The sequence below is a fragment of the Caretta caretta genome, chromosome 3, assembly GCF_965140235.1.
Source record: "Caretta caretta isolate rCarCar2 chromosome 3, rCarCar1.hap1, whole genome shotgun sequence".
NCBI lineage: Eukaryota > Metazoa > Chordata > Testudines > Cheloniidae > Caretta > Caretta caretta.
Genome location: NC_134208.1, coordinates 8,732,356 through 9,786,936, shown reverse-complemented (window position 1 = coordinate 9,786,936; position 1,054,581 = coordinate 8,732,356). Strand labels below are relative to the sequence as shown.

General features: G+C 43.9%; 5 protein-coding genes and 3 long non-coding RNA genes across 13 annotated transcripts; 4 read left to right on the top strand and 4 right to left on the bottom strand.

The window, feature by feature from the left end:
* The first annotated feature begins 4,711 nt into the window (after nucleotides 1-4,711).
* SOX7 (SRY-box transcription factor 7) lies at nucleotides 4,712-9,132 on the top strand. The gene is made up of 2 exons (XM_048845796.2): nucleotides 4,712-4,950; nucleotides 6,184-9,132. Exons 1-2 carry the CDS (start codon nucleotides 4,728-4,730, stop codon nucleotides 7,080-7,082), a joined length of 1,122 nt encoding a protein of 373 aa, XP_048701753.1. The 5' UTR covers nucleotides 4,712-4,727; the 3' UTR covers nucleotides 7,083-9,132.
* Nucleotides 9,133-23,760: 14,628 nt separating this feature from the next.
* Nucleotides 23,761-57,348, bottom strand: C3H8orf74 (chromosome 3 C8orf74 homolog). The gene is made up of 4 exons (XM_048846255.2): nucleotides 57,301-57,348; nucleotides 55,374-55,566; nucleotides 35,566-35,966; nucleotides 23,761-23,982 (listed from the first exon to the last, which is right to left on the bottom strand). The coding sequence occupies exons 1-4, from the start codon at nucleotides 57,346-57,348 to the stop codon at nucleotides 23,761-23,763; spliced, it is 864 nt and encodes a 287-aa protein (XP_048702212.2).
* Nucleotides 57,349-190,217: 132,869 nt separating this feature from the next.
* Nucleotides 190,218-216,142, bottom strand: PRSS55 (serine protease 55). Its single transcript, XM_048846256.2, has 5 exons — nucleotides 216,124-216,142; nucleotides 214,465-214,654; nucleotides 212,155-212,405; nucleotides 205,200-205,342; nucleotides 190,218-195,403 (listed from the first exon to the last, which is right to left on the bottom strand). Exons 1-5 carry the CDS (start codon nucleotides 216,140-216,142, stop codon nucleotides 195,086-195,088), a joined length of 921 nt encoding a protein of 306 aa, XP_048702213.1. The 3' UTR covers nucleotides 190,218-195,085.
* A 4,869-nt stretch (nucleotides 216,143-221,011) lies between these two features.
* On the bottom strand, nucleotides 221,012-671,343 carry MSRA (methionine sulfoxide reductase A). Of its 2 annotated transcripts, XM_048845798.2 has the most exons (6): nucleotides 671,105-671,323; nucleotides 482,087-482,155; nucleotides 444,114-444,233; nucleotides 401,685-401,789; nucleotides 366,430-366,536; nucleotides 221,012-221,529 (listed from the first exon to the last, which is right to left on the bottom strand). In XM_048845798.2, exons 1-6 carry the CDS (start codon nucleotides 671,232-671,234, stop codon nucleotides 221,365-221,367), a joined length of 696 nt encoding a protein of 231 aa, XP_048701755.1. In that variant the 5' UTR covers nucleotides 671,235-671,323; the 3' UTR covers nucleotides 221,012-221,364. The 2 variants fall into 2 exon arrangements, with proteins under 2 accessions (XP_048701755.1, XP_048701757.1); XM_048845800.2 differs by lacking the exon at nucleotides 444,114-444,233 and having other exon boundaries at nucleotides 671,105-671,343.
* Nucleotides 660,283-669,081, top strand: LOC125634716 (uncharacterized). Of its 3 annotated transcripts, none has more exons than XR_012667530.1 (4): nucleotides 660,283-660,362; nucleotides 660,686-660,753; nucleotides 661,495-661,617; nucleotides 668,126-669,081. It is a non-coding gene; the product is annotated as an uncharacterized LOC125634716 (long non-coding RNA). The 3 variants fall into 3 exon arrangements; XR_007356029.2 differs by having other exon boundaries at nucleotides 660,354-660,419; XR_007356027.2 differs by lacking the exon at nucleotides 660,283-660,362 and having other exon boundaries at nucleotides 660,545-660,753.
* A 20,194-nt stretch (nucleotides 671,344-691,537) lies between the features above and the next one.
* LOC142071376 (uncharacterized) lies at nucleotides 691,538-702,315 on the bottom strand. The gene is made up of 3 exons (XR_012667408.1): nucleotides 702,208-702,315; nucleotides 693,300-693,396; nucleotides 691,538-692,210 (listed from the first exon to the last, which is right to left on the bottom strand). It is a non-coding gene; the product is annotated as an uncharacterized LOC142071376 (long non-coding RNA).
* An 89,940-nt stretch (nucleotides 702,316-792,255) lies between these two features.
* Nucleotides 792,256-796,250, top strand: LOC125634718 (uncharacterized). Its single transcript, XR_012667529.1, has 2 exons — nucleotides 792,256-792,828; nucleotides 794,461-796,250. It is a non-coding gene; the product is annotated as an uncharacterized LOC125634718 (long non-coding RNA).
* A 43,516-nt stretch (nucleotides 796,251-839,766) lies between these two features.
* On the top strand, nucleotides 839,767-1,053,741 carry KIF13B (kinesin family member 13B). 3 transcript variants are annotated; one of them, XM_048845803.2, is made up of 40 exons: nucleotides 839,767-839,898; nucleotides 848,063-848,156; nucleotides 910,658-910,670; nucleotides 911,370-911,430; nucleotides 919,118-919,210; nucleotides 919,908-920,088; nucleotides 920,580-920,667; nucleotides 922,203-922,337; nucleotides 927,446-927,558; nucleotides 938,585-938,696; nucleotides 950,333-950,545; nucleotides 953,788-953,898; nucleotides 961,496-961,630; nucleotides 964,176-964,306; nucleotides 965,621-965,707; nucleotides 967,721-967,911; nucleotides 968,682-968,892; nucleotides 971,483-971,645; nucleotides 975,258-975,404; nucleotides 978,859-979,008; nucleotides 979,607-979,735; nucleotides 984,270-984,440; nucleotides 988,853-989,010; nucleotides 990,928-991,060; nucleotides 992,449-992,595; nucleotides 995,326-995,355; nucleotides 996,889-996,988; nucleotides 997,373-997,499; nucleotides 999,126-999,181; nucleotides 1,001,300-1,001,424; nucleotides 1,008,054-1,008,230; nucleotides 1,010,443-1,010,535; nucleotides 1,012,612-1,012,764; nucleotides 1,013,839-1,013,916; nucleotides 1,014,629-1,014,682; nucleotides 1,024,404-1,024,518; nucleotides 1,025,641-1,025,774; nucleotides 1,043,121-1,043,183; nucleotides 1,046,444-1,047,494; nucleotides 1,051,251-1,053,741. In XM_048845803.2, exons 1-40 carry the CDS (start codon nucleotides 839,844-839,846, stop codon nucleotides 1,051,538-1,051,540), a joined length of 5,868 nt encoding a protein of 1,955 aa, XP_048701760.1. In that variant the 5' UTR covers nucleotides 839,767-839,843; the 3' UTR covers nucleotides 1,051,541-1,053,741. The 3 variants fall into 3 exon arrangements, with proteins under 3 accessions (XP_048701760.1, XP_048701759.1, XP_074982435.1); XM_048845802.2 differs by lacking the exons at nucleotides 839,767-839,898; nucleotides 848,063-848,156; nucleotides 910,658-910,670; ... (4 more) ...; nucleotides 922,203-922,337; nucleotides 938,585-938,696 and having other exon boundaries at nucleotides 927,504-927,558; XM_075126334.1 differs by lacking the exons at nucleotides 839,767-839,898; nucleotides 848,063-848,156; nucleotides 910,658-910,670; ... (5 more) ...; nucleotides 927,446-927,558; nucleotides 938,585-938,696 and adding an exon at nucleotides 947,661-947,785.
* The last annotated feature ends 840 nt before the right edge of the window (nucleotides 1,053,742-1,054,581 follow it).

The following is a 1,054,581-nucleotide window of genomic DNA, read 5'->3' as shown; positions in this document are numbered from 1 at the left end:
GCTTGGGGCACCCATTTTTCTGGGGGCCCCCAAATTGGCTGGGGTTCCTGGGCACAATTAATCTGCCACTGGCCATGACTAGTGGCTAGGAGCCCCTGGGTGGGGCGTTCCTAGCAGCAAGGAGGAGATTGGATCCGCCTCTGGGAGCTGCCTCTTGAAACTGCCTCTTGGAGCTGCCTCCGCAGCTGCTGCCTTTTGAACCCAGCTCTGAAGGCAGCACAGAAATAAGGGTGGCAATCCTGCAACCCTCCCTCTCCCCCCCCCCCCCCCCGCCCACACACACACCAGCTTTGGGACCACCCACAACCCTTTTTGGGTCAGGACCCCTACAGTTACAACACCCTGAAATTTCAGGTGTAAACATCTGAAAGTATGAAATTGTCCAATTTTCAAATCCCATGGATGTGAAATTGACCAGAATGGCCCGTGAATTTGGTAATAAAGTACGTTTACAGTAGTTTCTCTGGCTTAAGTCTTTAGACTTAGCGAAAATGCTCTTGCCTTTTTTACAATGTTTGGGGCAGAGGGCAGGCAGGTGTCCAAGGTCCTGCACTTGGTTTCATCCAGAAAAGGATCCGTCAATCATACCACTCCTAAGAGGTGAGTCCCTGCAGATAAGAGCAGAGGCATTTTGGCTGCACCCTTCTAGGTCCCTGTGCATGGAGAAGTGTGAGGGCATCTCAAGTGAACTGTGCCCAACTGCACCCCACATCTATAACACCCTGCTTAAGGTTGCAGGCTCTGAGGCTTATCTGTTTGAAAGGCAGGCACTGAATTTTCTCTGAAATGGACTTGGAACCCTTTTGGCTACAATTCACTATCCTCTTCTGGGTGTCAAAACTGCTGGCTTAAAGTTAGAACATAAGCATGGAATACTGTCTCAAATCAATAGTCCATCTAGCCCAGTCTCCTGTCTTCTGGGAGTGGCCAGTGCATGATGTTATAGAGGGAATGAACAGTACAGGGAAATGTATCCAGTGAGCCCATCGCCTGTCACCGAGTCCCAGCTTCTAGCAGTTGGAAGTTTAGGGACACCAGAGCATGGGTTGTATCCCTGCCCATCCTGGCTAATAGCCATTGATGGGCTTATCCTCCAGGAACTTCTCTAGTTGTGATTTGAACCCAGTTATAATTTTGGCCTTCACAACATCCCCTGGCAATGAGTTCCACAGGTTGACTGCATTGTGTGATGAAAGATTTCCTTATGTTTGCTTTAAACCTGCTACCTATTAATTTCACTGGGTGAGCTCTGGTTCTTGTGTTATGTGAAGGGACAAATAATACAATTTCGCCACACCATTTTTGATTTATACATCTTTGTCATACCACTCCCAGTCATCACTTTTTAAAACTGAATATTCATCCTAGTCTTTTTAATCTCCCCTCATATGGAAATCGTTCCATCCCCTAATCATTTTTGTTGCCTATCATGTACGTTTTCTAATTCTAATATCTCTTTTTTAAGATGGAGTGACCAGAACTGCATGATGTATTCAAGGTCTGGGAGTACAGTGGATTTATATAGTAGCATTACGATATTTTTGTCTCATTATCTCTTTCCTAATGGTTACTGATGGCCACATATAAAACCTGAAGCATCTCAGATCAAGACATCTGGAGCAACTGCAGTGTGCAAACTGCATCAGTGAGATCTGTGCATGTTCCCTGTCAGATTACTATTGAGGGACTAACTGCACACTCGCAATGTATGCTGTAGCCCAGGGGTCGGCAACCTTTCAGAAGTGGTGGGCCGAGAGTCTTCATTTATTCACTCTAATTGAAGGTTTTGCGTGCCAGTCATACATTTGAACGTTTTTAGAAGGTCTCTTTCTATGAGTCTTTAATATATAACTAAACTATTGTTGTATGCAAAGTAAATAAGGTTTTTAAAATGTTTAAGAAGCTTCCTTTAAAATTAAATTAAAATGCAGAGGCCCCCAGACCGGTGGCCTGGACCCGGGCAGTTGTGAGTGCCACTGAAAATCAGCTCACACGTGCCAGAGGTTGCCTACCCCTGCTGTAGGCTGACAGTCGGGCAAATGAGTCCAAGACATATTTGAATTGAGAGCGCAATGGCTACCTGGAGTTACAGGCTGCACATGTAGGATTCCTCCGCTGAAGTTTGCTGCTGCTGTCTTTCTAGACCAGGCCTCCAACACGCAGCTTAGGGGAATAACTACCTCCTTGATTATTTTTGAAAGGAATTTAAAAATCTGTCTTGACATCCAGGAAATCTCCTGTGCCTTTTAGATTGGAGAGAAGTTGCCTTCCTGTTGTGTTCTCAGATAACAGAGGCTGAGATCAAACCCACTTGTAAATAACTAGATTTAATCAGTTTCCCTTGGAAAATGTTGATGTTTCTGTGCAGTTTTTAAAGTATTTTGGTTACCGAGAGAGCCTCATCAGGGCAGTTGCTTTTGTAGGGTGTTGGAACAACTTCCCACAACGTTTCTCTAGCAACTCTGCCCCCAGAGTCGTCCTAATAAAATTCTTCTTTTAAGAGCTCGAAATAATGTCAGATTATGTACAGAGGAGTGTACTAGGGATCAGGAAACTGAGCCGGATCTTGGTCCCGCACAACACGTTTACATACCAGGCTTTAGATCACCGTTAATCTGGCGCGTGTCAACAGAACCGGAGACACGTGTTGGAAGTCGCTGTCAGCGGCCCACCTGTCCAAACACCCGGGTCTCGCTGGGACTCTCCGCGCAGAGCAGCCAAAGGCTCCAAGTGCCTGATTCCCTGATACTTTTACACGCCTCTATCACCCAGCTGAAGGAAATGCCTCCCCAGCTCGGGTCCTGTCCAGCTCGCTGTCTGGCAGCACAAATAGGAAATCCACCATCATTCAAACGGGAGCGGCTGAAGTGCTGTAAGTCGTGTCAGGGGGTCAGAATCATAAAGGAACCCAGGGCCTAACTAGAACCGTTTCAGTGAGGCCAGAGGTGCTGGCTTTTATTTCTTCTGACCCTGGCTAGCCCGAGAGGAGGCGAGGCTTTCAGATTCCTTTGCGGGCCGGGGGTGGCTGCACCTCGGTCTCTAGTGCCTTTGGGGGTGGGGGGGATATTTAGACCCCCACCGTTTCTGGCTGAAACTTTCCGAACAATTCTTAAAACTCATCCCTAGTTCTCTTCTGGACAAGCAGCACCTGCTGTTGGCTCTTGGGTTATTTATTTTTTTAAGCAACACCTTTGGAGTGATGCTATTTTGACTTGACACATCCTGGATTTCCAAGCAGGCGATGCGCCGGGGTGCACATTACCAGGGGGTTTGTCAAGGAGACAAAACCTTACACCTTTTAGCTTCTCTTTGGGGGGCAGCGCGGCTGGATTGTAGAGGGCAAATCCATGCTTCTGGAGAGAGAAGGGGGAATCTGTAGTGGGGTGTGGGGGGGACCAGGGTGTGTCTTGGTTTCTTTTAGGCTTGTTGGCTTTTCCTGCCTCCCTCAGAGGCCCTTCTTTTGACGTGCTCCAAGTGTCTCGGGAAAGCAGGAGGCTGGGCTTTGCTTGGGCCATCGTGTGCCTTGGTGAGCAACAAAACCCAGGTCGCCTTCAGGGCCCCTTTGGGGGGCGTTGGCCCCTCATTCATTGTTTGCATGGTGAATCTGAGGCTCATGCAAAGTGCATAAACATCTCGGGGTAGGTCGCCCAGCAGCTTGCAAGGGCTGTCGGGCTCCGTCTAGTTAAAGGTCCCTGTAAGGCTGTCAGGTGCCTTCAGCTGGTTTCTGTTGGGCTGCAGCCCGTAGGCGTCCACACTGCAGCTCTGCGGAGATTTCCTCGGGTCTGGGGCCCACCTGACCAGTCAGAAATCAGCACTGTCAGACAAACCGCCCGCGCGGTCTAGTGGCGGGGGCTAGGGCGTGAGTGGTTTTGCATCTGATTTGCAACTGGACCTTGGTCAAGTCACGTCGCTTATTTGTGCCTCAGTCTCCCTACATTGCCAGTAAAGGGTAATGTGATTTTTCCGCTTTGCAGAGGGCCCTGAGATGCTGGAATCAGACAGAACGTGTGTGTGTTAGTTAAAACCAGGCCTCCTTCGTTTTATTCTGAATTTGCAATCAGACTAAGGCCGGAGAATTTTCGAAAGCTCAGAGTCTTCTTGTCTTCCCTCTTTCGACCAAAGCTGGCCAGCGGGGCCCAAATCGCAGCTTTCATACCCTTGCTCTCCCCTCCGTTACTTTCTTGCTGGCTGCAACAGCCAGCTGGCTGTTGAACCTGGACGCTTGTCCCCCGTCCCCAGCACCAGACTTGCTCTGTGGCTGACCTGGGGAGCTGGATCCTTGCCCGCTTGGTTGCCGTTGTTCCCTTGGGGCAGGAGAAGGGAGCCCCGGGGCGGGCGCCCCAGCAATCCGAGGTGGGAGAAGATCCACCTGGCGGAGGGATGGGGGAGAACTGGAAAGCCGGGGGCGGGCTCCCCCTTGGGGCTGAGCCAGCCCCTCTGCTGCGGGCAGGTTGCAGGGAGAAGTTTCTCACAGGCCTCCTGGCTGGGGCGCCGGAGTTTGAAAACGAGGAGGAGCCGCAGGCACCTTCGGTGTCATTGGAGGAAGCTCCTCGGAGGAGCTCATAAATACAGAGCCCGGGCTGCAGGGTGCAGCTCGGCCGGGGGCCCCCTGGATTACGGTGCCAGAGGGGGAGGGGGGCGGCAGGCGGGGAGCCCCAGGCGCTGCAGGGGGGACTCGAGGCCGGGCGGCGGGGAGCGCTAGGGGGCCAGGGGCGAAGCGGGGGGTCATGGCTTCCCTGCTGGGCTCCTACCCGTGGTCCGAGAGCCTGGATGGGGAGCTCCCGGAGGGGCTCTCCCCGCCGGCCGCGCACCGCTCCGCGGGGGACAAGGGCTCGGAGACCCGCATCAGGAGACCCATGAACGCCTTCATGGTGTGGGCGAAGGACGAGAGGAAGCGGCTGGCGGTGCAGAACCCGGACCTGCACAACGCGGAGCTCAGCAAGATGCTCGGTGAGCCGGGGCCCCCAGGCTGCCCGCGGGGCTGGCGGCCGGGATCCGTCCCCCGCTGCCCCCCGGAGAGACCAGGGTCGGAGCTGCGGGGTGGTGTGTGTGGGGCGGGGGGAGCCTCCCGCTCCTGCCCCCGGGCTCGACCCTAACCCCAGCCGCCGCTGTGACCTCCCCTGCCGGGCTGGACTCGGGGATCCAAAACAAAAGCAGGTGTTCGCCCGGCACGACACCGCGGGCAGCCCCGCTTCTGGGCTGTGTCTCTCCGGTGTCCCTGGCTGGGGTTGGGGAACCCGGCGGGGACTCCGCTCCGCCTCTGGGGCCGGAGCAAAGCGGGTTAGAAGTCCCTGACCCGGGTTATTTTCCGGGTCGAAGTTGTCACGTTGCATTAGTTTTGCTCGCTCGTCAATCCGCCCCGTTCGCCAGACCCAGGAGAAACCGATCTTCAGGGCGATGATTGATTGTTCCTCAAAACAAAACCAGTGATTTCTTTGGTCTTTTTCTTTTTCTTTTCTCCACTTTTGTGATTAGAGGGGAGGCGGGGGGGGGGAATTACCCTGCCCAAATCTGGCCAAACTGACGACAGCCATTTATCGTCCCGGGTTGTTTCCAAAAGTGTAATGAACTTTTGTGAATTTGTTTTAAAAACGTCGCATCTCTACATGTGTCCAGCCCCCCCCCCCCCCCCCCAGTCTCTGTGGGGAACGGGCCGATTATTTCCATCTCTCCCCTTGGAAACTGCCACCCGGCACTTGTTTCCTTTTATTTCGCGTTCAGACTCTGGCACGAAATGAGTTGCCCCCCCCCCCCCCCCAGGTGCAGGAACTCGGCTTGGTCTAATTACAAAACCAAGGGGCTTTCTCCGCAGCTTGGGCAGGGCTGCAATTTAGTTGAAGCAGGCGAGTCAGTGAGCATCTGATTAAAGAGGAAAGGGAATGCAAGCCACACGTGGGGGTATCCCTCCCACTCCAACCTCTTAATATTTTGCTCTCCTGGGGAGGTCCCACTCACTAGATCTGTAGGATTCATACACTCCCCTCGACCCAGTATTTTGTGTAGGGTCGTATCCCTGTATTGAGGATTCAGTGGGTGTCTGACCACTGGTTTCTACAGGACGAGGCTCTGTTCCTGGGTCCCAGCCAGCGCTCTCTGGGTGCTTAGGGGAACAGCCCCTCCTTGCCCAGCACAGGTGCCTCAGCTGTGGATTCTAAGGGGATTTTTGTTCCTTCCTGGTTGCAGGCAAGTCCTGGAAATCTCTGAGCCCTTCCCAGAAGAGACCTTACGTGGAGGAGGCGGAAAGACTGAGGGTTCAGCACATGCAAGATTACCCCAACTACAAATACCGGCCCAGGAGGAAGAAACAGGTCAAGCGGATCTGCAAGCGGGTGGATCCAGGCTTTCTGCTGGGGAACCTCTCCAGGGATCAGAACTCGGGGCTGGAGAAGCGGGCCTGCGGCAGGACAATGGGGGAAAAGGAGGGGCAGGGTGAGTACTCGCCTGGCCCAGTATTGCAGAGCATCAGGGGCTACAGGGAAGCCCAGGCCAGCGGCGGCAGCACCAACATGGACACCTACCCCTACGGGTTGCCCACCCCGCCTGAGATGTCCCCTTTGGATGTGATAGACCCTGAGCAGAGCTTCTTCTCCTCCCCCTGCCCGGAGGAGCATCACCACCCCCATATGACTGGGGCCCCTTATTCTCCAGAGTACTCCACCAGCCCTCTCCAGTGTAACCACCATCCTCTTGGCCCCATGTCCATCCCTCAGCCCAGCACCTCCATGATCCCCCCAATCCCCAGCTGCCCCCCTCCTCCTCCCACCTACTACACGCCAGCTTTCCACCCCATCCACCCCCACAGCCTCCATGCCCATCTTGGTCAGCTCTCCCCACCCCCTGAACACCATGGCTTTGACAGCCTGGACCAGCTGAGCCAAGCAGAACTTCTGGGGGAGATGGACCGCAATGAGTTTGACCAGTATCTCAGCGCTCCCGGCCACTCAGACCGCAGCGGGGTGATAACCAATGGAGACGCCCAGGTGTCTCAGGTTGCAGGTGGCTCACCCTCCACAGAGACTAGCCTCATCTCCGTCCTAGCAGATGCCACTGCTACCTACTACAACAACTACCGTGTCTCCTAGGCCAGAAGGAGCAGGGCCTGAGGACTGGCCACGGACAGACCCTACAGTATTATTGGCCGTGGCTCCAGGGCCGCAACAGCTGGTGGGCACCTTGCTCCTCACCTCAGGGTTGCCAAGTCAGAACTGAAACAGCTTTGGAGCCTCCTCTCTGTCCTAGGTAATGGATTTTGCTTCTCAGACATCCACTGGCATCAATATTAAGTATCCTGCTTTAAAAGGTATTTGATATCCTGCTTCAGAAAAGGTCTGTGGTCAAGTCCCTTTTCCAAGCCAGCTGGTCACTGGCTACAGTCCTCCTACCGATTTATTTGATAAGCGTGGCGAGTCTTTGGACGATGGGTCTGATTTTTCAGTGGCACTGAGGCCCAGCTCCATAAAGGTATTTAGACTCCTAACTTCCTGGATCTGGGCCAGAGCTCCCTCAACGCCGGCTGGATCCCCTGGGGGCTGCAGAGTCTCGGCTCCTCTGAAAAGTCAACCCCTGTGTCTTGTTCTATGTAGCTCTTTGCCGTTGTGGTAGGGATGGGGGGAAAAGCAAAGATGTGGCAAATGAGTTAATGTAACCCTCTGGTCAGCGTGTGCCGCCTTCTGGGCCTGCTGGTGTGACTCCGTGACTGCCCCCTACCTACAGAACCTGGCTTGTCAAGCTGTAGTCACTCCAGTGTTCAGTAATGCAGGTTTCCAATTCCAGTCGCAGCATTGGCTAAGATGGTGGCTGTCACAACCAGCTGTTGCTGTACAGAGAGAATATGATCAGGGGATCATAAATGTCCTGTTCTCCCGTAATTACGCTATGTGAAGAGCTTTAACCAGAGAGAGCTCTGTGGCTTTCATGCATAGCTGTGTGTGTTTTCTGTTGGCCTGGTCTTGCATTCCCTGTGTACTCAACAGTTTCACGGAAGTGGCTGGGAGTTTCTGAGAGTGCACTAGCATAAGGAATGCAACTCCAGTGAAGTCACTGGACTTGCAATCCCTAGTGCCAGCTGTGTATTTGGTCCTGTGTCTGCAAAGGCATCTAATCTAATCTGTTGCACCCACATAGCCCCGCTCTGTGTCCCTTTGGCTCCTGGAACGTTTTGTGGATTTCAGTGGGAACCCTGGGAGTGTAAGGAAGGAAAGATCTGGCCCAGGGTGGAATCCTGATGTCATTTCCATACACACACACCCGCGCCCCACCGCCCCAACCCTGAACAACTTGAGTGGGAGGTTCACAATAACTGGAACTGCAGTGCCGTGACACAGTGTGGTCTTGTGATAATGGACTGACTGCTAGCTGCTCCAGTGTGAAGGTTGCGGCTGAGCTTCTGTTTGAAGCTGAAATTTGCGCACTCCATAAAATTCAGCTTGACTTCTCTTTAAACAGAGTTTCACTGGGCTCTGATCCTGCTTTCACTGAGTTAAATGGAACCAAGATTGGTCCCTGCCTGAGTCACTACAAGTAATTTCCCATGTACGTAGCCAGGCTAGTGGCCTTCGTAACAGCTACTCTGAAGGCCACGAACCTGAGTAATATCCCATCATGTCCCCTCGACCTGCAGCCACAGCTGGAAAGAATTTATTGTGATGAGCACTTTGGAAAAGAGGTGATACATAGCAGACACACATTTGTATCAAGCATCATTTGAAGGCAAATACTTAATGTTTAGAAATGAAATGCCCGTTCCTCTTTCCATCAGTATATTATTGCTTGTAATAAAGCTGTACATTGATTTGTATGTTCCATTATTTCCCCGTCATATTTTGTATTGCTCTTTTTTCATAAAGATGACATTTTATTTTAAATCAGTTATGTATCATGATTAATCTTAGCATTACAGTATGACATTTGGTTATGATTAGTTAGTAGCGTGGTTATGATTTTTTGGTTTCAATCCTGAGTGCGTAATTAATTGCAAATGATAATATAATTGCAAATAATTCTTTAAAAAAACCACAACTTTTAAGCTAACACTTTCCATCTCTTTTTGTGTGTGACTCTTATGCATTTTGAATGCGTGTAGATATGAGTTCGCATAAAATATTTAATTTAAATAAATATGTTTTTATACAATGACTATTTTATCATTTAGATTGCTGTAGTTCTGGACAAAACTGTTCAAAGGGGAAGCATTTATTGTGCTCGATGGTGTGTTGGGGTTTTTTTAATTTTCAGCCAAACTTTTCTACATCAGTTTCTTTTTTGAAATAAAAAAGGCCTGCGGCTATCTTTAAAAATTGTGTAATACTTTATCCGGGACTAATTTATGTCACAATTTGAAGTATTTTTTCCCATCCCAATGTATCAGTGGAAATCTCTTTAAGGGACCTGATTGCGCATTCCCGCTTATCCAAAGCGCCCTTTGATATCAGAGTTTTCATAGAATCATAGAATATCAAGGTTGGAAGGGACCTCTGGAGGTCATCTAGTCCAACCTCCTGCTCAAAGCAGGACCAATCCCCAATTTTTGTCCCAGATCCCTAAATGGCCCCCTCAAGGATTGAACTCGCAACCCTGGGTTTAGCAGCCCAATACTCAAAGCACTGAGCTATCCCTCCCCCCTTTGTGTAGGCAAGGATTGCAGGACCTAAGTCAGGCACAATTTGGGGGGCCCACTGAAGTTAATGGGGAGTTTACTATTGATGTGGCATAGGAGTGGACCTCAAAATATGTGGACTGTTTTGCTGAGTATAATATGAGTCTGTAGGGCATGGTTCTTATTTGCACTAAGGATACTAAACATTTACACCCCTTATGAGCCCTTCTTTACATTGCCAGAGTGATGTAAAGGGGCCTTGGTGTAACTGAGAATCAGGATGAATAGTCTCCAAAGGTGAAGTTGTGGGTGAAATGTAACAAGTGTGGAAGAGGGAAGGTAAGAAACGCAGTGGGGTATGATAGATAGGTTTTAAATTGTAACTCTGAAACATAGTGGGTGAAGAGCTCTCCAGACAAAGCCAGATTCCTCTCTACTCAACTGGTGTAACTGATGAGAGTTTAGCCCTTATCATGGACCTGATCCTGCAGGCCAAACCTATAGCCCATTCATGCAAAACTTTACTTGAAGCTTTGCCTTGTACGGACTTTGAAATAGGGTCCATGGACTCATATACCTCTGTAAGGCCTCTTTCTTGCCCTCAGATCCATGGGGCAGGAGCCAGTTTTCCGAGACATCTTGTAACGGGTGACTATGAATTCTGAGAGGATTGAGTCTTAGGGGAGTCCAAACTAATCAATTTCACCAGCTTTATATGCTCCCGACCAAGCATTCTCATGATGCCCGAATATCTATACAACGAGGCCAGAAGGGTGACCGACACGAAGGAAAGCTACATAGAAAGCCATCGCTCACTGACACAGCCTTTTCTTTTGTTTCTGCTCCTCAGCATACACACTTCTGTGGCCATGATGCATCTGTATTGTTCAAGTGAGTTTTGATGGGTATTAGGGACACAATATACTACGCTCAAATTCTGTGCACATGGTATAGAGGGAACTATGCCAGAAGGAGCACTTTGCACATTCAAGATGTTTTGCGACCATGAGTGAATTAACCCTCACAACACTCCAGCATAGCTGATATTCCTAACCCCATTTTATGAGTTGGGAAACTGAGGCATAGAGGAATTAAGTAATTGGCCCAAGGTCAGGAGCAGAGTCAGTACTAGGTCCTACATCTCCAGACTCCTATTTCCACGCTCCAACTACAATACCAGGCTGCCTCCCAGATGACAGGGATGACTTCAACACACGAGAGCAGAAGAGCCATAAGAGGAAGTCTCCATTTATCAAATGTAGGATAGATTCCGAATTCATAGGGTAGCTTGGAAGTGAACTCAAGCTGCAAAATCCCGTTTGGATTTAGTTTTCAAATACCCCAACATTTGGGGCTTCTTTGATTCAGGAGTTCTATTCAGCTCCTGGGAAAGAGAAGGGGGTGCATGCAAAATTCAAAATGTAGAGCGAGATTTTCAAAAACAAAAGTTCCATTGACTTGCAAGGTGGCTTTTATTCCTAGGTCAGATTGGTGCTTCTGCAAATCCCACCCCACTAGCCCCATTGAAAGTCAGTGGGGTTTGTACTTCTAAGTCACCTAAATGCTTTTGAAACTCCCCCATGTAGTCTTTCAGCTGAAGTAGTGAGGGCTCATGCAATTAGATCTGGAGATTGCAGGTTTAAACACTGCGAACGGATCAAGCAGGGTTGGTTATAGTAGTACCCATACTCCAGTCAGTATTGGGCCTCATTGAGCTAGGAACAGACACAAAGCACAGAGACAGACGTGTTTCTGTCCCAAACACCTTGCAATCTGATTTGATAGTAAAGAAGCAGCCTGTTTTCTCCTCCCATCTCATAGACAGAGTCTTGTTTCCTGAACAGAGATTGTGTAATGACCACCGAGGAGCACATCACCATAGGCCTAGTTAGGAGTAGACTTGTCTAAGGAGGTAAGGCTAGCAGCGCCCCCTAAAGGCAGTCTGGATCCCTAGTAGATGCAAGGATGCAAACTGCTCTTTTATCAAAACGAATCGGTCTCACAGCCCAGCGACGGTACAAACAACAAACGTACCAAAGCCTTGCAAGGAAATTAGAGCTTGGGGCTTGTAACAAGCCAACGAAGCTCCTATTATTCTGGCTAATCATGAGTCTCTGGGTAAGTTACAACCATTTATTACATTATTTGTATTTAATGCAGATATTGGGTCTAATTCTCTGGGCCACCCAGTTCCCATTGACGTCACCTGGAGCTGTGGGTGCTCAGCATCTCAGAAAAATCACGTCCGGTGCATATTACCTATTGTTCTGAAGATGTAATGTGTTTTTTAAGCCCTCTAATCCATTTTGCAGGGCAGAAGTTCAATTAATCCTTGATTTAACTCGGCTGACTTCTGTGGTGTTATAGAAGGGATGACTTTGTCCCCACTTGTTTAAAGCAGAATCACATGAGGAAAAGCAGCGTGAGTCACCCACACACCTTACCTGTAGCAGAGCTGGGCTGAATCAAAAACCTTGCTGCTGGGGGAACTTGGATCTGAATTCGAACAATGGGTCTGGCTCTAGAATAGACAAAACTAGCCCATTAGGCACACCCATACTTTGGGAAAATCTGCTTCTGGATCAGAACCTGGTCACTTGGGTGGTTTCAGTAGTGGAGAAATTCGTGATCAGTGCCATCAGCCTATCTCCTGACAACGTCTTAATAGCCACAGCAAAACTGAGTTCTCTGTTTTCATCCTATGTAGCTAACTCTGCAAAATCAGCTCTCTTGGGAATTTATTTTTAGATCCAGGGCTTTCATGGTGCCAGAATGGCACCCCTGAGGGCACAGTCCCCTATTTACTTGCCAAACAGGGCATGAGCAAGTGGTAGCCTCCCATTCAGTCCTCCAACAACGTTTCTCAAATCAGACCTGCAGGGACCATTTCCCCTCTTTGGGGCAGGGACTCTCGATCGCTCACTATGTGTACGTTCAGCACGTGGCAGAGTAGGGCTCCAATCTCAGATGGGGGTGACTGGAAAATAAATAAATAGCCATCGCAAGTGGTAAGGAACATACTGCCATCACTAGGTCCACTCAGTCATTGGCCTGTCTGCTGCAAATACCAACAAGACCCCAGTACGAGCCTATTGTGGTGGTGGCTTTTGTGACATGGCCATCTCAGAAAGCAGCTTGTTCCACGTCGATACCCTAAGCAGGTCTGTCCTTCCCCTGCAGCAGTTGGCCACTCTCCCCAGAACGACCCAGAGTGAGGCCTCGTCTTTGCACCAGGCTGGCGACGATTCTCCATCTCCTTCTCCTAAGATGCGTCGGTCGTCTCCTCCAGGTAAGACAGGGCGGGGAGTGAAAATGAAAATGTGCCCGGGGTAATTCAAACCCAATCTCTACTGGTGTTTTTGACATAGATCCAAGGCAGGGATGGGAGGGCGGAGGCGGAGAATTGAAAAAGTCACCTATCGCCTTAGGCCGAATCCACGGGTCTCAAAGCCCACGCACAGTTTGAACCAGCAGGGCAGCAGTTTTCCATATGACGTTCAAGCTGCAGTCAATATTTTTGTTGTGCAAGTTGCAATGTGAGTAATTGTGAGCAATCATGACCTCACCCTTCCCGGATAGCCCTGGAATTCAGTCCGTCTGGGAGTTAGCGTGTGTCATGTGCCTGGCCTCCCAGGAGAACCGATTTCCTTTAAATCCACAGAACAGGTGGTGATTCTTCTCAGTCACTGAGGCCAGAATTGCTGAAGCTGAATCTGTCCTAACTCAGCTACTATGGGCAAGGAGGGGCCGCCAACCCTTTTCAGTGCCTCTTTGATTGACATCTGTCCAGATCTCATTCTGCCCGAGATGTCAGAGGAGAAAAGGTTGAGTGAGAGTCAACCTAGCTATGTTACTGTCGTTTATTGACTGCTGCCAGTGGGCCCAGCAGGTATGGAATGACCTCACTCTCTTGCATCCTGTGTGTTTACTGCTGGACATGGCACAGTCCCCTCCAAGGAGACGAGATCCTAAAGGGGGCCCCACAGTTCGGAAGCACCATATGTGGGGTTGCCCGTTGTTCGCCTGTTGCTCGTCACAGGAGGAGAAGGATTTGTAAGAGGCAACAGCAGCGTGGATAGCAAAATCAGTCAAGCCTAGGCAATGTCCCCAAGGGTGGGAGAGGCTCTCATCGGAGCAGTTCTAGGATTTGGAAAGGAAGGGTGGTCTCGTGGTCAAGGAGACCTGGGTACATATCCCAGTGCTGCCACGGACTCTCTGGGTGACCCCGGGCAAGTTACTTCACCTCTCTGTGCCTCAGTTTCCCCCGTCTATAAAATGGGGATAAGAATGATCCCTTTGTCTGTGTTATCTATTGAAGCCTGGTCTACACTGAACAAGTTTGTTGGTCAGGGGTACGAAAAAAACCCAACCCCCTGACTGGCACAGCTATGCTGACACCCCCCTCCCGCCACGTAGATGCAACTAGGTTGATAGGAGACTGCTTCTGTCAACAGGGCTAACTTCATTTGGGGTAGCGGTGCTCCCCGTCTGTTGGTGCAGGCTGCGTCTACACTGCGGGGCTGCAGCGACATAGCTGTTCCAGTACAATCTCCGTAGTGTAGACATACCCTTACACTAAGCTCTTTGGGTCAGGGATTGTCTTTTACTATGGGCACGTCTACACGGGAGTTGGAGGTGCAATTCCCAGCTGAAGTAGACTTACCTGTGCTAAAAATAGCAGTTTAGCTGCAGCTGCATGGTTGGCAGACTGGTTTAGCTGCCCCGCGTACAATCCCGCCCAGGGTCCTTAGATCTCCGAGTGCTTTGCAAGGGAGTGGCGGATATCATTGTTCCTATATTACAGGTGTGGAAACAGAGGCATAGAGAGATGAAGGGATTTGCCTAAGGCTGCACCGTGAGTCAGTGGCGGAGACCCCTGATCTTCTGATTCCCAGCCAAGGGCCCTGTTTTATTGGACTGGGTGAATGCTGTGAATACAATGAAGTAGGATTGTTTTCTCCTTTCACTCGGAGCGGAATTTTGTAGGGGGAATAAGGCGTGTAACATGAAGATCTTCTCTTGCTCCTGTTTGTGGGGCCACATCTCCCTGTCCCATACCAGCCCAGCAAGCCCTTGCTCCAGGAGCTCTCCCATTCTGGTCAATAAGAGTTTTCCCCCTGAGTTAGGACAGCAGGCTCAGGCCCTCCCTTGATTAAGAGGAGGGAATGAGACAAGCTGCTGAGTCTTTTCCTGCTAAGCGCTGCCAATGAGAGCTGCAGGGAGTGCGGGGAGGATGTGTCCAGAGCTGAGTGTTTCCTGCCTGATAACGCCGGCCCCTCCTGCCGGATGTTATGAGTCCGGGTCCTACTTCACGATTCAAGTAAAGGGCCGAGGGAAAGCCTGGCTGTTTATGTCAAGAAAAAAATAACTTCTCCCTCCATACAATTCTGCAGCTCCCAAGTTTTCCCTCGCTAGCTCCCTTTCACCTCCCCCGGTCAAAACGCTGGGAAAATGAAAACAGGCCCAAAGACACAAAGCAGGAGCTGGCTGCCAATGGGGGAAAGGCCTTAGAGCAAAGGACAGAGGCGCTCCTTGAAACGTGCAAACGGTGGGCCCCCTCCCTCATGTCTGTTATGAAGCAGAGGTCGGGCAGAACAGGAGTCTGAATCTGAATGCAATGGGTTGGACTCTGCACTCAGTTACTCTGGTATAAAACTGGAGTAACTTCACTGAAATCAGTTGAGTTACTCTGGATTGACCCCATGTTAACGGAGAGTGTGAAACAAACACCCCAATCTGATCACTCCTGAACTCACGGGTGTGAAACCCAGATGCCAATGGGAACTTTCCCAGCTACTGCAGCGTTTGCATTTGGAGTTCAGATTCTGTCGCAGAGAGAGGCTTAGGCTGTGAACGCTGATCCCAACCCACATCCAGGGCTGGAAATTGTCTTCAGGCCCATCTCTGAGATAAAGGATCTCCCTAACTAATAAGTGAGATGAGAGTGAGTGACAGAAGCATTGTGGAGGGATTGTGAGTGGGGAACATCTTTCTGGGAGGTATTAAGCAGGGGAAGCCAGCTGGTGGGTGGAGAGGGAATGGCACCCAACGCAGTAGGCAAATGCCACAATTTCTCTAGAAATCTGTAAACACGAGCCCACGCTGGGACCTCTTTTTTATTTGTAATTGAGCCTTTTGTGCCGCCTCTCTCTCTTTGACGCTTGAGGGCTGGGCTCCAGAACAAGACAGTGCTGTGAAAATCAGAATGACACTTCTGCCATTCCCAGAGGGACGGTAAATGACTTGCTTCCCAGTAGGTAGCGTATACGCGGTGAAGGGCCACAGTGTCGTCGATAAAGCAGCACGTGTGGCAAAGTCCTTTATGGTGACAGTCCTTCAGGCTTCCAATCCGGATCTTGGCGTGCTTGGCAGAGGTGAGCAGTCTCCTTAACCCTACCTCACAGGCGGCGCAGCCAAGGTCACATAACCAAGTCATTGCGGAGCTGGGGGTGGAACCCAGGCTCCCGCGTTGGCCCATGCCGCGAGCGCCGATAGGGTGAAATCCTGGCCCCGCTGGAGCCAGTGGGAGCATTGCCGTGGACTTGGGCGGAGCCTGGATTTCACCCTAAGCATTTTCAGTTGCCTAGCGCTGCACCTGGAAGCTGTAAGATCAGAACAATGATCCGGGAAGCCTGTCTTTGGGGGACAGGTGGAACATTTCAACACACCTAAAGATAGTTAAGTCCCAGGCAGACTGCGAAGAGCTACAAAAGGATCTCGCAAAACTCGGTGACTGGGCAACAAAATGGCAGATGAAATTTAATGTTGATAAATGCAAAGTAATGCACATTGGAAAGAATAATCCCAACTATACATATAAAATGACGGGGTCTAAATTAGCTGTGACCACTCAAGAAAGAGATCTTGAAGTCATTGTGGCTAGTTCTCTGAAATCATCCACTCAATGTGCAGCGGCAGTCAAAAAAGCGAACAGAATGCCGAGAATAATTAAGAAAGAGATAGATAATAGGATAGAAAATATCAAGTTGCCTCTATATAAATCCATGGTGTGCCCATATCTTGAATACTGTATGAAGAGATGTGGTCGCCTCATTTCAAAAAAGATATATTGGAATTGGAAAAGGTTCAGAAAAGGGCAACAAAAATGATTAGCGGTATGGAACGACTTCCGTATGAGGAGAGATTAATAAGACTGGGACTTTTCAGCTTGGAAAAGAAACAGCTAAGGGGGGATATGATTGAGGTCTATAAAATCATAACTGGTGTAGAGAAAGTAGATAAGGAAGTGTTGTTTACTACTTCTCATAACACAAGAACTAGGGGTCAGCAAATGAAATTAATAGGCAGCAGGTTTAAAACAAATAAAAGGATGTATTTCTTCACACAACACACAGTCAATCTGTGGAACTCCTTGCCAGAGGATGTTGTGAAGGCCAAGATCATAACGAGGTTCAAAAAAGAACTAGATAAATTCATGGAGGATAGGGTCCATCAATGGCATGGGCAGGGATGGTGTCCCTAGCCTCTGTTTGCCAGAAGCTGGGAATGAGTGACAGAAGATGGATCACTGGATGATGACCTGTTCTGTTCACTCCCTCTGGGGTATCTGATGCTGGCCACTGTCGGAAGACAGGACACTGGGCTAGATGGACCTTTGGTCTGACCCAATATGGCCGTTCTTATGTTCTTATCCTTATCTGGGGGGCCAGAGGTCCCCCGCCCTTGTGGGGCACAGAGAGGAGCTGGAAGAAAGGAGATGAAATGGCCTTGAAATAAGGGAGAGGGAAAGGGGCAGCTCCACAGCATTCTCCATCCTCCTTCACAGCTTGGGGGGGATCTCCATGGACACCATCCCGGGCGTGGGGGAGTTTTGTGGATTTGGGAGGCCTGTGTGGCAGGCGACATGCAGCCGAACCACAGTCAAGCTGCTGGACACAGTGTTGCGGTGAAGAATCGGGGTTCTAAAAGCATCCGGATGGAGCTTTGAACTGCCTGCAGCCCATTCACCCACGCATGCCGCACGCTCTTCCGCCAGCACGGCCCAGCCACCACCTCGGAGAGACGCTCCCGGGCCCAGCGCAGCCCTGACCCGTTGTTGTTTGCTCTCGTTCGCAGGCGCCCGTGCGCCTGCCATGTCACTCAGCCCCAAGAGCTTCAGAGCTAACAAAACATCAGAAGCATTCTGTGCGCTCAGGAAGGAAACCTGCTCACGTGACAGGGTTAGTCAGATTTCTGTCCGCTCCTTCCCTAGGATCCCAGGCAGCGGGGGAGGCTGCTGACCAGAAACGTGTCTGAGACCAAACAGCAACGGGGATGGCAGATTCTGGCTTGTCTGGCTGCCTAGCTGGCTGTTGAGAGAACCCATCCAGGGCTGGCAAGGCCCCCTGGAGAGCAGGTTGGCAACGCCTCCCTTCTTAACGGGCCTGGCCCTAAAATCTGTTTTTCGCTCCCATCTTCCTGCTCTGAGATCTTAAAAAATGTGGTTACTGTTTTCCTGTGAATTTCCTGCAAATGAAAAGCGCTAGATTTACAGTCCTGCGGAGGGAAGTCCTCGTGCTAGCCACAGCTCAGGTACAATTTGGGCAGTAGCAAGACAAGCTTCCCCTTACATCCTGATCCAAAACCCATTGAGACCAATGCAGAGAGTCTCACTGACTGCAGCAGGCTTTGGATCGGGCCCCTAATGTCCCGAAGCCCTGATCTGGAGGGACCAGCTCTTGGGAAGAAGAGACATTTGATCTCCATAGCCTGCTAGATCCTTCTTTTCTTGGGTGTCGTACAGTGCCAGCTGAACAGTGGCTGTTACAATGCAGATGGCTTGTCTGCCGAGAAGCGCCATGAAATCATAGAAATCATAGAATATCAGGGTTGGAAGGGACCTCAGGAGGTCATCTAGTCCAACCCCTGCTCAAAGCAGGACCGATCCCCAATTAAATCATCCCAGCCAGGGCTTTGTCAAGCCTGACCTTAAAAACCTCCAAGGATGGAGATTCCACCACCTCCCTAGGTAACCCATTCCAGGGCTTCACCACCCTCCTAGTGAAAAAGTTTTTCCTAATATCCAACCTAAATCTCCCCCACTGCAACTTGAGACCATTACTCCTCGTTCCGTCATCTGCTATCATTGAGAACAGTCTAGAGCCATCCTTTTTGGAACCCCCTTTCAGGTAGTTGAAAGCAGCTATCAAATCCCCCCTCATTCTTCTCTTCCGTAGACTAAACATCCCCAGTTCCCTCAGCCTCTCCTCATAACTCATGTGTTCCAGTCCCCTAATCATTTTTGTTGCCTCCGCTGGACTCTTTCCAATTTTTCCACATCCTTCTTGTAGTGTGGGGCCCAAAACTGGACACAGTACTCCAGATGAGGCCTCTCCAGTGTCGAATAGAGGGGAACGATCACGTCCCTCGATCTGCTGGCAATGCCCCTACTTATACATCCCAAAATGCCATTGGCCTTCTTGGCAACAAGGGCACACTGTTGATTCATATCCACCTTCTCATACACTGTAACCCCTAGGTCCTTTTCTGCAGAACTGCTGCCGAGCCATTCGGTCCCTAGTCTGTAGCGGTGCATTGGATTCTTCCGTCCTAAGTGCAGGACTCTGCACTTGTCCTTGTTGAACCTTATCAGATTTCTTTTGGCCCAATCCTCCAATTTGTCTAGGTCCTTCTGTATCCTATCCCTACCCTCCAGCGTATCTACCTCTCCTCCCAGTTTAGTGTCATCTGCAAACTTGCTGAGGGTGCAATCCACCCCATCCTCCAGATCATTTATGAAGATATTGAACAAAACCGGCCCCAGGACTGACCCTTGGGGCACTCCACTTGATACCGGCTGCCAACTAGACATGGAACCATTGATCACTACCCGTTGAGCCCGACAATCTAGCCAACTTTCTATCCTCCATTCATCCAGCCCATACTTCTTTAACTTGCTGGCAAGAATACTGTGGGAGACCATGTCAAAAACTTTGCTAAAGTCAAGGAACAACACGTCCACTGCTTTCCCTTCATCCACAGAACCAGTTATCTCGTCATAGAAGGCAATTAGATTAGTCAGGCATGACTTGGCCTTGGTGAATCCATGCTGACTATTCCTGATCACTTTCCTCTCCTCTAAGTGCTTTAGAATTGATTCCTTGAGGAAACTGCTCCATGATTTTTCCAGGGACTGAGGTGAGGCTGACTGGCGTGTTGTTCCCAGGATCCTCCTTCTTCCCTTTTTTAAAGATGGGCACTACTTTAGCCTTTTTGCAGTCATCCAGGACTTCCCCTGATCACCATGAGTTTTCAAAGATAATGGCCAATCCCTTCCACTGTGTGGAGTTCAGATTTGTTTCTGGTACTGATTGACAGTAGAACATTTTATCCAAATGAACAATGAAAGACGTTTGGCCTACAGGTTACAGCAAGAGTCAGGAATCCCAGCTCCGCCACTTACTGCCTGGGTGACATAGGGCGTGTCTCCATGCCTCGGTTCACCCCACGTATGCGGCGTAGCATGATGTCTGCCTCACTGAGATCCTGGGAGGTTTGATTCGTTCATTCGTTTAAGTAATATTCTTAAAGCACTTAGAGATTCTTGGATGAAAGGTGCTGTCAAAGGGGGAAGTATTATTGTTATTCAGTGACAACAAAGCATTAAGCTAATACTTAGGGGCTATAAATACGTATCAATAACTAAGCTGGGTGGTGTGGGGTGCAGAGGGATTAAAAACATCAGAAAGCCAGGAAACAAGTCCAGGCAAAACTTAAAGAACTAAACATAAAATGTGGGAAAATACGAAATTATAACATTATACTTAGAGATATAATTATAGGTGGCACTGGTAGCGCCACCCACAGGCGCCGACTTTCTCATTTCCCTGGGGGTGCTCGATCCCCACACGGCCCCAGGCCCTGCCCCCACTCTGCCCCTTCCCCCAAGGCCCCGCCACCTCTTCCCGCCCGCGCTCCGCCTCCACCCCACCTCTTTCCGCCCCGCCCCACTCTTCCCGCCCCGTTCCACCCCTCCCCTGAGCATGCCCCACCTTCGCTCCGCCTCTTCCTGCCCTTGCTCCTCCCCCTCCTCCCCCAGCGCCTCCTGCCTGCCTGGACAGACAGCTGATCAGTGGTGGGCGGGAGGCGAGGGGGAGGAGCTGATTCGCAGGGCCTGCCAGCGGGTGCCGAGTTCCCACTATTTTTTTCCCGTGGGTCCTCCAGCCCCGGAGCACGCATGGAGTCAGCGCCTATGACACCACCTATTATGAAGGTTACCTGACATTTTCCATTATAAGACCCTATTTTCAATTGCTGATAATTTTGCAAAACTTTAACCATTTGGCCTGAACTTTCCCATACTGGGTGTCTGCCACAGTCTGAATTTTTTGGGATGTTTCAGCCAAAGCTTGAATGGCACTCGCGCGAGTCTGTCCAGTGAGGCTGAGAGGCTCACTCCCAGCTGCAGTGTAGACATACCCTCTGTGACTCACCTCCCCGTCTATAAAATGGAGCCCGGGCTCTGAGACCCTCCCCAAGGGGTCTCAGAGCCTGGCCCTCAGCCTGAGCCTGAAATCTGCACTGCAGTTTTATAGCCCTGCAGATCAAACCCCATAAGACTGAGTCAGCTAACCCAGGCCAGTCACTGTGGGTCTTTTATTGCAGTGTAGAGACATACCCACAGGCACCGTGAAAGACAGCGATAAGGCTGCTTCCTGGGTACTGCCTTGCAAGGGCAGGAGTAGGGGACAGGCCGGGATGTGACCTGGGGGTGTGCTGGGGCTGCAGCATGCATCACTACGCAGGTTCTGGGCAGTGCTTCAGTCCAGGACGGCTGCTGTAATGTAGACAGGCCCCCAGAGGTTTCTAAGTCACACCAGAGGCCTCTCCAGCGGCCCAGACTCAGGGAGGCACAAAGGTGTCTCACAGCTACCAGAGTCCACATGTCCCCGTGGCTGAGTTCTGTGCTCCACCTCATGCTGTTCCTCTATTCTTTGTATGTCTGTAGCACCTCCGGGTCCCAGTCATAAGTATTGCCAACCGCGTGAGAGCAAAAATCCCGACTCAGCCCCTCCAACATCATGAGATTGACCCTCAAATCACGAGATTTTTCTTAAAAAGTCAAACCATGGTTTTTAATCTGTCTGTTGACTCCCCTCTGTTCCTCTGCCAAAGTCTCTGTGATCGTTGCAAAGGCAGGCCTGGTCTGCACTAGAAAATTCGGTCAGTTTAAGTATGTTGGTCAGGGGTGTGAAAACTTCACACGCACCCCGAGTGGCCTAGTTAAACCAACCCAGGTCCCCATGCAGACAGCGCTAGGTCGCCAGAAGAATTCTTCCGTCAACCTGGCTGCCACTGCTTGTGGAGGTGGGTTACCTACAGCAACAGGAGCACCCCGCCCCTGGGTGTCGGCACCGACTCACTGCAGTGGCAGCATTTTAAGTGAAAACTGAGGGGATTTTTAATGGCACTCAAAAATCCTCACCTCTCCCTGGCTGCTCAGATGGAGTCTCCACTTACCCTCGCCTCACCCCTGAGAATGGGAACTGCCATGCGTTTCTTATTCCTGTCTTGAGCCTGCAACAACACGTCTCTCCTTCCTGCTGCCCCAGGACGTCTCTGCTTGGGACCCAGTAGCCCCAACTTCCCCCTCGTCCCCTGCCTCCCGCAGCCCCAGGACCCTCCCTCTGCTCTAGGGACATACATGAAGGCAGGGCTCAGCGGCAGGGCAGGTCTGTGTCCTCAGCCCTGAGGCTGTCGCAGTCGCACAGAGCTCTGGCCACGTGCCCAGCCCCTCTGGTGTCATCACGACAGCTCCTCCTGTAGGCGCCAAAATCCTGTGACCTGCGATCAGTTCAGGAGAGTTGTCAATGCTGCCTTCCCCTGGCTGCTTGGAGGGGACTCTCCTTCCCCACCACAACCCCCAGGCTGGGGGAGCGGCCATTCCATCCCCTCTTCTCCCAGCCCATCACTGTCCTCTGCAAGCCCTCAGCCTCCCACATTCCCCTGCACCCCTCAGCCTCCCTCCTGCCCCCCATCCCTCTATAGGTGCCTCCACCTCCCTCCTTCCTTCCCACATTCTCCTGCCCCCCCTCAGCCTCCCTCCTGCCCCCCCATCCTCCTGTAGATGCCTCCACCTCCCTCCTTCCCTCCCACATCTTCCTGCACCCCTCAGACTCCCTGCTGTCCCCACATCCTCCTGCAGCCTCTAAATCTGCCTCCTGCTCCCCCTCACTGTCCCATCCCCCTTTCACAGCATCTCTACTGTTTCTCACACTCCCTATGTCCTGTCCAGGCCCCTGAACCAGAGTGTGGCAGCCATCTTCTCCGGGCCTGGCTTCAATCTCACTGAAAACAGTGGGAGATGGCAGCCAGCTCTATTAAGGGCTGCCTGCGTGTGCAGATAGGCTGTAGGTAAACAGTGCCCTTTTGCTGGCTTTAGTCCCGTTGACCGTAATTGGGGACAGTGGCCGTTTTGAATATGGGAGTATTCATACACCGGGGCCTTTCATCAGGTTTCATGAAATGGACAAAAATACCCAGAATCGCTGGAGCTGGTGATACTGAGTCATGGACAAGGACCCGTCATGCACCCCTAGAGGGCAGAGTTTAACAGCCCTGAGGCTTCTAGAGATTAAACAATTGATGGGAGTGAGGAATACTAATACTTTGCTCACCTTTCGTGTGAGGGTCTCAGAGTTCCTGCACTAGGTCTCACGTCGCCCCTAGCTTGTGGGTATTATTATGATCCTTATCAACCCTCTTTTACAAATGGGTAAGGTGAGGCATAGCAATAGTGAGTGACTCATGCAAGGGCATGCAGCCAGGCCCAACCAGAGGCACTAGATGACCCCCGGATTGCCCGATTCCCATGCCTCAGGGAAGTCAGCGGAATAATGTCAAGGAGAGTCAGGCCATACAGTTGTTAGACGGGTCTCTTGGTCTTTATTGCCAAATTCAGAGGGCCAACGTTGCACCAGGAAGCTGTTAAGGGGACAATAAAGTTGTAGCTCCCAAAGCTATGCTCATTCCATATTACTAGCTCATCAGTCCCACTGACCCATTCCAGCCAGGGAAAGGTGAACAAACAGACCAGCATCAAGCTATGGATCGAGCGTTTAAAACCCAGGGCAGGTGATATGGTCTTCAGGACTGAAAAGCACAATCCACGGTTATTACAGGTCAGTCAGGGATTTCTGCCAAGTGCTACACCAACCCGCATCTCCTCACTTCTTCTTTGTTTTCTGCTGCTGAGCTTTGGGTGACTTCTTTGCTCGTTCTTCAAGAGAGGGAGGTGGGGGATAGGGGCTAGGAGGGCTCAGGATCAGGGCCCTCTTCTGGAGTCTCAGCTCCAGGATCTCGAAGGTGGTCTGGATCTCAGTCTGCAGGATCTCATGGAGAGCTTGGATCTGGATCCCGATCACTTCTTTCACTAGGGTCTCCAAAATCTGAAGAGCAAGCGGAAGAGGAGGAGGGCAGTGGTTCATTTCATCTCTCTTTTTACTACCTGTATTACATTACAAAGGGGCCATTCCCTTTGAACTGATCCTGGGCCAAGCTGGCAATGAATGAAGGAGGGGGCAGGGGGAGCAGAAAAGGTGGTGAGGTGCCCCTGTGTAGCAGCATTACCCTTCCCCCAGCCTGGTGGAAAGCTCTTCTAGGCAGCTCGGTGAGGCTTTGGATCTGCTGCTGGAGAAGGTGCGGGCCTGGGCATGCCTGGGAGGTGGCCATTCTCCAGAGCAGCACCCTCCACTTACCACTGCAGAAATTCTCTGCATGTGTCACAGATGACTCTGAAGGCAGGTTTCCCTCTACACTCTGAAACCCCAGGTTGGGGAGGGGAGGGCAAACACATGGGCATACTGCTTCATCGAAGCCACGCTGCCAAGAAGGTTGGGGAGGGGCTCGGAGACAGCACAGAAGGACAGGGTGTTGCATTTATTGTCAGTATGACAGAGGCCTCCATGCAGATGACCCAGGCCACCACCAGATCTCCTGAGATCTAATCAAATCTGTGGACCAACTCCCCCTCACCCCGGCTGATTCCTCAGAGAGGAGGAGCAAGACCCCCACCCCACTGAGAGCCATGAAGAAAATGTGGAGGGAGTTTCCAGTCCTATATTTGGACTGACCCACGTAAGGGACTTGCGGTGCTTAAAGAAGCAGTTAGACCTGCCTTGTTGCTTTTTTCTGTTGTTTGCGTGAGTTCAAAAGCTGATTTGGGAAGCTCATCTCTGCTTTACTTGAACTTGCCAACGGAGCAGTTAGCCACCTGCACATTATTGTACATTAATTCCACGAGACAGATGGCCCAATAATAAAAGTGCCTCGTTAGAATTTAATTAAATTTCCAAAACGATTTGCTCCTGGGCTGAGAACCTGAAGTGCAAGCTGAGGTGGGTTAATGTACTTTCCCCCCTAAGTGTTACAAACTCTTCACAGCTGGTTATGGAATGAGACGAGAAGTGGCAGCCCAATACATACCCTAGCCATAAAGAACCTAATTCTGCATTTTTTTGCACACCCAAGACTCCCATTGACATCAGCAGGAGTTCAGTGCTTGGGTGGGAACTGAATGCTCTTGCACCAAAAGACGTGAATGTGATGAATACAGGGTGGGATCAAGAATTAAAGTTGTGGACAAAGCCTCAGGACCATCGCCTCTATTAAAGGGTCACTCTCAAGTAGTTTAGTACCCACCAGTTAAGCTTGGTTAAAAAGTGGGGTTGGGACATTCTAACACAGGGGCATTGTGTGAGGGCAGGAGAACAGGGGAGTTGACTCTGATCTCTCCAGATTCACTGTCCAAGCTCAGTAAAACGCGAACAAGCAGCATCAGTGGTGGAATGTACTTTTCTTTTAGCTTTTTCCAAATGGATTTAGTTTAGTGAGGGGTTATCGTTAATGCAGGAGAAGAGGATCTGCTTGTTTAAATACAATGAGCCCAATTCTGCAGCCTTTACTCAAGCAAAACTCCCACTGGGTACGGATCACAGACTTTGGTCCAAGGCTTTTCTCCCTTCCGTGAATACACAGGTCACTGAGGTAGGGAGCTGAGGGCAGCCTGAATAGACCCGGGAGATGCACCACTCCATGCTGAGATGACAAAGTCACTGGAAGATAAACAAACCCAAGTTCCATCACCTCAAGTGCAGACCTCATTCACTCAGCAGTGCCTGGAAAACAATCTGCATGAATATGAGTCAGTGCCACCAGAGCAAGTGGTATCTCAATCTTTTGCATCAGAGCGGATCAGGGTAATATACGTTTTGTTACCTTTGCGTTTCTTTGCTGTGTGCTTTATTTAAAAAAAGAAAACCCTACCATTGCCCCAACGTGTAGAATGCCCTCCCGAGCTCACTGGACCAGTCCCACTTGTTACTTCTTCAGAGCACTGCACTGGAAGTCAGGTGCCCTGGTTTCTATTCCCTGCTCTGCCACTGTCCTGCTGGGTGACCTCACTTTCCCCATCTGTAAACTGGGGATAATGACCCTGCCCTCCTTTGTAAAGTGCTCTGACTGCCACTGAGGCAAAGTGCTATACAAGAGCGAGGTGAGATTATTCCCATCCTTATTAAAGCCTCTTTTCTCCTGCCAAGACATACATGGTGTTGTCAGCTGAGTAACTGTGTCATCACATCCGTAACTCACGTCCTTCTTTGCCACGTCCCGTTATCGCGCATGTTATACCCCCACTGGGCTGTCACGTCTGTCCTTTGGGGCTGCGTTCTCAAACCCTCACTCACATTATTATCTTACTCTGTGAGCACTCCCACTGACAGTTGCAAAGGAGCTCATGCAGTAACATATTAGTCAGCAGTGGGAAAGGTGGCTTGTAGAGTTTAAGATCTCCGGGACAGGGACCTGCTCTTTGTGTGTTTTGTATGAAATGACTAACATGCTGTGGATGCCACAAAATAATAACGAGTGGGTCAATAGCGTGGCTGCCCCTTTTGGACCCAAGCTGCTGGACAAAGTTTGGAGTGCAGGGGGTGTTCCAGTTGGGAGTAGAAATTGATGATCATCAGGTGTTTCTCTGAGATAGTCTTGTTGATCTACAAAGAATGCAAAGAGTCCTGTGGCTCTGAATGCAGAATGAATCAAATAAAAGGAAACAGCTTCTTTTGTTCACAGCACCAAGCTTTTCAGTCTGCACCCCGACCCGCAAACCCAAAAGGTTTCTTCCAAAGTCATCCAGACACTTACAGCTGCTCCTTCAGGCTCTCTCTCTCTCTCTCTGTTCTTGCCTGCCTCAGTGTCTTGTGTGATCTCTCTCTCCACACACACACTAGGGTGACCAGATGTCCTGATTTTATAGGCACTGTCCCGATATTTGGGGCTTTGTTTTATACAGGTGCCTATTACCCCCACCCCGTGTCCCAATTTTTCATACTTGCTGTCTGGTCACTCTAACACAGTACCCAAAACAATACTCAGCCAAAAGCTCCTGCATGAGTTGGCATACACCTTTTGCCATAGGTGGGGCTTATATTTATAGTTATGTTAATTGAAAGGTGAGCTCACATCTACAAATCTCCATACAAAACTCAGCCCATAACAAGGTTTCACCCAGCTCATAACAGTACTAACAATAAAAAAGGCTGGGAGAAAGTCCCCTGTACCATGCTCTGGTCTTCCATGAGTCCTGGCTTCTCGATGTCTCTGTTTTTGGAGCAGGGAATCTAAGAACATAAGAATGGCCATACTGGGTCAGACCAAAGGTCCATCTAGCTCAGTATCCTGTCTTCTGATGGTGGCCAATGCCGGGTGCCCCAAAGGGAATGAACAGAACAGGTAAGCCTGGGGACTGATGGGAGCCAGCAGCAGGTGCCGAGTGAAGCCAGCAAATTGATTCTGTTGCTGAAACTGGTCTCAGAGGAGGCTTTTCCGCAGGAGCAGCGGTTGCACATCCTGGGGCTGTACTCAGAGGGGCTTTCTAATGTCCCTCCCCCCGAGGAACAGCCCACCGGGGAACCGGCAGTAGACACAGAAGCTGCCCCAGAGCCAAGTAAGCTTCTGGCTCCATTTTTAAGTTTATTAATATAGGAATGGGAGGGATTTCCGTTCTATGAACCAATGCAAAAGTTATTAGATGCTCCGGCTAGCAGCGTGTATCCTCTAATGTCGGATTGTATGCCGGCACCTTGGAATCCCCCTCACGTCTCACCCCACATGGAGTTCAAAATGGTGACAGAAAATGCAAACAATAAAAACGCCTTGAGAGTGAATTTTTACTGGAAAGGCACAGACTTTTGCTCAGGCATTCTTGTTTCTTAAAAATAATAACCTTATGTTTCTAAGCCTGTAAGTACACTCCTCTATAACCACTCTATGGTGTAACAAATTGCCTGGAAACAGTGAACTGTGGGTTGTGGAAATGGGTCTCATTTACAAGTCCAGTTAATTTCAGTTAAAGGTAGTCCATGCAGTCCATAGGTGACAGAATCATTTGTCCCAAATATGACTGGGTGGGGTGGGGTTGGTGGGGGTGGAGCTCTGCGTGTTTGCATGCAGTCATAACAAGATAAGCCAGGTGGAAGCTAACACAGTGTCCTGTTGAGTCCCCCATGAATTCTGACCCAATCACCGGTGCTGAAAGCTGCATACTTTTCCTATAGCAGGAACTCCGGATAGGTAGCCAATTTCAGGGAAGGGTGTATTTTCCAAGGCCACCTCAGTAGCTTACCAGCCCACTCCACTCATAGATGTGCTGTTCAGTCACTACAGATTTGAATACTTCAGTTGCATACGCTGCTGGTTTCCCACCGCAACTTGGAATAACATCTCCCTTTGTCAATCAGGCACCACAAGAACTGTTATGGCCTCCAAAATGTGGAAGGCCTGAAATGATAGAAAAGCCATTGGCAGCATAGCCTCTGACAGCACCCCCCAAAACCCAAGTTGATCTGCAATTTTTTTTTAAAAGCAGATTGTATTTTTTAATTCACTGTTGTCTCTGCACTTCTTCACTTTGATGTCCAGGGCTCTTCTGTGGTCTGCCGCATCTTTCTCAAAATATACTGAAGTTCAGTTTGGAACAGCAACATTTTATGCCGTTGAAATTCCACAAGGGTTTTTTTCTGTGCTCCTGTGCTGAACTATTTGAGAAAATAACCGGCTATGCCTTGTCCTATTCTAGGTCCCTCGACCTCTACAGGCTGTTGGGTCTCCACAGCTCACCCTCGCTTCATCAAAAGCCTGTGTCAATGTACCTTCATGGACCATTCCAAGGAGAAGCGTTTCTGTGTTGAACTGATGGTCACAGTTCTGGACAGGGCCTTATGGCAAGAGGAAATGCTGAGGTTGGCTGCACAAGCTTGAGGACAGGGTTTCAATATTTGGTGATATTGAACTTTTGAGAGGAGGTCCAGTACAAATAACCTTAAGAGACAATGCGGAACCATATAGGGTATATATACCTCTGAGGATTCCTATCCCATTACTTCATACAGTGGAAAGGGAGTCTAAGAGAATGGAAAGGATTAGCATAATCAAGAAAATCTCTGAACCAACAGCATGGTGTGCCCCAATGGTAAGAGTTAAAAAGAAAACATCAACCTGTGTGGATCTTAATGAAGCACAACTGTGAGAGAAAAATCTAGACTCCCAACACTGGATGATTCCCTCCCCAAAGTGAAAAGAGCTACAGTATTCTCCAACCTGGATACCTGGAGTGGATTCTGGCCAATTCCTTTAGCCAAAGAAAGTGCTAAACCGACTTCACTTATCACATCCTTTGGGAGATTCTGCTTTTGAAGATTACCTTTTGGGATTACCAGTGCTCCTGACATTTTCCAAAGAAAGATTCCAGAACTGTTAACAAACACAAATGGAGCTGTAGTTTTCATGGACGATATTCTGATATATGGCTCTTCAGTGGAAGAACACACCAAAACCCTCAGTGAAGTCCTAAGCCTAATCAGTCAGTCTGGTCTGCAGCTCAACAAGGGAAAATGTGTTTTCTGCCTACCCAAAATCAAGTTTTTGTGACAGACAATAAACAAAGAGGGAATCACTCCTAGCCATGAGAAAGTAAAAGCAATTTGAGAATTGAAAGCACCAACTACTGTACAAGAATTGAAACGTATACTGCGGATGGTAAATTACCTTGGTCAATACCGACAAGACCTTTCGACAGTGACGAAACCATGGAATAAACTGGTAAAGTCCAACACATCTTGGCTATGGGAGTCAAATCAACAAATTGCTTTCAAAAAAGGTAAAATAAATTATCTCAACAGCTCCAGTTCTCAAGCACTATGATGTGAACAAGCCCACCACCGGTCAGTGCAGATACAAGCAGCAATGACCTAGGTGGTGTATTGTTCCAGCAGCATGACTCTGAGTGGAAGCCAGATGCATTTTGCTCTCGAACAGTCACAGAAGCAGAAAAACGATATGCACAGATTGAAAAGGAGTGCCTGGCAAGTGTAGGGGCAGGTGGAAAGTTTAACAGATATCTGTGTGGACTGGATTTGTTTACACTGATAACAGACCATAAACTGCTTGCAACCCTCATTATCAGAAAAGACTTGGATCAAGCACTGCTGAGATGCCAGTGTCTGTTGCTATAAGGTTAAGGCAACTTAAACCAAATTGCTAAATACATTTCTGGGAAAAATCTGGTAGTAGCAGACTCTCTGTCATGGAGCCCAGCGTCACAGTCAATTACCCATGAGCTTGAAGGTGATGTAAAGGTGTATGTGGATGCTGTGGACACATACAGACCAGTGTCAGAAAAGAGATGACTCCAGCCACAAAAAGCAACCTCAATGGACATGCAGCTTCAGGAAGTTCTAAGTTACATCGGGGCTGGCTGGCCCTAAAGGACACTAAGAAAGTGACAATAGACTACTTTGCAGTGCATGGACAATTAAGTGAGTCAAATGATTCATGATTAAAGGCAATTTCATTGTAATTCCAAATGATATGAGAGGAGAAATCCTAAACCTCATCCATGAAGGACATCAAGGGTTATCTAAATGCCATGAACAGGCCAACTAGTCAGTGTGGTGGCTGGGTATCAGTCCAATGAATGCATCCGAAGAAGTGAGCTGTAGCTCACGAAAGCTTATGCTCAAATAAATTTTTTAGTCTCTAAGATGCCACAAGTACTCCTTTTCTTTTTGCAAATACAGACTAACACGGCTGTTACTCATAAAGAATAAGGTACCTGCATGTGAACATTGCAGAACTAATAGATCAACTACAACACAAAGTACCTTTAATAACAACACGTCTACCAGACAGACCTTTGAAGATACAAGCTGCAGATCTATACAAATTCAGAGGGCAACATTACCTGGTTGTTGTGAACTATTTTTGCTCACTTTGGTATTCCAGAACAACAAGTGAAGGACAATGGATCATAATTCACTGCAGCAGAATTTGTCATTCCAAATAAATGATTTTGATCATATTACTAGCATCCCACATTATCCACAAGCAAATGGAGAAGCTAGAGGTTGTACAAACAGTCAAGAAATCCTACAGCAGGAAGATCCATTCCTTGTTCTTCTAAGTTACAAATCAACACAAATAGTGGCTACTGGATATAGTCCAGCACAATTCCTGATGGGATGACAACTCAGAACTACTGCTCCAACTTTGGAAAAGAACCTATCTCCAAAGTGGCCAGACACGAGAAGAATAGCCAAAGCAGATAAAATGGCTAAAATACCTTATGAACATTTTTACAACAGATGTCACTCAGAGAACTGCCAGTCTAGAACCATGTTCATGTCAAATTGGATGGAGAAAAAAGATGGACAACTCCAGCTGTCATAAAGAAAAAGAATTTAGCTCCCAGATCATATGTGATAGAGACTGACAGTGGAAAGTTCAGCATAAACAATTGAAATCTACAGTTTGTTCCTCAGGAAGAATAATCAACAGAGCAAACTCTAGAGATGGCAGATGAAGAACAAGAAGACTCAAGGATTCCAAAGCAACAACATCCAGTTGTTGCACCTAATGGACAGCCCGATGACCAAGTTATGTGTTTGGGTCATGTACTTAGAAAACCAGTACAATTCAGAGACACTTAACAATCTGATATGTACTGAATTTCAGTGATAGTGTAAATATCATAAATGGTAGGAAAGTAGAACTTAAAGGGGGAGATGTAATCAAATGCCTACTGTATTAGGCTGTTCTACCATTAGGTGGCTTTGTGTGTAACATTACCTTATTTAAAGCTAACTTTAGCCATACCTGGCAGAGCATTAAAAGATCTTATGATGAATACATCTGCTGTGTATAAACAAGCTCTGCAGTACAGAAGTAAATGACACACACCATGGTCTAAGTGTCCACCACGGAGCCCTGTGCTGTCGTCCAGACACAGCTTGGATAACTCCATGGCTGCGTGGCTCATGCAATCGGGCCCTATGAGTGGCTGGGCAGAGCAACTTTGCCCCCTGCAGTTCTCCATATCGACTCCCCTCTTATGTGGATGCTTCCACCCCATTTTCCTGGCGCCAGGGGTGCAGCAAATGTGGAAGGAAGGCAAAGGACAAGGGCGGGAGGGGGAGAGGAGAGACATGAAGCAGTAAGTGGTTTCTATCTTATATATGGTTTCACTGTTTGCACTTGTTCATGCACTTTTTAAAAAAAGGTTTGTTGTAACACTGTGTTGGCAATGGATTAATGTACTCTTCTAATATGTGTGTCATAAATATAAAGGGAAGGGTAAACCCCTTTAAAATCCCTCCTGGCCAGAGGAAAAATCCTCTCATCTGTAAAGGGTTAAGAAGCTAAAAGTAACCTTGCTGGCACCTGACCAAAATGACCAATGAGGAGACAAGATACTTTCAAAAGCTGGGAGGAAGGAGAGAAACAAAGGGTCTGTGTGTCTGTTGGTATGCTGCTTTGCCGGGGATAGAACAGGAATGGAGTCTTAGAACTTTTAGTAAGTAATCTAGCTAGGTATGCGTTAGATTATGATTTCTTTTGATTTCTTTAAATGGCTGAGAAAAGAATTGTGCTGAATAGAATGACTATTTCTGTCTGTGTGTCTTTTTTGTAACTTAAGGTTTTGCCTAGAGGGATTCTCTATGTTTTGAATCTAATTACTCTGTAAGGTATCTACCATCCTGATTTTACAGGGGTGATTCCTTTACTCCTATTTACTTCTATTTCTATTAAAAGTCTTCTTGTAAGAAAACTGAATGCTTTTTTCATTGTTCTCAGATCCAAGGGTTTGGGTCTGTGGTCACCTATGCAAATTGGTGAGGATTTTTACCAAACCTTTCCCAGGAAGTGGGGTGCAAGGGTTGGGAGGATTTTGGGGGGAAAGACGTGTCCAAACTAAGTTTCCCAGTAAACCCAGTTGGAGTTTGGTGGTGGCAGTGGTTATTCCAAGGACAAAAGATAAAATTAATTTGTACCTTGGGGAAGTTTTAACCTAAGCTGGTAAAAGTAAGCTTAGGAGGTTTTCATGCAGGTCCCCACATCTGTACCCTAGAATTCAGAGTGGGGGAGGAACCTTGACAATGTGTTTATAAATAAAGCCTTTTCTTTTATCAAGAAGTTGTACGGCTATCACTGCGTCACATCAGACAATGTATATTTCAAATAATAAAGGTAAACACATGGCTCATCTCTGCCTTCACAAAGATTGCGAAGAGCACAGCAAGCCACAGTAATGCACACAGCATTGATGACACTGGCATTCAAATGGGTCTGGAGACCTCTCCAATGAGATTTCAGTCTGCCAAATGCACAGACAACAACCATTCTACACCAGCTGAGCATATAATTAAATCTTCTTTTGCCAGAGCCTCTGATACCAGGATAAGTTTCATAAGCCAATGCAAAACGGAGTATGCAAGATCCCCCAGAACAAGGATGGGAATGTTGTTTTTGACAATGCCATTTGGTGGGAATAGCATCCCAGCTTGTCCGTGAATGTTGACTCCCTATTGGCAAGAAATCCTGGTATCATGAACTTTTCTAGTGCAGTCCACGTTAACATTCATAAATCAAGTGCTGTCATCTATGAGGACCTGCTTACTAATGGAGTAGTACCCTTTGAGGTTTATGTATTCCTGTGCTCCTTGAGGAGGGCAAACGATGGGCACGTGTCCCATCAGTGGTCCTGGTTTGGACACCCTATTCTCTCAAAGCCAGCAGTTGCTGCAGGAATATCTTTTATGCCGGCCACCTTGGGGTAAACCACACCCCTGGTTGCCTCAGAAACTTCCACCACTGCTTTACCTACAGTTGACTTTCCAATACCAAACTGGTTGGCCACAGACCGGTAGCAGTCAGGGGCAGCCAGCTTCCAGATGGTTATAGCGACCCACTTCTGAACTGGCAAGGCTGCCCTCATGCGGGTATCTTTATGCTGGGGGTTGGGGCAAACCACTCATAAAGCTCCAAAAAGATAGCTTTCTTCATGCAAAAGTTCTGGACCCACCACTGGTCATCCCAGGTCTGCCAGAGAATACAGTCCCACCAGTCTCTGCTTGTGGCCCTGCTCCAGAAGTGCCAGTCTATGTAGGGAGCATGAGCGTCTCTACCGAGTGTGGTGAGCAACATCACCAGTGCAAGTCAGCCATGTCTGTGTTCTCCTTCTCCTCCTGCTCCATCAGAAGGTCCGTTAGGTGCCTTCGGTAGGTCAGAAAACTCTGCCAAAATGTCCACCAGCATCTCATGGAAGCCCTGCCTGTTTCCTGAGCCAGGAGTAAAGCGCAAGCGAGATGACTTCTTCACATTGCCGGCTCTGGTGGGTGGGAGCACACAGACCAAAATGCCTGCTTGGCAGTATGTGTTGGCAGGCTGTTCAAGCTCCCTGTAAAGTGCAGGGTGGACTGCCAATTTTTATCACGTGGCACCATGGTCAAAGAGCTAGAGCGGCTAAATTTTGGGAGGATGCTAGGGAGTCTGGGATATGGATGGTTTGACTCAGGGCTGCATGCTGCAGTGTAGACACCAGAGCCCCAGGTTCAGTGTGAGTTAGAAAATTCTTAACCTAGGGTTGACAATCAGTGGAGACACTCAAGCATTGATTTCTCTAACCCAGGATCCACTGACTCAAGTCCCGCTAACCCTGGGCTTGCATTGCAGTTTAGACATACTCTAAGTGAAGCCTGACCTTGTACTGGGATAGGCAGGGTTACTTTGCAGGAGCAAGTCACGTGCCGAGCACCTCTTGCGCAGGAGTCAACTACTTAGAGGAGCAGAGGTAACTCCACTTCCCATAGTGCATTACTCAACTCTTGCTCAATCCCAACAGCTCCTGCTACGCGTCAGGTTGCAGGGGAAAGGCATGCAATGTGGGTAGACAGTAGGTGTATCAAGGCCCAACAGGAATATTCTACATGACATAGTCCCAAACCATCCGCTCTGTAACCGTTTGGGATTCCAGCTCTTACCTCACCTTCAGGCCAGAGGGAACTGTTACTATTCTTTGTTAAGATCCAGTAACATACTTGTGATAGGACCAGGGAGAGGTTGACAGGAACACGAGAAGAGACTGCTAAGAATAAGGGGCATCGTGCACTAAAGCATGAAGAGGATAACATCTATGCAGGGTTTTATAAGGTTGCCCATCAGTGTGGTATCTGGATGCCTTCCACTAATCATCCTTTATAACGGATACATTGAATCCACATGCCAAATCCGAACTCCCCCAAATTAGAGGTCTGGATTATAAAACCCCCATGCTCAGGAGGGTTTGGAGATGGGGTTTTGGTTTGCGCCCATCTCTGTCACTTGCAAAGTGCTAGAAATAAAACTTCCCAACTCATGTCAAAATACCTAAGAATTATCATAAATAGGAAGAACCTCCATGCATGTGCAACGGATTCCTGGCCACCCCAGACATGTCTCTGGGAACATTGTCCCCGGGGCAGGTGACAATTGAGGCCACAGAAGGGGAAGTGACATGCCCAAGGTCACAAAGTGAATCAGTGGCAGAGCCAGAAGCCGAACCCAGGCCTCCTGACTTGTAGTATCCTCGCGTGTGGAGCACACTGCATCCCTTTCAGTATGAAGTGCCCATTTCTCTACAGCTACTACAGAGTTACCTGTCTGTCTAGGATCCCTGCTCGCGATTTCAGATCATCATACGCTCTTTGCAACATGTGCTCCCTCTCCAGGTGTAGCATCTCTCGGAGGAGCAGCACGTTGGTACGGTTTTGGACCTCAGCGGCTGAGAGGGCAGCCAGCTGCTGCTGATAGTGCCAGACTTCAGCATCAACGCCTGCCACCAGCGGCGGAGGCTGCGGTGGCACACAGATTTCTAGGTGGGCAGACGTCTGTTCAACATCTCTCCCCCGACACAGCACAAACTGGTACAGCTGGTAGTGCCTGATGAGCGTGTTATAGAAGTATTCAAACAAGACATACGGTTTGAAAGGGCTCAGCTTTGGCTCACACGCCACGAGTTTATCCTTTAGGAGACAGATGGCCTGAGAAACGGGTAAACCTGGAAAGAAACAAAATGAAAATATTTCCTAAGTAACCCCTACCAGGTTCTTGTAGCAATCAGAATGCCATTTTGGTACCATGCTGTTTAAAGGATGAGGTGATTAGCACCAACCCTTGTTTGTTTGGGGGGAAAATAAACTGATATTATCCCACACTGTTCATCTTTAATCTTGTCATGGGGGAAAGATGGGAAGCCACTGTTTCTTGAGGGCTGTTGTTTAGAAAGATGTGTTAGATCCACGTGGCTGCATTTTACAGGACATAACAGCTAGGGTTGAAGGATTATACTGAGTTTTACAAGAAGGGCTGCCACTCAGCCCGGAAGCTTACAACAAATGAAACTGTTTGACAAATGTTTTTAGCAGACAACGATCCTATTGGGATAACCCCACTCCGGTATTTTACACTGTGATGGTGTTGATATGCACTTGAATCAGCTACATGAGGGAAGGGGAATTTTTGTGACAGACGCATATAACGGCTCAAGGGCTGGTTCTGCACCTACTGATTCTGCAGTGCACACTCACACCTCTTGTTGAATTGCCTTTGTGGTCACACTGAGTGCTGCTGCTGTTGTTATTTATTACATGTGTTACCATAGTGCTTAGGAGCCCAGCCAGGGACCAGGGCCCCATTGTGCCAGGCGCTGTACAAACGCAGAACAAAAAGATGATCCCTGTGTGACGTTATTGACCTGAACTGTAACCGTATAGATCATTGTTGCAACCGAGGTCCTCTAGTTGCACAAAATCTTTTACAAAGTAGGTCAAGTAAGGTGTCTACGAGAAGGTTATGATTTGCTGTTTATGATTATGCTATCTGTATGCAGGTATAATTTTGTATTTAAAGTTATAAGTATTGGCTCTATACTGTCTGTAGTTCAAACTTGTGCTATGCTTCTGGCTGACACCCCAGACAGTTTGGCAGCAGCACTGCCTAGCCTGCTTGATGGCCCATTAAGGACCATCAGCTATACAATTGACCCATTGAGAGAAGGCAGATACACCTTGTGACTCAGCAAGGCATGAAGGGACATGCCTACTGAGAGGACTCTAAGGCTTTCAGGCAATGTGCTGGGCAGCTTATTTTTGGAACAAAGGAAGCACAGGCCGCATGTCAAGAGACTATAAAAGGCAGCTGCATCTCCTCCATCTTGTCTTCAGTCCTGCTTCTTACCTTTGGAGGAACTTTGCTACACTGAAGCTCTGAACAAAGGACTGAATGACCCATCCCAGCTGTGGATGTGCTCCAGAGACTTGATTTGAACCTGCAGCTTATTCTATCACCGCTACAAGCCTGAACCAAGAACTTTCCATTACTGTATGTAATTGATTCCATTTAACCAGTTTTAGCTCTCATCTATATTTCTTTCTTTTTATGAATAAACCTTTAGATTTTGGATTGTAAAGGATTGGCAACAGCGGGATTTGTGGGTAAGATCTGACTTGTATATTGACCTGGCTCTGGGGCTAGGTCCTTTGGGATCAGGAGAACCTTTTGTCTTTTACTGGGGTATTGGTTTTCATAACCATTCGTCCCCATAAGGAGCAGTGCCGGTGGTGATACTGGGAAACTGGAAAAAAGAAAAGGAGTACTTGTGGCACCTTGGAGACTAACCAATTTATTTGAGCATAAGCTTTCGTGAGCTACAGTAGCTCACGAAAGCTTATGCTCAAATAAATTGGTTAGTCTCTAAGGTGCCACAAGTACTCCTTTTCTTTTTTGCGAATACAGACTAACACAGCTGTTACTCTGAAACCTGGGAAACTGGGGTATCTGAGGGAATTGCTTGTATGATTTCTGGTTAGCCAGTGGGGTAAAACTGAAGTCCACTCTGTTTGTCTGGTTTGGCATGCCTTAATAGTAAAGGAACTCCAGCTTTGGGCTTTCACTGCCCTGCTCTAAGCAATTTGTCCTGAATTGATACTCTCAGTTGTGTCCTGCCAGAGGCCGCTTCGTTACACCCTGCCCTAGAGAGTTTACAATCTAAGTATAAGACAAGAGACAACAGAAGGAGACAGAGATATCGAGGAGGGAGAAAAAGGAAATTATGACACAATATTGGTCAGCAACATACACAGTGGTCTCTGCACACCAGTGGCCTAACTGTATAGGCCTAATGTTCATGCCAGACTGCTAATATTATATAAGATGACTACAGACTTATCTGGAGGGATCTATTTCTGTGTTTACTTGTCACAATGCTTTGGAAGTGACAATCTCTTTGAAGACTTTTTAGTTCCTCTTAGACCATTTAGACCCTGAGCCTGCTCACACCAAAATCAAAGACAAAACTTCCATCATCCTCCACTGGAGTAGGACTGGGCCCATAATACTCTTGTGACTGGATACAGAGGCTCTACCTATTTCCTGCAAGCGGTAGGGTTGCCACCCATCTGGTTTTTGGCTACTGGGTCTGGGTGCCATTTAGGGTTGACAGGTGCCCAGTTTTTGACTGGAAAGTCCAGTCGAAAAGTGGAGCTGGCAACCCTAAATGGCACCTGCACCTAAAGTCTCGTTACCATGGGGCGGGGGGAGGAGCCGAGTCATTAACCCATGCCAGCCTCTGCTCAGCCGGGGCTGTCTCCTACCTTCAGGCAGGCACCTTGAGATGATCCAGCAAATGATGGGGGATGGGGGAGAGAGGAGTGAGTGATGGGGCGGGGCCTTTGGAGGAAGAGGCGGAGAAGGGGCGGGGCCTCAGGGATCCAGTTACCAGCAATTAGAAAGGTGGCAACCCTAGCAAGCAGGTAGTTAACTGCCTGATCATACCCCCTATTGGGCAGAGTAGTCAAGGCTGGAGACTAAAGGCCCAATCATCGTCTCAGAAGGAATTCAGGAAACTCTGGTAAAACCTTAAAAAAGGCAACAGTGAAACCTATAATAAGTGACCCTCTCCAGGGGCCCACTCAAATGAGATGGTTGACTGAGATGAGGCAGAATTTTTCTCGCCCTGTTGAGCAATATTTTGGGGGCAGTCTCACTGGCTTAAAAGGGTGGTCTCTTCTACAGTTTCAGTTATTTGTGTTCAGAATGGGGAAAAGTCTCTGAGAAGGCTGTACCCACAGCTCAGAACATAACAATGGCCATACGGGGTCAGACCAAAGGTCCACCCAGCCCAGTATCCTGTCTACCGACAGTGGCCAATGCCAGGTACCCCAGAGGGAGTGAACCTAACAGGTAATGAATGATCAGGTCATCTCTCTCCTGCCATCCATCTCCACCCTCTGACAAACAGAGGCTAGGGACACCATTCCTTTCCCATCCTGGCTAATAGCCATTAATGGACATAACCTCCATGAATTTATCCAGTTCTCTTTTAAATCCTGTTATAGTCTTCGCCTTCACAACCTGCTCAGGCAAGGAGTTCCACAGGTTGCATGTGCACTGTGTGAAGAAGAACTTCCTTTTATTTGTTTTAAACCTGCTGCCCATTAATTTCATTTGGTGGCCCCTAGTTCTTATATTATGGGAACAAGTAAATAACTTTTCCTTATTCACTTTCTCCACACCACTCATGATTTTATAGACCTCTATCATATCCCCCCTTAGTCTCCTCTTTTCCAAGCTGAAAAGTCCTAGCCTTTTTAATCTCTCCTCATATGGGACCCGTTCCAAACCCCTCATCATTTTAGTTGCTTTTTTGAAGCTTTTCTAATGCCAGCTGTTGGTGAAGGGCTGAGCTGTAACCCAGGCTGTTTGTTTCTCTTATTGTAGCCTTTGAACTCTATAAACCTTAAGAAGGGAACTTGCTGAGCAAAAAAAAAATTATTCATTGTTTGCAGAGCCAGATGACTCTGATCCGGTACAGCTGGGACAATGATGGTAGGTGGTTATTGAGAGGCACTGTAAAGTTAAACCCCAGCAAAATTATTAAAAAGGGAGAGATTCCACTAAACTCCTTCACTCTTCAATTAATATTATTAATGTCTTTTTTGTGGGGGTAGAGGGAATGGGCAGCAAACAAAGACAAATATTGAAATACACAATCATACAGAAGTAAATATTAAATAAAAATGCAATCCCCCAAATTACTAGAGAATTTGGGAAAAGCCATGCATTGGATGTGGTTATAAACAGAAGAGCAGAGCTGGTCAAAAAATGTCCATTGAGTCTTTTCCCCAAAGAAAATGTCTTTTTGACTAAAGCTAAAATTATCCTTTTAGTAAAAACATGTTAGGGGTTTTCATGAAACTTTTCTAGACAAATATTTTTGTTTAATTGCATCAGGAAAATCCCCACTTTCTGGCACTTTTTAACTTTTCTCCCCTTTTTCCGAGGAATAAACACAAAAAAGAGAGAGCGAGAAGGGGGAGTGTAATTTGCACACTAAAATGAAAGTTTGGGGAATTCTTAAAAAAAATTTTCAAAGTTCAAAAATTTCATATTTCACTGAAAACCCTCACACTTTCACAAACAAATAGAAAATACAATTTCTTTTGATTTTTGTGTGTGTAAAATATGCTTCCCTTTTTTCAATCAGCTCTAGCGAAGGGTTTCTTGACCAAATGTTAATGCTAATAATGTGGTTCCCTCATTTTTGGGGACAGTTTATTTATAGTGTGTAAAGGAGAAATTCCACAAAAAATATAGTGTCCAATTATCAAGCTTTCTTGTCTGACAAACACCCGCCAGCCCTCAGCAGTAACATAAAAACAAATGGACTTTAGCGTTAAAGGCCTGTGCTAATTCTTTATGGATCCGTTCGTACATGTGATGAAGAATATTTTTGTTATTATTACATTACCATTATGCAGAATCCCACAACACTGGCCACAGACTCAGGGGAGACTGAGTTCAATTCCTAGCTGTGCCATAGACTTGGTGTGTGACCTTGGGAAGTCACAAAATTTCTCTGTGTCTCAATTTTCAGTGTGTAAAATGGGGATGCTTCCCCGCATGAGAGATAATGAGCATACATTGAAATAATGTTGGTGAGGTGCTCGGATACTATTGTGATTAAGACCTAGCTAGCTAGTTCGTTTCTGCCAAGCTGCACTATGCATGAATCCTGGGAAGCAGTGACTGTGAAAGAAATTGGGGGGGTCATGGTGAATAATCAGCTGAACATGAGTTTACAGTGCAAAACTGTGGCCAAAATGGCTAACGCAATCCTTGGATGCATAAGCAAGGGAATCTCAATTAGGAGTAGAGAGGTTATTTTATCTCTTGTATTTAGCAACGTTCTGATTGCTACTGTAATATTGTATCCAATTCTGGTGTCCACAACTCTAGAAGGATATTGAAAAGGGTTCAGGGTAGGATTCAGAGAAGAGCCACAAGAATGATTAAAGGATTGGAAAACATGCCTTATAGTGATAGACTCAAAGAGCTCAATCTATTTAGCTTAACAAAGAGAAAGTTAAGGGGTGACTTGATCACAGTTTATAAGCACCTATATGGAGAACAAATATTTGATAATGGACTCTTCAATCTAGCAGACAAAGTTATAAAAAGATCCAATGGCTGGAAGGTGAAGCTAGATAAATTCAGACGGGAAATAAAGTGAGGGCAATTAACTAATGGAACAATTTGCAAAAGGTTGGGATTGGTTCTCCAAGACAGGCAATTTTTAAATCAAGATTGGAATTTTATTATTTTTAAAGAGATTCAAACAGGAATTATTGTGGGGAAGTTCTCTGGCCTGTGTTGCACAGGAGCTCAGACTGGCTGCTCACAGTGGTCCCTTCCAGCCTTAGAATCTAAGAGTAACACAAAGAGCCTGAATTTTAAGTGCTGTAACCTGGCCTTCAATTTTGTCAGTAGCATTTTGCACTCCCAAGTAACTCTTCCCACAATTTTGCACCACAAAAATATTTGTGGGTTCAAATGATTCCACCGTCAAGTCACTAAACTACCTGACTAGAGCTCCTAAATCAGTTTAATGAAAAATGTTGAAAATTCAACCTTGTCTTCCTTTTGAAGATTTTCAAACAGAATCTTTTTGTTTGTTTGTTTTACCATGTTTTTTTTTAAAAAAGGAGGACTTGTGCCACTTTAGAGAGTAACAAATTTATTTGAGCGTAAGCTTTCGTGAGCTACAGCTCGCTTCATCGGGTTTTTTTGTGATTCCGCCCCCCATTTTAAAAAAAAGTATTGAAAACATTATCAAAATGGTTACAGAATTTTTAGTTATGATTTATGTTTACCAAAAAAAAGGTTTTCAGGAAAATAAAAAATTTAGTTAAGCTTTCCAAGCATGTTTTTGATCAGGGGAAAAAAGATATCAGAAAAGGTACAATATTTCACAAAAATGAAAACATTCAAGGGTTGACAATTTTTATAAACATTTTTTTTAAACGGCTTTCTTTTTAAGAAAAATTCTTTAGTTAAAAGTATTGCCAACCCTTCACCCTATACCTGACTGAGCATGCAAATCAGGTAGTTAATGGTGTAATACTGTCATTTGCACCTGTATTTAATTGTGGGAATAAATTATGCCTCAAAATTGGAGTCTGTTTCTGAAAATCAGGTCCAAAAGAAACATTTCTGGAGAAAAAGCCCTCTAATAAATTTACAGTCTGTGCAAAGTTAACTGAAGACAATAACTACCATCAGACTAGAAGTTTGAGCCATCCTAGGCAGAAGTCATTATGGTCTGAGCAGGGGACTGGGAGTCAAGACTTCCGGGATCTATTCCTAGCTCTGCCACTAACGGTATGCCTACACTTAAAATACTACAGCAGTAACACTATAGTCCTTCAGTGCAGGCAATACCCACGCTGACGGAAGGGCTTTTCCCATCGGTGTAGGTCATCCACCTCCATGAGAGGCAGTAGCTAGGTTGACAGAAGAATTCTTCCATTGACCTAGCATAGCCTACATTGGTATGCTGCACCACTGCATTATTTTAAGGGAAGACCTGCCCTCAGTTAGCCTATCTGCAATACAAGGATGGTAATTCCTACTTTAGGGTGCTGTGAGGCTTACTTAATTAGTGCTTGTTACACTCTCTGAGATCTGGAGGGGGATGAATGCATGGCCTTATTATTTATTGGTACTTCTGTAACACCGAAAGACCCCGGTTGTCGGCGGGCGGGATAAAACCGGGGACCTTTGGAGCTTAGTGCATGAGCCTCTACCGCATGAGCTAAAAGCCAACTGCCTGTTAGCTAAGGCTGTAGAGCCGACTCATTTAACTCTCTCTCTTGAAGGGGTCTTGGTGCCACTAGATGGGACAGACCACCACACCCAGGATGTGTGTGGGTTACACTTCCTCAAAGTCAACAATGACAAGTCTGAGAGTGAATGACACCATCTGGGGTAAAAGTAGGTGGAGCCCAGGGAAGTAAAGTCCTTGGGGTGAAGAGATCTGGCTCATGAGATTCACAGCCTCGCCAGCTGACTCAGGCACTGCATAGCAAGACTGTAGCCAAGCGCTTCAGGAACCTGAGGTGAGTCTGTGCTGAACTGGCGGATAGGGAGATTAAATACACCATTGGCCCAGCACTTAGAATGAGGAGTGACTGTGCGTTATTCCTTGACAAAGATTTGAATTGCAGTGGTGATAATACCAGCAAGGGCTTTGACTGCCCAGATGCCTCATGCACCCATGAATGGGGCCATGTGCAAAATTGGCTCTCTTGATAAAATGGCCCTAATGGGAGTGTATCGACCTAGATCATTTGATATAGTGTTTATATCTGTCAAGGGAGAAGCTAAATAATGAAGAACACATCAAACACAGAAGCCCTTGGCATAGATTTCATTCCACCGCAAGCAGGGAGTGGGCAAAATGTGTATTAATATGACAGTAGCAACTAGAGAGTCCAGCGGTAACGTTAGGGGCCGCATGCATGTTGAGGCCAGTGCTATGCCTAAAACGTAGGTTGACCTAGGTATGTCGCTCAGGGGGGGTAAAAAAAATCACATGCCTAAGGCTATGGCTACACAAGAGAGTTTACAGCAGCACCCACGGTGCCGTTATAAGCTCTCTAACGTAGCCGCTCTAAGCTGACGGCAGGGAGCTGTCCCATCAACTTAACTATATAGCCCCTGCGAGCAGCACTCGCTATGCAGCCGGAGAAGCTCTCCCGCCGGCACGGCACTGTTCACACCGGCGCTTATGTTGGTGTAGTTTATGTCACTCAGAGGGGTGATTTATTCACTCACCTGAGCGACATAAATTATGCCAACATAAACTGCAGGGTAGACATAGCCTAAGGCCTAGTTAGGCCAACCTAAACCCAGAATAGCAGTCTTCCAGTGACCTAGCTACTGCCCCTAAGGAGGTGGATTTACTACAGCTACTATGGCATGGCGGCATTCTAGCTGTGTCACTGTAGTGCTTGTAGACAGGTCCCTAATCAGTGCCATAAAGCACTCAGAATTTAAATAGACAAGACAGACAACAGGTGAGAGAAAGGAAGCGTTGTTATGCCCATGTTATACAGGCATAGAGGGCCTAGTTCTCATTTACACTCAGACCCCTTTACCCAGGTCTGGCAGGCAGCTGGTAACGTGACTTAAAAACCACTTTCCACTACCAAAGTGGTGTTAAATGCTCCCAGTCTAAATGAGAACCAGGCTCTGTTGGAGAGATGTGGTCACTTGCCCAGCATCACACAGGGAGCCTGAGACAGGGTCTGGAACTTGAACCCAGATCGTTGATGCCCCGATTTACCACAGGATGATCCTTCCTCTCAGAGTGACCATTATTATGACAATTATTATTATTTGTATTGCAGCAGAGTCTAGCACCACAGTCATGGGCCAGGACCCCACTGTGCAAGGTGCTGTACAAACACAGAACAAAGAGACGATCCCTGCTCCAGAGAGCTTACAATCTATGTATTCATGAAGTTGAAATAACATGTAAATCAGGCCTGTGATCTTCTTTTGGTTTCATACCAGTATAACTCCATTAACTTCAGTGGAGTTACTCCTCACTTACTTACACTGGTGTAAATGAGTTCCGAATTAGGTCCATCAACTTCAGTTAAAGAGTGGATTTAGGGTTATTTCACAAGCACATAGGGGGCTCAGTTACACCGCTGTAAATCTGGAGTAGCTAGTGGAGTTACTCTGGATTTACATGAGTGTAACTGAGAATAGACTCTGATCACATCGTTTCTGGATCAAGACCTTCAAGAAAACAGCAGGAGTGGAGAGGCCAAAGTTTTACTGTAAGGGAAGTCTATATTTAGGGCCAGTGATTAATAGCACCAAGATGCTACCGGAAAAGGAAAGCTGGATTGCAAAGAGAACGGGAGTCAGCACTGACCCTCCCAATCATCCCCCCTGCCACATCTGCCTGGGCAGTCCTGCTGCTACCAAAGTTCTCTCATTTGGACTCTCAGAATCTGGGGGAACTAGCAAGTTGTGGAGTATCAGCACCTCTCCATAGAGGATCTGGGCTATTCCAGCTGGGATATGCAAGAGTGGCAGCTCCCTACGGACACAGAGGAGAGAGCACAGCATGTCTGTCTATGAGGGGCCAAATTCGGCTGTATGTTAGGTCTGCGTTGTTCTTCTCATTAGGGCATAGACAGCTCGTGTTTAACCATGCTCTGATTTCTATTTAAATGTTCCATCACTCCAGCACAATAGCAATTACAGCCAGGCGCTGACTGCAGCCTGCTGCTACCTTAAGTCTGGTGCCCCCCCATGCACGATGGAGTCTGCCCACTGGTCTCTGCAGCCCCATCCAGCACCCGTACACCACATTAGCAACCTCTCCACACAGCACCCAGGCACATTAGTGGGTATCGGGCACCCGGGACCGGATTCTGATGTCACTTACATGGGTGTAAATCTAGAGCCACTCCAGTGAAGCCAATGGAGTTACACTGGAGTAAAACTGGAGCGAGAGAAAACCACCACCACCTCTGCCACCATCTCTTCCTCCTCCTGCAAGTAACTACTTAGGAACCTGAGTCCAGAAGATGGGCTCCTCTTCATGGATTGCAAACAGAGATAGGCACTTCCTTGCAGCCTGGACTTAGGTGCCTATCTCGGTGAGAGGGGAGCAGCTTAGGACACACCTCTGGTGTTGGCATCTCTCATCGGCTAGCAAGGTGGCTCTCTGCCTAGCATGCTGGCTTTTGTGGATCGCATTCTCAGGCTCCTCTCTCTGGCCATTCATTATACAGGGAGCCTAGGTCGGTGCCTAACTCAGGCTTTGTGGATTGCATTGTTGTTCCTGTGATTAGCAAGGTGCCGTGGTGGTCAGTGCTGCAATGCCAAAGTCCCCTTGTATGTCTGGGCCCTAGTTCTAGCCATTCCACCTGGAGAAATACATCCTTGTACAGGGAGCAACCACTGCCTGCGCAGGAGGTGTGATCTGGAGGAGAGAGGGAGCCATGCAATGCACGGCAGGCCTGGGGGCAGAGGGAGAGCTGCAGGGTAAGTGGAGAGCTACGGGAAGTGTGGGGCTCTCCTGGAGAGCTGCAGGGGAGCAAGCTGCAGCCACGGTAGAAACTGGGAAGGGTAGAGGATCCTTAGAAGTTCTGAGCTCAGAACATACCACCTGATCCAAAGCCCATTGAAGTTGATGGGATTCTTTCCATGGACTTCAGTGGGCTCTGGCTCAGGCCCATACTGGGGTGGGGGATTGTAGGGGAGAGATGGTCACTGTGAAGTGGCAGCAAAGTGACACTTACAAGGTGCCAGGTGGCCAGGAGTCTGCCCTGAGGAAGCCTAGCCTGCCTTTGCAAACTGTGCCTTGGTGTAGGATGGTGTCTCTGCCCTTCTCTCTCCTGCAAACCTTCTCTCCTCGGGTTTGTGTGCACAGCCCTAACCTTTGTATATACAAGAAAACAAATAAGCCTTTGTGTTTTTCATTTCAGAGGTTAATGGGGATTTGGCTGGGATCGCAAAAGAAGGCAGCCGACATTCCCTTTCCCCTAGCTACCGCAATTGCCTCCTCTCTTGCCACCCCAGCTCTCCCCTTTTCAAAGATTCATCGATTCCCAGGCCAGAAAGGGACCATTGTGATCATCCAGTCTGACTCCCGTCTAACACAGGCCAGAGAACAGCACCAGAGTGATTCCCAAAGTATATAGTTAATAAAACATCCAATCTTGATTTATAAATGGCCAGTGATGGAGAATCCACCACGACCCTTGGTAAGTTGTTCCAATGGTTAATTACTCTGACTGTTAAAAATGTATGCCTTATTTCCAGGCTGAATTTGGAATTTCCAGTCTAGCTCCAGCTTCCAGCCATTGGATTGTGTTACACCTTTCTCTGCTAGACCGAAGAACATATTATCAAATATTTGTTCCCCAGGTACATACTGATAGACTGTAATCAAGCCAACCCTTTGCCTTCTCTTTGTTACGCTAAATAGATTGACTTATTTGAATCTATCACTATACAGCAGGTTTTCTAACCTGTAGCGGGATGGTCACCCCGCTCCAGCCCCGAGGGGGTTAAAAACAGCTCTGGGGAAGGGCTGCCCTGGGGAGCCAAGGCTTGAGGCAGCCAATCAGGGCCCGGCTGGGCCAGTATAAGAAGGGCTCCTGGGGAGAAGGCAGAGAGTCTCACTCTAGCCTTGGAGTGGGAAGGACCTAGCTGCCTGGGAGACAGGATACCTTAGACAGAGCAGTGCTGGGGAAGGGCAAGAGGAGCTGGGGAGCTCCAGCCTGGCAACTCCCCGAGCTGAGGCCTTGTTAAAGGCCCAAGGAGGTACTGGGGCCACAGAGGTGCAGCCCAGGGATAGGCAGAGGCAGCTGGTCCAACCCCTTTGCCAATGATGAGTGGCCATTATAGACTGCAGTTTGCCCCAGAGAAAGGGGGCTAGATGACGACTGGCAGTAGCCACTGAGGCAAGATGAAAAGAAAAGGGTGACTTGTGTCACCTTAGAGGGCATAGGGGGTGGGGATTCCCATGGGAGGGGAGACCCAGAGTATGGGGACTACTGTGGGGCAGAATCCCAAGATAAGACGGCACTGGGGCCTGCGGCAGACAAGACACCAGCCAACAAGGGGTGCTCCGAGGCTGGAAAAGAACTAATTCCTGGATGAACAGCAGGAGGTGCTATGCCGGTGAGTGCTCGATCTGCTACATAACCCTTTAATAATTTTTATGGCTCTTCTCTGAACCCTCTCAAATTTATCAACATCCTTTTGGGGGATTCTCCCAATCCATCTTGTATGCTGTCTCCACAGTCTTTCCTCTTGCCAAGCACATCACATCCCATCCCTCTTCAGATCTCTCTGTTACCTTCCCAACCTTCCACTCCAAAGGTATGATCCAAAGTCCAGTGAAGGAAAGACTCCCATTGACTTCTGTGGGCTTTGGACTGGGTCTCTAGTCCTTGCCTTATGGCCATGCACAACGTAACACCTCCCTACCTCTCTGCTCTTCTCTCTTTTCACTACCCCTTAACCACTCCACTCTGCCTAAGGCTGCGTGAGGAACCAACCCTTCACTTTCTTCTCCCACTCCCATCTGCGTGCCTGAGTCCAAGAGGCCTGCTCTGCCTCTGACCCTGTTCACTGTACCTCTATCTTTTCCTTCATCCGACCCCATCCACCACACCTCCACCTTCAAATCCCCCCCAACCCTTCTTCCAGGTAGCCCATAATCCTGAATCCCCCTTGAAAGAAAAGTTAAAAAGACAAGTTCTGGAGATTAACTCCTGGTGCACTCTGGCTCTTTCGAAAGATTTCAATCTATCATTAGCTCCCCATCCATTATGCAGCAGGGCTGATTATAAACTACACAGCATAGCTCCTTCCCCTGTGAATTGGCAGGGCAAACTGAGAATGGGTTGCTACTTTATTGTAATATTCCCCACCCTGCAAAGGAAAATTTAATTTCTTTGTGATGTTTTAATTAAACTTTAAACTAATTGCTAAGAAGCAATGGATGTCTCAAATAGATTCTGTCTCATAAGGCTCGCTTGAGAATCAATATGATCCTGGGTGTTGTGTGGCAATAACTAGGACACCATTGAAAGGCAGCGAATTCTGAATGAATTACTCAAACTGGAAACTCCTTGGGGCAGGGACCATCTTTGTATAGCCTCTAGCACAATGAGGTCCTGGTCCATAACGGGGACTCGCAGGTGCTGCAGTAATACAAATAATAAAATTCACTCATGCACAGAGGAATCAGAAATGGTCTATGTAGTTCTTAAGTCCTCAGCATATGTGGGTTGCAAGCCATGCATAGGCCTGGAGCTGGTCCCTGCTCGAGGTGAATTTCACCTTCTGTGTGAAATGGTTTTGCTAGGCTGTCATTCACACTATGCTACCCCAAAAGTCCAAACCCGGGTGGCTTGCAGAACTTTCTTCAAGCCCAGAGCAAATGTGCAGAATAAACCTGTAGTGCAAACAAGTTGGCTACTATGACAATAACGGTGAGGCCTTCAAAACCAGCACTATACAAACATGACCGACCTCAAATGATGTGAACCAGTTTGATTAGCTCATAAGTAAACAGCTAGCAAACTCTGGTTGTCCCCATACTCCCTGTCACATGGGGATGTGCAGCACACCCAGAGCTCCCACCTGCTCATTGGCGAAGGAGGCTGCTCAGCTACTTACTATGCTCCTTGGAGGCGGTACTCAGCACCCCGTGGGCCCTAAATGCCATACACCCAGAGGCATCGGCTTTACGGTCAGTCGTACAAACAGGCAATTATTTAGTGAGTTCATTAAAAACATAAACATTCTAACGCCCAACATTGCAAAGCAGGGAACGCAACGGCCATGCTTTGTAGCTGGTAAGGGGAGGAAGGGTTGTATCCTATCCAGGCATCCCGAAGGGAGCTCTGTTCTCTCTTTCATCCCAAGGCATCTGGGTGGGCTCTGATCACCTTGAACGGAGGGGAGAGGGACTATAACTGACTGGAAGGTGAGGTGAAACACCCAGGTGCCCCCTGCCCAGACCCTTACCGCTGCACTTCCCAGAATGGAAGGTAGGAAAATTGTCCCTTTGACTGACTGTCATGTAATGACATCCTCTCGAACTATGTCACTGTGGCTTTACCACCCAGGAACACTGGAAGCTCCCTAAAAGTGCGGGGGGCAGGGTAATGGTGCCCAGACTGTGGCCCCACCCCTATGTTGCCCTTCCCGCCAAAGCCTCGCCACTGCACCACCCCTTCCCCTGAGGGCCTGCCTCCATGCTGCCTCTTCCCTTCCCCCCTGCAAGACCCTGCCCTGCACTCGCTCCTCTCTGCCCCCCCATCACCCTTACAGCTGGTAAAAAGTGGGGGGGCATGGCCCCCAGCCCCCCATTCTGGCACCCCTGTTACCATCCTTTCCTTCCTTCATCTGCTGCTCTTCATTACAGGAGCATGAAGGAGGAAGGGATCTGACACCTGCCCCTCTCAGCTTATCTTAGATCTGATTCCCCTTCTTACATATGCTGATGTGAATCAGAAGCAACTCGACTGAAGTCAGGAGAGTAAGACTGGTATAAAATCAACATGTGAGGAGAATCTGGCCCTTTACAGCCTCTAGAGTGGGAAGTGGGGGATCACTCATCGTTTACGTGGATGAGTGTAGGACAAGCCCCAGAACTAAAAGGGATGGAATTCAACCCTGAAACCCCAGAGATAGAGAGGATTTGAGAAAGTTCAAATGAGATCCGGATCCAAACTTTGTGGCCCGAGTCCATCTCTGTTTAAATCTTGTGCTAAATAAATACGACGACATGCCTAAATTGTGTGAGCTGAATGTATTATCTTATAAGCAAACAAGGACAGTATTAGCTCTAATTTGTTTCTTGGCAGCAAAGTGGGGGCAAAAAAAAAAAAAGATGTCACCAAAATAATGCGTGTAGCAAGAGGCACCGTGCATCTTTCAGGGCAAGGTAGCTTGGCTGAAAAGCTCTGCCTGAAAGACATTCATTTGCATGTTAAAAGCAAGGTGGGCAATGGATGGGATTGACAGATGACAACGGGGCTTGATCCTGCGAAGAGCTGAATGCCCTCGGAGCACACGGACGTCCATGGCGGTTGAGGGTGCCTTTTAGGCTCAGGTTCTAGAGGTCCAAGCCGAAGCCCGTTGTAACACCCCATTGTCTTGGGTGGAAGATGCATCAAGCCCTAACATGGTATTTTACATGCACTGGGGTAAATTCTCCTCTCAGCTACACCAGTGCAATGCTGGTGATCCTAGAGGGGACCCCCAATGGGGTTACACCCATGTAAATGATGGGACCAAATGGACCATTAGCTGATTGATCTTCACTCTTCTTGTTCGGTCAATATCCCTGTTTTCCAGATGAGGACTCAGACAGGGTGACTTGCCAAAGGCCACCAGAGGGGGCCAGCACCAAATCTAGACACTTGTGTGGGAAGAAAAATAGTCAGGCGATGTTTACACTAGGGGTTTGTGCCTGTGAGGCAGGAGTAAAGACCCCCAGCGAGCTCGCTAATCAGAGGCAGTCTAACGAGTTCAGCAGGGCCCCACCTGAGCTGCTTGATTGGCTAAACCCCCGCTTGGCTGAAGGGGATCGGCAGACCTGCTCTTCAGCTCAGCAGGGCACTGGCTGCACAAAGCATTCGCCCACGGCTGCAGTAAGCCTTGCGTCTGCTTGTTCCTGGCCTAATTCTAGCCTTGGACCCTGCCTCACTCCGGTTCTGGCCCTCAGCTCTGATTCCTGGCCTCTGACTTGAGTTCTGCCTGGGGGCTCTGATTCCTGATGTCTACCTCCTGCTCTAAGTACTAGGCATGACCGTCCACGTCCCAGTCCCTGACGCAGTGCAGCGTTGGTGTAGCTAGGCATGAACAGCCCCTTTTCCAAAGTGCAGGCAAGCCCCTAAACACAGGGGTTCCTGGCTCCAACCACTCAGCAACACCTTATTTCTGAGGGGTAGGGGGCAGATTACGGTTTCAGTATCGCTGGTGTAAAACAACGGCGACTCCAAGAGCTTTTATGGGAGTTAGACTGGTGTAAATTCGCAGTAACAGAATCTGGACCGAGATCACTTGACTAGTTTTATCTCCGCATGTGGGCCCCCTTAACCAACTCCTTCCCTGTGCCTTTTATTCTCAGAAACTAATCTCAGTGGGAGGAAAATTACAATACCTGGGAGAAGGGGCTACTGGCGATCAATGTGGCTTTGAGGAGTAGCACCATTTCTTAGAAGGAGCCCAATTCCTGTTCCAAATCCTGATGGGCCACAAAAACCTGGAGTATCTATGGGTAACTAGATGCCTTAACCAACTTCAACTTTGTGATAACTTATCACCCAGGGACAAGAAACAGGAAGCTGGATGCCCTATCCCGCAAAGGTGAATATCTCAAACCTGATAGAAATGCACATGCTCAAGGTGCCCAACTTTATCCATGAGACGATCAGCAGTGGTCTGGCATCCCCCATCCACTCCCTGATGATCCGTACACAATCCAGATCTGCCAGACTCTGAATGATGTGGGTAGCCAACCTGACTCTGAGTTCCAATTACAGAATGGCCTTCTCTATCACAAGGGTTGTATTTATGTTCTGGAGGGACAACCTGGGCTTCAGGTATTGAAAATATGCTGCAATTTGCTGTTTGTGGGCCCTTTTGGCCAATTCAAGATCTGGAACGTGGTCTTGAGGAGCTTTGGGTGGCTAGGCCTATAAGAGTATATACATCAAGGAGTATATATGATTCTGGAACCTCACCAATCATACCAAGAACCCACGATCAAACCCTTAGGTCTCCTCCAGCCTCTGCCCACATCCCCGCAGCCTTGGTCTACTATATCAGTGGATTTCATCGTAGAACTGCCCCGCTTGTAGGGACACTCAGTAATCCTGGTTGCCATTGATGTCCTAACAAAGGTGGCACACTTCATCCCACGCTGTACTTTTCCTAACACATGTGTGATGGCTCGGCTCTTCTTGGAAAATATCTATCACTGCCATAGGTTACCGCCAGACATTGTATCGGACTGGGGACACCTATTCACCTCTCAATCATAGCAGGACATTCTCAGACTCCTTGGCATCAAGTCTAGCCTAGCACCCACAGACAAATGAGAAAACAGAGAGAGACAATCAAATCTTGGAGCAGTATCTTCACTGCTTTCTAAATTTACCACTAGCACAGCTGGCTCCCCCTGCTGTGCTACGCTGAGTTCACATATAACAATGCAATCCATGCCTCAACCCAACAGAGCCCATTCTTTGCAAACTATGGATTTCACCCTCACTTCCACCCAGACCTAACTGTAAGGTCTCCAGTACTAGTTACCACGGATTTAGTGTCCCACCTACACTGGGAGCTCAAGGAACACTTGCAGTCTGCCAGAGAAGCCTATAAACACCACGTGGACCAAGACCATGAGACTGCCCCCAATCTGTCTGTAGGGGACCAGGTATGGCTTTCTGCTCAGAACCTTAAATGGAGTCAGCCATCTGCCAAACTAGACCACCAATTCCTGGGCCCCTTCAAGATTAAAGAATGGGTAAATCCAATTGCCTTCAGGTTATGGCTACCCTTGAAGATCCACCCTGTCTTTCACATCTCACTTTTAAAGCCCTACAAAGAAAACCCATACCCAGACCATTCCAACTTGCCACTGCCACCCAGTCTACGGACAGGAGGAGTGCTTTGTCCACCTAATCCTCAACTCTTGGAGAATTAGGGGAAAGCTCTAATACCTGGTGGACTGGGAAGGCTGTAATCTGGTTGAGCAGTCTTGGGAACCGGTAGAGAAAGTCCAGGCCCTGGCCATATTGCAAAACTTCCATCAGAAGTACGCAGAGAAACTGGGCCTTGAGGTCCCCAGGAGATGCCCTCAGGGTGTGGGGGTTAGTGTCAGGAATTGGAGCCTGCAGCGGAGCCAGTCTCCAGGCAACCTAACAAGTGCAGCTGGGCTGTAGTAGGCTGCCTGATTTGGTGGGAAGAGTCAGCAGACCGGCTCTTAAGCCCAGCAGTAGCAGTTCAGCATCTGCTCAAAACATTCACCCATGGCCGCAATAGATCCTGCACCTGCCTTATTCTAGCCCTGCTCCTGCCTCAAACCCAGCTTTGTCCCTGGCCTTGCCTCACTCCAGGTAACCTGACTCTGATCCTCAGCTCCTGTTCCTGACTTCGGACTCTGGCATCTGGCCTTTGATTCCAGCTTGACCCTGAGCTGCTATTTCTGGCTACTGGCACTTGCTCTAGCCACTAGACCTGACTCCTTGTTCGAACCATGAGGCAAGATCACCCATGTCCTGATCTCCAACAGTCACACAGGAGACCTGAGGTAGAGTCCTTGACTGCTAGTGGGGAATGCTCAGAAAAGTATGTATATAAAGCTGGTATGAATTCACAGCTGGGTTTGAACTTGAGCCCATAGCAGAGATCTATCCCACTTGAGCTAAAGGAGTAACTCCATTATCTTGTAGAAGCAGTAGGTTATTATCCTCCAGGCTGACCACCCACTAGAGGGAGCTGTGACAAACTGTGGGCTGCATGTGTTGAACCTTAAATGGGTGTTGCAAGAACAAAGTGTTACACTTGCACACCTAGGTGTTGGAAAGTTTAAAGTGGGTGTGCTGGTGTTTTCACCAACAAATCATAGGCACACCTACATCACATGGGAAGTTTATAGGGACAGTCCTGATATTTGGGGCTTTTTCTTATATAGATGCCTATTACCCCCTCACCCCCACCCCATCCCCATTTTTAATACCTGATGTCTGGTCACCCTACATGGGAGCCTAGTTTTACCTGTAAGGCCCAGTAATGTTTGTTTGGGGGCTGTTGTGAGGGGAAGCTCATAAGTGTTTATCCAGTGCTCTCAGATCCTTGCATGGAAGGTGCTCTATACATGTGGCTGCTGTTATGACACCAAGATTCAAGTGTTCGCTTCTCACAGTCTCTAATAGAGGTAGGGCAAGGGCCTGATTTCAGCTCTTGCAAACGTGATACGTATGCAGACCTCAGAGTAACAGCCATGTTAGTCTGTATTCGCAAAAAGAAAAGGAGTACTTGTGGCACCTTAGAGACTAACCAATTTATTTGAGCATAAGCTTTCGTGAGCTACTGAGCTGTAGCTCACAAAAGTTTATGCTCAAATAAATTGGTTAGTCTCTAAGGTGCCACAAGTACTCCTTTTCTGTTTGCAGACCTGTGTCACTTGGTCTGCGGGGCTGCACTCAGACAGGTCAGCCCACAGTTAAGTGGAGCGCATCTCCTGTGTGCGTCCCCACTCACTACAAGAGCAGGGCTCTTTGCATGCCTGGACAGATCTTGAAATAATGGGCCTGATTCTGCTCTCCCTTACACTGGTGTAACTCATGCACCCTCTCCTGGAACGCTGTGTTCATGCCTCGTCATGAGGGGGCTGCATGGGGACAACTGATCCACTGACTATTAACATCCCTTCCCCCGAACAGTTAGGACTTGATTCTCTTTGCACCAGTTTTACCGCAGTGTAACACCATTGCCTTCCATGCTTCTGATTTACACTGGGGGGAGAGAGAGAGAGGAGAAGCTGGAGGCAGTTCCCATTGCTAGGACGCACCTTTGGTTTCGTTCAGCAGCTCTTCTGCAAGCTTTCCCGCTTCCACGACTGCAGGCCAGGAGAGCCCTTTCTCCACGGCGAACACAATGCTGCTGTAAAGACTGTCGAGCTCTATGCTGCGCCTGAGATCCCTCACGTCATCAAATTCCTCCCATTGCAGGAGCGCTCTCAGGCAATGGCGCCCTTCTTCCCTCTGGCAGAGACATAAACACGAGTGACATGGGAATGGCGGGGGATGCAGGCACTTCGCTTGCAGATGCAGCATCTTCTCCTGAACAAGAATGGGCCAGATCCTCACCTGGCTGAAGTCTGAGTAATTCCCTGGAAGCCAATGGAGTAATTCTGATTTATGCCAGCTGAGAATCTGGGCCAGCAAGTGTCTCAAAATATAGGAACCTTGGGCCAGATTCTGATCTCATGGTTGTTTTACTCCATATGGTTCGTAGCGCCTGGTTTTCCCAGGCGCGAGAGAGAGCGGAATCAGGCCCTTAGGCATTTCCACTGGGTCCATCTCATGCAGTGTCCTGCTTGGTCTGTCATGTCTGATATCCCGCATCAGAGGGGAGCAAGCAGCTCTCAAAAAGTGACTGTGGGCTTTACTGGGCCAAGTGGGGGAGTCACAGCCACCCACCCCCATGTCTCCTCCAGACCCTTGCTTGGCCTAGCTGGGTTTTAGGTCTCAGTCTGGTGCAGCTCACAGCCTCTGCTCTGTGGAGGGGTTGGAAGTGAGTAGAGCCTTGGCTCCAACCCGCATCCCTCCTGTAATAGGTCGTCTTAGCCAGCCTGGTACAAGCACTCTTTCAAATCTCTGTGAGGTACTTTCTCCCTGGAGTGGGGTAGTAATTGTGCCTCAGGGCGATCCCTGGGTTGGTGCAGCTTCCACCCCACTCCTTGCTCAGGAATATGTCTAAAGGTGCAATCATGGAGGCGGCAAAGTTCCTTCCTGACCTTTATAGGGTTGGCCCTGCAGCATAAGAGATTTGCCTCATCACTGCAACCACCCAGCAACAGGCTGCATCCCAGTGACTTTGTGGAGTCAAATCCATGGGACCTAATTCTGCAGGGTGCTAAGTGCCCAGTGGGAGTGAAGGGCAGGATCAGTGTATTTCCTCTTGTCATCTCAGTTCTACCTGCCATAAACTGCCCTGTGGTTTGGGGCCAGGTGTACAATGGCCAGTCATAAACTGCCAACAGCTGATATAGGCCATTTCAGCAACCCTTCTAATTCCCAAATGCTTAGGAGGAGGTGTGGGCATTGTAAAGGTGTGGCAGGCAGGGATCTAACCTATTGTTCCCCTGACCCATGCCATGTGGCTGGGGTCAGTACGTGCTTACTCACTATTGCAGTGGGAACGGGGTATAAACCCTCATCTGATTCTGAAGGTGAAAAGAAGAGAAAGAGAGCAGGCCTGGGGGCCAGAAAGAGGCAGAGGGAAGGGACTGTCAGCAGGCATCTCTGTGATGCTGGGTCCTATGCTGAGGTTCAGAGCTAACTCCGCCGAGCCCCAGCTATGCTGTGGCGTTAAAGACCCAGCTCCTGAGCTCAGAGAGGTAAATCTGGAGTTGCTCATCTAGTGTCAATGAGGTTATCTGGAATTTCCACCAGTCTCGGGTCAGGTGATGCACTATTCACCAAGATCTTAAAAATCTGTCTCTTTGGAGTCCTATGTTTTAGTGGGGGGGAGGGATCGCTCAGTGATTTGAGCATTGGCCTGCTAAACCCAGGGTTGTGAGTTCAATCCTTGAGAAGGGCCATTTGGGGACTGGGGCAAAAATTGGGGATTGGTCCTGCTTTGAGCAGGGGGTTGGACTAGATGACCTCCTGAGGTCCCTTCCAACCCTGAGATTCTATGATTGCCTAGAGTAGGATTTGACCTAATGGCTCTGACCTCTCCGTATTTCATGAATGAATGATAGTTATCTTTACCTGAAGCTGACAGACTCTCCTTACCCCCTCTGCTGATAAGGCCGCCATCCTTATCAGAACCCGTTACTAGGGGGCACAGCTTGTCTTATACAATCACAAAGGTGGCAAAGTTCCATTGCCTGGTAATGTTCTAGGAGCCAATCCAAGCCCTCCCAGCCCAGGCGGGACTCTCCCCGACAGCAGATTCCCTAGAGTTGTATCATTTGCTGTTAAATGTCCCAACTGATGGGGCTGCTGTCCCAGCCCCATTGCACAGTCTAATAGATCTCACTGCCAGGAAGCTTTTCCAGTTATTGGATGCAGCCACTGAGGCTGCTAGAAAAGCAGCTTGACTGTAGTGTGGGCAGAAGCGGGCCCCTTTCTGCATAAATGGTCCTTCCCTTTGTTTCGTTCCAGGCCTCTTCCTTACAATACCCATTTGTATTTCACGGTTGTGACCGATACCTCTGCTGCCTAGCAGCTGTGCACTCCCAACCCATGGGCTCTGTTTAGCCAGAATGTACAGAGTCAGGGCCAGATTGTGATCAGTCCTCATGCGGAGGCTGAGGTGCAAGAAACCTGCCCTCCCTGCCTGGACCACTAACGGGGCTGATTGCAATAGCAGCCCTTAGGAGCAGGGGCTGCTCAGTCCCTCCTCCCACCACCAAGAAAATTGCTCGAAGGGTCAGGGAAATGGGGACATGAGGCCATAGCCCTGCCAGCCCTCGGCACTGGCTCCTGGGGCAGGGCCAGTGCACTAAGGGGAGCATCCACACACGGGAGCTCCAGGAGGGCACAATGTGCCAGGGCTTTCCCGTGAGCAGAGAGGCTCTGCACCATCCTGCACACAGGGATGGGGACAAACTGCACAGTCTAGCACTTAGCCATGTCTGTCGATTTTTCTCTTAACTGCCTCCCATTTTTTTCCCTACATCTTTCTCCTAGTGAGAACTGGGCCTGGTGTTCCAGGTAAAGCATCACTGAAGGGCTAACCGCCTTCCTGACCTCTGACAGCATGACATGGCTTCCTCAACCAGCAGGGCATGTACACAAACTCCTCCTGGTGGGTGAGTCACGTTCTGCCATTGCAGCTGCACCTACTCCTCTCCCAAAATAGTAAATGCAAATGTTTGTGAGAGCAACTCGGGGATTGGTAACCACCAATCAACCGAAGAGTCAGTGGCTGGTTTATGGCCTGAAGCATGAGGGAATAATCCTGTCCCTCTCGCCCACTCATACACACGCTCCACTGTGTAGAGCTGCATCGGGGGTTGAAAACACATGGTCCTGGGTCATATACCGTATACTCCTGATTTTCGGAAACCCTATTATCTGACCAGCCGCATTATCCAAATCGCTTCCTTGTCCCGCAGCATGCTGTTAATTTTGTTGATGCAGAAGCCAGACTATGATAAAACATAGTTCACTCCCCCATAGCATTATCGGCTCTGCAGAGCCAACAGGACAAGTTAGTAACTTTGTCCTTACTCAGATCCTGGACTGTAAACCACCCAGGAAGACTGTTATCTTCAGAAGCATGTGACGGTCACTTTACAGAGCAGAAGCCCATTAAGGATTTTTGTAGACCCCCTTCATTTGTCCAACATTTCCTCAATGGAAATGTAATGCTGACGTAGGCCATCAATGTTGTTCCCAGGGGCAGAATCTCAACAGCCCCAGGAGGGCTGGAACAATTTTTATAGTGGGGGTGCTGAAGATGGAAACCATGTGTTTGGTGTGTGTGATTACTACCTCAAGCCAGCGGGGGCGGAAGCACCCCTCCTTCCAGCACCACTGAACAGCCCCACATCATTTAGGGTACACACATTTTTACAATCTAAATGTATTTCAAAGATTCGGCTGAGGCAAAAAGACCAGGAGTCGCTAGACTCTATGTGTAGAAAACTAGTGCAGGGAAGGGTCTGAGGCTTCTACACAAGGGAGATAAGCTGGCACACTGAGGGTTTCTGTCTGTGATAAGGGTAGATAAGAAAATCAGAACAATGCAACTCAGCAGCTGCAGTGGTGAAAAATGTCTAGAGGCAGAGACATGTGTTTTCATCTGGGGAAGAACAACATTCGTACCATTCTGGGACTGCAGCCTACCTCAGCCCCGCAGAAGGACTGAGGTTAGAGTGAGAGGGTGAGAATCTGCAGTCAAGAGGCCACACAGCAGAGTCAGAGCCAAGTGGAGCTGCTGCTTGCTTTTCGCTCCCATCTGATAAGCAAGGCAGATTGCACACCCAGACAGGTCTGAGGGAACTTGGGCAGCTGTATGAGACAAGGAATGCATTGGGATAATGCAGAGGTTCGGATAATAGAGCAGAGACCCCCTGGCTGTGGGGGAGGCCACCCCGCTGTGCCCTTCCCTGCTCCTTGCCCCTGCAGGAGTAGGGTTTCACCTGCCGTGGGCAGCACAGGGAGCCCTCTGCATCCCCGCTGTCACGGGAGGGAGGGAGCGGGGCTGTGACAGCCGAGCTGCAGAGGGCTCCTGGCTGGGGTCTCTGCTCTGCCCCACCTGCACCATACCCTTCCCCTGCACCTTGCCCCTGCAATAATGGGGAGGACTCCCTGCACTGCCATTCCTGCCCTGGCAATTCTCTAAACTCCCTATTATTTGAATAAAACCAGAGTCCTCATCGCTAGCTGGATACTCGGGGGTACGCTGTGTGTGTTAAATTCTCCGCATGCTGGTCATTTGCTGCCACGAGTGTCCGTGTGCATGTAAAACGGTGCCTGGTGCTTTAGGTGTTCAGGCCCTAGGTCTTCCGGCTAATCGGGATTTCCGCAGAGGTGAGCTGGGTCGCTTGGTAAACTGAGCACAGCACACCCACTGCATTGGATACGGCTAAACGTAAATGGGTACACCTGGGAGCAAAGAACATGGGCGGTACTTACACGAGGGGGGACTCTATCGTGGGAAGCAGCTGACCTTGAGGTCCCAGTGCGACGCTGTGGCCAAAAGAGCTAACGTAATCCTGGGATACGTAAACCGGAGGATCTTGAGTAGAAAGAGAGAGGTTATTTTCCCTCTGTATTTGGCTCTGGTGGAATCCCGGGTTCAGTCCGGGTGCCCACAATTGAAGAAGGATGTTGATAAATTGGAGAGAGTTCAGCGAAGAACCACAAAATTTACAAAAGGATTAGAAAACCTGCCTTGCAGGGATAGGCTCAAGACGCTCAATCTAGTTAGCTTAACAAAGAGAAGGTTAAGGGGTTCTTCATCACAGCTCCCTAAGTATCTACATGGCAAAAAATAACGTTTAATAATGGGCTCTTCAGTCTTGCAGAAAAAAGTGTAGCACGATGCACTCGCCGGAAGTTAGATTCAGTCTGAAAAGAAGGGGCGAATGTCTGAAAGTGAGAGTACTTAACCACTGGAACAATTTTCCATGGGTTGTGGCGGATTCTTCATCACACGCAGTTTTAAAATCACGATTGGGTGTTTGTCTAAAAGGTCGCGAAAAGAAAAGGAGTACTTGTGGCACCTTACAGACTAACCAATTTATTTGAGCATAAGCTTTCGTGAGCTTAAAAGATCTACTCTAGACCTTATTGCGGGGAAGTTCTCTGACCTGTGTTAGACCGGAGTTCAGACTACGTGATCAGAATGATTCATTCCGGCCTTGGAATCTATGATGCGTGATTGTGAGGGAGAAATTCCAAGCCTGGCAGCAGGGGCATACGTTAATGCATTCAAAGCACCTGACAGGGCTTTCACACAGCCTGGGGCTAGCAGTGACTCTGACATCAGATTCAGCAATAGCCCCAGCCACAGGGACGATGCTCTCTGCAAGCACTTTGCCATAGGAGAAGGCTGCTTTGCTGCTTGAAGAGTGACTTTTGTGTTGCGTGTCTCACCATGTGCTGCTCTGGCTGGGGCCAGGTCCTGAGCTCCTAACTCAGGGACAAGTGGATTGTTCCTCGGATTGCAGGGGCCTTCTGCGCTCAATTCCTCCCCCGCACTCCACTCCCATTCTGTGCATGCTCTGTGTGTGACTGTGTGCAGGAGAATGGATCAAAGCAGGGGGTAGCCTCCCAGCAACCCCTGCATTCTCTCACCGTTAGGACTGCATTCACTTTTCCACAAAGCCTCCCTGCTCTGCAGAATCCACATGACAATGGCTGAGCTGGTGCACATTGCCACCAAAGCAGTGTTATTGCGTGGCCACAAGAACTGGCAACGTCTGTTTCCAGAGCCCCCTGGTTCCAGGCCAGAGCATCCCTGCTAGGAGCATGGATAATCAAGGTGGGAGGGAGGACATAGCCCCGGCTCAGCAATGAGAACTGTGTACACACACCCCGCTGCACACGTGTCCCTGGCCCTCCTGTGTCACCCTGCCCCAAACCTCTGTGACTCGTGTCTCACGGGGTCTGTAGAGCAGCCTTTCAGCCAGGTGCCAGGGGAAGCTATTACCAGGGGAGGACATTACTGCCCCATGCTCCCCCTCGGCCCACAGGGTTTCTGGCTTGAACTCGGAGCTGCAGAGGCAAATGTGCAGGTGGTGGTCTGCCTCACTCCGCCTGGCCCCGGCTCGTGTGCTCTGTTCTGAGAGGGGAGATGGAACGCAAGTATAAGTAAGGAGACCTGGTGCCTGATTTTGAAACCTGTCAGCCTCACGCCGCTGAAGTCAAACCTGCTGCGGAGGTTGGAGGCAGGAGAATGAGGCCTTCAGGGTTGCTGTGCATTAGCTGCCTTCCAATAAAGGGCCAGATTCTAATCTCAGAAGCTGATCCTAGCTCCACGGTGCAGACAGCAGGGTAGCGGATTTTTTTCAAGCTGTGCAGCGATACCCCGCTGTGCATCTGCAGTCACGCTCTGGCTCTGGGTGTTGAACTGCTGAGATGAACCTGTCAAGATATGCAAGAGGGCAGCTTCCAGCAGAGATCAGATAAGCTCAGCACAGCTCCCGAGGCTGCAGTTCGCCTTTGGGCTCACCTGGGGAGCTGCTGTTCATGGAAGGGTTCCGGTCAGATTCTCAGCTGTGGTAAACGGGCTACCCTCTGCTCATCATCAGAGAGGCAAAACTTTGGCTGGGGAAGGTGTTTCAAAATCTGGCTCACGATTTCACAGCCGGCTCTTATCTCTATAACAGCCCAACCAAGACACACCTCCCCCCATCCCTGCCACTAGTCAAACCCGGCTGAGCTCTGGGTGGTTTGAAATTCAGACCTCGATCTGAGTCTTGTGGTTAGAGCGCCCCTCCATTAATGCTGGGGAAAGGTTGGCAGAACTGGGCCTGTGTAATCAAGAGAAAAGAAGGCTGAGGGGGAACACGAAAGCAGATTTCAAATATGTAAAAGATTGTTATAAAGAGGACAGCAATCAATTGTTCCATGTCCACTGAGAGCAAGAATCATCTTACTCTGCAGCAAGGAAGATTGAGGTTAGATATCAGGAAAATATTTCTAACTGAAGGCTAGTTAAGCACTAGCCTGGGTTACCTAGGAATGCTGTGGAATCTCCATTATTGAAGGTTTAAGAACAGGTTAGACTAACACCTGTCAGGGGTGGTCTGGGTTTACTTGGTCAGTGTGGAGGAATAGATTAGACGACCTCTTGACGTCCCTTCCAGCCCTACATTTCTATGGTTTCCATGTTTTATTTTCCCATTTATGGCACAGTTTTCAAGCGTTCCTTTTTTATTATAATCAATTATTTATTTTACAATTTACAGACTCGTAGGTCACCTTCACGCAAGACCTTCCCCCAGGAAACGAAGTCAAGATATATTCATCTACCTCTATCTGTAATAGAGGGCCCCATCGCTGTAATATCTCAGACCTTCCCAACTATTCCCAGATTTATCCTGTGTGGCAGGGCAGTGCTGTTATCCCCATTTCACGGAAGGGGAACTGAGGTACAGAGAAGCGAAGCTCCTGCTTCAGCAAAGCGTGACCTGAATGGGATTGAAGCATGTGTCAAAAGTTAAGCATGTGCTTATGGGCTTTGCTGAATGGAGGCTTAAGGGACTTGCCCAAGCTCACATAAGCCTTGCACTCTGATCTCCTTGTCGTTGTTAGATCTATCAAGCTGGGCAGTTTCGGTTTTAAAATAAAAATGGGTTAGAAAAAGTTGACAATCAATAATCCTTAGGGAGAGATAATGGGAGCTAGATCTCTAATTGCCCTTTGTGCCTCAGAAAATCTGGCCCTTAGCTCTTACAGAGCACTTATAGCCAATAGAATGATTACTTTAGACTAAGGGACAGTGTGTTGTCTAGGAGTTAGAGACAGGGACTGTGAGTCTGGATTTGTGGGTTCTGTACCTGGCTTTGCAAATGGTGGAATGCTGAGCCCCTCTTTCCACATATATAAAATGGGAATAATGATGCCTCCTTATGGCACCAGGGGGTCGTGTGTCAACTTCCGTTAATATCTTGAAGTGCTTTGAGATCTCCAGATAGATGGGCTCCAGAGAACAGCAAAGTGCCATTAATAATAGTAATGCCTAAACTATTAAAAGGTCTCTGAAGAAGGCTAGAGAAAAGGACTGGAAATCTCCACTCCAAGCAACTTGGCGTGTCATCTCCTTTTGGAAAAAAACACCAACCAAAAACAGATACCTCTGCAGCGTAAGGTAAAGCTGATTTTGTACAGCTTTAACTGACACAGCCCTCGCTTCGTACAGGCTAAAACTTGAGGGATTCCCTTCTTTTCCTCACGCGGATCAGCAAGCAATCCCTCAAGAGACTTAAAGAAACACCTGCTTACAATCACACATGCCATTATCCTGAATATCATTGTACACCTGCTTCAGATTCCATGGAGTGCAGAGGGGAGAGGGATGCTGGGGAGAGAGAGAGATTCCATATAATATAGGGCAATTCAGTTTGGCCAGGAGAAAAGCAAGAGGAAATAAGACAGAGGTAGATAAAATCACAAGGGATGGAAAAGGCCATTGAGATGTTCCTGGGTATCCCAGACCATCAAACAAGAACAATGAAAAGGCAACACATAAAAGGAAAACCTCTTTTCACACAATTATCCTCATGGTCCAGGGTATCAAAGAAATGGCGGGTTGGAAGGAACCTCGAGAGGTCGTCAAGTCCAACCCCCTGCACTCAGGCAGGACCAAGTAAACCTAGACCATCCCTGGCAGGTGTTTGTCCAACCTCTTTTTATAAACCTCCAATGACGGGGATTCCACAACCTCCCTTGGAAGCTTATTCCAGAGCTTAACTGCCCTTAGAGTTAGAAAGTTTTTTCCTAATATCTACCCTAAATCTCTAAGTTAGACAAATCACTTTGGATTGATATAGTTATGCACACTGAGTAGTACCTTACTCCATGAGTAGTCCCATTGAAACCAATGGGACTACTCGCGTAGGCTACAATTTCCCCTGGAGCAAAGGATTGCTCAATGTGAGTGAGGGTGAGAGAACTGGGCTTTTAGCGAACACTTTTTAATAGGACACATCTGAAAATAGTAGCATCTGCAGACACCCTAGCTAGGAAAATAACTAAGGAACCGATACTGCTCCCTGTTACAGCACTGTAAATCTAGGGTAACTCCGCTGAAGTCAGTGCAGTCACTCAAAGTCACTACTGTAACTTAGAATGGACTCGGTCTTTAAGAATTATCAACTCATGCTTCAGGGCATAAACTGATCAGCTGTAGGGCAAGAAGGCATTTGCCCTTAGTATGGTATTATACATTGCACTTGGATTGTAAGCTCCTTGCAGCTAGGACTGTCTTTTTGTTCTGTGTCTGTACAGCCCCTAGCACAATGGGGTCCCGGTCCATAACTGTGGACCTAGACTCTAGTGCATTACAAATAAAAATGATTGTACGTGCCTAGCAGCTTTCCCTCGAGCATATCAACATGCTTTAAAAATTTGTTACATATTATGACTCCCATTTTATGGATGGGGAATTGGAGGTACAGTGACTTGTGTGATGTCACATGCTGAGTCAATAGCAGAGCTAGAAATAGAAACCTAATCTCCAAACTCCATCCCCCCTGCTGTAACCACTAGACAATGCTCCTAGCCTGTAAATGTCTGACTGCATAATTAGATGCAGTGTGTGCATTTAATACCTTCCTCTGAAGCACTGGGCAGGATTCAGGACTAGATGGACTGATACTCTAGTATGAGAATTCTTAATCCACATGTAATACAGCACTAGTGTTTTCTGTACGCAGGGGATATTTCTGCGTCCCTCTGAAATAAGATAAATGCACCTTGAATATCTACGCATATCCATTATATAGTTAAAGGAAGATAGTCTTTAACTAAAAGTTAAGGCTGTCAAGCGACTAAAAAAATTAATCGCTATTAATTGCACGATTAAAAAATTAATTGTGATTAATCACACTCTTAATAATAAAATACCATTTATTTAAATATTTTTGGATGTTTTCTACATTTTTAAATACATTGAGTTCAATTACAACACAGAATACAAAGTGTACAGTGCTCACTTTATATTTATTTTTGATTACAAGTATTTGCACTGTAAAAAAAAGAAATAGTATTTTTCAATTCACCTCATACAAGTACTGTAGTGCAATCTTTGTCATGAAAACCGAACTTACAAAGGTAGACTTATGTACAAAAGAAACTGCATTCAACAATAAACCAATGTAAAAACTTTAGAACCCGCCAGTCCATTCAGTTCTTCTTCTTGTTCAGCCAATTGCTCAGACAAACAAGTTTGTTTATATTTACAGGAGATAATGCTGCTCTTTCTTATTTACAGTGTCACCAGAAAGTGAGAATAGGCATTTGCATGGCACTTTTGTAGCCGGCATTGCAAGGTATTTACGTGCCAGATATACTAAACATTTATATGCACTTTCATGCTTCAATCACCATTCCAGAGGATGGGCTTCCATGCTGATGATGCTCATTAAAAAAAATGTGTTAATTTAATTTGTGCCCCGGGCCCTTTAAATCGCTGTGAGAGGCCCGCTGATGAAGCCCCAGGGTAGCGGCAGTGGCCAAGAACCCCAGGGCTCGAGCGGTGATTTAAAGGGCCCAGGGCTCCCTGCAGTGGCTGGAGTCCTGGGCCCTTTAAATTGCCTCCCGAGCCCTGGGGCTCCTGGCTGCCGCTGCAGATACCACTACCAAGGGGCTCGGGCGGTGATTTAAAGGGCCCAAGGCTCTCAGCCACTGCTACTGCAGCCAGAGCTCCGGGCCCTTCAAATCGAGATTTAATGGGCCTGGGGATTTAAAGCCCTGCCCCTTCCAGTTGAGGCCCCACCCCCTGCTCAGGACTCCGGCCTACCAGTAAGTCCTTTAAGTTACTTTCATCCCTGCACTGGGGTCTTTCAGAGAGCAAGCACTGTCTAGTGGTAAAAGCAGAAAGCTAGGACTCAGCAGATGTGGGTTGTGTTTCTGGCCCTGCTGTTGATTTGCCAGTGAGCAAGTCATTTAGCCTTTCTGTGCCCCTGCTTTTTTCATCAGTAAATTAGGAATAATGAGACCCACCTGTCTCCCAGGGAGTTCTGAGGGTTAATTCATCAAGGGTTATAAAGTGTTTTGAGATCCTCAAGTGGGATGGGCTAGACAAGGTTAAAGGATTGTTCTTGAATCATAGTTTATATATATTCAGAGATTTTTCAGGCCAAAAGGGGACATTATGATCACCTAGTCCAGGGGTTCTCAACCTGTGGGTCGGGACCCCAAAGTGGGTCGCGTCCTCATTTTAATGGGGTCATCAGGGCTGGCTTAAGATTTGCTGGGGCCTAGGGCCAAAGCCGAAGCCTGAGCCCCACCGCCCGGGCCCGAAGCTGAAGCCTGAGGGCTTCAGCCCCAGCTGGTAGGGCTCAGGTTACAGGCCCCCTGTCGGGGCAGTGGGGCTCAGGCTTTTGCTCTGGCCCCCTCACCCGGGGCGGCAGGGCTAGGGCACCTCAGGCTTCATCCCCCCTTCCTAGGGTCATGTGGTAATTTTTGTTGTCAGAAGGGAGCTATAGTGCAATGACATAGTCTGACCTCCAGCCTAACACAGGCCATAGCAGAAAACATATGGCTTATTTTCATCTAGCCTACGGAAGTTTTTTCCACTGCTCATTTAATAGGAAGGAGCCAACTCTTCCTCTGGATTCAGGCTTCTGGCTCCGGCTGAGGTGAATGAGATCTGTGCATCCACGACCCAGGGAGAATGCGACTCTCAGTCTGCATCTCTTTTTGCAGGGTGCCATGGCGGGGGAGACCAGGTAAATGCATTCTTTCCAGGCCTTCAGTGCAACATTGCCCCAGTAAAATGCATCCATGTGAACAGCAAGACAAACAGTCTTCACAACCTCATTATCTGTGCTGCAGATGGTGCCCAGTCCTAAGCCTCTTTGTGCTCATCCTAATCCAATTCACAGTGGCCACACAGGTGACCATAGCCCATTTATTCTGTGTCTGCAGAGAAGCGGTTCCCAGGGTGAGATGAGAAGGCTGCCCAAGGGAAGAGATGTAAAGATTTAGGAACCAATGCCAGGGCCTTTTTCCGGCTCTCTGGACATCCACCAGTTGATGGGAAAGTGCTTCATTAGCACACAAAAGAAGAGGGAAGGATCTTTATCTTGACCTTGGATTTTCTATGCCAGGGCTCAGGAGGGACGGGCACTTCTCTGGATTATTGGCCTGAGCAAAGCGATGTTCCTGGATTGCTTTCGGCGGGGTAAGTCGAGGAAGATATATATATATATATATCTTTTTTTACTCTTAAGGCATATGCCTTTCCAACTGTGGAGGCCCAAATGTAAGGCTGAGTGTGGGACATGGAGCCAAAAGGGGAGACACATTCGAAAGGCAATAATGCAGGAAGCTGGAATGGATGCAAGATCAATGTCAGTCTCGGTCCTGTTTTTCAGTAGCTTGATTGTCCTCCCTTTGGACGCCCGTCATCTACAGTAATAAAAGCGAGGCGATGATTGGTCGCATGGGGCAAGCACGAACTTGCTTTTCAAATGAGGGCCGTGCCTCTGAGGGGAAGACGCTTGAGACGAATGATAGATTGGGCCAGAAGTATTACTGATGAATGTCTTTTGAGCTGTTTAGGGTCTTCTAGTGGGAAGATTTCCAAAGATTTGATCCAAAGCCCATTGAAATCAGTGGGCATCTTTGCCATTGAAATTCATGTGCTTTGGGCCACAATGCCCTAGTGAGGCATTTCAGATGCAAAGAGTTTTCCTGTTCACCTGCCACTGGGTTGAACTTTCCTGATCTAACCTGTCACGGCTGGTTGAAATCACACGTGACATTCGGGGACAGAAGCAGATTAAGAGCAGATCAACCAGATAAGCTGATATGGGCTCCCATGCACTGAGGGAGGTGCCCAGTGCTCCCAACTGGTCCTATCTGTTTTTAATAGCATTCCCCTCCTTGATTAGATTGGCTGATCTTGGGATCCCTGCTGTCAAGTCAGTGTCTGATGGCCCACGGAGCATGTGCCTTTTTCACCAGCACCCCTTACATTACCTACAGAGGCTGAACCGGGCCTTCTGCTTGAAAGGGGTCTCTGTGTGATCTGACCGGACCTCAGAACCTTTTTCAGTCGCGACCCTCAACTCCCATCCCTGCCTCTAACTGGAAGCAAGTCTGTAGATTTTTGGCCTGTCCAAGCCACAGGTCATTAATTCGTCCCTGCACCTGGGTGACTTATCATGGAAAATGGATTAATTATTTGGACTGAACATAGACTCAGAGAATAACCAAATGTAAAGCCAGAAGGGGCCATGATGCACATTTCAGAGTTATGAACAACCTCCATTCCCAAGGTGTTCGTAACTCTGAGGTTCCACCGTACTTATTTATTATTAGCATTTATCATCATCATCATCATCATCATCATTCTTTATATAGTGCCCAAAATGCATTAGGTGCTTTTCAGGGCAAAGAAAAGGTCATGATATGGTCCTTCCTCCACCTCCTGGTTTTTCTTGTTGTATTGGGCTGCCCTTTGATCCATTGTATCCGTGGGAATTCTTTATTGTTTTTTAATTATGTTTTATTCTGTTGTGAAGAGCCCTGAGATGCTTGGCCAAGTGGATGCACTTTATAAATACCATAATTAGTAGTATTTGTGCCTACAAAATGTGTTCACACCCCCTTTGCCCACACGCATGTTGAAAATGGGAAAACTGCACGTGTGAATTAGCAATTCTGTGCGGGTCTGTTCTGAGGGCACAGATGTTCATACACGCAGGTGCAATTTAGGCATTTATATTTGAAAAGGTGGTCCAATCCATTCCCCTGTTAATGCAAAAGTGTTCCCTCTGCTCTTGCATCCAGTCTATTCTCCACTCTTGCATCCAGTTTAATTGTATATGACCCACTTCATTTGGTGGATTATCCCAGTCTAAATGGCCTCAATTTCCCTTCACTCACCAATACATCATTGTTCCCTATTGTGCATTTAGCAGTTTTCTATCCAATCTAATTTTAAATGTGCCAAGTGATGCGTCTTCCATCTTTTTCCATCGAGCCACCACTGGCACTTTTTAATACTTGCAGACTATTTTAGTTTCTCTTACACACTGGTAGGCCACCTAATGTATATTTAGTTCTTTTACTCTTTCTCATACGTACAACACCTTCATCTCCAATATGTCTCTCAAAGTCTTTCTGGCTTGCAGATAGAATCATAGAATCATAGACTTTAAGATCAGAACGGACCATTATGATCATCTAGTCTGACCTCCTGCACAACGCAGGCCACAGAATCTCACCCACCCACTCCTGTAACAAACCCCTGACCTATGTCTGAGCTATGGAAGTCCTCAAATCATGGTTTAAAGACTTCAAGGTGCAGAGAATCCTCCAGCAAGTGGCCCGTGCACCACGCTGCAGAGGAAGGCAAAAAACCCCCCAGGGCCTCTTCCAATCTGCCCTGGAGGAAAATTCCTTCCCGACCCCAAATATGGTCATGTGGGCAAGACTCACCAGCCAGACACCCAGGAAAGAATTCTCTGTAGTAACTCAGATCCCACCCCATCTAACATCCCATCAGAGGCCATTGGGCATATCTACCGCTAATAGTTGAAGATCAATTAATTGCCAAAATTAGGCTATCCCATCATATCATCCCTTCCATAAACTTATCAAACTTAGTCTTGAAGCCAGATATGTCTTTTGCCCCCACTGCTTCCCTTGGAAGGCTGTTCCAGAACTTCACTCCCCTGATGGTTAGAAATGCCTCCACTGTATGCAATATTCTAAGGCCTTGACCTTGCAAAGCACCTAAGTACACGCATCAGTTTACTCACATGAACGTTTCCATTGCTGCCCGTGAGCAAAGCTACGTGCATACTTCAGTGGCCTAAGTGTACAGATGGAGCATAGCAAATAACTCTGTGCGAAATAGTCGGGGGAGGAGGGTTCAGAAAAAAAACCATTTGAAACCATGCGTGCATGTAGAAAATTGGCGATTTTGTGCGAGGCCATATTGCCAAGTGAAGAAGACCTGGGAGACAGGAGCTCTGTCACCAGTTCTGCCACTGCCTTGCGGGGTGGCCTTGGACAAATCACTTCACCCTCCTACTTTTATCAGTCCTGTCTATTTAGACTGCAAACTCTTTGGGGTCGGGACTGTCACTCACTATGGCAAATGCAGCACCTAGCACAATGGGCCCCCAATCTCAGCGGGAACCCCTAAGCAGCACTGTCATACAAACAAGTAAATAATAACGCTATATAAAAGGGCATCTTGCTCAACAGCGGTACTACATGGCTTTGTATTTTTGCCTTATGTCTCAGCAAACAAATTGTCAGCTAACTTCCCACAGCAGAATCTCCACTGGGGTGATCATGTAAGTGGCAGAGAGATCGTGGCTTGTGTTTCAGATCCCAGGCTGAGTGATAGAAAAAGAATCTCCTGGTGTATAAACTGAGAAAAAATTGATCTAGAAGTCTTTGGAAAAAATTAATACCTAATTTTACAGTCACCTTTTGGACTACAGTTGCACTTCAAAATGGCAAAATATCATGACTATAACAGATAGCAGCTGGTAGAGCTGAATCAATATTTTGTAACAAATAATTTAGTTGGTTAATTTGCCTTTCACCCCCCCACCCCCCATGGAACCTTCACGAACACATCACAATTGTCTGGAATTTGTTATTTGAAATGACGTGATTGAAAACATTTGCAAATTTCATTTATTCCGTGGCCAGACCTGAAATCTAAAAATCATGCTGGGCTGGTTAGCTGCGATCGGTCACAGGCGTCCTGTGATAGCGTTCCTGCTCCCTGACAGCACGAACGTAACTCATACCACCAGGATTTTGGTGTGAAATCCTGTGGAAAATGAATTCCGAATTGCTTTTTACGAGTACCTGTGCAATCTTGACATTCACATTCTGCAACGATTCATGCTAGTAAAAATGAGCGTTCATGCAAAGTGAATACAAACGGTTTGCAAATGCAGCTTGAAGCCAATTCATTAAAAAATTTGAACAAATGTTCCTCCATATTTTTGCTGTATTCTTCCAGCTGCATTAGTCACTGCAAGCTTGTGTGTTTACTTCCTAGACTCATAGACAGTATATTATTTTAAGCCTTTCCAATTGCACCCAAAGCCTCTTAATAACTAATCTCAATTTTTTTTTTGCCCATCTGCCTTTGAAGTGGATATAGGGAAAAGGGGGCAGTGGTCAAACCTGAATTCAGGTCAGGATCAAGTATCGGCTGGGGATTGGGGCCGAGGAAGATCCCTGAGATGAGCTCAGTGTTATACAAGCTTCATGCTGGCTTCTATGTATGTTTTTTGGAAGAAGTGGGTTTTGAGGACAGGTTTACGGCAGAGAGAGGCTGCATGGTGCACTGGGTTATGGAGGACTATCTATCCACTTAAGTTTTTACAAGGTTACCCACAAACATGATATCTGAGCACCTTCCATTAACAATTCAGGCACATGAGAGGAGGTGTGGAATCAGCTGGTGTACATTAAAGAGTGCTGGCCAAGTACAGAACACATACAGGGAAGCAAGGGGCAACTAGAGATGAGGTGGAAGCCTGGACAGAGCTGTACATGGTGCTGGATGTGAATATGACATGGAAAGAGATCAGACTCAAGGAAGAGGGGTGCCTCTGATCTGGTGGCAGGCAGGGGATATAATTTTAGTGGCAGAATTTTCAATAGGAGTGAGGGGAGTACTATGGAAACTGGGGGGAACACAGAAAAAGTTTGCAGTAGTTGAGTCAAGATCCTCAAACACTGATCAGGATTTTATCAATAACAGATGGAGAGAGGAAGGAATAGATCTTGGAAAGATTATAGCGGAGGAACCAGTAGGAGCAATGACCCACATGTGTGGGTTCGGGGAGAAGGACAGAGAGGAGATGAATATGACACCAGGATAATGAACTTGGGTTGAATACAAGGAGGGTGGGCTGATTATTCACAATGGAAGAGGGAAGAGTTTGTGGCGGGGAGATGTCCAAGCAATCTTCTCTGAGATCCTTCTGTCCTGTGAATGAAGGAAGACAGAAGGCAGAAGATTCTGGAAGTGAACCACTGGCTAGGTAAGTGGTGTAGAGTAGAGGGTTTGGGTGTTGCGGAACACAGGTCCATTCTCTATTGAGAGAGGGGGCTGTATAGTTTAAATGGCCTCTGTAGAAGGGGAACCAATCTCCTCGGGGACAGGCTGGTTAGAGTAGTCAGGGGGGCAATAACTAATAACAAAAAGGGAAGGTAAAAAGAGGAAGGATATGCGTATTCAGCACAGAATCAAGATGTTAAGAACAAAATTAATCAAGGAACCAAAGGATATGAAGAGAAGAAATTCTTGAATTGCCTATACACCAATGCTAGGAGTCTGGGTAACAAACAAGAGGAACTGGAATTGCTCGTTCATGAGCATACATGTAATACAGTACTGAAATATGGTGGAATGGTTCACACAATTGGAATGTTAACATCAACGGTTATAACCTGTTTAAGAAGGATCAACTGGCCAAAGGGGAGGGGGATTAGCACTCTGTCAAAAATGGCATTACCTGCTTCAGAGTCACCAATAACTAGAAGAAAATGATCTGGAATGTGTATGGATCAATGTCCTAATAGATAAAGCATAAGATAAGGTATTAGTTGGTGTCTGCAACAGAGCACAAAATCACACTAGGGAACAGGATGACCACTGCCATACACACATATCTATAGTGTGTAGGAAAAAAAGCTGTGTGAGTGACATATGCTGGATGTCTCATGCTGCTAGAATTACATCATCCTTGGAATTTCTAAATATTATAGATGACAATTCCCTAACTAATGAAGTGTTGAAACCAACACGGGGGAATTCTATGTTAGATCTTGACAGCTAAAGAGGAACAGATCAATGGTAGATTAGGTACAAGTGCTCATGACTTGATCACATTTATAATGTGCAAAGAGAACAATATTCAAACCGGTAATACATATGCAAGGAATTGTAGAAAACTGATTAGGGAAGCAAAGGGATATGAGGAGAAATCTATGGCCAGCAGAGTTAAGGCTAATAGCAGTTTTTAAAGTTTGCCATACATACAGGCCAGGTCAAACAAAATAACCCATGCTGTTGGCACAGGAAAAGTAGGCATAGATTTGTTTACAGTGACTGAGGAAAAAAATGTATTCAGTCTAGACTATTATTCTCACTTCCCCGAGATAGCTTTACTGGCAGATACTACCACTAAACGGGTGATTGTATATGACAAGTCTATTTTTGCTATACATGGTATATCTGACATAGCAATGTTTGACAATAAGCCGCAATTTGGTAGACAAGCAGTTTGCAATGAAGCTTTGGTTTAGACATGTAACCACTAGTCCCCATTATCCCCAGTCCTGCAGGCGGGTGGGAAATGATGTTAAAATAATAAAGCACCTGCTTAAAAAGGTTACAGAGTCCAACTCTGATCCATATTTACTGTTGCTAAATTACAGGTTGGCACCAATGCAATATGGTTTGTCACCTGCAGACAATCTGTTTAACAGAAAACTGAGAACTAATGTACCTGTAATGGTGGGAGCTGATGTCAGAGGAACTGGGGATGTGCAAATGCATAAAGAGAGAAATATAGCTAAACAAAAAAGCAATATGATTTGGGAGTCCCAGGAGATGCCACCACTTCATGACCATGATGCAGCATGCACCTATGACGGAAATCAGTGGTGGCAAAGAGCGTGATGTCATGTGAGTTTGCCCACAGTTTACTAGGTGGCCATCCTAGACAGATACAAGCTGAGGAAGAATAGGGGACCCCTTCTCCAACTTCCAGAAGGGAGGGAGATAAGGGGCACCGAGTCTGCCATTTTGCTTGAGAAGGTCTCAGTTAGGCGACAACTGCAACAGGTCAAGACAACCAAGCCCCAGGACACAACACTGCCAGAACAAATGGACTTGCAGTCTCCTAACAGTAGTATTCATATTTCAAGGGAAATCTGCAAGTCCAAGTGACAGCAGAGGGCACCTCAGGGATTAATTGAACACTGCTAATGAGCTTAGTTAGCAGATTGGCTATAAATTGGCCATAAGTTTTTGAAAGGTGTGTTATATCAGAGTTATATCATTGTTCTTTAAGCGTTATTAAGTTATGGCTGGGAAAGGAAGATGTGGGAAGTGATCGAGCAGATCGAGGGAAGTGATTATTCCCCTCTATTCGGCACTGGCGAGACCACACCTGGAGTACTGCGTCCAGTTTTGGTCCCTCCACTACAGAAGGGATGTGGACAAATTGGAGACAGTCAAGTGGAGGGCAATGAAAATGATTAGGGGGCTGGGGCACATGACTTACAAGGAGAGGCTGAGGGAACTGAGGTTATTTAGTCTGCAGAAGAGAAGAGTGAGGGGGGATTTGATAGCAGCCTTCAACTACCTGAAGGGGGATTCCAAAGAGGATGGAGCTCGGCTGTTCTCAGTGGTGGCAGATGACAGAACAAGAAGCAATGGTCTCAAGTTGCAGTGGGGGAGGTCTAGGTTGGATATTAGGAAAAACCTTTTCACTAGGAGGGCGGTGAAGCACTGGAATGGGTTCCCTAGGCAGGTAGCAGAATCTCCATCCTTAGAGGTTTTTAAGGCCCAGCTTGACAAAGCCTGGCTGGGTTGATTTAGTTGGTGTTGATCCTACTTTGAGCAGGGGATTGGACTAGACGACCTCCTGAGGTCCCTTCCAACCCTGCTATTCTATGATTCGATGTGGCATTGGGAACTGGACCTTTAAGTCTGGGGGAGGATCACTGCAAAAGCCTATGTGCTGTTACACAGAGGCAGTTGGAATTTCATCACTGGGTACAGAGAATCTCTGTCAAGCACCCAGGTCCCAGAGTGGTCAGTGGACACCACACCAATTCTCAAAACACAAAAGGAGTCTACATACTATACTTTGTAAAGTAATGGAACAAATATTAAGAGAAAAAGTTCACTGAACAGCTGTAGGGTAATGGAATTATGAGCATTAAGCAGTACTGCTTTAATAAGCAATAAATCTTTCCAGACACACTTGCTCGCGTCTTTTGTTTTTGAATTAAAAGATCAGCAAACAAGGGGAGCTCAAAAGATGTAATTTTTGTGGATTTTAAAGCATTTTGACTGTATTTTATGAAATCTGGATTGAAAAATTAATTCAAAAGTCTTGGATGGGAATGCTGTCATGTGGATTCAAAACAGCCCAAAAGGCCACGAACAAAGGACATTGAGATAGTCGAGAGAGCCCTGAGCTGCAAAGCTTAGATTCAGATTTGGGTCCAAACATCTTCAGAGTTCAGGTTGTTTATTTCCAGTGGCTTGGTCCAGGCTCATCTTCCAACAGCTGGTCCATGAATATTCCCTTTAAAACACTGCACCAAGCCCAGAGGTCAAATATATACCTTTCACACAGATGTCTCCTGATAGAGACCATTGTAAAATTGCCTAAATTTCCTCATGTGCATAGGCGCTGACTCTGTGGGTGCTCCAGGGCTTAAGCACCCAAGGAAAAGAATTAGCAGGTGCTTAGCACCCACCAGCAGCCAGCTTCCCCCTACCTCCAGCGCCTCCCACCCGCCATGGATCAGCTGTTCCATGGCTACAGGAGGCACTAGGAGGGAGGGGAAGGAGCAAGCCTGGGGCTGAGGGCAGAAAGAGGCGGGGTGGGAAGAGGCGGGGCGGGGGTGCAGCCTTAGGGAAAAGGGATGAAGTAGGGGCAGGGGCCGAGTGAAGGTGGGAAGAGGTGGGGTAGGGTGGGGGTTTTGGGGAAGGGGTGGAGTGTGGGCTGGGCCTGGGGCAGAGGCAGGGAGTCGAGCACCCACGGGTAGAGAGGAAGTCGGTGCATATGATCATGTGGCTTAATCCCCACCACCTGCAAGACTAGGGTATGCACCCAATTAGATGTAAGAACATAAAAACGGCCATACTGGGTCAGACCAATGGTCCATCTAGCCCAGTATCCTGTATTCCATCAGCGGCCAGTGCCAGATGCTTCAGAGTGAATGAACAGAACAAGGCAATTATCAGGTGATCTATTTCCTGTTGTCCAGTCCCAACTCCTCTCAGTTAGCAGGTTAGAGACACCCAGAGGATATGGTTATGTCCCTGACCATCTAGGCTGATAGCCATTGATGGACCTATCCTCCATGAACTTATCTAATTCCTTTTTGAATCCCATTATAGTTTTGGTCTTCACAACATCCTCTGGCAAGGAGTTCCACAGGTTGACTGTTCATTGTGTGAAGATGTACTGCCTTCTGGTTTTTTTTAAACCTGCTGCCTATTAATTTCATTGGGTGACCCCTGATTCTTTGTCATGCTTTGCACTTGAGGAGGTGAGTAGCTAATTGGCTCCTGGCCACAGGAGGTAGAGCTAAGCCGTAATAAATAGATTGAAGGAGCTTAGTTGAGGGGGAGATGACAGAGGAGACAGGTCTCTCTGGCTGAGAAAAGTCCAGGATTAGGATACACAGCTAGTGACAATGGAGGCAGTGCAGACTCCTGCAAGCGAAGCCTTGAGATAAGGTTTGCAAGTGGAGAAGAAAAGACTTCAGTTAGCCCAAGAGGGCAGAAGAACTATGCAGTTTTATCTGGACTTTTGTTTGGACTTGTTTATGATACCCCAGAAGGGGTCTGAACTCAGGTGACTTGGCCAGATTGCTGAGCCCCAGAACACCTGGGGCCAGAGGCTGGCAGCCGGCAGGTGGTGCTGGAGCTGAAGATAGCAGCAACACCCCACACTGACACACCGGGAGTGTTCCGAGGGAGCGTGAGCCTGGCCACACTACTGTTAATGTTCTGTTTTCCCAGTGTGTACCTGTCTATACTTCATCTCAGTTAAACACGTGAACAGCTCAGCCAGGTCAGACGAAAGCATGTAATATTCCAGCTCCTGTCCCTTATCTAAGCATTGCGAAGAAGCGTTTGTGACTGTGTGACAAGTAACCTCCCAGGGCTATGGCTACCCCAGATATGCTCCTTTACAGCAATAGGGAATGATTTCTGTGTGCAGAGTTTCAGGAGTTTCTTTTCCTGCTCTGGCCCTAGGGCACCAGAGAGGAAGTGCAGCAAACTGTGCGGTTTCAGGGGTGATTTGAGGAGGGGATGGGAAGTCGGCCTTGCCTGAGTACTGGGGCTGCCCATCAAATTCTGCGGTGTGCGTTGCCTTCTGGAGTAACAGTGAACCAAAGAGAAGGGAGATGGGAGGCTACTGAGGGAGGGAGGGAACACAGAAAGAGAGTAGGTGGGCAGAGACGGGGTGGTCAGCGGTGAGGGAATCGGAGTCAAGCGAAGAACGTGTGGAGGAAGTTTGGGGTTCAGGCAGAGAGGGGGTGGATCGTGATGAGGGAATAGGGATCAGTTGGAGAGGGAATGGTTAGAGGTGAGGGACTTGGGGTCAGGCAGAGAGGGGGCAGTGAGTGATGAAGGTATCGGGGTAGGGCAGACGGTGAATGAGGAAAGTGCCAGGGGAAGCCAGAGGGGAAAGACATCAAGAATCAGTGCAGGTTGAAGGAGGATCAATATGGGTGTCGAGAGCCAACAAGGAAGGAGGAGCCAGAACTGTTGGTGTTCCTCTGCCACTAGGTGCTCCGGTGGGAGCATGCCCAATCTGAGTTAGACAAACCCAGAACATGATGGTAAGAGGTGAAGGAATCCAGAGGTTGGGGAAGAGGGATGGGGGTTAAAACACATGCAAGTAACATGAGTTGTATTACACAATGAGTGAACCTGATAAGTTCTCCAGCAGGGGACAGGGTGAGGGCAGCTGTGGAAAGCCAGAGGGAAGAATTTGGGGAGAGATATGAAGGAGGACGAATGGGACACACAGAGGGGAATGGGACTCATGTGGGAGGAGAATGATGGAGCTGATGAGTGAGAGGAGATTAGAGGTGAGAGGTTGGCACAGCTTAGGGCCCTTTGTAGTGAGGCCGAGCACTTTTAACTGGGTCTGGAGAGAAATAGGGAGCCAGAGACTCCATGTGGCCAGAGGGCTGGGAGAGGAGGGTTGTTGTAGTTGCCATGTGTTGCCTAGATAGAAGAAGTGAGAGGCAGGGAGGTCAGAGAGGAGGAGGATGTGGTTACCCAGGGCAGACTGAACCGTGAGGCTCCTATTAATGCTAATGGGATAGGAGCCGTTGGCTGATTTCTGTGTGCAAATTCCTTTGGCCCGATGAGGGTTGTTTGCACACTGTCCACTTTGATTGGTCTAGGTTCTGCACTCACTTGCCCAGCTGTGGGATTGGTCAGCTAAGATGCGCACTATTGTTCAACCCCCTCATTGGGTTACCTGGCCTTTACAGACAGGAGTTCGGACCAGCAGAGCTGTTCAGAGAAAGGTGATTCCATGTCCCAGAGGATTTCAATATTCAGGTTCAATATTCTCTGCGAAAGGCAATGGGGCCTCAAGGCTCTGGAGCACTAGATTCTGGAAGCCCTGGGACTCCGATCCTGGTGCAGTCCACTGGACTTGCTGCCCAGGATCAATCGACCTTTGAAGTCTGGGCCCCGCAGCAGTCTGCCAGGTTGGCTACTGGGGTTCCCGATGGGTGAGTTGGCAGGAAACCGGGCAGGGTTCTGAAGGAAACCTGCCTGGCTGGCAGGGTTCTGGTTGTATTTTTGTGAAATTGCCCCATCTCTGTGAAACATTCCGATTTTGCTGAGTAGGCAAATTCAGATGAAACAATGTTTGCTCTGAATTTTTCAGCTGAACGTCTTAGTGAAGCTTTGATTCTCTCCAGGAGAGGCTGATAGCACATCTTCAGAGGAGAGCAAGATCCAGGAGATAGCAAGCCTAGGGAATCTAGCTAGGATATTTAAAATCTTTTCATCTGAGCCAGGGTTTCTGTATTGTCCTAGTGATGCGGATACATTCACGTACCCTTGTTTGTCCCATGTGATTAGTACCAGGTCTCTGGCCTGGGGTTTTGGGAATAACACAGTCCCTGCCATGCTGTATAGTGTCCCTGCCAATATATAGCAATATTTTATATATCTCCCATACCCGCCTTACACAAATATGCATGAGCCCGTAGAAGAAAAGAGCAGTGCAAAATCGCTTGCACAAATATTCACAGAAAAGTGAATAAGAAGAGGTGGGAATGTGGCTGTATAGAACTGTGAACTCGCAAAGCGTTGATGGATAATTGCAGCACTTGGCAAAGGTCCAGCCCTCACAATGCTGTCATTAAAAGAAGCAGCAGCAGTTGTGGTCCAAAGTCAATAGTGCTTTTCATTCAAGGCTTCCAAAGCACTTCATAAAATGTACACGCCAATTTATTTACAAACAACTAGAGATGGGTCTGAACCAACACTGAATCTAAACACTCCTGAATTTTGGGAGTTCAAAAGCCAGATGTATATGTTGCTGTTTCAGCCCATTACAAACAAGTGTATAATAAGGGACGCTTCATATATTGCGGAAATGCAGTCACCTCTTGGGTGGTACACAGTATCTGGTTAGCAGTACACAACAGCCTTTACCCTACACTATAATTTAAGCCCATGATTTATTATCAAGGGTCAACACTGTGGTTGTCGATCTAAATTGGAGCCCATGGTCTGCATTAGGGGTACATGAACCCCTGTTCCTCACAACACACACATGCCTCACTGGCATGGTGGATGCTCTATTTACAGTATATAACATATTTTTATTATATTTCTCTCCCCCCACCGCTTTTCCTCTCCTCACAGTCTCTGCTAAGCAGAAAGTAAACCCCACAACTATGGATTCTGAATCAAAGTCTAGAACCCAGGATATCTTCGTGGGTTCAGATTTAGGCAAAATGAGCTGACCCGCTCTGAGGCTCCGGTCCTGTAACCAGACCTGTGTGGGTGAATGGTTGCACCCTGGAAAACCAGTGACGTCAATAGGACTCAACATGGGCACAGGGCTTCACCCACATAGATCCGATTTCAGCATCAAGGCTTGAGTTTGCAAAAATCATGATTCCTGGGCGGCGTGCTGTGTTTATTTTAAAACAAGGTTCCAGTTTATGGTTTAAGTTGATAAACAGGTCATACAACTAACCCAGTGCCACTTTCGACAGACCTAGTGTTTTAAAAACTGTAAGCATTGAAAAATAACCAATTTCAGCTCTTTTGTCATTTCAGGCGGGCGGGTTTCTGTTCTGCGGGATTATGCCCTCAGATTTATTGCTGAGGAGTTACATAATACATCTAGAGCTGGAGGGAGGAGATTTGCAGTCTACAGCGAGGTCTTCAGCAACTGTAAAGCCATGAGACTCTGCTGATTTACATGAGCAGAGGATCTGGCTCTCTAGCTTTTGTGTGTTTAAGTGCAAGAGAATTCTTTGAGAACTTGCAGCTGGGAGGAAAATCTGGACTAACATGATTGAAGATGAATTTGTTTTAAATGAATGGATAAAATCCAAAATATCTGAGAAGCAAATATAAAGAAAACTTAGTATGAAAGAATTCTGAAAGAATACGGTCTTATCATCTAGCACCTATCTGACTTTTATAAATGAATCCGTAACTTTTGGGGGAATTAATTCAGTGATCAATAACGTGAGGACCTAACAGGATGATAGTGGTTAGCAATGGAAACGTCCAATTTGATCACAGAATCTGTTCCCCACTCCCCATAAGGGGAGGATTTAGTTTCCCAATAAGGGACATATCATATTAAACTGATACCACACTAGCTCTTAGCCACAAGACTGATCTGAACCAGGCATAGTACAGGCAGGCATTGCGTAAGCTTCCCTCACACAACACTGCTAAGACATCTCACTACCCCTTAAACCGTTAAATTCTGCCAAGTAGAGATTGTCTGTTGTACTGTGGTTTTACAGTGAGAAAACACACCTACACAATGGTGGTGGGTACCAATATAAGAATCTGGGTGGATGGGTAGATAGGAATGTCCACAGAGGATGATGTATGAGCAAACTCCATGCCTACTTGTGCGTGTGACCTAGTCTCGGATGTAACCCAGAGCTGGCCTCAGCTGTAAGGACAGGATGGGGGATGGGGCATAACCAAGGCATGCATTGCCTCCCCACTCCGCCCCAGTGCTGTAGGGGTGGGGAAGGTCTAATGATGAGATAATTCCTTCCTCTTAGGTCCCACTACCAGAGAGGGACATAGTTGATCTTTGAATTTAATAGGCTGTGGCGTATTGTAATGTATGTGTGTGTAGCCTGTTACTTTCTATGGGTGGTACATGGACATTATATAAACCCTGCTTCGAGTGCCATCTAATTTATAGATTCATAGATTCCAAGGCCAGAAGGGACCACTGTGATAATCTAGTCTGACCTCCTGTATAACCAAGGCCAAAGAAGTTCCCCAAATAATTCCTAGAGCAGAGCTGTTAGAAAAACATCCAGTCTTGATTTTAAAATTGTCAGCGATGGAGAATCCACCACAACCCTTGGCACATTGTTCCAAAGGTATTAACAATTACTTTCATTGTTAAAAATTTATACCTAATGCAGATTCTTGTTTAGCTCAAGTGGTAGAATGTTTTCAACGCGGAAGGTCTTGAGGTATATCCCCAGTGCATGTGTGTGGTCAGCTGATGACCAAGATGACCAGCTGTGTCCATTATAATATTCCTATTTGATTCCAAGTCTCCGAGAATTTTAACTTCACATGCCTGGCACTCGTGTCAGCTGTGCTTCCATATTCACCCAGTCAGAGAACACAATCTATACCATGTGACTTATCTGACAAATCACTACAAACCCATCTTAGACAACAAACGTTGAATATTTCGAGAGAGCATTCAAACAAAGTTTGTCAAACAATATTAAATAATGAATAGACTGGAAAATTTGTGATCTTCCTGTTTATATGCTGGGGTAGAAAAGGATGACACATTTGTCATTGTTATTAATGAAAAATTATAATCCAACACTTGTAAATTGTAGTAAATCAAATGTTGTACTTACAAAGTAGAGCTGGTCAAAATTTTTCAAGTTAAATTTTTTTTTTCACCCAAAAATCCAGTTTTGTCACTATCTAAATGTTTCACATAAACAGTTCAAGTTTGGCAATTTTTCAATGAAAAAATTGTGAAATAAAATGAAATAGACATTTTACTTTGGTATCATTTCAAATTCTACATTTTGTTTTGCTTTGGTTTTCAAAAACCAAAGCAAAACAACAATTTGAAATCAAAGTAAAATGACAAAAAAGTTAATTTCCAACTTTTTTGTCCAAAAAAAGCCCAAAATCTTCTGTGAAAATTTTCAAATGAAATCCATTTTTTTTTGCAAAAATAAAATTGGATTAGTCAATCAGCTTTGTTTGAAACGTTGACAGAAATCATAAAACTGTGATTCTATGTGAAAAAAAATGACTATGTAACAATGGCACCTCCTAGTACCTAGGTGGAAAAGAGATATTGGATAGTAGATGATTCTTTAATCTAACAGAAAAAAGTGTAAGAAGATTTAAAGTTTGGAAGCTGAAGCTAGACAAATTCAAACTGGAAATAAGGCATAACGTTTACCCGTGAAGGTAATTAATCCTTGGAACACCTTATCTAGGGAGGTGATGGTTTCTCGCTTGCTTAAAGTGTTGAAATCATGAGCGGATGCCTTTCGATAGGATATACTGTAGCTCAAACAGAAGTACAGGCTTTATGCAGAAATTGCTGAGTGAGGTTCTATGACCTGTGTTATGCAGGAGGTCAGACTAGCTGCTCATAACAGTCCCTTCTGAATTTAAAATCTGTTAATAAATTCAACAGATCTGCTCCCTGTGTGTCTTCAGAGACATACTTACTCTAGTCACAATAAAAGGGGTTTTTACTCCTGTAGCCTGATAGAGCCAATGCAGCTACTGGACATTGAGCTGGATTCTATTCTTCCTTGTGCAACACCAACAGAGGAGACGCTAAAGAAGCAGGGAAACTTTAGAGTCAGTCAGAGATGGGGTGAAGGAGCAGAGGGTGGAACTCACATGGTGGAGGCAAGGACAGAAAAGAGAGAGTGTCTGCCCAGAGAGTGTCAACTTTAATTTTGAAAAAAAATTGGTGAGATCCTTGGATAAGAAGAACAGGAGGACGCGTGGCACCTTAGGGACTAACAAATTTATTTGAGCATGAGCTTTCATGAGCTACAGCTCACTTCTCCTTTTCTTTTTGCGGATACAGACTAACACGGCTGCTACTCTGAAACTTGGATAAGAAGGAGGCTGCAGGGGAGGAGGAGGGGCTAGGGACAGCTGGAGGTAGAGCAAGACTTGACAGGGCTTAGAAGCACAAGACTTCCCCTGGAGAGAGTTCTGCCTTCACAACTGGAACATGAACAGGGGCAGGCTAGTCCCACAAGAGTGAAATGCAGCATTAAGGACAGGAAGGGCTTACAGAAAGGCAGGGTAGTCTAGTGGTTAGGACACTAACCTGGCACTTGGGAGATCCAAATTCAAGGCCTTGCATTGCCACAGATTTCTTATAGAACGTTGGTCTCTCTGTGGCTTAGTACCCCATCTCTAAGACAGGGATTCTAGCTCAGTCCTAACTCACAGCAGCGTTGTCAGGGTAAATACCTGAAAGACTTGGGGGTGTTCAGATGCTGTGGTGACTGGGGGCCACATAAGTACCCAAGATAGTTAGACTGCTCTCCATGCTGGGTGAGACATACAACAAGTCAGTGCCCTGGAGAGTTTACAGTCTAAAGGCAAGAACAGGTATACTAGAGAACACACAGTGATGTATGGTCAGTGTGTGATGTATGGTTCTTACTATTATTTTCTTTGTATTGTAGTAGCACCCATAGGCACCAGTCCGAGATTGGGACCTTGTTGTGCTAGATGCTGTACACACACATGCTACAAAAAAGTCCCTGACCCAGTCTAATGCCCTGGACTTACAACTGACTGACTGCATGTAGGAGTAGCATCCACCTCCATGCAGCCGACTGCAGGATCAGAGCCGATGTGCATGATGAGAGACAACAGCTAGATCCCACAAACAGACGGGAGAGCACAAGTACCAGTGAGACGGCCATGGTTACTGTAACACATGGTAGTCACGGCAGCTCAGCTCCTCCCTATTGCAGATGGAATGATTCACAGCACTGGTAGGGTGTATAAGAAGAGAGGGAAGAGAGAATACACCCTACAATCCTTGGGAGGCTCTGCCTGCCCCAGGGGGTTGTATGGGAAAAGGCACAGAGTGGGGTATGGCGGAATGGGAAGAGGGAAGCTGGGACACAGTGTAGGGATGGGGGGATGCAACTTGCAGGGGTGGAGGTTCTGGGGGGATTGTTAGTTGTTCTAGGGTTTTGCAAAACTCACTTGAATTCAGACATTCAAACTCCAGTTTTATTACCAAGGTGATTCCACCGAAAAACGTAACTGTCGAACAACAGAGCAGGCACCAGAGGGAGAGGAAAGAGGAAGACAGTGAAGAGAAGAACCAGAGAGAGATGTTTGCAGGAGCTTTTATGTTTATTAACAGGGACCCAATTTCGAACCTGCTTGCACATTGTGGGGCTGAAAGTCTAATTCTAACATCACTGGGTCCATATAAGACTGAGGATAATCTGTGGGGGAAAAGGAGGATGAGGAGGAATATAGAGCAGAGAGTGAACCAAAGGAGTGCGGGGGAGAAATGCTGAGAGATTATTTGTGGGGTGGGGGGAAGGATCAAAGAAAAGTCTAATGGACAAATACATCTAGTTTTTATACAGTACCATATAAAAGACACTCGTGCCAGTCTAGCATTTGGGGGCTGGTTCACCTGTCCATAACGTATAGCACAGGTGTTACAACAGGGACAAACTTGGCTCTAAATCATTAAGTATGCCTACTGTTATATGATTCAGGAAAGTTAGATTGAGCGCCACGTGTCTTTATGCAATAGGAAAGCATTGCTTCTTCGGGCCTGATTCTGCTCTCTTTTACTCTGGTGCAAATCAAGAGTAACTCCATTGAAATCAATAGGATGTCCTGCAGTGTAACCGGGTGTAAGTGAAAGAAGAATCAGAAAATGTGTGTCTAAAGCCCTGTTGGATTTGAGAACCTTCTCTAAGAGATTAGGTAGCTTTGCTTTCTATCCTTAGCAACACAGTCCTGATTAACCCTCAGAGCTGTGGTCAGTCATTTTGAGGACACTTTGATTGACAGCCTATACCTGCTATTGCTTTTCACTGCGTTGAGCAGTGGTTCAGGTGTCAGATTTTTTAAAATCTCTTGGATGTTTTGTAAAGGAAAAGTCGTCTCGATCAAGAACCATGTGGCAGTTTGGTGTAAGTACAGACACATGCATTGACCGTGCTTTGTGTTATTTTTCTGCAACATTTTGTAACTGGGCTAGGATGCCATTATGTTGTCTAGCTCACACGTTTGATACAACGCAAGTCTAACCCTGGACCTTGAAACAAATGTTTCCACCATTCTCCCTTTGGGACCTAGTTAAAATTTAAACCAAACTGAGACTTTCCTGGGTTTTGTGGAAGGGTTTTTCATAGTGTGGGCCATTTCTCTATAGACAGACTTTCTTATGTACCACCTGCAGGTGTGTGGACCACCTATGGTCCCATTCGCCACTGTATGGACCATTTCTTGTTCCATTTGCAATCACTTAACATCCCTGTACAATTGCTTACATGGAAAAGTAATATAAGGAAAATATTTCATGTAACTTTAGCTCTTATTTAATATGATTTAGCAGCTAGAAACAAGGCAAGCCAGCCATATCTAACCAAACAAATTTCCATGAACCACCTACAAATTCTTTGTGGTCTCCTGGTGGCCCATAGATCTCAGTCTGGGAAGCTCTGGGTTACAAGATTATCTGCAAAGTATGCCAGCCAGTATCTGAAAGCTATGAGAAGGGATTTATGAGCAGAAGGAGAGGGACATACTTTTGAATGCCACTGAAACACATAGGAATGGGACAGCTTTATGAAGGGATAGAGTGGTGGATAGATCTTCATTGAACAAGAAAAGAAATGAACTGAAAAGAAAAGAAAAATCACCTGTCCTTCTCTAGCAAGGAGAGGCGATACATAAGTGAAAAAGCTGGAACTCTTGCAATCCGAGTCAATGTGAAGAGCATCAAAGAGCGGATTAAAAAATGTATCAAAATAATAATCTTTCAAATGGTGCCAAAGTTCATTTTTCACTCATTTTAGGCCAAACCATCATTTACAGAAATGGTAGATCTAATGTACTATCAGTGTGCAGATATTTAATTACAGCAGTAAAAAGAAAAAAATACTTGGGATCCAAAAAGATGTAAAATGGAGCAAATCACATTATTTATTGAGGCCCAAATGTTACACCCATTGAAGGCGATGACAAAATCCCCACTGGCTTTACTGGTAGCAGAATTGGGTGACCACTAAATTTTGAGTTGAATAATTATTTTCTTGAAATTAGAAGTAGCTGTGAAATACTACAAATAATTGTATAATCATGTGTATGAACTGAAGTAGACATGTACTTAGAGAGATGGTTATTACCTTCCTAGGGAATTTATGGCAAGTAAAAGCAGTTCTTTTTTTTTAAGAGTAATTCAGACAGAGTTCCCGTCTTCTGAGAATGTAATGTGGAAGATCAAATGGGTGCTAGTCCTGGACACCATGCCTTACCTGGAAGCAATCAGAGTCTCTTTCTTTGCTGATCACTTTCACATTGTGATCTCTGGTAATTTACAGTGCCTCCACCCATGCAATCATACTTAAAGCCTTCATAGACTTTGCATGCAGTTTTAGTGCTTTGTTGAGCATGTATGAACAGTACTATGGAGATTATTAGGCTGGCAAAGTATCATTTTTGGAGTCTTGATTCCTGTTTAATTGAAGGGGCTTTTGTAGTTTAAGCTCTTACTCAAATGACAATGTGGGATTTCCTGTCTGTCTATCTGTCTGTTTGTCTAGGCATTCATCTCACATTCATCACCACAGTATTTGAGCAGGTATAAATGACATTGAGATAAATCTTTTCAGTTCACAAGTCAAAAAGGATAGTTTTTCTAATGGCCGAGGTAATTCCATGTGGGACTTGAATATTTTCGGTAAACAGAAAGTAGCTGACAATTTAATGTAAGAAGCACAAGAAAGAATAAGAACCCAGCTTGCAGTCTTCTAGGTCTGTGCCTCCACAAATTGACAGCAGTAAAAATGGAGGCCTAGATTCTCAAGGTTGGGTACCTAAAGTTAGGCTCCTTACTCCATATCTAGGCATCTAAATAGGGAGCTGAGCACCCAGAAGCTCCTATACAAGTCGGACATACTTTTCTGATGACAACTATATTTTTAGAGCCACATTCTAATTTCACCACTGTACAGAGTTGCCAGCTATCACACTTCTATTGCAAGTCTCACTATATTTTTTAAAGCCCCAGCTCATGGAGTCATGGGATCACATGAGAATCTCAGCTTCCTTTTAAAAAAAATGTAAATTTTTAGCTTGCTCAGTTTTGGAGAAAAGCTTGAAAACATGAATGGTAAAGGGTCAAAAACCAAAAGGCAAATAAAATGTAAGCCAGTCTCATGATTCTGGGGGGGGCTCACGCATAATTTTTGAATGGTTGGGTTTGGCACCACTGACTCCACTCCCAGTGTCTTCAGTGCAGTTGCTCTAGTGTAATTATGACCGGAATTTGTTCACCAGTTATTAAAGGCTTGTAGTTACATTTGCAGCTACCTAATCTCATGTTTATTTGAGCCAGTTAGTTTGCAATGGTATGATACCAGGGTCCAAATTCTGCTCTCTTTTACACCCATATGGAAAGTATGGTTGCCCATGTGCAACAGAGAGCAAAATGTGGGCCTATGACTTGTCCGCTGTCGATTCTGTGTGACACAGTCCAAACTGTGCTGTGTTTGTGCTTCTGTTGCAGGTACCTTTAAGTGTGGGGAATGACTCAGGCACCTGCGGATTACCTGACCACCTCCAGTCCCTACAACTATGACCAGCCCCTTCCTGCCGTGGGTCGGACAAATTCCATCACGCAGGTTCCTCCGACCAAGAAAATAACCTTCTTCAAAAGCGGAGACCCTCAGTTCGGGGGAGTCAAGATGGCCATTAACCCGCGCAGCTTCAAGAGCTTCAATGCCCTCATGGATGACCTCTCCCACAGGGTCCCTCTGCCGTTCGGGGTGAGGACCATCACCACTCCACGGGGGATACACTGCATCAGTGCCCTGGACCAGCTAGAGGACGGAGGGTGCTACCTCTGCTCTGACAAGAAATATGTCAAGCCCTTTAGCATCGGCACAGGCCAGAGGGTAGGCCCTCAGTGGAATGGCCGCCCGGTGAGTGCCCTGAAGAGAGGAGGGCAGGAGGGTAGGCGTGAAGACCATTCCAGGCCTTTCTCCCAGCAAGGCCCCAAAATACTCAAGAAAATCACTCTGGTTAAGAACGGGGACACTGGTGTCCGGCGCTCGATTATCCTGAATCACAGGAACGCCCGGAGCTTCAAAACTCTCCTGGATGAGATTTCCGAGCTCTTGCAGTTCACGGTGAAGAAGCTCTACACTGTTGATGGGAAGAAGGTGAGTCTGTGTGATACATGGTGCTTGCCATTTGTTCCTAATGAGTATTAACTCCTCGCTCCCCTTTATGCCCTACAAGGCAAATCCTCTGGCCCGAGAGAAGACTCAGAATGCAGCAAAGCCAGTTCTGCTGCCTGGGAGATGGTCAGGACCCCCTGTGGGCGGTGGAGCTCAGTCAGCCTCCACGTAGAAGGGGTTTTGTGGGGATGAGGTTGAGGTGGGCCTGGAGGGAAGTGGCCTATACATACTTCCCATGAAGCACTTGGTGTGGGGGAAGGATTCCAGACAGTCAGACCCGGAGCAGCTCACCTGCGTAAACTCCATTGTTTTGGGCGTTGCACAGGGGAGAGGATTTGGTCCAGGGACAGCAGTACTAGTCCAATCTCTGACTACAGAAACAAGGGGTTCTTCAGCAGGCGCCCTGGGCCAAACTAATCCTCCACTGGAATCGGGGGCCTGCCTTCAGCTGTTAGAGAGCTTCAAGTTCCCTTTCTCAGGAATGGCCATGCAAGGGTTCCTATTTGAGTCAATAGTTCTGCACGTCCAGACAGGCTGGTGCAAAAGAGAAACGCTGGTAAGAGATTGGCGCTGGCTGGCTTTTAGAGTTTCCTGCCATAGAAGATTATTGACTTGGACCACTTCTGACACGGTGTAAAATTATAGGCAGTAAGGGCTCAGTTGTACCAGATAGGCACAGTCCTGGAGAAGGGGTGGTGTGGAGCTGCAGCACCCCTGTGGGAACACCAGGAGGCATTGTGATTCAGGGAGGTCTAGTGGTTCCCCAAGCTCCCCAAAGTGCAATGGGAGCAGTTTCCCGACACCACCTACTATGAGAGCGCAGCATGCTTCCCGTTGTGCATAGGGACAGCTCTGCTGGCCAGTGCAGCATCAAGGCAGGGCCATGGCGTGGGGGTGTGCAGGGACTATGACTGTGCCTAGTTACTGTATTAGGGGCACAGGAGGGGAAGCTTCTTATGTCTTCCCATCCTTGTGCGCCCACACTGTACCCTGGCCTTAAGCTTGTGCCATGGGCGTGACTGGGACTTCAGCAGAACAAGATGGGCTTTAGATAACACGGTGGTGGGAGTAACAGAAAACTTTAAGGTAGAGAGAGAGAAATCTGTGCTGGGGATGTGATGAAAGGCCTGTCGTGTGTGATCTCCAGAACTCTTTACATGTACAACTCCTTCCTTTTTTCTTCCCCAGAATGATTCCTCAGCTGCCCTGAGGATCCTCTTATTTTCTCTCTTCTCCCCGATTTTGACTTGAACTCCCCTTCCCCTTTGCAAGCCCCCACATGTCAGTCACCCCTCTCCCCCGCCCAGGACTAAATTGAACTTCCCCTTGAGTTCATGGGTGCAGATCCCTAATATCAGCTGGACACGCTGCATCTGTGGCACATGAAGAATTTATCCCCTCAGGAGGCAAACTTCCTTCTGCTACAGACCTCCCAGCCCTGCTGATCTAGGGAGTAAGAGAACAGCGGGCTGAAAACCTAGCCTCGGTCTCGCACCGTCTAGAGGACTGACACTCAGCCACCAGGCAAATCCAAGTAACATTTCAGACTCCCATCAGTGTCTGCATGAACAGCTGGGTAGCAATATCTTTAAGAACCTGACAGTCCCACAGAAACGAGATCATTCAGTCACTATGGATGGAGTCATCTTCCATTGGGCAGCTCATGAGCCAGTGTGGGATCCCAGATACACAGAGCACGAGCTGTGGGCAGGACTATGCAGACTGTGCACAGTGTAATCAGAAACCATGCAAAACTCAACCCCTTTCATGTTTCATTACAAACTCTGAGCTGCCGCACCAATGGAAGATTCTCCAAGGTTCATGGATCAGCCTGGGCCAGTCTGTGTTTTAGGGTCACAGCTCGATCAGCCGACTTGTGCTTGGAGGATTTTTGTGCTGAACCTCACAATGGAGCTGAATGGGGCGGGGTGGGAACTGAAAGTGAAGATAGTTGCACAGCTCCCTGCAGCAACAGTGGCTGAATTTCAGGTAGTTCCGGCTGCAGCACTCGCTTACAAAGAGACTGATTTTGCATCAAAGCCCATGGCAAACATCCAATAGATTTCAGTGGTACTGGTTCAGGCTCACAGTGGGATAAGCTAAAGACAGAGTACGCGTACCCCCTCTCTACAGGTCTTTCCCACTCACTTGATAATTTGATCTATGCAGTTACAACAGAATTTGACCCAGAAGTTTTCACTGAATCTTCTCAGTCTCTGATTCAGTTTTGTTTGCTTTATTGGCATGACAAAGACCAGAAAGGTTGGAAAGTTAACAGCGCACACAGAAATCTGGACTGTGTTCCCTCTTCAGCTGGCTGCAGGTTACTCTCATGGGTTGCAATGAGAGTAGTGCATGCCTGTCTGAAAGCAGAATCTGGCTCCTTTCTAGGACAGGTTTCCAAGTGGGAAGGAGGTTTTATATTGTCATTTCCAACATGATGACACCATCTGGTGAGGCTGTTTCTGACATTGCTTTCCTTTCTCCCACAGATAGCCTTTTTCTTCCTTGCTATTTCATCACCAGTCCTGCACATGCTGATGGCAAAGTGCAACAGTCGACACCATGAGCAAGCCAGCAGTGGCTTTCCTATGCTCACTGGGGTTCTCTTTCTGAGGCAGCCAAGAGGCAAAGTGCCCCAATGCAATCTCAGAGCTTGAATAGTCATAGAGATGGGGGCAGAGGTAGGAGTGGCAGTGTTATCCGTTTGGAGACAGAGCTAAATTACTAAAGTTACAGCCAGCTTCTGATCCCAGTTACACCAGTGTGATTCATTGCAGTTACTTGGGATTGACACTGGTGTAACTGGGATCAGAAGCTGGTCCTATGTATTAATTATTATTATTATAGTGATTGCTGGAAATGACTACTATTATTAAAGTTGCACACATTTGCATTAACACCTCCTGTTTGAATTTATTCATAACTAGCCTGAGGAATTCACCTTTTGGACTGAAATTCTGCTTGGTTGGATTTTGCCCAGCAGTGACTTTTCTTTTCTCAAAAAACTCTTGCTCTAGGCTGGTTTGTTTTAATAACCCTTGTTTTCTCTTCACTTGCATTGACTCGGCTTTGCCCTGAGTTTTCACCCCAAAGAGGGAGAAGTGCCAGAGATTCCATGAAGTCCACTAAGGACATAGACATTGCTATGTCTTTTACATAGAAGGCACTCAGACACTGTGGCGAGGAACAGCAGTATAAGACTCTAAGACAGGTAGAATTGGCTGTAGGGCCTGATCCATTTGTGATAACAACTGTGTCTATTGAAACCACGGTGGCTGCTAATTTTTACAGCTGCACTTGCTTTTATTGTTCTCTTGTCTTCCATTCCTACACCCCCCACCCCTTTGTCTGTGTACTCCCTGTTGCATATCGTCAAATATCCTTCTTCCTGAGCTATCTGGCCCATGGACTGTCTTTGTGTTGTTTGTACAGTGTCTAGTACAATGAGGCCCTGATCTCTTTTGGGAGTCCTTAGGTCCTACCGTACTACAAATAATTGAGCATAATGATGCAAAGCTCATTGCAGTCGATGGAAATTTTAGCTGGGAGGTCCTGATTCTGATCTCACTCATACCACTGTTACTCAGGAGCAACCCCAATGGAATCAGTACACCTGATTTTAAACCAAGGTAATGAGAATGATTCCAGTAGAGTTACTCCTGATTTTACACCAGTGTGAGAGCAAAGGTGATCATAAGACCCTGTACCCTTCTGGCCATTGGAGTCAGGAGCAGACCTGTAATCTGTGCAGCAATCAGATTGGACAGTGGGTGGGGAAAAAACACAGGTGAAAGCTTAGCCCCACTGAAGCCTGGATTTCACCTCCTGACACGAACAGTGATTTGGTTTTATTTTGTCAGTTTCTAAATCACAAGTCAGTTCCATGAACTGATTTAACCAGAGATGGCTTTTGAGGTTGATTTGTTTGTTTTTAGCTTTAAAACAGCAGCCAGGTTCTCAGTGGGTATCTAGCTCTTTCCACAGCAACATCACTACCCTGTTTGGCACCAGCCGGTGATCTGGACCAACACCTTTTCCCTGCATCCAGTGGGAGAGCTACTCACTGGATAAATGGATTGCCAAAGAAACTTCTATTTGTGCCCGTGTGTGCAATGAATTGACACCAGGCATGGCTGGTTGGTTGGTTTGTTTGTTTGTTTAAAGTGTCACAGGCGTTTACAGGTTTGCCACCCTTGAACATATCATGCCGACTCGAGGTCTGGGGATGCCTGAGGTTAGGACATTGGGATGCTTTGTTATAATCCGGATCTCTCCTAGCTCTCATTGGGGACTTCAGGTCTGGATTTAAAAAGAGCTCTGTATGCTGCAGCAGAAGGGAGTCACGGAAACTAGAGGTGGGAAAAGAACTAATAGGTCATCGTCTCCCTCCCTGTCCAGTGGATCTAAATGACTGAAGCTAAGAGGCTTTCATCTCTGTGGGAGGCTATTCTACATTATAAGAGATCTCACTGGCCCACATCTTTTCTCTCTCTCTCCTGCTTTGAATCTACACACAGAAGACTCTCTACATGCTTAGATCTCCATTGCATATACATGCAGGATACGGATAGTGCACTGACAGGCACTGTTCCAGCAGCTAGAGCCCACTGAAATACAGAAGACCCCCCTCCCCCGCCACGCCACACCCCCTTCTTCTCAGCCACACCCCATGCATGGCAGACCTGGAGGGAGGGTGGCATTGGAGCAAGCCGCCACAGCTGAACAGCAAGGGAGGATTACTCTAACGAGGAGCAATCCTCCAGGGTCCAGCTCAGCTGGCTTTAGGGCTGTTTTGCGCCACAGCAGAAGTGGAAAGCCGCGGCCACATGGCTGTGGCTCTGACCTCAAAGCTCCTGATTCTAAAGCTTGTGTTGTAATCCCAGGGCCGGGATTTCCCAAAATCTCTTCCTTGGAATCGAATACCCTTGTATAATTGTATTCTATGAGCTCGTTACCTGCTCTGGTGAAGAATTCAAGTAGCTTATGGGCACTGGTACCAAGCTCCCCTATTACTTATCAGCTTCTCAAGCAAAAGTAATAACCGATACCAAGAACCAGTAACCTTGGAACAATTTACCCAGGGACACGGAAAAGTCTCCTGCATTTGGAGTCTGTAAATCAAGACTGGGTGTCTTTCTACAAGAAACACTCAAGTTCAACCACAACTTATTGCGCTGGGTGATGTCCCATATGGCCTGTGCTATGCTAGAGATTCGGCTAGATGATAGCCCCTTTTGGCCTTAAAATCCATTGGAATTGGAACTGAATACAGATTTTAAAACTCATGAGGCCAAATTCAGAATATTTCTATTTAACTTTCAGCTTTGCTTTTGGCGAATGTTCTCCTGCAAGGGTTATGTCAAGTTCTTCTCTCATCCCTCTCTGTTCCTCCCGTCTCTTCTGCAAGGAAAGCCAGAGAAAAAGAGAAATAATTGGTCCATCACTTGCACTGCTAGTTGAATCTTTAAGACAAGCTTTTAGCTTACTTGCTGGGTAAATTTCACAGTCTTCCCATTCAAAAAGGCTCTAAGAGTCACAATCCGTTCTTAGCTGCTAGATTGAGATAAACCCACAAAGCAGATGCCCTGGTTTTGTTGCCTCTTGCTGTTCAGCTAGAACATCTTTTTATGGGTCCTCTGCGCCTCAGTTTATCTATTTGTAAAATGGGCATAATATTTCCTACATGTCTTGCAGAGATGCTGTGAGGATTAATTCTTTAATGTTTGTAAAACTAGCAGAGCTCATTGGATGAACGGCTCAACAGAAGAAGATCTTAGATACCAAAGTGAAAGGCACCTTATAAAGTCCTAAGGACCAGATTTTGTTATGGTTACTTACATTGAGTAGTGCCTTACTAAATGAGTAATCCTACTCATTTCACTGGGGCTATCATACAACCACATACAACTCAGCATGTGGCCCTTACATCAGGAGTGTAAAGAATTACCTAGATTATACACTCTTTGGGCCAGAGGCTGTTATTTTGTTGTCTGTTCTTACAGTCCTGGTACAATGGGGCACTGGTCCATGACTGGAGCTCCTAGAGGCTACCCAAATACAATTATTAATAAATAATAATGAAAATATCAGAGCTATGCCAAATGTGTAGGATTTCAGTCCTTGTGCCAGTATTCTCTTTGGTTTCATTCGGAATGGGTTTGCAGTCTCCCCACCCCACTTTGTTTCACATTGACCAGGTATGAATGATTCCCAATTGGGCCAGATCCTCAGCTGGTGTAAACTGGCACTGCGCTATTGACATGCAGTGAGCTCTGCCATTTTACACTCATTGTGCATCTGGGTCATAATCTCAACACAAATCATCACACTGACGTGGAATTTTATCTGATTTCATGACAAATTTCTGATGAATCCAAACGGTCACACAAAAGGTTTGTAAACACCAGTGAAACTTTCCATGAACCTGATCTATACAGAAACCCAAATCCAGGTGTGTTTCATGCCATCTGGGGATTCCCTGTGAGCATTTTGCCCAGGGTCTCTTCAAGCTGTAGTTTAAGTGACACAAACTGGACTTCTAGGCCCAGATCTACAAACTTCCATTGATTGCAGTGGCTGTCAGGAGCCTAAATACCTTTGTGGATCTGGCCCTTCCTGCTTTCTGATTTAACATGCAGTTTCTTAGCTGCTCTTAATTGTCATAAATTGAAATCAATGCAGCTATGACAATTTATACCAGCTGAGAATCTGCCCAACAGTGAGCAGGGCTCATTCTCAGGCCAGCGAATTCTCACAACTCAGTAGTTCGCAAGTAATCCTATTGGACCAAGGGAAACCACTAGGTTTTGCTGTGTGAACATAGAATCATAGAATATAAGGGTTGGAAGGGACCCCAGAAGGTCATCTAATCCAACCCCCTGCTCGAAGCATTCATGTGCCAAAACAATATTTTTCCTGAATATTTATTAATTTAATCCATATCTTAAAAATAACTTTAGACTGGCAAACATGGTGCTTTTCATTCATTTTTTTTATGATGCAAAGAATGGCAAAATTCTACCCCCTGATGGAAAAGCTGTGAATTTACAGGAAAAAGAAATTCTACATTTCTGCAGGGATACTGTACTGGATTTGTCTGAGGGTTTTTTGGCAGACAAGGCTGCTTTTTTATGGAGACATAAGAGCTTTCCAAGTGTTGAAAACTGCCTTTCATTTTTATGAAAAAAAATTGGAAACGAAAAGAGAGAACGTTTGGCTTTTTCATCAAGTCACATATTCACTCACTAGTGAAATATATATACACACCCACTGATCTGATACCATGGGATTTTGCTGCAGTTTAGTTAGAGGTAGGGTCTGATTCTCCTCTGACTTACATCTTTTTACACCAGTATAACTCAGCTGACTTCAGCTCCTGTACTGCTGCCAACTCTTAGGATTTTATTGCAAATCTTGCAGTGGTTGGGGTCAAATCCTGTCCTCACCGAAGTGAAAGGCAAAACTCCCATTTACTTCAGTGGAGACAGGATGTCACCCTTGGGGTTTTTCTTAGAGTCCCAGTTCTTAGAATCAGATGATTGTGTGAGAATCTCAGCTTCCTTTATTTTAATGGCGTTTGTAGGCATCGTGGTTGCAGAGAAATGCCTGAAAACATGAACCAAGTGCCACCTAAAGGCTCAGAAACCAGAAGGCAAATAAAAAGAACTAAAAATGTATTTGAAAAATGCATGTGATTTTTTTTTTAAGCTAATCTCATGATATTTTTTTATGGGTGAGAGGAGCTGATTCATGATTTTTGAATGCTCAGTGTTGGAAATACTCCTGATTTACCCCAATGTGAGAGATGCTGAGCCGACTTGGGCCCTGAATTCTCACTGCAGAATCTTTACTCTTGGCAGTTAACAGCTGGTTAGAAAGTGGAGAACATTTTTCACAAAAGAAGTCTCCTTTTGCTGTCAAAATCTCCACATTTTTAAATAAAACTTCCGACCGTTTCTCTTGTGGATTCATGATTCCAGGGGCAGCTGGTAGGGCTGGCAGGCAAAAAGAAAGATCTTTTTACTTTTAAATGTAGCAGACTTGATCTGGAGCCACTAAGGGCCCAATCCAACTTCCATTGTTTTCAGTGGAAAATGAATGGTCCCCTTGAGAGACAAGGAACATGGAGCCCTATGATGCCATTCCAATAGTCTCCTCAGAGTAGAACCACACTTTCACCCTTTGCTTCCCTCCTCCTCCCTCACTTTATCCTGTTCACCTGTTTCTCAAGAACTGACCTGTTTTTCCTGTATTCCTCTCACCAGCTCTTTCCTTTAGGTCCTTCTGTCCTGCTCAGAAGCTCAGCTTCTCCTGTTCTTCTTGCGGATACAGACTAACACGGCTGCTACTCTGAATCCTGTGTCCCAGGTGTTGTTTCTCAACAGTCACAGAACCCCAGGGCCGCAAGGTTCCTTCTGGAGTCTTTGAAAGGGGCATCGCCCTAAACAATCTTTGGGGCCCAATTCACAGGGGTGAGTAGGTGTAATTTACACAGGGGACAAGAGGGTGAGGTTATAGCGGGAAAAGCAGCCAACAGCCTAGATAGGTGGGAAGTTAAGATCTCTGCTCCTGATTGGCTAGGAAATGCAAATATCCAATTGTTTTCCATTGCCCCCTCTCATCCATTCACTTGTCTGTCACATGCCTTGTCTTTTAGCTTGTAAGTTAGTTGGGGCAGGGACTGTCATTTTCTATATGTCTGCACAGAGCTGAGCATGACTGGGCTCAACCTGGTTGGCTAGCACAATATAAATATTAAATGATAGTAATAGCCGTGTAGGATAAAGCAGCCCCCTGTTTTGTTCTACGTAGGCTTACAATGCCTGCATCACATTAAGCAAGATGACTAACATCTTGCCTGTGTGGTTTATTCTGCCTCTTAACCTCCCTGCAGGGGGGAAATCGTGTAGGCAGTGGAGTTGGGTATTTTTAGTAGGGCTTTTGTCTCTTAAAATGTACACACTGCTACGTGTTTATGTTAGAGAAGGCAAGGTCCAGAAATGTACCTTATCATCTTGTTATTTCACCTTCTGATCCACCCCTGTTGGCTGCATTCCCTGCTACAATCCCATCCTTTTATCCCTCTATATGTGAGCCCAGGACCCATTTTTGCATCGCTTCTAAATGTAGCCCTCTCTCTTCCAACACTCTTTAGCTGTCTTTTGCCAAGCAGGCGAAAAGCAACTAATGTTACTTATATTGTACCCCTCGGCTGAAATAGACATCATTTTGTTTTCTGGTGGCTTCTGAATACACTTTCTGCATCATCCCTCTGAACCCAGCCACGTCTCTGTGCCCATTGGACTCCACTTTTCAAATTGGTTAGGTTTTGTCCTTCTGCTCACTAATCGATGGCAAGTATATTATTAATTCTATTATAGTAACATGTAGAGGCCCTAGCTGAGATCAGGGCCCCATTGTGCTAGGCGCTGTACAGACACATAGTAAGAGACAGTCCATGCCCCAATCTAAGTCAACAAGGCAGGTATAGAGTGGGGGAAAGGAAGTGTTGTTATCCTCGTTTTGCTGATGGGGAGCCAAGTGAATTGCCTCAGGTCACAAAGAGAGTCTGACACAGTCAATAACTGAAACTAGATCTCTGAGTCTCAGTCCAGAGCCTTACCCACAAGGCCATCCTTCTCTATAAACCTGATCCAAAGCCTTTTGAAGTCAATGGGAATCTTTTCACTGATTTCAGGGGGATTCGGATCACGTCCTCGATTGAGATTTCCACACCTTGCTTCATTGTTCAGTGTTGTTTGATGTGTTTTTTTTTTATGTGAACATATTTCAGCCCATAGGTTACTCTGCAAACTGCTCCCTGTAAGTATTGCTTCCTGCATTTACTCTTTGAAATTCAAGCTGTTCGTGTTGGAAACATGCCTGCCAGTGAACGCATTAGGGTCTCCGAATTATCGCTTCCGCCAAGAAAAATGTGAAGGTTTTCACCATCACTTTCCTCCCAAGTTGTTCATTTCCCTCCCATTCCTTTCATTTTACTCCCAATTGCCCATGTACATGGGATTAGCGCAGTTTAGTGCTTACCAGCTAGGACTGGGATTGGAGAGTCAGCCAGTCTGGATTCCACTCCTGATTGGGCCACTGACTCATGCTGTGACTCTCCGCAAGTTGCTTAACCAATCAGACGGGAATAATAAGGGGACTGTGAGGTCTAACTCATTCAGATTTGTAAAGCCTCTCTGAGATCCTGGAATGGAAGGCTCTATGGAAGTGCAATCTGGGCTCTCTTCCAAGACACTTTTGCAGCTGTGAGGAACGTGGTCTAGTGTGACAGGTAATTGTTTCCACGGGAGGTGAGATGGTCACCTAAATGGTACTCCTGAGTCCTGTTGAGCAGTTTCCTTTCATGCTCAGAGCCAGAAATGATCACAGCATCTCACAGATGGTTAAAGAAGAAAACCGCAGGGTGGGGAACGTTGTGCTGACCAATAAATACCAATCATTTTATTTCATATATAGCATCTTCTGAAAAAGTGAGGCTTTCATGTAGGGTGGGTGGGATAGAGGGCAAGGTAGTGGCTGTGAAATCCCTTTCCTCTCTTTGCTGATGAAGCATAAAGCGCCCTTCACAATAGCTGATGTCTCCAGGAAAATAACAGCCCCTCTTACAACAAAGTGACAATCCAATGAAATAATATCAACCTCTGCTGTAGGCCATAAAAGTCCCAGGGCTTCACTGGCTGCATAAAAGCTTTGAAGTGGCATGAAGAGAAGATTTCTATTTTGCTGTAATGATGCCCACTCAGTGAAACTACTCACGTGAGTAAGAGTTCCAGGATCAGCCTGGTATGTTATGTTTCTGGCTTATGTCATACCAATGTTCTGTTATATCTGATATTATACAGCTGCGGGTGATAATTAATACTGTATAATCATAAAATGTCAGAAATGGAAAAAATTTGCAGTTTAAATTCATCTAGTCAGTGTGGCCTAATGGACAAAGTGCTGCCCTGAGATTCAGAAGCTCTAAGTTCTATTCCAAGCTCTGCCACTGGCCTGCTGGGTGACCTTGGATAAGTCACTTTGCCTCCCTGTGCCTCAGTTTTCCTTTCTGTAAAATGGAGATAAAGATACTAACCCTTTGTAAAGCACTTTGAGATCAGCTGATGAAAATACTACTTAGTCCATGTCATGGAAGTTGAGTAGGATTGTGGTCTATAGACAATTTTTCAGTTCTTTGTGAAACCTAGGTTTAAATGTTTCAAGGATCAGAGCTTTCTCCATGGCGTATGGGAGACTGTTCCCCAACCTCACTGTTTGCTTCCTGATATTCAGCCTAATGCTACCTTTCCTTAATTTGATTCCACCAGTCCTAGTTGTATCACCCTGAACCATTCCTTTCTTTCTTTGGTGTTTTCATCCTTTAGAAATGTTTATACAGTAGTTACTGTGCCTCCTTTTAGCCAATTTAGTTTTGTTTTATATAAAAGTCTTTCCTTATAAACCAGTTCCTCAAGCACTTTAATCAATTCCAATGTTTACCCCCCTAAAATTTGCCTATGAAAACTATATGGTAGATGTCATCTCACAAGAGCCATGTACGGAGGGTCTATCACCTGACTGATGTCTCATATCAAGTCAATGGGACTGCTCATGTAAATAAAGATTACAGAACCAGGCCCATAATTTTAATGTGGAAGTTTTAGTTACAGACAGTGGGGTTGATGTCAGTGGGGCCAGGATATCACCCGTAGAGTTCAGTGCAGTCAGTGGACATTTGCATGAGTGAGGGTTGCCAGAGTGGGCCTGCCATTTTAATTTTTCATCTCTGTGAAACAAAAAGGAAAGCATAAGAAGCAATGTATGGGTTTCATTCTGCAACATGCTGAGTGTGTTCAGAAGGTGCTGAGTGCAGGATCAGGTCCTCTATTTTGAAGCTAATTTAGTACTGGTGAAAGAGGCCATATTGATGGCCCTGGGGAATGGCGTCCTGTTTTCCTGAGTAGCAATACTGTATGCCACATCATTAATAGGATGGGTTATTTGCAAAGAAGTGGGGGAAATATTTTGCTGCGGCTGATGGAGCTGAGTTGTTGGTTTAGTCCTGGAGATCTGTGTTCAGCAGATGGAATGGGAGAGTTTGGGACAATATAAATGTGATCAAATGACTTTTGAAAACCCTTTCGTGCAGCAGCTGTCTCTGCAAATACGTGCAACACTTAAAGGAACATCAGGTGAATTTACTAGTGATCAATGAAAAGAGATGGTGATTATATAGAAATACAGAGCTAAAAAGCTGCTGATGCTTTATATGCTATGTTATAGACATTTTATTTTAAATAACAAAGTGGCCATAAGCATATTCTTTAAGAAAGAATTCTGATCATGCAGCATGAGCCAGGTCCTCAGCTAATATAAATTGGTTTAGCTCCATTGATTACTAAAGCTATGCATATTTACGCCAATAGAGAAGATAGCTCCATATATTTTCTGCATTCAGTATGCCACAGTGATGCATGTGGTATAAATGCTTAGATAAATATATAATTACAGCTGAGAGAAAAATCCTGAATAAAACTAAAGGAGTACTTGTGGCACCTTAGAGACTAACCAATTTATTTGAGCATAAGCTTTCGTGAGCTACAGCTGACTTCACCGGATGCATACTGTGGAAAGTGTAGAAGATCTTTTTATATACACACAAAGCATGAAAAAATACCTCCTCCCACCCCACTCTCCTGCTGCTAATAGCTTATCTAAAGTGATCACTCTCCTTACAATGTGTATGATAATCAAGATGGGCCATTTCCAGCAAAAATCCAGGTTTTCTCACTCCTCCCCCCCACACACACAAACCCACTCTCCCGCTGGTAATAGCTTATCTAAAGTGACCACTCTCCTTACAATGTGTATGATAATCAAGATGGGCCATTTCCAGCACAAATCCAGGGTTTAACAAGAACGTCTGGGGGGGGGGTAGGAAAAAACAAGGGGAAATAGGTTACCTTGCATAATGACCCACTCCCAGTCTCTATTCAAGCCTAAGTTAATTGTATCCAATTTGCAAATGAATTCCAATTCAACAGTTTCTTGCTGGAGTCTGGATTTGAAGTTTTTTTGTTGTAATATTGCAACTTTTATGTCTGTAATTGCGTGACCAGAGAGATTGAAGTGTTCTCCAACTGGTTTATGGATGTTATTATTCTTGACATCTGATTTGTGTCCATTTATTCTTTTACGTAGAGACTGTCCAGTTTGACCAATGTACATGGCAGAGGGGCATTGCTGGCACATGATGGCATATATCACATTGGTGGATGTGCAGGTGAACAAGCTCTGATAGTGTGGCTGATGTTATTAGGCCCTGTGATTGTGTCCCCTGAATAGATATGTGGGCACAGTTGGCAATGGGCTTTGTTGCAAGGATAGGTTCCTGGGTTAGTGGTTCTGTTGTGTGGTATGTGGTTGCTGGTGAGTATTTGCTTTTGTGACTTTGTCCTTAACCATAACTATTTTACATTTGGGGACAATGTATACCTTCAGATCAGCGGCACTGCTATGGGTACCCACATGGCCCCACAGTATGCCAACATTTTTATGGCTGACTTAGAACAACGCTTCCTCAGCTCTCGTCCCCTAATGCCCCTACTCTACTTGCGCTACATTGATGACATCTTCATCATCTGGACCCATGGAAAAGAAGCCCTTGAGGAATTCCACCATGATTTCAACAATTTCCATCCCACCATCAACCTCAGCCTGGTCCAGTATACACAAGAGATCCACTTCCTGGACACTACAGCGCTAATAAACGATGGTCACATAAACACCACCCTATACCGAAAACCTACTGACCGCTATTCCTACCTACATGCCTCCAGCTTTCACCCTGACCACACCACACGATCCATCGTCTACAGCCAAGCTCTGCGATACAACCGCATTTGCTCCAACCCCTCAGACAGAGACAAACACCTACAAGATCTCTATCAAGCATTCTTACAACTACAATACCCACCTGCGGAAGTGAAGAAACAGATTGATAGAGCCAGAAGAGTTCCCAGAAGTCACCTACTACAGGACAGGCCTAACAAAGAAAATAACAGAACACCACTAGCCGTCACCTTCAGCCCCCAACTAAAACCTCTCCAATGCATTATTAAGGATCTACAACCTATCCTGAAGGACGACCCATCGCTCTCACAAATCTTGGGAGACAGGCCAGTCCTTGCCTACAGACAGCCCCCCAACCTGAAGCAAATACTCACCAGCAACCACATACCACACAACAGAACCACTAACCCAGGAACCTATCCTTGCAACAAAGCCCGTTGCCAACTGTGCCCACATATCTATTCAGGGGACACCATCACAGGGCCTAATAACATCAGCCACACTATCAGAGGCTCGTTCACCTGCACATCCACCAATGTGATATATGCCATCATGTGCCAGCAATGCCCCTCTGCCATGTACATTGGTCAAACTGGACAGTCTCTACGTAACAGAATAAATGGACACAAATCAGATGTCAAGAATTATAACATTCATAAACCAGTTGGAGAACACTTCAATCTCTCTGGTCACGCGATTACAGACATAAAAGTTGCAATATTACAACAAAAAAACTTCAAATCCAGACTCCAGCAAGAAACTGTTGAATTGGAATTCATTTGCAAATTGGATACAATTAACTTAGGCTTGAATAGAGACTGGGAGTGGCTAAGTCATTATGCAAGGTAACCTATTTCCCCTTGTTTTTTCCTACCCCCCCCCAGACGTTCTTGTTAAATCCTGGATTTGTGCTGGAAATGGCCCATCTTGATTATCATACACATTGTAAGGAGAGTGATCACTTTAGATAAGCTATTAGCAGCAGGAGAGTGTGGTGGGAGGAGGTATTTTTTCATGCTTTGTGTGTATATAAAAAGATCTTCCACACTTTCCACAGTATGCATCCAATGAAGTGAGCTGTAGCTCACAAAAGCTTATGCTCAAATAAATTGGTTAGTCTCTAAGGTGCCACAAGTACTCCTGTTCTTTTTGCGAATACAGACTAACACGGCTGTTACTCTGAAACCTGAATAAAACTATTTTTCATCCCCCCAAAATGGCCTTTTTTTAAAAAAATGAAAATTACCACAAAAAATAATTTTCCAAATTTTCTGGTTTTGTTGTTGCTAATGAAATCTGAAAAAAAATGTCTGTGAGGGGGTTTGGTTTTGGTTTATATTTTATTTATTTTCCCCTCTCTTTCCTCACTTTCTTTCCTTTCCAGTGGCAAAATGTGGGGAGGGGGAAGAGAAAGAAAGAGCAGTAGGCTATGAAAAAGAGATCATTTTTTAAACTGAAATTTTTTGATAAAAATGTTGCTCCCTCCTAAAAATTGCTCCTTTTTGAAAATTGTGGATTGAAAATGGCTAGGACTTTTTGAAATTATGCACAAAAGTACCTTTTATCGTTATTGATAGCCTAGAAAGACAGAAAAATGCAAACCAGATAGGGCGATATATAGATAGATTGATCTTTCTGGGTTGGTTCCTTCTTGTATTTTCTATTAAAAAAAATTGCACAGAAGCAAGATCTTTCTTGTTTTGTACTTAGCCAAAGTGCTGCTTAGATTGTAAACGTTATAGGCCAGATTCTCTCTCTCTCTCTCTCTCTCTGTTATATGTTTGTAGAACACCTGGTACAGTGGGGCTGGGGCCTCTAGGTGCTACAGCACTACATATGATAATTAATAATAATAATTAGTAGATCATCAACTTCTATTGCTTATTCTCCGCTAAGGGCTCGATTCTACTGCTTTACTAAGGCAGAACTCAGCAAGACTGCAGGATTTGGCCTCTGTCTGTCTGTATCTATTCATCCATCCATCCGCCCCGCTATATGTCTGTCTAATCTGTCTATCTAGTACTTATACGGTGCCAGCACCCCAGGGCTTGAGCTCCTCACAATCTTTAATGTATTTAGCCACACAACCCTCCAGGATACTGCCTAATGAGGACAGTGATGTCAAGGGGGCAGGATGTACCAGTCTTCACTTAGGCAAAATTCGCACTGAGCCAAATCCTAAAATCTTGCTCTATGCTGCCAGGCCCTGAGTGTTGCCAATTCTTGTCACAAGCCTTGAGATATCTGGTGGTTTTCTTCAAGCTTCAGCTCCTGGCCAGAGGACCAGCAGCTGCCTGGTGAACATGTGAAATCCCAGCTGGGCTGCACAGGTTCCTGACAGCACTACTGACATAGCAGGGTCATAAGAGATGTTGGCCACTTGGCACTAGCAGCCCTTAACCCAGGCAGCGTCCCCCTGGAAATTACTGAGCATTTTACCTCAGGGCCTGGTTCTACAGCCCTTGCTCTTTGAGTAGCATTTACTCATGCAAGCAGTCCCATGAGTATGGGGCTGCAGAATCAGGATCTGAACAAGGATTCAGGATTTGTCAGGGAGCAGCAGCAGACTGAATTCTTACAAAGGCCCCTGTTCCATCAAGCCCTGCACACAGTAGGGGCCAGATTCTTTCACCCTTTACCCCACTGATTTCACTGGGGCCATTTGCAGAGTAGGGTGCACCCAACAGTGAGCAAGGGTGGCAGAACCTGGCCTAGGAAAATTGTCAGTCACTGTTGGTGCAGCTCAGTCGATGGGAAATATAATGCAGCCTGGACTTGGGATTTCTTTTAGTGCTATGTCATCTCCATCATTTGAAATCCTTAAATCAAGATTGAATGTCTTTCTGAAAGATATGCTCTAGCTTAACCAGAAGATATTTGCTTGATGCATGTTATATTCATGGCATACAGACAGAAAAGCGAGACGTACAAAATACTCTTTCTGGACAGTTGCAATGTAAGAGAGCTTTATTTCTCAAAATCTAGAACCTTAACTCACAAGAACCAAAAACACACATTCAGAGAAAGCAGGCTGTTTACCAACTCACCCAACTTTGCTCTAGGCTGACTTTTTGCAGACAGGCTGCTGAAAGACCCACCAGATCACACAACTTCCCTACAGGAAGCAGGACCAGGAAAATTTAAAGGGGTAGTGTATAATTTTTACGCAGTTTTCAATACACCACAATGCAGGATTCACTGGGTGAAATTCTCTGGCCTGTAATATGCAGAAGGTCAGACTAGATCATGGACTAGATCAAGCCAAAAAAGGGGATGGCGGGAAAACAGGTTAATAAATATTTAGTTTAGTTAAATGCATCCAAGTCAGCAGGGCCTGATGAAATTCATCCCAGGGTACTTGAGGAACCAGCTGAAGCAATCCTGGAGCTATTGGTGATTATCTTTGAGAGCCCATAGAGGAAGTCTTAGGTCCCAGAGGGCTGGAGAAGGGCTAACACAGTATCTGTCTTTAAAAGGAGGAACAAAGAGGACCCAGGGAATTATAGACCAGTCAGACTAACTGTGATACCTGGAAAGATACTGGAACAAATTATTAAACAATAGATTTGTAAGGACCTACAGGATAATAGGGGTATCTGGTATCACCAGCATGCATTTATCAAGAAGAAATCATGCCATATCAACCTAATTTCCTTCTTTGACATGGGTTACTGGCCTAGTGGATAGCAGGGAATCAGTAGATGTGATGTAGCTTGATTTTAGTAAGTCTTTTGACACAGTCCCATGAGACATTCTCATACGCAAACTAGGGAAATGTGGTTGAGGGGGTGCACAAGTGGTTGAAAGGCCATATTCAAAGAGTAGTTTTCAGTGGTTCTCTGTCAAACTGGGAGAGCGTATCTAGTGGGGGGGGGGGTCCCACAGGTGTTAGTCCATGGTCTGGTACTATTTAGTATTTTCATTAATGACTTGGAGTGGAGCGTAAGCTCATAAATGGGATGAAGTGGAGAGTATGCTTATGGAGTAAACAGGCTTATAAAATTTGAAGATGACCCCAAGCTTGGAGGGGTTGCAAGCACTCTGGGGGACAGGATTAGAATTCAAAATGACCTTGACAAATTGGAGAATTGGAGAATCCCTCCTGGCCTTAAAATCTACAAATGCTACTCTGAGCCCCCAGCTACCTTAGTGCTCCTGCCACTGGCTGAAATACAGCAGAAATGGGTTACAGGTCTTAATTTTCCTCACGGGGGTGAGGCCTCACAGAACAACCTTTATCTCAAATGAGGGTGGCACGTGTGAAAGACTTGTAGGACAGGGCCCGAAGTTCCTGTTTGCCTTTGGCTCTCCCTTATAATACAAAAATAAACTAGAGAAAGCATATACCAGGGGTGGCCAACCTGAGCCTGAGAAGGAGCCAGAATTTACCAATGTACATTGCCAAAGAGCCACAGTAATACGTCAGCAGCCCCCCTATCAGTCCCCCCCGCCCCAGCTCCCAGCGCCTCCTGCCCCCTGGCAGTCCCACTGATCAGCGCCTCCCCATCCTTCCCCACACCTCCCGATCAGCTGTTTCGTGGCGTGCAGGAGGCTCGGAGGGGGAGGAGCGAGGACACGGCAGGCTCAGGGGAGGGGGCTGGAAGGGGTGGAGCGGGGGCAGAGCCAGGGGTTGAGCCGTGAACACCCCCCCAGCACATTGGAAAGTTGGTGTCTGTAGCTCCAGCCCCGGAGTTGGTGCCTATCCAAGGAGCCGCATGTTAACTTCTGAAGAGCCGCATGGGACTGTGGAACCACAGGTTGGCCACCCCCGGCATATACCCAGAATTGCTTGTAAATGGACTATTTTATAGTTTGAGGTCTCAATGACCTTATCAGCTACGTCATTTCCCTCACACCCTGGCTTGCTTGTTTGTCTCATTCACCTGTTATGTCTTGTCTTTTAGATGATAAGCTCTTCAGTGCAGGGATTGAGTTATATGTTTGTACAGTACTTGGCACAAAGGGGCCCAGCCAGGCTGAGGCCTTTACATGTTAGATAATAATCTAAATCAATAATGAATAAGCACTGCATCAGAATGAGATGCAGATCCATTCCCCGGTAGACGTATTAGTATTAATGTTTCTAACAATACTCAAAATGTCTCCTGTCTGTTTTGCAACACTGTTTCTTTGCGATGGGACCCAGAGCAAGTCAGCTATCTATCCTTAAAGGAAACTGGGACACCCTTATGGGGAAGTATTTTTTCCACAGCAGGGTTTCACTATAGCAGGAAAGGGCCTCCCTGGCAAGAGAACTTGACACCCCAGGTTTAATGTCATGGCCTAACTTCACCCCGTGTGATTGCAGCGAGGTGTGGGGGCAGCAGTGGCTTTGTATGTGCAACTAGCCGGGGACAAACAAGCACAGTGTTAGCATGGGTTACACGTGGGAGGATGGGGATCCCCTTTCTGGGAAGACACAACATCACTCCCAGCAAAGAGCAGGTCTCGTGAGGTCCACTCCTCCTTGTTCCCATCTGAGAGCAGCTGCAGTTAGACTGCGGGACAGGGCGTGTGGTGTATTGAAACTGTTAAAATGATAATTGTTAAATTCCTCAGGGGGGTTTCCTGGTCCTGCTTGCAGACTAGTGGGCTCTGTAGGGAAGCGTGTGATCTGATCTTTCAGCAGTCAGTCTGCTAAGAGCCAGCCTTGAGCAAGGTGGGGTGAGTTTGCCTTAGGGAGCAGCTTGCTTTGTCTCTCTCTGGTTTTGGTGCTTGTGGGTTAAGGTTCTGGATTTTAAGAAATAAAGTAGAGTTCCAGTACCACTATTTTATGTTTTTTGTCTAATTTCTTTGTTTGTAAGAGGGAGGTAGCAGCTTTTCTTCTCTCTTTCATTCATCTAGCGCAGAGGAGGAAGAGGAGAGGATCATGGCCCCGGAATGCAGCATTTAGCAGAGCTCCAGCAGGTGATAGCAGCCACACTGCAAAGGAATTAGCAGTGTGCAATCCGATTAAAGCTGCACTCCACTGATAAGTTTGTACTCTAAGGGTATGTCTACACTGCAATCACAGGGATGACTGCAGCTCATGTGGGCATACCCCACACTAGCTTTCCTCGAGCTAGCATGGCTAAAAGTAGCAGAGGAAACCATGGCAGCATGGGCTTCAGTGCAGGTTGTCCACCTGGGTATGTGCTCGGGTTGCTAGTCTGCACTGAATCCCATGCCACAGCATCTTCATGGCTATTTTTAGCTGTGTTAACCAGATCAAAGCTAGCGGGGCTGGGGGGTGCTTGCTTGAGCTTCAATCACACCTCCCATTGCAGTGTAGACATACCCTAAATGGAGAAGAAAGTCTGTTGGAGTGCCCTGAAATGACTGGAGGCTCTTACTCACCCCTGCTAGAAGTCCTATCATTACAAGTGATGATAAGTGGGTTCCATTATATCCTACCTGGTTCTGGGTCTGAAAGATGGAACAAAGCTGACAGAATCATAGAAATGTCGGGCTGGATGGGTTCTCAAAAGGTCAGGATCAAGTAAACCTAGACCATCCCTGACTGTTTGCTGTTAGCTGTTTGTCTAAGCTGGTCTTAAAAGCCTCCAGTGACAGGGATTCCACAGCCTCCCTGGGTAACCTGTGCCACCGCTTAACTAGCTTTATAGTCAGAAATTTTTTCCTAATATCTAACCTGAATCTCCCTTGCGGTAAACTGAGCTGATTCCTTCCTGTCCTCTCCTCGGTGGACATGGAGAACAATTGATCGCCATCCTCTTTATAACCGGTTACCTATTTGACGACTCTTCTGGCCCACAAGCATGTTGTGACTCAGCAGACGTTTTCTTCCCTCCAGATCGACAGCATGCCGGCTCTGCTCCACTGCCCCAGCGTACTGGTGTGTGTAGGCCGGGAACCGTTTAAACCATTAGTGATGGAGAATTCGAGGAAGCACTCTGCCGAGAAGCTCCCTGGCCTGGCTTCCCAATCCAGTGACAACAACATCAGTGGAAACAACGGGAGTAAGAAAGATGGTGAGCTGCGTTGTCCCAGACAGCTCGCTGCAGGGCTGTCAGTCAGTCCATACCTGTCCCTCTGGACATCTAGAATTCTGGAGATTATACGCACATGTTGTAATGGTCTAACGTGCATGGTCAATGCATGCGCATCACTTTATTTGCATAATTTAACCACTCTCAAATATTTCCACTTTCCCCTTGTTCTCTCTGGCTTCTTCCTTTTGAATTTTCCCCTGCCCCCCTTCCTCTGTTTCCTTTCCACATGCCCTCTCTCTGCCTAACTTCCCCGCCCCCGCATCTCTGCCCCCTCTCTTCCCTTCTTGAACTTCCTCCTTTCCTGCTTCTGTCTCCCCAAAACCCCTGTTTCCCCACATATCCCCTGCCCCCAACTCCTTCTATTACTTGTCAGTATTTTCCATTTGACTTCACTGGGAGCTGTGGCTGAAAATCCGGCCACTTCATTAGGTGTCTAATTTGAGGCACTCGCTTATGCTAGCTTTGGGTTCAACCTCTCTGACTCCCATTTCCTTATCTGTGAAATGGGGGAACGATACTTGACAGGCTTTGTATCACCTTTTTGAGGCTTCGGGTTTGTCTACACTGCTGTGCAGTTCGGACTCTGGGGGTGAGAATAGCAGTGCGCAGCTAAGTGCTCCCCCGTGTGGATGCTGCAGGTGCAAACGGAAAAGTTTCCTAGTTCACGTTAACATAGTTCTCTTCAAACAGGATTATATTAATGTGAACTAGGAACCTTTTAATTCATATCTGCAGTGTCCACACAGGGAGTTACACTGCAGCACTTTGGTGCACATTGCTGTTTACAACCCCATAGTCCTCCCTGCAGGGCAGTGTAGACATAGTCTTAGTTAGCTAATATCAGCAGAGCACTTTGGAAAAGAGGCCAAAACAAGGGACTGAAAGAAGGGGTCAATTAAAGTGCGTATGTAAGGTTGGATGGGAACTACTTTGTGTCACCAAATCATAGAATTCAAGGCCAGAAGTGACCGGGAGATCTTCTAGTCTGACTTCCTGTGTATCACAGGCCATGAAGCTCTACCTAGCCACCGCCACACCGAGCCCAACAACCAGAATTAGACCAAAGTATTACAGTTCTCAGGAGACTAAACAATTGTGTATCACAGACAGAGAATGGGTGTGACCAAAGTGCACCAATGCTGAGGGCCCTGAATGAATTGAGTGAGATATACCCTCCTTCTTGGGCATAGGCGCTGACACCGTGGGTCTCCAGGCCTGGAGCACCCATGGAAAAAAATTAGTGGGTACTTAACACCCACCGGCAGCCAGGTCCCCCACCCCCAGCGCCTCCTGCCTGCCAGGGGCCCCACCGATCAACTCCTCCTCCTCCCTCCCAGTGCCTCCTGCCGACCGCAATCAGCTGTTCCGCGACATGCAGGAGGCTCTGAGGGGAGGGGGAGGAGCGGGGATGAGGTGCGCTCGGGGGAGTGGGGGAACGTGGCAGGAAGAGGCGGGGCAGGGCCAGAGTGGGGGGCGGAAAGAGGCGGGGTGGAGCCTTGGGGGAAGGGGTGGAGTGGGGGTGGGGCCTAGGGCTGAGGGGTGGTTGAACACCCACGGGGAAAGGAGGAAGCCGGTGCCTGTGTTCTTAGGTGTGTTTCCTGATTCATCCTTCTTTTCTGGGCCTTTCGTACATATTCGGCACTCGATCAGACCTCTTACATCCGCTTGTACCTTCATGCCGATATGCAATTAACACCAACATACACATCTTCATTTTGACCCCATTAATCCTGATAAGCATTATTATTATTCAAAGTAATGTACCCATAGGGTGCACCCTCCAATGTGTGCTCTGCCCTACGTACATTTGTCAGCATTCAGGTGGATCAGCAAATAATACAGAATAATTGTCCGGTACCCAGACATTTGTCTAAAGGCTTGGGCAGTTCCTCAATGCAGGTACCCTTAGGCTGAATAAGGAAGCAAACATATTTAGGGAAATGCATATTAGAAATTAAACAAAATGGGGGACAATCATTGTGGGACATGCTCTTTTCTGCTTCATGGGATAGAACAGAAGGCATTACCAAAACATTTGTAATTTAAATTAGACTTAAAAAGAAAAGCTAAAGAAGAGAAAAAAGAAAAGGAGTACTTGTGGCACCTTAGAGACTAACCAATTTATTTGAGCATGAGCTTTCGTGAGCTACAGCTCACTTCATCTTTTTCTCAATTCCAGTGAACTTTGGACTGAAAGCCAAAAAAAGCGTCATCCACCCAAGATCGGCTTCAAGCAACAGGTCAATGAGATTTTCCTTATCGTCAGAAAAGTCCTACGCAAATGGTCTCAACACATCCCTGGAGAATGGTGCTCCTTTCCCAAACAACTGTCCACATGAAAAAGCTGGGGACCTGGCCCACTCCTTAGTCAACGATGACATTGAAAAACGAGTGCACATGAACAAGGATGGCAGCTTGTCCGTCGAGATGAAAGTTCGCTTTCGTTTGCTGAACGATGAGACTCTTCAGTGGTCCACGCAGATCAAGAAGTCCAATTTGATGAGTAAGCCGCCCTGTAAAGAGTCAGGGGTGGAGGAAGACAATGGAGTGGACCCCATGCAGAAAATGAACCTAGAAGTCAGCTCAGAGGCGGAAGATTCATTATATCCCTGTGATGCTGATTCCTACATCTCAAAATTCGATGAGTCAGAATCTGAGGAAACTCATTGCCACAGCTGTGGCAAGCAGCACCAGGACTATGACATTTGGAAGAATCCCATGCATGCTTCCCAGAAAGAGGAGCCTGATATAAGAAAAACTTGGCACACACGGTCTTCATGCTCCAGCACATCTTCCTGTAGGCGGGTAGTCCGCAAAAAGATGACCTCCGTGGAAAGCATCCACACCACGTCCAGTGAAGAATATTCTGAGCACATCGTGCAGGAGTCGTCATGCTATTCAGAGACTATAGAAAACAGGGTGGAGTACTGTAATATTAAAAAGTGTAACTATCGAAGCGCTTTGTCTACAGCTGCCTCCAATGGAGAAGAGTCACAGAAATACACCCGAATGAACGCTAGCAGTAGCCAAAAAGCATCTTCATTCGGACCAGTCTCCCATTCAAGCTGTGAAAACAACCTGGATACTGAAGAAGCTCTTGATGAAGCCGAGGTCAGTAAGACCGATTCACAGAACGAGGATGAAAACTGCATGGAAGTTTCTTCAGTGAAGTGTTCAAAGGAGGAAATGGATGAAATTGAAGGCAGCAGGGTTGGAAGTAGCTTGTCCAGGTCATCTCTGCACTCCAGACAAAGTAAGACGAGTATGTGTGAGGAAACGAGTAGTATGGCAAGGACCATATCATCCTGCAGTTTGAAAAAGGCAGAAGAAGAAGATATAACTGCATGCTCAAGTTCTGCCCATAGTGTCTACAGCAGATCTAGCAAGTACAGCATGCCAAGAGCAAAGAGTGACCAGGACAAACATTCTGACAATGATCCAGTGATCTCTTCCTTTTCCAGTGAGTCCTGCCCTAAGAAAGATGCTGAAGAGAAGGAAGCAAAACAAGAAGACCACGAAGATAATGAAGTTGGTTCAGTATCAGCACAAATGGTGCCCAGGGAATCACTCAAAGATGACTTCAGCGAATGTGAAAGATGTTCAACAGAAGGCTCTTCACATTCCAAAGCTTGTGATGGGAATAGCAGGAGGAGTGACAGCGATGAAATACTTGTGTGCAATGCCTCCTGTTCTTCCAGGACATCAAAGAGAAGCAAGCACAGTAAGATTCATCTGGATGCAGGTTCTGAAATGTCCATGTCATCACTTGGATCAGCTTCTAAGAAAAAGAAGAAAAATTCTCTCCACACAGAAGTTTCAAGACCAAACAGCAAGGCATCTAACTACTCCAAAAGTTCCTGTGAAATCAACAAAAAATCTCTTGGGAACCACACATCTCATTCAGACTCTCTTCCTTCAAGCACATCATCTATGAATGAAGCAGCTGCACCTCCCATTAATAATGAGGACCAAAGCACAAGCAGCACCTATAAGTGCTACAGTAAGTCTTCAAAAGGCACCAAACAGGGAAACCAATCAGAAGAGAGCAGTAAGATGTCATCCCCTTCCTCAAGTTTGTCAGATTCTAATGGAAATGATGGAGAGGGAAAAGTCAAAGTTAGTTCTGAGACCCCAAGCTCAAGACATGGAAGCATGTCAGAGTCTTTATGCTCAAAATGTGATCAGACCACTGAGGCTGGGAATGGATATCCCCCAAGTTCAAGTTCAAGAGTCTCTTCTTACTCAGACATGCAGGGCAAATGTGCAGAGACAGAGTTGTCCAGAATAAGCAATGATGGCTGTTCACAATCCAGTGTGTCACGATCATCCAAAGCCAGGAGGAAAAAAATTAAGAATCTTCATGCTGAGGTGGAAAATTCTAGCAGAGCATCGGCATCAGAGGTTGCCTCAATGTACAGTTTGCACTGCCCAGCCCCACCAAAAGGTAAGCCAAGCAGCAAAAAAATACGACTGGCGGTGTTTAAGAATTCCTCCAGCACCAGTGCATGCACTGAGTCAATGCTGACTGAGGACAAAGAGCAGAAAGAAGTAGTCGACTCTTCCAGACCAACTTCGTCAGGGTCTAAATCAGCAGAAACTAATACAATGAAAGCAGCAGAAAATAACTCAGATGACAAGCAAAAAAAGGATGGTGCTTCTTGCGAAGAGAAATTACAAGAGGCCAGTGCACCAGAGGAAGATGATCGTGATTTAGCACCTTCTGCCCTGCCAAATACATCTCCAGATGAAGTTGTCCAGGAGTGGCTAAGCAAAATTCCTCAAGAGACATTGCTTATGAAATATGAAATGGAGGGTGATGGGGAAGAGGAATGTGCAGAGACAACCACTGAAATATCAAACTGTGAAAATAATCAAGAAATCTCAGAACAGGAAACCGCTGAGAAAGAGGATGCAGGGGAAGGTGAAAACAGTGTAGAGGAGGAAATGGAAAAAGAGGCAGCTGAAGCCAATGCTGCTAATGAGGAGGCAGAAGAATGCCCCAAAGAGGAGAAGACTTCTGAGGTGACATCAGAAGGAGCTGAAGCCAGTCATGCAGAATGCAGCCAGTCTGTTGAGACCTCAAGCCAAAATAATAACAAAAAGGACTTGCCAAGCACTATCCAGACTTCGGTGCAGATAATGAAGGCATTGCTCAGTTCAAAACAAGAAGCAAAATTTGATCGGTCAAACAGTTTGCCTGAAGTGTCCCCCACCATGGGGAGGAAGCTCAGTAACTCTGCCAATATTCTGATCACTTGTCTTGCCAGTCTACAGCTCCTTGATGAAGAGCCATTAGGTCCATCAGATAAGCCAAAATGCTTGAATAAGCCTAGATATACAGAACTGCTCAACATTTTTCAGGCCCTGTGGTTTGGATGCACAGTGGAAAAAGGCGGTCCGAGTTCAGGTCAACCAGGCAGTGACCAGACAAAGATGAGCTCAGGCTTTAAAGCCCAGAACTCAACATACAAAGACTTCACTCCAATGTCATCTTCTGGGGTTGACGTCAGTAGTGGTTCTGGTGACTCAGGAGAGGGAAGTGTGGCCAGTGCCAGAGATTGTACCTTATTGCCCCAGAAGACAGTTAAGTCCAAATCAGCTGAACAGGGGACAAGTTTAGCGAATGAACCTGAACTGAGTGAGACCGAGGGACAGGGTAAAGAAGGAGAACAGTGTTCTCAGCCTTTAACATTCTGCTCAAAGTCCAAAGAGGAAGAAGAAGCAGATTCTACCAGAGCGGACTCTCCAGAGCGGGGAGCTGAAGCAGACCACAATAAAGATGATCAGGGTAGTAACTGTGAAAATGGCGAAGGGGGTGAAAATGAAGTGGAAGAAAATAGCAAATTAGATGAAAATGAGGGACAAGCTGAAGCTGAAAATGAAATACCTCCAGAAGCAAATACTGATGAGGCAACTGAGCAACCAAGCAACATTGCTGAAATTGATGCAAATGCTGATGATACCAATGGTGAGAAAGAAGCTGAATCCAATTTGGAAGAGGAGATAGGGGAGGGTTCTCCCAGTGATCAGGAAGCCGAAGTCAAGGCCATCCCAGAAACCAGTGTGAACACATACTCCATCGCCCAGCAAAAATCAGTCGATCCCAACCCAGTCTGGGTGCTGAGGCTGCTAAAGAAAATCGAGAAGGAGTTCATGACTCACTATGTCAGTGCCATGAATGAGTTCAAGATCAGGTGGAACTTAGAGAACAATGAACTGCTGGACAAAATGATATCAGAGCTGAAGGACGAAGTGAGTAAAAGAATACAAAAGAGCATAGAAAAGGAGCTAAGGAAGATCAAAAGCAGAGCAGGGCAGAGGACTCCAAGGCCTCCAGATGAAACACTCAGGCGTGAGTCAACAATCCAGACAGAGCAGAGAAGACAACGGTTGCAGATCATGCGCAATAGGTCTCTCTTTAATGACAGAAATATGACCCAGAGTAAGCAACCGGGGACAACAGACTTATCATTTGAAATGGGCGAGGAAAATTTTGGTCTCAGTACAGCTCTTGGTGATGATGTTAGTGAACAACCAAGTGAAGAAGAATACTGCCCCTGTGATACCTGCATAATGAAGAAAATGGCTTCTAAGCCTATAAGAAACCTGGTGGTGGCAGCCGATGCCCCGATTGTGAGGGCATTTGACTTAAAGCAAATCCTGAGGGCAAATGAAACTGAAAACAAGATGGTGGACTGTGCCTCAGAAGCAGTTCAGGACAGCGAGGTGATTCCCAATGAGCACATGCAAGAGGCAGAAGAGGAGACCAACCCAAACGAGGAGGACGGTGAATATGAACCTGACCACCCTGAGCAGGAACTGAATGCCGATGAAGAGAAAGAGCCAGAACAACATGAAACTGATGAGCAAGGAGAACAGGAAGTGAATGAAGATAAAACAGCAGCCCCTGCTGAGGGAGATGAAATTTCAGATAATCAAAACTGTGAGGTGGTCATGGAGGACGAGGAGAAAGAAGCAGAGGAGGAGGAGGAAAAAGTAGTGGAGGAGGAAACAAAGAAGGAAGAGGGGGAAGAGGAAGAGGAAGTGAAACAGGAAGAGGGGGAAGAGGAAGAGAAAAAGGGGGATGAGAAAGAGGAAGTGAAACAGGAAGAGGGGGAAGAGGAAGTGAAAGAGGGGGATGAGGAAGAGGAAGTGAAACAGGAAGAGGAGGAAGAGGAAGTGAAACAGGAAGATGGGGAAGAGGAAGTGAAAGAGGGGGCTGAGGAAGAGGAAGTGAAACAGGAAGAAGGGGCTGAGGAAGAGGAAGTGAAACAGGAAGAGGGGGCTGAGGAAGTGAAAGAGGGGAATGAGGAAGAGGAAGTAAAACAGGAAGAGGGGGAAGAGGAAGAGAAAAAGGGGGATGAGGAAGAGGAAGTGAAACAGGAAGAGGGGGAAGAGGAAGTGAAAGAGGGGGATGAGGACGAGGAAGTGAAACAGGAAGAGGGGGATGAGGAAGTGAAACAGGAAGAGGAGGAAGAGGAAGTGAAACAGGAAGAGGGGGAAGAGGAAGTGAAAGAGGGGGATGAGGACGAGGAAGTGAAACAGGAAGAGGAGGAAGAGGAAGTGAAACAGGAAGAGGGGGATGAGGAAGTGAAACAGGAAGAGGAGGAAGAGGAAGTGAAACAGGAAGAGGGGGAAGAGGAAGTAAAAGAGGGGGCTGAGGAAGAGGAAGTGAAACAGGAAGAGGGGGCTGAGGAAGTGAAAGAGGGGAATGAGGAAGAGGAAGTGAAACAGGAAGAGGGGAATGAGGAAGAGGAAGTGAAACAGGAAGAGGGGGATGGCAAAGTGGAAGAGGAGGAGAAAGAAGAAGAAGAAGATGAAACACAAAATGAAGATCAGGAAAGTGAGAAAGAGCCCAAAGCTGAAGAGGAGACTGAGGGCAGAGTGGAGGAGGCCATGGGCAAGGCTGACAGTGACGATAACAAAGAGAATGGATCTGAATGTGAAGAGAATGCTAAAGTCTCTGATGCTGTTGAAGACTCAGAAGAAGCAGCCATGGGCAGAAAAGAAGAAGCTGAACAAGAGTCCCAGGACGATGCTGGGGATGAGGCTGTGGAAGAAGCGAGCCCAGAGGTGGAATGCGAGGCATGTTCAGAAGCACCAGCAGCCGAGGAGGAAAATGAAAGTGAAGGAGATACTGAGTGTGCACAGAATGGTGATGAGGCAGCAGAAGCAGCCAATGATGAACCTAAGCAAGATAACGATGAAGATAGAGATGCAAGGAACAGCGAGGTTCCTGAGATGGCCTCTGATGCGAGAGGAGACCAAGACTGCAGCAAAGGGCCAGAGACTCTGACCAAAGCAGCCGCCTTCTCCTGTAACTCTTCCATGGGAAACTGTTCGCAGCAATCCCAGAAAGGGTCAGAGGATGGAAGTGAAGGAGAGTGCAGAGATGATGGGAATCCGAATGAGGATCCTGACAGGGAGGCTAACAGTGATGGAGGCAGCAAGCCTGCAAAGATGTATCCTGACAGCGAGGAGGAAGATGAAGAGGAGGACAGACCATCCTCATGCACCAGTCCTGTAGATGGAGAGAAGAATGGTGCTGATGGCGCTGACCCCCAAAACAATGAAGACACCAATAATGGCCAGAAGACTAAAAAGAAGACTGAAAATGCCGATGAGATTGACCAAGACGACTTGGACTTTTAGAGCTGCTAATCAAAGACTGGGCTTTTTTTAATATTACTTTCGTTACGTATTCCAGTATTACCAATGAGTCAGTCCACCCTAACGGGCATGTCTATTAACTGAGTTAAACATGTAACCTTCTGTTGGAATCCTGTAAGTGAAATGCGTAAAATCATGGTTGCTCACTCTCATTTTTAGAGGGCTGATCAATGCGTTCAGTAGACTGAGGAGGTTTAAGAGAAACGTGGGTTTGGGGAGCTGCTGTCATGTGTGCATTTCCCTCTTATTCCAACTCTTTAGCTTGCCCTGGTATTTTCTTCTTGGGTAGTCTGTGTCTCAGCTGGGCTTCGTCGTGATTGACTTCAGGATGCCTTGATGTATTGCACGTAATCCTTTTGCAAATGCTGATAAACTGTGGGACCCTGACACCATCTGGATCATTTGCCAAAGTCTGCTCAGAGCCCGCATAAATGTCCATTCCTTATTCCTACTAAGATGTTCTCCAGTATAGGGCATGATGCTGCGAGATGTGGAGCGATCTTAGTTCCCATTGACCTTTCAATGAAGCACGTAATGCCTTGCAGGATCAGTTTAGTAGAGCCAAGTTCTACCCAGCCATCCATTTCTACTGCACTCATCGTCCTCGTATCTAAGCACTTTACCCTGATCTAAGGTCCCTCATACAATATTCTAAGAGGCACCGTGCTTCTGAAATCAAAAGCAGTTGCAATTACTTAGTACCACTCAGTATTTGTTCTATAATTTATTTCCCCAGTATAACTGATCAAATTCATCTTTAAAGTGTAAAAGATTTGCCCAGTGCCACTAAAACTCCTTACCAACTAAGGAGTGTGAAATAGTCACAACAGAAGCTGGAACTTTTCAAAACAAGCTTGAGCCGAGGTCCTGTTTTGGGGAAATTGTTACGAATTATTCCAGTTAGGATATGTACAGTTCGTTTCTAGGCTGAGGCAACCAAATAAAGACAAACTGCAGAGTGTCTCAAAGTTTGTAGGTTTATTACGCTCGAGCGTGGTACCACTCTGTTAAGCAGAACGGGACCCCGATTACAGGTTACACAAAGATTATATACTGTTGGCAAAACATCCTGCCTGTGTGCCTTGGGGGGCCTAAACCAATAAACAGGCCTTCTCCTTATCTATCACCAATCCCCTGCAGCCACCTTCCCCCTGCAAAAATGCTGAATTAGCAGCTATTTCAGACACATCGGCTGGTTCCTATCTCCTTTGTTTCCCTTATCTTGAAACTGTCCAGCTGTCCACCCTGAAGGATCCTCCCTTGGTACGTGATGTGCTCGCTTCTAATTAATGGCCGAGAGGAAACCCAAAATGGAGTCACATTTGCGAACTAGGTTGATTTTTCCTAACAGTCCCTCCTTTTCATATGTACATCAGTAAACTATATCGGGGCCGAATAACCTCGATGCAAGATTAAAATTTGCCGGCAGCACATACTACAGCATTGTAGGTATACAAAAAGTAATACAAAAACAGAAACAGCCATTAGAATGAGGTACAAAATACGACTTCCCCAAGCCCTCAAGTCTGGCAGCCAGGAGGTGAGCCAGCTCCAGGCCCCATGGAATCCGGTACTGGTGTCGTCAAGGGTGACACGGTGAAGCGAGGTGGCCTGCTGCATAAGGGTGTGGATATCGGTTTCCACCCTGCGGTGTTGATTCACAAACACAAAACAGCTTGAGTTACAAGAGCACAAACCCCCCACCCTGGTTTGCAAGGAGATAGTCTAAGGCTAAGCGGTTCTGCAGTGTGGTCTGAGATAACTGAGTCACCTCAATTTGAAGGGTAGGCAAGGTATCTGCGGTGGCATTTGCCATTAATTCTAAGGCTGCAGAAATATTAACAATAGCCTTTTCCAATTCACTCACCCCCACCCAGGGCAAAAACCAATGAACAAAGGAGTGAAAGCCTGTAGGCCGTTCAGAGAGAGGATTTAATGGGACATTTCATCGGTTCCTCCATACCACGCTCCGAATTTCCCCCTGGGCCAGGGTCTGGTGTACTGCAACAGCGGGTACTATGGTTCCTAAGGTGCATTTACCACAGCAACCTGCCGGGAGGACCTTATAAGCCATGTGGTTGCACAACCAGAACCAGCCTGATCCCTCAGGGACCGGTCACGGCACCCTGGAATACTTAGGGGGACTTGCCGCACCAGAGCTAATGCGGGTGGTATCATTGCACCCTACAAAGTTACCCACAAAAACTGTATTTTCGAAATTCTTATGTCGTGACATACATAAAGCATAACTACCCTGGGCCACCATATCAATAGACCAAGTTTGGATTTTAACATTCCAGTTAAATGGAGCGTCTGTCCATAATCCGGCCAGGAGGGTTTGGTTGAGAGGGATAGGCACCCCTACCAACGGGATTCCCTGACCTATGTACGTGGGGGTATGAATACAGACCCAACACCGCATTTGGTTAACCCTCTGTGCTATAGCAGGGGTTAAATCCAGGAAGCTGTTGCCTTCCCATCTGTGTACCGAACTCGAGAATAGAGAGGGGATTCCACAGGCCACCCATACCAGTATTTGCATCCTCCTGTGTAACACACACAAAACAGGACAACAAATATAAGTCCAAGTAACAAGAAAACAAGAAATCCTGATGGAGTCTCGAGATCCCAATAGTTGGGGAGTTCAGCTCAGGGACTGCCAGTGGTGTTCATTCGTGGGGCGGCTCGTCAGACAGCTCGTCGGGCCCAGGCGGGGGTCCCTGCGCCAACTTAGCGTAGCTGTGATGGATCCAGGAACTTCTACCTGCAACTTTTAAAGCAGAATAAGTACATAACAGAACCTGATATGGCCCCTCCCATCGGAATTCCAAGGGGTCTGTATGGGGGAATTTTTTTATCACCACCCAATCCCCTGGTTTGAAGGGATGAACCTGTAACCCCAATGGCGTGGTTTGAAACAATTGACCCGCAGACTGGTTGTTATTGAGCTCTATTTGTAATCTGGCTTCATACCTAGCCAAGATCTCATCTCCATCCAAAAGGCTAGTGTGAGCGGGAACACAGGTTCCCGGAACCAAAGCCGGCCTCCCAAACAATACCTCGAATGGGGACAAGCCCAGAGGCATGCGTGGGGCCTGCCTCATGTGCCACAGGACTATGGGCAAAACCTCTGGCCACTTCAGTCCAGTCTCTTTGCAAAACTTTGCTACCATCATCGTCAGGGTTCGATTCATGCACTCCACCTGCCCTGCTGACTGGGGGTGATAAGGGGTGTGGAGTTGTCGCACAATACCCAGGCACTGGTACAGCTCCTCTAAAATCTTTGCAGTGAAGTGTGATCCTCGGTCTGAGTCGATGACTTCAGGGACTCCAAATCTGGGCACAATGTCTTTCAGTAGAAATTTTACCACAGATCTGGCATCTGCTTTTCTGGTTGGTACTGCTTCAGGCCATCCGGAAATTTGATCCACTATTACAAGGAGGTGGTGAAACCCCGAGCTTTTAGGCATTTCTGCATAGTCCATCTGTAATCGCTGAAATGGGAAGTTAGCCCAAGGTCTCCCCCCGTAGTGTTGGCATTGAGCCGAGACCGAGCAGAGAAAGCCAGGTAAGTAGAGCAGGAGCCAAGAACTCGTTTTACTGCCGGATAGACATGAGGCGCTTCCCAACATTTAAGAATAGCAGCTGCAGTGGCCTGAATGCCGGCATGTCCCAAAGAATGAAAATAGTGGGCGGCTGAGAGCAGATAATGACGGGGGAGAATAGGTTTGTTCCCGATTCGCCAAACCTTATTGATGCCTTCAGAGCCTTCCCAATGTTTCCAGTCCTGGAGCTTGTCAGGCGGCACATCAGCATACAAGTGCGTCCAGTCCATCGGCGGGAAGGACGCATCCAAAAGAAGAGTTGCTGACACCGGGAGGGGCTGAAGGGCAGCAGTCTTTGCGGCTGCATCAGCCAAAGCATTACCTTGAGAGACAGGATTCTCAGACTGCTGGTGAGCATAACAGTGGACAACAGCCAGTTCGAGAGGACCTTGAATGGCGCCCAAAAGTGCAGAGATTAAAGGGCCGTTTGCAATCTTTGTGCCTGAGGAGGTTAGAAACCCTCACTGTTTCCAGAGCTGGCCCGTAGCATGGCAAACCCCGAAGGCATATCTAGAGTCTGTATAAATGGTAACAGATTTCCCAACAGACAACAAGCAAGCCCTAGTAAGAACATGCAATTCCGCACCCTGAGCACTAAAGGAAGGTGGAAGGGGGGCTGCTTCTACATCGGTTGTCTGAGTAGTGACGGAATAGCCGGATACCCGCTGGCCCTCCAAATAGAGGGAGGATCCATCGGTAAAAAGGGACAGGTCCGGGTTTTTCAGAGGAAGGTCGCGTAAATCCGGGTGAGGCTTACCGCTCTCAACGATGACGTCCATACATACATGGTGAGGCGTGCCATCCTCCGGAAGGGGTGTCAGTGTAGCAGGGTTGAGGATGTTGCAGCGCAAAGGGTGATGTTGTCAGCGGCCAGCAGAATCAGCTTGTATTTGTGGGCCCGCTGCGGAGACAGCACCTGCATTGTATGCTGTTTTAAGAGAACCTCAACCTCGTGGGGGACCCAGACAGTCAAAGGGTGCCCCAGAACAATAGGGCGTGACCGTTCCACCATAAGGGCCGCAGCGGCAATGGACCGCACGCAGGAGACTGATTCCCGAATGACAGGGTCTAATTGTATGGAATAGTAAGCTATGCGGTGTGGGCGATCCCCTAGGTACTGCAATAGGACACCGCTGGCCACTCCCCGCTGCGCGTGACTGAAGAGAAAAAATGGTTTACCGTAATCCGGGAGTCCCAAGGCGGGTGCAGAGATCAGGGCTTTCTTTGTGGATGTGAAAGCGGCTTCCATCTCCAGGGTCCAGAGAACAGGATCGGGGTTAGAAGTTGTGGTGGCCTGGACTAACGGTTTCACCAATTCCCCGAAGGCCACTATCCAGGGTCGGCAGAACCCCGCAGCACCCAGGAAAGCCCACAACTGCTTTTTTGTAGTCGGGCGCGGGTAATCCTGGATTGCCTGCACCCTATCAGGGGAGAGTAAACGCTCTCCAGGCCGAATCACAAAACCTAAATAGATCACCTGGGTTCGGCACACCTTCAGCTCGGATGGAGATGCACGGTGGCCCTTATTAGCTAATGCAGTAAGCAGAGTAACAGAATCAGCTAAACATGCATTATAATCAGAGCTAGCAATCAACAAATCATCCACATATTGGACTAGAACAGAGATGCTAGGCAAAACAATGTCTTTCAAATCATCGACTAGAATTCGGGAAAAAATAGTGGGGGAGCCTGAGAACCCTTGGGGGAGGCGCATCCAAGTTAGCTGCTGACCCCCCCCTCAAGTGAACGCAAACAGATACTGGGAGTCGGGGTGCAAAGGAATACTGAAAAATGCAGCACACAAGTCTACAACTGTGAAACAAGTAGCCGACTGGGGAATCAGTGTCAGGATAGTACTCGGATCAGGGACCACTGGGTGGGGGGTTATAACATAACTATTTATTGCACGCAGATCTTGAACGAACCGATAAACTGGGCGCCCATCTGGGCCCAGTTTTGGCTTTTTACAGGAAGGACAGGAGTATTACAAGGAGAACTGCACGGAACCAAGACCTCCTGAGTTAAGTAGCTAGAGATAAGAAGGGAAATACCTTCCTCCGCCTCCTTCGGCAAGGGATATTGTTTTACGGAGGGAGGCGGCCCATCCCTCACCTGCAGACTGACTGGAGCGGCTGATTTAAGGAGGCCCACATCGGTGGAACTTACGCTACACAAATTGGGTGGAATGCTGGGCAATTCTGTGGGGAGATCGGGAATCGGGGTAACCGAGACCATAAGAGAAGCAACTGCTGAGTCTGGGACGGACATGCGAAGCCTCTCGGGGGCACAATATATGTGGGCTCCCAGCTTGCTAAGCACGTCCTGCCCAAGAAGGTTAGCGGGGCCTTCTGGCATGACAACAAATCTATGTGACAACTTTAAAGAACCCAGCTCCACAGGGATGGGGCAGGATAGGGGAGCCGGGCACGGGTTGCCCTCAATACCCTGCACCCAGACCTTGGTAAAAGAAAGAGAGCCCGGAACAAAAGTTAAAGTGGAAAGGGTGGCTCCGGTATCCACCAAAAAGGGCACAAACCATTCCCCAATTTTCAAGTAAATTTGCGACTGCAATCCAAGATCCCATTCCAACTCTCCCACGGCTCCCAAAATCTCCGCCTCTAGTCACTGGGGATTAGCGAAGTCCTGGGGAGCGTTAGGGGGAAAGGAAAAACCAGTCTCCGGCTGATCCTGCCAAGGAGCCCCTCGTGGAAGCAGGGGGCATTCCCTCTTCCAGTGCCCCGTTTGCTTACAATAATTACAGTTCCCATTCCTTGTCCCACCCCAGCCTCCTCCCCGTCCTGTTCCGCGTCTGCGTCCCCTCCCTCTTGTATTCCTGTGTCCCTGCCATTGCTGAGTCCCCAAGGAAACCTGCAGTGCGGCTGCCAACATACTTATTTCCTCCTTCTTTTGCTAACGTTTTTCCTTAGCTTTCTCCTCGTCCCTACCATTAAACACAAAAGTGGCCAGGCGAACTACTTCGCTTAGGAGTTTCCCTGGCCAATCAGGAACATGTTCAGTTAAATACTTCTTTATGTCCGGCGCCGCTCGATCGACAAAGTGAGAGACCATCATCGTGCAGCTAACCTCGGCTTCTGGCTCCACCCCTCCCCCATACATTCTAACCTGCTTAAACAAGCGGGCCAAAAATGCAGACGGATGCTCATTTAGGTCTTGCTAGCACTCTAATTTTTGACCAATTTGCCGTCTTACTACCCGCCCTATGGATGCTCTCCAGGAGCCATTCCTGGGCAGCTGAGAGGCGGGCCCGGCCATCGAGGTCATTAGGATTCCAACCTGGATCAGCTTCGGGCCAAGGGGTGCGATTCTCAGCGTCCCCCGCCCAACGCCGATTAGCGTCTAGAATAGAATACCTCTCGTCAGGGGTAAATAGGGTTTGCAAAATAGCCTGGACGTCTGCCCAGTTGGGGTTAAATGCCGTAAGGACTGAACGGATAGTCTGTGGGACTCTTTCCGGATCGTCACGCAACCTCGGCATCTGTGACTGCCAGGTGACCAGGTCCCCAGGGCCAAAAGGGCGGTGGACGTGACCATAGTGACACGGTCAGTGCCCGTCGCAACGGGCTGTTGTATCGGGGCGCTTGAAGCGCAACAGGGGGTAGGGTTAGAGACGGGTATAGAGGGGCAACAGGAGCAGGAGTAGGGGGAAGAGACGGAGGAGGGAAAGCAGCATAGGGCGGAGCGGAACCCGCAAGCGGCATGCAAACCTTAGATCTGGTACCAGAGCCCGAAGTCGAGGGGTGCCCCTTATCTCGGGTATATGCCCAATTATCCTATACATACCAATAATCCATTTGAGCTGGATGCTTGTCCTCCAGCTGTTGTCTCAGGCAGGTTAATTCATCCTGCCCAAAAGTTCCGTCGGGTGGCCATCCAAAGGGCGTCTGAATAGTCAGCGCTGGCCATTCGACTTTACACAAAATTACAGCTCTCCTTTTACCTAACCCATGGGTGCCAGAAATATTTTTCCAATTCTCGAGAATCTCAGCCAAAGGAGTTCCCCTGCTCACGCTCTGCCCAGAGCCCATTCTAGGGCTACCAAAAGAATGCCTAATGTGCCACCTTATTGCCTAAGCGACAGCCCACACTCCCGTTCCTCCGAGTTCTCAAAGGTGAACTCACCCGGTGCCGGCTGGAGTTGTCCGAGGGAAGGAGTGTGGCTTCACTTACAAGGGCGAGCCTAGAGTCCCATCTGGGTCGCCAAAACTGTTACGAATTATTCCAGTTAGGACACGTACAGTTTGTTTCTAAGCTGAGGCAACCAAATAAAGACAGATTGCAGAGTATCTCAAAGTTTGTAGGTTTATTGATGTAAGCAGAGTCAGGATGAGCTCTACCCTGACATCTGGTGGCGAGTCATGGTGGGTTGTGGAAAAGAACTTTAGGGGCTGATCTCATTTGCATAGGCACACCCACCCTGCGTAGATGGTCACTTTGGCTGCTGTAGGAGCCCCAGTTTCTCTGTTATCGGGGCAGGAATAAACTGTTATTATCCTGATTATGTGAATCAAGGACAGTGAAACTGTACTTGGCCTTTTGTTATGATGGAGGGACTCACTATCAACTAATCAGCACTCGCTAAGCAAAGGTCATGGGTTCCAAAACCCAGTGAATGGAGAGCAGGTGAGGACAGGTATTAATATTTGGTGGTATGGGCTTGCTGGTGGGGGTATTACAGACTAATTGCACTTCCTCCTCTCTCCATTGTAGAATATCAGACCTAATTTTGATTCTATTAGGAGTCTAGTTACAGACTGCTGAGCTGAATTCACTTTGGGCTAATGGTGCACCAGCACTGAGGCTCCCCTACTACAAACTGAAATCACAAAAGAGCTAAACTTACTAAGAGCTGAAATCACTGAGTCTTGTGTTAAGTAGTGGGGGAGCCTGAAGATATATGGCGGAGCAGTTTGTGGGACGGCAAGCAGAGCGGCTGGTGGAGCAGAGCAGTTTGTTGGATGCCTGGAGCAGCTCATGGGGAGGTGGGGCAATCAGCTTTGGACCACATCAGGTGCCCCTTAACACCCCCACCCCCAATCTCCACCCAGGTTCGGAGGTAAAACTCTGCAGATAAACTTTTGAACCTGGGGCTGCCCTGACCAGGGACAGAGACTTTTGGGTCGTTGGACTTTTGGGACTTTGGGTGATTTGGGGTTGCTGGACTCAAGAACCAAAGGGAAAGGACATGCCCCAATTTGCTTGGGGTGGGTTTTTTGCTCATGAGTTGTATTATGAATCCTGTTGGTGGTGTTTCCCCAACATAATGCCACATTGTTTCTCTCTGTTATTAAAAGGCTTTTTTGCTACACTCAGACTCTGTGCTTGTGAGAGGGGAAGTAGTGCCTCTTGGAGGTGCCCAGCGGGGGTGGTATATAGTTGTCCCAGGTCACTGGGTGGGGGCTCGAGCCAGTTGTGCATTGTGTTATTGGAATGGAACCCCTAGATACTGAACTCGGCCCTTGTTGCTGCCAACTCTGATGGGCAGAAGGGTTACATTATGCTCGAGCGTGGTGCCGCTCTGTTAAGCAGAACGGGACCCCGATTACAGGTTACACAAAGATTATATACTGTTGGCAAAACATCCTGCCTGTGTGCCTCGGGGGGCCTAAACCAATAAACAGGCCTTCTCCTTATCTAGTACCAATCCCCTGCAGCCACCTTCCCCCTGCAAAAACGCTGAATTAGCAGCTATTTCAGGTTTCAGAGTAGCAGCCGTGTGAGTCTGTATTCGCAAAAAGAAAAGGAGGACTTGTGGCACCTTAGAGACTAACCAATTTATTTTCCACTTTTATGCATCCAATGAAGTGAGCTGTAGCTCATGAAAGCTTATGCTCAAATAAATTGGTTAGTCTCTAAGGTGCCACAAGTCCTCCTTTTCTTTTTGCAACTATTTCAGGCATGTCGGCTGGTTCCTGTCTCCTTTGTTTCCCTTACCTTGAAACTGTCCAGCTGTCCACCCTGAAGGATCCTCCCTTGGTACGTGATGTGCTCGCTTCTAGTTAATGGCCGAGAGGAAACCCAAAATGGAGTCACATATGCAAACTAGGTTGATTTCCCCTAACAAAATATAGCTAAATTTCACACTTCTTTTCTTGTCGGTGGGGCGATTTTGAAATAGAAACAGAACCATTTCCAAGAGGAGGTGACATTGCCTCAGCATGATTTGAAAATATAAATTTTTACACATCTTTGGGATACACAAAGCCATTTTACCAAAATTCACAGAAAAAAGAAAAATTGGTAAAGTGTGAAAATGCCTTACACAAAATGGATAAAATGTGTGTAGGCAATTTTCTGCAGCTATCTACAAACCACAATAAAATAAGGCCTCAAAGCATCACGTTCAAGATTATTTTCTAAATCAGATACAATTAATTGACTTCAGCACATGCTTAAAGCTGACCCTGTGCATAAGTGCTTTACTGAATCTGGGCTTAAAAATGTAGAAAAATCAGATAACCCAACCCTCCCCTGTCCCAAAAACAGACTTGCATTTTATAAGAACCCAGTATTACAACAGATGGTCTAAGTTCTTACATCTCAAGTGAATATGGGCCTTGGTCTATGGGGTAAATTACACTCCTGTGCAAGGGTCTATGCATGACAAGTTTATTTAGAGGGCCTAAGTATGAATGAAGTGGTGCATATATGTCATGCTGGGACTCTGCACAGATGTGACTTGCACCCTACATGAATATTGATTAACTGCCGCATGGTACGAAGTCAAGTTTGAGGTTACATGTCACCAGCAGAAAACACTGGCATGTTGGAACTATGTTGTGACTGCAAAGGTCATGAAATCCAATGCATGGATCTTCCAGGGTCCAAGACTGCACTGTCCCCATTTCTGCTGAGAACTGACGAACACCGCAGTAACTTTATTCACCGAGGTCATCTCTTTGTAGTAAGTGGGACTATCACATCAGTCATTCACAAGCACGTCTTCTGGCTCGGGCCCAGAGTTTCAAGTCTCAGACTGAGCAAGAGAACTTAAGATAAATAGAGAAGGCTTAGCCTGTACGCTCTCACTTCTACAAGCAGGTTAAAGAAGCACAAAAAGACAGGCATGAGCAATGTCTAGCTATTCCTTCCAGAACTCCTACTTCCCCTTTCCAGATCCTTCAGCCTGCTGCCAATGATCCTGATCCAGCAAGGCACTTAAGCATGTGCTTAACTTTAAGCACATGACTAGTCCCATTAACTACTCACATGGTTAAAGTTAGGCATGCGTTTAAGTGCCTTGCACAGCTGGAGCCAGCAAGCTTGCTTTCTGGGTCAGAGACAAACAGCACATCTCATCGGTCATTTTTCTTACTACTGTGGTGTCCTATGACACACCAACTTTATGATTGTGAATTAACCCCTTGTAACTAGGTAGACAAAAGCAGACATCACATAGCCAGCCAGGAGAACATCCTACATTGCAGACAGCTGGGAGAACTTCCTATTAGAGGTGTATTTTTTAAAATGTAACCGTAAAACCACAAAAATTGGCAGGGGGACATGGGATGACAAAATTATTTTTAACTTGTTTTTACATTGATGTCAACTTTGTCCCTATGAAAGAGAAAACCTGCACAGATATTTGAATTCTGCACTGTTTGTATATCATCGTAATGCCTAAAGCGTGCACATCCACCCACGTAAGAGCCCAATCCTGTTATGGCCAACTCACACAAACAACCCTGTCAACTTCAGTGGGGCTATTTCCATGAGGAAGTGTTCCAGGATTGGACCCAGAGACTTATGTTGTTGAACCAGATCTTTTTCACTGATTCCCACTCCGGTCTTCTCTCCCTCAAGAGCCCTGAGTTTTTGTGAACGGAAAAAGGATACATTGTGATTATGTTTCTCACCCTTGCTATGCTACAAAAGTTTACATTTCCCTTTGGCTGATATGAATCACTTGCATGTTAAATCTTGCCACTGCCCTCTCCTTTTGCCACAGGGACGCATGCTAATGGCAGATAAAAAGCCCTCACATTCTTGCTGGCTGGGAAGATAACGCATGTCAGCACCCCAGGGGGGATTATAGCTGCTCGCTTTCAGTGCGGAGTTGAGACTGAGGAATTATGAACAATATGGCATTTCCACAGTTGTGTCAAATGTGTCTGGCTGTACATAGTTGGGTGGTTTTCTTTGCAAGCAGGACAAATTGTCTTTGAACGTTGTTTGGGTTTTTTTTAAAAAAGACTATGTAGTAAAGGGTTAAGTGAAATGATGAAGCATGTGATGGAAAATGAGACTGCAAACCACTGAAATAAAACAAAACTGCTTTCTAACTCTTGGGGTCCTCTCCAGGTGTGTGCCCATCACAAACCAGTCTCACACGGGGAGCACAGTGATCACACTTGCCTGGTGGTTCCTTTCTCACACAGTGCTCTGTGCAGCTCTGGTCCTTTACATTCCCAGCTGCCTTGCAGGAAGGGAGGGTCCTGTTGTTATTACAGGACCTTATAGTTAGCCAATGGGATTCTGCAGAAGCTGGGAATGGGTGATGGGTTGGATCACTGGATGATTACCTGTCTGGTCATTCCCTCTGAAGCACCTGGAATTGGCCACTGTTGGGAGACAAGATACTGGGCTAGATGGACCATTGGTCTGACCCAGTGTGGCCATTCTTATGGTCAGAGCTGGTTCTGCACGTTGCATGACTTCTTTAACTTTTCTTGAGTTAAATAGTCACTCGATCAGTGACATTCAGACTGAGGCTTGGGAGCTGCAAGTGGCTCTTTAGTGCGTCTCCTGTGGCTCTTTGCTGCACACGACATTGAAACCCTGTGATTGAATTATTAACCACTCTTTTAGGGAATGTTGGTTGCTAATTTGGCTCCTGGACCACTGAGGTCTGAGTATCACTGTGCTGGCTGTACACAAAATGGCTTGATGGCAGATGTTGTAAAGCCCTCTAGCTACCCTGAGGTTAGGGCGGTGGAGGTAATGGGATAACACAGCTGCCTTGTTACCCAGGGGTGTCCCCACACTACCCAGCTCTCCAGGGCACACTGTATACCAGGCACCTGGAGATGATATTTCCTTCAGTGTCAGTCCCAGAAAGTACAGGACTGCAGCTTTCCCCAGCAGTGACACCAATGGAAGTGGGCTTACTGCATCTGCCACTCAGCGCCTCTGACAAGGCGTATACTCCTGCAAAGTGGCACCCCGGCTAGCTGAGAGGAAGGATGGTCCCGTGGCTGGGGTCGTCATTTGGGACCTGCCCCCCCCCCCCCCCCCCCCAGGTACGAGTCCCTGCCCTGTCATAGAATTCCTGTATGACCTTGGGCTTGGGCTTGCTGTGTCTCACTTCCACATCTGTATAATGATAAATGATGAAGGATTCTGACGATAAATCCGTGCAAGGCTGTGAGGTACTTAGCTACTCCAGGGAGGCGAGCTTATAAGTAGAGCCTGGTGACAGTCTTTATCTTGTATACATTTTTGTTTTATTTTTTCAGGAATTGTGTGTGATTTTTATCCATTTTACCCAGAACGCCTGGGGTGAGGGTGGGGAGGGAAGCAAGGTTGCATCCTGCCCCGGGGATTGGGGGGGGGGGGCAGCGGCAGGCCTGGCTGGGAGAGAGATCAGGTCTTGTCCCCAAGGGGGAGAAGGGAGGCCCTGGGGGAGTTGGGTCTTGCCCTGAGGGTGTGGGGGTTGGAAGGCCCTGGGCGGGTTGCAGCCATGGCTTCTGTTCCACGGGACTGGGTCCAACTCCCTGCTCTGGATATTGCAACCTGGCACATGGGGCCACAGCAGAGCTCAGGTTTGGCCTGGCTGCCCCCCCTCATGAATTTGAGTGCGTGGACGCTGTTCAGTCAAATTTGGCCCTGCGGTGCCCTGGGTCAGGATGGAAGGGGTGGGGGCGGCCAAACCCGAGCAGTGCTGTGACCCTGTGTACAGGTTGCAATGCCCAGGGCAGGGAGCTGGGCCCAGCCCTGAAGGACAGGAGCCACAGGATCCATGGCGGCGAGTGGGTTTTTCATTTTATTTCACATTTGCAAACAAACACAGGGCTCTACTTACAAGTGCTACAGCCAGGAGCGATAACTCTCAGAGGGAGGCGGAGAGGCGATGGGGCCGCACTGCTGTCACACACAAGGATCATGTTTTCACAGTACGTAGCACAGTTCATAGTTGAGCCCTGGATAGATGTAATTGCCAGGATCCCTTCTCTTTCCTTTGTCACATATTGCTAATACACTTATTTTTTCCTCCCATCATTGGAATCACCCTAGTTTTCCATGAGTCCTCAGAAATAATTATGAGTGGTCCACTAAGTTTGTTTGCTAATTCCCTTAATAGTCAAGGGCACATTGTACGGAGAGGCTGATTTGCATATGTTCCTATTCATACAGGAATGATTTCTGGGAAGTTCTCTGGCCTGTGTTGTAGAGATCAGATAGATGATCGCAGTGGCCAATTGATTTTGGTTGTGGGTTTTTTTTTTAAATCCCTGTTTAAAACGCAAAGGACCAATTCCTGCCCGCTGGCTGCAGGGTCTGGCCCAGCTGAAGTGGTGCAATACGGCTGCAGAAAAGGGAGGGATGGGTAGGAGCTGGGGTTTCTGCTCCAAGTACCCAGGGGAGCTCTGCTGTACAGGGTCTCTCCAACACCCTGCACACAAGGGCAGGGAGCAGGCCAGCTGTAGGTGGATCACTGACTAGGGTATTTAGGTGCCTAATCACTGACTAGGTATTTAGGGTATCCAGGGTATTTAGGTGCCTAATTCCCATAGATTTCAATGGGTGTTAGGCACCTGGATACCTCTGGGGACCTGGGCCTTAGAGAATATGCAATGGGAGAATAAACTAGGATGTGGGGATCAGGTTTAGAGCACACACAGGGGCGTGGGCCTAAATTAGCCAAGACACTGTGAGATCTTGCTTAACGCTTTATCAATAAGACTACCCTTGTATTAGAACAGCCTTGAAACTCACCAATACCGTCCATCTTCAGCCGAACCATTTGACAAACATTTCCCCCGATGTTCACCCGCCGTAAATGGAGGCCAAGCGTCTTTGCTTCTCTTGCAAGAGCCGCCGACTTGGCAGCTCCCTGCTTCATTTTACGTACTGGGGGCCAAACCCTGCTCTCAATTGCACTGCACACAACTGGAGTCACTCCAGCAGAGTCACGCTGGATTTTCACCAGGGAAATGGACAGCCGACCTCAGGGATCTGAGAGGGGAGCATAAGTCTTAGTGGAAGCAAGTAGAAGTCAAGCTCCTAAATCACTTATATGCTTCTGGAGCTGAAAATTCCTAGTGATTTTAGTGCAGGGAGAGGGGGGCTTGCCGCGGTCAGAAGGGCAGAGCTGGGTCTGTTACGCTTGCAGGAGAAATATGTACGTGAACGAAGAGCTTGTCAGGTTAAAAAATCCCTTTTGTTTAATTTTGAAAAGGCAGGGATTAGTAATGTGACAGCTCCCTCTGTGCTCTGGGAAGGGGGTAAACTGGAGGGGATGGCTTGGTTTGCTAATCCTCATGTTTCAAACCCTGGGAGTCCGTAGAACCCCAAATCCAGTGAAGTGCTGGAAGCGGCTCCCGGGAGACCCTGGTTCAAATCCCACCACCAGACTAAAGTGAGAGGGACTGAGGTTTCCCTGCTAAAGACAGCAGTCCCACTGCCCCCCGGTGCCCCCAGTTACTGCTGAATCTGCCCCTGCCAGAGACTATTGTTTATGCATCGAGCTCAGCCACACATGGCTGAGGACCAACTTACATTGCTTTATGAACAGATCAGATTGTACTGAATGGCAGGGACATCCCAAAATACCACCTGGAGGAGGACACCCCTTGTTCCATAACATCTTCCTCATGCCCCATTGTTTCTGCAGGATTCACATCACTAGTGCTGTCTAAAACAAATATCTGACGCACGCATGAAGAGAATGGGCTGGCACTGGGCGGGATCCCTGCACAAACAAGTCTGTGCTTTTGTGGAAAAGATGTGCCCAGGCAGGCATAGGATCTTTATTATCTTCCATAGCAGTTGCCTACACTGACCCACACTGACTTAATTACACCGGATATCTCTTGTGACTGCCAACTAACCGTGGAAAGGTTCCCGCTCTAATCTCATCAGCTTCACCTTCCCGTGACATCTCTTGAGCAGAGACAGAGGACTGGGGATCTCTGGCAACATCTTTGAGCCACAGCTGGCAGCATCTGGGGACAAGCCATCAGGCGTACTGTTCGGAGGAGGGGAGGGCAGAGCAGATACTAGAAATGAACCAATAAACCACAAGGCTGCATCTTCTCCATCCCTGGTCTCCCTCTTCTTTCTCCTGCCTCTCTTCTCATCTGTTGATCCTGGTGAAGATTTCCTATCCCGGCCAACCCAGCAAGCGCTGCATGTTCTTTTTGCTCACCCTTCCTACAAGCCCTACATCCTGCTGCTCCCTACCAGCTAACCACAGGCCATCCACCAGCATGTGCAAGGAGCAGTGCATGGAGCCTGGAGCTGGGGTCGGGGCGGGGAGTGGACGTGACGGATTCGTCTCTTCTGGGACTGACCACGCCAGCCAATCCAAGCCTGGGGCCGGGGCGGGGGGGCAGAAGTGACGGATTCGTCTCTTCTGGGACTGACCACGCCAGCCAATCCAAGCCTGGGGCCTGGGCGGGGGGGCAGAAGTGACGGATTTGTCTCTTCCGGCACCGACCGCACCGGCCAATCACACCAGCCCACGGGGGCCCCCAAAGTTCAGGGCTCGGAGTGGTTGCCCCGATTCGCCCTACCCAAGGGACAGCTCTGCATACAGCCGTCCCTGGAAGAGTATGTTTACTTCTGGATGCCGTCTCTCCAGACAGCTATGTGAAAACGATGAAGGGCCTGGACAGGGATGTAGTCGAAAGAGAGAACCTGAGACATGAGGCCTGGTATAAGGGGCTTGCTGTAAGGCCTAAGGCCTGAACTAAAGTCAGGCGCTGCGGCTATAAAGCAAAGTTAGCAAGAGTCAAGCTCTGAGCAAAAGTTCTATATTATATATGTTACAAAGCAGATGCCTGCTTGCAGGTTCACGGCTCAATACATGAACTTGGCAAGACCAGGGCTGATGTTGCAAAAACACAAACACTCCTAGGCACCAAATATTCACATAAACACATTCCAGAAGGGTAGCACCACAACACCCCGATACAAGGTTATGGTGTAAACACACTCCCCGAAGATGATACAGGGTCACACTGATCTTTCCTAAGGATAAGAGCAGGATGATTGGATAGAGATGGTTTGATTGGACCAACAGCTACAAGGTAAAGGGCGACACGTAACTTCTTGTATCAGTGTATAAAAGAGGGGGGTCACAGAGCGGGTGTCTTTGTCTGGCTAGGGTGGGGGAGCAGAGGGTCCGGCTGCTCACTGAGCCGAGTCCGTTGTCACAGGCCTACACGTTTCACTGTACCTGTGTCACGTACACGCAGCCAACAACTGACAACAGCGGGTAACTTATGAGGAAAGATTCGAAGAGCAAAGTAGAACTGAGAGTGGCTAAGAGACAACCAACCTGCTGGCCCTATTCTGCTCTTCTGTTTGCCCATTTAGTGCCATTGACAGCAGGAGCATTACTCCTGATTTAGAGCCGCGTGAGCTCAGTAGCCAGCCCATTAAACCTATAAAGCTTCACAGGGAGTAAAGACCCAGGATGGGAATACTTTGAGTGGGTTTGTTGTGGGGATAGGAATGTGAGGAAACTGACTGGGATTCTAGGGGAAAATTTGTGCCAAGGAAACGGATGATGTTGTAGAATAGTTTCCCAGGGGAGCCCCCATCACTTGGGCTATTGAACGCTAATCTTGGAAATGTACAAGAGGGAACCAGCCGGCATTGACTGGGAGACAGACCAGATGACTCCCTAGGTCTCTATGCATAGAGCGGTAACAGCTTTCTGGACCTGGAAGCTAATTCCATGAGCATGGCTAGGCAACAAGCAATACTGTCAACAAGGCCAGATGAAAACGATCCTCCTGCCTTGAAAACACTGAAAAACTAAAAATCCTATTGGTAGAAGGGTGGAGGTGGGGTAGGCAGACAAGGATTTTAAAGAAACTAGTTTTAGCTGAGGATGTTTTGGAGGGATGTAGAGGGGAGATACCGTCTGTCCCCATCCATACTAGAGTTGGAGCCAGGCTGGTGGCAACAGAACCGTGGCCACTGATGGCAGAGCTCTAGAATGGTTTTATTGAATCAGTGCAGACAGGGATTGTTTGCTTCTGAAAAAAACACCTTATAAAACCAGGCTGTTCACTACAGCTGTACATGCGTGAACAGCGCCTCGCCCAACGTAATCCCTGTGAATCTCCAACTGAGGCCTCTCGGTGCTTCTGCAGTACAAACAGGGTCAAGGAGGTGTGGTCTCCTAAATCCTTTCTACTGCCTCTATGTGGAAGACGCTCAGATTCTGTGGCGATGGGCAGTGGCCAAAAACCCTGAGATGGTAGAACAGGGCCAGTGTTAGGCAAAGGTCATAGAGTCATAGAGTCATAGAATATCAGGATTAGAAGGGACCTCAGGAGGTCATCTAGTCCAACCCCCTGCTCAAAGCAGGACCAATCCCCAATTTTTGCCCCAGATCCCTAAATGGCCCCCTCAAGGATTGAACTCACAACCCTGGGTTTAGCAGGCCAATGCTCAAACCACTGAGCTATTCCTCCCCCCAGGTCACCTGGAATGCTGAGTTCTTGTCCCGGGGCACCACAGCCTGCTGCCCCACCCCATGCCCCAGCATGACTCTGGCCTGACGACCCCTTTAAGGGTATGTCTGCACTGCAAGTGGGAGCGGTAACGTCCAGGTTGGGCCGACCTACACTCACTAGCTCTTCTCAAGTGAGCAAACTAAAAATAGCAGTATCTCTGAAGTGGTGTATATAAACCACTCCTCCAGGCAGACAGTGCTCGAGCCAGAGAACCCTGCTCTAGAAAAGACAGAGTCCATCGGAAGTTGCACTGCCTTTCACAGATCACCACTGAAATTGGTGGTGTAAGAGCTCCAATGCCCTTTGGCAGTTAAGGGGTGAACCCTTCCTGTGGCAATGAAGCAGTGAATTCAAAGGAGCCCTTAGGAGCTGGGCATTATGCACATGGCAAAAGCAAGAAAGTCATCATCATCATCATAAAGAGAGGCTGCACTAATTGCCTCCCAGGAGGGGGAATCCACATGCAGAGCTTGCCATTGGTGGATTTCACCGTTCCCTGGAGACCCAGACTGTCATCCCCTGGAATAACCCATGCGCATGAAGATACATAATAAGGGTAAAGCAAAAAAATCTTCTCTCATCAAGTGGAAAGAAGAAACGTCATGTCTGACCCACAGCCGGGCAAACCCCAGCAGGTTCTGTCCCTGGGGAAGCCACGGACACATCATTTTGCTTTCTGTCCATGCGGGTCTGCAATCCCTGACGTTTTGCATTGAGTTTAGGAGTTAGAATCCAAAAAGCTGCTGAGACACCTGGCCGAAACTGGTGCGTTTTCAGTTTTCTTGGTGACTACAATGTTGTGGTCCTTTAAAACCTTTGTTATCTCCCATTGGACCTGATCCAAAGTCTACTGAAATCAAAGGAAAGATTCCCAGTGGCTTTGGATCAAGCCCTGTCTGCGGTATTTCCTGGTATGTTCATCTCCATTTTTACTACACAGGGCACTGAGAATAAACCAGATTCTGAGTTTAACTAACTGCAAATACCTGTGCAAAGGCAGATGATTGGGATACCCTTATTCATACTCTGAGCAGCATTACAGTAACAGCTAAAGGCTCTAATGAGCTCAGGCCCCATTCTCTTAAGCACAGAACAAACACATCATAAGAATCGGCCCCCAGCTCCAAAGAGCTTCCAGTCTGCACAGACAAGGGCATGGACAGGTGAAATGACTTGCCCAAGGTCACACATGAGGTCAGTGGTATTCCCTAGAAGGGGGAGCAATAGCTCAGTGGTTTGAGCATTGGCCTGCTAAACCCACGGCTGTGAGCTCAATCCTTGAGGGGGCCATTTAGGGATCTGGGGCAAAAATTGGGGATCGGTCCTGCTTTGAGCAGGGGGTTGGACTAGCTGACCTTCTGAGGTCCCGTCCAACCCTGATATTCTATGAATGCAGATCTCCTGCTTCCTAGTCACTGGACCACACTGCCTTGCCAGGAGTAATACCTTACTCATGTGACCCTAGACAATTCAGATGGGAAATAAGGTGGAAATTTTTAATGGTGAGAGTAATGAGCCACTGGGACAATTTACCAAGGGGCGTGATGGATTTTCCATCACTGCAATTTTTAAATCAGGATAGGATGTTTGTCTAAAAGCACTGCTCTAGGAATTATTTTGGGGCAGTTCTCTGATCTGTGTTATTCAGGAGGTCAGATTAGGGGAGCCCATTGGCCCCTTGTGGTCTTAGCTGCTATGAAGCTGCTCCATAACTAGGTCCATTAACGTCAGTAAGACCACTCGTGATGTGAGGTAGGAGTTGGCTGCCTATCTATCTGTGAAGAGCTGGGCCCAAACATCTCACCAGCTAGCCCTTCATGATCTAATAAGGCAATTGTCAATATTTCAACATCACTTTCCTCATACTGTGGTGATAGCATATTAGGCCTGCTAGACGTAGCTCGGGAGACAGACAAACAGGCACGTTGCAAAAGGGCCCATCTGAGAGGGTTTAGACTGGGAACCGTCAGCTGATCCCATCGCTCATGAAACCATTGTGCACTTTTGCAGACATTTTAAAGAACCCACAGTGAGTTTGGAATAAAACTGCCACCGAGCCAGGGGCTGTAGATTCAGATTTCATTGCAAACACCCCACTTACTAATTACATTATTATCAATAAACATTTATCATGAAGCATGGTGGGAGCACACAGAGGTGAACCAGGCTGGGGCCCCACTGTGCTGAGTGTTGCAAAGACATTTAGGAAATGCCAGCCCCTGTCCCAATGAGCTTACAATAAAAAAAACAAGACATCATAATAGCTAGCTGTTACATAGCGCTGTTCATCAGCAGATCTGAATGCACTTTATAGTGGAGGTCAGTATTGTTATTCCCATTTTACAGGTAGGAAAACTGAGTCACAGGATGGTGCAGTGACTACACAGTTGCTGGCTCCAACAGACAGCACTGTAAATGAACCATGTCAATTAGATATGGACGAGACCACTGTAGGATCTTCCAGTCCATCTGAAATGCATCTGAGAGTCTATTCTTCTCTGGTCTACTTTTACATCTCCCAAGCGAGATCGGTCCCATTGTCTCACTTATTTGTAATTCAAGAGTGCTGTCTAAGTTTTGCGTGGCTGTCCATGCTTGTGTTCAAAGTACAGCAGGTTGGGAAAGAAAGCCCAGATTTATAAAGCTGAAAAATATTATATAAAGAAAAAGAAAGAAAGAGCAATGCAGAGAAATGCAAATAGGCAGCCAGAAGTAGCTGGGGATCAGCTGTAATGGGAAGGTTTCAGTTTGATATATAGTGTCACAGCTATTATTAATGGTTTGCTGGTTTTTACCTTTAAAACTTTGGCTGGATTATTTATTATGTCACCCCAGTGTACAGATGATCTATGGAAGGGGCAATAATATTTGTTCTTGGCCTCTTGGATTTACTGGGTTTTTACAGACTTTAATTAGGTTTAATTCTGCCCTCCCAACACATAGAAAGAGTGTGTGAATGCACATACATACACACACACACACGCATATACCCCACGATTAAATGACAAAACATAAAGTAGAAAAACAGTTTTAAAAAAATCGTCACATTTTAAAACCCTTTTCACCATAACGAGCAGCTCTGCTGATGGACTTTGCATATTATGGATGGGTCAGAAGGTTTGTTTTCATTTGCAAATGATCAAGAACTCAGGAAATCCAATAGGAGAAGAAACTCCACCAGAACCATGGAGTTGGGATCTTCCCGTTAAATTTGTTGTATTTTATAAAATATACAGATTTCATCTGAAAAAGTGTCAAGCCTCTGTGGTTGCCAAGGTAAGAGCCACCTCCTTGAGGTAAATGGATGGAGGAGCTGCTTCTGGGTTCAGGACATAGACTATTCAGTCCTTGCCTCACCGTGTGTTCCTTCCATGTCCCTACACTCCAATCCTTTGGCTCTTTCTACTCTCTTTGCAAGCTTGCCGCTGAATTCCCAGATCCGTTGCAGCCCACTACATTCCCGGACTCCATCCTCAATCCCTTAATGCTGCCCTTCCATCTTTCTAAACTGATGCCTCAATGCCCCCTGCCCACGCTTTGCCAGCTCGCGCTGCTTTCCCCAGTCAGGGATGATGGAGAAAAGAAAAGCAAGCTCAATTAACAGACCAAAATCTTCCTCTCTCAGTTACACCTGTGACTGAGACCTAGGTGACCTGGGTTCAAGTCTCCAGCTCTGCTGCTGCTTTGCTGGGTTACCTTGGGCAAGTCATTTCCCGCTCTGTGCCTCAGTATCCCCTTCTGTAAAATGGGGGATAATGATAAAAGACCTCCTTTGTAAAATGCTTGGAAATCCACGAGTAAGAGCTAGGTGTTACTACTGTTTTCCCATACGTTCTGCATTATGATTCTGCATTGGCCACGCAAGTGATTTGTAACCACGGAAAGTGGGGTAACACTGGCATGGGCAGGGCAACAGCTTGCTTGGGCCTACAGAAAGGGATGACAGTGATGAAGGAGGGCAGGAATGAGAGAGGATGATGCTGACCTCTCACTGCCAAGGCTGAGACCGCGTCTAGATTGATCTTCAGTGGAACTATGCTATGGCAGAGACACTTGGCTCCCCTGGGCCCACTGCCCAGTGTGGGACATAACAGCCGTGGGGGAGCTGCGTGCGTGTCTGCATGCTGGGTCCAGTGTTGGACGGACTCCGCGGCAGGACACTGGGGAGCCCTCCAAGCAGTGATGGTCAAGACACTGGGTTCCCCTCACCCACATACAGACTGAGACCCTCCTCTACTTCAGCCCCTTCCCCACCTCAACTCTCACACCTGCTTACCTCTTGGCTCCCCCCCACTCCCCGATCAACTCCCACCCCTCTGCAAACCATGCAGCAGCTCCGTGGGGCGCTGGTGAATGGCTGTGTAGATGGGGATCAGGGTGAGTAGGGATATGTAGGAGTTGGGTGGGGGTTTTGGATTGGAAGGGGAGCTTTGCTCGGATGAGTCATTTGGGACTCCTCTCACCACTTCTAGTCCCCACTTTACCCTCCATCATCCTTATGCACAACCCAAATTCCCTTGTGATCCCACCCTCCACAGCCTCACTCGGGCTCCCTGCCTCCCTTGCAGGCCCACACACCTCCCGTGGCTCCTTACCCCCGCCACCTCCCTAGAATTTCCACAGGATCGACTGGCACAGCCCTGCCCCATCCGAGCCCCAACGGAAATCCTCATCACTTGCATCCCCCACACTGCCCTATAGCCTCACACTCCTCAGCACACAAGGGTGGACGTGGCAGAGCGTCCAGCAAATTTCTCCTCCTGCCTCCCCAAGCGGGCTGGGGAATTCCACCAACCAGAAGATCCCGCACGAGCTGCATGGGGCACTTGTGGACGCCAGAGCCACCCACCTGCAAGCCCTGTGGCTCTGCACTGGGTCTTGGCTCATCCCCTTCAGCTCCTTGACAGCACGGCCCTGCAGGAAGTGTCCCACCAACCACCGCCTCAGGAACCCGGGGACTCCATGACCAGCCTTATTTTACCTACTAAATCCCCCAGGGTTTTGGGGGGTAGCAATGCCTTGGAGAGTGGCTACCCCTTTGACTCCATCCCCTATGGCCTGGCTTGCCCCTTTGCAGAGCACAAAGCTGGACACCTGCAGGACCCACAGGCAGAGGGCGTTCTGAAGGCTCCAGGGAGGGATACAGTTTTGTGGGGGAAGCTCTCTATTGAAGTATGTAGCTAGTCCACATCACAATAACACCCCCTGAGGGGATGATATAGACCTACAGTAGCTCAAGCTTTTTTCTGTGCATGTGTGTGCTCGTACCCAGAGGCGGAGAGATGGCTTGTCTACAGTAGGATCCCGGGGGTGCGACTGCAACTCATGTAGCCATCCCCAAGCCAGCATTATTCGAGCTAGTTGGGGCCCAGATCAGCAAAGCCGTGGCAATGCAGGCTCCAGCATGGGCTAGCTGCCCAAGTCATTACCCAGCAGCCTGGGGGGCAAGGGGGGGGGCTGTACAGCCTGCACTGCCGGTCGTGTGGCTATGGCTTAAAACAGCTAGATTAAAACTAGTTGGGCTACTGTCAAGGTTCCTTCCCCACTCTGAACTCTAGGGTACAGATGTGGGGACCTGCATGAAAACCTCCTAAGCTTATTTTTTACCAGCTTAGCTTAAAACTTCCCCAAGGTACAAACTATTTTACCCTTTGCCATTGGACTTCCACTGCCACCACCAAACTTTATCTGGATTCCTGAGAAAACGTTGTTTGGAAACGTCTTTCCCCCCAAAATCCTCCCAACCCTTGCACCCCACTTCCTGGGGAAGGTGTGGTAAAAATCCTCACCAATTTGCATTGGTGACCATAGACCCAAACCCTTGGATCTTAGAACAATGAAAAAGCATTCAGTTTTCTTACAAGAAGACTTTTAATAGAAGTAAAAAAGAATCACCTCTGTAAAATCAGGATGGTAAATACCTTACGGGTAATTAGATTCAAAACATAGAGAATCCCTCTAGGCAAAACCTTAAGTTACAAAAAAGACACACAGACAGGAATATTCGTTCTATTCAGCATAGCTATTTTCTCAGCCATTTAAAGAAATCATAATCTAACACATACCTAGCTAGATTACTTACTAAGTTCTAAGACTCCATTCCTGTTCTGTCCCCGACAAAAGCATCACACAGGCAGACACAGACCCTTTTTTTTTTTTTCCCTCCTCCCAGCTTTTGAAAGTATCTTGTCTCCTCATTGGTCGTTTTGGTCAGGTGCCAGGGAGGTTACCTTTAGCTTCTTAACCCTTTACAGGTGAAAGGATTTTTCCTCTGGCCAGGAGGGATTTTAAAGGTGATTACCCTTCCCTTTATATTTATGACAGCCACAATTGCAAGGCGATACATTCAGAGGGGAATAAAGACACAATGGCTACTACTGCAAAAAAGAAATAAATAATAATAAATAATAATAATAATAATAATAAAGGAACATTTGTACTTTTTCAAACAGGCAAAGGAATACCTGTGAATAACAGCGATACCCCCCAAACCCCCAACATTCCCACTGAGAAACCCACAAGGGTTGCTGATAGAAAGGTTCGCAGCACGGTGAGAATACAACAGCCCTCTGCTCAAAGCAGCCACTTGCAACATGCCATGTCAGCATTAAAAGGTTAAACAAACGCCTCGACTGACTTTAAAGAAAAAAAAACCGCGGCCCTGTTTTATTTGTTGTAAAACAATCTTTTTCTCTTCATCATGAATCATTATTAATAAAATACCAATAGCTGGGGGCCTGCAGCGAAATGTGTTACGGGAATTCTGTTCTATTGCTTTTACTGGCCAAAAGGCCAAAGCCAAAAGCACCCTGGCATCATTTTTCAGTTTCATCTGTTGATGCACCAATTGGGATGACAGAACACCCTCCATAACCTGTCTGTCCTGGGAGAATCTGTGTTTACTCAGTACCCTGTCAAGGTGAGAAGTCCAAAATCCCATGGCAGGTCTTGATGGAGCATCTATGCTAGATTTCATACATCTCCTGCTTCAGGAGGGGACCTGACACAAATAATTGGTGTCACCACTGCTGGTGCGATGCCAAATGATGCCCGACGCTGGTCCGATGCTGACAAAACAGTTCAGAATAAGCAGCTCAGCTGGTTTGCCCCGATCAGGTGGGGAAAGCTGCTGGAGAAGGCACAGGATATCATCATGATAAGGCTATGGGGATAAATTCTGCCCTGGGGGGCTTAAACTCAGCTGCCACTTTGGACAATGGATGATTTCAGCATCGTGTGAGGACTGAGTAGGATGACACAGAACACAGCAGAGCCTGGGTGCGGGCACGACGAAGAGGTAGGTCAGGGCCGAGCTGTGGAGGGCTTTGAAGGGGAGGAGGAGAAGCTGGAGCTTTATGCAGAGGAAGAGGATTGGGACCAAAGCACCCGGTGGCCCTCTCGGGGTTGCTATTTCTGAATGCAGGGTGCTGTAAATCCCTGCATGGAAGTCATTCACCCCACTGAGGTAACCTTGTCCCTGGCACCCCTCCGCCTTGTCCTAATAATGTTCTCCTCCCCCTCCTCCTTTAGGGCATGTCTACATTGCACCCCAAACCCGGGCTCTGACACAGGGCGAAGCCCAAGCCCGTTCAATCCACACACAAATGAGTCTGACTTGGGTCAGCAAACCCTCAGGACCCAGATCCTAGGCTCCTACTACTCAGCTGAGATTCGGGTCCAAGCCTTGTCATTCTGCAGTGCAGATGCAGCTCAAGCCACAGAGGTGGTCTGCGTAATGCAGTACAGATGTGCTAGCATGGGTGTGAGGCCCAGATCCAGCAATTGTAAACCCAGGTTTACAATGCAGTGTGGACACTCAAGCACAGGCTTGGAAACACTGATAAGCACGGGTCCCAGACTTGGATTTACAATGCCGTGTAGACATACCCTCAGACTCACTTCAGCTAAGATACCTGCAGGACACTGACTTTTAATAATGGCTAAGCAGGTAGCATGCTACACTGGGTACACAGCTAGTCCATGCAAAAATATGCTTCTCTCATGGTTAATTACTTCATTACAGTAGTCCTGGGCAGCGGGTAAACTCCCCCTTCAGGGAGGCTAGCCTTCCAGCCCCGCCCCATTTGCCCGAGCCGCCCTTCTCCATCCCCCATGGAGAGAGGAGCCCAGGGCCACGCGCCCTAGCCACCCCAGGCCACCAGCCCCAGCGTTGGGCCGCCAGTCCCAGCTGCTGACCCCAGTGCCAGGCCGGCCCAGCCCCTGGTGGGCCCGAGCTCCTGGCCACTGGCTAGAGCTAAGCCCCCACTAGCTTCAGGGAAGGGAGGGAGGGAGGCGGGATCTGGGGGCAGAACATGGGCGGGGCCACAGCCTGGGTCAGCAGAGGCTTAGCCTGCCCCAGCCTTTGATACCCAGTACCCATGACAGGGCCAACTTTCTGACTGAACAAAACCAAACACCCTTGCCCCACCCCTTCTCTGAGATCCTGCCCCATCCACAGCATCCCCCCTCCCTCCTTCACTCGCTCTCCCCCACCCTCACACACTCGCTCATTTTCACCGGGCTGGGAAGGGCCCCTTTTCGACTGGGTGTTCTGTTGAAAACTGGACACCTGGCAACCCTAACCAACAGGCCCCAAAAGAGATCAGGGCCCTATTGGGCCAGCTGCCCTACAGACACATAACTAGACACATTCTCTGCCTTCCAGGGCTTACATCTAAATAGGCAAGTCAAAAGGGAGGAGAGAGAAAGCATTAGCAAAAATAAGTGACTTTCCCAAGATGAGTCTCTGGCTGAGTCAAGAATTGAACCCAGAGCTCCTAAATCCTATTCCAACAGCTTAACCCCAGCACCCTCAATCCCCATGCTGCCACTGGCATATTTTATTCATCACTTTTATCTGGTCATTAACCAGCATTGAGCATTTCAGGGCAGAGACTGTCTTTACTCCAGGTCTGTCCAACACCCAACACAACAGGGCCCCATCCCTGCCTGGGCCCTCTGTGCTATTGGACCACAAGAATAAGGAGGGCTGGAGCACCCAGGAGGGAAGCTGGTCTGACATATGGGTTTGGACAGTACAGCTAAGCCTAGGAGTTTGCAGGGTTTTGAACCTGCTAAAACAGATTATGATGTGAGAAAGTTAGTGATGAATTTGGTTTACACACTAATTCGTCAGCTGTCCACATTCTCCACCTCAGCCAGTAGCACTGTCATTGTCATACAGCCAGCGACTGTCCTGCCAACAGGAACTTTAAGTTACTGTAAAAAAACAAACAAAACAAAAACAGACCCTCCCAAAACCCCCAAAGGGCTCAATTCTCCTCTCACTTGTACTGGTGTGAATCAGGAATACCTCCACGGAAAGCCAGGGAGTTATGCTGGTGTCATGTGATTCAGAATCTGACCCAAAGGTCTCGGGCCCAGAGAGTCAGCTGATAACTACACCCATGTTTCTGTACTTGGAAACCTGGACATGGTGACACATGAATAGTGGGAGGGTATTTTACATGTCCCCAGAGCTTTCAAAGGCTGTTTAATTGTCCTTCATCTATACCACTTTTCCTTTGCTGTATTGTTAACGTTATCGACAATTCCCATGCACTATCCCCCTGCGCAGGAAAATAATTCAGCGCCTGGCACTGGATTCGTATCCTGTCTGAAACGGCTTCAATTGAACAATTAGCTCTGCCCCACACATGGCTGTTCTGGGAAGGAAGCTGGGGGCAATTGGACAATTGATAGGGGAAGCATCAGCCACGCTTGGTGAAATTGTTAGCTGTTGGCAGATTTGTTGTGCACTTCGTTCTTCAAGGAACAAGTGTGCATTGGACTCCCTCTGCTGGTTCTATGACAAATGCCAATGTACAGACTCTGTATGGGACACTGCAAAGCAAAAGACAGGCCCTGTCATCGTGACAGTGAAAATAACCCAGTGGGAGCCAAATACAGTAGATCTAGGTTCTGACTCCACCTGCATGGGATGGACAAGGGAAGGAGAGGGGCAGCTGAAGAACCCCCTACCCATGGTGCTGCTGCAAAAGGGCAGCCCCACTCCCACCATTTGTGCTGTCAGTTCAGCAGCTGAGTTGTTAACCCATCACGTCACCTGACAGGGTGTGAGGTGAGGGGATAGCTCTGGCCCTGCTTCTGTACCAAACAGAAGGCAAACCAGGAGGGGGAACAAATGTGACATCTGTGAAGGGCTGTCACAGCTGCTGTTCCTTCATATGCTCCTGCAACAGCCTGTGAGGTAGGGAAGTAGTTTTACACATGGAGAAACTGAGGCACAACATGTCCTCAGAGAATGGAGCCCTGATGCCAGCATATGAGAAACTCCTATTGATAGTGGTGAATAGAGCTCCAGGAGCGCTGACTCCCAGCATCTCTCTTCCCCATTTGGCCAGCGTTACGGTGGCGGGGGGAAGGGTGTCTACAGCTACACAGTCTGAGCACAGGGCCCAGAGATGGGGCCCTATTTTGGAGGGGTTCTGCTCTGTGCAGGGGTCCAATCATCACTTTCCATGTACCTTATTCTGGGTAAATTACATGAAAGGAATCCATGCTTGTAAAACTAAACTGGCTCTTTCCTAAGAGAGCTATTTATGGAGGTGCTAGCTTTCCAGCCATGTGCATTCAAACTGAGTTCATGGCCCCCCTCCAGACTCTTCCCTCCTACAATCTGTGCTCCTCCCTGCACATTCCACGCTGGTTGCTACAGCTTTCCTTTTAACAAATTTTTATGGTCTTTCGTGCCAGCAGTTGCTGACTTGCTGGGGCCAGAGGTTACTAGTACCTAGCCCACCCTCGCAACATGACCTTTACCACCAGCCAGTTGTGGCCTCAGACCTTACAGACCAGCACACTTGAAGGACTTTGCACCAGTCTTCTTTTTGTTTGTGTTATGACTCTTGCTTCCACCCTACTTCTGCCCCCACAAGCCTGAATTCGCTGGCACATGCCAGTTCCTGGTGTTTCGTTTCTGTGCAGACATAGCCGGTGTTGCTCATATACCTTGTTTCCTTCTGACCCTCTTACATCAGGCCAGCTGATAGCAGAGGCTCTTTCTAAGTCCTCCTGGTCCTGACCTTGGCCCTGCCTTTTCAGGTATGCCAGCCATCTGCCACTACTCCACATGTCTCTTCAGTTCCTCTCCACTGCTGTCCTGAGTCAGCGGTGTCCCATGCAGCTTGGATCATTGCCATTTGACGTGGCTTTGTGCAGCTTCTGGATGGATGGCCCCCGACCTGCCCATCTGTGTGTAGTGGCCTCAGGTCCTTGGCGCTTCCGTTGTAGCGGGCTGCCTGCTTTTAGCTTGGCATTCGCCTGACAACTCTCCATTATTCCTCCGTTGTGCTGCAGCAGACTACCCTCATGGGAAGCAGAGTCTTGGTTCTCCAACTCACTAGCCTGTGCTAGGCTACTCTCTATTCCCTACAGGATTGTATCGTGATGGTGTAACATTGCCAGGTAGGGATCCCTTCGTGGCGGTTTTGACTTTGGCATCAGTTTCTTGGCTGTCTTTACTGCCCACTCTGCCTTCCCATTGCTTTGTGGGTACCCAGGGGAAAGACATCTTCTACTCCAATTCTCATTTGGCACTGAATTGTTTGAATTCTGCTGCAGTGTTCGATGTGTCAGGTACGTCCTCACTTGCAAAACGCGCCTCCGGTTCTTGCCTTAGCTGCCTCCAGAGAATCCACCTCCCAGAAACAGGAGCAGCACTCTACTGTGACCACATAGCTCTTGGCATTAAAAGCTAACAGGTCTGTTTGCAGCCTTTTCCCAGGGTGGGGCTGACTGTAGTCTCCTTCCGTTGTCAATTTCACATTGTCCCATGGGTGCTCAACTGGGCCTTCATGCCTGGCCAGGAGATATACCCTCCCTGGCTCGTCTCAGCAAGACCTCTCTCCCCAGCTGTGAACTGTGTATCCATCTCAAAATATCAGCTCCCAATTGGCTGGAATTACTGCCTTGAAACAAGATCCCATCTTGCACACAGCTCCTTTCTCACCTGGGAGTAGGGGGAAAACATCCTGTTCCACTTGTCTCTTAGGATCTAGCCAACCCTGGCGTAGGAATCGTTTTACTTCCTGTAGCACCCCATCCTTTTGTGGAATTGCCTGGCGCCTCCCATCACAGTCTGTCTACATGCTACAGTGCCTATCTGTGTGGAAGGTGTCTGGGAGGTACGCCCGGTACAGGTGTAGCTGCCACCAGTAGTGACTTTCCTAGCTGCACCTGACCCTCACATCAAAGTGCTGCAGTCTCAGTTTCATGCATTTTAGTCACCTGGGTGCACACAGCAGCTTCTTCATGATGCTTTCTAATGGCTTGTGCTCAGACCGCACATCCACCTTGTGCCCAGAGCAGCTGGAATGTTCCACCCCAGAGATCACGGCCCATAGCTCCCTTTCTAGCTGAGCACATCCCCTTTCAGGGTCTACTGGCACATTCTTTGGGCTGCTGGCTTCACACCAGTGCGGCACCTAGGCCTCCTGAGGCATCCCACTATCGCTCTATCTACTCCGCTGGGGCGTTGCACTTCAGGACCAGTGCCTCGCTTATGATTTTCTGTACTCTTTCAAACACCAATTCTTGGATCTCTCCCCATTCCCAGGCTGCATCATTGTGTGGTAACTGTCTCAAGGGTAAACAAGTTTCGGATAGGTGGGTGCAAAAATCTGGAAAGGTAGTTGGCCATCCTTCCAAATCATTGGACCTCGTCAAGCCCTTTGGTCTTGACATTTCCTTAATGGCTCTCAGTTTCTGTCTGGAATCCTTTAGAAGTCAACAGATGTCCAATATAGGGAACTTCAGTTCTTCTCAGCTTGTCTGCATTCAGCCTAATATTCTACACACAGCCCCTGTTTAGGAGTTGTCTCAGCGGGGTATCATCATCATGGGTTGTCATCTCCTTCTACAATAAGAAGGTCATCAACTACAATCTTGGTTTCTGGGAGTCCCTCTAGTTCCCGGGTCAGCTAATACTGGAAAACCTTGGGGCCAGGCCAATGCCCATAGGCATTAATGCCCTACTATACCTGCCAAAAGATGTGGCAATGGCTGTCAAGGTGGCTTGATGGCTCATCTAGCTTGCTATGCTAGAAGCCATTCTTGACAATGAACGAACAATGAATATTTTTGCCCTGGACAGATCAGGTAGTAGGTCCTCAATTGTTGGTAACAAGTAGTGACTTCTTTACCATGCTGCGTCAAGTGGTTTTGGATCAATGCAGATCTTCCGTTTACTAGTTTCTCTCACCACTACTAAACTGCTGATTCACTCTGTGCTAGTTTCAAACAGGTGTGATGATGCCTCTTCGTTTCAGGCTGGACAGTTCCTTCTCCAACGGCTTCACCAGAGCTAACGGAACTCTGCATTTTGGTAACCTCTTGGACTGCACGCTGGGGTCCGTTACTGTTAGAATGCTCCTGGATAGGGCCCACAATGGCTATTCTCCCTCCTATTTCACAATGAGGATAATGGTGGTGCTATACCGCGATCAAATCCATGGCTTGCACTGCCCTGCTGCCCGGCAGTGGGTGCTATTCCTGTCTGTCGTCCACTATAGACTCCAGGCAATGACATCTTGTTTCAGGTCTCAGAATGATTTTACTGTTCATCACCAGCACTTGGCCTCATTTCTCTAGTCTAATACTGCTGCTTCCTAATGTTGCTGGGATTACATGCAGCTGTCTCCACAATCCAGTGGGAATCAAACAGGCTGTGGACCAGATGAATGGCTGGCAGACTTCTGCAGTGTGGATACATTGAGAATCGTGGGATCCGCCCCTTCAATGAAAGTCTCTGCATCCTCATCACTGCATGTATTTGTGCTTTTTTCCTCCTAAGGTGGCTGCAGCATTGAGACATAAATTAGTTTTGTTTCTCCCATCCCTTGCACCCCTGCCCATAGACTAACCATTTTTATTTGGGGTTTTTTTGCTGTTTTCCAGAGTGTATTCACTGGATCATGATGCCTGCATTCTCAGTCAGTCTCTGGTCTGCTTCCTGGGTTCCTTTAGCTTGACACTGTGTAATTGTTCTGCACTAGTGACTGTCATTGTTTTGATCCTGTCTCTGGACAGTTCAGCTACCCTTGCTATTTGGGAGCATTTCTCTGGCCTTAGCTATGTTTCTATCCATCATCTGTCCTGTAAGCTGAAAGCACAGGTCCCACAAATGATTCTGCCTCTACTTTGTCTAGAGAGTTACATATGGATGCCAAAGTTCTCAGCTCTGTAATGTAATTATCCATTCCCTCTTCTCTTTATTCATTTTGGGGTGACGAGGGGGGGGGGGGAGAAAGGGACTTGTTCTCTCTCCAGAGTCTCATGCTGTCTAGGGTCACAATATTCAAACACCTGTATCAGCTGCTCTAGTTTTCAGGCATTATTTTTGGCTACAGTGTCTCACTCACTTCTTGTCCTCACCCACCGACCCCAATCAGATGGAAAAAATAAAGGTAAAGTTTTTCTTACTAGCTTGCCCCTGATGGCCAGCTCTGTATACAGAATCAATTCTTGCTTCCACGCTGGTGTGGAGTATTTTGTCTGGAAATCCAGCATTCCTGGTGGGCTGAGTCCCTCCATGCTGCCTGTTTGCTGTTTCTAGGTGTTCTTTTGTTTGCTTGTTAATCATACTCTGTTCCTTGGTGCGTGTCTCACCAGACTGCCCACTATGACCATGTTTCATGTGCTGAGTAATAACATGAAAGGACACATACTTGTATGACAGAGTGCTGGGCAACAGCACTGTATTGCCAATTAAATCATCCCAGAGTCAATTGGACTGGCAAAACTGCCTATTTAGCAGATTAGAATGGGCTGGGGAGAGTTAAAGCACAAATTAGCCTGTTAGCTCCAGGAGTAGAAGATGACACAGGAAGGCAGTGAAGAGGGAAGAGAGCCAGAGTGAGGCAGGCTTTGAGAGCGATATCTTTTCCCTCTCCTATACTTGGCCTGAGTGGCTGAGGAATAATAGGTTAGAGTAGATATGGTGTGCCACAAATCCATAAGGGTGACTGGGGAAACACTGTAAATAAGCCACACATGATGTTTATTGCAGAGAGTCTCCAAGGGTCTGTGGGTGCAGAGGAAGACAGGAGCAGAGGGGTCCCTTGTCACAGCTTGTAAAACTAGACTGGTCTTTCTTAAGAAAACTATTTACAGAGGTGCTTCAACTGCAGCTAGAATTCCAGCCATATGCATAGAGACTGAGCTCCTGGTGCCTCCTCTAAAAACTCTTCCCTCCTGAAACCTCTGCTCCTCTCTCCAAGTTCCATGCAGGTTGCTATTATCACCGCCTGTAATAACAGCTTGCAGGAGGGAGCAGAAAGGAGGGTCTCTATCTGGCCTGCAATGCCAACAGATCTCAGCCTCACAAGAAGGGGTGAGATCAGATATAAGGAGAGGGGGTCTCAGGAGTTTTGAGGTTTTCAGAGATATGTAATTCTCAAGGGCTTTTAAGACTAAAGTCTCTTAGGTTAAGAAATTCCTATGCTAAGCCTGTGTTCCTTACTCTCCTGCTATGTTATTCTTGATGGAGTTAAATTATTAGCCCAGACAGCCTGCAGTCATGGTGGAACTATGGGGGGCAGGAGCAAATGACCAGGGGGTCTGAGACACTGATTTGGGGGACTAGAGCAGTGGTATCCCCTGTCCCAAGGAAGGGCACCAACAAGAGGTCTGAGCCTGGCAGTTTGCCCTAGACACCCAGAGTCAGAAACAATGACTAGACTCTGCCCTGACCCAAATGGCTTGAAAGTACATGGAACCCAGTGACTGGGTCCCCTTGCAACAAAGTGGTGTCTGTACAGTGGGGTATTAGGCCAGGTTGTAACAATGAGCAACTTCAACTGAGGTCAGTGGGAGCTCAATGCCTCTGAAAAATAAGTGTCTGGTTAGGCAACCAAAAGGGAAGGCACCCCAGATCAGTGGATGCTTATGAAAAAGTGTTAATATTTAGTTTTGATGTTGGGAAGTATCTAAACTTGACAGGAGGACAGCTGTATTTCCTGTATCTTAGGCCAAGAGACAACATGCACACGTGTAGCAAGTTTGTGTATCTATACAGAATTTTGCCTTACAAGGAACAAAAGCAACTTGAGTCAAGGGAAGTCACCCAACCAATGCAGTGTGTTTAGATTTTTGCTTTGGAAAATATTGTGCACATGGGAGTTCCTTAATATGGCAAGACAGCCAGCAGCTTCCTGTTATGAACACAGTCAATCTATGCTCTACACACGATAAACAATACAGATAAAGATCTGCTGTAATCGACACAATAGCAAATAGCCCTATCAATGGGGAGCGTTAGACATGAAATAACCCCTGACAAACTGAATACCATGAACTGTCTCACAAGGTTTATTTAATATTTAAGATCAATAATCTCTCCCCTTCACACACACACTTTCCAAAGGTAAAACTAATCAATGTCAGATAATACTGAAACTGTATGGAGTAGGATCCAAGCTTGAAGCTCTCTTCTTAGTTATAAGTAGGCCTGGAAGGATTACATTTATTGGTAAATGTCAATACACTTCAATTTCACTGTACAGCCACAAAGCAACAAAAAATATTTCTATTGATAATTAAAGTTTACAGATTAGCAGCATTTTTCTTATGTTGCCTGAGATCTTAGAGTTTGACTTAAGGAAATTTACTTTGCATATTTTGACATATGATAGGACAATTTGTGTTTTACTGGTTAAGATTTAACTTTCTGAATCTCAAAATCTATGGTCATTACATAATTCTGACCCCACCCACCCCTCTTAATTTCCCACAATTATGAAAATTTAAAAGAATAAGAATAGAAACTCATAATTATGCATAACTGAAAATAGATAAAAATAAAAAATGCTTAAACAAACATCCATATAATCTGTTGAAATGATATAAAATTGAATTCTGCCAAGCCTAGTTATAACTTAGTGAGACAAAATTAAATCATGAAATAGGGAAATTGTAAATAAACCTCTCCCTTGCCATTTATGGTCCACCCGCCCTTTCAAGACAACAGCTGTTGAACTCATCCAGTCTGTCCCCAAATTAACCTTTTCTATCTGAATTAGACTTTAGAAGCAAAAACAGAAGAGACTGGAATTTTTTCCCCTTCCCTGACCTTGCTAATGCAAGTTCTTTGCAGCTGTGGATGCCTTTTATTACATGTGCACACAGTGCCTAGCACAAGAGGGCTCTGATCCCTGAAGGGGACCTCCTGGTGCGAATGTAACACAACAAATAATATCAAGAAGAATTCACCACAGGAGGAGACCTGTTGAAAGATGTAGCTCTGCTCTGAAAAGCAACTAGAAGAGGGTCAACACAGGGCTCCCTGTTTATTGACTCCCAGCTACTCCACAGCAAACGTGCTCTGTTTATAAGTTTAAAAGATTGTTTTTCCCCCTAACTGCCAGCCCTTAAGCCTCTACCATGAGGTCTGGGAGTTGAGCTGGGTCCTTTCCTTCTCACACTTCACAACATCCCCCCTGCAGGTCAGGTTCTGCCCTCAGCGATGACTGAGCCACCTGCCATCATATTCTGCCCTCTGTGAGGCTTCCACCATCCCACGGCCTTCAAGCCCTCCCAACTCCTTTTGCTCTCCTGAATTTTGCTCTGAGTTTGGGGGGTTTTGCACTGTCAAATGGGAACTTGGGAGAAAGCACACATTCTTAACTGGAATGGCTCAAGCGCCATTGCATCATCTCTCTTCACCATCTCCCCACGTTCCAACAAGTCCCAGACCTCCTCGCTACCTTGAACTAGATTCTAGAGCAGCGAGGACAGATGCATGGGCCTGCTTCCAGTGCCTGTGGGATACAATCAGTGAGCAAGATACTCTGATCTCTAGTTTTTGCCTTCAACCAGAGGGCAAGCTTCCCCACATCCTCTGGGGAAGAAGGTCTTCAAAGGGAGCGTGGATGCCATTCTACAGCACAGGAGAGTCTAAAGGCTCCTCTGAGCACAGCCTGCTCCACACTATTCTAAGGAAAACTGGTCTGGTTTCAGATTGACCCCAACTCTCCCTGAGACTTACCGAAAGGTTCACTGCACCTTGACTAAAGCTTCACACACCTGGCTGCAGAGCGCTCCTGTGTTCCCCACAGTAGGGTTCACACTGCATTACACATTTCAGTATCTACGAGATGCTCTAAAACAAAGCCAGTGTCCATTCTTGAAATAATGGAAAGGGCAAAGACAGGCCCAGATGGGCTCAAACCAAAACCCTGGACCCAAAGTCTCAAATATTTGAAATCTCTATCCTGATCCAAAGTTTTCAGCTCAAGCCCATGTCCAGATAGAAAACTGCAGGCTAGTTCCAGTCTACGAAAACTGATTGAAGAGCTGTTCAGCAAGATCCAGCAGAGAAACTTCACACACTAAGCACATCTCTGGGAGCAAGGAGGATAGTGGATGCAGTTACCCTGCAATAAAAAGCCCTACAACAGCAAGTTTTGGGGCCTGGGCCAACTGACTTGGGCTTGAACAGCTCATGCTACAGGGCTAAAAATCGTGTAGGCATTCCCGCTCGGGCTCGGAGACCCACCCCCCTCACCAGGTGCACTGCTGTTTTTACCCCCATAGGGCAAGTCTCATGAGCTCAAGTCTGTAGACCCAGGCTCAGAGACTTGCTGCCACAGGGTTTTCATTTTGCAGCATAGACATACCCACTATGGAAAAGGAGGTGTGCAGCCAGGCAGCAGCTGGGTGGAGGAAGCATCAAGGCACAGCGAGGAGTCAGTCATCTCTGTTGGAGTCACACTGCAACGTGACCTCTTGCAGATAGAGCGAGGAACACCCTTGCAATGTATTATCACTTCTCACTTAGACCCATGTAAACGCCAGCACTCTGCACATTCATGAATTGTAAGTGCAGGCTAAATGAATGATAATCATACATGAAACGCTGCTTATGAAACACTCGGTAATGGCTAAACCACTGGCCTGCTGCCCATTACACTAAGCCATACCATCCATCAGAGGTACTTAAATACCCCTCATTAGTGTAGTATCTGAGCACCTCATAACCTTTAAATGCATTAATCTTCACAATACCCCTCTGAGGTAGGGGAGTGCTGTTATCTGCATTTTACAGATGGGAAACTGAGGCAGAGTGACTACGACCTAGACTGTCAGAGGACCATAGTTTGTTCTGGGCTCAGAGTTCATAGAACATGAGGGTTGGAAGAGACCTCAGGAGGTCATCTGGTTCAACTCCCTGCTCAAAGCAGGATCAACACCAACTAAGTCATCCCAGCCAGGGCTTTGTCAAGCCTGGCCTTAAAAACCTCTAAGGATGAAGATTCCACCACCTCCCTAGGTAACCCATTCCAGGGCTTCACCACCCTCCTAGTGAAAGAGTTTTCCCTAATATCCAACCTAAAACCTCCCTCACTGCAACTTGAGACCATTACTCCTTGTCCTGTCATCTGCTATCACTGAGAATAGTCTAGGATCCATCCTCTTTGGATCCACCTTTCAGGTAGTTAAAAGCAGCTATCAAATCCCCCCTCATTCTTCTCTTCCATAGACTAAGCAATCCCAGTTCCCTCAGCCTCTCCTCATAACTCATGTGTTCCAGTCCCCTAATCATTTGTGTTGCCCTTCACTGGACTCTCCAATTTCTCCACATCCTTCTTGTAGTGGGGGGCCCAAAACTGGACACAGTACTCCAGATGAGGCCTCACCAATGTCAAATAGAGGGGAACAATCACATCCCTCAATCTGCTACCAATGCCCTTACTTATACACCCCAAAATGCCATTAGCCTTCTTGGCAACAAGGGCACACTGTTGCCTCATATTCAGCTTCTCGTCCACTGTCACCCCTAGGTCCTTCTCTGCAGAACTGCTGCCTAGCCTTTCGGTCCCCAGTCTGTAGCGGTGCATTGGATTCTTCCGTCCTAAGTGCAGGACTCTGCACTTGTCCTTGTTGAACCTCAGATTTCTTTCGGCCCAATCCTCCAATTTGTCTAGGTCCCTCTGTATCCTATCCCTACCTTCCAGCGTATCTACCATTTCTCCCAGTTTAGTGTCATCTGCAAACTTGCTGAGGGTGCAATCCACCCCATCCTCCAGATCATTAATGAAGATATTGAACAAAACCGGCCCCAGGACCAACCCTTGGGGCATTCCGCTAGATACTGGCTGCCAACTAGACATGGAGCCATTGATCATTACCTGTTGAGCCCGACAATCTAGCCAACTTTCTACCCACCTTGTAGTGCATCCATCCAGCCCATACTTCTTTAACTTGCTGACAAGAATACTGTGGGAGACTATCAAAAGCTTTGCTAAAGTCGAGAAATACGTCCACTGCTTTTCCTTCATCCACAGAACCAGTTCTCTCACCATAGAAGGCAATTAGATTAGTCAGGCATGACTTCCCCTTGGTGAATCCATGCTGGCTGTTCCTGATCACTTTCTTCTCGTCAAGTGCTTCAGAACTGATTCCTTGAGGACATGCTCCATGATTTTTCCAGGGCCTGAGGTGAGGCTGACCGGCCTGTAGTTCCCAGGATCATCCTTCTTCCCTTTTTTAAAGATGGGCACAACATTAGCCTTTTTCCAATCTTCCAGGACTTCCCCCAATCGCCATGAGTTTTCAGAGATAATGGCCAATGGCTCTGCAATCACATCCGCCAATTCCTTTAGCGCTCTTGGATGCAACGCATCTGGCCCCATGGACTTGTGCACGTCCAGTTTTTCTAACTAGAAATAGTTTTTCTAAATAGGGTAGAGCAGCAGGGTGTATATTCAACTATGCTCTGTTAGTTTAGATTAGTACAAGATGTTAGGGAGCACCTATCCAGGGCTCTAGGTGCCTCTGCTATCTATTAACAGCGGTACTAAATATGGCAGCCACTTCAAAAACCCAGCAGGGAAAAGAAAAACCCACTCCAGTCTTGTTGCACAAACCCCAGCTGTCAGCACACACTTCCATCCCCAAAACGTTGAGGAAAGAAGTGAGTTGGGGGGTTTTGATTGTGTGCACGCACATGTGCGTACAGGGCAATTTGCCAGGACACTGTCGTCTTCAGGGGGAGGCAGCCATCTTGTGCTTCACTTCAGCGTGGGCTGTCAGACACACGCTTGCATGCTGGGACGCTGCTTTTCTTTCTTGTTTTGGTCTCTTCATCTAAAATAAAGGCCATTCAGACTTTGTGTAGGGAGCAACATCACAGTAAGGAGATGAGGAAGAACCCCAAGTCCAGTGGAAACTGGAAGGGAAAGTTAGGAACCAGAGTGTAGTCACCTAAATAGGAATTATTTAACCAGGATTAACAGACTTGTTCTTGCAAAAAGTGGAATGGGATCTCTAGAAGCCCCATGTGATTATTCACCATTATTATTTGTATTGTGATAGCACCTAGGAGCCCAATCCTGGATCAGGACCCCATTGCACTAGGTGCTGGACAAAACCAGAACAGATGATCCCTCTCCTGAGGAGCTTGCAGTCTAAGTATAAGACAAGATATAACAACCAGGCAGGGGAGCAGCAAGTAACGACGAGCCAATGCGTATTGGCATGAGACGCTGTGGTCATAGCACCCACAGCTGCCAAGATTTTTGTAGGCATAATGTCAGGCGAGACTTAAGGAAGCCTTTGAAGGAGGACCATGAAGTAGCTTTGTGGCTGTTTATGTGGCGCTCCTACCATGTCTAAGGGGGAGGATGGGAGAAAGCACAAAGCATGTTTATGTCCCTGGTTCTCCACTGCACTGCACCTGTGTAGACAGTTACACCTTGTAGCAGGGTGGTGGCTCACCCCTGCGGCGCCTCCTGCTGGTCATCCAGGGAATTAGTGTTTCCAGCCTCCGGAGTGCCCTCTGCAGGCTAGTGTTCTGCTTGCTGCTGGGCCCCAAGTCCCTCCTGGACCCCGGTGCCTCTTTCACGCCAGGGTACTGCCCCCTGGCCAGTACCTCCACAGATCTGGGTCTCCCCACCCTGGGGAACCCCTCACCTTCTATCCCCACCTCAGTCTTTGGCTACTGCCAGTCACCATCTAGCCCCTGCTCCCTGGGCGGACTGCAGTATAATTGGTAATCTACTGCTTCTGCCTACCCTTGGGCTGCCCTTTGCAACCCCAGTACCCTTTTCCTAGACCTTCATCAAGGCCTGCAGCCTGGGGGTTTCTCAGGCTGGAGCTCCTCTGGCCTTTCCCCAGCCCTGCTCCACTTTATGTAAACCTGCTCAGCTCCCAGCAGTCAGGCCCCTCCCTCTCAACATCTAGAGAGGGACTGTGTCCTCCTGGCCCACTGCCCTCTTATAAAGGCCAGCTGGGCCCCGATTGTGGCATGGCTGCAGCTGTTTCCCCAGTCAGCTGAGGCTTGCTGCTTTCCCTAGCAGCAGCCGCCGCCCTCTCCCAGGGCTGATTTCAAGCTGGGAGCTGAAGGGCAGGAGCAGGTGACCACCCCATTACACACCTGTTCACAATCGGGTCAAATTCTACCATTCTAACTGGGGAGTGTTTGACACCTAGTTTGCACCAGTGTAAATGACCAGGCAGAACAAATATTTTGGCCCAAATGTGGCCCATGATGCAAATATTTAAGATATTATATAAGTCAAAATATAAGCTCTCCATGGTTTTTTTTTTTTAAATAGAGAGAGCGCGCACATATATATTAGATAAGCAAACTCAGAGCCCTCCCAGTGTATTCAGGGTCATTCTCCAGATGAGCCCTTCACAATCCTGCAGTTGAGCAGAGGAACACTGGGTTTCTCTCTTCGCCCACCTGGGCAGCTCTAGTTACTTTGAAAATGGAAAGACTGCCATGGACTTCAGTGGGGATCAGAGCAGGTGGATGCAAAGCCTATATGAGGATACACAATAGGAGTTTTTTCTATTTCCTTCAGGGCACTTTGAATTAGCATAGATCACGCTGATTATTTGTCAAAAGTAACCTACAGCTGAGGTGGTTTAGGAGCTCTGCTTACCTTCTTTTCTGGTCATTTATTGAAAGGGAGCTTTTGTTAAAGCATGGACAGGATTCACCCTCATGTTCCCCAGCACAATCCGAGAGAGAGCGAGACACAGGGAGAAAACAAAAAACCACCAAAAATCCTCCAAACAATTGCAACACTTTGCAAATAATTCACCGGGGAATAAAGTTTAAAAATAAAGTTCTGTTGTCCAGGGCTTTTATAAGCTCCGGTTATATTCTCTGGCATATAACTCAAAAGCACAATAGGTTCTCTCATTGTGAAGGAGTGTGAAGTACCACAAAAGGAAAGAGGAAACCCCTAATGTAGTCCTGAATAGACCTGTGAAAAAGGATAATAAAAGTTGTCCTGGATTTCCTTCAGCAGCAGGTGCTTCCTTTGGTGTTTCTATTCATTCATACTTTGGACAGATAGAGGCTGCCAATTTTTTTTTTTTGAAGGCCTAGAGTTCAGCTGATGTGAGAAAAGGTGACTGTTAAAATGGCGGCTCCCCACCACTGCTGTCAGTGACTGCATGAGCACAGGCTCTGCAGGCTTTTGATCTGGATGGGAGCTTCCCAGTACTCGGGGGTGTCTGGGACCCAAAGTTCTCATTTCAGGCGTACTTCCCCTTTCTAATGAACCTCTACTCTAGCCTCAGGAGCAAGACTGCTGCCCGTCTCCCATTCATGTCTCATTCTACATTCCAGTGTAGCTTGGACCATGGTTGGAAGGCTGAGGTTTGGAGTCACCCAGCCTCAGAGAGTACAGAGTTGAGTAGGAGACATTTGGCACTGACCAGTGCAGTCCAGGTCTTAGTCTGCAAAACCCAGATAATTTAGGTAACTTGCCACACAGGTTCCTATCTGACAAGAAGGGGGAATATGCTGCTCTGTAATTAAACTTCCATGGCCACAAGGAGGACCAGTGGGACTCTTACCGGAATGTTTTGCCATCAACTCAGACTTCACACAGCCAAACTTAAAGTCCTCGTCTTCCCTCCCAATCCCTTCCCACAGCCTTATTCTTTATCACCATTCCTTCCATCACTGGTTTTTTTGAATCCCAAATTCCTGTTCTGTCACCCTCACATCATCTCTAAATCCTGTTCTTCTCTCTCTCCAGTCTTCTTTGAAAGCTCTTGTCCAGGACTCCCCTCTTGCCTACTGTAACTGCCTCCTCATCGCTCTACTCCCATCCATACAAAGGCTGCCACAATGCTCATCTTCCTTGCTGTGACCAGGTTGTCTTTTCTTTGACTACCTCCATTGGCTCCCTGTCTTCCAATGCATCAGGCTCAAGCTTATCAACTTCAATACCTTTCATAACTGTGTCTCCTGCCTTATTCTTCCCTGTTTCTTTTCATCCCCCACCCCTCACTCCACAAATGAGGTCAGCCTTAATGGCCCTTCTGTCAGCTTTTCCACACAAATATCCTTATGTTTTGTTCCTTGTCACCCCCTATGCATGCAGCTCATTCACAAGTTCACCAAACTCTCTGCATTTGAGTCCCTCCTGAAGGCCAAATTAGGCCATGATACTAATGGGAATCTAGTTGACCAATGACAACGACAAGTCTGAGGAGTCATTGGCAATAGTTTATATACTCCATTTAAATAATAATTACTCTTGACTTCCCATAGTAAGGCCACTCACCACCTTGACCACTTGGCCCTCCCCCTTCCCCTATGTTGGTCTGTCTTTAGAGGAGAGTACTTTGGGGGTAGGGATCACCCTCTCTTTTCTGGTTGGAAAGAGCTTAACATGTTGTGGATGCTGTCGAAAATAAATCTACTAATAGATTCTAAAGCAAGAAAGGACTATTATGATCCTCTAGTCTGACTTCCTGACTAGCACAGACCAGAGAATTTCACCCAGTAATCCCTAAACCAAGCTACAGTGTATATTTTAAATGGCCATCCAATCTTGACTTAAAGACTTTGGGTTCCACTGTAGAGTGAATCCAGCACCTACCTTGGCAAGCTGATCCAATGGTTAATGACTCAATTCTCTCGAAGGGAGTCTGTAGTAGCTAAGGTGGAGCTCCTCTTGGGAAGATTTTTGGAAGCCAGGAAACGGAGGGAAACACAGCTTGAAAAGAAATGAGAAGATGAAATCAGCCAAAACCCTGATAACATTCAGCATATAAAGTCATTTGCTGCAAAAAGTGTCAGTTCACCTATGGCAGGTGGGTCTGTCTGTTCAAGGGGAGTAGGCAATATTTGCAGAGTATGGCCTGGGGACAAAGTGGGTACATATTCCCCTTGCCATAAGCACCTCTTCATCAGGTCTGTCCCTAAACCACCTCACCAGCTTGTTCTTGTGTCAATGGCACAGAAATGGTAGGAGCACATTCTGAGTCCAAAGCCACTGACAAACTCTCAGAAACAACTATCCGCCTTTGTAGCCTCCAACACACAATTTTCAGACCATAGTAATGATCCCACTGGGAGTCTTCCCCCGCCCCCGAGTAAGAACACCAATATTTGGCCCACTATTCAAGGAATGGTGTGCACACATCACGGAAAGAACATATTCCCATTGCCAAGTGCAGTTGACTTACAGGAGTGCAGTGCCATTGACATCAACGTTGGGGTACACCAGTACTGAATTTAGCCCTTTCTTCATGGTTTTAAATACCATTAGTGGATGAGGTCCTGAGGTTTTCCTGAGTCAGGACTGAATTTAAACTGGGTGAAGACCTCAGGCCGGTGTCAGGAGAAGTTACCTGCTGAAAAGAATCAGGTCAAATCTTCCTAAAAAGCTAGCAACTTAGGCAGCTGGTATGCTGTTCCTTTTACTGAGGAAGATAATTAGGATTGGTTCACGGTTTATTTTCTCCTTCCCCCAGTTTGTTTCTTCCATCGGCTGTTGTCTCATCTTAAATATAGATTTGATTTGGAGCATGGACTGTCTTGTTATTATATGTGCATACAGTGCCTAACACACTGGGCCCTGGATCCCTGGTTGGAATCTGTAGGGATTATCAGGATAGAAATAGTAGTGTGTAAAATAAGGTGCATCCTATAATTTTATCTGGAAAAGTCCTCTTTGGTCACCTAGTTCATTCCCAGGGTCCACTGAAGGATGGTTTGCTACAATACAATCAGTCTCCAGCACTTTGCCCAATCTAGTTTTAGAGGATGCACATGAGGATGTTTCTATCACTTCCTCCTGGAGATTCTTCCTAACGGTGAGGTCTTTGAGGCTGTGGCAGAGTCCCCAGATATTGAGCCTAAATTGTCCTTTGCTCCTTGTTGCACCTTTTGAGGATCATGCCTTCTCTCCAGTTGTTGGTGCTGCGCCCTTGAAAAACTTGGCCCTGAGCAATTTTGAAAAATCTGGCCCTAAATCTTGGCCATATCTACTCCAGATATAACTCCACTGCTGTCAAATGGGTTACAGGGATGAATTGGGCCTATTTAGTTCTTTTAATCATTTCTCAGTTTATGAGCATCTTTCTGATACTGAGACACCCAGAACTGCACCAAGTATTTCAGGAACAATCTCACACAGTCAGGGTCTACTGCCTTCCTACCCCCGACTCATCTGAATTGTGGTTCACACAGATATTGTGAGGTAACCTGGGTTATTCTGAAGTTTAGGTAGATGAGGCTGTATTGTATTTTCCAACCCTAAGACAGTAGTAGTAACCAAGGATCAAATATACTGTACTAGGAATTTTAATTCAGAACCAACATAACCTACAACTAAATTTCCTCATTCACTTTCAGTGATAGACCAATAAAGGTTTTTAATATATTCAAATAATGAGCTTTCAGATCAACCCTTCTCTCCCCATTTTTATTTATTTATTTAGGCCAGTTTTCCTCTGACAGTTTCAGTGCAGAGAAAGTTCGCCAGGGACTATAGTTCTTTCCCATTTTTATCAGAACCACCAAGGAAACCCAGATGCAATCCATTTATAGCAAGGAGAGGGAAAGCTAGTGCAAGCTATTCCTGGGTTTGGTGCCTGTAACTGGATTAATTTACATAGGTTGTTGGTGCAAGAGCATGCTGGACCTGCTAACACTTTGGCAACTGAATTAAGGATTTGTACAGTGTGTTGGGGGAGGGTGTTCTCCACCTTGAAAGGGTGTTTGTTTTATGCCTATGATAACTTGTCATCAAGCTGTAGATTTCAGTTTTATCCGTTACATTTATTTGCAAAGCATGTTCTGACACTTTCATCTGAGTTTTCCTCCCTCTTACAGTTCAGTTGGGAGAATTCTCTTTTGCTTAATGCAGGAAAAGGTGTGAAACCACATTAATTAGCTCCTCCATCTCTAAATATACTATTTAACTCCCCAGTACTAAATTCAGGGAAAGGAGTCAAGGGAAAAGTCAATTTAAAAAAATAGCTAAAAATCCATTCTTTTTAAAAAACAATTGAATTGTAAAAAATGGTTATATTGGCTAACCAATAACAGGAAACTCTGTACATAATCTCTCTGCACTGGTAAGAGGAAAATAAATTGGTTAAGCCCCAACTGAGCTCAAGGCCCCATTGTGCCAGGTGCTGTATTATTTGTATTTCTGTAGCACTTCGGGACTGTAGTCACAGATCATGTCTCCATAGTGCTAGGCACTGTGCAAACAGAGTAAAAGACTCCTGATCTAAGAAGCTCACTGTCTAAATAAAGACAAAGGGTGGGGGTGGGGAAGAGAAGTAGTATTTATCTCAACTGAGGCACAGAAAGATTAAAATGACTGCCCCCAGCTCACACACAGGAAATCTGTGGCAGAGCCAGAAATTGAGCCCAGTTCCCCTGAGCCCCATGCCTTAACCATTCGACATCTTCAGCCACAAAGCACACCTTTCACACAGTGGACCTTATTCAGTCAGCTGCATCATTGTCTGACATTATATGGTCTGTTTTAGATTGAAAAAATATAAATACACAGTGGGAAATTTACTTAAACTTCAAATATAGCAGGACTTTAAACATCTTCCACTTGTTTCAGCCTTTTTAAAAAAAAAAAAATACATAAAGACCTTTCTGCAAGAAAGGAAAAATAAAGCCACCCTTCCAATCCATGTGCTAGTCAAACTGCACAATGTGACAATGTTCTAGCAGACCAGAATGAGTACAAAATGCTGAGCAGATTATCCCTCTCAAAAGGTGTTGCTGAAAGATATTCATCCTGTCTGCTGCAGAGCTAATCATTCTCAATTAGAAGCCAGCTGCAATAAGCGTAGCATGCTGGGAAACCCTCTGCTTCTCTGCACAGCTCCTGACTTATCCGTCTCTGTATCAACCCAGAGGAGGGAGAAAGGAAGCTGGTGAGAACCTAATGTCCTTGACTGTACTGCTTCCGCCCATGGCAAACGCAGTGAGAGGATGATGTGTCAGGGGAAAGGTCTCATGCTGTTTTCTAGGAAGAGAGATAATAACCTACCACACTCAGACTGACTTAGACACACAACGCCACATACACACAGGGCTTGACTGTCCTCTCACTTTCACCAGCTTAAATCAGGAGTAAACCCTCTTTAAGTCAGTGGAGCTACCAAAGGTAAAAATCAGGGCCCTGTTTACTTCAGGGGCATTGCTCCGGATTTCCACCCACATAGATCAAAGCAGAAAACTCAGGCCACTCACACACCACCTCCTTCTTATACACTTATGCAGAGGGCCCAATTCACTGGTGCTGTGTGGCTATGCTGGCCAAGGGGGCACAGGGCAGGCAGAAGGACCTTGCAGCGAATATCCCTGGTGCAGGAAACCACAGTGCCAAGGGCAGAGCTAGCTCTACGAGGATTCTTCCAGGGAGGGCATGGAAGAGAGTAGAAGCATGTCTAGGGCAGGTAGGGGGCATGATTACACATGCAGGGCCAACCCATGTGGATTCTGCACCCATGTAGTTGCCTATAGGGGCCATTTTAACAAGGGCATAAATTGGGCTAGGCTTAAGCTTGCCAACTTTCTAATGGCACAAAACAGAACACCCTAGCCCCGCCCCTTCCCCAAGGCCCCACCCCCTGCTCACTACATTCCCTCTCCTTTGATGGCTCGCTCTCCCCTCACTCACTTTCACTGGGCTGGGGTAGAGGCTTGGGGTGCAGGGCGGGGGTGTTGGCTGCAGCTGGGCATGCCGGCTCTGAGGTGGGACCAGGGATGAGGTGTTTGGGGTGCAGGGGGGTGTGGGCTCTGGATGAGGGGTTTGAGGTGCAGGAGGGGGCTCCAGGTCTGGAGGGACCCAGGGCTGGGGTGCAGGAGGGGGTGTGGGCTCTGGGGTAGGTCTCAGGGCTGGGAGCAGGGTTGGGGTGCAGGCTTAGCTCAGGTGGCTCCTGGGTCAGTGGTGCAGCAGGGCTAAGGCAGGCTGCCGGTCCTGACACCATGTTGCGTGTGCCCCAAAAGCAGCCAGAAGGTCCAACGCTAGTAGGCGGGGCAGGAGGTGGGGGCAGCGCGTGGAGCCCTGTGACCCCTCCCCACCCCCACCCAGGAGCTGGGCCTACTGGCCGCTTCTGGGGCGCAGGGCGGTGCCACGACAGGTAGGGACTAGCCTGCCTTAGCAGTGCGGATGGGACCTTTAACAGTCTGGTTGGCGGTGCTGACCAGAGCCGCTAGAGTCCCGTTCAAAAACGGGACACCTGGTCACCCTAGCCAGGCCTCAGGGATGACCTTGCCTGCTCCAGGGGATGATCTGGCCCCTGGCAGGCAAGCCCTGAATAGGGGAAGGGCAAGTCACCTGAGTAAGCCTCCCCAAGCCCAGTACCCATACCTGGTCTGACACACACACACACCCCCACCCCTACTTCCAGGGCCCAATACCCAGACACCGCACACAACTGCCCAGTTCCTTTCCACCCCCAGCGCGCACACATGCTGCCAGCAGCAGCGCAGGTAGAAAGAGGTACAATCAAGGGACCAGAATGCCCCTGGGGGGGAAGAAGTCCCAGCAGCCTGGGAAGAAAGGAAGCTGATCCCAAGCTCTGGCTGCTGGGAGTTCTTTCCCAAGGTGGGGGATTCGGGTCCCTTGATTGTTTATCCCTGGATTGCAAAGCCCCAGCGAGGCAGGTTGTTGTTGGTTGCCAAGAGGTGATATTTGTTCTGACACATATGAGAAAGCCGGGCCATCCGTGCAGATGTTGCCCAGGGAAGCTGAGGTTCCCACACCGAATAGGAAACAGGGCCTCACAAAGCCTGGACTGGGAGCAAGGAAGTGGCAGTGGGGCTGGATTTGCAGTGGCAGGCTATCCAGGGATGAAGGGAGAAGAGAAGCCGGGCCCTGGTGGGGGGGGGAAAGAGGGGGGAAATCTATTCTTAGAGAAAAAGGGGGGGCAGAGGGGGATTTTATTGTGAGACCTTGTTTACACTGAGAACTGAATGAATCAAATGACCTTGTTTATTGTCAGCCATCTGAATGGACGGCAGAGGGAGAGGGAGGGGTAGTATGGGGGAGGCGAGGGGGGGGTCCTCTTTATATTATTGTTAATTTGGCCATTCACAGACTTTTTCCCAGCACACACACGGTGTGTATTGTTGCCAAGATGAAAGAATAAAAGGTGAAACTCTATTCCTTCCTCTCTCTGCCTCCGCAGTATTCTCCAGATCCCCAGACAGACATCTATTATGATTTCTTAAGTGCCAATCCACACAGCCCCATGCAAGACACAGAGCCTGATTCTGCTCTCATTTAATCCACTTGTTTGGATTTTTAAACCCCAGAGACTTCAGTGGAGTGGCTCCCAGTTGCCAGCAGAGATAGTCACTAATAGATTGGGGCCACACAGTTTCCTCATCTGGTCTGAAAGTTAGCACAGTGACCCCTAACTCTGTGGTAGGATGTGGGTTCATTGCTATCAGGGAAGACAGACACCCTTGGCCAAGATTTTCATGTGATGACAAATTTGGGGTGTGTAACTTGAAGCATCTTAAGACGGCTTGATGCTCAGAACAAGCTGAGCACCTTCCCTTTGAGAATGAGGCACTTTTAAGGTGATTCAGGTTTGGGGCCCCGCCCATCATTATAGAACATCTTGGCCCTCGGTCCTAACCATCACTAAGGGTTCTGCATGGTAGTTTCTCATCCAAGGACTGAAAAGGTTAATGCGGTTTAGCTTTACAAAACCAAACAACTTCATTGTCTGAGTTAGCAGACAGGTTACCATTACCATGCAGGGATTGTTCTGATTTAGGTCTCACAGAGCCTGGGATGTGCATGAGGAAGGGGCAGTGAATTAAGTTAGCATCAAGTTAACATAAGCTTCCCCACCCTTTAAGAAAATCCTTACCTGCTTTGGACAGGTTGAGCCAGGAGTGAGGTTTCCCAGCTCTCTTCCCTGCATGGCCCTCAAGTACTGATCACAAGGGCACAGCTCAGTTTCTAATGGGAGTCAGCCCCAGGTGTGACTCACGCAGGAACTCATGACCTCCTGTCTCTCCCTGGAGCCAGTCTCTTGCTGTCTCTGGTTGAATGGCTCAAAGGCATTTCAATTTCAGTAGCATTATGTTCCCAATTCTCAGTGGGAATTAGACCATCTCAGTGAGTGTCACACCTGACTGGATGCAAGACAACCTAGTCTACTTGTGGTCTTACTTAGGGTGACCACATTTCCCTATGTGGAAGGCACCTAGTAAAATTACTCATATTCAAGTGAGTTCAGCTGCAATCAATCCATCAGAACTATGCAGTACAAATGTTCAAATTAACATTAAGTTGACTGAGCCCCTGTTAAAAAGAAATACAGTGTAGCGGGATTCTTTTTATTTACCTTATCTGTAAGGCTTTAGGGTTCACATGGGGAGGGGTGACAAACACATGCCTACTCCCTCCCCCCCTCCCCACACACACCCCCACGGGGAGAGGTCACACACTCCTGTACACCTCTCACATGGGGGAAGGGGCGTGACTGACTGCTCTGACCCTCCCTTCCCAGTGCCCTCCACCCTCCATGCTTGGCTGGGCCCCCAGGATGGACCCGCCTCTCCTGGTACCATGTCTTCCAGAGGCAACACGTGTGGAGGGGGGGAAATGCAGGGTCACATGACTCCCCCTTGCCAGATTTCTTCCAGGGTTCACACCACAACATGGCCAGCAGCATCCTTTCAGCACTGTGCAGGAGTGAAGGGACAGGAGCTGCTTCCAGCCGCAGGGGAGGAGGAGGTGAGGAAGGGATGACCTGGCCCATGTCTTTGCAGAGCTCATCTCTCCTCCCCCCCATCCCTTCCTGAACACACAGTGTCGAAAGACAGGTAACACCTCCAGGCTGCTGCTGGCCACGACATAACCCACCCGCCTCTGGCTACAGCATGGGCAGGAAGGGGTTAAGCTTTAAGGATGCACTGTACACCAGGGCCCAGGGAACCTGCCTGCAGGGGCTTCCGTGAACCTGGCCAGAGAGGTGGCTCAGCAGGGGAGGGTACCCTGGGATGGAGCAGCCTCCTGCTCCCTGGGGACAGGACCTGGGGAGGGGGAAAGGTAGGTGAAGAGCGTGCTAAGCCCCTGCCCCAGGGGCTGCTGTGGAGCCTGCAGGTTCAGGGTGTGAACAGGCTGGAAAAAAAAATAGCTTCCCCTTCCTACTCCAGAACTTAGCTGAGGGGTGGAGAGGCTTCCCCATGCCAGTGCTATGCAGGGCTTTGGCACATGCCGGGCTCAGCTCCCTCTGGCCAGCACCCTGGGCTGGTGGGTCTTGGGCTTTCCCAGGGCACCAGCCCAGCCAGAGGCAGTGGGGGAAGGAAGGAGCCTGCCAGCCAGGCTGCTGGTGAGCCGAGTGCTCTGACCAGGGGCTGGTTCTCCACACAGTGCTGGGAGCAGGATGTGTCCTGCCGGGGGGATAGGGAGAAGGCAACGGGGCAAAGCAGGGAGAGGACAGCGAGAGGGGGGAGCATGTAAAGGGCCAATGGGTGGGCAGCAGAGGTGACAAGTAACCAGCCACTGCTGGCCCACACCTCACCAGCCATTGCAGCGCGCAGCCCATGTCAGCCAAAAAACAGGGTGGAGTCCTGCTGGCCAAGAGCCAGCATGCAGTGGGGGCTGTGCTGCTGGATCAGCAGCCATCCCTGTGCGCTGTATCTTCGCCCAACCACCAGCCTTACGCACCCACCCCCATTGCTGGCCACTGGACCTCCCCGCTCACCCCTGTTGGGCAAATAGTCCCATATTCTCTGTCTTACCCCCGCCCCCATCTTACCCCCCCATCCGTACCAGCAGGTCCTGCTGCTGGCTGGATCCCTGTTGGCCAGGTGGCTGGCCAACAGGGATCCAGCCAGCAGCAGGACCTGCTGGTACGGATGGGGGGGTAGGAGGGGGGCGGGGGTAAGACAGAGAATATGGGACTATTTGCCTGTTTTGAAGAAAAGCTGGGACACCTGCAGGAGGCCTTAAATAAGGGACAGTCTGTTTAAAACTGGGACGTCTGGTCACCCTATGCTGACTCCAGCGGCCTTCCTCACATTCCCATGCATCTTTCACTCCATGAGGGAGTTTTTCCTCACCAGCAACATTGGTGCCATTGGAATGGCTTTAGTTGAAGCAGGAACTGTGGGATTTTGATTCAGAAGCCAGACATCACCCATGGACTCCGTTTGGCTTTGCCTGACTCCTTTCCCAGTTCAGAGGGGCTGGCTTGAAAAGGCCACTCTTGGCTCTTTTCTAGCATTATGCTTGCAATGAAACACAACATCTACTTGTATTGCTTCCATCACCTTACTCGGAGTTGCTCCCAGGTATTCATGGCTTTCTCCTCTCATCACAACTGTAAAGTAGGGAAGTACTTCTCCCCATTTTACAAATGGGGAAACTGAGGCAGTAGGCTTTTAAGTGACTTGCCCACAGCATAGAATCACTGGAAATTAAACCCAAATTTTCAGAGTCCCAGTCTAGTGCCTCAGCCACAAGAGCATACTTTCTATGTAATTGTTAATTTAACCAAGCTAATATAGAATTATGCTGTTTAGTCCTGTAATGTTGCTAACTGAGGGTTAATACTTAAGTAACTGTTGGTGGTTATCAGTCAGATTCAGAGCTGTTGTGTTCCAAGTATCTTTTCGTTTACTCTTGGTTTCATATTGATTGAACTGTTCTCTGTATAATGAGGAATAGTTTGACTAAAAAAGGTTTTGTAGAACTTTAGTGCCAATTAAACATGCCATCCTGACACCTGTGGAGACTGAGGGTCTCTAGGCAGAGACAGCAAGAAAGCAAGCTTCCCTACTAACCTGAAACCAGGATACTGAGCTGCAAACAATGGGAGCCGGACCACATGAGAATGCACAAAACATCAGGCATGTTGAGGGGAGCAGGATGGTACAGAGCTGGGAGAGAGGGAAATGTCACAGTTTCCACGGTATACATCTGATGAAGTGAGCTGTAGCTCACGAAAGCTCATGCTCAAATAAATTGGTTAGTCTCTAAGGTGCTACAAGTACTCCTTTTCTTTTTGCGAATACAGACTAACACGGCTGTTACTCTGAAACCTGTCTTCTGTCCTTGTTTCTCTCAGAGGCTGTAGCTGGACAGATACCATCGCTCACCACAACTGATCTCCAACCACTTAGTATTTATCCTCCCATTCCTGAGGAAGGCAGCTGAGAATCGCTCCCAGGTCATGTCCAGCTCCACCAAGGTGGAATCAGAATCCTGAACCCCTTTCAGTCAGGCTTCAGGCCAGGGTGGGAACAGCGATAATGCTCTTGGCCCTGATGGGGAACTCCTTGTGGCCATGGACAAGGGCTGTATGTCCATGCTCATGACTGGACCTCTCCCCTGGATCTGACACATCTGACCATGGACTCCTGCCATCCCTCCTCAGAGATGGAGCAAGCACTAGATGAGATGGGTTCAGCTGTTGCTGTCAGACCCAACCCAGGGAGACAATCACCTGCTTCTCCTCTTCCAGAGCTCCTGCCTGTAGAGTCCCATAGAGATTCATCCTCCTGCCAAGACTGCTACAGTCTCCATGTGGAGCCACCAGGGGAGACTGTGAGAAGACATGGAGGGGACACTCAGCTCCACAGCACCTGCCCATCAGATGCAAGTGACATCATCTCACAGCTGAGGTCAGCAACTGGATCAAGAGCAGCAGGTTGAAGCCTAAGGAGACGTGTGGTGGGGGTGCCCCTTGGTGGTAGTTCATGCCAAACTCCCACCCCTGGCCTTGGGATGGAGACCCCTCCTTGTTGCCCTTGGGTAGGCAGGGATTCACCCAGAAATCACCCCACCACTGTAATCAGCAACAGTCATGTCCATCAGCACCAAGCAGACCCTCAGTCACAGAGGTGGGGCCTCCTTCTGTCTGATCCTCACAGTCACTGTGGTGCAGGCTCATCAGGGCCCCAGGCTCAGGCTGCTCCCTCAGCCCAGGCCACAGCCCAGAGCTTGGACACCTGGCCTGCTAGCACCCTTCAGCAGCAGCTGTCACTGCACAGGTGCACTCTCAGCAGCCCATACAAGTGCAGTTCCTTGCAGGAGAGCTCACAGCAGGAAGTATGAGCAGGATTTCCTGCCTGCTCTCTAGCCCACTGGAGCTCTGTGAGGTTGGATTCTCCTGTTTGAGCAAATCCCACCAGTCAGGGCTCCCTGGGAGTGGGGGGCTCTGTAATAATACAGAAGTGTTACATAGACACTTTCATCACTAGATCTCAAAGCACTTCACAATCTTTAATGTATTTATCCTCACCATGCTGCTGGGAGGCAGGGTAGTGCTGTTTATAGATGGGGAACTGAGGCACGGGATGGCTAAGTGACTTGCCCAAGGTCACAGGAAGGTTGTGGCAGAGAAAGGACTTGAACATGGGCCTCTCACATGCTAGTGTCCTAACCACTGGCCCATCCTTCCACCTGCAGTTCACAAGACAACTGTGCCCTGTCTTGGTGGATTTGGACTTGGCTGTGGTGATCATTTGTGACCTCTGGCTCTTATTACTGCACATTATTGGGCTTGACTGTGTTTGCTTCAGGAAAAAAGGAAGTATAATTCCCTCCCTGCAGGGCTTGCTGGGTGGAATCCCCTCACCTGTGCTGTGCAGGTGCTCAGACTAGGCAACCATCATGAGCCCTTCAGGCCTTAGCATCTAGGACTCTATTCCTGCAAATGTAGGAATGCAACTGCCAACCTTAATAAAATAGAAAGCTACATCTGGTTCAGATCACTGCAGCAGCACATCTGCTCTGCCCCAGAGCTCACATCACCCCCGTGCTCTGCTCTCTGCACTGGCTCGGCATAGAATACTGGGTCACATTCAAGGTTTTGGTTCTCATCTTCCTTGTCATACATGGGATTGGACCAGCAGGTTCCCCAAAGAACCACCATAGCTCTATTCCACTGTCAGCCTCCAGAGTCAAATTCCCCTGTGCAGGAGGCAGAGCTTCCTCAGCAGCCAGCTGACAAACCTGGGACTTGCTCCTGGGAGGCCTTGGGATGACACAAACCTCAGCACCTCCACAGCAAAATGGAAACCCACCTCTATGACACGGTCTTGGGAACCCCATGTCAGAGGTTAAACAAATCCAGAAAGGGGAAGAAAAAAAAATGCATAAAACCAGGTCAAAAATGAAATCCTCTGCTGCCCAGAGAAAAAGAACCCTATGCCTCTGGGGGGATGCTCAGATACCTTGGAGGCCATGGAAAAGCCCGAGGAGATGTATCAAGAATATCAGGTTGCATGGAGTAAGGCTCAAATTGCCCTCCCAAAAGTACAATACCTAGGGTTTCACTTACAGCAAGAAAAGCACCAGCTTTCAAACAAAAAAAAAAAAGCTATGTGTCAGGTCCCTACCCCAAGCACTCGTAAACGGCTCAGGGCCTTTCTGGGTATGGCGGGCTTTTGCAGAATATAAATCCCAAAGTTTAAACTATGGCTAAACTGTTATATAACAGTGTCAAACAAATCACAACCCCTTTCACTGGTCCCCAAAAGCCAACAAGGCATTTAAAAATCTTTAAAAAAGCTAATAAAAGCTCCAGCACTGGGTCTGCCAAATCTCTAAGCCATTTCAATTGTATATACATGAACAAAAAGGGGTGGCCCTGAAAGTGCTAACCCAGTTGTTGGGGACCTGGAAAACGTCCTGTGGCTTATTTTTCTAAGCAACCTAACCAGGCTGCAAAGGGTTGGCCGGCATGTTTACGGGCGGCTGCGGCTACTGCCCTAGTACTTAAAAAAGCCAAAAAGCTAACATTGGGAGGAGTCATGCAAGTGTATACTCCCCATATGGTCCAAGCACTGCTGGACACCAAGGGTGGCCTCTGGCCCACCCAGGCTCAGATAGCTCGGTACCAGGCTAAGCTGTTCGAGAACCCCGAGGTCACCCTGCAGTCTTGCCCCACCCTTAACCCAGCCACCCTCTTGTCAGAAAGAGGTACAAAAAAACAACTGTTTAAAGATCATAAATGCCCAATACTCCAGCCGCCAAGACTTAAAGAATCAGCTGCTCCCAAATGCAAATTATGAGTGGTTCACTAATGGTAGCAGCATTGTCATAAATGGGCAAAGAAGGGCGGGTTATGCTGTCGTGACCCTCCATGATACTGTAAAGGCCGAGGGGTTGCCCACTGGGACCTCTGCCCAGCTGGTTGAGCTAGTAGCCCTGACCAGTGTGCTCAAACTGTCAAAAAAAAAAAAGCGGGTCAACATTTTTACCAATTCAAAATATGCTTTTAGAGTGAGTGCTACATGCCCATGCTGGCCCGTAAAAGCCAAGAAAACTGCTAACGGCCCAAGATATCACCAGTCTCCGCTGACAAGGCCACCAGTGGTGCTAGTTGTGATTTAGACACTTGCCCACTGGGTAATGGAGCCAAACCCCTGAACTCATTTCACAAAGGCACCCCTCAACCTGCCCCATTGCACTAAGCCCTATACAGACAGAGACAGGGACAGTCTCTGCCCGTAAGAATTTACGGTCTAAATGGGGTAAGCAATTTCTGCTATAACCTTGGTTTCAAGATTCTGCACTTGTCCATAATGAAAGTGAGGGGGTCACCAACTGTGGGTGGAATGCAGGGTACTTTGACCCTCATGTAAAGGACACTTGAGATGTGTGCACTAAACCATCACTTGCTAGATTGAACTGGTGAATTAAAGAAAAGACCTCCAACCCCAATAGCAAGTTGCTGAGCCACCTATTCTCAGACTACATAGATCTCAAAAAAGGTATCTTATATCAAACTCTGTTGCAATAAGCTTAGTTATGTTGAATGGAAGTGAGCAGCTAGAGACAATAAAGCACAAAAGAAGGAAACTCTGCCATCTAGAGGTCATATTCCTCAATTACAAACATTAATTAAAAGGGACACTGTCAGGTGGTTTGCCCTACATTTATGTATTAAAAATAAGCGTTTACAAGACGTAAGGCCAACAACAATTAAAAAAATCAAATAGACATTTTTTCAAAAGACAAAATAAACAATCCTGGCAACGAGTCTAACTGGAATGTTGTACTGTGGAACCAACAAATAAGAACCTGTGAGAGAAACAGACAAGTCTGTTTTCATTTTCCAGGCAGAGAAGTGAGATATTTTAAGATGCTTTCAGTTTGAAGAGAAATGCGCACTAGAATTGTATTATCTCCGGCCACATTTAAGGCTTCAGAACCTTCAACTGGGGGCCAGAGTTTGAAAAGAATTCAGCTCCCATTTAAACACCTAAATGAGGGCCAGACTTAGCAAAGTGTTGGTGCACCCCACATCTCCTATTGTGGCATATGATGGCCAGTGTCTCAAAACAGCTCAGCAGCCAATGGCCTGCACTAGGCACAAGAGGTCTCTAAGGTGCCACAAGTACTCTTGTTCTTTGTGGATACAGACTAACATGGCTACTACTCTGAAATGAAAAAAGATCAAACTGCATGATAATGGTCCCTTCTGCCCTTAAAAAAACCACTATGAAAGTAGGAGCCTAGCACTGTTGAATGTCTGGATTCAGTTGTGATTGCTGAGCCCTTCTGAAAAATCAACCTTATTGAGTTAGGGACTTGTGCTCTTAATGAAGATGGAACCGTCATCCTGCAGATCGAGATACAACACAAAGGATTCCTTTTGTATGTCATACTAAAGGCCACTAACAAAACAAAGTTTCAACAAGCACTTATGTGGACACATGCCACATTGCTCATAAAAATCTCTGGCTGGAATGTGTCTAGCCATGTAACCAGTGCATCAAAAGCTACTGCATGTCATCCTCCTCCCATATCCTATAGGGACTAGAGCAGGAATGGTAGATAGGACATTTAGGCCACATACCAGCCAGCACACTATGGTCTTTAATGCTTTACCCAGCATAATTTTAAAAATCTCAGGTGATGGAGTTTCTAGTGTTGCCAGTCTAATGCTCTCCTCCTTAGAAAGCTTCTTCCCGATATACAATTTGAAGTTACTCGTTCTCAAGGGATGAAATGGCTTTTCATTTTTTTAAAAAAAAAACTGCAATTTGAAGTTAGATCATCCATCTGCTCGGAGAGCAGATTTTCAAGAGCACTTTGGCAGCAGATTTTCGAGTGTTCAGCACCCATAATACATGGCTAAAAATCAATAGCTCCCAAAACTGGTAAAAAAATTATCAGGGCTGTCATGATGTTCACACATGGCTATCGCAGTTGTCTTGAAAGAAAAAGAAGTCACTCCAGGCAGTAGCATTTGTGCTTCACTTGCTGTTAAAAAAGGGTTACAAATGCTTTCTAGCAAGGCCCTTAGCAAAGCTTCTCTGGTCCAAGAGCTGCTAGAATGAGCTCTGGGTCAGAGCTAACAGAAAATACATGAGGGACCAAATGACAGATTTAATGGCTGATAACCCTGATCCACCAGAGCAAAAAAGTGAATAGCTGATGCCACCTGAGAGCAGAGTATCTGAACTTTCAAGTGGTATAAAGGATTCCACAAGAGGCACTTGATACATCCCTGTATAGTAAGCAATGCTGGTTGCTGCAGCAGCAACCAAGTTATTGGCACCTGTAACCATTCTGCCAGATACAGAGGCCAGCAACAGAAGCCAGGTTCAGTCAATCTAGGGGACCTCTTCTAAATGGAATGAAACATGGCTTGAGCCTCCTCTCAGAGCTGCACTCCCAGGTCTGGCACTAGGAAACCACAAAGCAACCTTGCAACCTCCCCCAGTTACCTTTCCAGTTCAGGAATCCCCTGGAATGTGAAGTCATTCAAGCCCTTTCTTCGGTAGAACACAGCAAGTGGATATTTACAGAATAAAAATCAGCAAAATCCAACTAAGGTACATGGGTAGGGCCTTGAGTGCCAGGTTTATATAATTTTTGGTGGTGCTGAGAATGGGTCCAAGCAGAGCTGTCCTGTCTGTAGGGCTGACTGGAGCAACAGCCCCAGGCACCGTGCTTTGGAAGCCCCATGCTTCAGGGGGGATGCAGGGTCCAGGGTGGCCTGGAGGGTTAGCAGGGGCCTGCAACTGGCAGCAGCAAGCAACCTGGCCCCAGCCTGCCCTGCTCTGCCCCACCGGCATCGCTCGAGGGAGGGGGTAAAAGCCAGAAAGGAGCGGGGCAGAGGCTTGTGGGGGGGCAGGGGCTGGGTTGCTTGCTGCTGCTGGTACTGGACCCATCTGCTAGCCCCCTAAAGTGCAGGGCCCAGGGTGGTTGCCCTGGTCCTTCCTAGGAACAGGACGACTGATTAAATATAAGCCCAAACATTGGAGCCAGGCCCATATTCCTGCATACTGGTGGAGAAAGGACCCCACTGGGCCCTATCATTTGCCGCCTATGGGTAAGGCCCACTATACAAACTCCATCCCACCTACAACTCACTCATAACCCTGATTAGATCAAGTGGTGGTCAAGTGGATGGTGGGAGGCAGCTCGCCCAACCTGGGTGCTTTAGTCTAGAGTCCAGCAGCAGTAGATCCCGCTCCACTTCACTAGGGCAGTCTTGCAGAGTCACTACTAGTGTGGCAAAAGAACATCTCACAGGGTTCTAAAGTTCTGGGTAGGAAACCCAGTTCTTAGCATAGCCCAACACAAAACCTGAATCTCTGAACAGAACCCCCTTGTCTCCCAGATAGAGACTATGGAAGGATTCTGTCTCCTTGAGTTTTGGGCCACTCACTACCTTTTAGAACAGGGTGACCCACTTTTCGCCAGGCTTTAACTTTCATAGCTCTTCCCCCTTTATGTACATAGGGGTGTAGGACTGGAGGGGACCTCGAGAGGTCTTCTAGTCCAGTCCCCTGCACTCTTACATAACATTTCAGATAATTTCCAAAACAGACACAACCAATCTCCAAACAATACACCATGAAGCACTGAGCAGAAGTGTACAGGGATGAAATTACAATATGTAAATTAAGCCTGCCAGAGCTAGCTTTTCCCCTTTCTTCCACAGGGGGAAGTAAAGAGGTCTATCCCTCCAAGCCTTCTTGCTCTGGGGCCTTACACAGTATTAGCCTTTTTTTCAGTTTCACTGTCTCTCCTGTATTGACAAGGCTTTTCTATGCCACAACACTCTAGCATGTGAGTGCCAGACAAACACTGATGGGGTTTATCTTCACAGCAGGACTCTAAGATCAGGTCTACACTATAAACTTACATCGGTAAAACTATGTTGCTCAGAGGTGTGAAAAATCCACATGCCTGAGTGACAGAGTTATACCAACCTAAGCCCTGGTTTAGACAGTACTCTGATGGGAGGGTTTCTCCCCTCGACCTAGCAACCACCTCTCATAGAAGTGGATTAACTACGCCAACGGGAGAAGCTCTCACATTGCCATAGGTAACATCTTCACTGAAGGGCTACAGAGGCACAGCTGCATTGGTGTAGCATTTTGAGTGTAGACCTGCCCACAAACAAAGCAGACTTGTTTTCCCCATTTTACAGACTGGGAAGTGAAGCACAGAGAGATCAAGGCCCATCCAGGAAAGTACTTAAGGATATGGATAACTTTGAGCATATGAGGGGTCTCTTTAGCAAGTCAGTGGGACTATTGTGTTTAAAGCTATACATGTTTAAGTGCTTTGCTGGACCAAGGCCTTAGGCTTGGTCTATAGTCCCAACTTAAGTCAGTATAACAGTCACTCAGAGGGGTGGAAAATCCACCTTCCCGAGAGACCTAGTTATATGGACCTAACCCCCAGTGTAGACAGCTCTAGGTCAACAGGAGGGCTTCTCCCATTAACATAACCTCTTGGAGGGATGCAGTACCTACACGGATGTAAGCAGCTCTCCTGTTGGCTTGGTAGCCTCTTCACTACGTGCTACAGCAGCACCGGTGCAGCACTGAAAGTGTAGATAAGCCCTTAGTTACTTGCCCAAGGGCCTCTGTGCCAGAGGCAGTAAGAGAACCTAGATCTCCAGAGTCCCATTCCAGAGTTACAAATAAAGCAAAGCTCCTACATATTTAATATTTATAGAAAGGCCCAAAGTGGAGTATCTGCCATACCAGGAATCAGGAGAACAAACCTGATTCTGTTCTCATTGGCAAGGGTTTTATAGTGCTGTGACCACACTGACTTCAGTGGAGGTACTCCGGGTTCACACCAGTATAAGAGAAAAGAGAATCAGACCTAGTGTTCCATCAGGTGGTCACTTAGGGAATTGCTGCAGCAGCAGGAGGTAGCAAATTGCCCCTTGCAGAAGCTTCTTGCCAGCTGACCATTCTAATCACCACCTTGTGGCTAATCCAACTCCCCAGAGTTGCTTGAGCAGCTACGATGAGTGTTTAGAGGTTTCCACACACACAGAACATCAAAATGTATGGAGCCGACTTTCACTTGACTGAGGGAAGCTGCCTGCGCAGTCTTCAGCTGTGATAGAATAGCTGCAGCCCTCTCTGCTACATCCCCTGACCTACAGCTGCAGGTCTGAAAGGTTTCCCAGGGCTGCCACTCACTTACTGGTCCTTTAATATCCTGGGGCTGAGCTTCTCCAGAGTGTACTAGTTTCTCTAGTTACCCAACTGGACTGTCAGGCTGCTATGTTTCTAACGAAACGAGGAACACACGTGACTCTACTGCCATTAATGTTGGACTGAGAAAATACTGATGAAGTATAAACATTTGACAATTGAATCATAAAAGATTGTTCTTGCCACTAAAGTAGTTTTTATTGTCTGTAACCCTCAACGTGACCAGGAGTGTTTGGTTCATCCCAGCATGAGACAGGCAAACTAGATAAGTTCATGGAGGAGAGGTCCATCAATGGCTATTAGCCAGTAAGGGCAGGGATGGTGTCCCTAGCCTCTGTTTGCCAGAAGCTGGCAATGGGCGATAGGGGATGGATCGCTTGATGATTACCTGTTCGGTTCATTCCCCCTGGGGCACCTGGCATTGGCCACTGTCAGAGGACAGGATACTGGGCTAGATGGACCTCTGGTCCGACCCAGTATGGCCGTTCTTATGTTCTAGGTGAGAGCAGTGCTGTGCCGGTAACGGGAGCAAAAGCTGTTGAAGCACAAACAATGGGCTCACAGGCAAATTCTTGCCTTTGGACGTGTACCGCCTCGTGCAAGAAGCCAGCTGCAGAGGAGAAAGGGAGAACTAACTGAGTTGCAGTGGATTGTGTGTGAGGTCTGCAAAACGTCTGTACTGTGCTCACCGCAAGGGTGAGGGGAACAAAGTTGCTGGAGTAGACTGGGAGTTCATCCCCACCCCATTCATCCATATTCATCTCATTGACTGGGCATTGCAGGGGGTCTTGCAGTTGGGTCCGACTGCGTCATCTATTATTTGTGATGTACTACTCAGGCATGGCAGGGGCAGCAGCATCAAGGAGCCCTGCGCCAATGGGACCAGTAAGAATGCCCGCTTTGAAAACTTGTATTCCTTCCAACTCCATGCAGCAAAAGGGTGGGCTCCGGTTGATCAGTGGAGCCCTTTGGCTTCCTTCTGCCAAGTGCATGAGCCATCATTTGCCTTTGCCAAAAGTACTCTATATAGCACCAGAGCCAGCCTGCGCTCCTCTAATGTGTGACTAAAGTCCATGTTCCTGCTAAGGAGATGTCCTCATGGTGATACACGAGCGCTATTCTTAGCTGCTCGGTCAAGTTGGCTGCATCTAAAGTTCTGTTTCTTCCTCTCAACTACTATTCTTTGGGGAGACTTGGACACGGGAGGGGGCACAAAAGGATGACCTCTTTCTGGCAGAGAGAATTTGCTGTAGAGACTAAGTTAGTCAACAGCTTGGGGCAGGGGGAGAAGGACTGTTCATCAGCTACAGAGGCCCAGAGACCCTTAAAACTAGCATGAGAAGAGCAGCCTGGTTTCTCCTCTCTGTTAATGCATGGGGTTTCTTATGCCTTCCTCCGAAGCAGCAGGTGCTGGCTGCTGTCAGAGACAGTATGGAACAAGAGTCAGATCCAGTCTAGCAGTGCCTGTGTTCCTTTCACTATCACACAATAGGAAAGCATAACCTTAATTGGGAGGAACAATGCATCAACAGTAGTGATGATGCACGGTCAGGAAAGGCACCAGCCTATATTTCCATTGGAACATATGGGTATGGGACTTAGGGTTGCCAACCCTCCTGGTTTTGCTGGGAATCTCCTACAGGCTACTGAAGCCAAAACCAGGAGATTTTAGGCTTCTAAAATTCCAGCAGCACAGCCGGGCTAAGGAAGGCTCCCTACCTGCCCTAGCCCTGCACTACTCCTGGAAGCGGTCGGACCATCTCTGCTGCCCCTGGGGGAAGGAGAGGGTCTCCATGTGCTGCCCCCACCCCAAGTGCCGACTCTGCAGCTCCTATCGGCCGGGATCTGTGGCCAATGGGAACTGCAGGGGCAGCGCTTGCAGCAGGGGCAGCGTGCGAAGATCACTGCCATCCCCTGCAGGGGTCACAGAGACGTCCCGGCTGCTTCCGGGAGTGGTGCGGGGCCAGGGCAGGCAGGGAGCCTGAGGCAAGCACCTCCTGGCCAGAGCCTGCACCCCAACCTGCTACCCCATCACGGAGCCCCCTCCTGTACCCAAACTCCCTCCTAGAGCCCACACCCCTCAACCTCTCCTGCACACCAACCCCGTGCCTCTGCCCTGAGCCTCCTCCAGCACCTAAACTCCCTCCCACAGCTTGCACCTCAGGCTCAGCCCAGAGCCTCCTTCCATACTCTTGGCCCCAGCCTAGAGCCCGCACCCTGACTCCCTGCCCCAGCCCAGTGAAAGTGAGTGAGGAGAGCAAGCGATGAAGGGAGGGGAGTGAATGACAGGGGACAGATCACTAGATGATTGCCTGTTCTGTTCATTCCCTCTGAAGACAGGATACTGGGCAGATGGACCATTGGTCTGATCCAGTATAGCTGTTCTTATGTTCCCACTGGCCACTCCTTTCCTTGAAGCCACAACTTCCTCAGCCTTTCTACCATCCCCTTTAGCCACTCCAGCTGCTGCACTGGTTTTTGCATGTCCTGCAGTCAGTGCGGATGCTGCTGCTCCAGACAGTGCTAGTTCTGAATTAGTTTTCAACTTGATAGCTTGTGACCCAAGGCAATTAGTGAACCAAGGAAACCAGAGAACACACAGGCCAAGACCCCAGGGTGCCCACCACGGCACTGTTAGCCCAGGCTTCCATCAGAAGCCTTGCATACAAAAAACTTCCTTTCTGTCAGGGTCCCAGTCTATCAGGCCTACCTCTCCAGCAGCTTTCTTTAGCCTGCTTTAATGTTTAGAGCCTTCCTAATTTCCCAGAAGGCCTGCAGCTAGCCAGAGTGTAAAAAGCAGCCTCCCTCTCTAAAGTTACTCTCCAGCCAGCCTCTTTCTGGTTTCCTCTTTCCCCTTCCCAGCTGATCAGTGTGGTTCTAGTCCAACAGCAACGAGTTGCCAGTCCTCTGCTCTAACCTCCACACTGTGCAGCTGGCTCCTAGCCCCTATGGGAGCAGGCATTAAGGATGGAATGGGGGTGCCTTTCAGACCCCTAAGGGTAGCCCCTGGATGTCCATGTCAAGATCAAGGGCCTATTGTATTAGGTGCTGTACAAACACAAACAAGACAGACAAAACACAGGAGAAAGGGAATTATCCTCACCATTTAACAGATGGAGAACTGAAGCACAGAGAGGCTAAGTGCCAGATTGTGACAAACACCGCCGCGATACCCACCCTCCTGATAAGGATTTTCTTATGTAAGCTGTCCCAGAGACTTCAGTGGGAGTGCTCATGTGAGGAACTGCTCACCAGTGGGAGTAAGAGACTGAGAATCTAGCTGTAAGAGATTTGCCTAAGATCATGCTGGTAGTCCACGGCAGAGATAGAAATTGAACTCAGACCTCCTGAGCTGGGGTGTCGTTCCCTGACCACAAAACCATCTGTTCCTCTGCCCACTTTGTGCCCCACCCAAGAGACATCTGCGCTGGCTTGCTTTTGCTTAAGTTGTGCATAATGTCCACAGAGAAGTTTCAGAAACAGCACCAATATTTAAATTCTTGAGATTTTTACGATCCAGTTGCATCCTGAAGTTCAGAATCTACTAGAGATGCCAAATGTAATACGTTCCACTGCAACCACCACCTGCTAAATCACTCAGTCAAAGTCCAAGCAGGCTGAAGAGCTCTCGAAACAAATGCGTCACGCAGCAGAGAGAGAGCACAATTGCTAGAGCAGAAGATGCCAGTAAACACAGCCCTCTACCAAGGAACAGTGCTTCACTTAGTCACATTAATGGCTGGTACCGTTAAAACAAAGAAAACAAGATATTCAGCCTGAGGAATTCCCCCATGCAGGATGCTGTCAAGCAAAATGCTAAGGGCTGAATAATTGTGCAAACCGTAACATTGGTAGTAATGTACACCAATGTTATGTAAGCAGTGTCAGGATGAGCTCCACCCTGACATCTGGTGGTGAGGTGTGGCAAGTTGTGGAAAAGAACTTCAGGGGCCGATCTCATTTGCATAGGCACACCCACCCCACCTAGAATGAGACCATAGCTGCCCAAATGGTCACTTTGGCTGCTGTGGGATCCCCAGTGTCTCTGTTATTGGGGCAGGAAGAATAAATTGTTATTACCCTGATTATGGGAACTGTGCTTGGAACTGTACGTGGCCTTTTGTTATGATGGAGGGATTCACCATCAACTAAGTAGCACTCGCTAGGCAAGGGTCATGGGTTCCAAAACTGTGTGAATGGAGAGAGGCTGGGGACAAGTATTAATACTTGGTGGCATGGGCCCCTTGGTGAGGGCCTTACATGCTAATTGCACTTCCTCCTCTCTCCACTGTGGAATATCAGAGCTAATTTTGATTTCATTAGAAGTCTAGTTATAGGCTGCTGAGCTCACTTTGGGCTGACAGTGCACCAGCAGTGGGGCTCCCCTACTACAAGCTGAATTCACCTAAGAGCTGAAATCACTGAGTGTTGTGTTAAGTAGTGGGGGAGCCTGAAGATATATTGTGGAGCAGTTTGCGGGACGGCTGGTGAAGCAGTTCGACGCGGAGCAGTGTGTGGCTGGCAGGAGCGGCTTGTGGGCCGTGGAGCTGAGCGAAGGAGTTCGTGGGGCGGCTGGCGGAGCAGAGCGCAGCTGAGTGAAGGAGTTCGTGGGGCGGCTGGCGGAGCGGAGCGGAGCGAAGGAGTTCGTGGGGCGGCTGGCGGAGCGGAGCGAAGGAGTTTGTGGGGCAGCTGGCGGAGCGGAGTGCCGCTATGGAGCTATGGGGCGGTCAGCTTCAGATCATGTAAGGTGCCTCTTACCCCCGTCCCATTTCCACCCAGGTTGGGAGGTAAAGCTCCGCAGATAAACTTTCGAACTCTGGGGCTGCCCTGACCAGGGACAGAGACTTTTGGGGCACTGGACTTTTGGGACTTTGGGTGATTTGGGGTTGCTGGACTCAAGAACCAAAGGGAAAGGGCATGCCCCAATTTGCCTGGGGTGGGTTCTTTTTTTTGCTCATGGGTTGTGTTATGAATCCTGTTGGTGGTGTTTCCCCAACATAATGCCACATTGTTTCTCTCTGTTATTAAAAGGCTTTTGCTACACTCAGACTATGTGCTTGCGAGAGGGGAAGTATTGCCTCTTGGAGGCGCCCAGCGGGGGTGGTATATATTTGTCCCAGGTCACTGGGTGGGGGCTCGAGCCGGTTTGCATTGTGTTATTGGAATGGAACCCCTAGATATTGAACCCGGCCCTTGTTGCTGCCAACTCTGACGGGCAGAAGGGTTACAGTTAGAGTAATGGAGAAGCATGGGCTAGTGGATACTGGCCAGAATGTTGATTAAGGACTGTAGCTGGGTGACTATCCCACTCCTGCCCTGAAGGGATTAAAGCATGGGAGAGGGCTGTGAATGGGAAAAGCAGGCTGACTGGGAAAGCAGCCACAGCTGTGGCCAGCTTAATCAGGGTCCAGCTGGCCCTTGTAAGAGGGCTGTGGGCCAGAAGCGAGGAGACACTTGCTCTAGCTTCCTAGAGAGAAGGACCTGGCTGCCTGGGAAGCTAAGAAGGGTACCTAGGGTGGAGCAGTGCTAGGGAAGGGCAGAGGGAGCTGGGAAGCTCCAGCCTAGCAACGCCCCAAGCTGCAGGCCTAGTGAAAGGCCGATGAAAGGGTACTGGGGCTGCAGAGGGGCAGCCCAGAGATAGGCAGAGGCAGTTGGTCCAACCCCCCTTGCCAATGATGAGTGGTTCATAGTCTGCAGTCTGCCCCAGGGAGTGGGGACTAGATGGTGACTGGCAGTGGCCACTGAGGCAAGGTGGGAGGGGTAGAGGGTTGGGGGATCCCCTGGGTGGGGAGACTTGGATTGTGGGTTACTGCAGGAGCAGAACCCTGATGGAGGAGGGCACCAGGGTCTGGGAGAGACACAGGGGCCAGCGGCAGGCGAGACACCGGCCTGCAGAGGGCGCTCCTGGCCGGAAGAGCTAATTCCCAGGACGACCGACAGGAGGCACCTCACTGGCAAGTCATTGCCCTGCGACAAGGCCTTTCAGATTCTCCCCCGACTCTGCTACAGATTTACTGAACAGTCTTAGGCAAGTCACTTAAGCTCTGCCTGCTTCAACTGAAAAATGCTAATGCTTTTTTCACAGTGGTGTTTTGAGACTTACTTTGTAACGAATACACAAATTCGGACAAAGCATCTTTGTGCTTTCTACTGCACTGCCCTTCATAACGAACACATTATCCTGCTGCAAATTGCTGTTTAAGACTCTACTTTGACATGATGCCACCATAAAATTTGACAACACTTCAGCTGCTGGTGTGCAGAGACCATTGCCGATCATGCTGACCAATACTAGCTCACTGTTTACTTGTATTCCCCTCTGTCTGTGTGTATCAATCTACTGGCTCATGGTTCAATTGTAGATTGAAAGCTCCTTGGGACAGGGACTGTCTTTTGTTCTGTTTGTAAGAGCCTAGCACAATGGGATTCTGGTCTATGACCAGGGGTCTTAAGTGCCATATTATTGTAAATGAATAATTTATAATTGTTACAAACTGGTTTGCAACTGTCATCCATAAGGCTCTGTGCAAATTATCAGTCTTAGGGCTAGCCAAAAAATTTCAAATGAAACATTTTCCTCATTGTACAAGGGGGTTTGGTCAAAAATGTTTTGCTTTTGAAAGCTCCATTTGGTGAAATTGTCCATCAAGAAAATCTTAAACATTTAGACAGTTCTGAAGCCAACTTTCAGGCATTTTTAAATTTAATAAAAATGTGGCTATTTAATCATTTTTCCCCAATTCAGCCAAAAAACTAATGTTGCAAGAGTGGAATTTCTCCTGGGAGGCCCATTTTGTTTTCCAATGAGTTCTAATTAATATAGATTAGATTTCATGCTTTTGGTTGCAAGGGGGCACTTGTAGGAGCTGTTTATCCCGAGATGTATCATTGCACAACTAATTATAAAAGACATATTGAGCATTTTTGGAGCCTCAGGAATCTATCCATTCTAGGTTATTAGAGTAGAACGGCCAGTTGTCTGATCTATGGCAAACCTTTCATTCTCATTTGGGCCTCCCCCTTTCTGCCAAGCTAGCACTAAGCATGAGGCAGATACCAGAAACTAGACTGAAAACTATCAATCTTGCAACAGGCATCAGTCTGGATCCTCATTCAGATTAGCATTCTGGAAGCCTCCCTGTCCAGATAGCAGTCTTCTGAGCTACTTCCAATGGTGCTAGCCTCCCTATAGCATGGCAGTGATGCAACTAGACAACCATGACTTATATTATCCTCTCCCAGGAAAGAATGAAGGTGTGCTCAAAGCAACAGCGCAGAACACTGGAATCAGAGCGGCATGACTTGAGGATGGCCATGACCATCGTTACAATAAGGACAGCCACCAAGAGAAGTGTTAACGGAAGCCAAGCCACTTCTGTGCCAGAAGGCAAAGCCAACGCACTTGTGCAGTGAAGAATGCCAGGGAAATGCACAGACGCTCCTTACTATTGTGTCTCAGGAAAGATTTATGAATGTGCTTAGCTAGGAATGCCTATCTTCCAAATTATGCTCGGTCCCATGTCTGGATCGCCTCCAGATTTCATCCCATCCTCCTAAGACAATCTTGCCGAGAGACGGGCTGTGATAGTGAGCACTCACCTCTCCTGAGCTCCTCCTGGCAGGTGTGTGTGAACCTTCACTCTCTGCTCATGGTGCCCCCGCCATCGGCGATTCCCTCATCAGGCGAGTCTTCAGTGGCTCAGCTCTCCAGCCAAGTCACACACAGTCAACATGAGCCAGCAAACAAGGTCCAACAGAGCTTGACCCCTGTGTCGTTGGTAACGTCTGCAGCCCTGTCTCTGAGCTCAGTTCTCAGCCCCTCCTGGGCTAGCTTTAAGTCTGTCCCTGCCGTGGTTTAGAGCCATGCCCCCAGAGCTTCCTCCCTGGAGACTCTCTGTCCTCAGCGGATCTCACTGACCCTGTTTAAACGCAAGCCCAGTGGTTCTCAAACTTTTTTGTTCACACAGCAGGCCTCTGAGTGCAACCCTACCCCCTAGGCCTGGCAGGGCTGACAGTGCCCGCTCTGACTCCTGACAGCTCACAATCCCCACATAACCACCTTGTGACCCCTTGAGGGGTCATGACCCCCAATTTGAGAACCCCTGTTCTAGCCCTTTTCCTGGGCTTTTAGTACTGAGTCTTATCCCCTTTTTCAGGCTTTGACAGCTTCCCCAGCAACTGGTGGGGGGACCCAGGTGGGGGGACCCAGGCTCACTCACTACTCTGGATCCCAACCCAGGGACCCTACAAACAGGAAGCCACATGCTGCTTCCTTTAATAGTTACTGCTGCTATTCCCTGGACCACTTCCCACATAGTCCCTGTCACTCCACCCTTACCTCAGGGCAGAAGTTCTCTGTTGACCAGGTCTCCCACAGGCCACTTCACCTGGAGACTCTCACAGTCTGCCTCATCCTTCTGGTCCCAGCCAGCAACTGACCTGGGTACGCCCTGCACCTTCTTTTAACTGAGCCTGCTGCATTCTGATTGGCTGCTTCCCCGCAGCCTTTCTAGGCATGCCTGGAGGACCCAACTTCACTGCTCCTTCTCTGGGGCGGGGTGTGGTAGGACAGCAAAGCCTCCAGCGGGGAGCCTCAAAGGACCCAATACACCCCGTCACACTGGCATTCTTCATATTGCCGTGCATTGTTAAATATCTACTGCCCTTTGTCCCGGAAATGGCTTGGCTTCAGTCAGCATTTCTATTTGGTCAATACATCTGGATGATCATCTCAAGAGAAGTGAATGTCTGGCGATGATTCGCATGCTTACAGGTGGGTAAACTGAGGCGCTGAGCTGCTAAATGACTTGCCCGTAAGGTCACTCGGCAAGTCAGCGGGAGACACAGGAATAGAATTTCTCTAGATCTAACCACTAGACAACACTCCCTCTCATTTTGACCTTGGAATATAAATAAAATACATAAAAATAAAGGGCTGCCCTATTAGTTTTAATATATGACCATGTGTCACTTATGAGTCAATGACAATATTCTCGCAAACTGATGGGTTTAAAGAGGGTTGGGGCGGGGGAGGCATTTTCCTGCTGGAAAAGAATAAGTGCTCTGATATTTGCGCCTGCTGAAATAAAATGTCTACGCTGTGTTAAATCAGCATAGTTCTTTTGTTTTATTTGAAAGTACAATGGGAAGATGCTGTTTGAAGAAACAGACCGAGCGTGCCGTGGGCTGGCTTTGTGTCTGTGAGGCAGATTAGCACTCAGAGGAACAGAGAGCTATCTGGGAGGGAGGGGGAATTGGAAAAAGACATTTGTACGCAGTCAGGGAAAGAACAGGAGTGTTTCAGTATTTGTTTAAGTGGCTAAGGACCCAAGCCTGCCAGCGCTGAACGCTCGAAGTGACTATTGCAGGAGGCACTCAGTGTTTCATCCTGCTCAGATCCTGAGGCAGGGTCGGATTGTGTCCTGTCCCTGTGTGGATGTGCAGGGCAGGGAAGATGACAACAAGAGGTCTCCCCTCCCCACTCCATTCCCTGCACAAGGACAGGGTACAATCACAGCCGCATGCTCTCTCCTAGAACCCCCAGAGCGCAGGCTACCCAGAATGGGGTAGGGAGGAGATGGGGCCAAACTCCTCTCCCAGTCTGCACTGGCCCACAAAGCTGACCAGATGTGGATAGCCACAGGCGAATTGCCATAGCGGGTCAGGCCATTGGTCCATCCATCCAGTATTGCCATCTCTGGCAGTGTCCATGACCAGCTGCTTCAGAGGTAGGTGGAAGAAACACCACAATGGACAATTCACTTACCTGTAAGGGAGGCTTCTTCTTAACACCTGGAAATTTATGGGCTGGTTAATCCTTGAAGCACGAGAATTTACATCACTAACAGAAACCTATTACTCCAGCTAACATAATTGTGGCTATTCTCATTACCCACAGAGATGTCCAATCCTTTTTGGAATCATATTAAGTTCTTGGTCTCAATGATATCTTGTGGCGATGAGTTCCATAGGTTAATTATATGATCCGCAAAACAGTATTTTCTTGTCTTTGTTTTTATTTTGTTGCCTTTCAGTTTCATTGCATGTCCTCTTGTTTTTATATTATGAGAAGGAATATAGAGCAGGGCCTGGTTTACCTTCTCTATACTATTAATTATCTTGTATGCCTCTATCAAGTCACTTATTTGTCTCTTCTCTAAACTAAACAGTACCATTCCTTTCTAATGGATGTCTCCCCAATCCTCTAAACCATTCTCGGCACATGTCTCTAAATCCTCTGTTTCTGCCATCCACTTTCAGGGATGGGGTGATCAGGATTGAACTTGGTTCCTGGATGGCATGATAATAGAATCATCAAACCATAGGGTTAGAAGGGACCACCAGGGTCATCTAGTCTAACCCCCTCCCACGATGCAGGATTTGTTGTGTCTAAACCAGGGGTAGGCAATCTATGGCATGCATGCCAAAGGCACACACGAGCTGATTTTCAGTGACACTCACACTACCCGGGTCCTGGCCACCGGTCCGGGGGGCTCTGCATTTTAATTTTAAATGAAGCTTCTTAAACTCTTTAAAAACCTTATTTACTTTACATACAACAATAGTTTAGTTATATATTATAGACTTACAGAAAGAGACCTTCTAAAAATGTTAATGTGTTACTGGCACGCAAAACCTTAAATTAGAGTGAATAGATGAAGACTCAGCCCACCACTTCTGAAAGGTTGCCGACCCCTGGTCTGAACCATCCCAGACAGTTGGCTCCAGACTCCTTTTGAAAATCTCCAGTGAAGGAGCTTCCACAACCCCTCCAGGCAGTCTGTTCCATTGCCCTACTGGTCTTACCGTTAGGAAGTTTTTCCTGAGATTTAATCTAAGTCTGCTATGCTGTAGTTTGACCCCATTGCCTCTTGTCCTGCCCCCTGCGGCAAGAGAGAACAACATCCCTCCATCTTTTTTGTGGCAGCCTTTCAAATATCTGAAGACCACTATCATATCTCCCTTAATCTCCTCTTTTCCAAACTAAACATACCCAGTTCCTTCAGCCTTTGCTCACACGGCTTGCATTCCATCCCTTTGATCCTCTTTGTCGCTCACCTCTGGGTCCTTTCCAGTTTCTCTAGATCCTGTCTATACATTGGTGACCAAAACTGGACACAGTACTCCAGCTGAGGCCTCACCAGCACTGAGCAGAGCAGCTCTATCACTTCCCATGGCTTGCACGCTGTGCCGCTGTTATGCAACCCAAAATTGCATTTGCTTTTTTCGCAACAGCATCACATTGTTGACTCATGTTGAGTTGTGATGCACCACATCTCCTGGAACTTCTCAGCAGAGCTGCTGCTAAGTCAATTTTCCCCCAGTCAGGATTCGTGCAGTTGGTTTTTCTTCCCTAAGCAAAGCACCCGACATTTGTCTTTGTTGAATTTCATTTCTACAATTTATCAAGAACCCTCTGAATTTTAGCTCCATCCTCCAAAGTATTGGCAACCACCCACCCCAACCTTTTGCCATCTGCAAACTGGATCAGTGCGCTCTCTATACCTACCTCCAGGTCAGTAATAAAGATGTTAAAAAACACTGGACCCAGAACAGATTCCTGGGGAACCCCACTTGAGATCTCCCTCCAATCCAACAGCATTCCATTAATAGTTACTCTTTGTTTGCAGTTGTTTAATCAATTATGTATCCACTTAATGGTATTCTCTCAAGCCTGCATTTCTCCAGCTTATTTATCAGAATGAAATAGAGGACTGTGTCGAAAGCCTTGCTAAAGTACAGGTATATTATGTCCCCCTCTATCTCCCTATCCATGAAATCAGTTACCCTGTCAAAGAAGGGTAATAACGGCAGGATTGTTCTCCATCCCATTCCTTAGGTACCCTAACTTTCAGGATCGACCGCACCAGCCAATTGCACTGGCCTGCAGGGCCCCCCCAAAGCACGGGGCCCCAAGCAATCACCCCGATTCACTGTCCCCTAGGGACAGCTCTGCCTGTGTGGGCAACACATGATCTGGCTCTTGGCATGCAACCCTGGTAAACATGGGTCCAAACCAAAACGCTGGGTCTGACTCTCCCTCCCCTGCAGACTTTGAATCTACTTAGAACTCAAGTGTGCTGGTAGCACTGTGGAGTGATTTAATTGGCCATCTTAATATTTCACCTGCAGTGACCAAGAAAGAAAAATCAGCATTTGCTAACATTTTAGAGCTGGTCAGGAAAAACCAATTTCAAAGGGAACATCCCTTCGACCCAAACCGTGATGAGACCTCAAAATCTTGAACAATTGTGTGGAGTGGAAATTCTGAAACATTACGTCAGAAACATCAAACTGACCTTATCAAAACGTTTCAGTTTGATAATGCCAACATACAATAATATGTATGCAGAAGATTATAATCTATAGATAGCAATATTACAGGTATTAATCTGATACTAAAATTAATTAGAAGGCAAAATGTTTTAAAAGAATGAAACAGAGTCAAAATGAAATACTCCATTTCTATTTCAAATCAGTAAAAAAAAAAAAATCCATGGAACATTTTTTGACAACATTGCGTTTTCCCATGGAACTTTTCTGTCGCAATTTTTTCAATCAGTTCTACTTACCACCCAGAGCTATCTGAGATACCCCTGGTATTCCCTGCTCTAACCGTAAGGGAAATCTGTGGTAACTCAGCCATATCTGTTGGTAATGGTGAGCCCTGTGATATCATAGACTGAGAAAAGACACCACGACTTACTACTTAAAAAGCCATTTTCATCTGTGGAGTTTAACATGCATTGCCAAGAGGATGAGTATTATCATCTCCACTTTACAAATAGGGAAACCAAGGCACGGGGAGTTGATGTGACTTTCCCAAGGTCTCTCAATGACTTGGCATCAAAGCCGGGATTAGAACCTTGATTTGCTGTTTCCAAAGGTCCTGCTCTAAACACTGGCTCATACTGCTTTACATCCTTCATTGTTCTTATAGTCTCATAGAATTGTAGATGTTAGAGATGGAAAGATCTACAAGGTTAGCCAATGTCTCCCTGTAAACTCAGGATTCTTCCATGCAGCGTGCTATAGATTAGCACTTTATGGAACCTCTCCATAGCAATGACACAAGTGATAAACCTTCCATCATTTCCCTTGGGGAAACAATTCCACAGCTGATTAGACTGCAGCATTAGGAAACATTGCTTGACAGCCAACCATTGCTACAGCTTCTATAATTGGCTGATATATTATTAATGGGAGGCAAAATAAATACAGGTATTAATGCTAGTGGACATCATCGCGTACAAATAGCTGTTAGAGTAATGTGTTCCCCTTGTTTTTAGTGTCTATTAGTCTTTTTATAGAGTGTTACAAGGCCCTTGTGAATCCATTAGCCAGCCAGCCATGTGAAATTAATGTAGAGCAATTTTCATAAGCGTTACTCAGTACTAATAATAATTAGGCATTATTTTCCCTGCAGATGACACACAAAATAAAGTCTGACTCTTATGCCAAGATGGGTTTGCATTAGCTTAAGGTGGATGAATTAATTCTCATTTACAAGGCTGCTCTGCTAGCTAGCCAGAAAGCACCCAGGTAATTAAAACCAATTTGCTTCCCACAATCCTACTGCAGAGTTTTATCATTGCTGTAAGTCCTTGGGCTTTTATAGTGTTGCACAGGGTGGGATATTGAACAGCCATTACTGCATGACTAAGCATTCTCTTTCAAGACAGCTCAAGAGAATCTAAGAAAGGTCTCAAAATTGAAAGGACCAGAAATCATTTGGCAACATGCCTAGTTGAGAGGTAAGGGACAGATTGTGTGAGGGTTCTGAATGCCTCCGGTCATGTGCTGATTTAACCCACACACCTCTAGGGTGTGGTGTTCTGTCCCATCTAGTGGCACCGAGACACAAGAGAGAGCAAGAGAGAGGTCATGCAGTAGAGACTCATGCACTAAGCTCCAGAGATCTTAAATTCAATCCTGCCTGATGATGACCGTGGTCTGTCAGTTTACACTGAGCACCTTTAACTCTCATTTGTTTCGCTGAGCGAATGTAAATGCGCTCAGGAGAGATCCCTTAATATAAATAAAATGCTATTCACTTTTGCCTTCCTTTGTGCTATGATCTGTTTACTTGAAGTAGTTTATTCAGCCACTAGATGTCTCTCTGTGCTGCACAGAATTCCCAACACGGTGTAATCCCTGGTAAACAAAGGAGACAAAGCTAGAATTCAAGCTTTGTTGTTTGAGCTCTTTCTTTGAACCTGCAGTTAGTAACCATCTTTCTTTTAAAAAAAATACCTCCTGTTTAGAAGGACTGTGTATCGATATTAGCACTTTGTCAAATTACCATAACGGATGCCTTCTTTATACGGTGACTAATGGGCAAATCGCAGAAGGTTCTCTGCTACCTTAATTTTTTCTTGTTTCAGAGTAACAGCCGTGTTAGTCTGTATTCGCAAAAAGAAAAGGAGTACTTGTGGCACCTTAGAGACTAACCAATTTATTTGAGCATGAGCTTTCGTGAGCTACATCAGGTATGCATACATCGGGTATGCATCCGATGAAGTGAGCTGTAGCTCACGAAAGCTCAAGCTCAAATAAATTGGTTAGTCGCTAAGGTGCCACAAGTACTCCTTTTAATTTTTTCTGTAGCACCTTGTCCCAACTAAGCCCAACATTCAAAAGCAATGATGGTGGTTAGTCATAGGCCAAATTTGAAATTTCAAAGAATCTTCAGTGGCTGCAATTGAAAGACTATTTACCAGCAACTTTTCCTGCAATGATATCTCAGATACCCCTGTATTTCCTGGAACTGTACTTAGACTAGGAAATAACTGCTTGTTTCTGATGCAACTGTTTGGGAAGTGCTGACTTTTGAAAGGGTCAGGACTTCTGTTTTCCAGATTTTCTATGTTTATTGATTTAGTTTCTGACGGTCTCTCTGCTGTATCTCTAATTCATCATCCATCACATTGGCATTAGCTCATATCATTAACATGGAGCTTCACTGGATGATCCCACACAAAAGCATATTGGTAACTAGTAATTCCCAGCTCCTCCGTACTCCCTGTCTGACCTTAAGCAAGTAACTAAGCCTCCTGATGCCTCAGTTCCCCACCAGGGCTGTAGTGAGGATAAATCCATTAAAGACTATAAAGGCACAGGGAGGGGGAGGGATAGCTTAGTGGTTTGAGCTTTGGCCTGCTAAACCCAGGGTTGTGAGCTCAATCCTTGAGGGGGCCATTTAGGGATCTGGGGCAAAAATTCAGGATTGGTCCTGCTCTGAGCAGGGGGGTTGGACTAGGTGACCTCCTGAGGTCTCTTCCAACCCTGATATTCTAAGTGCTTTGAGATCTACTGATGAAGTGTCTCTGTAAGCGATAGGTGTTGTTATGAAGATTTCTATAAAGGAGAGGAGAATCAGGATGGTGAAATTGATTTTTAGTATGGTTTGAAAATCATCACTAGCAAAATAGTAAAATAGAAAAACAAAAGGAGCGAAGAAGCAGGAGATGCAGGCTGCTTCCTAGCGCCGGAGCGAAGCCGCTTTGAAATTGTGATGTTATCCAGCCCTTCGGGGATAAAAGGCTTCCCTTCCCTGGCTGTCTCTGCCTGGATCCACTCCAAGTAGTTGAAAATGAAGGTGTACATTCCGGGATGCTGTTTTTCCCCGCAGCCTTCTCCCCCGCTGACTATGCCAAGTGCGAACCACTTCATGACGTCTCCATAGGTGCAAACCAAAGGTCCCCCGTGGTCTCCCTAGGGGTTACAAAGAGAGCACAAGGGGATGATGAACAGCATCTTTTACAGCAGCTGGATCCCAGAGTTAAGCCAGGGCTGGGCCTGAATGGGGAAAATCAAACACAGAGCCCTTCCGAGGGTGAACATTTCACAGAGCAGGCCCACCTCTGTGAGATCCCCCTGGAGCAATTCAGCAGGGAAGGTGCTTTCTCAGTGTAAGATCAGGATGCTGGTCAAGGATCATGGGCAGTAGCAATGCAAGTTACCGCCACACCACCCCATCAATGTGCTTTAACCTTAAAAGACAACCTCTAGGAGAGAGGGGGAGAGAGAGAGAAAGGGTAGCTCAGTGTATGGGAGAGACCATTCAATGCTCGGCCCTTCCACAGAGACTACTAATGCAGCCAGAGGCAGATTAAGGTTTTGTGGGGCCCTGGGCCAGAGCAAGTGGGGGGCCCCTCCCCACCCCTTCTGACTGGGTGTGGTTCTGCCCCTTCCACCTGTGGACCCACCCAAGGCCCCACCCCATTCTTACCCTTCTCCCTGTGGCTCCCACCCCTGTTCTACCCACGGTCCTGCCCCATTCCACCCCCACTGGTGCCAGGCAACCCATTTGCTCCTTTCTGCCCCCCTCCTCACTGTGGCCCCAAGACTGAAGAAGCTCTGTCTCCCACCACCACCACGGTCCCAGGGCCGCAGCGGGGAGTGAGAGCTCCCCTAGCCCCGAGGCCATGGCAGGGAGCAAGAGCTCCTCCAGTCCCGGGGCCACAGCGGGGGTCTGGGCCCTGGGGCTTCCCGCACCCCACCCACCCAGCGCTCCTTCCCCCGCCCTGCTTGCCCAGCGTTTCTGCTGGGGGGCAAGTTGGGGTGCCCATTTTTATGCCCCTCCCAATTGTCCGGGGCCCCTGGGTAGGGGCCCAGTCGGCCCATTGGCTAATCCACCACTGAAGGAGGGGGCCAGCTAGGTGCCAGTCATGGCTGGTGGGGGTGGGGGTTGAGATGACATTTCAGCAGCTCATTAGCAAACTACGAACAATCAATCCCAGCAAACCTTTCTGTAACCCACCGAAGGGCACGGAGACCAAGCTCCCATTTACAGAGGAGACCAGCTGATGCACACAAACCTCCACCCTGCATTACTGCCACACTGAAAAGGCAGGTGCCTGCATTTGCTGATGTGGCTTGAAAGAGAATGATTTGTTGAGTTTCCTGTGTGATCTATAAGTACAAATGTAGCCAGGCCCCCCTGTGTAAGAGAGAGGGAACCAACATGCTGTACTGATCAAAAAGCACTCGGGAAGCTACAGCCTCTCTCTTGTAAATTTCAGACGACTTCATTTCAGTCTAAGTGCTTTCAAGGCGGTGCTGTAAATATTCCAGACGTATCTCTCTCACCAGACCCCACCATTTTACTTTCTTGTCTCCAATAATTGATGTGGCATGTAAGGCATGCCATCTAAACACGTTTCCAGAGCAAAGCGAAGGCTTTCCTGGGCAGTGCTGTCGCTCACTTTCATCCCCGTTTGAAAAGTGTCTCTGATGTCGGCACATGCGGCCTCCTCCATCCATGCAGCTCCCCAGAACCGCTGCCTTGGATTCACTAATGAGCAAGGAAATGGGCTTGCAGCTCCCACCGAAATCTATAGCAGAGATCCTTTTGGCTTCAACCGATGCAGCGTTCAGGCCCACAGGGTGTTCATATATTTTTTTTTCCTGGTGCCTTTTAACTGCCGGGAAAAATACTGCTAAATGCGGAGTCAATGTTGCATAAACTCATCATGAGTATTATTTATTAACATTCATTTGCAGTAGCACTTTGGAGCCTCAGTCACGGACCAGGCTCCCATCTGAGCTGGGCTCTACACAAACACAGAAGCCAAAGATGGACCTTGTCCCCATTTGAACCCTATAGGTCAGTGGGTCATACTGATGCTCTCCTTGCAAAGACCTCTGACTCACGCACTCTAACTAGCCCTAGGCACAACGTCCCATTTGAACATACCTCTTCTAAGGCCCACACTCTTTGAAATCAATGGGTACTTCGCTGGCGACTTCAGCAGACGCAGGATCAGGCCCCACATGCCTTATTCTGTAGCAATGAGGCTGCATGTCGTGCATCCTACTGCAGTATGAAAAACAAAGCTCCTAGTGTGGGTGTAATTTACAAGCTGCTGTATATTCTCAGAGGCTGCCTGCTAACAATGGCTTACGCTTATGAAGGGTTTTTTACAAGAGAGCATCAGAATGGCTTGACACAGCTTAGGGGGGTAGGTCCCTCTTTTATAGCTGGGGAAACAGAAGCAGAGAAGTGATCTGGTTTATACAAACTAGTGGGTCAATGGCAGCATGGGGAATAAAACCCAGGAATCCAATATTCAAAGCTCTAGATCACACAGTCAAGGCTGCAGCTCGTCAAGTTTTCATTTTACACAGTCGCTATTTCCCCCCACAACCCCAGTTAACGATGGTGCACGTTTGTCTCTTCCTTTGCACTGTCCGGTGTGCAGCGTGCATTCAGTCAGGGCTTAGGTAAGGAGAGAGAGAGCTGGCTACAGTGCCTGATACATCAGCAGCAGAGACAGGCACCTGAAAAGCTGCAGTTGGAGAAAGCTAGGCAATGCCCTGCAAACTCACTGGATGGATGCAGATCCATTTTGCCTTACCTCCTTCCTGCAAATCCTACCTCTAATCCCTTTCCCAGTGGAAGAGCCTCAAGGTACCAGATTTTGAAGGCATCTAGGCACCTAAGATGCAGATAGGGACCCAGCAGGATTTTCAAAAGGCCTAAATGCCTACGGTTCCAAGACCCTCCACCTCGGGGCTTTTGAAAATCCCACTAGGCACCTATCTGCCTCTTTAGGTGCCTAAATCCCTTTAAACATCTGTCCCAAGGAGCACCATTCTTATGGGTGTGAGAAGCACAGAGTCCTGCTGAGCAGAACACTGTCCCCAAACCAGGCTCACTGCAACGGGACTAATTCCACCAGCATTTTTCGTGACATCTCTGACCATACCAAACCCAGCTCCATGGGAACTTTCAGCTTCCAGCCTGCTGTGGAGTAACGTCGGTCAGCAATACACACCAGGCATTTGCTGCTGCTAATTAGTTAAAGCATCCAGTCCCAGGGCACTGAGTTAGCTAAAAATAGCCTCTTTGCTTCAAGTGCTCTGCATTCCAGCTTAGGGACGAGTAAAAACAACCACATCAAATCAGATCTCATGCTTAATTCATGCACTCCGTGTGAATCCTCCCATTTGAAAAGGAGATGGGGATGGCATAGTTGCTGGTAAATAATTTTGAGTTTTGGCAGAAACGGCCCTTAAAAAAGGCACCTTACTTCTTGGAGGCATCCAACTATTATCTCCTTTGTCCAATGAGGTCAATGGGCTTCCATGAGGCCCCAAGTCACATTCCCCCTTATTTTTATTTATGCCGGCAACATTGTAATTTATCCAAAGAAACACATTCAGACGTCTTTTTAGGTGGGAGAACAACCCACTTGCTGCTTATTGGGTGAATACACAGCCTTTGCAAGTCATAGCTGGTTTCGTTTCTGGGTTGGTCTACACATCGACTAAGACCGGCATGTGAACCGATAACATTTGCCATTGGCGGGGAGGGAGGTAAAGGCTTTTGTGAATGGATGACTGTCACAAATAATTTTGTTTCTGAATGCATCATCTCTAGGGAAAGTTGTGGGGAGGGGAAATCGAACCCGCCACACAAATGATATTTTGTAACATGTGGGCAGGAAGGATTGATCTAGTGGTTAGGGCACTAGCCTGGGGCTCATGCGATTGGGGTTCCCGGCTCAGCCACAAGCTCCCTTTGACAGCCTGGACAAGCTGCTTCATCTACCATGTGCCTGAATTCCCCATCTATACAATGGGGATAATAGCACTGCTCTGCTCACAGGGATGTTGTAAGGACAAAATCCATTAGTGACCACAAGGTGCTCAGAGGCAGTGCTTAATTTGTGCCAGGGCTTGCCAGGGCTGAGCCCCGGCACCTCTAGGCTTGGCACTTCTGGGTGTGCTGCATCAATTATGAATGTAAAAACATTGCTTGAGTCCCGGCACCTAATTGCTTGAATCCCAATACCTCTTTCATTATAAAGTAAGCACTGCTCAGATGCTACAGTGATGAAGATCGTGTAAGCTCCTAGACTAGATTTCACAGAGAACATTTGGAGAAAGAGCTCATCTTTGAGTGCTTTAGTATCTAACAGTGAAAAGGGCTATGTAAGTGCTTGAGAGTAGCTAGATTCCAAGGCCAGAGGGATCGTTTCAATCATCTAGTCTGACCTGCATAACATGCCTCTTATCTGACTTCCCCGAATTAATTCCTGTTTGAACAAGAGCAGATCTTTCAGAACAAACCTCCAGCCTTGATTTGAAAATTTCCAATGATGGAGAATCCACCCCAACCCTTAGTAAGTTGTTCCACTGGTTAATTACCCTCACGGTTAAAAATTTGTGCCTTATTCCCAGTCTGAATTTGTCTAGCTTCAACTTCCAGCCATTGATTCTTGTTATATCTTTGTCTGCAAGACTGAAGAGCCCTCTATTATCAGATTTCTGTTCCCCATGTTGATAGTTGTAGACTGTGATCAAGTTGCCCCTTAATCTTCTCTTAGATAAATTAAATAGATTGTTCTTCTTGAGTCTTCCATGATGAGACATGTTTTCCAATCCCTTTATCTTTCTTGTAGCTTTTCTCTGAACCTCTTCAGTTTTTCAATAGGTATCATTATCATCGGTCATTTGCAGATTTGTTATTTAATGAATATTCCCTCTTTCACAAGGCTTTCTGTTCCATTTATGTGCCAGCTCAGTTTGACGCAAAGTGTTGTGGGTCTTTGCCACTTGTGTGAGGGATTAGCACGCATGACCACCAAGACACAAAGCAGGAATGTTAGCGTTAGACCACCAAGCCACTGAACCGTGTGCTTGGGTTGAGAGGGCAGATTAGACTCCACGGACTGCTCAGATCTGGGCCTCCCTGCTGAGATTGCCAACAGCTGGCCATCTGTGATGATGTTGTTTGGTGAGCTTGCATTCATCACTAGGGTATCTGACTGCCTGGTCCCGGGGAACTGGAGTGAGACCCACCACTTCACATAGACTAGCCACGAGATGAGAACAATGTTTGTTATTATTATTTGTATTTCAGTAGTGTGTAACGGCCCCAATGTGCTAGGCACTGTAGAGTCAGTCCCTGCCCCCCGAGACCTTACACCATAAATCACCAATATAGGAATATTACCCCCATTTACAGATGGCGAACTAAGGTACAGAGTGGTTTGCCCAGAGTCACACTTGGAGTCAAACAGTGTTGTCCTGTGTCCCAATCCAATGCCTTATCCATAAGATCATCGTTCCTTCAGTTATGATCTGAATAAGATTTTAACTGACGTCAAAGTAAACAGCTCTCTGTTCCATTTGCCAAAGCACTGGTCTATCCAGCTCCTCTCGTTTCCAGAAACCTTCCAAAATAAAACTGGGATATTTCCCAAATCTTCAATGAGGGATAAATCCATCAACAATTATTAGCCAGGATGGTCAGGGACACGACCCTATGCTCTGGGTGTCCCTAAGCCTCTGAGTGCCAGAAGCTGGGACTGGATGACAGGGGATGGATCACTCGACAATTGCTTTGTTCTGGTCATTCCCTCTGAAGCACCTGGCACTGTCCACTGTTGGAAGACAGGATACTGGGCTAGATGGACCACTGGTCTGACCCAGTATGGCCATTCTTATGTTCTTATGCTCACTAAATAAGCAAGGAGTTTAGCAAGCATTTTCCTGTGAGTTAAAGCCCTTAAAGACTTTAATTACTGCTAATGCCTTTCATAGAATCATAGAAGATTAGAGTTGGAAGAGACCTCAGGAGGTCATCTAGTCCAACCCCATGCTCCAAGCAGGACCAACACCAACTAAATCATCCCGGCCAGGGCTTTGTCAAGCTGGGCCTTAAAAACCTCTAAGGATGCAGATTCCACCACCTCCGTAGGTAACCCATTCCAGTGCTTCACCACCCTCCTAGTGAAATAGTTTTTCCTAATATCCAACCTAGACCTCCCCCACTGTAACTTGAGACCATTGCTCCTTGTTCTGTCATCTGCCACCACTGAGAACAGCCAAGCTCCATCCTCTTTGGAACCCCCTTTCAGGTAGTTGAAGGCTGCTATCAAATCCCCCCTCACTCTTCTCTTCTGCAGACTAAATAACCTCAGTTCCCTCAGCCTCTCCTCGTAACTCATGTGCCCCAGCCCCCTAATCATTTTCTTTGCTTCAGAGTCTAACAAAGGGTGCTTAAGAAAACAAGGAACTAAACCCAATATGTGATTCAGGGGTCATGGGAGAAAAGGAGCACATATGAACTACACAGGAAATCTGTACAGCCTGTTCTGAAGTGTATGTGTACCTTGATCAGCCTAGTATTTACGGCTAAATAGAGCCAGTCAACTACCAATTCTATTAGCATTCATTCAAAGCCATTCTGTAGACGTCTAAAGAACCTTTAAGTAGCTGGCGTTCAATAGATTTGTTTAATTGAATTGATTTTTTTAAAGGTAAAAAGAGCTGGGACATTCACTACTGAATATTCCTTGGAATATTATAGAGACACCATCAATAACCCACAAAATAGTTATGCTTCTGTCACGGTATAACAGATGAGATTCTCTATAGTTTGCTCCAACAAAACCTGTTACAGTCACATACACTTTCTAGCAGTCTAGCATTCGCGGAGGCCCCCTCCTTAAAACGTCCACATTCATGACAGTGATGACTAGTAACAAATCGGCCTGTGATGCATAAGTACTATTATGTTGTAACACAAGATGGAGAGCCAGGGTGGTACACACTTGGGATTATCCATCCAGGAGGGAGCAGTGGCATACAACATCTGGGGAGGCAGACAGAGAAGTGTACCATTTCCTGTGCTGCACCTATGTGGCTATGTTATGTCAGCAGTAGGTATATCCAGACCTGAACATCCCCAATGTGTGGAGGTGTTTGGATCCAGGATTTTGGTTCCAGACCATCTCTAAATGAGACAGATTAGAGTGCTTCCCTACGGTGCACCTGGACAGCACTCAGAACCCTTTCATGACACTGAGAATGCGTCCATGAAATAACATCCTTTCCCCTCCTCCTTGCTCTAAGTTTACTAGGTCCCATCCGTACTGGGGCTCAAAGAATAAAAACAGGTTTAAACACAAATTCCAGACTAATGAATTCCTACCCCTGTTTGAATAGGGGCCAATCCATGTTACTGCGGTGCTGCTGTCCGCGTCCTGGTTTAGGTTCTTTCTAGAGCGGAGTAGAGAAAGGCAATTCCATTTGGCAGAAGATTTCGATATTTCAAAATTTTCCACAAAAGAGAATGGAGCCTTGCCTTTGGGGCACTCTGCCTCATGGGCTGCCCTGGAGCCAGGGACCTTAGAAGCCCTGGGAACCCAAGGTGCAGAGAAGCCATGAGTCTAGGGTCCGGGGTTCCCAGAGATTCCAGGCTCTCATCTCCCCACTAGCTTACCAGCCAGACAGGCCAGTTGGCAGGAAAACTTCATCGAAACTGAACCACCTCTGCAAAACATTTCATTTTGGACAAATTGGCAAATTACAATTTAAAAGCATTTCATCGGATTTTTTGCCACCAGCTCTAGTTCCTCGCCTAGGATTTTCCCACAATTTCAAGCTACAACACATTTCTCCCTGGCCAAGCCATATTAATAACTTGCCAAGCTTGTGCTGAAGATGGACAGTAGCTGGAACATTGGGCTCATGTTAATCTCAAGACTCCTGGCATTTCACACACATGAGGGTGGTGAAGCACTGCAATGGGTTACCTAGGGAGGTGGTGGAATCTCCTTCCTTTGATATTTTTAAGATCAGGCTTGACAAAGCCTTGGCTGGGATGATTTAGTTGGGGATTGGTCCTGCTTTGAGCAGGGGGTTGGACTAGATGACCTCCTGAGGTCCCTTCCAATCCTGCTATTCTATGATTCTATGATTCAGGGCATGGGGAACGTTTTCTTGTACGCAGGCCCTTTCTGTTCAGTTCCACATTACTTCCTCATTTCTCACTGTACTCTAGCGTGTTATAGATCAAAATAAAGACCCAGTCAACTTTTTGGCTACATGAGATTCATTACGCTGGTACGGATAGTCTAGCTGTTGCAATAGCATAAATCAAACGTGCAATTTATGGCAAGAATAGACAAGGGCATTATTTAATTATATTAATGCTACTCCATGGCAGTTTTCTTTTTAAAAATTTGAAAGGAATTTCATGTAGGTGAAAGCTGACAGATTAATAGCTCTGGAGACTGCAGTTCTCCGTCTCTCCAAAGACTGATTCCTCAAAGCAAAGCTGAGCCATGCGACTCTTTCAATGTGACTCAGTCCTGAGCTGGAAGCATTGCTTCTACGGATGGCAGAGTCGTCCAGTCTCCAAGGCTCCTTCAGCCTTGATACCTCAAACTGGGATAGCCATCAAGAGGGCGGGGGAGGCTGTCTACTTGCTGCCAGTTCTGCTGGTGTTTCTGTGGTGTCAAAGCCTTGTGCGCTCGGAGCTGGACCGACCTCCCAGTTAGGAAGGGTTGCTGATATTCAGCCTGAACTCTCCTTTATTGAATTTCTTCCCGTTTCTTCTGCTCTTACCCTCCTTCCCCCCTCCCTCCCCTCCGTGGACAAACCTGACCAATCCCCAGCACTTGGTGTTTACACCCTTCTGGGATTTATACACACGTACGTCTTCTGCAGCATTGACCATAGGAGAGGGAGTGGCATTCTCCATTTGTTACCACTGGTGCAGAAGCCAATTCTCCACTCACGCCTCATACGCTGGTTTTCTGTATCACAATAAGAGACCGTCATGTCCTGTCTATGGGAACTGGACTGCGGCTGGGTCTCCACTGCCAAGTTTAGACTTGCTCAGAAACCAACAACAAGAAAAAAACACCTCTCCTTGGCCGACTTAGCTACGCCACCAAAGCTCCCGACGTAGATGCAGCTATGCCGACCCGAGAGTACTTTTGTCAGCAAAGCTAACCTTGTTCAGGCAGGTTGTGTAGATATGCCAGGAGGAGAACTCCTTCTGCCAGCATATGCTGCCTCTACACTAGGGGCTCTGCTGGCATATAGATACACTGGCATACTAACAGGGCCTGAAACCACCACACTCCTTGTCACATCAGTCGCCAACCAGCCAGCAGATAGTAACAACTCTTGGTCTGTACCTACTTTTGGTTTGAGCCAGCTGCTTTGCTACAACAGGCTCCATCTCACCTTCCCAGTCCCCTGAGCCGTCCAAGCTACTCCTCCCCAGAATATATAGTTCTGGGAAGGGGTAGTCTGAGATCATCTCATTTTTTCCTCCTTTTGGTTCTCCATGCCCCTTCCAACACCCTGCATCAAGTCCACCTGTCTTTTTAGCTGAGGAGGATGAAAACAGCTCCATGAGTTCTGCTCCTGGAGTGACAGATGGGGGGTTGCTTACGAGCAATGCAAGGTGCAGTGTCCTCCGTGGAACTGAGCAGGCTGTTTCCACAGCACTGCGAGCACCTGCTCACCCAGGGAGCCCCACACCCTGCTGTCCTCTTCAATATCCCTTTTTAACGAGGCAACAAGATATTCTGCCAGTTCCTTGGCTGCACTCTTTGGAGTTTCATGCCCTGAACACATGCGGTGAAACATTAGCAACCCCAGGGAGCTGCGGAAGGGATCAATGTTCATTCCCATAGCAAATCAGCTTCCATTGTGATTTCTTTCTGCTGACGTCAGCAGCACAGTGGCCTGCTTACTTTACCTGGCAGGCATCCTTCCCTCCTTCCGCGGAGCCAGCACACAGTGTGTTCTCCGTTAGCTCCGGGACCCACTCGGAGCACTGCTTCTTGCTGATCAGCTTCATCTCCATTTTCTTTAGCCTCTTGGTTAATGTCGTCTTGTCCCCTAGCCGGAGAAAGGGAGGAGAGAGAGAGAGTGTGTAGGGGTTATGGGTGGTTAAGGAACAATCTAAAACCATATAATTCACATATCTGGAATCGGATCAGAGCCATGGCATATCGACCCTCAGGCTAAACTGTGGGTCTCCAACCCCAGCCCTGCAGTGGGGGTGCAGAGGCAATCACTGCAGCAGAAGTCCCTGGAGGTGATAAGCACCCAGATGAGCAGCCCCTTCTATGCCCTTTAACAAGCAGCAGTGTACAGGAGGGTTATCTAGATAGCACTGCTCTGAAGAGGAAGCAAGGGCTATAAGTACCAATTAGAAAATAAAAGCAACGCAGGGAGCAGAACAGGCAATCGGGGGGCAAATGAATGCCTAGCAAATCTCCATTGACTTAGAAGAATAGTGAGTTCAGCCCAGTAGGTTACTCAGCTGCAAAATTACTGAATTTAGAGCTCCCGACAACTGCAAGCCTCTTTGACCTCCAGCTGAGAGGGACAGGCGAGGTCCCTACCCAAGAAACTGTAACTGCAAAGCATGACAGTCCTGGAGAGTGAAGTCCCCTCTTTGTGTGTTTCACGTGTGGGAATGCAATCCAGACCAGTGAGGGGTTGTGTCACCACCTGCCCTGTAACCCTCAAAAAGCTTTACTGCTGTAACTCACTGCCTGGGATGCTCCCAGCCAGCCTCCCAGCATGCAGGTCACACCCTGAGTTTCTGTGTGTAGACAGCCCTGGTTCAGCAGCTCTGACTCCAGCAGCCTGTCTACAGCCCCACTTTGACTTCCACCAGCCTGGGTTACAACCAGCAAGGTGACCCCAACACACTGCAAGTCCTGAATTTACCCCAAACCTTGTGCTCTGCAATGTCCAGCCTGCTCCTGGACAGGTCAGGGAAATAGTATGGTTCATTTGTTCATTTAAAGACACAAAAACACATCACAGCTTATTAACTTAACTGGGGTGAATACACCCTTTTCCTTAAACACCACACTAAGCTGGTTTGTAGTAAAATAAAACACAATACATTAAGTGATGCTAAATAAAAGGAATCAAGTTAGAAAGGGTTACAAGCAAATACAAGTGAAAACAAGCATCTAAAAGGCTACGTCTTGATCTAGGAAGATGCAGGTAGTTTCTTTCACCAATCTTCCTTCTTCCCAGCCAGGGCTGACTTTCCCTCAGTCAGGACCTTCCACAAGAATACATGACGCTGGCTTCCCTTGTCTTCCTAGGTGAAAGATCTTTGCCTAAGCAGGTTTCTCACCTATATTCAGTTCCAGAGTTTTCAACCCTTCCCCCCTTGGTGTAAGGATCCATCTTTCTCGACTTGCAAGAGCTCTCTGTTCCCTTGATGGATGCCAAAGGTGGTTTCTGTCCTCCTTTATATCTCCCAAAGTTCAATGCCTTGCTGCAGGAGGCAGGAAGCTCTCCTGTGTGCTCAGCTTGCTGTGTCCACTGGGAAGCTGGCCTCATGCTGTTCTTCTCATGCTGTGGGCTTCCCCTGCATGTAAACGGGGCTTCCATTGTTTTGATTCTGCCATGCTTAATTCACACAGGAGACAGGTAAATAGCTGCCCCCCTCCTGTCTGGGTGAGAATTGCTCCTTCCTTGGTTTGACCACACACTATCAAAAATAGTATCAGTGAGTATTCATAATTCCTCACATAGTGTTAATATGTACATTTCACAGTGATATTAATCACCAGTGTGTCATTAGCTTGCTGAAAAGAACTCACTCTATATATACACCCTTATAAGACAGTAATATTTTGTACAATCAGTTGCTTATCACTTGAGGTTCAGCCCGTTCTGTCTTTGTAGCTCAGAGAAAGAGTCTCTTCCCTGCTGGGGTGTAGTCATGCTGTCTCTTCTCCACACTCCTTAGCTTGATGGGTCTGTTTCCGCTCTTTCTATGTAAATTGAGGTAAATACACATTTCTTGGTAGGACAGACCCATGTAACAACACTCCCGACACACCTTGTTTGCACACACTTTTTAGTTCTAGTTCCAGGAGCTATTCATAACTCTCAGTACCCCCTGCATGCAGACATCACACAAGAATAGTAATGATCAGTGAGCTATTCATTTTCAAATATAACTCACAAAGCCTAGTGTGTACAAAGATTGTTACAATAGTGTGTAGGGTGTGAATACAGGGATGCGTAGAGTGAAATTCACTCATGTGTAGAGGGTGCAGCACAAGCCTTAAGGCCCACAGGTGTGAATTTCACCCTTTCATTATAAAACAGGGAGGACAGCTTCCCCAAGCCACCCTTCCAATGTTTCCCAGCCCTGAGGATCTCTGGGGAGCTGACATTTCACTCTCTGTTGTCAATTCAGTCTAGGGATTCTTGGGTGAAACCACAAACCAATGGCACTTATGCTTTGCCTTATTAGTAGATAATTTAAAATTCTGCTTGTCTTTTTTTGTAGGAACTCCAATTTTTCCTGTTTTTGCTGGAGAACGTCTTGGAGGACCAGTGACCTGGAACAGGAGATTTCTCACCACTCTGTGGAAAGGATAGAAATGCTGAACTTTTTACAAAGATCCTTTCTTGTTCTTTGTCTTCTTCTTTAGTTATTTAGTTATCTTTAGTTGTAGTGCCTTGGAGCCCCAATTGTGGGCCAGGACCGCACTGTGCTAGGCGCTGTACAAACACAGAACAAATTGACTGTCCCTGCCTCGAGGAATTTACAAGCCAAGTATAAGAGACAACAGATTGTATTGCACTTGAGTTAAACAGGGATGAAGGAGAAACAAACCAAAATCCATCCTCTTCTACAAAGACGTTTGAGGCCAAGCTTTTATAAGTGCTCATTATTGTTAGCGACTGTAAGGCTAATTTGAGAAGAGCAGGAGTAAGCACATGATCCTGTGGCAGGGTCTATTGAGGCTGTCTAGATGTTGGCAGGGAGGGTGTTGAACTTCTGCCTCTGATCTGAAGGAAAACCACAACTGCCTTTTCTGAGACTAGGGATCTCCAGAGTAACAGGCCTGGGCCAGCTGCGGTAATGACATAACCCTAGAAAAAACGGGTGATGGTTGGGTAGAATCCTGTGGCTGGCTGCGAACTGGCCATGAGGAAATTCTGGTGTGGTACGGCTGAAACAAGCCACAGTTCAACTCTGGACTTAAGCTGAGAAAAGCCTCTTTTGGCCCTTAGAGGGCCAGTACCCTCTTTTCTTCTTTGTGATGTTCTGCAATGAATTGCACTTGACTGGTTGCTAAGCCCCAGCTCAGCATCTAGAATCTATTGTTGGACTCACCATGGGGCTAAGTGGCAGGTCACAGAATCACAAAATAGCAAAGTAAATTGAATGGTCAATATGTTCTCTGAACAAGAGACGATCAAGGTCTAGACATCAGCCCTGCTTGTCCTTTGGTGCCTTTGCGGCATCTCCAAGACCTTGAAGGACTCATCACCTTTTTCTCTTACTAAGTGGCAAATAGACTTGAAATCCATGTTAGCAAACTGGTCGTTTCCCTTTTCAAAAAGAAACCAGAAAGTGTTTGCATGCACCAAATTCCTATGGAGCCATGAAAAGGCCTGAAATATTCATGGCTACAAGAAAAGTACATTCCTTTAAACCACATTCCCCTTCAGAACCCATCAGGAGCAAAGGAAGAGAAAGGCCCTTTGAAGGTGTCACAGTGGGAGGCATGTCAGCTGTAAGGGACTCACGCAGGGCAGGAGACACGTGCCCCTCCTAATTAGCCCTTCCCACGTGCATGCTGGGAGATCTCATAAGTACCTGGTTAAAGTTAAAGCTAGGCCCAAAATTGGCCCTCAGGCTGTGAATCCCTCCTCCCCTCCCCACACAACACATGGACTCAGTGTTGCCGAGGGGCAGTGTGTAGCCCTGAATTTGACCTGGGAGATGTTTCTGCCTCTGCGGTGGATTGTGTATGATGGAAGGGTCTGATTCAGCTCTCACTGATGGTGTGGTAAATCAGAGCTGAAGTCAATGGAGTGACACCAGTGTTAAATGAGACTGAGGAGAGAATTTTGCTGGGGGTCACCACTATGCTGTGGCCATTAGATGCAAAGTGGCTACAAGGCTCCCCAGTGAATGCTTCTTGGCACTGAACACCCCCACCTCAACCTTGTGCCACTTCCCAGTGCAGGGGGCTGTTTGTGTGGTAGGCTGGTGGTGGAGTGGAGGTGGGGTGAGGATGGAGAGGCTGCTGGGGCAGTTGGACCTGCCCCATGCTGATCCCCTGCTGCTGAAAGCCTCAGAGAGGCTATGGCAGAGGGAAGCACAATGAGGGCACCCCTTAAAGCTGCCGTAGTTTGCACTGGGGGTGATCCAGACCCCACGGTCCCTGAACAGAGGAGATCACCCCCCTTGAGTCCCTGTGCAGTGAGGAACCTGGGTCTGTTTAGGTACTAACATGGCCCTGATCACAGCTCAGCATCTACAGTGCTTCTTCCAAGACAAACCTTGCCTCCCTGTGGGAGGGGTGGGCAAAGTGGTTTGACACCAGCCTTGTGTCCTTCTGATTCCGGGCCGATCTTGGGGCCAAAATAGCTCCTGGCATAATTTCCGCTTCCAAGGGACTCTCCAAAGTTACACCAGCCTCCCCAGGCTGACCTATAGGTGGCAGTACACTGGCAGCACCCAAAGTGCTAGGCACTAGGAGTTGTCCCCAGGAGTTGTCCCTAGGCCATTGTAACTTCAGCTTCTTCACGGACCCCAGGGTGAGCTCAGCGTCCGTATGGGAGCTCAGCTAACCCGGCATTTTGCCAGCCAGGCTGTACAGAGGCTGACTAGCACCCGACTAGGAGAAATGAGGCTGAAAACACTGCCCCCCCTCTGGCCATTTTGCGAGGCAGCTTATTAAAGACTCGCTGCTGAGGAAACACGTGGACACAAGAACAAAACATTGAGGAAGCCCCTATCCCCAGAAACAACAACTGAATAACCCCCAGGGAAATCACCCCTTCTATTTACTACTTTCTGGGAACCAACTCCCAGAAACCCCCCCCATGTGCCCAACATTCGTCTGCTCCCATGCTCGGCCTTTCTGCTTGTACGCTGCTGTTACCACAAGTAAAATAGGATCATATGGTTTATGGGGGCAAAAGGGATAGCAAGGAAAATACAGCCCCTCTACTACACAAAGAGGGAGTTCAGAGAGAAGACGTGGCTGAGACAATAGGCTCAAGTAGAGTGTGGGGCTGTTATACACCCTGGGTTGTTGGTACCATCCTACCCAAATGGTCTCCTTTCTTGAGTAAGTCTCAAATATTTACTCATGATCTCTCTTCAGCACTGTTTAGCTGAGCTAGGAATATTGGGCCAAATTCAGTCCTGGTGTGGATTCTCTTACTTCAGTGGGATTTCACCAGAGAGTAAACTGGGCCATTTCACAGTTTTATCCTGTCCGCCTGTGACATAGTGGGGATTTTCCCTTGTTACGTTGTATGTGAGACTATGTGAGTCTTACTGTTTTGCATGAATGCGGTGCATGCCTCAGTTTCCCTGTGTATTGCACCAATGTCTAGGTGGTGGGAATAAGGGTGTGTGACTTTTGCAGGGGCTGCTCCAGCTGCCTGCATGGATGCTATGGCCACCCCTTCATAACCTGAGACCCAGGAGGGAGATGCAACCAGGTGACTCTTGGCCTGGGAAGCAAGGCAGAGGCCGGAGGAGTAGTAAGAGCAGGGCAGGGGCCAGGCAGCTGGAAGCAAGTCAGTCTCGGCTGGCTTGGGGCGCAGGGGGAGGACTAGAGCCTTGGCTCTGGGCTCCCCTCCCCCTCAAGATGGACTTGGCTGAAAGTCACTGACTTCTGCGCTAACAAGTTCCGCCCTACGCTATGTTCTTGTTGACTAAAAAACCTTCTGTTTTACCGGCTGGCTGAGAGTCACATCTGACTGCGGAGTTGGGGCGCAGGACTCCCTGGCTTCTCCAGGAGCCCAGCCTGGGCAGACTTGCTGCGGGAAGCACACGATGTGGAAGGGGATGCTGAATGCTCCGAGGTCAGATCCAGGAAGGTCGAAGCTGTGTAAGCTTCTTGCCCTGGAGACGGTATGTTTAGAGAGAAGAGGCTCCCGCCGAGTGCTGGCTGGCTTCGTATGGAGTAGTTCCAGAGCACTGCCCCAGTGACTCCGTGACACCGCCTAAATCGGGCCCTCCAGCTGAAGAGGAGCGAACAGGCTGGAATCCACGGGAACAATCAGCCGGTGAACATATTTTCACCCAGGATGGTCCTAGCTCTCAACTCCCGTTCATTATGAACCACAGCTCACAATTTAGGCCCAGATTTACCTGCATCTCAGCCAAATCTGTTGTGTGTCTAGCTTTTGGGACTGAAAATTGGGGCCTTCGTGGTCTCCAGTTGGAACTATCTTTTCAAGGTGTGAGGTGTCTCATGTTGGAGGCGGGGAGGGGGCTGCCTCAGACTGAGGGGAGCTGCTGTATGTGAAGGAACCTGGGTGTCATAAATTGGGGAGGGGGCTGCTCTTTGTAAGGGTCAGGCTGGGTGCCTAGCACCTTTCACCTTCATCTCCTCCCTCCCCCACTCCTCCTGACACACCTACCTTGCTATCTCCAGCAGAAGGGAGAGCAGGCTGCCATCACAGCCTCCCTCCCAAACTTACAGGGCCTGTGGGTGCCCACTAGGTCATGTATATTTGGTTTGGGCCTTGCCCCACTGAGAGGAATGGCAGCTGCAGGCTTGCTGAAACCCTAGCTTCTTGCCTGGGCTATATATACCCCTCCCCTGTTTTGCTGTAGGGGGGTTATTTTAAAGTAAGTGAATGCAGACTTCATTGGCAAATAGCCCCCTACCGCCCGCCCCACAGTACAGTACCTGCAACCGGGGCTCCCCAACCAGCAACCCAGCAGCCCTTCCATGTCTGAAGGTCACGAATGAAGGGCAAGCAGATGGGCAGTTTCTGTTCACTGAACTCTATCGGTGAGTCGAGCAGGATCAAGGCTACGTCGTTGTCCATGTTCGCGCTATCGAAGTGCTCATGCAGAATCAGCCTGTCCAGCTTTTTCTTCTCTACTTGGTGGCTTTCCAAGTCGGCTGCCCCAAAGGCTATGTAAAGATCTGGTGGACTTAGTAACGAAATGGAGTCAAAGCGTGACCAAGGGGAGCAAAGTCCTTCTGCAAAGGTGGGGGGGACCCTCCTTCGGAGAGGGAGCTCAGAACACGCTGCACATCGCAGGGTTGGGATAGCCATAGAGGCCGTGGGTGGACACCCAACCTCATCACTAGCGCTGGCAGCATTGCAAAACCATTTTCACAAAAGGCTGGATTCTGCCTCCCTCCCTCACAGGGAGTAGCACCTTATTCCAGGCGGAGCCAGACTGATTTCTTTGGAAGTACTTGTGGAGAAAGGGGGTAATTCACCCTTGTTCGAAAATGGGCTTAGTTTTGCTCAAAATGTTTCCGGTTCTGTCACTAGATGTGTATCGTCTGGCCCCCATCACCTCCCAATCTGTAATAGATTTATCCTCACAACACCCCGGTGAGGACAGGACGTGCTGGCATCCCCAGAACACAGATGGGTAAACAAGGCACAGAGCGACTAAGGGGCAGGCCTTGTGCTCATTGACTGTAGTACAGCAGGGCCAAGTATTCAGTGACTTACTCAAGGTCCCAGAGGAAGTTGTGGCAGAAAAGGGAAATAAACCTCAGTCTCCCAAGTCCCAGGTTAGCACCTAACCATTGGACCATCCATTTTCCTGACCTACTGTATGAACTTAGGCCAGGAGCACCCCCTTTTTTATGCCTCTATTTCCCTCCTACCCTTTGTTTTGTCCATCTGGTTGGACGTACTTTGGGGCAAGGACTATCTCTCACTATCTTTATGCGGCGCCTAGCACACTCCTAATCTGTGTGCAGTTATTTGCATCTTTTTTGAACCATTTTTGAGTAAACACCATTGTTCTGGGTTTTGTTGGTGCAAGAGCAGAGCCATGTTTGATTTCTCACCAAAGGGCAAAGACACTTCCATTGGGAAGGCCTCCTAACTTTCGTGCAAAGTTTTTGCCCAGGACCGCACATCATGCACCTCGTGTGGGAGCCAGGCAGGCTGCAGAAAGACAGCAGAGCTAATAGTGAAAACAGGGGGTTGGGAGCAAGGAGGTCTACAGGTAGCTCTACCACCGATTTCCTTTATGACCTGGGGCCAGTTCCTGAATGTCCCTTTCCCTACCTGTAAACTGAGAGTGATAGTTGGCTCATAAAGTGCCTTGAGATCCTTGGATGGAAGGGGCTTTACAAGCACAAAGGGCTATTGAGGAGCACTGTTACTCTAACAGGGGTGATGGGATTTGCGGTGGGTGGAGCTAAAGCACACTAGCTCGTCCTACTGGCAAGAGTTGATAATGAAAAAAGTAGGGATGCGCACAGGGCCACCACTCAGCCGCTTCACTGGTATTTGAGGCCAGGGTACTTGGGTTTCTCCGAATCCCACCCTGGTGTCTTTTTTCTCCTCCCTGTTTGGATAAGGTGAGACGCACCAAGAGACCTGCTTCTTCCTCCTCCCAGAAGACGAGAGGCGGCTGGTTGAGGCAGACTCTTCATCCCCGGCCTCCAAAGTGGGGCTGGGAAATGTGTCCTGACCAGACCAGATCAGGGGACAAGGGAGAGGATGGATTCTTCTCTCCCCTCCACTTCCTTTTTATATGAAACGTCCCTGACCCCTGAAATGCCACCCGCTGGCTAATGCACTCACTGCAATCTCCCTTGCTTTTGATGGAGGGAGGGGGTGTAATTTACACCATCCTATTATTATTACCTAGCGTGATACGTTGCAGGAAAGGGGTGAATCTAGCCTAATAATAGTTGCCCTCTTAGAGCAGCCAGAAGGTAAGGATGCTCACCCAGAGTAGCAAAGGCTTCATGGTTGATTAACATGAGGTCAGCGTGGTCAGAGATGTGGTCTGATTGTGAAGTGAGGCTCTTCTCCATTCCTACATCATGGAGCTGGAGGGGGGTGAAGGCCGGAGGTGTGGAAAGTTTCTATGTGGCATAAACTTATTTCCTTGTCTGTCCCTAGCTAATGTGGCTGACTCACCTTATTTGAGGACTGCTCCCTGCCTGGTGTTGCCTCTACACAACAGCTGCAATGAGAAGGATTCCCTGTCCCCCCAGTCCCCCAGTACTCACAGTTCATTTGTGAAACAATGTGCCGCGGATAAAATCCACCAGCTGCTTATAATTGACCCGCTGCAAAAATGCTTCTCTTTGGTCTGGATGCTCACTTGCCAGGGGAACTCACTGGACGTGGCACCCATGCCTCCTACGGTCTTTGACTTTTTCAGCGTGGATGGTTTGTAAGAGGGTCTGAGGCCACATTCTAAAAACAAAAGGCAGTGCACTCTGTGTGTGTGTGTGTCTGGATACAGGTCACTTAAAATCACCCTGCAAAACAGATACAACCCACCCGCGGGGCCCCATTCTATGTTCACACCCGTTCTACACTGTTGTCTCTCTCTTGGCCTCAGTGGCGTTTTTCCTGACTTACATCATGTAAGAGGGCATAAAGCCCAGGGTTTATCTTCTGCAGTGACGCACCTAACTTGGAGGGGACAGAATCACTTTGGGTCTTTAGAGGTGGGCACAAGAAACAACCTTTGGATCGGGATTTCAAGCACCCCAAAGTTAAAAGCAGTAAGGAAGAGGATTTGGATCCTGGGGTTTGATTCAGCCTTTCTAAAGAGACAGGATATTTGCAATGGTGTGAATAATGCCAATACTATGCATTCTATATTGGGCTCGCTCTCCTTTACCAGACTGCAGTGCATGGATTGATGTTCGCCTGGCTAATAAAAGGAATAAAAGAGAACGGTGTTGTCCTGGTTGTGCCCCGAGGGGTCCCCCTTCTGCTGATAACCTGTCTACTACAATCATTCTTGGGGCTGAACGCTCACACGTTCACCTAGATGTAAACCCTCACCTTGAGGTGGGTAATTGGTTAAAGTAACTCACAGCTATACATACGATTACACATAGTTTAAAAAACACCCTGAACTCTTTCCCCCCCCCCCCCCAAAAAAAAGTCAGTTGTCTTCAAATGCTATTACAGGGGTGGCCAACCTGAGCCTGAGAAGGAGCCAGAATATACCAGTGTGCATTGCCAAAGAGCCACAGTAATACCTCAGCAGCTCCCCACTTGCCCCCAGTGTCTCCCACCCGCCAGCAACGCTGCCGATCAGCACCTAACCCTCCATCCCTGCGCCTCCCATCCGCCATGATCAGCTGTTTTGTGGTGTGCAGGAGGCTGGGGGGTGGGGCGGAGGAGCAAGGGCGCAGCAGACTCAGGGGAAGGGGCTGGGGCCTTGAGGGAAATAGTGGAGTGGGGCTGGGGCCTAGGGCAGAGCCGGGGGTTGAGCCGTGAGCAGCCCCAGGCACATGGGAAAGTTGGTGCCTGTAGCTCCAGTCCCGGAGTCGATGCCTAGACAACGAGCCGCACATTAACCTCCGAAGAACCGGATGCGGCTCCAGAGCCACAGGTTGGCCACCCCTGGGCTATAAAGTCAGACTTCGGACCCAGTGGCCTTTACTTCGCTGTCTCATTGTGCCTATGGAAATTGCTCAGTTATTGCACCTATTAGGGCTGTGAACACAGATGTCCTAGACTGCACACAAGCAGCTGAAATGCTGTTTCTGGTTGAGGCTGGAGAATGACACTAACGCACTGACAGCCTACGAGGCAGTGCCTAATTCTCCGCTCACTCACGCTGGGGCAAAGCAGACGGAGTTATAACACGAGGGCAGAACCAGGCTCCCACTGAGGACAGTGCTCAGGGTTTATAATCCACCTACCTGTATGTGTGCTCCTCATTAGGGCAGTTAGAAGCCAGAGGGTAAGGAACAGCATTTTAATCCCATTCTAACTTGATGCTCCTTGTTCATGATCAAAGAGGCGAGGCTGCGGCAGATACTGAGGGGCAACCTCCCCACACCATATTCTAGCTAAAGGCAACAATTCCCTCTGCCTAGAGGTGACCACAATATTCCTCATCATCTGCATGTGACCTCACACAATCTATTCACTTGAGGTGACATCACAATGGGATGCCTGTCTGGGGGGAATCGAAGGAGTTTTCAGCAGGACCAAGGACAGCTAGACCTGAGCTATAGGGTTGGCAACCAGGTGGGAAATTTCCCAAGTCTCATAGTTGGTTCAGCCCATGATAGGGATGGAACAGCTTGGAAATTCGCTTCTGGGTCCTGATCTCAGTTCCGGCTAGGTCTTGGTGTGTTTGACTCCTTTGCTCCAGTTCAGGTCCAGCTCTAGTAATGGGTGCTGTAGTTTTTCCTCATTCCTGTACCATTTTGTCTCTCTGTGTAATTTCCCAGCTCTGCCTTCCCTGCAACAGTTTTTTTTTTTTTGCCCATGAGAGGAGCTGATTCATTCTTTCAAACCTCGGAAGGACTTTCTCTTCCCTCTCTACACTTTCCATGTCGTCTCTGCGGGAAGTGGAAACTCGTTGCGAAGGTAAGTGCTGTCAAAGAGAAATGTGGCTGTGGCGATGTCCAAACAGCCGACCGTCTTCCCCTTGGTGAACTTCAGGCTAAACACACCTTATACGGCCAAAGCCATCCCTAATGTCACTCCATTGAGCTGAGTTCAGTGAAGTTCCACCAGTAAAGAATTTAGCCCAATTTCCATCTTGCACCTTCAACAAGAGCTGGAAAGTTGCAGGGCCAAAATTCACCTCAGGGGTAACTCCACATTGAATTCAGTGGAGCTCAATATTTTTGGGTCAGATCCTAGCTTGTGTAACGTCAATGGAAATATGCTGATTTACATCATCTGGAGAATGTGACCCCTTATTTCTATCACAGCAGCCCCCAAGGGTCCCAACTCAGATCAGAGCTGAGCCCTGCCATGCTCCGAGTTGGACAATCACATATGGAGACATTGTCCCAGCCCCAAAGAGATTACAGTCTAATTTGAAACAGGGTGAAAAGAGTAGGAGGAAAGCGAGGAGGGAGGACGGGGTACCAGTGTTAAGAGTGTCTGACGACATGGGCTAACAATGAGCAAGGCTCCAAATCATGTAAATGGTTTTTGTGTTTTACTCTTGAGAATCAAAAATGAAATCATTGCCCCCAGTAAAGAAATTTGCATCTCAACATGACATGGATCAGAGAATCAGAACCTGGTTCTCCTCTTGCACACAGGTGCAGACCAGGAGTCATTCCACTGACTTTATGCAGGTGCAGACCAGGAGTCATTCCACTGACTTTATGGAGTTACACTGGGGTAAAAGACAAAGAATCAGAAAGGAGAATCAGAACTTTCATTGTCCTCTCCCCTTTGCTTCCATTTCACCCCATGCCCAGAAAATCAGAGAAAAGTGCCAGTTTCCTTGACAGTGAACAACAAAACAATTCAATGGTGTGATATTTAACAAAATGCAGTCTGTTACTATAGCAACTGGAAATTCCAAGCGGGATGCTGGAGCATATGGGAGCATCTCCAGAAAGAGCTGCACATTACAATCATACCAGGAACAGTCTCTTTTACGCCCCCGCCCCAGCATAAATGCGATGACAAACAAAAGAAATTTCCTCTTGCTTTTGAAACTGGACTGGGATAAGCACAGAACCAGGAGGAAGGAGTTTCTGGGTGCTGATTCCAGTTGTGGCACAGACTCTCCCTGTGGGACCTTGGGCAAATCACTTCTCTCTGTGCCCTAAATCCCCATCCCCTTCTTTCTCTCACCCTAGATCTCTCCTGTCTATTTAGATTGCAAACTCATCAGGGCTGGGACTGTCTCTTACTATGTATTTGTACAGCACAAGAGGGTTCCAGGCACCTAGGTGCTATTGTGGTATCAAAAAGGTCAGTAATAATTATTTTACAATTCATTAGCTTTTAAAGCCAACCTGAAATCTACTCCACTGTACAAGCATACACAAGAACACAGATGGAACACCAGGTTTTTTTCATTAGCCTTTTATTATGTTTGCGACATTTTTCAGATCTAACCTGTCATATATTTCAGTTCACAAAACACCCGTGATGTGCTCTATCATAGTGCAGGAAGCCAAGCGGAATCTTTTTGTATTTACACACTTTTTGGCCCAGTAGGAAAAAAAAAAAACCCCTTACATTATACTTTTTTTTTTTTTAACTAAAATTGTTTCAGGAAATGGGCACTCCAGGTAATAATGTATATTGCTGTGAACGTGGAACTGTGAGAGATTAAATTCCCCACCCCACCAAAGACATCAAAGCGCAGCTACTATTGTTAAAATAACCCCTAGAATACTTTCTAGAAATCAAAGCTCTGCATTTTCATGCTGAAGCCTATCGAGTTCATCAGATTAAGACAACAAACATTAACATGAGTTACAAAAAGCAGCTGGTAGTCCAGGCACACCCCCTATTTACTCTGGCCCTGGCTGGGATGATTTAGTTGGGATAGGTCCTGCTCTGGGCAGGGGGTTGGACTAGATGGCCTCCAGAGGTCCCTTCCAACTCTGTTATTCTGTGATTCTATACTCCTATTACAATACACTGGGCCAAACTTCCGAAAATCTTTCTCCTGAAATTAACAACCGCAAGATTGCATGTATACTTATTTAAGTGCACAAATTGGGCAACTGCATTTCCAGCCATGGCATGAGGCGCAATTTCAGAAACAACTTTGACCTTTCGCAAATGTGAAATCAAGGAACGCCACGCACTCAATGTACAAAATGCTGTTCCTTCATTGCTGCACAAATTTTGGTGTAATAGTGCTGCATTAGTGTAGTATACTCGGTGATGCTCTGTACTTTGGGGGAACACCCTGCACCCCCATGTTCATCTTTATAAAATGACTGTGTGGTATCCAATGCCAAGTTTGTCCTGTTGGGTGTCTTCGGAAGGCTCGTGATGCACTGAATATTGTTGTTATAGTGATGTTATGGTAATTGTTACAGTCATGTTATAGTGAGGTTTATAATTTCATGTATATAGTTATGAGGCTGAAAATGTATCCTCATGGCTTAAAGCAAGCCCATGCAAAAACTCTCCAAGAACAGAGGGGCAGTTCACACCTCATCAGGGCATGGATGGGACAAACCCAGCCCAGCCTCACAGGAACAATGGACGCTGGCTTAGGCAGCAACAAAAGAATCTGTTAGACCCTTGAGGGAGTCACCCCTTTCCTTTGGTCAGTTTGGGACTGCGATGAGGTAATGCTCACCTGACTCTGAAAGGGTGGGAGGGTGGGGGCAAAACCAAGCGGAAAGGAAGGACATGATAAAAGGGAGAGACATTTTGCCATGCTCTCTCTCTCTTCCACCTACATCTACAGACACCACCACCATCAAGTGACTGAAGAGCTGATCAAAGGGGAGAGCCTGGCTGAAGAGTAGCCAGCCTGTCGTGAGAAGCATCTAAGTCTGTAAGGACATTGAAAGTGTTAAGATCAGCTTAGAATGCATTTTGTTTTTATTTCATTTGACCAAATCTGACCTGTTATGCTTTGATTTATAATCACTTAAATCTACCTTTATAGTTAATAAACCTGTTTGTTTATTCTATCTGAAGCAGTGCATTTGGTTTACAGTGTGTCAGAGACTCCCCTGGGGAGAACAAGCCTGGTACATATCAATTTCTTTGCTAAATTGATGAACTTATATAAGCTTGCAGCGTCCAGCGGGTATAACTGGACACTGCAAGACAGAGGTTCCCAGGGTGGTGTCTGGGACCGGAGGTATTGGCTAGTGTCATTCGCTTGTAAGTAGCTGGGGGTTCTCACAGCAGAGCAGGGTAGGGCTGGCTTCCAGAGTCAAGGATTGGAGAGGCCTAGCAGATCACTGGTCCAGATAACACCAGAGGGGAACATCACATACTCCTGTTGGAATTCTGTGCCACTGAGCAATGCAGAATTTGGGCAGAATTAATGTTCTCCGCACAATTTTATTTTTGTCACACAGAATTTGTGATTTCCACCAAAATGCTTCCTTTTTCCAGTTTTGCATGTTTAAAATGTATTAGTTATGTACACACGTAACGTCTTCTATGTGTATTGTAAGGCTTTTGGGTCATACTACTGTAGCGGGAGGGGGTTAGTGAACTAGCGGAGTTTAGTTGTAGTACAGTGGGTGGTTAGCCTGGGGAAGGGAGACTGAGGGTAGAGTGTGTTTGTCTTCACACGCACATGAGCACTCTTCACTTAAACTCCACTCCACATGCATCTGACACTAGTGGTGCTGCCCCCCCCCCCCTTATACTCCCTGCCAGCCTGAACCTGCCCTCCTTCGCTCCCACATCCCCCCAGCGCTCCCGCCTGTACCTGGAGGGGGGGCGTGCATACTACCTCTGGAGATGAAGGGGTGTTGTCTGGCAAACTATGTACGTGACCCAACCCACACAAACACAAACCCCCACGCCCCGTACGTAAAAACACACTCGCCCTGACACCCACATTCTACCCTAGGTCTCCCTTCCCCATGCTAACCACCCACTACTCTGCAACTAAACTCTGCTAGCTCACTAACCCCCTTCTGCTACAGTGGTGTGACCCAAAAATCTTACAATACCCATAGAAGCTTGAACTTGGACAAGACATGACAGACAGACCGACACAAAACTGTCCCTAAGGATGCTAATGCCCGCTTTGGCCAGGTGGTTACAATAATTTGTGTAACATACATTTGTATAATGACTCTTTTTAAATTAAATATATAATTTCACTGAACCAGAATATAACTGTCAACAAAGATACATCAAGTTCTTTATTAATATGCCTAGTAAGGAATCGATTTGTCAAAAAACATTTCCTGAATCTTTTTGTTGTCTGTATTGTTACAGACATACTTGCTGGCAGGTATTTTGAAATAAATTACCAAAATAATTGGAACAGGCGTGATTATATTGTGTTCTTTTGACAACTAAAATATGCAGAATTTTGCAGAACTGTAAAATATTGTGCAAAGAATTTTTAGTTTTTTGGCAAAGAATTTCCCAGGGAGTAATCATCAGATAACACGTCAAGTTGCTTTACTTTATGTTTCTAGCAGAAACATAATACAATGTTGGTGCAGTAGTGCGTGCACAGATTATTTTTTAATACTAACAGGACAGGATACCCCAGTGCCCCCAAGTCCACAATAGCCACGGGGGTTCTTGCTTAGATACTGTTGATGGTAATCTTCAGCATAATAAAACTCCGGAGCCTCACGGATTTCTGTTGTGATTGTGTCAAAACCACTCTCTGTCAATACCTGTCAAGACACGGTACAGAATTCCATTAGAGGTTTGTTTGCGTCTGTGTGAGAAATAAACCTGATGATAAACCAACATTAGGAAATCTTATTCAAGAGATGCCCTAGACTTTTACAGTTGCTTGTACAACAGTTACAGAACAGCCTTGATTTTACCACGTAGATTAGAAAGACATCCTGCTTCATCTGTGCTTTTATATTATTTGGGCAGCAGACACTCGAGGCATCAGAGTGTGTCTGTGCACGGAGCAGTGTGCGTGTTTTAGCTTACTTCTAACTGGTTACATTTTGAATGGGATGTTCTTGTTTATTAAGTTTTGAGGAGGGGAGGGAGGAGCACCTATGAATCTTAGGGTATGCCTATGCTGCAAATAAACACCCACAACTGGCCCATGTCAGCTGACGCATGGGGCTTGGGCTATGGGGCTGCTTAATTGAGGTGTAGATGTTCGGTCTTGGGCTGGAGCCTGGGCTCTGGGACCCTCCCCTACACCGATTTATATGCAACAAATTAGTGTGCTTTAGAAATCCCCCTAGTGCACACTGTTGCACCACGTAGAGATGCCTGTGAGCTCTGATTAGTTCTATCGACAATAAGAAAAGGAGGACTTGTGGCACCTTAGAGACTAACCAATTTATTTGAGCATGAGCTTTCGACGAGAGCTCATGCTCAAATAAATTGGTTAGTCTCTAAGGTGCCACAAGTCCTCCTTTTCTTTTTGCGAATACAGACTAACACGGCTGTTACTCTGAAATCTATCGACAATGAATTCCTTAAGGTGGAGCTACAGTCCTGGGGTGAAATCCTGGCTAGAAGTCTGCTCGGGCCTAATTTCAAAGTCCAACCTGAACCCAGCTAGAACACAGCCAATCTGAAGCCGACCCGAGCCCTGGCATGTCGGCTTGTCCTCAGACATGACCCAAACCGGACACTTGTAGTCAAATCTCTTTGGGTTGGGTTGGGTTGCCAAGGTCTAGCCACCATCCCGGACACCATTTTCTTTACTTTGTTTCCGCCACATTGCTGCTGAGGCTAATTACTGCCCAAGCTTGGGCCGGCTGGCTGGCCGTTCCCTGGTCCAGCCCAGCACCCGTGCACCAGTTTCCCGGGACCGCTCCTCCTGAATCTGTGTCAGCGCCACCGAGAGAGCCTCGATCCTTGGCCTCTGCGTAGTGGGGCTCCGTGCGCCCCATGTCGACGATCCGCCGCCTGCCCGTGGAGTTGTTGCAGCGATGGGTGGCTGCCTTGCTCCTGCTGCCGCCCGCCACGCTGCATGTGCTGTGGAGTGAGCGGCACCGCGACGCATCGGCACGCTCACTCTGCAGTGCACAGCGCCCTCTGGTGGTGGCATCTGGCTGGTCACAGTCACCGCTGTGCCCAGCTGATCAGAGACTATCTGATCCTGAGAGCAAGTGCCAGGTTTTTTTCACACCCGACCCAACCCTGTAGTTGGGTCCCGTTGTGTCGCAAGGCTCTCACCCTAGCCTCACTGAAGTCCAGAGGAATTCTGCTACTGACTTCAATGAGACCTGGATTTCACCTCTGGTGTCTTAACGTACCATCTGTCCTGCTGAAAAGCAGCCTCTCTATAAGAATGTTCAGTCGTTCAAATAAATTCACCCCACAGGGGTTGAAAGTTCTTGCAGGAAAGGAGGAATGTTAGGGTTGCAGTACTGTAGGATAGCACTGATTTTCAACAAACTGACAAAAATGTGTCTATTTCAAAGCATTTTACAAAAGGTAATCAAGCATCATTACCCCTGTTTTAGAGCAGGGGAAGCTGAGGCACTGAAACAGTCTGGCACCGTTTTGTAAAAAAGTGGTCACTGATTTAGAGTGTCTTAATTCGCAGGTGCCAAACTTGACTAGAGTCCACTCGCAGTCAATAGGAGCAATGGACACCCAGCACCTCAGCGAATGAACTGCGCCTTTCAGGATTGAGCCTCGAAGCCTGAGCCAAAGAAGTCACTGTTCTCTATTGATATAAAAATCTGAAGGTGGCTGAAAATACATTTGGAAACCTCTTAAAGGTGGAAATACCTGCAGGTATGGCACTATTCTGGATAACACCGTTAACTCTGAGGTATTGTTCGCTGGCAAATAAAATGGCCATCAAGACAATTACTTTGACTAATGTGGAAAATACAGAGATGGCCCCCAGAGATTTGAAGACCACGCTCTAAAAAAAGTTAAGAGCCACATTTGGGTTCCATTCACAGAGCCTCTGGAGTTTCTTCTCCCAAGGCACATAATTCCATTAGGATCAGAAAGATATTTCAAGGCAAATTGTGTACATCTGGACAAGAAGATTTGCCAAAGCCCAGGCCAATGGCAATGGTGCACAGTTCGCAGATCAGGGAGGTGGGTGTAGGGGTGGATATTTTAAATTAGACTTGGAATTCTTCAGGAGCCCCAAAATGAACGTGAAATCCCTCAAAGTCTCCTAAAAGCTGAAAGTTTTTCTTTTTAATATTAAGCTGCCATGCAGTTTTAACTATCACATTTTTCTTTTCTAAGCAAATCGACAAGTGCTGACACTTTGGACCCAATTCTCCTCTGATTCAGGGCTTTATTGTACGCTCATTGAAGTCAATAGCAAAGCTCCAATTGACTTTAATGGTGCAGGATAAGGACCTTAAACTGGTGTAGCACAGGAGTAACTTTGTGGAGGCAAATGGAGTTACACCAGTATAAGACAAGTGTGACAGCAGAATCAAGCCCGAGAACAATGTATGGCCAAGCACTTATCTTATCAGACAAACATGTACTAAGCCTCACAACACTGACAACAAAACTGATAAAAGGAAATTCTTTTTCAAAGACAGCACTAAGGCCAAGGTCTCAGCAGGATTCAATAAGAGGACAGGCCCGTTAGAAAGATAAGAATATAAGAACGGCCATACTGGGTCAGATCAATGGTCCATCTAGCCCAGTATCCTGTCATCCGACAGAGGCCTGAGCCAGATGCTTCAGAGGGAATGAACAGAACAGGTAATCATCAAGTGATTTATCCCGTCGCCCATTCCCAGCTTCTGGCAAACAGACGATAGGGACATTTCGGAGCATGGTTTTGCATTCATTGGTGGACCTATCCTCTATGAACTTCAGCTCTTTTTTGAACCCTTTTATAGTCCTGGCCTTCACAACATCCTCTGGCAAAGAGTTCCATAGGTTGACTGTGTGTTGTATGAAGAAATACTTCCTTTTGCTTTTTTTAAACCTGCTGCCTATTAATTTCATTTGGTGACCCCTAGTTCTTGTGTTATAAGAAAGAGTAAATAACACTTCCTTATCTACTTTCTCCACACCAGTCAGTCATGATTTTATAGATCTCTATCATGTCCCCCCTTAGTCATCTCTTTTCCAGGTTGAAAAGTCCTGGTCTTATTAAGCTCTCCTCATATGGAAGCTTTTCTATACTCCTAACCATTTCCCCCCCCTTTTCTGTATCTTTTCCAAGTCCAATATATCTTTTTTGAGATGGGGCGACCACATCTTCATGCAGTATTCAAGATATGGGTGTACCATGGGTTTATATAAATGCAATATGATATTTTCTGTCTTATTATCTATCCCTTTCCTAATGATTCCCAACATTCTGTTCACTTTTTTCACTGCTGCTGCACACTGAGTGGATGTTTTCAGAGAACTAGCCACAATGACTCCAAGATCTTTTTCCTGAGTGGTAACAGTTAATTTAGACCCCATCATTTTATACTTATAGTTGGGATTATGTTTTCCAATGTGCATTACTTTGCATTCATCAACACTGAATTTCATCTGCCATTTTGTTGCCCAGTCACCAAGTTTTGTGAGATCACTTTGTAACTCTGTGCAGTCTGCTTTGGACTTAACTACCATTTTGTACCCTCTGCAAATTTTGCCACCTCACTGTTTACCCCTAGAGTTATAATAGTAAAGCTTCAAAATAGAACAGAGAGTTTTGGAAGGAATACAAACCCCTCCTGCTCCAGGCATGAGCCAACATCTATCTAGTGGGGTTGGGAGGAAATTTTCCCTGGGGAAAAGTTATGCCGTAATTACCCACTGCAGGGTTTCTAGCTCTTACCTCTGAAGCAACTTGTCCTGGCTACTGTCAGAGACAAGATATTAGGCTGAATGACACACTAGCAGTTTTGTATGTGCATGGGTATATTACTACTAAACTCCTTTTACAGATGGTCAAATGCGGCACGGAGTCAGGTCAGACAGAGTAACATGCCTGAGATCCCAGAAGAAGTCGGTGGCAGACGTGGCACTAGAACTAAGGACTCCCAATTCCCAATTCTCAAATCTAAATACAGGGGAATTAGGAGGAGCCTGGAGGATAATCCTAGCTAACCTGCTAACTCAATGTGAGGTCCTGGGCAAGTCCCATCATTGCCTTTTGCTTCAGCCAATGTATGTTGGAATACTGGAGGGCTAAAAGGCAAGTTCTCACTGGGAACTGGATGCTGCATCTTAACTGTGCTTTCCTAGGCAAGAACATTTCAAACACGGAAAATGGGTACTCTCTGGGGAAGCAGAAAAACAAATCTGTCAGAATTGTGAGTGAACAGTAGAGAAAGCTGAATGTATATTTCCCCACAGAGCCTGCAATGAGTAACTCGCAGAGTCTGCGTCACACAGCTGAGGAATCAAGCATAATGCACTTTAGAAAGCATTGTTTTGTTTAGTTTCTTGCACTGAGGTGTTCCGAAGAAAGAATTTTTAAAACTGTCTCCACTCCAGAAAGCCTGGCACAAACATTGATCATCATCATGATTATTAATTCATCTAGCACTGTAAATGTACGTGGTACTGCATTACTTCCTGTCTCAGTCAATGGATATACCAGGACTGTATGTAACTATTCTTGTAGCAGATTTCTATCTGGGACGTTTCCATCAATCGCCTAATTTTGTCCATTAGAAAAATCCATCCTGTTCAATATCCTACCACAAGAGGGCATGAGCATCATTTTCCCTTTTTAAAATTACTAACAGGCTATTAAAAGTGGAATAATGCGGAAACTGAGGATCATTCATTACCTGGCAACTTCGGTCATTAGTGAAAGATACCAGCACTGTTGTCAGAAATATGAGACATTTTATATTTCTGCACCCTGCCAAACTTTACCTTAAATGGTTTGCTTTCAAACTGTGCAAACATTTCCCTAAGACATACAGTGTTGGTACAGAAACAGCAACATCACCAGGAAAGATGTGTGGGCTCCTGGAGCCAGATCTTTAGCTGGTGTAAATCAGTGGAGTTCCACCAACTTCACTGCACCCAGTACAGCTACAGTCCGATCAAGATTCTGCTCTAACAGGCTCCCAGAGGGACACTGTGGCCAAAAGGGGTGAATGTGGTAACAGGGAAATATCAAGTAGGAGTAGAGACGTTAAAGTACCTCTGTATTTGGCACTGATATGACTGCTATTGGAATACCGTGTCCAGTTCTGGTGGCCACAATTAAAGAAGGATGTTGGAAAACTGCAGAGGGTTCAGAGAAGAACCATAAGAATGATTAGAGGATTGGAAAACATGCCTTAGAGTGAAAGACGCAAGGACCTCAATCTATTTAGCCTGTCAAAGAGAAAGTTAATGGGTGACTTGCACACAGTCTATAAGTACTTACACGGGGAATAGAAATTTGATAATACAAGGCTCTTCTATCTAGCTGACAAAGGTGTAAAAAGACCCAGTGGCTGGAAGTGAAACTGGACAGGTTTAGACTAGAAATGAGGGTACACATTTTTACCAGCGGGGGTAATTATTAACAACTGGAACAACTTACAAAGGACTGTGGTGGACTCTCCATCACTGAACATTATAAAATCAAGATTTGATGTTCGTCTAAGAGATATGCTCTAGTTCAGGGATCGGCAACCTTTGGCACACGGCCCGTCAGGGAAATCTGCTGGCGGGCCAGGGCGGTTTGTTTACCTGCAGCGTCCGCAGGTTTGGCTGATCACAGCTCCCACTGGCCGCAGTTCGCCGTTCCAGGCCAATAGGACGAACCATGGCCAGTGGGAGCTGCGATCGGCCAAACCTGCGGATGCTGCAGGTAAATAAACCGTCCTGGCCCGCCAGCGGATTTGCTTGACGGGCTGCGTGCCAAAGGTTGCCGATCCCTGCTCTAGTTCAAACAGAAACTAATTCAAGCAACTCCTAGTGCCTGTGTGTTATGCAGAAGGTCTGACAAGGTAATCACATTGTTTTTTTCAAGACTTATAATCAATTAATCCACCCATATACCCCAGGGTCACTAGCAGATTCTACTGGAGAAAGGTCCAAACTAAACCCTGGATCCAAATACCCCTATGCTGGCCAGTGCCACCTCAAAAGTGGGTGATGGTGGCCAGGGAGGGGGCATGGTGGAGTAGCCAAGGGTTGCACTGATTCAGTGCATCTCCTCAGCAGCCTCTGCCAGCCAGGCTCTTATGGAGACCTCTTCAGCTTGATTCGGAGGCAGCCGATGGCGGAAACACGGCCTGCCTTTCTCCGAAAGCTCTTGTATTGCTGCACGCCGGGAGGCCATTCCTCCCTGTTGTGACAGACTATACATGTGGCCATCACACTTTACCCTTCTCGTGTGAAGACTGCAAGAGCAGTGGCAATACTGGTATTTGTTATAATGAACTAGAGAAAGGGTTCCATCTGAAGGCCGTGACAAAACCCCAGGTGCCTGTGGTTTCGGTGAACGCTTTCCCTTTGTTTTATATTTGCAGATCCTTTTGATTTTTCTCCTCCTTTTTGTTTACCTTTCCAGGGGCCTACTGCTACTGCTTGTGGAGGAGTTCCTACAATCCCATTTGTACCAAGAACTAAATTCCAGCAGCACTATGCAATCCTCTGGTAGTGTTGCCACCTCTGACTTTTCCAGCTTGCAGGACATTAAGGGGCATCCAAATAATGTACAGAGTCTACACAAGGACATCATTGGGTTATGAACTTGCCTTACAGCTTGTTGACTTGGCCTTACAATATGGGTGGACAACATAATGGCATGCAAATGACACACCACACCAGTCTGTCCCTCTGGACAAAGATTCAGAAGCAGTGTCCCTGTTCAGAGTCCAGTTATTCTGGGTGGTATGATCAACAGTCCTTATCAGTTTGAATGTACAGCGCAGTGACATTGAATGAGCTAAGCCAATCAAAACAGAGGGTAGTTCTACAAAAAGAAAAGGAGTACTTGTGGCACCTTAGAGACTAAACAATTTATAGGTGCCACAAGTACTCCTTTTCTTTTTGCGAATACAGACTAACACGGCTGTTACTCTGAAACCGGTAGTTCTACCGTTACTCCCAAACTGTAGTTTTCAGTAATAACTATATTGTATGCAACGTTGCTACACTTTGATTTGCTACTGCCCTCTCAAGTGACAATATGCCCACAATTAACATGGTGGCTTCACCTTCTCTCAAGTACAGAAAAGGTTGTTCCAAGGAGGAGAGAGAAAAAATGTTCTTCTTAACCTCTGAGGATCGGACAAGAAGCAATGGGCTTAAATTGCAACAAGGGTGGTTTAGGTTGGACTTTAGGAAAAACTTCCTGACTGTCAGGGTAGTTAAGTACTGGAATAAATTGCCTAGGGAGATTGCGGAATCTCCATCACTGAAGATTTTTAAGAACAGGTCAGACAAACACCTGCCAGGGATGGTCTAGAGCAGTGCTACTCAAAGTGGTGGTCCGCGAGCCATTGGCTACCAGTCTGCACGCACATTGGGAGAAAAAATTGCCGGTCCCCCACATCAGATAGCTTGAGAAGCAGTGGTCTAGATAATTAGTCCTGCCATGAGTGCAGGGGACTGGACTAAATGACTTCTCGGGGTCCCTTCTAGTCCTATGATTCTATGATTCTTGTAGCCAGATGATTTTATTTAGCCAAGCGGTGTCAAAATATTTAATCATTTGACATTTCAGCATCAGCACAACAAATTAAAGGTGCTTGTTTACATTTGGATGGGAGTGCTTAATTTTTGGAAAGTGCTTTGAGAAGTTTAGATGAAATATTACGCTAAAGTGAAAAGTATTATCGCCTCGTACCCTCAAAATAATTTTAAAGCATATGAAAGGAATGAGGCAGGATCCTGCCAACCTCTGTAATAAGCCTGGTGACTATATCTTGGCTAAATAAATGGAAGTTTAGAGGTTGAGGCCACTTTAAAAATGTGTCAACAAAAAGCTTTAAAAATGATTCTATTAAAGCCTTTTCATTTTCCGAGCAGAGGCATTAATAAAGTCAGCAGAGTATTAATTGGTTTCAAGCATTTTGCGGCTTTTAATAAAAATGGCATCAGTGTGCATATGATTCAGTGCACACATTAAAAGCAGACGTACTGCATGTGCTCAGGGCACTGTACGAATCTAACTTGTGTGTTTTGATGAGTTAATCTAAACCATTTCTGATAGAGCAGGCTCCAGGCCTTTGTCTTACTGCTGCTGAAAATACTGAGAAATATCTTTACTCAGAAAATACCTTGTACTTCCACAGCACTGTTTATCCTTGATGTAGAACACGAAGGGCTTGTCTACACTTACAGCGCTGCAGCTGCTGCAGTGCTTAGTAAAGACGCTACCGATGCTGATGGGAGAATGTAGGTACTCCACTTCCCCAAGAGGCAGTAGCTAGAAGCCCTTCTGTCAACACAGCGCTGTCTACACCAGGTGTTCGGTTGTATAACTGCATTGCTCAGGGGTGTGGATTTTCCACACCCCCGGGTGACAGAGTTATACCAACATGAGTTCGTAGTGTAGACCAGGGCTAAGGAATGAAACCTCACAATGCTCCTCTGAGTGTTCTAGCAAACCAGTGGCTGTTTAGGAACTTCAAGGTTATCACCTTTTTGTATGCCGGGGTTACTTAAAACTCCGTATCAACAGCAGAACTCAGGTCTTTCCATTCCAAAGCACAAGCCCCTACACAGAGAGCTAAAGGAGAATCGCCATTGGTAGCATAGAATCATAGAATCTTAGAAGATCAGGGCTGGAAGAGACCTCAGGAGGTCATCTAGTCCAACCCCCTGCTCAAAGCAGGACCAATCCCCAACTAAATCATCCCAGCCAGGGCTTTGTGTGCTTCGTGCACTGGGCCTATGACAAAGAGTTGGGCAGTTCTGATTCTCATCAGTGAGAGAGCACACATACAGGCTGGCCACCTGATTACAGTGTTATCGCTCCCATTTGATACAATTGGCATACATTAGTCATTGGTGGAGCTGGGAACAGAACTCAGAAAACCAGACAACCCTTCTCATGCTGTAACTGACAGGCAATGCTCTCCCCCACTTAAAAGCTGAGGAAATTTACGTGATTAACATGAGTCATAAAACATGTACAGTTAAGAAGCAATGGCTTTATTTCCTCCTTTCAGCAGCTAAGGCATCATTTAGATGTAATACTGCAGTAAGTCAAGGCAATCTGTATTACAATACATTCGGGACAGTTGCCTACAACTGGATAGTCTGCTTCAGTGATGTGAGGTGTTATACTATTATTCTCGTTACATATCAAGATTCTGACTGCTGGTTTAGGGCCTTGCCTTTTCCATCTTGCTTGTTGATGGTAAAATACATCGTTGGCTTTTCCCATTGGGTTACTGTCAGGGATGGAGAGGTTACTCACCTTGTGCTGTAACTGAAGTTTCTTCGAGAAGTCTGTCCTTGTGGGTTCTCCACTTCAGGTGAACCTGTGCCCTGTCCTTTGATTGGAGATTTTTGGTAGCAGTTCCCATTTGGCCTGCAGATTCACCCTACACATCCTCATGTACCACATCCAGATTATATGGGGCTGTGTGGGAAGACTGCCCTCAGTTCCTTCTCCACTGCAAAGCCCTGCAACGGAGACTCTGAAGCAGAAAGGAAGGAAGGCAGGTAACCATGCACCCAGAGGGACACACATCTTGAAGAACTCCAGTTACTGCTCAAGGTGATAGGTTTCAGAGTGGTAGCCGTGTTAGTCTGTATCAGCAAAAAAACCGAGGAGTACTTGTGGCACCTTAGAGACTAACAAATTTATTTGGGCATAAGCTTTCGTGGGCTAAAACCCACTTCATCGGATGCATGCAGTGGAAAATACAGTAGGAAGATCTGTATACACAGAGAACATGAAACAACGGGTGTTGCCATACCAACTGTAACGAGACCAATTAATTAAGGTGGGCTATTATCAGCTGGAGAAAAAAAACCTTTCGTAGTGATAATCAGGGTGGCCCATTTCAAACAGTTAACAAGAAGGTGTAAGTAACAGTGTGTGGGGGGAATTAGCATGGGGAAATAGTTTTTACTTTATGTAATGACCCATCCACTCCCAGTCTTCATTCAAGCCTAATTTAATGGTGTCCAGTTTGCAAATTAATTCCAATTCTGCAGTTTCTCATCGGAGTCTGTTTTTGAAGTTTTTTTGTTGGAGAATTGCAACTTTTAGTCTGAAATTGAGTGACCAGGGAGGGTGAAGTGTTCTCCGACTGGTTTTTGAATGTTATAATTCTTGATGTCTGATTTTTGTCCATTTATTCTTTTGAGTAACCACTGCTTCTTCTTCAAACAGTGTCCCGATGGGTGTTTCATTTCAGGTGACTCCCGAGTAGTACCCCCTAAGGCACAGGTGGGCAAACTATGGCCTGCGGGCCACATCCGGCCTGCGGGACCCTCCTGCCCGGCCCCTGAGCTCCTGGCCTGAGGGGCTAGCCCCCGGCCCCTCCCCCACTGTTCTCCCTCCGCCTCAGCCGCAGCTCACTGCGCTGCCGGCGCAATGCTCTGGGCAGCGAGCTCCTGGGGGCAGCACAGCGGCAGAGCCTGGCCTGACCCGGTGCTCTGGGCTGCGCGGTGCGTGGCTGGCTCCAGCCTGGCAGCACGGCTATAGCACCTCCAGCCTCCGGTGCTCCAGGCAACGCGGTAAGGTGGCAGGGAGTGGTGGGAAGGGGGGGTTGGATAGAGGGCAGGGGAGTTCGGGGTGGTGGTCAAGGGGTGGGAGTGTGGATGGGGTGGGGCGGTCAGAGGGCAGGGAACAGGGGGGTTGAATGGGGGCAGGGGTCCCAGGGGGGGCAGTCAGGGGCAGGGGTTCAGGGGCGGTCAGGGAGAAGGGGCGGTTGGATGGGGCAGAGGTCCCAGGGGGGCAGTCAGGAATGAGAGGAGGGGTTGGATGGGGCAGCAGGGGGCAGTCAGGGGCGGGGGTTCCGGAGGCAGTCAGGGGACAGGAAGGAGAGGAGGGGTTGGATGGGGTGGCGGGGGGCAGTCAGGGGTGGGGGATCGGGGTGGGTCAGGGGACAGGGAAGTGGGTGGGTGGATGGGGCAGGGGTCCCAGGGGGGCCGGCAGGGAACAGGGGGGTTTGGATGGGGCAGGAGTCTGGGGGCCAGAAGCGGGGGGTGGTGGATAGGAGCTGGGTTCCGGGCCACACCCTGCTCTCCTAACCGGCCCTCCATACAATTTCCAAAACCCGATGCGGCCCTCAGGCCAAAAAGTTTGCCCGCCCCTGCCCTAAGGAGATGGCAGTTTTGGCGCAGAGTCCAATACGGAAGAGACAACTGCATTGCCCAAAGCCACATCTGATCTTTCAACTGGCACCAAGACATAACGATTACAAAAGGTATGCCCTGAGGCCAATGTTGCCACTCTACAGAGGTCTGCAATTGACACACCTGTAAGCCAGGCTGTAGAAGAAAAAAATGCTCTAGTGGAACATGCTATCACTCTTAAAGGGGGTTGAAGCTGAGTTCAGTCACAGCAGATCTTAATACATCCAGAGATGTACTTTGATAACCTCTGTTTCAAAATAACCGAACCCTTGTTTCTGTCCGTAATGGATTCAGATAGTCTTGGAGATCTTTTAAAAGGTTTGGCCCTGTCTAGGTAAAAAGCTAATGCTCTCCTGACATCCAAAGTATGGAACATGGCTTTTTGACTGGTGCAATGTGGTTTTGGATGAATGGTTTGATGGATATGAAATTCCAAGGATATCTTAGGTAAAAATCTTGGATGGGCCTGCAGAGAGACTCTCTCTCTGGTAAATACAGTAAACGAGGAGTCCGCCATCAAAGCCCCCAGTTCTCCAACCCTTTGGGCAGAAGTTATAGCTACTAAGAAGGCTGTCTTCATTTGTAGATCTAACAGAGAACATGTAGCTAGTGGCTCAAAGGGATGCTTCATAAGGCAATTAAGAACTAGGTTCAGGTCCCAGCTAGAAGCAGGGTCTTTGATTTGTGGTAGAGATTTTGAAAAACCTCTTAGGAATCTTTCCATCACTAAGTGAGAGTGAAAACCCCCGTGTGTGTGCATGTGAAAGGCTGTTATTATTGCTAACTGAACCCCAATGGAGTTCATAGAAAAACATGAAGTAGAGAACAGGCACAGTTGTAGACTCCGGGTCAGGTCGAAGGTGGTTGAGAGAAGGAACTGAGGGCAGTTTGGCTGTGTGGTCCCCTATAGTCTTAGAGTGGGGAAAAAGGATGTGTGGGGTGAATGGGCAATCCAAATGGGCACTGCTACCAAAAATCTCTGATCAAAGACACAGGTGCACCTGAAGTGGAGCACCCACAGGGACACTACTCGAAGAACTCTCTGTGATGCTGCAGAAGGGGCTGAAAACCTATTTACTCAGTGAAACCTGCACTCAAAATGATATGGGTGACTTCATCTTGGAAAGTTCTCTGACCTGTGTTATACAGGAGGTCAGACTAGATATTCCCAATAGTCCCTTAGAATCATAGAATATCAGGGTTGGAAGGGAGCTCAGGAGGTCATCTAGTCCAACCCCCTGCTCAAAGCAGGACCAATCCCCAATTAAATCATCCCAGCCAGGGCTTTGTCAAGCCTGACCTTAAAAACCTCAAAGGAAAGCGATTCCACCACCTCGCTAGGTAATCCATTCCAGCGCTTCACCACCCTCCTAGTGAAAAAGTTTTTCCTAATATCCAACCTAAACCTCCCCCACTGCAACTTGAGACCATTGCTCCTTGTTCTGTCATCTGCTACCACTGAGAACAGTCTAGATCCATCCTCTTTGGAACCCCCTTTCAGGTAGTTGAAAGCAGCTATCAAATCCCACCTCATTCTTCTCTTCTGCAGAGTAAATAATCCCAGTTCCCTCAGCCTCTCCTCATAAGTGATGTGCTCCAGCCCCCTAATCATTTTTGTTGCCCTCCGCTGGACTCTTTCCAATTTTTCCACATCCTTCTTGTAGTGTGGGGCCCAAAACTGGACACAATACTCCAGATGAGGCCTCACCAATGCCGAATAGAGGGGAATGATCACGTCCCTCAATCTGCTGGCAATGCTCCTACTTATACAGCCCAAAATGCCGTTAGCCTTCGTGGCAACAAGGTCACACTGTTGACTCATATCCAGCTTCTCATCCACTGTAACCCCTAAGTCCTTTTCTGCAGAACTGCTGCCTAGCCATTCGGTCCCTAGTCTGTAGTCGTGCATGGGATTCTTCCGTCCGAAGTGCAGGACGTTGTACTTGTCCTTGTTGAACCTCATCCGATTTATTTTGGCCCAATCCTTCAATTTGCCTAGGTCCCTCTGTATCCTATCCCTACCCTCCAGCGCATCTACCACTTTTCCCAAACTTGCTGAGGGTGCAATCCACACCATCCTCCAGATCATTAATGAAGATATTGAACAAAACTGACCCCAGGACCGACCCCTGGGGCACTCCACTTGATACCGGCTGCCAACCAGACATGGAGCTATTGATCACTACCCACTGAGTCCGATGATCTAGCCAGCTTTCTATCCACCTTATAGTCCATTCATCCAGCCCATACTTCTTTAACCTTCTGGCCTTGGAATCTATGGATCGATGAAAGGCAGGTCATGCAGTTGTCCCTGACATACTTAGAGGGCAGCATGAACCTGCAAATTGAAACACGGAAGTGAAGGCCAGAAACTGCAGAATTCTAACCCCAGCTCTCATGCTGAATCACCAGCTGGCTTTAGACAAGTCATTTCAATTCTTTGTCTGTTTACCCTTCTATACAATGGGAATAATAATACTGACCTACCTCACATGGGTGTTGTGAAGATTAGTTAGCTAATCAGGACTTTGGAGTGCTATATAACTGTTCATCCTTCCAGACAAGCCGTACAGTCTCCTAGCCTACTTTACAGTATGCTTCCTGCCAGCGTGGGCAGGACAGAAGGAGCCTGGTAATAGTTAATTATACTGGGCCAAATCCAGCAGAGTTCGCACACGTGCACATGTATCTCTGAGGGCAAAATTTGGCCAGCTGATTTTATGACTGACTTTGATCCTTGCTGTGACAGACATGGAGCTGATATGTAATAATTTTATGAACACTGTCTATGACATGATCAGCAAGGGAAAGTTATAGTATAATGAGCTTTTGGAACTCCCTGTAGGACTGTACTGCTCCAACTTCACTGGGGCTGTGGGAAGAGCAATCAGGAAAGCAACGCAATAGATCTAGATAAGGACACCCCAGCAGACACTCTAAAGAAAATGGGGCAAGCGATGCTAGCTTCAGGAATCCTGTCTCTAGTCTCTAACAAGCTGCAAGCCATATTTTGCAAAGTGGGGGGCCTGGAGATCAAAAGACTACTCAAGTGTTAAAAAAGGCTTTCTCACAGATTACCTCTGGAATTGACCCAGAGGGATAAGAATTGCACAGTCTGGACATAAGGCAGACCAGCTGAGGTAAATAAGGGGATTGCAACCTAAGGCCTGGTCTGAGAGTGGGAGAATCGTGAGATTCCACCCTGAGGTGGCGGCTAGATGTCTGAGAGCTAGAGGGGGTGCTCTCGGAGAGATCAGAGGTGCAGTTAGTCTAGTAACTGGGACACTTGCTAGTACTGTATCTCCAAACATGCTTCTCCAGGTCTGCCAGCAACAATCTACCCTGCAAGATCAAACTGAACTGACAGAATGTATATACCAGACAGATTGCACAGCATAGCACTGGGAGAAAAGCAACAGTAATTTGTTCTACCTTGTGCTGCCTTACCACGCATGTCCGGCACTGGCTGTGAAGGACAGTCTGCCTGTTGTCAGTGGCACACTGATCCTATAAAAATGCCCAGAGCAGGAAGCCATATTCTGGTCTCAGTCACACCAATATAATTCTGGAGTAACTCTACTGCCTTTTGTACTGTTACTGCTGATGTAGACTGGGGTAGCAAAACAGAATCTGACCCAGTCTTTATCGGTTTGACCCCCAGAAGAATTTTCTAAACACTCCATCCTGCCTTCTTCTTGAGGGAAAGTGGATGAACAAGAGGGATGACACTAGGGGGCAGTTAGGAGATATGCAATGATAACATTAACAAAGATAAAAGATATTTTGCTTGACCAGTGTCTGGGAACTAATTAGGTATTGAAGGAGCCATTGAGAGAGATGGAAATTCTGTTTGTCTAGCCAACTTTAACCCAGCCAAACAGCATTTTACAGTACATCCTGCATGGATAATTTATGATGGCTAAGAAAAGATATGGCCAGTTCTGACTTTTAGCAATCTAAAACTAAAATCTATTCAGTGGTTTTAAGCAGCAGACTGCTCTTTGCAGATCACTCTTCCCTTACACTAATGTTCCTGAAATGAAAGTCAGTGAGGTCTAGAGACGAAGAAGCCGGTGGTTGCTAGTTGCTCACATCTGAGACCTGGCCATTCATTTACTATGTGACCGTAGGTAATTCACATAACCTCTCTGTGTATCAGTTTCTTCATCAGTAAGACAGGGATGATAATATTGATCTCTCTCGCAGGGGTGTTGAGAGGATAGATTTATTAATGTTTATAACACACTTACAGGACCTGATTGTGATCTGACGCTAGTTCTACACTCGTGTAGTTTCACTGGGGGCATTGCAAGGCTGACTCACGTGGTCACAGTTACCAGTTGGCTTTGGCGTGCCCTCTCCTCAGTAGATGGAGATAGAATGGCGGAAATGCCAAAGCCGAATGGCGCTGAGATCTAGCACGCAGGGTTACAATGCTTGGAGTGAAGAGCCGGGCCCAGCCCCGTGGGGCAGGAGCCTCTGCTGCAGGGTGAGCTCGCTCTCCAGCCCCCCTGCCACCCCACCCCCCATCCCTGGGCCTCCCTTTCTCACTGGGGTAGGCTTGGTTTCCAGGTCCCCTTCCTACTGGGGCCTCCCTTCCTCATTCAGGTGAGCTCACTCTCCAGTCTTCCTTCGACCCTCTAGGATTCCAGTCAGGGCTCCTCCTCCTCACGGCCTTGGTACCAACAAGGATGCAACCCCCATGCTCAGGGTGACCTTAAAGCTCTGACTACCAGAAGCTGGGGGTGGAAGACCAGGGTGGATCACTACCTAATTGCCCTGTTCTGTACACTTCCCGTGAAGCTGTGGAGACAGGATACTGGGCAAGATGGTGTATGATCTGACCCAGCATGGCAGCTCTTATATTCTTATGAGAGCATCAAGAGAGAGTCTCCTGGCTCCCAGTTCCTGTGCCTCTGCCTGCTGGGAGCAGCAATTTCAGGGGAAGTCCTGCTAAGCCCCTTCAGCCCTGGGCTGGAGCATGTTCAATGCAGACAGAATCTAAGGAGAACTGCCTGCCAAATCCAGCTCGCTGGAAAATTGGTCTCCCCACCATTCATGGAATATGTTGACTTTTCTGCAGAATGTTCTGGATTCTAAATGGTGCCTCATGGGCATTGCTGTTTGGTGCCTTAAGCTCACATTCTCCTTTCTGAGCCAGGCAGTCTAGTCCCGCTACCCCTCTCATGATGCATCACTCTCTCTCCTCTTGGTGAGGTGAAGGGAGTTCCTGGCCATGGAGTGTCACAGCAGTTGTAGTTTCACCAGCAAATTTTTGACCTGTCCTAAAGCCAAACACTAAGAGGTGCATACTGAGATTTTCAGAGGCTCATAAAGGGATGGCAAAAGGCGCGTGCCAGGGTGACTCCCCTGCCAAACTTAAAGTCGCTGCTCCAAAGTATGGAGGTACTAGAGCTTCTCTGTACGGTTTTTTTTAACGTGGTCAAGACAACGTATTTTCCCCTAACCTCACTCTGGGAAATGGCTTAAACCATTTTTTTTTCTGCAATTGTCCAAGATGGAGAGAGTTTTTCTGATTAAACCCCTATTTGTTAGGTGCTGGACATCGTGTTCCAAAGAGGGTTGGTTTTTTATCTGTCCCTCTTCCACTCTGGTGGAAAAGTGGGGGAGGGGCAGAGGGGTAAGAAAAAAATCCCATTTCCCATATTTTCTGCATGTATATACAAAGCCAATGAAAACTTGAGTATATGCACCCCTACTATCCATGTAAGAGCAAGACTGAAACTTGTCCCACCTGCCCACATAGCAAGGGAATATTGCCCCAAAGTGCATCGCCAGTCTGAGAGTATGGTGGAAAAGGAAAGGACAGATGATCTGGGAGCACTACTCCCCCTCTCTCATGCAGATGGGCATGGAGTGGGGAATGGGTGAAGCCTTTACTCCACCCCCAGAATGCACTAGCCAGCATAGATGAGTCAGCATGGAGGAGGCAGTAATCTGCTATTAGCACGGACTAGTAATAGATTACTTCCTGCCCTGCCCTCCAGCAAGGAGCAAAACAGGGAAGGAATTGTGACTCTCCGTTATGCGCTGTCCCTACTCAGGGATAGATGCAGACCACAATATAGGTCATTGTATTTCAGAGGAGATGTAATACCAAGGTCCTCAGCACTTGTTGCCACTAGACGATCCCGCAACATCTGTCACAAATGTGAAGCTCTAGTGTCCTTGTTCAGTTGCAACTCTGCTAATTATGTCCTGCTTAATGACATTCCCTAGGTAGCTCGAAATTGATACACAATTTTTCTTCACTTCCTAACCCATTGTGGAGCATTGTTGTGTGCTGCCAAACAGCTGGTGCATTTCACACTAGAGGAGACTGTGTTTCAGTAGTGGGTTAAGTGATTTCTGTCCATGTATCGTGCCAAATTCTGCCTCCATCTACACCAGTTTAAATGCCCTGTAACTCCATTGATGTCTGTGGAATGACACTGGAATTTTACCAGTGTAACTGAGATCAGAATCAGGTTCATAGCTTTAAAGCACTTTGGGATCCTTCATGACAATCGATCATATATTTATATAGTATAGCAAACAGTTATAATTGTTGGAATTATATTTAAAGTAGTAGCTAGGAATTATCACTTTGCACTCTACCAAGTGTTGAAAAGTCAACAGATAATGGCTAGACCATTTTTTAAAATCAGAGAACTGAGAGATCCCAGCTACTAAAAGTAGAAGTGGCTAGAATAATGTATCCAGTAAGCAGAAAATGTGTTAGAAGAGTAAAATTCTACAGTGTTTTGGCTTCTGGCTTCATAAGGTAGTGAGTATAAGATAGTGTGAAATAAAAAGAAGCCTTTGTTGTTTACATCTGAAATTTAAAAGCGACACTGTGTGAATAAACAAAGGATGTTCCATGAAACGCTGTGTCAGTGATATACTCTCTCAGTGTGAGTTCCAGAAACTGCATGGTAAATAGATGCTTTGCTTTCTAGTTTTAGGAAAGAAGAGGCTAAACTTTTAAGCCTGCCTCCCAGAAGCTCTCTCATTTACCCAGATCTTCAGGTTTTCGGTGCACTTTCAAGTGGTGGAAAAAAAAGAGCTCGATGAGACTGGAGAGGTCTGAATTGTTCAAGAGTTTACTTTCAGGTTGGTTAAGCTCCTTAGTAATGATAAGCAGCCATACTGTGATCTTGGATACCTGCATTATGACACTGCTATTCCTGACCTTAAACTGTTCAGCTGTCCCCTCAGTAACTGGATGACAGAAACCCATCTCTCTCTCTCATAAAGAGACAGCTGAAACTGAGATTTTTGCAGGAGAATGCAGCATGACAGTGTGTAAAGTGAAAGAACCCAAGACAATGATATCTTAGGCCCATTAAGCAAGATGCTTAAAACACATGCCTAACTTTAAGCTTTAATTTTAACACATGAGTAGTCAAGTTGATTTCAGTGGGACTACCCATGTGATTAAAGATAGGCATTTGTTAAGGCATCTTCACTCCTAACATAGAACCTTTCATCTCAAAGGGTCTCAAAACATTTTACAGAGCAGGTCCCGAATCCTGATTTCAGTTGCATCAGGATAGACACTGTGTAATTGCCAGTTAAGGGATTTGTTCTGAATTTACACTGGTGTATCTGAGATCCAACTCTGTCTCTATGGGACAAATTCCCCACTGGCATAAGTGCATCCAACTTCACTGACTTCAGTGGAGTTGTGCCCACTTATGTCTTTGGATGAATTTGGACCTGTGGAAACAGAGGAGACTTCCCAGGGCCCCATTGTGCTAGGTGCTGTATAAAAATAAGCTAAGAGACTATCCCTGCCCTGAAGTGCTAACACTACAAACAGACAAGACAGACAAAGGGTTAAGGGGGAAGGGATATAACTGGACTCAGAGAGAAGACTGCCACCTACTGAATCCAACACTGCTTATTGTAGCATCCAGGGTTTTCCTTGGGCAGACTCTTATCCAAATACAACTTTGGTTGAAAACTGCTTCACATACGAGAGCTGAGATCAGGTTATTGGTGTGAAATTAACCCACCTAACATTTGGCAATGGAATGGGAAATTGGTAGCAGAGTTCCTTCCAAACCCTTTCATTACCTGTGCCACAGTCTGTTACGGACCGTCAGAAGAGCACAGCTGTACAACATTTTGGGTACATCTACATGGGGATGAAAGCCCCAGGACACAACCGCAGCTGGCCCGGGGCAGCTGACTTGGGCTTACGGGGCTCGGGCCCTGGGGCTAAAAATTGCTTGCGTAGATATTTTGGCTCAGGCTGGAGCCTGAGCTTTGGGATCCTCTCACCTCACAAGGTCCCAGAGCTCGGGCTCCAGCTGAGCCCAGACGTTTTCTACACAGCAACTTTTCAGCCCCGGGAGCCCAAGTCCCGCAAGCCCGTCTTAGCTGACCTGGGCCTGCTGCAAATTTTTTAGCCTCGTATAGAGATATCCGTATAGCCAGCTCTCACAATCCAGTTTTGCCTGAGTGTGCACTGTGGAATACGGGCCTTAGTTTTAATAACTCGGCATTTACAATGTGTGTCAATGCCCTAGACCAGCAGTTCTCAACCAGGGGTCTGGGGCCCTTTATGGTGGCTGTGAGCAGGTTTCAGGGGGTCCACCAAAGTAAAGCAGAGAGCAGGGGCCGGAGTTAGACTCACTGGGGCCCAGGGCAGAAAGCCAAAGCCCGAGCAATTTAGCTTTGCAGGGCTCCCTGTGGTGTGGCCCTGGGCAATTGCTCTGCTTGGTACCCCCTAAGGCCAGCCCTAGCTTTTAATCAACTGAAAAACAGTTGTTGTGGCACGGGGGGGGGGGCTCAGAAGGAAAAAGGTCGAGAACCTCTGCCCTAGACAATCTAAAATGTTTGGCTTGTTTTTTTTCAAAATCGAATGTCCACTTGCTTTGAGTGATCTAGTAAAGCTGGTGGCTTCCGGAGCCCAGAGCCCAAAACATCAATGATACTTCTGGAATTCAAGATGACTGAATTGCACTATGAATGGTGTCCTCAAAAGCACAATTATTAACTGTTCACTTTGCAAATTCAGTTCATTTCAACAACCCAAGCTTCAGCTGCTTCTCCCTACACCCAGTTTTTTTCCTTCCGAAACAATTTTGAAAACTGGTTCCTTGTAGAAATCCTTTACGGGGGGGGGGGGGGGGGATCCATACAGCAATACTGCCAGCTTCAGAAACATAGTTATTTGTTCATACCATCTTCCAGCTGCCAGAAATGCAGGGAAGAGCCTACAGTACCACACAGGGAGGAATGCAAATAAAAATATAGAGTAGGGAAACAGTGGAAGTCCTATGGACTCAGCTCCTAGGTGTTCAATCAGAACTAGATACCCTTACTTTAGCAATGCTCAAATGGTTTCTGAACAGTGCCTTCATCAGGACTGCAAAGAGCTACACAACTCCTTATGCTCCATCTATACACCCATATACTATTCATATATGTCTTTCACAAGCTAGCCCCATGTTTATTTAGGATGTTCATAAGACACCAGCCACCACAGAACCTAGATGCAAAATGCTCTCACCACAAGCACTTTCCATATACTTAGTTTCAATGCTTTGAGTGAAGGTAGACAATAGTGGTCAGCTGTCGACAAGTTAATTTTGTAATAATCTTTGAGAATACAAGGCCATTTTAGACTTTAGGAGTCAAATTCCACTCTCACAGTATAAATCCACAGGCATCAGTCGAGTTACGCTGGGTTTATGCTGGTATACATGAGAGGCAAATTTGGCCCTCAGCAAAACAAAAAGGCAAATTGAATGTGGTTGGCCTAGATGCGAGACAGAGAAAGAAAAGAAAGTGTAGGGAATGCAGTTTATATTTTAGAAAGAACCTGGCATTTGCAACATATCTTCTTCCTGCCAGCTACGGAACAGCAGTGACTTGGCAACATTTACAGAGCCAGATGTCATCCTCATCTGGTTGTCTTGGCTCTGGTTGTTTATTTGAAATGAACAGCAAAACAGAGTGAGTGTGGGGTCTTCCTGGTGCTACTCACGTGAGAAGAAATAGCGCTAGCAAAGATCTTTTGGTCAATGCCTTAATCTTCTGAACCTTGCATCAGTTTGCATTGTCTTGTCAAAGTTTATGAAACTCACCAGGCAAAATCCACAGGATGAAATCAAGGTTAACAGGAGAAGAATTTAAAAAAGGAAATAAGGATTTGTTTGACAGCTGTCTCTCTTCAGGTGAGGAGTACGGAATAAGATGATCCCTAGCACATTCCACTGCAGGCACTTTGAACGCCGTTAGCTATCTGGAATGCTGAATAAATGTATTGGCTGCAGTTGTAGTTGTAATTTATTTGCTCAATCATGTTGCTACTTCTTGCTTCAACTGTTTCATTAACTAGTTAATTCGTGTCATGCAATATGAAACTGATGGCAAGGAGAAAAGCACCGAGTCAAACATTACACCGGTAGATCTCAACATTGCCATGCAGAATGGTGCTGTGTTTCTAGTGTAAAGCTACTAACAGTTATTAAGGATGCGCAGGTAAATATGGAGTTATGCAGTCAAGCATAATGCATTCCTACAACCTGATGTTCCTTAAGATGCAGTTAAGGAGTTGAATTCATGGGCAAGTGTTTGCCAGGTTTTTGATATGGCAGCTAAGTCATAAATGCCTTTAGACCCAGGGAACAACAAACAACAAAAGAATCGTTCTGTTTAGGACCCCGTGTGACTGACCTTATATCAGAAGTAGAATTACTTTGCAACCAAAAGCCTGATAGCGTGTATGTATGTTTGTATACACATCAATATGTGTGATAAGAAGGCTGCTTTGTGGAGGAACCTGCCAACAAACCCATTTTTGTCACCATCTGCTATGAAGAGAGCAAGCACCTGTTAGGAGCAGCTGCTGAATGCAGAATGTAGGTAAGAGAAAAATCAGTTTCGTTCGCGAGTTGGCCTGCTGCAGGTAGCACATGGCTCACACCAACAGGAATGCCAACTGTTCCTTTTTAAGCTTGTCCTAATTAGGAAATGGATAGGGTTATGAAATCTCAAAACTGTTCATTTAGGTTATTATAGGAAGTTTAGAGAGAAACAAGGGTGCCCCCCTCCTCCTCTTCACACACCTCCCCAGTGTCAGATTCAGTTGTCACTTTTGGAAAGCAGAGATGTGGGGAAAGCTAACAGAGCATTCAAACCCTTTCACACGTCGAACTGCACCTCTCCCCAGCCCAGCAGAATTCATCGGTGCTGTCCCTCCGAGGAAGAGCTGTGTAAACAACCCCCGCTCTCGCCTTTCACTTACAAAACAACAGTTTCTATTTTGCTGCTTCTATAGGTTCTGTTCACTATGGCTTATCTGTGGATCCTACTGGGAAAAACAAACACACAACTAGTTCTGAAGAGAGTATGTGTGTTCGTTATCATCACTGCCATGTGCACCAGGGCAAAAATGCCAACTTCATGCTGTGCAATCATTTCCGCAAGAGAAGAGGTTGATGGGGGCGCATTTAAAAACTGGGCTGGACAAAAGCAGTAAAGAATATATTGTCCTGCTATTACGGCATCACAGACACAGAATGAGAGGGGAAACAGAGAAGTGTAGAGATTTGCTCAAGATCACACAGTAAATCAGAGGCTGTGAGGAAGAGAACCCAGATTTCCTAAATCCCAGTCCAGTACCCAATCCAATAGACCATGCTGCCTTTCTAAGCGTGCCCTCTGTTACAGAACAGAAGAAAGGTCAAAGCATGAGTGTTCAGGTTCTTATATCAGGCCCACCACACTGGTTTCTCAATCTCGAATGGGTCAGTGGACGAGCCTCTCTTCTAGTTTTTTCCCACCTCTGTCTCCTTGAATCTTGTGTCCACGGAGAGTTCTCACATGGTTTTCTTCAGCTGCATGATGTAGTCGTTGTGCTCCTGCAGCCACCTCTATTGTCTCACATGTCACACCTGGCATAACTGAGATAAAGTTACCTTCTTCCAAGTATTTAGGCAACTGTTTGTCCTCTGAGTTGGAGCCTGTTTATGTGATGGGAATCTGGGATTTGAAAATTGACAAACGCACAACTGTTTTTCATAATCACCTTTATAACACAATACCTAATAACAGGAGACTCTAGCCCAGGAATCATGATTCTGACAAAGATTGGGCGGGGGGGGGGTCATGGTGAATAATCAGCTGAACATGAACTCCCAGTGTGACATTGGGGCCAAAAGGGACCCTTACATGCATAAACAGGGGGATCCCGAGTTGGAGCAGAGAGGTCATTTACCTCTGTACTTGGCCCTGGTGCAACTGCAGTTGGAATACCATGTCCCATTCTGGTGTCCACAATTCAAGAAGGATGTTGAGAAATTGAAGATGGCTCAGAGAAGAGCCACTTGAATTATTAAGGGATTAGAAAACCTGCCATATAGTGATAGCCTTCTCTTTGATAAGCTAAATAGATTAAGCTCCCAGAGCCTAAGGGGTGATTAATCACAGTTTGTAAGTACCGACATGGGGAACACATATTAGATAATGGGCTCTTCAATCTACAGAGAAAGGTGTAACATGATTCAATGGCTGGATGTTGAAGCTAGGCACATTTTTAACAGTGAGAGTAATTAACCATTGGAACAATTTACCGAGGGCCGCGTTAGATTCTACATCACTGGCAATTTTTAAATCAAGATTGGATGTTTTTCAACAAGATCTGCTCTAAGAATTGTTTTGGGGAAGTTCTCTGGCCTGTGTTATACAGGGGTCAGACTAGATGACTACAGCAGTCCCCCCTGGCCTTCTAATATATGAATTAATTGTTTGGGGAAGGCAGAGCAACATTACAAGGAGCTTCCTTCTCAGTTTTGTAAAAAGCTGGCATCTGCTGCTATGTAAGAGCAGTGGATGAACTGAAATTATTTTCCTTTGTGCTGGAATGATTTGTTACAGAAACGGCAAGGTGATGCTCAAGACTATTCATTAAATGCGTGTGTGTGTGTGGGGGGGTACTTTTGGCCCAGGCTTTTCCCATTGCTCCAGTTTCTCTTTCTCCTCCCTTCCCTGCTTCCTCTTGTTCTCCTGTGGTCTCCACTTTTGGTTCCTTCCCAACCCCCTCTCCTCCTTTTGCTCATCTATGCCTCCTCCCACTCCTATTGCTCTCCTGTCTAACAAAGGCAAGGACAGGATGATTTGGCTCACACCAAGTACTTTTAAAATAGCACACAGTTCAGATACAGACTGGTGTTTTTCTTAAAGTTTAGGATAAAATTGCTCTGAGTGCAATAGCATGCTCCAGGTGAACATGCATCAGGAAATACGCACACATTCCTGTTATGTTAGACTCGAGGCATACACCCAAAGCCAACTGATGTGTTTTAGAGGCTTAAACCTCAATTGCACCTTAACTACACCTATAATACACCTCAGCTGGATCAGGATTACTGGTAGTAAGGCAGGAACATGAAAGAACACAGTTTGAATCATAGATCTCAGGCAGAGTATTCAGGAATGGCAGAAAAATAACATCTCGTTTGCTTGTAAGGTGAGTAAATTTGATTGGGAGTCAGTTAGACAAATATGGAACCCCACAAAGTCATTCTTAACTGAGTGACTTCTCAGAGCAGAACCACACCGGAACCCGTCTAGTTTATAACAAATACCTTTGGTCAAGAAACATTTTTTAAAATGCAGAGTTGTCTCTAGATTTAGGCCTCCTGGGGCATACTTAATGAGCTTTGAATTCACTCCGGCTTTGTAGAGGCTTGGCAGTAATACATGGGAACTGAATGGGGTCCATCAATGCTGAATGCTTTTTCATTTGGAATTTAAATGCGTAAACTGGGCGGATCGGTTATATTCCCATGAGAAACGAGGCAAGGCAAGACGAGGCAAGAGCTATGGCCTGCAGATTCAGTGATGCAAAAACATTCAAGGACAGCACAAGCTAATTAATGTTACCCTTTGCCCTCTAAATTAGCTATATATTTCTCTAAGTGCTTCCTCTCCACTCCTAGGTGGAGGGCAAGGCAGAGCTGTTTGACAGGCATCAAGGCAGGAGCACATACAGCTGAAACAGTGGTCCCTGACTTCCTTTTTGGGCAACAAAGTCAGTTTGCCCAGCTAAGGCGGGCGGTGCCCTCTGCCTCTCATTTAGTTTTGTAGAACTCTACCCCACATTGGAGCCTGGCCTGGCAGTCAGGAGACTGAGGTTTGGAATAGTCCCATATTTACCAAACAGCGGGTCCGGAGTCACCAGTGGGTTGCGGGAAGGATCGAGGGGGTCACCTGTCACTGCCCCCTCAGCACTGCCTGGGGCAGGCACCTGCCCCGTTAGCTCCGCCCACTGCCTCTCATTTCCCCTGGGCAGGGGCAGCAGGCAGCAGCTTGGGACGTGCAGTCCGGGCAGAAGCAGCAGTACAGAGGATATTGGCTGGAGCCAGTAGTGGACAGTCAGCAGCCCGGCAACAACCAAAGGGGTCAGCTGGGGCTGCAGGAGTAGAAAGGCTGGGAGAGTGAGAGCAAGGGGCCTGGGGGGAGCCAAGCAGGTGGGTTGGGAAGGGGAGGAGAGGAGAGGAGCTAGCAGGGGTGCTTGCCTCATCTTGATGCAGTGGAAGACAGGCCCCCTTGATGGGAGGGGGATCTGTGTTGTTTTGGAGGTCTGTTTCAGTTAGATCCCCCTAAAGCACAAAAGGGTCTTTGAGAGGCCAATTCTCTCCCAGGACAGCCAGATCTGGAGGGTTGTTCTGTGTGTCCTTTGGTTGTGTTGTGGCCTGTCTGCCACTCTCACTTGAAGGAGTGATGAGCTCAAACTACAGGGGTGGAGCAGAAGCCCTGTTAGAGCTCTCTATCCACAGGAGGGGCAAGGCTGTGATAGTGAGAGCAAGGGGGTTGGGGGGAGCCAAGCAGGGGGCTTGGGGCTGGGCCACACTGAGGAGGGGAGGAGAGGGGGAATAGGGATCTGGAGGACCCCCACTTTAATTGGTACTTCACAGGCCTGTATGACAGCCCCCTAGAAAGCAACATATCTTCTTTACAGGTTCTCTCCTACTGTAATGTGTATGTACATGTGCAACGTGTGCGTGTGCGTGTACATGCATATGTATATATGTAATGATGGGTCCCCCAAAAAGACAAAATGAAGTTGGGTGGGTTGCCTAAGTAAACAGTTTGGGCACTCCTGGAATAGTCCATCCTCCATCCTGGGTTACACAGAGCCTGTGAAGGAGAGGCTGCAGGTATCAGAGGTGTACCGATGTCCAGCATGCCAGTTCATCAGGGTAGGAATCTAATGTACCAGTCTCAGAGCCTTGGAAACCTGGTACTGGGAATACACTCCCAGGAGCAGAAACCACAACCCTGTGAGCATTGGAAATATGGGCCAAATTCATCCTTGATGGAAGCCCAGAAAGTCAATGGAGTTACATCAGGGATGAATTCTGCCCGATGGATGCTAAAATATTAAAATATGTTTTAATATTTTTTTAGCCTCCCCCCCTCCATGCACAGAGCAGAAAGCATTTTTACTACTGGGAACAGATCACTTTTTGATACAATACGGTGGAAAATCCTAACTAATGCTTTTTCTTTTTTTTTTTAATTCCAGCTGAATTGAAAAATCCTCACACATGCTGTTACAGTTTAGGAACTGCTGGCATCTCTGCCTCTGAGAGGAAGAAGAGCAGTGAGCTGAATGTTCTGCAGCTGAGAGCGGCTTGTTGGAAGCGGCATGCCTGAGCAGATGGCAGAATGATTACTGACACTAAATGTTATAGTCTTCTTTTTTAAAAAAAAACCCTTCAATTCTAACAACGGGAGAAAAAATAATTACAAAGAGTACAGGAAAGTAGCTTGATTTTAAAAACAGGGTGTGCATCTTGTTCATTTCTGATACCTAATGGTGGGGGGGAAATTAACACTCGCTGAGTCTGTTAGAGAAAAATTTAACAGCAGGCACATTGTATTAGAGAGTTTAACAATGTTATTGTTCTTCCAGAGCTAATTATTCACGGTGAGTTGGTGTATACTACATGCTTTCACTCAACATTAAAAATGAAATGCAGAAGAGAAAAAGGATCCCAGCTCTACATATTGTACCCAGCAGTGTCCGCCTATTAATAGACAATGGGCCAGACTGTGAAACCCTCACTCATACTGGGTATTGTTTTACTTCATGTGGAGTCCCATCATTTCAATGGGACTATTCCCAGAGTAACGTACTTGGCGTGACCAAAGGTATCAAAATCTGGCCCTATGTGATCTGCACAAAAAGTCCTGCCCATGGTCTTGCCTGGCCTACACAAGAGCAGACTGCTTGTGCCTTTCTTCTGCTGGGGAACAAGTCACCTGGAAAAGGGGGTGGGAGGAGAAGGAGGAGGGACCATCATCCAAACCAGTGTCTACACCAATACATAGGGCAGGCTCGGCACACTGAGGTGACCAATCTGTGCAGTCCTTATGGCTGCTGGAGAGTACCAATCCCTGTGTGTGCTGAGCAGCCCCAAATAGGAAGTGTCCAGAGGCATAATACCGCTGGGTGGTCCCCTGTGGGTGGGTATCATTCTACAACCCACCTCCTACATAGGGGTTGACTTTGCAACGTTAATAATGTTCTTTTAATGTATTTGTGTGTGTAATTTCCTAGCTTTTTAAAAAGCAAACTGAACAAACAGATATTCCATCTTGAGGCATCATATTGACACGCACATGCCTCATGAGCGGGGTTGGAACCTTTAGATCCGCCACACTGACCTCTGCCCCTGGCACTAACAGGACAACCACTAGGAACAGTAGGTTGTCATCCTTTATGTGTTACCTGCACTAGAGGCGGATGAGACACAAACTTTGCCAGTAGGTTTCACAGATAGTTGCTGACATCAGAGGAATGGTGAGACTCGGGAATCTTAGGTTCCATACCAGACTCTGGAGGGCAGGATGCTCCAGTGCTCACAGATCATCTGCCTGCTCCCCGCAAGCTTGACCCCTTCTGTCTCATTCCTTCCAACTTCTCCTTGGCCCCGTCTTCCCTCTTCTCTATCCCTAGTTCATCATTCCAGCCTAAGTTCTCCCTGCCTACTGTTGTGATAATTGGGCCTACATATTTACCCTAATTGTGAGTTCAAATGTAAAAAGCGAGTGAGAGTTCATAAGATGTCACAATATCCTTTGATAACAAATATAGGTTGGGAAAGGTACAAAAGGGAGACAGAAGGACTGAAAGAGTCCAAACAAAAAGGCCTCATAGAACTCAAAGATCAGGCCTGGTAAATAAGAACAGTCTCAGACTGAAAAATCAATTAACCTAAATTGGTGTGTGCATATTAGACCGAATTGGTGGACAAAATAATGAAGGGATGGGCTATTCCATCCATCACTCCCTTTGGGGGCCCTCAAAGAAAGAAACAATGGGGGAGAAATTTGGCAACTGGAGTGAGCTTCTCTATCACAGCTGACACCCCCACTCTCTCCTCAGATCCCAGACCTTCTTTGTCCCAGTCCTGAAAGATTTCCTGACCAGACTGGGCTAGAGAAAGGGACCCAGACAACATCGCCACCTCTAACTCCCCTCCACTGGCTCCTTGTCTCAGCCCTGCCAATACCTGTTCTCTACTGACACATCAGTTCCTCATCAGGTCTGTCTCCCCGATTCCCAGGCTGTTCCAAGTCCCCTTGTCCACCCAGTCTCAGTCACCTCATCCCACCTGACCTCAGTGTTCCCCTCCCACATTGCCAACTACCTCCCAGTCCTGCGTCCCCTGTTCCTCACTGCCTACCAGTCCTCATCTCTTCCCCAGGAACCAGTCCCCAGGAACCTATCCTTGCAAAAGGATACCAGTCTCTTCTTCCCCCATTCAGATCCAAATCCCCATCTCCCTGTGCAACCAACCCCAGGCTCCACTTCCTCCTCTTAGCTCCCAGTTCCAGTGGCCGCAAACAACTCCCAGTCACAGTTTCTCTCTTCCTGCCCCCCCCCCGCTCCACCCCCGCAGTCCCAGTCTCACAAGGCTCCTTGTACTGATCTGCTCCTTTCCTTCCTCCTGGTCTGGCTTTTGTGCTCTCTGCATTCAGGTCAGGCAGCTCCCTCTTCCATGTTGCCTGGGTGCCAACAGGGTGGTTCATTGAGAGCACAGGAGACAGGCAGGCGGGACCCAGCCCCTCTCCAGCCCAGAGATAGGTGCTGTACCGAGGGGTGCTGGTTTGAAGTGGTTTCCATCAGGGTTTACAGTTTTGTTCAATGGCTTTCAGCACCCCCACTATAAAAATTGTTCCAGCACCTATGGCTCAGAGCAGGCACGAGCTGAAACTGCAGGGTAGCCGGGGAATGAAGCGTGATCAGTTGCTCTGTGGAGGCGGCACATGTGCAGTCTGGTCACATGTACGAGCCGTGAGGGGACAGAGCATGCCTACTTGCTCTGTAGAGAGAGTGCATGCACAGTCTGGTGAGCACTAGAGGGAGTGGTTATGTGTTGGACCATGCCCGGGGTGGACGGAATCTTTGGAGATTTTAGCTGCAAAATTCTTAGAAGTCTCTTCTGAGCATGTGCAAACCTAGAGTTTTTGAAGGTTTATATAAAGTGGCCAGACTTGGAGGGATTTTCACAAGAACAGCACAAGACTCATCCCTGACACAAAGGCCACCCCCGCTGCCAAATTTCAAGTTCCTGCTCCAAAGCCTGGGGGTACTTGATCTTCTCAAAGAAAAGGCTGTCAGTATTTTTTTAACATTGCAAAACGACGTATTTTTCTCTAGCTTTGTTCTCAGAAGCAGCTGAACTGTTTTGGTTGAAGCTTTTAAACAGCGAAATTTACCCGGAGGCAGACACCCAGCATGGAAAATTTCAGCCCAAATGGTTAAAGTTTGGTAAAGTTATAAGCAACAGAAAAATAACCTTATACTGGGAAGTGCCAGGCACCCTTAATAATAGGCAGTGCTACCAGCCTTGCCTACAACATGTGAGTTGGAAGTAGCCTCAGGGAAGCTTACACTGCAATTAAAACAGCCACCGCTGGCCCATGTCAGTTGATTCAGTCTCAGAGGGCTCAGGCTCCAGGTCTGCAAAATGGTGGTGTAAACATTCGGGCTTGGGCTAGAAGCCGAGGCTGGGACCCCATGAGTGGGGAGGGTCCAGAGCCCAGGCTCCAGTCCAAGCCCAAATGTCTGCACCATCATTTTACAACCCTGCAGCCTGAGCCCCACAAGCCTGAGACAGCTGACATAGGCCAGCCCCAGGTGTTTAATTGCAGTGTAGACATAGACTCAGGGGCAGGTATAGTACCTGAGAGTATCTGCCAGGTTTTATAGTTTCACAATCACACTGATTTTTTTAAACGCTTTTCACTCCCACATTGCTACGTGAAACACCCCCACAAAACACAGGAAACTGACTGAGGGTATGTCTACACTGCATTTTCAAATCTGTGGCAGCGAGTCTGACTTGGACTCGTATTATGGCGCTAAAAAACAACAGCATGGACATGCAGACTCAGGTTTTGAGGCCTGGGGAGGAGGGCGGGATTCTGAGCCCAAGCTCTAGCACAAGGCACAACGTCTACACTGCTGTTTTTAACACAGTAGTGTGAGCCTGAGTCTATAGACCTGAGCTCCGAGACTCACTGCAGTGTAAACACACCCTGAGCCTACAGGGGAAACTGGTTATACACAAAGTGCTGCCCAATGCACAAAATAAAGAAACTGGGAAAACCAGATAAAAAAATTCTCCAGTTTCAGACGAACACAGCTGCTACTCTGAAACTCTTCAATTCTAACGATCTTCGGTGCCATTTGTATCAATAGCATGTGAAATTTCAGACAGAAGGGTGAATTTTATGTCCATGGTTCCATAGATTCATAGATATTAAGGTCTGAAGGGACCATTATGATCATCTAGTCTGACCTCCTGCACAACGCAGGCCACAGAATCTCACCCACCCACTCCTGCGAAAAACCTCTCACCTATGTCTGAGCTACTGAAGTCCTCAAATCGTGGTTTAAAGACTTCAAGGAGCAGAGAATCCTCCAGCAAGTGACCCGTGCCCCATGCTACAGAGGAAGGCGAAAAACCTCCAGGGCCTCTTCCAATCTGCCCTGGAGGAAAATTCCTTCCCGACCCCAAATATGGCCATCAGCTAAACCCTGAGCATGTGGGCAAGACTCACCAGCCAGATACCCAGGAAAGAATTCTCTGTAGTAACTCAGATCCCACCCCATCTAACATCCCATTACAGACCATTGGGCCTATTTACCTTGAATATTTAAAGATTAATTAATTGCCAAAATCAAAAAATTTTATCCCATCATACCATCTCCTTCATAAACTTATCGAGTTTAATCTTAAAGCCGGATAGGTCTTTTGCCCCCACTGCTTCCCTTGGAAGGCTATTCCAAAACTTCATTCCTCGGATGGTTAGAAACCTTCGTCTAATTTCAAGTCTAAACTTCCCAATGACCAGTTTATATCCATTTGTTCTTGTGTCCACATTGGTACTGAATTTAAATAATTCCTCTCCGGTATTTATCCCTCTGGTATATTTATAGAGAGCAATCATATCTCCCTTCAACCTTCTTTTAGTTAGGCTAAACAAGCCAAGCTCCTTGAGTCTCCTTTCATAAGACAGGTTTTCCATTCCTCGGATCATCCTAGTAGCCCTTCTCTGTACCTGTTCCAGTTTGAATTCATCCTTCTTAAACATGGGAGACCAGAACTGCACACAGCATTCCAGGTGAGGTCTCACCAGTGCCTTGTATAACGGTACTAAAACCTCCTTATCTCTACAGGAAATACCTCGCCTGATGCATCCCAAGACAGCATTAGCTTTTTTCACAGCCATATCACATTGTCAGCTCATAGTATTCCTATGATCAACCAATAGTCAAAGGTCCTGCTCCTCCTCCATTACTTCTAATTGATGCATCCCCAGTTTATAACTAAAATTCTTGTTATTAATCCCTAACTGCATAACCTTACACTTCTCACTATTAAATTTCATCCGATTACTATTACTCTAGTTTACAAGGTCATCCAAATCTTCCTGTATGATATCCTGGTCTCTCTCTAAATTAGCAATACCTCCCAGCTTTGTATCATCTGCAAACTTATTAGCACTCTCCCACTTTTTGTGCCGAGGTTCCATATAATCTACGTAAGCTAGGAAAAGTTATTGTTTTTTGTAGTTAAAGGATTCAGATGATTTCCACAATTTTCTGCTACCTGACCTCAAGAAAGTTTGTTCTTTGAGGGTCAGAGGTTCTAAACCCGCAGTCCCTGAACAGAAGCAAGGAGGAAAGAAGGAAAGAATAGGAGAGCTTCTATTAAGTGAAAAGAAAAGGAGTACTTGGGGCACCTTAGAGACTAACAAATTTTCTTTTTGTATGATGTCCGTCTGTTTGCATTTGGAAAGGAAGATGATGTCTGTCTGTATCTGTATGAGTTTTTTCATGAAGTTGATAGATTTCCACTCCATACGGCTAAATTCAGTGCCTTGCATAATGACAGGTTTCAGAGTAGCAGCTGTGTTAGTCTGTATCCGCAAAAAGAAAAGGAGGACTTGTGGCACCTTAGAGACTACTCCTTTTCTTTTTGCAAATACAGACTAACTCGGCTGCTACTCTGAAATCTATTAAATGAGTATCTTTTTAGTAAATGTTGGTGATGTAGAGAAAAGATAACTCAGCATAGCCAGTGGTAAGAACAGAGGAGGATCCACATCAGCAAAATGTTTTCTCTATAAGCCTTGTGCCCTTAAAGTTTAACGAATGGTCAAGATCTGCAATCCTCTCAAAGATTTTTGACAGCCATGAAACTCTTTGGCCGAAGTCATATAGGAATTCTGAAGTCAAATCCTTAACAGTAATAAAAGAATCAGATTTTAATTTCATCTGTAATAATTGAGCCTTTGAGGTGGTATTTTTGTCTATAATCAAAGCTCTTATCACTCGATAGCATCCACAGAAGAAAAAAGAGAGGAGTAATTGAAATGTTACATCTTCATTCAGAGACTCCACCACTTAACAAGCAAAAATAAAATTAAGGGTGCAAAGAATATCAACATTGGACTATTAGATGAATAGTTCTCTCCTTGAGACACAGGCACTTGTATCAAGGACATATATCATCAATAATGACAACAGGCAGCCTTTGTCTCTGCAATTTCACTGGATTCAGAGCCTGTTACTTAAATTGTAATAACATAAATGAAGGCTGATAGATACTAGTCCTTGTAGTTAGGAGATACTAGCCTCTGAGATCAAAGGCGGAGGATCATACTGTATGTAAGCAGAGTCAGGATGAGCTCCACCCTGACATCTGGTGGTGAGGTGTGGCAAGTTGTGGAAAAGAACTTCAGGGGCCCGATTTCATTTGCATAGGCACACCCACCCTGCCTAGAATGAGGCCATAGCTGCCCAAATGGTCACTTTGGCTGCTGTGGGATCCCCAGTGTCTCTGTTATTGGGGCAAGAAGAATAAATTGTTATTACCCTGATTATGGGAATTGTGCTTGGAACTGTACTTGGCCTTTTGCTATGATGGAGGGACTCACCATCAACTAAGTAGCACTCGCTAGGCAAGGGACATGAGTTCCAAAACTCTGTGAATGGAGAGAGACAGGAATTAGTACTTGGTGGCATGGGCCTCTTGATGAGGGCCTTACATGCTAATTGCACTTCCTCCGCTGTAGAATATCAGAGCTAATTCTGATTCCATGAGGAGTCTAGTTACAGGCTGCTGAATTCACTTTGGGCTAATAGTGCACCAGCACTGAGGCTCCCGTGCTACAAGCTGAATTCACCTAAGCGCTGAAATCACTGAGCGTTGTGTTAAATAGTGGGGGAGCCTGAAGATATATTGTGGAGCAGTTTGTGGGATGGCTGGAGTGCCTTGTGGACAGGCTGGTAGAGCAGTTCATAGGACGGCGGGAGCTGCTTGTGGGACGCAGAGCAGTTCGTGGGACGGTGGGAGCTGTGGGGCAGTCAGCTTCAGAGCATGTAAGGTGCCCCTTACCTCTTCCCCCCGCCCCCCCGATCTTCACCCAGGTTGGGAGGTAAAGCTCTGCAGATAAACTTTTGAACTCTGGGGCTGCCCTGACCAGGGACAAAGACTTTTGGGTCATTGGACTTTTGGGACTTTGGGTGATTTCAGGTTGCTGGACTCAAGAACCAAAGAGAAAGGACACGACCCAATTTGCTTGGGGTGGGTTTTTGCTCATGGGTTGTGTTATGAATCCTGTTGGTGGTGTATCCCCAACATAATGCCACATTGTTTCTCTCTATTATTAAAAGGCTTTTTGCCACACTCAGACTCTGTGCTTGCGAGAGGGGAAGTATTGCCTCTTGGAGGCACCCAGCGGAGGTGGTATATATTTGTCCCAGGTCACTGGATGGGGGCTCGAGCCGGTTTTGCATTGTGTTATTGGAATGGATCCCCTAGATATTGAACCCGGCCCTTGTTGCTGCCAGCTCTGACGGGCAGAAGGGTTACATGTATAATAAACAATAGCATTACATATGTATTGTATTGAAAAGTAAATATCCCTCTACAAACCATGGTCACACATACACACAGAGCTTGAACCCGGCTTTCGCACTCCCATGTACTACATCAATTTGACTTGAACAAAAACACTTGCGAGATGTCACTTTTAACTTAAGTTACTCGGGAAAAGGATCATTTTGGTTTGTTTTTTTCCTTGTTGTTTCAGATAATCGATGACACTCATCTTTAAAATAAACAGTGTAGAGACAGATGTCATGGGAAGAGTTTAATTTTACCTCTAAAAGAAAAGGAGTACTTGTGGCACCTTAGAGACTAACCAATTTATTTGAGCATAAGCTTTCGTGAGCTAAGCTCACTTCATCGGATGCATAAAACCTCTGTTATCAAGTACTTTAACATTTCTCAGTGAACATGGAAAGTAAAAACAGTAAAAGTTCAGTGGAATGTGGAGTTGGTTTTATTTGATTTGGAGAATGTGTGTTTTTAGGGTAATTTCCACATTCATTGTCCTTCCCAAGGTCACCAGAATATTCACTGTGCATGAATGGACCTGGTCTCATGTAGATCCTATGGGATCCTGAAGTTGGGGCACTAACCCTGTGACCTGTTACCACAGTGGGATCCTGCCTCTTCCTTGGCATCTGGCCCACAGATATTAACTATCCAGCATACAAGAGCTTTGTCCTAATTACAGGCTATACTGAACCATGGCTTTCATTGAAATCAGTGGGAAGTTCTGCTTAGAAATCCACGGCATGACGTGGAGCTACATTTTTGATAATTTAAAAAAAAAAAAAAAGAGAAAGGATTTACCTTCACTGTTTTTCTTCTCCATACAATGTACTACGAGTATTTCATCTGTCTCTTTGCAAAGAACTCTGAGATACCTTGGGTCTGACAGAGGCTATGTAAATCCAAGTTTTATTCTAACCTGAACTCTAACTAAGAAATACAATTATCAGGGAGTAGCCATGTTAGTCTGTATCCACAAAAAAAATGAGGAGTCCGGTGGTTAGTCTTTAAGAAGCCACTGGACTCCTCATTTTTTTAAGAAATACAATATTTGTTGAGTTTGACACACCTGCTTAACTGGACATTTGGGTAGGTTTTGTTGGTGGAGCTGGGTCAGGAACTGTCTGGTGCTAACCGAGGGGAAACGTCATCTATAGATCTAACATCCAAACAACTCTCCTAGTCACAAAATATCATCGATTACCAAGTTTGAGTCATTTTCAACCCACAGTGAGTGCACATAGTTCTAACAGATAATTTAGATAATGCAAACAAAAAATAAATAAATAATCAGTTGCATAGCACAAAATCGGTGTCTAATAATGATTAGTCAAAATCCAGATTAAAAAAAAAAATCAATAAAACTGCCTCTGCTATTGGGTTGCTGTGCAAAATTGTGCACTTACAGCTGACCCAAATCCTACTGAAGTCAATCAGAATTTGTCAATTGACTGCAATGGGAGTTTGGCTGAGGCTCATAGTTCTGTGCCTCAGTTTATCCATTTGTAAAATGGGGATATTGCTACTTACTGTACCTACCTGATAGAGACACTGTAAGGTGTAAGAGAGGTAACATATGGACATTGTTCAACACAGTGAATGTCATGGTGTACCACCACTTGGGAATGTCTCCTTAGATTGCTGAACAATCGGAAATGCAGACAACCCAGTTTCTCTGCCAGACTGAGTGACCTTGTCCATGCTAAATTCCTATTTACTCCATTTATGGTACTCATTATGGCACTCTTTTGGTAGAGTCTGCAATTCAGAGTGTTTGGGATTTTAAGAAGGGGGTAATCCTGTTTAATCCACAGCAATAATTTTTAAGCAGCAGCCATAGAATCTCCTCTTTTTTGCTGGCTCTTTTGAGACCTTAAAGAAGCTGTTCATTTATAGCAAAAGTTTTGCAGTTCACCTTTAACTAGTTCGTGCTTGTGAAACGCACCAAGAGCCTGGAATGAAAGGTACTATATAAAGCCTTATTTAATTTCACATTGGCCTACTCTATCTGATGGAATTCCGCTACCATCAACAGATTACAGCTGCCCCACCTCCCGGCTCCGCCCCTCAGAAAAGATCAATTGAGGAAAAATGGCCATGACGAGTAAGAAGGAGAGACTGATTAAATATTTAAAGTGTTACTGTAAATGAATAAGATGCACAAGCCAGTTCAGTAATGAGCTTCCCTCTAAGCCACTGGAAATTTACAGTAATGCTGCACTTGACTCCTTCAGGTCTCTCCCACATGCCAGCAAAACTCCCTCTGGTTGCCAACCAGCCACAATGCATAATGCATGTGTATGTGCTAGGCATTTAGCTACCGCATGTTCCATGCAATAAAATATCCATGGGCCCAAAATAACAAAATGCTCCTTTCCTAATGGTCAGAAAAGTCCCGGGAGAAGTTTGGTTCTTGGCATGACTTATAGCAACAAGATCACCACATTAAGTTAAAGGATTCCATTAAATATAGTTCAGTAAAAATAAATATGGTAAAACATTTTTTGTGTGGGTAACTCGCCTCCCACCTTCTCCCAAGGAGGAAGGAAAAGAGAGGAAGACAGATATAGGAACCCAGCACTATCCAGTTTTTACTATATTTTTCCAGTGAACTGTAATAGAGGGCCTATCACTTGTGGGTCTCTGTTATAGATCTCATATACTGTACATAAAGTTTTTCTCTCTGACTCATAGTGTGGCTATCTTTACAGTTTTTCTCTATAGTCTATATTCCGCACTTGCAAGACCTTCAGAGTTTCCACAGAGATGTCTGTGGAAGTCCCACCCATGGTACACATACAGAATTAATAAAACCCAGCTCATGTATGGTACTTTTTCATCAGTAGATGCCAAAGCTCTTTACAAAGGAGGTCAGTATTATCCCTGTCTTAGAATCATAGAATATCAGGGTTGGAAGGGACCTCAGGAGGTCATCTAGTCCAACCCCCTGCTCAAAGCAGAACCGATCCCCAATTAAATCATATATTAAGTCTTATATTTTGGGAAACTGAAGCACAAAGAGCTGAAATGCCTTGCCCCCAGTCGTGCAGCAGGCTGAATTGGGAATAGAACCCAAGTCTCTCGAGTCCCAGCCCACTGCTCTATCCACTACACCATAAGAGAATTAACTACTACAGCCTGGAGAGCAGATTGGATTCTGTATACAAAAGTAGAATTTCAGTGAATTAACCAAAATTTCAGGAATTTCCTATTATTATTGTGCTGAACCCTGAAGTCCCAACTCGGAAGAATGTCCTTAGGCTTCAGTAGGAGATTGCCTTTATAAAGACTGAGTGAAAACTGAAAAACCACCTCACAATTTGCCACATTAGTATTTACATTGAAAGTTCCTTATTTAAGGACGGATCTCACATGTTGGTGAGCATCTCCTTTAACAAGCGGAGTTCCTGCAACTCCCTGGAGTCTATACTCTCTTTCTACTCCATCTATAACAGTTGTGCTGAGTAAAAACAGAGCAAGGGCTTCTAGATTTGGCCCACTGGTTTCAGTCGGAGTTAAAGGCACTCAGCAGCTGGCAGGAAGGTGCTCAGCATCTTGCTTCGTAGGTTCCTTGGAACAGGGCAGGACCGGCTCTAGGCACCAGCAAAGCAAGCATGTGCTTGGGGTGGCACAATTCCAGGGGCGGCGTTCCAGCCACCCCTTTATTTTTCCCCTTTGCTTGGGCAATTGCACTCTCAGTTGCGCTCTTGGGGCGGCAAATATTTTGCTTGGGGCAGCAAAAAACCTAGAGCCGGCCCTGGAACGGGGTCTATATCTCTGGTACATCTACATCAGTTGCTATCACCAGTGAAGTTGAAAAAATGTTAGCAACAAATGGGCATATTTCCCTAAGGCAGCCAAGCCTGTTGTGCCCTCTTTTCCTATTACCGTGTGGGCATGAAAAATAAAGCACTCATTGGTAGAAGTAAAACATATTTTGCTCTAACTCTGACATGCATAAGGAACTTTTTTTTCCCATTTGCAGCAGTTCAGAGAGCTCTTCAATGTGATAAATTCTGCTAATCTACATCATCTATGGTATGTGTCTGCCATCCACCAGATGAAAAGACTGCTAGTCAAAAGGAAAACTGCACTATGTCCTGCATGAAATGTCAGCTGGGGATGGGAGAAGGTAATGTAGTGGCAAATATTCGATCTAACTCTGCATCAAAAAAAATTCATATTTATAAACAGAGGAATGGAGACTATTTTAATGGAACTGCACTTGTGAGAGCGACATTGGCCTACTCACCTGTAATTACCTTCAGAATGTTGGTGTATCTTTTGGCATTGTCCGTGTCAACAAGACATTCTATACATCTTTTTTTTAGCAAGGGGTATAAGTTAGCTTGCATCACTATTTAGATTTTTAATGAACAACAAGTCCATGTGTCAAACTGATAATATAATAGGATACTAGTTATTCAACATACTATATTTAGAATTTATACTTAGTGAAGCATCAAAATATCAGTATTCAACTTTGAGAATGCTAGGAGCATTTCTGAATTTTTTTGTAAAATACAAAGAAAAAGTTGTTGGCGGCAGCAATAAGGTCCAGGGACAAAAGGTAAAATAGTTTGTACCTTGGGGAAGTTTTAACCTAAGCTGGTAAAAATAAGTGTAGGGGTTTTTTTCATGCAGGTCCCCACATCTGTACCCTAGAGTTCAGAGTGGGGAAGGAACCTTGACATGGTGGCAGAGCGGTGGGATTAACTTGAAATCATTTTGAGATCAATTTGAGATTTTTTGAACCAGAAGCACAGATTTTAAAAAAGGAATTTTTTTTTCCTTTGGGCTGCTGGGAAGCAGGTTTTAAGCTGAAAGCAGTTAGAGTTTTTTTTGTCTCTGCTTGGATGCCAGCTGGTCAGGAACGTGGACTTTTGCAGTCTATGATGATTATCCCATCCCCACGCTGTTGGGGGACGACTTAGCCAATCATGTGAAGCTAGCCAAGAGGGTGGGAATGGTCACCTGCAGCCAGGCTAAGCAAGCCTAGCTCTGTTCTGGAAACTTCTACCAGGACCCGGTCAGAGGTGATGGACCCGGACCCCATGCCAACATCTGCAACAGCAGTAGTGGATCCAGTCCCAGAGACCCAGACAGAGCCAGTCCCAGAACCAGAACCGGCAGAACAACCAGCACCAGACCCATTGCCAACACTGAATGCAGTACTTGCAACCCCAAAACCAGAGGGCCCCACCGAACCTGAACCAGCAGCAGCCGATAACCCTACACAAGAGACTCAGCAGGAGCCTGAAACCCAACATAGTGCACGAACAGAGAGCAGTTCAGTCAACGGAAACAGCCCCATGACCTACATCGCTTCCAGAGGGATCAAGGCCTAGGTCCACAATCCAATGAGGAACTGACACAGGAAGACTGGCATCCTGGGAGACAGTTGGTAGTTCCAACTAAGTACCAGGTCAAGCTCTTGAGCTTAGCCCACGATCATCCTAGTGGCCATGCTGGGGTGAACAGGACCAAAAACCGTTTGGGGAGGTCATTCCACTGGGAGGGAATGGGCAAGGATGTTTCTACCTAAGTCCGGTCTTGTGAGGTATGCCAAAGAGTGGGAAAACCCCAAGACCAGGTCAAAGCCCCTCTCCAGCCACTCCCCATCATTGAAGTTCCATTTCAGCGAGTAGCTGTGGATATTCTGGGTCCTTTTCCGAAAAAGACACCCAGAAGAAAGCAGTAGATACTGACTTTCATGGATTTTGCCACCCGATGGCCAGAAGCAGTAGCTCTAAGCAACACCAGGGCTAAAAGTGTGTGCCAGGCACTAGCAGACATTTTTGCCAGGGTAGGTTGGCCCTCCGACATCCTCACAGATGCAGGAACTAATTTCCTGGCAGGACCTATGGAAAGCCTTTGGGAAGCTCATAGGGTGAATCACTTGGTTGCCACCCCTTACTATCATCAAACAAATGGCCTGGTGGAGAAATTTAATGGGACTTTGGGGGCTATGATACGTAAATTCGTAAATGAGCACTCCAATGGTTGGGACCTAGCATTGCAGCAGTTGCTCTTTGCCTACAGAGCTGTACCACGTCCCAGTTTAGGGTTTTCACCATTTGAACTTGTATATGGCTGTGAGGTTAAGGGGCCATTACGGTTGGTGAAGCAGCAATGGGAGGGGTTTACACCTTCTCCAGGAACAAACATTCTGGACTTTGTAACCAACCTACAAAACACCCTCTGAACCTCTTTAGCCCTTGCTAAAGAAAACTTACAGGATGCTCAAAAAGAGCAAAAAGCCTGGTATGATAAACATGCCTGAGAGCGTTCCTTCAGAGTAGGGGACCAGGTCATGGTCTTAAAGGCGCTCCAGGCCCATAAAATGGAAGCGTCGTGGGAAGGGCCATTCACGGTCCAGGAGCGCCTGGTAGCTGTTAATCATCTCATAGCATTCCCCACCTCCAACCGAAAGCCTAAGGTGTACCATATTAATTCTCTAAAGCCCTTTTATTCCAGAGAATTAAAGGTTTGTCAGTTTACAGCCCAGGGAGGAGATGACACTGAGTGGCCTGAAGGTGTCTACTATGAAGGGAAAAGTGCTGGTGGTGTGGAAGAGGTGAACCTCTCCATGACCCTTGGGTGTATGCAGCGACAGCAGATCAAGGAACTGTGCACTAGCTACGCGCCGAAGTTCTCAGCCACCCCAGGTCTGACTGAATGGGCATACCACTCCATTGACACAGGTAATGCTCACCCAATTAAGGTCCAACCTTACCGGTGTCTCCTCAAGCTAAAACTGCTATAGAACGGGAGATCCAGGATATGCTACAGATGGGGGTAATCTGCCCCTCTGGCCGTGCATGGACATCTCCAGTGGTTCTAGTTCCCAAACCAGATGGGGAGATACGTTTTTGCATGGACTACCATAAGCTAAATGCTGTAACTCACCCAGAGAACTATCCAGTGCCACGCACAGATGAACTATTAAAGAAACTGGGAGGGGCCCAGTTCATCTCTACCTTGGACTTAACCAAGGGGTACTGGCAGATACCGCTAGATGAATCTGCCAAGGAAAGGTCAGCCTTCACCACACATCTCGGGCTGTATGAATTTAATGTACTCCCCTTTGGGCTGCGGAATGCACCCGCCACCTTCCAAAGACTTGTAGATGGTGTCCTAGCAGGATTGGGAGTATATGCAGTCGCCTACCTTGATGATGTGGCCATATTTTCGGATTCCTAGGCAGAACACCTGGAACATCTACAAAAAGTCTTCGAGCGCATAAGGGAGGCAGGACTAACTGTTAAGGCTAAGAAGTGTCAAATAGGCCTAAACAGAGTGACTTACCTTGGACACCAGGTGGGTCAAGGAACTATCAACCCCTTATAGGCCAAAGTGGATGCTATCCAAAAGTGGCCTGTTCCAAAGTCAAAGAAACTGGTCCAATCCTTCTTAGGCTTGGCCAGATATTACAGGCAATTTGTACCACAATACGGCCAAATGGCCGCCCCACTGACAGACCTAACCAAAAAGAAACAGCCAAATGCCGTTCAGTGGACCGAAGAGTGTCAGAAGGCCTTTAACCAGCTTAAAGCGACACTCACGTCTGACCCTGTGCTAAGGGCCCCAGACTTTGACAAACCGTTCCCAGAATCAACTGGTTAAAATCGTCCTTGAGATGTGGAAAATATTGTTAGTATTTATATACTTGGTAGTATATTTATAGGTGCATGTGTCTTATTAACTCTGTTTTCTCCTAGAGCTCCAGGAAGAAATCCCAGCCAGCGTTTCACCCTATCTGTGATATGGGGGGCATGTCATAAATATAAAGGGAAGAGTAAACACCTTTAAATCCCTTCTGGCCAGAGGAAAAACCCTTTCACCTGTAAAGGGTTAAGAAGCTAAGACAACCTTGCTGGCACCTGACCGAAAGGACCAATAAGGAGACAAGATACTTTCAAAGCTGGAGGGGGTGAACACAAAGTGTTCTCTCTTTCTGTGTGTTGTTTTTGCCGGGACCAGAGCAGGAATGCAGGTCAGAACTCCTGTAAAAAGTCAGTAAGCAATCTAGTTAGATATGCGTTAGATTCTGTTTTGTTTAAATGGTTGATAAAATAAGTTGTGCTGAATGGAATGTATATTCCTGTTTTTGTGTCTTTTTGTAACTTAAGGTTTAGCCTAGAGGGATTCTCTATGTTTTGAATCTGATTACCCTGTAAGGTATTTACCATCCTGATTTTACAGAGGTGATTATTTTACTTTTTCTTTAATTAAAATTCTTCTTTTAAGAACCTGATTGCTTTTTCATTGTTCTTAAGATCCAAGGGTTTGGGTCTGTGTTCACTTATGCAAGTTGGTGAGGATTTTTATCAAGCCTTCCCCAGGAAAGGGGGTGTAGGGCTTGGGGAGATTTTGGGGGGGAAAGATGTTTCCAAGTGGGCTCTTTCCCTGTTATATATTTGTTAGACGCTTGTTGGTGGCAGCAATAAGGTCCAGGGACAAAAGGTAAAATAGTTTGTACCTTGGGGAAGTTTTAACCTAAGCTGGTAACAATAAGTGTAGAGGTTTTTTCATGCAGGTCCCCACATCTGTACCCTAGAGTTCAGAGTGGGGAAGGAACCTTGACAGCCTCCCTCAAAGAGCTATCTTTAACTTATCAGGATCAAATTTAACTCTAGTAGTATCCATCTTTTTCTTGGAGTTTAACTTTAATATGAGAATATTAAATATTAATTCAGACTCATTACCCCTCAAGGAAATGAATCATCCCCATTTTACAGATGGATAAATGGAGTCACAGAGGCCCATATCCTGTTATTTAAGCAGAACTCTCCATTGAAATTAATGGGGAGTTCAATGTAAAAAGAGTGTCTGGCACGCTACCATGCAGAGAAACTAAGGGTCCGTTTCACCTCATTCTCACACCACTGTAAATCAGCAGTAAGTCCTGTGAAGTGAAGTGAGTTACTCTGGTGTAAAATAGGTGTGAGGGGAAAACCCATGCCCATGTATCTTGTACAAGGAGCAATTCAGTGGCAGAGCTCGTTATAGAACCTAGAAGCCCTGTCTCCCAGTCTTCACACTTACAGCACACTTCTTCCCCAAAAGGTTACTTCACATGGTGGCTTTTCTGCCTTACTACATGCGTAAGTTGCAAATAGCCCTTCAGGCTGTTGAATTCTCTCTCCCCCTCCCTCCTTCTTTTGTCAAGAAACTAACCATGGCAGATGACAATTTGCTGGCATATGGAGAGTGACCAGAAAATAACAACCTGCCTTTTAAAGAGGGTATTACTTTGTTTTTTAAAATGCAAGGAGGTCATCATCATTGCCATGAAGCTGTTGCCTTATCCTGTAATGATGCAATTGCTGCCTCAGTTTCTCTACCTCTCAGCTGGGTGGTTTACTTCGCTTTCCACGTAGCGCTCTTCTCCAGCTGAAGATAGTGTAGCCTTCCCGCCAAACTTGAAAATCGCCCCAAGAACAAAAAGTGAAAGCCAAACAAAAACCAGTCCTTTGCCCTCCAGTCTGGGAACATGTGTAATTCTGTGGGCAAGTTAATCATAGAAAGGTAAGGGAGCTGTCACTTGGTTTGTAAAAATATACAGGATCATCATTTCAATGGTGTCACCCTATGTGGTGCGGGAGGGGGCACTCGCTGCCCCCTGGCTCCCAGCTCCAACTCCTCCGGTTGGTGGAAATTTTGGTAATACAAATGTTGTCTGGAAAGGGGTCAAGTTGGGTATCATGCAAAAGCCCTTTCTCCCATGAACACAATGGTACCATACCTGCTAACCTGGAACAATTATGTAGATGTAGTCAAGAAAATGCTTAAAGATCTATTTTTATTACACTTTAACACAGGCATGTCAAACATGCAGCCCTCACAAAGTTAAATTGTGGCCTTTGATTGACAGTACTATGTTATCAGTTAATATTCAGAACACGATACCTGACTAATTTTTTTAACGTTACAGACTACTATAAATAGAAAGAGTGCTTCAAGTGTTCCTGAAATCTGGGGGATTTTGCACCGTGACAGTACAGGGCAAAAGTTGTGATGCATTATAGAAGCACACACCCAAACACTCATTGCCATTCAAAATGCTACCTACAAATACTTGTGTGTTGAAATCATTTCCCAAAAGCTATAGGACTTGCAAGTCCAGTTCCACAGATTCCGTGTACATTCCGCTCTCTTGCCTATGATGGACAGCGGCAATGTCACAGAATGGATCAAGCAATTTCATGAGGTTGAATTGATGACAAAGCCAACTTTCAGGATAGTGCAGTGATAGATTAAGCTGTTTGAGTCTTTGCTGCTCTTTATCTGGTCCATCATGACTGCTAATTGGAATCTGCACCTTGCAGCACTGGACGACTCTGAAATTCTTTTTTGCTTTAGATTTACCTCACTCAAATAAGAGGTGTAGAAAAGTCTGACCTTGCCATATGGGAGGAATTCTGAAAAAGAAATATGGATTGTTAAAAGGTCGTCACAGGTTCCTTCTGTGCACTTGATTCAGATGAAGCCCCAGAAACCCCAAAACAGAACAATGAAAGTTGTTGGGGTTTGCTGGGCATAACACAGCATCCAAATGCTCTTTCCTAGTTTTTCCTGACTGTCCGAGAACTCCATCGAAGTTCAAAAAAACATGAAGGAGGTTGGGATGAATTCCCCAGAAGTAACCAAGCACCATCTAAACTTGTCATAAATATAAAGGGAAGGGTAAACACCTTTAAATCCCTCCTGGCCAGAGGAAAACCCCTTTCACCTGTAAAGGGTTAAGAAGCTAGGATAACCTCGCTGGCACCTGACCGAAAGGACCAATGAGGAGACAAGATACTTTCAAAGCTGGAGGGGGGGGGGGGAGAAACAAAGGTTCTCTCTGTCTGTGTGTTGCTTTGCCAGGACCAGAGCAGGAATGCAGGTCAAAACTCCTGTAAAGAGCTAATAAGCAATCTAGTTAGATTCTGTTTTGTTTAAATGACTGACAAAATAGGTTGTGCTGAATGGAATGTATATTCCTGTTTTTGTGTCTTTTTGTATCTTAAGGTTTTGCCTAGAGGGATTCTCTATGTTTTGAATCTGATTACCCTGTAAGGTATTTACCATCCTGATTTTACAGAGGTGATTATTTTACTTTTTCTTTAATTAAAATTCTTCTTTTAAGAACCTGATTGCTTTTTCATTGTTCTTAAGATCCAAGGGTTTGGGTCTGTGTTCACTTATGCAAATTGGTGAGGATTTTTATCAAGCCTTCCCCAGGAAAGGGGGTGTAGGGTTTGGGGGGATTTTGGGGTGGGGGGATTTTTGGGGGGAGGGGGAAGATGTTTCCAAGCAGGCTCTTTCCCTGTTATATATTTGTTAGAAGCTTGGTGGTGGCAGCAATAAAGTCCAAGGGGAAAAGGTAAAATAGTTTGTATCTTGGGGAAGTTTTAACCTAAGCTGGTAAAAATAAGCTTAGGGGGTTTTTCATGCAGGTCCCCACATCTGTACCCTAGAGTTCAGAGTGGGGAAGGAACCTTTGACAGAACTAATTAGATGTTGTTAAATGCCAACAAGGGGCAATTTTAAAGCTACAGGATGAGCTTACTGTCACTGGCAACTCATTCACATATGATGGCCCAGAGCACATTAGTATCATGATGAAAGCAGTCTTCAGTGATCACACAGCTAAAGGTTCTATTGAATGGATACTTGGGTCATAACTTGTATGATGCCTTGAGGACCCAAAGAATTATCCAAAGCTCTGTCAATCTATGGGTTCCAGTCATGAAGAACAGTGTCAACCTGTGCTCGAATACAAAGAAGAGTAAGAATCTGAGTGATGGTGACAAGGACAATTACAGAGCGAACTGCAGACAGTTCATTGTTTGCTCATCTCCTGGTCTTATTCAGATCTCAGCAGGATTCTGGTCTATGTGAGACTTTGGGAAAGTTTGAGTTCTCCGTGGTACCACGATCGATATTCAAATGCACCAGAACAATGCATATGTGCCAGATGAAAGGCAAACGAATATACATCTTGTATGGTATTTCCAAGCCAGCACCTATGACAACATGACCGATACCTTATGCTAGTAGAGGCCTTTCAGTACAGCTATCATAGGTGCTATGGTTAAGGTACAAGCTCTCAATAAACAAGAAACTTCATACCTGCCAAGATTTGGCGGATCAATTCATTATGAGGCTAGAGAAAAAATACTGAACTATGACAAAGTCTACCACGTGTTTGCCACATATGCATAGGAATCAATTAAAAATATTACCAGAAAGAAGAGACTCCATGGTATTGCACCTGTCCAATACAAAATCACTGATTCCATGAACATCTCCAATGTCACAACAAAGACACTACTGTCTCATACTCACACAAAGGACAAGTGAACTGCATACCTTGCAGGAAAAATGCTCCAGCATGTGAAGAATTGCTCAAAGAATTTTGTTGTCTTATGGCATAATGAAGTTTCTGCCTTGCGCTGTTCAGTGAAGTTTCTTCGTAGTTCCCAGGAGGAGGCTGACACTAAAATTATTTTACATGCCATCAGTGCTGCAGAGCAAGGGTTCTCAAACTTCATTGCACCGTGACCCGCTTCTGGCAACAAAAAATTACTACATGACCCTGGGATGGGGGGCTGAAGCCTGAGCTTGCCTTAGCCCCGCACGGGAGGGCCAAAGCCCTCTGTCTTCAGGAACAAGGTCAGCTCCCAGACTACTACACTGGACAACACAGCATGGGGAGGAGGTGACCAGCCCTCTGTGGAGAAAGAAGTTGTTTGGGACTATTTAGAAAAGCTGGACGAGCCCAAGTCCATGGGGCCGGATGCGCTGCATCCAAGAGTGCTAAAGAAGTTGGCGGATGTGATTGCAAAGCCATTGGCCATTATCTTTGAAAACTCATGGCGACCGGGAGAGGTCCTGGATGACTGGAAAAAGGCTAATGTAGTGCCCATCTTTAAAAAAGGGAAGAAGGAGGACCCAGGGAATTACAGGCCAGTCAGCCTCACCTCATTCCCTGGAAAAATCATGGAGCAGGCCCTCAAGGAATCAATTCTGAAGCAGTTAGAGGAGAGAAAAGTAATCAGGAACAGTCAGCATGGATTCACCAAGGGCAAGTCATGCAAGACTAATCTAATTGCCTTGTATGGTGAGACAACCGGCTCTGTGGATGAGGGGAAAGCAGTGGACGTGGTATTCCTTGACTTTAGCAAAGACTTTTGACACAGTCTCCCATAGTATTCTTGCCAGCAAGTTAAGGAAATATGGGCTGGATGAATGGACTATAACGTGGACAGAAAGCTGGCTAGATTGTCAGGCTCAACGGGTAGCGATCAATGGCTCCATGTCTAGTTGACAGCCGGTATCAAGCAGAGTGCCCCAAGGGTCGGTCCTGGGGCTGGTTTTGTTCAATATCTTCATTAATGATCTGGAGGATGGCATGGATTGCACCTTCAGCAAGTTTGCAGATGACATTAAACTGGGAGGAGAGGTAGATACACTGGAGGGTAGGGATAGGATACAGAGGGACCTAGACAAATTGGAGGATTGGGCCAAAAGAAATCTGATGAGATTCAACAAGGACAAGTGCAGAGTCCTGCACTTAGGACAGAAGAATCCCATGCACGGCTACAGACTAGGGACCGAATGGCTAGGCAACAGTTCTGCAGAAAAGGACCTAGGGGTTACAGTGGACGAGAAGCTGGATATGAGTCAACAGTGTGCCCTTGTTGCCAATAAGGCTAACGGCATTTTGGGCTGCATAAGTAGGGGCATTGCCAGCAGATTGAGGGACGTGATCATTCCCCTCTATTCGACATTGGTGAGGCCTCATCTGGAGTACTGTGTCCAGTTTTGGGCCCCACACTTCAAGAAGGATGTGGATAAATTGGAGAGAGTCCAGCGAAGGGCAACAAAAATGATTAGGGGTCTGGAACACATGACTTATGAGGAGAGGCTGAGGGAGCTGGGATTGTTTAGCCTGCAGAAGAGAAGAATGAGGGGGGATTTGATAGCTGCTTTCAACTACCTGAAAGGGGGTTCCAAAGAGGATGGCTCTAGACTGTTCTCAATGGTAGCAGATGACAGAACGAGGAGTAATGGTCTCAAGTTGCAGTGGGAGAGGTTTAGGTTGGATATTAGGAAAAACTTTTTCACTAGGAGGGTGGTGAAGCACTGGAATGGGTTACCTAGGGAGGTGGTGAAATCTTCTTCCTTTGAGGTTTTTAAGGTCAGGCTTGACAAAGCCCTGGTTGGGATGATTTAGTTGGGGATTGGTCCTGCTTTGAGCAGGGGGTTGGACTAGATGACCTCCTGCAGTCCCTTCCAACCCTGATATTCTATGATTCGATGAAAGCCCAATCCCAAGCTTCACTGCCCTGGGTGGGGGAGACAAAGCCTGAACCTCACTGCCCCCCGGGGGGGATGGGCTGGGGGACACACCAGAGTTGAAGCTCCAGGGCTTCAGGCCCAGGTGGGGGGCCTGTAACCTGAGCCCTGCCACCAGGGCCAAAGCCCTCGGACGCTTTGGGTTCAGCCCTGGGCCACAGAAAATCTAATGCCAGCCCTGGTGACCCCATTAAAACTGGGTTGCGACCCACTTTGGGGTCCCGACCCACAGTTTGAGAACAGCGGCCGCAGAGCATTGGTGCTACTTGACTCTGGATTTTCACACAAGACACAGATGTTCTCGTGCTCACTATGAGATACTTCCCAAGACTTCCACAAGATTCTGTTTTTGTGCCTGCTGCTGCAGAGCAGAGTCATTTTATATCCCTCAGAGATACGTTCCTATCACTCAGACCATTAAAATCCACCACACTGCCAGCTCTCCACGCTCTTTCAGGAAGCGACATTACGGGAAGGTTGACAGGAAAGACCAAATTATCTTACTGAATGCGATTTAGTTTAATTCACTTTAAAATAAACCAAATTAAGGCCACTTTAATTCTGAATGAGTGTGTCCACACAGGGGTTTAATGCAGTTTAACTAGTCAACTAAAGGTGTGAATTTAAAGTGAATTCAGACTAATTTTCCAGAGCACCCTTTGTAGACAAGCCCTAAGAGTTCCAGGTGTTCTGGGTCCCTCAGATAATTGTGGTTGCACTGCACACATCCCAAGAAACACACATGCATGCTATGTGAGACCTGGTTTACACTAGGAAATTAGGTCTGTATACATTGGTCAGAGGTGTGAAGAATCCAGATCTGAGTGATGCAGTTAGACCAACCCAATCCCTCGTGTAGACAGTGCTGTCTACAGAGGGTATGGCCTCTTGCACAGGTGGAGTACCTACAGTGACAGGAGAACCCTTCCCAAGGGTGTTGGTAATGTCTTCACTGAAATGCTACAGCAGCTGTGTTGCTGTGGCCTTTTAAGACAAGCCCTCAGTCTTTAAGTGCGTTACAAGTAACCTTCTACAGCACTTCCAAACATTCATAGCATTGCTGCTGGAGATTAAATAAACCCCTGGGAGCATCAAGGTCATTTGTCCAGGAAGCTCCTTCCACACTATGATGCAAAGCAAGGACTGCAAACTAGGACTACTTACTTGCAGCCTGGGAGGTTTCAGAGTATGACTATTTTTGAGTTATCCCTCCAAAAAATAAAAGTAATTATTAATTATCTTAGCGTTACACTCTCTGTGTTGACATGAGTGTAAGATTTAAACTGTTTTTCAGCTTCAGTCTATAGCAGTAGCTACCAGCACACCAACTATAGTAATCTGAAGGTTCCATAGTGTTCTCTTGGATCTAAGTGTCTGTGTACTCATACTTTCTTCTCTGAGGCCCAACAGTGTTCTCTGTGTGACTCCCTTTCTACTGGTGTGTTATATGGCTCCCAGGGCGAGGCCTCTGAGTTGCCTTCATAGCTCAGTTAGATTTGTCTTTTCCCTTGAGACAAATCCATTAGACCCTCTGCAGACATGCTTCCAAGGGCATATAAAGACCTACCCATTCAATGCTCATCATCTGTTTCTTTTCAGTCTAATAAGGTCCAGACCTATTAGTATTAACAAATCCTAGCTCTAAAGAACATGGAGGATGGTGAATCTGAATCCACAGACAATACAACTGTCAGAGAACTGAAATTATAAGTAAGCACTTTCCCTTTCAATAATAGCACATATGCATAATGTGCCTCACTCTAGGAGATTAATAAGCCAGAGGGATGTGTCTATCAGACTCAATATTAAGTAACAGTATAAAGCACTTAGCTGGCAATAAAATACAGGTACTACATGAAAAAACAGTTCCCTTTGGAAATACTGTATATAAGGGCTGTCAAGCGATTACAAAAAATTAATCACGATTAATCACACAATTAATTTTGCTGTTAAACAATAATAGAATATAATTTATTCAAATATTTTGGATGTTTTCTACATTTTCAAATATATTGACTTCAATTACAACACAGAATACAAAGTATACAGTGCTCACTTTATATTTATTTATTACAAATCTTTGCACTGTAAAAAACAAAAGAAATAGTCTTTATCGTTAAAGTTGAACTTACAAATGTAGATTTATGTACAAAAAAACCTGCATTAAAAATAAAACAATGTAAAATTTTAGAACCTACAAGTCCACGCAGTCTTACTTCAGCCAGTTGCTCAGACAAACAAGTTTGGTTACAATTTGCAGGAGATAATGCTGCCCGCTTCTTGTTTATAATGTCACCTGAAAGTGAGAACAGGTGTTCGGATGGCACTTTTGTAGCCGGTGTCACAAGTTATTTATGTGCTAGATGCGCTAAAGATTCACATATCCCTTCATGCTCCAGCCACCATTCCAGAGAACACGTGTCCATGCCAATGACGGGTTCTGCTCAATAACTATCCAAAGTAGAGCGGACCGACATATGTTCATTTTCATCATCTGAGTCAGATGCCACCAGCAGAAGGTTGATTTTCTTTTTTGGTGGTTCAGGTTCTGTAGTTTCCACATTTGAGTGTTGCTCTTTTAAGACTTCTGAAAGCATGCTCCATACCTCGTCCCTCAGATTTTGGAAGACACTTCAGATTCTTAAACCTTGGGTCGAGTGCTGTAGCTATGTTTAGAAATCTCACATTGGTGCCTTCTTTGCATTTTGTCATATCTGCTGTGAAAGTGTTCTTAAAACAAACATGTGCTGGGTCATCATCTGAGACTGTTATAACATGAAATATATGGTAGAATGCAGGTAAAACAGAACAGGAGACATACAATTCTCCCCCAAGGAGTTCAGTCACAAATTTAATTAACGCATTATTTTTTTAACGAGCATCATCAGCATAGAAGCATGTCTTCTGGAATGGTGGCCAGAGCATGAAGGGGCATATGGATGTTTAGCATACCTGGCACATAAATACCTTGCAACACCGGCTACAAAAGTGCCATACGAACGCCTGCTCTCACTTTCAGGTGACATTGTAAATAAGAAGCAGGCAGCAGTATCTCCCATAAATATAAACAAACTTGTTTGTCTTAGCAATTGCCTGAACAAGAAGTAGTACCAAGTGGACTTGTAGGCTCTAAAGTTTTATATTGTTTTGTTTTTGAGTGCAGTTATGTAATAAAAATAAATCTACATTTGTAAGTTACACTTTCACGATAAAGAGATTGCACTACAGTACGTGCATGAGGTGAATAGAAAAATACTATTTCTTTTGTTTATCATTTTTACAGTGCAAATATTTGTAATAAAAATAATATAAAGTGAGCAATGTACACTTTGTATATGGTGGTGTAATAGAAATCAATAGATTTGAAAATGTAGAAAAACATCCAAAAATATTTAATACATTTCAATTGGTATCTCTCTCTCTCTCTAGGTTTAGGGACACCAGAGCACAGGGTTGCATCTCCGATTCTCTTGGCGAATAGCTATTGATGGACCTATCCTCCATGAACTCATCTTATTCTTTTTGAACCCAGTTCTATTTTTGGCCTTCTTAACATCCCATGACAGGTTGACTGTGCGTCATGAAGAGGAAGATAGAGAGGAAAGTATGGATCATAATGTATGCACCTCTCCACATATGTGGCAAAGAGAACACCTGAATGGCCCAAATCCCATGGAAGGGTTAGGGAGCTCCACAGAGGGGGAAGGCAGTTGAATGGTCTACATCCCACTATGTAGACACTTCTTTCCCCTCAGTGCACAATACAACATAGACCTGAAAAACAGAAGCACTCAGATACCATGGGAATGGGCAGCAGAATAAAACCCAAAGATGAAATAAAGCCTCACTTCAGTGTCTCCAGTAAAGTAGGAGACAGCAGTCCAGGTGCTGCAGATCTGTCCTCCCATTCAATGCATCTGAAGGGGAGAAATCAGCTCTAAAGCAGAGATGTGAAGAAAGAGCAGGCTGTTCACATGTTAAAAAATAAACCTTTAAAATACAGTTATTTTATTTCTGACCCACCCTCAATAACGTCAAATAAAAATTCCAGGACAGATGGGAACGTAACATTTTCCCTACAGGCTCAGACCACAGACCCACCAAGTACAGCATCCTGCTCCTTGCAATGGCTAATAGCCTTTGCTTTGGAAGACAATTAAATAAAAGACAAACCAACTCTGAATACACCTAGTCAGTGACGTCTACTGCACATGGGGAAAAATTACCAAACACTGCTAATTTGTAAACGGCTTGTTTTTTTGCATAAGAGGCCTGATCCTGTAAATCTTTATGCACAAGCTCCCCCCATAGGAGCTAATCAGGTAAGGAAGGTTTTGCATGATCTCAAAGACCTTGTGTTCATATTGTACAGAAGTGTGATCCTGCAGCCCTTGCCTTGTGAGTATTTCTACTGGCAACACAAAAAGAAGTTCTGCTAATTTGGGATAAATCCACAGTTATTAACAGAGGACCAAAACCGGCTTCCTTATTCCTCCAGTTTGTCAAGCCTGCTCTCTGGGATAATGCAGAGGAAGGCACAGCCTGCATGTCTTCCCCCTCTCCTACCCACCACACGCCTACATGCAGGGCTAAGAGTATAACTGGCTTGCATGCAGGGGAAAGAGTAGAGTAAGTTCACTGAACTCCCCCCATGCACCAGTTCCCAGGCTAGTCATAAACTGGACCTTAATATTAATAAAGCACATTGACAGCACTGGAAGGAAGGTGACAGAGATAGAGCTGAGTGAAAAACTGGGTGGCAGGTGGTGGTGGTACCCAGCTTAGAACTTTTAGTCTAATGGTTAAGGCACTCACCTGGGATGGGGGGACCCAGTTTCAAGTACTCAAATCACTACTCTGGAGAAGAGATTTTAATGCCGGACTCCCCGCTCCCAGGTGAGCCCTAAATGGGCTAAAAGTTGCGGGGGGGGGGGGGGACTCTCCATGTGGGGTGGGTCTCCTTCCATCTCTCCTGTTGAAGCTGTTTCACTTTGTACAAAATGCATGAATCGTCATTGGGCCAGTGGGAGAGAAAATGACTCTATAGCCAGGGGTTAGGGTGCTCACGGGGTGGGGAAAAACCCAAGTTCAAGGCCCTTCTCTAATGAATATTTAATTATTTATACAAAATGAAACAGTTTCAACAGGAGAGACCTCAACCCCAGAATTGCCGATAGTCTGGTGATTAGTGTACTCACCTTACTGCTCTGGAGTAGGGATTCAAACGTGGGTCTCCCGGGTCCCAGGTGAATAGACCAGTCTAAATGTTAAAGGGTGACACTACCATCACCTCCTTTCCTAACTCCCCCTTTTTGTGGCACTAACATGATTTTTTTTCCATGGGCTGAAGTTTTCCACAAATACACAAATCATTCCGGGTCAACTGAAGCTGCATTTTTCAGTGAATAAAGTAACGATCCAAAAATTTCACCCAACTCTAGACAGAGAAGTGCTAAGTATCTTGTATTTGTTATTATATAAAGTACTAAATGATGAGGCTCACTAGCTGCAGGTGAGAACTCCTTGGTAGATGATTATGGCACAGAAGCTATGTAGGCTTGAGATGGATGAAGTACTTCTCAATCTTTAATGAAAGAGACAGAAAGCCAATCCATCCGCAAATTGGAAGAGGAAAGAACGATATGGTCTTGGCAATCCCAGTGGGAATGCAGCAAATCGAAATGCCAGAGTGTTATAGGTAATCAGCTTTAGCGTTCCTCAGAAAGGTTCCTTAAAGTCCTAGACACTTGAACACATTTTACAGCTTTTTGGAAGGAGGGCTCATCCATAGCATATGCACAAAAATGTCTACCTACCTCGTGTGCCTCAGTTACAACATTTTGAGATGCTAATTTGTGCTGCATTCACAGTTGTTTTAGACCAGTGTTTCCCAAACTTGGGACACCGCTTGTACAGGGAAAGCCCCTGGCGGGCCGGGCCGGTTTGTTTACCAGCTGCGTCCGCAGGTTCGGCCACGGTTCGGTTCGGCCACGGTTCGGTTCGGCCACTGGCCACGGTTCACCGCTCCAGGCCAATGGGGGCTGTGGCGGTGAACCGCGATCCGCCGAACCTGCAGACTTGGCAGGTAAACAAACCAGCCCGGCCCGCCAGGGGCTTTCCCTGAACAAGCGGTGTCCCAAGTTTGGAAAACCCTGTTTTAGACGTGTTAATGCAATTATATACCGACAAAAACCCTTCCATTAATAGATCATTAAAACAAATCAATTAAAGAATGGCAGCCTTAACTCAACCCATTGTATCTGAGAATTTCAGCACACATGGTATATCAGACAACTCATTTTGCTGATAAAGAACTAGACTACGGTACAGTTGCTATTAGGCACAAAGGTGAAGTCATCATTTTGTTTTATGATTAAGCATATTGCATTTTGTAATATTCAGTACCACACATGAATATCATTAGCTACAAATCTTTATCTACAAATTGAGTTTTTCGTACAGATATGGAATTAGCTGTCCACTTTTCATGTAACAATAGGTGCAGAAAAAGATTTCTAAGGACATTACTCACTTTGCTTCACAGCGGGCCTGATTCCTCTTCCACTGAAGTCAGAGGGAGTCTAGGACTGTGATAAATGAAGGGTGGCGGGGTAGCTCCCTTTTATGGACATCCAGCCAGCCAGTTAGCTATAAAATCTCTGTTAGTAGCTGTTCTCTACTTGCTTTACCTGTAAAGGGTTAAAAAGTCCATAGGTAAAAGGAAGGGAGTGATCACCTGACCAAAAGAGTCAATGGGAAGGATAGAACTTTTTAAAATTGAAACAAGACTCCCCTTTTGTCTGTCTGTGTTGTTCTCCCAGAGAGCTGGGACAGGGCCGGAACTATGCTGTAAGAGCTTGTGCCAGGTATGAAAAATCATCAGATCATACCTAGAAACTACTCATTTGAAACCCCAGATATGTAAGTAGATCAGGGAATGTCTAGGAAGACGCGAGTAGGTTTATCTCTTATTTCTTTAAGGCTTGTGGACTCCTCTGTGCTAATCCCAGGTGCTTTTGTTTTGCTTGTAACCTTTAAGCTGGACCTCAAAAGAGCTATTCTTGGTGCTTAATCCTTGTAATTGTTTTTTTTTAATCTAGAAAAAAGCCTAAATTTCAGAAGTATTTTCTTTATTTTGTTTTTAATAAAATTTACCTTTTTAAAGAACTGGATTGGATTTTTGTGTCCGAAGAGGTTTGTGCATATGTTGTTTAATTAGCTGGTGGCTGATTTTCTTTGTTTTCTTTCTCAGCTCTTTCCCGGAGGGGGTGAGTGAAAGGGCTTGAGGGTACTCCACAGGTAGGAATTCCCAAGTGTGCCTTCCTGGGTTCTCAAAGGGGTTTTTTGCACTTGGGTGGTGGCAGCATCTACCCATCCAAGGTCAGAGAGACGCTGTAATCTTGGGAGTTAAAACAAGCCTTGAGTGGCCAGTATTAATTTTTAGAATCCTTGCGGGCCCCCACCTTCTGCACTCGAAGTACCAGAGTGGGGAATCAGCCTTGACAGGGACTGACCTCAATGGGAACAAAACTATTCCCTACAATAATTCCAGTTGGAGAATCTGTAACTAAAGTAGACAGAGCAAATAGGACTCTGAGTTCTTTCACCTCTAGTTCTCTTTCAATTAGGTAACTGAAGAATAAACTGGGTCAAGAAAACACCTGCCTCACCAACTTGTGCTGAACTTGAAGGTGTCATCAGGCATTACTTCCATTCCAGCTACTTATCACTTCCTTCTCTTAAGCACCAGACCTTGTCAAAAGTACGGGTTATTTTTTGTAAATTATAAATGAACAAGACTGTTCCACTGGTGCTAGGAATGTCTGACAACATCTGGAGGGCCAGGGTGAGGTCAAAAGCAGTTTGAAATTCAGAATATTATTCCCCAAAAGAAAAGGCTACTGCACATTCTTTACAATTTTTAGAACCCTTAGGCATGAGATGGATTTTGCTTCAGTTAAGGTGACTTGTCATATGCCTGATTTTAAACAAGTGCAGATATGTGCAGAACATTAACTCCATTTTGGTGTGCTTTCAATGAGTTTCAAACCACGCTGACAACACAACATGTTATATACAGGATTATTATTTGTATAGCGTCATGGGTGTGCAAGTCCATCACAGAGCAATAATGAAGGACAGGTCCCTGCCCCAAGAAGCCTACTGTCTAAACTAGGCACAATGCAGCAAGAGATGGGAATCACAAAGGGTGGTGAAAGAAGTATGAGAGAATGTGGGAAATAGCAATCGAGGCATCAAGCATTCTCAATGATTATTTTAAAAACTCAGCCAAACAAAGACACCATGTACAGTAGCAATGTTTGATCTTATGGGGCATGATGGGGAAAAAGTTACTGACCCCATCAAAACAATATTCCTCAAGCAATATCCCTCTCCCCAAAACCCAACATAAAAAGATGAGCCTCACAGCACGTCCTGAAAGGCAGTAAAGGGGAATGCTCCGTCCGCAAAAACCTTCCTTTTAAGTTAAGGGAGCTCCACTCAAAATCCTCCACTGACCTCCACTGTGACAGCAAGGCACAGACAGAAAGGTGTCCTTTTGCGTGGGCAAGTCCCAGGCCATTTAGCTAATCAATATCTAATAGCAGCAGAGATCCTTGAATGAACCAAATCTGAAGTAACAACAGTCTATTGTTCACTGTCCAACACAGGAGTATTTTCACATCTGGCATTATCCAGAGCATAGACTCGAGCATCCACACAAAGGTTTGATTTCTGTTTCCATTTCATACGAAACATTTCTTTTCCCATTTATTCAGAGTACAAAGCACAGCAATTACCCACTCCAACCGCAACCAAAATAAAATTCATGCTAATTCACATCATCAAGGCAATTCTTCTAATAATAAGTTTACAGCAAGGAACTATTACAAGACATCCTCACACCTTGGGGCAATCACAGCCTTTGTATTCACTAATACCCACATTTCATGCAAACATGTAGGGGTCCAATACTAGCTTCTGTTGGGTTTTTCTGATATGTTAATGCATGGAACATCCAGGATGTTACAGATAATGTTATCTCCATCCTTCTGGGTCCTGCTTATTCCAAGGTTTTCCTATAATATCTTCAGACAAATGAAATGTTATGACCAGAAAGGAGGAAGGGGAGATTAAAGCAGTTTAGAGCCTTGGCTATTGCTGTGCATATAGCTATGAAATTGTTGGGGCTCTCATTTCTGCATGTTTCACCTTTCAATTTCTATGGAGTCTATCTGCTCGTCTGCTGTGAGGCTCTCCATTTTGGAGACCACTTTCAGTTCAAGATGGCTGCTTTCACGGTGCGCACACATGTACTGTGCTCTTCCATGGAGACTTAATACTTGTCCTTTCTTGTTGAGTTCTTTTTCTTTAATCTAAAATAAAAGTCCTTCATACTGAAATTTGCTCTTTGTATCTGGACAGACATAACAGCTATGTAAGGCGCTCAACCAGAAGTTACAGGCTTGATTCAGGAATGACATAGTGAATTTCTAGGGGTTGTGTCGTGTATTAGGACAGACTAGCTGATTATAAAGATCCCTTCTGACCTTCAAATCTAGGGACTTATAAAGAACTTGTTGGTTTCCTTGCTGGTCTTTTTCATTAATGAGAACAACAAAACACAGTTTTCCACAGAAGCCGGTGATGGCATTTATGAAATCAAAATTGAGTAAAACTTTATATGCCCTTCTTTACCTTTTGTAACCATTTTAAAACCCCGCACTGTAGTGAGCATCACAACGTTTACAGTCAGATCTGCACAGCTCTTAAAGCTTCCAGCCTGTGCTGCACTAAACCCTAATATATTTTACTGCACTGCAGGTGCAATTTGAAAAAAAACACAGGGTGATTCAAAACACATATCCCGTGATGCAGCTTAACAGTCTTAAGAGGGAGACTCAGAGTATGAAGTTTCAAAATAGCTTCTTGATTCATTAGGAACAACAGCAAGGTTGACGCATTCCCACATCTCCTTCCACCCATAGATTCATTATAGACAGAAGAGAGATGCACGCTCAGTAGAACTGAATTCCTCCCCCCGCCACCCACCCCCACTACTCTCCATCAGGCCCCTGAGTGGATTTTATCTGTAACTTTAGCAACAATCTGAATTATTGTATAGTTTGACAGGGTGATTTATTGTAGCTTGTTGAATTTCTCTCAGAGCATCCCTAGCAGATGATCTTATGATAAAGAGGAAAAGAATAAAGATGTAACCATTGTACACGACAAAAGCTCATTATTAGAGATCACAAAAAGAAAATGCTGATTTGGGACAGATAATGACATCTCATGCTAAAGACATACAGGAAACAGAAAAATAGGTGACTGAAGAGATTGTCCATGCAGTCATAATAATTCATTGTGCTAAGTAATCATTTGCAGGCACATCAGTGGAACTATGAAAAGTCACACGCTGTGCCATAACTGCTGATTAAACTAGATTTAAGCAGGAAGAAATAGCTTGCCATATTGTAAAGAAATTTAAAAAAAAAAACCATCCTTGATGATGTAGAAAATGCTGACTGCATGTATTCTTACATGTGTCTGTATTGTCATTCTAGCCTCTTCTCAGGTTGTACTGAGCAGGCTTGTGAAGGGACAGCATATGTGAATGTCTTCTTACATTGGGCAGCTGCGACAATTCAAGCTAATATTAATGAACAACAGGATTTTCAATACAAGATAAAAATGTATTGTGCTTTTCATGGAAATGCATCCAGAGGGGCTTTACCAAAAAACCAAAAAAAAACAAAAAAACCACCCACGCAAAACATAACACAAGAGTACCAAAAATGTATTTAGCAAGAAAGAATAAGTTTGGAGGAAAAGGTAAGACCTGAGCTTAGATCCAAATGGGTCAATTTATTCAGTATTTCAGACATTGGTATGAGAGAAAGTTCCATCTTTAGCTCTAAGACCCGGTACAGAGTACGATGCCCTTGATATTATGACCCTGCCAGATATCTGAAACAAGCCTAAATCTATCATTTATGAAAACCCACAACATTACATAGCCTCCTAAGAAGAACCACTTTAAAAACTGTAAAGCAGGAGAGTGGTAAGGTGACCTGAAATGCCTTCTTTTGTCAACTTTTTCGTTTTCTTTTCTATTTTCCGAGCCAACAGCAAGTTCAAGTGAAAAAGAAAAACCCCACACTTCAACTGAACCACAAAGATGTGCATATGCCTGAAGAGAAAAGTTCACCATTGTGTAGCAGGCTACCACAAGGTGATGCAACACTGAAGTCCCACGTAAAGCCCCCAACATAAAAGGTTATTCCAAGGAGGAGGGAGAAAAAATTTTTTCTTCTTACCTCCGAGGATTGGACAAGAAGCAAGGAGCTTAAATTGCAGCATGGGAGGTTTAGGTTGGACATTAGGAAAAACTTGCTAACTGTCAGGGTGGTTAAGCACTAGAACAAATGACGTAGGGAGGTTGTGGAATCTCCATTGTTAGAGATTTGTAAGAGCAGGTTAGACAAACATCTGTCAGGGATGGTCCAGATAATACTTAGTCCTGCCATGAGTGCAGGGGACAGGAGTAGATGACCTCTTGAGGTCCCTTCCAGTCCTATGATTCTATGAACAAGGTCTACATACTTCAGATCACTATGGGATGAAGTGGGACTTCAGTGTGCACAAAGCTTGTTGTGGGCTTGACCCTAAGACCCCCTTTATGCCAAATGGCAAAGAGCGCATCCAACACACTGTTAGAATATTCAGCCAAGCAGTGTCTTTTAAGGCATCATACAAAAACTGGTAACACATTGGTCATGAATATTATTGTGTGATGTATGAACAGTTAGAGTGTAAATAATTATGTTTGTGTGGGGACCAAGCAATCGGAACAGAGAGGATAAACACATTTGTCATTGATGAAGGAATGTTGTTTCACTTGTTTGTGTGTGTCTCCAATGTAAATCGAGCAAGGTGAGACCAGAGACATTGGAAGTACATTTACATACAAGGAAAACAAAGCGATTAAGCCAATCAAAAAGAAAATTGACCAGAGAATGAGGAAGACAGTATACCGTCTATATCCCTGTAGGGGAGAGTTACTGTGTCTGAGTTTACTTCTCAAAGAGTACATTTCATGGACCATAAAAAGAAGGGGAGAGAATCACTTTGGGGGCAGAGGGGACAGCATCATCTAATTTGATGAACATTGGATCCTCTTGCGAGAAGGGCTGGAGATGTTAATGGCTTGACATAAGTAAGAATGCTGAATAGACAAAGACTGTAGCTTGCTAAAGTTAAGTCTTAGACTTAGGTTTTTGTATGTAACCATTTTCTGCTTTTGTTATCTCTGCTTACTAACATATTTCTGTTCTTTGTTCATAAATTTATTTTTAGTTTTACTGTAAACCATCTCAGTGCTGTTATATTGAATTAAATAAAAGAGTCCTCTGTTAAACCAACTGACTGGTGTGCACACTCTCCTTGGAGGAAGCAAACTTAATATTTTCTGTGAGCATCCAGGGGGAAGGACTGGACACTGCAGGACATGTGTCTGGGGAACTCAGGAACTGGGGTTCATTGATTGTTACCTGCCAGACAAGGTAAAGACTGGCAAAGTCATTGTATGTATTTCATGAGTTTAACCTGCTCATGAAGCAGACAGACTGGTGTGGCAGGAAGCTGACACAGCCTAATTCCCAGCAAAGCTCACTCTTGCTAAGGCAGAGGGGTAATACAGTGACTTACAGTTCTGGGCTGCCCTGAGGACAGCATCACAGGGCTTAAGTGACACATAACTCTTGTGTTGGCCTCCTACACCGGGATTAATTCAATCCAAGGCGAGCAACTGCATGATCGTGTTGTTGTAATCCCCATTCTTCCTCTGCCCATGCCCTCATTGTGTCATGTCTAAAATGCAGGTTATAAAATCTTTGGGGTAGGGACCACGTCCTTCTATGTCTTCTTTGAAGCACCCGGCATGTTTTTGGCCACTGCTTGTAATAAAATGATGGTTTTTTTATGATGATGATGGTTATCACGATGTGAAGATGCCTCAACATCTTATATGATGCAAAAGTTGTTTGTCAGATGGAATGATATAGAAACTAGAAGTGATCCAGTGAGGGATCTGGATCCTAATCAGGGTTAAAATGGTGGTTGGGTTTGGATTTTAGACTAAGTCAAAGTTATTTTTTGCATTAATGCACATGTATGTCAGAAACAGAAAGACAGACGATGAGCTTGATTCTCCACTACACAAATTTGTTGGTCGTGTAGCTTCATTATAGTCAGTGCGATTGCACTGGTGTAAAATGTAATGTGATGGAGTCAGAATGTAGGACCAGAATGTTAATAGTGCATGACTGGGTCATCTCACCCATATACATAAGTGCAGATTACAATTATAGGGAAGGCCAAATCCTGCAAACTTTTCTTAGGCATAGTAACCATTGCAATCAATCAATAGGAATTTTTCAGAGCAAGTGCTGCAGGGGTGCGATCAGGTGCACAGATCAAAAAGAAACCTGTTTTGTTGTCCACGTACAGTGCGCTAGCTCCAATGCACAAAACCTACCTCACCTGGTACACGTTATTCTTCAGAGGAGAACCCACTGTTGTCAGCCATCGAGAGAGAAAGAGAGCACGCAGGCCATTACACTTCTAGGAGAGTGCAGGAAAACGAACCCTGATACCCTAAACAAGGACTTCCATCTAATGCTATAGGTGACACTGCAGATACTTGAGTGAAAAGCACACTGCAGTTTTCTAAGGTTAATTTCTTTTTCTCAAATCACAGAACTTACAAAGCAGAAACTTACAAAACTATTTCTTTTACTGCATGAGCAACCTCAAAAGGAAAGAAACTAATCAAGGGTTTGGAGTCAGAGGCATTTTTTACTCACTGCCCAGAGAGGTATTGTAAGATACTGTAACAGGGATGTAGGAGAATTTTTTTGCTCTGGATGAAGCAAATAATTGTTAAAAGTTTTTTTAAATGCTGAATTTAATACAGGATAGTCCACCTCATTTTCTTCTCCTACCTTTTACCTTCATTTCCCTAGGACATTTTACACCAGAATGGGTCTTTCAGCTAGACCTGGAGTTTGTGTACTACTGTACTACTACTGTGTGAATCTAAGATAACACAACACCAAAAGTACCTGGTGTTCCTGGAATTTATGTAGTCCACCCATCCCATGAAGTAGAACAGCCATCTACCCACTGGCTTCTGCCCTGTCTGCCAAGCAGAGTGGGCATACCCTAAACCAGACTTAGCTGCTTTGCAGAATTCCCCCATCCTGTGGCTGGGCTCTTGGCTGTGACTCACATGCACACTGCTGCAGTCAAAGCTCCAGCTGGGATCCTGATGGTTTGCAATCCTCCGTTCTACCAAGGAAGACTCTCTTTGGCTGAACCAGATGGATACCAGAATACCACTTTGGTATTCGTGACCATTTTTGTGAAAATGGTTTACCAGCATGTGGTGACTATGTTAAACTTAATTAAAGCCTCTGAGTGCAAAGCAGCATTCTTTCTAACCTCGCTGTAATGCAGAAGCATCCTGAAAATATCTGGTGGTATACGTGACTTATGATGACTTTGTTTTCTCCATACTGAACCTTTACATTTCTACAGTACTTGCCTGTTAGTTGTGCACGCTTACATTTTTCAGGCAAAGTTGATGCAGCATGCTACAGGTAAAACACCCAAACACAGCATGCTGACTCTCCTGGGGACTTTACTTTTGTTCTTCTTTGTTCCTTGTTTCCCTTACCCTAAAACAGAAGTCATTCCAACTAAAAAGTCTATGGCTGCTCTTGTACCTGTAAAAAACATGTTTGACTCAGAAATACAAGAACACACAGTACACAGCACCTGCATCTCGCCAAGATGCTAATATTCTTAGGTCTTCCCCCTTCTTAGCTTTGTGTAATTTGGTGCCTAATCATTTTTTAGTAGAAACTCAACCAAAAGATCTTAATAACAAAATGTGTGCCTGAATAAAAATACCAATACCCTCTTCCCTGCAAAAAATGATAAATGAAAAAGCCAGAAGGAACTGTTGTCCTCTAATGAGTTAGTTCATTAATAAGGTAATACATTCTCACAAAGTTCTCTCAGGGCTTATGAGAGATCGGGAGATGTCGCTAGAGGGACCGAAAGGATCTTGTGCTCAGTGAGTCAAACAGTGTTTCTTGCTTTAGGCACCTGCTGGACTGTAGAAGAAATATATTTCAAAGTGGGTTTTAAATCATCTTCAGGTTTGGGATAAAGAAAGTTGCCCATTCTTTATGTAATAAACATGCAGAATAATCACACTGGGCCAAACACTAGCTTTGCACCAGTAAACATCACTTGTTTCAGTGGAGTTACTCCTGATTCACACTGATTGATGTCAGATCAGAATTAGGCCCACTGTTCTTCCCTTATGGTCACACAGAAATGGAACATGAAGAATTATTCAGAAAAACTTTCTTACTGTACTTGCATCTGCTTATCAAAGGGTTCTCTATAGTGACCATTACCATAGTATACAAGCATTAAACCTGGTTGAAATACTTGTTTAAAACTATTTTTAAATTACAAAAAGGGTACCTTTTCCAAAAATGGAAACTTTTGTGAAAAGCCTTCAGTTCTAAGGATATTTTTTCAGTTTTTCCAAAGAAATTTTGTAATTTCATTTCTGGGGGAGGGATTCGTTGATCTCTTCCCTCCCCTCCCCCTTTTCCCACTGTATACAATAGAATGAACAATGTCCAGAGTTGTTTTGTTGTTTTTCCTTCCTTTTTCCATTTTCTCTCTTTAAAACAAAACAAACAAACAAACAAAAACCCAGTTGTTTTTGCTATTCTAATTTTTCAAAATGTCCACACATTTTGGTGGCAAAATGAATTATGATGCTGACCTTGGCTCCTTATAATTTTTCAAAAATTGAGGATATTTCAAAAAGTTAGAAAGTAGAAAAGAAAAAAAATGAAAAAAAAATGTGGGCAAAACCTTAGACACCGTCATTCTATTACATTCAGTGGCAAAAAGGAAAAAAAGGGTGTGGGGGAAAAGGGGAAAATGAAAGCCCCCATATTTGAATTTTTTGGGAAAAGCGTTTAATGGAAATGGTTCCACTACAGAAAGAAAATAACTTATAAATGTCAATATTTCAGCAAAATTGTTTTTTTCCTTTTTTCAAGCAGCTTTGCTAAACACTGATGTGACTATAAACCTCTTTGCCACATTTTCTATACTGAATTGACCCAGATATCTTAATCGCCCCAGTTTCTGGTTGTTTGTTTCACTTTAAACGATGTAGTCATCATGAGAGGTGAACGCACCAGTAATGGTTGCCCGACTTTTTCGCAGAAAAGCTATAGCAGAGACAGTGGGGAAGCTACCCCACATTCTCTTCCCAATGTGCCTCAACCCTGATCTGGAGGGGCCATCTCAAGAAAGCCACAGTTGCACTGGTGATTGCTGAGACACATCTCACACCTTACCACTAAGGACTGACCATTGGGTTATAGGCTGTGGATGTGCGCTGGGAAATATCTGCCAAGATTTACAGAACAGAAGCCAAGTTAATGCTTATCAATGTGTGATTTTTGTGTATAATTTATTCTCATTTTTCAAGAAAATGCTGTAGAGAGCAACATGTTCCCTGACTTCTCCCTCTCATGCACAGCTAGACACACACTCCGCATGCTTCCTCATCCTACATACAAGTGTCAATATAGGTGTGGTCCCTCACACAATTTGTTTGCAATTCCTAATCTGTGGTTCCATTTGCAGAGCAGGGGAAAACAGGGGGCCATGGTACTTACTGTGCAATTACCTCACCCTTTTGGGATACTTACCATGTGATTAAGTGGTGACCAGTTGAAGTCTGGATTCATGCTATATTTATCAACTGAAGTAGTGTTAAAAGCATTTTAATATTTCCCCTATATTTCAACTGAAATAAAAATTACGTCATTTGTCGCTACCAGTAAGAGAAATGTGCAGCTCCTCATACATGCCAACAGTCACTATTCACAAGGCAAGGATTGAACAAATGGAAGAAAGGTGAAATTTATAGTAGTGAATATAAATCAGAAGCTAGAAATTGTAGAAAATTGATAAGAGAAGCAAGGGCATATGAGGAGAAATCTATGGCCAGCAGAGTTAAGGACAATAAAAAGGAATTTTTAAAAGTAAATTAGGAACAAAAACGTCTGAACAATGGTATTGGACCATACAAAATGGAAATGGTAGAAATATCAATAATAATTCAGAAAAGGTAGAGGTGTCCAATAAATATTTCTGTTCTGTATCTCGTGGAAAACCAGATGAGGTAGTTATATCATATGATACCACTCTTATCATTTCACTTGTATCTCAGGAGGATGTTAAACAGCAGTTATTAAAGTTAGACTTTTTAAATCAGCAGGACCAGAGAAAATGCAGCCAAGAGTTTTAAAAGAGCTGGCTGAGGAGTTCACTGGACTATTAATGTTTATTTTTTATAAGTTTTGGAACACTGGGAAAGTTCCTAAAGACTGGACAAAAGCTAATGTTGTGCCAGTATTTTAAGGGGGTAAATGGGATGACTGAGGTAAATATAGGCCTATCAGTCTGAATTCAATCCTAGGCAAGATAATGGAGCAGCTGATATGACACTCAATTAATAAAGAATTAAAGGAGGGCAATGTAATTAATGCAAATCAACATGGGTTTACGGCAAATAGATCACGTGAAACACAATCTTTGATGAGATTACGTTTGGTTGATAAAGCTAATAGTGTTGATGTAACATACTTTGACTTGGTACTGCACAACTTTTTGATTAAAAACTAGAATGATATAAAATTAACATTACACATTAAATAGATTAAAAACTGGCTACCTGACAGATCTAAAAATACAATTGTAAATGGGGAATCATCAAATGGATGTGTTTCTAGTGGTATTCTGAAGGAATCAGTTCTTGGCCCTATGCTATTTAACATTTTTATCAATGACTTGGAAGAAAACATAAAATCATCACTAATAAACTTTCCAGATGACACAAAAATTGGAAGAGTTGTAAATAATGAAGAGGACAGGTCTGGATCACTTGGTAAACTGGGGTTAAGCAAAAAATATACATTTTAATATGGCTAAATGTAAATGTATACATTTAGGAACAAAGAATATAGGCCATACATACAGGAAGGGGTAGTCTATCCTGGGAAGCAATGACTCTGAAAGAGATTTGGAGGTCGTGTGGATAATCAGCTGAACATGAGCTCTCAGTCTGATGCTTTGGCTCAAAGAGCTAATGTGATCCTGGATGCATAAACAGGAGAATCTTGAGTAGGAGTAGAGAGATTATTTTACCTATGTATTTGGCACTGGTGCAATTACTGCTGAAATAATGTTTCTTGTTCTGGTGCCCACAATTCAAGAGGGATGTTGACAAATTGGAGCAGGTTCAGAGAAGAGCCACAAGAATGATTAAAGGATTAGAAAATATGCCTTATAGTGACAGACTCGAGGAGCTCCATCTATTTATTTTAACAAAGAGACGAGTAAGGGGTGACTTGATTAGAATCTATATACATATTACATGGAGAACAAATATTTAGTAATGAGCTCTTCAGCCTAGCAGAGAAAGGTATAACCGGATCTAATAACTGGAATTTGAAGCTATACAAATTCAGATCTGAAATAAGGCCTACATTTTTAACAGAGAGGGTAATTAACATTGGAACAATTTACCAAGAGATGGCAATTTTAAGATTAAGATTGTAGGTTTTTCTAAAGGATCTGCTCTCAGAATTATTTTGGGAAAGTTCTATGGCCTGTGTTATGTCAGCAATCAGATTAGATTATCACAATGGTCCCTTCTGGCCTTGGAATCTATCAATGTATTTGTTATGATATACACCATGTGCAACCCTACAACATCAGTGGCAATGCAAGTCAAGGTGGATTTTAGCCCACAGACTTCATTTTTGGAGCAAGAATTATGTATTTTCTGAACCCAGTCCCCTGTACAGATTGCATCGTGTTCAATGCCTCTCAAGAGAGAGCTAAAGATGTATCCCTTCTTCCTCTCTAAAACATCCCTCTCAATACATGAGCACTGTATGAGGACATGGCAGTGATATCCATTTCTGAGGCTATGTCTACACTACTGCCAGATCAATTCTCTAGCGATGGATGCACCAGGGGTTGATTTAGTGGGTCTAGTGAAGACCCACTAAATCAACAGAAGAGCATTCTCTGGTTGATCCCGGTACTCCACCAGGAATGAGAAGAGTAAGGTAAGTTGACAGGAGAGTTGTCTCCCGTTGACCCAGGGCAGTGTGTACACCGCAGTAAGTCAACCTAAGCTACGTTGACTCCAGCTACGTTATTCACATAGCTGGAATTGTGTAACTTAGGTTGACTTACTGCCGTAGTGTAGACATAGCCTGAAATGCTGTTTAGGATCAAAAAGGGAAGCAGTTTTTCACCAGCTGTGAAAATGGACTCAGAGAAAGTTGTTTCAGAGGAACAGCCGTGTTAGTCTGTATTCGCAAAAAGAAAAGGAGTACTTGTGGCACCTTAGAGACTAACCAATTTATTTGAGCATGAGCTTTCGTGAGCCACAGCTCACTTCATCAGATGTGTACCGTGGAAAACATGAGCTTTCGTGAGCCACAGCTCACTTCATCAGATGTGTACCGTGGAAACTGCAGCAGACTTTTAAGTCTTTTAAGTCTGCTGCAGTTTCCACGGTACACATCTGATGAAGTGAGCTGTGGCTCACGAAAGCTCATGCTCAAATAAATTGGTTAGTCTCTAAGGTGCCACAAGTACTCCTTTTCTTTTAGAGAAAGTTGTAGCACTGAGCTCCATGAGGTACGGTGTGTGGGCTGTTGTCACATGACAACAGTAAAGAATCATGGAGTTACTTTCTCCTAACACTGAACAAAGAAGTTTATTAGAATAAATTGAACTGTATTATTCCTAAAGCAATTGTGTCACTCACTGCTTTTCCCACACACTTCTTTCCCTGGTTTCACACTATCCTCTCAAGGGTGAGAAATGTATAGCTTCACAGATCTCCCAATTGAGACCTACTTCTCCTTTATTACACAACTATCACATTCTGGGGTGCAAACTAGACCAGTAAGGGGTTGTGTCACCATCTGCCCTGCAACCTTGGGAGCCTCACAATGCTTTGCTGCTGTAGCTCTCAACCTGGGCCCCTCACAAGCAGCCAAACAGCATGCAGGTCACACCTTGTGTGGCTGACAGGCTGCAGATCTACAGAGACACGCATCAGTCACACTCTGGCTTCCACCAGCTTTGGCTACTCCCTGCAGGGTGACCCCAATACACTCCTACTCAAGAATTTCCCTCCAAAACTGTGTGTTCTGTACTGTCCAGCCCACTCCTGGGGAGTCCAGATATATTAGGGCTGTTGCACCTCTAAGGGGATCGATATACAACAGTTTGCTGCCCTCACTGGAGTTACTCACACAGTTCACCACACTGGATTGGTTTTGATTAAAGAATAAAACTAGCTTAATTAACTACAAGGAGATAGGTTTTAAGTCAGTACAAGTATAAGCCATTAAACATGAAGATAAAACATTTCCTAGTACTAAAACATTACAAACTAGACATGGTTCAAGATGAATTACCTTACCACATGTTTCCAGTAACATTGCTGACCAAATTGTCAGGCCAGCATCTGCTCCCAAAGTCCAATGGCTATTTCTTTAGTCTTCTTAGGTGAAAGAGACAGAGAAGGATAGGAGAGATAACTTGGCCTGCTTTTGCCCCTCACTTTTGTAGTTGAGTCACCCTTTGAAATGCATTTTCCTGAGGGTTACCCCTAGATAAAGTTCATTCCTGCTGTGAGGATAGAGACAAGGAGTTTGGTGGTGAAAGAGGCTCCATGGTGTTGTTAGCTAAGATGCAGATCTGTTTGTTCCTGCCCCCGCCCCCCATTCCTTGCCAAAGAATGGCAGGCAATTGTCTTTGAGAAACAGGTTTACTCACTCCCCAGACTTGTCTGGTGAACATACTTCAGTCATGATTTCAGCTTATGTTCATAACTTTACATATGATGTTGCTACATACATTTCACCATGATATTATGAAGCATTAGTTTTCAAATGATACCTTACAAGGCATATTTTGTACAAAGATTATTACAGTGTGTGGGGGGTGTGAATACAGGGATGCACACAACAACCCAGCCTCTTGTTCGTAAAACGCCTAGCAACAGGATGTTGTCTAGCACTCCCATCTGATGGACCACTGTGCTGTTGTAATGATCTCAGTTCAATTCAGGCAGAAATGCACACTACTCCTATTAACTTCTGAGTTGAATTGTGAAAGGGCTGAATTTGGTCCTAAGTTTTCTGATGTGCATAGACACTGCGATAGTGGAAGACAGAGCAGGGAAAGAGATTCTAGCTCATCAAGTTCAATCCCTTGTACCAATTGCAGGTTTAGCCTCTAAATTTTTCCTTTGAGGGTCTTATATAAATCTTTTAGTGAATCTTTCTATTGACAGTGCCTTAGTAACCTCACTGCCCCTTTGTCTAAATGTAACCTCAGTAATCTCACCATTCTTTTGTGCAAGTATATATCTATTTTGGTCTTATAATTGAATATAAAGGGCTTGGATTAATGCAGATATTTTTTCTACCACATAAAATGAAAGAATCCATTTAATTCAGGATAGGAATGCTCTCCCTTATCATTTCACTCCTTTGCAGCACTTTTCTTAAGCATGATAGAAGGTGGACTGTACTTTTAGCCATGACTGGTTCTTTTATGAATTAACTGGGGTCTAACACTGAGCACAGTATATGTTTACTTAGTTTGTCTTTTTCCTTAAAAAGGTGGGTTTGGAGTTCAGCCCATGGGCTACTTCAGTGCTTCTTGGCTTCCCATGATTCCTATCTATTTCATTGTTACCACAGAGATATATAGGAGATGTGTGGGTTTGACAATTTACATCACAAGCATTTGTGTTTATTTGTATTTGTATTATTCTTGTTTTTTTCATAAAGTTTAAGGCCAGAAGGAACTATTAGATCATCAAGTCCAACCTCTTGTACATCACAGGCCATTACATTTTACCCAGGTACCCCTACACTGAGCCCTTTAGTTAGACTAACACATTTCAGTCCTCCGGAGATTAAACCGTACGCCTCAGGAGAGACCAAGCGATCACTTCATTTTTGGAGCAATGCCGGAGGCCCCTGCCATGGCAGGGACATGATTAGGTGAGATATGTCCAAATGACCTATTCCATCCTGAAGAGGAAGCCAAAAAACACTTCCAAGGGCCCTGAAAATCTGAACCGGGGAAATATTCCTCCCCATCGCCAAATCTGTTTATTAGCATGAATGACCCTGAGCATGTGGGCAAGACACATCAGCCAGGCTTCTTGAAAAAGGAGTCACTCGAGCACCTCACAGCACTGATCCACCCCATCCTTTGTCCTGAGTCCAGCGGTGGCAATCACTGATGCTTCAGAGGAAGTAAAAAGAAAAATCAAATCAAAAGTCCCCCAGAACACATCTAGTCAATGGTGCCACAGGGAAAAAAAACCCTTCCTGACTGCTGCCTGTGACCGGCTGAAGCCTCAATCGTGAGATTTCATTATAGTCACGGTCTTAGTGCAGAGCTGCAGTTGTTATGAACTTCTGAAGGAAAAGGCAGGCAATCCCATTCTCCCCAGGTCTCATGCATCAGAACCAGTTATGGGACTGAAAAAAACCTGACCGCTGGGCTTCTGATGGTATTTTTACCCCTGAAGGATGGAAATATCATGAAAACACTGAATCTTACATTATTTCAGCCCCATAAATGTTTCCCTAAAGCAAGAAAATGAGAATACTCTGAAAATAAAGCACACATTTGGGTTTGTCTTGTTTTACACAAATACCAAGAGATCTGGGTCCCTATGGAACCTGAATGCACAGCTTGAGAAAGAAGAAGCCACAGAAAGCCTAGATCATTTTAGCGGCCAGAAGAGAGTAATTTTGGATGTGAGATAGTCTGTACTGCTCCTCCCGCCTCTGTAGTAAGGTTACATAATGTCTGGAATACTCAGCTTTTCCCTGCTCACCTGAGAATATCACAGTGCCTTTGGCAAAGATTAATGAATTAGATAATGACAACAGATTACAAGAGTTGCACCTGTTAACGGTAACTGCAAATCACAGCACAAAGTCTAATGCTACATGATTGGATTTTCTAAAAGGAATAACGATTGCAATGGTTTCTGTAGGAATACAAGAATAGATGGGTTTCAAGATGCAAGAAAAATCTTACTGTCTTCCTCTGCATTCTGGATATGTTTTCCTGCTCAAATTGTAGAAACAAAGCTGCCAGGTGAAGGGACTTCAGAGAATCTGATCTTCCCTCTGTGAGAAGAGGAGATCTGGCACTAGTGCCAACAGGAAGCATGACTGGAGGTTTTGCAGTGAGATGAAGGGCATGTCTATATGATGATTTACTGTCTGGCAAGCTGGGGTTTAAATCTACAGTGCTCCAGCGTGCCACACACTAACTCTCCATGTGAACCCTGCTGCTGCACAGTGAGAGTTCCCTAGTGCACCTTGTGTACAGCTGTTCGGGTGGTATTAAGCCCAAAGAACTGTCAGCAGTCTGATGCTAGCTGTAGCTGAATTATCGTTATTAGTTGTTAGGATATCTATTTGATAGCAAACAACAGAATGTGTTTCTTAATTTTGGTAGGCTTATAATTTATCTCTTGACCAGTAGGTGAGTCATGCAAGTTAAATTCAAATAACTAATCTCTTCTGACACTACCATTAGCTCGTATTTTATCTACAGTTAACTGCTGCAGTCATGAAAGGTGTGTACATCTGAGATGTAGAGTTTACCATACCCAAGATATTCAAAGCATTCTATACGCATTAATCAAATCTCACCCAGACCCATATGACATACGTGGATAAAGTGAGGCTCAGAGTTTAAGTGACTCATTGCAGAGTGGCAAAGCAGTCCTGATTCCCTGTCCACTACTTTAATCTCGAGACCAAAATCCTATAGGCATTAAGTAGATTCCATTTGCAGGACTAAAATAACAATGACAGGTTTCAGAGGAACAGCCGTGTTAGTCTGTGTTCGCAAAAAGAACAGGAGGACTTGTGGCACCTTAGAGACTAACCAATTTATTTGAGCATGAGCTTTCGTGAGCTACCGTTACTGTTTTAATACAAGATCAGGTAGAGAGCAGAGAAGGGGGAAAAAAGTTACCTCTCAAACTTTTTCCTTAGTGTTTCTCTTCTAGGCACATTTGGTATTTGTTTTTAATTCTGGCCAATGTTCAGTTCTAAAAGCCCGATGCACAGAGTTACTTTATATTCTGAAGGCGTTATTTTAAGATGAAACAATGTAAATTCTGATTTGGATGGCAGATGGCTGGCAGTTCACTGTTTGGCAAACCAACTGGTATGGTGTGTTAGAAAGTCAGAGCAGCAGGTAGCACAGCTCAATTTGAAACGACCACAGATGCTAGGAAAGGAGCGGGGGAGGGGCACAAGCTGGTCAGGAAATTAAGAACAGTAGTCAGAGCTCAAAGGGAAAAAAAAAAGATTGTAATTAGCTGAAAAGTTTTTTTTCTTTCAATCAGCACTTTTTGGATGCAAGTTCTCCGAGAACTTAGAAGGCCTGTTAAAACTGACTTAACTTGAAACCATTTGTTTGCCTTCAAAATTGCCCCTTGGATGGTACAATTGTTCATGTGGCCTGCACTGGACCGATACTTCAAAGGTATAACAGTTAGATAGAGATTGAAATTTACCCTTGTGAAGAGGGCTAGCTCAAAGCCTATGCACCACTTCAGTCCCTTTTTGAGGGATGAATTTCATCCTCAGTCACTAAGCGGGGAAAGGCTTAGAGTAGAAATGGGCCCAAGCTAAAATTCTAGACACAAAACCCCTAAAAGAATATAGAAGTTGGAATTAAATCTGGATGTCGTGGCTTACTTCCATCTCTTTAATGTGGCAGATGAAATCACCAGAGTCAAAACACTTCAGACCTTGGATATGGATCCAAATTTTCCCACTCATGCCCATCTCCAGCTGGAAGTCTCTCTCCCCTGATATTTATGAAATCGTTAATAAAATACCAACTAAGCCCATTCAAACAAAATGTGTTTTAATGAAGCCAAATGCAGTTATACATCTAGGAACAATGAATACAGGCCACACCTACAGAAAGGGGGACTGTATCCTGGGAAGCAGTGCCTCTTAAGAGGAGCTATGAGTCATAGTGGACCACCCACTCCACATGATCTCCTTGTGAGAAGCTGTGGTAAAAAGGTTAATACAACCCTTAGATGTAAAACAGGGGAGCAGTTGGCAGGAGCAGTAGGGAGGTGATTTTTAGCTCTGTTTATGGCATTGGTGAGAGCAGAAGAGAAGGTTATTCACCTTGTGCAGTAACAGGTTCTTTGAAATGATGCCTCATCTAGCACACACACTCCCAGACCCTGTCAGTTCCTTCTGTACCATGGAGTGTTCAGCTCATACTGCGAAGTAGAGGGGAGGAGGGTGGGTAGTGGAGCACCCACAGAGACACACATCTCAAGAACCTCAGTTACTGTACAAGGTAACTTTCTCTTTTTCTTCAAGTGCTGTCCCTCTGGATTTTCCACTTCAGGTGAATGTAGAACAGTGCTCTCATGAGGATGGATGGGACTTTGGAGTTGAGCTCATTGTGGAGGCTAGTACAGTGAGGCCTACTCTTATGTCTGAACTTGAACCGAGAGTAATTGTGTAGTGGTTCGTGAGTGTGTGTTCAGAGGCCCAGGTGGCCGCCCTGCAGAGGTCTAGGATGGGCACATTGTGTAGGAATGCTATGGAGGTAGATAAAGCTCTTGTTGAGTGGGTTCTGATGCCCAGAGGGGCTTCAGTGTTGTGTAGCGAACAGCACATATAGATACAGCTGGATATCCGTTAGATAATCTTTGCGTAGATATGGCAGAGCCCTTCAATCATTTTGCTGTTGACACACAAAGTCGAGGTGATTTTCAGAAGGGCTTCGTTCTGTCCAGATAAAATGCTAAGGCTTGGTGCACGTCCATTGTGTGCAGGGCCACCTCTTGAGCGTTAGTGTGTGGTTTGGGATGAAATGTAGGTAAGTGAATCGGTTGGTTGAGGTGGAACGAAGATGGTATTTTGGGCATAAATTTAGGATGTGTTCTAAGTGTCACTTTATCTTTGAATAATATTGTGTATGGGGAGTGAGCCATGAGAGCTGACTCTTCGTGCCAATGTAATGGCGACCAGGAATGCCACTTTCATAGATAAGGGAAGTAATGAGCATGCGGCTAAGGGTTTGAATAGAGCTCTGGTTAGGCTTCTGAGCATGAGATTTAAGTCTCATGCTGGTGTGGGTTCTCAGATGTCTGGGTACATGTTCTGTATGCCCGTTAGAAATTGCTTAGTGATGGAAAGCTGTGCTGGCAGCGAGATGAATTCTAAGCGAGCTCATAGCATGCCCTGAGTTCTTTAGGGATAATAAATATTCCAGAATTAGTAGAAGCAGTGTCTGGCTTGCAGATATTTGTTTGTTCTGGTACCACAGGAAGAATCTTTTCCATTTTTGGAGGTAAGTACGCATGTTGTGTTTCCTGCTGTTTATTAATACTTGTTTTACTTGTTCTGAGCAGGTTAGTTTGTCGCAGAGGAGCCATGAAGGACCCATGCGTGTCAGGTAAGGGAACCAAGTCTGACTGGGCCATGTCAGTACTATGAGTACTATTTTGGCCCTGTCAGTTCGTTTTTTGAGTATTACTCTGGAGATTAGAGGTATCGGTGGGAATGTGTATAGAAGAGGAGTGTTCCATTTGATGAGAAAAACATCTCCTAGGGTTCGTGCTCCCAGTCTTGCTCATAAGCAAAACTTTGGGCATTTTTAGTTTACTAATGCCACAAACAGATCTATGTGTGGGGATCCCCACATGTGAAATATGCATTGTATTATTTCGTTGTTCATTTCCCATTCATGCTGTTGGGAAAACTGTCTGCTTAAAGTGTCCACCATTATGTTCAGTATGTATGCTGTATGTTCAGAGGTTTGCTGCTGTAATAGTGATGTTGTATTTTATGCACCAGTTCCATAGTTTTAAGGCCTCTGTGCATCAGGAGTGGGAACATGCCCCACCCTACTGGTTTATATAGAACATACATACAATGTTGCCCATCAGGACCCTTATCGTTTTGCCTCGTATAATAGGGAGGAAATGTAGGCATGCTTTGCGGACTGCGCATAATTCAAACAGGTTGATGTGTAAATGTGTTTCTGTGGGAGACCACTTGCCTTGTATTGTATGTTGGTTTAGGTGAGCTCCCCATCCGATCAGTGAGGCATCTGTTGTGATTTGTATGGATGGTGGATCCTGTTGAAACTGGATGCCTGAACAAATGTTGATTGAGTTTGTCCAGCATTGTAGTGAATGTAGAACCTCTGGGGTTGGTGTGAGTTTTGTTTAGGCTGTGCTTTTGTGGAATATGTACGAGCTCAGCCATCCTTGAAGACAGTGCATGTGAAGTCTGGCGTGTTTTACAACAAGTGGGGATATAAGGTGGCCACAAGAGTTGTAGGCAGGTGCGTGCAGACACCCATGGGCTGTCTGAGACCACCGATATGAGGGAGGTCATTGCTGTGAATCGGGGCATCGGTAGTGATGCTTTGGCCTCCACTGAGTCCAGGTGCTCTCCTATGAAGTCCAATTGTTGTACTGGAGTTAGGGTAGATTTGTTTTCGTTGATTTGTAGCCTTAGGGAGTGAAAAAGAGAGATGGTTTGTCAAGTAAAGTGTACTGTTTCTGGCAGGGTAGGGCCTTTTAGCAGGCAATCCTCTAAGTATGGGAATATCAATATTCCCTGTCTGTGCAAATGAGCAGCTACCACCGCTAGGATTTTGGAAAAGACTCGTGGAGCCATTGACAGTCTGAATGGCAGTACTCTGTATTGGAAGTGATCTTGTCCCGCTGTGAATTGTAGGAATCATCTGTGAGTGGGATGGATGGTAATGTGAAAATATGCATCTTGTAGGTTGAGGGCTGGGAACTTATCCCCCTCTTCCAGCACAGGGATGACAGAGTTCAGTGTGACCATTTTGAATCTGTGGGTACGGACAAATTTGTTGAGTTTTCTGAGATCTAGTATGGGTCTCCAACCTCTGTTTTTCTTTTGTGTCAGGAAATAATGGGAATAAAATCCCTTCCCTCTGTGTTGTGTTGGACCTTGTTCCATGGCCCCTAATTGTAGAAGGTGATGTACTTCTTGTCTCAATAGGTGCTCGTTAGAAGGGTCCCAGAAGAGAGACAGGGAAGGGGGGTGGGTAAATGGGATGGAGGTAAAGGGGATGGTATAATAACCTGTTTGAATGATCTCTAAAACCCAGTGGTCCATGGTGATAGAGGCCCACATATAGTAAGATGGTCAAAGCAGATGACCAAAGATTTGGATTGTTCATTCCATTGGTTGGGGGCAGTCGGTCAGACCCTCGGCCAATGTTTCAAAATTGCGGCTTGTTTGGTGGTGCTTGGGACGTCGCAGTGTGAGATTGGTTAGGGCGATGTCTCTGTGGTCTGTGCCTTTGTCATATGGACTCTGCTGGCATTGCGATGTGCTGTCTCTGTTACAATTGTAAGACTGGTATCTGCGTCTCCTGTTAGGGTGTGCGTAGATCCCTAGGATCCCCAGTGTGGCTCTAGAGTCCTTCATGGAATGGAGGACCTCATCCGTCTTAGTGTCCTCTACTTTGGTCTGGAGTTCCCTTGGGATACCAGATGAGTATAACCAGGATGCTCTGTGCATGATGATGGCTTTCGCGGTCATGCATGCTGCTGTGTCCACCATGTCAAGGGATGCCTGGAGTGCTAGCAATAAGTTGTCCCTCATCGACGATGGCACAGAATTGGTCTCTTTTTCCCCTCTGCAAATTCCTGGATGAAATCATTCATTTTTGTATAATTGTCATGGTCATAGTTAGCGAGTAATGCTGTGTGATTTGCCATGCAGAATTGAAGGTTCGCATAAGAGTAAACTTTTCACTACAGGAGGTCTAGTCTCTTCCAATCCTTGTCTTGTGGCATGGATTTGAATTGAGGTTGTTTGCCCAGTTAGTTGACCGCATCCACCACTAAGAAGTTAGATAGTGGGTAAGAAAAAAGGAAGTCCATGCCTTTATTTGGCACATAGTATTTCCTGTCTGCATGCTTATTGGTTGGAGGGATGGTGGCAGGTGTTTGCCACACCGTTTCTGCAGGTTTCATCAGAGCATCATTTATAGGCAAAGCTATTTTGTCGTGGACGAAGTACATAGGATCTTGAGGAGTTGGTGTTGTGTCTGTGGCACCTCCTCAAGAGGAATATTTTGGCTCCGTGCCATGCACTGGAATGATTCTTGAAAGTGTTTGAAGTCATCCATAGTAGTAGGAGTTGAGGGCATTACTGCCTCGTCAGTCCACGGAGGATGCACCTGAGGAGTCCCTTGTCACGGGTTGTCCGGAGTCTGATGTAGGAGTCAGGGATTTCTCCATTAGAATAAGTTTCAGTTGAAGATCCCTATCTCTCCTTGCTCTAGCTTTGAGATTGTTGGAGTGAGCGCACTTCTGTGGTATGTGCGACTCACCTAAGCATCAGACACATAAGGAGTGGCCATCAGAAATTGATATTGCATCCTTACATGAAGTACATCTTTTAACGTCTGGGGAGCCAGGAATATTGAAAGCGTTCCTTCTGGTGGGAAAAAAAAATGGTGGCTGGGAAAACAAAAGGGGTATTTTTGGTTTTGTTTTTTTAAATGGCTATTTAACTAAGTTTAACTAACGCTAACTATAACTATACTAATAAAAGTAACAAATTACTGATAACTAAGATATCTAACATAATCTAATTTTATTTGAAGGTTTTTAGAGACACCGCTAATGGACTCTGCTCAAGTTGAGGATGGTTGAGAAGGAACTGAAGGGGTCGGAACGTGCACGGGCTAGATGAGGCACTAGTGGCACCACGAGACTTCTACTGCGCACACGTGCTCTGACCAGACACTGCGACCGAAAATCTCCGATCAACAGCGCAGGGATGAACCAACACCTGAAGTGGAGCACCCACAGGGACAGCACTCAAAGAAGAACGGCAATATTGCATACTGAGCTGGTGCCCACATTTTTAAAAGGATGCCAAAAAAAATTGGAGAGGCTGCAGAAAAGAGGAAGAAAAATGATGCAAGGCTTGGAGAAAACCTTTCGTTACGTGACTTAAAGAGCTGTTTAGTTTATCAAAAAGAAGATTGGGAGGGGACTTGATCAGAGTGCTTAAGTATCTTCATGGGGAGAAAACACCAGGTACTAAAGAGCTTTATAATTCAGTGGAGAAAGGCATAACAAGAACCAAAGGCTGGAAGTTGACAGTTAAACTTAGAAATTAGGCACATATTGGTAACAGTGAGTGTAATTAACCATTGGAACAAATTACCAAGGGAAGTGGTGAATTCTCCATCTCTTGATGTCTTTGAATCAAGACTGGATGTCTTTGGGGAACATATGCTTTAACCAAACACAGACACAAGCTATAGGGCTCAATACAGGGGTAAGTGGGTGAAACTGAATGGGCTGTGATATACAGAAGATAAGACTAGATGATCTAATGATCCCTTCTGGCCTTAATCTCTACGTATCTATGAGACACAGCCTCTCATTAAACATCTCAGTGGATAACCATGTGGGAGTTCTGGGTCTGGAGGCCAAGTTTGGGGTTTTCATGCAGCACGTCAGAAAGGGCAGGGTGAATGAAGAAACAAAGGGGTAGTCCATTACCTGGAGATATAGATATTAGGTTGCAAACTGCTTCATAACATTATAAAATCCATAGGGCTATTGACTTTTAAATCAAGTACTGATTAAAGAAATATGCTATATTACTGTTGCAAATAACTAGTCTGATATGTGGGAGGTCTGAAACAAGCTTCGTGGATCACCAGAAAGTATCTTCCCCCTGCCCCGCTTTATGATTTTTACTGATGGTAAAATGTGACAGCCTGATAATTCTGAAAATCAATGCTGTCTATTCAGTCCCCGCACAAAACACAACATGGCAAGCAGCTGTGCAGTCTTCTCCACACTGGCAGCCAATATGCCTCACCCCTAGTTGGAGAGACCCCCCTCCTAGAAATATGAAGGTGGTTCAGTCTCTACAACCCATTCGTTCCTGGCATCTCTTGCTGGCACTGTGAAGAAGAATACCAATTAGTGCCAACAGTAGCAATGTTTTTGGTATGTGGACACTGGTCATAAGAATACAGGATTTGCTAACCTGCATCACACCATTGCTTATCAAGACCCATACCCTACATCTGTCAGCAACAATGCTTTACAGAATAAAAAAACCAAACAATCGATAACTCATCTAGGCATTTTTATAAAAAGAGATGTTTGGGGGAGGGGAGAAGAGATTCTTTCTTTACTAATATGTCATACTGAGATATTCTCAACAATCAAGTGACCTGGGATTATTCACACTAGGAATTACCCCAGAGACTTCCAACTCATTTCACATAGCCTACCAGACAGATTTTAGAGGGCAATGATTTTTTATCTCTATTGACCTGATCCCTATTGGAACAAGTGACCTAGAGGTGACTCATCTCTCTTTACCAACCCCAGGAGTAATCCAGGACCCAAAATCTCATTTTAATAGCCCATTGGACTATTAACTACTAAACCTTTGGTTTGTTCACTCCTGGACGAACTGCACAATAACATTCTGGTTCTTTGCCTCTTGAAAAATCTCATAAATACAGCCTATGCCTAGACTGTCGCCTTATCTTTTAAAAATGCAGCTAGTAATATCATGCAGCTTTAGAGAGAACTTTAATTAGTGAAATCTCATGCTTTTCACACCATCCCCTTCATTAGAAGAAAATGAAAAAAAGCTCTGTAGCTGAAAAAGAGTTGAAGGAAAACACACACAATAGTCACAGCTCAGCAATATTATCTTAACTCTTCAAAGAGCAATACTTTCCAGCCGGCCACAAAAAGAATGCTCAGGTGGATTCATGTTTATAGATTGGTATGTCTGAAATCTCCAAAAGATTACAATAGGACTTGTGTGTTTTTAAAACCGCCGTACTCGGCGCTGGTTAAACCTCAGCTGGTATCACTCTACCCAGTACTGGCTAGGCCTCAACTGGAGTACCGTGTCCAATTTTGGTCACCAATATATAGAAAGGATGTGGAGAAACTGGACAGTTCCCAGAGGCGAGCAACAAAGATGATCAAATGGATGGAATGCAAGCCATGTGAGCAAAGTCTGAAGGAACTGGGTATGTTTAGTTTGGAAAAGAGGAGATTAAGGGGGGATATGATAGCGGTTTTCACATACCTGAAAGGCTGCCATAAAAAAAGGTGGAGAAAAAGTTGTTCTCTTTTGCCACAGAGGGCAGGACAAGAGGCAATGGGGTCAAACTCCAGCATAGCGTATTTAGATTAAATCTTAGGAAAAACTTCTTAATGGTAAGGACAATGGAACAGACTGACTCAGGAGGTTGTGGAAGCTCCTTCACTGGAGGTTCTCAAAAGGAGCCTGGATAGCACCTGTCTGGATTGGTTTAGACACAACAAATCCAGCATCTTGGCAAGAGGTTAGAGGAGATGACCCTTGCGGTCCCTTCTAACCCTATGATTCTATGTAATTCAAATATGCCAAGCAGCGTATGAATAATTATTCCAGTTAAAAGGGTAAAATGAATACAATGTAGGGCTGGGGTTCTCCAACTTTATTACATGGACCTCATCTTAACAGCAAGATTGTCTCACAGGCCATCTCTCCTCCCATTAACCTTCACGTAGACCACCTTCCCTCTGTTCCTGATAATATAACATCTACAGCAATTACTTACATGGAAAAGTAATAGGAAAATATTTAGTTATTTAGTAGCTGGAAACGAGGACAACTAGTAAGAAAAAAAAAACAGCCAACTTTCCGAGGACTACCAGCCAGTGGTCCATGGACCACAGTTTGTGAACCTGTGATATAGACAATAAACCAAATTCTGCTCTAATATGCCTCAGAGTGAATCCAGAGTACCTTTGCTGACACACTCTGATTTAACTGTGGGCAGAATACAGTATGTCCCAGTGTCTTCAATGACAGCTTTGCCTGAATAATAAGGGAGTAAGAAATTCAGGATTTTGTGGAATGTATACCGTACAATATAAGCAACATATATATAAGACATAAGCATTTTTATAAAACAGGCATTATAAAAATAAATTATTTGATGTAGGTTCCCCAGTACTGCAAGTACAGTACTGCATGTAGTCACGCAGGTTGGAAATCAGGCTTATTGTTATTATTAAAGGAAATTTGTTCTCATCTGTTAATTTGTTTTATCTGCTGACAGCACAGGTGGATATGCAGTGCACACAGAGATTGGAGGCAGTCTACAAGCTGAAAACAAGACAGCCTGAAGCACAAGTCATAACACATCTGGATTGTGTGGCCATATGATCTCTTGTAAGGCTTAGTCTGGGTCCAGATTTGAACATCTGGAGTATAATGCAACAATTAACAAGGGAAAAGCAAAACTTAACTACTGACTTGTGACGATGCAATGTGCTGATGAGAGACTTTGATGGAGCTCAGGAATATTGCAAAGGGAAAACATACGTTCATGAAGAGACGTTCAATTTTTTGACTGAATTCCATAATATCCTGAAGAAACTGCAGAATATCAGAAATGTTACCATTCACGGGGCCAATATGCACATTGTGCTTGCACCTCCATTTCTCCAGTCTCAGTATAAACCCTCATAATGGAGAGCTTTCTAGGCGGCTAGGTGCCCTGTCCAAATATCCCATTCTTTTTAAGGCATTCCTGTCAAAAGACATGTACTTGGGTTCTGTGATGCTGGATTCATAGAATCCTAGAATATCAGAGTTGGAAGGGACCTCAGGAGGTCATCTAGTCCAACCCCCTGCTCAAAGCAGGACCAGTCCCCAGTGTTTGCCCCAGATCCCTAAATGGCCCCCTCAAGGATTGAACTCACAACCCTGGGTTTTGCAGGCCAATGCTCAAACCACTGAGCTATCCCTCCCCCCCAAAACACATTGTGGATTGTGGTGAAGGAAAGGACACTGGACCAAAAGACCGTGACTTGATCCCAGAGAGAGAGAGAGAGAGAGAGGGCAATACACAGCAAGCTTGGCAAAAAAATAAATACCATGCACATCTTGGCCAGTTTGGGGCTGAAAGAACCAATCAGATCTGACCTTCTGAGGGTCTCTTGATAGTTGGAATATGTTGGGGGAATGTGTAAAGAAACCCTTCAGAGTATCGACTGCCTGGGCTCTTGGGTAATATATATCATCCTTACTTCATGATTTCCTACAGAGGCAAACAGGCAGCGGCACTAGTTGTGGGGGGAGGGAACCCTTCCCCCGCTCAAGGTTTTTGCACTTGCTCAAAGTTCCATAGGCTGCAGAGCCAGGGCTGCCATGTCCTGACCACTTTTTCACAGCAGTCTTGTACTAAATCAGTATGACTCCTGCTGGAGCGGTCTGGAGCGTTGCTCCAGCTGCGTGGTCTCAGTGTCACTGAAATTTGACCGAGCTGCCCCTCTGTACAGACAGAGTGGTAGCTGGGCCAAATTTCAGTGAGCGGCATTGCAACGTAGACACACCCCTGGAACCCCGACCTGGGGTATTCTATCTGCTACCCAAGATCCATAAACTTGAAAATCCTGGACGCCCCATCATCTCAGGCATTGGCACCCTGACAGCAGGATTGTCTGGCTATGTAGACTCCCTCCTCGGGCCCTACGCTACCAGCACTCCCAGCTACCTTCAAGACACCACTGACTTCCTGAGGAAATTACAATCCATCGGTGATCTTCCTGAAAATACCATCCTGGCCACTATGGATGTAGAAGCCCTCTATATACCAACATTCCACACAAAGATGGACTACAAGCCATCAGGAACAGTATCCCTGATAATGTCATGGCAAACCTCATGGCTGAACTTTGTGACTTTGTCCTCACCCATAACTATTTCACATTTCGGGACAATGTATACCTTCATATCAGCAGCACTGCTATGGGTACCCGCATGGCCCCACAGTATGCCAACATTTTTATGGCTGATTTAGAACAACGCTTCCTCAGCTCTCGTCCCCTAATGACCCTACTCTACTTGCGCTATATTGATGATCTTCATCCTCTAGACCCATGGAAAAGAAGCCCTTGAGGAATTCCACCATGATTTCAACAATTTCCATCCCACCATCAACCTCAGCCTGGACCAGTCCACACAAGAGATCTACTTCCTGGACACTACGGTGCTAATAAGCAATGGTCACATAAACACAACCCTAAACCAGAAACCTACTGACCACTATGCCTACCTACATGCCTCCAGCTTTCATCCAGACCACACCACATGATCCATTGTCTACAGCCAAGCTCTACGATGCAACCACATTTGCTCCAACCCCTCAGACAGAGACAAACACCTACAAGATCTCTATCAAGCATTCTTACAACTACAATACCCACCTGCTGAAGTGAAGAAACAGATTGACAGAGCCAGAAGAGTACCCAGAAGTCACCTACTACAGGACAGCCCCAACAAAGAAAATAACAGAACACCACTAGCGATCACCTTCAGCCCCCAACTAAAACCTCTCCAATGCATCATCAAGGATCTACAACCTATCCTGAAGGACGACCCATCACTCTCACAGATCTTGGGAGACAGGCCAGTCCTTGCTTACAGAACCCCCCCTCCCAACCTGAAGCAAATACCAGCAACCACACACCAGAACCACTAACCCAGGAGCTATCCTTGCAACAAAGCCTGATGCCAACTCTGTCCACATATTTATTCAAGTGACACTATCATAGGGACCTAATCACATTAGCCACACCATCAGGGGCTCATTCACCTGCACATCTACCAATGTGATATATGCCATCATGTGCCAGCAATGCCCCTCTGCCATGTACATTGGCCAAACTGGATCGTCTCTATGCAAAAGAATAAATGGACACAAATCTGAAATCAGGAATCATAACATTCAAAAACCAGTAAGAGAACACTTCAATCTCTTTGGTCACTCGATTACAGACCTAAAAGTTGCAATTCTTCAACAAAAAAACTTCAAAAACAGGCTCCAACCAGAGACTGCTGAATTGGAATTAATTTGCAAACTGGATACAATTAACGTAGGCTTGAATAAAGACTGGGAGTGGACAGGTCATTACACAAAGTAAAACTATTTCCCCATGTTTATTCCACACCCCCCCCCCCGCCCACTGTTCCTCAGATGTTCTTGTCAACTGCTGGAAATGGCCCACCTTGATCATCACTACAAAAGGTCCCCCCCACCCCCGCTTTCCTGCTGGTAATAGCTCACCTTAAGTGATCACTCTCGTTACAGTATGTATGGTAACACCCATTGTTTCATGTTCTCTATGTATATAAATCTCCCCACTGTATTTTCCACTGCATGCATCCGATGAAGTGAGCTATAGCTCACGAAAGCTTATGCTCAAATAAATTTGTTAGTCTCTAAGGTGCCACAAGTACTCCTTTTCTTTTTCGTTAGTAAAGAGTTCCGATTCTATTGTGGGCTACTGGAAGAAATTGAAGTCATATGGATGAATATAATAAGAATGCTTTTAAAAGCATGGATCTGAAACAGCTGAAAGGTTATTCGTTTATAAACCGGACTCTCTTCTCAGTAGCTATGTCAGTCCTATGGCTAGTAGCTACACTCATAATGCTGTCACTAGCAACATGAAATCTCCATTCACCTGAGTGGGATTCAGCATGTCTGTGCAAGCCATGGAGATATTATGATATGAAAAAGAAATGCAACAATTTCAGTGTAAATCTGCAGAGACATTATCACATTGTACCATACACAATGAAATTGCTGGTCAGCACAGATCTAGTAAGGTGATGTTAAGATGCCCAGGGTGATGCTGAGCTGACATGAAGTGAACATAATACAAGTGTATGGAGATCACATTCTGATTGCCAGAAAAAGGCAAGATTATGTCAGCATAAATCTATAGTAAACAGGATGAACATGCAAGAGCCTAATTTAATAACAATGAACTAAAATCTGTCACACAACCTCAAGAAAAACATAAGTTTGAAAAACAGGAAATTTGTAGCTTCTAACAGTTAAAACAATATTCTCAAAATCATAAGAACTGGAAAAATTTAAACTATATCTATCCACAGTAGAACACTATCAAAGGAAATGATAAGTTAATCAGATCTCTGGGTTCGGGGGGGAAATAAATCCATATATTGTACACTTTTTTTTTTATAGACTACAGGGCAATATTGACAATGTGAGAATAGTTTGGGAAAAGGAAATTAACTAATATATCTCTCCAGAGGACTGGAAAGATATAATGCTAAATCACTATGAATAGTACAAGTTCTTCCTCACTGAGAAAATATCAATGGAAAATTATGATTAGATATTTCTGCACACTAGTCTTGCAAAACAAAGCAGACACAAAATTCATAATCAAATTCTGGAGGGAAAGTCATGTCCCAAGTTCAAAGACTTTTGGTCTGGTGTCAGGAAATCAAAGTAAGAGTTATTTCAGTAACCTCTAGCCCTTAATAACCCTATTATTATGGTGTTAAGGAAGTGTCCTGAATAACTGAAATTAAACAGAGACAGATACTTACACACCTTGTGAATGAAGACAATAAATTGTTTCACTGCTATGGTTACCAAACCAAATACCCTCTATATGAATGTGGTTCATAAGAATAAAGGAATGAAGAGAAATGGAATGACTTACTCCCTCTATTAGTGTATTGAGGAAAGATGAAGCAAATGGGACCAACAGCTTAAAAAACAATTAATTGATAGAACTTGTCTAATAATACTGTGCATACTGATTGTAACCTATAACCTGCACCTTGTACGCATAGCTGTATTCTCTTTGCTTTTAAATCTGTGGTCTTCTTTATTACTGTATATGTAAGAAACAAGCTCATACCACCAATAATTCTATTTACCTTTAATTTAAAATATTAGCAGATAAATCATAGAATCATAGAATATCAGGGTTGGAAGGGACCTCAGGAGGTCATCTAGTCCAACCCCCTGCTCAAAGCAGGACCAATCCCCAATCCCAGCCAGGGCTTTGTCAAGCCTGACCTTAAAAACTTCTGAGGAAGGAGATTCTACCACCTCCCTAGGTAATGCATTCCAGTGTTTCACCACCCTCCTAGTGAAGAAGTTTTTCCTAATATCCAACCTAAACCTCCCCCACTGCAACTTGAGACCATTACTCCTTGTCCTGTCCTCTTCTACCACTGAGAACAGTCTAGAGCCATCCTCTTTGGAACCACCTCTCAAGTAGTTGAAAGCAGCTATCAAATCCCCCCTCATTCTTCTCTTCTGCAGACTAAACAATCCCAGTTCCCTCAGCCTCTCCTCATAAGTCATGTGTTCCAGACCCCTAATCATTTTTGTTGCCCTTCGCTGGACTCTCTCCAATTTTTCCACATCCTTCTTGTAGTGTGGGGCCCAAAACTGGACACAGTACTCCAGATGAGGCCTCACCAATGTCGAATAGAGAGGAACGATCACGTCCCTCGATCTGCTGGCAATGCCCCTACTTATACATCCCAAAATGCCATTGGCCTTCTTGGCAACAAGGGCACACTGTTGACTCATATCCAGATTCTCGTCCACTGTCAGGTCCTTTTCCGCAGAACTGCTGCCGAGCCATTCGGTCCCTAGTCTGTAGCGGTGCATTGGATTCTTCCATCCTAAGTGCAGGACCCTGCACTTATCCTTGTTGAACCTCATCAGATTTCTTTTGGCCCAATCCTCCAATTTGTCTAAGTCCCTCTGTATCCTATCCCTACCTGCCACCATATCTACCACTCCTCCTAGCTTAGTATCATCCGCAAATTTGCTGAGAGTGCAATCCACACCATCCACACCATAAAATTAAACATCAACAGCAATCTACGTTTGGATGATGTTATGATTAAAATATATTCTAGCCTGGCAACTCCTCCAAACTGCAGGGCTCCCTTGGTGTAGAACTAGGGCAGTTTTGCCCTGGAAGGCAAGGGCCATATGCACAGGGACTATATAGGGGGTGCTGACCACCAGTATGGAGTGGAGCTCCACAAGAGACATGTAGAGAAAGAAGTGGGGAGGGGCAGGGCATAGACACTCCAGAGCTGGAAATAAGTAAGGGGTGGAGGGTATGTAAAGGCTCACAGGGCCTACATCAGCCACTGGACTGGAATAGATGCTGAGGAGTGGCTTTACAGCCACTCTACAAGCCTAGGTGTGGTTCTTTTCGCCTCCCACACATTGAGCCAGCACCCTATTGGGATACTTGGGCCAAGTGATTGGCAGAAGATGTGCCCAGATGATGGGCAGAGACAGCAGGTGAGGCGTACGATTAGCAAATGCCAATCTCACATGTTTGTGAATTGCCTGAGGGTCACGTAATCTTTCAGAAGTGATTTTTGATACCCTCTCGGTGGCATTGGGTAGAAGCTTCTGTTCTTAATACCTGCATTTCTTCATTTATCATAACTGCAGGCAACAGCTAAATCCCACCTGGCATTTCAGTTCTGCACTATTCCTCACCAGGTCACTGAGGTGATCGAAAAATATAATAGTCAGGAGAACATCCAACAGAAACACGTGCACCACAAGTCCCAGTGCCTGGAAATGGACTAGTAGGGATCTTGATAGACTACATTCTTCCTTTACAAAGGGTTCAAACAGGCATTGTTTAAACAGGCTATCTGACTGAAAACAAGAAAGCCAATAGCAGACTATAAATCTCTCTTTTCAGTCATTTCAGTCAATAGTATAATTCTAATCCATCATATGGAAATAGTTCTGACCAGAGATGCCAATCTTATTAAACAGCTAGCAGAAATGGGATCCAGTGTCTATGTTAGTGCTCTGTTCTCTAGTCCCATAAAAGGAAAGAAGCAGTCACAGTCTCATGGTCCCTTCTGAGACCCTTTTTCAATCCCCTAAATGCACCCTTTGAAGTGACAGCCCTGCGCCTACACATCTCTTGGGATGGGACCCTGTGATCCAGCCATGCTCCGAGTCTCCAGGTTACGACTCCCTAGTTGCCAACTGTGATACCCAACAGGCCCAACGGGCTTGGCACGTCCAAGAGATTCTCTTTGGGAGCCTCTGGACAGTAACGGTCTGCAGTGACACAGAAGCAGCTTCTCTCAAACAAACTATGATTTATTTTGCCGCTAGATACACAGCACTCAGAGAAATTAATTTAAAATAACAGAGGCCAATGTACACAGTGTCTTACCTACACTTGGCATAGGTGCGCATGATTTAGTCTTGGTGTTCCCCTGTTCTCCTGGGGTGCCAGCTCAACCATGCTTGCTGCAGACCCCTGACTCTCAGCCAGTCTCTGTGTCAGCCTGCAGCAGCTTACAAGCCTTTGCGCTTTTCCTCTCTGTCTTCTTCTTCAGCTATCCCTAGATGCTAGGGGATTCGTTGGTGGGTGTTTAAGTGGCTGAGGAGCCCAATTCATGCTCTGTGGGACAATTCCCTCTCTGTAGGACAGATCTTTTAACAGATCGGTGTCTTTTGATCTCCCTCTTCTCAGCTGGGGGCAAAACAGCCCTGTCACCAGCCTTGGAGTTAAGGACTTCCTCTTCATGGCTCTAAACATGGCTATTGTGTTTGAATGGCTCCTTGTCGAGGCCATTGTTTTACCTTTCCTGCCTGGTTTCTTTAACAACCCCTTTTGCTCTACCTGAGCATTCAAGGAGGGTAATCACACAGATACATGAAGGGGCACCTGATATTTATAAAAATATACACAGGGGTTCTTCAGCTGTTTTAAATATCTAATTCCCCAACTGTTGGTGTTAAGGAAGCAGTGGTTTTGTAACCTACTGACTCTTCTGTCTGGCTCCTCAAGCTCAAGGAACATAAATTCCACCCAAGAGCTGTAAACATCAAACTTCAGTAGACCTTATTATGTTCAAACCTGCTGCCCTTAATCTGGGGGTGCATTCATACTCTGCAAGGGTGCACTGCAATTCAACAATGCACCGAACTGGGTTCACACAAGCCTCAGAGCTATTCAAAATTCAGCTATTAAAAATGGTGGAGACAAAATCCTGGGCAAAGCTAAACTTCTGGCCAGAGACATTGGGATGACACAGTGAAGTAAGATGTACAAAAAGAAAGATTAATCCACATGACAGTCTGCTACAGCCTCCTGAATGCAAAGCCAAAGAAATTCAATGCAACGGTTTTTAAAACAGCCCCTGTCATGTTAATGCACAGCCAAATGTTTACCCCCTTTTTATACTTTGTATCTGTGTGTACTTGGAAGTAGTTAAATAGGAACCTATCTGATTAATTAGGATTAGAGAGTCCAGCGGAGGGCAACGAAAATGATTAGGGGGCTGGGACACATGACTTACGAGGAGAGGCTGAGGGAACTGGGGTTATTTAGTCTGCAGAAGAGAAGAGTGAGGGGGATTTGATAGCAGCCTTCAACTACCCGAAAGGGGGTTCCAAAGAGGATGGAGCTCGGCTGTTCTCAGTGGTGGCAGATGACAGAACATGGAGCAATGATCTCAAGTTGCAGTGGGGGAGGTCTAGGTTGGATATTAGGAAAAACTATTTCACTAGGAGGGTGGTGAAGTACTGGAATGGGTTACCTAGGGAGGTGGTGGAGTCTCCTTCCTTAGAGGTTTTTAAGGCCCGGCTTGACAAAGCCCTTGCTGGGATGATTTAGTGGGTGTTGGTCCTGCTTGGAGCAGGGGGTTGGACAAGATGACCCCCCTAAGGTCTCTTCCAACCCTAATCTTTTATGAGTCTATGATTTGCTTGCAATGCTTTTTTGGCTGAGAAAAAAAAAATTGATTCCTTACCTAATGTAACCGGAATTCTCCAAATACAGTGCCTCCAAAAATGCACCATTTGGGGATCATAGGCTAGTGCCAAGTAGACCCAGATGGGTGACAAGCATTTCAAACAGTAATGTGCCCACATGCCTTGGTGAGTACACCACAATGCTGAGGTCACATTGATAAGCATGTTGGTCAAGGGAGCCATGCTGGCTCGAACCCATCTGATATTTTGTGGTAGCACTTCCTGATTTTCAATGGGACTTTGGATCTGAAGCGACCACAGTGCTTTTGCAAATTTTATCCCCAGTTTAAAAAAAGACACAACAGAATAGGCAGATGAGACTTGGAGGTGGAGAGGGGAAAGAAGCAGTAACAATAATGATAGGGTGCTTCAGCACAGAATAAACTCCCTTGCCATTGTTCTCTTGTACAGAATAAAATTTCTGAAGGAAGGTTGGGAGAGGAGGAAGGTAGTGTGGCTCTACAGAAATAATCTGGTTTTATTCATCATAACTATAACCCCAGAGGTCTCTGGTTCTGAAGACTAGAAACCAGTAAACCTTTCTTCTGAAAGAGCAAGGCTGAAAAATAAATCTAACAAAAACAAACCAAGAGAGGAAAAAACCCACCACAGATATCAAAAGTCTGAAACCACCTTTAACAACAATATCAGATGGGAATGACGAATCATCTTTCCTGTCTATAGGAAAATAAGGAATTAGAGCCTGAAGCTCACATGCCCACCTTGCTCAAGTGATCGTGAAAACATATTCCTCTTTCTAGGAGAGTAAGTGGAAAGAATTCCAGGAGCAGCTGAAAGGAAGGAACAACACATTTACGGAGGACTTTGTTAAGATACCAGTGCCTTGCACTGAAGAGGCAACTGGAAGGTAAACTTGGTTTCACAAGGGGGATGAGTGAGTAGTTATTTTCCCTCCACAGGCAGAATCAAAGCAGAGGTGAGCTTTCAAAGATGCCCTTCATAAAACCACATTTAATAAGAGAGCAGAACAACTGGAGCCATGCAGGAAATGGAGAGAGACAGCGCAGGGACTCAGTCAATTTGATGAGAAGGCTCAAAGAGAGGAGGAAAGGGAGCAAGGGGTTTGAAGAGCCAGCATTGCTGTTTCCTTTGACTGGACCCTGTTAATACAAAGAGTCATTTTAAAGAGCTGCTAAACTACTGGGAATTTTTGAAAAAGATTCTGTTAAGCACAATTCTGTCTGCATTTCAGATTTCCTGATTCTCTTCTCATACATGTCAAAGTAACCAGCACTACAGAAAAAGCTATGCTAAATGGATTCTATAGTAATAAGGATATTGGCATGGAAACATGATCTTTGCTCCTCAGAGTTTGTCTACTCCTGCTTCTTACATAATTACAGACGTCTGTTCATGGGAGCACAACTGACTGCAGGAGAAATGATTGGGCCTGATTCTCCTCATGTTTAGTTCAGTGGAATTACTCCTGGGTTTCCATGGGCACCATTTATTATTAATTATTATTAATAATAATTGTATTATAGTAGTGGCCCAGAGGCCCCAATCAGGATAGCATCAAACTGTTCTAGTGCTGTTTAAACACACAGGCAGATTAGGGTTACCACTACCAGGCATCCAGTTTTTTTACTGGAATGTCCAGTCGCAAAGGAACCCTGGCAGCTCTGGTCAGCACCACTGACAGGGCCGTTAGAAGTCTGGTCAGTGGCACAGCGGGGCTAAGGCAGGCTTCCTGCCTGCCTTGGCTCCGTGCGGCTCCTGGAAGTGGCCAGTATGTCTGGCTCCTAGGCGCAGGGGCAGCCAGGGGGGCTCCGCGCACTGCCCCAGCCCTGAGCAGCGGCTCCACAGCTCCCATTGGCCAGGAACCATGGCCAATGGAAGCTCTGGGGGCAGCGCCTGCAGCGAGGGCAGTGCATATAGTCCCCTGGCCCCTGTGCCTAGGAGCCAGAGGGACATGCTGGCCGCTTCCTGGGAGTCGCCTGAGGTAAGCGCCGCCCGGAGTCCGCACCCAAACCCTCTGCCCCAGCCCTGAGCCACCTCCCGCACCCCAAACCCCTGCCTCAGGTCAGAACCCCCTCCTGCACCCTATCTCCCTCCCAGAGCCCACACCCCTCAACCCAACTCCCTGCCCCAGCCCTGAGCCCCCTCCTGCACTCCAAATCCCTCGGCCCCAGCCCAGAGCCCCCTTCTGCACCCCAAACCCCCCATCCCCAGCCCAGAGCCTGCACCCCCAGCCAGAGCCCTCACCTTCTCCTGCACCCTAATCCCCAGCCCCAGCCTGGAGCCCTCTCCTGCACCATGAACCCCTCATTTCTGACTCCACCCCTGATTCTGCACCCCCAGCTGGAGCCCTCACCACTCCTACACCCCGACTCCGAGCCCCAGCCCGGTAAAAGCGAGTGAAGGTGGGGGAGAGCAGCGACAGAGGGAGGGGGGATGGAGTGAGTGGGTGTGGGACCTCGGGAAGGGGCGGGGGCTTGGGGAAGGGGGCAGGGCAGGAGTGTTTGGTTTTGTGTGATTAGAAAGTTGGCAGCCCTAAGGCAGATATGGTTCCTGGACTGACAAGCTCAAAATCTAATCTGAAATGAGATGCAACCAAAGAGAGTGTGACAAATGGAAGGGAGAATTATCATAATGAAGATAAGATAACCTAACAGTTATACAGGATAGCTACTGTACAGCTTGATGGTTCTAAGTCATAGAATCATAGAATATCAGGGTTGGAAGAGACCTTAGGGGGTCATCTCGTCCAACCCCCTGCTCCAAGCAGGACCAACACCCACTAAATCATCCCAGCAAGGGCTTTGTCAAGCCAGGCCTTAAAAACCTCTAAGGAAGGAGACTCCACCACCTCCCTAGGTAACCCATTCCAGTGCTTCACCACCCTCCTAGTGAAATAGTTTTTCCTAATATCCAACCTAGACCTCCCCCACTGCAACTTGAGACCATTGCTCCTTGTTCTGTCATCTGCCACCACTGAGAACAGCCGAGCTCCATCCTCTTTGGAACCCCCTTTCAGGTAGTTGAAGGCTGCTATCAAATCCCCCCTCACTCTTCTCTTCTGCAGACTAAATAACCCCAGTTCCCTCAGCCTCTCCTCGTAAGTCATGTGTCCCAGCCCCCTAATCATTTTTGTTGCCCTCCGCTGGACTCTTTCCAATTTTTCCACATCCTTCTTGTAGTGTGGGGCCCAAAACTGGACACAGTACTCCAGATGAGGTCTCACCAGTGTCCAATAGAGGGGAAAGATCACGTCCCTCCATCTGCTGGCAATGCCCCTACTTATACATCCCAAAATGCCATTGGCCTTCTTGGCAACAAGGGCACACTGTTGACTCATATCCAGATTCTCGTCCACTGTAACCTCTAGGTCCTTTTCTGCAGAACTGCTGCTGAGCCGTTCGGTCCCTAGTCTGTAGCGGTGCATTGGATTCTTCCATCCTAAGTGCAGGACTCTGCAATTGTCCTTGTTGAACCTCATCAGATTTCTTTTGGCCCAATCCTCCAATTTGTCTAGGTCCCTCTGTATCCTATCCCTACCCTCCAGCGTATCTACCTCTCCTCCCAGTTCAATGTCATCTGCAAACTTGCTGAGGGTGCAATCCACCGCATCCTCCAGATCATTTATGAAGATATTGAACAAAACCGGCCCCAGGACCGACCCTTGGGGCACTCCACTTGATACCAGCTGCCAACTAGACATGGAGCCATTGATCACGACCCGTTGAGCCTGACAATCTAGCCAGCTTTCTATCCACATTATAGTCCATTCATCCAGCCCATATTTCTTCAACTTGCTGGCAAGAATACTGTGGGAGACAGTGTCAAAAGCTTTGCTAAAGTCAAGGAACACCACGTCCACCGCTTTCCCCTCATCCACAGAACCAGTTATCTCGTCATAGAAGGCAATTAGATTAGTCAGGCATGACTTGCCCTTGGTGAATCCATGCTGACTGTTCCTGATCATTTTCCTCTCCTCTAAGTGCTTCAGAATTAATTCCTTGAGGATCTGCTCCATGATTTTTCCCGGGACTGAGGTGAGGCTGACTGGCCTGTAGTTCCCAGGATCCTCCTTCTTCCCTTTTTTAAAGATGGGCACTACATTAGCCTTTTTCCAGTTGTCCGGGACTTCCCCTGATCGCCATGAGTTTTCAAAGATAATGGCCAATGGCTCTGCAATCACATCCGCCAACTCCTTTAGCACTCTCGGATGCATCGCATCCGGCCCCATGGACTTGTGCACGTCCAGCTTTTCTAAATAGTCCCTGAAATCATCTGAAATCTTTTAAAATACATACATATATAAAATGAGAGGTTTCAGAGTGGTAGCCGTGGTAGTCTGTATCAGCAGACTAGCAGGTAGTGAGTAACAGGAGGGGGAAAAATTAGCATTGGGAAATAGTTTTTACTTTGTGTAATGACCCATCCACTCTGTCTTTATTCAAGCCTAATTTAATGGTGTCCAGTTTGCAAATTAATTCCAATTCTGCAGTTTCTCGTTGGAGTCTGTTCTTGAAGTTTTTTGTTGGAGAATTGTGACTTTTAGGTCTGAAATTGAGTGACCAGGGTGGTTGACGTGTTCGCCGACTGGTTTTTGCATGTTATAATTCTTGATGTCTGATTTGTGTCCGTTTATTCTTTTGCGTAGGGATTGTCCAATTTGGCCAATGTACAGGCCAGAGGGGCATTGCTGGCACATGATGGCATATATCACGTTGGTAGATGTGCAGGTGAACGAGCCTCTTATGGTGTGGCTGATGTGATTAGGTCCTATGATGGTGTCCCTTGAATAGATGTGTGGACAGAGTTAGCATCAGGCTTTGTTGCAAGGATAGATTCCTGGGTTAGTGGTTCTGTTGCGTGGTGTGTGGTTGCTGGTGAGTATTTGCTTCAGGTTGGGGGGCTGTCTGTAAGAGAGAGGACTGGCCTGTCTCCCAAGATCTGTGAGAGTGAGGGATCGTCCTTCAGGGTAGGTTGTAGATCCTTGATGTTGCGCTGGAGAGGTTTTAGTTGGGGGCTGAAAGTGACGGCTAGTGGCATTTCCCCATGCTAATTTTTTCCCCTACTGTTACTCACACCTTCTTGTCAACGGTTTGCAATCGGCCATCCTGATCATCACTACAAACGGTTTTTTTTTCTCCTGCTGATAATAGCCCAACTTAATTAGTTGGTCTTGTTACAGTTGGTATGGCAACACCCATTTTTTCATGTTCTCTGTGTATATATATCTTCCTACTGTACTTTTCCCCTGCATGCATCCGATGAAGTGGGTTTTAGCCCATGAAAGCTTATGCCCAAATAAATTTGTTAGTCTCTAAGGTGCCACAAGTACTCCTCGGTTTTATATAAAATGAGCTATACTTGGCTGCCACACTAGCTATCATTGTTTTCTGTAGAAATCATAGCAGAAGTGGGCCTTGAGGAGTTGAAGGTAGAGGCCTAACAAATGAATTCAGGAAGGATATTCCCTGTAGAAGGAGCAGTGTGAAGAAACCGTGGAGATGTTTGTGTGAGAAGCAGACAAATAGTCGCTGCAGGCTGGTGAGTGAGAAAAGATTTCGGATGCATCAGCAGGAGCAGGTGGACTCACACAAAAATATTTTCATGGAGAGAATATTCATGAAGAGAGATGAAGATCTACAGGCAGGATTGTTTCTAGCCCTGATTCAGGAAACTTTTAAGTAAGTGCTTCTAAAGAGAAACTTAATTCCCTTTAATGCCAATGGAGCTTAAACACATATTTAATTTGTTTGCTGACCCTGGCCTCTAAGCAAAATGATTTTTTTTTACGTTTTCCAAAAGACGTCAATGGGTCTTTAACGTCTTTGCACCATTTTCTGATCCCATTGCACCAATGCCAATACTAACTCTGTTCAATTACATCAGTGTAAATCCAGGGGAATTGAGATCAGAACCTAGCTGGTTAGATTTATCTTTCTGAATTTGCATGTGTATGTCCGTACTGTCAACCTGCATTATTTGAAAACTGACAGAAATCAAATATTATTTAGTTATCATATTCATAAAATAGAGGTGATACCATGTAAAATTACTTCTATGGGAGATGAGTGTCTGGAACGTTACTCAGATGGTCACTGACGAGATTGCAATGTGGTTTTGCAGTAGAGCTGCACTAAATCCTCAAATATACTGCACGGCAGAGTTAATGGGGGGTAAGGGGGAGATATAGTCAACTCCTCTCTTCTCCCTCTTGCCTCCCACCAAACATTGGGTCTGGCGGTTACTCTGATCCCTGGAGTTTGATGCATGTTTGATTCACAGACTGCAACATGTCTGCACCAGATGGCCCTGAGTTAATGAACACAAACTCATCACTTTTACTCACCAGGGAAATGTGCAGCTCAATCTGATTTGTACTCGACAACTAAAAGTATTTCAGTATTTTTTGTGAGCATTTTAGTTACAAAATGGCACTTGAGGAAAGCATTAAAAGAACACAGTCTACCTGATAAATGTACTTCAACAAATTAAGAACAGTGCCTCAGAGCCTTTCCCACCTCTTCTCAGAGCTAAAGTTAACACCTTATCAAACCTTAAATTACGAAGCCAGTGTATAACCAGAACTACAAAACCTGGGCCTGCTAATGCTTCCACGGAGCAAGTGGCAGAACTTCCACTGACTTCAGTGGAAGCAGGATCGGGCTTCTAGTTAGTTATTATTACAGTGGGAAGATTCCGGAAAACTTAACTTTTAAACATGTATGGGCCAGATCCTCAGCTGTGTACAACAGTGTAAATCCACTGAAATAATTGGCCCTATGCTTATTTATGGCAGCTAAGGATCTGCCCCATATAGGTGTATGTATTTGGTTGAAGCAGTACAAAGGTTTAATTATGGGAGGATGAACAACCAAATTTTACTAAACCACAATGTATGGAATTTTATTCTCCAGGAATAAACCAGAAGTATTAGCTAAAACTAAAATCACCAAATCACAACCCAAAAGGGACTTAATTGCTCGGCAAAACAGCTCCTTGGAGGCAGAGAGGACAACAGACCTGGGAAGAGGATTCTGAAAATACAGCATGACCCATGTCCTCAGAATTTAGTGAAAGCTTGATTTCACTGTTGTCAGAATGTTGCTTGGGTGGGCTTTAAAAAAAAACAACAAACCCACACCAAAAACAAATGTAATACTGGCCTTTGCATGCAACTTCCTGATTACTCAAAAAGACTACCCATGCTTGAGTGTGATACACAGTACACCCTCATGAGACTCAGCTCTAAAGCAGCTGTACACAGTTAGCTGGAACCATACAAGACAGATCACATATTAGGGTAAATGCTCAATACGACTAGATGCTCCGTTCATGGTATGGTTCATATAAATTTTTGCTGTTGCTTCTCAATTATTGAAATGAAGTTTCTACCCAGGGTTCCAAGATCACAGTGAAGAAAACAGGTCAAAAACACCACAAAAGGAAGTAGCACAGCTAAATATGACTTTACATCAGACTTAGAGAGGTGGCACCAGCAAAGGCAGGTCATATAAGAATTAAGTCCCAGATACCACTGACATAGTAGATGAATCAGGACTGGGCATCTGGGTCTTGCTGCTGCCAAAGTCGCACCAGCAATTGGCACCTCCCAAACCAATATACTGTAGGCAGAACACATTTTACATTACTTCTATCAGCCAGACACAGTGCCAGAAGAGTATTTTTATAAAATGTCTTACCTTCCATACTAATATTCCCAAACGAAGTATGTGCAGAAAACATACTGCTTAACTTCATTTCTATAACGGTCCATTTACCTTTGGAATTATGCTGCTAGTGTTGATCCTGCCAACTATCTCTACACATTGTTAGCATATATATTAGGTATAGGTATTACGGCAAAATATATAAGGCAAATTAATAGGTATTACGGGCACAGAATTAATATGATATATATATGATGTGCTGGAAAGTAACGCTAATGGAATGGTATTATGCTTTTCCCACAAAGCTGTTCACTCATGTCAAGATATACATACACCTCAGTACCCTGCAAAGCTAAGGTCAGCTTTGGCACTGGAAAATACGAAATGTATCAAAAGACAATCTGCCCTGGTACAAGGTTGGTACCTTCACGGGCTGATCATACTTGGAACAAAACAAAAGCTAAGAAAAGGTACATGACTGGTACGAACTGGTGGGTTAGAACTCAGGGACATATAGAAAGCTCTATAACTTGTAAACAGATTTAGTACATACAGAGGTGGTTCTGAATGCATATTTTGAAGCACACCTTCTATGTAAGAAGAAAAGGAGTACTTGTGGCACCTTAGAGACTAACCAATTTATTTGAGCATGAGCTTTCGTGAGCTACAGCTCACTTCATCAGATGTATACCGTGGAAACTGCAGCAGACTTTATATACACACAGAGAATATGAAACAATACCTCCTCCCACCCCACTGTCTTGCTGGTAATAGCTTATCTAAAGTGATCAACAGGTGGGCCATTTCCAGCACAAATCCAGGTTTTCTCACCCTCCACCCCCCCCACACAAATTCACTCTCCTGCTGGTGCTAGCCCATCCAAAGTGACAACTCTTTACATAATCAAGTCGGGCTATTTCCTGCATAGATCCAGGTTTTCTCACATCCCCCCCACCCCCATACACACACAAACTCACTCTCCTGCTAGTAATAGCTCATCTAAACTGACCACTCTCCAAGTTTAAATCCAAGTTAAACCAGAACATCCGGGGGGGGGGGGGGGAAACAAGAGGAAACAGGCTACCTTGCATAATGACTTAGCCACTCCCAGTCTCTATTTAAGCCTAAATTAATAGTATCCAATTTGCAAATGAATTCCAATTCAGCAGTTTCTCGCTGGAGTCTGGATTTGAAGTTTTTTTGTTTTAAGATAGCGACCTTCATGTCTGTGATTGCGTGACCAGAGAGATTGAAGTGTTCTCCGACTGGTTTATGAATGTTATAATTCTTGACATCTGATTTCTGTCCATTTATTCTTTTACGTAGAGACTGTCCAGTTTGACCAATGTACATGGCAGAGGGGCATTGCTGGCACATGATGGCATATATCACATTGGTGGATGTGCAGGTGAACGAGCCTCTGATAGTGTGGCTGATGTTATTAGGCCCTGTGATGGTGTCCCCTGAATAGATATGTGGGCACAATTGGCAACGGGTTTTGTTGCAAGGATAAGTTCCTGGGTTAGTGGTTCTGTTGTGTGGTATGTGGTTGTTGGTGAGTATTTGCTTCAGGTTGCGGGGCTGTCTGTAGGCAAGGACTGGCCTGTCTCCCAAGACTTGTGAGAGTGTTGGGTCATCCTTTAGGATAGGTTGTAGATCCTTAATAATGCGTTGGAGGGGTTTTAGTTGGGGGCTGAAGGTGACCGCTAGTGGCGTTCTGTTATTTTCTTTGTTAGGCCTGTCCTGTAGTAGGTAACTTCTGGGAACTCTTCTGGCTCTATCAATCTGTTTCTTTACTTCTGCAGGTGGGTATTGTAGTTGTAAGAAAGCTTGACAGAGATCTTGTAGGTGTTTGTCTCTGTCTGAGGGGTTGGAGCAAATGCGGTTGTATCGCAGAGCTTGGCTGTAGACGATGGATCGTGTGGTGTGGTCAGGGTGAAAGCTGGAGGCATGCAGGTAGGAATAGTGGTCAGTAGGTTTCCGGTATAGGGTGGTGTTTATGTGGCCATTATTTATTAGCACTGTAGTGTCCAGGAAGTGGATCTCTTGTGTGGACTGGACCAGGCTGAGGTTGGTGGTGGGATGGAAATTGTTGAAATCATGGTGGAATTCCTCAAGGGCTTCTTTTCCATGGGTCCAGATGATGAAGATGTCATCAATATAGCGCAAGTAGAGTAGGGGCTTTAGGGGACGAGAGCTGAGGAAGCGTTGTTCTAAATCAGCCATAAAAATGTTGGCATACTGTGGGGCCATGCGGGTACCCATAGCAGTGCCGCTGATCTGAAGGTATACATTGTCCCCAAATGTGAAATAGTTATGGGTAAGGACAAAGTCACAAAGTTCAGCCACCAGGTTAGCCGTGACATTATCGGGGATAGTGTTCTTGACGGCTTGTAATCCATCTTTGTGTGGAATGTTGGTGTAGAGGGCTTCTACATCCATAGTAGCCAGGATGGTGTTATCAGGAAGATCACCGATGGATTGAAGTTTCCTCAGGAAGTCAGTGGTGTCTCGAAGGTAGCTGGGAGTGCTGGTAGCGTAGGGCCTGAGGAGGGAGTCTACATAGCCAGACAATCCTGCTGTCAGGGTGCCAATGCCTGAGATGATGGGGCGCCCAGGATTTCCAAGTTTATGGATCTTGGGTAGTAGATAGAATATCCCAGGTCGGGGTTCCAGGGGTGTGTCTGTGCGGATTTGATCTTGTGCTTTTTCAGGAAGTTTCTTGAGCAAATGCTGTAGTTGCTTTTGGTAACTCTCAGTGGGATCATAGGGTAATGGCTTGTAGAAACTCGTGTTGGAGAGCTGCCGAGCAGCCTCTTGTTCATATTTCGACCTATTCATGATGACAACAGCACCTCCTTTGTCAGCCTGTTTGATTATGATGTCAGAGTTGTTTGAGGCTGTGGATGGCATTGCGTTCCGCATGGCTGAGGTTATGGGGCAAGTGATGCTGCTTTTCCACAATTTCAGCCCGTGCACGTCGGCGGAAGCACTCTATGTAGAAGTCCAGTCTGCTGTTTCGACCTTCAGGAGGAGTCCATCTAGAATCCCTCTTTCTGTAGTGTTGGCAGGGAGACCTCTGTGGAGTGGAAATCTATCAACTGCATGAAAAAACTTGTACAGATACAGACAGACATCATCTTCCTTTCCAAATGCAAACAGATGGACATCGTACCAAAAGGACTGAAGGTAAAAAATCCATTACAATCTACATACCACACAGACTATGCTGACAGCTTGTGCCTCACGCTCTCAAAGAAACTGCGGAATCACCTGATCAAGATCCTCTACAGCAAACAGGGAAAGATTAAGAATGAGCTCTCAAAAATGGATACTCTCATAAAGAACCAACCTTCCACACAAACTTCCTCGTGGCTGGATTTTACTAAAACTAGACAAGCCATTTACAACGCACACTTTGCTTCTCTACAAAAGAAAAAGGACACTAAACTTTCTAAACTACTACATGCTACAAGGGGCCACAGCAATGGTTCCCTCACCCCACCTAGCAATATTGTTAACCTATCCAACTATACTCTCAGCCCAGCAGAAGCAGCTGTTCTATCTCGGGGCCTCTCCTTCTGCCCCTCCACCCCCACGAACATGATACAGTTCTGTGGTGACCTAGAATCCTATTTTCGACGTCTCCGTCTCAAGGAATATTTCCAAAATACCTCTGAACAACATACTAATCCACAGAGGTCTCCCTGCCAACACTACAGAAAGAGGGATTCTAGATGGACTCCTCCTGAAGGTCGAAACAGCAGACTGGACTTCTACATAGAGTGCTTCCGCCGACGTGCACGGGCTGAAATTGTGGAAAAGCAGCATCACTTGCCCCATAACCTCAGCCATGCGGAACGCAATGCCATCCACAGCCTCAGAAACAACTCTGACATCATAATCAAAAAGGCTGACAAAGGAGGTGCTGTTGTCATCATGAATAGGTCGAAATATGAACAAGAGGCTGCTCGGCAGCTCTCCAACACGAGTTTCTACAAGCCATTACCCTATGATCCCACTGAGAGTTACCAAAAGCAACTACAGCATTTGCTCAAGAAACTTCCTGAAAAAGCACAAGATCAAATCCGCACAGACACACCCCTGGAACCCCGACCTGGGATATTCTATCTACTACCCAAGATCCATAAACTTGGAAATCCTGGGCGCCCCATCATCTCAGGCATTGGCACCCTGACAGCAGGATTGTCTGGCTATGTAGACTCCCTCCTCAGGCCCTACGCTACCAGCACTCCCAGCTACCTTCGAGACACCACTGGCTAAGATTCGCGATGTGACGGAGAGACTGCCGAGACTCATCAAGCCCTCGGATCGCTACCCCTTCCTGCTTCTCCACGTGGGCACCAATGATACTGCCAAGAATGACCTTGAGCGGATCACTGCGGACTATGTGGCTCTAGGAAGAAGGATAAAGGAGTTGGAGGCGCAAGTGGTGTTCTCGTCCATCCTCCCCGTGGAAGGAAAAGGCCTAGGTAGGGAGCGTCGAATCGTGGAAGTCAACGAATGGCTACGCAGGTGGTGTCGGAGAGAAGGCTTTGGATTCTTCGACCATGGGATGGTGTTCCAAGAAGGAGTGCTAGGCAGAGACGGGCTCCACTTAACGAAGAGAGGGAAGAGCATCTTCGCGAGCAGGCTGGCTAACCTAGTGAGGAGGCCTTTAAACTAGGTTCACCGGGGAAAGGAGACCAAAGCCCTGAGGTAAGTGGGAAAGCGGGATACCGGGAGGAAGCACAGGCAGGAATGTCTGTGAGGGGAGGGCTCCTGCCTCATACTGGGAATGAGGGGCGATCAACAGGTTATCTCAAGTGCTTATATACAAATGCACAAAGCCTTGGAAACAAGCAGGGAGAACTGGAGGTCCTGGTGATGTCAAAGAACTATGACGTGATCGGAATAACAGAGACTTGGTGGGATAACTCACATGACTGGAGTACTGTCATGGATGGATATAAACTGTTCAGGAAGGACAGGCAGGGCAGAAAAGGTGGGGGAGTAGCACTGTATGTAAGGGAGCAGTATGACTGCTCAGAGCTCCGGTACGAAACTGCAGAAAAACCTGAGTGTCTCTGGATTAAGTTTAGAAGTGTGTGCAACAAGAGTGATGTAGTGGTGGGAGTCTGCTATAGACCACCGGACCAGGGGGATGAGGTAGATGAGGCTTTCTTCCGGCAGCTCACGGAAGCTACTGGATCGCATGCCCCGATTCTCATGGGTGACTTTAGTTTTCCTGATATCTGCTGGGAGAGCAATACAGCGGTGCATAGACAATCCAGGAAGTTTTTGGAAAGCGTAGGGGACAATTTCCTGGCGCAAGTGCTAGAGGAGCCAACTAGGGGGGGGCGCTTTTCTTGACCTGCTGCTCACAAACTGGGTAGAATTAGTGGGGGAAGCAAAAGTGGATGGGAATCTGGGAGGCAGTGACCATGAGTTGGTTGAGTTCAGGATCCTGACACAGGGAAGAAAGGTAAGCAGCACGATACGGACCCTGGACTTCAGGAAAGCAGACTTCGACTCCCTCAGGGAACGGATGGCCAGGATCCCCTGGGGGACTAACTTGAAGGGGAAAGGAGTCCAGGAGAGCTGGCTGTATTTCAAGGAATCCCTGTTGAGGTTACAGGGACAAACCATCCCGATGAGTCGAAAGAATAGTAAATATGGCAGGCGACCAGCTTGGCTTAATGGTGAAATCTTAGCGGATCTTAAACATAAAAAAGAAGCTTACAAGAAGTGGAAGGTTGGACATATGACCAGGGAAGAGTATAAAAATATTGCTCGGGCATGTAGGAATGTTATCAGGAGGGCCAAATCGCACCTGGAGCTGCAGCTAGCCAGAGATGTCAAGAGTAACAAGAAGGGTTTCTTCAGGTATGTTGGCAACAAGAAGAAAGCCAAGGAATGTGTGGGCCCCTTACTGAATGAGGTAGGCAAACTAGTGACAGAGGATGTGGAAAAAGCTAATGTACTCAATGCTTTTTTTGCCTCTGTTTTCACTAACAAGGTTAGCTCCCAGACTGCTACGCTGGGCATCACAAAATGGGGAAGAGATGGACAGCCCTCTGTGGAGATAGAGGTGGTTAGGGACTATTTAGAAAAGCTGGACGTGCAAAAGTCCATGGGGCCGGACGAGTTGCATCCGAGAGTGCTGAAGGAACTGGCGGCTGTGATTGCAGAGCCATTGGCCATTATCTTTGAAAACTCGTGGCGAACGGGGGAAGTCCCGGATGACTGGAAAAAGGCTAATGTAGTGCCAATCTTTAAAAAAGGGAAGAAGGACGATCCTGGGAACTACAGGCCAGTCAGCCTCACTTCAGTCCCTGGAAAAATCATGGAGCAGGTCCTCCAAGAATCAATCCTGAAGCACTTGCATGAGAGGAAAGTGATCAGGAACAGCCAGCATGGATTCACCAAGGGAAGGTCATGCCTGACTAATCTAATCGCCTTCTATGATGAGATTACTGGTTCTGTGGATGAAGGGAAAGCAGTGGATGTATTGTTTCTTGACTTTAGCAAAGCTTTTGACACGGTCTCCCACAGTATTCTTGTCAGCAAGTTAAGGAAGTATGGGCTGGATGAATGCACTACAAGGTGGGTAGAAAGCTGGCTAGATTGTCGGGCTCAACGGGTAGTTATCAATGGCTCCATGTCTAGTTGGCAGCCGGTATCAAGTGGAGTGCCCCAAGGGTCGGTCCTGGGGCTGGTTTTGTTCAATATCTTCATAAATGATCTGGAGGATGGTGTGGATTGCACTCTCAGCAAATTTGCGGATGATACTAAACTGGGAGGAGTGGTAGATACGCTGGAGGGGAGGGATAGGATACAGAAGGACCTAGACAAATTGGAGGATTGGGCCAAAAGAAATCTGATGAGGTTCAATAAGGATAAGTGCAGGGTCCTGCACTTAGGACGGAAGAACCCAATGCACAGCTACAGACTAGGGACCGAATGGCTAGGCAGCAGTTCTGCGGAAAAGGACCTAGGGGTGACAGTGGACGAGAAGCTGGATATGAGTCAGCAGTGTGCCCTTGTTGCCAAGAAGGCCAATGGCATTTTGGGATGTATAAGTAGGGGCATAGCGAGCAGATCGAGGGACGTGATCGTTCCCCTCTATTCGACATTGGTGAGGCCTCATCTGGAGTACTGCGTCCAGTTTTGGGCCCCACACTTCAAGAAGTATGTGGATAAATTGGAGAGAGTCCAGCGAAGGGCAACAAAAATGATTAGGGGTCTGGAACACATGAGTTATGAGGAGAGGCTGAGGGAGCTGGGATTGTTTAGCCTGCAGAAGAGAAGAATGAGGGGGGATTTGATAGCTGCTTTCAACTACCTGAAAGGGGGTTCCAAAGAGGATGACTCTAGACTGTTCTCAATGGTATCAGATGACAGAACGAGGAGTAATGGTCTCAAGCTGCAGTGGGGGAGGTTTAGATTGGATATTAGGAAAAACTTTTTCACTAAGAGGGTGGTGAAACACTGGAATGCGTTACCTAGGGAGGTGGTAGAATCTCCTTCCTTAGAGGTTTTTAAGGTCAGGCTTGACAAAGCCCTTGCTGGGATGATTTAACTGGGAATTGGTCCTGCTTTGAGCAGGGGGTTGGACTAGATGACCTTCTGGGGTCCCTTCCAACCCTTATATTCTATGATTCTATGACTTCCTGAGGAAACTTCAATCCATCGGTGATCTTCCTGATAACACCATCCTGGCTACTATGGATGTAGAAGCCCTCTACACCAACATTCCACACAAAGATGGATTACAAGCCGTCAAGAACACTATCCCCGATAATGTCACGGCTAACCTGGTGGCTGAACTTTGTGACTTTGTCCTTACCCATAACTATTTCACATTTGGGGACAATGTATACCTTCAGATCAGCGGCACTGCTATGGGTACCCGCATGGCCCCACAGTATGCCAACATTTTTATGGCTGATTTAGAACAACGCTTCCTCAGCTCTCGTCCCCTAAAGCCCCTACTCTACTTGCGCTATATTGATGACATCTTCATCATCTGGACCCATGGAAAAGAAGCCCTTGAGGAATTCCACCATGATTTCAACAATTTCCATCCCACCACCAACCTCAGCCTGGTCCAGTCCACACAAGAGATCCACTTCCTGGACACTACAGTGCTAATAAATAATGGCCACATAAACACCACCCTATACCGGAAACCTACTGACCGCTATTCCTACCTGCATGCCTCCAGCTTTCACCCTGACCACACCACACGATCCATCGTCTACAGCCAAGCTCTGCGATACAACCGCATTTGCTCCAACCCCTCAGACAGAGACAAACACCTACAAGATCTCTGTCAAGCTTTCTTACAACTACAATACCCACCTGCGGAAGTAAAGAAACAGATTGATAGAGCCAGAAGAGTTCCCAGAAGTTACCTACTACAGGACAGGCCTAACAAAGAAAATAACAGAACGCCACTAGCCGTCACCTTCAGCCCCCAACTAAAACCCCTCCAACGCATTATTAAGGATCTACAACCTATCCTAAAGGATGACCCAACACTCTCACAAGTCTTGGGAGACAGGCCAGTCCTTGCCTACAGACAGCCCCGCAACCTGAAGCAAATACTCACCAACAACCACATACCACACAACAGAACCACTAACCCAGGAACTTATCCTTGCAACAAAACCCGTTGCCAATTGTGCCCACATATCTATTCAGGGGACACCATCACAGGGCCTAATAACATCAGCCACACTATCAGAGGCTCGTTCACCTGCACATCCACCAATGTGATATATGCCATCATGTGCCAGCAATGCCCCTCTGCCATGTACATTGGTCAAACTGGACAGTCTCTACGTAAAAGAATAAATGGACACAAATCAGATGTCAAGAATTATAACATTCATAAACCAGTCGGAGAACACTTCAATCTCTCTGGTCACGCAATCACAGACATGAAGGTCGCTATCTTAAAACAAAAAAACTTCAAATCCAGACTCCAGCGAGAAACTGCTGAATTGGAATTCATTTGCAAATTGGATACTATTAATTTAGGCTTAAATAGAGACTGGGAGTGGCTAAGTCATTATGCAAGGTAGCCTGTTTCCTCTTGTTTCCCCCCCCCCCCCCCGGATGTTCTGGTTTAACTTGGATTTAAACTTGGAGAGTGGTCAGTTTAGATGAGCTATTACCAGCAGGAGAGTGAGTTTGTGTGTGTATGGGGGTGGGGGGGATGTGAGAAAACCTGGATCTATGCAGGAAATAGCCCGACTTGATTATGTAAAGAGTTGTCACTTTGGATGGGCTAGCACCAGCAGGAGAGTGAATTTGTGTGGGGGGGGTGGAGGGTGAGAAAACCTGGATTTGTGCTGGAAATGGCCCACCTGTTGATCACTTTAGATAAGCTATTACCAGCAAGACAGTGGGGTGGGAGGAGGTATTGTTTCATATTCTCTGTGTGTATATAAAGTCTGCTGCAGTTTCCACGGTATACATCTGATGAAGTGAGCTGTAGCTCACGAAAGCTCATGCTCAAATAAATTGGTTAGTCTCTAAGGTGCCACAAGTACTCCTTTTCTTTTTGCGAATACAGACTAACACGACTGTTCCTCTGAAACCTTCTATGTAAGGTGATCTGGTGCTGAGAGAGTCGCTTCCCAAGAAGATTGGTATGGTATTAACTCTTTCCTTTTGCTATTGTACTACTTTGTCTTTAGACAATAAATTGGCTAAGCTTGGTTATTTGATCTCGAACATTTTTAATATTGAACAGCACGTGTAGTCACTCAATTGGTTCTACTTTTAGTAATAACATGTTTCAGAATTACAATACAGATATTAATTTTCTGTCAAGTGAGTGTTGATATAGAAACTCTAGATACAAAAACCATTGTGTAGAGTGGCCTATTCCAATTAAGAGCTACTATAAAAGCTACAGCAGAACTGTTGAACCCTGATACACCAATGCTGTCCTCTAGATAATGGATGGGGAAAATTAACCTGAGTGAGAAGTGGATTGGAGAACTGCATCTTGCTCCTGCAGGGGACAGGTTCATCTGATCTAACTGCTATATCATCAATAATTAGTCTCTGTTTCCTATGCTTTATACAGTCTGCAATTCAATTAGCCAACTTCTTTCTTTTTCCATGGCTCTTCATTTTGCTGTACATATGCTAAATAAGTCGGAATACACAAAAATATTTTAATAGACGTTTAGTTCAGTTAATAGTCCATGTACAGAATGCAAGAGATCAAACACTGTCGGTTTATTATATTTCTACTACATTGTGAAACATATTTTACATATAGAAAAGGAGTACCTGTGGCACCTTACAGACGAACAAGTACTCCTTTTCTTTTTGTGGATACAGACTAACACAGCTGCTACTCTGAAACCTGTCATATTTTACATATATGTGCCTCGCTTTTTATTAAACAAATACCTGAAAGCCTTGAAGGTTTTATGTTAATTCTCCCAGGCTAGGCAGAGTTGGGAGAGGATCAGTTCTTACACAGGAGACTTCCAAGGAATACTTAGGTGCTGTAGGAAGGGGTGTTGTTGATCAGTAGATGGCAAGTTTCCTTAAGACTCAGTAAGACTGGTATATCCCATATACCAGTGGGATACAAGGGGGGAACTATGGTGCTGGTGGTGCAATATTAGATCCCATGGCACTGGACAAATACCTCAGGTAATTGAATTCCCCCAGTAGTTTCAACTGGATACAATATCGGTCTTCACTAAACTATTATGTAATATCACTATGTGCTATCAAACAGCTGTTGGGTTTCACCTCAAAGATGACTGCAGCTCAGTAATGGGTGAAGTGATTCTTAGATATAGTTGTCATACTGTAAAGCATTTAAAATCCTTCAGGATGAAACACACTAACATTTTGTTAATACATACATTATTATTAATCGTGACAGAGACAAGGTAGGTGAGGTAATATCTTTTATTGGGCCAATATGATATTACCTCACCTGCCTTACCTCTCGCATATCCTGTGACCAACATGGCTACAACAACACTACAAACAACTCGTGACTAATCATGTTCATTGCGGTAGTGCCTAATGAACAACCACAAATGGGGACCCATTGTGCTGGATGCTGCACAAATGCAGAGCAGAGGATGGTCCCTGCCCCCAAAGAATGTATGATCTCAATAGCCTAGACAGTCACAGGGTGGGGAACAGGACAGAACATGCAAGCAAAGTGTACAATGTGATGGCAGCAAATGTCATGTTAGTGCCACAATTTTTTTTTTTGGAGCGGGGGATTACTGAGGAGGGGATCAGCTAAATGGAAAGAAAAGGTAGGGGGAGAGGCAGGATGACAGGGCAAGTGTTGAGTGAAGCTGAGATAAAGAGACTATGAGGATGGGGGAGGGGGAGCAAACGGCTAAGCTGCACAGGGCACAGGAAATCCAGGCAAAACTGTAGAAAGTTCTTGTAATGTCTGAAGGTGCCAACTTTGGCTGCTTCCTAGCTGCTGCTCCTTCCAGCTGGAGTCTCTATCTGCCTGTCTCCTCTTTGCAGTTTTCCCCCAAACCACTTGGTGGGATTGAGCATGGGATGGGGTGTGCTCCCCACACTGGCCCTGGGAGAGCTGAATTAGGCCAGGTGGGCCCAATCAGCCAATTAAGCTGCAAACAGGGGAGATATGGTTTTAAACCTTTGAACCTCATTGTAAGATTGTATTGTGTTAGCAAGCAGCTTTGCAACACTACCTATGCCATTAACTCACATGGAAATATTTTGGACAGTCTCGATTGCATCTATCATGCAAGTACTGTATAATATACAGACACTGTAAGGAACATTTGAGAAAGGATGGTCTTTTGGTTAACGCAATAAGACTTAATAAGACTAGTTCTGCCACAGATGTACTGACTCGGACAACTCATTTAGGGCTATATTCACAAAGGGTCTTTGGCACTGACACAAAGAGTCCTGTTCTCACCTGTTACGGAGCATTACTGTAATACAAATAGGGATACCAAAAAAAAAAAAAGAGAGAGAGAGAGAGATCTTTTTAAACAACGAATGTTGGAAAAAGTTTTTAATCTTATGACGATACCATGGCTTGTCTTGCTCTCATGACACTGCTGCTTGTTCATTGCTTCACCTCGTATCTGACAGCACACTAAAAGCAAAGCATCATGCTCTAATTCCCATATTCCATCAGACTGCTAATCTAGTTGGAGAAATAGAAACACAATGGCAGTTTGCCATGAGAGACCGGTCAGATAATTTACAATTAAGGAGATGGTGAAAGTGGAACTTGGGGTGGAAATCTGCTTTGTTTAAAGCCGCTAAGGGGAGGCAGGGTCAAAACAGAATTTAAAATGGAAAACTAGCTACAACCTTCACTATGCAGTCATTCCTATTTATACACAGACCTAATATTTGAAAAGCTATAAACAACTGGAGCTCCAATCAAATCATGCCACCAACATGCACTCATTCTAGAAATGTTGGAATTCAGACCCATTTAAGCATATGGTTGGCTGCAGCAGCAGCTATCAGAAGTGTGTTTTAATCTTCAAGCACAAGCTTTCTGATTTGCAAACAATTCCAAACCTACATCGCTTGTAACCGAGTATAAACAATACATATGCTACGGATTTGATCAGGGACACAAGGCCATCTATCACACTAGACAAGACAACAGACTAGGGGAAGCCATACCTTCCTTTCACCTAATGCTCAAAATTGTTATTGTCAAAATAATTGGGGGGAAATGTGCATATTTCTTTAATGCTGGGGATTGGGAAGGAAAATGCTTAGTAACTCAAAGAAAGATGCTTTTGTTTTACTTCTGCAAAGCTAATAAATAAATCCTTTTAATTGGCTTGAACCTAAAAGGTCTGCTGTCTGTGCAGAAGATATGCCCTAGGCTTACTGCAGTTTTGATAGTGATGGTTAGGAAGGTACTATGGGTTAACTCTTGCCTCTAAGAGCTATTTAGAGCTTGGTTCAATGGAGCTGCGGAGCACCTACAGCTACCGTGGGCCACAATGGGAGCTGAGAGTGGCCAGCACCTCAGAGGAGGCATTCAAGATGCAGCTTAAAGCCCAAACATTGTCAAAACAAAGCAGTTTAGTTTTTAAAAAAGCATCATGCCATTCATCTAATGCCAATGAAAACAGATTTGAATAACTAAAAGTTAGGGGTGGGCTGTGTTCACGTTGGGCAAGACCGCTGTGAGGCATAGCCTTGCTCCCTGGGTGGGCTACCCACATCTTGGGTCACAGCATGGAAGGGCGGAAGGTCATCCATGGAGAGGCTAGTTCCCCTCCCAGGCAGGTGAGGAGGAGTGGTGGCCAGGGGTGAGAAATATGTAAAGCCAAGCTCCATCCCCCTATGCTCTTGCCAACAGAGCCAAGACAATGTGGAGAGGGCAACCAAGAAAGGAATTGGGACCCCTCGATCTAATTTCCTTGCTCTGGGGAACCCCTCTAGTTTACACTGAAATGGCATGGTAGGTGAGCCTCTCAATTTTAGGTTTTATGGTAGCAATGGTGTTTTTGGAAATGAACTCAAAGTGCACCTATCTAAGCCTGCATGGAAATAATATTCCAGCTTTGAATTTTGGTTTTCTCTAGTTTTATGAGGGTGGTTCTGTCTTTTGCAGCTGTGTAATCAGCAAACCAGCAACAACTAATGTAAAACTGACCTACCAATGTGGCAGCAAAAGCATTTGATACAGATTGATTGGTACAGCTGCCCTTTCTCTCTTTACTCACAATCATCCTAAAGTTAAGAAACCAGGAGAACAAATAATGTCGTAGTCTGTGCCTGCACTGTTAAAAGTAGACATTCAGTGTTTTCCATGCATAATTTATCCCCCCTGTACTTCCAGTCAAGATCTCTCTACTTTGCAAGTGTAAAGTGACAGTTCTTGCAGATTTGGGAAATAATCTCTTACGCCTGTTGCCAGCTAGAAGATACCATTTGGCAAGTGTTACCATAGTCCAGAGCATCAGGGTTCAACAAGAATACAATTTTTTGTTTGGTCAAAAGCTTACCAGAATTATAAGGTCATTTTTAAAAATATCATGTTGAAAGCTCTTTCTCTAGAAATATCATATTTTCCTAAACACTTGTCTCGTTTTCCTATGTTCTTTAGTATCTGCTTGTTCCTCAGACCTCTCCTTTGGATCTGTATTCTTTCTCTGGATTTTTTTTTTAACATTCTTTTTATTATTTATTTACTCTAACTTTTTTCTCCAGCCATCTTTCATTGGTAAACTCATGTCATGTTTAGAATAAACTTAATTTCCCTTTCTAACCAGGTCTTTTCCCACCTGTCTGGGGTCTCTCACTATATCTGGCCAGTTTCTCTCTCTCCCTCTCCCCTCCAACCCCCACTTTTCCAGCTACTAAATTCATTCTGCCTATCCCCACCTCAATATCCTGTCTACCTAATTTAGCTCTCTACTTTTAAGTCTTGCATCAGAAGCGCACAGACTAATGCTGTCATAACAAAGAGAGGCAGAGTATGTAGGCCCACTTACATAGTGATTTAGCAGGAAGCAGGGCACCTTGTTGCATACTAATGATGATTTAATAATGCTACCATAACACCCTTGTGATTTTGTTAACAGTATGCAGATTCTGAATAACCATGGAATGCAATTTGTGTACACATGATGAGTTAAGATAATGGGTAAATGTACAATTCCACCAAACAAGTTTGCCATAAACAATATTCCTGACACTAGAGTCTTTTCTCTTTGTTTTATTTAGTTGTTTTCTCAGCTCCCTTTCATACTACTGTCCTTTTATTTCTATGCTTCCATTAAATAACCCTTCCTTTTTGCATGCTTCGGTTATTCCAATTAAAGATATTTTACTACCAGTATATTTAATATTTACATTTTGAGATGCTACGTATGCATCTCTAGATAACTGCTCTATAATTAAAATACACTGTCAAGGTTGGTAGGTTTAAAATTTGGCCTTGTTTTCATATCTGCTTGCAAAGATGCTCAGGCATTTCTCTGTGTTTGTTTTTGTTTCCCCAGAACCAATGGTTTGGGGCCCAATCCTGCAATACTTACTGACGTGAGTAAACCCGTTATGTTCAGTAAGTACTACTTGCTTGAGTAAAGGTTACAGAATTTGCTGTTAATGGTGTTTTTATGTACAATAAACAGCCTAACCCTAATCATGAGTATCCCTGCAATAACATAACAGTAACTAATAAATCCTCCCATAGCAAATCAGTGCCTGCATATGAAAGAATGTGTGTGTGGGGGGGGGAAAATAAACTTTTGTAAGAAAAGAAATTGCTGCTTCAGGTTTCCAAGGGGGAGTATAAAAAATTAGACTTGGGGGGAGGGATAGCTCAGTGGTTTGAGCATTGGCCCAACAAACCCAGGGTTGTGAGTTCAATCCTTGAGGGGGCCATTTAGGGATCAGGGCAAAAATTGGGGATTGGTCCTGCTTTGAGCAGGGGGTTGGACTAGATGACCTCCTGAGGTCCCTTCCAACCCTGATATTCTATGACTTAATAAAGATTACCAGAACTAGGGAATAAACATTGACAGCATCTTCCTTTTACCTGGAAACTTGAAATATTGGATTAAGTGTATTGATTTTTCTATTTGCTGCTTTGATGGGGATTTAATTGAAGAGCTCTGTAACACGGCTTCACTGAAGTTTATCCATACAGGATGTTCTGTAGCGGGATTGTGAAAAATCGAAAGGGCTTCTTCTGGTTGGCTGGAAGAGATGGTGACAAGGTATTTTTCACCCATTTTACAATCTATCTGTTTATAATCATCTCTTGAAAGCTGAAATCTTTTTCAACCCATTTACTGCATGTGGACAGACACTGGTTGGTTGTGGCAAGTAGCTCATAATGAAAGCAAGGCTGCTGGCAATGGATATGATTTTGTGTGTTTCAAACACATCTCGAGAGTCTCATGAGCTCTGAAAACAGATCTAAAAAATGCATCCGATGAAGTGAGCTGTAGCTCATGAAAGCTTATGCTCAAATAAATTTGTTAGTCTCTAAGGTGCCACAAGTACTCCTTTTCTTTTTGCGAATACAGACTAACACAGCTGCTACTCTGAAACCTGTCATTATGCAAGGCACTGAATTTAGCCGTATGGAGTGGAAATCTATCAACTTCACGAAAAAACTCATACAGATACAGACAGACATCATCTTCCTTTCCAAATGCAAACAGATGGACATCATACCAAAAGGACTGAAGGTAAAGGAATGCATCCGATGAAGTGAGCTGTAGCTCACAAAAGCTTATGCTCAAATAAATTTGTTAGTCTCTAAGGTGCCACAAGTACTCCTTTTCCTTTTTAGATCTAAAAAAGGAGATAACACTATGGGCCTCCGAACCAGAATGACTGCTTCCCCTTAACTCTCTTCGTTAGCTTAATTTTAACTTCTTTGATATCTTGCAATATTTCCAGCCTTTAGGAAATCTTAAGAGCCTGAGTTCCAGCTCCCAGTATGCTTTATTGTTTCTAAATCACAGAAGGGAGAGTTAAAAAGGATGAGAAGAGATGGAGCAGAGAAATTGGGTAGTACAGCTTAGAGTCCTGGGGATATCTTTCCATCTGCCAGTGGATAAGAGTGGAACGTCCTGCACTCAGGGCTGTATTTCCAACTAGGCACAATAGGTACATGCCTAGGGGCACCTGTGTTCTAGGGGCACCTTACCTCTCTAAAACTGTGAGCAACATGAAGGTCACCTATAGGTAGTGCTGAAGATGCTGTGCCTAGGGGTCCATAAGGTATAAATCTGGCCCTGCCTACACTACCCTTTGCCCTAGTTCTGATTTTAAATACCACTAAGGAGCTTTAACAGTGTCCCTGAATTAATTTGCCAATAGCCTTGTATTAATTTGCCAGTTGCCCTGTATTAACTTTTTGCTGTCAAAGATGATACCTGTATCTGGCAGTGGTCAAGAATGTGGGGTTCCCCCCCTCTCCATCTGCACTTGTCAAGAAGCTTCCAACCTTTCTTTTCAGATGCAGACCTAATCACAATTCTGGAAGTCTTTATCACCTTGGGATTGAATTAGTGCAATGTGCTCTGTTTGGGATTATACAAGACAATTCAGAAACTTCAGCTAGGGTAGACTGTAGCTGCCCATTTAGAAAATGGTACATCAACATATTTGTGCTGTATTGTCTGCACTGGCTTCCTACTGATTTTATGCAAAATTTAGAAGTCCCATTTTGATCTATAAAACCTTAAATGGAATGGGTGATGGCTACCTGAGAAACCACATCTCTTTTGATGTAGTATGGCAGCGGATGATCATGTAAAACTCGTGGCGAACCGGGGAAGTCCCGGATGACTGGAAAAAGGCTAATGTAGTGCCAATCTTTAAAAAAGGGAAGAAGGACGATCCTGGGAACTACAGGCCAGTCAGCCTCACTTCAGTCCCCGGAAAAATCATGGAGCAGGTCCTCAAAGAATCAATCCTGAAGCACTTGCATGAGAGGAAAGTGATCAGGAACAGCCAGCATGGATTCACCAAGGGAAGGTCATGCCTGACTAATCTAATCGCCTTCTATGATGAGATTACTGGTTCTGTGGGTGAAGGGAAAGCAGTGGATGTATTGTTTCTTGACTTTAGCAAAGCTTTTGACACGGTCTCCCACAGTATTCTTGTCAGCAAGTTAAGGAAGTATGGGCTGGATGAATGCACTACAAGGTGGGTAGAAAGCTGGCTAGATTGTCGGGCTCAACGGGTAGTTATCAATGGCTCCATGTCTAGTTGGCAGCCGGTATCAAGTGGAGTGCCCCAAGGGTCGGTCCTGGGGCCGGTTTTGTTCAATATCTTCATAAATGATCTGGAGGATGGTGTGGATTGCACTCTCAGCAAATTTGCGGATGATACTAAACTGGGAGGAGTGGTAGATACGCTGGAGGGGAGAGATAGGATACAGAAGGACCTAGACAAATTGGAGGATTGGGCCAAAAGAAATCTGATGAGGTTCAATAAGGATAAGTGCAGGGTCCTGCACTTAGGACGGAAGAACCCAATGCACAGCTACAGACTAGGGACCGAATGGCTAGGCAGCAGTTCTGCGGAAAAGGACCTAGGGGTGACAGTGGACGAGAAGCTGGATATGAGTCAGCAGTGTGCCCTTGTTGCCAAGAAGGCCAATGGCATTTTGGGATGTATAAGTAGGGGCATAGCGAGCAGATCGAGGGACGTGATCGTTCCCCTCTATTCGACATTGGTGAGGCCTCATCTGGAGTACTGTGTCCAGTTTTGGGCCCCACACTTCAAGAAGGATGTGGATAAATTGGAGAGAGTCCAGCGAAGGGCAACAAAAATGATTAGGGGTCTGGAACACATGAGTTATGAGGAGAGGCTGAGGGAGCTGGGATTGTTTTGCCTGCAGAAGAGAAGAATGAGGGGGGATTTGATAGCTGCTTTCAACTACCTGAAAGTGGGTTCCAAAGAGGATGGCTCTAGACTGTTCTCAATGGTAGCAGATGACAGAACGAGGAGTAATGGTCTCAAGCTGCAGTGGGGGAGGTTTAGATTGGATATTAGGAAAAACTTTTTCACTAAGAGGGTGGTGAAACACTGGAATGCGTTACCTAGGGAGGTGGTAGAATCTCCTTCCTTAGAGGTTTTTAAGGTCAGGCTTGACAAAGCCCTGGCTGGGATGATTTAACTGGGAATTGGTCCTGCTTCGAGCAGGGGGTTGGACTAGATGACCTTCTGGGGTCCCTTCCAACCCTTATATTCTATGATTCTATGATTCTATGATTAATCAGCTGCAGAGTTGACCTAAAAGCCTCTCAGTTTAAATGAGAGGAGACTAGTGCTAATATGTTTTGAGGAAAGGATCCTTGATTCTCATCTCATCAGATCTTCTCTTGGTCTGACAACATCCAGATTTGTTGGCCGACAGGACAAGGGCCTGTTTTCACAAGGTCTCTCTTAATTTCCAATGCAGCAAACTTTTCAAGACATGTTTAACTTTAAGCACAGGGTAATCCAATTTATTTCAATTGGTGGATATTTTATCTACAAATGTTTGCATGTATTTTTCTAAAAGATATACAACTTCTAGATCTAAATAGGTACTCTAATTTTATTTCCCATTTAATAAAACTATATATGTTGTTTTATTAAATGGGAAATAAAATTAGCAGTGTGTATATAAATAAATACATACACACACACACACACACACACGAGACAATGACCTCAGTTAGAGATGCCACCTTTTGAAGTTTGTACCCCAGGTCAAAGCTGTCTGCATCACAATATCATGATGTAAGGTCTTAAAGTCCACAACGTAATATGACATCCTGAAAATGAACTGCATCAAATTGAAAAATTGTAATAGCACAAATGTCATCATACGACAGGATGTTCCGACACGACAACACTTTGCCTGCCAGATATTAATTTGGGGGACAGTAAACACTGGACACACGGTTCAGAGGAAATCCCAAAGCCCAGATAAAGTCGTGGGACGGCTGGCAATCCTAGCTTTGTGCTCAAAAAACGTAATATAATTAGGGATGTCAATCAATCACAATTAACTCATGCAATTAAGTGCGATTAAAATATTAATTGTGATTAATCACACTGTTAAACAATAGAATATCAATTGAAATGTATTAAATATTTTTGGATGTTTTTCCTACATTTTCAAATACATTGATTTCTATTGCAACACAGAATACAAAGTGTACAGTGCTCACTTTATATTATTTTTGATTACAAATATTTGCCCTGTAAAAATGATAAAAAGAAAAGAAATAGTATTTTTCAATTCACCTCATACAAGTACTGTACTGCAATCACTTTATTGTGAAAATTTAACTTACAAATGTAGATTTTTTTGTATTACATAACTGCACTCAAAACCGAAACAATGTAAAACTTTAGAGACTACAAGTCCACTCAGTCCTACTTCTTGTTCAGCCAATTGCTAAGACAAACAAGTTTGTTTACATTTACGGGAGATACTGCTGACTGCTTCATATTTACAATGTCAGCTGAAAGTGAGAACAGGTGTTCGCATGGCACTTTTGTAGCTGGTGTTAAAAGGTATTTACGTGCCAGATATGCTAAACATTCACATGCCCCTTCATGCTCCAGCCACCATTCCAGAGGACATGCTTCCATGCGGATGATGCTTGTTAAAAAAATAATGCGTTAATTAAATTTGTGACTGAACTCCTTGGGGGAGAATTGTATGTCTCCTGTTCTGTTTTACCCACATTCTGCCATATATTTCATGTTATAGCAGTCTGAGATGATGACTCAGCTCATTCATTTTAAGAACACTTTCACAGCAGATCTGACAAAACGCAAAGAAGGTACCAATGTGAGATTTCTAAGGATAGATACAACACTCGCCCCAAGGTTCAAGAATCTGAAGTGCCTTCCAAAATCTGAGAGGGACGAGGTGTGGAGCATGCTTTCCGATGTCTTAAAAGAGCAACACTCTGATGCGGAAACTACAGAACCCGAACCACCAAAAAAGAAAATCAACCTTCTGCTGGTGGCATCTGACTCAGATGATGAAAATGAACATGCATCGGTCTGCTCTGCTTTGGATAGTTATCAAGCAGAGCCTGTCATCAGCATGGACGTGTGTCTTCTGGAATGGTGGTTGAAGCATGAAGGGACATATGAATCTTTAGCGCATCTGCACGTAAATATCTTGCGACGCCGGCTACAACAGTGCCATGCAAATGCCTGTTCTCATTTTCAGGTGACATTGTAAACCAGACATGGGCAGGATTATCTCCTGAAAATTGTAACCAAACTTTTTTGTCTCAGTGACTGGCTGAAGTAGGACTGAGTGGACTTGTAGGTTCTAAAGTTTTACATTGTTTTAATTTTGAATGCAATTTTTTTGTACATAATTCTACATTTGTAAGTTCAACTTTCATGATAAAGAGATTGCACTGAAGTACTTGTATTAGGTGAAATGAAATATACTATTTCTTTTGTTTTATACAGTGCAAATATTTGTAATCAAAAATAAATATAAAGTGAGCACTGTACACTTTGTATTCTGTGTTGTAATTGAAATCAATATATTTGAAAATGTAGAAAACATGAAAAAATATTTAAATAAATGATATTCTATTATTGTTTAACAGTGTGATTAATCATGCGATTAATCACGATTAATTTTTTTTAATTGCTTGACAGCCCTAAATATAACTAATAGTATTCAAAAATCTGACCATAGTTCCAGCTAGGTCTCCATATCTGGACCAGGCTGCATGATGCAGTGGTTACCCACGCTGCTTACTGATCAGATGAAATACAGGATGGTATTTTATGGAAGACTGGTAACTTAGCAGAAAGTATGAACAAGGAGTGTTTCGTGCTTCGTTTCTAATTCTGCTGAACAGTTCCTTGGTCCTTGTTCAGACGCATCCCTGAAATTGGAAATGGGGATTTGTACAACAGACAAAAGAAGAACATTTACTGCTACAGTGTTACGCCCTGATAAGGCAGTCGATAGAGTTGATCCAATTATTCTTTGTGAACAATTTACCCAATGAAATTAGCCCTTTCTTCTGTTCATGAATTATTCATAAACAGATCTTTTTTTTTTCTACAAATGTGTTTTAGCTGCATTTATTCAACAGATAATTTGTGTGAACAAGTTTCAATCTCTGATTTGTTAGCGAACTGGATGGTTGCTATGACTATTTCATATTCCTGCCATATGACTGGTTGCCTAAATCACATGGTATTGTTTCTATTTTCTAATTGGATGACCTAAGTTTTATAAACCCCTTTCCTGATTTCAAGTTTTATTTGCAAGAATATTAGCAAATTCTTTTCATGTGCCCAACACCACCAGTCAATGACCTGTGTCTACACTGACTGAAATTTTACTTGTGTTTGATTGGATTTGTTTCTCAGCTTTTGGGGACTCGCTCTCTGTCTCTTATATCCTAAGTGATCCAGTGTTGTTAATGTACATGACGTGGATCAAAATGGGAATAGAAATGATAAAAGATGTGAAGCACTGACAGATATGTCAGTCCATATTTAGTAAAGAGAAGAAAGCCATCAAACAATGTGATTACTGTGCAAAGAGAGATGCATTAAACCTTCTCTCTGTTCTTCCTCGCTTCTCATTAATATGATTAGGCTCTTACAGTTCTGTGGTCAGTATAACAGATATTCATAGGTAACTTTAGTTAATGCTGAAGCATTTTTATGGCAACGGTGACAGCCAGTCACCTGCAATTTTCCTGGCTGTCACCTGTATGACTCTAATGATCCTAGTTCTTCACAATTCTATAAACAATCAAATCATTCTCTGGACACAGAATTACAAAATTCACTGTCAATAACGGAAAGACACAAAGTGGATGTAATGTAGGGTCCAAGACATTGTGTGTAGAGGAGCAGATTTATGGGTTTCTTTTTCCACTGAATTTATAAATGCATTGAAAAAGCATACCACAAGATGGATCATGATGACATAACGTACCTTGTGAAGGAGTGTGCTACCCCTTTAAGGGACAGCCTGGCCTGTAATCAGGGAGGCCCTGCCTGCCCTAGGGCTGGCTTATTTAAACAGGAAGCTGAGCAAGACAGAGGAGAATAGAAGCCATGCAAGCTGAAGTAGGTGGTGGTTTCTCTCTCAGGCTTCTGAAGACCAGCCTAACCAGGAAAAAAACCCTATGTTTTGTGGATTTTACATCTGGGAACTCCAAACCTGGGTCCTGAGGCAAGGATCTTCCAAACTGATCCTTATAATTGCTCCTGGCCTGAAACATTATTAAAAGGAGACGTGCTGTTTTGTTAGTGTGTGTGTGGGCTTCTTCTTGCCCAAGGCTGTTAAAGGAAATCTACTGCTGCTCCAGTTGGGGGAAAGTATGATGGGGCAAACCAGTAGCACCACACCTTTACACACCCCTTCTGAAATAATACAAATGGGGTTAGATAGGTCAAACTTCATAAGAAAAATACTTTGTACTTATCATTTGAGAATCTCAAACCATTTCAAATATTCATTCAGTAAGCTTCACAATACCCTTGCGTAGGTTTTATTAAGAATCTCAACCATTTTACAGATAGGTGAACCAAGGCACAGAGAAGTTATGTGAATTAACTAAGATTACAGTGGAAGAGAAACAGAAGTTTAGGTTCACTTCACTCCTGCCCTAACCACTAGACACAATCCCTCAAGAGTAGAGATATCATTCCAATACCTAGTAGGCTTTGCTGAGATCACAAAACCAACTCACAGTTTGGTACTATTGGGAGTCTATGTTCAAGAAAGCCTAGTTCAAAAGATTTCAAGAAAAATAAGTACGTCATCAGAGAAATCACAGGGTCCCAGAAATGTACAGCTGGAATGGATCTTAAGAGGTCATCTAGTCCATTCCCCTGTACCAAGGCAATCCATCTGCCCACGCTCAGGCAGAATTAAGTATACCTAGAACATCCCTGACATGTGTTTGTTGGACATTTAAGAACAGGTTAGACAACAGGTTTCCTGTTCTTTAACCTCCCTCCTTAACGGGGCATTGTAATAGGGTATCAGGTTCTAGGATATTGTCTAGAGATGCAGAACTCTCCTGCTATCTGACCCTGGTGTCAGTTTCAGGAGCCCCACATAGATCTGTAATTTAAATCACACCTTCAGCAAGACCAGAGAAGTCCTAGTGGTTCTATCCCAGGACGTAAAAGGGATTGAGGCAGAGGGAACTAGAGACAGAGAGGGTTCCTGCAAAAAGCAACTCTAGAGATAGCCCAACACAGGAGCAAAGTCTGCCAAGAAGGTTATGTTTATTATTATTTAACTTAATAAAGGAAACCTCAGGAAAGGGATAATTTTGGACCCACTCCAGCATGTGCATAAATGTGTTAGGAGCATGGTGGGAATGCCACCTGCTTACAGGCATGCATTTTATACTCGCAATAAAGAATGATTTTATCAATGTCTTTTCTTTTTAGGCTGGAATCCAAGTTACCAAGCTAGGAATTGGGAAGGGTGAGAAAACGCTTGGTATGATTTTTATACAATTATATTAAATAGCAGACACTAATAAACATTTCAAAGCTTTTTAAGGAGAAGACTTTCCTCACACCCCAATGTGATACCTGGTAATCTTCCTTGTATTTTGTTTCCTGCTGTCAGCATAGAACATGAAGTATTGGCAGGCATACAACAGGCTAGGTGATAAAATTGTAACACTGACATCACAACCCAACCTGCTCCACACAGTCACCGAGAAAGGAATCCAGCATTTTAGGTTTGCAATGCTAGCTATGTTTTGTCTTTGATTTGTTTTTCCTTTCTGTCCATTAACTTCCAACAGGACTTTTTGAGTCAATGGGCAGAATTTTGGAGCTCTTGAGACCCTGTACAATACCATGTCTCATTTGAAAAAGAGAGAGAAAGCTGGTGGTATTCGTGTTCAATTTTTGTGTCACTAACTAAATCTTAGCATTGGAATATTTTAAATGGGTTATTTTAATTGAGCAAATTAAATTCATGATGGCTTCTTCTGAATAACGACTTAAATGTAAAATGCCACTACTACATGCTAATCTCATGTTTATATTATTGTCTTTATACATTGGCCAATAAACATACTATAGACTGATCAATCCACATTGCCATTGGTAACAACAGAATTCTGCACAAAGGAGAGGGCAGCATGTTGGCCAGCCAACTTGCCAACCAACTGGACCATAAAACTGTGTATTGTACATGCAGCATAGAAAAAAAGTAACAATAATTACAGAGTCTATCTAGAACAGGCACATACTTATCAGGTTAACATAGATCACAATCATGAATTAAAGAAAAACATGCTTTATTATTAATTATTACTGTTAAATATTTGTACTGAGTGTGGAGTCTAGAGCCTGCAATCATGGAGCAGGGCCACGGTGTGCTAGGCATTCTACAAATATATAATGAAAAGCCAGCCCTGCCCCAAAAGTTTGGAATCTAACCTATGTAAATCTTAAATCTATATGTTTTTGTAACCACACCTCAGAACATTTTGGTCTTTAGCCTTTTCTCACGCCCACACTGACCACAGCCAGTTTATTTGCAGCCCCTATTGTCGAGGGGATTGCAAACACTTTTTTGATCAAGTGCTCAGCTATAACCTCTCTCCTGACTCATCCTCTTCTATGATCAGGGTATAGGTTCCTTTTCGCCAGAGTAGAACAACAGTGATTGCTACCATAAAGGACCTGATAGTACAAAGTATTGAGTGCTCTTAATTTCCAGTGAAGTCAACAAAAGAGGTGGGCATCAATACCTAAAAGCAACTCACAATGAAGTGGATTTGAGACCTCTCAGAATGTGACAGTCCCTCCCAGGACTGGGCTCTAACCAGCTACAAAACAATTCCAGTGAATTTGTTTAAAATAAAAATATTGCAAAATAAAAGCTGCAGAATATACCCATAGCTGGATAAAAACACGATGGAAAACGCAGCTAGCTAGCTCCGAACTCTTAGCTACAAAATACTGACTACATAAGCTGAAAAAAAGTACATTATGACATTATAAAATTTTGTGGAAATGCAATGCATTATTTCTCTTAATGGAAGAAAAAAATCAAGCTTTTGGAGAACACAACAAAACAAGTTGGTTTGTTCATCAACAAGAGAAAGACCAAATATATGGCTATCAGTATTCCAAATGCAACCATCAGAGTAACCATCAGAGAGACACTAGAAAAAGTAAGTCATTTTACTTATCTGGGAAGCGTGATCTGCTATCATGGTGACACCATGCTACCTGTCAAGTAATGAATATCAAAAGCAGCAAACAACTTTATAAGCTTGCAAAGATTTGGAATAGTAGCACGAACATCACTGATACAAACATATGAATTTTTAACACTGGCATCATGTCTGTCCTACTCTGCAGAGCAGTGTCATGGAAATCCACAACAGCAATTGATAAAAAGATCACAATTGTTTGGAAAGAAGATGATACGAATACGAAGATTTTCAGAGTCCACTGAAGAAAAAGTTTATTACTACATCCAAAATTCTAAGTAGAGCATACCAACGTCACACATCAAACATGGCAAAAAGACAATGCTGAACATATATTAAGGATGCCACCAACAGAACTTCCACATGGAGTGATAAAATGGATACCAAAAGAGAAAAACAGGGTGACCTAGACAAACGTTATGTAGAATAATAGAGATAGAAGCCAAATCCCTCAACATGACACTTGGAAGCTTGAACAGACCAGCACAAGATTGAAATAAATGGTGAAAACTGGTGGATGCCCTATGCTCCCAAGAGCATGGAAGGACAAAGACAAAGAAAAGCTTTAAAGGGACAGAAGGAAGACGAAAAACAGGGAATGAACTGGACTCATCCGCGCATGCACTGCAAAAAAACAGCCCTCATTTATCTAAACTACATCCAATACAGGGCCCACCGTCACACACCAAGAACCTAGTCTCCAAAAGGAATGCTAAACCATAACCATGTATATGATTGCTGAGACTTTGGTGAAGGAAGGGGACATATAAGCCCCTAGCTATATTAGACACAGGATATGCAAGTGATATTAATCAATGGTGACCACTCCTCTCATATTTTCCAAGCTTATATTAATTTTACCAGGGTGATCCTGTGTCCTGCAAGACTAACTTGCTGAATATGAACTTTTCCAAATAATTCCCAGGCCCTTGGAATATCACCCCATTATGACACTGCTTCAGAAGATTGTGAAATGTTATGCAACATGCAATGCATCACAGCTAGATGTGGAGATGTAAAGAGTGATATTGCAATGTAAATGTCAGTGCATATGAGTTTGTCCCAAAGGAGAAACTCAAACCATTTTATTACTCTATTAGTCAAAGAATAACAAATTAATTAACAAGAAAAAGTTCTCGTTATACTTTTTATTTGACTGACTAAAAATAAGATGAGCTAGCTGAGAATCAGGACATTTTCATTTGGAAGTGGAGAAACCAGAACGAGGAACAGCCCCAGATATTGTGGCAGGATGTTAATTCAGGCCTCATAATGAAATTCAGAGATAGAACAGATCAAAGGAGGACTGTCTTTACAGTAAAAATCCAGTACAGGTGTAGGTTCTGAAATGGAATGATCCTCTCCTGTTTTTAAAGTGACATGGTAATTCTAATGACAAATTGTGTTATAAATAGACTTGAATTATAATATCGTAAATCCGGCACATGTATTTTCTCTGTTTGAATGGCAGAAGCAAAAGAACATTTGCTACCAAATTTGCAGCGGAAACAACACAAAAGAAAATATGGAGTGAAGTTCAACAAAACACACAATCTGCCACTCTTCTAGCTTTCCACTTGATTATTGTCCTTCATCCACATCACACTTGAGGATAAAGCTAATGACATTGACCTTGAGGTCCTCCCACTGACACCCTAGCAGTGTACGCAGCTGGCAGTTAGAGTGACCTTCTGAACTCTACCCCTTTTGACATACTCCATTAATGTATCCTGGACTAAGAGCTGATTGAAAACAGTGGCAGTCAGGCACTACGCACATGACCCCTGACACTGCAGGCCTTTTCTTCCTCCTCACAGTCGGCAGCCAATAGGCACACTCCCTCGGTTGGCTACCATAGTAACCAAACTGCTGCTCTGCAGCATACGGAACAGATGTCACATGAACCAAGATGAATGCGATGGAGGGAGGGGGCGGATAGGAGAGGAGGAGGGAAGAGAGGCATCACACATTCAGAATTAAATGTTCCCACCAGAGGGAGTGAGTCATTTTTAAAGTGCAAAGCTGTATTTTTTTTTAAGTTCTAAACTCACACACATATATAAAGAAGTGTGCTTTCATCTCTTTTGCACAGGTGCTTGAGTTCCACAAGCTCTCGCCACAAAATGAAAGCTATGATTTTCCTCTAAAGTCTAACTGAATGCCTGATCTATTTCAGAAATCCAAGCCAGCATTCTGCCAGCATTTCAGAAATGCCCTCTAAAGCATTTTTTCTCTCCCCTTCCCTCCCACCGCTCTCCTTCCAGGATATTACAGCAATTCAGTACTGCATTAAGTTAAACTATATTACATAGGCATTTTATGGCAAAATTGCACCCAATTTTAAGATTATCAAGAAACCATATTTCATTTTGAGAGCTATAAAGAAAATAACTGACATGGGGTTGTGTTTGGTTGTCCCCAACCTTACCATTGAAAATTAGTCTATCCTGAGGGGTAATTTTTAAATACATTCATAATGGAGCTGGATTGTTATTAATGTGAACGCTTGAATAACACAAGAATTATTCCCCCCTTGTCCTAGCCCCAGGGAGTGTGCTATAAATAATGAATCCACCATATTTAAAATATGTTCTTGACAAATATTTCCAAAGATTACCTTTCTCTGAAATTAACAAGTAAATCTATGCTCCTTATATTTGCAAAATAAGGACTGGATCCCATTGACTGCAATGAGGCTTCACATGTAGTCTATCTCTGATCACTCCTAAGGGCCAATCCTGCAAAGTGCTGAGTGCCCTTGACTTCTACTGATGTCAGTGGGGCTGAGGATGCTCAGTACCTTGCAGGATTAAGCTCTTCGTGATCACGGTCAGAGCTTTTTTACAAAAGTCCTGATCCTGCATCTGAATCCACACAGGAAAGGGATTTGTCTTTGCCGATCCAACTACAGGATCTGGCCCACAGATTAAACTAGAACACTCAGATAAATGGAAAAAAAATTTTGCTATCCCCTCCCTTGTTTGGAATGTGTGATGAATTCACAATTGTATAGAGCAACAGCAGCGAATTTTGCTTTATAATTATTTTTAAAAATGCTGCATATGTTCGTAGTTCATATATTATTAGATTGTAGGCTATTATACCCAAGTATGCAGCATGAAATACATTTGATAAACCATGTTTACACACACACACACCCTCCCCCCTCTTCCATAGTGAAAGAAGAAAAAGAATACAGGAATGAAAATTTAACTTTAATCCTTTATCGTCTTCCTCACTCACATGCAGCAATAGAATCATTTAGCTTTATTTCATGGTTAAGCAGTGCTCCAGGTCATTCAGAGAGGCTGAGAAATAAATCAACTTTAGCAAAGTAAAATGACAGAGAAAACTGGATCCTTTGCACTATGCACAGAGATGACTACTGTATTTAACTGTATTGCAGGCACATTACAAGACCACTAGAGGGCAATAAAATAAACAAGGTTTTGCCTTGGTCACCACACTAAATTCACTACGGTGGCCCACGAAAGCTTATGCTCTAATAAATTGGTTAGTCTCTAAGGTGCCACAAGTACTCGTGTTCTTTCTGCGGATACAGCCTAACACGGCTGCTCCTCTGAAACCTGTACTTCGAGTATATAAATCTATTACGGCAGTTTTTCCCTCCTTGCTATATTAAAATGCCATGTAATAATGTGGAAATCTATTTGCTGTGACTGTTAATACATAAAGTAGCTATTTGTGTAGTTTATATATATAATGACAAGAAGTTTGGAGGAAAAAAAATCACCCAAGATACAATTAACCAATTGAAACAATAAAGAAATTATTTCACAAAGATTAACATGAGATAACCAATGTTAAGTGTGTGCATATATATTTTAGATGGGGCTAAAAGTCCCACCTATTCAAGTTGTCTGACACTTATAATTATAAGACCCTGCATTCAGTTGCTCATAACTTTGTCAAAACTTGAACCATTTGGGTTGAAATTTTCCATGCCAAATGCCAGCCTCAAGTTGATTTTTTATTTTAGCAAAAATGATTTAGCTGTTTCTGAGACTAGGGGAATATACATTGTTTTGTCCATGTTAAAAAGTTTTTGTACCCGTTCTTTGAAGAGCTCTAGCCCCCTCCTCCCCTGCCTTGGAGCAGGGATTTGAAATTAGGCAGGGGGGTGACTTTTGTGTCAAGGATGTGCCACTCTGCCCAAATTTGGCCAAGTTGTATGGCTTTCAAAAACTGAAGTTTGCACATGCTCAGCAGAGACTTCTTAGATTTTAGCAGCTAAACTCCTCAAGGATTCCAGCCACACTGAGCAAGCTTGAGACAAGGAACCTGGGATAGGGAGAATGGGACTGGAAGCTGGCAGAGGGGGATTAGGAGTCACGGTGTGGTAGAGCTGGAACTGGCTAGACAAGGAGACTGGGAGACAAGTAGGACACTGGGACAGGAAACTTGATCTGCGACCAGAGGATACTGTGACTGGATGAGCAGAGAGACTGGAAGCCAAGGAGAGAAATGATGTGAGGATGGGACTGGGAGTTGTAGGTGGGGGAGACACTAAGAGAGATAGGGACCTAGGAGAGTAGACTTGGACTAAGAATCATTGAGGCAGTTAGGAGGAGGTGAAAGCGCAGGAAAGGGAAGGGATTTAGTTAGGTAAGTTGACTGCACTGAAGAACTCAAGGATCTGAATGTGGAGGAGTTACTTAAAGTCAAAGTTGCAGAAACTATCTGGAGCCTGCATTCCAAGCAAGGGGAAAAAATTCATAGGGAAGGGTTGCAGACCAAACTGGACGAACAATCATCTCAAACAGGTTATTAAGAGAAAGCAGAAAGGCTATCAGGAATGGAAAAAGGAATGGATCAGCAGGAAAACCTACCTCTTGAGATCATAAAGTGTAGGGAAAGAGTGAGAACCACCGAAAGCCAACCCGAGCTGGACCTTGCAAAGGAAATTAAAATCAGTAATAAAAGGTTCTTTAGCCATGTAAGTAAAAAGAAAACAAGAAAAGAAGAGGTGGGACCTCCAAGTGTTGAGAACAGGGTGGACATTAAAGATAATCTAGGTATGGCCAATGTCCAAACAAATACTTTGCCTCAGTTTTGTTACATCCTAGAACAGCAATCCCCAGAACAAAACAAAAATGAAGCAAGACACGCGGGCAGATTGTCAATCAAAACGTATACTAACCATGAGCCAGTTAGGACAGCAATAGCCCAAACAGCAGGTATGTAGCAGCAGGCCCTGAGTAGCTGCACATACCCCATATTATGCATGTGTAACACTGACAGACCCCTGTCGTCAGCAGGCAGGATCAAACCTGGGATCTCTGGAGCCAAATGCATGACCTCTACTGCATGAGCTAAAAGCCATATGTTAGCAAAGGCTGTAAAGCAGACTCATGAATCTCTCTTCTCTCTAAGTGGTCTCAGTGCCACTAGATGGGACAGAGCACCACACACAGGAGGTGTGTGGGTTACACATGCACACACGCTGAGTTCAGGGAGCAGGAACCACGAAACAAACAGTAAGAGGGAGCAGGAATCAGGAAGGGATATGCACACACACTAGTCATCACAATTTCCTTCTTTTCTACCCAAAAGTTCAGGAGTGCCTTGCGGGAGCAGTAGGTTATAGCTCTGATTCAGCACAGAGAGTGGATGCAAAACTTCCTCAACTGGCCAAATGACATCGTCATAAGCAGAAAGTTTCCTCTTTCTCTCTATCCTTCTTTCAGTAGGCAGTAGATTTTGCTCATTATCAACACATTCTCCATGTTCTAAATGCACCCTCCATGCTCTGTACCTTGCAACCCACAAGATCATGCCCCAAGTATCGAAAACACTTACAGACCCTCATCTTTTGTCCAGGATAGAATGCATGGAGTCTTGCATGAATACCTTTGTTGAAACTTGCATACTTCCTAGTCTCATTAGTCATGTTTAAGGATGATGAAGTGATAGGATGAACTTTTTCCAACAGCATAAACAATTTGGTCCTCATAGGTCAGCTGAAGAGCCATCAGAACAGGGTTTCTCCAGTACTTTCATGAGGTGTATTCTGAATAGCATATAAAGCATGACTCAAGCAATAGGGAAGGTTGTATCGCAACGTTCTTCCAGTATGCGAGGTACACACTTCTTAAAAGCCCCATGCAATTTCTTCACTATCTCATTTCCTTGTGGATGGTACACAGCAGATTTATAATGTAGTGTATCAATATTCGTCAGAAAGCCTTCAAACTTTTTGATACAGACGGTGTCCCATTATTAGAAACAAGGCTCTCTGGTAGGCCAAACCCTGCAATTAAAGTCGTTCGGCAAGAAATGAGCTCCTTTGAGGTGCCTTGTGAAATTATGAATGCAAAGGGGTACCATGAGTAATGGTCTATATCAGTCAACAGTGTGTAACCACACAGTGCAGTTGAGGGGTTTCCAAGGGACTACTGGTTTCCAAGGCCAGAAGAGCACTAGTTCTATGCACTGTAGAGGCTGAGTATGCCTTTACACAATAGTCAATGTTTGGGTGCAGCCCTGGCCACCAAACATAACTACACAGAAGTTCCTTCACTGTCTTAACTCCCAAATGTCCTTCATGAGCCACATCCAAGACTGCTTGTCACACTGCTGCTGGGACTGTCACCAGGGCTCCTCTGCATACGATATGTCAAATAGCACGTCTTCACCATGAGCATGGAACAAATTTTGTAGAATGTAGACAGTGTTCTCTTAAGGACTGAGTCTATCCGATCTGCTTGTACTATCACCTTGCACAGTTCAGATCTTGAAGAGTGGTGTCAGTGGTTTGCCTCAAGTTAACTAGCATAACTTTCAGTAAAAAGTATATGGTGCATTCTGCCATTTCTGCATTTGAGGGTGCCAACCCAGCAGAATTTCTTGAAAGAGCATCGGCAAGCAAATTATGTCTTCCTTTGAGATGTACCAAATTAAAGTCCTTCTGTTACAACTGAATAATCCACTGCTGTAGGTCAATAGCCTTGCAACAGAGGCCCAGAATAGGCAAATGATCAGTTTCTAAGGTAAAAATGTCCTCCCACTAAGTATACTTTGAAGTATACAATATCAAAATCCATCACCAATGACTAGCTCAGTCCAGGAATATTTTGCTTCCATTGGGGTAAGAGTATAGTACACACATATAACCGGCCATCCCTCCTGGAGCGGAACTTCTTCCTGATCCTCTTTGCATACATCAGTGTGAATCACTACAGGCATGCTTGGATCAAAATAAACACGGGATTGGATCTATCAGAGAGCTTGACACAGGGTTTCAATAGTCTGTTTTCTTTCTTTATTCCAAACCAACTGTCCCTGGGTTAAATCCCACAGCAGCTTGGCAAAGGTACTAAAATGGGGCAGCGCATGGTCACCTGTGTATTGAGCTGGGCCAGTGACTGAATGTAAACTGCTATGATCAGTGGGTAATAGTAGCAAAGCATAAGCCTGTATCAGTTCACGTGTCAGTTTCACACCATCAGCTGACGGACAATGTCCTAGAAACTCTACAGCATCTTTTGCAAAACTGCACTTGGCCACATTCAACTTTATGCCATTCAACTTTATGTTGGAGCAGGGTTAGCACCTGGTCTAGAATAGTATTATTTTCAGGAAGAGTCTTCGCAAAGATGAGAATATCATCCAAATAGCAATATGCACCCTGGATATTATCAAGGAGCTGAAAGGCCACTCTCTGAATTACTTCAGGGGCAAAGACTAAAGCAAAAGGGAGCTATTGATAGTGGATACCTCCCCAATGGCATGCTGAAAGTCAATAACAGCTGCAAACTGTCAGCAACAAATATTTGCCAGTAACTGGATTGGTGATCCAACACAGAGAAAATCCAGGATCCACATACCCGGCATGTTACCTCATTGAAGACTGGCAATTGAAACTGCTTGTCTTTCACATGTTTATTGAGTGGCCTAAAATCTGCACACAGTCCGAATGTCACCAACTCCAATCCACAGGCCCTTCTACCTTCTGAACAATAACATTATCTCTCAGGCACTGCAGTTCTCCTCAAGATCTTGTCCATAATTGCACAAGGGGTATGATCTATGGGCGGTGCAAAAGGCTTGACGTTCAAATCCAATCACAGAGTGTATGCATATCCCATGGACAGAACACCATCACCATTAAATCAATCATGCTGTCTCTGAATGATACATTGGGTATCCCCTTCTATTCTAGGCAACATAACCGCACCGGAGGTATCCTGCATGAGTTCATGCATAATACCATGCTGTAAGCACAGATCATAGGATAATAATGGAACAGCATTTGCAGCAGTGTCTTTAACAGTGTAGAACTTTCTAGTCAAGGCTATGCCTTTGTAGAGCACAGAGCACACAACTTCACTCACACTCTGCAAAGCACACAAATTCCAAGCCTTTAAAACAACTGCAGTCAGACAAATGTCCAGACTGTGAACTTAACCAGAGGGGAGAACATTGACTTCAGCACCAGTATCCACCATGCACTTCAGCCGGGTACCATTAGCAAATATGTCAGGCGACCAGCTTGTCTTAACAGAGAAATCTTCTGTGAGCTTAAACACAAAAAGGAAGCTTATAAGAAGTGGAAACTTGGACAGATGACTAGGGAGAAGTATAAAGATATTACTCTAGCATGCAGGAGTTTAATCAGGAAGACCAAGCACAATTGGAGTTGCAACTAGCAAAGGATGTGAAGGGTAACAAGAAGGGTTTCTACAGGTATGTTAGCAACAAGAAGATGATCAGGGAAAGTGTGGGACCCTTACTGAATGGGGGAAGCAATCTAGAGACAGATGATATGGAAAAAGCTGAAGTACTCAATACTTTTTTTGCCTTGGTCTTCACAGACAAGGTCAGCTCCCAGGCTGCTGCACTGGGCAGCAAGTATGGAGAGGAGGTGAGAAGCCCTCAGTGGTGAAAGAACAGGTTAAGGACTATTTAGAAAAGCTGGACATACACAAGTCCCTGGGGCTGGATCTAATGCATCCAAGGGTGCTGAGGGTGTAGGCTGATGTGATTGCAGAGCCATTGGCCATTATCTTTGAAAACTCAGGGGGATTGGGGGAGGTCCTCGAAGATTGGAAAAAGGCAAATATAGTGCCCATCTTTAAAAAAGGGAAGGAGGAGAATCCAGGGAAATATAGACCGGTCAGCCTCACCTCAGTCCCTGGAAAAATCATGGAGCAGGTCCTCAAGGAAACCATTTTGAAGCACTTGGAGGAGAGGAAGGTGATCAGGAACAACAGCATGGATTCACCAATGGGAAGTCATGCCTGACCAATCTGATTGCCACAGAGCCAGATAACTGGCTCTGTGGATATGGGTAAAGCGGTGGACGTGATATATCTTGATTTTAGCAAAGCTTTTGATATGGTCTCCCACAGTATCCTTGCCAGCAAGTTAAAAAAGTATGGATTGGATGAATGGACTATAAGGTGGATAGAAAGCTGGCTAGATTGTCGGGCTCAACAGGTAGTGATCAAAGGCTTGAGGTCTAGTTGGCAGCCGATATCAAGTGGAGTGCCCCAAGGGTCTGTCCTTTGAAAAGGCAAACAAGTTCTCCTGCTTTTTCAGCTCTCAATTAGTTTCTTTACTTTAAATAAACTAGTCATTGAACTGAACTAGTTGAACAAACTGAAATGAAGAAAATATTCTCTCTGCACCTGCAGAAAAAGCCACCACTACCAAAGCTGGCTTAGCATTTTAGCAAACTGGCTCCAGGTGCTTAGCCTGTGACTTCCAACAGTTCAGTGGTTTGACTTGCTTTAAAACTTGGCAGCAAATATGCACTGCTTAATATTATTTTCATTATTAAATTTCAACGACTGTGGTAGGTTATAGCAAGTGTAGGCCTTAACATAGCTTGTCAATTTCAAACTTAACTTTAAATAGGTTTATTTTAAAAAATATTTATTTTAAAAAATAAACCTCTTTTTAATTTAAATATTTAAAAAATCAGATTTTTTTAAAAAGTATCATTTATTTTCTCTGGAGGTTGGAACCATTAGAGCAAAGAGAAAGTCTTGGGGGAAAATGGGACAGAAAGCAGGAGAACAAAATTAGAGGGAGATACAAAGACAGAGAAGAATTGATTTTGCTACATACTCACAATAGAAAGCTGTAATTTACGATGAGTCCTGATTCCTGCCCAATCGCATTGTTACATATGACTTCAGGTACCAGTAAACTATTGGCTGGTATGTCACTATTCAGCTTGGAGCCCAGAAATATACAACATAATTACTAGCTACAGTTCTAGAGCACCAGAGACTCCAGGCAGTAGGAGCTATTGCAGACAGCAGCCAAAGCCAGAACTTTCGGGCATTCAGAGATCTTTCTACATTTTGACCGGACTTTCTCTGCCCTGTGCTGATTGGCTGTTTGTGTCAACCCTCTCTCTCCTCCTCCTTCACAATCCCTTTACCTCAGTTTCTCTCCACATCTGCACCTCTTACCCTCTTCACCCCAGCCTGTCCCCCCTCTCCCTGTCCTTTCCATTTAGCTTAACCCCTCCCCCACAAAGATCATGGTCCCATTGTTCATTCTGCTGGTGTGTTATACCCGTTCCCCACTCCATGTCTGCCTTGTCTACTTAGAATGTAAGCTCCTTAGGGCAGGGAGTGTCTCCTACTCCAATGGTCCTCAACCTTCCCAGACTACTCTACCCCTTTCAGGAGTCTGATTTGTCTTGGTACCCCAAGTTTCACTTCACTTAAAAACTACTGGCTTACAAAATCAGACATAAAAATACTAAAAAGTGTCACAGCCCACTATGACTGAAAAATTCCTGACTTTCTCATTTTTACCATATCATTATAAAATAAATCGATTGGAATATAAATATTGTACTTACGTTTCAATGTATGGTATATAGAGCAGTATAAACAAGTCATTGTATGAAATTTTAGTTTGTACTGCCTTCGCTAGTGCTTTTAATAAAGCCTATTGTAAAACTAGGCAAATATCTAGATGAGCTGATGTACCCCCTGGAAGACCTCTGCATACCCCCAGAGGTACATATACCCCTGGTTGAGAACCACTGTCCTACTCTATGTTTGTACCATGTTTTGCACTCATTCTTGGTTGATCCTTAGGCACTACCATACTAAAGTAAACATGATTAATAAACAATACTCATGAAGTGGATGTGGACACTGCATCCCAGCCTAACTCTGAGACTCAGACACAAATGAACCTTGCTGGTTTGAAATTCGTGCTCTCTTTGGTGCTGGTTTTATACATTTTTTACTCCATCAGTGAAAAACAGGCAGCTGTCAAACTTCACATTGCTCTTCTGGGTACTCTTTTTTTCCCTCCCTCTTTCTCCTTTTTTGGTTTATATTTTTTAAATAACGATTTCCCCACATATTACACTGTATATTAAAGACTGCACATACCAGAATGATCCCATGGACATAAAAGAGAAAACTTCTACGGTGATCTACACTATCACACAAACCATGACCAGTACTGAGGTAGATGGACAAATGTTAGAGCAAAGATTGGAGATTTTGACTATGGGCCTGATCCTGCAAAGTGCTGAGCACATTTAAGAGTTGGCAATGCTGACCACCTCCCAGAAAGCATTTAGCATCTACCAGGATCAAACCATATGGGTCCAACTCTGAATTTCCAGTGTGCCCGAAACTCCCACTGAACTCACTAGAAGTTTTGGGCATGCAACGAATGCAGAACCAGATGTTTTGGTTTTATATTTTAAGGCTGGGTAAATAATGGAACAAATTCCATGGGCAGTTGCTTGATTTTTTTGTGCACGGTTTGTGCCCCATTTTTGTCACAAACACAAAAACTGAGGTTTGGACAATAAACACCTGTTTGAATAACAATGTAGCATTAGGAATAAACAAACTGGTTTGGATCGAGTAAGAGTTGTTCTGAATAGGGTGACCAGATGTCCCGATTTTATAGGGACAGTCCTGATTTTGGGGTCTTTTTCTTATATAGGCTCCTATGACGCCCCATCCCCGTCCCCATTTTTCACACTTGCTGTCTGGTCACCCTAGTTCTGCAGTTTCACCATCAAGCACATTCACATATGTTTAAACAATTGAAAAAACCCAAAACTTCGGTTTCATTTTTTAGCATTGCTGCATTTTAGGCTTCTCCCAGGCTAAAAAAGCTTTAAAAAAAAAAAAAAAAAAGAGTAGAAATGGCAGGAGGTCCACCAGAAAATGCCTCTTGGGAAGAATTCTTCCACATGTCCTCATCTCACCCCTAACAAGGCAGGCTATGATTTAAAAGCCACTGTACTTATACAATAATAAAATTTAACTTTTTTAAATGGAAAAAGAGGGCAGCTAAATCCTCAGATCCTGTCTTACTTTTTACTTTACTCCAGTAATGGGAGTTTGCTTGAATCAGGTTTTGGGTAAGGAGTCAAGGTTTTGAAGATTTAACCCAAATTGAATGAAATAAAAGCGAGTTATAAGATCCTAAGTTGTTGTAACCCTTACCTTTCTTTATCTCAGACTCCTCTATTTTCTCTCATCGCCACTTGTTATATAATGCTGAACTTAAACAAAGCTCACTGGGAGTAGGAACTGTGTCTATCTGTAAAGCACCATGCTCACTTATGGCACTCTGCAAACAATCATTAATTCAATTATTGAATTTATGTTCATGGCATTTAATATGCTTATGAAAATTGTAAACTCTGATATAACAAATGTATAACCAAGGGAAGGAAATCTAAAATAATCAACTAGAAGCGAATCAGGATGGTCCACATGACTGGCCTAGCACTACAGAACACATGGTTTGACAGATTACATATGAGGGGCATCTAGTTTCTGTCAATGTTAATGCATGTCTTAATGCTCATAATTTCACTCCCGGGGTCAATCATGGAACTTTAACTTGAAGACTAACTTAATAATCATCTGCCTAAAATGTATAAAAGCATGACGTTTGTATAATGGAGTTGGAATCTTTTCGTAAGTTGAAATGTGTAAAGAGCAAGGGAGGAATAAAGTTCCATCAGAAACACATATTCTTAAGGTAAGTTTATTTGATATTTACATTCATTTATACAAGGTCTAGTTTCTAAAAATGGTTTAATGCTCTGTTCAAGTGTTAGCTTGATGCAGTGGCTGGGGACATGTTCACAATGCAATAAAATTAAAAGGCATCTTTGCCAACCTCAGTGACCTTCAACCTAAGCGGATGATTGCAAAAAGAGAAGGTACGGTTTAATATTCTTCATAATCACTAGTCCAAATGCATAACAATAATGGGATATAAAAGTGACTGAATACTCACAAAGGGCTAAGTAAAGGGCCTGGCCCTTAGGTAGATGCACAGTGTGTGTACCTGGGGGAAGGGCCAAACAGCAATCTCCCTATGTGCAGCCTGCCTGAGAGCAAGCAACATTTGCAGTCTGCAGTCAGTGGAACAGAATCCGTGTGCAATGCATGCTGCACCCAATCCAGGGATGTAGCAACTCTACCTGTGTTCCAGTAAGCTCTGAGAAGCATTTTGATGACTTCCAATGCTCTTCCTGGACCTCCATATTGTCCTCAGTGCCTTTAAGGTACAACTGACCCTACTGTTTAAGCCTGGTTTCAGAGTAAAATCAACTTTATAGTAATAAAAAAAGTTTTTTTCCCCACATGTGAGATCCTACAGTGTAGTGATGTAGGGAAGCTTATTAAGAAGTGTAAATCAGATGGATGATGACTGTAGTGCATTTTGTGAGCAATGAAGATACATGTGATATCCTTAATGAAGCTCACATAGCTGCTGGTCATGTCATGACGAAATGCCAAAATAATTGGTGAAAAAAAAATATACATCTCACAAGGAAGTCTGGAAGTTGTCAAATTCTTGTGGATAGAATTTCAGCATAGATGAAACCAACAAAGCACAAGTGTGGTCTTATTCAGCCAGGATTAGTCATCTCACGGACATGTTTATCTTATTGCTATGAAGTCAATTCCAGGAGACTCATACAAATGCATCATGATATGCCAGGTTCATCCAATTAAAGGTTTTATCCTGCTCCCACAGTCATGTAGAAGTGCAACTAGGAGTGCTATACCAGTTGCTAGTTATCTTTTTACTGGAAGGCGACCATATATTCTGGAAGTGACAATGAAGCCAAGTTTTCTGCTGGTCAGGGTAATATGAGAAGAATTAAGGATTGTTCATTGTAAGCCTTGTCATCCACAGACTCAAATATCTGTGGAATGCACAAACATAGCTATAAAGGGGATATTTATATCAAAGATAAATGGCAAAATAAAATAAAAAAAGCAGCATTTGGGGGATCAAGTTCACTCATTTTCACAAAACTATTTTTGAACGTTGAGTAACCACCGCTGTTCACTTCAGTATTGATGCAAAGATGGGACAAATATTTTCATCTCTGATACTTGAACTTCTGAAGAGGAGTTATCAGATGCTTATGCAACTACTGAAATTCAGAAGCCTTATTAAAAACAATCTTCTACATCCTAAGAAACCTGTAAACAGCCACCTTCTGCCAAGACCAATGTGAACAACCTTCTCCCAGTCACAATACATGATTTGAATCTTTAGAAGACTGTCTGTGTGAAATGATACTCATCAATAATCTCCCTCTAGCTGTCAATGATTTATCACATATAACTGCTCTGAGTAGAAGAAGTGTAAAACCAACTGGTGTAAATTCTTCCAAAAGAAGCAGGAAGACAACCAATGTCACTCAAGCTTCAGTTGCTCCAATAGACAGGTAGTGATACCAAACAACAGGGCATCTGCTCTAATTGTTTGATGGATGCCCTCCTATGCTGAATATGACAGTATATAAGAAAACATAAAATTCATCCCTGGTGTAATTCTATTAGCTCTTATGGAATTACACCAAGGATGAATTTGGTCCAGTATATTCTTTTTGCTGTTTAATTCAATGAGAAATTTTAGACATTTCATTAAATGCTTGGTCTTCAGCTCTAGCCATCTGTCAAAATACTCAAAAACATTAGGCATTTGATGAAATGCCAAGTGAAGTGATAATTTGATCAATGAAAGTTTCAATCATTTACGTGAATGGCTGGTTTGAGAATACCTTAAAATCAAATTTCACCCTAGTCTTCTTTCCTTCATGGAATCCTAGCTATTATGATGGCGGGTGTGGGGTGGGAACACTTACAATGTCATTTAGTCCATCCTCCAGCTAGGGTAGGATGTTTTTCTTCAGTACATCTTTTCTAATGCTTTGCATGTCTACTGTAGTTTTAAGCCTCTCCAGCGATGAAGTTTCAACCACTTTCCTCCAGAGACTGATCTATAGACTAATAGCTCTGGCCATTAGGAAGGTTTTCCCTGATATTCATTCTAAATGTTCATTTGTTTAATTTAATTCCATTACTCCTGGTTATACCGTTGTTTGGTTTTATCTTCTCAGATAAACTTATTGGCTAAGTCACTGAAACCTACATCAGTTTAGGAAGCATATTACATACATAAAGTAACCCCAGCATGTCTTCCACTGTTCTTTTGCAATTAACTTCAGTGGATTCCTGGAAGCCTGCAAACCTGATGCGTGCAGCCTGATTGAACCTAGTAAGATTGCAATTTTGAGGAAAAAAAATCTCTCTCTCCCCACCCTAATTCTGCATCTGGATTATTGCCTAGATAATTCATTTGACAACCAGATCCAAACTCGCAACTGTCTTGAAAATTAAATAACCTTAGGTTCAACTGTATTAAAAAAAAAACCAAACACCTCAGCTTCAGACAAAATGGATTGAAGAGCTAACTCACAGCACATTCATCAAGCTCTGGCCCCCATTTTCTGTTTTTATAATTACACTTACACCTTTGTTACAATTCACTAACAGTGGAACTGTATTATAATACATATTACCATTCACTGACTACCACTGTATGCACTCAATTTCAAAAACAGTCAAAGATGCTTGGCCCCACTACTTATTAATTCCTGGTTGCTGTATTGCCATTTCTCAGCTGTTAAACAGCTGCATGAATCAGCAACAAATGTCACAGCTTAAAATAGATGTGTATATGAGGGACGCTCAGGTTCAACGCACAACCTCATTCTTGCCCCCAGGACTAGTCAAATGTAGACATGTTGCATACTTAGCATGCTCAAGTTCTGGGAGGAGATCTTCATACTAGTGGACACTGTTGAGCATACTATTAAGCAGAGACTTTGAAGGGCACAGAAGAGCACACTTCTGCAGCTACTGTGTCTTCTGTGCCTTGGAAGGATAATGATTCTGTGCCACCTTATAGGAAGTGTGTGTAATTTGAAATGTTGGGTTCTTCGGGACTCGGACAGGGATGCAGAAGGCCTACAGGAAAAATATAGTCTTCTCCCACTTTAAAGCCGGTGTTTTTCAGCATTAAGATAGCAAAATGATGCATAACTTTACTGTTTCACAGGGATAAGAATTGTCATTCACAGGTGTAGCAGTCCCTCTTAAACAGGAGCCTGTCTCTAATGCCTCCACCAGCTGCTTTAGAGAAGTATAAGAAACCTCATAGTGAGTTGTTGTGGGACATCCCATACTTAAAGGAAGTTTCTTCCTAACTCCCATGAGTTAATGGTTGCCTTACGTCCTGAAGCAGGAGGATTTCTATCCCCAATAAAACCAAAAAAATTTCCTTCAGTGTAACAACATATACAAGATAACATAATGTATACTTGATCCTACATCAGCACAGGCAGCTGGACTAGATAACCGCCCAAGGTCCCATCCAGCCCTACATTTCTACAATTCTGTGGCTCCCTGAAACAATCTACTGTTAATTCTTTTCAAGGTCTCAGCTGGAAAAAAAAAAGACAAAAAAAAGGACAGCTAACTGGCCTAAGAACATGTTCCATTATGCAGGGAGATAACAAACAAGACAACTTGGCTTTAATTTAATTACAGTGCCAGCAAATCATGGGTACCACTCACACATATATTGTTGGTACTATACGTTTAGCGTAGTGCAGGATGTGGGGTGCGTCAATGCAGACCTTGGAAAACCAAGCAGTATGCTACACGTAAATGCCCTTTATCTGACTTGATAACGTTTATGGAGATCCATCTGACATAGGCAAAAGTGGCTCAAGCATTGTTGCGCATCTATTGTTCGTAGAACATGAATGTATAAGGAAGTTTACTGTATATATTTACCTTAAAAATAATGCAATGCAAATCAAAGGGAAAAAAGGTTGCTACAAAATATCGGAATGGGTCACGGCTCTCTGAACGACAAGAGATTTACCATAACTACAGTGCGACTGTAGGTGATGTGGCAGGCACTCTGGTAACTGCAGTACATGTTTGTTGAGTAGCAGAGTAATTGACTGAATAGTCCCCTTTTTTAAAGTCACCTTCCCAGTTCAGAAACAAACTATGAAGGATATCAGTTTCATATCTGTGCCTAATTATATTAACACCTGTCAAGGTTCCTCCCCCACTCTGAACTCTAGGGTACAGATGTGGGGACCTGCATGAAAAACCTCCTAAGCTTATCTTTACCAGCTTAGGTCAAAACTTCCCCAAGGTACAAAATATTCCACCCTTTGTCCTTGGATTGGCCGCTACCACCACCAAACTAATACTGGTTACTGGGGAAGAGCTGTTTGGACACGTCTTCCCCCCAAAATATTTCCCAAAACCTTGCACCCCACTTCCTGAACAAGGTTGGTAAAAAGCCTCACCAATTTGCCTAGGTGACTACAGACCCAGACCCTTGGATCTTAAGAACAATGAAAAAGCATCAGTTTTCTTACAAGAAGACTTTTAATAAAAATAGAAGTAAATAGAAATAAAGAAATCCCCCCTGTAAAATCAGGATGGTAGATACCTTAGAGGGTAATTAGATTCAAAACATAGAGAACCCCTCTAGGCAAAACCTTAAGTTACAAAAAAGATACACAGACAGAAATAGTTATTCTATTCAGCACAGTTCTTTTCTCAGCCATTTAAAGAAATCATAATCTAACACATACCTAGCTAGATTACTTACTAAAAGTTCTAAGACTCCATTCCTGGTCTATCCCCAGCAAAGACAGAATATAGACAGACACACAGACCCTTTGTTTCTCTCCCTCCTCCCAGCTTTTGAAAGTATCTTGTCTCCTCATTGGTCATTTTGGTCAGGTGCCAGCGAGGTTACCTTTAGCTTCTTAACCCTTTACAGGTGAGAGGACTTTTCCTCTGGCCAGGAGGGATTTCAAAGGGGTTTACCCTTCCCTTTATATTTATGACAACACCCTAATTAGACTGATTTTTATAAACTGTGCCTTTAGGAAATTCTACTATAGAGATGTCAGTTCACATAGCATTATGTTATATTGTTTCGTATCGGGATCTTGGTTTCAGATTAGTATCCGTTTGGTGAGACTCACAGCTTTGGGAGAGCAAACAGAAAGTTGTAAGACTCATACTGTGATATGGCTCCACTGCTGTGAGCAGAAGAGAAAAGAAAGCAAGTTGGAAAAGGCCTGGGTCCAAAGTAACAATAAGTAGCATGAAGTTCTGTAAGGTATAGATGAAGAATGAAACTTCAGCAGCCACTTTGTCCACAGAGAGAGAACCTCAAGCGGCTTCAGAGCTATACTTACGTGGGTGCCACTATTACAAAAATATAGAAGCAATTGTACACAATTTGCATGCACAGTTACTAAGGTGCTAGCAGCCATTTGGAAATTGGTTATTTGCATGTTCAAAGCAGTGATTTTCATATCAGACCATGGCAATTGCATATGCAAAGTAGTCAATTGTATGCATAATTTTGGGCACAAAATTAGTATATGCAGAGTTATAAAAATCAGACCCACTACATATAGCTCAATAGCTACATCCTCCCATTCAGAGTAGCATATACTTCTGATTTGTCTTTTATTCCTTAATACTTCAGCTCCCTACTGTATTTATACTAAATATTCTTGAAGGACTTCTGTCTTTCTATTTTATCTACCAGCACCTCTAAAACACCTATCACCATAATACCTAAGTACTAGTTCTCCAATATTCTTGTTCTTTAACATAATCATCCTCTAGTGAGTGCCCTGTGTAAGTGACATGATCTTTCTTCCTGGAGGGGAGATGCGAAAGGTGCCATTCTCTTAGCACCACTTGCTAGCTAATCTGCAATTGCATTATGTCATAACTGCTTAATAGCAGATTACTCCATAATTGCCCATTACAGGAATTTAGACACCCTCCTCTGCAGCCTCTGGTTCTGGTCACTATCAAACACCAGATATTGTACTGGCTAGATGTCTAGGCTGATCTGGTAGCAATTCCTGTGTTCCTACATCACAAGAAGCTGTATGTTCTAGACAGAGATGTTGAGTGATGTTCTAAATGCTGTCACAGTGGAGAAATACTGTATGGAGGAAAACTGGAGAGAGAGAAACCTAAAACATTAATATCATTCTACAGTGATATCTTGTACCATTAATTGCAACATTTGGATTATGAACTTAGCTTTCATAGTAGGACACCATTTAGGTCAACTGTTCAAAAGGACACATACACAGTCAACATTTTTCCAAAAAAAAAAAAAATCTGGATCTTGAAAGAAAAAGATTGTCAGACCCTTCGTAGCTTTTTCTAAGATATAATAATTCTGCTGCCTTTTGTCGATCTGAGTCCTATAGGATCTCTTATGATAGGCAAAGCCAGAACCCAAATGTCATTAATTCATATGGGAACGTTCACTGGAGCTGCTGAAGTTGAAAGAGTCTATAGTCTTTCTCTCTACCTCTCACATTAAACAAATCGTGTGTTGTCTAATGTCAACACAGAGCGTCTCCCTAAGTCGTACGATAGACTGTAAGTCTCCCTCAAGTCATACCTGGTCTAAGCAGGTATGGAATAGACTGCTGAGTACACTACAGATACATTTTAAAGATTGAAAAACACACAATTAGAGATGACCCTGAGAGGCAGAGTTCTAATCTGGATCCAAACTAACCCAAATTCATGAGTGCTTGGATTTGAGATTTGCTTTGAACCATTACAGGAATAGGGGCCAACTGCAAAGTTGAGATTTGGACAGCCCTATGGTCCCTGGGTTTTGTTTTGGCACATCCACATAGTCTGTATTTTAAGACTAAAACATTCATATTTTCTACCAGAACAAGTAGCTAAACAATTCAGCACAAAGCCACCAAGATGATTCACAAAAACTTTTATAACAATTCAAACTTAAACCTTAAAATCAACACAACATCCAGTGAATAGTGAAAGGAACAATACACAGCAAACACACAGAACATGAGCTCACCTTCTGTGCTCATTCCCAATTTCCCTTCACCTTTGACCATGCACAGGCTAATTCCACACCCTATTCAATATTACCTTTTGATAATCCTCTTTAGATCTCAGAGCAGCTTCCATCTGTTCCTGAGAGAACGTGTAGATGGCTGAGCGATACTGTGTGCCAAAGTCATTACCTTGCCGCATTCCTGGGGAGAGAGGAAGCACACTGAGCCATTAGGATCATGCTTCTTATCTAATAGGATTGCAGTGTAAAGATTCAATAGACCTAATTTTAACAGATTCCATGCATCTGGACTAGCTGATTCTCTATTTCTCCACAGTCTTTTGTGGGCCTATACAATTGGTATTTTTAGCAAGTCCATTCCTTTCTTGCTTAAATAGACATGAAGTGATTCTATTTTGATATCTCCATTTAAATGGGATGTACATTAAATATAAGCATATTATGTTTTGGTAAATCACATAAGCAGTCAAATACAGATGTAAAGCCTTAAAAACATCATTGAGCTAGGGACATATTATGTGCTTAGTTCATTTTACTGCAATCAAGATACTCCTAAAAAACTTATTTTGCATCACGCAAACAACTCAAAGCTTTTTTGTTTTGACAAGTGCTCAAAAATTTCCCTCAAATGAAGGATTAAATTTTGCTGAGGAAAAAGTTTACAATGCACTGGAAGAGGCTGGCAACCCCACCCTGTAACTGGGTGATGATCCTGGTTTAAAAAATGTTGATCATCTTGTAAAAAAACGTTCAGTGTATTTTGCTGAGTCATAGCTACAGCCCGCTCATTGCCTTATCCGGAAGTAAGGGAGATGGGAATGACCCTTGAGAGAGGAAGAATCTAGTATGTGGGCTGAGCAAACCCTTGAGGTGGAATCCTGTAAGGAGTGAAGCCTGGCGAGAAGGCTTGGCTGGATTTTGTGCTGTTTCATATTGAATTCCTTTTGGGAATAAAACCAAGCACTCAGCATCTTATCGCTCAAATCGCCATTAATTGGGACCTGACTGAAAGACAGGCAGTTGGAAGAGGGCGTCAATTAACTGAGTAGAGATACATCTGAGGGGCTAATTGGGTGGAAGTAACCTCCCCTCCCCCAGCAGCTGGGACTATATAAACAGACAAGAAGGAAGTGCTTGGAAGGAGAGTAGGAAGCCTGAAGGGAGAAAGGAGTAGCAAGCCTGGCAACTGTACCCTTCTCCCAGTGCAAGTGGGGGAAGCTGGCTCCTAATTGTAAATAGGATGTAAATAATGCTCTACGCTGTGGCCTGCTGAAGGGATATAACAAAGCACAGTGGTGTTTCATGAGACCTGGAGTTGTGGTGGTTAGTTACTGATGCTGGAAAGGCCTAGTATTTAAGATTTTGTATTAGAGCAAGTAGGGAAGGCACAAACACCAAGGTATTCAAGAGGTCTCCACAGTAAGAGTACCTTTGCAACGTACATGCATTAATTTGACAAAGAATATCGGCAAAGTAAAGGACACTTAATGCTAATATAAGACCAAATCCCAGTGGTAGATAGTCAATAGCTTCAAGGATTTGGCCTTCAGAGGCTCAATCCTGTAAATGTGTACATACACGAACAATTTTATTCAGTGGAATAGTCCCTTTACTCTTTCACACAAGTAGCCCATTCCATGGGGCTAGTTGTGTGAGTAGAGTGACTCATATACATGTTTGCAGGATCAAGGTTAGCTTCTGTCTCCTAAATTTAAAAATAATGGGCTGAATCCTAATATCCTTTCATAGAATCATAGGACTGGAAGGGACCTCGAGAGGTCTTCTAGTCCAGTCTCCTGCACTCAAGGCCGGACTACGTATTATCTTCTAGACCATCCCTGGCAGGTGTTTGTCTAACCTGCTTTTAAAAATCTCCAATGACAGATTTCAGAGTAACAGCCGTGTTAGTCTGTATTCGCAAAAAGAAAAGGAGTATTTGTGGCACCTTAGAGACTAACCAATTTATTTGAGCATGAGCTTTCGTGAGCTACAGCTCACTTCATCGGATGCATACCGTGGAAACTGCAGCAGACTTTATATATACACAGAGAATATGAAACAATACCTCCTCCCACCCCACTGTCCTGCTGGTAATAGCTTATCTAAAGTGATCAACAGGTGGGCCATTTCCAGCACAAATCCAGGTTTTCTCACCCTCCACCCCCCCACACAAATTCACTCTCCTGCTGGTGCTAGCCCATCCAAAGTGACAACTCTTTACATAATCAAGTCGGGCTATTTCCTGCACAAATCCAGGTTTTCTCACATCCCCCCCACCCCCATACACACACAAACTCACTCTCCTGCTGGTAATAGCTCATCCAAACTGACCACTCTCCAAGTTTAAATCCAAGTTAAACCAGAACATCTGGGGGGGGGGGGGTAGGAAAAAACAAGAGGAAACAGGTTACCTTGCATAATGACTTAGCCACTCCCAGTCTCTATTTAAGCCTAAATTAATAGTATCCAATTTGCAAATGAATTCCAATTCAGCAGTTTCTCGCTGGAGTCTGGATTTGAAGTTTTTTTGTTTTAAGATAGCGACCTTCATGTCTGTGATTGCGTGACCAGAGAGATTGAAGTGTTCTCCGACTGGTTTATGAATGTTATAATTCTTGACATCTGATTTGTGTCCATTTATTCTTTTACGTAGAGACTGTCCAGTTTGACCAATGTACATGGCAGAGGGGCATTGCTGGCACATGATGGCATATATCACATTGGTGGATGTGCAGGTGAACGAGCCTCTGATAGTGTGGCTGATGTTATTAGGCCCTGTGATGGTGTCAATGACAGAGATTCCACAACCTCCCTAGGCAAGTTATTCCAGTGCTTAATCACCTTGACAGGAAGTTTTTCCTAATGTCCAACCTAAACACCCTTGCTGCAATTTAAGCCCACTGCTTCTTGTCCTATCCTCAGAGGTTAAAGAGAACAATTTTTCTTTCTCCTCCTTGTTACAACCATTTATGTACTTGAAAACTGTTATCATGTTCCACCATCAGTCTTCTCTTTGCCAGACTAAACAAACCCAATCTTCCCACATAGATCATGTTTCCTAGACCTTTAATAATTTTTTTTGCCCTTATCTGAACTGTCTCCAATTTGTCCACATCTTTCCTGAAATGTGGCACCCAGAATTCTAGTTGAGACCTAAATAACACAGAGCAGAGCGGAAGAATTACTTTTATTGTCTTGCTTACAACACTCCTGCTAATACATCTCAGATTGATGTTTGGTTTTTTGCAACGGTATTACACTGTTGACTCATAGTTAGTCACTTATCACCTCCAGATCCCTCCAGTCATAGTTAGTCACTGTCACCTCCAGTCACTATCACTAGTTACACTATCACCTCCAGATCCCTTTCTACAGTACTCCTTCCTTAGCAGTCCTTTCCCAGTGTGTAGGTGTAGCAACGGATTGTTCCTTCCTAAGAGGACTACTTTGCATTTCTCCTTATTAAAGTTCATCCCATTTACTTCATACCATTTCTCCAGTTTGTCCAGATTATTTTGAATTTTAATCCTATCTTCCAAAGTACTTGAAACCTCTCCCATCTTGGTATTGTCCACAAACTTTATAAATGTACTCTCTATTCCAGTGATTCTCCAACTGTGGGTCGGGACCCTGATGTGAGTCGTGGCCCAGTTTTAATGGGGTGGCCAGGGCTGGCATTAGATTTGCTGGGGCCAGGGCTGAAGCCCAAGCCCCACCACCTGGGGCCAAAGCCCGAGCTCCACTGCCAAGGGCCAAAGCTCAAGACCAAGCCCCGCTGCCTGCTGCTGAAGATTGAAGGCTTCAGCCCTCGGTGGCAGGACTCAGGTTACAGGCCCAACACCTGGGGCTGAAACCCTTGGGTTTTGGTTCTGATCCCCCTGATCCTCGGAGCAGTGAGGTTCGGGCTTTGGCTCTCCTGCCCAGGGCGGCAGGACTCGAGCTTCAGCTTTGGCCCTCCCGCCCAGGGCAGTGGGACTCAGGTGGGCTCAGTCTTCGATCCCCCCTCCTCGGGTCTTGTAGTAATTTTTGTGTCAGAAGGGGGTCACAGTGCAAGGAAGTTTGAGAACCCCTGCTCTATGTGATTGTCTAAATCATTGAAGAAGATATTGAACAGAACCAGAACTAATCCCTGTGGGACCCGACTTGATATGTCCTTCTAGCTTAACTGTGAACCACTGATGATTACTCTCTGGGAATGGTTTTCCAACAAGTTTTGCACCCACCTCATTGTAGCTCCATCTAGGTTGCATTTCCCTAGTTTGTTTATGAGACGGTCACATGGGACAGTATCAAAAGCCTTACTAAACTCAAGATATACCACACATCTACCGCTTTCCCCCATCCACAAGGCTTGTTACCCTGTCAAAGAAAGCTGTCAGGTTGGTTTGACACAATTTGTTCTTGAGAAATTCATGCTGACTGTTACTTATCACCTTATTATCTTTGAGGTGCCTGCAAATGTATTGCTTAATTATTTGCTCCATTATTTTTCCAGGTACTGTGCACTGAAGTTAAGCTGACTGGTCTGTAATTCCCCAGGTTGTCCTTATTCCCCTTTTTATAGATGGGCACAATATTTGCCCTTTTCCAGTCTCTGGAATCTCACACATCTTCCATGACTTTTTGAAGATAATCACTAATGGCTCAGCTGTCTCCTCAGTCATCTCCTTGAGTATTCTAGGATGCATTTCATCAGGCCCTGGTGACTTGAAAACATCTAACTTGTCTAAGTAATTTTTAATTTGTTCTTTCCCTATTTTAGCCTCTGATCCTACCTCATTCTCACTGGCATTCATTAAGTGAGAGGTCCAATTGCTATTAAACATTCTGGTGAAAACTGAAACAAAAGTCACTTAGCACTTCTGCCATTTCCTCATTTTCTGTTATTTCCCCCCTCCTCATTTTCTCAGTCCTTACTCAGTAAAATCTGAATAAAGACTTAAGGATTTGACCTAATACAAATTACTACTTATAATTAATTATTAATAAACTACAATAAGGCTGTTCATCATATATTAAAATATATTCCCATTTTAACTCCCTTATTCCTGCTAAGAAGCAGAACAAAATCTTTAAAAAGCAGTACAATTACAAATATCAGATACAGTCTGGCTAAAATATTTCATGAACTAACAGAGGTAGTGCCATTTTAAAGGCTGCCTCTGGATGGTGACAGCAAGTATAAAGGCAAAGGCTTGAAAAAAGTCATGTTTTCAGTTTTTGTTTTTTAAGTGGTGGGGGGAAACTGATATAATTATAGTCTTCATAGACTGCTTAATAATATATTCTGATAGATAGTGCATATGTTGCTCAGTTAATTGGCAAAGTTATGTGTGTGAGGATGTTTTAAAAATACGGTGCTGATGAAAGTGGCAACGGTTCAACTCAGGCATAGCGCAGATACATGCTGGGCAAGTTTCCTCATGCAGCCAGCTTTGCCAATACAACTAATTCCCATGTGACACTCAGATAAAGAAGTCAGCACTATACAAAAATCAGTGCAACCCATGTAAAAATGGATTCAAAACTGGCTAAGTGATAGATCACAAACAATTAATATAAATGGGGAATTGTCATCCAATGGAGTTGTTTCTATAGGCATCAACAGGGATATGTTCTTGACTCAGTGCTATTCAATAACTTTATCAATGATCTACAAGAAAATAAAATCACTGGTCAAATTTGCAGGTAACACAATAATTTGTGTAGTGGTAAATACTTATGGGACTGGTCAGTTATACCATCTAACCTGGTTTGCTTGGAAGTGGGGGCTCATTTGAACAACATACATTTTAACACAGTCTAATGCAAGGTCATATATCTAGGAGGAAAAAGAATGTAGGTCAAACTTATAAGATAGGGAACTGTGACCTAGAAAGCAAAAGGACGTAAGGGATCATTGAACATGAGCACTGAATGCATCCGATGAAGTGAGCTGTAGCTCACGAAAGCTCATGCTCAAATAAATTTGTTAGTCTCTACGGTGCCACAAGTACTCCTTTTCTTTTTGCAGTTAGGTACTGTAACTAAGAAGGCAAATGAGCTCCCTGAATGTATAAATAGGGTAATATTAATGAGGGTGGTGTTATAAACTACCTATACAACTTTAGTGAGACCATTACTAGTTATACCACGTTCTGTTCAGGCATTCACATTTCAGAAAGGATGTTCAAAAATTGGAAAGTGTTCAGAAAAGAGCTACAAAAATAATTCGAGGACTAAAAGACATGCTTTATTGTGAGAGACTGAAGAAGCTCAATCAGTTGAGTTGATCAAAGAGAAGGTTAAGAAATGTCTTGATCACAGTCTACAAGTACCTGCATGGGGAAGAGATTTCTGATAGCAAACACGTCTTTAATCTAGCAGAAAAGGGCATAGAAAGATCCAGTGGTTGAAAGCTGAAGCTAGACAAATTCAGATGACAAATAAGGCATACATTTTAACAGTGGGGCTAATTAACCTCTGGCACAACCTACCTATGGATATGGTGTGTTTTCCATTACCTGAAGTCTTTAAATCAAGACAGAGTGTCTTCCTAAAGATATACCATAGTTCAAACAGAAGTTATGGATGCAGAAATTATTGGATGAGGGGTTTTGGTTTGTATTGTGCAGAAGGTCAGAGTAGGTGACCACAATGGTCCCTCCTCACCTTGAAATCTATGAACTCAGCTTGCCTTGTACCGCCACCTGCTAGCACAGACAAGGGCCTCTCCTGAACAGGAATTGTCAGTCATACTAGTAGCTTTGTAATGTGACCAATTACCCACTAAGTTCTAGACAAGTTATTTTCTCCTGTAAGTTAAATAGATTTGTACCTAGGTCTCCAGAGATGAAAAGCTAATGCATTAGTGTAGCGGGGTGGACACCCAATTGGGCCCAGAGGGGTTTAAGATAGCCCTGGGAGAGGGCTGGGGCAGGGGAAGAGCTGGGCTGATTGGCAGAGCAGCTGTAGCTGGGGGCCACGCCGCAAACAGACCCAGCGGGCCTTATAAAAGCCAGGAGCAGAAGCGCACTCTCTTGCTAGCTCTGAGAGGGAGGGAGCTGGCTGTAGAGACCCAAATAGAGGATCTAGTTTGGAGTAGGGCTGGGGAAAGGCCAAGGGAGCTGGGGAGCTCTGGCCTAGGGAAGACCCAGACTGCAGGCCTGGGGTGGTCTATTAGGTACAGGGGTTGCAGGGGCAGCCATGGGTAGGCAGAGGCAGCAGGTCCAAACCCAACCTTGCCTGTGATGAGTGGCTCATACTGCAATCTGCCCCAGGGTGTGGGGGCTAGCTGGTGACTGGCAGGAGCCTATGACTGAGGCGAGGTAGGGATAGTGGGTGGGGGATTCCCCTGGGAGCGGAAGACCTAGAACTGTGGGGTACTGCTAGGGGGCAGCATCCAGTGAAAGGGGCACTGAGCTCCTGGGAGGGATATGGGAGCCAGTAGCAAGGTGAGACACTGGCCTGAAGAGGGTGCTCTTGAGGCTGGAATGCTAATTCCCTGAGACGACCAGCAGGAGGTGCTGCTGGTGAGTCTGTGCTGTTACAATTAGCCAACTGTGCCCTGTAGATGACCTAATTCTAAGGTATAACACAGATTCTGTGTAGAGATCCATATATCTCTCACGGGTTGCTGCTGATATTGTTATTTCTAATGTATTTTATATGTGCAACCTTTGTTGTCAAGGGAGCATCACTGATTTTTAAAGCCCTTTGGCAACTATTACTTGTTGAAATCCATTAATTCACTGTGTAACAAACAAGGCAAGAAATTCAATTTACTAAACAACTGCTGTAGGATGATTGAGCTTAATAATCCTGTCTTTGCTTAAGAGAAGATATACTAAATCAAAAAATAATGTGAAATGTGCTATTTAAGTATACCACAATGTAATCTGTGGTTAACTCTGCTCTCTTTTCTGAGCAGAGTCTTAATTGCTTTGTCCATTATGACATTACAGCTCTCACTCTTTCTGTCAACATAATAATATACTGTGTATATGTAAGACTTCAGATATGAATTCAAAAATATCAACAATTAATCTAATAGAAATGCTAACACTATTGGAAGAGACTTTGTCCTGGTAATTCCAAAGCAGGTCTTATTTTAGCTTTTTTTAACTCTCTGCCATTGATTCTAGCAAAACCAATGCTTTATACATGTGACATTTAAAATGAAGTTTTGGTTAAGGTAATCACAAACTGAACATAAGTCAACAATGCAAAAAAAAACTAATACCATTCCAGGGTGTATTAACAGGAGTGTCATATTTAAGACACGGGAGGTAATTGTTCTACTTGGCACTGGTAAGGCCTCGGTGTGAATACTATGGCCAATTTTGGGCACCGCATTTTAGGAAAGATATGGACAAATTGGGGAGAGTTCAGAGGAGAGCAACAACAATGATAAAAGGTTCAGAAAACATGACCCATGAGGAAAGGTTTTAAAAAGCTGCGTATGTTCAATCTTGAGAAAAGCAGACTGAGGGGAAAAAAGTCTTCCTCTTTATAATAGACCTTAACATATTTCAAAGTGATTGATTGTTCTCTATATCCACTGAAGATAGGACAAGAAATAATGGTCTTAATCTACAGCAAGAGATTTAGATTAGATATTAAGTAAAAGAGCATAAACCAACCAAATCATTGAAAATCATTGTACCACTTGTGCCTTTTCCTTATTTTAGTGGCTGACCATACAAATAGAACTTCTTTCACCTATCTGAAACATGTCATAGAACAAACTGTCAGAGGGGTAGCCATGTTAGTCTGTATCCACAAAAACAATGAGGAGTCTGGTGGCACTTTAAAGACTAACAGATTTATTTGGGCATAAGCTTTTGTGGGTAAAAAACCACTTCAGATGCATGGAGTGAAAATTACAGATACAAGCATAAATACACTGGCACATGAGGAGAAGTTGCCTTACAAATGGAGAACCAGTGATGACCAGGCCAATTCAATCACGGGGGATGTGGTCCACTCCCAATAACTGAGGAGGAGGTGTCCAAAACAAATCAGTGTTCTTTGACTGGATGGAATTTTACACTATATCTGAGATGAATACTCTCCAAAACTCATCTGTATGACAGGTTAATGCTTCTAAAATCATTTTAGATTCTTCCTGGCTTCAGAGAAACCATATAGCCCATAATACCTAATTGCCTTCTCTTATAACTGGCTCTGTGGACGAGGGGAAAGCAGTGGACGTGTTATTCCTTGACTTTAGCAAAGCTTTTGACACAGTCTCCCACAGTATTCTTGCCAGCAAGTTAAAGAAGTATGGGCTGGATGAACAGACTATAAGGTGGATAGAAAGCTGGCTAGATTGTCAGGCTCAACGGGTAGTGATCAATGGCTCCATGTCTAGTTGGCAGCTGGTATCAAGTGGAGTGCCCCAAGGGTCGGTTCTCGGGCTGGTTTTGTTCAATATCTTAATTAATGATCTGGAGGATGGTGTGGACTGCACCCTCAGCAAGTTTACAGATGACACTAAACTGGGAGGAGAGGTAGATACCTGGAGGGTAGGGATAGGATACAGAGGGACCTAGACAAATTAGAGGATTGGGCCAAAGAAATCTGATGAGGTTCAAGAAGGACAAGTGCAGAGTCCTGCACTTGGGATGGAAGAATCCCATGCACTGCTACAGGCTGGGGACTGAGTGGCTAGGAAGCAGTTCTTCAGAAAAGGACCTGGGGTTATGGTGGACGAGATGCTGGATATGAATCAACAGCGTGCCCTTGTTGCCAAGAAGGCCAATGGCATTTTGGGCTGTATAAGTAGGAGCATTGCCAGCAGATCGTGGGACATGATCGTTCCCTTCTATTGGCATTGATGAGACCTCATCTGGAGTACTGTGTCCAGTTTTGGGCCCCACACTACAAGAAGGATGTGGAAAAAATGGTGAGAGCCCAGCAGACGGCAACAAAAATTATTAGGGTGGCTGGAGCACATGACTTATGAGGAGAGGCTGAAGGAACTGGGATTGTTTAGTCTGCAGAAGAGAAGAATGAGGGGGGATTTGATAGCTGCTTTCAGCTACCTGAAAGGGGGTTCCAAAGACGATGGATCTAGACTGTTCTCAGTGGTATCAGGTGATAGAACAAGGAGTAATGGTCTCAAGTTGCAGTGTGGGAGGTTTAGGTTGGATATTAAGAAAAACTTTTTCACTAGGAGGGTGGTGAAGCACTGGAATGGGTTACCTAGGGAGGTGGTAGCATCTCTTTTGAGATTTTTAAGGTCAGGCTTGACAAAGCCCTGGCTAGGATGATTTAGTTGGGGATTAGGTCCCACTTTGAGCAGGGGGTTGGACTAGATAACCTCCTGAGGTCCTTTCCAACCCTGATATTCTATGATAAATGGATACTATTTTGCGGTCCCATTTTCACAGGAAAATGAACACAACTTGATATTTTGGGATCTACTGGAGGGGAAAAAAATTAATAGCTATTGGCTGTAACAGACTGCATGTTATGTTTCATTTTCCTTAGAAATCTTCTAGAAACTCATCTTTGAGAATTATGCCTCTGGCAAGGTTTTCTTCACCTGTGGCAAACTGTAAGAAAAAAATCTTCACCAAATAAAAACGCTCTGTAAATGGCATGCTGATCTGAGATTCTGCAGAAATCTGTCCCCCAGAACTGAACACTTAGATAACCCTGATTCACTGGCTGAATCTTGTATCAGAGCAAAATATGATGCATCTCTTAAAGGAGGTTGTCTTCTCCCCAACCACTCCCTGTCCCTGATATATTATCCCTACTTATAAACAGCTCTGCTTTGTGCTTTGGGTATCTGGAGTTTGCGTTTGCGCGCACACACTTGGGCATATACATTTGGCCTGTGGATCTGATTATACTCTGGATAACTAAGCCAAAGAAAATAAAGTATTCTGAAGTTGAAGGGCCAGATCCTCAGCTCATGTAAATCACATAGTTCCATCTAAATCAATGGAGCTATGCTGATTTACACCAGCTAACGATCTGGTTTGAAACTTCCAAAATGAAAAATTGTTATCCAAGAAATATTTGGCCACTATCCTGATAAAATACAAATAATGATAAAGACCAGCACCTAGATATCATAGCTCACTGCACCTGCGATCCTGCAATTGGATTTACCCAGAGGCGTGCCCAAGGGCATCCAGTTGCAGGATCTAGACCTGAAAAAACCCACAGACAGACAGATGAGTACATACTCAAAACATCTGATGAAGTGAGCTGTAGCTCACGAAAGCTCATGCTCAAATAAATTGGTTAGTCTCTAAGGTGCCACAAGTACTCCTTTTCTTTTTGCGAATACAGACTAACACGGCTGTTCCTCTGAAACCTGTCATACTCAAAACTGCGTTTCATTCTGAGATACGTTACTGGTTCCAGTCCTGTTCCCCATTTGAAAAATGGAGAATTTCTTTAAAATCAGCAAAATCTAAGTGCAACAACTCTACAAGGATAAGGCAGAGCAGGCTTTTTTTATTGGCCAAACCAAGGATTTCTTTCAAGAGTCAAGCTGTATCTTGTGATTTGGAAGGAATACTCCTACACCACTCCTTATCGTCTTCCCATAAAGGAAAATCTAACGGCACCATTCTTCACTATTTCAATTCTCAAAGGATCCCCAGTGTAATGGAGACAAATGACTAAGGTCTGTGACTCTCTTCAGTGCAGCTCAGTGAAACTTTAAAGGGTAGTTCATAGCTCTTATTTTCATTATGAAATTTTCTCTGATTTATAGTTTTCTGGAGCGGTCACTTATTGCCTTATATGCACAGAAAACTGATATATCGATTGGTCATTTTCCCTTCCCGAATCAATACCTGCTGAGTTAAGACTAATAAAATTCCTTCCTGCAGCTCATCATATAATTTTAGCAAGAATCATTTGCACCATGTCACCCATGACTTGATGTCATCACTCACTATAATTACATCTACACAGTTTAAAAGTTGCCAAGGGAAACTAAAACTCTAAAGGAGGAAAATGGTAACAGGAAGAGAGTTGGGTTACAATGTGGGACTGAGGGTTCCTGATGTATCCTCCCTGCAACCCAGAACCTAGGAGTCCATGAAACACAAAGTAGCCTCATCAGTGTGTTACAGTACATTTAATGAGCTGGCACGCATTTACACTAGATTCTCACACAGTTAGTACTATACAAGGCTTACCAAGCTTTTAATTCATGTGTCTTTCAGTGTCAAAGAAGATGTAGGACCAGAGTTTAGGAGCTGGAATATGATGGAAGAGAAACAAATAATTCAATTTCAGCCTCATGATTGCACAGGCTGAGGGGATTCCCTATCCGAGGGCATAATTCTCCACTTCCTTGCCCAGTCTGTAGTCATTTACACGTGTAAAGGGAGAGCAGTGCAGGTGTAGAATGTTACCAAATCAGAATTGTCCAATCACACCAGGAGAGTATGTGTTTTACATCCACTTTGCACTCAGATAAATGACTACACAAGGTGTAAAGCACTGGAGAATTGGGCCCTTAAATTCTTCCGCTTAGCACTGCAGTAGCGCTAGCTATTTAACTACACTCTCCTCTCATGGTGGAGAGTTCAAATTACTACATTTATTTGTTTATTTTAGAAAGTAAATGCTCAGTTGTTTTGAACAGTTTATTTAATTCAGCCACTCCGATAACCTCGAGAAGCAACGTTCTTGCATGAATGCTGTGTAGATTCTTGATCAAGGCTTAAGATTTCTTGGCTCCTGATGAAATATTAAAGCAAAATCACTGGGGCCTGAGATTGCCAACTGACTATGTAAATTAATGTTCCTGATGAGTCAGTGCGGTGCTCACTGTACAGAACACCAATAGCCACTTTTAATATAGGGAAGCTTGTTAAATTAACCCTTTGCATAAAGCCACAGACACGTCCATAAGGGAAGATGGAGGCAAGGCAGAACATATACCCTTCATGTTTGCTCTTCCCTCTTGTGTGCGGAGACTAGGAGGAAGTGATCCAGGGAGGCAGCTGCATAGCACTCCATGGTTCAGGAGTTAGGGCATTGGATTGGAACCTATTGGAGAGGGTGGGCCTGAGTTCCTCTACATACCCTGATGGAGCTGGAGAGGAAAAGTCTATCCCTGACACCAGAGACCCAGGACATGGAAGATCCCAGAGTCCTGACTCTGCAACTTTGGCTGCATGAAGTCTGAAGCCCCTTGCTCAACAGTGGAACTAGCCTTTGGTGGAATCTTTATGCACACTGGAAGGGTTGGACAGAACTTATGGCCCAACCAGAGGGTCAAGTCACAGAAGGGGACAGACCACTGAATGGCAGGGATGGTGTCAACAGAGGGCGACAAGCCAAAAGAGTACTTTCTACTCCTTTGTTTCTCCATTATGTGGCATGGACCCCTTCACAGGCAGGTAAACTATGAAGTGAATGAGCTGTACTGGGGGGGAGCTTTGAAGAGGGCTTTGCTGGGAAAAAGTTTAACTGGTTATATTTTCTCTGATTGCTATTTACTTTGTTTTGGTTTTGCCTATATTGAGTATACTAGGGAAATGGGGTCTAGATGAAATTCCTATAATGTGGGTGCACAACTGGTTGAAAGACCATACTCAGAGTAGTTATCAATTGTTTGCTGTCAAACTGGGAGGATGTATCTAATGAGGTCCCACTGGGTCAGTCCTGGGTTGGGTTCTAGTCAATATTTTCATTAATGCCTCGGATAATGGAGTGAAAAGTTCGCTTATAAAATATGCAGCTGACACCAAGCTTCAAGGCATTGCAAGTACTTTGAGAGACAGGATTAGAATTCAAACTGACCTTGATAAATTGGAGAATTGATCTGAATTCAGTAAGATGAAAGTCAACAAAGATGAGTGCAAAGTACTTCACTTATGAAGGAAAAATCAAATGTACAACTGCAAAATGGGGAATAGGCTAGGTGGTAGCACTGCTAAGAAGGATCTGAGGGTTATAGTGGATCACAAATTGAAGGAGTCAACAATATGATGCAGTTGTGAAGAAGGCTAATAATGTTTTAGGGTGTATTAACTGGAGTGTCGTAGGTAAGACATGGGAGGGAACTGTCCCACTCTAGTCAGCACTGGTGAGGTCTTACTTAGAGTACTGTATCCAACTCTGAATGCCTCTTTAGGAAAGATGTGGACAAATTGGAGAGAATCCAGAGGACAGTGGACAAATTGGAGAGAATCCAGAGGACAGTGACAATAAAAAGATTTAGAAAATCTACGTGGAAAGGTGTTTTTTAAAAATGTGGCATGTTTGATCTTGAGACAAGACAATTGAGCAGGGATGGCCACTATTAAGAGGATGGTGATCAATTGTTCTCCATTTTCACTGAAAGTGGGAAAAGAAGTAATGGGCTTAATCTACAGTAAGGGAGATTTAGGTTAGATATTAGCAAAATCTTTCTAACTATAAGGATAGTTAAGCTCTGGAATAGGCTTTCAAAGGAGGTTGTGAAATCCCCATCATTGGAGGTTTTTAAGAATAAGTTAGACACCTGTCAGGTTTACTGCCTCAGCACAGGGGGCTGGACTTGATGACTTCTGAAGGTTCCTTCTGGCCCTAGGATTCTATGATTTCATCATTGTCTTTAGTTCATTTGTTGATAAATGTTGCCATCAGCTTTGAGGGTTTAAGTTTTAATGTTGCTATGGAACAAGCAATGGCAGATATTGTGTATGATGCACTTTTTTCACCTGAACTTGCCATTGGAAACTCTGACAGGACAAATCTGTGATACAACCAGCAAAATATTGGAAAAGTAGAAGTAGTAGGAAGGAGCCTCGTGGTGTACCCATGCACTGTTTAATGAAGTGTAGGAACTCTGGAGCTCAGGAAGCAGTGGAAGCATCAGCTGCAATTCACGATGTTGCTGGAGTGGTGAGTGATGTGGTAATACTCTGTGGTTGGTTAGCTAAAAAAACTGCCCCTACAGTCTGCAAAACAAGAGGACCAGGATCATCTATATGTTTCTAACGGACATAAGGAAAAACTGGACATTACTGATTCTTCGACAGCAAGGGAATTTGTCCAAAAATGTAGTCCATTGTTTTACTTTTGGAAGTGCTTAGTTAGAATTTCAGAGCATTAGTGCAATATTATGTACAATTACTAAATGTTTTTGCACAGTTTTTACTGTTAGTGCTGTATCAATATAAACTCTTGAAATATCAGCCTGAATGACTGCACATAATTTGATATGGTAAAACAAATGCAAATTTACAAGCCTTTATGGTGTAAGGATGTTCATTGCTATTCCAAACAACTATACCTTCAAACACCTTCTCTGTGAGCTTGTTTGGCACAGGATTGGTTATCACTACAGCAAAGGCTAACTTTGATGCAATTTCCTTGTAAGCTGGCACAGTCCCATGTAGGTCTCATACACCCTTCACATGCACATCTCTAGACTCCCTCCTTGTGGGCTGATACAAGGCTAGATTGTACACAGTTGGGATTTTGTAAAGTTACTGACAGTGACTTTGTGAAACTGAAGATACAGAATGGGATTTTCAGTATTGGTCTAACTCTGTCCCCATTGAAATCAGAGGCTTACCACTGACCACACTGGAAGCAGAATTAGGCCAGCACTGAATGCTTTTGAAAATCCCATCTATTAGTTGTTTTTAAACTCCAATAATGGATCATTTAGTCTAGAATGCAGCATTTTAGGAGAACTGTTTAGTTCTTAAAATGTAGGACTCATTTTTCTTTATGGTAGGTTTTAAACCTAATCTAGAAAACTGGCCCTTCTGCCACCTCTCCCACAACTTTTAATCTGTAGTTACCAATATGATTACTAAAATGCAAGAGGTGGGGGGCAGGGAGAGGCACAGTACTACAGGTATCTCTCCTTGGCTATTACCTAAGTATTGGACCTTCACTGCACAAAGCCAGCCCTGCCTTGTATGTCAAGGACTGTGTGAGTTTTCCCAACCCCTCCACCTGCACCAAGCTCTGCACTGGATTTGGGGCAAGGAGAATCAGCAGAGACCAATGGAAAGTAATCCTTCCCCAATCCCAGAATGACAGCAATGGAGGCTGCAGCTCTGATGTTCAATGATCATTCAAAGCATAAGGTGCTTGAAAGCAATCTACTTTGTTCTGTAACCAGTTGCAGGGAGGGTGGAACTTTGCTGTGAATGAGGGAGTGAGGGTAGTTACTGAAATAGGACAAGTGCGTAGGGTAGCATGCTTCAGGCTGTGAAGGGAGGTTCTGACAGTTCCTACCTAATCCTGGGCTGAGGTAGGTACTCAGCAACTCTGGGTCCCGCTCTCACTTCTGCACCCACCACCCTACCACGCGAATAAAAGTTTTATGCAGCGGCAGAGCCCCCACAATATATCCATTGTGGGGGTGCTAGCCCCCACTGCCTACCCCTCCCCATTTCCACCACCCTGACTGGTTCCAATTCACTGTGTATAACATGAGCTTCTGCTACACCCCATGCAGGCTCTCCATCTGGGAAGCTCAGCTTTGAAAGGTATAGTCCCCAGTCAACAGCCGTTGTATATGTGGGTCGTGAATGGGAACAAGATGAGTGCCCCATGAAGCCATGTAGTGTGGATTCAACACTATCTTAACTCTTCTGGCATATCCAGGCCCCCCTTTCCATTGTCCGCAATGCAGGGATATGCTGGGAGCCTCCTAGAGGCATGGGTCCACTGCACATAAGTGATGTCCCCCTGTACGAGCTCTAGAAGCTTGTTTCCTTCATGACTGCACAGCAGAGGGAAGAACTTTGTCCCAACAAAGGAGATGGGGGTGGGGGCTTTGTTTATAGGTATGTGAGGAGTGTCTGAGTAGCTGCTGGTGGGGTTTGTATTATTATTTTAAGTAGCTCAGTTTCCTTAAGAAGAGGTGCTAATCTCCAGCTGATGCTCTCCGCTTAGGCTGCTGGAATTAATTTCCACTGAAAAAATACCTTATGTTTAAACATTCTATGGCTGCTAAGGTGGAATGCATTGAATTGCTTCTTAAGACAGTAAAAATAACTGATCATAAAACTGGGAAGACTGAATGGAGACTTTCTTTGAAGAGTTCTCCACTTCTGCTTTATTATGTATTAATTCACATAGATAGAACATTGCTTAAGTGTATTTTTGCACTCTTTGACCTTTGCGTGAAGTGTATGAATATATTTGAGCCCACAGAAATCTACTGGTTAGTCATTCACAAGATTGGCAGAGCATGCCTATTGAACATTTCTGGCAGGCAGGATTTCACAATCCCCTTTTAAATCCTAATTCATAATGCCTTTCATCCAGGAGTAGACTGAATAGAATGATGAATAAATAAAAGGGGTCATCTATACTGGTATCTAAACTTGTGGCCTCTACGCAGAGTGGAATGAACTATTTTGAAAGTAGATGTTAATGCAGCCACACCACCTTGAACTATGAGCCTATCAGAGAGTGACAGCTAAACAGGGATGGGTAGGGAGATTATTGGGATGAGACCTCTAATTATGAGTCCTCAAATGATCTGGGAAAAGGGGTAAACAGTGAGGTGGCAAAATTTGCAGATGACATGAAACTACTCAAGATAAGTCCCAGGCAGACTGCGAAGAGCTACAAAAGGATCTCACAAAACTAGGTGACTGGGCAACAAAATGGCAGATGAAATTCAATGTTAAAGGCAAAGTAATGCACATTGGAAAACACAATCCCAGCTATACATATAAAATGATGGGGGTCATCTATACTGGTATCTAAACCTGTGGCCTCTAAATTAGCTGTTACCATTCAGGAAAGAGATCTTGCAGTCATTGTGGCTAGTTCTCTGAAAACATCCCCTCAATGTGCAGCAGCAGTCAAAAAAGTGAACAGAATGTTGGGAATCATTAAGAAAGGGATAGATAATAAGACAGAAAATATCCTATTGCCTCTCTGTAAATCCATGGTATGCCCACATCTTGAATACTGAGCGCAGATGTGGTCACCCCATCTCAAAAAAGATATACTGGAATTGGAAAGGTACAGCAAAGGGCAACAAATTATTAGGGGCATGGAATGGCTGCCATATGAGGAGAGATTAATAAGACTGGGACTTTTCAGATTGGAGAAGAGATGAATAAGGGTGGGATATGATAGAGGTCTATAAAATCATGACTGGTGTGGAGAAAGTAAATAAGGAAATGTTGTTTACTCCTTCTCATAACACAAGAACTAGTGGTCACCAAATGAAATTAATAGGCAGCAGGCTTGAAACAAACAAGGCACCATTTCTCCACACAACACAGTCAACTTGTGGAACTCTTTGTCAGAGGATGTTGTGAAGGCCAAGACTATAACAGGGTTCAAAAAAGAACTAGATAAATTCATGGAGGAAAGATCAATGGTTATTAGCCAGGATGGGCAGGAATGGTGTCCCTAGCCTTTGTTTGCCAAAAGCTGGGAATGGGCGACAGGATGGATCACTTGATGATTACCTGCTCTGCTCATTCCCTCTGAGGCACCTGGCATTGGTCACTGTTGGAAGACAGGATACTGGGCTAGATGGACCTTTGGTCTGACCCAGGATGGCCGTTCTTATGACTAACTAAGAAGTAGTATTGATGTACAATTAGGTGGCACTCTGGTCCCTAAGTCAGTACTAAACCAATGTCCTAGCACAGTGCCAGGGGTACTGTGCTGCTTTCAGATGTAATCTAAAAACTGAAATCTTAATGTTTTGCATTGCAGTTTTCATAAGAGTAAGGGTTTTAGCCCAGGTTCCCTTGCCAAGCTCCAACTTGGGTAATTACATTATTTCTACCTATATTCCTGATGAAGATCAATTTAATAAGTACAGTGTTATCCATTCTTATTCTAATCCATTCTTGCTGTGCCTAGCATTTGTATTTCATCTCTTCCCCCACCACAGAAGTGTGAAGTGACCCCTATGTATAATTCATGTATTAGCTTATAAAGTGCTTGAGATGCTTCAGAATGAAAGGTGCTATATAAATGCAAAACTTAGTAATATGAACTTTCAACTATAAAATCACTGGTAATTACACTAATCTATGGTCCAGTGTAAATGGAGTTACTTTGTATTTATTTTGAACTTACTTTGAATTCATAACTCTGTAGATGGGTCCAAATGAACCCTGTAGGCATTCTAAAATCCTCAATGAATACCGCACATTCAAAATATCCTTTAGTGCGTCTTTTACCAGAAAGGACCAATGACATGTAATTTCAGATGTCTAGTCGGCTGAGATGTAATTCTGAAATCTTATCACATCAGGCCCCACATCTTTGCTCCTCCAATAATGCCAGTCTCACCCACCAGCCTGCCTCTCAACTGTCCCTCGCTTGAGGCCTGTTACTACTATCTATTATTTGTATTACAGTAGCACCTAAAGATCTCAAACGTTGGGGCCCCATTTACTAGGGATCGTAGAAACATTTAGTGAGAGACATTCCCTGCCCCAAACAGTTTACAGTCCAAAGAGACAAGACAGACAAAGGGAGAGAGGAGAAATCAAGACACTTTCCATCTCTGTGCCTTGCTTAAAGTCACAGAGCAGGTCAATGGTAGAGCCAGGAGCAGAACCTTGGTTCCCTGTCTCTCAGTATAGTGCCCTAGCAACTAGACCAGCTGCCCTCCTGTGCTCCCAAAGTTAACTACATTCACCTAAATTTGGTGTTCCTGAAATTGGGGGTTACAGAAAGAGTTAATTACAGTAAAGGAAGGAGTCCCACAGCATTTAAGTTTCCTGCACTAATAATTTTTGTGTCCCTGTGACGGGGTATCCGCCTCACACTGGCCTATAAAGGGTTAATGGAGCCCTAGGGAGTCTGTGCAGAAAGCAGCCCATGGGAGAGGGGTGGCAAGGAGCAGCCCAGCTGGGTTAGGCTGGCCTATGTAAAGGCTGCAGAGCTGCTTCATTTCCTCCCTGGAGCTTGAGGAGGGAGGACTGGCTGCTTTGCAGCCTGAAGGCAGCAAGTCACCCTGGACAGAGCAGTGCTGCAAGTAGAGACCTGGGGAGCTAAAGGCAGCTCCTGATGGGCCACAGGGATCTGCAGGCTGAGGCCCTGAAGCAAGAACAAAGAGGGTGCTGGGGCTGTGGGGAAGAGGCCCAGGGGTATCCACTGAGGATTTTGAGGGGATGCAGCAGGTTGGGGCCAGCTACCGGGTTCCTGGGCCAGGACCCAGAGTAGTGGACGGGCCCAGGTCCCCCACCCCATTGCCACTGAGGAAGCCAAATAATTTCCTGCCATTGCCACTGAAGGAAGTGGCTGGACAGCAGACTGCAGTTAGCCCAGCAAGGGGAAGAACAGAGCATGACACAGCTGGAGGGCTGTGTGATTAAGAGGATTTGTGGTCTTTGGAGCGACACGGAACCAGGAGCAGAGGTAAGTGGGTGAGACATCACCAGAAGAGGGGGCAGAGCTAATTCCCAAGACAGCCAGTAGGAGGTGACACAGTGGTGAGTCCCACCCTGTCACAGTCCCTCATTATAGGTCTTTCTCACACATTGTTAAGAGAGGCCAAACTGGGTCACACCAAAGGTCCATCTAGCCCAGTATCCTGTCTTCTGACAGTGGCCAGTGCCAAGTGCCCCAGAGGAAATGAACAAAACAGGGCAATTATTGAGTGAGCCATCCCCTGTCATCCAGTCCCAGCTTCTAGCAGTCAGAGGCTTAGCAACACCCAGAGCTTGGTGTCTTCCATTTGGGCCTTGGCAAGTTGAGAGGTGTAACTGTCATTTTCTATGCTTCTCATACTATCTTTACGCTTTCTGCCATGCCATTCCTTATGCCTGGAATGTCTTCACTGAACTAGTGTTCCACCCACCCCCTCACCTTCATATACCTTCTGCAGACCAGCTCTACTGTGATACCTACAAGAAATCAGCCAACTGATCAGGTATGGGATATAATTTAAAAATGTAGTGCTCAGAGCTAGCCTATGAGACCATGCAAACTTGTTACTGGTACCTTTCTCCTGCCTCTTCCCTCTCTTATTGTTTGTCTTGTCTAGAATTAGACAGGAACTGTGTCTAGGTGTGTGTTAACACAATGGGCCCAGCCCTGATTTGATCCATTAGGTGCTCCTGTAATAATTAATAATGAGTTGTCATTTGCCTTTAGTTGAAGATAAACTCTTGAGACACTGCTCTGAAACAAGACAAGTACTCCCTTAAAAAATGCTAGGGAAAATTGCAGGTAGGGGTAAAGGTCATTTTGTTGAAAATATTCTTGTTTATAAGAGTCAGCAGCTTTGACCTCTTGTACCTAATTATACACAGAAACAAAGATTAAAAGCTTACTAACAATTACTGTAAATTATGATTAATGGTGCCATGCCTCATTGCTTCAGATTTCTAGACCCAAGTACAGTTAATTCACAAGTGAGTTGTCTGAGGAATCAGAGTAACAGCCGTGTTAGTCTGTATTCGCAAAAAGAAAAGGAGTACTTGTGGCACCTTAGAGACTAACCAATTTGTTTGAGCATAAGCTTTCGTGAGCTACAGCTCACTTCATCAGATGCATACTGTGGAAACTACAGAAGATCTTTTTATACACACAAAGCATGAAAAAATACCTCTCCCCCACCCCACTCTCCTGCTGGTAATAGCTTATCCAATCAAGGTGGGCCACCTCCAGCACAAATCCAGGGTTTAACAAGAACGTCTGGGGGGGGGGGGGAAATAGGTTACCTTGCATAATGACTTAGCCACTTCCAGTCTCTATTCAAGCCTAAGTTAATTGTAGCCACTCTATAGAGACTGGGACTGGCTAAGTCATTATGCAAGGTAACCTATTTCCTCTTGTTTTTTCCTACCCCCCCCCCACCTCCTCAGACGTTCTTGTTAAACCCTGGATTTGTGCTGGAGGTGGCCCACCTTGATTATCATGCACATTGTAAGGAGAGTGATCACTTTGGATAAGCTAAAAGAAAAGGAGTACTTGCAGGAGAGTGGGGTGGGGGGAGGTATTTTTTTCATGCTTTGTGTGTATAAAAAGATCTTCTGCAGTTTCCACAGTATGCATCCGATGAAGTGAGCTGTAGCTCCTGAAAGCTTATGCTCAAATAAATTGGTTAGTCTCTAAGGTGCCACAAGTACTTCTTTTCTTTTTGTCTGAGGAAGAAAAGGATGTCCAGGATTTTCCTGTAACTTTGTCTAATGCTATGGATTATGAGCAGCCCATCCAAAAATGCTACAAGGAAAGACTTATTTTAGGTTCTTATCTCTAGTTCTACACATATAGGGCCAAATCCAGCTATCATTATTTACTCAACACCCATTGACTCCATGAAAGCTACTGAAGACAATTAAGCATTAAAAAGCCCAGATTTGCCTTTGGAGACTAAAACAATAAGCCTGAACAATGTAGATGTTCCCCCTCTTCTCCCTGCGCACAGCATTGCAGGAATTTAATAAACAAGCCCAAATGACCCTGGCGTCACTTGTGATAGAACAAAGGCATTTTCCGTGCACTAGTTCTCAGTGGTTATGGAAATCCTAAACAAAGAACAACTCCTCCAGGTGAGTAGCAGGTGCATGCTATCCCGCAATGTTGGAGTCACAGCATCATCTTCCATCGATGACCATGATGGATGCCCAGATTTTTCTCTTCTCCAGGGCTGCATTTTGCTCATTCTGGAGATACGAACAGATAAAGCTAACTGTCAGCAGCCCAGGAAGATTGGATAACACATCATTGTCACATATAAAATAAATAAACTACAATGGCTTAAAAAGCAAAAAGAAATCACAACCCAATTGGACTTTTGCCCTTGAGCCAGAATTGATTCAGCACAGCTTTATAATGCAAACTATCCAGCCATCTTATCAACCACTGCGCTTGCTAACACTCTACTTCATTAAAAAGATGCAGAGTCAAATATCAGCTTCTTGCTGTGATATGAAGAAAAACAGCCCCTGAACTGGAAATATAGGTCAGAAAAAGTCTAGTCTAATTTGTTTAAATAAAGAGTCTAATATGCAAATTACACCATGACAGCTGAAATTCATGAGGCAGGAAAAACAATCAAGTATTTACTTTTTGTGGTATATTCAGGGTTTGAGAGAATAGGAGTGGGAAGAAAAGCACATAATTCAGGCATGCTGGGATAAGCATCTCAGTTCGCTTTGGAAACAAAGTTGGATTCTCAAAGTCATGCAGGAACTCAGCATCAAAGAGCAGCTACTCCCTGTCCAATCCCCACTGACAAAGAATATGCTTGCTACTTTGCAACAATGTCAGGAAAATAAATACCTCCTGGATCTGTGATCTCTTCTCCAGGACGTGATGATGATGTACAGGAGACTACAAGACAGGTTGGCTGTGGGGTTTGCCAGTCACCAGCTAATGGCCGCATATCACCGCAATTTAATTGCCAGGGGAAGGAGCTAGAGGAGCATGGAGACAGCAGGAAAACTTGTGTATGTTTTAAGATTCATAAGCTTTGCATCTTGGTAGTCCCTGAGATCTCCAGGCAGTGCTGGAAGTAATGACAATGGCTCCCTCCTGCCCGCAGTCTGTCATTCCTGAAGGTAAGCTGGGAAGGACCACTAGGTTTAAAGGCAGGTTTCACAGTGGTAGTCATGTTAGTCTGTATCAGCAAAAACAATGAGGAGTCATTGGGCTCTAAGGTGCCACAAGAAATTTATTTGGGCATAAGCTTTCATGGGCTAAAACCCACCAAATAAATTTTAGTCTCTAAGGTTCCACAAGAACTCCTCGCTGTTTTCAGGTTTAAAAAGTGGCACGTCTGAGGAGGCCTAAGCTCCCCTTCTGCGGTACTTTTAAACCTGAAGGAAGCCTACACTTCTGAACAAGGATTGTAGGACTCTATCTTATGTTCTGAATATACCATAAAAAGTAAATACTTGATTGTTTTTCCTTCCTCGTGAATTTCAGCTGTCATGGCCTAACTTGCATATTAGGTTTTTTTAATTTAAATAGGGTCTTACAGTGTATAGTGATCATCTGCATTCTTGTTTGCTTTTCATAACAGCCTTTTGGCATCTCGTGTTTTCACAGACTCCAGGAACCCCGCCAGTGAATGCATTGTGGTAGGACCACTTCCATTATACCTAAACCATCCCTAATAGGTGCTCTCCTCTCAACTTCCTAGCTAGTTATCCTCTGTTTTATATCTGTACTGCTGATTATTCATCCTTACATGAACCAATACTTGTTTCTTTATTGTATCTCTTCATATTGATTTCAGCTCATTTCTCTAATTTCTCCACACTGTTGTATTTTATTCCTATCCTCGAAAAGCCTCCCAGCTTTGTGTTTACCAGAGATTTAATTAGCCTACTCGCCACTCCATCCTTCAAGTCATTAATGAAACTATTGAATAGTATTGGACCAAGAACGGACCCCTAAGGAGTCAGAATTTCTATTTTGAATAATGTTCAATATATCTGGTGACAATAGCTTTTGCTTCTTTGCTGCTTTTTTTTGTTTTTGTTTTTTGTTTTACACCTTGTAATGCTGGAAGCATCAGAGTCTCACAATAACACTTGAAATACAAGACAAAGGTGCTAGATGCTTTCACCTGGAGAGTTGCCAGACTCTGTAAGGTATGGAGGAAACAGAAGCACAGAAATGTGGAAAAAATATCAGAATTGGTTACATTTTATATAGTTTAAAGATTATTTTTCCCTGTCCTTAAAATCCTAAATGAAATTGTAGGTCTGTAGCAGAATACATAATGCTGGTTTAGGGTCATTTTTAGCATTTTATATGTGTACAGCTGTTCTTCCACTGGTATATGTAAACACATCTGCTCATTAGCAATACAATGTAATTTCTAGTGTCTAATTCTAATTATTTGCAAATGATAGATTCCATATGCAGTGTCTAAAAAAAGTACAGGCCTTCAAAACTGGTGGCAAATAAATATGTACTATACCCTGCAAATTAAATGGGTCAGCACACTGAAGACCAGATATTAATCTGCAGAATTGATGTATCAGCATTGGGGCTTGATGCCAAACAGTTTGGAGGATCACAGAGAGGAGAAATGGTTTGTAGGTCTACTAATGACTCTGACAAATACAGGAGGTTAAACCTCTGCCATGTCCTGATAATTGTGACATACACCTCTACCCCAATAGAACGCTGTCCTCGGGAGTCAAAAAATATTACCGCATTATAGGTGAAATCGCTTTATATCAAACTTGCTTAGATTCACTGGAGTGCGCAGCCTCCCACTGCCCCCCCGCCCCCCGGAGCGCTGGTTTAGCACGTTATATCCAAATTCGTGCTATATTGGGTCGTGTTATATTGGGGTAGAGGTGTACAGTGCATTTTACATGGACAGTCTTTGGACCATGATAGACTCCTCTCATGTCAACCCCATTTCCCCAAGGGTTTGGGGAACTTGAAGACTAGTTTTGGCTGCGTACAAACAGTGACAAAGTTCTCTGACTATGTAAAGTATGATATCTGGCTCCCTGAATATAAGTGAGGCTCGGGGACATAGAGACACTAGTGGTCTAAAAAGACTAAGTGCTTTAGACCGTTGTGACAGAATGGCATCTTCATAGAAAAAGTACAGAGAAGAATCTGACCTATGAGTTTTACGAGGCTAAAATGACAATCCCTTAGTGCATGCTAGAAGGGGATATACCTAAAGTAAGACAAATGAAGCATTAGGTTAATTAAATTGACTTAAAGCCACTTTAATTTTGAATGTGTGCCCACATAGGGGTTTAATGCAGTTTAACTTGTGAATTTTGAATTCACACCTTTAGTTAGTTTTCTGAGTGTCCCTATACAGACAAGCCCTCATTCTCCTTTTCTTCAGCTCTTGCAGCACAGTAACTACCCCAGGCAGCTCTGAGGTTCACAAAACAACCCTTTCATGAGCGAGATCAGATTATTCCAAGGTGAGGAAAGGTGGTCCATTTGTGTATCAGAGGTAGGAACAGAGATGACAACCAAATGTCTGTAGAAATCAAAGAATTTTTGGTTTGTTCTGTTTAGTATTCCATGTGTAGTCAATAGTCTAAGATAACAGTCAAGGGCTTTATTAGGTCCCCCCCCCCCCCCATTTAGGAGCTGCTCAGATGGGGAATCTCTTTCAAATCATAGATGAGCTTAGCAAAATTCTATTTTCATTTTCCCCCTAATTTTGGCTTATCATATCAATACTTATATTTAAGCATTTTTCAATGTATCAGTTTAACTTTTCACAGTTGCAGAAAATTAGGGGAGACAATAATAATTCAATGACAGATGCTGAGATTCAAAAAATTAAAGGTTGATAACTGTTAAAACACAAGCTGTCAACATCACATGTCAAAATATACAAAGTAAATATCCTTAAATCAAACTCGAAGTTCTCAAGCAGCATTTCTTCCTTTGTCTATCTGTATATTTCAATTATCAATGGAAAAATTTTCATTGGTTTGTGTGTGCAGTGAAATTGACTTTTACCAATAAAAATCTAATCCAGGGGTCAGCAACCTTTAGCACGCAGCCCATCAGGGTAATCCACCGGCAGGCCATGAGACATTTTGTTGACCATCCGCTGGTGCAGCCCCTGGCAGCTACCACTGGCTGGGAATGGTGAACCGCAATCACTGGGAGCTGCAGGTGGCCGTGGCTGCTGATGGTCAGTGTAAACAAACTGTCTTGCGGCCTGCCAGCAGATTACCTTGAGGGGCCACGTGACAAAGGTTGTCGACCCCAATTTAATTCTTCCATGCCTAATAATGGAGTAAATTTGACTGATCAAAGATTCCCACTTTTCAACAGGATCTTTTAGTCTTCAGCATAACACTCATAATTAAGAATCCCAGCAATCCCAAATTAGGCTTTTGACCAGAGAAATTTAGAACCCAAGTAGAGACTCCCACCTCATTTTGGAGGCAGAAGACCCAATAGCTTGGAAAGCAGGACTTTGTGAATATTAATATTGTACATGATGCTGAATGACAAAATTCCCAATCTTTCACCATCGCTATTGACAGCAACTTGGTACCAACTAGACCAACATTCAAAAGCCCTCTCACTTGACTAGAACCAGGGGCAACATGTAGAGAAGTTCCTGCCCTTGATTCAGGGAAGAACTACAATATTGATGTTAGAATTTGCTTGTCCTTGGATTAGAGTCATAGATAAGCCTATTTTTCCTGTTAGGGGGAAAAATAACTAATATTTACCTCATTTTTTTGGAAAAAAGATATCAGATGGCAGCCATGACAGAGACCTTTATTGTTGGCTAGAAACTCTGCTTAAAAAGTTTGCCAACATATCATCTTTCCCTGGAAGATGAGACACTGGATCAAAGCTCATGCTCAAATAAATTGGTTAGTCTCTAAGGTGCCACAAGTACTCCTTTTCTTTTTGGATCTATACAATTAGGATACTGAACTTTATGAATAGGAAACTTTCCTGACCCATCTGGCTACAAGAAAACCCTTCTCTGGTATTCTGTGTAATGTATTCCTGTAATATTCTCAATCAGAATTTAACCAGATAAAGAAGAGAAATTTGGGAGTGGATAGAGATCAAGGTGAAGAATCCTTTCTACCCACTAGCACTATTACTGCAGATGTCAGGAAAATGGTAAGTACCTGGAGGGCATGTTCTTCCCCTGCCTTACAAAATAAGGCATCTGTAAAGTACTAGGACATTGTGGCTCAAATCTTTCTAGTCAAAGACCTCAGACATCACCTGGTGTTAAAGCTATCATGTAAACTGCACCAGTCATAAACAATATTCCCTCTAAATTTGTTTACATCCATGTGCAGAATGAATTTTATGTGCACCAATATGGAGGGGATGTGTGGCGGGGGTGGGGCTAAGGGGTTCAGAGTATGGGAGGGGGCTCAGGGTTGGAGTGCAGGGGGGTGAGAGCTCTGGCTGGGGGTGCAGGCTCTGGGGTGGGGGCAGGGATGAGGGGTTTGGAGTGTGGGAGGGAGCTCAGGGCTAGGGGCAGAGAGTTGGGGTGTGATCTGGGCAGGGCAGGAATGAAGGGTTTGGGGTGCAGGCTGTCTCAGGGAAAGAGGATTCCCCCCAAGCCCCCTCTCACCATGGCAGCCCCGGGGCTGGGGCCAGGAGAGAGGTGCCTCTCCCCACCTGCGCAGCCCTCGATAGCCTGCTGTGCAGCCATGCAGCTTAGAGGGAACTTAGGTAAGAAACATTCCACTGCAAAAAAGTTGCAGCATCTGGAATATACCAAGCCCTCAGTGCCTCACATGTAAATTCATGTATTCATTTCTGAATATCGGTGACATCATAGCAGAATTTTCTGAAGCCTTCATAATACAGCATTAACTTCGAGCACTCAGCTGTTGACCTGCCAGTGATCTGCCACACACCATCCATCCATACCCTCTCTGGTTGTCCCGTACTGGAATGACCCTCCACCATTCCTTCCATAATAACTTTCTCCATGTTATTTCCATCTCTATGCCTAACATGAGCAAAGTACATCTGTTTTCCAACGTCCGGGTCTGCTTCTCTGCAATAATATTTCTAACATAGGCATTCATCTTTTTCCATCAAAGAGACACCCAGGAGTCTTCACCAGAACCATATTTCAAAAGCTTCAATTTTCTTATTGTCAGCAGTATTAACTTGTCACAATTCACATCCATTAAATCGCTATGGAAAAAATTAGGCTGGTCGTCAATCATGTTTTTGTACATTTCAGGATGCTACAATTTTCCTCACTTTCTTAAGGGACACAGCTGAGTGAGCCATCCCTAGTCATCTTCTGATTTCTTTGGAATAACCTCCTTGACTGGATAATTAAATTCATCTACTGCCTCGACAGCTCTTCTAGTAATAATGGTGTCCATTTCTATCTTGGTTTTTGTTAGTCATGTTAACATACATGCATTTTGTTTTCGTTGCATTCAGGAATGGTCCATATTCCTCACTAACTGGTTTTAGAGGCTCCAACCTTCATTGCATTATATCAGGGGCGGTACCAAAGCGTGTTATCTCATCAACATATCTGAAGTCAGGTAAAAGGGGGTCCACCAATGGAAATCCCAGCTCCTTCCACTTTGTCAAAATCTTCCAAGGCTTGTCTCATAATTTCTGCATGTACGTTAGGCAGGTTTCAGAACCAAATACATCCTTGTCTCACATCTTGCTCAGTGGAAAACTCCTCATTGGAGCCTACTGCTGGTCACTCTGTGGTCTATTGTTGGTTGTTGAGACTTGTAATGAGATGCTTTGGAATCCCCATGTCTGCCAGTATCCTCCAAAGGCTGCCCTGTCAGACAGTATAAAACACTCAGGAGTAGTCAATGAAGCACATGATCAATGGCTGATTGTACTCACTGCATTTTTCAGGGATGTGATAGATATTTGCGATTTGGGCATACATGCCTTGGCACTCTTTGAAACCAGCTTGTAGCAGTAGTTCTAATTCTATCCTTAGTTTCATGCATTCCTGGATTATATAGAGTAGAACTTTGTTCATGTGCAGTATCACAATAGTTACCACACTCTAAGTTTCCCTTCTTTGGTAAAGGCAGAAAAATTCCTTTCATCCAATCCTCCAGCCAATTTCTGGTCATTACAGATTTTCCACATAATATCAGTACTGCATTTGCCAATCACTTAACAATTTCTGTGGGCGTGATATCCATCCCTGGTGCTTTCACAGGCTTCATTTTTCACAATACTGTACCACATACCACTTCCACTTGCAGGATTGATAGCTCCAGCTCCGCACTCTTTTCTGTTGTCCTGTTGTGTTGTGGTGAGGCATACAGAATGGACCAATAATCTCTCCACCTATGTTTAATACCATCACCATCAATAAGACTCTACCATCATGATCTGATCTTGTTTGATTGCAGGAAAATCCTTTAGGTAAGAAGTCTGACCACTGTGAATATACCTTTTTGTATTATTACTCTTTATAGTTCTCAAACACCATACATTTTGCTCTTATATTTGCTCTGGTCTTGTCTAGTCTGCCTTGAATCTATCTGCTCAGTTCCTTATATTCTCTTACGTTTTTCCATCTCAAAGCTATTCTCCTGCACTCTGCATCACTTCTCAAACTCCTTCTCAGTTAACCATAGTGCGGAATAGCAGAATTCAACTAAATGCTTCCTTCTCATTTTGTGAACCCAGACCATTGTTTCCCATTACTCTAAGAGAGCTTAAAGCTCCCACTTTCACATTCAAGTCACCAATTATAAGGGTGACATTTTTATTTGATGTTTTAGTGAGTTAGTAAGTGGTGCTTAGGCAAGTCATTCTTACAGCTCATCAATCACATCGTCATCGGTGGTTGAAGGGCATAAACTTGTATGATTGACATATTCCCTGGCTTCACTCAAAGGCAAATTGTAATGATTCTATCACTGATTGGATTATATCCAAGCACATACTTTGTCTCCTTGAATAAGATAAGGAGAGAAAATGGGTGTGCATTTTTCTCATACCCTGAGTATTACACTGTATCCATCCAACATCATGAAATGACCCCCCTACCCTTCCAATGCAGCTCTCAGATTCCATAAATTTCTATCTTACATCTTTCCAATTCTTTGATCACAAAAGTGAGGTCCCCTTCATACACATTCCTCACATTTCATGTTCCTACTCTGATTTGTTTATGAAGGTTCAGGTCCTTCTTTTTCTTGATGCAAACATCAGGCACTGTTCTTCCTGAACGATTGGTACAGCACCAACATAACCACATTCTGCATGCTCTCCTCTCCAGTATAATGTCAACTTTTTCTGGCCTGGGGTTCTCACCGTCCAGTGCCATATGTGGAATGCTTTGCCTTTGCTCTGCCATAATACATCTTCTAAGTGAGTGTGAAAATATCCTTGTTTGTACCAACTCTTAGGGAAGAATCATCTGGGCTCTTAGAGTCAAGCCTATATATAGGCAGACACCCAAACGCTCAGGGAGAATAGTCATAATAGCCAGGCATTTAATGAAACACTTCTGCTATGGGTACAGTTTTATTTATAGAGGTCTTCCTTGACTCCTATCAGAGGTATGTGCAGAGAGACCGATATATGTAGCTATAAAGCGACTTTTTTTGAGAATATCTGTCTGATAATGTTTGCTGCTTGCAGTTTGATGCAACCATGGGAGGGAGGGGAGTACCTCTGAAACAGTTCTAGAAATTAGTTCTCTATCTGAAATCCAGAGGTGAATATGAAGTTCCACAGGTTGTTCAGATTCATAGCTAAGGCCAGAAAGAACCACCATGATCACCTAGTCTGACCTCCTGTATCATACAGGCCCTAGGACTTCCTTGAAGTAATTCTTGTTTGAACTACAGTATCTTTTAGAGAGAACATCCAATCTTAATTTTAAAATTGTCACTGAGGGGGAATCAACCACAACCCTTAACAAGTTGTTCCAATGGTTAATTACCCTCACCGTAAAAAATTTGCATCTTCTTTCCAGTGTGAATTTGTCTAGCTTCAACTTCTAGCCATGGGATCTTATCTTTATCTACTAGACTGAAAAGTCCTCTATCAAATTTTCCCTGTGTAGATACTGACAGACTGAGTTCAAGTCACCCTTAACCTTGTGTTAGCACAACTGAACAGTTAAAATATCATTTCTATTCTGCAAAGAAACAAACCTCATGCACCATTAAGTATATGTGATGGATGTCTCAACCCTTAAATGTGACTTTCTTCCAAGATGGGAGGAACCTATACTTGGTTTACAGAGACCTTCTAAAATGCTGGGCCAACTGCCCCACTGGACTTCAGTGCTCTACTGGATCCAACAAAAGCTTGATAAAGCTAATGAAAGCTCCTAGGTATTTCTATTTAACCATATGGGGGGTGTACTCTGCAATGGTTCCACCATGGAACCAGACCTGAAAATTCTCCCTCCTGGCTCGTAATCAGGAGCTAGTTACAGCTAGGTCAGTAGCCCAGGGCCCAATAATGTGTTAATAAAATTCTCTTCTGAGAGGTCAGACTTACAGAACTGTAAGTCGCAAAAAGAAAAGGAGGACTTGTGGCACCTTAGAGACTAGCCAATTTATTTGAGCATAAGCTTTCATGAGCTATAGCTCACTTCATCGGATGCATCCGATGAAGTGAGCTATAGCTCACAAAAGCTTATGCTCAAATAAATTGGCTAGTCTCTAAGGTGCCACAAGTCCTCCTTTTCTTTTTGCAACTACAGACTAACACAGCTGCTACTCTGAGAACTGTAAGTATATTTATGTTGTCAGATCCAGGGGATATCAGAGTGGGTCTCAATGGTCACTTATATACTGATCCAAATCTTTAGCTGTACACAAAATCTGCATCTTCTCTGTGGAGTGTTGGCAATGCATCTATTAATTCCTTGGAGAAGAAAAATGGTGTGGGTGTGTATCTGTCTTTGACTGTAAGCGTACAGAGAAGCACTGAAGCTTACAGGCAGTTCTTTCTGGAGCATCAAACAGATCCTCTGGCACTAGAACCTGTTTGTCCTACAACAACTACCCAGCAGCAAGATCTTTTGATCCATGAAACCCCAGAATCAATAGATAGTACCCTCATATTGTCACGAAGCTTGTGATCCAGGTGTCAGTTCTTCTCAACCTGTCAAAGCCTCAGAAGGTATCTAATCACAAACCCATCCTACATGGCTGAATTCCTGCTAGACAACTTAGCAGTTAGGGATGGTCCAGGAGGCCAAGAGATCCAGGAAACTTGCATCCTAAAGTTTTTTTAAATAACTGTATGAGGAGCTTGCTGGACCATTAATTTAATTTTCAATAAATCTTGGATCACCTGGAAAGGTCAAGAAGACTGGAAGAAAGCTAATGCTGTGCCAATATTTAAAAAGGGTAAACTGGATGACCTGGGTCCATCTGTCTGACCCACCTGTCACTCTGACCTTGACCCAGGCAAGATAATGAAGTGGCTGTTATGAGAGATGATTACTAAAGAATTAAAGGAGGGTAATATAATTAATGCTAATCAACATGGATTTACAGACAATAGATCCTATCAAACTAACTTCATCCTTTTTTGACAAGATTACAAGTTTGGCTGATAAAGGAAATAGTGTTGATGTAATATACCTAAACTTCTGTACCGCTAATATTCAGGGGTGTATTAACAGGAGTGTTTTATACATTAGACAGGGGAGGTAACTGCCCTGCTCTGCTGAGCAGTAGTGAGGCCTTAGATGAAAAACTGTTCCCACATTAAGAAAGACGTAGACAAACTGGAGGGAGTCCAAAGGAAAGCTACAAAAATGAGAAGGTTTAGAAAGCCTGTTCTGTGAAGAAAAGTTTTAAAACTGGGCATGTTTAGTATTCCCTGAGAAGACTGAAGGATGCCCTAATAAGTCTTCAAGTATGTCAAAGATTTTTATAAAGAGGATGGTGATCAATTGCTTTCCTTGTCCTCTGAAGATAGGACGAGTAATCAGCAGCAAGGAGAGTTCAGTTAGAAAATATTTCCTAATATCTAACCATAAGAATAATTAAGTACTGGAAGAAGTTACCACAGGAGGTTGTAGAATCCCTATCATTGGAGGTTTTTAAGAATAGGTTACACAAACGTGGTCTAGATAACCTCTTGAGGCCCCTTCTGGCTCTACATGTCTATGATTCTATGCACTGTGGGAAGCTGCTTCAAAATATTCAGACAGCCAGCTTGGCAGAAACCTTTTTCTCACTATCTTGAACAAAAACTGTATCTGATGTTTAAAGTTAATGCCTGTGAAAACTGCTAGACCAGAGGTTCTGAACCTTTTTCACAGCATGGGCTGCATTTACATACCACAAGCATCTTGTGAATACCACCCCTTCCACTCGCTGTTTTGTGAATCATGTTCATGCCTGTTCGTGGTCTCATTATACCCCTGTGGCAACTACAGCAATTGCTGACAAAGGAAAGTAATTTTAGGAATTCTTTAATGGGATTTGGCTGCTGGGGCGGGGGGGGGGGGAGAGGAGTCATCACCATGTGACCAGCCATCTCTCTGTGCATCACCAGAACAGTTTGGGGAACCTCTGCTCTAGAAGTTGTTCTGTATTAATACATAAAACAGCCACCACAGACAGGGGCAGTACAAACTTTCCCACATTTCTCCATCAACATGCCACAACCCTGACTTAAGTAGAATACTACTAGGAGTGAGATGTTAACTTAGCCTCCATGCTATTCAATCCATGAGCTCACTGATGAGACTGTCAACTAGATGGCCGACTGTTGCCAACTGCGGTGGTATTTTTTCTGTTGTAAGCTTATTCCTAATGCATTGAACGTTGGTGTGTTCCAGCCTCTATCCTGTAATGCAAAAAGAAACCTTACAATATAAGGACCTGACCCTGTGTACTCTAATTCACAGGTATAGCTCCTTCTCACACAAATAGTCCCATTTGAAGATAATGGTTCTGCACAGGGGACTACTCCTGTGAGTAGAGGTTTTTAGGATCAGCGTATAAATGAAATAGACACACATGGATCAGAAATAAAAGTTAACAGGTGACCAGAAGAAGGTTCAACCTGAAAAGGGTGCCAGTTTTTTAAAATTTTCTTTGTCTACTGTGAACTGGACTGAAACCCCAAGGAAGCAGATCTCCAAATATTCAATAGATGTCTCCCACATCTCCTGATAAAGGGACTTTTTCCCTCTTGCCTCCACTCCAGTTACTAAAGCCGAGGTCTCCAGAAGGTCATAAGAGAAGAAAACATACACCCCTCTTAAGATTGTCCTTTTTAATATTAACCAGATAGGTAAATGTAAGACAACAGTAGTGACAAGGTTGAGAAAGTAGAAATGAATTATTTTTATGTAGTATTTCAGGGCATCATATTGGAGTTGATGTTTGTTGAAACTATTCACACACACACCCTTGAAATGTTTTCTCAGTACAATTCTTCATTTCCATTTGAGCAGATATGCATAACAGCATCATGTTGCTACTTCCAAGGAGGATAAATTAAACCAAAATGCTTGAATAAGGCAAGAAGTGAATACGTTGCTGCTGGTGGTACCTCTGAGCATCCTGTCTTACTTCCTTTTGCTCATTTTCTCTAATCAGAAAAGAAACCCATAGTAATTTAAAAAGGATGAAAAATGTAAAACTTATGGAGGGTAAAGTTTCCATGCATGAATAAAATTGCCAACTCTGAAGCTGCCAAGAAATATGCTTTAATTTAGGAGACAAAAGATAGCATTAAGAAAAATTGTCATAATGAAAGGTGAAAGGATTTTCTATTGTCTAGTCCCTCTCTCTGTGGGAATTTTCTCAGCACAGACAGCTGTAACAGGGGAGGGGTATTGTGAGCTTCTATATCCTCATTCTCGCTCTCTGTCAATAAATGTCTGCAATCATATTCTTGAGCTCCCATGTGATTTCAAGGTTCATCTCTTCCATGCAGCTCAAACACTAATTATCCCAGCTGTAATTAGTAAGATAATTAAATACTGGCTCACTCATCATTCTACCTTGTGTCGGGTCATGATTCTCCCAGAAGACCTTGAGCAGTTTCTGAAATCTGATGTTTTCTGGCTGATACACTACTCGCACCGCTTCTGTATGGCCAGTTTTCCCTAAAAAGACAACACAAAACTCGACAGTATTAGTAACAATCAAGCAAGGCATATCCAAGACATGAAGCACAATATTTTTGCTTTCCAAAACACAAAAAGGTAATGTACTTGTGTTTTCACCTAACATAATTTTTAGCCCCAGCTTCCCTTACACATTCTTTTAATGCAGTATCCACAGTCAGACAATTGCTAGTTTGGATAAGGCCCATAATGGACTAAACTAACTGGAAGCAAAACTGAGAGGAATAAGACCAACCATATCATAGGAGTTCAGCAACTTTCTGAAAAATGTAAATGCAAATTCTGGGTAAATATTCCTTAAAATATATGAAATGAGTGAAGTAATGAAAGCAAAAAACAAATTCCACGTGCCTGTTATACAGTATTAAACACATGGCTGCAAACGATCCTGTGTTGCCCACACCACAGAATACCAATGGGCTTCAATGAAAGGCTCTAAGTGGGTGACTGAGCACTATGAGAGCAAATGAAATGTGTGCAGGGCATTGCACACTGAAAGAGATTATTTCCTATTTTTGGCTACTTTATGTGCCCTATCGTGCAGCCCTTACACACCCAAGCTCCCACTGATTGTATTGAAAGTGCTAGCTTCACAAAGCCTGCAGAATCAGGCCAGTTAACTTCTTTTCTTATAATTATTTAATATTTATATTACCATAATGCACATACTCCTCACTCCGGATCAGGCCCCCATTGTGCAAGGTATTGTACAAGCATATACAAAGAGTTTTCAAATGAAGAAATATTTTCCTTTATTAGTGTAAACTTTCCATAAGTAAAAAAATACATATTCTATTCTTTGGCGAAATCTACATTTTCAACATCAATAAAAGGCACTGGAAATATTAACAAGGAAAAAGAACAGCCAGTTCTACATTTTGTTGGGGAGGGGCGTGCACTGCTTGAACACACAGAGCTAGACTTTGATCTCAGACACCAGTGTAAATCTAGATTAATTCAATTCACTTCAGTGGAATTGATCTGGATTTACAGCAGTGAAGCAGAGAGAAGAATCTGGCCTGCTGATGGGGTTCTGAATTAGCTGCTACTGTTCAAAGTGTCATTGGGGAGGACTCTGTGAAGACATTGGCTCAATGCACAGCAGAACTGAAAAAAAGTCAAAAGGACAGAGAATACAGAAAACAGAGAAGGGAAAGGAAATGAGAAGCAACGTAAGGCAAAGGGAAGAGTACAGGTTAGACACAAGAAAAGATTTAAAATATTAGGATTAAATTTAATCTGGAAGGTAGAAAAGTAAAAAGGGATATGACAGAGATGCACTATATACAATCATAAAAATTATAGAACCCAGTTGGATTTCACTATGTGTCCTGTCTCATAACACAACAAAGAGACACTCATTAAGATTAGTAGCAAGTAAAAGGAAATTATTTTATACATAGCATATAAACCAAGCTATCCTCCTCTGCAGGACATTAATCAGACAAATACAGTGATGGCCCAATTCCACCTTCACCAGTGCAACTCCTATTGAAAGCAATGGGAGTTACTCATATGTCTGAAGGCAGAATTTGACGCTAGGTTAACAGAGAAGGATTAGACATTTACATGAATAAAAATAATTTGCAGTCTAACTTGGTTATAAAGTGACATGGGCCTCTCCCATAGAGTATAAACTGAGAGCTAAAGGGGGTCAGCAAGGAGATTTTCACCCTAAAGAATATCATTACATAATTGGCCACAAGCATTATGGGGGCTTTCACCTTCCTTGATGCACAAATATAGGGTCATGACACTGCCTAGACTAGAGGAGCAGACTAAATGGATGATGGTCTGTTCCAATATGGCAATTATGACTTCTCTGTGTATAGTGGCTAATAATGAAAGCTAAGGGAATAGTTGCTAACATCAACATATATTTCTTCTTTTCTTTAACTCAGTGTGAACTTTACAAAAGGGTTTTATCTCACCGACAGGAGTAAATAGCACGTTAAGCTGACCAGTTTTATATCAGAAGACAGTCTCTCAAAGAACTTCAAAACAACAGAGTTTCCACCCTTCCTCACAACTGGAGCAGCAATTACATCTTGTCAACATACTTTCTTTGAGTTCCTAGATTAGTCAGAACAATCAACTTTCTACTTTTCCTCTGAACAAGAAAATCACTGTGTTGCTTTGAGAACTATGGTCTGACCCTCAAGGAAAAAAAACCTTGTGATGTGTGGCTACAGGACAGTGTGGGTTGTTAGAACTTAAGCATGTCTAAAACCAATATCCCTCCTCAGACGAAAAACAGGGGGATGATGTCTGTTGGCCTTCTCAGATTCACCTTTAATTTTCCTCAAAGCCTTTGCACAATAAATTCCGCTCTGAACCCAGTGAATTTTCTTTCATAACATAGCATGAAAGTTACTGCTACTCACAGCATGATTAACTGCCATTCCACACTCAGAGCACTTATGGGCAAGGTGCTGAGCTGTTTCATTTCCCACTGACTTTGATGGATACCTCAGCAATGATTTTGCTATACATAAGCAGACAAGCAGGAGGCATCATGCAGGATTGGGTGCTTTGAGCTGCACTGGAAGGAGCACACAGAGCAGGTGGGGCAGGGGAACCAATGGAAACAGGGCTCCTGAGGGTATGTCTGCACTCCAACTAGGAGTGAGCCTCCAAGCCAAGGTAGACAGACTTGTATTAGTGGGGCTCAAACTATCATGCTAGAAATAGCAGTGGGATGTTGCAGCTTGGGCTGGAGCTGAGGCTCTCAAGCCTAGGGGGTCGGGGAGCTGGAAAACCCATGCTGGAAACCAAACTGGAAAGTCCATGCTGCTATTTTTAGCACGCTAGCTGGAGTAAGCAGTTCAGTGTTCTCAGTTCATTTATTCCTCTTGATTAACTAGTTTTTAATAATCACCATAAGGTCTAATACTCTATTCAGAACCAAGCTTCACTTTAATTTCCAAGAGGAAGTTTTAACAAATATGAATATTTTTATAAACCTTCCCAAAAAACGCAACAAAGTTAAAATCAGTTTTTAAAGTAGTTTTCTGTATCACTGAATATAATTTAATTTGGTGTTAAATGGGCAAACAGAAATCCTTTATTTATAGGAGCTATTATCTGATCCCCTACTTTCCACAGACAACTCTCCTTCAACTTCAAAACGGCTATCGGAGAACTTAGCCGTAGATTGTAAGACTTTATTATACTGTTCATGAGAGGACTGTTTGCCAATAGCTGATTGTCTGTTTAGCCTATATCCATTTGCTACTTGGAAAACATAGCCAGTGTCCAAGGATTAGCAGCAGTGTGCTCTTTCAATGGAGAGTCAAACTCTGGCAAAAAAAGCTCCATAACAGAGCAATGGAAAAAGACATCTGTATCTGTGTGACATCTCAGTGCTTCTTGTCAACTTTTCCTTTATAACAGTGTTTTGATTCTCACCTTTTTAACTATTTTTGATAACCTTTGGTTTTTTAAAAAAAGACTATGTATTAGGGTTGCCAACTTTCTATTTGCAGAAAACGGAACATCCTTGACCCACCCCCCCTGCCCTGCCCCTTCTCTGAGGTCACGCCCACACTCCTCACTCCATCCCCCACCCTCACTCACTCGCTCATTTTCACCAGGCTGGGGCAGGGGGTTGGGGTGTGAGAGGGGGTGAGGGCTCCGGCTGTGGGCTCTGGGATGGGGCCAGAGATGAGGGGTTTGGGGTGCAGGAGAGGACTGCAGGCTGGGGTAGGGGTGTGGGAGGAGGTAAGGGCTCCAGCTGGGGGTGGGGCTCTGTGGTGGGGCCAGGAATGAGAGGTTTGGGGCACAGGAGAGTGCTCCGGGCTGGGGCAGGGGGTTGGGGTGCAGGAGGGGGTACAGGCTCTGGGCTGGGGGTGCGGGCTCTGGGGATGAGGGGTTTGGCGTGCAGGAGAGGACTCTGGGCTGCGGCAGGGGTTTGGGAGGAGGTATGGGCTCTGGGCTGGGGCTGCAGGCTCTGGAGTAGGGCTAGGGATGAGGGGTTCAGGGTGCAGGAGGGGGATCTGGGCTGGGGAAGGCAGTTGGGATGCAGGGTACAGTGAGGGCTCCAGCTGGGGGTGACAGCTCTGGGGTGAGCTCGGGTTTGGGGTGCAGGAGGGGGCTCAGGGCTGGGGCAGGGTGTTGGGACATGGCAGGGGGGGTTGGGTTGCAGGCTCCAGGTGGCACTTACCTCAGGCGGCTTCCGGGAAGCAGTGACATCTCTCTCCGGCTTCTAGACAGAGGTGTGACCATATGCCCCTGCGCACTGCCCACACCTGGAGGCACCGCCCCCTCGGCTCCCATTGGCAGTGGTTCCTGGCCAATTGGAGCTGCTGAGCTGATTCTGGGGGTGTGAGCAGCGCACAGAGCCCCCATGGCTGTCCCTCTGCCTAGGATCCAGAGGGAGATGCCAGCAGCTTCCCGGGAGTCACACAGAGCTGGGTAGGGAGCCTGCCTGCACCACTGATCGGACTTTTAATGTTCCAGTCAGCAGTGCTGACCGGAGACCCCAGGATCCCTTGTCAACCGGGCATTCCAGTCGAAAACCAGATACCTGGCAACCCTACTATGTATACATAGATTAGAATTGCTCTTTGTGACAACTGCATTATGGACTCAAAACGGTTATCTCATTCTGTTTTCTTATGTGCATACCCATATGAAAAACTCCCAGATTTACAACTAGCCTAATTTTTCCCTCTGTCCTAAGTAATTTCCCTTTACCGGCGGCGCTATGTGTTTGTTTTACTGACAATTCTACCCCTATTTTATATTTTTAGTATAGGAGTGTCAGAATACTGGATCAAAAACCTAAGAGCTTGAGTGGCAACGTCAATGATAGCTGAGGGTGATCAATACATCAGACCATTAGCCCCTGTATCTCAATTTCCCCCTCTGTACAGGAGGAAATTTACCTACTGCATAGCATGTTGTGAGGCTTAACTGAGAGCAAGTCCAGTCTCCCCATGCCAAGGTCAAATATGGGGAAGTGGTGCAGGGAATTTAATAAGGGGTAGGGTATTTTTTCCAATGTGATGAATTAAGAAAATTCAGTGTTCAGTTGCTACTAAAAATTGTATTGATATTTCCACCTCTGGGGTGGTCTAACATAAAACGGTCTTGCAATATAAAACACAGAGTTATGTTCCCTGGTTTATTTGCTGAAAGCTAATGCAAGTAATTCCCAAGCAAGGGAATCATACCACTAGCTTGGAATGTAGACATAGCCTTAGTTGAGCTCCTGAATAACATAAACCATAGAATTTCCTGTATCAAGTTCGGAATTTCTGTTTGAGCTAGTATCTCTCTTAAAATTGCATCCATTCTTGATCTAAAGAATTCAAGTGATGCAAAATCCACCAGATCCCTAGGTAAGTTGTTCTGTGGTTAATAAACACTGCCGATTATGCCTTATTTCTAGTCTGAATTTGTCTAGCTTCAAGTTGCAGCCACTGAATCTTGTTATGTCTTTGTCTTCCAGACCAGTGTTTCTCAACCTTTTTGATAGCAGGGACCAGCTTGCTGCCTTCCAAAAAAGTCAGGGAGATCTCAGGGACCGGCACCAGTCTCCAGACCAGTCGTTAAGAAATACTAGATTAAAGGGCTCTCTATTATTAGAAAGAAAAGGAGTACTAGGGGCACCTTAGAGACTAACCAATTTATTTGAGCATAAGCTTTCGTGAGCTACAGCTCACTTCATCGGGTGCATCCGATGAAGTGAGCTGTAGCTCACGAAAGCTTATGCTCAAATAAATTGGTTAGTCTCTAAGGTGCCACTAGTACTCCTTTTCTTTCTGCGAATACAGACTAACACGGCCGCTACTCTGAAACCTGTCTATTATTAGAAATATTCTCCCCACATAGGTACTTATAGACCATGATCAAGTCATCTCTTAACCTTCTCTTGGATAAACCAAATAGATCGAGCTCCCTTAGTTTTCACTGTAGGCAGATTTTCCAAACCTTGAATCATTCTTGGGACTCATTTTTTAACCTTTCCAATCTGTCAACATCCTTTTTAAAGTGTGGACGCCAGAACTGTACATAATGTTCCAGTGATCTTGTAAGTTAGACTTGCTTACATTCTTTGTTCCTGCATGCATGACTTTGAATTTGGCTATTTTAAATGCACAACAAATGCATATAGCACTGTCCACAAGATACTAGAGTTTGTCAGCATTGGCCTAATCCTGCAGCTGTTATTCAAACAAAGGTCCCACTGAAATCCATTGGAGTTTTGCTTGAATAAAGGCTGCAAGATATGGTGCCTGCTCCACAAAAGTCAATGGTATCCAACAGACATTGCATCAGGCCTTTCATGCATATTACCGAGGAGAGATCTTTCTAAAATTTAATATTTGTTTTAGTAGAGGACTACTACATTGTGGTGTACAATGAACATTTAGCAAAATGATAAAAAGTCACCGTGACAGACTGACAATATCCTGTAATATTCTGAATGAACCTTATTGAATTAGGGTTAATAGCTTTGGGATACAACGTATTAGAAGTGCAAAGGTTTATGTACTATTGTGAGTTTGTATGGATCTTCTTGAGCAGGAAGACAAAGTTAATGCAATTTCTGGAAGGTATAAGGAAGTTCAAAAGTCTTTTTGGAACAATACTTGTGAAGTGGTTTCCTAGGAAGTACCTTGAGGTGAGGGGAATGCAACTTCTCCCCTCTGAAGCAAACCTTCTGAAGGTATGCCATGGGGAGAGAGGCCCATTAAATACTAAATAACTGCTTCTGGAAACTCCAAACCAAACACCCCTTATCTGTATAAAAGGGTGGACAAACCTTGTCATGAGTGTACTTGTTCTGAGCTGAAGCTGTGATGAACTTGTAACCACAAGGAAACCTCTAGGCTGGGGTGTTGAAAGACTGCTCTTGCCAGAACTCATGTTAGAGTTGGAATGAACTCTGGTAACCTTATTATCGTGCATGTTTTTAATATATTTCTCTGTAATGCTTTTTACTAGGACTGTTAAGTGATTAAAAAAATTAATCACGATTAATCGCGTGATTAAGGGCGCTTTTAATACCATTTCTTTAAATATTTTTGAATGTTTTCTACATTTTCAAATATACAGATTTCAGTTACAACACAGGATACAAGGTGTACGGGGCTCACTTTATATTTATTTTTATTACAAATATTTGCACTCTAAAAAACAGTAGAAATAGTATTTTTCAATTCACCTAATACAAGTACTGTCGTGCAATCTCTATCATGAAAATTGAACTTACAAATGTAGAATTATGTACACAAAAATAACTGCATTCAAAATAAAACAATGTAAAACTTTAGAGCCTACAAGTCCACTCAGTCCTACTTCTTGTTCAGACAGTCGCTCAGACAAACAAGTTTCGTTACAGTTTGCAGGAGATAATGCTGCCTGCTTCTTGTTTACAATGTCACCTAAGAGTGAGAACAGGCATTTGCATGGCTCTGTTGTAGCTGGAGTCTCAAGATATTTACGTGCCAGATGCACTAAAGATTCATATGTCCCTTCATGCTTCAACCACCATTCCAGAGGACATGTGTCCATGCTGATGATGGGTTCTGCTCAATGACGATCTAAAGCAGAGTGGACAGACATATGTTCATTTTCATCGTCTGAATCAGATGCCACCAACAGAAGGTTGATTTTCTTTTTTGGTGTTTCGGGTTCTGTAATTTCCACATCTTAGTGTTGCTTCTGAAAGCATGGTCCACACCTTGTCCTTCTCAGATTTTGGACGGCACTTCAGATTCTGAAACCTTGGGTCAAGTCCTATAGCTATTTTTAGAAATCTCACATTGGTACCTTCTTTGCATTTTGTCAGATCCTCTGTGAAAGTGTTCTTAAAACAAACGTACTGGGTCATCATTCAAGACAGCTATAACATGAAATATATGGCAGAATGAAGGTAAAACAAAGCAGGAGACATACAATTCTCCTGCAAGGAGTTCAGTCACAAATTTAATTAACGCATTATTTTTTTAACAAGCGTCATCAGCACAGAAGCATGTCCTCTGGAATAGTGGCCGAAGCATGAAGGGGCATATGAATGTTCAGCATATCTGGCACGTAAATACCTTGCAACACTGGATACAAAAGTGCCATATGAATGCCTGCTCTCACTTTCAGGTGACATTGTAAATAAGAATTAGCAGTATCTCCCGTAAATGTAACCAAACTTGTTTGTCTTAGCAATTCGCTGAACAAGAAGTAGTACCAAGAGGACTTGTAGGCTCTAAAGTTTTACATTGTTTCGGTTTTGAGTGCAGTTATGTAACAAAAAAAAAATCTACATTTGTAAGTTACACTTTCACGATAAAGAGATTGCAGTACACTACTTGTACGAGGTGAATTGAAAAATACTTTCTTTTGTTTATCATTTTTATAGTGCATATATTTGTAATAAAAATATAAGGTGAACACTGTATACTTTGTATTCTGTGTTGTAACAGAAATCAATATATTTGAAAATGTAGAAAAGCATCCAAAATATTGAATAGATTTCAATTGGTATTCTATTGTTTAACAGTGCGATTAATTTTTTTTAATTAAACATGTGCGTTAACTGCGATTAATCAACAGCCCTACTTTTTACCTTAAGAATAAGGTAGGCTTGCTTAGAAAGAGTTGTGTGGTAACTTTTATCTGTAGCAATCACGCTGTTGTCAGTCTTTAAGAGAAAGCAAGCAGCTCTGTTTAGGCAGATTGTCTTTGCTGAGAGCAACATGGTGAAGACAGGGAATGGTTCAGCCTGGACATACACTGATCAGAAGGGTCTCCACCCAAGAGAAGCAACAGCTGGGGAGCTGGAAGCCTGAGATTGGGTTCCCTTGCTGAACCACTGACGGAAATACATGTGCAGTTATCCTAAGCTATGACGTATATGGTGGACACGTGTCTAGTCTGTATATATGTATTTTACTGTAGCAGTTCTAGTAGGTTGAATATTATTACCTTTAGACTCCATTGTTTAAGCAAATATTTTAAAGGACCTGGTCTGGAAAATACATGGTATACATGCTATCAATAAGTTTAGATTTTTAAAAGATGTTTCACTTTTAGTAATGTAATGCTCATGCCACCCATTTCTTTACTTTTTACATTTCACACATTTTTTATAACAAAACCAGAAAATTGATTTTGCTTTTTTTATAGTTTGTTCACTTTCTTCTTCTCACAATATAAACAAGGAATGAGAACATATGATTACAATATCCATAGTCAGGCTTGATTACCTAGAATATTTGGAGCTGAAGTTTGTGCCATGCGTCACTGGAAAAGAAACCTACCATAAAAAGAAAAGGAGTACTTGTGGCACCTTAGAGACTAACCAATTTATTTGAGCATGAGCTTTCGTGAGCTACAGCTCACTTCAACGGATGCATACCGTGGAAACTGCAGCAGACATTATATACACACAGGTTTCAGAGGAACAGCCGTGTTAGTCTGTATTCGCAAAAAGAAAAGGAGTACTTGTGGCACCTTAGAGACTAACCAATTTATTTGAGCATGAGCTTTCGTGAGCCATGAAGTGATGAAGTGAGCTGTGGCTCACGAAAGCTCATGCTCAAATAAATTGGTTAGTCTCTAAGGTGCCACAAGTACTCCTTTTCTATATACACACAGAGATCATGAAACAATACCTCCTCCCACCCCACTGTCCTGCTGGTCATGCTCAAATAAATTGATACCAGCAGGACAGTGGGGTGGGAGGAGGTATTGTTTCATGATCTCTGTGTGTATATAATGTCTGCTGCAGTTTCCACGGTATGCATCCGATGAAGTGAGCTGTAGCTCACAAAAGCTCATGCTCAAATAAATTGGTTAGTCTCTAAGGTGCCACAAGTACTCCTTTTCTTTTTGCGAATACAGACTAACACGGCTGTTACTCTGTAATCTACCATACGTTTACAGTTAGGACTCAGCTTCAAGTTATTAACTTGATATCATGATAATTTGGCTATTCGTATTCTACCGTTCCTTGAACAGGTATCTCTACTAAAAAATTAATAAATGAGATGCTGAAATTTAATGCCAGTTTATTTAATTGTAAAATCTATAGGCATGAGCTTAAGACATCTGAGTTCAAATTCTGGCCCAGCCACAGACTTCCTGTGTGTCTCTGGGCAAGTCACCTAGTCTGCATCAGGATCCTACATGTACATCGGGGAGAACATGTCCATACCTCATAGAGGCCTTGTGAGGGAAAAAAATCCATTAATAATTGTGAGGTGTGTAAATAATACAGTGATGAGGGCCATGTCAGTGCCTAGATATGTTGTACAAGTGCCATGTCATAACTGGCAAAATTATGTTCGGCAAATTGGGCTAAATTAATCTGCAGAGTAACTCTACCCCATTGAAATCAGTGGATTTAAATGGTACAGGTTAAATCTGGGTTGAATATGTGCTGTTTTGTTTATATCCAATCATAAATCAGCAAATCACTGTTTCATCAAAATATTAGGTTTGTACTTTTCTTCCATATCGGTTGTTATAGTTTTGATTATACATATGTGCAGCTGTATGCATGTGCAGCAGTCCATTTCTTTCTACTTTACCCTTGACAGTGGAAATATTTTTAGACTCAGTACATAACAAGCCATTCAATCTTTTCATTTCTACTTAGAAGGAAATATAATAGAGCTTTTACTTAAAATACCCCACTACTCAGGGAAAACAGTACAATGTTTGATTTCAAGGGCCCTGTCCTGCAGTCATTCCAGGCATGGAACTCTTTTGAAGTCAATCGGAGTAATAGATGTAGAGGGACAGCAGAAGTATGAGGAATGTGTCATGAATGCAGAACAACTTTAATTCAGATTCAGAAAGGAACAACAGGGATAAATGGATGTAATGCTAGTATCTGAAGGCGTCTCTATCGAAAATTTGAAGACAGGAGATTGAAAATATTACATAGCCTGAAAGATAAAAAGAAGAGGCGAGAGCAAGGTAATCCAATTTCTATGTTTTTCAGTTAGAATGCCAGAAAGTGGAGCTTTATCCTTTCGTCATTAGTGTGATTTCAACAAGAGGCTGCTATCTTGAGGAGATAACTGAACAGAATGTTAGGTGTCAGCAGACATGCCAACTCTCACAATTTGTGAGTCTGAAAACAGTGTTTCCTTTAGAACAAAATCATGTACATTTCAGTCATTACTATTTGAGACATACTGGTTGGAACCAGATGAGAATAATGATATTGGTATTAAGACAAATTCTGTTTAATGTCTACTCTGCATTTCAAAAATTTAAACCTTCTAACAGAGATATATATAATATATACATAATTATGTTGTTTGCCCAACAGATTATGATTCCACTGAAAGAAAAATGCAAAGAGTAAAATAGGCAATATGGCTTCACAAGAGAATAAAAAACAACCAGTACTGGGACAGAGATAGGAGAGGGAAACCTAGTAAAGATATACAGCTATTTAGAAGGTTTGCAGGGAAAAGATAAAGGCAACAAAAAGGCAGAATGAATCCATGCTAAACAAAGGTATTAGAGAAATAAGATGGGATTTTTAAAAGCAGTCTGTAGCAAGTGTCATTTTAAAAATGTTTATGAGATATTAAGGAAATAATGAAAATTTTGACAATTTATCTTATGACAAAAAATCAGCTAAGGGAATGCTTGGAAAAACTGAGGACATACATATCAGCATGCTTTAGTCTCTTCCATTTTAAAAAAATTCCTCCCTTAACCCCACTTGCCTCTCCAGCTACTGCCCCATCTTCTCTCTCTCTCTTTCATCTCTAAGATAACTGAATATGCGGTTTATAGTCACTGGCGTCCCTCTCCTCAAATTCCATTTTAGAAATTCTCTAATCCAGGTTCCACCCCTTGTACTCCCCTGAAAATGCTCATGACAAATTTTGTAATGACCTCTTCCTAGCCAACTCTCAGGAACAGTGCTCCATCCTCCTGGGCCTATCCACCAACTTTGACACCTTCAACCATGCCCTTCTTGAAATCTTGGCCCTCCTTGGTTTCATAGAGGATCAGGGTTGGAAGGGACCTCAGGAGGTCATCTAGTCCAACCTCCTGCTCAAAACAGGACCAATCTCCAACTAAATCATCCCTGTCAGGGCTTTGTCAAGCCTGACCTTAGAAACCTCTAAGGAAGGAGATTCCACCACCTCCCTAGGTAACCCACTCCTTTGCTTCACCACCCTCCTAGTGAAAAGGTTTTTTCTAATATCCAACTTAAACCTCTTCCACTGTAACTTGAGACCATTACTCCTTGTTCTCTCACCTGGTACCACTGAGAAAAATCTAGATCCATCTTCTTTGGAACCCCCTTTCAGGTAGTTGAAAGCAGCTATCAAATCACCCCTCATTCTTCTCTTTTGCACACTAAATCCCAGTTCCTTTAGCCTCTCCTCATAAATCATGTGCTCCAGACCCCTAATCATTTTTGTTGCCCTCTGCTGGACACTTTCCAATTTTTCCACATCCTTCTTGTAGTGGTGGGCCCAAAACTGAACACAGTATTCCAGATGAGGTCTCACCAATGCCAAATAGAGGGGAATGATCACATCCCTCAATCTGCTGGCAATGCTCCTACTTATACAGCCCAAAATGCCGTTAGCCTTCTTGGCAACAAAGGCACACTGTTGACTCATATCCAGATTCTCGTCCACTGTAACCCCTAGGTCCTTTTCTGCAGAACTGCTGCCTAGCCATTCGGTCCCTAGTCTGTAGCAGTTCATGGGATTCCTCCATCCTAAGTGCAGGACTCTGCACTTGTCCTTGTTGAACCTCATTTGATTTCTTTTGGCCCAATCCTCTAATTTGTCTAGGTCCCTCTGTATCCTATCCACTCCTCCCAGTTTAGTGTTATCTGAAACGTGCTGAGGGTGCAATCCACGGCATCCTCCAGATCATTAATGGAGATATTGAAGAAAACTGGCCCCAGGACCGACCCTTGGGGCACTCTGCTTGATAGCGGCTGCCAACTAGACATCGAGCCATTGATCACTACCTATTGAGCCCGACAATCTAGCCAGCTTTCTAGCCACCTTATAGTCCATTCATCCAGCCCATACTTCTTTAACTTGCTGGCAAGAATACTGTGGGAGACCATATCAAAAGCTTTGCTAAAGTCAAGGAATAACATGTCCACTGCTTTCCCCTCATCCACAGAGCCTGTTATCTCATCATAGAAGGCAATTAGGTTAGTCAGGCATGACTTGCCCTTGATGAATCCATGCTGATTGTTCCTGATCACTTTCCTCTCATTTAAGTGCTTCAGAATTGATTCCTTGAGGGCCTGCTCCATGATTTTTCCAGGGACTGAGGTGAGGCTGGTTGGCCCGTAGTTCCCCGGATCCTCCTCCTTCCCTTTTTTAAAGATGGGCACTACATTAGCCTTTTTCCTTAAATTAAAATAAATGGAAGATTACATAACCCCTTCAATGCCACCTTCATGCAACTACATTCACACATTTTAAAGTTGTGGCCATGTAAATGGCTCTCTCATGGCATGGTGAATGACATCTACCCCATCCCCTGATCAAAAGTACTATTTTTGAAGACTCATGTACTAACTATGTTGCTGGAACTGTTGGAGTAGTATTTTTTAAAAATTAGACAAAAATAAAAGTTATTTTAAAAGTCAGGAAATATGAAATATTCAAATCAAAAGCACAGAAAACTTCATGTAGTTAGGCAGTTAGCTGTGAGTGGGTGGACAAAGCAGCAAGATTGCCCTTATAGCTTTAAAGCAGTGAACATGATGGATCATTAAAGAAGCCGTCAGGCAAGTCATTTAGTCGATATAAGTATTTTTTTTAAACAGTAAGGCAAGAAAGAGCCTAAGATCTAATATACAGTACAAGGTGGGAGTTAAACATGCCTGGAAGGGTGAGAAAAAGCCACTCAAATGAGGAAGGAAGGAAGGTAAGGGAGAAGGTAAGGGGTGCAGAGGGGCCACACTGCAGTTTGAATTCCTCCTGTGGGCTTCAGAAGTACATTGGAGCATGGCTCACCACATTTAGAGAAGGTGCAGCATGCAGTCCCTTTCAAGCCTCACCTGTCCAATATTATTATATATTTGTAGTACAGTAGTACCGAGATGCCCCAATCAGGATCAGGGCCCCACTGCACAAGGCACTATACAAATACAGAAGAAGAGAAAGTTTATGTCCCAAAGAAGCTACAACCTAGTACAACTTGTCCCGTGCTGAAAGCGTTAACAAGCCTAGGACCATAATGTAAAACCACCCCCTTGCATGACTCCTGCACAGAAGACTAAATAGTGGTGAGGCTCCTTGTTTCCCTCTGCCCTTATGTAATACCCACAGACCCTGGTCAATGGCAGCTGGGATCAAAGCTGAGACCTCTAGAGTTTCATACATGAGCCTGAACTAAAACGTACATCTCTCTTAATGAAGGTTGTAGCAGGTTCAGCAATCTCTAGCTGGTCTAGCTCCACTAGAGGGGGACAGAGTGCCACATCAAGCAGGCATGGGTTACATACTCTCCCTGGCTGGAGAAACATGTCCTGAGCTTCAAAGACTTCTGTCATAAATATAAAGGGAAGGGTAAACCCCTTTAAAATCCCTCCTGGCCAGAGGAAAAGTCCTCTCACCTGTAAAGGGTTAAGAAGCTAAAGGTAACCTCGCTGGCACCTGACCAAAATGACCAATGAGGAGACAAGATACTTTCAAAAGCTGGGAGGAGGGAGAAAAACAAAGGGTCTGTGTCTGTTGGTATGCTGCTTTTGCCGGGGATAGAACAGGAATGGAGTCTTAGAACTTTTAGTAAGTAATCTAGCTAGGTATGTGTTAGATTATGATTTCTTTAAATGGCTGAGAAAAGAACTGTGCTGAATAGAATGACTATTCCTGTCTGTGTACCTTTTTTGTAACTTAAGGTTTTGCCTAGAGGGATTCTCTATGTTTTGAATCTAATTACCCTGTAAGGTATCTACCATCCTGATTTTACAGAGGTGATTCCTTTACTTCTATTAAGAGTCTTCTTGTAAGAAAACTGAATGCTTTTTCATTGTTCTCAGATCCAAGGGTTTGGGTCGGTGGTCACCTATGCAAATTGGTGAGGATTTTTACCAAACCTTCCCCAGGAAGTGGGGTGGAAGGGTTGGGAGGATTTTGGGGGGAAAGACGTGTCCAAACTACGTTTCCCAGTAAACCCAGTTAAAGTTTGGTGGTGGCAATGGAGATCCAGGGTCAAAGGATAAAATTAATTTTGTACCTTGAGGAAGTTTTAACCTAAGCTGGTGAAAGTAAGCTTAGGAGGTTTTCATGCAGGTCCCCACATCTGTACCCTAGAGTTCAGAGTGGGGGAGGAACCGTGACAACTTCCCAGCTGAAATCACAGATGAGCCCCCACTTGTAATGTAAGGCTGACAGACCCCTGGTCATCGGCAGCAGGGATCAAACCTGGGACTTTTGGAGCTTAATGCATGAGCCTCCATTGCCTGAGCTAAAATACATATGTCTCTTAGCCAAGGCTGTAGCAGACTCATCAATCTCTAGCTGTATAACCGTCACTAAAGGGGGACAGAGTGTCACACCAAAGAGGCATGGGTTACATATGCACCCCCACACAGGCTGGCAGTAGTCTAACCTTGAATAAGGATTTCAGTATTTCTCTATTCTGATGAGAATAAGTGAAATTATTCATTCCTAGAGACTCAGTCTACCCATAATACACCAGTTACTGATGACTTTTAAGAATACAATGAAAAATATGCCAGACTAGTGTCATAGGTTTCACAGAGACCATTAACCAGTGGGAACTGATCAAACACCAGCCAGTGTATTTCTACAGCTGCCTGACCCAGATTCAAGCTCAAGTTTAAAAAATAAAGGACTAGTAGATCAATCTTAATTAGCCCCTTAATAAATCTTAATCTACTTAGCCCCTTAATAAATCTTACCAGATATTTAACTTTTTTTGTGGCAAACCTTTTAGACATTATTAATTCTCACCCTATTTTTAATAAATTACTATGTCCATGTTTAAGGTCAGGAAGCCACATATAATGAATTATTGCTGATTATTAATTATGTTAAGAGACCATAAGACCAACTTGGGTTTCAGTCATACAGGGAATTAATTAAAATTGGCTTCAGTAAACAGTTTGCTATTTACATTGCCACTTACAGACACTAAAAGGATCCCTTTTTCCATTTACTACAGTTTCACTTTCCATCAGACCAATGAAAGTGTCCACATCCTATTAGGACCTACTGAACATTCATTGCATTTGACTATCCATCATTCCATATTCAACTATTTGCAAATGAAGAGTCTGAATCCAGAGGTCACTTGTATCCCATAAAAAAATCCCCCTTTACATAGCAATGTGACTAGATATGATTCTAATTCAAGTGAAACCAGTATTCTCCCACATTAACTTTGTTAGTCCTTAATAAAGCACTTTGTTATGCCCAAAAGTGTTAAGACCTAAAACCTAAAAATCTTGAAGTGAGCAAGTACACAGCCAACTCAGTCCAAACATCAAGCTCAGGGGTCAGCAACCTTTCAGAAGTGGTGGGCCGAGTCTTCACTTATTCACTCTAATTTAAGGTTTCACGTGCCAGTCATACATTTTAACGTTTTTAGAAGGTCTCTTTCTATAAGTCTATAATATATAACTAAACTATTGTTGAATGTAAAGTAAATAAGGTTTTTAAAATGTTTAAGAAGCTTCATTTAAAATTAAATTAAAATGCAGAGCCCCCCGGACAGGTGGCTAGGACCCGGGCAGTGTGAGTGCCACTGAAAATCAGCTTGCGTGCTGCCTTTGGCACGCGTGCCATAGGTTGCCTACCCCGATCTAGCTCATGCCTGTTGGTTCCTTTATTTGGCATACAACAAAACTACGCTGAGTTAATCAGACTCCAGCATAGGGGGTAGGTATAGGGTGTACCACACATCCAAAGTTACACAGAAATCTCTCCCTCTGTATACATTTACACATTTCATTGCATTACACATTTTGGAATTGGCTTGCTTACTTTGTAGAAACCAATCTCTGTCCAGCATGCTCAGTCCATGCACTGTCCATGTTCGATGTACTCTTTACCACAGCTTACATTCCAGGCTTATCTAGTCCATTGTTATCTTGTTCTTTGTAGATGGTTCCCTGGGTGTCCCCCCTTATCTTAACTAGTTTAGGCATTTTGTCTCTTAGCTCACTGACCCATGTACCTACCTCATTAAGTACAAAGTTTCTGTTTTCAGCCTGCTGATCTATTTACCTCCCTAACCCTGTCTTCCAAGAAATAAGGCCTCCCTCATTTTTACTTATTCATCTCAAGCCAGGCCTATAATGCCTAAGCCTCAATGGCATCTTTAGACTAGATGTTCTCCTGCCTATCTCACCTCTGCGGCCCAATTCAGTCGGTGCTCTCAGAGGCTGCCTACTGGACCAGGCCCTGCATAGAACTCCAGAGAAGGAATTGTTGATATTGGAACCTTTAGCTCAGCAGATAGAGCACTCATCAAGGAGATGGGAGTCTAAGTTCAAGTCCATCCTCTACTTGATGTTGAGCAGAGACAAGAACTTGGGTCTCCCCCAGGGAGCCCCAACTACTGGGCTATAGAGTATTATTAGGCAGGTCTTTCTCAGTCTCTCCTAGTGACATTTTTCCAAGGTGTACAAGTAATTAAATATTCATTGGGCCAGTCAGAGAGTGAGAATAACTCTGCAACCCAGTGGTTAGGTCACTGACCTAGGAGGTGGTAAACTCTGCATCCAGTCCCACATCCTGGCTGAGTTCTCCAACTGTAGGGCTAAAGGTTATAAGGGCTATAGCGTGTTTGGTGAAGAGCGGAGCGCTCTCCCTTCAGCTTAATTACTCCACCTCAATGAAAGGCAGAAGCGATGTCATGGTGTGGACACCACTTTAAGACGATGTAACTTATATCACTCAGGGAGGGGGCTCTTTTACACCCCCTGAGCAACGTAAGTTACATTGACTTAAGCGGCAGTGTAGACATGCCCTTAGGCAGCTCCCTATTCAGTTCACTGGCTTTTATGGATCTCATTCTTAGGCACCTAACTCTCCCAATATATTGTATAGGAAACCTATGTGCCTAACACAGGCACAGGGGGCCTAAATGTTAGGCATTGCAATGCTGAGTCTAAGACCCTTTTGTGTATTGTGACAAAGTTCCTCCTCTGCCTTGGTGGGTCCTGCGCTTATTGGCGGATTTGCTTGTCTCAGAGATTCACAGTCATCCTCAGTTTAGCCACTTTTGCTAGTAGCTCAAACCTGCCATTCACTCAGCTAACCTCATCACTGGCCAGCATGAGGAAAGGGAGGAGAACAATCCCCACAGTCTCTGCTGACCCAGCTAGTGGGTCGGGGGATAGGCCAGGGACCTTCCCCTCTGGTGGGACCCACAGTCCAGGTCACCTCCTCTCATTTCAAATAGGGAGTTGAGGGGGCTGTGGGGAACCCAGGCCCACCCTCTACTCTGGGTTCCAGCCCAGGGCCCTGTGGATTGCAACTGTCTACAGTACCCCTTGTGACAGCTGCGTGACACCTACAACTCCCTGGGCTACTTCCCCATGGCCTCCTCCCAACACCTTCTTTACCCTCACCCCAGGATCTTCCTCCTGAAGCCTGATCACGCTTGTACTCCTCAGTCCTCCAACAGCACACCTTCTCACTCCCTGCTCCTTACACCCCCTTCCCTAACTGATGGGAGGTCCTTTTTAAACCAGGTGTCCTGATTAGTCTGCCTGCCATAATTGACTCTAGTATGTTCTTAATTGGCTCCAGGTGGCTTAATTAGCTCGCCTGTCTTAATTGGTTCTAGCAGGTTCTTTATGGTTCTAGTGCAGCCCCTGCTCTGGTCACGCAGGGATCAGAAAACCATTCATCCAGTGGCCAGTATATTTGCCTTCGACCAGACTCCTGTACCCCACTGGTCTGGGTCTGTCACAGTATCGAACCCCAGTGCACAACCAATTGGTCAACCAAAACTTCACAAAGCAGCACACTTCATCAGATATTCCTTTCACATTGTATTTTGTTAGTAACTTGCTATTGTCATCACCATAATACACTATGAAAAAACTGCACTGCGGATAGTTAATATACCTTGCAGAAACAACTGGAAGAGATATTCAGGTGTGAGAAGGGACTGCAGTTTTATTGTTCTTTGGGCTGTTACTCCAGCATTATAAAATATGTATACTGAGAGAAACATAATGACAACAAGATAGCACCACATAGACTAATGTGCCTAATTTACAAAGGTTCTCCATGTTTCAGCTTACAAGTTTTTCTGTTCATAAAAATGATCAAATATTGATCTTGCAGTAGCAGTGCAAAGCCTCAGTTAGGGTCAGGTCCCCATTTTGTTACATGCTGCCAAACACATATAAAGAGCATGGAAGAGCTTGCAATCTAAGGGTTTGATCCAGCACTCACTGAAGCCAATGGAACAATGCCCTTTGACTTCAGGAGGTGCTGGATCAGGCTTTAAGAACTGTAAAAGGAATCTGAAAATGGGATTCCATGTGGTAATAACTGTAATGCTGTATGAAATCTGGGGAACACTTGAGGATATTATGAATATTAATATTGTAAAATTGTAATGAGTTATGCCAGATATGCCATTTTGCAAGTATCTGCAAAAATGTCATAACTTGCCAGATACGATAATCTCATTTATGTATTTGTGTCACCTTTGTATTATGAGTTATAGATACGTATGTCTGTATTTCAAACTTGTGCTATGCTTCTGGGTGTCACCCCCGGACAGTTTGGGCATCAGATCTGCCTAGCCTGCTTGATGCCCATTAAGGACCATCAGCTATACAACTGACCCATTGAGAGAAGGCAGATACACCTTGTGCCTCAGCAAGGCATGCAGGGGCATGCCTATGGACAGAACTCTAAGGCCTCCACGCCATGTGCTGGGCAGCTTTTTGTTTGAAACAAAGGATGCACAGACTGCATGGCAAAAGGCATCCTGCATCTTCTCCATTTTACTTCAGTCCTGCTTCTTACCTCTGTAGGAACTCTGCTACAAACTGAAGCTCTGAACAAGGACTGAATGACCCATCCACGCTGTGGATATGTTCCAGAGGGACTTTCAAGCTAGCAAACTCACCAGTACTGCTAGGAACCTGATATATGGACTTTGAAGTCTTTGTATGCACGTGACGGTTTTACCATTTAACATCTTTGTTCTTGTTCTTTCTTTTTTCTTTATAATAAACGTTTAGTTTTAGACACTAAAGGATTGGCTGGTAGCGTGGTATTTTGCATAAGATCCAAAACTATACTGACCTAGTAATATGGCTGACCCTTTGGGGTCAGAAGAACATTTTGTATATGTGAGCAGAGTTTAAAATAACTTCTCATTGTACTGGACCTAGCTGCTGATTGGGAGCCAGAGAATTGGAATGCAATAAAGGGGCCTGTGTGATTTCTTCTTCTTTTTTTTTTTTTTTGGGCTTCTTGATAACCAGTGTGGGGAATCAGAAGCACAGTTTGTGACTGGTTGAGGAGAATAACTTCAGTGTTACACCCCAGTCTTGGAGTATCTGCTCTCCCTTTTGCAGCCTGCCCTGACCTCGGCATTTCCAGTGAGGGCTGACAACTTCTACTCCTGAGGGAATTCTGCACCAAAAAAATAAATATTCTGCGAACAATATTTTAAAATTCTGTAAAATTCTGCATATTTTATTTGTCAAAATAACACCATATAATCACAGCATTTTCAATTATTTGCTGACAAGTATTTTGAAATAAATTACCAAAATAATTGAAAATGGTACGATTATATTCTTATTGTGTTTCTGTGTTATTTTGACAATTAAAATATGCAGAACTTTGCAGAATTTTTAATTTTTTGGTGCAGAATTCCCTTAAGAGTACCAGGGTTCTGTGTGACATAGTTTGGATGCAGGGAGCTGGGTGGGGGTCTGGGTGCAGGGTGGGAATCTGGATGCACAGGGTTTTGGTGCAGGGGGGATGGGAGGGGAGCCCAGGTGAAGGTGATTAGGGCTCAGTGGTGAGGGCAGGGACTGGGGCTTGATGGGATGGGGGGATCAGAGTGAAGCTGCTTGGGGCTCAGTGGGGTGGGAGTCCAGGTATGAGGGGTCCAGGTATGAGGGGTATCACCAGCCTCCTGATGCAGGGGGTGAGGCTCAGTGGGGTGGGGTTAGGAGTGCTCAGTAGAGGGGTTCTGGGTGTGGGGGGTTCCTGATATGGAGGGGGCTCAGTACAGATGTTCCAGGTGTGTGGGTGGGGGGAAGGGTCCCTATACAAAGAGCTGCTCACTCTGGCCGCCCAACCCCCTTGCACCCGGACCCCCCCACACATCCCTCCCGCTGAGCCTCACCCACCTGCACCCAGACCCCCACACGCACACACAAGATGCAGAGCTTCCTGCAGCCAAGGGAAGTTTCTGGGGCTTGATCTGACCCAGCTATGGCTGCTCCGTGCAGGGAAGGGGGAGCGGGAACTCCACCCTCCCCCACACCAGCTGGGACTAACATCCCTGGATGACCAGGGATTCTTCCCCCCGCCCTCACCTGAACAGACACATGTCCCAGGGAGGGGTGAGTGAGTACTGATGCAGCTTCTCTTTGCTTCCAAACAGAAACCATTTTCTGCAAGGAAGCAAAGGGAAACTGCAGAGGGCATTTTTCTGCTGTGCTGCAGTTATGCACAATTTCCCCAGGAGTAAACCCCACAGAGGACAATGAACTGCCCATATAAGGGCCATTGCAATCTACAAAACTCCTGCTTAGCTGCCTCCTAACCCTGTAGGCGCTTAAACTCCCTCAGTGCCTACATTTTTGCAGAAAAAGGTCCCTAGGTCCATTTGGTTCTGCCTCCGATCATATCTGCCGCTACCTCACTCTAGGCACCCTGATGCCTATCACTTGTCTAAGCCCCAGAATGATCCAAAAACTGCGGTAAGATAGGTGCTCCTCCACCTGAGTTGTGTGCAGAGCACAGTCTGGTAGGTCTGATCAGAGGCCTACTCTGACCACTGGTCTATGGGATAATCTAATGCGGGGCTCCCGCAATCTCTCCTTTTGAAGTTGTTCTACTTTAGTTAAGTCATGGAATAATTAAATATTAACTGGGCCAGAGAGAGTGAGAATGACTCTGTACCCCAACAGTTAGCACTCACCTGAGAGGAAGCAGATCCCTGTTCAAATCCCTTCATCTCATGAGGCAGAGGGGGGACTTGAACCAGAGATCACTCACACCCATGGGAGTACTCTAACCCCTGAAATAAGGAATACAGGGAGGTCACCCTCTTCTTCCCTCGCTCCCCAAAGCTCTTGTGTGTGGAGTTAGGTGGTCTCTGAGCACACCTACAAGACTGGGCCTTGGACGCAAATTAGGTGGAAGAGCACCTATCTTCCCCCGGCTCATGGATTGCTCAAAGAGAGAGTCCACCTCCCTGCAGCCTGGACTTGAGCGCTTATCTCAGAGAGAGGAGAGGAGCTTAGGACACACTCTGCTCACTGGCATCTCCCATTGGCTAGTTTAGGCAGCTCCCGCCCACGACAGTGTCCTGAGTTTTGCGGATCACATTCTAAGGCACCTATCTCTCCCCATCCATTGTTTAAGGAGCCTACGCACCTAACTCAGGCTTTGTAGATCAGTGTTGTTCCAGAGATTTTCTAGGTAACTAAACGATAAGCGTTGCAATGGTGAGCATCACAACATGTAAAACCCTTTGTGGATGCAGGCCTAAAGATACAGATAGGTACCTAATGGGATTCACAAAGACTCCTAAGTGGGTCATATGCCTAAATCCCATTTACTCCAATGAGAGTTATGCACTAAACCTGTTTAGGCACTTCTGTTAATCCCACTAGGTACCTATCTGTAGGTGCCTAAATATTTTGGAAAACTGATCCTCAGTGCTGCAATGACGGATTACAGAGAAACTTCTCCTCACCTTCCCCCATCCTTGCCCCTGCTGGGCTACCATCAAAACTGACCAGACTTGTCAGAATGGGAAGAAGGAGTGGCCAAGCCAGGCATGCTCTAGGGAGGTTGTTGCACCACTTTTTAGATCATAAAATCGGTATCTGAAAGGCTATTTGGTAGAAATTGAATATTATAATTTTTAGCTTTAGAATAGGTCATCTGTTCAAATCCATCGTATGTTGCTAGTGCCCCAAACATTGTGACAGTCCATTTGGCTGTGTAGTGGTCCATGGAAAATGAGAGTTTGGGAGTTTCACTCTGTTTCTCCGGGGAAAAGCACTCACCTCATTGACACAGCATTATAAACTCATCACTTGCTAAACTCCAATGCTTATATCAAATGTTTTATTTGCTTAAAAGAGCAACTTTGTTGGGTTTTTTTAACGTGTTTTGTTTGTTCTCGGAAATGGCCACACCAAATGGTAACATGCTCACACACACACGCATGCACAGAAATATTGGGATGAGTAATGCATGATGGCCTAATTACACACCCCTGAAAAATGGAGTTTATAATATGCTGCTGATGTACCCTTGCTGGTAAGGGGCTTTATACATTTTTTATTATTATTGGGACATGAGACTCAATTATTAAAAATATGTATTACGGCTATAACACAACCAAAACAGAGCTATTTATAATACTCATAATGGTTGTAAGAGCACAATTACGTGTCTATGTAAAAAAAAAAAATGAAGCCCCTATGAGTTTTACCTTTTCGTAAGCCTGAAGGATCACTCCACTAGGCTCTGCACCAGCTGTTATAATTCATGAGAGAGAGACTATTTCCTTTATTACTAAAAGGGTGATGTAAATCAAATGCAGACCTTAGGAAAAAAAGACTTTCATTTATTAAGTTTACATAAAAAAATTAAGAGACGTTAATAAATACTGTGTCTATTAGCAGGTCTAAATCTATCTCAAATGCCCCACAGTGAAGTCTTACATCAGTTGTTATTGAGACATTAAATGCTTTTCTTACAGGCTTAGTGCAATCAATTTAAACTTACAGTCATCTTGTACCCATATGTGCGGCTCCCGTTGATGAGATGGCTATTAATAAAGGAATAGATGGCTGTGAATTAAAGCAAGCTCTACTTAATCACATTAATCCAGAGTATGTTAAAGGCTTCAATTTTCTAAATAATTTTGGGCTTAATGCCTCCAAGATGGGCAGACTGTTCTATTGATGCAGCATCTGGTCCAATTTAAACTGCATTGTGAGAGAGGAATTGTCAGGCCTTTGCAAAAATAAGAAAGACTGACAGTTTTAGGATGCACCCAAAACTGCTACAGCTGAGACAAAAGATACGGCAAGATATTGAAAAAGACCTACAACAATTAGAAGACAGCCCACTGCTCAGCAAATGCAACTCTACTGTTCAATGAATTGTATATGATTAACTTACTCTTGCTGATGGGATGAGTACTCCACACACTTAACCATTACTGTGTTTTCCAGTCATTGAACATCCAACAGCTGCTGCTGTGAAGTATATTCACTTACCCATTACTTTGGGTTACCAATTAGAGAAAATTATTTGAAAAGAAAAGAAATGGTGTAACCACTATCACCACTCTCCTATTAACCACATTTCCTGGCTTCAAACCTTTTTCCTGTCCTTCTAAAGGTCTTGGTTTTTGTTAAGTGAAAGTAAGAGTTGTACCATGAACTCCAACACCAAGGCTTCTCTTGGCTCGTGGTGTCAAAATCTTGCTGCTTCCAAGGAAAGGGACACAGAAATAATGTTTTCAATAGTGTTAGGAGACTTCAGAGAACAAAATCTTTTCTAAGGGACTTGGTTGTTTTAGTACAGTTCTGCAGCAGGAGGAATTTTATTTATTTATTTAGCGGCCAACCTTTACAGAGATTCTTTATTGCACTGAATATTTTAAAATCTCCCACAGGGCAAAATATAATGTTTCCTATTCTATTTCTCTTACATTTGAAGTGTCAGAATTGCTTAAAGTCTCGGGGAAAGCAATGAGCACAGGGCCAGATTCTGCTCTGTTACACAAGTGCAAGTTAGTAGTAACTCCAATGAAATCAATGCTGTTACACTGGTCGTAAGCCATTGTGTATAAGAAAAGAATCAGGTCCATATTTTTGAGGACACTGTTACATACCTGAAGAAAACTTTGTATGAGAGCTGCTTTTAATTTCAAGGGAAGTTTTTACAGAATGTTGAAAGCTGATTTTGAATGGAGATATACCATAGTATGGACCAAACTGCCTCCCAAAACAAGCCCTACTGCAAAGAGCTGACAATGTAAGCGAGCATGAAAAGAGGCTGAGGAAGATAACACGTAAAAGGGATGAAGACAAACAAGAAGAAATACACAGAATTAGGTTATGGGGTTGCTTGAGTGGCAGAGCGTGCATCATATTAGTCTCTAACTTTGCTTGATTGGAACTTTTTCATATAATTACATTTTTTTCAATATAATTCAAAAGAAATTAGAACATCATTTCTTGTTGGATTGGAAGAGGGATTTGAAGGAGGAAAGGAAGGCTACAAGGCACACAGAATCACACAGGCCATTCTAAGCATAGGTGGCAGCATGGGAGAAACCATGAGAGATGCTACTGAGAGAGGAGAAAAAAAAAAGGGGCCCTGAAGGAAGGGTTATCATCTCTTCTTTTGAAAGAGTTCCATCAGATCTTTGTTTTTTAACTTCCACCTGGAAAGTCATCAGAACAACGACAGTGACGCTGGTATAATGTCTCATATATAAAATGGCACCTCTAATAGGGCAGCAATCCAAGGCCCTGTTGGCTACAGTTGTGGGCCAAAGACATTGTAAAGGCCTGTGATCAATAAATTGTAAAGTAAGAGGGCTACCATCTGAGCCATACTGGCTAATCTGCATGGATGGACAAGCCATTCTTAAAAAAAATTATGATATCATTTGCATTATGGCAACACCTACAGGCCGCAGTCGGGTTCAGGCCCCCATTGTGCTAGGCGTTGTAAACATAGAGAGTAAGAAATCTGAAGAGTTTGAAGTCGAAATAGACAAGACAAAGGGTGGAAGGATTACTTCTAAAAGTTTACAAAATACTATGGAAGCAACGGTTCTACCAGGTAAATTTTCCTTTTAAATTTTCCCCCCTTCACAATCCATTCTGAATATGGAAACAATTTTCTCATCCCCTCTGGGGAGAATAACTCGAGACTTGTCTACAAAGGGAAGTTAGTGCACAACAAGGTAGGGAGCAAATTTACAACACACTACTACGCTGAAAGAATTCCCCATGTGGACACTCTGACTGCTCAATAAAAGTGTCATTGTGTGCTTTAGCTTAAAACACTCTAAAGTGTATTAAAATAAACTGCCCGAGGACACTTTTAGTGTGCAGCAAGAGTGTCCACACAGGGAATTAGTGCAAATTATTCTACTGCAGGGTAGCTAGCGTGCTAAAAGTGCATACCCTAGTGTTAGGATATAGATATTCAGGCCTGTCTGTAAAGGCCTGTACTCTAAGAATTTAGGTGTATTCTTATCACTTGGCTAGTTATAGAGGTATAAAAGAAACAATCAAAATCACTGTCTGCCAGTGTAAGGTCCTTCTCTTACTGTGACAGTCTGAGGCCCTGTTCTTAGGCTAAGGCCTTTGGCTAAGCAACAGAGGCAGCCATAAGCTGGGAAGCAACCGGTCACATCCTCCCATTCCAAACTAGTCACATTGAAAGAAGGTGCTATTGGGCTGTTAGGAATACAATCCTGTCCTGATAGTGCCTATCACCTCCAGAGAAAGGGAAGTGCCTAGAAGATATAAAAGGAAACTTAGTTTGATAGCATCCTGTCTGGCAAGAACTCACTTATCAATACTGGGATGTGAAATCCTCACTTCTGTATTGTTTTGTCATTATAGTTCCCACTTTGCTATTGTTTGTCTGTATAATCTCTGTCTGGTTCTGTGATTGTTTCTGTCTGCTGTATAATTAATTTTGCTGGGTGTAAACTAATTAAGGTGGTGGGATATAATTGGTTACATAATCATGTTACAATATGTTAGGATTGGTTAGTTAAATTTCACGAAAATGATTGGTTAAGGTATAGCTAAGCAGAACTCAAGTTTTACTATATAGTCTGCAGTCAATCAGGGAGTGGGTGTGGGTGTGGGGAGGGGAAATGGGAACAGGGAATGAGGGTGGGGAAATTGGAATCATGTTTGGCGAAATGGGAACAGGGAATAGGGGTAAGGAAACTGGAATCATGTTTGGCTAAATGGGGAAATGGGAACAGGGAATGGGGGTAAGGAAATTGGAATCATGTTTGGTTAAGGGCAGGAATGGGAACAGAGACAGAGGTGTAAGGCTCTGTGGTGTCAGAGCTGGGAAGGGGGACACTAAGGAAGGAAACTGGAATCATGCTTGCTGGAAGTTCACCCCAATAAACATCGAATTGTTTGCACCTTTGGACTTCGGGTATTGTTGCTCTCTGTTCATGCGAGAAGGACCAGGGAAGTAAGTGGGTGAAGGAATAAGGCCCCTAACATCTAGCTAGCTGTGCATTAACTTCCCCATACAGACAAGCCCTCGTATTCCTCATGCAAGCAAGTCTCACTGACATCAATGGGAGTTTAGTCCACGCCTGGAGGTCACGCCTTGATGCGTGTAACTTTTTCAGTAAGATCTCTCTCGGGAAAGCTGGAGAAATCAATAGAGCATTTATTATCCAACCTGTCAAATGCTGCAGAAATTAGGATCTTTTAAGTGACTATAGCTACAAATTGACAGCAATAGCTCATATCACTGGTATGAAATATATTTATTTCTGAGTATAATACTATGAAACTTGCCTTTTGTAAGAGACTCTGACACAGGAGCGGAACTACTCATAAGCAATTCAACTGAGTAAAGATACAAAAAGGAGGAAAGAGCCTCTAAGAGATATCAGTGCTCTTAGCTCCATCGTTCTGATGAGTTCTGCCCTTCCGTATTATATGAATACGTCATATATATTCAAATTCCACTTCATGATAACAATGAATCTGCCTAGATAAAACTATTATCACCCTGCAAATAAAAGCATTGGAGAAGAATTCAAGGCCATAAAAAGATAAATATGCAACAAGACACATGGCTTTATGATAAATCGCTCTGCAGCGCTTGCCTTCCGCATGTGTTGTGACATTATTCTTCATTTCTGCACCTTTTGTGGGAGATTCAAAATACTTTTACAGCAGGAGCATCTGCTGTAGCTAAAGTTATGAAAACATTTCAAAAAGTTATGGGACAGTGAAAAGAGGGATTTAAAATGGAAATGTTTGCGCTTGTTTAGTATAGAAGCTTCTGTTGCTTTTTTAAAACTTAAAATTGGAACTCATTTGTGTGAATATATGTTTACCTGCTTTAACTCTGTACATAACTATCATTTCCTTTTCCTATATAATAAATCTTTAGATAGTTTACTATAGGACTGGCTAGAAGCGTTTGTCTTTGATGTGGGATCTAAAGTGCAGTTGACCTGGATTAAGTGACTGGTCCTTTGGGCTTGGAAGTTACCTGAATAATGCTGTGATACTCGGTGTCAGGCACCATCACAAAGGTAGGCTTGCCTAGGTAACAGGACAGATCAGAGCATCCAAGAGGACTGTCTGTGGTCCATGGTTTGGTTGTTACAGTGCCTGAGGAGTTTACACTTGATACTTGATTGGTGAAATCTAAGTCTAGAACTCACGGCCAGTTTGGGGTTTGTGCCCTGCTTCTTAACAGTCTGCCCTGAGGTTGGCACTCACACTCTTGAGCCCCTACAAGACAGCTTGTATCTGTCACCAGCAGAAGTTGGTCCAATAAAAGATATTACCTCACCCACCCTGTCTCTCGCCTTTCAAACTGACATTTTACTTCTCAGGCACAGTTTGCCTATACAGAGTTACTTACACCTGTGGTGCAGTGTAAATGATGTGATAATAATTAAAAGACTGCATTTGACAGATTTAATTCTGCCCCCAATTACACTTGTCTAAGTACCATTGCATGGCTCTAAGAGGGGACAGATTATGACTATATGTTGCTTGCAGTATATGTTTTGGTCCCTTGAACTTTTCTGCCCTTTGGGGGAACTAATCTACTGAAACATGCATATGACTGGGTGTCAGGAGACTGGCTTTTATTCCTGATCCTTCCGCTGACTTCCTGAGTGACGTTGGTCAAGTCTCTTACCTTCCAAATTTTATAATACTTACTGTACACACTCTGCAAAGCACTTTGAGATCATCATATGAAGAATGCTAGATAAATACAAACTACCATTTTTCTCTTGGGTCCAGCTCTCTGGTGTGGAGGCATCAGAAGGTAAGCCCCTCTGCTGCTCTCCTGCCTTCAGACCTCTCTAGCCCTCCAGCCCAGGCTCCTTGGCTTGGGGAAGTCATCTGGCAAACCTCTCTTCCTGTTCTCCTTGCCTTCAGCCTTCCCGCAGGAAATATCTTCTGTCTCTGGCAGCTTTCATCCACCCTTCCTGACTGACTTTGGCAGCCCTGACTCACCAGGCCTTTCACCAGCTCTCTCTCCCCTCTAGAACATAGGTGCCCTCTTTTAAGCCCCACTGGAGTGAGCTGATGAGGGACAGTTACACTGGTCCTGCTCCCTCTTAATGGGCCACTGTGACTCTGTGTGACAGCCTCAGAAAGACCATTCTAAAGTAAAATATGAACCCATATATTAATTCACCTTGTTAATTGTATCTAGACATGCTCCAAAATAATAAGGAAAATGTCACACAACTTCAACCTTTTGTTGCTAGAATCTGTATGGATACACATTCCAGGTCATAAACATAAAATATAATAGGGTGTGCTACCAGCTTCTGGATCAGCGCAGTGATGGAGAATACTAAAGAAAATATTGCAATGTACATTCATATTATTTTTAATGTTAAAATAGAGAAGGGGAGAGGACACTGCAATATAGAACTCCACAGGTCATGGTTCTGGGGACAGATGTGCAGTTGCCTGTGATGCCCCGGGGACAGCCAGAAGAAAATCCTGAACAATCTGAGCATGCTTCCTCTTACCTCTGATATTTCTCTGAGACAACCCAACATCTCCTCATGACTGATGTGGTCACATGCTCAAGAGAAATCTAGATGAGTATGATTTTTCACCGTTTTTCATGACTGTGAGGAGATCATCTACAAGCAAGACGTATGTAGTCTGTGCCACATTCCAATCTAAAACCTGGCTGGGAATTGGGATATCTAGCATCCCGGCCTACGTGGGTATAGTTAGAGGTGGCTCTTCACTAACTTATTGCCTTGCTCAGAAATGTAAAATTAGAAACATTAATATACTCTTTATTATGCCGATACAGTACATTAGCAGAAAGTGAAACTGTATACACTTTATGGAAATGTGACATTAGAACAGAATTCCTGGAAGGCATTTCAGCCACAATTAACATTTTATATACTTTGGAAAGAAAATAAAATTAATTTATAATTTTATTGCTTCACTGAATAAACAGTGGCTGGGCCAATTGAGTAGTGGGTAGACAAAGAAAGGAAAGTTGCACCAAGTGAGTATTATGAAATTTTCCATAAAGGATTTCTTATGTTTTCCCCCCACCTTCCAAAGGCCCTTAACTATGACTTTGAGATCTTCTGTTGGAAGATGCTATAGAAATACAGAGGGTCATTATATAAACAAATTCTTATTGCTAAGGCATGGTTCACTGATTTGACAGACGCTATTCTTACTCTCACATACTACTCACTCTCACGTATACTAGTATTTAGATGCCACGAAGCACCTTTAACAAAAGCCAGCACACTAAGCAAACTACAGCAAAGTCTCCTTAAAAATGTCCTCCACAAATTCAATGGCACAAAGTGTAAATGAAACCACATTGTTCCTCTTACATTTCAACTTTTCAAACAGCTTGCATTTATTTTCACTTACTTTCTTTCTGAGCACTAAATCTGTATCTGCCTGGAAAGACTATACGGCCTGGTCTACACCTAAAACTTTCGCTGACCTAACAGTACTGTGAAATATTTTGCAACCTGAGCACCATAGTCAGGTCGACCTAACCCCCGGTGTAGAGACAGGTTGATGGAAGGATTCTTCCATCAACCTAGCCACCACCTATAAGAGAAGTGAACTACCTACATTGATGGAAAAACACCTTCTGTTGATGTAGGAAGTGTCTACACTGTGCCTCTGTAGTGGCTGTAATGTAGACCTGCCAAAAGTAAGAAGGAGATTCAAGCCCACATCCTCAAAGGTGAGGGTCTTGGCTTCAGTTTCTAAGTTCTATTAAACATCTAAAGAAAAACTAGAGCTATATATTTAGCTGATCCACTTCACTTTAAAGAGGGAAACTGAAACAGGAATGCATTGAGGCCAAAAGGGCCCCAAAGGATCTGTATCACCTTCTCACAGGACCAAACTCTGCTCAGTTATGCCCTGAGCAACCTCCTTTGAAGTCAGGGTGTTTTAAAGTGTATAACTCAGCAGAATTTGGCCTAATACTTTCAGTTTTATAAACAAAAAAATTATAGTCTTATCAAGAAAGCTAGATAAAAAATAGAATTTTAAGCTCTTAAAAACAGATTTTTCCCATCATTTATATGAGATACATGCTACCCAGGCTCCCATTTAAAATTACTGAGAATTATTATCCTGCTGTGAATGAGATTGTGTGCAACTTGTAGACTTTCAGACATAAGCACAGGAGTGTGTATCTCGTAAAGGGGTTGGTAAAAGTTGGTTATAATGATTACACGCAGTAATTACAGTATTATCTCAATATCAGGAAGAGATAAGATGCTCCTGAAAACATTAATCATCATCTCCACAGCACCTTAGTGTTGTGTCACCAAAGGAATTAAGATTTCAATTTGGGAAATAAGCACCTAGGAGTAGTAAAATAAAACAAATCCACTGCAACAAACAATTAATGTATGAACAGCCCAAACTGCTTATACCATCTGTTTTCCTTGCAGAAAGATGGTCTCCCAACAGCTGTAGTCCCTTCCTGTTTTTCACTCTTCCTTACCCACTATGTTCAGTGCTCCTTATTTTTTATTTTATTTTTATTTAATTTTTTGTTACGTGTCTAACATTTGAAAATATACTGCAAATATTTACTACCAGCTATAGTTCTTACCACCATGAGTAGCCCCATTTGAATTCAGTACAGCTACTACCTGTAGTAATCACTACTTCCAGAAGAAAGGGTTTGCAGAATTGATCCTTTAGATTGTAAATCCCTAGAGGCAAGGATTGCCTTCTGACTTGTCTGTAAAGCATTATGCACACTAATAGCCCTGTGGAAAAATAAAATAATTAATAGCAGCAATAAAGGTAATATGGAAGGTGAACTCCTAGGGACTCTCATCCCATATTCACAAATATTAACACAACCATAAAGATGCTTAAATTCCTAAAATGAGCAATCCCTTCCTCCCATACCCTGTTGTGTCAGCAGCACTGTTGGGGCCAGTAGATCCTGTCCTAGCATCCAAATCTTGAGAGACTCATGAGGGGGCAGCTATCCAGGAAAGCATTCCATTGCAGATACATCTGAATTGCCCTCAGAACACAAAGATTATGCCAATGTTTTTGAAAAGAACAATGAGGAAACCCTGCCTCCACACTGGGACTATAGAGCTGCAGCCAGGAGCAAATATACCCTTTGGACAAATTTATGCCATGTCAGGACCTGAGCTGATGGTGCTCTGGTTTACCTGGCCTGAGGGTTTATCTTCAAGTCAACCTTGCCAGCTGCCACAGCAGTCCATTTCATTAAGAAGAAAGATAGCAGTCTCTGACTCCGCATTGATTACCATGCAGTGAATCAGATAACTATCAGGAACTATTACCCGCTACCCCCGATTCCTGAGTTGCTAGATCACATGGGGGCTGCCCACATATTCACTAAGCTGGAGAGGGAGGAGGCATACAACCTTGAGCAAATCAAGGAAGGGGATGAGTGAAAGACTGCCTTCCAAACATGGTATGGCCGCTACGTATGCCCTTTGGGTTGACCAATGCCCTGGTCACCTTCCAACATTTTATAAATGATGTATTCCCAGACATATTTGACCAGTACATAGTAGTCTACCCAGATGACATATTGGTCTTTTCCGACTACCCTCAACAGCATACCACTCATATCTGAAAGGTTCTGGAATGCTTATGACAGCATGGCCTTTATGCCAAGCTCAAGAAGTATTCCTTTGATCAGGTCTCCACAGAGTTCTTGCTCTTCACCTTATCCCAGAAAGGATCCAGATGGAACCATGCAAGGTCCAAGATGTCCAAGACTGGGCAAATCCCCACACAGTACATGGCCTGCAACACTTCCTGGGGTTTGCTCTTTTGTTTTTTAAATGGAAAATTCAGGATGAATTGTCAATAAACAAACTGAGCTCCTCGCTGCTCTCCGCCAGAAAAATGCCCAGTTCCATTGTTCTCCTGAGGTTCAATATACATTCAATCAGCTGAAACTCTCCTTTACTGCTGCATCCATATTGGCTATCATAACATCATGACATCGATGTCATGTAAACCTTCATTGTAGGAGCTGACAAATATACTCAATTGGGGCTGGCCTCTCCCAATGACTTGGTCCTGAACAAGTGTTACACTAATGCATTTATTGCTTGAGGTAGCTCCCCGTGCAGAGCTAAACTACGAAATACTTGATAAGGAACTCCTGATCACAAAAAAACACCTTTGTGGCATGGTGGCACTACCTGGAAGGTATTCACTGGTCATAAAAATCTAGAATATCTTTTTAGGGCAAAAGCCTTAAACAAATGGCAGCTTTGGTGGGTCCTGTTTTTCTCATGATTTGACTTCATCATCACGTCACCCCGGATCCAAAAACAGCAAGGCTGACACCTTGTCCCACAGATATAGTACGAACCCATGAGGCCCCAGCCAGGAACCAACCCTTATTCTCAAATCTTGTCACTTTCTCAGTACAGCTTGTCACCAGGATATATTCACATAGATACACTCTGCCTCAGGATTTCTGACTAACAGACAAGCTGTTAGCAACAATTAACTGCGTGACTCCCAGGAAGGGATCATGTATATAAGGGACCATGTCTATGTTCCCCCAGAACCTGCAAGAATTGCTTTCCTGTAACTGGTTTCAGAGTAGCAGCCTATAACTGTGCCACGACTCTCCCCTAACAGGACACTTGGGGCACTTTGAGGCCCAACAATTAATATCCTGCTCCTTTTGGTGGCCAAGAATGTGCCCCATGATAAGGTCATTCATTCTTCCTGCAATGTTTGTGCCCCTGCCAAGACACCATGCCATAAGCCCTGAGGTCTCCTCTAGCTCTTGGACACCCCCTCTCAACCCAGAGTGGCCATCACTGTAGACTTCACTGTAGAATTACAAAAGTCCAACAAATTTGCAACAATTTTGACAGTAGTGGAGCACTTTACCAAAATGGCCCACTTCATACCTTGCACAGGCCTCCCCTCCACTCAGGAGACAGCCCACCTATGGATTAGCCATATAGTTCACCTCCATGGCCTTCCAGAATGCATCACAAGGTCTCAGTTCACAGCCCGGTTCTGGTGTGAGGCAATGCGCCTGTTGGAGGTCCACACATCTCTTTCCTCTGCTTACCATCCCCAGTCTAATGGCCAAAAAGAAAGGGCCAACCAAATTCTCAAAAGCATCTGCAATGATACATCACTAATCACCAGGATGACTAGTCCTCCCTTCTCCCTTACATGGAGTTTGCATACAACAATGCAGATCATGCGCCTATGGGTCAAAGCCCCCATCTTTTTATATATCAACTATGGGTTCCATCTTCAATTACTTGTGTCCTCTCCCAATCTGGCCACCTCAGACCTAGTGCAGAGGATTCATCAGGCCCAGGAAGAAGTGAAGGACCACCTGGAAAAAGCAAGAACAGACTATAAATGGTATATGAACCAACATTGACAGCAAGGTCCCACCTACTCACTAGGACAAAATGTATGGCTCTCCATAGAGCATCTCCACATCATCAGACCTATTTGCCAGCTGAATTTTCGGTTCCTTGACCCTTTAAAGATCCTGCAACACGTCTAGTCACTTTTGAATTGCAATCTCTGAAGATTCACCCGGTGTTTTGTGTGTCACTTTTGAAGCCCTACATGGAAAACCCTTTCCTTCACAGTACCCAGCCACCTTCTCCACCATTCCAGGTACAGGGCCAAGAGGAATACGTGGTTCACAAGATCCTGGATTTTAAGCACAAACATGGCAGACTCTGGTATCTTGTTGACTGGGAGGGGTACAATCCTGAGGAGCACATCTGGGAGCTGGCGGAAAATGTACATGGCCCCACACGCATACAAACATTCCCCAAGAATCATCCTGAAAAGCCTGGTCCCATGCCACCCTGAGAACATGCCTTAGAGGGACCATGGGTATCAAACACTGGTTCACGGGGCTCTTAGGAGTCAGTAAGTTCCAGCTGGCTCCTCAGCAGCTACAAACATCCATTGTGGATATTCTGGTTACCAATAAGCTTTCATGCTGTCCTTTATTTTTAAATGATAATATCCAAAATTCTTGTTTATTTCCTGGTGCACAGTGGTACACTGGTTGACCCTGCAGACTCTGGTCAGCAAAGGTAACTAAATAACTCTGAATATACACAGGAAGAAGCTCTTCTAAATAAAAGGTGCCATTCTTTCCATAACAGTTTTCTAGGTAAAATTTTAGCTGGTAACTGAAATTCAATGCATCCCTTTGATTTCTTTTTGCCAAGGTCGTAATATTTCAGCAGCATCTTCTATCATATGACAAGATGGTTTCTGAAGTGAAAATGGTTGTGATCCTGTTACTCTATTACTTTAGCAACTTCCTGAAAAGAGATTACAGTGAATTTCTCATGATTTTGTCTGCACATTTAGGACCATGGGACTATAATCTCAAGCCTATATAGAGATCATCTATTTCTAAAAGTGGTGTGGCTATAACAATAGATATAATGATATGGAATGCTAATATCTAATGTACTCTATAAAAGTATTAATACATGAAACCAACTTTGATCTCTTCAGTATTTTGTACTTTGATTGGTTGACCTTTACACCCTTTCTCACAGGTGAGTGAGGCTAAAAAAAAGGGGGAGAGGTGGAATGGGTAACCAATCATGCTGAAGAATATTGAACAGATCAAGGTTGTGCAGAGCACTGATATTCTTCACAGAATCTATACGTCATTAAAATTCTTACACCCCATTCTTATAAGAGAAGCTGTAAGGAGGCCAGACAAAGGCACAACAGGAATCTATTCTCTTGACAATGACTTTCACAATAAAAGAAAATGTTCTGAACTATTCCCATTACTGTCTGAAGACTTTAATCTTCTGGACTTCAGCTTCTGTTCTTAAAATCCTTCAGGTCCCTTTAGAAGTTATAAAAAGTGAGGTTAATGCTTGTAGTTTGATTATGCATTTAAACATTTTGGAGAGTAAGACACACACTTGGAAAGATGTTGTGATGTCCCAGTTTTATTCCCAAGGAAGTGCTGGGCTTTTAAAGTCATAGCCCACAATCTCAATATTCTGATAATTTTTGGTAGAAAATTAAACTATACTGGGTAGGCGACAGGGAACACTGGGAAGAGTAAAGAGAAATCTTTCCCCATGCTGATTGTTCCTTCCTTACCAATGAGTGCGATGGGCAACCCACAGCACTGGCCTGTGACACAGATTTCCCTTTGTTGTGCCACCCACATCTGTGATCATGCTATTTACATGCAAGCATTTAAAACAAGCACCAGGTCACTGAAGCAAGCCTTTTGCATTCCCTCTCTTAAAATGAAGACATATCAACTAACAGTGAATGTGAAAGGCAACCTTGCCTCCTGTTTGATGTATAATTAAGATGAAGCTAACTTTGAAAATCACCAATTGACCAAAGGGATAGGAGGTAACAGAGCAAGAAATTAATTTTGTGTTTCTCCACCTTCTTTTCCAGCTACGGAGAAATCTTCAGGGTGACCTTTGGATGCTTAGAAACTTTAAAGGCAAGTGGAACACTTAGACATAAAAAGCACTCCCTGACACCACCTGCTATGCAAGATGCACTGGTATCCATCAATAAAATATGTACATGCTGCATTTATAAAACAATTTCACATCTGAATATTGCATGAACACTGCGCCCCACATAGATGCTTCCTTTACATCCTGTTATTAATTTTAAGGATTACTCATTCGTACAAAAGACACAGAAAAGTTTAAGACAAAGTATTGGGGGTTGCCTAGGTTATGAACAGGGATAGTTAGTACATTTCTGAATATCTCCCCATAGCCATAATAAATATGTAATAAATAAATAATAAGAATGCATATTTCCTGTGCAATGTATGATCCCTGAAGTGTATTTTTATAGAATAAAATGACCTGCTTTGATGTTCACAGGTTCCTCTTCCCAGAAGTCTGAAAAATGTTCTGGGTTTCAGAAAATGGTCGTAAGCTTCAGCTTTTATATAGTAATTGCGCCAGGTCATGAAGGACAGCAGCATCATTTTTTTCGCTTCTGACTTTAGTGCCACTGGAGTTATCCGGATTTCAAAAAACGTATGACTACACTGACAAACACAGAATTGTTCTGAACAAAAATACGAGGAGAATTTCACAGTAAGGAAGAGCCTGGCCTGTGTAATGCTTGCCAAATATGCTGTCTTTATGCATTGGTCTAATGCAGTGGTCTCCAAAAGTGGGGTGCGCAAGGTGATCGATTGGGGGATGCAGCAGGAGGAGCAAAAAAGGGGAGAGGCTGGGGGGGGCGGCCCTGAGTCCTCCAGCCCGTGTAGGAGCAGGGGCAACTGCACAACTAGCGCCCGGAAAGAAGCGGCACTTTCCCCTTCAAAGCCGGCTGGAGAGAAGCTGCCCCTGCTCCTCCTGAGTCCGGCCCGTGCTCTCAGGGCTGCATTCCGAAAGGGGTTTAAGAGATGCAGGCCAGGGCCTTCCCTGTGTTCCGGGTGGCCCTGCCTGCTATGGGCGGAGGGGGGCAGCTCCCAGAATCTCGGCTCCCAGGATTGTGGCCATGGGGGTGGTGCTGCGCTGCTCGGAGCCACCTGCACACTCCCTGCACCAAACAGGAGCTGCCCCAGGTAAGTGCTCTGCACCTCCTGCCTGCCCCAGCCTCGAGCGCCCTCCCACACCCCAACTCCCTCCCAGACCCCGCACCCCCACCCTGAGCGCCCTCCCGCACCCCAACTCCCTCCCAGACCCCGCACCCCCACCCTGAGCGCCTGCTGTATCACAAAGTGTTAAACCAAGATTTTCAAAAATAATAAAGCATATTCAATCACACTGCTCTCACTAAAAATATTATTATTAATAATAATTTTTAGTGAGAGTAAAAGTTTTTTTGTACCGTTAATAAATAAAAAAAATTTAAAAATATTGTTTATTTCATTATCTCATCTTTTTAATTTCTATTTTTTGTGTATGTTTTATAATTTACACAATATATTAGTACAGTAGTACATGTATATAATTTATACATAAATAAATATACATATATTGGGGGTGCGTGCTCAAAAAATTTTTACTGATAGGGGTGTGCAATCAAAAAAGTTTGGAGACCACTGGTCTAATGCACTGAAAATAGCTCAGAATGCTTCTCCACTGCAGAATGGCTTTTCATATTTTCATCTGTACAGTAGTTACTATGAAATGTAAAAATAATTTTCTATCAGTGTATTCATAAGCTTCACAAGAGCTTGATTATCTCTAAACATCAATTTAACAAGGCAACACCATACCAATTGATAGGACGATCTGTAGAACAACAGTTTATGCTCTGTATAGTATGACACTGGTCTGACCTCTATTTCTTGCAAGCAGAAATCATGGCTCTTCCACCTTCCCACCAGCTAGAATCCAGTGAACTTTCAAAATGCCTTGGACAGAGCTCTACACAAGAACAGCTATATTGACAAATCCCTTCTAGTGTAAACAAAGCTTAAGGTTTTGAGTGGTGAGGTTTATTCTGAGGCAACAATAACTGTCACTAAATGACATTTCTGTGTTTGTTTTACAGAAAAATGATACATTCAGTGTTTTAACTATGGTTTAGAAATGGCCATTTTCCATTTTTTAAAAATCCCCACTGTTTTCCACCATGTGACAAGAGAAGGTGTGACACTCCTTCCCAAGACCTCCCCCACTTTGGGCACAATATGCTGCTCTTGCTTTCCACACAGGTGATCACTATGCAAATGGTACCATTGTGGCCTTTGTATGCAAAAGTAGGGCTAGGAGGCACAACTAATTTATAAAGTGCTCTGAGACCCTTGGGTAAAAGGCACACACACACACGTGCAAGTTAGAGTTATTGGTATTATAATGCTCTATTTTTGCAGTGCACCTTCAAGGCATCTGAACCTGACCTATCTTTTGTTAGACCACCTCTCACCTGAGATAGCCAATTGCAGATCGGGTTCTATGGTTCCCCCCGCCCTTTATTCCAGGAGCATACATTAATTCATTATTATGCCATATTTATGCATGAAAAGACATGGTACATGCTCCAAAAAGCTTACAGTCAAAATCAAATAGACAAATACAGTATACAAGTGTAACAGGGTTGGACATCCCCTGTGCGCCCCCTCGTGGCCAGGGGTGTCTGTGCAGTGCCCTGCTAATAATTTCTCTCTCAAAGGGCTCCTTACAGACTCCACATGCTCTTCCTGAGCTCAGAATACCCATCTTTGGGGTCTGGGGTTTAATCACAGAAAATAACTCAAAATAAAACTCCAAGTCCCAAATTAAAGTCTCACAAACAAATATTTCTCTTCCTAATCCCAAGATCCTCTGCCTGGAGAGCTTCTGCACTCTTTCCCTTGCCTGCTCAGGGTCCCTCCTGCATTAGCAGGTTACTCCCAACCTTTCCTGGCTGTAGTGTTACACCCAGATCCCAGGACTCTGCTGGAGCCTACTCACTCCTAGCAGTCTCTGTTCTTCTGGAGCAATACCCACACCTACAGCTTCTAGCTGCTCTTTATAGGAGAATCACCTGATCCCTCTCAAGTGGGGCTCATCTGGTACTCTGGGCTGGATTAGCCCCAGGCTCTTCAGCCCAAGGACCCTGTTACAACAGGATATTACCCTCTCTCTCTATGGAGCTATTCTGAAGCCCAGCAGGAGGACTGAAGCCAGTCTACAATGCAAGTATTCAAGAGAGCTTACACTCTCAGCATACAGGTTTCAGAATAGCAGCCACATTAGTCTGTATCCGCAAAAAGAAAAGGAGGACTTGTGGTACCTTAGAGACTAACAAATTTATTTGAGCATAAGCTTTTGTGAGCTACAGCTCACTTCATCGGATGCATTCAGTGGAAAATACAGTGGGGAGATTTATATACACAAAGAACATGAAACAATGGGTGTTACCATACACACTGTAAGGAGAGTGATCAGGTAAGGTGACCTTTACCATCGGGGGAGGGGGAAAACCTTTTGTAGTGATAATCAAGGTGGGCCATTTCCAGCGTTGACAAGAACGTGTGAGGAACGTGGGAGGTGGAAGGGGGAATAAACACGGGGAAATAGTTTTACTTTGTGTAATGACCCATCCACTCCCAGTCTTTATTCAAGCCTAAATTAATTGTATCCCGTTTGAAAATTAATTCCAATTCAACAGTCTCTCGTAGGAGTCTGTTTCTGAAGTTTTTTTGTTGAAGAATTGCCACTTTTAGGTCTGTAATCAGTATACTTCACTGTCTCTCCCAGCCCATCCCCTGTTCCAGCCTCTGTTCACACCTTCCCTGGCCAGCAGCCAGCACTTAGCAACTTTAGAGGGACCCTCAAAATTCTACCATAAATCTCAGCATACCAGGACTGTGTGTGTGTGTTGGGATGGAGGAAATTGTAACATACTTCACTATCCAACATAAAAGGTCTGATACTCAGGGGAATTATGGTCACATTTTGTGGGCCTTTTACCAGCTAATGGTCAGGCTGTTGAAGAGAATGGACTGAAAGTGCCAGATGGCTAGAGGACTACACACAATCGTAAACACTGCACATGGAGCACTGAAGTGGAGAACCAGGCCCAAGGTGTAATATAGTGGAAGTTAAGCTTTCAGAAAGGAGGTAATGGATGAGCTAGACAAATGAGAAAGACATGACTGATCCGCTGCGCTGTTTTCTTAACGTGTGATGACTCTCCTTGTGTCTGTGCTCTCCAGCTGCCTGCAGGTGCCCCAGCCTAAGGTATAGCCTGCAACTGCCCAGGCATCAGTTAATGCCAAAGGTACCCTCTCCCAGTATTCTAGTTTGGCGGGGCGGGGGGTTAAGTTCATTTCCACTCAGTCCTTCCTTTCAGGAACACTTTGGCTGTTAGTTGTCACTAGTGAAAGATTACCTCTGTGCCTATGTAAAAATAGCTCCCATCATTTTTGCTTTCTAGAGTAATTTCCTGTATGTGTTTCATTTCTTGCTTAATAAAGACACAACATCACTTTTCACCATCTTGCTTATTTACAGGTGGTTTCTGTTTCCTTGGGTACTCTGCAGCAATTCTCTTTGGCTGATGTGACATCTACTAATTGCTAGGACTGCCAAACTTTTTCCACTATTTTATGTCATCCCTAGGTGCCCGGTAATAAACAAAAGTGGTAGAGCAGCCTCAGCAGTTGGCATGAAAAGTGTTGACAAGAGAACAAAAGCAAAGTGAAACCTCAAAGCTATCATCTACTAAAGACTGTGTAGGAGAGCAAGCCGGAAGAACTATGTCCAGCATGGGTACACTTTCAGAGCAGCACTAATCAGTGTAAAATAGCTGTAAAGGATTATGGGATTTGAATTACCGGTAAAAACAATGGAAGGTTTTTGGTTGTAGTAAGGTGGAAGGACTGGTGAGAGCATGGACAAATCCTGGAGTTTTGTTTTGGACTGGTGGGATGGTGGCTGTTGGGTGTATATAAAAGATAAAGTATTGAAAATAATTCAGGAGAGAGATTATATTTAAACTTATCACCATAAGACACCCTAGGGACAAAAAGAAAGACTGAGCTGATTCCTGACTTCTGTCAGTACTAAAGGAATGGTTTGAATTGTACATTATCGGTTTTCCAAAGAAGAAATATACGGTAGTTATAATTTCCTGAGAGCATACAGGAAAACCTAACAGACTAAAACAATGTAAACCTGTTTCTTTTCATCCTTAGTGTATTTGTATGCACCCCAGCTAATTAGATACTGGGGGATGATGGTTGCTTGTAAATATCTTAGATTATATTAACATTTAGATTGGTTCAGTAGATATCAGTGTTCATTATGGATCCAACCCTGAGAGGTTCTGATCACCCTCCACTCCCATTAAAATAGATCATAATCTTGTAGGATCAGGTCCATGATCTGTGAAATCAAAGGAAACAGACATACCTGAACAAACCTCTTCATAGGTGGGATTTGGGGTACACCCTCCTGCATAACCCACTTGAGTGGAGTAGACTCCTTTCTGTATCCAAAACTTTCTCTCTGCTCCCCAGAAACATCCCATACCTGTATAATGTGTAAAGTATACAACAAGATGTCAAGATCTAATCAATATTAAATCAATCACTTGCACATTAATTAAGACTCTCTGTACTGGAAACGACTGATGCAACTGGCACATGACAGTCAAATGTCCACCAAGATTAGCTATGGATTTAAGATTCTGTACAAATCCATTCCCCTTCATGAAGCAAGCACAGACAAAACGTCTGATTCGTCTGAATATCAGCATATTATAGATAGCAAAATTTAGAATAACCTATATGATTTTCAAAGGCACACATTTTAATGACATGAATCCCCACCCACCTAAAAAAACCCATTGCTTAAATGGCAATTGTACATATTTCTGTAGCCGCATTTTCGTTTAGTTGATTAGCAAGCTGTCAAAACACATTAATTTGTATTAATGGCAAACATTTATTTAATGTTCTGCTTCCTGGCACATGCAATCTTTAAAGGTGGAAGAGTAATAATTAACTAAATTATAGATCATAGAGGAGAAAAAAACTCTCAGGCTTAGTTAATTTATGCATGCAAATATCTGATGTGCATGCAAAAATCAGGTATTCGTTCACCCACATGGCCAGTTATCAAAAGAGACCAGATTGTCGGCTGATTTAAAATGGGCAAAATTCCACTGAGTTCAATGGAGCCTCATCAATGTATACCACCTGAAGAGGTTATTGAGTGAGGACCTGATTTGCACATGCACATCAATTTTTGTACTCATAATTTCAAACTGATGCATGCAATTCTACATGCCTTATTTTAAAAATATGGCCCTAAACTAATGTTATTTTCCATGGAAAGCTGCTCCCATACGTTTATTAAATCCCTCCTAGGCCATTCTGAATTATGTTCATTATTTCCATGACCTATTGGGCCAGATTCTCTGCTAGTATAATCTGCGTAGTTCAATTGACTTCAATGGAGCTGCGCCAATTTGCCCCACATGCAGATCTGGCCACTTGTGCCTGTCATTGGAATGGGGTGCCTTAACTGATTGCTAATGACTGGGAACCAACATGACTAATAGTCAGGATTCTCTGAACATTTTATCTAGTTAAGAAGAATGAATTACTTATTGTTTGTGAAGCGCTCCAAAAATGAAAAGTGTCATGTAAATGCTATTATTATCTAACTAATCTATGATTACAGATGGCAATGTATTTCTTGTGTGAACTTTTGAATAGTTTTTTTTAATCTCTTCTCCTACTAAAACGCTGGAAATAAAGGGTTGTGTAACATACAATAAATTCCAATTACAGTCGGAAAACAGTGAACAGTTGTAGGTTTTGCAATGATAATACTTTTGAGATTTCAGGTTAAAAATATTACCTAAAGTTTCCATTAAAGCACAGCTAAAAGAACAAAACAGGGCCTTCCATAAAATACAAATTGTTCACAAAGGCATATCCTTCCTTTGAAACTTCAGAAATCAACTTCAAACTCAAGTAACTCATTCTGATCAACGCTTATCTTTGTTTTCAGTTGTAATGCACTAAATATACAGGCGCAATGTCACTGCCATTTTAGAATACCTGTTGTCAATTACAACCAGCCTGTTGTCCAGCGTTAATGCTACCATTATATAGTCAGCTGAGCCTGGAACTGGGAGTCTACTGGTGTGGGTTTTACACTCAGCTCTGCCTGTGATTTGCTGGCTTTTGGCAGGTGACAGGTAAATTTTCAGCACACACAAAGCATGTGTGGACACACTTGTGCCAGTACCTTGCAGGTGCAAAAATCTACACACATGTGTGCAAATTCTAACACCTGAGCACACACTTTAATAGTCCAAAACCTGCATATGCGAGTGCCAGAAGCAGCAACCACAAAATCCACAGGGACCACTCAAACACAGAGTGCATGCAAGTGCTAGACTATTTAAGAAGCGTACACAAGCGTTAGCGAAGTTCAGACGCAAATACGTGTGTATACAATTTTGTGTATGCAAAACGGAAACTGGCCTTTAAAAAAATCCAGGACTTCAGCATCCAGAATTGTCAATCTTCTAGGTGGCGTCTACTGACTTTCTTGAAGCAGTGGGCATTTACCGGGGTGTCTATGTAGTGTCCCTCTCTGGATCTCTTGATTTGACCCTGTGGCCTGCACCGCCATCCCCAGCTTTTTCATTCTTGTTCCCCATAATCAGTTGATCTCTGAGCTCAGTGGCGTCCTCCCACATTTAAGGAGGTGGGCCTTTTGTTGTTCTAGTGCAGGGATTCTCACAGCAAAATGTTTGGTGGCCACAGACTGTGGCTACCAACTCTTGCTGGTGGCCACTCTGACAAATTTTCCTAAAATACTTAATTAACATTAGGAAAAACAATTGTAATTTATTGATGTGGGTTTTTTTTCTTTTGCAGACTCAATAATAACAATAATGTACAATTGAATTTTGGTGCCCCTGGACCTCGCTGCCTACCGCAGCCCCCCACCCATCGCCTCTGGCCCCTGCTGCCCCCTCCATCCATCTCCTCTAGTCCCCGCTGCCTACCCTGGCCTGTCACTGCCCTCCTGGGCTCCCCATCACCCCCTGAGCCCCACTGCTTCCCCTACATTGCCCCAAGCTCCATTCCGCAGCCTCACACCCCAGGCTTATGCCACTCCTTGCCTCTTGACCACAGCACTCAGTAAGGCTGGCCTTCTTGAAGCCCTGCTGCCATGGGCTGAAGCCCAGAGCGGAAGCCCCACGGCTGGAGCAGGTGTGGGGAGGCTGAAGTCCGGAGCCGCACCACCTCAGGGGACTGAAGACCAGAGCCTGCTGTCAGAGCCCCAAGGCCGAAGTGGGGGGTGCTGAAGCCAGTCCCCGGAGTCCCATGGTTGAAGCCAAGGCGGGGGGCGGGGGGGTAGGCTGAAGCCTGCCGCCAGAGCGTCTGGCTGAAAATGGGGGATCACTCCCTCCCCATCTCTACCCAGGAGACTATTGAGGCTGCAGGAAAAACTCCTGGTGGCCACATGCGGCCACAGTGGCCACAGTTGAGAAATGATGTAGTGAACTCTGTGCACTATCCCATTTATCAAATAGGCCAGCACCTTCACAAGCAGTAAATCCTCACACCCGTGAAATCAAATAGCAAAGCCGTGTTAAATTATTTTATAGCCTATCAATACATTCAATAGCTGATATCTCTCTGCTAAAGTGTCGGCATGTTCAGGGGCGGGGGGGAAGAACTGTCATAAAGTGACATTCTACTAATAGAAGAGACATCAGCACATGCCTGAATTGCAACATATCAAACAATGGGGATTGTGGAAATAAACAGATCTCTGCAGGGCAGTGACTTTCTCTTACTAGGTAAACTCTGAGCAGTTACTAGCGCAATGTACTCCTGATCTTAGGGCTTGTCTACGTGGCGCGCTGAAGCACTGTAGATTTATACTCCTGTTTGCCATGCACTAAATCATTGTTTATACATGTCCTGAGTGAAGGAATGTTGATGCTATTATATTAAAATTAATTGCTATTTATAATTAATTAGTCAACTGTAGATGTTTTTAATCATTTGATATCATTTTGAGGAACAGCAATAAGGAAAATTGTGCAGGGAGAGAGGGAGGGAAGCACCTATAATGTAAGTTTGATTGTAGAACCACTAATCTGATTTCAGCCCATCCACACAGTAACTTATTGATCCCCACACTTGATCAGTTGGGCTGCAGCATTAGAGATGGGCAGACAGCGAAGATGCGTCTGGAGTAAAAATATTGGAGAAAATATTCTACTACCCTAGAAAAGCATAGTTTGAACATTGCTGGATTTGCAGCAGAGCACGTAAGCATTAAAGATATTTGTCACTTTGTAATCACCAATTTGTAAAACATAAACAATTGTTTTAGCGATACGCTTGAATTTCGAAAGACACTTTGAAACTATACGCTTTTGAACTTCACAATCAATCTGATTGAAACTTGAACCTTTTAAGGCTAGTCTACCCCTAGAAATAACATTAATCACACAGTCTGGGAATGAATGCTAATGCTTAAATTCCTTTTTCGGATTCTGTTGCCATTTTCTCAAGCTGTACGCTCAAGATTTACATCATTTGAACAACTTCTTAATTAACTCATAACCTTGTATTCAACTGAAGAGCATGTGTTTCTATGAGCAACAGGAGTCATTGGCAAGACTGTACAAAAAATTAGGGAACTCTAGTTATTTAAGAAAAACACCTTAAAGCAAGCAGTTACTCCATTAAAATGGATGAGAATCTACTAGTGTAAAAACAGAACAATGATACCTTAATTCCTCTTACCTATAATAGCTATTGAAATATTACATGTAGATTAACCAAAGATATAAACTGAACCATAGGTGTTTTATGCTGCCGCACCCCCTGGCTTGAAGTGGTTTCCATCATATATAGGGTTAACAGTTTGTTTCAATGGCTCTCAGCACCCCCACTTTACAAATTGTTCCAGCCCCCTGAACTGAAAACTACAGCTTTGCAAAGAATTGATTTCTCAGTTCTCAAGTCAAACTAAAAATTGGGGAGGAAAAAAGTTTTGTATGGACCCAAAACAAAAATTCTGTTTTCACAGAAAGCAAAGAACTGTGAAAAAATTAATTTGGGGCATTTTAACTGCTTTTTTATTAAAAGCAAAGGACATTCGGAAATGCCATTTACAAAGCCACTGGAGGAGGATCTTCCCCCACTTTATAGGCCTGTGGTTAGAGTACTCGCCTGGGATGTGGGAGATGTCGGTTCAAGTCCCCAATTTGGAGCAGAGAGTTGAAGTCGCATCTCCCTCTTTACGGGTAAGTGCCCTAACTACTGGGCTATTGGGTATTCTGGTATGGCGGCTCTCTCAGGGCTTTACCGGGATCAATTTAGTGGGTCTTCAATAGACCTGATGGCAGAGCGCTCTCTGATTGACCCCGGTACTCCAGCTTTACGATAAGAGTAAGGGAAGTCGATCGGAGAGTGTCTCCTGTCGACTCAGCACCATGAAAACACCAGGGTAAGTCGACCTAAGCTATGTGGACTCCAGCTATGTTATTTACGTACCAGGAGTAGCGTAACTTAGGTCAACTTACCCCTGTAGTGAAGACAAGCCCCTAAGGTCTCTTTTGTTGGAACTGTTCCACTTTGTATAAAGTGCTTAAATAGTCCTTAGAAAAAGGACCTGAATTTGAGTCTCCCACCATAACCCAGATGAGTGCTTTAACCATGGGGCTATAGGATATAAAAGGGAAGGTCTACTCCTGCTCCTCTGCTTTTAGGAATGGTGCCTATGTCCTATGGTGAATCTATCTGGGGAAAAAACCTGGAGGGACGAAATTATTCAGCAAATTTGTGTTGAATTCACAAATAGTTTTGGTCAACCCAAAACTCCATTTTTCAGTGAATAAACTATTTTTCCAAAACATTTTACCTAGTTCTACCGAACAAATGATAAAGTGTCTGGGAGGCATACACAGAAAGTCACTACTCGTAAAGTTCAGTCTTATTTATCCTCATAAAATGTTTCTCACTTTGTAATATTATTTTTGTTTTGTTAGAAATTCACTGTATACAAATAAAAAGCAATCAGAATTTTAGAATAATAGACTAAAAAAGATCATTAAAAAATTATGAAGTTTTCAAGATGCTCACATTACTGATGAAAGCATCTGCATGAACTTATTGTTGTTACTTTTGTTCTCCCTCCTGCTCTCCCATTCCCATTCCAATATTTGTTTCCATCCTTTGTCACAACAATACTCAGATCATATATAGCACTTTTCATTCACAGAGCTCAATGCACTTTAGAAAAGCAGGTAAGAGTCATTATCCTCAATTTGCAGAAGGAAAACTGAAGCATAAAGTGGTAAAGCAACTTGCCCAACGTCAAACAGCAGCAGAGCTCAGAGTAGAACCCAGGTCTCCTGACACCCAGTCCTGTGCTTAATCCACTGGATTGCTTTGTTATCTGAGCACATGCTAACTTTGGGCCCACATCTGTGAGGTTATGAGTTCTGAGGGAGCATCACATCTCATGGGATCTGGTCTTTGCATTGTATGTTCTTCAGGGCAGAAATGTTGATTTTACATGTCTGTAAAGTGGCATGCCTATTTATGGTACTATTTAAACCAGGGGTCGGCAACCTTCAGCATGCGGCCCATCAGGGTAATCTGCTGGTGGGCCGCGAGACATTTTGGCCAGGAACAATGAACCGCAGCCACTGGGAGCTGCGGGGGGCCATGCCTGCGGACAGTCAACGTAAACAAAATGTCTCGCGGCCCACCGGTGGATTACCCTGATGGGCCGTGTGCCGAAGGTTGCCGACCTCTGATCTAAACAAATCAAAATCCTCATCTGTTCTTTTAATGCCTATTCAATTTCAGTTGGGACTGATGTTTTCACTATAATATACATATGTGTAAGGTGTTTTCATTTGGGGCTTTTTACTTTCAATGCAGTTTTTCCTTTGTGTGATTTCCTCCCATGCCCTTTTCCTTTTGTTTTATCCTCCTCCAGTGAGAGCACGGTACAGTCATTTCCACCCATGCTGCCAGCATTACACACAAATGCACACACACACTATTCCCCATCCCTCCCGACAGTCCAGTAAACACCAAAGCAGAAGATTCCCTCTCTCATCCTCTGGGGGATGAATGCATTATTTCTGTGACATGCCAAATCTCTGCTGGCCTGCAGCATGAAATCCCTACACTATCCTCAAAGGCACTTTTCCATGGGGCAGATGAAGAAGTTTTATCAATGCTGCTAGGACATCAATGCTTCATTACGGAAGATGGAATTACGAAGGACACACATCCTGCTCATCTTGCTGTTGGCAGAGTTTAAAGGTCTAAATGTATTCAATATAGGAAGAAGGCTTTCATTTTAAAATACACATTTGGGAAGACAGGATGCACCGGTATGCTGAGGGGGGTGGCAGGCAGAGAATACTGGAATTCTCTTCCCCCTCTCCAAAACCTGCATAAGCAGCAGGGCAGGATCTATCCAAGGTTCAAGAGAGCACTAGGCAGGGGTCCAGCTTCTATAAGAACTGCCATACTCCATCAAACCAATGGTCTATCTAACCCAGAATCTTGTCTCCACCAGTCACCTATACCAGAGCTTCAGAGGACATGTACAAAACAGGGAAATTTTGAAGAAATCCACCCTTCTTCCCCTCCCAGTTTCTGTCAGTCAAAGGTTGAGGGGTGCCCCGACCATGGGGTTGCATCCCTGACCATCTTGACTAATAGCCATTGCTAGACTTATCCTCCCATTGATGGATATATCCTATGCCAGCCCGTGCAGAGAAACCCTAAGACGGAACGATTCTGCTTGCCAGCTGAAATGCTGCAGTACGCAGCCAACACTAGATGGGGGCACAGGCTGCTCCTATATAGTGTAGCTGTAAAGGGCAGCCAACAATACATCCCCAAGGTCCACCTCATGGAATCCTGCCCAGGCTAACAGGACTCCTGGAGCAGAGGATGCATCTGCCCATATCTCTGTTCCCCCTAGCAATGTTGGCCAGAGCTGAATTTGGCCCGGCATTTGAATATAATTTATTTAGTTGCTTTTACAAAATTACCCACATTTTCAAATGCCTCAGAGAACCCTAGAAATCATGCATCTGCCTTAATGTTAATTTTCTTTTTTCATTTGGAGGGGTAAAATGAACCATGCATATATTATTTTGTATATAAATGTAATAATGCCAGATGCCTACACTGCCACCAAAATACCAACTGTACAAGATTGTTCACTTTGCCTTTAAAGACATTGTTCAGTAGTGCAGCTGGTGCAGAATGGCTATCATGGTCCACCCAACTAGTGATGTTGCTCAGTGTTGAGCTGAAGAGATCCTTATATATGTAGTGTCCTTGATTACTGGGATCTTCTTGAGTGTATGTAATTCCAGAGCTCCTGGAGTCCTGAGACCTAAATTCTAGTTTCTGTAGCCATGCTTCACTGAGAACTTGGCACACGCATCTAGGAGCAGCAGTGGAATTTAGTCTCATTATTAAAGTTTCCATTTTGTTAAACACATCCACACTTCACACAATACAGCATTTACTAGGGGCCTGAGCCTTCACCAACTGAAGTCAATGGAACCAGGATCAGATCCTAAAATTCCCAAAGTCCTGTTGCAGTATGCACCAAGACCAATGTAAAAATCTGGGATCAGTCATCTAGGAGATGTCTTTTTGGTTGTTCCAAAATCGTGGTTAGGAATCTGAAAGGAATCTCCACAGGATACTGCAATCTGTAAAGCACATTGGGGAACCTTCTAAACGAAAATGCTGCATACAGAGTTAATGTTATCCACCAGGATTTCAGACAAAATTGTATTACTGATGCGCTAAGGTGGTTAACACAACGCAACCACAGAGACTACAAAATGTTCAGGACCACTGGAAAACAAACAGCTAGTAAATGGTTGGGAGAAATTTAAAAGAATAAATATGGAGCACCAGCTCAATTGCAGTAAATAAAACTCCTGATGACAGATGGCATTAAGCAGATGATCACGCTAGCTAAGTGTTAGCTATAATGCTACAATAGGGCTTGATAAATATGTTGAACAGCTTGCCTGGGGCAAGTAAAACAATGCCCTCGGCAAGAAATTTAAAATGCAGTTTGCCTAACAGAGCAACTAAAGAGGAATTTCTGGCTCATCATTTTGCCAAAATGTGTTCTGTTCACAGAGAGGTTTGTTGGCTATGTTTCTTTTTCCATAGGAGTAGCAAGAGCTTCATATTCATTTAAATTAACAAATACCCATGAAATTTAGCAGTTTACCAGTACAGCAGATGTGGAAATTTGAAGCATATATTATATGTGCAGAACTGGATTATGATGACTGGAAGATCATGAGGGGAATGTGATGATAGAGAACGTGAATATAGCTGCTGAGAAAACTGCCTTCGTTTTCACTAAGATAAATGTGCACAGTGTGCCATAAGGAGACATATGATTGTAGGAAGAGAGAACAAGAAATTACTGCAATGGAGAGTTTTCCACCAAAATAGAATAAAAAGGGATGTATTTATCTTATGATTCATAAAATGTGTTTATCCAACAAACTCTAAATTCATGTTACAAAGTTATGACCAGTATGCGACTCATTAATATTGTGACAAATCTGTGGCCCTGTAGGAACTTCACAGTTGTCACCATGGTGCACACCATAGTCATATTGAATCGCACATCGACTAGAACTCAGAACCTTCTGTTCCGAAGGCAATTCTGATCTTATCCAGTAGAGGGAAGTGACATGCACATACACACACGCCTGTGAGTTTTTTAAAATATAAATGATCTTCCTTTTCAAGAGTACTTCCTTCTCTCTACCTCAATACTGCCGCCCCACCTCTCAGGCAAAAGGCTAAATGAATAGATAAGCCTTACAGGCCAAGGTCAACAAACTCGAACTCTGATGGACCAACTGAGCGAGAAAATTCCAGAGCTGAGGATATACGACTGAAAACATGTTGTCTCTAGTTCTCAAACATTTAAAGCAAGAAACTGTTTGCAAAAGCATCTGTGCTGTTTTCAACTGTTGTAAAGGTACATGATGAAAGAGTGTACCTAGAATCCAAGCCATCAAAATGAACACCATGAATGGCACCCAGATGTGAACAGGAAGCAAATGCAACTTATAGAAAACAGGAATAATTCAGAGTAACTAAAACAGAAACCATTTTAAGATTAGAGGGTCTGAATCATTAAGTTAGCAGAAGAAGGGAGAGCTGTGGAGAACCAGGGGTCACACAAGAACCAGAGGTCACCCAATTAAATTAATAGGTAGCAGGTTTAAAACAAGAATAAAGAAGTACTTCTTCACACCATGCACAGTCAACCTGTGGAACTCATTGCCAGGGGATATTGTGAAGGCCAAAAGTATAACTGGGCTCAGAAAAGAACCAGATAAGTTCACGTAGGACAGATCCATCACATCAATGGCTATTAGCTAAGATGGTCAGGGACAAAACCCTATGCTCTGGGTTTCCTTAAACCTCTGACTGCCAGAAACGGAGACTGGATGACAGAAGATGGATCACTCGATAATTGCCCTGTTCTGTTCATTCCCTCTAAACCATATGGCATTGGCCACTGTCACAAGACAGGTTTCAGAGTAGCAGCCGTGTTAGTCTGCATCCGTAAAAAGACCAGGAGAACTTGTGGCACCTTAGAGACTAACAAATTTATTAGAGCATAAGCTTTCGTGAACTACAGCTCACTTCACCAGATGCATACAGTAGAAAATATAGTGGGGAGATTTTATATACACAGAGAAAATGAAACAATGGCTGTTGCCATACACACTGTAATGAGAGTGATGAGGTAAGGTGAGCTATTACCAGCAGGAGAGTGGAGGGGGAACCTTTTGTAGTGATAATCAAGGTGGGCCATTTCCAGCAGTTCACAAGAACAGTAGGAGGGAAAATAAACAAGGGGAAATAGTTTTACTTTGTGTAATGACACATCCACTCCCGGTCTTTATTCAAACCTAAGTTAATTGTATCCAGTTTGCAAATTAATTCCAATTCAGCAGGCTCTTGCTGGAGTCTGTTAAAGAAGTTTTTTTGTTGAAGAATTGCAACTTTTAGGTCTGTAATCGAGTGATCAGAGAGATTGAAGTGTTCTCCAACTGGTTTTTGAATGTTATAATCCTTGACATCTGATTTGTGTCCATTTATTCTTCTACGTAGAACTGTCCAATTAGACCAATCTACATGGCAGAGGGGCATTGCTGGCACACGATGGCATATATCACATTGGTAGATGTGCAGGTGAACGAGCCTCTGATAGTGTGGCTGATGTGATTAGGCCCTATGATGGTGTCCCCTCAATAGATATGTGGACACAGTTGGCAACTGGTTTTGTTGCAAGGACAGGTTCCTGGGTTAGTGTTTTTGTTGTGTGGTTGCTGGTGAGTATTTGCTTCAGGTTGGGGGGCTGTCTGTAAGCAAGGACTGGCCTGTCTCCCAAGATCTGTGAGAGTGATGGGTCATCCTTCAGGATAGGTTGTAAATCCTTGATGATGCGTTGGAGAGGTTATAGTTGGGGGCTGAAGGTGATGGCTAGTGGAGTTCTGTTATTTTCCAATGCATCATCGCCCCCGCGCTCTCCTGCTGGTAATAGCTCACCTTTCCTGATCACTCTTGTTACAGCCCGCATGGTAACACCCATTGTTTCATGTTCTCTGTGTATATAAAATCTTCCCACTATATTTTCCACTGTTTGCATCTGATGAAGTGAGCTGTAGCTCATGAAAGCTTATGCTCTAATAAATTTGTTAGTCTCTAAGGTGCCACAAATACTCCTGTTCTTGTCACAAGACAGGATACTGAGCTAGGTGGACCATTGATCTGACCCAGTAGAGCCATTCTTATGTTCTTATGAAGGTGCCTGGATTCCTCCACCATAGCACATGCAATTATAGAGCAAGGGTGTGATCCTTAGAGAGAAGAGGAGGGTTGAAAGTACAGGGACTGTCATGAATTATCAGGTCCACACAAACATACATGGATCATAAGCTCCAGCTCCTGGTTCCCAAATGGGCACTGATAAGGGAATATGCCACAGGAGGAAGGCTGCAAAGCAGCAGTTTGGAGTTGGAGAATCAAACTTCCTTCCTCCCATAAAAACATCTAGAAGAGAAGATAATAATTTGCATTTGTCTAGCACCATTCATCTAAAAATCTCAAAGTATTTTGCAAATATTAATTAAGTCTCACAACTGTGAGTATTATTATAAATTATTATAACTATTCGACAGCTGCCAGAACCAACATACCCTCAGTTATGGAGGGAATCACTGTCAGAGCTGAGAGCAGAGCCCAAGGATCTGACTCAGAAGTGCCTGCTCTAACCATCAGACTACACCATCTCCTCTTCAGACTGCAAACACCAGGTGGGTAGATACACTGGACCTTTTTGATAGAATGATACAGATTTAAAGTGCTTGCCCTCCTCTAGTTTGGCTCATTTTTATTGCGCAAGAAGTGGGTAAGTAGCAGCATCCTTCTAAAGCTAGGACCAGTAAGAAACCTGTATACAGAGTAACACTAAAAGGGAAACAAAATAAAGAGTTCGGCTTCTGGAAAGAGAGAGAAAATGTTAAAATATTAGGATTACCTTTAAAATGTCCCACCAAATAGTGCCCATTGATGATCTCGATATCTACTAGGCTGAGGATTAATCCAGCCAAGGATCGGCCTGGGTGAAGGAGAGATCAGCAATTTTTAATAGCAAACAGGAGATTGTCCTAAAAAGTGGTTTCATTTCTTATTTCGATAGCGTCTCCTCTTCTTATAAAAACTCCATTTTATTCCTTGAACTAGCATCACATAATGAGCCTGATTCTGGTCTCTCTGACATCAGTGTATAAATTACATTTAGAAAGTATTAAATTGTTAAAAATGGGATCAGAATCAGGTCTCTGGAATTCAGATAAGAAGAGATTCTCTCTCCAATTATTATTATTATTTATATTACCATAACACCTAGGAGCCCTAGTCATTGGCCAGGACTCCATTGTGGTAAGTACTGTACAAACACAGAACAAAAAGATGGTCCCTGCCCCAAAGAGCTTACCAGTGTATTTAAGGGGCAATTTACATGGGTGTCTTATAAACTACAATACGGGTTTACACAAATTGTTAGAGCTGAGTTAAACAAGTGATTATTAAGAACTATCCTGTGGACAGAATATGCGTTTTAACTCTACTCAGAAAGCAAACTCACTTTCTGGATGGAGGAACTTTCTATTTTATTTTAAAAAGGCTTAAAGTATGTTTCAGACATGAAAGATGATGAAGCTAAGAAGCCATAAAAGGCTAGACTTTTGTCATGCCTGTCACTTGAGGGAGATTTTATCATTATTCTGGACTTTTAAAAAAAAAACATGATTTTTAGTGGTTGAGGAGCCGAGTGAGGGGTTGAGATGATGGGAAACAGTTGCACAAAAATTTCACTGAAAGCCACGAGTGCTTGCAAAATTAACCACTGAGTCACATGGACAGTTAAGCAGAATCAGTTCAGCGGCAACACTGCAGCCAAAAAATGATCTGACCCATGACTCAAGAGAGGAGGAGAGGCACTGTCCAAGGGGCAATAATCAGTATTTCAATGCAGAATGCTTTGGATGAACTATCAGTCCTCAGTGTCCTGTGTTTTAAGGATAGCACTGAAAGGTACCGAAAACAGTTACCTCCAGTTTTCCTTGGCCAGAAGGATGATGACTGGGATACTGCATGGGCCATGAAGGGGAATTCTGGGGGGAAAGGGAATGGTCAGGATTAAAGGTCACAATCTGACATCTTTAATTTTTGGCTCTTTTCTATTTCTTATAAAACAGCTGGTTGGAACAATGCAGAACAAATTTATTCTTCAAACTTATTTGATAAATACAAATAGATGCTGTGAATGAATAAAAATGATAGCTGCTCCCTTGAATATCTTTGAAGTTTCCAAAAATTGACCCAAGGCACAACCAGAGTCACTGTAGCAGAATTTCCAAGGAAAGAATCTGTACGGGGCAAGTTGTGCCACCTAGCACACAAATAACTGCAACCAAGACTCTCTTCTGCCCTACAACTCTACCACCCTGTAAGTAGGGGCTAAATTCTTAATTTGAGGGCTCTCATAGGGATGCAGAGAACCCCCAACAATACATGAGAAAAAGGGGCTGAGGAAGAGAGATGAGGTTCTACAATCAAACTGATGATTTTCTTCATTGCAAAGGATCACTTTTTTTTAGTTCAGTCATTGATTTGAGGCTTTCAAATCATTTCATGATCTTCCTTTGACCCCAGAAGTCCAACACTTCGCACCAGAGATTCATTTTTAGATCACGCTCAGTCATTTGGCATGCTTTAAGGGTCCACATCTCGAGTGGAACTGGATGTACATATTGAATATGAGATGTCATCTGGGCCGTGTAATCTTTTTGATGCCATTGAAGTTGCTTGTTTCATTTAACTAATCTCTTCAATAAAAGTGATGCCTTAGCCTTGTCTCTTGAAGATCTCCATAATTTATCAGTGACCTTAGGGCTTTTGAAACACACAGATGCAAAATAAAACATGTTCTACAACTACCAAGGCAGAGCACCACAAACATTACTTATCGTGGACAAAACAAGAAGTATTTCTAGGGCTATGCTGCAGAAAATAATATGTTACCGCAAAGAATAGAAATCCTATCTTTTCTTTCTAATTCTCTCTGAGTTAAATGAAATCTAAATTAAGTGTCACAAATACATGCATAGGAAGCAGCCTCACAGTATTTATTTTATTTATATCTTTAGATATAAATCACAATAAAAATGTCCATACAAAAAGCTCTAGGCACCCTAACAATTAATTAAACTTACAATCATAAATGATAACCACCCACCAGCAAAAAATAACCATACACAAATAATGAATTGACTCAGTGAACCCATAAATCAAAGCAGCAAACAGCTACTTTAGCTTCTCCCCTTCCCAGCCTCCACAGGCACACCCCTTCAACCCTTCTCCAATAAATCCCTGTCCAATAAATGGCTTTTACAGTGTGCCCGAAGATCAAGTTCAGACTAATTTGGACCAAGGGGGTCTGTAGTTGAAATACAGAACTTCCAAGAGTGAATTACTCATCTGTTAGTAGCCAATAGCCTTTTGGCAGCTTCTCAGTAGAAAAGGGAAAACCTCTCGTGAAAAGAGAGGAATAACTCAAACAAAGAAAAGAAAAACACAGGAGAAAATTGTTATAAAAAAATTAATGCAGCAAAACAAATAGAATAGCACATATTTGAATACCATTTCTCCTATACTCACAGTGCATTCACCCACATAAAAAGTGGCATTTGACCATTTAAAAATAATAATAACCACACCAGATTTACTATAGTCTGTTAAAGAGTAAAGGCAGAATTGTTTTTCAGATTAAGAAAATCCCTAGAAACAATAGGGACTGGATGATGCAAGGAGGCTCACCTTCTATCTTGGTAATAGCCTTACCTACAGATAAACTTGACTATGTCACTGCACAAAATCTCTTTCAAACCAAATGGGATAAACTTATTTTTGTAATTGTTAATACAGCATTTTTGGTTCTTGTTACTTGTGGAACTTGTGTGGTAATGATTTATAAATTTGCTTATATTTTCTAAATAAACAGTTATTAAAATAGAGAAATATGGCAGTCCCTTGGTACCTATGTATAGTAGCCCCACACAATGGAATGCCCATTGGCACTATTTACATTCTATGGAGGTATGCTCCGTAAAAGACCCCCATCACCTGGTGCAGAGGATAGTGTTGTGTGCTGGATGTTGGAACCAGTGGATCTGTAATTATTGATCCTATTGCCCTTTCAATTGCCTACCCACAACCCTGTGCTCTGCATTCCCGCCCCCTGTTTGGCACAGTGACAGAAGACAGGGGGAATCAACATTCCCTAAGGGTAAATAGGAGTCATCTCTTTCTCGTCTCTGCACCTTTATCTTATCCCCCTGTAAGCTAAGCATCTCGATCTCTTCAATCTCTCCTGGTACAGAAATCTTTACTTGCCTCTGATCATCTTCGTTGCCCATCTGTGGACCACTCTGTTTCTGATATCTTTTTTCAGAAGGGGAGAACAGAACAGAACACAGCACTCAGTCTAAAAATTATTTCACACAAATTCTCAGAGATGTCAGGAACTTACGACATTTTTGTTTGGGGACCAAAATCTAGCTGAGGCCAGCACTGTCTAAACTGCTGGTGGCATTATTCTGATGCTAATTATTTTCAGATAACAACGAGTAGCTGTTAACCTCATGGCAGTTGGTGGGTTGTATCTGTGCCTGTGCTGCGCCAGAGTGACTGCTGAAATGGAAGGGAAATTAGCATGGCCTGGTCAGGGTGCCCCGGATGGCTGCTTTTAACTAGATGCCTCTAGTTCATTGCTTATCATGAAAGGGGCAAAGTGCAATTCTTTCACTTTAATTTTCACAAAAAAACTCTTGCAATCGGTAGTTAATGAGGGTTATGACTCGCCCTCTAGATGCTATATCCTACATTTTCAATGCCTCACCAAGTTTTTAGCCTTGTGACTTCCAATAACCTTAATTAGTTAATGCTATTAAGAGTCACATTGCTAACTAGGATCGAGGGGTAGCCGTGAAGTGGGTATTCACCCGCGGAAGCTTATGCTCCAATACGTCTGTTAGTCTATAAGGTGCCACAGGACGCATTGCTAACTAGATTATTGTAACCAGACATGGGCCTAAACCAAGAGTCCATGTACTTAGTCGCTTGATCTTATTGTTTAAATAACTAGCAGACTAAATAGAAAAGGAGAGCATGGCTCTAACTGATAAATAGGTTTCCAGCACCATTCCTGGCTTACAGTACTTATAAATGTTTGTAACTTATTAGTCACTGATAATTAAACATGCCCTTCACAAAAGTATCTGCCATATAAGAATGTTGCAGTTGCTTTTAAAATGTAATTTTAAGTATCATGTGAATAACATTATATAATATTCATATAGTGCCTTCCATCCCAAAGTGCTTCACAAACTCTGTCAATACAGCATGATACCCTGAAAAGAGAGGCTATTTAACTGTAACTATAGTCCCTTAAGAGATGCCTCTCAGCGCTGGATTAGAGTATAGGCATTGTGGCCCAGAGCCACAGAGGCCTGGGTGCCTAAACCCCAGATTTAGGCTCCTAAATCTCAGTTTTAGGCTCCACTGTGATCCACAAAACCCTCTGCACCTGCCACTTAACGCTTTAGGCCCCTAAATGCTCTCTGGACCCAAATTTCTGCTTTAAAAGTTCCTTAGGCACCTTAAGTTTCTGCCTCTGTATTTGTACACAGCTGCCAAGAGTGAGGCAGCAATCTCCTGCCTAAACCCCAGTGCAATCCACAAATACCTATCTTGCCTGCAGGTCCCAATCCGGAAGGCTGCCTCGGAGCACTCTTACTGGATCCAATCCCTTTCAAAATCTGACCAGTCACTGGAGCAGGGAAACTGGGCCCCCCACCACTCAGATGGGTGCCCTATCTGCCATGCTACAGAGTAATTCTCACTCTCTCTGTGGCCCAGTTACAGCTTCAAAAGGTAAGATTGAGAGAGGCCCACATTAGAATATCCCGTAGCCTGGGGGCTAGAGCACCCTCCTAAGAGAAGGGAGACCTTGGTTCAATTCCTTCTCCCCCTCCTCTTCCAGCCCCCCATCAGGCAGAGAGTGGAATTAAACCCGGTCTCCCACATCCCATGTGAGTGCTCTAATCACTGAGCTTATAAGGTTGGCAGCTCTTCCTCCTCCAGCCATTGTTTCAGAGAGTTAGGCAGGCACCTAAGCCATTCTTGCAATGAACAGCTTAGGCACCTTAAACTGCCTGATTCCAGGAGTGGGGCTCCCGGCTGTGGATCCCAAGTGGAGATCGACACTTCCCTGCAGCCCAAACTTCAGCACCAAACTCCCTGAGAGGGGCAGCGCTTAGGTCGTACCCCTTTCATTGGCATCTCCATTGGCTAGCTTAGGCAGCTCCCAACCTGCTGAGCTGGCTTTTGTGGATACCATTCTTAGGCACCTATCTCTCCCCATTCATTGTATCGAGAACCTAGGCACCTAATCCAGGCTTTGTGGATCCCATATCGTTCAAGTGATTTCCTAGGTGACTAAAAGTTAGGCGTTTCCACATTGAGTATGGCAACATCCAAGGCCCTTTGTGGATCTGGATCTATAAGCCTATGCCTCAGGCCCCAGATCATGGAGTCTTATGATAAGATCAGAATCTGTGCTGTCATATAAAAAAAATAATGTTCTAGTCCTATGGGGTATGTCTATACTAGACATTTTAACCTCAAGTTAATTGATTGCTAATTAACTCATTGTCAAGACTGGCCTGGACACTCCCTAAATACTTGCTCCAAACTAAAACTGGGCTCGGAAGCATTCCATTTTTCTCAATAAATGTTGGTAAATGTTCATTTCAACATACACACCCAAACCGACAAAAAATATTTCCATCAATAATAATAGAAATTTACAGATAGGCAAAAAAAAATGCTGCTTGAGAACTTACTAGATTTTGATTTAAAGATATTTACTTTGTATTTTTTGACATATAATGTTGACAATTTGTGTTTTAACAGTTATAAATCTTTAACTTAGTAAATATCAGCATTTATTCTCATTAAATAATTATTGTCTGAATCCCTTTATTGCTTCCCCCTCTCCATAATTTCCTACATTTGTGAAAATGTAAATAGATACAAATTGGAAAGAATGACAAACACTGATATTATCCATTGAAATTATAAAAAAAAATGAAAATCGAATTCTGCCAAGCCTAACTGTAATGGCTGATCCAAGAGTGGTGCACAAACATTTAGCAATATTGTTAACCTATCCAACTATACTCTCAGCCCAGCAGAAGCAGCTGTCCTATCTTGGGGCCTCTCCTTCTGCCCCTCCACCCCCACGAACATGATACAGTTCTGTGGTGACCTAGAATCCTATTTTCGACATCTCCGACTCAAGGAATATTTCCAAAATACCTCTGAACAACATACTAATCCACAGAGGCCTCCCTACCAACACTACAGAAAGAAGGATTCTAGGTGGACTCCTCCTGAAGATCGAAACAGCAGACTGGACTTCTACATAGAGTGCTTCCGCCGACATGCACGGGCTGAAATTGTGGAAAAGCAACATCACTTGCCCCATAACCTCAGCCATGCGGAACGCAATGCCATCCACAGCCTCAGAAACAACTCTGACATCATAATCAAAAAGGCTGACAAAGGAGGTGCTGTTGTCATCATGAATAGGTCGGAATATGAACAAGAGGCTGCTCGGCAGCTCTCCAACACAAGTTTCTACAAGCCATTACCCTATGATCCCACTGAGAGTTACCAAAAGCAACTACAGCATTTGCTCAAGAAACTTCCTGAAAAAACACAAGATCAAATCCGCACAGACACACCCCTGGAACCCTGACCTGGGATATTCTATCTACTACCCAAGATCCATAAAACTGGAAATCCTGGGCGCCCCATCATCTCAGGCATTGGCACCCTGACAGCAGGATTGTCTGGCTATGTAGACTCCCTCCTCAGTCCCTACGCTACCAGCACTCCCAGCTACCTTCGAGACACCACTGACTTCCTGAGGAAACTTCAATCCATCGGTGATCTTCCTGATAACACCATCCTGGCCACTATGGATGTAGAAGCCCTCTACACCAACATTCCACACAAAGATGGACTACAAGGCATCAAGAACACTATCCCCGATAATGTCACGGCTAACCTGGTGGATGAACTTTGTGACTTTGTCCTTACCCATAACTATTTTACATTTGGGGACAATGTATACCTTCAGATCAGCGGCACTGCTATGGGTACCCGCATGGCCCCACAGTATGCCAACATTTTTATGGCTGATTTAGAACAACGCTTCCTCAGCTCTCGTCCCCTAAAGCCCCTACTCTACTTGCGCTATATTGATGACATCTTCATCATCTGGACCCATGGAAAAGAAGCCCTTGAGGAATTCCACCATGATTTCAACAACTTCCATCCCACCATCAACCTCAGCCTGGTCCAGTCCACACAAGAGATCCACTTCCTGGACACTACAGTGCTAATAAACAATGGTCACATAAACACCACCCTATACCGGAAACCTACTGACCGCTATTCCTACCTACATGCCTCCAGCTTTCACCCTGACCACACCACACGATCCATCGTCTACAGCCAAGCTCTGTGATACAACCGCATTTGCTCCAACCCCTCAGACAGAGACAAACACCTACAAGATCTCTGTCAAGCTTTCTTACAACTACAATACCCACCTGCGGAAGTGAAGAAACAGATTGATAGAGCCAGAAGAGTTCCCAGAAGTTACCTACTACAGGACAGGCCTAACAAAGAAAATAACAGAATGCCACTAGCCGTCACCTTCAGCCCCCAACTAAAACCCCTCCAACGCATTATTAAGGATCTACAACCTATCCTAAAGGATGACCCAACACTCTCACAAATCTTGGGAGACAGGCCAGTCCTTGCCTACAGACAGCCCCGCAACCTGAAGCAAATACTCACCAAGAACCACATACCACACAACAGAACCACTAACCCAGGAACTTATCCTTGCAACAAAGCCCGTTGCCAACTGTGCCCACATATCTATTCAGGGGACACCATCACAGGGCCTAATAACATCAGCCACACTATCAGAGGCTCGTTCACCTGCACATCCACCAATGTGATATATGCCATCATGTGCCAGCAATGCCCCTCTGCCATGTACATTGGTCAAACTGGACAGTCTCTACGTAAAAGAATAAATGGACACAAATCAGATGTCAAGAATTATAACATTCATAAACCAGTCGGAGAACACTTCAATCTCTCTGGTCACGCAATCACAGACATGAAGGTCGCTATCTTAAAACAAAAAAACTTCAAATCCAGACTCCAGCGAGAAACTGCTGAATTGGAATTCATTTGCAAATTGGATACTATTAATTTAGGCTTAAATAGAGACTGGGAGTGGCTAAGTCATTATGCAAGGTAGCCTATTTCCCCTTGTTTTTTCCTACCCCCCCCCCCAGACGTTCTGGTTAAACTTGGATTTAAAGTTGGAGAGTGGTCAGTTTGGAGGAGCTATTGCCAGCAGGAGAGTGAGTTTGTGTGTGTGTCCCCCGGAAAAAAAGGGGGGGGGTGAGAAAGCCTGGATTTGTGCTGGACATGGCCCACTTTGATTATCATGCACATTGTAGGGAGAGTGGTCACTTTGGATGAGCTATTACCAGCAGGATAGTGAGTTTGTGTGTGTGTGTTTTGGAGGGGGGTGAGGGGGTGAGAGAACCTGGATTTGTGCAGGAAATGGCCCACCTTGATTATCATGCACATTGTGTAGAGAGTTGTCACTTTGGATGGGCTATTACCAGCAGGAGAGTGAGTTTGTGGGAGGGGGGGTGGAGGGTGAGAAAACCTGGATTTGTGCTGGAAATGGCGCAACTTGATGATCACTTTAGATAAGCTATTACCAGCAGGACAGTGGGGTGGGAGGAGGTATTGTTTCATGTTCTCTGTGTGTATATAAAGTCTGCTGCAGTTTCCACGGTATGCATCCGATGAAGTGAGCTGTAGCTCATGAAAGCTCATGCTCAAATAAATTGGTTAGTCTCTAAGGTGCCACAAGTCCTCCTTTCCTTTTGGCCAACACTGTGGGTTTAATCCAGCCTCATTGCCTCTGCACATACACTTGTCTTAGGGATTCGAGGAACCTGTGCTATGAGGCTCCAGAACCTTTTGGAAAGCCATGCTCATTAGGATTTGCACAACCACTAGGTTGGTCAGAGCCTGAGGCTATGTAAGAGTGGTGCTAGCCCCAACCATCTAAATTCCTATCTGACCACATCTACTGTGGAATCAAGGAACCTCGCTGCTGACTCTTTCAGACGGATTTTGGCCCCAAACTGTCTTTTGGTACATAGTTTAACGATTAAGATAATATTAGTGTAGTTAGAGCTGACTCTTTTTCATTTTACCACTGTCCCGATGAACCCCATTAGTGGGAATATGAAGAGGAACTGCAGACACTTATGGCCAAACAGCACACTACATTATGGAGAGGGACAATTTTGACCAGTGACACCAAGGCAAATTCTGTTCTCCTGAAGGGTGCTGACAGATCTTTAATGTCCTCACGCAGTGGAATGGGCCTTGATTTTTAAGGTCTTATTCAAAAGGCTTCCACACAGTGAAATGGTTAGATTGTACTCGCTTTGTCTGCCTCAGGATAAAGGGCTGAAATGATCCTGTGGGGATTTGAACTTTGACTCTGAAGAGTCTGGCCTTTCCCAACCTGATGCTTAGACCTCTAAGGTTATGACTGCACTGCACTACATCTCAAAGCCTGGGTCAATTGACTTGGGTTTGCGCAGTTTGAGCTGTGAGGCTAAAAATAAAGGTATAGACGTACCCGCTGAGGCTGGAGCCCCTTCCCCACTCGCTGGGTTTCAGAGCCCAGGCTGCAGCCTGAGCAAGAATGTCTACACTGCTATTTTTAGCTGCTCAGCCCAAGCCCCACAAGCCTGAGTCAATTAACTCGGGCTCTAAGAATTGACGCTGCAGGCTTTTCTTTGTAGTATAGACATATCCTGACCTAAGTTGTACCATAAGACTGTAAAATACTACCTGTCCTACAGGGTGAATTCCACTGAATATCATGGAGTTCCTGCAAAAAGACGCTCCCCTTCTTGAAGGGCAGTGGGCATTTTAGGCTCCAGGATGACATACAAATATTGTAGCTAATTATAAATACATTTCAATATTTCATCCACATTACATCTTTTTTTGCTTGCATGGCTGACTGCTACTACATAATTCACAACATAATCCTCAATAATTTTCAGTCAAGGTTCAAGCAGAAATGTGTCACACCAGGATTATATTATTTATTATTATAATGTAGGATTTAAGACAATATATTTTATCTCAAAGCCTGACATGTTGCACGCAGTTTTCTTGGCTGGCAAATAAATAACTGTGGCTGTTTCAAGATTACCTATAGGTTCAATTCAAATCAGAATTTACTGTGTTTGGTTCTTCTTATCTTATTTGAAACATTGATCATTTTCTTTCTTTTAGATTTTCATGTGTTTTTTCTTCCACACTACAGTTAAGGCACTGTCTTGCATTGAGGACAATGCAGAGCCACACTACCCAAACATCACCCCTGCCTCATTCTCCTAAAGGGTGACGTTTGCAAACCCCCCCCCTTCTAAAGCCAGGGACATGGCCCTATTGCCTCCCTACCCCTTTGCACAGGCTGCCACCAGCAGTGAACTTAATCATGTAGAATTCCTGTGCTTCTTGACTGTAAGGCTCTTAATGTGCTCTGCACCTGTGAAGGAATAGATGGCAGGGACAGTGGGGGTTCTTGACCCCGTCCCTCTCTTGAACAGTTGTGCAGGGAGCGGGCACAATTTGACCCTGAACCTCTACAGAGCTGCACATATGAGGCTCTCCTTTATGATTATTTATAGGCATTTCCACGGCACTCTTCTTAGTTTAGGGGTAAGCCACAAACACTCAGAGCCTGGTACAGACATTCAGGGACCATCCAGACTAGCCTTTACAAAGGAGTGAACTAACCCAAGTTAACTGGCGATCAATTAACTCAGGGTAAAAACTTTAATGAAAACAAGCCCTCAGCACATATTCATAGGTTATGGTGCCAGTGGCTTGCAGTGCTGCCAGCATTGTACCTCCATTTATACATGCATCGCTTTGTTTTTAAAGGAGAACTGAAGGTTTTCATTTGTAAAGGACCACATACTAGAGGAAGAGTTGCATGCACCATCCAGAAACATTGCACTCTTGCATTTCAGTTCCCCAGGTTTGTTGAATCTATTTTGGGATTCCCTTATCCCCTAATGACTTAATATAAAAATTATCAAAGCTCTCAGAAAACAGTCCCTACAGGCCGCATAACCCATTTCCACACAAAGGCTCCCAAAGTATTTTACAGACATTCCTATACAGGAATCATATCATCCATCTCTAATATGCCAGGCAGAGATTAGCAAATAGTTATCTTTAATGGTACATAAGCATTTAAGACAGAAACTAAAAAAGAAGGGAAGTTAGGTAAGCAGAATGAAATTTAACCAGCACCCCGGAGTTAATATGCTCCATATCTTGTGTAAAGTTTTATGCCACCTTCCTATGCAACAACTAGTCAGGATTCAGTTTTACATCTCGTCTGAAAAACGTGACCCTATAGGCACCTCCAGCAGCAACACTGGCCCCCAAGCACCAATCTGGGGTAGGCAAATCAGGACGATATTATCTTTCAGTTCATTCAAAAAAAATCACACCATTTATTGTATAATTTATTCAGGCAGCTACGATACCGTCTGTGCTGGAAATGGCCCTGGCATTTCAAACATTGTTTTTGTAGACCTTAATTAAAAGTATAATTATTTACCCAGAATTTTACAAAGCTTGTCAAGTTTTATACTGAAAAAATTGGCCTCTCTACCCATTTTTATAATCTCATGGAGAAACTGGATTTTAAATAGCTAAATGTTAAAAACAAAACAAAATTAACCCTACTATGGCACAAAAAGGAAGGATGATTTTCTGGCTAAATTCTGCATTTGGTAGCAGGAAAACTGGTTTCTATTCCTGGCTCTGATACAGATTTCCTATATGACCACTGGGAGTTAGGTGCTTAGATACCTTTAAATAATCTGACCCTAAGTTACTTTTGAAAATGGCACTGTAGGCTTTTAAAAATGTGACCCTTAGGGCCTGTTCCAAAGCCCAATGAAGTCAATGGAAAGATTCCCATTGACTCCAATGAGCATTGGGTTAAGATGCTGAAGCAAGATTTATTTCTTTTTTTTTTTTAAGTATTCACTGATTTTGGATGCCCAACTTAGGAGACATCTAAGGACCTGATTTTCTGAGGTACTGAGCACTGATGGTTCTAACACTTCTCTCCCCCCCCCCACACACACACACAGTGGTGTATGAGGGTAAATCCGTTAATGTGTGAGGTGCTCAGATAATACAGAGACGAATGCTATAGAAAAGTCTAAAATTATCAGTTTTTAAATCCTGACAAGCATAAAATAAACAATGTTCTTCTATGTGAGATTCCAATTTCCCCCCAAAAACTCCACATCTTTGTTCTCCTGTGATGACTCTATTGTAAGTCAATTAACATCAGTTTGGCTAGCCACTTTAGGCATAATTCTCTTCTCACTTACACCAGTGAAAATTAGGAGTAAACACTACTGAACTCAATGGAGTAACAGCAGTGTGAGTAAGAGAATTAGCCCAATCTGTGATACATTTTTACTTTTTAGACTCATGAAAATTCTGGCACCCTAAATTCTTCTTTAGGGTCAATATCTGCTAATGCAGACTGCTGAGCGGGGGCCCCAATCCACTGCCTGTTGAAATCAATAACACTTCTTCCACTGACATCAAGAGGTGTTGGATCAGGCTCCAAATGCATAATTATAAGGGGTTTTTTGAGGTGGCTAATATTGATTTGAAGTTGCAATCTGAGTAGATGAAAAAAATGGAATGTTGTATTTTATATACAATGCACGCTATTAAATGGACATTCACACAGAGCTAATTTTCTGCTAGCTCAGGAATTATAAAATAAAAAGAGGGCATAAACAGCCTCTGTGAGTTTCTGAAGGACACAGAACACACTGCTTCCAAAGCCTCATTACTTTTGTTTTCAGGAGCAAAAGGAAAGACATGTGATCCTTTGAAATACAAGAATGTTACAAAGACTTCTGCCAATCAAGGACAGCTTTTTCTTTGCATTAGAGATTTTATTATCCCCTTATTAATGCATAGTGTACCTAAGGAATTGTCCTTGGTAAAGACCCAGTGAAATGCAGCATTTTGTAAATATCTGGGGCCTGATTCCCCATTACTCTGCACCTTGTTCAGTCACTTTCACAGTTCATGGCAACTGCACCTGTATTCCCTCTCTATGGTCCACCCACTCTTAGGCCTCCAGCTCCCGAGCCGTAACCTCTCTTGGGCAGTGACCCGTCTTTCACCCTCCTGACCAGGGTATTTCCAGGCTAAACCGTTCCGTGCCTACATTGCGTTATTCCCCAGCAAGGCAGACCACTTAAACAGACCTGCATTTGCATTTTGCTTACTCTTTGAGAGCTTTAAATGCTGTAATTGCCACAGTTATACATTACCACATAGCTCTTTCTAAGCAAGCACATTTAGTCTTAAGGTCAAAGCGTTACAGAGAAAACATTAAAAACAATAAAAGAACCTTCACACATGCTATTAACCTTAGCAGAGTTCGCCCCAACTTCAACAAAAGCTCTGGCCAGTGACCAATCCATCAAACCCCCACCAACAGGTTTTTCTGCGGTCACAAGTTCATAACAGCTGTTAGCTCAGAACAAGCACATTGACTGGGCCAGGTCCTTCCAATCCTTCCCAAGAAGAATTGGGGCTCCCCTTGGAAAGAAGGTTTGTTGGATCAGAAAGAAGGCCCTGACTCAGTTTTAATGCAGGCTATTTAACCAAAATTCCTTTATTTGTCTGTTGGTCCCTGGAGAATGCAGTTTGAACCAGTATATGCAAGCCTCTCTCCAGGGGGTTGTAGTTCTGTGGAGATGTTACGTGAGACAATTTGCTTAACCGCACCCTCCTGCACTGTTTGTAGTTCCTGTATGACTGTGGTCCCCCTAGACATGGAATTACATACAATCCCTGGCTCACAATGATACATAAACTTAATCCAGTAGAGTTTAACTTTGTTCATTAATGTTTGTCCAAGATATTGCAGGAAATTGCCATGTCTGTCACAGTCATTGACACCAATGCAAAATAGGTATGAAATGCTACCATATCCGAATAGTAGCATTTTACACCCACTTTGCACTGGTGTCAATGATGACACAATGGAGGGCAACACAGAATCAGGTTCCTAGACTTTATTTTAAGGTTTTTATGACTACTCTAATATGACTAACCTGATATTCTTCTTTGAGAAAATAACTGATCTTTTAGATAAGGGAAATAAGGTAGATCTAATACACTTGGACTTCAATAAAGCATTTGACACAGTACCACATGGGAAATTATTAGTTAAATTGGGTAAACTGGGAATTAGTAAGAATTGTAAGATAGGTAAGGAACTGGCTAAAGGCAAGAAGGCAATGGTGAATTATCCAGACTGGGGGACGGTATCCAGTCGAGTTCCTTAAGGATCAGTCTTGGGACCAATCTTATTTAATATTTTTACTAATGACCTTGGCACAAGGAGGAGTGTGCTAATGAAATGTGCTGATGAGTCAAAGTGGGAGGCATCATCGATACAGAGGGAAATTGGAATATTATAAGGAAGAAATGGATGACCTTGAAGACTGGAGTGACAGAAATGGAATGAAATTTAATAGTACAAAGTACAAGGTCATGCACTTAGGATCTAATAATAAGAATTTCTGCTATAAACTGTGGGCTCATCAGTTGGAAGTGATAGAGGAGGAGAGAGACGAGTGGGTTGATCACAGGATGATGCTGAGCCACCAATGTAATGCAGCTGTAAAAATGGCAAATGCAATCCTAGGATGTCTCTGGCAAGGCATTTTAAGCAGAGACAAAGTATCAATGCCTTTGTACAAGGCAGTATTCATAATCTGGAATACTGTGTACTATTCTGGTCACCCATGTTCAAGGAAAATGAATTCAAACTAGAACATGTGCAGAGAAGAGCTACTAGGATGACTGGGGGAGAGAGGGCCTATCTCATAAGAGGAAATTAAGAATTTGCTGGTTCATCCTAGCAAAACAAAGGCTGAGAGGAGATATAATTGATCTCTACAAATACCTCAGGGGGGTAAATGCCAGGGAGGAAGAATCTAAAGGACAATGTTGGCACCAGAGCAAATGGGTAAAAACTGGCCATGAACAAATTCAGGCTGGAAATTAAAAGAAGGTTTCTCATTAACAGAAGAGCCGGGGCCTGACAAGAGATGCAGGAGCTGACCTGGAGTACTGTGGTGTGGCAAGGGATGTCGGGGCTGTATTTGATGTAATGTCTGGATACGGCTGAGGAACTTGGCGTTTGGACTCGTTTTCTTACAGTTTACGTGCCTAGGACTTTTGGAATAAATTAGCCCAATAAGAGCTATTGGCACTAAGAAAGACAGATGGGACTGGTCTAGGGGCCTCTGAAAGGGGGAACTGCAGTAGGCACTCTTGTCGTGCTCTGGCCTGCTGGCGGAGGGCACTCCAGGCAGGGCTGACCCATGACAATTATGGGGAAGAATATGGGCACCTGGTCTGGCACAGGGAAGCGTGACATGCTTTAATCCCAGGAGCGAGCCACCTCATAACAGTGTCTCACCGGCCTCAGAGGGGAACCCACGGCTTATTCCCTGAATGGCGTTTCTGCTGTTACTTTTCATAATTTTGCATTGCAACTCGTCATATCAGAAACATTCTGCTAACAAGCAGCTTACGTCATTCATCAATCTGTTCAGATTTGTCTGACAACCAGCCCATATAATTTCTCTTTAAAACCTATGGGGTGGATCTGTAGGAGGAGCTCTCCGATGCCCCCTTTTGCCCCTGTCATCCCAAAACCTTTGGATATAAATTTGATATCTGGTCCTGCAACTCCCAATTCCCATCCAGTTTCTAGGGAGTGTGTGTGGTGCCCCTTTGTCCTTCAAGGTGTTGGCTGCCCTGGCAGTGGGCTGAGGTTCCCTTCCCCACACTTGGAGCATTCCAGGAAGCAACTCGGGACAAAAGGGAGAAATAAGGCAAGGCTGGCTCCCTGTGAAACAGCTCTCAACCATGCACTGCTTTTAACCGCAGAGGGGTTGGGCAAGCAGTCCCTTTGGCCTAACCACAGCTTCTTGGGGATATGGGGGAAGAGTATTGATCCCCCGACACTGAGTCCAGGTGAGCAGTAGTTCTTCCCCCACCAGGCTCCAGGTCCTTTACATTACCACACACCATCAGACAAAGTTCCCACTTCTTCCTGGCTATAGTTACCACTGTCATCTCCCAAGCAGCTGTCGCGCACATTATCTGGGCATTTCGCACCTTTGGGTGGGTGCCATAGACTTGGCAGGGCATTGAAACTGCCTCACTGTCCCTGGTGTTGGCTGAACACACCGTCATCTCTGCTGCCTTTGGAGCCTGCGGTTTGGGACCTTGCCAGCCTGCAGGGTCCTAGAGCCTGAGGTTTGGGACCTTTCCAGACTGCAGGGTCCTAGAGCCTGCACTCCAGCCCTAACCCAGAGTCTACCCAGCAATGAAACAGCCCCGCAGCCTGAGCCCCACAAGCCTGGGTCGGCTGGCCCAGGCCAGTCGTGGGTTTTTCTTTGCTATGGAGACACACCCAGAGACTTTCCCTTCAGGTCAGTATGACTCCTTGATCCCATGGAGCAGGAAGCTGTCTCACTCCCCCACGCAGACACCCCCACCCCAGTCTCAGGTATTTGTCTGCATACACTGTGAAGGTAACTTGCTCTCAACTCTGTTTCCTCTCGGATACTGAATGGTGGGATCTACATGGTCGCTTGGGAAGCTTTTTGAAATACTTTTGCTCGGGTTTACACTTTCGCTCTTAAGTTGAAAGCCAGGAGCAGGTCTGTTAGTTTGTCTTGGTAAAGTTAGTTAGTTAGCAAGTATGCTAATGAGCAACTCAAGAAAGAGCAGCTGCTGAGCTGGTGTGGGCAGCAAGGTTTGTCTGCTGCTGGTCAGAAGAAATTGGAGCTGGTGGCCATGCTGGGCTCATGTGCCTTGAGGAAGGATGGGGCACCTGCTCCAAACCAAGGGCCAGAAGGGGTCCCTTTTCCTTCTACAGGGCATGCAGGTGACCAGTGGGATGGTCCCACAGATGGCCCAGCACATGTAGTGGCTAGGGCGAGAGGTCCAGAGCTGTGGAGGCTGGCATGGAAAAGACTGCTTGTGCAGGAGTGACAGATGGAGCTGGAGCCAGGCACCAGAGTGAGGAGACAGAGCTGAGGCAACAGAAGGTTGCTGACCAGGACAAACACAGGCAGCCTGAACAGGAGGAGAGGGCCAAGCCATGCTCCGGGAATCCAGGCAGAAGGATATAAGGGTTTGCCTGATCAGGGGCTGGCAAGCAAACAGATGGGGGTATGATGGACTTCATTGCCCTGCTTGTAGCCTGAGTAAATACGAATACCAAAAAAGGTTCTCAAAAAGAAAAAGAGGACTTGTGGCACCTTAGAGACTAACAAATTTATCTGAGCATAAGCTTTCGCGAGCTACAGCTCACTTCATCAGATGCATTCAGTGGAAAAGAAGGTTCTGAGATTCTGACTGAGAGATTGTGGGAAGTTATTTTTCCTCATGTGTTATTTTGTGTAATGATGTAACAGGGTTAAACCCTCAGATCTCAGCTGTGAACCAATCAAGGCCAGCTTCAGTAGCCATGCTCACTGTCTACCCTCACTGGGGAATCTGAGTCAGTGCTGAGTGTGTCTCTGGCCAAGAGTCCTGCTCAACTGGTGAGACTCTGACACAGCTAGAAGATGCTGCGGGCCAGAACTCTGCTGGGAGCAGGGATGACTGTGGCACAGTAATATGACAATTTGGGAGTTCTAGCAGTAACACTTCCGAATTGTGGATTATTTCATGAAACTATGTCATGAAGTTACTGTGTCATGGAAAGCTACATGTATGTAGATCAACCATGAGTTAGCATGGTTGTCTCATGTCTCTGCCGGGCCAGAGACAATAGGGTGATCATCACTCAACCATCGTGTGGTCAGAGTAAAACACTTTGGGACAAAAGGTTTGCTCCAGCTAGGAGAGGACACTTTCTCCAATTGTCTGAAGGGAGGGGGTGGGAGAAGGGGAAAGGTACCAAAAGACAGAAGAAAAGAAGCAGGTGACACCAGCTGGAGTCTATAAAGGAATTCACGGGGGAGAGACATTTTGCACCAGATCAAGATGAGGGAAGCTGCTGCAAGGACAGCATATGCAAGGGGATAGAGGAGTCTGCCTGCCTGCTGGAACACAGATGAGCCCACTACCAAGGGACTAATGAAGGACTTTGTATTTAGGATGGTCAGTTCTTTCCTGTGCTTTATCTGTTACATAAATAGCAATGTGCTAGGATTGGTGCAAAGCCTTTCTTCCAGCACATGTTAAGCATTCACAACTACACATTGCCCCTGAGCGAGTTATACTGTAACCCAGAAGCTGCACACCTTTGGGATGGAGTCCTGGGAGAGGAACGTGTTTAGGTACTGGGAAGCCTGAAGGGTTAGTGCTGTGCCTAAATATGCAGGGCGGGGATGGCAGACAGGCTCCAGAAGCTGCACACACAGCCTTGGGGATCCAGAACAAACAGGCTTGGTTTCCACTCACAGCATTGTTAGTAGAATGGCCAGGAGGGAGCACTAGCTAGGATCTGTGATAGACTGGATCTCTGGGCCCCACCTCCACTTATCTCACCCATGTTAACTTGACATGCCCAGCCGGGTTTGATGCCTGCAAGCCCTTTTCCTTCAGGAGCCTGTCACAGAATAAAGTTTGCAGTGACACAGAAGCAGCATCTTCAAAACAAAGCATTTATTTTTCCTTCATCCAAACATATGTAGCACATGGAGCAAAGGTATTTCACATTTCATCTTACCTGCCCCTTCATCTTTCCTGGCCAGCTTTTGTAAGCTCTGATTCACAGGGCATGTGACACTATTTCACAGAGTATGTCTCAGAAACTCCCCTTGGGATGCTATTGACTCCCCACTCAACACCCCCACCTTCTCTAGGCCAGCATCTTTAAGGTTTTAGCATCTCCTATGATCCTAGGTTTAGGTCTGGAAGCAGTATACTTTGCTAGACTAGAGGGTGCCAGGACAGGGGTTCTTTCCCACTTAATAGCTTCCCCAAAAATCCAGTGTATTTCCTATGATAGCACCTTATCTTTGTGATGGTTTTGTTTCCTGTTGGTTTTCCCGTTATAGGCTCCTTTGATTTAATTCTGTCCTTTCAGGATAACACCACACTGGTAAACTGAGGTGCATATAAGTATAAAAAATAATACCTGTAACCCCCTTTTTCTCCACACCTCCTTCATCATAAAATTCCAAATGACATGGTATGCGGATTAGTGACAACCATGATTTTCTTATATGGCCACAGATTTGTTACACTGCTTCCAAAATTGCAAGAATATTAACATACTCATGAAAACAATTAACTTACTACATTCTTAACTTGAATATAACTTTGCAAAATACTACACAATAGGCAAAAGCTCTATACAAAGAATTAGGAGGGTAAGATCCCCTGACATTTTTCAGTTAAAGTGTGGCCACTAATTTCCAGACTGGAACTTAGAAGGGTGTTTCTAACCATGAAAGGAGTGAGGTTCTGGAATAGCTGCCCAATCAACGTTGTGGGAGCAACAACTTAATTAATTTTGAGAGAGAGCTGGACAAATTTATTAGTGCAATTGTATGACAGAGTTGTTTGTGATAGTAGGGGACAGGGATCAGCAGCCCTTGAGATATATACCGGAAATGAGCCCATGTTTCTAAAAGCTCATGCTTCAGGGTTTTAAGCAAGTCACCTGCAGCTTTCAGGAAGGGTTTCAGAGTAACAGCCGTGTTAGTCTGTATTCGCAAAAAGAAAAGGAGTACTTGTGGCATCTTAGAGACTAACCTCAATTTATTTGAGCATAAGCTTTCATGAGTGATCACTTTAGATAAGCTATTACCAGCAGGAGAGTGGGGTAGGGGGAGAGAAAACCTTTTGTAGTGGTAAACACCCATTTTTTCATGCTTTGTATGTCTAAGAACATCTTCTGTATTTTCCACAGTATGCATCCAATGAAGTGAGCTGTAGCTCACGAAAGCTTATGCTCAAATAAATTGGTTAGTCTCTAAGGTGCCACAAGTACTCCTTTTCTTTTTTCAGGAAGGGGTTTCACCCCCCCCCCCCTCCAAGTGTATTCTGTTTGTTTGTTTTTCCTTTCCTCTCCTTCCTCTGAAGCATCAGGAATGGCCACCACTGAAGATGGGACATTGGACAGGATGGGCCAGGGTTCTAAAGTGGCATTCTCTCTTTCAGGTGCTTGGCTGCCTGGTTCTAGCTCACATGCTCATGGTCTAACTGAGCACCATCTATAAAGTCAGGAAGGAATTTTACCTGAGGTCAGATTTGCAGTGACTTTTTTTTTTTTTAACTTTTTCTGAAGCATGTGGGTCTGGGTCACCTGCCAGGATTATCAGGGTACAGCTCAATCACTTCCCTGCCATTGCAGGGGCCTCAGGCATTGGTGTACCTCGGCCCCTCCTATTCTCTGATGGTGACACATGATAGGCTAGTCTCCTGAGGGCTGTAATATTTTAGTCTAGTTTCGGTTGTTGAGTTTAGTGGGCAGCTGCTGGGTGGTGTTGGTGACCTGTGACATACAGGAAATCAGACTCCACGATCTGGTGCTCCCTTCTGGCCCTAAGCTCTATGCCTGCATGATTCTATTACACTAATCCTTAGAATAAGGAAGTAACAGGCTGAGAGTTATAGTTTGGAAGCGGAGAGCGAAAAGAAATGGAAATCATGTATCTCTTTAATAAACATGCCTTTAATAAACAAGTTTCAGAGTGGCAGCTGTGCCCACGAAAGCTTATGCTCTAATGAATTTGTTAGTCTCTAAGGTGCCGCAAGTACTCCTGTTCTTTTTAGTAAAAAAGGCTCCTTGCCTTCTACAATGTCTTTACAGATTAATTTCCTCCTTCCAGGTTTATAGAGAGATGAGTGTCCATTTTTACAGTGTCTTATGACTATATGACAAATTGACCATCTAGCTGCTTCACAGATGTGCTCAGCTAGGGCATCATTCACCTGCCCAAGATGTTGGAGAGTAATGAGCATTAATTCCTTCTGGAGGGATGTTCTCTCTGGCACGCTATGCTTCCAAAATATGCTTCTTGAAACATCTGGCAATTTTGCTTTAGATATTTCCTCTAAAATTTAGGTCACAGCACATGCACCTGGTACAACATTCTGAAGTCTTATGAACTCTTCAGCTACAGATTTAAATGTCTCCTGACATATAAAAGTATGGCTAAGATGTTTCTTTTGCTCAGGATGTGGATAGTAATATGTTAGAAAGCATATTTTCTACAGACCATAAAAAAATAAATCTTATGGGTGAACTGTAGTTCTTGGAACTTCATTTTCTTGGTGAAAAGTGCATAATTCATCATTAATAGAGCTTTCACTTGTTATATTCACCTGACAGTAGTGATGGCCATCAGGAATGCCACTGCCTTGATCAAAAAGTACAGCAAAAATTCACTGATTCTCAGGAAGAGGTTAGAAAGTTGTGTTGAGGCAGCAATTGCTAAAGCAGAAATATGTCGTCTTAAACTCAGATCTTGGTAGTAAATAAAGGAGAAAATTTGACAAATATTTCTGGCCCCAATACAGCAATGCACTTAAACATGTGTGTAACTTTGAACAAGTGAACAGGCCCACTGAAGTTACATGTGCTTTGCTGGCTCAAGGCCTTTACTTGTAATTTTTAAAACTATAACTATATCCTCTTGCTGATTTGGGGTCCTAACATACTTTTTTTCAAATTTTTGTACCCCTTTAAATATTGTCTTTGTTCAGATATTTTTGTTAAAAATAGCCCAGTTTGTAAAGATTTTCCCCCCACAGGCAAAATGTTTCAATCATTGAAAACTTTTATTGCCAGATAAACAGGGAAATTGCTTGGACAGCAACTTAATGGAGGAGTCCTGCTCTACCATGCATGACACCTAGGTTTGATTCCCAATGCTTCATTTGCTTGAGCAGCAGGAGCTGGGAACACTTCTCCATCTCACTTCAAGTGTCATAATGATTTCATTATATGAGTCCATAGTAACCCCTGTGAGATTGTGTGCAGTAACTATGCACCTACTGTGAGTTATCATTCTAGGTGTTCTTTGATTGGTTGATGCAAGATGGGTCAACAGGTCACTAGTTGGTTAGTGTTAATGCATTTGCCACTAGTGTGCCACATTTGAAATCTAGACTCCCACAGTGGTAAAAAATAAGGAAGTATTTCCTTATTGTAATGAACAGCATGTATATCATGTAATGCAGCTGGGCCATGGTAAATAGAGTAACTGTTTTTAAGTGAATTGGAATAATCTGAGGACAGCTTATTCTCTCAGCTGTGATGTTCTCTCATAATGGGAAAACCTGCAGGAATAATTACAGCGTGCACACACCCTCTAAGTACCTGGATCAAAACAGGAAGTCATATCAAAGTAAATGACATAGAATCGGCATTGGCATCAGTGAGGCTGCTTCTCAGAAACTAGAGCTATATAACGAGCTGTATTACACACGTTGGGAAAAGGGTTATCTTTTGCATCTCCATGTAGACCTGACATTAAACATAATACTATTTTACAAATAAATCTAAACATATCTGAGTACTGGGAATATTTACTGAAAGCAGGTTACACTTCTAAAATCATATGTTTACTGATACATTTCCTTTTAGATATTAATAAAGAGGTTACTTCTAGTAATTACTGTTCTTCAAGAGTTGCCTCTAAGCATTCACATTTATAGGATTTGGCACCTCTAGTGTCAAGCTGAGGAACTGTATGACAAAGCCATGTCCACTGGCGGAGTGCAAGAGTGCTGTCAGGCTAGATGACATCATTGGCTCTGTCTATATAAGGTAGCACATCCTGTCTCCGACCTACTCAGTTCCTTCTTCCTAGCCCACAGAGTCCTAAAATACAAAGAACTCCAAGGCAGAGAGAAGGCAGGTGGATACTAGGAAGACACTGATGCAACTCTCAAAGAACAAATAATTTACATGTCGGTAATCCCTCTTTCTTTTTTGAGGACTTCTGTGCGTTCCCACTTCTGGCAGATTAGCAAGGACTGTCTCCAACAGAGGATGGTGGGCAAAGATTTCTAGGCAAAAATGGACTGTAGCTTCACCTTACCAAAGTGAACATTGGATTTGGTTGTCAAGTCCAATGAATAATGCTTATCAAAAGGAAGAATTGAACTGCATGTTGCTGCTTTGAAAAACTCTACAATAGTAGAGTAGACCAGTGACGTGTTTTTAAGCCAAGTACTACTGGTTTTGGAGCTAAAATATAACAATGGTTAGAACAAGTTTTGAAAGAGAGCAGTTAACGACACAGAGGTAAACAATAATGGTAATAAAATACAACATGGTGTTACAAAAGGTAAGTCATGCCAGTCCAACCTGATCTCTTTCTTTGAGAAGATTACTGCATTTCCTTTGTCTAGAAAATCGGTTGATCTAATCCACTTGGTACTCCTGAGGGCGTTCTGCACCAAAAAATTAAAAATTCTGGGCCATTTTTTTTAAAATTCTGCACACAATATTTTAAAATTCTGCAAGTTTTATTTGTCAATAAATAAAGGCAGAAGCTCCAGCATGGTCATGGGGAACAGAGGCTACTGGCTCCACAAAGGTGTGAGGTCACCCTGAAGCTTCCCCACCCCTCCACCCCGGGGACACAACTCAGTGATGAGGCTGCACGTGACCCTGACATAGCACAAGGCCTGGGCCTGCCCCAGAAACACCCTGGGGCCCTGCCCCTCTGTGCCAGGCACACCAGGCGTGGGGCAGGCAGGTTCAACCAGGCAGGATCCAAGTGTGGAGGGGCTCAGTGTAGGGGATCCAGGTGTGGGGTGAGAGGGTTCTGTGTGGGACAGTCTTGGTGCAGGCAGCTCAGTGGAGGTCTAGGTGTGGGGGGATCTGGATACACAGAGGCTCGTTGCGGGAGTTCCAGGGGCAATGGGACTCTGCAGGGGCTTGCAGGAGACTTGCCTCACCATGACAACCTGAGTCTCTCTTGATTTTCAGTAGGACCTTGCTGATGAGTGGAATCGGAGGAAACCTGTATATCAGGCTTCCTGCCAATGGCAAGAGGAAGGCATCGGAGAAGGAGCCCGGCCCCAGACCCCATTTGGAGCAAAACCTGTGGCACCTCCTGTTCTGCCTGGTGGCGAACAAATCCACTTGGGGAGTTCCCCACCTCTGGAAGATCGCTCTGGCTACATGCGGGTGGAGCACCCACTCGTGGTGACAGGATGAGTCCCTGCTTAGGTGATCTGCTAGTGTGTACTTGGCACCTGGAAGGTGATCCGCTTCTAGATGAATTCTGTGGTCGATGCAGAAGTCCCAGAGATGGAGTTCCTCTTGGCAGAGGGCCGAGGATCATGCTCCCCCTTGTCTGTTGATGTAGAACACTGAAGCTATCTTGTCCATCAAGACTCTGACCATTCTGCCCGACAGGTGAGGTAGGAAGCCCGCAAGCCCTGCGCACCACCCTGAGATCTTTGACATTTATGTGTAGCGTCATTTCCTCTGGGGACTACATTCCCTGGGTCTGGAGAGTGCTGAGGTGCACTCTACAGCCAACGTCCAAGGCGTCCGAAACCAACTTGACTGAGTGAGGAGTGCTGACAAAAGGAACTCCTTCCAGGACTTACCCAGGGTTGGTCCACCATCACAGCGAGGTAAGTATCGTCACTGGAATGGTAACAACCTTTTCCAGGTGGTCCCTTGACAGGGAGTAGACTGTCACCAGCCATTGCTGTAGCGGTCGCATCTGGAGCCTGGTGTGTGTGGCGCACCACATATGTGCACGCTGTCATGTGACCTAGGCGACGCAGGCAAACCCTGGTCATGGTCAGGGGAAACATGAAGACTTCCGCGATTGTCCAGGTAAGGATAAATATGTCCTTTCATCTGAGATGTGCTACAACTACCGGGAGGTATTTTGTGAAGACCCTTGGGGCAGTGAGAAGACCAAATGGGAGGACATAAAATTGGAAGGGTCACCTGTCAACCAATGAGAAGTCAATGGGCTTACACAGTAATAGTGACTTATTTTGTGAGTGAGTAAAGGTATCAGAATCTGTCCTTTAGGCAGAAAGGAAGGAAGAAACGAGTCAACTGAGAAAGCTATGCAAATAAACTAGATAAAACTTTCACCACAAATATTTGAATGTAGTGGAGGTCTAGGGTCATAAATCACTTCCAGAATTTTGTATAAAGCACTGAGCTATGTCACAGGGCCTATCATACGCAAATAACTGCTACTCCGTATTTATACAAAACACTTAAAATAAAGGATTAAACATACTGTTTGTCAAACTAAGGAAAAATACTTGCAATACCCACTTTTTTGGTCATACACTTCACCAAAAACCCAACTGTTTTTTGTTGGTTATGATGATTAAAAAATGGCTATAACAGTCCAGATTGTGATACCCTAAGGAGTGTTGCTGAAATCAAGAAGTTTGGCATGCATTCTCTCCATACAGTTTAGTGTTTTTCTTTTAGACATGATATCTTACCAAATAAAACCATCTGTGTTCCCTCTGGGAAAGGTTCCACTGTTCTGTTTCCATTGACATGGTGTTTAGCTAAAAGACAAGAAGAAAAGAAAAGTGTAGTAAAATATCGATTGCTATGGAAACACAAATACTCTTTTCAAAATGGCTCTAGGAGAGCCTGAAATTTGAGTGGTCAATAACTATGGCACAGGTGTACGTTAAGTTTTGCTTACTAATCTGTATGTCAAAAATATATCAGGTTTCAGAGTGGTAGCCGTGTTAGTCTGTATCAGCAAAAAGAACGAAGAGTACTTGTGGCACCTTAGAGACTAACAAATGTATTTGAGCATAAGCTTTCATGGGCTAAAGCCCACTTCATCGGATGCACTGATGAAATGGGTTTTAGCCCACGAAAGCTTATGCTCAAATACATTTGTTAGTCTCTAAGATGCCACAAGTACTCCTCATTCTTTTAAAAAAATATATCAATTCACCTCTCAGTGTGGGCTGTTATCCCATAAGAAGACCTGTATAACCCTAGTGATGTCTGAATTTAAATAAGAAGGGCCTGTTTTTCCAGAGGTTCTAAACCCCACAGTTCCCTTGGACAAACTGGAGTTCCACTTCGGTTTTATATTTCGGACAACTTGTCTATTTCTAACATGACATAGAGTAAGCATTATATAAACATGAATAATCATCATCATCACAGTCACAAGTGAAGCATTCTTAAAAGTGGAATTCTGACCTGTACAGAGGACGCAGGAAAAATGTAATCTTGTATTGTTACTGCTGTTGCTACCTTTTGACATGACCACACATGTGAATTTTGACTTTTTTCCATGCTGCCTATCAGTAAGCTAAATTAAAAATTCATGCATCATATTCTAATGTCACATTAATTCAATAAATATCACTTCAATAATAGGCAATGGTGTATATAGTTCATTCTGTTTCTACTTTACAGATTACCCATACTTTATACTGTTATAAGACTACTACATTATTTCCATCATTGGAAGCTATACAATGGATCAGATGTGACTACTACTTCAGTTTACTAAAGCTTAACCTGGGAGGGAGAATGCCGGGGGCCAGGAGAGGGAAAACAACAAGTCTGATTTTCACTGGCTCCATTCACTGTACAATTCAAAATCGATAGCAGTTCCACCCAAGCATTAACGTGCAATTGTTTTTAATCCTCAAATGCCTGCCACCCAATTATCTTCCACCTCCAAGCATGTCTCTGAAACTGAAACACTTTTCACACACAAGTATATTTAGTCTCCACTGTAATCAAATTCCAACCCTTTTTCCACTCGGTTCCTAGAAGAATTGATGCACTAGACTGAATTCAACAAAACTGCACCACTTCTTTTACTGAAGCTGAAAAAGTTGCTCCACTTGAGTTTTAATTAAATTAAGTTGTCTTTTTGTATTTTCCCCACTATGTGACTGTCCATTTTATGTTCAATTTCCAATCCCTCTCTTGACAGGACAACAGCGATTCTGTGGATCTGATATTCTGTGGTAGCAGAGGGACATATGCCATCGACTACAATTTTAGGGCTCCACAAGTGTATTAGAAGAGAGAGAGAGAGGACATAGGGAGTCCTTCCTCTGCCCCTGTGAATCTGCACACGTGTCAGGCATAACATGAGGTTTGTGGCACTGCAGAGTGTAATGTGCACGGGGAGGAGGCAGGAGCTAACATTCTCGCAATGCTAATTCATAGAGGGGGAATTTTTATGCAAGACAAGAGTCCTCTCTCCACTATCTCTGTGTGCCAGGGCGGCTGCGCTGGGCTGAAAACAGATACAGTTCCAAAACATATTCTGTATTATATCTAGTGCCTACCTCGAATACACTGCTTCCAGCATAAGGGAAAATCTACTAATTTGGACCCATATAGTTACTGTGGGATGAAACAGACTATGCTAAAGCTGAATGAAATATCTGAGCTTTAAGCAAAATGCAACATGCAAGATTTGATCCCAGAATATTCCCCAGGCCCTTCACTGATATCGGTTGTCTGACCATATACTTCCAAGAGAGTTAGTCCTGATAGCAACAGAAAGGGATCAAAGAGCACGAACCCAAGACAACGTGGCTGCTGTAGCTCTCCGTTCTGCAATCGCTTTCCAGATTGAGGTCCCACAGGACCTCGTCATATTGATTATCACGCTTTATATATAGTGTAAAACCTTACTGTGAGCAAACCAGGTTGAACTGGGGTATTGTATTGTTTTAGGAATGCTCTAAAATGAATGTTTTCCATTAGCAGTCAGGTGTATTGCAGAAATAATCCCAGCTTGGGTCAAACATTTATAGACAGATGCTGAGGGGGGAAAGTCAGGATGATCTGCAACTGGAGTGAGGGAAATTATAATGTGAATTGTAGGAAAATTGAAAGCCCTGGACAATGAGGGCAGAGAGATGGTTAAATATTGGAAGGGGGTGGAAGGGTTAGCTCCACGTTAGGGTAATATAGTGGCTTACAATAAATAAGACAAGAACTGTTATTGCAAAGCGGAAGGGTGTGAGAAAAATTGGGTTTATCATGGGAAAATAGCTTCAACCTTAACAATGGAGCACCTGTGGATTTCTCCATAGTAACTGTGCACCAGTACAGGTTAAATCCCCAGGTGTGCCAGAAAAGCACTCAGTGCCTCTGTGGAAAAGTCACATATATCCAGTTGCAGGATTGGGACCCTAGACTGCAAGCTTTTTGGAGCAGGAAGCTGGCAAGCTTTATCTGTAAAGCTCCCTGCACACCTATATTACTGTATAAATAAGGCATACACTGTAAAAATCAATACATTGCAAGATGTTGATCATAAAGTTTTTTTAAAAAATACTTTCTTTCAAAGAAGCCTGGGTGAACTCAATTCACTTCATTTATTTTTAAGATAATTTACTGTGCTGCTATTATATACAAGCCCAGCGAAAAATTAGTGCTCCATTAAATTTAAAAAAAAATCTATTAAGTTAGATTCCTGATAAAGGCATTTACTGGACCTATTAATTTAACAGAATATGTTCTCTATTGATTCAAGATTAAAGTCTTTTTTTTTAAAGATTAAAGATTAAGAACTGTTTACTGTGGTACATCCATTCACTTGCAGCCACGAATTCTTTCGGTACTACTTCTGGCCAAATGAAAGTTACATCAAGAGCAAAATTTACAGTGCATTATGCATCACTTAAGAGTGCAAAATTAAATTTAATGGATCTCAAGACTAAGATTTTCAAAAGTGACTAATGCTGTTGGGGGCCTCTGTTTGAGGCCCCCCAACCCACTGGAAATGCCTTAGACATACCTGAGTTTCAGAAAATGCTGAGCACTCACCCTTTAAAAATTGTGCCTTGTATGGTGCCTCAGTAGTGCCAACCCCAAACAATCATGAATCATAGAATATTAGGGTTGGAAAGACCTCAGGATGTCATCTAATCCAATCCCCTGCTCAAAGCAGGACCAACCCCAACTAAATCATCCCAGGCAGGGCTTCGTCAAGCCAGGCCTTAAAAACCTCTAAGGATGGAGATTCCACCACCTCCCTAGGTAACCCATTCCAGTGCTTCACCACCCTCCTAGTGAAACAGTATTTCCTAATATCCAACCTAGATCTCCCCCCACTACAACTTGAGACCACTGCTTCTTGTTCTGTCATCTGCCACCACTGAGAACAGCCGAGCTCCATCCTCTTTGGAACCCCTCTTTGGGTAGTTGAAGGCTACTAGCAAATCCCCCCTCACTCTTCTCTTCTGCAGTCTAAATAACCCCAGTTCCCTCAGCCTCTCCTCATATATATATATATATAGAGAGAGAGAGAGAGAGAGAGCTCAGGCATTCAGGAATGAAATCAGGAAGGCCAAATCACACTTGGAGTTGCAGCTAGCAAGGGATGTTAAAAGTAACAAGAAGAGTTTCTACAGGTATGTTAGCAACAAGAAGAAGGTCAAGGAAAATATGGGCCCCTTACCTAATGGGGGAGGCAACCTAGTGACAGAGGATGTGGAAAAAGCTAATGTACTCAATGCTTTTTTGCCTCTGTCATCACGAACAAAGTCAGCTCCCAGACTACTGTACTGGGCAGCACAGTATGGGGAGGAGATGATCAGCCTTCTGTGGAGAAAGAAGTGGTTCAGGACTATTTAGAAAAGCTGGACAAGCACAAGTCCATGGGGCCAGATGCACTGCATCCGAGGGTGCTAAAGGAGTTGGCGGATGTGATTGCAGAGCCATTGGCCATTATCTTTGAAAACATGGTGATTGTGGGACGTCCCAGATGATTGGGAAAAGGCTAATGTAGTGCCCATCTTTTAAAAAGGGAAGAAGGAGGATCCAGGGAACTACAGGCCAGTCAGCCTCAACTCAGTCCCTGGAAAAATCATGGAGGAGATCCTCAAGAAATCAACTGCTGCCTAGACACTCAGTCCCTAGTCTGTAGCAGTGCATGGGATTCTTCCGTCCTAAGTGCAGGACTCTGCACTTGTCCTTGTTGAACCTCATCAGATTTCTTTTGGCCCAATTCTCCAATTTGTCTAGGTCACTCTGGACCTTATCGCTACCCCCCAGCGTATCTACCTCTCCCCACAGCTTAGTGTCATCTGCGAACTTGCTGAGGATGCAATTCATCCCATCATCCAAATCATTAATAAAGATGTTGAACAAAACTGGCCCCAGGACCAACCCTGGGGCACTCCGCTTGATACCAGCTGCCAACTAGACATTGAGCCATTGATCACTACCCATTGAGCCCAATGATCTAGCCAGCTCTCTATCCACCTTATAGTCCATTTATCCAGCCCATACTTCTTTAACTTGCTGGCAAGCATACTGTGGGAGACCGGATCAAAAGCTTTGCTAAAGTCAAGGAATAACACATCCGCTGCTTTCCCCTCATCCACAGAGCCAGTTATCTCATCATAGAAGGCAATTAAGTTAGTCAGGAATGACTTGCCCTTGGTGAATCCATGCTGACTGTTCCTGATCACTTTCCTCTCCTCCAAGTTCTTCAAAATGGATTCCTTGAGGACCTGTTCCATGATTATGCAGGGAACTGAAGTGAGGCTAAGCGGTCTGTAGTTCCCCGGGTTCTTTAACTTTGGTTTAAAATCATGAAAGCATTTTGAGTTCTTTTTATATGCCTTCTAGTGTTTGAGCCATTAGGGTACACTCAGACAATGTTTTCAAGCTTATCTCTGCAACCGTGTGGGCTAGAAACTTACTACTACTTTAAATGAAAACTAAGATTCTCACTGACCCAAATGAATCCAGTAGCTGGAGCTTTTTTTAAAAAAAACACAGCTATTAAGATTCACAAGGTGTTGACGCTACATAAAACAGAGGCAAAGAGGGATGTGTGCATAGGTTTGGTGCTGGTCCTGAGCAAATGGGTGCATTTCACCCTTTGCTAGTAAAACAGGAGCAAGGGAGACTGCCTGATTTAATAAAGCTTCCTGATCTGCAACTGGTATATTCTTTTATTTGCATTTATTTAATTCCAAATTTAATATGAGGGTCTGATTTTGTATATTTCAGGGGGGGGAAGAAAAGGAAAATGATGCAACAGGAAAGTGTCAGATTCATTCCTTCTGTGACGGCTGACAAAGTTTAGAAGAAGAGAATTATGAGCAGTCTGAAAACTGAGGTAGCAACAAAGTAACCTGTGAACTGCTTTGTGAGAAAGTGAGGCATCCACAAAAAAGTTCCTCGTGGTATGATTGGTAACCCACTGTGAGACACACAGGCTATCAGGCCTGATCATTCCCTACTGCTATTTCATATAACACTTTTTACTGCTGTGCACCATCAATATACAGTACATAATTGAAGGGCAGTGGTGTTCTTCTGAGTCTTGTAAAAAAGAAGGTCTTCAATCTTAATTTCCAATGAAAGACTACAACCTTTAGAAAAAATGCTAGTTTGTCAGTGTAATGAGTGTAATGTTATCATTTAGTGTCTAATGACTAAAGTGTCTGAAAATGTCAGCAAAGAGAAGCCCCAAGTCAGAGGAGAAAACTAAGCAGCAAAAACAGAAAAAGGACACCAGTGCCTTTGGGTAAAATTTCAGCACCGATCACACATCAAAACTCAGTGCCAAAGAAATGAAAATAGTCTCATTTGTCATTTCTTTCTATTCAGATAATTCCTTCCTAAACCATTCAATCATCTATATTTCAGCAGCAAACAAGCTACATGCTTCTTTATCTTTTCTGCTACTTGTACTCTACTAATGTAAGCACACTGAACACAGACTGCATGATGTGTTGAATTAAATGGTGGTAACAAATACATTGTTCAAGTTTCCATGTATCCATTTGTCGTATTTTCCTGAAACCAAAACTCTGTGAATACATGTTCTTCAGTTCAATTTACAGACTGAATGAGAAGAATAGCTGCAAATATTACAGGAGGCTTTAAACGCTTTAGAGTTCTGCTTCCTTGAGCTGTCTCTTAGGCTTAGAAACCATGAACAAGATTTTCAAAAATGGGTGCCTAAACTTAGACATCTGAGTAAATGACCTGATTTCCAAAGTTCTGATCAGTCCCTACTGCTATTTCATATAACAGGTTTTTTTTTTTCCAGCTTCTATTCACTTCAATGAGAGCTGCAGTTGTTCGGCACTTCTGAAAATCAGGCCACTTATTTATGTGCCTACATGTGGTCTTGGAAGCTTAACTCTAGGCACCCATTTCTAAAAATCTAGGGCCACGTATGTAAGGAAAGTCAGAGAATTTAGGGAGTCAGTCTCCAATTCAGGAAACCAGTTTTAAGCTTATGCTTAAACCCATCCCTACTCAGGAGAGCATTTAAGAATATGCTTAACTTTAGACATGTTCTTAATTACTGTACTTAAATTACTGTACTTAATTACTGTACTTCACTGGGACTTAAGTACTGGCGTAATTGCTCTCCTGAACAGGGATGCATTCCTGAATCCAGGACCAGAATGAGAAAAGCGGATAGCTGGAAGCAGTAGTGAAGCATCAGTGAGACAGCTGGAACCCAATGACTTGGGAACGCTTTTACATTTGGACTTGCATACGGAAAATCATTTGGAGACAGATAAAGTCATGAGGATGTGCATAAGGTTGTCAGTAAAGGATCTTAAGTGGAGCTGGAGTCTGACTCATGGAGTTTAACTCCATGATCTTACTTCTGTTTATTTTATTTTTTCTTCCCTGTTTTAACATGTGTCAATCCTAATCCACTTCATTCTTTACAAAACTTTAAGGGCCAATCCATTTTATCCTCCACACTCACACACCCTCTATCCCTCCAAGTCCCTGTTTGAGGTCACCAGCTTCCCAGCCAAAGAAGCGGAGAAAAAAACCTCTTTGAAGCTCATCAGCCGCACTATACCCATTGGCCATAGGGTTTACTGTTGGGTGATGAGGGGCACTTATTTCCCCCAGCATCTGCAGATGTTGCCACTGCAAGGGTGCTTACTCCCACTGTCCTGAAGGATGAGCAATCAGAACCCATCAGAAAGTCCATCTGGATTATAAAACCATCAGGTCAACCCTGCAATATTATCTTCCCTTTTTCTTTTTCACTCTGTCAGGATTTTTAAGCATTTTACCTGTGGTTGCCAATAAAGTGTCAACTTTTACTAACACATGTTGCTCCACGTTATCTCAGATACCACAGATGTTCCGTCCCATAAGTATAAGGAAATTCTGTAATATCTTAGCTACCATTTTATGGTAACTTGGTAAATGCTGACTTTTTAAATGGCAACTGCTATACATTAGTAATTAGGACACTCACATCCAGTGGCAGATTAGCTGCTGGGCAAACAGGACCTGTGCCCAGGGGCCCCAGTCATTTGGGGGAATCCAGAAAAATGGGCGACCCCGCTCCCTGATCCACTCCTCCCGCCCAGTGCGCCTGCCAGGGAGCAGTGTCAGGGCACGGGGGCTTGCCCCGCTGCACCTGTCTGACGCTCCTGTTGGGGAATAGGGGAAGCCCCTGCGCCCCGACACCGCTCCCCGGCAGGAGCGCGGGTGGGTAGGAAAGCACAGGAGGAAGGGGTGGGCAGGGGCTTCCACTTGCTCTGACCCAGGGCTTTGAGCAGGGGATTGGACTAGATGACCTCCTGAGGCCTCTTCCAACCCTGATGGGAGATAGCAATAAAATGTATGGTCAGAAAAAGTTGCCAATGCCAAAGCAAGTGTGTTTCTAGTTAGGGAAAGTAAGATTTAAAGGGTTGCTTAGATAGTTGACTTTTTTTTTTTTTGAGAAAGAGAGAGAGAGTGCACGCGCGCGAGAGAAAATATTTCACACACACAAGACCTTGGAAATAGGAAGTTATTTGTAAAGGTTAAATTTTCTGTGGAGAGCCTGGGATTGAATGTGCACTGCTGTCATAGAGTGCTGACTCTCTGGACTTTCACCCCAGAGACTCCTACCCAAGCCGCTCACTCTCAAGGTTTCTTCCCTACAGTCATCCCTCCAGTCTGGTTCTCCCCAGGCTGGATCCTTATTCACAGTGCACTTCCAGGCCATCTGCCTGCAAGCTGGTCTTTTCATGAACCTGCCACAGAAACCTCCATCTCCCCTACCATCCATCCTCTTCAGGCCACTCATAGCAGACAGCCTCCATCTCACAACTCTCTTCCCCAGCGGAGCTCTTCCAACCCTTCATGGAAGCCCACCCAATTCCTCTGCAGCTGGGTCTGACAATTGCCTGGGGATCAGGTGGCTCGATTCAATCAGGCTCAGCTGTGGGGGCAGCAGTAGCTGATCTGCCACAGGCAAGGCTGAACTTGACTGCCCTCAAAAGACAAGCCACCCTATGACACAGCCAAGGATTTTATTAGCTCATCTCTAGGACTACAGACATTTAAGAGATATTAAAACATTCTAAACTCAAAACAAGCAAAAAGTGACAAAAGGATTTAAGTAAACATACTACAAAGCTTGTCAGATGTTTTTAAATGTCTCCAAGCTGTGATTATGGTCTGTGATGGACAATGCTCATTGGCAGCATTACCTTGTGGCTAAGATGCTAGGTCTCTACTCACCCCACCTCCAATGTCTGTCACTGGCCACTAACATGCCCTGTGGCCATCTGCCTTTTGGTGGGTGTTGACTTACCACTCCACTCAGGTGACCAGGTAGCCTCGTCCCCCTTTGGGGTAAGGAAAATATTTGGCCCCACACCCTCACAACCGGGGAGACAACCTTCAGTCCATTTATTGACCCCTGCTTGTGTCCAGACCCAGTCAGGGAGTTTTCACAGGCTTTAGCCTCCCCTTGCTTCCCCAAGGGGGAGTATGGAAGTGAGGGATTTGTGCTCTTCATAACAAGGGTTGCTGGTAAGAGAACCTGGGATCTCCCAATCCATTGGGCTCCAGCCCAGTTCCCCGTAAGAGGCAATAATGTCTGGCACCCAGGAGTGTCTTAACGCTGCCACTCTGATGAGCCACTTCCGGCCATTTACCTCCCCACCAAAGTCGCACTGTTTGACACAAAGTGATAGAGAAGAGGAGAATAATTGAATCTTCAGTCCCTCTAGGTGCATCAGGCAGGCTCTTCCTCCAAGGGAAAGGCTTCTACAGCACTTCTTTTAGGAGCTTCTAGGGTAGGGCCCTGCTCTGTCAGCCCCTTTTCTGAGCTGTCTGGATCTCTTTTAGGCTCCACCTCCAATGGGAACATGTTCTGCAGGTGGGGTCATCCGAACCCAGAGCTGCTCTTTAACTTCTTCAGTTCCACTGTGGAGTTTACACACCGCATCACATGGACAGATAACGTACTGCATGCAATGGCCTGTGTAAAAATGGCTTTGTCTTACTCAGCAGATCTGCTCATTGTGAGTTCTCGGAGTCAGAGTGGACAATTTTAATGACAAAAATAAATTTTATAACAGATTACACCCTTAATCCCTGCAAAGCCAGCACAGCTGCTGGATCCTGTTCCAGCTCTGCAGCACCAGAATTATTAATTAAGGACCAGAGCATCATGTCTGCATGCAGGAGGAGAAAGACTGTCACCTCAGCTGTATTTTCCCCCTTCCCCAGACCTTGTGAGAAGCAGCTCTGTGGGTCTATGGGTGAGGAGAAGGAAAGCCAGGAGGCAGCATGGTTGAAGGGGTAGGTATTGTCTGCTTCTCCCCTGACCAAGTTAGTGCTGTAAGTTTCCAGCCTGAGTTAGTGCTGCCTAAGACAGCCATGCGTCACTGCCCTCTGTTGTTCAACCACTCCTGCCTCACCCACGCTGGGAGTTCCAAAAAGACCACCGGATGAGAGTTGCTGAAAGCATGACCTTGGCCAAGGCTATCATGGGGCCAGACAGGACCACAAGAAGCAGAGACCACATTTGGTAGTACAGAGCCTCTGTGCAGATGATTCTAGCCTTTATGGATCTGCAAGAGCTGCACAAATATAATTTATGGCAGAATTTGGCCCACAGATTCTTTATTACTGATGATAAAGCACAAGTCACAAAGAGCTTAGCTTGACTTTCACACCCAGGCTGGATTTATAGGGCTGGCAGTTAGAAAAAAAACTTAACTTGTAAAGGGAGCAAATCTGATGTAGAGTCAGAGAAATAACAAACACAGAATCCCATAATGCCATGTTTAGAATCACTTTTTCTATACAAAAATATGTTTTCTGCTTGGTGTCCCACCATAGCTGCTTTTGCCTCCAGATTCCACTGGATATTTTTGACAGAGGGATGGAAGAACTGACCTAATGGGTCTCTTTCATATCTCATTCCTGAAGTTCTATCATTCTCCTTCCTGGGGTACACCATATTTGTTGACTCACTACCAAATAAAAATTCAGTTCAGGTATCTCATGGCAGTTCGTTTCCTATAACTTTTTTCTGGTATTATGTTATTTTACTCACAGTACGAGTCTTAACTGCTTTCAAACTACTATGATAAAGTATCATGAAAAACATTTACATTAAAAATGTTGTTTAAAAATAACATTTTTCTTATTAACACTGGTCACAATAAAGGACATGATGGTAGTTGAAAATAGTTTTTGAAAATTTGTTTTAGAGTTGATGTATCACAATGTGACACACTACATTCCGTTTCATCCATTACATCAAATAACGTTACTGTATACAACCTGATTGATGCTACAAAATGTGATGCATCTCAGAATAATATGTCAGTTCATAATCCAAAAACATGTGGACATGTTTTTAAACAAAAGCACTAGATAATTACACAAGAATTTTGTTGTGTATTTGTTACTGGGAACATTATAGATAGAATAAAGAGAAAGTAAATATATCAAAATGAAAAATCTTTACATTTTTAGAAGGGGCAGAACACAAGTAGAGCCTTATAATCAATGATATCATCTGACTGTTTCTCAATATTTATTTGGTTCCTTCCCATCTCAATTCTCATTTTCTTACTCTAAATTCTTTTTTCTTTACCATTATATCATTGAGGAGTCACAGTGGCTTCTTCTTGTTCCTTGCAGTTTTCTTTTTTGGTGGGAATTATATGCAGTTTTACCTTACTTATATTGTTTTGTAAATGCTTCAGTCTTCTACCATGCTTGTAGATTTTAATACTTCCTCTTATTCCATCCTGCTCACTAGATTACTTAATTTCTGAAAAGTATGCTCTCTTGTTGAGCATCCTCAACTCATCTTTTCCTCCATGCCACTACGTAAGTAAAGACTGTCTTCCATTTCGCATAGAACCCTCTCCCTTAAATAATTTATAAGTCCACTACCCGCTCATCATTCAAATCCCTCCAAGACCCATTTCCTCTGAGAGCACTTCAAGAAATTTGACACCTAAAAGAAAGTTCCAGGGGCAGTCAGGTTAGTATTTATTTGTTTAAAATAATATTAGTACATATAATGAATATAAAAATGCACATTTTGTCTGCATTCATACAACCCACCTTTTGTGTATTGCCTGTTTTCTTAGGCCCATTCCCGTAAAAAGTTACTCGTGCTTAACTTTAAGCACATGAGCAGTTCTGCTGAAGTCAAGTTAAAAACATGAACAAGTGTCTGCAACATCAGCGCACCAGACTGAAAACTTTTCAGAGCAAGGATTGCATCTCCCTATGTATCTGTACAGACTCCTACCACATGAGGCCATTATCCTGAATGGTGACTATGCCCCTCCCATTATAAATAAATAATAATAAAAGATAAAGTAAAAATGATACCAGAGGACAAAGTTAGCCTACCTACAGCAGCTGCTAATGCCAGATTTTGTCGCTGTGCTGCAGTCACAGAGTTCCAGCTGACATGCTGCTTACATGAGGTAAGCGCTTCAGAAGGATACGGTGTTGCCAAGTCATGTGATATGATTGTGAGTCTTGGTGTTTTTCTTAAAGACCCAGCGCCAGGGGTGCTGGAACAATTTTTATAGTGGGGGTTCTGGGAGCCATTGAACCAAACTGTAAACCCTGTATATAATGGAAACCACTTCAATCCAGGAAGTGTGCAAGCACGCCCAGTTCTTACACCTATGCCCAGCTCTTGAAGTCATGCCCACATGCTCAGGGTCTAACCGATCGCCATATTTGGGGTCGGGAAGGAATTTTCCCCGGGGTCAGATTGGCTAAGACCCTGAGAGGGGTTTTGCCTTTCTCTGCAGCATGGGTGATGGGTGCCTTGCAGGTTTAATCTAGTGTAAATGGTTAATTCTCTGTAACTTTCAGAGTAACAGCCGTGTTAGTCTGTATTCGCAAAAAGAAAAGGAGTACTTGTGGCACCTTAGAGACTAGCAATTTATTTGAGCATGAGCTTTCGTGAGCTACAGCTCACTTCATCGGATGCATACTGTGGAAAGTGTAGAAGATCTTTTTATATACACACAAAGCATGAAAAAAATACCTCCTCCCACCCCACTCTCCTGCTGGTAATAGCTTATCTAAAGTGATCACTCTCCTTACAATGTGTATGATAATCAAGTTGGGCCATTTCCAGCACAAATCCAGGTTTTCTCCCCCCTCCCCCCCCCCACACACAAACCCACTCTCCTGCTGGTAATAGCTTATCTAAAGTGACCACTCTCCTTACAATGTGTATGATAATCAAGGTAGGCCATTTCCAGCACAAATCCAGGGTTCAACAAGAACGTCGGGGGGGGGGGTAGGAAAAAACAAGAGGAAATAGGTTACCTTGCATAATGACTTAGGCTTAAATAGAGACTGGGAGTGAGAAAACCTGGATTTGTGCTGGAAATGGCCCAACTTGATTATCATACACATTGTAAGGAGAGTGATCACTTTAGATAAGCTATTACCAGCAGGAGAGTGGGGTGGGAGGAGGTATTTTTTCATGCTTTGTGTGTATATAAAAAGATCTTCTACACTTTCCACAGTATGCATCCGATGAAGTGAGCTGTAGCTCACGAAAGCTTATGCTCAAATAAATTGGTTAGTCTCTAAGGTGCCACAAGTACTCCTTCTCTGTAACTTGAAGTCTTTAATCCATAGAATCATAGAATCATAGAATATCAGGGTTGGAAGGGACCCCTGAAGGTCATCTAGTCCAACCCCCTGCTCGAAGCAGGACCAATTCCCAGTTAAATCATCCCAGCCAGGGCTTTGTCAAGCCTGACCTTAAAAACCTCTAAGGAAGGAGATTCTACCACCTCCCTAGGTAACGCATTCCAGTGTTTCACCACCCTCTTAGTGAAAAAGTTTTTCCTAATATCCAATCTAAACCTCCCCCACTGCAACTTGAGACTATTACTCCTCGTTCTGTCATCTGCTACCATTGAGAACAGTCTAGAGCCATCCTCTTTGGAACCCCCTTTCAGGTAGTTGAAAGCAGCTATCAAATCCCCCCTCATTCTTCTCTTCTGCAGGCTAAACAATCCCAGCTCCCTCAGCCTCTCCTCATAAGTCGTGTGTTCTAGACCCCTAATCATTTTTGTTGCCCTTCGCTGGACTCTCTCCAATTTATCCACATCCTTCTTGTAGTGTGGGGCCCAAAACTGGACACAGTACTCCAGATGAGGCCTCACCAATGTCGAATAGAGGGGAACGATCACGTCCCTCGATCTGCTCGCTATGCCCCTACTTATACATCCCAAAATGCCATTGGCCTTCTTGGCAACAAGGGCACACTGCTGACTCATATCCAGCTTCTCGTCCACTGTCACCCCTAGGTCCTTTTCCGCAGAACTGCTGCCTAGCCATTCGGTCCCTAGTCTGTAGCGGTGCATTGGATTCTTCCATCCTAAGTGCAGGACCCTGCACTTATCCTTATTGAACCTCATCAGATTTCTTTTGGCCCAATCCTCCGATTTGTCTAGGTCCTTCTGTATCCTATCCCTCCCCTCCAGCGTATCTACCACCAAATCACACATGATTTGAGGACTTCAGTAACTCAGCCAGAGGTTAGGGATTTATTACAGGAGTGGATGGATGAGGTTCTGTGCAGGAGGTCAGACTAGAAAGATGATCACAATAGTCTCTTCCGACCTTAAAGCCTATGAGTCCAATTATGTAAGAATATCAGCTTTCATTTTAAAAAAAGTAAGTTTCTAGCCCTCATGGTTGCAAAGAAAAGCTGGGAAACGTGAATGCTAAAGACTCAAAAACCCAATAGCAAATAAAAAACACAAAATGTATTATTGTCATCTTCAACTCAGACCTCTCTCTAGGTCCTCACAACCAATCTACATTAATCTTGCCGATTCTTTCTGTATCACATTTCTGAGCTATGGCCTGTGCTATCCATTCACACAGCTAAAACTCTCATCCAAGCTCCCCTCATCTCACAACTCGATTACCAGCATCTTTTTCTCTTGCCTTCACAAATGTACTCTTGCCCTGCTCATATCCATTCAGAATGCTGCCGTCAAGATCATTCTTCTAGCCCATCACTTCGACCATGTCGCTCCTCTGTTTGCATCTCTCCACTGGCTACTGCTTCTTTATCATAGCAAACATAAGTGCCTTGTTTTCACTTGGAAGGCCCTTCATGGCCTCTCCCCACCCTACCCAACATCTCTCAGTACTGAAATGTCAACTCCCACCTCAGTCACCCAGTTGTTACATTTTCAAATGAGCAACTTTCTGCTTTCTGCTGTGCTGTCCCTCAGGTTTGGGAGGAGTGCCTCATAAACATCTCCAAAGCTACTTCGTTATCCTCCTTTAAATCTTTCTGTCCAATATGGTTTAATTCAGTGGTTCTGAGCCAGGAGTACGTGTACGTGTACCCCTGGGACTACACAAAGGTTTTCTAGGAGGTACATCAACTCATCTAGAGATTTGCCTCGTTTTACAAAAGTCTACATAAAAAGCACTAGCGAAGTCAGTACAAACTAAAATTTCATACAATGAATTGTTTATGCTGCTCTATATGCTATACACTGAAATGTAAGTACAATATTTATATTCTAATTGATTTATCGTATAATTATATGTTAAAAATGAGAAAGTCAGCAATTTTTCAGTAAGAGTGTGCTGTGACACTTTTGTATTTTTATGTCTAATTTTGTATGCAAGGAGTTTTTAAGTGAGGTGAAACTTGGGGTATGCAAGACAAATCAGACTCCTAACAGGGGTACAGTAGTCTGGAAAGGTTGAGAACCACTGGTTTAATTGTTTCCTTGTATTCCCCTGTAAATGAGTCCACTAGTTGTTAGCCACCCCCTCATGGCCAGGAGTGGTGCAGTGGCTTCTCTCCCAGTGACTTGGCCCTCCACCCATTCCAGGGTCACAACTGTCCAAACTAAAAGTTTCAACAATGTCTTAACAGAAACAAAATTCTTCCTCACCTCACTGGGGCTATTCTTTAGCCTGTAGCTCCCTTGCTGGGCTCAATAACTCTGTGTGGGTTTGTATGCCCCCTTCCTTGGGGCTGGTAGAGGAACCCACTCACCCCCTCTACTCTGAACTCTGGGCCATGGCCTGAACTAAGCAACTAGGTCTGCTCCTTTACCTGTACTTTCTGAGCTTCCTACCTGGCTCTCTCCAGCCCTTTCTGCAGCTAGGTTTTATCACTACTTAAGCCTGGTCCTCATTCCCCTTACTGCAGCCACCTTCTGCTTTTTAGGGGAATTTGCCTGATGCCCCTCAGGTGGGGCTCATTCTGTAATCAGGTTGGCTTAGCCCCATGCTCTCCAGCCCTCTGGATATTCCCCAGATTGTCTGTTTCCATCTGTTGTCTCTTTGTTTTACGCTTAGATCGTCCAGTATTTGGGCCAATCTTTGTTTTGTGTTTGTACAACATCTAGAACAGTGGGATCCTGGCCCATGACTAGGGCTCCTAGGCACCATAGTAATACCTATAATAATAATAATGTATATTAAGCCAATCTCATGATTTTGGGGGTCTGTCTCATGACTGTTGAATGGCTTGGGGTTGGCAATACTGAGTATATTTCTCTGAATTTCCTTCTCTGCAAGAATAGGGCAGCAGGCCAGTACTGGGGGTGTATAGTGGCAACCCCATCCTTTTCCTGATACATCCCCAGAGCAGAAGCAGTATGCAGCACTGGTCATCCATGTGCTACAGACTATCCATGCAATTTCTACAGTTTGGCATATCAGAGAGTGTCAGCAGCGTTCAGTCGCTGGTGTAGGAAGGGAATGCAGTTGATGTAATATAACTGAACTATAATAAAGAATTTGATCTAATGCCTTTCAAAAATCTTAGCTGAAGTCTTAATTCCAATTAACTTGACTAGGAGCACTGTCACGTGGACTGAAGAGTGGTTGGTGAACTGAGAACAAAGGTTGATGATAAAAACTGTGTAAGTGAACTGGGAGGAGATGTCCAGCAGGGCATGGCAGAGCTGATTATTAATCTTAGGTTTATTTAACATCTATCTTAATTATTTCAAATAATCATTTCAAAAACACATTAATAAAAATATGCAGTTGGGAGGAAGTGTGTACACAATGAAAAATAACAACGTTCTAGGCAGAAACTCTATAATAAAGCACAGAGACTTTTGAGACTGTAGCTCACGAAAGCTGATGCTCAAATAAATTTGTTAGTCTCTAAGGTGCCACAAGTCCTCCTGTTCTTTTTGCAGATACAGACTAACACAGCTGCTACTCTGAAACTTAGCTTTAGGAATAATAGTGTTTTCCTTATTATGGAGGGACTTCCCAACCCCGATACCTCCTGGGGAGAAAATTTCCCCAAAGTGTAGAGATTATAGCTGCAGTGGGGCTGGCAGATCCTGCAGGGAAACAATCTGTACTATCCTAATGGTTGGTGCAGAGTGTGCAACCCCACATAGGCGCCGTCTCCATGGGTATGCCGGGGCTGGAGCACCCACAGGAAAAAATAGTGGGTGCTCAGCACAGGTCCTGAGGGAGAAGTCTGTGTAGATCTAAAGTTTGTGTCTCTCTCACCATCAAAAGATGGTCCAATCAAAAATATTACGTCATCCACCTTGTCTCTTTAAAAATCTGGGCCTCAATGAACAAACATTCATCAGACCTCACAATATCCCAGTCAGGTATTATTATACATATTTTAAAATTTGGCAAATTGAGGCACAGACGTGTCAAGTACCTTGCCAACGTTCAGAAAGCCACGGTGAAGCATGTCTTGTTCTAGCTCTCTTCCAACTCCTTTCCAATGGCTTAAAACATTCTGTTTATTGAACTAATAAAGCAGAATGGTGGGAATTCAGGAGTCACTTTCTATTAATGAGTTAACTTCACTCAATCATCTACAATTTCATTTTTCTAAGGACTGAAATTTTAATTTGTGTAATACTTCTATTAATTACAATGCCTAATAACAATGTCTAACTCAGACATCTGTTAAAAGTATGTAAAGTTAATTTATTGGAAAATTTCCAGCAGAGCTCAATTAAAATCTTCCCCAGTTAAGTTAATGCATGCAATTTATAATGAATATCTAAATTAGATATTGTTAATAACAACAACTAATTAAAATATAATTTAAAACATTAAAAACTTGCATTTAATATTGAAAAATATAAAATACAGAATTCTTTGCAAGATTGTAGAGCAAAAACTTTTTCAATAGGTTATTCCCATATCCTATATTGATTTAACAAAGTCCGTATTTCAGACCATTGTAATGCATTAGTGCCTATTGAAACTATTTGTTGTACAAAGTACTGCAGGCAAATATTATCATTCATTACTTAATAGATTTTTGTTGTCCTAGTTATACTTTATCTTCATAAGAAATTTTTAGTGTCTCTGTGAACTCACTTGCAGCCTTATATTTGTCAAAGTGGGTTTTGCTGTATTTAAATAATTACAGTATTTTGCAGCATATCTGCAGTCTTGTGAATTAAACAAATAAATGAAACAAACAGTGGTGTTTTCTCATCTGGTCATTGTCATCATATTATCATTGCTGAGCCTGACTGCATGTCTCTACTATGCCGATAATCTGTTTTTAAAAATGGATCTACATGAAGCCATGGAAATGAGGTACAGCACAGTAATGCTTTAGTGAAGCATTACAGTAAACCTCAGTCCCTTAAAGCACAGCTGACATTTCTTTTTTCTTGTGAAGATGTCAGTAGCTTTAAGCAGGAAGCAGCATGCAGACTGTGATACAGTATCTCTCTAGTACACATTCCCCCTTGATGGCAGATTATCTGCCTGGAGGTTGCATTAGGCTTCAGTCAGCTGTCAGTCAGCAGATGAGCAGGAACGGTCCAGTGCCTCTTCGCCCTACTCCCATCTGACAGTGATAAATGATCAGGCCTAATGCTCAGCTAAGCTTGACGGGTCCAGGCCTCCCCTTACAATCTGTTACAGACTGACATCAACCTTTTTTCTTTAATATCCCCTGTCGGCACAGCAAAGCAGGATCATTGGGGTGTTAAGGTTAGGCCTATTGGCTTTTTTCTTCCAAAAAAGGGAATTACTACTTTATTCCTTTGAAGAAGCTCATAATCTGATGGGGGGAAATAAAGCAAGATGAGCACGTATGGTGTTATAAAACTGCATAGTGAACATGCCTTGGTTATCTAGCTCCCTAAAAAAACAGATACCTCTGATCAAAAGCTTCAGAAACATACATCAGCCTTACATACATCTTGTCTGAAGTACTCTCCTACTTAAGAAACAATGACAAGTTATTGCTCTTTGTTGTTGTTTGGGGTCAGGAGTGGGAAGGGGATTTTAAAAAAGACCAAAAGAGGGCAGGTTAATTAGGTTTAGGGTGACCAGATGTTCCGATTTTATAGGAACAGTGCCGATATTTGGAGCTTTTTCTTATATAGGTGTCTATTTCCCCCCCGCCTCTTGTCCTCATTTTTCATACTTGCTATCTGGTAACCCTAATTAGCTGTTAGCTTACTATAAGATTTTTTTCAGCTCAGCCTCTGTCATGTAGTTTCAGTTGCCCTTCTGCTTCTTAGTACATATATTTTTACATGCTCAGTTTGTTCTCCCTGGCAAATATATCTTGTGATTGGCCCAGGAAGTTAGGCCCTACCCATGGAACCCTTACTGAGTTGGTGAGCACTTACTCATGTGAGTAATCCTATTAACAACAATGGAACAGCATGCAGTAAGAGTTCCACAATCAAGTCCTTATTTCATATGTTGTGTTTTTTCTGTCTAATGACATATACACAAAGGGTAACATTTTCAAAAGCTCATAAGTGATTTAGGACGAGTGGAATTTACAAGAGCGCCTAAGCAGGTTAGGCATTTAACTGTCACTGAAAGTCATGGGAGTTAGACATCTAACCTGCTGAGGTGCTTTTGGAAAACCTTCTAGGTTCCTATCTGCATCTTTAGGCACACTTGTAAATCTGGCCCTTAGAAATCTAGGTCCCATTTTCAAAAATGACTTAGGCACTTAGGAGCCTAAGTCCCAAATCAAACTCCTAAGTGCCTATGTCTCTTTTCTAAGTCATTTATACACCTTTGAAAATTTTACCCATAAACAAATTGCAGAAACTTATTAAAATGTAACTTCAAGACTTGGCTCAGCAAATTTCAAAAGTGAAACTATGTATAGTGGTCTCAACCTGGCCATAGAGAGCATTTGTCCACTTCAATAAACCACCACACAACCTGGCACAATTATATATGATTAGTACTGAACGTTCAAGAGAGGCCCGTAGACAAGATAGAATAGAATGAGTGGTGGGGGTCAGGTCGCAGGAGCAGGAGCAGAGCTGTGAAGAAAGGATGCACGACAGGTTAGGATGGATGTGCATTCATGCAGCACTTAAACAAAAATATGACAAAGTAATTTCACACAAACACAACATTAGCAAGGGTTTTGTGGGTATACTGGGTCTGAATTACAAATAGCAGCACAATTTGGGATCTGTTCACTAGGTTAATAGAAAACACTGGATTTTTCCTCCATCTAATGAAAATAGATTCCAAAGCCAGAAGGGACCATTATGATCATCTAGTCTGTTGGCCTGTCACTCTTTAATCCTCAGAAAATCTGTGCTCGTAGGACAACTGGGAGTTCTATGGGCACTGCCGAAACTCCTGTTTATGGTAGGAGGCATCTGCTACCTCTCTCACTGCCTGGAGGATGAACAGGCTTCTCCCCGAAATGCCCACAATACATGATGGACTGGAGGGGAAAACAGAGGCACTGCCTGCAAAGGATGACATATGGAACAGCTATCCAGAACCCTCAGAAGACAATGTGAGGAGTGACAAGGGCTTGGATGATGGGGCAAGGGAGCCAGTCCAAGTAATAATAAGTAATAGTAGTTGTGCACCTACGTTACAGTAAGTTAATCCATACAACATTTTCCTAGTTTGCTTATGAGAATGTCATGTGGAACTGTTAAAGGTCTTACTAAAATCAAGATATATCATGACTCCTGCTCTTCCCCGCCCCCTGCCATCCACTGGGCTACTTACCCTATCAAAGAAAGAAATTCTTAGTTTGATAAGATTTGTTCTTAATAAATTCATGCCGACTAGTATTTATCACACTACCATACTCTAGGTGCTCACAAGCTGATTAATAATTTGCTCCAGTATCTTTCCAGATATCAAAGTTAAGTATGAAGTATATTTAGTTTCAACCACTTTAATTATAAAAGCCAAACATGCCAGGATGAGGTAACTTTTGGCTTTATACAAATTATGAGTTGGAGCAGGTGGAGGACTCTGGTAACTTTTGATCTCTACTGAGCTAGGGCAAATTCAAATGGGTTACCTAGAAGTGAAAGACTGTATACCATTACCAGCCTCCTGAACTGTCCAGTTACCCACTGTGAACAAATCTGTATTTAATGTTTCCATGTCATTCTCACATTAAGAATCTTGCAGTTTAAATAGCTATAAAAGTACTAATTATGTTTTTCCTCAACACTTTATAGCAAAATATCCCTCTAAGGAAGGTAATACTGTATCATATTGCTGTAGATCCATAACCCATTCTAGACCTAGTTTCACAATCAGTGAGGGAATAATGAAATGACAATTGCTGCCTATGTGTAAGCGGGGGAATAGTCCCGCTATTGTGGGGAACTTTCCTGGCTTCTGCACTACCCCGGTGAAGTGGGCTAGCAAAAGGATCTGAGTCCTCGCTCCCACTTCCTTTACCCAGTGGCCTCCCTGCCCTTGAGGGCTCCCCTTCCACTCTCCTGTCTGGCAGAGTCCTCATAACCAACAAGGCTGGGACCAGGATTCCTGGGGGGCTTTACCCCCAACCCTGCTGTGGTCACCTAGGACAGGGGCTAGGGTGTCCCCACTCCAGGGTACGCTCTCTGCCTTGGGCACTTCTCTGACCCACTGACCATTACATACAATTTAAAGCAAATGCAAGTTATTTAATCAACAATTAATTTTAAAAAGAATAAGGAAAAATGGGAAAGGTTAAAGGAAACACATCAACCCGCTCTGCAGCAGGGAACATCACAAACAGTGTCTCTGGAATGTCAGGGTAGCTCACAGTCCGTTCCTTGTAAATCCCAGGTCTTCTTCTCAGGGTCTGGCTGTGCTGCAGGGATGCTGTGGGTTGGACACTTGCTCTGCTGGTGGCCACTCACTCTCAGGCTCTAAGTGGTAGGACCCTTCTTTCCAGTGTCACCCCCACCCTGTCGGGGTTACGATCCAAGCCTGGCCTGCAAAACCTCTTGGCTGAGCTGTCTCCCTGTGCTGGGCCCGCTGCCTAGGGTCCGCCTCGCTCTCCCCAGCTGCTCACCGCACCCAGCTCCGCACTGCTCCAGCCCCAGCTGCACCACTCTGTCTCTGCTGCTCTGCCTCCAGCTCCCTGGGCTGCTTCTTTGGCCCCTCTGGCTCTGGTTGCTGCAGCTCTGCTCCCAGGACAGGTCTGCTCTGCAGGCTGCTTCTGTGACTCTGCTCCCAGCACTGACCTGCTTCGTGGTCTCCTTTTCTGGCCCCTCTGGCTCTGGTTGCTGCAGCTCTCCTCCCAGGACAAGTCTGCTCTCTCTGGGCTGTGCCTCTGGCTTTGGGGCTGCAGCTCTGCTCTCAGGACAGGGGCTGCTCTCTCTGGATCTGGCACAGCTCTGCATCCCAGCTCAGCTTGGGCCCCTGCTTTCTCCTTAGCTCAGCGCCACTCTGTCTGACCCAGGCAATTCCAGCTCACACGGGGGACAGGATCTCCCTGGCCTCCTGACTCCCTGATTAGCCTGTCCGCCCTGTCATTCAGGCTGACCTAGAGCATTGGCCTCTCCCCATTGTTCCTGGGGGCTATCAGTCTCAGGGTCCTGATTTCCCATAGACCCTTCCCCTTTTAGTACTGGGAGCTAGCCAACCAAAACACCTCCACTGAATGTTAGTAAGGGGGCAACAGTCCCCTTACATATGCAAAACAGGGATTACTGCTGAACTATATTTGGTGTTTGATAATGGGAAACCAAAGCTGTATTTGAATATAGAAGATAACATCTGTAAGGGTATACAAGGTAGTCTGCTGTAGGTTTACTTTATGAAATTATTTTGAAGTTGCTTCTGTCGGATTTCAAGTTTCTATTTAGCAGTTAACACGTCGGGCCACCGACAGGGGTGGGGGGCAAAAGGGGCAGTTACCCCGGGGCTGGCAATTTAAAAGAGAGCCCCAGGCCCCTTTAAATCACCGCCTGAGCCCCGGGCAGCGCAGGCCAGGTAGTGCAAATGGGCCAGGGAGCGCGAATGGGCTGGCTAGGGGAAGCCACTCCGGGCCCCCGTACAGGTAAGAATTTTATATTACTTTCACGCCTGATGGCAAGTAAGGATCTCCTGAATGAAAACCTCAGAAATCTTCTCCATAGCCATTCATAGGGAGTCATAAATCTCATCCTTCACAGTCAGCATGCAGGAGCTCCCATATGCAGAACTAATGCAAGATCTCTCACCTGTCAATCATAATAGCTTGTGTCAATTCTAAGTGAGAATTCAAGATTCCAATGGCAATCAGAGACAATAGAGTTCAAAATTTCTGATATTTACTATCACTTCTACTTCTTGCATAGAAGGTTATAAAACATGCATTTTTATTAGGAAAAAAATAAAACAAATATGTATTCAGATCTTTATGTATTAAATTAAATAAAAATAAAACAAATATGTATTCAGATCTATTAATTGAATGTGTAACATATACTTGACTCAATACGTAGTTTAGGTTCCATGCTATGCTTACTTTCATATGTATACCATAATATCCATGACTACACTTGCTCCGGGGGTCTATTGGATAAATAAATATCATAACAAACCTATAGCCTGTAGTGTTTCAGGGCACACACTGCTATACATGTTGGCCACCTGAACTTCACAGCAGCAGAGGGGATAGGACTCCTGTTCCAAAACCAAAAGCTAAAAATACTTGGAGCTAAATACAGGCCCAGCTGAAATCAATGGCAAAACTCCTATTGGCTTCATTGGGGACAGGATTTTAGTCTCCAGCTAAAGAAGAATCTTGACCTTCATCCCACATGGTACCTAATTAAGCACAAGAGACGTTCCAGTGAAGTAAACGGGACTACTCACCTACTTAAAGTTAGGCAATTGTTTAAGTCCCTTGCTGAATTGGGGCCCTTTTTAGCACTTAGTAGGACACAGCCTATTATTACACATAGCTGAGAAGTTCTGATTCTGTCCAATAGAGGGTAGTATTGTGCGTACATGCACATGCACCCACACCCCCATTAATTACAATATAGTCCCATATACATTCTTTTTAAATTAGCATATTATCTATTATAGACAGTAATGGTTCCACCTTATAAATCTGTAGGTAGGCACTTTTTCAAAAATAGGATTTCTAATTCAATCGCTTGGAGTCCCTACAATGAGAAACACTTTGTCTCAATTCTCAAGTCAGCTGTCACTGCTTTTATAAAGCACTCACAATATACTGTAGAAGACACAAGGGAAAAAGTTGCTGTGTACATTTTTTTCAGCTAGAAGAGCTGAAAGAGTTTATGTTGTGAGGCAGAGATATTGCCTAACATCCTTCTGACCCATTCTGAAGCTGATGAGACAGATCTTGACCTAAAGTTCAAACTGTTCACGCCTGCTGTGTCGAAGTTTTTGCAAATTTATAATGAAGTTGTAAACATGAGATACAGATTATTAGGTATTTACATGCCATACAGTATGCACACCACAAGCCTATGAAACTACATGTTCTTATTACTTTTACTCACCTCCTTCTTCTTATCTTCCCTCCTATTCTTTGTTGTACTCAAGAGTTATGTCTACTCTTAAACTAGGTTGTAAGCTTTTGGGGGCAAGAACAATGTCACCCTAGGTGTTTGTAGATTACAGAGCACAACAGAACCCCAATCCCCAACTGGGGACTTTGAGATCTACTACAATACAAATAAATAATCATAATGATTATAGGCCCTTTAATAAGCATCAAGGCACTATTCAGAATTATGAACTAGGGAATCACTTCACTGGCTACTGAACTGCAGTAACTCTCTGGTGCAACATAACAATGATCGATTGTGTCTACAACACTACACAGCAGTTTAAAGACTGGAGGTAAAAGAATATCCTAGCTGAACACACAATTAATAATGACTATGAGTAGTCAGGGCTTCCGTTTTATGTCTCACCCAAAAGACAGCACCATGCCTCCTGATGTTACAATATGGTTACTGACTCAAAAGGAAGGAGATTACTATAATAATCAACACCACTTCTTATAGCTTATGTATTTTTCCCTAGAATTCTTTGTCCGAGTACTGAGCATCCTGACTCTGGTAGTTAAATACAACAAGATCTCAGCCCAAGGTGGTATGGCCACAGATATGAAGCTCAGTATTGTACCTTAAGAATAGAAATCTCTCACACCTCTGAAGGAGGATGACGACTACTGGGATACTTAGTAGTCGCTGTAGAAATTATATGAGTTTGGTGTGAATGACAAGAGTGCACCTTCCTTGACAGTAACATGAACAATTTCCTTAGCATTTTGCAATATAGCAAAGGCTGCATCAGAAAAAAATTCATTTAAATGTTTTGATAGAAAAGCCCCAAATCAGGGCATTTTCTGCATGTTACTTTCCAGAACAGTTCTCTTTTGATAACATGATTCACGTCATTAATTTTAAAAGTTTATATAACAATGTTTTAACTTACTGCAGAGAGAAATCGATAAATTCAGGTACTTTTGTTTCACACATGCTTAAAATTTCTGCATTAAACACAGATTTCCATTATTACTGATCTAATAAGTCCTATTCTCATCTGAGCTATCAGCAACTCAATAAGTAATTACCATTCACCTTAGGCTGTTCCAGTCCATTAGACCAATACTGATGACTCAGGAGAGGCAATAAATGAAGAGCACAACGCTAATAAAAGAACAGAAAATGATGTGAGAAAATGCTGTGGCTGTAACTCACACCCCTTTGCTATGTTTATGGAGAAGTGTGCAAAGAATATAAAATTCATGTGATCAAATGTAAAGATTTATTTTAAGTTCAGTGGTTTAGTGGTTTAAGTTGTTCAGACTGAAACTGAAAATTGAAAAGATCTGGATGTATTACCAGTCTATACATATTATTATTTGTATTAACATTGTATTAACATGGCGTTTAGGAGCCCTAGTCATGGGTTGGAACTCCATTGTACTTTGCGCTGTACACACAAAAAAGACAGTCTTTGCCCCACAGAGCTTACAATCTAAGTATAATATGCAGCCATTGGAAAAAATAGCAAAGCCTTATCTGTGCATTAATAGAATGGACATTATGGGCTCAATTTTGTTTTAGGAGCCAGAGCATTACTGGGGGGTGGGCGCTAAGCAGTAGTATAAGTTATGGGCCTGATTCAGCTTTCACCAAGACCAGTAAAAATCAAGATTTCCTCCATAGAAGTCCAAAGGGTTATACCAGTGTAAGTGTGATCAGAATCAGGCACAAGGTTGCTGTAGGAAGGACCGCAATAGGCACCTCTTAATACACTTTTTAAAAGGCTGTAGCCAGTATCCCTCCCAGCACAGGGAGTAGAGCAGGGTTATCACCTGATCCAGACATGCAATCCACTGAGAGGCTAGCTTCCCAGACCCACAACAAAATTATGTCTACCTGCAGGTTTATCAGGAAGGGGGAAAAGTAAATCATAGAATCATAGAAGATTAGGGTTGGAAGAGACCTCAGGAGGTCATCTAGTCCAACCCCGTCCTCAAAGCAGGATCAACCCCAACTAAATCATCCCAGCCAGGGCTTTGTCACGTCAGGCCTTAAAAACCTCTAAAGATGGAGATTCCACCACTTCACTAGGTGAACTAGATTCCACCACCTCCTAAAGAACTCCCTGCACCTGTTTTTCCAGCATACCTTAGTTGGAAGGTGATAATTTTGCCCTAGGAAAAGAGCAAGCTTAGTGAGTAACAGATGAAGATTGTGTGGGTATCCAGTATAACTGCATAGGTCAGGCTAAATGACAAAATAAAATGGTTAAAATATGATAAACTTCACACAGAGCTCCAGCTACATCTCTTGGACTTCATGCCTCAGAGCACACCTGAAGCATGTGACTCAGTGATATGACCTCTGGTCTGGTCACACTTTGTTGCTTATATCAAGGTACCAAAACTACCTATCTAGTAGCCAACAATCCAGACAGAAAAGATTCAGATGATTATTGTCAGTTTGAGTAACAGCATGATAAATATTTCCAGATAAGTTTCATGTTTAAGTGAAATATCAAACTTTGTAATACATTTTCAGGGAGCTGTAACACAAAGCTTCCTTTGGAAAATGTACATTTCACTTGTGTTTGCTAAGAGGGAATACTTTTATATTTGATACCTCCAATCAAGTTAACTCGATAATTTAAGTGGAAGGAAAAGGAGTACTTGTGGCACCTTAGAGACTAACAAATTTAAGTGGAAGGAGGTGTCATTTAGCTTACTGGGCTGAGCATCTTCAAATCAAAATGACACGTCTATCAACTATGCTTACCTTAGAGTTATATTTTTTCTAGAACTGCCCAAACTATTAAAAGTGGGATATTTCTACATGGTAGTAATAATTAGAACAGGTCAGAAAATAGAAATATTTTTGGAATTTTTCAAAACGTTTTGTTTTCCATCAGAATTTCATTTTCGATAAATTTTTCTGACCAGCTCAAATAGCAAAATCCCCTGTACATTTCTGTAGCAGATTATTTCAAGTTGCTTCATAAACATTATTTAAAACTCACAAATGATGCTTGTTGAATTATTCATTGTGAATAACATTCAATGTGCACTTAGCTGTCTGTCTTCTTTGCAGATCATTCACAAGCGCATCTTATTGTAAGCCTGCAGGTTGGAAACTATCTGCACAAACTCCTCTTCATTTCAGGTGGTATGCATGTGTTACAGTTTGCAAGATTAGGCCCTGTGTTAGCAGACTGGCCTTAAAACTGGGATCCTTCAATTATATATCATTATTCTCTGCGAAAAAGCAGAACTATCCATAATGATGAAAGTATTAAAACAGTGACTTTTTTTTTAAAGTTTTGACCATTCAATATTATAGGCATAGATGTTATTGCCACATATGATTAAGGTTGCCTCACACTTTTTATTATAAGAACCTATTTTCAGTTGCTTATACATTGCCAAACTTTAATCACTTGGGTTGAAATTGTCTATGATGGGTATCTGCCGCAGGTGAAATGCTTTTAATAAGTTTCAGCTAAACCCATTTAGCCATTTTTCAGAACAAGCTTAGGGAAAAATACCAAGGTTTTGCCCATGTTAATTTGTTTTTTAAACCCATTCATTGATTCCAAGGCCATAAGGGACCACTGTGATCATCCTAGACTAACCTACTATATAACATAGGCCATAGAACTTCCCCAAATGAATTCCTGTGAACTAGACCATATCTTATAAAAATAATATATAATTTAGATTTTAAAATGGCCAATGTTGGAAAATTTACCACAACCTTTGGTAAATTGTTCCAATGGTTAATTACCCTCACTGTTAAAAATGTATCCCTTACTTCCAGTCTGAATTTGTCTAGCTTCAACTTCCAATGATTGGCTCTTTATACCTTTGTCTGAAGAGGTTATTATCACATATTTCTTCCCCATATAAGTACGTATAGACTGCGATCAAGTCATCACTTCACCTTCTCTTTGTCAAGCTAAATAGATAGACCCAAGGAGCTCAATCACAATAAGGTATGTTTTATAATCCTTTAATCATTCTCATGGCTCTTCTGTGAACCCTCTCCAGTTTATCAATATCCTTCCTGAATTGTGGCCACCAGAACTGGACACAGCGGTCCAGCAGCAGTTGCACCAGCGCCAAATATAGAGGTAAAATAACATCTCTGCTCCCGCTCAAGATTCCCATTTATGCTTCCAAGGAGCTCATTAGTCACAGTGTAGCAAGGGAGCTCACATGCAGTTGTTTATCCGCCATGACCCCGGAATCTTTTTCACAGTCAATGCATCCCAGGATAGAGTCCCTCTGGCTCCTACTGGCTGCCAAGAACTGCTGCAGTACTGGGCACAGGAATGGAGAGAAGAGAGTCTTTCTTATTCGCTCAATGGTCCCACTGCTAGTGCCTAGGTAGAGGGGGAAGGATGGAGGAGCTGGGGAGATGGATGAAAGTAAAAAGAGCGGGGACCAGAGCCAAGGGGGAAAGATAGCAGAAGAGATAGAGGGAGGGAAGACCTGGAGGGGGAAGGATAGGAGCAGAAGGGGAGGGGGCAGGAGCCATGGGAAGTGGTGGGGTTGGATAGGAGCAGAGGGGGACAGAGACAGATGGGGTCACAGGGGCAGAATAGTCTATAATACTCCCCTGCAAAACCTGGAATTGAAACCAGGAGTCCCAACTCTCTACATTCCTCTGCTGTGAGCAAACAGACATGAAACTTACTGGCCCAGTGTGTGTCTTACCCGGCTCCAGTGACTGGTCCATATACATGAAAACAGCCTATTACTGCTACCAGTTACTTCATTAGCTCAAGTGGCACAGGTCTGTACAGTAGATTTAAAGGTCCAAACCCTGAAGTATCTGTTTGTTTTTCAGTTTATCTGGGCTTTTAATTAGAAAGCTACATCTAAAAAACTCTGGTTAAAAAACGGTTAAGGTTTCAAAGTCAAGCATGGAAAAGTTAGGAAAGGCCAGAATTAATATACCCATGCAACCTTTCATTCTGCCTCTTAGTGTGAAGGGCAGCAATATATTATTTTGTATTAAGAAGTTAAATGTTTATTGAAATATTAAATGACTAATATTTATTTAATCCACATATTTTTTTCTGCAGGATCCTGCCTCATTCAGTGCACCGGATGGGTGGTGCTCAGCGAATGAACCAGATGGGTGTCGTGAATGAGCCTGTTGTCAGTAGGACCGCTGCCTCATTTGTTGCAGAAGTTGGAAGTGAGTGAGGCGGGGGACTGCAATCAGAGGGAGTAGAGCCTCACGGCTAAGGCAGCTGAGTGCCACCCTAGAGAATTGTATTCCATTATCCCTGCCTCTGACAGAGATTTTACATGATGATAGGCAAGACACTTAAACCAAAATTTTCATAGCTGGGTACTTAATTGTATCTTCCTCATTTTCTGGGTATCTTGGGACATCTGGGACCAGATTTGCAGAAGTGCTCAGCCCTCCCAATTGCATCTGAAGCCAATTGGCGCTGTGCTTTTAACATACAAATAGGTTTGGCAGAACTCAATTTTGATTGTTTTATAATTTCAACAATTATTTTTAAGCTTATTTAAATTTTTATTAATTTAAATGTTCACAGTCACAGGAAATTATTGGAGAGTCAGACAATAAATTATTTAATGACAGCAGACATTGAGATTCAAAAAGTTAAAGCGCTACAAAAATTGTCAACATCGCATATCAAAATATACAATATTCTTAAATCAAATTCTAGTAAGTTCTCAAGCACCATTTTTCTAACTTTGCCTCTCTGTAAATTTGATGATTACTGATGGAAATATTTGTAGTCAGTTTCTGTGTATAGGGTAAAATCATAGAATCATAGAACATCAGGGTTGGAAGGGACCTCAGGAGGTCAACTAGTCCAACCCCCTGCTCAAAGCAGGACCAATCCCCAATTAAATCATCCCAGCCAGGGCTTTGTCAAGCCTGACCTTAAAAACTTCTAAGGAAGGAGATTCTATCACCTCCCTAGGTAACGCATTCCAGTGTTTCACCACCCTCTTAGTGAAAAAGTTTTTCCTAATATCCAACCTCAACCTCCCCCACTGCAACTTGAGACCATTACTCCTTGTCCTGTCCTCTTCTACCACTGAGAATAGTCTAGAACCGTCCTCTCTAGAACCACCTCTCAGGTAGTTGAAAGCAGCTATCAAATCCCCCCTCATTCTTCTCTTCTGCAGACTAAACAATCCCAGTTCCCTCAGCCTCTCCTCATAAGTCATGTGTTCCAGACCCCTAATCATTTTTGTTGCCCTTCGCTGGACTCTCTCCAATTTATCCACATCCTTCTTGTAGTGTGGGACCCAAAACTGGACACAGTACTCCAGATGAGGCCTCACCAATGTCGAATAGAGGGGGACGACAACGTCCCTCGATCTGCTGGCTATGCCCCTACTTATACATCCCAAAATGCCATTGGCCTTCTTGGCAACAAGGGCACACTGCTGACTCATATCCAGCTTCTCGTCCACTGTCACCCCTAGGTCCTTTTCCGCAGAACTGCTGCCTAGCCATTCGGTCCCTAGTCTGTAGCTGTGCATTGGGTTCTTCCGTCCTAAGTGCAGCACCCTGCACTTATCCTTATTGAACCTCATCAGATTTCTTTTGGCCCAATCCTCCAATTTGTCTAGGTGCCTCTGTATCCCATCCCTGCCCTCCAACATATCTACCACTCCTCCCAGTTTAGTATCATCCGCAAATTTGCTGAGAGTGCAATCCACACCATCCTCCAGATCATTTATGAAGATATTGAACAAAACCGGCCCCAGGACCGACCCCTGGGGCACTCCACTTGACACCGGCTGCCAACTAGACATGGAGCCATTGATCACTACCCGTTCAGCCCGACAATCTAGCCAACTTTCTACCCACCTTATAGTGCATTCATCCAGCCCATACTTCTTTAACTTGCTGACAAGAATACTGTGGGAGACCGTGTTAAAAGCTTTGCTAAAGTCAAGAAACAATACATCCACTGCTTTCCCTTCATCCACAGAACCAGTAATCTCATCATAGAAGGCGATTAGATTAGTCAGGCATGATCTTCCCTTGGTGAATCCATGCTGACTGTTCCTGATCACTTTCCTCTCATGTAAGTGCTTCAGGATTGATTCTTTGAGGACCTGCTCCATGATTTTTCCGGGGACTGAGGTGAGGCTGACTGGCCTGTAGTTCCCAGGATCCTCCTTCTTCCGTTTTTTAAAGATTGGCACTACATTAGCCTTTTTCCACTCATCCGGGACTTCCCCTGTTCGCCACGAGTTTTCAAAGATAATGGCCAATGGCTCTGCAATCACAGCCGCCAATTCCTTTAGGACTCTCGGATGCAACTCATCCGGCCCCATGGACTTGTGCACGTCCAGCTTTTCTAAATAGTCCCTAACCACCTCTTTCTCCACAGAGGGCTGGCCATCTATTCCCCATGTTGTGATGCCCAGCGCAGCAGTCTGGGAGCTGACCTTGTTCGTGAAGACAGAGGCAAAAAAGCATTGAGTACATTAGCTTTTTCCACATCCTCTGTCACTAGGTTGCCTCCCTTATTCATTAAGGGGCCCACACTTTCCTTGGCTTTCTTCTTCAAATCGACAGTTACAGTACTTAACGTTTACCGATAAAAATCTAATCCTTCCAAGCCTACATATAAAATGCTACAAACATGCTAAATACACTGAAAAATCAAGGTCTAGGTGTCACAAGCTGGGCCCCCAAAATTACTGGACAATTTTGGCCTTGATATACATCTCTGTGCTTCAGTTTCCCAGCTATAAAATATGGATAATAATGCTACCTAACCTCAGAAGGCTGTTGCAAAGGCAAACTCATTATTGTTTGTGAAGCACCATAGAAACACCCATGAGGAAATTAATAATTTTGAATTCAGTGCAGGGTTTGGATGCTGTGTGTTAAATAAGGCCTAGGGTCACACATTGAATGAGAAGGGCAAAAAGAAATAATGAGTAAGTACCCATTCATTAAATAGCACAGAGGTCCTGTGGAAAAAACAGTGTGTGATAATGTAATTAAAGCCTATATCATAATGAGTACATACAGATGGCTGAATTATGGTAACATGGGCAGCCTTAATTCTGACATTTCCTCACTCTGAGTACTTGATTTTGCAACCTTATCATTCTTTCAATGTACTTTTTGGATGTAAGCGACAAATATTTCAAGAATTCACGTAGCTATCTAAAAAGGAATAAGAACTAATTGCTGCACTTTTGCTTTAACTCTTCCTGTTTTAAAAGAAAAAAATGACATTTATTTTCTATTATATCATATGTCTTCATTCTTAAGCATTCCTATCTTTCTGTGAAGCTGCATTTTTGAATCATTCATTTTCCTTACTAAAAAGGATATTCTTAGGTCTTATCCAGACTGAGAGTTAAGGTGTGATATTAGCATGTCAGTTAGTGACACATTTTTAAAAAGTCTACTGAAGACAATTCACATTACCTTAATCACATGATAAATTGGTAGGACTGAAGTCTAGAGGAAGCCTAGGCTTTAACATCACCAGTTTTAGCATGTAGCTCAGACAGTCTTTCTAAATGTGTTAGCACGTGTTAGCTAATATGATAATATTACACCTTAAATCCTAATCTAGACCAGGCTTTACACAGGTAAAATTCCTATTCAACTGAAGTCAAATGAGCTTTCAATTTAAGCCAATGGGAGTTTTGCCTGAGTAAGGACTGCATAATCAAGTGCAAAAGTAATTATTTTAAATATTTTACCAGCACAGTTTGGTCTTGACAACACGACAGTTTTCCTAAATTATTTTCCAAAAAGAAAAAAAATATTGGCTGCACAGTTTACAGCTGCAATAAAGGCTGCCCTGATGGGGGGGCACTTGTGAAAAGGTTCAACTCTTTTTATACTGTAAATCAAATTAAGCCCTGCCTGGGGACTCATCATCCCAAGCATCTAATGAAGAAAATACATCAGGGCTGCTGCAAGTTTATTGAAGAATTCCTGCAAAAAGGAAACAACAAAACAGCCAAGAAGAACCGGGACTTAATGGGGAAACAGATGATATTTAATTAAATAAATATACTCAGCAGTGCTCCAAGGAATGAAATTATTTGCATGCTGGACAGCCACATATTGAACCACACTGCTGAGAAAATTTATACTGCATTGCTCATTTTTTATTAGCACAAATACATACTGTACTTAGAAATTAGGTGTCAGAAAGTATGGCAATATCACATTTTCAGGAACTAATGCTGCATTAAGAGTTCCCTGAAAAATATTCCACTTTTATTAACTTGGTATTTGTTTAATTTTTGTTATTATTTTCTGTAATTACATCAAAAGAATTAGCTAAGTTAATTATTGCCACACTAATGCTGTCTTAATTACTACTATTGAAAGTAGTGTGTAAGTGAAATTTAAGCCTTATTTATTTGAAACTCAAGTGAAGAATTATTTGAATAATAGAAGAGGAATTTGTCTTCATTTTTTCCAGAAGATGCCTGTGAGAACAGAGGACACCACAAAGGCAGGCTATCATTCTGGTGTAGGCGCTACACTGAGAGGTGGAGGGGTTCAATGGAGAGGAGTTTGCCTCTCTATTGTATGACTATGGCTCAGATCCTGCACTTGATAGCCCATAGGTGGTCTGCTGAACATATGCAAAGCCCCACTGAAACCCAACTGCACAGTATCAGTTGCAGTTCTAAGGCCCATATTTGTTCTTATTGGTATCCATATTGTTCTCTCATAGTCCGTAACATAGGCGCTGACTCCATGGGTCCCCCAGCGCCTCCCGCTTGCCAGCAGTCCCGCCTATCAACTCCTCCCTCTCCCTCCCAGTGCCTCTCACCTGCTGTGGACCAGCTGTTCCGTGGTGTGCAGGAGGCACTAGGGAAGAGGGGGAGAAGCGAGGATGGGGCGCGCTCATGGGAGGGGGCAGAACTGGGCAGAAAGAGGGTGGAGCGGGGGCAGGATGGAGGCTTGGGTGAAAGGGTGGGGTGGGGGCAGGTCCTGGAGTGGAGCAGGGGTGGGAAGACGCAGGGCCGGGGTGGGGGCTTAGAGAAGGGGTTGGGTCGCAGTGGGGCCTGGAGCAGAGTGGGGGGTTGAGCACCCTTGGGACCTGGAGGAAGACAGCATCTGTGCTCAGTAATAAGGTGGCAGAACCTGGAACTGGGGCCTCAGAAAGGAAACAGAACATCCAGCACTGTTGGTAAGTGGGGGGGGGCAGAGATTTTGATTTTTTTTTTTGTACCTGAACCGTTCTTGCTGCAATTTAAGACTATTGCTTCTTGTCCTATCCTCAGAGGTTAAGGAGAACATTTTTTCTCCCTCCTCATTGAAACAACCTTTTATGTATTTGACAACTGTTATCATGTCCCCTCTCACTCTTCTCTTCTCCAGACTAAACAAACCCAAATATTTTCAATCTTCCATCATAGGTCATGTTTTCTAGACCTTTAATCATTTTTGTTGCTCTTCTCTGGACTTTCTCCAATTTGTCCACATCTTTCCTGAAATGTGGTATCCAGAACTGGACACAATACTCCAGCTCAGACCTAAACAGCGCAGAGTACAGAGGAAGCATTACTTCTCGTATCTTACTTACAACACTTCGCTAATACATCCCAGAATGATGTTTGCTTTTTTTTTTTTTTGCAAGAGTGTTACACTGTTGACTCATATTTAGCTTGTGATCCACTATGACCCCCAGATCTCTTTCCGCAGTACTCCTTCCTAGGGAGTCATTTCCCATTTTGTACCTGTGCGCACTGATTGTTCCTTTCTAAGTGGAGTACTTTGCATTTGTCCTCATTGAATTTCATCCTATTTACTTCAGACCATTTCTCCAGTTTGACCAGATCATTTTGAATTTTAATCCTATTCTCCTAAGCACTTGCAACCCCTCCCAGCTTGGTATTGTCTGCAAACGTTATACGTATACTTTCTTTGCCATTATCTAAATCATTGATGAAGATATTGAACAGAACCGGACCTAGAACTGATCCCTGCGGGATTCCGCTTGGTATGCCATTCCACCTTGACTGTGAACCACTGATAACTATTCTCTGGGAACAGTTTTCCAACAAGTTATGCACCTCCCCCCTCATAGTAGCTCCATCTAGGTTGTATTTCGCTGGTTTGTTTATGAGAAGGTCATGCAAGACAGTAACTAAAGTCAAGATATACCACATCTACCGCTGCCCCACATTCACAAGCCTTGTTACCCTGTCAAAGTTGGGGATTGGTCTTGCTTTGAGCAGGGGGTTGGACTAGATGACCTCCTGAGGTCCCTTCCAACCCTGATATTCTATGATTCTATCAGGTTGGTTTGACATGATTTCTTCCTGACAAATCCATGCTGTTACTTATTGCCTTATTATCTTCTAGGTGTCTGCAAACTGATTGCTTATTTATTTGCTCCATTAATCTTTCCAGGTATTGAAGTTAAACTGACTGGTCTGTAATTCCCTGGGTTGTCCTTATTCCCCTTTTTATAGATTGGCACTATATTTGCCCTTTTCCAGTCCTCTGGAATCTGCCCTGTCTTCCATGACTTTTCAAAGATAATTGCTAATGGCTCAGATATCTCTTCAGTCAGCTCCTTGAATAGTCTAGGATGCATTTCATCAGGCTCTGGGGATATGAAGACATCTAACCTGTCTAAGTAATTTTAGCTTGTTCTTTCCCTATTTTAGCCTCTGATCCTACCTCATTTTCACTGGCATTCACTATGTTAGACGTCCAATTGCTACTAACTTTTTTGGTGAAAACCGAAACCAAAAGTCATTTAGCACTTCTGTCATTTCCACATTTTCTGTTAACATCCCCCTTGTTTTTACCCCTTTTATCCTTACCCAGAAACATTCGACAAGGCTGTCTCCTATTTTCACCTCAAGCTCAGTGCAAGTGTATACATTTTTAATATCTAAGGCAACCCCTTCTTCCTTTTTCCCCTGCCTGTCATATCAGCAACCAGGCATTTTCAATGCATTTAATATTTCAGGAAATCTTCAAAGATTTGTAGAAGGTCGTTTTAATCACACTTCTTCATATGCGCCTTATATAAAAGCCACTTTTTATAGTAACTCATTCGGAATGAATTACTTTATAAACCGAATAAACCAAACAATAAGTAGCATGCATGTGAAATTTTTCAAATCACATGTTCAACATATTAAACATATGCTTCCTGCTTATCATCATTCATATAGTTCCTAATTTATATTAGCAAATCTGTGGCTTCTTAGGACTTCATTAGTTACTATGCTGCACACTATGGCCACTAGGAACTTCACAAAGACAACAGGGATAGAACTCTAATCCTCTTTCTCCTAATACATAAACCCATACCACTTGAGCTAAAAAAGAATCTCCATTAGCTGCACACTACCCTATTAATGAAAAATACAAATCTAATTATTTTAGTTTTCTCATAACATTTTTGTTGTAGGTTTTGGACTTCAGAAACTTAACCTTGATCCATCTACCTACTAGTATTTCAGCACCAAATTTATTTTTTTCATAGTTTCCAAAGCCAGAAATTTATAAACTTATGGAAAATGTCATATTTCTTAATCATGACCAGTTTTAGTCATTTACAGTTGGACAGCTGAAAGAGAAGTTGAACACACAAATATATTCTGAAGATTTCATTTGCATGCCTAAATTCATAGTAGGGCTGTCGATTAATTGCAGTTAATTCATGCAATTAACTCAAAAAAATTAACTGACATTTAAAAAATTAATTGCAATAAATCACACTGTTAAACAAAAAGAAAAGGAGTAATTGTGGCACCTTAGAGACTAACAAATTTATTTGAGCGTAAGCTTTCGTGAGCTACAGCTCACTTCATCAGATGCATTCAGTGGAAAATACAGTGGGGAGATTTATACACACAGAGAACATGAAACAATGGGTGTTGCCATACACACTGTAACCAGAGTGATCACTTAACGTGAGCTATTACCAGTAGGAGAGCGGGGGGGAGGGGGGAACCTTTTGTAGTGATAATCAAGGTGGGCCATTTCCAGCAGTTGACAAGAATGTGTGAGGAACAGTAGCAGGGGCAGGGAGAATAAACATGCGGAAATAGTTTTACTTTGTGTGATGACCCATCCACTCCCAGTCTCTATTCAAGCCTAAGTTAATTGTATCCAGTTTGCAAATTAATTCCAATTTAGCAGTCTCTCGTTGGAGTCTGTTTTTGAAGTTTTTTTGTTGAAGAATTGCAACTTTTAGGTCTGTAATCGAGTGACCAGAGAGATTGAAGTGTTCTCCAACTGGTTTTTGAATGTTATAATTCTTGACATCTGATTTCTGTCCATTTATTCTTTTACGTAGAGACTGTCCAGTTTGACCAATGTACATGGCAGAGGGGCATTGCTGGCACATGATGGCATATATCACATTGGTAGATGTGCAGGTGAACGAGCCTCTGATAGTGTGGCTGATGTGATTAGGCCCTATGATGGTGTCCCCTGAATAGATATGTGGACACAGTTGGCAACGGGCTTTGTTGCAAGGATAGGTTCCCGGGTTAGTGGTTCTATTGTGTGGTGTGTGGTTGCTGGTGAGTATTTGCTTCAGGTTGGGGGGCTGTCTGTAAGCAAGGACTGGCCTGTCTCCCAAGATCTGTGAAAGTGATGGGTCGTCCTTCAGGATAGGTTGTAGATCCTTGATGATGCGTTGGAGAGGTTTTAGTTGGGGGTTGAAGGTGAGGGCTAGTGGCGTTCTGTTATTTTCTTTGTTGGGCCTGTCCTGTAGTAGGTGACTTCTGGGTACTCTTCTGGCTCTGTCAATCTGTTTCTTCACTTCAGCAGATGGGTATTGTAGCTGTAAGAATGCTTGATAGAGATCTTGTAGGTGTTTGTCTCTGTCTGAAGGGTTGGAGAAAATGCAGTTGTATCGTAGAGCTTGGCTGTAGACAATGGATCGTGTGGTGTGGTCTGGATGAAAGCTGGAGGCATGTAGGTAGGAATAGCGGTCAGCAGGTTTCCGGTATAGGATGGTGTTTATGTGACCATTGCTTATTAGCACTGTAGTGTCCAGGAAGTGGATCTCTTGTGTGGACTGGTCCAGGCTGAGGTTGATGGTGAGATGGAAATTGTTGAAATCATGGTGGAATTCCTCAAGGGCTTCTTTTCCATGGGTCCAGAGGATGAAGATGTCATCAGAGTACTGCAAGTAGAGTAGGGGCATTAGGGGACGAGAACTGAGGAAGCGTTGTTCTACGTCAGCCAAAAAAATGTTGGCATACTGTGGGGCTATGCGGGTACCCATAGCAGTGCCGCTGATTTGAAGGTATACATGTCCCCAAATGTGAAATAGTTATGGGTGAGGACAAAGTCACAAAGTTCAGCCACCAGGTTTGCCGTGACATTATCGGGGATACTGTTCCTGATGTCTTGTAGTCCATCTTTGGGTGGAATGTTGGTGTAGAGGGCTTCTACATCCATAGTGGCTAGGATGGTGTTTTCAGGAAGATCACCAATGGACTGTAGTTTCCTCAGGAAGTCAGTGGTGTCTCGAAGATAGCTGGGAGTGCTGGTAGCATAGAGCTTGAGTAGGGAGTCTACATAGCCAGACAATCCTGCTGTCAGGGTGCCAATGCCTGAGATGATGGGGCGTCCAGGATTTCCTGGTTTATGGATCTTGGGTGGCAGATAGAATACCCCAGGTTGGGGTTCCGGGGGTGTGTCTGTGCAGATTTGTTTTTGTGCTTTTTCAGGGAGTTTCTTGAGCAAATGGTGTAGTTTCTTTTGGTAACCCTCAGTGGGATCAGAGGATAATGGCTAGTAGAAAGTGGTGTTGGAGAGCTTCCTAGCAGCCTCTTGTTCATATTCCGACCTATTCATGATGACGACAGCACCTCCTTTGTCAGCCTTTTTGATTATGATGTCAGAGTTGTTTCTGAGGCTATAGATGGCATTGTGTTCTGCACAGCTGAGGTTATGGGGCAAGTGATGCTGCTTTTCCACAATTTCAGTCTGTGCACGTCGGCAGAAGCACTCGATGTAGAAGTCCAGTCTGTTGTTCCGACCTTCAGGAGGAGTCCACCCAGAATCCTTCTTTTTGTAGTCTTGGTAGGAAGTGGGTTTGTGGGTTAGTATGTTGTTAAGAGGTGTGTTGGAAATATTCCTTGAGTCGGAGATGTCGAAAATAGGATTCTAGGTCACCACAGAACTGTATCATGTTCGTGGGGGTGGAGGGGCAGAAGGAGAGGCCCTGAGATAGGACAGATTCTTCTGCTGGGCTAAGAGTATAGTTGGATAGATTAACAAAGTAAAACTATTTCCCCATGTTTATTCCCATCCCTTCACCCCTCACTGTTCCTCAGACATTCTTGTCAATTGCTGGAAATGTCCCACCTTGATTATCACTACAAAAGGTTCCCCACCCCCCCCCCACCCCCCGCTCTCCGGCTGGTAATAGCTCACCTTAAGTGATCACTCTGGTTACAGTATGTATGGTAACACCCATTGTTTCATGTTCTCTATGTATATAAATCTCCACACTGTATTTTCCACTGAATGCATCGGATGAAGTGAGCTGTAGCTCACAAAAGCTTATGCTCAAATAAATTTGTTAGTCTCTAAGGTGCCACAAGTACTCCTTTTCTTTTTGCGAACACAGATTAACACGACTGCTACTCTGGACACTGTTAAACAATAGAATACAAATTGAAATTTATTAAATATTTTTGATGTTTTTCTACCATTTCAAACATATTGATTTCTATTAAAACACAGAATACAAAGTGTACAGTGCTCACTTTACATTATTATTTTTATTACTAATATTTGCACTGTAAAAATGATAAAAGAAATAGTATTTTTCAGTTGACCTCATACAAGTACAGTAGTGCAATCTCTTTATCGTGTAAGTGTAACTTACAAATGTAGATTTTTTTTGTTAAATAACGGCACTCAAAAACAAAACAATGTATAACTTTAGAGCCTACAAGTCCATTCAGTCCTACTTTTCGTTCAGCAAATCGCTAAGACAAACAAGTTTGTTTACATTTACGGGAGATACTGCTGACTGCTTCTTATTTACAATGTCACTTGAAAGTGAGAACAGGCATTCACATGGCACTTTTGTAGCTGGTGTTGCAAGGTATTTACATGCCAGATATGCTAAATATTCATATGCGCCTTCATGCTTCGGCCACCATTCCAGAGGACATGCTTCCATGCGGATGATTCTTGTTAAAAAAAATGTGTTAATTAAATTTGTGACTGAACTCCTTGGGGGAGAATTGTATGTCTCCTGTTCTGTTTTACCCACCTTCTGCCATATATTTCATGTTATAGCAGTCTCAGATGATGACCCAGCACGTGGTCATTTTAAGAACACTTTCACAGCAGATTTGACAAAACACAAAGAAGGTACCAATGTGAGATATCTAAGGATAGATACAGCACTCAACCGAAGGTTTAAGAATCTGAGGTGCCTTCCAAAATGTGAGAGGGATGAGGTGGGGAGCATGCTTTCAGATTTCTTAAAAGAGAAATATGCAGATGAGGAAATTACAGAACCCAAACCACCAAAAAAGAAAATCAACCTTCTGTTGGTGGCATCTGACTCAGATGATGAAAATGAACATGCATTGGTCCGCTCTGCTTTGGATTGTTATCAAGCAGAACCCGTCATCAACATGGATGCATGTCCTCTGGAATCGTGGTCTAAGCATGAAGGGACATATGAATCTTTAGTGTATCTGGCACATAAATATCTTGTGATGCTGGCTACAACAGTGCCATGTGAACTTCTGCTCTCACTTTCAGGTGACATTGTAAACAAGAAGCGGGCAGCATTATCTCCTGCAAATTGTAACCAAACGTGTTTGTGTGAGTGATTGGCTGAAGTAGGACTGAGTGGACTTGTAGGCTCTAAAGTTTTACATTGTTTTATTTTTGAATGCAGTTATTTTTTGTACATAATTCTACATTTGTAAATGAACTTTCATGATAAAGAGAATGCATTACAGTACTTGTATTAGGTGAATTGAAATATACTATATCTTTTGTTTTTTACAATGCAAATATTTGTAATCAAAAATACAAAGTGAGCACTGTACACTTCGTATTCTGTGTTGTAATTGAAATCAATATATTTGAAAATGTAGAAAAATCCAGAAATACTTAAATAAATGATATTCTATTATTGTTTAACAGTGCCATTAATCACAATTAATTTTTAATTGCGTGATTAATCGGGATTAATTTTTTTAATCGCTTGACAGCCCTAATTCATAGTTTTCTCTGTCCATTTTTCAAGGATGCCCGTTTATCCACACAATACTGTGTGGATATAACAGTACCCTTTTAACATTCACTTTATCCCAAATTCCTTACATGTCAACTGGAAAATTCACATAGGAGTACTAATCAGGGTTTTTAAGCAAGCAAATAGAGACTATAATTTGACAGTTAGTCTACATGTAATATATAGTTATATTCCACAAGCTAGATGAACATCACAAAGAAGCTACAGTGGAGAGCATACTTAATTAGTCTTAGCAGAAAGAATAGGAGAAAATATCAGATAGGAATAATACATTAATAAAAATTATTACATTTACAGGCAAACACTATTAGAGTCTATATTTTCAAAAGTGCAAACCTGCTGTTCTTTTAAGTCCTATCAAATAGCATCAATGGTCAGAAATACATTCTTTTATGTAATGGCTTAATCTTTGGCATCACTATATCTGCATGAATTTCTTCAAAGAAATTATCACTCTTTGGAACTTTAGAGGACATTTAAAATGTTTATATTTCTGGTTTATTGGTAATGTTTTTGCATGTCCCTAAATTCATGATAAACCTGACTCCTACTTTGGCCTAAATTATCACTTTATCCCTCTTTCTTCTGGGATCATATTTCTTTAGACTACAGAGTCAGAAGGAAGTGAGCTGCAGTTCACAGTGCCGCTGGGACTTTTTACTACATCAATACTGCGCTACAGAAATAAATTGTTTGTACACAGAGTGAATAAAACCACTGTTGTCTTTAATAGTGTTTTCAGGCAACTATCTAACAAATTGCAACTTCATGTTTCTAGTATTAATTACAGAAGGTTCCATCCTACAATGTGCTGAGCACTCTGGCCCTGATCCATTTAAGCACATCCAACCACCTGCCTCAACGGGTGGGGAAACTTGATGGGGCCAGCAGCAAATGGGGACAGTCCCAGCAGCAAGAGAGGGAGACGCCTGCTGAGGGCACCAGTTAGCGACTCCCAACCCTTTAGTGTCTCTGGCACCCACTGGCCAGTCGGGAGGGGTACTGAGTCACAGATTCCAAGGCCAGAAGGGACCATTGTGGTCATCTAGTCTGACCTCCTGTATAACACAGGCCACAGAATTTCCCCCAAATAATTCCTAGAGCAGCTCTTTTAGAAAAACATCCAATCTTGAGTTAAAAATTGTCAATAATGCAGAATCTACCATGACCCTTGATAAATTGTTCCATTGGCTATTACTCGCACCATTAAAAATGTACACATTGTTTCCAATCTGAATATGTCAGGCTTCAACTTCCATCCATTGAATTATGTTATACCTTTTCCTGCAAGACTGAAGAGCCCATAATTAAATATTTGTTACCCATGTAGATATTTATAGACTAATTGAGTCACCCCTTACCCTTCTCTTTGTTAAGCTAGTCTGTTAAATCTACCACTGTGATTGGCATGCATCCCCCAGCTCCAAGATTTAATCCGAATCATAGGACATATGGAGCTTTTTTCAGCTCCATTCCAGCAGCCCCCACCACCAACGCTGAACTAGGCATGGGAGTCAAACTGGCAGACTCTGCAGGTCTAACTGATCACACATTTGGAGACCAGGAAGGAGTTTTTCTCCAGTAGAGCCAATTGGCAGATGCCCAGAGCATTTTTCACCTTTTTTGCAGCCCCTTTGAGTTACACTACATTAGGTAGGAATACACTTAGTACATAACTTAGGTACTTGGTAGAGTTGTTAATTTATCGCTACTTGAAGTGAGCTGTAGCTCATGAAAGCTCATGCTCAAATAAATTGGTTAGTCTCTAAGGTGCCACAAGTACTCCTTTTCTTTTTACTTGTATCCAGTTTCCTGTGCAGTTAAACAGCTCCCAGAGGGAAAAGACCTGGGATTCTGCTGAAGGGCTTTAGGCTCATGGGATAGGGTGAGATCTTATGGCCCACACCGGCAGAGGTCAGGCATTGTGGGTCAGGATCCCCACCCTTCTGCACCCTCTGCCCCCCTCATGGGGGGTGATGGTACAACTCAGAGTGAGCTGAGTCCCAAAGGGTAGGCTGAGGAGAAAATATCTTGAGTTATAGGTTATATGGGAGGAACCCTGTAATCGCTGCTCTGGAACTGCCAGTATAGGAGAATATGGGTGATGGGCAGGTACTGCCCCTCTCTGTGTTTAATTTTCATGTAAATTGCAGCCTGCCAATTGAAATGTATCCATTTGTCTGTCCTCACTTCACCACTGTGTCCAGACCAATGGGACGTGCTTGAAGTTAAGCTTATGCTCAAGTGCTTTACTAGACAGAGACCAAGTGCTCACTCAGCACTTTGCAAAGTTGAGTTCAGAGAACTCACAGTACACCAAATGCTTTACACGCAAGTATAAAGATGGTATCCCTGCTCCCAATTCTTCTGCAAATTGAAATAAAATACAGATTTTTAAATATTTCTGTTACTCATAAGATTAGCTTGATTTAAGCACACTGACTGGTAGATAATACATGTGTGTCCAACAGAAAAGAAAGATGTAACAATTAGAATCAAAATATTATGAGGGGATAATAATAACCATCCTATAAAATTATGCTCTAAATTCATCCCTGATGTGTCTCCAGTGAAAATCAAGAGTTACACCAGAGATGAAGTTAACCTGTGTATGGTTTTGTTTTTTAAATGGATGTTGTTAGACTTCAGGTTGTAAAGCTTTTGGAAACTTCCATTTAAAAGCTTTTATGAACTGCTGTTCCAGTTTCCATAGAAACAGCAGATCATAATCTCTATGAGAATATAAAACCTTTTTCAACACGTTTGGTAGTAATTTTCAAAATGACCTCCAGATAATTAATGTGATGATTTGACCCATACTTTAACATTATTTTCTAAGAAACAAGTAGAACTGCTCCGTTAAAAATGTGAAATCATTGTTTGAACAAAGCAAAACAGCCTTGAAACCTTGTGATCTTCTCTAAAAAGGGTTTCTATATGTGGCCTGCTCATGTTTCTGCTTCTACTAGCACATTTTCTCTAACCTTGTGGAAAATTACACATATTTATGACCTTGTGTCTTTGCAAAATTAGCAGTCAGAAACCTGCCATGCTAAACCAAATAAATACTGAGTTGTCCAGTCTGTGTACATCCTATTGTAAGAATTTGAACCTCCTTCTTTCTCAAAACTTACGGACACATTTGCTTAATCCAAATGCGATACAAATACTTTTCATGCAGTTATTGGGTCTATTCTGTTCTCTCTTTGATGCTCACATGTAACTTCTATTTGTGTTAATGGGAGTTCTGTCTGCAGTGAACAGAGAGGTGAGGATTATTTTTCCTAAATGATAAGAAAATGCAGTCAGAGAAGATCTTACCTTAACCACCCTTAAGTTTATTCTAAATAAATCATTTTTGTCTCCCTCCAGCATCCACCAATCCCCACTTCTCCCTCATTCTGCTTCTAGGGACCCAGTTCAGCAATGGATTAATAATGATCCAGGCCCTGCACTCTGGAGAAAGCCTTCCCTCTGCATATGTGATTTGCCTCTCTTCACCTCTTTTACAAGCCCTTCCTCCTTCCACTTCTTTTTATGATATAATCACATCCATGAGTGGATTTACTACACTGCATTTTCTGTGGACCTTGGCCAAGATATTCAAAGATAAAGCCTAAAGTTAGGCTTCTAAATCAATATTTAATGATAATATTTCAACAATAGGAGCTTAAAGTTAAGCATCTAAATAAGTGACTTTATTTTTCAAGTGTGCTGTGCACTCTGCAGCTTCCATTAATTTCAATGGGAGCTGTTGGATGCTGAATATTTTTGAAAATCAGATCACATATTTCAGACCCTAACTTTAAGCTGGTATTGTTGAAAATCTTAGTCCTTAGTTACGTTTAACCTTAATCCATACCTTACCCAATTTCCTTTGTCAAATTTCAGGGGTTTATTGTTCTTTCTGATAATTTTTAGTACCTTAACTTATTTTCTCTTTACTTTCAGCGCTTCTTTTCCACACTCTCATTCCGTCTGTCTTTTTCTAGGGCCCCTCCTTTTAGGGCCACATCTCCTTTTCTTACTACCTGTTCCCCATTTTATGGTCTATATATCAGTCTTGGGGATCTGTTTCCTTAGTTGCCTGCTTCTGTCGTGCTTTGTTGATGTTGATCATTGTCCCCAAAAAAATGGATAAATGCAAACCACTTACAGGATACGTACTGCTACCTGTACCTTCATGAACACTCTTGGTGCTGTCCAAAGACCACAGGGGAAGAATGTTGTATTAGCAATGAACAACTTATACAGCTGGGATGAATTGCTGCATATAGCTATGCACATAGGAAACCTACAAGATATCAGGAAGCCTTCTGTTAAAGTGTACCTCTGTGATGCTATAGGGATACAACCTCCCTTTCACTGGGGGACTGTGGCCAGGCAGTGCAGCCCCAAGAGCAGGCAAGGGAAAGAGACATAGCCAAGACAGCCAGGGAATCTGCTAAGTCACCCAGCTGATGACTGTTGTATCAGGTCTTTTGTGGAATTTTCAGCAGAGATTAGAGCTGCCCTCCCATGGCAAAACCTAAGAGTAAGGGAGAAGGCTAATACAGAACGAAAAGAAAATTCTGATACCTTGAAAGTTGCTGCAAAATAAAATTGTCTTTCCCTAGTCAGACATACTTAACTGGCCTTACTTCTTTCAGCGCAGAATTCTATATAAAAATTGCTCCCAAAAATATGCAGCGGCTATTGAGCACATGCGTAAATGCAGCTAATGAAGCTGTTAAGGTTCCTTCCCCACTTTGAATTCTAGGGTACAAATGTGGGGATGTGCATGAAAGACCCCCTAAGCTTATTCTTACCAGCTTAGGTTAAATGCTGCCACCACCAAAGTGTCTAACAATAATAACAGGGGAAGTGCCCACTTGGAAACGTCTCCCCGCAAAAAAATATCCCCCCAAGCCCTACACCCCCTTTCCTGGGGAAGGCTGGATAAAAATCCTCACCAATTTGCATAGGTGAACATAGACCCAAACCCTTGGATCTTAAGAACAATGAAAAAGCTAAAAGGTTTTTAAAAGAGAATTTTAATTAAAGAAAAAGTAAAAGAATCACCACTGTTAAATCAGGATGGTAAATACCTTACAGGGTAATCAGATTCAAAACATAGAGAATCCCTCCAGGCTAAAACTTAAGTTACAAAAAGACTCAAAAACAGGAATATACATTCCATTCAGCACAACTTATTTTATCAGCCATTTAAACAAAATAGAATCTAACACATATTTAACTAGATTGCTTACTAATTCTTTACAGGAGTTCTGACCTGCATTCCTGCACTGGTCCCGGCAAAAACATCACACAGACAGAGAGAACCTTTGTTTCTCCTCCCCCCCCTCCCCAGCTTTGAAAGTATCTTGTCTCCTCATTGGTCATTTTGGTCAGATGCCAGCAAGGTTATCTTAGCTTCTTAACCCTTTACAGGTGAAAGGGTTTTTCCTCTGGCCAGGAGGGATTTAAAGGTGGTTAGCCTTCCCTTTATATTTATGACAGAAGCCTCCAAGGATCTCTTAAAAATGCCTCTATTATCATGCCTGTCTTCTTTCACAGGGAAATGACACCCATTCTTTAGGAGGAAAGATCAGAGCTGCATTTACCACAGATAAAAAAACATGGGCTGCCTTTTCCTCCTGTACCCTACATAGTCTTCTAATGTGCAACCTTCTGATCTTGTTAGGAAGCTCCCAATCATTTAGAATTTTGAAGGAAATATTTGCCACATTCTTTGATCTCTTCCTATTTCACCTGAATACTCACAAACTCATAGACTTTAAGGTCAGAAGGAACCATCACGATCAGATCTAGTTTATAGGTTCTCAAACTTCATTGCACCATGATCCCCTTCTGACAACAAAAATTACTACATGACTCCAGGAGAGGGGGGCCAAAACCTGAGCCCACCCAAGTCCCACCACCCCAGGTGGGCAGGGGACAAAGCCCAAGCCCCTCCACCCTGGGTGGGGGGAGGGGCAAAGATGAAGCGCCAGGGCTTTAGTCCAGGGCAAGGGCCCTGTAACTTGAGCGTCAACACCCATAGCTGAAGCCCTTGGGCGTCAGCTTCAGCCCCAGGTGGTGGGACTCAGGCTTCAGCTTCAGCCCCAGAAAGTTTGAGGAAGTCTGAGCCAGCCCACTTTGGGGTCCCAACCCACAGTATGAGAACCACTGATCTAGTCTGACCTCCTGCACATTGCAGGTCTCAGAACCTCACCCATCCACTCCCGTAATAGACCCCTAACCTCTGGGTGAGTTACTGAATTCCTCAAATCATGATTTAAAGACTTCAAGTTAAAGAGAGTCCACCATTTACATTAGTTCAAACCTGCAAGTGACCCCCTGACCCATGCTGCTGAGGAAGGTGAAAAACCCCCAGGGCACCTGCCAATCTGACCCAGGGGAAAATTCCTTCCCAGCCCCACATATGACAATCAGTTTAAACCCTGAGCATGTGGGCAAGACCCACCAGCCAGACATCTGAGAAAGAATTCTCTGTAGTAACTCAGAGCCCTCCCCATCTAGTGTTCCATCACAGGCCATTGTCTCAATTGCTTCTTCCTAACACACTGAATATTCTGAAACAATGTTTACTCTTTCCTGGGAATCCACATCCCAGGATGGAGTAACCATAATCTAATAATTTTCTGAATCTGATAGCTCGCTATCTTCCAAAATACTTTAAAAAAATCACTGTGTTATAACATATTATCTTATGTTTCTTGGGTATCTTATATTGAAGTTTCACTTTCTTTTTTGGTTCCTGCTTCTGTGAGTCAGAAGAACTACTAATTTCTCCTAAATTTGGTTTTCTTACCATATTTAGATGTTCTTTTTATCAAGCTTTCTACGGTATGACTATCATTCTCAGGTGGAGTAAGACAGAGTCCCGATTCTATCTTCTTTACTCCAATATTAGGGAAATCAGAATCAGGCCTGTAAGCTCCTGTATCTTCATGTCATTAATTCACAGAATGCTGCACTACTGGGCTTGAAATTCTAGCAGATGGGATAGTATTTTCAGTAATACCAACTTCCTGGCCCAAAGTAAAAGAAGATGTGTAACTAAGACATGTGTTTGATGTAGTGAATTTGTCAGGTCTGAGAGGAGAGTTGTTTGCAAAGAACAGCGGACCCTTTGCCAAGGAGCTCCTGTCACAGAGAGGTAAGGTTCAAGCCTCAGTGTCAGCAAGTGTTCAACACATTTGTCACAGGTAGGAAGGTGATACAAAGCAAGGCAGCAGAGAACCTGTACAGCTGGAAATGGATCAACCACCCATTGCCCTATTAAATGAAGAAGCTGCAGGGCTATTGAAACTGCTGGTTTTTGAGATGAGGGTGCAGGTGTGTATTCCACTCCGGTGTTCGCATGCCCAGTGCACTGAAACCAGAAAACTCTGCCTAGCAGTACCCAGAGGGGCGGCACTCACACCATGTGGCTCCAGCACCTCCACTGCCTATCCAAGGGCATCAAAACCCCAACCCCCCTCCCTTCTTTCACACCAAATGCCATAAGCCGAGGGGATGAAGGAGTGATAGTGGAATACACATCTGCATCCTCTTCTTGAAGACCAAGTTACACTACAGGTACGTAACCATCTTTTCTTCTTCGAGTGGTTACCGATGTGTATTTCACTCAGATAACTCACATGCAGTACTTGTGGGAGGTTCGGTTCGGCATCTACTTAAACAATGGCTGTAGAACTGCCTTCCCAAAGTTTGCATTTGATGTAGACACAGTGGTAATCACATAGTGCCTGAGAAACGTAAGTATAGAAGACAAGGTAGCAACTCTGCAATTGTTCAAACATCATTGAGGAATGCTATTTATATCACTTCGCTTGGGCCCTCGTTGAATGAGCCCACAATCTCTAAGGAAGTATGCTACTTCCTATGCTGATATGATGCATGAAGCTATCCATCTGGAATTCATCTGCACAGAGACTGCCTGACCCTTCATTCAATCTGCATATGAGACAAACAAATGAGGTGATACCCCAAAAGGCTTACTTCTGCTTGACAGAACGCCAAGCATAATCTCACATCAAACTTGTGAAGTCACTGTTCATCCACATTAGAGTTCAGTGTAGGAAAGAACACCGGTAAATAATTTGGTTAAGGTGAAACTGTGAAACCACTTCCAACAAAAATTATCAATGCAGGCGTAGGGCAACTCTGTTCTTAAAAAAAAACTATATGTAAGGGGGCTCGGTCTTTAAGGCCTTTAGATTGCATACTCTCCTTGCAGATGGAAGAGCCACAAGGAAAACCGTTGGCTGGCACAAAGAACAGGTTGCCAGGGGATCAAATGGAGGCCTCATAATGGCCACCAAGGCAGTATTAAGGTCCCACAAGGGAGCAGGCTCTCTCACAGGCCAGTGGAGAAGAATAACTCCTCTTACAAATCTCATCACCAGGGGTTCGAGATGGTGGATGAAATGCCAATATTACTGCTAAATGAACCCTCAATGAACTGAGTAAGAGACTAAAAGACTGAAGGTGTAATAGGTACTCCAAAACATCCTGAATACAGATCAACACTGGCTGAATTCCATGAGCATGCAACTAAACTGAAAATCAGTTTCACTTGGCAAAATAAGTCGCCCAAATACAGAGCTTCCTGCTGTTAATCAACACTGTCAAATGGTTTCTGAACATTGTTCCTCCTCATCAACAAGCCATGCAGCATCCATGCTGTGAGATGCAGAGTGTTGAATGCTGAAGGCAAAATACTCAGCCGTGGTGCTGAGTCAGTAGGTCAGGAAGAAGAGGAAGAGATATGGGAAGCCAAACAAATAGTCGGAGTAGGTCAGAGAACCAACATTGCCTCGGACAAGTGAGAGCAATAAGAATAATTTTGGCATGATCCAACTTCAGATTGAGGATTACCTGTGGAATGATTGGGATTGGAGGAAAGGCATACATCAGTGCTGATACCCAATTGAGGTAGAAGACATCAGTTAAGGAGCCTGGACTGAGATGAGCTTGAGAGCAAAATTGATGGCTATTCTTATTGTCTCTCATTGCAAACAAACAGCACACTCCTTTAATTTACACACAGGATCCTCCACACAAATATCCCCAATGGCTGGTGAAGGAATGCTCGATGAGCTGAGTTACTACAAAAAATTCTTTCCCGGGTGTCTGGCTGGTGATCTTGCCCACATGCTCAGGATCTAACGGATCGCCATATCTGGGGTCAGAAAGGAATTTCCCCCCCATCAGATTGGCAGAGACTTGTGGAAGGTGTGGGGTTGCCTTCCTCTGCAGCCTGGGCACAGGTCACTTGCTGGTTTAAATTAGTGTAAATTGTGGATTTTCTGTAACTTGAAGTCTTAGTGGGTGGGTGAGGTTCTGTGGCCTGCAATGTGCAGGAGGTCAGACTAGATGATCATGATGGTCCCTTCTGGCCTTAAAGTCTATGAGTCTAAATGAACTCAGTCTATATGACTCATTCTCAGCTCACAGGGTAAAGCTTCTTCAGCACTGATTGTCTATATCATGTTAAAATATTTTATTTTACTTTGCAGGCTGGAGAGGGTATAGATATAATATTGATATTACAGTATGCCTAGAGGGCCTAACCAAGACTGGGGCACCACTGGGCTGAGCACTGTAAAAAAAAAAAAAAAAAAGAAACACAAACACACACATAGCAAGAGATACTCTCTACACTGCAAAGCTTACAATGTAAATAAACAAGACAGAGAAGAGATAGGAGAAAGCATTGCTTCTTGACAGTATATTTTACAGTTTCTTGGATGCAAACACAATACAATAGCAATCTAAGTACATAAATTAATACAAAACCATAGGTAAATGACACCCAGTGAATCAGAATCCCATACATTACTTAATTACTACATATTGCAGAGCATTACATGATGTTTTTCTGAATCTTTGGAAATGAGTTAACATATCAACACATTAATTGAAATTTGGGTCACAATTAGCATGTATTAAGTTGCTGATTAGTTGTTTGCATTTAAAACATTTTAATTGGTTTGTTTCTATTGATATAATGTAATTTGTTTTTAAATGATGTCATTTAGAGGTGTGCATTTAATTATCATTGATTAGATAATCAATAGTATTGTAGCATGTGCACATAATTACTATGGTAATCTCTGAAACTCACATTTTTCAAAAAATAAGAGAGATCAACTCTCTCTCTAGTTTCTTGTGCAGCATTTACCTCTTCAACAAAAAAGTTATATGCAGGTGCCCACTGTCTCCTGCCTTGTTTTTTATTAAAGCAATCAAAATACCTTGGGTGTGATTCTCTCTCATTAACACAAGTTTCACACCAATGTATTTCTGCTGACTTTATTTGAATTAATCCTGATTTACTCCAGTGATAGTGAGAAAAGACAGGCCCACATATGCTGTAATTCTCTTCTGTTTTACTTCTTTAGTAGAAGACTGCGGTACCCTCACTCACAGTGGGTAAAATCCTGTCCCTACTGAATTCAATTGTAAAACTCCTGTTGAATCCATGAGGCCAGGATTTCACCTCTTGAATACAGACTTATTTTCAAGTAGTTCCACTGACTTCAGTGGAACTAATCACAGTATAACACACTATTTAACATGAATAAAGTATTAAAATCAAATCATGGAGCAGGTCCTCAAGGAATCCATTTTGAAGCACTTGGAGGAGAGGAAGGTGATCAGGAACAGTCAACATGGATTCACCAAGGACAAGTCATGCCCAACTAACCTGATTGCCTTCTATGATGAGATAACCTGCCCTGTGGATATGGGGAAGCAGTGGACGTGATATATCTTGACTTTACCAAAGCTTTTGATATGGTCTCCCATAGTATTCTTGCCAACAAGTTAAAAAAGTATGGATTGGACAAATGGACTACAAGGTGGACAGAAAGCAGGCTAGATTGTTAGGCTCAATGGGTAGTGATCAACAGGTCAATGTCTAGTTGGCAGCTGGTATCAATCAGAGTGCCCCAGGGGTCAGTCCTGGGGCTGGTTTTGTTCAACATCTTCATTAATGATCTGGATGATGGGATGGATTGCACCCTCAGCAAGTTTACGGATGACACTAAGCTGGGGGGAGAGATAGATACGCTGGAGGGTAAGGATAGGGTCCAGAGTGACCTAGACGAATTGGAGATTGGACCAAAAGAAATCTGATGAGGTTCAACAAAGAGAAGTGCAGAGTCCTGCACTTAGGATGGAAGAATTCCATGCACTGCTGCAGGTTGGGGACTGACTGGCTACAGTGGCAGTTCTGAAGAAAAGGACCTGCGGATTACAGTGGACGAGAAGCTGGATATGAGTCAACAGGGTGCCCTTTTTTCCAAGGAGGCTAATGGAATATTGGGCTGCATTAGTAGGAGCATTGCCAGCAGATCAAAGGGAGGTGGTGGAATCTCTATCCTTAGAGGTTTGTAAGCCCTGGCTAGGATGATTTAGTTGGGGTTGGTCTTGCTTTGAGCAGGGGGTTAAACTAGATGACCTCCTGAGGTCTCTTCCAACCTAATCTTCTATGATTCTATGAACACACAGAATGATGCTACGGCCAAAAGGGCTAATGGGATCCTTGGATGCATAAACAAGGGGATCTCCAGTAGGTGCAGAGAGGTTATTTTACTTCTTTATTTGGCACTGGTATAACCACCGCTGGAACACTGTATCCAGTTCTGGACACAATTCAAGAAGGATGTTGATAAAATGGAGAGGGTTCAGAGAAGAGCTAGGAGAATGATGAAAGGATTAGAAAACATCCCTGATAGTGATAGACTCAGAACAAAATCTGTTTGGCTTAACAAAGAGAAGGTTATGGGGTGACTTCATCAAAATTTAGAAATACTTATATGGGGAATAAATATGTGATAATGGGCTCTTCAATCTAGCAGAGAAAGGTATCACACGATCCAATGCCTGAAGTTGAAGCTAGATAAATTTAGACTGGAAATAAGGCATAAATTTTAGTTGGTGAGGGCAACTAACCATTAGAACAGTGGTTCCCAAACTTGTTCTGCCGCTTCTGCAGTGAAAGCCCCTGGCGGGCCGGGCTGGTTTGTTTACCTGCCGTGTCCGCAGGTTCAGCCGATCCCAGCTCCCAGTGGCCGCGGTTTGCTGCTCCAGGCCAATGGAAGCTGCTGGAAGCAATGCGGGCCGAGGGACGTACTGGCCGCCACTTCCAGCAGTTCCCATTGGCCTGGAGCAGAGAACCATGGCCACTGGGAGCCGTGATTGGCCGAAACTGCGGAAACGGCAGGTAAACAAACCGGCCCGGCCCGCCAGGGGCTTTCCCTGCACAAGCGGCGGAACAAGATTGGGAACCACTGCATTAGAACAATTTATCAAGGGTCATGGTGGATTCTTCACCACAGGGAATTTTTCAGTCAATATTGCATATTTTTCTAAAAGAGTTGCTCTAGGAATTATTTTCAGAAAGTTCTAAGGTCTCTGTTATATAGGAGGTAAGACTAGATGATCACAATGGTCCCTTCTGGGCTTGGAATATATATCTTCTATATTTTCACTTTCTCTGTATTCAATACTCTATTTGAAAGTTATTAATAAAAACTCATTTTCGATATCATTGACAAAAAGTTTCCTGAGTGTTGCGTGTTGGTATTAGAGAAAGCAGCAAAATCATTGCTTATTATTTTTATATTATAAACTTTCTAAATTGCCATAGTATCAAGGTGCAAATGACTAAGCTCAATGAAGCAGAAACATACTATACTTAGTAATTGCTAAGGTAGGTTTTGTTTAAAATTGAATTAAATAAACATACAGGATTCTTCAAAAACTTACATCAGTTTTTAGAATTTGGGGACCTTATGTAGGATTTTTAAGATTTTATATAGATTGTTTCTAGAGTCTAACAAAACTGTTAAGCATATTTTTAATTCTTTTCTTTCCTATCATAGCCTCTTAAAAATCTGAAACTGTTTTTCCTCGCTGATTTTGTCCTTCTCTGTTTGACAAACATTGATTTTTTTCATCTGATTTTAATGAAACTGAAAATTAATGTGGATGTTTTTGTTTAATAACTTTGATTTAGATAGCGCTGTATCATGCCAAGACATCTTTGTGTACCAGCATCATCAGTGATGGGAGGCTAACTACGGGAGATTCATTTCTTAGTTGACTGATGCAGAGAAAAGAAAATATTGTGATTTTGTCAGCTTCTACAAAAATAGCATTATTGGTCCAGATTCTCTGGTATCTCTCATTCACTTGGCAGGCCTCAGGCTCAATGCAGAATCAAAGTTATGAAAGGTGTATTTTTCGAAAAAAGAAAAGGAGGACTTGTGGCACCTTAGAGACTAACAAATTTATTTGAGCATAAGCTTTTGTGAGCTACAGCTCACTTCATCGGATGCATGCCATGGAAAATACAGTGGGGAGATTTATATACACAGAGAACATGAAACAGTGGGTGTTACCATACACATTGTAACAAGAGTGATCAGGTAATGTGAACTATTACCAGCCGGAGAGCAGGGGGGCAAAAACCTTTTGTAGTGATAATCAAGGTGGGCCATTTCCAGTAGTTGACAAGAAAGTGTGAGGAACAGTAGCAGGGGCAGGGAGAATAAACATGCAGAAATAGTTTTACTTTGTGTAATGACACATCCACTCCCAGTCTTTATTCAAGCCTAAGTTAATTGTATCCAGTTTGCAAATTAATTCCAATTCAGCAGTCTCTCGTTGGAGTCTGTTTTTGAAGTTTTTTTGTTGAAGAATTGCAACTTTTAGGTCTGTAATCGAGTGACCAGAGAGATTGAAGTGTTCTCCAACTGGTTTTTGAATGTTATAATCCTTGACATCTGATTTGTGTCCATTTATTCTTCTACGTAGAACTGTCCAGTTAGACTAATCTACATGGCAGAGGGGCATTGCTGACACATGATGGCATATATCGCATTGGTAGATGTGCAGGTGAACGAGCCTCTGATAATGTGGCTGATGTGATTAGGCCCTATGATGGTGTCCCCTGAATAGATATGTGGACACAGTTGGCAACGGGCTTTGTTGCAAGGATAGGTTCCTGGGTTAGTGGTTCTGTTGCGTGGTTGCTGGTGCGTATTTGCTTCACGTTGGGGGGCTGTCTGTAAGCAAGGACTGGCCTGTCTCCCAAGATCTGTGAGAGTGATGGGTCGTCCTTCAGGATAGGTTGTAGATCCTTGACGATGCGCTGGAGAGGTTTTAGTTGGGGGCTGAAGGTGATGGCTAGTGGCGTTCTTTTATTTTCTTTGTTGGGCCTGTCCTGTAGTAGGTAACTTCTGGGTACTCTTCTGGCTCTGTCAATCTGTTTCTTCACTTCAACAGGTGGATACTGTAGTTGTAAGAATGCTTGATAGAGATCCTGTAGGTGTTTCTCTCTGTCTGAGGGATTGGAGCAAATGCGGTTGTATCGTAGAGCTTGGCTGTAGACAATGGATTGTGTGGTGTGGTCTGGATGAAAGCTGGAGGCATGTAGGTAAGCATAGTGGTCAGTAGGTTTCTGGTATAGGGTGGTGTTTATGTGACCTTCACTTATTAGCACCGTAGTGTCCAGGAAGTGGATCTCTTGTGTGGACTGATCCAGGCTGAGGTTGATGGTGAAATGGAAATTGTTGAAATCATGGTGGAATTCCTCAAGGGCTTCTTTTTTATGGGTCCAGAGGATGAAGATGTCATCAAGTAGAGTAGGGGCGTTAGGGGACGAGAGCTGAGGAAGCGTTGTTCTAAGTCAGCCATAAAAATGTTGGCATACTGTGGGGCCATGCAGGTACCCACAGCAGTGCCGCTGATTTGAAGGTATACATTGTCCCCAAATGTGAAATAGTTATGGGTGAGGACAAAGTCACAAAGTTCAGCCACCAGGTTTGCCATGACATTATCGGGGATAGTGTTCTTGACGCCTTGTAGTCCATCTTTGTGTGGAATGTTGGTGTAGAGGGCTTCCACATCCATAGTGGCTAGGATGGTGTTTTCAGGAAGATCACGATGGATTGTAGTTTCCTCAGGAAGTCAGTGGAGTCTCGAAGGTAGCTGGGAGTGCTGGTAACGTAGTACCTGAGGAGGGAGTCTACATAGCCAGACAATCCTGCTGTCAGGGTGCCAATGCCTGAGATGATGGGGCGTCCAGGATTTCCTGGTTTATGGATCTTGGGTGGCAGATAGAATACCCCAGGTTGGGGTTCCGGGGGTGTGTCTGTGCAGATTTGTTTTTGTGCTTTTTCAGGGAGTTTCTTGAGCAAATGGTGAAGTTTCTTTTGGTAACCCTCAGTGGGATCGGGGGTAATGGCTTGTAGAAAGTGGTGTTGGAGAGCTGTCTAGCAGCCTCTTGTTCATATTCCGACCTATTCATGATGACGACAGCACCTCCTTTGTCAGCCTTTCTGATTATGATGTCAGAGTTGTTTCTGAGGCTATAGATGGCATTGTGTTCTGCATGGCTGAGTTTATGGGGCAAGCGATGCTGCTTTTCCACAATTTCAGCCTGTGCACATCGGCGGAAGCACTCTATGTAGAAGTCCAGTCTGTTGTTCTGACCTTCAGGAGGAGTCCACCCAGAATCCTTCTTTCTGTAGTCTTGGTAGGAAGTGGGTTTGTGGGTTAGTATGTTGTTAAGAGGTGTGTTGGAAATATTCCTTGAGTCGGAGACTTCAAAAATAGGATTCTAGGTCACCACAGAACTATATCATGTATTATGGGGGTGGAGGGACAGAAGGAGAGGCCCCGAGATAGGACAGATTCTTCTGCTGGGCGAAGGGTATAGTTGGATAGATTAACAATATTGCTGGGTGGGTTAAGGGAACCACTGTTGTGGCCCCTTGTGGCATGTAATAGTTTAGATAGTTTAGGGTCCTTTTTCTTTGGTAGAGAAGCAAAGTGTGTGTTTTAAATGGCTTGTCTAGTTTTTGTAAAGTCCAGCCACGAGGAAGTTTGTGTGGAAGGTTGTTTTTTTATGTGAGTATCCAGTTTTGAGAGCTCATTCTTAATCTTTCCCTGTTTGCTGTAGAGGATGTTGTTCAGGTGGTTCTGCAATTTCTTTGAGAGCGTGTGGCACAAGCTGTCAGAGTAGTGTGTGGTATGTAGACTGTAATGGATTATTTATCTTCAGCCCTTTTGGTATGATGTCCATTTGTTTGCATTTGCAAAGAAAGATGATGTCTGTCTGTATCTGTACGAGTTTTTTCATGAAGTTGATAGATTTCCACTCCATACGGCTAAATTCAGTGCCTTGCATAATGACAGGTTTCAGAGTAGCAACTGTCTTAGTCTGTATCCTCAAAAAGAAAAGGAGTACTTGTGGTACTTCAGTGGCTAACAAATTTATTTGAGCATAAGCTTTCGTGAGCTACAGCTCACTTCATCGGATGCATTCAGTGGAAAATACAGTGCGGAGATTTATATACACAGAGAACATGAAACAATGGGTGTTACCATACACACTGTAACAAGAGTGATCAGGTAAGGTGAGCTATTACGAGCAGGAGAGCGGGGCATGGGAAAACCTTTTGAATCAAGGTGGGCCATTTCCAGCAGTTGACAAGAACATGTGAGGAACAGGAGCAGGCAGGGGAGGGATAAACATGGGGAAATAGTTTTACTTTGCGTAATGATACATCCACTCCTAGTCTTTATTCAAGCCTAAGTTAATTGTATCCAGTAGGCAAATTAATTCCAATTCAGCAGTCTCTGCTTGGAGTCTGCTGAATTGGAAAACCAAACGGAGAACACTTCAATCTCTTTGGTCACTCGATTACAGACGTAAAAGTGGCAATTCTTCTACAAAAAACTTCAAAAACAGACTCCAACGAGAGACTGCTGAATTGGAATTTTAATTTGCAAACTGGATACAATTAACTTAGGCTTGAATAAAGACTGGGAGTAGATGTGTCATTACACAAAGTAAAACTATTTCCCCATGTATATTCCCCCACCCCCCGCCCACTACTGTTCCTAACATGTTCTTGTTAACTACTGGAAATGGCCCACCTTGATTATCACTACAAAAGGTTTTTTTCCCACCCCGCTGTCCTGCTGGTAATAGCTCACCTTACCTGATCACTCTTGTTACAATGTGTATGGTAACACCCATTGTTTCATGTTCTCTGTGTATATAAATCTCCCCACTGTATTTTCCACTGCATGCATCCGATGAAGTGAGCTGTAGCTCACAAAAGCTTATGCTCAAATAAATTGGTTAGTCTCTAAGGTGCCACAAGTCCTCCTTTTCTTTTTGCGGATACAGACTAACATGGCTGCTACTCTGAAACCTGTATTTTTAGAGAAGACTTTAAACTGAAATCTGGACTGCTTGTTATCATTAAAGATTATATGAGAATGTTCCGGTATTAACCCCAGTGTTTTGGCCTCCTTTTGTGGTACTGCAAACCAAAATGGCTTAGTAGTAATTAGAGCCCCAAAAGCACTCTTTTGTGTGGTGCTGCAGGGGTCTTGTCTGTCAACTCTATTGACTATTGGCCATTGCGGAGAAATTAAATGAATTCTTTGCATCGGTCTTCACGGCTGAGGATGTGAGGGAGATTCCCAACCGGAGCCTTTCTTTTTAGGTGACAAATCTGAGGAACTGTCCCAGATTAAGGTGCCATTAGAGGAAGTTTTGCAACAAACTGATAAACTAAACAGTAATAAGTCACCAGGACCAGATGGTATTCACCCAAGAGTTCTGAAGGAACTCAAATGTGAAATTGCAGAACTACTAACTGTAGTCTGTAACCTATCATTTAAATCAGCTTCTGTACAAAATGACTGAAGAATAGTTAATGTCATGCCAATTTTTAAAAAGGGCTCCAGAGGTGATCCCAGCAATTACAGGTGGGTTATCCTGACTTCAGTACCAGGCAAACTGGTTGAAACTATAGTAAAGAACAAAAGTGTCAGACACATAGATGAACATAATTGGCTGGGAAGGAGTTAACATGGTTTTTGTAAAGGGAAATCATGCCCTCACCAATCTATTAAAATTCTTTGTGGGGGTCAACAAGCATGTGGTCCAGAGGGATCAAGTGGATATAGTGTACTTAGATTTTCAGAATGCCTTTGACAAGGTCCCTCACCAAAGGCTCTTAAGCAAAGTAAGCCATCATGGGATAATATGGAAGGTCCTCTCATGGATTGGTAACTGGTTAAAAGATAGAAAACAAAGGGTAGAAATAAATGGTCAGTTTTAAGAATGGAGAAAGGTAAATAAGGGTGTCCCCCAGGGAAATATCATATTTCCTCTATATAAATCCATGGTGCGCCCACATCTTGAATACTGTGTGCAGATGTGGTCACCCCATCTCAAAAAAGATATATAGGAATTGGAAATGGTTCAGAAAAGGGCAACAAAAATGAGTAGGGGTATGAGATAGCTGCCATATAAGGAGAGATTAATAAGACTGGGACTTTTCAGCTTGGAAAAGAGACGACTAAGGGGGATATGATAGAGGTCTATAAAATCATGACTGGTGTACAGAAAGTAAATAAGGAAGAGTTATTTATTCCTTCTCATAAAATAAGAACTAGGGGCCACCAAATGAAATTAATAGGCAGCAGGTTTGAAACAAACAAAAGGAAGTCTTTTTTTTACACAACGCACAGTCAATCTGTGAATTCATAGATTCATAGATAGCAAGGTCAGACGGGACCATTATGATCATCTAGTCCGACCTGCACAACACAGGCCACAGAATCTCACCCACCCACTCCTGCGATAAATCTCTCATCTATGTCTGAACTATTGAAGTCCTCAAATCATGGTTTAAAGACTTCAAGGTACAGAGAATCCTCCAGCAAGTGACCTGTGCCCCATGCTACAGAGGAAGGCGAAAAACCCCCAGGGCCTCTTCCAATCTGCCCTGGAGGAAAATTCCTTCCCGACCCCAAATATGGCGATCAGCTGAACCCTGAGCATATGGGCAAGATTCACCAGCCAGATACCCAGGAAATAATTCTCTGTAGTAACTCAGATCCCACCCCATCTAACATCCCATCACAGGCTATTGGGACTATTTATCATGAATATTTAAAGATCAATTAATTGCCAAAATCATGTTATCCCATGTTACTCCTTGCCAGAGCATGTTTTGAAGGTCAAGACTATAACAGGGTTCAAAAAAGAATTAAATTAATGGAGGATAGGTCCATCAGTGGCTATTAGCCAAGATGGGCAGGGATGGTGTCCCTAGCCTCTGTTTGCCAGAATGGGAATGGGCAACAGGGGAAGTATCACTTGATGGGGGGGAGGGATAGCTCAGTGGTTTGAGCATTGGCCTGTTAAACCCAGGGCTGTGAGTTCAACCCTTGAGGGGGCCATTTAGGGATCTGGGGCAAAAATTGGGGATTGGTCCTGCTTTGAGCAGGGGGTTGGACTAGATGACCTCCTGAGGTCCCTTCCAACCCTGATATTCTATGATTCTATGATTACCTGTTCTGTTCATTCCCCCTGGGGCACCTGGCATAGGCCACTGTCGGAAGACAGGATACTGGGCTAGATGGATCTTTGGTCTGACCTTTGGATCAGCCTTTATGGCACATTGTAATAAATATCTATTTTTCTTGATTGGGTTGTTGTGGGGAGGGGATGGGGGGGAATGGAAGTGAGGGAGGGAGAGATTTTCAGGTTTGGAGGGCTAGGATATTTGCCAGGATGTCTTCTACCAACTTACCTGTTAGCAGGTGCAGGAACCCTGAATATAAATGGTAACTGATTCCTGCTGATTTGCTCTGACAAAAGCAGCTAAGTAACCCCACCTCCCCCCGGGCTATCAGAATGGCTCTCTGGGCACAGATTTCTCCACATGGGAAACACAGGGAAAGGCCACACTTGGAAATAAGCTTGGGCCAAGGTTTACAATTTAGTTCTTGATATCTGAGCTATCAATACAGCCAAACCACAGGTGAATGGTAAATTTGAGCTAAGGTGCAGAGTGGGCAATATTTAATTCTGCACCAATGGCAGGTATATGGTCTGATAACTTGTAACCCATCAAGGGTAGAAAGCAGAGCTTTATACCATTGAAAAGCGGGAATTCCCAACCTTCCAGTAACAAAAACAGTACTTGCTTTGAGACAAACATTTTTTTTACATCAGATTTTATTATTCACATTTTTATGGAATGGCTGTGATTGCAGAGCCATTGGCCATTATCTTTGAAAACTCGTGGCGAACGGGGGAAGTCCCAGATGACTGGAAAAAGGCTAATGTAGTGCCAATCTTTAAAAAAGGGAAGAAGAAGGATCCTGGGAACTACAGGCCAGTCAGCCTCACCTCAGTCCCCGGAAAAATCATGGAGCAGGTCCTCAAGGAATCAATCCTGAAGCACTTACATGAGAGGAAAGTGATCAGGAACAGTCAGCATGGATTCACTAAGGGAAGGTCATGCCTGAATAATCTAATCGCCTTCTATGATGAGATTACTGGTTCTGTGGATGAAGGGAAAGCAGTGGATGTATTGTTTCTTGACTTTAGCAAAGCTTTTGAAAAGGTCTCCCACAGTATTCTTGTCAGCAAATTAAAGAAGTATGGGCTGGATGAATGCACTATAAGGTGGGTAGAAAGTTGGCTAGATTGTCGGGCTGAACGGGTAGTGATCAATGGCTCCATGTCTAGTTGGCAGCCGGTGTCAAGTGGAGTGCCCCAGAGGTCGGTCCTGGGGCCGGTTTTGTTCAATATCTTCATAAATGATCTGGAGGATGGTGTGGATTGCACTCTCAGCAAATTTGCGGATGATACTAAACTGGGAGGAGTGGTTGATACGCTGGAGGGCAGGGATAAGATACAGAGGGACCTAGACAAATTGGAGGATTGGGCCAAAAGAAATCTGATGAGGTTCAATAAGGATAAGTGCAGAGTCCTGCACTTAGGACGGAAGAACCCAATGCACAGCTACAGACTAGGGACCAAATGGCTAGGCAGCAGTTCTGCGGAAAAGGACCTAGGGGTAACAGTGGACGAGAAGCTGGATATGAATCAGCAGTGTGCCCTTGTTGCCAAGAAGGCCAATGGCATTTTGGGATGTATAAGTAGGGGCATAGCCAGCAGATCAAGGGATGTGATCGTTCCCCTCTATTCGACATTGGTGAGGCCTCATCTGGAGTACTGTGTCCAGTTTTGGGCCCCACACTACAAGAAGGATGTGGATAAATTGGAGAGAGTCCAGCGAAGGGCAACAAAAATGATTAGGGGTCTGGAACACATGACTTATGAGGAGAGGCTGAGGGAACTGGGATTGTTTAGTCTGCAGAAGAGAAGAATGAGAGGGGATTTGATAGCTGCTTTCAACTACCTGAAAGGGGGTTCCAGAGAGGATGGTTCTAGACTATTCTCAGTGGTAGAAGAGGACAGGACAAGGAGTAATGGTCTCAAGTTGCAGTGGGGGAGGTTTAGGTTGGATATTAGGAAAAACTTCTTCACTAGGAGGGTGGTGAAACACTGGAATGCATTACCTAGGGAGGTGGTAGAATCTCCTTCCTTAGAAGTTTTTAAGGTCAGGCTTGACAAAGTCCTGGCTGGGATGATTTAATTGGGGATTGGTCCTGCTTTGAGCAGGGGGTTGGACTAGATAACCTCCTGAAGTCCCTTCCAACCCTGATATTCTATGATTCTATGATTCTATGTATAAAATAGGTACTTTTGGTTCACTTTTAGAAATTTTTAAATTTATTAGTTATAATTTTTCTGTTCTTCTGAGGCCTATGCAGTGAAACTCACGATAATAAGGTCGCCTGATTTTACAAGAAGAATACAATTTTAAGAAAAATTCTCTACAGATTTTCTCTAAAATATATGTTGCATAGAGCCAATTTATGACATAGTTTAAAAGCTTCATCAGCACTTGGTTAGGATGACATGTATATCTCACTCACAGCTTTGCCATTCACAGATAATGTGACCAACCCGAACTCTTGCCAATAAAACCTTTATGCCACATTGTACCATCATGTATTCCTTACTCTCTCTCTCTCTCCATATTTTTTCAGCTAACCCAGTAGAACAAAATGAATACTGAATCTTTCCAAACCCTAATTTGCTTATTTTAAGAATAATAGCAGTCAAAATAATAATGTCTGTGTGTATTAACTATTTGATATGTCAAAGTTTCACTTTTTTTTTAATTTCAACCACATTGGAGCAGAGGTTCTTACCATAGTACTCATGTGACTAACAAACCTGCCATCTTATGAGTTACTAAAAACATGTAAAGGTAGCACACTCCCAGAATACAAAATTAAAGATTTTCAAAGTAAACAGGCAATGTGTTCGCATCATCAGGAATTGTAAAACAACAAAAACACAACAAGGGCACTTGCCCTACAGATTAGATGATAATAAGCATGCATCATCAGAGGACACACGTGAGCGGAAAACTGGCAGTGTGATATGAATTATGCAAAAAAGCTAGTATATTTTCAGCTATGAAACACAAATGCAGTAAGTGAACTAGATGCTTCATTAAAATGAATTAAATACACACCAATTTTCTTTTGCTGTACCTTCAGTAATTTCACAAGAACAACATTTAACCCAAATGTTTTGTGCTGTAATCTACCAACTTGTCTTCACCTTCCAGCTAATCATATACTAGAGCATAATGTATTTATTTATTTCATTGTTTGTTTTAAATGGCTGTAAACTGAAACAAACTACAGAAGCAACAAAGCCCGTTGCCAACTGTGTCCACATATCTATTCAGGGGACACCATCACAGGGCCTAATCACATCAGCCACACTATCAGAGGCTCGTTCACCTGCACATCCACCAATGTGATATATGCCATACTGTGCCAGCAATGCCCCTCTGCCATGTAGATTGGTCTAACTGGACAGTTCTACGTAAACGAATAAATGGACACAAATCAGACATCAAGAATTATAACATTCAAAAACCAGTCGGAGAACACTTCAATCTCTTTGGTCACTCGATTACAGACCTAAAAGTTGCAATTCTTCAACAAAAAAACTTCAAAAACAGACTCCAACGAGAGACTGCTGAACTGGAATTAATTTGCAAACTGGATACAATTAACTTAGGCTTGAATAGAGACTGGGAGTGGATGGGTCATTACACAAAGTAAAACTATTTCCCCATGTTTATTCCCCCCACCAACCCCCCACTGTTCCTCACACGTTCTTGTCAACTGCTGAAAATGGCCCACCTTGATTATCACTCCAAAAGGTTTTTTCCGCCCCGCTCTCCTGCTGGTAATAGCTCACCTTAAGTAATCACTCTCCTTACAGTGTGTATGGTAACACCCATTGTTTCATGTTCTCTCTGTATATAAATCTCCCCACTGTATTTTCCACTGCATGCATCCGATGAAGTGAGCTGTATCTCACGAAACCTTATGCTCAAATAAATTGGTTAGTCTCTAAGGTGCCACAGGTCCTCCTTTTCTTTTTGAGACTACAGAAGAGTTGAGCACATTACATCATTCATTTCTGAGGGTCCCCTCCCCCTCCGCATAATCTGATTTTTGACTGAGCTAAAGCACTGAAAAATTAGACTTCATTTCAGTATGCTAATAGCAATCTATTCAAAACAATGTAATCAAGGCCTTATGTACTCCTATAATTTCATTCTTGACATAAGCCTGACAGCTATTTATTGTTGGAAGGTGTTGGAGGGGAGGTAGAGAGACAAAATTCTTGTAATTTCCCCTCCCCCAACAAACACAACAGCTTTACAGTTTAAAGCAGTATCTTTGTGAAATACACAAAATAGCAATAATCACAGGGTTTACATATGTCTTGTCTTAAGCAATCAAAGCAGAGAGTTAACAGAGACACATATTCAGATGTGCCAATCCCCAAACTGGCCACCTCTGATGAGCCAGCTGTGAGCTGCAATTGTCACATTATAATTTCGGCAAAAGGAGGGGTTGGGGGGGGAAGGCATCAGGATCCACACTGGATGAACATAATTATTCACAGCAGGATGCTGCAGAATTAATTTAGCCAATCAGAATTATAGTTGGGGGCTGGGTATATGCTACCGTGAACATGAAGAAAGAGAAAGAAAATCGTGAAGAAGAGATCAGAAAAATGTTGCTAACACCTTGATAATATTTTGATTATTCATCACTCAGAATATTTAGAATACAATGAAATGAAAACATAACTGTTACACAGAGGTTTTTGGCTCTAATAGGATTTGATTTGGAATTAGAGAAACTGTGAATTTTGTGGGTCAATAAGACGCTAACAGTCTGAACATCATTATCAAGGCATTGTATAATCTACAACGAGATGAATCTAAATTCTGCAGCAACATTTCGAGATTCTGCATCACTCTAGTGAAGCATATTAGAAATTCTGCAACAGCTCCATTTAAATTAAATAATGGAGTAAATATGAAAATGTATAATAAAACCAGCACAGTAGATCATGTACTTTTTTATTTTAAGTATAAATTCAATTTATTTTATGATGTCCCCACACTTTCAGTTTCCAGTCTGCCACAAATGTTTACACTGACAACACATAATTGCATTCTAGAAGTTGTAAAGGGGAAGCTGGAGTTTTTGGCAGCGAGTGAGGGACAGTTGGAGTCTTTGGCATCTGGGGCAGTGGTTTTGGGACTGTTGGATAAACATATTGATTTGATGTTTCTTCTAAAATTGTTCAACAGTGAAAAATTTAACAATATTGACATATAAATGATCCTCATTAAGTTTCAAAGTTCGCACCCCATTGAGATGAATGGGACAGTTGGCCGTTCTCAGTGATATTATTTCAAGCTCTCTGAATACTCTTAAAGGCAACACCACATCAGTTTACAGCTGGCCCATGTTTTCAAGGTTCTCATGATAAGCATGAATGCCTATGATGCTATGCTCTGGTACCAGGAGGAATTAGAAAGGAAAGCAAGAAAACCACCCCAAAAAAGTATGTTAGTTATTCAGATCCAAATGTTGTGTCCAGACTAAGTACCACAACTGGACTCTTTGGAGCACCAAGAGAGAAGAATAAGGGAGGAATCATTCCATTCCCCACCCACAACCTCTGCTATGCTACAGCCACTCTGCAGAGGATACTCCAACCTAATGACTAGAGAAGCCTCTATGGCCCTAGCATCATTCTTTTGCAGGAGGAAAGGACCACAGAATCAACACAGCATCAGAACTTCTGTCCCTATCCCTGCCCTGTTGCTGACACCATCTGTGCATACATAGCCACAGATTGCAGCTTTCCCTTTAAATCAAAAATATATGGAGTGATTGTACTGTAAAGCAGCAGCCTTTCCTTCCTTTCCTGAAATTTTGCAGGACCCTTGAGTTCCTATAGAAGTTAAACTTAAGCTTGTGTTCCCTGATTCTGGTAATGGTGAGTAAAATGACAGGACGGTTGGCAGGATTTTATTTCTGCCAATGTTTGATCTATGCCACTCTCAATGAGAACCATTACTTAATTCATAATGATATAGAGTCTTGTGATGAAAGTGGTATAACTACAAATTCTGATTAACAGTCACTGCAACAGTAAAATGGTTTCCCATAGCAACGAGACTGAAATTATACAACAAATGGCAATGCCACATCAGATAAATTATTCCATGAAACGTCCCTTTTCGGAAACCATTTGGCTTTCTACTACCTTTATATTTAAAAAGATGGGGGAGCAGGTGAAGTAATATCTTTTATTGGACCTACGTGTGTTGATGAAAGAGACAAGCTTTCAAGCTCACACAGAGCTCTTCTTCAAGTCTGGGAAAGGTACTCAGTGTCACAGCTGCATACAAGGTAGAACATATTGTTTAGCATAAGGAGTTAACATGTAGTACGGGTCCATTCAAGGTGAAGTGGGCAGCTAACACATCTGTAGTCATAGGACAAAGGAGTGTTACTGGATTATATAGATTGTTGTAATGAGCCATAAATCCAGTGTCTTTACTGAGTTCATGATTTTTGGTGTATAACAAAGTTATGATTTTAAGCTCCCAGGCTCATCTTTAGAAGGTGTTGGGAAGGTTTCCTTTGAGGAGAAGGACTGAGAAGTCAGATATGGAGTGATCATTTTGTGAAAGGTGTTTATCCACAAGCGATATGATGTTTTTGACTTTTATCATTTTTCTGTGTGAGTTCATCCAAGACCGTTGTAATTGTCTCGTTTCACTCACATGGGGCATTTAGTGCACTGGATGAGGTACCCCACATGTTGTGACAGGAATGTGTAGGCACCATAGATCTTGAAAGATGTGTTGTGGGGGATACTGATCACTGTGCCAGTGAAGATATGTCTGAAGGTTTTTCATCTGTGGTCATGGCAGGGTCTGGTCCTGGTGGAAATCTGTGAGGGAGTTTAGGGCATCTGTCCGGAGGATGAAAATATCATTGACGTATATCATGTATATCACTGGTTTCATCTTGCATTTGTCCAGAAATTATCTCTCAAGGTGGCCCATGGGAAGGTTAGCATGATTTGCACAAAATGTTTCCTGTTGAATGTAAAGTTGTTATGGGTGAGGATGAAATGGATGAGTTTGGCAATGTGTTTGAGGTGGATATCTGAGTGTTGTCCACTGTCTTGTAGATATTTGAGGCACGCATCAATGCTATCATCATGAGCGATGCTGGTGTATAGGGAGATGACATCTATGGTGACAAGGAGGAAAATGGTCCTTTCTCTGGTGGATGGTTTCTAAGCGTCCCAGTATTCCTTAAGTAGGAGTGCCATGGCCAGACATGATGGGACTGCCTCAGTTCCCTCGTTAGTGTATCTTGGGAAGCATGTAGAAGGTCCATGAGGAGAGTTGTGGGGGTGAGGTTGTACAGTTTCTCTCAGAGTTGTTTCAGGAAGGAGTTGATGATATCCTTAAATTCCTGGGTGAATTATGGTGTGGGGTCTTCTTTGAGTTCTTCACAGTAGGTGGTGTCAGAGAGTTGTCAGCTGGCCTCAGTGACATTATCGTCATTTTGGGGATCATGATGAGGCCCCCTTTGTCTGTTGGTTTGATCACTGTCTAATGATTGGATTTCCAGGACTGTACAGCAGTCCTCTTGGCAGAGGAGAGATTGTGGTGGATGTGATGTTTGTTAAGGAATTGATGTAATGATCAAGTGTGTGGTTTCATCCACTGTGTGACGTCCAGTCAGATGATTCTTTTCTTATGACTGTTCGGGGGAGGGGGGTGTAGCTGTGGGTGGTGTCATCTTTGTCGTGAAATAGTTCTTTGAGGTGGAATCAGTGAAAGAATTTTTCTCAGTTCTAAGATCCTGCAAGGTGGGAGGGTCCCAGAGCTCAGGCTCCAGCCTAAACCCAGAAGTCTATACAGCAATGAAACAGCCCTGCAGCATGACCCTCACAAGACCGAGTCGGCTGGCAGGTGTCTAGTTGCTATGTAGACATACCCTTAATCTCCTTGAGATAAAAAGACTTAAGACTTCACACTTGTCCAGTAAAGTTGTATGAGCTTACTGGAATGGGTCTGAGTGTGAGAGGGAGACTTGTGCACGAGAAATGCCTTTATTGTATCCCATTTTGAGGATCAGTATCTGGATCTGAAACTCCCTCGCTCCACTGTGCAAGCTTATTATTAAAAGGAATAAATCTCTCCAAAACCTTGGAACACATAAGTACTCACAGGTAGTCCAAAGGAAGAGTTCATTAGTTTAGTGAGGATCATCTTGAAAGCCATGACATAGGGTTTCAACAAAACATACTTCAATTCAAAGACCAGGATGTAGCAGAGTATTATCTTCTCTTCATTCTTCCTAATACAAATCAAGCGAGTAAACTCTATGATGTTAGTAATTCAGATCAACATGGATGTGGGCTGAATCAACATAGTTCATATTAGTTTATTTGCCAATCTATGAAAAATGTCCCTGTTGAAATCAGAAACATTTGCCCTGGGAGAGTATGTGAGTCTCATGAAATTTGGTCATGCTTCAGTCGCCTCCACTCTTGACTATTTTGCCCCTTTCTCCCATTACAAGATCCACCCTGCCTATCTCCAACCCTGGTTCACCTCCAACATCCACTTCCTCTGTTCTTGCTCTCATACTATGGAGCAACTTTGGTGGAAATCCCATCATCAGGCTGACTTCTTCCACTATGAGTTCATTCTCTACTCCTTCAGGTCTGCCATCTTCCTTGCTAAATAACTCTACTTCTAAACTTGACTGAAACTCATGCCCACCATCCCAGCTGCCTTTTCACTACCTTCGACTCACTCATTAAACCATCCATTCCTGCTTCCACTTCTCTCTCTGCACAGGATCTTGTCAATTTCTCCCAAGAGAAAAATGATTTTAAAAAACACCCTTCTCCCTCACCTTGGCTCATCTTCCCTTCTGCCTTTCCCTCCTACAACTCTCACTCCCTTCTCCCTTGTCACAGATACAAATGTTTCACATCTGTTCTCCTTTTCCAATCCCTCCACTTGCCCCAGTGATCCCATCCCATCCTATCTCCTGATCTCCCTTTTGACCACTTTCATATCCTCCCTTACTCTTCGCCTTAGCCCTCACTCTCCTCTGGCTCCTTCCCCTCACAATACAAGCATGCTTTGTCTCTCCCATCTTTAAAAAAACCTACTTTTGACCCTACTTGCCCTCAACTACTAGTACATCTCCCTTTCATCTCTAAGGACATGAAATATGTTCTCTACAATTGCTTTCAGGAGTTCATCTCCTGCAATTCCATCCTACTCCCTCTCCAATCTGGCTTCCACCTCTTGCACTCCACTGAAACCACTCTTGCCAAAGTCTCTAATGTCCTCTTTCCAACTAAAACTCAAAATCAGTACTCCATCCTCATCCTTCTTGACCTGCCAGCCATCGCTGATGCTATCAAACAGCATCATTTTGTCCTCCCTTGGCTTCTGTGGCTCTGTCATCTCCTGGTTCTCCTCCTACCTTTCTAATTGCTTCTTCAGAGGATCCTCCTCTCATCCACCCTCCAACTTTCTGTGGGTGTTCCACAGGGCTCTGTCCTTAGTCACTGTCAGGATCCTAACAAGGGCAGTTGGGTCCAACGAGAGTCAAACCTGGGGCTGGAAGTAAATGAAGGAGTTCATAGGTTCCAGGCCAGGGTCGATATCAAGAGCCAGACGCCGAGTTGGATTTCAGGATCTGTGTCAGGAGGTGAAGTCCAAAGCAAACTGAGTTTGAAGCCAGGAGCAGGAACAATCATAGCAGCTACAGGAGACCCACACAATTGTCTGGATGCTTCCTGGAATGCCTCTTGGGTTTATATAGGGTGGAAAGCAAATCAGGAACTGTGAGGCTGCTGCCTGTCAGATCCCTTGAGGCAGACTTCCTATAGTCTGTGTCCACTGTGTCGTGGGAGTGGAGCACAAGCTGGTTACAGGTGCTACTGGGTGGCAGCATGGAGATGTCAGATGCCTTGTAGCTCTGCAGGCTGGGATCCTAGACCTGTGGAGCCTTATAGTCCCCTTATATTCTTCCTCTACACTTGTATCTCTATGTAATCTCACCCACAAACACAAATTCAGCTACCGTCTCTATGCTGACCACGCAGAGATCTCTCTCTGTCTATTTCAGACCTGACTCCTTCTGTCCAACTAAAAATCTCAGCCTGTCTCTTACATCTCCTCATGGATGTCAAGCTGTCAGCTCCAGCTCAACATGCCTGAAAAATAATTCCAAATTTTCCTCCCAAATCTCTCCCCACTTTTTCTTCTCTCAATCACTGTGGACAACACCACTATCCTGCCTGTCACTCTGGCCTAAAACCTGGGCATCATTTTAAACTCAGACATCTAAGTCCTCACATCTAGGCTATCTCTAAATCTTGCCAATTTTTTCTGCTAACAACTCTACGATACAGCCTTTCTTATCCAATCACACAGCTAAAACTCTCATCCAAGTTCTCATTAGCTCATGTCTCAATTACTGCAACATCCTTCTCTCAGGCCTTGACTAATGCAATCTTGCCCATTCAGAAAGTTGCTTCAGAGATCACTGAATTCAATGGTACTAGGCTGATTTACACCAGCTGAGGATCTGCCTTGCCTTTCTTTTAATTTAGCCTGCCATCATACTGGTGTATCTGAGGAATGAAATACGAGTCTGAAGACCCCTGTTTACACTGAAAAGCATGCGGTATCAATGTAGATAACACCAACCTGTCTTTCATTCAGGCACACAACCTTGTGGTTATCTTCAACTCCTACCCACCCTCTCTTTTCACAGTCATTCCTTGTCCACATCTTGGTGCTCTTTCTCCAAAACATTTCTATTATCTAACCTATTTTTTATGTGACTGCTAAACCACTCAACCTGGCCCACATCATCTCCTACTTTGAATATTGTAACCCCTACTTCTCAGGCCTCTTTAATACACACATTGCTCCCTGCCAGCCCATGGAAAATACAGCTGCTGAGATAAATCTACTTGCCTATCACTATGACTATGTTATGCTCCTCTCTGAATCCGTTATTGGGTCCTCCTTTAGACATCACAACAAGCTTCCTATCCTTATCCTTAACCCCCTTCACAATTCTCACCTTCCTTACCCATTAGCTCTGATGTCCTACCACTTCACTACCAGTCTTGATACCCCCATTCTTCTGCTTTTCCTATACTCTTCTTTATGTTTTCTTCCATGCTGACCCTTACATGTAGAACTTCTCCCATTAATTGGTCCTTAAGGTTCTTTTGTGTCTTCAAATACCTTCTTAAAACCAACTTCTATCACAATGCTCACAAGCAATTAACCAACTACTAAAGGTTAGGTAAAGGGACAGCATGGGGGAAATAAAAATAAAACCCAATCAAGAAATTCAATACATGTTTTACCCCTTATCCTTCCCCACAACCCTTTGTCTGTTGCTTGTCTTATTAGAACATATGGCCTTTTGGACAGAGATTATTTCTTCTCCGATGTATGTACAACACCCAGGTAGGACATTCTGGGTATGACAGCAATACCAATAAATAATAACAATTCACTTATGAGCATTCTTTTAGAGCTGACATTTGAAGAAAGAACATAAGAACGGCCATACTGGGTCAGACCAAAGGTCCATTTAGCCCACTATCCTGTCTTCTGACAGTGCCCAATGCCAGGTGTCCCAGAGGGAATGAACAGAACAGGTAATCATCAAGTGATCCATTCCTTGTCACTTTTTTCCCAGACTCTGGCAAACAGAGGCTAGGGACACCATCCCTGCCCATCCTGGCTAATAGCCATTGATGAACCTATCCTCCATGAATTTATCTAGTTCTTTTTTGGACCCTGTTATAGTCTTGGCCTTCACAACATCCTCTGGCAAAGAGTTCCACAGGTTGACTGTGCGTTGTGTGAACAAATACTTCCTTTTGTTTGTTTCAAACCTGCTGCCTATTAATTTCATTTGGTGACCCCTAGTTCTTGTGTTATGAGAAGGAGCAAGTGACACTTCCTTATTTACTTTCTCCACACTAGTCATGATTTTATAGACCTCTATCATATCCCCCCTTAGTCACCTCTTTTCCAAGCTGAAAAGTCCCAGTCTTATTAATCTCTCCTCATATGGCAGCCATTCCATACCCCTAATCATTTTGTTGCCCTTTTCTGTACCTTTCCAATTCCAATATATCTATTTTCTGAGATGGGGCAACCATATCTGCACGCAGTATTCAAGATGTGGGCCTACCATGTATTTATATAAGGGCAATATGATATTTTCTGCCTTATTATCTATCCCTTTCTTAATGATTCCCTACATTCTGTTTGCTTTTTTGACTGCCTCTGCACATTGAATGGATGTTTTCAGAGAACTATCCACAATGACTCCAAGGTCTCTTTCTTGAGTAGTAACAGATAATTTAGATCCCATCATTTTATATGTATAGTTGGGATTATGTTTTCCAATATGCATTACTTTGCATTTATCAATATTGAATTTCATCTGCCATTTTGTTGCCAAGTCACCCAGTTTTGAGAGATCCTTTTGTAGCTCTTCACATTCTGCCTGGGACTTAACTATCTTGAGTAGTTTATATCATCTGCAAATTTTGCCACCTCACTGTTTACCCCCTTTTCCAGATCATTTATGAATATGTTGAACAGGACTGGTCCCAGTACAGACCCCTGGGGGACACCACTATTTACCTCTCACCATTCTGAAAACTGACCATTTATTCCTACCCTTTGTTTCCTAACTTTTAACTAGTTACCAGTTCATCAGAGGACCTTCCTTCTTATCCCATTACAGCTTACTTTGCTTAAGAGCCTTTGGTGAGGGACCTTGTCAAAGGCTTTCTAAGAAAGAAGGAAGGAAGGAAGGAAAACATACCAAAAATATCGATTTCTAAAAAAGATACAAAGCTGTGTCTATTTGTCCACAATTTTCAGGCTATTTGCTCTGCTCAAATTTACTACAGCATTTCAATTTTTCCCCTCTATGTTGGAATTGTACAGTTGCTGCAGACAATGGCAATCACTGAAGCAAATGAAAATATTCTTCCTTGATATCTACTGTGAAAAATCACCATCAAGTTGCAAACAGTCCTTTAAAGTATTTACTTCAACATAAATCTAAATAGGAGTTATTTAGAAGTCTGACACTTTTTAAATAAAAATACTAAAAATGAAAATAACAACTGTACACATTAGGCAATGCAGTGGCAATAATCTATATCCCAAGTCCCTTTTTCTAAATCTTCACCATCACCACCACCCTTAGGAAACACAAAACAGCTTTATATTTATTTATTTATTTATACTTAAACAAAAGAAAAAGAGCACCTATTCAGACACTCCTGGTGCTCTTAATGCAACTTAAAATAGAACACATGTCAAAAGGTCCCTTCATTATGGCTCCAAATCACTCTCTTCGCAAAATTAATAAATCTGCTATAATCATGTGTTCATGTACTTCCTGAGCAACTAATGCAACTAAATAATTGAAATCCGCAAATTACCATATTTGAAGGCCAACAAGTAAAGGCTGAATTCTGCTCCCATTGAAGTCAGCACCAAAACTTACATTGACTTTGTGAGAGTAGGATTGAGACCTAATTTTTTTTAATGTAATAAACACTGTCGTCGTCGTCGGAGGGATTTATCCTGCTCCCTTTTAAGTCACTGGGAGTGTTTAAGTCACTGATGTACCTGGATTTCTTAAAGAAAAAAAATGTTAACAAGTTTAAACCTTATGGACTAAGAAACTAATAATTCTGAGACTTTGGGGGCAAGGCCTAAACCACAGTGAAGCAGAAGATGAGGCCAAAAGTGAATATTCATAGCTGGCAGGGTTAAAAAAAAAAAAGCAGGTTACTTTACAGATATAGTTGAATATTTATGCCCAGTTGACACTTGAGAGGAGAAAGTTGACACATTTGAATGCCTATCCAACTAAAATGAGAAAATGCAATACCATACAATCACATTTTTACTCATATGTGATTATGGGATTAATAAGGAAATTGAGGATATTAGAAAAGGGGTTTTGTAACCAAATTCTCAAAATGTGCAGCATAATGTAAAACCCCCGAGGAAAATCGGAATTTCCCCTTGAAAGTGAAAAAAAATTACTTCCTAAAGATATCTTCCAGAGAAACAAAAATTAACATTCTGTGCAGAGTAGCTAAGAGCAAAGGTTAAGTATCATGTAAGGAGTCTAATTTAATTGTTTTTTCCAATGAAAGTGAAAAAATAGTGTTCAGAACATAACAGACCTGGAATACAGATGCCTACAATGAAATAATATAATTTTTCACATATATAGAACTTGTTCATTTTGCTGCCCACAATTATTTTGGTAAAATAAACAAAAAGCACAGCACAAAAAGAAAGGTGACGTAACCACATCTCATCAGGGAAGAAAACATAACTGCACTAGGTCAGTTCACAGGAGAGTGGTACAGATCAACCATGCCCTGGTTATGGAAAGCTGCAATATTGTGTTTAAATGTACTTTTTCCTACAACTACCATGGCATAAACCGCAGAAAAACCAAAAGGTTAATATTAAAAAATTTAGATCACCATGAGTAAAGAGACTGCCTGAAGATATCTAATTCATAAAAGATATTTCCCAAATAAATTCCTCTCAGGATTGTGGGAGTGAAGAATTGAGATAATCATGCACTCAACAAAACAGGGCATGCTTACTGGTAAAGGCAATGTAATTCTTACTATAAAACAAATTTGGTCTTTTATAAACATCTACATCTCCAAAAGTCATTGAAAACTGAAAGATAAAAAACCAAGAGCAGAGGGAATACTATAAAAGCAGTTGAAAGATGGAGAACATTTTCTATGCACAAGAAAGTTAAGTAGAAAATTACAGTCTCTCATTAGCAAAAGGCACAAGATAATCTTCCCAGAATTAAAACGAAATCCTATAATATGATGCACCAGAGCTACATCTTCACTTGGAGCTAGGGGCGTGATTCCCAGCCCATGTAGGCATATTCACACTAGTTCTCATCAAGCTAGCACACTAAAAATAGTAGTGTAGCCACAGTAGCAAGGGCAGTGGTGAAAGGCAGCATGGTCTAGATGCCCCAAGTACAAACCCGCCTGGACTCCATGGGTTCGGTACTCGAAGTGGCCAGGGCCTATGCTACCATGACTACACTATTTGTAGCATGCTAGCTTCCCCTCAAGTTGGGAATCACACTCTTAGCTCCAAATGTAGCCTAAATTTCATCACAGGTCACTTTTCCTCAGATTTAGTGTTACAAACCTACAAGAATTCACAACTGGTGTAAGCAAGAGCAGAATCAGACTTCTAAAAGTATGTCTACACTGAAACTAAGCCTGGATCTGTGGGACCCGGGCTCATAGACTCAGCGTTTCCCAGCCCAGGCTTGAGCATCTACACTGCATTGTGAACCTGGTACATGTAAACCTAGGTTTACAATTGCTGGACCTAGGTCTCAGAGCCTTACTAATGTGTCCATGTTGTACTACGCAGACCTTCTGACTTGGGTCTTAGGCTTGATCTGTGATCACACTGCGAAACAAGGTTTGGACCTGAGTCACAGTGGGGCTTAGGCTCTCACCCACCCCCCAAATTGTGACCTAGGAGTGCTTGCTATACTGATTCAGACTGATTTGTGTGTGTATACAGAAGTGGGCTTGGGCTCAAACATGAGTCAGAGCTTAATGTGCTGTGTAGAGCCAAATCTTGAACATCAGACTCAGTATTTACTCACGTCCTAATGCTCACTGAAGACCATAGGTTATTTATTATGTTAGAACTTGCAGATATAGGGCATTATTCTCTCTCTTAAATGTGTGTAAATCAAGACTAATTCCACTGAAGCTACACCAGTGTAAACCTGTGTGAGAGGAGAATTGAGCCCATCTTCTGAATATCCCACTTAGTTGCAAATTTTTTACTTCTGATAACCACATGCTTGTGATCTCACATCTCAATATATGCAATACCATCTACACTGGTCTTTAAAAATCCTCTCTTTGACCAGCCCAACAAGTCCAAAACTATGCAAACACATCTAGGACCAAATTGTGTTCTTAACTGCTTTTATTACAGTAACCTATGACTTTTCTTCCTATGACAACTCATTCCTCTATTGCTGTTTTAAAATACTATGTGCTTCCTCTTCTGATCCCAAGTTCTTGGAACACTTTTTTAATTCTCTTCATATTTTGACTCTGTCATTTTAAATACCAAGTCAAAAACCTTATTCTTTTTCTCTTCTTAGTGAAAATTTCTCTGATGATCAGATGCCTCTTTTCCTCTAGTAAACACAGAGCCTGATTCATTGCTGCATTACTCCAGTTTTATGACACATCATTCCATTAAAACTCCAATGCTAAGAGGAATCTTTATATTTAGTTCAATGGAAGCTCAAACAAACCGTGATAGCATATTGTAGAAATTTTAACTTTTAGAAAGGAACTCAGTCTTTGTAGTGATTTGTATCATTTAACTACTGCTATGTACAATTTCCTAGATTTGGCATTGTTGAATAGGAAATGTCTGTTTTATCGTACCCCTGCAACATGACTTCTTAACGGTGTTAGTTATAATTTTTTGTTACAGTACAGATACCAGACACACCAGTAACAATAGAAAGAAACTTTAGTTGGGCTTCTTTACACACACAAAAAAACTGATACCTTTACAGAGAATCATTGCACAACTCTTTTGTTATTGCATAAAGAAACTGACAGTGCTGATAACAGCACAAACACATATCTTGCAATGCCTTTGAAAGCTCAAAGAAAAACTGTCAGTTCCAAAAGTACCATAGAAAATCTTCCACTAGTTTTAAAAGCATGGTATCAATACACCCACAAAAAATACAATAAAATGTCTTGAAAAACCTTTGAAGGCACAGAGAACTAGCAATAACAACAAAAAGAAACAATTTTTTGACTGCTTTGCAGGTGACATACACAAAATCCAATGGTGCAGAAGTCAAAATATGACAACAACTTATAGTACCATGGAGAACCCTCAGGCTGCTTGCATTAGCACAACAAAACTTTACATATATTGTAAACTTCTACTCTGTGAAGAATATGAAGTTACAAAAGGTGCCAAAACTACTGTGAAGACAATTGTGATGATGCCTTTGATGGCACAAAGAAACAAATTCTTGGCCAACATTTTTCTATCCTATTCATGTCACAGAAAATTTGTATGAGAATAGTAAAGCTATTACGTAATTGACAGAGGAAAAATCTTTTCCAGTGATTTGGATCATGTAGATTAATAGCAATAATCTCATTTATAAAGCATTCCTGTGCCCCACTCCCTTTGGTCTGAGTGCTACACTGAAATTTCAATATGATGATGAAACCACAATAGAAACCACATTTGTAAAACTACAGACAAACGGAGGAGAGTCTTAAAGAGAAAAACAAGAAAAAAGAAAGGATTCTAAATATAGTGTGTTGTGCTGAACCCTCCCCTTCATTCTTAAATTAGCCAAAGTAAGTGAAAAATATCAGGTCATTTTAGTCTAGAAATGTCGGGGCTAATTCTCCTCTCACATACTATACATAGATGCACATTGGCTGAGATTTTCAAAGCAGACTGGGTTTAAGACACAGACCGGCCATTAAAATTAATGGAAGGTCTGTGTTTAAATTGACTAGACAGCTTTGAAAATATCAACCATTGACTTCATCTGAGTTACCCCGGATTTATACTACGTTTTACATCCAAAAGACTACATTAAAACAACATTTAGGTTACAAAGCCAAGCACTCAAAAGTTAGGCAATTCCAGAATTAAGATCGCTTAATGCAATCTTAATTTCCCCCCTTTGTGCAGAGGGTTTATGAAACCGTATTTAATTACTTGATCACCTACTATTTTTATTCACAGGATTCCTGACCCATTTAATGAGTGGGTAGTTATCTGATATTTATTTTTATTCTCATTCATTGTGTGGCCCCAGGCCACATTAAACATACACCATCCAAACCCTGCACTGCACACAAAATTATTAATTTCCTCATGGGCATCTCTATGGTGCTCAGCACTATATTATTTGAGTGTTTCACAAACAATAATTAATTTACCTTCACAACCCATAAAATATAAGATCCACACCTGCCTCCCTCCCCATTCATCCCACAGCTTCTGCACCAATCTCCCTCTGCTCCTATCCAGCCCCCCCAACATCTTGTACGTGTCAGGGATCTTAAATGCTGGTCCTCAGGGTTCTTTGGCACTAGCAGGTTCCAACCTGCCATCCAGGGACTCACCAGCTACTGTCAGAATACGAGCTGAACTCAGACAAAAAACCCCAGTCCTGGGAACTGATTGGCAGAATCCTGAGGGCCCTGACTGGTCCACAGCCCCTATTTAAACCGAACACAGGAACCGGGGATATAGCTGGGATCCACCCTGCTCTGGACTGCATGCCTTGTGCTTCCTGTTCTCCTGACCTGACCTGACTCTGGTTATTGATCTGTGGTTCTGCATGCAAGTTTATCTCCTGCCTCTGATCTCATGACCCTGTCTGCCTCCTGACACTTGACTCTCAGTTTGCCTTCTGGCCTTCCTTGGGCTCTGACCTCCCGGAATCTGTCTTGGCCTGAGTCCCAATACCTGCTTTGACCAGTAGGTCAGACTGTCTGTGTCCCGGCTGTGACAACACTTCCCCTTATCTGGTTACCCACCCCACCCCACCCCAACTGCTGCCCTTCCCCCTCTGCAACCATCCAAACCCCTCTGTTTTATGCATATATGCCCTCCAGCCTCAATATCATCTCTGCTCCTTTCCACCCTCCACCAACTCTTGTTCTCTCTCCATCTCCTCAAACTCTGCTGCCTCCCACAACCCCCTAGCTCCTGCCCTCCACCCCCATGTTCCTCCCCAACCTCTGACTCCTGTAATGCCTTCTTCCTCCTTTCCCCTAATTCTTGATCTCTCTCCTGCCTGAGTGCCAGCAGGGCAAAGAACTGAGAGACAGTCTGCCTGCTCTGTTATGGTGCCCTGTGCCACAGTAGCCCTCAGCAGCCAGGAGCAGCAAATGCAGAGAAAGGTCTGATCACTCCCTGCATCCATGGGCTGCAACATGCTCAGGGCAGACAATCTTCAGAGAAGTTAGCTGACAAACTCTATCAAGTCTCTATTGAGCATGTGCAAACTGAGAGGTTCATAAGTTGGCCACATTTGGATGTGTTTTCATAGTGATGAGAAAAGGCACGTCCCTAACACCAAGGGTAACCACCCACCCAAATTTCAAGCCCTTGCTCCAAAGCATGGACATGATAGAGCTTCTCGGCAAAATGGTTGTAAGACTTTTTTTAACATGGGCAAGGCAATATATTTTCCCTTAATTTCAGTCTTAGAAACAGTTGAGTCATTTTAGCTGAAGAGATCCACTTCCTCGACACTACAGTGCAAATAAGCGATGGTCACATAAACACCAGCCTATACTGGAAAACTACTGACAGCTATACTTACCTACATGCCTCCAGCTTTCATCCAGACCACATCACACAATTCATTGTCTACAGCCAAGCTCTAAGATACAACCGCATTTGCTCCAGTCCCTCAGACAGAGACAAACACCTACAAGATCTCTATCAAGCATTCTTACAGCTACAATACCCATCTGCTGAAGTGAAGAAACAGATTGACAGAGCCAGAAGAGTACCCAGAAGTCACCTACTACAGGACAGGCCCAACAAAGAAAATAACAGAACGCCACTAGCCCTCACCTTCAACCCCCAACTAAAACCTCTCCAACGCATCATCAAGGATCTACAACCTATCCTGAAGGACGACCCATCACTTTCACAGATCTTGGGAGACAGGCCAGTCCTCGCTTACAGACAGCCCCCCAACCTGAAGCAAATACTCACCAGCAACTACACACCACACAACAAAAACACTAATCCAGGAACCAAATCCCTGCAACAAACCCCATTGCCAACTCTGTCTGCATATCTATTCAAGGGACACCATCATAGGACCTAACCACAACAGCCACACCATCATGGGCTCATTCACCTGCACATCTACCAATGTGATATATGCCATCATGTGCCAGCAATGCCCCTCTGCCATGTACATTGGCTAAACCAGACAGTCTCTAGAATAAATGGACACAAATCAGATATCAAGAATTGTAACATTCAAAAACCAGTAGGAGAACACTTCAATCTCCCTGGACACTCAACAACACACTTAAAAGTGGCAATTCTTCAACAAAAAAACCTTCAAAAACAGACTCAAGAAGTTGCAGAACTGGAATTAATTTGCAAACTGGACACCATCAAATTAGGCCTGAATAAAGACTGGGAGTGGATGGGACACTACAAAAAGTAATTTTCCCTCTGCTGATACTCACACCTTCTTGTCAACTGTTGGAAATGGGCGACGTCCACCTTAATTGAATTGGCCTCGTTAGGACTGACACCTCCCCCCACATACACACACACACACACACACACTTGGTAAGGCAACTCCCATCTTTTCATGTGCTGTAATACATATTCTGCTTACTGTATTTTTCACTCCATGCATCTGATGAAGTGGGTTTTAGCCCACAAAAGCTTATACCCAAATATATTTGTTAGTCTCTAAGGTGCCTCAAAGACTCCTCATTGTTTTTTCCCAAAAATATTGAGCCTAGGACAGACAGTTGGTATGGAAAATTTCAGTCTGGTTAAAGAGTGGCAAAGTTATGTGATCTCAACCTCTTTGCACTGAAACTGCTGATGAGGCATTATCAGGTGAGGCTACAGTTTTAATAGGCCCTGGTTGCCACACCATTTGGACATCTCTTTTCCGAGTTGCACTTGAGGATATGGGGAGAAGCAGCAGCACCATTACCTACCATCATCAGCATCATCATGGTTGTCACAGTCACTCCATGACGGAACTGAGGAATTTACCACCACACATTTGAGCCTTTTTTACTGATCCTTGAAAGAATATCTGACCAGACAAAATGAGAAAAGGAATCAAACAATATTGCCATTTACAGGGCTGCAACACCTGAGATATGCTGTTCACCTCGAGTATGTCAATTTCCATCCCCACCTTATTCCCAGCTGTTTGCCTTATGCTTAATAAGTATCTTCCTTAGGGAAGTCTTGCAAGGTTTGATTTGTGCAAGCTGGCTGAGACCAATGAAGAACAATATCCAAGCAGTAAAAATGGTGACTCCCACGAATTGCCAAGAGGAAAATCGGGTCAGCTCAGCCAAATATTCTCCAGCACCAAAGGAGTAACACTGCAGTCCAGGAACGGTTAGTTGGGTTGTGTGGCATGTGCTGCACCTGTGATCACCGAACAATTGAACTGCAAGCAACAGGTAGAAAATACATTCCAACTTGCTAATGGCTTGAAAAATATATCCAGGATCTACCAGCCCAAGGGCGAAGCACACTAGCCAGGGTGAAAAAAATATCTGTCACCCCACCAAAGCCATGACCACTGCAATTTAAAGGAATAAACCAGTTTTGTACTGTTTATTCTAAGATGCATTTATTTGTAATTGGGAAGTTGGCCCTGCATGACTTATCCTCAGTTCATAGTTGGAAGTTTTTTTCTTTGAAACTAAAAAGCCTAGAGACTCTTGTGTTAAAATAAGAGCTTAATTTCTGCAAAAGATGATGGCTCTCACCCAGGAAAACTTTCCACTCCATGTGGAAGAGTGGGTGAGTGGATTTTTCATGATGTTAGTAAGAAGAAGCGGAGCCACTTGGCTGTGGATTGTCCAACAGCTCATTACTGGAGAGCTGCACATTAGCTCTTGCATGCCAATGTTCAGGCAGCTTCCAACCTAATCTGCAGGAAAGTAATGTTTTAAAGGCTGGAATCCACGACATCAGTCTTGAAATGAGCATTCCCAAAACAGCATTTAGGGCTATCAGGGGTGTATGCACTAGAGTGGGGGTAGGCAACCTCTGGCACGTGTGCCAAAGGCAGCACATGAGCTGATTTTCAGTGGCACTCACACTGCCCGGGTCTTGGCCACCAGTTTGGGGGGCTCTGCATTTTAATTTAATTTTAAATGAAGCTTCTTAAACATTTCAAAAACCTTATTTACTTTACATACAACAATAGTTTAGTTATATATTAAACACTTACAGAAAGAGACCTTCTAAAAAAGTTCAAATGTATGACTGGCACGCAAAACCTTAAATTAGAGTGAATAAATGAAGACTCGGCACACCACTTCTGAAAGTTGCCGACCCCTGCACTAGAGAATAATACTCAGCTGCAAGTAGCAGAGGGTATTTGCTGAACTGTTGCACGGGACGCTGTCACAGACAGCCAGCCCGGGTAAAGTTCCCTCTGCTGGCCACTCACCAGGCTGCTGTGTTGGGTCCTAAAATGCTCGACCCCTGTGTTGGATCCCAACATGGTAGATTCATGTGCTTTTAAGCTTCCCTGGATCTCAGTAGGCTGTCTCTCTCCTTGACCTCTCTGGCATACTTCACTGGTATAGACTCTGTCTGCTACCTTTTCACAGAAATGAGATAATGCAGGTCAGCTGCCTCAGGGTCAGAATCAGTGTTGACCCTCCAAGTTTTCACAATAGTTTACATTCATCTTTTCCCAGAGCTCCAATCTTGTGAGCACTTTCGGTTTACAGATTAACTCTTCAGAGGCAAATGATACATAAAGCAAACAGATACACATATAGGCTTTGTAAACATTTCTAAACATAATTACTCTTTACTTAGATAGCAGGGAAGATGTATGGATTCAGTAGTAATAAAAGCCACATTCATTTCCCTGCATGGGTTTTTCTCATTACTCTGGAGCATTCTCAACATGTATCATAGAATCATAGAATATCAGGGTTGGAAGGGACCTTAGTAGGTCATCTAGTCCAACCCCCTGCTCAAAAGCAGGACCCATCCCCAATTAAATCACCCCAGCCAGGGCTTTGTCAAGCCTGACCTTAAAAACTTCTAAGGAAGGAGATTCCACCACCTCCCTAGGCAACGCATTCCAGTGTTTCACCACCCTCCTAGTAAAAAAGTTTTTCCTAATAGCCAACCTAAACCTCCCCCACTGCAACTTGAGACCATTACTCCTTGTCCTGTCCTCTTCCACCACTGAGAATAGTCTAGAACCATCCTCTCTGGAACCACCTCTCAGGTAGTTGAAAGCAGCTATCAAATCCCCCCTCATTCTTCTCTTCCGCAGACTAAACAATCCCAGTTCCCTCAGCCTCTTCTCATAAGTCATGTGTTCCAGACCCCTAATCATTTTTGTTGCCCTTCGCTGGACTCTCTCCAATTTATCCACATCCTTCTTGAAGCGTGGGGCCCAAAACTGGACACAGTACTCCAGATGAGGCCTCACCAATGTCGAATAGAGGGGGACGATCACGTCCCTCGATCTGCTCTCTATGCCCCTACTTATACATCCCAAAATGCCATTGGCCTTCTTGGCAACAAGGGCACACTGCTGACTCATATCCAGCTTCTTGTCCACTGTCACCCCTAGGTCCTTTTCCGCAGAACTGCTGCCTAGCCATTCGGTCCCTAGTCTGTAGCTGTGCATTGGGTTCTTCCGTCCTAAGTGCAGCACCCTGCACTTATCCTTATTGAACCTCATCAGATTGCTTTTGGCCCAATCCTCCAATTTGTCTAGGTCCCTCTGTATCCTATCCCTGCCCTCCAGCGTATCTACCACTCCTCCCAGTTTAGTATCATCCGCAAATTTGCTGAGAGTGCAATCCACACCATCCTCCAGATCATTAATGAAGATATTGAACAAAACCGGCCCCAGGACCGACCCCTGGGGCACTCCACTTGACACTGGCTGCCAACTAGACATGGAGCCATTGATCACTACCCGTTCAGCCCGACAATCTAGCCAACTTTCTACCCACCTTATAGTGCAATCATCCAGCCCATACTTCTTTAACTTGCTGACAAGAATACTGTGGGAGACCGTGTCAAAAGCTTTGCTAAAGTCAAGATACAATACATCCACTGCTTTCCCTTCATCCACAGAACCAGTAATCTCATCATAGAAGGCGATTAGATTAGTCAGGCATGACCTTCCCTTGGTGAATCCATGCTGACTGTTCCTGATCACTTTCCTCTCATGTAAGTGCTTCAGGATTGATTCTTTGAGGACCTGCTCCATGATTTTTCCGGGGACTGAAGTGAGGCTCACTGGCCTGTAGTTCCCAGGATCCTCCTTCTTCCCTTTTTTAAAGATTGGTACTACATTAGCCTTTTTCCAGTCATCCGGGACTTCCCCCGTTCGCCACAAGTTTTCAAAGATAATGGCCAATGGCTCTGCAATCACAGCCGCCAGTTCCTTTAGCACTCTCGGATGCAACTCGTCCGGCCCCATGGACTTGTGCACGTCCAGCTTTTCTAAATAGTCCCTAACCACCTCTTTCTCCACAGAGGGCTGGCCATCTATTCCCCATTTTGCGATGCCCAGCGCAGCAGTCTGGGAGCTGACCTTGTTCGTGAAGACAGAGGCAAAAAAAGCATTGAGTACATTAGCTTTTTCCACATCCGCTGTCACTAGGTTGCCTCCCTCATCCATTAAGGGGCCCACACTTTCCTTGGCTTTCTTCTTGTTGCCAACATACCTGAAGAAACCCTTCTTGTTACTCTTAACATCTCTCGCTAGCTGCAGCTCCAGGTGCGATTTGGTCCTCCTAATTTCATTCCTACATGCCCGAGCAATATTTTTATACTCTTTCCTGGTCATATGTCCAACCTTCCACTTCTTGTAAGCTTCTTTTTTATGCTTAAGATCCGCTAGGATTTCACCGTTAAGCCAAGCTGGTCGCCTGCCATATTTACTATTCTTTCGACACATCGGGATGGTTTGTCCCTGTAACCTCAACAGGGATTCCTTGAAATACAGCCAGCTCTCCTGGACTCCTTTCCCCTTCATGTTAGTCTCCCAGGGGATCCTACCCATCCGTTCCCTGAGGGAGTCGAAATCTGCTTTCCTGAAGTCCAGGGTCCGTATCCTGCTGCTTACCTTTCTTCCCTGTGTCAGGATCCTGAACTCAACCAACTCATGGTCACTGCCTCCCAGATTCCCATCCACTTTTGCTTCCCCTACTAATTCTTCCCGGTTTGTGAGCAGCAGGTCAAGAAAAGCTCCCCCCCAGTTGGCTCCTCTAGCACTTGCACCAGGAAATTGTCCCCTACGCTTTCCAAAAACTTCCTGGATTGTCTATGCACCGCTGTATTGCTCTCCCAGCAGATATCAGGAAAATTAAAGTCACCCATGAGAACCAGGGCATGCGATCTAGTAGCTTCCGCGAGCTGCCGGAAGAAAGTCTCATCCACCTCATCCCCCTGGTCCGGTGGTCTATAGCAGACTCCCACCACTACATCACTCCTGTTGCTCACACTTCTAAACTTAATCCAGAGACACTCAGGTTTTTCTGCAGTTTCGTACCGGAGCTCTGAGCAGTCATACTGCTCCCTTACATACAGTGCTACTCCCCAACCTTTGTCAGTATGTCAGTCCACTGGAAAGTCAAGGATACTCCCCTTATGCACATGGCTTCTCCTCTGAATTGTGGAATCTCTGGCTTTGATGTTGGCTGGTCACACAGTTAAACAGGATCCCTCTGCTACAAAAGCAGGCTCTTCTCTATTTCTCTCTTGACCAATGCTTCCTGAGTGTCTCTATGAGTCTTCTTGACCACCCAATCTTGATCGTTTAAAGGCTAGCCTCAACACCATGGTTCTTTGTCCTCCTGTTTGGGGACTGTCTACTTTCCAAACCCTAGCCCTCTCCAGAGAAGTTGGAAATAACTGATTTCCCCTAGTATGCAGTTACTATTTTGTTCTCCCCAGGTAAAATCTATTCATGTGCTGATAGTTCGTAACAATCAGCCAATTCAGAAGTAGATATGTCAGCTGTCAAACTGTGAGGACATATGTATTTGGGTCCCACGGTGGTCTGTCCTGGGTACAGTACTAATCAACATTTTCATTAATGACTTTGATAATGGAGTAGAGAGTGTGGTTATAAAATCTGTGGATAATGCCAAGTTGGTAGGGTTGCTAGCACTTTGGAGAACAGGATTAGAATTCAAAATAACCTTGGGGAATTGGTCTGAAATCCACAAGATGAAATTCAGTAAGGACAAGTGCAAAGTACTACCCTTAGGAAGGAAAAATCAAATGCCCAACTACAAAATGGGGAATAACTGGTCAGGTGGTAGTACTACTGAAAAGAATTTTGGGGCTATAGTGGATCAAAAATTGAACATGAGCCAACAATCTGATGCAGCTGCATAAAAGGCTAATATCATTCTGGGGTGTATTAACGGGAGTATTGTATATAAGACACAGTAGAATAATTACCTCCCCTACTCAGCACTGGTGAGGCCTCAGCTGGCATATTGCATCCAGTTTGGGTGCCCCAATTTAGGAAAGATGTGGACAAATTGGAGAAAGTCCAAAGGAGAACAATAAAAAAGTATAAGATTTAGAAAACCTGACCTATGAAAAGGATTATAAAACTGGGCATGTTTAGTGTTGAGGAAAAGACTGATTGGGGGATCTTATCATAGTCTTCAAATATGTTAAGGGCTGTTATAAAGAGGATGGTGATGAAGGTAGAACAAGAGTAATTGGCTCAATCTAAAATAAGCAAGATTTAGGTTAGATATAAGGGAAACTTTCTAGCTATAAGGATAGCTAAGCTATGGAACAGGCTTCCAAATCAGATTGTGGAATCCCCATCACTGGAGGTTTTCAAGAACAGGTTAGATGAACGTCTGTCGGGGATGGTCCTGCTTCAGCACTGGGGGACTGGACTTAATGAACTCTTGAAGTCTCTTCCTGCCCTACTCTTCCGTGATTCTATGGTTTTATGTCCGTGCCAACGCTCTGTCTCCTTACCACAGACAGTTCATAAAATCATACTGGAATTCATAAGCTGTACATCGATTCAGATTCTCCAAATCATCACAGGTGATCAAGAACTTTCCAGCTATGCATAAAACTAGGGCCAAATGGTGCTATTTTGGCACTGACTTGCACTGGTGCTGGTCCAGAATTGCATCACCACGGCAGGAGCTCAGAGAGAGGTTGTAGGCCAAAATTTGTGATTCGGGCCTTGAGAAGATTCCCTCCCTGAGCAATTGTGCACAGCACTGTGTGGAACTTGCCTGTCCATTACAATGGTACAAAGTGCTTCTGCTGCTATATTGAGCGCTCAGAGTGAGCCAGGCCATGACTCTATCCCCTCCACAATCCCTTTAGGTTGATGGAGTAATGGTCTCAAGTTGCAGTGGGGGAGGTTTAGGTTGGATATTAGGAAAAACTTTTTCACTGGGAGGGTGGCGAAACACTGGAATGCGTTACCTAGGGAGGTGGTAGAATCTCCTTCCTTAGAAGTTTTTAAGGTCAGGCTTGACAAAGCCCTGGCTGGGATGATTTAATTGGGGATTGGTCCTGCTTTGAGCAGGGGGTTGGACTAGATGACCTTCTGGGGTCCCTTCCAACCCTGATATTCTATGATTCTATGATTCTATGATGTGAAGACCCAGCAGCAACTGACATGAGTAGTGTCTGTGCTCCCTCAAACGTGAGGTACAGAAATGATTATAAAAACCCTGTGCATCGGATTGTAAACAAATAATAAAAGCAAGTGTTATGGGATCAAGCCTGATCTTACATGTGGAGGTACACACATTGCCAACTATCAGATTAAAATCAGCTACTTCAGATGTTTATGCCTTGCTGTAAGGTAGGTGATTTTAAAAGCTACACAGCAATGTACCTGCCTGTAGCTCAGGGTTGATTTTTAAATTAACTTGTCATTTTTAAAGAAACTACAAATGCTAGTTTATTCCGTTATTTTAGCATGTAGTGAATGGTGTATCAAAACAAATGTTCACTTCCTGTCTAAATAACAAAAATGATATTTTCCTATCACATAAATCTACTGCCTTATTTTTACATTGCCACTTCTCAAAATTACATGTTATGAATTATTCATGGAGTCCAATTTAATTAATTTACTTTTACTGAAGTTACTCTGATCCAGAAAGGGTTTGGTGTTTGTTTTTATTAAAGAATGTAACATATCCCACAAAAAAAAAAATTTCTTCTGTACAATTGAACACAAGACTGTGATGCATGGATGTTATTCTGTCAACAAGTGATGTTAGAGTAGAATAACACTAAGTAAGAATTATTAAAAACATAAAAGAGTTCCGTCTTTTTAAAGGCAGACAATGAGCTGGATTCAGGATGACACCTCCAAGCAGGATAATTAATGTGCAGAACGCATTCTTGTTAGGCTGGAAAAACATGCAGATAGTCCTTGGAGTTGAGGATGTTTATTTGGAAATAAGATGTGAAATTGGGCTGCGTCCCCCTTCCAAAGCCTTTTTACACTGTAAAAGTAGCACAGGAGAAACAGGAACCAAACCATTTGTCCAAGGCAGCAAGTGCAGTTCAAATGGATTTCGGAAACATACAATGGACATTTCATAAGAGAATGTCATATCCTCCTGGAGTAGTACATTTAGGAAAATATCTTTGTGGCAAGGCCTTGTTGGGGGAGAGAGAAAAGAAATATAAAAGTATAACCAAGGGACCCCAAGTTGATAAGAAGCAGGCGAAAGGATGACTAGAGGCACCTGATACCAGAGAATATCTGCAACATACAGCCCTGTCAGGTCAGGACAAGCCTGGGCTGGGGAGGGAAAGATGTGTTCTGTAGAAATGGAAGACTTTGCTTTTTCCCTCTAACTAACCCAAATGGTACCTATCTAAATTAACTTTTATAGAGTTTAAGACTATTATATTATGCAGACCATTTATTTCATTGTCTGATTTTGGCTTTATATGTTAAATAAATCTCATTTCATTGCAAGCCAGGTGGTAATGGACTGTTTGTGAATTGCACTCAGATCAGCCCGAAGAGGTGAAATACCCTTCAGCCTGTGTAATAGTGTCTTTGGTGGTTTACGTGGCCTAGTGGTTAGCACACCTTGTACCCCCTCCCGGCAGGTTGATCTGACTGTCTTGGTCCTCCTCTAATCAAAGGTGCAGTGAGGCAGACAGGTAGTTCAAGTCCCTCCTGTCATGGGAGCAATGGTAGGGGAGCCTGGGCACCCACTCCATCAGGCTCTGATCCTAGGAGGCCCTAGGAGGGTCAATAGTGTCTGGCCCCCAAGACGCCTTCTGAGTTACCCTGCCTGGGTCACTTCCCAGCGCTGCTTTTCTCTGCCTGCCTTCAGTCCCAGATAAGGTGAAAAGAAAAGGTAACCAAACTGTCAGCCCTAATCGGGCTCAGCATACAGGCTGATTCCCTCAGGGAGGCTTCTCCGGCACTCTTGTCAAGAGTCTTCAGGGTAGGTCTGTCCTCCTCACCAGCTTCCTCCCTTCTCAGCTGGGTTGCTCCCTTTTCAACACCTTCACACATTTTTGAAACATGACTGTAGTTTTAAAAAGTCCATTCAAGAAATACGTCTTTGGTTTGCACTTGTAAAGATCCAGAGACCAACTATCTTATTTTAAGTCTCAGTCCCACAACTCCCATTGACTTCAATAAGCCCCTGGGCATCCAAACCTGTAGTCCTTACTCAGGCAAAATTTCCACTGAAGTTAGTGGGAGTTTTGCCTGAATAGGCCCTGTAGGATTGGGCCCATGAGAGTGAAAGGAGTTGTACAGATAAATTATTGTGTGTATGAAGCAAAAGGATCTGGATCTATACAATACAGCTTTCCTTAAAAAAATTAATTAAAAAAGATCGGTAAACACTCTTTTAGAGCAGTTTTTCAACATAAAGAAGCCACATTTCAAAGAGCAATTAAGATTAGAGAAATGCTGCTTTTTAAAGATATTCCAGGACTGGATAGTAGTAAAAAAATATCTTGTGGTTGGAACCCCCTGGCTTTCTGACATTCCAGATACCTTTTAAATTATTATTTTTTCTTTTAAACTTCCCTTTTATTTCTAAATATAAACCTGAACATCACCTAGAACTATGGGACACAGTAAAAAAGATTTGTTGATTTGTTTTGTCAGTCTAAAGTAGTGCACTGTGAGTATAATTGCACCAGAAAAACTCTGAGTCACGGTCAGTAAAGAGCACCTTGTTACAAATAGAAACAAAGATACTGTTATCAGCTTGCCTGAGCAGGGGGTGTCACACAAGTGAGCTCACCTAGTTTTCAACAGTCCAACCAATGTCTAACTCAGACTGGCCTGCGTCGGCCTTACACTCACACAAAGTAACTCAAAAGGTCTCTCAGTGACTTAAACGCAAAGTGTGGTCAACAATAGGCCATGACCTGGGTTATGGTAGAGGGAAGAGCAAGCCTACCTCTCTGCCTCTACCCACTTTACCCAGAAACTGCCATTTGAGACAGGCAGCCAGCCCTTTTTATGTGACCTTCTGTGTCTTGATTGGCTACTGCCCGCTCCCAACCCTGCTAGCCACTGGAGGACCAAGTCTCACTTGTTCCATCAGTCGCTGACCCAGGGAGGCCCATTAAGCAACCCCTGAGGGCCAAACTCACTGCTCTCTTCTTAAAGGCAGCACCGTTCTTAGGCATACGTAGCACACGCAACTGTGTAGGGCACCCGAGAATTTGGGGCACCATTGGAACAGCAGATAAGAGCTGGTCGGCCCCCGTAACCCAGAACGCACTGCAGTCTCCTTAGGCAGGAGCCGTATCCACAGAGCCAAATGTGCTGGCACATTCTGCGTGAGGGAGAGGATACGGAGGTCTCTGCGGGGAACTGTAACTCTCCGCCGCCATGCGGCAGGCCGGGTGGCTTGGTATCCTTTGTTGCCTCATCCCTCTCACCACCCTCAGGCTGTGACTGCTACTTCTTTAGTGCAAGTATAGTCCATCAGCACTACAGTCTGCTTAATTTGTTTAAACTGTTTTTAATAAAGTGCATGTGGCAAGTTTTCCAGTGCTGTAAGCTTATGTTTGTGTTGCTAAGAGCAAGTCGGGCATAGGGGCACCAGTTTAATAATACCCATAAATCCTAAGGACCACCCTGCTTAAAAGGCTGCTTCCTGGGCCAGGGTACATCAAGACAGTGGAGTCTCTGGCAACCTCATTTGGACCCTGAGCGTTTCAGCAAGACCCAACAGTCAGACATCAGGAAAGAATTGTCTTTAGTAAGTCAGAGCCTTCCACATCTGGACTCCCATCACCAGCCATTGGAGATATTTCCTACTAGCAGTCACAGATCGCCTACATATCATTGTGGGCAGTCACATCATACCATCCCCCCCATAGATTTATCAAGCTCAATCTTGAAGCCAGATTCCTCCACCTGCCCCCGCCCCCAACTCCTGACAGAAGGGCTGCTTTGCACCTCTAGAGCAAAGCAACTGGCATACACCAGAGAACCAGAATTTTAATACTGCAATTTTTTAATACTGCAATTGTGAGAGATATTTTATTTATATTTATGGCTGTTTAAGGCACAACTTCTAAAATAGTTGCTGTGTATCTAAGATGCAGTGTAGCAGGCATCTGCCTGGTGGGTCTTGCCCAAATGCTCAGGGTCTAACTGATCGCCATATTTGGGGTCAGAAAGGAATTTTCTCCCAGGCCAGATTGGCAGAGACTCGGGGGGGGGGGGGGGGGTTACCTTCCTTTGTAGCATGGGGCATGAGTCACTTGCAGATTTGAACTAGTATAAATGGTGGATTCTCTGTAACTTGAAGTCTTTAAATCATGATTTGATGACTTCAGTAACTCCACCAGAGGTTAGGGGTCTGTTACAGGAGTGGCTGGGAGAGGTTCTGTGGCCTACAATGTGCAGACGGTCAGATTAGATGATCATGATGGTCCCTTCTGGCCTTAAAGTCTGTGAGTCTGTGACATCTGGTCACAACATATGGAGAGTTCTTCAAGGGGCAGAGAGCCAATGTCATGTCAAAATGTGCCCTCCATCAAAATATATCTGTCTACCATCTTGACTTCTGGCAGAATAATGTATGATTGCATATTCTGATGGGTTTAAGAACTGCCCTCATGATTTTCAGCCCTGGCCTCAAAGAGGGCACAGACAGCTTCAGCTGCAGTGGTCCTTACAAAATACTTGGAAATCTGGAAATTTAGAAAGTAGACAGAACTTATTTTTCCTGTTTTATTACTTACTGTAGATTAATAAACAAAAATGTGCCAGTTAAGGTTGGTCTATATGTCACATACAAACAAAAAACAAAAAACCTAAAAAAACAAGGAAATGAAAAGTTAAGGCAACCCACGTTTTCCAAGATTTAGGGCTACCATTGGGTTTGTGTCCCATGCCCCTCAATATGTGCCCTTCTTAGGGCAATGGTAAAAACTAATTAATGGGAATATTTTGATGGGCTCCCACTAACCAGCAAAATGTGACCTCCTCTGGATCAGGGTAAAAATGAATTATTGCCATATTTTGATGAGTTCCTCTGACTTGTCAAAGTGTGACTTCCGGGGCCATGGGCTGGACAAATTTTGATAGATTCCCCATACACTTCAAAGTGTGCATGCCTAAGTTCTGGGAATGAAAATGGGGGGAAGGCACATTTTGATAGGCTCCCCAAGTCCCTATACTTGCCAAAATGTTCCATCCTCAGGGCCAGGCATAAAATATATATGTGGGGGATACATTTTGATGGTATTCCAGTGTCCTTCAAAATGTTCCCATTGTGGCCATTGACCAGCGGTATAAATTAGAGAAGCCTTCAGGCTAGGACTATCTCACTCTTTCTCTAAGGTACATGCAGTATGTCAGCATTTTCAATTTTAGGGCATACTTTATTAAATCTTTTCCCCCTTGTCTCTTTTGTCCGTATTTCTTGCCATGCCTCAGATTTAATTAGTTCAGTTTTAATTAGATTTTTAAATTCCTGTTTACTTACTTACTTTCTCTGTCAATGTTTTCATTTTTACTTTTTCAGCCATTTCGTTTCCTGCTGTCCCAACATGAACTGGGATCCATGCTATTCCAGTGTTTACTCCCATCTGTACGATTGTGTTGTTAGCAATATTTAATTAATTATATCATTTCTGCTATCTGAATTCCCATTTTGATAGCCAGATCCCAATAGTGAATTAGACAAGATGTCTACAGAGCTAGGTCGCACATCCAGCATAAAGCCAACATTATTCCTTCTAGTTTGTCTGTCATAACAGCTACAAATTTTATATTCTTATGGATTTTTTATTCCAAGTGTTGGGACACAGAATGCAGTCCCCATTCTCCCATTTTTTTCATCTTAAGACCCATCCATAAATATTTAGAAATGTTTGCCCCATTTAGCACATTTATATCAATTTGCTAAAATGAATACGTTTAGCTCTCCTCCCCTATTAATTTCATTATATAGTTCCACATTTATATTAGTGGACATGATTTTCCACCCATAATTCATTTTCACATATGTGATGCTATATGATTGAAACATGACTATTTACATAATGAATATTGCCACCGTTAGACAATTGTAACAAATCTTTTACAAAGTGTATCATGTAAGGTGTCAATGAAAAAGTTATGATTTGCTAAGCATGATTATCCTGTTTATATGCATGTATCATCAACATACATGAAGTTATGAATATGGGCTATATAGATGTGTATTTCAAATATGTTTGCTCCTGGGATAACACCCACAAGTAATGTACATCCAGTCTGGCCAGCAGATTGTGAATGAACAATTCAAGTTGATGGCCCATTAAAGAACACTTAACTCTCTCTATGGGCCATAGAAGAACCTTGTCCCTGCCCAGTGAACTTTCCTATGGACATCTTAGCCAGAATATGGGTAATAGCTGCTCCAGTGAGTTATCAAAGCATGCAAGGACATGTGACTGCTCATGTGACCCTGGACTCCACCTTGTGCCTGTAATTTTCCAGGAATAAGACTAAGAGCATTCCCTCCACATGGGAGAAAATATAAAAGACTCTGGAAGCATCTCCATTTTGCCCCTTTCCTGCACTGATCTGTGGACTATGGATTTAACACTAAAAGGAAAATTCCAACCAATTGACAGAGGAACTTCCAATCTTTTGGAAGTTACCAGAGACTTTACAAACCAGAAGTTTAGTCCATCACTACTAAAAACCTAATACAAGAACTTTGCAACAATTGTAGGTATATGATCTATTAACCCTTTTTAATTCTATTTCTGTATTTCTTATATATACATCTTTAGATTTTAGATATAAAAAGATTGGCAGCAGCATGATTATTGGCTAAGTTCTGAGTTATATATTGACCTAATTATGTGGCTGATCTCTTGGGATTAGCGGACCCTATATGTGATGAAATTGGATTTCAGTAACCAGTCATCATAAAGTCTAGTGTCTGGACGGTGAAATAAGTTTTGGAATGCCTAAGGAGACTGCATTCTGACTTCTTGTTAACCAGTGTGGTGAAACATAAGTTTACTTTTGTTACTGGCTTGGTATATCTAATGGAAGAATAACCACCAGTTTGGGGTAAGTCTGCCTTATTTCTCAGCAGTTTGTCCTGAATCTGGTATTCTCAGCTGTGACCCACTGAGGCAGGGTGACATCCTGGCTATATACGCTAATTTCTTTTAGGTCTTTCTTTTCTCTTAGTTCCTTAATCCACACTTTAATCCTATTGACATGAGGCATTTTTTGGTTCCCCCCGTCCTGCATTTTGTCCACTGAATTCCCAGCATTCTTCATTTATTTGTTTTGTGTTTCCGTCTTCTCCATTTCCCATAACTTTTTCCCCAAAGGTTAAGTCCAGTAAATTTCACCAGCAACTATCTGCATTACACACAAAGGTGTCATTAGCACTGAAATAAGCCAAGTTCTCTCCTTTTTATTTCCCCTACAGGCTTGGCTGCAGATATAGCAGGGCAAAGCTAGCTGGGTCCATTGGCTCTCTTTAACCCTTTCTCTGCTGGTGTGTGGCCTTGCTGCTCCATCACAGGCAAATTCAAAACTAATTAAAGGAAATATTTATTCACATAGTACATAATTGGACTGTGGAACTCATTGCCACAAGACAGCAATGAGTACAACAGTTTAGCAGGACGCAAAAAGGGATTAGACAGCTATATGCATAGCAAGAATATCCAGACTTATCCAGTAAATATTGAAACACAAGAGTTTTTGAAGGGATATAAATCTCGTGCTCCAGGGCATAAACCAACTTCTATCTATTAAGGATTACAATTCAATTTCCCTGAGGGTAGGATATCCCACAACTACAAGTTGCAGGAATAGGTCCTTTGTCAGTACTTTTTAAGGGCCAGAATCTGATCACCATTTTCGGCAGAAAGTCCAGATGGGGTCGTAGTTGAATTTTGTCCTTGTAGAACACTGTATATGGCGGCTCCAATATCAGGGCTTTAATCTCCGATACTCATCTCGCTGAAAGTGACCTTCCATGACAGGTGGGAAAGGGAGCAGAAGCCCATAGGCTCAAAAGCCGGGCCTGTGAGCCTAGAAAGAACCAAGTTAAGGTCCCACTATGGGACAGGAGCCCAGACCAGCAGGAAGAGCCTCTCAAGGCCTCTCAGGAATCTGACTGACATGTCACACAAGAACACCATCTGAAATTGGATTGGCGGGTGGAAAGAGGAGATAGCCACAAGATGCACCCTGATGGAAGAAAGGGCCAGCCCCTGGTTCTTAAAATGAAGCAGGTAATCTAAGGTAGATTGTAAGAAGGAGCATGATGGAGAGAAGCTATGCTCAGACGCCCAGTGGGAGAACCTTGTCCACTTGGCCAGGTAAGATGCTCTAGTCGAAGGCTTCCTGCTTTCCACGAGTACTTGTGGACCTCATTAGAGCATCTCTAGAACCTCCTCCAGGTTCAAGCAGGCAGCATCCACACCGTGAGGTGGAGGGAGGTGAGGTTGGGGTGTAGGAGGCACCCATGATCTTGCAAAATCAGATCTGGTCGGTCAAGAAGGGGCCAGGGAGCAGTCGCCACCAGGTCCATCAGCATGCCGAACCAATGTTGGTGTGGCCACACTGGGTTGACCATGATGACTTGGGCCTTGTCTCTCTTGATCTTTCACAGGACTCTGCTCATGAGCAGGATCGGCAGGAACGCATACATCAGACCCCGCAACCATGACAGGAGGAAGGCATCAGAGAGAGAGTCCTTGCCCACACCCTGCAGGGAACAGAACTGATGACATTTCCTGTTCTATTTGGTGGTGAACCGGTCTACTTGGGGAGTTCCCCATCTCTGGAAGAGCATTCAAGCTACCTTCAGATGGAGCAACCACTCGTGGTGAGAGGAAAAGGACCTGCTGATGTGATCTGCCAGCGTGTTCCTGACACCGGGGAGGTGACAGGCCTCCAGGAGGATCACATGCTTGATGCAGAAATCCCACAATCAGAGGGCCTCTTGACAGAGAGTCGACAAGCATGCTCCCCCTTCCCTCTTAATGTAGAACATCGATGCCATATTGTCCATCAACACTCTCACCACCTTGCCTGACGAATGCAGTAGGAAGACCCTGCAGGCCAAATGTACCACTCTGAGCTCCTTGACGTTTATGTGCAATATCATTTCCTCTGGGGACCACATCCCTTGGGTCTATAACTCGCCTAGATGCTCTCTCCAACTGATGTCCGAAGTGTCCGATATCAGTTCGACCAAGTGGCGCGGGTTGTCGAACAGAACTCTTTCCAGGACAGCCTTGGGGTCGGTCCACCATTGCAGGGAGATAAGTGTCACCCCAGTAGGATGGTAATGACTTTGTCAAGGTGATCTATGGACTGGGAATAGACTGTCACCAGCCACTGCTGAAAGGGTCACATTTTGAGCCTTGCATGGTGGACGACATACGAACATGCTGCCATGTGGCCCAGCAAACGAAAGACATACCTGGGCTGTGGTTAGAGGGAACCCAGAGACCCCTGCAATGAGGTCCACCATGATCTGGAACCTCTCCTGTGGCAGAAAAGCTCTGGCACAGGTGGAGTCGAGCACCGCTCCGATGAACTCTATCCTCTGCACAACTTCCCTTTGGACTTGGGATCTGGAGCGACCTTTGACCAGCCAGTCATCGAGATTCAGATATATTTGAATACCCCGACATCTGAGGTAAGCTGATACCACTGACATGCAATTGGTAAACACCTTTGGCTCTGTTGCTAGGCTGAAAGGGAGGACTGAAAATTGGTAGTGGTCTGATCCCACCATGAAGTGTAGGAAGTGTCTGTGTCCTTGGAAGATCGCTACATGAAAGTATGCATCCTTCAAGTCAAGGGCAGCATACTGGTCTCCTGGATCGAGGGAGGGGATGATGGAGGCCAGGGAGATCATGCAGAACTTCAACTTCTTTAGGTATTTGTTGAGGTCTCACAGGTCCAGGATGGGTCATAGACCACCCTCGGCCTTTGGGATTAGAAAGTACCGGGAGTAGAACCCCTTGTTCCTGTACTCACAAGGAACTTCTTCCACCACTCCCAGCTGCAGCAGGCCCTTCACCTCCTGCATGAGGAGACTTTCATGAGAAGGGTCCCTAAAAAGGGACAGGGAAGGGGGGTAAAAGATGGGGTGAGGGGGTAGAAAGAAACTGGAGGGTATAGCCCTGGGCCACTATGTTGCAGATTCAATGGTCTGAAGTTATCGCGGTCCATGCAGGAAAGAAAAAAGAAAGGCAGTTGGAGAAACGTAGGGAGGATGGATACAGGGTACAGTCTGGTAGGTTACCCTTGGGCGCACCCTCAAAATGCCCACTTGCCACCCTGCATGCTGCGGGTGGCCCGTGACTGGGTAGAGGGCAGAGGTTGGTGGCTCTGGCAATGTTTGTAGCCTCTGCTCTTCTTATGAGCCGTCTCCTGCCTCGTTTTGCTCCCTTGAGCCTGTGGCTGTTGCAGCTTGAAGCGCTTATGGGCCAGACCTGGGTCATAGAGCCCTAGAGTTTTCAATGTAGTACAGGAGTCCTTCAACCAGTGTAGTTTATTGTCTGTCTGCTCAGCAAACAGCACCTGGCCATCGAAAGGAAGGTCCTGTATCGACTGCTGGGCTTCCATCGATAAGTCAGAGAGAAGAAGCTAGGACGCCCTCTGCATGGAGATGGCCGAGGCCATGGTGCGGAGTCCACTGCATCCAAGGCTGCTTGAAGGGCCGCCCTGGAACTCCTTCCTGGTGTCCACGGGAAACAAATCTTCAAACTTGGCCATGGCTTGCCACATATTAAAGTCATAGCAGCCACGGAGGGCTTTGTGGTTAGCCACCCTCAACTGGAGGCTGGAGGATGAATAAATTTTGCATCATCTTTGAGTCTTTATTCTTAGGTGTAGCTCCCAGTTGGCCTTGCCTCTCCCGCTCATTAACAGCCGCTACTACCAGGGAGCTTGGGGACGGGTGGGTATAAAGGTACTCATGACCCTTAGCCAGCACAAAGTACTTTCTTTCTGCCCTCTTGGAGATGCGGGGCATGGATGAGGGGCTCTGCCACAGGGCATTTGTCATCTTTGACACCCCCTCATGCATGGGCAGTGCCACCCTGGCCAGTGCCATCGAGCAGAGGACATCAAATAGGGAGTCCAACGACTCCTCTAGCTTCTCCGCCTGGAGTCCCATGTTAGAGGCAACTCTTTTCAACAGCTCCTGATGAGCCTTGGCATCATCCTGAGGAACTGGGTGGGGGGGACCCGCAATCACCTCATCAGGTGAAAATGAGAAAGAAGCCGACACCATGGGGTCTGCCACATCCATTGGTGGTCCAACCAGCTGTTCCCCGGGGTCCGTGTGAGCCTGAAGGATACTCCCTTCAGGGATATCTGCCTCCAGAGAAGAGTGGGATACCAAGGCTGATAGTTTGTCCGAGGCCCCCATCACTGACCTAAGCTCTTGTGAAGGCTGGATACAGCCTCAGAGGTTCCACGGGTACCAGGCAGCCAGCCACTGGCCCTGGGACCATGGAGCAGTTGGCAGTACCACCAATGTTGATGGTGCCACTGGTCCTGGGGTTTGGCCCACCAGGAACGACTTCTGCCTGGTGCCGGAGCTCAAGGATGAGTGGTTGCTCTCAGGTGACCACAAGCAGGTGGACTGGTGACCCCGATTGCTGCGGTGCCGATTGCTGTGCCTTGATGGGGAGCTTTCTGCTCAGGATGAGTCCCCTCTGCAGGTCCTCGGAGACTGGCAGTGTTTGGCGGATTGGTGACAGCATTCCGTGATCTGTGCCTCACGCTGCTCGACCAGTACCAGGATCTGGAGTGGGACCGAGAGCTGGAGTGGGTTGGTCGCCAGGAAGACCTTCTTCCCAACTGAAGGGATTCGTGTTGTGGCAGCGTGTACCAGAGAACCGATGACCAGTGATTCCGCTTCTGGGATCGACTGTGTTGGGTCCACGATCGGTGCCAAACCAACGGTGAAGCGCTGGGCCAGTCTCGGTGGTGTTGATGCCAGGAGGGGCACACCTCTACGGGCCTGTTCCAGGTCACCAGTGAAACATGTCTCGAGCCATGTGGGCGGTGCCCTGAGTCTGGAAACCGACAAGGGCTTCGCCAAGCCTGCCTCCCTGCATTCAAGGCCTGGTGGCTCTGCATGGCCAAGCACTAGCGGGACGTCCTTAGCGAGGGGGAGCAGTACCACTGAGATGGGGACTTACAAAAAGGTACCAAGGTGGGTTTACCCTTGGATCAGGGTACCGCTGTAGCCAGTGTATGTGACACCAGTAGCGCTCGGATATCATGCACTGCTGGCAGGGCCTCAGGCATCAACAGGACCTCTAACTGACGAAGGCCCGTGTCACTGCCTGGCATTGCAGGCATGGGTCGGGGTGGGCTAGATCACTCATCCTGAGCTGGAGGCCAACTCCTGGTTGGAGGTACTGAGCCACCCTCCTCGGGACTTGGCTCCCCTCCTGCCCTCTCCTTCCCCTTGCAGGATGTAGGAGATCTTCCTCTCCCAGTCTTCTTTTGCCGCTTGGCAGGTGCTGGAGAGAGGGATCAGTGCCAGTGGAATGCTCCACACCAACGCTGCGGTGCTCAGGGCAGAGTCGGACCTCGACTGCTCTGGTGCCGGAATTAGAGCCGAATCCATTAGGAGTGCTTTGAAACAGATGTCTCGCTACTTCTTTGTCCGAGGTTTGAAGGACTTGCAGATATGGCACTTGTTGCTTATATGCAACTTGTCCAGACACCTTAAACAACTGTTTTGTGGATCACGAATGGGCATTGGTTTTTTGCAGCGATCGCAGGGCTTAAAGCCTGGGGACCGGGGTATGTCCCATCCCTAGGCTAAGTCCCAGTTGGGACTAAGCAAGTAAAACATACTAACACCAAGACACTAAGGGTAACTGTTAACTATGTACAACTATTTTACAAGAAAAGTTCATAACACTGAACAAAGTGAAAAAGGCTAGCCAAAGCAGCAAATGTTCCAGCACCGTCACTGGCAGCAAGAAAGAATTGAGAGCGGGGGGAGCCGGCAGTGCCCTTATACTGCGGCATGTGCGCGCCACTCCAGAGGGGACCAGAGCCAGTCCCCTACAGATACCACTGAGGGAAAAGCATCTGGCACCAATGTGTGTGGCGAGCACACACACCAAATATGGAATTGACATGAGCAAGCACTCGAATAAGAATTATGTGGTATTGTACTCATTCCTCCACCTCCGAGGTCCTCTCCCCTTCCAGCCTCCACCCACACACTGGCCAGTGTAACACAGCCAGTACAGTATTCCTTCTTATTTATGTTATTACATTTAAATTTACACACAAAAGATTTTTATATTGAAAATGCATAAACTTCGTTGTAAAAGGAAAGCTGGAACTTTTGACACCTGAACAAAGGATACTTGGGGCTTTTGGACACCCAGGAATGTAGGGGAGTCAGTTTTGGATTTTGGCAATTGGGATGCATCTAAGGTTTTTCTTACTGGGAAAGGGATGTGTCTCTACTTTCCTTCTCCCTTTTGGGCAAGGGCAGAGGAGATTAAATTTGGAGAGATGAGAGGTTTGAACTCTTCATTCACCACCTGAGAGCAACTTGCTGTTCTACTCCATCCCACTCCATCATCTGCTGTTATAGCCAAAAACAATGGAGAAACTTAAAGTTTCTGCTAAAATGATCAGTTATATAGTTAGCCATTTTAAAGTGTTCTGTTTACATTTAAAGTAGCATTTTTAGGCTTCAGAGTTAATAACTTCTGACTTCTCAAAGCTATTGTTTTCTGCTGCCTGCAGACTTAGGCAGACATCATTGTATTAGTTACATTTGATTCACATTTTAAAATCATGCTTTGACAACTATAAGGACAAGACCTTTATTTTTTTTAATAAAATCAAATCCTGGAGCACAATTATGCAGAAAATTAAAAAAGGACAATCATGCAGCAAATTACATGATTGTATAATTGCATTATATACAGGGCCATGATTACAACACCCCAGACAGAATAATATTATGAATTAGCATGCTCTGCTTTACACAGGACATGCTGTTCTCTGAGCTGATCATCTCTTCACGCTGTGCATGTCATGTAAGCTCCGTGATGCAGCAGCATGATAGATGATTGTGCCTGTTTTGTGGGTTCAATATTCTTGTGTGTTTTTAACTGTGTGAAATTTGATGTGAGGTAACTTGGCAGAAAGACCCCCTTAGGGCTGAGAATTCATTAGCATACTAAAGCAACTTGCTCCAACAAAGATGTTAACCCAGAAGCCCATGGGAATAGGGAAGGATTCTTTCAAATGTCTCACATTGCTCCTTTTGAAGTGGAGGAAAGACTTTTGAAATGGTCATATAAACAGGAGGAATTGAAAGACTGAATCTCCTATCACTTACCCTAGTTTTGTAACAGTATAGCTCAGTTGACTTCATTGGAATTACTCTTGATTTATACCAATACATACATTAATTTACAGAGGAAGAATCAGGCTGTCTGTATTTGTATAAATGCACTTACAAGAACATAAGAATGGTCACAGTTGGTCAGACCAAAGGTCCATCTAGCCCAGTATCCTGTCTTCTGACAGTGGCCAATGCCAGGTGCCCCAGAGGGAATGAACAGAACAGGTAATCATCAAAAAGAAAAGGAGTACTTGTGGCACCTTAGAGACTAACCAATTTATTTGAGCATGAGCTTTGTGAGCTACAGCTCACTTCATCGGATGCATACCGTGGAAACTGCAGCAGACTTTATATACACACAGAGACCATGAAACAATACCTCCTCCCACCCCACTGTCCTGCTGGTAATAGCTTATCTAAAGTGATCATCAAGTTGGGCCATTTCCAGCACAAATCCAGGTTTTCTCACCCTCCGCCCCCCCACACACAAATTCACTCTCCTGCTGGTAATAGCCCATCCAAAGTGACTACTCTCTTCACTATGTGTGTGATAATCAAGGTGGGCCATTTCCTGCACAAATCCAGGTTCTCTCACTCCCTCACCCCCCTCCAAAAACCACACACACAAACTCACTCTCCTGCTGGTAATAGCTTATCCAAAGTGACCACTCTCCCTACAATGTGCATGATAATCAAGGTGGGCCACTGAAGGATGACCCAACACTCTCACAAATCTTGGGAGACAGGCCAGTCCTTGCCTACAGACAGCCCCGCAACCTGAAGCAAATACTCACCAGCAACCACATACCACACAACAGAACCACTAACCCAGGAACCTATCCTTGCAACAAAGCCCGTTGCCAACTGTGCCCACATATCTATTCAGGGGACACCATCACAGGGCCTAATAACATCAGCCACACTATCAGAGGCTCGTTCACCTGCACATCCACCAATGTGATATATGCCATCATGTGCCAGCAATACCCCTCTGCCATTTACATTGGTCAAACTGGACAGTCTCTACGTAAAAGAATAAATGGACACAAATCAGATGTCAAGAATTATAACATTCATAAACCAGTCGGAGAACACTTCAATCTCTCTGGTCACGCAATTACAGACATGAAGGTCGCTATCTTACAACAAAAAAACTTCAAATCCAGACTCCAGCGAGAAACTGCTGAATTGGAATTCATTTGCAAATTGGATACTATTAATTTAGGCTTAAATAGAGACTGGGAGTGGCTAAGTCATTATGCAAGGTAGCCTATTTCCCCCTGTTTTTTCCTACCCCCCCCCCCCAACGTTCTGGTTAAACTTGGATTTAAACTTAGAGAGTGGTCAGTTTGGATGAGCTATTGCCAGCAGGAGAGTGAGTTTGTGTGTGTGTGTGTGTGTGTGTGTTTCCCGGGGGGAGGGAGGAGTGAGAAAGCCTGGATTTGTGCTGGAAATGGCCCACCTTGATTATCATGCACATTGTAGGGAGAGTGGTCACTTTGGATAAGCTATTACCAGCAGGAGAGTGAGTTTGTGTGTGTGTATATGGGGGTGGGGGGGTGAGAAAACCTATCATGCACATTGTAGGGAGAGTGGTCACTTTGGATAAGCCATTACCAGCAGGAGAGTGAGTTTGTGTGTGTGGTTTTTGGAGGGGGTTGAGGGAGTGAGAGAACCTGGATTTGTGCAGGAAATGGCCCACCTTGATTATCATACACATTGTGAAGAGAGTGGTCACTTTGGATGGGCTATTACCAGCAGGAGAGTGAGTTTGTATGTGGGGGGGCGGAGGGTGAGAAAACCTGGATTTGTGCTGGAAATGGCCCAACTTGATGATCACTTTAGATAAGCTAATACCAGCAGGACAGTGGGGTGGGAGGAGGTATTGTTTCATGGTCTCTGTGTGTATATAATGTCTTCTGCAGTTTCCACGGTATGCATCCGATGAAGTGAGCTGTAGCTCACGAAAGCTCATGCTCAAATAAATTGGTTAGTCTCTAAGGTGCCACAAGTACTCCTTTTCTTTTTGCGAAGACAGACTAACACGGCTGTTACTCTGAAAGGTAATCATCAAGTGATCCATCCCCTCTTGCCCATTCCCAGCTTTTGGCAAACAGAGGCTAGGGACACCATCCCTGTCCATCCTGGCTAATAGACATTGATGGACTTATCCTCCATGAATTTATCTAGTTCTTTTTTGAACCTGTTATAGTCTTGGCCTTCACAACATCCTCTGGCAGGGAATTCCACACATTGACTATGTGTTGTGTGAAAAAAATACTTCCTTTTGTTTGTTTTAAACTGCTGCCTTTTAATTTAATTTGATGACCCCTAGTTCTTGTGTTATGAGGAGTAAATAACACATCCTTACTTTCTCCACACCAGTCATGATTTTATAGACCTCTGTCATATCCCCCCATGTACTAATGACAATCATGTCCCAAAATGCTAATGAAAATGTTGTCCCCTCACTCTGGGGGGCCTCACTGACAAGAAGAACAGAAGTCCTTTATGCAGAAAAATCTGCACAGAAAAAAGAAGAGTGACACTAGAAGCTCATTTAAACCACCCACCTGTAGGCTGTGAACTACAGAATGACCTATTGGAGATGGGACTCAGTGCCAGGCATGCTCTGTTGTAACAGCCTGTGAGACCATGATACTGCTACTAATATACAAGGATTACAGCTATCAAACTTTAACCTTTTAATTAAGTCTCATAGTCATAGCCCATACTAGCATGAGTTTTCATAACCTACATCTAGATGACAAAATGTAAATGCTCTTCATTGTTTTCATGGGGGGGGGTTCTATCTAGTTCTAAAGCTGTATTTGGTTTAAGTGCAAGTTTAATTTAGTTTTTATTGTTAATGTTGACCAGTTGAGAAAATCTGTATCAGCAAGGAAACAAGAGAAACCTGGTAGGGCTAGTTGGTCCAGAGGTATTCAAGGTCTAAGGCGGCAAATGGGGGGCTATGGTCTCTGCCCATACATATGCCACAGATAAATGACAGGTCCATATTGGCACAAAGTGAGCCCACAGATCTTAGGAATGCTGGAACATTGTTACCCACTGATTGTTATAAAAGGTCATTCAGAATACTTCTTAAACATCTTTTCCCTTTTAAATATACTCAGGCACAAGGTTTTAACATTCTGTATTTTTCATTACTTTATTGGACTAAAGTAAAATTACATTAATTGGCCCTAAGAAATAGCAAGCTGAGCTCTAGATACATATACAAGTAGAAAAACTATCAACATTTAGTAAGGCACTTTCAATCCAGATGCTTATTCCCAATCACTCATAACTTTCTCAAAAATGCCTTGAGACTCAAATTTCTCAGGCTTAATCTCAGTCCAGAAGGAAATTCATTTGTAAAACTTTTTAAAACTCTATTAATCTATTATGAATGTTCAGCCCTGGAAAAGAGCAGGCTTTCTCATTTAGAGGGCTTCTTTTTCATTTCCACCTAGGCTACAAACGCTAGCTTCTCTTGGGGGTAGCATGTTAGGAGATAAGGCACTGAACTGGGAGTCAGGATACCTGAGTTATATTCCCAGCTGGGCTGCTGTGTGACTTTAGGCAAGTCATTTGACCTCTCTGTGGTTGTTTCTCCTCCCACCCTTTGTCTCTCTTGTCTATTTAGATTCTAAATTCGTCTTATAATGTTAACCCTATAAGCCTGCCACTTTTACTAGTCTGTCCTCCAGAAAATTTCAAATGGAGTTGCGGTTTAGATTGTATCTCTTAGCAGATTTACATCTGTAATCGTTTGTGCTGCATGCAGTGCTGCAAGGGTAATAAGTTTCATTTAATTTACCTCTCTGTTCTGTATTAATATTCAGTACAAGGAGGAAGAAAATTCTTTTGGTGGCATATAAATTAACAATTTGTTGGATGTCAATTCTTCAAAGGGCCTTCTATGTCTACCTAACGGGATTAAAACTGTGACTGTCCGATTGTTTTTCAATTATTTATGTTTGTGTTTTTCTCTATTAAAAATGTATTTGGCTTCGTGGTTTGGCAAAAAAAAAAAAAAAAGAAAAGAAACACAGCCTTGCCAGGGCAGGCATGTCAGAGTTCAAGAATCAGATTTGAACCAAATCTAGTGGGGGCTGAGAGGTCTGTGGAGACAAATACCCATATTTGCAAAAGCAGCAATTTATTTTGAATGCTTCATTTTTGCGTGTCCTACTTGAAGAAATGAAGGTCTTAATTTTCAGAGATGCTCAGCACATTCAGCTCCCATTGACTTAATTTAGAATTGTGGGCCTCCTCTATAGGCTAGGATCCCTCGTTAGACTACATCCCCATCATGCACCTGTCTCACCTTTTGCTGAGCCTGCCACCATGAGGCATCTGGAAGTCCCTGGCCATGGTGCATAAAGGGTGCTGTAGTCTGGCTGGAGAACCCAGTCCACAGAAGAGAAGGAGGCATGAATCTGTCATGGCAGCAATTCCAAATACCAATTATTCAGTTATCAACCAAAAACTTCAGTTTTGGGCTGTTTTGTTTTTTGACAAAAAGTTGACATTCTCTGCAGGAAGCAGACACTTTTCACAAAAAGCTTTATTTACTCAAAATCGTAATTTTATGTTGGAAAACTGTTTCAACAGCCACTATGATCATCAAGTTTGACCTCTTGTATAACACAAGCCAAAGAATTTCACCATTAATTTCCTCATCAACCCCATATCTTGTGGATAAGCTAGAGCATATATTTTATCTAGAAAAGCTGATAGGAAATTCTATTAATGAAGAATGGGAATATAATTAATGCCAGTCAATACATCAACATACTATTGCTGAAAATACATCAAATCAAGCAAACACGATTTCATTCATTGATGAGATTACAAATTTGGCTGATAAACATAAAGGTGGATGAAATACACTTAGCTTTTTGTAAGGTGTTTCACGTAATACTGCACAACTTTCTAATTTTAAAAACAGCAATATCAATAAAGTACACATTAAATGGATCAAGAACTGGCTAACTGCAGATCTCAAGAAGTATTTGCCAGTAAGGAATCCTCATTGAATGGGGGCATTTCCGCCATGATACGTAAATCCTTTGCAGTCACTGCTTTCCAGGATACAGTCCCCAATCCTGTAAGTGTGACCCATGTGTATGTCCTGGCATTTGGCTGTACTAAAATGCATGTTGTTCAAATGACCCCAGCTTAACAAGCAATCCACATTGCTCTGTGAAACAGACCTGTCCTTATCATTATTACCACACCATCAATTTTTGTCATATGTAAACTTGACCTAAAATAATTTTATATTTTCTTTCTGAAAAAGATATTGACCAGCACTGAGCAAAAATAGATGCCTGGAGAACCCCACTAGAAACATCACCTTTGTATCATGATTTCCCATTCACAATTAGCTGTTGAGATCTATCAGCCAGGTTTTTATCCATTTAATATATGCTACACTGATTTTGAATAATGTTAATTTTTAATAAGTGTCATGCTGTGATGATTTGGGGATTCTGTCTCTACAACTTATGAGTTGTGGTTGGTATGATGAAACTATTAGGTAGTTGTAACAGGCATGGCAATTTTCTGCAGTATCTTTGTGAGACCTTATTTAATTTAGTTTAAGTATATTTGGGGTCCATTTTATTAAGTGAATGGTTTAGGTATTATTGTGGGCCGGGATTGTAGGTAACCTTTCTCTAGTGGGGAGGTGGTATGTGAACCCTGGGAAGTGTTATGACCTTCAAAGGACTGTACCGAATAGTGTAGCAGACAAAAATGTTCTTTTGGGACAATGTCAAGTGGTTTTCCTGCGGAGTCTCTAGGGGAAGGTGAATGCAGATTCCCAAGTTCTGGTTATGCAAAAATCAAGTCTTTTGAAGCTACACCCTGAGGAGGGGACTATTGTCTGTTGATAACCTGTTCCCAGAGACAAGATCAAAGTCTCAAGTTGTATAAAGAAACGGATGAATTGTCCAGCTGGTAGTTGTGGTTCTGAGCTAAGGCTGTTATGAATTTATAACCACAGAAAAAATCCTTTGTGGGATTTGAAGGACTGACTTCATAGAATCATAGAATATCAGGGTTGGAAGGGACCTCAGGAGGTCATCTAGTCCAACCCCCTGCTCAAAGCAGGACCAATCCACAACTAAATCATCCCAGACAGGGCTTTGTCAAGCCTGACCTTAAAAACTTCTAAGGAAGGAGATTCCACCACCTCCCTAGGTAACGCATTCCAGTGTTTCACCACCCTCCTAGTGAAAAAGTTTTTCCTAATATCTAACCTAAACCTCCCCCACTGCAACTTGAGACCATTACTCCTTGTCCTGTCCTCTTCCACCACTGAGAATAGTCTAGATCCATCCACTTTGGAACCCCCTTTCAGGTAGTTGAAAGCAGCTATCAAATCCCCCCTCAATCTCCTCTTCCGCAGACTAAAAAATCCCAGTTCCCTCAGCCTCTCCTCATAAGTCAGATGTTCCAGTCCCCTAACCATTTTTGTTGCCCTCCACTGGACATTTTCCAATTTTTCCACATCCTTCTTGTAGTGTGGGGCCCAAAACTGGACACAGTACTCCAGATGAGGCCTCACTAATGTCGAATAGAGAGGAACGATCACGTGCCTCGATCTGCTGGCAATGCCCCTACTTATACATCCCAAAATGCCATTGGCCTTCTTGGCAACAACGGCACACTGTTGACTCATATCCAGCTTCTCGTCCACTGTCACCCCTAGGTCCTTTTCCGCAGAACTGCTGCCTAGCCATTCGGTCCCTAGTCTGTAGCAGTGCATGGGATTCTTCCGTCCTAAGTGCAGGACTCTGCACTTGTCCTTGTTGAACCTCATCAGATTTCTTTTGGCCCAATCCTCTAATTTGTCTAGGGCCCTCTGTATCCTATCCCTACCCTCCAACATATCTACCTGTCCTCCCAGTTTAGTGTCATCTGCAGACTTGCTGAGGGTGCAATCCACACCATCCTCCAGATCATTAATGAAGATACTGAACAAAACCAGCCCGAGAACCGACCCTTGGGGCACTCCGCTTGATACCGGCTGCCAACTGGAGATGGAGCCATTGATCACTACCCGTTGAGCCCGACAATCTAGCCAGCTTTCTAGCCACCTTATCGTCCATTCATCCAGCCCATACTTCTTTAACTTACTGGCAATAATACTGTGGGAGACCGTGTCAAAAGCTTTGCTAAAGTCAAGGAACGACACGTCCACTGCTTTCCCCTCATCCACAGAGCCAGTTATCTCATCATAGAAGGCAATTAGATTAGTCAGGCATGACTCGCCCTCGGTGAATCCATGCTGACTGTTCCTGATCACTTTCCTCTCCTCTAAGTGCTTCAGAATTGATTCCTTGAGGATCTGCTCCATGATTTTTCCAGGGGTGAGGTGAGGCTGACTGGCCTGTAGTTCCCAGGACCCTCCTTCTTCCCTTTTTTAAAGATGGGCACTACATTAGACTTCAACCAGAGCTGAGTGGTAACTCATAAATGCTGGCATTATGCTTTTCATAAGCCTTTCAAGAGAAAGCACAGCACAGACGCTGGCCTGTTTAGATGTTCTCACTTGCTGGGAATATCACAATGTAGGTAGGGAATCGTGCAGCCTTAAAAAAACCCAGTCAGGAGAAAGAGAGATGTAGGTCTCCACCTAAGAGAGGTGATGGCTGAGAAGCTGGGAGCCTAGAGATTATGTCTTTGAGGAACCACAAAGGGGGAACACCAGTACAGTTGCCCTGAACTGGGACAGTCATCATGAAATTGCTGTATCATGGAAAGCCTCTGTATGTGTATCCATCATGTGCTCACATGGACCAGTCAATAGATATGCTGAAGGAGTTTGCTGGGAGAAGACACTGCCTCCTCTGGTCTAAGGAGAGGGGAGTTTTTGGAGCACTGGAACGTTACCAAAAGAGAGAATAAAGAAAGCCAGATGTTGGAAGGAGTGGGGGAGGTGGTGCGTAATCAGGGGATCTGACAAAGAGAAAAAGGAAGTTTGGGCAGGAGGAAGGAATGGCATGGAACAGCCAAGAACAGAGAAGGTAAGCTGGACAGAAAGCCTCAGAGGGCATGTCTACACTGCAATAAAAAAACCCAAGGCTGGCCCAGAACAGCTGCTATAAGATTAGTGTAGATGTTCGGGCTCAGGCTAGAGCCCAGGCTCTGGGATCCCCCCTCCATGCAGAGTCCCTGAGCTTATGCTCCATCTTAGGCCCGAACATCTACACTGCAATTTTATATCCCTGTAGTCCAAGCCCAAGTGTGTTTTATTGCATTGTAGACATACCCCAAGAGGGAGAAGCAAACCAAGAAGTGATGCCTGATGAGGCAGGGGACACAGATGGTCCCCCAAGGACTTCCAAGCAAAGAGCGAGCTAGTGTGGGGCATGTTAGGATGTTTGTTGTGTTTTATATGACCTGTACTCTCTTGTGCTTTATCAGTTAAGTAAAAAGAGTGATGGAGTTAGAATCTGTGCAAAGTATCTGTGTGTGTTATATGCTTCACAATTATCACGTGCCTCCTGAGAGATTTAAAGAGTAACCCAGAAGGCCTTGGGTGAGTTTAATCAATGGAAGAGTCTGAAGGTCAGCCCTGAGCCCAGGGTTCTAGGCAGTTAAACAACGGGTTCCAGCTCTCAGGACGGAGTGCTAGAGACAGGGTCTGCACCCTGAGAGTATGCCTAGGGACCCCAACAACTGGGGCAGTGGCTGAGTCCCTGAACAGCAGTCTAGTAAGTGGCCAACAGGGGCACACAACTGGGATATGTGACTTATGCAGTACTAAGCTAACTCCCTTGCAGACGTCTAAGTATATTATTTTAACAGTTACCTTTATCAACCAAACTTACAATCTCATAAAAAAATGATATCTAATATGTTTGACAGGATCTATTTTCCAAAAGACATGCTGCTTGGCATTAATTGTGCTACCCTCCTTTCATTCTTTAACGAGTTCATCCCATATCAGCCTTTGCATTATTTTGCCTGGGTCTAATGCATCCCTTTAGCCTTTTTAAAATATTGCCTCTGTGACAGATGCCAGATTTCAGAGTAACAGCCATGTTAGTCTGTATTCGCAAAAAGAAAAGGAGTACTTGTGGCACCTTAGAGACTAACCAATTTATTTGAGCATGAGCTTTTGTGAGCTACAGCTCACTTCATCGGATGCATACTGTGGAAACTGCAGAAGACATTATATACACACAGAGGCTGTAGCTCACGAAAGCTTATGCTCAAATAAATTGGTTAGTCTCTAAGGTGCCACAAGTACTCCTTTTCTTTTTGTGACAGATGGGGAATTGCTATATAATAATCTGTGAATACTGAGATGTAATAATATTATGAACACTGTACATAACCTAGTTATTGAATAGACTATATAGGGTGACCAGACAGCAAATGTGAAAAATCGGGACAGGGTGGGGGGAATAGGAGACTATATAAGAAAAAGACCCAAAAATTGGGACTGTCCCTATAAAATCGGGACATCAGGTCACCCTAAGACTATATAACATACTGGGATAGTGGAATATTTATTAAATACGTATATTGCTTTAATTCAATGGGAGCTGTGGGAAGAACAAACAGGAAGGCAACACAATAGGACCCCAGATAACAACATCTCAGCACACACTTAAAAAACACTGGGGGAAGCTATTAGCTTCAAGGATCCTATCTCTAACCCGCAGTGACACAGCTGTTTGGGCAATGCTGGGAACTAACTGATCAAAGGGCTATAAACAGCAAACAAAAAAGAGACAAGTAACAGAGTCAGTCTGTATCCACAAAAACAACGAGGAGTGCGGTGGCACCTTAAAGACTAACAGATTTATTTGGCCATAAGCTTTCGTGGGTAAAAAACCCCACTTCTTCAGATGCATCTATTTTTTACCCACGAAAGCTTATGGCCAAATAAATCTGTTAAAAAAAAGACAGTGTCTGGGACGGAAGGTGATCAAAAAGACTGAACAACTTTCAGAGTGGGCTTGCTGTAAAGCAGGTGCTGGGGTGGGAGAATAGTTTGTGAGTTAAGGGAACAGACCTATGGGCCTCAGGGGTTCTATAGGAAGCTTAAACTGACCCAGGCCTGTATCTGGATGATGGGTAGATACCTGGTAAGACAGCATGTGCATATACTGATTTATTGTTTTAAGGTAAGTTTTTCTCTGAAACGCTTTTGTTCTAAACAAACAATCCTCGGCTTTAAGAAGGCTCTTTGGTTACTGAATACAGTACGTGTATTACTGTCATAGCTCCTGCATGGACAGAGCTGCAGGTTATTGAAGATAAGTTAGGAACGCTGAGGTAATCACAGGGGACTGCAGCCCAGGGCCTGGTCTGAGCACGGGAGAATAATGTGATTCTACCCCAGGAGAGCAGGGACAGCTTGAAGTCTGAGATCTGAGGGGGTCAATGGTGCAGTGAGCCCAGTAACTGTAACATATTTGGTGGCAGCATGGTGGAATGGTGACAGTGATGAATCTCCAATAAGTGCCAACAGCAGTAAAAGCAAGTATTAAAGCAGGAAAAAGTGTCTCATAATCCTTTTGGGAATGTATAAGAAAAGACAAGAAACATTAATTATGAGAAACTAAAAAAAAGTCGGCAGGTGGATCTATTCAGAGAGAGAGCTAAATTCTCAAAAGCTAATAAAGGCACAGCAGCTTAATTTGCTCTCTCTGTGGACCAGAAAAAAACCCTGCTGTTCCAGTGCCATGAGGAGATTCGAGAAGACTACCCATCTTGAAAGTTGGGATACCAGAAGTCAAGGGTGACAGAGGCCAGAAAAGCACCAGCAGGACTGGGAGATCTCAGGGACAACCTCCTTAAGAGGAACGGAAAAGAGGAAGCAGCAACTGGGCTCCATCCAGACTTGAGTTCACCATTTCAACAGCAGCTGGAGAGGCTGCAGACTGAGAGAAAACTGCAGTTTGAAAGAGAAAAGTTGCACTTGGAAGCCACACGACTTGCTGACCAGGAGCTAAAAAGAGCAGACCAAAGAAAAAGCAACAACATGAACTGGGATTGGAGAAAATATGCCAACAGCGTCCTGATCTGATAGGTGGGGGCAGATCTTGTATGCTTGGTTCCTCGGGTGGCAAATATTCTGAATTGTTAGATAATAATATAGCAGCTCCCCATCCATCAGAGGCATACATTTAACTATTCAGGTTTTTAATTTTCTATAAGAACATTTTTGAGCTACCTTGAAACTTTTCAGGTTGCACCCTAAAATCAGATAAAAATGGGAATGTGTTTCTTTTATCCTTGGCTTTCCAGTATCCAGCCTTTAGATAAAAGGAACGAGGAGTACTTGTGGCACCTTAGAGACTAACAAATTCATTTGGGCATAAGCTTTCATGGGCTAAAACCCACTTCATCAGATGCATGAAGTGGAAAATACATTAGGAAGATATATATATATACACAGAGAACATGAAAAGATGGGGGTTGCCTTACCAACTCTAAGGAGACAAATCAATTAAAGTGGGCTATTATCAGCAGGAGGAAAAATCACGTTTATAGTGGTAATCAGGGTGGCCAATTTCAAACAGTTGACAAGAAGGTGTGAGTAACAATGGGGGGGGGGGGAATTAGCATGGGGAAATAGTTTTTCGTTTGTGTAAGGACCCATCCACTCCCAGTCTTTATTCAGGCCTAATTTGATGGTGTCCAGTTTGCAAATTAATTCCAGTTCTGCTGTTTCTCATTGGAGTCTGTTTTTGAAGTTTTGATGTCATTATCAATTCTCTACCAATACAAAACTGTTTTAAATGGTTTAACTTTCTGCATTTCCTCCTAATATTTTTGGCTTATTAGGGATAATTAAGCTAAAAGTAACACTAATGAGCACCCTTCCCCCTCCATCTGCTTATGACCTGTCACCATAAAAGAAAGAAACAATATTGAAAATATAGCAAGGACAATATAGTAAGGACATTTTAAATTTACATTTCTTTAAAAAATATTATGCAAATATATATAAATGTATGAAAATTTGCACTCTAATTTTGTCTGATGTTGGAAGGTTTGTAATTATATATTCTCTGCCCTTTTGGGGACTATACACCAGGTTGTTATCAAAAGAGTTGGACAGAGAAACCATTCTTTCACTGCTTAGTCCTTTAGTTATCTAACACAAATTACATAGTGCACTTCCTCACAATACTTGAATATCTAAAATATTAGCCAAGAAATGCTGTGTATCGCAAAGCACAATTGAATCTTTTGCCTTAAATTTTCAGAGAGTTGCACAGGGACTTATACACATAACTATCATTTAAGTCAATGGCAGTTTTGTAGCTAAATCCCTTTGTACGACTTTCAAAAAGTAGGCGTTAGTGTTTACCAACTGCTACATTCATTGAACAGAAAATCTATCTCATACAGTTCACATGAGGTGGGTAAACACTGCAGTAATGCGCTCACATTGTCAAACCTCTGTTTTCCTTTTGGTTTGAATAGTACCATAAAGATGCCAGCATGCAGAGAGGAATTGTTTGACTATGAGCTAGAATAAATAATCCTCTTTCAGGATTGCTGTTTTAATAACATTTCTTTCTAAAAAGGTTTATAAATAAGTACAAAGTAGCTTCAAGTGATTTTTCCCCACCCCCCTGCACTGAATATTTTAAATCTGTAGAAGGAAAACAACACTTGAACACAATTAAAGCTGTTCCTATTAGAAAACTTAGGACAAAACTTTAAAAACCAGCCAGTTACATGACCTTTTCCTGTAAGTAAACTCAAATATAATCCCCACAGTTTAGAGAAAAGGTAGGAAAGATGAGAGGAAGGAGGACTGTGAGTGTTTTGGGAAGAGTGAGAGAGTGAGGGGATTTTGGAAGGAACGAATGATTGGGCCGAAGGTTTTATGGAAGAGGTAGGAGAGAAAAGTGATTTTGGCAGCGAGGGAGGAGTAAAGGCAGCTGCTGTCAAAGTCTTGAGAAGCATAGGCAGGGAAACAATTGAGAAAGGAGTAAACAACATCCAACAACATGTGACATTAGCCAGCATCCTGGATGCATGAGAGTCAGGGTTCAGATCAGGGTACAGCACAGCCCTAGCAGCCCTAGGGGACCTAAAAAAGGACCTCTTTATGACCAAGGACACAGTCAAGATCTTCATGTTGAAACTATTTGGACCTCTCTGCATCTTTTGAAATAGTAGACCACAGGGTTTTGCTAACTCACCTTATGAAAAGGTCAGTGGTGACCTGATACTCAACACAATTAATATTAACAACAAGAGGGAAGGAACACAAGCCAAAATAGGGAAAGATCAAGTTAAAGAATATTTAGATAAGTTAAGTGTATTCAAGTCATCAGGGCCTGATGAAATTCATTCTAGATTACTTATGGAACTAGATGAAGCAATCTTGGAACTGCTAGCAGTTATCTTTGAGAACTCACAGAGGACTGCTGAGGTTCCAGAAGACAGGTGAAGGGAAAACATAGCACCTGTCTTTTAAAAGAGAAATAAAAAGAGGACCCAGGGAATTATAGACCAGTCAGCCTAATTTCAATACCTGGAAAGATACTGGAACAAATTATTAATCTATCAATTAGTAAGCACCTAGAGTGTAACAGGGATATCAAATAATAGCCAACAGGTCAAGAAGAAAGCATACCAAACCAACCTAATTTCCTTCTTTGACAGGGTTACTGGCCTTGTGGATGGGGGAAACAGTAGATGTGACAAATCTTGCTTTTAACACAACTTCTGACATTATCCCACGTAACATTCTGATTAGCAAACTAGGGAAATATGGTTTAGATGGAATGACTATAATGTGGTTGCACAACTGGTTGAAAGATTGTACACAAAGACTAGTTATCAATATTTGCTGTCAAACTGGGAGGGCATATATAGTGAGGTCTCTCATGGGTCAGTCCTAGGTCTGGTACTTTTCAATATTTTCATTAATGACTTCGATAATGGAGTGGAAAGTATACTTACAAAATTTGCAGATGACTTCAAGATGGGAGGAGTTGCAAGCACTTTGGGGGACAGGATAAGAATTCAAAACCACATTGACAAATTAAAGAATTGGTCTGAATTCAGCAAGATGAAATGAAGTAAAGACAAGAGCAAAGTGTTTCATTTAGGAAGGAAAAATCAAATGCACAACTATAAAATGAGGAATAAGTAGCAAGGTGGTAGAACTTCTGAAAAGGATCTGTGGGTTATAGTGGATCACAAACAGCATATAAGTCAACAATGTAACACAGTTGAGAAGAAGGCTAATATTATTCTCGGATGTATTAACAGGGGTGTCATATGTAACACACAGGAAGTAGTTGTCCCACTCTACTCAGCACTGGTGAGACCTCAGCTGGAACACTGTGTTCTGTTGTGGGCACCGCACTTTGGGGAGATGTGGACAAATTGGAGAAAGTCCAGAGGAGAGCAAAAAAAATTTTTTTTAATGGTTTAGAAAACATGATCTATGAGAAAAGGGCTGAAAAACTGGGCATGTTTAGTCTTGAGAAAAGACTAAAGACTGAAGGGGGACCTGAAAACAGTCTTCAACTATGTTAAGGGTTGTTACATTTCCCTCCATAGGCACATAGCAGAAGTGGTGTGCTGTAGTTCCTCTATAGGTGGCTGGGGCAGGATGTTGTGGGAAGCCTCCAGAGGGGGCACAGATCTCCTGTGGACTGCGAAATTGGAGGCAGGGACACTTAGTCACAGAACCACTCGTAAAACTTCCCTTTTGACTGTTACAGCTACAGGGAATACTGCAGCTCAGACTCTCCTGAACATCCTCTGTAGATCTCCAACACAGAGACAGTTTACTCAAATGGTGTGCTAGGATCAGCTTTGGCTCCAAATCTACACATGTTGTAGTAATCTGGTTGGTAAAGGAAAAACTGATGTAACTATAGCACATATCTGGTTGCGATGGATTCAAGTGATAGTTGCTTCTGTGGTTTTGTTCACTGTGTCCTTCAGAGCCTCACTGAAACCTTGCAGTAGCTTGATTAAAAACAAAAAAAACCAAAACAATAAAAGCTTTAAAATACACTTCTCCTAGGTAGTAGTTCAGTGGGAGGCTCAGTGTAAAAAGCCATAAGATCATTTTCCATCCAGCAGCTATAATATGTCACTTTACACTCTTCAAAAACTACACTAAAAACCTGCTGTTGGAATTTTCTCTCATTAATTGAGCTAAATAAGTCCCTGAAAAGCCTTTGGTAAAACAGAGACTAGATTACATTAATTAATCATTTAATTTTCTTCTGATTTTTCTTCCACTGCCACAGGCAATCCTGCCTCTTCAAAGACAGCTACATTGCAAGAGCAAGAGCTACAGTTCACTAGGGCAGCATCAGAACTCAAGGAGAGTCACACGAGGTGAAAACTGGAGCCTATTTAATGGGATCATATCGCACAGCAATAATGACAGGTTTCAGAGTAGCAGCCGTGTTAGTCTGTATTCACAAAAAGAAAAGGAGTACTTGTGGCACCTTAGAAACTAACGAATTTATTTGAGCATAAGCTTTTGTGAGCTACAGCTCAGTTCATCGGATGCTGTCATAAATATAAAGGGAAGGGTAGACACCTTTAAAATCCCTCCTGGCCAGAGGAAAAACCCTTTCACCTGTAAAGGGCTAAGAAGCTAGGATAACCTCGCTGGCACCTGACCAAAATGACCAATGAGGAGACAAGATACTTTCAAAAGCTGGAGGGGGGGGAGAAACAAAGCCTCTCTCTCTGTCTGTGGGATGCTTTTGCTGGGGACAGAACAGGAATGGAGTCTTAGAACTTAGTAAGTAATCTAGCTAGATATGTGTTAGATTCTGATTTCTTTAAATGGCTGAGAAAATAAGCTGTGCTGAATGGAATGGATATTCCTGTTTTTGTGTCTTTTTGTAACTTAAGGTTTTGCCTAGAGGGATTCTCTATGTTTTGAATCTAATTACCCTGTAAGGTATTTACCATCCTGATTTTACAGAGGTGATTCTTTTTACTTTTTTTTCTATTAAAATTCTTCTTTTAAGAAACTGAATGCTTTTTCATTGTTCTTAAGATCCAAGGGTTTGGGTCTGTGGTTACCTATGCAAACTGGTGAGGATTTTTATCAAACCTTCCCCAGGAAAGGGGGTGTAAGATTTGGGAGGATTTTGGGGGGAAAGACGTTTCCAAATGGACTCGTTCCCAGTAACCTGTGTTAGACGTTTGGTGGTGGCAGTGAAAGTCCAAGGGCAAAAGGTAAAATAGTTTGTACTTTGGGGAAGTTTTAACCTAAGCTGGTAAAAGTAAGCTTACGAGGTTTTCATGCAGGTCCCCACATCTGTACCCTAGAGTTCAGAGTGGGGAAGGAACCTTGACAGATGCAATAATGCAGCTGGAAGTAGAATTAAAATGCACTTCTGCTGTGATTTCATTTGTGCAAAATCAAGTCATAACGAGGTCTTTTGTATTGATTTGGTTTTATTTTTAAGAAACAAAACATCTTTTGAGTCCAAGCAAGGGAAAATTGTTTATTAATCTGTTTCATGAACAATCTGCTGGGTAATAGAACATCAGAGTCCTCCATGTTTCTAAATCTCAGCTGACTCTTTTTTAAGAGAGGTGCTGAAAGTGCAGCTAGAATTCCAGCCATGTGCACACACTTGGCTTCCTTGCATATCCTCTAAACTCTTCTCTCCTGCAACCTGTATTCCATCCCCCAAGTTCCATGCATGTTGCTGCATAATCTGTGTTTCACACTGAAATACATTTTTCCATTTTCGTCCTAGTTCCCACACGGGGTAAAAGTAAAGATGTGTATTTCCATATAGATAGTCATTTATTAATAATCATATTAAAATAAGAATAAAGTACTTAATATAGTGTTGTTCATTGGAGGATTTTACATATCATAAAATATCCTTGTGATGTAGTTAATATGTTATCAATTATACAAATGGGTAAACAGAGTCACAGTGCGATTTTATTTATTCATCCAATTCTTCTCTGAGAATGCCAGCCATCTGTGACCAACTCATCTAAATCGGGAAACTGTGAAATTCAAGTGGTTTGGCTGATCACAACTGTTACCATTTCAAACAAAGAGAGAAACAGGCGCTCATGCAGTAAGGATCCAAATCGTTTAAGTCTTTAAAAAATGGGTTAAAATCAACACCTTAACATTTATCCAGAAATCAATTTGGTAGCCACTATACATCATCAAGCAAACGTGTAATGTGCCCTTTGAGTGAAACACCACTTAATAAGCAGGCAACTGCACTCTACCTTAGCATCAATTTCCACATGGTCTTTAAGGTATAGCCCCATATAAAGCTCACTGCAGTAATCAAAACTCAAGTTGATAAAAGCATGAATAAGGCATGGCAAAGTACACATCAGAAAGAGCAGCTCCCAACCTTTTTGCCAAGCACAAATGATAAAAAGCATGTCAGAATACACGCATTGCAGAGTGAGCAAACATGGCAACATCCATCTGAAAATAATGATTACATCATTTGTAAGAACATGTATGAATCCAAATAGCAAATATGCAATAAGAACAAATGTCATGCTACTCAGAACTCTTCTTCGGAACTCAAAGTACAAGTGATGTTAAAGTTCCATAATTTGTCAAATCTGCCCTTTCCTCCAACTTGCATCCTCAATACCAGTGCTCCCAGCCTCACTCCCCTGCCAGATTCCCTGTTTTTCAGAAAACTTCATGCCGAGCAATTGTGCCCAGTAGGTATTTTCCTCACTGTGGACAGGTGTCTAGTCTGTTGAAATTGAAGACATTTATGGGACATTTCTCCCCACCTGCAGAGAGTCCCAGGAAGAGAACCATGGCTAAGGACCAGACTAAAGCAGGGGTAGGCAAACTTTTTGGCCCGGGATGGCAGCAATGGGAGCTGCGAGGGCAGCGCTTGGGGCAAGAGCCCCATACAGAGCCCCCTGGCTGCCCCTACACATAGGAGCCGGAGGGGAGACATGCTGCTGCTTCCAGGAGCTGCCCGGACTGGGGCAAACCCCTGACTCCACTCTCCAACTGGAGCACCGGAGCGGGGCAAGCCCTGGACCCTGCTCCCCGGCGGAAGCTCAAGGGCTGGTTTAAAACATCTGGAGGGCCAGATGCAGCCCCTGGGACGTAGTTTGCCCACCCCTGTCCTAAAGAGAGCCTGCTAAGGTCAGCTGAGTGCCAAATCTCTCTCTCACACACACACACACACACCATGCACTTCTCTAATAATTTCACAAATCAAAGAATAGGAGTACTTGTGGCACCTTAGAGACTAACCAATTTATTTGAGCATGAGCTTTTGTGAGCTACAGCTCACTTCATCGGATGCATACTGTGGAAACTGCAAAAGACATGTGTGTTTACCTCATTTTACCTCATTTTTTTCAAGTAGTATACAGGGTCAGCAAGGACAGCAGGGGGAAGAGACGGAAGGAGACTGAGTAAATCTGCATTTCAGCAAACACTAGGTGCGGGAGAAAGAGCATGGAGCCACTGTTTGAATAAATTTTGCTTTGAGGAGTAATCTTCAGAAAAATCCACTTCAAAGGTTCACTGGACTATCAAAGAAAGGGGCAAAAAACCCCAAGTTCTCCTAGTTGAAAGAGAGATGACAAAGGCACCGGCAGAGATCCTGACCAAGGAAAGGGTCAGTCACCATCTTGCTGGAAGACTGTTGGTAAAAAAGGTCATCTTAAACAAACCCTTGAATCAAAACTTGCTAGATTAAGTTTTAGATTTTTAGATGAGTGTTTTCACTAGTATTTGCTTGGAACCACTTTTAACTTTATCTCTTATACTTGAAATCACATAAAATACTATCTTCTGTTGTTAATAAACTTGGGGTTTTTTAATCTAAACCAATCCAGTATGGTCAAACTGAACTGTTTGGTAACTCTAGTTGAAAGCAAACTGTTGAATTTGACTCCTTACAGGGGCAACAGATCTTAAAATCTGAACTGTCCAGGAGAGGGCTGGACAGTGCAGAACACACATTTTGGGAGAAATTCAGGACCAGGAGTGTGTTGGGGTCACCCTGCAAGGAGTAACTGAGACTGGTGGAGGCCAGTGTTGCTGACAGGCTGGTGGGGTCAGAGCTGCTGGACCAGGACTGCAGCTTTGCACAGACATTCAGGGTGTGACTTACATGCTGGTAGGCTGTTTGTGAGTGGCCCACAGGTTGGGAGCTACAACAGCAAAGCATTGTGAGACACACATGGTTGCAGGGCAAGGAGTGACACAACCTCTCACTGGTCTGGACTTCACCCTAGAATGTGACACGCACTTACAAAGAAACTCTCAAAATGGAACAATGAGCATATCACAAGCCAGTCGTGACTACCGTTTCTATTTGGAAACTACCTGAGTCCAGCACAGCGCCACAGGCATGAAATATATAGAAATGTTGTGGAATGAAGAGGGTTGGATGACTAGTGATAGGCAAAGATTTATAATTAATCAACAACAATAGCAGCACACTATTTTACAAGGCAATAATCCAACCCAGTTCCCTAAGGTAAAGACTAGGGGACTGAAGGCCAAGCAGTTTATTCAAACAAAGGAACTGGATTATTACCTCATAAAACAGCATGGCACTCTGATTATTACCTTTGTGCTACAAGCCCTTTTAAAATGATATTTCCCCATAAATGTTTAAAACTTAACAAGCAGCAGGGCAGAAAAAGGGAAAAGAGAATATGGGGGAGAAGGGAACACACTTAGTTTCTGCCACCTTCTTGAAAAATGTAAAGAGACTTTGACATTTTAAATGGAACGCTTCTTCAACCAGGTTTATTATAAGTATTAATAATAAATCCTATTAATAACTAGTGTACTCATAGTCTACACCATCTCATTCGTCTCACCTTTGTTTCCTCCTCCCACTTGCAGCTTTGTCCTTTTATTGTACTATCCCCCAAACCTAGAACAGTCTCCTTCCTCCTGCTTAGCTAGAATCTTTCATAACCCTGCGAAATCTCACTTATTACCTCTTTGTCATCACACTGGTGCTCCCTAGATTTCACTAACTCCCAAGAAAGGGGTGAAGCCATAGCTATCTCAGAGACTGCCTGTCTTTCAGCAGCCCATCATGCCAGCTATGATTAGTGAAATTACAGAAGCTGAAAACATTTCTTAGGACCCAAGAATGTGGCATTTTCAGTTGAAGGCCAGCAGCTAAAAAACTTTCCATGTCCAGAGATCAAACCCTTCTTGCCATCCTTCAATGCAAAATGTAAGAGACATTTCTTTGTTCAGGCTTCCCTAGATAACAATGCCTATTCTACCCATGAGGGAAAGGTTGTAGTCATGGGGCCAAATATTGATCTCACTTACAGCCATGCAGAGGCTGTTAAAGGCAATCTGCTGTCCTAAGCAAAACTTCGCTGACTCCCTTCTACCCAGGCCCTGGGCATGCACAGATAGATCGCATCGTGCGGCGGTGGGGATGGGGACATGTCATAGCTGCGTATGCACTGACAATTCAAGAGATTACGTTTTCCCAGCATCCCCTTACCTGGTCCTTGTGCATGCACAGAGCACAGTGTGTGGCAGCAGGGAGGGGGCACAGTCATACCTGTGCAGGCACTGACATAAGAACATAAGAATAGTCACACTAGGTCAGACCAATGGTCCAGCTAGCCCCTTATCCTGTCTTCTGACTGTGGCCAATGCCAGGTGCCCCAGAGGGAATGAACAGAACAAGCAATCATCGAGTGATCCATCCGCTGTCGTCCACTCCCAGCTTCTCGCAAACAGAGTGTAGGGTCACTCAGAGCATATCCAATGGCTAATAGCCATTGATGGACCTATCCTGCATTAACTTATCTAATTCTTTTTTGAACCCAGTTATACTTTTGACCTTCAAAACATCCCCTGGCAATGAGTTCCACAGGTTGACTGTGCATTCTCTGAAAAAGTACTTACTTTTGTTCGTTTTAAACTTGCTGCATATTAATTTCATTGGGTGACCCCTTGTTCTTGTGTTATGTGAAGGGGCATATAAACTTCCTTATTCACTTTCTCCACACCAGTCATGATTTTATAGACCTCTGTCATATCCCCCCTTAGTTGCCTCTTGCCCATCTGAACAATCCCAGTCTTTCTAATCTCTTCTCATATGGAAGCTGTTCCATATCCCTATATCATTTTGTTACCCTTCTCAGTACCTTTTCCAATTCTAATATATCTTTTTTGAGATGGGGCAACCAGAGCTGAATGCAGTATTCAAGTTGTGGGCATTCATGAATGTATATAGTGGCATTATGATATTGTCTGTTTTGTTATCTGTTCCTTTCCTAATGGTTCCTAACATTCTGTTAGCTTTTTCAACTGCCGCTGCACATTGAGTGGATGTTTTAAGACAACTATCTACAATGACCCCAAGATCTGTTTCTTGAATGGTAATAGCTAATTTAGGCCTCATCCTTTTGTATGGATAATCTCAACTATGTTTTCCAACATGCATTACTTTGCATTTGGGGGAATGGATAAGTGTTCACATCGTGCTCCCTGTCAGTACCTGGCTCAGACAGCTAAGGATCCAACCAGAGGACCAAATTCGTTGATGAATCCTGGTCACATGCCACTTGAAGCATGTTGCGCATATCCTAAGAAGAAGATTACTTTGCATTTATCAACATTGAATTTCATCTGCCATTTTATTGCTAAGTAACCCAGTTTATTGAGATCCCTTTGTAACTCCTCACAGTCTGTTTTGGACTTAACTATCTTGAGTAATTTTACCACCTCACTGTTTACCTCTTTTCCCAGGTCATTTACGAATATGCTGAACTGCACTGGTCCCAATACAGTTTCCTAAAGGACCCCACCATTTATCTCTCTCCACTGTAAAAACTGACCATTTATTCCTACCCTTTGTTTCCTGTCTTTTAACCAGTTACTGATCCATGAGAGGATGTCCCCTCTTATCCCATGACAGCTTTCTTTTCTTAAGAGAGACGAGGTGGGTAAGAGGTAATATATTTTATTGGACCAACTTCTGTTGGTGAGAGAGAGAAGCTTTTGAGCCAATATATAGCTCATCTTCAGGTCTGGGAAAGAAACTCCCATTATCACAGCAAAATGCAAGGTGGAACAGATTATTTAGCATAAGTATGCTAAGCATACTAAGTATATTGCAATACTGGGGATTTCTTTCCCAGACCTGAAGAAGAGCTCTGTGTGGCTCAAAAGATTGTTTCTCTCACTAATAGAAATTGGTCCAATAAAAGATATTATCTCACCCACCTTGTCTCTCTAATATCCTGGGACTGATTGGGCTACAACTACACGGCACACTTCGCTTAAGATTCTTTGGTAAGAGACCTTGTCAAAGGCCTTCTGAAAGTCCAAGTACACTATATATACTGGATCAGTACTGTCCACATGTTTGTTGATCCCCTCAAAGAATTCTAATAGATTGATGAGGCATGATTTCTCTTTACAAAAGCCATGCTGACCTTTCTCCAACAAATCGTGTTCATCAATGTGTCTGACCATTCTTTTTTCTGTAGTTTCAGCCAATTTGCCTGGTACTGAAGTTATGCTTACCAGCCTGTAATTGCTAGGATTGCCTCTGGAGCCTTTTTAAAAATGTGATGTTTGTGACCGGGATCCCAGGGGAGCCATGCTGAGATTGCTTAATTAGGGCAAACTGAAAGAATGGGGCAGACACTCCACAAAATTGGTGGTTATTCTAATATTTAGATCCACTAAGCTAGCAACAAAACAGCTTCTACAATATTTTACTCATTACCCAGATGCCAAAAACACAGTTCCCTTAAAGCAACCCAGCCATGGGCTTCCCCCCAGACAGCCAAGTCAACTATGATGATGATTATTGAAAATTCTGTCCATCATATAAAAAGTCCTGCCAATCCCAAAGGATCGGACACATTACACACCAAGTTAATGAATATTTCAGATCTTACTCAAATACACGCTTACAACCAATTCTTATTAACTAAATTAAAATTTATTTAAAAAGAAAAGAGTGAGAGTATTGGTTAAAAGATCATTATACATAGAGACATGAATATAGTTTTTAGGTCAGTTTCATAGTAGGAATGGTGAGCTCTAGAGTTGCAAAGAGCTCTTTCAGAACTAATCCATAGGTTCAGTCCAATGTTCAATATCAGGGCAATCCATCATGAGATCTCATTCTTGTGCCTCAAGCTGCCCGTGATGAAGCATAAGCAGATTTGAGTTGAAAGGATCAGGTCTCAAAAGCCCTTTAAACATTTTTCGGGCATCCTCTTGACCCATACAGTCCGTGGGTGAACAATAGTGTCTTTCAAGTAACCTCCTATTTCCTAAACATCACTGGTAATTAGCTACATGGATTAACATAAGGCAATTGCCTATCTCCCACCATTTGCAGATAATTTATCACAAACTTCAAACAGAAATTAAGACAATAATAGACAGGAACTATCTGGTGTGACAGACTCAGACCAGAAGGATATAAGAGAGTAGTAGAAGGTATGTATATCAGCCTCAGAATGAGCAGGTCCCTATTTCCTGGCTAGCAAAACAAAGGCTACGGCAGGACAATCAAGACACCTGACGCCAATTAACCAGTTAAGATCGTTAGGCTTATGTGGTCACCTGACCCCAATTAACTGGCAAAGGGTCAGTTAAGGCCGTTAGGCTAATGGAGACAGCTGGAACCAATCAAGGTCTCACTCATACTGCTTAAAAGCTCTCCTTTCCAGCTCCCTCAGGGGAGCCCAGGTGAAAGGAGCTGGAGGAGGGGAAGCATTGCTGTATCCTGAGGTAAGGGTGAAGCTAGGGAAAAGGGGACCATGGGGAAGTGTCTCAGGGAATCAAAGCAGCTTCAATGTGAAGGGAAATCCACCAACAGCTGCCACCATTAGAGTCCCTGGGCTGGAACCCGGAGTAGATGGGGGGCCTGGGTTCTCCCCCCACCCCGCAATGCTCTACAGAGATCCCCTTGAGAGGGAAAGCAGGCCTTGGTCCAGTCAGGAGGCTGAACTGTGCCTACTGAGCACTATGGAGCAACGACGACTGTGGGGTATTTCCCCTTCGCATCTCCCATACTGGCCTGTGATGAAAGTAACTCAGTAGCTGTGACTCTTGCCACTACACTGTGAAAGGAAGGTCACACTGGGGCCTTAGTGAGTTTCTGAGGCCACTGAATCTGCCCGGAAGTGCAGGACCCACCAATACAGGCTAGGAACTTTGTCATATTGGTTACAAATTAACCTCTAAAAATACATATGTAAACACAGAAAAACACAAACATTATCTACTAATGTCTCTAAAGGTTGAATTTGGGTCATTGAGCCTGCAAGTTGCTTAACCCTTTCTGGCCCTGTTTCACAATGTCACATTAGCTATCCTCAAGTCATCTGGTACAGAGGCTGATTTAAGTGATAGGTTACATACCACACTTAAAAAAAAAAAAGGAGTACTTGTGGCACCTTAGAGCCTAACAAATTTATTTGAGCATAAGCTTGCGTGAGCTACAGCTCACTTCATCGGATGCATTCAGCGGAAAATACAGTGGGGAGATTTATATACATAGAGAACATGAAACAATGGGTGTTACCATACACACTGTAATGAGAGTGATCACTTAAGGTTAGCTCACCTTAAGTGATCACTTCATACAGTGTGTATGGTAACACCCATTGTTTCATGTTCTCTATGTATATAAATCTCCCCACTGTATTTTCCGATGAATGCATCCGATGAAGTGAGCTGTAGCTCACGCAAGCTTATGCTCAAATAAATTTGTTAGGTTCTAAGTTGCCACAAGTACTCCTTTTCTTTTTTTTTGAATACAGACTCACATGGCTGCTACTCTGAAACATACCACACTTAGTAGTGCTTCAATTTCATGTTTGAGTTCCTTCAGAACTCTTGGGTGAATACCATAGAATTATCAAATCACAGAACTGGAAGAGAGCTTGAGAGGTCATCTAGTCCAGTCCCCTGCACTCATGGCAGGACTAATTATCTACACTATTCCTGACAGGTGTCTAACATGCTCTTAAAAATGATGGAGATTGCACAACCTTCCTAGGCAATTTACTCCAGTGCTTAACCACCCTGACAGTTAGGAAGTTTTTCCTTATATCCAACCTAAACCTCCCTTGCTGTAATTTAAACCCATTGTTTCTTGTCCTATCCTCAGAGGTTCAGAAAAAAGTCTTCCTCCTCCTTGTAACAACCTTTTACATACTTGAAAACTGTTATCATGTCCCCTCTCAGTCTTCTCTTTTCCAGACTAAACAAACCCAATTTTTTCAATCTCAGAGGTCATGTTTTCTAGACCTTTAACCATTTTTGTTGCTCTTCTCTGGACTCCAATTTATCCACATCTTTCATGAAATGTGGCACCTAGAACTGGACACAATACTCCAGTTGAGGCCTAATCAGAGCAGAGTAGAGCAGAAGAATTACTTCTCGTATCTTGCTTACAACACACCAAATACCAGAATGATGTTCACTTTTTTTGCAACAGCATTAGACTGTTGACGCATATTTAGCTTGCGGTCATTATGACCCCCAGATCCCTTTCTGCAGTACTCCTTCCTAGACAGTCATTTCCCATTTTGTATGTGTGCTACTGATTGTTCCTTCCTAAATGGAGTACTTTGCATTTGTCCTTATTGAATTTCATCTTATTTACTTGAGACCATTTCCCCAGTTTGTCCAGATTATTTTGAATTTTAATCCTATCCTGCAAAGCACTTGCAACCCCTCCCAGCTTGGTATCATCTGCAAACTTTATAAGTGTACTCTGTATGCCATTATCTAAATCATTGATAAAGATATTGAACAGAACCGGACCCAGAACTGATCCCTGCAGGACCGCACTCATTATGCCGTTCTAGCCTGACTGTGAACCACTGATAACTACTCTCTGGGAATGGTTTTCCAACCAGTTTTGCACCCAACTTATATTAGCTCCATCTAGGTTGCATTTTTTAAAAGTTTCCATGCACTTTGCAGGCATTTCACTCTTGTGATGGTTCCTTTTAATTTCTGTTTAAATAGCTTCCTCATTTTTATGTAGTTCCCCTTTTTGAAGTTAAATGCTACTGTGGTATTTTCTCACCCACAAGGATGTTAAATTTAAGTACATTATGGTCACTATTACAAAGTAGTTCAGCTATATTCACCTCTTGGACCAGATCCTGTGTGCTCCTTTGGACTAACTGTCTCTCCCCGTGTGAGTTCCAGGACTAGTTGCTCCAAGAAACAGTCATTAATGTGTCTAGACATTTTAAATCTGCATCCCCGCCTGAGGTGACATGTTCCCAGTCAGTATGGGGATAGTTGAAATCCTGCATTATTATTGAGTTTTTTTATTTTTATAGCTTCTCTAATCTCCCTGCGCATTTTATAATCACCATCATCATCCTGATCAGGTGGTTGGTAGAATATTCCTATTGCTGCACTCTTATTATTCAAGCATGGAATTTCTATCCATAGAGATCCTATGGTACAGTTTGATAATTTAAGATTTTTACGTTATTTGACTCTGCTTTCTTTCACATATAGTGCCACTCCCCCACCAACACAACCTGCTCTGTCATTCCTATATGACCTCTCAGAGACTACATTTCATAGCATTCATTATCAACTAGAATTTCACTTGTGGTTAAGCATTTTTTTTAAATCGCTTCTCCCAGAAATCAGCCACCCCTAAGCAGCTGCCATGCCGAGGAAGCTGCTGCCCTAGGCAGCTAACTAATTTCTCTATAGCTAGAGCAGCCTCCACAGCCATGTAAATCTGGAGTAATTCAATTTTTTCCAGTAGAGTTACTCCAAAATTATACTGGAGCTCAGTAGAGCTATGACAATTTAGAGCAGGTCAGAACCTGGCCCTTCATCAAGCTGCCTATGACACCCATGAGGGCTGAATGAAGCACTCCTACTGTTATCTTATACCATACTGTCAGTTGCTTTTCCTCCTACAACCGTGCCCCTCCTTTGCCTCATCATATCTTACACCGACTTACAGTCTGACATGCAGCCCACTGGTACCCTCTGCATCTCTTTATTTTTAATTATTGTGATTATTATTTATTAGGTCTATTGCCATTAGCACCTACCAAGACCTAATCATGGACCATAGTCTGAACCAGTGTGGAAAGTGGGGGAGAAGGAGAGGCCTCTGTAAGAGGGGGCAGCTGCAGAGGCAGTGAATTCTTGGCTTTGATCTTGGCTTGATCTGGATTTTGCCTCCTGACTATGGCTGCCAACCCTACAGGATTGGTCTGGAGTCTCCAGGATTTAAAGATTAATCTTTAAGTAAAGGTTATGGCATGTGATGAAACCGCCAGGAATACATCCAACCAAAACTGGCAACCCTACTCCTGATTTGGACCCTGAAACCTGACTTGGACTCTGACTCTTGGTATCGACCCTGGCCTGGAACCTGACTATAAACTCCTCTGCTACTCTCAGACTCAGCTTTGCCCCTGCTCTGACCATTGGCTCTGACTGCCATTTTTGGAATCCTGACACAGTAAAGTTTATTGTACTTTAGAGACTACTGCACTGAATGTTACCCAAGCAATTTCCACACAATACTTATGTTGTGAGGTGTTCTTTAATTCCCAACAAAACCGTTTTTGGTGTCAATAAATTTTGCGTGTGTGTGTACATTGGAGTGGTTATGGGTTAAAAGGGTTACAAGTGATTAGGAGTATCCTGGAGTATGGGCACCCTTGTCTCTGCCTGTGTTGTCTTCGGGGAGACTGGGATAAACACCTCTGGGCTCAGTCCTCCCTGCGTGAGGTGAGTCCTGTTCACACAGAGCCAGGAGGGAACTCAAGGTGGGCAGATATCGAGGTAAAGTGAAACTGAGGTGGGGACTCACATCCTTTTGTAACTTTGTTCAGCTGGGGTACTGTGACAGGGTCAGGCCAGGTGGCTACACGAGAGTGATAGAAGGTAGATATATTAGCCCCAGATTAAGCAGATCCCTCTTCCCTGAGTAAGATAATGGGCTGTTCCACAACAATCAGGAAGTTGCTGGAACCAATTAAGGCAGGCTAATTAGGACACCTGGAGCCAATTAAGAAGCTACCAGAATCAGTTAGGACAGGCAAGCTAATCAGGGCACCTAGTTTTAAAAAGGACCTCACTTCAGTTAGTGAGGTGCGTGCGAGGAGCTGGGAGCAAAAAGCACGCAAGAAGCTGAGAGTGAGTAGGCTGCTGCTGGAGGACTGAGAAGTACAAGTGTTATCAGACGTCAGGAGGAAGGTCCAGTGGTGAGGAAAAAGAAGGTGTTGGCAGTTGTAGCTGTCACACAGCTGTCACAGGACACACTATAGACAGCTGCAATTCACAGGGCCCTGGGCTGGAACCCGGAGTAGAGGGCGGGCCTGGGTTCCCCCCATACCCCCAACTCCCTGTTTGATATAAGAGGAGTTGATCTGGACTGTGGGTCCCACCAGAGGGGAAGGTCTCTGGCCTGTCCCCCGACCCATTAGGTGGGCCAGCAGAGACTGTGGGCTCCTTTTCTGCTCCTTTTCCCCATGCTGGCCAGTGATGAGGTTAGCTGAGTGAACAGCAGGTTTGTGCCCCTAACAAAAGGAGCCAAACTGAGGACTGCCCTAAACCTCTGAGGCGAGCAAATCCACCAAAAAGCACAGAACCCACTAAGGCAGAGGAGGAACTTCGTCACAGTACATAGAGAAATTCCTGTACTATGGTGGGACAAAACTTGAAAAACAAACACTCCCAAAGATAGATAAAGAGAGGAAGGCAGAGTGCAAAATGCAATCAAGGTGATCAGAATGAAGGTAGGCACACAGCTTCTCAGATATGTAACTGTTGATGATCTTTTGCTACTATTAAGGATGTGGGGTGGTTACTAGATAATTCACCATGCAGCATATTGGGTTTTTTTAAAGTGTACTTGTAAAATTAAGTAAATAAGCAAGAAGTTAAAACAATAATTCTTAAGGATAAAGAATGTAGGCCACACCTACAGAATGGGGGACTATATCCTGCAAAGCAGTGGCTCTGAAAAGGACTTAGAGGTCATAGTGGACAAGCAACTCAACATCAATTCCCAGTGTGATGCTGTGGCAAAAAGGGACAATGAGATCTTTGGATGTATAAACAGGGGAGTAGTCAGTGGGAATAAGGAGGTGATTTTTACCTCTGACACCAATACTAGAATAGTGTGCCCGTATCTGGTGTTCATATTTTCAAACAAATGATGAAAAATTGGGGATGGTGCACAAAAGAGCCACAAAAATAATTTGACAGCTGGAGAAAATGCCTTACAGTCAGAGACTTAAAGAGGGTTTAGCTTATCAGAAAGAACATTGTATAAGTTCTCTTAGGGGAGAAAACACTGAGTATTAAAGGGCTCTTTAACTGGGCAGAGAAAGGCATAACAAAAATCAGCAGCTGGAAGCTGAAGCTAGACAAACTCAAATTAGATATTAGGCACAAATTTCTAACAGTGAAGGTGATTAACTATTGAAATAAGCTACCAAGGGAAGTGGTAGATTCTTCATCTCTTGATGTCTATAAATCAAGACTGGATGCCTTTCTTTAAGATATGCTACAGTCAAAAACAAGTTATTGGGGTCAACACAGGGGTAACAGGGTGACATTTAATGGCCTGTGGTGTATAAGAGGTCAGACTAGATGATCTGATGGTCTCTTCTGCCCTTAAACTCCATGAATCTATGAAAATACTATGAAATAGATGGCTTTTGCTGCATTGGCAAATCATTTAACTTTTCTGAGTTCTAATGTCTATCTATAAAATGGAGTTAAAAATACTTCACTTTTATAATGCACTTTGTGATCTACAAAAATTTTGAGTAGTGTCACTTTCATTATTAATACCAAGGACACATATGGAGGCAGGCAGATGTGAGGTATTCCATAATGAGTCTGCATGACAAAGAGAAACCACTGTGACAGGAGAGAACTTAGCCCTTCATGGGCCCCTGCTGGAGGCCCTGCAGTCCTACTACACCCCACCCTAGGAAGGAGAAACGAAGGCAGGTCCTCCAGGCCTGCCTAGAGAAGCCCTGTGGAAGCAGTCAGTCAGAGCTAGGGTTGCCAACTCTGACTGAAACTATTCTGGGAGATTTTTTTCCCCAACATGATGTAATGTCATGTCATGATGTAATGTCATTTGAATAGGATATTTAAGAAAGAATTTTCTTAAATATCCTATTAAAATTTTCTGGATTGCTTTCAATCGTCACCGGGAGATAGATGCCAAATCCGACTCCAGGCCAATCCTGGAGGATTGGCAACCCTAATCTGAGCCCAGCAGGCTCAGCTAAAAGGAACTGTATGGCCTCAGTAGGTCAGGTCCTGGCCAGGACTGGAGGGACGAGGAAGGGTGTTCCTCTCTGGCCAAAGGAGCTTGACTGGCTGTATCTACTGCACCTGGGAGAGAGAGGACCTGAGAACTTTAAACCATAAGGTAGCAGGTGGAGGTAAAGGGACCAGGTGGGAAGAGGCCCAGGGAATGTAGCAGTAACTAATAAAAGGAAGTGGTATGTAACTGCTGTTTATAAGGTCCCTGGGTTGGAATCTGGAGTATTGGGCAGGCTTGGGCTTCCCCACTGGCGACTAGTCAAATGGCCTAAGTCCTGGGAAGGAGACAAGGCTCCTTTAGAATCCCGAGAAAAGGGCATGATTTAAAGGGCCCAGAGGTGGGGCTGACGATCCTGGTGATGGCAGACAGACAGCTTGTTGAACTCTTCACTACCCCAGGAGGGGTCCAATTTTAATTGTGTGACCTAGCCAGAATGATGACCCATTGAAGACCCACCTATTGAGGTTGACAACCTATAGGGGGTGCCAGGAGTGAGAGAGAGTGCAGTACCACACCCAACCACTAGGAGGCCCTCAAGCGGTGAGTTTCCCTGTTCGGCCCACTAAGCAACTTTAAACTTTACTAATGGTACCAACTATATTTTGGTATATATTGTATACCAAATTATAATGAAAATTTACCAGCTCAGACACAAAACTTGCTTGTTCACCTGCTAGCTATGACTGATGGAAAAAAGCTATAATATTTACTCAACCCAGCTGAATGGCAAGTAGAATTTTATATGGCTGCTATACACTCAATACGTCCTAAAAAAAAATCCTCTACATTAAGATAGAGTTAAGTCTGACAGTACATATCAGTAACTTAAGTGTCAAAAAGCATTATAGGGATGTTGTAATTACAGTAAAACCTCAGAGTTATGAACGGTTTCAGAGTAACAGCCGTGTTAGTCTGTATTCGCAAAAAGAAAAGGAGTACTTGTAGCACCTTAGAGACTAACCAATTTATTTGAGCATGAGCTTTCGTGAGCTACAGCTCACTTCATCAGATGTTATGAACATCACAGTTATGAACTGACCAGTCAACCACACACCTCCTTTGAACCAGAAGTATTCAATCAGGCAGCAGCAGAAACAAAAAACAAAAAAAAAGCAAATACAGTACAGTACTGTGTTATTTGACAAGGTAAGGAAACTGTTTCTATGCTTGCTTCATTTAAATTAAGGTGGTTAAAAGCAGCATTCTTCTGCATAGTAAAGTTTCAAAGCTATATTAAGTCAGTGTTCAGTTATAAACTTTTGAAGGAACAGCCATAACATTTTGTTCAGAGTTATGAACATTTCAGAGTTACAAACAACCTCCATTCCTAATGGCAGGTTTCAGAGTAACAGCCGTGTTAGTCTGTATTCGCAAAAAGAAAAGGAGGACTTGTGGCACCTTAGAGACTAACCAATTTATTTGAGCATAAGCTTTCGTGAGCTACAGCTCACTTCATCTTCCTGATAACACCAACCTGGTCACTATGGATGTAGAAGCCCTCTACACCAACATTCCACACAAAGATGGACTACAAACCGTCAAGAACACTATCCCCGATAATGTCACGGCTAACATGGTGGCTGAACTTTGTGACTTTGTCCTTACCCATAACTATTTCACATTTGGGGACAATGTATACCTTCAGATCAGCAGCACTGTTTACCCACATGGCCCCACAGTATGCCAACATTTTTATGGCTGACTTAGAACAACGCTTCCTCAGCTCTCGTCCCCTAATGCCCCTACTCTACTTGCGCTATATTGATGACATCTTCATCATCTGGACCCATGGAAAAGAAGCCCTTGAGGAATTTCACCATGATTTCAACAATTTCCATCCCACCATCAACCTCAGCCTGGTCCAGTCCACACAAGAGATCCACTTCCTGGACACTACAGTGCTAATAAACGATGGTCACATAAACACCACCCTATACCGGAAACCTACTGACCGCTATTCCTACCTACATGCCTCCAGCTTTCACCCTGACCACACCACACAATCCATTGTCTACAGCCAGGCTCTGCGATACAACCGCATTTGCTCCAACCCCTCAGACAAACACCTACAAGATCTCTATCAAGCATTCTTACAACTACAATACCCACCTGCAGAAGTGAAGAAACAGATTGATAGAGCCAGAAGAGTTCCCAGAAGTCACCTACTACAGGACAGGCCTAACAAAGAAAATAACAGAACGCCACTAGCCGTCACCTTCAGCCCCCAACTAAAACCCCCCCAACGCATTATTAAGGATCTACAACCTATCCTGAAGGATGACCCAACACTCTCACAAATCTTGGGAGACAGGCCAGTCCTTGCCTATAGACAGCCCTCCAACCTGAAGCAAATACTCACCAGCAACCACATACCACACAACAGAACCACTAACCCAGGAACCTATCCTTGCAACAAAGCCCGTTGCCAACTGTGCCCACATATCTATTCAGGGGACACCATCACAGGGCCTAATAACATCAGCCACACTATCAGAGGCTCGTTCACCTGCACATCCACCAATGTGATATATGCCATCATGTGCCAGCAATGCCCCTCTGCCATGTACATTGGTCAAACTGGACAGTCTCTACGTAAAAGAATAAATGGACACAAATCAGATGTCAAGAATTATAACATTCATAAACCAGTCGGAGAACACTTCAATCTCTCTGGTCACGCGATTACAGACATGAAAGTTGCGATATTACAACAAAAAAACTTCAAAACTAGACTCCAGCGAGAGACTGTTGAATTGGAATTCATTTGCAAATTGGATACAATTAACTTAGAATTGAATAGAGACTGGGAGTGGCTAAGTTATTATGCAACCTATTTCCCCTTGTTTTTTCCTCCCCCCCCCCCCCCAGATGTTCTTGTTAAACCCTGGATTTGTGCTGGAAATGGCCCCCCTTGATTATCATACACATTGTAAGGAGAGTGATCACTTTAGATAAGCTATTACCAACAGGAGAGTGGGTTTGTGTGTGGGGAGGCGGGGGAGGGGGGAGAGAAAACCTGGATTTGTGCTGGAAATGGCCCAACTTGATTATCATACACATTGTAAGGAGAGTGATCACTTTAGATAAGCTATTACCAGCAGGAGAGTGGGGTGGGGGGCAGAGAAAACCTTTTGTAGTGGTAAACACCCATTTTTTCATGCTTTGTGTGTATAAAAAGATCTTCTATACTTTCCACAGTATGCATCCGATGAAGTGAGCTGTAGCTCACGAAAGCTTATGCTCAAATAAATTGGTTAGTCTCTAAGGTGCCACAAGTTCTCCATTCCTAAGGTGTTCAAAACTCTGAGGTTCTATTGTATCCCCAAACCAGGTAGCACAAACCAAAGAAAATCAAAGTAAAATTAAACTTCAAAGAAACCCGAACATGTTAAGGAACTGCACTGATCAGGTACCTAAACAACCTTAACTCTGACCTGTAGTGAGGTTATGCAATAACCATACAAGTATGATTAATCCACTTCAGTGTGTGGTCCCACATTGGATTAATTCTTAAAGACACATTAGGATTTTTTCATATCTTCCCTTTATAGCATCACTACAGGACAGATCTTTAGATAAGGTAAAAACACTTTTTCACAGTGAACAAAAGGGCTTGACCCTGCACTATGTGAGTGTGGTGTGCAAGGGAATTTGATTCTGTATTAGTGAGCTGCTGTGCAGCCAACAAATTACTGTTCCTAGTATCAGTAGCAAGACCAATGAAGAGAGCATGTATCTAAGCACCTCACTAGTGTTGCACTTGAAAGTCACGTGTAAAACCATGTTCTCCTCAAACAGCCATTATTCAACTTTACCCTTTTTTTTTTTTACCATGTGCTTTTGAGCAAACAGGTGCACAAGGCGCTTGAGCCTTTCACTCAGTGCAAAGTACTTACACTCATAAGTAGCCTTTGATCACCACTGTGCTGAAATACAAAAACCTTGCAAACCCTGCTGCACACCACTCAAGTATTGGCATGATCAAGGTCAATAGAGCAGCTGTTGAAAGTCTCTAGAGTAAGTCGCTCCTTATAGAATTTTCACTAACAAAGACGCAGTCTTTTTAGCATAAGGAGGAGGTTGTGAAAAAGAAATGCCTCAACCCTGTCTGCTATTGATGATTCTGACAGTGCCAGCTCTGATGTCCTAAAATCTTCTACTCTCACATCTTCTAGCGTGGAAGGGATTGTGCAGGATTTTTGGTAAGGGACTCAACTGAGGTTTTTTTTTCATAACCTGAGAATATGGAAATCAATTTCCATTTTAAAAAGACAAAAGGTCACTAATCACCAGCACGTGTTCTAAGACACAGCTTCTTTAAAGGGGGATTCACAAAGCAAACATGGAATTTGGAAAAGGGCCCTCTACCATTATAGGTCAGAGTAATATTTTAATAACGTTTAATATTTTCCAATAACATTTTGCATAATCCTTCCCACTGGGATTTAGCATGTTTGGTGACAAAAATATAGAACCTTACATAGGAGGCGGAGAAACAACATTTGCAAAACTCACGGTCTGCAAAATATAACTTACAAACAAATATATATGCAATCAGAACCACTGCTGAGAATACCTGTTATAAGAAGAGTGATTGTTAGCTATGTACAAGAATTTCTAGAGTGTGAACACTAAGGAGGGTGAAGTAATCACCATGTCTGAAAGGCAGTATGACTAGGAGCACTGGGGTGAAAGCAGGTAAATGAAAATAAATTTTAGGCAGAATATTAGGAAATATTTCCTACAGTGAGATCTGTTAGAATAGGGAATAGTTTCCCAAAGAAAATCACAGAAATCCTATCATTTGATACAATTAAAGCTAGTTTGGACAAAGTTCTCAAGAATATGTAATGAACAATGCCGCATAAGCAAATGGGATGGATTACATGATCTAATAAGTCTATTCTTTTCTAACACGTTACATTATACTATAGCACTGGCCTGGAATACTGAAAGAGGGATATATGAAGAATACTAAAGAGAAATATAGAATGAGGTTTCCTTTGTAGTGGATACAACAAATAGGCATTTCCCAGCACAAAACAACTGTGGAAAATATCCTGCATACATTACATTGAAGTACACTACACTGTGAATGCCCAATATACGGACAAAATTGTTGAAGAACAGTTCACCAAAATGGCACTATTACCCCTGTAATGCCAACAAAATCTGTTTCAGAGTAACAGCCGTGTTAGTCTGTATTCGCAAAAAGAAAAGGAGTACTTGTGGCACCTTAGAGACTAACCAATTGATTTGAGCATAAGCTTTCGTGAGCTACAGCTCACTTCATCGGATGCATACTGTGGAAACTGCAGAAGACGTTATATACACACAGAGACCATATTTCATGGTCTCTGTGTATATAATGTCTTCTGCAGTTTCCACAGTATGCATCCGATGAAGTGAGCTGTAGCTCACGAAAGCTTATGCTCAAATAAATTGGTTAGTCTCTAAGGTGCCACAAGTACTCCTTTTCTTTTAACAAAATCTGTGTCATCTTGGATAATCTTCCACATACTGGTAGACTGAAACAGAATAAAATAGGGGCTAAGCCAGAATGTGGATTGTAGTTTTAGAAATGTTTCATGTTTTTGTTACAAACAAATAAGGAAAGTCTGTTTGATTTTTAGTACCACCCCAGTTTCCTGACTATCTATTTGAATCAGTCTCAAATCTCTCTGACCTTAGGTATATTTACCTTGAAGTTATATATGATTTGAACTCCAATGCCCCCCTCCCACCAAGTTGAACCCCACTGCTCGGGTGACTGCACAAATTACAGAGGGAATGCTCATTTGATCATCAGATTAAATAATGGACTTTAATTTGTGGCAACTCATTTCTAGTCCTTCCTGGAAGACAGATTCAATACTTATTACAGCTTATTGTCATCCTCAAGCTACTGGGGGCAGAGAGGGATCATAAGATTAAATAAGACTATGAAGGAAGATCTCTTGAACTACTTAAACAAGAACAATCCAGCATACTGGGAGACGGACGAGTCTGCCACAGGATGTTATAGTAAAAACTGATGTCCTTCAGCTGGTACAGAATACATCCTCACTGCTCTCTTGGATGCAAAGGGAAAGAGCCAAATATCTTGGGTTGAGAAGGCAGGCCAGTTTTTCTCTGTTCTGTGTCTGTAATATGTCAAACAGGGGCTCAGAGATCTGCAGTGCCATGGCCTCTGTTTGCAGCTGGAGAGTGTTTGGTATTTTCCCCAACAGCTTCTGAAACGCTTTCTGTAAATCAGCAAGAGAAATAAATATAGCAATAATTTGATCTTCTGGTGAGGCGCTATCTGTTGGTTCTTCCAAAGGGAACTGAAATAGTTTCTCTGAAGGAGTCTCATCCTATTCTTCTGATATAAGCTGATCCTCCTGTAGATCTGCAGTATCCTGTGCTGGTGTCAGTGTCTGTGAAGAAGGTTGCATCACTGCCAGGTGAGGAATAGTCTGTAAGAGCACCGGTGCCAAGGGACAGCACAGTCAGAAAAGGTATCACAGCTGGTGCAGAGGTCAGGGCTGAGGTCAGTGTTGGGGTAGTTCTCACAGCCTTCAGCAGGGCTTTCATGGAGTTTTGTAGGACCACATTACCAGTTCAAGAGAACAATGCATGATATCCTTCTATGATGTGGGAAAAGGCCTGGAGTCTGAAGACCAAGTCATAGGGCCGCCATGTTCACCTCCAAAGGAGTCAAAGGTGCTTTGAGGCAGTTCTGGATCAGAACCAGAGAAGTTGGTGCCTACACAATCAAGCAGTGGGAAAGCATGCAGTGGGGTGGCTAGTAGTTTTGATGGTGGACCCCCACTCAGACATGGAGAGAGAGAAGAGGTTACAGGGATTTGAACAAGTGAAGAGTCAACATTAGTCAATGCCAGGATGTCTGGTTCTACAGGAGCATGAAGGAGAGATGATAGTCATCTCTGGGAGCCTTCAAGGTCCTCATGGGTTGGAATGTATGAAAGATGAGGGAGTATGGAGCTTCTTCCTTTTTCTTTTCCCTGTGCCCCTCTTGTGGCGAGATGGGCTTCTTGTCTTTTCTTTTGCCCGAAGGAGTTTGTGCTGTTGAGACTGAGACATTTGTGCTGGATGACAGGTCCAGGATTGGTGCACAGGGTAACAGTGCCAAATGCAGAGTAGGTGCAGAGGTTTCTACCTCTTGCATTGGTGCCAAGCTATTGAGGTCTTAGTAAGCAGTGCCCAAATTGTCTTGAGTGACACTTTACGTTTAATTTGTGCCAGCGGTGCTGAGTGAGGGATTCGTTCAGAGTACAGAGATGAGGAGATTCCAATCTCAAGCCCATGGTAGAAAGCAGAGTTAAGGCTGGAGCAGCAGAATGCATCATGGGACCTCTGTCAGGGAACCTCGTCACAGAGGTTGGCCTCAGTACGCTTGACATGTCTGTTGGGTATCACACTGTAGGTATTAAGAAGCCACATGAGCCTCTCCCATCTGGTGTGGAGAGTGAAGGCAAGTAAACAGTACCTTGTTTTAATAAATAGGCTTCCTCCAAGCATAGGAGGCACCAGACATGAATGTCAGTCTCTGGTATAATTCCCAGACAAGAGGCAAATCTCTTGAAAGCCCTTGCTGACTTCAGGGACCAACATAGACACAATAAGGGATAAGGAAAGGGCTAGTTAACCTATTTTATACAACATTTAAAAAGAAACCTTAAGCTAGGTTAAGGGAGGGGCTAGATGAGGACAAAAAGGCGAGTTGGCAAGTTCTGTTCACTCTCTACCTTCGTCACTAGCAAACGAACTGAGGTGGTTTAAGGAGGGCACTCCCTTATATAGAGTAGGACAATGATGCCACCAATCAGCAGACAGAGCTTTTTAAAGCAGTTCTGCACCTTGATTCCATCCGTGCCATATCCTACAAGTGGAAATGTATGGAGGCCCTAGGAAAAGAAGCTTTCTTTTTCACTAATTTTTTCAAATGGAAACAAGTGGAGGTTCTCCTTTTCAACAAGAGAAGTTAGATTACTAAACATAGAGGGAAAGCACCTTCAAGCTGACAGGAAAAGATAACTGAAAAGGGTATTAGCTAAATTAACTGGGATGCTTACTTAGTAATCAGGGAACATATACTCTGCAATTCTAACCATGAAACAAAATGTGGAAAAACTGCTACAGCAAGTTGGAGAAAGTTATAGATATTGAGGGTAGTTTGACCATGGATGAGCAAAGGGAATATCCAACATCATTTTTATGATGATTTCCACAAGATTAATACTTTCAAAGCCCTAAACTATGAGTGAATTTACTGATTAGGACAGGTCTGGTATCACTTTGTTATATCTAAGCAAATGGGATGGCCAGCTACCTCTGATGAAAGAATTAAAGGAACATAATGCATCCTGTTCACTTTTCAATTTACCTCTTCACTAGATGCTATGCAGACTTCACACTACACCATCAATTTGTTAGATGGATTATTCACTAAATCAGGGTTTCTCAAACTTAATTGTACCGCGACCCCCTTCTGACAAGAAAAATTAGTACACGACTCCAGGAAGGGGGGACCAAAGACTGAGCCCCTTTGCCCTGGGGAGAGGGGCCAAAACCAAAGCCTGAGACCCACCCCACCCCCGGGGAGAGGGGAAGCAAAGCCAAACTTGAGGGCTTCAGCCCTGGGTGGGTGGGGGCTGTAACCTGAGCCCCGCCACCCGGGGCTGATGCCCTGAGGCTTCGGCTCCACCTGTGTGCGGTGGGGCTTGGACTTTTGGCTTCAGCCTCAGATCCCAGCAAGTCTAACGCCAGCCCTGGCAACCCCATTAGAACAGGGTCATGACCCACTTTGGGGCCCCAACCCACAGTTTGAGAATCGCTGCACTAAATGGATGCAAGGATTATTCATTCATATACATATACACTGACATTGCGGTTAAGAACTACTGTGAGCACTTTCTCATCTGTTTATCATTTTGTTTTCCTCTTCCTCCAGCTGTACAACCAAATAGAGAGAAAACCTTACTGCAGTGAAGCAAGAACATGTGTGGAAAATTATCAAAATACAGTTGTGGGGAAAATAATTTTAATTATCTTATTTACAGATAATCCCTGGCTGGCTCAGGTCTTCTCCAGGAAAAAAGACGTACTTCTCTTTGAAAACTGTTTTTCCTACAATATGAATGCTACCATAATCCTGTGATCGATCTTGTATACCCAGTATTTGGCAACTTGTTCATAGCTGCTTAGGTTTAAAAGAAATACTTGTGTAATTAAATGTATACATGACCAGATTCAGTTTTACTATGATTCCGTTAAGCCCTCTTTACACTGCCAGAAGGGTGCAAAGTGACGGTTAATGTAATTTATTCCCATTGTAATGACGCTTTATGTTATCAGTCTCGTCTCTATAGGATATAAGATTGGTTCACCCTTATCCAAATGTACTGACCTTCAGATCACTCTGCAATGTCTGTTTTCCTAAGGGAAGAGATGAATACCGAGGAGGGGTGACGGAATAGCTTTAATTTTGAATGGATGGAGAGGTTTTAGATTTAGACATTGGTACTATTTACTACTGGATTGATAACCAGCCATGGGCTAGACCTTCAGGTGATGTCATTTCACTGAAGTTAATGCAGTGTTGCCAGTTTAAGCTCTGTACAGGATCTGGCCCTGTACATGCACCCAAAGCACTGGATGAATGATTATTACTAAAATGAAAGAAAGAAATAAAGTCTGTACCTGTTTCCATGAACCATTTGGGAATAAATATTATTTCTTCATGTTTTAGAGTAACAGCCGTGTTAGTCTGTATTCGCAAAAAGAAAAGGAGTACTTGTGGCACCTTAGAGACTAACCAATTTATCTGAGCATAAGGTTTCGTGAGCTCACGAAAGCTTATGCTCAAATAAATTGGTTAATCTCTAAGGTGCCACAAGTACTCCTTTTCTTATTTCTTCATGTGTTACCTGAAAACTGTCACTGAGACTATTACCACCACCTCTGAAGCCCTGCATAGCCTGCAAAACCTAATATTTTGTTTTAGTGCTTTTCTGTGCAGTGAGTGTTGGTACTTCTAATTCACGGGCCCTAATTAATGGAACTGGCAGCAAAGTGTGACAGGGTTGGGCCAGATGGCTATAGCAGAGTAATAGAAGGCAGATATATTAGCCCCAGTAGTAAAAGTAAAGTAAAAAGTAAAAGTAGTAAAAGTAGGTCCCTTTTCCCTGGGTAAGGTAACAGGGAAGGTTCCAGAACAATCAGTAACCTTCTGGAGACAATTAAGACAGGCTGATTAGAACACCTGCAGCCAATCAAGAAGCTGCTAGAATCAATTAAGGCAGGCTAATCAGGGCACTTGGGTTTTAAAAAGGAGCTCACTTCAGTTCGTGGTGTGCGTGTGAGGAGCTGGGAGCAAGAGGCACTAGGAGCTGACAGTGAGAACGCGGACTGTTGGAGGACTGAGGTGTACAAGCATTATCAGACACCAGGAGGAAGATCCTATGGTGAGGATAAAGAAGGGGTTGGGAGGAGGCCATGGGGAAGTAGCCCAGGGAGTTGTAGCTGTCGCACAGCTGTTCCAGGAGGCACTCTACACAGCTGCATTCCACAGGGCCCTGGGCTGGAACCCGGAGTAGAGGGTGGGCCCGGGTTCCCCCCAAATCCTCCCAACTCTGGTCAAACACCGGAGGAGTCAACCTGGACTGCGAATTCAGAAAAAAGGCCAAGCTGAGGGCTGCCGTGAAGCTCCAAGGCAAGCAAATCCGCCAATAAGCACAAGACCCACCAAGGTAGAGCAGGAACTTTGTCACAAAAGGTAAAAAGCTAATTCCACTGGATTTAGAGCCAATGATGGTATGGTATAGCTTGAAAAGAAACTGGGGGAAAATCATAATGCTTGCCCCTCACCCCTTGGGAAGACTGGATGAGACTTTTACCTGAAGTGTTAGGGAAGAGATTATGGTTTTATAAACTTGGGGAAAGAATAAAGGATATTTGGCAAAACTTATATGGAATAATTAAAATGATGACAGCAATCCCAAAATATGCTATAAACAGAGGACACATCTTGCTCTGTAGCATGCTATTAAAAGGAGAAACAGTTTCTCAAGGAAAAAATTAAAAGTGTAAAGAACCTTTCACTAAGAATCTTTATTTAAAAAAAATATTGGCAGTGGAAAATGAGATGGCCTCAGCAATGGCAGAATCTGGAGCAGCAACATAAGTAGAATATGTTGAGGCACTCCTCAGCACTTCCCCTGGATCCATGTAATTTTCATTACAGTATCTACTGGCGGGCTCTTTGTGGTAAAAAATCATGCAAAATGTACATAAATTGTTTTATAACTCATATTATTTTCTTACATAATCATGTTTTAAAGGAATCTCCAGGATCATACTGGAAATTTTCAGTTTTCTGTGTATCTGTCTAAATCCCATAAATGAGTCACTACAGAGTGTGTTCCCTTTCATTCATCTAAGAGATCAGAAAAGGGCAATAAAATGATTAGGGGTATGGAACAGCTTCCGTATGAGGAGATTTTAATAAGACTGGAACTTTTCAGCTTGGGAAAGAGACAACTGAAGGAGATATGATTGAGATCTATGAAATCATGACTGGTGTGAAGAAAGTAAATAAGGAAAACACGGTTACTCATCTTCTCGTAACTGTTGTTCGAGATGTGTTGTTCATGTCAATTCCAATCAGGTGACTCCCAAGCCAAAGTTTTGGAGGCAGGGTCGGAGCTTAGGGATCCACTGACTGGAGCACTGCTCTGCCAAAGGCCGCGTCATCTCTGGCCTGCTAAGTGATAGCATAATGCAATGTAAAAGTATGTATTGAAGACCATGTCGCTGCTCTGCATATTTCCTGGGTGGGAACCTGCACCAGGAATGCTGCTGAAGAAGCCTGCGCCCTGGTGGAGTGCGCTGTGAGTGGAGGGGCAGGCACCTCCGCCAGGCTGTAGCTCTCCCAGATGCAGGACATGATCCACGATGAAATTCATTGAGAGGAGACTGGAAGACCTTTCATCCTGTCTGCCACAGTCACAAACAGTTGAATGGACTTCCAGAACAGTTTCGTTCGCTCAATGTAAAAGACTAGTGCTCTGCGGACATCAATGAGTGAAGCCTCTGTTCCCAACTGCTTTAGTGCGACTTAGGATAGAACACTGGGTGGAAGATGTCCCGGTTGATGTGAAATTGGGAGACAACCTTCAGGAGGAAAGCTGGATGTGGCCTGAGCTGATCCTTGTCCTTATAGAACACGGTTTAGGGGGGCGCTGATGTTAGGGCCTTGAGCTCAGACACCTCCTGGCTGAGGTTATCACTACCAGAAATGCTGCCTTGTATGACAGGTAGAACAGGGAACAAGTTGCTAGTGGTTCGAAGGCGGCCCCTTCAGTCTGGAAAGGACCAGATTGAGGTCCCAGGTCAGGACCGGTTGTTGAACGTGTGGATATAGCCCATCGAGACCTTTCAGGAAACGGCTGACCACAGGATTGGCGAAGATGGACCGGCCCTCTGCACCCATTGATGGAAGGTGGAAACGGCGGCCAAGTGAACCCTTATTGACAACACAGACAGTCCCTGCTGCTTAAGATGGAGAAGGTAGTCCAGTATAAGTGGTATAGAGGTGAGCATCAGGGACAAATGATGCTGCGCTGACCAGATTGCAAATCTCTTCCACTTGGCAAGGTAGGTAGTCCTGGTGGAGAGTTTCCTACTGCCAAGGAGAACTTGTCTAACCAGGTCCGAGCAGAAGAGCTCCATTGGGTTCAGCCATGGAGCTTCCAAACTGTGAGGTGCAACAACTCGAGGTTCAGGTGCTGGAGAAGGCCATGATCCTGAGTTATTAAGTCCGGGAGGAGCAGCAAGGTGACTGGGGCTTCCACGCACATTTCCAGGAGTGATGTGTACCAGTCTTGGTGGGGCCGGGCTGGAGCTATCAATATCACTGAAGCTTGTTCCCTCTGTATCTTGAGGAGCACCTTGTGAATAAGAGGGATAGGCAGAAATGTGTATAGGAAATGGCCTCCCCATGGGAGGAGGAAAGCATCGCAATGAGCCGGGCTGTGATTCAGGAAGGAGCAAATTTGGCACTTCCTGTTGCGTCGTGTAGTGAAGAGGTCTACTTGGGGAACGTCCCACCGTTGGAAGATGTAGTTTGCAACATCTGGGCATAGGGACCACTATTGACATGGAATGACCTGCTGAGACAGTCCGCCAACTAGTTCTGTAATTCAGGGAGGTACGATGCTTGTAGGTGTATTGAGTGTTCTACGCAAAAGTCCCACAGCCCGAGGGCTTCCTGGCACAGAGGAGAGGAGCGTGCACCCTCCTGTTTGTTGATATAAAACATCGCCATGGTGTTGTCTGTCATAACTGATACACATCTCCCTGTCAAGTGGGCTTGGAAAGTCTGGCATGCCAGGCGCACCACTCTCAGCTCTCTGACATTGATGTGGAGAGCGAGTTCTGCCTGAGACCAGAGGCCTTGTGTTCTGAGGTCTCCCAGATGTGCTCCCCAGCCCAAGGCTGACACGTCCGTCACTAGTGAGAGGGATGGCTGAGGACTGGTAAAGGGGACCCCTGCACACACTACCTGCAGATTGAGCCACCACGGGAGGGATTCGAGGACCGGGCAAGACAGAGTCATGACCCTGTCCAAACTGTCCCAAGCCAGCCAATACACTGAGGCTAGCCACTATTGGAGAGGCTGGAGTCTGAACCTGGCATCTTGCACCACATGGGCACAAGCGGCCATGTGTCCTAAAAGTTTCAGGCAATTCCCTGTGGTGGTGGTGGGAAACTGCCTGAGACTTCAAATGATGTCGCTGAGGGCCCGAAACATCGCTTCTGGGAGGTATTCCCTGCCCTGTGTTGAGTCCAGTACCGCCCCTATGAACTCTATCCGCTGATCACGGGACACAGTCGATTTCCCAACGTTCAGAAGAAGGCCCAGTTCATTGAACATCATTCTTATGAAGTCAACTTGTACCTCCACTTAAGCCTTGGAGCGGTCCTTGATCAGACAGTAGTCGAGGTACGGGAAAACCTGTACCTCCTGCTGCATAGGAATGTGGCCACAACTGCCATGCACTCAGTAAACACACGAGGTGCCGCTGACAGGCTGAATGGGAGGACTATGAACTGGTAATAGTTGTTGCTCACCACAAGTCTGAGGTACTTTCTGTGGAGCGGTGTACATCGCGGTATGAAAGTACGCATCCTTCAAGTCGAGGGTGGCATACCAATCCCCTGAATCCAAGGAAGGGATGATGGAGGCCGAAGAGACGATACGGAACTTGAGTTTCTTCATGAACTTGTTGAGCTCTCGCAGGTCTAGGATGGGCCTGAGCCCGCCTTTGGCTTTCAGTATTAGGAAATACGAGAAATAGAAGCCCTTGCCCTTCAGCTTCTGAGGAACTTCTTCCACTGCTCTCAGCGATAGGGGCGAGTGCACCTCCTGTATGAAGAATTGCTCGTGAGAAGGGTCCCTGAAGAGTGACGGGGAAGGGGGGTGCAAGGGCGGGAGGGCCAAGAATTGGAGGGAGTATCCCCTTTCTACCGTGCAATGTGATACGGGACCAAGCAGGGTAGAAAGGGGATAGTCAGGACGAGAAGGTAAGGCGGGTTGGATCCAGTCCATGCACTAATGCGCCGTCCTCAAGCACGCCTTCAAAAGGCCTGCTTCTGGCCCAAAGACAGCTTATATTGGCCAGAGCCCTGGCCTGAATATGGGTGCAATCTCTTCCTGCCGCTCTTGTTCCTCCTCCGGGAACCATCCCATCAGTTCTGAGTTGGTAGAACCACAGAGGAGGTTACGCCCTAAAGTGCTTCCACTGTGTAGGAGTATGGAGGCCCAGCGACTTGAGGATGGCTCTCAAGTCTTTTAGGCTATGTAGCCTTTTATCCGTCTTTTCGGAGAAGAGATCCAAACCCTCAAAGGGGAGGTCCTGAATAGTCTGCTGGACTTTGTACGGCAGCCCCTTCTCATGGTTACCCCCATAGCCATAACCTGAGTAGCCTCATCAGCTCCGTCCAGCGCGGCCTGCAGTGAAGCTCGGGAAACGAGCTTGCCCTCCTCCACCAGGGCCAAAAACTCAGCACAGGAGTCCTGAGGCAGCAACTCTACAAATTTAGCCATTGCCTCGCACATATTATAGCAGTACCTTCTGACAATGGATTGCTGATTAGACATGTGGAACCGCAAGCCACCAGTGGAATAGACCTTTCTCCCGAAAAGGTTGAATCATTTCGCCTCTCAATTCTTTGGGGAGGGACCCTGGTAGCCCTGGTGCTTGCGCTAGCTGGTAGCATCCATAACCAGGGAATCTGATGGAGGGTAGGAATATAAGTGCTCGTAGCCCCTGGACAGCACAAAATAGCATCTTTCATTGCACTTAGCTGTAGGGAGCAACAAGGCTGTGGTCTGCCACAAAGTTTTTGTGGTGTCTGCAATGGATTTTCTGAGAGGCCAGGCAATACGTGCAGGCCCGGAGGAGGTGAGGATACCCACCACTGGATCTGCGTCCTCCACTACCTCCTCCGCCTGAATGCCCAGGCCCTGGGCAACTCACCGCAGCAATTGCTGAAGAACCCTATTGTCCTCCAGGGCTGGGGCTACAGAAGTGCCCGCCAGCACCTCATCTGTAGAGAAAGAGGAAGAGACGCCCATAAGGAGTGCCTGCTCCCTTCTCTCCATGCCCAAAGAGTCCTGTGGGGCCTGCGGTTCCCGAGCTGGTGCCATGCCCTTCAGTGCTGAGAGTGTCGGTGCCAGGGATGAAGGTGCCGAGGTTGTCAATGCTTCTACCACTGGGGCTGGTGTAGCTGTGCCGGTTGGGATGGCGGCATAAGGGAGAGATGGACCTACTCCCGATCCTGCCGATGCTGACAGTACTGGAGAGGGTATGAATGTGGCTAAGGCCATCGACGTCACTCTGGAATGAGACCCTTGGCTCCGCCCTTGGCTTTGGTGAAAAGCCCAAGGTGTCCAAAAACGCCACTGTGCCAGGGGCTGCCATTGCGTGGGCCACACTGCCGGGTAAGATTGCCAGTCTCGTGTTGACCTAGACCGTCTACTCCTGCTCCTAAGAGAACGATAGGAGTCCGACTCCGAGGTCTCTGAAAAGGAGGACCACAAAGGAGCGGTACATCGAGGCACTGACAGTCCATGCCGAGGGCTCGGGGACCGATGTGGCTACTGGATCTCTTCTGGTGCCGGGGCGTGGCACACCGGGGATGGAGACCGCCGGGGCATCATGGCGGGCTTTCCCCTTGACAGTGCCGGGGGAGCAACTGGTGCTGACAACCTATCCCATCTAGGTGGGGAGAACAGTGCCAGGAAATGGAGCAAGTCCTTGGCTGCCTCGAACACCTCCAGGGTTGATGGGAGGTGCAGCTCTCAACTTGGCCTCAGAGAGAAAGGATGATCTGGACTCAACCGCCCTTCCACAAGGACGGGAGTTGACATGACCATAAGGCCAAGCTAGTGTGGCCCGACTCAGGTCTCACAACAGCTGGCTCCTTGGACCTAGCCGGGGGAGAACAACCCCTCTGCGGCCTCTTCTTCTTCTGTGGCACCAGCAATTGAGACCAGTGCCTGCCTGCGGCATGTGAGCTGCAAGTGGAGCCAAGGTGGTGCCCAGAGTCCTTGGTCAAGTCCTTACGCGGCACCAATCCCTGTGCCGATGGTGCCGCGGCACTTTGTACCGAGGAGGCGGTACTCGGTGCAGGGTCCACCGACCCAGGGTCAGACTGGGAGTGGAGTGCAGTTTCCATTAGTAGGATCTTCGGGCGCCAATCCCCATCTTTTAATGTCCTGGAACAAAACCCCCTACAGATCCTACAGCGATCCTTTTGATGGCTCTTCCCCAAACTTTTCAAACATGAAGTGTGAGGATCGCAGTCTTGCCACAGACTTCACAGGCTTTGAAGCCTGGAGATCACAGCATGCCCCAGTGTTGGGAGAGCGCTGGAGGGGGAAATCCCCCCAAAGGAAACTTAAGAACTAAACCTAAGTACCTACTAACTACTTAACTAACACTAGAACTACAAAAAGACTAATGAGTAACAATATACAGACTGTCAAATGCGCTTGTCAAGACAAGAGCAAGGGGAAGTTCCAGCTAACCATCACTGGTGGAAAGAAAGAACTGAGGGGGTGGAGGGTCAGCAAGAAGCTTCATATACTGAAGGAGCTTCATATGAAGGAGCTTCATATACTGAGCGTCATGAAGACACCACTTCAGGGGATGCCCAGACCGACCCGACAGATGCTGATCGGGGAAAAATTTTCCAGCTGCCATGCACACACACACACACCTGATTGGAATTGACATGAGCAAGCACTGGAAGAAAAAGTGTTATTTACTCCTTCTCATAACACAAGAACTAGCTCAGGGGTGGGCAAACTTTTTGGCCCAAGGGCCCCACCTGCATATGGAAATTGTATGGCGGGCCATGAATGCTCAAGAAATTGGGGGTTGGGGTTTGGGAGGGAATGAGGGCTCTGGCTGGGACTACAGGCTCTGGGATGGGGCCAGAAATGAGGAGTTCAGGGTGCAGGAGGGGGCCCCAGGCTGGGGCAAGGGGGTGGGGGAGGTGAGGGCTCCTGCTTGGGGGGACGGGCTCTGGGATGGGACTGGGTATGACAGGTTGGGAGTGCAGGAGGGTACTCCGGGCTGGGACCAAGGGGTTTGGAGGGCGATCAGGGCTGGGAGAGGGGGTTGGAGCACGAGAGGAGGTCATGGTGCAAGCTCCAGGCGGCGCTTACCTCAAGCAGCTCCTGGAAGCAGCGGCACGTCCGCCCTCTGGCTCCTACATGGAGGCACAGCCAGGTGGCTCTTCACACTGCCCCGTCCACAGGTGCCATCCCTGCAGCTCCCATTGGCCTCGGTTCCCAGCAAAGTTGGGAGTTGCGGGGGCAGTGCTTGGAGCAGGAGCAGTGTGTGGAGCCCCGTCTGCCCCTATATGTAGGAGGTGGAGGGAGGACATGCCGCTGCTTCCGGGAGCCACACGGAGCCACGGCACATGCAGAGCAGAGCAAGCCCCCAACCCTGCTCCCTAGCTGGAGCACCAGAGAGAGGCAAGCCCCAGATTCCTCTTCTCCGGCAGGAGCTCAAGGGCCGGATTTTAAAAAATGAAGAGCTGGATGTGGCCCCCGGGCCATAGTTTTCCCACCCCTAAACCAGGAGGCACCAAATGAAATCAATAGGCAGCAACTTTAAAACAATCAAAAGGAAGTATTTCTTCACACAATGCACAGTCAGTATGTGGAACTCTTTGGCAGAGGATGTTGTGAAGGCCAAGACTATAACAGGGTTCAAAAAAGAACTAGAGAAGTTCATGGAGGAGAGGTCCATCAATGGCTATTAGCCAGGATGGGCAGGGATGGTGTCCCTAGCCCCTGTTTTCCAGAAGTTGGGAATGGATGACAGGAGATGGATCACTTGATGATTACCTGTTCTGTTCATTCCCTCTGGGCACCTGGCATTGGCCACTGTCAGAAGACAGGATACTGGGCTACATGGACCTTTGGTCTGACCCAGTATGGCCGCTCTTATGTTCTTATCAGTGTGGAAATGGTACATGCATATGTAAATTTTAAAAAATCAGAATCAGGCCTTTATGGCCCAGTTCCGCTCTCATACCACTTTTACTATAGGGCAGTTCCATTGACTTCAAAGGAGTTACTCTTGGTTTAACTCGTATATATAAGTGAGATCAGATTCATGCCCTTTACAGTATAACAGGTGACCATGTTGTATGGAATATTATGAGTGTCTCTGCTTGTAATTTAATAACAGAAATCAAATCCTACTTAAACCCTAATTCCCACCTCCATCCCTTAAGAGTTTTACGTCGAGGAATTATGCAGTTCAAGATACAATATATATTGAGAGAGTCAAATTAAATACAAGCTGTTCATTTAAAATCAAGTTATTAAAAGTCATGCAACTAATAATTAAATAAGAGGTTTTAGATATCTACTACTATAGTGAAATAATACAGAAGGCTCTAAATTATAATGTAGAATTAAAATAAAATCTAAAAGTGATGAAGCATGTCAAACTCCTAACACAATTTTAATTTTCATGCAAAACCATCAGTTTTACAAGAACAGCCATTTCCTTCTTTGTACCGCTTGTAAGTTAGGCTGATCAAGTTATGGACGTGAGGGCAGGTTGTTTGTGTTTTGTTCTTACAAGAACTTATATAAAGTATTTAGAGAGAAGTGTTTTTATATGAGACAAAATTCCCCATTTATTTTTTAAATAAAACTTAGGTAGACAATAAGAAAGCTACAATGGTGCATATCTCGTTTTGAGAACACAAATGTATTTACTAAAGATCATAAAGATAAATAATGTTTTTCTAAACTACAGCAAACACTTTGAAAAGTATAACCCGCCTATTAATAAACGTTAACCTTTGCAAAAATATTTTTAATGGATTGTGACAGGACCACATAATGTAAGGCCTGAGGTATCCATTTGTGAAATTGTATAAGCATTTAGAAGTTGAACAAGGTTATTCTTCTAATACTCAGCGCTTCCTCTGAAAAAACTGATAGAAGGGTTTTTAAAAAAAAAATCTTGTACAGGATATGTACCAAAAAGTTTACATTTTAAAATACAATAAATGATGAAACAGGATAATATTTGAGACTGCATACTATTTCTAAGAAATACAAGGAGAAATGTAGGTCAGTATATGATGTATGACAGTTAAACTTAAGGTGTTTCTCCAATTGTAAACTTACATGCTGAGACATCTTTGTTTCCATAATCACATCACATGTTACTGTTTGCACAGGAATGAACAATGTACTGTCTTACTACACCACAAGCAAAACAGAACTCATGCAAACATTTCCTTTCTAATGAATGTCAGTTTGTCATCTATGGCCGGACACACATTTTAATAAATATCTGTTGAGTACAACATGTTTAATAATCTATAATGACAAGGTTGTTATTTTTATAATCCCAAGAAACCAACGGATGGAAATACTTATTTAGAAGAACATTAATATACAAAGTAAAAGGGGTCCGTAAAACTTATTTTAATTTTACCAGCATCTAATTGTTGTTTATCTTTAATATCTTTTAATAAGATCCATTTGTGTAATAAATCCTTGACACAGCTTGCTATGAAACCATTTTTAATGTACTAGTCAATAACCTAAATTCTTCTATATATATATACAAAATCTAATTTTCAGCATCTTAAATTCACAAGCCCGAGTGCACCTTTCAAACAAAAAGCACAGATCCTGTTAAAATCTTTCATAGAGATTGCAATGTCTAGTGCTCACATGAATGTGACTTTTGGATTTTTACTTCCCCCCAAAATATATACAAAGAAAAGGGAAAATTACTCTTATAGAATGTCAGAATATGTGAATCTTACAGATTGAACAATCTTTCTTTAAAGACAGCAAAATACTTACTATAAATGAAGATGATCCATAAAAATCTATGGTTTACAGTTACTCTCTGAAACAATGCTGATTGTCAGAGTAGAAGTAGTATAATCCAACCATGTCCAGGCCTAATAGGCAATATATCAGTATTTGTTGCTATCAAATTATAAAAAGGTGTCTGTCTCACTGAAAATCCAGGTACTTTTTGAGAGAACAAACAAATGATTTTCAAGTCTTTAAATTTATTGAAATCATAAGGGATCCCGGCTTCAGTCATCAATTAATTGTTTAATCCGATCATAAGAAAAGGACTAAATTTTTTTCACAAGTTATCAAACATAAATATTTTAACTACAAACCAAAGTTTGCTTATCCAGTGTAATCAGTTCAAATTCAATTCTCTATCATCCTCAAACCATTCCTCAATTGACAGAAGTGAATTCTTCTCCATCTCTTATCATTTCTTCCTTGTGTAGAGAATTCACAAATCTCGCACATCCTTTATTAATATACACTAAAATGTTGTAGAGCAACAACAAAATGACCATGCTCACATTTCTTGCTTGCCCTTCAGGAGTAGTCTGGGTGTCTTCAGCTTGCCCTGCTGGTCTTCAGTGTTGTCACTAATTGCTGGGAGATGTAGTTAGGACAGCATGAAGCAGCAGAAATGAATGCTGTTGCTTTAAGAGCACATTTTCTTTTACACTAAGATAAAACAACTTTGTCTCTACTCTTACTTCACTGCTGGGTCAGATGAAATCTTAAAGAAGGCTCCTTTAAAAGTTAATGTCTGTAGCATATATGAAAAAGGCTGAAATTTCCATTCTGAATGAATTCCGAAGGAGGTCAGATTTGGTTTTAAAGCAGATTTATGTTCATGACAACTTTTTTGCAAAAAATTAAAAATTATTCCTTTTATTTAGAAATTCCTTTTATAATCTTCCAAATTACTCCTGTCTCCCTTACAATTTAATCCTACATACAAAAATCAGATACCATATTTCCCATATGTATGGACAGACATTGTGAAGGCATCATTAAAAAAGGCTTTTATTCCCCTTAACACTGGTGACTGAACATCATTTAATGTACCACCACTTCCAAATAGCCCAACAGACTTAAAAGCCTTCTGAGTTTGAAAACCAGAAACTTCTGAGTTTTTCTGTACCCCAGGACGGTTTTCTTTCTTGAAGCTCAAGCCGAGAAAGCAGACAAAAGAAGCTGATTTGACTGAGCTGTGCCAAGTCTTGCCTTATTTTTCTTTCCTCAGCTCTCGCTCTCTCTCGCTCTCAGCATGGCAACCTTCCCAAGCAGCCTTGGCGGCGCTCCAGCTTGTGCCAGTCTGTCTGAGTTCTTGTTTCCAAAAGATGCCCTTTGCAGATCAATTAATATATTTAAAAACAGGAAACTGTGGATCAGCAACCAAATCCTGGCATCAGCAACCATTTCATCTGCCAAATCGCCTTATAGATTTCATGGTTTCTTACCTTTTCAAATGGTTATAAACATTTCTACTCAGCGATCGTGGAGTACTGGAAGCCATTCACTGTTCAGTGATAAGAAATCTGTTCTCTAAAAATGTCTGCATGCGACACATGAACAACCTGCAGTAAATCAAGATTCTTTTGAAGGAGGGTGTTTGTACATTTTCAATAAGTGCCAAATACTACTTGGGCTTTCCTTTTCTGCTACCGAGACTCATGGGAAGATTTCAAGAATGGGAGCATACAGATTTAAAATAAGACCTGTGTGCCCAAGTCACTCACTCACATTTTAACTTTCTAAAATTTCACTGTGAAAGCTAGTGGCTCTTACCAGTAGACCCATTTTTAGGAATCAGCTGAAAATTAAAATTAAATCTGTTCCCAATTGTCTACCGCAAGACAAAGAGGTTTAGCAAACTGCACACATTTCAAGATGGGAGGGAAAAGTAACTTTTTAACTTAAAACTTTAAGTTCCTGTTATAGGATTCATAAGAGAAACTACTGAGTATTCAAAAATGACAAGGAGTCCAGTGGCACCTTAAAGACTAACAGATTTATTTGGGCATAAGCCCAGTGGTTTTTTACCCACGAAAGCTTATGCCCAAATAAATCTTTTAGTCTTTAAGGTGCCATCGGACGCCTTGTTGTTTTTGTGGATACAGACTAACACAGCTACCCCCTGATACTTGAGTATTCAAAGTTCATTTGAATGGAAAATTTATCCATATATTGCAATCCTTTTTAAAATTTAACAAGTTTCATTAGGAGCTATAAACAATAGGAGTTTGTTTACTTGAGAAAATCACAGCAATAGTCTTCTCTCTCATTTATAACCTATCTGCCAAAGCAAAAAGTGAACTTTTTTTTAAATAGGTACTTACCTTAATGAACACAGTAAATTTATGCAGAAAATATGCTTTCCTAAATGTATCAACGATGAACTATGCTCACTAGCTCAACGGATGCAACTTTCTCTTTTTCTTAAGAAAGAGCACCAGTCTCAAGTCCTAAACATTTTGTGACCTAGTTACTTGAGAAACGTCACTCCCTATGCAGGTTTCAGAGGAACAGCCGTGTTATTTCCAAAGCTGTGATTAGTGGAGGCAATTCAACAGGAGACCCTTTGGTTCAAAAAGGAAGGATTTGTTGACAGGACATTAGTCCTTCAGGCCATTCACTCTAAGGGACAAAGCAGGTTCCAAGGTTATGTCTACACTGCAGCTGGGAGTGAGCCTCACAGCCCGGGTAGACAGAGTCACACTAGCCGAGCTCAAGCTGGCACATTGAAAATAACAATGTGGACGTTCCAGCTTGGGCTCTGAAGCCTAAGGAGGGTGGGTGGGCTTGAGAGACTAAGTTTTTGCCCAAGTCAGAACATCCATATTGCTATTTTAGCATGCTATCTTGAGCCCCTCTAGTGCAAGTCTGCCTACCTGAACTGGAAGTCTCATTTGCAGCTGCAGTGCACACATGCCCTTAGTTTGCTAAAACCCAGATTTCTTTAACCTTTCAGCCATGCTGCAGAGCTCACCTCTTCTCAGAGACCTTTTGGGAGAGGGTAGGTTGATGGGCTGGTGAGAAGGATGTGGAGGACTGAGGTGGAAGTTTTACAAGGTAACCTCATGTGCAACTTTTTAGAACTTTGTACCAGATTTTTTTATTTTTAAATTTGTGAAGCTCCAAAACAATACAGATCATAGAATCATAGAAATGTAGGACTGGAGGGACCTCAAGAGGTCATCAAGTCTAGCATCCTGGGCTGAGGCAGGACCAAGTAAACCTAGACCTTCTCTGACAGGTGTTTGTCCAGACTTTTCTTAAAAATCTCCAATGATGGGGATTCCACAATCTCCCTTGGAAGCTTATTCCAAAACTTAACCATCCTTATGGTTAAAAAACTTCTGCTAATATCTAACCTAAATCTCCCTTGCTGCAGATTAATCCAGTTACTTCATGTTCTACCTTTAATGAACACAGAAAACAATTGATCCTCATCCTCTTTATAATAGCCTTTAACAATTGATTTTTTTTAAAATCAGGTCCCCTCTTAGGCTTCTTTTCTCAAGACTAAACATTCCAAGTTTCTTTAACCTTTCCTCTTAGGTCTGGTTTTCTTTAAATCGCTACAATTTTTACATTTCTCCTCTGGATTCTCTCCACTTTGTCCACATCTTTCCTAAAGTGCGGCACCCAAAATTGGACACAATACTCCAGCTGAAGCCTCACCAGTGCTGCACAGAGTGGAACAGTTACCTCTTGTGTCTTATATACAACACTTCTGTTCATATATCCCAGAACGATATTAGCCTTTTTTACAACTGCATCACACTGAATCAAATTCAATTTATGACGCCACTATAACCCTCAGATCCTTTTCAGCAGTATTACACATCTAGCCAGTTATTCTCTATTTTGTAGTTGTGCATTTGATTTTTCCTTCCTATCGTTATTGAATTTAAACTTTGTTGATATCACATCAATCATCCAATTTGTCAAGGTCGTTTTGAATTCTAATCTTGTCCTCCAAATGCCAACAACCTCTCCCAGGTTGGTGTCACCTGCAAATTTAATAAGCATACTCTCCACTCCATTACCAAGTCACTGATGAAAATATTGAATAGTACCAGGCCCAGGACTGATCTCTGAGGAACCCCACTAGATAGGCCTTCCCAGTTTGACAGAGAACTATCGATAACTACTCTGAGTATGGTCTTTCAACCAGTTGTGAGCTCACTTTATAGTAATTTCATCTAGACCACATTTCCCTCGTTTACTTAAGAGAATGTCATATAGGACTGTCAAAAGCATTACTAAAATCAAAATCTATCACATCTACTATTTCCCCCCCATTCACTAGGCCAGTAACCCTGGCAAAGAACGAAATTAATTTGGATTGGCATGATTTCTTCTTGACAAATCCATGCTGGCTGCTCTTAATAATCCTATCCTTCTCCACGTGCTTACAAACTGATTGTTTAATAATTTGTTCAAGTATTTTTCCAGGCATCAAAGTTAGGCTGACTGGTCTATAATTCCCTGGGTCCTCTTTGTTCCCCTTTTTGAACAGTTGCCCTTCTGCAGTCATCTGGGACCAAGCCTGTCCTCCAAGAGTTCACAAAGGTAATTGCTAATGCATTCAAGATTGCTTCAGCTACTGCCTTAAGTATCCCAGGATGAATTTCATCAGGCCCTGCTGAACTGAATACATCTAACTTATCTAAATATTCTTTAACTTGTTCTTTCCTTATTGTGGCTTGTGTACCTTCCTCCTTGTATTTAATATTAATTGTGTTGAGTATCTTGTCACCATCAACCCTTCCAGTGAAGACTGAAGCAAAATAGGCATTAAACACCTCAGCCATCTTGATGTCTCCCCCGCCATTAAGTAGGGGGCCTATACTTTCCTCTGTCTTTCTCCTGCTCCTAAATATTTAAAGAATATTTTCATATTGCCTTTTATGTCTCTTGCTAGGGGTAGGTCAATTGGTGTGCTGACACTTCTACTTAGTTAACTAACTGGGATTGTTTCATTCTTTATGTTATGCTCCTTGCCCACCATTTATGTCTTATCCACCAGTTCTCATCTCATTGTATGTATAGGTTGTAAGATCTTTTGGAAAGGAACTATTTTTATTGTATGTGTGTACAATGCCAAGCACAAAGATCTACTGATCTGATCCTCCAGGTGCAACCATAGTAACAAACAGCAATAACTTGAGAATGAAGCTATAAAATATAAAGAAGTAATAATTAAATACTATATAGAATCTTTTTTTAGAAACCCAAAACTCTCCAGTGGGAAAAAATAAAATTATACAGCAACTAAAACAATATGGAGGGATCAGTTTCCTGAAAATGTCTCCCAGATCTCTTGCCTTTTCTTTCATAGAAGATAAGAACATAAGAATGGCCATACTGGGTCAGACTAAAGGTCTATCCAGCCCAGTATCTTGTCTACTGACAGTGGCCAACACCAGGTACCCCAGAGGGAGTGAACCTAACAGGTAATGATCCATCCATCTCCACCCTCTGACAAACAGAGGCTAGGGACACCATTCCTTACCCATCTTGGATAATAGCCATTAATGGACATAACCTCCATGAATTTATCTCATTCTCTTTTAAACCCTGTTATAGTCCTTGCCTTCACAACCTCCTCAGGCACGGAGTTCCACAGGTTGACTGTGCGCTGTGTGAAGAAGAACTTCCTTTTATTTGTTTTAAACCTGCTGCCCATTAATTTCATTTGGTGGCCCCTACTTCTTATATTATGGGAACAAGTAAATAACTTTTCCTTATTCACTTTCTCCACACCACTCATGATTTTACATACCTCCATCATATCCCCCCCCCCTTAGTCTCCTCTTTTCCAAGCTGAAAAGTCCCTGCCTCTTTAATCTCTCCTCATATGGGACCCGTTCCAAACCCCTAATCATTTTAGTTGCCCTTCTCTGAACCTTTTCTAATGCCAGTATATCTTTTTTGAGATGAGAAGATCACATCTGTACGCAGTATTCAAGATATGTGTGTACCATGGATTTATATAAGGGCAATAAGATATTCTCCATCTTATTCTCTATCCCTTTTTTAATGATTCCCAACATCCTGTTTCCTTTTTTGACTGTCGCTGCACACTGCGTGGACGTCTTCAGAGAACTATCCACTATGATTCCAAGATCTCTTTCCTGATTAGTTGTAGCTAAATTAGCCCCCATCATATTGTATGTATAGTTGGGATTATTTTTTCCAATGTGCGTTACTTTACATTTATCCACATTAAATTTCATTTGCCATTTTGTTGCCCAATCACTTAGTTTTGTGAGATCTTTTTGAAGTTCTTCAGTCTGCTTTGGTCTTAACTATCTTGAGAAGTTTAGTACCATCTTTATGTATAAGCTTTATGTTTGCAATGAAGAAATTGATAGTGCTAAAAAATTAAGTCCCTTATATATCAACAAGCCAGGCAATGTAGCTTATGAAAGCAACAGATGTTTAACTATCGGCGTTTAAAACATGTAGAGTTCAGGCCAAGATTTGAAGAGGCAATAGTAGAACTTCCCAATGCTTTTCCAAACAGCCCTCCAACAATTTTAAAATACATTTCTATCTGGAAATTTTGTACATTCTATGATTACAAATAACACCTAAGATCACTATAACTGGAACAAGTTAGAAAAATATATTTTTTCTTTCTTATTTTCACTTTCTTTACTTTGTACACTTGACAGCACTTTGAATATAGTAAGTCAGTTTTCCCCTTGCTGAAAAGGCCCTCAGAAATATCACTGGGGAGTAAAAAGATGTCATATAAAAAATTGCTAATGGAATTATTTTTTAAAAGGTCACACTGCTTAAAGGATGCTCCATTAGAAACTGATATTTTTTAAGTAGTCAATTTCAAAAAATTCAAACTGACAACATACTTTTCATGTGCATGCCATACGTTAATATTTTATGGCAGAGATTAACAATTCTATGCTTTATTATGCTTTCTGAAAGCAAGGAAAAGTCCTCTAAGTGTATAACTTAGCAGAAAAATGCTTTGCTAAAATGTTAAACTATGCTCCTTGCTCTGTCGGCTTAAAGACTATCTCTGGCTTTTATGGTAATATTTTATATCCAAAGATGTATTGCTATAAATGTAATGGACCCAGTCTGCAAAAGTCACTTCTTTTTGTGTATGCACAAATTTTCACATGCAGTTTTCAAGCAACAGGTCCTACACTGCAAGCAGGTGATAACTGATTCCAGTATCCTGTGTGTACAGGGATTAATTTTTTTAAAGTGCACATGCAAAAGGAGTCGAGTTGAGGTCCTTCAAAAAATCAGGCCCAAAAGATTATTAAGTACAATATTTTGAGCTAGACAAAAAAAAGATAGGTGTGTGCCTAATGCTCACAAGCCAAACAGATTAAACTGTGCATGTGCAGACAGAGTGCTCAAGAGAGGTACTAGCTAGCCATGTCTCTTAGGACCTACATAGCTCATGGGGATGAGTTATAGCCATTGAACCTGAGCAACACCCAGGCACTGTAAATTTGAACCCTTGACAGAAAGCTGAAAGTGAAACCTAGACATGTTGCTACAATCTGTCTCTGTCAAAGGTTATTTTTATTTTATTTTAGGGAAATGAAATCTGAGTACAGCAGAAAAATTCAGAAGGCATTCAAACTTTTTTCTAAAAATAAAATAAAATAAAAAGGGAAATCCTTCCTGGGAAGGAAGGGGAAGTTAGGGGGAAGCGAAGAGGAGAGAGGTTGGAGCGGCAGCAAGAAGAAAGAGGGGACAGGTGGTATGGGAAGGGCAGAGGACAACTCAGGTCAGAGGGAGATGATAAGGATTAGAGTGAATGGAGGGACTGGACTCCGGAGGGTTGACCTGGAGGTGGCTGGCAGGGCAAAATGGAGAGGATTGGGGGCAGGGGACATCTCACCTTCTCCTCTCTCATGAGTGTGCCAGATCTGGGGGGGAACTGCCTCACGGGGGGTGTCTGAGCCCTTCTCCCTGCCCCTCCGCATGTGATCTGGGTGGCCCTGTCTCCCTAGGGGTGTCTGAGCCCCTCTCCCTGCCCCCTCATCCTGTGCATGTGCCAGGCCTTCTCCCTCTCTGCTTCCCATGTGAACCAGGATCTAGGGAAGACCTGCTCTTCTGGGTGGGGAGCTAGGAACAGGCATGCTGGGAGCGTGCACAAAGAACACACTGCTGGGGCTGGTGAGAGGAGTTGAGAACACCCACTGAGATGAATTTCAGCAGTTCACATGTCTCACTGCTATGTTTCAGGCTGTATTCTTCTCCATGGGGTGTTCTCGTTCAGTTGAGAAAATCATCTTGAGATGAGTGGACTACTTCACACCTCTCAGAGCCTCCTGTGCTTTCAGGATTGTTCTGTGCTGAGGATCTGGTTATAGCAAACCAGGTGCTGATGATTAATTTCATACAATGTTATAGTGGCACACCAGCTCTACTACAGTTAAAATTGAAAACACTTTGCTGTCTAAAGGTTGATTTTTCAAAGTGCTCTAAAATCCATCAGATTGTCTTGAAATTTGCTGTCCCTCATGGGGTGCTAGGGCTAGTGAGCCAAACATGTGGTCACTTGAACAAGAGGTTCCCAAGATACAGCCTCTCTCCAGCTTTTCTTATTAGTTCATAGATTCTATCAACTGTTTTGCACACATGTGGCTTCTAAAGTGCTGATGGTTAGTGGGACAGAAAGGAAAGGGTGAGGTGAAAATGGTGGTGGTAGGGAGCTATATGTTGCAGGGGATGATGTGGGAGGTGTGGAAAAGGAGAGAGGCACACCAGTCTTTTCTCACATGCTTCAATTATTGTAACCAATATGTCATAAAACTGTCAAATGTTTGGGACACAGATCATGTTGGAGATTTTCTCACCGGCCCTATTAGCAACTACACACACCAAACATTTCAAAGCATGACCATTATTCCCATTCCATAATAACAAAGCATGGGGGAGGAAGGGCGGGAGGGGCAGTGTGCTTACAAACTGCATAGCCACCATGTGGCCTAGTAGAGAGAATAGCAGACTGAGACTCAGAAAACCTGAACTCTATTCCCTGCTCACCTACTGGCCTGCTGGGTGACCTTGACCAAGTCTCTTCACCTCTCTCTGTCACAGTTTCCCTCCTTAATAAAGTTCTTTGAGACCCACTGATGAGGAGCACTATGTAAGAGACAGGTATTCTCATCATTTGGCCACAATAACATCTCAACTGCCCACATACATTGTAACTACAACTGCCTAAATGACCACTAAATCATATCAGAAACATTATTTTGTTTCTGATCACTAACAAAAAACTTCATTAAGGCAAAGTTAAGGTTGCCCGGTGGCATCTCACGCTCTTCCAGGATGTCCAGTTGAGCAAAACAAGGTTTTGAAAACCAGGCAATGAAGAGTTAAGATACACACCCATGCAAAGTGAACTCTGCCCTCTTTGAGCAATGCCCCAGTATGTAGGATGACCGCCTTTTTTGGAGGGAAATAAGGAGAAACCACATGAAAAATGTGGGACAGTGCTTTATTTTAAGGGATATTTTAGGGAAGTATTTCGATTAGCACATCATGTATTTTTCTCTCAAGTGTATGTTGCTACTGCCCTCAAATATAAAACACCATTATCATAAGCTTCAATTTAATGTTTAAAATGGTCAAGGGGCATCCCTTAAGATAAGGGATGGGTAATCAGTGTAAGAGACAAATCAGTGAAATAAGGAATGGTCCCTTAAAATAAGGGACAGATGGTCACCCAACCAATATGTCCAAAACACACACTTGCACTCAGCCTTCGCACTGTACAGAACAGGAGCTACCTACACCTGCTCTACACTCAAACACTTAGCTTATTTCACAGAAAGAACACCACAACTGCTAAATGTTACAATCCTTTCAATCTCTTTATGCTTAGGCACACAATGCCATCTAACCCTATACTTTAAATTACCCTTCATTAAACCCACAGATGACACTCAGCTCACAAGCCCGATTGCAAGAAGATCCCTGTGCACTGCTACTGACAGTCTCCACAAAGCAGAGCTGAAATGAGGCATACTGGCTCTCTCATTCTCACTGGATTCTCTCTCTAGATTGGATTCTCTCTCTAGATTCTCGCTGGAACGTATCAAGGGACACTATGCCAGGCTGGGGAAGACGCTTAAGGACATTGAGGCTCAGCTGATCTTCAGTGGGATTCTGCCTGTTCCTAAAGAAGGGCAACAAAGGTGTGACTAGATTATGTTGCTCAACAGATGGCTCAGGCACTGATGCTATAAGGAGGGCTTTGGGATGTATGGCCACTGGGAAGCATTCATGGACAGAGGACGGTTCTTTCGGGACAGATTTCATCTGAGTAAGGAAGGAAATAGACTTCTAGGATGGAGGATGGCACAACTGAACAAGAGAGCTTTAAACTAGGAATCTGGGGGAGATGGTTGGGAGATGTCCGAGTAATCTCCATGCTGGATTTTAACATTGAGAAGGAAGAAAACGAAGTAAGAGAGGATACAGCCGTGGGTAGGAAAATGGACATAAGGAGGAAGGGTAGTGTACATACCAGTCTAATAGGTGATACTGGCGGTAGAATGTCTGTGCCTAATAGGGTAAAGAATGTGAGCGAGGCCAAACAGCAAAAATTAAGATGTTTGTACACCAATGCGAGGAGCCTAAGTAACAAAATGGAGGAACTAGAGCTACTGATGCAGGAAGTGAAACCAGATATTATAGGGATAACAGAAACATGGTGGAATAGTAGTCATGACTGGACTACAGGTATTGAAGGGTATGTGCTGTTTAGGAAAGACAGAAATAAAGGCAAAGGTAGTGGAGTAACATTGTATATCAATGATGAGGTAGACTGTAAAGTAATAAGAAGCGATGGAATGGATAAGACAGAGTCTGTCTGGGCAAAAATCACATTGGGGAAGAAAGCTACTAGAGCCTCCCCAGGATAATGCTTGGGGTGTGCTATGGACCGCCAGGATCCGATTTGGATATGGATAGAGACCTCTTTAATGTTTTTAATTAAGTAAATACTTATGGGAATTGTGTGATCATGGGAGACTTTAACTTCCCAGATATAGACTGGAGGACTAGTGCTTGTAATAATAATAGGGCTCAGATTTTCCTGGATGTGATAGCTGATGGATTCCTTCACCAAGTAGTTGCTGAACCAACAAGAGGGGATGCCATTTTAGATTTGGTTTCGGTGAGTAGTGAGGACCTCATAGAAGAAATGGTTGTGGGGCTCAACCTTGGTTCGAGTGATCATGAGCTAATTCAGTTCAAACTAAACGGAAGGATAAACAAAAACAGATCTGTGACTAGGGTTTTTAATTTCAAAAGGGCTAACTTAAAAAAATTACGAAAATTAGTTAGGGAAGTGGATTGGACTGAAGGACTTGTGGATCTAAAGGCGGAGGAGGCCTGGAATTACTTCAAGTCAAAGTTGCAGAAACTATCCGAAGCCTGCATCCCAAAAAAGGGGAAAAAATTCATAGGCAGGAAATGTAGACCAAGCTGGATGAGCAAGCATCTCAGAGAGGTGATTAAGAAAAAGCAGAAAGCCTACAAGGAGTGGAAGATGGGAGGGATTAGCAAGGAAAGCTACCTTATTGAGGTTAGAACATGTAGGGATAAAGTGAGAAAGGCCAAAAGCCATGTAGAGTTGGACCTTGCAAAGGGAATTAAAACTAATAGTAAAAGGTTCTATAGCCATATAAATAAGAAGAAAACAAAGAAAGAAGAAGTGGGACCGCTAAACACTGAGGATGGAGTGGAGGTTAAGGATAATCTAGGCACGGCCCACTATCTAAAGAAATACTTTGCCTCAGTCTTTAATGAGGCTAATGAGGATCTTAGGGATAATGGTAGGATGACAAATGGGAAGGAGGATATGGAGGGAGATATTACCACATCCGAGATAGAAGCCAAACTTGAACAGCTTAATGGGACTAAATCGGGGGGCCCAGATAATCTTCATCCAAGAATATTAAAGGAACTGGCACATGAAATTGCAAGCCCATTAGCAAAAATTTTTAATGAATCTGTAAACTCAGGGGTTGTACCATATGACTGGAGAATTGCTAACATAGTTCCTATTTTTAAGAAAGGAAAAAAACGTGATCCGGGTAACTACATGCCTGTTAGCTTGACATCTGAAGTATGCAAAGTCTTGGAAAATATTTTGAAGGAGAAAGTAGTTAAGGACATTGAGGTCAATGGTAATTGGGACAAAATACAACATGGTTTTACAGAAGGTAGATCATGTCAAACCAACCTGATTTCCTTCTTTGAGAAGGTAACAGATTTTTTTGACAAAGGAAATGCAGTGGTTCTAATTTACCTCGATTTCAGTAAGGCATTTGATACAATTCCACATGAGGAATTATTAGCTAAATTGGAAAAGATGGGGATCAATATGAAAATTGAAAGGTGGATAAGGAACTGGTTAAAGGGGAGACTACAACAGGTCACACTGAAAGGTGAACTGTGAGGCTGGAAGGAGGTTACTAGTGAAGTTCCTCAGGGATCGGTTTTGGGACCAATCTTATTTAATCTTTTTATTACTGATCTTGGCACAAGAAGCGGGAATGTGCTAATAAAGTTTGCAGATGACACGAAGTTGGGAGGTACTGTCAATACAAAGAAGGACCAGAATATTATACAGGAAGATCTGGATGACCTTGTAAACTGGAGTAATAGTAATAGGATGAAATTTAATAGTGAAAAGTGCAAGGTCATGAATTTAGGGATTAATAACAAGAATTTTTGTAATAAACTGAGGATGCATCATTCGGAAGTAACAGAGGAGGAGAAGGACCTCGGAGTGTCAGTTGATCACAGGATGACTATGAGCGGCCAATGTGATATGGCTGTGAAAAAAGCTAATATGGTCTGGGGGTGCATCAGGCGAGGTATTTCCAGTAGAGATAACGAGGTGTTAGTCCTGTTATATAAGGCACTGGTGAGACCTCATCTGGAATATTGTGTGTAGTTCTAGTCTCCCATGTCTAAGAAAGATGAATTCAAACTGAAACAGGTACGGAGAAGGGCTACTAGGATGATTCGAAGAATGGGAAACCTATCTTATGAAAGGAGTCTCAAAGAGCTTGGCTTGTGTAGCCTAACCAAAAGAAGGCTGAGAGGAGATATGATTGCTCTCTATAAATATATCAGAGGGATAAATACCATGGAGGGAGAAGAATTATTTAAGCTCAGTACCAATGTGGACACAAGAACAAATGGATATGAACTGGCCATTAGGAAGTTTAGACTTGAAATTAGATGAAAATTTCTAACCACCAGAGGAGTGAAGTTCTGGAACAGCCTTCCAAGGGAAACAGTGGGGGCAAAAGACATATCTGGCTTCAAGACTAAGCTTGATAAGTTTATGGAAGGAATGATATGATGGGATAGCCTAATTTTGGCAATTAATTGATTTTCGACTATTAGTGGTAGATAAGCCCAGTGGCCTGTGATGGGATGTTAGCTGGGATTGGATCTGAGTTACTACAAAGAATTCTTTCCTGGGTGTCTTTGACTGGTGAATCTTGCCCACATGCTCAGGGTTTAGCTGACAGCCATATTTGGAGTCGGGAAGGAATTTTCCTCCAGGGCAGATTGGCAGAGGCCCTGGGGGGGTTTCACCTTCTTCTGCAGCATGGGGGAGGGGTCACTTGCTGGAGGATTCTCTGCACCTTGAAGTCTTTAAACCATGATTTGAGGACTTTAGTACTCAGACATAGGTCAGGGGTTTGTTACAGAAGTGGGTGGGTGAGATTCTGTGGCCTGTATTGTGCAGGAGGTCAGACTAGACGATCATAATGGTCCCTTCTGACCTTAAAGTCTATGATTCTCATGGTACACGTCCCCTTTTCCTTTGATTACACACATGGGAATCAGAGAGAGAGGATCACACACAACTCCAGAGGGGCACAGCCCCCCTAGATCACCTCATATCACAATCACAGGTCTGCCAAGTTTCTCCAGCTAATTCCTCCACCATTCAATACAGCTAGACCTCAGATAGTGAGTGCAGCTGGAGTGCATGCAAATAATTTCCAGTGGCCACTGCCAGCTCCGAGAGGGGGTGGGGGGGCAAGATTAAGTTTACTTTGATGTTCACCTGAACTCTTCATTTCATGGTTTTCAGATAGAGTTTTGCTAAACTCAACATTCTGGAAAGGCACGAGATACCACTGGGCAACTTGAACTCTTACTTACAAAAAACATTGTTAATAGTATATTCAAACTATTACACCAAGATCTATGGGATCCCCCTCAATCCATCTTCTTCTAGCTCTTGGCTTCTCTCTCTTTGTCCCTCTTCTGCTCCCTCTCGCCTATATTCACACACTTTTTCATATAACTCCTTTCCCCTCAGCCTTCAAACATTCTCTGATATGCCACCTGCCTTGATTACACTTGCATCTCCAATTTCTGCCCTTCTCCCTCTTCCTCTCGCCCTGCAAACTCCTTAACCATTTAGTCAATTTAATTTTTCTTGATTTCCACTCCTCTCTGAAATCCTCTGCAATTTTATTTTTGCCCCCTTCACTTCACTGAAACTGTTCTTATCAACGTCACCAGTGATCTCCTACAAGTCCAAAGACATCTTCTCTATCTTCATGCTCTTTGATCTATTCATATCTTTCAACACAACTGATCTCTCCACTGTCCTGTATCGGAACATAGGAGTTGCCATACCAGATCACACCAGTGTTTCATAAGGCCCAGTATCTTGTCTCCTCCAGTACTGAGTGTGGTGTACTGAAAAATTTGTTTAAAATTGGAAGCTCTCTTTATATATCACAAATTGGACATCAGGAATGGTAACATACAAAAGCCAGTAGGAAAACACTTCAATCTTCCTGGACATTCTATAAGAGATTTAAAAGTAGCCATACTTGAACAAAAAAACTTCAGAAACAGCCTTCAAAGAGAAACTGCAGAACTAAAATTCATTTGCAAATTTAACACCATTAATTTGGCCTTGAATAGGGACTGGGAGTAGCTGGCTCACTACAAAAGCAGCTTTGCCTCTCCTGGAATTGACACCTCCTCCTCAATTATTGGAAGTGGACTACATCCACCCTGCTTGAATTGGCCCTGTCAACACTGGTTCTCCACTTGTGAGGTAACTCCCTTCTCTTCATGTGTAAGTATAATAATGCCTGCATCTGTAATTTGCACTCCATGCATCTGAAGAAGTGGGTTTTTTACCCATGAAAGCTTATGCCCAAATAAATCGGTTAGTCTTTAAGATGCCACTGGACTCCTTGCTGTTTTTGTGGATATAGACTAACAGGGCTACCCCCTGATACTTAAGCAATAGTTACTGAAGTATTCATATTCAGAAGGATAAAGGGAGACTCATGGATCCCATATTTGTCTTATTTTAATTTATTCTTAAGCACCCAAATATCATGATGATGCTGTAAAAATGCTTAAATAAGAGAATAAGGCTAAAATATATGAGTAATTATGGGCATCTCAGTTTTAATTTATAAAAATAAGTACTTTATTTTCAGTCACGGCTTTTCCAGTAATATTTGTCTATACAACTTCCTTGTTTTAAGATTTCATTTGTGCACCTAGATGTCATCTAGTCATTTTTTGAGAAGGCTGAACTAGTCATGTAATACTGTTGGAAAGGATTAGCACGAGAAGTAGGAAGTTCCAATGAAAGTCCAGTTCAGATAAAAGCTGCTAAGTCTGCTGAATGCAAATCTGAACTGTCACAGCTCAAGGCTTTTAAAGTCAGCATGTCCAGACGTCAGTCAAGTGGAGTTCTCTATCCCTTAACTGCAGACAAATAGCAAGAGAGGGGCTGCTACAGAGGGAAGCAGTTGGTCCTTTCCTATGCCTTCCATCATGGGGATATATTTCAAAAACTTGTGCTCTTCTGATTTGACACCACAATGTGATGTTACAATGTAAACAACTTGACAACATGATGCCACATATGCTACATTTGACTCTCATGATCGTCAGATTTTGCTTGGCTGACTCAAACAGGGCTTGCTTGAACATGCTCAGAGGTTTTCCCTATCTGCTTGCCCAGTCCTTATTAGAACCTTTTCTGAAAATTCATTACACATCAAAGTCCTTGCACTAAAGTTTAAACACAGTTGTGCTCTTAGATATCTTTCACTTTCCTACCAGTTCTTGTGGGCAAAACATAGCTACCTGAAAATAATAGTATATCAGTACCTAAAATTCACAGACTTTTGTGGCTGTTATTCAGAGAAACTTTATTATACCGTACACTTTGGGAAACATGTGTGTACCACTTGAGGTAGAATTGGCTAGGCACTGGGGAACCTATTTATAGTTAGCTTGGATTACAGCCAAACTCCACTAATAGTGAAGTGGATTGAAAGTCTCAAATTTCGTAAGTGACGATGAGAAAGGATAGCATAGAAAAAACAAAAAGAATCTAAGATACGGACTTTGCCCAAACTGGGATCATACTATGTCATTTCACGTGTGTGGAAGAAGAACATGTTCTTCGTTATATGCTGAACAAGAGCTTTGTTTTAAAATTCAAATGACAAATGCTTCAACTTGCACCCCACATCAGACCATGAATTGCTAATCAAACAATTAGGTTTATACACATTGAATATTTTAATTGGTTCTGCACAGGTTAATATCTCAATCCCTCATTTGCATTTCAGCTAGCAGTCTATAAAGAATAAATTTTTACTCATGGTTTCTCATTTGTCCATTTTAGATTTGCACTCTACTGAATAAAATGTACTACAGTTGCCTTAGTTTATTATATTAGCACCCACTGCCACTTACATATATATAACAGTCCATATTGTTAACTCTCACAGGTTGCTATCCTTAATGCACCTCATTGTCCATAGATATTAAAGGGGCTGGCAAATGGTGACGAGAGAGCACCACTAGCATCCTTCAGAACCACAGAAAGCAAAGACTTGGTTCTTCCATCTCCCACTGTTGTAAGGTGGGCTCTACGCTGACTGAAATTCTACTAGCTGGATGAAATTTATCTCTGTGTGGATGGGCCCATACAAAGCCCACCATGTATATTTCACTTAAGCACCATGTTAAGCATTTAAGTAGGACTTAAGAATTGTATAGGCCAGGGGACTCAACACAAGAGTAAATTACACTTGGTGAGTGGAATGGGGAGTTCTACTATAATAGAAGAAAACTGCCTTCAGCACCTTGTGATAAAGCAATCCATGAAAAATACTGGCAGTAGAGGCCAAATAAACCACACAGAAAGGACTATAGAAGACATAAGATATGCATTAATCCACAGAGTGGTTTAAAACAGCCACAGAGAACTGATTTTTTTAAAAGCATCATCCATAAAAATCAGACTTTTATTCTCCTTACACTGTTTTGGTGCACATCAGCTACGATACTACAGAAGGGCTACAGGCAGCACTACACAGGTCAGTCAGCTGTTACATGACAGCTCCATCTTTTAAAGGGTTACAACTTGGTCAAATTTCAGAGTAACGGCCGTGTTAGTCTGTATTCGCAAAAAGAAAAGGAGGACTTGTGGCACCTTAGAGACTAACCAATTTATGAGTATAAGCTTTCGTGAGCTACAGCTCACTTCAAACCATACACTGGCATTCTAAGTTAAAACTTGGCAATACAAAATCTAAATCCATGAGTGAACTGCTTTTAATATTGCCAAATTTGTTTCAAATCAGTTTTGACAGATATAAGTTAGAAAAGGGCAAAAATAATAGAAACCGTGGGATTTCAAATGATTTTAAATGCTCTTATTACTCAAAACCAAATCTCTAATCTAAAAGCAGCCAGATACAGTATCATGCATGGGATCTAAATTCAGGTCCCAAGCAGAGTCTCCTTCATCCTATAGCAGCAGAGGATGAATTCTTTTCAGAAGCAGCATAGTTAGCCTGTGAGGAAAGGAATTGTCTGCATGGGTATTCAGTGATCCTTCTGGTCACCTGAAGAAGTGGCATCAATGGGCTCCAGAGCAACTAAATCCAACTTCCTTTCCTTACAAAAGGATTTAAGGGGAAAATGACAGGGAAAATGGAGGAGAGCCATAAAGTCCTTGGGAGAATGAAGTAAAGAACTATGTCAGGTGAATTCTGAAAATAAGGTCTACAAGAAAAATCAGATGTAAAGTCACTGACTTTTCCCTTAAGACTTCTTAATATGTTTTACATAAGAAACCACATTTGGATGTTGGATTGCTTGCCAATTTCTTCTCTGTCTTGAGCCTTCCCTTTTTGTGGACAGTAATTTAGAAAGTGATAGCCTTTCATCTTCAGCAGTTCCTTAACACCTATGATATCCTGGAAGTTTCCCCTGAGAATTCTAGCCTACTTTTGGGGATCAAACCATGTTAGAAGGGCTCAAGAGCAATCTCCAGCTGGTTTAATTAGCCATTTTGGTCATGCTAGACCTCTCTAATCTCTAGTAAATTTTCAAGACTATTGACTATGGCTTGCTGCATTGGAGACTACTGATGTGTCTGAAAAATCCCTCCATTTACTTCTAGAATATGTAAATGAAGCTTTCAAATTGGATGAGGATGAGAATTGAGCAGCAACATTGAGAAATTTGAAATGCAACTTCTCCCAAGCTTCTCTCCTATATCCCATTTTGCTCAATGTATATAAAACCACTTATCAAGATCATTTCTGAACAACAGTAAAGTATCATTAGCATGTTGATGAAACACAACTATACACCTCTTCCTCTCTGGATCTCAATAACTCAGTCTCCACTCTGGAGGCCTGTTCGGATGACATTGATGACTGCATGAGCCAAACATGCACAATTTTCAATTCTGGAAAGATAGAAATCTTGCTAATGGATAAAAGTCATTGTTTCAAAGAGGATTTCTTTCCCTTCGAGTGCCCACTTATTCAGGAGCCAACAGAGAAGCCAGCTTAGTTATAGGCAGCTAGCCATTTGACAGGAAAGAGCTTGTGGCACCCATAGTGCCACCAACTGCCTCACGCAGATATCTGAGATCCTGCCCCCTCCAAAACTGAGAGACACAAAGCCATTGGTTTCATGGGGCCAAAAACTAGCCTTCAGTTAACTACAGGAGGTAGGTATTATGAATAATATATGACTAATAAGAAGAAAGTACTATACTGTACTTTCAATCCTAGTGACTGTTTTACATCTTCCTGTTTGTTTTTTTAGACATATTTCTCAATGCTAAATCAGAGTTATTATTGCTACTTATTTGCATTTAAAATTAAAATTGGAGGATAGCCTTGACATTTATAAAGTCATAAAGGCTAAAGGTGCCCATCAAAGAAAGCACTGAGGGCCCAAACACCAGTTCTGGCAACCAGTAAAAAAAAAATATAAAAAAACTGCTGACTCACTTTACTGACTCACTTTACCTACCATAGGGTGGGTATAATATAACCATATTATACCCACCCTATGTTCCTTACATTTGCTGACTGTAAAGTGACAGACTGTGTAGAAAGCCAATTGTTAACACTATTTAGATTTTAAATGTTATTCTTTTGTTTTTGATTGAATTGCATTGCATATTAACTGCTTGTTCATCACTCTGACCACTATTACAGGGAGCATGTATACAATTAAAAGTATTTATTTATCAGCAGCTTAACTTACTTTAAAAATTGTTTGAGTGGAGTCTGTTTCAGAACAGGCTGCAGTTCCATTCACAGCCCCACACATCAGGACAGCACTGATAACTGTAATAGAAGTGAGTTTCTACAGCTGTGTACTAGATAGGAGGGGGCACCCACAAGAGAATATAAATGAAAGAAGCAAACCCAATAACCCCTGCAGACAACATATATATTATAATGTTATCTCTGGTGCAGTTATTTTGCTCCTGATAACCTTAAAAAAGCTCTTAGTGTAGTTTGTTAAGCCATATCAGAAAATCATCCATTGATTACAGAACATGAAACACACTTTTTATTTATTTATTTTTAAATGGAAGTCCAACCTTTGGGAAACTGCAGATAACCGCAGATCCTTTCAAGATATTTTCCTCTGTGACACACAGCCATTTCATTCACAGATTAATGTTGTTTACTACATGTTTGTAAAATGCAATTCCTAATGCAAATATTAAACACATGTAGGACTCAGTCTTGCCCTGTAATTACTTGGTGTACATGAGCTGGGAAATCAGTCACTTGGGCACACACATTCTCTAGCTGATCTTCGAAGACACCCGGGGCATATTTGTATATCTATTTGTTGGGGCACAAATGTGCTTGTATTACAGAATATAAAATTTTCTTTTTCAATATTCAGTGAAAGATTATAAAGGTACATTATTTCATACTACTTTGCCTGCACTGCTCAACTGGAAAATAAGACCTCAAATTTAAAACTATGGGCCAATGCTTATGCAAGGGGTGAATTGCAACTAATAAATCTGAAACTGTATAATTGGAATAAACCTTATTATACAGTCCCCTGTTTTATACCTCATTTTAAACAACAAATTATTCGTGCTTAGGATTTCATTCAAAGTGGAAATTTAAACGCCAGTTCCTATATACTAATAAAGGTTTGAAAAAAAATAAAAAAGGGGTTAAGAGGTGCAAACTTATCATAGCACTGTAATTCTATACATAAATAAAATAACAGATCAAGACAATAACACTTTCTTATATGCTGCAGAAAAACTTTAATATTCGCAGTTTACCATTGTTCAACATATATCTTGTGACGGGGGCTTGGAGGTTCGGGTAGCCTAGTGGTTAGTGCACCTGACTGCCAATCCCTTATCGCTTTGTCAGGGAGGAAGTGGTAGTAGTGCCTAGTTCCTGACTCCAGGATGGGAGTGTTTGGGCCTCCCCACTGTGTCTGGGCCTTTGCCTTTAAGTAGCACATGGTAAGGCGACCCAGGCCCTCTCTCTCCACCGGGTCCCAGGGCCCTGTGGGAAATAACACTAGCAGGGTCCTCCCTGCAGAGAGTCTAAGTACACTGCCCTGGGCTACTTCCTACCTAAGTGCCCCTTCAAGACCTGCTAGTTCTTGAAGTGGGTGGTGGTTAGAGAAGACACTCCCTGGGGGCCCTAGCCACTCTGTGATCCCCTCTCAGGCTGCACCTTTTGCCTGGCTTCCTGCCAAAGGATTCTTTTTTCCAGTAGCCTGTCCACCACTCCTTGCCTGGGCTTCTGAGTTCCATTTAACACACTCCTCCAATTGAAAAGTGCTCAACAGGCCTACCTGGGCCCAATATTGTCTTTTAACCCTTTTGGGCCAAGTGTGGGGTTTGTGTACCCCATCACATACCTCATCAAGCCAAACAGGTTTTTCCAAGATACTACACAGTCCTAGACAAAACTACATGAAACCGGCATTAAGGCTGAGTACATATCTGTAACTTAATGTTAAAATTATGACAAGAAATGTTGTAATTAACCCCAAAACAAGTATTACAAACCCAGGAAATTCAGAGTTCAGGTTAAATGGCACAGGAATCCGAACAGGGTAAGATATGGAAATGCACAGTTAACCCACTCAAAGGACCTTAACTCTGCTCTGCAGTAACACCATGCAGTGACCATACAACCAGTATTAGTGCATACATGTTTGTAGTCCCAGAGTGATTAAACTGATTTTTAAAGACACATCACTTTTATTTTATTTTATTTTTGCTCCTGTTGTCACTACAGTGCAGAGCTAATGTTTGGATCCCTTAACTGTGCATTGCCATAACTTAGCCTGTTTGAATTTCTTGAAGTTTAACCTAACTCTGAATCTCCTGGGTTTGTAATGTTTGTTATAGGGTAATTACAACATAACTGCAATGTTTTTACCCTTAAGCTGCTTCTATGTACATAACCTTAAATCCAGTTTAATACAGCTTTTACCTGTGAATTTTTTATTACACTTTTCATACATGAACATTAAACCCAAAGATAATAAAGTGGTTGAATTCCTGCTTTAAGCACAAAAAACTCAGCTCAATCTTAACCTGGGAACTGTAACCAGAATTTCCATCATATTTCTAAAAATGGTTTTGCACAATTTACTATGCAGAAACCCCGATATTGCTTCTTAGAAAGAGAAAGCACGAGATATTAATGGGATAAGTTAGGAAACAAAATACATAGAAATATTTCTGGGGAAGAAGTGAGGGGGAAAAGGAGAGAGAAAAAATATAGGAGAGGCAGTACCAAACACAATGTAGGGAGAAGGAAAGAAAGAGAAGATATGTGGGACAGAGAAAGAAAAGAGGGAACACACCTCTGAAGACAACTTAGGAAAAGTTACATTATGTGTATTACAGGAAAGAAAGAAAAGGTCAGTACAAAGCAGTAAGGAAAAGAGGATATGACAAAAGTAAGAGAGTTGTAGGTTGGTCAAATAGTATTTGAGGAATGTATGATTTGATGAATTTCCCCAGTATTCATTTAATAATCTATTCAACACATTTATGGTAGTATTCAATTAGCTGGTCAGATAATATTGCTGAATATGTTATTCAGCTAACACCAGAGAAAAATCAATGAAAAAATATACTCAATTTATATTTTTCCTGCTATTTAACCTTTCTTAGTAGTAAGTTAATTTTTTTTAATACATTAAAAACACTGATGCTCTTCAGAACAAAAACTGTGTGTCTGCCTCTGTGCTTGGATAGTGCCAAGTACATTCTGAGCAATTCCATAAATAAAATAACAACAGTTGACTGGCAACACAACAGTTAAACACAAATAGTACACAACTGCTTCATTTATTTTGGCTCCGATTCAGCATTGATTTTTTAAAGGAACTACTCATAGGCTAAAAGTTAGGCACATGCTTAAATACCTTGCTGGATCAGGGCCTTAAATTGCAGGGAACTTAGTCTTGTTAGGGGAAGGGGGTGGAGAAACAGCTAATTTTGACCTTGACAGGTTGGTCCTTGGGCTAGAAGATGTCACACAAACTTTTCAAGCCCTGACACTGAATGCAAAGCATAGTACTAAATTGTGAGATAATGATCTGCCCTAAATAAGAGGCAGTGTGCTGTTGCTCTGTCCCAGGAGTAGCCAAAGAAGAGTGAGGGCTGGTCTATACTGAAAACATACACTGGCATAGCTACATCTCTCATGGGTGTGAAAAATCTACCCCCCTAATAGCTGTATATATGCCAACATAACCCCCGGTGCAGATATTACTGGATCGATGGGAGAATTCTTCCATCAACCTAGCTATGAACTCCTGGGGAGGTGGATTAACTACAGTGACAGGAGAACGCCTCCTGTCACTGTAGTGAGTGTTTACACTGAGGTGCTACAGCAGCACTGCTGAAGATGTGCCGCTGTAGTGGCTTAAGTGTAGACATGGCCTGAATTCAGTCACAATTGTGACTAGACTGAGTCACAATCTCCCTCTCAGTACCCTGTTGTTTTGAGAAAGGAACAAACTGTTTTAGGTCTATACCTACCACCACGTATGTTGCCCAGTACCTTTTGGAGGGGTGAGACCAAAGCTATGCCCACTCCCCATCCCAACCTACCTAGAAGAAATGTACTACAACGTGGAGCCTACTTTCTCTCCTATACTGTTATCTGTGATATGGATCGCCAACACAGAGGCATAAGGACCCCTGTGCTGCCATGTTAACCAGGACACAATTTAACCTATAATGTAGTTTTCCTTTACTGTATCAGCACTTACTAGTACTTGTGTATTTGTAATAGCCCATCATCTTAACTTGTATGTTATATGTTAGGCCTGATCCTCAACTACATTACAACAGTTGTATGCACATATGATTCTAGTGAAGTCAGTGGAGTAGCTCTGGTGCTATAAACCGATGCAGTGGAGAATCAGACCCTATTATATTTAAGGCATTCCAATGAAGGAGTTGCCAAATAGTGGGTGATTTATATACTATGGTCCAGATTCTCACCTAATCTACCCTTGTACAATGTCACTAACGTCAATTAAGTTACATGGGTATAACTGAAAGTATAATTGAACTCCATATGTCCTGCACTAGTTAGGCACAACAGGGCTTACGTGACAGCAAGTGGAGGCACTCAGCTTCTCCACTATAGTTTTTTGCTTTCTGAGAGTTTGTTACACTCACAGACTTACCTAAATAAATGTAGGGTCAAATTCATCACTATAACTTCTTTGAAGGCAAAATGGAGTTAAAACCATCAGCAAAATGGACCACATTCATCCCAGGTCTATTATACAGTAATATGAAATATTATCCTTTGAAATAAAAAAATCCTGTGTAAATGTAATTCCTGGGTTTACTTCTCATCCTGACAGGTTATGTTTATCAATGCAAGTGTTTGGCCCTTACGTGTTAGATACACGTCTTTCCAAAACCACTGTCACAAGCAGCTATTTAATCTTGCTTATCAAGCCACTACCTTTCACTAGAAATAATTATCCCCCTTTATTCCACAATTTGGAATAAATCTTCAGAGCAACATATATAAATAATCCTCTGAATAAAGGTCCTTTTGAAACCTTTTTTATTTTATAAAGTTAGGGTTTCTGCTTTCTGAGTCTCCTTCAAGCCTTATTTGCATTCAAGAGGCTGCCAGTTGGGTAAAGTTTCTACTCCTTAAGTAATGCTGTTTCCCAGCAACCTGCATTCTGTTGCCAGGGAGAAACCCTGTGGAGAGCTACCTCAGTTATCAGGCCCGCCACAGTCCTGAGGGGGTATGGCTTTGTGCAGGGTTGCTTCATGCCAGTGCACACATTTAAGTGTGAGAAGAATGCTAAGTAGTCTACATGAAACTCCAGAGACTGGAATGAGGGGATTGGTGGGCTTTTTGTTTGGTTGGGTTTTTACATTTATTTTGGTTTGGTTTGGTCTTGCCAAGGACTTATTAATGAATGACTTAGCTCTTTGTGGTATGCTGTATTTAGAGGTGACAAGGAAGTGAAAGTTTTTCAGCAATGCAGTGTTACCTTGAGAGCTGCATTTGGCAGCTGGTTATACAGTTCTGCAAACAGATACTTTGTAAGTTATTGATCTATCAATGACTGTTTGTTCCTGGTTTTGATTTTTTTTTTGTCTCTTTTGCAGACGTCAAATGCAAAATTCACACAAAATTAGATTTTCATATCTTCTGCAACGTCTTCTAAAACGGAAAGGTCAGAGTTAGCTAAAGAGTCATTCCTTTTTGCCAAAGTCAGTCCAATTTTTAATAATTCTTCAGTTACATGTTTAGCCTGATAAGAATTATTTAATGTTTAGGTACACTTGCCAAAAGCAAAAAAAAACAAACATAAAAATGTAAAAGGGAGAGGATGCATGACATACACATTTCTATTGCCACCACTATTTTCAAAAGAAAATATTTCATGCATAATCTTAAGAGACATTGCAACCATTCAAAAATTTCAGAAGTCACGTCTTTCAATACTAAACAATTTCTAAAAACAAGGTGCCATAGCAAAATGTAATGTCACTTTACATCCTTTCTCATCTGGATCTCAGCATGCTTGATTAAACTATAATGAAAATGTAATAAACGTATAGAAATCAATGGATCAAAAATGCAATAAATGAGGGTCATTCTTTAAAATGAAGAGATAAGCAATTCCCTCTTCTGATGAACTGGAAAGGAAAATTGAAACTTGAGAAATACAATACACAGAGTCTATTAACTTGATATTCATCATACCTCTGAATTGTCCCTCCTGTGGGGATATCCCTTCTTTTTTACCTATATTTAGTACAACCCCTTATAAAAATGGGATGTCAGTTAACAATTTATTTACATGAAAATATTGAATCAAGAAACTGAAGCTACAGAAAATGTTAAAGAAATTAATTTTACTAAATCTTAAACTTCCTTCATTATTGTTTCTCTTCCATGCCTGATTCTGAAGCATAATTTCACACTGGAACCTACATTTGGGTCATGACAGGTTGCAAAGTTACAGGAGGGCCAAATCTCACCTGGAGCTGCAGCTAGCGAGAGATGTCAAGAGTAACAAGAAGAGTTTCTTCAGGTATGTTGGCAACAAGAAGAAAGCCAAGGAAAGTGTGGGCCCCTTACTGAATGAGGGAGGCAACCTAGTGACAGAGGATGTGGAAAAAGCTAATGTACTCAATGCTTTTTTTGCCTCTGTCTTCACTAACAAGGTCAGCTCCCAGACTGCTGCGCTGGGCATCACAAAATGGGGAAGAGATGGCCAGCCCTCTGTGGAGATAGAGGTGGTTAGGGACTATTTAGAAAAGCTGGATGTGCACAAGTCCATGGGGCCGGACGAGTTGCATCCAAGAGTGCTGAAGGAATTGGCGGCTGTGATTGCAGAGCCATTGGCCATTATCTTTGAAAACTTGTGGCGAACCGGGGAAGTCCCGGATGACTGGAAAAAGGCTAATGTAGTGCCAATCTTTAAAAAAGGGAAGAAGGAGGATCCTGGGAACTACAGGCCAGTCAGCCTCACCTCAGTCCCTGGAAAAATCATGGAGCAGGTCCTCAAAGAATCAATCCTGAAGCACTTGCATGAGAGGAAGGTGATCAGGAACAGCCAGCATGGCTTGGGTCCCCTGACCCAAGGGAAGGTCATGCCTGACTAATCTAATCGCCTTTTATGATGAGATTATTGGTTCTGTGGATGAAGGGAAAGCAGTGGATGTATTGTTTCTTGACTTTAGCAAAGCTTTTGACACGGTCTCCCACAGTATTCTTGTCAGCAAGTTAAGGAAGTATGGGCTGGATGAATGCACTATAAGGTGGGTAGAAAGCTGGCTAGATTGTCGGGCTCAACGGGTAGTGATCAATGGCTCCATGTCTAGTTGGCAGCCGGTATCAAGTGGAGTGCCCCAAGGGTCGGTCCTGGGGCCGGTTTTGTTCAATATCTTCATAAATGATCTGGAGGATGGTGTGGATTGCACTCTCAGCAAATTTGCGGATGATACTAAACTGGGAGGAGTGGTAGATACACTGGAGGGGAGGGATAGGATACAGAAGGACCTAGACAAATTGGAGGATTGGGCCAAAAGAAATCTGATGAGGTTCAATAAGGATAAGTGCAGCGTCCTGCACTTAGGACGGAAGAACCCAATGCACAGCTACAGACTAGGGACCGAATGGCTAGGCAGCAGTTCTGCGGAAAAGGACCTAGGGGTGACAGTGGACGAGAAGCTGCATATGAGTCAGCAGTGTGCCCTTGTTGCCAAGAAGGCCAATGGCATTTTGGGATGTATAAGTAGGGGCATAGCAAGCAGATCGAGGGACATGATCGTTCCCCTCTATTCGACATTGGTGAGGCCTCATCTGGAGTACTGTGTCCAGTTTTGGGCCCCACACTACAAGAAGGATGTGGATAAATTGGAGAGAGTCCAGCGAAGGGCAACAAAAATGATTAGGGGTCTAGAACACATGACTTATGAGGAGAGGCTGAGGGAGCTGGGATTGTTTAGCCTGCAGAAGAGAAGAATGAGGGGGGATTTGATAGCTGCTTTCAACTACCTGAAAGGGGGTTCCAAAGAGGATGGCTCTAGACTGTTCTCAATGGTAGCAGATGACAGAACGAGGAGTAATGGTCTCAAGTTGCAGTGGGGGAGGTTTAGATTGGATATTAGGAAAAACTTTTTCACTAAGAGGGTGGTGAAACACTGGAATGCGTTACCTAGGGAGGTGGTAGAATCTCCTTCCTTAGAGGTTTTTAAGGTCAGGCTTGACAAAGCCCTGGCTGGGATGATTTAACTGGGAATTGGTCCTGCTTCGAGCAGGGGGTTGGACTAGATGACCTTCAGGGGTCCCTTCCAACCCTGATATTCTATGATTCTATGAGTATGGTAATACTGAATCAGGGTGTTCATTTTTCCATAGTCAACAGGATTTTTTTAATCATCTTATGAAAAAAATATCAAACATTTTTCTTTTTCCTTTTATTGCTCACATTACGAAAGACCATCAGATATATTCACAGACTTCATTCAACAGTTCCGTTATAAAATCTTACTTTTTATATAATTTAGAAAATTCTCAGAATTGTTATGTTGACACATTTTATTGATGTTATGAAAAACCATTAGATTTATTCATATTTAATTCAGCAGTTCCATTACAACATCTCACTTTTTTATATAACAAATTGTCAGAATTGCTATGTTGACACATTCCCCAAACTAGCAAAATGATATAAATCTTTACGCACTAGATAAGAATTAGGGGCCAGATCTGCTCTACACTATGGCCTCTTTGAAGGCCCAAAACAGTAAAGCTGCCTTAAATGGGCAGCTGGAGATTCCCCTGACATGTTGGAAATTCCAAATGTCATAAAGCCAGCATATCCATCTCAACACCATACTCTCACTCTTTATAGGAAAGTATTGGAGATTTAAGGGACATGGTCAGAGTTCACTGAGCTCCAGCGTTTCCTGCCAGTGTAATGGCCCCTATGCCATTACAAGCCAGTGTAAATTAAAGCAGCCCTGAGGACTCAGGTATACTCATCTTTACATTCCTCTCTTCTCAGACGCAGTGAGCAGAGTTCTGGCCTTTATACTTCAAAACAGATAGGCAATCTTTTGGGGCAAACTGATTGCCTATTAACGCAGAAGGAAGAGACATGAAATGACCTAAGTCTAAGGAAATGAGTTGTTAAAGAAAATGATATTAAGAAAATTATGTCCTCTTAGGAATATCATTCCTCTGATATCTGATTCATTTCTAGTGATATATGTTGGTAAAACTCATTTGAACCTTCATAGCTTCTAAACATGGCATAAGGTAAATCAATGGCTCAAAAGTAGAATTAACCTTTTCAAATGTAGTGGAATTTGTTTTGTTTTTTACCCACTTGTTATAACAGATTTCCCTCTCCCATTTACTTTGCTTTTGCAGTCTCAAAATATATACTATATTAGCTTGCTGATTGGTTGAGTTTGAACTAATCTTTTTGTTGGCAACTGTAAAGGCGTTAAGTAGGGGATTTGGATATCCTGTCAGACACCCACATTTGATAACTGGGCTTTCTGCATTTGCAGCTGCAGGCTTACTTGTAGCATCTCTCTCTTGCTTTCTGATTATACTATCTACAAAGTACAAAAAGTCTCTTTCACATGAAGGGGTTGAAGAGATAATGCAAAAATTGCCAATCTTTAAATATTAGCATTAAACCAAATAAAATACTACTGACCACTTTTTACAGCTGCCAGCAAAAAAAGAAGTTATTCAAACTCAAGCAATCAACAAGCTAATGTGGTACATATTTTGAGATGGTAAAAGAAAGATTAACGGGAGAGGAAAATCTGTTATAACAAATAGGTAAAAGAGCAAAACAAATGCCACTACATTTTAACAGATTAGTTCTATTTTTGTGCCATTAATTTACCTTACAGCGTGTTCACAAGCTATGAAGGTTAAAATGACTTTCATCAATATGTATCATAGAAATTAGCCAGCTATTGGAGGAATGATATTCCTAAGAGAACATACCATTTTCTTTAAAAATTCTATATGAAATGAACCAAATCTAAGGAAATTAGTATCTTTTCCTTTCTGCATTAAAATGGAATAAATTTGTCCCAAAAGTTTAGCTACCTGTACTAATGACATCAATGGAATTTACATTGAAACACATGTGCAAAGTTCTAGCAGAAGAGGCAAAAGAGAGTAACCATGTCCAGCTTCAGTCCCAAGCCAAATTCCCACTACTTCTCCAGGGCTAGATGCTAAGGGACCTGCAAGCCAGGAATTCAATCCACAAATCTGTGGGATCTTTGTTTATAATCTGATATTGCTTAGAGCGTTCTTGGAAAGCCTCCAAATCTTGGGGCCTCCTTAGAAATTTCCCTGTAGCCCTGTCCAAACTTATACCCACAGGATTGGAAGCCTTTCTCAAAAAAAACAAAAAAAAAAATCAACAAAACAATTTAATGTCATTGTCTCTTGAGTTTAGCAAATCAGATTGAGAAATTAATTCTAAGCATAATTAGAATTCAGTGAGAATTCATTTGATGCACTAAATTCATGTAACACTTCTGAAACAGCAATAAAGGGACAGTCAACTTTAAATCTAGTTAATTTAAAAAGAGTGAAAAGTAAATTCAGGTACTATGCCTATCCATGAGTCTCCCTCCCAATTTCTGTGGTCTGGAAATAACATTTTCCTTTTTTTTAAAAAATGCTTTTCTCTCCACTGTTGCTTCATGAAAGACTCATAGAAACAATAGAAAACTAAATAATTAATGACAATACAGAGCAGCAAAACTGCCCATACTAAGTGATGTCAAATCCACAAAGTAAACAAAAGTGGGGAGGGGGGGATGAAAAACATTGTCTCTAATTTATACCAGATGTTCTCAGCCTTTCCAGACTATTGTACCGCTTTCAGAAGTCTTATTTCTCTTGCGTACCCCAAGCTTCATCTCACTTAAAAACTACTTGCTTACAAAATCACACATAAAAATATAGAAGTGTCCCAGCACACTCCTACTGAAAAATTGCTGACTTTCTCATTTTTACCATATAAATTATAAAATAAATTGACTGGAATATAAATATTGTTCTTACATTTCAGTGTATAGTATATAGAGAGCAGTATAAACAAGTCACTGTCTGCATGAAATTTTCATTTGTACTGACTTTGCTAGTGACTTTACGTAGCCTGTTGTAAAACTAGGCAAATATCTCGATGAGTTCATGTTCCCCCCGGAAGACCTCTGCGTACCTCCAAGGGTACGTGGACCCCTGGTTGAGAACTACTGATTTTTACTAACCTTATATGTTACTTGTAACAATAGGTAAATATTTCTGGACAAATTTGTAATTTTTAAGTTGGTTGTGTCCCTTTAAACATTTTATTTCAAATATTTGAAAACAGGGTCAAAATGTATTGCTGATCAGAACCGTAACTGTAAAATTGTATCTTGTTACTACATACTTCTGCTCACAATGAGGTCTATTATCCTTTCAGTGAACACAGTTCATCCCCGGCATAGTTCCATAAGGCTAGAGTCTGTGTTAAAATATGCCATCATAAATCAAAAGTACGTTCACTGGCTTCAGTGGAATTACCCCAGATTTACATCACTGTCACTAAGAGAATCTGAAACTATGAAGTTACACTAGGGATGAATTTGGCCTACTGTGTGCATATCTGGGTATTTTTATTGTTGTTATTAACTTGTATTATAGTATTGGCTAGAGACTGCCTAGAAATCGGAGAATAGATCACCATTCTTCTCTAAGATTAAAACTGGGAAATCCAGCTGCTGAAAGATAAATGTTGACAGTGAGGAAAAAGTTTTCAAATATTTTTAAATTACAACTGAATAGTTTAATAGCAAATAGAATCAGAACTGCACCACCATCCATCCTTTTTGTTAGGAAAATACTAAGGTGGTTGCCTTTACCAAAAGATGGATTTGCTGCACATGAAAGATACTAGCCTGAAAACAATAGAGACTAGAATCCTGTATATCCCTGGAACAGATTCAGACAAGCATCACTGCAAGATTCCCCAGACCATCAAGCTAATATATCTTAATCCTAAACTTTTAATCCGGTAAAATGTAGAGAATGTCCTTGCTTCAGAGATTGTTCAATTTAGTCTCCATGTCCATTTAATTCTTGGCCTCTCTAGTGAGATAGCCAAATATGTCTTGGTTGAGAGGAGATATGATTGCTCTCTATAAATATATCAGAGGGATAAATACCGAAGAGGGAGAGGAATTATTTAAGATCAGTACCAATGTGGACACAAGAACAAATGGATATAAACTGGTCATTGGGAAGTTTAGACTTGAAATTAGACAAAGGTTTCTAACCATCCGAGGAGTGAAGTTTTGGAATAGCCTTCCAAGGGAAGCAGTGGGGGCAAAAGACCTATCCGGCTTTAAGATTAGACTCGATAAGTTTATGGAGGAGATGGTATGATGGGATAACATGATTTTGGCAATTAATTGATCTTTAAATATTCATGGTAAATAGGCCTAATAGCCTGTGATGGGATGTTAGATGAGATGGGATCTGAGTTACTACAGAAAATTCTTTCCTAGGTATCTGGCTGGTGAATCTTGCCCATATGCTCAGGGTTTAGCTGATTGCCATATTTGGGGTCGGGAAGGAAATGGAAGAGGCCCTGGAGGTTTTTCCACCTTCCTCTGTGGCATGGGGCACAGGTCACTTGCTGGAGGATTCTCTGCTCCTTGAAGTCTTTAAACCACGATTTGAGGACTTCAGTAGCTCAGACATAGGGTGAGAGGTTTTTCGCAGGAGTGGGTAGGTGAGATTCTGTGGCCTGCGTTGTGCAGGAGGTCAGACTAGATGATCATCATGGTCCCTTCTGATCTTAATATCTATGAAATCTATGTCCTTAAACTAGTTAGATGGCTCAACAAAAGTAAAACCACAGAAATCAGTAGGATTTTTCAGCATGAACAAATCAGAATAAGTTACCGTAGGCAAAACAAAAAATATGCATAACAGAAGTTTCCCCAAATTGGGGTTCATCATGTTTGGCACTGCAATGGGAAGTTCCCTCTTTTCTTTCTCTCCAGCAGCTCCTCTCAGGACTCTTCCATTGAGCACATGCGCAAAGGAAGAAGTAAATGAAGTTGATATTAATGTCTTGATATACTACTGGCAATGAAGAAGTAGTGCCCCTGCATCCTATATCATATAAAGCCAAGTGAGATGGCTGTTTCTGTGATGCGAATCTCTCTACTAGGAACAGGACTGAGACCACAAACAAATGACTAACTAAAAATTATTTCCAGCATTACCTACCTGAACTGATCAGACTAACGGAGCAAGAGTCCTACATCCTACCATTTCACAAAATCGAACACTAAACGTATTTATAATTGGGGTGTATGTAAGTGTGTGTATATAGTGTCAATTAAAGTATAAACCTCTAATCTACTTATATCAACATTTGATACAATATAGCAACTGAAGATGATTTAATAACTAAACTTTGGTTAGTGAGGATAGCAGAAAGCGATATTTAATTTTACTACAGGGCATGACATTACACTCTAACACATTCTAAAAATCATGCTTAAAGCACTAATTTTCAAATATGAATTTCAGTTTCTCTACTGTAGTGAAGGAAAACAGCAAAACGTCTGCAAGTACCAAGACTGAGAAAAATTGCTTTAGACCAAATAAATGCAAGTAGATTACCAGAAAACAGTACTTCATAGAAATTAACAAAGATTCCCATGAAAGAAGAAGGAGAAACTTCAGAAATATATAAGATATCAATTACAGTATGATGATTTCATAAGCCTGTCACAGTCTATGCAGTTTTTAAAAGAGAAAGAAATCTGAAGCAGAACTCCTTTCCTTTTGATTTCTGCATACATTATGACAAAACAGAACCAAGCTGAACATAATTAAAACATCATAGTTATCTCCAGGTCCTCGTAACTTCTGCAAACCAAACCATTTGTACATTCCTCTTGTAATATATTTTGTCACAAGAACCTTATAATAAAAATACATCCTTATATACCTGGCTGTCAGTAACTTTAGAGAAATTAATATAATATACTGTACTGATTAAAGTCTTGATCCTGCATGTTGCTTAAGCTTCAACACCTTACAATATCAGGGCCTAAATTAGTAATATCCTTAAGATAAAAAGAAAAACAATGTCACAGACAGGGTCAGTTCTCATCCAGTCCTCATAATGAAGGGCCACGGAGTTAAAGAGGAAGAAAATACGGGGTGGATTCTCACCTATTAATGAGGAAGGAGACCACTGGTGGATGAATGGGGAGAGAGAAAGAGACACTGACTGTCAAAATGTACAGAATTTACTCATCAAAAAACCAACACAACTTAGCTTACAGTAGAACCTGGTAAAATGCAACTTTCAATGAAAAATCAACTAGTTAATAGATTGCCTTAAAATATGGAAAACAAGGCATTTTAAACTGCCAGTCATATTTTACACTCAGCTACTTCCATGCATAGAAATCTGGCCCAAGTAAACTTTATACTAAATTTTAAAATTTAATTTGCACCTAATTTCTAATCGCATTTACCTTGTTGTAACTTTTACAGTTCCTTGTAGGTCAATGCTGTTATTAAGCACACAGGTACCCAGAATAGATTGATTTAAATCACCAAATGGAAAGCCTTGATTTAAACCATTGATTTTAATCAACTTTTCCATTGGTACTTCAGTTATTTTCAAAAGAAAGGTGCATTTTCCTTGGTTGATATTACCATTAAAGCATGTTGATTTACAACCAAATAGAGCCTTTACACTAAATATGGTAAATATTTTTGATACCTAGGATACGCTATAACTATATACATTTATTTAAGCAATTACATAGCGTATTTTCAGCTTCTTGTTAAGTGTACATTTTTGTATATTAGAAAATGTTGAATGATATATTCCTTATTAACTTTTTGTACATATTTGTGTCAAGCTGCATTAACTGTACAGTAACTGGAATTTAATTAACACACAAAATACCACATAACATTTATTTTTATTAAAAAATCCTTTCATGTTTTGAATACATAAATTTCTCTTATCAAAACATGTTTCACATGCACAACTAAATGATTTATTAAACCAAGGGATTAACCGCAGACAGTGAATTAAGCTGATTATTTCAGGTCAGTCTTTCAAATATGCCTACGTGAAAGCGACTGCCGCTTATGTTCCTCTTTGCCTAAGTCTCTTGAAAATGAGAAGGAGTCTCCTAAATTACTCAGGCTGTCCTTCAAACTTTTAAAACTAGTCGAGCTCATCCCCGGCCTCATTTTCATTCATAAACTGGAAGAGAAGGACAAGCTTTCCTGCATTTTCAACGTCCTATCGATTTCTCAACTTTGAATGAATTACTCCAAAGGAAGAAAACGTGCTTTCTGTGCCCGCAGAAGAGGCTACTGCTCTCCAAGGCTGGTTTAGCACGCCAACAAACTCTGGTTCCCGCTGCTTAGCTAGTGACTCCCGCCAGTCCGGTGGTGTGAGTCTCTTTAAACTCTCACCAGCGAGCACATATTGCTTGAACGGTTCGCCACGTGCCCCGTCCAAGGGAGACCCCTCGAGCCGCCCCTATCCCGAGCGAGGAGGCCTTGGGCGCCTGCCCCCGCACCCCCTTTCCGCCCCACTTCTCTGAGGCGAGCCAGGGACGGGGCGTCCAACTGCGCATGCGCTACGGAGCGCTGCCGCCCCCCTCTCACCGCACTTCAAAGGGAGGGAGGGAGGGAAAGCGCTTCAAGCGCATGCGCTCCAGCGAAAGATGGCAAGGAAGAGAGCGCCCGCAGTAAGGCAGGATCAGTGCGCGTGGGCGCTTGTATAACTCAGGGAAGAGGGAGCACGGTGCGCCTGCGCTGACGCCGAGGACGGGTGGGTCAGTGCGCGCTGCGCATGTGCGAGGGTCCACGTTCCTCCTCGAGTCGCCTCTCCCCCGCCCCCCACAGAGATCGTCATCTCGGCGGGCCTGGGTGGGCTCAGTCAGGCGCCTCACCCACCAGCGCGGGGACGAGCCCGGGGACGGGAGCCGCCCTACCTGAGACCCGGATGCTCTGGCTCCGGCCGGGCAGGGCCTCCGCTCTGCTGGGCAGCCGGGAGGCCGAGTCTCCCATCGCGGAAGGCGAGCCGAGGAGAGTACGGAGGAGGCGGCGTGGCGCCACGGTCATCGCCCCCGCGAGCGTCGGGAGCCCGCCAACAGCCGGCCGGCGCGCGCGAGCCGTTGGTGGGTGGCGGGGGGGGCGCGAGAGACCCGCCTCCTGCCGGCGGCTGCGTGGCTTGCACGAGAGGCGTCGCGGTGCCCAGCTTACATAGAAGCGTTGGGTGAGCGCTGAGAGCGTGCGGCTCCCGGGCTCTGCCCGCGGCGGGGGTGTCAGCATGTTCACACACACCCCCCCCAGCTCTGCCCGCGGCTGTGGTGTGAGCACCCCCCCCACACACACATACCTTCCCAGCTCTGCCCGCAGCTGGAGTGTCAGCACACACACACATCTCCCCACGGCTCAGGTGTGAACCCACACATCCACCCCTCTCCCTGGCTCTGCCTGAGGCTGGGGTGTCAGCACCCTGCCCCACACACACACACACCCCTCCCCAGCTCTGCCTGCAGCTCGGGTGTCAGCACACGCACACACCCCGCTCCCCAGCTCTGCCTGCGGCTCGGGTGTGAGCACCCCACACACACACACCCTTCTCTGGGCTCTGCCTATGCTGGGTAAGGTCGCCAACCCTCCACAGAATCATAGATTTTAAGGTCCGAAGGGACCATGATGATCATAGAATATCAGGGTTGGAAGGGACCTCAGGAGGTCATCTAGTCCAACCCCCTGCTCAAAGCAGGACCAATGCCCAACTAAATCATCCCAGCCAGGGCTTTGTCAAGCCTGACCTTAAAAACTTCTAAGGAAGGAGATTGTACCACCTCCCTAGGTAACGCATTCCAGTGTTTCACCACCCTCCTAGTGAAAAAGTTTTTCCTAATAGCCAACCTAAACCTCCCCCACTGCAACGTGAGACCATTACTCCTTGTCCTGTCCTCTTCTACCACTGAGAATAGTCTAGAACCATCCTCTCTGGAACCACCTCTCAGGTAGTTGAAAGCAGCTATCAAATCCCCCCTCATTCTTCTCTTCTGCAGACTAAACAATCCCAGTTCCCTCAGCCTCTCCTCATAAGTCATGTGTTCCAGACCCCTAATCATTTTTGTTGCCCTTCGCTGGACTCTCCAATTTATCCACATCCTTCTTGTAGTGTGGGGCCCAAAACTGGACACAGCACTCCAGATGAGGCCTCACCAATGTCGAATAGAGGGGAAAGATCACGTCCCTCAATCTGCTTGCTATGCCCCTACTTATACATCCCAAAATGCCATTGGCCTTCTTGGCAACAAGGGCACACTGCTGATTCATATCCAGCTTCTCGTCCACTGTCACCCCTAGGTCCTTTTCCGCAGAACTGCTGCCTAGCCATTCGGTCCCTAGTCTGTAGCTGTGCATTGGGTTCTTCCGTCCTAAGTGCAGGACGCTGCACTTATCCTTATTGAACCTCATCAGATTTCTTTTGGCCCAATCCTCCAATTTGTCTAGGTCCCTCTGTATCCTATCCCTGCCCTCCAACGTATCTACCACTCCTCCCAGTTTAGTATCATCCGCAAATTTGCTGAGTGCAATGCACACCATCCTCCAGATCATTTATGATTATCTAGTCTGACCTCCTGCACAACGCAGGCCACAGAATCTCACCCACCCACTCCTGTAACAAACCCCTGACTTATGTCTGAGCTATTGAAGTCCTCAAATCATGGTTTAAAGACTTCAAGGTGTAGAGAATCCTCCAGCAATTGACCTGTGCCCCATGCTGCAGAGGAAGGTGAAAAACCCCCATTGCCTCTGCTAGTCTGCCCTGGAGGAAAATTCCTTCCCGACCCCAAATATGGCCATCAGCTAAACCCTGAACATGTGGGCAAGACTCACCAGCCAGACACCCAGGAAAGAATTCTCCATAGTAACTCAGATCCCACCTCATCTAACATCCCATCAGAGGCCATTGGGCATATCTACCGCTAATAGTCGAAGATCTGTTAATTGCCAAAATTAGGCTATCGCATCATATCATCTCCTCCCCACAGGTTTGGCCTGGAGTCTCCAGGAATTAAAGATGAATCTTTAATTAAATATTGTCATGTGATAAAACCTCCAGGAATATGTCTGACTAGAATTGGCAATCCTAGTCCTCCAACAGGTATACCCAGCCAATAAACACACACACACCCATCCCTGGGCTCTGCCTGTCCTAGGGTTGGTATACACCCCCACACACACACGCACACCCTTTCCCAGGCTCTGCCTGTACTGCAACGGGTATACCCGACACACACTCCCCTCCCCAAGCTCTGCATGTCCTGGGGTGGGTATTCACACACACACACACCCCTCCCTGGTCTCTGCCTGCCCCGGGGCAGGTATACCCACCATACAATGCACACAAACTCCCTTCCCTGGTCTCTGCCTGTCCTGGGGTGAGTATACCCAACACTGCCCCCCCACGCTTCCCTCCCGGGCTCTGCCTGCCTTGGGGCAGGTGTACCCACCTAAGTTCCCTGTAAGCTGCCCAGCAACCTATTTAGCACCTCGCAGGCACCCAGGGAACCTGCCAGGGGAGGGGTGCCCCTCCCTCAGCCCCCACCTAGCCTAGCCTTCAACCTGCCACTGCCGGGGTGCCCAGAGGGGGCCGGCCCCAGGTGCAGCAGGAGCAGCCTGGCCTCAAGCGTGGCCAGGGCAGTACAGCCCAGGCCGACCCTAGCCAGCGTGGCCCAGACCCAGATGCGGCCAGAGCGGCTCGGCCCCAGGGGCGGCCCTCCCCCGGCCTGGACCTGTTGGGGCTGAGCGAGGGATGCCTATTCTGCAGCCGCAGAGCTACCACCCCACCCCCAGTCCAGGTGCTGCTGTGGGGAGAGAGAGCTGGGGGGAGTTCTCTCTCCCTGCCGTAGCCCTGGAGCACCCTCCTGCACCCCAAAGCCCTCACCCCGTGCACCCAACCCTCTGCCCTATCCCTGAGCCCCTCATCCCCAGCCCCACCCCAAAGCTCACACCCCAACTGGAGCCCTCATCCCCTGCACCCAACCCTCTGCCCCATCCCTGAGCCCCCTCCCATACTTCGAACCCTTTGGTCCCACCCCCACCACATGAATTTTGTTATGTGCACCAATATGAAGGTGATGTGTCACACATCACTGCCATATTGGTGTACACAACAAAATTAATTCTGCACATGGGTGGAAAAATTAGAGGGAACACTGATACCCACCACCCCATGCACACCCATTCCCCTCCCTGGTCTCTGCCTGTCCTGGGGCAAGTATACCCAACACCACACACACACACACTCCCCTCCCCAGGCTCTGCCTGTCCTGGAATGGGTATACCGAACCACACACAGACCTCTCCCTGGACTCTGCCCATACTGGGGTGTGAGTACCCAACCCTCCGCCATACACCGCCCTCCTCGAGGCTCTGTCTGTTCTGGGGCAGGTATACCCAACCAACTCCCCCCACAAACATACTGGCTTTGCTTGTCCAACTCCACACAGACTCCCCTCCCAGGCTCTGCCTCCACACACCCATACTTCCCTGGGCTCTGCCTACCCTGCAGTGTGATGCCTAACTGTGCCCCCAACTCTCTGCCCCTGGCTGTGCCAGCCCTGGGGTAAGAGCACCCCTCTTCCCACCGGACAGACAGCTACCTCCCCAGGCTCTGTGCGTCCCTACCCCACACACCCCACCCTGAGTTCTGCCCTGGGGTCTGCATAAACCTGGGCTCTGCCTGCCCTGGAGTTTGCACACACTTACCTTATTTACATTGGGCTGATGTGCATACCCCACTTGGCTGTGTGTGCACTGGGTTATGCACACACAACTGTGGAAGCAAACCTGCTACAGCATGGAGAGTTTGTATGTGCGCTATGGTGTAACTCCTTCTTTACTGCGCTGAGATATGGACATGCACCCAGTTAGTGCTTACATCCAAACTAATTCAGTGCTTGTGCCATAACATTACATCTGCTCACAAAGTAGATGTACCAGTAGGTATTAGGGCAGCGGTCTCCAAAGTGGGGTGCGCATGTAGAACTGATCAATGAAATTGTTTTTAATTGTTCACTTTATTAATATAACTTCATAAGTCAAGTTTTATGAATGAAACTATGTTCATTCATAAAACCAGGTACCCCAATAATTGGCTAATTGAGTTTCACTTGCAATCCAATTGTTGCTTAAATCACTGAAATTTACACTGTTTCGACATTCTGCTCACGAAAGCTTATGCTCAAATAAATGTGTTAGTCTCTAAGGTGCCACAAGTACTCCTTTTCTTTTTGTGAATACAGACTAACACGGTTGCTACTCTGAAAATTGTAACTTCTGTTCACTGTTTGCCGTTCCTTACGCTTGTCCATATTGTAACTCAAACTCCATTTTAACTTGTCCCAAACTCCATTTTAAAATGCTCACTCTGTTTTGTAAAAGCTTGCTGCAACCTTCATTTTTACAAAAATTTTAATAGTTTAGTTTAGATGTGTGAATGAGGTTTGTATGGATGATGGAATCAACCTGCAGCCCCAGCCTGTCCTGATGAAATAAAGTGTAAAAACCCAACGGCTGAAGATGCAGATAACAGCCCTGACAAAGTAAGAGGAGTCCACCCTCAAAAGAACAAAAGTACAATTGAAGAAACATCAAAGCCAGGTCCTAGGCTGAAAGTCATGTTTGCAACTGACAGGTGATCAATCACACTGAACCCAGAGGCAGCGTGATACAGGAAGACCGATAGACTCTGGATTCAAACTAAAGCCTACAAAAAGGATGGGGGAGATGGAAGACTTTGAAGGATAACATTCTGCTGCCAACATGGAAGGGCATCAGTGCATGCCCAACAGAGACCCAGCTTTTCCTTGTGCCCGGCTTTCCTGGCCAGTTAGCTGCCACAAGCTACGAACCCAGGCCACAAACTCAAGCTACATTCAGGACTGGTAACTATACAGCAGCTGCAGAACCTGTGTGTGTGTATGAATGAATGTGTGAATGTATGAAATGTTACAGCTATAACTGACTGCCTACTATGATTCTTTTTGTAGTCACAATAAATGTGACATTTTGTCTTATCCCCTTTAATAAGATCCTGCTGGTTATTTTATTGGTATAACGTGCACCCCAGGGGGTGCGCAAGATGATCAATCGGGGGGCGCAGCAGGAGGAGCGCCGCCAGAGCAAAAGGGCGGTGTGGCAGGAGGAACACCACCGGAGGGGGGAAAAAAGGAAAGAGCAGGGTGGGCCTGACTCCTCCGGCCCGTGGTGGAGCAGTGGCAGCCAGCGGCCGGAAAGAAGCAGCACTTTCCCCTTCAAAGCCGGCTGGAGAGAAGTGGCGCTTTGAAGGGGAAAGCGCCGCTTCTCTCCAGCCGCTGGCTGCGTGGCTGCCCCTGCTCCTCCTGAGTCTCTCCAGCCCGTGCTCGCAGGGCCGTGTTCCGAAAGGGGCTTTAGAGCTGAAGGCCAGCGCCCCCTTAGCCCAGGGCCCTGAAGCTCCTAAAGCCCCTGTGTTCCGGGTGGCCCTGCCTAACGTGGGTGGGGGTGCAGCTCCCAGAATCGTGGCTCCCAGAATCGTGACCATGGGGTTGGCGCTGCGCAGAGCCACCTGCACACCCCCTGCACCAAACAGGAGCTGCCCCAGGTAAGTGCTCTGCACCTCCTGCCTGCCCCAGCCCTGAGCACCCTCCCACACCCCAACTCCCTCCCAGACCCCGCACCCCACCCTGAGCGCCTGCTGTATCACAAAGTGTTAAACCAAGATTTTCAAAAATAATAAAGCATATTCAATCACACTGCTCTCACTAAAAATATTAATATTTTTAATGAGAGCAAAAACGTTTTTAGTACCGATAATAAAATAAAATAAAAATTTTAAAAAATAGTGTTTATTTCATCTTTTATCACATTGTTTTCAATTTCTATTTTTTGTGTATGTTTTATTTACATAATATATTAGTATAGTAGTACATGCATATAATTTATACATAAATATACATATATTAGGAGTGTGTGCTCAAAAAATTTTACTGATAGGGGTGCGCGGTCAAAAAAGTTTGGAGACCAACATACTAGGGGATCAGAGCACTCATCAGTATGTATTGAGTGTGTAGAGAAAACATGCATACACAGTATGCTCTGATTACATGCAGGCTAATGTTATGCAGGACTCACACGCTTTTCACACTAAAGATGAGACAACAGAGACATACAGTCTGTGAACAGGACCCATTGCATTGTGTCATTATATGTGATCAACAAATGTCCTGTTCATGAGGGGGAATAAAAAATAATTTCATAAGCCTCTATTTGGAAAGATGGTCCACAAACTATTCATAGGTCCACACAGAAGAATTCAAGGTTACATAAAGAATATTGAAAGAGTTAAAAGGACTTCTTAGAAAGATAATAAGAATGATTCAGGGCAACATTTACATGGAGGGAGATTGAAAAGGTTGGGATTGTTTACCTTAATAAAGAGCTGAATACGAGGGGACTTGATAAAAGTACATAAAATAATGACTGGTTTAGAGAAAATAGATCAGGAGCTTCTATCTCAAGAACAAGGGGACAGGCAATAAAATAGAAAGCAAATTAAAAACTAATACAAAGAAATACTTTTCCACTCACCATATAAATTGACTGGCCCTTGCCACATGATGTTGTTGAGGCCAATAATTTAGTAAGATTCAGAGAGGGATTGAATATTTATAGGGATATCAAGAATATCCAGAGTGAGAGTAGTTGGTGCAAAAATAATCTGGAAAAGATAAGAACCTCGTGCTTCACAATTTAAGGCAGTTGCTAACTCTTAGAAGTTCAGATGAGACCTAATGTGTGGGGGCCAGATTATTCCACATCTGTGTAATGTTGGGTTCTTGCACCTTCCTCTGAAACATCTGGTGCAGACCATTGTTGGAGATATGATACTGTACAAGATGGAATTTGGGTTTGATTTAATCTGGCAATTCCGGTGTTCCCAAGGAGAACAATGTGCACTTTGACTCATTCACTATCAATTGTAGGCAATTCTGCCATTTCAAATTTTGTATAATTTTATTAATAATAATCATTTAGGCTGGCATATATAGCATTTCATTGAAATGAACACAGTACAAGAACCTATAGAATTCCATAACTCATAGTAATGAACTAATGTTCTCATTCAGTCTGGTACAGTAAATAAATTACTAAATTACAGTAAATAAATTACTAGGAATCAGAAGTGCTGAATAGCAAAGCAAGAATTTCATTTAAAACATACACCCACCTAATTAAATGTTTAAATGTTTTCTCATTATTTGCCGTCTTTTCTGAGCTGACATTTCCTATCTCTTATTTGCCTTTTATTCAGTGAAGAAGCCCCTGAAGATTGGTCAGAATTTTCAAACACATTTGCCATCATGCTGATCAGCATTGTCTCTTTGTTTCCTTGTGCTCAGCCATTGGACTGTATCCATCTGTTGTCTCTGGACTTATACTTAGATTGTAAGCTCTTTGCAGCAGGAACTGTCTTTTTGTAGACATTGTAGCTATAGAATAGGTTCTTTCATCCATTCCACGGACTGAAATTTGATGGAGGGGTCTAAAAATTGTAGTTCTAAATTTAAGTATAATTTCTGGGCATAGATATGTAATTTAACTGATAGCCATAATCACGTTATCTTTTATTAATTAATAACCTTTTTCTCCCTTTTTTCTTATGATGCGCCAAACAACTTCTATGTGCTAACTTATAAAACAAATACAAATGTCCTGTACATCAGAAAAGGCCAACATACTTATACAATGCTTGGATTCCTGCATTTTTGTCATGGTATTCCGAGCGCACAGATTTTTATGGTACGTATCAACAACAAGGAAATCAGTCAAGAGGAAAACAGGCTAAGGGGTAGGGATCCATCTCCTGCCTTTCATCCAGGCCACCTGTAAGGAACTTTAGTCAACCAGTTCTAAGAAACTCCCAAATTTACTTAAAATGTTCTACTGTTTGCCATCTATTGCATGTGATTCCTTCCTTCCCAGCCAGGTCTGCCAGGCCTTTTTGTCAGGGTGTTGGATTTACTTTTCCAAGGTCGTAAAATGTGATGTCTTACAACCAGTAGAGCTCAATGTCGCCATCCCCTTTGGTATAATGATAGCCTCCATGTATTTTTATATGACCCAGTATGCAGGTATCAGCTTTAAGGTTGAGTAAGTCTTTAGGATCATGCAGTGTAGTTGTAGCTGTGTCGGTCCCAGGATATTAGAATGACAAGGTGGCTGAGGTAATATCAGGTCTGAAGAAGAACTCTGTGTGGCACAAAATCTTGTCGTTCTCACCAACAGAAGGTGGTTCAATAAAATATATTACCTCACCCAACTTATCTCTCCCTAGAGTCACGTTAATTCTGGTTTAATACCATCCCAGAAGCTTGAAACAATAGGGCATGGTCGAAATATACATGCACACCTCCAACACTGATCACTGGGGCAGCTTTAATTTTGTAAGTTCCTTGTGGGGACCAATGCACCCTCAAGACATTCTTTTGTTGAATGAGCTGTAATTGGTCAAGGGCTCTTTAATCTCATATTGCTCTAGTTCACTGTCGGGGTGAGATATTTATTGCCAATTCTTTGTTCCATTTTTGCCTCATTTCATCTATATTTACTCATTAGTGGGTCATTAGGAACTCATAGTGTAGCAGGCAGTCTGGGGAAATAGTACACAATTGGAAGAGTTCTATGCACGTTTTTCCATACCAAATTCTGAGATGAGCAAGTGACAGAGTTGAATGTTGAATAGTGCAGTAATTGGTAGTTTGTATTGTAGTTGGAGAGACATAAATGATGTGATCTGGCCTTCAGTTATTTTTATATATATAAGTTTGTCTCCTTCCATTCAGTTTTTCCTTATTAATCTGGATAGCGTGTTCATTTTTATAAGTTTTATTTTTCCCCAGAGTCAAAGGGGGATAGCTTTCCATTTACCCAGTTCATTTGTGATTTCTGTAGTAATTGGGTCTAAATTGATTATAACTATTTGCTTTAAATCTTTGGGGATCAGTGTTCTTAGGTATTTTAATACCATAGACTGCATTAAAAATCCCACTGACTAAGCAAAGCCCGGTATCTGTATTAAATTAGTCCTAATGTTTGGACTTGCTTCACGTAGTCTTATATCAGGACAAAAGGCCTGAAACATGCAATGAGTTCTAATTGGGTATCAAACTATGTTAGGGTACGAATGTAGAACCAGTGCATCAGCCACATATAACATAATTTTTTGTCCTATCTAACCATCTTAATATCCGTTATATCTTTCTAGTGCTATAAAACTGTAGTTGTATTGCTGAATTGCTGGAGATTGACTGACCCACTAGGTAAATCCAACCTAATTTACATGTACAATTTGAAAAATAATTTTCCAGCCTATAAACAAGGGCTTTGGCAAGAATCTTTGCATCACAGTTTATCAGTGAAATGGGCCTGTAACTTGAGTGGTTAGTGAGATCTTTCCATGGCTTGGGTATAACAAATATAATTGCCTCTCGCACTAGGGGATTTAGGGAGCCACTTTTTTTGTCCTTGTTGAACATACAAAGGAATCTGTGGGATATATGGGATTTTTATTAAACTAAATTGGAAATTCCTCATTGTCCAGGGACTTACCACACTCCATTTCTTCCCCATTTATGTCTATTTCCCTATAGGATGAACAAGGTGTCTAAGAACTCCTTCTGGTCTTCTGAGGTGCCTGGCAAAGAAACAGTCAAGGAGTTTGTTCAAGGCCATCATAGGAACTGGTGGGAGGATCTACTTTGTGTAATTCTAAATAAAAGAGCCAAAATTGGTTGTTATTGTCTGTGTCATGCATGTTTTTCTTTCAGCATCATGTATTAGGGTGTTTTACCTGTTGGATTTTTGTTTCAGCCTAAATGCTAGGAGTTTGCCTGCCCTCTCCTCTGACTCCCAATAATCTTGTTTAAGGTGAAACTTAACAAATTCTGTTCTTTGTATAATGTGTTTGTTTAAGTTAAATCTCATTTGTACTGGGAAATTTAGGTTGTCAGGCTTGGGTTCTTTGGCATAGTCTTGGTCTAAATTTTTTTTTTAAACAAGGGTTTCATAGCCAGATTATCTCATGTAGTGAGCAGTGATGCCTATATATATCTAACACTCACAAAAATACAACTCAAGCACTCAAAAGTTAAAAAATGGTAGAAGTAGGGTTGGCTGTGCAACCTTAATGTTGCCTCCTTGTGCATGTACATTATGATACAGTAAGCACATGTTCACGTTATTTTTTCCACAGGTCGCCTGTCTTATTCAGTGCACAGAATGGACAGTGCTCATTTAATGATCAGCATTCAGTATTTTGTTTTCTCATTCTTATCTACCACAGATCCTTCAAATCCTTCTCTGAACGCAGAATTATTAATTTCTTCGTGGCCTTTCTCTGGCGCTCATCAATATGGTAAATTACTTGTTTTCACAACACCCTTGTGAGTGATGATATCTTCCCCGTTTTACAGATGGGGAACTGGGTTGTGGCAGATGTGGAGCTGTTACATAATAATTTTACAAATACTGTGATTTAGTTGGTGGGATAGTCACTGGATAGCTATATTGGGTTGTTGGAATTTCGTGTATAAATGTGTACAATAGCACTAGATAAACAGCCTCCCAGCAAACACTTCAGGGCAATTACAAAACAATGGCTGAGCTATTTGCAGTAAAGATGATACTTCCAGACTCCAGCCAAAGATACAGCCCATTTTACTAAGGCTTGGCATCTAGAAATCAAATGGTTTAAAAGATTCTGGAGAGAAAGACTGGGAGTTGCCAATGAGTTGTCTGTAGTAGGAACAGACCGATATGGACACCAACAGAGATCCTACTGGAAGCAGTTGGGGTTTTCCCAAGCTTCAAGGAGATGGTAGACCTTAAGAAAGACAGGCATGTGTATAGGCTGTTTATTGTTTTAAAATCTCTTGCTATGAAATTATGTGGTTATAAATAAACAATGCTTTGCTTTAAGAAGGCTGTCTGGTGATTGGATGCCACTGATCATAGCTCCCATGAGCAGAACTGCAGGTACTGAACCTAAGTCAGGCTTACTGAGGAAATTGTGGTTAGTAGGAGGGGCAGTCAGGGAGCAGTTGGATGGGGCAGAGATTCTTGGGGGGCAGTCAGGGAATAGGGAACGGAGAGGTGTTAGATAGGTGTGGGAGTCCCGGGGGGGGCCTGTCAGGGGGCAGGGGTGTGGGTAGGGGTCAGGGCAGTCAGGGGAGAAGGAGTGGGGGGGTTCAATAGGGAGTGGAATCCTGGGGGGGCAGTTAGGGGTGGGGGGGTCCCAGGAGGGGGCAGTCAGGAGACAAGGAGCGGGGGGGGTAGGATGTGTGATGGGCTCTGAGGGGGGCAATCAGGGGGCAGGAAGAGGGAGGGGGCGGGGGCCAGGCTGTTTGGGGAGGCACAGCCTTCCCTAGCCGGCCCTCCATACAGTTTCGGAACCCCGATGTGGCCCTCAGGCCAAAGAGTTTGCCCACCCCTGTTCTAGAGCTTCTCAATGAAATGGTTATAAGAATTTGTAACATGGCAAAACAATGTATTTTCCCCTAATTTTGTTTTAAGAAATATATTAACCATTTCTGCTTAAACTTCCCAAAACTGTTCAACCGGAGGCAGACACCTGGCATGGAAAATTTGAGCCTGAACAGTTAAAGTTTGGCAAACTTATAAGCAACTAGGGGAAAAAATGTTATAATGAAAGTGTCAGGCAACCTTAAGTATAGATGAGGCTAGCAGAGCCACCTATAATATGTGTAGCTCATGTTACAGCTTGCCTCTAACGGACCATAGAATTATGCCTTGCATCACCAATCAGAAAGACCCATTGCCCCTCCAAAGTTAAATAGTGGCATTAACAAATTGTAAAGAGAATCTCCAGTCAAGGGGGCAAGAGAATTTTATCAGCCATAAATTCCAGCTGTTGTCAGCCCTAGAACAGAACTGAACTCCATCTGCAATTGTGGTGTATATTACCCCAGAAGAATTACAAAAATAGATACAATACAATTATCTACACCATCCATTTTCTGGGGAAGGAAGAAAAGTTTAACCAGTCACGCATTTGTGATCTAGATGAGCATTGAGACACAGATAAAGCTATATAAATTGTACAAAAAATTGAGTGACCCAGGGAAAAAAAGCACTTGTTCTTCTCCGATGGGTATTCACTGGGTGCAGTATTGTACAATACAGCTGTATAATTATTCAGTATAGTGCAGTGAATTGGGATTTACAGGGGGATGTCAAAAACAATGGGCAATATAATAGAGTCTCTACTGTACGTGTGAGGACTGTTTTATCTTGAAAAATGTAATGGGAAGTTAGACACAGTGGAAAGCAACATCAAGTATGAAGCATATACGGAGAGATGTGTTAGAGTGAAAAATTGTCAATAGAAGGTTGTAAAAAGACATATGCCCTCTTTCACAGCTCCAGAGTTAGCTGTATCTTTGACTCCTCACTCAGTCCTTCCATAAAAACCCCTTTCAAGAGACAGGCCCAGCACATGCACGTCTTCTCTCAGAGTGGCATTGTAGCGAAGCAAGGTCGAAGACTCACTGGCACGGCGCCTCCTGCTGGTTGTCTGGGAATTAGCTCTTTCCAGCTTCAGAGCACCCTCCGATGGCCAATGTCCTTCCTGGACCCTGTGCCCCTTTACCTTGGGGTACTGCCCCCTGGCAGTGCCCCCACACTCTAGGTCTCCCCTCCCAGGGGAACTCCAACCCTTTAACCCCACCTTGCCACAGTGGCTACTGCCAGTCGTCATCTAGCCCCCTCTCACTGGAGCAAACTACAGTCCATAATGTCCACTCATCATCATAGAATATCAGAGTTGGAAGGGACCTCAGGAGGTCATCTAGTCCAACCCCCTGCTCAAAGCAAGACCAATCCCCAACTAAACCATCTAAGCCAGGACTTTGTCAAGCTTGACCTTAAAAATCTCTAATGAAGGAGATTCCACCACCTCCCTAGGTAACCCATTCCAGTGCTTCACCACCCTCCTCCTAGTGAAAAAGTTTTTCCTAATATCCAACCTAAACCTCCCCAACTGCAACTTGAGACCATTACTCCTTGTTCTGTCATCTGCTACCACTGAGAACAGTCTATATCAGTGGTCCCCAACCTTCCTGTGGGAATAGCAATATGCTATTCCCAGAAGACTGTGGCGGGCGCCGGACAACCGGCCGTCGAAATGCCACAGCTGAAAAGTGGCAGCAGGAAGAAGTGTCACCGCCAAAATGCCACCAAGATACGGTAACGCTTCTTGGCGGCATTTCGGCAGCAGGGCATCCTACAGGCACACAAAAATTTCCCGGCGGGTGCCAAGGTGCCACGTTGGGGACCCCGGTCTAGATCCATCCTCTTTGGAACCCCCTTTCAGGTAGTTGAAAGCAGCTATCAAATCCCGCCTCATTCTTCTCTTCTGCAGACTAAATAATCCCAGATCCCTCAGCCTCTCCTCATAAGTCATGTGCTCCAGCCCCCTAATCATTTTTGTTGCCTTCCGCTGGACTCTTTCCAATTTTTCCACATCCTTCTTGTAGTATGGGGCCCAAAACTGGACACAGTACTCCAGATGAGACCTCACCAATGCAGAATAGAGGGGAATGATCATGTCCTTCGATCTGCTGGCAATGCTCCTACTAATGCTGCCCAATACGCCATTAGCCTTCTTGGCAACAAGGGCACATGGGCCCCTACCCCGTAGATCCCAACAAACCCCTCACCCTTTCACTACATGCAGCCGGTCAGCTTCCAAATCGTGCCACGGAAATATTTATACACACTCACGCTTCACACCCTTCACGCCCACACCCTGGTGTCCCGCCCTGATACAAAGTGGCGGGACCTCCTGCCACCTTTGGAGGGTGAGCAACCTCAGTCGTCCAGCCTGTATTCCACCTTGGTCCCGAGGCCCGTCGGGGATATTAGTTGGCGGCTCCTTCACGGAGCTGTGAGCACAGGCGTGTTTTTGACATGGTTCACCCCCATCCCGGATACTTGCCCTTTTTGCAATGTGAGGGAAACCCTGGTGCACGTATATTTAGAGTGTGCCAGATTGCAGCCCCTTTTCCGGCTCCTCACGAATATTTTATTACGCTTTTTGGCTCCACTTTTCCCCTCACCTTTTTATCTACACACTCCCCATCCGTGGCCCTACAAAATCGCGAGATCTCCTGGTTAACCTCCTCCTAGCCCTAGCTAAAACAGCCATTTATAAAACCAGAGAAGGGAGGTTGGCTAATGAAGCGTCCTGCGATTGTAGGGCCGTTTTCCGATCCTCAGTACATTCACGTATCCGGGTAGAGTTCCTCTGGGCGGCGTCCACCGACTCCCTTGACACCTTCGAGGAGTGGTGGGCGCTGTCCGAGGTTCTCTGCTCAGTGACCCCATCCGGTTCCCTCCATCTGACCCTTTGATTGAGGGGAAGAGCGAGAGACCCCAGCCCTAGCCGTTGCCGCTGTGGATACCATCATCATTGTCACCTAGGAGGGGTCCCATAACAAGTGGGTGTAATCCCCCCCCAACCCCAAACCGCCCACCCTGCAGCCATGCCCATCTTGTCGGGCACTCTCAGGAGAGGAATAATCGGTGATACTGGGCATGGCACTAGGTAACTCGAGGGGGTGGAAGACCACGAGTGTCGAGGAAGCCCCCCCGCTCTAGGCCACCAGGTAACTCAGGAGGGTGGAAGACCATGAGTGTCGAGGAAGCCCCCCCGCTCTGGACCCAGGCTAGCCTGAACACTTCTCCCTCCTGAAGGCTGCTGTCTTATACCTTCTGTTTGCTCTTGTTGCATAGTTTTGCTTTATCCTCTTTGGTGATTCTTTGTAAGTGTTACACAAATAAAATTATTTTCTGCTTAAAAAAAAAAAAAAAAAACACCAAGGGCACACTGTTGACTCATATCCAGCTTCTTGTCCATGTAACCCCTCGGTCCTTTTCTGCAGAACTGCTACCTAGCCAATCGGTTCCTAGTCTGTAGCAGTGCATGGGATTCTTCCTTCCGAAGTGCACGACTCTACACTTCTCCTTGGTTGAACCTCACTAGATTTCTTTTGGCCCAATCCTCTAATTTGTCTAGGTCCCTCTGTATCCTATCTACCACTCCTCCCAGTTTAGTGTCATCTGCAAACTTGCTAAAGATGCAGTCCACGCCATCTTCCAGATCATTAATGAAGATATTGAACAAAACAGGCCCTAGGACTGACCCCAGGGCACTCCGCTTGATACCAGCTGCCAACTAGACATGGAGCCATTGATCACTACCCGTTGAGCCCGATGATTTAGCCAGCTTTCTATCCGCCTTATAGTCCATTTATCCAGCCCATACTTCTTTAACTTGCCGGCAAGAATACTGTGGGAGACCATATCAAAAGCTTTGCTAAAGTCAAGGTATATCACGCCCACCGCTTTCCCGATATCCACAGAACCAGTTATAGAAGGCAATTAGGTTAGTCAGGCATGACTTGTCCTTGGTGAATCCATGCTGACTGTTCCTGATCACTTTCCTCTCCTCTACGTGCTTCAGAATTGATTCTTTGAGGACCTGCTCCATGATTTTTCCAGGGACTGAGGTGAGGCTGACTGGCCCGTAGTTCCCAGGATCCTCCTTCTTCCCTTTTTAAAGATGGGCACTACATTAGCCTTTTTCCAGTCATCCGGGACCTCCCCCGATCTCCATGAGTTTTCAAAGATAATGGCCAATGGCTCTGCAATCACATCCGCCAACTCCTTTAGCACTCTCCGATGCAGTGCATCATGCCCCATGGACTTGTGCTCATCCAGCTTTTCTAAATAGTCCTGAACCACTTCTTTCTCCACAGAGGGCTGGTCACCTCCTCCCCATGCTGTGCTGCCCAGTGCAGCAGTCTGGGAACTGACCTAGTTCAGTAAGACAGAGGGGAAAAAAAAGCATTGAGTACATTAGCTTTTTCCACATTGTCTGTCTCTAGGTTGCCTCCCTCATTCAGTAAAGGGCCCACACTTTCCTTGACTTTTCTCAGCAAGGGGGTAGGACCTGCTGCCTTTGCCTATCCATGAGTGCCCCTCTGCAGCCCCCAGTACCTTTCTTGGGCCTGTAACAAGGCCTGGAGCCTGGGGAGTTGCCAGGCTGGAGCTTCCCAGCCCTATTCCACTTCAGGTACCGTTTTCTTCCAGGCAGCTAGGTCCTTCTCCCTCCAAAGCTGGAGAGAGAGTGAGACTGACCCAGCTCCTCCCTAGGCCCTTATAACAGGGCCAGGTACAGCCTGACTGGGGCGTGGCCCAGCTGTGGCTGCTTCGCCAATCAGCCTACCCTATTGGCTCCCCAGGGCAGCCGTTTCCCAGGGCTGTTTTAACTCCTTCAGGGCCAGCAATTCACCTCACTTTTAGACTGTATCTCCTGGTTATAACACCCCTGTTTGCCAACCTCAGCAGGTTAATACAACCATGATGGATAAAGCATATCATCTGGAAGCTTCTGATAAAATTATCAGCAGTGAAATAATTGTGTTGACATTTATATTGTAATCATTATACGTCAGAATCAGCACCCCACTGGGATTAACTGGAGAGCTCACTTCTTTCTCAAATCTATTGATTCAGCCTGTCAGGAGGATACCTTATAATTGGGTCACATTTTGGAAGATTTTCTTCAAAACCAAGAAGGTTAGATAAATAGATATTTAATGAAAGCTTAAATTCTGCAGAAAACACTGGAGATGCTCAAACTCTGCAAATAGATCCTTATTCTAAATCACAGTTCAAGAATTTCAGAGTGAGTGTTTCCCATTGCCTTACCCATAAGATAATGGTCCTCTCCTTGGACCGTTACCTTGTTGTGGTGGAGAGGCTTGTGTGTCCCAATGACCCTCAGAACTATGTTGTCCGGAGTCTTGTACTCCTGGTAGGGTCACCGTTGGTGAACAGTTCTGAGGTGAGGTTCCGGACAAAGCGCAATCCAAACTTCCCAATGGCAGGACAGGTGTATTTGAGGATTTGTCCGTTCTCTAGGGATGAGGGCTGCAGCAGGATGGAGACTTACAGTTGTCTTGGACTCCCCTGCCACCAGGTCCAGGGCTCCTTCTTGTCAAGTTTTGTGAGGTTGCTGCCTGCGCACCAGCTCCCCCATCTTAAAAAATCTTCACGCGTAGGTCTCTGTCAAGGGTGTAACATCTCCTCTCCCGGCAGACATTGTCCTCGTATTGAGGGATAGCTGATGACCCATAAGATATTGGATGTTGGGAAATACGCTGTGTGTTGCTTAATGTGTATAATTGTATTGTTTTTCTCCGTGCTCCCCTAAGGTGCGTAGACATAAACCTGATAAAGGAGCATGGAATTCTTTGAGATGCTGTTCTCATTTAGAAGCGAAGCCACAAAATAAAAACAAGCTGGTGGAATCATTAAGAAATTCTTATGGGAAATTCTGTCAGAGGAAGATTGCAACTGCTGCATTGATCACATCCATGAGAGACTCCCAGTGGTTATTCAGAACAAAACAGAGGCCTTTGGAATATGGATGTGGGCTGCCAGTATTTTGTGAATGCATTTTGCAGTCTCAAGGAAATTCTTTGGCTTTGTCAGTCAATGCTAGCTTGTATGAAATGGTGGTAAGGATTTTATCAAAACAAATGACAGTGCTGTACACACTTGCCTACTAAGGGAAATAATCATTTTAAACAGCACTGGTTTTCAATACAGGGCTGAAAATACCCTGTAATAAGTTTTCTATAAATATCCACATGTGGTGCTCAGTAGAGCCTGCTGTGCTGGTGCTGTAAAACTGAAACTGGAGTTTCATAAGGTTTAACAGCTATGGTATATTCCTGCATGGCAACAGTTACTCTTATTAGTAAAGTTTATAAGGGTATGTCTACACTATGAAATTAGGTTGAATTTATAGAAGTCGGTTTTGTAGAAAGCGGTTTTATACAGTTGATTGTGTGTGTCCCCACACAAATGCTCTAAGTGCATGTAGTCGGCGGAGTGTGTCCACAGTACCGAGGCAACCGTCAACTTCCGGAGCGTTGCACTGTAGGTGGCTATCCCACAGTTCCCGGAGTCTCCGCTGCCCATTTGAATTCTGGGTAGAAATCCCAGTGCCTGATGGGGCTAAAACATAGTCGCAGGTGGTTCTGGGTATATATCGTCAGGCCCCCGCTCCCTCCCTCCCTCTGTGAAAGCAAGGGCAGACAATCGTTTTGTGCCTTTTTTCCTGAGTTATCTGTGCAGACGCCATACCACGGCAAGCATGGATCCCGCTCAGCTCACTGTCACCGTACGTCTCCTGGGTGCTGGCAGACGTGATACTGCATTGCTACACAGCAGCAGCAACCCATTGCCTTGTGGCAGCAGACAGTACAATAGGCCTGAAAACCATCCTCATCATGTCCGAGGTGATCCTGGCCGCCTCGGTAAGCTCAGTCAGGAGTGCTTGGGCAGATATTGGTGCAGGGACTAGAGTGACTCAACCAGGTCATTCTCTTTAGTCCTGCAGGCAGTCCTATTGTACCATCTTATGATGAGCAGGCAGGAGAGGTGGATGGCTAGCAGTCCTATTGCACCATCTTCTGCCGGGCAGGCATGAGATGAGGATGGCTAGCAGTCCTTCTGCACCGTCTGCTGCCAGCCAAAGATGTAAAAGATAGATGGAGTGGATCAAAACAAGAAATAGACCAGATTTGTTTTGTATTCATTTGCTCCCCCCTCCCTCCACGAAGTCCTGCCTGAAATACCAGAGGGAGGGATAGCTTAGTGGGTTGAGCATTGGCCTGCTAAACCCAGGGGTTTGTGTTCAATCCTTGAGGGGGCCATTCTATGTGACAGGTGTTTTTGTTTCTCCTTGATGTAAAGCCACCCCCTTTGTTGATTTTAATTCCCTGTAAGCCAACCCTGTCAGCCATGTCGTCAGTCACCCCTCCCTCCCTCAGGGCAACGGCAGACAATCCTTCCGTGCCTTTTTTCTGTGCGGACACCATACCAAGGCAAGCATTGAGGCCACTCAGCTCACTTTGGCAATTAGGAGCACATTAAACACCACACGCATTATCCAGCAGTATATGCAGCACCAGAACCTGGCAGAGAGATACTGGGCGAGGAGGCGAGGTCAGCGCGGTCACGTGAGTGATCAGGACATGGACACAGATTTCTCTCAAAGCATGGGCCCTGCCAATGCATGCATCATGGTGCTAATGGGGCAGGTTCATGCTGTGGAACGCCGATTCTGGGCTCGGGAAACAAGCACAGACTGGTGGGACCGCATAGTGTTGCAGGTCTGGGACGATTCCCAGTGGTTGCGAAAAATTCGCATGCGTAAGGGCACTTTCATGGAACTTTGTGACTTGCTTTCCCCTGCCCTGAAGGACATGAATACCAAGATGAGAGCAGCCCTCACAGTTGAGAAGCGAGTTGCAATAGCCCTGTGGAAGCTTGCAACTCCAGACTGGTCAGTTGGGAATCAATTTGGAGTGGGCAAATCTACTGTGGGGGCTGCTGTGATGCAAGTAGCCAACGCAATCAAAGATCTGCTGATATCAAGGGTAGTGACTCTGGGAAATGTGCAGGTCATAGTGGATGGCTTTGCTGCAATGGAATTCCCTAACTGTGGTGGGGCCATAAATGGAACCCATATCCCTATTTTGGCACCGGAGCACCAAGCCGGCGAGTACATAAACCGCAAGGGGTACTTTTCAATTGTGCTGCAAGCTCTAGTGGATCACAAGGGACATTTCACCAACATCAATGTGGGATGGCCGGGAAAGGTACATGATGCTCGCATCTTCAGGAACTCTGGTCTGTTTCAAAAGCTGCGGGAAGGGACTTTATTCCCAGACCAGAAAATAACTGTTGGGGATGTTGAAATGCCTATAGTTATCCTTGGGGACCCAGCCTACCCCTTAATGCCATGGCTCATGAAGCCGTACACAGGCAGCCTGGACAGTAGTCAGGAGATGTTCAACTACGGGCTGAGCAAATGCAGAATGGTGGAAGAATGTGCATTTGGACATTTAAAAGTGCGCTGGCGCAGTTTACTGACTCAGTTAGACCTCAGCGAAACCAATATTCCCAATGTTATTACTGCTTGCTGTGCGCTCCACAATATCTGTGAGAGTAAGGGTGGGAGGTTGAGGCAAATCGCCTGGCGACAGCAGGGCAGTTAGAAGGGCACAGGAGGGCACGGTGCGCATCAGAGAAGCTTTGAAAACCAGTTTCATGACTGGCCAGGCTATGGTGTGAAAGTTCTGTTTGTTTCTCCTTGATGAAACCCCCCCACCCCTTGGTTCACTCTGCTTCCCTGTGAGCTAACCACAGTCCCCTCTACCCTTCGATCACCACTTGCAGAGGCAATAAAGTCATTGTTGTTTCACATTCATGCATTCTTTATTAATTCATCACACAAATAGGGGGATAACTGCCAAGGTAGCCCGGGAGGGGTGGTGGAGGATAGAAGCACCGGGAGGGGTGGTGGAGGAGGGAAAGACAAGGCCACACAGCACTTTAAAAGTTTAAAACTTTAAAACTTATTGAATGCCAGCCTTCTGTTGCTTGGGCAATCCTCTGGGGTGGAGTGGCTGGGTGGCCGGAGGCCCCTGCACCGCGTTCTTGGGCATCTGGGTGAGGAGGCTATGGAACTTGGGGAGGAGGGCGGTTGGTTACAGAGGGGCTGTAGTGGTGGTCTGTACTCCTGCTGCCTTTCCTGCAGCTCAACCATATGCTGGAGCGTATTAGTTTGATCCTCCAGCAGCCTCAGCATTGAATCCTGCCTCCTCTCATCATGCTGCCACCACCTTTCAGCTTCAGCCCTCTCTTCAGCCCCCCACTTACTCTCCTCAGCCTGCCACCTCTCCTCCTGGTCATTTTGTGCTTTCCTGCACTCTGACATTGTCTGCCTCCATGCATTCGTCTGTGCTCTGTCAGTGTGGGAGGACAGCATGAGCTCAGAGAACATTTCATCATGAGTGCATTTTTTTCACCTTCTAATCTTCACTAGCCTCTGGAAAGGAGAAGATCCTGTGATCCTTGAAACATATGCAGCTGGTGGAGAAAAAAAAAAGGGACAGTGGTATTAAAAAAGACACATTTTATAGAACAATGGGTACACTCTTTCACGGTAAACTTTGCTGTTAACATTACATACATAGCACAAGTGCTTTCGTTCCAAGGTCGCATTTTGCCTCCCACAACCATGTGACTAGCCCCTCACACCTCACCCCTCCCCGTGGCTAACAGCAGGGAACATTTCTGTTCAGCCACAGGCAAACAACCCAGCAAGAATGGGCACCTCTGAATGTCCCCTTAAGAAAAGCACCCTATTTCAATCAGGTGACCATGAATGATATCACTCTCCTAAGGATAACACAGAGAGATAAAGAACGGATGTTTTTTGAATGCCAGCAAACATACACTGCAATGCTTTGTTCTACAATAATTCCCAAGTATATGCTACTGGCCTGGTGTGGTAAAGTGTCCTACCATGGTGGATGGAATAAGGCTGCCCTCCCCAGAAACCTTTTGCAAAGGCTTTGGGAGTACATCCAGGAGAGCTGCAAATGCCAGGGCAAATTAATCATTAAACATGCTTGCTTTTAAACCATGTATAGTATTTTAAAAGGTACACTCACCAGAGGTCCCTTCTCCTCCTGGTGGGTCCGGGAGGCAGCCTTGGGTGGGTTCGGGGGGTACTGGCTCCAGGTCCAGGGTGAGAAACAGTTCCTGGCTGTCAGGAAAACCGGTTTCTCCCCTTGCTTGCTGTGAGCTATCTACAACTTCATCATCATCACCTTCCTCGTCCCCAAAACCTGATTCCATGTTGCCTCCATCTCCATTGAAGGAGTCAAACAACACGGCTGGGGAAGTGGTGGCTGAACCCCCTAAAATGGCATGCAGCTCATCATAGAAGCGGCATGTTTGGGGCTCTGACCCGGAGTGGCCGTTCGCCTCTCTGGTTTTCTGGTAGGCTTGCCTCAGTTCCTTAAGTTTCACGCGGCACTGCTTTGGGTCCCTATTATGGCCTCTGTCCTTCATGCCCTGGGAGATTTTGACAAATGTTTTGGCATTTCGAAAACTGGCACGGAGTTCTGATAGCACGGATTCCTCTCCCCATACAGTGATCAGATACCGTACCTCCCGTTCAGTCCATGCTGGAGCTCTTTTGCAATTCTGGAACTCCATCATGGTCACCTCAGCTGATGAGCTCTGCAATCACCTGCAGCTTGCCACGCTGGCCAAACAGAAAATTGAAATTCAAAAGTTCGCAGGCCTTTTCCTGTCTACCTGGCCAGTGCATCTGAGTTGGGAGTGCTGTCCAGAGCGGTCACAATGGAGCACTCTGGGATAGCTCCCGGAGGCCAATACCGTCTAATTGCATCCACAATACCCAAATTCAACCCGGCAAGGTCGATTTCAGTGCTAATCTCCTTGTCGGGGGTGGAGTAAGGAAATTGATTTTAAGAGCCCTTTAAGTCGAAAAAAAGGGCTTCGTCGTGTGGACGGTGCAGGGTTAAATCGATTTAACGCTGCTAAATTCAACCTCAACTCCTAGTGGAGACCAGGGCTAAGAAACACAAGTAAAGGATTGAAAGTACATGTACATAGTAATAAAGGCTCATGTTGCTTGGATTACTTGTTTGTTTACTCTATACTAGGTATTTTAATTACATTGAATAGACAATTTGCTCCACTGGGCTTGCTTCCCTACTCCCTCCTCTTCCGTCCCTCCCCACAACATCTTCCCAGGCTACAGTAGCTACCTGGGTGCCTTAGTAATAAAATTCATTTCCTTAAGCCATCTGGTGGATTTAATCTGTAATTGCAGCATGAAAGTCCATTGCTGCTACAAATAAGTGGCTTAAAATGCCTTGATGAGATGATATTTAAGAAATTAACCTGCTTTCTCGGTTCTAGCTAGAAGAAGCGCTTGTGAAAGTGGGACAAAAACAATTTCTCATTAAAAGCAATGGGAACTTTTCATGTTTTGACACCAGATTTCTTACTTTGCTATAGAGTCATGCAGCAATTATTGAATGGCAACAAAGCAAAACTCTTCTGAAACTAGGACTGTAACACAAACTAACACTTCTTGGCAAAAAGCATTCATATGGCAATATATATGGATATTATAAAGTTTGCATATTTGGGATAGATGTGATACAAATGTCATCATAAAATGGATGAAGAGCATCTTACATTTAAAAAAAAAACATTGTGAAAGTCTGGAACAATGTCCAAAGGCATTTGCATCTACAAATAAGATTAAAAATCAGACAATAATAATAATTAATAATAAATAATCTCTATCTGAATAGCAGTAAATGAACAGCACATATAAAATATATCTACCTGGCTACTAAGTATTCCTCATCCTGGCTGACGCTTGCTAGATTTGAATTATTTTACAATATACAGAAGACTCAGTTCCTGCCCCATGTATCTTACATTGTAAATTAGACAATGTAGTTTGGTTTTATTATAAGTTTGTATTCCTTGTTGCATTTAGGAGCCCTAGTCATGTGTGGACCAGGACCCTACTGTGGTAGACACTGTACAAACACAGAACAAAAGGACAATCCTTGCCCCAAGGAGTTTACAATCTAAGTATAAGACAAAAGGCAACAGATAGATATAGAAAGATGCAGGGTACACGGGAACAATGAGACATTATTGGTCAGCATGATTGGCAGCGGTCTCTGCACACCAGAAGCCTAACTGTTGTCATGTTATTGTAGGCATCATGACAAAGAAGAGTTTTGAGAAGGGCTATGAAAATAGATAATGAGGTGGCTTTTCAGATGTTTGTGGGAGGTACCTCCCAAGCGTGAGGGCAGCATGGGAGAAAGCACGAAGCATCCTGTTTGGAAATCTAACAAGTGGGATGTGGAGGCTGGTGTCATGGGCTGATCAGAGGTGAGCACTGGCAGCTCAACAGCAAATGAGAAATGGTAGCTAGAGTGGGGATTGACCATGAAGCTGCTGGAAAGTGAGTACAAGCAGCTTATGTCTGATGGGCTAGAGAAGGGGGAACCAATGGAGTGATGCAAAGACAGGGGTGATATGGTCAAAGTGACCAGCTAGGGAAATTATCTTTGCAGCAGCATTATTCTGAATGGGTATGGGTCATGCAAACCTGCATTTGTCAAGGCCAGAGAAAAGAATGGTGCAGAACCACAATGGAGCCAATATAAAGAGAAAAATGGTGCAGATATTTTTTCTAAATGCATTTCTTCCCTGGTGGAGTAAAGGTGTTATGTTATGTGGCAGCTGTGTGGTTTAAGAAAGGATTGAAGTAACGAGGTGAGGGCACAGGTGCCGACTCCGTGGCTGCTCCGGGCTGGAGCAGCCACGGGAAAAAAATAGTGGGTGCTCAGCACCCACCAGTGGCCCTGCCGATCAGATCCTCCCACTTCCCCCAAGCGCCTTCGCCCTCCAGTGGGCCGCACCAATCAGCTCTTCCCTCTCCCCCCAGTGCGACCTGCCCACCAGTGATCAGCTGTTCAGCAGCATACAGGAGGCTCAGGGGTGGGAGAGGAATGGGAGGAACGGTGGCAGGAAGAGGCGGAGCAAGGGCAGGGCATCCTCTGGGAGGGGCGGAACAGGGCAGGAATGGGTCAGAGGGTGTGGAGGAAGAGGTGGAGTGGGGGTGGGGCCTGGGGCGTAGCGGGGGTTGAGCACCCCCAAGGAAACCAGAAAGGCAGCACCTCTGGATGATGGCATATAGCAAAGCAATTTGGGAGGAGTACAGACAATAGAAGGGGAGTTAGGAAGATTAAGGAGCTGCTCTGGATGCAGGAAACCAGGCCCCCTTGCCTCTGCTGGGCATGCTCCCAGTAGCAGGAGCATTCCAAAGAGAGAACAATTCGGTGCAGCAGCTCTTGCCAGGAAGTCACTGAGAGTCCAAGCTGCTGGGACTGAGCCTCATAGGCAAGCTGCTGGAAGCCCCTCTACCACGGGAACTGAAGGTGAGTTCTCACTGTCACCAGGAGAAGGAGCTCCGGAGACAAACCTAGGAGGAAACCAGGAGGGATCCCAAGACAGAGCTGTAACACTGATGGAAGTACAGAAACAAGGGTAGGAAGTCACCCACAGAACATGGGTAAGAGTTCTGGACCCTGGACCCTTACTGTTTTGAAGGGTTCTGGGTGGGAACCTGATGGAGTAGGATGGGCCCAGGTTCCTCTATCTCACTCCTTTGATGGTAGCCGCTAAGCAGAGTGGCCTTTGGGCTCTTGTCACTGGGCGACGCTACCACTGACTGCTGTAGAGTGGGCCTTGGACTTGCCATCAGGCAACAGAGTCGGGAGCATCATCATTAGGCGGTAGTGCCAGGCTACGGCACATGGTCAATCCCCAACACACAGTAACTGCCGTACCATGGGAGATTCTATTCTGAGCATAGGGAGATACTACAATTATTGCTGAAGATTCAACATTTGCTATCAGACTTCTTGGTCTCCACTAGTCATCTTTGTGCTACTTAATCATGTTCTTATTTTTATTGGCCTGATCATCCTTTCCGCATGAAGTCAGTGGGAATTTTATCACGGATTTCAATAGAAATCAATTGAAATAGAAGTTTGGATCCTTATTTTGTATGCAGGATAAAGAGAAATGTCTTCCCCCATACTAATTAAAAAACAAAAGAAAGCAACACTAGTACAATGTGATATAAATTATTACCTGCCTTTGGGAAGTGCACCTTGTATTAGACGTCGTGTGAGTAGTACAGATCTGAGAACTACAGACTGAGGTTGAGCAGTTCTGGCAGTTACACTAAGAGAAAACACAACTATTCCTGAGATTAAACCCCCCCAACATAAGTAATAACTTAATAATATACATCATGCCATCTGCTCTCAGATATGTGCAAGCTGCTTCCAAAGAAATCAATGGGAAATGCATATATTTATTTATTTATTTTTATAAAAGCATCCCAAACTCTGGGGGCCTGATATAATTTAATTTCACAAAAATTATACCAAAATCAGCTGTCCCCAGAGTAAAATAAATCCCTACGAGTAGATAAAAAACAACCACCACAGGCACCCAAACCTGTCCTCCCTCACCCCCTACAAACTCTTGGGTGATAGGCTTTGCAGAATGCTCTGAGAGTTAATAGATCCACACTCTGGCAGACCAGGAAGGAGAGTGAATTCCAAAGCTAAGGAACCCTCATGGGGGTTCTAGCTTGAACACCTTCATTAATCTCGGTAGTATGGCCTGGGGGACAGAGATGATCTCCCAGGTAACGAGGTACCAAAACATTTAGGGCTTTAGGCTCAGCTCCTCAAAGGATTTTGATGAGGTAGGCGCCTAAATGCCCTTGAGGATCTGGGCTTTAGAGATTAAAACCAACACCTTGAATTCCACTTGGAAATGTATTGGCAGCCACTGCAGATCCTTGAGTACAGGAGTGGGATTTTCAAAAGAGCCTAAGTGATCTGAAGTATAAATCCCATTGAAAGTCAATTTAGTAACTTCGCTGCCACGTTTTACACACGTCTTAGTGTGTAGCCGCATGGAAAGCACATGACAGTGGTTTCTGTTGACACTGAAATAATGTCTGAAAAGTTTCAAATGTTAGGAGCTGATGTTGATAGTTCTAAAGTTCTTTCAGGTGTTCTAATGAAAGACAATGCTCTGCTCCATCACAAGACGGAGATCTTAGAGAACATTAGTAAAATGGCCAATTTGCATGTTTTGGGTTTAATTGAGGAAATCTCCAGAGGAAAATCTTGCCTTCTGCAGAAAATTGTGAAAGCTTTTCACATTCATGTATCAAGCCCTGAGAAAATGTGGGATTCTTTATCAAAATAGGAGGGATGCAAATTTTCTCAGATATTACCTTGGCCACACAAGGAGGAAGGAAAACAGAAATTTCTATTTGCAAACTGATTTCTTCTCAAGTTAGTAATGGACAGCTACCTTATTTCATATCAAATTCCATGTTATTTCTAATTGGTGAAAAGACTTGTGGTATGTACTCAATGCTTTTTTTGCCTCTGTCTTCACTAACAAGGTCAGCTCCCAGACTGCTGCGCTGGGCATCACAACATGGGGAGTAGATGGCCAGCCCTCTGTAGAAAGAGGTGGTTAGGGACTATTTAGAAAAGCTGGATGTGCACAAGTCCATGGGGCCGGACGAGTTGCATCCAAGAGTGCTAAAGGAATTGGCGGCTGTGATTGCAGAGCCATTGGCCATTATCTTTGAAAATTCGTCGCGAACGGGGGAAGTCCCGGATGACTGGAAAAAGGCTAATGTAGTGCCAATCTTTAAAAAAGGGAAGAAGGAGGATCCTGGGAACTACAGGCCAGTCAGCCTCACCTCAGTCTCCGGAAAAATCATGGAGCAGGTGCTCAAAGAATCAATCCTGAAGCACTTACATGAGAGGAAAGTGATCAGGAACAGTCAGCATGGATTCACCAAGGGAAGGTCATGCCTGACTAATCTAATCGCCTTCTATGATGAGATTACTGGTTCTGTGGATGAAGGGAAAGCAGTGGATGTATTGTATCTTGACTTTAGCAAAGCTTTTGACATGGTCTCCCACAGTATTCTTGTCAGCAAGTTAAAGAAGTATGGGCTGGATGAATGCACTATAAGGTGGGTAGAAAGTTGGCTAGATTGTCGGGCTGAACGGGTAGTGATCAATGGCTCCATGTCTAGTTGGCAGCCGGTGTCAAGTGGAGTGCCCCAGGGGTCGGTCCTGGGGCCAATTTTGTTCAATATCTTCATAAATGATCTGGAGGACGGTGTGGATTGCACCCTCAGCAAATTTGCGGATGATACTAAACTAGGAGTGGTAGATACGCTGGAGGGCAGGGATAGGATACAGAGGGACCTAGACAAATTAGAGGATTGGGCCAAAAGAAATCTGATGAGGTTCAATAAGGATAAGTGCAGGGTCCTGCACTTAGGACGGAAGAACCCAATGCACAGCTACAGACTAGGGACCAAATGGCTAGGCAGCAGTTCTGCGGAAAAGGACCTAGGGGTGACAGTGGACGAGAAGCTGGATATGAGTCAGCAGTGTGCCCTTGTTGCCAAGAAGGCCAATGGCATTTTGGGATGTATAAGTAGGGGCATAGCAAGCAGATCGAGGGATGTGATCGTTCCCCTCTATTCGACATTGGTGAGGCCTCATCTGGAGTACTGTGTCCAGTTTTGGGCCCCACACTACAAGAAGGATGTGGATAAATTGGAGAGAGTCCAGCGAAGGGCAACAAAAATGATTAGGGGTCTGGAACACATGATTTATGAGGAGAGGCTGAGGGAACTGGGATTGTTTAGTCTGCAGAAGAGAAGAATGAGGGGGGATTTGATAGCTGCTTTCAACTACCTGAGAGGTGGTTCCAGAGAGGACGGTTCTAGACTATTCTCAGTGGTAGAAGAGGACAGGACAAGGAGTAATGGTCTCAAGTTGCAGTGGGGGAGGTTTAGGTTGGCTATTAGGAAAAACTTTTTCACTAGGAGGGTGGTGAAACACTGGAATGCGTTACCTAGGGAGGTGGTACAATCTCCTTCCTTAGAAGTTTTTAAGGTCAGGCTTGACAAAGCCCTGGCTGGGATGATTTAATTGGGGATTGGTCCTGCTTTGAGCAGGGGGTTGGACTAGATGACCTCCTGAGGTCCCTTCCAAACCTGATATTCTATGATTCTATGTGGGGGGGTGCGTGATTTAACTGTGATGTTACTAGACAATTTCAAATGAGAGAATTGGGAGAGCATAAAAGAGAGGAATTAGTTAACTCATTGTATTCTGATGATGAACTAATGAGGATTTTTATTATCCCAGAATTTTAATGTGTTGTTTCATAATCTATTCGTTAGGGGGGACTTCTTTGCTGCTATAACTGCTTTATTATGTTCAGAGACAAGATTGTCACTTATGTTACAAACCATGGCTAGAAATATCATTACTTTTGGATTAAATTGTAAATGCTGTATGATTCTCTGATTGATTATTTGGTCAAGTGTTTGGCGATTTTGAAATATGTAAATTGCTTGCTCCATTTTACATCTACCTATTTAATTCTTTTTACTGAGTCACCTAATTTTCCAAGGGCTTTATGGAAATTAGAGGGGAGGATTATAGGTTTGATACTCATTTTATATCAACAATCGTTTTCTTTTCAGGCCTTAGCTTCTTCCTCTTTGAACTGTAGCTGTACAGGCATTGCTTTTGTGTTCATTGCTGAAACTGCTGTTGTGTAACGGAACAAGATGACAAAAACTATTTAAAAAGACAAAAAAGAAAATACACACTTGAGGGCCAAATTTTGCTCTGTCAGATTCTGTAGAACCACAAGGAATTTATTTGTTCATCAAAAGAAAATGATTTAACCAATTACTCTCCCTTACATTTTTCCAGTTCTCTCATTCACATACTTAGGCATGGTTGTGTATCTCCACTGATTTCAATAAGCTGCACAAGACGTAATTAAAAGCAGAATTCTACCTTGATTATCATTCAGATATGTGCGCATACAAGCAGCCATCAAGATGATGAGGTAATAAGATGATCGACAATACACAGGACCAGTTCTTCAATCTTCACTCATGCAAGTTGTCCCTATGCATACCAATAATCTATTAAACTCAGTGGGCCTGCTGCTGGGGGAGGATGGTCTTGTGGTTAAGGCAGTGAAGTGGGGCTCAGAAAGTCTGGGTTTGATTATTGTCCTTGCCACAGATTTCCTGTGCAGTTTGGGTAAGTAGCAATCTCTGTGCCTAAGTTCTGCATCTGTAAAGTGGGGATAATCATCATTCTCTACTTTGCAAGAGTGAGAAGCACTGTGAGGATAAATTATTAATCAATGTTTGTGCTCAGCTACTAAGGTGGTGAGGGCCTATAAGTACTTATACAGACAGGAGTGAGCAAGGGTTAATTGTGGCATGAGTAAGTGTTGCAGGATCAGTCCCAAGCTGGTGAAAAAGAAAGATCCATTTCACTACTACTAAAGTTAGCAGGAAAAACCAATGTAGTCAGTCGCTTTTGAAGAGACATTACAAACAAAAGAAGATACAGGCTGGTAGAATGTTACAATAGTCAGAGCCAAAAGATTCTACTCATGCTCTAGAGTAGGGGTTCTCAAACGGGCGGTCATGACCTCTTAGGGGTTCTCAAGGTGGTTGTGAGCTGTCAGCTCCATGGGGCTGACAGCCACGAGCCCCCATTAAATTAAATTAAACTTCCCCATTTTTAATTTATAAGGGGGGGGGGGGGTCATGCTCAGAGGCTTGCTGTGCGAAAGGAGTCACCAATACAAAAAGTTCGAAAACCACTTCTCTATATGAGGAAAGCCACAAAGAATTGGCAATGGGAAAGCTCACATGAGAAGAACAAGACTAACTTCTGTCTGACAGACTGTGTAACAATGCTATTCTGCTTCAGGACAATCATACTCACAGATAGTAGGATCCAGCTACATATAAAGCTGGAGAAAGGTAAAATGACTCTCAGGGAGAACATGAAAGATTCACTTCAGCTGCCATGAGGAAAAGATGGAATTTGGTCTCAAGCCTTGTCAAGATAGGTCAGAATGAAAGATACACACCCATGGGTACTAGACTGTGAAGTATAAAAGGAAGTTGCAGGTGTAGTAAGGGGATGACACACAGCAGCAAATTTTTGGCCTGAGGGCCACATTGGGGTTCCGAAATTGTATGGAGGGCTGGGTAGGGAAGGCTGTGCCTCCCCAAACAGCCTGGCTCCCGCCCCCTATCCAACCCCTCCCACTTCCCACCCCCTGACCGACCCCCTCAGAACCCCTGGCCATCCAACCCCCCCTGCTCCTTGTCCCCTGACTGCCCCCTCCCAGGACCCCCTGCCCCTAACTGCCCCCCAGGGACCCCACCCCCTATCCAATCCAACCTGCTCCCTGTCCCCTGACTGCCCCGAACCCTATCCATACCCCTGTCCCCTGACAGGCCCCCCTGGAACTCCCACACCTATCCAATGCCCCCATTCCCCGTCCCCTGACTGCCCCCCGGAACCCTTTGCTCCTTATCCAACCCCCCCACTCCCCGCCCCCTTACCATGCCGCTCAGAGCACCAGGACTGGCAGCCACACCACCCGGCTGGAGCCAGCCACACCGCCGCAAAGTCTAGAGCACCGGAGCAGGCTGGCAGCTCTCACAGCTGTGCTGCCTGGCAGGAGCTCGCAGCCCTGCTGCCCAGAGCGCTGCTGGCAAGGCGAGATGAGGCTGCAGGAAGGGGGGACAGGAGAGGAGCCAGGGGCTAGCCTCCCCTGCCAGGAGCTCAAGGGCCGGGCAGGATGGCCCTACGGGCTGGATGTGGCCCACAGGCCATAGTTTGCCCACCTCTGGGCTACATGATAAAGATATACAAAATCATAAATACTATGGAGAAGGTAAATCATAAGCTCCTATTTGCTCTCTTATGGAACAACTTTGAAATTTCAAATTTTTGGTGGAAATAGGTTCAGTTTTTTGACCACCTCTAAAGCAGGTATTTTGGCCAAAGGATGACTGGGAGGGGAGGTGATAACCATCTACCAGTATCTGAAGTATACAGCTACTGAGAGATGAAAGCTAGTCCCATGTTTAGAGTACTAGTCTGGGACTTAAGCGATTAGGGTTCAGTTCCCTGGAAGTGGCGCAGGCCGAGAGACATACTGGCCGCCGCTTCCAGCAGCTCCCATTGCCCTGGAGCAGTGAACCCTGGCCACTGGGAGCTGCGATCGGCCGAACCTGCGGACACAGCAGGTAAACAAACCGGCCCGGCCCGCCAGGGGCTTTCCCTGCACAAGCGGTGGAACAAGTTTGGGAACCACTGCTTTAGGGTATGTCTCTATTGCAGCTGGGAGCATGATTCCCAGCAGAGGTAAACAGATACATGCTAGAATGCTTAAACATAGCAGTGTGGCCAGAGCAGCTTGGTTTAGCTGCCCAAATACATACCCAGTGGATTGGGCATGGTAGTACTTTGGGTATAGACACACTGCCATTTTTAGTACGCTAGCTCAAGCAGAACTATCATGTGTCTGTCTACCCAGGCTGAGAAGTACAGTCCCAGCTACAGTGTAGACGTATCTTTATTCTCTCTGTGCTGCAGTGTGAAAAGGGGATAGTACTTCCCTCCCTCACAGCGGTGTTGAGAGTATACATTTATTAAAGATTGTAAGGCACTCAAATACTGTGGTGATGGGGGCCACATGAGTACCTCGGTTAGGAAGAGGTATTATTTGGGTTGAGCAAAGGTATAATTAGAAGTAGTGGGTTGAAAGTGAGCAGATGGAAACTAAGTCTGAATAGTAGAAAAATTCTTTGTGCTCTGGCTCCTTTATACCATTCAGACAGCACAAAGGAGCTGGAATCTGGCTGTAGCTGGCCTCATGAATACTCCCCTGGCAGAGGCAAAATTTGCTCCCCCCACCTTGGCATAGAGATCATGTTGGTGAAGGGGCAGGGATGGGAAGGATGGACCAGAGCTTGGCCCTTCCAAGTCTCCGCTGATTTATGGTCCTTTAGGGCAAGGATGATACTGTGGAAATAAGGCCTCCTGTTTCAAGGGGCCACACTGTGTCCCTGCAGCAAAGACTCCTGTAAGGATGCTGGGATGGTAGAGGCTGGAGATGGGCCATGGAGAAGGGTGATGGTGAAATTAAAGCCAGGATGGGTGTGACCCTAGGACCCCTGTGTTCACACCCTACACACTACTGCAATAATATTTGTAAAAAGTATGCCTTGGGAGGTATCATATGAACGGTAATAACACGCTGATAATGCATGTGTTAATGTGATATGTGAAGTTGTTAATTTCCTCTGTATGATGTTACTAGAATATGTTTTAGACCAGACAGCCTAGCCTAGGTAAAGGTGATAAACAGGTCTGTCCTAGACAAAGAAATGTGCGTTTACTTCAATGTACATATTAGCAGTTATCAAAAACCATTGAGCTAAACTGGCGGGGTTTATCTTGATCCTGAACTCGAGAGACAGAGAATTAACATGGCACCTGTACCCCAGAGAGACATAAGACACTGAATCCCAAGGGTGCATTCCTAATTTGGGGATATAAGGAACAGAGAGAGGCTCCATTTTTATTCTTCTCCTTAGAAGACAAAGAAACAAAGTGATTTGATCTCTGTGATGGATCCTGGCTGGTAAAAGGCTAGAAAGGAGACTTAGGGTAAGAGAAACCATTGTGAACAATGACTGTATCTTGCTAGATTAAGTTTTAGATTTTTAGATGCATGTTTTCACTTTTATTTGCTTGTAGCCATTTATACCTTTATCTCTTTTACTTGGTATCACTTAATCCCTGCTCTTTTGTTAATAAACTTCTTTGGCTTGCATTATAAATCAACAGGGTTCTGTAAGCCCTGGTCTACACTAGGACTTTAGGTCGAATTTAGCAGCGTTAAATCGATGTAAACCTGCACCCGTCCACATGATGAAGCCCTTTTTTTCGACTTAAAGGGCTCTTAAAATCAATTTCCTTACTCCACCCTGACAAGTGGATTAGCGCTTAAATTGGCCTTGCCGGGTTGAATTTGGGGTACTGTGGACACAATTCGATGGTATTGGCCTCCAGGAGCTATCCCAGAGTGCTCCATTGTGACCGCTCTGGACAGATACACTCAACTCAGATGCACTGGCCAGGTAGACAGGAAAAGAACCGCAAACTTTTGAATCTCATTTCCTGTTTGGCCAGCGTGGCAAGCTGCAGGTGACCATGCAGAGCTCATCAGCAGAGGTGACCATGCAGAGTTCCTCAGCAGAGGTGACCATGATGGAGTCCCAGAATCGTAAAAGAGCTCCAGCATGGACTGAACGGGAGGTACGGGATCTGATCGCTGTATGGGGAGAGGAATCCATGCTATCAGAACTCCGTGCCAGTTTTCGAAATGCCAAAACCTTTGTCAAAATCTCCCAGGGCATGAAGGACAGAGGCCATAACAGGGACCCAAAGCAGTGCCGCATGAAACCTAAGGAACTGAGGCAAGCCTACCAGAAAACCAGAGAGGCGAACGGCCGCTCCGGGTCAGAGCCCCAAATATGCCGCTTCTATGATGAGCTGCATGCCATTTTAGGGGGTTCAGCCACCACTACCCCAGCCGTGTTGTTTGACTCCTTCAATGGAGATGGAGGCAACACGGAAGCAGGTTTTGGGGATGAAGAAGAAGATGATGATGATGATGAGATTGTAGACAGCTCACAGCAAGCAAGCAGAGAAACCGGTTTTCCTGACAGCCAGGAACTGTTTCTCACCCTGGACCTGGAGCCAGTACCCCCCGAACCCACCCAAGGCTGCCTCCTGGACCCAGGAGGCGCAGAAGGGACCTCCGGTGAGTGTACCTTTTAAAATACTATACATGGTTTAAAAGCAAGCATGTGAAAGGATTAATTTGCTCTGGCATTCGCGGCTCTCCTGGATGTACTCCCAAAGCCTTTGCAAAAGGTTTCTGGGGAGGGCAGCCTTATTGCGTCCTCCATGGTAGGACACTTTACCACTCCAGGCCAGTAGCATTTACTCGAGAATCATTGTACAACAAAGTATGTTTGCTGGCATTCAAAAAACATCCGTTCTTTATCTCTCTGTGTTATCCTCAGGAGAGTGAGATATCATTCATGGTCACCTGGTTGAAATAGGGTGCTTTTCTTAAGGGGACACTCAGAGGTGCCCGTTCCTGCTGGGCTGTTTGCCTGTGGCTGAACAGAAATGTATGAATGCATGAATGTGAAGCAACAATGACTTTATTGACTCTGCAAGCAGTGATTGAAGGGAGGAGGGGAGGGTGGTTAGCTTACAGGGAAGTAGAGTGAACCAAGGGGCGGGGGGTTTCATCAAGGAGAAACAAACAGAACTTTCACACCGTAGCCTGTCCAGTCATGAAACTGGTTTTCAAAGCTTCTCTGATGCGTACCGCGCCCTCCTGTGCTCTTCTAACCGCCCTGGTGTCTGGCTGCATGTCCAGCAGCCAGGCAATTTGCCTCAACCTCCCACCCCACCATAAACGTCTCCCCCTTACTCTCACAGATATTGTGGAGCGCACAGCAAGCAGTAATAACAGTGGGAATATTGGTTTCGCTGAGGTCTAACTGAGTCAGTAAACTGCGCCAGCATGCCTTTAAACGTCCAAATGCACATTCTACCACCATTCTGCACTTGCTCAGCCTGTAGCTGAACAGCTCCTGACTACTGTCCAGGCTGCCTGTGTACGGCTTCATGAGCCACGGCATTAAGGGGTAGGCTGGGTCCCCAAGGATAACTATAGGCTTTTCAACGTCCCCAACAGTTATTTTCCAGTCTGGGAATAAAGTCCTTTCCTGCAGCTTTTGAAACAGACCAGAGTTCCTGAAGATGCGAGCATCATGTACCTTTCCCGGCCATCTCACGGTGATGTTAGTGAAACGTCCCTTGTGATCCACCAGAGCTTGCAGCACTATTGAAAAGTACCCCTTGCGGTTTATGTACTCGCCAGCTTAGTGCTCCGGTGCCAAGATAGGGATATGGATTACGTCTATGGCCCCACCACGTTAGGGAATCCCATTGCAGCAAAGCCATCCACTATGACCTGCACATTTCCCAGGGTCACTACCCTTGATATCAGCAGATCTTTGATTGCATGGGCTACTTGCATCACAGCAGCCCCCACAGTAGATTTGCCCACTCCAAATTGATTCCCAACTGACCAGTAGCTGTCTGGCATTGCAAGCTTCCACAGGGCTATTGCCACTCGCTTCTCAACTGTGAGGGCTGTTCTCATCTTGGTATTCACGTGCTTCAGGGCAGGGGAAAGCAAGTCACAAAATTCCATGAAAGTGCCCTTACGCATGCGAAAGTTTCGCAACCACTGGGAATCGTCCCAGACCTGCAACACTATGCGGTCCCACCAGTCTGTGCTTGTTTCCCGAGCCCAGAATCGGCGTTCCACCGCATGAACCTGCCCCATTAGCACCATGATGCCCACATTGCCAGGGCCCGTGCTTTGAGAGAAGTCTGTGTCCATGTCCTCATCACTCTTGTCACCGCGCTGACGTTGCCTCCTCGCCTGGTATCGCTTTGCCAGGTTCTGCATATATTGCTGGATAATGCATGTGGTGTTTAATGTGCTCCTAATTGCCAAAGTGAGCTGAGCAGCCTCCATGCTTGCCTTGGTATAGTGTCCGCACAGAAAAAAGGCGCGGAACGATTGTCTGCTGTTGCTCTGATGGCGGGAGGGGCGACTGACAACATGGCTTACAGGGTTGGCTTACAGGGAATTAAAATCAACAAAGGGGGTGGCTTTACATCAAGGAGTATTTCAGGCAGGACTTCACGGAGGGTTCCAATAAGAAATGGTGCACCTAAGTAATTGTTCTTATTGGAACAAGCAGGTTGGTCTGGCCTCTGATTGATACATGGCTAGATTTACCTCGCTGCACATTCTCTGTGAGTGACTGCAGTGTGACCTAGAGGAATGAGTCCCCTAGATGGGGGAGGGGGGGGAAGCAAATGAGTACAAAACAAATCTGGTCTATTTCTTGTTTTGATCCACTCCATCTATCTTTTACATCTTTGGCTGGCAGCACACAGTGCAGAAGGACTGCAAGCCATCCAATCTCATGGCTGCTCGGCAGAAGATGGTACAATAGGACTGCTAGCAATCCATATCACCTGCCTGCTCACCATAAGATGGTTCAATAGGACTGACTGCAGGACTAAAGAGAATGACCTGGTCAAGTCACTCCAAATTTAATCCCTGCGCCCATGTCTGCCCAGGTACTCCTGATCGACCTCACAGAGGCGACTAGGAGCACCTCGGACATGACGATGACGGCTACCAGTCATACTGCACTGTCTGCTGCCAAAAGGCAATTAACTGCTGCTGTGTAGCAATGCAGTACCACGTCTGCCAGCACCCAGGAGACATATGGTGATGGTTACCTGAGCGGGCTCCATGCTTGCCATGGTATGGCGTCTGAACAGATAACTCAAGAAAAAAGGCGCGAAACGATTGTCTGCTGCTGCTTTCACGGAGGGAGGGAGGGAACGGGGGCCTGACGATATGTACCCAGAACCATCCGCGACAATGTTTTAGCCCCATCAGGCACTGGGATCTCAACCCCTCCGGAAGTCGGCGCTTGCCTCGGTACTTGCCTCAGTGGAAGCACTCCGCCGAGTTAATGCACTTAATGCACTTAGAGCTTTTTCTGTGGGGACACACACACTCGAATATATAAAATAGATTCCTAAAAAAGCGACTTCTATAAATTCAACCTAATTTCGTAGTGTAGACATACCCTAAGTTCAGTAAAGTGCAGTAAAGCACCGGAGCAAGCTAACAGTGTTTAGTGAAGAATGTTTTACTGGCTCTGTGAAGGCGCCAATCCTAACACTTTCTCTTTGACGGTCCACTGAGCGGGATTAGTCCTGCAATAGGATGATTTGGGGGTGAATTCAGGGTTGGAAGGGTACTGAGGTCAGCCTATAAGGAGTAACCAGGTTGGGCAAAGTCAGGGTGAGGCTTGTGGGCTGCTGGCAGGCTGTTGGGATCAGAGCTCTGGACCAAAGCTGCACAGCTACGAGACACACAGGGTTATAAGGCAGACAGTAACCAAACCCACTACTGGCCTGGATGAACCCCAAAACTTCACAGTGGGTCATGGAGAGGGGCGCTGAAGGGAGCAGAGCTGGGATGGGCAGAGAGACTGGGGGTGGCAGAAGCTGGGAAGAGTTGGAAGCATTGCCACAACTAGGCATTTTAGTGCCCAGGGCGAGCAAACATATTTGTGCCCTGTAGAGGGGTTTTGCTGGGGCTTGTCCTTCTCCGGGGCGGCAGGGAACCCACCGCCTTGGTACTTCCTTTCAGTTGTTGATGGGGAATTAGCCTGACTGTGGGAGTCTCTCGCCGTGGCAGCATTAGAGGCAAACACAGACAGTTATTCACGCCTGGCCCGCAGTCAGCGGGCAATGGTGAGTCAAGGGCAGGTTGTCAGGCAGGAACTAAGTAAACAGTTATAATTAGCAGGCCTAGGCCCTGGGTCAGGGTGGGGCAGCAAAGAGTCAGTGGCTCAGGCCCTCAGGCAGGGGCTGAGCAAAGGCAGGTAAACAACAAGCCCAGGCTCTCGGCTCAGAGGGACCCGGGAGAGGGGGAGACTGACACTCACAAGTTGGGTGGCAGGGGGGACGCAGGCCCTTCCACTCCATGGCATCCCAGCCCGGGGCCCTAGCAGCAGCCAAAGGCCCGCTGCTGAGTCAGGGGGATCTGGGCCGCAACACACTGACATCGGCTCGGAGCATGCTGCAGCCAGACGAGGGTCGGCTGCCCCCGGGCTACTTCCGAACTCCCCCTCTGGAGGTACCTGGGTCCGGACTGTGAATTCGGGGGGGTCCAGCACCGTGGGGTCCTCTGGGTAACTGGCGAGGGGCAGGCTGGGCAGCTCCTCCGGGCTCTGGTCGGCATCGGGCGTCAGCAGGTCAGGCTAGTCACCGGGGTCTCCCAAACAGGAGCTAGGCCGGAGGCATCTGGCCTCTCCAGCAGCTGCTCCTCAAGTGAGCTCTGGGGTTGGGTTTTTATACTTCCTGTCCGGTGCCTTGACCTCTGGATACTTTTGTGTCCAGAGGGGCTTGTCCCTCTCCGGGGCGGCAGGGAATCACTCCGCCTCACTACATGCCCCCTAATAGAGCCCTGTGTGAGACTATTGTTTAATCTCACTCCCATCCTTCCCCACAGCACCCACTCGCACATTATTTGTTGAATTTTTATCCCACTCCCACTATTCTGGCAGCGGGTCCTGCGGGACCCACGGGATCCCAGCCCCCCCTGCAGGGCTCTACCACCTATCATTTTTTATTTCTACCCTGTTTTTCTGCCTCCACAACCCCCCTTTGGCTTTGCTCCCTGGGCAGCTGTGCTGCTCAGGCCACTCGCCCCGCCCTGGTTACGGCTCTGGATTGGAGCCTGGGAGACAGAGGCTGAGAGGGGTGGAAAGGAGAACTGCTTGGATTTGGGGCACAGGTAAAACATTCAGTGGTGTTGTGGACCCTCATGTTTGTATATGCTATGATGTGATGATAAAGTGGTGGCACTGAGTGCATTTGAGATCCAAAATATCCTTATAGAAATGTACATCTCCTCAACATCATATTTGTACATTTTGCTGCAAACTCAAAGAGGGGCCCATTGCTGAGAAAAATGCCACTGAGATCCAAAAATTCTTGTTGAGAGGAAACCACAGAATCATAGAAATGTAGGGCTGGAATGGACCTGGAGAGGGAAGCAGGACTGAGTATACCTCCACTATCCCTGACAGATGTCTGTCTAACCTGTTCTTAAAATGGTTCATTATGAATGAAAAGGACTTTGCACTGAAAACATGCAGATATCCATTCATTTGGGTTTTTATTTGTTTTCAAAGCGAAAAATAGCCATTTCCCGGAAATTTCACACAACGTTGAACTTACGGGGTGTAAAATTTTCAAAACAACACTTTGTACACTTTCCCATCAAATTCTATCAAGTACACCTTCTGAATTCCATGCAAATCTAGTTGTAGGCCAGTTATGGCTCTAATTCAAAATGAAGTACCACAAAATGGCAGGGAAGGTGACAACAGCAAGTTAACTTTATAGGGTATGCCACATGCTTTCACAGAGGGTTCAAGGATTGGGTGAACTCACCTTGAGTGAGAGACGTTTGCAGACTGACTTATCGAATGAAGTTGCAAAGCGTCTGGTTGATACTGTGTAAGATTTGCACAGGATTTTTTATTGTGTATCTTAGTCAAAGAATGGGAATTAGAGTCAATGGGGATTCATAGAGTTTAAGGTCAGAAGGGACCATTCGATCATAGACTGACTCTCTGTATATCACAGGGCAGAGATGTTAACACAGTTACCTCTGTATTGAGACCATAACTTGTGTTTGTGTTGGAAAAAGCATCTCTTCCAGAAAGGCATCTAGTCTTGATTTGAGGACATCAAGAGATGGAGAATCTACCACTTCCCTTGGTAGTTTGTTTCAAGAGTTAATCATTCTCGCAGTTAAAAAATTGCACTTACTTTCTTATTTAAATTTGTCTGGCTTAAACTTCCAGCCATTGGTTCTTGTTCTACCTCTCTCCACTAGATTAAAGAGCCCTTTAGTACCCAGTATATTCTCCCCATGAAGGTACTTATACACTGTAATCAGCTCACCTCTCAGTCTTCTTTTTGATGAGCTAAACAGACTGAGCTCTTTAAGTCCCTCATTGTAAAGCATTTTCTCCAGCCCTGTCATAAATGTAAAGGGAAGGGTAAACTCCTTTAAAATCCCTCCTGGCCAGAGGAAAAATCCTCTCACCTGTAAAGGGTTAAGAAGCTAAAGGTAACCTCGCTGGCACCTGACCAAAATGACCAATGAGGAGACAAGATACTTTCAAAAGCTGGGAGGAGGGAGAGAAACAAAGGGTCTGTGTCTGTTGGTATGCTGCTTTGCCAGGGATAGAACAGGAATGGAGTCTTAGAACTTTTAGTAAGTAATCTAGCTAAGTATGCGTTAGATTATGATTTCTTTAAATGGCTGAGAAAAGAATTGTGCTGAATAGAATAACTATTTCTGTCTGTGTATCTTTTTTGTAACTTAAGGTTTTGCCTAGAGGGATTGTCTATGTTTTGAATCTAATTACCCTGTAAGGTATCTACCATCCTGATTTTACAGGGGTGATTCCTTTACTCCTATTTACTTCTATTTCTATTAAAAGTCTTCTTGTAAGAAAACTGAATGCTTTTTCATTGTTCTCAGATCCAAGGGTTTGGGTCTATGGTCACCTATGCAAATTGGTGAGGATTTTTACCAAAGCTTTCCCAGGAAGTGGGGTGCAAGGGTTGGGAGGATTTTGGGGGGAAAGACGTGTCCAAACTACGTTTCCCAGTAAACCCAGTTAGAGTTTGGTGGTGGCAGTGGTTATTCCAAGGACAAAGGATAAAATTAATTTGTACCTTGGGGAAGTTTTAACCTAAGCTGGTAAAAGTAAGCTTAGGAGGTTTTCATGCAGGTCGCCACATCTGTACCCTAGAGTTCAGAGTGGGGGAGGAACCTTGACAAGCCCACAAATCATGTTTATGGCTCTTTTCTGCACCGTCTCCAAATTTGCAACATCCTTTTTTAAAATGTGAACACCGGAGCTATATGCAGTATTCTAGTATCAGTCTCACCAATGCCACATACAGACATAAAATCACCTCCCTACTGCTCACCACACCCTTCTTTATACATTGAAGGATCATACTTTTTGCCGCAGCATTGCACTTGGAGCTCATTTTCAGTTGCTTGTCCCCTATGACCTCTAAATCCCTTTCAGAGTCACTTCTTTCCAAAATACAGTCCCCCATTCTGTAGGCCTGGTCTGCATTCCTCGTTTCGAGATGTATAACCTTGCATCTGGCTATATTAAAAAACATTTTCCTTGAATGTTTACCCAGTGAGCCAGATCACTCTGTAGTATTGCCTTGTCCTCATCATTATTTACCACTCATCTGCAATTTTTACCAGCAGAGATTATATATATACTTCCAGATCACTGATGAAAATGTTGCATAGCATCAGGCCTGGCAACAATCCCTGTGGAATTCCACTGTCCTTCTGTAGCAGTTAATATCAGTTCAAATTCATTTCTGCACTCTCAGGGAATGCCTTACTACTAGTGATCCACTGGCCAGTTCAGCTAGGAAGAGAGAGCTTTGACAGGCTTTGAAGAGAGTCCGTTTTATCTTCTTTGGCTAGATAGCTGGTGTCTGCAAGGTGATGTTGTATTTGGGGTAATTAACACAATTCAAGCATCTGGAAATGAGAGAGGAAAAATATCAGTAAATGATAAGAGAGAGAAGTTAATTCAATAGCATCAGCAGAAAAGAGAACCTTATTCAAGGTTGAAAGATCTAATTCAGACCACTTCCAGAGAAAATCACCTTCATAACTCCCCAGAGCAATACAGTAAGCTTCTTCTTGGCTGAAGTCTTGGCCATGGCAATCCACACCTTTATCACTTATAAACAGAGCTGCTATGATTTTCTCTAACTAAGGTAACTTTTGAAGCTGCAGCTGGTCCAACATGCATTAGCCGGTCTCTTAAATGGAACAGATAGACAAATGCATGCTACAGCAGTGCTCCATATTCAATAGTGAGCCCAATTCAAGGACCAGGTCATCATCTTCAGAGTCCTCAATGGATCCACTACCTTCTGACTGCCTCTCTTTCCACATCACTCCAAAATTATTCTGATCAACAGGGGTTGGTTCTCAGATGTTGGTTCTCAGGACAAAGATTATGTTAGCGGGAAACAAAGTGCAAGTCCTATTTTGGGGGCATAAGTGGGATTTAAATGGAGTTTAGATTTTGTGTTGGCCCTCTGTAGGGGGTGAATTTCACCCTTAATATGAATTGTATATTATTTGCAGTATTCAATGTTGAGTTCTTTTTATTTGACTTTTGAGCCATTGGGGTGTTCTTGCTTCATTTTCAAGTTTCTCTGCAATTTTGAGAGCCAGAAGCTTTCTACTTTTTTTAAAAAACAAAAGCTGCAATTCTCATGCACTAGCATGATTTCAGTAGTTGGGGCTTAAAAAAAACACTATATGTTGCAAGATACACACTAAAATCTCATGAGAACTGGCAATACACCATTTCAGGCTGGGCTAGTTTTGCTTTTTTTTTATACTTTAGGGTCTAACGGCAAAATATTTTTAAAAGAAAATGAATGCAATCTATTGGTAATTGCTAATGTGATTGGGAATGTACATATAAGAATTGTAATGGTATAAACCTGAAGAAATCTAATTTCAAAAGGAAACTATCTGAATTTAAAGTGATATAGTACTAATTAATCCATTTAGAATTCCACTCTGGTTTCAAGTTTAAGAACTACTACACAGAGGACTGCCCTGGCTTCTGAGGGACAAGCCAAATGAGAGAAGTTGGGGGGGGGGGGTGCTATCAAGTTGGTACTGATATCCCAGATCATCTCCGCAATGGAGATATCTCTTTAAGTAAATTTTCTTTTAATTAATACTATTAGGTCTCATCGTAAATGTTTCTAGTTAATTGAGAGTTAAATCCATTAGGTTTTACTCAATCAAAAATCCTGTAACTGTAGTGAGGTTTTTGTGTATATCAGACCTTCAGTGATCAATGGCATAAGTCAAATCTGGTTTAGGTCACAAGTGAAATGAGTTTGGGACACTCACTGTAAAACCTGATCCAAAGCCCATTGCTGTCAATAGGAATCTTTACATTGGCTTCAATAGACTTCTGGTCTCTAGGCTTAATACCTCTCTCTAGTGGACCTCATGGTGACCTGGCTGTGTCCTGGGGATCGTCGCATTAGGAGATGCAGAGAAGGGAAAGAAATCCTCCCCTTACAGATAGGGAAGCAGCAACACGCTGCTCCAGCCTCAGGTCCTGCAACCCTGCTGCCTGAATTCCCACTCCACACAGAAAGATAGATGAGGAATCCACATAATGGTAGGTGCAGCCAACCCCCAAATCTTCACTGTAAAACAGCATCCCGGCAGGTTCCATATGCAGCAGGTATGCGGCCCCTGACTGGATTCGGAAATCCTGTCTGTCTCCTCCTGGCCTCCAAGCTGTGGAGTTCCACTGCACTCAATGCTCTCTGCTGTCAAGGAGGGGATAACAGCATTTGCCCCTTCCTGGACACTTTCCCACCTTACAAAACCACCAGGAATGTTTGGCAGGATTAGCAGCATCTGCTGAGGACAAGGGCCATGGTTACAATGAAAGAGCTGAGGTTTACAGGCAGAGAGCTTGTCTGGCCATTGTCCATTCCATCCTGCTCTTTCGTCTGTTACTTCCATGTGCAAACAGAAATTTAAAAGGAACTAACGCCACTGGAACCATCGTATAATGGAAATAGACCCAGAATTCATGAAAAAAATTGTCTTCAAACTATCAGTCTCTTTATAAATAATGCAGCAGAGAACAATGAGATTCCTGCTGTTGAAATTAATAGATGGTGATGAATTCTACTTAATTGAACGGCATCAAGTCCTAGCCTCCTTTGTTTCTGAAGGCATGTGAAGAATTTGACCCATTAATCCATTATTATTATTCTCACTTAGGTTTGTTCCTCCCCCCACACCACTCATTCTCCATCAAGGACCATAAAAACCTGTTTAAATATTAAAACCACTTAAAATTTGAACGAGAAAAACCAATGAAACATTAAAACCTCCCCATATACACAAAACATGTATCTATAAAATAAATGCCCTTGTATAAAAATTCTGTAGTATTCTATGGTAATGACCAAAAACACTCCAGTATCACTCCAGTATCAATGTTTGGGATCATGACTGTAAAATACTGTGACAGGGCTTAACCCCCATCCCCTGCAAGGCTAGTAAATGCACCCAATTAGTCACACTCCACACCTGGGGAGGTGAGCAGCTAATTGGCTCCTGGCCAAAGTGAACAGAGCTAAGCCATAGAAAGTAGACTGTAGGAATTCAGGTGGTGGGGTGGGGAGGGAAGATGGCAGAGGACACAGGTCCCTCTGGCTGAGAGCAGACAAGAGTAGGGTACTCAGACAGACAATGGGGGGAGTGTGCTACATGAATATCATGGGCTCTTATAAGGGAAGCGTTAAGATAGGGTTTGTAAGAAGAAAAGACTTCAGTAGCCCAAGAGGGTAGAGGAACTGTTCAGTTTTGTTTGGGCTTGTTTATGATACCCCGGAAGGGGTCTGAACTTTGGTGACTTGGCTGCAGGGCTGAGCTACAGAAGACCTGGGGCCAATGGCAGGCAGCTATCAGGAGATGGTGGAGCTGAAGATAGAGGCAACTTCCTGCACTGACGCAAGGGGGTGCTCCAAGGGGGAGGGAGCCCTGCTGCAAGCACTCATACTTTTTTATTATAAGAGCATAAACCAAAGCATAAGAAACCAGTTAGCAAAGAAGCCAAGGAGTGAACTCCCCTCTCAGTTCTAGAAACAAATTAAAACACGCAGGTGTGGAAGTGTGAGGGAACCTTGCACTAAATCATCCCATACCTGGCTCTCTTCTGCAGTTAGATAGAAAACTATAGGGCCAGGACTTGAAGTGCTCCCTTATTTGGGTCTGATTGATCCCTTCCTATTGGAGGCAGTCGGATGGGAAGAAAAATTCCACAAGGTTCTTCTCAGAGGGTGTTCTATTGGGGGCAGAGGTTTCTCTCTCACACGCACATCCTACCATAGAATTGGCAGCAATTCCACTGTCAGATCCTATGGATTCCATAAGGTCTGGACCATCCATGCAGAAGCCCTGAGCTTACCCTATGAGGTCACAGAGCTACTGGGGATGTCCACACTGCAATTTAAAATTTGTGGCTGGCCTGTGCCAGCTGACTTGGTCTTGCAGGACTCAGGTTAAAGGGCTGTTTAATTGCAGTGTAGACTTTTGGGCTCAGGCTGCAACCCAAGCTCTGGGATCCTCCCATCTTGCATGGTCTAGTGCCCAGGTTCCATATGAAGCCCAAATGTCTACACCTCAATTAAAAGCCCCTTAGCCCGAGCCCCACAAGCCTGAGTCAGCTGGCATGGGACAGCCCTGGGTTTTTAACTGCAACGTAAACATGCCGTTAACCACACACTGGATCCTGAACTACCAGGCATTCCTGAACCAGCAGCTGGACCACATTTACTGGGAGGTTCCCAAAGACAGAGTGGACTACATACATATACAGATGCAGCATTTGGGGGATACTGCATGGCACTGCTATCCTGGCCCTTCCTCTTCTGGACCCATGTAATTCCCATGCATGGATCCTGTACTTGCAAAGAGCCCTCTGTGGGAAGAAGAGGATGGTGCCACGCATGACCTCTGGCTTGGTATGCGAATGGCCAGCTACATCTGCAAAGGGTTCCTTTGCACGTGGGTCAGAGGTGGACAGTCAGGCCCTCAGTATTTCCTGTGGCCAAACTCTCATTGACACCAGTGAGTAAAAACTGCGACCTGGATGCTGCAAAGCAATCAACCTTGGCAGAACTATACATCCCCATAGAGTCTAACTAGAGTCAGCTGGGCTCTACACAAGCATATGGGTCCACCAGCGTGGATCACTTTTCAAGGAGGGCCCTGAGCAAGGAACTCCGGATTTGGAGTTGTGGTCTCCAGGGCAACCACTTCTGCCCCTGCTAAATTCACTTTTAGAAAAATTAGCTTCTAAGAGCAGTATGTATATTATATGATTTATTTATACAGTACCCAAAGAACTGGTGTAAATCATTACTGAAGTCAATAGAACTATGCCAATTTATATCACCTGAGGATCTGGCCCCCCCCCCTTTGTGGGGGGAGGGATAGCTCAAGGGTTTGAGCATTGGCCTGCTAAACCCAGGGTTGTGAGTTCAATCCTTGAGGGGGCTGTTTAGGGATCTGGGGCAAAAATTGGGGATTGGTGACCAGGGGGTTGGACTAGATGACCTCCTGGGGTCCCTTCCAACGCTGATATTCTATGATTCTTACTGTATCTGTGCAAATGATAAAGGAAGTGAAGTGGTGCTGAGTAGTAAGTCATAAAACATAGCTTCAGTTGCACAGATTCAGGGGGATTATGTAATTATTTTCTTAAAACTAAAAGTATTTCAAGTGTTTAATTGCCAGCACTGCATAACAATCTAGAGTAATTATATAATTAGTAAGAAATTACTGATGCTATTAGGTACTTAGAACAAGTCAAATTTAGTTCTGATTTAAAAAAAAACAGGGAGGGACATTTTGTACATGTGTTTTTCTATATAACAATAGGGCTTATTTGCTTACTGACAACAAATTTTTCAGTAAATGAAAACATTCAAAAAACATTTGGAAAATGAGTTTGATCAAATTTGATAAAAACATCCATTACAAATGTCAAATAGAAAAATGTCAATAATGTTGAATTTTTTCCAAAAAAAATCATCTTTGGAAAAAAAGGCCATTTTTGGATGAAAACCTTTGTGTGAAAAAATGTTGACCAACTCTAATGACGAGGTCACAGCTGGTTTCTGGGGGCACTTGCAGCAGCATTGGGAGCGGTGCATTATGGGCAGCTATCCCACAGAGCACCTCTTCCCATTCTGCCACTGTGGCTTGTGGGAAGGGGGTGGGGGGTGCGGGGCATTCTGAGTCCTGTCCCAATGCCCCGTGATGCATCGGTTCGCATCCCAGCAATCCCTGTGCTTCCATCCACATTGGGCGCCATCTTTCAACATTTTTTGTACTGCACACTTTGTCTTCCCTTTCGGTCTGCGGGAATGGAGCCTGAACTGCTGAGGATTATGCTGACAAGTCTCACTAGCATGTCACGTTTGGCAGTCGAGTTGTTCCTTATGATCCAAAGTGACAGTGAGGGCTCCGACGATGATATCCACTCGAGTAACGCATATGACACGAGGTTGCTTGTGGCATTCATGGACATGCTCACCACTGTGGAACGCCGCTTTTGGGCTTGGGAAACAACCATTGAGTGGTGGGCTCACATCATCATGCAAGTCGAACAGCCAGAGAGCAGGGCTATTAGAGGGGCCCAGCGCGGGGCTGCAAGGATTAGGGATGCCTTGAGGGAGCAATTTGAGGCTGAAAGCCACCAGTAATGTCTGGTGCCCTGCATGGGAGTGAAGTGCAGTGGTTCCAATGTTAGTAGGAATCTGTGTTTGCTATGCTGACTTGCAGTGCCTGTTTCTTTCCTGGGCTAAGGTGTCTTTTACTTTATGCAATAATAAAGAATGTTTTCAATGCCAAAAAATCCATTTATTGAAAAGAAAATCCATTTATTGAAAAGAAACACAACTGCTTGGGAAACAAAAAGGGCAAGGGGGAACGGTACAATCACAGATTTGCATATGTCCTGTTATCATACTCAGCCTTCCTGTCTGGACTGCTGAGCAATGAGTGCTGCACTTCAGGATGGCTATACTGCATGGTGATGGAGGCTGAGTGCAGTGGGTAAGGGTCGTAGTTTTCAAGGCTGGGTGGTGAAGCTACTGGTGTTGGAGGCAGCTGGTGGCAGTAAGAACCCGGATGTTGCGGAAAGTGAGTTGGAGGTGACATGGGAGCACAAGGGAAAAAATTTTGGGACAAGGGCTGCAGGGGGCGGTTGGGCACGGTAGTGCTCCGCCTGCATGGCTACGAGCACCTGGATCAAGTCCGCTTGGAGCTCCATTATGCTTATCAGTCAATCCGTGCTTTGCTGCCGGAGCACCGCGCTTTTGTGCCGTCGCTCCTCATTCTGCTGGTGGATCCTCCTTTCACTGTCCCACCACTCCTGCACTTTTCGATTTTCATTACTTGAATGCTTCATTACTTGAAGATATCTTGCTGCTGAGGATGACCTGGGAAGCAAAGGAGGGTCTTCTATAGCAATGCGGCTTCCGCCCTGGCCCATATGCAGCTTGCCTCTGTGCAGCAATGGTCCCTCCACCCCTCACAGCACAGTGGCACGGACAGGTTAGCCTTACTGGGACAAGGAACACAGTGGCTCTCCCGAGAAATCTGCGCAAGTGCATTGCCCAAATTCTGGATGAGACCTTTGAAAAGATCACTGAGGACGATTACCACAATGTGAGAGACCACATCAGTGCCCTATTCTGTATGTAGGCATGCATGCAGTCCTAGCCCTCCTCATTGAATAATTTCCTTCCCAAAATAAAAGCCAGTTACCCGGAACCTCCTCTGGTGTTTGTCCTTCCCCAAGCACTGGCCGCCACGACTGGCTACTTTCCTCCTGGGTTGAGAACAGCTCCTGGTTGCATGCATCTAGGGATTCCAGGTTGTCTTCCTCTGCCTCAGCACCCTCGCTCCCGCTTTCCTCCTCCCGCCTTGTTGAACTGGGCTCTGAAGTGTCCATGGTGGTCCTCGGAGCGGAGGTAGGGTCGGCCCCAAGTATTGCATCCAGCTCTTTGTAGAAACGGCAGGTCGTGGGGGCAACACCGGAGCGGCTGTTTGCCTCGCGGGCTTTGCGGTCGGCATTCCGCAGCTCCTTCACTTTAATCCTGCACTGCAGTGCGTCCTGATCATGGCCCCTTTCCAGCATGTCCATTGATATCTGCCCGAAGGTATCGTAATTCCTACGGCTGAGCACAGCTAGGACTGGACAGCTTCCTCCCCCCAAACACTGATGAGAATCATAGAATCATAGAATATCAGGGTTGGAAGGGACCTCAGGAGGTCATCTAGTCCAACCCCCTGCTCAAAGCACGACCAATCCCCAGTTTTTGCCCCTGATCCCTAAATGGCCCCCTCAAGGATTGAACTCACAACCCTGGGTTTAGCAGGCCAATGCTCAAACCACTGAGCTATCCCTCCCCGTACTCCATACTGGGGATCACCTGGCACGTGGAGGCATGGTCACCTGGAAAGATTCGCTGAAAGCACTCCACGCCTGGCTGAACAAACAGGAAGGGGATTTTCAAAATTCCCAGAGAATTTAAAGGGCGGGTCTGACGGTTGGTCACCTCAGGGCAGGGCAGTAGAGTTCAAAGTGATGACCAGAGTGGCTAGAACAGGCATTGTGGGACACTTCTGGAGGCTGATCAGAGAGCACTAACAGACCAGGGCGTCCACATTGGCGCCGTGGCACTCCAGCGGGGGCTCACAAAACGTTATTCCACTCGCCAAGGTGGAGTATCAGCAGCGCTGTAGCCATGGAGACAGAGCGCTCTACGTGCCTTGCCAGTGTGGACGGGGAGTGAGCTAGTGCACCTGGGGCTCCTTTAATGCCCTGTAACTCGCAAGTGTAGCCAAGCCCTAAGTAACTTATTTTAGAGTCTTGAACAGAGCCCATGCGATATAATTGATTTGGATTTTAAAATGCCTTTGCCAGTTTCATCTGAACTACATCTTGTGGAGCGAAAACCCACGGGGAGTTGGGATGAAACCGTGGAATGGCTAAGCAACTTATTACAGGCAGCAAAGAGTATTTCTAACAGCATCCGAAGGTGTGCCTGCCTGGTGCTGGGTCAGAGAAATCAGCTGTAACATTGATTTAATTTGGTGACAATGCAAAACCAAAGTATTAAAAACAAAAGAGAGCAGGAGATATGCAATGGTTCTGTTATACAACTACATGGACTGCACAGGCTGAAAATAGCCGTATGTAAAGATTTTGGAGGGATACTGGGTTAACTTTACAAATATACTGTTCTGTGGAAAAAGGGATTATAAGTTATATATATTGACATGATAGGTCAGTTTATGATCTCAGTTAAACAAATGTAGATCTGAATCACCTCCATTGACTCCAATGGAGTTACTCCGGGTGTGCTCCAGCAAAACCAAGAGCAGAATTTGTCCAATATCTCTTGTAGTTTAAAAAGCTAAGCACAATTCTAAAGGGCTTGGGTGAGAGCAGAGCAACACTGCTTTCAAACACCACTCCAAATATTCTCTCTCTGTGCAGGAACAGTACAGGGGCCTGAACCTGCAACACTGACTCACATGAGTCAAACTGGGCCAGAATCTGATCTCAGCTCCTTGAAGCAGGGTTTTATTTCACTCTTTCTTACCCATCCTCCATGCTCAGGGGACAATATCACCTACTCCACTTTGTGCTGCTCTGACTGACACAAGCCAGATCTTCCCCAGCTGGAAATCCCTGCAGTGTAGAAGAATCACCAGTGGGCACTGTGCCAGTGTAGCCAGCTACTATGCCCACCCCACTTCCAATGCTCCACAGGGGTTGCATTGGAGACCTATCAGAGAGAAGGTGGCCTGGAGTTTGCTGTACTCCAGCAGTCCCCAACTTGCTAATGGTCCCTTGGGAACTCTTCCTAGATGGTATAGGGAAGAGCGGTTCCTCAGCTCTCTAGTAATCCAGCCATACTCTGCTGCAGCCACAGCAGAGTATTGACTCACAAACTCTAACACACACATGTACACACAAGGTTATCATAAAGCAATCCAGGGTGTATAGACCTTATGGAAGAAGGATGTTTTGAGGAGAGGCTAGAAAGAGGAGAGGTTTGCAGTCTGTTGGATAGCGTCCCAGAAGAGGTTCCAGGCATAGGAAGCTGAATGGAAGAAGTCACAAAGTTGAGAATTGGAAGCCATGAAAGAACGGTTAGATGTGCAGCTTGGCCGGAGCAAAGGGGGCAAGGCAGGGAGTGAAAAGAGATGACTGCAGAGAGATAGCAGTGGGCTAAACTGGGCGAGGCTGTGAAGGCGAGGACCAAAAGCTTGAATCTGATGCTGATGGGAGGAAGCCAGTGAAGGAATTTGAAGAGGGACTGGATGTTGCCAGAGCAGCAGACAAGGTGGGCGAGCTTTGTAACTGAATGGATTGGAAGGCGTGAGGGGAGGCCAGAGAGAAGGCAGTTGCAATAGTCAAGGTAAGAAATTATCAAAGCCTGGACAAGGGTTTAGTGGTGGAGATGGAGGAATAGGGACAGATTTTGGAAATAACCTGAGTCTCAGCTGGTGCAAATTAGCATTGCTGGAGCTATGCCAGTTTACACCAGTGAGGATCTAGCCCATTGTTTCAAACAAATGATCGGATTAGTGAAAATCAAAGAGAATAAGAAACAGACCTCAGGGAGCTCCATTTCACCCAAAACTTAATGTATGCGCATATAAGGAATGGCCAATCCAGGCAAGGCTGCGGAGATAAAAGACGGTAGGTCATTCAAGAGCAAATGTCACCTCAATGGAAAACAAAGTAGTAAAATGAACAAGCCTCAGTGGGCCAAGTGGCTTTTCAGGCGGGCTCCAGAACTCATGTTCCGATAACAAAAATAAATGTGCGGAAGAAATTTTTTTTTCTTTGCAGCAATAAAATCAGCATATTTGTGTCTGTGAGGCAGCTCCTTGAAATAAAGCTAGAACAACGTTTATCTCTTATCAGCACTCGGGATTTGCAATAATGAAAAGATTTGCATAACAAATGCTCTGCTGGTTGTTCCTCATTGGGGTGAAAGTATTAATTTCTCCTGCTTTCCAGTTTTATTTATTTATTTATTTTTAATACATCTGCTTTGGAGCTACAAACATAGTACTTATTTAAATACTACTTATTTAAAACACCTTCCTATGCTGCCATTTTCACATCACAGATTTTGGGTTGAAATGTAGGTCGTTTCCCCTTCCACATTCTTAATGGCTTGCCTACATTGACATTGTGTGTAAAGATAAGGGGGCCTGATTCTCTTTGTTTATGTCAGCCTTCCCCCAGTGTCACTCCACTGACTTCTGTGGAGTAACTCCTGATTTACACCAGGGGAAGTGAAAGAAGCATCTGCCCCATGGAGTCAATTAATTTTTAAGCCGATCAGGAGGTGAATATATGCACCAGTGCTGGTGAGGACTAGAGAGGAGCCCGGCTGTTGCATGAAAGCATCCTTATGTATGTCAGTCTCCTCTGCCTTTTGATCATTTATACCTGTAGTTATGCCACCTTTTGTGTGATCCCCTTACCATTTTTTGGCCCCCCTCTTGGCCCTCTCCCGAATGGCTGTGGTGCCACATCACCCCTTGCATCTATGTGTCCACGCTGATGGGGTTCACATCGGCCCCAACTCATGGCAGCCCTGCATGGAGGAAGTGCAAAGCAGCCATATTGGCCCACCCTGAGTAGACACACAGCCAGGGAAGAGAGCCTTCCCTTCTGCACTTGCCCTCCCCCCAGAACCCTGTGATTCAGGGGCCAGCCAGGGAGTGTTCTTGGGTTAGGATGGGGTGTGGCTAAACATAGAATCATAGAATCATGGAATATCAGGGTTGGAAGGGACCTCAGGAGGTCATCTAGTCCAACCCCCTCCTCAAAGCAGGACCAATCCCCAACTAATCAGTCATGGGCCCCAGCTATTCCCAGCTGCTGCAAAGTGTTGTTATTTGCATTAAAGCAACATGAGCTCTTATTTTACCAGCTCAACTCGCTTATGAAAGATTACGTGATGAACACAACAGAAAACAGAGCCTGCTGTTCGCTGCCACCTGCGGCTCCTTCTCTGCCTCAGCCATCCAGGACCCTGCCTTCCAACATAGACAGCGATGCCTTTGCCCTGTACAACCTCCCCCCACATCCTTACACAGAGGCAGCTGCTCCATAAGCCCATAGGGCCCTTGGTCAGTCAGGCACAATTTAGTGCAGTTTGCTCCATTGGCAAGTGGAGTTTCAGCCAGTTATGCATACTGATTTCCAAGGGGAACATACCATGTAACTACATGTTCAGCATCTGGCCCCTTCTGAGTTACCACAACACCATTCTCACGTGCATTACAGAGCATGTGATATCTTTGTGCAGAGGCTGCTGGTGGGTATTCAGTGAAGGGCAATATGTGGCAGCTCTGCTTCCCCCCACACATGTCCCATGTACCTCCTTCCACATTTGTGTGGAATCACTGCAGTTTTTCTGATTTTTCTGTTTCATTTTGGGTTAAAATATAACAGCAAACAAAGAACACATATATCTCGGCGGAGGCCAGATAGCCTGGTGTGTTACTTGTACTGTGACATTCTACATCTGAATTAAAATACAAAAAGGGCAGCTTTCTTCATCTTAAGAAGGCAGGGAGAGTCCTGTGCATTTAAAAGGTGAAGTATAGTGATAACAATCACATCATCTTCTTTCTGTTCTGCTACAAACGCCATATGCACCTGTCCACCATGGGCAGCAGAGGAAAGCATATTGGCACTAGGTTGTGAACTATTTTGGATGCAGAAATAAGGAAAGTGTTGAAGTTGTTATAATTGTAGCACTTAGGTGGTGAAGGTATTAGCTAAATTATATTGAACAAGAACGTGAATGACTGATAGCCTAGTCAAGACAAAGGCATGGAAGAGTAAGTTTCCCTGTCGATTTCTGCCAATGCATCTCATTTCTGGCCTTTCACTTTTAGTGATCTGAGGTGTTACCAGTTTAAGTAAAGAAAAATGTTTTAATCGGGGATTTTTATCCTATGGGCACTGCTTTCAACTGTCGGCAAAGTATTTTTATACAAAACAATGGCGAATTTTGGAAAAAAGTTTGGAAAAAAGGTCCAGCACATGAATTCTGAATTACATTTGTAATTTACCATATAATCATACTTTTGCTACCAAATAGCAGCAACTGTGAATTTATCAGCCAACTGTCTCATTTTATAACCTACAACAGCTAAACTGTGTGCTGGAATTCTGAGCCATTGTTCCCTCGGAATCATTTAAGACGCATCAATGCGAGTTACTCTGGTAGACTCATTAACATTTGGATCATGAACATTGTTTCCCCAGGTAATCACATTCTATTCTAACATACCAGCGAAATCTAAGATACAGTCCCGTTCCATGTTGACCAGAAGTCAACGCATTACCCATGCAGACATTAATATGGTAAAGCAGCTGAAGAGAGGAAATTAAAAAAATATGACCATTCTTTCCAGTTCATTGTGCTGGAACGGTACCCATAGGTAAAAAAAAACAAAAACAAAAAACGATGCTTCCTTATTCATGGTATCGCCATCCATGGACAAAATGTAGAAAATTTAACAGACGCGATATTTGTTTATTTTTCTTTACTTAAAACACTCATGCATGACATCTCCCTTTTCAGGGTGATGTGCTTTTTAATTAGGCTGTGGGCTGTGGAATAAGTGCATTTGAGAAGTATCACTAAAGAAACTAAACCAGAAAGAGAAGGAATTAAAAACACGATCCCCAAATTTTCCCTCAGATGCTGGTGTGAGATTATATGAATCATCAACATTTTTTTTTTTACTCTGATTAGAAGAAACTTTGCTTCCTATCCTACTGGTGAAGGGGAGTTCTGTGCAAAATAATAATTGATTTACAGGCTTTTAAATTCCACATTTATCTAACAGATTTTATTTTGTCAGAAGATGAAATTAAAGTCTAATTTAATGCAGTACACAGTCAGCATTCTAAAATGTTTATCTCAGAGTGAGTGATGTGACTGCCTAACCATTGGAAGATGGTTAGATATTCCATTTTAATTGCGATTATTTGAGTATAAATGGGGTTATGTCCATTTTGCTTCTTTTTAACACCTGCTTTTTAGGATGCAAAAGAGAACAAGAAAAGCAGGAATTAAAAATGGATAGCAGAAGAGTCAAGATCTCAGGATTCTGCGGTCCCTGGTTTTTCATGGCCTAGATACTACAATAATGTTGCTTTATAAATGCAGTGTAGAGGTATCCTCCTTAGTCTGTATTTATCTATCGTTGAAGGTTTGATTGCTGCACTCGTAGACATACCCAAGCTAGCTCTGATCTAGCTGGCGCAAGTACCAGTAGCAGTGAAGCTATGGCAGCGTGTGCGTCAGCCTGGGCTAGCCATCCAAATAAGTCCCCAGGATCTCGAGCAGGCGTCTACTTTCTGTGCTGAAGCCTGTACTGTCACTGCTGCCCCGCTATGAGTACTTGCACTAGCCAGATTCAAGTTAGTTCAGGGGTCTCCCTGTGCTGCAGTCACCCCTCCTGGTGGCATAGGCATCTCCTTACTTGTTGTATGACCTTGGGCAAATCACTTAACCATTCTGCTCCTCAGCTGCCTCACATATGAGAACATTATAAATACAGTTTGCCTGTCTCTTCAGAGACCTCATGACTATATAACTGTGACGCTGGCAGACCAGGTGCCAGCTCATGCCAAGGCCCCTTGGCCTCACTGAACACCCACAAATGCATAGCTGGAAACCAGGCTGGCTCACCTGTGTGTGAGCACTGTTAAAAGAGACATTGAGTTTATAAGAATGTGCTTAGTGTTTAGACCTTATGAAATGTTTGTAAACTACTACATGCATTAATCTTACTTATAACATCTGTATCCTATGTTACAAGATAATATTTAAGTGTTTGCTCTGTAACGATGAAAGTGTTTGCTATGAAATTGACCCCCACCCCCACCCCAGTCAGGAGGAAAGCATTACCAAATATGAAATACTAGTTTACCACAAGAGCTGTCATCTCCTACCCAACAAAAGAAGGCCTATAGACATCAGACAAGCTACAGTGGAACATCAATGGACAAAAGTCTTTGCTGATTGCTCCCCCCACACCCATGAAGTGGAGACATGCGCAAACCCTCTTCTCATCAGCTTGAACTCTGGGAGAAGGGGATAAAAATCCCTGTCAAGAAAAATTGTTATTATGCTGCTTGGAATTTGGAGCGGGTAGTATTTATAAGCATAAGCAAGGGATCCCCAAGTTGCTAAAGGATATATAGAGCTTGCACATTACAGCAGTTTCTATTACTTTTTGAAACGTAAGACTGTGTGTCTATGTCACTTGTGTGTCTATGTTTACCTGCTTTAACCTTGTAAATAACTCCTATTTCTCCTTCCTCTTTAATAAAACTTTAGTTAGTTTAATACAGGATTGGCTACAGTGTTGTCTTCGATGAGAGATCTAGGGTACAACTGACCTGGAGTAAGTGGCTGGTCTTTTGAAACTGGGAGTAACCTGAATATTATTATGATTTTTGGTGTAAGGGACCATCTAGCACATAGGCAGGCTTGCCTGGATGACAAGATAGACCAGAGTGCCCAAGGGGGACAGTCTGTGATTCAGTGTTAAGGTTGTCATGGTGCTTGAGTAGTTCGCACTTGACACTTGGTGAAATCTAATTACAGAACACACAACCAGTGTGGGGTTCACGCCCTGGTTTGTGACAGTCTGCCCCGAGGCTGACATCCACGTTTGTGAGCCACTCCAGACAGCTTAACAATAACAATCTATAGTTATGTCATGGGGATAGAACTCATGATCTTCCACACTAAAAGCCCAAGCCACCCCCATTTCAGCTCATGAAGTAACTAATAGACAGTAGAGGTAGTAGGTGCTTCTCCTGTATGTGATCCAGTCATTAGACAGGGACATGGCTGACTTAGCCACTGTGTTACAAATAGATGCAAAGAGCCAGGATGAAAGACACTGCAGATAGAAGAATAAAGAACTGTCTTTGATTTTCTATTTCTAGATTTGGACTCCAAAGTAACAGAAATATCCCTAACTTGACATGAAGGGTCATCCAGTGATGAGGGCACTAGCCTGCAACTTGAGAGAGATAAAATATAGCCAGGGACAAATCTGGTGGAGGGTTTGTTCCTAATTTGGTACCTAGTTACTGTCATGTGACAGTAAAAAATAAATGTATAAAGTTCCTTGTTCAGTGATTTGTTGCCATTGTCACATGACATGACATCAGAAGTTGACTAATTTTGAACCAGCATCAATTAAGGGGAAAAGAAAATGCCAAAACTCAACCTTCTGCAACATTTACAGGACCAGATCTTCAGCTGGCATAAAACAACATAGTTCTATCCCCTCGCCACCTATAGGCGACAATACCAGCTGAGGCAGAGAGGGATACATTATGCCTTTGAACACAAGATCTGAGTAGGACACAGTGCTGAGTTGCATTGCCCCAGGAACACACCTTGACCCACACACAAACTGTTTTCCAATCTGCCTCCCTGTTCCCCCCTGCTCCAGCCAGAAAATAATTGCCTGCAGCCCTAAACCTGGTACAGATTACTTTCCCTGGTTCACAAGCTGCTAGAGCTATGAGAATAACTGATTTTTTTGGTTTGATGACAAATCCAAAATAAACCAGTTTTTAATTGTTTGAGGTTGACTCAAAACCAATTTTGTTCAAAATTTTCATCAAATCAAGACGTTGGGGGAAAAAAATCAGGTCAAACAAAACATTTCCTTTCAATTTTGAGGGTTTAACTTTTTTCAAATTTCAAAACAAAAAGTGGTTTTGAACTGAAAAATCAAAACATTTTGGAAGTGTCAGAACAAAACATTTCATTTTTTTCAGATTTTTTTTTCAGGGGGAGGGCACTTCTTCAACAAAACTAATGAAGCAAATTTGACACAAATTCACAAAGTGTTTACTTCAATGAAGATCAGTGAACAGGAGCAGCAAACAGGAGTTTTGTGAGGGAGTTCTCCAGGTGAAGGAGAAGTGACTACATGACCCATGGGATGAGTCATGTTGTTTTTGTTTGTTGTTGTGTGCTTGCAAGCTTGCTGATTGCCTGCTTGAGTGACGTTCATAGCATGTTTCAGAGTAACAGCCGTGTTAGTCTGTATTCGCAAAAAGAAAAGGAGTACATGGTCTGTTTGGGGAGCACTAGCCTGCAACTTGGGAGGCGGGTGCTAGTCCTTTTCCTAACAGCCAGCCAGTTTGGTTGCTCCCTCTGTAGGAAGGAAAGCAGCCTCTCACCCTGGCAAAGCTGTTCTCCCTGCTGCAACTAGACCTGCAACAGCTTATCCCTGATAAAAACATAAGAACAGCCATACTGGATGAGACCAAAGGTTCATTTAGCCCAGTTTCCTGTCTTCCGACAGTGGCCAATGCCAGATGCCCCAGAGGGAAATTAACAGAACAGGTAATCATCAAGTGATCCATCCCCTGTTGCCCATTCCCAGCTGCTGGCAAACAGAGGCTAGGGACACCATCTCTGCCCATCCTGGCCATTGGTGGACCTATCCTCTATGAATTTATCTAGTTCTTTTTCGGACCCTGTTACAGTCTTGGTCTTCACAACATCCTCTGGCAAAGAGTTCCACAGGGTGACTCTGCATTGTATGAAAAAATACTTCCTTTTATTTGTTTTAAACCTGCTGCCTATTAATTTCATTTGGTGGCCCCTAGTTCTTGTGTTATGAGATATATCCTCTCTCATATCCTCCTTCCCCCCCACTCCTACCCCCGAGAGGGTTGTTTTTTTAAAGATCCCAGGCAGCCCTTAATTGAACCCAGGTGTCCCTAGTTGACCTCTTTTCAGCTTATAGGGAAAGGGGTGTTTATCATTCTAGGGTTAATATGTCTGCCTTTCCCCACTCTTACAGTTATCCAGCCTGACTTTGTCAAAACCCATTTCTGAGCCATAACGAAGCTAAACAGAGAGAGATGAACTATTGCTTTTCCCTCTAGGAACCAAAAATTTGTGACTACCTGACCCTGGATTTAAAGCTGTGCCCAGGTTAGAGGTACTGTATCTTTAGTCCAATACAAATCCTCCAAGCCATCCAATCCCTCCCTCGGATGTTAATCTTCCAAGAAGGAAAAGCCAGAGAAATTTAAAACAAAATTAGTTTATTACTTAAAACTGTCCTTTTGAAACTGTGGAGATGGCAGTACTGCTGGATGGCTTAGAACAGATGTAAGCCCTCTGAAAGGTATCCTGATTTATTTCAGTAGAGTAATTTGTAGGTCTCATGCCCATAAATATGACATTGGAGGAAAGATTTAGACAACTCCAAAGACTAATCAATTTAATAAGCTTTAAGGGTTATACCTAAAGTGCCAGCTGCCAATCTGCAGGCACTTCAGCCAGCATTAGGCATTAGCATGCTTATGCCGGGTGCTCCACATTACAATTGCAAATGGACTATTCTGCTGTTTCACAACATTCACCTAGCAACAAATGAGCAGGAAAAAACATTTATATTGTAGCTTACTTGGAAAGGGATTTCATATGCATTTAACAAACAGCCCGATGCAAAAACTATCTACCATGTACTATGTGGGTGCACCTCTCCAGAAACTGCATTGTGTTTCTGTTTAGCCCTAAAACAGGCAGCAGTTGAAGTCAAGGCTTCAGATCACTTCCCAGTGTCCAACCTCCACCTGTGAAACTGATCGTCTGTTTGCTCTGTTTAGTTTAAGAAATAAAAATTAGAGATGAGCCTGAAGCAGAATAAAAAGACAGTCCCTGCTGTAAGGAGCTTACAGTGTAAGTAATTTTGGAAGAGATATAAACCCACTGTCTTTAGAGTATAATTATTATTATTTATTTGTACGAAAGTAGCAAGTAAGGACTCCAAACAGGTATCGTTGCCCAGCTGAGCTGGGCAGGGATTATCTTTTTAATAAATGTTTGTCGGTGCCTACTACAACCAAGCGCTGATACCTGTTTGGGGCCTTATGTGCTACTAAAGTGGAAATAAATGATGATAATATTTATTCTCTGAAGACTGAGGGTTTAGATCCCTTCCACACTTACATAGCCTTACATTTCAAGTTACAACAGAATGCAGCACGTGAACAAAAGAAGTGGCGGGAAAAGGGGGAGGAAGTGAATGAGGGAACAGTAAAACAAGCCTATTTTACTTCTCTACCTCACACGGTGTTCTGAAGATAAAAACATTACAGGTTGTGAAGCACTTTGAGATCTACTGAATAATAGCATTATGTAAGAGCTAGGTATTATCATTATTAATTATTATTATCATGACTATGAGCATTGTTTATGGCTCACCACCTGACTAGCCATTAGCTGACCTTTGGCTGAGAAGGTTAGAAGAAAACTTTTCCTTTGGGTGGGTAATTCTGTTCCTGCCTAATGCGGGGTTTCTTATACCTCCCTCCAAACAGTCTGGTAGTGAGCACTGCTGGGGCCAGGATATTGGGGTCCAGTCAGGGATCGTAGTTCATACGTTCCTCAGTTAAAATGCAAAATGCAATGTAAAGCCCATCCCACCTTTAACATGTAAGTAAATATCAACCAGGTAGAATGAGGATAAATTAAACCCAAACCCCTCCAGCCCTCAGCCCAACCTCTTCCCAAAAGCTTGGTGCAAGGGAAGAGGAGAAGTAGATGGTATAATGAGGATAAACCAGCCTCTCGTCTGTAAAAGAAAATCATACCTTTCCAATCTGCTAGAATTCTTTAAGGGAGTCAACAAAATAGTGGATAAAGGACAGCTGGTAGACGTGGGTTTGTTGATGCATCGCTGTTTACTATGAGCCTGTCTTCAGAAGCATCTGCTGCTGGCCACTGTGTCAGAGGAAAGATATCAGACTACATAAACCACTGGTCCGATCTGGTATTGCAGTTCACAGCCATTCGCAAATCCATTAGAGATGATTTATTATGCTATTCATTATGTGTTATGCTGGAGGTGTTGGTAGCTCCCAGCAAACCTGCCTTTGATATATGGGCCATCACAGGTCTCATGCTAGCTGCCCTTCATTCTGGCTCAATAAAAGAATCAATTAAGCTCTCTATGGAATAAGATAGCTGAAACAATAGAAGCCACCACCCAAAGCAATGGCCACATGGAAGGCCAGTACTACAACTAAGTTGAAGAATTAGAGGAATTTCCCTGGGAACTGACTGCACATGCAGGGGCTGGGGCATATTGGAGTGTAGCTGTGTGTGTCTGTGTATGACAGAAGCAGAAAGCAACCAGAAAAGATAGGAGAAAACCAGACAGCACTGCCAGCACGGACCTGAGAGGAAGCCGAGAGAGAGAGAGAGCTTCTTTTGGGCAGAGTGCCGGCTGGAAGGGCAGGCTTGGAACTCTGAGCAAGGACACTGCTTCCTTTTGTTTGTTCCTTCTGTGTTCAGGGAAACTGGACTGTTTGTCTCTCCTGGTAAATAAACAGGATTGCACCAAAGAAATACCCAACTCATATCACCAATTTCTCCTCCTCTAGAAATAACCCCTCAAGGCCCCAAATATTGGCTAACCACTTAGGCTAAAGGAGAACACTATTATTAAGGTTCAGATTTTTTCAGGGCTATTTTTAGTAAAAATCATGGACAGGTCACGGGCAATAAACAAAAATTCACGGGAGCCGTGACCCTGTCCAGTGACTCTTACTAAAAATAACTGGGGTAGAGAGGGCTGGGGGGAGAGGAGAAGGAATGACAGCCCCACAGGGGGCACAGCCCCAGCTCTAGCCTTGTTGTAGCTGGTGGGAGGAGGGGGTGCACAGCCCCGGCCAAAGCCATGGGGCTGGGGTGGGTGCATAACTGCAACTTTTGCTCCAGTCTCAGCCAAAGCCATGGGGGTGAGGGGCACACAGGCCCAGCCCGGGCACTGGCCGGAGCCACAGTGGGGGCACACAGCCCTGGCTGAAGCTACAGTGGGGCAGGGGTGATGCAGAGCCCCGACTCCGGCCCAGCCTGAAGCCACGAAGGGAGGGGGGGGTGCAGAGCCCCAGCTTCTGCCTCAGCTGCGAGGGGGGCGCACAGCCTCAGCTCCACCCCGGCTGCTGACAGCTGAAGCCAAAGTCACGGAGTTCTGGTAAAGCCGTGGAATCCATGACTTCGATGACCTCCGTGACTAAACCATATCCTTAGCTATTATTACTCATGTAGCACCGTTGTGTAATGGTGTGACCCGGGCACCTCTTGGTGTGAACTGGCAGAAGGCACAGGAGGTTGCATAGGGTTTTGCTGATGGTATGTCCACACAACACAAGGCTGGAAGGGGTTAAGGTGGCCAGGAGGCCAATTACCTGCCCAGGCTGCACGTGGAGGAGGAGCCAGGGAGCAGGGAATTAATTAGACATGAGGCTCAGCTGGACAGGAAGAGAAAGAGACCTTATAAAACCTAGGAGCTGAGAGCAGAGAGGGACTGAATGGGAAACAGTCTGTAACCACACTCCCTGGGGAGAAGGGAGGTAGGTTTGGGGCTAGAGAGAGGTAGCCTACAGTTACTCCCTGGGAGGAGGGAGTTTGGGCCTACGAACCTAGAAGAGGGGGGGAGAGCCGGTAAGGTAGGAACAGCTCTGGGGGAAAGCAGTGAGGTAGGATAGTGTTGATCTTGGCAGCAGATTGGAGGGCCCCTGAGCCATAACCTGGAGTAGAGGGCAGGCTGGGTTCTTCTACCGGCCACTGAGAATGTTGCATAGACCAGGCAAAGGAAAGTGGACTGCCTGGGATGATTTGTTCTGGAAAGAGTTTGATACCCACAGGAGGGGAAACACACAGTGACCTGGCTGGAGGTACAAGTCACCAGGAGGGAACCCTCTGAGTTACAGAGAGTGTGAGAGGACGATGGGAGAGACACTGCCCGCGGAAGGTCCAATGCTTGACCAGAGCTCATCCCCACAGTGACAAGGAGGAGGCGCTAGTAGGTGTGAGTGGACCCTGTGACAGTTTTATAGGGATCCCATCAGATATATGCATAATAATTCACAAAAGGGTGGCATGTGAAGTCTCTGCTGAGAGCCATTAGCCCACTGGTCATCATAACCATTGTGAGACATCAGTATGGATATTTAAAGAGCTATGTATCTATACTTAAAATTATGTTCTAACGGTTTTGGTGTTAAGGGAGGTCACCAGGAGGTGACATACCTTTTGCCTGAAAGGAACATCTCCAAGGTAACAGAATCTTATCTCCCTGTCTGGTCATTTATGTATTGTATGCCTCACAGTGGAGGCCTGTTTGCATACTGAGCCCAGGGGCCAATTGAAAGGCTGCAACATCTACAAGACAGAAAATCTACAGGAAGAAATAAAACAGCAGAGGGGGTGTTCTGCTTATGAATGAAGACAAACAATGGGACGTCTATTTCCTGGGAGGTAAAAGAACACAGTTGGTCCTTCACCTGAGACAAAAGCTGACAACACACTTTTCTCATGAAAGGAGGGTCACAACCAGGTCTGGCTGTAAAGCGCTGCAAGGATTTTGTGTGAGCCAAACTCTACAAGACAGGAGAGTGCCTTGGTAACTAAGTCTAGGCTCTAGACTGCAAGTTATGACTTTATTTTATACGTAGCCATTTGTTTCCAATGCTTCTACTTGCTGCTAGTTGTAACCTCCAGGCTTTGTTAAATAAACTTATACTGGATGTCTCTATAAATATGTTTAAGTTCTGTGTGTTAAGCAGAGCGGTGATCTGAGGAGGAACAGAGAGCTGGGGTGCATTGTTTCTCTAGAAGCAGCGAATCTATGAATAATGTAAGTCTCATGGGGAACAGGGACTGCACACTCCAGGGAGACACTCAGAAGGCTTGGGGGTTGGAGTGTGCCTATCTCTCACCTGCAGCGAGACTGCAGAGCCTTCACAGGCTAAGATGGGAGCATTTGTGTTGCCCATGGCCAGTGCAGTTGGGAGCTGGCCCCTCGGTGGCACAAACAAGGATTCTTCATACTAAAGCAGCGGTTCCCAAACTTTTAAGGGTCGTACCTCCCTTACCCCCTGTGTGCGCCCTCCCTCCCTGGATCCGGGGCGAGGAGCGGGGCCGCAGCTTGGTGGGGGGCAGGGGTAAGGGGGCTGAGGCCACAGCGGGGGGTGGGCCTGGGGCCTCAGCCTCAGCCCCGTTACCCCTGTCCTTGCCCCCCACCCCACCCCCAAGCTCCTCAGCCCCAGGCTGGGAATGGAGGCTGGCGTGGGGCTGGGAGAGGAGCCACGCTGAGGCTGGCGACGGGGCCAGGCACAGGACCAGGAGCCGGGAAGGCAGCCGGGGGTGGGACTGGAGCAGAGCTGCCGCACCTCCCTAGACGTTCCTCCGTGCCCGCCTAGGGGGAGCGCGCCCCACACTTTGGGCACCTCTGTACTAAGGGCGGGTGGTAGCAAGGTGTCTCACAGCCCTAGATACCCCTGCTAAGTGTCACAGGTGATGCTCCTCAGGAAGATGAAGGTCGCTGTCCTGAGGAGTTTACTGTCGAGATCAATAGACTCTATCTGCCTTGCTACCATATTTAAGGTACAGTAAACAGGGCCTCAGGCGTTGGTCTTATGTTAACGCTTTGCAGGAGACAGCTCTGCTATCTTGTGCTGTGCTCTCCTCAGATCTGACAAACAAAGGCCTTCTCCACACAAGAAAGTTGCACTCCTTACCTTAAATCCATTTCTAAATTGATTTAGCTGAACCAGTGCAAACCCTTGTGCGGACACTCTTATTTCAGCATAAGTAGTTTATTTCAGTTTAGCTTAAATCACTTCGGATCTGACTCATTCTAGAATGAAATAAGCCTGGTTCAAACTGAAATAAGAGTTTGGCCTTTTGCGCCAGTTTAAATAAATTGTTTCAGAATCAGACCTTACGTTAAACCAGTGCAACTCTCTCAAGTAGGCTGGGGATGCTTCAGAAAGTGGCTGTCTTTTCTCTTATGCTTAGCATAGTGCTATCTCAAGTGGTGCTGATGATGAGGTAAAGCTGAGGTTCTGTCTAACCACATGTAATTATTAAAGGTCCTGTGGCCCTTTTTCTAAGGGAGGGATGTTTGATTCCAACTCAGATGCTTGCATTCCACCCCCTGAATTTCTCCCTGAGGAGAGGTTTGGAGATTCCTTTCCCGAGACAGAGTCTGCTCTTAACTTGAGTGAGACTCAAAAGGAGTTTGAAGCTCAACGGCAGATCCTTCCCTGGACACGGAGAGGCATGCAGCTCAGAATAATACCTGGCTGGAGAAGGAAAGGGTAGGTGTCTTTTTTTTTCTAGAAGGAGGTTTGTTGTACAGGGAGGCTCCTGCAGGGGAAAAAGAGGCACCCTGGTGAGGTCCGCAAGCAGGTGCTTATGCCTGATAAGGACAGGACGGAGTTCCTTTGCTAGACACTTAGGTTCACTCAGAATTTCTATTGGCCTCACATGTCGGAAACTAAAAAATTACTCTCTGACTTGTGTCTTCTGTCAGAAGTGTAAGAGGCTAATGGGACCTTGCAAGTCACCTTTGTAGCCATTGTCCATCATTAAGTGGGTGTTTGCCAGAGTGACTGTAGCTATTGTGGGACCTGTACCAAGACCTTCCAGAAACGTAAAGAAATATATACTGGTTGTGGTGGATTCTGCCACCGGGTACCCTGAAGCCACGGCTTTATCTAATATAGAAACTGTGGCTACTCCCCTCATTGCCATTTTTAGCAGAGTAGGTTTTCCCAGGGAAATCTTGTCAAATCTGGTGTATGCCTGTAGTTCTCAAAAAGTTACGGAAGTTATGTGGGGTGAAGCCTATAAAGGCTGCCCCCTCCCGTCATCCAGAAACTAACAGTCTGGTAGAAAGATTCAGTGAGACATTGAAGGCTATGCTGAGAATATATATTACCCAGCAAGAGATTGACTGGGACATGTTGCTCTTTAGTTGTTGTTAGCATACTGGAGTGTATCCCAAGAGTCTACGGGGGGCTTGCCCTCCTTTGATCTGCTTTACAGATAGGCAAGCCCTAGATTTAATTCGAGACTCGGGGGAGGGTAGTACAGAAGAGGTAGGACAGCCTGTAGGGGAGTATGTCACTCATTTTAAAGAGAATTTAAATGCTGTCTATAATGGACTTAGTGCGTCAGAACCTTGGAAGGAGTCAGGTGTCTCAGAAAGCTTGGTAGGACAGGCCTGCTGGAGAAAGACCTTTTGATATGGGTGATTTGGTGCTAGTGTTAATTTCAGTGAGGAATAGCAAGATGCAGGATTGTTGGGAGGGACCTTTTGAGGCAATAGAGTGAGTGAATGGGGTCCCTTATGATGTACTGAAACTCCATGGCAAGGGAGATGTGCAAACAGTACATGTAAATAGACTGAAAGCTTACCATAAAAGAAAGATGGTTGTTAATATGATTTGTTGTCCTGAGGAGGGGACGTTTACTGCCCTTTTAATAGGCTTGGTCAGGGAAAGTATGGAACAGACTTCTCTGGAGAGCACCGAGATGTGGGAGGGTTTGTATCCAACGTAAAAGCAGGAGATGTTGGCCCTCCTGAAATACCACCAGCAGGTATCTTCCAACCTGCCAGGTTTCATTTACAAAATAGTGCATTCTGTTGAAACTACAGGGCCACGCCCTGCCCCTAACAGAGCATATCATGCAAAAGGAGAAATGCAAAAACAGATTCAGGATGAAGTGCAAAGCATGCTAGGTTTGGGGGTCAAAATGCCCCTTGACATCTCCCAAAGTAATGGTACCCAAAAAGGATAAAACCATGAGGTTTTCTGTAGATTTTAGAAGGATAAACTCTATCACCCAACCTGGTCCTTACCCCACATCCCAGATAGGGGACCTCCTGCATCTGTTGGTGAGTGCAAAATTCATAAGTACTCTGGATTTGATTTGAGGATATTGGAAAATTCCCTTAGATCAGGGATTGGCAACCTTTGGCACGCAGCTTGCAGGGTAAGCCTCCTGGCAGGCCGGGACAGTTTGTTTACCTGCCGCGTCAGCAGGTTTGGCCGATCACGGCTCCCACTGGCCGCAGTTTGCCGTCCCAGGCCAATGGGGGCTGCAGGAAGTGGCGTAGGCTAAGGGATGTGCTGGCCACCACTTCCTGCAGCCCCCATTGGCCTGGAGCAGCAAACCGCGGCCAGTGGGAGCTGCGATCAGCCAAACCTGCGGCTGCAGCAGGTAAACAAACCATCCCAGCCCGTCAGGGAGTTTACCCTGGTGGACTGCATGCCAAAGCTTGCCAATCCCTGCCTTAGATGCTGATGCCCAGGAAAAGTCTGCTTTCATAATGGAATCTGGCTTATATGAGTTTATGATTGTCTTTTGGATTAATAGGGGGCAGGGCTACCTTTCAGAGGCTTGTCAATGAGGTGCTGCAGGGTTTACAGACCTTCTCCAGGGCCTATGTAGAGGACTTGGCTATATTTTAGTGACTCCTGGCAAGACCACTTGAACCATGTGGGAATTATATTACTGAGGATTAGAGAAGCCAACCTCACTATCCAAATACAAGGTGGGAGGCTACAGAGGTACCTTAGTCAGGACACAGGCTGGACAGTAGGTAAAGTAAAAGCCATTCAGAATTGTTCTGCCCCACAAAAAAAGAAGCAGATCCAATCCTTTCTCAGTCTGGACCAACTAATACCAGAGGTTTGTAAAGGAGTTTAGCGATATTGTAGCACCCATAATAGACCTTACGAAAAAGGGGAAGCCAGACTGATGGATACGGACTGCAACCTGTGAGAAAGGCTTCAAGGACATAAGAGGCTTTGTCTAAAGAGCCAGCTTTAGTCAGCCTCAATTTCAGCAAACCCTTTGTGCGGTGCACGAATGCTTCAAACACTGGGCTGGGTGCAGTGCTATACAGGCTTGGGCGTGGGACAAGTACCCCATTGCCTTCTTGACTATCAAACTGACCCCCCCACACACTGAACAGAACTACGCTGTCATTGAGAGGGAATGAAACTACTTAAGCCTTATCTGTATAATAGGCATAAGCAAGAGATCCTCAGCTGTTTAACCTGGGTTAGCCCTAAAGCGCGGTTCTTAACTGTGGGTCTGTGGCTCCTTGGGGGTCTGTGGAGCCCCACTGCTGAAACCCAGGGCTCTGAGCAGGGCTGAAGCCGGGAGCGGTGTGGGGCTGAAGCCCCAAGCCACAGCGCCTCCCCGCCCCCTGTGGGCCTGAAGCAGGGAGCAGCAAGGTGCTGAAGCCCTAAACTCTCCCCCTGCCTCCCCCCACAGCCAGGAGCAGTGAGGGCCGAAACCCCTACTTTCTCCCCACCCCTGCAGCTGGAAGTGGCACAGGGCTGAAAGCCCAATGCCACACCTCCCCACCCCCCACAGCCAGGAGCAGCGCAGGGCTGAAACCCCAAGCTTCCCCCCCCACCACCTGCTGGGCCCTGGAGTTTTTCTAGCATGTTGGGGGGAGGCTCAGAAAGAAAAAGGGTGAGAACCTCTTCCCTAAAGGACATACAGAGCTTGCTTATTATAGAAGTTTCTATGACTTTTTGAAACTTAAGATTTATTTGTGTATCTATGTTTACTTGCTTTAACCTTGTAAATAACTCTCTGGTTTCCCTTTCCTAATAATAAGTCTTTATATGGTTTATTATAGGATTGACTCGAAGCATTGTCTTTGGTGTGAGATCTAAGGTGCAATTGATCTGGGATACGTGACTGATCCTTTGTGACTGGGAGTCACCTGCACACTGCTGTGATTCTTGGTGTAAAGGACCATCAGAAGTAGTTTCACCTGTGTGTTAAGATAGGATGGAGTACCCAACGGGACTGGCTGACTCCATGGTTAGGCTCTTGCAGTGCCTGAAGAGTTTGCACTTCATAATTGGTTGGTGAAATCTAAATCCAGAGCTCACAACCAACTTTGGGTTTGTGCCCTGCTTCAAAAAAACAGTCTGCCCTGAGGATGAAACTCACGCTATTGAGTTTAAAGCTGGTGCCTTTTTTCGAAGCTGGAGGCTAGGCAGGAGCACTGTGGAGAAGGGTCTGGGGCTCATTGTGCATCACCAACTGAGTACGAACCAACAACAGGATACAGTTTCAAAAAAGCTAATATTCTGGGGTGCAGGAACATGATTGCTGTATGTAAGACCATAGGAGGCAATTTTCTTTGAGGCCCCAGCTGGAGTAACTCTGTCCCGTTCTGGGCACCACCCTTTAAAGAAAGATGTTTAGAGTGCAGAGAAGAACAACAAAAATGATCAAAGGTTTAGAAAACGTGACCTCTGAGGAAAACCGGGTATGCTTAGTCTTGATGAAAAATCTGAGGGGGGGGCCTGAGAAGTCGTCAGATTTTAAGGGCTGTTGTAAAGAGCATGGGGCTCAATTCTTCTGCGTGTCCACTGAAGGTAGGACAAGAAGTAATGGGCTGAATCTGCAGCAAGGGAGATTTCGGTTAGATATGGAGAAAAACTTTCTCGTGACAATGATAGTTAAGCACCGGAATAGACTTTGGCTGTGGAATCCCCATCATTGGAGGTTTTTAAGAACCGGATAGAAAAAGACCAGTCATGATCGTCTAGGTACACTTGGTCTTGCCTCAGTGCAGGGGACTGGACTAAATGACCACTGTAGATCCCTTCCAGCCCTACATTTCTAGGATTCTCTATATTTTTGTGATTTAATTTTTATTAATACACAATCAGATAATATTACACAGACACAACACGTTAGAGTGGGGGGAACAATAAAAAGACACATTAAATAGACCAAAAAAAGGTGGGTGCAGGGTGGTGGGAAGAGGGGGAAATGGAGATGTCAGACTGAATGGAAGTCTGGCATTTTTTGAGCTATCTCAGCACTCCTTTTCTTCATAGATTTAGATACAGGGTCCAAATTCCACCAACTTCATATAATTGCTCTCTAGTCAATAACCTAGTGTTTCTTTGGCTCTTAACTCAGAGAGGCCCAAATACAACTGTTCTAGTCTGGGCATAACGCTCCTCCTCCATTTCCGTAAAATCATGCAGTTGGTGATCACTGTGGTCCTCAAGAAGCCAACTCTTTGTGGTGGTGTTAAACCCAGCTGAGTACGTCCATAATCTAGAATATAATTTTCAGCTGAGGGCGGGTAGCTGAAGCTATTTTCACTCCTGTGTCCACCTCTTTCCACAGCTGCCTGGCTGTTGGACAGTCCCATCACACATGCATCAGGCTTGTTTTTTCTTTATTCCTGCACTGGAACAGGCCTGCCTCTGCCCCTGTCCTCTTCCCTGCAGAAACTGCATGGAGTCCACCAGGTGTGCTCTCAGAGAAGCTTTATTTCACCAATATCACCACAGTCCGCTGTGCTCCCACCTATTTGCAATGTTTGCTGAGGTTTAGGCCCTCTCAGCAGGACCTGTGGGGAACAGAGGTCTCCCAACTCTGAGCACCTACCCCCTTTGTGCTGCCTTCCTCTGTCTCTTTTATCAGACTTGGGCTGATGGGGAGCCAAGTGAATGTTTACTCCACCCAGCCCACTAGTCTGATTAGATCATTACCCCAATCAGCTTCTCCAGGGGCAATAATCAGGCTCACCCCCCCTGCACTCTGTCACAAGCACCAACAAACTTCAGAGGACCAGGCCCCATCTTGCACAACTACTCCACCATCCAATACATGTTGAGCATAATTTTTTGCTGCATCAGACATAGCCTGAGATCCACAGAAACATTTTTAACATATATGACCATAATATGATCTGCCGCTGGGGTTATTTTAAGGGCTATGATAGTTCCCCTTCCTGCGCTTTCACAACGAACTCCAGATCAATGGAGTTCCTCTTCATGAGCAAAGTATCCATAGTGGATATGGTCCTGGGGAGTTTATGAAGCCTTTCATTCCCTATATTTTAATTCCATGCTTCTTGCTAGTAATTAACCGGCCTTTGGAAATGAAGTACTGACCTACTTAGCGTTATTTTTTCCCTCTTCCTCCTCCTCCTCTTCCCATCTTTATTACCAGAGAAGTCCCTTTGGAGAATCAGTGTTTGCTTGCGGCATGTCATAAAAAGACATGTTTCCCCAGAAGCTACTGTAGCATGCATGGTCCTGAAACTGTAACTTCAGGATGCCATACGGTCTCTTTGATAGATTTGACTGTGCACTATCCCACCTTGTAGCTTTGCTCTGCTGGGGAAGAAGACGACGGAATTAGTCAGAATCATTGGGGTGTCTGCAGTCTCTGGAGCGACCGTGGAAGCATGGCTGCAGCAATATTGTGCTTGCAACATGCCATGGCAAAATATACAGAAAGTGGGAATTAGCTGCTGCTATCCTTTGGGAGAGCAGTAAAAACAACTGTGTTATTTGGGACTGTTCCAGGGTGAATCCTGGAAATCTGCCTATTATCCTCATGAGGATGTTTCCATATCATGACATACAGTTCACATATGGGCTGGGAGACCTATCGATGAGGAGACTGGGGGAGGGAAGGATGGTGTATATGACCTTCCATGATCCCCAGCGGTGACCGCTCATGTTGGACATGTACTAAGCAGCTTTGCTTTGAGGAATCAGTGGCTGATCCATGCTCTGTTATTGTCTGTGTAACTTCAGTCCTCAGGAAGAATTGCCCATAATAATAATTTTTTAAAAGGGGGGGGGACTTTGCATGGGCTTTTAAGCAAACGAAATACAGAACATGTGTGCACAAGAGATTTCACACACATGTACAATTTCCCCTCTTAAATCTCAGATGGCTCATATGCTAGGATCTGGCATAGTGCAAAGGTATAACCTCTGTGGGTATTCAAGTGGGATACATACAACTAGGAATAATAGACTGAAATAAAACAAAGAAAACAGTAGGCAAAATTTCAGTTAAAATTTCCTAACAGAGAAGTCTTAGGCTGTGGACTAGCAATAAAAAGCCCCATTACATGATCAGTACAGACAATTTAAAACTAAGCAGGTAAGCTCGTCAGCAGAGAGCCTGTCTCGTACTATGCATTTTTTATGGTACAGTACCTAGTACAATGGGCCCTTGATCTCAGATCGCTACAGTGATGCAAATAATAATTAAAAATAACAGCAGACACCATAAAAGAGAGCACTCCCATCATAGCTTGTCCAGACCATTTAAAACTCATTGTTTTGTGTTTGTTAGCTTCTACTTAACTCAGAAATGTGGCGTGAGCTCTCTTTGTTAAAGATTTGGCACACCAACCCCTCAGTGAAGGACCGAAAGAGCTGCCAGTCCATATTTCTGAACTTCTAAGATGTCTGTCTCCCCCCGCCCTCCGCCGCCCCCCGCAGGGACACAGGAAAGATAAGCCTTCACATTCCAAATATTTCTAATCTAAAAGAAAACACAGGAAAAAGTCAGACTGACTAGGCCTCAGCTGGAGTCTTGTGTCCAGTTCCGCATGTCAGGAAGGATGTGGACAAATTGGAGAAAGTCCAGAGAAGAGCAACAAAAATGATGAATGTTTCTAGAAAACATGACTTGTGAGGAAAAAATTGGGTTTGTTTAGTGTGGAGAAGAGAAGACTGAGAGGGGACATGATAACAGTTTTCAGGTACATAAAAAGGTTGTTACAAGGAGGAGGGAGAAAAATTGTTCTCCTTAACTTCTGAGGATCGGACAAGCAGCAATGGGCTTAAATTGCAGCAAGGGAGGTTTCGGTTGGACATTAGGAAAAACTTCCTGACTGTCAGAGTGGTTAAGCACTGGAATAAATTGCCAAGGGAGATTAAATTGCCGTCACTGGAGATTTTTAAGAGCAGGTTGGACAAACACCTGTCAGGGATGGTCTAGATATTATTTAGTCCTGCCATGAGGGCAGGGGGCTGGACTAGATCACCTCTCAAGGTCCCTTCCTGTCCTATGATTTTGTGATCAGAAAGAAAGAAAAAAGGCACCACCCCAATTTTTTTCTTCTCCGGGCCACCTCTAAATACAAAATAGCAGATCAGCCTGTCATGGCAAGTCTGATGAAAGTTAGTGAAGGGTCTGGATTGACCAAAAAAAAAGATGATCACTGAACTCACTAATAGAAGGAAAACAAAATGCATTAGTATGTTATAATTCACATAAATAGAAATTCCTAAAATAAAGACAGTGCCAAGATTGTGACGCAAAGCAATAAGATCAAGGAGGTGCAAATTAATACCAATATTCCTATCTCCAACTTGTCACATGTCTGATCATTGCAAGGGTGTTGGATCAGTACATGCTTGTGAACTACAATACCCATACAGCCATGGCAGAGTGTCAGCCTCCCTTAATGTTGAATTTTCCTGCATTTGCTTGAGCCATTGTCACAACAACCTTGACGTTGCTTCAACACACAGCGCTTCTTGTGTGCTAAATTGTACCATGCACATGGAATCACTTTAGCGTTTTTTTATTTTTATTTTTAAGAGCACAGCATCAGAATCACAAATACGCTGACACATGTGCTCTGCAGCCATTAAAACAGATGCTAATATAAAATATGATTTAAATTGCAAATGGGGCTGACTGTTACTAGTAAGACACAAAAAAAATCGACAAAGATCTGCATTCCTAAAGACCACCTTTCATTCCTAAGGGGGAAGCGAGGTGTATTGAGGGGGGAAATAATCCTCCACTCAAAATGTTGCTGTTACTAGAAGGTGCTCCAATGCTGTCAGGTGTAATTCATTTCTCCACAATGGCTACACCTTTGCTTACGGAATGGGTGGTTTCCGTGATTCAGGAAAAGGACCCCATGCTGGCACTGGCAGGGATGGTGTTGATTCACCACCCCAAATAGCCCACCATGCTCTGCACTCTGCTAATTAGCGTGAGTGGATTAGCAGCTGCTCTTTGCAAGGAATGTTGACGAGCCTCATTAGCAGCCAGCAGAAGTTATAAAAAGCCAAAGGAAGGAATTGGCTGAAAGTAGAAGAGGGCAGGAAATTTTGTCTTCTGCTCCTTCTTGGGGACTTGGTTGAAACAAGCTAGACTTTTTGAACTGAGCTGTGGCAAGCTGACTAGCTGAAGGGAAACACTGCTGTGTCTGATTTGGGTTTTAAATAGACAGGGTAATATTGACACTTCGTTTTGTTTTTGGTATTAAACCCTACCATTCAGGTGCTTAAACCCCACCAAGCCAGGCATGCAGAGTCTTTTGCCTGGGCCAGAGTTTGCTAAAACAGGAAACTGACCCTTGGGAGCAGTAGTGAAAAGCGTCTTCATAGAGCAGTACCTCTGGATTGTGCCCGTGGGAGCTAGCTGAGCAGCTGTTAGGGACAGTCCCTGGGTAATGCCAGCCAGCGGATGGAGAACTGCCAGAGGGCAAAGACTTCCACTAAGTAGGGGCAGGAGACAAGGCTGGCATTTAGATCTTAGTCCAAGCAGACAGTGCCCAACCAGGAGCACCAGGAGACTCAGGGAAAGGCAAGAGCTCTCTGCAAAAGGCAGGCACAGAAGGGGGCTTGCCTAGAGTCCCCGTCCAGAACTGTGAGGCACAGCACACTGCTGGAATAGGGTGACAGCTGGGACTCAGCCACGGGAAGTTGCCAGCTTACTTTCAAGAGTGACCTAGAGCATGAGAATTGCCATAGTGAGGGTGTCACGGTTACAGGGCCAGCTGTGCTCTAGCCCCCTTTCAGCCCCTCTTGAACTCCTCTCTCAGGTGGCAGGCCTAGCTCCCTGCAACCCGCTCAACTGGTAGAGCTCTGTGCTCCAGCTACCCTTCGACTAGCTTTCTGGGCTGCAACCCCCAAGCTGTGTTCACACCACAGCTGGGCCTAGTGGGTTTGGCACCCGTAAGCTCTTACTTCAGAGTCCTGTGACCAGCAAGCTGCCGGAAGTTTCTCGGGAACAGCTCCTTCGGCACAAAGCATTCTTCACTCATCTGGAGGCACACAGCGAGCAGAGCGAAGACAAAGAGTACAATCGAGCAAGGTCCCTACGCATGGGTCTAACCTACGCCTTAACCTTTCCTTGGAAGCTTTTGAAAGTTCCCCACAGCCTGGATCCTTCCCACTCTGGACTGGGGGAAGCAGAGTGCCCTATTGCAGCTTTTGTATCGCTTTCTCTGGGCCAGAGACACCTCTCCTGCCACTGCTCCTGAGACCCCACTCAGCCCCCTTTCTTCCCCCAGTATAGCGTCTTTACGGTTTAAATATTCCCTTCTGAGCTGAGATTCAGCCGGGGCAGGCTTTGCCAGCCTGGATGGAGCCCAGCAGGGGCACTCCTCAGTTAAGAGCTTTCCCCACCCCTCCACCATTGTTCCATAAGGAGCCTTTGTAGTCTCTGAGATAGTACCTTCTCTTTGCTGTTGATTTGCCTTTTCTGCCTGTTTCCTTTAACAGCCCCTTTTGATCTCACTCCATAGCAAGTGATCCATCATAATCAAACACACGGAGGCACAATATTTATTAAAAAAAAAAAAGATATTTCCCAATGTATCAGAGGGACAATATGGGATCCCACAGAAGCAGAGATTTTGTGTTTTACCTGTAGTAGGCCTGGGCCCCAGCTGGGTGATGATTTGGGGACTCTGTATAATTTAGTTTGATTTTATGGCCTGTCTGTATCCTTATGAACATCTTTGGCTGTGTACTGCCTCATGCTCCTTGTGTGAAGGATGGAGAGGAATGACACCTGCACATCTGTTCATGAATAGGTCAATCATTAAAGACTGTCAATATCTGAATAGATCTCTCCTGGGGAGAACAAAAGAGAAGCTGCATCTGAGGTCTGGTCTACACTGCTAGACCTATAGTTGTATAACTAGGTCGCTCAGGGGTGTGAAAAATCCACACCCCTAAGCAACGGAGTTATGAGGGCCTTGCCCTTCATCCTGGTGTAGACAGCGCTACGTCAGTGGGAGAGCTCCCCATCTTAATTAAAGCGCTCCAGCAGCACGGATGCATGGGTGCAGCTGTGCCGATGCAGCATTTTAAGCGTAGACTTGCCTGTAGATAAAGCCAGTTTTCTCCAACTTCTCTACTGGGGAGAGCAGGATTTGAAGGAAAGGAAAATCTCCAAACAGGAAAACCAACCAGGTAGAAATACTTGCCTTTAAAAACACCTGGGGATTTACAGAGACAAAGGAAGGTTGGACAGGACAGGGATGCTTTCATAGCAAAGGGGTCCTTTATGTCTCCTGGATCAGCTGAGGTCAAGGGAAGTGGGCAGGAGGAGAGGGCAGTGGGTTCCCGAGGAGAAGCCATAAGGAAAGAGGACTTGGAATCCTGAAAGGCTACTGCCCAAATCCTGAAGAACACTCCAGAGTGGTGAAAACCCTGAGACGAGGAATGGTGTATAGGTGTTTTATTGTTTTGTTCAGATCTGCATATTTATTGTGACGTCTAAAGTAAAGTGATTGGTTTTGGAACCTTTTTGAAAGCCTGAGTGTCAAGTGCTTCAACTATCGCATATCCCTGGAGAGAGAAACGTAACCCAAAGTGCCACAAGGTTGGAGCTCTGGGAAAGGATGTGCTAAAATGACTGAAGGGGGAGGTCGGCTCTGGTACTAGGGGGCCTAAGGCAGCTAGGCCATGAAGTCCCATTTCTGTGAAGGGGGACCTGTGCCAATGAAATGTGCCAGAGTGGCCAAAGAAAGCTGGAGCTGGAGGCTACTCAGACCAAGGGAAGCTTAATGCACAGGGGGCCGGTGTGTCGAGACCCAAACACAGCAGGCTCAGGAGTGTCCAGCAGAAGAGCTTTAGTAGGGCCGTGACAGGCTGGGTTTGCCCTTTGAAGGAGCCCACGTTTAGTCTACGCTTCTCAGAAGAGCTGTCCAACAACCAGGCAACCATTAAATTAAATTACAAGAGCAACTTTCTCACGTCATGGACTTGGAAAATACAGGCAAAAGAACACCATGCAATGAACGAACAACCCACGTGAGAGATGTCAGCTATAACATCGCATTAGCACACCTGCAAATGTAGCATAGACATTCATGTTATCATGAGCAGTGGTCTCTAATGACTTGATGTGATCATTCGGATTTGGTTGTATTTTCTACTCAGTTTACACAGGTGCCTGGCAGCGGAGGATCAGGCGCAATGTCTTTGCACACCAGGGATTTAACCAGGGTCCTCCAGAGCTAAACCATGAGCTGCAAAAGCTTGAGCAAATAAGCCACACCTTCTTAGCCTAAAAGAAAAGGAGTACTTGTGGCACCTTAGAGACTAACCAATTTATTTGAGCATGAGCTTTCGTGAGCTACAGCTCACTTCATCAGATGCATACCGTGGAAACTGCAGCAGACTTTATATATACACAGAGAATATGAAACAATACCTCCTCCCACCCCACTGTCCTGCTGGTAATAGCTTATCTAAAGTGATCATCAGGTTGGGCCATTTCCAGCACAAATCCAGGTTTTCTCACCCTCCACCCCCCCACACAAATTCACTCTCCTGCTGGTGATAGCCCATCCAAAGTGACAACTCTTTATACAATGTGCATGATAATCAGGTTGGGCTATTTCCTGCACAAATCCAGGTTTTCTCACATCCCCCCTACCCCCATACACACACAAACTCACTCTCCTGCTGGTAATAGCTCATCCAAACTGACCACTCTCCAAGTTTAAATCCAAGTTAAACCAGAACATCTGGGGGGGGAGGGAGGTAGGAAAAAACAAGAGGAAATAGGCTACCTTGCATAATGACTTAGCCACTCCCAGTCTCTATTTAAGCCTAAATTAATAGTATCCAATTTGCAAATGAATTCCAATTCAGCAGTTTCTCGCTGGAGTCTGGATTTGAAGTTTTTTTGTTTTAAGATAGCGACCTTCATGTCTGTGATTGCGTGACCAGAGAGATTGAAGTGTTCTCCGACTGGTTTATGAATGTTATAATTCTTGACATCTGATTTGTGTCCATTTATTCTTTTACGTAGAGACTGTCCAGTTTGACCAATGTACATGGCAGAGGGGCATTGCTGGCACATGATGGCATATATCACATTGGTGGATGTGCAGGTGAACGAGCCTCTGATAGTGTGGCTGATGTTATTAGGCCCTGTGATGGTGTCCCCTGAATAGATATGTGGGCACAATTGGCAACGGGCTTTGTTGCAAGGATAAGTTCCTGGGTTAGTGGTTCTGTTGTGTGGTATGTGGTTGTTGGTGAGTATTTGCTTCAGGTTGCGGGGCTGTCTGTAGGCAAGGACTGGCCTGTCTCCCAAGATTTGTGAGAGTGTTGGGTCATCCTTTAGGATAGGTTGTAGATCTTTAATAATGCGTTGGAGGGGTTTTAGTTGGGGGCTGAAGGTGACGGCTAGTGGCGTTCTGTTATTTTCTTTGTTAGGCCTGTCCTGTAGTAGGTAACTTCTGGGAACTCTTCTGGCTCTATCAATCTGTTTCTTTACTTCCGCAGGTGGGTATTGTAGTTGTAAGAAAGCTTGACAGAGATCTTGTAGGTGTTTGTCTCTGTCTGAGGGGTTGGAGCAAATGCGGTTGTATCGCAGAGCTTGGCTGTAGACGATGGATCGTGTGGTGTGGTCAGGGTGAAAGCTGGAGGCATGCAGGTAGGAATAGCGGTCAGTAGGTTTCCGGTATAGGGTGGTGTTTATGTGACCATTGTTTATTAGCACTGTAGTGTCCAGGAAGTGGATCTCTTGTGTGGACTGGACCAGGCTGAGGTTGGTGGTGGGGTGGAAATTGTTGAAATCATGGTGGAATTCCTCAAGGGCTTCTTTTCCATGGGTCCAGATGATGAAGATGTCATCAATATAGCGCAAGTAGAGTAGGGGCTTTAGGGGACGAGAGCTGAGGAAGCGTTGTTCTAAATCAGCCATAAAAATGTTGGCATACTGTGGGGCCATGCGGGTACCCATAGCAGTGCCGCTGATCTGAAGGTATACATTGTCCCCAAATGTGAAATAGTTATGGGTAAGGACAAAGTCACAAAGTTCAGCCACCAGGTTAGCCGTGACATTATCGGGGATAGTGTTCTTGACGGCTTGTAGTCCATCTTTGTGTGGAATGTTGGTGTAGAGGGCTTCTACATCCATAGTGGCCAGGATGGTGTTATCAGGAAGATCACCGATGGATTGAAGTTTCCTCAGGAAGTCAGTGGTGTCTCGAAGGTAGCTGGGAGTGCTGGTAGCATAGGGCCTGAGGAGGGAGTCTACATAGCCAGACAATCCTGCTGTCAGGGTGCCAATGCCTGAGATGATGGGGCGCCCAGGATTTCCAGGTTTATGGATCTTGGGTAGTAGATAGAATATCCCAGGTCGGGGTTCCAGGGGTGTGTCTGTGCGGATTTGATCTTGTGCTTTTTCAGGAAGTTTCTTGAGCAAATGCTGTAGTTGCTTTTGGTAACTCTCAGTGGGATCATAGGGTAATGGCTTGTAGAAACTCGTGTTGGAGAGCTGCCGAGCAGCCTCTTGTTCATATTCCGACCTATTCATGATGACAACAGCACCTCCTTTGTCAGCCTTTTTGATTATGATGTCAGAGTTGTTTCTGAGGCTGTGGATGGCATTGCGTTCCGCATGGCTGAGGTTATGGGGCAAGTGATGCTGCTTTTCCACAATTTCAGCCCGTGCACGTCGGCGGAAGCACTCTATGTAGAAGTCCAGTCTGCTGTTTCGACCCTCAGGAGGAGTCCACCTAGAATCCCTCTTTCTGTAGTGTTGGTAGGGAGACCTCTGTGGATTAGTATGTTGTTCAGAGGTATTTTGGAAATATTCCTTGAGTCGGAGACGTCGAAAATAGGATTCTAGGTCACCACAGAACTGTATCATGTTCATGGGGGTGGAGGGGCAGAAGGAGAGGCCCCGAGATAGAACAGCTGCTTCTGCTGGGCTGAGAGTATAGTTGGATAGGTTAACAATATTGCTAGGTGGGTTGAGGGAACCATTGCTGTGGCCCCTTGTAGCATGTAGTAGTTTAGAAAGTTTAGTGTCCTTTTTCTTCTTAGCCTTCTTAGCCTGTGGCTGCAAAAATTCTTGTCTTCTGTAGATCAGCACAGATTGGGCCCTGTAGCACCCACTCACCAGTGCATTACACAAGGAAAGAGCAAAAAGCCAAGTATCACTGAATTTAGACAACCTGCTTCATGAAGAGACATAAGCATTAAAATTAAGGTTAATAAGGATACTGTACTTGATAAAATGTACCAGGGCTCATCTTACTGTGGTAGATGGCTCTGAGAAACTCTTTGATATACACTGAGAGCTTTTACTGTATGTGATTTTATACATTAACACTGATGTGGATAATACACTATGCACTTCAATAAACAGGTGAAAGTACTTGCTATGCTTTAAGGGATGTTCGTGACAAATGTATTTATGTGTAAAAAGAGGCTGTTCGCAGAGATCTCATAGCATGTGTTTCTCATGAGAGGTTTTGAATGAATATTACGACTGGCTTAGAGATTTAAGTTAGTAGTAACATGAAGATGAGAACACATTGTTCAACAACCTTCAAAAGGTTAATAGGATCCTAGGTTGCAGCAAAATGGAAAGCAAACAAAAGAAATTTTTCTGTGAGTTGAGGGCACTCAGCACATTACGGGATCACATTAAAGCACATGAAAGGGACACTCACCTCAAATTTTACTCAAAGGTTAGGCTTTATAAACACAAATGTATGTATCATTGACACATTTTAAAAAAAATCTAACTACAATAAGTTTTTTAAAGAAATAGTTAAACCAAACATATTGCCAGATGTGTATCTTGTCAGTTCCTATTTTATTTTACTTTATTAATATATTAACATTTGGTGATGTGTCTGGTGTGAAGCCTATGGTAAGGGGGCCAGGAATGGGAAGATAACTGGGGGGGAAAGTGAGTTTGGAGGATGGATATGAAGGAGGCACCAGATGTGGCTCAGAACAGAACATCATGGAGGAGGAAGAGAACACATTCACCGCCCAAGGGACAGCATGAGAACTAACCTACCTCTATGAAGGAGGAGTCTGAGGTTGAGTGGCACAGAGGGACAGGGACACTGTTCCAGATATAGGACCAGTGTGGAAAAAGGGAAACAGTGAGGCATGTTGCAGAAGGCAGAATGTAAGTGGGGAGTAGTAGTAAACTAGGATTGAGAGGCCAGTGGTCTAGTAGACAGGGCACTGATGTGGGAGTTAGGAGTTCTCTTTTCACATCTGCTGTGTGCCCTGGTACAAGCACTTCAATTTTCTTTCCCCTCCCCTCTGATGTCTCTTTAGATTGTAAGCTCTTTAGATCCAGTAGCGTCTCTTACTCTGAGTGTGGACAGCACCTAGCGCAAAGGGTCCTGATCTCACTTGGAGCCTCTAGTTGTATCTACTGTCATGCAAATTATTTTGTAGTCATGGATGAGATAATAAAGTGATTGGGGTCATATAAGTACACAGATAAATGGAGACAGCTGTAGAGACCCTTGAAGGTGAGAATGAGGAGTTTGAATATGATATGGAACAAGATCAGAAGCCAAGGGGAGGTTCCAAGGAGGTGGGGTGGAAACAGGTGGAGGTGCCAACACAACAGATCATTGTAATGGTAGTGTGCTGTATAGGCTTTCTGGGTGCAATGTGAGATTTGGGGAGGGCAGAGAGGAGGAGAAAGAAGCAGTAATCAAGACAAGAGACTGCTACACCTTTCTGTGGTTTTGTCTGTTAAAACTACCCAGCACCATTTGTACACAGCAAACTCGCCACCGAAATTATTCCTGGACTGGCAAATTGTATGTCATTCAGTGCCCCTCACCCAGTGTAGCTAGAAAGATGACACTTTGGCCAACATTAATAGAACAGATACTTGTCTCGAAGTCCTTATGCAATCAGTCTGTGCTCTTCTGAGTGGGAGCACATAAACAGGATGTGCAGATCCCCCATACAAAGATTTGACAGGGTAGTCATCATCATTAGCAACCTTTCAGATGTTCTGGGGCTCATTTACCTTCCATCTAACATTGAGACCTGAGACAAGAGGCTGCATCTACTGGAGTTCTTATTTAGTGTTTGTATACCACACGGTAATGTTTTCCTTAAATGTAGAGATCAAATCAGCATTGACAAAAAGTATATGCCCATCAGCTTGCATTAAGTTCTTATTAAATGTTGCAGTGTTCTAGCTAATAGCTGTAAGGTCAATTCAGCCATGGAGCAATAGACACTTGGTACAAACACCCTCTGTAGTTTAGAGCAGCCTTGGGGTGGCTGTAAAGCTGCCGCAGCTGCCAACAGCCCCCACAGTACACTCTCTTCATCTATGGGGCAGAACAGTCTTTCCTCTCCCTCCCATGAGGCACTTTTATTTACCTGACTAGCAATGGGCTTTGTTGGCATTGCTCTGAGAGTTAGAAGATGGGGCTTCTAGTCCTGAGTCTGCTAATGACATGCTTGAGGCTACGCAGGTGAGGGAATGGAGAAGAAAGGGATGAATATAGACTGGGGATGTGATTCTGCAGTCTGAGAAGGTACTTGGAGGAAACTGGGCAGATCAGGTGAGGGAATTATCCAGGGATGAGAAAAGTATGTTGGGAACAACACGAGGTATACTGAAGAAAGGCTGCTGCCAGATGATGGGTGTTGTTTTTGGCATGTGGTACCCAGCTTTTTTTCAGCACCAGAATGATGCTCAAATCCTACACTGATGGGGAAGGTATAAGAACCTAAATAGAAATGATTAGACTAGAACAGAGCAGAACAAACATGATTCCTGGAAATACTGTACAACTTGGGTCTGGACAGAGGAATCCCATCCTGTCACCAGTCACTAGAAACAGCTGAGGTTCTCTCTGTTTGTTGATTCTGTGTTTTCTGAGCTTGTCAAAAAATGCTTTATATTTTCATGACTTTCAAAGGAAACAAAAAAATTTTCATTTCAATCAACTTTTTTTCATTACTTTTTTGGGTCTTTTTGACAAAATGAAAACCAGAAAGTTTTCAAAATATATATTTGTTTTTCCTTCCCTTCCCTTTTTTCCTTTTTCCTTTTTTGAACAGGAAACTTTTTTAGTTTTCAGTTTTTCATACAAACAAACAAACAAACAGAAAAATATCCACAAATGTTGTTTAGGTCAAAAAGGGTTATTCATCAAAACAATGTTTTGGTGAGAAAACTTTGACCAGCACTATCTATTTTATAGTTTATATGACAGGCTGCAAGTTGAAGCTAGAAATAAGGTGCAAATTTTGGTAATGAACCATTGGAACAGCTTACCAAGGGATGTGGGGAATTCTCCATCATGTGCAGTGTTTCAATCAAGCCTTTTAAGACATTGCTACATGACCTCAGTCATCTTCTTGGTGGGTTAACACAAGCAGGCAAAATTTCTGGAATGATGATGCAGGCATGAGCTTAATAAGCAACAGACGTTTATTATTGGAGGACGTTTATTATTGGAGGATGATACAGAGGCTGCTCCCTCTTGCTGTTGGTGCTGCTGACCAAAATGCAGTTTGGCTTTCTCCCCCAGGCAGGAAACACACCTGTTCTGTGTGTGAGCCTAGAGAGTGATACCTAAGACAGTGCAACAGTCAGGCTTCATTCTTTTCTCCACACACAGTGTTGTCTCTCACCAAGCACTTCCTGAAAGAGGAATTCTCTTCAAGTCCCAAGACATAACCACATTATGGCATCTCTACTGGGAAGTTATGTCTACTGACAACACCCACACCCCAAACTTCCTGTGAGAGTTATTTCCTGAGTAGGGTCCTTCCTTCCCATCGAACCCACACCATTTAGGGACAGCCTGTGGATGTGCCAAAGATCCAGACCCACCCAGTACAGTAACTCTTACAACGTGCTCAAATTCCACCCCAAGTCATTGGGTTTGATGCAGGGATTACTGAGTTAAATTTGCAGGTGATTAGATCAGAGAATCATAGTGGTCCCTTCTGAATTTAAAATCTATGGGTGAAATCCTGGCCCCATTGAAGTCAATGGCAAAGCTCCCAATGATTTAAGGGGGTGCAGAATTTCACTATATGAATCTATTACTCTAAATAATTCAGACAGAACCCTTCAAAGAGGTGTGTCTGGTTTTGGTCGATTAAATATAAAACACCCTAACATTTAGTGTAAAGCCAGAAAGCCAATAAATCCCCCAGCTGCCTTATGCCTAGCAGAGTAAAACACTACCTAAGGCTTGCCTACACTACCCTAGCGTTGCCACGGTTAGATCATTATAAAGGGGGTTTATACCAGTATAGCCATTCCGGTACAGGAAGGGGAATTGCTATTCTGGTATAAGTCAGTTTTATAACTGCACCCACACTAAAGCTTCTGCCAGTATAAGTATTTGGCGGTTGGGGGGGAGGGGAGGGGACGGGGGAGAATCACACCCTTAACTGAAATAGTTTACTGATAAAACTTGTAAGGATGGGCCAGGCTCAAGACACACAATTATTATGAGCAGTAAATTAAAAAGAAAAAAAACAGCTGGTCCTGAACCAGTGCCAGTTTCTTGTTACTCTGCATCGATAATATCTCATTATGAGCTGGATGAAACCTTGGGATTGAGAGTGATATGTTACTTGAAGGGTGAGTTCACACCTAATTGTAAGTATAAACCCTGCCTAAAACAAAAGGAGTGTGTGAACCCACCCAGGAGCTTTGGCTGAGTATTGTTTTGGGTATGTCGAGGGTGCAGAGGGAAGGCAGAACAAAAAAACCCTGAGATTATGTCTACACTACATCATTTACAGCAGCACTTCTGGTGAAGACGCTCTAAGCCAACTGGGGAGAGCTCTCCAATCGGAGTAGTTAATCTACCTCCCGGTGAGCTGGTAGCTATGTTGAGGAGAAGCTCTCTCACTGGCAGAGCGCTGTCTACACCAGCAGTTCGGTTGGTATAACTAAGTCACTCAGGGGTGTGGATTGCTCTCTCTAAATACATCAGAGGGGCAAATACCGGGGAGGGAGAGGAGTTATTTAAATTAAGCACAAATGTGGATACAAGAACAAATGGATATAGACTGGCCATCAATAAGGTTGGGCTTGAAATTTGGTGAAGGTTTTTAACCATCAGAGAAGGGGAAGTTCTGTAACAGCCTTCTAAGGGGAGCAGTGGGGGCAAAAAAACTAACTGGCTTCAAGACTGAGCTTGATAAGTTTATGGAGGGGATGGTATGATGGGACTGCCTACAATGACATGTGGCCCATTGGTGACTGCCAGTAGCAAATATCCCCAACGGCCAGTAATGGGACACTAGACGGGGAGGGCTCTGAGTTATTACAGAGAATTCTTTCCCAGGTGTCTGGCTGGTGGGTCTTGCTCACATGCTCAGGGTCTAAACAGATTGTCATATGTGGGGCTGGGAAGGAATTTTCCCTGGGTCAGATTGGCAGAGGCCCTGTCAGTTTTTCACCTTCCTCTGCAGGAAGGCACAGGTCACTTGCAGGTTTTACTAGTGTGAATAGTGAATTCTCTGTAACTTGAAGTCTTTAAACCATGATTTGAGGACTTCAGTAACTCAGCCAGAGTTTAAGGGGTCTATTACAGGAGTGGGCGGGTGAGGTTCTGTGGCCTGTAATGTGCAGGAGGTCAGACTAGATGATCACAATGGTCCCGTCTAACTCTGAAGTCTGAGTCTATGTTTGCCCCAGTGCAAGCACAAGGGGATGCATTGGATTGTACAGCACCATGGAGCTGCTCCGAAAGACCCAGAGTGGGCATGGCTGAGTGGGGTTCCTCCAGAGATTCCCTGGGGGATAGCTCTTTACAAACCTTTCTAAAGGTGTAAAAAGGTCCACTGCCTTGTGTATACCCGCAGCACAGATGGAAGTACTGTGTTTCCAGCAACTGCCACCTGGAGGTACACCCGCCCTCCAACCCAGCTCATTCTAGGGCCCAGATCCTGGAAGATATTCACACTCTAACCTCCATTGATTTCAGTGGAAGTTAGGAGCTGAAATACCTTTGAGGATGTGGGTCCAGGTGCCTTAATTTGGCCCATAACCAGCAAGTTGTACTCACAGGTACAGAAGAGTCAAATATTGTGTCTGAAATTTTAAGAAGACTGAATACATTTATAACCAGTAACATCTGTGTTTCTGTAAATGGAGGTAAGGGTAATAATCTCAATACTCCAGGGCTATTCACCGCAGGGGTCAGGAAGGAATTTTGCTGTTTCTAATATATTTGCTGCATTTTGACAGTGTTCTGTATATAATGTTTGTCAAGTGCTTTGGAGCAAAAGGTGCTCTGTAAGGGTAAAATATTATTATTACATGTTCCTACTGCTTATCTGGTAATTATATTTCAAGTTACTAACCATATAATTAGCAGTTTCCTGTCTTCATTGCTCTATGGGGGGGGGGGAAAGATAATTACTCTGTAACAACACAGTACTTTCCTTGCATTGATGTGGCCAGTGTAACAACAGTTATTACATGTGAAGGTACACAGAGTCCTGCCGTGGAGATCTCACTTGGCCACCTTGATAACCTAAGTTGCCAACAAGCCAGCTGCGCAAACCTTATATATTTGAGATATGATACATTCATACTGATTACTAAGGTTCATTACCTGTGGCTAAAATTTTAACACTACAGAACACAGCTTCGCAGATCTACAATGGACTGTATCTAACCTGGAGGCCAAGGATGAAAGGGAAAACTGGCTAAGTGGATCTATTTTACCTCCCACCTGCTAAACAAGAAGCTGATCTTAGCTGGGTTCTGGAAACTTTTGTTTCTGTTTGGGACCCTGCAGCCTTCCACACCTTTTCCTTCATGACGCACTGGATTTTCATGTTGGCCTAGAAGTAACAGATGCAGATTCCTCCCCTTCTAAACTGAACCACCATGTATCTATTCTGTTTTGAACCTTGAGTCACACCAGTCCCCATTCCCTGTGCAGTACTTGATCATGCTCTCTCTCCAGTGTTCCCAGAACGTACTGAACCTGGGACTGAGTCTGAAATGTTTCATTTACAATGTTCCCTGAAGCAGTCCAATAGTCTTTTTTTACTCTCCCAGTAAGCAGCATTTAAATATCCAGTGCATACGGGGGGGGGGGGGGGGGGGAGATCTCACTTGTATCTCAGGTATTTTTCTGATTACTCATGTAACCCTTCTGCCCGTCAGAGTTGGCAGCAACAAGGACCGGGTTCAGTATCTAGGGGTTCCATTCCAATAACACAACGCAAAACCGGCTCGAGCCCCCACCCAGTGACCGGGGCAACTCTATACCACCCCAGCTGGGCGCCTCCAAGAGGCAATACTTCCCCCCTCGCAAGCACAGAGTCTGAGTGTAGCAAAAGCCTTTTAATAACAGAGAAACAATGTGGCATTATGTTGGGGAAACAGCACCAACAGGATTCATAACACAACCCATGAGCAAAAAAAACCCACCCCAAGCAAATTGGGGCATGCCCTTTCCCTTTGGTTCTTGAGTCCAGCAACCCAAAATCACCCAAAGTCCCAGAAGTCCAACAACCGAAAAGTCTCTGTCCCTGGTCAGTGCAGCCCCAGAGTTCGAAAGTTTATCTGCAGAGTTTTGCCACCCAACCTGGGTGGAGATGGGGGGGGCATTAGACCTTACATGGTCCAAAACCAATTGCACCAAGTTTCCATGGGGCTCTGCTACACCAGCCGTCCCACAAATCACTCCACTCTGCCAGCCACCCCCATGAGCTGCTCTGCTCTGCCAGCCATCCCACAAACTGCTCTGCAATATAGCTTCAGGCTCCCCCACTACTTAACACAACACTCAGTGATTTCAGCTCTTAGTAAGTTTAGCTATTTTGTGATTTCAACTTGTAGTACAGGAGCCTCAGTGCTAGGGCACCATTAGCCTAAAGCGAATTCAGCTCAGCAGCCTGTAACTAGACTCCTAATAGAATCAAAATTAGCTCTGATATTCCATAGTAGAGAGAGGAGAAAGTGCAATTAGCATGTAAGGCCCTCACCAGGAAGCCCATATCACCAGGTACTAATACCTATCACCAACCTCTCTCCAGTCACTGGCAGTTGGAACCCATGACCCTTTCCTAGCAAGTGCTGATTAGTTGATGGTGAGTCCCTCCATCATAACAAAAGGCCAAGTACAGTTCCACTGTCCTTGAGTCACATAATCAGGATAATAACAGTTTATTCCTGCACCAATAACAGAGAAACTGGGGCTCCTACAGCAGCCAAAGTGACCATCTAGGCGGAGTGGGTGTGCCTATGCAAATGAGATCAGCCCCTGAAGTTCTTTTCTACAACCCACCATGACTCGCCACCAGATGTCAGGGCAGAGCTCATTCTGACTCTGCTTACACTCATTAAAACAGGATTATGGATTTTTATATCATGTTTTTCTCCCCCTTGTTATTTTGGTTTGACTCCTGATTCATGTCACTGAGATCAGGATTCCCTATAATAAGCTTCCCAAAAGTCTGGGCTTTGTGGGATCTGAGTCATAGTTCAGCCTGTGAGAGAGAGTTAAAAGTCCACTCTTTTCCCCTTCTTCATGGTACTAAGCACCTTCAACTCCCATTGGCTTCATGGGAGCTGAAGGGGCTCTGCATATCCCAGATCAAATGCACCAGCCCAGCATGGCTCTGGATTTTCCTATGCTTCAGAGGATCCAGGCTCATCTCTTATATTTGCCATCTTCAATATGCTTTACAAACAATAATTCCTTCATTCCCCCAGTACCGATCGAGGTATTGATGTATTTGTATTACATCCATTTTACAAATGGGAATGCAGAAGGAGAGAGATTAAGTGACTTGTCCACATGAACAGAGTGAATCAGTATCTGAGCCCAGGGGAGTGGGGGAACTCAGGAGTCCCTGACTTCCTGTGCTGCACTCAGACCCCCTAGACCTTTTTGATTGCTAAGTACACTCTTGTTAGTTTAGGTTTTCTCTACATCTTCTGTTAATCTTCTTTTTGTATGTTTCCTGTTATCTCTTCTAGCCTTTTTCATCTCGTTTGCTGACCTTGAATCCTATTACGAGGAACTATTTTAAAAGGTCTGTTTGCAAGTGATGCTTTAACAGCCTTTCCAAAGTTCTGCCTATTTTTACGGTTTGCTGAGGTAAGGAAGCATCCTATCCTTCATCTCTAGCATCAGATCTTACTGCATCTTATTCATTTCTTATTACCGGGATAAACCTTAAATCCTCAAATTCTTTCTAGTCCTTATTCACTTTTGACTCAGACAAAATACCCATTGGGCCTGCTCCTCAGAGTCCTCTTGACACTGTTCTGGTAATATGAAGGGGCTTTAAAGTGTGAGTAGATTTCTTTCATGCCCACTTTATGGCCATTTTACACAGCTAAATAGTGTAAAAGGGCTTGGTGTAAATGGGAATCAGACCCACTGACTTCAACAGGCCTTTTGCCTGAGTAAAGACTTCAGGAGTTGATCCGTTGTTATATATTTGCAGTTTTACCTGCCCTGCAGCCACTAATATCCCTTATTTAGCTAAGGCCTGGTTTAAATTTGATCAAATCAAATACTGTAAACATTTAGGCAAAAATCAAAGTGAACTTAGACCTTTTTTGGAGGTTCAAAAACCTTGGGTGAACTTAAAGAAAAAAAATTCCCCACCCCTGCCCTCTGGAGCCAGCTGGAAAGGGGAAATTCTAAAACACGACCAGAAAGGCTCCCCTTGGAGTATTAGAACCACATGATAATGGAAATTTCACGAGGACGTCCTCATGGCGTGATTTACAGCCTGGCTTCCAGACCTCCGTTAAGATTCTTGTCTCTTGTTGTACAGTGTGATTGTAATCTCCTGAGTGTAGATCTGAGGGGTTTGCTTCAGCCCGTTCTACAGTGACAGGCCAATTGCAAGATTCAGATTGCAAATCCAACCAGGGGTGTTTGGATCTGGGTCCCTCAGAACTTTCCAGTATTATTTTCATATCTTTGCTCTGCTGCTCTGTAATGTTCCTTTGGGACCTGATTCTGCATAGTGTTAAATACCCTCAAACCTTAAAGACATACAACCAGGGCTGAGGCTGCTCAGATCTGATGGTGTTCAGCACCTTGCAGGACTGGGACCTTCATGTATATTCTGGTCCTTTTGTTTTTCAGACATTAAAGGTCCAGCCCCGGAAGCACCCACCAACTCCCCTTGAAGTCAAGTGACTTGCCCAAGGTTACATAGCAAGGCAGTGTCGGGAGGACAATGGTTTGGAATCCTGGTTACTTGACTCTGCCTCATGTCTAACCAACTAGATCACAACTTTATCATTGACTCCACCTGGGGACCAGGATTTCACGTAGTATTACCTTTCCCATTTGTCGGGATGGATGATGAGGATACTAACATTTACCTACCTAGCTACATGTGGCTGCCGAAAACGTAAACCCTGTTTATTTTTGGATTTTGCTTATGGTATACTATCACTGGCCCAGTTTTACAGATGGCCAGGCTACGGCACAGAAAAGTTAAGCAACTTGGCTAGGAGCCAGCATGATTTGGTGGATTAAGCATAGGGCAGGGTGTCAGGCTATCTGAGTTCTTGCCCTGCTTCTGACACTGACTTGCTATGTGACCTTGGGCGTGTCATTTAACGGCTCTGAGCCTCGGTTTTCCTGTCTGAAAAGTCAGGGAAATGTAATTTACTTTCCATGTAACACATCTGTGTTTGTAAAGAGCTGCATAAGAGCTAAGTCTTGCTTAGGTCAGGCATATCTGGAGAAAGAAATCAAGACCTCCTAGCTACCAGCCATGTGTCTTTCACATGCATTATTGTGAACAGTTTTCAGTCTCCCCCCAGAATTTCATAATAGATCAAAATTTCAAGCAGTTAGGAGTCATGTGAAATGTACTGGTGACATATTCCACAGAAATTCTCTTGAAAAAAATTTTACCAGTTTCACCCCACTCTCTGTGTAACTTAGAAAAAATAAAGCACAGACTGCCTGAATTTTCCTGGTTGTTGTTTAACTAATTACTCATTTTCAAGAAATCAAAACTAAAATACTCCCCAAATTGTCCTCCCACAATGACTAACTTTCTACCGACGCGGCTTACTTTAGCGATACCCAAAATAGCAAACTTCTAATCACATAATCCAAACAAGACAGGATTTAGCGCCTCTTGCTTTAGATTTTCTTTCTGGTCTCTCATTAGAATCAGCATTTTAACTAGTCTTCTCTCCATTAGAGTAACATTTACATTGTTAATTTTTTGTTAATGCTTATTTAGCTCAGCATGGTATGCTGCAGGGCTTTCTGAAGACTCCTCCACAACGGGAAATGAACTGTTGCTATATGAGAAATTGTTTTCAGCAAAGTTTCCTCTTGCAGTGGCACTGAAAACAGCTTCATTGCTAGTGTAGACTGCAGCGAGTGTAGGACCAATCCATCCTGAGTGAAGACTTCCGAATTTAGCCATAAAGCTTTTTCGGGTCCTTCTGGAGGGAAAGAGCTCTTTACAGGGCCAGAAGACATGATTTGTTATACCGTGCCATTTAGAAGGAGCAAAATGAAGTGCCTTACAAATATTAAACTATCCACATTAATCTGGCATGAAAGTCTTTTTGCCAGCTGCAGAAGCAACTCTGCTTAGAGTAGGTTTTGATTATACATATAGACACAACTATACCATAGCTGAGCCAGCATGTGACAGGATCCTAGCATAGGTAACTAGAGTACTTCAGCGATAACAGCTCTTTATTATTTCCTTTTTCCTCCCCTTCTCCAGCTTTCTATCTGACTTCAGAAGACCCCCCAGGAAAGTAGGTAGTCTAGTAAAGTAAGCATTCTATGTCTGCTAATGAGCTCATTTCCTCTCTACTCTCCAGACTGGTTTCTCCTCTCCGACCCCATCAGAGAATCCAATAAGGCCCAATCTAAAAGCTCCTTAGAGCATTTTAATTGCAAAATTGATAACATCTCATGCCAGTAAACTTGGCTCCATTAGTGAGGGAAGTGCCTTGTGTGGAAAATGAGGTCCTGGAAAGATATGATGGCCAAATGCACTTTACCACCCTGCTGGAATGGCAACACTTACTCTCTGCGTAGCTATAAATCATTTACAAAGCCATGAAACAGGACATTGACCCCATGGCCTAATTTTAGAAGGACAAGGTTATGCAAGGTCATCAAAATCAACCATAGCAATTGCTCTCTTTCCTCCTTCTTCAGAGTGCTTGTAATTTACCTTGGTATTGCCTGTTCCATGGGGGAAGCAACTGTGCCATCCTTGATTCAATGCAACTTCTGACGCTATGTAATATTTAGTAAGAACTCAGGAGTCAGGCTGCTTGGAGAGAAGACAGCACTTTTATTAATGGCATGAGCGTTCAGCTCATCCTCAGTCTCCTCAGGCTTCTGGAAATACCTCATTGGCACTGAGCATATTCAGAATTCTAGCCCAGGAATTAGCACAAGTTATTTCTGAATTAACATTGCGTCGTCTGATTGCCATAGCCATGCGCATACCAGCTGATATATAGGTAGCAAAAGCCTCCAGGGTTTCTCACAAGTTAAAATGTGTTGCCTCCTACAGAGCTCAACCCTGCAAGTTGTTGAGCATTTGAGATTCCTCATGTGCTCAAACGCCAGAGGGCTCGACACCTTGCAGAATCAAGCCCATAGTACCTATGCGTGAGGTAATATCTTTTACTGGGCCAACTTCTGTAGGTGAAATAGACACGCTTTTGAGCTCCACGGTGCTCTTCTTCAGGTCTGGGAAAGGCATGAGTGTGCCAGCAAGCTATGACCTCGTCCACCTAGTCTTTCTCATATCTTGTCACCAACACAGCTACGACAACCCTGCAAACATGATTTAAAGTGCAGTTTTAATCAGAAAAGTGGTTAAATAAAAATGCCTCATATTGGTTTGATATATCTGTTCTCTATGCATCTTCCAGTCATTAACATCAGCTTATTTTACTAAACGCAGCCTTGTTAGTTAAATGTTGATGGTGGTACAACCTATGTTATGACAAAAAGAAAAGGAGCAAGCTCACGAAAGCTTATGCTCAAATAAATTTGGTAGTCTCTAAGGTGCCACAAGTCCTCCTGTTCTTTTTGCGAATACAGACTAACACGGCTGCTATTCTGAAACCTGTGTTATGACAGGTGATGATAGAAGTGTCAGAAAGAGAACCGGCTGATTTCTCAGATCCCAGAAAACTTGATTTGCAAGGCTTGCAGTTAGAAGAAGGATTTTTTGCCTTGTTGAGGGGAATCGTTATGGAACCCCTGGTGTGATTTTTTTAGTCACTTTGGTTTTTTAATATGTAGCACTTACAGCACTTTGAAAATGCTGGCTAACTAATGCTCACTACACCTATGTGGGGTAGGTAAATCAGTATTCTTATTCCCATTTTACAGATGGGGAGACTGAGACAGAAAACTGAGAGTCTTGCCCAGCACATCAGTGGTGAAGCTGGGATTAGAAATCGGGAGCTTCTGATGCCCAACCCCTGGCTCAATCCTCTATAGAGGGCTGCCTTGTTAAATTGGAGCTAAAACTACACAGAACATTTTTAATGACAAAATAGTTTCAACTTCCAGTGAAAAAAGATTTAAGATAATAATTAAATTTCAAACATTTAGGAGCCTAAGTCTCCTTCAAGTATTCAAAAGCTTCTTTCATTTTCCACATCTTCAGTATTTTCCCGGACAGCACCTCCAGTGCCACCAAATTACAATTTCTCTTTTTGTCTCTTGCATACTGTAATGTATAAATCAACAAGCTTCTATCCAAAGGTGCACACTCATCTATGCTGTTCTAATTCTGTTCTTATGGCATGTCCATCACCAGGGTATCAGAATGCCTTACAGAGCCAGAAAAATTCAAGAAGGAGACTGATGCCTGCCAGGTGGGGTTAAAAACAAATTGAATGTGTAACTTTTTAATTATCTTAATTATTTGGTTTTCCTTTATTTTTTATGAGCAGGTTAATGTGTTATTTGGGAAGCAAGTGCAGTTTGCATTTGGAGTTGATTCTTATCTTGCTTACATTAATATAAACTTCAGTGGAGTTACAACTAAGTAAAATCAGAGTAAGTGAGATCAGAATCAAGCCCAATGTGTATGGATCAGCTAACAGGGACATGGCAAAATCTCCCACTCCTGCATCATGTGACAAAACTGTGAGTGTAGAATCCTTTGTATTCTCTCTGCTCTGCAGATGACACTTCTTTTTGACTGGCTGCTCTCTTGCCATCACCTGCTTCAGAAGAAAAGCTCCTAGTAAAGAATGTCAAGATACAGTCACTTTTAAATATGCAATATAATATGCCCTCACTTCTTTATAGGTTTTTTTTAAAAGTGCCGGTTCCTAAGGAGGTGCCAGCCGAGTCCTCTATCTGCCCACAGAACAGTTACAGCATGGCCATCAGTAGAACAACCTCTAGAAGGGGAAAGAGTGTTGGTTTCTCATGGCTCATTCAACCCCTGGCCTGCGGTGAGATTGACTTCAGTGGCTGGTCATTTTTGCCCTCCACAAACTGAGCTGAAATCACTAGCTTATTTCACACAGCCATGAGTCAGATATCACATCCTGAGGTTCCGTGTCTCTAGCTAGGAATGTATTTGGCACCCATTGCTGTATTATCTGAGCACCTCACACACACTGATGGACTTATCCTCACAACACCTGCATGAGGTGCGGAAGTACCCAGTTCGACAGAACTATGCTTTCTGTTGAGCACGGTGGTCTTTACTTTTTGTCCTAATTTGCTTTACCATGTGGTTTGCATGCTGTTAAGCTGTTGTCACAGTTTAACCCAAAGGCAGCTACATTTCCACATTACTGGATGGAATGGATGGAGTGCTCAGGAGCCAGGTTTGTCAGGACATGGCTCTTTCGTGAATTGCAAGAGCATTCAGCACAGCCTGGGTCTGCTCAAGCTTCTGGAAGCATCTAGTTCATGCAGGATATGCTCCCATGCTGATATTATATTCTCTCATTTGCATAATCACTCACATATGAGTAAAGTGATACATGTATAAGCCCTGTGACCTGAAGTTCCAGAGGGAAAAGAGCTCTTTACTCCCTCTCTTAGTAAAAAGGGAAAAGTGCTGTCATAGATTTATTTGCATATGCTACCCAATTCCCACAATTCCTCTAGTGACACTGGTGGAGTCACCATAACTAGACATGAACATGGCCGGTCATGGGGTCACAGAGACGGGAAAGACCTCTGCCTGTATAGCAAAGTAGGATTCTACTCCAGGGCCTGAAATACTCTTGGTTCCCTTTTTGTAGGGACTTAACAGCAAGAGGTGATCCAGAGAACAGCAGCAGCAGAGCTAAATGGACTCCAGGGAAGTCTCACCTCCACAGCACATTAATAAAGCTGAATCACTATGCTGAGTTAGATGGTGGTACCTCTGCATGGGACAAAGCAAGCAGCTCCTTTCGGACTGGAGGCAGGCCTGCAAAGGGATATTTGGATGCTGCTACTTGCTGCTCCAAACCCTGAATGGGTTTTGGTGGATGGGTGAGGTGGTGCAGTCAAGGTAGTATCATAGAAGATTAGGGTTGGAAGAGACCTTGGGAGGTCAGCTAGTCTAACCCCCTGCTCAAAGCAGGACCAACCCCAACTAAATCATCCCAGCCAGGGCTTTGTCAAGCCTGGCCTTAAAAACCTCTAAGGATGGAGATTCCACCATCCCCCCAGGTAACCCACTGCAGTGCTTCACCCCCTCCTAGTGAAATAGTTTTTCCTAATATCCAACCTAGACTTCCCCCACTGCAACCTGAGACCATTGCTCCTTGTTCTGTCATCTGCCATCACTGAGAACAGCCTCGCTCCATCCTCTTTGGAACCCCCTTTCAGGTAGTTGAAGGCTGCTATCAAGTCCCCCCTCACGCCTCTCTTCTGCAGACTAAATAAGCCCAGTTCCCTCAGCCTCTCCTTATAAATCATGTGCTCCAGCCCCCTAATCATTTTTGTTGCCCTCCGCTGGACTCTCTCCAATTTGTCCACATCCTTTCTGTAGTGGAGGGTCCAAAACTGGACACAGTACTCCAGATGTGGCCTCGCCAGTGCCGAATAGAGGGGAATAATCACTTCCCTCCATCTGCTGGCAATGCTTCTACTAATGCAGCCCAATATGCCATTAGCCTTCTTGGCAACAAGGGCACACTGTTGACTCATAGCCAGCTTCTCATCCACTCTCATACACTGCTGCTTAGTCAGTCGGTCCCCAGCCTGTAGCAATGCATGGGATTCTTCTGTCCTAAGTGCAGGACTCTGCACTTGTCCTTGTTGAATCTCATCAGATTTCTTTCAGCCCAATCCTCCAATTTGTCTAGGTCACTCTGGACCCTATCCCACCCTCCAGCATATCTACCTCTCCCCCCAGTTTAGTGTCATCCGCAAACTTGCTGAGAGTGCAATCCACGCCATCCTCCAGACCATTAATGAAGATGTTGAACAAAACCAGCCCCAGGACTGACCCCTAGGGCACTCCTCTTGATACCGGCTGCCAACTAGACATTGAGCCGTTGATCACTACCCGTTGAGCCTGATGATCTAGCCAGCTCTCTATCCACCATTCATCCAATCCATACTTTTTAACTTGCTGGCAAGAATACTATCACCTGTGGGATATTCTCACTGGTGGAAGGGAAGGGAGTTAGACAGATTATTACCAAAGTTACCGGAAGAGGGGAAATATTTTTCTCTTTATTTGCATATATAGTCTGCTGCTGGGTTTTCCTAAATGTATGACTCTGTTCTTTTCCCCCCATGAATGATTCTTTGTTTGTACACAGTCTTGAAACGCCTGTGAATGGGGAAGTTCTACCTCCTAAGGGCACCAAGGAAGGGTGCATTTAGTTTTTCCCAATTTCTGGATAGGTGGTTGAGCTGGGTTAGTTATTTGTCAAGAGGAATCATAGTTGTATTGAACCCAGCCCTTTTAGTCACTGTTAGCCACTTGGCGGAAGGATTACACCTACCCTTACAGAAGTGTGCATAGCTTGTATGCTAGTGTCTTGTCTGCTGGGATAAAGCCTTTCCCTATAGGTACAATCATGAGTATTTCCATTTCTTTTTAACAAAACCTGTCAGAAAAGAACAGCTGAGCATTTTGGAAAACGTTGAGAGAACATTGAGTTGAATTCTGCTATTAACTACATTGTTCATACAAACCTATCTGCTTCAGTGAGGCTGAGCAGGTATACATAGGAGAGCAAAATTTGGCTCATTGTCTCTAGAAATATTTCTACTGATTATTTCATAGTCTAGGGTGTGTAGGGATTATCCTCTAATCTCTTTTTTTTTTATTTTAAGGAACATTTCTCATGAAAACAGGAGCAGTTTCACTATGGAGTTCATCTCCAGCTATTTACTCTTCACCTGAAGTCCTAACCTTCTATAATATCATGGCCATCACCATAGCAGCCAACTATGATGCTTCTAAAAGAACTATTATTATTTGTAACATTAGCTCTTAGAAACACTGTGATGGGGTCTGTCAGGCCTTCTTTGCCCTCCACTTAGGAAAACCCTACTCAGCCTTGGGCACCAACATGACTTAGTCCTCCAGGAGCCTAGAAGGACTGGATAGAGGCAATAACCAATCAGAAGCCAGCAGGCTAGTGAAAAAGGCTTGCCTGCTTCACCTCTACGGGAGTGCTGGGTGAAGCTGGGACAGGAGCAGAACCCTGGAGCCAGCTCAGGGACTTTGTTTAAAGTGCTGTGATGTTTTGTGTTTGTTTACTAGTTTAAAGGTGCAGATTCTAAGTTTGTTTGGTGATAAACCATTTAAGGACTGATACTGAGCTCACTGTTCCATCCACGCTGAAATCATGAGCGCATTGTGCTAGGTGCCTTATGTACACACAGTGAGAAATAACAGCTGCCCTGAAGACCTTACAATCTAAATAAGCAAGATAGGCAAAAGGGTGGAAGGGCAAACAGAGAGATGAAGTGACTTGCCCAAAGACACACAGCAGGCCACTGGCAGAATCAGGCATAGAATCCAGGTCATAGAATCATAGAATCATAGAATATCAGGGTTGGAAGGGACCCCTGAAGGTCATCTAGTCCAACCCCCTGCTCGAAGCAGGACCAATTCCCAGTTAAATCATCTCAGCCAGGGCTTTGTCAAGCCTGACCTTAAAAACCTCTAAGGAAGGAGATTCTACCACCTCCCTAGGTAACGCATTCCAGTGTTTCACCACCCTCTTAGTGAAAAAGTTTTTCCTAATATCCAATCTAAACCTCCCCCACTGCAACTTGAGACCATTACTCCTCGTTCTCTCATCTGCTACCATTGAGAACAGTCTAGAGCCATCCTCTTTGGAACCCCCTTTCAGGTAGTTGAAAGCAGCTATCAAATCCCCCCTCATTCTTCTCTTCTGCAGACTAAACAATCCCAGCTCCCTCAGCCTCTCCTCATAAGTCATGTGTTCTAGACCCCTAATCATTTTTGTTGCCCTTCGCTGGACTCTCTCCAATTTATCCACATCCTTCTTGTAGTGTGGGGCCCAAAACTGGACACAGTACTCCAGATGAGGCCTCACCAATGTCAAATAGAGGGGAACGATCACGTCCCTCGATCTGCTCGCTATGCCCCTACTTATACATCCCAAAATGCCATTGGCCTTCTTGGCAACAAGGGCACACTGCTGACTCATATCCAGCTTCTCGTCCACTGTCACCCCTAGGTCCTTTTCCGCAGAACTGCTGCCTAGCCATTCGGTCCCTAGTCTGTAGCGGTGCATTGGATTCTTCCATCCTAAGTGCAGGACCCTGCACTTATCCTTATTGAACCTCATCAGATTTCTTTTGGCCCAATCCTCCAATTTGTCTAGGTCCCTCTGTATCCTATCCCTCCCCTCCAGCGTATCTACCACTCCTCCCAGTTTAGTATCATCCGCAAATTTGCTGAGAGTGCAATCCACATCATCCTCCAGATCATTTATGAAGATATTGAACAAAACCGGCCCCAGGACCGACCCTTGGGGCACTCCACTTGACACCGGCTGCCAACTAGACATGGAGCCATTGATCACTACCCGTTGAGCCCGATAATCTAGCCAGCTTTCTACCCACCTTATAGTGCATTCATCCAGCCCATACTTCCTTAACTTGCTGACAAGAATACTGTGGGAGACCGTGTCAAAAGCTTTGCTAAAGTCAAGAAACAATACATCCACTGCTTTCCCTTCATCCACAGAACCAGTAATCTCATCATAAAAGGCAATTAGATTAGTCAGGCATGACCTTCCCTTGGTGAATCCATGCTGGCTGTTCCTGATCACTTTCCTCTCATGCAAGTGCTTCAGGATTGATTCTTTGAGGACCTGCTCCATGATTTTTCCAGGGACTGAGGTGAGATTTTTCCAGGTCTCCTGAGTCCTAGTTCCATGACTTCCCTACTGTAGTACACAACCTCTAGAACTATGACTTTAGCTGAGGAATAAGCCTCAGAAATCTAGGAAGCTCCTACTCATTGAATATCCTGTTTCCTGCAAATGTCCCCCAGTCATACAAAAAGGGCAAGAAAAATAGACCTATATTGTCCAGAAACAGATTCGTCTGAAGGGAATTCACAGCCAAATAAAAAAGTACTCAGCTTTGTTAAAGCAGTGATAAATGTCCTGGTTCTCGTTTACTCTTAGGCTGCTTTCCACTGCTGTGGTACTGTAAAGAGACCTTACAGTGGACCTAAATTATATTTACACTTACTTTAAGTGCCATTATTGTGACAGTGAGGCATAGAACAGCTTTAGTGTAAATGAGAATCAAGAACAAGGTTGTTAACAGACTTTTCACTGATAGCAGTCTTGTTAAACCATTGTGATTATTTTTAAAAAAATCATTGGACACAATATAAATTACTTAAATCTGGAGCTAGTAGCGATATGTGCTGGCATTGTCAGGAAACGGATGCCGATTTGGTTCATATGCTTTGGAGTTGGCTCAATATAATCTGATTCTGGAAGAAGATCAATAGTAAAATTAATTATTTTATGTCATCTGACATTGTGTTTAAAGGAGAACATGCTGTTTTGGGGTTACAAGGTACCATGTGGAGACTTGATTATTCCAAAAAGTTCTGGCTGTGCAGAGCCCTGATAGCACCTAAAAGATTTATTCTTCAATATTGGAAGTCAAAATCCAGTCCAATAATAGAAGAATAGTATACAGATATAGCTGTGCTAGCATTCATGGCAAAGAATTCCTTCTGCAGTAAAAACTTATACGTGAACAGACTTTGTAGAAATAGTGAATAAATTGGTGGGCTGGGTTATGACTTTCTTCTGGTGCCCTTTCTCCTCCCTCTTCCTTTTCTTCTTTCTGCTTTTTTTCTCCTTTCCCTCTGTTTGTCTCCTCTCTATTTGTATTGCCTTTTATATCATTTATATTTCATTTTGTGTGTAAAACCTAATATGATTGATAATTTTATCTTCTGTATGGTAACTTCAACAGTAGTGTGTGGGGTGGGAGGGGTATTATGTTTTGTTATATAAAAATTAAATTTTATAAAATGTTTAAAAGACAGGATATTCTGTGGAACTCGTCACTAAATATAACTAAAACCAAAAGCTTAGTACAGATTGGACATTTATATGAATGAAAGGTTGAAATTCACCCCATGGAAAGGAGAAGCACGCGGTCTATATGCCACGTAAGTCGTCCAAACAGGGCTTATATAGTGTATAGACTCTTTAAATTACAATGGAGCTCTAAATTCCAGCCACACAACAGCAGCGATAGATCCCTTCTGGGTTAGAAGGTGCACAAGAGAAAGGGAGGTCACTGGCAGCCTCCCACCACAGGGAGTCATCATGAAGGCCTCAAGTCAGAAAAGTGTCCATCACTTAAGTACATACTTAACTTTAAGCAAGTGCTTAAATCCCACAATGAAATTTAAGCCATGCTTAACGTTAAACACATACTTAAGCGCTGTCCTGAAGAGGGATCGATTTATGCACTTACTTAAGTTCCTTCCCAAATATAAGCCTAAGCTAGTGTGGAGGAACCTTGACCAGAAGTCACAAAATCCATATTTTGAGGCCTCATGTGGGATTTAAGTGGTGTATAGACCTTGTGCTTGTCTTCTGCCCCGCAGCGAATTTCACCCTGGTGAATGAATATTTGCCATCACCATCTGGTATAGCCAAGGTCTTAATCTGATGAACTGGTACCATTGCCTAGAAAATAAATTGGGAGACACTGATATAAAAGCGAATTGTAGGTTTGCAGGGTCAGAAGGTTTTTTACATTAAGGCAAGAGTGCTCCTGATAATAGAAGCAAATACTAAGTCAATTTGATTGTAAATCAGCTAAATAAACAGATCTAGGGTACTTTGTTCAGTTTGTCATTATAAGGGATGTAACATGAAATCCTGCTAAACAAATAAATGATAGAGGTATAAACCTGTTAGAAAGAATTAATGTACTTCACACCAAGGCTATGCATTTCAGCACTCTTCCCTGCACTTCCATAATTGATCACCACTGAAGTAAGCATTACCAATCATGTAAATTTAAGATTATATCATTCGATCCAACTGAATTATGTTTACATAACCCCCTTTAAGCACCTTGAGACAATAATAGCTCAGGGAAATATCCTGTCGTTAATTTTAAGATGCTTTAAGGAACCTATGCATTACAACTCCTTCTGATGGAACTTTGGCCATGCAAGATTTGTCTAATCAATTGGAGACAGTTGTATACAGATTTTCATATTTATTTCTACTTTGAAAGAGACCCTCCGATGAAACAAATCACCTTGCTGAAAAGGTGGCTCTTGAATGATGTTGCATGTTGTGTCTGAGGATTCTATAGGTGGCATGTTTCCCCAGTTCACCAGCAGCTTTTTATCTGCTACACTCAGCATTTGAGGACTGCTGCAGCAATTAAGGAGCGGGCATGGAGAGGGGAATCAAGATGCATCATTTCTGACTCATGCATCGTCATTTTAGATTTGACAGTCAACAGCCACATCACAAGAAAACCGTCCTGAATCTAGAATGACTAGGTGTGTGATTTTAAGGATGGCAAGTACAGCAGCAAAACACAATGCTGGTTTGATTTTTATAAACTACATTAAAGTGAGGGTCTTCAGAGAGGGATAAAATATTCACGTACTATATTTGTTTCCCCACCAGTAAACTGCACAAAGATGACATCAAAGTAGGAGGTGGAATAAGTATATGCATGATGTCTCTTCACAAACTTATTTAATTCACTAGAAGGGACACTTTTCATACAGCAGCATCTTATTTACAGTGAACCACTTCTTTATGCTTTCTGTAAACATCAGAAGCAATTTCTGATAAATTACAATCCGGGAACAGCAAACCAGCCGTATCACCTGAGCTGCTTAAATGAATTCATTATAAAATATACAGCTATTTTTCCTGTGATTTTCTTCAGATCATGTTTGGAATCATTATTCTTGTGAGTTTTCTTTTCCGGATTTTTTTTTTAAACCCTCCTAGGAAGAAGAGGCTTCTGCAATTTTTTTTTTAACTTTATTATCCTTGACCTGGAGTGCCTTTGATTCTACTGTACGACAGTCTTTGTTATTGTATATCACTAGCAATTGTGATAACACAAACAGTCCAAACAGCAGGTAAGAGCTAGTTTAAATTCAGATCACAGATTTATCCATGTAACTGTTTGAGAAAGGAACCCGTAATTTTTCAGTGACCTCTGGGCCTCTCTTTACCGGAATGAATGCTCTCCATGAAGTAGTAGAAAAAATGAAATATTGTTTGCCGTTTTACTTGAATCTACTACTGCCTTCTTATCAAAGGGATTGTCTCCTGCTGACCGCATAGAAAACAGAGCACAAGAACTGACATTGGTCATTCAAAGCATAAAATCCTGCAGTGCTGGAAAGGTGATTTGAGATGTAACAGCAGTTAGCATATTTTCTTGTTTTCAGTTTTAGGTGCAGAAAATGACAGTGAAATAGTTTCTTTGGATTGGACCTGAATTTGTTTGAGGAGGCCTTTGCCCAGTGAGTTCATGGAATGTATGAGGCAACTCGTGGGAGGGTCGCGAAGGGTCAAGGGTCCACAGTAATCAACTGCCCCACCCCAGGAGACGGGAAGGGGCGGGGCCAGAACCTCTTCCAGCCACACTGCCTGGGACGCTGCCCAGCGGGGCACAGCCTCCCGGCTGCCTGGGAGAGCCCCTGGCTGCTGCAGCAGCAGGCTGCCCCGCCCCGGCACCCAGGCTCAGGTTCTGGGGGCAGGAGCCGACTCGGAGCATGCCAGAGGTCAGGGGGGCTCCAACTTGCTCAGCTGCAATCACGGAAGCCAAGACCAGGCAGGAGGCACCCCAGGGCTGCCACAGCCAGCCACTCTCCCAGGCAGCTGCTGCACTGCACCAGGCAACATCCGGAAGTGGCTTTGTCCTGCTCCCTGCCCGGCTCTGGCTGCCAGGAAGAGCAGCCAGGAGGGGAGCCAGTGCACTGGGAGGACATCGCCTCCCCCCTGCCACACACACACACACAGGTAATGTGGGTTGGGGAGGGGACGGGGAGAAGACACATGGGGAGGTCACATGTCCTCCCCTTCAGCTCGGGGGGCACCAGTTGTCCAACTAATTTTGTTTCAGAAGGTGGAGGAAATAACCAGAAATACAGTCATTTTAGACTTGAATCAGACTAACCGAGAGGAATTGGTTGGGAATCTGAAGGCTGAAGGCAATTTGGGTGAAAATCATCATGAAATGACAGATTTCATGATTCTAGGGAAAGGAAGGAGTGAGAGCAGCAGAATAAGGACAATGGACTTCAAAAAAGCCGACTTTAACAAAGTCAGAGAACTGGTAGATAAGTTCCCTTGCGAAAAAAAATTAAGGGAAAAAGATGTGCAGGAAAGCTGGCAGTTTCTCAAAGAGACAGTATTAAAGGCACATCAAACTGTCCTGTTGTAGGAAGAGGCCAATATGGCTCCATCAGGAGCTCTTTAATGGCCTGAAAATCAAAAAGGAGTCCTACAAAAAGTGGAAACGTGGACAAATTGCTGAGGAGGAGTACAAAAGACTAGCACAAGCATGTAGGGACAAAATCAGAGAGGCTAAGGCACAAAATGAGGCTTTGTCTACACGACCGCTTTTTCCAGTAAAAGTTTTGTTGGGTCGGGGGGTGTGAGGAAAAAAAAGACACCTGCCCTATTTAAGTTGCACTGGCGAAAAGTACTGGTGTCAGCTCTCCTGCTGACATTCCTCCTGCCGCTCTCGGGGGGGGGGGGTTAATTATGCCAGCAGAAAAGCTCTCTCCTGCCGGCAAAGAGCAGCTACAGGGGAGACCTTACAGCGGCACAGCTATGTAGTGTAGACATAGCCTAAGTCACTCCAAGCAAGGGACATCAGACGCAATATGAAGAGGTTTTATGACTCCATTAGGAGCAAGAGAAACATGAAACATGAACGGACCCGCACCACAGGGGTCCCCATGAAGCTGAGTCGCTCAGGCTTCGGCTTCAGTCCCAGGTGGCAGGGCCCCTGGGCTTCAATCCTATGCGGTGGGGCTTTGGCTTTCTGCCCTGGGCCCCATTAAGTTTAATGCCAGCCCTGCTTGGTGGACCCCCTGAAACCTGATCGCGGCCTGCCAGGGGACCGTGGGACCCTGTTTGAAAACCACTATCCTCGGGTACTTAAGGTACTAGCTGAAGCAATCTCAGAACCATTAGCAATTATCTTTGCGGGCTCATGGAGGACGGATGAGGTCCCACAGGACTGGAAAAGGGCAAACATAGTGCCAATATTTAAAAAGGGGTACAAAAAGGACCCAAGGATTATAGACCAGTCAGTCTAACTTCAATATCTGGAAAGATACTGGAACTAATTATTAAACAATCAGTTTGTAAGTACCTAGAGAATAATAGGATTATAAGGAATAGCCAACATGGATTTGTCAAGTTAGATCATGCCAAACCAACCTAATTTCCTTCTTTGACAGTAGTGGATGTCAAAATGTAGTGGATGTAGTGGATAGGGGGAAGCTATGAACATGATGTATCCACTGATGTAGTGGATAGGGGGAAGCTATGAACATGATGTAGCTTGTTTTTAAAGGAAGGCTTTTAACACAGTCCCACATGACATTCTCATAGGCAAGCTATGGAATTGTGGTCTAGATGAAATTGCTATAAAGTGAGTGCACAACTGATTGGAAGACTGTACTCAAAAGTAGTCATCAGTGGTTCGCTGTCAAACTGGGGGAATGTATCTAGTGTGATCCCACAGTGGTCTGTCCTGAGTTCAGTCCTAGTCAATATTTTCATTAATGACTTGGATAATGGCGTATAGAGTATAATTATAAAATTTTCAAGGGACACCAAGCTGGAAGGGGTTGGTAGCACTTGGGAGGACAGGATTAGAATTGAAAAAAACCTTGACAAATTGGAGAATTTGGTCTGAAAGCAACAACGTGATAGTCAATAAAGACAAGTGCAAAGTACTACATTAGGAAGAAAAAATCAAATGCACAGATACAAAATGCGGAATAACTGGCTATGCAATAGTACTGCTGAAAAGGATCTAGGGGTTATAGTGGATCGTAAATTTTATGAGCCACGAATGTGATGCGGTTGCCAAAAAGCTAATGTCATGCTGAGGTGTATTAATAGGAGTGTCGTATGTAAGACATGGGAGGTAATTGTTCCACTGTACTCGGCACTGGTGAGGCCTCATCTGGAGCACTGTGTCCAGTTCTGACCACCACACTTTAAGAAAGATGTGGATAAACTGGAGAGTCCAGAGGAGAGCAACAAAAACCATTAAAGTTTTCGAAAACCTGGCCTATGAGGAAAGGTTAAAAAAATTAGATATGGATAAAGACAGAGGGAGGACCTGATAACAGCCATCTAATATGTTAAGGGCTGCTATAAAGAGGACAGTGATCAATTGTTCTCCATGTCCACTGAAGATAAGAAAAGAAGTAATGGTCTTAATCTACAGCAAAGCAGATTTAGGTCAGATATTAGGGAAAACTTTCTAGCTACAAGGATAGTTAAGCACTAGAATAACTCTTCAAGGGAGTCAAGTATCAGAAGGGTAGCCATGTTAGTCTGGATCTGTAAATGGCAGAGAGTCCTGTGGCACCTGATTGGCTAACAGACGTACTGGAGCATAAGCTTTTGTGGGTGAATACGCACTACGTCAGATGCATGGGAGATTTCAGAGTGGTAGTCGTGTTAGTCTATATCAGCAAAAAAAACCGAGGAGTCCTTGTGGCACCTTAGAGACTAACAAATTTATTTGGGCATAAGCTTTTGTGGGCTAAAACCCACTTCATCGGTGCATGCAGTGGAAAATACAGTAGGAAGATCTATATACACAGAGAACATGAAACGATGGGTGTTGCCATACCAACTGTATGGGAGGATGTTGACTCCCCATCACTGGAGGTTTCTAAGAACAGTTTAGACAAACAGGGATGGTCTAGGTATACTTGATTCTGGCTCAGCACTGGACTAGATAACTTCTTGAGGTCCCTTCCAGCCCTAGATTTCTATAATTTGAGACCATCCATGAAAATTCTTGAAGCCAATCTGTAGCCTGTGATTTCTGAAAACAGATAATTCTCCCATGTAAAAGGCTGGGGACCTCAGTGGTGTGATGGAGAACCAGAGTGAGCAGCTTTCCTCAGCATCCATCTGTTTCCTTAGGAGACTCCTCCACATCAGGTGTCCACAGACATCCCCATTGTTTATGACTGAACTCAGGGAATGAAAGAGCAAAGCAAACCAGTGCATAGATGATGAAAAATTGGATTCAGTGATGACAGACAGCTCTATCGGGTCTTGTCCCAGCTGTACCACAGAGCTACAGCAGAGCAAAGAATTACTTAGTCGAGCCGTTCAAGGTAGCAATAAATAGAATAGTCTGTTTCAGCCACACTTCCTCTCTGCCCATCTTGGGAAAGCTATGGGCAATATTCCATCTTCCTTGTTGATTAAAATCGTTTGTAATCGATCCAATTTCCCGTCATCCAGGAAGCCAGTGTCAGCGCAAGAGGCCACAAATGCACCTGTGCTCTCACTCACTCTGCAGATGGTCAAGAGAGGCAGGCTGTGTGTAGGAACCAAGCTTATTATTCAGAAGCCCAGTGGTGAAGCACTTCTCCATTTGGGTGGGAGTTATTGGTTCCTTCTAGTTAGAGCAGAGCATTAGCTCTCCTGAAATACACCAATGTACAACCCCAAATCAAGCAACCATCTCTTCATGCTAAAGTCCTATCCAGGTTCAAACCTATCGTTTCTTGGGAAGATGATCAAGAAGGCATCTGCCAGTAAACACCAGGAACATTTGGAAAAAGTGGAAATGGTCAGTACCTTCTGATCTGGTTGCAAAACCCAACATATGCTGAATCTGTGAGCTTGTCAGATAGATGGCCTCCTTCAAGTCACAGATCCAAAACAGCTTTTCATGCTGATGTTAGATCAGTCTGCCTGCATTCAGTATCTCTAACCACAGAATGAGTGACTGTGGGGAACTGGATTGAAATAGTGGTTTTGTTCTCTCCTTTGGGGCAGATTTAAATCAGTAGGTACACCGGAAAATTATTCATCAACCCGGAGAGTTCTGCCAAATGGAGTCCCTGTGATTCCGTATTATCCCTTTGGTTGTCTGATTTACATGTGAAGCTACGCCAAGTACCAGTAAAGAGGTATGGACTGAAATACCATGAGGACATTTTTTGAATTAAAGTAGCACCAAGCAGCCCATTGTGTAAGGTGCTCTCTACATGCACATTGTAAGGGAAAGACTGGCAATCTAAATAGAAAAGAGGGGGAAGAGGAAACGGAGGTGTCGTGACTTGCTCAAGTCTATGGCAGAGTTTGCAGTAGAGCCAGAGTCTCCTGTGCCCCAATCTAGTGCCCTACCCACTGCCTCCACTCTAGATTGAGACGGCAATGTCCTCCCACTGTCCCACTGGCTGAGATCACAGACTGATGTGCAAGTCAATTAAGGCTCATATGGGATAAGACATAAGCATTAGGAATGGGGCCAATGTTCCATTTTGAGATTTTCACCTGTTCTTCGGTACCCTGGTTTACTGGTGCACTTATAAGGTTATCAGCTTCAGTGTCATCTGGGGCCAGGTTTCAGCAGTGATTGAGAACGATTTCATTCGTCTCCAAAATATCTGGGAGCTGCAGCCTTTAATCCCAGATGTGGACACAGAGAGCCATGCCTTTGTAACCCCAGCGTTACATTACTGCAGCACACTTTATCTGGGATTTCCCTTCAGAAATCACCCACAGACTGCAGCTGTTGCAGAACACAAAAGTACGCCTGCTCAGGGGCCTTTACAAGAATCAGTAATGTTGTCACTCCATGACTTCTACTGTCAGCATATAGGCCAGCGAGGGTGCTTTAAGGTTTCACCACAGGTGGAATTCACCTCTATGCAGAAGGCTAATGCATGGCTTATGCAATGCTTTAAACCAACAAAATAAGGCTTAAATGGGATTTAAGTGGGGCATAGGCCTCCTGTACCCCCTTAGTTTATAAAGATCTAAATAATATAAGTCTACCTAAGGAATTGCCTATTTTCCTATGTCCTACTATGCTTATTGAGATCAGCAAGACTGGAACTGGTGACCATTCTTAGGTAAAGGACCAGAGACTGTTCCATTAAACCAATATAAATTGAGAGTAACTCCACTGACTTTCTCAGAATTAGTCCTGATTTATTCCTGTGTAACTGAGCTCAGAATCTGGCCTATAAACCTGAAAGAGCAGGAAGTAGTTATCTCTGCCATTCTTCATCCTAGCATCTGTTAAGGCAAGACTGAAAAATTCATATTAATTCCAATTCATATTGTTTTGTTAGTCACAATGGAATGAGACTTAAACAATTGTTCTTTTTCCAGTCCCCTTTCTGACTATGTACTGGGGCATGTTTCCATCTCTCTTTTTTGTTTTTTTAATCAGCAAATTGTTCAATTAACATGATATTTGTCATTAATTATCTGTTAATGAACTGTATAGAACTGATGAGCATTTGACTAAGGGAAAGGATAGGCTAGTGCTGGTTAAAGCAGTGGACTGAGATCAAGGAGATTAGGTTATATTCTTGGTGGATTCCCTGGGTCATCTTAGATAAGTAATTTAACATCTGTGACAAACCATTTACAACACACACTTTGCTTCTTTACAAAAGAAAAACTTTCTAAAACTTTCTAAAAACTTACTAAACTTTCTAAACTACTACATGCCACAAGGGGCCACAGCAATGGTTCCCTCAACCCACCCAGCAATATTGTTAACCTATCCAACTATACTCTCAGCCCAGCAGAAGCAGCTGTCCTATCTCGGGGCCTCTCCTTCTGCCCCTCTACCCCCACAAACATGATACAGTTCTGTGGTGACCTAGAATCCTATTTTTGATGTCTCCGACTCAAGGAATATTTCCAACATACCTCTGAACAACATGCTAATCCACAGAGACCTCCCTACCAACACTACAAAAAGAAGGATTCTAGGTGGACTCCTCCTGAAGGTTGAAACAGCAGACTGGACTTCTGCATAGAGTGCTTCCGCCGACGTGCACGGGCTGAAATTGTGGAAAAGCAGCATCACTTGCCCCATAACCTCAGCCGTGCGGAACACAATGCCATCCACAGCCTCAGAAACAACTCTGACATCATAATCAAAAAGGCTGACAAAGGAGGTGCTGTTGTCATCATGAATAGGTCGGAATATGAACAAGAGGCTGCTCGGCAGCTCTCCAACACGAGTTTCTACAAGCCATTACCCTATGATCCCACTGAGAGTTACCAAAAGAAACTACAGCATTTGCTCAAGAAACTCCCTGAAAAAGCAAAAGATCAAATCCACACAGACACACCCCTGGAACCCCGACCTGGGATATTCTATCTACTACCCAAGATCCATAAACCTGGAAATCCTGGGCGCCCCATCATCTCAGGCATTGGCACCCTGACAGCAGGATTGTCTGGCTATGTAGACTCCCTCCTCAGGCCCTATGCTACCAGCACTCCCAGCTACCTTCGAGACACCATTGACTTCCTGAGGAAACTACAATCCATCGGTGATCTTCCTGATAACACCATCCTGGCCACTATGGATGTAGAAGCCCTCTACACCAACATTCCACACAAAGATGGACTACAAGCCGTCAAGAACACTATCCCCGATAATGTCACGGCTAACCTGGTGGCTGAACTTTGTGACTTTGTCCTTACTCATAACTATTTTACATTTGGGGACAATGTATACCTTCAGATCAGCAGCACTGCTATGGGTACCCGCATGGCCCCACAGTATGCCAACATTTTTATGGCTGACTTAAAACAACGCTTCCTCAGCTCTCGTCCCCTAACGCCCCTACTCTACTTGCGCTATATTGATGAGATCTTCATCATCTGGACCCATGGAAAAAAAGCCCTTGAGGAATTCCACCATGATTTCAACAATTTCCATCCCACCATCAACCTCAGCCTGGTCCAGTCCACACAAGAGATCCACTTCCTGGACACTACAGTGCTAATAAACAATGGTCACATAAACACCACCCTATACCGGAAACCTACTGACCGCTATTCCTACCTACATGCCTCCAGCTTTCACCCTGACCACACCACACGATCCATCGTCTACAGCCAAGCTCTACGATACAACCGCATTTGCTCCAACCCCTCAGACAGAGACAAACACCTACAAGATCTCTATCAAGCATTCTTACAACTACAATACCCACCTGCGGAAGTGAAGAAACAGATTGATAGAGCCAGAAGAGTTCCCAGAAGTCACCTACTACAGGACAGGCCTAACAAAGAAAATAACAGAACACCACTAGCCGTCACCTTCAGCCCCCAACTAAAACCCCTCCAACGCATTATTAAGGATCTACAACCTATCCTGAAGGATGACCCAACACTCTCACAAATCTTGGGAGACAGGCCAGTCCTTGCCTACAGACAGCCCCCCAACCTGAAGCAAATACTCACCAGCAACCACATACCACACAATAGAACCACTAACCCAGGAACCTATCCTTGCAACAAAGCCCGTTGCCAACTGTGCCCACATATCTATTCAGGGGACACAATCACAGGGCCTAATAACATCAGCCACACTATCAGAGGCTCGTTCACCTGCACATCCACCAATGTGATATATGCCATCATGTGCCAGCAATGCCCCTCTGCCATGTACATTGGTCAAACTGGACAGTCTCTACATAAAAGAATAAATGGACACAAATCAGATGTCAAGAATTATAACATTCATAAACCAGTCGGAGAACACTTCAATCTCTCTGGTCACGCAATCACAGACATGAAAGTTGCTATATTACAACAAAAAAACTTCAAATCCAGAGTCCAGCGAGAAACTGTTGAATTGGAATTCATTTGCAAATTGGATACAATTAACTTAGGCTTGAATAGAGACTGGGAATGGCTAAGTCATTATGCAAGGTAACCTATTTCCCCTTGTTTTTTCCTACCCCCCCCCAAGACGTTTTTGTTAAACCCTGGATTTGTGCTGGAAATGGCCCACCTTGATTATCATACACATTGTAAGGAGAGTGGTCACTTTAGATAAGCTATTACCAGCAGGAGAGTGGGTTTGTGTGTATGTGTGAGAAAACCTGGATTTGTGCTGGAAATGGCCCAACTTGATTATCATACACATTGTAAGGAGAGTGATCACTTTAGATAAGCTATTACCAGCAGGAGAGTGGGGTGGGAGGAGGTATTTTTTCATGCTTTGTGTGTATATAAAAAGATCTTCTATACTTTCCACAGTATGCATCCGATGAAGTGAGCTGTAGCTCACGAAAGCTTATGCTCAAATAAATTGGTTAGTCTCTAAGGTGCCACAAGTACTCCTTTTCTATCTGAGCCTCAGTTTCACATATGCAAAATAGGGATAATTCTCCCTTCTTTACTGTGACTTAATTAATGTCTGTGAAGAAGCACTTTGAAGTCCTTGGATGGAAGATGCTAGAGATGTTTTTGAGCAGCTGCCGTTCCCGTGGTCTCCCAAACACAGTCTACCTACTTCATAGAGTCCAAACTAATCTTCTCCTTGGTTTTATTAGCACAGAAATGAATAATAGTAACAACATAACGTTCAGCTCAAATCTACTCCACAGGCTTATCTGCTTCTAGGGCTGCTACCTCAACTTTTCTCAGTCCACACCCTCAGTCCTGTGTTTCTAGAGATCCACATCCATCTCTCCTATAACTGGGTAGGTATTGAGCCTCTTGCCTCAGTGGGTGAACAGACCCCACTTAACCCTTTCCTAGCAGGCTAAAAGAGAGAGGAATGTTTTGTTGCCAACCCACTGGATTAGGAGGTAGGTGCTCTGAGTTCAATTCCTATCTTTGCCACAAGCTTCTTGTGTGACCTTGAGTAAACCACTTAATCGCTCTGTGCCTCAGTTTCCCACTTGTCAAATTGGTGTGATTATAATATTTCTTTTCACCCACTGTATTTCTTTGTCTTCTCTGTTTAAAGTATTGCCAAGAGTTCAAAAATCGTGCATCAGGTCCACAGAAAATCATGAGATTTTAAAAATAATAAATCGTAGGTTCTCTGTATTTGCCTTCTGGTTTTGAGCTTTTAAGGTTCACGTTCTCAAGCTTTTTTCTACAACCATGAGAGCTAGAAATGTACTTTGATTTTCACATAATCACATTACTTCAGGAACTGAGATTTTAAGGAAAAGTAGAGACTATCATGAGACTCATCATAACTTTGAGTTTTATGTAGATTAAGCTGTAAACTCTTTGGAGTGTGGACTGTCTCTTAATACGTACTGCATTTAGCACAAAAGGAGTATTTAGCTGGGAGTTCTAGGAATTACCATAATACAAATAACATTAATAACAATCAACAGCTGCTAATAGGGTGAGAGATTTCAGGCCAGACTGTTACCAATTGATTTATTTGTGTATTTATTTATTGTATTAGCCCATCTTAGAAACCAGTTCTTCCTCTATACAGAATTAACTTTTTTGAAGCATTGTCACTTTAATTTGTAAATGATACCATTGCAATATATCACTTACACTGAGTTACATGGGGTTGAACCAAATGTCAGTGTAGAGCAATGAACCATTTTTGTTATTTGTTACTGTATGGTAAGTTTATGTTGATTACTCTAAGTATCACTTTTGAAAGTTAACTAGCATTAAAGTGTTGATAATTTCCCACTTTTGCAATCATATTTGCATAGTGTACAACAGAGTTGAGGAGAAAAAATTATCTTAAGTGCTGTTTTTCATCAGCCCTGTCAGTCTCTTACTGTTTGCTTCATCTTGGTATATGGGGCATTCTGTGACAAATGGTTATGACATTTTTCATCTAAGCTTTGCATTATTATATAATAATCTTGTTCTTTCTCGTGAGTGCACACTTTACATGTAGTGGGGGAAGGGTGCAGGGATCTGTTTTACAAAAATCTTGCCTGCATTTATAAATCCTTTCCCTCCCCACCTTCACAAAACAGTAGCACCAGAAATGCTGCCGGTTTTCCTGTGGGCTCAGTCCTCCCCTCATTGAAGTCAATGACAAAATTCCCAATATATCGAGTCTAATATATAAGAAGTGTGGGCCCTTTCTGTTCTGCATTCATTGTCTGTTCAGAATATTACTGAACAGAACAAATACAATTATTATCACAGGCCTGATTCTCCTTCATTTACCTCTTCAGTGAAGTCCCGCCCGATTTACACATAGAGTGATCAGATAGCAAGTCTGAAAAATCAGGCCTTTTTTATTTTGGAGTGGGGCCGGGGGAGGGACTGTACAGATGCATATATAAGACACAGCCCCTAATACAGGGACAGTCCCAATAATATCAGGTCATCTGGTTACCCTATTTATACCTTTATAAGTGAGAGGATAATCGGGCTTTACCATTTTATTGCAGCAATACTTGTAAAAGATACTGAAACATTTCCTAAGCATTAACAGCCAAGAAATGAAATCCCCAGCGTTCAGAAATGCAGCATGAATAAGATATCTCCATAGCTATTTCTCCCTCAGTTACATCTCACCTTGGTTTTGTAACCAAATTTAGGATCTAAATGTACTCCTATTTATACTAGTAAATACAAGAATAATAATAATGCCTGGCATTGTGCTTTTTACTTTCAACACCCTTTTTATACATTTTCTAATTCATCCTTAGTCCTATTACTAATTAAGATTTTACTTTATCGTGTGTGTGTGTGTGGCGTCTTATATTTTGCAAAAACAATTGTACATGAGTTACTAATTTATAGTAAGTACCTACTTGAATTCAGAAGATTTCAAATTTGCTTCTCAGAAATATTACATTTTTGAAATGTTTGTCTTCTCTGCTAGTATTTATCTTTCTGCTTGCCTCACACTTCTCGCATGCAAGTACAGTATAGAACATGTTATGCTTTGCATTAATAACAGCCCAATAAAAACAGACAATATTCTTAGCTAACTATGTGTTGAGTTGTGTAGATCCTAATTCTACTGCATTAGCAATGAAAGAAAAGCAGATATTTTGTCCTTACTAAAAAAACACTTCTGTGATACAAATGCAAACCGACATATGGTAAAAATTGCATGCAGCTCTGCTGATTTACAGCACTCTCTTCACTCACAGATAATTCATTAAAAAATCAATTTCATACTCTGTGTGTGTATGTGTGTGTATACATATATATTTTATATTTAAAAATGTACTTTTGTAAATATCAGTCTATGAAGGTATGACATAGCTTTTCATACAGATGAGAGGGGGGAAAAAGCCTAAAATATATGGCCACCAGAAGAAAAAGCGAAGGTATACTTAGAATTCATCCTTCAAGACAGGTCAAGATTGTGGGTTAGATAGCACAGCTTTTAAATCTACTACCTGAACCATCTGCTGTGAGTGCAAGTTGAATCTGCTTATGTGAAACACAACTATGTCGACATTTATATTGTGGTATACAGCACAAAAGGGAATAGAAAAGTGCCTGATTCAGGGCTCTCTCACTGACCACGGGAACAATGGGAGTAACTATAATGTATACTCGCGGAGATAGCAATATAAAACCTGAGGGTATCAAGGCCATTTGCATTGTAACCAGTGCAGCTTTCAAAACAAATAGCAAATTAAAAAAAAAAAGATTTTTTTTTTTAATTTTTACCACTGTTTCATAAAATAATGATTGAGTTGAAAACTGCAAGGAGGAAAAAATACCCCTGATGAAAAATGAATTTTGGCAACTTCAGACCACTTCAAAATATTAATAGTCAACATACATTTATAAGGGGAAGACCTGAAATCTCTCCCTGAATTCCCTGAAATCTCTTCCCCTGAAATCTTTCAGGGGAAGACCTGAAATCCCATACTCTCTTCTCCAAAAAAGTATGTGTTATTAGGACCAAAACGTTCAGTAACTTCCTAGTCAAAGAATGTATTTTTCCCTTTTTCTGGTATTGTTTGCTAAATGCAATGCACTGTTCACTTTGATCCACAGCTTTGAGATCTGTGCATGATTTCTTCCCCTCTAGGGAAATACACAAATCAATCACTGCATACAAGAGACAACATTTTTCCGCTATGCCCTTGCTACAGCAGGTGAAATATTGTTGAAAATGGCAGGAGGGGAATAAGTATGTGGAATAGGGAAAGTGCGCCATCATCTCCCTTTCAAAGGAAAATCCAGTAGTAAGAACAGATGTAAACAAAACTAGAGTGTTGCAAAAGAACATTAAGATGAAATGGCTGCTGCTCTGTTTGAAAATATTGGAAGGAATGAGAATCTCAATCTGTTCATCCTGATCTGACTCCCATTGAAGTCAATGGCAGAACTTCAAGGGGCCATGCTGGCCCAGTTTGGATGGCAATCTCAGAAGATGTTCTGCATTGCTAGCGAGGACGCACTTCTGTCACTGTTAAATCCATGTGAAATTTTCAAATTAAGTATAAACTAAACTGAAAAGTGAGAATAAAATAAATTCTAAGAGTGTCCACATCAGGGGTTATACTGGGACAATTTAGCAGTATATTTATCCAGTATAATTATGCTGGTAAATTTTCTCATGTAGAAAAGCTCTAAGATTGAAGTCCCAGTATCCAGACTGTTACCACAGATTACAGAGCTTCTCTTCCTGTAGCTTGGACTGGAGTCAGGTAGTTTTGTGTCTATATAACTTCTTTTCCCCCCTTATTATTATTTGTAATGGCTTTGCTTCCCCCACCCCCTTACTGTACAATTTATCTGGCTTCTGAACAAGAAAACCTTGGGGGGTTTTGTTGTTTTGTTTTTATTTTTGACTTTGTTTTTTGTTTGTTTTGTTTTGTTTTGTTTTCCCTTGCCAAAGTATATGCCTGGCTTTTTACATGGTCCCTAGAAACTCTGCAAAATTAAAATGTGAAAATTATAGGGTAAATTTTAGATTATCGTTTCCAGAAAACAGATCCTCATGTCACATTGAATCAGCCATCTGAAGGAATTAACAATTTAGTACATGATCAGTGGACACATGTTACATCAGAATAACACACTTTCTCAAAATGGTTGAAATGTTCACCGTTATGCTAATTCTTTTTACAGAATGAATCATTAATTCTAAATACAAAAGCTAGCATAGAGTATGTTGCTACAGGATATGCTTTTTTATTTTAAAACATAAATAAATCTGTTGCACTATAAAAGTGCTGGCCCCTAACTCAGAAGCCAATGGATCATAATCATCCTCTGCTAGGGATGCTATTTGTTTACAGTCCCACCTTTGGGCTTAGATCCCTTCCTCCAAGTTGCCCAGTGCATCCTGCCTTGTCTGTTTCGGTCCTTCTTTAGATTGTAAACTCTTTGGTGCTCAGATTGTCTATATTGTGTTTCTTGTGCAGCACTGAACACATTCCAGGTGCTTAACAAAAAAAAAATAAAAAATTATTATATAAGGTCTGATTCTGCACTGCTTGTACCCCAAAACTCCCAGAGTCATCAGTGAGAATTCAGGACCAGACCCATAGTGAATTATTTATTTTTAGGTTACCGTTTTCTGTTTATAACCTGGCCCAATCCTGCACTCCTTACTCAGGTAAAACACCCCTTGATGCCCTGTGTAAATTGTTAGCTGTAACATAATTTATAGTTCATGGGGCAAAACTATAGCATCAACTAAAGACAAGCGGATGAAACGAAAGAGAATTTACACATTGCCATTGATTTGCTTCACATTCTCGGTGAATGATTCTTCCAAAGTCATCTGCACTGTCGATACTTACAGAGCTCATCTTACTGGGTTTTGTGTGTGTGTGTGAATTGCTCATACATTATTCCAATAGGGCCCAATCCTGCCATATTCAGAGTACCCTGAGCTGCAGTTGCAGGATTGGGACATTGAGTCTCATTTAGTTAGATGATTGATATTCAGAGGATACATCAGTTGTCCACAAATCATAGATCTGGCTTTGCATGTGTGTGTGTGTGTGTGTGTGTGTGGGAGGGGGGGTTGCTAGTGTCATTAAAAGGAGCAATTCTAAACCCATCTTAACTCACTTTGAAACCCTTCCCCATCCCACACTGTGTTAATACATAGGTCATGTATGAGCCCTCAAGGGATCGCCGGAATTAGGCTTGCAAAAGGGATGCAGCATCTTTTCAAAGAGAATCTACACAGATGTCATGCCATATGGACCAAGAGAATTCTGGCCAATTGGGTCTTTAGGAGTTTTATTGTGTAATTTCTTAATGTGTTAATATTTTGGGGCCCAGGGAGGGAATGGATCATCACTTAAGCCCCAAGGATTTATGTTTTAAAAGACCATAATGTATTTTCAAGCACATTATCAGGGTAGGCTCTAAATATCCACAGAAAATATGATATTTGAGGCAGTGAGGGTGGGGTGTTAGCTAGAAAAGTCCTTAGGGGTACATTTTAGCTATTAATTGTGTTGGTTTATAATCTGAGGCATTCCACCCAGACCTGCAAAATAGAAACAAGTAAAGCCAATGACCAGCACAGGACTCGTCATGTGAGTAAGGGCTGCAGTCAGACAACCTGTGTTCTAGACTCCAGTCAGCCTTTTGCTGACTGTTTCATTTTTGGGTGAGTCATTTGATCTTTCCGTCCTTCAGTTTCCCTACCTGTAAAATGGGAGTAATCATATTTACCTTACTGCAGTGCTGTGAGGCTTCATTCATTCATATTTGCAAAGTGCTTTGAGGGAAGGTGACCCAGAATGGCAAAGCATCATGGCTAAAAGGAGCAGAAATGGTGATTCTGGGGGGAGTTGTCTTCCTCTGCACCCATGCAAACAGTAATCTCACACACGATGTGTATATTTATTTTTAAGGCAAATAACCCATCTTTATATAAACCCAAGAGGAAACATTTATTTGATGCCAAGGAACCTATACATTATGTAGTGCCGTAGACACTCTGGGCCTGATTTTGATCCCATTTACTCCAGGTCCATCAGGAGCAACTTCATTTAAATCAATGGAATGACACTGGTGCATAACTGTGTGAGTGCAGAATTACGCCCTTGGACATCAACTGGCGCTAGTAATGCAGTATTCTCATCACATCACTATTACTGTTGGCTTCTGATACTCAAAATCTCAGCTTGTGTAGGTGTGTTGTTCGGTGTGTTTGAATTGTGAACAGCTTAAAGCAGCCTGATGGAATTCTACTTGTAACTTTGTTTTACCAGGCAAATACTATGTCATTTGTTTCTTCCTCATCTGTCAATATGGTCAACGAGAGACAAGATGGGTGAGGTAGCATCTTTTACTGGACCAACTTCTGTTGGTGAGAGAGACAAGCTTTGGGGCATACACAGAGCTCTTCTTCAGGTCTTAACAACAACACTGGATGGGTTCTGCTCAATGGCAAATAGACTGTGTGCCTAGGCTGGTAACTTTTTGCAACCTTTATCCAAGTCTGATTACAAGTATTTTCCCAGAAAACTCTTCTGACTTATCAGGTTAGAGGAAAATGTCAGCAACTTCGGTATCATTATAATTGTATTTATTATTAATGGAAACAAAATGCCATTAACAGCCGTGAGGGAGAAGGAACCAAGAGCTGTACATGGTAACTCTGTGTGTGTAGTGTGTGTGTTCAGGATGTGCCGTGAGTTTGCGCTGGTGTAAGTGTAACCCACTGGCTACTTGCACATGCGTGTGTGTTCAAGGTGTGCAGTGCTTGCTTGCCTGTTTTCTGTAGTGTTACTGCGTGCATCTTCCAGGCCTTAACTTGAAAACAACAATCTATTTGTGCTTATGTAGCTGAAGAGGGTATGCTGGTGATTCAATGCAACACACATTTTAAATAAGTTGAATAACAGAATAACCCCTTTGATACCCTGTGAATGGTGAAGGGTTTCCGGTCTTACTTAGAGCCTGTTTTACCCATTCTGGGTGCCACTACTGTATAAGGCAGACAAGGTTATAAACTAGAACAGTGCACACAAGAAGGATCAGTGATTCAATGTAGACACGTGTGTGTTACTTATCTCCAGTGTACATCTGGAGCTTATCGTGAGCCAAAACGTGCCCTTCTCCTTGAAATTCACCTTGAATGCAGTGAGCTGGGATATTTTTTCCCCTCCCTTCCCTGACAATTGTCAGTGGAGAAGCTGCAAAAAAAGCTAAAAAAGCCACTGCAGCCTGAATGCAGCCCTGGCAGCTGTCAGCTCTACTGCAGTGATGTCAGCTGCAAACCCCAGCCACCTCCACCACGAGCCCCCATCATGAGCAGCAATCAAACTCCTATCTGCACACACACAAAGTCACAAGAATAAGAATAATTACAGCAGCATGGCAATGAAATCAGCCATGGATGATGAGTGGAGGAGGAGGAGGAGGCTGAGCCTGAACCAAAACAAAATCCTCAACATAAAAATAAACCCAGCTCTCCACAGCTGCGTCAAACCCATCCCAATCAATAAAATCAAAAATTAATGGTGATCTGTAAGGGAAATTCTAAAGGCTCAGTGCATTCATTTGCCTCAGCCATGGGGCTGCAAACTCCCCTCTCTCTCTCTCTCTCTCTCTCTCTCAGAGTGGGTGGCTGAGTAGGTGGGACATTGCATGTGACTTTCTTGCAAGGTGAAACTGCAGGAGAGTCAGTGAGGATGGCCTCTCCTAGGTTGCTGCTGGGGCCGAGGAGGAGGGGAGGTGGGGTGGGCTGGAGGCTCTTTCCTTCGAATCTGCTCTTTGATGTTCTGTCAGCTCCTGGTTTGAAAACCATCCTTTCCATGGACAACACCCCGGGCATAAAATAAAGAAAGGAGCGTCTCCCAGCACAGAGAGGAGGGATGCACATGGGGGCAAAGGAGTGTGAGGCGCCTGTGAGTGATGGAGGGGGCGGAGGGCTGGAGGGGGCGAGGGGGGGGGATTTTTTATTATTATTTTTGATTGCGAGGATTATTTTCCTTTTGCTTTCGGTGCAGGGAGTCCGCAGATGTGTCTTTTTTGTTTGTTTGTTTTTTGGCTGAATCCTTTCGGGGGGGGGGGAAAGAAGGGGGGAAACAAGTGGATCAACATCACGGAAGGAGGACAGTGAGCAAGCTCAGGGCTGGCTAAGGATAAATGGGATGACACCCCGCCCGGCTCGCCTCTTCTTTGCCTCTCCAAAGCGCCGGTCCTCGCTCCGGCTCCTCTGCGGGCAGCGCCAGGCTCTCAGTGGGTTGCTAAATGCGCGATGCAGCCTGGTGACTCCCCCCCCCCTTAATATAGATTCTGCTTCTGTTTTGCAGCCTTTTGCCTTCCGATCCAGGCTCTTCTCCCGCCTCCCATGCATGCTAAGATGTAACCAGAGGCTGCTCTTGTTTTACCTAGGGGGAGAGTCTGCACCTTGGAGAGCATCTTTCCGTGGCGCCCTGGCTCTGGGTGGAGTGACTTTCCCCAGGCTTGCCTTAGCTTCCGTGATCTTTCCTTTTAATCTTTCTTCTTCGTGTAGATCTGTCTGGTTTTTGGAGGTGCCCGGGACTCGCTCCTGCTGCAGTTTGCTAGCTGCACACAGCCTACCCACCCATGTCTGCCCCCCACCCCCAAACAGCCAAGGGATTATGCGCTCAGAGATACCTGGCTCGCCTTCTGCACCAGCCCCAGGACTGGATGGAGAAACTCAGAACACAGCCAGCCTCGTGCATCGGGGCACTGAGCGGTGTGAGGAGCTTGGGGCTTAGTTTGCGCCTCTGTGTTTGTGGATTGCATGGGCGGGGGGGGGGGGGGCTGGATGAGCTGCTGGATTAACGGCTAGGCTTGCTTAAACCTGTAAAACAAAATGCATTTGATTTGCAACAGCTCCCTCGCCCACTGAGCCGGCCAGTCCCCCTCCCACCCACCCATCCCTCTTCGGGCGCGGGCTGGAAAGAGAGGGCGAGGGGGCTCGAAAGAGGTAAAAGCTGGTCCGGGGGAGGGATGAGGGGGGTGGAACTGCTTGGCTCTCCCCCCCCCCCGGTTTGTATAGAGGGGAGCACGGGGCTGTGTGCGGTCAGTGGGGGCGAGGGGATGGAGTGTGGGGGGTTATAGACAGGATGTAGGGGGGGATACAATCTACCCCCCCCTTTCTTCTTCTTCTTCGCGATGGAGGAGTCTTTTGCCTTAGGGAGGTATGTAACCAGAGTGGATGCTACAGAAACTGTTTGGGTCTATTTTGTCTATTTCTCTTTCTTTCTGTTGCTCTCTCTCTCTTTCTCTCTTAATGATCTATGCTCATTATACTTGTGTGACCTTTGAAATCAAAGCCCAGTGTATTCCTAGTAAGGTGCATTGGCTGGAAAGGGATTTGGAGAGGGTGTCTGTAATGCACCCTGGCAATCTCTCTCTCTCTCTCTCCCTCCCTCCCTTCTTCCCTCCCTCCCTCCCTCTCTCTCTCTCTCTCTCTCTCTGCTGCATTTTGCATGAGCTATCTAGGTCATTAGCATTTTAGCGTATGCAAGACTTGACAAAGCTGATGAGAAGCCAGATGGGCCCCGCTCCTGTTTTTTTTGCACCACTTGGGACCTGAGCGAAAGGACTGACTGCAGCAGGCAAACGGGGAAGGTTTATTACTCTCACCCAGGCCCCTTTATTCCAGCACATCGGCTTTGCGGCAAAGCGCACCCAGTGCCTTGCAGAGGGTAGGTAACGGGATGACCCTGCAGCCACCGATCGCTTCCTTCTTTCCCCCTTTTTTCCCCTCTCCTTCCCTTCCTTTCCCCCCCCCCTTCCTTTTGCACGGCTGGCTGAGTGGGTGTCTGCAGCCTTGCAGCAGCCATTGCAGGGCTGTTCATTGTCTGTGTGTCTGGGGGAGCAGGGTGGGTGGGAGAAACAGGGGAAGGAAGGGTGACCCCCCCCCGCAATTGAAAAGAGACAGAGGCTCGCCGCAAACAGGAGCAAGGAGAACAAAGACAACCATTCAAATGCATGGCATGTTATCCCATTGTCTGTGTGTGTCTCCCCGGAGCGGGGGAGGCGGTGGGTGCGAGGGAGGTAGTGGGGGGGGGGGTGTTGCTTTTCTTTTTCTCTCTCTTTTTTTTATTCCCCCCCCCTTTTTTTTTTTTTTTTGATTCCTTCTTCCTCTTCCTTCCTCCCGAGGAAAGGCCCCTCTCTCCGTGTTCACAGCGGACCTTGATTTAAATGTCCATACAATTAAGGCACGCGGTGAATGCCAAGAACGAGGCTGAATAGCATCGATCCCAGAGCAGAGGAAAAGGCAGCTGCAGGGTGCTGCGCCAGGCTTGTGTGTGTGTGTGTGTGAGAGAGAGAGAGAGAGAGAGAGAGATACAGCGATTACACCGAGTCTGTCTAATCTAACTGTAATGCAATCTCTCATCTGTTCTTTGCAAATAAATTATACATCTATATGCCATAAAATATGCATATATATACATATTTGTGAGCCTTACACATACGTAAAGTATATATGTCTATCTCTATCTACATAGCTGTTACAGATATAGATATATAGATATATGCAATACTAATAGACAGATGCAATTGTGTATTTGTACGTTACATGGGGGTTAAAAATTTGCAAATGAGTTTCCATTTCTGCAGACGAGGGGACCTTTTCTTTCAAAAAAATCAGCCCCTTGACCATGTTTCTGTGGTGTGGAGGTCTCTGTCCCTTCGCCATCATCTCTCTCTCTCTCTCTGACCCCCCCCCCCCCCGCCCCCACACACACACGCTCTTTTACTGCAGTTAGCTCTGTTGGGAAATCAAATATTCAGCTGTCACAGAGATCTGGATGTGACATGAATCTAGTTACCGTAAGGAAGAGCTGCTCAGTGCAATGCCTCCCCCCCCCCCCCCCGTTTGTTTTAAATAGTTTGTTTTAAAATGTTAAATTGATCTTGATCAGGATGACTTGCTGAAAATTCAGGGGGATGGGGGAGGAGGCAGCCGGACCACTAGGGAAAGCCTTTTTCGGTGCCTGTTTTTGTATTTTCCCCTTTAATCCTTATAATGTAAATCAGAAGTGTCTGGGACAGATTTATGTCTGCAGGATCAGGCGGTGTGTAAATCTCTTGGAAGGATAAACATGTCATTTGTTTCCTTTGTATGGTAATGCTGCCCCCCCACCCCAACAGCTGCCCCAGCCATGCATCCTCGCTACAAAAGGTCCCAATTACGCTCCAGAAGTGACCCATCATCTGCCTCATTATTCCCTAGCCCAGACCCAGGGAAGGAGAGGGCTGGGCGTGGGGGGAGGTGGTGTGTTTATGTGTATGAGGAGCGTGGGGGGGGATGCAAAGCAAATGATTTACAGGATAGGAAGAAGAGGAGGCTGGAGAAGACCGGGCGAAGGCGGGTGGAGAAGAGGGATGAAGAATTGCACAGACAGAGGCGGGCGGACAGGACGCTGGAGGCCGCAGGGTCAGCAGAGTGGGTACGGAGCCTGCATGACACTTGGGTGTCAGCTAGTGAGGCCTAGCCTGGGGGGGGGGGGATCAAAGGGGGCGCAGACTAGAAAGGGTTTGAAGCCTGTGCGTGTGTAAATCTCTTCATCATTCAGAAGGATCCGCTCCCCTTCTATGCCCCACACAGGGGCAGCAGCAGTGAGGGGCTCCCCAGCTTTGGGGCTGTTGAAATCATTCAGTCCACAGCAATAGACAGACAGAGGCTTTAACCCGGCTGCCTGTATCTTACCGATCACTGGCTCGATGGCAGGGCCGGACACCTGCAGCCTTCTCTCTAGACACCGCCAGAGCTTTGGGTTTGCCAAGCGCCCTCCAGCCCCCCGCCGCCCTGCGGAGAAGGAGGCCGCTGTGAGACCCGCGAGCCCTGAGCTGGTAGGTCCAGACCCGGGTCCAGCCCAGGGTGCAGCTGGCTGCGGGGGCAGGGCAGAAAGAGGTTCCGCCTCTGATTTGGAAGGGGCCGATCCTGTCTGGGCTGTGGCCCGAGCAATTTCCCTTCCCACGTCCCGCTCGTGGGGGGCTGCTTGTTGCGCCCCAGGCTTCCAAACGCCCAGCTCCGGAAAGGGTTTTTCATTCGCTGTTTGTTTGTTTTTGCTGTTATTTCTCATTGCAGATGGAGGCCCCTGGACTAGCCATGTGAACGGGAGCTCTGACTCCTGTCAGCTTCTGCCTGGCTGGCGGTGCTCAAAGGCAGCGCTTTGGCATGTCACTGATTGCACATTACCTGCCCGAGTGTCTCCCCTCCCCAGTCGTTAGAAGGTAATTAAACACACACTTCCAAATTATACCCAACACCTTCAAGGAAGGGCCTTGCTGGGGGAGAAGGTGTCGGTTTTCTATTGATTACAGACAATTAACATGCATCCGAAGAAGTGGGTTCTAGCCCACGAAAGCTTATGCCCAAATACATGTGTTAGTCTCTAAGGTGCCACAAGGACTCCTCCTTGTTTTTGCTGATACAGACTAACACCGCTACCCCTCTGCAAAAATTCCTCTGGGTGTGGGACAGGTTTCTGCAACACACGATCCAATTCCCCCCCCCCTTCTCTATTAGTGGCAAGAATGCCAGGCTGGGCCCTAGGAGGAAAGGAAATAGTTCGTCTGAGCAGGAAATGCACCTGTCAAAACCCTTCTCCTCGCAGGCACTGGAAGATGCTTGCTCCAGGATGGAGAGGGCTGGGCGGGTGTGTAATCGACACAAACCGGAGTGGACTTAAATTCTGGGGGAGCACTCGATCGGAGGGGGTGTTGTATGGGGACAGGTGTATCAAACGTGTGTGTGTGTAGAGCCCGTTAACACACAGCCACATCCACAGCTATATACTCCGTTTATGAGGATACAATCACAGCGGGTATTTTCTGTGTTTATCGCGTTGTCTGCTCTACACACGCATTAAAGGTCTTCAAACTTCGCTTCCTTTTTTGCAACCATTTTTAAAAATCCCTCCCTTTATTTAATATGTTTTCAGTCCATGAGGTGTGTGTGTATGTGTGTGTGTGTCTGTGTGTCTGTGTGGTTTTGATTTGTTTTAATCTTTTCAGCTCCCAAAAGCCGTTTGCACCTTTGGGGTTTTTTACATTTGGTTTGGTTCATTTCGGGCTGTTGTAAACCAGGCACGCCAATAAAAGCTGATTCAGTGGTGTTCTGTATCCGTTTTCTTTGTTGCAAATAGAGACTTTTCGCCCGAGTTTCTCTTCTTTTCTTCTCTTTTTTAGTTTAAAGATGGGCCGCTGTTGGTTTGGGGAAGGGGAAGGGCTCAGATAAGCTGCGTGAAAGGTGGAAGGAGTCAGGTTTTTATATATAAAAAAATATATTATTTTTTTTTTAAGAAAACCCAAACCTAGATCGCTTTAAAAAAATCTTATCTCCCGCTTGGATCTTTCTTTCCCAAATATTTAGGCTGGGAAGGTGATGCAGACAAAGTTCAAACCTATTTTTCATGGGGAAGGTCAAAGGACCATTGGAAGTTGATGTCAAGGTCATTGTGGTGGGATTCATACCAAACATTTTTGTGTTTCTTGTAGAGGCCACAAACCTACAAAAATACACACACACACCCCTTTACAGTTAACGAATTTCCTGGTACATTTGGTCTCTAGATGATTATTTTTATTTTATTTTATCGCAGTCGGTAACCTCTAGTGTGGAGGTAGAAAACGGCACTTGGATTTAAGCTAAGCAGGGATTTCTTTCTCGCTATCGGGCTGTATTTCTGTCCAAATATTCTGGAAGAGAACGGGGACGAGCGGTCTAGCCAAGGTGTCCCGAGAATGGTACTTTATTTAGCGTATTTAAACTGCTGTTCGTTTCCCATTTATTTTTTTTTTAGTGCTTTATCTTTGATCGGGGAGTCTCTGTCCATTTAAACGGAAACGAAATGTCCCTCCACGTTCCTAGGGCTGCCTTTCATCATCGCTGGGCGCGCACTTCCCCTCCCTTGGGTACCAGTTAGGACGACAGGCGCATTTCCTAGTAGCACCAAATCCTTTCTAGAAAGGCCTTTTCGGGGGGGGATGTTGCGTTTAAAGGTGGAGAGGGAAAGACCCGAGCGGTGCTAAGATTGGTGATGTTGCGAGCTGGGAACTTCAAACTCGCCACGGGATTTGGACCCGCGGACGAACTTGGCATTTGGAGCCCAAATTCGCCGGTGTCTTTTTTAAAAAGTTAAAACAAAGCGAAAGAAAACGACCCCCCCCCCCCCTGCGCCCGAGCACTGCGGCGGGGCGTGTTTCTGTGGGTGACCAGGGCGCTGTCCGGTCTAGTTAGGGCTAAGCCTTCAGCAGCAGGTGGAAGAAAGGGAACGGGTTCCTCCCCAGAAGGGACACGAACCTGGCACGCCCGAGCAGGGTCCCTGGATGACTGGGCTAGCGGGCAGAATAACCTGTTTCCATTGCAGGGCAAAGAGACCCCAAACCTGGAGGGTGGGTTTGCCTTGGGTCACCCAGTTCCTGTGACACCTGCTTGACTCCACTGCAGGCTCCCGCCACCCAAACACGCCACCGGCAGCCGGGCAGCCAGGGGTGTGAGCAGTGCCCTCCGCTCCCGGCCCAGCTCCTTCTCGCCTGGCTTCTCCTCGCGCTGACCTTGCCGGGCTGCTCCCCCGGGGGGGAGCCTCGAGGCTCTGGCTGCAGCAGGGGCAGCAGCTTCGATGTGCTCCCCGCCCCTGCGGCTACACAAAGCCCCCCCCCCCCCACTGCTCCACTGACGCTCGCCCCCCCCATACATTCCCCAGAAGCTCCACTGTAAACACCCCCCACCCCCAGGCTCCAGCACCCCAGAAAGCAAACGCTGTAAATCCCCCTCCAGTTCCCATTCCCGGGGCCTGATCCGAAGCCCGGTGAGTGAAGTCATTCCGCTGACTGCAGTGGGCTTTCGATCAGACCCACAGCCCACCTTCCTATAGCCCTCCCCAGCTCACCTCCCCATAGCCCTCCCCAGCCCCGCCCCTCCAGCCGCACAGCCCTGCTCTCTTGCAGGGAGCAGATCCCTCGGGAAAAATCATCTCAGTCCAAAATATCCCCCCCCCCCAAAAAATAAATCATTATCCCTCCTGAATCAACCCGCAGTAACAAAGATCCTCCCACCCCCTTTCTAGTCCCCTAAAGCTTATTCTCCTGCATGGACTGCTCCAAAGGGGGCCAAGGCTCCTAGCTAGAGAGAGACACGCATCTCTGCAGCTCCAGGACTCCTGGCTTCAGCGCTGGGGTAGGATTCGTTCCTGCTGCGGCGGGGACAGGATCGGGCCCCTGAGGCTAATCCCTGCAAGGCAGGGACGCAGGACCCCCCCCCCCATACAGTTGTCAGGGATCTGAATCGAGGGGAGCGGTGCTGGGACTAGAATAAACCTGGCGGGGTTTAGAGACCTCCCTGACCCTGGGGATGAGCTGGACCCAGCTGCCTTTCTCTCTTTGGTGGAGGAGTAAGATATAGAAATGGGGGAGGGGGCACTAGGAGATGGGCTGGGTTTTTTTGTTTTTTTGTTTGTTTGTTTGTTTGTTTTTGTTGTTGTTGTTTTTTAACGCAGGGGGAGGCGAGGGTCGTTGCAATTTTATTCCAAGCAGGTCAGCTTTTAACGTCCTCCCACCCACCCCATTTCGATGTAAACATAAGGGTTAGAAACCTGCCAGGCTCCGGCCCCGGTTGGATTCTATGGGAGACTTCAGCAGCTGGTGTGAAGAGTTGATGCCCCGGAACAACCTTCAGGCTCTGGACTCAAGGTCAATTTCCTCTCCCCCCTGGGGAGGGGGTGGAGTGACTGAGCCCAGGGCAGGCTGCAGCCCATGGGGGCACAGGGGGTGGAACCCATAGATAAATAGGGACTGCAGATGCAGGGGGAGAGGATAGAGGGGAAGATAGATAAGACCCAAATACACTTTCATCTACAATTTTATTTCATTTTTATTCCTTTCCACCTCCTCGGCCTGTACCCAATTTATGTTGTATTCAGAGGCCGGTTTAATGTCAAAATGATCTTCTTCTAGGCCTCAGTGGGGGGTTCCCCCAACCCTTTCCCTCATAAGTCCCCACAGAGATTTCACTGCCTTAATATCCCCATTTGAGGCTCTGTTAGTCACCTTCCAGTGAGATAGCCAATCAGGAAGGATCAATGCAGGGCCCTGGCACTGGGAGCCTCCGTTCAAGGTCAAGTTCAGGGTTCTCCTTCCTGTAGTGGGGTTTGCCCATCTTTCAGTTTATTTTTGTTTCATGTCTCTCACCCCACCAAAAACAGCCCCACCGCCCCCCGCCGCAGTAAAACTGAGAGCATTCTAGGCTCCTTTTGATTAGATTTCAAGGGAAATCCTTTTGTAATACCCTGGTCACATTAATAATTTATAAATACATTAATACATTAATTCAATTCATTCAAATTTCTTAGATCTAAAAAAAGGAGAGTCCCGTTTTTCTTTAGCCTTTCCTGGACAGCACCTTCATTCCAGCAGAACTCCCTGTGTGTGCAAAGCAAGACAACCCTCAGTTATACATGATTCATATTTCACTCATGTGTTGCCTCCCCGACTTCTCCCTTTCCCAGCAACAGAATCACAAATCATCTTAAATGCTCTAAATTTAGAACTCCAGAGAGACTGTGAACAGTTGTTTTGATGATCTCATTGCTTTAAATAAAGGGGGTAAATAGAAAACCTGCAGTTCCTTCTACCACTATGGAATGTCTGCTCACCCAGGTACACCAGCACATGGCTTTACTCCTGTCCCTTTGCTTGGGCCTGTTGTAGAGAAGGTTGTTATTAAGGCACTTTGAAAAGAAAGAAACCCTGGATTTTAGCAATATTATTTCTACTGTCACCTAAATGCTCAGAGTCTAAAGAGTAGTCTTCAACTAACTCACTATCAGGAGTTGCAATTACAGATCAGAAAGACAAGGGGAATCAACAGAGCCAGGGTCTTCTGTTTGCATTTATTTGTTTATTTAAAGCCTAAAGGCCTAGATGAAAAGCTTGTATGCAAACCTCTAACCAAACTGCTTCAAGCTGGCTAAATTCTTTTTCACTGACTGAACAAGGCAAGGGTGTACGTGCAGAGAAAACATCATTTCCCACAAACAGGGCACGAGGAGGGGAAAAGGTTTAGATGAGTGACTTCTCCTCTTGTCGCTTACGTTTCACCATTGGACTTCTGGAAAGAGCCTCTCGCTTTCTGCATGCTGTCTTTCTACATATTGTGCATATGTGTATGCATATGGCTATGAACATAAGAACAGCCATACTGTGTCAGACCAATGATCCATCTAGGCCAATATCCTGTGTTCCAACAGTGGCCAGTGTCAGATGTTTTAGGTGGAATGAACAGAACAGGGAAATTTTGAGTGATCCATCCTGTTGTCCAGTCCCAGCTTCTGGCAGTTGGACATTTAGGGACACCCAGAGCATGGGGTTACATCCCTGACCATCTTAGCATGCAGCTGGTGATAGACCTATCCTCCATGAATGTAGCTAATTCTTTTTTGAACCCAGTTATACTTTTGGTCTTCACAACATCCCATGTCAATGAGTTGCACCGGATGACTGTGTTTTGTGTCAAGAAGTACTTCCTTTTGTTTGTTTTAAACCTGCTGCCTATATGTACACACGTACATATACACACGAGTCCTGATTTTCCATTGCCCTGCATGTTGTGTCATCATTTACACCAGAGCAAAAGCAGTGTAAAATGCTCTGAGTTTGATTTGGTAGAATTTCACACTCCATCTGCACCAGCACAAATGATGGCAGAAGGTGGTGTGCATTCTGTAGAACTAAAATCAATCATGAACAGATTTATCTAAGTTTGTATAGACCACTTATCACCATCACATCTAAACAGATCCTGGGGAACCATAATTTTTGACACCATTCTTCCCTCAGACAAAAAATAAATATACAGTAATATACAGGCTAGTGGGGCTAATACTTTAGCAAAACTCCCATTGACTTTCATGTGAAAAAGGACCACACAAGCAGGTCCACACTGCAGAGGGAACAATCTTGCACTGGCAGGTAGATGGTCTATGCAATTTTTTGGTGAGGAGGCCAAATAGGGACTTCTCCCTCTCCCGAAGCTATATTTCATGGTTCGCATTGTTCAGTAAATTCCCAATGCAGGAATGTATTCTTCTCCCTCTTCCATATATTTTTCTGTGATTTGTTAAATGTTTTGCAACATCCTGGTTACCTCGTTCTCCAGATTTTTTGTGGGCCTTTAGGGTTTTCACAAATAAATCATTGTGAACTACATGACAGAAGAAGGAATCTCTCTGATATTCATGAAGACATTTTTATAAAAAAAAATATTATTTGTTCAGGGGGGAAAAAAAATTTCTACAGCTACCGAACGGATTCTTTTATGCAGCAGCCATACTAAAGAGCTAATACCTGGCTGGATAATCTCACTGTTAATATGGATTCGCCTGGTTGAAGTTGCTGTACTGGTAATACTTTACATGGGGATGACAGAAGTAATGTGTGTGTGTGTGTGTAATTTTCTGTGTCAATTTGTTCCACTGTGAGTGTGAACCTTAAAAGTTATTTAATTTATTACAATAACACATAAAGCCTTTTAGAGCTGCAGACTTAGAAGAGGAAATTATGCACATAGGTTAATAACCTACAGCAATCTGACTGACAACTAAAATTAGACAAACACAGCAGAGTGATACGCTAAAGACTGTCACATTATGGGGATTCAAATCCAGACTGGTGAGGGGTTGTGTCACCGCGTGCCCTGCAACCCAGGGAGCCTTACAATGCTTGGCTGCTGTAACTCTCTGCCTAGGACACTCATAGGCAGCTTACACAAGCGTGCAGGTCACACCTTGAATGGTAGACAGCCCTGGCTTAGCAGATCGGACCCCAGCAGCAGACTGACTCTCAGATGTCCACCAGCCTTGGTTACAAGGAGCCCAACACATTTTCAGTCCCAATTTCCCCCAAAAACATCCACCCTGAAGTGTCCAGCCCTTTCCTGGATAGCTCAACATAATAAGGTTCAATGCTCCTGTAAAGAGGCAATATATACAGCAACTTATCATTTTAACCAGAGTTAAGGCTCACTTAAGTTAAACAGCACTGAGTTGGTTTATCATAAAAAATAAACAATTTTATTAACAAAAGAGCCTTTTATCTTTGAAAACTCATGGCGATCGGGGGAGGTCCCAGATGACTGGAAAAAGGCTAATGTAGCGCCCATCTTTAAAAAAGGGAAGAAGGAGGATCCTGGGAACTACAGGCCAGTCAGCCTCACCTCAGTCCCTGGAAAAATCATGGAGCAGGTCCTCAAGGAATCACTTCTGAAGCACTTAGAGGAGAGGAAACTGATCAGGAACAGTCAGCATGGATTCACCAAGGGCAAGTCATGCCTGACTAATCTAATTGCCTTCTATGACGAGATAACTGGCTCTGTGGATGAAGGGAAAGCAGTGGACGTGTTGTTCCTTGACTTTAGCAAAGCTTTTGACACGGTCTCCCACAGTATTCTTGCCAGCAAGTTAAAGAAGTATGGGCTGGATGAATGGACTATAAGGTGAATAGAAAGCTGGCTAGATTGTCAGGCTCAACGGGTAGTGATCAATGGCTCCATGTCTAGTTGGCAGCCGGTATCAAGTGGAGTGCCCCAGGGGTCGGTCCTGGGGCCGGTTTTGTTCAATAGCTTCATAAATGATCTAGAGGATGGTGTGGATTGCACCCTCAGCAAATTTGCAGATGACACTAAACTGGGAGGAGAGGTAGATATGCTGGAGGGTAGGGATAGGATACAGAGGGACCTAGACAAATTGGAGGATTGGGCCAAAAGAAATCTGACGAGGTTCAACAAAGACAAGTGCAGAGTCCTGCACTTAGGACGGAAGAATCCAATGCACCGCTACAGATTAGGGACCGAATGGCTCGGCATCAGTTCTGCAGAAAAGGACCTAGGGGTTACAGTGGACGAGAAGTTGGATATTAGTCAACAGTTTGCTCTTGTTGCCAAGAAGGCCAATGGCATTTTGGGATGTATAAGTAGGGGAATTGCCAGCAGATCAAGGGACGTGATCGTTCCCCTCTATTCAACATTGGTGAGGCCTCATCTGGAGTACTGTGTCCAGTTTTGGGCCCCACACTACAAGAAGGATGTGGAAAAATTGGAAAACGTCCAGCGGAGGGCAACAAAAATGATTAGGGGACTAGAACACATGACTTATGAGGAGAGGCTGAGGGAACTGGGGATGTTTAGTCTTCAGAAGAGAAGAATGAGGGGGGATTTGATAGCTGCTTTCAACTACCTGAAAGGGGGTTCCAAAGAGGATGGTTCTAGACTGTTCTCAGTGGTAGCAGATGACAGAACAAGGAGTAATGGTCCCAAGTTGCAGTGGGGGAGATTTAGTTTGGATATTAGGAAAAACTTTTTCACTATGAGGGTGGTAAAACACTGGAATGCGTTACCTAGGGAGGTGGTGGAATCTCCTTCCCTAGAAGTTTTTAAGGTCAGGCTTGACAAAGCCCTGGCTGGGATGATTTAGTCAGGGATCGGTCCTGCTTTGAGCAGGGGGTAGGACTAGATGACCTCCTGAGGTCCCTTTCAACCCTGATATTCTATGATTCTATGATTAAGTGGTTCAAGTATAAGGAATGAAGACGGAAGGAATTACGAGTAAAACAAAACAAAATACGCTCCGAAGGGCTGAAACGTAACTTAACAAGCTACTATCTGGGTTCGAGGTAAAATCTTACCACATGCTCCCAGCAAGATGACTCAAAATGGCTGACCACAGCTTTGGCTAGGACCTCTTCACAGAAGAACAAAGGGCTGGCTGGCTTCCCTTGTGTTCCGAAGTGAAAGAGATCTTAGGGGCTCTCTTCCCCTTACTCTATAGTTCAGTTCCCAAAGACTCCAACCCTCCCACTTGGGTGGAAGGACCCAATTTGCTCAGCTTGCAAAAGCACTCCCCTCCTGCCTCTGTCCCATGATGGATGCCAAAGGTGGCTTCTGTCCTTCCTTGTTATATCTCCCAAAGTTCAATGACTTGCTTCAGAAAGCAGGAAGCTGTCCTGTGTGCTCAGCTTGCTGTGACCACCAGGAAGCTGGCCTCATGCTGTTCTTCCCATGCTATGGGCTTCCCATGCCCTGGCATGTAAATGGGGCTTCCATTGTTTTGATTCTGCCATGCTTAATTTACACAGGAGACAGGTAAATAGCTGCCCTCGTCCTGTCTGGGTGGGAACTGCTCCTTCCTTTGTTTGACCACACACTTTCAAACATAGTATCAGTGAGTATTCATAATTCCTCACATAGTGTTAATAGGTACATTTCACAGTGCTATTAATCACCAGCGTGTTACAGACATTCATAAACAGAGCCCTACAGATACAAATTCATACCACAAATGCGGATATCCGGGGATCTAAATCCGTATCCGCGGAACTGCAGGGCTCTCCCAGGAACTGCCGTGGCAAAAGGAGCAGAACGTGGGACCGCCACTCCCAGGCCTGCAGCTCCTCCGGTGCGGCTGGACTGCCCCCAGCCCTGCCAACTGGGGCGGGCACCAGGCTCGCCGGCAGCTGTCCCTGGTCGCGCTCTTGTGTTCAAGCAGCGCACACGCCCCCAGACAGGAGACGCTGCGTGGAAGGGACGGGGGCAGGGCTGTGGGCGGTACAGGCTCCTGGCAACAGCGGCCCCCCGGTCTTCTCCTTTCGCCGCTGCAGCTCCCGGGATAGCCCTGCGGTTCCACGGATACCGATTTATATCTGCGGATATCCACATCCGCGGGTATATATTTGTATCCGTTTAGGGTCCTATTATTAAAAGACCTTACATGATACACTAATATCATATTCAATCAGTTGGTTCAATTGCTTATTATGTGAGGTGTAGGCCCCCCAGTTTCTCTTCTCTTCTGGGGTGTAGCCACACTGGGTCTTCTCCCCACCTTGTTCACTTGCTGGCTTTGCTTATCTGATATGCAAATACATTCTCATTGTCTTTCAAAGTACTCTGGAAGTAACTGCCCTTGGAGAACCACATTCCTGTGTTTTTGGTGGGGTAACTTCTGTTTAACTGGCAAACACATCTGAAGAATTTGAAGAATTATCATTTCGGTCTGTGTCCATAACTTTTCATCATTTGATATTAATAACCAATGAGATACTCTGAGAGAACCCGCTTCAATACAGAAATAAAACCTCCTCCAACCACTAGGGTGACCAGATAATCCGATTGTATAGGGATAGCCCCAATATTCGGGGCTTATTCTTATAAAGGCGCCTATTACCCGCACCTCCTCCCCCATCCCGATTTTTCACACTTGCTATCTGGTCACCTTACTGACCACACACCCCTACTTGTCATCTACCACTCTACACTGGAACCCCTGTGGGGTATCATCAAACAACCACAACCCATGCCCAATGGGGACCTCCTCCTTAAAGAAATCTTTCCTGAACCGCCACTTCTGGCCTTCAAACAGCCCCCCAGCCTCTCCAAGCTCATCGTCGGAAGCAAGCTCCCCACAGACCAGCACACACCAACCCAAAACGGCATCAGACCCTGCCAGAAGAACAGATGTAAAATCCGCAGCTCAGAAACATAATAAGGTTCATATCTCCCATATCTCCACTGCTACAATGATCAACACCCTCCCACAACACATCTTTCAAGATCCATGGGTGCTACACATGCTTATCACAACATGTGGCAGAGGCAACACGTGGGGGGTTATGGGGAGGGGTGGTTAAATGTCCCTCCAGATTGGCCTGCTGGGGGCGGGGAGGGAGAGGGGCTCTGTCTTTCTCTCCCTGTGCCACCCTCCCATCACGTTTGGCTGCTCTTCCTGGCAGCAGCGCGGGGATCGGGACGAAGCCACTTCTGCCTGAGAGCGCCTGGCTGGGAGGCAATGGCGGCCCACTCCCCACCCGGCACCGGCTGCCAGGGACAAGTGAGCTGGATGCTCAGCCCCTGTCATGGGCAGCCAAGGCCAGGCAAGGAGCGGGCCGCCATTGCCTCCCAGCCAGCAGGGCAGGCCGGGGGTCACTGGGCAGAGGCTACGTCGGGTGATCATGTGTCCTCCCCTTTAGATTGAACCCTCCCAGTATGGGGAGACACCAGCTGTCTATGATATGTGGTGTACCTTATCCAGTGAATTAAATACCCCCAGAACAACTATGTGGGTGAAACCAGACCAGCACTATGCTCTCAGATGAACTCACACAGGAAAATGATAAAAGACAAAAACACCCTGTCACCTGGCGGTGATCACTCTACACGTGACCTCTCAGTCCTCATCCTCAAAGGAAACCTGCACCACACTTTCAAAAGACAAGCCTGGGAACTTAAATTCATAACTTTGCTAGACAGTAAAAAGCATGGCTTTAATAAAGGCTCTGGATGTATAGCTTATTACAACAATCTGTAACCCACAAATCCCCTTGCCTTCCCTATTTTGTTCTATGACTACAGGGGTATTAAAGGGTCACTTCACCTTGAATGTTCCTTTCACAATATGTGCTAACTACTCATGGTAGACAATTTGTTCCACCTTATATTTAGCGGTCACACTGAGTTCCTTTCCCAGACCTGAAGCAGAGTTCTGTGAAGCTCGAAAGCGTGACTCTCTCACCAACTGAAGTCACCCCAGTAAAAGATATTACCTCACCCACCTTGTCTCTCTAATATCATGGGACTGATACAGCTACAGACACACGGCATATGACAGCTTTTAGATACAGATTCTAACAACCGTGAGTTGGGATACACCGGGCTGGTCAGGCCAGCTGAAACTCGCTGCTAGAAATCAGGGTGCCTCTTGCTCTCTGCCCTGGAGCTCTTCTTAATGTCACAAAGGCATATTACTAAAACTATGGCTGGGGATTTGTTCAAGATACCAGTCACTTACTTTTCCTGGTCAAATATTTATCGATGGCAGAATACTGTGGCCTATTCTATATATTTTTTGTTGCATTTCCTCCTCCCCTCCCCTAATATTTTGAGATTTTACATAGCAAAGAACTAATACGGTGAAACATTACCAAGGAGAAGGCAAATGCTCTGCTCAAAGAAAAAGCCTTTGTCAGGTTAACGAAAGATGGATAGGAACCAGGTATAAATGAATGTACAGGGCTACTACACCAGTTGTGTTTTCTTAGGTTGGTGTGAAATTCACCTGTAGTGTGGCAGTTCAGGGCAAGCCCTTCTCTGCTATTTGAGCCCTGCACACAGGCTATGAAAGGAGACTGTAGGTAGAAGCAACTATGGAGAGGTACCTGTTGATTCATCCTCTGTGTGCCATTGAAAGCATGCCCATGCTGGCCCTACGCTGATCAGTGCAGAAGACTGCTGGGGCTATGCAGAGGGCAGACCAAGGGAGGAGCCACACGCCTGGATCCAAGAAAACACATAGAAATGTGCTTTTAACTTTAATTACATAGCAGCCTCGTTGAAGTCACATTCTTAAAATTAAGCATGTGCTTAAGTGCTTTGCTGGATTTAGGCCGTACAAGGATTCATTGGCTCCACAACCCTGCCACTGCTGGTAGGAGGAGATTTGAACTCTATTTTGGCCTTAAACTAGAATAACAAATGCAGGGGGCAGTGTAAAAAGGGCTGCATAGTGGTCTTGTGCCTTGGGCCTGAACTGCATAGATTGCACCTCCCCACTCAGCAGCATGCCACCCTTAATATTGCCCCCAGAAATAGAATATAAATACTATTGATAGCCTGGGGAAAATCTAGATCAAATTCATTAATTAATTGGTTATTTAATTAATTATTGACTGTAGTGCTCACTTAAGAGAACATTGTCAGGTTTGTCTGTCTGCCTGTCTGTCTAAGTATATATATATATATGCCCCCTACTCCTGGGGGAATTCTAGGCCACTGTGCAATGCAGAATTTTGCAGAAATTAATGTTGTGCGCGCAGAATTTCCTTTCCCCCACAGAAATGGGCTGCAGTGCTGCTAGCTGCCGCTGGACTCGGCAGAGCCCAGCTTGCTCATAGAAGAGATTGCTGAGGGGAGGGAGAGGGAGCTAGAGGGTTCCTCGCAGCTGCAGTTCCCAGCATGCCTTGAGGGAATGCAGGAAGCTCTGTGCAAGCCTGGGACCAAGCATCAGGCTGTTTCTCCCTCGGGATCCCTGGTTTCAGGGGAGTGGGGGAACAGGTGTCTGGGCAAGGGGAGCCCTTGCAGTTGGGCTTTGGGGAGGAAGGGGGTAGAGAAACAGGAACTGAGTTGTCATCAAGGTTTCTTTAACTCTCTACTCCAGGGGGAAATTCTGTGTGTGTCTGTAGTGTTACAGACATACTTACTGACAGGTATTTTGAAAAAAATTACCAAAATAATTGAATTGGTGTGATTATGTAGCATTAGTCTGACAAATAGAATTTGCAAAATTTTAAAATCTTGTGCACAGAATTCTTAACATTTTTTGGCACAGATTTTTTATCTTTTTGGTGCAGAATGCCCCCCCAGGAGTAGGCCCCTCCTTCAATTAATGTCGTAGTTGAATGCTGAATTTAAGATAATATATTTGCAAAAAACAATGTCGCTTATCTATGCAGCAAGTTATCCCCACAGAGCCGCGGTTCTCAAATTACGGGGCGCACCTCCCTGGGGAGGCGTGGGAATGTGTCATGGGAGGCGTGAGCTGTTCGCTTCATTTATTTATTTATTTATTGTGAAGAGCTCCAGCTGTCAGACGTGGTTGGCTGGGGCCTGTGCAGAAGGGTTGTGCACACCCAGGAGGTTGCGGGAGAGGGGACAAAAGGGACAGCTGGAGCCCCCTCACCTGGGACTGACATGCTGGAGTGCCAGCTCCCAAGCTTGGGCTTTCCTCCCCCACCTCTCAATCCTTCACCAGGAGGCAGCCCAGGCTTGGGCTCTCCTTCCCTCCTCTCCCACAATCCCTCACCAGGAGGTGACAGAGGGGCTCTGGCTACCAGCCCCAGGTGGCAGCAGCACTGCAGAAGTAAGGGTGGCAATGGGGGGGGCTGAGTCTGCTGTGAAAAGTGACCCTTACTTCTGTGCTGCTGCTGGTACATCACTGCCTTCAGAGCTGGGCGTCTGGCCAGCAGCCGCTGCTCTCCACTCTGTCTTAAGAGCTGGGTGGTGATATATGTACTTGTGTGGGAGGGAGCGCATGAAAGAGCACAGACACAGAGAAGGGGGGGTGGGATAAAATACGTCTGAAGACCACGGCCATAGCGTATTGAAACAGAAAGAATTTTAAAAGCCACATTTAGGGATCCTACCTGAGCCTGCAAAAGGCATTTGCACCGGGGGGACATATATGACCAGACAACATCCCATTGACTTCTGTGAGACTCTGCCTGCCTGGATCCCTTTTTACTTTTGCTGTTTGTTTTCCTTCTGCCTTTTTCAAAGCTTGGACAGTGAACATAGAGACTAGTCAGAGGAGTTCCCCCACCTCTTTCAATCCTTTTGCTATCAGCTTCAAGGGCTAAATCCTGGACTGGACAGGGCACACAACTCAGTCATTCACCTAGGAATATGGCTCCTAGTTTCTAACAGATTATTCTCAAAAAGGAAAAAGAGTTATTTTTTCATTAAACACTTGAGGGGGAAAAGCCTTTGCCAGTGTCCTTTATACAAATACAGCCAGAACCAGTGTCCTGGTTTAAACATCACATTATGAGAGCTCAGAAACTTTTTGGCAGCGTCCCACTCTGCCATGTTAGGGAGGACACCAGGCCTTGAATTCGTTCCGGGAATACCAGTCAATGGGTCTGATGCTGCAGACCCTTATTAATACAAAACTCTCATTGACCGCAAGGTCAGGCCTTGGGTCTTGGCATATCACAGAGCTGGCAGCACTAATGGAGAGGGTGTCACCTCCACCATTCTCAAAGCAACTTCTGCCGGGAGATTTACAGAGCAGCAGCACTGATGGCAGCTTGGGAGGAAAAAGTGCCAAGACATCAATTAACAGGAGGCGTGTGCGGGGGAAGCATAGCGGGCATGGAATCAACACAGGGCCACTCACTTGGATAAAATGCCTGTGGGAGAAGAGGAATTTTATTTTTTTGAAAGTCATAAAGTTTTATAATAATTTATTTGTCAGGCGTTCACCGTGTGACTGATACATTCACAAAGAGAGAACGACTCCAGTCAAAGGATTGGCTTTTAAGACATGACGGAGGAGAACTCTGAAACTGTTTGGTAAAACCTAAGAGTCCAGTCCTTGGCCTCGCCCAATCCCATTTAACAAGATGTGTGTGTGTCAGTGAGTGAATGTGCATGTAAAATCCAGGAGGCTGGTCACATGAGGGATCTGGAATGACAGTGCTGGTTAGCTGAGCGAACATTTGCCATCTCACTCCCAGAAGCAGCAGCAGTGTGTACACTGGGAGTAGGTGGTGTGACAAGGCGTATAGGCCCCATGCTGACCATGAAGATGTCGGAGGGGTTCTGGGGGCAGGACTAGGCTGCTGGAGACTGCCTAAGCTGGAGACTGCTGGAGTGACTCCTAGAGCCACAGGGGAAGACCCCACCCAGGAGCTTTTCATCCAGACCCTATGGAGAATGCAGTGAAAGCCCAGAGTAAGTTGGAGATATTTAAGATTTAAGAAGTCCCACAAAGGGCAGGGCTAGTTGTAGGGAGCTGGGGGCCTGTGCTGGAGACATCCAGTGTAATAACTGGAAATGGTCAGGTTCTCCCACCATTTGGGAGAGAAACCTCAGGGGACTCTCTTACGGGTGGATTATCACCTTAAATGACTGCTTCTTGGAGCAGCTTGTCCTGGAACCCACAAGAGGAGAGGCAATTCTTGATTTAGTCCTAAGTGGAGCACAGAATCTGGTCCAAGAGGTGAATATAGCTGGACCGCTTGGTACTAGTGACCATAATATAATCAAATTTAACATCCCTGTGGTGGGGAAAACACCATAGTGGTCCAACACTGAAGCATTTAATTTCAGAAAGGGGGACTACACAAAAATGAGGAATTTAGTTAAAAAGAAATTAAAAGGTACAGTGCCAAAAGTGAAATCCCTGCAAGCTGTATGGAAACTTTTTAAAGGCACCATAATAGAGGCTCAACTTAAATGTATACCCCAAATTAAAAAACATAGTAAGAGAACCAAAAAAGTGCCACCGTGGCTAAACAACAAAGTAAAAGAAGCAGTGAGAGACAAAAAGGCATCCTTTAAAATGTGGAAGTTAAATTCTAGTGAGGAAAATAGAAAGGAGCATAAACTCTGGCAAGTGAAGTGTAAAAATATAATTCAGAAGACCAAAAATGAATTTGAAGAACAGCTAGCCAAAGACTCAAAAAGTCATAGCAAAAAATTTTTTAATTACATTAGAAGCAGGAAGCCTGCTAAACAACCAGTGGGGCCACTGGACAATCGAGATGCTCAAGGAGCACTCAAGGATGATAAGGCCATTGCGGAGAAACTAAATGAATTCTTTGCATCAGTCTTCACAGCTGAGGATGTGAGGGAGATTCCCAAACTTGAACAATTCTTTTTAGGTGACAAATCTGAGGAACTGTCCCAGATTGAGGTGTCATTAGAGGAGGTTTTGGAACAAATTGATAAACTAAACAATAATAAGTCACTATGACCAGATGGTATTCACACAAAAGTTATGAAGGAACTCAAATGTGAAATTGCAGAACTACTAACTGTGGTTTGTAACCTATCATTTAACTCAGCTTCTGTACAAAATGACTGGAGAATAGTTAATGTCATGTCAATTTTTAAAAAGGGCTCTAGAAGTGATCCTGGCGATTACAGGCCTAATTTCAGTACCAGGCAAACTGGTTCAAACTGAAGTAAAAAACAAAATTGTCAGACACATAGATGAACACAATTTGTTGGGGAAGAGTCAACGTGGTTTTTGTAAAGGGAAATCATGTCTCACCAATCTACTAGAATTCTTGGAGGGGGTCAACAAGCATGTGGACAAGGGGGATCCAGTGGATATAGTGTACTTAGATTTTTAGAAAGACTTTGACAAGGTCCCTCACCAAAGGCTTATCTTAAGCAAAGTAAGCTGTCACGGGATAAGAGCAACGGTCCTCTCATGAATCGGTAACTGGTTAAAAAGTAGGAAACAAAGGGTAGGAATAAACGGTCCGTTTTCAGAATGGAGAGAGGTAAATACTGGTGTCCCCCAGGGATCTGTACTGGGCCCAGTCCTATTCAACATATTCATAAATGATCTGGAAAAAGGGGTAAACGGTGAGGTGGCAAAATTTGCAGATGATACAAAACTACTCAAGATAGTTAAGTCCCAAGCAGACTGCAAAGAGCTACAAAAGGATCTCTCAAAACTGGGTGGCTGGGCAACAAAATGGCAGATGAAATTCAATGTTGATAAATGCAAAGTAATGCACATTGGAAAACATAATCCCAACTATACATATAAAATGATGCGGCCTTAATTAGCTGTTACCACTCAAGAAAGAGATCTTGAAGTCATTGTGGATAGGTCTCTGAAAACATCCACTCAATGTGCAGCTGCAGGCAAAAAAGCTAACAGAATGTTGGGAATCATTAAGAAAGGGATAGATAATAAGACAGAAAATATCACATTGCTTCTATATAAATCCATGGTACGCCCACATCTTGAATACTGCGTGCAGATGTGGTCGCCCCTTCTCAAAAAAGATATATTGGAATTGGAAAAGGTTCAGAAAAGGGCAACAAAAATGATTAGGGGTATGGAACTGCTTCAGTATGAGGCGAGATTAATAAGACTGGGACTTTTCAGCTTCGAAAAGAGATGACTAAGGGGGGATATTAAATCTACAAAATCAAGACTGGTGTGGAGAAAGTAAATAAGGAAGTGTTATTTATTCCTTCTCATAACACAAGAACTAGGGGTCAACAAATGAAATTAATAGGCAGCAGGTTTAAAACAAATAGAAGGAAGTCTTTTTTCACACAACGCACGGTCAATCTGTGGAACTCCTTGCCGGGGACATTGTGAAGGCCAAGACTATAACAGGGTTCAAAAAAGAACTAGACAAGTTCATGGAGGATAGGTCCATCAATGGCTCTTAGGATGGTGTCCCTAACCTCTGTTTGCCAAAAGCTGGGAATGGGTGACAGGGGTTGGATCACTTGATGGTTACCTGTTCTGTTCATTCCCTCTGTAGTACCTGGCATTGGCCACTGTCAGAAGACAGGATACTGGGCTGGATGGACCTTTGGTCTGACCCAGTATGTCCGTTCTTATGTTCTTAATACAGTCATTTGGTACAAACAGCACAGAAGGGAAAGAACAAGAAACATCAGCTGAATGGCCATTAAAACTTTAGGGGGCTCACTTCTGTTCTTTAGCCCTTTCACATGCAGATATCCTACATGGCATAAAGGGACCCATTCTCTGCCTGTTATTCTGTCTCTCTGACATACAAGCGCCACGAGCATACAGGAAATTACAGGGTGGCTCCATTCTGGACAGACCACACTGTCCTTTTACTTATCCCTTTCTAGACTTGGCCACACAGAGCAGATGATCAAAGAAAAGTACATGATTTTCCCTCCTCTTAGTAGAGGGCACAATACGTGGTCCCCACACCATCTCTACCATTAGGATCACTTTCTCAGGATGAGTCCTTCCAGCTCCCCATGGCCTCAGCCTTCAAGGTCTAAATCCTCACATGACCTAGCTACTACCATGCCTAGATACAGTGACCGAGGGGCACTGTGTGTAAATCCCTGCAATACAGAGACAGAGATAGACCTGTTCATTGACACAGCTAACATTGGGCCTATACCTCTAACCCTTCATCACGCAAATAGTGCCAATGGGATTACTCACAGGAGCATGAGAAGTCTGCAGGATCAGGCATATTATAACACTTCACATTGATATAGCACTTTACACCCAAGGTCTCAAATCACTCTGCCAATGTTAATTATGCCTCACGTCACCCCGTGGATACAATTAAAACATCCATTTACCAGCTGGGTAACTGGGGGATGGAGAAGTTTTGTGACCTGCCTAGGGCCATGCAAAGAGGCAGTAGCACATCCAGGAATGGAACCCCAAAATCCCAGCTCCCAACAGCTCACAGACACAGGAAATAACATTCCTAAATAGAGAACTAGGTCACAGCGATGGGGTGTATAAACCCGTCATGCCACAGCCACTAAGGAGGATCCAGGGAACTACAGGCCAGTCGGCCTCACCTCAGTCCCTGGAAAAATCATGGAGCAGGTCCTCAAGGAATCCATTCTGAAGCACTTGGAGGAGAGGAAGGTGATCAGGAACAGTCAACATCGATTCACCAAGGGTAAGTCATGCCTGACCAACCTGATTGCCTTCTATGATGAGATAACTGGCTCTGTGGATGAGAGGAAAGCAGTGGATATGTTATTCCTTGACTTTAGCAAAGCTTTTGATACGGTCTCCCACAGTATTCTTGCCAGCAAGTTAAAGAAGTATGGGCTGGATAAATGGAGTATAAGGTGGATAGAAAGCTGGCTAGATCATCGGGCTCAACAGGTAGTGATCAATGGCTTCATGTCTAGTTGGCAGCTGGTATCAAGTGGAGTGCCCCAAGGGTCGTTCCTGGGGCCAGTTTTGTTCAATATCTTCATTAATGATCTGGAGGATGGTGTGGATTGCACCCTCAGCAAGTCTGCAGAGGACACTAAACTGGGAGGAGAGGTAGATACGCTGGAGGGTAGGGATAGGATACAGAGGGACCTAGACAAATTGGAGGATTGGGCCAAAAGAAATCTGATGAGGTTCAACAAGGACAAGTGCAGAGTCCTGCACTTAGGATGGAAGAATCCCATGCATTGCTACAGGCTGGGGACCGACTGGCTAAGCAGCAGTGTATGAGAGTGGATGAGAAGCTGGATATGAGTCAACAGTGTGCCCTTGTTGCCAGGAGGCTAACAGCATTTTGGGCTGTATATGTAGGAGCACTGCCAGCAGATCGAGGGACATGATAATTCCCTTCTATTCGGCATTGGTGAGGCCTCATCTGGAGTACTGTGTCCAGTTTTGGGCCCCACACTACAAGAAGGATGTGGAAAAATTGGAAAAAGTCCAGCGGAGGGCAACAAAAATGATTAGGGGACTGGAGCACATGATTTATAAGGAGAGGCTGAGGGAACTGGGATTATTTCGTCTGCAGAAGAGAAGAATGAGGGGGGATTTGATAGATGCTTTAAACTACCTGAAAGGGGGTTCCAAAAAGGATGGAGCTAGACTGTTCTCAGTGGTAGCAGATGACAGAACAAGGAGCAATGGTCTCAGGTTGCAGTGGGGGAAGTCTAGGTTGGATATTAGGAAAAAACTTTTTCACTAGGAGGGTGGTGAAGCCCTGGAAAAGCGTTACCTAGGGAGGTGGTGGAATCTCCTTCCTTTGAGGTTTTTAAGGTCAGGCTTGACAAAGTCCTGTCTGGGATGATTTAGTTGGGGATTGGTCCTGCTTCGAGCAGGGGGTTGGACTAGATGACCTCCTGAGGTCCCTTCCAACCCTGCTATTCTATGATTCTATGATTCTAAGGGACCATTGGGAACATCTAGTCTGACCTCCTGTATAACACAGACTGGGTATATACTGTGTATAACAGAGACTGGGTAGATACAGGTTTCAGAGGAACAGCCGTGTTAGTCTGTATTCGCAAAAAGAAAAGGAGTACTTGTGGCACCTTAGAGACTTTGGTTAGTCTCTAAGGTGCCACAAGTACTCCTTTTCTTTTTGGGTAGATACAGCCACAGCAGCCAATTGGCAGACCATCAATAGCTGGGATATTAGCCTGCAGACCCAGCAGGAAGGATGTAGAGGATTCTGTATCAGCTGCTGGCGCTGGTTGGAGGCCACTCGGGGAGCTGGAACCAAGTGCTGGAAGAAGTTGCTCTGTGAAAGCGGCTGAGGGAGCAGAGGGTAGCTGCTTAGTACAGAGTCCTAGTAGCGCTGATTCTAGGGGCAAACAGGGTCTGGCCCTGGGCAGCAGCTTACAGGACCGTCTGTTTGTTGCAGTCTTCACTACTCTAGAAGGGTGGGGACTGTAAGTGACCCACCTCAGGGGCTGAGTCATGAGAAGGGGCAAAACCACTGCAGGCTAGAAGGCGCTGTGGGTAGGGGCCATCAGACTCAAAGAGGTTGCTGTGCCATGCCTGCCCATGACTGGGTACACTGGCTGGTGAATGACCCCTCTAAAGAGGGGTGCCCATTTGTAGTACTGCTGGGGTGGGGGAACCCCCTCTGATTGGCTATTTCCCCTACTGCCCTGCATCTGCTCCTCCCCCATTGCACTCCCCACAACACCCGGCCTGGGAAGGAGGAGTGGGGAGGTGAAGAACCCCAGGAGCTGCAGAAGTGGGGCAGTAGGAATGATGTGGGGGCTGGGGTGCAGACTTGATATGCGGCAGAATTAATTGCTGGGGAGGGGGAGGGGCAGATGTGGGGGTGCTGCTAGATTTCCATCCACCGCCACATTTTTTGAGACCACGTCAAGCCCCACTCAAGCACTGTTATTGGTTACTGGCCCTGGTCTATTCGAGTCTATTCCACATAGGTTTTTATGCCACACTCTTCACTGTGGTGTCTGAGTGCCTTCCAGTTGTGCAGTAAGCCACGTGGCTACACATCTGTCACATGTTGTTTGTTCTCTCATTGCCTCCCCAGAGAGAGAGACGTGTGTGCCATGGAGTGTCCTGTTTTGTTTTTTATTAAATTAATATACCTGTCACTGCATGTGTGTATTAGAGATGGCAAGGTCAAAGAAATGCACCTTGCGCTTGAAGCAGAAAGTGTTGGGATTTGTGATGGCTGTTGGTTCCTGGGGTAGGTCACTCCACAGCCTCGGACCACCTCTGGGGAAGGGTCTGTCTCCTGCATGGACAAACTTTACTGTTATCGTTGCAAGGTACATTGTGCCAGAGAAGCAAAGTTGTCAACCCCTGCTTTTATCCTCGACCTTTAGATAGTCTTTTAGGTATCCTCAGTCCACGCCATGGATTGCTCGTAAGGGAAGGGCTGAGATCTTGAACTTGATTTGAAATTCTGTGGGAAGCCAGGTTAGAGAGCAGAGGGCAGGTGTGATATGCTGCACAGAGGAAGGCATTTGCAGAGCACAACAAGTTTTCTGGTGTTATAAAACCCTGGAACTATACGACGTATTCTTGAATGCCACCTACAAACAAACACTCTAACCGTATACACAGATGCAAACAGAGCACTCTAGTAACAGCACCAAAAAGCAGCGTAGCTGGCTAAATCTGACAGTAGAAGAGAAGGTGGGTAGTTTGGGGTTTTTTTAACTTTCCCCACTCCCGGCAGAAAATTTGCTAATTTTAAAGGAAAGTTGCTAGTGCATAGATATCCATCATGCTTCCTTGTGGTCATATTGGTTTTTACTTTAAAAAAGCCAAATTGGGGCTATTGTGAACTACCAATTAAATAACTTGACTAAAAGGAGAAAGTATAAAAGACTATGGGGTGGAAAATCCTATTCAAAATTCTAATTTGAAGGCAGTTCCTCTTCTAAAGGCAAAGCATCAGATGAGGAAGAATCACGTAATTTAATCATTTATAGTATCTTTCAACACATATGCCTATTGGAACATTGCAAGGCCTGGTTATACTCTTAGCCACACTGGTATGAGTCTGGAGTAACTCCATTAAAAGTCTCTGGAGTTTCACTGGTGTAAAAGCAGTATGAGATCAGAATCAGGCCCTAAAACAATAATTCCATTTTGCAAGTCTAAAGCTATTAATCAACTAAGCTGTAACCTCCTGTAGATTACATTCTTATCAGAACCTCTTCAGTTTTGAACACAAATTTCTGTAATTTTTTACTAGAGATGATTTCAAGCTACACCTTTTACATCAGGATCCAGAGTTACAGCACCTCCTAAATTCAGGGCTCCTCAGCTCTCGACCCAAAGTTTAGACCCAGGAGTTTGGTTTAGACCCAAGTTTGACTTGATAAGGATAGCCCTTTAAAGAGTGTGGGGCCCAGGCTCCCCTCTGATGGATCAGCAACACTTCTAGCTGATCTTGATCATCTAGAAGTCAAATGGCCTGTTTAATTATTAGGCCCAGCTGGGAAGTGGTCATGAGAGGCTTACGAAAAAGGTTAAGTGAGCTGAATTTTGGAGAGGAGTTGCTGTTAGTTTGAGCTCTCTCATCACATGACTTGTCCTGATGTAGAAGGAGAGGGCTGTAGAGTGAAAGGCCTCTGAGATTCAGAAGACTTCTTTGATTGTGAGTTTTGTATTACCTTGTGAGTTTTTGTTTCAACTAATAAAAATGTGTCCTGGAAGAAAGGCCTGAAAGACTGGATGTGGTAGTGAGGCTGGGGAGACAGCCCAGCTGCCTACAACACATCAGTGAGATGCCAGGTATACTATTCTAGCTGTGTCCTGTCCTGTTCCAGAATCATGAGACAGACTTAATCTAAAGGGGGATGTCCAGTTCTTCACTTGTGTAACTAGGAAGAGTAAATGACAATGGGTAGACTTACAAACAAGTTTAAAAGCAGGAAAACCAATGAAGTAAGGGGCTTATCTGTAGGTGTGTGTGTGTGTATGTATATGTATGTATGTATAATTAAAATATATATATAAAAAAATGGGGATTAATTTTTTTAATTGCAATTAATTTTTTTGAGTTAATCGCATGAGTAAACTGTGATTAATCGACAGCCCTAATATATATTATTATTAATCACGGTTTTAATCACACTGTTAAACAATAGCATACCAATTGAAATTTATTCAATATTTGGATGTTTTTCTCCATTTTAATATATATTCTGTGTTGTAATTGAAATCAAAGTGTATATTATTGTTTATTACATATATTTGCACTGTAAAATGATAAAAGAAATAGTATTTTTCAATTCACCTCATACAAGTACTGTAGTGCAATCTCTTTGCCGTGAAAGTGCAACTTACAAATGTAGATTTTTTTTTTGTTGCATAACTTCACTCAAAAACAAACAATGTAAAACTTCAGAGCCTACAAGTCCACTCAGTCCTACTTCTTGTTCAGCCAATCGCTATGACAAATAAGTTTGTTTACATTTACAGGAGATAATGCTGCCCTCTTCTTATTTACAATGTCACCAGAAAGTGAGAACAGGCGTTCGCATGGCACTTTTGTAGTCAGCATTGCAAGGTCTTTACTTGCTAGATATGCTAAACATTCGTATGCTCCTTCATGCTTTTGCCACCATTCCAGGGGACATGCTTCCATGCTGATGATGCTTGTTTAAAAAAAATGTGTTAATTAAATTTGTGACTGAACTCCTTGGGAGAAAATTGTTTGTCCTGTGCTCTGTTTTACCCACATTCTGCCATGTATTTCATGTTATAGCAGTCTCGGATGACCCAGCACATCTTCATTTTAAGAACACTTTCACTGCAGATTTGACAAAATGCAAAGAAGGTACCGATGTGAGATTTCTAAAGATAGCTACAGCACTCGACCCAGGGTTTAAAAATCTGAAGTGCTTTCAAAATCTGAGCAGGACAAGGTGTGGAACATGCTTTCACAAGTCTTAAAAGAGCAACACTCTGAGGTGGAAACTACAGAACCCGAACCGCCAAAAAAGAAAATCAACCTTCTGCTGGTGGCATCTGTCTCAAATAATTAAAATGAACATGCATCAGTCCACACTGCTTTGGATTGTTATCAAGCAGAACTCATTATCAGCATGGACACATGTCCTGTGGAATGGTGGCTAAAACATGAAAGGACATGAATCTTTAGTGCATCTGGCACGTAAATATCTTGAGATGCTGGCTTCAACAGTGCCATGAGAACGCCTGTTCTCACTTTCAGGTGACATTGTAAACAAGAAATGGGCAGCATTATCTCCCATAAATGTAAACAAACTTGTTTGTCTGAGTGATTGGCTGAACAAGAAGTAAGACTGAGTGGACTTGCAGGCTCTAAAATTTTACATTGTTTTATTTTTGAATGCAGTTATTTTTTGTACGTAATTCTGCATTTGTAAGTTCAACTTTCATGATAAAGAGTGCACTGCAGTACTTGTATTAGATTAATTGAAAAATACTATTCTTTTGTTTTTTTACAGTGCAAACACTTGTAATAAAAATAAATATATAGTGAGCACTGTACACGTTGTATTCTGTTGCAATTGAAATCAATGTTTGAAAATGTAGAAAACCTCCAAAAATACACACAATAGTGTGTGTGTGTGTGTGTGTATAATATACTAGTGTAGATATGTTGCACCCTAGTGATACAAGGCTTGCACCCATGTAGATTATTCTGGTTTCAAACCAGTATCAGCTATATTTGTGCAAGTCCCTTTACATGCTGGTGCAGCATGCCCCCTCTAGGGGCTGCACTGGTACAGCACCAGTTTAGCTAGACCTGTATGTGCAAAAAGCAAACTACTGAAGAGACTCCCATAAGGGACTGAAAGGCAAAACCAAACTTGCTTTGGATTTGTCCTGTTAAGTTAATTGTGTGTACGTGTTTGCAAGATTAGGCCCTCAGGGCTTGTTTGTATGGGAAACCTTTACCTGTTATATCCATGCAGATAAACCATAGAATCATAGAATATAAGGGTTGGAAGGGACCCCAGAAGGTCATCTAGTCCAACCCCCTGCTCGAAGCAGGACCAATTCCCAGTTAAATCATCCCAGCCAGGGCTTTGTCAAGCCTGACCTTAAAAACCTCTAAGGAAGGAGATTCTACCACCTCCCTAGGTAACGCATTCCAGTGTTTCACCACCCTCTTAGTGAAAAAGTTTTTCCTAATATCCAATCTAAACCTCCCCCACTGCAGCTTGAGACCATTACTCCTCGTTCTGTCATCTGATACCATTGAGAACAGTCTAGAGCCATCCTCTTTGGAACCCCCTTTCAGGTAGTTGAAAGCAGCTATCAAATCCCCCCTCATTCTTCTCTTCTGCAGGCTAAACAATCCCAGCTCCCTCAGCCTCTCCTCATAACTCATGTGTTCCAGACCCCTAATCATTTTTGTTGCCCTTCGCTGGACTCTCTCCAATTTATCCACATCCTTCTTGAAGTGTGGGGCCCAAAACTGGACACAGTACTCCACATGAGGCCTCACCAATGTCGAATAGAGGGGAACGATCACGTCCCTCGATCTGCTCGCTATGCCCCTACTTATACATCCCAAAATGCCATTGGCCTTCTTGGCAACAAGGGCACACTGCTGACTCATATCCAGCTTCTCGTCCACTGTCACCCCTAGGTCCTTTTCCGCAGAACTGCTGCCTAGCCATTCGGTCAGGGGTGGCCAACCTGAGCCTGAGAAGGAGCCAGAATTTACCAATGTGCATTGCCAAAGAGCCACAGTAACACATCAGCAGCCCCCGTCAGCTCTCACCCCCCGCCCCCAGTGTCTCCCACCCGCCAGCAACACCGCCAATCAGCACCTAACCCTCCATCCCTTTAGTGCATCTGGCACGTAAATATCTTGCGATGCTGGCTTCAACAGTGCCATGAGAACAGGCGTATAACCACTAGTTATACTGGTATAACTCCCCATGTGGACACTCTTTTATTCTGGTATAAGAGTGGGGGTTTTTGGTTTAGATTAAACCCCTTCCAAAACAACAAACTCTACCAAAATGAGGGCGTCAAAACAGGGAGTTAAGTTGATATAACTCAGGGGTGGCCAACCTGTGGCTCCGGAGCCACATGTGTCTCTTCAGAGGTTAATGTGCAGCTCCTTGTACAGGCGCCAGCTCCGGGGCTGGAGCTACAGGCGCCAGCTTTCCAATGTGCTGCAGGGTGCTCACTACTCAACTCCTGGCTCGGCCCCAGCCCCTTCCCCTGAGTCTGCTGCGCCCTTGCTTCCGCCCTCCCCCGAGCCTCCTGCACATCACACAACAGCTGATCGTGGCAGGCGGGAGGTGCAGGGATGGAGGGTTAGGTGCTGATTGGCGGTGTTGCTGGCGGGTGGGAGACACTGGGGGCGGGGGGTGAGAGCTGACGGGGGCTGCTGATGTGTTACTGTGGCTCTTTGGCAATGCACATTTGTAAATTCTGGCTCCTTCTCAGGCTCAGGTTGGCCACCCCTGATATAACTCATCATTGGCAACCGGGTATCCAAACTGGATTGTGGTATATGCGTAAGAGGTCTAATCAGTAGTAAACTATGTAGGCTCAAATTCACACCTGAGTTCATAATGGTTTAACTTTCCTGTATAAACAAGCCCTTAGACTGTAAACTCTTCAGGCTACAGCATAAGTGCCAACTTTTTCCCAGAGCCGGTGGGTGCTCACCCCGCCCTGACTCCACCCCTGCCTCGCCCCCACTGCAACCCCTTCCCTAAAGTCCCCACCCCAACTCTGCCCCCTCCCTGCCCCTATTGGTCTCCTTCCCCAGCCCCGCCTCGTCCCGGAGCGCGCTGCGTTCCCCCTCCTCCCCACTCCCTCCCAGCGCTTGCTGTTTTGCAGCGGCAAGCGCTGGGAGCTAGGGGGAGAAGCAGGGACGTGGCGCGCTCAGGGGAGGAGGCGGAGCAGAGACGAGCTGGGGTGGGGGCACAGGGTGGGGAGCTGCCAGTGGGTAAAGAGTATCCACCAATTTTTCCCCACAGGGGCTCCAGCCCCAGAGCACCCACGGAGTCGGCGCCTATGGGCTAGAGTCCTTGTTTGTTGTTCCGAAAGGTGCTAATGGCTGCCAGCAGCTGTCTCAGGCTATGGCTACACTCTCAGATGTAGAGAGCCGGGAGTTAAACCAGGCCTCGGAGACAGCAGCAGGGAAAGCGCTGCTGTGTGTTCACACTGGGCTCCTTGTGACTGTGGAGCACGTCCACATTAGCAGCTCTTGCAACGCCACGGAGAGCAGAGCATCGTGGTAGCCACCCCGGTGTGCAAGCAGCTGCAGCGTGCTTCAGAAGGGGCTTGCAATGCCTCAGGGGGCAGGCACAGCCGCACATGATGCAGTGTAGCTGGGTGGTCACCCGCTCCTGCCCTGGAGGGCTTAAAAACAGCCCAGGGCATAGCTGTGGCTGGGGCAAGCAGCCCAGGCTGGGGGGGGGGGGGGGGAACGGCTGGGGCCATGCCCCAATCAGGGCCCAGCAGGCCCTTATAAGAGGGCAGTGGGCCAGGAGCAGAGAGACTCTCTCTAGCCTTTTGAGAGGGAGGGACCTGGCTGCTGTGAGCTGAGTAGGGTACCTACACTGGGGCAGGGTTGGGGGAAGGCCAGAGGATCTGGGGCTCCGGCCTGGAAACCCCCCAGGCTTCAGGCCTAGTGTAAGGCCAAATACGTAGTGGGGTTGCAGAGGGCAGCCCAAGGGTAGGCGGAGACAGCAGGTCCAAACCCTCCTTGCCGGTGATAAGTGGTGATCATACTGCAGTCCACTCCAGGAAACGGGGGCTAGATGGTGACTGGCAGAGGGCGTATACTGAGGCGAGGTGGGGATAGGGGTTTGGGGGTTCCCCAGGGAGGGGAGACCCAGCGGGATTGCGGAGCACTGCAAGGGGGCAGAACCCCAAGGAAAGGGTCACTGGGGTCCGGGAGGGACATGGGGGCAAGCAGGACACTGGCCTGCAGAGGGCGCTCTGATGGCTGGTGAGCTAATTCTCGAGACCTCCAGCAGGAGGCGCAGCAGGGGTGAGTCTACATTGTTCCCTGGGCATCCTACTAGATTGCCAGCGGCTTTTCAAATGAGGGGGTAGGAAGTGTGTTGTGTGTATGTGGGGGGAGAGACAGTGTGTTTTGGGGGGCAGAGTTTCAGCATGCATCTTGTAAGTTCAGACAGTGGCAGGGGGAAGGGAAAAACCCGACATCAGCCCCCACCCCCTACCTCTCTCTCTCACACGCACACATGCCTGCACAAATGCCTGCCTCTGGAGCAACAGCAGCATTCCACAGCAATGATTTGCTTTGTGCCCCGGAGCAGAGAAGCAGCTGGCTGTCAGAAACGGAGCTTTGCAAGGGGATATCTGCATGCCTGCAGCCGAGTTTAAAACAATGACCGAAGTAGCCACTTGGCTTCAAGGGATTATGGGACGTTTCCGGAGGCCAATCGCAGCGTGGTAATGCAACCCATTGTCCACACCGACACCCGGGCGTTTCAGCCAGGGTGCAGCAAGCTCTATGCTTCTCGTGGAGGTGGATTACCAGAGGCGCTCCAGCCGCGGAGTCCAGGTACTCTCCGTGTCTTGCCAGTGTGGACACCTCAGGAGTTAGGGCGCCCGGGGCTGATTTAATGCGCTCTAACTTGCAAGTGTAGCCAAGCCCTAAGGCTAGGTCTACACGATAAACTTAAATAGATATAACTAGGTCGCGCTACACCCCTAAGCAATGCAGTTACACCAACCTAACCCACAATGTAGAAAGCGCTATGTCAACAGGGGAGCTTTCCCCTGTCAACATAGCTCCCGTCTCGCAGAGGTGGATTAACTACGCCAATGGGAGAAGCTCTCCCGTCAGCGTAGGAGCATCTCCCCTGAAGCACCACAGTGGCATAGTTGTGGCACTGCACTGTGTTAAGTGTAGACCTGCTCTTAGATCCAAAGACAATCACAGACCTTGTTAAAGCCAATGGGTGGGCCGTGTACTCTTTTACGCTCGCCAGAAAGAGCACTCAAACCCCTTTATGTAGTAAAAGCAACTGCACACCTTAGGGAAGGGGGGCATGGGGCAGGTCAGAATTAAAATGGGCCAAGAAGTTTCCCTGGTTCCAAATGCAGAGATTAGTTGCAGGCTGTGGGGCTGGGGGAGAAAAGCCAAAAGGAGGATTTGTGAGGGTGAGTGTGAGAGGGAGCAGAGAGCCTGAGCTGCTTGGGCCCAGAACTTGTTAGAGTGGGAGACTTGGGGGAATTGGGTTTGAGAAACAGGGCTTCCTGTAGGGGTTTCTGATTACATCAAGAACATTGCTGATTCATAGCACTGTTGGTTTTTTTGGGGGGGGGGGTGTTCCCCCCTCATCCTGATGGGAGCAATGCTGCAATGTCCTGAATTTTGGCTAACAGTTTAGACCAAAGGGGCAACCTTTACTTAAGTGTTCAGAAAGCACTGTGTACACAAGTCTATATAAATAAACCTAGTACTGTAACTTGTTTCTTCTGAAGTCCCACTGGGTATGCAATTAAGTTTGCAAAAATAAATGTCATTGAAATTTTTTATTTCTGTAGAGTCTTTCACTCTTTGTATGTATTTAATAAGATTGTAATTCTTTTTTTAACAAACATTTGGTGTAGAGGGGAGACATGCAATCAGCCTATTTAGATCACACATTTTACCTACTATTAAATTGTTATAATGGAATAATAAGTGTGATCTTGATTGTAAGAGGTCTGTTACCCCCTAGATGGGGTGTGTCTAACTTCTACTAGAGAACCTTTTATTTTTTTTAAAGCTACCAGTTTGTCAGAATTTTTGTGTGACTCCCCCAGTAGTCTGATATTACACCACAAAAGTGTGAGCTCCCCCTTCTGCCCCACAACAGCAGTGCACTCAGAAGCACAGCTAGTCTGATTTTTTCAGAGGTGCTATATACTCTGAGCTTCTGCTGGAGTCAACAGAAAGGTGAGGGTGCTCAGCACCTCTGAAGAACAAGGGCCATGTATTCCCAAAGCTGTGCATGTCCTCCATGAAGCATGTCAGGGATACCAGGAAATAAAGAAAGGGAAGATGTGTTGGTTTCTGCTGCACTATAAAGATGGCAGCAAAGAAACTTTTTAGACATCGTCCTGTAATAATTCTCTATTGAACAATATTCAAAACCATGGGAAACTAAAAATGGAAGAGAAAAGATCTGAGATAATCTAAGGTCTGGTCCAACTCCTAACTCCCAGTTGGAGCTGGGTCAAGCCTCTAGCCCATCCCTCAAGCTGTCTTTAGGAAAATGGGAGAAGGTGGGGAAACAATTAGCTCTTTGAAATTATTTAAAAGACAAGGCCGATGATAAGGGCAGAATGAGATCCAATGGCTGGAAGCTAAAGTTAGACAAACTCAAATTGGAAATAAGGCACAATGTTTAACAGTGAGGGAAATTCATCCTTTTACCAAGGGATGTGGTGAATTCACTATCACTTGAAGTCTTCAAATCAAGATTGGATGTCTTTCTGTAAAATGTGCTTTAGCTCAACCAGAAGTTATGGGTATGAAGCAGGAATCAGTGGGTGAAATTCTATGCTGTGTTATAGAGGAGGTCGGACTAGAAACTAAGTGATCATAATGGTCTCTTCTGGCCTTAGAATCTATGGATCAATTCAAATATTTTTCTGGTGCTGGGGGATTTTTTAAGCAAAATCCTAGGAACACTTGCAGATAAACATTACTGCCCAAGTTCTGCCCTCAGATACATGTGCGCCTTTCCTCATGAACTGACATAACTTGTGGGGCGGTGGTGGCAGGGACTAGATAAAGTATTTGGCACACTACAGAGAGCAATCTTGCACTAGCCAAGCACTGATGGACTAAGTAGGGGTTAGAAGCAGCTTTCAGTGAAGTCAATAGGAAAAAATCACAGTAACTTCAATGTGAATTGGATCAGATCTTTGGGAACCTATTGGTAAAGTATGAGGCCTTTCTTGTTTTTAAATATTTTTATAGCAGATTTAGTCATTCCAAAATGTCCTTTTCTAACAATGATTCAAGACTTGGGATGTGTACTCTCCAACCACGTAATACTATTTGATGCTTCTGTGCGTCATCTCTTAGATCACAGACAATGGAGGCTGAATATAATTGTGGAGGAAAGCTGATTATACAGTTGCTATTGGCTTCCCAAAAACACCATCAAAGTCAAAATTTACCAAAGGAAATTCTCTTTCACACAATGGGTAATTAAACTGTGGAACTGATTGCCATAGGATTTTACTAAAACCGAGAATTCAGAGGGACTGGGAATTTACATAGTGAATACTAACAAGTGTTGGAAGGGAGATAAAACCTCATGTTTCAGATCTGAAGCTATCTTCTAACTATTAGGGGTTAGGATAAGATTTTCAAGCGGGCGAGTGGGGGCAGATTATTCCATATGTGCTTAGTGTGGAGTTCTTGCATCTTTCTTTGGAGCATCTGGTACTGGCCACTATCAGATGGACCACTCATTATCTAGTCTAGAAATTCCTATGTCCATCACCAGACCTGGCTCTCTGGAGCCATTCCTGCAGTACAAAAGGACAGAAAGGAAGGAGGTAAGTGCTAGACAAGTGACACTGGACAGTAGAGGCAATTCCCACTAAAACTGTGGTTTACATCTTCCTGAGCCTAAATAAATATGAACTAATTCAGATTTGGGCTGAACAATATTAGAACTGGATCCCAAAGTAAATTGAAGTATAGTCGCTTGATACATATAAATCATGCAGTGCCCATATCTGCACTAAGGATGTGTTTCCTGATGACTTTTTTTCACAATACATCACATTTTTGTGCCTCTGTTTTATTTTTATTATATGAGTGTGTGTATGTATATATAATTTTCATATTTTTTCTATTTTTTCTATTTCAATTCATAATTTTTCAATTTTTATTCCAGGAGTTAAGCACTAGAATAAATTGTCTAACCTGCTCTTAAAAAATCTCCAATGATGGAGATTCCACCATCTCCCTAGACAAACACCTGTCAGGGATGGTCTAGATCAGTGATTCTCAAACTGTGGGTCAGGACCCCATTTTAACAGGGTCGCCAGGGTTGGCATTAGACTTGCTGAGGCCTGAGGCCAAAGCTGAAGTCCAAGCCACACCACTCAGGGCCAGAGCCGAAGCCTGAGGTCTTAGCCCTAGATGGTGGGGCTCAGGTTACAGGCCCCCCACCTAGGGCTGAAGCCCTTGGGCTTCTGCTTTGGCCCCCTACCCTGGGCAGCTGGTGAGGCTCGGGAAGGCTCAGCCTTCAGTCCCCCCTCCTAAGGTCATGTAGTAATTTTTCTTGTTAGAAAGGAGTCGCAATGCAATGAAGTTTGAGAACCCCTGGTCTAGCTAATCATTAGTTCTGCCATGAATGCAGTGGACTGGACTAGATGACTTCTTGAGGTCCCTTCCAGTCCTCTGAGTCTATGATTATTTATATTCAGCACATGATGGAAAGGATGATCCTGTGGTTAAGGAACAGGACAGAAAGTTTGTTTACATGAACATTTAGTTCATGACAAGCTGGGGTTTAAATCAACCCTGCACTAGCCTCCCTTGGATGAACTCTCCGGAAGCACCCTGATGATGTGTATTAACAGTTGGTTAATACACTTTGAGGTTCTCCTCTTTCAAAGAGGCCGAATCAAAGTACATTAACAAACTGGTAATGTGCACTGGCAAGGTGGACAGGACAATTGGTCTGAGGCAGGCTCATGAGAAGGAGATTCACCGCCCTGCTTGCAGTGAACAAAATATTTGTGTAGACAAGCGGGACGTGAGTTCTATTTCCACCCCTGCTGGATATTTTCTCCATGACCCTAGGATGAGTCATTTCCAATCTGAACTTTCCACAATTCAGAGTTTTGGCTTTTCTCTGTTAATAACATATAATGAGGTGAAACTATTAAAAGGGAAAAGTCATAGAAGGGCTAGAACCAAAGCTCCCCATCCATACACCTCTGAACTTTGTGACATTTGGACCTGGATGCAGATTTAGTGTCTCAGTCCCATCTCTCCTGAGTATCAGGAACAACTTTGTAACAATAAAATGTATTTGGCTGTGGAATAGTCTCTCCAGGGAGGTGGTAGAAGCCCCATCACTTTTAAAAGAAAGACTGGAAAAGGCAATAAAAATATATATTCTAAAGAGAAATTCTGCACCAGGGGGTTGAGCCTGAAGTGGGATGGACTAATGAGGTGAAGACAAGTGAATAGATGATCTTGTGAATCTGGCATCTACCCCAGCAGCACTATTCTTTGCCTCTCTGGCTAGGTCTAGTCCTGTGCAATGATAATTAGCTCCACCAGAGGTCAGTAGCTGACTTATTTTGCTCATCCTAATGTGGTTCCTTTTTTCTTTTTGAAGGCTTTGGAAATAAAATGAGAGAGAGCCAAATCTCTCACTCTTCCCATGCCAGGCGGTCCTATTTAGGAGGAACACCCATTATTTGTTAATATTTATGCTTTCACAGTTTCTTAATGTTTAATATTACCACCCATCACCATCATGTCTGAGCACATCACTTTGTCTTTCCATAAAGGTCACCTACTACTACTCCAAAGTATTTCAATTAGACACAGCGGATTAAGCAAAACTCCCAGATGCAAACTCCACAAACTTCAGTGAGAGAGGGGATTGGGATTGGAACCCGGATCAAGATCTGAATTTCAGAGCAGGGCCATAGCTCTACAATGGGAGTTCAGATCTGGATCAGAACTAGGCTACTAATGCCTAATTCATTTCAATGGAATTTTTAAAAATGTGTTCCTGTTTCTTCACTTCCTGCCCTCATCCCTAAATTTCCCCTGTTTAACACATCCAAATATTGGCAGGTACCTTATGGAATTGGTAATATCAAGGATCAGTTACACAGGAAATGCCATGAGGGCTTTTGATTTTAGTAGCCAAGCTAAATTTAGTAGCCAAGCTAAACCTAAACTTTAGGAGATAAAGTTTCCAAGGTGGGGCTGAGATGCCAGCTTCCAGTGGCTGCGTTGCCAACTCTCGTGATGTTTAGCATGAGTCTCCTGGTGTCTGGCATCCTTCTGAAAGCTGCATCTCCTGGAGTGATGGTAGTACATGAGCATCTCAGCTATCATTTAAAAATACAAAATGAAGTGATTTCTCACCCTCATGGTTGTGGAGGAAAACTAGCAAATGTAAATCCTAAAGGCTTAAAAATCAGAAGGGAAATAAAAGGACCCAAAATGTATTGTCTTAAAGCCAGTCTCACTACTTCTGGGAGCATGACTTTGAATGCTTGGGGTTGGCAGGACTGCAGGGGGTGTCTAAACAAACTTTTTAAAATGTCCAGTTAATTTATTAACCATTAACTCAAGGTAATTAACATGTTTGTAGAGGCTGACTAATAATTTATCAATTAACTTCATGTTAAGAATTGAGCATTCTTGGGGTATGTCTATACTGTAATTAAAAACCTGCAGCTGTTCCATGCCAGCTGACTGGGCTCACAGGGCTTGGACTGCAGGCTATTTAATTGCAGGGCTCACTTCCAAAGGTTTAGGCTGCAGCCCATGCTCTCGGACCCTCCCACCGCTTAGAGCCCTACAGCCTGGGCCCCAGCCTGAGCTCAGAAGTCTACGCTGAAATTAACCAGCCCCACAGCCCAAGCCTGAGTGAGCCTGAGTCACCTGGCATGGGCCAGCAATGGGTGTCTAACTGCAATGTAGACATACCCTTGGACAAGGCAAGGGGGGAACCTAGGGTTTATCACTAACACAGGGTAAAACTACCACTGTCTTGTTCACCCTGGTAATTTACCATGTGTCAGTTATCATGTTAGCTAAAACATAGTAAAAAAAAAAACAAAAAAAAACCCACCCAAGTGTAAACAAGCCTAGTGAAGCCTCACATAAGTACTGGAAGTGGGAAACCCTTTCTTCATTCACGTCTAGGGGGAAAAACTCCCATTGATTTCCAGGGGGCCAGGATTTCACCCTGTGCATCCAACTTGCCTTCAGCACTTTGGAGAGTTACTTTACATGGAGTTTAGACACAGGTCCCCACACTGGGTATGTCTACGCTGCAATTAAAATCCCATGGCTGGCCGATACCAGCTGACTTAGGCTTGCAGAGTTGGGCCTAATGGGCTGTTTAACAGCAGTGCAGACATTTGGGCTCAGGCTGGAGCCCAGGCTCTAGGATCCTGCAAGGTGGGCATGCATACTGGCTGTGGTCATGGGTGTAGTTTGGGTGACATGGGGGGATATTGCCCGCCCAAACTGCAAGCCTTGGCCTGGCTAGAGCTCCCCCCGCCCTCAAATATAGAAGTCAAATTACGCCTAGGACTATGATCCCTTTGCTCTCTGCCCTTTCGTAGGGAAGTGAGGAAGAGCTCACTGAAGCCAGCAGTCCCAGAGCAGAAAGGTAGTGTTTATGTTACACGGAAGGGAGGCAAATCCGCACCTGACTTAAAAACGTTTCCCCTCTATTATTTTTGTAAATATTCCCTGCCAAACAAGGGAGCTGTCACTCTCGCCTACAGCTACAAGGAGAGCCAGTTACCCTTTCTACTCCACCAGGAAACAACCCGAAGGCAGGCAGGGTTCAAATGAGAATCACCTTTCTCTCCCTCTAGCAGTAACTTTGCCACTTAGTGTCTTCTGTTGCTGCTGTAACATCATGTGCGTAAAACAAGAGTAGATTAGTCCTCCTTTTGCTGTAAGGTTTTTGGAAGATGTTTTATTAGCTTCTTTTAAGGCAAAATAAACGACAGTATTTAAAAACGGGAAAAGAAAAGAAAACAGCTGGCAACAGTGAGATCTGAATTCAACCATGCTCCTCACCACCAGGTGTCGCTCTTGTCTGCAGCTGCACAGTTTGCTACTGGCCATTTTTAAATGCTGAATTTATGAATAAATTCTGTAACTTTACCAGGTGAAGGTAACAGCTTGGTTTTAAGACTCCCCCAGGTCTGACTGTCAAACCACCAACTGTCTAAATGTCGTGGTGTTTGGATCTAGTGTTTTAATTTAGCCCATTATTTGCTATATATGTGCAACATTATTAGATAAAAAATATTGTATTATTAATATAGAGGTAGCTGGAAAATTGAGATATGGATTTGGACTTTGAATTTAACATCCCCTCTAAATCCTGAAGGCTTTTGAATCCACGGTTTTACCTTGGGTCTTTCTCTATTCTGCAAAAGAAACCCTGGCTTTGGCAGGCCTCCCCTGCTCTGCTGATGTGAAACAATAATGTGATTCAGCATATAAAGCTATAAAATATGCCAGTCTTTGGTGACAAGGGAATTCGTCTCTCACAGAAAACCAAGGGAATAAATGCTGCAAGCTTTGGCATAATTCTCTAAAACTTCAGTTGTTTGAGGCTTCAATGGATGTCTTTGTGCTTTCTTCTTGTGTGTCCAGAACTGCAACTTTTCCTTGACTTCCCCTCACATAATTTTCCGCTAATTCTGTTTTTTACTCTCGTTCAAACATCTTTAAAGACACCACGTCCAATTTATCATCAAATGAATCAAATCAAAATTCCAAGCCTTTAACTGGAGAAAGAATAATTTCTAACAAAATCTGAGAAACCAGTTGTGTTGAATAAGAAAGCTTATCAGCAAATTGAACAGCTGATAAAAACAAAATAATTCTTGGTCCACAAAGCAGAGACATTAAATCTAACTCATAAGGCCCCCTCTTACAAACACCTAAATGTATCAGTTACATGGGGGAATCTTAGTACATGCATATGCTCTAGTGGTAGGGCCCCATATTGCCATTCAGAAGGATGGACTTGTATTAGAAGTGAAATGACCCCAATTCTGCAATGGATCAAAAGGACCCCATTTCTGCAATGAGTACCATCATACCAGAACCTTGGACCCATGGGGAGTCTCGCTGGCTTTAATGGGGCTCCATTTAGGTGCAGGGATCCTCTGCAGGGATCCTTAGGTGCAGGCACCCTCATGGTTCTTTTTGCAGGAGTGAGGGAGGATTTGCTAGCAGCCTTCAACTACCTGTTGGGGGCTTCCAAAGAAGATGGAGCTAGGCTGTTCTCAGTGGTGGCAGATGACAGAACAAGGAGCAATGGTCTAAAGTTGCAGTGGGGGAGGTCTAGGTTGGATATTAGGAAACACTATTTCACTAGGAGGGTGGTGAAGCACTGCAATGTGTTACCTAGGGAGGTGGTGTAATCTCCATCTTTAGAGGTTTTTAAGGCCTGGCTTGACAAAGCCCTGGCTGGGATGATTTAGTTGGGGACTGGTCCTGCTTTGAGCAGAGGGGTGGACTAGATGACCTCCTGAGGTCCCTTCCAACCCTAATCTTCTATGATTCTATGACAGGAGCCCACATATGGATTTTTGGGATTCATTCTGGATAATCATCCAAACTATAGGATGCTGTAATGCTCTGGATATACCCCCTCAAAATTCCTGATGAGGATTTTGGAATAAACAAAGAAGGGTGTTCTACAGATAATCCATCTCTGTTTTTGCTCCGAACCCTGCAAATGCTGCAACATGACTTCAGGAGTTCAGTCATTTTATTGTATTACCCATGAAATGAGAACACGATCAATAAAGCTCTGCACTACGTATTTCCCTAAAGAGTCTCAGTGCCTTGATTCTACAAACCTCCCCAAGACAGGGAACACAGGAAATGCTTCTCCAAAGCATACATTAACCTCTTGAACCTGTAAACGTGTCCAAACTGTGGCTCATGACGTTTCTAGCATATCTGCTTGGGAATCGGCCGGAAATGCTGCTACGAGCTGACTTTTTTGCTGGACTTTGGTACTTCTGCTTTGGAGAACCTGACTTCTTTTATTTCATCCACGCTGCTCTGCCCATCTCTGCTTTGAATGCTGACTGGTCCTTTTTGGGTTGCACTTGAAGCAAATACATAACAAACTTGTCAAGAGATTTCAGGGCTTTAGAATTGTTTCCACTTGTTTGTCTCAGAAGGATCAATTACCGTATACTTATATTGTCATATCTCCTTTAAATCAGACTGAAGAATGAGAGGAACCTGAAGATAAATTGGCATAGTAGAAGCTAACCTCAGAGTTGGTATAATTACCAGTGCACTATCCCAGGAACTGCACAGAAAGCCTATGACAATATGCACGGCATCCAGAAGTCTTATCTTATGAATGTTTTATATTCGGTCTTTTGTTCTGACTAAAGGTTTGATCCTGAAGGATGCTGAGTACCCTCTGAGGAGTGCTGAAAGCCTTTAACTCCTGCTGACATTGAAGGAAACTGATTAAGGGTGCTCTGTAGCTGGCAGGATTGGGCCCCTCATGACGTTTAACAGTGTGTATGGCACCAACAAGATCCTCTGCTTTAACTTTCCTAAGCCTGAATGATTTATGGACAGGAACTAGGTCTATAGCATATTAATAATTGATGTTTCTCTTTTGAGATATACTCTCACAAATGATGATGTGAGTTTAAAATAGGTCTGACTGTTTTTTTATTATATTGCTGCTCTGGATGAGGACAGAAGGCTGCAGTGTTTTCCACTGTGCAGTAAAATATAATTCTGTCCAGTCAAAGAGGGATGCTAGTCCCTTTTCAGAATCATACAATGACTCTCTAAAAAATGAAGGCTTCTCCCTCCCTTTGAACAGATTGCTAGGATGGGTCTCAGGCAAATCTGCAGATCTTCTTACCCCCATTCAACATGGCTAGTGTGGAAATAAAGGGGGTCCTTGGTGGCGCTTCGATTGGCTCAAAACAACCAGTGTAACTTTGTCCCTGTTAAAGCCATGGGCCATGTCTACACTACGGGCACAGTGCCACTGTAGTGCCTATGGTGTGAATACTTCCACAATAGGTAACCCACTTCTTTGAGTGGCAATAGCTAGACCAACAGAACTCCCCCATGACCTAGATGCATCTGTACTGGGGGGTTAGGTTGGCTTAACTTTGGTGTTCATGGGTGTGAATTTTTCACATCCGTGAGCAAGGTAGCTAGGTTAATCTAAATTTTAAGTGTTGACCAGGCCTTTGACAGTCCAGTCACAGTGATTAACGCAGCTTGTAATCAGGTACCATAACAAAAGCAACTGGGCTCTTTCACTTGGGTATAATAGTGTTGAAGACAGGAGCTAAGTAAATGAATGGGAGGGAAAAGTAATGTCTTCCCCTGATGCTTGTTTGTTACTTAATTACATTAGTATTTAAGGCTAACCAATTTATTTGAGCATAAGCTTTCGTGAGCTACAGCTCACTTCATCTGATGAAGTGAGCTGTAGCTCACGAAAGCTTATGCTCAAATAAATTGGTTAGTCTCTAAGGTGCCACAAGTCCTCCTTTTCTTTTTGTGAATACAGACTAACACGGCTGTTACTCTGAAACCTGTCATTAGTATTTAAATAGCTGGAGCTAATCCTTGAATCCTTATAGTGAATAGGGTGGGGAAGGAGTATAATTCACACATTTGCTATTACTATTCTATAGTTACAGACAATTCCCTACAAAGCGAAGCTAAAAGGTTTGTCCTGGGTTATGTCTACACGGCTGTAGTGTAGACACTTCCTACATTGATGGAAGGGTTATTTTGGTCAATGCAGGTAATCTACTTCTCCAAGAGGCAGTAGCTAGGTTGATAGAAGAATTGTTCCATTGACCCTAGCTGTGTCTGCACTGGGGATTAGGTCGATCTAACTATGTTGCATAGGGCACAATTTGTCATAGCCTTGAGCCATGTAGCTAGGTCAACCTAAATTTTAAGGGTGAGCCAGGCCTAGACTAGGGAAATTCTCAATGGAGTAACTACATTGATGTAACTGCACTATTATAAACCCCTAGTGCAACTGACTGTTGTACAGCATGTCTACATTAGGGAAATTTTGACAGGTGCTACTGCATAGAATCATTGGACTGAAAGGGACCTTGAGAGGTCTAGTCCAGTCCCCTGCACTCATGGCAGGACTAAGTATTATCTAGACCATCCCTGAGAGGTGTTTATCCAATCTGCTCTTAAAAATCACCAATGATGGAGAATCCACAATCTCCCTAGGCAATTTATTACAGTGCTTAACCACCCTGACAGCTAGGAAGTGTTTCCTAATGTCTAACCTAAACCTCCCTTGCTGCAGTTTTAAGCCCGTTGCTTCTTGCTTGTCCTATCCTCAGAGGTTAAGAAGAACAATTTTTCTCCGTCCTCCTTGTAACAATCTCTTATGTATCATGTCCCCTCTCAGTCTTCTCATTCCAGACTAAAGAAACCCAGTTTTTTCTATCTTCCCTCATAGGTCACGTTTTCTAGACCTTTAATAATTTTTGTTGCTCTTCTCTGGATTTTCTCTAATTTGTGCACATCTTTCCTGAAATGTGGCACCCAGAACTGGACACAATACTCCAGCTGAGGCCTAATCAAGGTGGAGTAGAGTGGAAGAATTACTTCTTGTGTCTTGCTTACAACACTCCTGCATAGGTAAATACAAGATGTAATTACATCTGTTCAAATTTTCCTAGTCTAGAGAAGCCCTGGTCATTAAATTTGTGAAGGTTCTTTTCAGCTGAAAGGACTAGACTCTTCACTGTCTTTAAATAAACCTGTAGAAAACAGCAAATATTACATAAGACACCATGCCCTCTATAATGTGAATTCAGTTTCTCCGAGGTTCCTGGTGATTAAGATTCTGATATAAGATTGATTGGGAGGTTTTGCAAGTTTTAATAAAAAGTTCTGTATTCACAGGAGCTCAAATTTCAGCAAAATATCAATTAAAGTAATTCATGCATTCATTATTGTTTAGTTATACAGCATCCAAAACATAATGTTCTTTTCATAACTAATAATAAGATAGTATATTATCCTTGCCCCAAAGAGTTTACAATCTAATTTTACATATTAAATAGTGAGTAAGAGTGACAGACAATGGAAAGGAAGATGGGGGAATGAGAGACAAATTACTGTAATTAGATAACCCTGTCAATCAATTTTGGTATGTGAACATCTTGATAGTCCCTTTTAAATTTATTTAAATCAGGTCTTTAGTGTCTCACGTTGGACACCCAAATACCAAGGTACCTTGAATCACTGGCCACTTTCCCTATCTATAGAGTGGGGGTAATATTTATCTTAACCATGTCTTGAGGTTCAGAAAGTGTTTGTAAAGTATAATACTTAGCTAGAAAATACCACAGAAGTTTAAAGCATGGTCCCATTGGAGCCACTTGGGAGGGCCATTGCTCACAAATGTAGGGAGGGACCACCTGAATGGATCAGATTAGCAGTATACCCCCCGGTTCGGCAGTCTGCTATGGAAAACTGGCCATCTCTTTGTGTAGCCGTATGATTTGGTCTGATCACAGCATGCTTGGAGTTTGGGGTTCCCCTCTACAACGCAGCAAACCTGTTTAATTCTTGTTACTGTTTTTTTCACTTCCCTGATCGGTATGACCTGCTAGCCCTGTAGAATTATTTTTGGTCTTTAAGAAAGTGAGAAAACCAGCATCTTGACCCATCTGGTCAATTTAAAGATGCCATGGCATTTTTTCCCAAGTGTGGATGTTAGTTCCAGTGTGTGTGAAATGCCAATTTGAATATTTGTGTTTTGTCTAGCTGGACAAGCTATTCTTCAGGTTGGTTGGGGGGAAGTGATGTATTTTAACTTGGGGTCCCAGTCTTCAGGATGGAAAGTATGCACTTAAAGTAAATCTTATCCTGAAACCATTTGAACCTGGGTTGGATTTTGTTTTGTTTTTGAGTCTCTATCATTCTGTTACAAAGCCTTGTCCCTGACTTCTATGTTGAAGAGATAAAGTATTACAATTCTAAGAGATTTTTTTCTTCTGCCTTCCCTGCAATCTGGCCTTTCACAGAGACCGAGAAAGAATCCTTGTTTTGAAAAAGTCTAGAAACTACAGAGCTGTTCAACCATGACATTTAAATGAGTGAGATTTCAAGGCCTTGTATGCATTGGTTCCCAAACAGGGTTTTAAAAATGGTATCTGGAAACACAGTTGAACCAGCTAATGTAGCTAGGATGTAACATTGTTAAAATCATCTTTAAATACCATTAGTGAAATGCTGGGTCTGTTTTCATTATGAAACATGTTGTGTTTGGACAGTGCGTGTCAGGGTAGTGCCCTGTCAGAATAACACAGATTGGTCTTTTTGTGAAGACAGACCTAATTCTTCTTATAACCATATTATGGAACTTTATTATAGTCCCTGGTCTTTAACATGGTCTGTAACATGGTGATAACAGAGCTTGATGCCACATAGACAATCTACAACAAACAATTAGTACATGGCCAAGGCAATACCATGTTGTTATAATGTGTTCTCTTGATTTAGTAAATCTTGTAGTGTAGCCAGGCCCTTTGTCTCGCCCCTATCTCTAAGCAGCAGGCATATGCCAAAATATTATATATCTCCAAACTATTAATCCTCAAACTTTTACATTTCTCATATATTCTTTATATCAGTGTACTTTTTCTTGGTACATTTATATGAAGCTATTATACACCATTTATAAATCATTGGCTTCCCATGTTAAATGTTACAATAACCCCCCCCCCATCCCCATATTCCGTGTATTCGTATTTGTAAAGATTTTATGGGAAAACTCAAACTTTGCAAACCTCTCTGAAAGATTCACTGGGATATTGCTGCCCCTAGATGGAGAATTTATTTTCTAAACAAATATGACTAGTAAAAAGAGCATACAGGAAGCACTTTATAATCTATAATATGCACATTTCCTGGTGCTTGGAGGGAGTTAATATGAGGTGAAGCAGGGGAATATAGTGATATAAATAATTTATATTTTTACATTTATTATCATTTGCATTTCCATAGTGAGTAGGAGCCCTGATCATGGACGGGGACCCTATTGGGCTAAGCACTGTACAAAAACAGAACAAAAAGGCAGTCCCTGTTCTAAGGAGCTTACAATCTAAGTATAAAACAAAAGACAACAGATGGATGTAGACAGACGGAGGGAGTACAAGTAAACAATGAGACAGTATTGGTTAGCATAAGAGGTAGTGGTTTCTGCACAGCAACAGCCTAAACGTGGTCATGTTTTTGTAGGCATCACAGCAAAGGAGAGTACTGAGGAGTGATTTGAAGGTGGATGATCAGGTGACTACATACTACAGCCAGGGATCTCTAGCTTGAGGTGGGCAGTATATATTATTATTATATAGCAAAACACAGAGAGCTGGAGTGACTAGTCCGAAATCAGGTGTGCAGTCACCACCACACCACCTGGCCCTTCCAGAGCCGGGAATACCACTCGACAGCAGTTCTGACCTTCTCTTGTATCAATAACCACTAGACCATATGTGTTTTCAGAGCTGGGAACAGAACACTGTCTATTTAGGTATGTGCTAATATGGCTCTGTTCTTGTCTGAGAGCTTTGCAAGCTTTCAAAAATACAGATAAGTCAATCACTCTTTTTTTTTTCATCATAGCCTGTAGGCAAAATAGTCTGACTAATTCAGAGAGGTTGCTTGTTTGTTTGAAGTGGGAGAGTTGTATGTGCGTGAACAACTAATTGAGTAGAAGATTGAAGAATTTTTGGATTAATGCAGAAAGTGGTATTGTTCTGACGTCCTGCTCCAACCAGTAGACAGTGCTCTCCCCCCAGAACTGTACTAGTATTATCCAGGTACACTGAAGAAGGATGACTTTCATTCTCCCAGGTATAGACAGGGAACTGAGATACGGAAAGGCTTGCCCAAGGTCAGTGCCAGAGCTAGGACTGGGGCACAGCTGCACGCCTCCCCTCACCACTGGAGCCCATAGCCCACACCCCACCAAGCTGGGAATGGAACCCAGGAGTCCTGATGCCTCAGGCCCCCAGCTGCCCCCAAGGGACCCTCTCCTAGAAATGAGGCCCCGCTTTCCCAGTTACACCACACTAGCTCAGAGCTGGGCAGCCATGACCCCCACACCTCTCCCATGTTACCCCACCATTGCCCAGAACCCGCTGGCCAGAGGGAGCCAGAAGGATGGGGCGCCACCTAACATGGTCCCTGCAGCCTCAAGGGACTACATGCCCCAGCATGCAACGCTCTACGCGGAGCGACAGGGACCCGGGGGACTACGCTTCCCAGCATGCATCACCCCCTCCTGACCCTCGCGGCCCGAAGGGTGGCGCGTGGCCCGCTGGGGGCTGTAGTCCCGCTCCCTCCCGCAGAGAGTCGCGACGCTCCTCCCCCCGCTATCCCCTGCCGGCAGGGTGTCCCGTGCCTGCTTGGAAGACGGAAGCCGAGGAGGAGGGAGAGTCGGAGGAGCGGCGGGATGGGAGACTCCAAAGTGAAGGTGGCGGTGCGGGTCCGTCCCATGAACAGGAGGGGTGAGTGCGGCGCAGCCCCCTGCGCGCCCGGCCCAGGGGGGAAAGGGAGAGACACCGACCGACCCCGGACCCCCCCCTTCCCCCGCTCTGAGTGGGGAGAGACCCCGACCGACCCCCCCCCCCCCCCGCTCTGAGTGGGGAGAGACCCCGACCGACCCCGGACCCCCCCCTCCCCCCGCTCTGAGTGGGGAGAGACCCCGACCGACCCCGGACCCCCCCCTCCCCCCGCTCTGAGTGGGGAGAGACCCCGACCGACCCCGCCCCCCCCCGCTCTGAGTGGGGAGAGACCCCGACCGACCGACCCTGCCCCTCGCTGAGGGGGAGACCCCGACCGACCCCGCCCCCCCCCCCGCTCTGAGTGGGGAGAGACCCCGACCGACCCCCCCCCCCCGCTCTGAGTGGGGAGAGACCCCGACCGACCCCGGACCCCCCCCTCCCCCCGCTCTGAGTGGGGAGAGACCCCGACCGACCCCGCCCCCCCCCCGCTCTGAGTGGGGAGAGACCCCGACCGACCCCGCCCCCCCCCGCTCTGAGTGGGGAGAGACCCCGACCGACCGACCCTGCCCCTCGCTGAGGGGGAGACCCCGACCGACCCCGCCCCCCCCCCCGCTCTGAGTGGGGAGAGACCCCGACCGACCCCCTCACACTTACTCACACACACACACACACTAGTCCCTGAAGAGAGAGGGACACCCCCTTGCACGCCCCTCGCTGAGCAAAGCCCCGCACCAAGCCAAGCACTGTGTATGGGGGGGGGGAATTTACTGCCCTCCACCCCCCCCCCCCGGGGGAGCCTGGCAGCAGGTAGCACCAGGGGAAGGGAGGAACAGACCCTGCTGCTGTGGCGGGTGAGTGGGGTTAAGCTGCCTCCACATAGAGAAGTTACTCCCCCCCCTTGACTAATTCATGTCCCCTCTGTAACCACCCCATATTTCTCTCCTTTATGAGTCTCATTCCTTCTAAGGTCTCCCCCTTCATAATCTTCCTCCGTCTTCTCTTCCTGTCTCCCACTTCTAGAATCCCCCACCTCTTGCACCCATTTTACAATGGGGCTCCTTCCTTGTCTCCTCACTTCCTTCCCACTCAGATTTCTTCCTTCCCTGTTTCCCCCCCGTCTCATTCTCCCCCGCCCATCCGCTTTCCCTTCTCCCTTCCACCAAATGATTCCTCCCTCCGGTTGTGAGAGTGACCCAAAGTGTCCCAGACTCTATGAGGACATGAGGATAAAAGAAGCTGAAGAGGAAGTGTGAATTGAGGAGGGAATTTTTAAAATACAACTTGCCTATGGGGTGTATTAATTACAGTCTGGGTATTTTTCTTTTCTTTGACTGTGATTTTTTTAAACTCAGAAAAATGCAGTTGTTGCAGCTGGTCAAGAAACAAATGTACAAAAGGAAATACAGTGTTGTTAAAAGTCAGGAAATAAATTAAGGAAAAAATATACATGTACACACAATTAGTGTCTCAATACAACACTTCTAATGCTCCTGAAACTTACTGTAATGAACAATGAGGTAATGCCAGGTTTGTGTACTGTTATGCAGTCTTAAAGTCTGACTGTCTTAGGGATCATCCTCTGGTAACACTTCAAAAGTTGTTCTTGTGGTTTTTTTTTTTTTAATAAACCTAAAGGCAAGAGAGTGATTTAAAAAAACCTGTGTTGTAATTTGCGTTTTAATTTTCAGTAACATTAGTATGAATCTTGGGAGGTCTTTGGATGTGAAATGAGAAATAGTCTGAATTCTATTCATGGTTATTGCTCATGATCCCTCAAAAGGAGATTTTAAAATATTATAAACCTGTTGCTGACTGACTGTAGAAGCTTAACCTTTGAAATATTCTTGACGTCTGCATGCTGTTATTGTCTTTGGACTGTAAATTCCTCAGGGTAGGAAGCTTTCTGCTGTAGAGCTATAAAGTGGTATGCAAATCTATTTGTTATGCTTCGACTCATTTATACAATGCCTAGTAATAGGTTCTCTGCAGAAGAAGTACAAGGATCTCTCTGCTGAAAGGATTACCATTTTATCTATGGTACTATTGGTCCAATCCAGCTCCCATTATAGCTAATGGGAATTGGATTGGGCCCCATATAAATAACTACATCTGCCTCCTTGCAAGACAGGTTTACCACACTAACTTCTTGTATTGCAGTGGGTGTTTGAGTAAACATTCATTGGTCCACTTATGTTGCTTATTTGTTGCATCTTGTCGCAGATTGCATTCCAATACTATAAACACTTATGTGCATAATCTCATTGAGTTCTGTGGAACTACTCATATGAGTGAGGTCACCTGATGGTCTTCTGGGCAAGAACCATATCTTTGTTGTTGTGTATTTAGCAACTAACATAATGAAACCCTGAACCTTTTTGGGGTGCTACCGAAGTATCTAGTTGTTGTTGTTGTTATTATTTATTATTACTATTATTCACAGCTGTTTTCTTCAATTGAATAGAACTGTGTTGGGGTCTCTTGGTTCTTTTTACTAAAGAATATTCACAAGCTCTCAATTTCATCATACAGGTTTTTGATACCAATCTGTAACTTCAAGTGAAGTGACATACATTTATTTTTATGGTAGCTAGGGTGAGTGCTGGACTTCACTTTATAAAAGCGTGTGATGTGACCTAGTTAAATGTCAACTGGACCCATAAAAACAAATAAGGGAAATCTAATGACAGACAATTTGAGCTCATAAAATTTATTTTTACACTTCTGTCTTCAAGTTTATTTTTCGTTCCAAGTAGTATTGATAGATGCGCTAAATGTGTTTGATTCATATGACAGGTTTCAGAGTAGCAGCCATGTTAGTCTGTATCTGCAAAAAGAACAGGAGTACTTGTGGCATCTTAGAGACTAACAAATTTATTAGAGCAAAAGATCATATATAAATCCTTTCAGTTATCTAGTGATGTACCATACCTATATGTTAGTGTAGAGGGATCTTAACTATACCATACCTTGTTCATCTTAACAATAACATTAGCTGAAAAAGATGGTTTAGTGATCTCTGCTTCAAATTTGAAGTACCTAGATTCCTTGGAACGATATGTTTAAATCTCTGTCATGTTAACTCAGACCTTCCTCTTTCCAAGGTAGATGAATTGAGTACCACTCAGTTTGTTGAATGTAAGAAAAAGGATTCTTGTGTCAGCTTTGATATTAAGGCCTTCTTTTCAAGAGAAGGAATTTTCCTTAGGGCTTGTCTACCCTGGCAATTTACAGCGCTGCAACTTTCTCGCTCAGGGGGTGAAAAAACACCCCCCTGAGCGCAGCAAGTTTCAGCGCTGTAAAGGGCCAGCGTCGACAGTGCACCAGCGCTGGAAGCCACGCTCCTTGTGGAGGTGTTTTTTTAGAGCGCTGGGAGAGCTCTCTCGCAGTGCTCTGCCACAACCACACAAGGCACGTTAAAGTGCTGCCGCGGCAGTGTGGGCTAGCCCTTAGTGTCCTTGCTGTGTATTTTCCACTATTATGCAATGTGCTGAGTGCCAACTTTCTGCTGCCCTGCACTTTGGAGGTGGTTGCATTTCCACTAGGTTATGAATATATTGTTTGTGAAATGTTCTGGATGAAAGGTACTACAGAAATATAAATGATGTGTCTGAGAATTGAAGTTTATTATGCATGATTAATCTTTTTGTTATAGCATAGCTAGTTTCACAGATGAAGTGGTAAATGTCATATCTTGATGACAGTATGTGAAGCACAAGGATTTTACTCTCCATTATCCTCTTTAAAGTGAATGGTTAGAGTATATTAATATTAAACTCTCATAGTGTAAACAATAATAAACCTGGGGATCACTGTGGAAAACTATGCAGTGACACACAGATAAAGCATGTGGTTCTAGTTTGTTTTAGCTTGCTTAAAATATAATTGCATAACTGAGAAATGCTTATAACACCTTGGGCGTGCTGAGTATTTACTCTCAAAGAGGGACAATAATTATGATTATGGCTCAGATTATGTCACAGATATTTTTAGTAAAAATCATGGACAGGTTTCGGGCAATAAACAAAAATTCAGGGAAGCCCGTGACCTGCCCTTGATTTTTATTAAAAATATCCCTGACAAAATGGGGAGGGAAGAGGTTCCAGCTTCCAAAGGGGCTCTGGGGCCTGCCCACCCGGCACAGCTGGTCCACGGCAGGGGGGTGAGGGGGGTTGCCATCTGCAGGGGCTGGGAGCTCCGGGGTCCCTCTGCTGCCCAGCAGCTAGGAGCTGCTGGGGGCCTGCTGACAGCAGCGGTGCTGCTTGCTGACAGTTCCAGCCCTGGGCAGAAAATGTCACAGTCATCTCTGGAAGTTATAGATTCCAGGAATGCCTACGTTTGCTGTAACTTTGCTCAGATTTTTTTCTTCTTAGTTTTGTTTATTTTGAGCAGTTTTGACAGCACTTTGTATATAATCAATTGGTTTTCCCTTTGTTTGGGTCTTTCACATAGCAAAGGGAAGAAATAATGACTTTTCAGATTTTTCTGAAACAAAAGATGGCAGAGAGCATATGTGGTATCTGAAATTACTTTCAATTTTTTAAAAAAAAACACCTAATTTTTAAGATGATGGTGCTTCTTTAAAATAATTTTTAAAAAGTTTTTTTGTGTTATAAAACTTCAAATTAAAAAACAAATGCTTTCAAAACTCTTCACATTTAATGCTGTTTAGATTACTGCATTTTCCTCAGCTTGGATAAACTTTAGTAAACAAAAACCTAACTTCTCATTTAGGTTCTCATGCAGTAGCATAATACCACAATGTAGAGTTGTAAACTCTGCAGAGCCATGTTAATCTGTTTTAAATTGGATAAAAGAAATTCCATTGTCATTAAAAAAAAAAAAATCAGGTAAAACGTCTATTGGTCTCAAACTTTGTGAAAGCTTATTTTGAACTTTTATATTTTGGGCCACATTTGACCTGACAGTGTTGCATTTTTAAATAAAAGCTTTAGTTATTTATACACTTAATACCATTTTCATGTTTCACAGTTTTCATACTTCAGCTATTCAGTATAAACCACATTAAATACACCTTTTAGTCCTTATAGCCAACAGATTTCCTAAAACTGAAATGGTTGTTTTAAGAGGCAACATAACTCCTCAGACTTGACCAACATTTTGATAAATTGCAGACATACAAGTTTTACTTTAATATCTCACTTTTCCTTTAGAATTATCCCAAAGCAGTTCTTACAAACTATATATTAAGATCACTTTGTCTACCATTGAACTATAGCCCCTTCAGAGGTAGCTGTTTAAAAATACCCCACATCAGTATGTAATAGTTCAGAAATTTCTATATATGCCTGATTTCTTGGGTCCCAGATCCAATCTATAAAATCCCCTGAAAGCTGTATCTGCCTTAGAACTGGTAAGTTAGGTGTGGACCTAAAGTTATATTTATCTACAAAATTTGAGGTGAAATTGGACATGCAGTTCCTTAATTTTCACCCTAAATAAAGAGATAGAGTTTACATAACCCTACAAGCTCTTTGAGCTAGGCACAGGGCTAAAAGCATATGGCCTGTGTGTGGGATCTCTTACAAGACTCATAAGGCTTGCCAGGGGGTTGATGCACTTAAGTGAAGCCCCACTCATGCAGCTCCTTAGGTGTTCAGGACCTGGGCTCTTCTTCTAATGATTTTAAGAAGATGAGTCTCCCCTCATGCACACCTTGGAGGAATCAAGAAAAAGGTGGGGAGAGAGGAAATGCCCACCATTTTCCTTCATGCCCCAGTTGCACAGTAGGAATTTTCAAAAAAAATTCATCATACTGACACGTATGAGTGATGAGTGCACATTATCAAACAGTTATTCACATGACTTTGTTAAACACCTGATGCAAGTCCAAAAGGTAAATTTGGGTAGGTGGCAAAGATACTTTTGATCGCTTTGGTTTTCAGAGTAGATGTCCCAATTCCCATGCTCTGCAGCTCTGAAATAGGCTTTTGTTACTCTACAGTAAATATTTTCCAAGATGATGAAACTGTGAAGTCTCAAATACTCCAAAAGTAGTCAGCTGATTACTGTATCCTGGTAGTATTCTTCTGTCTTCACTGAAACAAGTGGTTGTTGATTGTGCTTCCCCAGTTAATGCTGTATCTAGTCCCAGTAGATCTGGTAGTATTAATCAGTATTGCCAAACCCAAGCAGTCAATCAAGAGGTAGCCTTAATGCCCTTAATTTCCCCTTCCAACATAATGAATAATGTATAATTGTTTCTTGAGATCCTGTTTAACACATACCAATCTGTCTGCAGGATTTCTACATAGAGGGTGGTTTTACGGTATCTTTGTAACAATCAAAAGAGAGGGTGTATAATATGTGCTAAATCTGCTGGCACGTTTTTTTCTTCCTTTCTCCTGAGGACACGTGGTGTTGAGGAGCTATTCCATCTTGCTTACAAACTTCTGAATGTACTTCCCAAACAGATCTCTCTAAATTGCACTGAGACCCTGATCGGGTGGGGAGCCCCAGACAGGAAGCACTTCATTGCCCTTTAATCCCCGGGGTCAGAGGAGGACAATTGGCTCCAAACACAACGTTGATAGACCTACTCTTCAAGGCTGGATTGAGAATAATTCATCTTTTGTTCCACTTTGTACTTTACACTAGAAATGTAAACATTTTTAGTAATTGTGAGGAATAAGCTGCTTATTAAAAATCTTGGAATGCAATTACTAGCCAACCAGACCAAGAAAATTTGGCGTGTCACAACTGTAGAGCATAAATATAAACTCAATTAAACTGACAGTACTGTGTGATAATGATAGGCAAGCTGATTGTCAGTACGTGGAGGAGGAAGTCAAAACTAATATTAGAAGAGCTTCGGAAATTTGCCTGGTTGAAAATCTTTCAGAACAAAACTACTTCTCTGGTCTTTACTGGTGCCTGGTGCTTTATATAATGCATTAGAAGGGAACAATTATATGGTTGGGTCACGTTAGATTAATTGGAACTAGTGCTCGCCAAACAAAATCTGGTTCTGGCACCCTTGCACCGTGGCTTTCTGTTTTGTGCTTATTCATAGGATGACAAAGACATAGGTCATTCTCACACTTACACACACACACACAGGTTTTTTTTTAACCTTTTTGTGATCAGCTAAAAAACAAATCTATTTCCATTTTACATGTAGCCATTTATGAAATGAAAGAAACCTGCTTCTACTATGTTACTTTTGTAGTTCCCAGAAGTGTGCTAGGTGTTTCACAGAATAACTTGAAACACATGGTCCTTGCCTCAAAGAGTTTACAATCTAAATTTGAGATGTTATGCAAAGAGTGGAGGTGGGGATGAGGATTACAGTAAACATGGTTAGTCAGTTTAGGCATGAACACATCTTGGTGACTCAATTAAGGTTTTTTTTAGCATATAAAAGTGAGGATATTCTGTTCAGGTTCTTATTCAGCTTTCATCATCATAGTATCTGAGCATCTTTCAGGAGTGATTTAAGCAATATCACCAGTATCTGTCTTGAATATAGAAATAATATTATTTACTCATTTTGGGCCTTGTAAAAGTGGGTTTTCTAGATGTAGTGTCATAATATTGCTCCCATTTCACCCTATCGACAGCTCCACCTGTTAGTGAGTAGACACTTCAGTCTTGCTTCACTTCTACCAAAAACTAGTTTCAGTCCTTGAGGTGGAGAGTATTCCCACACTCTCCTAATGGTTTTATTACCTGTACCAGCTAGCCTATTACTTCCAGGGGTGTCACCCCTCTTCTCTCTAAGTGCACCTTGCTGATATTATACATGCGCACAATTATTACATAAAATGTTCCTAGTAGTTGGTCTGGAATCTGCTGGTGTCTCAGTGCTGGCAATTGGCATGACATCTCTGTGTCACACCAGTGGATGAGTACATAACTGGAAACTTGCCTCATACTAGGGCCAGCCTGCCCCCAGCTAGGTGTGCGGAACTGTGACAGCAGCAAGGAGAGCCTTCAACAAAACTCAACTAGTACTTTCAGTTTGAAAAGAATAAATGCTTTTAAATCACACTAAATCAATCACAATAGACTGTCTCTGGCACTGAAGTTTAACACTAGTTCTGGTGTTTTTTTGTGTGGCTAGTGGGGAGCTTGGTGGCTAGAGGAAGTGATAGTGCATAAAATCTGGTACATTAAGAATGGCATTTGATACTTTTTTATTTCTTTATAGAGTTTGATCTGCATACAAAATGTGTGGTGGATGTGGACACAAACAAGGTTATTCTTCATCCTGTAAACACCAATCTTTCAAAAGGAGATGCCAGGTAAGACTTTTAAAATAAGAAGCAGTGGTCTAATACATTAGGTACGGACCTAGTAACTGGGAGATTTTGGTTCCAGCATATGATCTTGGGCACATTTCTTAAATTCTCCAATATAGTTACCCCCATCTTTAAAATGAGGCCAATAATGTATACCCACCTCAGTAAGGTACTCTTGAGATCTACATGTGATTCTAGAGAGAATACTTGCACACCACCCTTCCCTAACTAATATTGCAACCCATAATGCTGTTAGTTACCTTTTCATTTATTCATTTCTGTACTCCTGTGTGGGTTGTTTTAGATGTGACAGCTGATTTCAGAGCAGGGCAAAGTCTCCCTCATTTTTGGAAGAAGGAAATTTGCTCATACTTTTTCATGCAACTTTGCTTGTGTCTGGTCAGTAAGGGAAAGGACATGCAGGCATATTGGAGAGATCTATAGCTATAGTAGGTGCCTAGATATTGAGGGTATTAGATGCATTAGGAATGCTTAGCATGGAGATGACAGTTGAAGGCAGGGACTAACTTTTATGTAGAAAATGACCAAGAGACTGCAAATGTATTAACCCCTAAATGCCAAAGGTCCTGGTGATGTTTGAAAGAGGGGGAGAGTGACTGGCTTATTTCTTGTTTGCTCTCAGGAGAAGAAAGGAGAAACCGAAAACAAAGTGGGGGTGAAAGAAAGAAAGAAGGGTGAAGTGTAGAGAGAGACCAGTGAAAATGTACTGAAAACAATACAGTAAAAGAGATGACATTATCCATTATTTTAAAAAAGAGCAAAAACAGGAGTTAGGAAGTATATTGAAGCTAGGAAGGGAAGGAAAGAATAACAGGTAAGAACTGTAGTTCTTTACATTTCAAAAAACTTACTTAAAGTTGGTTGACAGTGTTAAATACAATGCATAACTACTTTTTTTTCCTTAAAATTACAGTGGTTTTGGGAGTGTAGTGGCACAGTAATTCATCCTGTTCAGAAGACTTAGTCTTTGGGCTAGAAGATGTCACGTAAACTTCTCAAGCCCTAAGTAGCATGTAGAAAAATGAGGCAAGAGGAGATTAATGAGACCCTGTGCAGACTTCCACTGATGTCAATGAAAAGGCTTCTGCTGAAGTCAGTGGAAGCTGGTTCAGGGCTTTTGTGACTTGCCCAAAGTCAAATAGGAAGTCTGGCAGAGCTAGGTATAGAACCCATATTATTTAGCTCATGACTTCAGCCCTCTGCTGTAGCCACAAGACCAACTAATTCTGTCTTGAAAGTTGTCTAAAACTGTTCATGTAAAGTCACTGGTAGTTGGTAAGGAACATGTAGTTAAAATACCTGTTGTGGGTGGGGAATTCAGTCATGTGGTAGAAGTGCTTTCGCTTCCCTGGACTGAGTCAGCTCACTAAACAATGGGCAAAGTTCAAATTTGCTAGACTATTATATTGGGATTACAAGGTGTGTATCCCCTATGAAGGGAAAACTAGCATTCCTCCCACTTCTAAGCAAATAGGCTGAAGGCGTAAGTACAAAACTGAGAACCATATAATTGGAACAAAGCCAGATGGAGGTTGGGGGTGTGGAACACAGTAGCTCGTGTTCATTGTGGGGTTTTTTTTATGGGTTATGTGGCCACCTCATCCCTGTCCTTTACCTGTGACACTGGCCAGTCTGATTAAAGTTCTGCATTACACATCCCTCCATCCACAAATGTCAGAAAATCTGGTACTGTTGCCAAGTCAACAGGCAAGCATCTGATGTAGTATTTTCCATTTCCCAGTTTCCACAGTCTGTGAAATATTACTTTAGGGACAAATACAGTCCTGCATAACTGAAAAGGGTAGCAGAGAGTCAGAGAAATTTGGCTGTGGTACGAGGGTTGAGGGAACATATCTCTAGCTAGCAGATTTATACCAAAACATCTGCGCTGTCCCTACATCCTACCCACACAAATTCCTCAAGGCCAGGCCCATGAGTCTGGAAAATTCCTCACTGCTATGTTCAAGTTTTAGGTAGAAGATTTCAGGCAGTAACAAAAATTCAATTGATAAGGTGTCCTAGTTTGGGATAAGGGACTGTGAAGTGAGGCTGTACATGAACAAGGCAATTTATAATTCAGTTACTAGTAACTCTTAGCCTCCTTTAAAACGGAATAAAAGGATTCCTTCTCCCCACTTGCCTTTCCCCTGCATCACAAAATAATCAACTGTAGAGTTTGGAAGGTTTGACTCCTTTTTTTTGTTTTATTTTTTATTTTATTTTAAACATTAAATAATCCAGCAAGTCAACTGTTCCAGCTGCTTTATGGCTTTACTTACATATGACTGGATGTTCAGTGACTAATCTTTTAATGATACTCTAGATTTGCAAAGCAAAACTTCATAACTAGGAGTGTTGTTTAAAAGAAAAGTTGGAACTCCTGAGTTCTATTCCAACTCTTAATGGATATCTTGAAAACTTGGGCTTTAACATCTCTGCTTCTGTTTTTCCCCATCTGCAGGATGGATCTTGTATTTATCTATTTCATTAGAGATGGTGAAAATTAATGAATGCTAGTCAAATGATTTGAAAGCCTTAGATGAAATGTGTCTGACTGTGTGTGTTTCTGAACAGGTTACACCTTGAAGACACTTATTACCCCTGCTAGCCTTCCTTAACCCAGGAGTGACCTTACATGGGACAGCGAAATCTAGCCAGTTACTGTATTGGGTAGCCCTTATTATGGCTGTGGCAGTAGTGTCGGTAATCTGCTCATGTAAAGTAGGTCAACTTCAAAATCTACAGAATAACCTCCAAGCTGGTTATGCTACTGTACTAGCTCCAGTCTTAGTTTGGTTTTGTGTGTGTTCTTCCTCCCTTGTAAAGAAGGAAGCTATATCACACACACACACCCCCACCCCCTCTGTTCGGTAACACTGTCTGCAAAGGCCTACCAAGAAAAACTTCTCTAAAGCTGCTGTCATAAAAATGCGTAGCTATAAATCCTTAGACGTTTGTCTTCCGTCTAGCTCCTCCCATCCCCGCCTCCAGACTTGCAGCACTGCAGTAGCACGGCTGCAGCACTTAGTGAATATGCTGCCTTTGCCAACAGGAGAGCTTCTCCCATCAGCATAGGGACTCCACCTTCCTGACTGGCGGTAGCTATGTCAACCGGAGAAGCCCTTCCGTTGACATAGCACGGTCTGCCCAGGGGTTGGGTTCACAGGCACTGACTTTTGTTTTTGCTGGTGGATTCCCCACCCCCACTCCATCCTGAGCCCCGTTGCCATTTGGCCTTTTCCCGTTCCTGCTCTGCCCCCTTCCCTGAGACCCCCCAAGCACCCCTGCCACTCTGTCCTCTCTGCCTTCTCCCCTAAGCGCCTCCCACTTGCTGTTCGCTCCTTTCTACCCCCTCCTGCATTAAGGGCCAATGACTGGAGGAGAGGGCAGGGAGGAGTGAACGGCTGTGGCCTCGGGGGAGGAGGTGCAGCATGGATGGGGTCCAAGGGCAAGAGGTCGAGCAGGGGCGGGGCCTCAGGGTGGAGTGTAGGCCGGGCACCCATAAAGTTGGCGCCTATGGTTATGTTGTTATAACTAGGTCACCTGAAAATCCACACCCTGGAGCAATGTAGTTATACCAAGATAAGTTCCTAGTGTAGACCAAGCCTAATTTTATCTTATGGAGCTGTTTGTGTTCTCTCTGTTGCAAAAGGTCAGAGCTCATATTTCCTCACCAACATAAAATTTTACAGTGCATTGTAAGCATTATTCAAACGTTTATTAGTTTGTAGTTGGCATGGGGGGAGGTTATGAATTCATTTTGATAAGGGTGAAAAGATAAGATCTGCATAACAACTGGGATGTCTGTAAGAACTAAGTTTTTGAATAACCCATAAATAGATTGCGCTTCCTGAAGCTTCTACGGCTTCTTGATTCTAGACTTTTTTTTTGTTTAGAAAACATAGTATTTAAACAGACAGATTTTTTTTTTTTTTAAAGGCTAGAAATTAACTACTTTTGCCCAGTTAGGGAAAAGGAGATAAATTACAGGGCATAATTATAATTGTGTGTAAATGATAAACCCTTGGTTAATTTGCATATTGGTCAAACCCAGGGTTATAAACAAAGAGCGATGGTTGTAAATTACAGCACTTACTAAATCAGTCCAATAGAAGCCAGCATTACAAAAAATGTTGGAATTTATTTTTAACCATGTGCCTTTATTAAGCGCTAAAAGTAGTTTCAGATACTATGTATGTTCTTTAGTTCCAGTCCCTATTTATGGTTTTATAGTCACATTACTATTTTCAAAATCCTTCCCTTCCCCATTATTGTATGACAGACTGACAAGCAAGGGACCTTCCAGGGTAAATTGTGCAACTGACTATTTTATGCATTTGATAATTTTTGTATATAAACAAAAACAAACAAAAATGATATTTCAGTTATACTAATATTAGGTAAAAAGTGTTCAGTTACAAGTGTCATTGATGGTGACCTTAAATATCTAACACTGCTCTGAGTAATAATAAATAAATTAAAAAACCATAAATCGTGGTTTCTTTTTTAGCGTTCAAAATGACAGCACAGTCTGTTGCTAAGGAAACTGGTTTCAGAGTAGCAGCTGTGTTAGTCTGTATTCGCAAAAAGAAAAGGAGTAGTTGTGGCACCTTAGAGACTAACCAATTTATTTGAGCATAAGCTTTCGTGAGCTACAGCTCACTTCATCGGATGCTGTAGCTCACGAAAGCTTATGCTCAAATAAAGTGGTTAGTCTCTAAGGTGCCACAAGTCCTCCTTTTCTTTTTAAGGAAACTGGGTTGTATAAAGAATTTACACAGTTTTCACTATCCCCTAAGGATTTTCAGAAAGTTGAAGATGAAATCAGCTGGCATCTTATTCAGCTCTGAGATTTTTTGCATCCTCAATATACATGTTTGGAACTCATGAGTTACCTCTCCTTTGCTCACTTGATAAGCAGCAGCCCAACCAAATATAATCAAGAACGTTTTAGTTCCTTTATAAGATTCTTTGGCCACACACCTTTTGCAGGTTTTTCTGAGGCAGATGTGGCAGCCTCTACAGAGACTTGAGGGGGGAGATGGCAAACAATTATGGGCTACAACCTTTTCCTGTAGAAATTCTTAACAGGCTCTACTTTGAGATCTATGGGGACATGGCAATTGGATCATTATGTCTACTGCTAACCACTTGGTAATATCCAGTGATGAGCTGCCAAAATCTTAACAACCGGTTCCCTCCTCACCCCACGAGGGGGTCGTGCCCCCCGACCCCGGGACTCCTGCCCCATCCAACCCCCCACGTTCCTTGACATGCCCCTTGCCCCTTCCACCCCTGTCCCCTGACTGCCCCCAGAACTGGGCAGGAGGGTCTCGTGGCCCACCGTAGTGGGTGCCCACCGTAGTGGGTGCCCACCCCGCCCTGCTGGGGGGCGAGGTGGGGAGTCCCAGCGTTGCTTGCCTGGGGCAGCTCCCAGGAAGCATCCGGCAGGTCCCTCTGGCTTCTAGGGGTGGGGTAGCGTAGCTGGGGGGGAGCAAGGGGAGCGGCTGCTCTCCCCACTGATCACATCAAAAGTGGTGCCTTAGGCACTGACTCCATGGGTGCTCTAGGGCTGGAGCATCCACAGGGAGAATTTGGTGGGTGCAGAGCACCCACCAGCAGCTCTGCGCCTGGCCCCAGCTCACCTCCGCCTCCTCCCCCCCCCTCCTGCTCCCCTGAACACGCCACCCCACTCTGCTTCTCTGCCCTCCCCCCCATTCCCCCCCCGCGGCCTTCCCGCGAATCAGCTGTTCGCACGGGAAGCCTGGAGGGGCTGAGAGGCAAGTGGCAGCTTCGTGCTCAGGCCCAGGGAGGCAGAGGTGAGCTTGGGCGGGGAGCGGTTCCCCTGCGAGCCCCGCCCCCCACCCCGGTTACTTGCTGCGGTGTGGGTGGCCCTCCTTGCACCCTCCGCCCCAGCTCACCTCCGCTCCGCCTCCCTGGACCTGAGCACGAAGCCGGCGCTTGCTTCTCAGCCCTCCCAGGCTTCCTGCACAAACAGTTGATTCACGCGGTGTGTGTGTGTGTGTGTGTGTGTGGAGAAGCACAGCGGGCGGAAGCATAACTTGGGGACGGAAGGGGAGCAGAGGTGGGCTGGGCGCAGGGCGGGGCAGGGAGCTGCTGGTGGGTGCTCTGGAGCCACCAGATTTTCCCCATGGTGTCGGTGCCTAAGGCGCCACTGTTGCCCTCGCGCGACAACCGGTTCTAAAAGGGCTTCTAAATTTAACAACCGGTTCCAGTGAACTGGTGCAAACCGGCTCCAGCTCACCACTGGTAATATCCCTTAGGAGATAAATCTTATCTAGGTGAATTTGACAGGGTATTGAGAAAGCAGGACTAATTTCCATGGAGCTCAGCAAACAGCCTAGCTGTTCTAGAGCAGGGTGAACTTTTCATAGACCGCAGATTTGAATGAGTGGCTGATTTAATAAGTTTGAGATGAAACAGTAGATAATCCAGTATGCTGAACTCTTCAACTCTTTCTCTCTGTTGGGACTGATTGTTTTTTAATGAAGTTAAGAGCTCTTTGTTCCTGTTCCAGAAGAGAGGGAGATGGGGTTTTCCCCAGACCGGCTCTTCTCAGGTAATAAAGATGAGACAGTGTAAGAGGTTGATGTGTCAAAAGACACGGTGCTGGAAAATAATGATCTTTGAGTTCAGAGTAATAAGTAGCATAAAACCAAGAGTTCTGAAGGGACTACAGAGTGAAGTGGCTGAACTGCTAACTAAGATATGCAATCTGTAGCACAATAATTGACTTGAACTTGTGCATAGAATAGCAGATAAAGGAAAGCTAGCTGATATATTATTATTGGGATTAAAAAAAAAAAAAAGGCTTTGGCAAAATCCCTTAAGAAACTAAGTAGTGAAGGGGTGAGAAATAATTGCTGTCATAGGTTCGCTGTCAGCGAAGAGATGAGAGAGTAGGAATAAATGGTCAACTTTTTGCCATACTGAATATTGACATTGATTCATAAAAGGATTATCCATTTATATTGATGATGGGAGCCGTACACAGTTACATTAAGTAGGGTGACTTTCTTTTAGAAAGCATATCAACTTCATGATTCAGGGCATAAGCCATGACCACTTGTTTCTTGAGGTTACGCAGAAGCTTCCTTTATTGGGCAGGTTCCATAACTATTCAGTATGTGGTTTCCTGAACTTTACTCTGAAGCATCTGGTATTGACCATGGCCAGAGACTGAATATTGGACTAGATGGATCACTTGTCAGGTCTGGTCCTGCAATTTTTATGTTGCTATTTGACCGCAAGCCTGCTGGGGAAGGAGATGTTTCTGTGCCTGAAGATGAAAAGAGAATGTTACAATTTACAGCCTTTTTCTTTCCCGTTTCCTCCCTGTTGTTAGCTGTTGTTGTAGCTACTCTTGCTTGGGATGGCATCAATTCACAATTGATGTTCTGTGGGTGTAGAAACAGAACTCGTTAGTTAATTGGCTCTGTGCACATCAGTATGCTATTGAGGAATTTCTTGCCTTATGGATGAGTGTTCATATTCAGTTCTAAAGCTCCAATTGTGAGTGGAATTTATGGGTTACATATTCAATTTAGTCTTACACTAAACAAGTCTTCATACTGTGTCTTGTAATATAAAAGCATCCACTAAGGAAGATGGAATGGACAAAGCATTTATGAAAAAGTTCAAAAAAATCCTGGACTGTGACTTGTTAGCCTGTTGACAATGAGCTGAGGGGAAGCCTGCAATTCACAAGATCCATATTGGTGCACTGAGGGTCTGGAAATGGAGCTAACCAGTAACTCTAGTGAGCAAAAACAGCCTTGTGAGACTGATGTTTCCTGTATTACTAATATTGCCTGTGTAGCTTTGTTACCTGAGTGTTTGAAAACAGCATTTAACAGATGTTTTCGGTAAGATCACCTGGAGATCTTTCTTATGAAATTCCTTCATACAGACTCCTGCTGACATTTATAGATCAACTTCCTAAGGAAGCTTAAAACTTAGCTATAAAATATTTCCTCTAATTCAGGCCTTTATCATTTAAAATTATGACTTAGCTGTTTGAGTGGTTGCACAGATTTCTGGCAAAGTCAGTTACTTTTTAAGTCAGTTATTAGTAGGACTTATTGTAGTACAAGGCGTATTAGATCTAAATTATGTAGCATGTTTCCTGATTTATGTAGTAGAGCTGAACTGTATTTTGTACTCAAAAGGGATCTTTAATTTTACTGAAATATTTCTGAAAGTGTGTGGGTCAGTGTGTGTGTGTGAGATATATAAAAAACTCAAATGCCACAGGAATTCATCAAGAGCTTGTGTGGATTCCTGAGATGCTTGGGCACTCTGCATGGCAGCTGACTGCCCATCCTGCATGGAACTTAAGCTGGGTAAGTGTGGGGACAGGCAGAGGTAGAAGGATTTGAAACACTATCTTGAGGACATCAGAAGGAAGTTTCCAAGAGTATGCAACTGCCATCTAAGACTCATAAACCACACAGAAGTGGAGGTTCCACTCCTATGTGGTTTAGGAGTTGAATAACACGGGGAGGTGGCTGCCATGTGAAACACCTATCACGCATAGGAGTTGGACATTTAGGAGCTGTGCTAGAGAAGAAGGTGGCTGTTGTACAGAAAATGGTAGGTGTCTATACTAAGGAACAGGAAGGTGGCAGCAACAAGAGAATTTTTGCAGATTTGTGATATATGGATTAATTTAACATCCTGGCAAAAATGTAAATATATTCAGCCATTTGGGAGGTTAAATAACTGCATAATGTCCAGGGCCTTAAGTATTAATTTATGAAACTAGACAAATGTGGTCATCACATGACAGCCTTTGAGCTGGAGAGCTGTCTGATGTGGGACATGAAACAAGGATTCAGAAATTCCTACAGTTGTCAAATGAAACCTACTATAGTTATTTTAATGTTCTTTTTTTATTTTTAGAACAAAAAGTTGAAATGACGTGTGAATGGAATAAGAATCTTTTGGTTCTGCATTTGAAAGACAACCAGTTTGGGACTGAGAATATAATCAGGTTGTAAAATAGTTTCATACTAACTCAAGACTAAAAGTGAAAATGCAGAAACTAATCAAAAACTCCTGCTATGGAGCAAATGTAATAAAGAAAACCTGTAACTATCCCTGAAGGCTTTTGTGTGTTTAATAGGGCTATAAGAAGAAGCTGCTGTATTTTCTCAAGCAAAACATGAAATAAACTTTAAAATTTTACAATTATGTAAATGTCTAAAAGGATAAATGTTCTTCCCATCCCTCTTTCCTCCCCCCAGTCTGGCTCTTTGCTAGCCACTCTTCCCTTCATTGTGACCATCCAAATCAGAGCTATGTAAAGTTTTGTAAATTCTATACTGTGGAATATAACATGAGTGAAAACTCTTTTTAAATTAGAACAGGGTCTTGAACATCTCCGAGCTCCCCTGTTTTCAGTGGGAGTTACAGGTGCTGAGCACCACTAAGAATGAGTCCTTGAATATGCCAGTTGTCTTCATGCAGCTTCATAGCATGTCATGAGCTATAGTCTTTGTCACTGAGACTCACAACTAAAATGGATTTTGAAGGCAGATTACAATAGGATAGGTTTGCAGTCTACAGTCAGAGATAAGACAAGTTTCTTTTTAGCCTTGTTAATCTGGCAAAATCTATAATAACCTACACTGTTTGCAAAGAAGAGAAGATAAGGTGGCATCCATATGTGAAGAGTATTGTTGTTTTGGGTGCCTTGTCTGAGAAGTGCAACCCCGACTGCATTTCAGATTTTTTTTTCTTCTTTTCCATAACATCCTGAACAGTAGTGTGTTATAAAACCACCTGTAATATGCCTGCCAACCTTAAGTTCACCTTACATAAAGGTGTTTTTGTTTTTTCAGGATATGTAATACAGCTGCAAGTTATGGAATGTCTTTTAACATTGTTGACCTACTTGCTACTGTCTTCTGCTTTCTATGGCATGGTGATGTTAGTTGTTAAGCAGCTTGCTATTCAGGCAAACATCTCTCAATAGTTGGAGAAGTTTTTTAATTGAGAAACAAGTCTACTTCTAGATGACATGCAAGAAGTGTATCATTCATAGTCCAGTCTCGGTGCAAATTGACATTAGCAGTAAAGATGAATCATCATTCGTGATTTAACAAAAAACAAGAGTCTTTATATATATGGCATATGAAAGCTAGAAAAATCATCTACATGAAAATATTGAAATGGGAGTCAGGTTTTTATGTCAACATAGCAATTTACAAAGAACAGCCCACAACTATTTTTTTTTCCTTTGGAAAAGTTAGTCTACATCAAAAGCTTGGTATACCAGGTCATGGATTTCCTTTTAAGGCTGTAAATGTAATACAGATACAGTCATCTTGGTGTCTTAGCATGTTTTAATTCGCCATTTCCTTGAATAATTTCATTTAGTTAATATCCCTGTCCTGAAGTCCAAGCAAAATGGGTGAAATTCTGGTTCCATCTGTCAGTTTGTTGCAGTGAAGGTAGGAAGTACCTTTCAAAAAATCCACATGTTTCTAAATAAGAAAAGAATTAAAATGTTCCAGCTTGATTGTGAACCACTTATAACTACTCTCTGGTAACTGTTTTCCAACCAGTTATGCACCCACCTTATAGTAGCTCCATCTAGGATATATTTCCCTGTTTCGTTTATGAGAAGGTCATGCAAGATAGTATCGAAAGTCCTACTACAGTCAAGATATACTACATCTACCACTTCCCTCCATCCACAAGGCTTGTTACCCTGTTGAGAGTGATGGTCGCAATTCCACCCAGCCTTGGAGATACAGAGCTTCTCCTCCACTTTTGGGGGCAATTCCTCATCCCTTGTTTCAAGTTCAACATAATGGTTCTTCATCATCACTGTGGTTGGTGTGTTAAGAGCAGGGGTGGATCACTGCCTGCTACTAGAGGTAAGTAGCAGCCAGTGTCCTCCCTGTGGACAAAGTTGCATCCTCCTCCCCCGGTGGTGTGACAGCAGTCCTCTCTAGGTGGATAGCTTCCTTAACCTTGGAGGCCTCTCTATGAATACTCTCAATGAATTCCTCCTGCGCACAGATGCTTATGAGCCTAGCCACCACCTCCTGTTGCTTTCCCACCTGCTTCCTGAGAGATTCCACCAGCAGACACCTCCTTTCACATTGGACAGTCTCCCCAGCTTGGCTTTCTATGAAAGGGAAATACAGGCCAGAGTATCTACAAATCCACATCTGGGTAGAGGCATCCATGGTCAGGTTCTCTGTCTGGATACAGATGCAGGTGGACGAGACAGGAGCAGCACCAGCACTGGTTATGCAGCCTTTCTTAACCATAGTGATTATATTACGTCTCCCTCCTACAGACTTCCTATCCAACTTCCCTGTTTGCTAGTTACCTTGGATCGCTTAGCCTCTGGCTTTTAATCCCTTCTCTTCTAGGTCAACCCTGCCTCCTTGTTAATCACACAGGGAGAGGGCGGTCACAAGGCTGACTGAGGATGATGAAGGGAACAAAGGCTCAAAACATACCCAGACACTCAATCCCAACTGACACTGTGACTTAAACCAAAAAGAGAGAGAACCAAAAACCAAACAGCCAAACAAGCTCACTCACCCCAAGATTAGTACTCACAGCTTGCTCAGCAGGGAGTTGTCCTTCTCTCGCTCTCAAACTCCCCTGTGTGCTAACATGACCAATAACAGTTGTTAAAGAAGCTTTGTGCATTCTTATGGGAGTTCGTAGCTTTTTGATGAGGAAGGACTGGAGTATACATATTGAAATATTGTATATAGTCTTCTAAATATTATTCCATACCTGCTGTGGAAAGGAAAGTGCCTATGATTATTTTCTACATTGTTTGTAGTCTCATTAAGGGATATTGAGTCAGAGATGAATTTCATATATGTTAATGTGGTGGTGTCTTCATTGTCCCGAGGAATTTTAAACTCAGCACGCAATATAATTTAGAATTTGTAACTCTTAATTTGAGGTATTTGGAAGATTCCTGGGGAGGGAATAATTTTATAGCTCTCAAAAGTTAAATTGCCTCTTGAAATTAAATCTTTGATGTACTTAATTCTCCATTACATTCAGACAGCCCAAGTAAGGGTCATTGATCTGTTTCTGCTGTCACTTACACAAGTGTAAAATTGGCGGAAAACAGATTTGAGATCAGAACTAGGGGCCTTTATTTCCAAGCCTCAACTATATAGGGAAGATCTTAATTAATGAGAATCTTGAGTGGGTAAGGTACTCTTCTTGGTTTTGTTGTTCTATCTTTGTCAATGACCCTTAAGCAAAAGACAAAGGAAAAGATCATTTTCTCTCTTCCCTGCCTACATAATCCAGCATTTTATAGGTATTGTTGTTGTTTTTAGAAGCCTGTTATACAGGAATGCAGTATCTGCTGTTAGTTGTTCAAAAAGCAGCACCCTTCCCTCTGAACTGGAGTATCTGTCCTCACAGTAGAAAAACCAATAAGGTTCGCCAGTTCATGGCACCCTTCTTTTTAAAGGGACACACTGCGATTTTAAATTGATGGTTTAAAAACATACTTTACCTGCTGCAACTGAGATTATTACAACTGAAAATTTGTAATCCAGTTTGTCTCTTTCATGTAGTTTTATTGCCATCCCTTCAGCATGGACAATAAAAACAGATTGGCATATTAGCTTTGTTTCTTGTGCATTGAGAATTTACATACAGTACTGGGGAAATGTAAAATAACATTGTTTTGATTTTAAACATTACATGATTGAAAATCATGAACTCTCATATTAGGGCATGAACTTCTGGAAAAAAATGTAAGCATTAGCCCACAGGTGAGTGTCCCTTTGAGAAGTGGTGAGGCTGAAGGAACTAGAGCAAGCCGCAGTCTTCCCTTTTATTTATTCAGCAACAGTTCTGTATGATTCTATATATTTTTAAAAAACAAGTCACCACTGAGAGGAAGGATGGCCATCTTGGTAAATCTGGATTCAGTTCGTAGCTCTTCCACAGATTTCCTGTTTGACATTGGGGAAGTCACTTAATCTTTCGGGATATATCTACCCTGTGGCTGGGAGTGAGACTCCCAGTGCAGGTAGACAGACTTACGCTACTGGGGCTCGAGCTAGTGTGCTAAAAATAGTGATATGGGTATTGTGGCTCAGGTTCTCAAGCCCATCCAGCCCCCGGGTCCCAACTTGGATGGCTAGCCCAGGTCTCTGCCGGACCCACAATGTCCACGCTGCTATTTTTGGCATGCTCGTGTCAGTCTGTGTATCTGCGAGGCTCATTCCCAGCTGCATATCCTCTTTGCTTCTGTTCCCCATCTAGGAAATGGGTCTAAAGTTTTTTTTCTCCCATTGTTTGGCTTGCCTGTTTAGATTGTAAGCTATTCAAGGCAGGAAGTGTCTTAAACATTGTTGAACACCTAGCACAATGAGACCCTAACCTCATTTGGGGGCCTGTATTTGTATTATGTTAGCATCTAAATAATAATCACAGGAACTAATTTACTTAGCAGTCTTTACAGTTTCCCATCTAGTCACTTTGCTATTTGAATGCTAACAAAGGGCACAGTAGTGTCTGTTTTGGTGTCTCTCCTCAACATGCATATGGATGGTCTCCCTGCCATGCTTCCTCTGTTTATCTTTCTGCAGAAATAGCCCTATAAAGTTTTCAGAACCATAAAGTGACCAGATTAGCAAAATGAAGAAAAAGTGGGACACCTGTCACTCACCTGTGATCATGGGCAGAAAGGATGCTAAGAGTTAGAGCTTTATAAATAAGCAAAACAAAACCCCCTTTAGTTTATATAAACTACTCTTGGGGGAATACTGTACCACTGTGCAAGCTCAGAATTAATATCCGCCGCAGATTTTTCCCCCCACCTGCAGAATAATTGATTCTGACGGGGAGGCAAAGGGAAGCTGTAATTGTACATTTTGCCCGCCATTGACTGATGTGGCATCAGAAGAGAGGGCAGCTGGCTCATGGGCTGGAGCAGCCAGCCATGGAGAGGGAGGGGGCAAAGGCTGCCTTTGTGATAGTTCCCTGTCCGCAGGGCCAGGTGAGGAGGCACAGGATATGGGAGAGTGGGGTGGACAGAATGGGACACATGGGGCTGCTGGGGTGATCACACAGACTCGGGATGTGGGGAGCGGGGGAGGGTGCAGAGACACAAGGGGATGGGGGTGGCTGAGTGGGGGTTCAGGGTCACATAGAGACAAGGGCAGCTATGCCTGGCAGAATGGGGATTGGGGGTGCAGAGACACATGGAGATAGGCAGCTATGTCTGGCGGAGTGAAGATGCAGGGATACATGAGGATTGGGGGAGTTGGGGTGCAGAGCCACATAGGGACAGGGGCAGATATGCCTGGCTGAATGGGAGAGGCTAGGTGTTGGCCAGGGTCTCCACTGGGGAGGCTCCTAAACTACCTAACAATGTCCCCCCTTCCACCCCCAAAAAACCCTGTTCCATACTTCTGCCCACACCCAGCAACCCTCAACGTCCATTCCAAGGCTCCTTCCCAGCAATTCTTCCCTCTCCCTCAGCTTCTCAGTTACCTGACTCCCCCAAGCCTTTGCATTGCTTCCGAGGAGTGCAGGAAATACGGTTCTGTATTGTAGTTTAAATGAATTATTACTCAAAGTTTTGTACTAATACACCTAGTAGGAATCTATTGGTCAAGAAAACATTTTCTGAATCTTTTTTGTTGTCTGCATTGTTACGGACATAGAATCATAGAATATAAGGGTTGGAAGGGACCCCAGAAGGTCATCTAGTCCAACCCCCTGCTCGAAGCAGGACCAATTCCCAGTTAAATCATCAAATACATATACAAATACAAAACACATACTTGCTGACAGGTATTTTGAAATAGATTACAAAAAATAAATGAGCCTGGAGTGATTATACTGTCATTTTGACAAATAAAATATAAAGAATTTTGCAGAATTTTAAAATATTGTGCACAGAAGTTTTAATTTTTGGCATAAAATTTTTAATTTGTTGGTGCAGATCTCCTGGCAGTAATAAACATTGATATACAGTACATCCATTATTTAAAAAATGTTTTGTAACATAAATTTCACAATAAAATTAATAACATGTAATTATTAAATATTCAGCCTAAAATAGAGTAATCCTGTAATACAAAATAATAAATTACAATAAACTGGTCTTTCTCAACTCCCACCACTCTTCTCTCCTCCCCACTCTTCCCCTTCCCAGTCAGGGCCCTGGGGCCTCATTCTGTCCACCCCCGTTGCCCCACTCCCCTCATCCCAGGGGGAGCCTGTTCTCCATGCTGGTCCTTTTCCTCCCCTCCTGGGCTGATGCCGCCACTGCCCAGGTTCCACTCTGCTAGCCTGGATGGTGGCAGCTTTTGCCTGGAAGCGCTGCTGGAGGGAATGGGTTCTCAGGGCCTGCAGCACCTGCACTATTAGGGAGCAGTGTGGATAGCAGTTGAGCAAAAAATGGAAAATAAGGTGTTCTGTATTACGCCTTCAAACTTCTGGAGAAAGAAAGGGACTGTTCTGGGAGGACAGGATGTCTGGTTGTTCTACTGATTCACTGAAAATTATTCACTGATACAAAGGTAGCAGCCAAGAGCTGAATGCTGAATTCCATTTAGCTTGGAACTCAAACTGCCAACAGCAGATAAGCTATATTAGCTGACTCTAGAGTGGCGTCTTATGGCCTGTGCACTTTGACCCCAGTAGCAGTCGTCTGCATGGTTTCCCCCTACAGAACCTCTTGTATTTCTCCCTGCCAAATATGAATTCCTTTGACCTTAATTTCCTAACAATAGCCACTGCAGAAGTAATACTGTTAATACTTAGCGCTCTATACAAGAGCTGTGCCAAACTGGTATGCTGTTAACTTTTCAGGTCTGTAAGGCACAGGTAGGTGTAGCACAGAACACGCACATTACTGTATGCTGAATCATAGCTGCAATACGTCATGGTAGTGCCTTGGGAGTAGGCAGAGGACAGCCCTTCATGACCCAGCCTCCACTGGTTGCAGCAGTAAATACAGTAGAGTAGTCTCATGCTAACTACTCAGGTGCTTTACTTGTGAAATCAGTTGCAAGGTGAAACTGATTAGGATCACCAATAGTCTGACACATTTATTGATGTTTGTGATTTGTTGTGGAGCTCTGAAATGAGACTATTTGACTTCTTTTTGTAGGCTTTATTCTGGCTCTGTCTGTCTAATCTTATTTTTCCCCCCTTCCTCTTGTTTCCCTTATGGTACTTCACTGTTATCAGATGTTGTCACCCCCAGTCTAGAGGAATTTGCATACTAAGGTGTTTCAGAGTAACAGCCGTGTTAGTCTGTATTCGCAAAAAGAAAAGGAGGACTTGTGGCACCTTAGAGACTAACCAATTTATTTGAGCATGAGCTTTCGTGAGCTACATGTATGCATCCGATGAAGTGAGCTGTAGCTCACGAAAGCTCATGCTCAGATAAATTGGTTAGTCTCTAAGGTGCCACAAGTCCTCCTTTTCTTTTCACTGTGGAAAGTGTACACTTTCCACAGTATGCTTCCGATGAAGTGAGCTGTAGCTCACGAAAGCTTATGCTCAAATAAATTGGTTAGTCTCTAAGATGCCACAAGTACTCCTTTTCTTCATACTAACGTGGAGTTCTTAGGACTTCTGTGATAGCCAGATGTTCTGTTCACTAGAGTGGTCAGCTGGCTTCTCCCATCAGACTTTTTTTAGAACTACTTTCATGGATATAACAAGCTCACCAGTGCCAATACTAGGCATAGTAATATATATTCAACTCTAGTATTACAGCCTTTTCCTTTCCTTCCTCCCACCTCCTTCTGGTTCATCTTCAGAAGGGGAAGAAGTAAAATAGTTTTAAAGAAATATTTCATTCCCCTAAAATGTAGATTGCAGTAAGTTTTATACGCAGGTGTGCTCAGAACTGCATTTCTTTTGAACTTCAGTTTCTTTTCATTCTCCAGTTTGCCTGGAGTACACAGATATGAATGAAATTTTGGCTTGTTTGTACAATGAAGGCAGTAACCTTATTTGGAATTAAAGCCTTTGGAAAACATTGTATGTGCTAAGAAGCAGTGAGTGCCTAAGGGTTTGTCTACACTGGCACTTTACAGTGCTGCAACTTTCTCTCTCAGTAGTGTGAAAAGACACACACACACACACACACACACACACACCCTGCCCCGAGCCCTGCAAGTTTCATGGCTGTAAAGAGCCAGTGTAGACAGCGCACCAGCACTGGTAGCCCCTCATGGAGGTGTTGTGTTTTTCTTGTTTGGTTTTTTTTATAGTGCTGGGAGAGCTCTCTCCCAGCACTATGCCGTGACTACAAAAGCCATGTTAAAGCGCTACTAGTGAAGACAAGCCCTAAGTCTAGACTGTATTTAGCATAAACACTAACTAGAGGTCACTGTATTATTGTGTCCATAATTAATGTGCTTCAAGGAACGTGTGAAACAGATTCATCTGCAAGGTGGTAAGGAAGTCAGCACCCCATGCCTCTTATGAGTTAGGCTTATTAATAAACAGATCAAAGTTCTGTATCATTTAGAAGAGATGTGAAAGAGTGAATAGTGGCCTTAAAGATGGATCTATAGAAAGCATTCCATATGTAAGGGGCAATGTCAATGAAAGCATGATGTTGAACAGAGATTAAGGTAAAGCAAAACTATTTAACTTCTGATTTAGATTACTTACAATACAGTGCTTGAGGCAGTGTTGTTGAATGGTTGAGTAGACAATTAGAAGTTAGGAATTCCTGGATTCTGTTACCACCTGTGTCTTAGACTAGCTGTGACCTCAAATTCTAAATTCTTCATTGACATGACAAGCTATAAAAGTCTTGCAAAAGTGATTACATTAACCCTGTGTTTGTCAGGCTTAATGTTTGGAAAAGGGCTGTGAGATCCTTAGTAAAAAGAGTTTTCGGGAAGCACATGCGTTATGAAAAATTAAGCTTATTTTTTATCACAAATTGGGCTTTAAGTTTTGATGTTTTAATGATTAATTTAGGGTGTTTCAGTGTCTCCAGATAAATAGCAACTAATTGCAATATAAATACTGTCTTCCTCTGTATCTGCATTCAGAGAGCTATAGAATATAATAAAAACAATTCAAAAGGACACAGTTTACTTAAATCACATTGCTATTCGAAAGGTTAAACCTAATAAGATTACTAGGAATAGCTGAAAAATTAGTTGAAAACTATGTATATTTAAAACATTCTGTTATAGTGAGTTCAGTTTCTCTCATTTAAAAAAATCCTTTATAAAATATATATTAACCCTAGACGGGAACAAAACTCCCCCATTAAAACAATTTCTAAAGTACTATAACCACCATATAAAATTTAAAACAGATAAAAACAACAGTCTGTGTATACAAGATCTTTGTCTCATTTAAAGAAAACCTATTACAGGTATATTATAGCTTGAATTTTGAGCAGCTGCAGGGTGTTCTTATGTAAGTCTCTGTAGCCTTTGATGGTTTGTATATAAGCTGTAACTGCATGTTTAATATTGTGGGAAAATTATAGCAACATTGTTTCGGATTGGATTTTTGCGGATCTGGGAATCTATGTGCCTCTCTAAACTTCTGCTGTTTGAAATTATCATGAGTGGCAGACATGAAGGGAAGCCCACGAGGGTCTTAAACTAACCCCAACATGACTCTGCACAGTTGCCTGGTGGTGTCTGACCAAGAAGAGTGTTGTCACTTGGCCACATACTAAACACAAAGCAAACCTGTAATGGGTGATTACCTTTTAGCTTAATGTTGCTAACCCTTAAAAAGAAGACTGCTTGTAGCAGTTGTGAAGCAGAAAGTGGTATCTTTTTTCAAAAGGGGTTTTGTATGTGTGCACAGTATCCTGAGACTCACTCATCCTCTCCCCCTTCCTCTCCTTTCCATTGCATCTGGGTGGGATGCTGCATAAACATCGTAAAGCAGACTGTTAGAACAAAATATTGTTTGTTTCTTTACATTGCAACTGTGCATAAATTGAAATTATTCATGCTGGATTTAGCAGATAGGTGCCAGATGTTATAGGTGGCAGATGGTATTAATATTTTTGAGCCCAACTATTTTGTGCTGTAATTATTTCATACCTGCAGAAACCACTTTACCGGTGAATGAACTCAAGACAGTGATGGCTCTGAGTCAGCAAATTGGGAGTGGGAGGCTGAAAAAGTGCTATCCTTTTTAATATGAATTTGCTGGTAGCATTACTAGTGAATACATCCAGTTCCTTCCACAAGAAAAAGCCACTTTGCAAACATGGTCTGTTCCAGATTGTAAACTGGTGTGTGTGGGTTTAGAATTCTCAGTGTTGTTGTTGGTGATCCCTCAAGGTTGAGGATGATCTCTTTCACAGGTTTTATTTTGTATGGGTCCTTTGGTGATTGAGGAGTCTGATCCTAGAGCTGCAGGCTCATTGGCAGAAGTTGCAGGTGGTATTGGAAGTCAGGGTTTGACCATGATTCCTGTGTGACAGTCGTCTGTCCTTTCTTTTCTGGCATTTTTCTGCGACCAGGGCAAGTTGATTTCCATCAAAAATGGACGTTTCTTCTCTGACAAGTCTTTGCCAGTTATTCCTATCTTGGGCTACCATCTCCCAGTGTGTGGTGTCGATGCCACATCCCTTGATGTTTATCTTGAGGATGTCTTTAAAGCGTTTCTTTTGGGCTCCGCGTTTCCTTTCTCCTTTGGTGAGCTGAGGATACAGCAGTTGTTTTGGTAAGCATACATCAGGTATGCACACACAGTGCCCACTCCACCTCAGCTAGTGCTGGATAATCAGGGCCACAACTCTGAAGATGTTGGCCTTTGTGAGGACACTGACAGTGTGGCGATCCTCCCACTTTATGTTGAGGATCATCTGAAGACAGTGCTGGTGCTTGGTGTCTCAGGTTTTTCAGGTGTTTTCTATAGGTCACCCAAGTCTCACAGCTGTAGAGGAGAGTTGGGATTACCGCTGCTTTATAAACTAAAAGACTTGTATGTGTTCTGATGTTGTGATTGTTGAACACCCACCTGATGAGACAGTCTCCCAGAGGCAAGGCCGGCACAGTGGATTCTGTGCTGAATCTCTATATCTGTCTGCCCTGTGAGAGATGGCTGCCAAGATAGGCAAAGTATTCTACATTTTCTAGTTCTTCTTTATTGATGTAGGTCTTCCTTGCTGGGTCTGATGATTGACCGGGAGCTGGCTGGCGGAGAACTTTTGTTTTGCCGATGTTCAGCGTTAGCCCATGAGTTTTGTAAGCTTCAGAGAAGCAATTAAGAGCAGTTTGTAGATCCTCCTTTGTGTGTGCAACTACAGAACAATCCTCTGTGTACTGGAGTTCGATTATTGTTGCCAATATCACTTTCTTTCTGTCACGGAGATGAGAAAGGTTGAAGAGGTTGCCGTCAGTCTGATATTGGATGCCAATGCCCTGTGGTAGACAGTCTTGGGTTAACGTTTTCATAGCTGCTAACAAAATGGAAAAAAGGTGGGTACTAGTACACAACCTTGTTTTACGCCAGTTCGGATGACAATGGGCTCAGAGGCAGAGCCACTGCACAGGATGGAGGCAGTCATCTCGTCGTGGAGTCCTCTTACAGTGATGGTAAATTTGCTTGGGCAGCCAGACGTTGACATGATTTTCCACAGAGTTAATGGCTTGCATATGTAGTATAACTATTGAATCTGGAAAGAGTTGCACGGTCTACTTTTCTGTTACAGGTGGGATAGACTCATCTGCAAATAAAATGGTGATTATTTCTCATGGACTGTTGGGAGTGTTCAGTAAATTAGATTAGCACCTGTAAATGCTTTCTCTGGAGGGGTGTAGTCCAATGGTTATAATTTATTCAGTGGCAGTTTTTAACTGTGTGCCAGTTTTTAACTGTGAAGGATCAACATTTAAAACAAAACAAAAAAATTCAACCCTTTCCTAGAGGGCCGGATTAACCTTTTGTGGGCCTGGCACCAGACATATTTGTGGGGCTCCACATGGGGACAGTGGAGCATGGCATGGGAAGGTCGATCCCCGGAGCAAGGGCAGGCCAGGGGCAATGGGACAAGGAATGGCAGGGGTGGCCCCGTTCAGCCCAGGCCAGCGTGAGGGTATTGTTTGCAAACCGGCAGTCATTAGACACACACTGGCCCACCAGGCCTTGTGCTGCCAGCATGTCCCTTCCCCTCGGGGGTGGGCCCATGCCGTGCCACACAGCCCCCGTGCCTAACATCCCTGATTCCCTATGCCCAGTGCCCCCCCAGACCTGCCATGGCCAGTGCGCACCCCTCATAGATTCTCCCCCCTACAAATTCACAGTGCCCTCCACCCCACCACACCTGCCCAATGCCCCTCCGCCTACAGCCCCACCACAACTACACAGTACCCGCCCCAACTACAGTGCCCCACACAGACCCTCCACTAGCACCCCAACACACACAGATTTCCCCAACCCCTCAGTGCTCTTCCCCACAGCCCCATCACCACAACTACACAGTGCCCCACAGACCCCCCCCCACTGCCTAGCACCCCAAAACACACAAACCTCCCACTCTGCCCCCCAGCGGTACTCATTGGCCCTGCTGAGGCAGCGCAGAGCAGGGATTCCCCCCTCCCAGCACAGTGCTAGGGGGTAGGACAGCTGAAGCTCAGGACCACAGAGTGGCTGCGTCTCCATCCCCTGGGGCTCTACCCAGCCCTGCCCACCTGGCGCTGGTAGTGCCCATGGCTGAGAGGAGGAGTTTCCTTGCAGGGGTGGGGTGGGGAGCTGCTGACTTCCCCAGCCTGCCGCTTCTGCAGAGCAGCAGGGAGAGGTGGGCCCCACCCCCGGGGAGCCTGAGACAGATGGTCACACGGGAGGAGTGGGCCAGGTCAGGCCAGGGCCCCTTTTGAGCGTCAGCCCGGTGCCATTGTAAACCTGGTACTGCTTTTCTACTGTAAGGCACGGTGTCCTAAACTTTCCTCTTTCCCTGTTAGTTTGTGGATCCCAAGCATCAAACTACTTCCAGCAATGCTGTATGGGTTTGTTTTTTTTCTTTTTCTTTAACTGCACTATGAAGGCTGCCATTGGGTGTTTTATGGAGGCTGGGGAAATACAGCTCACAGTTCTGCTGAGAACAGGGTTTTTATCTGGTAGATCATCTTACTGCTACCAAGGTTGGTATTAAATAAATTAGTGGCTTGGTGGTTTATAGATAGCAATAGAGTGCTCTAAGCATTTGGAATTGTGAGCTCAAATTGGTTTGTGAGGCTTTTTTCAATAGGTTTCTACTGACTCCAAACTTTTATCCTCTTGATTTGGAAAAAAAATAAAAATAAAATATTCTAGGCTTTCTGGCTGCAGAGGTAACCCTTTAAATGTAATGGAGTTGTGGAAAGTGCCGTTCAGACAATTTTCAGTAAGGCCTGGTCTACACTAGGGGCGGGGATTGATCTAAGATACGCAACTTCAGCTACAAGAATAGCGTAGCTGAAGTTGACGTATCTTAGATCGACTTAGAATCACTTACTTCGCGTCCTCGTGGCGCGGGGTCGACGGCTGCCGCTCCCCCGTCGACTCCGCTTCTGCCTCTCACCATGGTGGAGTTCCGGAGTTGACGGCAGAGCCATCAGGGATCAATTTATCGCGTCTACACTAGACACGATAAATCGATCCCTGATAGATCGATCCCTACCCGCCGATCCAGCGGATACTGTAGACATACCCTTAGAATGTATCATTTATGCATTGTTTGTCTTAGTCATTGTGCCATATATCTGTTGACATCCAGTGCTTACAGTTTTAAACTATCAAACAACTTGCAACAGTTTGAGCCTATGCTGAAACAGCACAAACAATTCTGGGATGTGGAATCAAAGGAGAGAGAAGTGGGTGTGTGATAGTACCCACAGCTTTCTGGTGTTCATTCACTGAGTCACATCACAGTTGTAAGTCTTCGAGTTCTATTTTTAAACTCCCTGGAAGGTTTATCTTGCCTCAAAATGTTCCTGGTTCTCCAGGGAATGCAACAACCACACTGTCCCCAAACAGCCCAACTTCAATTACTTATCCTTCATATTGCTGTGGTCCAGGCACACCATGTTTCTTCTTGTGAACAAGGATCACGGCCATGACTCAATGTTCCTTTTTAGAGGCCTACTTAGGCTGAACTGTCAACCTCTCCCTCTAAGATTTCACAGATGGTAGTTCCTCTAGCAGTATGACAGGTGCTTTCCTTCACTTCCAAAGAAACTCAACGCATTTTCCCACTTGCACGGGCCTGGGAAGAGCATGACAAGTTCATAGTTACTAGTTGGGTTTTTGTGTACATTCATTGTTAAGGCTGCGAGTTTATCATGGAAGTAAAGGAAGTCATGGATTCCGTGACTTCTGCAGTGGCCGGCGCACCTGGCAGCGACATCCCCCTCGCTCAGCTGCTAGGTGGAAGCGTGGCCAGGCAGCTTTGCATGCTTCCTCTGCCCAGAACGCTGTCTTCACAGCTCCCATTGGCCGGGAACCATGGCCAATGGGAGCTGTGGGACCGGTGCCTGCAGGCGGAGGCAGCGTGCAGAGCTGCCTGGCCATGCCTCTGCCTAGCAGCTGAATGAGGGGGGTGTCACCATTTCCTGGGAGCCCCACAGATAAGCACTGGCCAGAGCCCGCATCACCCAGTCCTGTGTCCCTACCCCCTCCCATATCCAAACTCTGCTGCTGTTGTGGGGGAGGTGCGGAGCCAGGGAGGGAGCCTGCCAGCCCTGCCAACCTCCCCCACGTCAGCACCAGCAGGGGTCCCGGGCTGTGTGCCACCACCCACGCCCCCCTCAGCACTGGTGGGGGTCCTGGGCTGCATGCCGTTGCCCACGTGGCCCCCACACCCCAGCAGCCAGGCCGGCCTCCCCCAGCACCTGCGGGGCCCCTGGACAGCCCACACCCAAGTTTTATTCATTGGTATTTTTAGTAAAAGTCATGGACAGGTCGCAAGCCGTGAATTTTTGTTTACTGCCCGTGACCTGTCCGTGACTTTTACTAAAAATACCTGTGACTAAAACATAGCCTTAATCATTGTTAGTGCCACTGTATCTTGAACCTTATCATATTAAACATTACTTTTATTTATTTTGACCAAGGAGTGTGGGTGACATTCCTTGTGACAAAACAGTGAACCAACCCTGTAGCTACGGTGTGCGTATCATGAGTCACTGCCTTGGAAGAACTTATGTACTGTTTTTTTCAAGAAGGGTTAGTACAATGGATGTGGATTCATGCACTGATGCTGAATGCCCTATGCAGATGAAAAACAAGTCTTGGGTTGTGTGTGATTAACCAAGATTGCTTATTGCAATGGAAAATTTCTTTCTCAATTGCAGCTTGATATGATGGAACAGAAAGCTGAATTGGTATCAGTAGTCATGCAGGTTATTGCAAAGCATGCCAACTGAGTGTTGCTTATCTGCTGTTATTGGTCACGGAAAAGAGAATATAAATAGGAAGGTATGAAGTTGGTAAGAATGGCAAGATTATCTTCTTCTTTCCCACCTTGTCCCATTTGCTGAGTGTTACTGGTATCTTATGTACCATTACCTGGGGCCTTATCAATTCCATGAAGAGGTTTTAATTCAGGATAATTGCTGCCATAATTTGGGATTCCCCAGAGGGGTTCATATGTCTTCACATATTGAAAATTACACTTTCAGTTTTCACAATAATAGGCTTCCAAAATGCACTTCTTTTTTCTAACAGTATATATGATTGTATAGCCAAATGGTTTCTAATAGGGTGTGGTAATTACCTAATGTTGGACTGATGTATGTCATCCCTCTTTTTTTAAAAGAAATGTGATTGTCTGATTTTTATCACATGCCAACCAAATTCTGTCTGACCTTTGCTCTGATCTTGAAAAATGAGATTTCTCTGCAACCTTCTCATTTCTGTATAGTAAAGAGTTGTTTGAAAGCAGGACCATTGTCAAGGCTGAAAACTGATAGTCCTCATTCTTTGCTAGGAATTTTTGTTTCTGTGACTTGGCTTTTGCAGTCGTAAACTACATTTGTTCCCATTAGCAACAGAGTTGTTGGTCATTGAACTTTAACAAAACAAAATATATTTTATAATTACTTTAGCTGGCTTATTCCTTGTTTCTTAATTCATTTAACTGATTTTATGTCAGTGTAGTGAGCTCATTACATAATGGTATGTCTGGAACAGCCTATAGTCAAATAAGCATCATTCTCTACTTACAGACAAAAGGCCTTCTGTGTTGTGCCTAGATACCATGGTGACTTGTACCTTTATACATATTTAGGTAAGTAGACTTGAGCTGTATTGTGCCCTTATGTGCATTTAAACTGTAGGCCCTTAAGGCAAGAGGGTCCATTATTTTGTGAATCATCCAACTTACTGTAAAGCATTCTGCACACCATAAAGAACTGCATGCACCTGTGGCACTATAAAGAATACAGCAAGACTAAGGAGTTAAATGGTGGGGAGAAAAAGATATATCAAGAATGAATGGCTGAGAGTTTAAAGCCAGACAAATTCAAATGGGAAGTAAAGCAAAAATTTGGAATAGTAAAGATGGAAAATACCATTGGAGCAAACTACCAAGGGGCAGGGTGGATTCTCCATCTGTTATGTCTTGAAATCAAGACTGGATGTCCTTCTGGAAGATGAATGTTTTAATGAAATGTGGTGTTGGACTGAATAGAGGGGCAACCAAGTGAAATTCAGAACCCTGTGTTGTACAGGAGATCAGACTAAATGAGGGTCCCTTGTGACCTTAAAATGAGAGAGTGGGTATTCATTCATCTGGCACTTGGATATCAGCATGATGGGGGCAGTATAGTGATACATTTCAGTGGTAAAGGATATAATGATTTGATGCATTTTAGGCGATCTGGATTTGTCTTTATCTCCTGTTCTAGTAATCTCATACTGCTGCTCATCACAGTAGCATCTAAGCGCTACTTATACAGGCTACTCAATGATTGAGTTTGGTAGCTTTCTTGTAATCTCCATTTGTGTATATTCCAAAACCACTACACAGGCTGGCATGATTGTTAATGCAGGACTATTGGATTGATATGGGGAAAGCTGTGAAGAATTGCACCGTGTCTGTCTGCTCTAACAGTTAATTCACTGTCATGAGCTTGAAAAATATAGTCTATTTACCCTTCTACTATTACTTAATCCAGGGCGGGCAGACTTTTTGGCCTGAGGGCCGCATTGGGTTTCTGAAATTGTTATTTCAGCCAGGCGTGGCTGACTTCTGCCCCATCCAACCCCCCCTGCTTCCTGTCAGCCCCCTGGGAGCCCTGCCCCATCCACCACCACCACCCCGCTCTCTGTCCCCTGACCGCCCCCGGACCCCCCACCACTAACTGCCCTCCGCCACCCCATCCAACCCTTCCTCTCATTCCTGACTGCCCCCCGGGACCCCATATTCAGCCTTCTCCCTGACCCCCCCCGGACCCCCCTACCTCTAACTTCCCCCCGCCGCCCCATCCAACCCCTCTCCTTTCTGACTCTCTCCCTCCTCCCCCCCCGGGACCCCTGCCCCATGCAACCACCCCTTCTCCCTTTCTTCCTTTCTTCTGACAAACCCCAAACTTAAATCCCATTGAAATCCAAATGCTTTTGTGTCATCCTGGCCCGAGAGTACAGCCTTCATTGAAAACGCAGGTGGTGCAGTAGCACTGTTAATTACTCAGCATTTTCGGTCAAGACGACTAGCACACTTCTCAATGCAATTATTGCCTAATCAAGGGCCTCTTGTAGATTTTAATTGAATTGCTATGCACCTACATACTGTACTGATCTAAGATATTGAACACACCTAAGCAATAGACTTTACTCTTCAATGTATCTAAACTGCACTTTAAACAAATTACAGTAGTTAATCTTGAATACAGTTGCCTTTCTCTTGGTTTTCCCAAGATTTTGAAATGAAGCCCATTAAGAGCTTTGTAAAATCAGGGTTCCACTTCTACTTAGCAGGTGTGTTGTGAGGATTAATGTATGTTCAGTGTTTTGAAAACTTACTCAGCTTTTTGCATAGTGCTTTAAGATAGTAGGCTACCTTTAGGCCAGGCGTACTTCATTGTAAATTACTAGTAAGTATATGTGGTTTCCAGACTGAGGTTAACCCAGCTGGTTTACTCTACGATGAAAATGACATGCATTGTTTGTATATGGCATACAGCAATACCAGTATGTATATTTAATTGTAAATTCATTCATTGATATCTCAGATATGTACTGAGAGACTTCACACTTTAGTTGAAGGGGCTGTTTGTTGAATCTTTCACAAAGGCATCCTTTCTACCAAGTGTTTTTAAATCATTGGAGTCAAATAGGTGTTAAGCAAAAAATAATGCTTTAAATATTTTGTCTAAAAACCCAATCCTCTTTCAGTGGATAGAGCATTGGGACTCAGTTCTATTGCTGACTGCCATTGGCTTGCCTGGTGACCTTAGACAAGGCACATCACTCCTCTGTGCCTTCATTTTCCTCTCAGTAAAATGAGGATAGCTGCCTCCTTTGGTGAAATGTGTTGAGATCTATGAATGAAAGGTGCTAAGAGCTAGGTGATGTACTAATTTCTAATGAACTCTTTTTTAAAAAAGAAGAAAATCTCTTTGATGTTGATGTTGACAGCCTTTCAAGCCAACTTTTATACATCCTAGTTTTAAACTCTTATCTTTCCCTTCCCCCTCTTCTGTGTGTGTGTTTTATCCCTTTTTTTCCCCGTTTCAACACTGGCTACAACTGATTTTTTTTGTTTTGTTTTAATGCTGTGTTTTGTTTGGAGAAGCAATATTTTCCATTAGTCCTGTAGAACAATTAATGGAAACTTGTGTGTTTGAATTGCACAGCCCAACTCTTCCTCTGGCAGCATTCAGTCATTAAATTGCTAATGTGAAAATTAAAGTTCAAGGGGAAAAAATGAAGTCGGGGGTGAGGAGGCAGGATGACTCTGCAGCACTCATTTTACTGCCCATGCTGTTGAAAACAATCATTTTCTGAACTTTTCTGTTTGGAAAAAAAAATCTGATTAATTTTCTCCTCCTCCCCCCCCCCCCATTCTTTAGAGCCTCAACTTCCAGTCTGTCACATCAACTGTGCTAGTCGTGCATTAATGTTAATGTTGGATTGTCTGTTTAGGAGTAAAATACATGGCTGTTTTTCCTTTGGTTTAAAATTCGAGTGTTTACATAATGTGCTAGATTAACATTGGAAACTTGACGTCCTCTCTCAGTGGAACCAGCAGAGCAGCAAAAGTGCTTCTTCGAGTGCTAGTCCATATACGTGTTCCATATTAGGAGACTGAACCTCCAGTACTCTTGAGTTGGAAAATTTTCCAGTCAGCAATATCTAATCAGGATGGTTCATGTGCCCTTCTTGTCCTTGTGCATATTGCATGGGTATAAAGGGCAGAATCACCCCACCACATCCAGTTCCTTCTCTACCGCTTGTGGTACATGTCAGAGCAAATCTCTTTTCTCCAGTGATTACTTAGACGTTTCAAGTATTTAGGTAGGTCTTCACCACCCTTAGAGAAGAAGGGCTCTTCTCTCTCTGTGGTTGTCAGTGGTGCCAGCTGCCATGGCTGACCTAAGCATATTCCCAGTTTTTAAGAACGTCCTGTCTTGTTTGGGAGTAACAGCAAAGCTGTCTGTTTAGCCTCAGCGAAGGACATGTCCCTGAGCACTCTGAAATGTGCAAGTCCTACTCAAAACAGACTTGGTGCTTAAGAGAGGTGTGGCTGAGGGCTTTCCTTATGGAGCAGGTGATGGGGCCAGTCTCTGAACCAAGACTCTAGGTGTATAGGCCCTTGGAAGACTGAAGGCTATCGAACTGGCTGAAGAGCGCCTCAGGCGGGCACTTTCTTCATCTGGACAGCATAGAGAGAGATTTGTTTTGACCTCAAGTCCTCAAAGGAGAAAAGGTGAAAATCACCCTTTCCAGATCTGACTTTGAGGCTGCATAAGTCCACCAGACAGTCGGACATTAAAGGTACTTCAAAACTTAGAAAAAGTTCTCTGAGCACTGGATACCCACTGAGGCGGTATGGAATGTGCTACACAAACTCATTATTTTACATTCATCAGTACTGGGATGCATAGTGACTTAGCATAACTGTTCTCTGTTTACTACATGATCGGAGACCACCTAGACAGGGTGACGTGTCTCCCCTGGCAGTCTTCCAGTCATGACTGTTGAAGCACCTGTGCAGAGTGTGACAAAGGAAGTTCCATACAGCCCCAGTTAGCTCTCAAGTACTGTAATCACCAGTGCCTCCATGTTTAGATGAGGGGCTCATGTGGGCAGCCTGGAGGCTCTGGGTCTTTGGTCCGTTACAGGAAGGTCCTCTCAAATCAATGCTCTAGAACTCAGGGCCATATACAGATCATGTGTAGCCTTCCTTCTGGACATTTGCGTCTGGTCAGTATTGGTAATATCAGATAACATGGCAGCAGTCTTTTATTTAAACAGATAGGGAGGGGCCCAGTCATAGGCCTTGTGGCAAGAGGCCATCCAACTCTCGGATTTCCTCTTACAGTACGCTACTTTGTCCGCAATCCATCTCCCCATGGTGGACAATATAAAGGTAGATGGCCAGAACAGGCATTTCTGCAACAATCATGAGTGGTTACTTCACATGGGGGACCTTCAGTACCTGTTCCAGCATTGGGAAGGCTCCCTACATGGACCTTATCATGACAGTAGAGAACAAAAAGTGTCACCGCTTCTGCTTGTGGGGAGATCCCCTGGATAGGCTCTCTTCCTGACATTTTTCTCTTCCTATGGACAGACAGCCTGTTGTGTGTGTTCCCTCCCATCTCTGCCTGCTGCCCAAGGTTCTGTGAAAGATCAAGTGTGAAAAAGCCAGAGTAATCCTCATAGCCCTGGCATGGTTGGGACAAATGTCGTTCAGGGACTACCACCAGTCTTACCACCCTTTATCTGCGATGGGGGTCTCAGCCTTACACCTGAACCTGATTTCCCTCCACCTGACACTATGAGTGCTCTCTGGTTGACGACAGTGCAGTTGGCCTTCAGGGAAATTTCCACTAGGTCCACCTCTCTAAATGGACATGGTTTACAATCTGGGTCCAACAGCATCAGGCAACCCCCATGTGTTCTGGAATACAAGAAATTATGGACTACATGTTACATCTGAAGCAGTCCAGTCTCTCATTAAACTCACCCCAGGTTCACTTGGCGGCCATATCTCTGATTCACCCAATCCTTAAGCGATCTTAAGTCTTCTCCCACCCCATGGCAAAGAGGTTCTTGAAAAGCATCTCAAGACTGTACCCACCAGTGGGGGATCTGGCCCGAACATGGAACCTTATTCTCTCAAAGCTAATGGATGCCTCTTTCAAACCTATGGCTACATGCTCCTTACCCTACTTCTTAATGAAAGTGGGCCTTCCTCTTGGGAATCTTCTCTGTCAGGGGACTGCAGGCCCTGATGGGAGAGCCACCTTATACTGTTGTTCAGAAAGACAATCTATCCATGAGTTCGCATCCCAGATGTCTGCCCAAGTTGATGTCGAATTCCATATTAATGAAGACATCCACTGGTGTTCTTTCCCAAACATCTCATTGACAAAGCAGAGCAAAAACTCCATAATCTGGATGTATGCAGAGCCATATTGTTCAATCTGGACAGGACAAAATCCTCCTGGAAATTGACCAGGCTGTTTCTGGTTTATGCAGAAACAGTCAAAGGGTCTACATAGGGAACATCAAACTGAATTGCCCAGTGAATCAGGTCCTGAGACTGGTAAGAGGGCATTTAGTTTCCTGACAGAGTGTGCACTCACTTCACCACAGCATAATCTGCCTCTGTGGCCTCTCTAGCAAACCTCCCAATTCAGTGTATAATTGTACAGCAGCAACCTGTTCGTCCATCCATAACACATTCACAAAGCACTATGCGTGGGTACAGGGAGCCAGGAATGTTGTAAGATTTAGAAGATTTGTGTTGCAATTCATATTTAGAGGCTCCTTGTGTCCACCCCTGCAAAGACGACTGCAAGGGAGTCAACTACTGTGACATATGTATGAGGACCAGTGCTCAAGGAAGAAAGTGGTTACTGATCTGTACAGTAACTGCCATCCCCATTACTTTGGAGTCCTGATGTCATTGGCTTTCGTGATAGCAAAGGAACTGTGTGTGATCGGCAGGCTCTGCCTTTTATATCTTTGCCAAGTGCACGAGGAAGGGAAGGGTGCATGAGCTGCCCAGTAGATACTGCTGACTAGAAAATGCTTTGGCATATGCACACTGGAAAATGCATTCACCTAATGCGTAATCGAATACATATTCCACAATGCAAAGAACATCAGTTGCTCACAGGTAACTAACCTCTTTATGCCTTCCCCACATTGCCCCAATAGTATGTCTCAACTGGAGGAAGACCACTTGCAGGTGAGTGCTAGTTTAGTGTCTACCCTTTCAGTCTTTAGTCTAGCTGTGGTGGTGGATTTCCATGATATGCGTCTTATAAAAACTGAATTGTGACCATCAACTCCAATGAACGTGGCCAGTCAATCACTGACAGATAGGAGCTACTCTTGATCACTACCCACCTTAGATGAATGATACCTGGTGATCTTGAGGGGACATTGCTAATCTTTAAATTATCCATTCTACTCAAAATCATGGTTGAAAATGTTGCATAGGCTCTTGTTTGCCTTGTTTGCTTTTAAAGAAGCCAGATATGAAATTATGGATTAGACTTTCAGATACCAAGTGATAAATAGTAAATAAAAGAGGTTTTTAAGGCCCGGCTTGACAAAGCCCTGGCTGGGATGACTTAGTTGGGCATTGGTCCTGCTCTGAGCAGGGGATTGGACTAGATGACCTCCTGAGGTCTCTTCCAACCCTCATCTACTATGATTCTATGAAATGCCATAGAAATGAGGTGTTTTAATGTGTCCTGTTGATGTAGCATTAAATGACATAACTGAACATTCAACACCTGCTGCATAGACTAGTTTAGTCAGTTGCACAGGTGAATGCTTAGGGATTTTATTAGCCACACTGTGCAGGTTACAATAATTGGACATCTTGTCTGTTTTGTCATTTTTGCTGCAGAACACTGATGGGTTTAAAGTAACATTGTCAAGTTATTAGGGCACAAAATTGACTTACCTAAAAAGCTGTCACATATTATATGCTACCTTGTTCATCTGACTATTTCCTGATGTGGCATTAAAAAAAAATCAGTGTTCCATTTGCATGTGTGTTCTTATTTGCATGTAATTCAAACATGAAATATTCCATACATCTGGAATAGTGCAAGTGAATGGCATTATGTAGGACCTACAAGAAGTTAATCATGCTTCAATAAGTGATTTGGAAACCTGAGCAATGCTTGTTCTGTACAGTCATTTTATTTTCATGGCTTTGGAATTACATGATGACTTCCACTCATGATGGAAAACATAGAAAACTATGTGAAACTGAATTTTAACAGGGGAGTAGCAACCAGTTGGTCTTAGTTCAAAATATTGCGGGTTATTCATTCTGTTTTTAAATCCTGGTATTAATCTGCCTAATTTCTAGTCTGCGGTCCTTTCTAAAAATAATTCTGTTTGCCCTTTCTTCTTTGTGTTTGATTTAAAACCTCAATGAGCTCAGCCTGAATGGCATGGTGATTATGTGACACAATTGCTCCCTGCAATGACCTTGTCACCAAGGTTCTCCTTGATGCCCTTGTGAAGAGGCTCTCTCTTGTTAAAGGTGTGTGTATATGTGAGGAAGTGTTTGTCTTCTGTGTCACAGATGCTGTTCTTCTTTAAAGGGAAACTAATGATGTTTTGGTGGGCGAGAACTCTTGTACTATAGATCCCCATATTGGAAGCACTTTTAATGAAAGACTGTTGGATTTTATTTTCTTCTTGAGGTCATTTTGGTGCTAAACGCTTTAGGCTTAAAACTGGGCCCACGTTCAAAGTGAAACTGACATTTCTTTAAAGCAAATCACATTCTGCTAAAGCTCAAGTTTGCTTAACTTTATTTTAAAGATCAGATGTTAAAAATGTAGTGAAGTTCCCCATATTCCCCTTTTCTCTTATGTGCTTTAACAGCCAGAACTTTATCAGCTATATTTAGTTCCTCATTGTTGCTTGCTTTTTTGTGGAAGTCTGATAATATTTAACATGTGTTAAGTGTTTTAATCAAAGTAGAAACCAGATTGCTCCAAGACTGGAGTGGGTTGGGGCACAGAGGAGGACATGTCTTATTGCACCCACTGTATTCTTTGGTGGCCTGGGTTCCTGGGAAGCATCTGTGAGCTAGCTGCTCCTCTTGCAATATGAACATCATCCTGGAGCTCTAGATGACTTGCATTGTCTATTCTCATTGCTCACCTCTATATTAGCTTTTTTCCTTCAGACTTTCCACGGTTGTATTACCACAGATTTAGCAACATTGTTAGTGTTGTAGTTGAAGCACTAGTGTGGACTCTTCTTTGTTTTTGTTGTTTTAAGTACTGTACCATGTCTTGTAACCCTTAACAGGTCTAGCTGATATAGCTACTAAAAGATATTTGTGTCCATGTTACACTGGAGTTCCACCACTCCTAGCAATGATGCTAACAATAATGGGAAATCTGAAGAAAAATGCTAGTGTAGGCAAGGATGTTTAGGTGGCCTTCAATTATGATATTTGCATGGTACCTTACTCTTAATTCTGTTGTCCAGAATTCTTTCCAGTAATGGTAGAACAAATGGAGAACAACATGCTGGTTTGCCAAGATCATCTCTGCAAGCTGACATAGTAGCTGAATTTCTGTCCCGTAGAATACAGGGGAAAGGGAGAACCAACTGTCAGCTGTATTTCTGTTTGCCTTTTTTCTTTGTTCATGCTTATGCTTAGAGTCATAGAATTTAAAACCAGAAGGGACCACCAAATTGTCTCGTCTGACATCCTATATATCCAGGCCACAGACAACACCCAGCACCCACACCCTAAACCCAACACACAAAATTAGACCGAAGTATTGCTGCCCAAAGGAGACGAGACTGTTACTTGTTACATAGAGAGACCAAGGTGCACCAATGTCTGAGGGCTCTGCAATGGCAAGGAAATGGTTGAGTGAGATATACCCAGATAATCCTGGCAAGTGACCCCAACCCACACACTATGGACGAAGGCGAAATCTCCCCAACATCACTGCCAATTTGACCTGAGGGAAAATTCTTTCCCAGCCTTACATATGGTGAACAGTTAGACCCTGAGCATGTGAGCAAGAATCAGCCAGCTAAGCACCTGAGAGAGAGAATGCTCAGTGCCAACTCAGAACCCTGGCCCTCTCCGTCCAATGTCCCATCTTCTACTGTGGCCATCTCTGATGCTTCTGAGGAAGGAGACCAGGAAAAAAAACCCAGAATACATTGGGGGGTGGGAGGGAATTCTGCATGGCACACATTACTCTATCAAGCAGGACAGGGAAGCACATTTGGTGCTGTTTTGATCTCTAACCTACATCATAATGGAAGAGGGAGATCCTAATTTAGCCCAATCATCTGAGTCTGTTGCCAGTTGCATGGAAAACTTGCACCTGTTAACAAGGACATTTGCTTTGTGGCTCAGTGCACACGGCTGACTTTTATTATTAAAATGAAACAAAACTTCTGAAGCTAGTTTATCTGATTTCATATGTCCAAGCTGTAATAAAGCAATACACTTACTCCTGGTCATACCATCTTTCCACATATTTGACTGTATGTTCTCTTGCTAAAACAGAGAAGGGCTGTGTGTGTGTGTGTCTCTCTCTCTCTCTCTATCTGTAGGCACAGTTCTTCTAGCATCTAACTTTTTCTTTTCCTGTGGCAGTCCCAGTGCCATGCCAATCAAACTATTAGCTACAGTATATGCCAAACAGCTAGTACGTTAATTGGTAGCTCTCCTGGGTTTGTTGGTTTGTTTGAAGTGCCTGTTGTGGGCTTTTTTTTTTTGGTAGCTTTTTGATGCGGGGGTTTGTTAGCTAATCCAAACACTCTTAATGAAAATTGCTCTTGCTTTGTTTTTGACAGTTCTTGTACTTTTTATAGACTGGCCAGCTGACTTTCTTCCCCTGCCAGCACATGACCCTCTTTCCTGTTTTCACAGTTAACCTCTCTTCTGAAGGAGTGAAAACTTAGATTTTTTTTTCATTTTTTAGGGAAATTTTTTTCCAAAAAAATCATGAATCGTCTCATCCATCTACATGTGTATGAGTATAGTTATGATCAGAAATATGACTAGGTAAAAATTAGACCTATGAATTCAACTGTTCTTCTCCCTGTATCTGTTCAGAATTGCACCTGCTCTCTCTCCTGACAAAAATAATTTTCTTTTCTGATTCGTGCATCAACAAAATTAACTACATTCCTATTGCAAAATTTCTGACTGGCAGTGATGCAGGAGTCAGATACAGAGCATCGCTGCTTTTGAATTCCAGACTGAGTTTGTTGGACTGGCACTTACTTTGTGTGTGTGAGACATTTATTTTATGAACTATCAAATGTGATCCTGAGTAACCAAGACAACAAACATGGAAACTCATAATGGCATTTTTAGAGTGGCTTTTCAGAACAGAAATATATTTATGTGATTAGTGGATCATGGTTTAATATCTATGATCACAGTTCTAGCATACTACTAGCCATGCTACATGGTTGAGATGGGGTACAGACATGATTAGTCTGAAAGATTTCTGGAACTATTACCATATGGCGTGAAGCTTCTCAGCCTAGGAATATTTTCATGTGGATAGATGAGATGCAATTTGATTCAACAAGCAGATTGACTTTTTTTTTTAAGTGGTAAGCATTGGGGTAGAGAATGCATTTTTCATAAGCTAAGAATTTTTTTGGCCATACTTCTGCACAAGGATAATTCAAAACTGTTTTTGTTTCTAATTGAAACTTGGCAGAGATTGTCTTCAGTGCCTTTGCCATGTTTCAATTTGATTCACAATTAATAAAATTAATGCTTTCATAAGCAGTGTTCTACTCGTGTGCAATGTAATTTTTCTTTTAAATGCTTTGAGTTGCTATTTTCCAGATAAATACACATTGAAATTATTTGCTTGCAGTGCCATAGCACTGTTCTTATGTTCTTGTAGTACTTATTTAGTCACACTTTTGAATGTACAATAGTAGGTCTTTGAATATGGGATCACTTGTGAATATGCAGTCAAACAGAGCAATGAGTCACATCGAAAAGCAAGGAAATTTTAAATGGAAGACTAATTTATGTGCCAGCCATTAGAAATTAAAAGTTGTGGTTTCTATAGATAGTGTAACTTGGCTCCCTCGGACATACTGTGTTTTAAGGGCTTAAATTTCAATACCATTTATATGAATGCAACATACTATGTGTACAGCCTGAGCTTGTGGAGTGAAAATATCCTCTCTACCAAGGACAGCTGGAATGAAGAAGTTATAAACTATTTAAAATAACCCTTGCGTACATATTACCAAAATTGATGGTTCTTCAACATGGATAAGCTCCTACAGCATTTGTGCTTTGAACTCTCATATTGTCAAGGAAATTATTTTTGACCCCACAAAATATTAAACAAACATCTTTGTCTGTAGTGCAAACCACATGTCACTGCAGCCAAGTAAATCAGAATAGCGAGAGAGAATGTAAATGAAACCAGCTGACTTCTAGTACTATATATCCAGTGGTGGGGGTTACAGTGTGAAACAATGAAACTGAGGCTGGAGCTGAAATTTAGTTCAAATTTTAGATCCAAGTTCTCATTTAAATTCTCTTGAAAATCCAATTAGAGGTTTCAGGTTTCAAGGACTCATTTCCTGCAAAGAGTGATGTGCCAGAAATATAGCAAAACCCACACTGAAACGTTTGACTGCATCCTCATCCACTTAACTTCATTAAAGGCAAAAACTTACCATTGCAATTGGTCCCACTTGAAGTCTTTGATAATAGTACTCTAAAAACCTGCTTTAAGCTGCCCAGTTAGATGCGAAAGCTATTGGTAGCTATGAACAAGAGACTTCACCAAAATTAAGCATTGCAATATGGCAGCTTGATTCCTTGGCTTGTTTTTTCTTTACTTACAAAGTTCTTTACTACTGTCAGCAAAAATGAGTCGTCTCTTCAGGAAATGTTATGGTCAGTGGAGTTTTGTAAAGAGGCCATATGTGTAGTAAGTCCAAACAAAAAAGGGTGACTCTTAGAACTGTGGGGCTGGAAGGGACTTCTAGGTCACTTAGGCCATTCCCCAACCCGCTTTAAGACAGGATTAAGTGTACGTAGACCCTCTCTGACAGGTGTTTGTCTAATCTGTTCTTAAACCTCCAATGATGGTGATTCCATAACCTCCCCAAGTAGCCTGTTCCAGTGTTTAGCTAGCCTTACAGTTAGAATAGATATTAAGAAACTTTCTAAATCTCCTTGGCTGCAAACTAAACTGGTTAATTTTGTCCTCAGTGAACACTGAGAAAAATTGATCACCATCCCTTCATAACAACCTTTTATATATTTCACAACTGTCATCATGTCCCTCAGCCTTCTTTTCTCTAAACCAACCATGCTCAATTCTTTCAACCTTTTTTGGTAGGTTTTTCTAAACATTTTATCACTTTTGTTGCTGTCCTTTGGACTCTCCAGTTTATCCATGTTCTTCTTAGTGTGATGCCCAAAACTGACACAGTGCTCCAGCTGAGGCCTCACCAGTTCCAAGTAAAATGGAACTGTTACATCCCATTTCTTCTTTGACACTCCAGTTAGTACACCCTAGATAACGTTTGCCTTTTTCGCAACAGCATAACACTGACTCTCATTCAATTTGTGATCCACTATAATCCCTAAATCCTTTTCTGCAATACTGCTGCCCAGCCATCTATTCCCATTTTGCATTTGTGCATGTGATTTTTTCTTCCTAAGTGAAGTACCTTACATTTCACTGAATTACATCTTGTTGATTTCAGACCATTTCTCCAATTTGTCAAAGTCCTTTTGAATTCTGATCCTGTCCTCCAAAGTGCTTGCAACCCCTCCCAGCTTGGTGTCATCTGCAAATGTTATAAGCATACTCTCTACTCCAGCAGCTAAGTCATTAATGAAAATATTGACTAGTTACAGACCCAGGACGCCACTTGATATGTCCTTCCAGTTTGATAGTGAATTATTGATAGCTACACTTTGAGTATGGTCTTTTAACCAGTTGAGCACCCACCTTATTATAATTTCATCTAGACTGTATTTTTCTAGTTTGTGAGAATGTCCTGGGGATTGTTACAAGCCTTAGTAAAATCAAGCTATCATGTCTACTGCTTCCCACTAGGGCAGTTACTCTGTCAAAGAAGAAATTTAATTTTTCCTCTGATTAACAAATGATTCTTCATTTTGTACAGTAAATTTGTTTTACAAAACAACCCCCCTCATTAAACATATGTTTAATAGGCACAGGGGCTAGTTCAGATGGCCTGTGCATGTTTGTATTGGGAAATAAACTATGTCTCGAGAAAGGAGTATAAATGCATAACTTAGACCTATATATACTGGCTTCTGTTTTTACATCTTGTTAAAATTGATTTGTGGTTGGCAAACATGTGAAACGTGAGGTCTAGGATACTTCAGTGAAGGGTCAGTTTATGGTCCACTTATAAATCCTTTGAAAATAAGTGTTTTGTAACTGAAACAGCACTACATGTAATCATGTTTAATTTGATCACATAGTGCTGTTCATGATAAAGTTATTTGTAGGCACTGGTGTTGAAATAGTTCTGTGATTTGAGCATCTACAATGTAATCAGCACTCTACAAGATCAAATATTTGGTATCGCAGATGATCTTTCAAAGGGATCATTGAAGGACTTTTAATTTTTTTAAAGGAAGGATTTGAAAAAAGAAGGTGGTGTGATGTGTAGGAGGTAGTTCGATGTGTAAGGAGCAGCATAAAATGTGAAGGTGTTATTTTGGGAAGGAGGCTTGAGAGGAGTATAGAGAGAAGAGTTGGAGTAGGAAGAAATGAAGAGTTGACAGCTACTGTGTATTCATCAGTAACTGACCCTGTGACCCATAGGCACTTAAAATCTGTTGTTGTGAAAGGCTATGCTGCTTGAACTGCTGGGGTTGTCCTTAACTCCTCTTGAAAAAGTGTTAATGACCTACCTCTACCAGAGACTTACAAGAAGGTGTTGGTGTAACTTCTCAATAAAATACCATTTCTCTAGCAGTCTAGCACCTGTTCTCTCTCAGTACTGCTCAGTAAACATTTGGTATAAAATTTATAAATGAACATTTTAGTGAGAGACTCAAATCTTCAACTTTCTAGCTGCATGGCGAGTATACCAGCAACTGTGCCCTCTGAGTTCTTTCACAGTGGGCTGGTATTGTACCCTGCTTGCGAACTGTTAAAGAACAAGATTGTCTACCCCATGATGGAGAGGCGCAGAGTCAGCAACAAGGAATACACCATTGGCTGAAGCCCTGATGGTGTTTGGCAGGAAAGAGAATGGGATTTCATTTGACAGTTTGTTTAGACGAAATGGGTACACATCACCTTGCTAAATAGCTGAAACCTCCTGCCAGAGTTGTAACGTATCCTGGCTGATCAATTATTTCTCTTCTATGGGCAGTAGTCTCCAGAAGACTGGTGTCATATTCTGCCAAAATTTATCATTGCCAGCTCAAGTTTGCCATTCGGGATATCCAATGTACTTTAGAACTGAAGTCATTTGTGGCCAGATACTCTTTACCTTGTCTGCCTTACAGCTTCTGCAGTTGCTACCACTAGTTGAATTGCACTTGTATAGAAACATGCTTCCCAATTTTTATAGTATGGACAAGGCCCTAAATAGTTATGTAGTGTTCTTAGTTGGCTGCATTTCTGTGTGTGTGGATGTGGCGGGGGGAGGTTGTATGTAAGAGTGTACAAAGAGCTTTGCAGTAAGAGGTACAATATAAAACACAAGATTATCAAAATGAAGCTTTCTCCATTAAATGTTTTAAGTCTGTCTTATTACTTATTTCCCACATGAGGGCTTTCGGTGGAGTACAATGGACATAAGAGTGTAGATGAGAACTATAGTGCTTCAAAATACTAAAGTTATGTAGTATGCTATTTTGAGTTGAGTATTTAAAAAAAAATTATTCAGATTTGAAAATAGCCACAATGGTTAACTGTGGCTAGAGAGAGAATAACAGACGCTACCCAAGCAAGGGTTGAAATTAGGAAATTACTTGATTTTAAGGCTACAAGAAAAGGCCAAGGTGGGATGGTGGTAAGTAAATCATTTATTCGTGTCTGAATATCTGTGACCTCAAAGCAGAATTTTCAAAGCCTTTGTGATCCATCCCTAACTTTGAGCAGTCATCAGCTGAGCTTCCAGTGATCTGCCCTACATCAGCCATCCATTTTCTTGCTGGTTGTCCCCTATTACAATGACCCTTCACCATTCCTCCCATAATAACTTTCTCAAGGTTATTTCCCTCTCTATGCTTAATGTGACCAAAATATGTTCGTTTGCACCCAGTTGATTTCTGATTAGAGAGTCTGATCTTCACCAGCACCACATTTCAAAAGCTTCAGTTTTCTTCTTGTCAGCAGCATTAACTTCCCATGATTGACATCCATAAATAGGTTTTGAAAAAATTAAGCTTTTTACCAGTCGCACTGTTGCACATTTCAAGATGCCACGTTTTTTCCATGCATTTTTAAGGAAGACCATAGCTAAGTGAGCCATCCCTAGTCGTCTTCCCATTTCTTTGGAACAGCCTCCTTGGTTGGATATGTGTGCTCCCAGATAATTGAATTAATCTACCACCTCACCAGCTTGTCCATTAATTGTGATGTCCACCTTCATTCTGTTTGTTAGTCATGTAAAAAACGAATGTGTATTTTGTTTTTGTTGCATTTGGGAATAGTTCATATTCCTCACTAATTGTTTTTACAGACTTCAGCGTTTATTATATTGCTTAATGGTTGTACCAAAGAGCATCATGTCATCAGCATATTTGAGGTCAGTGAAGAGGTGTTCACCAAGGGAAATCCCAGCTCCTTCCTCTTTGTCAAAACCTTCCAAAGCATTTGTCATAATCAATTCAGTGTATAATTTAAGGAGGTATGGGAACAAAATACACGCTTGTCTCACACCCTGCCCAGTGGAAAACACTTCACTGATGCCTACTGCTGTTTGCACTGTGGTCTGTTGTTGTTGGTAGAGACTTGCAATGAGTTCAGTGAGATTCTTAGAAATCCCCATGTCTGCCAGTATCCTCCAAAGATGGCTGTGTCAGACCATGTCACATGCTTTTGAGAAGTCAAAGAAGCACATGCTCAAAGGGTGATTTATAGTCTGCATTTTTCAATTTGATTCATATTTGGAATTTGGTCACGTATGCCTCAGCACTCTGTGAAACCAGGTTGTGGTGGTAGTTCTTCTTCTGTACTTCATTTCATGTGATTCTGGATTATGTAGAGCGAAAATTTTGATCTCATGCAATTTCAGGGAGGTGGCATGATAATTGTTATGCCCTTCTTTGGTAAGTGGGGATGGGGAATTCCTTCATCCAGTCCTTCAGCCGTTTTCTAGTTATCCATACATTGTTACAGATTTTCCACTTAGATCAATACTTCACTCACCAATCATTTTCAGCAATTCTGGAGACACATCATCTACACCTGGTGCTTTGCCAGTCTCCATTTTCATAATATCACACACCTCTTACTCTTGCAGGATTGATGGCTCTGGCTTTGTGCTCTTTTCTGTCGTCCTGTATTATGAGTAGCTGTTGTGAGGCATACAGATTGGTAGAGTAATCTTTCCATCTGCATTTAATATCACCCTCAGTGAAGACTCTGCTATCATGATCTTTTATGTTATTTGGTAAGAAGTGTGACCACTGTGAACATACTTTTCTATTATTTCTCTTTATAATGTCTCAAGTTCCATACATTTTGTTCTTCCATTTTTGCTCTTGTCTCATTTAGTCTGCCTTTGAATCTGTCTGCTCAGTTCCTTATATTCTCTTATATCCTTTCCTCTCCAAGCCGTTCTCTTGCACTCAGCATCATTTTTTTGACAGCTTAAGTGACTTCTCATTTAACCATAGTGTGGTCCAATATCAACTTTTTAGAATGTGTGCTTTGGAGGTTGTGAGCATGATATTGTTCATTTTCTTCCAAGGTTTGTTGGGAGAGAAAATGAGGAAGTCTCTCTTATCCGAAGAGTCAGCAAAGTGTGTGCTCGGATAATCCGATCAGTAGCAGAGTCAGTACAGTTCGTCTTTGAGTAAAGGCAGTCAGTATGTCAGTCATACAGGATTATGTTCCCTCGGACAGCAGCTGGTGACATGACCCTGAGTTCTATGAATGTCTTGAAGAGGCGCTCACTAAAACACTAAGTTTAAAAATATCACCCTTGTAACTGGGGACTTGAATGCGAAAGTTGAGGCTGTAAATTCTCATAAAGTAATGGGAAACAAAGGTCTAGGTTCCAAAATGAGGAAGGCATTTAGTTGAATTCTGCTACTGTAATTACTTGGTCATTGCAAATACCATTTCGACCCAACATCCTAGACATTTATACATATGGAGGCATGACAAAGAACCAAATAGACTAGGTAATGATATGGCAATGCTAGGGGTGAAGTGTCCAGTGGGCAAAAACTTTTTCCTAGGTGCGGACTGTGGGTCAGTACTCATGGACCATTGGTTTGTCCTAGTATGCCTGTTCTTATCTCAGACCGTTAGCTGTTGGCCTCAAACATAAAATTAAAACTTAAAAAGATATGACATTTGACTGGTCAAATGCTTTTGGACTTGTTCAGAAGCAAAAAAAATTGTGTGACTTCTGCCCAGAATGAGTTTGAGGGATTGGCACCGGTAAAAGATGAGCAACTAAACTTGGAGGTGAGAAGGGGGACTGCACCTCATTTAAGTAAAAATGTGAACTGCTTTTGAAATGTGGAAGAATTTTACATTCTCCGAAGACACAGAAACAAATGCTGAACATACAAGCAATGCAGCAGTCCTGTATTTAACAAATATGATAACATTTTAATAATGCTACTGTGTCGGTCCATTACGATGTGCTGATAAGCCTCTTTTGGCACTACTGTTATTAAAAAATCCATTTGATCGAAGCTTTATTCCCATCTGTCCCTGAATCTGGATCTGCATACTTTCTCAATTTCTCTCCTTTGCCCCAACAGTTGGTTTACCATCAAAACAAGCTCTCAAAGTAGTCAGAGCACCTTCATGTAATTCTGTAGTTTTTAGCAGGCATCTTTAAATACATTGGCTAACACAATGTGGCATTGATTTGGCCTGTGCAGAGTGCTGGCTCAGCAACATAGAGCTGAGGCAGCAGATGGGAGTAGAAATGTGGCAGTAAAGGTTCATCAGTAATTTATATAAATACATATAATTTTTCTTTGCTGTTCAGTAAATGGGTCAGTGAAATAGTGAATAGTGAAATTCCAGTACAAAGAATTATTATGGAATAAAAAAGTATAGACTGGGTGTCAATTTGTGTAGAATGCAATCTGTTCCTTTCCTCTCTTGTGGCAGAACTGTGATCATGGGGGTCTGATCCTGCAACCCTTGTTCATCCAAATAGTTCTCCTTCAGATAATGGGACTACTTGCGTAAATAAAGTCTGGCAGTGATGGGCCTTTAAGGAGGACCTGAACCTTTTGTGAAGAATGAGGAGATGGAGCAGTAGTTGCCAAATGCCCTAAATTACAAGCGATAACAGATAACTATCAACATTACTTTTTAATACTCTCTGCATTCAGCACATAACCCTAATTTAATCAGACAACTTCCTGGGTCACTTTTAATATTCTAATTCACTGAGGTGAGTGGGGAAAGTTGCCAATATTTTCAGGATTATACACTTGAAAAACCAAACCTATTTAGAGAAGGAACAAAACAGTAAGACACCTTTCATTATGGAAATAAACATATTCTCTAATCCCATTTCAGACCATTATATGGGTTTTGGGCCACATCCAGGTTTTTTTAAAGTGCAGCTCTTTTAAGGTGTGTCTTGAAGAGCTGCTGAATTCAAGTAATTTCTTATTTAATAGTAGTACAACTGCACTGTGATTTAAAAAAAAAAAAACAACAAAACCTCCCAAAGTTCCTCTGGCATCGGTGAGAATACATAGAAACTGCAACTTTTCCACTTATCACTGTGATCAGGATGTGTACCTTTGTGCTAGAGTAAGGAAATTCAAAATGATTGTTGAACCATTGAGGCAACGCAAGTTATTTTTATCTTGATGAGTAGCATTTCTCATCCATAACTTTACCTCTGTTATGCATTTTTTTCTTGTTCAAGTAATTTAAACCACATAGTTTGTTTTCCAATGCTGTGTTTTTTAAATATTTGAGCTTCTGATTTAAAACCTATAAAAGCATACAATTGCAACGCAAAGGCTTCTAGACCATCCCTTTATTCTGCCTAATTCTGCAGTTCTGGTGTGTCTTTTTGATCCTGCAAGATACAGAGCATCTTCTAATTCCATTGGGAATTGAGGAGGCTCAGCATCTCACAGCATTGGGTCCCTTGGCTACATACCATTTCATTTCTGCTTGTGAGTTATGCATATCAATGTGTGAAATGGATTACCATTTCCCTTTTCTGCCCTAGGCAAATATGAGCAAGACAAAGTGGGTGAGGTAATGTCTTTTATTAGACCAACTTCTATTGATGGAAGGGACAAGCTTTCAGGCTCCACAGAGCTATTCTTTCCTTCTGGAGAAGGAAAATAGGCTAAAGCGCTGTGGCTTGTGTAGTCGTGACAGAGTGCTGGGAGAGAGCTCTCCCAACGCTCCCTTAAAAAAAAGGGGCGTAGCTACGAGCCCTGGGAGTGCGGCTCCCAGCGCTGATGCGCTGTCTACACTGGCGCTTTACAGTGCTGAAACTTGCTGCGCACAGGGGTGTGTTTTTTCACACCCCTGAGGGAGAAAATTGCAGCGCTGTAAAGTGCCAGTGTAGACCAGCCCTAGAATGTCCAAGCTAAATACAAGGTGGGCAGATGGTTAAGTTTAAGGTGTTCACACCTGTTGTGGGACATCACTTAATTTTAAGCTGACAGTTGACACCTCTGCAGTCTTAGGACAATGGCCAGTTAGGCTGCAGCTGTGCTGCTGTAGCTCTTAAGTGTAGACACTCATGACAGCAATGGGAGGGTTTCTTCCATCACTGAAGTTAATCCACCTCCCTGAGGGGTGATAGCTAGGTCAATGGAAGAATTCTTACATCTGCCTAGCACTGTCTACACTGGAGTTTAGTTTGGCATAGCTATGTTTCTGAGGGGGATGGATTTTCCACGTGCCTGGGAGATGTAGCTATGCCAGTGTAAGTTTTCAATGTAGACCAGCCCTTAGTAGTTGTAATGGGCCATAAGAAGTTCATGGTTTTTAGTGTCCAGCAGAGTTATGAATTTTAAGCACACAGACTTGTCTTTTTTGAAGGTGGGCAGGTTTCCTTTGAGGATGAGTACTGAGAGGTCAGATATGGAGTGAGTGCTTGTAAAAAGTTTCACTCACGGGCGATAGGGTATTTTTTTTCTCGAATGGACTCACACAGGGAAAAGTTGGAGGTTTTTTGAGCCCTTCAAGTACAAATAAAATTGCACATGCATTCTTTATTGTAGCATGCATAGACAGGCTCTGTGTAGTAATATGCACATGAAGTTCATGTTCTTTAATTACCTCATTTCTGGAGGGATAGGTTGTTGAAACAAGAGCAAGCAGTAGGCACCATTATTGATAAATGTCATATTGAATACAGGATCCATAGCACAGTGCAAATGATGGATTCTGTATTATAGTAGCTAACATCTAAAATTGTTGTTTTGGAGCAGCAGGAGGACATGGAGTCTGTATCTGAAAATGGGTAATCTGTTTCAAATAATTGAACCCAAATTAATGTTTAGATATTTGCAGGGACAGGTTTTTTTCTTCTAAGCTCTGAAGTCTGCTATACTAGTGCTTCTCAAACTTATTTGATCACACCCCCCTTCTTTGTGTTTGTAGTAGTTTATGCATCCCCCTTCTCCCACACAAGTACATATACCGATATATGCGGTGGCGATGCTTCACTTGAATCAGTTTCAGCTTCTTTGTTTTTCACTTGGTGTCAAGGTTCCTTCCCCACTCTGAACTCTAAGGTACAGATGTGGGGACCTGCATGAAAGACCCCTAAGCTTATTCTTACCAGCTTAGGTTAAAAACTTCCCCAAGGTACAAACTTTGCCTTGTCCTTGAACAGTATGCTGCCACCACCAAGTGTTTTAAACAAAGAACAGAGAAAGAGACCACTTGGAGATGTCTTCCCCCAAAATATCCCCCCAAGCCCTACACACCCCCTTTCCTGGGAAGGCTTGAAAATAACCAATTTGTTACAAAATCATCAAAGACCCAAACCCCTGGATCTTGGAACAATGGAAAAATCAGTCAGGTTCTTAAAAGAAAGATTTTATTTAAAAAAAAAAAAAAAAGGTAAAAATCATCTTTGTAAAATCAGGATGGAAAATACTTGACAGGGTATTCAGATTCAAAACATAGAGGATCCCTCTCTGGGCAAAACCTTAAAGTTACAAAAAACAGGAGTAAACCTCCCTCTTAACACAGGGAAAATTCACATAAAACAAAAGATAAACTAATCCGCCTTGCCTGGCTTACCTATACTGGTTGCAATATTGGAGACTTGGGTTAGGATGGGTTGGAGAAATGGATTTCTCCAGTCTCAGTCCCAAGAGAGAACAAACACGTAAACAAAGAGCACAAAACAAAAGCCTTCCTTCCCCCAAGATTTGAAAGTATCTTGTCCCCTTATTGGTCCTTTGGGTCAGGTGCCAGGCAGGTTAGCTGAGCTTCTTAACCCTTCACAGGTAACAGGATGTTGCCTCTGGCCAGGAGGGATTTTATAGCACTGTATACAGAAAGGTGGTTACCCTTCCCTTTATATTTATGACACTTGGGTTTTTTTCTGTTGCACTATTGAGCCAACGATCCATTGTAATAAGAGCAACAGCAAAACTGCATTTGTAATCCACGCTTACAATTAAATGTGCACACCACATCGTAGCGAATGGATTAAAGTACAGATGGCAATGACTTTGTATAATGCTATGCAAACTTAACAGAAATCGCTCAGAATGCACAGCACCATCTGAGGACCTGATATTTCTGGAGGAATCAACTTTGCTAGTTATTCACTGTGGTGAGTAAATTGTGTGCAGTAAGTTCCCCCGCCCCCAAAAGCTTCTCACAAATCCCCCCACCCCCAAAAAACCTCTGTGCTCTACTACCATTGTATGTACCGTTAAATTCTTGTGAGCCTGCCAAACCTTGCACCCACCTCCACCACCAACCACTCCTACCTGCTCACAACTCCTTCCTTTCTCTGTCTCCCACGCTTCATTTGCCAACGTGGCTTCTTTAAGGGGCTTACCCTCACTCTTAAGCAGACCAGCTTGATTTGAGGGGCAGCTGGCCCTTCGCAATTCCTACCTGAAGAATGATCTTGGGCTTAAAAGTATGCAATTTGAAGTTAAGGGTTCTGGGTTATATTCCTGGCTGTGCCATACAGTTTATTTTTTAGATAGTATTTTCAGGGCCAAATCCTGCTTGCCTTTTGAGGGTGTCATATCTAATTTCAGTGGATCAACTTATGTGGGTAAGGTGAGAAGGATTTGGCGCCCACTCTGATGCCATAGTCATGGCATCAGAATTGTTTACCTGCTCAAATGAATCATGCTAGTTACAAAATAGATTTCTGTGTTACATGATGTCGTAAATATCTTGGTAATCAGCGATGAAGGGAAAATAAAAACAGAAACCGCATCGCACTTAAAAGTGAATTTAATGCACTTGCAGGTTGGGGTAAGCACATTTAATAAACTTTATATTTGGAGGGTAAAGGTACTTATTAAATGGCGTCTGCTTTTTAAAATGCAAAATAGTTTGCCACAAGTCTCTCAATGTTACTAGATGAGTGTTTGTGTTCTCTTGGGTTGTAGAGTCCTGAGTGTAGTTTCTAGAATAACTTCCGATGAATGCCTACTTCATTTGAGAATGAAAAGGTTATGGTCTGCTTAATAAACTTCGTGCATGTGCTAGCAGTTTTCTTTTCACTTTCTTTTGAATGGCTGTTGCTCTTTATCCTGGACTATTTTTCTCATTTCTTTGAAGTGAATTGGTGCTCAAACTGATTTCTCTTTCTAGTGTCACTATAGTGTATTTTAAGGGAGGAAAATACAGAGAGAAGTTAAGAAACCTCTTTCTCCCCCCCCCCAAAAAACAACCAAACAAAAACTGTTTCAGCTAATGTGGTTTCAGTGTGAAAGGGTATAATGTAAAGTGTTCTCAAAAACTATTATCAAGACAGTTAAAATGGGAAACCGTTTTAAAAATGGTTTCCTCACACTCTCTCTTCTTTGTATTGTGTTTATAGGGCTTAATTAAAATAAATCAGTCATGGGATAAGAGGGAAGGTGCTCTCATGGATTGGTAACTGGTTAAAAGATAGGAAACAAAGGGTGGGAATAAATGGTCAGGTTTCAGAATGGAGAGAGGTAAATAGTGGTGTCCCCCAGGGGTCTGTACTGGGCCCAGTCCTATTCAACATATTCATAAACTATCTGGAAAAAGGGGTAAACAGTGAGGTGGCAAAATTTGCAGACGGTACAAAACTACTCAAGATAGTTAAGTCCCAGGCAGACTGCAAAGAGCTACAAAAGAATCTCTCAAAACTGGATGACTGGGCAACAAAATGGCAGATGAAATTAAATACTGATAGTGCAAAGTAATGCACATTGGAAAACATAATCCCAGCTATACATATAAAATGATGCTGCCTTAATTAGCTGTTACTACTTAAGAAAGAGATCTTGGAGTGATTGTGGATAGTTCTCTGAAAACATCCACTCAGTGTGCAGTGGCAGTCCAAAAAGCTAACAGAATGTTGGGAATCATTAAGAAAGGGATAGATAATAAGACAGAAAATATTATATTGCCTCTGAATAAATACATGGTACGCCCACATCTTGAATACTGAGTGCAGATATGGTCGCCCCATATCAAAAAAGATATATTGGAATTGGAAAAGGTTCAGAAATGGGCAACAAAAATGATTGGGGGATGGAATGTCTGCCATATGAGGAGAGATTAATAAAACTGGGACTTTTCAGCTTGGAAAAGAGACAACTGAGGGGGTATATGATAGAGGTCTGTGAAATCATGACAGGTGTGGAGAAAGTAAATCAGGAAGTGTTATTTGCTCCTTCTCATAACACAAGAAATTAATAGGCAACAGGTTTAAAACAAACAAACGGAAGTCTTTTTTCACACAACACACAGTTAACCTGTGGAACTCTTATTGCCAGAGGATGTTGTGAAGGCCAAGACTATAACAGGGTTCAAAAAAGAACTAGATAAATTCATGGAGGATAGGTCCATCAATGGCTATTAGCCAGGATGGGTAGGGTGTCCCTAGCCTCTGTTTGCCAGAAGCTGGGAATAGGCAACTTAGGATAGATCACTTTTTATGGTTACCTGTTCTGTTTATTCGCTCTGGGGCACCTGGCATTGGCCACTGTCAGAAGACCGGATACTGGGGTAGATGGACCTTTGGTCTGACCCAGTATGGCCGTTCCTATGTAATTGGTCTGAACTAGACTAACCTGGCTGTTGCTTCTAAATTCCAACTGATCATGGAGCACTTCCCTCTGCTACTTCACCCACCAGTAAGTTCTCCTTAAAGCTTCACAGCCATAGTGGGAGCAGGAGGAAGGGTGCGGGGAAGCATTGTGCAAACAGTTAAAGGGGTCTTCATTAGGAAAATTGCAGTCTGTGAATTCATCTGGCAATAGTAATGGTGGAAGTGGTGGTGTAGCTCTGGCTTGGGTGTCTCCTACCACTGCCCTTTTTAGTGGTTTAAAAGCTCTTGAATCTGGTCTGTGTTCCAGCTCCAGTAGTGGAGTTGCCTTGGTGATGAACTTATGAGCCTGTTTTCTCAGTATAGACTTTGCTCAGCTGGAACGTTGTTCTATAACTGGGATGTGAAAGTCAGAGTAACATTCAGAGGAAGGTTACAGAGCAGTCCTGAGCCTTCAGTTGAATTTAGACTTTCATTTTAACAAACAATTTAACAGGTTTCATACACAGAATCCAAAGTTACTGTAACTTCCTAACCAAAAATCTAAATTTATCACTAGTGTAAAGCACTGTAGTCAGTTGACTTGCTTGAAGTTACACAAAGGATGCACTTAGCCTCTGGTAACTATAGCAGTGAAAAGGGGGGGGGGAGATGTTTGATAAACAAAAGTGTGAAAGGTGTTTACTGTTCACATTTTAAAATAATTTTGTACTAGAATTGCTCATGTACAAACCATAGGGGTTTTGGAAGTCTGTCTCCTATAAAATGTAGCCTTCACTCTTTCTGTACTAGTTGCAGAAGTGATACTTCAATAGTTCATGCACGGAGGAAGTGTAACCCGCACCTCTGCTGGATGTGGTGCTCTGTCCCATGTAGTGGCACTGAAACTACTTTTAGAGATTAATGAGTCTGCTACAGCCCTAGCTAACAGCCATGTGGCTTTTAGCTCATGCAGCAGAGGCTCATGCACTGAATGCACTAAGCTCCAGAGGCCCCAGGTTCAATTCTGCCCACTGATGACCGGGGTTTGTTGGTGTTACAGAAGCATGGCCTGTTGGTGAAAACAGGATCTTAAGTTGGGAGACCTGGATTTTTTTTCTGGTTCTGCTGTTAATTCCTCGTGACCTGCGGAAAGTGAGAGGTAGAGGTTGAGTTCCCCAGTTTGTAAAATGAGGATACAGCCTGGTGTGATGTTTCCTGGGGGTATCTAGGCTTCTGAGGCACCTCGGTACCACCTGGCCTTGGAGTGAGGAAGCCTTGTCTGTGCCTGCCATGGGTCAGCTCCCCAATTCCACTGGCAACACAAATGCTCCCCTTTCAGCCTATGCAGGCTCTGCTGTCCCTCTGGAGGTTAGTGATAGGCATGCTCAAACCTCTGAGCGTCCCTCTGGAATGTCTAGCCCCTATACCACTAGACACTCACAGTATTCATAGATTCACTGCTCCCAAAGAAACAGTACACCCCAGCTTACTAGATATGGCTCAGTTCACTGCTTTGCTTAACTCTTAGCACTTAAGAGCAGTTGACAGTGAAAGCAAATGAAAGTTTATTTAACAAAATATAGAAATTCAAGTGAGAGCAAGCAGAAATACTGGAAACGGTTACATATAAAATAAAGTCAAAACATGCATTTTAGAACCCAGCCTTAACTAATTATTGTCCTGTCTTGTGGGGAAGCTCACCTAAAATCCTTCCAGCATATTACAGCCAGGCTTCCATTTATGAGACAAGCCATGCTTTCAGCTTGCCTCCTCTGTGGAAAAGTTTCAGGGTGCTTCCCTATAATCCGTTATATTCCCAGGTTTCTTCTTTACTTGGAAACAGGATGCCCCCTACTGGCTATTTTTTCCTGAGTGCCTCTTTGTCTGTTTTGCAGCTCAGACTGTAGATAGGCCTCCATTGTGAAGAGGATAACAAGTACATGATCACTTATGATGGATAAGCATCTTTTCCATCTTACTTCACTGGAGTGTGTTTATCAGCTTCTGGTGACCTGCCGTAACTCACATACTTTAAGAACATAATTATCAGTACAGTTACATAATTCCTTAAACATTATCTGTACATACATTTCTCAGTTTTTATGATGACCAGTGGATTCTTGGCTCTTTGAAGAGACCTCACATGCCACCCTTTGGTAAATTTAATATGTATTTATCTGACCCAGGGGATTCCTGCAAAATTCTGTGACACCCTGTGCCCTCTGCCAAGAAGGTCCTGAGTCACACCTGGTTCTTAAGTCCTTTTTTTTTTAATTCAAATGAAGAGTGTTCTATAAATGTATTTTACTAGGAAATAATCCAGGAAAGACAAAGTAATGCACAGGAAAGACATTAAGCACTATATTCTGATGTCAAAAGCAAACAAAAATACCATTTGCTGTCTTAGGAGGAAGGAGTAAAGGCATAAAACAAGTTCTTTTAAAGCAGTGTCAGTGGGTGCAGGCTTCTGATGTTGAACAGTGAAAGAAGTAAAAACATGTTGACTGACTTCGTGACCTGCCAATCCTTCCTTCCATTCTTATGTGTCATGTCCTCCTCCTTTCTGATTTGGCAATGAATGAAAAACCTTGACACTGCCTTGCTTAGGCCTGGGTTATGCATTATTGTGTACCAGTATAACTATTTTGTTTAATGTGAATGTTTTTAATGGAACTAGGTATACCGGTACAAGTGCTAGCATGAATAGTTATATTGGTATAAATGTGCTATATAACAATATAATTTATTCCCCTTCCTTTGCATGAATAAGTTATATTGGTATAAGCATCTTTATACTTGTATAACTGTCCACACTAGGAGGGTTGTACCACTTTAACTATACTGGTATAGTCAGTGGTATAACTTGTGTGTGTAGACAAAGCCTTATTTTTCCTTCTTAATGATTTTTCAGTGATGGTTCTTGTGGTCTACTTTTTTTTGGTACTGTTCTGCAATTTAGGCCTATGTGCCAGTGTGGCTTTTGTACATGGTTAAATGATTGTTTAATGTAAACCAATTGCTTTATATTTTAGTGAGCAGTTATACAATTACATTACAGATAACTCTGAGCTAAATCCTGTATAGTAAGGAATATTTTTTTCCCAAGATACCATTACTTCACCAGTATTGGGCTCTCTAACCCATTGTTTTGAACTAAATTTTATGCTGATTTAGTGTATTGTGCACTAAGGAACTATAGTAGTTGGTGGTATATTGAGAGATTGTCAGATTCCTCCAGCATTTCCCTTTTGTTCTCATCCCCACAAAAGTCTTGTTCTGTTGCTTTTGGAGCTGATCATTGCAGCTGCTGGGTTGGCTAAAGAACATCACTTTTGAGTAAAGTAATCTTTGCAATTGTCCCAGAGGCAGAGTACACTGTTTGTGCCAAGATCCAGGCCTGGGACCTTTTCATTGCCATGTGCAGCGCTGTCTACATGTGAGATTTGTCATACGTGTTTTTTTAAAAATGTTAGTCACATCAACACTTATGGAAATTTGGGATAATTCACAATAAAACTGTAAGTTTGGATTGGTTGTTCAATACTGGGTGCTCTGAGCAGTGGCTCTCAACCTTTCCAGATGACTATACCCCTTTCAGGAGTCTGATTTTGTCTTGTGTACCCCCAAGGTTCACCTCAATTAAAAACTGCTTGCTTATAAAATCAAACATAAAAATACAAAAGTGTCACAGCACACTGTTACTAACAAATTGTTTACTTTCTCATTTTTACCATTTAATTATAAATCAATTGGAATATAAATATTATATTTACATTTCAATATAGTATATAGAGCAGTATAAACAAGTCATTGTCTGTATGAACATTTAGTTTGTACTGACTTTGCTAGTGTTTTTTATGTAGCCTGTTGTAAAAATAGGCAAATATCCAGATTAGTTAACGTACCCCTGGGGTATGCATACCTCTGGTTGAGAACCACTGCTCTGAGGCATAGCAGTACACCAACATCTAAATGTCTACTGACTAAAGGATAACATTTTAATCCTTTTGTCATAACACGATCTTTATAGGATACTCCAAGAGCTCAAATGTGATGAGGGACTAAGCAGATTACACCATACTGAGACTAATAACTCAGACAATTAATCTTCAACCAGATAATACTCAAAGCCCACAAAACTGTTCTTCTACATCTGACTTTGAAAAATGAACTAGCAGAAATTAGTCCTCAGTAGAAACTAAGTAACTTCAAATTATGCTTGGAATGTGTTGCATCTCTGAAGGAATTTAAGTAACAGTGATTTCTTTTGTTTTTGCTAGCTAGACAATTTTAGGATTTGAACTGCATATAAGCTTTCACATTTACTCTGGTTTTTTTGTCTTGAAGAGCATACTTAGTTCTAAAAAGGAAAACTTTGCCAAGCTTATGGGGAAAAAAAAAATTCTCCAAACATCTTCAGTTTTAACATGAAGAGATATGTAGATGGAAGCTTTATAAAGTGATACCCGTGGGAGGGAGTGTTGTCTAGGGCAGTGCTACTCAAAGTGGTGGTCCGTGGAGCGGCACCGGTCCGCGGACCCATCAGCTGCCTGTCCCCCACATCAGATAGCTTGAGAAGCACTGGTCTAGGGTACTGATAGCCAGGATTCTGTAATGCTGTTGTGCCTTAGGTTTCTCTTTTTATAAACAGTCCTCCTCCTTATATGTAGGTAAACTAACAACCCCTTTGAAGCACTTTGCAATCCTCTGAAATGTGCTATAGAAATAAGTTGTTAAGTGTGGTGGGCTACAGAAACCTAAAGTAAGCAGAGTTTCCGTAGTGGATGCTTCCTATCTCAGGCATATCTTGCTGCAATTAGATGCAGCACTAGTTGTATACCTTTTAGTACCATCAAGAAACAAGAGGAAAAATCATCTTAATGAAATCCTCTTATATATGCTAGGCATAGCAAAATATCTTCTCAGTTAGCCAATATATTTTCTTGGGGTAAATGGTTTTGAAAGATTTTGAGAAACAGTTTAACCTGGTCTGTTGCTTGCTTTCCACTTAAACCTGAAATAGAGTCTGCAGCTGGTATCTAGACAGTGAAGTTTCAATGTGAGAATGTATCCTCTGTCTGTTGGGACTTCTAAACATTGTGTACATTTTTTTCTGAACGCCTTCATCTGTTGATTACTCAGAGTAAGAAAGGGCAAAGTGAACTCAATCTTGGTACCAGATGGGCCTGATAAAAAGATCTGCTTCAGATGGAGTACAGCCAGCTGATTTATCTCAAGCTGGTGCGAGGCCTTCTCTTATACGACTGTGGCTGCATCCTGGTCCCACACAGCTCAAGCTATCTGCATAGTTATTGATTGGGCATTGCTGGGGATGTTCAATAGGCTCCTGGATAGCTTACCTGCTTCTCATAAGTGGAAAGCCTCTGTAGTATATTACAGGGTGTGGGCTGATGGTGAAATACAAACTTAAAACCCACAAGTCCATTGTCACACCCCTCAGTGAAGTACCTGCAAAAAACAGTTCAGTAAAGCTTTGCCACTAACTTTGTTCTAAAGCATTAGGATTCATGTCTTAATGTCAATAGAAGAAAAACTGATATGAACCAAGCTGCATTAATCCTTTAGTATTTGGATTTCTGTAGGGCTGACCCTAAGCTTCTCCCTCATACTGCCCAAGAAAACCTCTTTGGCCAGTGGCCAATCCTGAAATTCACCTTTCAAGCTGAAATGCTTCTTAGGTCCACAGGAGATCCTTTTCCTTCACCTTTGGACCCACAGTCCCTCAATCTGGCCTTTACTTAGTCGTTCCCTCCCTTATAATCCTAGGATAGCTCTGCTTGCTGTCCTTTCCTGGAAGGTGGCATTCCCAGTTTCCTTTTCACTGGCTTTGCGGGTTAATGATCTGGATGATGGGATGAATTGCACCCTCAGCAGGTTTGTGGATGACACGAAGGTGGGCGGAGAGGTGGATACGCTGGAGGGTAGGAATAGGGTCCAGATTGACCTAGACAAATGGGAGGATTGGACCAAAAGAAATCTGATGCGGTTCAACAAGGACAAGTGCAGAGTCCTGCGCTTAGAATGGAAGAATCCCATGCACTGCTACCGGCTGGGGATCGACTGTCTAAGCGGTAGCTCTGCAGAGAAGGATGTGGGGATTACAGTGGAGGAGAAGCTGGATATGAGTCACAGTGTGCCCTTGTTGCCAAGAAGGCTAACGGCATATTGGGCTGGATTGGTAAGAGCATTGCCAGCAGATCGTGGCAAGTGATTTTTCTCCTCTATTCGGCACTCGTGAGGCCACATCTGGAGTATTGCATACAGTTTTGGGCCCCCCACTACAGAAAGAATGTGGACAAATTGGAGAGAGTTCAGCGTAGGGCAACGAAAATGCTTAGGGGGGCTGGGGCACATGACTTATAAGGAGAGGCTGAGAGAACTGGGCTTATTTTAGTCTTCAGAAGAGAAGAGTGAGGGGGGATTTGCTAGCAGCCTTCAACTACCTGAAATGGGGTTCCAAAGAGGATGGAGCGAGGCTGTTCTTGGAGGCAGATGACAGAACAAGGAGCAATGGTCTCAAGTTGCAATGGGGGAGGTCTAGGTTGGATGTTAGGAAAAAGTATTTCACTAGGAGCATGGTGAAGCACTGGAATGGGCTACCTAGGCAGGTGGTGGAATCTCCATCCTTCGAGGTTATTAAGGCCCGGCTTGACAAAGCCCTGTTAGGGATGATTTAGTTGGGGATTGGTCCTGCTTTGAACAGGGGCTTGGACTAGAAGACCTCCTGAGGTCTCTTTCCACCCTAATCTTCTATGATTAATGGCCTTTGCTGTGCCTTTTTTTCTAACCTTCTATCAAGATAAGGTGGACCTATGTACCTGACTTAATTTTCTGCTCAAAGTAGTTATCCACAGATCCAAAGACTTACAGGAAGACCAACCTGCTGTTTGGGAATGCAAAGCAAAGGTCAGTGGCATCTAAATTCATGCTGAAGACTGAGACTGCCCTGCCCAATGAAAATCAACTCATTCCACAAAAGCTTTTTTTTGCTGAAAAATTTAGCCTGATACAGATTTGGCTTTGTGGCATTTATGCAAGTAGTCAGAATCCCTTTTCTTGCCCTGGAGCACCACACAACTTATTTTCTGTCCTCCTAGGTATAGCTGTTTATAGGGTGTTCTGTTGACAGAGACTACTGAGAGCATCCACATGATTGAAAAGGGGTCCTCCTTGTAGAAAGTAAGAGAACAGGCTAATATTAACCAGGTTCTGACATACTTCTCTTGGGATAGCAAAGGTGGATTAGGTGTTGGAAAGATGGGTAGTAGGAATTTCTTGTGATTTATGGGGGCTTTTTCTCCATTTTGTTTGTCATCTGATTTGCTTTCCTCCTTCCCACTCTCCCCATCTTGACTCATTAATTGTTACTGTAGCTTAACTTTGTAACAACTTTTACAAATTGCCTGAATGACTAAATGCTCTGATACCATACATTCAAGCACTTCCATACCTGGGTGTCACTAAGCAGCAGCAACAGATTGGAAACTGAGCCACTTGTAGTCTGAATGTTGCATTCAGCACTGGTTTAGGAAGTGGCCAAAAGAAAAGAAAAGGAATGTGATTTTAAGATGTTGCCAAAATGAGCAAAAATAACTTTTAAATGTCACTGCTGATGTCACGTTAAGTAGGTTTAAACATTAAACATGATTTAATTTTCTGAGATCAGTGATTTTAATGAATGGGAATAAGAAATGCAGGAATCTAATCTCATAGGCATATACTCTGACCCCCAATGTTGGAAACTAGAGTCTCTTTTGATTTGATACTTAGTATGCTAAATATTTGTGTAACCTGCCTTCTCTCATTTCTAGTGAGAATAGGTACATGTGGGTCAAGAATCATGAATGGTGCAAGGGTTTTAGGTTCAAAATAAATGATTACTCAGGGCTGCATATCTTTTGTCATTCTCAAACACCATACAGATTCCCCTACCTACAGTAAATGAAACTAGTAATAAACACAACTGTCTGGTATACAGTATATTTACATTAACAGAAGTGTCTATGGAGTTGCTAGGATTTAGTTAATTAAGCATATCTAGAATTTCTGTAGCTTATTCCCCTAGCTGTAGCATATTCACCCTAAAATCACTCTGATGCAGAGCAGTTACTAATACCTAAAAGTAAATGTGAAAAAAACCCTCTGCTTATCAATTTGAGACAACCTGGACTATCTAAGGTACATTTCACAGTTGTATGTGTAAGCACAACAGCACCTGATCACCACTCCGTTGCACAAAAGTTCTGAATCCCACTGCATTGAAGTTGATAATCTGTGGATTCAGGTTTTTTTGCTCACCATGTGGTCCTCATGACAGTGCGCGCCAACCTCAGGTTATGCAAGTGATTCAACCCACCCAATGCAGGAAGACAAAACTCTTTTGTCTTTATTCACTGCAGAGCTAGCCTGTGTGATTGGCGCCTGGAGAATCCCCATAGCAAAGTCCTACCATGTTACTATATCCTTGCTGTTTCTGCTCTTGGCTGTGAGAGTCTGGAGGCATAGCTGCTGGTAATAGCTCACCTTACCTGATCACTCTCGTTACAGTTTCATGTTCTCTGTGTATATAAATCTCCTCGCTGTATTTTCCACTGCATGCATCCGATGAAGTGAGCTGTAGCTCACGAAAGCTTATGCTCAAATAAATTGGTTAATCTCTAAGGTGCCACAAGTACTCCTTTTCTTTCAACAACATTGCAACTGATACTATCTACAAATTTAGCTGTGAAACTTGTTTGACCACTCTTATGTCTCTTCCTGCTCAGCTGCATGTGTACTCTGCTACTGCAGCATTGGGTATCTTAAAGCTACACACCACAAACAAATATTTAATTTAAAACCGATATAGAGAGCAAGCATTTATAGTTGTATAGGTTTCTCTGTGGTAGATTGTAGTGTGACACAGTATAATGCAAGAATGCAAAACCAGCTTGTAAATGAATAGGCTACTTAAAATAGTTAATTAAGAGTCTTATAATTGGAACCATCGTTGAAGGAGCAAATAAGAGCTCCAGTTATGAAGACAATCTTGGAGGGAGGATAGGTAATTCAGTGAGTGTACAATTAAAGTTGGAGTGCCCAGCTACAGGAAAGCATGGTAACATGCACAGAGGGGTATATAAAACTAAAAACGTGGTCTTTTTTTTTTTTTTTTTTTTTTTTTTTTAAATTTCAGGGAAATAATTCCATGAGTTCTGGTAACTCCATAAACAGCTCAAACTGTGCTCTAGAGCAGCGACTCTCAACATTTCCAGACTACTGTACCCTTTCAAGAGTCTGATTTGTCTTGCATACTCCCAAGTTTTACCTCATTTAAAATCTATTTGCTTACAAAATCAGACATAGAAATATAACTGTCACAGCACACTATGACTGAAAAATTGGTTACTTTCTCATTTTTACCATATAATTATAAAATACATCAATTGGAATATAAATATTGTACTTACATTTCAGTGTATAGCATATAGAGCAGTATAGACAAGTCATTGACTTTATGAAATTTTAGTTTGTACTGACTTGGCTACTGCTTTTTACTTAGCCTGTTGTAAAACTAGGCAAATATCTAGATGAGTTGATGTACCCCCTGGAAGACCTCTACATACCCCTGGAGGTACATATACCCCGGGTTGAGAAACACTGCTCTAGAGATCTGAAGTCCACAGAGCCATGGCTAAAATTATAGCTCCAAACTTTGGTGTCTCTTCTAGATGTCTTTGTATACTTTGAATGCAGTATACTATGTTCCTATGAGCCATTCTCAATAGGTAGTGTTCTTTATGTGCTTTATGTTCTTTGATTTAGGTCTTCTCTTTATGTACAGCCAGATTAACAGTAATTGAGGCTACAAACATTACAGGATATAATGTGCGTATGCATATCTCTGAAGAGAACAAGGTGCTTATTTAGTATCAGGCCTTTAGTCTGTATTAAGCTTGCTGTTTTATGCAGCCTAGTGTAATCCCTCTTCTGAAATCTACAGATGTGATGTATGACTTTTGAGATTATGTCCTTATTGCTACTTTAATCCAAACACTGAATAATATGTGCTCCAGCAAGGCCTGAAAGTTTTTAAGTACCACGTGATAACATAATCCTGCCTTGAAATTCAAGACAGTATAAAACAAACATAAATGCGTCTGGGTTTACAGTAGAGTTATTTCTTCTAATAAATTCAAACTCAGTGTTCAGATTTGCAAAGAAAGTGAGAATTTTTGGATGGCGCCCTTTAGAAATACCATTATGCCTTTAGTGTAAATAAGAGTTCATACAAAAGCCTATGAGAAGCCTCCAGTGAAACAGCATAAACATTTTAGAGGCCAGAGAGCCAGCTGAAATGTAAATGTACTTTGTTTACTTTTGAACGTTCCAAAATCTGAGGAGAGGATCGCTCCCCGTCCTTTTATGCCCTCTCTCTAGTCTTGAATCAGTTTGTCCTATGTCAGGCTCCCCTATCTCTGACCAACTGAAGAGTGATATAGGGTGACAAGTGCCACTATCTCCCCGTGAGTCTGATCATGCTGCCAGTGATGAACTCTGTATCCAAGCTTTGATTTTTTGTTTGGCAGACAAACTGTTACTGCTCTCTTGTGTTATTATCTTGCTTTTGGTACATATTCTGCTGTAGCAAGAGTAAGTAACTCTCTTGACTTGAACATGTGCCAGCCTGCCAGAAGGGTCACGCTCTAACTCTGCTCCTGACCCAAGGCTGCTGTCATTGCTGTTTGATCGGAACAAATGCTAATATTTGATCTGAACCAGAGCCAGATAGAAAAGTTTTTCTCCATGATGGACTGATAAGCAAACCTTCATTCTTTGAGACAGACCCAGTGGCACGAAAGTAACCATGAATATAAATCAGCTTCACAGCCTTAATTGACCAGTAAAAAATTATTTCTTATTCTCATCTCATTACCCTTCCCTTCCCTGCCAAAAGAAATAAATTTGATGTGTCAGAACAGATTTCTGATTTCATTTGTAAGGTTCTGGAGAGGAGGAGGCTGGCTGTTTCCAAAGCTGTGTATTTTCTATATTTCTCAAGTCTTCTGCATGATGGGTTGGGTTGAGGGGGATCGGGGGGAGAGATTGCTTACATTGATGCCAGTCTACATATTTACATTTTTTTAATCTGATGTTCTCATTTTTTACTGTATTCAATAATATGGTATGATCTTTTCTGAATTGACCAACCTTCCTGAAAACATTTATACCGTCTCTTCTCCCCTGGAGAAAAGTGCCAAGAAAGTCACTCTGGATCTTGCTGTTGTGTATAAAACCCTTAACCTAGATCTGAGACACTCAGGAGAGTGCTCCTTTTCTCCACTCACTCTTTCAAGGCAACCTAGATTGACTAGGTTGTCAGTGTAATCTTGAGACTTACTGTAGATCAGAACTGGGTATGGGTAAAAGCTACCTTTTGGTTCATGGACAGAGACTGTGTCTATACTTAAACCTGTACAGCACTTCAGTGTAGATGCTCACTACAGCGATGGGAGGGGTTCTCCTGTCACCATAGTTAATCCACCTCCCTGAGAGGCAGTAGCTAGGTTGACAGAAGATTTCTTCTGTCAACCTAGTGCTGTCTACGTTATGGGATATGTCAAAATAGCTACATCTTTCGGGGGATGATTTTTCACACACTTGAGAGACATAGCTATGCCAATATATGTTTTCAGTGTAGACTAGTCCAGAGTCTGTGCAATTCCTCTTTAGTCAGTCTGCTAGACTTCATTTGCAACTATTTTAAGGGCTCGCTACAAGGCACTTCTGTTTGGGTATTTATGAAAAACATGTCACAGACCGTGAAATAAGTCCTTCCCTATGAAATCTGATCTCCCTGTGCTTCTGGGAGCACCCCAGCTGGGGGCTCCTAGCTGCTAGTCTGGGCTGGGCTGAGGTGGGACTTGTTCTTCCCCTGCACTGCCTCTCTTGGTGGGGAGATCAGACCTACCTCCAGAGGCAGCACAGAAGTGAGGGTGGTAGACCCTCACTTCTGTGCTGCAGCAGCCCTGGAGTTGGGCTTGAGGCTTCTGCCCCCCCACCGCCACCCCACAGCTCTGGCTTCTGCCCCCTGCAGCTTCCAGAGCGCCCATGCTCTAATCCACCACTGGCTGAGGCTAGCAGCTAGGAGCCCTTGGCTGGGGTGCTCACAGCAACACGGGCAAATCAGCTTCACATCCATCTCTGGGAGCCTCCTCCTGCTGCAGGAACCTTCGGGGCTGCTGCGCAGCTGTGAAGGTATCACAGAAGTGAGGTGGCAAACCCATGACCCCCTACAACAGCTTTGTGATGCCCCTCTCCCACCTTCCCGATCACCTTTTGAGTCGGATCCCGGTGGTTACAACAGCTGAAATAGTGAAACTGACCAATTTTAAAACCCTCTGGCTGTGAAATTGACCAAAATGGACCATGAATTTGGTAGGGTTCTACTAGTGACCATATTCTTCCCCTCCCTATTTGTACTATCATAGTGCCTAATAGTCCTAGTTATTGACCAGCACCCTATTGTTGTAGGTATGTACTGAGAGACTTTTGCCCAGTTTTGTTGGTATGGTTGGCTCCTTTGAGAATTAAACTAAGCTTAATTTGAATTTTTTTTTAAAAGTTAGGTTACTATGGAAAATATCCTAGATACTGCTTTTGGAAAGGGTGCTTCATAAGCTTTAGTTCCTATATTGGAAAGTGATTTTGAACTTGAAGCTGAAAGGGGAGTTATGGAGAAAGTTGAGTTTTCTAGTTAACATGTAATCTTCAATTTCATATTTAATGGGTTGTATTTCTTTCTCAGATCTGAGATCCCTATAATTAACTGTATTTTTGTCTTTGTTTTTTCTTACACATGCCCATTCTCATTTGTCCCCTGATGATTCCTCTGGGAACTGCAGGAGCCAGCCAAAGGTAAGTTTTTGATTACACTTTCAACCAGTGTTTTGAAAAGTTATGGTATATCAATTGTTCAGCCTTCAAATATCCAAATATTTACTATTTTTTTAAAAAGTGCAGTTGTTCGGCTGCTGTTTATCAAAAGAAAAACAAAAAAACTCCAAACTACACATTCCTCAAAGAATCTCCTTGCTGCAGAAGACCGTTGCACACATCTAGCCAAAAAATGATTCTCAGAAACAAATGAGAACATAGTTGCATATTAAGCATTGAGGACTGTGAATGAATAGACTGTTTGTTTGTTTTTTAAAGCATTTTCTGGTATCTGCATTAGAGCAAACTCATTGCTGCTGACTTATGTTCCCTTCATATTTTGCATTTTATATGCAGATGGGTCTTATCTCCTCGTCCCACCTTTAAAAATTTAGTTTATTGGCATGTTTATATCGTCATTACTTATTGTTTTAAACAGCTTGTAAATGGGACTGATAAAATAAACCATATAAAATTACAGTAAAGTAAATCAGCTTGAATTTGTTTAAGCACAAAAATATAAAACAAATAAAGGTGGTGTCTTGTGGAGGATGGTTAGAATGGCAGCAGAGGCATATATATCAGCTAACCACCTATATCGCTAACAAAATAAGGATGCCTTTTTTGGTTTGATTTGACTATAGTTTTTATAAGATGTCCTGTTGGTTTGTTTTGTTACAGGTGTTTGCTTATGATCACTGTTTCTGGTCTTTGGATGAATCTGTAAAAGAAAAATATGCAGGTAATATTTACTGTAGTCTTGTGATACTTTAGAAATGTGAGCAACAAGAGTGATGTAGTGGTGGGAGTCTGCTATAGACCACCGGACCAGGGGGATGAGGTGGATGAGGCTTTCTTCCGGCAGCTCACGGAAGCTACTAGATCGCATGCCCTGGATCTCATGGGTGACTTTAATTTTCCTGATATCTGCTGGGAGAGCAATACAGCGGTGCATAGACAATCCAGGAAGTTTTTGGAAAGCGTAGGGGACAATTTCCTGGTGCAAGTACTAAAGGAGCCAACTGGGGGGGAGCTTTTCTTGACCTGCTGCTCACAAACCGGGAAGAATTAGTGGGGGAAGCAAAAGTGGATGGGAATCTGGGAGGCAGTGACCATGAGTTGGTTGAGTTCAGGATCCTGACACAGGGAAGAAAGGTAAGCAGCAGGATACGGACCCTGGACTTCAGGAAAGCAGACTTCGACTCCCTCAGGGAACGGATGGGTAGGATCCCCTGGGGGACTAACATGAAGGGGAAAGGAGTCCAGGAGAGCTGGCTGTATTTCAAGGAATCCCTGTTGAGGTTACAGGGACAAACCATCCCAATGTGTCGAAAGAATAGTAAATATGGCAGGCGACCAGCTTGGCTTAACGGTGAAATCCTAGCGGATCTTAAACATAAAAAAGAAGCTTACAAGAAGTGGAAGGTTGGACATATGACCAGGGAAGAGTATAAAAATATTGCTCGGGCATGTAGGAATGAAATCAGGAGGGCCAAATCGCACCTGGAGCTGCAGCTAGCAAGAGATGTCAAGAGTAACAAGAAGAGTTTCTTCAGGTATGTTGGCAACAAGAAGAAAGCCAAGGAAAGTGTGGGCCCCTTACTGAATGAGGGAGGCAACCTAGTGACAGAGGATGTGGAAAAAGCTAATGTACTTAATGCTTTTTTTGCCTCTGTCTTCACGAAAAAGGTCAGCTCCCAGAGTGCTGCGCTGGGCATCACAACATGGGGAGTAGATGGCCAGCTCTCTGTGAAGAAAGAGGTGGTTAGGGACTATTTAGAAAAGCTGGACGTGCACAAGTCCATGGGGCCGGACGAGTTGCATCCGAGAGTGCTAAAGGAATTGGTGGCTGTGATTGCAGAGCCATTGGCCATTATCTTTGAAAACTCATGGCGAACGGGGGAAGTCCCAGATGACTGGAAAAAGGCTAATGTAGTGCCAATCTTTAAAAAAGGGAAGAAGGAGGATCCTGGGAACTACAGGCCAGTCAGCCTCACCTCAGTCCCCGGAAAAATCATGGAGCAGGTCCTCAAAGAATCAATCCTGAAGCACTTACGTTAGAGGAAAGTGATCAGGAACAGTCAGCATGGATTCACCAAGGGAAGGTCATGCCTGACTAATCTAATCGCCTTCTATGATGAGATTACTGGTTCTGTGGATGAAGGGAAAGCAGTGGATGTATTGTTTCTTGACTTTAGCAAAGCTTTTGACATCGTCTCCCACAGTATTCTTGTCAGCAAGTTAAAGTAGTATGGGCTGGATGAATGCACTATAAGGTGGGTAGAAAGTTGGCTAGATTGTCGGGCTGAACGGGTAGTGATCAATGGCTCCATGTCTAGTTGGCAGCCGGTGTCAAGTGGAGTGCCCCAGGGGTTGGTCCTGGGCCCAGTTTTGTTCAATATCTTCATAAATGATTTGGAGGATGGTGTGGATTGCACTCTCAGCAAATTTGCGGATGATACTAAACTGGGAGGAGTGGTAGATACGCTGGAGGGCAGGGATAGGATACAGAGGGACCTAGACAAATTGGAGGATTGGTCCAAAAGAAATCTGATGAGGTTCAATAAGGATAAGTGCAGGGTCCTGCACTTAGGACGGAAGAACCCAATGCACAGCTACAGACTAGGGACCGAATGGCTAGGCAGCAGTTCTGCGGAAAAGGACCTAGGGGTGACAGTGGACGAGAAGCTGGATATGAGTCAGCAGTGTACCCTTGTTGCCAAGAAGGCCAATGGCATTTTGGGATGTATAAGTAGGGGCATAGCGAGCAGATCGAGGGACGTGATTGTTCCCCTCTATTCGACATTGGTGAGGCCTCATCTGGAGTACTGTGTCCAGTTTTGGGCCCCACACTACAAGAAGGATGTGGATAAATTGGAGAGAGTCCAGCGAAGGGCAACAAAAATGATTAGGGGTCTGGAACACATGACTTATGAGGAGAGGCTGAGGGAACTGGGATTGTTTAGTCTGCAGAAGAGAAGAATGAGGGGGGATTTGATAGCTGCTTTCAACTACCTGAGAGGTGGTTCCAGAGAGGATGGTTTTAGACTGTCCTCAGTGGTAGAAGAGGACAGGACAAGGAGAAATGGTCTCAAGTTGCAGTGGGGAAGGTTTAGGCTGGATATTAAGAAAAACTTTTTCACTAGGAGGGTGGTGAAACACTGGAATGCGTTACCTAGGGAGGTGGTAGAATCTCCTTCCTTAGAGGTTTTTAAGGTCAGGCTTGACAAAGCCCTGGCTGGGATGATTTAATTGGGGATTGGTCCTGCTTTGAGCAGGGGGTTGGACTAAATGACCTCCTGAGGTCCCTTCCAACCCTGATATTCTATGATTCTATGATATCTTCATTAATGATCTGGAGGATGGTGTGGACTGCACCCTCAGCAAGTTTGCAGATGACACTAAACTGGGAGGAGTGGTAGATATGCTGGAGGGTAGGGATAGGATACAGAGGGACCTAGACAAATTAGAGGATTGAACAAAAAGAAATCTGATGAGGTTCAACAAGGACAAGTGCAGAGTCCTGCACTTAGGATGGAAGAATCCCATGCACGGCTACAGACTAGGGACTGAATGGCTAGGCAGCAGTCCTGCAGAAAAGGACCTAGGAGTTACAGTGGACGAGAAGCTGGATATGAGTCAACAGTGAGCCCTTGTTGCCAAGAAGGCTAATGGCATTTTGGGATGTATAAGTAGGGGCATTGCCAGCAGATCGAGGGACGTGATCGTTCCCCTCTATTTGACTTGGTGAGGCCTCATCTGGAGTACTGTGTCCAGTTTTGGGCCCCACACTACAAGAAGGATGTGGAAAAACTGGAAAGAGTCCAGCGGAGGGCAACAAAAATGATTAGGGGACTGGAGCACATGACTTATGAGGAGAGGCTGAGGGAACTGGCGTTATTTAGTCTACGGAAGAGAAGAATGAGGGGGGATTTAATAGCTGCTTTAAACTACCTGAAAGGGGGTTCCAAAGAGGATGGATCTAGACTGTTCTCAGTGGTTGCAGATGACGGAACAAGGAACAATGGTCTCAAGTTGCAGTGGGGTTGGTTTAGGTTGGATATTAGGAGAAACTTTTTCACTAGGAGGGTGGTGAAGCACTGGAATAAGTTACCTAGGGAGGTGGTGGAATCTCCTCCTTTTGAGGTTTTTAAGGTCAGGCTTGACAAAGGCCCTGTCTGGGATGATTTAGTTGAGGATTGGACCTGCTTTGAGCAGGGGGTTGGACTAGATGACCTCCTGAGGTCCCTTCCAACCCTGATATTCTATGATTGCACTCTGTTTACATGACAGCTATGAAAAAGAAAGTATCTAACTTCTGTTCCCAGACAGATAATGGAGCAAATAATTAAGAAATCAATTTGGAAACACCTAGAAGATAATGAGGTGATAAGGAACAGTCAGCATGGATTTGTGAAGAACAAATTGTTTCAAACCAACCTGATAGATTTCTTTGACAGGGTGACAAGCCTTGTGGATGGGGGGAAGCAGTAGATGTGGTATATCTTGACTTTAGTAAGTCTTTTGATACTGTCTCGCATGACCTCATAAACAAACTAGGGAAATACAACCTAGATGGAGCTATTATAATGTGGGTGCATAACTGGTGGGAAAATCATTCCCAGAGAGTAGTTATCATTGATTCACAGTCATGCTGGAAAGGCATAATGAGTGGGGTCCCTCAGGGGTCGGTTCTGAGTCATGTTCTGTTCAATATCTTCATCGATGATTTAGATAATGGCATAGAGAGTACACTTATAAAGTTTGCGGACGATAGCGTTCTGGGAGGGGTTGCAAGTGCTTTGGAGGATAAGATTATAATTTAAAAATGATCTGGACAAACTGGAGAATGTTCTGGAGTAAATAGGATGAAATTCAATGAGGACAAATGCAAAGTACTCCACTTAGGAAGGAACAATCAGTTGCACACCTACAAAATGGGAAATAACTGCATAGGAAGGAGTACTGTGGAAAGGAATCTGGGGGTCATAGTGGATCACAAGCTAAATATGAGTCAACAGTGTAATACTGTTGCAAAAAAAGCAAACCTCATTCTGGGATGTATTAGCAGGAATATTGTAAGCAAGACACAAGTAATTCTTCCGCTCTACTCTGCGCTGATTAGGCCTCGACTGGAGTATTGTGTCCAGTTCTGGGCGCCACATTTCAAGAAAGATGTGAACAAATTGGAGAAAGTCCAGAGAAGAGCAACAAAAATGATTAAAGGTCTAGAAAACATGACCTATGAGGGAAGATTGAAAAAATTGGATTTGTTTAGTCCAGAGAAGAGAAGACTGAGAGGGGACATGATAACAGTTTTTAAGTACATAAAAGTTTGTTACCATGAGGAGGGAGAAAAATTGTTGTTCTTAACCTCTGAGGTTAGGACAAGAAGCAATGGGCTTAAATTGCAACAAGGGTGGTTTAGGTTGGACATTAGGAAAAACTCCCTGACTGTCAGGGTAGTTAAGCACTGGAATAAATTGCGTAGGGAGGTTGTGGAATCTCCATCATTGGTGATTTTTAAGAGAAGGTTGGACAAACACCTGGCAGGAGTGGTCTAGATAATACATAGTCCATCCTTGCATGCAGGGGACTGGACTAAATGACCTCTCAAGGTCCCTTCCAGTTCTGTGATTCTATGATAATTACAATCCTTTATTTGGTAAAGGGCAAAGACCATATGGCATGGAAAACCTTTTCTCTATGTGGTTGCTCATTGTCAAGAGAGAAAGCAAAGTCTTAAAACTGCTACCTTAATCCTTCCTTCTTTGTAGTCAAACATAATGTTTAGAGTAGTAGCAGCCAATAAACATGCATTACAATCTATATATAGTATAGGTAATTGATTAATGTAACTAATTTGCCATTTTGATTCACACAGATATCTCCATTAAAATACTTAATCCAGACATATGAATTAAAATATTTCTATTCCTATTTCTACACATAATTTGAGAATCAATGCCAAGTTCACCTTTGTGGTAAAGCTTGCCACCACTCAGCCCAGTTCAGCAACACATGAGTAATTTCATTGTAGTACCTTTCAGAATTGAGGCCTTATTCTTTAGTGGTTTAGGTTGCAGTGGTTTAAAGAGTCCAGTCCTGCTCCCACTGAAGTCAATGTGAGTTTTATTGATTTGAATAGGAGCAAGACTGGGCCTTGTACACCCAAAAATAGGCCCTGATCCTACAGATCAGTGCTGTACGTGAAGAAAAGTCTTAGATGCTTTTGAAAATGTTACCCATAGTCTGTCATGTTTTCTCTGGATTAAAGGTTTGAAAACGTGGCCCCATCCTGCTGTCCGTAGTCAGGCAAAATTCCTATTAATTTCAAATGGAATTTTGTGTGTGTAAGATTGAAGAGCGGGCCTTAAATTTATAGCAGTACAGTATAACTAAGTTCTACTTTGGTCATTGGGTGAAAGAAATTTTACAGGGAAGGGAAAACTTTTTGAGAGAAGAGTTCTGAATATTTGATGTATGATTTAAAGTATCTTGCCATCTGCCTATGTGTTACATAATTATCAGAATGACACATTCTTTGACAGGTTAACAAGACTTGTGGATGGGGGAAGCAGTAGATGTGATACATCTTGAATTTAGTAAGGTTTTTGATACTGTCTCATAGGACCGTCTCATAAACAAACTAGGGCAGTATAACATAGATGAACCTACTATAAGGTGGGTGGACAACTGATCGCAAAACCGTACTCGAGTAGTTCCTCAATGGGTTCATATTAAGGCTAGAAGGGCATATTGAGTGGGGGGCATCTCAGGGATCTGTCCTGATTCCAGTTCTATTCAATATCTTCCAAAATTATTGGATAATGGCATCGAGAGTACACTTACAAAGTTTTCACACAATACCAAGCAGGAAGGGATTGCAAATATTTTGGAGGACAGGATTAGAATTCAAAATGGATCTTGACAAACTGGAGAAATGGTCTGAAATAGGGTGAAATTCTGTAAGGACAAATTCAATTGGGACACATGCAAAGTACTGCACGTATGAAGGAAGAATCAGTTTGCACAAGTACAAAATGGGAAATGACTGCTTAGGAAGGAGGATTGCAGAAAAGGATATGGGAGCTATAGTGGATCGCAAACTAAATATGAGTCATCAGCATAATACTGTTATAAAAACTTATCATTCTGGAATGTATTATCAGTAGTGTTATAAGCAAGACGCAAGAATTCTTTCACACTACTCAGCACTGACAAGGCTTCAGCTAGAGCATTGTGTCCCATTCTGGGCACCACATTTTGGGAAAGATTTGGAGAAAGTCCAAAGGAGAGCAACAAAAATGATTGAAGGTCTAGAAAACATGACCTATGAGGAAAAATTGAAAAAATTGAGCTTGTTTAGTCTGGAGAAGAGACAACTGAGGGGGGACATAACAGTCTTCAAGTACGTAAAAGGCTGTTATAAACAAGAAGGTGATAAGTTGTTCTCCTTAACCACTGATGGCAGGACAAGAAGTAATGAGCTTAAATTGCAGCAAGGGAGATTTAGGTTAGATATTAGGAAAAATTTCCTAACTGTAAGGGTAATTAAGTACTGGAATGAGCTACCTGGGGAGGTTGTGGAATATCCATCACTGGAGGGTTTTTTAACAGGTTAGACAAAACACCTCATGCGGTGGTCTGAGTAATACTTTGCCCTACCTCAGTGCAGAACACTGAATTAGATGACTTTATCGAGGTCCCTTCCAGTCCTACATTTCTATGATTCTGTGATTCACTGTACTACTGCTTTAAACAAAATCTAATTGACAAACTTTCCTCCACTCTAGCGGGAAAAGATGCAAACAAAACTTTTAAGGGTGGCTAGGTTTACATGTACTACTACAGTAGAAAAACTATCCTAAAGTTTGCTGATCCACATGCCTTATACTGTAATTCTCTCCCAACATAATTGTAGTCTCTTCTCTGCAAAGATTTAATAACAAAGTGATATGGTGGCAAAGTCTATTACTATATTTTCACTTATTTTACAGAGTACTGTAAAGTACACTTACTAGTAGACCATAAAGTATTACCTTATTTAAAATTAAACTACAATTGTCAAAATAAATGAATAAGATACATTTTGTGAGTCTTCCTTTGTTTTGCTAATGCACAAAATTCTGTGATTGTCAAAAGATGGTAGTTGAGTGTTCACAGAAAAAACAGATACAGAACCAGTTTCTAGCTTAATTTACAGGAATATAAATCTGGAGTAATACCATAGACTTCAGGGTAATTGTTCCAGATTTTATATCCATTGTCCCTCTCTCAAACCCCTTACTCTCTAATTGAGATACATTATGAAAGATTTACATCTTTCAGACAGTTAGTTCTTTTTGTCTGATTTGGAGTCTGAAGGGCATGACTGTAAAAGCAGTTATCTTTTTTTCCCTGAATGTCAGATTTTATTTTATTTTTAGGTCAAGATGTTGTTTTCAAGTGCCTTGGAGAGAATATTCTTCAGAATGCCTTTGAGGGCTACAACGCATGTATCTTTGCCTATGGACAGACTGGTAAGTCATTGCAGAGTGTAAAAAGTGCTGTTGATGAGAAACGTGTTGTGACAGAAATAATTGTTCTGTGGCTAGCTTTGTGGCATTGCTAGGGTTTTTCCAAATATAGCAATGTAGATAAGATGTGGGTTTTTTTCTGTTTGTTTTTAATACTTGTTAGAGGGCTGAGGTGAGAAGGCATTTTGGAATAACATTGCTAATTTCTGGTGCCCTGCTACCCTGCTTTCCCACACTGTAGATAAGTGTCTCCTGAATATTCTGTGATCATGACCGTCCTTGGGTTTGTTGCATCTTTAATATTCTGTAATGGAAGATCCCTGACTTGGCATTTAGGTAGTCATTGCTCATCATTTTTTAATTTGATAAACAAAGATGGCTAGGGTTGTTTAATTGGCTAACTTGCACTGTGTAGGTATGAAACTCAGGTAGGCATTAAATTGATGTACATGATAAGGCTGATAAGTGCTTTCAATCAATTTACATAGCTTGGCGTTTCCTTTTCAGCTTGATTTAATAAGTAGGCTGCCCTTTTTACTCTGTCCTTTAATTGGTGTCTTGGTTCCTTTACATACAGAAAATTGTGTTTAAAGATAATTGTGAAAAGTTCCAAACCATTCTTTGCCCTTTACTTCCCCCTTATTCCCATCACCCCAAAAAATCTGTTGTAAAAGCACTAACACTAGTTTCAAATGCACAGGGTCTGGAAAATCTTACACAATGATGGGTACAGCCGACAAGCCTGGATTAATCCCAAGACTCTGCAGTGGTCTCTTTGAAAGAGCACAGAAAGAGGAAAACGAAGAACAGAGTTTCAAAGTGGAAGTGTCCTACATGGAGATTTACAATGAGAAAGTTAGAGATCTCCTTGACCCCAAAGGGTAAGCAGTACACACACACAGGATGCTTGACCACGAACAATGTAACATGATCTTGTTTCTATGAGCGAAGGCTGTCTCCCTACCTTGCCCTAATGGACTCCCTATTAGGCATCCTATCCGGGTTCAAGACTTATCCCTGTTATGGGATAGTGTTGTCTTCCAGACTGCCCCCTCCACCCCGCACAAATAGCTGCTTTATTGTTATTTAAAGGCCCAATATGTGCCAAACACTTAGTCTCCTGCTAAAATTGATTTTCATGAAGTGAGGAACAGGGAAATGCCAGCACTGTATGTATAGACAGGTGGGTTTTTTCTCTAGCGCACTATAACACTAAACCATTCCTGCTTTGAACGGTAGCTATGGGGTCTTGTCATCTTGTGTAGTGCTTTGAATGGTAAGTTGATAAAAATTTGTGGTTTCACTAAAAACCTTATTGTACTTGGATGGCTGCCCCTTTGTAAGTACAAATCTTTTTTTTTTTTTTAAACAGAAGCCGTCAGTCATTAAAAGTTAGAGAGCACAACGTCTTTGGTCCTTATGTAGATGGACTTTCTAAACTGGCTGTCGCCAGCTACAAGGTAAGGGACAATTTTAGGGACGGAATAGGTCTTGAAACTGGTAATTCTTATAGTCGCTGCTCAAGTGGTTGTTTATAGTAGTGAGATTATTTTTATATTATGTTTTGGTAATTAAGGGATTAAGAGAGGATGTGCTTAAAGAAATCCTTTATGAAAGTCTTAAACATGTGAGTACCACTCTTACCACCTAAGATTGAAGAAGGGGAAGAAAAAAAAAGGGGGAAATGGAAGATTTACAAGGCTGGTTTAATAGTTCTTCCTTGCTGCAACCTTAACTCATAGTCGTAGTAATCCAGGCTATACAAACAGTTTGGACATGTAACAGATTCACAAGGAAGGTTGGTGCATTGCCTTCACTGGAGAAAATAAAGAGCAGATACCCTGCTATGTGCTTTGAGGCTTGGTTAGGTCATTTCATCTCTCTGTGGCTCCATTTCCTCAAATGGGAACAAAGGATTAACTAGTTAGTATTTGTAAAGCACTTAAAATCCTTGGATGGAATGTACTAAATAAATGAAGAGTATTATTAATGATCATGTAGCAACTCTATGTTCAACCTAAGTAATTCAGATTCTAAGGATTGTGCAGCACAGTGTCTTCGTGAAGCTATTTGATATGCTGTCAGAAGAGCTAGTAATTATAAGATGGAATTCCAAAACTCTTATGCCTCTAAGCAGACCCACTTGCAATACAGAGGTTGGTTCATGAGTCCTGTTATGAGCACCCTGTTATTTCTTGCAGTCCTTACTACTAGTTTCTATAAATAAAATTATTTCACGTACATTTTCCGTACACACTACACAGCAGTCTTGCAAAATTCCACACATTCAGCGCAGGAAAACATTGTGTTTTTGTTTTGCTTTTTCCTTCCCCAGGATCATCCTGCTAAAGGTTGGGTGAATAAATTTTGTGACTGGGGCAGTAAGGACCATTTTCGAAATTGATGTACAATATGCAGCTCCTATGCCTCAGGGTCTCTCTGAAGCCACTGATGAATTATGGCATTCTAGGACTTCCCAAGCTTTTGTCCAGGAGAGAAACCTCATAGCCTGTTCTGTTGATTGTTTTGCTTTTATAAAATTTGAGGTTCTATAAATTAAAATGCATGTTAATGAAAAGCTCTAACTACTGAGTGAGCTAAAGTGCTGCAGTATTTCACAAATGAAATGCCATTCTACTTTGTTCATTGCAGTAAATTAATGTTTTGTTCAGGCAGCCAACCAATAAAAAGGAATATGGTATCCCTCACCATGAAATCCAAATAAAGTTAACGGACAACGTACATATAGTTATGTTGTTTAAATTGAATTATGCTCAGTGATTGTTTACTGCTTACTCTTTAACTTAAAATAGCACAATATTGTGCTATTTTATCTTTAGAGACTTAAAAAAAATCAAACCCAGGGAGAAACTTGTGTCTATTTTACATTTAACAAAATTTTATTTTTACTATCTGTTGAAGTAGTTTAGTGAAAGCAATGTTTGTGCAGATAGTGCCTAGTACATATTATTAAAGGCCTTACGATTTTATTTAGGACATAGAGTCTTTGATGTCAGAGGGTAACAAATCTCGAACAGTGGCTGCAACCAACATGAATGAAGAGAGCAGTCGGTCACATGCAGTCTTCAAGATCATCCTCACACACACACTGTATGATGTACAATCAGGGGTAAGTAATAGCAGGAGATTTTAACCTCTGATGTCTAATCCAAGCTACAGATTCTAATCATGGCTTTTATAATATGTTTCAATAGACTGCTGTGCTTGTGTACATATGTAATGAAGCTAGGTTTTTTTAGATGTTTTGATGGACATGTAAGACTGAAATCTGGCTTTTGAAATGCAGTAATATAAGGATGCAAGCCCAAAACTGCAGTAGATTTAATGAGGATTCCTCAATCCTAATATCTGAAGCAATAAAACATGTGTTTTAAAATAAGAGTTTGTAATATAGATTTGGGGGCTAGATGGAAAGTAAAATGTCTGCAAAACTGACTCATTATCCTCCAGATCCCTCCGTAAAGCACCCCTTTGGTATGATGCCTATAAAAAGCTTGACAGTGGTCAGCTGCTGATGTGCTGAAACCAGTGTCTATCGCACTGACCAATATTGTCTGTTTTCTTGTACTCCCCTATTAGTCAGTCTGTATCCATCTGTTGCCTCTTTTCTTATATTTAAATTGTAATCTCTTCGGGGCACAGACTGTTGTTTTGTGCTGTATTTGTACAGCACCTAGCACAGTGGGTGCTAGTGGGGTCCTGTTCAATGACTGGGGCTCCTAAGCACTACAGTAATACTAGTGTAATAATAGCGTCTGGGGGTGGGAAACTGAAGTATTGGAAGAGTGTTTGAATATAAAATTGGCTTTGTTCTTTACGAGCAAATATTTGATGGAACATTTTGTGGTGGTACACTTCAGAATGAAAAAACCTTTGTGCACGTATGAAGATTTCAGGTTGTAACTTTTTCATGGACTACTTCCAAATATCAGAGAGGTAGCCGTGTTAGTCTGGATCTATAAAAGCGGCAAAGAGTCCTGAGGCACCTTATACACTAAAAGACGTATTGGAGCATAAGATTTTGTGGGTGAATACCCACTTCATCAGATGCATGTAGTGGAAATTTCCAGAGGCAGGTATAAATATGCAAGCATATATTTCCAAAAGTATGTTTGCTGAAAATGTTATAAAGATTTCACTTTCTCAGTCAGGAGTACTTTCTTTCCTTTAATTTTGTTTTACCTTTTATTGATGAGAAACATATTTACTTTTCCTTAACCTCTACAACCTAGCAGTGATGGCGTAACAAATTTAACTTGAAAATACAAAAATTTGAGAGGTTTCAGAGTAGCAGCTGTGTTAGTCTGTATTTGCAAAAAGAAAAGGAGTACTTTTTTGTCGAACTCTATTCGACATTGGTGAGGCCTCATCTGGAGTACTGTGTCCAGTTTTGGGCCCCACACTTCAAGAAGGATGTGGATAAATTGGAGAGAGTCCAGCGAAGGGCAACAAAAATGATTAGGGGACTGGAACACATGAGTTATGAGGAGAGGCTGGGGGAACTGGGATTGTTTAGCCTGCAGAAGAGAAGAATGAGGGGGGATTTGATAGCTGCTTTCAACTACCTGAAAGGGGGTTCCAAAGAGGATGGCTCTAGACTGTTCTCAATGGTAGCAGATGACAGAACGAGGAGTAATGGTCTCAAGTTGCAGTGGGGGAGGTTTAGATTGGATATTAGGAAAAACTTTTTCACTAAGAGGGTGGTGAAACACTGGAATGCGTTACCTAGGGAGGTGGTAGAATCTCCTTCCTTAGAGGTTTTTAAGGTCAGGCTTGACAAAGCCCTGGCTGGGATGATTTAACTGGGAATTGGTCCTGCTTCGAGCAGGGGGTTGGACTAGATGACCTTCTGGGGTCCCTTCCAACCCTGATATTCTATGATTCTACTTGTGGCACCTTAGAGACTAACCAATTTATTTGAGCATAAGCTTTCATGAGCTACAGCTCACTTCATCGGAGAACTTCTGAAGACAAACTTAAACCAGTTTGGTTAATCTTATTAAGCTAAATTTGTCTTTTTCCTGTTAGCTATGTGCTGAGCCTGTGGCCCTTCTAAAGGCAAAGCTAACCTAACTAATCAGGTAACCAGTCTTAAGCTTCACAACTCCTTTTGTCTTATTAGTTCCCAGCAGTCAGTAAAATAATCAGATGTAGGAATATAGAGCATACTGATCAAATTTTCAGGTAACACAAAGCTGGAGGTGAGGGGTTTGCAAACACTTCAGATGATGGAGCAAAAGTTCAAAGGGATCTTGATAAATGGGAGAGCTGGGCTATAGACAACAAAATGAAATTCAATGAAGACAAATGTAAGGTGCTACACTTAAGTAAGAAAAAACAAATGCACAAATACAGAATGAGGGATAACTAGCCTGGCAGCTGCACTGCTGAGAAGTATCTGGGAGTTGTGGTGGATCAGAACTTCAACATGAATTAACATGCTGCAAAAATAAATAAATAAATAAATGCAATTTTGGGTTGCATTAACAGGCATAGCATGCAAGTCACAGGAGGTGATATGATAGTACTGCTGAGTAGACCTCAGCTGTACTACTGTGCCCAATTTTGATCATCGCTATATAGAAAGGATGTAGAGAAACTGGATAGGATCCAGAGGTGGACAACAAAGACAGAATGCAAGATATATGAGCAAAGGCTGAAGGAACTGGGTAGGCTTAGTTTGGAAAAGAGGAGATTAAGGGAGGACATGATAGTGATCTTCAAATACCTAAAAAGCTGCCATAAAAAAGATGGAGAAAAGTTGTTCTCTCTTCCCCAGAGGGCAGGACAAGAGGCAGTGGGTTCAAACTTCAGCCTAGCAGTTTTAGATTAAAGCTCAGGAAAAACTTCCTAACTATAAGAACAGTAGGACAATGGAACAAACTGCCTGGTGAAGTTGTGGAAGTGCCTTCACTGGAGATTTTCAAGAAGAGGCTGGATAGCCATCTGTCGTGGTTGGTTTAGACACAAGAAGTCCTGCATCTCGGCAGGGGGTTAGACTAGGTGACCCTTTTGGTCCCTTCTGATCCTATGGTTCTATGAGTTTATGATTCTATGAAAAGTGAACAATGTAATACCAGCTGAGCATCCAGCATCATTGATCAAATTCTCCCCTCACTTTGAGGAGAGTGTGGAAAAACAAATTATACTGAATGTAGAATTGACATAAAGCATTTAGCTTAAATGAGTTTTATTCTTTGATTTTACACACCCCCAATTTGCGTTCCCTCTCCCCGAATGTGGGAGTGGGGGGGTCTGGGAGTGATGGATACAAGGCAGGAAATAGGTATTTTCCACTTGTGCTCTGTTTGCAGCCCCCATGGCTGAACGAGGAAGAACCAAAAAAAAAAAAAAAACCAACAAAAACTACTAATCACATTCTGTAGTTTTTTGTTCATTAAACTATTTTGGGTTTTAAATAAGGGTTTTGTCCCTCTCAGCTCCACTGCTTTTGTCTGATTTCCTCGATGAAATTTGAATTCTGGGCACATTTTATCAGTTTGTTGTGGAAATATGTCACAGATTCAGTGTTATGACGCCACTCCTGTATCTAATATGGGTTCTGAAATGTGTGTGTTCACCTCACCTGCATAATTTAGTAAGATTTTGTCTGTCTTATATTTGCTGAATATTGAATGCCTAAAAGTGGTATTCATCTGAATAGATGATAGATACAGTAGTTTTACCCACAAAGTGCTCTCCGACTCCTGTTCTCCATTTCTTTATTTTTGTCTCCTTGCATCCCTAATCTTTTTCTTATTGTCTAACCCTTTTCTCTTTCTTTAACTCCCCCTCACCCACCATGCTATATTTCTCTTTCAGTTCTCCCTCCCCGCCCCAGCCTCCAGATCACTCTCTTTGCTATGTCAACACTCCCTATAATGCTGTACTTTTCATGGTTCTCTAGTTTTTCTGTTGCTACATTGCATTTCTGGTTTCTTTGATGCTTCTGGTTAGGCTTGGCCCAAGATAGTTGTTTTGCTTTCCTCTTTCCCTTCTTGTCCTCCGGTGACCACCCTGCTGACTATGCAGCTATATGAATTTCTGGAACACGGGCTTCTGGCCTGGCTTTTTTTCTGCTGTCTTTGGGTTCTGAAATTAGATGATCCAACATACTGTGCTATGAGATGGAAGTGCAGTATGCTTTGAGACAAAGTAACATTTTCAAAAGTACCTGTATCCCAGTGAAAAAAATCAGTCCCATTGATTTTTTTTTTTATGAGACATAGGTACTTTTGAAAATTTAATTGTACTCTTAGCACTTACATACTACAGTGATGGGAGCTACGGAAAAGCTTAAGATACTTATTAATTTAAGGGAAGTCCAAATCCCAAGTTGAATGTTTGGAAAATTGATTTTTGGTCCAGCTATAACTTGCAAGAGTGATAAGAATTTATGATAAAACTTTTATTGGGTTAAAGTCTACAATATGATGAGGGTTGAAAGTTTTTTAATCCTTTTCTTCAAGGAGAAGGTCTTTGGAAGGGATGTGGGAAACCTTCCCTGTCATCTTAGTATTTTTGTAAATATCTGCCCTTCATAAAATGTGGAATTATAACATACTTCCTGCTTTGCTCATTCTTATTTTCAGAATGATGCAGTCTGAGCACAGGACTTAGGTCAGCCTATACATGTCTCTCAAGGGTATGATTTTTTCACACCTCTGAGTGCCATAGCTAAGTCATCCTAAGTTTTAAGTGTACAGCAGGCCTGAGATTGGCATTCAGGAGTCCCTGACTCCCACTGTGGCTTTGGACAAACAGCTGATCCCTATTTTCAAAATGAGAAAACTAAGTTAGAGATGTTGCCCCTGATTAGATTGAGCGTCCTGATCTGTGGCTCCTGGTCCACTGTCTCCCTCCATTGGTTCCCTCCTCCCACTCTTCTTGCTTTATACCTGTCTGATACTGGCTGCATTCCTCACTTCCAGTACTTAGGTGTCTAGCTACAGATCTTGGAGTGCTTGGTGCATCCCACATTACCACTTTTGAGGCAGAAACTAAAGTAATAGAAGGATTATTTTTTGATTCAAAGCGCTATGTTTAAATGTTCAGTTCTTGTTATAATATTTATTTTAAAATGTGTTTGATAAAAGGTCCGAAGTAAGGAATACAACCTGCGTTCTTATTTGAAAACGTGGCAAACTGTGAAACTTAACTGGAAATTTTAGTGAGTAAAATCTTTTAACAGTAACTTTTCTCTTGTCCGTTCCTCAGACATCGGGTGAGAAAGTGGGCAAACTGAGTCTGGTGGACTTAGCAGGCAGTGAAAGGGCAACTAAGACTGGTGCTGCAGGTGACAGGCTGAAGGAAGGAAGCAACATTAACAAGTAAGGCTTTTAGTGATTTTTCTGACTGCTATTTTGTTAAAATAGGCCATAAAGGAAAGCTACACCAAACTTCTAATGCACTGTTTAATTAATAAGATTTCTGCAAGGTACTTGTAACCAATTCAGGCTTTTCTGAGGTTGTTTTGTATTTGAATGTTATTTCTATAGAAATTCTTAAGTGATCTGTGCACATTTTAAGAATTTAAGATGTGTTTTATGTTGGCTTATGCTCCCTGCAACAGTTATGTATGTAATTTGTGTTGCAAGGACACGATTATAAAGGCTGAAAACTTTTTATCTTGTGAGTTTCTCACATAGAAAATTGATACATTGCTAAGCAATGTAGCTTGTGTTGGAAGAGAATATTAGTGGAAATGCCACTGGCTAATGTTTTTGTCATAGCTGCTTTTTGGAAAAGCAGGGTCTTGCCTTACATCTGACACTCCTGCACTTGCAGTTATCTTCATGAATAGAGACTAATAATTATGAGAAATTGATGTGTACAAAAAGGGGACTAGATGGAGACCACCAAACTAAATTTCATTTGTCTGAAGTGGTGTTGGATGGGCAAGGGCTGTTACTGCTTTAGGTATTTGTTACACTGAAGCTATAGGTACCAATTAGATCAATATTAGTTCTGTGAAACTGAGATAAAGTTACACTACTTAAATGACAATGATTGGAAGGCTTTTGTTCTTCTCTGAGTGATTGCACATGCATTCCACTCTTGGTGTGTGCGTGCCGTGAGCACAATTGTCAGAAATTTTCCCCTCAGCAGTACCCATCAGACCAGCTCAAGTGCCCTCTGCTGGTGCACACCACCACATGCAGGTATAAAAGGCAAAGCCACTCCTGGCTCCCCTCAGTTCCTTCTTGCAGCCCATGACAGTTGTTAGAATCTGGTCTTGCTTTAGCAAGTTCTCTGTGTGTTTTTCTTGTATATAGTTACCTAGTTACATAGTTCTTAGTGTTAGTTAGTGATAGATATGTTTGTTTAGTATCCGTTAGTTTTTTCTCAGTTCCCCAATTTTGGGGTTCTGTTTGTCAGTACAAAGGAATGCCTCGGTCCCAGGCTTCAAGCCCTGTCTTTCTTGCTCAAAGCCGAAGCCTGCGAGCAAGCTGCGCTCTAGTTGTTCAAAGTGTTTCGGTGAGACTCACCTTAGGGATCTGTGCCAGATTGGCAAGGACTTCAAGCCAAGAACCAAAAGAGATGGAGAAGCCAAGCTGAAGTTTCTTTTAATGGAGGCTGCTCTGAGCCCACCTTCACAGTCGTCTTGGTCAGAGAGCATACTGTGTGGCACGTGTGAGCGGTACACTGCCATTGCTGACTGAGTCCTGGCACCACTCATCCTTGCGGGTGCCCAGGAAGAAGCAGAAGTCTTCCAAAGACATTGCTGGGAGAGGCAGATCTCCAATCCCTAAGTCTGTCAAGAAAGGGGGCAAAGTGTCGAATAGAGTTCAATCAAAATTGAAGCACTCCTCCACTCACTCTTTGGATAAAATGGCACAGTTGATTCAGGCACTGAAGCAGACAACATTGAGTCCAGGGCCCAAAGCGGCACATTTATCATCTGCGGCACCATCTTTGTCTCTTGTGTATTGGTCAGTGACTATTCCAATACCATCCATGCCAGAGGCATTTGCAGCTGCAAGGAACTTGCTGAGCTTATTAGCGCTGCTGTCCCCAGTGGGGCAGGAGATCTCTCTTACAGTATAGGTAGACTGTTCAGCATCAACCTCCTCGTTGCAGCACTCGGTATCAAATCAACCTCCCATGTCCCTGAGTCATCATCTGTCTGTACCATCCAGAGGGAAGCCAGTGGTGATGGCTTCTCTCTGTTCTTCTCTGGACTTTTGGCACCAGTCTCCAGTGCCAACTGAAATGGCCCCTCCATGGTCAGGAGATGCCGATTCTTCTTTCTTGGATGTTGGCTCTCATGTCTCTCAGCCACAGTGTGTGTCTCACCGCTTCTCTCCCATACTTTACCAGCCCGGGGTCTTGCGAGATTCTGCGACTGGTGCTGGCATGGACATGTAGCCAGAAAGATATTGGAGTCCAAGGCCTTTTTTAGCCATTCTGGAACCCATGAGCATTCCTTCCTATTTACAGATCCTCTGTGTCATTCATGTTCAGTTTCCTCAAGTAGATGTGGGGAGTCATCTCATCAAGTCCAGCCTGTTCCTGAGCAGGAAAAAGGTATTCAAAGGAGGATACTGTGGAACAACTATCAGAGGGGGCCCAGCCTCAACCTGTGCTAGTTTCCTCTTCTCCACTCCCTCTTCCCCCCCCCCCCATTAAGTAGTTCCTCGGGTGTGTCCTCACCCCCTCCTGATGACTACAAGGTTCTCCAAGAGATCTTTAAAAGGTGGCCTTAGCCTTGGACATTCAAGTAGAAGAGATTAAGGAGTTTTCTCACTGCATCATTGACATTGTGGCCCCAGCAGTGCCATCTGAGTTGGCACTATCAATTGATAAGGTGATTTTAGCGTCCATCAAGACTCTGGAACATAAGAATGGCAATACTAGGTCAGACCAGTGGTCCAACTAGCCCAGTATCCTGTCTTCCGATAGTGGCCAATGCCAGGTGCTTCAGAGGGAATGAACAGAACAGGTAATCAAGTAATCCATCCACTGTCGCCCATTCCCAGCTTCTGGCAAACAGAGACTAGGGACACCATCCCTGCCCATCCTGACTAAATAGCCATTAGTGGACCTATCCTCCATGAACTTATGTAGTTCTTTTTTGAACCCTGTTATAGTCCTGGCCTTCACATCATCCTCTGGCAAAGAGTTCCACAGATTGACTGTGTGTTGTGTGAAGAAATACTTACTTTTGTTTGTTTTAAACTTACTGTCTATTAATTTCATTTGGTGGCTTCCTGATTTACTTTCTCCACACCAGTCATGATTTTAAAGACCTCTATCCCCCCTTAGTCATCTCTTTCCTATTTGAAAAGTCCCAGTCTTATTAATCTCTCCTCATATGGAAGTTGTTCCATATGCCTAATAATTTTTGTTGCCCTTTTCTGAACCTTTTCCAATTCTAATATATCTTTTTTTGAGATGGGGCAACCACATCTGCATGCAGAATTCAAGATGTGGGCATGCCATGGGTTTATATAGAGGCAATATGATATTTTCTGTCTTATTAGCTATCCCTTTCTTAATGATTGCCAACATTCTGTTAGCTTTTTGGACTGCCGCTGCACATTGAATGGATGTTTTCAGAGAACTATCCACAATGACTCCAAGATCTTTCTTTCATGGTAACAGCTAATTTAGACCCCATCATTGTGGCTGTGGCAACTCTCTCCTCATTCCATCCCACATCAAAACAAGTGGGAAGGAGCTTAGCTATTATGTTCTCTCACAAGGCTTTAAACATTTTTATTCCTACCCTGTTCTGGGATCACTCATTGTCTCGGCTGCCAAAGAGAGGGAAGTCCAGGGGCCACAGGCGGCTATCTCTAAGCCAAAGGATGCCAAAAAGCTGGACTCGATTGGTAGAAAAATTTATTCTGTGGCAAGGGTACAGCTTAGAATTGCCAACCAGCAGGTCTTATTGGGCAATATAACTTTAACATCTGAGATGTTGTCCTGAAATTTAAGGACAAGCTGTCTGAGGACACTAAACAGGAGTTCCTTTCATAGGTGGATGAAGGGAAGTTAGTGGCAAAAATGTTGCTTCAGGCTGGTTTGGATGTTACTAATTTGGCTGCTAAACCATGGCTTGTGCCACAGCCATGCTCATGGTTACAGTCTTCAGGGCTCCAGGAAGCTCAGCAGGATCATCCCTGTTTTCAGCTCAGACGGATGGTATACTTCACAGTTTAAAGGACTCCAGGGCAACTCTGAAGTCATTGGGCATGTATACTCTTGCCGCTTTGAGAAAGCACCGTTGTCCTCAGCAGTCCCACAAATACCCATTCTTACACTTCACCAGGACCTATTGAGGGAAAAAAGTAGGAATTATAGGTGCAGGCCAACTTCTTCCCCTCCAGTTCCTCCTGGTCCCTCTAGGTGCCTTGGGGGTACTAAGCAACCATTTTGATGATTGAATCGAGGATGCCAGATCACTCCCCATGATTCTAGTTTCTCCTTCCCCTTTGTTTGCAAACCATCTCTCCTATTTTTTAGTGCATGGTCCCAAATTACTTCAGATGAATGGGTCTTATGTACCATGGAAGTAGGGTACACTCTTCAGTTTGTTTCTTTCCGTATTCATATTCAGGGACTACTCTCACAAGGTGCTCGTCCTTCAGGAGGTTCAAACTGTCATCTGGGTGAGAGCCATAGAAGAGGTTTCTCAGTGTTACAGAGGAACTGGGATTTATTCCTGCTATTTTACAATACTGAAAGCAAAGGGACATCTCAGGCCAATTTTAGAACCACATCAGCTCAACAGATACCTAAAAAAGATAATTTTTTATTGTGTCACTAGCTTCCATTTCCCCCTCCCTATATCCTGGAGACTGCTATGCTACCCGCGACTTAAATGTTCCCTGTTTTCATGTGAGGATTTATCAAGACCATAGGAAGTATGTCAGATTCTTGGTAAACCAGTTCACAGTGCTGTCTTTCGGCCTGTTGGCAGCTCCCTGGATTTTCACAAAATGTATGGGACTGGTAGCTGCCTTCCTGAGAAAGTTAGGAGTATATATCTATCCCTGTCTGGACTACGGGCTTGCGAGAGGCCATTTCAAGATTCAGGTACTGTAGCTCTTGTCCAGTCACATTGTAAGGCACTGGGACTGTTGATCAACTCAGAAAAGTCTGTCCTCTCACCCGTTCAGAGGATAGAATTTATATGGGCTGTACTGGACGCGCGCGCACCAACCAAGAGTTGAATGGATATGTGCAACACGTCTCCAAGAACAGCAGTTACAGAACAGATAAGTAAGCTGCTTCTTCGAGTAGTGTCCCTATGGATGCTCCACAGTAGGTGTGCCTGCGTCCCTGCACTGTTGAACAGACAACTTTGGTAGCCATCTGTCCCACCCATGCATGCACTGCTCCTCACCTGCCAGGAATCTAGCCAGCATGTGTGAGCAATCCCTCCTTAACAGCTCCTGACAAGAGACGGAGCTTCAGCAGTCCATTCACTGATATTTAACTTCCTTTAGATTTGCTAATTTTAGCTTCCCTTGAAGCTTTTTTTCTTTACTTCATTTGTATTTTTGTTTGGCTGTGCCTAAAAAAGAAGAAAAGGTTTTCTTCTCACCAACCCTGGTGGGGGTGACACCCTCCCTCCCTCCCTCCGACAAGGGTATGCCCAGCTCCAAAAAGTGTCTCTATCCCAGTGACTGACGGACACTCACAGTGCATTCGCTGCCTGGGAGAAAAGAACATTCCACAAAAGTATGTCTTGTGCCAGCAGCTGAAAGCCCAGGTCCAGAAAAGACAGAGTTTATTCTCAAACTCCTGCTCATGGAATCAGTCTTTCAACCCCGGAGTCCCTACAGGAACTCTCATCGCAACCCCCTACGTCGAAGGGAGCTGAGCCTAGAGAGATGAGCCTCTAGGAGAAGGTCTGTGAGTCCGCGTAGTGAGCCCTGATGGAGCTGAAAACTATCTCCGGCTCCATCGGTATCATTGGTACCAATAGCACCAAACCATCTAAAACTGGTACCCAGGGCACACGTGGTACTGAATGACAGAGGAAATTGGACTGCCCAAAGACCCAATGGGCATGGGCAAAGAAACATCAGTACTGCAGGGACATGAAAAACATAGACGTTCCACCCCGGGGAAGGCTCCATGGGTACGGATATCAGCACCGGTACTGACTCCGGTGCATCTGGCATCAATAAACTTTGAGGCCAAGTCCGCATCTCCAATTCTATCGGTGCAAGCCTCTCTGCACTGACAACTACCTGCAGTACTGACGTCATCTGCACCACTGGATTTCTGGTGTGCAACAGATCTTTCGGTGTCCAACACACCTGACTCACCCCTACTCAGTATCGGGGCCCCAGTACCAAGTTTTCGCAGAGCCCTGGACTCACAGACATCTCCCTGCCATGCACTGCCTTTCTCATTGTCAGAGTCAGAAAATGAGCAAGAAAACTTGGGTTCCAGCTGCTCTTCTCACCTGCCATATGGGGTTCAATTTTACTATGAGCATCAGGCATATCATCCACCTGATCTACAGCCTCCCTGGTTTGGTCAGCCATGGTACCAACCACTGGGCCCGTACTCACCACAATGGCCACACTGGGACCCTTGGCAGGCTCAGAGACAGCAAGCCTCCCATGCCTCTAGCATGGCATATCAGCAAACAAGGAGACACCCTCCTTCTGCTGTGGTTTTGAGGGCTTCTGAACCCCAAGAACAGGCAGGAGAGGAGATTGAGGCTGAGGTGGAGGAAGAAGTCCCTCCTCAAGCCCACTTCTCATCATCGTCACCAGACAAGACGGTGATCCCCTCTGCCATCAATGGCTGATTTCACATTATTCCAGGACCTGGCACAGAGGGTGGCAGAAGCCCTACAAATACCCTTGCAGGAGATGACTGAATCTTACCACAAGCTGGTGGACATTTTGTATTCCTCCACCTCCAATTAGTGAGGCATTCCTGGACCCTGCTAAAGTCATATAGCAGAACCCTGCATCCGTCCGGCCAATATGCAAGCATGTCGACAAAAAGTATTACGTGCCAGCAAAGAACACAGAATTTCTCTCTTCCCACCCGCCTCCTAATTCCATCACTTTGGATGCAGTTAACTGTAGGGGCTGCCAGCAGCAGTTCAGATCCACCCCTTATAACCAGGACTGGAAATGTTTGGATCTGTTCTGCAGAAAGGCATATTCATCAGCCACTCTCCAGTTCTGTGTAGCAAATTACCAAGTCTTATTGGCAAAGTATGACTACCAAAACTGCACAAAATTCCAGTTCCTTTATTGAGCAACTGCCTGATTCTCGCAAAGAACAATTCAAGGCCATAGTCAATGAGGGCCAACTGTCGGCTAAAATGTCCCTCCAATCCATGCAAGATGCAGCTGACACAGGGGCACACTTGATTTCTGTGGCCATTTTGATGAGACAGGCTTTGTGGTTTTACTTGTCCGGCTTTCCTGAAGCGGTCCAAACTACGGTGGAACGACCTTGCTTTTGAAGGGACAAAGTTATTTGCTGAGAAGACTGATGCATCCCTTCACATGTTGAAGGATTCTAGGGCAACTCTTTGGTCCCTTGGGATCTATACTCCTGCCTACAAAAGAAAATACAGCCCTCAGCCACTGGTTAAGCCCAGCTCATCACAATACACATCTCCGTACTGATTACAGAGCTCTTACGAGCTGCAGAGAAAGTAGCCTAAGTTCCTCAGGCGAAAACAGTCAGGATCTCAATCAACTTCCTCTCTGTTCTCCACCTCAAAATGGCAGTTTTGACAGGTTGGTTGAGGTGCCCATAGAACATTCTGCTCACCATCTCACACTGGAAAACCCCACACATCCCTTCAGAGACCATCTTATCCCGTTCTGCAGCACCTGGGAAAAGATAACCTCTGACAAGTGGGTGTTGGAGATCATTCAGAGTAGATACGCTATCCATTTCTCCTTCCCCCCCTCCCAAACTTCCCCTTCCCTCTCCAGGAGCCCTTCTCATGAGAGTCTGCTGTGTCAGGAGGTAAGCCATCACCCCAGCGTAGGAGTCATAGAGCCTGTGCCCACACATCTAACAGGCAAAGGCTTCTACTCTTGCTACTTCCTAATTCTGAAGAAAAAGGAAGGTTGGAGACCCATACTGGACCTCGGAGTACTCAACAGATTATCAAGGTGAAGAAGTTCAAGATGGTCACCCTATCGACGATTATTCCAGTGCTAGAGAAAGGAGATTGGTTCTTGGCCCTTGACCTCCAAGATGTGTATTTCCACATTTCTATCATACCGAGTCACAGTTCTTACCACTGCCAGTACAGAATACCCTGCAGCAGAATACCTCTCATTTCCCCCCCACCTCCCCCGGGTATTATCCAAGGTCCTCTCAGTAGTGGCGGCCTATTATGCACTCAGGGCATCATGATGTATCCTTACCTGGACAGCTTCCTTCTCAGGGCATGTTCTTTCACCAAAGCCCAGCGAATCACCCAAACTACACTGAATCTGTTCCAGAATCCGGGCATACAAATTAATGCACAAAAACGGATATTAACACTGGTGCAAAGACTAGAAGTCATAGGTGCTGACCTCAACTGCATCCAAGCGAAAGCACTCCTCCCACATCACAGATTCCTCAATCTCTCCATGCTGGTAAAGACAGTATAATCCAGCCTCCAGATCTTGGCCAATCACTGCCTTCAGCTTTTCGGGCATATGGCCGTGGGCACATCAGTCATAGCTCATGCCTGACTGCATGAGATGCCTCCAAACTGATGCCTCAGTTTGGTTTACAGGCCAAATGGAGACAGCATAGACAAATTATCATCAATGCCCACCAAGGTCAAACAATTCTTTGGCTGGTGGAAAGACCTGGTGAACGTATGTATGGGAGTCCCATTTGTTCAGCCTCCCCCATTGTTACTCCTGACCACCGAAGCATTTGGATATTAGGAAAAACTTTTTCACTAGGAGGGTGGTGGAATCTCCTTCCTTTTGAGGTTTTTAAGGTCAGGATTGACAAAGCCCTGGCTTGGATGATTTAGTTGGGGATTGGTCCTGCTTTGAGCAGGGGGTTGGACAAGATGACCTCCTGACGTCCCGTCCAACCCTGATATTCTATGATTCTATGGTCCCTTATAGGATGGGGTACACATTTCAGTGATCTCATGGTGCACGGCAAATGATCTTTATCTGAGAAACACCTTCTCATCAATCTGCTCAAACTCAGAGCGGTCAGCAATGCGTGTGCTCATTTTCTCCCCCTGATCAAAGACACGCACACAAAAGTCATGACAGACAATGTGGCCTACATGTATTACATAAACCGTCAGGGAGGTGCCAGATCACACTCCCTGTGTATGGAAGCACTGAAGTTATGTAACTGGTGCATTTCCCACATGGTCTTAATATTAGCAGCCTACCTGCTGGGAATACACAACACTACAGCAGACAACCTCAGTCACAAGTTCTCACTCATCCATGAATGGGAAGTAGATTTGATGGTCCTGCATAACATATTCCAACAATGGGGGACTATGACAGTAGATCTGTTCGCTACTTATCAGAATAAGAAATGCCCTCAGTACTGCTCCAGAGCTGGGATCAGATGACACTGCTTGGGGGACACTCCTCCTCCTCCTATGGGACAAGGGTCTTCTTTACACCTTTCCCCATTTCCTCTAATTCTGAAAGTCCTGTTGAAAGTGAAAAGAGAGAAACAAGCATACTGATTGCTCCCATCTGGCCCAGGCAGATGTGGTACTCTTATGTGTTGCAGTTGCCACTATGTCCACAGATGACTCTTCCAATCACTCTGTTCCTGCTATTGCAGAACAAGGGTCGCACCCCCCATTCCAACCTGTAGATGCTGTGACTCAAAGCCTGACTCCTTCATAGTTCCATCACATAGTCATTTTTCTCTGAGGAAGTACAGGAGGTGCTGTTACACAATAGGAAAGGAGCTACTCGTTGTACCTACCTGCAAAAGTGGAAAAGATTTCAAATCTGGTGTCAACCTAAAGGTGTCATCCCGAATGCAGCCACCCTACTGATAGTCCTGGACTACCTGTTGACTCTCAAGAAATCAGGTCTCTCTATCAGCTTACTAAAGGTTCACCTAGCAGCAATTGCAACCTTCCATCAACAGGTAGAAGGATACTCTATCTTTTCTCATCCAACCACAAAGAGATTTCTCAAAGGCATAGCAAAACTCTTTCCCCAACCTAGACTTCCCACTCCTCAGTGGAATCTCAACCTAGTGTTAAAAGGACTGACTAGACCACCATTTGAACCCATGGCCACTTCTTTGTCAACTCACCTTTCAATGAAAACAGCATTCCTGATCGCCATTACCTCAGCAAGCGGGATAGGGGGGATAGCAGCCCTGGTAGCACATCCCCTCCTCAGGGTGGTGTTCTCTGACAAAATCACTCTTCGTCCACATCCAAAGTTCACTCCCAAGCTAACTTGCACGTTTCCTATAAACCTGCCTGTTCAACTTCCAACCTTCTATCCTAAACCTCTTTAGGATAATAGGGAAACCATCCTCCATATGCTTCACGTGAGGAGGCCCTTGGTCTTCTATTTGGACAGGACAAGAGCATTTAGAAAATCTCTGAGACACTTTCTCTCTGGTGCAAATAGATCAAAAGGTGTAGCGATTTCAGTTCAAGGACTCTCCAAATGGGTCTCAAACTGTATCAAGCTCTATTACCAGATGCGTAATGTAATACCCCTGTCTTCAATATGCACACACTCTACAAGATCAGTCACCTCTTCTGTCACCTTCTCCAAAGGTATCCCTATCTCAGAAATCTGCAGAGCAACTACCTGGGGATCTGCAAACACCCTTTGCAGAGCATTATGCTATCCTCATGGATTCAGCTGCAGATGCCAGATTCGATGCCTCAGTGCTGTCATCCATAATCGACTCAACTCTGAAACCCCAGCCTTCAGTAGTGGACGCTGCTCGGGAGTCACCTGCAGTGGAGCACCCATAGGGACACTACTCAAAGAAGAAGTTACTCACCTTGTGCAGTAGCAATGGTTCTTCAAGATGTGTGTCCCTGTGGGTGCTCCATGACCCACCCTCCTCCCCTCTACTTTGGAGTTCTGGTAATTGACTCTGCAGTAGAGAAGGAGCTAAGGAGGGATTTTCCACGCATACTGGCTAACCTCCTGGCAGACGAGGAACAGTGCATGCACGAGCAGGGTGGACTGCTACCAAAGTTCTCCAATCGACAGCGCAGGGATGCAGATACACCTACAGTGGAACACCCACAGGGGGACACATCTTGAAGAACCATAGTTACTACACAAGGTGAGTAACTTTTTCAATTTATTTGGGCATCCATCACATTTAAAAGGGCTTTTTGAATTATAGATCCCTTCACTTGTTCATGGGTTGGTTACTTTCTCCATGCAGGTCCCTTACAACTCTTGGGCTGGTTATTTCTGCTCTAGCAGATCAGGCTGCTGGCAAGAACAAGAACAAATTTGTTCCATATCGTGATTCTGTGCTCACTTGGTTACTTAAAGTAAGTGAACTTCTCATACATCTTTGGAGTGGGTGGCATGAGGAGAGAGAGAGAGAAGAATTTTTCCTTCGTAATGTGTAAAATATGATTATTCCACATCTAATCTTAGTTTTATATGCAGCAGTCTTATCTTTGAAGAATTAGAAGGGTATTAGCCGTTAGTGTCTCCACAGGATAAATTCTATCTCCCCTGCTTATTGGTAATAACCCTGTGATGGCCAAAAGTATAGGGCATATTTTTGAAGTGATCTAATAAATATTTCGGTCCAGCTTTTTGAGTCAACTCACTAACAGCTACACTCAGAACTCTGGGGCTAATTTAACATGGGCCATCTCCTTATGACCTAAGTTTACCCAACGTCATGGGTGACATGATTAACTTCAGAGATTTTGGATAAGATGTTTAGCCCTTTGCGTCAACTAGGCAGGAGTGTATTCACAAAACATATTCCAGTCTGCAGTCCAGTTGCAGTCATATTCTCATGCTCATGTGAAATGAGCAGTTATGGAGTCAGTTTCTGTACTGCAAATAATTCTGATTTGAAGGTTACTGTTGCAAAAAGAAACTGGATCTAGGAGGACTTCAAATGAAGCTCATTGACATCTAAATGATTTTGTTTTGCTCCTGCTGCCTCCTTTTTATATATAGTGGTTATAAAAGGATGGTAAGCTGCAGTTAACCAAGAAGAGAGAAGTTTGGGCAGTGACTGTGTATTTTCACTTAAGGAAGATCCTGTTTTCTCCTGGTCTTTGAATATGCTACTTTTAGAGCAAAAGTATGTGTGGTTGCTTTCATATCTAAAGCCAAAGAGGCAATTGCTTTCCTTATAGTGAGATGGCTTTTCCTTCCATTGGTACAGATTGAGTGACTGACAGGCAGATTGGCTAGGTTTTAAAGTAATTGCATTATAGAGGTGCAGACCCAATAGGGCATCAGTATCCCATAATGTTTAATTTTTTTTTTTCTGTTTTTCCACATCAAAATTGTGAAGTTCAAAATGTTTCTATCAGACTTAGTTATGAATCTTGGCAAGTTGGTATCTCTTCCTTCCTTACCTTTGTCCTATGCTTCCTTGCTATCAAGAGGCAATTATGATATTTATTGGTATAAAGAAATAAGCTGGAAAAGAAACAGATTTCTTCAGACCCACAAACGTTTATGTTGGCTCTATTACCTGATGATTGCTAAAGCTAGATCCTTTTGTAGACTGCACCCAGCCTAACCACCCGCACATAATCCCTAGGTGATCTCTTTAAACATAATGTGATATGAATTCTCCATTCCCATAGTTTATTTGCAAGTGTTAATAAATAAATAAATAAAAAGTGAACAGTAAGATATAGAGGTATTTAAAATGTTTAAACTTTTTCCTATAATGAAATTTGGAAAAAAACAAACAGAACACACACCTCCCCCGGCCCTCAATAGTTGACCTTCATTGCAGTTCATTGCCTCTTAGGCTAGATACAGTAGTGAAATAAAAGATCAACTGATATAGCCTCTTAGCACTATGAGACTTGATTTTCCAAGTGGTTACCTTTAACAAACCTTCCCACAATATTGTTTTGTAATAGTTAACATTGGGAAATTCAGTTAACAAGTTAACCTTGTAGATACTAAGATTTTAAACATCACATACTACAGTGATGAAGCTGTATAAAAGCTTCAATAGAATAGCAGAAGTGATAATTTTATTTTTCTTATATAGTAAATCTTTTTTTCATAATGCTGCCACACATAACACTTCCTATCTATGCTAAAATATAGCCTTGCCTTTATATTCACTGTCTTGAAGTTTGTTGAAACAAATGTACTTCGCTTCTCTGCAATGTTGTAATCAGCTATGCTTGGTTTGTTTCAGTTTACTGCAGTAGTGAGACCTATACATGTGTAACTGAATCTGAGGAAGCAGAAATGGAAAGCTTTTCAGAGGCTTTCCCATGTTGTTAGAATTAGTTATGCTGATCCTTTTCTAAACATAATCCAGCAAATAGGTTGAGATTCATGTTTAGCACCTGCCCGATACATTATAGCAAAGATGGCAATCGCATGCGTAGTAAGGGCTGAAGCTCAGAAACAGAAATAGACTTTTGTTATGCCTTCCTCCAAGCAGCTCATTTCCTTTGTCCTGTTCATGTTCAGCCAGGTTAAAATCCTAACAAAGGCTTAATTTCAAAAACAGGCTTATTTAAGTGAAACTCAAGGGTGAAATTTTTAACTAATACCTAGTGAAAAAGATAATTTGATTGCATTTTAAAGAAAGGTCAAACTAAAAATTCATCAATTAAAGATGTCCAAGCTTGTTTTTAAAGTCTGAGCATTTGGGGATTGTTATTGTACAATGTGCCACTCCTTTTCAATGTGGTGCAGGAGAGAGAATGTATTCTAGGATACTAGGGAATAATCTATATTTTAGAACAGTGGTTTTCAACCTATTTTCATTTGCGGACCCCTAAAACATTTTGAATGGAGGTGTAGATCCCTTTGGAAATCTTAGACATAGTCTGTGGACCACAGGTTGAAAGCCACTGTTTTAGACCAAATTTTAATAACCATTGACATAATCAAGACTTTGTATTGCAAGATGGGCCATCTATTAGCTTTACTGATGTATGTTGCTTCTATCCCCTTTCCATCTATTTTCCTGTCCTGGTCTTTTTATCTTAGATTCTAAACTCTTCAGAGCAGGGACCATGCTCTTTTATCTTTGGAAAGCACCTTGTCCATTGTGGGCACTACTGGAAACAAACTTTAATAACCATGCCAGTTGCAGCTTCTGGGTTCTGTACCCTGTTGTGTGACCTTGGGCAAGTCCATTCAGTATTTCTGTTCCCATCTTCCCCATTGTAAAACAGGTATAACAACAATTATTTATGTCACAGGAATGTTGTGAATCTCCAAACCCAGCTCAGAATCTGGCCCTTCAGGTTTATAACTTACTTGAAGATCCTTGGATGACAGATACTAGGGGCACAATTCTGTTCACATTGAAGCCATTAGGAGCAGCACCAGAATCATAGAATATCAGGGTTGGAAGGGACCTCAGGAGGTCATCTAGTCCAACCCCCTGCTCAAAGCAGGACCAATCCCCAACTAAATGCAAGTGGTTATTATTTTTGACCAAGTTCTCAATCTTCTTACCAACTTATCAGGCTTCTGATGTATTTTATCAATTATACATTCTCTTTATTCTGCCTTCTGTGTGGGTGTTCTGCAGTTTGAGGCACATTAAAAAGAAAAAATATAGAAAAAATGTAGGAACTGAGAACAGTGATCGCCTCGTAAACTATTTTCTTGTTCTAGGTGTTGGTTAGGAAAGTAATGTCTAAATTTCACATTCCAATAGTGTTCTCACAATAATTTTAGTGCCAACACATAGTTGGCTGGTTTTAGTCTTTTTTTCTTAGTTATTTCCATTCTGTTCTTGTCTCTGACATACTAAGCCCCCCACCCGTTGCAAATTTACTCTTTTTCATTATGAGAGTCTAGCTTAGTCTCCATTCACCCTTCCCACTGTGCAATAAAGGAACCAGTGCCGTTGCACAACAGAGAATTATATATAAAATAAATTGGATGCCCTGGAGCTGGGCCTGAACAGTCAACACAGTAATGGAGGGACCATTAAAAAATTAATAATGGATAGGTTATGAACCATGGTGGCGTATCACTAATAGCATGCCCAGCCTCCTATGGAGAAGAGTTCCAATTTAGCGGTTTTATTGTAAGCTCTGCTTTGAAGCTAATTGATGCAATGGAAGTTCTCAAAGTGTAAACTATGAACATTTTCTGTGGATTCTAAAAAGTGCCTGATTTTGGACATACTGTCTATACAAACCTGGGATCGTTTGCCAATTGCTTCACATTTTTGAAAGTATTTCGGAGAGGAGAAAAAGTCCCTGGCTCAAGAAAAAACACCACATTGAAGAGGGCAAGTTCACACTGGATCCCATATAGTCTTCAATGGCTGCGATGTGAGTACATTGCTATTTTATTTGGAGTGGGCCCTGCAAGACAGTTATTTGCAGACATGTAGGGATGGGACTATATTATGCAGGCAAAGAGTATATTCCCATAAGCCAATGGTATTTATTCTGTGAATTTAAACATGTTGAGGATTGTTATGGAAAGCTTCAATGCGTTCTCCTGAATGAAATGATTAGACAAATAGTTTTAATGATGCCCAGTGGCAATCTTTGACCTACATTTAATGGATTATTTAAGATTAGAGCTCGTTGGAAATTTTCCATTAGAATGATTTTCTGATAGGAAAATAAAGTTTCCACAAAATTGAAATTGACCATGGGAAAATTAAAATGAAATATTTCATTTCAGATCAGTTCCACCCAAATTGAATATTTAGTTTTTTTAACAGATCCAAAATATTAGATTTCTGACCAGTTCAAGAGAACATTAGACTGCATTTCTCTATCAGGGCATTGCCTTATGGGAATTGTAGTTCAGGCCCCCATTCTATTGTATGGGCCTGGCTTTTGAAGGACATCATCTCCTGTTTAAGTGTACAGTGCTCACTTTGTATTTATTTTTTATTACAAATATTTGCACTGTAAAAAACAAAAGAAATAGTATTTTTCAATTCACCTAATACAAGTACTGTAGTGCAATCTCTTTTTCATGAAAGTTGAACTTGCAAATGTAGAATTATGTACAAAAATAACTGCATTCAAAAACAAAGCAATGTAAAACTTTAGAGCCTACAAGTCCACTCAGTCCTACTTCTTGTTTAGCCAATCGCTCAGAAAAACAAGTTTGGTTGCAATTTGCAGGAAATAATGCTGCCTGCTTCTTGTTTACAATGTCACCTGAAAGGGAGAACAGGCTTTTGCATGGCACTGTTGTAACCAGTGTCACAAGATATTTATGTGCCAAATGCGCTAAAGATTCATATGTCCCTTCATGCTTCAGCCACCATTCCAGAGGACATGTGTCCATGCTGATGATAATGATCCAAAGCAGAGCGGACCGACGTATGTTCATTTTCATCATCTGAGTCAGATGCCACCAGCAGAAGGTTGATTTTCTTTTTTGGTCATTCAGGTTCTGTAGTTTCTGCATCGGAGTGTTGCTCTTTTAAGATTTCTGAAAGCATGCTCCACACCTCGTCCCTCAGATTTTGGAAGGCACTTCAGATTCTTAAACCTTGGGTCGAGTGCTGTAGCTATTTTTAGAAATCTCACATTGGTACCTTCTTTGCGTTTTGTCAAATCTGCTGTGAAAAGTGTTCTTAAAACAAACATGTGCTGGGTCATCATTCAAGACAGCTATAACATGAAATATGTGGCAGAATGCAAGTAAAACAGAACAGGAGACATACAATTCTCCCCCAAGGAGTTCAGTCACAAGTTTAATTAACACATTATTTTTTTAACGAGCATCATTAGCATGGAAGTATGTCCTCTGGAATGGTGGCCGAAGCATGAAGGGGCATATGAATGTTTAGCATATCTGGCACATAAATACCTTGCAGCTCTGGCTACAGAAGTACCATACGAATGCCTGCTCTCACTTCCAGGTGACATTGTAAATAAGAAGCAGGCAGCAGGATCTCCCGTAAATGTAAACAAACTTGTTTGTCTTAGCAATTGGCTGAACAAGAAGTAGGACTGAATGGACTTGTAGGCTCTAAAGTTTTACATAGTCTTGTTTTTGAGTGCAGTTATGTAACAACAACAAAAATCTACATTTGTAAGTTATGCTTTCACAATAAAGAGATTGCACTACAGTACTTGCATGAGGTGAATTGAAAAATACTATTTTTTATAATTTTTGCAGTACAAATATTTGTAATAAAAAATAAAAAGTGATCACTGTACACATTCTATTCTGTGTTGTAATAGAAATCAAAATGTTTGAAAATGTAGAAAAAAATCCAAAAAATTTAATTTCAATTGGTATTCTATTGTTTAACAGTGCGATTAATCACGATTAAATTTTTTAATTGTGATTAACTCAAAAAAATTACTCATGAGTTAACTGCGATTTATCGACAGCCCTAGATAAAACCTCTGTAGAGATTCATCACCTTCAGCCCTTCAGTGAAGATGAATTGAGTTCACAATAAACAAACTTATATCTCCAGTGATCCTTGAGTAAAATCCAGGAAGATCTATTTCTAACTTTAAAAATCAAGCAGAAAAATATGTAAATAAATCTTTCATAACCTCTGTATAAATCTCAATGAAAAAAAAGACAAGACACATTTTAAAAAAAAAACTTTGCTAGTCACCTTTCAAAACAGATGGCCTGATTTTCAGAATTATTGAGCAAATCACTAAAGTCAGTGGAAACTAGAGGTGCTCTGTGCGTTCAGAAACTAGACCACAAAATTCTATCTCCAAAGAATGTGTTGGAAGCCGAATTCTTAATAAAGTAAAGGTGAAGAAGCGCAGAATTTTTTTTCTGCTTTCTTGAGTGAGATGCCATATATATATATATATATATATATTTTTTTTTTTTTTTTAAAGTGATTTCTGAGGACAACATAAAGCTTGGGGCTAAAGTCTGATAGTAAAAGATTCTGATTAGATGGCTCGGTTAAACCTATTACATAAAGCGACAAAATGGTTAGTAATGACCAAACCTACATATTTAAATAATTATGTGAAATAATTAGCATGATGGTGAACGTAAACCACTGCTAATTAGCTGTATGGCCAGAAATAGAGCTGAGCGAAAAATTGTATTTTTGTCTTGCTGAACCAAAAAAAAATTTGTTTTGGGTTAAAGAAAACAGGACCAGAACTGAACGTTTTTTCTGTGTTTCACTTTTCAGATGTTTCACCTTTTATTTAAAAATAACAACATTTCAAAATGAAACACCGTTTTAAATGAAAAGTTGAAACATTTCATTTCAAAATGGCCAAAATGAACCATTTAAACTTCAATTCTCCCCACCCCATAATTTTTGGCCAAAACTATTTGCTGAATTTGACCCAAATTATTATTATTATTATTTTTTGGTGCAGAAAAAAGCATTTTTTTCAAGGCTAATTTACTATTTGCTGAAAATTTTTTGCCCAGTTCTAGCCTGCAGCTATAAAATAAACTCATTTGAAATATGATTTCACTGCAGAGGTAACTCTTACTTGGATGCTGCCCCTTAACACACCCCTTCTATCCATGCACGGAAATCTCTCACCTGAGTTTGGTACTTTAAACCTGGGCTAGTTGGTGTGGCTGGGGCTATGAGTTAGAGCTCGGGTGTAGCTTTTACTCTGATTGGTAGCTCACTCACTTCGCAGTGAGGACACAGGCTAAATCACTCAAGTGCTGATAATCCTCCAGTGGCTTCCTATGTTACGCGGGGTTCTTTCAACCCAAAGCTATTGGTAACTTTTACTTTGTGAGAGGTGGTGTCAGGAAATAAATCGGGGGAGACACGACCTTCCGACTGATAGATGGCTGGCACAAACAGGACAATACAAGAGTGCTTTCACTTAAAGCTAAACTTTACTTAGTCTCAAGCACTTACACATGTCCGCAACAGGTTACTAAAACACCCCCAACCCTTGATAATTACCAAAGCTGAGTGTGGGTCTCGAGTGGCACAGAGGCAGCCCATCTGCCAGTGGGGAACACAAGATGCATCCAGAGGGAGAGTCCAGTCCAGAAGAGTCCCACCACCTCAAACTTTCCCCCCTTATTTATACATTAGTAATAGAATGACATGTCCCTTAAAGAAAACTTGTTAAGCAAGCAGTTCCAATGGTCAAGCAAGAGGCTTCCTTCTGATTATTGATTAACCAGGGGTGGGTTTTTCCCAGAGTTTGCAGCCTTGAGACCCCAATAGACATTCCTGGGGCACATCCTGCTCTTCTAAGATGCCTGTATCAGCAACTTCAACACAATCCTTATCAGGAAGGACGCGGGGTCAAGCTGTGATTTCTGTGGCACTCAGAACCCCCTCCCTTCCTGCCTTGGTCAGGCTGAGTTTGCTACATGGCCACTTCACGGCCTGCTGGCTTGGCTGCTTTTAGCAATAAGCCATAATGGTTTCAGGCACTTTACTGGTTTGCTGACATATCCCTGTATACCTACGGTTCCCCAGTGTGCCCAGAAAGGGCAGAGAAATTCTCCCACAAGTCACTGGAAAGTAGTCAGAGTGGCTCAGCTTACTTCAGTACAAAAAACCATAGAATATATTCCCTGAAGTCCTAGCACAGAGGTGGGCAAACTGTGGCAGCCCGCTGGACCGTCCTGCCCACCCCTTGAGCTCCTGGCTGGGGAGGCTGGCCCCCGGCCCCTCCCCTGCTGTTCCTCCTACCCCGCAGCCTCAGCTTGCCGTGCCACCAGTGCTCTGGGCGGCGGGGCTCTGAACTCCTCCCAGGCAGTGCAGTGGCGTGGCTGGCTCCGGCCGGGCGGTGTGTCTCCCAGTCCTGCTGCTCTGAGCGGTATGGTAAGAGGGTGGGGAGCAGGGGAGTTGGATAAGGGGCAGGAGGTCCCGGGGGGGCAGTCAGGGAGCAGTTGGATGGGGTGGGGCTTCTGGGGGGGGCGGTTGGGGGAGATTGGGGGGGTTGTCAGGGGGCAGGGGTGTAGATAGGGGTCGGGGCAGTCAGGGGACAGGGAGATGGGGGGATTGGATAGGGGGTGGGGTCCTGAGGGGGCAGTTAGGTGTGGGGAGGGGTCCCAGGAGGGGCAGTCAGGGGACAAGGAGCAGGGGGGGTTGGATGGGTCAGGGGTTCTGAAGGGGGCGGGAAGTGGAAGGGGGCGGATAGGGGGCAGGGGCCTGGCTGTTTGGAGAGGCACAGGATGGGCAGGGATGGTGTCCCTAGCCTCTGTTTGCCAGAAGCTGGGAATGAGCGACGGGATGGATCCCTTGATGATTAGCTGTTCTTTTCATTCCCTTTGGGGCACCTGGGATTGGCCACTGTCGGAAGACAGGATACTGGGGTAGATGGACCTTTGGTCTGACCCAGTTTGGCCATTCTTATGTCCTTCGCCTTGTTCAGCCAATCCCGAAGACAAGTTTGTTTACATTGATGGGAGATAAGGCTGCCTGCTTCTTATTTACAGTGTCACCTGAAAGTGAGAGCAGGCGTTTGTGTGGCACTGTTGTAGCCAGCGTTGCAAGGTATTTACGGTTCAGTTATGCTAAACATTCGTATGCCCTTCATGCTTCGACTTGTCGGCGCTAAAGTTTTACACTGTTTTGGTTTTGAGTGCAGTTATGTAAAAAATTCTACATTTGTAAATTGCACTTTCGTGGTAGAGCGTTTACTACCGTACTTGTTTGAGGTGAATGAAGTTAAATTGATATTCTATTATTGTTTAACAGTGCGGTTAAAACTGATTAATTGTGACTATTTTTTTTTAATCTCGCGCTTAATTGGAATTATTTTCTTTAATCCTTAACAGCCCTAATTAAAAACTGTTTATAAGTCAGTTTCAGATGTAACCACCTTTTCAATTACTGTGACTTAAAATATTAGTCTTCTGTGAATACTGAAGTGGATAATATTGCACTAGCTAAGGAGGGGATGGACAATCTGATTTAGTGAATCGTGTTCATATGTAATGTGTGTAGTAAACTGGAAGAAAGCCTGAGCAGTTAAAACCAGCAAAATGGCCACTGAATCCTCAAAACCATTTAATTTAATAACTGGCCCATAAACTGATTGTAGGTGGTGTGATATTACATGTAACTTAGTGCTGCACCTGCCATGTTGGTTACATTTGCACGAAGGCAGGGATTGTCAACCTGAGGATCAAGACCACCTTGTCCTTCCCATCTTGCAGGGTAAGAGAGGAGCCCCAATATGTAAAAAGGGTCACAGTATGGAATACATGAAGAACTACTGCATTAAAAGACTTTTCCCCTTTGGCTCAGAGAATATGGATACATGACCTCAATAACGGTAGCTCCTAGATGGGGTTATCTTTATGGCACCTTTTAAAGTGATATCCACTTTTTGAGGAACGCCTTCATTTTTCTTTTGTGGCATGATTTTCCTTTTTGGAAGATCTATTCCTGTTGTGTTAAACAGTTTAGATTCCATTCTGAGTGTAGCAAATTCAAGCTACAACTTGCTGTATTTAAAACAAAAATACCCAAAAACTTATAAACCTTTGTATGACAAATTGGTCAAGTACAATATCTTTGATCTGTTTTTTTTTTTGTTTTTAAACAGATAGCATCAAGCTATTTACCTTCTAGGACAAATATTTTGTTTGGTATTTGTACAAATCATTCTGTATTGAACAAGCATTTATTATTAGCCCGGTCTCCAATTTGCTGATTAAAATGATGCACAGTAATATACTGTTTTCTTTCTGGTGTAACTTTTGTTGCAAATGTGTTATAGCTGTCTGCTTCTGCACCCTATGTGGGCTCATCATAGACGTGCTTGTTAGAGAAGGACACCCCACCAATGAGTTTAACTAGAACACAGAGCTAAGGTCAGGAAAGCCGACACAAGAATGTATAAATTACATCATCCCCTGCCTGTTGCATCATATCCATTGACTCAAAGATTAATTCCTGTGGATGGCAGGAGATGCAACTGCTGGTTTGCTTCACTGGACTTCTCCCGGTGGTAGGAAGCAGCTTTAGACATTAGAACAGTTTTGAAAAACAGTTCTTGCTATATTGGCTTATGCTTCATTTAGAGCTGGGTTGCATTAGTCTCTTATGAGCTCTCTTCCCTTTCTCTCTCCCCAAAAATGGAGTTATAGCCATTTTGTGCCACTGCAACATGTTTCCTGCCTCAAGGGACCTCTACCAGAGCTTGCTGATTTAAACAACTACTGAATGTAACCTACAAAATACATAGATTGAGTGAGGTCCTACATTTCTGTCTTAAATAGTCCCTGACAATCATCCCTGGCATGTACTTGCTGATGTGAGGTTGCCAGATACTTTAGAATTACTTTTTTTAAATCTACACTCAGTATTTGTGAAAGTTGCCAGATTATTTGAGAACATGAAATGGTAGACGGGTCTCACTAAAACAATAAAAGCCCCTCAGATGAGTGGAGGCCACTGATACCCTGAGATGAACTTGACAGCTCTGAAGATTAGTCTTCTGTATCAATCATAGAACAAATACAGCATAGGGAACAACAATGCAACGTTCCCTCACCCTTGGTCAGGAGGGACTACATCTAGGGAGAAGACAGTAGTTTAGCCTCCATGATACAGTCCTTGGTCAATCTGTTTAGATGGACAACGATGCTGTCAGCAATTACAGGCCTGACTTTTTAGAACCCTCAATCAGATTGGCTTAATCTACCTGAAAGATGGGGTGTCTCTCTCCCTCCTGCCCTCTCTTGTTTCACTCTTCAACACTGAAACTCTGGACCAGTGATGAAGGCTCATGATTGCAGGAAAGAGAACCTTCTCAAGTGGCTTCTTTTCCTGGAGGAGGCACTCAGATATTATAGAGATAGGTACCAATAGAAGACCTAAGGAGGCCATCAACCCAGTATACATAGGCCACCCAATAGCCTTCAGATGCAAACAGCTTTTAGTTACTACCTACATGGACTGGATTTGAACTGGTGGGCTTGGGGTGAAAAGCTCTCTCATTACCAGTCCCCTCCTTTATTCTTCAGTGCTCTTTTTTTAAAAACAAATGAACAAAAAACCCTGCCTTAATTTCTTTCCTTTGCTCTCCTGCAGGACAGCCTTGGTGGTAATAGCAAGACTGCCATGGTGGCAACAGTCAGCCCAGCAGCAGATAACTATGATGAGACCCTTTCCACATTGAGATATGCAGACCGGGCCAAGAACATAGTTAACCATGCCGTGGTGAATGAAGACCCCAATGCCCGCATCATCCGAGAACTCCGAGAGGAGGTGGAGAAGCTCAGAGAACAGCTCACCAAAGCAGAGGTACAATATACTAGCTGTTCACAGCTCCTTTGTGTGTCCTACTTCATGCTGCTGCAATCCTATGAAGACACTTGTTGGATATTTTGACTGGGCTTGAAGATAAACATCAGTAAGGCAATATTAGACGGTATCTATGGGGAAAATCAACATCAACTTTCTTCACCTCAGCTTTCTTCCTCTCCCCGTTTTTCTCTTATCCATATGAGGCTGCTGAGTGTTGACTAGTGGGGGTGGTAATGTGAGAGGCAAGCTTCCCTTGGAATGTTTCATTGAGTGGTCACATTGTAGTGTCCAAGCTTAGGCAGAGATCAAGGAGGGAGAAAGACATACAGATGGAACACGGGACACAGACATTTGAAAGTCTGTGCTTGCTATTGGGAGGGCTTTATCTAACTGCCCAGGAATACAGCAGAATTACAACACTTTCTTCAAGATGTAAATATATTCACGTCTTCTGTTTACCTTACAACTTTCAAAATCATTTAACAATATTTATTATGAATATATCCCCTATTTCAGGTATTGAAGACAAGATACTTGTGATTTATTTGTGCCTCAAACTGAATGGAAGCATGCAGGAGCATGATCTAATGGTTAGAGAACAAGGCTAGGAGTCAGGGTAGTTTTGGGTTCTCTTCCCAGAACCGCTAAAGAAGGTGCTGTGATTATGGCCCCGGCCAAGTTATTTAATCTGTGTCTGTTTCTCATTCTGGAAAATTGGGATACTACTACTTCCATCAGAGGAGTGTTATGAGGCTCAATGGCTGAGATTTTCAAAAGTGTTTGATTTTTTTTTTCATGTTTTAGTTTTGGGTTTAGTGCACAAATAATGGAAGCCAGCTCTCTAAAACAATGTAATATAAGTGATCATTCCTTTCCTGTGTGTTAAATCCTACCCCCACCATCATCTCAATGGAATTGACATAAAATACAAAAATGGTACACCGCTTATAGCTAAAAGTCTGCACTGTAAAGATCATAAGCTGTATTTGTAGCCTCTCTTCCTCTCCAGCTTATTGCATTTGTATATGACTTATTTATCTTCATAAAATAATTGCTTGCACATATTTCTAAAAAAAAAAAAAAAATGTTTAGTGACCCATATGGACAGTCGCAGAATTACATTCTGAAGTTCACTTCTAAGTTTAGACCTTACAGTGTATTTTTTCTTTTGGTGTCGGTGTCCCTCACTTTCTCTCTCAAATAGCTGTAAGCAGAACAATATCTGACACTTTCATTTTTTACTGGACAAATAAGATTTATTCCTCTCTTTTGATCTTTTTATTTTATCTATACTAGTTGAGTCAGGTTAGCCTAACTCTTCTGGAACTAATTCCAAAATGTGGTACTGTATCCACACTAAGTCCACCAACATTTCTGTGCTGATCTTGGAAACTAAACAATCAACTAATCCAGACTCTCTGGGGATGCGCCTGCTTTTTTACATTCTGGTTTTGGTCCTGTATATCTGAGAGCTTTGTATTTTGTAGTTATAACTATGCAATGTTGTGTAACCTGGGTGTCAAAATAAGGTAGTTAATGCTTAGCACTAACTTTATATATCTCATGTACATGCGCTAATCAAACCGCAACCAAAAAATCCTCCCTGTGTAGTAGGTATAATTGATCTCCATGCTGATGAAGAAGCAGACACAGATGTTAAGTGATTTGTCTAAGATCATATGAAATAACCAAAGCAGATTTAGAACTTGAAAATAACTTATTTCCAACTTTGTGCTTTTCTCACTAGATCCCATTGCCTTTGCTTAATCAATTGGAATTAGGCATATTAGGCCTTTGTTCTAGAGACTGCACTGGCTTCCCTTTCCTTCATGGATACAATCCGTGCTATTGGTTATGAGCTATGAATTCCTTGTGATTTAGATACGTAAAAGGCCTTTCTGCAGGTTTTATCTGTACAATTGATCTGCTGAGATGCTCCAGCTGTCAGTCCCTAGACTTGTATATTGGGGGCTGGGGAAATTCCAGTAAAGGGGAGGAACCTATACTCCTAGCTCTTGCTTCTGCTCTTGGTCAAAGAGATCTGGAGTCTGTTCAGGGCATGCAGTGAAGTCTATGTGCTTCTTGAGGACATTACGGTTGTGGGGTTAGGGAGTTGGTCCAATGAGGAGCTATGTTTCACAGAATCGTAGAAATGAAGGGTCAGAAGTGACCTCACCTAGTCCAGACCCCTCTGCTGACGCAGGACTAAGTATACCTAAGCATCCCTGACAGGTGCTTGTCTAGTCTGTTCTTAAAAACCTCCAATGATGGGAATTCCACAATCTTGCTTGGAAACCTATGCTAGTGCTTAATTATCCTTATAGTAGAAAGCTTTCCCTAATATCTAACCTGAATCTCCCTTGCTTGCATTGATTGACGTTGTGTAAACACCTAGTGGTTGACAGTATTTTCATTTTGTAAATGGAAATGATACACAAATAAGCATAAATTATTATAACAAATCTACTTCCTATCGAAGATAGTATAATAAGAATACCCCAGTACTAGTATTGGTGGACATTACATATGATACAGAAACATCAGCCCCATACCAATCTCAAGGGGAAAATATCTATCCACTTGGCTCTTAGAGTAAGCATGAGACTGAGTCATGAAGGCCAACAAACTTAATGAATTGACAAGGGGATAAAATTCCAGTGTTAAGCATTCTGTTAGGATCACCATGTCTCCAGCTTTGCAAAATACAAACAGGAATGTTTCAGCTGTCTGAGTGATCCATGTGAAAAAAAGTGATCTCTTAGGAGCCAAACCCCGGACATGCAAAAATAAATCTCCGCAATAATGACCATACAATAATCATTGGGACCCTAACTGCCCTTCTGTGGGAAAAATTACTGAGAAAGTGATAGCAGGCCAACCCCAGCATTTCTGACAATCTCTCTGATTCTTTTAGATACCAGCCAGTGAAGCTTCACAATTGAATATGGCAACAAGATGGGCTTAGTCTATGGTTGATCTCTTCTTGGCAATGGAAAGAATTCTTGTAATTGATTTACATTAGGGCAGATAAACTCTCTCTTTTGAGGGTCTGTATTTGGAACTAGCAGTACACGAGAGAAGTGGTGGTGATAAGTGATTTGGTTAAATGTGTCGAGGGAGATGAATTCTTTCTGCGGTAGGAGTGGGGGTTAAGTTTCCTTTATTGACCTGTCGAGTTGATGTGTCTAATCTAAGGTGTTAATATCAAGGAATTCAATGTCTTGTTTTTTCATTTGCAGGCTATGAAATCACCAGAACTAAAGGATCGGTTGGAGGAATCAGAGAAATTGATCCAGGAAATGACTGTCACCTGGGAAGAGAAATTAAGAAAAACAGAGGAGATAGCACAGGTTTGCATTTTCTTTGATTTTGGCAGTTAGGGAGAAAATCTTATTACTTACTTCCTTTGTTTATCCCTTCGTAATAGTTGTCAGGATAGCCCTTCACGTTTATGGGTAAGTAGGTCAAGTTCATTGCCCTTTTAAAGGGCTTTTGCTTAATTCCTGGGATAGCAGGTTACATCAGAGATTACTGCTCTGGGGACAATAGTAAACCTTCAGACTCTATGTAAATTGAGAGATTGCTTTAAAAAAATCCATGGATGGAGAGGATTAGAGGGATTTTATACCTTTCAGACAGTGAAATTGTTGACTGTGATTAAAGGTGGAGTGTGAGTGCATTCAATACAGAGTTATGTGCTGAATACCTCAGAAAACAAAGTTAAGGAGTATTCAGAATATTAAAAAATAATTGAACTTGCCTTTTTTTCTTTTTGTAACTTCAAAATCCCTCTATATGCTCAATGCCGCTCTTATCCCTGATGTTTAGAGCATTCAGCACATAACAGCAAACAATAAAGTTGAAAGTTTGTGCAGTTCACCAAGACTCTTTCCAGCCTTACCAAACAAATGTTGATGTAAGCACTTGCACTGAAAAACCTATTGAAAGCTGATGTAGAGAGCATATTAAATAGTGAGAAAATATAACCCTGTGGTACAAAAAAGTGCTTTTGTAGGTGACATAATCAGAAACAAGGTTAGCTTGTTGGCCTCAGACCTCTTGAAAGAAATGTTATTTACCTTTTTTTCTTTCTGCTCCTAAATTCTTGACCTGTTATAACATGTTTACATGGCTAAGATCTTCAAGAGCCTTATCATAGTTTCTGAAAAAAAAAGTGAAATGTTGGCAGTGAAAGAATAAGAACTAGGGCTTGTGTAATGCTAAGTTTAAAAGGTTTAATTGTTAAGATGTGTCAAATGGAGTGATTTATTTTTGGTCTTGTGGCTTATATCCAACCTGCATTTTAGAGTGGGGGAAAATGTAAATGTGCAAAACCTCACTTCCATATCAAACCTTTTACTGACTATCTTGGTTCGTTAAAGATGAATACTTTCGCTTTTGCTGCATCAGGTTTTAAAATAGTAAAGTCTTAAGGGTTTTTTTTTTTCCCTAATGCTGTCTGATGGTAAAACCATATTTTTAACTGCTGGAATTCTTTTGTAAAATGGTGTGTTTTTTGTTTTGTTTTTGTTTGGCTCTATTTTTATTAGAAAAAAGTGCTAGTTTATCGGGTTCTTTAATACAAACTTTACATCTTCACCTACTGTAATATTTCTTCCACACCAGGAAGCATTAATAACATAAATATACACCTCCAAGAACAGAGATGATTCAATACAATAGAACTTTGAAGAATCCACATTGTCCTTTCCAGGAGCATGAGGGAAGGAAATATTAAAAATGCCCAATATCGGATACAAAAGCACGGGGTTGAAAAGAAAAGCAGCGAGCTTTGGTGATGAGGAAAAAACATTATCAAAGCATTATGGGGAATTAAATGACAATTCTCTCAAAATTTTAGAAGCATACATTAGGGAAAGCACAAGTTATAAAAATTACTTAGACAAGTTAGATGTCTTCAAGTCACCAGATTCTGCTGTAATATATCCTAGAATATTCAAGGAGCTGACTGAGGAGATATCTGAGACATTAGCAATTATCTTTGAAAAGTCATGGAAGATTGGAGAGATTCCAGAAGACTGGAAAAGGGCAAATATAGTGCCCATCTATAAAAAGGGGAATAAGGACAACCCGGGGAATTACAGACCAGTCAGCTTGACTTCAGTACCCGGAAAGATAAGGGAGCAAATAATTAAGCAATCAGTTTGCGAACACCTAGAAGATAATAAGGTGATAAGTAACAGTCAGCATGGATTTGTCAAGAACAAATTGTGTCAAACCAACATATCTTTCCTTGACAGGGTAACAAGCTTTGTTGATAGCGGGGAAGCGGTAGATGTGATATATCTTGACTTCAGTAAGGCTTTTGATATTGTCTCACATGACCTTCTCATAAACAAACTAGGTAAATGCAACCTAGATGGAGCTACTACAAGGTGGGTGCATAACTAGTTGGAAAACTATTCCCAGAGAGTAGTTATCAGTGGTTCACAATCAAGATGGAAGGGCATATCAAGTGGGGTCCTTCAGGGATCAGTTCTGGATCCAGTTCTGTTCAATACCTTCATCAATGATTTAGAAAATAGCACAGAAACTACACGTATGAAGTTTGCGGACGATACTAAGCTGGGAGGGGTTACAAGTGCTTTGGAGAATAGGATTAATATTCAAAATGATCTGGAGAAATGGTCTGAAGTAAATAGGATGAAATTTAACAAGGACAAATGCAAAGTACTCTACTTAAGAAGGAACAATCAGTTGCACACCTACAAAATGGGAAATGACTGCCTAGGAAGGAATATTGTGGAAAGGGATCTGGGGCTCATAGTGGATCATAAGCTAAATATGAGTCAACCGTGTAACACTGATGCAAAAAAACACACATTCTGGGATGTATTAGCAGGAGTGTTGTAAGCAAGACACAAGAAGTAATTCTTCTGCACTGATTAGACCTCAGCTGGAGTATTGTGTCCAGTTCTGGGTGCCACATTTCAGGAAAGATGTGGACAAATTGGAGAAAGTCCAGAGAAGAGCAACAAAAATGATTAAAGGTCTAGCAAACATGACCTATGAGGGAAGATTGAAAAAATTGGGGTTGTTTAGTCTGGAGAAGAGAAGACTGAGAGGGGACATGACAGTTTTCAAGTACATAAAAGGTTGTTCCAAGGAGGGAGAAAAATGGTCCTCCTTAACCCCTGAGGAACGGATAAAAAGCAGCGGGCTTAAATTGCAACAAGAGAGGTTTAGACTGGACATTAGGAAAAACTTCTGAACTGTCAGGGTAGTTAAACACTGGAATAAATTGCCTAGGGAGGTTGTGGAATCTCAGTCATTAGAAGTTTTTAAGGGCAGGTTAGACAAACACCTGACAGAGATGGTCTAGATAATACTTCATCCAGCCTTGAGAGCTGGGGACTAGACTAGATGACTTCATGAGGTCCCTTCTGATCCTATGATTCTATGATTGCTGTTTGGTATACTGCTGAAGCTTTTAGTTTAATTTTTTTCCCTGGGCCTATGCACTTAAATTTTTTGCATAATACAGAAACTCTGTCTCTTGTACTTTTTTTTTTTTTTTTTTATAGAAAATCTCTCGTGATTCAGACCAGGAATCAACTCTTTCTTTGGCCTATGGGTCCTGTGTCTACCAATAGGTTATAGAAAACAACAGCCTTGAGTTTATGGACTGGAACTGAGTGAAATAGCGATTTTAATCATGGTTCTGCCGTGGACTTCTTGTGCAAGTCGCTTAACCATTTTGTTTCTCAATTTTCCCACTGTTTAAAAAAAAAAAAAAAAGGCAGGGGGATTACTTCTTTTGTTCACATGAGGCAAGACTATAACAGGGTTCTAAAAAGAACTAGATAAGTTCATGGAGGATAGGTCCATCAGTGGCTATTAGCCAGGATGGGCAGGGATGGTGTCCCTAGCCTCTGTTTGCCAGAAGCTGGGAATGGGTGACGGGATAGATCACTTGATCATTACCTGTTCTGTTCATTCCCTCTAGGGCACCTGGCATTGGCCATTGTTGGAAGACAGGATACTGGGCTGGATGGATCTTTGGTCTGATCCAGTATGGCCGTGCTTACGTTCTTATGAGCATTGTGAGACAACCCTGGGGAATTGCATGAATTCTCTCCTTTGGAATCCTAGCTTTAGTAGATGATGGACCCTCACCCGAGCATCAGTTTGTTCTGCTGAAAAGCTTTACATTTAGTTTTTGAGACTTTCCACTGCACTTTTCAGTGTAGCTCTGTTTAATTTCTGAGCTAGGTGGTATTATTAACCAAACTGTGGTCATTCTGTTAGGAAAGGATGGTAAGATAGAAAGATATCTGTCCACTACAAAGTCAAAAATGTTTGGGTGAAGAGTGGAATACTGGGAAAAAAACATTTAACATTTCCCTGTAAAAGATGTACGCTTTTAATAAAGTACTGGTTTTAATAAACTGGTTGGGGGGGTTTAATAAACCAGTACTTTTAATAAAGTACTGGTTGGGGGGGAGGGATAGCTCAGTGGTTTGAGCATTGGCCTGCTAAACCCAGGGTTGTGAGTTCAATCCTTGAGGGGGCCATTTAGGGATCTGGGGCAAAAATTGAGGATTGGTCCTGCTTTGAGCAGGGGGTTGGACAAGATGATCTCCTGAGGTCCCTTCCAACTCAGATATTCTATGATTCTATGGTTCGTTGTTGAACTCTTAAGAAGTCAGTTGATGAGAATAATATGCCATCTTAAATGCTACTAAAAGGAAAAGGAGTTCTTGTGGCACCTTAGAGACTAACAAATTCATTAGAGCATAAGCTTTCGTGAGCTACAGCTCACTTCATGAGCTGTAGCTCACAAAAGCTTATGCTCTAATAAATTTGTTAGTCTCTAAGGTGCCACAAGAACTCCTTTTCCTTTTACGGATACAGACTAACACGGCTGCTACTCTGAAACCTGTTAAATGCTACTGTTGTTTAGCAGGAAATCTTTCCTGCATTATTTAAATAGAATTTCAAATTTTTTGGTGTTCAGTTTCTATGGGACAAAGATGAACAGTTTGACTTGGCAAAGATTTGGCTGAATTTGTTGCCTCCTAGCTAAGAATGGGAAACAAAAGGCTATAGAGGTGGCTTTGTGTTGCTGTTTCATTATTTCAAGGAGGCTATAGTGAAGCCCATGCAGATCTACAATGTGATCCTCACAACTATACTTGTCTTTCGCTAGCAAGATATAACCCTCTGAGACTATAGGGTTCCAACATGCACTGGCAAGAGGCCCATCAGAAGGCCCTGGATGCCTTTAATTCAATAAGTTGCTGCTTATTATGGGTTTCAGAGGAACAGCCATGTTAGTCTGTATTCGCAAAAAAAAAAGGAGTACTTGTGGCACCTTAGAGACTAACCAATTTATTTGAGCATGAGCTTTCGTGAGCTACAGCTCACTTCATCAGATGTATACCGTGGAAACTGCAGCAGACTTTATATACACACAGAGAATATGAAACAATACCTCCTCCCACCCCACTGTCCTGCTGGTAATAGCTTATCTAAAGTGATCAACAGGTGGGCCATTTCCAGCACAAATCCAGGTTTTCTCACCCTCCACCCCCCCACACAAATTCACTCTCCTGCTGGTGCTAGCCCATCCAAAGTGACAACTCTTTACATAATCAAGTCGGGCTATTTCCTGCATAGATCCAGGTTTTCTCACATCCCCCCCACCCCCATACACACACAAACTCACTCTCCTGCTGGTAATAGCTCATCTAAACTGACCACTCTCCAAGTTTCAATCCAAGTTAAACCAGAACATCTGGGGGGGGGGGTAGGAAAAAACAAGAGGAAACAGGCTACCTTGCATAATGACTTAGCCACTCCCAGTCTCTATTTAAGCCTAAATTAATAGTATCCAATTTGCAAATGAATTCCAATTCAGCAGTTTCTTGCTGGAGTCTGGATTTGAAGTTTTTTTGTTTTAAGATAGCGACCTTCATGTCTGTGATTGCGTGACCAGAGAGATTGAAGTGTTCTCTGACTGGTTTATGAATGTTATAATTCTTGACATCTGATTTGTGTCCATTTATTCTTTTACGTAGAGACTGTCCAGTTTGACCAATTTACATGGCAGAGGGGCATTGCTGGCACATGATGGCATATATCACATTGGTGGATGTGCAGGTGAACGAGCCTCTGATAGTGTGGCTGATGTTATTAGGCCCTGTGATGGTGTCCCCTGAATAGATATGTGGGCACAATTGGCAACGGGCTTTGTTGCAAGGATAAGTTCCTGGGTTAGTGGTTCTGTTGTGTGGTTGTTGGTGAGTATTTGCTTCAGGTTGCGGGGCTGTCTGTAGGCAAGGACTGGCCTGTCTCCCAAGACTTGTGAGAGTGTTGGGTCATCCTTTAGGATAGGTTGTAGATCCTTAATAATGCGTTGGAGGGGTTTTAGTTGGGGGCTGAAGGTGACGGCTAGTGGCGTTCTGTTATTTTCTTTGTTAGGCCTGTCCTGTAGTAGGTAACTTCTGGGAACTCTTCTGGCTCTATCAATCTGTTTCTTTACTTCTGCAGGTGGGTATTGTAGTTGTAAGAAAGCTTGACAGAGATCTTGTAGGTGTTTGTCTCTGTCTGAGGGGTTGGAGCAAATGCGGTTGTATCGCAGAGCTTGGCTGTAGACGATGGATCGTGTGGTGTGGTCAGGGTGAAAGCTGGAGGCATGCAGGTAGAAATAGCGGTCAGTAGGTTTCCGGTATAGGGTGGTGTTTATGTGGTCATTGTTTATTAGCACTGTAGTGTCCAGGAAGTGGATCTCTTGTGTGGACTGGACCAGGCTGAGGTTGGTGGTGGGATGGAAATTGTTGAAATCATGGTGGAATTCCTCAAGGGCTTCTTTTCCATGGGTCCAGATGATGAAGATGTCATCAATATAGCGCAAGTAGAGTAGGGGCTTTAGGGGACGAGAGCTGAGGAAGCGTTGTTCTAAATCAGCCATAAAAATGTTGGCATACTGTGGGGCCATGCAGGTACCCATAGCAGTGCCGCTGATCTGAAGGTATACATTGTCCCCAAATGTGAAATAGTTATGGGTGAGGACAAAGTCACAAAGTTCAGCCACCAGGTTAGCCGTGACATTATCGGGGATAGTGTTCTTGACGGCTTGTAGTCCATCTTTGTGTGGAATGTTGGTGTAGAGGGCTTCTACATCCATAGTAGCCAGGATGGTGTTATCAGGAAGATCACCGATGGATTGAAGTTTCCTCAGGAAGTCAGTGGTGTCTCGAAGGTAGCTGGGAGTGCTGGTAGCGTAGGGCCTGAGGAGGGAGTCTACATAGCCAGACGATCCTGCTGTCAGGGTGCCAATGCCTGAGATGATGGGGCGCCCAGGATTTCCAGGTTTATGGATCTTGGGTAGTAGATAGAATATCCCAGGTCGGGGTTCCAGGGGTGTGTCTGTGCGGATTTGATCTTGTGCTTTTTCAGGAAGTTTCTTGAGCAAATGCTGTAGTTGCTTTTGGTAACTCTCAGTGGGATCATAGGGTAATGGCTTGTAGAAACTCGTGTTGGAGAGCTGCCGAGCAGCCTCTTGTTCATATTCCGACCTATTCATGATGACAACAGCACCTCCTTTGTCAGCCTTTTTGATTATGATGTCAGAGTTGTTTCTGAGGCTGTGGATGGCATTGCGTTCCGCATGGCTGAGGTTATGGGGCAAGTGATGCTGCTTTTCCACAATTTCAGCCCGTGCACGTCGGCGGAAGCACTCTATGTAGAAGTCCAGTCTGCTGTTTCGACCTTCAGGAGGTGTCCATCTAGAATCCCTCTTTCTGTAGTGTTGGCAGGGAGACCTCTGTGGATTAGTATGTTGTTCAGAGGTATTTTGGAAATATTCCTTGAGACGGAGACGTCGAAAATTGGTTTGATTTCTTAGCAGGTAGTAATGTGTACTGTAATATATCTGTTTCTTATACATCTTAAACATTAATATTTTGGCGGTTTCTCTTACAGGAGCGGCAGAAACAACTGGAAAGTCTTGGCATATCTCTTCAGTCTTCTGGAATCAAAGTTGGGGATAACAAGTGCTTCCTTGTTAATTTGAATGCAGATCCTGCTCTCAATGAACTTCTGGTCTACTACTTAAAGGTGAAATAACACTTTGTTTCAACATGTTTAAGTGGATAATTTAACCCTGTGGAAATGCATATGAGTAGAGAGTTCCTTATGAGAAACAGACTACAGAGGCATTGTTTAGTGTCCAGTGGTTAGCAAAAATGGCCCAAATACAGCTTTTTTTAAATTGCAGGTCATCTTTACTGTTACAGAGAACCAGAAAGCAGTGTAAATGTGTCATAGTAGCATTTTGTATCCTTAGAAATTTTCCCTTTTGCAAGCAGTTGTCTGGCCTTTACAGCTCTTGTTATGTAGCTTTACTCAGAAAAGTGATTATGCAAAACTTGGGGCATCTTACTAAATCAGTTTGCTTCTCCATGTATGTTCACAGTTATATCTACTGACTTCTAAAATTAGTTTTTTACTTCTGTTACCACTGCAGAATCAATATGGCTCTGGGGAGAGGGCTGGGTTCTATTCCAGCTCATCTATTCTGGTGAAGTGCAACTTCTGATGGTAGAATTCCATATTATTGGTGTTGGGTGCAAAAGAACGAACCCAGCTTAAGTCTGGACTAGTTTGTAAATTGAGCAGGTTTGGTCTGGAGGCAGAGTGGCAAATGGAATCTATGCTGCAGTTTTAAGTCACTTTTCAGAGTAGAGCAGCAATTTAATGTTAAGTTCAAGTGCCAAAGTTCTCACATTGTTGGTTGTTAATGATTTCCCTCCCACTGAAGTGGAGTAATTTGTCTTGGGGCAGCCACATGATTAGCATTTGGGCTAAAAGTGGTTTTATGCTGCCTCTCTTAGGAGATGTATGTTGTCTTCTTTTTAGATCAGTCATTGTATATCACAGAGCAAACCGCTACCCAAAGAATTAAAACAAAAGAAAAAACCCTTATTCATCACTGCCCCTTATAACCATTAATAAACAACAAAAGAGCTGATTCAGGATTTTTGGAGAGGAGTCAAAGCATTTCCAGGCATCTTGTATGTAGGTGTCTGGATTCTGATTCATACTGCTAAGTCAGCCTCAACTCTGACAGCTATTGAGACTGTGGTGATTTCTTTGTTGCTTAATGTGAATACATAACAAGAATACATTAATGACAAAGCACATTCAGAAGGATGATCTCAGTCCATGTGCAAAATGCACTCATTGTTATGTGGTGTAGGATGGGGAAACTAGTAAAAATAATACTCAATGTTCTTGGAATTCCCTTTCAGATAGAACCAGAACTATCTATCTTAGAGTTGTGGTTTGCTTCTCACTACTGTTTATAGTCACTAAAAATCAAATTTAGCTGCTATGTCCTGCTCGACGACTCCCACTTTGGGGTGAAAAGTTATTTTTTAGATTTTTTTTTTTTTTTTTAATTTCGGATTGATTTGTTTCAGACTTTCTTTTTGGGTGATTTTGGATTTCTGAGTAGAATGGGGTTTCAGTTTTGTGTCATTGTTGTGGAGAAAAGGCTTTTTCAAAGAGGAAGGTTTTTGCAGCTTTTCCTGAAGATGATCAGAGTGTGGATCCACCGAATCTCAGAGCCAGCTCCCTTTTGTCAGTCTGGCAGTCATCTTCAGCCTCTTTTGTGCTGAAACATCTGAGCTCTGCAAGAGCTGGGCAGCACTGTCTAGAGCTCCCTTTGGTTGGTGGAGAGCTCTATTCTAGGTGTAAAGAGAGGCTGTGCCCAATTGTTCTGGGTATTCTACATGTCGACTAGTGCCACATACAACTTGCGGCACATTGTAAGTGGTCTGTTATGCTACCAGTATCTGTTCTTAACTAGTAGTCCCTTGTTAGCCTCTTACCACTGCTACTGTCACTTCTTTACATTGAAGGTACATCTAAGTGCTGCCAAAAGAAGCATGCAGTGAGAGTACACACCCCTGTAGCTACCCTAGCAAGGACATAAATAACGTTGTAGCTGGCGAGGCATGGCTTAGGCAAGTAAAGGAACACCTGAAGGGTGGGGATATTTATGTAAGTAGGGGAAGACTCTGGCAGCGGGGCAGGGTTCTCCCAGATCCCTGTTCCTGGAGCCTTTCCCTGCAACAGGAAAAAGCTCTGGCGGGGGAGGGGGGTGGCGGCAGCAGGGAAAGAGTGAGCCATTCCTGTCTGGCTTTCCACTGCCAGAGCCTTTCCCGGGCACATGTAGTTACACACTGTAGTGTGGATGCAGCTTGCTTTCCACTGCAGCATGTGGCTACACGTATGCTACACGCTGCTGCTGGTGTGTAGTGTAGATGTAGCTCAGCATAGCACTTCTCAATTGCTAAAGGATTCCGAAGTGTGGGCCTTTTTCACTCTTTGCCGTGAAGGTCTAGTTCAATCTAAAATTTATTATTACAAATGTCACTTATAAATCAGTTCAGTTTCATTTCTCTGATTGCTTCTAGTCCTAATGTCTCCTTCCCCTTTTTTAAAGATTACTATAAGTAGCTTTCAAAACTTCAGTAATTAAGGGAGTAGGCATTCCAAAGGGTAGGAGGTAAGGGTGCAAGGTGTGCACTCACTGTAGAGTAATCAGAAGGAAATGTCTGCTACCTGTTACTAACATCTGAATTTGATTCTTCCACAGGAGCACACGTTAATAGGGTCAGATGACTCCCAAGATATCCAGTTATGTGGAATGGGAATTCTTCCTGAACACTGTGTGATAGAAATACCCTCAGAAGGACAGGTTATGCTAACACCTCAGAAAAATACTCGGTAATGTTACAAAATATTGTAAAGTCAGCCCCATACCTTTAATTTTAGCAAATACATTAGGGTGAATGGTGCCTGAAGATGATTTCTAAATAAGCTTCTTCACTTCATCTCAAGATAAAATGCTACTTGGCTTCTGTTTAGATTTTAATAATGAGCTTGCTGTGTTCCCCCTGAACAGCTCTGTCAGTGCATCTCATTCCTAATATATAGCATCCTTGCTCTTCCAGTTCTGGGTCTTCTTGGATTAGATTTCAAACAGAATATCTGGGGTACGTGTGTCTTTTTTCTTAATGATGATACAGAAGTAAATTATAGTTTCAGCAAACACGTGCTAATTTATTTGCACATGTCTAAATTTAGCTATGAGTGTCAAGATATGAACTAATCTTCTATCAAAACTGTTCATATGTTATGTCAGGGGGCAATGGCGCCCGCCGGGGCAATTATGTGTGCCCGCCGGACACCGCGCTGCCGAAATGCCGCTGAGAAGCTTTGCCATTTCTCAGCGGCATTTCGGCGGCGAGGCTTCTTTCCGCTGCCACTTCTCGGTGGCATTTCGGCGGCAGAGTGTTTGGCGCCCGCCACAGTCTGTTGGGAATAGGAATGTGCTATTCCCACAGAAAGGTTGGGGACCACTGTGCTATGTTATCCGATTAAGTAATGGTACTTGGAAAGTAAATGCTACATTCCAACAAACCACAAAATTCCATGCACGTTTGGGGTTTCTAACAGAAGCTTAATGTTCCATATAATGTGGTGATGAACACATAATGGGCATGAAATTCCTGTACTTTATCGAGGTTCTGTATGTGCAGGCCTAGGAGCTTGGTCTATTTTAAAAATAAACAGTATAAAAGTATAGTTTTTACCAGTATGAACCATAAAACTGGAGTTGATGATGTCTCCAGTAAACCATGCATATAGCCAAGATCTCCAACTTTTTCTTTACATGGTGTACATTTATTCTCCCTGTATTTCTAAACAAAGTAAAAATAGCTGTGTTTCCTTCCAATGGGCTATATTCAAAGCCATACACTTTTTTTAGGCCCAATAGATTTGTTTTCAATAATGCTCTTCAAGTACAGTTTGTGTTTAAAAAATACTAAATATTATGGAGCTTAAATGAGAGTTTAAATCCGTTCAGAAATTGGTGAACCAGTGCCAAGTTACAGGACACATGCTTGCTTATTAATTTGTAATCCTCAAACCTGCTTTCCTCCCCCAAACTAATTGAGAGAATGAAACAAACTATTCTAAAAAACAGAACCTATCTGGATGTATTTGTATTAGTTTTTCTTCTTCTTCTCCTCACAGAACATTTGTAAATGGTTCTGCTGTTGTGGGTCCTACGCAGCTACACCATGGAGACAGAATACTGTGGGGAAACAACCACTTCTTCAGGTATAGAAGGCCTTAATCCAGTTATGACCTTGAGCCAGTTTTGCTTTAGCTTTTAGCACAAAGAATAATTTTGGGCCTCTACCCGAGCTCTCAAGATGCAGATGGATCATATGCTGCCCGTTCTATGGGTTTGTAGAGGCAATGCTGGCTAGAGGATGTTTTTGAATGCCCATTGTCATAGCTTCTGTGCACAGTCTTGGCTTGGTTGTAATGTGCTGAGGATGATTTTAATTTATGTATTTCTAGGGGGTTGTGGCCCATTTTGTTGTGGACTATACTACCATCATTAACACCTTTGTCACCTCCAGATTAGATTACTACAGTGCACTGTATTTGGGGCTACAGTTCACATTTTTCTGAAAGCTGATGTTGGTGTGGAATTCTGAAGCATCCTTGGTAAACAGTATGTCTCATCGTGAGCATATTACGCTTATCTGCAGTGTCTGCCTCTTGGTTTCTGGAATGGAGTTTAAAGTGATTGATTTATAATTTCCTAAGTGACATGGGACTTACCTACCCGAAAGACCACCATGCTCCCTGGCATACTGCTACAGTTCTGATTATTGGAGACCCTCAGAATGGAGTTCCCTCTGTTTAAAAAAAGAAAAGTGATGACTGCTGGCAAGTGTTCTCTGGGAAGGGCCTCTCATCTTTGTAACTCGCTTTCCACCCTTGGTCTGAAATCGCCCAAATCTTTTGACCTCTAGGGCATGCTATAAAACCTAATTATTCTCCTTCCCTTTTGGAAAGAGGGAGGCTTGTGAAGGAGGAAGAAGAGGGGAATAACTTCAATGTCACCAGGCAGTTTGTTGATTAATGCGTGGGAGGGTTGATGAAATTCATGGAGTTGTAAATTATATCTGTATTGTTAAATACTGTCAGAGGTGCCTAGGGGCATAGATAATCAGTGGATTATCAGATGAATACAGACTCCCAGTATGACACTGTGGCCAAAAGAGCTAATGTGATCCTGGATACATAAATAAGGAAATCTAGAGCAGGAGTAGAGAGATTATATTACTTCTGTATATGCACTGGTGTAACTGCTGTTGGAATACTGTGTCCAGTTCTGGTGCCCACACTTCAAGAAGGGTGTTGATAAATTGGAAAGGGTTCAGAGAAGAGCCATGAGAATAATTAAAGGATTAGAAAACATGCCTTATATAGTTATAGACTCAAGGAGCTCAGTCTATTTAGCTAAGAAAGACAGGGTTAAGGAGTGACTTGATTACAGTCTGTAAGTATTTACATAGGGAACAAATATTTAATAATGGACTCAACAATCTAGCAGAGAAAGGTGTAACATGGATTTTTTTTTAAAAGGTATGCTCTCAGAATTGTTATGGGAAAATTCTCTGGCCTGTGTTCTACAGAAGGTTAGTCTAGAGCAGGGGTTCCCAAAAGTGGTTCGCGGCTTGTTTGGGGTAAGCCCCTGGCGGGCCACAAGACACTTTGTTTACCTGAGCATCCAGTTCACCATTCCCGGCCAATGGGAGCTGCAGAAGCGGCGTGGACCGGGCCACCGCTTGCCATAGCCCCCATTGGCCAGGAACGCCGAACCGCGGCCACTGGGAACTGCAAGCGGCCGTCCCTGTGGAGGCTCAGGTAAACGAAGCATCTCGCAGCCCACCAGGGGCTTACCCTGAACAAGCCGCTAACCAAGTTTGGGAACCCCAGGTCTAGAGGATAACAATGGTCGCTTTTGGCTTTAGAATCTATGAATAGATAGGTGTCCATCTGGTATAAATAGCTGTATCTGAAGGAGAGGAGAGAAGGGCAGTTATACTTCCAGTCTGATATAGTGGTCCCGGTTAGGATGCTCTGAAACCTTTATTTTGACTCTACTGAGGAGGGCACCACCTTCATCCACACAATATTTTAAAAGGAAAATCTGTGGGTTGTGGGGACTTGCCTTCATTTTAAGAATCCTCTAAAAGCAAGTTTTATTACAGAGGCAGGGGATAAAGATTGTTTGTTTGTTAGACATTGCTTTTTCTTTTCTTTTTTTTAAAGATTGAGTTTGCCAAAAAAGAAAAAGAAAGTAGAGCAGGAGGATGAAGAGCAAGACAACTCTCTGGGGTGCAGCAACAGTGTCGAGCAGCTAGATATAGATGGAGACAATTCCAGTGAAGTATCCAGTGAAATGAACTTCAGCTATGAATATGCCCAAATGGAAGTTATCATGAAGGCACTCAGTGGCAATGGTAAGAGGCAGCAGATATATTAAGAATACAAGCAGGGAATAGGATTACATCCTGAGTACCTTGTAACCCAGGAATCATTTTCCTTTCTAGCTTCCTACTGAATACACTTTCTTCTCTTAGTCACTTTACCCTTGAAGGGAAAAAAACCCTACAAAACTTGTTAGAACTCACAGTTTCTGTTCAGGCGAGACCCAGAACTAGAACATTGGGGATATCATGGTCTAGCATTGAGGTGTTTGGGCAGAGCTTTGTACTCTCTGATCCTGCAACTGACTCTGAAGTCAAGTTTTTTGGTTTCAGTAGCCTTATATAGCTGCCAAAGGTGTCCCACTTTGCAAAGGTGAGGGGAATTGATTCAACCTGACCTTGTCCATCTCTAACTTCCATTAGGTCACCTACCTATCCCTCTCTGATTTCTAATGCTAAACTATAGAACAAAATAACAATTGGTTTTGTATACTTTGACAAAATGTAATAGTTCATCTCTTCTAGTTATTTTTAATCTTTAGAGTACACTTCATCCATTGATCTGAGGGCTTTACAAAGGCAGAAAACTAGCAGTATCCCTATTTTATAGATGAGGACTGAGCCATAGAAAAGTGGTAACTTGTTCAAGATCATGAGATAAACTCATGGAATACAATCCAGGTCCCCTTAGTCCCAAACTCTGTGCCCTGTTCACTGGATCAGTGCTTCCCTCTAATAGCTCTGCACTCAGTGAGTGTCCAAATACTTCAATACTAGCTTCTTTATTTTCAACACCGGTTTAGACCCGATGCAGTCAATCTTGCAGAGCGTGGAACAGCAGTACGAAGAGGAGAAGCAATCCGCACTGGAGCGGCAGCGGCTAATGTACGAGCACGAACTAGAGCAGTTGCGAAGGCGGTTGTCTCCAGAGAAACAACACTTCCGCAGCATGGACAGGTTCTCCTCCCACTCGCCCAGTGCTCAGCAGCGCTTACGCCAGTGGGCGGAAGAGAGGTGGGTGATGAGAATATACAGCATTTCTCAAGCAGTGGTGATCAGCCTTGCAGTCTTCTAATGCCAGCAAAGTCTCTTATAGATTTAAGATGCATTTGACTACAACGCATGTCCTTGGCTCCCAAGAAGAGCCCTGCAGAGAAGCAACAATGTTGTGGGGATGCCATCAGCCAAGAGGAAATGTCAGTGTAAAGATTATCAGACCATGCATTTTGTTCTAACAAGTCCTAGAAAATAAAGGTGGAAAAGAACTATTTTGTCACCTTATCTAGTCATTCAGGAATACTATCTACAGTGTATTCTCAAATGGCTCATCCATTTTAATTTGAAGTGAAGAATAGGAGATTGGGGGAAGTTTATGGACTCCTCTATAAACTATAGCACAGGGGTGGACTGATTCTCCGAGCCGCATAGGATAATCTTCAGAAATTTGAGAGCCGGGCACACCTGCTGGGGCTTGAGTCCCGGGGTCATGCCTGCTGGGGCTCAGCTTCAACCCTGCGGTGGGGCTAGGGGCTTCTGTCCCTCAGGGGAGGTGGGTACCGGGGCTTCCGCTCTGCGGGAGGTGCCTGCCCAGGCTCGGGGCTTCTGCTGTGCAGGGAGCAGGGGCTTGGGGCTTCAGCTCTGTGGAGAGCACCTGCCAGGGCTTGGGGCTTTGCAGCTGAAGTCCCGAGCCCCGACAGGCACTTCCTGTGGGGTTGAAGTCCCAAGTTCTGGCAGGAACCTCCCGCAGGGCTGAAGCCCCACACCCCTCCACCCCCGTTTCCCCAGCACAGGGCAGAAGCTCTGAGCCCCTCCCACCCAGGCTGGTAGATGGAGATTGGGGAAGAGGGACATGGAGAGCTCTGCAAGCTGCACTTTAACTGTAAAAGAGCTGCATGCAGCTAACGAGCCATGGTTTGACCATCCCTGCTATAACAACAGTATCCAAAGATTGTCCCCCATGGAAGCAACACCTTCTTTCAGAGGCTGCAAACCTACTCTTATAGCCACTGCATTTCTTCCACTCATGTTCATCTATATGACCTGAGCAGTCCTAGGATGGGGAATAGAATAGCACTAAATGAAGGGAGGATTGTCCCACGGTCCCTACAAGACTGTGGGAGTTGGTCGCTGGCTCTAGTGGAGTAATTCATTTGGGTCCATGAGAGGGATCCTCCTTCCGCTTCTTAGAAAATCCCAGTGAAGGTGCTCAGGACTTCTGCCTCCTGTCATAACAGAATCACTGACAGTGTTTCTGGCAGTAACAGCAGCCTTATGGTGAAAGTGATGCTTTGCCTAAAGCAGAGGGTTAGGCAGAAGTAATAGAATCATAGAATATAAGGGTTGGAAGGGACCCCAGAAGGTCATCTAGTCCAACCCCCTGCTCGAAGCAGGACCAATTCCCAGTTAAATCATCCCAGCCAGGGCTTTGTCAAGCCTGACCTTAAAAACCTCTAAGGAAGGAGATTCTACCACCTCCCTAGGTAACGCATTCCAGTGTTTCACCACCCTCTTAGTGAAAAAGTTTTTCCTAATATCCAATCTAAACCTCCCCCACTGCAGCTTGAGACCATTACTCCTCGTCCTGTCATCTGCTACCATTGAGAACAGTCTAGAGCCATCCTCTTTGGAACCCCCTTTCAGGTAGTTGAAAGCAGCTATCAAATCCCCCCTCATTCTTCTCTTCTGCAGGCTAAACAATCCCAGCTCCCTCAGCCTCTCCTCATAACTCATGTGTTCCAGACCCCTAATCATTTTTGTTGCCCTTCGCTGGACTCTCTCCAATTTATCCACATCCTTCTTGTAGTGTGGGGCCCAAAGCTGGACACAGTCCTCCAGTAATAGTAATAAAACACACACACACACACACAAAAAAAACCTAATAATCCACTGTTAACTTAAACTGCCAAAGAAACATTTTTTGAAAAAATAAGTATTGAAATGAAGGCTGGAGCATTTCATCTCTAGATCACAGGTTCAAATCCAGCCCAGATCAGTTGTGACCATCTCATAATAATTTGGTGGCTTGTGTAGAAGGAATTTGGTGTCAGCATAGATCCCTGTGAAGAGGTCTCCGTATCACAGTAGGCACTAATTGATACACTCTTCTCGGAGAACAAATATTGACTGGATCATGGAGACTGAATTATCCTTTCATCTTAATGCAGTTCTTCCACTTCTGGGGTGGGAAAGGTGCGGAATAGCTCACACAGGTGCTGCCTGTTCTATGGATAAGGGGGAGGTCTTTGGGTCTTTGGACTTGGCAGCCTGGCAACTTTTGTATTCAATGAATTCATAGGTTTCAGAGCCCACGAAAGCTTATGTTCAAATAAATTTGTTAGTCTCTAAGGTGCTACAAGGAATCCTTGTTGTTTTTACTAAATTCTTAAAAATTTCAAATTTCTTTTTTCAAAAAGACCAAGTTGGCATTTAGCTAATCTTTCTATTTTAAAATCAGTTACTTTGGATATTGATTCCTATGAATGCCCTCCCTACCTGGCAGTGATCAGCCTCACGGTCCTGTGTGTTCTTCTACAAGTCTAGTTAGAAGTTTCCTCACTAAAACAATTTATTGGTTGTCCTCTTTTTCTTTCCCCCCCTTTAAAAGAGAAGAAATGTTGAACCACAGCCTGAGGAAGCTGAGAGAGCAAATTGTTAAAGCTAATTTGTGTGTGAGAGAAGCCAGTTTCATCTCAGAGGAATTGGACAAGAGCACGGAGTATCAGGTCACTCTGCAGATCCCAGCTTCAAGCCTTAATGCTAACAGAAAGGTGAGGCAGCAGCTCACTGAGCTTAATCATTGTTCAATAAAAGGTTGCCTCGTGGCGCACTTCACATTGTGATCCAATGGCTCTAATGATTCAGATAATTTGCCCCATGTTCACACTTGTGAATGGTGATGTTGGAAGAGCATGTAGCATGTTTGTTGTATCTGATTACATGAAAGTATGGAAATATGCCAGTTTATGGAAATGTGATGTGATGCAAGTTCTCTCAACTAGAACAAAATTCACCCTCATGTTGCCTGGTGCTAAAATTCCATTTTGCCTAAAAAAATTGTTTCCCATGTCCCAGGCTAGTGTCTTAATCATGGAACTATGATTCCTCTCTGATACTGCACACTTATGTTGACCAGATCATAAGAATTTAGGACAACAAGAGTCCAGTAAAGGATACGTTTCAACCGACACTTGGAATTTTTATTAGTCACTTCAGAACTCAGCCTTATATACGTAGAGTTTTTTGTCTATAAAGGTACTCTTTCAATAGGCTTAAAAATACGAAGGAAACATTAATTTCTTTTTTATTGTTAACAGCTAGACTTTGTATTGCACGTTACTGAAAAAATGTGACCACTCCTCCCAGGGAATTGTGGTATAATAAAATATGAACTGTCCTTGTAATGGTGGAATTTTTACACCAAGCATGTACACAAGAGAAGCACTGAAAAGAGCATGGGTATTGAGAAATTTGCTTACTCTTCTTAACATACTCAGAGGACAGCTTCCCAGCCAGCAAGCCATGTGGTAGAAAAGAATAGCCCGATCCTCACTAATTATATAGGTGTAATAATGAATAAGTAATGTAGATATTTTACAAAAGAATAGCACAAGCATGTAGGAACAAAATGAGAGAGGCTAAGGCACAAATTGAGTTACATGTTGCAATGGACGTAAAAGGCAAGAAGAAGAGGCTTTATAAGTACGTTAAGAACAAGAGAAAGACTATGAAAATGTAGGTCCCCAACTTAGTGGAGAAGGAAAGCCAATAACTGATCAAGAAGGCTGAGGTGTTTAATGCGCATTTTGCTTCAGTTTTCACTAAAAAGGTTAATGGTAACCAGATACTCAACCCAAGTAATATTAACAACAAGGGGGAAGGAGTATAAACCAAAATAGGGAGAGAACAGGTTAAAGAATATTTAGATAAGCTAGATGTAGTCAAGTTGGCCGTTCCTGATTAAGTTTATTCTAGGGTACTTAAGGAACTAGCTGAAGCAATCTCAGAACTGTTAGCAGTGATCTTCAAGAATGGATGGAACAGTGAGGTCTCAGAGGACTGGAGAAGGGCAAATGTAATATCTATCTAAGAAAAGTGGAACAAGGAGGACCCTGGGAAATTATCCACCAGTCAGCCTAACTTTGATACCTGGACCTTAATAAATCATTAAACAGTTTGTAAGCACCTAAATGATAATAGTGTTATAAGGAATAGCTAACATGGATTTGTCAAGAACAATTCATGCCAAACCAACCTAATTTCCTTCTTTGACATTGTTACTTGCCTGGTGGATAGCGGGGAAGCAACAGACGTGATGTATCTTGATTTGAGTAGGGCATTTGACACAGTCCCACATGGCAGTCTCATAAGCAAACTAGGGAAATATGGTCGAGATGAAATTCCTATAGGGCAGGAGCACAACTGTCTGAAAGACTGTGCTCAGATTATTTATCAATCGTGTGTTGTCAAACTGGGAGAGTTTATCTAGTGAGGTCTCCCAGGAGCCGTTCCTAGGTCCAGTACTAGTCAATATTTTCATCAATGGCTTGGATAATGTAAAAAGTATGCTTATAAAATTTGCAAGCTGGGTGGGGTTACAAGCACTTTTGGAGAACAGGATTAGAATGAAACATGACTGTCACAAATTGAAGAATTGGTCTGAAATCAACAAGATGAAATTCAATAAAGACAAGTGCAAAGTTTTTCACTTAAGAAGGAAAAGTCAAATACACATCTACAAAATGGGGAATAACTGGCTACGTGGTAAGGATTGGGGGGTTATAGTGGATCACAAATTGAATATGAGTCAACAGTGTGGTGCAGTTGCAAAAAAGGCTAGTATTATTCTGGGTTGTATTAACAAGAGTGTTGTATGTAAGATCCAGGAGGCAATTGTCCTGTTCTGCTCGACATTGGTAAGCCTCAGATGGAGTGCTGTGTCCAGTTCGAGTGCCAGACTTCAGCAAAGATGTGGGAAATTGGAGAGGGAGTCCAAAGGAGAGCAACCAAAAAGATAAAAGGTTTAGAAAACCTGTGAGGAAAGGTTAAAAAAAACCTAGGTATGTTTAGACTTGATGAAGATGGTGGGCGGAGATGGACCTGATAAGTCTTCAAATATGTTAAGGGCTGCTATAAAGAGAACTATGATCAATTTTCCATGTCCACTGAAGATAGGACAAGAAGTAATCTGCTTAATCTGCAACAAGGGAGATGCAGGTTCGATATTATGAAAAACTTACAAACCATAAGGGTAGTTAAGTTCTGGAATAGGCTTCCAAGTGAGGTTGTGGAATCCCTGTCATTGGAGGTTTTTAAGAACAGGTTAGAACAGTGGTTCTCAAACATATTTGATTGCACCCCGCTTCTTTGTGTCTGTTGTAGTTTACGCCCCCCTCCCGCCACACAGGTACAAATACAGTTAAAAAAGAAATCAACATGCAACTCTCACTACATATTAAAAACAGTAAGGCAGGCATTGATTCAAACAGAGCCAACTATCCATTGTAGTAAGAGCAAAAGCAAAACTGTGATTGTGCTCAGTGCTTACAATTAAATGTGCACACTGCGTCGTAGCAAATGGATTAACGTACAGATGGCAATGACTTTGTATAATGCTGTGAAAGTTTAACAGAAATTTATCAAAATCCACAGCACCATCTAGAGTCAAATGTACAGCGCCATCTGAGGACCCGATATGTCTGGAGGAATCAGCTTTGCTAGTAATTCATTGCTGTGGGTAAAATGTGCGCAGTAAGGTTGTTTGTTCCCCCTAAAGCGTCTCTCTCTCTCTCACACTCACACACACATGGTGGGGGAATCTGCCCCTCATTTTGAAAACCTCTGGGTTAGAACACCTGTTAGGGATGGTCTAGGTTTGCTTGGTCCTGCCTCAGGACAGGTGGCGGGACTTCATGACTTCGCAAGGGACCTTTCAGCCCTACATTTTTATGATTCTGTGTTAAACATGTTATTGTAATTTTGCCTTAATAAAAAGTTATGAGGAAATAAATAAAAGGAAGGAAATGATTATGCAACTGCATGAGTTTGGACACTGTAGATGGTAATAACCTTACTTTGAATTTGCAGCCTCTTTCATTTGAGGCTCTTTATGAAATGCTTAAATATTCATCCTTGCAACACTTTTGTAAAGGAAGGGATCTATGAAGATCTCTGCCATTGTTATTGGGATAAATATGGCAGTTTAACAGGACATGGCCATGCTATGTTGACAGTTGGACTTGGATTATACTATTCCAAATTTGGCTGCTTAAACTAGATATTTTTTTTAAATCAAAAAGTTACTTTCTGTTTAACTGTGTGCCAGTTGTCATGACATGGATTCCTTACTCAGGCCGCCTTCTCTAATGGTTTTATTTCTGCAGCGAGGTGCAGTTCTTAGTGAGCCTGCTATTCAGGTGAGAAGGAAAGGGAAAGGCAAACAGATCTGGTCACTGGAGAAATTGGAAAACCGGCTGATAGATATGAGGGATCTTTATCAAGAGTGGCAGGAGTGCGAGGAGGACGACCCAGTAAGTACGAATGCGGGGGAGAGACCAGTAATGTGGTGATAATGTTATGTTTAAAAAAAAAAAAAAAAAGGGAAACTATTGGGTGTAAGGAGGGTTGGCAAAAAGTTGCCACTTATCTTGAAACCTTGCTTATTTCTAGTACTGAACAGAGACTCTGAAAGTTCTTTAATATTTCGTTAACCTGCTGTATCTTATCAATTTCATATTTCTTTCCACTTGTGATTTGACAGTGGATCCTAGAAGAACTAGGATTACAAGGAGAGAAGCTAAGTAGAGAGAACAAGAGTTGTGCTCCTGGTCAACTTTTGAATAGTGTGAATTTAAAATGGTTAATATAACCTGGCTGAAGATAGGCCCCAAATTTATCTTACTGTAAGCCCTGGTCTATACTACAAAATTACTTTGATATAACTACATTGCTCAGGGGTGTGAATAATCCACACCGCTGAACAAGATAGTTATACCAATTCTATGCGTCGGTGTAGACAGCACTATGTCAGTGGGCACATAGCTACCGTCTTTCGTGGAGTTGGAATTATTAAGCCTACGGGAGACCTCTCTCCCATCAACTTAGAGCGTCTTCACCTGAAGCGGTACAGCAGCACAGCTGCAGATTTGGACTGTAGACTTGCCCTGACAGTTACCGTGGTGGTTCGGATCACTCTGCTCAATTTTAATTTCTTGCCTATGTCAGACACTCTAGAGGAGGGTTTCAGAGTAGCAGCCGTGTAAGTCTGTATCCGCAAAAAGGAAAGGAGTACTTGTGGCACCTTAGAGACTAACAAATTTATTTGAGCGTAAGCTTTCGTGAGCTACAGCTCACTTCATTGGATGCAGTATAAGGCATGTGGATCAGCAAACTATAGGATAGTTTTTTCTACTGTAATAGTACGAATAAACCTAGCCATCCTTAAAAGTTTTGTTTGCCTCTTTTCCCGCTAGAGTGGAAGAAAGTTTGTCAATTAGATTTTGTTTAAAGCAGTAGTACAGTGGGGAGATTTTATATACACAGAAAACATGAAACAATGCGTGTTACCATACACACTGTAATGAGAGTGATCAGGTAAGGTGAGCTGTTACCAGCAGGAGTCAGCGTTTACAGGCCTAAATTGTGGGAAAGCAGCATCAATTGCCCCATAACCTCAGCCGTACAGAACATAATGCCATCCACAGCCTCAGAAACATCTCTGACACCATAATCAAAAAGGCTGACAAAGGAGGTGCTGTCGTCATCATGAATAAGTCGGAATATGAACAAGAGGCTGCTAGGCAGCTCTCCAACACCACATTCCTCAAGCCATTACCCTCTGATCCCACTGAGGGTTACCAGAAGAAACTACACCATCTGCTCAAGAAACTCCCTGAAAAAGCACAAGAACAAACCCCACAGACACACGCCTAGAACCCCAAGCAGGGGTATTCTATCTTGCTCCCCAAGATCCTTACAGTGGGGTGGGAGGAGGTATTGTTTCATATTCTCTGTGTATATATAAAGTCTGCTGCAGTTTCCACGGTATGCATCCGATGAAGTGAGCTGTAGCTCACGAAAGCTCATGCTCAAATAAATTGGTTAGTCTCTAAGGTGCCACAAGTACTCCTTTTCTTTTTGCGAATACAGACAAACACGGCTGTTACTCTGAAACCCATCATCTCAGGCATTGGCACCCTGACAGCAGGATTGTCTGGCTATGTAGACTTCCCTCCTTAGGCCCTACGCTACCAGCACTCCTAGCTATCTTTGAGACACCACTGACTTCCTGAGGAAACTACAGTCTGTCAGTGATCTTCCTGAAAACACCATCCTAGCCACTATGGATGTAGAAGCCCTCTACACCAACATTCCATACAGAGATGGACTACAAGCCATCAGGAACAGTATGCCAACATTTTTATGGCTGACTTAGAACAACGCTTCCTCAGCTCTCGTCCCCTAATGCCCCTACTCTACTTGCGCTACACTGATGACATCTTCCATCATCTGGACCCATGGAAAAGAAGCCCTTGAGGAATTCCACCATGATTTCAACAATTTCCATCCCACCATCAACCTCAGCCTGGACCAATCCACACAAGAGATCCACTTCCTGGACACTACGGTGCTACTAAGTGATGGCCGCAAAACCACAGCCCTACACCGGAAACCTACTGACTGCTATACTTACCTACATGCCTCCAGCTGTCATCCAGACCAGACCACACGGTCCATTGTCTACAGCCAAGCTCTACAATACAACCGCATTTGCTCCAACCCCTCAGACAGAGACAAACACCTACAAGATCTCTATGAAGCATTCTTACAACTACAATAGCCACAGGCTGAAGTGAAGAAACAGATTGACAGAGCCAAAACATTACCCAGAAGTCACCTACTACACAACAGGCCCAACAAAGAAAATAACAGAATGCCACTAGCCATCACCTTCAGCCCCCAACTAAAACCTCTCCAGTGCATCATCAAGGATCTACAACCTATCCTGAAGGATGACCCATCACTCTCACAGATCTTGGGAGACAGGCCAGTCCTTGCCTACAGACAGCCCCCCAACCTGAAGCAAATACCAGCAACCACACAACAGAACCACTAACCCAGGAACCTATCCTTGCAACGAAGGCCATTGCCAACTGTGTCCACATATCTATTGAGGGGATACCATCATAGGGCCTAATCACATCAACTACACTATCAGAGGCTCGTTCACCTGCACATCTACCTATGTGATATATGCCATCATGTGCCAGCAATGCCCCTCTGCCATGTACATTGGCCAAACCGGACAGTCTCTATGTAAAAGAATAAATGGACACAAATCAGACGTCAAGAATTATAACATTCAAAAACCAGTTGGAGAACACTTCAGTCTCTCTGGTCACTCGATTACAGACCTAAAAGTGGCAATTCTTCAAAAGAAAAACTTCAAAAACAGACTCCGAGAGACTGCTGAATTGGAATTAATTTGCAAACTGGACACCATTAAATTAGGCTTGAATAAAGACTGGGAGTGGATGTGTCATTACACAAAGTAAAACTATTTCCCCATGTTTATTTCCCCCATCCTCCCTACTGTTCCTCACATGTTCTTGTCAACTGCTGGAAATGGCCTACCTTGATTATCACTACAAAAGTTTTTTTTTTCTCTCCTGCTGGTAGTAGCTCACCTTACCTGATCACTCTCATTACAGTGTGTATGGTAACACCCATTGTTTCATGTTCTCTGTGTATATAAAATCTCTCCACTGTATTTTCCACTGAATGCATCCGATGAAGTGAGCTGTAGCTCACGAAAGCTTATGCTCAAATAAATTTGTTAGTCTCTAAGGTGCCACAAGTACTCCTTTCCTTTTTACTCTAGAGGAAGAGAACAAAAACCTGTGAAACCTCGCCAGTTCATCAGTGCTGTGAAAATGACATTATATTATCAACTTAGTTTTTACATTATTTTGAATTTGATTCAAGTTAACTAGGTCTTACTTCAGACGAGCTGATCCATTCTATGATGAACAAGAAAACCATAGTCTCATCGGAGTGGCCAATGTTTTTCTTGAGTCCCTGTTTTATGATGTGAAGCTGCAGTATGCTGTTCCTATCATCAATCAGAAGGGAGAGGTTTGTCGTTCCTGTACATCATAATTTTTAGCTGTTTAATGGAAGTCATTAGGGCTTTTCAGTATTGTACTAAAGGTGCTCCCCAGCCACTGGTACATGTTACTAATGATATTTCAGGATCGAGTGGCTAGTCCTTTACCTTCTCCCTCCTCCCTCTGGTATCTTAATGATGCACCTGTGTGTTACTTGGGCAGCTACAAACCCCAGTCTCATAATAATGATGGATATGAAGTCATGTAAGCTCCAGTTCCAGGTAGAGCAGTCATAAATGAATGGGAGGCAATTGGGTACAGCCAAAGTAATACCTTGCTAATGGTAATGCTCAGAGGTCCCAAATGGGATTGAGGCTCCACTGTGGTAGGTTCTGTACAAGCTCATAAGAAGACTGTCCTTTCCGCAAAGAGCTTGCAGTCTAAAACAAGATAAGTGAATGGGACAAAACAATAGAAGGGAAGCAGAGGAGGGAAGAAGAGGTCCCATAGTGACAGATTAGGTATTCTCATAACATAGCAGTGCATTAGCATAGCTACCTGAAAAGGTTTGAAACCATTGTTTGGTGACATCTGATAATCTTTCCCACCTACCTTTTTTTCATTAGGTGTCAGGTCGTCTTCATGTTGAAGTGGTGCGAGTGAGTGGAGCGATTGGGGAGAGAATCGTAGGAGGTGATGATTGCACAGACTGTTCAAGAGAGAACGACATACAGGAGAACAAACTAGTTTGTATGGTGAGTTCTAGACGCATTCAATAAACGCTACTGTCACATCCTCAATACTGAGCCAACTTCTTCCTTTCTGTTACTACCCAAGTGTAAAAAACGTGATTAAATGTTTGTGGTGCATTAGCTTCCATGTTAGTGATAAATTACACTGTATCTCCTTTTGTTTACCACCTATGTTCAGTTATACTATCATTATCTTAGCTTGTGAATTGTTCAGTTTATACAGCCTATTTGAAAGCATCTTGGTGTTTCAAGATTTAAAGAAAACAAATAGCTATGAATGCTCAGTGCTGTGTGCAGTGTAGTATGCTGGTTGTATTTTTCATGAGCTTGCTTAATGCCCTGGGGTTCATAATTGGCTCTGAAATATCTGTCTTGTCTCCTCAAAGAATTTCATTTTCTGAATGGTGGATATAATGCAAGAAGACTGAATCTTGTGATCCTTTGGTCCCATAATGACATTTATTAAAAATCAAAACAAAAATCTCAAGATTTACCCTCAAACATTTTTATCACCCTTATTTGGGGCCATAATAAAACCAAATGTGGAGTCCTTTTCTTAGTAAATAATTCTTTTATTCAACCAAAAAAAAGATTTTGAGTCTAATAACCCTGATTTCTGGCATGTATATATGGGAAAGGTGTGGGAGGAGGGCACCTGTTCTCTTGTGCATGGTCGAGGTGGGATGGGAGGGAAAGCATGTCGGATGCCCAGCAGAGGGAGCTAAGTATGCAACAGCTCTATATGGTGTGTGTGTGCAAATGGAAGGCACTGGTGGCCACTAGCATGTCATGATACATGCAAATTACATGATCCAGAAATTAGGAAGTTACAATTATCTAGAGAATCCTAATTCAGTTGAACTTGGTTCTACTATTAAAAAGGGAAACTTGCTTTGCAAAATATTACAACCTGTTTAAAAAAATGGATTGTACATTTAGAATAGAATATGACTCTGAAGATAAGGTTCCACTGGGCCTTGGTAAAACATGCAAAACAGTTCATAGAATATCATAGAATAGAATATCAGGGTTGGAAGGGACCTCAGGAGGTCATCTAGTCCAACCCCCTGCTCCAAGCAAGACAAATCCCCAACTAAATCATCCCAGCCAGGGCTCTGTCAAGCCTGATCTTAAAAACTCCTAAGGAAGGAGATTCCACCACCTCCCTAGGTAACCCATTCCAGTGCTTCACCACCCTCCTAGTAAAAAAGTTTTTCCTAATATCCAACCTAAACCTCCCCCACTGCAAGTTCAAGAGAGGTGGCAGTTTCTCAAAGACACATTATTAGGGACACAAGAGCAAACTATCCCACTGCGTAGGAAAGAAAGAAAGTATGGCAAGAGACCACCCTGGCTTAACCAGGAGATCATTAATGATCTGAAACTCAAAAAAGAACCCTATAAAAAGTAGAAACTAGGTCAAATTACAAAGAATGAAAAAAACAAATAAGTTTGTAGGGACAAAATTAGAAAGGCGAAGGCACAAAACGAGACTAAACTAGCTAGTGACATAAAGGGTAACAAGAAAACATTCTACAAATACATTAGAAGCAAGAGGAAGTCCAAGGACAGAGTAGTTCCGTTACTTAGTGAAGGGGGAAAAACAATAACAGAAAATGTGGAAATGGCAGAAGTGTTAAATGACTTTTTTGTTTCAGTTTTCACCAAGAAAGTTAGTAGCAGTTGGACATCTAACATAGTGAATGCCAGTGAAAGTGAGGTAGGATCAGAGGCTAAAATAGGGAAAGAAAAAGTTAACAATTACTTAGTCAAGTTAGAGGTCTTCAAATCACCAGGATGTGATGAAATACATCTTAGAATACTCAAGGAGCTGACTGAGGGAGGTATGTGAGCCATTAGCAATTATCTTCAAAAAGTCATGGAAGCGGGGGAGATTCCGGAGGATTGGAAAACGGTAAATATAGTGCCCAGCAAAAAAAGGGGAATAAGGACAACCCGGGGAATTACAGACCAGTCAGCATAACTTCAGTACCCGGAAAGATAAGGGAGCAAATAATTAAGTTATCAATTTGCAAATACCTGGAGGATAATAAGGTGATAAATAACAGTCAGCATGGATTTGTCAAGAACAATCAAACCAACCTGATAGCTTTCTTTGACAGGGTAACAAGCCTTGTGAATAGGGGAGAAGCTGTAGATGTGGTATATCTTGACTTTAGTAAGGCTTTTGATACTGTCTCACATGACCTTCTCATAAACAAACTAGTGAAATACAACCTAGATGGGGCTACTATAAGGTGGGTGCATAGCTGGTTGGAAAATGGTTCCCAGAGAGTAGTTATCAGTGGTTCACAGTCATGCTGGAAGTGCATAACAAGAGGAGTCCCTCAGGGATCAGTTCTGGATCTGGTTTTGTTCAATATCTTCATCAGTGATTTAGATAATGGCATAGAGAGTACAGTTATAAAGTTTGCGGACAAGCTGGGAGGGGTTGCAAGTGCTTTGGAGGATAGGATTATAATTCAAAATGATCAGGACAAACTGGAGAAATGGTCTGAACTAAATAGGATGAAATTCAATAAGGACAAATGTAAAGTACTCCACTTAGGAAAGAACAATCAGTTGCACACCTGCAAAATGGGACATGACTGCCAAGGAAGTAGTACTGCAGAAAGGAATCTGGGGATCATAGCAGATCACAAGCTAAATATAATGTGTAACAGTAATATAATAATATAATATATTATAATATAATATAATATATATATAATAATATAATATGTTATTAACATGTTATGTTAATATAATAACATAATAATATGTAACAGTAATATAGTGTGTAAACAGTGTAACACTATTGCAAGAAAGCAAACGTCATTCTGGGATGTATTAGCAGGCATGTAAGCAAGGCACAAGAAGTAATTCTTCCATCCTCCCTCACGCTGATTAGGCCTCAACTGGAGTATTGTGTCTAGAAATCATGACCTATGAGGGAAGATTGGAAAAAATTGGGTTTGTTTAATCTGGAGAAGAGAAGACTGAGAGGGGACATCATAACAGTTTTCAAGCACATAAAAGGTTGTTACAAGGAGGAAGGGGAAAAATTGTTCTCCTTAACCTCTGATGATAGGTCAAGAAGCAATGGTCTTAAATTGCAGCAAGGGTGATTTAGGCTGGACATTAGGGAAAAACTTCCGAACTGTCAGGGTAGTTAAGCACTGGAATAAATTGCCTAGGAAGGTTGTGGAATCTGAGTCATTAGAGATTTTTAAGGGCAGGTTAGACAAACACCTGACAGGGATGGTCTAGATCAGAGGCGGGCAAACTACAGCCCGTGGGACCATGCTGCCCGGCCCTTGAGCTCCCGTCCCCTCCCGCACACCCTCAGTTCGCCTTGCCGCCAGCGCTCTGGGCGGCAGGGCTGCGAGCTCCTGCCGGGCAGTGAGGCTGCAAGAGCCCCTGGTGTAGTGTATTAAATTGCTCCCCGAAAGAATGTGCTACTTATGGTGTACTACTTAAGGCTGCCAGTCCTGGTGCTCTGAGCAGCATGGTAAAGGAAAGGGGGTCCTGAAGGGCAGTCAGGGGACAGGGAGCAGGGGGCGGTTGGATAGGCATGGGAGTCCTGGGGGGCCTGTCAGCAAGCTGGGGTGTGGATAGGCTTTGGGACAGTCAGGGGACAGGGAGCAGGGGGGGTTGGATAGGGGGTGGGGTCCTGGGGTGGCAGTTAGGGGCGGGGGCTCCTGAGAGGGAGTAGTCAGGGGACAAGGCGCAGGGAGGGTTGGATGGGGCGGGGTTTCTGAGGGGGTCAGTCCAGGGGCGGGAAGTGGGAGGGGGCGGATAGGGGGTGGGGACGGGGACCAGGCTGTTTAGGGAGGCACAGCCTTCCCTACCCAGCCCTCCATACAGTTTCGGAACCCCGATGTGGCCCTCAGGCCAAAAAGTTTGCCCACCCCTGGTCTAGATAATACTTAGTGCTGCCTTCAGTGCAGGCCACTGGACCAGGTGACCTCTCGAGGTCCTTTCCAGTCCTGTGATTATATGAGTTCTTGGGTGGGCACGGCTTTTCACTTCATGCTCTTCCTAGCATCCTACAAGCAGTTGTGCTGGAATAATTTGTATTGTAGGGATGCTGAGAGCCATTGAACCAAACTATAAACCATGTATTATATGGAAAACATTTCAAGCCAGGGGGTGCGGCAGAACCCCCAGCAGCCCTAGTTCTAGCACCTATACCTACAAATAGGGCAAGAATTACTTTAGCAGGGTGTTTGTAGAACAAAGGAAGTTTTCAGAAAACCTATGACCTTTTTTACTCCCAAAAGTTAGTTGTTCAATGACACCTAGTGGTGACTTCCAGCTGGTTCAGCCAAAGCATTTTATCTACAAATATTTCAAGGCAGACTAGTCTTCTTTTATCAAGACATTTGTGTTAAAGTAACTGTTTAATAATTTTTAGCCTCCCAGTTGAGCAAGATGTTCTTTTAACAAACTGACTTTCTTTTGTGTTATGCTTGACTGTTTCCATTAAAATTGTTTACTGATTTAAAACATGCTTTTCTCTTTTTCCTTCCTCTAGATTAAAATACTTCAGGCTACCGGTTTGCCTCAGCATCTTTCCAACTTTGTGTTCTGCAAATACACTTTCTGGGATCAGCTGGAGCCAGTTACAGTTGCCCCTGAGATGGACCCCTCTTTATCTCCCATCAGCAAGGAGCCACAGTGTATGGTTGTCTTCGATCACTGCAATGTAATTTTTGTTTTATTTATGATTGCAATTGCAGACAGGCAAAGCAAGATAGTTAAATTAGTCTGCCACTGGTCTAGTCAGTTTCTTTACTAAACTTTGAATCATTACAGTAGAACCTCTTAGTTAGGAACACCTCAGGAATGGAGGTTGTTTGTAACTCTGAAATGTTCGTAACTCTGAACAAAACATTAGGGTTGTTCTTTCAAAAGGTTACAGCTGAACATTGACTTAATACAGCTTTGAAACTTTATTATGCAGAAGAAAAATGCTGCTTTTAACCATCTTAATTTAAGTGAAACAAGCACAAGAACAGTTTCTTCACCTTGTCAAATCATTTTTAAGCGTTCCCTTTATTTTTTTAGTACTTTACATTTAACACAGTACTGGACTGTATTTGCTTTTTTTTTCCTCTCTGCTGCTGCCTGATTGCATACTTCTGGTTCCAAATGAGGTGTGTGACAGATCGTTTAGTTCCTAACTCTGAGATTATACTATATGGTCATTTATAGTAACTTAATACAGTCACTGAATTTGTAGTCTTTCACCTGCAAGCTGTTTTTATAAGCACCGTTTACTCTACCAAAAACATCACGTAGAACAATAAAATGAAATAATAATAAAGGAAAATAGAAGAGACTGTATGAGAGATGTGCAAGAGATCAGACTAGATGATTATGATGGTCTCTTCTGGCTTTAATGTCTGAAAGTTTGTGTGTTTGAGTTAGCCTGTCTGGAATGAGTTCAGGCCTCTTCAATTCAGGGTGTCTTCAATTCCCATCCTGGCCCTTCCACTGATTTATTGTGGCACTGGGCAAGTTACTTAACTTCTCTTAGTTTCCTTGTCTGTAACATGGAAGGATTTTGTGAGGACTGGTTAACATTTGTAAAGTGGTTTGAGGAAGGATGTTCTTTTGGTTTACGGCACTGGACTGAGATTTGGGCGTTTTGAGTTCAATTCTCAGCTCTGCCACGGACTCCCTCTGTCAGTTTGGGCAATTGGTTCTCAACCTATTTACCATTGTGGGCCGCATTAATGTGTTACCTGGGCCGCAGGTTGAGAACCACAACACGCCTTCCCAACTCCCCCTCCCCCCCCCACCTCCCCCGACCGCAATGCCGAGCACCTCCTGCCCAGAGACCCCTCCACAGAATAGGGCCAGGAGCAGAGCCCTGGTCAGGGGGCCGGGTGGCAGCTCCAACCCTGGACCCAGCTGTGAGGTAGGGCAGCCAGGCGGCAGCCCAGAGCCAGCAGCTGTGGACCCTTGCCATGTGGGGCCGGCCAGCGACCCTGACCCCGCTGCAAGGGCCTTGCAGCCTTTAGCACACAGCTAGTCCGCAGCTGTGTGCTAATTGGGCTGCATGCAGGCCATGGGTTGAGAACCGCTAGGTAAGTCAGATCATTTCTCTGCCTGGCTTCTGCATCTGAAAAATAGGGGTAATAACGCTTCCTTTCTCACACCTTCTTTGTCTTACTAATTTAGATTTTAAGCTCTTGGGGTCAGGGACTGGTTTACTACATGTACATGTAGCATCTAGTACAATAGGCTTCAACCTCTTCTGTAGGTTCTAGGTGCTTCAGTAGGTGCTACTATATCCAAATAGTTTGACCGGGGAAAGCACTAGAGAAGAGCCAAGTATTCATTTTTACCATATGCAGAAACTGAATGCAATTTGCAGGTAGAAGTAGGTACAAAAATCAGGACACATCAGCCTAGTGCTTCTGAGTGGAGAACCTTAAATGCCAGTGTCAAAAGCCTTTGATTTATGCAAAAAAAGCAGACAGTGAAATAATAGACTTGGATGAATGGGATTATGTAGCTTGCCTGATCTAGAGTTCAACTTATATAGTGTATCAAACTAGTTAAGTCGTCAAACTGGGAAAGAGCCCTCTTGTACTAAGTGCTTTGCCATAAATATGTCCATTGATGAGCTCCTTTGTGAGAAGAGAGTAGCATGCAGAGTGAAAGCAAAAAGTCACCTCCAAAAGCGTGTGTAGAATGGGGGGTTATTAATTTAGAAGGAATCTATGAGCACAAAGAATTAAAGGTGTTAACATTGTTAGGGGGCTTATTCCTTCACCCACTTACTTCCCTGGTCCTTCTCGCATGAACAGAGAGCAACAATACCCGAAGTCCAAAGGTACAAACAATTCGATGTTTATTGGGGTGAACTTCCAGCAAGCATGATTCCAGTTTCCTTCCTTAGTATCCTCCTTCCCAGCTCTGACACCACAGAGCCTTACGCCTGTGTCCCTGTTCCCATTCCTACCCTTAGCCAAACATGATTCCAACTTCCTTACTCCCATTCCCTGTTCCCATTTCCCCCTTTAGCAAAACATGATTCCAATTTTCTTACCCCCATTCCCTGTTCCCATCTCACACACCCACATGCCCACCCACACCCACACCCAGTCACTTCCTCATTGACCTCAGATTATATAGTGAAACTTGAGTTCTGCTTAGCTATACCTTAACCAATCATTTTCCTGAAATTTAACTAACCAATCCTAACATATTGTAACATGATTATGTAACCAATTATATCCCACCACCTCAATTAGTTTACACCCAGCAAAATTAATTATACAGCAGACAGGAACAATCACAGAACCAGACAGAGATTATACAGACAAAACAACAGCAAAGTGGGAACTATAATGACAAAACAATACAGAAGTGAGGATTTCACATCCCAGCTATTGATAAGTGAGTTCTTGCCAGACAGGATGCTATCAAACTAAGTTTCCTTTTACATTTTCTAGGCACTTCCCTTTCTCTGAAGGTGATAGGAATACAATCCTGTCCTGATAGTGCCTAACAGCCCAATAGCACCGTATTTCAATGTGACTAGTTTGGAATGTGAGGATGTGACCGTTCGCTTCCCAGCTTATGGCTGCCTCTGCTGCTTAGCCAAAGGCCTGAGCCTAAGCACAGGGCCACAAACTGTCACAGTAAGAGAAGGCCCTTACACCGGCAGACAGTGGTTTTGATTCTTTCTTTTATACCTCTATCGCTAGCCAAGTGATAAGAATACACCTAAATTCTTAGAGTATAGGCCTTTACAGACAGGCCTGAATATCTATATCCTAACAAACATGACCCTGTAACTGTCCAACAGTAAACAGTTTTAAATGAGTTTTGGGGTTTGGTATACAGAGACCACAGCCTACTTAATACGTTGGCAAACACATAATTAAAAATCGTTTTAACCTTTTATTGAAGGTACAGTGGGGAAAAAAAGGGAAACGGTTAAAGCATTTGAAATGTTAAGTATTAAATAAGGCTTTCATCTTAACATCTCTTGTTCACTGTCCCTTTAGTTGGAGAGAGTTCTCAAATAACCCCCACCAAGTTTTGTAAGACTCTTAGTTGGTAACTGTCCTTTTCAGGGAAAAGAGAAGTTAGTTGAGATGTCATTGCTGTTTAAATCCAATCCTGTTTCCCAAAAGACCAAACAAGACAGCAGACACATGCAAGGAGAAGAACAGCAAAGATAGAAAATGCAACTTCTGCCTCACTTGCAACCTCTCTGCTGGAAAAACATAGACACAGCACACGATCTTATCAGCCACTCTGAGACCTGGCAATCTTGTATCAGCACTAGGCTATTTAGGGCATTGCATTTAGCTGCCTTTCTGGTAACGGGCTTACAGCAAAGTATACAGTTTTGGCCAGCTAAGCCAGACTCTTATTAGACAAAAGAAAGAGAGAGGAAAAAGAAGTAATAAGGTAGAGAAGTAAAAGAATACATTGAGAGGGAGGAGACAAAATCTCATATTCCATGTGGTGTTTGGGATGTAGTTGGACCTGGTGGGTATGGCAGTGTCATCTGGATCCCTCTCTGGCCCAGACTGGTCAAGACATCTTTCAGGATTAGGATGACGAAGGCACAGAGGTATCACTCTGGACCCTAGGGCCCCGGGAAACAGAGTGGGCATCAGTTGTGGTGATGAAGCTTGCTCCTTCCCCTTCTCTTCTCTTTTTCAGTCAGCCAGCATTGCAGTAGTTAGCTTTGCCTTTCAGCCTCTTTTTGAGGCCCCTAAAGGTACTGATGGGTGGAACAGCCTATCCCCTCATTATTTTTGTTCACCAATTGGGCCTAATTTCTAACGCAACAGTTTTGGTCTGTTGACTTCTGGTTGCACACTTTTCTTGCTTACAAGTCGGGACCTTAGCACGGTCCTTGATTTATATCAGTAGGCTGTTTTGTTTGGACTAATGCAGTGTTTCTGTTGCCCTTATGCACCTTTCCCCATCAACATTTATTGTGGACGGTTATTGTGACGTTTTGTGAACTTTCACTCACTTTTCACAGTTGAGTTCACCATTAGGGTAAATTGGTAGGTCCAATTATCACAATAGTTAACAACGTACTCTTTTTAATGTTTAACTAGTTTTGTCATTTCCACATAGGAGTTTTCTGTAAATATTTCTGAAGACTTCATGGAGCATCTTTCTGAAGGGGCTTTGGCAATTGAAGTGTATGGACACAAGCAAAGCGATCCTCGCAAAAACTCAGCCGTGTGGGATTTGGGAATAATTCAAGCCAAAACACGAAGCCTTCGTGACAGGTAACTGCAGGGAGCAAACTCCTCCCACACAGTTTAAAATGCAGCCTCCCGGGCCCGGTCAATTTTTCTGGATTCTAGAGTGGGTTGGGGACCAGCAGTCAAATCCTGGGTTGAGTAGAAATGAATCTGCTGTTCGGATCTTTGTAACCCTCTGTGCTCACTGCAAAACCATCACGCAGGTTGGTAATGTAGGTAAAAATTATTGATAAATGCTCATTCATATTGTTTTGATTTAAAAGAAGGAAAACCTGAGAAATAAGACTGGATAATGTCCATATTATTTAGGCAACACCATAAATGTATGTATGGTTCTTTACAAAGAAACAAACGATAGTGGGGCTGATTTAACTGTAACTCTGAAATCAATGGACGGGAGAATTTCTTTGGTTACCTACCGACGTATTGGAGATCAGTCCATGCCATGAAGCGTTTACGATCTAAGGACCTGCTCCCGCTTTCATTGGAGACAACTGTGGTTTTGCCATTGACTTTAGTGGGAACAGAATACGTTAAGACATGACGTGGGAAGGCAACAAACACTGGGAAAAATAAGGAGAAGGGAGAACCGACATGGGGGTTACAAAATTTCCTACTTCCAAAATTCAAGTTGATGAGATGAGCCCTTTTGCACATTGCCTTGTTCTTGATTTTTAATGGGGCAATTAACAAAGCCTTTGTAAGCTGGCCCATTTAGTTTTGATAGGTGTTCTTGATGGACAAGAGACCATCCCTCCTGATTAGGTTCACAATTTCAAAGCAAACTTTTTTTTAGTTACAAAGCAAAAACTTAAATATTACCTTATAGCATGTGATAAAGAAATTCTAAATGAGATGAATGTATGCTGCAATTTCCAAGCATCAGAGTAACAGCCGTGTTAGTCTGTATTCGCAAAAAGAAAAGGAGTACTTGTGGCACCTTAGAGACTAACCAATTTATTTGAGCGATGAAGTGAGCTGTAGCTCACGAAAGCTCATGCTCAAATAAATTGGTTAGTCTCTAAGGTGCCACAAGTACTCCTTTTCTTATTTCCAAGCATGTCATTTCATAAAGTCTAAACCAGTGGTTCTCAACCTATTTACCACTGTGGGCCACATATGCTGCTCTCTGTGTGTTATGTGGGCTGCATCCGCATCCATATATATATTATTTGTATGGCCCTGAGGAAGTCACATGGGCCGCAGCTGTGTGCCGATGGGCCACGAGTTGAGAACCATTGGTCTAAACACATGGTTATAAATCCAGTACCCATCTTTACTAACACTCAGGTGAACCAAAATGGTTTCCAGCAATGAATTTGTCAGTGCTGGCCTGAGGCCTAGAGCCTTGGCAAGAGCTGGAACATGATCTGCCAGTGTCATACATGGGTCTTGCAGAATAAGTTTGTTCTTTTCAGTTTAGGGTTTTCAAAGAAGGAAGGAATAATTTTATAGGCTTTGTGGAAGAAGTGCATTTTAGGGGTAAACTTGAGGGAAGAGAGGATGTTAGTGATGGAGAAAGTGAGGATGGGTGCCACATGAAACCAGAATATCCTTAATTCTGCCCTTGGTAATGCTGGTTCAACTGCACTGAAGTCAGTGGGATTAGATGGGTATAACAGAGAGCAGAATTTGACCTTGATGTTTAATTGGCACTCGTTCTGATATGAAACTAGTATGAAGAGGTCTTGTGTCTACAAAAGTTCTAGGCCAAAGTGTCATCACTAGTTGTTAGCTCAGAAGTAGCAACGGGTAACTAAAAACCTTTTCCTGGCATAAATGAAACTTGATGAAAAGTATCTCCCCTTCCCCTGCCTGTGATCTTTGCAAATACTGAGCAGAGTCATGTAGCTTGGCTCAGCAATTTAAAAAAAAAAAAAAACGCAAGAGAGAAGAGGGGGAAAAAGTAAATTGTGAAATGGTATTTGGCATGTTTTCCAGATGGAGTGAGGTAACCCGAAAAGTGGAGCTCTGGGTTCAGATTCTGGAACTTAATGAGAATGGGGAGTACTGTCCAGTTGAGGTGATTCCCGCCAAGGACGTAAACACTGGTGGCATCTTTCAGCTCAGACAGGTAAGATGGCAGCTGCAGGAGTCATAGAATCATAGAAGGTTAGGGTTGGAAGGGACCTCAGGAGGTCATCTAGTCCAACCCCCTGCTTGAAGCAGGACCAATCCCCAATTTTTGCCCCAGATCCCTAAATGGCCCCCTCAAGGATTGAACTCACAACCCTGGGTTAAGCAGGTCAATGCTCAAACCAGTGAGCTATCCCTCCCCCCATCATCTGTGAAAGGAGACCGGCTTTAACATTCTGAAGGAGCAGGGAATCTTGTATGTTGTACAGGTTCATAGAGTTTTAATAGTGGTCTTATGACAAAGGAACCATCAAGCTTAGGCCCAGTATTCGATCAGCTTTAAAGCAGTTACAGTCTAGAGGGAAATACATTGGATGCCTTTTATATTTTGAGGTCCTCTATTATCCATCAAACAGGCACAGTGTGGGTAACAGCAGCAGAAACTTTCTCAACACTCTTCTGCCAGTGTGCTTCAGCCCTTACCTGGAGGGAACCACAGATGCTGGAGGATAGGTCATTCTCTATTGTCTGCTTAGTGTTTTGGCCACTGTGCTGAGACTGTCAACTGAGGAACCAGTTGATGGGATATTGTTTAAAGATATGGAAACTGGACTGGATCAAATGCTCAAATCAAACTCCTCTCTCACAGGATGTAGAACAGCCATCAGAAAACAGCTTTTAGTTACTATCAGCCCAGGCAGAACTTGATCGAAAACCTGATGCCAAAGTTCCCATTATCTTACTGCTAATCCTCTTAGCCAGCTACTCCCCAGTTCTCTGGTTCCTGTACATTTAATATTTTAAAATATAGTCCACTGGTCAGAGAACTCTATAAAATTAGTATCTGTTAAATACACACTATACCTCCTGCACTCCCAAACTACTATGATTTCCGATTCTGCGGAGTGTACAGCAGGAGCTACCTAGCAAACACTGTTCCTAGAGCTGTGCTGACAACATCAGTGGTGAGGATTTACAACCAGGGAAGCCAGTCCCACAAAAAGTTAATTTCAGCTTCAGTAACATTTGCCAAATTACATTCTCTCCCCTCAAGTGTACAAAGTCAAAAGAAAATCGGGGGAAATCCTATGTTCAGTGTGTTTGAGTATTTTTGTTAAACTGTGTCCTTTGAAAAGTTTTCATCAACAGCAAAGCGTGGGCTCAGTGAATGTCCCACACTTTCTTGTGGATTTAGACCTTGCAGTAGAAGTGGTAGTTCTACCTAACCAATGTCATGTCTCACATGAGAGCTTTCAGTACCACTTTCTGTGTGTTGAACAATCACCAGATTCAAATTTACTATATATAAGCCACCACCAGTAGAGGTCTCTGTCACTAAGTTTTCACAGTTCAAGACTTATTTCTTCAAATTGTTCCCTTGTGAAGGGGCAGTCACGGCGAATCCAGGCTGAAGTGAAGTCTGTGCAGGAATCTGGGACCTTGCCTCTAATGGAAGAAGCCCTACTATCTGTTGGAGTTGGCTGTGCTCAAATAAGGCATGTCAAGTCACAAAAAGTTCATGAGACTCATCAGGTAAGTTCCTGTCTCATTAAGAGATCTTTAACAGGAAGAAAAAGTGATCATTCAAAGACGTGCGGATGCACCTGGAAAGCTGTGGAAAGCTCTTTTTGGACAAATTCACTTCTGGAGCAACTCCACGGGCTGTAAATTACCTTACTCTGTGTGAAACAGTGACTTCTAAACACTGTTTTGACAATACTCTTTCAGTGAATATGGGTGGGTGAATCCAGATTCTGACTTTCTCTAGGAAATGCTACCAAAAAACCTTTCCTCTTTGCCAAGGACTTCCACCATAATAGGAATGAGACTTGCAACACTAACACACACTTTTGCTTTACCCCCTTCCTCCTCTTTATTTTAAAATAACCCTACTAAATGAATAAAAACATTAGCCCTTTTCAAGAAGAGTGTTTATACACCCTGTCACAGGGTGGCACAAAGAAAAGGAGGACTTGTGGCACCTTAGAGACTAACCAATTTATTTGAGCATAAGCTTTCGTGAGCTACAGCTCACTTCATCGGATGCTTCCCCTTGTCCCTATGCCCCGTGCTTGGGCTGGCCAAAGAAAGGGTCTCAGACGCCTCTTGCAGGTGCTTCACCCGTGTTTTTATTTACAGTGGCTGTACAGTCCCAATTCCCCCAACACCTGTCCCCACTCCAACCCCTCACTGGGTCCTCTGGCCTTTGAGGCTTGTGTCAGTCCGCAGACACAGTGCCTCAACCCTCCTACCTTCCTGCCTGGCTCGCCCCATTCCTGAGCTCTTCCCTGGGTTTATATGCCTTCCCAGTCATCAGCCCAGCTGGTTCCACTAGGCTCAGCAGATCACACTGAGCCTGCTCTCATTAGGGCCTGCAGCTGGGCTCTCTGCTAAGGGTCCTGGCCTATACACCCGGCCACCCTACAGGGAAGCCAGCTCTTTAGCAGGGCACCCAAAGGTTTTATACCTCTGCCCTGCGACATACCCCAAAAAGGTAGAAAAGCCAGACACTCAATGAAGTCTGCTAGGAACTTTGTTTTTGATAATTGATTTTACTTGGAAGACAGTTGGATACAACAACCATGGGCAGCAGTATCAAACCCTAAGAAATTATAATGTATCAATGGGGATTGTACTTAAATAATGGCTAATTTGATTTTGGAAAAGTTTAAAATTAAAGGAGCAAAACTTCAGTTACTTATTTTGAGTTTTAGGAGAGCAGAGATGTATGTTGCTTTTGCCTTTTAAAATCACCCTTACGCCCCTTGTCATCAGTTGGAAGTTCAGTGTGGGTGGGAATGAATGAATGGGCTTGTGACATAGCAGCTGCCTCAGTTTCCCCACTTTGGTTGAATGTCTCTTCACAGTGGTCCTCCAGCTCCCAGCAATGTTGGTTGACTTAATGCTTCAGCTAAACTTTACTGCAGGAGAGTCTTCTTTCACTTCTTTGTCCCATAACTAAACTGAGCAGGCTCCCAAATCTATCTCAAAGCTCAACACTGGGGCGACAGCTAACAAGGTAGAGGTGGTCTGAGCCCAACTCCCTTAAAAAGCCACTCCATCCTGTGACCAGGCCTTAAAGCTTTTAGTTTTACAATTTTTTTGAAAGCTATAATCCACAAAATTAAATAACCTTTTTTTATTAAAGTGACATAACCATCTACTTTAAACTTCTGGGTTCTTGGTCTACATATCTGCAACTCTAGTTTATTTATCTTTCATGTGTATCAAATTTTCTAAAGACCTTGAAACTAAGAAAACGTATGCCTTTTTAATTTTAACGTTCACTTACATAAAATTTGCTTTTGTTACTTAACTCATCACTGGAGTTCCCCATTATCCCTTAAGTAGCTAGATAAATATTTACCCAGTGAGACTGTAAGTATAGGAATGAATTTCCAAAAAATCTTTGGAAATCCTTTGCTTTTTTTTCTTTTTCTTCATTCAGTGAATGGTGCTTGTGTCTCACTCCTGATTGCCATCGTGATGATACTTTCTAGCAAGGGGCCCAGTTTGATGTAGGTCATTTTGATGAAAGGTTCTGTGTCCCATCAGAAAGGACTGAAAATCAAAGTGTCAGAGCTTTTGTGGGGTGACTGCTACTGTGACTTTTGTTCTAACTTTTTGGTTTTAGAATGGGTTTAATATGTTAACATTTTCCTGCACTAAATGGCTTGCCTTTAAAGCTTACCTTAAAACTAACCTTTTGTCAAACTTTGGTTTCCCATGCTTGCTATAACAATTCCTACCTCTTACTAAAAAGGCAGTAGGTTTTCTCTTTAGTCCTATCATGTATCCATCAGAATGGATAGATTGCAAGTGCCTTTTCACTGTAATTATTCGTTCTTATTTAAACCACTCAAGTGTTTTGGCAGTCATTTCTTGGCAATTAGATGTAGTGATTAGAATCCTTTATTAATGGAGTTTTCCTTTAATTGTTATATAAGCTATGAAAATACATTCCAGTTGTTTATACTAAGTGATATAAATCCTCAATTACAATACCCTTCCAAACAAGATTTATAATGGAAAAGTAAGTAGTGAGTGCAAGTGGCGCTGCTATTCACTATTAAAACTGTAAAGCTGGTCTACCAGCTTCTGTCCCCAGTGTACTACATTGCTGGACATTTTAATCAGAATTACACATACAGATGGTAATATTTTAACCATAAATATTGCTTTTGCACGTAATGTATTTTCTAGTATAAAAGCATATATGAATGACTTTGATTGTTTTTTTTTTTTGTTTTTTTTTTTGCCTAGGAAGGAGAGGATGATATGGACAGTTATCAGGTAAATACAACAACATTTATCTTACTTCAAATATTTATATTTGTAGATCAGATTGCCTGGTCTAATTTTCAATATTAGATAGACAGCCAACATTGTACATCCCACTATATGAGGCATGAATATCTAAAACGTCACTGTCCCGAAGACTGTAAAATCTCACACACATTTTTACACTATATAATATCTGACCCAGAATTAAGAGGCATTTTTCTCTCTGAAAGAATGGGACACATTAATGTATGTTTCCTGAACAAGGCATAGTTACTTTCATTTTATCTATTTTCTGACATGCTTCCCCTCTGTATCTACAGCCAGTGGATTAGGGTTGGCTGTGCTCAGAGCAGTCATAGGTATAATGTTTAAGATGCATAGAAACAAAATATTTCACACTATTTTATGTTATGAACATGGTTTGTATTGGACTTGGGAATAAAATATTGGCTAGTGATCAAAACGGTCCTACTACTCAGGACAGGGATTCTATTCCTAGGACCACCACTCACTGTGACTTTGAGCTAGGTATTTAATATCTGGTTTGACTTCCCCCCTGTAAAATGGGGATATTTTTTTTAACTTCACAGAGTTGTTGGTGTGGTATAATATTTATGATACATTGTCATTAAAAGTACACAGGAGTACTTTTCAAAAAACATCTGATGCTCATTGTTGCTGTTACCAGTAGCATAAGCATATCAGGATAACAACAAGAGATCCTGTGTTTAATTTTGTCTTTGGAGGGCTGGAGAGGGTTCTAGGTGCATTTCTACAAGACTATAGATGTTCAAAACCATGCAGGTTACGGTTTGCTTCAGTCCTTTTCTCTTGATTGATTAAATGCCTAACGAAGGAGAAGAAATGTGTTAGGGAAGTCTTTGGGGGGTGGTACAATAATAGGATGAAATTAGGCAAGGGGGAATTCACGTGGAATGTCAGGAACAATATCTTACCAAAAATAGCATGGCCCCAATCCGGCATTATCCTCTATGCTACAGCCCACCCATAATGCAGGATTGAATCCTTAGACTGGAACTCTGTAAGACAAGGACTGGTTCTTACTATGCGTTTGTAAAGCACTTAGGATTAGAGCCCCCATCTGTGCTGATTGTCGTTTCCAGGCCCTGCCGCAATATTAGTGTTAACAATAAAGTAAGGCTGTGGGACAGTCTAAATCCTGTAAATTTCTTATTTCCACGTTTTTGTTGCCTAAATGAGTAGTAGGGAATATAAGATAACTGGAGAGAGAGACTTGCCAGATCAAGTCAAGACTTGCAAGGGTGGGGCATAGTCCAGTCAGTGGATGTGACTGAATGTGAGGAACAATTCTGTAATAAAGGAGAATAATGGGTAAACTAGATGACTTAATGGAGATCTCTTCCATATATCATTTCTATAGTTATCAGAGCACTAATTCAGGGGGAAAAGTGGCCAAAAATAAAAAGTATGAGCAGATGGATTGAAAGCTACTTATGTTTTCAAATGGGAAACATTGGTTTTCTTGGATCAGTACTTACACAACTTGCTTCATTTACATAGGACAGGGATTTGGAGAGACTGCGTCGGAAATGGCTGAACGTATTGACAAAACGTCAGGAATACCTAGATCAACAGCTGCAAAAACTCGTCAGCAAACCTGGTAGATGAAACATTATTGGAATGGGAGGGGTGAGGGTGTATATCGGTTTTTTTGGTAATGTGTGTGAAATTAAGTAGCAAGGGGAAGGAATAACTGAATCTCTGAAATCGTCCGTTTGGGGAGAATAATGAGAATAAGATTCTGACATGCACTCAAGTCACAAATAGAGAGCTCTATAGAGAAAATCTGTGTATACTTACAGAGTAATAGGTGTTTTTATTGAAACTGCCAGCAGGGTGACTAGATGAGGTGTTTTTTGTTTTGTTTTTTTTATTAAAGTCAGTGGGCCACTAACCTGCGGGTTGAGGCCACCAATACGTATCACGAAAGCTGCAATGGAAAAAATGCTGCCTGTCATTCTGACGGACTGTCCTACTTTTCCAGATAAAACAGAAGATGATGCAGATCGGGAGGCACAACTGTTAGAGATGAGGCTCACTCTTACTGAAGAAAGGAATGCTGTAATGGTTCCTTCTGCTGGCAGTGGGATCCCTGGAGCTCCAGCAGAGTGGTATGAATGTTACTATATGCCACAGTGGATATAAAAATGATGGGCAGCCTGTTCCTGGCTTAGATTGCTGCCATTTTCTGCGTCACCAAATATGGGTTATGTACATCATATGACAAAAGTGGTTAAATTAGGATTGTTAGTATGAATTAATTTCTTGGTCTCAATAATTGAAACCCAGAAACACTCCTTAGTAAATGATACTGTTATTGACCAAAATGTAATTATGAAACCTTTGGGAAAAAAAATTCATATTTACCATTGCACTTAGCATTTAAAAAAAACAATTAGCTAATATGTTAATTATGTCGTTCCTTCACTTAAAAGGCTGCTCAGTCATAATAAAACTCCAGGAGCAGTGTGCTTCTTGCTTAAGCACAGAGTCTGTTTAGTCAGCAGGTGTTGCACATAATTTTCTAAATATTAAAAACAATAAATTACACTGGACTGAGATTGCCATACTATAGCAGCTGTAGGTAACAACTGCAGTAAAGGATGCAAAACAGTTTCTATTCTAAGCCCCCGTATTCACTTGCTTCTAACTTGGGCTGAAGTTTTCTGTGCTTGGTCTCTACCCAAAGGTAAGCTTTTGGAGGAAAAGCTGATCGGCATTTGAGTTGTTTGGAGAGGGAGCATGGCAGTGAAGAAGGGGACACGATATATTGTGCAGAGTGTGAGAGAACCTCTAACCACACTTGCTGACTAGATCCTGTTTGTTTGGCTTTTAAGTTGAACTTTGTTAAAACCAATGATTTTGAAGCACAGGAAAGTCCTCACTTCTTACTGAGGACTTCTTGTATGCCATCTTTTGAGTTAAAAAGCTGTGAATATTTGAAAACTCCATATTGAGCATGCACAGCAGAAAACAGTGTAGTTGTAAGATACATACTTCAGAAGAAATGTATTGTGAATGCATGTGCATCTAGGAAATGTGCAAAGGGTGATTCAAACAACTTACTAACTTTTTCTAATTTTTTTTTCTTACAAAGTCTTTCTAAAATGTGTTATAAATATAGGAAATTAAAGGGATAATATAGAATAAAGCATTAAGGTTGCACTGTTAAATCACAACAGATCAGGAAATTTGAAAGTTAAAATGTAAACAGCAGTGTTAATTTGGACATGTTGCACATATGTACTACTTCCTATTCCTATTTTTCTTTTTGGGTGTTTAACAACCAGCATAATAGTTGTGCAATGTGGGAGAGTTAACCTTGCTTTTGGAACCTTAATATTTGCATTTCTTGACTTTTTGTGACTAACAGTCCAACCTTCAGTTGCATTACTAATGCAGAGGTTTTTGCATTAATATGTGTACATGTCAGTGTAAATAAAGAAACTTTAAATTTGCTAATAGGAGTTTAGAGGCAAAAAAACATTTCTGAAAGCAGAGGTCAAATGTAAGAATTTTGTGGGAACTAATGTAAAAGAAGTACCAATTTAGTTTGAGTCCCTCTATACCTGCAGGAGTAAATTAAAATAAAGCCATTTGCCAAGGTTATCACTGGCTTGACCTACAATCGCAGCTGTGCAGAATGTATTATATTGTTGGCTTGTATCATAAGGTACGTGTGCTGGATAAATCTGCTTCAGTTTAAATGCCACCGTTGTCAATATCTTATATTTTAGGACTCCAGTGCCTGGTATGGAAACCCATATTCCAGTTGTTTTCCTTGACTTAAATGGTAAGAGAGGACAGAGAGCATTTGAAACAAACTTTGTCTAGCCAATAACATTATAGGAACTAAGAAGCAAACTAATAAAAAGAACGAATTCTTTGAGTGGCAGGTTTATTAATGTGAAAAGACTATTAGAACTACATTTATTTCATCCAACTATATTGTTTAATGCTCCAGAATACACAGCAATTACATACAGAATGAACAATACATTTTTATACTCCCTATGTTTTGTAGACCTTAAATAAGTGAAAAGACAGGAAGAAGGGAGATATAAAATAACAAAGGGAATAAAACTTAGAAGCTAACAATAAAAGCCAGTTGTAAATGCGGAATAATCATTCAAAAAGAATGGTTCTAGTGGAGTCCCACAGATCGTTGTTCTTGGCCAGTGCTCTTTAATATCTTTATCAAAGATCTGGAAAAAAAATGCTGAAAAAGTTTGCATATGACACAAATGAGTGGAATGGTAAGTGAGAGTGTGTGTGTTATGCAGAGTGATCTTTGTCTCTTGGTATACTGGGCTCACTTGCCTTTTAATACATCCAGATACAAGGTCATACATATAGGGACAAGGAATGCAGGCCACACCTACGGAATGGGGGACTGTATCCTGGAAAGGAGAGACTCTGAACAGGACTTAAAGGTCCTAGTGGATAACCAGTGGAACGTGAGCTACTAGTGTGATGATGTGGCTAAGAGGAGTTAACATTGTCCTTGGATGTATAAGCATTACTAAGAGTACAGAGGTGGTGTTATCTCTATATACAGCATTGCTGTGACCATTAGTGTGACGCTGTGTCCAGTTGGGGTGTCCACACGTTACAAAAATTTGGTGTTATCCTTTTTAAGGGTTCAGAAGAGAGTTACAAGAATGATTCTGGGAAAACTTCCTTATAGCGAGAAACTTCAGAAGCTCAGACTCTTAGCTTGCCAGGGAAAATGTTAGGAAGTTACTTGATCATGGTCTGTAGGTACGTGGCAAGATTTCTGATTGTAGAGAGCCCTTTTAATTTAGCTGCAAAGGTAGAAAAAGATCCAGTGTCTAGAAGCTGAAGCTTGATAAACTCAAGACTATAAATATGGCACAGGATTTTCTTTTGTTTACAGTGAGAGGAATTAACCATTGTAACCACTTACCAAGGACTTAGTGGATTCTCTATCATGTGAAGTTTTAAAATCAACATTGGATGTCTTTCTAAAAGATGTATGGTCTAGGTCAACCAGAAGTTATGGGGCTTGATACAGGAATTATTGGATGAAATTATCTGGCCTTTGGTATGCAGAAGGTCAGACTGGGATGATCATAATTGTCCTTTCTAGCCTGAAACTAGATGAAAATAAAATTGTGCTGGGATTTCGAAGGGAGTGGGGCACATAACTCTTAGGTTTCTTTGAAAATTCCAGCCTAGATGAATAGTAAACTCAAGGAATTTCCAAGGTGAGAAGTTTCTGATAAGGGATGTAAAGAGGGAGGGAGATAAACTGTTTCATATATAAAATATCACTGAATTAATATAAGCGTGCTTTGATATTGGCACTGGTAAGTACTAGAATGACTACCTAAGCTGAGGCCTTGCTCACATGACCACAGGTCGGTGACTGACCACACATAGCTCGACCAGAATTGTGTTTGAGAGCAGTTTTCCAACCTACGTTGGCTGTTAGCACAAGGAACACATTGTTTTTTAAATTGTTCCAGATGAAACTGCTATAGTTTCCTTGCCCTAGATAGCCCATACTGAAGTTCTAAACAAGGGGGTGACACAATCTGTAACCACATTAGCTGTTAAATTGTAACTGATTTTCTGTGACCAAGTCTGTAATGATTTCAAACATTGCTACAAGTCCCAGGGTACGAAGGACCTCATATAGCACGCTTCATACCAAAGGCTTCCAAAGCACAAGCACACTCCCTGTACAATGCAACACAACAGTTTCAGGCAAGGTAAAAAGGATACCCTATTGAAGTGAAACTATGGTGGAATTTTACATAGGCAGAAAGTAATTGTCCAAACTGGCATTTGGCCAGTACACAAGAATTTATGTCACTACTCTTGTGCTGTTTTGAATGGAGTACAGTTCTTGTTTCTTTTAACATTTTTGAGTCTTCTGTGCTCCTAGCGGATGACTTTAGCTCTCAAGATAACCTTGATGACCCAGAACCTGGTGGATGGGATGCTACTCTCACTGGGGAAGAGGAAGAGGAATTCTTTGAATTGCAGATTGTAAAATACTATGAGAGTGAGGTAAGCAAAAGAACAGCCCAGAATGCTTAAGATCAGGAGTCTTCTCATCTTATTAACCTCTTCTTAGCAGGGCTTGTCTACACAGGGAGTTATTCCAGAATAACTATTCCACTTCCAAAGTGGATTAAGATAATTCACAACAAGGCACTCTTTTATTCTAAAATAAAAGCATTCACACATGGAGTTAATCTGTTTTTAATTCATACCTTATCTATTTCTGGATTACCTTTCATGTGTAGGCAAACTCTTACCTAGACATCACAGGAGTGCATCTAGACTGACACATTAAGTATACAGCTCTTGTACTTTCTAAGGCTGATTGTTTTTAGAATTGTTCTCTAGGAATGGAATTTTATTATATTCCCCCCCAAAAAAACTACATTAAAGTGGAGTTGCAGTTGTTTAGGTGCCTTAACGGTGCATTTCCATTTCTTAGCATGTTTTGATTTATTTTCAGTATAACCTTAACTCTGAATTTCCTGGTTTTGTAATGCTTGGTTTTGGGATAATCGCAACATTCCTGTAAATTTCTTTTTTTAACCTTTAAGTTACTGGTACTTACTCTAAACTTTAACTCCAACTTAACACAGTTGTTTTTGTCTGGGAATTTCCTCGGACTTCTAAAATTATTAAAATTTTTCTGCATGCACTCTAAACAAGAAACCCAAAGAGAGTGCTACCATGTGATATTTCTAATTATTTGAAGATGTGTAGTATCAACTTTCCATAATTTTATTTTTATTTTATGAGCAGGGAAATTCCTTTTCCCCTCTCAAGCCTAATAGGATTTCTGTATTTTACCAAATATTTTTAACACTGTTCAGGCAAAATATTTCTCAGCTGTCAAGCAAAAAAAAAAAAAAAGGGGGGGGGGGGTGTCTTTAAGTGAAGTATACTGAAATTTGTCTTCCAAAGACTCACATTGTAATCAGCTCTGCTCTTTCTGGAGTGTCTTCATAAGAGCAAAATGGAATGATCCTGTCCTCTTAAAAGTTATAGTCAAAAATCTAGGAGATTGGTAGCTCTTTTTCAAAGGGAAATGTCCTTGTGTTTAAAGAAGTCTCAGTTCTTCTTTGGGTGCTGATCCCTATGTGTGTTCAACACTTGGGTGCGCATGTCCCTGAGTCCATAAATTCTAGCAAGCAATGTCGGTTGGCCTGCACATGCGCATTAATTCTCCTTTTGCTCCAGACCAAGGGCATAAGAGGAAGTATTGACCAACACCTCTCCAGTTCCTTCTTACCCATCGCATGCCCTGACTCAGAATTCCTGTGTCCACAGATTTCTCCAACTTTTCTATTTCGTAGCCTGTAAATAATTTTATAGTAGTTTAGTTAGTTAATATAGCTTGTTCTTTCCCCATACCAGAGATGCTCTCCCCAAGATCCGCGGCTATGCCCAGAGCTTCAGGGTTCAAGAACTGTCTCTTGCCCTCACTCCTTCTCCACAAATCACAAATATCACAAATACTGTCTCTATTGCTTGGATAAGGTGCACATTCCAGCAAAGTGCAGCATCTGTTGCTCGTTTCCACCGCAACCACGTGAAGCTCATGACCTTCATTTAAGGAAACACCTTATGAAGAAGGCGATGAGACCTCGCTCTGATCAAGGCCACGGAGACACCCCCACATGCTGTACATTTGCTCCATCAGATGAGTAGTGCCCCCAACGTAATCTTAGAAGCAGAGTCTGCAAATGCTAAGCCCATGGACTCTTCTTCCACAGCTTCCCATAAGAGTAGGGGGCACTCTCACAGTTGCAAGGACAGATCCCTGTGAGGTGTGTCCATAAGATATCCCTCCCAAAGCCCATCCAGGCTGGGTGAGCCTTCGTTCGTGGATCCTATAGATCCAGGATTTTGGAGGACACAGTGTGCAAGAAAAAGGATCTGTCGCTGGCTCTGGCTTTGAAACACGAGGACTGACGTCTGCTGGTTCTGCCCAGAAGTGCTGGACTTGACTCTTCATTGGTACCAGCCCTCCCTTCAGAGGACAACCCAACTACAATTTCCCGGGACACGTCCGAACCATCAGTCCCGATCACTGGAACACCCAAAATGCCAGGACAACCAGACACCTACACGACACCAGAGGATATATTCCTCCCTTACCCTCAGCCTCCTCTCTCCAGCCCAGTCCTCCAAAGGGAAATTGCCTCATTGGAGGACAAAACTGCTTTAGCGCCACAAGAATCATCCCCTCTCTAACCCATGGGCAGGAGCATCCACCCTCATATACTTTCCACCTCACCAATGATGAGAGAGAAGTTATCAGACTCGGGTGAGTCAGGCACCCCAGCCAGTCCATCTCCTCCTAGAGTTCTGAGCCCTGATAGAGAGTCGAGGAGATCTGGATGTTATCCGGTGCTATGAGGTCTCTCCCATCTGATTGATCCCTCCTTTTGGCTTTATTGGGGCCCATGGAAACTCTGTGGCAGACACCCCAGATCCGTCCAAGAGTCATACAACACCTCTCCTTGGCACCCACCAGATCTGTCACAGTTCAAGGAGGAGGAGGACATTGATTCGGATCTGCCAGCACCAATGGGAATCTCATCTGAGCTCCAGCTGAAGCTGTCACTCCATCCTCACCATCTCCACTGGACGACCATAGGCATACCAGGAGCTACTGCAGAGGATAACCAATGGCCTCCAGATACCACTGGAGGAGATCCATGACTTCCAGTACTATCTCCTGGATATTCGGTAGGCTGCAGGTCCAAGCAAGATGGCACTCTCAGTTAATGAGGCTATCATGGAGCCAGCCAGAGTGGTCTGGCATACCTCTACCTCATGAGTCCCCATGCCTAAAAGGACTGAGAGATGTGATTTTGTCCTTGCCAAAAAAGCTGTATGTCTTTTCTCCCACCCAGCACCCAAATCCCTGGTGGTACATTAATCCACAAAGAGAGTTACAACATCCCAAGACCACTCCGGCTCACAAGGGCTCGAAGAGGTTGGACATTCTGGAGGAAAAAAGGTTCATACCATGAACTGTCAGGCCTTGTTAGCAAAATATGATTTTAACAATTACTCTAGCCTGGCTGACTTTAAGGACAAGCTTCCCCCTGAGGACAGAGCCCAATTTCAGTCCTGGATAGAGGAGGGCAAGTTGTTGGCAAAGGCATTTCTTCTGGCTCCAGTGGATACTGCATTCAGAGTCTTGGCCACTGACACAGTTGTAAAGCATGAGTCTTTGCTTCACTCTTCACCAAAGAGGTCCAGAACACCATACAGGACCTGCCTTTTGACAGGCCAAATTTGTTTAATGGAAAGCAGATGAGTCCCTACACTTGCTGAAAGACTCACGGTCAACTCTACGCCTCATGGGAATTTACACCCCAGCCCTGAGGAGACAACACCAGAGGCAGATGTATAGGCCAAGGCCAACCTCTCCACAGACATTATACCACCCACATCCACCCATAAACATCAGGCTTCAGAGACATCAATTTTCAGCTACCATATATCTGCCTATTCTCAGCCACCCACTAAGGGCTACCTTTGACACCTCCGGTGATATCCTTCACTGCTCTTGATGCCACTTACCTCTACCCGCGTTATCTTTGGGGGCCACCTCTCACTTTTCACCCACAATTGGGACTCTATCACGACTGAGAATTGGGTCCTAGAATTCGTCCATTAAGGATATTCCATAGAGGTTTTCTCTCTCTCCCTCCCCACAAATCCCCTTCAGGGACCACTCTCATGAGGTGATTCTTAAACAGGAGGTGGACTCCCCCCTCCAACAAGGGGCAATAGAATGAGTGCCATTTCAGTATCAAGGAAGTTCCTTTGATTTCTAGTGGATCAGGAACGTTTCCAGTTCATAGTCCTTCCCTTAAGACTAGCAACAGCAAAGGAGTATTCATGAAGGTCTTCTCTGTGGTTGCAGCCCAAATGAGATGTCAGGGTACACAGTTTTCCCATATCTTGATAACTAGCTCTTAGTAGGTGGCCCCAGTAGAGACAGTATTGACCGGCACCCGGCGACTTTGTTCCTGCTCCATCATCTAGCAGGATGGATGTCTGTGCAAAGAAAGAAAAGACCATTTTAACACCCACACAACAATAAAGTTTGTCAGAGCAGTCCTCCCCACAGAAAGATTTCAGTTTATGAGCAATCTGATAGCACAGATTACTTGCAGACCAAGGACTATGGTCAAAGTATGCCTTTCTCTTCTAGACACGTGGTCTTGTGCACTTACGTGACACCATTCACCAGACTTCATCTACAATGCCTACAGGCCTGGCTTTGGTCAGTCTACTCACCAGATGAGGATCACATCAACACCAGAGTGGCCATTCCCACCAGGGTCATCACCTGTCTTACCTGGTGGTTGAATCCAGAACCAGTGAAAGTAGAAATCCCCTTCAGTGCTCCTGCCCCAATGTCACTTTTCTAACGGATTCATCCCTTTTGGGTTGGAATGCTCACATGAACAACCACACCATAAAAGGTACCTGGACCCCACAAGAGGCCAGTCTGCACATCAATCTACTGGAACTGAGGGCAGTCTGCTAAAACTGCTTATACATTTACTTCTATATCAAAGTAACATCAGACAACAGCAACATGGTCTGTTACATAAACAAATAGGGCAAAGCAAGATCTCTTCCTAGAAGCAGTCAGGCTTTGGTTTGGTGCATCAGAAACTACAACACCATCCAAGCCACATACCTTCCAAGTGCTCATAACTCGTTAGCAGACAGGCTGAGCAAACAGTTCTCTGCAGACCCTGTGTGGGGAACACCTCAGTTGGGATGCAAAGGGATCCCAAAGAACAGGAAATTTCCCCCATACTGCTCCAGAGGAGCTATGAGTCACAGCTCCCAGGGCAATGATCTCCTGTTGTCATGGACAGAAGAACTTACGTATGCCTTTCCTCCTATTCCCCTGCTACCACAGGTCTTGAGAAAGATCCATCACAACAGTGCTTGTAGCACCTAACTGGCACAGACAGTTTTGGTTCTCAGAACTCCTGAGAATTTCAGTCCCACCTCCTATCAGGATCCACACCTTTTCAGATCTTCTTACTCAGGAAGAAGGCAGAATCGGATACCGCAATCCAGAGCCACTCCGCCTGGTGTTTGGATGGGCATCAAAACTAGGATGTTTTTGCTCAGCACCCATCCAAGATATCAAAGTAAGAATGCTACCTAGCTAAATGGAGATGCTTCTCTACCTTGGCTCAGCATAATCAGTCTTCTCCCAGCTTTCTAGATGTCCCAGTTGTTTTAGATTCTCCTATTTTTAAAAAAAATACCCTCAGGTCTTTCCATTAGTTCACTGCAGGTTCATCTTGCAGTGATCAGTGTCTTCCTTCCTCCAGTAGCTGGACATTCCATTTTCACTCACCCAATGACAGTGAGATTCATGAAAGGGCTAGTCAGGATTTTTCTGCTAGTGGTCAAACCTACACCTCAGTGGGGCCACAATCTTGTCCTGTCTATGCTCACCAAACCTCCATTAGAACACTTGGCAACATGCCCTATGTCCTACTTGTCCCTGAATGGGATTTTTAGTTGCTGTTTCCTCACTCAAAAGATTGCGCAAGATGGGAATCCTTATGGCAGACCCACCCTATACTGTTTCTCACAAGGAAAAAGGTCTCCTTTCACCCCCATCCTAAATTCCTCCCCAGTTATTTCTGAATTCCATGTCAACCAAACTATCCATGTATCTGTTTTTTTCCTGAAACTCCATGCCTCTGCTGAAGAGAGCCGCTTTCATTCCCTCAAAGTCAGACATGCCTTGACATTCTACCTGAAAAGGACCAGACCTATCAGAAGATCACCAAGGCTATTTCTCATCATAGCAGAAAGGTTGCAAGGACAAGCTCTATCCTCTCAGAGAATGTAAGTGGATTTCTGGGGGAATCAAGTTCTACCAATTAACACACATCCCTCCACCTGATGGGGTAAGGACACAATCCATGAGAGCACAAGTTGCTGCTACAGCATCCCTGCAGGAAGTACCGATACTGGACATATGTAGAAGGGCTACCTGGAGTTCCATTCACACACATACAAAACATTTTGTACGCTAGTTCAAGCAGATGCAACAGTGGGAACTGCAGTAATTTAAGCATCTTTGCTGCTAGCATCCTCGCACCCTCCTCAGTCTGAATGCTGCTAGTCAGTCACCCAGGTGTGGAGCAAGCATAGGGACCAGCACTCAAAGAAGTGGAGGTCATTTACCTGTAACTGGATGTTCTTTGAGATGTGTGGTCCATATCTATATTCCCCTCCATCCTACCACCCCTCAGTCCCCTTTTCTTCGGATCCTGCTGGATTCACAGTAAGAAGAACTGGACAGGTGTCAGCCCACACTGCCTGTTATGCCCTGGGTCAACGGACACTGCTTGTTAGAATTTATGGACTCAAGTGCATGATGTGCATGCTCATCTACATGTGGAATACAGCTAGGGATCACAGATCCCAAAGAATTTCCACTTACAGGTAAGTAACCTCCATTTTTAAACTAAAATATCTTTGTTGGGAGACTATATTGATTGTAAAATGACCTCTTATAAAACAGACATTTGGTTTTTTCCACTTCTAGGTGAACTAGAAATTTTTTGAGTTAAAATTTATGTATTAGAGGAGATGCTTTCTTTCCTTTGCAGGTGAAAGTAGAAGCCTCCTGGGATTCCACAGTCCATAACTGCATTCAGCTCAGTAAAGGATCAGCAACAGATGAAAGAGTTTTCCTTATTGTGAGAGTGACTGTCCAGCTCAGCCATCCTGCAGAAATGCAGCTAGTGCTACGCAAACGTGTCTGTGTTAATGTCTACGGGAGACAGGTACATCTTTTAAAACCCTCCAGTGAGTTTTGACTCCCTGTCAAAGTGATGAGAGACCTGAGGCAAAGAGCTTTTGACTTGCTCTACACCAGAGTTCAGTAATTCCTGGTCCCCAGTCCTGTGCTCAGACTCCTAGTCTGTACTTCACTTCACTGCAGCATTTTAACACTGGTGTACCCCTTGTTTTGGTGGATTTGATAGGTTGCCAACATCGGGTTGAGATGGAGGTGCGTATTTTTAAATATTTTATGGGAGCTGTGTGTTTGTAATTCTGAGCCATGACAAGTGTCCCTTGAAGAAAAATGAAATTAACAGTGGCCTTCTAAAAAGAGTCTTTGAACTAACTCTTAGCCAGAAGCATTACAGAACAAAAAGAAAAGTGTCCAGTTCTTCTCTTGATGTAGTTTTTCTTTGGCTGGATACATTTGTTTGACATGTTGAAGTGATCTGGGTCCATTTTGTAGAAGCTTTGAAGATACCAAAATAATTTATACATTAATCTTCAGTTCCTCTTCCTCACAAGTCCTGCTGGGGACTAGACTTGGAGAATCAAGAAGGTGGGATACTGTGTTTCACCCATCCTCAGAAGCTTCAGCTCTTTACTTTGGTACACTGTCATAAAGAAGCATCAGAAATAGCAACAACCAGCTGCTGTTTTGATTCCTTGTGTTTACTTAACACCGATTTGCTCTGTCCTGTGTGGGAATAACGAGATGCTTCAAGTTGCTAGTAGTCTGTGTGATAATTTCAGTGTCTTGGAAGATTATTTGATTTTTTTTTTCTCATGGCTTTTGTACGATGCTGCTAAATACTGGAGAGAACTTTTGTTTCAACATCATTAGTATTAATATGGTGAATAGTCTCTCTAATCCCAATCATTTAACATTGGATAGAGTTTAGTAGGTGTTTCCTCATGGGCCAGGAGCTTGTGTTTTGTAGATTAGTGAAATTAGTCTCATTTGCCTATGGATCCTAAGTGAAACCTGCATTACGTTTTCCCCATCAGTAACATTGACTGCATCTGTTTCTAGAAACTGACCTCTCTTCCAGTCTGAGACATTTAGGGGCATGCTAGCAGCAGTTGTGGCTCACGTTGCTGTCTGTGGCTTCTCAGAACGAAAGTCCCTCTTGACCTTTTATTTTCTCCATTTGGCCTGTTCTGCCATGATGGAAGGTGCGGGGGGAGGAATAAATGGAAGGCAGGAGCTCAATGAATGGTCCCATTGAGGGAATGATCCCTGAAAATCTTCATTCCTTGATGAAGATGGTGGGAGGAGGGAGAATTCTGCTCAGTGCTGCCCCGAAATTTGGCTTTCTATGCCAGCGACAGTATCCGATAAGGTGGGGGTGCTGAGCTGCTCCTCTGTTGGCACTACAGGAGGCAGAGTCTGAAGCGAGGCCAGAAGGGGTATGGCCAAGCTCCAGGCAGAGCCCTGTGGACACAACTGAGCTGCTGATAGTATTTGGAGGAAGAGAGGCACAGCACTAAATGTTTGACTAGGTGCGAAGCCTTTCCCAGAAAGGAAACAGTGAGGCAAATTTTCCATTATCTAGAACTGGGGGGGAACCCATTTCACAGAAATCATTTGCAGGCTCCATTTATCATAAAGATTGTATTGAGTCGCCATCAATGCCGATTTCCTCTGCAAGCTGAGTCTATTTGACAACACAAAAATTCAGCCTTCTCACTAGGTTTTTTTAATCCCCAGCGATAACTTTTCCAGGCTGTTCAGACTCAGCAGCATCTTTCAATGACTCATCTCTGCATTAATTCAAGAATCCAGTTCTTAACCCTGCACTGTGCCAAGTCAGCATAAACAATGACAATGCCCTCTTAAATCATTCTTCATAACGATCTCTTTGGTCAAGAATTTAATGTCTTTACTTGTCAATATTCAAGAAAAGTCACCCTGGGGTCTCCCAAAAAAAAAAAAAATCATCTCAAACCAGTCAATCCTTTGTTTTCTAGTTAAGAGGTCACTTTGCTGTGTAGAAAGATAATCCCCTTTTTACATCTGTAATGAAGACAGAAGTAACTGATTTTGTCTTTATTTGGACTAAAGTCCTTTGAATTCTGCCTGCTTGTTTTGTCTGTTCTGTTATTTGCCATATACAAACATTTGCTTTTGTTGAAAATGTTATTTTAAAACACCTTTTTTTTTTTTTTTAAACTGAAACAACCATTTTTTCCCCTTTCCTTCTTCCTCTATAGGGTTTTGCACAGAGCTTCCTGAGAAGAATGTCTCACCGAAGTTCCATTCCTGGCTGTGGAGTCACCTTTGAGATAGTCTCTAATATTCCAGAGGTGAATAACTAGGAATTGAAAATGCCTGAAACTGTCAAAGGGACACCAACTTCTTGAAATCTCACATCTGGTTGAATATTCATTGCCTATTGTTGCTACAAGTAATAACTAAGATTCCTAGAACAGACGGAGATTAGACAAACTGTTTTTTTTCCACGTTGTGCATTTTGCAGTTATCTGCATTGTTTACCGTGTTTAGTCATTTTTCCCTCGTCATTTGTGTGGGTCTTTCATACAGCAATGGGGAAGAGAAATATTTTAAGAAATCTTGTCCTGGGACTCGGGAGCAGGTTTAGTACCGGACTACTTTTAATTTTTTTTTTAAATAGAATCTAAATTTCAAGTGGAGGCTGTCCCTTAATAAATAATGCCTTGCTTTAACCCTTCGAGCACTGAGCCTCATCATACTTTCCTTCATTGCCTCCACTCTTGCCTTTGTTTGGTCAAAACAGATGCCCAATAACAGCCTCCAAGAAAGCACTGCGAGAGACAGACACACCTCCCACCCAAAGCATATCTGAAGCTGTAGTCTCTGTTTTGTCAACTTTCTTAGTTTTATTTCCCTTCATATGGTAGCTTAGTATGTCGTAGGGAGCAGGCAAAGATCCAAATGTGGCTGACTTTAGTGCTATAAAATATCTGAAGACAGACAATTTACTCCTGGGGGAATTCTGCGCATAATATATAAAAATTCTGCATATTTTACTTGTCAAAATAACATAATATAATCATGCCAGTTTCAATTATTTTGGTAATTTATTTCAAAATACCTGTCAGCAAGTATGTCTGTAACAGTACAGAAAACAAAAAAAGATTAAGGAAATGTTTTTGACAAATAGATTCCTTACTAGGCATATTAGTACAGAACTTTGAGTAATAATTCATTTAAACTACAGTATAGAACCGTATTTCCCGCACCCCTCAGAAGCAGAGCAAAGGCTTGGGAGAGTCACGGGTAATGGAGGAGCTAAGGGAGAGGGAAGTAATTACTGGGAGGGAGCCTGGGGGTGAACCTGGAGGGTTGTGAGATGTGGCTGGGAGAAGTATGCAACAGGTTTTTGAGGAGGAGGGATTGTTAGGGAGTTGGGGAGCTTTTCCCATGCAGACCCTGGCTGACCTCAACCTCTCCCATTTAATCAGGCACATCTGTCCCAGTCCCCGTTTGGCCCTGCACCCCAACTTTCTCCTATCCCCATGTGGCCCTGCACCCTCGCTCAGCCAGGCATGGCTGCCCCATCCCCATGTGGCAGTGCACTCCCCATCCTCTTGTCCTCATGTGGCCCTGCACCCCCCACTCCCACTCAGTGTTGTCACCCAACTAGCTCCTGTGTCCCCGCCCCAGTTTGCCATTCCCCTCCCCCCCAACTAGTCCGTCTGGACTCCAGTCTGTGTGACCCGTCCCCTCCCCCAGCAGCTCTGGGTGCCCTGCTCTGTTCCTCCCACATTCCATGCCTCCTCACCTGGCCTCTGCCCCCTCCCTCTCCATGGCTGGCTGCTCCAGCATGTGAGCCAGCTGCCCTCTTCTGACGCCACATTAGCCCCTGGCTAGCGAAAGGTATAACTGCAGCATGACCCCTCTTGTGGCTTCCCTTCACCTCCTCGAGTCCCCGTCAGAATCAATTATTCTGAGGGGGGGGTGGGGAATCTATGGGAGACGTTAATGCTGCACTTGCACAGTGGTGCAAAATACCCCCAAGAATAGTATTTACATTGCTTGATGGTGGTATCTCCCCATGAAACTCTGCTGACAAGGAAAGAGAACCATAACCAGCCTTTACAGCTGAAGGGTTGTACTCATCAAAAACAATAGAAGCACCCATCTAGCTTCTATGCTGCAGGAGCTCCTAAAAAGTCTTTGTTAGGGATTCCTGCATGTACTGTAGAAGTAGATTAATTTCTTATCTAATTTAGGGGAAGATTCAATGTTGAATCAACATCATCCCTTTTTTCAAAGCCTTCGTATGGTCTGTACAGGAAAGACGTGTTGTTTTTTGGTTGGTTGGCTGTATTTTGGGGGGTTTTTTTAATTGGAAATATTTCCTTTAAACAAGGCAGCCTTTCTTTCCTTCTTCCCAGGATGCTCAGGGAGCTGAGGAGCGGGAGGCACTAGCAAGGATGGCAGCTAATGTTGAAAACGCAGCTTCAGCTGACTCAGAAGCCTATATTGAAAAGTACCTGCGGAGTGTGCTGGCAGTGGAGAACATTCTCACCCTGGATCGTCTTCGCCAGGTGTCTTTTTTTTTTTTTATTTTTTTTTTTCCAATGCCAGAGTTGACATCAGTAAATATACTGACTGAGAACACTGTTTTGATAGAAATCTTTTTATCAGTGCATGCAATGGCTTAATAAACAAGAGGGCCACTTCAGTATATGCCTCAGCTCTTCAGAGCGTCCTGACACAGACTTCGAAGGAAGCAAGTGCATGATGGTAGCTCTTTCACATACTTGTTACTCCTTCGAAATTGTATGCAGTACAGGTAGGATTGAAGGCTTGATATCAGGGGCACTGTCCATTCTGGGTTTCTCTGTGTGTTTTGAAACACACTGTGCACTGCCAGAAATGTGTTTCAAAAAAGATAGTTGTGTGTGGAGTTGGCTTTAAAATTAAACCCAGAGTTTCAGAAAGCAAGTTTTCTGAAGTCATTAGCAACTTTTGTCATCTTGTACATGCTATGCATTGGCGTAACCAAGCCTGTTCTATCAATAAGTGAGACACTGATTAGGTTAATCGTAAGTATTGTAACTTGATCTGTTTACCAGGAAAAACACAGGAGAGGGACACATTTATGGAAAATTGTATTTCTGGGTATAAATTATGCAAGCAAGAGAGAGAAAGTTATCCAAAACAAATCTGAGCATGTGCTTGCCCCCTATAAATTAACAATAAAGTGTGCTGCACTCTTAAGTATTGAAAGGAAGTTCTCTGTCAAATATAATTACTTTAAAGAATTAAAATAGGAGCTCAGCTAGGAAAAGGAGTCTCACTGTTCACATCTGTTAGAGATATAGACCTCTCATAGATGCAGGGCTATAGAGGCTCAGTGACCTTCTAAAGATTATGTAAAATTCTAGCCATACCACTGAGCAAACAGTTACTAGTGGACCAAACTTGCCCGCTCCCTGTAGACTTCCTACTATCAGCATACTATATGAGACATTAAAGATTAAATTGTGAAGTCTCCTTTCTTCTATGGTGCATTAGGGCTGTATTGAAATATTTTCATGTATATGCAAAACCACACTTCGATCACAGTGTAGATGCTTGTAAAGTGTTTCTGTCCTGATGTCTTGACTGGTCTGCAGGAGGTTGCGGTGAAAGAGCAGTTAACGGGGAAAGGAAAACTTAACAGGAGGAGTCTGAGCTCTCCCAACGTCAATCGGGTAAGTATGCCACAGTTGCGTCAATAGCTCCATGAGGAGGGCAGAACGTACAACACACAGGGCCCTAAGCTATCCAGGTGGGAGAATAAAACGATGAGTTGCCTCTGGTCTCGTCCCCCAATTGCACCCTTCCTTGGTGGTGGGGGAGATAAGCCAGCATGTGAATTCCTGAGCAGAGACAAAACCCACAAATTTCCATATCCTGATCACATAGGCTAGCATTCTAAACACCCATACCTATCCAGGCCATGTAAAAATAGCCATGTGAAATGTACTTCTGTACACACTACTCTTTTTTGAAACACTGAAGGTATTTCATCCAATTATCAAGTTAATAATTTTGTGCTTACAGCTCTTTGTCTGAAGATCTCAAGGCACGTTATAAATACCAGTACTAAGGAATTAAGCCTCATACATATTTTCTGTAGAAATTATATTTTCTGTTTAACACCTGAAGGAACTGAGACAGAGATTTTGACTTGACCAAGATCACACAGGAAATCTGTGGCAGAGCTAGAGATAGAACCTAAGGGTCCAATCAGTAGAAGTTCTGCCATAAACTTCGGTGAGGACAGCATTTCACCCTAAACTCAGTTTTGTGCTATAACTGCAAGACCATCTTTCCTGCTCTTATGTATTTTCAAGACACATTTATTAGAGGTACTTAACATTTTGCAGAAACTAATGTATGTGTTCACTTCAACCATTTCAGATATCTGGAAGCCGTCAAGATTTAGCTCCCCTGTACAACCTTGGCAGTCAGAAGGTAAACGTTTAAAGTAATTTGTGGCCTTTGAAGACGAGATCAGGGAGAATCTCTTCTTCCTTTTTGTGGTGTGTGGCCCCAGAATCAACCCCATCACTGACCATAAAAAAATATCATCAGGACATGGTTAAAAAGTAATCTCGATTTAAAGATCAAATAATTACTTTGAGAGACTTCTCAAGGCCTAGATAGACGACAGGGCCTTCCTATGACCTGCACAGTTTGTGTGTGTGCATAAATATGTATTCATATGGAGAATAGGGAGTGAGAAAGGAGTTTTAATGCATAATGCAATGGTGTGAAGAAATTGAGTTTTCATATATGGTCTAATGTAGATAGTTAAATTTCTGTTCCATGTAGGAAATGCTAAAACATCTGCAAGTAATTAATTGCTTATAACCACATCCATAGAAATGTCCCACAGTTTCTCATTAAAATACTGTACTTCATTTAAGCATTGAGAGAAAAATTCATTATCTGAATTTTCAGTGATACTGCACATGGCATGCTTCAGAGTCCAAAGGTCCCAGCAGATGTAACTAATGCATTAGGTCCACCTAATGAGTGCGATAAAATTATTATCCCACTATAGTTACTATATTGTTCTTACTTTAAATGCCTTTGCTTTAAAATATTTCTGCTTTGAAAATACAGCCATTGTGCCTCATTTACATAAGAACGGCCATCCTGGTCTCTCTAGTGCCAAATGCCCAGTACTTCAGAGGGAATGAACTGAACATGACAATTATCGAGTGATCCATCCCCTGTCATCCACTCCCAGAGCATGGGGTTGCATCTCTGACCATCTTAGCTAATAGCCGTTGATGGACCTGTTCTCCATGAATTTATCTACTTCTTTTTTGAACCTAGTTTTGGCCTTCACAGCATCTCCTGGCAACAAATTCCACAGTTCAACTGTGTGTTATGCCTTTTGTTTCTTTTAAACCTGCCACCTATTAATTTCATTGGGTGACCCCTAGTTCTTGTGTTATGAGAAGTAATAAATAACGCTCTCCACGCCATTCATGATTTTATAGACCTCTATCATATCCCTGCCTTAGTCATCTCTTTTCCAAGCTGAAAATTCCCAGTCTTTTTAATCTCTCCTCATACAGAAGCTGTTCCATATCCTTAATCATTTTTGTTGACCTTCTCTGTACCTTTTCCAATTCTAATATATCTCTTTTGAAATGGGGTGACCGTAACTGTTGACATTGCACTCCATATGATTTTATGAAAATATGCTAATAAGTGTGAATATAATATAACTGGAATATGCTTCATGCAAAAGGTCTCTTGTAAGGTACCATTACAAAGCTTCTAATCCACTGAGTGTGGTCATCCAATTTGTATAAATTTATCATTCTTGTATCTGAAACTAGAAATATGAAATATAACTCTGAGGTCCTATTGTAATTATGCAAAGTGTGGGCCATTAATGGTGGTTTGGAATCTTGATGGCTCCTATCAACTAGGACAATTGGTTGTAAATAGATCTGTTTACTTGCAAGCCTTCCTGTGAGTCAGGCCAGGAAAAATGAAGGCTTGGGGTCTCCCAGGATATGTGACCATGTCACCTGGTACTGGAATCCATCTTAAACCTGGTGCTTTCCCATCCCTCCTTCTAAATGGAAAACCCAGAGAGACAAAAGATTCCCGCCTTGTGCCAAAGCTAGATAAGGGGGTGGAAGAACAAAGTGGGCAGTCATGAAAAATCCCCTAGCTACCATCTGAGCTGAAACAAGGACTGTACTAGGGGAAAAGATTGGGCCCAGACTAGGAAGGAGTGCAGTCTGTAAAAGAAATGTATTGGAACATAGCTGAGGGTGAGATTTTATCTGTAATCAGTTTCTAATGTATTAGGCTTAGACTTGCGTGTGTTTGTTTTATTTTGCTTGGTAACTTACTTTGTTCTGTGTGTTATTACTTGGAACCACTTAAATCCTACTTTTTATACTTAATAAAAATCACTTTTTGCTTATTAATTAACCTAGGTGGCAGTATTAATACCTGTGGGAGCAAACAGCTGTGCATATCTCTCTATCAGTGTTATAGAGGGCGGACAATTTATGAGTTTACCCTGTATAAGCTTTATACAGAGTAAAACGGATTCATTTGATGTTTGCATCCCATTGGGAACTGGGTGTCTGGGTGCTAGAGACAGGAACACTTCTTAAGCTGTTTTCAGTTAAGTCTACAGCTTTGGGGGCACATGGTTCAGACTCTGGGTCTGTGTTGGAGCAGACTGGCATGTCTGGCTCAACAAGACAAGGTACTGGACTCCCACGCTGGCAGGGAAGACTGGCTCAGAGGTAGTCTCAGTACATCAGGTGGCAGTCCTAGGGGGTTTCTGTGACCGAACCCGTCACAAATGTGCAGAATTCATGGTGTGGGTATTCCATGAATTTATATAGTGGCATTAGGATATTTATTGTCTTATTATGTATCCCTTTCCTAATGGTTCCTAACATCCTGTTTGACTGCTACTTTACACTGAGCAAACCATGATTCCAAGATCTTTCTTCAGTGGTAACAGCTAATTTAGATCCCCTAATTTTGTATGTGTAGTTAGGATTATGTTTTCCAGTGTGCTTTACTTTGCATTTATCAATATTATTTTCATGGGCCATTTTGTTGTCTAGTCACCCAGTTTTGAGAGTTCTCTTTGTACAGTAACTGTTTGCTGTCTGTTTTGGACTTAACTATCTTGAGTAATTGTGTATTGTCTGCAAATTTTGCCACCTCACTGTTTACCCCTTTTCCCAGCTCATTTATGAATATGTTGAACAGCACAAGTCCCAGGACAGATCTTTGGGGGACCCCGCCATTTATCTCTCTCTTTTGTAACCTTTTATTCCTACCTTTTGTTTCCTGTCTTTTAACCACTTACTGATCTGTGAGAGGATTTTCTATCTTATCCCATGACTGCTTACTTTGCTTAAGAGTTTTTGGTGAGGGACTTTGTCAAAGTCCTTCTGAAAAGTCCAAGTGCGGTATATCCGCTGGCTCACCCTTTCCCACATGTTTGTTGACCCACTCAAAGAATTCCGATAGATTGGGGAGGCATGATTTCCCTTTACAAAAGCCATCTTGACTCTTCCCCAACAAATCATGTTCATCTATGTTTCATGCTACACTGATGCCAATGAGTAACTCCATCGAAAACAACGGTGTTGTACCAACCTGAAACTGTTGTAACTGAGAGGCAACTTAGCTGTCGGACACATCTTTTTTTCTTACGTTGTCACAAAGCTCCAGCTGTTCAGGTGCAGCTGTTCCATAGTTCTGTAGAAATGTGTAACTTGTGGCATGTTGAAGTGATCCACAGGCCTCCTCTTACTAGTTAAAACTAACTAGATGGACATGAAACAAGCAAATGTGTTACAGTCCTGGATTGGCAGCTGGGCAGTGAATTAGAAGACATCACAGGTCTTTTCTACATCTAACCTCTGTGATTCTGTAAGGTTTCCATGGAATAGTCTGTCATTGTTAGTGTCCAGATGGCTCGCTCTCCCCAACTCTGACTCACTTTCACTGGGCTGGGGCAGGGGCTTGGGGTGCAGGAGGGGGTGAGGGCTCTGGGCTGAGGTTTGCAGGCTCTGGGCTGGGGTTAGGGATGAGGGGTTTGAGGTGAAGAAGGGGGATTCAGCTTGTGGGGAGGTGCTCAGGGCTGGGGCAGGGGTTTGGGTGCGAGGGTGTATGAGGGCTCTGGGCTGGGGTGGTGGGCTCTGGGCTGGGCCCAGGGATGAGGGCTTTGGGATGCAGTGTGGGGGGGCTCAGGGCTGGGGCGGGGGGTTGGGGTGGAGGAGGGGTCTAAGGGCAGGCGGTTGGGGCACGGGCTTACCTGGGGCAGCTCCTGGTCAGCGGGGGTAGGGGGATGGGCTAAGGCAGGCTGCCTGCCTGTCCTGACACTGTGTTGTGCATGCCCCAGAAGCAGCCAGAAGATCAGATGCTAGAAAAGATGGGTGGGCAAGAGGCTCTGCGTGCTGCTCTGGCCTGCTGCAGGCACCACCCCCTCAGCTCCCAGCCAATGGGAGTGCAAAGCCGGTGCTTGTGGCGGGGGCAGCGCATGGAGCCCCATGGCCCTCCCGCCTAGGAGCCGGACCTGCTGGCCGCTTCCGGGGTGCAGCGTGGAGCCAGGACAGGTAGGGACTAGCCTGCCTGAGCACCGCCGACCGGACCTTTAACAGCCCAGTTGGCTATGCTGACCGGAGCCTCCAGGATCCCTTTTCGACCGGGTGTTCCAGTCAAATACCAGACACCTGGTCACCCTAGATGGGGCGTTACACCCTAGAAATGGTAGGAGATTCTCTTGCAGCCACCAAAACAGTCCCTCTGGAAATATTCTAACCAGGAGCCAGAATGGTCTTACAGCAAGAGTTGGCTCTTCATTTCTTTGCACATAGGTGGGTGGCAGCACTTCAGAGTAAGAGATGGGGAAAATCCTTTGCCAGGAGTGTGTGTGTAGTGGCGCTTTTTAGAAATCCATTCAAAATGAGCTGTGCATACCGACGTCGCAGGCATGTACAGATTTTTACAATGGGCAGCTTCTGAAGAGTTAACCCACCATCACCCCTTTGACAGAGACCTTTATTTAAAATCATTATGGGGACTCACTTGTGGGCTTTAATTTTTTTTTAACGCTGCATTGTAGAATTAAACCATCCAGTTGGGACAGGGAGGAGTGAGACACTACTGTCCTAACTCAAAAGACAATAGTTACTCCAGCTTTATACTCTGGTAACTGAGCTGCATTTGGTCCTATCTCTGTCTTTGAGTTATATCTGCTTGCTTTAGAGAGGACAAGCCAATTTTTTACTACAGAGCTGATATGGTTTTGGGGGGAGAGAGGAATTCTATTATATCATTACAAGTGCCAGATGAGTTACGATTTAGAATCTTTCACTGGTAATATAAGATACAGCAGGATTTTTAGATCCCACGTCACTTGCACTGGCTGTTAACTGTGGGATTTTTTGGAAATTGTAAATTGAGCAAATTGGATACAGAGTCAATGAGAGGGGCTAAATATGGAGTCTGATCCATTTACAGTCATTCCTCTGACAACAACCACACAGTGATGACATTCTTTACAAGTAGGCCCTAAAATATGTTGTTAATGATATCCATTCTATCCTGGTCATGTCTGTCTCCCTTTGAAATCTATGGGGAGCTGCAGCCCATGTTGTATCTCAAAGCCATGTGGGAAGGCAGGGCCACTTGAGCTTAAACCCCAATTGGCACTAGTGATATTTCTCTAAGTTGTATCAAAGTAGATCAGTGCAAATTAGTGCACGCTCCTATTTATTACAGCAGACAGGGATAGGAATGGGGCCAAGGCAATATTTAAGAACAGTGGCTGGGCTTGGATAGATGAGACACGAAGGCTTTCATTCCTGTGGTTTAGTGGCAGCATTTTAACAGCCTGCCAACTGGGAAAAAATAGTTGAGGTTGGTGAAACCTAGAGAACACTTTTAGGAAATAACCCATAATATTTGCTGTAAGACTCCTGTGCACCTTGGGGCTGACTCCAAATCAGCTTCTTAAAATTCTTCCTGGAGGATAGAGTGCTAGATTGTCAAGGACCAGCAGAGAAGAAAGAAAGCACTGGGAAAACATTCCAGAAATCAGTGAGACATTTTAGAAACAACCTTGTATCAAAACATGGCAGGGAACATGTGTTCTTCCAGTGGCTATTTTTGATTTGCTAAATTAAGTCCATTGACTTTGGTGTTCAGTCATTTGGCAGTGACCATATACTGTGTACATGGAACTACAGCTCCTTCAGACAAAGGACTTATAAGCACTTTTCCCTTCCCCTGCCACCCTTCTTGGTGGAACCTAAAGTTTCATGGCCCTGAGTCTAACCAATTGGCATTAGTTATAAATTTAGACGTTTCAGTCAGTAAATGTAGAAAACAAGCAAGAGCCATATCTAATAAACATACGTGAAACTTGGGAACTGCATCAAGTTTATATATAACACATTCTTGCATTTTTTCTGTCCATGGTACAAATCTCTAAATAGCTCTTGGTCACTGAACAAGTTTATATTCATATTGCATAGGTCTTTTCCCTTCCATTGACAGTTGACCATTCTTTCCCCCCTCCTCTTACCTCTGTACTCTTTGGGGAATATTATTTGGTCCCTTGGGTTCTGTTATCCACTCTATACTGATCTGTTCTGTTGGCAGTACACCTCTTCACTCTATGACCGTTAGAATAACTCCACCTGCCACTGCAATATCTCCTCTTGGATGGCCTGCTGGCATCTCAAAGTCGATGGGTCTTAGTCATCCTGATGAATCTTGCCTGTTGTCCAAAACTGGGAGGATCTTTCCTCTCTCTTTTTCCATGTGCTCAATGCTGAGAACTACTGTTCTTCAAATACTTGTACACATGGATGCCATTCTAGGAGCATGTGCCTCCCCATGATCCTGAGGGCATAAAGGATGGAATGGGCCCAAATGCCTCTCAGTTTCTTCTTATCGCCTGTGGCAGTAAAACAGAACTTGTGTCCACCTGCTACCCTTTAGCACTTTTCTGTTAGTTAGAAGCAGTTTAGTTCTTAACATTTCACTTTATTTAGCCCGTTGGCAAAATAGTAGAAATAGTTGTTAGGGGGCTTATTCCTTCACCCACTTACTTCCCTGGTCCTTCTCGCATGAACAGAGAGAAGCAATACCCGAAGTCCAAAGGTGCAAACAATTCGATGTTTATTGGGGTGAACTTCCAGCAAGCATGATTCCAGTTTCCTTCCTTAGTGTCCCCCTTCCCAGCTCTGACACCACAGAGCCTTACACCTGTGTCCCTGTTCCCATTTCCCCCCTTAGCCAAACATGATTCTAATTTCCCCACTCCCATTCCCTGTTCCCATTTCCCCCTTTAGCAAAACATGATTCCAGTTTCCCCACCCCCATTCCCTGTTCCCATTTCCCCCTTCACACCCACCCACCCACTCACTTCCTGATTGACTGCAGACTATATAGTAAAACTTGAGTTCTGCTTAGCTATACCTTAACCAATCATTTTCCTGAAATGTAACTAACCAATCCTAACCTATTGTAACATGATTATGTAACCAATTATATCCCACCACTTTAATTAGTTTACACCCAGCAAAATTAATTATAGAGATTATACAGACAAACAATAGCAAAGTGGGAACTATAATGACAAAACAATACAGAAGTGAGGACTTCACATCCCAGTATTGATAAGTGAGTTCTTGCCAGACAGGATGCTGTCAAACTAAGTTTCCTTTTACATTTTCTAGGCACTTCCCTTTCTCTGGAGGTGATAGGCATTATCAGGACAGGAGTGTATTCCTAGCAGCCCAATAGCACCTTCTTTCAATGTGACTAGTTTGGAATGTGAGGATGTGACCGGTCGCTTCCCAGCTTATGGCTGCCTCTGTTGCTTAGTCAAAGGCCTTAGCCTAAGCTCAGGGCCTCAGACTGTCACAGTAAGAGAAGGACCTTTCACTGGCAGACAGTGATTTTGATTCTTTCTTTTATACCTCTAACTAGCCAAGTGATAAGAATACACCTAAATTCTTAAAGTACAGGCCTTTGCAGACAGGCCTGAATATCTATATCCTAACACTAGTGTTTTAGAAAATCTGAGACTCTTCAGTACTGAAGCATCGACCTTATAGCTGTGGCACAGTTTCCAGGCTTTAAGTCCTGCCCTTCCTATGAGGCAGCAATGCCCCTGTATGACGGGCATTCTCAAGGCCTCTTTTGCCTTGGAGAAGACCCCATTTCTGACAAGTGCTCCATCTGTAGAACTTTCTCCAAATGGATCCAGAAAGCCCGAGTCACTTGGCTGAAATTATTTCTATTGGAGCGATCAATGAAGGGCACTTTTGACTCAGAGAATCATGAGTTGAAAGATGATTCAGCAATTCATAAACTGCATTTGGCCAGTGCTCTAATAAGCTATCCATGGTACCTGAGTCTCCATAGCTACCAAAAGGCCTCAGACTTTGTCTAGAGGTAGCAAATGATCAGTACAGACCTCCGGGGATCAGTCAGTTGCTCCTGCTGACTGGCAGAAAGGAGCACTATCCTAAGACCCAAACGTAGCATCAATCACTTTTCCTGGTACCATCAAAGCACAGTTCCTTTTTCAAAGCCTGACCTACAACCTGGATCAGTTCTACTGCCTGACGCATGCTCTTCAGCACTGGCACCGTGGCAGTTGAGCTCCGTCACCGACCTTTCTATATTGGTACCGGCTACCTCGTTACCATCTGCACTGATGATGTTCTCACTGGTGTGAGAGATGAGACCCTCACTGGCCCTGATCTCTACAGTACCCCTTTCTTCAGAACCGCCTTTTTCAGTACTGTCTGTATTTACAACTTCTAGAGACCTAGCTATTATGCCTGAACTAAAATCTCCTAAATTAGCTCCACCATCTCACATTAAATCATGATCTGCTAGGGCCCAAGCAACCTCACTGGCATACTTGAGGAATATTTCTGTTTCAGAAATTTGCAGGGCTGCCAGTTAGAGGCTCAGTACATATTATTGTTCAGCACTACTTGTTAGTTACAGCTACTGGATCTGGTGTCCAGTTTGGTAAGGCGGTCCTGAAATCTTTATTTAAGTAGACTCCAAGCTCCAACCTCCTTAGGGTGATAAACCCTAGCTAATCACCTAGGGTGGGATTTGTGTGGACAAAAACTTGAAAAAAGAATGGTCACTTATGGTAACCATGGATGTTTGAGATGTTGTATTCACGTGGATTCCACAACCTGTCCTCCTTTCCCACTACTGTGGAGTCTTTTAGCTTTGGGGTTCTGTATTGGCAAAGGAACGGAAGCAGTTGAGCCTGCTCCACCTTTTATGCCCGGGGGTGGGGAGGTACAAAAGTCTGTGGTGTGCAGACATCATATCAACGGATGCTGCAGGCCAAAGTGCACATAGGGTGCATGCAAGCCTAAATGGGATCCAAGTGAACAAAACTTCTCTAAGAACACTTACTGTACAGCAAGTAATTTTTCCTCTTCAACTTCTTCCTTCCTTTAGTGCAGGCCCTCTCTAGATCCCACCACTTAATATCTCCACATTTCATCCCTATCTGCAATGCTAAAACACCAGCCCATTCTCTAATTACTTCTCTCCTTGACTGCTGGGTATCTGCCATAATCCAGTTTCTTTTTCTTCCATCTCTCTTCCTTCCAAGTGTATAGAACACAACAAGCAAAGTCATCTTCGTTTCTTCCTGATCTTATCTCCTTTCATACTACTTGAACCTATACGCTAGCTTTCCTTCAGCCCAAAGAGCAAGGCTGTCCACATCCATCTGTTCTCATTATATCCTGCTCTCCCTCCCTTTCATGCAAACTTCAATCTTGAATTCTACTTTAGAAGGCCACGAAGTCTTTCTTGATTTTTGGGTTAGAAGGTGCCAGTATGATCATCTAGTCAGACCTATGCATAATTATAGAATTTAACTCAGTGATTCTTGCAATTAGTACTCAGTGGTTGTAAGCGGACAAAGGAGTCTGCCAGTGTCAATGGGAGCTGATGATGCCCAGCACCTTGTGGGATTGAGCATTCAATTCAACTGAAAACATTTTGGGGCATGGGTTCTGTCCTTAATTTTGCACATTCTACGTACTGCAAAGCGTTGTATATGCTGGCATGCTGTATAAGTATTAGCAGAATCTCCACAAAACTTTTGAAAATATAAACTTTACTTTTCTTCTAGGGTCGATGGGAGAGCCAGCAAGATATATCCAAAATTTCAACACATTCTGGTGGGATGACCCCGTCTCGTACATCTTTGTCAGGCTCTACTCAGCAAACCCATTCTAATGATCCAGGTAACAGCTTTCCCAAAGCTAAATTGGCTATGGTAAAAGTTTAAAGTGAAATATTCTATTTGGAACTTCAGGAGAAAAGGGGGTGGAGGTAGTCCCCTGGATATACAGTTAGAATTTAAAAAAAGAGAAAAAAAAAGAATGCTTATTGAGTTCTACTGTTGTGCTCTGTACTGTGCAAACATGCATTAAGCATCAGTAAGAACTTGACATTCACTGTCCTGAGTATCTGCTCTACCCGTTGTCTTTCTTTACTTTGATATGAGGAAACCACAGCTCTGCAAACCCTGGCTGGCATGATGAGTGTTTAATGGTGCCCACTGTTTGTGAAGACACAGTCCTTGCCTCCAGAAGCTGAAATTCTTAAATAACAGACAAAGAAATTCAGAAACATAATAATACACCATATGTTGCAAGTAAAATTGCAAAGGCTGCAAAGCTACCAACGTATTAGAAAATAACAAAGAGCAGATCGGGGTGGATATTTTGCATATAGAGCTCAATGTATAACGGAAGAGTGCAGTGATAAAGTCTGTTTTATGTACTGGTTATAACGAGTGTTTTTCTCAAGGGGGATGAGAACAGAGTGACAACAGTAGAGTAAAGGAACAGGTATGAGCTGGGAGAGCTCTATGACCCTGGTTATGTACCAATGCAGTCAAAATTACTTACTTCTAATCCATTTAGCTATTTCTAGGGTGTGATTTAGTAATCAAGTTTACCTTTTTAAAGTTTTGCAGTTGTATAGTAATATTTTATCATCTGTGTTGCTTGTTTCTGGATTTTAAAATTCTACTACTGCAACTCTTAAAGCATTTAGTGTTTCCGAATCCATGTATGTATCTTAAGCCTTGGCATCCTATGTGAGAGCGGGAGCTCTTATCCCTGTTTGACAGAAGGGCAAACTGAGCCTCAGAGAGTTTGTCTCTTGCCCAAGATCACACATTAATTCAGTGGAAGAGCTGGGAATAGGAACAGGAGTCCTGACTACTAGTCCTTTGTTGCTCTGACCTCTAGTCAACTCCCTCCCTAGTGCTGATTACAACATTAGAAGGTTCATAGGTTTTCTATTGTGAAAGAACCACAGCTGTTGATTACACTTTTTTAAAAAAACTTTGTTGACAGGACTCAGTAGCCTGGCTGCCTCCTACCTGAATCCAGTAAAATCCTTCGTGCCTCAGATGCCAAAGCTGCTTAAGTCTCTCTTTCCTGCTAGAGATGAGAAAAAGAGCAGGCAGACCTCTCCTCTTGCCCAGCAGGTAAAAAAATATATATATACGCACACACACACAACAATATTGGTGAGCACTGTTATAATGACTTGCTGGCAGAAAGCTGTTTTGTATGTTGCTGCAGGCAAACCAAGCTTTTAGTCATAGTAAAAGCTTATATGATACATTTCCCCTCCACTCTATCCAGAGATAGTGGAGAGCTGTTTTAACTTATTGGTACTCTCAGCCCACTTGGCTTTTTAAAAGTGCCAAGTGTGCTACTAATGTGATTTATGGTAATACCACTTGCAGCAACAATAGTAAAATTTATGAAGTGCACTTAGTGTTGTTTGTATATTGCCAAGTGGAAAATGTAATTCTATTTTTAATTCCTGATTTCATTTCCCATCACCCACCCTTTAGCACCTTTTCCCTCTGACTCGCGCAATGCACTTGGAGCAGTAGTTTTTATTTCTATCCCCGTCTATTCCGCATGCCAGAGAAGCACCTCATCTTTTTCATATGCTGTGTAAGTCTCCACCTGTTCCAGATTCAGCCCTTGTGCTCCAGGTAGCAATGAATGCATAGTTAAATATCAGAAAACACTATCCTTTATTTTAGATAGAGACATTTATAGCATAATAGAAGTGCTCAGATACCGCAGTGATGGGCACAGCACAGGGACATGAATGTGAGAGAATATTATTTCTGACTATTAAAAATAAATAAATTGGCTAATGCATAAATAGCAATGTACAGAGTTTCTAACATTTGGTTATATTGGAAAGCAACCCAAGGTTTTCCAAGACTATTGGATCAATATAATGAAATGAAATGATAAAATTAATACAAGCTTAATACTTTTAGTTTTCTTAATGTAACAAGTCAGCTGCATTACAAACTCAGGTCACCTACTGTCCATAAGAAACATACATATATTCTTCATTGCTCTGTAGTAAATGAACTGAGCTTCCTAATCCCCATTGGGAACAGCAATACATAGAAGAAAAAGCAGTAATTGAAGCAGAGCTATAGAGCTAGCTTCCTCCTGTATGGCACCAAAAGATAAATATCAACTGTTGGAGTGTGACTTGTTTTTTAAAACATAAATGATATTGTAACTTCACATGATCTTACTTGCACTTCATTTATAATGGGCCTGATATAAACATGGACTCATGGGTTAAATGCAGGCCGAAGGAATGTAAACAAAGGGTATTAGTGATAAATGACAATGTATTGAGCAGGAGGTGCTACAGGGGTCAGTGTCAATTGTTCAGCTTTAAGCCCTTTTTAATCTGGCAGAGGCGTATGGTAAATTTGCCAACTCCTGCAGATGTTACTGAAGTGGGAGGTGATGCACATTCCACTGAAGACTAAAACACAATAAAAAAGATATGGCCAGGGAAGAAATGATACTGAACCTAGAAAAATACCAGCTGGTGCACCTTGAGGTACAGTGGCAGGACAAAACTCTCCGACCTCCAGTGGCAAGGAAGATAATGGAAATGGTGTCATGCCAGCGATGGTAGCAAATGGCCAACTAGAAAATATTGCTGCCAAAAAAAAAAAAAAGCCAATGTGAAATTCCGGTGGCACTTGCAAAGGAATTTCATCACTTAAGAGGGAATTGATGGGCTTCTTTCTGGTACAGAGTGCACCTTGAATATTGCGCGCCATGAGCAGGGTGCCCTTTAGGTGCCGTATAAATACCCAATTATCAGAAAGCAATCAACAAATTGGAGGGAATTAGAGAAGAGCAACAAAAATGACTAGAAGGCTGGAGGGATTGATTTACAAGGGAAGAGTAAAATATCTAAATTGGTTTGGCTTCACGAAAGGAAAAATAACAGGTAGAAATGTGACACGTCTACAAGCATTTGCTTGCAAATAATGAAGAGGGAGACTGATTGCTTAGAGTTCAGGGGGATATAACTAGAAGAAGAGGGATGAAATTAAGCAAAGGGAAACTTTAGAAATTTTTGTTGATACTAATTGAAAAGTGAGATCTATTAGACAATAGAGTCTAATAGATTCTGAAAGGAAGTAGTGGAAGGCCTTATCTCAAAAATACACATCAGTCCACAGACATTAACAAGAAATAGTTTTCAATTACTTGGACAAGTGACAGCATGTACCTTTGTGACACAATATGCCACGTTATGCGTTGGTGTTTCCAGGGTTGGCTCAGGATGGTTTATACCCTGGACAAACACAACCTGAACAAGCTGGTGTCAGTCCCTTATCAGGTATGAGACTCTCCCAACTTGTGGAAAGACCTACACAATGTTTGTGCAGGTGTTCCATTCATCCAAGTCTTCCCAACCATCACCATAATGACAGATGTGTCTCTGGCAGGTTGGGAAGGGCATTTAGGGATCCATACCATTCAGGGCACAGTTACATATCAACCTCCTGGAGGTGAAGGCAGTAAGGAATGCCTGTATCCACTTCCTGCCATTAGTCAGCAACAGATCCACAAAAATCATGACAATGTAGCCTGCATGTTCTATATCAGCTGGCAGGGGGAATGAGATACTCTTCTCTTTGTGCTGAAGCAATGAGGCTATGGAACTGGTATATAGCCAACCACATCCTAATTTCAGCAGCCTACTTCCTGGGCATTCAAAACATGTAGGCCAATGACCTCAGCAGGCACTTCTTCCAGGACTATGAATCGGAGTTGGACTCCCGGATTCTCAATCACATTTTTGTGAGTTGGGGCATTCCAAAAGTGCATCTCTTTGCCACAACTACGAACAGGAAGCACAAACTATTTTGCTTAAAAGGGGGTTTGGGCCCTCACTCACTGGGAGATGCTTTCCTCATTTGTGGATGAGAGGCCTTCTGTATGCATTTCTTCCAATGGCCCTGAGATTGAAAGTGGTAAACAAGATCAAGCAAGACAAAGCCAAGATCATAGTAATAGTTCGAACATGACCCAGACAACCCTGGTACTCTTTCTGGTTTGTCCAGCTATGAGTCTTTCATCCATTTCCAACCTTCCCCCCCAAAATAACAGTAGACTCTGTCCCAACCTGGGAATTCTTCGCCTCCAGGCTTGGTTAATGGATTTTTCGCAGGAATAGAGATTTCCTGTTCTGCAGAGGTATAGCAGATATTAAATAGTAGGAAAAGATCTATGCATCATACTTACTTGCAGAAATGGAAAAGATTTCACCACTGGTGTGATCAGTGACATCTATTGTCCGTTCATTCTTCACTTTCTGCAGCCTTTGAGTATCTGCTGGAATTAGTCAGAATTATCTATGAGTTCTGTCAGGGTTCGCTTGGTGGCTCTCAGTCTTTTATTCCCCAATTGAGGGATTCACAGTGTTTGTTCATTCACCATGACAAAATTCATTATGGGATTGAGGAACCTTTATCCTTACGTTAGAGAACCCACTCCTATATGGGATTTAAATTTCATACTCAAATGTCTTATGAAATCCCCTTTCAAATCTATTCTCTTCTTCACCTATCCATGAAAATGGCTTTCTTGGTGGCCATCACTTCTGCTTGAAGAGTTGGGGAAATGGGGTCTTTATTAGTGGATCCTCTCTTTACAGTGTCCTTGAAAGGTAGTCTCATCACATTCACATCCTAAACTTCTACCTAAGGTATTGTTTGAATTTCATATCAATCAAGTCATCCATCTCCCAGTTTTCTTCCTGAAACCACACCAGAGCAGGGAGGATGCTGCCTTCCATACCCTAGGCATCAGGGGGTGTTGGCCTTTTATTTGAACAGAACCAGATCATTTAAAAAGTCTCCAAGATGTGTCAATAGCTGACAGGTCCAAATGTCCACAGTCTCCATCTAGAAACTTGCCAGATGGATTTCTGGGTGTATTATTTCTTCCTATGCATATGCCTGTTTATCTCTTCTTAGAGTATTAGCCCATTCCATGAGGTCTCTCTCTACCTCTCTGACATGGTTCCCATTGTTGAGATCTTCAAGGCTACAATTTGGTCTTCAGTACATACATTTTCCAAGTACCACACAGTGGTTCATTCTTCCAGACCAAATGCTGTCTTTGGGAATGCAGTCTTCTCTTCAGTATTGGACTCAACTCCGAAGCTACCTCCTCCTGTTGAGGATACTGCTCTGACGTCAGTTGAAGTGGGGGCACTTCTCAAAGGAGGAGAGGTTACTCACCCTGTGCAATAATTGGAGTTCTTCAAGATGAGTGTCCCTCCATTTGGCATTGGAGTTTTCTCTACAGGACTCTTTGAGGGCAGTCTGCCCGTACAGCCCTATATGTCCTTGGTGCAGAACACCAGGGTGTGTAGTGCACATGTGCAGGCCAAACAGCCACTGCGACCAAAAATCTCCGATCAAAGGTGCATGGGGCATAAGCCTGTTTGAAGTGGAGCACCCATCTCAAACTCCACCTACTGCACAAGGTGAGTACCTCTCCTTCACCATGACTAAGCAGTTCTCAGAGAGTGGGCAAGTGTATGTTCCCAAATTTAAACACATTTTCTTTTGGTGAAGCCATAATTTGAAAAGCTCGAATACTAATCTACAGCAAAAACCAAAGGTTTTGAGTACTTGTTCTGAAAATTATCAAAAATTTTCAACAGTAGATTCTTATTTCCTCCATATACTTTTGCTTAAGTAGGCATCTGCCTTAAAGAAAGATACGTTTTTGTATGTGTTTCCTTAGCAAGATGGTCTCTTCCAGTTCCATTTTTTGTTTGTAATCAATTGCTGTCTGGGTTCCAGAAATGCAAAGACATTACAGTGAAGCTGGTGGCAGTTGTCAAAATTGCTGTCTTTGACCTTCTGATGCAAGTTTAGTAACTAATCTGGAGAATAATGAACCGCAATTAATGAAACCTGCTCTCGTATTCAAGTGTGTTTCTCAGACAGCACATAAAATAATTGAAAGAACTTCCTGCTCTCTAATTAGTTAGATTGAATTAATTTGGCATAATAGGATTCTTCGTGTAACTAGCAGATCAGCTTCCGATGAAGCTGTTTATATACCTAAAAGATTGGCTGCTGATGAAGCTGTTTATATACTTTTAAGTTAGAAAATACACATTCTCTCTGACTAATCTGGTGCCTTTAAATTAATTGCCAGTATTTCGTAAATAAAAAGCAGTTATATTCTTTAACCATTTGTGATTATTTGACTCGTTCTGTACTTTCCATTGTTCGTTCTTAAAACAAGTTAGTGATGCCACATGCAGAATTTGTTTTTTTCCATTCTTATTGTTGATGGGGAGAATTAATTATTTTAAATTCCATGTGTGGAGGAGGGAAGGGTGGGGGTTGAATCTTTCTAGTTTCTAGCTATATATTTGCTTAATTATATTAGGTGCATGTTAGTTGAAGCTTTATTTCTTTATTAGCATATTGTTGATTCCATAGTCTGAGCAAGACAGATTTATTCTTCACATTGTGACCATTTTGGTCTGTCTGAACTGCTCATGTAGTGGCATTTTAAGATATCACTGTGTGTTGGTATTTACAATGTATATATCAAAGTGCAGTCCATACCTTTTCAGAGTCATTGCAGTGGCAAAAGCAGACTCCTCAGGCCGGTGTGAACTTATTCAACGGTTTTAAAATATTTCTGAAGATTCATTTTTTCTCTCTCCAGATAGTTCTTTTCTAGTTGAAAAGAAGTATCTGAGTGCCTAGGTGAATAGATTTTGTTAGCATATTGCTGAAATGAAACGTATTTTTGTGTCACAGCTCCCTTACAGAAGAATCTCTTGTCTGAGTTTCTGTATTCTAATGTCATAATTCATTGCTGTCTGGTTGCGTTCCAGAAATGCAGCGATATGGCACAGGAGAAGAGGGCAGCTAACAAAATTGTTGTCTTTGACCTTCTGACACAGGTTTAGTAACTAATGTAGAAAATAATGAAACCCACCCAGATAAGCAAACGGCTTTCTTTGGCATACATACAATTATTTATGTAGTGCCATAGATGTGCATGATTCTTAGCATGATTGAAAGGACTTCTGTCCCCTAATCAAATATAAATAATTTGGGATCATAAAATCCTTTTTTTAAACATATGTCTAAAAGGCTTTTTTAAAGGTTTGAATAATCATTTGTGTGCTTTAATCAGCGTGGCTCAACAGATCCTTCATGGCCAACTGAGCTAATATGCATCTAATTCTTGTTGACTGAGTTGTTAAGGCATCAGTTTCTTGCCAAATTCAGCTTCCCATATCATCCTTTTAAATACAGTTGTAATGAGAATGATTATGTAAAGCTAATTTTTAAAGCAAACTAGTGAAACTCAGAAAATCTGAAATTTTTAAAAATCTTGTTACAAATTAACCTTTTAATCTTTCTGCTTGGAATTAGGAATGAAATAAATTAACTGAACAAGAAACAATATATATTTAATTTTGCACTAAATACAATGTGTGTGTAGCTCATGAAAGTAAATCTTAGGTTCTCAAACTGACAAATTTACATTTAATGAAATTATTATTGGATGTTATACCCAAGTAAAGAATTTTTCAGCAGCTTTTTTGAAATGGCTGTGTGACTGTAGTGCTGTCAGACTGACAATCCTTGCAGCTGAAGTCCATCCCCATCTTCAGAGAAGGCGCAGCATAGGCAACAGCAGTGGAAACTCCCTGATTAATGCCCTGCTAGTGTGCTTTAACCATGACCTCAAGGGACAACTTCTAAATTGGAGGGTAATTCTAGGATCCCTGGCCCAATCAGTCCTTGCCCTCTCTTCTGATACAGTGAATGGGCAAACAAGTGCCTATTATGGTGGAGGTTTTTGTGATATGATCACCTGCCTACTGGGATCTGGTATTCTCAGTCCAACTCATTTCACGTAAGTCTACAAACCTTGCAGAATCAAGCCCCAGATTAATAGTAAGATCTGGAGCACTCCAGCAAAGCATATAGGTATGTGTTTAACAGGTCTACTTGTGTGCTTAACTTTAACTTCAGTGGGACTAATCACATGCTTAAAACTAAGCATTTTAGGATTTAATCCAGTGACCTAGAGTTGAAAAGCTCTGTTTTTCATTACCAGTCCCCCAAGCCATCCTATCTCCTTTCAAGCAACTTTTTAAAGAAGTGACTTAATATTTCTTTTTATCACTGTAAGTTTCTTAATTGTTAGAATTCATATGATTTTTAAATTTCTGAACTAGAGAACTATTTAACAGGACACGTATAGTAGACTTTTCTAGGTCACAATATAGTGATTGGCTACACAGTTGTGAAGTCTCCAAATGTCCTACACAATTATTTATATTTTTAACATGAATAACTCTTTTTTATAAAATCTAAAACAAATTGTGTTTAGCAACTCTTACTGGGTAGCTATTACCAAACTGGGTTCTTTGACATTCTCTTTCGGTCAAGGTTTGTCAATTCATTGTAGATCATATGCCAGAAATTATCTCTATGGGAGGCCTGAATGAATAGACCAAGGGCTATATTCTGCCTCTCAAATGTATGTGCAGCCACTGTTTACTTTAGTGGGAACTCTTCTCAAGCATTTGAATACGGAATGTGGCTCTGGATGCAGAGACCTATATTTCATCCAGTGCATGTCTTCTCATAAACACAAGTTGTTATAACAAATTGCATTAATACTTATCATTTCCCCCCAACTAACTTGACTACGGTTCATAACAAATATTTGTTTTAATACCTTTACTACCCGATGAGAGTAAAAAGTATCTTACCAATCCGTTTCCTATCAACAGCAAAGTTGGTTAAGTGCCACTTTTGATAATTGCTTTTTTGCTCCATACTTTAAAAAAAAGTTGTCTGGCAAAGGTATCTTAAGAGTTTTTGTGTGTGTCATACTTTCAGGAGGAGAATGGTATTTTAGCAGTTGATGAGGAATGATAAAACTGTTGTATTTCTTTTGTTTGATATCAACAGGGCTTTTAAATTTTATGGATTTACATGCTGTAAAGACTGAAGGTTTTTGATAAAATACAGGGAAGTGTGGGGTTTTCTATTTTTTTGGAGGCCAGGTGAATAATGCTAAAAATAAAAAGAAAAGGAGTACTTGTGGCACCTTAGAGACTAACAGATTTATTTGAGCATAAGCTTTTGTGAGCTACAGCTCACTTCATCGGATGCATTCAGTGAAAAATACAGTGTGGAGATCTATATACACAGAGAACATGAAACAATGGGTGTTACCATACACACTGTAATGAGAGTGATCAGGTAAGGTGAGCTATTACCTGCAGGAGAGCGGTGGGGTGGGGGAGAGAACACCTTTTGTAGTGATAATCAAGGTGGGCCATTTCCAGCAGTTGACAAGAACGTGTGAGGGACAGTGTGGCGGGGGGTTGGGGGGGGAGGAGAGATAAATATGGGGAAATAGTTTTACTTTGTGTAATGACCTATCCACTCTCAGTCTTTATTCAAGCCTAAGTTAACTGTATCCGGTTTGCAAATTAATTCCAATTCAGCAGTCTCTCGCTGGAGTGTGTTTTTGAAGTTTTTTTGTTGAAGAATTGCCACTTTTAGGTCTGTAATTGAGTGACCAAAGAGATTGAACTGTTCTCCGACTGGTTTTTGAATGTTATAATTCTTGACGTCTGATTTGTGTCCATTTATTCTTTTACGTAGAGACTGTCCAGTTTGGCCATTGTACATGGCAGAGGGGCATTGCTGGCACATGATGGCATATATCACGTTGGTAGATGTGCAGGTGAACGAGCCTCTGATAGCGTGGCTGATGTCATTGGGCCCTATGATGGTGTCCCCTGAATAGATAGTGGACACAGTTGGCAACGGACTTTGTTGCAAGGATAGGTTCTTGTGTTCTGTTGTGTGGTGTGTGGTTGCTGGTGAGCATTTGCTTCAGGTTGGGGGGCTGTCTGTAAGCAAGGACTGGCCTGTCTCCCAAGATCTGTGAGAGTGATGGGTCATCCTTCAGGATAGGTTGTAGATCCTTGATGATACGTTGGAGAGGTTTTAGTTGGTGGCTGAAGGTGATGGCTGTTATTGTCTTTGTTGGTCCTGTCCTGTAGTAGGTGACTTCTGGGTACTCTTCTGGCTCTGTCAATCTGTTTCTTCACTTCAGCAGCTGGGTATTGTAGTTGTAAGAATGCTTGATAGAGATCTTGTAGGTGTTTGTCTCTATCTGAGGGGTTGGAGCAAATGCGGTTGTATCGTAGAGCTTGGCTGTAGACGATGGATCATGTGGTGTGGTCTGGATGAAAGCTGGAGGCATGTAGGTAGGCATAGCAGTCAGTAGGTTTCCGGTTTAGGGTGGTGTTTATGTGACCATCGCTTATTAGCACCGTAGTGTCCGGGAAGTGGATCTCTTGTGTGGACTGGTCCAGGCTGAGGTTGATGGTGGGATGGAAATTGTTGAAATCGTGGTGGAATTCCTCAAGGGCTTCTTTTCCATGGGTCCAGATGATGAAGATGTCATCAATGTAGTGCAAGTAGAGTAGGGGCATTAGGGGACGAGAGCTGAGGAAGCGTTGTTCTAAGTCAGCCATAAAAATGTTGGCATACTGTGGGGCCATGCGGGTACCCATAGCAGTGCCACTGATTTGAAGGTATACATTGTCCTCCAAATGTGAAATAGTTATGGGTGAGGACAAAGTCACAAAGTTCAGCCACCAGGTTTGCCGTGACATTATCGGGGACGGCGTCATGTTCATGACGACTTGTCGTCCATCTTTGTGTGGAATGTTGTTGTAGAGGGCTTCTACATCCATAGTGGCCAGGATGGTGTTTTTAGGAAGATCACCGATGGATTGTAGTTTCCTCAGGAAGTCAATGGTGTCTCGAAGATAACTGGGAGTGCTGGTAGCGTAGGGCCTGAGGAGGGAGTCTACATAGCCAGACAATCCTGCTGTCAGGATGCCAATGCCTGAGATGATGGGGTGTCCAGGATTTCCAGGTTTATGGATCTTGGGTGGCAGATAGAATACCCCTGGTCGGGGTTCCAGGGGTGTGTCTGTGCAGATTTGTTGTTGTACTTTTTCAGGGAGTTTCTCGAGCAAATGCTGTAGTTTCTTTTGGTAGCCCTCAGTGGGATCAGAGGGTAATGGCTTGTAGAAAGTGGTGTTGGAGAGCTGCCTAGCAGCCTCTTGTTCATATTCCGACCTATTCATGATGGCGACAGCACCTCCTTTGTCAGCCTTTTTGATTAAGATGTCAGAGTTGTTTCTGAGGCTGTGGATGGCATTGTGTTCTGCACGGCTAAGGTTATGGGGCAAGTGATGCTGCTTTTCCACAATTTCAGCCCGTGCACGTCGGCGGAAGCACTCTGTCAGAGGCTCAGTCAGCTGCACATCTACCAATGTGATATATGCCATCATGTGCCAGCAATGCCCCTCTGCCATGTACATTGGCCAAACTGGACAGTCTCTACGTAAAAGAATAAATGGACACAAATCAGACGTCAAGAATTATAACATTCAAAAACCAGTCGGAGAACAGTTCAATCTCTTTGGTCACTCAATTACAGACCTAAAAGTGGCAATTCTTCAACAAAAAAACTTCAAAAACACACTCCAGCGAGAGACTGCTGAATTGGAATTAATTTGCAAACCGGATACAGTTAACTTAGGCTTGAATAAAGACTGAGAGTGGATAGGTCATTACACAAAGTAAAACTATTTCCCCATATTTATCTCTCCCCCCGCCCTCCCCCCAGTGTTCCTCAGACGTTCTTGTCAACTGCTGAAAATGACCCACCTTGATTATCACTACAAAAGGTTCCCCACCCTCCCCCCAGCTCTCCTGCTGACAATAGCTCACCTTACCTGATCACCCTCATTACAGTGTGTATTGTAACACCCATTGTTTCATGTTCTCTGTATATATAAATCTCCCCACTGTATTTTCCACTGAATGCATCCGATGAAGTGAGCTGTAGCTCACGAAAGCTTATGCTCAATAAATTTGTTAGTCTTTAAGGTGCCACAAGTACTCCTTTTTCTTTTTGCGGATACAGACTAACACGGCTGCTATGCTAAAAATAAAAGAACTGAAAAATGTCAAAATAAGAAAACTATTTAAGATCATTGTGATCACTTCTATAGCATTTTTTTATCCATAGATCTCAAAGCACTTTCCAAACGAGGATATTGTAACATCTGTATTTTACAGATGGGGAAACTGAGGCAGAGGTTGTGACACATGGTGTCACTGCCAGAGTTGAGAATGGAGTGCCTAAGTCTAAATGACATGCTCTGTCTGTTGGAACACGCTGCCTCTCCAAGACCCTAAATCACTAACAATACTTGTGTAGACTTATAATTATAACTCTTGGTGGTAAGGACTATGCTCTAGTAAATACTTGAAAGGTTGAGCCAGGAACGACGAGGGAAAAATAATGTCATTCTCCCTAGCTGCTCCTGCTTCAGATGCCACTCATAGTAGATTGTAAGGAGTAGAGATGTTACATATGATTACTAATCTTTTGATGGGTTCCCCAGTCTTGGTTTCCCCTCAGAGAGGTTCAGATGCAAACAGTCTCCAGCAGAGGGAGGAGCAGTTGCCATTAAAGCCAGGGAGGGGCTACCTGGCCTCACACCAATCAGAACAGACCAGGCCCTGCTGCTGTAGAGGAGACCAAGCTTGTTTGGGGGTGGAGAAGGTTAGGTGCCCTGCTGGGCTCTGCCGGATTGGGTCCTCCTTGGTGAGGCTCAGACGCCTTCCTGGGATTTACTCCTTGGCCTTTTAGTTCCAGGGATCAGGTTGGTGGGTGGAGAGGTGATACTCTCCTAAATGCCACCTTATTTATGACACCAAAATTAGCCATTGCTCACCATAAAAGGTGCAGATCTTATGCATAATTTAAAGATAGTCCCTTTCCTTTTTAATGTGCTTTGATCAGAAGTGAAATATTTAACAATGACAACAATTAAATAATCATTACTTCATAGAGATGAATGGGAGTAGTTCACACTTCTTCGAGTGATGATCCCTATTGTATTCCACTGAGGGTTTACACATTGCACCATGCGTTCAAAGCTGGAGATTTTTCAAGTAGCAGTGTCCATTAGTCCGCACATGTGCCCTTGCTTTGCCTCATGGTTTCATCCAAGGTGAGAAAGGGCGGGGTGGACCAACCATGTCACCAGTTCCTTCTAATCGATGCATGGTCCTGACCCGGACCATCAATGTTCTCTTGTGTGTGACGCACCTTTTAAAGAGAGTTTAGTTGTATATAATTTTACTAGTGCTATGCTGTTTTACTGTTTTAATAGTTATTTGGAGTAGAATTAGGACTTTGGGGGATCTGTTTCCGGGTAAACACCCAACACACACACACGGTTACTGGACTATGCCAAAGACCCTAGGCTTTAAAATCTCTGCCTCCTGCCCGTGTTCTTCTTTGGTCAGCGATAAACATCAATGCTGCTTAGGCTGCTTGGGAGAAGCCCACATTTCATCCAGGTGAAGTATCAGCCAATCCTTCCCGAGCCATACCTGAGATGGGCAGGCTCTCCGCCTCAAGAAGCATCTCATGGAAGTCGCCATAAGACCTCATTTGGACCCAGGCTGGGAACTCCCCCATACATCACCTGATAACAGCCAGGATTAACGCTGCTGGCTATGGAGACTGAGTCTGGCTCTGTCAGTGCCAACACTATGGACCCCATGTCGGGGCCTAGTCTGGAGGTAAGGAAGCAAGCACGTAAACATGGCAGTAAGTCTTCCTCCAAACCAAAGAAATGGGATGCTTCTTCCGCAAGCACCAGCCATGGGGAAGCAGCGCACTCCAAGATGCATAAATACGACAAGAATCTGCACAAACCAGCAGATCTATCAGCACCAGGTAACGAGCCCAACACACCGTCAATGTAGGCCCCCCCCTTAAGGTATGGGATCCACCCACTCCAGGAAAGTCCACCACTCTGGTGCCAATTCCCACTACAGAAAGAGTACCATTAAGGCCAGGGAAATCGGGAAGGGCTCCAGAGCCCCAGGAACTGCTGTGGTAGAGCCAAGATCTCCATGCCTTCTGCTACCATCCACCTCTAGGGAGGCCAGATCTCCCACCCAGGACATGCTGCAGTCAAAACACCCTTCACCATGTCCTCCAATGGTCTACATTGGGGTGGGCAAACTTTTTGGCCCAAGGGCCACATCTGGGTATGGAAATTGTATGGCGGGACATGAATGCTCAAGAAATTGGGGGCTGAGGTCAGAAATGAGGAATTCAGGGTGCAGGAAGGGGCTCCAGGCTGGGGCAAGGGGGTGGGGCTGGGTATAAGGGGTTGGGGGTGCAGGAGGGAGCTCCAGGCTGGGACCGAGGGGTTCTGAGGGTTGGAGGAGGGATCAGGGCTGGGGTTGTGGGTTGAGGCACATGAGGGGGGTTGGGGTGCAGGCTCTAGGCAGTGCTTACCTCAAGGAGCTCCTGGAAGCAGCAGCATGTCCCGTCCCCCCCCCCCCCCCCCCGGCTCCTACATGGAGGCACGGCCAGGCGGCTGTGCACGCTGCACCGTCCCTGCAGCTCCCATTGCCCTTGGTTCCAAGCCAATGGGAGCTGCAGGGGTGGCGCTTGGGGCAGGGGCAGCATGCAGAGCCCCCTGACTGCCCCTACATGTAGGAGCAGGAGCGGGGATATGCCACTGCTTCTGGGAGCTGAACAGAGCCATGGCATGAGCAGAGCAGGGCAAACCCCCAACCCCTCTCCCTGGCTGGAGCACCGGAACAGGGCAAGCCCTGGACCTCACTCCCCGGCGGGTGCTCAAGGTCCAGATTAAAACATCTGATGGGTCGGATGCAGCCCCCAGGCCGTAGTTTGCCCACCCCTGGTCTACATGCTTCCACTGGCTTCAACAGTACTGCCGATGGAACCAGTGTCTGAATTTTTGTACTCAGGGGATTCGGATGAAGTGCAGGGGCTACCCATCCCTTACTGCCACTATGAGTACCCGAAGAAGTGGTCTACATTGTGGCAATATCCTCCTCTCCAACCACAGAGGAGCCGCTGATTTCCTATGCCCTGGGGCCTGACGCAGCACCCTCTGGATCTGTCATGCTGGCCTCTTTTCTGGACTCTGGCCCCAGTACCCACCCTCAGAACTCACCCGTTCCATGAGGGAGACTTCTGTCTCCCTGTCTAGAGTGCCCTCAAGAAGACACTCCAAGCCAATCACGGAGGAGGAACCACTGAGTCCGGTTCCAGCGGCACAGCTGAAGCAGGACTGTTTTTTGTCGTCTGCACCAGATGTTGCAGACACTTTCACTTCCCTCTCACCCCAGATGACTTTCAGCAGTTCCAAGATCTCCTGCGGAGGGTGGTGGGTGAACTTCACATCCCCCTGGAGGAGGTACAAGGCACACAACATCAACTCCTGTGCATCCCTCACTCATCGGTACTGGGTTGCTCTGCCAGTCAACAATGCCATCCTCCAACCAGCTCAAACAGTTTGGCATGCTCCGGCCACATGCACACCTACCCCCAAAGGGGCAGAAAAGAAATACTATGTACCAGCTAAGGGGTCTGAGTTTCTTTTTTCACTCCCCACCCCAGTTCCCTTGTGGTACAGGCTGCGACGGATCGGTCCAAACAGCAATACCCACGCTCCACTCCAGCTGATTGGACCTTCTGGAATACAAAGTCTTCTCCTCAGCTTGCCTCCAGTTCAGGATTTTGAATTATCAAGCATTGCTTGCCAAATACAACTTCCTGAACTACAGCAAACTGGAGGACTTTGCTGAAAAACTGCCACAACAAGATCAGGTCCAGTTCCCTCCTCAAGGACCACTCTGACAACAGCATCCTCACCCTAAAGGTAAACTCCTTTCTACAAAGAGGGGAGATAGAGCAGGTTCCTCCGGATTATCAAGGAATGGGGTTCTATTCAACTTACTTCCTAATACCAAAAAGAAGGGTGGATAGAAAGCAATCCTGGATCTCCGTTGTCTCAATTGCTTCATCTTCAAATCCAAGTTTCATATGGTCACCTTAGCAGCCATCATTCTGTCATCAGAAGAAGGCATGTGGTTTACGGCTTTCGATATGCGGAACACCTGTTTTCTCATAGACGTTGATCTGACCCACAGATGGTTCCTGAGGTTCACAGTAGGCCCTTAGCATTTTCAGTACAGGGTCCTGCCATTTGGACTTACCATTCACCAAAGTTTTCACTGTTATGATGATCCATCTGAGACATTATGGGATCTTTGTATTCCCATGTCTTGACAACTAGCTCGTAGCAGTGCAATCCAGAGATGAAACCCAGATCTCGACCTCCATGTTGCTCAGACTCTGATCCTCCCTTGGAGTCAGCATAAATGTCAAACAAAGTCCCTGGACTTTAGGGGCCTCCATCAACTCAGTCACAGCACAAACTTACCTACCAAGGGACAGATTCTAGACTCTGCAGGAACTCGTTGCCTGCATAGCCAACAGTCCTTCTGACCCAGCCAGGATTTGCCTATCCCTCCTTGGCCACATGGCCTCATGCACATGCCTCATCACCTTCACCTTCGCTGCCTCCAGATGTGGCTTCAGAGGGTTTACTCACTCATGCGACATGCCATGAACCTTATGCTGACCGTTTCCCCCCGAGGTACTCATCCCTCCAGTGGTAGATGGACCCACGACAAGTCTGTGTGGGAATCCCCTTTCTCCCATCCTCCCCGGACAGAATGATCATCACTGACTCGTCCCTGGAATGGTGGAAGAGCGCACATAGGAAACCACATGGCAGTTGAACATAGACCCCACAGGAATCCAGGATGCACATCAACATTCTGGACCTCCCAGTTCTAAGGAAGGTGTTCCAAGCATTTCTCCCTTCCAGCTGTTCTCATTATATTCTTATCATGTAGGACAATGCTATTGGGGCTTTTAGAGCACTGGATGAGGTGCGGGCCGCCCAATACCCAAGGAGAACCTGCTTCAATACAGAAATAAAATCCCCTCTGACTACGAACCTCTAGTTGTCACCTACCACCCCACCCTGGAACCCATATCATCAAACAACTACAAACCACACTCAGTGGGGACCCCATCCTGAAATAAATCTTTCCTGAGCCTCTTCTGGCCTTCAAACGACCCCCCAACCTCTCCAAGCTCATCATCAGAAGCAAGCTCCCCACAGACCAGGACACACCAAATCAAAGCAGCACCAGACCCTGACAGAACAACAGATGCAAAACCTGCAGACTTATTTCTACTGCTACAATGACCAACACCCCCCACAATGCATGTTTCAAGATCCATGGATCCTGCACGTGCCTATCACTGCACGTGGTGTACCTCATCCAGTGCAGAAAATGCCCCCAATAGCAGCTATGTGGGGGAAAACAAACAATCACTATGCTCTCGAATGAACTCACAGGAAAATAAGAAAAACACCACATCACCTGTAGGTGAATGCTTTTCACAAAGTGATTTCTCTGTATCTGACCCTATGAGTCCTGTGCAACACTTTCAAAAGATGAGTCTGGGAGCTTCAATTCATTACTCTTCTGGACAGTACAAATCATGGACTGAACAGAGATACTGGATTTATGGCTTATTACAACAATCTGTAACCCATTAACAACCCCCTTCAACTGGCTCCTCCCACCCTCCTTTCCTCCCTATGACTGGAGGGATGTTAACAGGCTACTTCACCTTGAATGGACCCTTGAAATATGTGTAAACTACTTGTGCTAAACAATCTGTTCAAATCTCATATTTAGCAGTGACATTTTGTTAGTTTCCCAGACCTGAAGGAGAGCTCTGTGTAAGCTCGAAAGCTTGTCTCTCTCTCTCCCCCCCCAACAGAAGTTGGTCCAATAAAAGATATAACCTCACCCACTTTGCACATATTTTTCAGTTTAGCATCCTGCATGTTGTAAGCTGTGGTGCCTCTTTTCAAAAGGAACTGCTGGGTATGTAGTTTCTTACGGACTGAGATAGAGCACGTAGTGTTGAAAATCTTGTAAGACTCATGTTGTAGATGGGGAGAACATTTTGGCAAGGGAGTAGGTAGGTTGAAATCTCTATTGAATTTCAGCCGTTTCTAATAGCAAATCTGTCTGCTTGTTCAGTGATGTCAGCTGAAGTAGCATAGGCAACTCCTCTTCCTTTTACTTCCTACCTTGAGATGTTCAATGGTCAGTCTGGCAGAGAAACAGCTGTTTAGTGGCCAAACCACAAAAATCTTTTTTATTTACACTTTAAAACCTTGCCCTGTGTAGTTCTCGCTGTTGCATGTGTGTGGAAATGCAGGGACGTTCTCATTACCTGGGTTAAGACAACATTCGTTTGTCCCCCTCATGGTGGGTCTTCAGAATCCAATTTAAAAAAAACAAAAACAAAGCTCAGTTTGTCTGTCACTAAAGACTATTTGTTATTCCAGAATTTTAAATAAATATTTTAAAGGTTTCCTCTTTAGTTAAACCAGTTCAGCAATATTTAATCCTTTAAGTGAATAATGCTGGTTTTTTTTTTCACCCCTGCAGCCTGTCCCACGAATTATGGTTCAGTCTGCCAGCATTGATGCCCATGCCTCAAAGTTAAAACAGGTAGGCACGCTACATGGTCCACAATATCCTATGGCTGGAAACCAATGGAAACAGCAGCAGTGCTGTATGCAAAGGCTACTGCTGGCATAGTTACTTCAAACCTCTTCCATTTTTATTGTTACTTCACTTAGATAATTAACTGTAATGTAGGTTGGAATGGTTTTTTATGTCCCGCTAAATTCTCCTCTTATATTGCTTGTTACACTTTTATATTTGAAAGCCTTGCTAATCATATAGGGTGACCAGATCACAAGAGTGAAATATCAGGACACATTGGGCGAGCAGTGTTGGGGGGGAGAGACAGACACAGGTGCCCAGCCCCGACCGGAGCCAGAGGCACACTAGTCCGCCTGGCCCGTGATACCAGCGTGCCCCTTCCTGTTGGGGGTGGGCCCATGCTGTGCCACACAGCTCCCTTGCCCAGCGCCCCCTGGATCCACTATGCCCAGAGCCCTCCTACAACCCTTCCACCACAAATGCAGAGTGCTGTGCACACATACACCCTGCCCAGCACCCCATACAGAACCCCCCACTCGCTAGTTTCCCAATGCACACATTCCCCTCCCTCCCAGTGCCCTTCCCCACAGCCCCACCACCACAACTACACAATGCCCCACATAGACCCCCAGTGCCCTGACACACACACATCTCCCCCACTGCCCAGCACCCCCCAACAGGCCCCCACTGCCTAGCACCCCAAAACACACAAACTTCCCCCACTGCCCAGTGCCCTCCACACCCTCACAGCCCAGCACCCCCCACACACCTCCCAGACACTCCCCATCATACTCTCCCAGGTGGGGAGTCCTGGCGGTGCTTACCTGGGGCGGCTCCCGTCCCCGGAAGCATCTGGCAGCTCCCTCTTGCTCCTAGGGTCCGGGGGGGGGGGAGGCACAGAGGGCTCTCTGCCCACTCCCGGCACCTGCAAGCCCCGCCCCTGCAGCACACGGCGCTCCTGGTGGCGGGCGGGCACCGGGAGCTGCCCCAGGAAGCGGTGAGCAGCAGCGGCACAGCTGTGATGCCATGGCTGCGGTCCAGAGGGTCCCGATATCGGGACAAAGGGCCTCCCGACCAATGGAAGGTCAGGACGTGGGACACGTCCCCTAAATCAGGATTGTCCTGATAAAATCGGGATGTTTGGTCACCCTATAATCATATGATTGCATTAGCAGGTAAGTATCTAAAGTTTAGCTGCCTGCTGCTTTGAAAGGCAAATTGCTGGGCTGGGGTGCTTTCTATAAACCGAATGTATCTCTTATTCTGAGCGTTCAGCTTGATTCTCAGTTTTACATTTCATTCTAATTCATGAAATCAACATGAAAAAGACTAGCACTAACCTGCAGAGAAAACACTCTTATGATCTCCCACAGTTCAGCAGAATTTCAACCTTATGAGTAGCAAATCAGTTTTCTCCTATTGTGCTTATATTGTCTTAATAAAATGTGTGTTAAAGCTTATGTAAAAGGGAAAACCCAAGAAAAGGATAGAGCATCTACACGTACAGCACCCTTCCCCATAAAAGAACTAAAAATATATTTTAATTGACCATAACGTTTTCAGAAACTTTTCTGTAGTACATTTCACTCAGCAGTAGAAGGCTAGCCTTTGAGTCTGAAGCACCAGTAATTCAATCAAATTCTGCTTTCTCTAAATGCCACTTATGTTTCTGTTAGAACAGCCTCCTCAAGGGAGAGTGAAAGTCCCATCACTTGGGACATTTAAAACTAGATTGGGCAAAGCACTAGAAAATATCTTGAAAAGAAATAAAAAGAAAAAAGGTGGGTGAGACAACATCATAGGTCTCTAGATTATGAAAGGAATTTTTTAAAAATCTTGGCTTCCACTTTGAAAAAAAAAAATTGCTCACAGAGACCTAGCTGTTATGCTCAGTCAGCATATGGCATATATCTCATCTTTTGTCAGAACCCCCTTTCCCTATGGCACACCTTGATGGATGATTGATGGATCATGCCCATCACAACATGTGGTATACCTTATCCAGTGCACTAAATGCCCCAATAGCAACTATGTGGGTGAAACTAGACAATCACTATGCTCTTGAATGAAATGGAAAATGATAAAAGGCAAAAACAACATATCACCTGTGGTGAACACTTAGGTCAGCTATAGAGTGATCTATCAGCCCTCATCCTGAAAGGAAACCTGCATAACACTTTCAAAAGAGGAGCTTGGGAGCTTACATTCATTACTCTGCTAGATAGTACAAATCATGGACTGAACACAGACACTGTATTTATGGCTTATTAGAAAAATCTGTAATCCAGTAACCCTCTTTTTGTCCTGTGACTGCAGAGGTATTAATGGGCCACTGTACCTTGAATAGTCCCTTACAACATGTCCTAACTACTTATGCTAAACAATGTGTTTCACTTTGTATTTTGCTGCGATGCTGGGGGTACCTGTCCCAGACCTGAAGAAGAGCTTTGTTGGCTCCAGAGCTTGTCTCTCACCCACAGAAGTTGGTCTAATAAAAGATATTGCATCACCCACTTTGTCTATCTAAATCTGAAAACTCAAGGTAACTTTCCACTCCAGTGGATACTAATTTAGAACAGAAAACAAAAATAAACACCGGTGAGTTAGTAAATAGAATATGTACAAGTTTGCCTTCCTCATGCCGCACCCCTCTCCCCCCCCCCCCAAAAAAAAAAAAGATTTAAAGACATCCTAATCTTTTAGAGTACATTTGTTGGCAAAAGTTATTGATCCATCATATATCGTAAACTGTACAGCCAAGAAATACGTCACTAAAATGGGCTGTTAATCTCAGTGGTGCAGTTAATTTCATACTCTGAAAGTATGTGGCGGTGGCAGAATTGAGAGGGGAATGGCATTTGGAAACGGGGATATAAATGACAGTTTACTTAAAAATGCATGATTTATCAATCCTGAGTTAAGCCAAATAACTGTAAGAGACTTATAGATCATGGCTGTTTCATATTTCAGATCTTGACATTCAAAAGGCAAATGACCATTCCTGTGATATAAATAATCTTTCAATAAATATTGGGGAATATATTTTCTTTGCTGGATGCTATTTTTTTATTAATGGAAGAAATGCACTGATAATCCCACCAGGTTTGTAAAACTGGCTATAAATCAACAAGCACCTGGCCAGCTCTGCAAATGTGCAGGGATTTGGATAAACCTGAGGTTTAGATAGTTCCAGAAGGCCATATGTCAGCATTATCAGCCCAGATGTTTTGAATACCATAACCCCATACTTGTCATCTTTTCAGATTAACCAAGAAGCGGGGAAAGAACCATTTGAAATGGCCGGGCAATCTACAGAGGCAGAAAAGAACCAAGAAAAGATGCCCAAAGTGCCTTCACAGCAGCATACTGCAGACATTCAGGCACAGGACTCTCAAGAGGGGCCTCCAAGTCCCCTGAGTGAAGCCTCGAGTGGTTACTTTTCTCACAGTGTTTCAACAGCGACACTGTCTGAAGCACTTGCTGCAGGGAACGAAGCGATTGTTCAGACAGGTAGTCAAACGTCTACAGTGAGCGACATCTCCCCACCTACCCCAGCTGTTCAGATAACTTCTGCTACTAAAATTTCAATGCAGAAAGAGTGCACTTCAGAGGGCTACCCTGCTGTTAAAAGAGATAATCTAGCTGCTTCTGACCTCAGCGCTGCCCATGTGAGACCTAAGGACAGCAGCGATGTGAATGGTAATGAGCATCTAAAGTCCAAGTCCTTTGTCTCCCCTGTGACTCAGAGCGAAGAACTAGATGTTGCCTCTATAGCCATTGATGCGAAAAGCTACGTTTCTACCTCCATCCCAAAGAAGGAGCTGCTGACAAAACAGTTAATGGCTTCAACAACTGGAGAGTCAGTGGGACAAGCTGCCAGGAGAAAGGACCACACAAAGTCCGCTGCTGCTTCAGAATCGAAAGCTTCCAAATCACAGCTTCAGCCTGACCTCTTGTCCCAGCCCAGCACTACAGCCTCTCCATTCAAAATCCAAAAAGTCAGGACATCTGAGCTCAAGTCTTTTACATGTATGCTGGGGGGAGATTCTGGGTGCCCTTCAAGCACAGAGGAAGAGAAGGAGAGAGAAAAGAACCAGGTGACTGCACAAGGGTTGAGCCATAATGGTGAGGAGACAGCTGATGAAAAACTGGAAGCGGCTTCTGATTCTGAAGATGCCAATGAAATCCCAGAATGGCTAAAAGAGGGAGAATATGTCATTGTCGGCATAAATAAGACAGGCACAATTAGATATGTTGGCCCAACTGACTTTCAAGAGGGAACATGGGTTGGTGTGGAACTTGATTTGCCTTCAGGTAAGATATGCTTTGTGGCAGGTTGCAATGTGATAAATACTAAACAGCTCTTGATATCCATTCATAACAGGCAGATTACGTACGACACCTGGATGGACTCATGATCAGGGAAAATGTTTTAGGCTATGTAGATTAGATGTTCAAGAAAACAGTCTTACCTTGATTACTGGAACCTCCCTCAGTCTGTCCCTAACTAACATGTGTCTGCCCAGAGTGCCCCGCCAATGTAGACTGTCTCTGCTCTCACCGCATAGTCCCGCTTGTTAGGGGGCTTATTCCTTAACAAGGATTACTTACTTCCCTGGTCCTTCTCGCATGAACAGAGAGCAACAATACCCGAAGTCCAAAGGTGCAAACAATTCGATGTTTATTGGGGTGAACTTCCATCAAGCATGATTCCAGTTTCCTTTCTTAGTATCCTTCCCAGCTCTGACACCACAGAGCCTTACACCTGTGTCCCTGTTCCCATTCCTACCCTTAGCCAAACATGATTCCAACTTCCTTACTCCCATTCCCTGTTCCCATTTCCCCCTTTAGCAAAACATGATTCCAATTTTCTTACCCCCATTCCCTGTTCCCATCTCCCTCACCCACATGCCCACGCCCCTACTTCCTGATTGACTGCAGACTATATAGTAAAACTTGAGTTCTGCTTTGCTATACCTTAACCAATCATTTTCCTGAAATTTAACTAACCAATCCTAACCTATTGTAACATGATTATGTAACCAATTATATCCCACCACCTTCATTAGTTTACACCCAGCAAAATTAATTATAGAGCAGACAGGAACAATCACAGAACCAGACAGAGATTATACAAACAATAGCAAAGTGGGAACTATAATGACAAGACAATACAGAAGTGAGGATTTCACATCCCAGCTATTGATAAGTGAGTTCTTGCCAGACAGGATGCTATCAAACTAAGTTTCCTTTTACATTTTCTAGGCATTTCCCTTTCTCTGGAGGTGATAGGAATACAATCCTATCCTGATAGTGCCTGACAGCCCAATAGCACCTTATTTCAATATGACTAGTTTGGAATGTGAGGATGTGACTGTTTGCTTCCCAGCTTATGGCTGCCTCTGCTGCTTAGCCAAAGACCTTAGCCTAAGAACAGGGCCTCAAACTGTCACAGTAAGAGAAGGCCCTTACACTGGCAGACAGTGATTTTGATTCTTTCTTTTATACATCTATAATTAGCCAAGTGATAAGAATACACCTAAATTCTTAAAGTACAAGCCTTTGCAGACAGGCCTGAATATCTATATCCTAACACCGCTCCTCAATAATTTATTGGTTTCTTGTGTCCTGATGAATCATTAAAACTGCTAATCCTCACCTTCGCCTGCAAAGCCCAATACTAACAATCTACAAGTATATAAACTTATAAACCCCAAGGAAAGAAGAATTTTCTAGGGAGGCCCAGAGTGGGTGCAACAGGAATCATGGGATGCAAATGAGCAAAGAAAAATTTGGACTAAATAGAAGATGAGATGTACATTAAACTGGATAATCTCTCCCAAGCTGTTTAAAACTGGACCACAAAAACACACAATTATATAAAAAGCATGGAGTAATCATGCACCGAGGACCAGGGAGTAGACTCGATCATTTAATGGGGGAAGAAGAGGGGTGTTCAATTTCCAATCTGTACAAGTGCCGGTCAGTCGGGAGTAACAATGTCTGACCTCCAGAGATGCTGCTGGTGATGCAAGCTTCTCTGTGAAGAAGAAAAGATGCTGCTCCTGCTGGAGGCCTGTTAATATTTGTAGGTCTCAAGCAGTTCTCAGTGTGTTGAGGATGTGGAACAGAGAAATGGTGGCCCCAGCATGAGCGGTCTGAAAAAAATGAGATAAAGGTACAAGATAGGGGAATGGCAAGATAGGGGAATTCTACGCCAAGGCCCCAAACGTTTAGAATTTGCTTCCTTCTCCGCTCCATAACAGCTCCATTATTAGCCTTCAAAGTGCACCTTTTTCCCTTTGCCCAAGAGGAGATGGATGTTGACTAGGGTGAGTGATGCTGATCCAGTCTATCTAGGTATTAAAAGGGGTCAATATTTATTGTCATTGGGTTAACTTGACCACCATGTTTGTTTAGTCTAATTTTTTGAAGTTTACTAAGGACACCGCATGGGTGCTCTTTCTATAGATTGTAAACATACAAATAAACGTGCAGAATTGGTGTTACCAGTAGGCCACTTCCACCTCTGTCCTGTTTGATCTCTCCTTGCAAATTACCCACTTCCATCTTTTGCCAGTCATGGGAATTGTGGACCCTGACCATGCCTTTGTCCAGGAAGAGTGGAGTATCTAGGTTCCAGAACTTTATCCCCCATGTGGTTACCACCTTGGTGCCTTTCTCCTATGAGAGGAGACTGGGTGACGCTACCCTCTCTCGTCTCACAAGACACACAGCAGGTCTTTCAATAAAACAATGCTTACTTAAAAAGAAGAGGATTTCAAATAAAATATTTGTCTCAACATACCTGGATTCATGCTTGGTAAAAACTAAATTAGATAAGGCATTCTTGGCTTAAGTTTTACAGAAAAGACACACACAGCTTACATGTCCCAAAGAGCAATCTATGGTTCTGACTTCTGTCAGTTATGAGAGTCCATGTGCCCCTGTTTATAAATTTTTTTTTTCCAGCTTCAATACCAAATGCTAGGGCGTTAACTTATTTCCCCTGCTCCCAATCAGTCTTTCATCTTCTTGAAGCTCTTGTACATTCACACATGGCTGGTGATTGTCTGCCTGACTGTCAGGGGAGAAGATTGTTTAGATTGCCCTATCCCCTGTATGTGGGGGAAATTTCATCTCATGTCTCCCATCTGTTGGAGTATAGTTTATTTCTAAAGTAGATTCACCTCTCTGTTATAAAATTTAATTTAAGAAATAGAAACAGAGGTTCGTATCTTGTCACAGTAAACCGTGGATTGAGCAGAATGCTATATCCTCCACTTCAAGGGATTTCAGCACCCACAGCACAGGTACCCACCAGTGGCAAAGTGGTCTGGCACTAGAGTGCTTAGGATGAGGGGAAACTGTCAAGACAAAAGGGTGAAGCATGTGCTATGTAAGGATGCTTCTGATGATCAATGATAGTTCTTGGCAAATGGAACCTATGGGTTTACAAAGATAATAGTGATTTGTCCAGGTTTCTAGAACAGAGCATTTTGGAGCTACATTGCAATGATCTGTGTAATGGACAGATTGAAATGGAGAGGGTGGATATGGCACCAGCAATAATAAAATGAAATAGCCTGATGTTTAGAGGTGCTAAGGTAGGGTACCTACAGCTCCCTTTGACTTCCGTCTATCCTGAAAATCAGGCCACAACACAAAGGTTTTTTTCCTCCTCCCAGATCTGTTTTATTTGTCACTGGATTATGATTGTGCTTCTGCACAGAATATTTAAACATCTGGTAAGTTTAAAGAATTCCTTTCAATAGATGGTGGAAGGTAGAAAAAGGCTAATGGGCCCTCAGTTCCATACTGATTATCTCCAGAAAATTGACACCCGGCATTCATTTCTACCTGATTTCATGAGTTTTGTGTGTTGGCTCATAACTCGGTTTTATTGGGTGTGCCATGGACTGAAGGTCAATTTATGGAATCCTTTCTGATCACTGCTACAATGACATACAGATGACTCCAGTGATTCTTTAAAATGAGGAGTAGTCATAAGTAAATATATCGCACAAGGGCAAAATTCCTTTTGTAGCATCTTTCTCTTTCTTGTTAAAGGTAAGAATGATGGCTCCATTGGGGGAAGGCAGTACTTCAAATGCAACCCAGGCTATGGGCTCCTCGTGAAACCAAACAGAGTGAAAAAAGCCACTGGAGCAGCAAGACGGCGGAGCGCTGGGCTTCGGTTGCAAGGGGGAGCTACACCCGAGAACCGGAAGAACAACAATTTCTCAGGCTCAGCTTCCAACCTGACATCACTGACAGCCCTTGCCAAAATGGAAGGATCTGCTCTCCGACCCGAGAAGATCCAGAAGAATGCAGAGAATAGGAAATCTTGGGCTAACTGAAAGAGGCGTACAGACCCCACAAGCTGATTCGAAAATCGCTTGTGAAGCTGTTGCCAAAGTGGATGTGCTTGCAACATTAAACCAACCTGGTAAACTTAGCTCTGGCAAACACTAAAAGAGGGGTTTTTCCTCTACTTTTGTTGCTGATATGTTAAATCTTTGCCTTGTCATGGTGATGGATCGGTGTGTTTAGGCTCCTGACACAAATTGGGACACTTCATTGTGTGGCTTATTTCAAATAGTGAAGGTTGTAGGTGGGGGTTTAATGGTGCTGCTTTTAAGTCATTCACAGAATGAATGGCCAGATCAGTTGTTCAAAGTATTTTATGAGTTTCCAGCAGCTGCGAAAAATTAACTGGACCTATTTTCCCAACCCACAACATCTGTACTTCCTTAAACATGGTTGGCCGTTCTGTAAACGTCAAAATGCAGCATGCAAGGCTCCATCCTTGCATGAGCTGTGTCTGTATCAGGCAATAATGAGAAACAGATACAGTTATAAAGAAGAAAGAAGTTGTTATATTGAGAAGGAAACAGAACAAAAATAATCAACTTGGTTACATGACCTGGAATGAGTGCCTATCTTGAATAATGTTTGTGTCTTTCTACTCTTATTGAAATCAATGGGATTCCACCCAATCAGTGGCTTTTGATCACTGTTTTTTAAAGGCATATTCAAATTTAGTTAACCCACTAAATAGATTATAGTTATTATTTTAACAGGACACAGAATCTGTTCACCTTCCTTTCCTCCCTGGACACAATGTGGAATATTGCTCTCCTTGTTTCTTTAGTTTGTCTTCAGGATTTTTGCAAAGATATCAGCGGTCTCTAAAGTTCTACAGAATTTATAACAGCTTTTTCCAGTTCTGTCTGTACTGTCTGTTGGTGACGTACTCAGAAAGAGAGATGTGGCATCATGCACAACCTTCACTGGCATTTGCATTTTACCAGATTTCATAAAGTGAAGGCTTGTTGTTCCCACACTGAAATGATCCAGTTGTATTTATTTTTATTTATTGTGTTAAGAAATATTAAATACTTGCGCTTCACAATCGTCCACTGCCTGCCATTGCACATAGGCGCTCTATTTAGCGTCATACTGAATAGCCTCCCCTTTGGAAAGGCTCCTGCCTAGCCAGCAAAACCCTCTTGAGATTGCTCCTAAAATCACTTTATTGGAAGGGTTGCACATTCTTCCTCAAAACTAACATTTTTCTGGAGGGTGGAAGAACTGGGTTGGCTTTTGTTGTTTTTAAATTTGATTTTATCTTTGGTGACCTTCGCTAGTTTTTAATTTCCTGTGGCATATGTAGATATTTTCTAACAAATTACGTAAAGAAAAAAATAAGACTTAATTGTACCGTATATACAGAGCTTCTTATACCTTGGTTAGTAAACATTGGGGGACTAGAAATGTTGAGCAGTAGATGTTTATAATCTATGTGAGGAACATTCAGGATGCTAAATTAATGGTCAAAACTTAATATGTATCCATCCTCTGCCCATGCTGTACAGGTGTGTCTAAGTGCCTTAGCCATCTGGTTCAGGTATCCAAGGGAAAGATACATTGTCATCAAAGTAAACTTTAAAGGAGGTAGGGATGCTTAGTGAAGGAGATAATTATGCTGATTGACTGTAATTAATATCAATTTATGCAGAAGGAGTAAAAGTTAAAATAGAAACTAATCAGTAGTTGGAATAAAATTTGGAATGGGACAGAATACAGCATTCTAAATACTGCCAAGCATTAGTACATTCCTATCAGCATTGTATAGTTCTGCTCTTTTCTAAGTTTTTGTAAAGTAATTTAAATGTACAGGCAGGTTTGTAAGATTTTCGTAAATGTACAACTTTTCTCTTCCCCTGCACAAAGCTGCAACACAGGTTGTCAGAGAGGGGTTGGCCACCCACTAGACTAGTCTTGGAAGGCTTTTTATATTTCTCTCCTTTCAAGCCTCAAAACATGGGGAAATTAGCAACAAAGACTGGAGAAGCTAAATCCTGAATTTAATTTTAGGAATAATTCTTTTTCATAAACATGCTACCTGCTACCTAAACAACAGAATTTATTTTATTAAGCAGTTTTATAATACTCTGCAATGAGATACTACACACTAACCAATAAAAACAACGAGGAGTACTTAATTTATTTGGGCGTAAGCTTTCGTGGGCTAAAACCCACTTCATCAGATGCATGGAGTGGAAAATACAGTAGGCAGGTATATATACACAGTACAGGAACAAATGGGAGTTGCCTTACCAAGTGGGGGGTCAGTGCTAACGAGATAATTCAATTAAAGTGGAAGTGGGCTCTTCTCAACAGTAGAATACCAAGGGAGGAAAAATCACTTTTGTAGTGGTAATGAGGCCAATGTAATCAGGGTGGCCCATTTCAGACAGTTGACAAGAAGTTGTGAGTAACAGTAGGGGGAAATTAGTTTTTGTAATTACCCATCCACTTCCAGTCTTTATTCTGTCCTAATTTGATGGTGTCCAGTTTGCACTTCGGTGATATATGCCATCATAGAATCATAGAATCATAGAATATAAGGGTTGGAAGGGACCCCAGAAGGTCATCTAGTCCAACCCCCTGCTCAAAGCAGGACCAATTCCCAGTTAAATCATCCCAGCCAGGGCTTTGTCAAGCCTGACCTTAAAAACCTCTAAGGAAGGAGATTCTACCACCTCCCTAGGTAACGCATTCCAGTGTTTCACCACCCTCATAGTGAAAAAGTTTTTCCTAATATCCAATCTAAACCTCCCCCACTGTAACTTGAGACCATTACTCCTCGTTCTGTCATCTGCTACCATTGAGAACAGTCTAGAGCCATCCTCTTTGGAACCCCCTTTCAGGTAGTTGAAAACAGCTATCAAATCCCCCCTCATTCTTCTCTTCTGCAGGCTAAACAATCCCAGCTCCCTCAGCCTCTCCTCATAACTCATATGTTCCAGACCCCTAATCATTTTTGTTGCCCTTCGCTGGACTCTCTCCAATTTATCCACATCCTTCTTGAAGTGTGGGGCCCAAAACTGGACAC

What these genes read in the sequence shown, in the direction of transcription:
- C3H8orf74 (XM_048846255.2), bottom strand. Translation starts at nt 57,348, where the DNA reads ATGGCGGCCTTATCAGCAGAGGGGGTAAGGAGAGTCTGTCAGCTTCAG. An exon ending in GGAGAGTCTGTCAGCTTCAG is followed by an intron (nt 55,567 to 57,300) that starts GTAAAGATAACT and finishes TGTCTCTGCCAG; the next exon opens with AGGGAAGAAGGGCGCCATTG. An exon ending in CAGGGATCCTAGACAGACAG is followed by an intron (nt 23,983 to 35,565) that starts GTAACTCTGTAG and finishes CTTGCTCTTCAG; the next exon opens with ATTTTGGAGACCCTAGTGAA.
- MSRA (XM_048845798.2), bottom strand. Translation starts at nt 671,234, where the DNA reads ATGACCGTGGCGCCACGCCGCCTCCTCCGTACTCTCCTCGGCTCGCCT. An exon ending in AACACAGATGGTTTTATTTG is followed by an intron (nt 444,234 to 482,086) that starts GTAAGATATCAT and finishes CACATTATACAG; the next exon opens with GTATGGGATGTTTCTGGGGA. An exon ending in CTAAAGAGGATTATCAAAAG is followed by an intron (nt 221,530 to 366,429) that starts GTAATATTGAAT and finishes GTGTCTTGACAG; the next exon opens with GTATTGACAGAGAGTGGTTT.
- PRSS55 (XM_048846256.2), bottom strand. An exon ending in TTGGGGAGCCCCGGTTGCAG is followed by an intron (nt 205,343 to 212,154) that starts GTACTGTACTGT and finishes TTCTCCGGCTAG; the next exon opens with GGGACAAGACGACATTAACC. An exon ending in GAGGGAAGGATGCCTGCCAG is followed by an intron (nt 195,404 to 205,199) that starts GTAAAGTAAGCA and finishes TGTAACCCCTAG; the next exon opens with GGAGACCACGGGGGACCTTT.
- KIF13B (XM_048845803.2), top strand. Translation starts at nt 839,844, where the DNA reads ATGGGAGACTCCAAAGTGAAGGTGGCGGTGCGGGTCCGTCCCATGAAC. An exon ending in TGGCTGTCGCCAGCTACAAG is followed by an intron (nt 920,668 to 922,202) that starts GTAAGGGACAAT and finishes GATTTTATTTAG; the next exon opens with GACATAGAGTCTTTGATGTC. An exon ending in ACACCTCAGAAAAATACTCG is followed by an intron (nt 964,307 to 965,620) that starts GTAATGTTACAA and finishes TTCTCCTCACAG; the next exon opens with AACATTTGTAAATGGTTCTG.
- SOX7 (XM_048845796.2), top strand. Translation starts at nt 4,728, where the DNA reads ATGGCTTCCCTGCTGGGCTCCTACCCGTGGTCCGAGAGCCTGGATGGG. An exon ending in GGAGCTCAGCAAGATGCTCG is followed by an intron (nt 4,951 to 6,183) that starts GTGAGCCGGGGC and finishes TCCTGGTTGCAG; the next exon opens with GCAAGTCCTGGAAATCTCTG.